This window comes from Ursus americanus, chromosome 20, assembly GCF_024610735.1.
Source record: "Ursus americanus isolate L20-20 chromosome 20, mUrsAme1.1.p, whole genome shotgun sequence".
Classification (NCBI taxonomy): Eukaryota; Metazoa; Chordata; class Mammalia; order Carnivora; family Ursidae; genus Ursus; species Ursus americanus.
Window position 1 is genome coordinate 22,339,989 of NC_142146.1, and position 1,083,667 is coordinate 23,423,655.

Here is a 1,083,667-nt window from a genome sequence, read left to right on the forward strand (position 1 = left end):
ATTTCCCCAATGTGAAATGAAGCTGCTATCGATTTTATTGACTCAGAAATGTAAAATGTAGAACATTTTATCCTGTCTCTGGTCCTGTACTAAGTTAAACTTTCAGCTGGGAACAAATTAATCTTTATTTTTATCAGGAATTCTTTAAGAACTTTTTGGTTTCAATAAAAGAAAGACACTAGTAATATTTTTATGTGATGAAAGCTGCCTGGTTCCTTTAGCAGCCCTAGAAATGTCCTCAGCCATTATCTCCTCTCTCCTCGACAATATCAAACTTGTCTGGGTACGAAATATTTCGGATGGTTTCAGGAAATCGGGACATTTAAGTCCTTAGTCTTCACTTATTTCATGAAATAAAGATGGTTGCTTATTTTCCTCTCATCCACAAATAATCCATAGGTAAGGTATCCAATTCAGGAAACATTTTCCTTCTTAGTTTAAGTTTGAAGGCTCTTTGGAAGAGGAATGTTAGAACAGATTCACTGTGCATTCTAGACGTTCTCCTGCACTGTTTGTGACCTCTTACCGTTCAGAGAAGTACAAAACAACAACAGCCACAACAAAACTGCATAACACGATTGTTCCAAGCCTCACAAAACAGGCGCCTCATGACTGTTTCTCAAAAAAAATGTTTGAGGGGGTGGGGGGAGTATAATACGTTGTTTTTGTCCATCTCTGAATGTTGCCTGTTGCATTGGCCCCTCTTTCACCCTTGTTAGAAAGACAAGAGTTCTTATCTTTCAACTGACCACTTAGTACATTTCATGTAAGTGTAAGGCAGAACAATCATTTTATTTGTAACATTGAAACCTGCGGTTGGCCCTTGCTGAAATCAAATTTCAGCGCAGAGAAGAGGTTGCAAGATAATAGTCCATGTCTCCATAGGGCTGAAAAAGTTTTTTGCCTGAACAGTGTTTTTTAAACCAATTTTAATTAGCTCCCAAACATCTCCCAAAGAGGTTTTTTTTTTTAATTGGAAATTCTGATTTCTCTTAAATCAGAAAAATCTGAGAGCCCTAGTGCTGCATTCCCACTAGGCAACTATTAGCTGCAATTGAACTGTCACTGCCCCCTTTGGACAAAGCAGAGTGTTGCAATTTGTTATGATACACACTCAGAGACCATAGTAATTGTGTCCTGCTAGGCCACTGTAATTCGTTGGTTTGCAAACTCCGGCATGGCTTATTGATTCTCAATCACCACCTACACTTTTGCCAGCTAGTTTTCAGGGTTCTCTTCAACCCTTTACCCTCTCCCTCAATTTGTCATTTCTGTGTTCGTCTTGTAATGCTTTGATTCTCATTTTAGATAGGCAGTTTCCTAAGGATTAATGTTTTGCAAGCATCAACTTCAGTAAAGACTCCCTTCGCTAGAATATGATGACAGGAGCGTGTGGGGTTTTCTAGAGTTGACACCCAGGAAAGAACCGATTCAGTCGGCAAGTGGGTGACTGCATTCAAGAAAAAGATTCTGCCATTTTCTTCACATTTCTCTAAAGGATGGTTTGGCTTCAGCTTACAGCAGAAACCGTATTTTAGGGAGATACACCAAGCATTTTCCATATGAAACCAAGTCCTTTTCTCTTCTTTCTTCAAGTAAAATATGAAGAAAAATTCAGAAATATTGTTTCTGAGCATACCTTTGCTGAATACATTTTGATTCTCTCTCTCTCTCTCTCTCTTTTTAGGACCATAGACAACTTCCTCACAAAGGTATATGAACTGCCAGATTGTTAATTTGAAAAAAGAAACCATACCAAAGTATTTTTATCAACTTTTGAAATAACCCCCATAATTTCCCACATTCAGGATCAACACAAAATATAGAAGCAGTCATGCGAAATATCTATCCCTAAATCCTGCCTGACCCATTGCCAGTAACGTGAACATCTATGAGTTTTAAGCTGTTAATGGTCTAATAGCAAAGTCTCTTCATGTTGTTTTGCTTAAAAATTAAAACAAACAAACAATAACAACAACAAAACATGGCCAGTCATAAGTTTGTGTTGAGTGTTCCAAGCCAGGAGCCTTGGCCAAAACTAGATTCGGAAACTTAACTAACATACAACTTCACGTTTTTCAAAGTGTGTAATCCAGGCATTGTGAATAATTTCTGGCCAAGTCCTAGGAAATTGCTCGTGGTCTTTCTAAACATAAGGAATTGTTACGCTGAAGCTAAAACCGAATGTCAGCTAAGGTCTGATGCCGGGGAAAACAATTAAACCTTACTGAATTACCCTCCTGTTAAAGAGTTCACCTTCAAAAGCTAATTATCAGTTTATCATGTTTTATTCATCAATCGGAGTGTCAGAGCATTTCAGGTGGGCTGGGTTGGGTTATAATGGGAGGGACCGCATAAACACCCTCTGCAGCTTCGTGATTTCTTTAGTTGCAACGCTTAATGGGAGCAAACTGCTAGACGGGATAGGAGAAAATGAAGCCGATTTTGGCCGCTGTTTCCTTTTCTCTGGATTTCCTCTAGGTAAGAGGTGGGACAGGTAGGGGGGCCCAACCGCCAGCAACGGCTGGTGTAGAAACGGTTCTGTCACATTTGTGAAGAAAAGCCCAGTTTATGCCAACTCACTGCCATTGTATACTTAGCTATACGAATTTCCTAGGGCTGCTGAAATAAATTACCATATACTTTGATGGCTGAAAACAACAGGAATTCATTCTTTCACAGTTCTAGGGCCTAGAAATCCAAAATCAAGGTGCTGGCAGGATTAGTTTCCTCTTCGGGCCTGAGAGGAACGAACTGTTTTGTGCCTTCTAATTTCAGGTGGTGGCTGACAGTCCTCAGTTTGGGCACACACACCCCCACCTCTGCCCGCACTTTCACACTGGGGTTCTCTCTGTGTTTCACATCACCTTCCTTACAAGCTTGTGTCTTCTTTTGTTTATTAGGATCCCAGTCATGTTGGACTTAGGACGCACCCTCCTCTAGGACAGCCTCATCTTAACTAATTACACCTGCAAAGATTCCATTTCCAAATAAGGTCACGTTCTGAGGTTCTGGAGGTAGGACTTCAATATACCATTTTTGGGGAGAGAGATCAAACCACTTTGGGCTAAACTTTTACCCACGATTTGTACCCTTCCCTTTAAGGGGTTATTTCTAATTTTAGGGTTTGCCTAGCTCTTGGGCCAAACGAGCACCACCAAGGCCTCCACTCTGTCATCAAAGTCTGAGGTGGTGCACAAGCAGAAGAGGACCCCGAAAGTTATCCACAATCCTGCTGTCTTTAGTGTGGGTCCTCTGGAATCGGAGCCTGAAATGAGATTCTCATGAAAGTTGTTTTTCGCCGAAAGTGCGAATGATGCGGATGATGAAGGGAAGCAGGGTGTGGCCAGAGGGGAAAGCAAAGGACAGACTTTAGCCTGGTCTCTGGAAAGCTATGAATATTTTCAATAATACCTTAAGATATTATTTGATCATTACTATAATTCAAGGATAAGGTATGGTCACAAAGAATGCTGAACTGAGTACAAAAGTGATAGCTAATATCAGTTCTTAGGACCGTTGGCAAGTCATTGGCCATCTTTGGGTAAACTGATTAGAAATCCCAGTTTGCCTGGAACACCTGGAGTTTATGCAGTTGCACAGGTGTAATCATTAATAGTGCTTCGTTGCAAGTTCCAAAATGTTCTGGTTTGGTCAGTAATTGTAGGAACAGTTTGTTTTCGACCCTGCTTTTCCCAATTTATAAAACCAGCGCGTTGAAATCGATGATATATAAGGATCCTTCCAATAATAAAAATTTCTGCATAGTACCTTGTGTTTAGTAAAATATGTTGCTTTTTGAGAAGGGGCAGAATATACTAAAGTATATTCAGTGCCAGGCTCTATGCTAAATCCTATGCTTCTGGTTTTTACATTTTATCTTCACAAGGATCACAAGGGCAAAAAATTACTATCCCCTTATTACAAATGTAAAATAAGTAAGATCAGAGAAGTCAAGCACCTGCCCCAAGGTAAACAGTAAGTAAGCTTTGGAGACAAAATTTAGATCAAGAACTCCAACGCCTAATTTTTTTCTACTATACACTGCGAAATGTTTCATCAGGCTCTTTTGTAGAGAAAATAAGAAAACTTCATAGAATCTAGCTAAAGAATAGATAATCAGAAATCATTTGTACTATAGGCTGAAGGTCACAGCTTTTAATTAAATTTGTTGAGGAATAATAATGTTGACTATGATCCCAATGTAATGATGATGATGATGGTGCTGATGACTGAGCTCCTTTGAGATTCAGAGCACTTCACTGTTCACTGTCTTTCCTTTTCCAGTAAAGTGATCTAAGATGTTCAGATCAAAGTGCAAAATCTGTAGCCAGCCTTCAACCCTTTCACTGCTCTTGGCAACACCTGTTCTATTCAAATCTCAAATTCCTTAATTTAGTCTTCAGTGCGTTGTAGTCACTTTCATACAGCACTAAGATTGATGTTAGAAGGGTCAGCAATTACACAGCAGCAAGAAGAGGCCTTTCTAAACTTAATGAATTCCTTAGCAGCAGTCAGAAGTCATGGAACGCCAGGACTTCTCCATGAGGCATTTTGCCCATCCCCACTGTCTCTAAGCAAGGGTCCAGCCATTGCAGGTGGAATGTGTGACAGGAAATGGATATTTAAATACGGTAGAAAAAAATAACAAGGCCAAATCTGCCTTCCTGAAGGCACTCTGAAATCTCTGAGGACTGAAATATCTATATTACTTAATGAAGGATCATTTTATAGTCTACAGTGTGTCTGAGACTAATTGCCGTCCAAATTTTGGTGTAAGAATTGCCGGTATATCTTAGGATCTAGGGTAATGACATAAGGGTCAAGAGATCATGTCTGTAATTTTTAACAGTTTTTGAAGCATTTCAAACAAACTATTAAACAACTAAAGATGCCATTGAGCAATATTTGCTCAAGTGTGGTAAGTAACAGCACCCCCATCAGTATCACCAGGAAAGCACCTTATGCAAATTCTTGGGCTCTTCCTAAGAGAGAATCAGGATATCGAAGATGATACTCTTCCTGTTTCCAATTCTTATAGTGATTGTTTTGTATACTAAACCACTGTCTGAAAGAGCTACGAGCTCTGACATTCTAGTGGCCCCTCCTTTATAATCTCTGGTATGATAAATAACATTGGAGTAGCGTCACCACCGTGACTAGGCTTTTTCCCAAAAGGAATTTTTCCACTTTGGTATAAATCTTCCATAGACACCAGTTTAAATGATTCCATAGCTGAGGTACATTCTAGAAAGTTTACATGCCCCAAATATCATTGCATTCCATTGCAGGGACAAGCCTCACACAAGGTATTGCAAGCTCCAAATCCACAGGGCACTCTGGGCGCCTATGCTGAGCACTCCTGCCCGCCACCCAGCAGGCCTGAGTCTTGCAACTCCAGGCGCCAGCAGACAGCAAGCAATGAAAGTTCCCTCTTCACTGGGGTGGGAACCTGAACCTCTGTTCCAACCAGGTATAACTTAGACTAGCATAGTATGTTTCCGTAAGTCATTCTTCCTTTCCATTAGGTTTAGCTTCGTAAGGCTGGGTAGGTTCTGTTCTACAAATACCAAATGGCTCCTGTCCAGCCACTTGTTTCGTAATAAGGTAACTTCATGTCATGGCTACCTTAATCGATTTGCCCAAATGGTGTTATTTACAAACTGTATGAGCTTGGGCCCGTTATTTAATTACTCCAAGGAAACGTGTTAAGAGGGGAAACTAACAGTAGTACACCTACATCATAGTGTTCTCGTGTCCATGAATGAGCCTAATATAAGTGAAGTGCTTAAAATAGCACCTGGCACGTAATAACCACAATATAAATATTACCATTATTATTACTCTGTATGCCCTGTACACAAGCAAATGCGTTTTCAGGGAACAACAGACGTTTTGCACTCGTGATCATGCGCATGTGTGTGTGTGTGATAAATCATCTCTTGATTTGAACGTTAGCGTCACGGAGGAAATGTCTATGCATGCATTTGTATCCACTGGGAGGTCTTCAATAATTTTTATTTAAAAACAAAAATAGGCTTTAAAGCATACAGAGATTCTTAGGCTTAGAAATCATAATAGTTACTGTTTATGGAGTACTTGCAATTGACCAGACCCTTTATTTACATAACCTTATTTAATTTTTATAAAAATCCTCTGGGGTAAACTTTATTAAGCCCAATTTATGCAAGAGGTGGTCTTTCATCTAAGAAATTAAGCAGTAAGAGCAAAGCCAAACAGCAAGTAGGTACCGTTATAAGTATTTAAACCCAAGTCTTTTTGTTTTTAATCCAATTGCTCTTTTCCCTCAAATTAATCATCTCCTAAATCAATCAATGTTTGATTAGTGAGTGATGCCAAGATTTCTACTATTAAGTCTTATCATTTAATCCATCCAGTCATCCAACATTCCACAAACATTTCTGGAAACAATTTGCTAAACAATTTGGATTAAAAACAACAACAAAAAGCCTAAACATAGCATCTGTCTGAAGTTCACATTATAGAAAATAAATGAACATGCAGATAAATAAATGAAGATTATGCCAGCAGGATACTGGAAATGTTACACAGATCAAAAGACAGAGTACCTAACTTCTGGGGGAAAAAGAAAAGGGAGGTCAGAGAAGGCTTGCAGATGAGAGAAAATTTCAGAATGGTGAAAGATGAGCCGATGTCTAGAGCCGTACAGGAAGGATGCCGTAACTTTTCTAAATGATGACGTTCTTGTTTATGAAGGCTGGTAGAGACATTCGTATAGGAAGAGTCTGTGGCCTGTGTTAGACCACTCACCATAAACCATGGAGGACAGAAGTGGGGTAGGGCAAAGTGTGAGTGAAATAGAGATATTTGGCATTTCGATAGCGATTACTTGTAACTTAGCGTGGTATCCTTGGTTGAGTTGCATAATTCCTCACATAATTATGTACATAAAAAATTATACAATGCTCTATCTTGCAGTGTATGTTTTTTTCTGTTACTCTATCCCCACTTTACCCTTCCCCCTAAACTGCAAGGAGGAGCACTGAAGAGCTGACTGGAAATGAAATCAGAACCTCTCCTTTGCCAAGTCAGTGTTCTAACGGTAGATATGGAAATGATATCTGATAGAGATTCATCCTTTTAAAACAAACCCTCATCCTTGACATTGTTTCTCTAATAACTCTGGAGAATTTTGAAAAACAATGTTTTACCGTCCCTGAAAACCAAAGTATTTTCCACTTGTGATAATAATTTACAGAGGGGGAACAAAGTCTGTGTGGTTTTTAGATCAACACAGGAAGAACAGAACATCAAGTGCTATTCAGACTGACAGACAAGAACCTGAAATTTCTCCTCCATGAATAAAGTTATTTGGAGAACCATTTATTTATTAAAAATGTTCACGTTGCTATGATACAAATTTGCAATAGGCATATAACTTCTCTAAAGTTGCTGATTCCTGAAAGGTAATCCCAGTGCATTGTGGGTGTAAGGCAATGTGAGCCGCCAAGCCAGAACCCCCATCCCACTGGGGCAGAGTAAATTTGGACATGCATGCCCCTCTCTCGCTGGCAAGGAGGACACAGAACTGACTCCTCTCAGAGAATGGTCTGAGAAACTCCCAGATTCAATGGATTGCCTCTATCATTACCTTCCATCATAAGAAAAGCATTGATCCTTAATAGATTTTATTTGTTAAATTTAAGACAGGCTTTTGGTCAAACACATTATGAAAATTGCTTCCTTGTTTTGGGTTGTATATATTTATTTTGTACATTTTCTCTAGAATATCTCTAACAAATTACTTGTGTTGAGAAGTTAGTGAAGCAGGATCGTTGGGGTGGAGTGGATGAGGGGGGAGGTGGAACATTAGATGGGAGGAAGGAAAAAGAAAATTCTCACGGTTCGGTGATGTGCATAAACTATAAATAAGAGAAACTAAGATCAAGGGCTTAAATTTCATTGACACTGTTTGGCTTCAAATAGAAACATGCTTGCTAACTAACAATGTTGTCCAACAATAAAGAGTCCGAGTACCAGTGGCTGACACGGTCGGCTTTGAAGACATAACGCCTAGGACAGGATCCCGGCTCGGCCATTAGTCATGCTGTAGCTTTAGGAAAATTATATAACCCCTCCGGGCCTCCCCTTTCTTAACTGTAAAGTAAAGATAACCATAGCGCATAACTCAGAATTACTAAGATCGGGTGCAGTGACGCAGGTAAGTTGCTCAGCATATTGCCTTGCGTGCAACGATAAAAACAACAGTGTAGTTAACCTTTACGGAATGCTTCCTTGTTGCAGTCACATTCCCAAGAGTTACATGTGCATTAGCTCATCTAATTCTCATTATAACCCTGTATTAATGGGGATATTGTTATTTCCCACTTTATAAAAGAAGAAAACTAAGGTGTTAGGAAGCTACAGAGGTCCAAGTTCTCACAATGGTAGAATAAGGATTCAACCCCTGGCAGTCTGACTTCAGAACCCACAGTTAGAATCCCTGATCATGTTCTAGGTTAAGAATGTGTCTGGCACGTTGCAAGCATGACATAAATAGTAGCTATTCTTCCTCTTAGTATTAATAATGGAATAGATGCCTTGGAAGGCAGGGACTTGGAACTATTCAGAGTTTGGTTAATTACCCTCCAAGAATTCTGAATGAACGATGACTACATTTTGTTAAAAAACGATCCATTTTCCTTGCATGACCCTTTCAACTCTGTGTTGGTTTTGGAAACCAGCTGATATAGATTAAAATACTCACTCTGCCACTTTCTAGCTCCGTGACCCTGTTGCTTGTAAAATCAAGACAGTAGTATCAATATTGTAAAGATTAAATGAAAATAATGTATATAAAGTTGAGCCCACGGCTTGGCATATGGCAATGACTGGGCAGATGACAGCAATCATTTCTAGTGTTAATATAATATTTATATTTATCTAGGTTTTTATTTCTCTGATCTGTTTTATTCTCTAGTCTCACCTTTTTTTTTTTAATGTTGGCTTACTAAATATCTTATAGGAGACACATTTTTCAGATGGCTCTGTTATTCTGTCAAGGGAAAAGACAGAATTGAATACCCTAGATTAAGGGAAGATGGAAAAGGCTAGAAGGAACCATTGGAAGTGAAAGAAGTGGAGCTAAAAACAAAGAAGGGAGGAGAGGTAGGAGACTTGTGTCAGTGGCTTTTCTTTTTTTGGCCGAAATCTTGTGCCACCGCAGACCGCAGTTGATTCCGGGGATGAATTAAAGCAATGGCTATCCGCTGGCGGAATGCCCATATATATCCAGCAATAACGAGAAGAGGAAGTGGCCCCCCATGAATCAAGCAGGGTCACTGTGCCTAGTTATACCTTCAGAGGTGGGGCCCACCCCAGCTATCTCTGGCTCCACTGTCAGAACCATGGTGAGTTTTGTATTAGCCTATACAGAGCTGATACTTAATCAGAGAGCAGAGACAATATCCTAATAGAGATTAATGACCCTGATTGGAACAAATCAAGGTGAAAACCCTCAAAATGTGAAATATTTAGATAAATATATTAGGTTCAAATTACACATTTAACTCTTTGAAGTTGACCCCAAAGTCATATTTTTTTATAAAAATATTTGCCTGATCCAGATCATTTTAACACCCTTTCTTATGGGGGGGGAGGAATTATTAATTAGTCTATTTTAACTTTGAAAGGTTTCTATCCCTTTACAGGTTCTAGGCCGTGCATAGGGAGGGAGAGAGGAGGGCATTCTAGGAAGAACTGAGTATCACAAAAAGAATGAAATAGAAGCAGAAAATTCAGGCTCCATGTGCTTCTCACACTATAGTTAGGCTGTCACTAATGTGGCTATTAACTTTTCATGTTCAGATTTATTATGCTGTCATTATGGCACTTTTCTTTGCTGATGTATCAAGCCACTATTACATATTTGTTGGCATCTCATCTATTTAAGGGAAACAAGTGATTACCCGTTGCCAAGGAGACTAATAAGGAGTGTGCAAGCAAAGGACTGCAGAGTTCTTGTTGGAAGATAACAAGTCACTGGTATTGTATTTTTGATTAAATCATAAACTACCTCATTATTTGAAGAAAAATCACCTTCTCCCTCCCATTAAAAAACAAAAACAAAAAAAAACAAAAACAACAACAACAACCCTGGAGCACTTTCCAAAGGATAAGCCTACAGACTTCTTAAAAAACAAAATCAGTGCACATGCTAGACATAAAATATTTTGGAAAATATAACTTCTAATAAGCTTCCCTAGAAAGGGAAGTTACTTCTGGGAGTTTTGAGAGTTTTCACCTCCACCAGAGAACCATGGAACTGAAATATGACCAAAGTGTTTCTGAAAACGACAAGACACAAGGTTATAGATATAAACTGGAGATTTTCGCAGACTTCGTGACACATGTTTCAAGCAAGTAATGTGAACTTCAGAGTTAGGCAGGCCTGATGGTTATTTCTCATGTTGGCTGTGAACCTTGCCCAAATTACTTGCCTTCTTATATTCCTTTTCTTGCTTATAAAGTAGAGAAAATGATATATATCACAAGCAATGTTGTGATAATTAAATGAGATAACTTTTATAAATTACCTAAAATATGTTATTTCCATGAATGTGGAACCTCAGTTCATCATCCACCGACTGCAGGCATCCAGTGGATACCTGCGTTAACTGAAGAACACAAATAGGAATAAGACACGGCACTGTCTCTAAACTCAGAGTTGTTACAGCAGGCAAATAAGTGATTCAGATTCATAAAATATCATTTCAATACAGTGTGTTCAGCGTAATTGCAGAATGAAAATACCACAGTAATGCTAACAGCTGTAATCGATAAATCTCTAAATCTCAGCACTCTAACACTTTTTATTAATGATCTCAGCATATGTGTTTCTAATGGTTAGGTCCATGGGCTTCCCAAGTTTCTTTGGTACCGAGGATCCTTTCGTTTTATGACTTCATCCTCTTTGGAAAATATTTGTTTAACCTTCAGTGTAATGGACAGAGAGATGGAGGATTGTACTAGAAAGGTTCTCCAGGGCCAGAACTGAAAGAGTCACAGTCACCTTTCCTTGAACTCCATTGGCTGGAAATCAATTACATAGTCACTCTCAACTGCAAAAGACACTGGGAAACACTACTGAGCTATAAGCCTGGAAAGAAGAAAGTGGTCTATGAATATCCGTCTAGTCTCAGTCTTACCTGAACATTTTTCATTCTTACCTGAATCTACCCATCGGTAGAAGTTAGAAAATTGTGAACCTCTTTCTTAAGGACACAACGCTCAATAAGCAGTTAAGGAGATGTGTTAGATAAACTCTAAGGCTTTCAGTCCTGGAGTTCCCTGCGTCTCTACATATAGTTTCCTCTTGACATCTTAATTCTTTGCCACTTTTTTTTTTCGTCTTTTCCCACCAAGTCCCTCTCTCACTCTTGTTTCAACTTCTGTGTTGTGCAACCCACTAATGTTATAAGGAAGGAAATTACATTCTAATAGCTGACTGTCAAGTATTTTTAATATTCCAAAGCAAATAGAATATCCAAGGGAACATTCTACCCAAAACAACCAATGAAAACTCAGTGTGCTTAGTCTGACAGATAATTAGTTTTTCTAATTATGAATTATTTACATGAAAAACTTAGAAATGCATAGAAATAAATATTTAATTGTATAATTAAATTGTCTTTAATCATAATATTTATATTCATTTATTGTGCACTGGAGAATTTTATACAGATTTATAATATTATTTCTAATTCTAATAGAAATAGTAGACATTCTTATCTAAAATTTACATGCAAAAAGAAACATGAAACTCTAAAGAAGTTTTTAAATGTGCTCTAAGTCTCAAAACTAAACGAAGTCTATGACTTTGCTAAAGCCACAAGTCTTCAATGAGGCCAGCAAAATTATCATACATTAAAATACAGAATGTAATACTCTGATATAATATGTATTACATATCTTTATATATAATGTATATAATTTATTAGAACTGTTTAGAAAATAGGCTCCTCACACAATAGAAGCTGAATTTTGCTTTTTTTAATAGCAAAACATACATATATGATGGAATATATTCATATGTTTTACACAGAATGAACTATATACATATTTATAATGAAAAATAAGAACCATAATGGATCTGGTAATTTTAAAAAGCAAATTGGTTTTGGTTTTGGTTGTCCTAACACCATCCACATACACATTTGACCAGTACGTGTGGGTCACTTATTGAGTTTATTATGACATTTGATATATGAATGGTTTGAGGAACTCTCACAATACCATCAACATCCCCAGGTGCTAGGTGTTCACTGCCCTACACTCTTCATATCACATCCTGTTACAGAAAAAAATATATATTTATGACTCCTAGGAAAACTGGTGGGATAAGTGCAGGTTGCCAATCCTTTCACCTACTACCAGCTTATAGCAACCGATCAAAAGAATAAAAAATAAAAACTGGGAAAATTTTATTTAATAGTTACCCTGCCTACAGAATGCTCCAAACGAACCTCTTATCTAAAGGGATTTCTGCTATAGATAGAACTGATTAGACTGTTTTGAAAATAGACATCAAGGGCCAAAACATGTGTTTTTCCTCCAAAAGAATGATAAGACATTGCTGTAATTGCACAGTTTGAACCAAACATAATAAAATCCCATGATTCAAACACATGTGCTGAAAGATTCTAGAGAAGTAAGGAGGTCCCCTTTCTGGACACATAGACAAATATTTTGTTCTGAGTCAGATACTGTTTGAAGGTGCTGGTGACCTCAGTCATCAAGGCAGACAAAGCCTGGGCTCTAACAGATCTCACATTCTAGAGGGGAGACAGGAAAAAAGAGAAATAAACACACAGATTTATAAGCTAGGATGCCAGGTAGTGAGTGATTAGTGCAATGAATAAAAATGAAATAGTTCAAGAAGTTGGAAAAGAAGAAGAAATCTTATAGAAGGAGATATTAGGGAAGGGGACTCTGAGAAAGTGACATTTCAGCATGGCTGTGAATAAGATGAATGAGTAAGCCATGTAAATATTAAAAGGAAGAGAATTCCAAGTTGTAGGAACAGGAAGTGCTGCGTGGAATATGATTGATATAGTTACAGAAATCAATAGTACTTCAAGTTTATATTTGCAGAGTTGAAGAGCAAGTGTATCTCTGCAATTTTTCTACAATTTACATTTCTTAATAATAATTTATACCAGTTCCTTACAATGTTAGGGGTACTTCTAAATCTGAGTAAACATAGTCTAGAGGTTAGGAGAGACCAGAAGAAAACAAGAACAAACCAAATTAGTACTATTTTCTTACTTCAATCTAAAAGTTGTTGAAGTACCTCACTGGAGGAAATAAGTGGGTAGCCTTACAAAACCTCACGTCAATAAATCACAAAACTGTTTTTGAAGCCAACATCTTATCAGCACAGCTGGTCCAACTTGGTAATGGGGATGATTTCCAGAAAAAAGAAAACAATCTCCTAATATATTTAAAAGACGTGACCCAACTGTATGCTATCTATAAGAAACTCACTTCAACCCAAGTAGATTAAAAATAAAAGGATAGACGAAAATATATCATCCAAACGTTTATCAAAGGAAAGCAAGGATGACTGTATTGATATCAAATAAAGTCGTCTTTAAAACAAAGAAAATTACCAGAGAAAGCGAAGCACATTATACAGTGACAAAAGGTCAATTTTCAACATGAAGCCATAGCTCTCCCCAGTGTGTATGCCCCAGACAACAGCACTGTCAGATATGTGATGCAAGAATTGAGAGAACTGAAAAGAGAAACCGAAAAATCCAAAATTTTGAATGGAGGCTTTAACACCCTTCTCATTGCTGATAAAACAACTAAACCGATAACCAGCGAGGTATGAACACACTCAAGACCAGCCCCTAAAAGGATTGAAATTATATTTATAAAACATTCTACTCAACAATAGCAGAATATCCATTCTTTGCAAGTGTGTGATACTGCGATTATAAGGAATATATAATTGGGCTTTGTCCTTGTTTCAGGCACAGAGCTCCTAAAACCCTTGGAATTTCCTAAGTGATGGGGACAATAAATGTGTCTTTGTTATGTTAATGTGGTGACTTTTGGACGCCACCACCTATGCCAGTGGAGCCAACCAAGTGGTTAGAGAGTTAGAAATTTCTGTCCCTCCAATCCTCCCGCCCCCACCACCTTCGGAGACAGGAACAGGGCTGAAGATTGAGTTCATCACCAAAGCCAATGATTTAATCAATCATGTCTTTGTAATGAAGCTGCCATAAAGCCCCAAAAAGATGGGGTTTGGAGAGCTGCTGGACTGGTGAACACATGGAGATTTGGGGAGAGTGGTGTGCTCAGAGAGATCACGGAAGCTCCAAGCTCCGTATCTTGCCCTATGCACCTCTTCCATCTGGCTGTTTCTGCGTTATAGCCTTTTATCATAAACAAGTAATCTACTAAGTCAAATGTTTCTCTGAGTTCTGTGAGCCACTCTGGCAAATTAATAGAACCCAAGGAGAAGGCTGTAGGAAACTCTGATTTATAGTCAGTTGTTTACAAGTGCAGAAAACAACCTGAACTTGTGATTCGAGTTTGAAGTGGGGAGAGGGGATAGTCTTGTAAACTGACCGCTTAACCTGTGGGATCTGACTACCACTGGGTAGATAGTGTCAAAATTGAGTTAAATTGTAGAATCCCCAGCTTGGGTCACATCCACATGTTGGAAATTGGGTTCAGAATCCTTTTAAAGTGCCCGTGAAATAAATACCAAGATAGGCTATATCCTGCACCAAAAACTAAACCTCAACAAATTGAAAAGACATAATTATAAACATTGTGTTATTTGAGCACATTGGAATCAAAGTAGAAAGTAATAATAGAAACCTAGGTGGAAAATCTCCACACATTTGGCAACTAAATAAAACACTTGTAAATAACTCTTGAGTCAAAAAGGAAGTCTCAAGAAAATTAAAAATAAAATGAGCTTGAATAAAAAAAATACAAGATAAAATTTGTGGATACAACTATAGCAGTGTTGAAAGGGAAATTCACAGCATTAAATACATACATTATGAAAGAAGAAAAGCCTCAAATCAGTAATCTAAGCTCAGACTTCAAGGACCCAGGGAAAAAAGAGCAAAAAGGATTCCAAAGTGATAAGAAGGAAGGAAATAATAAATATAATAGCAGAAATCAATAAAATTCAAAACAGAAAACAAGAGATAAGATCAATGAAATAAAGATCTGGATCTTTGAAATGTCAATAAAATTGTCAAACCCCTAGCAAAACTGAAAAAGAAGAAAAAAAGAGGAAGCATAAATTATTACCATTAGGAATGAAATAGGAACTATCACTACAGACTGGACATCAAAAAAGATAAAGGAATTCTACAAACAACTCTACACCCATAAATTCGACAACTTAAAAAAAAAGGAGCAATTTCTCAAAAAAATGTAAAATAATATAACTCACACAATAAAAAATAGATAATTTGAAATACCCTGTAAGTGTTCAATTAAATTTGTAATTAATAAATTCTCCAAAAGAAAAATCTCTGAGTCCAGATGATTGCATTGGAGAATTCCACCAAATGGTTAAAAAAGAATTAACAATTCTTTACAATCTCTTTGAGAAAATTGAAATGAAAGCAACACTTTCCAATTTTTGCAAAAATTCTTAACCAAATACTAGTAAATAGAATTGCAAAAAAAAAAAAAAAGATTTTTAAATCATAACCAAGTAAGAACCAGAAATTGGTACAAATGACAAAAATAAGACCATAAGTAGGTCATGAGACAATTGAACATGGAAGACTATAATCAATAAACACAAGCACACACAATTATCAGTTTACGTTATAAAACAAAATCCAATCTTGAGCTGTGTACGAGAGATTACTGGAAAATTGATTTAACAAGGTTGACATATAAAGGATGGGCAAAATTATAACATTTAAATGTAAACAAAAGTAATTGGGATTCTTATTAATATAAGATAGAGTTCCAGGTTAAAAAAATGAAAGGACACTTAGCAGAAAGTCTATATGTAAAATATTATGGTCATAAACCCTTAGGCCAACTTGCAATCAAATATACATAGTTAAAACTTTTTTTAAATCATAGCAATAAATTGAAAAAATACATTAATGTTGTAAAACTCTAATATCTTTATTTGTTCTTGATTATTTAAAGTAAATATAGAGGTTTGGGTTATAATTCTTTTGTATGTAAGTGACAGAAATTAGTTAAAACTTAGTAATTCCAAAAGGGTCTATTGATGAAACTGGAGAGAGAGGATTCAGACATCTTTTTTTCAATGATATTATTACTGAGCCCCTTTGTCTCTCTTTCTCTGTCTCAGTGAAAAAGTTCTCCCATTTTTGCTTTCTCTAGGCCCTGCATTCCTGCATTTTGGCTTTGGCTCTCTACAAGTAGCTTTATGTTTACATAACTATATGACTAACAATACAAATTTAAAAAGACCTTATCTTTCCTAACAATTCTAGCAAACAGATGTGGCTATATTTGCCTGTTAAAAGTCAAGTGAACTTTTGTGATTCAGTCCTGGTAACCAGATAAAGAATATTCTGATTGGCTAGTACAAGTCACATACTTAATGCGGGCTGGGTTAGGGTTAGTCTCACTCAAACCACATGGATAGAGTGATTCATGTAGGGGAAATTAAGCTATCAGTTTCCAGAGAGGAAAAGGAAGTGGACAGGAACAAGCAATGTACGTCCACTACAAGGATTTGAATAATGTAATATTAAGGTCAACCTTACAGACACACGTATTTGTATGTCACCAAGCTTCACTCTCTTCATGTACAAATAAGGTCATATTAATACGTATGTCATGTTTTTGCTAGCTTGCAGCTCCCACCTTTATAGCAATCTGTTCTCTATCTTCAGCTCCTGCTCCAGCTGTGCAAGTTCTTTCAGCTTTCTTATTCCTGCTAATAGGTCTAGGAGTCTGCAAAAGTCTCACATGTTTTGACAGGTAACTTTTAAGCTATCACTGTTACTGCCGCCCTAGCTATGTAAAAGCCCTCTTTGTCATTCTAGTTGGGTAATACTCTTGACTGGTTGCCTCGCCTATGATTAACCTCTTGGTCTACACCAACCTGTCCAGCAACCTGTTCTTATCATTTCCTTTGAGCCTCAGAGCTGACAAATGCCTCCTCCTGATTTTCATCCTGGGGCACTTGTGAGATGTAGACTATATATTCTTCTCTTTTCTACCATTTTCCCCACCACGCATACAATCCCTCCCTTCTGTTTCCTGTAGTACTGCAGAGGCTGATAATATGGATTTTATTATATATTTGAAAATTACGTTAAAAACTGGGATTTATGGTACACACTTCATGGGCTTGGATAGGCTCTTGTCATTTACTAATAGGGTCTACCAGGTGCTTCTAACAGGTGCTTCCTTGAGTGGCCATTAGCCAGTTGCCTCCTGCCCAATAGTTGCCTTCAGAAAGCCTGTACTTCTTAGAATGAAGTCCTGGGCACCAGCTCAGAACTCAGCCATATCACAACAAAAATAGCATAATAATATATTAAGTAATTATCCACCATAAGTTATAATTTAACATACAAATATGAAATATAGGTGTTTGAAATTATATATTATTTTGTGTCATTTTTCTGTCACACAAATGCTATTATTTAAACACAGCACTAGGAGTAACAGTGGCAATTAGTAGTAATTAATAGTAGGACTAATTAAATAATGTGTGTGAAAAATATAACAATAATTTTATGTTCCTTTGTGTTCTTTAATATAACAGCTTAACTCTTAAAATTCTTTATTGGATGTTTATATTTTATAGGCAGTATTATTGTATATTCTAAAGACACAAATTTAAGGCCTTTTTAAAGGAGAAAATAAATATAATAGGACTCATTAAACAGATATTACCTATATACAAGTTTAAAAAATGTTTTGTTTTGTTTTCTGTTTGACGATAGGATACTTTTACTCCTTCTCTTTCTTTGCCCAGTAATACTTCTCTAAACTTCTTGTAGCCTTTAGGATAAACTTTTTCTTTTATGTAGTGTCAAAACTGAATTTGGTTAAATGTAAAATTCATTTTGACTTACAGTTTTGCTCTTATTAAAGCCACAATACATTGATTCTTGGTGCCAGTCCAATATGATAACATCAAACTAAATATCCTCTCAAAAAAAGCATGTGGCCATAGCGTACTTAGGATTTTACTTACCAGAACCAGCAGTCCTTTTGAATATGTAGGGATTCGTTTTCAATTTTCCATAAAAAGCTTAGAAGTTGTGACTCCTAGCCTTAAGATAAGAAAAGGGCCAAACTGAAAATCACCAACTCTTCTTAAACCTGTCAAAGAATTGAGGTCACAGTTCAAACCATTCCCTTAAAACTGGAGAAACAGTGAGAGAAAGATATCCAAAGCTTACCAGGAGCAGAAGGCCACAACTAGAACGAGTACCTACAGGAACACTTAAACCATGTTTGACGAATTGGTGGAAGTTCAGCATTAACTAGTTTAAGAGTTAAAACCTCCAGACTCCAGTTCTAATGGATCCCCCACACTTTTGTGAGTTTCATGTCCAAGAGCCTCACCAGGTTCTCTGGGTAAAGATCAAAGAAAAATCCCTCGTGTTTCTGGAATAGGGAGGGAAAAGCAGCAATTTTGAAGTAAGCGCAGAACATTCTGTTCTCCGTAACAAAGTCTATACTAAAGGTCCACTGTTTTGCCAGAGCCCAAGGGACCTGGGAAAATTGAAATACCCAACTCAGGTCTCCTTTAGCTTTCCTGTGTTACCTAAGACGGCAAAACTAAAGGCAGAGGAGTACTTGTAAAGGTTACAGCTCAGGAGCCTAGGCTCATTAAAAAACTAAGAACTAATAGAAGACGATAGAATTCTTCCTCTTCTCCCACAGTTTATCACCACATAGATAGGGCTCTTGCATAGTAAGATTACAACTGAAAGAATGTCAAGCCTCAGAACCTATAGAAGGTATCCCTAGGAAAATCCAAAGACCACAGTAGAGACCAAAAAGGGGAATATTTAGTTTCTGACACCTTCAGCTAGAGCAAATAGTAAACATACCCCACAGCTAATATCATACTTAATAGTAAGAAATTATATACTTTCTCCCTAAAATCAGAAGTAAAGCAAGGATGCCTCCTCTCACTATTCCTTTTCAACATTTTATAGAAAGTCCAAACTAATGCAATAAGACAAGAAAAGGAAATAAAAGGAATACAGATTGGGAAGAAAAAAATTAAATTGCTTTTGTTTACAAATGTCATGATTGTCTATGTAGAATATCCCATATATTTAACAGTAACAACAAAAATTCCTGGACTAATAAGTGATTATAGCAAAGTTGCAGGATACAACGGTTAAATACAAAAGCCAATTCTTTCCATTTACCAGCAGTGTACATTTGGAAATTGAAATAAAAAATACAACACCACTTATATTAGCATGCCCCAAATTAAATATGCAGGTATAAATCCAACAGACTATGTACAAGACCTATGTGAAGAAACTACAAAACTCTGATAAAAGGAATCAAAGAAAAACTAAATAAATGGAGAGAGATTTCATGTTCATATAAGGATAGGAAGACTCAATACTATTAAGATTTCAGTTCTTCCCATTTCATTTATAGATTCAACACAATCCCAGTCCAAATACCAGCAAATTATTTTGTGGATATCAACAAACTTATTCAAAAGTATAGGTGGGAATGCAAAAGACTCAGAATAGCCAACACCATATTGAAGAAGAACAAAATTGGAGGAGTGACACTCCCCACTTCACTTATTACAAAGCCACAGTAGTCAAGAAAGTATATTATTGAAAGAATAGAAAAATTGATCAATGGACCCGACTAGAAAGTTCAGAAAGAGACCCACACAAATATAGTCAACTAATTTTTAACAAAGACACAAAAATTTCTGTGAAGACACTGTTAAGAGAATCAAATGTAAGTTACAGACTCAGAGAAAACATTTGTTGAAAACATAACTGGCAAAGAACTTGTATCCAAAATGTATAAAGAATTCTTAAGACTCAACAATAAAGAAACAAACAACCCAATAATAAAATATACCAAAGATCTGAACATCAGAAAAGATTGGCAATATACAAAAATATACAAAAGATCTGAACATCAGAAAAGGATGGCAAATAAGCATATGAAAAGATGTTCAGTATTATATTAGTGAAATGCAAATTAAAATAATAATATGCCACTCTATACCTATTATAACTTAAATTATGGCTCAAGTCAAAAACACTGATAATAATGCCATCCATTTTGTATCTATATGCTTGTTTTGGTAGATGAGGTATTTGTCAGTAAGATCTTTTGCATGTATAAATTCGAGATATGAATTATCCATATCTAAAATGTCCATCATTTTTGAGCATTCAGAAGCACGCTGGATTTCATCACAATTTAAATCTCTCCAGGAAAGTGGTTTTAACATAGAGAGATAATCTGAACTTGCGAAATCAAAATTGGATTCCAAATAAGTTATGGTTTCAGTAAAGATATCGAGAAAGTCCTATTAAATTTGGCGTTCCTTTCTGTAGACATACTTTTGGATTCTTAAGCAGTCATATTTCCAAAAAATGAGTCATGTTTTTCACTGTATGAGTTTTTGTTGCAACCTACACATAGCATTAAGTAATTCAGCTGCAATCAGTTTATCCTTTTCTTGACTCATTATGACCCTTCAAAGATGATCAAATAGTTTTGGAGAAACAGCATGTAAGTTCCTGTTTTACTGTAATCTTTTTTCCATTTCTCATCTTAAATGTATGTCTAAATTGGAGAATATTCTTCTCGTCCCAAATTTTGAAAATGTAATTTTACAATAGGCCAACATTTTAACATCTTTCCTATGACCACAATGAGAGCCATCCTGTAGACATGTGAATGGTTATCTTTTTTTATTTCAGTAAAATCTAAAATGCCGTTAAGTGTTTATGCACATCTCAAGGAAACTGAGAAGTGATAAAAATTTTTCATTATGAAACCCTTAATATCACAGATGAGTAAATCACATCCTTTTTTAGCACTGTCGTATACAAGGTTTGCAGGAGATTTAACGGGTAAAATCTTTTCATTTTCTTTTGTAAAAAGTTTGTAAACTGAATGGAATTTTCCAAAATTTACATTCACCTTATTGCCTACTGATGCGGATTGATAGGCAGAGTGTAGAGCGTGTTTGGTCAAGATGTCAACAATCTTTTTTTTTTTTTTTTTTTACATTAACCCATGTTTTATTAAATCCTTCATAGCATTTAGAAAATGAATTTAAACTACATTTTTTCAAATCAAGGTATCTAATAGCTAGGGTTAAAAATTTTTTTGTTTTTTTGCCATGATTCAGTGTTATCACTTGATATACTGTAGAAAGTGCGGCTGTTCCTGAGTTCGGACAGAAAAAGCTATACACTGTAGGGGCACCTGGGTGGCTCAGTCGTTAAGCGTCTGCCTTCGGCTCAGGGCGTGATCCCAGCGTTCTGGGATCGAGCCCCACATCAGGCTCTTCCACTGTGAGCCTGCTTCTTCCTCTCCCACTCCCCCTGCTTGTGTTCCCTCTCTCGCTGGCTCTCTCTGTCAAATAAATAAATAAAATCTTAAAAAAAAAAAAGCTGTACACTGTAAGCAGCCGGCATAACTATTTTCAAACTTTCTAAACTTTGTTTACCCACAAGACATTTTAGTTGCAGTGTCTGAACCAGGAAAGGTAACTTGACTCATTTTCATGGAACAATAAAGGAAACAATATGATATTGTCAAGAGTTTAGCTAAGTTAATGCACCGTGGTGTTGTCTTAGCGTTCATTTCGTTTGGCCAAAGTGCGCCTTAAACTAACATTAGCCCCGCACGGTAGCTCATGCCCTTGCCAACCCATTTAAAATGGTATACTGAGGCAAATCCAAATGACCAGAAATTGAGTTTATTCGGAAATAGCTGAGGAATCGCAGTTTAGGGAATGTCACCTGTAGAAAGCTGCAGGTGAATCCACGGAAAGTCTGGGGCGGCTCAATTTGCGCTCCGGGATACAAACAAGGGGAAGGCTGGCCCAAGTCCAAGCAGTAAGCTCGTTGGCTTGTAGCTAGACACAGATTCTGGGCGAATGTTCATTATCAGTCGGGAGGTAAGTTCTATTTTCTCTAAATCAGGCATTTGGGGGAGATCATTCTCTCCCGACCGTTCTTACGTTTTTGTTTTTGGTTTTTTTTTCCTGAGGGCGCATGCGTGAGATTCTCCGTTTCAGGTGTTCTGGTTCCGTGGTAGATTGAAATCCTTTTACACCTTACGTAACGGCCTGCGCTGTCCTCAAGTAAATGTTAAGTTTTTGATGTGATTTTCGCAATTGTCCTTGTGATGAAGTCTCTCCTGCTCCCCAGGGCCCTCCTGTTGTTGCTCCTTAGATACGACCTCCGTGGAGCTTACTGAAACTTCACTCTTCTTGGCTGGAATCGACCAATCCAGCCTTAGCCTGGAAACCCCGAGGTACTCCACCTACTAACCCCAACAAAGGCATGTGCGCCAGTCCTGTGTGTCTCTCTGCCCGTACCCTGTGTGGACCGTTTCATATGTCCCTTTGTGGCAGGCCATGAGCTTCCTCCAGGACCTAGGAATATCATGTTTCTCGATTTCAGTTGCCCTTGTCTTTTGTTGTAGGGAGGCTCGCTATCAGATATACCAGGGTTTCATTACCATATGTTAATTTAACAAAGTCACAATGATGTGCGTGTTCATTTGTGAGGAATGCCAGAGCTAATTCAGTGGCTGCTATTTTTGAGTGAGCATTCTTATCTTTTTGGGAGATTAAAAAAAAAAAACACTTTTTAATTGGTTTTAGAATCATCCCAAATTTGTGAGATTCAGTCTGAATATGTGCTTTCGTATCTCCTTCTCCACCTTGCCCATTTCCAAATCCTTTCCAGCATATTATTTAATATGCTCTGTTGTGATCATTTACCGGCCTAGCCCAGTTCTGCTTCCATCTGTTATTAAAATAACACAGACATTTAGCTTTCTTTTTTGGTGATGTCTGGGTCATGCTCACATTGGTATTGGGATTGTTCTTATTTTCACTATCTAAACTCTTAGAAAACATGGTCACAATATTTACAGTGTTAAAAATGAAACTTGCATTATCTTGATACAAAGCACAGCAGGAATCCACAAGCAAAGTCAATGATGGACTGTTAAAAGTCAGGATTATGATACACTTTGTTAATAATAAAAGTATTTTTATATTATCACATTGTTTAGGCTGTACAGCCACAAATGCTCCAATATTCGAGTTTATATTATGGACTTTGCTCTATGTTCCCATAAGTAAATGGTTCATTCAGGTACTTTTGTAATACCCGATAAACTGTAATGCCCAAAATTGCCTTCAAATCTTCAACTCTTGTCAGTTCTTTCAGTTTCTACTCTTCTAATGAATAGTTCCCATTTTTCAGTTGGGGTGAGGCCTCAATTTTCTATTTACTGTGCAAACTGAAAATATATCTGGAAATTCTGTAGGTTGCAAACTATTTGGTATAGTATAGCTGGATTAAACTGATTATATTTAATGCATTTAAAATCAGATGATGGTGCAACAAAATGGGAACGCAGGATCCAAAGGTATTAATGAAATATAATAACCATGGGGTAATTGCATATCAGCCAATCAGATGGCAGGAAAGGGAAGAGAGACATATAACAGTTAGGTTCAGATTAAATAATTACATTGCAGAGGATCGCAGACAACTCTCTCTGAGTTTGTATGAGCAGGAATAAGTTTATAATTTCCCCCTAAGGAATAGTAATGAGAATTTCAAAGACTCCTTCTGGCTAAATGTATTTTACATAAATACATAATGCAAAAGCGGAAGTCAGAGACAGGTACGTTCTAGGGATAGTCAAAGGCCAAATTATGTGGCATTTGAAAATCTATAAATATATACAAGGCATTTCTCTCTCTCTTTCTCTGTCCTCTTTCTCCCCTTCTTTCTGCTTTTATTTCTTACACTCTGCCTTCCTTTCTGTATTCCTTCCTTCTTTTTTCCTTCTTTTAGTTCTTTGATGAAAAATTTCTAATGTGACTCAGGGTAAAGCTCTCTGATTTTGTCTACTCAACATCAATGGAAACCCGGTCCAGTCTGTGAAAGCCAAGCTGGGTGTTCCCTGTTGACTCACATTAAAAATACCTATAGGCTGATGGGTGCATGCTTTAACCATTTCCACATACCAGTGTTTTAAGGTCTTCCAGACTGATCAGCAGACAAGTAATCGTTTTCAGAATCTATGAGGCAGGAGTATGAGAACTCCTTAGAATAAGGAGGTGGGAACTCGGGCCACCTTGAAGTTCACTGAGAATTGTGTCTCTTGGCTGTTGGTACCTGCCTCCCTGGCAACGCTTAGTGCCTGCCACAGCAGTCCCTCCGTGAAGACTTGTGGAATTGAGATGAATTACAATGCAAGAAAGAGGGCCATATGTGCCCAGTATATAGCTGAATTCAATAAACACGTGTAACTCCAAAGGAGGGAAAAGCAATGGGTTTGCTGAAAAGCTGGATGAGCTTTTCTGTTTTTTTCTCTTCGTGTTTACCACAGGGGACTATGGATACTGCCTTTGGAAACCCACAGCCAAAAATATGGTTTTCTAGAAATCCAAAAAGGACTGGAGGTTCTAGTTTTAAATAATACACTTAACACACACACACACACACACACACACACACACACACACACACACACACACATCCAGAGGAGCTTATAAAAATATTCTGGATACAAGCTAATAGAGCATGTGTACTCCACTCAGCATTAAAACATCTGGTGGGTGACAGGAATTGTTTCCCCATTGTTTGAATGTGGCTTATATTTACTACAGAAGTAAAGGATTCTGGGTGGTAAATTTAGTATTACCATTTTGTATGGAGGAAATTTACACTCAGGGTAGTGAACTGGACTAAGATCTCAAAGTTATAGAAAGAACTAGAAGTAGAACTCAGTGCTGGTTTTTTTTCTTCTTTTCTCAAACATGCACTCTTAGCATTATAATGTGTTTTTGTCTCATTTAATGTTACTTGTTTTTTATTTTTGTTTTTTTGGTCTGAATTTGGCTTTATCTGGCTATCAGGATTGGAATCACTGCTTTCTCTCTCTCTCTCTTTTTTTTCTTATGCCTTTGTCCTTTCCTCTGTTTTTACCCCTTTTAAATCATTATCTTTTAGGTATTCTCTAAATACACACAGAGATAGATTTTACTGAATAAGCCAGTTTGAAAATGTGTTTCCTTTAAAAGAAACTTTTGTTGTAACTGATACGTTTGGTCTCAACTGTGTATATTATTATTTAATAACTACTGTGTTATGTTATATTTACTGTTTCTTTCTACATTTGCTGTGTCTTCCTTGCTTTAAAAATTTCTTTTGGTATTTTGAAGATTTGGATTTTTGGTTTTGTGTTGTTTATTTACATGTATACCTTTTCAAGTGCCCTCGATCTCCCTTTCTCTTGTTTTTTACTGTCTGGTTGACTACTGTGCATTACTAATCCTATACAACAGCCTATAACTTATTCTACTTTTTCTCTTCTATCCTCCCAATTTTTATTAAGTTTTTAAATTTTAATTCCTGTGTTGTTAACATTAGTGTTACATTGGTTTCAGGTGTACAATATAGCGATTCAACAATTGCATACAGTACTCAGTGTTCCTCATGGTGAGTGTTCTCTTCAATCCTCCATATTCTCCCATTTTTTAGTTTCATTCTTTTTATTTTACCAGAGCACATCCAATACACATATCAGTCTTCCATTTTTGGTTTTAGACTCCGTTCTAGAATTAACTACATGAAACACTCACTAGCAGTCTGTTTGCCGAAAATTTCCCACCCATCTCTTGATTGGATAAGGCTCGCCTCTGGTAGTTTGCTCAAGGAGAGCACCTGAGCAGAGCACACTCTGAGTGACCCTGTGTTTAAAATGGTTTTCCATGAGGCTCAGTACTTAATAGAAAGGTTAAGTGACTTCTGCAAATGCACCTTGCAGAAGTGGGAGGAACCTGTGTCTTGAGGCTTTCCATCCAGTGCATTCTTCATTACACAATGGAACTGATTCTGTGTCGGTGTTCACCTTGGCTCTTTGAGAGCTTTGAAGGTTCCTGTAATCAGGGTCCTTCCTAGTATATAAAAAGTGTACCACAAGCTTCATGCTGTGGGAGCAGCAGACTGGAGAAGGGGTAAAACTGTCAGGTGATAGCAGAATAAAATTACTGAAATTAAGCTGGCATAACCATAGACATTCCTCCTTTACTTCCCGTCCACCACTAACCTGTCCCTCCATTCTCCTTCCCCACTCACCGCCTCCTACCTCTTCCTGCTCATACTGCCCTGGATGTTCATTTACATTGAAATGACATAGTGGTTTTTGAAGGCTTCTCCTCCTAAGATTGTCCAGGACAACCTGCAAGTATGGCTACATTTTTTCCCGTCTATGTTTCCCTTTTCTAAGAACCCCAGAAATATTTGAAATGTGATAACCTCCTATTGGATTAAATCATGTTTGAAGAATCAGGGAAGTGAGTTTATACAATAGTCTAGTTTAAAATAAAACAGAAAAAAAAATTCTCTTTTAAATTTATTCTGCAAAAGCACTATATGATAGCTTAAAGGTTAAAATCATTTAGCGGCTTAAGCATACTCCTTTGAGGTGTGGCTATTTGTATACATTTAAGTTTGTCTTGGAAACCAATCTCATTGTAAGAAACATAGAATTTAACTTAAAATTCAATTTATGCTTGTTTTTGTCAAAGCAATTGGGGATCTACTCAATGCCTAAATTTTAGAAATCTACTCTTGATTTTATTTTTTATTTTTTTAATGATTTTATTTATTTGAGAGATAGAGTGAGAGAGAGCACAAGTGAGGGGGTTGGCAGAAGGAGGAGAAGCAGACTCCCTGCTGAGCAGGGAGCCCGATGTGGGGCTCCATCCCAGGACTCTGAGATCATGACCTGAGCCAAAGGCGGATGCTTAACTGACTAAGCCACCTAGGTGCCCCTACTCTTGATTTTAAAATGTTTCCTTTGCCAATTTATAGGTGGTTATATTGGCCAGGGTTCTCCAATGAGAAACAGAACCAATAAGAGAGATTGAGAGAGAGTGAGAGAGATTGACTATAAGGTCCCTGTTCTTGTGATTATGGAGCCTAAGAGGTCCCATCATCTCCTGTCTGCAAGCTGGAGACCCAAGAAGGTGGGTGGTATAGTTCAGAGGCCTGAGAGCTAGGAAGGTGAGGGTATAGATTCTACTCAATGTCTGATGGTCTCAGAACCAGGAGCACTGAGAGCAAATTGATGTTCTAGCTGGGGACAGAGTGAATTAAGTTTTCCTTTGCCTTTTGTTCCATTCAGGATTTCAACAGATTAGATTATGGCTACCAACACTGGAGAGGGATACCTGCTTTACTGATTCCACCAATTCAAATCTTTTTTTTTTTTTAAAGATTTTATTTATTTATTTGACAGAGACAGCCAGCGAGAGAGGGAACACAAGCAGGGGGAGTGGGAGAGGAAGAAGCAGGCTCCTAGCAGAGAAGCCTGATGTGGGGCTCGATCCCAGAACGCTGGGATCACGCCCTGAGCCGAAGGCAGACGCTTAACAACTGTGCCACCCAGGCGCCCCTCACCAATTCAAATCTTAACATCTTCTGGAAACCCCCTCAAGAAACACCCAGAAATAACGTCTAACCAGATATCGGGGCATCCTGTGGCCAAGTCAAGTTGACACAGAAAATTAACCAGATTTTTAACTTTTAATTTTAATTTTTTTAGTTTTGAATTTTAAATAACAATGCTTATAAAAATACTATCTTGGATTTATACAATGATATATATAAGCACATACTTCTCTCTACCCCCCCCAGGGATTAATATCAAAACAGATTTACATATAATGGTATCTACTCATTTCAGCCTCTCAGCAACCACCTAATTTAGAAATTCCAGTCTAGTTCTGGGTGAAATGAGAAGCAGAAGTTTTGTGACTTGCACAAAGTCTCATGTTAGAACAGAGAGGGAAGAAAATAACAGAGATTTTGCTATTGGGGGACTTTTCACCTTGGTGGTTTTTGAGACTTTAGAAGTCCCAGCATGTTTCACCAAGTGGTACACATTTAGAGACAGCACGTCCTTTCCAGCTGGTAACAGGATGAAACAAGATTTTCCATACAACTATCCATTTATACTAGCTGAGAGCTTACACTTATTTTTATTGAAACAATTATTCAGCCGGGGTGGAGTAGGGGCTGGTGAGATCACGGCCAGAACAGGAGGGGTAGGTGGACTTCCTGGCATCAAATGAGAGCTTACAGATCTTACACAGTAGATGTGCAAATTTCCCCCAAACATATAGTGGGTGAAGGAAGTAAAATGCCATGTCCTCATACTTCAGACAAAAACATAGGCAATAAGACGTAGAGCCAAATTTGTGTATTAAAAAGATACAAATAGTTGAAGATTTCTAAGTGTCTTGCAGTACACGGTTGTTCAAGTCGATTTACATGGCAAAGCCCATATACCAGTAAGTGAATACTAATGCTCTTCCTGTACAAATGCCGTGAACTGTGGACTGCAGATCCTACTCTTGAAATAGAAAAAGAAATTTCATCTGTTGAATTTTCATTTTAAAAAAGAGCCAAATTTACAATTTTCCACAACATTTTCTATTCTTGAGAATTTCCACTGACGCCACAGAAATGGCATGTCACTGACATTTAAAACAAATGAATAGGAAATAATTTAATCCATGTCATGCCCAAACCCTTACATTATTTTATATTGGAAAGTACTATTTATTGCATTCAGAGACACTTTGAATTTTGACCCAGAGAAGAGGGGGGGACTTTGAGCAGCATTTCTATGGAAAAATAGTTGAAACACCTCACCTTTGCTTTCACACATACGGCAGCCTTGGTCCTTTAGCCAAGGGATCATAAAGGCTCCCTGTTTCACTCCTCTTATGTCACTTAGTGACTTCAAACAACTGCTGTTTTTTTGTTCACTCTTCTGAGAATCAGGAATTGAGACAGGGCAAAAGATGGCTTGTCGCTTTCCTGTTGGTTAGGGCTTCAGCTGGGGAAGCGCGAATAGTCAGGACTGCCTGCGGCTCCTCCTCTGGCATCGTATACCTGGGGTCTCAGTTCTGGCTGTTGGCTAATTTCCTTCATTCTTTGTCACTTGGCTCCTTTCGGAGGTTGAATCGAGCTTCCTCACAGTTATGATCATCTCAAGAGGGAATGTTCTAGGTAGGAAAATGAGGGAGATATAATGAACAAGTGCTTATCAAGCCTCTGTTTGTCTCACACTTACTAATGTCCCATTGACCAAGGCAAGACACATGACCAAGCCAAGAGCCAGTGTGGGAGGGTACTGTACAAGGGACGAGTATGGGAGGCATGGGTCATTGAGGGCCACCAATGTAACAGTCTATCTCAACTTTATAACCTCTGGACTGAATTTTTGTGTCCCTCCCCCCAGAAAATTCATATGTTGAATCCTAGTGCCCAATGTGATGGTGTTAGGTAGTGGGGCCCTTAGGAAGTGCTTGGGTCATGACAGGGAGGCCCCCCTGAATGGGATTAGTGCTCTTATAGAAAGAGTCCCCATAGAGCTCCCTAGTTCTTTCTGCCATAAAGGGACACAAGAAGTCAGCAGTCCTCATCTGGGAAGAGGGCCTTCACCAGAACCCGTCAGTGCTGACTCTTTGATCTTATACTTCCAGAGAACTGCGAGAAATTACTTTCTATTATTGATAAGCCACCTAGTCTGCAGTATTTTGCTATAGCAGCCTGGACAGACAGAAGTTAACTCTAGCTTTGGGTTAGAACAGTGTCGTTCAGTCTATAAAACCAAGAATTAAAAAAAAAAAATTAAATGACAGTCTACTTGGAAGCCCAAATACGTAAATTTGAGCAGTGCAGAACTGCTGCTGTATCTGAAGAGAAGGAGGAGTTGAGGGAGCCTCTATGCATGTCCCATCCTCCCTAAGTAAATTACTTGAAGAAACGTCTAGGTTAGGGAACAAGGCTGGATAACACCTATTCTGTGCAATGTCAGTGGTGTAAATGCACCCCAACATAATAATCATTTACTCCGAACTTGCAATCACTCTCTTCTCCTTGGAGGGTTCCGTATTTATCTCCATATCTGGACTTTAATACTATGCCTTCTGCCTCATAATATGGCAAATCTTTAGAACATGATGGTATTTTGCATTCAGTTAAAAAAAAATCTTTCTATCTTTGGCTTTGGGCATTATTTCCTGATTCTCAGAGAAGATTCTTAATCTATCCCAACCTCAGCATTCATTATTCTAGGGGACTGAATATAAAAATCAAAAGAATTCTTAACAATTGCTTAAGGATATTTTTCGAGTTCGCCAATTTTCATGTCATTGTTTTTCAACCATTTATGTAAATAGAAATGCCTTTAAAATTGAATGAGAATCCTCTCCACATCTGGTGTCCAGGACCTGAAGCTTTCGTATAATCTGATTAGTAGCCACCATTCCCTTTGCTAACAAGTGCTCTGTAATGTTCCTTTACTATCCTGAAAGGAAAATCATATACTTACTGAACTATCTATACACATTTAAAATTAATATAATTCTCAGGGCACCTGGGTGGCTCAGTTGATTAAACGTCTGACTTCGGCTAAGGTCATGATCTCAGGATCCTGAGATCCAGCCGGGCATCAGGCTCTGCACTCAGCGGGGAGTCTGCTTCTCCCTCTCTCTCTGCCCCTCCCCCTGCTTGTGCACACTCTCTCTCTCCAATATAAATAAATAAAATCTTTAAAAATTAATCTCATCCTCAAATTTAATGTAAACTTAAAAGGAATGTAATTTAGAATAAAATAATGTTTTTCAATACATAAGCCCTGTGATACTTCTGTACTAGAAGATAAATTAACTAGCCAGATGTTTCCACCTAATCGTAGAATCCCTGAATTGTGACAGCTACAAATACAGATTAGGAGTTTGTACTGAAGTCCCAGATATCGGGAATGGCATTGCTGTTGTCATGTACTTTTCTGGAATAGCTAACAACTCCACGTAAAATGCCGTTAAAACAAGGCAAGGTCTTGACTCTATAAACACAGTAGTTACAGTTCTGCAGCTTTCAGCATACATTTAAACAGTGTTAAAATACTTTGGGTTCATTATGAAAAGTTGCTGTTTTTAGGCACAGATAAATACAGTCAGGCTTTTTACCTACTTGACTGGTGGGTAATTCTTCAAAAGTCATGCACAATACAGAACATTTCTTTATGGTGCCAGGTGGTCTCAAGAAATCCAAGATGTCCGCCGTCATAGGCTCCCACTCAGTAAATGCCTATTTGTACCCACCGTGAACATACCGATTAAAAAATGTCCAATTGCCCTGTAGAGGACAACACCACTGCACTAAGAACTATCTATCAAGTTATAAAGTTTGTCAGATCCAGGTTGGTGCTTCCAAGGGAGGCTAGGTCCAGCACAGATAGAGAGAATTCACCTTTTGAATTGGTCTAATACATCACCTTAGATGGCTAAATCCCCTTATTATTTGGAATCGTGTAAATATTTTCTGAACATCCATCCTATTTTCAGTGTTTAATCACACTAACAAGAATTTTTAATTATGTTTAGTCTAAATCTTTCTTGCTTCAGATAAAAGGAGAGTTCCTACTGCAGAACTAAAAATCATCAGTGGCACCTTAAAAGACACATTCCCATACTAAAAGATGGCTTTGTCTCTTACATTTTACTTCACCAGAGAGAAAAAGTAACTATATAATAGCAGGTCACCTTAATAGTTGGGCTTTCTTTATCACCATTGCCACATTGGCAAGACAAGAGCCATTTTACTTAAAAATAATTAAGAAATCCATTTGTTATTTTAGTGCCACATCCTGTCTTTGAAAGGTCTGTATTTTCTAGCTCTTTTTCTCCACTATTGAGAATGTGAGAAAGATGACGGGAGCTGAGCATTACTGGGGACACATACCTCCAAGACTAATACAAGATGTCCAACTTCCGTGTCACTATAACCATTCATACCTCAAAGGTTAACATAAGTAGAGAACTGTAGGGAAGGGGGGATTTGAAGATACTGTGGGAGTCCTGAGTCATTTGTCCAGAAAGAGGCACTGCATTTTGTTTCCCCTTTACAGTGGAGCAGTTTGTAATTTTGCTTCAGGACATGGCATGAGTACATGGGTTTCTAATGGGTTCAGTGAGTACCTTGGAAAGTAGCCATGTCTTGCTGTGACTAGGCAGCGCTTGGAGAAATTGTATGGCATACCACCAGTGGCAGAAGAGGCTGCAGGCTTGGCCCAGAGAATGGAAGAACAGTGGAAAATGTTTACTTAGGGGTGCCTGGGTGGCTCAGTCATTAAGTGTCTGCCTTTGGCTCCAGCGTGATCCCAGGGTCCTAGGATCAAGCCCTGCATCAGGCTCCCTGCTCCTCTGGGAGCCTGCTTCTTCCTCTCCCACTCCCCCTGCTTGTGTTCCCTCTCTCGCTGGCCGTCTCTCTCTCTGTCAAATAAATAAATAAAATCTTAAAAAAAAAAAAAAGGTTTACTTAGAGTGACTGGAAAGATCTAGAATCAGCAAATGGAAGTACAAATCAACATGGCTGAAGTCAGTTTTGGTGACCAATAAAATTTTTTCATGTGTTGTACATTCCTAAGTTCATCCCGCTTGTTAAATTGGCTGTGCATAGATTGAGACATTGATACAACGTTGATAGCAGAGTTTTGTGTGAACTCTGAGGGCCTTTATTTCAATAAAATGTTTCTGTTATATACCCTTCTTCACTGAAATATTCACCGTGAATCTATTTTTATACTAACATTTATGTACTCTTCATTACAGAATAGCGTGCTTGTCAATAATTGCTTCGTTGAACAGTGATTCATAAAAATGCCTAAATCGTCTTGCCGTGTCTTGTGGAAAGTCTAATACCATCCCTGTTCTTCTGTCAGATTTCATGGTAATTTCTGTCTCTGATGTTCTGTGTCCCATAAATATTTGTTTTCCATATCTCTGTCTTACTGTTATTTCTTTATCTTCAATATGACATTGGCTCAAGGGGACTTGGCTCTTTTTTTTTTTTTTTTTTTAATTTAGGTGCATGTGCCCACAATCACACAATCACACAATCACGCACACGCACGGTCACTGTGTGTTTAACAGATATTTTTTTCAAAGTTTTGGGAGTAGAGAACTTTTATATTGGAGGAATACAAGTAAGTGAAAACTGAGTGTTTAAAATCTGTTTTTGAATGTCCTTCAAACATTCTACCAAGTTGCTCTGCTATTCCCTTTTCTGCAGTTGGCTCTTCTGTTCGGCAGTCAAAAGAGACCGAAACAAACATTCTCATTTTCATATTCAGAATAGCTCAGCCCACTCTAGAACTTACCCCTAAAACTGCTTTTCTGACCTTTTTTGTATATATCCAGTTATTCCCTGTGGATCTTACCCTGTACCCGTGCCCTTCCCCTGAAGCACACACACACTGTTACCACCGGTGTTAGCAGAGAGCCCAAGAGCAGTACATTTTATTTTATCATTGATATTAGGCTACTAGTCTGTCCTCTAAGTGGATATTAATTTTTGCCTAAACCTTATTTTTATTATATAATTATCATTACTATTCATAGATATAAAAATGGAGAATTTTTGAAGATTGAATTATGTTCTTTCACTTGCAAATGACAGAAATTCTAAACTATTATAGATATTTATTGACATTTTCCTTTTTAAATGTCAGTCATATACTTTGACCCTAAAGGCTCTATCCAACATTTTCTTGTTTCAGAAAAAAACTACTATTGTTCTTGCTTGGTCTTTTATTCCCCATCTACAAAATTAAAGTCTGAATCTCCAAGATTCTTCCCTGTTTGTGATACTGTGACTGATACTTTTTCCTCCTCTTTAACCATGGAGTGAAAGGCCATACACTTCTTGAATTGCGTTTATCTTATGGCAAAGGAAATATTTGGAAAGGTCATAAGTAACTCTCAACTTTCCTGTAAAGACAAACCAAAAAGACTTATCCAGCTATTCCCTCTCTGGTCTTGAGTAGAGTTTGTGCAAGTCCTGAGGCAGTCTATGTTCTTAGAAAATCTTCATATCTCTAATTATGATGATGACAATGGATCCTTCTCCTTCCCCTCTTTAATTATCACATCATTCAAAATGCCAGACGTTTCCCCTCATTCATCACTCTGAGGGCCATAAACGTCATATAGAAGCTCTCGTGTATTAATTATCATTTCCTTTATTTGTGTTAATTAGGTTAAACATCAGAGCTTAAAACAAACATAAACATTATTTTGGAAGTGTTTTGCATTTCATTACCAGGTCAAAATAATAAATCCTTCATATATTAAGCCAAAGACAAAACTAATCACTATGTATTTCCACTCCAACATTCTACATTTATTTGTTAATTCATTTATTTAATACTCTTCATACGCACTTACTTCCAAAGAGCATTTGACAAAACTCGAACATATATATACATATATACACACACACATATATATATATATTTTAAAGGAGTACTTAAAATGATGAAATAAGAATTTAACTTTAAAAATATGTATGGAAACTGCATTTGGTTTGGGCAATAGGAATTTGGGTAATATGAAATTTTTTACAAAGCTATGACTTTTCCATATAGGGTTTTCTTATTTTTTCAGTTCTCATTGTGACAGGATGTGCATTGTATATTTTGTTGGCAATTTATCCAATGGGCTCATCTTCCATGAATGCCAACATCCCATGGGTATGAGAGAAATATTCCTCATTGGTATGTTTCTCTTCCCAGTAACCATATCAAATCATAGAGCTCAAAAGTCAAAACCACTTACATTTGGCACCAAACGGTTGTCCCCCACTGATATTACTTCGTAATATTTCTATTGGCTTTCTCTCTAACTTAAATACTATTAGGATTTCAGTTTTTATGTAAGTACACATTCTCTTTAGGAGCTAATTTCTATAACGTATTCTGAGATGCTATTCAACACCGGATCAACCCTTGGTAAGACATAGATTCAGACCAATCAAAACACTGTCATCAAGTTGTAAGACTATGTCAGAGAATTCTAGGCACAAAAAATATCTGCTGTGCATACCCCTATTATGTGCTGTCTGCTTTACAGGCATTAAAACTTTTATTTATTTTAAAACATTTTTTAAAAGATTTTATTTATTTATTTGACAGAGAGACAGAGGGCACAAGTAGGCAGAGAGGCAGGCAGAGGCAGAGGGAGAAGCAGGCTCCCCGCTGAGCAGGGAGCCTGACATGGGGCTCAATCCCAGGACCCTGGAATCATGACCTGAGCTGAAGGCAGACGCTTAACCAACTGAACCACCCAGGTGCCCCAACATTAAAACTTTTAATTGAAAATCCTATAAAGCTGGTATGTATGTGTGTATGTATTAATTTAAAATTTTTGTTTATTTTTCTGAGAAAGAGTGTGCATACACAAGCCGGGGGCAGGGGTAGTGGGGCAGAGGGAGAGGGACAAAAAAACTCCCCTGAGTGGGGATCCTGACACAGTGCTTGATCCCAGGACCTGGAAATCATGACCTGAGCTGAAAGCAGACACTTAATTGACTGAGCCACCCAAGTGCCCCTAAAGCTGGTATTATTTTAAAGCTGAAGAGAAGAAGGCTCAGAGAGAATAGGGGACTGTCCAAGATTACACATTTTATAAATTAGTAATTTTTATTAATTAACTATTAGCATGCATAATAGAAATTAACTTCACAGATTAAAAAGATTCTATTGGTATATAGAAATGCAACAGATTTCTGCACATTGATTTTATATCTGTGATTTTGCTGAATTTGTGTATGAATTCTAGCAATTTTTGGTGGTTTTTGGGTTTTCCACATAGAGTATCATGTTGCCTGTAAATAGTGAATTTCACTTCTTCCTCACCAATTTAGATGTCTTTTATTTCTTTTTGTTGTCTGATTGCTGAAGCTAAGACTTCCAGTACTATGTTAAATAGTAATGGTGAGAGTGGACATCCTTGTCTTGTTCCGGACCATAGGGGAAAGGCTCTCAGTTTTTCCCCATTTAGGATGATATTAACTGTGGGTCTTTTGTATATGGCCTTTAGATGTTGAGGTATGTTCTATCTATCCCTACTTTGTTGAAGGGTTTTATCAAAAATGGATGCTGTAGGGGCACCTGGATGGCTCATTTCATTAAGCATCTGCATTTGGCTCAGGTCATGATCCCAAGATCCTGGGATCAAGCCCCATGTTGGGCTCTCAGCTCAGCAGGAGCCTGCTTCTCCCTCTCCCTGCCACTCCTTCTGCTTGTACTCTCTCTCTTTCTCTCTGTCAAATAAATAAATAAAGTGTTTACAAAAAAAAAAAAGAATGGATGCTGTATTTTGTCATGTTTTTCTGCATCTATTGAGAGGATCATATAGTTCTTATGCTTTCTTTTATTAATATGGTGTATCATGTTGATTGATTTGTGAATATTGAACCACCCCTGCAGCCCAGGAATAAATCCCTCTTGATTGTGGTGAATAATTCTTTTAATGTGCGGTTGAATTCAATTTTTCAGTATTTTATTGAGAATTTTTGCATCCATGATCATCAGGGATATTGGCCTGTAATTCTCCTTTTTAGTGGGGTCTTTTTCTGGTTTTGAAATCAAGGTAGTGCTGGCTTTGTAGAATAAGTTTGGGAGTTTTCCTTCCATTTCTATTTTTTGGAATAGTTTGAGAAGAATAAGTATTAACTCTTTGTTAAGTGTCTAATAGAATTCCCCAGAGAAGCCATTCAACCCAGGACTTGTATTTGTTGGGAGATGTTTGATTGCTGATTCAATTTCTTTGATGGTTATGGGTCTGTTCAAATTTTCTATTTCTTCCTGTTTAAGTTTTGGTAGTTTGTAAGTTTCTAGGAATTTGTCCATTTCTTCCTGGTTGCCCAGTTTGTTACCATATAATTTTTCATAGTATTCTCTTATAATTGTTTGTATTTCTGTGGTGTTTGTTGTGATCTCTCCTCTTTCATTTGTTATTTTATCTATTTGGGTCCTTTCTCTTTTTGATAAGTCTGGTTAAGGATTTATCAATTTTTTAAATTCTTTGAAGAACCAGCTCTTAGTTTTGTTAATCCATTCCACTGTTTTTTGTTATTGTTGTTTCTATATCATTTATTTCTGCTCTAATCTTTATTATTTCCTTCTTCTGCTGGCTTTAGGCTTTATTTGCTGTTTCTTTTCTAGCTCCTTTAGGTATAAGGTTAGATTGTGTATGTGAGACTTCTCTTGTTTCTTGAGGTAAGACTGTATTGCTATACACTTCCCTGTTAGGACTGCCTTTGTTATATCCCAAAGGTTTTGGGCTGTCGTGCTTTCATTTCCATTTGTTTCCATGTATTCTTTAAATTCTTTAATTTTCTGGTTAACCCATTTATTCTTTAGTGTGATGTTCTTTAACCTCCATGTATTTGAGATCTTTCCAAATTTTTTCTTGTGGTTGACTTCCAGTTTCATAGCATTGTGGTCTGAAAATATGTGCAGAAATCGGTTACATTTCTATACACCAATAATGAGGCAGCAGGAAAAGAATTCAAGGAATTGATCCCATTTGCAATTGCAACAAAACCATAAGATACCTAGGAATAAATCTAACTAAAGAGGTAAAAAATCTGTATTCTGGAAACTATAGAACACTAATAAAAGAAATGGAAGAGGACACAAAGAAATGGAAAAATATTCCATGCTCATGGATTGGAAGAACACATTTTGTTAAAATGTCAATACTACCCAAAGCGATCTATACATTTATGCAATCCCTATCAAAATACCACCAGCATTTTTCACAGAGCTAGAACAAATAATCCTAAAATTTATTTGGAACCACAAAAGACCTTGAATAGCCAAAGCAATTCTGAAAAAGAAAAACAAAATTGGAGGCATCACAGTTCCGGACTTCAAGCTATATTACAAAGCTGTAGTCCTCAAGACACTATGGTACTAGCACCAAAACAGACAGATATATCAATGGAACAGAATAGAGAGCCCAGAAATGGATCCATGACTATTACAGAACTATTTTTATTTTATAAATAATTGAGGTAGAGCTTAGGATAGATTGGTACTGGTGGTAAGAAATGAAAAAACAAACTGAATTCTCAAATTTGAATGTTGTGATATCTTATTTTTAACAATTAGCACTTAAAGCATATATGTAAAAATCTTTGAAACCTACAAGGTGCTACAAAGCTACTGGCTTCATTTCAAATTCATTCTTTTACTTATTCATCTGTTTTTGAACAATTCATCTACTGGTATGCAGAAATCTATTTCTCCTTTTACTGACTATGCATTTGATAAGTTTTTGATAGCTGAAGTCTCAAAATCTCTATTTTGAAGTACAAAATAGAGATGGATACATAAAACAATTACTGAGTATTTCAGGAACATTTTTGTCTCAATTGCTATAAAAGCAATTATCAAGATAGTTCCCTTGATTTCCATTTCAAACATTGTGTTTGTCAGTGAAATTAAATCAACTGTTCAGCTCTTGATTATTCTGTATTTTATTTTTCAGTTAAACATACATATACATAGAGTCATGTAGTTAACCTAATCTGATTATTTTATGAACTTTTCATTGTCTAGTGAGTTCAGTTACTCTCAGTGAAGATGCTGAATTTGACCTCTTTGGCCAGTAATAATTAGATGTGTGGTGAATCTGCAACTTTTTGGGGGGCAAATTACTTAGATGTGAAGGTACACCTCAATTTGGCACACAGGGCCAAAAGCAGCTGACTATTTCAAGCATACTCAGCTCTAAGGTGCTTGTACTTGAAGCCGATTCCAGAATAAACCTATACCTTCTTCACTTAGTTAAACCCATCACAGTCAGGAATGCCATAAGACTGCCCACATGCCTTTGATGCAGGAACATTATGCTGTGTCAAATCTTGCTGAAAATAGATGAGCTGCTGATTAGGACTTGGAAATGATTTTATAATGTGGAACCTCAGGTTATAGTGACATTCGTTGAGTAATAATCTACCTCCTTAATTTGTTGGCAAGATTTGTCCAAAACTTCTTTAATGGCTGTATATGCCATGCAAGTTATTAGGCCAGTTCTATGGGTTGGAGTTGTTTCAAAATAATAACTAAGACTAACTGTGGATATACAAAGGTAGAAATGAATGACCTAAAGCAAGGAAAGCGTATTTTCATTTCTGATAACAAATGTCACATGCCTCATTTTCTATTTGCTGGAAAAAATTTGATTTTGCTGGGAGAGAATACAAAAAGGGAAATGAACAAAAGGAATGGAATGCATGTGGCCGGTTCTGGGTAGCATGACACTTGCAGAAATCATATGAGTGTTAGGAAATATATAACAGGGCTGAGATTTACCTCCAGAATGCAGAGCCATCTCGTCTTAAAGTGGTAACAAGAATAGAAAGCTAGTGAATGCCTCTATCTCGCCGCTGCTGTTACTGCTGTGTTGCTGTGTTTTCATTCTTGAACCACAGCTGTAGGGCATTTCCATCCTCTTCTTTCCTCGCTTCATTTAACAACAGCTGGCAGTAAGTGCCTATTTCGGTTACCTGGGTCTGTCAACCTGTATCAGTCACCACTGACAGCACTCAGAAGGCGACCACTTAGCTGGGCATCGCATCAGCCAGTCATTCGAAATAAAGGATCTTTCCAATTTAGAAGAAATCAGCTCTTGAGGGAATTGGTTGTTAAAAAAGACAGCACCTTGCCCCTTAAACAGACACACATACACACACACACACACACACACACACACACGCACACACGCACCACCCCTCTTTTTCAGCTGACTCTATTGCTCTTGGTCCCAAGGTTAAATAGCAGGGCTGGAGAAATGAGAGGGAATAATAAATTCATCAGATGAAATGACTTATGGGGAGACTGCATGTAGTGTGAAGGAATGTACCTTGCATAGCATCTCTGCTAACCATCTTTAGAAAGCCTGGGTCCTAACGGTCAAAAAGTTAATGCCTGTGGATTAGATGTCTTGTCAGTGTAAGAATGGCAGCCTGTGCACATCCCCATTCTCTGCCTTTGAGCACTGTGAGAAGTGCAATGTGTGTAACTTGGTCTCTTGTCCTAAAGACAGGCAAGTCAGAAGTTAGGCTGGGAAGCTCTCAGTGGGGTTGTACATTTGCAAATAACAATTATTCAATATGTCATCACAAAGGAAGGCAGAAAATATAGCTCAACCACCAAAAATTACTATATTGGCTAAAAATGAAGAAGCACACAGCTCCCTTAAAATGATAAATGTACAAAAGTCATCCTAGCTATGTGTGAAAATTACATTGATACCACAATTTTCTAAAATGTACTGTGCTGACCAAGCATTGAGATATTGATTAAAATATTCTTTCCTAATTAAAAATCAATACATATTAATTGTGGAGTGTTCAGAAACACAGAAAAGCACAAAGGAAAAAAATTACGATTTTTCTTAAGTCTAGGTAACCTATGCAAATATCTTGGGGTATTTTCTGTCAGATTTCTCTCTCACTTTGCCTCTCTCACATGTCTTTATAATCATATTTTATACCTTGCTTCTTTTTCACTCAACATTATATTATGAAATTTTATGTACATTACCAAATATTCTTCAAAATAGTGACAATATGTGGTTGTAGAGTATTGGTTCTATCTTGAAGGATAGAAACAACTCAATTAATCATCTCTTCTTTTTGGACAATACCACAGATTGAATTCCCTAGGAAACCAACTTTGAGACAGAAATTAGTATTCAGGAGGTTAATTAGGGGAAGCTCCCTGATTTTATACTTATGTGGGAAGGAAATGTAGCAGGATTGGGCAGAGTAAGAAGTTGTTCCGTGGGCCAATCATAGCAAAAATTTCGGATGACCCCAGAATATTGTGAGGTTGGGATTGTACCTTCATAGTTATTCCCAGATTAGTTCTTTACACCCATATTTCATCAGGTGCAGGCTGCCCAAAATGGTGGTGAGATGATGTTGAAGCAACTCTCTTCAGCTGAGGCAACTAAATAGCATCTGTTATAGCCAGCTTTTGAAAGCTCGTGTTATGATGTCCAGATGGTTAATGCATTTTGGTTAGATGTTTTATATAGATCAAACCCAGTCAGCCAGCAGTACTCTTAGCAGCTAGGGAAATAGGTTAGTTCATTCTGAAGTGTATGTAGATGACATATCACCCCTTCTAAGTCCACCTTTTGTGTTGTTCAAATGCACTTCTTTGTTTAATTTCTGGAAGCAACTCTTTCAAGATTATGATTGTCTCACCTTCCTGGAGTGAATTTACAAAAGGAAGATTAGTGGGATAAAAGATCATCCTGCTACTGAAACTGTCTCCTAAAACTGATATTCAATCATTTCCTTCCTTTACTAATCATTCCAGTTCCTCTCATCCTCTTTGCTGGTTGACTCAGATCCTCATTCCTAAAGGATCTAGGTCTCATGTCAGCGTGCCCATCTCAGCATGCCTTAGGGAATTGTCTAGATGCTGAAATTATTCAGCCATACTCTTGTTGTGTAAGAGTAGCCCTACTTCTTCTTGCTGATTAAAGTCAATAAATCCTGTTACTTGCCACTGGTCCCTGAGCACCTTAAGGAGTCTTATGTAGACGTTAGCAGTCATACCTTAAAGTTCCATGGAACTCTTTCTGGTGGAAAAATCACTCTTTGGGAGCTAGGACCTATACAATTCCAGAACCTGGAACGTGGGAACGGAAAGCAAAATTTTCTTGAGTGGGTTATTCAAAGTGATGGTTAGTGAAGCTGCCCATTTTTGCACCCTTTGGTTTATGGGACCCTACATTCTAGTTTTGGGAGCAGAGCATAAAATAATACAATTGATTTAGAGTATATTCTGCATAAAATCTCCTCCTTACAGGGTATTGTCTTTAAACTGTTGGCTCACCCATACCTTCAGCACAGGGTAAGGAAATAAGGCAACCAAGCAGAAAAGTAGAGGAGTAAGATTGCCCAGGAGGAGGTGATAACCTACAGTGTCATCACAACAAGTCTTAACAAAGACTATAGCGGGTCCCTTAGGCGCTACAAGTGAGATAGCCTTTCAGTGTTGTGTCAAGGAGAGACAGAGAGGTCGGGCCTTTATATTCTCACATCAACCAGTCAGTGGATATAGGCCGCTTCAGAGATGGGAATGTGGTTTTGGGCAAGATGACTCTTTGCAGATGAGGGCAATTCTTAAATGGAGCTGAGGGCTGTCAACTGGCAGTACTCTAAGCAGTTCAGAGAGTAAACAGACCTTCCATTCCACACAGCTCATCTGAACGGTGCAGCACAGACCGTTACATATAACTAAGCCTTGCACAATTTTGATAAATAGTTTGATAAATATTCATAAATAGATATCCGGGTGACATGACTTTTTTATTTATATGGCTTTATTTTTGCTGGTTTTCAATTTTTGTTTAAAAGAAAACCTGTCATAAGCCCTTTATAAATGAAATGTTGCCATCAGAAGACATTCTTATATTTAGGGGCGCCTGGGTGGCACAGCGGTTAAGCGTCTGCCTTCGGCTCAGGGCGTGATCCCGGCGTTATGGGATCGAGCCCCACGTCAGGCTCCTCCACTATGAGCCTGCTTCTTCCTCTCCCGCTCCCCCTGCTTGTGTTCCCTCTCTCGCTGGCTGTCTCTATCTCTGTCGAATAAATAAATAAAATCTTAAAAAAAAAAAAAAAAGAAGACATTCTTATATTTAGACTTGTCCTCCAATCAAGTATTTGAATTATCAAATTTCAAATGTGTCCAATCTGCTTCTACCTAGAATGGTTATGCATTTTGATTGGCTTCCATCCTGGAATAAAACAAATTCCTGAATAAGTAAGAAATGGATTCTGTTTCAAAAATTGTATCTAGTACTTATCTTTGGTTTAAGACTATTACCCTGATTTTCTTGATCTGCCAGTTGCTAGCCAAGAGCATGTGGTTGGTTACCTGCTTCTATCTAGCATGCCTTCTCCATTGCCTCATCTTGATGTAGACTCGTTGATTTCATGCTTTAATAAAGGTTCTTACCACATTCTACTCTCTCTCTCTGTATGGATGGGAGGATGGATGGATAGATAGATAGATAAAGGATATAGATGTAGACATCCATATAAACCATATAAGATTTTATTATAAGGAATTGGCTAATGTGATTATGGAGGCTAAGTCCCAGGATCTGTAGTTGGCAAACAGGAGACCTAGGAGATCTGATGGCCTAGTTCCAGTCTAAGTTTGAGTCTGAAAACAGAGGACCAATGTCTCAGCTCTGAACAAGAGCCCCAACTTTTTTTTTTTTTCCTATTTAGGTCTTCAATTGATTGGATGAGGGCCACCCATTTTAGAGAGAGGACAATCTGCTTTACTTAGTCTACAGTTCAACTGTTAATTTCATCCAAAACACCCTCATGGACACACTCAGAATGATGTTTGACCAAATGTCTGGGCACCTTCCAGTCAAGTTGTCAGATCAAATTAACCATCATAGACATATCTTTCAGGTTTTTCTCAAACAAATGCTTACTTTAACATAAGCTTACCATACCTTAAGGAACATAAAACTAAACAAAATTCTATCATGATGGGTTGATTGCTTTTCTCAGTCAAGGTATCCCCCACCCCCATTTTCAGCATATTTTTAGAATCAACCAGAAACTGAAACATAAACTATGAGAAAATGGCAAAGAGGAACTCTTCTGTTGTATCTGCCCCATGCTTTCTGCCCTCCACCGTCCAACCAGAGAAATTAACACCATGAAGAGACCAGCATAAAAATGACCATTTTTTATCAATTTCTTTTCATCTAATGTGGCTTTTTAAAAGTAGTGTTTGGATTCTGAATTGCTTTTTGTATAATGGGCACAATTATTATTATATATTGTGTTTATTATAAACGTGTTCTCTATTTTTGTATTAAATTCCAGGAACATCCCATATATGAAATACATATATATGTATTATACATTTCTTTTGAGGTCAAGAAGTACATGTGGAACTGCCTACTCAGTGTCTCATTGGAATATCTTAACCATAAATTCAGTGTGTCTCAACCTGAAGTTATCTCCCTCTTCAATCCTGCTGCTCTTGAAAACTGACCTCAGTGTTTTCTTGACTTGGTTATAATTTAGCTTTTTATTCGTAAAGCTCAAGATATGCTGAGTTCTTTTGATCTGCAGATTCAATAGTTTTCTTCTATTATATTTCTAATGTTTTCTGTTTTACTTAGTTCTGGTCTTTAGGAATTTAACTCTCCATTGTCTTTTATCATTTAAATTATAGCAATTTTATATCTTAGTTCTTTACCATTTTATCTTGTGTTATTTTTCCTGATGTGTGCAACACGTCACCAATTGTATTTCAATTTGTATTTATTTTGTCATCTTTCATACTGTAAAGTTGCAGCTCTGTCATATTTAGATTTTTCCCCAGTTTTTATATTCTGTGGTTTCAAAATACCTTCTTTGAATATATCATTTTCTTGAGCTATTTGTGTAGAGAAATTATATTTTCAGAACTTTCTTTGAGAAATGAAGAAATATTGATTAGACTGTCTCCACGTTTCCTGGGCTAAGTCTTCCTGAGGGATGAGTCCTTATTTATATCTCGCATGTTCGCTTCCCTTCCTCCCCATTTTTCGTCCTCATTTCTGCAGCCAGAAAGTCTATGTTATTTGAAATCCCATGTAATTACCATAATGAGGTAGAATTTCACCCAATAATGTTTTACCCACTACTCTTCTTTTTTCCTTAATTTTTGTTTCTCTTGTCTATATTATAATAAACTTGTGAACATTGTTCTGAGGTTTTCAGAGATCCAAAATGACAAAAACTCTACCCCTAATAAATACTAATTATCTCCTAGTTATTTACTTACAGTGACTGATCCATCTCTTTTGCAGAAGTAGCCTTGAAGCTGAAACATGGGATGGAAGACTTTCCCCACAATGGTCATATCGCTGTGATCATGGTTATAGGTACAAAAATTCACTGTGCGTCAGTGAAGGCCGTGATTTCCAGCAGTCAGGTTGTGCCCGTGAAACGTGATCCCATATCTCTTTGGAACATGTAATGTACTGTGTGCTTCGGTTTGTAACTGCAGGTGTAAATATCAATCTAGTCTTGCAGTTTGGCATCTGAACATGCAATTTGCCATTTTATGATTCTGCTTGTGTTTGTGTTCAGGCGCAGTAGTAAATGTGCCTCTGAGAGGCAGTCACTCTGAGTCTCACCATGTTTTCACAGTCTATTAGATGGCAGACCCAAATTCAGAGAATGTGGAAAACAGCAAAGCTGATGAATCTCTATTATTAAATTTACTTCTGTTGGCTATTTAAAGATCGAACATGATGCATCTACATATTAAAGCTATTTATAGTTTAGTGTGTTAACTTATTTTTCAATTTGTTGCTAAAAGTTAGTCTAGTCGATTTAAATGAGTTCTCTTCAAGGAACGGCAGTTTGAGTGTAATTCACATGGTAAGAGCAAAAATGTATCTTCTCAAAAAAATAAATGTGAGAAATAATTAAAATAGTGCACATCTATCTAAAGATACGTCAGAGAGCCTTAGCAAAACAAACCAGAAAATAACCATCTTAGATGATAATGGGAACTCTTTAAGATTTATGTTGTTGTAAATAAACTAAATTATATATAATACGTACATATATACAGAGACTAATAAAAAGTAGGTGTAGAGTAAATGAAAAGTAAGACTTTTTGTACATACAACATTCTAGCAAGGGATAGATGATTTATAACTTTGAAACATAAGAATTTGACAAGTGACACTCTATTTGAGTTTTTAAAATCAACTTTTTTTGGAGAATAGTTTTAGATTTACAAAAAAAAAAGCCCACCAAAAACATACAGAAGGTACAGAATTCTCATATATCCTATACCCAGTTTCTCCTATTATTAATATCTTATAACAGTCTGTTTGTCACAATTAATGAATCCATGTTGATATAATACTATTAACTAAAATTCATACTTAATTCAGATTTCCTTAGTTTTTATGTCATTTTTCTGTTCCAGGTTGTCATCCAGGATACTACATTACGTTTAGTTGTCTTGTCTCCTTAGGCTCTTCTCAGCTGTGACAGCTTCTCAGACTTTACTTGTTTTTGAAGACCTCAAGAAAGTTTTAAGGAGTGCTGGTCAGATATTTTGTAGAATATTCCTTAATTGGGATTTATGTGGTGTTTTCTCATGACTAGACTAGATTGATGGGTTTTTGGAAGAGAGGTCACAGAGGTAAAATCTATTCTAATCGCATCATGTCAAGGTAACATACAATTAACATGACTTTTCACTGCTGATATCAACCGTGATCACATGGCTGAGGGGGTATTTGCCTGGTTTCTCTACTGTAAGTTATGCTTCTTTCCTACTTTCCACCATGTACTTTGTGAAAAAAAGTTACTCTGTGTAGCTCATACTTAAAGAGTGAGGAGTCATGTGCCAGTTCCTTGTGAGTGCAGCATCGACATGAATTATTTGGAATTTTTCTGTAAGGGAAATCAGTCTATTCATTATTTACTCAATCAGTTATTTATATTAGAATGGACACCTAGATATTTACTTTATACTTTTAGGTTATAATACAATACTACTTTATTTATTTTCTTGTTCAAATTACTCCAGCTTTGGCCACTGGCAACTTTTTCAGTTGACTCCTGTGTCCTTTTGACGTATTTCATTGTGTTTTTTGTTTTGTTTGGCTCTTTTTTACTTCCCTACCAAATGTCCCAGGCTCATCTTAAATATTTCCTGCTCAGTCCTATAATCAACCACTTCTGTAAAGATCCCTGGTTCCTTTTATTATAGAATATTACAAACTGAGATCTAGGTATTAGGTGTGCACATTTCTACTGGGACATCATGGCTTCTAGGCCCTCTCAGTTGACGTAGAAGGAAATATATGTTTGTATATACTAACCCACACCTGATACATGTATCTATGAATATTTCTATCCCTAATTACTTTACCTATATTAAGCTAAACAGGAATTCATACTGATGTCTCCTACTCTAATCTATTACCACATGGATTATTCTGGCCCCCTCCCCTTGATTATTTGTAATCCCACACTCCAATACTGAGAAACCTGCCCCCATCATCTACTACCCATTTACTTAATTGCTTAATTTCAGTATACATGTAAAATGATTTCAGAATTGTTTGCCTGAATCCCCATGGGACACAACTTAATCAACTGGAGTACAGTGTCCAAGTACCTTTTACTTTTGGTTGTACAGACTCCATTTTCAGTTACTTAAGTCAGTTAACTTTTCCTCCAGCCCCTTTGGGGAGATTATTTAATATATTGGTAATACAGTTATATTCTTTTGACACATTCTGCATTCTATAATGGAATATCTCAACTTCCTAATTTTTTTTTAATTTATACACATTAAGCATCATTCTTTAAAGTACTGTGGGTTTGACAAATTCAGTGTCATATATCCACTAGTAAAGTATCATATAAAATAGTTTCACCACCCTCAGCATATCTCTGTGCTTCACCTACTCACACCTATTCAGCCCCCTCCCAATCTGAATTGCTGGTCTGTTTACTATCTCTATAGTTTTGCTCTTTTCAGAATCATATATATATATAGCTTTTTCAGACGGACTTCTTTCATTCAGAAATATCATTTAATAGTCATCTATATCTTTGTGTCACTGGATAGTTCATTGCTTTTTACTGCCAAAGAGTGTTCTGTTGTGTGGACGTGCTCTAGTTTGTTTATCCAATCACCTACTGAATAATATCTTGGTCACTTCCAGTTGTTGGCAATAGAAAGCTTCTATAAATACTTGCATGCAAGTATTTTTGTGGACATAAGTTTTCAAATCGATTAAGAAAATACCTCGAAGAAATTGCCAAACTGCCCACCAATAATGAATGTGAGTTCCTGTTGCTCCACTATCAGAAATTGGCAATGTCAGTTTCTATTAACATACCTTTACGCTCACTGATTTTTTTCCTCTGTTGTGTCCAATGTACTGACAAACCTATGAAAGGCATTTTATTCACTTCTGTTACAGCCTTTTTGATTTTTGTCATTTACCTTTCAGTCTTTCTTAAAGTTTCTATCTCTCTACCTATGTTACCTATTTTTTCTTGCATATTTGTCAATTTTTTAACTTACAGCCCTTAACATATTAATTATAATTATTTTAAATTTCCTGTCCAATAATTTCAACATCTGTCATATATAAATTTGGTTTTGATCATTCCTTTGCCTCTTCAGACTGTGGGTTAGTTTGTTTTCCTTTTGTTGTACCTTATAATTTTCTTATTGAAAGTCAGACAGGTTGTTTTGGTCAATAGGAACTGATGTAAAGATGTAAATAGGCCTTTAGTGTCAGGATTTATATTGATATAGCTAAGGATGGGACTGTGTTTAATGTTTGTGCAGCTGTATGTGTTTAGAGAATTGAATTTCTCTAGAGTCCTTGTGATTGTCTCCCCTCATGACTTTAGGCTTCCTTAAGTACTCCTTCTCATGAAGAATCTGTGTCTTGTAGTTCTTTCAATCTCTAATCCACTGTTATTATGCCAGAGTTCTGTTGGTGTGATGGGACTCGAGGCATTCAATAATCTAATGAAATCTCAGTGCTCTGATAGACCTGTGATGGGACTGTGAATGTCACAAATATTGCTCCATTGGTAGAGCTCTTTCTCACCCTATTCCCCTGCACCCCTCTCTGGCTATTTCCTTGAAGGCTGACTTTTGTTGACTAATGTTTTTTTCTTCCTTCAGTGAGACAGAAGATCTGGAAGGGCTGCAATGGGAGGGACGTCCTTCCTCAAGCTGGCATAAGGTTCTGGCAAACTCTTAACCCCTGGAGACTGGGCCTTTGTTATAGAGAAGGCTCTGGGCATATTTCACAGTGATTTTTCTACTCCTCGCCTTGGCAGAGCCACAAGAGCATCTTTCTTACCTCTTTCCTGTGCAAATCTAGTGAGGCTCCTACACATAGCACCCATAAAAATGTGGGAGTTCCCCTAAGACTGTAGTCCCCAGGAATTTATCACTTAACCAATGCTACCGCACACTCCAGCTCCAGCAATTTATCAAAACTATCTTTTAACCAACCTTACCAGTAAGTTTATGTTTCCAGTAACGGCAGTTTCAGATAAGTAGATCTCAGTTGCTGTATCTCACTGATGTTCCTGTCTCTCTTGATTTTGGAGTGATTGTTTGCCCTGCAAAACCTTAGTTCTCTGGTGGGTCCAAGGACAGTCAACGTTTTGCAGCTTGTCAAACTTTTTCTTGTTTTAAGGATTGAAGTGACAAACTTCCAAGCTCTTCACAGGTCAGAACTGAAACCAAAAGTCACCTGTGTGCTAGTTTTTGATACTGAGTTCTGAAATTTTAAAACTTCCCAATGAATTCTGGGGAAGGTCAAACACTAAGATTTGTGGCAACTTATGGTGATTTGAGAGTATATCTTAAAATGGTCAAAATAACAATGTTAAATTAAATTCAGTAAGTGATGTTAGCTAAGGATTAGTGAGAAGGAAATCCAATTAAACTAAAATGTCTATTTAAACTGATTTGCAGAATTCTCTTAACAACTCATTTAACTGTGGCTATTATGAGAAGAGTCCTTCATTTGCTTATTTTTAGGATAACTGAGGTATTATATATATATATATATATATATATATATATAATTCAAATATATGTACTTGTTCTCATTGTTAGTAATTCTACCAAACCTAGCTATTAGTCTACCCTGTTACCAGATATCAGTGGCCAGTTGGTTATAGTTCTGTGTTACAAAATATAGGCAAAATGCCTAAAGAGAAAATAGTCTCTTAAATCTTAAGTTATAATAATTCTAAATATACAGAGTGATAAACACATGGCAGGCTCCGTCACCCTTTAAACAAGAAAATTCTTCATAAAAAATATTTTACTTAAAGTCTTCTTGCCTGAAATGGCTCTATATTTAAATGGATTACTTTGCTTCGGTTAAATTTTTATACCATTTAATTGCACACAACTCTCAGTCTGGGTCTGAGTCTCTGAATTTCTCAAAATTATATTAGAAATGTAATGATGATGGGCCTCCTGCCTGGCTCAGTTGGTAGAGTGTGCAACTCTTAATCTCAGGGTTGTAGGTTCAAGCCCCATATTGGGTGTAGAGATTACTTAAAAAAATAAAAATCTTAAATAAAAAGAGAGAATTGTTATGATGAGCAATTTTTCCAGAGAGAGCTTCTATGGTTTTTATTAGTTTCTAAAGGAGGTGTATAAGGTAAAAATATTTAAGAATATTACATAGAGTTAAGTACTTAACTATGTGATCGTAATTTCTGAATTCCATTACAAATAACATTAGTGACAAAATATATCTCTTAGGATCCTAACATTCATTGAATTATTACTTACAAAGATATTCTTGCAGTGTAACCTATCTACAAACAAAAGAGAAATAACTTTTCTTTCTGTTTTTTTATGTAATATCTCTAATTCATTAATAATTAATTCTTGCATAAGGCAGTTAGCAAATAGTATATTTCAAAATTCTTTACCTAACAATGGTATTTAGCAACAGGAGTTCTCATTATACAGGGATATTTTCTCAATTCAGTTTGTATTTAGATGTGTTTCCTCCTACCACTTTGCTACTGGCTCTGATTTCAAAGTAAAAGAAAAATTTCAAATTTCAACAAGCTGCTCTCCAGGAAAACTAAGGCTCAGAGAGTGTTTGGAATATACTACTCTACCAGAAAAAAGGTATATTAGTTTGGAGTGAAGAAATAAACGCTCTGATTTTATTTCTATTACTTTGTAGATGGGTAGCCTTGGACAAGTCATTTCACATCATAAAAACTTACTTTCTTCATCTGTAAAACATGGGTGGTTTTCCATTCCCTTTTGTTGAGTTGTGAATATAACAAAAGCACAGGTATACTTATTGTATGTGAAATATAATATATTGTAACTCAAGTTATATATTATATATATAAATATTATCTTCTAGATGAAAAAGTACTAGAGTAATCTCAATAATCTCACTTTATTGACTTAGATAAACTGTTTACATAAATGTTTTTCGAAGAGAAATAATAAAGCTCAAAGCTAAAGCTTTATCAGAGGTCCTTCATGTTTTTCCCTAGTTTTATTGAGATATATTTGACATAACATTATGTAAGCTTAATGTGTACAATGTAATGATTTGATTCATGTATATATTGTGAAATGTTTACCACAATAATGTTAGTCAACACATCTTTCACCTCATATAATGTTGTTATCGTAAGAACATTTAAGATGTACTCTCTTAGCAACTTTCAAATATGCAATACAGTATTGTTAACTATAGTCACCATGCTGTACATTAGATTCCTCGAACTTATTCTTCTTATATCTAGAAGTTTGTACCCTTCGACCTACATGGTTTGAATTTTCTAACCTAAATCAAATTTTTTGGAGGGGTAGATTGAAAGCTAAAGTATAACTTGTTATCAGTATTTGAAATTTACTTAATTTTAACAATGGAATGAGTCATCAAACATTTCCACTAATTCCCAGTTGAGCTTTTGATTCCTAAAAATGAAAATGGAATTTTAATGGTGTTTGAAGATGTAAACACCTTGACATAGAAAGACAAGTTATGGGTTCTGTTCATACCTGAATAGTAATAGGTGTTTCCCAAAACCCAGACCAACTTGGGCTCAAACACCTGAATTTATGAGACTCATTTCTGAGAATTAGGGTTCCGAATTCTGGTTGCCCAATGAAGTCTAGGGAGCTTTTAAAAGTCCTGATAATCAGGACAAAACTGAGAAAATTTAAATATACATCTCTGGGGGTAGGACCTAGGCATCAGTATGTTTTAAAGGTGAATCTAAGGTGATTCAAATGTGCAGCAAAGTTTGAGGACCACCGCGTGTATCAAACCTAGACATATGAACTGGTCATCACCCAGCCAACTGGAAATAAGCATTTGTAGATTTCTCCTTTCTTACCCAGCAACCAAACCAACTAGCATAAAACAATTCACTTAATTAACCAAGCAACTCTAAACTTGATAAAATATATTTGACTTTCCTTATTCCTAATTTACACTTGGACTTTCACTTCTGATATCATATTGTTTTCTCAGGTGGATTTGTTTATTTTAAAACAGTGTTGGCAGAACAACTTTTGAACAAAAAACCTATCATGTATGTGTGAATGACTATGCATTTGGTATTGAGTACAGAATTTTCTCTTTCTTCAGCTTAAAAAAAAAAGAATCTGATCTATATCAGATCAGGGTGGTATAAGCAGTCTTTTTTTTTTTTATTTATAATGATTTTTATTATATTATGTTAGTCACCATACAGTACATCCCCGGTTTCCAATGTAAGGCTCGATGATTCATTACAGGGTGGTATAAGCAGTCTTAATCAAGTATCTCGTTCTAGCTAATAGTCTAATAAACAACAATAATCACACACCCAAAGACAGACAGTAGTAGTACCAGACACTGAAAAATCCTCCATCTTACCATCACACGATACATTATATTCAGACATTGAGGAATGACTGACATTTGATAAGTATCTCTCTTTCCTTCAAGCTGGTCTGACTCTCAGAAGCCATTTTAGACAAGCACGCAACCCAGGAACTCTCTCACACAGGAAGCGAGCATGAATGTTGGCAACGGAGCTGAGCATATATCATCTCATCATTGGGTCAGACACAGAGACTCACAAGCTGAACACCTTATATTTAGTTCACTTATTCCACATTGAGGGCAAATTTATGTTCCCATCCATTAGAAGGGAGAGATGATAAACCACCGCCATTTTTTTTCTTTTTAAATCGAGAGTGATATAATGGCTACAACAGAATCAATTGCTTTGAAAGTAATGGGGTGAGGCTGTCCACACCATTACTTTCAGCTTCGGCTTCTTGCCAATTCCATCCAACAGACATTGTAACTGGGTTCAGTGATTTGCACATTCTGTATTTGCAAGTTTACAGAGTTTTTGGATTCTTCCCCTTTCCGTGACAACACACACACACACACACACACACACACACACACACACACACACACACCAGGGAAATAAGGAGGGCTGGATTTCAGCAGTTTCCAGAGGGAAATTCAGGCCCCACTCTACCTTTTGGAGATTATGAGTTTTAGTTCTACTATTACACAGACTTTGTGCCTTTGCACAAAAATTCTCATTTCACAAACAACTGCCTCTTGGACACGTTGAGAGTTGTGTCTCAGAAAATCCTTTCCTATGGTGCTGGTGGGCCACTCATCACGGCTGAGATTTAATTTCCACTCCACAAAAAATGCCATCAGTGGAGAAAAACAAAACAAAACACCCTACTAGTTTGATTTAATCAGGAATGGGTCTGAAGAATGCAAATAAGGAGGATAGTGTCTAATTATTTTTCCATTTTTATCTCCATCAAAGCACATTAATTCTGAAATGTATTTTAAAAGATGAACACTGATTTTCAAATTGGGACTTGAGATATGCATGTATGTTTCCTTTTCTCAAGAACATATCTTGCATCAGGCTTTGTATTGTGGGGAGACAGATGTTCATGCTTTTATGTAATTGAAATGTATATCTAGGTTTAACTTTATTTATATTTAAAAACCAAATATAGGGGCATCTGGGTGGCTCAGTGTGCTAAGCTTCTGCCTTCAGCTCAGGTCCTGATCCCAGGGTCCTGGGATGGGGCTCTCTGTTCAGTGGGGAGCCTGCTTCTCCCTCCCCCTTTTACTGTACCTCCCCCTGCTTGTACTCTCTCTCTGTCAAATACATAAATAAAATCTAAAAAAACAAAAAAACAAATATAATGTAACAAAATAAAATGCTCACAGCCATTTATCCATTTAGAGAAAAATTCTTTTGTGTAGCAAACTTCATAGAGATGTAGACATTATAAGAAGTGGCAAAGATTCCTGGTCCAGGAAGGAAATGGGAAGGAGCTAAGTTATTTCTGATTGGCCAGATCTGGAAAGCAAAATTTGGCAAGAGGAAGAAGAGAAAATGTGGATTGCCCCAGAGCTTGTTCTTAAGTGACTTCAAAACTACCTAGGTCCCTTCAATGAAAATCCAAATGTAATTACTATATTATATTTCTGTTTTGACTTATTTTTAATTCCTCAATGCCTCAAAGTTTTGCCATATTTGCACATTCTTAAAATCTCCTAAGAGGGAAACTCTGGGTCAATCAACATTTCTCTCCTCTTTCTTCAGGTTCAAAGACTATCTTAGCAAAAATAAACAACGAAACAACAAACAGTGAGAGAAGCAAGGGACAAGTGTCCCTCAGAGCATATCAGATAAAAACAGATCATTATCACTGTAAGTCCAAAGGATAGAGATAGAGGACTTGGAAGCTAGTCTTTTCAGAAGAGACTTAAGATGTTAGGAGAAACCCTAAACACTGCCCAATCATTCGACAAGACAGTCAGCAGAGTCAGAATTTTTCTACTTCCTTGAACTTTAGAAAGACCTTACAAAACTTCTTCATCTGTAGTCTTCAAACTTTTCAACATCTGGAATTCACATATTTGAAAGAATTGATTTATCAAATCAAATTCAACGCTAAGTAATAATACATTGTGATGTTTCATTTTATGGGCCAACTTGGCTAGACCACAGTAACCAGATATTTGCTCAGCACTAGTCTGGAAGACCCTGTCTAATAGCCTCATTTTATTATTTTGTTCATCAAATGACATAATGAATTTTTACTCATCAGAGATATATGTTACGAGATAGAAAGAATGCATCTTCAACAACTCCTATATTAGTTTGAAAAGAAAAAAGCAAAACTTAAGTTATGTAGGGTGCAAAAGGAAAACTCAAAGACATAAAAAAGATTCAAAAAGGAACAGCTAAATGGCCCTACATGACACATATTTTGCTCCACAGGGGGAAGAGCAAAAAGGAGAGGAATAAAGAGAGGGAGAAGATGGGGGGGGGTGGGCGAAGAGAGCTGCCCAAGAGATGAACATTAGCCAACATGCTATCATCATTTATCAACTGTTTGGTATGGGAGGAATTAATGGACCCAGCAACAAATCACGTTCAACACGGTGGGGAGGTGACCGAGGTGTGGGATTACCCCCGGTGTGCAAGGGTGTGGGGGGGAGATGGGAATGATTTCAGCAGCTCTCAATAAGTCACAAGGCCGAAAGCTGACTGTTGCCTTCTGACCGTAATTATTACACTTACTGTTTCGAATAGATTTAAGTCCAGCTAATACAAAGCAAGGATGATTAGCTAGATGAGAATCTTTTGTTCTGATATGAGAACAATTTCCATTGGGCTTTTGAATCATGGCATATCCCTAGACATTAGAGAGTAGACTAGGAACATTTGCCCAGTCCAGCATCTCTCATCTTATAGACGAGGAAGTGGAAGCTGCAGAGAAGGTTAATGTGTTTGACTGGACTGAGTCATAGAGTTACTAAACAACACTGGCATCGATTTTCCGGTTTTAGTCTGTGTTTTCGGGTTTTAGATTTTTTTGTAAATTTATTGATTTGAGAGAGAGAGAGAAGGAGAGAGTGCAAAAGCAAGGGGAGGGGCAGAGGGAGAGAGAGAATCTTCAGATTCCCCGCTGAGCATGGAGTCCGATGCGGGGCTCGATCCCAGGATCCTGGGATTGTGACCTGAGCTGAAACCAAGAGTTGGACACTCAACAAACAGCCACCCAGGCATGCCTAGATTTTTTTTTTTTTTTTTTAACTCTGTAGAGTTTTTATACTCCTTCCTAAGGGAAGTCTTCGTTCCTAAGTGGATGGGGGTACACAAGTTTCACATTTGACTTGTTCCCAGCTTTCCCCATTCATTTCATCATAATTTCTTGGGACATTTTTAAAATGGAAGATGTGTTTTGCTTTAAAATAAGACCCTTGACAGTACATGAGTCAAATTATGTTTGTGGCTACTAGAGACACTTACATGCCTGCCACCTGTCACATCAGCTAGTATGGAACATTGGCCCTCTTTCTGACTCGCCTCTCTGTTCCACATGGAAATTGCTAAAACAAAATCTTGCTGAGGAAGTATGAGGATGTGTTACAAATTGGATATCGTGGCTGAAAACAACAAGCCAGTAGCCCCACAGTATGTAATTTGTCCCTGAGATCAAAAGTAAAAAAAATCTCTCAAAATTCTTTTTCTTCTTTTCTCTTGAAAAACAGCACAAAGGCAATGCACTCATTGGGGAATTAGAGGCCAGTCTGTGATTAAGACAACGGTTTAATCATGCAGGGAAGGATGGCCAGAACATTTATTTGTGTTCAATGAGCTGAGATAATTTCACCCCTCTTTCTAGATCTCCCAGAAAAAGATTTTTTTAGGGCCATTCAAAAACGGAATGCCTTTAACACTCACCCTTTATTTTAAGGACCGAGAGGAATGTTTGAGTCATCCTAATGTCACAGAATTTTTCCTGAAAGGGGAGGAATGTGTCTCTTTGCTTTGCATGGCCTTGGCCTTAAATGTACTGAGTTGATGGGGGAATTTGACGGCTTTTGTTCTAAAGTTAGCCCTCATTCTCCATTTCAGACTCCATGGGGGAAGGACTGAACTTTGTAATTAATACTCAGGAAATTAGCAATCAGCAATGGCAGAGATTAAAAACGGGTAAGTGGACAGATCTCAACTGCCCCTGACAGGCAAAGGCCAGTGAGGGGCTCACAACGGCAGAGATTCCAACAGCAGCAAGAGCCCTCTTTTCAGCTTGTTTTGATTCTTTTAAATGTACTCTATTCAGTGTCCCGGAAGTGTAAAAGCAGGTCTTATTTTTGCCACCGTGCCTCTGACTATTTACCTTGGAGGTATTTTTTTGTTTCATTTTGTTTTTATTTTTGTTTGTTTTTAAGGGAGTAGTTGTTTTTGCCACATTGAGAAGTACTCTGATGAGCCGAAATGAGGTGCTTCATCAGAATTCAAAAATATTTTTTCTTCTCGTCTTGCATAGAAATAATAGTACCTAAGAATTAGCTTTTGATCCAGCAGGACTTGAGAGGACAGGCTACTTATCCCTACAATAAGGGGCCATTGAAAAATGAAAATTGACATTTTCTTGAGAGAGCAGGCTGTTTATTGGAGGAGTCGTGAACAAGAGTAGCTGGGATCCTGCTCCTTGGGGACCACTTATGTTGACCTTTTTAGAAGGAGAACTTATTGGGAAGAACAATAAACTCCTGATTGACTCCATTATATACAGAAGTGAGAGAATGTTCACAGAATTACAGACTCTCAGGAACTGTTTCTCTGCGCGTGTGCTCATGTGCTCAAAAAGGGAAAAAAGGATTGTTCCTCCACCTCAAAATTTAGGGCAAACAATTCATTGTGTGTCATCGACTCAGTTTCAGGGACGTCCTGGAGATCCTGGGATCTAGCTTCTCTTACTCAGTCTTGCCTTTTATACAATAAATGCTCAGCAAACTGTTTTGCCCACCAAGGGTAGCCAGGGCTCAAGGATGCGGGAGCGCCTCGCTGCAGGGTTCTCAGGAAGACCAGGTTCAGCTGGACCACAAAAGATGATACAACTTCCACCTGAGACTTTTGTGAGGCTTGTTTTGGGAACCCAGCTGCTACACATTTGAGGAAACCACAACTAGCCTATGCAGAAAGGCTACTTGCAGAGGACACGTGCAGGTATTTCAGCTGACAAGCCCAGCTACACTCTCAGCCCACCGCGAGAACCAGGTTCCCAGCCACGTGACTGAGCGCTTTTAAGAAGCGGATCTTCGGTCCCACACAAACAATCCCATCTGACGCTACACGGACCGGAGAAGTCTTCCCTGCTGGACCCGGCTGGACCCCGCTGGACCCTGCCCAAACTGTAGACTTGTGAGTTGATTTAGTTACTTTACGTCACTAAGTTTTGGGGTAGCGGTTTACACAGTAACAAATAGTTCAAACAATCGCTAAAATGTACGGTCTGGATTAGCCAAGTGTGATGTTAGACCATGGACTTTGAAATCAGACAGACCTGGGCTCCCACAGGATCTCCAAAATTAGTTACTGGGCTACTGTGGGCAAGTTCTTAAACACTCTGAATCTCAGAGACTTTATTTACAAAATGCCAGTAAATAACACTACATTACTTGCAGCTGTTTTGAGAATCACACGAGGGGCTGAATAAAAAAACACTTTTCTGCTTTATCTTTTTTTATCCTAAGAATTTTCTTGATGCAGATAAGCAGCATATATACAACTTGCATGTTTTTGAAATGATTTGTTTTTGAGGTTCTTTCTCCTTTAAATACTAGGTAAATAAAATTTTAAATACTCTTAAACATTGTCCCAGTTAAGAGATTTTATTTCTTGGTATCTAATAAGAAAGAGAACTAGATTAAATTTTGCTCTTGGAAAGAGTTTTTGAATCTTTTGGCATTCACATTTTTTTTAATATAGAGATTTGCAGTTAGCAAATCTAATATAAGCATAAGAATTGGAAAAGAAGTAAATATCTATTTGCTGATGATATGACACAGCATACCCAAGACAATATATGACAGAGTTAACACAAATGAAAAAGAGTTTAGGAAGAGAGAAAACGTAAAATTAAAATAACCAAGTCCAAGTCCTTACATTTAAACAACACCCACTTAAAATATATTTGTACATACTTTTTCTAGGACTTGAAACTTCTTTCCCTGTCTTATGCATTTAGAATTTTTTCTGGCCCGTCATCTATGGTGAAAGACACACAGAAGGAGGTGAACCTACTCTGAGGTACATATACATTTCTATGTATTTTTTAATTTTTGAGCCAAGAATTTAATTTTAGAGTTTTGTGACCACTTTATTAAGGTATAATGGACATTAAATGAATTGCCCATATTTAAAATGTATAATCAGATTAAGTTTTGAATGCCACTCCAGGTTAGTTTGTAATTTCTAGAATTATACATAAATAGAGTAATACAATGTACATTATTTTTGTAGCTTATTTCACTCAGTATAATTATGTAGATTTATCCATGTCGCTTGTGTCAGTAGTTTATTCCTTTTTATTGCTGAGTAGTATTCCACTGTATGAATGTATGACAGTTTTTTAATCCTTTCAGCTATTAATGGACATTGATTTATAACTGCTAATTACATCTGCTTCTAGTTTTGGCTACAACAAATAATGTTGCTATGAAAACTCATGTATGAGACACATAAGGAAATGTGTATTTGTTTCTCTAGGAATAGAGTTGAGAGATCACATGGAGGATATATGCTCATGTTTTTAAGAAATGGCCGAACTATTTAACAAAAGGAATGTTTCACCAGTAGTTTTAGACTATCAGTCACTCCCCATTGCCACCAATGGCTGGTCAGTCTTTCAGATTTCCCGAATATTATTCTGTTATTTATAATTTAATCTCATTTTGATCACAGAAGTATTTGTATTATCTTTTTTTTTTAATCCATTGAGACTTGTTTCATGACCCAGAATACAGTCTATCTGTATAGATGTTCCAAGTACACTTGGGGGAAAAATGTATTTCATTCTTGAGTGGAGTGTTCTCAAGATGTCAGTTAGGTCAAGTAAGTTGATAAGATTTTTCAAGTCTGCTATACTTTTAATGATTTTCTACCTATTCTATCTTTTATAGAGAACAGCATTGCAATTTCTAACTATAACTGTGGATTTGTATATTCTTGCAGTTCTATCAGTTCATATGCATTTTGAAGCTCCACTATGTTCATTAATGTTTAATTGCTATGTTCTATTGATAAATTGTTCTCTTTATAATTATGAAATTATCTTCTTTACCCCTAATATTCTTTACTCTGACATCTACTTTGTCAAATATTAAGAATAGCTACTCCAGTTTTCTTGTGATTACCGTGAACATTGTATATCTTTTCCCATCCTTTTATGTTTAACCTATTTGTTCCTTTCTTGTATATAGCATATAATTGAATCTTGTGATTTTATCCAGTATAATATCTGTCATTTAATTGGACTGTTTTTATCATTTATATTTGATTTTGGTTATTGATATGATTAGGGTGAAATCTATCTTTTTATTTTGTTTACACTTATGCCATTTATACTTCATTGGGGTTTTGTGTGTGTGTATTAAAATTGACATGTAACAGTTACAGGTGTACAACATAACGATTTGATATTTGTATAGATTGCAAAAGGATTACCACAACAAGTATAGTTAACATCCATCATCATATATAGTTACATGTTTTTTTCTGGTAATGGGAACTTGAAAGATTTATTCTTAATAATTCTCAAATATGCAATCAGTATTATTAACTATAGTCACCGTGCTGTAAATTATATCCCCATGCCTTATTTATTTTATAGCTGGAACTTTGTACCTTCTGACCTTCTTTAACAATTTCACCCCCTCCCCCACTGCAACTCTGGCAACACCAATCTGTTCTCTGTATCTACGAGCTTATTTTGTGTTGTTCTATATATATGTGAGATCATTCAGTTGTCTTTTTCTGCTTGACTTACTTCACTTAGCATAATGCTCTCAAATTCCATCCATGTTGTTGCAAATGGCAAGATTTCATTCTTTTTTTGTGGCTAAATAGCATTGTGTATATGTATATTACCTCCTTATCCATTCATCCATCGTTGGACACTTAGGTTGTTTTCATGTCTTGGCTATTGTAAATAATGCTGCAATGAATGGAGGGTGATGCATATTTCTTTTTGAATCAGCGTTTTCATTTTCTGCAGGTAAAGCCCAGAAGTGGAATTACTGGGTTACATGGTAGTTCTATTTTTAATATTTTGAGGAATCATTACACTATTCTCCATAGTGGCTGCACCAATTTACAATCCAACCAACAGTGAGCAAGAGGTCCCTTTTCTCTACGTCCTCTCCAATACTTGTTACTTCTTGTCTTTTTTATAATAGTCATTCTAACAGCCATGAGGTGATTTCATTGTAGTTTTGATATGCATTTCCCTGATGATTAGTGATGTGGAGCATCTTTCCATGTGCCTGTTAGCTATATGGATGTCTTCTTTGGGAAAATGTGTATTCAGTTATTCTGCCCGTCTTTAAAATATGGTTGTTTGATTTTTGCTATTGAGTTGTAGTTTTTAATATTTTTGGATATTAACTCCTTTCAGAGTTGTGATTTACAAATATGTTCTCCTATTTAGTAGATTGCCTTTTCATTTTGTTGATTTCCTTTGCTGTGCAGAAGCTTTTTAATTTGATGTAGTCTCACTTGTTTATTTTTGCTTTTGTTGAATTTGCTTTTGCTGTCAAATCCAAAAACAAAAAAACAAAAAAAACCCCAACCAAACAAAAAAAACCCCATCACCAAGACCAATATAAAGGAGCTTCCTGCCTATGTTTTCTTCTAAATGTCTAAGTGTTTTATGGTTTCAGGTCCTACATTCAAGTCTTTAATATATATTGTGGTAACTTTTTGTCTATGGTATGAGGTAATAGTCTAGTCTCCTTATTTGCATGTGGCTGTCTAGTTTTCCCAACACAGTTTATTAAAGAGAATGTCCTTTCCCCATTGTATATTCTTGCCTCCTTTTGTCATAAATTGACCATATATGTGTGGTTCATTTATGGGCTCTTTAATCTTTTCCATCGATCTATGTATCTGTTTTTCTGTCAATACCATAATGTTTTGATGACCATAATTTTGTAATACAATTTCAAATCGGGGAGCGTGACACCTCCAGCTGTGTTCTTTAAGCCTGCTTTGGCTGTTTGAGATCTTCTGTGGTTCTGTAAAAATTTTATGATTGTGTGTCCTGTTTTTCTGGAAAAATGCCATTGGAATTTTGATAAGGGTTGCACTGAATCTGTAGATTACTTTGAATGGTATGGACATTTTAACAATATTAATTCTTCCAATCCATGAGCATGGAATACTTTATTCTTGTTATTTTTAGTTGTTTTAGAGGTCTTTCACCTCATTAGTTAATTTCTAGATATTCTTTTTGATGCAACTGTAAATGGGATTGTTTTCTCTTTCTACTACTTTGTTATTAGTATATGGAAACACAACAGATTTTTGTATGTTGATTTTTGTATCCTGAAACTTTACTGAATTTATTTATGACTTCTAACAGTTTTTTGGTGGTCTTTAGGGTTTTCTGTATTTAAAATCGTCATCCACAGATAGTGACAATTTGACTTCTTCCTTTCCAATTTATGTTCCTTTGATTTCCTTTTCTTGCTTGATGGCTCTTGTTAGAACTTCCAATAATACGTTGAATAAATGTGGTGAGAGTAGGCATTCTTGTCTTGTTCCTGATCTTAAAGGAAAAGACTTTAGCTCTTCACTATTGAGAATATCAGCTATAAGCTTATCATACATGGTCTTTATTATGTTCAGGCATTTCCCTCTATACCCGCTCTGTTGAGACTTTTTATCATAAGTGAATGTTGAATTTTGTCAAATGCTTTTTCTGCCTCTATTAAGATGATCATCTGATTTTTACCCTTCATTTTGTTAATGTGGTGTATCAAATGATTGATTTGCAGGTGTTGAATCACACTTGCATCGCTGTAATAAATACCACTTAATCATAGTGTATGATCCTTTATTGTTGAATTCAGTTTGCTAATATTTTGTTGAAGAATTTTGCAACTATGTTTAACAGGAGTATTGGCCTATAATTTTCTTGTGATATCCTTGTCTGGTTTTTGATCAGGGTACAGCTGGCCTTATAAAAATGAGTATGAAAGCATTCCCTCCAATCAATTTTTTTTTTTTTTAGAGGAGTTTGAGATGGGTTGGTATTAATTATTTTTTGAATGTTTGTAGAATTCACCAGTGATACTCCCTGGTCCTGGACTTTTGTTTGAGTTAGTGATCAAACATCTTCCTTCTCTTTGCTACTATCTGGTCTGTTCATATTTTCCCATTTCTTCTGATTCTTTATTGGGTGATCGCGTATTTCTAGGAATTTATCCATTTCTTCTAGGTTGTCCAATTTGTTGGCATATAATTCAAAGGCTGACTTTGAGCCTTTATATTTCTGTAGTATCAGTTGGAACATCTTTCATTTCTGATTGTATTTATTGAGTCCTGTCTCTTTTTCTTGGTGAGTCTAGCTAAAGGTTTGTCAATTTTATTTATCTTTGTAAGAACCAGCTCTTAATTTCATTAATATTTTCTATTGTCCTTTTAATCTTTATTTCATTTTTTTCGTCTCTGATCTTTTTCTTTTCTTCTACTAATTTTGAACTACTTTTTTCTTGTTCTTTGAAGTTTAAAGTTAGGTTGTTTATTTGATAATTTGTTGTTTCTTGAGGTAAGCCTTTATCACTGTGAACTTCCTTGTTAGAACTGCTTTTGCTGCATCACATAAATTTTGTATCTTCTATTTGTGTTTGTCTTAAGGTATTTTTTTTTTTATTTCTCCTTTCATTCCTTTATTGACTCATTGGATGTTCAATAGCATTTTGTTTAACCTCCCATATTTGTGCATTTTCTAATTTTCTTCCTGTTGATTTCTGGTTTTATGCTATTGTGGTTAGAAAAGATGCTTGATATGATTTCAGTCTTCTTAAATTTATTGAGACTTGTTTTGTGGTCTAACATGTGGTATATCCTGGAGAAAGTTTCATGTGCACACGAGAAGAATGTGTATTTTCTTTTTAAATGAAATGTTCTGTATTTATCTGTTAAGTTCATCTTGTCTAATGTGTCCTTTAAAGCCAATGTTTCCTCATTGATTTTTCTGTCTGGATAATCTATCCTTTGGTGTAAGTGAGGTATTAAAGTCCCCTACTATTACTGTATTGCTGACTATTTCTCCCTGTAGGTTTGTTAATATTTGCTTTGTATATTAGGTGCTTCTATATTGGGAACATAAATATTTATAAATGTTATATCCTCTTGTTGGATCCACTCCTTTATTATTACGTAAAGCCCTTCTTTATCTCTTATTATAGTACCTTTGTTTTAAAGTCTATTTTGTTTGATAAAAGTATAGCTACCCCAGTTTTTTTTTTTTTTTCTGTTGTTGTTTGTTTTGCTTTTGGTTTCTATTTTCATGGAAGGTCTTTTTCTTTCTCTTCACTTTTATTCATGTGTGTCCTTAAATCTGCAGTGACTCTCTTGTAGGAAGCATATAGATGGGTCTTGTTGTTGATCCATTCAGCCCCTGTATGTCACTTGATTGAAGAATTTAGTCCATTAATATTTGAAGTAATTATTAATAGGTATATGCTTATTACCATTTTATTAATTGTTTTTTGGCTATTTTGTAGTTCCTCTTTATTCCTTTCTTCTCTTGCTCTCTTCCTTTATGGTTTGATGACTTTCCTTAGTGATATGCTTAGAATCTTTCTCATTATCTTTTGTGTATCTCCTATAGGATTTTACTTTCTAGTTACCTTAAGGCTTATATATAAAAAGATTGTATTTATGACAGTCTATTTTAAGTTGATAACAACTTAAGTTTGAATGCATACTTGAATGTTTACTGTGTCCCCCTTCCATATTTCATCTTTTTGATGTTACACTTTACATCTTGTTATCCTGTGTGTCCCTTATTAGTTTATTTTGTAGTTCTAGTTATTTTTCCTATTTCTCCCTTAAACTTCATACTAGCTTTATAATTGATTAATCCATCACCTCTACTAGATCTTTACCTCTCTAGTGAGATTTATACTTTCTTGTTTTCTTGTTACTGATTAGCATCTTTTCTTTTCAGTTTACATAAGCACATTAGTATTTCCTGTAAGGCTGGTGTAGTGGCAATGATCTCCTTTAGCTTTTGCTTCTTGGAAACTCTCTCTCCTTCAATTTTGAATAATAACTTTGCTGGGTAAAGCGTTCTTTGTTGGAAGTTCTTTTCTTCTGGAACTTTGAATATATCATGGCTCTCTCTTCTGGCCTGTATGATTTCTGCTGAAAAATCTGCAGCAGATTTAGCCCTATTGAGGTTTCTCTATATGTAACAAGTTATTTTTCTCTTGTTGCATTTAAGATTTACTCTTTTTTTTTTTCCTTTAACTTTTAACATTTTAATTATAATATGTGTTGGTATGAATCTCTTTGACTTTACCTCTGGGCTTCCTGAATTTGGATGTCTATTTTCTTCCCCAGGTTAGGGAAGTTTTTAGACATTATTTATTCAAATAAGTTTTCTGCTCTTTTCTCGCTCTTCTCCTTCTGGGACCTCTTTAATGTAAATGTTAGCTTAATGTTGTCCCATACATATATTAAGCTATCTTCATGTTTTTATTTATTTTTTCATTTTTTGCTACTCTGATTGTATGAGTTCTATTGTCCTATCTTCAAGATCACTGAAACTATCTTGTGCTTCATCTAGTCTGCTGTTTAAATCCCTATAGTTTTTTTTTTTTTTTTTTTCAGTTCAGTTACAGATTCTTCAGCTCTGTGACTGTGTTTGGTACTTTATTATATTTTCTGTTTGTTGAAGTTTTTACTGTGTTCATTCTTCTCCCAAGTTTGGTGAGCATCTTTATGACTATTACTTTGAACTTTTCATCAGGTAAATTACTTACCTCCATTTCATTAGGTTTTTTTTTTTCTTCTCCCCCTGAGGTTCTATCTTATTTCATTTGGAACATACTTCTCTGTTTCTTCATGCTGTTTGACTCTGTGTTTGTTTCTATGTATTAGATGAAATAGCCACCTCTTCCAGTTTTGAAGGAACTCATGTAGGAGATGAACCTTATTGTTCAACCTTGCCCTAGCTCTTGGTTGTCCCTTGAACCTTTGTGATTCTCCAAGCAGCCTATTTTACTTTTAATAGCTCCCAGTTGTTGAGGGTTGCCAAGACCTGTCAGTGTCCCAAAGACGGGGATCTCAGTCAGCACCTACTTTCATACTGATTGGAAACCAGACCTTCAGGCAACAATTTTTATGTGTGTGTGTGTGTGTGTGTGTACACACACATACATATATATGTGTATGTATGCATGTGTGTGTGTGTATATATGAGTTCCCTGAGGGTGGTAGCCTTCCAAAAACTCTCCAATTGTTACAGTCCCATGGAACCCGGGAACACATATGTCCTGGCCTCAAAAGCCCAGCAACCCAAAGGGTGTCCCCTGGGCTGCAGCCTCAAAACCTGGGACACCAGACATATGTAAAGGCTCACCTTCAGGAGATCCTGGCACTGTGGAGCATGGAAGAGGAAGAGCGTGAAGATGGCATTTGCCAAGGAAGAAAAAAAAATGAAGAGATGGCAGTTGCCAGCTTTAGCAAGCCAGGAGAGCTCAAAGATGGTGCCTGTTGGTCGGAAAGTAAAGATACAAGCCAAGGAAAAGGAAATGGCTTTAGCAAGGTAGAAGAAGAGTATAAAATGATGCCCAGTGGTGCTTCTGTCCCCAGAGGCTGTCTCAATGAGCCCCTTCCCCTCCAGGACACTTTAATGTTAGCAAATCTTCTTTGATTGCCTTTAAATCTCCTTCTCATATAGTTTGGGTGCTTTTCAAACTGCTTTATCTGTGAAGGGCCCTGTGGCTAGTGCATCTGTGCCTGAGCTCTTAAAGCACAGTTTCTCAGTTTGCTAGAGCTCTTTAGATCTTATGGGAGTGAGTCCCATTGGTTTACAAGGCCTGAGGTTTGGGGGCTTGTCACTCAGATGCAAGTATTAAAAGTCAGGATGCCTGATGCAAGGTATGAACATTTGCTTCTGAGAGAGAAGCTCTGGATTTGTGAGATCCCTCCTTGATTGTGGTTGCTGCCCCGGGATGTGTGGGGGGTTAGGGTAAGACTGCGTCTCAGCCTCTTCTACTTGACTCCATGAGACCCCTTTCTCTTTTGCTGATGTGGAGGATCTGGCCAGCTAGTTTTCAGGCCTCTTGAGAGAGAATTTTTCCATATGTAGCTGTAGATTGATTGTGTCCTTGGGAGGAGGTGAGTTTAGCATATTCCTATTTCACTATCTTGGACCACCTCAAACTTAGTTTGATTTTCCTTTCTTTTCTCCCTTCTTTTGGATTAAATCATTTAAAAAAAGAAGTAACTATTTAATCCCTTTTTTGGCTTTTAATTTTTTGTTTTTTTATTATTATGTTCAATTAGCCAACATGTAGTACATCATTAATTTTTAATGTAGTGTTCAATGATTCATTAGTTGCATATCACACCCAGTGCTCATCACCACATGTGTGCTCCTTAATGCCCATCACCCAGTTACCCCATCCCCCTACCCTCCTCCCTTCTGTAACCCTCAGTTTGGCTAACCCCTCTTTTGGCCTTTTAGCTACAATTCTTTATATTGTTTTAGTGGTCATTTTAGAATTCATAGTTTACTTTTTTTTTTTTAAGATTTACTTATTTGAGAGCGTGAGAGAGAGAGAGAGTGTGTGTGTGTGTGAGAGAGAGAGAGAGAGAGAGAGCGCACAAGCGAGCACGCGTGCCGGGGCAGAGGGATAGAATCTTCAAGCAGACACCCCGCTGAGTGTGGAACCCAACACAAGGCTCAATCCCATGACTTATGAGATCGTGACCTGAGCTGAAACGGAGTCTGAGGCTTAACTGAGGTCCCCAGAGGCCCCTATAGTGTACATCTTTAGTTCTAGTCTACTTTCAAGTGATCATCTATTAGTGCACATATACTATAGCAAACCTCCAATAGTAGAGTTCAGTTTTTTCTTCTTGATTTATATGCTATGACTGTCATGAACTTTGTTTTTACATGTATTATAAAACCCAAAGCGCATTATTACATACCAACTAAAAAACATGGTGGAAATGTTAGAATTTCAGAATCATCATTCTACAACTATAATATTTTATTTGAGCAAGGAACATCCAATAACTGCTGAAATATTTGGATAAAAGTTTATTGGGAAACAGAATGTTGGCTTGCCTTTGTTTCATACCATATACCCCATAGACCCTTTATTGCTCATAAGAGGGAAAAGGTTCCTCTATAAGTAAGAGATGCAGTAGATGCCATCTTAAACTCAGAGACAAAACTTTGAATCTCTTTTTATAGAGCAAGTAGATATTATGTGCCTCTTGTATATTGCAATGGAAAGTAAATTACCTCATCTATATAGTGTTCTTGCCAAAAAAAATAAAGTTTTTTCCTGATCTAATCATAAGGATATAATCATACAAATACTGATTGTGGGATATTTTATAAAACAGGGAGGGAGAATGAGAGGGAGGAAAATGACAATGGGTAGGTGGAGTTAAAAAGCAAGTGTGCCAAAATTTTGACAAGTATTGAATCTAAATGAATGGTATACAAGTGTTAATGTATGACTATTTTTTCAATTTCTATCAGTTAATTTTTTTTGAAATTAAGTGTTTGTTTTTTTTAAAAAGGCGGGAAGTAGTTCTGATTATATCCCTGTAAGAATGTTCTTAACTCTGAACATTACTTGCTATAATGAATCTTGTAATAGGTAAAGGGTTGAGATTGCTTGTTTAAGGGTATGATATTATAATGAAATGGCGTCTGCCTAATACATAAATCCAGAGATTTTGTATTTTTTCACTTCAGGTTTTACCACACAGAAACCATGTTGGCATCTACAGATTTTAATTAGTGACACCCACCAGAGGTCATTATATATTCATTTTGTGTCTCCATTTTCTCATGTGGGGTAATGTCTACTTCCTACTACTGTGGTAATTAAATGAGAAAGTATAGATAAATCACTTAATGAAGTGCCCAACACATAGTAGATGCTTTATCAATAGTAGTTTCCTTTTCCTTGGACACTGTAGGTCCAGGTTTAGGTTCAGGTGGGTACAGCACCCTCTCTGAGTACCACAGTATTCACTGATTACCTTGAAACCTGAATTACCCCTTTGCCTAACATGAACTTCTAACCTAGTTCCCTGCCTTCTACTTGGTTACTTACGTAGCCCACGTACATCTAGGTCAATAGCACAATAGATCAGAATTTTTTTGAAGTTTATCCATCTTTGTAGTCCTTTTGTTGCATAGATCACTCACTGTCTTTTAGTTAGCGAAAGCTCAATGAATATTTTAGACTAAAAGAATTGTAAAATTTGGGAAAATATTTTAGCATCCTACCTTTCCCATTACTAGCAGATCTTTATTTGGAATACCTGAAAGTGTCATGATTTTTTACTCCATAATGAGCATCTACTGAAGCCTAGAAAATCTTCTGACCTCAAGCATAGACCGTGAAAGGAAATGAAAAGGAAAGCAAAGCAGAGAAAGTCATTTATCAATATACTTGTCATCTTTTTCTGAGCCTTAATTAAAATTAATCTCTGTTGGGGCTAACTTTTAAGCTTTTTTTAAAAAGCATTTTCTCTTTGATGAAGAAAAATGTGCTTGTGGATGTTCAAATACAACCTTTCATTTCTTTTCTCCCAATCTATTTTGGAGAACTTTTCTCCTATTTTGAACCGTTGCCACAGTAAACAATTATCACCTGTAATTTAGCACTCTGTCTACAGAAACTTCACCAGGGAGCTTTGGTGCATTGCCAGGTCAGGCAAAAAATGAGAAGGAAAAATAAAAATGTATACTTAATCTCTTTTTAGTTTTTATAGAGTAAGTAGAAAGAGTCCACAGCCCTCTACAAGAGCAGTCCTCAATTTTAGGCTGAAGTTTAAGACCTTTATACATAAAGCAGAAACATAAATCACATGGAAGAGAAATAAAAATCTGAATATGTTTAGTTCTTTTTAACGTTGAATTTTCAGCAATGGCACCCCTTCCAGAAATGATTATAAAATTAGATTGGAGATACAACTTTAATAACTATTCCAACTACTTTTTCTCTGTATTTTGGCTCTGAACAGCTGCAGTACACATTATAATACCACATCAAATTCAAACATGGCTTTATTTTTCTGAGCAGAGAGGGAACACCTGAGCACCTTTAGACCTTGTCTCAAATTCTCAAATACAGGAAAAACAGCAATGACTAAGGTTTTTTGGTTGGTTTTTTTTTTTTGTTTTTTTTTTCTGCTCTTACCAGGACAAAGCCTAAAAGTAATATTGGTGAAAAATCAACTTATCCCACATTGCCAATGTGGGAATAAGAGTGCCAAGGATGGCCTTAATAGAACTGCCAAAGAAAACACTACATGTCACTGTTATTTCCATCCCACTAGAACTCAGAGCTCCACCAGGTGGGGTTCAATACCATAATTTATCAACTTAATGACAACAAACTTGAATAGGAGGAATTTGTACCTACTGAGAGCTGGTGGAAGTCCATTATTATCTCCTTCATTGGACCTGAATTATCAATCTAATCTCCCCACTCTTTTTCTGTGTTGTCTTCCTTTTCAATAGAAGGGTTTAGGTGTAAGTAGTGTTCACAACCACCTTCAAAGTCTGGTTGACCTACAGCCTGCTACCTAATATTTCTCAAACACACTGTCACTCTGTTTTTTTCTGGTTTAAATGCAGATACCTTTGGAAGGAAATGATAGTTTGAGGAATTTAGGTCATTCATAATTAAGTGTGAATATGTTTAAAATGCTTTTTGATCAAGAGAGAGGATATTAGCAGACATAATTATCTCTGGAAGTTAGCAGTGAAGAAAGTGTAGTATGAGATAGAGGGGTGGAAAACCCCAAAATCCTGCCAAGATGTCACTGAGCAAGTGAGGGAACAAAGAGTTTGTCATGATTTTCCCAGCATTTCCTTCTGTTTTCCTAAAATGGATTCTTATTCTTTGGTGGTAGTTTCAATGGTGTATGTTTAACAAAGAGTTATTCTCTACCTTCATAAAAGTTACATATGTATTTTTAATCTCCTTTACTCCCAGAGAAGAATAGAATTTTAGTTCAGCCTGTGACCATACACAACTTGTAGGCAAGGATTTTTGTCTTATTTATTTTTGTATTCTGACACACACTTTAGTAAATCCTGGTAGAATGAATGAATGAGTGAATGAACTTCAGTTAATTGTTACTCCTCAACATGGTTCAGTACTAGTTCCCTCTATTCATATATCTCTTAGAAAGATCTTTGTTTCATTGCTTTCTAATTATCCGAGCAGACATTTCTTACCTGAACGCACTTTATGGTGTCTGCGTCATCCCCGGTATGCTCAAATCCACAAATCAGGGCATAATCTCCAGTTCTTTCTGACTGACTTTTTTGCCAACTATTCAAAGGCATTTTTTTTTAAAAAGGAATCAAGATGCAGCCCAGAGAGGGGTCATGCAGGATATTTTGCCTCCTAAATCACGAAACTAAGCTTAATTTGTGAGGAGATAGTTTTCTAATGCCATAGTTGATGTTTCATGCATAAGTCCCTCTAATGTCTTACCAAATATGAGATTTTGTAAGTTAACATCAAGTTTTTTTAGGATTTACCTTGTGAATGCAAATTTGTAATTTATGTGAGTTGTGAGAAGAAGTCAAGGAAAACAGGCTATCGTCTTACAGAGTCCTTCAATGATTTATGTGTTTGGCTTCAACTTGCATTACAATTACTAAAATATTTGAGCTACAATAAGCTGAACATTAAAGTCTTATCAAAGTCATCTAAATTATTAACTAGACCTCTGGCTAATTTGTGGAATCATGAAATATTATCAGGAAAAAGTGGGCAAATGTGGTGGGAGAAATTTTGGATCCTAAATAATGTGTTAAAGAAGGATAATTAGTTCAGAGGAAGGAGTTAAGATGGTGGAGGAGTAGGGAGAGCCCTATGACTGTCTAGTCCCTTGAACACAGCTACAGAATGGGCTAGGTGGGTGATGGGTATTAAAGAGGGTACTTGTTGTGATGGACACTGGGTGTTATATTTAAGTGATGAATCACTGAATTTTCCTCCTGAAAAATTCTTCTGAAACCAATATTGCACTGTGTGTTAACTAACAAATTTAAATAAAAATTTTATAAAAGGGTAATTAGATTGATTAAAGAGCTTAGTTGTGTAACCTTAACTTGAAATTCAGGAATATGGGTGTCTTCTGGACACTGTATATAAATTAGAATGGTCAACTGGATTTCTGTAAAGTATACACAAGAGTCCTAACAATTGTGATTTAAAGAGAAAATTGCTTCCAAGGTATTACTTTCTATATTCCTCTTGGATAATGTTCTGGCAATGTGCATTACTGTCATTCCCAATTTATGGCATCAGTATGACTGTATAGTATTTGAACATGGATACTTAAAAAAAACTCAACTATTTGAATAAGGAAACAACATTAAATAGGAACTGCAATAGTAAAAAAAAAAAAAAATCACATCATCAGGAACAACTACACACACTTAGGTAGTTGTCCTGATTTGTAGAGCAGAGTGTTGGCTCTGGGGGAAAAGGCTATGTAATAGGATCAGTGAATCCCTTCTATTGCCTAATGCAAGAAAGAAAAGGTGGGTGGGAGATATTGGCCATATAAAATCCTGTAGACAAAACTTGAAAAAATTCAGAATATAGGGATATGAGCAACCTAATCCTAAGAATAAATAGCTGGAAAATAGCCAAATTTATCATTAATATATTCTTCCACCATTTACTCATCGTACACACACATACACTTGGGATAGGAAAAATTGTCCTATAAAAGTAGAGTTTTCCTTTTGGTAGAAAAGATGCATACATAAAAGGGATTAACAGAATAAGAAAGCATAATCACTAAGTAATATTACAAAATGCAACACAAGATTTCATGATGGGTTGGGTTTTAAGGATAGAGAACAGATGTAAGTCTTTCCAAAAGGAAGAACTCAAGCTAAGATCTGGTTGCTTTCATAAATGCAGAGAGAAAAACAGAAATAAGTAAGAGATTCAGAGATAAGAGAATGGCTGGCGTTGATTTAATTGAAAGAGCAGTCTACCTTGAAAAATGTTTTATAGAAGAGTTGTACAATTTACTCACGTTTTGAATTTTGAGTAGATTAGTATATATGTAAAATGAAAGTTTTGTATATGTATACAAATGGATTTAGAAAATATTTCAAAATTGTTCAGTAACTCAGAAAAGAAAGTAGGGCAAGTGGGCACAACTCTGTATCTGATTGTTTCCCCCCGGTTTTAAGAAATATTTGAGATATGTCACTTTTATAAGGTTAAGGTGTACAACAATGGTTTGATTTACAAATACTGTGAAATGATTACCACAGTAGGTTTAGTTAACATCCATCATTTCCTATAGATGAAATAAACAGAAAAAAAGAAAACTCTTACGATCTACTCTCTTAACTTTTCTACATATCCTACGGCAGTGATAACTATATTCTTTATGTTGTACTTTATATTACTAGTACTTATTTATCTTCTACCCAGAAGTTTGTACCTTTTGACCACCTTCCTCCAGTTCCTCTTGCTCTCACCCTTATCTCTGGTAACCACAAATCTGATCTTTTCCTATAAATTCAGTGAATTTTTTTAAGATTCAGTATATAAATAAGATCATGTATTTGTCTTTCTCTGTCTGACTTTTACACTTAGCATAATGCCTTCAAGTTTCATCCATGTTGTCAAAAATGGTACATTTCCCTTTTTTCCCCCCAAGGCTGAAAAATAGTTTAGAGTGTGTGTGTGTGTGTGTGTGTGTGTGTACATGTACACACCACAACTTCTTTATCCATTTATCCGGTGATTAACACTTAGTTTGTTTCCATGTCTCAATTATTGTAAATGATGCTACTATAAAAATATGGGGGGGGGAATGCAGTATCTTTTGAGTTGTTGTTTTCATTTCCTTTGTATATATTCCCCAAAGTGGAATTTCTGGATCATATGCTAGTTCTATTTTTAATTTTTTGAAGAACCTCTATACCGTTTTCCATAGTGGCTGCATCAATTGATAACCCCATCATCAGTGCACAAGTGTTCCCTTTCCGCCACATGCATGTCAGCATTTGTTATCTCTTGCCTTTTAATGAGAGCCATTCTAGTAGGCATGAGGTGATAGTTCTTTTTGCTTTTAATTTGAATTTCTCTAAAGACTAATGATGTTGAGCAACATTTTTTGTGCATGTCCCCATTCCTATATATTCTTTAGGAAAAAAAAAACTATTCGGGTCCTTTGCCCCCTTTTTTAATTGGATTATTTTTTTGCTATTGAGTTGTATGAGTTCTTTATATATTTTGGATATTAACCTCCTATTAGATACACGGTTCACAAATATTTTCTCCCATTATTTGGTTGACGTTTCACTTTGTTGATGGTTTCCTTTGCTGTGCAGAAGGTTTTTAACTTGATGTCATCCTACTTGTTTATGATTTTGTTGCTTGTGCTTAGGTATGATTTCCATAAAATCATTATCAAGACTCATGTCAAGCTATTTCCATATGTTTTCTTTTAGAAGTTTTATGGATTCAGGTCTTACATTTAAGTCTTTAATCCATTTCAATTTAATTTTTGTTAGTACTGGAAGATAAGAGTCAAGTTTCATTCTTTACTTGTAAATATCCAATTTTCCCAGAACCATTTATTAAAGAGGCTGTTTGTTCTCCATTGAGTATTCTTGGCTCCCTGTCAAATATTAAATGACCATATATACTTTTATTTCTGGGCTCTAAATTCTCTTCTCTTGGTCTAGTTTTCTAGTTTACTGTTATAATGACAACAGCTTCATAGTATAGTATGAAATCAGGAAGTATGATGCCTCTTGTTTTATTCTTTCTCAGGATGTCTTTGGCTATTCAAGGTCTTTTGTGGTTCCATATATTTTAAGAATTTTTTTTTTATTTCTGTAAAAAATGCCATTGGTATCTTGATAGGGATTGCATTGACTATGTAAGTGGCTATTGGTAGTATGGACATTTTAACAATATAATTTTTTTCCAATCTACGAACACAGGATAACATTCCATTTATTTTTGTCATCTTTGATTTATTTCATCAATGTCTTGTAATTTTCAGAGTGGCTATCTTTCACCTCCTTGGTTAAACTTTTTCCTAAGTATTTTATTGTTTTTGGTACTATTGTGAATGGGAACAATTTCTTTATTTTTACTCTAGAAAATTCATTATTAGCGTATTGAAACACTACTGATTTTTGAATGTTAATTTGTATCCTACTACAACTTTACTGACTTTGCTGATTAGTTCTAACAGTTCTTTGGTTGAGTCTTTTGGATTTTCTACATATAAAATCATGTTATCTGAAAATAGAGAAAATTTTACTTTCTGATGGCTTCTCTTTTTCTTAGCCCAATTGCTGTAGCTACATATTTAAAAAGATTTTATTTATTTTAATGAGAGAGGGGGAGAGAGAGAGAGAGAGAGGACATGAGTAAATGGGGAGGGGCAGAGGGAGGGGGAGAGAGAGAAAGAATCTCCAGCAGACTCCATGCTGAGCATAGAGACTAACAGGAGACTCCATCTCATGACCCTGAGATTATGACCTGAGCTGAAACCAAGAGTCAGACACTTAACTGACTGAGCCACCCAGGCACTCCTGGTACTATATTGAATAGGAATGTCATGAATCAGCATCCTTGTCTTGTTCCTGATCTTAGAGGCAAGTTTTCAACTTTTTACCATTTAGTATGATGTTAGCCCTGGGTTTGTCTTATATGGCCTTACTATATTGAGATTTATTCCTTCAGTGCTTAATTTGTTAAGTGCTTCTATCATGAATGGCTGATTTTTGTCAAATGCTCTTTCTGTGTCTAATGAGATGATCATATGATTCTTTCATTCTGCTAATGCGATATATCACATCGTTTGACATGCTTATGTTGAACCATCCTTGCACCCTGGGAATAAATCCCACACCATAGTGAATGATCCTTTTAAGGTATTGTTGAGTTCAGTTTGCTAATATTTTGTTGAGGAATTTTGCATTCATATTAGGAATTTGACCTGTAATGTTTTCTTTCCTGTAATGTCTTCATCTGGCTTTCATTTGGAATAATGCTGGTCTCATAAAATGAGTTTGAGTGGTTTCCCTCCTCTTTGATTTTTTTTTTTGGGGGGGGGGGAGAGTTTGAGAAAGATTGATGTTAATTCCTTTTAAAATGTTTGATAAAATTTACCTGTGGAGCCATCTGGTTCTGGGTTTGCTTCATTGAGTCAGTAATCAAAAATCTCTCAATCGCCTTACTAGTAATCACACTATTCAGATTTGTTTCTTTCTGATTCAGTTTTCATAGCTTGTTTGTTTCTAACATTTCCATTTATTTTAGGCTGTCCAGTTTGTTGGTATATAAAACATCATAGTCTCTTTGATCCTTTGTATTTCTGGTATCATTTGTAATCCTTTTTTATTTATAATTCTTTGATTTGGTCATCTCTTTACAAACCCTGTTAGTCTACTAAAGGTTTGTGAATTTTGTTTATCCTTTTTTTTAATGTTTTTTTATTATATTAGTCACCACACATTACATCCCCGGTTTCTGATGTAAAGTTCGATGATTCATTAGTTGCATATAACACCCAGTGCACCATGCAATACGTGCCCTCCTTACTACCCATCACCAGTCTATCCCACTCCACCACCCCCCTCCCCTCTGAGACTCCCAGTTTGATTCTCATAGTCCATAGTCTTTCATGCTTCATTCCCCCTTCTAATCACCCCCCCCTTTCTTTATCCCTTTCTTCCCCTACCGATCTTCCCAGTTCTTATGTTCCATAGATGAGAGAAATCATATGATAATTGTCTTTCTCTGCTTGACTTATTTCACTTAGCATTATCTCCTCCAGTGCCGTCCATGTTGCAGCAAATGTTGAGAACTCGTTCTTTCTGATAGCTGAGTAATATTCCATTGTACATATGGACCACAACTTCTTAATCCAGTCATCTGTTGAAGGGCATCTGGGGTCCTTCCACGATTTGGCTATTGTGGACAATGCTGCTATGAACATTGGGGTGCATATGGCCCTTCTCTTCACTATGTCTGTATCTTTGGGGTAAATACCCAGTAGTGCAATGGCTGGGTCATAGGGTAGCTCAATTTTTAACTTTTTAAGGGACCTCCACACTGTTTTCCAGAGTGTCTGTACCAACTTGCATTCCCACCAACAATGTAGGAGGGATCCCCTTTCTCCACATCCTCTCCAGCAATTGTTTCTTGCCTTGTCAATTTTTCCCATTCTAACTGGCGTAAGGTGGTATCTTGTGTGGTTTTGATTTGAATTTCCCTGATGGCTAATGATTTTGAACATTTTTTCATGTGTCTGTTAGCCATTTGTATGTCCTCATTGGAAGAGTGTCTGTTCATATCTTCTGCCCATTTTATGATTTGTTTCTCGTGTATTGAGTTTGAGAAGTTCTTTGTAGATCTTGGATACCACTCTTTATTTATTTATTTATTTATTTATTTTTAAAAATTTTTTTTTTCCAGTCTTTAATCTGTAGTGTCATTTGCAAATATATTCTCCCATTCCGTGGGCTGCCTTTTAGTTTTTTTGACTGTTTCCTTGGCTGTGCAGCAGATTTTTATCTTGATGAAGTCCCACAAGTTCATTTTATCTTTTGTTTCTCTTGCCTTTGGAGATGTGTCATGAAAAAGTTGCTTTGGCCGATGTCGTATAGGTTGTTGCCTATGTTCTCCTCTATGATTTTGATGGATTCCTGTCTCACATCGAGGTCTTTTATCCATTTGGAGTTTATCTTTGTGTATGGTGTGAGATAGTGGTCAAGTTTCATTCTTTTGCATGTAGCTGTCCAATTTTCCCAGCACCATTTATTGAAGAGACTGTCTTTTCCACTGGATGTTTTTTTTTCCTGCTTTATCAAAGTTTAGTTGCCCAAAGAGCCGAGGGTCCATTTCTGGGTTCTCTATTCTGTTCCATTGGTCCATGTGTCTGTTTTTGTGCCAGTACCATGCTGTCTTTGTGATCACAGCTTTGTAGTACAGCTCGAAATCTGGCATTGTGATGCCCCAGCTTTGTTTTCCCTTTTCAACAGTTCCTTGGTGATTCGGGGCCTTTTCTGGTTCCATACAAATTTAAGGACTATTTGTTCCAGTTCTTTGAAAAATGTCATCGGTATTTTGATTGGGATAGCATTGAAAGTGTAGATTGCTCTGGGTAGCATGGACATTTTAACTATGTTAATTCTTCCGATCCATGAGCATGGAATATTTTTCCATCATTTTGTGTCTTCCTTAATGTCTTTCAAGAGTGATTTATAGTTCTAGAATATAGGTCCTTTACGTCTCTGGTTAAGTTAATTCCAAGGTAATGTATGGTTTTTGGTGCTATTGTAAATGGGCTGGATTCCCTAATTTCTCTTTCTTCAGTCTCATTATTCGTGTATAGAAATGCAACTGACTTCTGAGCATTGATTTTGTATCCCGTCACATTACTGAATTGCTCTATAACTTCTAATAGTTTGGGAGTGGCTTCTTTTGGGTTTTCCATATAGAGTATCATGTCATCTGCGAAGAGAGACATTTTGACTTCTTTGCCGATTTGGATACCTTTTATCCCTTTTTGTTGTCTGATTGCTGTTGCAAGGACTTCTAGTACTATGTTGAATAATAGTGGCAAAAGTGGGCATCCTTGTCGAGTTTCTGATCTTAAGGGAAAGGCTTCCAGCTTTTCCCCATTGAGAATAATATTTGCTGTAGGCTTTTCATAGATGGCTTTTATGAGATTGAAAATGTACCCTCTATCCCTACACTCTGAAGGGTTTTAATCAGGAAAGGGATGCTGTATTTTGTCAAAGCTTTTTCTGCATCAATTGAGAGGATCATATGGTTCCTGAGTCTTTTCTTTTTGATATGATGTATCACACTGATCGATTTGTGAATGTTGAACCACGCTTGCATCCCAGGGATGAATCCCACTTGGTCATGATGGATAATCCTTTTAATGTACTGTTGGATTCTATTAGCCAGGATCTTGTTGAGGATTTTGGCATCCATATTCATTAGGGAAATCGGTCTGTAATTCTCCTTTTTGATGGGATCTTTGCCTGGTTTGGGGATCAAGGTAATATAGGCCTCATAGATTGAGTTTGGTAGCTTTCCTTCTGTTTCTATTTTTTGAAATAGCTTTAGGAGAATAGGTATTATTTCTTCTTTGAATGATTGGTAGAATTCCCCAGGAAAACCGTCCGGGCCTGGAGTTTTGTTATTTGGAAGGTTGTTTATCACTGATTCAATCTCTTCATAATTAATTGGCCTGTTTAAAAAATCAATTTCTTCCTGTTTCAGTCTTGGTAGTATATAGGTTTCCAGGAAGGTCTCCATCTCTTCCAGATTGCTTAATTTATTGGCATATAGATGTTGATAAAAGTTCTAATAATCCTTCTAATTTCATTGGTGCTGGTCGTGACCTCTCCTTTTTCATTCATACTTTTATTAATTTGAGTCCTTTCTCTATTCTTTTGGATAAATCTTGCCAGTGGTTTGTCAATTTTACTGATTCTCTCAAAGAACCAGCTTCTAGTCCTGTTGATCTGCTCTACTGTACTCCTGGTTTCTAATTCATTGATTTCTGTTCTAATCTTGGTCAACTGCTTCCTCGTGTGTGGATTAGGCCCATCCCTCTGTTGCTGTTCTAGCTTCTTGAGGTGAGAATATAAAAACTGCATTTTAGATTTTTCTATTCTTTTGAGTGAGGCTTAGATGGCTATGTATTTCCCCCTTAGGACTGCCTTTGCAGTATCCCATAGGGTTTGGACCGTTGTGTTTTCATTCTCGTTGGTCTCCATAAATTGTTTAAATTGATTTTTGATTTCCTGGTTTATCGAGTCATTCCTGAGCAGGATGGTTCTTAGTCTCCAAGTGTTTGAGATAATGCAGAGGATAATTTCAGTCTTTTGGTATCAGTTGAGACCTGTTTTGTGTCCCAGAACATGGTCTATTCTTGAGAATGTTCCATGGGCATTAGAATAGAATGAGTATTCTTTGGTTCTGGGGTGTAGTGTTCTCTATATATCTATGAGGTCCAACTCGTCAAGTATGGCATTCACAGCTCTTGTTTCTGTGTTGGTTTTCTGCTCTGGTGCTCTGTCTATTGCTGATAGTGAAGTGTTGAAGTCCCATACTATTAAAGTATTTTTAACTATATGTCTCTTTATTGTGGTTAAGAGTTGGCTTGTGTATCTTGCTGCTCCCCTGTTAGGGGCATATATATTTATAATTGTCATATCCACTTGTTGGATACATCTTTAAGAATAATATAGTGCCCTTCTGTGTCCCTAACTATAGTCTTTAGTTTAAAATCCAATCTGTCTGATATGAGAATCGCTACCCCAGCTTTCTTTTGAGGTCCATTGGCATGAAAGATGGTATTCCATCTCTTTACTTTCAGTCTGAATGTATCTTTAGGTTCAAAATGAGTCTCTTGTAGACAGCAAATGGATGGGTCATGTCTTTTTATCCAATCTGCAACCCTGTGTCGTTTTATGGGAGCATTTAGGCCATTTACATTGAGACTGATTATCGAGAGATATGATTTTAGTGATGCCATGTTGCCAGTAAAGTCTTTGTTTCTATCAGTTGTGACTTTCTGTTCTGTGTCAATCTTGGGGCCTTTTTACTTTTATAGAATCTCCCCCTTAATATCTCCTGTAGGGCTGGTTTCGTGGTTACGAAATTGGTCAATGACTGGCGATTCTGGAAGCTCTCTATTTCTCCATCAATTCTGAATGACAGCCTTGCTGGATAAAGGATCCTTGGCTGCATGTTTTTCTCTGAAAGAGCTTTAAAAATGCCCCCCCAACCCTTTCTCTCATTCCAGGTCTGTGTAGACAGGTCTGATGTAATTCTGATACCTTTGCCTTGGTATATGAGAAATTTCTTTGCCCTGGCTGCTTTCAATACTGTATCCTTGGATTTAATATTTGCGAATTGCACTATGACATGACGTGGTGTAGGTTTGTCGTGGTTGAGCTTGGGAGGAGTCCTCTCTGCCTCTTGGACACAAATGTTTGTTTCCCTTGCTAGGTTAGGGAAGTTTTCAGCTACAAGTTGTTTAAATATCTCTTCTAGACTTCTGTTTTTCTCCACCCCCTCGGGGATGCCGATGATTCTGATATTGGAACGTTTCATTCAGTAATCTCCCATAACCTACATACCTGTGCGTGGATTTTTTTGAGCCCAGAATCTATTTTAGTTTTTTCTTCTACTAACCCATCCTCCAATTCGCCGACTTGTTCTTCTGCCTCATTGACCCTGGCAGTCAGAGCCTCTAGTTTTGACTGCATTTGGCTCATAGAATTTTTAATTTCTGCCAATTCGCTCTCATCTCCGCCCTTAGAGATTCTATATTCTCATTAACATTTTCGTTAATACTTTTTTCAATTCTGCACATCATCTTGACCATTGTCACTCTGAATTCCATTTCTGATAATTTGGTTATCTCCATATCCATTAGTTCTGTGGCAGAGGCCACAGACTCATTGTCTTTTCTTTGCTGGGGGGGATTTCTCCTTCTTGTCATTCTGATGAGGAGAGGTTGCGGGGTTGTCCAGAGCCCAAATTATTGACCGGGACATAGGCCGTGTGCCCTTGTTTTATAGGGATCTTAGGGATGTGGGCTTCTTAATTTTTCAGCCTGCCTTCTGGGGTGGGGCCTGCCACTCCGATACTCAGACAACCCTGTTTGGGTAGAGTCTCTGTGTCCCTTGCCAGGGGGGATGGGGATGGGCACACTGTGAGCCGGTATTTCCAGGCTTTTGTTCTCTGCTGGCTTTCCCTGGCAGTTTGCTGTGCCTCTTCTGAGAGTCAGAGCAGCAGTGGCTGAATCTCAGCCTCTGTCTCAGAACAGAGGGATCGCGGACCGTTCTCCACTGATGTTCTGGCCACTTTAACTCTGTTTCTGTTGGTGCTGCTCAACCCTGCAGCATCCCATGATGTGCGCCCCACACCCGGCCTCCCAGCCCTCACTTCCAGGGCCAGCGCATCTCTATCCTTTGTGTTTCTAACACCGCCAGCCGCCCCCACATGCTCCTGGAGCTCCCGGTCTCAGTCTGGTTCCAGTGAGCGCTCCGAAGCTCCAGCCCTCAGTCTGGTGTCGCGCGTTCCCGGCTCACGGTCTCAGTCTGTTCTCTCACAGGTGCCATCCACGAGCCCGCCCGCTCCCCCGTGCAGGTGGCTACCGCTTCCCGGCGCCCGAACACGGCGGATCCCTCCCCTTCCGTTTATCTTCTGATATCTGTGCGCAGTTTCACGGCTCCCTGCTTCGTACCTCAATACTCAGCACTGGAGATGTTCATTTGTAGAGATCCAGATGCATCTTCCTGCGTCTCAGGCTGATTCCATGGATGTTCAGGCTGGTCTGGTACCTATCCAGCTCGACTCAGGGGACCGGCTGAAAAAGGGGTCCCCTACTCTTCCACCATCTTAATTCCTCCCTTGTTTATCCTTTTAAAGAACCATCTCTTAAACTGGTTAATTGTTTCTACTGTTCTTCTGTTTTTATTTCCTTCCTTCTGCTAACTTCAGGGTCAATATGCTCCTCTCCTTTTTCTGGTTCTTGAAGGTATAGTTAGGTTGTTCATTAGCTTTTGTTTTGTTTTGTTATGTAGACATTTATTGCTATTAAACTTTCTTCTTAGAACTGCTTTTGCAGCATCCCATAAGTTCTGGTATATTGTCTGCTTTTTCATTTGTCTTAAGATTTTTTTTTTAATTTTAATTTCTTCTTTGATCTATTTGATCCATTTGTTGTTCAGGAGAGTGTCGTTTAATTTCCATGTATTCATGAATTTCCCAGTTTTCCTCTTGCCATGATTTCTAGTCACGTCATCATGGTCAAAGAAGTTACTTGGTATGATTTCAGTTCGTGAATTTGCCAAGACTTGTTTTGTGGCCTAAAGTATGGTCTATCCAAGGAAATGTTCCATGTACATTTAAGAAGAATGTATATTCTGCTATTGCTTGATAGAATGTTCTGTCTATGTCTGTTAGATCCATTTGTTCTGTAGGGTTGTTCCAATATGCAGTTCTTCATTCTCTGGATGATCTATTTTTTGTTGAGTGTAGGATATTAAAGTCCCCCACTATCGTTGTATTGCTGTGTATATCTCCTTTTAGATCTGCTAGTTTTTACTTTATATATTTAGATGCTGCAATGTTTGGCACATAAATATTTAGAATTATATTTTCTTAATGAATTGACACTTTATATAATGAACTTCTTTGTCTCTTTTTACCATTTTTAGTTGAAAGTCTACTTTGTCTAAGTATAGCTACCCCTGTTTTTGTTTTGTTGTTGTTATTGTTACTATTTGCTTGAAATGTCTTTTTATCACTTCACTCTCAGTCTATGTGTGTTTTGGGGCTAAAGAATCTCTTGTAAGCAGTATATCATTGGATATTGTTGTGTTTTTTTAAATCCATTCAACCATTCTGTATCTTTTGATTTGAGAATTTAATCTGTTTATGTTTAGAGTAATTGTTGATACGTAAGGACTTACTATGGCCATTATGCTAATTGTTTTCTGGTTGTTCTGTGGACCTATTGTTCCTGGTTTCTTACCCTGCCCCCCCTCCCCTCCATGTTTTGACGGCTTTTGATGCTGGTATTCTTTGACTTCATCATGTTCTTTTTTGTAATTGGTGTAGGTTCTTGTTATTACTATGAGGCTTACATAAAATATCTTAAAATTATAACACTTTATTTAAGCTGATAACAACTTGACTTCAATAGAATTCCTAAACTTTATACTTTTTATCCTCCCTCTCACATTGTAGGTTATTGCTGTTAAAATTTACATAGTTTTTTGTATTGTGTAACTAATAACAGATTTTTGTAGTTAAGGTTATTTCTACTCCATTTGTTCTTTAAAACTTTTAAACTAGAGTTGTCAATGAATTATGAGCCATCACTACTATATTACAGATTCTAACTTTAATTTTATGTTTACCACTACTAGTGATTTTTTGTTAGTGCTACTTTTTAATGTTCTTATGATGTTAGTGTCTTTACTTCCACTTAAAAAACTCCCTTTAGCATAAGACAGGTCTAGTGGTAATGAACTCCCTCAGCTTTTGTTTTTTTGGTGGAAAATCTTAATCCCTAATTCATTTCTGAAGGGCAGCTTTGCTGGGTATAGAATTCTGGATTGCTAAGGTTTTGTTTTTGTTCTGATTTATTTTTAATATATTAAATATGTCATCCCATTATCTCCTAGCTTGAAAATTTTGTTGCGAAATCTACCTGTAGTTATATGGGAGTTTCCTTGTATGCAACTTCTTTCATCTTGCTGCTTTTAAAATTCTTTGACTTTGATAATTTAATTATAGTGTGTCTCAGTATAGCCGTATTCAGGCTATTCTCTTATTGGATAGGACTGCTGGCTCAGTTTCCTACCCAAGTGAGAGGCGGGGCTCTGTAGTTGCTTGGATTTTCTGGTCAAGCTATAGATCATCGGGTCTGGGTACTATAGGTGTCCTTTTAACAACATAGGTTTGCATTGCACAAACCTACTTGTATGTGGATTATTTTTGATACAGAACTATAAATGTATTTTCTCTTCCTTATGATATTCTTAACATTTTCTTTTTCTCTAGCTTACTTTATTGTAAGAATACAGTATACTATACATATATCATACAAAATATGTGTTGACTTATCAGTAAGATTTTCACTCAACTGTAGGCTATTAGTAAAGTTTTTGGGGAGTCAAAAGTTATACACAGATTTTCAACTGTATGGGAGATTGGCACACCTAACCCCTTCATTATGCAAGGGTAACTACATATTCAGTAGTAGATAGGGCTGTGAATCCATTTTCCTGCCCTGGTGGGACAGCAGGACAATACCACTGAATTCCTTGGTTAGGTGAGACCAACAATTTTGCTGTGCAAATGGAGAAAGTCATGAGCTGTGTTTTCAAGCGCCACTAGAAGCAGGGCTTTTGTATGGGCCATGCATCTTCCTATGTGCTCTGTCCTAGTCAGTGAGGCTGAAGGTTGTATTTAGCAATGAGTGGGGATATGAATTAGTTCCCCTGCCTGGGCACAGCGGGAAGAGTTCTAAAGATGGTAAATCTCTTTATTTGTTGTCTAAACTCAAACCAACTATGCCTCAAGTTTCATACTGAACAGGGCCACTGACTTTGCACTGCAAACTGCCAACTCTCACTATGTATCTCAGCTTGAGCATTGCTAGTTCATGCAGCTGCCAGGTGTTTTCACCGGCCCTTCTGGTCAGATGGGACCAGGGAGATACTCTTCACAGCAGGTGGAGCTATGTCTCCATTCCCTTGCCTGAGTTGGATGGGGAGGGGCCACTTAAAGCCTCTCCCAATTTTTCCCAAGTAGGCTTTCTGGTCACAGTGGTCTGGGAGCCACCCTCATCTGTAGCTATAAATTATTCCTGATGCCCAGGCATACCAGAATACTCCAAACCCAGTACTGGCTTTATTTTAAGGGCTAACAGCTTTGTCTTGATAGAGCTCTTAAACAGCCTTTCTGGTTAGATGGAAGAATAGCTTCTAGGTCTTCTTGCCAATACTTTTGGTCAGATAGAGTCCAGGAGACAGAACCCTTCATCTTGGCTATGAATCAATCCCCCTGTCTGGGCTTAGCAGGGAACATTTCATGCATGGTACTGGTTTTGCTCTGGTGGTGAACAGCTCTGCCTACCCACCTCTCAGCTTGAGTGTTGCTAGGCTACACAGCTTCCAGGTACTTTCACCAGGCCCCACCAGCACACAGGACTGCGAGTCAGGTCCCTGCTTTGGTGTGGGCTATAAAAGCTTGTTTGAGGACCTGAATCAGGCATGTCTGCACACCATTGAGTTCCCAGTTAGAGAATGCTCCCCACTCCCCAACTTTGTTCTGCAGGTGAGCAAAACTTTTGATTGGGATTACTACTTGGGTCCTGCAGGTATGAACTCTATCAGCCAATATCCATGTGCTCATTGTTGCAAGCACCTTTCCCCTGCTCTGTCACAGTCAGATTCTCAGTAGCTGGGCCCTACAGATTCCCCTATAATCCCCATCAGGTGAGACCAGAGCATGGGCTCCTACAAAGTAACCCACAGTGCTGGAGGGTCTGGTTGTCCCCTGCCCAGGCTCTGCTTTCCCCCTGGAGGAAGCAGATGTCTACATGGTGCTGTACTGACCTGGGAGGAGGGGCAATGTGGTCAGTATGTAGGCACTCCTTTTACCTTTCTAATGCAGTCTGTCTTGGTCTCTGTGGTGCAGCAGAGTCCTTCAGCTTCATCCCTGTGTTCTGGAATTCTGTCAGTGATGTCTTGTTCATGAATAATTAATTGTTTTTATTGTGAGGGAAAGAAAAATCAAGAATAATTTCGGTCACCATCTAGGTGATGTCACTCTAGGTATCTGATTTTAGGAATACATATTCAAGATGAAAAAAGCCCGAGGAAATGCTAGGAAAGTGGACCATGGATTCTTACTAGAGCAATGTCCTCAACAGCTTTCTTACAAGTGATTATATTGTATCACCTGTACTGGGTGATATGATGAAGCAATACATCATAGTCATCTATGAGCTGGAGGAAACTCAACTCCATCTATATCAGAACTTTGGATTTAAGTATCCAGCCTGAGGAAGACACAGACTTCCTGCTGTTACCTTCTAACTATCACATGTGGACATCTTATCCTAATAATTTAGGAGTTCTGTAAACACAAATATAGGTTCCTAGAAATATGCCCCTAGATTGGTGTGAATGGTTTTGAAAGGTTTGGGGAGAAGGGTTAAGCAAGATTGAGATTCCAGAGCTGTAATATTGAGTATTACATAAAAATGCTATTATACATTGTGACAAGAAGTAAAATGAGATTGTGAAAAAGGTATCAGATTTGGATTAGAAGAATCATGGAAGTTTCCTTGAGGAAGGGGAATGTAATCTAAATCAAATAAGGGGGAGTTTGTTAGATAAATAATGGAGAAGAGAGCCCTCTTGGCACTGGAGTGTGGATGAGTTCTAAGGTGGTAAATATCTTGGTGAGAAAAGTGGGCAAGATGAAGCTAGAGAAACATCGAGTCCAGATCATACAGACCCTTGTAAAGCAGGATGAAGATACATTTTATCTCCAATAAAATGCCATTGAAAGGTTTAAACATTATTGGTGGTTCTCATTATTAGATTTGTGATTCAAGAATATGACATTATCTTCTGTGTGGAGAACAGTTTGGTGAAGGGCAGAATTAAAAATGATGACATGTGAGGAGCAGTTAATAGACATTGCATAAATCCAGGTGGAGATAATGGTGAGTTGTACTGCAGTGATATATGAAAAAAATTTAAAAAGTGTAAAGAAATTTCTGCATGTGGAAATGACTAGGATTTGGACATGGATTTGGTATATATATTATGGGGGTAAAAGTGAGAAGAAATGTATCCTCAATTATCTCCCGGTATGTGGGGCGCCTGGGTAGCGCAGTCGTTAAAGAGTCTGCCTTCGGCTCAGGGCGTGATCCCGGCGTTCTGGGATCGAGCCCCACATCAGGCTCCTCTGCTGGGAGCCTGCTTCTTCCTCTCCCACTCCCCCTGCTGTGTTCCCTCTCTCTCTGGCTGTCTCTCTATCACATAAATAAATAAAATCTTTAAAAAAAAAAATTATCTCCCGGTATGTGGAACAGGACATTGGAGAGATGAAGGTAACATTCAGATATTAGTTAAAACAGTTACTGCTTATTAGTCTCTGGGGGAAGATATGCTGTTTCAGCTTTACTTTTATATTTTATCTCTGCCTTCTACAGATACACATTGAGATGGATAATATTTAAGATTTTTTCCTTTTTTATGCATGAGGATACCAACTCCTACATTAACATACACATTATATAATTATCTGAACAATTAATAGCAGTTTAAGAGCTTGATTTCCTTTCTTCCATCCCACATACTTCTTTATGTACCTCTACCCACCTAAGTTCTACACTTAGGAATATAATTTAGAGTTTTCAGAGGGCATGTAATGTCCCAATCAACTTATGGTTGGAGAAATTACTAAATTAAGCATCACAACATCAGTAAGTAAAGCATGTCTTTATTATTAACTACTATACTACGGGAACTTAGAATAACCAAATATAGCATTTACTGTTAAGTGTTATTATAAAACAGCATGAATAATTCGTAACACTCATCTAGTAAAGTTCTTTTTAAGCTTGGCAATATTTAATCCAAAACCTAAGGAAAATTTCTCTATAAACAAAAGCAAATATTTTGATACTTTTTGCATATTTAACTTGAAAATGGTACATATACAGATTTTTATCACTCAAGAAAAGACATTTAAGAACTATTAAAGAGGTCAACAAATTCCATAATTGTCTTGTGATATTGTCTAGCCATATACTTACTCCATTTAAAAAAATCAGTTATACCAAAATCTGAATAACAGAGCTAATTGGAAAATCATAGGCATCTAATGAACAAAGGTAAAACTTTCAGTGGTTCATAGTAGAATAGCACCTGGTATCTACCATTACATAAGATCAAATAGAGTCAAGCTTCCTTTACAAAGAGGTCTTTGTTTAACTGGACCAGAGAATGAAACAACTTCTGCCTCTGGCACTGTCAAAAACCGATAAAGCAATCAACTGGCCATTAGTGACTGGGTGTGATACCAAATTGGGCAGATCACTTAACAAAGATCAGGGAAGGAAATAAAGAGCCCTGCTAAAACATTGTCATTCCTGGCCTCTGTTCGCATGTCTAAAGCTGCCCTGTAAGATGAACAACTGTGGCAGGAGAATAGATATCAGTAAAATGATCCACTTTAGTTACTAAACCAAAAAGAAAAAGAAAGAAAAATTAATATCACTTCAAAGAAGTGAAATTTTAAAATTAATGAAATCTAAAATATAAAAATAACTCAAATTGGTTCAACAAAATTGACAAATTTTAGACAAAGTCAAAAAGATTAAAATTACTGAAATAAAAGCAAGAGTCATTACTATTGAATTCAAAATATCATATTATAAAGAAATATTAATCTATGGTAAAGTAGATAACAGGCATAATGGACAAATTCCTTGAAAGATATAAACTATAGAAACTGAGTCAAAAAGAAATAGAAAACCTGAATAAGTCATAAGAAAGAACTTGAATTAGTAATAATAATTTTTAAAAACCAACTACAAAGAAAAGTCCAGGCCAAGATGGCTTTACTGATGACTTCAGACTATTGAATGAAAAAAATAATACCAATTCTTCCAATACTCTTCCTAAAAATATAAGAGGAAGGTACACTTAGCAATGCATTCTGAGGCCAGTATTCCCTGATACAAAAACGAGAAAAATCCATCACTAGACAAGAAAATTGGAGATTAATGTCTTTGTGAAGATAGGATAAAAATAACAAAATACTAGTAAGCAAATTCAGCACCATTTAAAAATTATTATATACCATGACCAAGTGGGATTTTCCCATTTTACATGAAAGATTGGTTTAACATCTCTAGTAATATAATGAAGGGCCCAAAACACATAATCATCTCAACAGATGCAGAAAAAAAATTGAAAGAATCAACTTCACATTATAAACATATTCAAAAACTAAGAAAATTTTAAACTTCAAAGAAAAGCAAATTCCTCAATCTGATAAAAGACACTTGTTAAGAACCTTTAGTTCTATCATACATACTTGTGAAAGAATATAGTCACCTTGTGATCAGTAACAGGGCTAGAATGTTTGCTCTCACCATTTTCTTTCAACATTGTACTTGAGTTAGCCCAGGCAATTATGCAAAAAGTTCACTTAAAAGTCATTCATACTTGGGGCGCTTGGGTGACTCAGTTGGTTAAGTGTCTGACTCTGGATTTTGGCTCAGGCCATGATCTCAGGCTTGTGAGATCAAGCCTCGTGTTGGGCTCTATACTCAGTGGGGAGTCTGCTTGAGATTCTCTGTCTCCCATATCTACCTCTCCCTATATACCCCCCACCCCCGCCAGCTGGCTTGCTCTCTCACTCAAATGAATAAATCTTAAAAACAAAACAAAACAGAAAAAAAAAATTCATACTGGAAACAGAAAAGTAAATCTATCTCTATTTATAAATGATTATGTATATGTGTGTGTATGTATGTATATATATATATATATATGTATATATTCCAGGAGAATCCACTTAAAAACTATTAAGACTAATAAATACGCACAGCAACCTTTCAATTTACAAGATTGATATCAAATATGAATATTTCAATATATTTATACTAAACAATATAAAATCAAATTAATAATTTCAAGATATGAAATAATGTGGACTAAATTGAAGGGAAAAAAAAGTACAAACCTTATAAACTGAAAACTACAAAGCATTATTGGAAAATTTAAAGAAGACCCCAAATAAATGGAAAGACAGTCTTTGTTCATGAAATGAAAAACTTAATATTATAAAAATATCAATACTCCACACATTGATCTATAAATTCAAAACAATCTGCCAACATCTCATCAGGTTTCTTTGAAGAAACGGACAAAATATTCCTAACATTCATGTAGAAATTCACAAAGAAATTCAAGGTAAACAACCAAAACTATCTTGAAAAAGAAGAAAAAGTTGTAGTATTCACTTCCTTATTTCAAAATTTACTACAAAACTGCGGTAAACAAGATTGTGTGGTAGTGACATACATATAGGCATATAGATCAATGGAGTAGAACTGAGACTGAAGAAAAAAACCCATACATGTACGGTCAGTTGATTTTTAAACGAATGTCAAGATCATTCAGTGGGCAAATAATCTTTTCAATGTGTGGTGTTGGGACATTTGGAGAGCCACATGCAGAGGAATGAAATTGAACTATCCCACCTTATATCTAAAATTTAACCCAAAATAGTTCAATACATAAATGTATGAGCTAAGACTACAAAGCTCTTAAAACAGGGATAAATATTAATGACCTTACATTAAACAATGGTTTCTTAGATATGATTTCAAAAGTACAAATGACAAAAGACAAAACATATAAACTTCATTAAAATTAAAAATGTTTATCCTTCCAAGGACACCATCAAGAGACATTTCACACAACGGGAGAAAATATTTGCAAATTATATATATGATAATAGGCTTGTATCTAGAATATATAAATATATCATAAGTCATTAGGGGAATATAAACCAAAACACTATGAACATTTGGGCTCTTTCCATAATTTGGCTATCGTTGATAATGATGATATAAACATCAGGGTGCATGCATCTCTTTGAATCATTATTTTGTATCCTTTGTTTCAGTTGCTGGATGATAGGGTAGTTCTATTTTTAACTTTTTTGAGGAACCTCCATACTGTTTTCCAGAGTGGCTGCACCAGTTTGCATTCCCCCCAACAGTGTATGAGGGTTCCCCTTTCTCTGTATTCTCCCCAACACCTGTTGTTTCTTGTCTTGTTAATTTTAGCCATTTTGACAGGTGTGAGGTGATATCTCATTGTAGGTTTGATCTACCACCTGATAATCACTGGAATATCCATAGTAAAAATACAGAAAATAACAAGTGTTGAAGATGTTAAGAAATTGGAATCCTCATGCATTGCTGATGAGAATGTGAAGTGGTGTAGCCTACTTGGAAAACAGTTAGGCTGTTCCTTAAAAGGTTAACATAAGAGTTATATGACCTGGCCATTCTACTTTAAGAATGAATGAATGGATAAATGTGAGATATCCGCACTATGGAATATCAGTCAACCATAAAATTTGAAATAGTGATACATGCTAGTACGTAAATGAACCTTTAAAATACACTGAGACAAGTCAAACACAAAAGAACATGTGCTGTAGAATTCTGTTTCTATGAAATATCCGGCATATATAAACCTGCAGAGAAAGAAAGTTGCCTTCACCTGAAAGGAAGAGTTGGAGAGAAATGAGGAGTGATTGCTAATGAATATAGGTTTTCTTTTGAAGATAAAAATCTTTTAAATTGATTGTGATGATGGTTGTACAACTCTGAATATAAAAAATTGTGTAAGTTATGTGAATTATAAAGATGTTATAAGATTTTAAAAACTGTTGAGGGTATAGGAGGTTGGATAAAATAAAGAACTTGGTAAAAACATTATTTTCATAAATTATGACAAACCTCTGGAATTAATTTGTGATAGTTGCATGTGATAAGGAAAAAGGCAAGAGTACAGAAAAATGAGAGCATTTTAAGATTTTTATCTTACTGAAGTTTTGGGAAAACAAACATAAGATTTAGATATTAAAAATACAGATAATGAGTTTAAAATAATATGTAACCACTAGAAAAAATAAACATTGGAAATAATAAAAAAAATTAAGAAATTAGGCAGGATAGTAGAACAAAAGAACAGCAAATAGTTGAAAATAGAAAAGTAGAAACAAAAGCAGAAATAACTTTAAGCATAAAATCTCAAAAATGGGTTATTTTCATGATAAAAACATAAAATTATAGATTACAATGAAAAATGATATCCTGGAACATGTTATTTATAAGAGATTTACTTAAAGTGATACAAAAATACTGAAAATAAAGGCAAGAAAAGTTTAATCAGTAAATATGGAGCAAAAATTTTTAAAAATGATATCTGACAAAATAGAATTTAAGGGATAGAAACATAACTTCTCTGTAAAGTATAGAATATGTAAAACAACCAAGAAACCATAGAGAGAAATTTAAATGTAACTATTAAATTTGTGTGCTCTAATATACCCCTCTAGGATGCAATTTTCGGTAAAGTTAAACAGATCAAGTAATCAAAATATAAGTTAAATACATAGACTATTTGATTATGCAATGATTGAGCTTGACTTCTTGTGTGTATCTACATCAGGCTCTACAAATTCAGAATACAATTTTTTCCTAGTACTTATTAAACAGGATAATATGCCTCAACCTAAACTGTACAAATGTGTTAATATATTCCAAAACAACATCATAGACACTGTGAAGAATGAACATACAATATAATAGTAATAAAAAATTGATAAGATGTGAAAAATACTAAATATAGCAAAACAGACAAATATTAAAATAGTAAAACAAAACATCTTTAGGTATAAAGATAAACACACATGAAAAACTGAAATTTGTAGAGCTGGGTATTAATGAAATTGTAGAGTGTCATTAACGGTGGGGTGCAACTTCACAATTTGGCAATAAGATAAACATTTACAACTATAAATGCATTTATAAGAAAATGAAAAAAGTTTAAGCTAATTGTTTAGCTCTAGAATCTGTAAATTACAACACAAAAACAGAAAGATGCAATAAAGATAACAGTAATAAAAATTTTAAAAATACAGTGGTCTAAAACTTAATGGTAAGGATATAAAAAAACAAAGCGGACCTTTGAAGAGCCTTATAATATCATGAAAACTTTTGACAATATTCAGAAAAATAAAAAATGAAAATGCAGTGAGCATGCAGGAATAAGTATTGTTATTAATGTATAAAAATGTTATAGAATATTAAAAATAAATTTAATATCTGGTTGAATTATATATATTAATGTAAAAATATAAAATGCTAAGATTGTGCAAAAATGAAATGGAGCATTATATGGAAAAATAACACTTAAATAAAATTGAAATGCTGCTCAGAAATTTTTTCACAGTCAATACCTACCCTACTCTACTAGTTTAATGAACGTGTTCTACCAAATTTGCAGTGGCAACAAACTTTCATTTTATTTAAACTTTGTCAGAAAACAGAATAACAAGACAAGCTTCCCTTTTATGGGCCTAGACAATCATGCAAACAAATTCAGATAAATGTAATTCAAACTATGGGCAATTATGTCTGCGGATTTAAAATTTCTCAGTGCATATTAGCTGATTAAATAAAATAGTACCTAAAAATTGATGGTTAAGAGTTAAGAATTAAGGTTTGAATATTGCAATGAGGTTTATAATTTAAAAAATCAAGCAATGTGATGTCTAATAGATGAGTTTTTCAAAAATCATTGACTGCATCAGTAGAAATGGAGAGACACTTGAACATTTTCCTATGAAAAAACATGGAAGAATCTTAAATTATTGTGAACTGAGAGAAGCCAGTCTGAGAAGGCTACATACTGTATGATTTCCAACATTCTCGAAAAGACAAACCCTAGAAACAGTAAAAAGATCAGTGGTTGCCAGAAGTTCACAGAAAGGGGCCCAGGGACGAGTAGGTAGAGTGCAGGAGATTTTTAGGGCAATGAAACTATCCTGTATCATACTATACCTGTAGATACATGAAATTATTCATTCGTTAAAACCTATAGAACTGTACAAAAGAAAGTGTAAAACCTAATGTAAACTATTGATTTAGTCAATAATCTGCCAATATTGGTTCATCAATTGTAATGAACGTACTACACTAATGCAGGGTGTTAATAATAGGGAAAACTGCCTGGAAGGAAGAGGAGCTATATGAGAACCAAAACAACAACAAAATAAACCCAGGTTACATGTTCTTTTCAAGTGCACATAAAAATTCTCCATGCTAGAACATATGTTAGGCTTCAAAAGTCTCAATAAAATTAAAAGAATTAAATTATACAAAGTATGTTCTCAGACCTTAGTGAATGAAACTAAAAATCAATAAGGAAAACTGGAAAATTCATAAATATGTGGAAAGTAAATAGTCTACTCTTAACATGTAGGTCGAAGAAAAAAAAATCACAAGAGAAATCAGAAAACGCTTTGAGATAAAATATAAAAAGAAAACACAAACTTGCAGAATTCAGAGAAAGCAGGGCTCTGGTGAAAAGTTATAACTGTAAATGCTAGCACATTAATAGCCTAACTTTCTGCTGTAAGTAACTAGAAAGAGTACAGAAAACAAAACCCAAAGTTAACAGAAAGAAGGAAATAATAGACTGAAGTGGAAATAAATGAAGAATAGAAAAAATAATGAAAATCAGTGAAACCAAAAGTTTGTTCTTTGAAAAGATCAACAAAATTGGCAAACCTTTAGCTAGCCAAGGAATAAAGGAAACTGATACTGCTAAAATCAGAAATGAATCCGGGAACATTACTACTGAGTTTACAGAAATAAAGAGGATTATAAAAGAAATCTATGAAAATTATAGGATAGCAGAATTAGATAACCTTCATTAAATGGACAAATTCCTAGGAGCAGAAAACTATTAAAACTGACTTAAAATCTAAGTAGACCCATAACTAGAAAGGAGATTGAATCAATAACCAAAAACATAAAAAAAAAAGAAATATCTAAGCCCAGATATTCTACCAAATATTCTACCAATATTCTACTAAATATTTAAAGAAGAATTAACACTAATATTTCTCAAACTCTTCAAAAAGAAAGAAAGAAAAGGATAGAACATTTTCTATCTCATTCTATGAAGCCAGCATTACCCTGTTACCCAAGTCAGACAAAAACACAGGAAAACTAATGACCAATAACTCATATGAATAGAGATGCAAAAATCCTCAACAAAATACTGGCAAACTGAATCTAGCAGCACGTTAAGAGAATTGTATGTAAAGATCACATGGGATATATCCTAGAACTCTAAGGCTAGTTTCACATATTGAAAGTCAATTAATGTAATACACCATATTAGCATAATAAAACAACCATATCACCTGATACACAAAAAAAACCTTTGGCAAAATGTGATATACTTTCATGATAAAAACTATTCACAAACTAGGAATTAAAGGTAAAGTTCGCAGTATGGTGTAGGGCATTTATTAAAATACCGTCGGAGCTAACACCATAATGGTGAAAGACTGAAACTTTCCCCTTCGATCAGGAAAATGATGAGAATGACCATTTTTGCTACTCTAATCAAAATTGTACCAGAAGTCCTAGTGAGAGGAATTAGAAATGAAAAAGAAAAGGCATACAAATTGGAAAGGAAGAAGTAATACTATCTCTATTCACAAATGACACAATCTTATTTATAGAAAATCCTAAGGAATCACCACAAAAGCTCCCAGAAACTATCAGACCCAATAAATAAATCTAACAAAGTTACAAGATACAAATCAACACAAAAATCAGTTGCATTTCTACAGAAAAGGAACAACTGAAAAAAACCCTAAACATTATCATCAAAAATAATAAAATACACAGGAATAAATTTAACAGTGGAAGCATAAGATTTGTATACTGAAATGTACAAAATATTGCTGAGATAAATTTAAAAAGACCTAAATAAGTAGAAAGACATTCTTATTCATGTAGGATTAGAAGATTTACTACTGCTAAAATGGTAACATTCCCTGAAGTGCTGTACACCTTAAATGTAATTCCTATCAAATTTCTACTGACCTTTTTTGCCAAAATGGAAAAGGTTTTCTTAAAACTCATAGAATTATAAGAGTTCTTGTGATGGTTAATTTTATATGTCAACTGGGCCATGTGTGCTCAGATACTTGGTCAAACATTCTTCCGGATGTTTCTGTGAGGTTGTTTTTGGATGAGATTAACATTCCGATTGATACAATGAATATTGTATCCCTATTGTGGGTGGGCTTCATTCAGTCAAAGGCCTGAATAGAACAAAACCAGGCACTTATTCAAGTAACAGGGAATTCCTCTGCCTTCAAACTAGTATATCATCTTTTTCCTGTCTTCAGATTTAAACTGAAACATGTATTCCTCAGTGTCAAGCCTGCCAGTCTTCAGACTAGAAATACACCACCAACTCTCCTGGTCCTCAGGTCTTCAGGCTCAAACTGGAACCACACCATTGACTCTCCTGAGTCTTCAGCCTGCTGACTTAACCTGTAGATCTTGGGAATTGTCAGCATCCATTATCATGTGAGCCAACTCTCAACAGATAAACAGGCATCCCATTGGTTCTGCCTCTGGGGAACACTGAACAAACAATACAGACCTAAAATAACCAAAACAATCCTGATAAAGAAGAAAAAAATTGGAAGAGTCATAGTTACTATAGACGTACAGATCGATGGGATTGAATTGGGAATCTAGAAATAAACCCATAGATCTATGTTCAGTTGACTTTTAAAGAGGGTGTGAAAGCTGTTCAATGTGAAAAGAATATAGTTCTTTTCAACATGTTGCTGGAACAATTGTATAGCCTTGTGCAAAAGAAGAAAATTGGGCCTGTACCTCACACCATATATACAAAATAATTTAAAATTAATCAAAGACCTAAATATAAGACTTAATGCAATAAAATTTTGGCAGAATACAGTGATAAAACTTTATAATATTGGTTTTGGCAATGGATTCTTCAATAATAATTTAAAAAGAACTGTCATATATGTAATACTGAATTTTAATAAAAGTCAAGAAAGTGCTTTCTATTTATTCACATATTTTTAATGTCCCTAGGTTGGATTTTTGTGGATGTTTCTTAACATCCATAAACCAATGATTGATTAAAAAAGAATTAATAAGAGCCAGAAGCCTTTCTTTCTTCAAAGGAAATAAATAAACAATACCAGTTAGCAGATGGGTTTAAAAAAAAAAAAGATGAATTAGGCATGTGAGTATTTTTTTTTTTTTTAAAGATTTTATTTATTTATTCGACAGAGATAGAGACAGCCAGCGAGAGAGGGAACACAAGCAGGGGGAGTGGGAGAGGAAGAAGCAGGCTCATAGCAGAAGAGCCTGACGTGGGGCTCGATCCCAGGTCGCCGGGATCACGCCCTGAGCCGAAGGCAGACGCTTAACCGCTGTGCCACCCAGGCGCCCCTAGGCATGTGAGTATTAATATGAGTTATGGAGCAGGGCATATGGAGAAAGATTTCATAATTATATTAGGGTTCTCCAGAGAAATAGAACCAATAGGATTCACATACATATAAAGAAAGATTTATTTTGAGGGTCAGGCTCATGAAATTACGGAAGCTGAGAAGTACTTTTGTCTTAATTTGGACTATTATAGTAAAATACCATAAAGTAGGTGGTTGATGGTTAATTATATGTGTAATCTTGACTGGGTCAAGGGATACCCAGATAACTAGTAAACCATTTCTGAGTGTGTTTGTGAGAATGTTTCCAGAACAGATTAGCATTTGAATTGGTGCAATGAGTATAGCAGATGGCCCTCCCTAATATGCCTGGGCATCATCTGGTCCACTGAGGACCCAAATAGAGAAAAAAAGTGGAGGAGGGGCAAATTTGCTCTCTCTCCTAGAGCTTGAACATCCATCTTTTCCTGTACTCAAATATCAATACTTCCATTTTGGGGGCTTTTGTACTCAGTCTGTGCCTAAATTTATTTTTTTGCACATTGATGTCCAGTTATTTCAGCATCATTTGTTGAAAAGACTATATTTGCTCAATTGCCTTTGTTCCTTTGTCAAAGATCAGCTAACTGTGTTTATATGGATCTATATCTGGGCTATTATTTTCCATTGTTCTATTCATTTATTATTTCACCAATACCACACTGTCTCAATTACTGTAGCTTTATAATATATCCCAAAGTCTGGCAGTGTCAGTCCTCCAACTTTGTTCTTTTCCTTCAATATTGTGTTGACTATTCTGAGTACTTTGCCTGTCATAAACTTTAGAATCTGTTTGCTGACATTCACAAAATAATTTGCTAGGATTTTGACTGGGATGGCATTGAATATATACAAAGTTGGGAAGAACTGACATCCTGACAATGTGCAGTTTTCCTCCCATGAGCACCGCATATCTCTTCCATTTGTTTAGTTTTTTCGAGTTTTGTGGTTTTCCTCATATAGATCTTGTATATAATTTGTTACATTTACACCTAAGTATTTTTGTTGGGGGGAGATGCTAATGTAAAAGGGTATTGTGTTTTCAATTTCAAATTCTGATTGTTCATTGCATTCATACAGGAAAGCACTTGAGTTTTGTGTATTAACCTTGTATCCAGCGACCCTGCTATAATTGCTTATTAGTTCCAGGAGTTTTTTGTTGATTATTTCAGATTTACTACATACACAGCCATGTTATCTATGAATAAAGACGGTTGTATCTCTATGATCCTAATCTGCATACTTTTTATTTCCTTATTACGTTAGTTAGAATTTCCAGTATGATGTTGAAAAATAATAGAGCATAAATCCTTGTCTTGTTCTATTGATGATCATGTGATTTTTCTTCTTTAGCCTCTTGATATGATGAATTAAGAAAATGGTTTTTGAATGTTGGACCAGTGTTGCATATTTGGGATATATATACACTTTAGCTGTGATGTATAAAACTTTTTACACATTTTAGATTCAATTGGCTAATATTTTGTTGAGGATTATTTTTCTGTGTTAATGAGAGAGATATTTGTAGTTTTCTTGTAGTTTTTGTCTGGTTTTGGTATTAGGGTAATGCTGCCTCATAGAATGAGTTAGGAAATATTCTCCCATCTATCTTCCTAAAGAGATTGTGAAGAACCGGCATAATCTCCTCAATTGTTTGGTAGAAAGCACCAGTGACTCCATCTGGGACTGGTGCTTTCTATTTTGGAAGGTTACTAATTATTGATTCAATTAGATATAGGCCTATTCAGATTGTTTACTTAGTCTTGTGTGAGTTTTGGTAGATTGTGTCTTTCAAGGCATTGGTTCATTTTATCTAGGATATCAAATTTGTGGGCATAAAAATGTTCATAGTTTTCCTTTATTATCCTTTTAATGTCCATGAGATCTCTAGTGATATTCCCTCTTTCATTTCCAATATTACTAATTTGTGTCTCCTCTCATTTTTCTCATCTTCTTTATTCATCTTTATAGAGAGCCAGCTCTTTGCTGATTTTTTTTCTCTTGATTTCCTGTTTTCAGTTTCTTGCTCTACTTGTTATTACTTCTTTTCTTCTGCTTACTATAGATTTAATTTGTTCTTTTTCTAGTTTTCTAAGGTGGAAACAGATGACTTATGTTCTCTCTTCTTTTTTAATATATACATTCAGTGCTATAAATTTCCTTCTAAGCACTGCTATCAGTGCATCCTATAAATTCTGGTACATTGTATTTTCATTTTCATTTAGCTCAACTTTTTTGATTTCACTAAACAGTTCTTCTTTGACTTATGTGTTCTACAGAAGTGTGATGTTTACTCCCTCAAGTATTTTGGAATTTTATGGCTTTTTTTCTGTTACTGATTTCCAGTTTAATTCCACTGTGGTTTGAGAGTCAACATTTTATGATTTCTATTCTCTTAAATTTGTGAAGCTATGTTTTATGGCCCAGAATGTGGTCTTAATGTTCCATGTGAACTTGAGGAGAATATGTATACTGCTATAATTAGTCTATAGGTATTCATTATATTCAGTTGATTGATGGTTTTGCTTAGTTCAACTATGACCTAAAATTTTTCTGCTTACTGGATCTGTTTATTTCTGGTGGAGAGGTGTTGAAGTCTCCAACTATCATAGATAGGTGTGGGGCTTTTTTTTTTTTTTTCTTTATGTTTATCTTGTTCTGTGTTCTCTGAGCTCTGGATCTGTAGTTTGGTGTGTGACATTAATTTATGAAAATTCTCATTTCTTTTCAAATATTTTTTCTATGACTTTTTCTTCTTGTGAAATTCTCATTATATGTATATTACAACTTTTGTAGTTGTTTCACAGATATCAGATATTGTGTTCTAGTTTTTTTAAGTATTTTTTCTTTATGCTTTTTGGTTTTGGCAATTTCTATGAGATAATATCCTCAAGTTCAGAGATTCTTTCCTCAGCCATTTATCGTCTACAAATAAGCACATCAAAGGCATTTTTCATTTCTGTTACAATGTTTTTGATCTCTAGAATTTATTTTAGGTTCTTTTTTAGAACTTCTATCTCTTTGCTTACGTTATCTGTTTCTTGTTTTGTTCTGCCTGTGTCTACTTTATCCATTAGAACATTTAGCATCTTATTGTTTTAAATTCCTGGTGTAATAATTTCAACATTCTGCCATATCTGAGTCTGGTTCTTATGTTTTCTTTCTCTCCAAACTGTTTTTGCCTTTTAGTATGTATTATAATTTATTTCCTGATAGCTGGAAATGTACTAAGTAAGTGGAACTGCTGTAAATAGATGTCTGGTAATGTGGTGGGGAGGTTTGTAGGGAGAAGTATTCTATAGTTTGTGTGTTTATCTCAGAATCTTAGCCTTTTATTAATCTTGTGCCTCTGGACTGTGACCTTGACACATGCTTCTCAGTCCCTTCCATCTACCTTTCAGTGTGACGGGATAGCTAGAGTGGGCTGGAATTGGGTATCTCCCACACCCCAAGTCAGTTGGTTTCTGATAAAACTCCAGCAGGTTAGGCTCTAGGTAAATAGTTTCTCCTGAGGGCAGACCTTGTTAAGAAGGAAACAGAGTGCTCTAGCCTATTTCAGAATGGTTCTTTTCCCCATCCCCTCGTTGGAAGCATGAGGGGTTTTTTCCTTTGGTATTCACTATAGGAACCTGGTTGAGCTCCTGGTGGTAAAATTGACAAAGTTTGAGGACTCCTAAAGACCGGGTCCCCTGGAGTTTTATCTTTACACTTGTCCACTCTGAGTCTCTAGCAATTTATCGGTATAGTTCAGATTTTCCTATCCTCTCACTGGTTCCTGAAGAAGTTTGTGCTTGTGCTAAGTCATTGTTTACTTGTTGGTCTCCAATCTGTGGGGTAGCAGTTTGCCCTGCGACTTCATTTCTTTGATGGATCTAAGAGGATTGTTGATTTTTCAGTTTATTTAACTTTATGCTTGTTGTTTAGAATGGAGTGTCTACTACCAGCTTCTTATATGACAGACTTATTCTCTTGTTTATATGTGTACATTACCCTTCTAACTGGACTCAGGCTTCTGTCACCTTACCCTCTAAATTATTTGATCAAATAATGTTCTACAAGTCCGTGCCATTTTTTATTAGTCCTTAATGAACTACAATGGATATCAGATGAAATCAGACACTTGTGTTTATATATTTTTTATATCATTGCTCACAGGGCATTATTTTAGCCATCCACCCATATCTCAGAGTACTCTGTATTGTTCATACTACGTCCCCATGTAGAAGGTCTTCTCAATAAAGGGTATCCTACTTTTATTTGAGATATGTTCAGTTATTCACTGAAACATTTCTATACTTGTTTCAGGTATAGAATAGTCTTCTATTCTCTACCTTCTCTCACTTTATATGTATATATGCACACATGATATAGTTCTCTCTTCCCCTCTCCCTTTTCTTTACATGTGTGCATGTGCGCGCGCGCACACACACACACACACACATTTTATCAACACTTTATTTATGAATGAATATCCTTACAGCAATAGCTTTTAATCCTTTTTTACAAAAATAATTTTTGATGACATTTATTCAGCAAATTTTTACTGAGGCTCTTTTGTTTGCCTGACACTAAATTATATACTGAAAATACAGTGGTGAAGAAAGCCTATGCAATCTGTGCCCCAGAAGTTTATAGACTGGTAAGATTTATAAAACTTCACTATTTATAAATTAATCTCTTTATAAGACATGTTGTATGACTTGACACTCTGTCCCATAACACTCCAACTTGTCCTAAATAGTGCCCCAGGCTTAAATTTTATAAAGCATAGTTCTGAGCATCTAATTTTCTTAATTAAAAACCTTCAGTATTTCCCTGTGTTTTTGTGATTGAAGAATAATCCCAGCAAAATCTCAACAGCATATTTCACTTGCCTTTTTAGGTACACCTCACTGGATGGTGTGCTTCCAGACATATCTCCTTAGACTCTGGGTTCTATGAGGAAAACAGTTATATCACACACTTCCCCCCCCCCCACGCTACATAGCTGGTAACCAGCTGCTTTCTGTATCTGTCCACATACTCTGATTTCTTCTATAATCTTTCTTCCTCTAATTGGAATAGCTCCTTCACCAAGTATCAAGTTCTATCTGAGATGCCAGCTTCTTTATAAACCACGTGTTGATCCCTATATCCAAACAAATGTAATGCTTCCCTCACCTAAATCTCTATAATAGTCCTCTGTATTGCAGTGTATCTTAGTTTCAGGGTCAGAGCTTTGCGTTCTGAGGATCTATAGAATAATTAGTCACAATGAAAAGCACAGTGATCCAAGGCAAATAAATACAATATTATTAGGCAGAGATTGGAAAATAAAACAAACAAAAGGACCCCAAAACCTTCCATAAATGCATATCATACATATTTGATAAAATGTTATTTTCCTGAATTTTTAGTTATTTACAGTTGAAACAATAATAAAATTACTACTGGTCCTGGAGTAATTTGAGCCTAGTTCTGAGGCACATTATGAGGTCAAATTCCCCATGGGTTTAATGACAGAATTGCATACGTAAGAGCTTCAGAATCACTCTTAATTAAAATGACTGATGGGAAAATTCTATGTAGAAGACTCCTTTATAGTGGCCCAGAAAAGGGCACTGTTAAAATAGAACATTAGAGTTACCATTGGAAAGGCCAAATTAAAGCTCATTCATTCATTCATTCATCTTTAGTAAATTTTTGTCCTTGTAATGGAAATTATCCCCAAGAGCACCACAATTCAGTGAGGACCGTGGAGAACTATACCATAGAAAACTCCTGTACTTCCCCTGGAAGCCTTTCCGTCCTCTCCCCATAGTTCATCATCCCCATTCTGTGCCACCTTAGTGGCCCTGTGTGGCTCCAATTGATATACTTTTCAAAGAAAATTGTGATGTGTTTACATACATGTCACCATCACTAAAATGTGAATGTGTTGATTTCTTTTCACGTTTTTATCTTTAGTATTTAGCACAAAGTGGATCCTGATAAATGGTAATTTTTTAAATACATAAACGAATTAACAAAAGAATTAAGATGTGGCTCAAGAAATGAACAGAGTGAGGGATATTTGAGTTGGTACAAAAGACCTGAAGATGTGGTGGAGAGGAGAATATCCCATGAGGGAGAACATTGTTTTTCAGTATCTAGCAGACAGTTCACCTACAGTTGGTCCACAGAATAGGAACAGGACCTTAGGAAGAGCATCAAAGGACGTGAATTCTAAATCTAGGCTTTAACCGTGTTACTGAACTGTCAGCTTACAACCTCTGGTTTTTCTACCTATAAATGCCTCTAGAGTTTGTATTTATTTTATAAAGCTAAATAAGATTATATAGATGAAGGGACTTGGTCAGTAAAATTACTGTTGCAGTGAATGAATTTATAAAGTGCTCCAAGTTAGTGTTTGATAAGTTCAGGGCCTATGGTTATACACATAGAATTTAATAGCTTACTAGGCTACCAAAAAAAAAAAAAAAAAAAGTCACTGCAAGTCTGAATTGGCTGGATGACTTATTTCTTCCCTTGGCATCTATTATGCACCTGGCTTTGAGTCACGGTTACATATGTTTTCTCAAATAATTGAAATCCAGCTGACACTGAACCAAATCTCCGTCCCAAACTGAAGGTATTTTAAAGCACACTAAAAAGAACAAGAAATTTGTTATTTTAAAAATGAGGGAACAAGACATATTTTGAAGGAGTTATTACATTCTTAAAAGAGGAAAATATTGCCTTAGCACTTAATTAAGAGCTTAGAGATTATTTATCCCTTGGCAGTTCTTAGCTAAGTGCTACCACTTAGCAGAAAAAGGCACTGTCTACAAACGAAGTGGGCAAACCCTTATTAGAGAATTTTGTAAGGAATTTTTGTTTCACTTTGTGTTGTTTTCAATTTTTTTTTTGTTTTGAAGTATTTTTAGAATTGTAGAAGACTTGCAAAAATAGTACACAGTACTTCATTTTGACTTTCCTAATGTTAAGATCTTATATAATTGTATCATAATTATCAAAACTAAGAACTCAACATTGTTACAATGCCATTAACTATACCATATAGCTTTTTTATATTTCACCCGATTCCAGGATCTAATCCAGGATTGTACATTGCATTTTAGTCTTCCTGTCACCTTAGTCCCTTCCAGTCATGAGAATTCCTCAGTTTTTCCTTGTCTTTCATGACCTTAAGAATTTTGAAGATTATTGGATGGTTATTTTGTAGAATATCCCTTGTAGGATTGTCTGTTTTCTCATGACCACATTGGAGTTATGCATTATTAGGAGGAGAACTAGAGATGTGGTTTTTTTCAGTGTATTGTATCATGGCTACATGAGGTCAAATGATGTCAAAATGTCTTATTTCTGGTGATGTTAATCTTTTTTCTTAGTAAAAGCGGTGTCTGCCTGAGTTTCTCACTGTAAAGTTACTAGTATTTCCTTTACCCTTAATAAATATTTAGAGTGGGGATGCTTTGAGACTATGCAAATATCCTGTTCCCCTTAAACCTTGTCCACCAGTTTCAACATCTATCGGTGGTTCATGCCTGCAGCTGCTATTAACCATTATTATAATCAGAACTTTCTATTTCCCCCATTGCTTCTTTATTTATTTATTTATTTATTTATTTATTTATTTATTTATTTATCACTTGGACTCAAGGATATTTATTTTATGTTTAGGATTATAATCCTATACCATCATTATTTATTTTATTGCTAAAATTATTCCAGCTTAAACACACTAGGTAGTTTGATTTTTGTTCTTTTAAATTTATTTTTATAAATAGTTTTATTTTATTTTATTTTTTTTTAAATTTATTTTTATAAATAGTTTTAGATTTATGACAATATTAAGAAAATAGTACATGGAGTTCCCATATATCCCTGGTTTCCCCTATTATTAACATTCTAATTAGTATAGTATATTTGTTACAATTAATGAATCAGTGTTGATACATTATTATTAGCTAACACATATAATTTATTCAGATCTCTTTAGTTTTTTTTTTTTTTTAAGATTTTATTTATTTATTTGACAGAGAGAGCTAGCCAGCGAGAGAGGGAACACAAGCAGGGGGAGTGGGAGAGGAAGAAGCAGACTCATAGTGGAAGAGCCTGATGCGGGGCTCGATCCCATAACGCCAGGATCACGCCCTGAGCCGAAGGCAGACGCTTAACCGCTGTGCCACCCAGGCGCCCCAGATCTCTTTAGTTTTAAACCTAATGTCCTTTTTCTGTTACAGTATCCCATTAAGGATACCATATTACATTAATTTGTTGTGTCTTCTTAGGCTTCTCTTAGCTCGGATAGTTTTTCAGGCTTTCCTTAGTTTTGATGGCCTTGACAGTTTTTGAGGAATACTTGTCAGGCATTTTGTAGGATGCCCTTCTTTGGAATTTGCCTGATGTGTTTTTCATAATTAAAGTGCAGTTATGAGATTTGGGGAGAGGTAAAGTACCATTTTCATCACATCATATCAAGAATACATATCATTAGCATGATTTATCACTGTTGATGTTAATCTTGATTACCTGGCTGAGGTGGTAGTTGTCAGATTTCTCCACTGTAAATTCACTGTTTTTTTAAAAAAAATCCCTTTCTGTCCTTCAGTTTCTGGAAGGAAGTCACTATGCACAGTACACATTTAAGGAGAGGAGAGTTAGGCTGCTGCTTCTTGAGGGCAGAATATTTACATAAGTTATTTGGAATTCTGTGTGATAGATTTCTCTGTTATTCCCCATTTATTTATTTATTCAAGTATTTATGTCATTATAGAATCATAGATATTTATTTTATATATTGGTTTATATTATAATACTACCTTACTGTCCTCAAATTGGTTTGACTTTGGCCATTGGGAGCTCAGAAAGAAGTGAAGCTTAAAGATGGCCCTTTGACATATTCCCTTTATGTCATTCCTTTTATATTTTAGAACTTCCTAATTTTCTGGCATTGTAAGATGCTCTATAGTCATGTATTTCTTGACCCAGTTCTAGAATCAGTCTTTTCCCCAGGGGGCAGTTCTGGTTCTTTTTAGGAGAAATTATGATCTAAGTTGTATGCTCATTGATGAGCTCATTGTTACTGGGGTTTCACTGCTTTTATTTATTTTTTTTTAAGTTTTTATTTAAATTCTAGTTAGTTAACATACAGTGTAATATTAGGTTCAGGTGCACAATTTGGTGATTCATCACTTACATACAATGGCAGTGGTCATCACAAGTGCCCTCCTTAATCCCCATCACCTATTTTACTTTACCCCCCCCCCACCACTTCCCCTCTGGTAACCATCCGTTTGTTCTTTGTAGTTAAGAGTCTGTTTCTTGGTTTGCCTCTCTCTCTCTGCCTATGCTCATTTTTGTTTCTTAAATTCCACATTTGAGTGAAATCATATGGTATTCATCTTTCTCTGATCGACTTATTTCACTTAGCATAATACGCTCTAGCTCCATCCATACCTTGCAAATGGCAAGCTTTCATTCCTTTTTATGGATAAGTAATATTCTCTTGCATATGTACCACTTCTTCTTTATTCCTTCATCAGTCGATGGACACTTGGTCTGTTTCCATAATACGGCTATTGGAGATAATGCTGCTATAAACATCAGGGTGCATGTATCCCTTTGGTTAGTATTTTTGTATTCTTTGGGTAAATACCTAGTAGTACCTGGATTGTAGGGTTGCTCTATTTTCAACTTTTTGGGGAACCTCCATACTGTTTTCCACAGTGGCTGTACGAGTTTGCATTCCCACCAAGATTTCAAGGCATCCTCAACAACACCTATAATTTCTTGTGTTGTTGACTTTGGCCAGACAGTCGTGAAGTGATAGCTCATTGGAGTTTTGATTTGTATTTCCCTAATGATCAGTGACATTGAGCATAGGTTCATGTGTCTGTTAGCCATCTGTATGTCTTCTTTGGAAAATTGTCTATTCTTGTTTTCTGCCCATTTTTAAATTGGATTATTCATTTTGGGGGTGTTGAGTTTGATAAGTTCTTTATAGATTTTGGATACGAACCCTTTATCAGATACGTCATTTGCAAATATCTTTTCCCATTCTGTAGGTTGCCTTTTCTTTTGTTGATTGCTTTCTTTGCTGTGCAGAAGCTTTTTATTTTGATGAAGTCCCAATCGTTTATTTTTGCTTTTGTTTCCTTTGCCTCAGGAGACATCTCTAGAAAGAAGTTGCTACGGGCAATGTTCAAGAGGTTACTGACTATATTCTCCTCTAGGATTTTGGTGGTTTCCTGTCTCACATTTAGGTCTTTAATCCGTTTTGAACTTATTTTTGTGTATTGTGTAAGAAAGTGGTCTATTTTCATTCTTCATGTTGCTGTCCAGTTTTCCCAACACCATCGTTGAAGACACTGTCTTTTTCCCATTCTTTCCCACTTTGTTGAAGATTACTTGACCATATCATTGTGGGTTCATTCCTGGGTTTCTGTTCTATTCCATTGATCTGTTTGTCTATTTTGGTGCCAGAACCACACAGTTTTGATCATTACAGCTTTGTAATATAAACTGAAGTCTGGAATTGTGATGCCTCCAGCTTTGCTTTTCTTTTTCAATGTTATTTTGGCTATTTGGGGTCTTTTGTGGTTCCATACAAATTTTAAGATTGTTCTAGCTCTGTGAAAAATGCTGGTGCTATATTGATAGAAACTGCATAAATGTATAGTTCCTTTGGGTAGAATAGATATTTTAACAATATTTGTTCTAATCCATGAGCATGGAATGTTTTTCCATTTCTTTGGGTTTTCAATTTCTTTCACCAGTGTTTCATAATTTTCAAAGTATAGCTCTTTCATCTCTTTGTTTAGGTTTGTTCCTAGGCATCTTGTTGGTTTTGGTGCAGTTGTAAATGGGGCTGTTTTCTTAATTTCTCTTTCTGCTTCATTATTGGTGTATAGAAATGCAACAGATTTCTGTACATTAATTTTGTATCCTGCAACTTTATTGAATTCATCTATCAGTTCTAGTTATTTTTTTGGTGGAGTCTTTTGGGTTTTCTATATAGAGTATCATGTCATCTGCAAAAAAGTTTTACTTCTTCCTTGCCAATGTGTGTTCCTTTTATTTCTTTTTGTTGTCTGATTTCCTTGGCTAGGACTTCCAGCACTATGTTAAATAGCAGTGGTGAGAGTGGACATCACTGTCTTGTTCCTGATTATAAAGGAAAAGCTGTCCGGTTTTTCCCATTGAGGGTGATATTAGCTCTGGGTTTTTCATATATCGACTTTAGTATGTTGAGATATATTCCCTTTAAACCTACTTTGTTGCGGGGTTTTCATTGCTCTTAGGACTGAATGGAACAGAAACACGCATCTATGTAGTAAGCTGTATATATTCACATACCTATAAATATTTCTGTGTGTAGCCATCTGTATTTACTTTAAGTTAAACAGGAATTCATACTGATGGCTTGAACACTCATCCATTACTGCATAAATCATTTTAGCCTTCACCATTTACTTACTGATCTGTAATCACACACTCCTGTAGGGAGAAATCTGGCTCCTGCCATCCCTCAATCACTTTCTTACCTAGCGAATTCCAGAATACACCAGAGTTGTTAATTAATATCTTGGAAACAACTGTATCAACAAGAGTACAGTGCTTATGTATAGTACTTATTGCCTTTAATTTTACAGACTTTGCTAATTTCCCAAAGTACTTAGGTCAGCACTATTTGTCCACATCCTTCAGTAAGGTTGTTACATATATATTTAATGTAGTTAGATTCTTTGCCACAGTCCTTATTCCTTCCTGGATCCCTTGAACTCCTATGTATTTTCTTTTTAATTTGAATACATTAAGGTTTATGATTAAGCTATAGAGTTCTATGGGCTTTAACAAATGCAAAATATTCTGTATCCATCATCACAGCTTCATACAGAATGGTTTTACTGCCTGAAAAATTCTCTGTGATTCACCAATTTAATTCTTCTCTTTCCCCTCCTCCTGGCAAATGATGATCTTTATACCAACTTTATAGTTTTGCCTTTCCCAGAATGTCATTAATTGAAATAAAAAAAAATGTAGCTTTTTTTTTTTTTATCAGGCTGGCTTTTTTTTGTTTAATAACATGTATTTAAGTTTCATGTCTTTTTATTTCTTGGCAGGTCATTTCTTTTTATCACTGAATAATAGCCCATTGTGTAGATGCACTACAGTTTATCATCATTAACCTACCGAAAGACATTTGGGTTGCTTCGTTTTGGTGATTATTAGTAAAATGAGATAAACATTCACATGGAGATTTTTGTGTGGATGTACATTCTACAATTACTTGGGTAAATACTTGGAGTGGGATAGATGTGTTCTTGAGTAAGCCTATGTTAACTTTGTAAAAAACTGTCAAATTGTCTTCCAAAGTAGCTGTCCCCATCACATTTTGCATTACTACTAGCAATAAATGAGTGTTTCTGTTGTACTGCATTCTCACCAGAATTTGGTATTGTCAGTTATTTTTTATTTTAACTTTTCTAGCAGGTGTGCAGCAGAGTCTGGTTGTTGTTTTAATTTGCAGTTTCCTAATGACAAAGTATGAGAACATCTTTTCACATGCATTTTTTCTATGTGTTGATTTTCTGTTCAGATCTTTTGCCCATTTTAAAGCTGGATTCTGTTTTATTATTTCATCTTACGAGTACTTTATAGGTTTTGGCCACAAGGCTTTTATCAGACATGTGTTATATAAATATTTTCTCCCAAGTCTGTGGTTTGTCTTCTTATTCTTTTAGTAGTGTCTTTCTCAGGTTATAAGTTTTTAATTTTAATGAAGTCCAACTTAACAATTTTTCTGTTGTGCATTGGGTTTTAGGTGTTGTATCTAAAAACTCATTGCCAAACATAAGGTCACTGAGCTTTTCTCCAATGTTTTCTCCTAGAATTTTATACTTTCTATTTTCTATTTATGTTTATAATTCATTTTGAGTTAATTTTTGTAAAAGATGTAAGGTCTCTGTCTTTTTCATATTTTGCATATGGAGATAAATTATTCCAGCACCACTTGTTGAAAAAGACTATATGTTCTCTACTGAATTGCTTTTGCTCCTTTTTGGAAGACCAGTTAACTATATTTGTGTGGGTTTATTTCTGGGCTATTTTGCTCCATTGATCTGTGTGTCTATATTTTTATCAATAGTACATTGTCTTGATTACTCTAGCTTTATAGTAAGATTCTTAAAGTCAATTAGTGTCAGTCCTCCAACTTTATTCTTCTCTAGTATTACATTGATTATTCTGAGTCTTTAATTTCCATATATACTTTAGAATCAGTTTGTTGACATCTACAAAAAAAGCTTTCTGGGATTTTGAGTCAGATTACATTACATTTACAGATCAAGTTGGGAAAAACTGACATCTTAAAAATGTTAAGCCTTCCAATCAATGTACACTGAGTCGCTCTCTATTTATTTAGATAATCTTTGATATCTTTCAATAGAGTTTTGCAGTTTTCTGCATGATGTTCTGGTACACATTTTATCAGGTTTACACCTACTTTATTTTTGTTGCTATTCTGAATGGTACTGTGTTTGTAATTTCACATTCCAGTTGTTGGTTGCTGGCATATAGAAAAGCAGTTGACTTTTGCATATTAATCTTGTGTCCTACAATCTTGCTATAACTGCTTATTAGTTCCAGGAATACATTTGTTGGTTCTTTGTGCTTTTCTATATAGACAATCATATCTGCTGTGAACAAAAAACAGTTTTATTTCTTTCTTCCCAATCTGTTCACCTTCTGTTTTCTTATCTTATTGCACTAGCTAGATCTTCATGATGCTAACAGAGGTGTTCTCACTACCTTGATCACAATTTTAAGGGAAAATACTCTAGTTCTCAGCCTTAAGTATAATGATAGCTCTAGGATTTTTTTTTTAAATCAGATATTCTTTATCAAGTTGAGGAAGTTCTTCTTCGGTGCTTTGTGGGGTTTGTTCAATTGATCATCTTGATTTTTTATAAAATGAGGGGTAAAGTGTCATCCCTTAAAATAAACAACTATAGGAAGTTTCTCAGAAGAATATTATTGGAATGTTACTCCATTTTTAGGAGAAGGAAAAAGCTCAAAAAAATATTTATCTCTTAAAACCTCACTCACTGCCCTCTTTCTCCATAAAGCTCTTTATGAAATGATAGGCTGACTGGCTTACAGCCCCTCTAGTTTCTGTTAGATACCAATAACATCAGTTACAGGCAGATTTGGTCCTCACTTTGGTTAAGACTTTCTTTTAGGTTCTTTATTCTTCTTTGTAAACTCCAAAACCCTAATATAATATAAAACACAAACCCAGTCATATTTTGGCATTATACTCCTTAAATATATGTTTCTTCCCTCCATTTCTCTTGTGACCCCAAAATAGTGGAACTTTGTACAAAATCCTGGTTTTAAAATCTGTTATAACACTTACTAGCTATATAACATGGATTATTTATTCTTTCTATTCTTCAGTTTCCTAGGGAATACATATTCTCTTTCTGTCTTTTTCTCTTTTTACCTACTGCTACTTTTGAATACAAAAGGCAAAACTGATATAAAATATCCGATACATAGTAAATTTCCAGTAAATACTAGTTTTCTCCTCTTTTTAAAATAACAGTATAACCTGAGTTTAATCAACAAAAAGTATAATGCTGGAAATTTCATTTCATTTTGGTTTATTTTAAAGATTTTATTTATTGATTTAAGAGAGAGAGAGCACAAGCAGTGGTGAGAGGGAGCCTAACATGGGGCTCATCCCAGGACCCTGGGATCATGGGGTCATGACCTGAGCTGAAAGCAGACACTTAACTGAGCCACCCAGGTGCCCCATGGTGGAAATTTTAGATTCTATGGCCACTTTCTATTTTATGTGTGTGTGTGTGTGTGTGTAGATCCTTTCTATTATATGTGTGTGTGTGTGTGTATGTGTGTATGTGTGTGTGTGTGTGTGAATATATATATATATATATATATATATACTGCTTATTTTCAATATATATATATTGGTCAATAAAATCACCTTGAGATTGTCACTAGGTCAATGACACTAAAATAAAATTTAAGTAAAGGTAAAATATTGATGAAGAGAGAATGTGTTGGGTACCTATGGAAAGGACTTGAGAATTCAGAGAGGACACTGGCAGAGTCCCTGAAAACTCTGCCCAAGGAGAGGTGTTGAACACAACAGTTTCACCTGTGACTTCTCATTGTGGAGAAGGATGAATCTGACTGAGTCGACATGGGGACATTAGACTTAATATCCTAACACCCTGTTCAATCTCATGCTATATAGACCAACTTTTTTTTTAATGTTTTTTTATTATAATGTGTTAGTCACCGTACAGTACATCCCTTGTTTCTGATGTAAAGTTCGATGATTCATTAGTTGCATATACCACCCAGTGCATGATGCAATATGTGCCCTCCTTACTACCCATCACCAGTCTATCCCATTCCCCCACCCCCTCCCCTCTGAAGCCCTCAGTTTGTTTCTCAGAGTCCATAGTCTCTCATGCTTCATTCCCCCTTCTGATTACCCCTCCTTTCTTTATCCCTTTCTTCCCCTACCGATCTTCCCAGTTCTTATGTTCCATAGATGAGAGAAATCATATGATAGTTGTCTTTCTCTGCTTGACTTATTTCACTTAGCATTATCTCCTCCAGTGCCGTCCATGTTGCAGCAAATGTTGAGAACTTGTTCTTTCTGATAGCTGAGTAATATTCCATTGTATATAGGGACCACAACTTCTTAATCCAGTCATCTGTTGAAGGGCATCTCGGTTCCTTCCACGATTTGGCTATTGTGGACAATGCTGCTATGGACATTGGGGTGCATACGGCCCTTCTCTTCACTATGTCTGTATCTTTGGGGTAAATACTCAATAGTGCAATGGCTGGGTCATAGGGGAGCTCAATTTTTAACTTTTTAAGGGACCTCCACATTGTTTTCCAGAGTGTCTGTACCAACTTGCATTCCCACCAAAAATGTAGGAGGGATCCCCTTTCTCCACATCCTCTCCAGCAATTGTTTCTTGCCTTGTCAATTTTTGCCATTCTAATTGGCGTAAGGTGGTATCTTAGTGTGGTTTTGATTTGAATTTCCCTGATGGCTAATGATTTTGAACATTTTTTCATGTGTCTGTTAGCCATTTGTATGTCCTCATTGGAAGAGTGTCTGTTCATATCTTCTGCCCATTTTATGATTTGTTTGTTTCTCGCGTATTGAGTTTGAGAAGTTCTTTGTAGATTTTGGATACCAGTCTTTTATCTGTAGCATCATTTGCAAATATGTTCTCCCATTCCGTGGGCTGCCTTTTAGTTTTTTTTGACTGTTTCCTTGGCTGTGCAGAAGCTTTTGATCTTGATGAAGTCCCACAAGTTCATTTTATCTTTTGTTTCTCTTGCCTTTGGAGATGTGTCATGAAAAAAGTTGCTGTGGCTGATGTCGTAGAGGTTGCTGCCTATGCTCTCCTCTAGGATTTTGATGGATTCCTGTCTCACATTGAGGTCTTTCATCCATTTGGAGTTTATCTTTGTGTATGGTGTAGAGAGTGGTCAAGTTTCATTCTTTTGCATGTAGCTGTCCAATTTTCCCAGCACCATTTATTGAAGAGACTGTCTTTTTTCCACTGGATGTTTTTTCCTGCTTTATCAAAGATTAGTTGCCCAAAGAGCCGAGGGTCCATTTCTGGGTTCTCTATTCTGTTCCATTGGTCTATGTGTCTGTTTTTAAGTGTCAGTACCATGCTGTCTTTGTGATCACAGCTTTAAGTACAGCTCAAAATCTGGCATTGTGATGCCCCCAGCTTTGTTTTTCCTTTTCAACAGTTCCTTGGAGATTCGGGGCCTTCCCTGGTTCCATTCAAATTTAAGGACTATTTGTTCCAGTTCTTTGAAAAATGTCATCGGTATTTTGATTGGGATAGCATTGAAACTGTTGATTGCTCTGGGTAGCATGGATATTTTAACTATGTTAATTCTTCTGATCCATGAGCATGGAATATTTTTCCATCTTTTTGTGTCTTCCTCAATGTCTTTCAAGAGTCATTTATAGTTTCTAGAATATAAGTCCTTTACTTCTCTGGTTAAGTTAATTCCAAGGCAACGTATGGTTTTTGGTGCTATTGTAAATGGGATGGATTCCCTAATTTCTCTTTCTTCAGTCTCATTATTCGTGTATAGAAATGCAACTGATTTCTGAGCATTGATTTTGTATCCCACCACATTACTGAATTGCTTTATAACTTCTAATAGTTTGGGAGTCGATTCTTTTGGGTTTTCCATATAGAGTATCATGTCATCTGCGGAGAGAGACATTTTGACTTCTTCTTTGCCAATTTGGATACCTTTTATCCCTTTTTGTTGTCTGATTGCTGTTGCAAGGACTTCTAGTACTATGTTGAATAATAGTGGAGAGAGTGGGCATCCTTGTCGTGTTCCTGATCTTAAGGGAAAGGCTTCCAGCTTTTCCCCATTGAGAATGATATTCACTGGAGGCTTTTCATAGATGGTTTTTATGAGATTGAGGAATGTACCCTCTATCTCTACACTCTGAAGGGTTTTAATCAGGAAAGGATGCTGTATTTTGTCAAATACTTTTTCTGCATCTATGGAGAGAATCATATGGTTCCTGAATTTTTCTTTCTGGATAAAATCTAAGACCCCGATTGATTTGCGAATGTTGAACCACACTTACATTCCAGGGATGAATCCTACTTGGTCATGATGGATAATCCTTTTAATGTATTGTTGGATTCTATTAGCCAGGATCTTGTTGAGGATTTTGGCGTCCATATTCATTAGGGAAATCGGTCTGTAATTCTCCTTTTTGATGGGGTCTTTGCCTGGTTTGGGGATCAAGGTAATATTGGCCTCATAGATTGAGTTTGGTAGCTTTCCTTCTGTTTCTATTTTTTGAAATAGCTTTAGGAGAATAGGTATTATTTCTTCCTTGAATGATTGGTAGAATTCTCCAGGAAAACCGTCCGGGCCTGGAGTTTTGTTTTTTGAAAGGTTGTTTATCACTGACTCAATCTCTTCATAAATAATTGGCCTGTTTAAAAAATCAATTTCTTCCTGTTTCAGTCCTGGTAGTTTGTAGGTTTCCAGGAAGGCCTCCATCTCTTCCGGATTGCTTAATTTATTGGCATAAAGCTGTTGATAAAAGCTTCTAATAATCCTTCCAATTTCATTGATGTTGGTTGTGACCTCTCCTTTTTCATTCATACTTTTATTAATTTGGGTCCTTTCTCTATTCTTTTGGATAAGTCTTGCCAGTGATCTGTCAATTTTATTGATTCTCTCAAAGAACCAGCTTCTAGTTCTGTTGATCTGCTCTACTGTACTCTTGGTTTCTAATTTGTTGATTTCTTCTCTATTCTTGGTCAACTGCTTCCTCATGCGTGGATTAGGCCTGTCCCTCTGTTGCTGTTCTAGCTTCTTGAGGTGAGAATATAAAAACTGCATTTTAGATTTTTCTATTCTTTTGAGTGAGGCTTGGATGGCTATGTATTTCCCCCTTAGGACTGCCTTTGCAGTATCCCATAGGTTTTGGACCATTGTGTTTTCATTCTCGTTGGTCTCCATAAATTGTTTAAAATGATTTTTTAAAATTTTTTTATTTTTTAAAGATTTTGTTTATTTATTCGACAGAGAAGGAGATAGCCAGTGAGAGAGGGAACACAAGCAGGGGGAGCGGGAGAGTAAGAAGCAGGCTCATATCAGAGGAGCCTGATGTGGGGCTCAATCCCATAACACCAGGATCATGCCCTGAGCCGAAAGCAGACGCTTAACCACTGTGCCACCCAGGTGCCCCTAAACTGATTTTTGATTTCCTGGTTTATCGAATCATTCCTGAGTAGGCAGGTTCTTAGTCTCCAAGTGTTTGAGTTCCTTCCAAATTATTCCTTGTGGTTGAGTTCCAATTTCAAAGCGTTGTGGTCTGAGAATATGCAGGGAATAATTTCAGTTTTTTGGTATCAGTTGAGGCCTGTTTTTTGTCCCAGAACATGGTCTATTCTTGAGAATGTTCCATGGGCATTAGAATAGAATGAGTATTCTTTGGTTCTGGGGTGTAGTGTTCTATATATATTTATGAGGTCTAACTTGTTGAGTATGGCATTCAAAGGCCTTGTTTCTTTGTCGATTTTTTGCATGGGTGTTCTCTCTATTTCTGATAGTGGAGTGTTGAGGTCCCCTACTATTAACGTATTTTTATCTATATGTCTCTTTATTGTGGTTAAGAGTTGGCTTGTGTATCTTGCTGCTCCCCTGTTGGGGGCATATATATTTATAATTGTCATATCCACTTGTTGGATATATCCTTTAAGAATAATATAGTGCCCTTCTGTATCCCTAACTATAGTCTGTAGTTTAAAATCCAATCTGTCTGATATGAGAATTGCTACCCCAGCTTTCTTTTGAGGTCCATTGGCGTGAAAGATGGTATTCCATCCCTTTATTTTCAGTCTGAATGTATCTTTAGGTTCAAAATGAGTCTCTTGTAGACACCAAATGGATGGGTCATGTCTTTTTATCTAATCTGCAACCCTGTGTCATTTTATGGGAGCACTTAGGCCATTTACATTGAGACTGATTATTGAGAGTTATGGTTTTAATGATGCCATGTTGCCAGTAAAGTCTTTGTTTCTATCAGTTGTGACTTTCTGTTCTGTATCACTCTTGGGGCCTTTTTACTTTTATAGAACCCCCCTTAATATCTCCTGTAGGGCTGGTTTTGCGGTTACAAAATTGGTCAATGACTGGTGATTCTGGAAGTTCTTTATTTCTCCATCCATTCTGAATGACAGCCTTGCTGGATAAAGGATCCTTGGCTGCATGTTTTTCTCTGAAAGAGCTTTAAAAATGCCCCCCCCCCAACCCTTTCTCTCATTCCAGGTCTGTGTAGATAGGTCTGATGTAATTCTGATACCTTTGCCTTGGTACGTGAGAAATTTCTTTGCCCTGGCTGCTTTCAATACTGTATCCTTGGATCTAATATTTGTGAATTGCACTATGACATGACGTGGCGTAGGTTTGTCATGGTTGAGCTTGGGAGGGGTCCTCTCTGCCTCTTGGACACGAATGTTTGTTTCCCTTGCTAGATTAGGGAAGTTTTCAGCTACAATTTGTTCAAATATCTCTTCTAGACTTCTGTTTTTCTCCACCCCCTCGGGGATGCCGATGATTCTGACATTGGAACGTTTCGTTGAGTCAGTAATCTCCCATAACCTACATTCCTGTGCGTGGATTTTTTTGAGTCCAGATTCTATTTTAGCTTTTTCTTCTACTAACCCATCCTCCAATTCGCCCCGGGTTGTGGGCTTCTTGATTTTTCAGCCTGCCTTCTGTGTTCTGGGGGAGGGGCCTGCCGCGCTGATACTCACGTAACCCTGTTTGGGTAGAGGCTGTCCCCTGGGAGGGGGGATGGGGATGGGCACACTGTGAGCTGGTGTTTCCAGGCTTTTGTTCTCTGGCGGCTTTCCTTGGCGGTTTGCTGTGCCTCTTCTGAGAGAGCAGCAGTGACCAAATCTCAGCCTCTGTCTCAGAACAGAGGGATCGCGGACCGTTCTCCACTGATGTTCTGGCCACTTTAACTCTGTTTCTGTTGGTGCTGCTCAACCCTGCAGCGTCCCGGAATGCGCAGCCCATACCTGGTGTCCCAGTCCTCACTTCCAGGGCCAGTGCGTCTCTGTACTTTGTGTTTCTAACGCTGCCAGCTGCCCCTGCACGCTCCCGGTCTCAGTCTGGTTCCAGTGAGCACACCGGAGCTCCGTGAGAAGTCTGGTGGCGCGCGCTCCCGGCTCACGGTCTCAGTCTGCTCTCTCACGGGTGCTGACCACGAGTCCACCCTCCCCCCTGCAGGTTGCTACCGCTTCCCGGTGCCCGGACGTGGCGGCTCCCTCCCCCTTCTGTTTATCTTCCGATATCTGTGCGCGGTTTCACGGCTCCCTGCTTTGTACCTCAATACTCAGCGCTGGAGATGTTCATTTGTAGAGATCCAGATGCATCATCCTGCGTCTCAGGCTGGTTCCGTGGATGTTCAGGCTGGTCTGGTACCTATCCAGCTCGACTCAGGGGACTGGCTGAAAAAGGGGTCCCCTACTCCTCTGCCATCTTAACTCCTATCTAGACCAACTTCTGATTATAAACTGGCTCCCCACAGATTCTACTTACAAGGATAACATGCGCTGAATTGGAGGACTGAATTGGAAATTTCCTTTGAAAGGGAAAAAAACATTTTGCATTCAAAGTTTATTCATTGCTAACATGAGCCATTTAATTATGAATCTGTTCTTAAGAGAGATGGAGATGCTCTTAGAATACCAAGAGATGAGGCTTTTAAGCTCTCAAAAACTAGGTACTTTTTATGAAAACGCATTACATTAAAGCTATTCTTTGAACTCTCTTGGATTATTTTCTTGACGAGCGAGCCCAGGAGGCAATGCTTTTCAGTTAGAGTTGATGAACTGTGTGAAACATGTTCAGGAGGTGCTGGTATGACTGGGGACAAGAGTGTGAGAGTTTAAATGGACTGAGGTAAAATAGGGAAGGAGTGGGGAAGTGAAGTTTTGAGAGCAGTGGAGGCTAGAAAGGTAAGCTGGGGCCAGAGAATAAATGTCTCTCAGTTAAAGGCTTATAGCCAACAGAGAGCTTTTTCAGGGCAGTTTATGCTGAGAAATGATACAACCAATGTTTGTTATCTGTTGCTAGATAACAGCATTAAAATGCATTGGCTTTAACAGCAACCATAAACAATGTGAGATGTGATTTACTGGACCATCAAAGTCTACCTTTATGAGCAGTCCTTTGGTTTGAAAAAAATCTGGTGGCAGGATAGAAAATGTAGTGGATCAGAAAGAGAGACCTGAGAATAAGAGATCAACTAAAAGACACATGTGGTATAGGAAGGAATCTGTGTAAAAATTCTAAACCCAGACGGACAACCATAGTCCTGAGAGAATCTTATGAGATGAGGAAAACAATAATAGGAATAGATTTCTTTTGACATTTAGTAACCAAATGTCTCCTCTTTTCTACCCCTGAGAAGTATAGGGAATCAGGACTGTAAAGAGAACTAGTTAAAACTAAACAATACATTTTATATAAGGAATCTTAAAATTTCTCCAAAATACTATTGATTTTCTTTATTGCTTGTTACTTTGCTTTACCCTTTACATTTTTGTTCCTCTCTCTAGCCTAACCCACTTAGTTGTCTACCTCACTCCCACCTGAGCCAAGACAGTACATATTGACATCAAGTCTGAGAAATTCATTAGAAGTAGACAGGAGATATGAAGGATGATTACAATGGTATTTTCTTCTCCATTCTCACAGCCATTGTCACCTGTGAATCTTTTTTAATAATCTGTGACTATCCTTGGAGAAAATAAAGTTATAGTCCCCTAAGACTTTATGTTAAAGTTCCCCTAAGTTATATAAGTGAGCGGAAAGTTCTCAGGACTGAACAAATTGAAACCTAGCTCTGCTAATAAGTAGCTCAGTATTTGTGGCCACTTAAACTCTCTGGCCAAGTAGTAGCTCTCCTCATCTACAGAATAAACGGGTTGGACTTTATGTTTAAAAATCTCTCCCAGCTCTGATACCTTCTATATGCATTGATGCTCCTTGGACATCTAATACTTTTCCCGTATGTTCATTTCATGTATTTGATTCATTTTCCCTTTAAGGTACTTGTTTTATTGGTATTAGAATCAACAAAATCCAGATTTCACAAGCTAATTGGGCCAGTAACCCAAAATCAGGAAGAACCAAAAATCTCATAAGAAATTCAGATTAATGTCAAAGATGATATGGTTACTCACAATCAGGGAAGATTTTGGATGATCACCCAAGGGACTAGGACTTTTAGGATTTGGAATCCTTGCCATTATTCCAAATAAATTTTCCGTAATAAATCTGTTGTATTAAAGAATGATAACACTCTGTATTTGTATCAAATACAGTATGAAATAGATGTTACTTGTTTTAGAAGCTTAAAATTTATTTATATTTACATATACTAGGAAAAAAATCTATAAGAAGTCTTAATATAAGTGTGGATAGACCCAAGTTTTGACATAGATGAAACATTAAGGTGTGTGATAAACAATACATGTATTTACATATTTATTTCTTTATTCATCACAAAATTTTTGAATGCTTACTACATGCCAGGCAGTGTGTTAACTGCTCTGACTAAAAGATAATTAAGTTCCTGCCTTCATAGTAATAACATTTCAGGAAGAAAAACTACAAAATCATATTAACAGGTGTTATGCGATACCTAGAGAGAGAACACCTAATTGGGACCTGGTATATTAAGAAAGCTGCCTGGAAAAGTTACTTCTTAACTGAGGCAAACTGGTATACAATACAGTGTTTAAGGCAGAGAAGAAATCCTACAAAGTCCAAAAGGCAGGGATATGATAGGGAAGTGGAGAGATTTCAGCCTAAGCTGAGTGTAGAGTACAGTAAAGGGATAGTTACATAGAATTAGGCTGGAGATGTCAGCAAGGAATACCCTGAGGATATGGTTAGCCATGATATGGACACTTAATTTCATTCTGAAGACATTGAGAAGCCATTGGATATAAATGGACATTGACATCATTTAGAATGTTGACTGTGGCTGGAGCATAGAGTATAGAATGAAAATCAGATAATACTGGAAAGAGTCACAGACAACATCGCTAAAAAGAAAGGGATATACTAAGTTGCAGTGGTCAGTACAGGGTTGTGACAAGTGGTATTCAGAAGAAGAAAAAGATTTTGAGTCCTAATAAGACCTAGAATTAACAGGATTTGGTGATGGATTTGATGTGGAAAGAAAGAAAAAGTTGGTAGGTTGGATGCGCATTTCCTCGTCTTAAGCACCCCGCTTGGTGGTAGTTACTGCGAGCTATCAATCTCAGAGAAAGGAGCCAACTGGGACTGGTAGATGAGAACAAGGATTCAGTTTTAGACGTGGTAAGTCTTTAGAGTTTGTGTGACTTCTGAGAGGAAATGTCAAGTAGGCAGTTGGACGTGGCAGTTTTAGAACTCGGGAGAGAGTTTTAAGCTGAAGGAATAAATTAGTGAGTCACCAACATAAACACAATAATGAGAAGGATACTAAATGCCCATTTAGAACTTATGTCCCAGTTACTATTTTAAATGCTTTACTCTTACTAAGTCCTTAATTCTCAAAATAACCCTTCAATGTAGATACTAATATTATTCCCATTTTATAGATGAGAAACAAAGGCCAGGAGAGGTTAGTAAGGGACAGAGCCAGCATTGAATCCAAACAACTTGACCCCAGTGTCAGCGCTCTTAACCACTAAGGTAACTGAAACCATATGAAGATTAATGTATGACCCAGGGAAGATGTAGTGATTTTAGAAGCAGCCTCAGAGAGGATTCTCGGTCTCTCCACAATCACCAATATTTCAGAGATTGAAAGAAAAAGAAAAAAAAAACATACAAGAGAGATTTTAAAAGGAAGGGGATAGAGAGAAATACTGTCTGTATTATAATGCAAAAAAAGCAGTATATTCTAAGTTGTAAGGAGGAGTTAATCCTATCAAATTCTGTTCAGAAGTCAATGAAGGGGGCGCCTGAGTGGCACTGCGGTTAAGCGTCTGCCTTCGGCTCAGGGCGTGATCCCAGCGTTATGGGATCGAGCCCCACATCAGGCTCCTCTGCTGGGAGGCTGCTTCTTCCTCTCCCACTCCCCCTGCTTGTGTTCCCTCTCTCGCTGGCTGTCTCTATCTCTGTCGAATAAATAAATAAAATCTTAAAAAAAAAAAAAGTCAATGAAGATTAGTCCTAAAATGCACTCATTGGGCTTGAAACATAATGAACCCAGCCATGAAAAGTTTTATATGTTTTGCTAAAGGGTTTGCTCTTGTTCTACGGTCCAGTGATTGTCTGTCTGAGTTTCGTGCATTAGGAATAAAGGCCAAACAACAGCTAAGAGATCTACATTGTCCAGGATTTTGGATAAGCTCTTAAATCTAGACTGAGAGGTGTAGCTATTCTGAACTTCTCATACTGTTTACTTTCTTGAGGAAGATTCTACCTCGTATATCTAGTCCCTGAAACACTGTGCTACTTGTGATGTGAAAAAGCTTTTCATGGTGAGTTTAAAATGACTTAGTTTGGCAGTTACGTTCAGTAAGAAACTAGCAATTCTGGGGCATAGTTGGAAATAAAGAGCTTCCCTACACTATGCTCTTTAGTTAGAAATGTGCTATTTTTTCCTATTGCTTAGAAATGATACTCTAATATGTCTATAATTCTAAAAACATTGGAGGAGGGGTTCCAACTGAAAGTGTTAGGTTTGTATGTTTATTTATTTATTTATTTCAAAGAATTACAAAGAATAGAGAAAGGGCATTGTTTTCTGTCTGCTGCTTTTCAAAGAGCCATAATTGAGCACAGCTGTGATATGACACAGAACTAAAACAGGAAATGAGTGTTTCAATAATTCTACATTTCCAAAGCACTTCTTTTAAATGTCTTGGTGGAAATACCAATAACAATACCTTTTAAGATTAACTATGAAGGAATGAATTTAACTTACCAAAGTATTTCAGAAGACCCCATTTTCAGAAAGATTCTGAAAAAGATGTCTTCTCTCTAAGCTGTCAGGATACACCAAACATAATGGTAAAAATCGGGAGGACAAAAAAAAAAGAAAAGAAAGTGAGTGTACAAAATAGAGGAAAAGGCTGTTGTTCCAAGCAGAATTTTTCTTCCATGCATTGTGGCTGCCAAGTACAATTTTGCATTTTTTGATTTAAGAGCAATCTTCTCTAGATCATTTCTTCAGTGGGAATGTGGCCAGTGATGAAGTGCCTGGGCTCTTGGACCAAGTTTTTAAGCACTTTGCAATGATGCAGTTCAGGAAGAGAATTTTTTTTAGGACTTCCAATGTCAACAAATTTAAAGCTAATAGCAGTGCTATGTCACACACATCCTCTCCCACCACTACCTCTAGTTGCTCTCAGGATTTATTTGGATTACTGACAGATAACTCTGACCCAGTGGCCTTATTGCTGGCAGCATAAGAAAACCCTCGCTTTAGATCATTTGACTATAATACTTTTGGTCATAGATTCTTGGGTTCAGGTGAGCTGCAAAGTGTACTCAAAGTAGTAATATTTGTAATTCCTCTTTTTCAAACAGGTTTCATTGAGAAAACAAAACAAAAATTAGAACCATTTTCATCTTTTTTTTTCCTTACGAAATTCATCAGTCTCTTAGTTAAGTTTGAAAAGCATTTATTGAGCACATAGGGAGTCCCAAGCACTGTGCTATGGTGGTGACACAAAGATCCCCCCTAAATGGTAATGGTTTAGTATAAGAGTCTGCAAACTTTTCTGCAGATGGTCCAGCTATAAATAATTTAGGCTTTCGGAGCCATATATAGTCTCTACCACATGTTCTTTGTTATTGTCTTACTACCATTTAAAGTGTAAAAACCATTCAAGGATCCACAAATCACACAGTAACAGATCCCTGGTTTAATGGGTAAATAATAAATACAAGATGGTTTCATTTAAAAATGGAAAAACAATACACTGGGCCATATGAAAGTGCCAATAGTTGGCCTTTTTTTTTTAAATGGTAATTTCATATGACTCAACCTATGTGTTAAGTCCAACCTATTACATAAGTAAGTTCTGGGCAGTTGTATATACTTGTTATAATATTAAATATAAATGCTTAAATGAAGAAATTAATCAATGCTACCAGGCAACATCTCATCAGAAAGATGAATTTTGGTTTACATATTTTTAACTTTTCTTATTGAGGTATAATTAACATACAACATCATATTAGTTTTATGTACACAATGTAATGATTTGATATTTGTATGAATTGTGAAATGATCAGCACAGTAAGTCTAGTTAATATCCATTACCATACATAGTTACAATTTTTTTTCTGGTGATGAAAACCTGTAAGATCTACTCTTTTAACAACTTTCAAATGTGCAGTGCAGTATTATTAACCATAGTCACCCTACTGTACATTACCTCCTCAGGACTTATGTTACAACCTTTGACTGTCTTGCCCATTTTCCCCGCACTCTGCCTCTGGCAACCACCAATCAGTTCTCTGTATCTGTGAGTTTATTTTCTTGTTTTTTTTTTCTTTTGTTCTTTCAGCCTTTCTTTTTTGGATTTCACATGTAAGTGACATCATATGGTATTTGTCTTTCTTTTTGTGATTTAATTCACTTAGCATAATGCCCTTAAGCTCCATCCATGTTCATGCAAATGGCAAAATTTCATTCTTTTTTGAGAATAATATTCCAGTGTGTGTGTGTGTGTGTGTGTGTGCACGTGCATGTGAACGTGTACGTATATACTCATCCATTTATCTATCACTTCAGTTGTTTCTATATCTTGGCTATAGTAAATAATGCTGCGGTGAACATGGGCGTAAATACGTCTTTGCAAGTTAGTGTGTTTGTCTTCTTTGGATAAGTCCCCAGAAGTGTAATTCTTTTTTTAATTTTTTGAAAAGTCTCCATACTGTTTTCTATAGTGGCTATACCAATTTACATTCTTAACAGAGCTCAGGGTGCCCTTTTTTCCACATCCTTGCCAACACTTATTATTTCTTGTCTTTTTGATACTAGGCATTCTAAGATGTGAGGTGATATGTCATTGTGGTTTTGATTTGCATTCCTCTGATGATTAGTGATGTTGAGCATGTTTTCCTGTACCTGTTGGCCATCTCTATTTCTTTTTTGAAAAAAATGTTCAGATCCTCTGTCCAATTTATAATCAGATTGTCTTTCTGCTATTAAGTTATATGTTATTTATATAGTTTGATACGAACCTCTAATATATAAGTTGCAAGTATTTTCTCCCATTTAGTAAGTTGCCTTTTCATTTTGTTGATGGTTTCCTTTGCTGTGCAGAAGCTTTTTAGTTTGGTGTAGCCCCACTTGTTTATTTTTGCTTTCCTTGTCTGGTTGACCTTTTGATAAACAGAGAAGAGGGGGAGGAGATGAAGAAAATTCAAGTAGGTAAAATAGAGTTATGACAACAAATCCTCACTGTGGAGCTGAAGTACAAGGTAAATATGAAAAATGTACTTGGGTAAATTTGGACCAGTATCTGGGACTTTGTACCACTTGCCGAGAAGTTTAGACTCTATCTTATAAGAGGAATTGAAGGCCTAACTGGAGAAATGGCACAACTCAATCAGTGTTCTAGAAAGCTAACTTTATTCAGGGCCAATTATTCCATATGGAACTGTATGCAGATTAGTAAAGACATTCCTTTCTTAAGTCACTTTTCTTCTATAGATTGCAAAAATTATTTTTAATATACTGATTTTGTTAGAACAAAGCTTTTTGTCATCTGCTGGAAATTTGCCATAATAAACATAAAAATCTGTAACGTCCGCTGCGTAAATGGTGCTTGTGAGGTTTGGCATCTTTCATATGAGTTATATGCATGGCAGTCGTGTCTTGGGAATAAGTATAAGGTTAATAGTGAGGAGAATAGTAACACTGAAGTAAATTAGGGAACTTTTTAAATAATTCATAGCCAAGGCAAGAGGTGGTGAACCATTGGGAAGTGGAGGTGATGGATCTTGTAAACATAGTAGCTGTGTGGGTTATTGAGTGCAAAGATTAAAAAGAGACATGACTCTAAGAATTGTATGAGATACCTGGCTGAAGAGCTTTGCCTTTAACTGTGAGAGGAAATGCATCAAGGACTGGCAGGTTTAGAGAGAATTTGGAGTTAAAATTTGGAGATATTAAGTATGAAGTAAGTGCGAAACACACAAGCACTTTCCAACAGATGTCCAGCACTCAAGAGAGGGGCTGATGGTGAGAGGAGTAGCTAAAATAGCAGAGTATTAGCAGGATCCCAGGTTTGCCTTGTCCCTCAAACACAGCTAGATAAATATCAAATCATGCTGAGTATCCAAGAAATTGAGGGTTGACAGAACAAACTGCACAACAAGAGGAAAAGAGGAGGCCACGTCGTAGAAGGTAGGAAGTGTGGAGATGTGGTTTGGGGGAAAAATGGATCGCAGGTGCTGCAGAGGGGAGGGAGCCCTGGTTCTGGAGAGAGCTGAGAGAGAGGGGAGCACATAGGAGATCACACAAGGAAAACACTTCCCCAGAGCCATTAACTGGGAAAATGAGAGGGGCTAATTTTCATAAGTTTTTGGAACCAGAGGGGCTCAAAAACTGGAGTTTTAGAAGTACATGGCCTGGTGGGTGTACAGCCTTGAGGGTGCTGCAGTGCTCCTATAAAGAAGGCAGGCAGGTAACCAGGGGGCAGAAGGTATGATCTGGGGATCACCTGAGACACCCTGGGAGAGATGGTTCCCTCTTCTTGGAGCACATCTGAGAGAGGTGACATTACATCTTTGGGGACAAAGGAGCTGGCGGTCACCATTTCCCTCCCTGCCCCTCAGCATAGGTGTGGAGACATCTTCTGAGGGTGGCTAACCTGGACACTGGCTCTTTAGCGCTAGTGTGACCACCCTTCTGGGTCAAACCTGCAGGAAGCCCAGCATAGCAAGACCCTCCCCCAGAAGACCATTGCAGGTCCCTGCCACACCAGGTCCCTAAATTTTGGAGTTTTAAAATAGCCGACCTGGCTGGGATAGAGCCCGAAGTACACTGCCCTGGTCCAGGCAGGCAAGCAACCCAGACACTGTGAAAACAGTGATCTGAAAAACACCTATGATGTATTAGGGGAAATTATTTACTCTTCTGAAAGGGTTTCCCTGATAGCAGCAACCAGAAACTCCCCTATCGGGGAATAAAGGAACTGGCTGACACCATTTCCCTCCCCAACCCTCAGCATAAAGTAACTTCATTAAACAGATCAGTGCTAACACTGGCTACCTAAATTGACTACGCCAAACTCTGCCTCCCCACTCTCTGCTGGTACTGCTTTTCCTCAGGTAAGTATGCCGAAGAACCAGTTCACCAGGCCCTTCTCCCAGAAGATCAACACAAACCCCGGCCGTACCACGTCTACTGACCACAGAGTTCTGCAAATCTTCAGCTCTAGTGGAAATAGCAGCAGGTCTCTTTTAACAAGATCAGAGCATACCTAGTTGAAACTCACCTCACTCTGGCCAAAGTCTGAATACTCTCCACTACAAGCAAGGAGAAACTGCAGAGGACTGACCTAAGGAATAGAGCAGCCATAACACAGCAGCAGAGAATACATAGCATACACCAGAGACACTTCCTGAAGCGCCAGACCCTGGACATTTTATGACCTCTTCTTCATAAAACCATTACTTTTAGGAGCAGGAAACATAGCAGGCTTTCATAACACATAGAAGAAGACAGGGACTTAGACAACTGCCAAGATGAAGGAATTCAACCCCAAAAAAAGGACAAGAAAAGGCCACAGCCAGGGATCTAATTGAAACAGATATAAGTAATATGCCTGACCTATAATTCAAGCAACTATCATAAGGATACTAGCTGGGCTTTAGAAAAGTAAAGAATATATCAAGGAGTCCCTTACTGCAGAGATAAAAGGGCTTAAAATCAATCAGGCCTAAATGAAAAATGCAGTAACCGAGATTCAAAACTGACTGGATGCAATGACCACAAGGATGGAAGAAACAAAGAAACCTGTATGTGATACAGAAGATAGAATTATGGAAATGAAGCTGATCAAAAGAAAGAAAAATCTTGGATCACAAAAGTAGACTTAGACAACTTAGTGACTCCATGAAACAAAATAACGTTCAAATCATAGGAGTCCCAGAAGAAAGAAAAAAGTAGAAGAAAGAAGAAGGAGAAGGGAAAAGGGAGAAGGGAGAAAAGGGGGCAGAAGGTTTACTTGAAGAAATTATACCTGAAAACTTCCTTAATTTGGCGAAGGAAACAGACTTGCAAATCTAGGAGACACAAAGAACTCCCATCAAAATCAACAAAAGCAGGCCAACACCAAGACATATTGTAGTTAGATTTGCAAAATGTAGAGATAAAGAAAAAATCCTAAAAGTAGCAAGACAAAAGAAGTCCCTAACTTACAAGGGAAGACAAATAAGGTTAGCATCAGGTTTCTCTACAGAAACTTGGCAGGCCAAAAGAGAGTGGCATGATATATTCAACATGCTGAGTGGGAAAAATATGCAGCCAAGGACACTCTATCCAACAAGGCTGTCATTCAGAATAGAAGGAGAGATAAGGGTTGCCCAGGCAAACAAAAGCTAAAGGAGTTCATGACCACTAAACCAGCCCTGCAAGAAATATTAAAGGGTACTCTTTGAGTGGGGAAGAAAGACCAAAAGTGACAAACACTAGAAAGGACCAGAGAAAATCTCCAGAAGTAATGACAAAATAAGTAATAAAATGGTGAATTCATATTTATCAATAATTACTCTGAATGTATATGGACTAAGTGTTCCAATCAAGAGACGTGGGGTGTCAGAATGGATATAAAATAAGACCCATCTATATGCTGCCTACAAGAGACTCGTTTTAGACCTAAGGACACCTGCAGAGTGAAAGCGAGGGGATGAAGAACCATTTATCATGCTAATGGACGTCAAAAGGAAGCGGAGTAGCCATACTTACATCAGACAAACTAGGTTTTAAACCAAAGACTGTAACAAGAGTCGAAGAAGGGCACTATATCATAATAAAGGAGTTTATCCAACAAGAAGATCTACCAGTTGTAAATATTTATGCCCCCGACTTAGGAGCACCCAAATATATAAAACAATTAATAGCAAACATAAAGGAACTCATAGGTAATGATGCAATAATACTAGGGGACTTTAACATCCCACTTATAGCAATGGACAGACCATCAAAGCAGAATATCAACAAGAAAACAGTGGCTTTGCATGACACACAGGACCAGACAGACTTAACAGATATATTCAGAACATTTCATCCTAAAGCACCAGAATACACATTCTTTTCAAGTGCACCTGGGACATTCTCCAGAATAGATCACATATTAGGTCACAAATCAGGCCTCAACAAGTGCAAAAAGTCTCAGATCAAACCATGCATATTTTCCAACCACAACACTATGAAACTTGAAATCAACCACCAAAAAAAAAAAAAAAAAAAAAAAAGAAAGACCGCAAATATGTGACTACGTGGAGGCTAAAGAATATCCTACTAAAGAATGAATGGGTCAACCAGGAAATTAAAGAAGAAATAAAAATACATGGAAGTAAATGAAAATGAAAACATTATGGTCCAAAACCTCTGGAATGGAGCAAAAATGGTCATAAGAGGGACATATATAGCAATACAAGCCTACCTCAAGAAGCAAGAAAAATCGCAAATACACAACCTAACCTTACACCTAAAGGAGCAAGAAAAAGAACAACAAATGAAGCCCAAAGCCAGCAGAAAAAGGGAAATAACAAAGATTAGAGCACAAATGAATGATATAGAAACAAACAAACCAAAAAACCCAGTAGAACAGATCAATGAATTAAGAGCTTTCAAAGAATAAATAAAATTGATAAACCCCCAGCTAGACTTATCAAAGATAAAAGAGAAAGGGTCCAAATAAGTAAAATCACAAATGAGAGAAGAGAAATAGCAACCAACACCACAGAAATACAAACAATTATAAAAGAATATTATGAGAAACTATATGCCGACAAATTGAACAATCTGGAAGAAATGGATATTCCTAGAAACATATAAATTGCCAAAACTGAAACAGGAAGAAATAGAAAACTTGAACAGATAACCAGCAAAGAAATTGAATCAGTAATCAAAAATCTCCTAACAAACGAAAGTCCAGGGCCAGATGGCTTCTCAGGGGGATTCTACCAAACAATTAAGGAAGAGTTAATAACTATTCTTCTCAAATTATTCCAAAAAATAGAAATGGAATGAAAACTTCATTCATTCTTCAAGACCAGCATTACCCTGATTCCAAAACCAGACAAAGACTCCACTGAAAAAGAGAGTTGCAGGCCAACATCCCTGATGGACATGGATGCAGATCACATCCAACAGTACATTAAAGAATCATTCACCATGATCAAGTGGGATTTATTCCTGGTTGCAAAGGTGGTTCAGTGTTTGTAAATCAATCAGCATGATATACCACATTAATAAAGGAAAGGATAAGAACCACGTGATCCTCTCTATAATGCAGAAAAAGCATTTGATAAAGCAAAACATCATTCTTGATAAAACCCCTCAACAAAATAGGGATAGAGGGAACATACCTCAACAACATAAAGGCCATATACAAAAACCCACAACTAATCTCATCCTCAATGGGGAAAAACTAAGAGCTTGTCCTCTATGGTCAGGAGCAAGACAAGGATGTCCACTCTCACCACTGCTATTTAACACAGTACTGGAAGTCCTAGCCAAGGCAATCAGAAAACAAAAAGAAAGAAATGGCATCCACATTGGCAACGAAGAAGTAAAACTTTTTGCAGAAGACATGATACTCTATAGAAAACCCGAAAGACTCCACCAAAAAGCTGCTTGAACTAATACATGAATTCAGTGAAGTTGCAGGTAAAAAGTCAACAAATGGAAATCTTTTACATTTTTATACACCAATAGTGAATCAGGAGAAAGGAAAGCAAGGAATCAATTCCTTTTACAATTGCACCAAAAACAATAAGATACCTAGGAATAAACCTAAACAAAGAGGTGAAAGGCCTGTACTTTGAAAACTGTAAAACACTGAGGAAAGAAATTGAAGATAACACAAACGTGAAAACATTCCATGCTCATGGATTGGAAGAACAAATATTGTTAAAATATCTATACTACCCAAAGCAACCTACACATTTATGCAATCCCTATCAAAATACCACCAGCATTTTTCATAGAGCTAGAACAAACAATCTTAAAATTTGTATGGAACCACAAAAGACCCCAAATAGCCAAAATAGTGTTGAAAAAGAAAAGCAAAACTGGAGGCATCACAATTCTAGACTTCAAGTTATTTTACAAAGCTGTAGTGATCAAGACAGTATGGTACTAGATCAATGGAACAGAGTAGAGACATCAGAAATGGACCCACAACTATATGGTCAATTAGTCTTTGACAAAGCAGGAAAGAATAACCAGTGGGAAAAAGACAGCCTCTTCAACAATGATATGAAAAACGGGACAGTACTATGCAGAAGAAAGAAACTGGACCACTTTCTTACACCATACACAAAAATAAATTCAAAACGGTTTAAAGACCTAAATGTGAGACAGGAAACCACCAAAATCCTAGAGGAGAACACAAGCAGTAACCTCTTTGACATTGGCTGTAGAAACATCTTTCTAGATATGTCTCCTGAGGCAAAGGAAACAAAAGCAAAAATAATCGATTGGGACTTCATCAGGATAAAAAGCTTCTGCACAGCAAAGAAAACAATCAACAAAAGAATAGGCAACCTACAGAATGGGAAAAGGTATTTGCAAATGACATATCTGATAAAGGTTAGTATCCAAATCTATAAAGAATTTATCAAACTCAACACCCCCAAAATGAATAATCCAATTAAAAAATGGGCAGAAAATAAGAATGGACAATTTTCCAAAGAAGATATACAGATGGCTAACAGACGCATGAACCTATGCTCAACATCACTGATCATTAGGGAAATACAAATCAAAACTCCAATGAGCTATCACCTCACAACTGTCTGACTGGCTAAAGTCAACAACACAAGAAATAATAGGTGTTGTTGAGGATGTGGAGAAAGGGGAAGCCTCTTGCAATCTTGGTGGGAACGCAAACTAGTACAGCCACTCTGGAAAACAGTACGGAGGTTCCTCAGAAAGTTAAAAATAGAGCGACCTTACAATCCAGCAATTGTACTACTAGGTATTTACCCAAAGAATACAAAAATACTAACCAAAGGGATACCCGCACCCTGACGTTTATAGCAGCATTATCTCCAATAGCCATATTATGGAAACAGCCCAAGTGTCCATCGACTGATGAATGGATAAAGTAGTTGTGATTATAAATATACAATGGAATGTTACTCAGTCGTAAAAAAGAATTGAGGGTGCCTGGGTGTCTCAGTCGGTGAAGCATTTGCCTTTAGCTCAGGTCATGATCCTGGAGTCCCTGGATCGAGCCCCCACATGGGGGGTGGGTTCCTACTCAGTGGGGAATCTGCTTCTCCCTCTCCCTCTGCCCCTCCCTCCCACTTTCCTGCTCTCTCTCACTCTGGCTCTCAAATAAATAAATAAAATCTTTTTTAAAAAATTGAAAGCTTGCCATTTGCAATGATGTGGATGGAGCTAGGGAGTATCATGCTAAGCAAAATAACTCTGAGACAGACAAATAGCATATGATTTCACTCAAATGTGGAATTTAAGAAACAAAACAGATGAACGTAGGGGAAATAAAAAAAAAAAAGAGAGAGAGGAAACCATAAAGCAGACTCTTAACTATAGAGAACAAACTGTGGGTTGCTGGAGGGGAGTTAAGTGGTGGGGTCAGTTAAGTGGATGATGGGTATTAAGGAGGGCACTTGTAATGAGCGCTGGGTGTTGTATGTAAGTGATGAATCACTAAATCCTACACATGAAACAATATTACACTGCATGCTAACTAACCGGAATTTAAATAAAAACTTGAAACTACCAAAAAAGAGGGCCCAATGGCATTCATATGATTGCTCAAAGTGTAAAAATATGAGAAAATCTGAAAGAAAAATGAAGAATTTAGATAAGAGAATGAAGAGAAAAAAATACACAAAGTTTGTATAATAATTCCAAAGAAATGCCAGATGAAGTGATATCATAGATTCAAAAGGGAGATGAAACATTTCAGAAGGTATAAACAGCACAGTAATATCCAACCTATCTGACTGAGAGTAAGCCAAATAGCCAAAAATTTAAGATGTCAGTAATTACCTTTGTAAGAACAGTTTGAACAATTTGGCAGATAGAATTCAGATTTCTGGATACTTAGAAGAGATGACAAGATTAGATGACAGTGAATATCAAATGCTCTTGTCACTATCGTTTCAAAAATTCTGACTGCATAGTAAAGGAGAAATAAGAGTCCTTGTGGAAGGAAAGTGTGTGTGTGTGTTTGTAAGGACTAGAGGGAAACAATAAAAGACTGAATATGCAGTAAGTAATTACATGCATGTATAATACATGAAAGATGAGTGAGAAGGAAAAAAGATAGTGAACTAACCTTAAAGAAACTTTATTTTTTTATTATAACAATATTTTTTATTATATTATGTTAGTCACCATACAGTACATCTCTGGTTTTTGATGTAAAGTTCGATGATTCATTAGTTGCATATAACACCCAGTGCACCATGCAATACGTGCCCTCCTTACTACCCATCACCAGCCTATCCCATTCCCCCACCCCCTTCCCTCTGAAGCCTTCAGTTTGCTTCTCAGAGTCCATAGTCTCTCATGCTTCATTCCCCCTTCTGATTACCCCCCCTTTCTTTATCCCTTTCTTCTCCTACCGATCTTCCTAGTTCTTATGTTCCATAGATGAGAGATACCATATGATAATTGTCCTACAGGCAAAAGAATGAAACTTGACCACTCTCTCACACCATACACAAAGATAAACTCCAAATGGATGAAAGACTTCGATGTGAGACAGGAATCCATCAAAATCGTAGAGGAGAGCATAGGCAGCAACCTCTACGAAATCGGCCACAGCAACCTTTTTCATGACACATCTCCAAAGGCAAGAGAAACAAAAGATAAAATGAACTTGTGGGACTTCATCAAGATGAAAAGCTTCTGCACAGCCAAGGAAACCGTCAAAAAAACTGAGAGGCAGCCCATGGAATGGGAGAATATATTTGCAAATGATGCTACAGATTAAAGACTGGTATCCAAGATCTACAAAGAACTTCTCAAACTCAATACACGAGAAACAAATAAATCATAAAATGGGCTGAATATATGAACAGACACTTTTCCAATGAAGACATACAAATGGCTAACAGACACATGAAAAAATGTTCAAAATCATTAGCCATCAGGGAAATTCATATCAAAACCACACTGAGATACCACCTTATGCCAGTGAGAATGGCAAAAATAGACAAGGCAAGAAACAACAATTGTTGGAGAGGATGTGGAGAAAGGGGATCCCTCCTACATTGTTGGTGGGAATGCAAGTTGGTACAGCCACTCTGGAAAACAATGTGGAGGTTCCTTAAAAAGTTAAAAATTGAGCTACCCTATGATCCAGCAAATGCACTACTGGGTATTTACCCCAGAGATACAGACATAGTGAAGAGAAGGGCCATATGCACCCCAATGTTCATAGCAGCATTGTCCACAATAGCTAAATTGTGGAAGGAACCGAGATGCCCTTCAACAGATGACTGGATTAAGAAGATGTGGTCCATATGTACAATGGAATATTACTCAGCCATCAAAAAGAACGATTTCTCAACATTTGCTGCAACATGGACGGCACTGGAGGAGATAATGCTAAGTGAAATAAGTCAAGCAGAGAAAGACAAAGTAACTTTAAAGATGAAAAGAAGAATGTGTGAAGGTATATAGCAGTCAATTGTTAAATGGGCAGCCTGGACAAGAAGTATTATGAATTTCGGTATTAGAATTTGCTTCAGCTTCTGCATCTGAGCGTGTCTTGCTGCCTTCCCAGCAAGATTACATTTTCCATGCAGCTTGGAATATTTGGTAGAGGCTGAACTGATGACCTGCTGCAGTTTGACCTTTGTAAGCTACTTCCATAAGAAAGGAAAAATACCTGTGCTTCTTTTCAATTAACTTACCTTGGGTCTGAGAATTGAAGCCAAATCTGGAAATAAAATCAGTCATCCTAAATGTAGAAGCTCTTTTCCACACATGAATTCTGGAACTCAGACAGTTTATTGAAAATTTAATGTCTTTAAAAAAAATTGTCGTTGGTTCTCCTCTCCTTCCCTCTCTCCCCTCCCTTCCCTTGATTCCCCCCATTAACATTGCAGTCATCAGGATCAATTTGGTATGTTTAGATTTTCCAAGGCAGTGGATTTGTTCTGGGGACAGGTGTGTAAGCACATTTCTTCCTCTGATTAAATGGAACCAGTGTACCCTCTGACACCCAAGAACACGAGCCTTATTTTTCCGAGATGGATCAATAAGAATAATCTTCTGTATTGAGTGTCACTTCTGGCTGCTCCTCATTTGTGCACAGACAACAGTCTCCCTCTGAATCTCAAAGTGGATTACCTTCTATTATTGCTTGCAAAAACAGCTGGATCTTTTAGAGTTCACTTGGGCTCTGATAGACACAATGATCCATCAAGGAGGAACACAGCAGAGACCAGATAGCATATGTCATCACAGACCTATTAAGTATACCTTTAGAATTCAATGATATAATCTCTAAATGTCGCTAGACTAGTGAAATATTCTTTGCTCTTCCTTGTTGGTAAAGAGCCTGGCAGGAATATAGAAAACTTAAGGTATCCAGGGTAGATGTTCCTAGGATTTGATTAGACAGGCAGGATGGGAGAAGTTCAATTGTTGTTTTATTTCAGTGAGGTGATATGAAGGGCTGGAACTGCATCTTGAAATTTCTAAAATCTATCTACCTGATTGAAGTTTGGAGCTGAGATTCACTGGGATTTAGATTATCTAGTCTCAAAGTCATATATAAGAGAACTAGGAAATTCATTAATGCATAATGATAACGCGATCTCAAAAAAACATTAAATATATAAAGTGAGTAGTGTTAAGAATGAAACCGTAACATACTCAAGATGCTTGAGGGAGCAAAGTTGATGGAGTTGTAGATTTCAACCAATACAGTTGTTTTTGTCTTAGAAATCCTTAAAACTTCAAATTTTTCAGAAAAGTGAATATTTTGTAGCTTTCTTATTCCCAGCATGTTGGAAGCATTTGATATTGTGAGAAAGTATTTGCATGTCTGTCTGTCTAGAAGGGATTGAGGCTGTTACCTTTAGTCTGCAGAAGTTTTTCATGCTCTTGAGAGAAAGTTTATGAAACCCGAATTCAGGTAACATTTCTGTTCTTATTTTTTTTCTTTAAGCTATTGAAAATACTTCTATCTCTAGAAATAGATTAATAAAATATTTTTTTAAAAATTGCTGTGGGTTCAGATACCCCAAATATACTAACAAACATTTTTTAATCACCTTCCTCCCTCTTTTTTTCTGTCTTCTGACCTCATGCCTCTGGAAACCACAAATCTGATCTCATTTTCTATCAGGGGTGTGTGTGTGTGTGTGTGTGTGTGTGTGTGTGTGTGTGTGTGTGTGTGTGTTTCTATATTTAAGTGAGGGAATACTGAATTTGTCTTTCTCAGTCTGAATTATTTCACTTAGCATAATGCCTTCAATATCCATCCGTGTTGTCCCAAGTGGTAGGATTTCCTTGCTTTTTAATGGCCGAATGATATTTCTGTGTGTGTGTGTGTATATGCATGCACAGGAATGTCTGTAATGCATGTAAACATAACTTCTTTATCCATTCATCCATTAATGCACACTTCAGTTGTTTCTATGTCTTGGATATTGTAAATAATGTTGCTGTGAATGTGGGGGTGCAGGAATCTTTTGGAGTTAGCAATTTCATTTCCTTTGATTATATTTACAGAAGTGGAATTGTTGGATCATATACAAGTTCTATTTTTAATTTTTTGAGTGACATCCATATTGTTTTCCATAGTGACTGTAACAATTTACCTTCCCACCAAAAGTGCACTAAAGTTCCTTTTTCCCCACATCTTTGACAACACTTGTTGCTTCTCATCTTCTGGATTTTATCCATTCTAACAAGTGTAAGATGATATTTCATTGTGGATTTGATTTGTATTTCTCTGATGAAGAGTGATGTTGAGCATCTTTTCATGTGTCTGTTGGCCATCTGTACGTTTCCTTTGGAAAGCATATTGAGGTCCTATGCCCATTTTTAATCAAATTGTTTGAGATTTTGTTTGTTTGCTTTATGTTGAATTATAGTTCTTTATTTTGGGAACTAACCCCTTATGGGATATATCATTTGTAAATATCTTCTCCCATTCATCCAGTTTGGTGGGTTCCTTGGCTATGCAAAGCTATTTATTTTGATGTAGTCCCAATAGTTTATTTTGCTTTTGTTTCCCTTGCCTTAGGAGACCTATCTAGAAAAATATTGCAATGGCTGATGTCAGAGAATATACTACTTGTGTTCTTTTCCAGGATTTGTATGGTTTCAGGTCTCACATTTAGGTGTTGAATCCATTTTGAGTTTATTTTTGTATATAGTATGAGATAGTGGTCCAGTTTCATTCTTTTACATGTATCTGCCCAGTTTTCCCAGCACCATTTACTGAAAAGACTCTTTTCCCCATTCTATATTCTTGCCTCCTTTGTCATAGACTTATTGACCATGTAAGTGTATGTTTATTTCTGGGGTCTCTATTCTGTCCCATTGATCTATGTGTCTGTTTTGGTGCCAGTACCATACCATTTTGATTATGATAGCTTTGTAATAAAACTTGAAACCTGGAATTGTGATACCTCTAGTTTTGTTTTTATTTCTCAAGCTTGCTTTGACTATTCAGGGTCTTCTGTGGTTCCATACAAATTTTAGGATTATTTGCTCTAGTTTTGCAAAAAAAATGCTCTTGGTATTTTGTTAGGGCTTGCACTGAATCTATAGATTGTTCTGGGTAATACAGATATTTTGACAATATTTTTTTTCTTCAGTCCATGAGCATGGGATATCTTTCTATTTGTGTCATCTTCAATTTTTTTCACCAGTGTGTTATAGTTTTTAGAATACAGTTCTCTGGTTAAGCTTATTCTGGGTGTTTTTTTCCCTTTTTGGTGCAACTCTAAATGGTGTTGATTTTTTTTTTTTTTTACATTTGTCTTCAACTTCATTATTAGTATACAGAAACACTACCAATTTCTGGGTATTAATTTTTTATCCTGCAATTTTACTGAACTTGTTTTTTACTTCTAGAAGTTTTTCTGGTGGAATTTTTAGGATTTTCTATGTACAGTGTCATCTGTAGATATTGACCTTTTAACTTCTTCTTTACCAATATGAATGCCTCTTATTTTCTTCTTTGCTGTGGCTAGAACTTCTAGTACTATGCTGAGTAAAAGTGGTGAGAGTGGAAATCATTGCTTGTTCCTGACCTTAGAGGGAATGTTCTCAGGTTTTCATCATACAGGATGATGTTAGCTGTGGGTTTTTCGCATGCAGCCTTTATTATGTTGATGTATGTTCTCTTTAACCCCACTTTGTTAAGAGTTTTTATCATGAATGGATGTTGAATCTTGTCAATGCTTTATTTTTTTTGCATCTATTGAAATTTTTATACTTTGTTGATGTCGTGTATGATATCGGTTGATTAGTGAAATGCTGAACCATCCTTGTATCCTGGGTATAAATCCCAACTGATCACACTGAATGATCTTTTTAATGTATTGTATGTGGTTTGCTAATATTTTACTGAGATTTTTGCATATTTGTTTATCAGGGATATTGGCCCATAGCTTGTGTGTGTGTGTGTGTGTGTGTGTGTGTGTGTGTGTGTGTTTCTGTCTTTGTCTGGTTTTGGTATCAGGGTAATTCTGGCCTTGTAGAATATATTTGGAAGCTTCTCTTCCTCTCCTATTTTTTGGAATAGTTTGGGGAAAAGGTATTAATTCTTCTTTAAATTTCTGGTAGAATTCACTTTTGAATCCATCTGGCTATGGATTTTAATTTTTGGTAGTTTTTTTTTTATTACTAATTCAATTTCATTACTTGTAATTTGTCCAAATTTTCTATTTCTTCCTGGCTCAATCTTGGAATTGTATGTTTCTAGGAATTTAACCATTTCTTCTAGGTTGTCCAGTTTGTTGGCATATAATTTGTCAGAGTTTTTTCCTTATAATCCTTTGTATTTCTGTGGTGTCAGTTGTTAACTTCTCTCTCATTTCTGATTTTATTTATTCGTGTCCTTTCTCTTTTTTTCTTGAAGAATCTGGCTAAGGGCTTGTCCATTTTTTTATCTTTTCAAAGAACCAGCTCTTGGTCTTATTGATATATATATATATCTTTGTATATATACTTTGTATAAATATATATATATATATATTTGCCTACCTCACTTATTTCTGCTCCAATATTTATTATTTCCTTTCTTCTATTCACTTTGGGCTTTGTTCTTTTTTCTAGTTACTTTCAGTGTATGGTTAGATTGTTTGTTTTTCTTGTTTCTTGAGGTAGGCCTGTATTGCTATATACTTTCTTTTTAGAACTGCTTTCACTATTTCCCAGAGCTTTTGGGCCATTGTGTTTTCATTTTCATTTGTCCTCATGTATTTTTTTTTAAATTTCTTCTTTGATTGCTTCATTGATCCATTGGTTGTTTAGTATCATGCTGTTTAGTCTCCACTTGTTTGTGTTTTTTTCTAGTTTTTTTCTGGTAATTTATGCTTACTTTCATACTGCTCTGGTTGGAAATGATGCTTGGTATGATTCTAATCTTCTTAAATTTATTGAGGCTTGTCTTATGGCTTATTATGTGATCTATTCTGGAGAATATGTATACTTGAAAAGAATGTATATTCTGTTGTTTAAGGATGGAATGTTCTTTATATCTGTTATGTCTCTCTGGTCCAATGTGTCATTTAAAGACATTGTTTACTTAATGATTTTCTCTCTGGAAGATGCATTCATTGATGTAAGTAGAGTGTTAGTCCCCTACTGTTATTGTACTACCATCAATTTCTCTCTTTATGTCTGTTGATATTTGCTTTATGTATTTAGGTGCTCCAGTGTTAGGTGCATAGATATTTATAATATTTATGATCTTCTTGCTGGATTGATCATTTTATCCTTATGTATGCCCTTCTTTGCCTCTTGTTACAATCCTTGTTTTAAAGCCTATTTTGTCTGATCAAAGTATTGCTGCCCTCACTTGTTTTTTTTTTTCTTCTTCTTCTTCTTCTTTTTTTCTTTTTTCTTTTTGGTTTCCATTTGCATGGTGAATGTTTTTCCATCCTTTCACTTTCAGTCTCTATGAGTCTTTAGGTATGAGGTGCATATCTTTTAGGCAGCATATAGATGGGTCTTGCTTTGTTGTTGCGGGGGGCAGTGCTTTTTTTTATCCATTCTACCACTCTATGTCTTTTGATTGGGGAATTTAGGCCATTTACATTTAAAGTAATTATTAGTAGATATGTAATTATTGCCATTTTTAAATTTTTTTTCTTGTTTGTAGTTCTTCTTTGTTCCTTCTACTTTTGCTCCCTTTCTTTGTGACTTATGAGTATCGATAGTGGGGTTTTTTTTGGGGGGGGGGAGCTTTATTTCTCTTTTTTGTGTATATTATAGGTTTAGGGTTTATGGTTACTGTAAGGTTCATATGTAACACCCTAAGTAAATAGTAGTCCATGCTAATTTGATGGTCATTTAAGTTCAAACATATTCCAAAAAAGAAAGAAAGAAAGAGAAAAAAAAAAGTCTTCTTTTTATTAATATTTTTCGTCAGTCCCACTATGGCCATTTATTTTCCACTTAAATAGATATCTTTAAGAATTTTATAAGGCTGGTTTAGTGGTGATAAACTCCTTTATCTTTTGTCTGGGAAACTCTTTACCTCTCCTTCAAATCTAAATGATAAACTTGTCAGAGTATTCTTAGTTGTAGGCTTTTCCTTTCAGCATTTTGAATATATCAGGTCACTTTCTTCTGGCCTGCAAACCTTCTGTTGCAAAATCAGCTGATAGTCTTGTAGGTTTTTCCTTGTAGGTAACTTTTTGTTTCTCTCTTGCTGCTGTTAAGATTCTCTTTTATTTTTAACATTTGACATTTTAGTTATCATGTACCATGTTGTGGACCTCCTTGGGTTCATCTTGTTTGGAACTCTCTGTGCTTCCTAGACTTGGATGTCTGTTTCCTTCCCCAGATTAGGGATGTTTTCAGTCATTGTTTCTTCAAATAAATTCTACACATTTCTCTCTTCTTCTTCTGGGACTCCTATAGTGTGAATGTTTCCTTGATGTTGTCCAAAAGATCTTGTAATTTATCCTCATTTTTTATTTTTTTTTTCTTTTTGTCATTCAGTTTGTCTGCTTTCTATTGCCCTGTCTTCCAGACTGTGGGTACATTTTTCTGTATCCTCTAATCTGTTGATTCTCTCTAGTGTGTATTTTATTTTAGTTATTGTATTCTTCAACTCTGGTTAGTTCTTTTTAATATTTTATGTCTCCTATTGAAGGTCTGAGTTCTTCCATTCCTTTCTCTAGCCCAGCGAGTGGGCTAGAGAATTATGATCATTACTTTAAATTCTTTATCAGGCATATTAGCATATTGCTTATCTCTGTTTTATTTAGTTCTTTTTTCTTTTTTTAACTGTTTCTTGTTCTTTCTTTTTGAGTACATCCTCTGTCTCCCCATTTTGCTCAGCTTTCTGTGTTTGTTCCTATGGATTAGGAAAAATGACTACTTCTCTTTAAGTTGAAGAAGTGGTCTTGTGTATGGTGTCCCCTATGCAGATTATATGTATTTGGTGACTTGCTGGCCGATTGGAGCTCTAGCTATATATACTAGTTACTCTTTTAAACCATGGCTTTTTACAGAAAGAATAAAGAAAATAATAAGAAAAGGAAATAAAATAATAAAAGAAGAAAAAAACTTTTAAAAAGAGGGAAATAGATTAAAAACAGAATTAAAGAAGAGGACAAGAAAAGAATAAATACCCCCAAAAAAAATTTTTTTAAAAGACATAATTTAAAAAGTAAAAAAAAAAAAATTATTATTTCAAAAAAGCCCGCAACACCACATCTTGTTTCCAATGTCCCAGCACCACAAGGCAGCTGGTGTGGGCTTCTAGAGCCTGGGCTTGCTGAGGTCACAAGCTCACCATGAGCCAGACTCTGCTCCAGTCTGGGCTTATATGGTAGAGGGGGAGAGAATGTTCCCACAGTTTCTTGGCCTTTTAAACCATAGTTGTTTTTCTGTGCCCAAGCACAACCAGGATTGGTAGGGGCTTGAAGACCATGAGTTTGCTGAGGTTGAAAGTTTTCTGTGATAATCTGACCTACCAATTTTGGCATGGGGATCTATAATTATGGTATCTGAACCCACCCCTTGTGGTGGCCAGACCCTGCTCCAGTCTGGGCTTTTAAGATGGAGGCAGAGCATTTCCACAGTTCCTCAACCCTTTAAACTATGGCTTCTTTCTCTGTGACCCAGCACGACTAGGGCTGGTGTAGGCTGCTTGATGCTGGGCTCTCTGGTCTCAAGTTCACTGAGATGACTGGAGCCGCCCATTATGGTGTCCAGACCCTGCTCTAGTCTAGGTTTTTAAGGTGGGGTGGGAACATAAACTGACCTTCTCCAGTCCCTCTTACCTGGAGAGCTCCACAGCTCCTCCATTGCTTGGTAGAGCTCTAGGGTTATCTCTTTCATATGTTACTTGCTCTTTTTAACATTTTTCATTTTATTTTAATTTAATTCCAATATAGTTAACATATAGTGTTATATTAGTTTCAGGTGTGAATTATAGTGATTCAACAATTCCATACATTACCCAGTGCTCATCATGACAACTGTACTCCTTAATCCCTATAGCCTATTTTACACATCTCCCCATACACCTCCCCTCTGGTAACCATCAGTTCCCTATAGTTAAGAGTCTCTTTCTTGGTTTCTCTCCCCTTTTCTTTTTCCTTTTGCTTGTTTGTTTTCTTTCTTAAATTCTACATATGAGTGAAATAATATGGTATTTGTCTTTGTCTAACTGACTTATTTTGCTTAGTATAATACTTTCTAGCTCCCTCCTTGTCTTGCAAACGTCAAGATTTCATTCTTTCTTATGGCTGAATATATTCATAATATGTGTATGTATACCACTTCTTTCTCCATTCATCTATTGATGGACACTTGGGATGCTTCCATAATTTGGCTATTGTAAATAATGCTGCAAAAAACATAGGGGTGCATGTATCTCTTCTCATTTTTTAATTTTAAGGATTATTCATTTTGGGGGTGTTAAGCTGCATAAGTTCTTTGTATTTTTTGTTTTATTTTTTCAAGATTTATTTATTTTGGAGAGAGAGAGCAAGTATTCACAAAGGTGAGGGGCAGAGGGAGAGAGAGAAACTCAAGCAGACAACTCACTGAGCATGGAGATTAACACAAGGCTAGATCTCATAACCTGATCATGACCTGAGCTGAAATCAAGAGCCAGATGCTTAACTGACTGAGCCACCCAGGGGCCCCTCTTTATATATTTTGGATACTAACCTTTTATTGAATATGTCATTTGTTAATATTTTCTCCCATACAGTAGGTTGTCTTTTGGTTTTGTTGTTTCCTTCACTGTGCAGAAGCTTTCTATTTTGATATAGTCCCAATAGTTTATTTTTGCTTTTGTTTCAGGAGACATATTTAGAAACATGTTGCTGTGACCCATGTCAGAGAAATCACTGCCTGTGCTCTCCTCTAGAATGTTTATGGTTTCAAGTCTCACATTTAGGTCTTTAATCCATTTTGAGTTAATTTTTGTATATGGTGTAAGAAAGTGGTCTAGTTCCATCCTTTTTCATGTAGCTGACCGGTTTCCCAATACCATTTGCTGAAGAGACTGTCTTTTTCACATTGGATATTCTTTCCTGCTTTGTGAAAGATTAATTGACCATATAATTGTGGGTTTGTTTCTGGATAATTTATTCTATTCCATTGATCTATATGTCTGTTTCTGTGTCAGCACCGTACTATTTTGATTACTACAGCTTTGTAATATTACATGGAGTCTGGAATTATGATACCTTTACCTTTGCTTTATCAAAATTGCATTGGCTATTCAGGGTCTATTTAGGATTTTAGGATTGTTCTAGTTCTGTGAAAAATGCTCTTGGTATTTTGATAGAGATGGCATTAAATGTGTAAATTGCTTTGGGTAGTATAGACATTTTTAACTTTATTTGGTCTTCCAAATCATGAGCATAGAGTGTCTTTCCATATCTTTGTGTTGTCTTCAGTTTATTTCAGCAATGTTTTACAGTTTTCAAAGTACAGATCTTTCACCTCTTTGGTTCAGTTTATTCTTAGGTTTCCTATTATTTTGGGTGCAATTGTAAATGAGATTGTTTTCTTTTTCTTCTGCTTTATTATAAGTGTATAGGAATGCTATAGGTTTCTGTACATTTATTTTGTATCCTGTGACTTTACTGAATTCATTTATCAGTTCTAGCAGTTTTTTGGTGGAGTCTTTAGTTTTTTCTACATATAGCATATCATGTCATCTGCCAATAGTGAAAGTTTTACTTTTTCCTTACCGATTTGGATGTCTTTTATTTCTTTTTATTGTCTGGTTGCTGTGGCTAGGACTTCCACTACTATTTTGAATAAAAGGGGACTTTTTTGTTTTTTTCTTGACCACAGAGGGAAAGCTCTCTTTTGCCCCATTAAGATGTTCAATGTGAGTTTTTCATATATGGCCTTTATTAAGTTAAGGTATGTTCCCTCTAAATCTATTTTGTTGGGGCTTTTATCATGAATGGTTGTACTTTGTGAAATGCTTTTTCTGCATCTATTGAGATGGTCATATGGTTTTTAGCCTTTCCATTATTGATGTGATGTATCACATTGATTTTGTGAATGCTGATCCAAATTTGCATCCAAGGAATGATTCCCACTTGATCACGGTGGATGAATTTTTTAGTGTATTGTTGGATTCTGTTGCTAGTATTTTGTTGAAAATTTTTGCATCTATGTTCTCAGAGATATTGGCCTGTGTGTGTGTGTGTGTGTGTGTGTGTGTGTGGTGTCTTTATCTGGCTTTTGGTATCAGGGTGATATTGGCTTATTAGCTTCATAGAATGAATTTGGTAAAAAAAAATGAATTTGGAAGTTTTCCTTTTTTTTTTTTTTTTGAATAGTTTGAGTAGAACAGTTATTAACTTCTCTTTAAATGTTTGGTAGAATTTGCCTGTGAAGTACTCTGGTCCAGACTTTTGTTTGTTGGGAGATTTTTTTATTACTAATTCAATCTCTTTGCTGGTAATCAATCTGTTCAAATTTCCTAATTCTTCCTGCTTCAGTTTTGGTAGGTTTATGTTTCTAGGAACTTACCCATTTCTTCTAGGTTGTCTAATTTTTTGGCATATAGTTTTTTGTAATATTCTCTCACAATTGTTTGTATTTCTTTGCTGTTTGCTGTTTCTCCTCTTTTGTAGTTTTGTTTATTTGAGTCATTTCTCTCACTCATGAGTCTGGCTAGAGGCTTATCAATTTTGTTGATCTTTTAAAAGAACTACCTATTTGATCTGGCCTATTGTTTTTTGTTTGTTTGTTTTTATTTCCATTTTGTTTCTGCTCTAATCTTTATTATTTCCTTCCTTCTGCTGGTTTGGTTTTTTTTTCTTTTTTAATTTTTCTAGCTCCTTTATGTGTAAAGTTTGGCTATTTGAGATTTTTCTTGCTTCTTGAGGTAGGCCTGTGTTGCTATAAACTTCCCTCTTAGAACCGATTTTGCTGTATCCCGAAGATTTTGTACCATTATGTTTTCATTTTTGTTTGTTTCCATGTATTTTTTTATTTATTCTTTGAGTTCTTGGTTGACTTATTCATTGTTTAGTAACATGTTGTTTATCTTCCATGTATTTGTATTCTTTCCAGATGTTTTCCTTGTGGTTCATTTCTAGTTTCATACCATGTGATCAGAAAAGATGCATGGTATGACTTCAGTCTTTTTGAATTTTTTGAGGCTTGTTTTATGACCTAATATGTGATCTTTTCTGGAGAATGTTCTGTGTGTACTTGAAAAGCATATGCATTCTGCTGTTTTAGGATGGAATGTTCTGAATATATGTTAGATACATCTTGGCTACTGTGTCATTCAAAGCCACTCTTTCCTTGTTGGTTTTCTGTTTGGATGATCTATCCATCAATATAAGTAGGGTATTAAAATCCCATATGATTATTGTGTTATTATGAATTAGCTTTTTTTCTATTTGTTATTAACTGTTTTAGGTATTTGGGTGCTCCTATGATAGGTGGATATATATTTAAAATTGGTATATCTTCTTACTGGATTGTTTTCTGTTTTATTATATAGTATCCTTCTTTGTCTCTTTTTACAGACTTTGTTTTAAAGTCTACTTCACCTAGTAGAAGTATTGCTACCCTGGCTTTTTTTTTGACACCCATTTGCATGATAAATTGTTCTTCATCCCCTCACTTTCTTTTTTTTTCTTTTTTTAAAGTTTTTATTTATTTATTTGTGAGAGGGAGAGAAAGAGAGAGCACGAGCACAGCAGGGGAAATGGCAGGTAGAGGGAGAAGCAGCCTCCCCACTGAGCAAGAGGCCTGATGTGGGACTTGATCCCAGGACCCTGGGATCATGACCTGAGCCAAAGGCAGATGTTTAACCGACTGAGCCACCCAGGCCTCGCTCATCCCCTCACTTTCAATCTGCAGGTGTCTTTAGGTCTGAAATGAGTCTCTTGTAGACAGCAATATAGATGGGTCTTGTTTTTAGCCACTCTGTCACCCTTGTCTTTTGAGTAGAGCATTTAGTCCATTAACACTCAAAGTAATTATTGATAGGTATGTATTTATTGCCGTTTTGTTACTTCTTTTGTGGTTGTTTGTGTAGTTTTTCTCTGATCCCTTCTGTTGCTCTTTCATGATTTGCTCATTTTCTTTAGTGATACACTTGGATTCCTTACTCTTTATTTTTTGCATATTTTTACCATTTTTTTAAAATTTGTGGTTATCATTTAGTCTATATATAACATCTGCATATGGCAGTCTGTATTAAGTTGATGATCACTTAATTTTGAACTCATTCTTTACTTCCCTCCCTTCCATGTTTCAGATATTTAGATATTTAGTATTATATTTTACATTCTTTATTTTTTGCTTCTCTTGACTGAGTTTTACAGATATACTTTTTTCCCCTGCTTTTGTCCTTTCTTTTTTTTTTTTTTTTTTTTTTTACTCTTATGTTTTTGTTTTCCACCCAGAGTCCCCCTTTACATCTCTTGTAGGGCTTGTTTATTGGTCATGAATTCTTTTAATTTTTGTTTGAGAAACTCTTATCTCTCCTTATACTCTGACTGATAGCCTTGCTGCATAGAGTATTCTTCGCTGCAAATTTACCCTTTCAGCACTTTGACTATATCATTCCATTGTCTTCTGGCCTGCAAAGTGTCTGCTGAAAATTCAGCTGATAGCTTTAAGGGGTTTCTTTTGTATGCAGATATCTTCTTTTTTTCTTGCAACCTTTATAATTCTTTTAATCTTTTTTATTTTTTTCTTGGCCATTTAAATTACTGTGTGTCTTGGTGTAGACCTCCTTGTGTTGAATCTCTGTGCCTCTTGAATCTGGGTCTCTCTTTCCCTCCCTAGATTTGGGAAGTGTTCAGTTATTATTTCTCCAAATACATTTTCTGAGCCCTTTTCTCTCTCTTCTCCTTCTGGGATCCCTATTATGCAAATGTTATTATACTTAATGGTGTCACTGAGTTCTCTAAGTCTATTCTCATTGTGCAGTACTTGTGTGTTTCTTGCCTGCTGCCAGATTGCTTTCCATTATTCTATCCTGCCGGTCACTTATACATTCTTCTGCTTCCGTTAGGCTATTCTCTATTTTATCTATGATGTTTTCAATTTCTTTTATTGAATTCTTCATCTGTCATATGTTGTTTTTCTAACTCTTTGTCAATGGTTTCACTGCTGTCCTACACCTTTTTCTGAAGTCCAGTGAATATCTTTTTTTTTTTTAAGAATGAATTCTATTTTTTTTTTTTTAAAGATTTTATTTATTTATGTGACAGAGAGAGGGAACACAGCAGGGGAGTGGGAGAGGAAGAAGCAGGCTCCTAGCCGAGGAGCCCGATGTGGGACTCGATCCCAGAACACCGGGATCACACCCTGAGCCGAAGGCAGACGCTTAACGACTGCACCCCCCAGGTGCCCCCCAGTGAATATCTTTTTGATCATTACTTTAAATTCTCTATCAGGCCCATTATTTATTTCTGTTTTGCTTAGGTCTCTTGCTGTGGTTTTGTCCTATTCTTTCATTTTGGACTTATTTATCTGTCTTCTCCTGTTGTCTACCTCCCTGTGTCTGTTTCTGTGTTTCAGGAAAGTCAGTTACATCTGCCGCTCTTGAAAGTAGTGGCTTTATGAAGAGGAGGTTCTGTAGTGCCCTGCAGTGCAATGTCCCCATTCACCAGCACCTGGCACTTCATGGGAGTTTCCTCTATGTGTGTTGCTTGCATCCTGCTATTGTGTCTGAGTCACTTTTCTTTTCAGTCCAGAGATCTGCACTGACTCTCTACCTGTTGTGGGTTGTGTTTCTTCTCTGTGATGTCAGTGAGACCTAGGCAGGCCTGCTCTGAGGGGGCATGACTGCAGAAAGGCTCAGGGATGGAGTGGCAGTGTTAGCTCTTTGCACTGAGCCACTAGTTCTAGGCTAGATCCCCTGAAGCAGAGTGGCAGCCAGGAGCATGGTGGCCAGGAGCACGCACTGTCTGTGCACAGGATGGCTGGGCAGGATGTGCATGGCACTAATGAAATTTATACTGAGCCAGTAGTCCTAGGCCAGATCCCTGAAAGTGCAGTCGTTGCCAGGGGCATGGTGCATGGAGGGGGTGGGTGGGTAGGGTGTGTGTGTGGCATTAAAATTTGCACTGAGTCCAGGGCCTAGGCCAACATGCTTGGACTAGATCGGTCCTCAGGAGACCTTATGGGTGGGGCACACTGCTAGCAGGTTAGGTAGCAATTGCCACCTCCTGCAGGTGGCTCTGTGTTTATGCTGGGGGGTGGGGGATGAAAATGACACCTGCCAACTCCTTTGTTCCAGGACAAGTTCCTCAACAGGCTCTGGATCAGTATAAACAAATCTCTCTCCTTTGCCCCAAGTGTTGTGCAAATGTGCAAACTATGGCTTCTATGTTGCCCCTCCAAGAGCTATTCTGTCTTTTAGGGCAGAGACCCAGTTATCACTGGCCCTCCTGGACCACTCAGTGCTGAGTCAGCTGACTTTTAAAGCTCTGGGCTCCAAGTTTCACTGTTTTATGTAAACTCACAGAATCCACTCCCTTTAGTTCTCAAGGCCAGAATTTATGGGGATTTGTTTTCTCTGTATGGGCTCGCTGGTGCTTTCCCCTCTCAGCACCTGCAGCTCTCTACCTTCCTCCTGCAGGCAGCTCCCAACCACTGTTTCTCCCTTCCTAATTTCTCTAATGTGACTTCTCTATATTTAGTTGTGAAGTTTGTTCTGCCAGTCTTTAGATTGCTCTCTGGTTTATTTACTCAGATGCGAGTGCTATGTAGTTGTAAACATGGGATGAGATGAGGTTAGGATCCTCCTATTTCTGCCATCTTCCAAAGCCTTTTGCTAGTTGCTCGTTTAAACCATGGCTCTTTTTCTGTGCCCAAGGACAGTGGGATCTCTTCCCAATCCCACAGTACTATCCCTCCACATTGCCATTCTCTGCACTGGGGACAGGTGTTTCTTTTGTTACCATGTCTCTGTCTCTCTTGCTGTTCTCTTTCCATTTTCTCTCTTTGGTTGTTCAGTAGCTGTTCAGCCAGCCCTCAGTTCTTTTTCAGGAGCGACTATTGCATTAATAGGTGTAATTGTTGTGTTCTGTGGAGGAGGTGAGTTCAGAGCCTTCCTACATTGCTATCTTGAACCAGAACTGAGAATGAAGATTCTTTTACATGTGAATATCCAATTTTCCTAGCACCATTTATTGAAGAGGCTGTCTTTTCTCCATTGAGTATTTTTGACTCCCCTCTCAAAGATTAATTGACTGTATATGCTTGGGTTTGTTTATCAGCTCTCAATATCCATTGGTATATTTGTCTATTTTTGGTAGTACCATACTGATTTAATTACTATAGCTTTATGGTAGAGCTTAAAATCGGAAGTGTAATGCCTCCAGCGTTGTTCTTTTTTCTCAGAATTTCTTTGGCAATTCAGTGCCTTTTGTGGTTCCATATAAATTTTAGAAGTGTGTTTTCTATTTGTGGAAAATGTCATTGGTATCTTGATAGGGATTGCACTGAATCTGTAGATGGCTATTGGTAGTATGGACATTTTAAGAATATGAATTCTTGGGGCACCTGGGTGACACAGTTGGTTAAGCCTCCAACTCTTGGTTTCAGCTCTTGGTGACCTCAGAGTCATGAGATCCAGCCATGTGTAGGCTCCACGGTCAGTGCAGAGTCTGCTTAAGACTCTCTCCTTTTGCCCCTCACCCCTGCTCTCTTGCTCTCAAATAAATAAATAAATCTTTAAGAAAAATAAAATTCTTCTAATCCATGAACATGGAATATCTTTCCTTTTATTTGTGTTGTCTTTGATTTCTTTCATCAGTGGCTTGTACTTTTCAGGGTAGAGATCTTTCAACCTCCTTGGCTAGATTATTCCTAAGTATTTTATTGTTTTTGATGTCATTGTAAATGAGATCAATTACCTTATTTCTTTTTCAGAAAATTGTTTGTGGATAGAAACACTATTGATTTCTGTGTTTAATTTTGTACCCTGCAACTTTACTGACTTTGAATAGTTCTCACAGTTTTTTGCTTGAGTCTTTTGAATTTTCTCTATATAAAATCATGTCATCTGCAAATAAAGAAGTTTTACTTCTATTTCACCTCTGATGCTTTTTCTTTCTTTTTTGTCTGATTGCTACAGCTAGGTCCTCAAGTACTATGTTAAATAGGAGTAGTGAGCATCCTTCTTTTGTTCCTATATTAGAGGAAAAGATTTCAGCCTTTTATCATTCAGTATGGTGATGACTGTGGACCTGTCATAGACTACCTTCATTATGTTGAAATATGTTTCTTCTATGCCTTATTTAAATGTTTTTTTATTATGAACAGATGTACAATTTTGTCAAATAGTTTTTCTGTATCTCTGGAGATATTATTTTTTTTCTTTCATTTTATTAATGGGATATATCACATTGGTTGATTTGCATATGTTGAACCATTCTTGCATCCCAGGGATAAATCCCACCTGATAACATTAAATGATCCTTTGAATCATCCTGACTTTGTTGAATCATGTTGAATATGCTTTTTACTAATATTTTGTTGAGAATTTTTGTATCTATATTCATTGAAGAGCTAGTACCCTGTAGTTTCTAGTAGTGTCTTCACCTGGCTTTGATATTAGGATAATGCTGGCCTCATAAAATGAATTTGGGATGGTCCTCCCCTTTTGGATTTTTATATTTATTTATTTATTTATTTATTAAAAGATTTTATTTATTTGACAGAGCGAGTGCACAAGCAGGGGGAGAGCACAGGCAGAGGGAAAGAGAGAAGCAGTCTCCCCACAGAGCAGGGGGAATCCGATATGGGACTCAATCTCAGGACCCCGGGATCATGACCCAAGCCAAAGGCAGTCACTTAACCAACTGAGCCACCCAGTCGTCCCCCTTTTTGGATATTTAACAAAAGAGTTTAAGAATGATTGGTGGCAATTTTTTAAATGTTTGGCAAAATTCACCAGTAAAGCCATCTGGTGTTGGGTTTTTCTTCACTGGAGATTTTTTTATTACTGAATTTCCCTATGTGTAATTGGTCTATTCAGATTTTCCATTTCTTCCCAATTCATCTTACAGTTTATATATTTCCAAGAATTTTTCCTTTTCTTCTTGGTTATCCAGTTTGTTGGTGTACAGTTGTTCATAGTAGCCTCTTATGATCCTTTGTATTTCTGTGATATTATTTTAATGTCGTCTTTTTCACTTTAGTTGGTACAGCTAGTGGCTTGTCAGTTTTGTTTGTCTCTTCAGTAAACCAACTCTTGGTTTGGTTAATCTTTTCTGTTGTCTTTCTGTTCTCTATTTCAGTAATTTATGTTCTTATGCTCATCATTTTCTTCCTTCTGCTGTTTGGTTCAGTTTGTTCTTTTTATAGTTCCTTAATTTATACAGTTATGCTCTTTGGGATCTTTCTTGCTTCTTGATGTAGGTGTTTATTGCTATGAACTTCCCTCTTAGACCTGCTCTTGTTGCAGCCCATGAGTTTTGATATATTGTGTTTCTATTTTCCTTTATCTCAAGAAACATGTTTAAACTGTTTAAATTTAAATTTTAAATCTTTAAATTGTCCTTGATCCATTAGCTATCCAGTGGAGTGTTGCTTAATTTCCATGTATTCATGAATTTTCCAGTTTTTCTCTTATTGATTTCTAATTTCATCCATTATAGTCAGAGAATTTTACTTGATATAATTTTAGTCTTTTTATATTTGCTAAGACTTATTTTGTAGCCTAACATGGTTTGTTCTTTAAAAAGTTTCGTGTGCATTTAAGAAGATTCTGTATTCTGCCATTGTCATTAGAATGTTCTGTGTATCTATTTGGTCCGTTTGGTCTGTAGTGTTGAAATCCACTCTTTCCTTACTGAGTCTCTATTCAGGTGGGCTATCCATTGTTGAGAGTGGTATAGTAAAGTCCATAACTCTTACTGTATTATTGCTTGTTTCACCTTTTAGCTCTGCTAGTTTTACTTTATATAGTTAGGTCCTCTGATGTTGGGCACATAGATATTTACAACTGTTATATAACCATGACTGTCATTTTGTCATATAATGACCTTGCCTATTTTTACCATTTTTGGCTTAAAGTCCATTTTGTCTGGTAGAAGTATAATTACTCCTGCTCTTTGTTGTTGCTATCATTTGCTTGAAATGTCTCTTTCCATTTCTTCACTCTGTGTCTTTAAGGCTAACTTAATCTCCTGTAGACAGTTTATCACTGGATCTTGTTTTTAATTTATTTTTTTAAATCCATTCAGCCATTGTCTATCTTTGGATTAAAGAATTTAATCCATTGATGTTTAAAGTAATTAGTGATAGATAAGAATTTATTATTGCCATTACGTTAATTGATTTCTGGTTGTTTTGTAGATCTGTTGTTCCTTATTTCTTATCTTGCAGTCTTTTCTTTATGTTTGAATGTTCTATCAGTAAGCTTTGACTTCATCATGTTCTTTCGTGTAATTGCTTATTTTTTCCCTTGTGCCATGAAGTTTACATAAAATATGTTACAACACCTTATTTTAAAATAACTTCAATAGACTGTCTAAACTTTATACTTGTATTTCTCCTCCCTCTCACACATCAAGTCTTTGCTGTTACAATTTATATATTTTATATTGTGTAATGAATAACATATTTTAGTTATGGTTACTTTTATTACATTTATTTTAACTTTATAGTTGTAAGCGAATTATGTACCACCACTACCATGTTACAGAATTTAACTATACGATTTTATTTATTTATTTATTTATTTATTTATTTATTTATTTATTTATTTGACAGAGAGAGAGAGACAGCCAACAAGAGAGGGAACACAGGCAGGGGGAGTGGGAGAGGAAGAAGCAGGCTCCTAGCAGAGGAGCCTGATGTGGGGCTCGATCCCAGAACGCTGGGATCACACCCTGAGCCGAAGGCAGATGCTTAATGACTGCGCCACCCAGGCGCCCCAGAATTTAACTGTATATTTACCATTACCAATGAGTGTTATGCTATCTTTTTTATGTTTTTATGACGTCAATTACCCCTGTCCTTTTACTTCCACTGGAAGAATTCCCTTTAGCATTTCTTGTAAGGCATGTCTACTGGTAATGAGCTCCCTCAGCTCTTGGTTTCTCAGGAAGTCTCTATCCCTCCTTCATTTCTGAAGGACAGTCTCACCAAGCAAAAAAAATTCTTAGTTGGCAGTTTTTTTGTTTTTTGGTTTTTTTTTTTCAATATTTCGAGTATGTCAACCCATTCTCTTTTGGCCTGAAAAGTTTCCAGTGAGAAATCTGTCAACAGTCTTACAGGGTTTCCCTTGTATGTATTTTTTTTTTTTTCTCTTGCTGCTTTTAAAATTCTTTGTCTTTGACTTTTGACAACTTAAGTATGTGTACCTCATGGCAGCCTTATTCAGGTTCACCCTATTTAGGGTCCTTTGGGTTTATGGTTGCGAACGTCTATTTCTCTTCCCAGTTTCAGGAAGTTTTCAGACATTATTGTTTAAATACTCTTTCTGTCCTTTTCTCTTTTCTTTCTGGAATTTCCATCATGCAAGTCTTGTTTCTTTCCATGTGTCGCACAAGTTCATAGGCTTTCTTCAACTTTTTTTTTTTTAAATCTTCTGAATAGATAATTTCAAACATCTTATGCTCCAGGTTGTTGATTCTTTCTTCTGCATTATCTAGTTTGCTTTTGAAACTCTACTGAATTCTTCAGTTCTTCTACTGTATTTTATAAATCAGGAATCTTTTTATGGTTTCTATTTATTAAAATTTCATTTTGTTCATGAATTGTTTTCTTAATTTCATTTAATTGTCAGTCTCTGTGTTCTCATAGTTCAGTAAGCTTCTTAAGAGGATTATTCTAAACTCTTTGTCTGACTGTTTATAGATCTCCATTTCCTTAGGGTCAGTTAATGTAGCTTTATTAATTTTCCTTGGAGGTAATATATTTACCTGATTTTTCATTATCCTTGATTCTTTACATTGGTATCTGTGCAGTTGAGTAATCAGGCTCCTCTTCCAGACTTTACAAGTTTACTTTGGCAGAAAAGATCTTTAGCAGTCAGGTCACTTAGGTTTCTGAGTGTGTCTGCTGTTAATATCTTTGGGAAAGTGGACCTGTTATTAGAGTCTATTTTGGGTGAGGTAACTGTTCTAGTTCTGAGGTCAGGGTTGGGTGGTATGCCACTGGCTGGGAAAAGTTGGATGGGAACCTGGCTTGGTTTCTTATCCAGGTGAAGCTTTAGAATGGGCTACACAGTTGCTTGGTCAGGCTTACTAGATGGTTAGGAATGGGTATTATATTTATTAGATGGTTCTTTTAGTCAGCTTCCTTGCCCTGGCTGAGCAGCAGAGCAGCACCCAGGGCCTGTGTATCTTATTATTTGGGAACCCAACTCAGTCAAGAATGTGTATTCAATTCCCTGATCAGGTAAGGCCACCATTTTTGCTGTGCAGTTGGGGAAAGCCATGGGCTCTGTTCTCCATTTAAGTACCACTGTAAGAAAGACTGTTGGATGAGCAGTGCAGCTTTCTGTGTGCTGTCATTAGGCTCCCTGCTCAGACAGAATGAAGGCTGTATTCAGCAAATAAATTACTTTGCCTGCCTGGGCACAGTGGGAGAAGCAGCTCTAAAAGGGAAAGCTCTTTGTCTTGACTCCAGCTAATCTGCATCCTAAGTTCCCTGTTTAAACAGAGATACTGCCTTTGCAGTGCAGACCATCAGTGCTGCTTGCCCATCATGGCTCAAGCTGCTCATTTAAATAGCTTCCAGGTGTTCTCACCAGCACTTTTGGACCCAGGAGTCACAGTGGATGTGGCTATGTTTCAGCTTACTTGCCTGGTAACCAGCCTTTTTACTACATCTTATTCCTATTTTATCAATGACTCTTCAAACCCTGAGGGCATCTGTGGATGTTTACAAAAAAGCTTATGGTTTACCTGCTTTAACAATATCAGGTTTTTTAGAAAGCACCTCTTCTGTCTAGGGCCTCCCCCAGGTTGCTTCAAGCCCTTTCTTCCTTGGCCTGAGTTAAAACCACTTACTCAATTGCATTCTTACAAGAAGTGCAAAGGAAAGAGAAAGGAAACAAAAACTCTCCTTTGCTTGCATGGCATTAGATCTGGAACAAGGTACAGTAGAATTTGAAAATAATTCATTAAGCTTAGGACCAAGGCTTATGTTTGGGTATCTTTTCTATCACGTGAAATGTTCAGAATTGGTTATCTTACTGATATAAAAGGGACAAATCTGAATAAGGTCTTTTATAGTCACCAGTAAACATTTAAGCGGCCTTACTTTTTGGATGGATAGGATTCAATTCGGACCCCAACTCAAAAACTCTATTACCCACTTGCTAGAAGGACAATGAAACAAGGAAGAAGAAAAAATAATGTATCAAAAATTGTGATTTTTGACCTGCTGGATTTACTGATGGGTTTTAAGGGGGAAAAATACATATAAACACAAAACTTTATTTTAGAAAGTGGCTTAAGTGATTGCAGGAACTGTTCTCTGAGGAGAGTTTTCAAAATATTATCTTTAAAAAAAATGTGAGCAAAAGTTTTAAATAATGGGACTGCAGCAAAGATGCGGTGTTGGCAATAAACATTGATAGTCCCCAACTGACTTAAATTTGATTGTGCCGAATGAGTAATGCTCATGAATTAATGTAAATTATTTATTGAAATTCTTATGCCTCCCCTTCAGCAGAACCTTGTCAGAGAAGAATAGATCCCCACAGTACTTTACCCTTAGCTTTCTGTCAGGAACATTTAAAATGTTAACATTTTAAATTACTCATCTAATGATGCTTACGCATCAAAATGCCCCATAGTGAATAAATACCATGTGAGCAACTCTCTCTGACTCATTGGCTCCAATGGATCTTTGCCCTGGAAGGCAGGGGGTTAAGACTTGGGATGTGAGGTATGTTTCTGATTGTTTGGAGTTGAGCTTGGTTTCTTGTTTATGCTCATTCTCTCATTCTCCCTCAACTTAGGGTTGTATGTAAAAGGCTGACATCATGACTAACTGATTTTCTCTGTGTCTTTATCATTGACGTTTTAAGCAAACTGCAGAGTTCATTGTAATGTTTAAATACTTATTAGCATCAATTAGATGGTGCCACTATTTGGTATGACACAGAAGAATTTATGCAAGAGGAATTGATAGGTTAGAGAAAGCAAATTAATGAAAACAAAGATATACACTGTGAGATGACTGATTTTTACCTTCTAAATATATTCGTATTTCAAATGATGAAAAAAATTGCAAAACTTTAAAATGCACATTACAAATCCAAATGGAAGAACAAAAAGAGCAATAATAAATAATTTCCAAATACAGTAAAGTGATACTTCTATGAATTCAGTAAATTCTACTTTAGTTGCAAGTAAATTCTTCCTAAAAAGGAAATAAAGCTCTAGTTCCATTTATCAGTTTATTCTCCGGTTTTAAATTGTCAATCTCAGCCTTAGTGGCTGTATTAAATTTTTTGCTAGAAGAACGTCATACTTGTTCTTGTACATTTACTTGGTCAGAGTGTGTCTTATGTAATGTCACTTAGCCTCATGTATGTCCTACTAAAACATCTCAATACCTCTTGAAATAACTTTATCTTTGAGGCTATTCTGCCTTGTATAGTGGAAGCAGATGGTGGCATTCTGGCTGTTCTAGAGGTTTCTTATTGCTTCTTGTGAACTTTCTCTAAGTCAAAGACTCAGCAATTTTCCCAAGAGTCAAGGGAACTACAAAACAGTGCTCTATGTTATGAGCAGAGGTTTCTCATTTGAGGAAGTGAGAGCCGAATGGATTAAGTATCCTTAGATCTGCCCCTACCCCTCTTCTCTCTCTCTCCTTTGAACTTCTACTGATGCTATAAATACTCTAAAACAAAAAAGATGCTAGAAGCAAATAGGTACCATGTGTGTCATTTCCTTCATATTTATTAGAGATGTCAAATTAAGGATAACAGATATATTTCAGGTGTTAAATGTTTGTTATGTTGTGTATGTAACTGCATACATGGAGTTTGAGAAACACTTTCAGTGGAGTAGAAAGAAAACGGATAGACCTTTGAGACAATTAACGAATGTTAGAATATCACTTCCAGGGTTAAGTAGTTTCTAAACCTTGGAAGGTATTTTGCTCCTCTGAGGTTCAGTGTCGTTGTATCAAAAAAATTTTTAATTAAAAAAAAGATAAAAATAACCTTTTCCACAGAGTTGTTGGAGTAACATGAACATGAGAGTAACATGAACACTGCCTAGAAACATAATAAATTCTCAATGAACATTATTCAATTAAAGTTTCAGAAATGTATTGCTAAAACATTTTCTGAAAAATGACTTCAAATGATGAAACATATTTTAAAATACTTTTTTTACGTGTTATAATTGCATCCGTTGGTCTTCCTTCCCTGGCACCTCCGGTTCACTCTTGGCACCTCCGGTTCACTCTTGACACCAGTGCAAAGATGGGAGGAGTAAAAAGTTTGGATTGAGGACTTGGATACATTTTTTAAAAAATGAACATGTGTTGGGTGCTACTGCACCATTATTTCATATATTTTCAAAGACTCTATGTATTATTGTATATACTTCTCATACCTATTTCAGGAGTGTGTATGATTACTCCTTCTTTATAGATGAAGAAACAGAAACTCCAAAACAACTCAGTTTAAAGAAAAGCTCTGCTCCTGTTTAAGAGCTGGTATGCTATTTTTAAATTTATGATAAGAAGAAGAATTGATTTGGATTCTTTCCCCCCTCTTACGATTAGTTTAAGAAATACGTAGAGTGATCCCCTAATAACCTGAAAGCTGGCTGACTGTATTCAGGTGAAATGGATACTATTGATAAATGTCCTCAAAACCAGGACCTATCTTTTGTTGGGACCTAAGTATGTAATTGACTTGTAATGATTCCGGGCAGATAGTAAGGCTATATATTTATGTCTGCAGGTTTTGTCTTCATACCAGTAGAGGAATTTCATATATTCTTGACAACATAAGTATATAATGTTAAATATTTCCTAAAAGATATATCACATATCACATTTTTAAAATTATTCTTCTCTGTGATGTATACTGGTTTTGATACACATTTATTTAGACAGGAAACTAATATGTGTATAAGTTCATTCCCTCACTTTATTGAAAGTGGAATTAGATTGAGGAATGCTGAGTAAAACATGCTAAAATGACATGACCAAAAACCACTCATCACCTCTATAATTGTGTTAGTATTTTAAATATTGGAAATATCTGGTTATCTTTTATGACTCTGTAGGGAGGGTTCTTCAGTTTTCGGGATGGAGTAGTCACTACATCCTCCCTACTCACTTCCATGATGCTGTCCCTTCTCACTGAAGCTGAGTGCTTAGCTCTTAGATTGACCTCCCTGCTGACTGCTTTGTGAGATGCCACCAGGAGGGCTGATCACAGGTTGAAGTAGGAATCCATCTGCTCTGAAGTACAAAAAAAGGGAATTACCTTTAAAGATTCTCAAGCACTAATGCAGAGGAATAGAGGGAGGAAAAGGAAGAAGGTTTATTTTTAAATTAATATTAATAGATGTAAACTTGAACAGCTGCCGTGGCCAACTGTAATCTAGCAGTCGTCAAGGTGTAGGGAGTGGAATGATGGAATATCTAATGCTCTGGGAAACAATATTTAAAATTTGTCTATAGATATTTCAGGGTCACATGTCCTTTGGTGCTTATCTCATCTGCATTTGAAAAAAGAATGGATTGCCATAATATCTCTTTGCCCAGTGCTTTTTATTGGACTGTGCTTACCTGTCAATTATTATAGTTAAAAAAACAAATTTACATAACTGTGAGGTGCAATACTTTTTAAAGGGACAGAAAGCTGTTACAGGGAATACTATCAGAATAAAAAAGGAATAATTATTCTGGCTAAGACACAGCTACAATGTTGGTCATAGAGTTGGGGAAGATCACAAGAAATCACGCTTGATTCCTACCTTGCCTACTGTCTCTGAGCACTGAAACAAGTCATTGGACCCTCTAGACCAGTGCTATCCAATTAAAATTCCAGCAGCAAATTCAAGGTTTATATGCAGTTTTCTCTGCGTATAAAAAATACTTCATTCTAAAAATTTAAGACTTAAATGAGATAGTATATATCAAAGCACCTACCATGATAAATGCTCATTTTACATATTTAGAATGAAAATATATAAGCATAAAGGTCAAGATAGTGGAGATGTTCTTATAGTGGGGCAAATCTGTAACTTACAGGACATAGCATTTTGCCAGTTCGTAAAAACTGACATCTATCATTGGTTGTCCTTTTCTTGTGGTGGCAGCCCCTGGATTTTTCTTTCAGGGCTTTCCCTGAACAAGGAGTGCTATGTGATCCAAATCAGTCTGATCATCTACACCTGGAGTTTGAATTTAGGGCAGAAAGGTCCAGGAAGGAACATAGTTGGAGGGATCTCATTCCAACAGAGCATTCCAGAAGAGACTGTCAGTTTACTCCCACTGCCCATTTCCCTGGACCATCATTGGCTGCTGTCCTTTTTGAGGTCTGGTTACTCAGTTTTTCCATTGATTCTACAAGATTCCCTAGCTTCTACATAAATTCCCCTCTTTGATTAATATAGTCAGTTTCTGCCAAACACTCTGATTGGGCTAGGTAAAAAAACTGGACTTCTAACCCCCACAAACTTTTCTGATTTAAACACATCCCCTGTCCTAATATCTATGTCAACACTTCGGACAGATTGTTTCAAGCTAACTGGGAGATAAGCAGTCACTCACGTTTTGTTTGGTATATACTGGCACGTCTTCTGATCTATTGGGCTACCGTGTCCAACAAGGTAGCCACATGATGGCTAACATGTAACATGTTACTTGCATTTAAATTGAAATTAAAATTTAGTTTATTTGCACTAGCCAACTTTCAGGTGCTCAAGAGCTACATATGACTAGTGGCTACTATACTGGACAGCACAGAATTTGAATATTTCCACCATCTCAGCAAGTTGTATTAGACAACATTGGTCTAAGGCCTTTCTAAGAACACCTGTTCAAAAATTCATTAAAGGTTAAGACACCTCTTTTTGAAGGTTGTTGAATAAAGACAAAATGAAGTTTGCAGTAAGAAAAAGAATTATTTGAAGAATGGAGATTAAATGTGTCTTGCATAATAAAACTTGGTTAAAAAATTATGGTGAGGATAATTACAATGCTTAAAGAGTGCATATGGAGATTAATAGACATTCAATATCTTAATTTTTCCTTTGATGATTAAGAGATCCTCTTCCACAGTACTCCTCCTTTAGGACAATGAGGAATTCAATTATAGAGTGACTTTAGAGACTCTGTAGTCATTCTCACTCATTTTAGAACGAAGACGAATGTCCAGAGTACATAGGTCACTTTCTAGGTCACACGACTCAATTACCTGCAGAAACAACATGAGAACAACACACATCTCCTGAAGTCTTAATCTGAACAGTTGTTCCCTGTTAGACAAGGTATATTCAGGATCTGTACCTCAAAATCATTTCTGTACTATCTAAACCAAAGATATTCAAATCCTAGCTCTCCCTGCCTCCTATGATATGGGTTATTGTGTAACTGCCATTTGACACGTATCTGTATTTCTCTAAAGGCCAGAAAAAGGGAAGTCAGACTCCTAGAGTTAAAAACTAAGACTGACGCTGATTGCCTAAATTTCATCCCCTGAAATTTGCAAGTCCCTATCCACTTTCCCAAGCAACTGGGGAAATTAAGTCATCTTTTACAGGCGCATTTTGTTTAGCTAAGAGTCCAGAGCTGAAATAATGTGTTGCATGTGATGGAAAAATATATATATTTGTAGAATTTTTTATGATGTGTATTGTAAACAGGAACCAGATAGAGCATTTCCTATTTTATATGAAAGGTCGTAGGTTAAGGGAGAGCAAAATTGTTAAGCATAGAAACCTGCATTTAATTAAGTCTGTTTTGAAGAGTCCTATTCATACATATGTAAGTGAATATATATTTTTGTCCTTGGGGCCTAAATCTGCCAGGTCTTGAGTTCCGGGACTGACTCAGGACAGTCTTAAGTTTTACATTTCCTTAAGTGGTTTAGTATTGGCTTGGCCAAAGTCTCCCTGCCTGCCTGCCAAGTCTCCCTGTCTGTTACACATTTGATGGCTTCCTTCTGGGGCTTGCTAACTTTTGCTGTCTGACAAATGAATTAACAACAGGATATCATCAGAGTGACTCCTAGATAATTAATGTCCATTTGACATTTCAGTGAGTTTATGCATTGAAAGACATTTGCTTTTAATGTATCCTCCTATCCTCAGCTTTGCTTGGAAATTTTTCAGCTATTCTTTACAACCTTTGTGGAATAATACTCATGTTTCCTCTCCCAGGCGAAATCAAATTTCATGTACTTTACTTACCTTCTTTCACGATTCCTTGTCTCCTCTCCCAGTGCTCTCATTGATTTGAAACTAGGTCATTACTGGCCTTTAAAACCTACTGCCCTACTCAATTTTATAATTTTTATTTCTTTCTCCTGAATAGGTTAAACCAGTGCTCTGTGTTAGAGATGGTCGGCAGTGCCACAGACTGGAAGGCATTCATTTTAGGAGACTAAAGATCTCAATTTTAAGAGAAAATCATAACACAGGGATAATTTACTTTCTAAGGAATGATAGAACCAAACTGAACGCTAATTTTTTTTTTATCATGATCTTCTGATTCTGTGGGGGGCTTGGGGTTTTGTTGTTTTTGCTGACTGCACAAGCATTTTTTTTTCTCATTTTTTTAAAATTTAAATTCAAGTTTGTTAACATGTAATGTAGTGTTTCAGGAGTAGAACTTAGTGATTCATCAGTTGCATATAATACCCAGTGCTCATTACAGCAAGTGCCCTCCTTAATGCCCATCACCCAATTATCCCATCCCCACCAACTCCCCTCCAGCAACCCTCAGTTTGTTTCCTATAGTTAAGAGTCTATTCTGGTTTGCCTCTGTTTTTATCTTTTGGTTTTCCTGCCCTTCACCTATGTTCATCTGTTTTGTTTCTTAAATTCCATGTATGAGTGAAATCATATGGTATTTGTCTCTTTCTGACTTATTTTGCTTAGCATCATACACTCTAGTTCCATCCATGTCATTGCAAGTGGTAAGATTTCAATTTTTTATGGCTGAATAATATTCCATTGTCTAAATAGACCACCTTTTCTTTATCCATTCATCAGTCGATGGACATTTGGGTTCTTTCCATATTTTGGCTATTGTGGGCATTCCTGCCATAAATATTGGGGTGCATGTGCCCCTTTGAATTAATATTTTTGTATCCTTTGGATAAATACCTAGTAGTGTAATTGTTGGGTCATAGGGTAGTTCTATTTTTAACTTTTTGAGGAACCACCATACTGTTTTCTAGAGGGGCTGTACCAATTTGTATTATACCAGCAGTTCAAGAGGGTTTCCCCATTCTCTGCATCCTCTAAGATCTTTTGTTTCCTGAGTTGTTAATTTTAGCCATTCTGACAGGTGAGATGTTGTATCTCATTGTGGTTTTGATTTGTATTTCCCTGTTGCCGAGTGCTGTTGAGCATTTTTTCATGTATCTGTTGGACATTTGTGTGTTTCTTTAGAGAAATGTCTGTTCATGTCTTCTGCCCATTTCTTGACTAGATTTTCTGTTTTTTGGGTGTTGAGTTTGATAAGTTCTTTATAGATTTTGGATACTAATCCTTTATCAGATATGTCATTTGCAAATATCTTCTGCCATTCTGTCAGTTGCCTTTTAGTTTTGTTGATTGTTTCCTTTGCTGTGCAAAAGCTTTTTATTTTGATGAAGTCCCAATCGATTATTTTTGTTTTTGTTTCCCTTGTCTCTGGAGACGTGTCTAGCAAGAAGTTGCTGCAGCCAAGGTCAAAGAGGTTGCTGTTCTCCTCTAGGATTTTGATGAATTCTTGTCTCACATTTAGGTCTTTCATCCATTTTGAATTTATTTTTGTGTATTGTGTAAGAATGTGGTCCAGTTTCATTCTTCTGCATGTGGCTGTCCAAGTTTCTCAATGCCATTTGTTGAAGAGATTCTTTTTCCTTTGGATATTCTTTCTGGCTTTGTCAAAGATGAATTGACCACAGAGTTGAGGGTCCATTTGTGGGTTCTCTATTCTGTTCCATTGATCTAGGTGTCTGTTTTTGAGCCAGTATTATATTGTCTTGAGGACTACAGCTTTGTAATACAGCTTGAAGTCCGGAACTGTGATGCCTCCAGCTTTGGTTTTCTTTTTCAACATTCCTTTGGCTATATGGGGTCTTTTCTGATTTCATACCAATTTCAGAATTGTTTGTTCCAGCTCTGTGAAAAATGCTGGTGCTATTTTGATAGGGATTACAGTGAATGTGTAGATTGCTTTGAGTAGTATAGACATTTTGACAATATTTGTTCTTCTGATCCCTGAGATTAGAATGTTTTTCCATTTCCTTGTGTCTTCCTCAATTTCTTTCGTAAGTGTTCTATAGTTTTCAGAGTACAGATCCTTTATCTCTTCGGGTAGGTTTATTCCTAGGTATCTTACGGTTTTTGGTATAGCTGTAATCAATTCCTTGATTTTTTCTGCTGCTTCATTGTTCATGAATAGAAATGCAACAGATTTATGTGCATTGATCTTATTTCCTGCATCAATTTTTTGGTGGAGTCTTTTGTGTTTTCTACATAGATTCTGATTCTGTTTACCACCTTTTCAGAACAGAAGCCAGGTAAGAAAACATTTAAATTCAATGTAACCAAAACCATCATGTTTTCCAAACAAATGTAGATATTTATATCATTGGGACCCAAACCTGAGTTTTGAGATGTCTCTTAATAATTCTCCTTTGAATCTATTATTTAGTTTGGGGTACATTAGTCCATTTCCTAAAAATGTGGCTTTTCATGCAAGTCCTCGAAATATACTGGATATAGCAGAGCGGTAGAGAGTGGTGGTGACAAGCCCAGGATATTGATTCAGATTACTTGGATTCTAAGCCTCACTGTTACCTCTCCACTTTAATTTTCTCATCTCTAGATAAGAATACTGATAGTACATCCTTTATAGAATGTTATAAGGATTGAAAAATGAAAATATAAAGAGAGAGCTTAGAAACATTAAATATTCTGTCATAAAACTTAATGATAGTTTTTATAAATTAGAAGTCTATATTTAGTAGCCTTGTCCAATAATTGATGTGAATTTTTTTGTTTGTTTGTTTTCTTAGTTTCAAAGAGGCTAATAGGAAGCCTAGAGCACTAAAAGGCCATTTACAACTAATATTTTCCTCTTTAAAGACAAGGTGAATCAGATAATATATGTGTCCTAGAAGTTTAAACTCATGACTAGATGGAAATCTATTCGTCTTACTATTCCTTACGATACTAGCTAAGCAGCCAAATCAAAAGCCCAGATAAGAATGATTTAAAAAGATACATATGTTTTTATATTTGAAAATTTTTCTCCTTTATGTCCTAGCCTCAATGGTCTGTCTGCCTATCTCCGTCTTTTTCACTTTAATGGAGAATCTATCAAATCCTATTGAAATAAAAAGCTTGGATGATATCTTCAATTACCTTCAGATACCTGAGACAAGTACTCATGTGAAAATGATTAAATAGTGTTATCAAGGAAAACCAGTAAAAGACTAGCAAAGTGGGACAGGATATTAAGGATGGCAAGCAATGCTGATGGAGGGTAATATTACCTCAGTTGCCCCAAGAGAGGACACAGCAGTGGACATCACCTTTAATGTTTTTATGAAGTCTCAGTGGAGCTGGAGTATTTATACTTCTGTACTCATTGTCATTGCTTTGGATTAAATGAAGGAATTTACATTTACAGGCACTTCTGGCTTTCCCAGTTTGAGGTAAAATCATTCCAGCAATCCAAGGGCAGCATGCCCAAAATAGATACAAGTTTTGTCTGTAGGGAGAGGAAGCAGTCCTGGAGTTGGGGTGCACTAAAAAGGTGGAGATCGCAGTGAATATTCTCAGAGCATTACTACACGGAGGCATGATTCACTGAGAAGACCAATGTGGTCTTCCAAACTCAATGTGGTGTTAATTTGCATTTTTGTTATTAATGAGTTTTAGGAATTTGAACATCTTTCACATGTTTAGCAGGACTTATCTCCTTTTCTGTCAAATGTCTAATAGATCTTTAGCCCATTTCGATTCTCCATTGTTTTAGTGGTCTATTAGATTTTCAGAAACCATTTATTAGGAGACTGGTTAAGTTTCTATGGTGTGAATTACAGATATTTTACTTTTTTCAAACAAAGAGTGGCTTCTTTAAAAAATGGTCTATGTTTGTCATTTTATTGGTAGGCATTACTGCTGTTTTTGTGTGTTTGGGGGGTATTTTGTGTGGTGCAATGGTTGTACCCTTTTATTATCAATTATTGCATTGCTTGGATTTTTTTAGAGTTTCCTATGGTATTGGTTTTGATTTTTAATTGATCCATAATGATGTTTTTCTGGTTAGTATTCTTCACTGATGTTAGTATGATGGTCTGTCAGAACCCTTTTAATTATTATTTACTGGAGCATGGGGAGAAGGCAGGGAGGCTGCCAGATACAACACAACTGAAAACCTTTTCTTTCTAGTTCACGCCAGAGATTTTGACTGCCTCCTGCAACTATGCCTTTTCTGTATGATTCCTTGAGTCCATGGTGATAAATGGAAACCATGACATTTATATTTCAAAGCAATCTGTCTCCAAAAGGAAAAATTTGTGCCCCCCCCACCCCGGTACTTCCTAAGATCTGTTGCTTGGTGCTTTTACAACTACTGTGCTTTATCTCTTCATCTATTATTTTGTGTAATTGACTGCTTTCTCAGCTGCCATTTTTAGTGTGTGTGTATATATATACACACACACATATATGTATATGCTCCTAGTTGCACTGAAGTTAAGTTTATAGGGGTTTTTCCTTTATTACCCTTTTTGCATGTGTTCAGTTCAGGTTTGGTGCCTATTGCTATGAACATATTATAGAGATTTTAGTCATGGAAAATAACTTTGCAAAGAACTCTTTTATATAATAAACAGCAACCACACTTCTGCAGAATTAAAGAGGAAAGACTCATAAAGATAGTTCTGAAAGAGCATTAAATAAGCTAGTGGAAAGGTTAAGGGCTTTGGAATTCCACAGGCTTGGATTTATATGGATGCTCATCTACTTGCTAGTTGACTTATCAGAGGCAAATTAGTACAACATTCTAAGTTGTTTGTTTCCCTCTTTTATAAGATAATAGTAATGCTTTCTTCAGTGTATTCTTAGGAGGATTAACTATATTTTTAAGTCATCTAGCCATAGATTACCCTTAATATGTGTTGGTTCCTAATAAAGGCAGAGAACTAGACAGAAAAATGGCTGGAAATAAATAGCTTAAAATTACCTAATAAATATGGGGGTGCCTGGGGGGCTCAGTCAGTTAAGCATCTGTCTTTGGCTCTGGGGGGCTCAGTCAGTTAAGCATCTGTCTTTGGCTCAGGTCATGATCCCAGGGTCCCGGGATCGAGTCCCGCATCGGGCTCTTTGCTCAGAGAGGAACCTGCTTCTCCCTCTGACAAATAAATAAAAGCTTTTTAAAAAATTACCTAATATGTAGAAAAATTAATATAGATGGCTATTAAAGTTTGTGAAGGGCCTATCTAAATAGTTGGAAAATGCTTATTGATATTGCAAAATGTTGAACCTTATTTTCACTTAAAATCAAAATATGTTATGGTGGTTGATGGTTAATTTTATGTGTCACCTTGGCTAGGATGGGTGCCCTCTTGTTGGATCCAATACCAGACTAGATTTTGCTCCGAAGGTATTTTTTAAATGTGATTAAAAATCAGTAGAGTTATGGAGGATAATCTGTTTTACTCACTGTCTATGGACTGCATCCAAACAGCTGAAGGCCCTAAGAGCAAACCCTGAGGTCCCCAGAGAAGAAGGAATTCTGCCTGAATTTCTAGCTTTCAGGGTCAAGATTGTAATAGTATGTGAGAGGAAAAATAATTTATCCTACTGAGTTCTTTCCTGAGACCTCCCTGTAATAAAAAACAAAAACAAAAGGAGAAAAACAATTTTAATAACATGCACACCTTCTGCATACATGGGAGATACCCAGGAAAACTGAGTTACTCCCCAAAATGGCCATCATCAGCTAAAGACAAAAGATGTTGGGGTGGGCAGGGGACCAGTTTTGGGAGGTTATCAGGTAAAACACAATAAATAAGAATAGGGTTGTTATGCAGATGTAAGTCCCCCTTCTTCACTGGTAAGGATATCTAGAGGTTTCTTGGTACAGAGAAGGACACCCTTAGAAATGAATATTTCCCTTATACATCTAAATGTCTCTTACAAAAAGGTGATTTCTATGTGGTTTTCAGAGCATTTCCTGTATCTGCTATATCTTAATTATCAGCTCAAAATAATCCTTACTACACAGAGGGACATTTTAGGGTGATATATTTGGCTCCCATTCAGTCCCGCCTTTGAAACTTGAAGTAAGCAGGTTCACAATCCACACACTGAGTTGATAGATTTCTTCCTATCTCACTGAACCAAGTCTCTCAGTCCTGAGGCCAGTCCAGTTAAACAGCAGTGTCCTTACATATGGGCTTTCAGAGTTAGGCCTTTATGGTGTGAGCAGTCTTGTATTTAATATGAGGCACTGCAACAGAAATAAAAGAAAACCAGGTAAATTTATATAGCAGACTATAAACCCAGTCTGAGTCCTCTGGATGCCTGGCTCAAAGCCTCTTTTGCTGTTTGAATGTCTCTGATGATATCGGCAGGTGGGCAGGTAAACTTTGAGAGTTGCCCACACAGCAACAAGGCTTTAGACTATATAAGCACTATTGTGATTATTTCTCTGATGTTCACAACAAGTTGTTCCCCTTCAGTTTGCAGAACATAAGGAAAAAATGGACTAAGAACAAAAATTGCAGAAGTCAAAAGGGTGGGAGAAAATTACAAACTTCAGTTTAGAAATTCATTTCTAGATTTTGAAGGAACTAGAAGAATTCAGGATCCAGTCCGTAAGTGGAAACAATAGCACTAGAATATAATTACTTACAAAAGTGCAAACATAATTTTTCTTTCTACATCACCTAGGTTTCTACTAAAAATAATCACAGTAAAACTAATTTGTAAATTAAGTCTAGTTTGAAGGAATTTGGTCTGATAATTTACATAAGTGGAACAAGAATAGCTAGTGATCATATTGGCTCTTTTAAATCTGCTTTGCTAGAACTTTTCATAAGGAATCTCATTGAATTTTTTAAAGTCGAGTATGGTTGACCTACAACGTTGTATTTCAGGTGTACAACATATTGATTCAATGAGTCTATATGGTATGCTGTGCTCACCACAAGTATAGCTACCATCTGTGTTTACTATATTCCCTATGCTGTACTTTTTATCTTCAGGACTTATTTATCTTTCACTCATCCCCCTACCAGTTTGTTCTGTATGTTTAAGCAGCTCTTGGTTTGTTTTGTTTTTTAGCTTCCACTTGTAAGTGGAATCATGGTATTCATGTTTCTCTGACTTATTTCACTTAGCATAATACCTAGTAGATCTACCCATGCTGTGACCAATGGCAAGATCTCATTCTTTTATGACTGAATAATATTCTAGTGTGTGTGTACACCACACCTTTATCCATTTGTCTATAAACGGACACTTGGGTTGCTTCCATGTCTTGGCTATTGTAAATAAACAAAGGGGTCCATATATCTTATTGAATTAGTGTTGTTTTCTTTGGGTGAGTACCCAGTAGTGAAATTATTGGATCATAAGGCATTTCTCTTTTGGAGGAAACTCCATGTTTTCACAGTGGTTGTACCAATTTACATTGCCACCAATAGTGCGCAGGGATCCTATTTATTCACATCCTCACCATCACGTATTTCTTATCTTTCTGATACTACCCATTCTGACTTGTGTGATTTGATAACCTCATTGTGGTTTTGATTAGCATTTCCTGATGATTAACGATGTTGAGCATCTTTTATGTATCTGTAGGTCGTCTTTAAAAAAAAAGTGTCTTTTCAAGTTTTTTTTTTTTTGGTGTTGACTTGTACAAATTTTTATGTATTTTGGCTATTAATCTCTCATCAGATATATCGTTTGCAAGTATTTTCTCCCATTCAGCAGTTAGCCTTTTCATTTTGTTGATGATTGCTGTACATTGTTTTTGTGTAGTCCCAGTAGTTTATTTTTAATTCTGTTTCCCTTGTCTGGAGACAAGTCTAAGAGGTTAGTACCTGTTTCCTTTTTAAGGGTTTCATGATTTAAGTCTCACATTTAGGTATTTCATCTATTTTGAATTTACTTTTGTGTATAAGAAAGTGGTCCAGTTTCATTCTTTTGTATGTAGTTAAGTTTTCCCATTTATTGAAAAGGCTTTTTTCCCCATTTTTTTCCTTGCTTCCTTTGTCATAGATGGACCATATAGGCATAGGTTAGTTCAAAGCTCTCTATTCTGTTCCATTGAGCTATATGTCTATTATTGTGCCAGTACCATACTGTTTTGATTAGTATAGCTTCAGAGTGTATCTTGAAATCCGGGATTGTGGTACCTCCAGCTTTGTTCTTCCATCTCAAGATGGTCTTGGTTATTCAAGGTCCTTTGTGGTTCTATATGAATTTTAGGATTATTTGTTCTATAAAAAATGGTGTTGGTATTTTGATAGAGATTGCATTGAATCTGTAGGTTGCTTTGTGTAGTATGGACATTTTAACAATATTCTTCCATTCCACAAACATATGAAATACCTGTTTGTGTCTTCTTCAGGTTTTCATCAACGCCTTACAGTTTTCAAAGTAAAAGTCTTTACCACAGAGGTGAAACTTATTCCACTTGTTCCCTAGAAATTTTATTTCTTTTGGTACAATTATAAATGGGTTTATTTTCTCTTTCTGCTACTTCACTATAAAAATAATAGATTTCTATTAATTTTGTATCCTGAAACTTTTTTCAATTCATTCATCAATTCTAATCATCTCTGGGTGGTGTCTTTAGGGTTTTCTCAGTATCAGATCATCTGCTAATAGTGACAATTTAACTTCTTCCTTATTGATTTGGTTGCCTTTATTTCTCGTCTGATTACTTCCAATACTATGTTTAAATGAAAGTGGTGAGAGTGAGCATATTTGTCTTTTTTCTGACCTTAGAGGTAAAGCTTTCCGTTTTTCACCATTGTGTATGATGTTCACTGTGGATTTTTCATATAAGGCCTTTATTGAGGTGGGTTTTTTTAAACCCATTTTGTTGAGAGCTTTTATTGTGAACAGATGTTGTATTTTCTTAAATTTTTTTTTTTTTTGCATCTATTGGAATGACCATATGGTTTTTATCCTTCCTCTTGTTAATACAATGTATCACAACAATTGATTTGCAAATATTGAACCACATTTGTATCCCTAGATTAAATCCCACTTAATCCTGGTGAATAATTCTTAATAAACTGAACTGTTGTAAATATTTTGTCGAGGATTTTTGATCTTGGTTTGTAGGGTGTTTTTTTTTTTTTTTGGTATTTAATACTGAAGTTTTCTCTGTTTTTGGGAGAATTCACCTTTGAAGCCATTTGATCCTGGACTTTTGTGTGTTGGGAGTTTTTGATTACCAATTCAATTACTAATAATTGGTCTGTCAAATTTTCTATTATTTCTTCCTTATTCAGTTTTAGAAGATTGGGAATTTATCCCTTTCCCTAGGTTTTTCAGTTTGTTGGTATATACTTGGTGTTGGTTGTTCTTCGTTCTCCTTCATTTCTGATTTATTTGAACCCTCTATTGTGATGAGTCTGGCTAAAGTTTTATCAATTTTGTTTTAAAGATTTTATTCGACAGAGATAGCTAGCGAGAGAGGGAACACAAGCAGGGGGAGTGGGAGAGGAAGAAGCAGGCTCATAATGGAGGAGCCTGATGTGGGGCTCGATCCCAGAACGCCGGGGTCACACCCTGAGCCGAAGGCAGACGCTTAATTTATTTCTATACTTTTACTAGCTTTTGACTTTTTTTTCTTTTTTTTCCAGATTCCTTAGTTGTAAGTTAGGTTGAGATTTTCTTGTTTCTTGACAAGGACGTCCACTTTCTCTACTTCTTTTATTCAACATAGTACTGGAAGTGTTAGCCATAGCAATCACACAGAAAAAGAAAAGATATCCAAATTGGTAAGGAAGAAGTAAAGCTGTCACTATTTATAGACTACATGATATTCTATAGAGAAAACTCTAAAGATACCATCAAAACCCTAACAGATAAATGAAGGGGTGTCCAGGTGGCTCAGTTATTGAGCATCCAACTCTTAGTTCTGGCCCAGGTTATGATCTCAGGTCATGAGGTAGAGCCCTGCATTGGGCTCTGCACACAGCAGGGAGTCTGCTTAAGATTCTCTCCCTCTCTCTCTGCCCCTTCCTATGCTCATGCTCACTTGTGAACTTTTTCTCTCTCTCTGAAACTAAATAAGTCTTAAAAAAAAGAAACTGATTAATGTCACAGGATACTAAATCAATACACACAATTCCACTGCATTTCTATGCACTAACAACGGAGCAGGAGAAAGAGAAATTAAGGAAACAATCCTATTTATAATTGCACAACAAATAATAAAAGGAATACCTAACAAAGGAGGTAAAAGACCTATACTCTGAAAACTATAAAACATGGATGAAAAGATAGTTCATGCTCATGGATTGGGAGAATTAGTATTGTTAAAAGGTCCATTCTACCCAAAGCAATCTACAGATTTAATGCAATCCCTATCAAAATACCAACAGCATTTTTCACAGAAGAACAAATAGTCCTAAAATTGATATAGAACCACGAATGGCCCTAAATAGCCAAAGCAACCTTGAAAAAACTGGAAGTATCACCATCCCAGCTTTTAAGGTATACTACCAAATCTGTAGTAATCAAAACAGTATGATAGTGGCACAAAAACAAACATATAGATCAATAGAACAGAACAGAAAATCCAGAAATAAATTGACCATGACTATATGGTCAATTAATCTTTGACAAAGGAGGTAAGACTATGTAATGGGAAAAAGACAGTCTTTTCGTGTTGGCAAAACTGGACAGCTACACGCAGAATGAAATTAGGCCACTTTCTTACACCATACCAAAAAATAATTAAATGAATTACAGACCTAAATGTGAGAACTGAAATCATAAAAATTCTAGAGGAGAGCACAAGCAGTAATTTCTCTGACAATGGCCATAGCAGTATTTTCCCAGATATGTCTCCTGAGGTAAGGGAACTAAACTATTGGGACTACATCAATATAAAAGATTCTGCACAGCAAAGTTAACAACAAACAAAATTCAAAGACAACCTACCAAACGGGAGAAGATATTTGTAAATGATATAACTGATAAAAGGTTAGTATCCAAAACATATAAAGAACTACAATTAAAATGTGCAGAAGACATGAATAGACATTTCTCCAACAGACACCTAAAAAGATGATCAACATCATTCATCACCAAGGAAATGCAAATCAAAACAACGAGATATCACCTCATATCTCAGAGTGGCTATAATCAAAAACACAAGAAACAACAAGTGTTGATGAGGGTGTGGAACCCTCAGGCACAGTTGGTAGAAATCAAACTGGTGCAGCCGCTGTGAAAACACTATGGAGGTTCCTCAAAAAATTAGAATACCATATGATCTAAAAATTCCAGTACTGGGTATTTATTTACCCAAAGAATATGAAAACACTAAAAAGATATGTGCACCCCTCTGTTCATTGCAGCATTATTTACAATAGCCAAATTATGGAAGCAGCCCAAGTGTCCATTAATGGATAAAGAAGAGGTGGTATGTATGATATAATGGAGTATTACTAAGCCATTAAAAAGAATGAAATCTTGACATTTGCAACAACATGGCTGGATCCAGGTAGTATAATCCTAAGCAAAATAAGCCAGAGAAAGACAAATACCATATGATTTAATTCATATGTGGAATTTAAGAAACAAAACCAACTAGCTATGAAAAAAAAAGATACAAACCAAAAACAGACTCTTAACTATAGAAGACATACTGATGGTTACTAAGGCGGAGGTGGGTAGGAGGATGTGAAATAGGTGAAGGGGATTAACAGCATACTTACAGGGGCGCCTGGGTGGCTCAGTCCGTTGGGCGTTTGCCTTCCACTCGGGTCATGGTCCCAGGAGTCCTGCAGGGGGTCTGCTTCTCCATCTGCCCTTAACCCTGCCTGTTCTGTCAAATAATTTTTTTTTTTAAAGAGTACACTTACATGATCAGCACTAAGTCATAGAATTACTGAATCACTGTATTGTGATATACACCTAAACCTAATACAACACTGTATGTTAACTATACTGGAATTTAAAAAACCCACCTCTCATCCATTAACTTTTATCATGAGATTACAGAAATTCAGTTCTATCTTCAGGCACCACTTCTAATTCTAGTTCTCTTGCTGCTTCCACCACATCTGCAGTTACTCCATCCACTGAAGTCATACCCTTCAAAGCCGTCCATGAAGGTTGGAATCAACTTTTTCCAAACTCTTGTTAATGTTGGTTAGTGTAGCCACCTTCATTAATGATCTCGGCTAGAGCTTCTGATCTTTTCCCACAGCTTCTACATCAGCACTTGCTGCTTCATCCTGCTCATTCAGGTTATAGACATAGCTTCTTTCTTTAAAACTTCATGACCCAACCTCTGCTAGTTTCAAACTTTACTCACCTCTTGCAGCCTTCATAGTATTGAAGAGAGTTGGATTAGCATTTGGATAAAGGGAAGTTTGTAGTTGGTTTGGTTTACTTTCTATTCAGACCATCAACCTTTCTTCATATCAGTAATAAGGCTGTTTTACTTTCTTATTCATGTGTTCATTGGAGTAGCACTTTTCATCTCCTTCAAGAACTTTCCTTTGCATTCACAACTTGGCTGTTTGGAATAAGAGGCCTAGATTTCAGCCTATCTTGGCTTTTGACACACTTTCCCCACTAAGCTTAATTATTTCTAAAATTTGATTTAGTGACAGACCTGTGACTCTTCCTTTCACTTGAACATGTTGAGTCCACTGTAGGGTTAATAATTGGCCCAATTTCAATATTGTTGGGTCTCAGGGAATAGGGAGGCCTGAAAAGGGAGAGCGAGATGGGGTAATTCCTGATGAGGGCAGAAGTCAGAACACAACTATTTATCAATTAAGTTCACAGTCTTATGTGGACATGGTTTGAGGTGCCCCAAAACATGTACAATAGTAACATCAAAAATCCCTGATCACCATAATGAATATAGTAATAAAGAAGTTTGAAATATTGAGAATTACCAAAAATGACACAAACACAGGAAGTGAGCAAATGCTGTTGGAAAAATGAAGCCAATAGACTTGCTTCAACACCGAGTTGCCACAAACTGCATTTGTAAAAAATACAGTATCTTCAAAGTACAATATAGAAAAGCACAATAAAACAAGTATGTCTGTGATACCCAAGATTATAAGGAACTTACATAACTCAGTAACAATAAAGCAATCCAATTAAAACAATGGGCAAAGAAATGAATAAAATTTTTTTCCAAAGACAGTATATGAATGGCCAACAAGTACATAAAAAGATGTTCAATATCCCTAGTTATTAAGGAAATACAAATTAAAACCACAACAAGATATCACTTCATACATGTCAGCATGGCTGTTATAATCACAAATGCTGGCATGGATATGGAGAAAAGGGAGCTCTTGTACACTCTTAGGATTACAACTATGGAAAATGGTATGTAGATTCCTCAAGAAATAAAAAATAGAATTAACCATATGAACGAGCAATTCCATTTCTGGGAGTATATCCAAAGGATGTGAAAATGCTAAGTCAAGGAAATATCTGCACCTGGAAACAAGTGTTTATTAATAGATGAATAAAGAAATCGTTGTATACATATACAGTGAAATGTTATTCAGCCATAAAAAACAAGAAAATGATACCATTTGTGATGCCATGGATGGACCGTGAAGCCTTATGCTAAGTAAAATAAGAGAAAGACACATAATGTATGATCTCACTTAAATGTGGAATTTTAAAACAAAACCACACCTCATAAACTCATAGAATAAGAGATCACATTTTTGGTTACCAGAGGCAGAGAGTGAGGAAAGGGGGAATTGGAAGAAGGTGGTCAAAAGTTACAAACTTCCAGTTATAATTACTAGTCATCTACTGTACAACATAAGTACAGTTATTGCTGCTGTATAATGTATAGAAAAGTTGGTAAGAGTAGATTCTAAGAGCTCTCAGCATAAGGAAATTTTTTTCTTTTAAGTTTTTGACAGAGAGACAGCCAGCGAGAGAGGGAACACGAGCAAGGGGAGTGGGAGAGGAAGAAGCAGGCTCCCAGCAGAGCAGGGAGCCCGATACGGGGCTCGATCCCAGGATCCTTGGATCACGCCCTGGGCCTAAGGCAGACACCTAAGGACCAAGCCACCTAGGTGCCCCTCTTTTCATTTTTTCTATATGAATGTTGGATATTAACTAAACTTTTTGTGGCGATTGTTTCAAAATATATGCAAAAGAAACAATTATACATTGCTGTGCGTTTAAGATGCACAGTATGTCAATTATTTCTCAATAAAACTGGGAAAACATGTACCCATAACAAAATCTTTACCAGTGTCACTATACCCAAGGAAATAGTTCCCACAAATAGGGACAGTTTGTTACCTTCTGTTCTCAACTGGGCACTACAGGGTGAGATCCGACTTAGGTAATATTTCTTCCCTCTGCCAACTTCTGCCAGTTTTCCACGTTCCTGTCTGTAGGCTCTGGAGCAAGTACAGGATCTCAGCAGGCTCCGTCATGGGTCACCAAACTGTAGGTGAGGAAAAATAATTTTCTCTTTACCCTTACAGGTTCTTGGCTGAGACTCCCCGTAATAAAAGACATAAATAGAAAAACAGAAGTTTAATAACATGTATTCTTCTCATATACATAGGAAATACCCAGGAAAACTGAGTGACTCCCCGACTTGGCCCAAGCCACTACCTTAAATACCATCTTTTGCTGAAGACAACAGATGATGTGTGTGGGGAGTCTAGCTATGGCAAAACACATGAAATGAGGGTGTTATTGTTATGCAGATTCAAGTCCCAATCTTCTCCAGTAAGAGTTTCTAGAGATTTGTAACTCTCCTTTTTTCTTAGACAGGAAAACACCTTTACAAATGAGGATTTCCCTTAAAAATGTAAATATATTACAAAAGGGAAATTTCTCTTTAGTTTTCAGAGCTTTTCCTGTGTCAGTTGTTTCTTAAAAATAACCAGCTCAAAAAATCCTCACGCCAAAGAGGTACTTGTGTGTGTTATATTCACTCCCCTTCAATATCAACTCTTACCAAAAATTTCAGCCTTATGGATGCCCTGAGGATTTTGGATCTGCCATCACCCATGAATGCATAAGCCAAGTCCTTAAAATAAATCTTTCCCCCAGTCTCATATATATATATTATACTATATATATATATATATAGTATACTATATATATATATATAGTATACTATATATATATATATATATTCCACATTTTATACATTAAGAAAAATTAATAATATTGTCAATATTAGCTTATGTGTGATGAAATAGGAATTATGGTAGCTTTGAAAACTGGAATGACCTTTTCTTTAAGATACAACGTTTCTTAAGCAATTTTGATGTAGAAAAGACCGTTAGGGTTGGAAGCCAATGGCCAAGGAAGAATCCATGAGGTGTCTTTGATGCAAAAGGGTGGGGACAGGAGCCGTGGGCAGAAAGAGCTGCACGGGGGTCATGAGGAATGGGTTTGGGATAGCCTAAGTCTCTAAGGAATTTTGGAAGAAGCAAGGTTTCCAGGACCTTGATGTGGCTTGCTATTGTTGGGAAAAGGTCATTTATTACTGTCTAAAAAAACCCGAGTCATGACACCCTTCAGATGTATATCGGTGGGTCATATGCTTGAGGGGGGTGATTGCCAACATGTATCTTGGGGTAGAGATATATAAAAAAATTCCTTTGGAAGTTTCCTTTGTTAAAGTAGACTTAGGATCCTGGGGTTTGGGCTAAGATTGCCTTTTGCCTGCAGTAAATTGTTAACGTCGAGGTAGTTAAGTCCCTAGAGGAATGTCACTTTGCCTGTTTCAAGGACTTGTCAATGGGCTGTAGGGAGTAAGGAAATTTAATAATTTTTCTCCTGCCTTTGTTTCCCACAATTTGACAATGTATTACGAAAATGTTTAGAAGTTTTACCACAGGACTGAAAGATAATAGACTCTCTTCTAAGAAGGTCATTCAAAATACAGAAAAATATCTTAATATCAGTGTTATAATAAAGTAACACAAATGTTAAATTATGGAGGAACAAGTATGGTACCATCATCTATTGGGATGTAATGTAGAAATTAAAATTATGACTATGAAGATATATAATTCAAGAATATAAAACTTTCAGACTAAAAATATAGTTTTATTGCCATTTATATAAGACATATACATGTGATAAAAGACTGGGGAAATCATTTTAAACTGATAATTTAGCAGTGGCAAAACATTCAAATGAGCTTGGATATTTTTGATTTTGTCATTTTCTGAATTTTCTGTTCAATTTTTAAAATTTATAAGTTTTAAAAATTATAATTCAGTTTTCTTTCAGCACATTTTTAACAGTTCCTCTTTAACGTTCACCTTAAATCTTAATTTTAAATTAAGATTAAATTATGTATTTGGAAAAATTATTTCATTTTTAATAAAGTTCAAGTCTACTTTTTAGTACCTGGGTCGTAATCAACCTACTGAAAAAGAAAAAAATATATATATATTGCAACTGTAGGTAAAACAAACAAAACTGGTAGAGAATTTCAAATGATGAAAATACGCATTTAAAAAGTTAATGAAAAATATACTGTATGATAAACTGCATAGATAGCAAAGGTAATTTTCTTCATGCATATAACTTGAATTTATTCCAATCTATTTTCTAGAAAATTTGCAATGTAAGCATATACTAATCAACCTCACTTGGGGTGACGGTGTTCCCTAAGTGGGCAACATAGTCAATGCAAAAAAGAGATGAAGTCTGGACCAAGGTCAGAAATACATGAATCTCCATAGTGCAACCTAGGTATAGGCAGCTGAGGAATTAATTATACCTGAATTTGAGAAGAAGATGAAGGTCAATCACTATTTCAGTTATTTAACCTCAGAGAATTACCTCTATCTCAGATCATTCTGGAAACTCATTAATAGACCTAGAGGATTAATCTCTTCTCTGAAACTTAGGTTGGAAATAATGGACTAACAAGCAGAAGTTGTGACATGGCAAACCCTAATTAAAGGAATTATTTCTGTGATGGTAACTAGAGAATTAATTTTGAAACTGCTTGGTCTTATTAACCAAAGGAGGTGATGAAGTGTTTTTTTTTTTGTTTTTTGGGTTTTTTTCCTCTCCTAACTGGGGAACTAGCCAATAATATTCTGGAAAGCTTTCAAAGTCTCTAAGAGGAGTGGATGAATACAGCTTTCCTTTTGTGAAAATGATGAGTGTATAAAAGAAATGAAATAGTGTTTCTTATTGAGGGTACTATATAAAACTGAAACCTCCATATGATTTTATTTATAAATACATAATTTGGTTAACTATAGGTTTCTTTAAGATTTTATTTATTTGAGAGAGAGAGAGAGAAGGAGCAGGGGAGGGGCAGAAGCAGATGCCTCACTCAGCAGGGAGCCTGGAAGGAGCTTGATCCTGGGGCTCTGGGATCATGACCTGAACCAAAGGCAGATGCTTAACCAACTGAACGACCCAGGTGCCCCAAGTATGTGTTTCTTATATGTAATATAAGAATTAATATGTAATTATTCAAGACAAAATACTAATGTAGAACCAGAACCATTTGTAGCTCTCTCAGTAACCTTACGCACTGACACCTCCCTACCCCTCGCTACACATATTACCATATTTTAAGAAACCTACCTGGTTATAGTGACATCTCACGAAAAGAATATTCTATGGAATACATACCAATATATAATCACCAGAAATCTTTTCAGTGTTTGTTTTCAGTGTTATTGACAACAGATATATATTTTCTACAAAAATCTAGCCCAGGTAGGCACATACCTATCTCTTGTTCAACTGGCAATGACCAGGGGACAGTCAATACTGGTGACATGGTTTCTGGGCACCAGAGGGTCATCTCTAAAATGGAGACTCTCTAATAGTGACAATCATGCTGAGACTTGGTGACTTCAGTCTTGGAAGACAAGAAATATGTGAATAGGGAGACGATAAAAAAGGAAGGCACTACGAAATAAGACACATTTCATGAAGAGTGTGGGGAAGCAAAAGGAAGATAATCAAAACTAAAACAATGTGTGTTTGGAAAAGTAGGAAGGAAACAGATTGTGAAATTTATTGAATATTATGACAATAATTTACATTATCCATGGGTTAGAAAAATTCTCCTCCTCTTTATGTAGACTTGACTGGGCAAGGCAAAGACTAGCACTAAATCCATTAATTATGGGTCATTCTCACTCAGGATCTGTGTTCTTCCCTATTTTTCTTGTAAAAGGCCACTTGACAAGTTCTGGTCAATTAGCTGTGATTGGAAAAGTGTCACTTCCAAGTTGACTATGAGTAGACTGTAACTGTCCCAATTTCTCTTCCTTTGTCTAGGTGATCTCTGTGGTCTCATGTTGAGGTGATAGAAGGCACATGATGGAAAGTGTGAATTTGAATCACCGTTTGTGCAAGTGCTGCACTGAGGAGGTCACCCTAACAGATTTGATGTGAGTAATTAAAAAAAAGAAAAGGATATGTTATGACTCTGAGATTTAGGGGGTTACTGCTGTAGCATAAACCATTTCAGTGGTTCTCAAACTTATACATGCATCAAAATCACCTGGGGGACTTATTAAAACATGGATTGGTTTGTTCATAGCAGCAATGTCCACAATAGCTAAATCGTGGAAGGAGCCGAGATGCCCTGCAACAGATGACTGGATTAAGAAGTTGTGGTCCATATATACAATGGAATATTACTCAGCAATCAGAAAGAATGAGTTCTCAACATTTGCTACAACATGGACGGCACTGGAGGAGATAATGCTTAGTGAAATAAGTCAAGCAGAGAAAGACAACTATCATATGATTTCTCTCATCTATGGAACATAAGAACTAGAATGATCAGTAGGGGAAGAAAGGGATAAAGAAAGGGGGGGTAATCAGAAGGGGGAATGAAACATGAGAGACTATGGACTATGAGAAACAAACTGAGGGCTACAGAGGGGAGGGGGGTGGGGGAATGGGATAGACCGGTGATGGGTAGTAAGGAGGGCACATATTGCATGGTGCACTGGGTGTTATACACAACTAATGAATCATCGAGCCTTACATCGAAAACCGGGGATGTACTGTATGGTGACTAACATAATAAAAAATCATTATTAATAATAAAAAAAAAAAAACATGGATTGGTGAATCCCATCCCCAGAGTTTTTTCTACAGTGCATCTCAAGTGGAATTGGAGATCTTGCATTTCTAGTAAGGTCTCAGGAGATGATGACCCTGCCATTGAAAACACACTTTGAGGATCACTGGCCTAGGCAAACTAGAAAAATCAGGTACCTCCCGCAAAGTGCAGTTCATTTCTGAGCTAGAGTGATAACAGTAGAGAAAAAAAGGGTGAATATAAGAAATGGTAACAAAGAAGAAATTATACATCTTATACAAAACTTATATTTTGTGTCTAATTGCAGAAAAGCAAAGTTTCTGTATGACAGATATTTTCAGCCTAGGTGACAATGGATGCTCTTTTTGATTAGTTGATTTTTTTTTTTTTTCCAAAAGTGGAAAGTCATTTTCCTGTCTCCAGTATTCTGTCTTGGGTTTAGCCTATCTAGCCACTGATATTAATCATCTTTCTAATTTACAGTGATATAATCATGTCGGGTTTATCCCACGCTTGTTCAAGATTTCATTGTGTACTATCAGGAGCAAACAGATCCATCTTGTTGGCCATACTCTTCTAACCGGTTTTCTTGCTTCTTTTACCTTTAATACCTTATATCTACCAAGTGGAACATAAAAGAACAGTCACCTCTGCAGAAGACTTGAGAATCCTGGGGCCCCAGTGCTTTCTGCCAGAAATTGAGAGGTGGCTGCTGCCTATGCTTGAAACTGAGCAGAGCCAGAAGACTCTAGTTTCTGCCAAGTAGGCACTGATTTCTCAACATGTGAGGGTCAGTTCTCTTTGTGCAGTGACTCTTGACACTAGAATATTCACTGGTTTTCCATCATTAATTATAATTATGGCTGTCTACATTGCTGACACCTTGGATTAAAAGGTTGGAGGTGGTGAGCTGTGATGAGGGTCAATGGCTAAGTTAGCAGAAACAACACTGGGATGTATGCAATAACTGTTTCTGAGCAGATTAACTCCAGCTATGAGAAAGGTGTTATTTTGGTAAATGACAAGTCTCTCTCTAAGGAAGTGTCCTCTTACACTCTGATCCTGATGTACCCTTCCATGTGTGTGGAACCACCAGCCACAAATCGAGCTCTACATACCATCTGTGGAAGACAGAGACTGTCCCTGTAGAAGGATGAGCATCCTTCTGCAATCAAACTCAGACACAGATCAGACCACAAATAAAAGAGTTGGAGAGCTGCTTCTTTCCTACAGAGTTTTCATAAGCTGCACTTACCAAAATAAACCTAATGGAAGTTTTGGGTTGGTAAACACATAGAAATCTGGGGAGAGTGGCCTACTCAGAGCACACACCTTGCCTATGCATCTCTTCCATCTGGCTGTTCCTGAATTATAACCCTTTATAATAAAACAGTGATAATACCTTCTAAATAAGAAAAAGTATGTAGGAGTGATATCCCCAAGATAGTGACAAAAGTCATTGCTGATTTGCTTCCCCCTCACAAGAAGAAAAACTAACTACTATTCTTGGACAAGACACCATTGAAAGAATTTTAGAACATGGAGGGGAGGCTCAATCACCCCCCGCCCCCACACCAAACCACAGAGACCAAAAATGTCTGCATTAGAAGGGTAGGAGAAGCAGCTACATATTAACTGCATTGCCATACCTGCCCAGGTCAGTGCAGCATTACATGGAGAGGTCTCCTGTGAGCCTCCAATTCCTCCAGGGGAAAAGAGAGCCTGGGGGCTTCCAATCCCCCAATATTGTGGGTTGCTTTGTGGGAACCTCTAATCTGGTCTTGCCTGACAGACGTGGGCTTACACACTGGGAATCTGAGTGTGGTGGTGAATTGGGAGGGGCCTTGCAATAGCCAGCGTATGGATATTAGCAGATCAAATTCATACCTTCAATGTCTAATTAGTAATACCAGCCAGTGGTTTTGCTCATTTACAGAACCAAGCTGGTGGTTCTCTCTGACCAGGAAATTTGTTGGGGTATAGATCTGCTCAGTTCAGGTCCTCAAATGAGAAGTTTTGCTGGTCCTAGACCATGGTTTGCTTATGCTCAGGCAAGGAGCTAAGTCATAGCTCCCCACACTGGGGACTGGCTCCTGGCTCCATCTGGCCAGAGGGGCTGGTGATGGCACCTGAAAGCTGTGTAACCAGTAACTCAAACCGAGAAGGGGCAAAGCTGATTCTCACTGAGCAAAGCCAGTACCAGGTCTCATGTGTTCTGCTGCACCCTGGCAGAGAGATTAATTAATTTATAGCCAAGGCTCAGTGTACCCTTCTGGGCCAATCTGAACCAGAAACCTTAAAAAACCTGAAAGTTCCTGGACTGGCATCTGCCTAACACACTTAGGCAAGAAATGTAAAACATAACCCCACCCACTGTGACTCCCAAGACCCATCTGACCAAAAGGGCTGGAAACTGCATACACCAGAAACACTGGTGCCAAGAGATAGGCAGACAAAGCCAGTAGTGCATTCAGAGAACTTGGGCCACACAGGTCAGCTTGAGTTAAAACAAAAAGCATTACCAGCTTCAGACCTGCTTCTCCCACTGTGCCCAGGCAGTAAAACTAATTTATAGTCCCAGTCATTGCTGAATACAGTCTTTAGCCTGCATGACAAGGGAATATAATCAAAGCACAAAGAAGCTGCATAGCCCATTCAAGAGCCCTCCTTACAAAGAGCAGAGCCTGTGGCTTTGCCCTTCTGCAAAAAACTTCTTTCTTCACCTGACCACAGTCCTGTCTTCTACTGAATAATATAAACCCAGTTCCAACTATCTAATAAGTCTCAATCAGAGCCACTGGACCGCTGAAGACCCCATCTTATAGGCTTACTTGGGTAGGAAACAATGCCAGCAGTCCTATCCAGCTGTTCTCAACCAGTGGCACACACCTCCATCCCTAACATCAGAACTCAAAGAGTTACCTTGCTCAAAAACAGACCCTAATTGTAGTCCCCACCTGTCCAAGGACCTCAGCAGCAAACATGCCCAGAAAACCAAATTGAGCTGCTGGGTGAAGAACTGTGCCTGCCAAAGCTAACCTATAAAGCCTAGAAAAGAAAATGACTTCTTCAAATACACAGATACCAACATAAAGAATCAAGGATCATAAAAGTCAGATAAATATGATGATACCAAAGGAAATAAATAAGCTCTAATAGCTGACCCTGAAGAAATAGAGATGTATGAACTGTCAGAAAATTCAAATAATCCTCCTAAAGAAGTTCAGCAAGCTACAAGAATACACAGATGTTAAACAAAGTTAGAAAAACAATGCATGAGTAATATGAGAAGTTCAACAAAGAAAAGTCATCAACTCCTCCTAGCCTTTCCCAAAAGAAAAACAAAAACAAGAGAGAAAAACTTTCAGAAGCAGACTCAACATGCAGAATGGCTGAAAACTTCCCAAACCTATGAAATGAGTGTATGTCCAGATCAATGAGACACAAACCTGAACAGGCTGATTTAAAATAGGGCTACACCAATACACACTATAATTGTCAAAAGTAAAAAAACAAACAATTTTAAAAGTATCAAGAGAAAAAAAGAAGTTACATACTACCATAAGACAGTTGATGGTTTTCTCAACAAAACTTTTTAGTCCAGAAAAAAACAGGATGACATATTTAGACTATGGGGAAAAAAATTGCTATACCCAACAAAGATTGCATTCAGAAACAAAAGAGGGATAAAGACTTTCCCCCTAAAAACAAAAGCTGAGGTTGTTCATTACCACTAGACTGCCTTACAAGAAAATCTAAAAGGAGTTCTTTGGTTGGAATTAAAAAGTTGATAATTAATATAAAAAAGTAAAAATGTAAAACTCACTGGTCATGGTAAATATATAGTAAAAGTTAGATTCTGTAGTGGACGAAGGGATAGAAAAGACATTTCAAGCAAATAGTAACCAGAAAATAAGTAGGGGTGACTATACTTCTGTAAGACAAAATAGACTTTAAAAATGGTAAAGAGATAAATAAGGTCATTATATTATGTTAAAGTTGTCAATACATTTAAAAAATGGTAAATATCCACCTGCCTAACATCAGAGCCCCTAAATACATAAAGCAAAATCTAACAGAGCTAAAAAGAGACATAAGCAGCAATATAATAAAACTTGAGGACTTTGATACTCCATTTTCAACAATGGATAGATCATTCAGACAGAGAATCACTAAGAAAACAGGGGATTTAAAAATACTGCAGACCAAATGGACCTAACAGACACATACAGAACATTCTAACAACCAGAGGATACATATTCCTCTCAAATTCACATGGAACATTTTTTAGGATAGATCATATGTAAGTCTCAAAACAAGTCTTACCAAACTCAATCATTCCACATATCCTCTCTGACCACAATAGCATGAAACTAGAAATAAAGGAAAAACTGGAATATTCAAGAATATATGGAAATTAAATAACACTCTCCAGAACAATCAATGGCTCAAAGGAGAAATTAAATGGAAAATAAGTTTCTTGAGACAAACAAAAATGGAACCATACATCCTTGAACTTATGGAATGTAGCAAAAGTAGTTCTCTGAGGCAAGTTCATAGCAATAAACTCCTACATTTAGAAGCAAGGAAGATCCCAAATAAACAACATAACTCTATGCTTTCAGGAGCTAGAAAAAGAAGAACGGATTCCAAAGTTAGCAGAAGGAAAAACAAAACAAAACAACAACAAAAAAACACACAAAGATTAAAGCAGGAAATAATGAAACAAAGGAAAAACAATAGAAAAGACCGACCAAACTAAGACTTGGTTCTTTGATAAACCTTTACCTAGACTAAGGAAAAAAGAGAGTTCAATCAAAAGGATACATAAAAAAGAGACAACTGGTATCACAGAAATACAAAAAATTATGAGGCTAATGTGAACGAGTATATACCAACAAACTAGACAACCTAGAAGAAATGGAAAATTTCTTAAAAATGTACAAACTACCAAGACTGAGTCAAGAAGAATTAGAAAATCTGAATAGACCAATTACAAGTAAGAATATTGATTTAGTAATAACAACTCCCAGTGAAGAAAAGCCCAAGATCAGGAGGTTTCACTGGTGAATTTTACCATCATTTAAGAAATAACTTAGGCCAATCTTTTTTAAAGTCTTCCAACAGTCAAGGAGAAGAGAACACTCCCAAACCCAGTTTATGAAATGAACATTATTCTGTTACCAAAGCCAGATAAGGACACTACTAGAAAAGAAGACTATACAATATTCCTGATGAATATAGGTGCAAAAATTCTCAACTAAATATTAGCAAACCAAATTCAGCAGCACTTTGAAAGGACAGTTCATCATGGTCAAGTGGGATTTATCCTTGGAATGCAAGAATGGTCCAATACATACAAATCAATGTAATACATCACATCAATAGAATGAAAGAAAAGAACTGTATGATCACCTCAGTAGATGCAGAAAAAGCACTTGACAAAATTCAATATTCATTCATGATAAAAGCACAACAAATTAGGCAGAGAAGGAACATATCTCAACATAATAAAGGCCATACATGACAAGCATACAGCTAACGTCATACTCAATGGTGAAATGTTGAAAGCTTTTCTTTTAAGATCAGGAACAAGACAAGGGGGCCCACTCTCACCACTCTTTTTTAACAGTGTACTGGAAGTCTTAGCTAGAGCAATCAAGCAATAAAAAGAAATAAAAGCAGAATTGGCATGGAAGAAGTAAAATTGTCTATTTGCAGATGACAATTTTATACATAGAAACTCCTAAAACTCAGCCAAAAAACTGTTAGGACTAATAAAATAAATAAGGTTGGAGGATGCAAATTTAATATGCAAAAATCAGTAGCATTTCTATACACTAATAAGTTTTCTGAAACAGAAATAATACAATCATTTACAATAGCATCAAAACAATAAAATACTTAGGAATAAATTTAACAGGAGGTTAAAAATCTGTACTCTAAAAACCACAAGACACCGATGAATGAAATTGAAGATGACATAAATGTGAAGGTATCTCAAGGTTATGCATTGGGAGCATTAATATTGTTAAAATGTCCATAGTACAAAAAGCCATCTATAGATGGAATGCAATCCCTATTGAAATTTCAGTGGTATTTTTACAGAAAGAGAAACTAGCCCTAAAATTTACATGGAACTACAAAAGGTCCTGAATAGCCAAAGAAAAAAATCCTAAGAAAGAACAAAGCAGGAGGCATCACACTTCCTAATTTCAAGCAATGCTAGAAACTATAGTAATTAAAAGAGTATGAGACTGGCATAAAAACAAGTAGACCAAATGGAACAGAATTGAGAGCCCAGAAATAAGCACAAGCATTTACAAACAACTAATATTTGACAAGTGGCCCAAAATATTCATTAGAGAAAACTCAATCTCTTCAACAAATGGTGCTGGGAAATTTGGATATTCACATGTAAAAGACTGAAAATTGACTCCTATCTTATACCACTCACAGAAATTAACTTGAAATGGATTAAAGACTTACATGTAAGACCAGAAACCACAAAACTCCCCAAAGAAAACATAGGAAAAAAGCTCCTTGACATGGGTCTTGGTAATAATTTTTAGAAATCACACCTAATTAGAGCACAAACAGAAACATAAAAATTAACAAGTGGGAGTACATCAAACTAAAAATTATCTGCACAGCAAAAGAAGCCATCAACAAGGAAAAGACAACCAAAGAAATAGAAGAAATTGTTTGCAAACCATCTGTCTGAAAAAAGAATGATATCCAAAATATATGAAGAACTGATACAACTCTATAGCAAAAAATCCCAAATAATCCAACTTAAAAAATGGGTGAAGGACATGAGTAGACATTTTTCCAAAGAAGATAGATAAATGAATAGCCAAGAAGTACATGAGGAGATACTCAACATCCCTAGTCATTAGGAAAATGCAAATTAAAAGCACAATGAGATATTACCTATTAGAATGGCCATCATCAAAAAGATGAGATAACAAATGCTGGTGTGGATGTGGACAAGAGGGAACCCTTGTGCACTGCTGATGGGATTTTAAGTTGGTATAGACACTATGGACACAGTGTGGAGATTTCTCAACAAAGAAAGAGAACTACCATATGATCCAGCAATTCTACTTCTAGGAATATTTCCAAAGGAAAGAAAAACACTATGTTGAAAAGATATCTGTACCTCCACGTTCATAGCAGCATTATTTACAATAACCAAAACAGGAAACAATCTTTGTTCATTGATGGATGAGTGGATACAGATGTTGTGATGTATGTATATGTGTGCATATATGTATGTGGGTATGTATGTATGTGTGCATGTATTATGTATATATATGTGTGTATGTGTATATAGATATAGATAGATCAGATTTGTGGTTACCAGAAGCAAGGGGGACAGGGAAGGGATATTGGAGGAAGGTGGTTAAAATATACAAACTTTCTGTTACAAGAAAAATAGATACTAGGGATATAATATACAACATGATGATTATAATTAACACTACTGCAGGACATACAGGAAAGTTAATATTATACTTACAGGAGATGATAGACGTTAACTCAATCTATTGTAATCACTGCACAATATATATAAATCAAACCATTATGCTGTACACCTTAAACTTATACAGTGCTGTACGTCCATTATTTTTCAATAAAACTGAAAAAAGAGTGATCTTCTGGTCCAAGATGAAAATGTAGGAAGACTCTGAATTCATCACCACCATAGACACACCAAATCTATACCTAATTATAAAGGAATTCCTCCTGAAGAAGAACTGAGGGCTGACTGAACAGCTTCTGCACAACGAAAGAGAGAGAGACCACATAAAGAACAGTAAGACAGATGAAGACATGGTAACAAAGGGAACTCCCACCCCCTGATGCTGCAAACTGTAGTGGGGAAAGGTATTTTCAGGAGAAGAAGAGAGAGAGAAAGGGGCAGAAAACTTATTTGAAGAAATAATAGCTAAAAAATTCCTTAATCTGGGGAAGGAAATAGACATCCAGGTTCAGGAAGCAGAATTCCAAAGATGATGAACACAAGGATGTCCACACCAAGACCCATAATAATTAGAATGGCAAAGATAAAAAAAATTTTTTAAAGCCTTAGTAAGAGAGAAGCAATTAGTCATGTACAAGGGAAACTGTATAAGGCTAATTAGCTATTTTTTTCAGCAGAAACTGCAGGCCAGAAGAGAGTGGCATGGTATATATTCAAAATGCTGAAAGGAAAAAACCTCCAACCAATAATTTTGATACCCTTGCCAGGTAGAATAAGAATTGAAGGAGAGATAAAGAACTTTTCAGACAAACTAAAATTAAAGGAGTTTATTACCACTAAACCAGCTTTATAAGAAATGTTAAAGGTATTTAAGAAGAAAATAAAAGGCCATACTTAGAAGAAAATCATGAGTAAAAGGAAATAAACATTAAAAATAGTAAAGCAATCACTTTGATTGAAAGTGAGTATGAAAATCAGTTAAGTTAGGGGATTCACAAAAGAAAAAGATATAAAATGTAACATATACATAAAACATAGGGGGGGGAGTAAAAATGAAGTTCTTTTAGAATATGTTTAAACTTAAGTGACCATCAACTTAATATAGTCTGCTATATATTTAGAATGTTATACATGAATTTCATGGTAACCAAAACCACAAAAAGCTATAGTAGATACATAACAAAAATAAAGAGAAAGAAAGTTAAGCATAACAGTAAAGAAAGTCATCAATCACTAGGAAAGAGCGCAAGAGAAAAAGAAAGGAATAGGAAAGAACAAAATAGGAATATATACCTACTTACCAAGAATTACTTTTAATGTAAGTGGTCTAAATGTTCCGATCAAAAGACAAAGTTGAATGGATTAAAAAAAAAAAAAAAAACAACACCTCATCTACATGCTGACTACAAAAGACTCACTTTAGACTAAAAATATGTATACACTGAAAATGAAAAAATGGAAAAAGATATTTCATTCAAATGAAATTGAAAAAAAAAGCTAGTACAACACTACTTACATCAGAAAATATGGACTTTACAACAAAGACTGTAACACAGGACAAAGAAGAGCATTACATAATGTTATAGGCATCAATTCAGAAAGAGGATATAACAATCGTAAATATCTATGCACTCAACATTGGAACACCTAAATTTGTAAAGTAAATATTAGACATAAAGAGAGAAACTGACAGTAATAAAATAGTAGTAGGGGACTTTAACACCACACTTGCATCAGTGAATAGATCATCCTGGCAGAAAATTGAAAGCAGTGTCTTGGAATGATATACCAAACCAACAGACTTAACAGATATACAGAATAGTCCATCCAAAAACAACACAATGCACATTCTTTGCAAATGTACATGGAGCATTCTCCAAGACAGAGCACATGTTAGGCCACAAAGCAAGCCTCAATACATTTAAGGAGACTGAAATTAATATCAAGCATCTTTTCTGCCCACAACAGTATAAAACTAGAAATAAATTATAAGAAAGAAACTGAAAAAAACCAGAAACATGGGGAGGTTAAACAACATGCTTCTAAACAACCAACAGGTCAATAAAGAAATCAAAGAGAAAAATATGTGGAAACAAATGAAAATACAACACAAGGGATCAAATCTGGGGTGCAGCAAAAGCAATGCTAAGAGGGAAATTTATAGTGACACAGACCTATCTCAAGAAATAAGAAAAATCTTAAATAGACAATCTCACCTTAAACCTAAAAGAACTAAAAAAAGAAGAACAAAAAGCCCAAAGCCAGTAGAAGGAAGGGAATAATAAAGATCAGAGTGGAAATAAATGAAATAGAGATGGAAAAAAGAAAACAAAGAAAAGATCAATGAAACCATGAGCTGGTTCTTTCAAAAGGTAAACAAAATTGATAAACTTTTATCCAGACTCAAGAAAAAAAAAGAGAGAAAAGCCAAATGAATAAAATTGAAATGAAGGAGAAGTAACAACCAATACTGCAGAAACACAAAAAACTATGAGATTACTATGAAAAAATTATATGCCAACAGATTGGACAATCTAGAAGAAATGTATAAATTCCTAGGAATACACCATCTTCCAAAACTGAACCTGGAAGAAATAGAAAATCTCAACAGACTAATTACTAGCAATGAGTTTGAATCCGTATCAAAAAACTTCCAACAAATTAAAGTTCAGGACCAGATGGATTCACAGGTGAATTCTAGCAAACATTAAAAAAAAAAAAAAAAAGAGTTAATAAAAAAAAGAGTTAATACTTCTTCTCCTCAAACTGTTGCAAAAAATAGAAGAGGAAGGAAAGCTTCCAAATTCATTTTAGGAGGCCAGCATTTCCCTGATACCAAACCCAGACAAAGCATTTCAAAAAAGAACACTACAGGCCAAGATTCTTGATAACCATACATGCAAAAATCCTCAAAAAAACATTAGTGAACTACATTCAATAACACATTAAAAGAATAATTCACCACAATCAAGAGGATCAAGAGGAAGTTATTCTGGGTATGGTTCAGTATTTGCACATCAATAAATGTGATACCACACATTAATAAAATGAAGGATAAAAACCATATGATTGGGGCGCCTGGGTGGCTCAGTCCTTAAGTGTCTGCCTTCGGCTCAGGGCATGATCCCAGCGTTCTGGGATTGAGCCCCACATTAGGCTCCCTGTTCCGCTGGGAGCCTGCTTCTTCCTCTCCCACTCCCCCTACTTGTGTTCCCTCTCTCGCTGGCTGTCTCTCTCTCTGTCAAATAAATAAATAAAATCTTAAAAAAAAAAACAAACCATATGATCATATCGATAGATGCAGAAAAAATATGTGACAAAATCCAACATCTGTTTATGATAAAAACTCTCAACAAAATGGATTTAGAGGGAACACACCCAAACATAATAAAAGGCATATACATAAAACCCACAGCTAACATCACATTAATTGTGAAAAATTGAAACTTTTCTCTAGGATCAGAAAGGCAAGGGTGTCTGCCCTTGCCACTTCTATTCAACATAAACTGGAAGTCCTGGCCACAGCAATCACACAAGAAAAAGAAATGAAAGGCATACAAATTGGTAAGGAAGAAGTTAAATTCTCAGTACTTGCAAATGACATTGTACTATACATAGAAAACCTAAAGGCTTCACCAAAAGAAAGCTGTAGAAGGAATTAGTGAATTCTGTAAAGTTTCAAGATACAATATTCAGATGCAGAAATTTGTTGAATTTTCATATGCTAATAATGAAGTAGCAGAAAGACAAATTAAGTAAACAATTCCACTTACAATTGTACCAAAAAGAATAAAACACGTAGGTATAAACTTTAAAAAAGGGTGTGAAAGATCTGTACTCTGAAAACTATAAAACACTGCTGAAAGAAATTGAAGACAGCACAAACAAATGGAAAGACATAAAGCTCATAGATTGGAAGCTACAGAGTCAATGAAATCTCTATCAATATATTAATAGCATGTTGCACAGAACTAGGACAAGTAATCTTAAAATTTGTATGGAACCACAAAAGATCCTGAGTAGCCAAAGCAATCTTGAGAAAGAAGAACAAAGCTGGAGGTATCACAATCTCAGATTTCAAGATACATTATAAAGCTGTACTAATCAAGCAGTATAGTACTGGCACAAAAATAGACACATAGATCAATAGAACAGAATAGAGAGCCTAGAAATAAACCCATGCTTTTATGGTTAATTAATCTACAGAAAGGAGGCAAGATTATGCAGTGGAGAAAAGATAATCTCTTCACTAAAGGATGCTGGGAAAACTGGACAGCTACATGCTAAAGAATGAGACTAGATCACTTTCTCATACACACACAAAAATAAACTCCTAATACTGTAAAACTCCTAGAAGAAAACATAAACAGTAACCTCTTGGATATCAGCCTTAGGAGCATTTTTCTAGATACATCCCTTCCGACAAGGAAACAAAAACAAAAACAAAAAAGTATTGGGAATACACAAAAATAAAAACCTTTTGCACAGCATAGGGAAGCATCAACAAAATGAACAGGCAACGTACTGAATGGGAGAAGATATTTGCAAATAATGTATCCTGTAAGGAGTTAATATCCAAAATTATTGTAAAGAACTTATACAAGTCAACACTAAACAAAAGCAACAATCCAATTTAAAAATGGGCAGAGGAACTTAATAGACTTTTTCCAAAGATGGCATACAGATGGCCAACAGATACATGAAAAGATGGTGAACATGACTAATCATTGGGGAAATGTAAATCAAAACTTCAGTGAGTTATCACCTTACACCTGTAATGGATAGAATAAAAAAGACAAGAAATAAAAAGAGAGGAATTGGAGAAAAAGGAACACTCATGCACTGTTGGGGGGAATGTAAATTGGTGACACTACTTGGAAAACAGTATAGAGGCTCCTCAAAGAATTGAAAAGAGAAAAACTATAGAATCCAGTAATTCCCCACTGGGTCTTTAGATAAAGAAAACAAAAATACTAATTCAAAATGATATATACATCCCTATGTTTATCATAGCATTATTTACAATAGCCATGATTTGCAAGTAAATTAAATGTCCACTGATGAATGGATAAAGACTTGGGGGGCGGTGTGTGTGTGTACACAATGGAATATTACTCAGCCAAAAGAATTAATGAGATCTTGCCATTTGCAACAACATGGAAGGACCTAAAAGGTATTATGTTAAGTGAGATAAGTCAGAGAAAGACAAATACCATATGGTATCACTTATTTATGGAATCTAAAAAATAAAACAAATGAACAAAAAACCAAAGCAGAAAAAAACCCATAAATACAGAGAATCAACTGGTGTTTGCCAGAGGGAGTAGGGTGGGGAGAGAGGCAAAATGGATAAAGGGGATTGGGAGGTACGGGCTACCAGTTGCGAAATAAACAAGTTATGAGGATTAAAGGTACAGCATAGGAAATACAGTCCATAGTAGGTCATTGTAAAAGCATTGTATAGTGACAGATGGTAGCTACACTTGTGGTGAACAGAGCATCATATAGAGTTGTCTAATCATGGTGTTGGAGACCTAAAACTAATTTTTTTAAACTAGGAAAATACTTGAAAATTATCCAAATGACATCTTCACCCATGCATGTTAACAGTCTAGGAATTGCAGTGTTTCCAGGGGAAAATGTCCCCTTCTAACTATTATCTAGGATGGAGTTCTTTCAAGCCTTTGTTGTTTGTTGTGAAAGGAAAGATCATTCCTTCATGTTTAGCAGTTATTAAGAGTACTTGTTATAACAAAAGCGACAATTAATGGCTGTTTCAAGAGGTGCGTGGCTGGATTACCGGCACTCTTAAGAAAATAAATGGAGAACTAACTTTCTCATTTACTCCAGCACCTTCCAGGTATTCACATAGCGACAAAGAATCATTCCTTTTTATTTTATCTTTATTTTTATTTTTTGAAGCATCTTTTTAGCTCTACCTTTGAGTAGGTGACCCCTCCAGGTAAAGTCTTACCACCTCAGATTATGGATGTAAAACTTAGGTGATCATTAGAAATACTTGGGAGATCTTTTTGAAACTGTAGATTCTTCATACCTACCCCGAGAAATCCTTATTCACAAAATCTGAAGTGGAGGCTGAGAACACACATACATTTAAGAAAAATGACCCCCCCACCCAAAAAAGAATAATGTTCCCCAAATGAATCTGATCATTAGCTAGATTTTAATAGCACTGATGAAGAAACAGGAAGCAAGCAATAGGACAAATAATACCAGATGCCTAACTTTGTAAGGCTCTTGGCCTTGAAAGCAGTCCCTTCTACTCAAAGCCTCTATCAGCAGACCCCTTCTTGCGCTGCCACCAAATACCCAGATTGTTAAAACTTGATAAGAGAAATGCATGCCTAATTTGTCCTTGACTGTCTTCCAAAGAAGATGACCACACAATCCCAGCTCTGAACAGCAGGCTATGTGATCATTTTATTCAACCAGTATGTGACTAAGACAGAAGTATTTCCGTGGGGGAGAGGAGAGAAAGAAAAAAAAATTGGCAGAAAACTATGAAATTAATTCTTTTTGAGCTGTGCAGCTCCCTGCCTGGGATATTTCACCCTGTGTTTTCATCAGCCAGCTGAAATTATTTTGATATTCCCTTTTTGGCAATGATAACCCAGAAAGAAAGGGTTTTTTTCTATTTTCTCAGTCTTCTTTGCCTGACTTTTGTTCTGTCAGGCAAGGGTAGATGGTACTGACCATACAAAGAATGTCTTCCCAACTTTCCTGATAGCTGCATGTAATTTTAGGTACTCTTAACCTCTAAAAATATAACATTTGTGGGTTCTACTGTCTGATAAGTTCCTCTGGGATGTTCAGGACATACGTGTGCACACTGTGCAGTCAGGCTTTGAACCAGATGCAAGAATGTACTATTCCCTTGGGGTACTGGTAGCAGACTGAACCTCAGGTCAAACATATAATCAGGAATAATTTTCTGTAGGTGACCCTTCTCTACTGTTCCACATATCTTGGGTTCTACCCTGTCGGACTGTACCCACCAATCCTACAATTCCTTCCTGGATAGTAGCATCTTGGCAGAAGACATTTAACAACCATTCATAAGTCACACCTACAGGCTTCAATTCCTATTCTAAGAGGCTAATGCTTGATTCTGTGCCACTGAGATTTTTGCACTCAGGCACTGTTGGTTGCTAGTAGGTTTGTGCTTTAGCTCTTATGGCATATTCCATGGCTCAGAGAAGGTATCCAATTAATGTTCACTGAGTGAAGGAACATGTTTGCATTCAAACTGAAACCCCTTGGAAATTACTTTAATCCTGGAGAGTAACTGGTTATTCTTGAGGTTTTCAATGGGCTCTAATTCTAATATGATTTCTTATACTCTTTATGCATGAGGTGGCTTCAAGAATGAGAACTGGAGTAGAAACTGAATTTTCAGTAAGGTGAAAATAAGATATAGATACATTTTATCCCCATCTGCTACAGCCTCCACATAAGGAAACTAGCCCTGCAATGGAAGTAGGGGTAGGGAAAAAGGCAGAAAAAGAACACCAGAATAAGTCCAAAAACATTAGAATTTGGGCCACTTTCAGTACAACTTTGGAGAACTTTCCACACACTCCAATCTCAAGAAAGTGCTGAGAGCATCCATGAGATAAATGTGTTCTTATGACCTTAAAAACAATTTCAAAAAAATTCTACAGTAATTCTTCCAAAAATTACAGTTTTCAGGCACTCAGCTACTTAAGAACCCATTTTTACTTCCCTGTTAACAGGCCCACATTACCTACCCATCTCCAAGAAATTACTAACAAAGTAATATTCTTCACAGATCATCTTTATCTATTCTAAAGGTCCAATTTATTTGATGATACTCTACTTCATGCAAGGAATTGCTCCCTCCTTTCCTGCACTGATTCATAGTTCACTCATTCTTCAGGACCCCAGCCCTGTTCTCTTTCTAAATACATCCCCTCCAATGGCTCTGGCCCCTTGTTCTTCTTATTATTTTTTCACCTCCTGGCTTTGTGTAATTCCTATCTTCACCACTTAGGATGATCTCATATTGTTTTACAACTGTTTTGAATGCATTTTAAATTATCAAGTAAGTTGAGAACCTTTCTAAGAGCAAGATTCAAGTCTTACATATCACCATAGATAGCAAAAACATAATTGATGCTTAATAAATATTTGTTTAGTTGAAGAGTTTCAAATTCATCATTTCAACTCACAAATCTCATAGCTAATCAAAACCATTACAAGACCCATGAATTAGGGTCATTTAGGGAGCAGAAAAGAGGACCATCCATGTCTCTGACTTTGGGCCCGTGTGATCAGATTTTTTTCTGAGATTCCAGGGGCTTCAGAGGATACTGACAGGCCCCACAAAAAAAAAAAAAAAAAAAAAGAGAGAGAGAGAGAGAGAGGGAGAAAGAGAGAAGTTATCCAGTTTCAAGCCTGTATAGTGTACAACTTAGGTGACTGCTGGACCAAGCTGATTTACTCAAGTTTTTAGTGGGAAAAGGGAACTTATATATTTTGAACATTCAGAAATCCCGAGAGGCCTTGTGGTAGGACAAATGTGTCCAATTATTCAATAAATGTGGCCAAATATTACATATTGGCCAATTTTTTCTCAAAGATATTATTTCTGTCAAGTGGACAACACATATCATTTTGACTATTATCTTTGACTATTATCCTCTGTAATTACTCAAATGTTGGCCAATACAAGTTATCTGATCCATGCACAATTTCTTTTTATCAGAAAATGAGGAGTATTTGAGATCTGAGCATTTTGTACAAAGTACTAGCTCCTCCGCCAGGATAAACCCCTCTACTTGTCCTCAATAGGATTTTCCCAAGTTTACTCTTTTCTTGAAATGGTTGGGACACTTGATGACTTCCAAGGCTTTTCTGAAAAAGGGAGAGCACTTTGCATCTTCTCCCCATCCATCATAATTAGAGCAAGTGAATTAAAAACATGGATTTGAGCTCCGTGTGACTACAGGCTGAGACCTGCTCAGGGCAGCTGCTCTGTGCATTAGTCCATCAGCTGCACTTCATTAGGGGATGCATTCACCTTCCTAGAGGAGTTCAAGGCTGTGTGGCTTTGCCTTAGGAAGCCTGGCTTCCTGCACAGCAGTATTTCACCCTTCCCTAGAACTGAGATGTCCCTCCCAGGAGGGGCATCTTCACTCTGAAAGCTGGTTGAATGTAGGCCTCAAATTTAGAATTTTCAGCTGGATTTTTACCTTTGCCAGCAGTGTGCATATGGAGGGGGGTGGGCAGGGAGTAATTTTAATGGATATTGGGCAGGATATTTTAATGTGAATGTTTTGGATGACAACAAATGGAGATGCTAATAAGCCCATTTGTTCCTGACTTCACTGCAGATTTGTGGCAGCCCAGCAGACAGTTGAGCCCCTGGTGGAGCACTGCATGGGTCAACTGCAGGTACTGTGTACTAGTCCTTGCAGAAGATAGGGTAGAAGTCAGAAGAGATGGAATACCTAGAACCACTCCGTTGGAGACTATTTTGCAGCACACCCATCTGCAAATTTACTATCCTGGGTCACCTCTTTCATATTGTTTCAAATTTTCTTCTGCCTGCTTTCAAGGTTCCCATCAATGTCCCCCCCCCCCCCCCCCCGTTTTCCTCAGCAGGCACTCAGGGAAAAGGCTAAATAAAATTATCTTGAAATGTGTCATTATAATTTGGAGTTATAAGGGTAAGAAGACAAGGTAGTTCTATCAGTTTTAGGCACTGTTCTTAGTTTATTGTTTTGACTTCGATCTCATAACTGTAAGTAGCGCTCAGCATCTACCTCACGTATGTCAATATATTTTGGTAGAAATTTAGGTTCAAGTCGGTCTTTGTAGGAACAATAACATTTGTTGAAAGGAGGCCCAAAGTTACAATGCTTAGCTATTTCCAAATACAGTGGCTCCCCCTTATTTGTAGTTTTGTTTTCTACAGTTGCCTAAAGTCATCTGTGGTCTGGAAGCAGACGATCCTCCTTCTGACTATTGTCAGAAGATCATTAGTGGCTTGATCCTGCATCACACTGCTTATGTCATTCACCTCACTTCATTTCATCAGTAGGCGTTTTATTATCTCACATCATCACAAGAAGGGTGAGGACAGTATACAAAGATATTTTGAAAGGGAGAAAAAGAGAGAGACTATCTTTATGTAACTTCTACTATAGTATATTGTTATAATTGTTCTACTTTATTGTTACTCTTATTGTGTCTAATTTATAAATTAAACTTTATCATAGTTATGCATGTATAGAAAAAACTGTATAGGGTTTGTTATTATTTGCAACTTCAGGCAGCCATTGGGAGTCTTGGAATGTATGTTCTGTGGATAAGGAGGACTATTATACATAGCAAGTTCTCAGTGTATGATAGTTGTTGCTCTTTTTTTTTTTTTATTCAGGGAAATTTAAGTTGGAGCTCCAGTAGCCTCACAAGAACTGGGTGGCTTTAGGAAAGTCACTGGGCTTTTCTGGGCACCAATTTGCTTATCTGTTATATAAAGTCATGGTGTTGGAAGGTGGGTTGAACAAGAGAATTTTCAAGGCCCTTTCTAATTATATGCTTGTATGGGGAGAGAGACATCTTAAAGAATGCTTATTTGTGTCTGTTAATAGTCTTAAATCAAGTTTAAAAAATGGCATAAATATTAAAAGTAAAGCTCTCACAGTGTTTTTTTTTTTTCTTGTTAATTTTTTTAGGCATCCAAGGCATGAGAAGTGAATGTTGCTGAATTCATGAACATTTGCAAAGAATCATTAGTTTTTCAGGGCAATTGCATAAGCCTCATGCTCTCATGGAGCAATTTCAACAACTCCCAAACCCAATGACCTGTTTTCTTATGTTGATATTGGTATTCTCTCCTTTAAGAAAGTGACTCTTGAGCAAAATTTATACCAAGAATTTTTCCTTAGGACACAAATTTTCATTCATTATGTATCCGCTGATTATTTCATTTACCAAGCAGTAAAGTACAGGACACTAACCAAATCTTGGGCTCTGTGAGAACTGCAAAAGTGAATGAAATCTTCTGGTCATCAGTAATATTAAGGAAACCAAGAACCACACATTGGGAGATACAATTATCAAAAAAGTTATAAATCCCCTATTGGTCTTTTATTCTGTCTCTCTATTGATTACTCAGAAAAGGAATACTGAAAAGAAAAAGACTTGATTGAATATGCCGCTTTACAATTCATGTGCTATGTCCAAGAAGATAGGATGGACTAAAATATAATGAGCAACCTGAGTTGAAATAATCTATCAGAGTGAAAAGAGCGAAGATATTACAGGATGCTAGGGAAGTCATCCATGTCTCCAACCATTTATCTATTCATTTATTTAAGAATAATAAACATCTACTCAGTACCACATATTGTACAAGAAGAGAAAGAAAACTGGCAAGAGCTTACATTTTAGAGGGGAATGATGAGAGCAAATACTTAAGATAGACAGTGCTATCTCTTATGATGGATTGAGATGTGAAGGTACCAGGGTCACCTTCTTGGATAAAGAAATGTAATTCTGAGATCTAGAGTATAAGTAGGAGTATTCACTTAAAGAGCAGAGTGAGGAGTGAAGCAAAGGAAAGTAGGGAAAGTGCCACCCAAAAGAAATAGCAAGCCTCAAGGTCAAGAAATAAGAGATAACAAGAAAGGGAATTAATTCAGTTTTATCAAAGTGGTGACATCCCAAAAGGGAAGGAAATGGCATGGAATGTGGCTAGAAATGTAAGCAGAGAAGATCTTACAGGTCCAGTTGGAGTTGTAGGCAGAAAAATGATGCGATCAGATCTGCGTATTAAGACGATCACCTAAACTGCCGTGCGGAAAATATATTGAACCCAGTGAGACCAACTAGGAGACTGATGCAGTAATCCAAGTGAGAGATAACTTGAACTAGGAAAACATCAGTGGGTTCTGAATAGGGGCAACTTTCAGTAATTTTTAGTAAGCACCAGTAGACATAGCTTGCTGATTAGATGTAGGAATGAAAGAGAGCTTTGATAAGTTTCTGCATGGATTATGATGTGATATCATTCATTGGTTAAGATATAGTAACTATGATGCAGGATAAACAGTTATTTAGAGGAGATAGAATGGCTTCTATTTTCAACATTCTGAATTTTATATACACGTGGTATATCTAAGTGAGGTTCTCCAGTGGGTAGTTTATTTGGTTTGGATCCAAAGTTCAGGAAAAATAGAGGAACTGATTAGAGAATCATCATTATATAGAACATAATTGGTGTCAGGGGGAGTATATGAAATCATCCACTAGAAGTGGGCCTAGAAGAGAGAAGGGACCTAGTATAAAGACTTTGAATAATATTAATATTTAGTGTTAATATTTAAAATAAAGAATAGCCTAGTAAGGAGATTGAGTGGGAGTATTCAGAGATGGAGAAAAATATTTTCTATGCTGAGTGTTGCTAGAATGTTCAGATTGTCATTTACCTGTTTGTACTCAGCTCATTCCCATACTGTACACTCAGCTGTGAACTGCAGGCGAGTGGACTGCTCAAAACTACATTTCCCGGAGTTCTTTATTAGATGACATCCACTTCAGTTTAAGCAATGAGAGATGTCTGCTGGAAATTGGAAGATGTAAGGAAGGGAGAAGCTACTGAATTTTTCTGTCACTCTTTCTAGTAGATGTCTCTAACAGTAGTGATCATGTCTGCCAGGAACTGTGGGCTTTCTCAATGTCAAAGTTTCCCAACCAGTAGTTTTAATAACAACAGCATTCATTTCTCTCAGTGTCAGCTCCAAGTTTGTTCCTGAATTGTGGAAGAACTACCTCCTGCTCTATTTACCCTACCGTAGGGATGGTTATTAGTTTACTGTAGTAACTTCCTATACTAACTTGCTTTCTGTTCTTGCTTCCTAAGCTCTTCAAATGCTCACATCTGTAAACGTGGCTTGCAAGACTCTGTATCATCTTTCCATGAATAATTTTCCAGCTTCACTTTGTGCCATTCTATTTCCTCTTTTAAAATTAATACCCTGAACATATTTGAGATTATTTTAATTCTTCCATCTTTGTAATAGATTCCTTGTATTAAATCTTCGTTTGAAACACATGGCAATGTTCTTGTGTTCCTGGTTGGACCTTAATTGATTCAGAACTCCTGCTGAAGAGAGAGAACTGGTATATGTGGCTACAAAGAAGTTGTTAAGGACTTCGGCAAGAATCATTTCAGTGTAAAAGTCGGGCAAAAGTCCGATCGCTCTAGTTGAAGATACTGAATAATGATTACATCCAGCAAGCAAGGACAGACATGTTCTAGAAGTCCAGCCATAAAAGTGAGGAGAGAAATAACAGGTAGGAAAGAAGTGTCAGCCTTGTGCTGTTAAATATGGTAGCCAGTAGACACACATAGTTATTGAGCTTTTGAGTTGTGGTTAGTTTGAACTGAGATGTGCTCTAAGTAAAAAATAAACTTACTGTATTTCAGATAGTATTAACAAAGAGAAGATTTCATTAATTTTTTATTGATTATATGTTGAAATAGGAATATGTTAGACATATTACGTTTAATAAAATACTATTCGAAATCAATTTATTTTAAATTTTGTTTAATATAGTTACTAGAACATTTAAAATTATGTATATGGCTTGGACAGTGCTATTCTAGACTAAAAATGAAATAGCCAATGATGTCTTAGGCCCCTTTATGTGTTACAGTCAACAAGGTATGTGGTCTAAAGAGTTAGGCAGAGCCTAAAACATAAAATTATGCACGTGAAACAATGCTGCAGCAAAACAAACTTTGGTAAGATGGAAAAATGCTGATTGTTCCTGATATCATATTTAGAAAAAACATATAATTTTTCTCAGAAGACTCTTGAGAATAAATGATATTTGTAGGAGATGTGATCAGATTTGCACTAATTATCATGGCAGTGCACAAGGTAGAACTGGGTAAGGAGATACTGAAGTCAAGAAGATCAGTTAGAGGACATTAGCAAGAATCCTGGAGAGAGGTGATGGAGGTCTGAATTAAGATAGTGTAGATGAGATAGAGAAGATAGGGTGGTATAATGGATATTATGGAAATAGAATTGTCAAGTTTTGGATGATGACTGAATGTAGAGATTTACAGAGAAGTGTCACCACCTACCACTTTGAAATACACCATGAAGTTATATTGTGTACTCAGGTTTCAGATAGGTTTGTTTAGAAAGAGGAAATGTCAGCACTTTGGAAAATAAGTTTACTTATATTGCTAGTCTGCCAAGGAACAGAGACATCATCTCATGCTCTGATGGTGCAACCAAACCTCCTTATACCAAACTTGAAATTGACAAATAGCAATTCTGGTGGTGACAATGTTGGATACCCAATCAGGCATGTAATCAAAACATCAGCTGGTTACTAATATGATATCATTCTCAAATGATGCTGAACAACTACATGCAGTGGAAACTACCCTGGAGGTGGAGATAGCAGGTAAGGGTTCAAGGCCTGGCTCTATCTAAACAAGCCATGAAAGTGACTTTACCTAATGGAACCTTAATTCTTTCATCCATAAAATAAAGATAAAAACATCTGCCATCAGATACTTTAAAATTGCCCAAGGCCATGTAAGAGAATATACTTTATAAATAAGGAAGATTTACATAAATATACATACGGTATTTTTTTATGGCTTCTATTTCAAATTTACAGATTTTTTTTTTTTGTGGAAGTGTGAATATTTCCACAAGTGAACTTTTAATGATTAAGCTCCTACAGTGTGGAGAAAAGAAACTCTGAGCTAAAGTATCTATTAATAGGGATTCCGATAGTCAACCACCCCCATACTACATGTGTTGGTATGTGTAAGCTTGTGTGGGGAGGGATTGGTGGGTGTGTGTTTCAGAGTGGAGATGTATAAAGAAAACATCACAGCTTGAAAAAGCTATACTTGAATGTTTTGCAAAAACAGTTTCTACAATTAACCCTGCTGATCTGTTTATAAACCCAAAATAGTTTAAATACACACAGTTGCTCTCATTAATTTTTGATAAGCAATAAGACTCACAAATATTTTACTTCTAAGCATATGTTATCTGCAGTTGGCTACAGTGGCAGACATATGCTTTGACATATGATATTCCATCTTGTACCAAATGCACATGACTCACATCTAAAACAATAGCTGAACTACATGTGGGCATCTCATTGGCTCATTTATATTTGGGCTTCTCTGAATAAAATTTTAAGCCAGGGAAATACACAAATACCTAAATCTGGGACACTTCAAATTTTATGAATGTATGTTGCCTTACCATTCTTGAAACATTAATAGAAAGTAGGGGGCTGAATATCTATACAGTGTAATTTGAGTTTGTGAATTTTTTTTTTCTCCTACAACATCCATTTGTCCTCAAATAACCTACAGCAATCTGACACACTGGGCTATTTCCTGAAAATATAATTGTCAAAGTCATTCTTCTGTTTTAAGCAACCCAACCAAAATTGAATACCTTTTACATGTTTAACAAAATACTTACTACAGTGTTTTCTAAAAGTGGCATAAGATCCAAATAGCAACCCAGCACTTAGTCAATATATTTACATACAAAACAATTAACCAGTTGCTATTACATACAAAGTTCTATATTATTCAGTGAAAACTAATAGGTTCTATCATTAGTCTCTGTCCAACTTGAATCCCGGAACACTTAAGGAGTTATAGGATAGCATAAGGAATGATACAGTAAGGAAATAATGGCTGACCTGAGTATAAACCACAGGTAAATTAAGAATATCTGAAGAAAAAAAGGAAGGTATGCCAATTGTAGATAAAAACATGAACCAATGTGTGAAGGTTTGGTTCAGTTTTTGTGCCAATTGCAAGGGCAAACTGGTGTTAACAAGGTAGAAGCATTTGGGGAAGAATTTGTCTAAGTTAAATGTACCCAGAGACCAGGGGAAGATGGCAGTGGAGTAGGAGGACCCTAGGGCCTCATCATCCCATGAACACAAGTAGGTATTATCAAATCATTCTAAATACCCTAGAAAGAGACCTGAAGACTGGCAGAAAAAATTCCACAACTAAAGGGAGAGAAGATGCCACATCAAAGAAGGTAGGAAATGCAGATATGTGGTTTAGGGGAGAAACGGATCATAAGTGCTACGGACAGGAGGAAGTCATAGTTGCAGAGAAGGGTGAGAAAGAGAGGAGTACACACAGGAGAATGTTTCCCCAAAGCCATTGGCTTGGAAAAAGAAAGGGGCTAAATTTTTGAGTTCTTGGAATCAGCGGGGATTATAGCCTAGAGTTTTAAAGGTCAGTGGACTTGGCTGGCATAGAGCCCAGAGAGCACTGCACTCCTCCTGGAGAGAAGGCAGGCAAACAACCCACAGGTAGAAAGCATGGAAACAGTGATCACCTAGGGCACACACGAGGAGATTAGAGTGTGTCCCTGAGAGGAAGTGTTCATGGAGATAGATACCTCTCTGGGAATAAAGGAGCTGGCTAGTACCATTTCTCTCCCCTGCCCCTCACCATAAACACAGAGCCACAGGTGGGAAGCAGCACAGCACCAACCCTGGCTGCCTAACTTGCCTACACTAAGCCCCACGCTCCTGCACTCTGGTGGAACTGCCCTTCTCAGTCACGCTTGCCTCAGTCTCAGGGCATCAGGACCCTCCCCAAGAAGATAAGCACAAGCCCTTTTCCACACCTGTCTCCCGACCAAAGAGTTCTGCAGGGCCGTCAGTTGCAGTGGAGATGGTAACAAGTCTCATTTCACAAGTAGACCACAACACTCGTATTTAAAACTCACCACGTTCAGGCCAGGGACAAACACTGCCCACAGCAGGCAAAGAGGGTTTCTGCAGATGATTGGCCTGAAGGACAGAGCAGCCAGAATACAAAAGCAGAGTGCACACAGCACACACCAGAGATACTCCCTGAAGTGCCAGGCCCTGGGCAATACATGACCTTTCCATAAGGCTATTGCTTTCAGGAGCAGGAGACATAACAGGCTTTCCTAACACAGATAAGAAGGCAGAGACTTAGACAAAATGTGAAGATGGAGGAAATAATCCCAAATGAAAGAAAAAGATAAGGACACACCAGAGATGTAAGTAATATGCCTGATGGAGAATTTAAAGCAATGATCATAAGGATACTCACTGGGCTTGAGAAAAGAATAGAAGACATCAATGAGACCCTTACCACAAGATAAGAGTTAAAAAAGAATCAATCACAGATGAAGAGTGTAATAAACAAGATTAGAATCACACTTGATGCAACGAATAGCAGGCTGGAAGAAGTAGAGGAACAAACTAATGACAAGGAAAACAAAGTACTGGAAAGCAATAAAGCTGAACAAAAGAGAAGGAATTATGCAACACGAGAACAGACATTAGGAACTCAGTGATTCCATCAAATGTAATAACATTCCTATTATATGAGTCCCAGGAGAAGAAGAGAGAGAAAGGGGGGCAGAAGATTTATTTGAAGAAATAATAGCTGAAAACTCTCCTAATCTGGGGAAGGAAACAGACATCCAGATCCAGGAGGAACAGAAAACTACCTTAAAAATCAACAAAAGCAGGCCAACACCAAAACAAATTGTAATTAAATTTGCAAATTATAGTGATAAAGAAAAAATCTTAAAAACATCAAGACAAAAGAAGTTCTTAACTTACAAGGGAAAACCCACAAGCATAGCTGGAAATTTTCAACAGAAACTTGGCAAGCCAGAAGAGAGTGGCATGATATATTCAAAGAGCTGAATAGGAAAAATCTGTAGCCAAGAATACTATCCAGCAAGGCAATCATTCAGAATAGGAGAGAGAAAGTTTATCAGAAAAACAAAAACTAAAGAAATTTATGACCACTAAACCAGCCTTGCAAAAAATATTAAAGGGGCCTCTGAGTGCAAAGGAGAGCCCAAAAGTGACAAAGACAAGAAAGGATCAGAGCAATCTCCAGAAGCAGTGAGAAAACAAGTAATAAAATGGCAATAAATACATATCTATCAATAATTACATTGAGTGTGAATGGACTGATGCTTCAATCAAAAGACATAGGGTATCAGAATGGATTAAAAAAAAAACAACCCAAGAACCATCTATGTGCTTTCTACAAGAGACTCTTGTTAGACCTAAAGATACCTGTAGATTGAAAGTGAGGAGATGGAGAAACATTTATCATGCAAATTGATGTCAAGAGTTTCAATACTTATATCAGAGAACCTAGACTTTAAAACAAAGACTGTAACAAAGACAAAGAAGGGAACTATGTAATAATAAAGGGGACAATCCAACAAGATGATATAACATTGTAAATATTTATGCATACAACATGGGAGCACCCAAATACATAAAACAACTAATAATAAACATAAAGGACCTAATCCATAATACAATAACAGGATGGGGATTTAACAACCACTCACATCAATGGACAGATCTAAATAGAAAATCAAGGAAACAATGGCTTTGAATGATACACTAGACCAGATGGACTTAACAGATACATTCAGAACATTCCATCCCAAAACAACATAATACACATTCAAGTGCACATGGGACATTATCCAGAATATATCACATATCACGCCACAAAACAGACCTCAACAAATCCAAGAAGATAGAAGTCATACCATGCACCTTTTCTGACCACAGTGCTAGAAGTCAACAATGAAAAAAAAATGGAAAGAATACAAATCAATCAATCAAAGTTAAACAACATGCTATTTAACAAGGAATGGGTCAGTCAGGAAATCAAAGAAGAAGTAGAAAAATAAACAGAAACAAATGAAAATGAAAACAAAAAGTCCAAAACCTTTGGGATGCAGCAAAAGTAGTCACAAAAGGGAAATATATAGCAATACAGGCCTACCTCAAGTAGCAAGAAAAATCTCAAATACCCAACCTAACCTTATACCTAAAGGAGCTAGAAAAAAATCAAATAAGTTAAGCCTAAAGCCAGCAGAAGGAAGGAAATTATAAAGACTAGAGCAGAAATAAATGACCTAGAGGCACCTGGGTGGATCAGTCAGTTTAGCATCTGCTTTCAGCTCAGGTCATGGTCTTAGAATCCTGGGATCAAGCCCCGCGTCAGGCTCCCTGCTCAGTGGGAAATTTGCTTCTCCTTCTCCCTCTGTCCCTCCCCCCCACCCCCGCTTATGCACTTTCTAATAAATAAATAAAATGTTTTTAAAAAGAGAAGAAAAAAGAAAGAAATGACATAGAAACTAAAAAAACAGTAGAAAAGATCAATGGAACCAGAAGAGGATTCTTTGAAAAAATTAATAAAATTGATAAATCTCTAGCCTGATTTATCAAAAAGAGAAGAGAAAGGACCCAAATAAATAACAAATGAGAGATGAGAAATAACAACAAACACCACAAAAATACAAAAAATCATAAGAGAATATCATGAAAAACTATATGCCAACAAAGTGGGACAATTTGGAAAAAATGGATAAATTCCTAGAAACATATAAACTACCAAAACTTAAATAGGAAGAACTAGAAAACATGAATGGATCAATAACCACTGAAGAAATTGAATCACTAATCAAAAAACTCCCAACAAACCAAAGTCCAGGGCCAGATAGCTTCACAGGTGAATTCTACCAAACATTTAAAGAAGGGTTAATACCTATTCTTCTAAATCTATTCCAAAAAACAGAAAAGGAAGGAAAACTTCCAAATTCGTTTTATGAGACCAGCATTACCCTCATAACAAAACCGAAAACATGACACAAAAAATGAGAACTACAGACCAATATTCCTGATGAACATAGATACATAAATCTTCAACCAAATACTAGCAAACTGAATCCAACAACACATTTAAAAAAATCATTCATTGTGATCAAGTGGGGTTTATTCCTGGGTTGCAAGGTTGATCCAATATTTGCAAATCAATCAACATGATATATCATATTAGTAAAAGGATAAGACCTTAGATCATTTCAATAGATACAGAAAAAGCATTTGACAAAGTCACATGGTCTACAGTCTATGGTCAGGAACAAGACAGTGATGTCCACTCTCACCACTTGTATTTAATGTAGTACTGGAAGTACTAGCCACAACAATCAGACAACAAAAAGAAATCAAAGGCATCCAAATCAGCAAAGAAGTAAAATTTTATTATTCTTAGATGGCATGATACCCTGTATAGAAAACCCAAAAGACCACCAAAATACTGCTAGAAATGATACATGAATTCAGTAAAGTTGCAAGATACAAAATGAACATGCAGAATTCTGTTGCAGGGTGCCTGGCTGGCTCAGTCAGTGGAGAATGCTACTCTTGATCTCAGGGTTGTGAGTTTGAGCCCCACATTGGGTATAGAGATTACTTAAAAATAAAATCTTTAAAAACATCTGTTGTATTTCTATACACAAATAATGAAGGAGCAGAAAGAGAAATTAATGGAACATTGCATCAAAAACTGGGGATGTACTGTATGGTGACTAACATAACAAAATAAAGAGAAATTAAGGAATCAATCTCATTTACAGCTGCACCAAAAACAGTAAGGTACCTAGGAATAAACCTAACCAAACAGGTAAAAGACCTATACTCTGAAAACTATAAAACACTGATGAAAGAAATTGAAGATGACACAAAGAAATGGACATTCCATGCTTATGGATTGGAAGAACAAATATTATTAAAAGTCTATACTAGCCAAAGTGATCTATACATTTACTGCAATCCCCATCAATATACCACAACTCTTTTCAAAGAACTAGAATAAACAACCCTAAAATTTGTATGGAACCACAAAAGAAGACCCTAAATAGCCAATGTAACCTTGAAAAGCTAAGCAGACTGGAGGTATCATACAATCTGGACTTCAAGTTATATTACAAAGCTGTAGTAATTGAAAGAGTATGGTACTGGCATAAAAATAGACACGTAGGTGAATGGAAGAGGATAGAAAATCCAGATATGAACCCACAACTATTTGGTCAACTAATCTGTGACAAAGCAGGAAAGAATATCCTATGGGAAAAAGTTTCTTCAACAAATTGTGTTGGGAGAAGTGGACAGCACCACACAAAAGAAGGAAACTGGACCACTTTCTTACACTGTACACAAAAATAAACTCAAAATGGATTAATGACCTAAATGTGAGATTTGAAACCATAAAAATGTGAGAAGACAATACAGAGAGTAACTTCTTTGACATTGGCTGTTACTTCTTTCTAGAGTCTCCTGAAGCAACGGAAACACAAGCAAAAATAAACTATTGGTACTACATCAAAATAAAAAGCTTATGAACAGCAAAGGAAACAATCAAAAAGGTAACCTTCAGAATGGGAAAAAATATTTGCAAATGACATATCTGATAAAGGGTTAGTATCCAAAATCTATAAAGAACTTATAAAATTGACACCCACAAAACAAATAACCAGTTAAAACATGGACAGAAGACATGTAGAGATATTTTTCCAAAAGAAGACAAAGATAGCCAACAGACACATGAAAAAATGTTCAGTATCTCTGATCATCAGGAAAATACAAATCAAAACTACAATGAGATATCGCCTCACAGCTATAAGAATGGCTAAAATCAACAACACAAGACACAACAGGTGTTGGTGAGGTTGTGGAAAAAGGTGAAGCCTCTTGTATTATTGGTGGGAATGAAAACTGATGCAGCCATTCTGGAAAACAGTATGGCGGTTCCTCAAAAAGTTTAAAATAAAACTACCCTGCAATCCAGAAATTGCCCTACTAAGTATTTACCCAAAGAATACAAAAATACTAATTCAATGGGATACATGCACCCCAATGTTTATAGCAGCATTATCTACAACAGCCAAATTATGTCCATTGACTGATGAATGGATAAAGAAGGTATGGTATATGTTGGAATGTTACTATATTACTCAGCCATAAAAAAAATGAAATCTTGCCATTTGCAATGACACAGATGGGGCAAGAGAGCTTTATGCTAATAGGTAGTTGGTGAAAGACAAATACCAGATGACTTCACTCATATGGGGAATTTAAGAAATAAAACAAATGAGCAAAAATAAAAAAAGAGAGAGAGGCAAACCAAGAAACAGACTTTTAACTATAGAGAACATACTGATGGTTACCAGAAGGGAGTGGGGGATGGGCTCAATGGATGATGGGGATTAAAGAGTGTACTTGTTGTGATGTGCACCAGGTGTTGTATGGAAATGTTGAACGACTACATTGTACATCTGAAATTAATATCATGTGGTATGTTTATTTACTGGAATTTAAATTAAAACTTAAAAAAGTTACCTAAAGACCTATTTCTAAGGAATTTGGTTGATAGAAGTAATGAAAATTGTTGGGTAGACATTTGAGAACCATGTCAGTTCCTAATAATAGAACAGTGGGAATAGGACCAGATTAGTCTGGAGCAATGTTCAATGAAGATTAAAGGCAGAGAATAATATCACCAAAACACTGATATAGGTTGTTTCTACTGTGGCTCCCCTTCTTTAGAAGAGCTAAGGGCTATTCATGGACAAGACACTACTGAAAGAATCCTAGAAGAAGGGAGGGAGGCTGAAACACCTTACTACATCACAGAGACCAAGACAGACTGTGTTAGAAAGGTAAGAGGAACAGCTGCTCACTGACCACACGGCCCCTCCCTCAGGCCAGTGCAGCACAATGCAGAGACGTCTCCCCTGAGACTACCATTCCTCCAGTGGGATAACAGAGCGCATCTGGTACCCCCGGCATTGTGGATTGCTTTGTGGGAGCCTCTACCTTGGTTTCACCCCATAAGACTTTCAAAGGAATTTATAGGGTTCCCTGATTGTGATGGAAAAGCAAAGACAATAAGCAGTTGGATCTGAAGACCAAATTCCTACCTGCATTGCCGAAGTGGTAGTCCTCAACAGTGTCTTTGTTATCTGCGGAACTAATTTAGAGGCACACTCTGACCAAGGAATGTGGCAGGATACAGCTCTGCCTAATTTGAGTCCCCAAATGAGTAGTTTTCCTGGTCCTAGAGCCTGGTCTCACCACACCCGGGCAGCTGAGTCATAGCTCCACCCACTTTGGAAATGGCTCCCACCCTCTCTCCCAACCAGAAAGGCAGTTAGGGAGTTACCTGAAAGTGAGGAGCCTGAATCACAATGGCACAATGCCTGCTGTGAAGTGTCTAAAAGGAAGGCTGGTGAGAATACTCAGAGCTGCATAACACAGCAACTCTTGAGCTGAGAGGTGACTGGGCAAACTGATTACCCCCAGAGCAAAGCCATGTCCCTGTTGAGCCAGGGAATGTGAGCATGTGTTGGCTTGAGTCAAGATCAGAAATAAAAGCGGTAGTGGTCCTGGAGATGCTTCCCCCTCCCCATGCCTGGGCAGGGAAACTAAGTCATAGCCTTATTTATTGTCGAATACAGCCTTCAGCCTGCACAATCAAGGAACCTTCCTAGAGCTACATAGCCCATATGACAGCCCTGTTTATAGTGGCACTAGAACAGAGAGCACAACCTGTGGCTTTTCTTGTCTGTAGAACCAAACTAGTTTTTTTCACCTGACCAGGACACTCAGTGCATACTCTTGTCTGATTTGGGTCCCCAAATAATGAGCTGTGGAGGTCCTGGGTCTTATCCTGCTGCCCTGCCAGGGCAGAAGCTAATTCATAGCATCGATTACAGCTAAGTATAATACTTGGTAATAATCATTTAGTAAGCCTGACCAGAGAATTTAGGCAGCTGAGAAGCCCATCTTGTAGCCTCAGTTGGGCAGGGAAACAAGCCAGCAGTCCTATCCAGTCGTTATCCGTCACTGGCACACAAAAACACCCCCTTTCCTGACCAAGAGCATAAATAGTTGCCTTGCCCCAAACAGAACCTAATAGAAGTTCCCACCTGCCCCAGAACACTGCCAGCAGACACATCCAGAAATCAAAACTGAACTGACTGGTGAAAAACTGTGTCTGCCAAAGAAATTTTGTGAAGTCTGGAAGAGAAGACCGCTTAACTAAAATGTGAAAGTGACAACGTAAGGAATCAGGAATCATGAAAAATCAGGTAAATCTGATACCACCAAAGGAACTAATAACGCTGTAATATTTGTTCTTAAATGAGCGTCTATAAATTGTCAGGCAAAGAGTGCAGAATAATTCTCTTACAGTAGTTTAGCAAAAGAATCAAGGGTAGCCTACTCTACTTGCCTTAAACAAAACAGACTTTAAACTAAAAATGGCAAAAAGAGACAAAGGTCATTTATAATGATAAAGGGGGTCAACATACTAAGAAGCTATAACGATTGTAAATATTTATGCATCCAACAACAGAGCACCTAAGTATGTAAAGTAGACGCTAACAGTACTAAAAGGAGAAATAAACAACAATATAAGAATATTTAGGATTTTCATATCTCACTCTCAATAATGGAAATATATATTTTTTAAGATTTTACTTATTTATTTGACAGAGCACAAACAGGAGGAGCAGGAGAGGGAGAAGCAAGAGAGGGAGAAGCAGGAGAGGGAGAGGCAGGAGAGGGAGAGGCAGGAGAGGGAGAAGCCCCACACCAGCAGGGAGCCTGATGTGGGGCTCAATCCCAGGACTCTGGGACCGTGACCTGAGCCAAAGGCAGATGCTTAACTGACTGGGCCACCCAGGCACCCAAATAATGGATAGATCTTAAACACAGAGAATCAATAGGTAAACAGCAGATTTAAACAACACTGTAGACCCAATGAATCTAACCTATACAGAACATTCTATGTGACAAAGGAGAATGCACATTCCTCTCACGTGCCCATGGGACATTTTCTAGGAGAGATCATATGTTAGGCCTCAAAGCAAGTCAGCAAATTCAGGTAGACTGAATTCATATCAAGTATCCTCTCTGACCACAATGGCACAAAACTAGAAATCAATAACAAGAAAAAAAAAACTGAAATTCATGAAGACGTAGAAATTAAGCAACATTATCCTGAATAACCAATAGATCAAGAAGAAATTGAAGGGGAACTAAAATAGTTTCTTGAGACAAATAAAAATGAAAACACATATACCAGAATTATGGGATGTAGCAAAAAAAAAAAAAAAAAGTCTAAGAGGAAAGTTTATAACCGTAAATGCCTACATTAGTAAGAAGGATCCTGAATAAACAATCTAATTCTAGTCTTAAGGAACCAGCCAAAGAAGAATAAACTGAGTCTCCAAAGATAGCAGAAGGAAGAAAATAATAAAGATTAAAGCAGAAATAAATGGAGAACAGGAAAACAATAGAAAAGATTAACCAAACTGAGTTGGTTCTTTGAAAAGATAAACAAAACTGATAACCTTTAGTTGTATTAACCAAAGAAAAGAGAGAAAATAACCACATGAATTATGAAAAAGGAAGCATTACGCCTTATATTACAGAAATACAAAAAGTCTTGAGAGGTTATATTGAACAATTAAATGCCAACAAACTAGACAACTTAGACAAATTACAAAAAAACCTTAGAAACATACAAAAAAGAAATAGACTGAATAGCCCATTACTAGTAAAGACTTTGTGTCAGTAATCAAAAACCTCTCAACAAAGGGGCACCTGGGTGGCTCAGTTAAGTGTCTTAAAAAAAAAAAAAAGAAAAAGATTTATTTCAGAGAGAGAGAGAGTATATGTGTGAGCAGGGGGAAGGGCAGAGGGAGAGAGAAAATCCTTGAGCAGACTCCCCACTGAGAGCCACTTAGGCACCCCAAGTGTCTGACTCTTAATTTTGGCTCAGGTCATGATCTCAGAGTTATGAGATTGAGCCCCCTGTCAGGCTCCCTGCTCAAGATTCTCTCTCCCGCTGCACCCTCCTCATTTGCACACACTCTCTCTAAAAAAAAAAAAAAAAAAAAAAAAAAAAAAAAATTCTCTCAATGAATAAAAGCCCAGAACCTGGTGGCTTTACTGATGAATTTTATCAATCATTTAAATAATTTACACCAATCTTTCTCGAACTTTTCCAAAAATCAAAGAGGAGAGAGCACTCCCAAGCTCATTTTGTGAAGCTAATATTATCCTGACACAAAAGTCAGATAAGGAAACTACTAGAAAACTACAGGCCAATATCCATGATAAATATAGGTGCAAAATTTTTTTCAGTAAAATACTACCAAACCAAATTCAAAAGAATCTTTCACCATAATCAAGTGGCATTTATCCCTGAGATCCAAAGATGGTTCAACATGTGCTTATGAATCACTTTGACATACATTAATAAAATGAAAGAAAAGAATCATATAATTATCTCAGTGGATACAGAAAAAGCATTTAACAAAATTCAACATTGGTTCTTGAGAAAAACACTTAACAAATTAGGCACAGAAGGAACATATCTGAACATAATAAGAGCCACACATGAAAAGCTCAGAGTTGGTATCATTTCTCTGAGATTAAGAATTAGACAATAGTGGCCACTCTCAAAACTCCTATTCAATATAGTAATGGAAGTTTAGCTAAAGGAATCAAGTGAGAAATAAAAGGCATCAGAATTCACAAGGGAGAAGTAAATTTGTCTCTATTTGCAGGTTAGATGATTCCATATAGAGAAAATTCTAAAGATTTAACCAAAAAACTGTTAGATCTAAACAGAGAATTCAGCAAAGTTGCAAAGTACAAAATTAATGTACAAAAGTCTGTAGCATTTCTATACATTAAGAATGAATTATCTGAAAAAGAAATAAAGAAAATAATCCCATTCACAATAGTATCTAAAACAGAAATAAACAAGTAAGGGCTTGAAAATTTTATTGGCAGGACACAAAAGGCTCCAGATCTACAGTCTTCAAAAAATTGGCAGGGGTATCTGGGTGGCTCAGTCGGTTAAGTGTCTGACTTCAGCTCAGGTCATCATCTCCAGGACCTAGGATTGGGCCCTGCACTGAACTCCATGCTCAGCGAAGAGTCTGCCTCTCCCTCTCTCTTTGCCCCATCCCTTGTACGTGCTCTTTCTCTCTCACATGTATAAATAAAATCTTTTTTTTAAATTGGCATAATTATTTCATCTTTCAGTAGCAATTTGCCTCCATTTATATTGGGCTGAAGAAATTACTATTCCATATATACATTTTCTTCTTTTTATTAATGTCCTTGGATATTATTGGGCTTACAGAGTTCCCTTATTCTGGTTCCTTTATATTTTTTCACTTTAGGCTTCGTTTTGCTTTAAAACAAGTTGAGCGTACTGTTAAACCATGATTTTTTCAGGACCTTTGGTTTTGGACAGTTTTATTTTTGGGTTAGGGAGAGATTACAAAGGACTATGGAATATGCTATAAATAAAAACAAGCTAGTGCTTTGTCTTCGTAATTTTAAGAAATTTAAAAATACATTTAAGTTTTTTTGCATTAAAAAACCCTTTGATTGCATGTTTTGCATTCCTATAAGTAGATTAACTACATTTTTAAATTGCTCTAATTTCACATCTTTTTGAAATGTTACCTACAAATTTTGTTAGGCTTAAACATAACATAGTAAGTGAAAGATTTCTACTCTGAAAACTACAGATACTCATGAAAAAAAAATCAAAGAAAACACAAATAATTGTAAAGGTATCTTATGTTCATGGATTGGAACAATCAGTATGGTTAAAACTTCCATACTGCCAAAAGCCATCTACAATTTCAATGCAATCCCTATCAAAAGTTCAATGGCACTTTTTTACAGAAGTAGAAAAAAAATCCTAAACTTATATGGAACTGCAAAAGACCACAAATAGCCAAAGAAATCCTGAGAAAGAAACACAAAGCAGGAGGTATAAAACTTCTTAATTTCAAGTCACGCTATAAAGCCATAATAATCAAAATAGCATAGTACTGGCATAAAAACAAATAGAAAAAAAGAGAGGAAAAAATCAAATAAAATTAACAACTGACACAAAATACAAAGGATTATGACACTAGTATAAAAAATTACATGCCAACAAATTGGAAATCTAAAAGAAAATAAAAAAATAATAAACCCCTAGAAATATAAAATTTTATAACATCCGGTGGAAAAAAGACAGTCTCTTCAATAAATGGTGCTGGGAAAATTGGACAGCTACATGCAAAAGAATGAAACTTGACCACTCTCTCACACCATACACAAAAATAAACTCCAAATGGATGAAAGACCTCGATGTGAGAGAGGAATCCATCAAAATTCTAGAGGAGAACATAGGCAGCAACCTCTACGACATCGGCCAAAGCAACCTTTTCCATGACACATCCCCAAAGGCAAGAGAAACAAAAGATAAAATGAACTTAAGGGACTTCATCAAGATAAAAAGCTTCTGCACAGCCAAGGAAACAGTCAAAAAAACTAAGAGGCAGCCCACGGAATGGGAGAATATATTTGCAAATGACACTACAGATAAAGGACTGGTATCCAAGATCTACAAAGAACTTCTCAAACTCAATACACGAGAAACAAACAAATCAAAAAATGGGCAGAAGATATGAACAGACACTTTTCCAATGAAGACATACAAATGGCTAACAGACACATGAAAAAATGTTCAAAATCATTAGCCATCAGGGAAATTCAAATCAAAACCACACTAAGATACCACCTTACGCCAATTAGAATGGCAAAAATAGACAAGGCAAGAAACAACAATTGTTGGAGAGGATGTGGAGAAAGGGGATCCCTCCTACACTGTTGGTGGGAATGCAAGTTGGTACAGCCACTCTGGAAAACAGTGTGGAGGTCCCTTAAAAAGTTTAAAATTGAGCTACCCTATGATCCAGCCATTGCACTACTGGGTGTTTAACCCAAAGATACAGACATAGTGAAGAGAAGGGCCATATGCACCCCAATGTTCATAGCAGCAATGTCCACAATAGCTAAATTGTGGAAGGAGCCGAGATGCCCGTCAACAGATAACTGGATTAAGAAGTTGTGGTCCATATATACAATGGAATATTACTCAGCTATCAGAAAGAACGAGTTCTCAACATTTGCTGCAACATGGACGGCACTGGAGGAGATAATGCTAAGTGAAATAAGTCAAGCAGAGAAAGACAACTATCATATGATTTCTCTCATCTATGGAACATAAGAAGTAGGATGATCGGTAGGGGAAGAAAGGGATAAAGAAAGGGGGGGGTAATCAGAAGGGGGAATGAAACATGAGAGACTATGGACTATGAGAAACAAACTGAGGGCCTCAGAGGGGAGGGGGGGGAATGGGATAGACCGGTGATGGGTAGTAAGGAGGGCACGTATTGCATGGTGCACTGGGTGTTATATGCAACTAATGAATCATCGAGCTTTGCATCGGAAACCGGGGATGTACTGTATGGTGACTAACATAATATAATAAAAAATCATTAAAAAAAATTACATGCCAACAAATTGGAAATCTAAAAGAAAATAAAATAATAAACCCCTAGAAATATAAAATTTTATAAGACTGAATCAGGAAGAAATAGAAAATCTGAATCAAGACTAATTACTATTTATGAAATTGTATCAATAATTAAGAAAACTCCCAACAAACAGAAGTCCAGGACCAGAGGACTTCACAGGTGAATTCTAACAAATAAACAGTTAATATTTCTTATCAAACAGTTCAGAAAATTGAAACGGAAAGAAAGCTTCCAAATTCATTACCCTGAAAACAAAACCAGATAATACCAAAAAAAAAAAAAAAAAAAGATGGAGAAGAAAATGACAAAACAATATCCTTGATGAATATAGATGCAAAAATCCTTAACAAAATATTAGCAAACTAAATTCAGCAATGCGTTAAAAGGAGTATTCACCATGATCAAGTGGGATTTATCCCAGAGATGCAAGGATAATTCAATAACCACAAATCAGTCAATGTGGTACAACACAGTAACAAGATGAAGAATAAAAACTATATGATCACTTCAAATGCAGATAAAGCATTTGGCAAAATTCAACATCCATTCACAAAAAAAATTCAACAAAGTAGGTATAAAGAGAACACACCTCCACATAATAAGGGCCATATATGACAAATCCACAGCTACCATCATACTCAATGATAAAAAGCTGAAAGCCTCCTCTCTAATATCAGGAACAAGCGAGGATATTCCTTCTCAGTACTTTTATTCAACATATTACTGTAAGTCCTAGTCAGATTAATCAGACAAGAAAAAAAAAAGACATCCAACTTGGTAAGGAAAAATAAAACTGTATTTTCAGATGACATGATAGTCTCTAGTCTCTATATATCTAGAAAATCTTTAAAACTCCATCAAAACACTATTACAAATAATAAATGAACTCAGTAAAGTTGCAGTATACAAAATTAATACACAGAAAGCTGTTGTGTTTCTGTACACTAATAATGAAGTAGCAGAAAGAGAAATTAATAATACAATTGCATTTACAATTACACCAAAAGCAATATTTAGGAATAAATTTAACCAAAGAGGGGAAAGACTTGCATTGTGAAAACTGTAACACTGGTGAGAAAAAAATTGAAGATGACACGAATAAATGGAAGGGTATATCATGCTCATGAATTGGAAGATTAGTATTGTTAATGTTTTCTTACCATCCAAGACAATCTACAGATTCAATGAAATCTCTTTCAAAATATCAACAGTATTTCTCACAGACGTAGAATAGTACCAAAATGTGTATAAAACCCAAAGGGCCCTGAGTAGACAAAGCAATTTTGAGAAAGAAGAACAAAGCTACAGATATCACAATCCCAGGTTTTAAACAATACTACAAAGCTATAGTAATCAGAACAATATAGTAATGGCACAAAAACAGACACATATCAGTAGAACAGGACAGAGAGCCCAGAAATAAAACCATGCTTACATGGTCAGTTAATCTACAACAAAGGAGGCAAGAATATATAATGGGAAAAGACAATCTTTTCAATAAGTAATGCTGGGAAAACTGAAGAGCTACATGCAGAGGAATGAAACTGGACCACTTTCTAACACTTAACACAAAAATAAACTCAGAACAGATGAAAAACCTAAATATGAGACCTGAAACTATAAAACTCCTAGAAGAAAACAAAGGCAATAGTCTCTGACATTGGCCGTAGCAACATTTCTCTAGATTTATCTCCCTAAGCAAGGGAAATAAAAATAAAAATAAACTCTTGAGAGTACAAAAAAAGAAAAAAAGAAAAATGTTTGTACGGTGAAGGCAACCATCAACAAAATGAAAAGGCAACTTACTGAATGGGAGAAGATATTTACAAATCCTATATCCCATAGGGGTTAATATACAAGTATATTACAAATACAAATTATATAATATATATATTTGTATATTAAAGTTATATACAAATATAAAATATATAAAGTTATACAACTCAACACCAAATAATAATAATAATAATTAAAAATGAGCAAAGGACCTGAATAGACATTCTTCTAAAGAAGACCCAGATGGCCAACAGATACATGAAAAGATGCTCAACATCACTTAATATCACAGAAATGCCAATCAAAATCACAATGAGATACCACCTTTCACCTGTCAGGATGGCTAAAATCAAAAAGAATTAACAAGTGTTGGCAAGAATGAGAAGAAAAGGGAACTCTTGGGCACTGTTGGTGGGAATGTATGTTTGTGTAGTCACTATGGAAAATGGTATAGATGTTTTTCAAAAAATTAAAAAAATAGAAATACCATATGATCCAGTAATTCCACTACTGAGCGTTTAACCAAGGAAAACAAAAAACCCACTAATTCAAAAATATATATGCATTTCTATGTTTCTTGCAGCACTATTTATAATAGCCAAGATATGGGAATAACCAAGTGTCCATCAATAGATGGAGCAGTGGCAATGTCAAAATTCAGAATTGTATATGGTGGTAGATACTGCTGTAAATGTCTTTGTAAAATGCAATCTAACAAGTAGTAAAGGAAATGGAATAAAAAAGTGTTTTGGGAAGAGACAGTATCATGGGAAAGGCAAAAGCAGAGCCAGGTTTTGAAGAATAAATCAGTTTCTTAGGTAAATAAGATGATACACGGATTAGGTGAAATATATTCCAGAGACAGTGGAGATGTTCTTCCAATATACAGAGTGTTAAATTGCATGCTAAGTGCTTGGTAGAGTATAAAGACATATATATGCAGAAGATTATAAAATACAAGGTCGGAGCTTCAGCAAATAAGTCTAGAGACTCAGACATGGATGGAAGAGTGAAAGATTCTGTCAAATATACTCAAGTGATAAAAAGTCTTTGAAGGGTTCCAAGCAAATGAACAATAGGATCAGGTTCTTTTAAGAAATCTCATGCTAGCGGTAGTGTGAATTAAAGAAAAGAAAGTGAAAGAGAGAGAGACAGAGAGCGCAACAGTAGAAGCAGATAAACTTGTGAAGTGGTGTTTCACCAAAGAGCAGAATACCTTCATTGGATCTGAAGTCAGTCTATCTGGGTTTGAACCCTGGCACTGACATTTCCCAACTGTGTGAGACTCTGCAGGTTACTTGGCCTCTCTGTGCCTCATTTTCTTTATCTGCAAAGTAGGCTAATATACAGAGTGGTTAGCATCATTACATGAATTAATCTAAATGAAGCATTTAGAACAGTGCCTGGCACATAGAAAACGTATTTTCTGGAATTCTTCTGAAGTTATATTTCACCAGGCTATTGTAGCTGGAGCTTACCATGGACCTACCACAGTATCTCATTTAGAATCTTAACAACTCAATGAGGTAGGTACCATTATCAGCCCCTTCGACAGATCAAGACACAGAGATATAGAGGACTACGTAATTTCCTTGAGGTCAAGCATTTGCAATGGGGACCAAATTTAGCAAAGAGAATGAAATCAGAAACATGTAGGAGTGGAATCAGTTCTCCATTTTAGATTCTACATTTTTTTTTTTTAAAAAGTGTATTTCTACTTAGAGTACCAGAACATTTCTTTGCAATGATCATGATTGTTATTTTTAAGAACACCATTTCTCAACCAATTATTTTAATTTTTGCCTAAATATAAGGCCTACCGGCTGCTAAAATTAAATTTATTAAAAAATCACAAATCACCATTTGCTTAGGGAGACCAATTAGACTTTTGATCTGTCAGCAGTAGAGTAGCTGACAAGTTAACTTTGCAGGAAGCATCAAAGCTTGAGCTTACCTCTTCTTTGTTAGCAGCCCTACAAAATACTTCTATGATTTGGCCTACTAGCTTCTATTCAACTTACTCTGAGGTACGTACAAGTAGATGAATCAGCAATTGCAACCTGAATACAGAAGTAATAAGAGACTTGAGAATATGACTTCCTCCAAGGTGATGTATTATTATTTCTTATTACTCTCTTTCTTCAACTGTTATTTTGTGTCCTGCCATAATACAGAAGACACTTTGCAGAGCAGAAATAAAGCTTCAGGAAACCTTGCTAGAAAAAGAAAGAAAAGAAAGAAAGAAGGAAAGAAGAAAGAAAAGAAAGAAAAGGAAAGGAAAGGAAAGAAGAAAGAATATAAAAAAGGGGGAAAAAACCCCAGATCTGGGCCAACAACTAGCGTCCATGGAGTAAACACTTCTCTTTCTCTTTGAGACATGTTTTGTGGGACAAATTGAAATGACATGGTCAAAAACCTTTCATGCTCACAACAGGGAGCCCTTGGCTATAGGGGGAATTCTTGTGAACTCCTTGGACAGGCACTGTTTGAGCGGCTCCCTTAAATGCTTGTAGCTTCTCAGTGAGCTAATGCTCATTATCCATTGGAGAAGGAATCTGTGGGAAACTTGTCACATTCTTTTTCACTCAGTCTCCAACTAACTGTTTCATGAGCTCTTTTGTTGATCGATACTGCACCCATATGAGTTAGCTGGAAGGTTGGTTTTCATTCAAAACAGCCTGGAAACCATGGGAATCACACCAGCTAAAAACTCTTAAAGAAAAACAAAAAAACAAAAAACTGTCTTTTTCATTCTCTCCCTTCCCTCTGGTTTTATTCTAACCAGATGGATTCAGTGACCGGAACACTAAAAACTATAAAGTAAAATTATGCCTTTCTTCATGATGGGAAGTTCATTGCCAATACATGGAGGAAAACGCATTCCTTAGCTCTAATATTTGGGGTTCTAACTGGCCTGTGGGGAGAAAGCAGCCTTGTCCTCACCAGCAGCTACCTCTTGAGCAATTGGAGGGCAAGATGCAGGATGAAGTACCAAAGTGGTTTTTTGGCCACATTCCCTTTCTTTAAAAAGCTTGTTTTTTCTATAAATGACTCATGTAGACAAAAAATGAAAAAAAAGAAAAGAAAAAGAAAGAAAGAAAGAAACACAGTTCTTCTTTCCTGAAGTCAGAAAAATTGTATTACTTTAGGATTACTTAAAATTATTATCATTCCTCCTAGGGCCACTCAAACCAGGATCCTCTATTTTTCATGGTGGAATTGAATTCTTGGTTTTATTTTATTTTACATTATGCTGTTCAAGCCATGCAAAATGTTAAGATCTGTTTCTTAGAGGTTGGGGAAGAGCAGATGGAGGAGTCTGAACCCACCCCCCAAAAAAGGCACAGAAGAGATCCATAACTAATTTGAATGCAATTCAGGGTCATGTTTTCAGCAGTGCTAAACATATTGGCTGTGTTTCCCACAATCAAGCTGAGTGTCAGAGTCTTTTAAAAGATGAACTTATCTGTACTGATGCGAGACAGACCAAAGCATAGGCTAGATCCACCACGGTCTAGATCCAGGGCGGGGGAAAGAACCGGCAGAGAATAAAGAGAAGACAAGGGAGAGAGGAGCTCATGTGACTGTACTTGAGCTCAGATGCCATCCTGATGGAAAACTGAAGAGGTCATTGGAAATCAAAGCAGAAACCAACTATCAATATCAGGTGAAGTTTAAATAAGGGGGCCGCACACCTGGCGTGTATCTTTCGCTGTGGGCCAAGTTCACTCATTTAACACATTCTATGGAGACAAAAAGACTTTGCAAAACCCCAGTCTAGGTTTGGGAGGTTTCACCAGGTAGCTCATCGTCCCTGGGCAGGGAGTGAGTAAACATCCAATAATCAGTGCGGGCAAGAATTGAACAGACACAGACATCTACGTTAATTTTTCCACAAGATTACAATGAAAGCTCTGGCAAAGTACTAGATTAAGGCACTGTTATCAACCCCTGGATTTAATGTTGGTGGATACATTTAGAGCCAGATACCTGTTTCAGAGCCAAAAGTATATCTTTATTTGCTTTTCTAATTCCAGTCTTACATTCTATTGAGCAGAAATCAAAGGAGAAATATTTTAATTATTTTGCCTAGGATTTTGGTGAAGCATTGTCAGTTTTTATAACTGGTTTTAGGAGGCCTGCTCTTAAAAGCTAACTTTGAGAACTTAGTTGGAAATCCTTACAGAGAATTCCAGTAAGTGTAAGAGGAATGAGGAAGTGCTTTTGATGAATGCTGCTTTATATTGGAGAGTGCATCCTTTGCAATAAAGCTGTCTGCTTAAGTCAGAGGGAGCTGAAAACATGAGGCCAGTCAGAAACCCCGTCAAGCCTGCAGTCAAGCACTCAGCCAGCCTATTCTCATAGCCTTATAAGTGACTTAGCTTCTCATGTCTGATGAGACCCAAAGGCTAGGCCTCCTGTGACCAGTCTATGTGGGTAGGGTAGCACAGTGCCAAAGACACTCCATAATAGAAGCTAAAAGAAAGTCAACTCAGGTTCAAGGGGCATAGTAAATACTTTTTCGGTCAGTGGCAAGCCCGTAATTGTGGCTTGGAAAACAGTAGTCTCATGTTGAGCAGCTGGGGGTGCAGCTTCTAGAAACGGAGGGAAATTTTTTAGAAGCACGGGCTTAAAAACAAAGTTAAAGAGGAGCGTTCCAGTCCAAGATGGTGACATAGGAAGACCCTGAGCTCACCTCCTCATGAACATACCAAATCTATACCTATTTACAGAGCAATTCCTCCTGAAGAACTGAGGGCTGACAAAACAGTTTCTGCATAATAAAGATAGAGAAACCACAGAGAGAATGGCTAGAGAGACAGAATGAAGGGAAACCCCCACTCCCAATGCTGCAACCTGCAGTGGAGAGGGATAGTACTAGGGGACTATGAGCAGATTCATCTGCCCAGGGGCACATAAAAACAGCTGTGATTTAAAAGAACAACTAGTGTATAAAAGAGCCATCCTCGGAGCTCCACCAAATAACAGAGGAACTGCAGGAATTCTCTCCAGGTCACAAGGGCTGGCAAGCACCATGGTTTATAGTCACCCTCCATGCTGACAGTGTAGACAGGGGCAGGGTCCTGGGTGTCATAGCTGGCCTGACCTCTCCGTGAGTCTGGGCACCTAGCCCAAACCAGCCCCATTTGGTGCAAGGTGGTCTCAGCATGGCACACACTGGGACACCTCTGATCAGCACTTATTACAGCTCTAGTCATCACACCAAGGTGACACAGGTACAGAGCACCCCAGAAAACTCCAAGCCAGCACCATTCTGGATCCAGAAACTTGCTAGGGCATCTCCAGGACAGAGCACTCTCAGACCTCCAAATTCACACCTCCTTCAGCTCTATCCACCCTGGCAAGGTGTGCCCTGCACAGAGCACCTCAGGCATCCCCAGTCCATGTCTGATATGATTCCAGCCATGCTTCCAGTGTATTTCCCATGGGGAACACTCTGATATCCCTGGCCCACAGCACACCTTGGCTCCAGCTGCCCAAGCAGGGCACCCTTATGTAGAGTGTGCTGGGACACCCCAGCCTTGGCTCGAATCACTCCCACAAGGCAACTCCTCTGCTTAGCATGCCTGGACACCCCAGTTTACACCCATTTCAGCTTTATCTGTTCTACCAGGGTGCTCCTTGTATAGGGCATACTGAGACACACTGGACCACGCCCCACCTTGGCTCCAGCCATCCTACCAGGATACCTTTCACACAGAGCACCCTGGGACACCTCAGCTGGTATCCCAGCATGCACCCACTTCAGCTTCAGCTATCCTGCCAAGGTTTCCTTTGTGCAAAGAGCCCCAGAACCATGGTGGCCTCTGCCCACTTCAGATCCAATCATCCCACCAGGGAAACCTCAGCACAGAGTGCCCCCATGGCTCCAGCTAGTGAGCACAAATCACCAGGTACACCTAGTCTGTGCATGGGATGACCACACACAAGAGCATTCCCTTAAGTTTAGGAGAAGTAGTTGTTCTGCCTAATTCATAAAAGTAAGCACGGAAAGTCAAGCAAAATGGGGAGATGAAAATATGTTCCAAGTAAAAGAACAAGACAAAACCTTAAAAAAAGAACTAATGAAATGCAGATATGTAATATATCTTATAAATAGTTAAAGTAATTATCACAAAGATGCTCATCAGATTGGAGAGAAGAGTGGAAGAATTCTGTGAGAACTTCAACAAAGAGAAAATATAAAAAGAACCAATCATAGTTGAGGAATAAAATAACTAAAATGAAAAATACACTAGAGGATGAAGAAGAATGGATCAGTGATCTGGAAGACAGGCTAATAAAAAACACCCAAGCTGAACAGAAAAAAAAAAATTAAACGAGGATAGGTAAAGGGATCCGTTGGACAACATCAAGCATATAAACATTTACATCATATGGGTCCCAGAAGAAAAGAGAAAGGGGTAGAAAATTTAAAGAAATAATATTTAAAAATATTCATAAATTGGAGAAAGAAATAGATATCTGGTTTTAAGAATCACAGAGTTTCAAAGGTAATGAATCCAAGGATGTCCACATGGAAACACATAATTAAAATATCAAAGTTTAAAGAAAAGGAAGAATTTTAACAACAGCAAAAGAGGAAGAAAAAGTTGTGCACACAGGAAATCCTATAAGGCTATCAGCTGAGTTTTCATCAGAAACTTTTCAGGACAAAATGGAGTGGTGTGATATATTCAAAGAGCTGAAAGAAAGAAAGAAAAAAACCTACAATTAAGAATTATCTACCTGGAGGGGCACCTGGATGGCTCAATTGGTTAAGCTTCTGACTCTTGATTTCGGTTCAGGTCTTGAGATCGAGACTCACATCAGGCTCCATGCTCAGTGGGAAGTCTGCTTGAGATTCTCTGTCTCTCCTTCCGCCCCTCCCCTCTCTAAAATAAATTAATAAATCTTAAAAAAAAAGAAAGAATACTCTACCTGGCAAGATTATAATTCAGATTTAAAGGAGAAATGAGAGTGTTCTAGACAAACAAGAGTTAAAGGAGCTCATCAACACTAAACCAGGCTTATAAGAAATTCTTAAAGGGACTCCTTTAAGCGGAGAAGAAAAGGTTATAATTAGAAGAAAATTATAAATAAAAAGATGTAAAATATGACAATATATACATAAAATGTAGAGGAAGTAGTAAAAAGGAAGTTCTTCCAGAATATGTTTGATTTAAATAGCCATCAAATGAATATAGACTGCTATATTCTTAGAATACTATATATGACCGCATGGTAACCCAAATCTATAACAGATACACAAGAAATAAAAAGAAAGCCAAGAATAACACTAGAAAGTCAGCAATCACAAAGAAAGCAAACAAAAGAAGGACCAGAGAAGAACTACAAAAACAACCAGACAGCAACAAAATAAGAATAAGCACATACTTCTCATTATTTTAAAAGTAAATGGACAAAATACCCCAATCAAAAGACCTAGGGTAGTGAAATGGATAACAACAACAACAACAACAAAAGACTCGTCTATACACTGCCTATGAAAGACTCACTTCAGACATAAAGACACATAGAGACTGAAAGTGAAGGGATGGAAAAATAAAGTAGGAGACTTTAACATCCTGTTACATCAATGGATTCAAATAGAAATTTAGTAAGTGCCTTTGATGACACATTAGACCAGATAGACTTAATAGATATACACAGAACATTGTATCCAAAACAACAGAATACATATTCTTTTCAATGTGTATTAACACATGGCACATTCTCTAGGATAGATCACATTTTAGGCCACAAAAACCAGTCTCAAATACATTTAAGAAGATTGAAATCATATCATGCATCTTTTCTGAAAATAAAAGTATAAAACCAAAAATCAATCCCAAAGATGGGGAAAAAAACTGCGGAAAAAATCCAGAAACACATGGAAGCTAAGCAACACGCTACTAAACTGGTAATGGGTCAATGAAGATGAAAGAGGTACTAAAAAAGTACATGAAGACAAATGAAAATCAAAACAAAGCAGTTTAAAATATTTGGGACACAGTGAAAGCAGCTCTAAGAAGGAAATTCATAGCAATATAAGCATACATCATAAACCCCCCAAAACCCAGGAAAACTCAAATAAGTGATCTAACCTTACTCCCAAAAGAACTAGAAAAAGAACAAAGCCCAAGTTAAAAAAATAAAAAAGGAAATAATAAAGATTAGAAAAGACATGAATAAAATAGACCAAAAAAAAAAAAAGGCAAAAGAAAAGATCGATGAGGGGTGCCTGGGTGGCTCAGTCGTTAAGCATCTGCCTTTGGCTCAGGTCATGATCCCAGCGTTCTAGGATAGAGCCCCGCATAAGGCTCCCTGTTCAGTGTGAAGCCTGCTTCTCCCCCCCCAACTCACCCTGCTTGTGTTCCCTCTCTCATTGCCTCTCTCTCTCTGTCAAATAAATAAATCTTAAAAAAAAAAAAAAAAAAAGATCAATGAAAACAAGAGTGGGGTTCTTGGAAAAGATGAACAAAATTGATAAGCCTTTAGCCAACTCATCAAGGAAAAAAAGAGAAGACATAAATAAAATAAGAAATTAAAGCAGAGGAGTAAAATCTGACACCATAGAAATACAAAGAATTATAAGAGAATACTATAAAAAATCATATGCCAACAAATTAGAACACCATTTTCTAGAAATGGATAAATTCCTAGAAACATAATCTTCCAAATATGAATTTGAAACAGAAAATTTGAACATACCAATTGCTAGTAATGAAATTCAATGTGTAATTAAAAATAACCCCCACAAGAAAAGTCAAGATCGGATAGATTCACAGGTAAATTCTACCAAATATTTAAACAAGAGTTAATACCTACTCTCTTCAAACTTTCCAAAAAAAATAGAAGAGGAAGAAAATCTTCTAAATACCTTTTGTGAGGCCAGCATTACCCTGATACCAAAACCAGACAAAGACACTATAGGCAAATATCCCTGATGAACATAATACAAAAATCTTGAACAAAATATTAGCAAACCACATTCAACAATATATTTAAAGGATTATTCACCATAATCAAGTGTGATTCCTTTTGGTGACATAAGGATGGTTTGATATTCATACACCAATGTGATAAACCACATTAACAAAAGGAAGGATAAAAGTTACTTGATCATCTCAATAGATGCAGAAAAAACACTTGACAAAATTCAGCATCCATTCATGATAAAAACTCTCAACAAAATGGATTTATAGGGAACATTCCTCAATATAATAAAGGGCACATATCACAAAGTCATAGCTAACATCGTACACAATTGAAAAAAATGAGTTTCTTTTAAGATCATGAACAAGACAATGATGTCCACTCTGAGTGGAAACTGGAAGTCCTAGTTACATCAATCAGACAACAAAAAGAAATAAAAGACATCCAAGTTGGTAAGGAAGAAGTGAAACTGTCCGTATTTTCAGATGACAGCGTGCTATACGTGGAAAACCCTAAAGACTACACCAAATAACTATTAGAATGAATAAATGAACTCAGTAAAGTTGCAGGACACAAAATTACACAAAAATTGTTTGAGTTTCTATACACAAACAGTGAAGTAGCAGAAAGTGAAATTAAGAAAACAATTCCAGGAGCTCCTGTGTGGCTCAGTCAGTTAAGCCTCTGCCTTCAGCTTAGGTCATAATCCCGGAGTCCTGGGATCAAGTCCCACATCAGGCTCCCTACTTGGCAGGGTGTCTGTTTCTCCCTCTGCTCTTCACCCTGCTATGCTCTCTCTCTCTCTCTCTCTCTCTCTCAAATAAATAAAATCTTAAAAAAAAAAAAAAGAAAGAAAGAAAGAAAGAGGGGCGCCTGGGTAGCACAGTCGTTAAGCCTCTGCCTTCGGCTCAGGGCGTGATCCCGGCATTTTGGGATCGAGCCCCACATCAGGCTCCTCCGCTGGGAGCCTGCTTCTTCCTCTCCCACTCCCCCTGCTTGTGTTCCCTCTCTCGCTGGCTGTCTCTATCTCTGTCAAATAAATAAATAAAATCTTAAAAAAAAAAAAAGAAAGAAAAGAAAAGAAAACAATTCCATTTACAATTGTACCAAAAAGAACAAAATACCTAGGAATAACCTTAACTGAGGAGGTGAAAAACTTGTGCTCTGAAAACAATACAACGACTGATGAAAGAATTGAGGAGGACACAAATAATGAAAGATATTCCATACTCATGGATTGGAAGAACTAATGTTGTTAAAATGCTCATACTACCCGAAACAATCTACAGATGCAATGCAATCCCTGCCAAAACACTAAAAGCATTTTAGTGAGAAAAACAAAGAGAAAGACAAATATCATTTCACTCATGTGGAATCTAAAATAAATGAATAAACAAAAAGCAGAGACAGATTTATAAATGTAGAAAATGGCTTAATCATTGCTAGAGGGGAAGGAAATGGGGCTATGGGCAAAATGGGTAATGGGGAGTCAGAAATACAGGCTTCCAGATGAATAAGTTATGGGGTTGAAAGCTACATCCCAGGGAACACAGTCAGTGCTATTTTAATAGTGTTGTATGGTGATAACATGGTAGCTGCACTTGTGGTGGGCAGAGCATAAGATATAGAATTGTTAAATCACCATGTTGTATACCTGAAACTAATTTAACATTGTATGTTAACTATTCAATTAAAAACTTAAATATTAAAAATTAAAATAAGAAAAGATGAAGAGGCCATTGCCTAGAGGATATCAATCATGACAAATGGCCTCAGTCACAGGAGACTAAAAGACTCAGCAGCAACCATCTACACATAGGTCTCTGAGATCACAGGAAACGTATACAGATCATTCCTGAACACATTTCATTTATTTAAAAGATTTATTGGGTACTTATAATGAGCCTGGTTAAAGTAATGAAAACAAAATAACACTTCCTCTCCTAATGTTTGACTGAGAATGCCATCCTATTCCTTATATTTGTATGTTGAAGAGGACCATGAATAAAATTAAACTTTTCTATAACAAATTTGGGATTTGAATTATAGCTTTTAAAGACAGTATCATCACTACTTCCATTACTATGAGGAATATTCATTCAACCCCCCCCAAAATTAGTTATAATATGGACAATTTCAATATAATGGTCACTATTTTTTCAATAATAAAGAACACTCTCTTGAATTTCTCCCACTCTCCTCCCTCTCTTTTAACTCTGAACATAATTTTTCACAAAATGTTTTATTGAGTACCTGCTATATGCCGGGTGAAAACAGTTAAAAGTATGTAAGATACAGAAGGGATCTAAACTCTATGCCAGAAGCAAGATATTCTTTCTATTTTCAAGGTCTTTCTTTTCCCTTATATTCATAAAAAAAAAACCCAAACTCCACAGATTACAAAATGCTTTAATACCTCATTTAATACATTTAATACATCATTATCATACTATTATTTGAGGACTTAGTATGTACCAGACTATGCCCTAATTATTTGTGTAAATTACTTCCCTAAACAACCCTTGAGTAGTTACTATTATATCCCAATTTTCAAATGGAAATAAAAAATCTAAGATTCAGAAAAAGATTAAAAGAAAACAAGACTTGAGGGCAGGGAAGCAAATCCAGCCCTCTTTTCAGCTTATTGCAGCTTCCAGGAAATTACTGATTTAAGATAAATCATGAAATTGATGCTTGCTCACTTGGGAACTTTTACAATACTAAAGAGCTACGGGAAACCTCATCTGGCTAAGAGCAAACTTCTATTAAGGTAGAAGGTACAAGATAGGTATTGAAGATGGAAACCACTGCTTAACTATTGTGGTTGCCTGCCATTGGTTTCCTGAGCTCCCCCAGGACATATTATTTCAATCACTCATTTGATGCCTACCATAGGATTACTTATTCATTAATACAGATAGCCCATATAATCAAATACATTTAAGCCAGAATCTTTTTTGAGGTCAGAGACTATTTCAGTTCCTTGCCACACAAACAGTGGGTGCTCATATCATTCTTTCATGTCTACATTTACTCAACAAAAACTCAAAAAATTTTGTCCGCTCCTTATTAAAGTATTGAGTTCTTCTTTTGTACCAGGAAATCTCCTATATGTTAGTGATTTAGTGGTAAACAAGACAAAATTCTCCCTCAAGAAGAAAATTCCAGGTAAGGGTAACAGCAAAGTCAAGAACCCTGAGTTGGAAATAAGCTGTGTGTAGACCAAAACAAAACAAAACAAAACAGAAAGGGGAGTGTGGAAGCAGGCAAGTGAATTAAGAGGTGGTTGCAGTAATTACAGAGAAACACTTGCTGGCTGTAAGTATGGCAGGAGAGACGGTGAGATTTGGGCCCAGGTTTCAGATCTAAAATCAACGTGATTGGCTGATAATGTGAGTGTAGCAGCTAGCCAGAAACTGTTGTCATTTGCTTATAGGAGCAGGCTACCTGTGGAGCAGAGATGGTCAACAGTTCTCTTGGGCCACAATAAGCATGAGATGTCTATTAGAGTAGAAAGCTCATATAAGCCATTGGATAAAGTAAAGTCATTGCCCTAAAGCAAAGTCAGGGCTTGACTGCTACATACTGAAGTCACAAACATGAATAAGCAGTTTCTGATCTCAAAGGCCTCATAATCTAATGTGTTTTGTTGGGCAGGATTTGGCTAATAGAAACTGAGCTTTTGCTTATTTCTTGACTAGTCAGTTATCGCCATGAGGACAGGGATGTTATTTCATTCATCTCTGAAACTCCATTCTTTAACACATAGTAGATAATCATTATATTTGTGTTAAGTTGGACTGAACATAATCAGGCCAAGTAGAGAACCACTGGATCAATACATCAATAAATGCAAGAACAGAAGATGCTATAAAAGATGGTTTTTGTTTTCCATGAGCATTAAGCTTTAGATGAGGCAGCAAAGTACATTCTTGAAAACAGAAATTTGAAAGCACATGTACTAAGTGCCAAATGTGTGTGAATAGAAATACGTATAGTGTATGAATAACAACATATCTGAAGGTTGGGGTGATCAAGGAAGCTGTCAGGGAGGCAATTATCCAGGTCTGAGCCTTGGGGGGATAGACAGGATTCAGAGGATGATAAGTTTTATGATAGCAGGTACCATATCACATACTTATGAAGTCGTCAATGTAGGATATTAATTTGAACAAAAAGATTGAATCTTTTTTAGCAGGGCTTTACATGTTGGTTAAATACCTAGAACTTAGCATGTACACAGACCACTTAAGTGAAGGCTCTCTCTAGGGTTTACACAATTGGAACTTACAGTCCACCAACTCTCCCTCTCAACTTTTATAGAAAAATCCTCTTAATTACGCAGTAGTAGAGATGATAGGTGCTAAAATGCCAGAATTCAAGAGGACTTGGAAAACCACCCTCACACCCAAAGTGCTCTTCTATCACTTTTATCACCTGCCTCATTGCAAGAAATGTCATTATTAAAGGATCGTCTCTTTAAGCCCAGACAGCTCATTTGTCTTCCATTTAGGGTCTATATTCTAAAGCATTTGGCACTAATGCTTTAAGGGACATAGGTTGATGGTTTGAAACTATCCAACATAAGATGGATAAGTGGGGTCCCAAAAGTTGAAAGGGATGTTGAAAGAGGTGGCCAAATAACTTGCAAGTTCCACTGTGCTCTGGGATGATTTTCTAGTTCTTTACTCTGAGTTTAATAAACACATTCTTTCACAATCAGAGAAGAAATCTCTTTAAAAAAAACAGGACTATCCAAATAATGTCTACATTATATTTTAAGTAGAATACATTTCTATCATTTCATTTGTTTTTTAAGATATTTGGGAAAAGACTGAGAAACAAAAAATGGATTTCTTTCTGTACCAGAAAAAGCCCAAGTGTCCCCAGACAGTGGTTATCCATATCAGAATGCTGGATGTTCTTCCCTTTCCCTTTCTTAAGACTTCTTATCCATTTTCCTGTCACTACCTGCCTTTTGCTTCCACATCTCCTCCCGAGAGTCTTCAGCCATAATTTTTTAATATTCACTAAGGGAACTTGCTGACTCTGCTCTTCACACCTGAAATGTCAGAACTAAAGCAAGAGAGCTTTTGAATATGAAACTGGAAGCACATGATGAATGGAGTGTGGGCCACCTCTTGTCCCCTAAAGCCATCCATTGCACATGTCTCACAGCTGCCACACTATTGATCAAATTCTAGTTCTGTTCTAATGTCAAAATGTCTAGTTGGCTAATAGAGAGCTCATTCAAAAAGGATGAAAATTTGGGGATCTGGGGAGCTGCACAGAGAACTCCCTCTAATAAGAAAATTGGAATAAGCATCAATTTTTGCTAGTTGCTTTTCTTGGGGCTTGGCATATTCACACAATATTTTAGCTACACTAGGTTATTTTATAATAGCCCACCCCCGCATCCATGGGGAAAATGTTCCAAGACCCCCAGTGGATGCCTGAAACCACAGATAGTAACAAACCCTATATATACTTTCTATTTTTACTATATTTGCATACCTCTGATAAAGTTTAATTTATAAATAAGGCATAGTAAGAATGAGCAGCTAATGATAACACAATTATAATACATTATAATAAAAGTTATTTGAATATGGTCTCTCTCAAAATATCTTATTGTACTGTATTCATTCTTCTTCTTGTGATGATGTGAGATGATAAAATGTCTACATGATGAGATGAAGAAGGGCAAACGACGTAGGCATTGTGACATAGCATTAGCTACTATTGACCTTCTGATGATATGTCAAAAGACGGATCATCTGCTTCCAGACTGTGACTGATTGCAGGTAACTGAAATCACAGAAAGCAAAACCATGGATAAAGAAGTACCACTGTATAGGAGTACCGACCACCTTTGGTACAATTGTTGCAAATATCCCTTCCATTCTCTTCTGCAGAGATATCAAGCATTTATTATGTGAGTTCACTTTATTTGGGACTGTAGTATTAGCAGCAAGCCTTTTTTTTTTTTTTTTAATTTTAATGCAAGTGCTTACTCTTTTGATTGCTGAGGCATCTACTTCAAAGTCAGATGTCTCAAACAGATGTCCAGCCACAGTGCTACATGAAGAGTCAGGCCACCCACTCTCATCCTCTTCCTCCTCCAAACCCTCCCTCACTCAGCAAAGTTTCCTCTTCTCTTAGGAATCTCTGGTTGACTTTTATAAACGACCATTTGGCTGCTTGGTTTCTCCTTCCTGCACTTTAACTCCTGCTGTCATGTTTTCAATTCACCAATAAAGAGTGAACCCATAAAACCCTATTTTTTACCATTGACCCCAATAAAAGCAGAACCCCAGGCCTCTTTCTCTCTCCCACTTGTGTATGTTCTTTCTCTCCTCCACCACCCCTATCCCCATAAACTTGATGTGTGGTCCCGGGTGTGCCATGGACCGTCCAGGACTTGTGAGTAATAAGCTTTTTTCCCCCCAAAAGTTTCCAGGTTATTGTGGAGGGTATTATGCAATTATAATAAGAATCACACAGGCCAGGCCAGCCACAACATTGGTTCTGAAAGGGGAAATGTCTCTGGCGAGTTTTCCAGGCCCAGGTAAGTGCCCCCAGGCATTTTTAGTCAGTAACATCGCTATCAATAGGCTGAGGCCAGCACAAAACAGAATATACTCACCTTTCCCCCCTTAGCATCCTGAAATTAATATTTTCTGAATATTTATCATAATGGGTTGGAGTGTCTGCTTATATGTTTGTATTCTTCACTACACTAGAAACCCATGAGGATGAGAAATGGGTTTTTCTTGTTTACCAGTTATACCTAGCAACAAATAGCTAACATTAGTTCAATATTTATTTATTAAATAAGAGTATTTATTACTGGATGCATGAAATGAATGAATGCCTCCACTACCATAAAGATGAGTAAGGCCTCCTGCCTGTTCTAACAAAGCATCTAGCCTAGAGAAGCAGACAGTCTTTCATAAAGATATTCTGACATTTGGTACAGGCATTTACTGCCCCCCTTTTTTTCCACTTTTGAAGCTTTCAATTCAACTAAGAGATTCTTATGAAATTGTATGTACCTCCTTAAAAAGCAGACTTTTTTGGTTTTTATTTTTGTTCTAGCTTGGAAATTACCTGCTTTTGAGTGATTTCAGCAAAATGGCCGAATAGGACAACTTAGGTCCCCGTAACCCACAGAGATACATGTGAACGGCAAAATATGGACCAAATTTCTTTTGTTGGAACTTTAGAAACCAGTTAAGGATTGAAGTACCTCAGGGTGAGCACAAAGTAAGCAGAAAGACCAGAAGAGTCACATCAAAGTGTGCAGGAACATCCACTGCATTTGCCTACCCTAGTCCCTCCCCATCTCTGGTAGTGTGGTGTGATTAGATAGAACTCCCAATTTCCAGCTTTCCCCTTGGAAGGGAAAGAAAAATTTTGAATATGCATCTAACATTCTGGCTTTTCAAGGGGCTTCCTAAGGGACTGGTTTCTGTCTCACCTAATTTGGAACACCGAAAGGAATTAGGTTACAGTTAGGATGCCAGGTTGGGGACCTCTGAGAACAAATGCAAATACTACCACCTGTTAGAGCACCAGAAAGACTACAACACAACAGGTAGCTACCAGAGGTAAAGAAGAGATTACAGGATCTCTAAAAGAAATGGGGACACTGCTATAACTGAAAATTACACACACGGGTCAAGAGCAGATACATTCCCAGAAAATGTTTGAAAGGTCCCGAGAATCTCTAGCTGACCTGATTGGTGAAGGTCTTTCCCTGAACCTAATTCAGACCCTAAAGTTTAAGAGAACAGGTTATTTATTAAAGTGTCCTAATATCAACTCAAAGATCACAAGGCATACAAAAAGTAAAAGCATGGTCCGAACAAAGGAACAAACTAAATCTCTAGTAATCAACATAAAAAAAAAAAAAAAGATCTATGAATTACCTGGCAAAGAATGCAAAAGAACCATTCTAAAGCCACTCAATGAACTAAAAGGAAACACAGACAACTACACAGTCAGGAAAATTATGCATGAGCAAAATTTGAGTATCAAAAAAGAGACAGAAACTATTGGGGCACCTGGTGGCTCAGTTGGTAAGAGCCTTACTCTTGGTTTTGGGTCAGGTCATGATCTCAGGGTTGTAAGACTAAGCCCTGCACCAGGCCCTGCATTCAGTGTAGAGTCTGCCTGAGATTCTCTCTCACCATCTCCCTCTGCCCCTCCCCTGCATGCTCTCTCTCTCAAATAAATTAAATCTTTTTTAAAAAGCTACAGAAACTATAAAAAAAACAAACTCTGGAGTTGAAAAATATAATAATGGAATTGAAATGATCACTATGGGTTTGACAGCAGACTTAATCAAGCAGATGGAAGAATGAGCAAATTTGAAGACAGGGTATTAAAATTATTTAGCTAGAGGATGAAAAAGAAGAATAAAGAAAAATGAAAAGAGCCTAAGGGACTTATGGTACATAACAAACAGATCGATATGCTTACTATGGGAATCCCAGAGAGGAAGAGAGATATAAAGGGCCAGAGAACCCATTTAAAGAAATGATGGCTGAAAACTTCCCAAAGAGGAAGAAAATGGAGAAACAAGCTCAAGAAGTTCAATAAACTTCATAGAGACCCATCCTGAGACACATTATAATCAAACAGTCAAAAGTCACGAAGACAAAATCTAGAAAGCAGCAAGAGAAAAGTCATTTCTCATGTACAAGCAAACCCCCATACAACTATCACTGGATTCTCAGAAGAAAACTTGCAGGTCAGAAGGGAACAGAAAGATATACTCCAACTTGCAAAACCTTCTAACCAGGAATACTATGTCAGAGAAAACTGTCCTTGAAAAATGCAAGAGAAATTAAGACTTTCCCAGATAAATAAAAGCTGAAGGAGTTCATTGCCACTACACTTCTTCTATAAAACAAAAAAACAAAAACAATAACAGCAACAACAAAAAGCTAAGAAAGTCCTTCAAATTTAAAGGATACTAGATAGTAACATGGAAATATACAAAATATATTCTCTGATCAAGTTAAATATATAGACAAATACAGAATCCTACAGCATTGTAATGTTGGTGTGTAAATCACTTGTAAGTCTAGTACAGAATTTCCAAGATAAAAAAAAACTACAAAATAATGTTAATTGATACACAATATAAGAAATATAATTTCTGACATCAATAACATAAAGGGAGGTAAAGATACAAAGAAGAGTTTGTGTATGCAATTAAAGTTGTTAGCAGTTTAAAGTAACTTGCTATAACTTTAAGATATTTTACATAAGTTCCATGGAAACCACAAAGAAAATCCCTATCGAAGATATACAAATGAGAATGAGAAATAAATCAAAACATGTCACTACCAATAAAAAAAAAAAAGAAAGAAAAACAGAAAAAAAGTCAGCAAAACACAAAACTAGTACTAGAGTGAAAAAAAAGACAAAATGGCTACAATACATAGAGAATTGTTAAAACAAAATGACAATAAGAAGTCCTTCTCTACCAGTAATTTATTCAAATGTAAATGGATTAAACTCCCAAATGGAAAGACATAAATTGGCTAAACAGGTAAAATAACAAGCCCCATCTATATGCTGTTTACAAGAGACTCTCTTTATATCTAGGGCACACACAGTCTGAAAATTAAAGAATGAAAAAAGATATTCCATTAAATGATAATCAAAAGAGAGCAAATTTGGCCATATTTAAATCAGACAAAATGGACTTAGGTAAATAACTTGTCACAAGAGATAAATAAAGAAATTATATAATGATAAAACAGCCAATTCACCAGGAAGATATAACAATTATAATTATATATTCATTTAACAACATTAGAAATCCCAAATATATGAAAAAACATTGACATAGTTGAAGGGAGTAATAGCAACACAATAATAGGAGAATTCAATACCCCGCTTTCAATACTGGATACAACAAACACAAGATGAATTTAAAAAACAAAAACAGAGGAAGTAAGTAATAGTACAGATAAATTACACCTAACAGACATATACAGAACATTCCATGTAATAAGAGTATAATATACATTCTCAAGTGCACATGGAATATTCCCCAAGATACACTACATGTGAGGCTACAAAAAAAGTCTTAACAAATTCAAGATGATTGAAATAAAAAAATTATCTTCAATGACAGGTATGAAACCAGAAGTCAGTAGGGGAAGGAAAACTGGAAAATAAATACATGGAAATTAAACAATCAATGGCCCAAAAAGAAATCACAAAGGAAGCTAGAAAGTATCCTGTAACAAATGAAAAAAACAAGAACATAATATATCAAAACATATGGGATTCAGTGTAATCAGTATTAAGAGGAAAGTTTATAGTGATAAATGTCTGTATTAAAAAAGAGGAAAGATCTCAAAACAGTTTAACTTGATGCATCAAGGACCCAGAAGAACAAACTAAACCCAAAGTTAGCGATGCAAGGAAGTGAAGATTAGAGCAGAAATAAACAAAATAGAGAATAGAAAAATAGAAAAAAAACAAAATAGTTTTTTTAATATCAAAAATTGGCCAACTCTTAGCTAGATTAAAAACAAAAGAGAAGAGACTTAAATAAGTAAATCAGAAATGAAAAAGGAGACATTACAACTGATGCTGCAGAAATAAAAAGGGTTATGAGACTACTATGAACAATTATATGTAAACAAATTGGATAACCTAGAATAAATAGATTCTTAGAAACATACAACCTACCAAGACTAAATCATGAAGATATTTATCTAAAAAGACATAATTAGTAACAAGGAATCAGTAATCAAAAACCTCCCGACAAAGAAAACCTCAGGACCAGATGGCTCCGCTGGAGAATTCTACCAAACATTTAATGAATTAACACCAACCATCCTCAAACTCTTCCAAAATATTAGTGGTGGGAACACTTTCAAACTCATTTTATAAGACCAGCATTATCTTGATATTAAAGCCAGACAAAGGTAGTATAAGGAAAAACCTACAGACCATTTCCTCTGATTGATACTGATGCAAAAATTATCAACAGAATACTAGCTAACCAAATTTAAGAGCATATTAAAAGGATTATGTGCTAACACCAAGTGAGATTTACTCTTGGAATGCAGGAATAGTTCAACATACAAAAATCAATATAATACATTACATTGACACAATGAAGGACGAAATTGCGTCATCATTTCAATTGGTGCAGAAAGAAAAACTTGACAAAACTGAACACCTTTTCATTAAAAAAAAAAAACTCAACCAATTAGGAATTGGAGGAAATTACCTCAACATAATAAAATCCATATATGAAAAAACTGATAGCTGATATCATACTCAGTGATGAAAGACTAAAAGCATTTCCTTTTAGGTCAGGAACAAGGCAAGGATGCCACTCTCACCACTTCTGTTTTACACAGTACTAGAAACTACTAGCCACAACAATTAGGAGAGCAAAATAAAATATACTCAAATTGAAAAGGAAAAATTAATATGATTTATGTTCACAGATGACATAACCTTTAGAAAATGTTGAAGATTACAGACTCACACACATCCCCGTTAGAACTAAAATTCAAATTCAGTGAAGTTGCAAGATACAAAAACGGCACTCAAAAATCAGTTGTGTTTCTATACACTAACAACAATCTGAAAAAATTTTTAAAAATGCTATTTACCATAAGATCAAAAAGAATAAGATACTTAGGAATAAACCTAACCAAAAAAGTGAAAGACTTATACACAGAAAAGTACAAAGCATTACTGAAAGAAATTAAAGAAGGCAAATAAATGGAAAGTCATTTCATGTTCATGGATTGGAAGACTTGATAGTATTAAAATGTCCATACTATTCAAAGCAATCTATGGATTCAATGTAGTCCCTATCAAAATTTCAATGACTTTTTTTTTTTTTGCAAAAATAGAAAAAGAAGTTTTTTAATTCATAGGATCCAAATATCCAAATAAATCATGAAAAGGAACAATAAATTTGGAGGTCTCACACTATCTAATTTCAAAACATATTGCAAAGCTATGTAATCAAAACAATGTGGTATTGGCATAAAGACAGACATATAGACCAAAAGAATAGAATAGAGAGCCCATAAATAATAAACCCTTGTGTATATGGTCAAATGATTTTTGACAAGGGTGCCAAGACCACACAATGTGAAAAAGATAGCTTCATCAACAAATGGTATTAAGAAAACTGAACATTCATATGCAAGAAAGAAAGAAAGAAAGAAAGAGAGGAAGAGTAAGAAAGAGAAAGAGAGAAAGGGAGAAAGAAAAAGAGAAAGAAAAATAAAAGGAGAAAGAAAACAAGAAAGAAAGGGAGAAAAAAAAAGTGAGGAAAAGGGAAGTGAAATGAAGGGAAGGGAAGAAAGAACTTGGACCCTTACCTTATTCAAAGAAATAAACTCAAAATGGATTAAAGACCTAAATGTAAGACCTCAAATTGTAAAACTCCTAGAAGACAACATAGAGGAAAGGCTTCGTGACACTGATCTTGACAATTATTTCAATGATGTTGCTTTATAGGTTACAAAAGTAAAATCAACAAAGGAGACTACATGAAACTTAAAAACTTCTGTACATCAAAGGAAGCAACAGAGTGGAAACACAACTGAAAGAATAGGAAATAATATTTGTAAATCATCTGTTAAGAGGTTAATATCCAAAACATATACAGAAGTCCTGCAACTTAGTAATAACAAAAAAGTCCAATTTAAAAGACTTGAATAGACATTACTCCAAATAAGATACACAAATGGACAATACATGAAAAGATGCTTAGCATCAGTAACCATTAGAGAAATCTAAATCAAAACCACAGTGGATAGCTACTACCAATACATACACACCCCCACCACCAGCACCACCACAAAGTGTGGCAAGGAGGCAAGATTTAGGAGAAACTGAAACCTCTGTACACTGTTGGTTAGAATGTGAAATGATGTAGCTACTATGGAAAACAGTATGGAGGGCGCTCAAAAAATTAAGCACAGAATTACCATAAAATTCAGCAGTCCTGCTTCTGAGTATATATCCAAAATAACTGAAAGCAGAATATTGAAGAAATATTTGCAAACCCATGTTTATTGCAGCATTACTTATAATACCCAAGAGGTGGAAGCAACCTAATAGCCAGAGGGATAGATAAGGTTAAGTAGCATAAATATAGAGTGGAATATTATTCAACCTCAAAAAAGAAGGACACCATGTCACAAGGTGCAGCATGGATAAACCTTGAGGAAATTATGCTAATGTCTGAAATAAGTCAGTAACAGAAAGATACTATATGATTACACCTACACGAGGTACCTAAAATAGTCAAACTCATGGAAACAAAAAGTAGAATGGTGGTTGGCAGGGCCTGGAAGGGGAGGGGGGTATAGGTTTTTTCCCCCCAGTGGGTATAGTTTCAGTTTTGCAAGGAGTGCTAGAGAACTGTTGCACAATAGTGTGAATGTAGATAACACTATTCAACTGAACACTAACAATGGTTAATATGGTAAATTTTATGATTTTCTACCACAATTAAAAATGATAAATAAAAATTACCTGCTTTCAGATAGAGTAGCCCCATTCTTCCCAGTCCTCCCTCTTAAACTAAAATTGCTAGACATAACACAACCAGCGTAAGTAGGCTCTGGAAGTTGGAAAGAAAGAGGTAGACAGATTAGAACTGGCAGGCCTTGAGGACCAACATGATATTGAGCTCTGAGGTTTCCTTGCCACACAGTATCTTGAATAGGGTACTGCAGAAGCCTCCATCTCAAAACTGCTAACAGGCACAAGTGAAAAAGCTCCAAGGAAAGCTTATTCCTTTTTACCAATACTACTACTGTAGCCAACACAAATGGAAAAATCTCCCCACCACCCTGACCCTGAAGTTTCAGCAGACTAAGTTAAGATTTTATTCCCATTTCTCAATCTTGTATACCATGGAAGCAGTTGGCATGCTCAGATTCTCCCAGCTGGTGGTGCCAGGTAGCAGCTGATCTTCATTCCCTTCCAGGTAGAACCAGGAGATGCTGATTGCCCTACCTGGATACTGGTGACAAGGATCTGATCTTTCATTCCATGCTTAGTTAAAACAGGCAGTATTCTGGTTACCCAACCAGGATAATGTCAGTGGGGTCCAGCAGCTGGCTGAGCCTTTACTTTCATCCAGCAGACTTAACAAGGTATATGGTGAGACAGTGCTAATCGCAAGTAGGTTTCACCATACATCTAACATCTGTGGGGGCTCAGTGGCAAGCTGAGCTACTACTCCATCTAGACTCAACATGGCTCTGAAATTCAGGACAAGTAATCATTCCACTTTCACACTACCCCTTCTGTCAGCAAGGCCCAGTGAGCTGCAGAACTTTCACACTCACTCAGCAGCAAGGAGACTTAAGGACGCAATAGGAGGACAGACTAGTCTGCACTCCTGTTCCGTTCTGCTGGTATCTATGGGGCCTAGGAGGAACTGAGATACAATTCCATCCAGTATCAATGAGGCAGAACAAGATTAAATGAGGTGCCCCACTTTTGCTGGGAAAGTAACAGTGGAGGCCATGAAAAAGATGAAGTTATATCCCACCCTTCTTCAATGAGCCAGTATAAGTAATTGCTCCATTTTTGCTGGAGTGGTATCAGTAGGACCCACTGGAAAACTAAACATACATACCCACCCAGCTCTTGTACATATCAAGAGGTGGGCTGCTGCCTTAAAAAAAAGTTAAATGGGCTCCAAAGTCTCATAAAATAATATCCAAAATGTCTAGGATACATTAAAAATCAGTTGTCATATCAAGAACCAGGAAAATCCTTATATTAATGAGAAAAGACAATCGATGTCAACATTAATGTGAATCAAATGTTGGAATTATCTGACAATGATTTTAAAGTAGTCATTATAAATTATTTCAACAATCAATTGTAAATTCTCTTGAAACAAATAAAGAAATGAAAAATTAAAAAAAAAATTAAAGAAGGACCAAATGGTTTTAGAAGGTCCAAGGTGGTGATACAGAAGATCCTGCATTCACCTCCTCCATGGATACACAAATCTATACCTATTTATAAAGGAATTCCTCCTGAAGACGAACTGAGGGCTGACTAAGCAGCTTCTGCAGAACAACAAAGAACACAGAGAAAGGCAAGAGAGAACTGGTAATGAAGAGAGTTCCCTCTCCCATGCTGCAAACTGCAGTAGGGAGGAGTAATACTGAGGGTCTGTAAGCAGATTTGTCTGCCTCGGGCACAGAAAAAAAAAAAAAAAGTGTAGTTTTAAAGGGCAACTAGAATATAAAAGAACCAGCCCTAGAATCCTGACAAATGCTGGGAGCTGCTAGAACTCTCTCTGCTTCCAAGGTGCTGGCCAGCACCACTGTTGACATTTTCCCTTCACCCTGATAGCTTAGATAGGAGCAGGGTCTTGGTGCCTTAGCTGGCCTGCCACCCTAGTGAACACCAGGCCGCTAGCCCATACCAGTCACTGAGGCCCTCGGGTGCATGTGTGTGCTTGCACGCATGCACACACACATACAAGTGCACACACACAACCCTGTAGTTTAAAAGAGTAACTAGAATATAAAGAAACCAGCCTTAGAGCTCTGCAAAATGTCAGGGGAACTGCTGAAATACTCTCCAGCTTAGAGGGGCTGGCAAACACCATGATTTATGCACCCCCCGCCCCCCACCCAACTTGAGCATTGATGGGAACAAGGTCTCCATACCTGGACTGCTGCCTCAGTGATGCCTAGCTAGGCCTCTAGACCACAACAACCTCAGCTGTACCACAAAGGCTGCCCCAGTGCAGCACATACCAAGACAAACCTGGTCAGCACTCATTATAGCTACAACCACCTTGACAAGGTAACAAAGGTGCAGAGCACACCAGACCTATTCAGGCCCACACCACTTCAGCTTTAGGTAACTTGCCAGGGTACCCCTGGTGCAGAGCATCCCAGGAACTACTGGCTGACACCAGCTTAGACTTTCGGACAACATAGGAAGGTTATCATTCAGAATTGAAAGAGAGATAGAGTTTCCTAGACAAACTAAAGATAAAGGAATTATCCTAAACATTTAAAGAAATGTTAAAGGGACTTCTCTAGGGGAAAGAAGGCCATAATTAGAAGTTAAAGAATTATGAAGAGAAAAAAAAAATCCCATGAGTAAAAGCAAATGTACAATAAATGTGGTAAAGCAATCACTTACAAAGTTAATATGGAGATTAAAAGACAAATGTAATAAAATTGATTACATCTAAGCATTAATGAAGAGGGATCAAAAAGTTTTAAAAAGTTAAATATGACAACATGTACATAAGACATGCGGGGAAGTAAAAATGAATATTTATTTTTATTTATTGAATGACTTTTCTTTTTTTTTTTTCTGAGAAGGAGAGTAAGAAAGAGACTCTTAAGCAGCTCCATGTCCAATGCAGAGCCCAACTCAGGGCTCAATCTCACAACCCTGAGATCATGACCTGAGCTGAAATCAAGAGTCAGATGCTTAACTGACTGAGCCAGCCAGGTGCCCCTAGAATGAGCTTTAACTTAACTGACCATCAACTTAATATAGACTGTTAAATATACTTAGAATGTTATATATACACCTCATGGTAACCACAAACCAAAAACCTGTAACAGATATACAAACAAAAAATAAAATAAAATAAAATAATAAAAAAGGAAGAAAGGCAAGCATAACATTAAAGAAAGTCATTCATTACAAGGGAAGAGAACAAAAAAAGAAGAAAGGAAAAGAGAAGAGTTACAAAAGTAACCCAAAAACAATGAACAAAATGGCAGTAAGTACATATCTCTTAATTACTTTAAATGTAAATGGACTAAATGCTCCAATCAAAAGACACAGGGTAGTGGAACGGGAAAAAAAAAAAAATCAAGATCCATTTATACGCTGCTATAAGAGACTCACTTCAGACCTAAAGACCCACAGAGACTGAAAGTGGAAGGATGAAAAAGATATTTCATGCAAATGGAAGCAAAAAATTGCTGGAGTAGCAATACTTATATCAGACAAAATAAGCTTTCAAACAAAAACTGTAGCAAGAGACAAAGAAACACACTACATAATGATAAAGGGATCAATTCAGTAAGAAGATATAAGAAGTATAAATATCTGTGCACTCAATAGAGAAGCATGTAATACATATAGCAAATATTAAGAGACATAAAGGTAGAAATTTACAGTAATATAATAATATGAGACTTTAACATCCCACTTACATCAATGGATAGATCATCCAGGCACATAATCAATAAAAAAACACTATCTTTGAATGGCACATTAGACCAGATGGAATAAACAGATATATACAGAACATCTCATCCAAAACAAAATATACATTCTTTTCAAATGCACATGAACACTTGTGAAACATTCTCCAGGATATACAACATGTAAGGCCACAAAACACTTCTTGGTACATTTAGAAGACTGATATCAGGCATCTTTTTCAAGCACAATTGTATAAAACTAGAAATCAATCAGAAGAAAAAATCTGGAAAACACATAAATATATGGAGGCTAAATGACCACTAAACAACCAATGTGTCAATAAAGAAATTAAAGAGGAGATTAAATACATGGAGACAAATGAAAATAAAACACAATGGTCCAAAATCTTTGGAATGTAGTGAAAATAGCTCTAAGAGGAAAATTTGTCAATACAAGCCTACCTCAAAAAAACCAAGAAAAATCTCAAATAATCTAACTTTATGCTAAAATAAACTAGAAAAATAAAAATAAAGCCCAAAGTTAGAAGAAAAATATATTAAAGATCAAAGGAGAAATAAAATAGAGGCTAAAACCATAGAAAAGATCAATGACCAAATGTTGTTTTTTTTTTTAAAGATAAACAAAATTGCTAGACCTTTATCCAGACTCATCAAGAAAGAGGACACAAGTAAATAAAATCAGAAATGAAAGAGAATAACCAGCATCACAGAAATATAGAGGATTATAAGAACAACTATAAAAAATTGTATGCCAGCAAATTAGACAATCTAAAAAGTGGATAAATTCCTAGAAACATACAATCTTCCAAAACTGAATCAGGAAGAAATAGAAAATCTGAAGAGAAACAATAATAATTAAAACACTAGTAAAAAGAACTCCCAGTAAACAAAAGTCCAGGACCAGATGGATTCACAGGTAAATTCTACCAACCATTTAAAGAAGAGTTATAATGTACTGTATGGTGACTAATATAACAAAATAAAAATTATAAAAAAATTAAAAAAATAAAGAAGAGTTATACAGAGGTGGCTGGATGGCTGTCAGTTAAATTACTGCCTTTTGCTCAGGTCATGATCTCAGGGCCATGGGATTGAGCCCCATGTCAGGCTCCCTGCTCAGCAGAGTCTGCTTCTCCCTCTCCCTCTGCCCCTCCATCCCACTCATGCACTCTCCTTCCTTCTCTCTCTCAAATAAATAAAATCTTTAAACAAAAAATAAAGAATTATACCTATTTCCCTCAAACTATTCCAAAAAATAGAAGAGGAAAGAAAGTTTCCAAATACATTCTATAAAGCCAACACTATCCTGGTTCCAAAACCAAAGAAACTGCAAACAAAAGAAAACTACAGACTAGTATGCTTGATGAACATACATAAACATCCTCAACAAAATATTAGCAAATCACATTCAATAACACATTAAAAGGATCAAGTGGGATTTATTCTGGGGGATGCAAAGTTTGTTCAATAACTGCAAATTAATCATGTGATACCCCACTTTAATAAAATGCTGAGTAAAAATTATATAATCATCTCAATAGACACAGGAAGAATATTTGACAAGATTCAATACTGATCATGATAAAACTCTCAACAAAGTGGGCTTAGAGGGAAAATACCTCAACATGATAGAGGTCACATAGGAAGAACCTGCAGCTAACATCACACTCAATGGTAAAAAACAGAGAGCTTTTCCTCTAACATGAGGAACAAGAAAAGGATGTCCATTCTCAACACTTAAAAAAAAATTATTTAAATTTAATGTAGTGTACATATACTGTATTATTAGTTTCAGGAGAAGAATTCGGTAATTCCTCAGTTGCACACAACACCCAGTGCTCATTATATCAATTGCCATCCTTAATGCCCATCACCCAGTTACTCCACCCTCCCACCAACCTCCACTCCAGCAACCTCCAGTTTGTTTCCTAGAGTTAAAAGTCTCTTATGGTTTGCCTCCCTCTCTGTTTTCATCTTATTTTCTTTTTCCTTCCCTTCCCCTATGTTTATCTATTTTGTTTCTTGAATTACTTATATGGTATTTGTCTTTCTCTATTTCACTTACATATGATCTTCTACTTCCATCCACATCATTGCAAATGGCAAGATTTCATTCTTTTTGTGACATTCACAAATTTACACACACACACCCACACACCCACACACCCACACACCCTCTTTATCCATTTGTCTGTTCATGGACATCAGATGTCTTTCCATAGTTTGGCTATTGTGGACATTGCTGCTATAAACATTGGGGTGCATGTGCCCCTTCAGATCATTATGTTCAAATCCTTTGGATAAATACCCAGTAGTGCAATTGCTGGGTCATAGGGTAGCTCTACTTTTAACTTTTTGAGGAACCTCCATGCTGTTTTCCAGAGTGGCTGCACCAGTTTGTATTCCCCCCAACAGTGTAAGAGCATTCTCCTTTCTCCACATCCTCACCAACATCTGTTGTTTCCTGAGTTATTAATTTTAGCCATTCTGACTGGTGTGAGGTGATAGCTCATTGTGGTTTTGATTTGTATTTCCCTGATGAGTGATGTGGAGCACTTTTCATGTGTCTGTTAGCCATATGTATGTCTTTTTTGGAGAAACATCTGTTCATGTCTTCTGCCCATTTCTTGACTGGATTTTTTGGGTGTTGAGTTTGGTAAATTCTTTATAGAGTTTGGATACTAACCCTTTATCTGGTAAGTCACTTGTTCTCCTATTCTACTTATTGCCTTTTAGTTTTGTTGACTGTTACCTTTGCTGTGCAAAAGTTTTTATCTTGATGAACTCCCAATAGTGCATTTTTGCTTTTGTTTCCTTTGACTTTGGAGAAGTGCCTAGCAAGAAGTTGCTGCAGCCAAGGTCAAAGAGGTTGCTACCTGCATTCTCCTCTAGGATTTTGATGGATTCCTGTCTCACATTTAGGTTTTTCATCCATTTTGAGTTTATTTTTGTGTATAAGAAAGTGGTCCAGTTTCATTCTTCTGCATGTGGCTGTCCAACACCATTTGTTGAAGAGACTATCTTTTTTCCATTGGATATTCTTTCCTGCTTTGTCAAAGATCAGTTGACCATAGAGTTGAGGATCCATTTGTGGGTTCTCTGTTCTGTTCCATTGATCTAGGTGTCTGTTTTTGAGCCAGTATGCTACTGTCTTGATGACAACAGCTTTGCAGTACAGCTTGAAGTCCAGAACTGTGATGCCTCCAGCTTTGGTTTTCTTCTCCAACATTTCCTTGGTGATTTGGGGTCTTTTCGGGTTCCATACAAATTTTAGGATTTTTTTTTTGAGCTCTGTGAAAAATGCTGATGGTATTTTGATCAGGATTGCATTGCATGTGTAGATTGTTTTGGGTAGCATAGACAGTTTAGCAATATTTGTTCTTCCAATCCACAAGCATGGAATGTTTTTCCATTTCTTTGTATCTTCCTCAATTTCTTCCATAAGTGTTCTATAGTTTTCAGAGTACAGATCCTTTACCACCTTTGGTTATGTTTATTCCTAGATATTATCTTATGGTTTTGGGTGCAATTGTAAATGGGATTGATTCCTTGATTTCTCTTTCTGCTGCTTCATTGTTAATGTAATAGAAATTCAACTGACCAAATGGGATTTATTCCTGGGCTGCCAAGAGTGGTTCCACATCTGCAAATCAGTGTGATACACCAAACTAATAAAGGTAAGAACAAAAACCATATGATCCTCTCAATAGATGTAGAAAAAGAATTTGAAAAAATACAGCATCCTCTCTTGACAAAAACTCTCTGCTATGTAGGGATAAAGGGAACATATCTCAATATCATGAAAGCCATATGTGAAATAGCCACAGCAAACATCCTCAGTGGGGAAAAATTGAGACCTTTTCCCCTAAGGTCATGAACACGACAGGGATGTCCACTCTCACCACTGTTGTTTAATATAGTACTGGAAATCCTGCCTCAGCAATCATACAACAAAAAGAAATAGAAGAAGTCAAACTTTCACTCTTCACAGATGACATGATACTCTATGTAGAAAACCCAAAAGACTCCACAAAAAAAAGTGGCTAGAACTGTTACAGGAATTCAACAAAGTCGCAGGATACACAGAAGTCACTCTCAACACTTTTAATCAACAGAGTACTAAAGTCCTAGCCAAAGAAACCAGACCCCCCCCCCCAAAAGAGAGAGAAAATGAAATGCATCCAAATCGGTAAGGAAAAAGTAAAACACTCACTAACTGAAAATGGCATGACCCTATATATAGGAAACCCTATTGAGTCCACCAAAAAGCTATTAAAATAAATAAATTCAGTCAAATTGCAGAATACAAAATAAATACACAGAAATTTGCTGCATTTCTATACACTAATAACAAGGTAGCAGAGAGAAATATTAAGAAAACAATTCCATTTACTATTCCACAAAAAGAATCAAATACCTAGGAATAAATTTAATCAAGAAGGTAAAAGACCTATATTCTAAAAACTAAAAAACTTAGGAAAGAAATTAAAAATAACACAAACATGGCAATATATAGCTTGCTCATGAATTGCAACAATTGGTATTGTTAAAGTGTCCATACTACCCAAAACAATCTACAGATTCAATGCAATCCCTATTAAAATACCAAAACCATTTTTCAGAGAACTAGAACAAGTAATCCGAACATTTGAATGAAACTACAGTAACACTCTGAAGAGCCAAAGCAATCTTGAGAAAGGAGAACAAAGTTGAAAGTATCACAGTCCCAGATTTTAAGATATACTACAAAACTATAATAACCAAAACAATATGGTATTGGCACAAAAATAAACACATAAATCAATGGAACAAAATACAGAGCCCAGATAAACTTATATGGTCGATTATTGAAAACAAAGGAGGTAAAAAAATATACCATGGGAAAAAGACAGTGTTTTCAATAAATGGTGGTGGGAAACCTGTTCAGCTACATGCAAAACAATAAAACTGGGCCACTTTCTTACATTTTACACAAAAAGTAATTTCGAAATGAATAAAAGACCTAAATGTGAGACATGAAACCACAAAACTCCTAGAAGAAAACACAGGCAGTAATCTCTTCGACATTGGCCTTAGCAATACTTCATAGATAGGTCTACTCAGGCAAGGGAAACAGGAGCAAAAAACTACTGGGACTACATAAAAATAAGTGCTTTATCACAATGAAGGGAACATTCACAAAATGAATAACCTACTGAGTAGGAGAAAATATTTGCTAATGATATATACAACAAGAGTTTAATATCCAAAATATATATAGAACTTATACAACTCAATACCAAAAACAAAAAAAAACCTAATTAAAAAATGACAGAGGACCTGAATAGACATTTTTCCAAAGAAGACATACAGATGGCCAACATACACATGAAAAGATGTTCAATATCTCTAATCATGAGAGAAATGCTAATCAATGCCACAGTAAGCTGTCACCTTACAATTGTCAGATGGCTAGAATCAAAAGACAAGGAAATAACAAGTTTTGTCAAGTTATAGAAAATAGGAAACCCTGGAACACTGTTGGTGGGAACATAAACTGGTATAGCTACTGTAGAAAATAGTATGGAGGTTCCTCAAAAAATTAAAAATAGAAACACCACATGATCCAATAATTCCCTTACTGTGTATTTACACAAAGAAAACAAAAACATCAATTTGAAAAGATATATGCACCCCTATGTTTACTGCAGCATTATTGATGATAGCCAAGATATGGAAACAACCCAAGTGTCCACTGATAGATGAATAGATAAAAAAATGGTATGTACATACACACACACACACACACACGACACACACAAGAATATTACTCAAGCATAAGAAAGAATGAGATCTTGTCATTTGTGACAACATAGAAGGACATAGAGGGTATTATGATAAGTGAAATAAGTCAAACAAAGAGAGACAAATACCATATGATTTCACTTACACGCGGAATCTAAAAAACAAAGCAAAGTGGTTATTGACCCAGAGAAACTGTAGTTGGCAGAGAGGAGGGAGTTGGGGGAATGAGCAAAATGACTGAAGGGGAGTAGGAGATATAGGCTTCCAGTTATGAAATGAATCAACCACAGGGTTGAAAGGTACAGCATAGGGAATATAGTCAATGATATTGTAATAGCATTGTATGGTGACAATGGTAGCTACATTTGTGGTGAGCATAACATAACGTATCTAGTTGTCAAATCACTGTTTTACACCTGAAATTCATGTAACATTGTATATCAATTATACTTCCATGACAAAAAGAACCAAATGTATATTATGGGCCTAAAACATGTAATCACCAAAATAAAACTCATTAGATAAAAATGATAAAGGATAGAATCAGTGAAATTGAGAAGAGATTGTAGAATTTACCCAGTTTGAACAAAGGAAGCTAAGGAATGAATGAATAGAATCTTAGGAATCTATGAGGCATAACAAAATCATTAATTTTTCTTATCATTGAATGTCCCAGAAGGAAAGGATGGTGTATATGTTTTCAAAGAAATAATGGCAGTAAACTTCTTAAATTTGACATTAGACATAAACTGACAGGTTTAAGATGCTACATAAACCCCAAATAGGATAAACCAAAGAAATCCATCCCAGTATATATCTTAAATTTATAAAAATCAGTGACAAGCAGAAAATTTTGAAAGCAGCTAAAGAAAAACAATATATTATTTGTGTAGGAATATCAATTCTCATCTGAAATAATGGAGGCCAGAAAGAAGAGTAATGCCATGTTTCAAATACTGAAAGAAAGGAACTGTTAATTACAAAATCTATACTGGTGAAAATATACCTCAGAAAAAAGGGTTTTAAAAATATCTTTGGGAGGGGGCGCCTGGGTGGCTCAGTCAGTTAAGCATCTGCCTTCAGCTCAAGTCATGATCCCAGGGTCCTGGGATCGAGCCCTTCATCAGGCTCCTTGCTCAGCGGGGAGCCTGCTTCTCCCTCTCCCTCTGCCTGAAGCTCCCCTTGCTTGAGCACTCTTTCTCTCTTGCTCGGTCTCTGTCAAATACGTAAATAAAAATATTTTTAAAAATAAAAATAAAAATATCTTTGGATAAGGTCAAACTAGACAAATTTATTGCTAGCAAACTTACCCCCAAAGAATAGCTAAAGGAGGTTTTTTAAACAGGAAATAAAAGAAGGCTTGGACTTTCATTAAAAAAAAAAAAAGGCCATCAGAATGGGTAAATATAGGTGTAAAAATAATAGACTATCCTACTTATCATGAGTTTCTTAAATCACCTTTGATAGCTGAAGCAAATTCTAAAGGGACATGAATGAAAGTTTTTAAATTTTACTCAAATTGAAAGTAATTATTATAAGTTACATGTGTAATTTTAATATGCAGAGCAACCAATAAGAAAATTATACAAAGTGATATATTTAAACAAATAGATAATTTGAACAGAATAATCGATAGCATCTAACTGACATATATAGGACAATCCATCCATCAATAGCAGAGATTGTGTGTGTGTGTGTGTGTGTGTGTGTGTGTGTGTCGTGGCTATGGTTTGTTCATCAAGATAAACTATATTCTGACTCACAAAGTAGTCCTCAACAAATTTTAACTGAAATTATATAGAGTGTGTTCTCTGACCATAAGAGTATTAAACTAGAAATCTATTTCTACACAAGGACTTGGGCACAAGGCAAATGACATCATAGAAACACCCCACTTTGGCAGAATGGGAGAGGGAATCCTCTGGGATTCCTAGAGTTCCATGCTTCCAAACGGGGGAGGGATGAAAGAGAACCATCATTTACTCAAAGCCCTAATGGAACAGGCACAATCTTAGAGGACTTCCACACAGCATCTCATTTCCTCCTCACCACAGGTTAGCTAAATCCTAATTTACCTCATTTTGTAGTTTCAGGAGACTTCTTCAGTTCCCTGATTAATAGGACAAGTTTTATTATTATTATTTGCAAAGGAAAGAAATTGAGAAATTGAAAGAATTGAGGTAAATAGTTGACAAATAACCCCAAAATAGAAGAAACCCTTTCAAAGGGAAAAGTTTTCAAGTACTTTTAAAAATATGTCCTAACAGCTCCACTAACCCCAGCTCAAGAATGCTAACTTGAATAGAGAATGTCTAATTCGATGAAGTATCCTTCTATTGCAAATCGTGACTGCAAAGAATGTGTACCTTTCTCACTGGTAAGATATTTCTAAAGAATGGGATTCTCTTCATATTAAAATCAGTTTCTACTTTAATGAAAATATTAAATGTAAATATTCTCATAATCTCAAACTTTCAAGTACTTTCCAGGCCCTGCTTCTATATACATTTCAATTTAAGAAATAGTTTACTCAAAATATTATTAGACCCCACATGACACCTATATTGTTTTTTGAGTCTTCATCTTAGCGAAGCAGAGAATCTTCTCCTAAAAAGGCTGCATGGAAGAAAGGTGAGAGCACTTTCAGGCAACAAACAGACTGTCTTTCCCTTTGACAGAACTGATGTTGATACCCACTCCACTTCTTTCTGCAGGTGATTTTGAAGTGTTTTGATTACTTTCAGGTTATGAGGGATAGCTGCCAAAAATGCTAGAACTGCTACTTATTTTTTCTAATTAGTTCCTAATTGGGGATGCTATTATGCTGCTCCTTAAAATGCAAAAAAGTCTGTTGCAGCTGTAAAGGTCTATGTTCTCCATTTAAAACCTTTCTGGCCTGAAAGGATGATAAAACTCTTCAGTGCTTTCCCTGAAGAGGGTGATTGGTTTCCTATTGGTAGTCTATTGTGCTGTTGGTAAATCCTACGTTTTTCTTTTATGTACATAAGTCAGAGAAGGAAGAATTTGCTCTGGTTCCATCAGTATTTCTTCTGGAAGGTAGAAGGGGGCCCTGGAGAGCTGTTAATCCAATCTGCTGGGGTAGCGCACGGCACAAGTGAAGAAGGAGGCTACTAAAACAATAGCCATGAGTGGTGGGACCCGATGATATATATAGACTTCACCTGCTCTAAAACTAAAGCCTATAATAAAGTTTACAGTTTCTAAAACACAGTCTTAAAATATTTATGTGGCTCTGTAGGTGAATTGGATCTGTTTTTCAATTCTGTACACAATCACGCTGTACAAAATGCACTGACCTTTATAAAGGAAAACATCGAGCTTCTCCTAAGTTGTTCAATGAATTTGCTGTTCTACTTGAATGGGGATTTTGTGTTTTGCGGACAATTGAGGGGAGTAGGGGAATGGACAGAAAGGGGTTTGGCTCCCTGATAGCAATGGATGGGCATTTGGCGTTCTCTTAAAAATGTTGAATATCCTCTAAAGTAGCATTGTGTGATAGAAAATACTTCTATCATTGCAGAAAGTTCTATCTGTACTGTCCAGTATGGTAGCCACTAGCCACATGTGGCTACTGAGCACTTGAAATAGGACTGCTGTAACTAAGAACCTGAACTTTCAATTTTGTTAAATCTCAACTAATTTAAAGTAGCCACATGTGGACAGTGCAGACCATATTCAATAGTTTCAAGCATTAATTTACTGTTTGAGCTTATAGAATTTTTTATAAACGTGCTGAAAACTATAGACCCCTTCACCTAGAGAAATGTTTAATGCAAACACACACTTTCCAAGCATTCACAAGATACTCTGAGTCACATCCATGGATCCATAGAGGTCTGTGAACCCTGAGAACTTACATTCTGGAGTAAAGTACACTGGGGTTGAATTACAGTCACAAATTGTGTGAACCAAATTAGATAATATTTGTAAAATGTGTCCTTTCATCTGCAGAATGAGCCTACTAATAATACCTACTTCATAGACTTGTGAGGATTAAATAAAAATCTTTATTATCACGCGTAATGTTTGAGTCTGCGAAAGAATTACAGAAACATTTTATGTTGTAACTGGATGAATACTGGTCTGTATCAGTCCCGGTTCGGTCAGGAGAAAGAAACCCCTTAAAAGTATTATGGGAACAGGGTATACGTGACCAGAATTAGAGCTTACATGAATGTGGGACAAAGCAAAGAAGGGAAGATGTAGAAGGGGGAAATGGGAAGATCCCAAACTAGTCATTAACCATGTTGGCCTGAAGCATTGGAGCACATGGACAGTTAGAGCTTGCAGGAAAATGCTAAAAGCAAAGTACTTCTGGACATCTAAGGGGGAGTACTTATGGGAAGGCCTGCAGTATCCACCTCTTCTGAGGAAGTTCATGCCCATGGTCAAGTGCCTGGTGGTGGACGTGGAATCACCTTTGTCTGATGGGACCAGCAATTAGGAAAACAAGATGAACTCAGGTTGGTAGGAGTGTAAAGACAAACTGAAGTTTACTTCTGCTTTGCTGTTCTAGTGTCCAACTGCTCAGCTCTTTCCCACAATAGGGGTTTTGGCATCATTTCTGCCTTGTGATCTTGGCCAGCTCTGTTCTCGAACCACCCAGGGAGGATTCTGGGAAATCCAGCTTCTAGTCTTAGCCAAGTTGGTAAAACATATTCAAGCACACAATCTGGTCTCCTTATTTCATAAATATTGATTTTCTCATTTATAAATTATAAAATCATTTATAAGTGATGTTTCAATTGATATATCTGATCTAGCCTTATTTTGTAAGTGATTTCCAGAATGCTCTGTGATTGGCACAAGAACGTTTAATAGGAGGTAATGATTAGAACACAGGTTGCCTGATCCTCAGAACAGGGAGGACTCTTTCTACCTGCACACAGGCTGGCAAACATGCCCTGAAGCAATTCTATTGCTCCACTTTTATGCTGATGAGAGAAGCTAAAGGGCAAAATAACATCTAAGGACAGTTTCCATTTCCATTCAAAGACAGGGACTCAGGTGGAACTAGCCAAGTGATCACTGGAATACACAGAGAAAGCTCGAGGCCAAATTACTCATTGGGCTTTTTATGTCTCTTTTTTATGTCTCATTAGCCTTTGGCTAAAATTCAGGTATATCTTAATAAAATAAAAGATTAGTATTACCTTCCTAGCAAAAAGAACTGAAGGAATATATTGTGTTCACATTTACTCATTGTGCCAGCTAAGAAGATAAATCGATCTCCATTCTTTTGTGACAAACTTGTAGAAATAATGGTGTGTAAGCAAATGAAATGCAAGGGAATTATTTATGTAATGGAGACATTTGTTCTTATAAATTGTCAAATTATAAATAGCTGCCGACCTGTTGGATTTTCCTAAGGCTGTGCTCTTTGCTTTTATCAACTTTATATATGATTTATGAAGGCAGATGCATCAGATTGAAAAACGATAAAGAAAATGTGACTTGCCTAAAAACAGAATACCGAGATAAGTTTGTGAGTCTTACAATATACTGGATCAGAGCACAGAATTTCATTAGAGCAATGATGTAAAATTTACTTATTTTCACCAAAAAAGTAAGAATTTTTATGTAAAATACCTCCTACTTAATAATCACAAAAACTTTGTGAAGTTGGCATTAAAATCCCATCTTGCTTAAGAAATAACTGAGACTCAAGGAAATGTAGCAACTTGTTCACACTGTTGTCCGAGGTGAAGATGAATGATGGTTTGTCTTGGTTCCAGGCTATAAATCTTTTTAGTCTTAAGTTAGTCTAAAAATATCTAGCCTTAAACTAGGCTGCAGCTTAGGAAATTCAAGTCCTGCCTGAATCACATAGAGCAAAGTTCCATGTTTCATTTCTATATAAAATTTGAGAGTATCAAAAGGAGCTCAAATAAATTACAATGAAATTGACTGAAGAAAGCAAGATGTGGTCAAGAACCACAGGCTTCCAGGAATATACACTGTGGGACAAAGCACCATGACCATGGTCTATTAGGAGCATGATTAAATTTCTCTATTATTAATATTTTCTATACCTCTGTGGAAGAAAAATTATGTATTTGATACATAATGTATAACATATAATATATAACCTATTTATCTGTCCCTGGTTCCTAATACCCTTGTATTTTCCTAACATCTTTTGTTCTAATATTTGTTCTTTGACCCCAGTTTCTTACACAGAATTCCTAAATCTCTTGAAATTTCCTATGTAATAGTAGTACCTTTTGTTCTAATGAGGTGACTCAGAGGGCTCCTGGATGGAGGGCTGGCACCAGAAAGACCAAGCCATGATTAGAAGCTTGGAACTTTCACCCCATGCCCATTCTTAAGAGAAGGGAGAGGCTGAAACTGAGATAATAATCAATCATGCCTACATGATGAAGCTTCATAAAAATTCCAGAAGGTATGGGGTTCAGGGAAACTTTGGGATGCTGAACACATGAAGGTGCTGGGAGAGAGATGTTCTTGGAAAGGGCATGGAAGCTCCATGCCCCTTCCTACATACTTTGTCTTATGCATCTTTGCTATTTAGATGCTCATCTCACGATGTTATCCTATCCTTTGATAGTAAACTGGTAAAAAGCAAACCATTTTCCGAGTTTGTGAGCTGCTCTAGCAAATTAATCAAACCTTAGGAGGGGGTTGTGGGAAACTCCCAATTTATTGTGAATTGGTCAGAAGCACAAGTAACAACCTGGACTTGCAACTGGCATCTGAAGGCGGGGGTGGGGGGGGGTGGGGAGTTGGAGAGCAATCTTGTAGGACTGAGCCCTTAACCTGTGGGATCTGAGGCTATTTCCAGGTAAATAGTGTCAGAATTGAGATAAACTGCAAGGACAGCCAGCTGGTGTGGCAGAATAGTTTGGTGTGGGAAAAATCCCCATACATCTCTTCCAGTGTTGTGAACATGTAGTTGTGTAAGATTAAGAGCAGAAACACAGCGGTAATTTATGTTTTCCCATACGATATCAATGCTTTGCAGGAATTCTCTGCCTTTAGTGCCCCTGGTTCTTAGTCACACTGCTAGGAAGAATGAAGAGATAGACCAGATGAAGAGTGGTGGGCAGCAAAGTTTCTTGAGCAAGAATATAAATCTCCTGGAGACGGAGGGAACTCAAGAGGGTTGCCCTTGAGTTTCTAAGTCAAGGGGTCTTTATGAGCTCTTTTGCAAAACTATCTTAAGCAATCAGGGTGTGCCAAGTCATGCCAATCAGGGCTTTAGTCATGTATCTACCTATTAGGTTAAGGTCAATGTGCTGATGGTCTTTTTTTGCTGACATCTTCAGGCTTAGCTCTTAACTGTCCCTTGCCCGTGATAGTGACAAATGTTTTGTGGGTAATTGGCTTATTTTAGGATGTTTTGCAGAAGTCATTTCTGCAAAGGCTACAAAGCAGAATGCTAGTGCAGTCCTATCTAAGCTGTAAAACAGAATGTGACTTTTTTTGTTTTTTAGCTGTCCTGACTCCATATTTTCATGTTGGAGACCCTGGCCCTGACTACCTAACTGTCCAACCAACTCCTAACATGCAGACAACCAACTTAAGCAGTAACTGTTTCATCACCATTATTTTTATTTCTTTAGGCCCAACTGTACCTTGAACAGATACTCAATAAATACTTGATTTAAAATACAACAACAACAAACCTCTTTTGAACTTTAGACTCATTTCCAACTAACTTATCAAAGCCTGCCTTTGGATCAGTTCTGAACACAGAGAACATGGAGTGTCCCAAGCTCAAATTATCATTAATCAATCCTTCCTGCAAACCATTATCTTCCAAGAGTCGCCATCTTTGTTAATCTACCCTCATTTACCTAATATCCCAAACTAGCAATCTGGAGCATAGTATGATATAGCAAAGGCCAGACAGCCTGCATTTGACTTTACCTTTGCATGACTTCGATAATTTTGCCTCTCAGTGACTCAGTTTCCTCACATGTAAAGTGAAAATATAATAGTATCTACCTTCCAGGATTCTGGTATAGATTGAATGTAGATGAAGATACAGTATTTAAAATTCAATAAATCTATACTTTGATTCCTTTTCTTTATGCCTCACATTTATAACCAGATCATTTTCTTTCTTCTTATAAAAAATTTCTTGGCTCATTATTTCCATTATTTCTATTATTTCCATTGTGTTTGTTCAAGCCTTTATAACCTACCTTTTAATTGATTAACCTGTATCCAGTGACTACAGAACATCTCAACCTTCTATCTTCACTCCTCCTCTTTGACATATCCAGACTATTCTCTTACCAGTTCACATGTACATGATCAAGCCACTCTCTTAAGAAAAATTTGCTCTTTGGTACTTAAGAAATTATTTCTAACTTTTTAAAATGACATATGAGACCCTTTAACATTTGATAGAATGTACTTTTATTGACTACCTCCCATTTTATCCCAGCTGAGAATCAGAACCATCTACATTTGCACATCTTATGGTCTACATTAACAGACTTTATTATTCTACTTATCATTAATATAACCTTATAATTCCAGGCCACTTTTGCCAGGCAAGATAAAAGTTGCAAATAACTATCATTCATTCTAGGAACTACCAGACAGATCCATCAACTCTTCACTTGAAAGTGTCAAATGATCATTTACACCCTAAGACTCAGAACCTCTTGCTTCAAAATCCTTGCCTTACTGCTGTGTAGCAATCCTAAGTTAAATAATGATTTTTTAAACTTCACTTTTAAAAACCAACCTTAAAGTTGATTTTAAAATCTCAGTAAATATCCCAACTTTGCCCTTCATCCTACTGCTACTACTGCAGAGGGAGAGCTCTTACTCAGGTAGGAATACACCTAATTTTGTCTCACTGGCTGACTGTTTTGCTTACATTCTGAGGAGCCTGCATTTGGTACCACTTAGCCAATATCAGAGAATTCACAGTTTCCCGAATGCCCCGTCTCAATCGCATCCTGTTTCTTTCCACAAGTCTGGAATGCTTTGTATCATTCCCCACACCTCCATTTTCTCCCCAACTAACAAACTTCAACTTCAAGGCCAATTTTATTTATTATGTGAAGTCTCCTTCAACAATTTTAATTAGAGACTATTGTTTCCCACTTGTTCCTACCAAAACACCTTACGTAGGTCTCAATTATTACATATCCCATGCTTTATTATAAATATATGCATGCTTTTCATGTCCCATTGAAAACATGCACCCTGAAAAACAGCAGCGCTAGGTTTCTTTCACCTCAGTGACCCAAATAGCACATCTAGTGACTGACCCATTGTAGCATTTATTGTTACAAAAATGAATGAATATACATAGTAAACATGAGCCTTCTTAATATTAGGTATTCCTAAGTTATAGTTTTAAGATATCAAATAAATCAATAATTCAGCAAAGTAGTGATGAATGAAAATGTAGAAAATGGCACCCTACTTCTCATTAGAAGGATTTACTCCTTTTGGAGGACAATTACAATCGGAGTTCAAGTGATGAAGGGTTATGGCCTAAGCCTCGTGGTCTTTAGCAGAGTTCCTTGTCCTCTCCAATTTATAGCAGTTTTCTGTCTATTTTCCAATACATAGCTAGTTCATGAGCCTACCATGGGGTTCATTTTTATTTTTAAAGTTATGTTCAGTATTTCAGAGTTGATTTTCAAATCCAGAGAGTAGCTACTGTGGCAAAATGGGAATGGACTCCAAATAGAGCAGGAATTGATTAATTTTGCTCACTATAATTAAGGTATTATTTCTTCCACATTCCCTATTCATTATAATATTTAAGCTCTTATTTCTCCTCCATTCAGTAAGGAGGATTTGTACTTAAGTTAAACACAGAATTTTCTAGGATTGGAAAGGATAAGATTTAAAGCCAGAGGACCCATATTTTTGTACTACATATACCATTTTTTTTTTTTTAAGATTTTATTTATTTGACAGAGATAGAGACAGCCAGCGAGAGAGGGAACACAAGCAGGGGGAGTGGGAGAGGAAGAAGCAGGCTCATAGCGGAGGAGCCTGATGTGGGGCTCGATCCCAGAACACCAGGATCACGCCCTGAGCCGAAGGCAAACGCTTAACCACTGTGCCACCCAGGCGCCCCTACATATACCATTTTCTAAATGCAGTTTCTGAATAACTGTCTTGCCAATCTAGGAGCAACCTTTTCAAGATGGAGTTCTACAATATATCAAAGTAAACACCTTGAACCTAAACCCAAGTGGAGGAGCAAATTTACAAATATGAAATTTTTCCAAAACATCAGTCAATGAGAAAGGAGTGAAATTCAGTAGAAATCAGAAAAAAAGTGGGTGGATAATTATAAAAGGGTTCATCTGCAAACAAAGAGAATGGTGTCAGTAAGCTTCCTTCTCTTTCAAAACTGTATAACCCCACAGTAGAGTTGAAGAGGAATTGGATAGGAGGGGAACAATGGAATAGTAAGCTTCCTTCTCTTTCAAAACTGTATAACCCCACAGTGGAGTTGAAGAGGAATTGGATAGGAGGGGAACAATGGAATAGTAAGAAGGATAAAAAGCAGAGATTTTATAACAGAGTTGTATGGGATTTTGGATGAGGACAGGAAGACTACTGACTCAGGGCTTTTGAACTTCTGGGGCTTTAGCTATCCTTACAGGTAAAAGCCCTGTTCAGCAGCAAACACTCCTCATAGAACTTCCTCTGTGTTGTATCTGCTGAGGAATCCTTTGGGAATAGTGAATGGGTTTTAGGAATGTGAGAAACCCCAGCAAGGTTTGTCCAGTGCTGTACCAACTCAGGCTGTCCCCTCCATTCTTACTTGTGTTACCCTTAAGTGTGCTATAACTGTTCCCAAAGGGCACATAGCTTCCTGATTCCCCTGTCCTTTAAGTTCCTGTGGTTTCTTCAAGGAAAATAAGAGATTGATAAGAGCTCTGGGCGTCTCTGGATCTGAACCACACACTTACATTTCCTAGTTTCACAAAATTAGAAATTATAATATTTCTGAGATTTGGAACAAGTCAAAAATAAATTTGCTTTCCTGTGTTGTTGGCAGGAACACGATAATATGGTATGTAAGAAGTTTTTCATCTGTAAACAGATATATAGCCTTTAAAAAATTAACACTTTCCCTTATCAACCTCTCAATAAATACTTGGAATTTCTGGTATAGACCACCATTTATTTATAGAAGCCACCATTTACATACATATATAAATACTCTATAAATATTATACACACACAGCTACAAGTTTGTGGCTGGTCGGAATTTGTAGGCCATAAAAAGAAAACAAACAAAAGCAAAAAGATACCCACACACTCCTGTGTTTTTTCCTCTACGCACATACTCGCAGCACTTCTGAGAGTAGAGCTGTAGGTTTTCCACCCACCAAGCAATGTTCTGGCACCAGCTGAGCATCCTGTGTTGTAACTATCTGGAGATAGTATCAGACCCCATAAGGTAAGGGCCCAGTTCCACAAGACTGACCACCCACTTCAGATGCCAATCATAAGTCCCAGGTTACACTTGTACTTTTGATTGACCAATGATAAATTGGGGTTCCCATGATCCCCTCCTTGGTTTGATCATTTGCCACAACACCTCACAGAACTCAGGGATACACATTTACCAGTTTATTACACAACAGAGGAGATGATAAATGGTATAAGTGAAAGCCAAATGAAGAGACACATACGGTAAGGTCCAGAAGGGGCCCCCAGTTTAGGATCTTCTGTCCCCAGGAGTTGAGGTACACCACACTTCCACTGCATGTAGACATCTACACCAACCCAGAAGTTCACTGAACCCCATACTTTTGGTATTTTTATGGAACCTTCATCATGTAGGCATGATTGACCATTATCTCATTTTCTAGCACCTCTTCCTGCTCTGGAGAATGAGGCCTGGGACAAAAGTTCCCAAGCTTCTCATCATGGCTTGGGTCTTTCTGGTGACTGGCCTCTAACCAGGAGTCACCTTATTAGAGCCAAAGACACTACTATTGCCCAGGAAATTCCAAGGGATTTAGGAACTCTGTCAGAAACCAGGGTCAAAGACCAAATATTAGAACAAAAGATGCTCTTAATACTGCATCACTTAGGAGCTCTGTGCCAGGGACCAGGAGCAGATAGAACTATCTGTACCTATTATTTCACAAAAGCAAACAGCACAACACAAGAGCCTCAGCGGTAGGGCTAGGATACACACTCATAGTGTGTCTAGCACCAAGTTAGATTAGTTGATGAACCCCAAAAGTCAGTTTAATCTAGAAGCACAGGGCACATCCTAAGCCACCCCCTACTAGCTTACAGAGGAAAAAAAATGTACTAGTATTTTCTTTTGAGATCCTTTGTCCTTTCTACTTATCCAGCATGTCCTGAACTCACTGGGTCTAACAAAATATCTATCAGCTATTACTCTCTCTTCCCCAATCATTTCAATTCCTTGTAAGACCACTTTTCTTTTGACTGATTCAATTTCATTTTTTTTCTTGGTCTCTTTCCTGCCAAAGTGGCCCAATCCAAGGCTCAGAAACAGTCTTCTTTCCTGAAAATGCCTTGTAATGTTAGTGCCTATTAATTCTTGAACAATTTGTTATCCTGTTAATATACATGAAAATAGATGGCAACATCTAGACCACACCAAATAAATGCCACACATCTAGGTATATCTAAAGCCAAGTTACCACCCATTGCTTTTTTGTGTTCAGGTTGCAAAGTACTAGATTCAACAATGTTATTAACAGCTGATTTTGACAACTCTATCATGCAGAGATGGTTTGTAATATGGTTAAAAGAAGAATATTGAGCCTCCATAGTTACAAACATGTTCCAAGATCACCTTTTACTCAGATGTATAATGTTTGTATGTAAATAACATATGTACCTTTTTGTAAATATCAATCGTTAAAACAATTTGCCATCAATTTGCAGTTTAAATTTTAAGTGTATCCAATTCAGCAAACCAATATACTTATTTATTCAATGGTTACTATGATGTCAAAGTCCGTACTAGTTACTTTGGGTAAGAAAGAGACAGGGAACTTACCTTACCTGATTCCTACACTGAACCAAGTACTCTGTATTTGTTATTTCATTTAATCTATGCAGTTCTCCCTTACACGGTAGGTCTTAGCGTCACTGTGTTTTATATAAGGAATCTAAGCCTTCAGGACTTTAAGTACTTTGCCGAAGGTCTGCAATTCAGAACCAGAACTGACTTCAAACTTCACTTTCTTTCCTACTTTATCAAAGTAAGTTCTGCTCAAGAGGACTTTATAAAACTTTATAAAAACACATAAAAACAATGAAAAAGTAATACAGTAAGACTCATCTCTGTAGTACCAAAACATTGTTAAGGGGGGAAAAAAAGCCACGAATATAGGAAAAAGGTTTGGCATTCACAGATCTGGCGCAAATGTGGGCATACTTAGAAAAAGTCAGCCTAGAGCTGCTTACCTGTCAATCGGACTGCGGCGCTGCATTAATGTCCTATGGCTGTTGTACCAAGTTACAGCAGGAGTTACAGCAAATCGGGTGGCTTACAACAACAGAAATGTATTCATTCATCGTTCTGGAGGCTACAGTTAGAGTGCTGGCAAGGCCATGCTCCCTCGGAAGATTTTAAAAGAATTCGTTCCTTGCCCCTTCCAGCGGCTTCTTCCTTTCACCCTCTGCCTCCATGGTCACGCCTTCTCTTCAGTGTCTCCCGTGTAAAACTCTCCTTTTGCCTCCTGCTTATAAGGATACACGTGATTGCCTTAAGGGCCCACCTGGATAATCTATGCTTCTCTCCCCATCTCAAGATTCTTAATCACACCTGCAAAGACCCCTTTTTGATTTGTTTTCCACATAAAGTATATTTCCAGGTTTCAGGGATTAGGGCATGCATATCTTTGGGGATTGGGAGGACATTTGTTAGCCTACCACAAGTATCTTCTTGACAAATTGAAAAATTCTTCAACAGAGTAAATGGTAAGAAAAGTTTTGAACCTCCAGTACATTCTCTTGGTTCTCTACTCAGAGCACTTAGCCAGGACCATAAACCACCCCAGTTGCTATGAGGGTTGGGTAATAACTGCTCACAGCTGCCTTCCCTGGAGAATTGTCTGCTAATAGAAGATGACTTACTCCCAGCCTGTAGCCAATGACTGACTGATTCAGGGGTGCAAAAGGTCAGCTCTACTGCCCCAATAAGAATAATTAAAAATGTTAAATATGTTATTCTAACTTAGCAAAATGTTTCAAGAAGGAACCAAAATTACATTTAGTAAATGAAAATATTACAGCCCACCTTTTTTCACTGATTGAAATTTTAAAAACAAAAATTCCAAGTGGTAACAATGAATTATGAAATTTAAATAACTCAAGTTCTGTTTTTTTGTCTTTACTACCACTGGGCTGTTATTGTTTATTTCAAATATACTTTTTATTTTTTTTTAAAGATTTTTACATACTTATTTGTGTGTGAGAGAGAGAGAGAGAGAGAGAGTGTGCACGAGAGGGGTGGGGCAGAGGGAAATGGAGGAGCAGACTCCCCCTTGAGCTGAGGTGGGGGGGAGCCCGGGGAGCAGGATGCAGGGCTTGATCCCAGGTTCCTGGGATCGGTGACCTTAGCTGAAGGCAGGCAGGTGCTTAACTGACTGAGCCACCCAGGCGCCCCATCAAATGTACTATTTAAATGCAAAACTATATAGTCCCATGTGACACAAAATTCACCCAGAGAGCAAAGAATTCCATCGGTTGCCAATTAGCTCTCACAATGAACACAAACGGCTCAATCTGCATGTGTTAGGAGCCACTATATAAATGGGAGAAATTCAAATTAACTTCCATGTAGAACATAATAATTGCTAAAAGATAATTAATAAAATGTGTAATTTGAAGCATAAATATAAATTACAGAGTTAACAGAAATGAAAAAAGTTTTCTAAATTTAGAATTCAAACGAACCAAAGTTTTTGGGGGTGAGAACTACAAGCAAGTAAAGAGTAGTAATGGCATTGATCTTTAGTTGGCTTTAAAATTGCTTTTGCGTTCCGTTCAGAGATTATATCCCCTTATTACTGCCTGCACCCAGGGCAGAACACTCTTCCCATCCTTGGTACTTGCTCAGTTGGGTAAATAGGACGAAGAGTTTTGCTTTAATTGATGGCTGATTTTGTTCAATGAAACATTAATTAATGGGATTAAACACAAACAATTTTTTAATACAAGAGTTCTCAGATCTTTAATATGCAAAATACATTATAACCCTTTAATGAGAAGTTTCAAACTTTTTTTTTATTTTGAACATGGAATTCTTTGCTCACAGAGCATCTGGAGAGATTAATGTTCAAAGGATAACACTTTGGAAAACACAGCTGTAGTGGAATTCCATCCAGCTTTTAAATAATACAATAAAGTTGGTTAGTGTCATTACTATTTAATATTTTTCTGGAGGGTCTATTCAAAGTCAAAAGAGAAGAAAAAGGAAGAAGAAAGTAGAAAGAACAAATAACAGGAGTTAAACCTAGTGGAAGAACGAAACAAGATGACTGAAATTATGTCATTACACCTTTTTTTTTTTTTAGAGAATGTAGAGGATTAATTCCATTATATTTTAATTAACAACAAAATCCAGTAAAACAGCTAAATAAAAAAAGCTGTTTTAGACTTCCTACATATCAGTAAAGCCAGTTAGAACATGTAACGTATTGAAGTTTCCTTCAATAAAGCAATGTAAATAAATAAAATGTATAGAAATGATCAATTCTAATGAGAAATAGCTAGAATTCATATAAGCAAAGCTATGACTCTAAGAGTTATGAAAATTTAAATAAATGAAGAAACACAGTATTTCCCTGAATGGAAATATTGAATACTGAAGATGTTATTTATGTCCAAAATATTCTTACACTAAAATCTCATTAAAACCCCCAACTGAAAATTATTTGGAATTTGATAAAATTCCTTCAAGGTTATTTGGAAACATTTTGAGAAATTATTTTGAAAATGGAAATAAGGAACTTTCCTCATCAGATATGTATAACTATATCTATTATAAAAGTATAACAAATGATTTATTGGTGTAACATGGGATAGATAGATCTGTGAGCTAACATAAGTAGTTCTGAAACAGACCAGAGAATATGTAAGAATGCAAAATATGATATGATACATGATTTGTGAGGATACAATAAGAATTCCAAACCAACACAGTGAGGAGGTAGAGAGATTCCAATAAAGGCCAGAATCTGTTTGCCTGTAAATTCTGATTAACAGATATTTATATGCTTGTATAGTTACATTTATATACTTTCATATGTCATAACTTATATGCATAAAAAAGGGACTTATGCTTAAGGTATTATAAATATCTTATTGAGAAGGCAGTAAAGGGAAATGTTAATTTATTAAAGCATGCATAATGGCTATTATTTTATAGACCAAAAAGTTGTTTTATATATGCTCTCTCCCAAGCAATGTTAGAAGTACAACATACACACACACAACTTAAATGTCGATCAAATAAATACATCAAAATAAACTCAGGAATTAAAGAATTTATGAAAATAAGTGAAAAAACTAGAAGAAAATGAAGGTAATATTTTTTAGAATTTTTTAAGAATGTAATAAGTTCAAAATTTTATATCTGTCTACAGAATAATGACAAAAAATTATATTTGTCTACAAATATGTGGACAAAAGCAAAGAATAAAATTGAAAAGATCTTAGAATATGTACCTCTAAAAATATACTACTATAAATCAGTATTTTGGAAAGAATGATATATGAAGGTTTAGAAAGTCTATTCGAAGAAGGAAGAATATAAATAGCTAATTAACAAATGAAAAAGTTATATTCCCTTTTACAGACAGAAAAATGAAAATAATCTGATAAGCACAATAAGATTCCATTTTTCATCTATCAAGCTGATGCAGGTTAGAACCAGTAAGGATAGGGGCACCTGGGTGGTTCAATAGGTTAAGTGTCTGCCTTTGGCTCAGGACATGAATGGAGTCCCGCATTGGGCTCTTTGCTCGGTGGGGAGTCTGTTTCTCCTTCTCCCTCTGCCTGCCATTCCTCCTGCTTGTGCTCTCTGTCAGATAAATAAATAAAATCTTAAAATGTATAGCATGTACAGATATGGATATATTGTCAGAGGACTTATCCAAGTGGGGATTTTCTTTGTGTGTGTGTGTGTGCATGTGCGTGTGCGTGTGTGTGTGTGTGTGTGTGTTGTAAAAGAGCAAAACTTGGGAAACATCCCATATGTTCAGAAAAAAAAGAAAGAATTATTAAAATATATATATGTATGATACATCTATGTGATAAATCATTGTGCAGCTATTAAAATAATGTTGTCAAAAAATATTTTTGACATAGGACCAAATAATAAAACATTGCAAGGAAAAGTACACCATATTCATCTGTGTATAGAGAAAAGAAGAAACAACTACATTTTAACATATTTCAAAGTCCTTATACTTTTCTATAACTTAAGTTTTATAGACTGAGCACATAATTTTATAATCAGAAAAAGAAATGTTCTTTTTAGTATAAATGCAAATTTGTCTGTAATCATATAAAAGAATTTGAAAACCTAAAACCTGAAACAATTCCCTGGATGTTACATTGTATTTTCTGTCACCAGCTTCCTTACAGTAAAATAACAAAAGACAAAATTCCCTTTCCCCTCCAAAAGCAAGAACGAAGAACTAACATGAAATACAAAAAATAATCAAAGAACTTCACTAAAGTGTGGCTTGAAAAAATAGATTATAATCAATTTGTACATGAAACCTTTAACAGAACAATATTCTAGTTTCGTGATTCAAACATCCCCTCAGAGATTCAGTGTCACATCTGGGGATTATTTTACAAATAGAAGCTTTGAGTTTTGTCGATCTGAATTTAAAATGTCATCTTCGTTAGCGTCACCTACCAACGTGTCATTTATTCCTGCCAAGGTTGGTAATGACATGCTAAATACTGATTGAGAAATACGATTGATATCTTTTTTGTTGTTTTAATCCAAAACTGGTTCAAGGCAGCTAGGTGGGTGTATAAGCCTTTTTGTATATTTTAGCAATTGCCATTTTTCTATATGTCTTACTAGAGTAAGACACTTCCTGACGGAACATTAGGTTTTATGGAAACAAAAAAAGCCAGAACTTGAAAAATTCCAAGAGGCACACTGTTTCATTGCTTAAAACATACCCCTGATTTATTTGCATTGCAATAACTAAACCCTTCTTTACCCATAATCTTAATTACCACAATCATTCATTCTATAACAGCTCTTATTTCCTTGACTTCTCTCCTTCCAGACTCCAACTGGTAATGTCACCTCCATAAGGATTCATTATCTGGCATTCTATACCCTGGCAGAGGGGATTTCTCTCTTCAAGCTCCACTCTCCATGCATTTATAAGTCTCTAGACACTCTTGCCTGAAATATATCGTGGCAATCCTGTCTTTATGAGGTGGCTAGTATCTATATGAAAAAGAACCATTTTCTATAAATAAGACTTAAACCAAAGATAGCCCTTTTTACAACGAGATGTTGATTTCCCATTAAAAATAGAATCTCGTTTTAAATATTTTGATGAAGTAGTCCAGAACACAGTCATCATAATCTTTGCATTTTGGGTGCTTCAAATCTAATATGCATGTTTACTGTACCATTAATTTCATTACTAACTGGATATTTTTGTATTTTTTTAAATTTGCCATTCATATGTCAAACCCTGGAAGCCATCTAAACTATCCTAAGCTAGGAGCAATTTTTATAGGATGGGCCATCCAAATGTTACCCAGAGCTATCCTCTCTCTTTTTGCAGTAAAATTCCCGAGACAAATCCTAACCTTCCAGTAGCTTATTATACTTTCCTGATACCATGATCTTCCTGCTTACACCAATACATCTTCCTTTTTCAAAAGGATACATCTGATCATGTCATACCTCTGTGAAAAATCCTCTAATGGCCCCACGCATTTATTAGGGTAAAGCTAGCTGCAATGACAAAGAAAATTGAAAATGCCTGTAGCATAACCACATAAAAGTTAATTTCCCTATTGTGTATCTGTCTAATGTAGGAGTTCTTGGTTAGCAGTGTGGGGATATGATTCCTCCAGTTATTCAAGAACCCAGGTCAGTTTTTTTTGTACCCCCTTCACCTGGGAGAGACACATAACCCTGCTGCTTATATTTAATTGGTGAACACCAGTCACAATCTAGGTTTGTCAGAGACTGGAACATGTAGCCCCCAGCTGAGAAGCTGTATTTGCCAGTAATTCTGTATTACAAAAGGGGACCCCAAATTTTGGGCGGCCAGTTTGCTTTCTCTAACACCATTTCCATCACTAACCTTCTCGGTAAGAAAGGCAAGATGATGATCTAGCCCTTTGCTAACGTGTCAGCTTCTTTTCCCATGTTTTCCCTGTGCAGACCTACATGTCAATGCCCCTTAATTATGCTGTTGTTGTACGTTTTCGCTGTTAAGCCCCATATATTTGCACAAGCTATTTTCTTGCCTGGATTTCTCTTTGTCTTGTTGATAGTCTCCTGGATCCCAAAAGTAGAATTGGGAGGTTCTCAATCTCATTGCTGTGTAGCCACTAATGCATATAACGATTTGATGTATGACTGTTACATGGTCTGAGTCTCCTCCTCCATAGTGAACTTTCTGAAATCAGGAGTCACTTCATGTTACTGAAGGGATTCAGAATGTCCCACCCTAAAATATCCTGCTATGGAATATTGATTATTTTGAGCTGAAGGCACCTGGGAAACAGCAGATGCAGCAAGGTCTCTCTGACCTTCTCCTTTCTACCTAAAAGCAGGCATAACATTTCCCATGACAAAAGTGACCTCCTTGTACGGAGAAGAACATATCACCTGACTGGGAGTCAATACTGAAATGGATCTATACAAACAAACCCAGTAAAAGGGTCCTTATCTTCCATTAGTTTCCCCCATGTATTTCCTTATCACGGTCCCGTGATTTACTGCTCCTAGCCCAAGTACAGTTGAGCTGTGAACAACATGGGTTTGAACTGCACTGGGTCCACTAAAACACAATTTTTAAAAATATATAAATACAATATAGTACTTAAATATATTTTCCTTATGATCTCTTAGTAACAGTTTCTTTTCTCTAGCTTACTTTATTGTAAGAATATTGCATATAATACATAAAACATACAAAATATGTGTTAATTGACTTTTATGTTATCAGTAAGGCTTCCAGGCAACAGTAGGCTATACGGGGATTTTTGACTGTGCAGGGGTTCAGCACTCCTAACCCTTGCATTCTTTAGGGCTTTACAGCTTCTTTGGATCTTCATTTTCTTTTTGAAGACTCTTATGTACATGTAAAAAATATTAAAGCAAATTTATACACTTTCACTCTGTTAATCTGTTTCTGTCAGTGTAATTCTTAAGCTAAGTCATAGAACCTAGAAGAATAAAGGGAAGTTTTTTTCCCCCTCTACATTAAGTTTCTTTGGGGAAGGGAAATGCCTGCTTGAGTAAAAAATATATCCCAAATTTCTAACACATGTGTTGGCACATAATAGAAGTTCAATAAACATTTGCTGAGTAAGTGAATGTGTAATCCTTGCATTATTAGAATCTATCAGTGTTTCTAGTAGAATAAGGAATATACATGCAAAGAAGAAAGTAAAAAGTGGAAAGGAAAGGAGAGGATGCAGGGAAGGGAAACTTGCTGGGTTCTATAGCATAGCATTTCTTATTTCAAAGGTCATCTTTGATAACTTGGGGTTTGAAGTATATACTACATACTATTATTTAAATAAAACATGTGATTAAACAAATAAGTTCATATCATAGAAACAGACTTCCCCAGGGACAGCCAGGGTGATGACTTTCCCTAATGTAGCTTATTAAAGAGACTTCTCATTTACGTACAACCCAGCTAAATCTTCAGTTTCTAAGTCTGAGTAAACATTATCTGGGGGGGGGGGGAATCAGAGAATGCTATGATTTAATGGCACCAGGAAGATAAAGAAAGTTTGAAACATAGAAATGTTCTGAATCTCAAATTGAAAATAGAGAAAATAGGAAACTTTTATAGCTACAGTTTGGAAAACATAAATATTGTATTGAATGAAGCTATGGAAATTCACTGGGGAGAGTTAAGAGCTCAGAGAAAGCTCATAGTCACAGAACTGTCTAGAAAGTACCTGGATGCTAAAATAAAACTCTTTATAACAATCTATTTAGAGTTGTTTTTTCAAATATTTGGAAAGATTCCATGAAGGATCTCCAAAAGTGTTATTAATATGAAAGAATTTTGTTTTCCTCTTGGCTCCATGCTGGTTGTCCTGGGATGTGTTCAGCCAAGGGGCACTTAAGAAGTTCAGTGAGTGACTTCATTATGTATAAAGGGTAATGAGCTTAAGTGTTCTACACTGGGAAAACCTACAAGAGAAATTTCCTCACTTGCTCGATCTCCTTTCCCTGTAGCAAACTTGAAGTCTTTGCTCCAATAGTCAACCCATGACTGAAGCTACAAAGGCAAAACATACCTTCCTCTGGGACTTTTACCTAATTACTGAACACTGAAGATTGCAAAGGGAAATGCTCTTTTTTTTTTTTAATACAATCACTTAAATTCATATTCCTGATTTCTAGGTAATGTATTCAAGATCTGAATCCAATTATCTCTCATTGTAAGATTCCCTCATTTTATCTAACACTCTCTGAGATTAAGGCTCTCTTAAATCCTATACACTCAACCCCTTTATTAACACTATCGTCTAGATTCGACTGTTGTTTTCTTTAGTTAAGCCATTCAGGAAGTGTGTATCTGGACCAGAAATACAAAATAGCATTAATGTAGAATTAACTCTATGATCTCCACAAAATAATGACAAATTTCAGATCTAGAAGCAGTGCAGGGTTGCTGCAATTGATTTACCTGGCCAGCAGTCCCTGAGATGGAGTTTAACATGCAGGAAATTTATCAGGGAGAGCTCTGGGGATCTAACCTATGGAAGAGAATGGGAAAAAAAAAAAAAAAAGCAGGATTGGACAAAATGAGATGTTGAACTGCAATGTGGCCTCAGTGGAAGTCACAGATGACTCTGCAGAGAGTTGTAAGGAACGGTTACTCTTCAAATCTTCCCTACTTTGGGGTCAGATGGCTGGGCCCTTGAAATTTTGATTAGTTATTGGTTGCAGGAAGTGGACATGAGTTTGTGTGAGGCCGCTCTCCATCCAAGGCAGTATCTGGAGGGGTCTGAACTCTGAGGCACCAGCAACTGGAAGTTTAAATCCTTCACTCCTGAGGATGATTTGGGCAGGAGTCCCAGTGTCCACCACAAGGTTGCAGCTACACTTGGGTAAAGCAGTACAGAGAGCCTAAACACTTCAGAAGGTAGTGTTGAATTAAGTAGGATTATGTGGTTGAAATCTGTGTTGAGAACAGTAGTGGAGAGTAGTTGATACCAGTCACAAGGGAAATGCAACCAACAGCCTCCACTGGGAATATTGGGAAATTTTTGGCACTGCATTTTACATACTTGCACTTGTTTCCTTATCTAAAAAGTTGAAATACTAACACATTTCCCACATCCTTACTGGAAACATGTTTAAGACCCTTCCCTTGGGCCACATCTCCTCATTGACCTCAAGCACTGAAGGAAAGGAAGAGGAAGTTGTCTCAAACAACAGCATGGGAACTTGCGGAAGACTCTCAGCAAGGTAGCTGCCATTTCAAATTGATCTGATCAACAGCCCATTGCTATGATTTCTCACTAGTTTCTCTGCAACATTTTTCAGTGAACACCACGGCATTATCAACTACAGGGGCCTTGCTGAGATCCGAGTTGACAGAGCTATGAAATTTTTGTTTTCCAAAAGGCCGATGACCAAGAGGGTAGTTTACTCACCAAAAAGACCTAAACTGACTTCACCCATTTTAATATTTATCTCATCATCTTTCTTATAATTACTCCTTCAAATAGAAGCAGAATCACCCCTTACATCCTCACCTTTATTCAAATATGGGAAATATTTGGCAAACTGACATGGTGGTCTGACCAAATAAAATTCCAGTCCACAAAACTTGTGACATATTACATACCTACCAAACTTGATACTCAAATCCAAAGACCAGGATAATTATGTTTTGTTATATAAATAAAAGAAGGTTAGAGAAATGGATGTAAAACCAATATTTATTTAAATATGCATATAGAAAGTCATTCACAGCACAAAGTGGCTACAAAAGAACCCCTAATGGAATGTAAGTATTATGTCATTAAAATTGTGCTGTGAATGACTTTAAGAATAATAAAAATTCACTTCATAATCTGGATTCTATTAACAATAAATGCCCAGTTACACTATTGCACTTTTACCAATCCATTAAGTTGATGTTTTAAAATTACTTATAAGGAAATGTTAGTATGGAATATAATAAAATACCGTACTATAGCTATAACATGTTGGATTTTAATTACTATTCTTATAAAATATGAATTAACATGGTGGCAATTCACTTGAAATCTAATTAATGTGCTTTAGTTATCTTGCTCAATGCCCACAATGTGCAAACAATCTTTACAAAGTTAACATATTAATAAGAATATGATTATGCATTTTCCTTAATTTAATTTCTATTTAATCATGTTACTAAACTTGGTTTGTCTCCTAGTGAAGTATCAATTTTGTAAATAGTATCTGTAACAGTCACTTGATCATAGCTTTTAAAAACAACCCAGTACCTTATTAATTCTGTGTAAATAATTAAATGTATCTGTGCTTAATGTCCAATGCCCCAATTTTTTGCCACTCTGAACCAGTGCTGCTCTCTGGCTCTTTCACAGATTTCTCCCTATGTGTAATAAACAATATATGGAATTACAATGGCCATGCCCTAGGCATCTGCCCTGATATACAGACTGACATGGAAAAGACAGGAGACTAGCAGGAGAAAGAGATGGCCGAGCAAGAGGAGGTACAAGGTCAACTTACAGGTCATGGATAAAAAAGAAGTATATTATTTGTAAAACTCAACACTGTATATTTTAAAAATACTAATGTTATGCTGAGTTGCATTCATTTTTTAAAATATTCATGCAAAGCAGCTCAAATTTTCCTGCTAATATAGGGGGGAATATATCATATAGCAGAGAATTGGAAATCTACTATACTTTCATCAGCTAAACAATGTTCCTCCCAGCTCCTTAGAGCTTCATCACCTAGATCCTAAAGAGACTGGTTGGCAAAAGTTCAGGGGCTTGTTATTTTCCTCGTGGGACACCACACCTCATAGGAGTGACAAATATCCCTTCTATATTCAATTCTGGGAGATTTTCCTAAGATCCCAAATTACAATAACTTCTTAAGCCTCTGAGACTAATCTCTTCCCATTCACATGCATGTTGAGTTAAAGGGGGAGATACAAGGAGGGCAGAAGGAAACTTCCCAGGTGAGCTGATCTGCCCTTGCCACTTTTGGCCTTTATCCCGAGAGATTTCTGATTCTATCTTGTGTATGTGAACACCTGGCATTTTATGATCTTTAGCATCTGTCCAAAGGAGCCACGTTAATGCTTCATGCCAAACATCAAAAGTCTCCAATTTATATCCCTTCCTATAACCTTATTTACAGAGACAACTAGAAACAGGCCAAGGTATGGAGATAAGTTCTTTTTAACAGATTTTCATTCCATTAGCTCAGAAGTAAAGGAAAAGAGAATGCAGATGTGGATTTCTGGCCATTAAATTCCATCTAGTCTTAAATGTATTTGGCAGACGTTATGGGAAAAAATGGTAGATTTAGTGCTTTGGGGGAGATCTCAGACATTTTATAATTATCATGAGCACTTTGAGTGAGTATTCATATTACAATTCAATAGCACTACCTTTCTAATTAGATGGGGTCATGATATGGAATAAATAGATGAAAGATTTGTAATCAGAAAATCATCCTTGCTTTCCCACAGTAACTAGAAAAATCAGACCAAGGTATGGGTGAAAGTAGGTGTAGATAATAATCTTTCACATTTGCATACAGTCTTGGTCTTTAATGTGTATTCTCATCAATGCATTAATACTAATTCATTTGAGCCCAACAAAATCCGTCAATGAGGTAGACACTACAATCTGTATCTTATAGATGAAACCAAGGCTCAATGGGATTACATGATTGGTCCAAGTATCCCTAGTGAGTCAATAATGCCTCTATGATTTGAACTCAGAACTCTGAACTCTAAGCCCAGTTAGCGTTCTTTCCACTCTCCCTTACAGATGGGTCTCATGCACAGATTTAGAGACACCACAACTCTTTCCTCTCTCAGCTGCTACTTTTGCTGGGAGGCTGTTTCTTTAAAATCTGAGTGAGAGTCCTGACCTTCAGTTTTATAACTTTTAGGGGAGTTGGGCCAAAATATCAAAGAAAGCATTTAATCTTCCACAAATCTGTGCCTTCCCCAAACCAAAGGGATTTCTGTGGTTCCTTGCTCAAAACCTAGTACTGACCTGGGTGACCCTGGGATCTGAAGCCAGAAAGGTAGCACTGCCAGCCCTAAAATAAGGATTAAGGCCTTTGGTGACACTGGATTAAGACACACTACAGAAAAGTTTTAGCTTCAGCTTCTTTTCTTTCCAGTAAAAACTTCTGGGATTTGGGGGCAATGAAATAGGCCTACAGAAGCATGAGAACACCAACCACAACAATGATAAAAACATTTACCACAAACTACGTTTTAGGCAATATGAGAAAACACTGACCTGCATTAGTCGGATAATGCTATAACATAGGTTCTACTAGGATCCATTTATAGATTTTAAACTTTTATTTTAATTTAATTTTATTGCTATTATTTTTAAAGATTTTATTTATTTGACAGAGAGAGACGAGAGAGAGAACACAAGCAAGAGGAGTGTGAGAGGGAGAAGCAGACTTCCCACCAAGCAGGGAGCCCAATGCAGGGCTCGATCTCAGGACTCTGGGATCATGACCTGAGCTGAAGGCAGACCTCAGCTTAACAGCTGAGACACCCAGGTGCCCCCATTTGTAGATTTTAAAAAAGAAAACAAAATTAAAGACAAAAACAAAAACAAACCTGAGGTGTAGAGGTTCTAAACAACTTGTCAAAGACCTGAGATCTTCCTAGTGAGGGTAGTAGGATTTGAAAATATGCTATTTAATTCCAGAGCCTGTGCTCCAAATCACTAAATTATGCCACCCTCATAGTATTGGTAAAGAAATACGGAAAATTAGGTGGGGGTGCATGACTCCTAATGGGTCATGGGAAACAACTGTAGAAAATATGATAGAGCCATGCAAAATATGTGGAACCAGTTACATTAATGCTAGACTATAGGTCATGTTTCAATTCTGCTTTGCTAAATTTTGATCATGCATTCTCATGAGGGGTGATATTACCTTCAAGGGTGTGAAAATTGGTCCTTGGGGGACAAAGAACCCTTAGTGGTCTTATGTGTAAAGCTCAGATATACATATGGTACATAAACAGAGATCTGGTATATCTATAGTAGGATATTTCGTGAGGGGGTCATTTAAGTAAACAAATATGTGAAAAGGCTCCCTGGTGGACACATTGGAAAAAAAAAAAAAAAAGAAGAAGATTAAGAAATACTGATCTATTGGCAAAGAAGAAGTCAAACTCTCTCTGTCTTCACAGATGACATGATGCTTTACATGGAAAACCCAAAAGACTCCACCCCCAAATTACTAGAACTCATACAGCAATTCAGTAATGTGGTAGGATACAAAATCAATGCACAGAAATCAGTTGCATCTCTATACACTAAAAATGTAACTGTAGAAAGAGAAATTAGGGAATTGATTCCATTTACAACAGCACCAAAAACCATAAGATACCTTGGAATAAACCTAATCAAAGAGGTAAAGGATCTATACTCTAGAAACTACAGAACACTGATGAAAGAAATTTAAGACGACACAAAAAGATGGAAAAACATTCCATACTCATGGATTGGAAGAATAAACATTATTAAAATGTCTGTGCTGCCCAGAGCAATCTATACTTTCAATGTCATCCCGATCAAAATACCAATGGTGTTTTTCAAAGAGCTGGAACAAACAATCCTAAAATTTGTATAGAACCAGAAAAGACCCCAAATCACAAAGGAAATGTTGAAAAAGAAAAACAAAGCTGGGGGCATCACGTTGCCTGATTTCAAGCTATATTCCAAAGCTGCAATCATTAAGACAGCATGGTACTGTCACAAAAACAGACACATAGATCAATGGAACAGAATAGAGAGCCCAGATATGGACCCTCAACTCTATGGTCAAATAATCTTTGACCAAACAGGAAAAAGTAGAATGGAAAAAAGACAGTCTCTTCAATTAATGATGCTGGGCAAATTGGACAGCTATATACAAAAGAATAAAACGTGACCATTCTCTTACACCATACACAAAGATAAACTCTAAATGGATGGAAGACCTCGATGTGAGACAGGAATCCATCAAAATCCTAGAGGAGAACATAGGCAGTAACCTCTTCGACATCGGTCACAGCAACTTCTTTCAAGACATGTCTCCAAAGGCAAGGGAAACAAAAGTGAAAATGAACTTTTGGGACTTCATCATAATAAAAAGCTTCTGCACAGCAAAGGAAACAGTCAACAAAATAAAGAGGCAACCCACAGAATGGGCAAAGATATTTTCAAATGACACTACAGATAAAGGGCTGGTATCCAAGATCTATAAAGAACTTCTCAAACTCTACACCCAAAAAACATATAATCAAGTCAAAAAATGGGCAGAAGACATGAATAGACACTTCTCCAAAGAAGACATACAAATGGCTAACAGACACCTGAAAAAATGTTCAACATCATTAGCCATCAGGGAAATTCAAATCAAAACCACACTGAGATACCACCTTACAACAGTTAGAATGGCAGAAATTAACAAGGAAGGAAACAACAAATGCTGGAGAGGATGCGGAGAAAAGGGAACCCTCTTACACTGTTGGGGGGAATGCAGGTTGGTGCAGCCACTTTGGAAAACAGTGTGGAGGTTCCTTAAAAATAGTGCCACCCTATGACCCAGCAATTGCACTACTAGGTATTGACCCCAAAGATACAGATGTAGTGAAAAGAAGGGCCACATGCACCCCAATGTTCATAGCAGCAATGTCCATAATAGCCAAACTGTGGAAGGAGCTGAGATGCCCTTCAACAGATGAACGGATAAAGAAGATGTGGTCCATATATAAAAGGGAATATTACTCAGCCATCAGAAAGGATGAATACCCAACGTTTGCATCAACATGGATGGAACTGGAGGAGATTATGCTAAGTGAAATGAGTCAAGCAGAGAAAGACAATTATCTGGTTTCACTTATATGTGGAACATAAGAAATAGCATGGAGGAGGAGAAGGAAGGGAACAATGAAGGGGGGGAATCAGACGGGGAGACAAACTATTAGAGACTATGGACTCTGGGAAACAAACTGAGGGTTTCAGAGAGGAGGGGGGTGGGGGGATGGGTTAGCCCAGTGATGGGTATGAAGGAGGGCATGTATTGCATGGAGCACTGGGTGTTATACACAAACAACGAATCATGGAACACTACATCAAAAACTAATGATGTACTGTGTGGTTACTAACATAACATGATAAAATTAAAAAAAAAAAAAGAAGTACTGTTCTACATAAACAACTTAAAAATTTTAAAACTAAAAGCCTTTGGTAGAATTCAATGGAGACTACATCTTTTTTTTTTTTTTTTTTTTTTTTTAAGATTTATTTGCGAGAGAGAGCGAGCATGAGCCGGGGCTGGGGCAGGGGCAGAGGGAGAGGGAGAGGGAGAAGCAGACTCCCCACTGATCAGGGAGCCCCACTCTGGGCTCCATCCCTGAGACCCTGAGAACATGACCTGAGCCAAAGTCAGATGCTTAACCAACTGAGCCAGCCAGGTACCCCTCAATGGACACTAGTCTTAAATACCATATGAAAGTGGTCAGTGCACCACCTCTGTTTCACCATAGTCATTTTTGTTACATCACTCTAGAAAAAAATGTCCACACTTTCTTATTCTTGTTCTGAAAAAAGCATTTTGGTTACCCTAAGCTTGACGAAATTTGTTGCAGCAAAACAGGACATGAAGGCTTTGGTAAAATCTTCCACTGTATGACTTTAAAATGAAATAGTATTGTGTACTGAGTGCCCCCCCCCCATTTCTCAACCCCTTTCCAGTTTGGTAGGGCCAGAGGACTAGTGCTGATTAATGGGCTCAAAGCAGAAGGAACAAGTCTCATTTCTAGGCTGAAGCCTTCAAGAGTCAGTGACATGTGTTCCAGACTGTGCAGCTATAAATTTTCAGAGCCTCCAAAGGCCTGGGTCCAGGTGGAAAGACGTGGAGGAGTGGCTCCTACTCGACTGCATAAGAACTTGTTAGGAGTTAGTTGGACAGTTAGGTAGTCAGGGCCAGGGTCCCCAACAAGAAAATATGGAGTCAAGACAGCTAAGATAAAACAGCACTAACATCCTGCTTTGCAGCTTTTAGACAGGCCCATACTAGCATTGTTTTGTAGCCTTTGGAGAAATGACTTCTGAAAAATGTCATAAATTAAGACAATTAACAACAAAACATTTGTCACCATCACAGGCAAGGGGCAGTAAAGACCTAAGTCCCTGGATGTCAGCAAAGAAAGATCTTCAGCACATTGACATTAACCTAATAGGTAGACAGATATGTGGCCAAAGCCCTGATTGGCACAACTCACCCTGATTGCTTAAGATAATTCTGCAAAAGAGCTCATAAAAACCCCTCAACTTAGAAACTCTAAGGGCAACCCTCTTGGGTCCCCTCCTTCTCCGGGAGCTTTGTACTATTGCTCAATAAACTTTACTTTGCTGCCCACCATTCTTCATCTGGTCTACCTCCTCATTCTTCAAAGTGGCATGACCAAAAACCAAGGGCACTAAAGGCAGAGATTTCCTGTAAGAGTCTGAGTGGGAAATCAACTCTGCTTGTGTTAAGTCACAGAAATTCCAGGATTAATCTGTTACAGTGTCATACTTTAGCTTATCCTGAAAAATACAAAGATGATTGCTAGTTTTGAGATGTGGAGTTGATATTGGGGTACCAAATTTATTAACCTCTGCTGCAATTTTATAGCCTTTGTAAAATATACTCCTGTATAAAGCCCAGGTGTTGTGCACCAGATATGTATGTTTCATAAAAGTTCTAATGGAAAACCCACAGGTCTTCTTCAGAAGCAACATGTACTCTTCTTTATTTCTTAAAGAATTCATTCCAATGACCTCAATGGTGACTCTTAATAATAGAGTCAACTCTCAAGGTGGGGTTCACAGGATTAAAAATGAAAACATCATAAAGCAAATATTACCAATGCTTTGGGGAATTATTATTTTATTTTTATTAAAATATGTTTGCCTCCAGCATTCCGTTTAAGCCCAGCCAAGTTCCTTTTAAATCCTGGGCCTGAGGGCCAGTGCTTATCTGCATGCTAATTACCGGCTAAAGGCATTTTATGCTGATCTAAGTTCTTTCACCAATTAATGAACCAAGAAAAGATGATCTTTCCTTGGAGGAGAATTGCTTACTTTCATCATCATTACCACGGAATTGCATTCATTGTACCCACTGCCTCATACTTCAGGCTCTTTGCTGAATATACAAGTAAAAATGAAGTAGCCATGGTTGGACGCCACTGAGTACCTCATTGTGTATATCTATACTTAGGAAACATGCCAGATACTGTAAATATGTAACTGACACTACATGGGCAAAAGGCAAGGCTAAAACAGTCTTCTTGCCATGCCACAATCTTCCTAGAGAAGCAGTTTTATTCTGAAAAAGCTCTTAGATCTTTAGATGAGACCCTATATTGCCCCTTGATCACAGAATTGTTATTGGTATATTTAGAGACACTGCAGACAAATAAAATGGAGAGTCTAACGAGAGTAAAAACTAAGAAGACAGGGGCGCCTGGGTGGCACAGCGGTTAAGCGTCTGCCTTCGGCTCAGGGCGTGATCCTGGCGTTGTGGGATCGAGCCCCACATCAGGCTCCTCCGCTATGAGCCTGCTTCTTCCTCTCCCACTCCCCCTGCTTGTGTTCCCTCTCTCGCTGGCTGTCTCTATCTCTGTCAAATAAATAAATAAAATCTTTAAAAACAAAAACAAAAACTAAGAAGACAATGTCAAGCACTAAATGGATGTCAAACGAAAGATGAAACTGAGATGTTATTCATGATACTTAGGAAGAGGACCTAGCTATTTGGTTACCACATTTTATAAGAAGGTTCCACATAACTGTGAGGGTTTTTTGAAGTCTATGGAAGTTCACAACAGCTGTTTCAATGACTTAGAATATGAAAAAATGCACATAAATTCCTTCAAGCATGGGCATTACCTAGTTTCAATGACCAAAACAGCTTACCTATCCTATTCTTTTCCCTCGGGAGTTGATCTTTATAATAAAGGGCACAGTTCTAGTTCTCAGCCTAAAGGTGTCAAAAAAATGCATCAGCACAAATACACAACAGTAGGATCTTAGTTCTCCAGACCATTCATTTCTGGATCCTCTCTGAGGCCTCCTAGGCATACCAGTGTTGACGATGAGCAATGACAATACTCTGTCCTAGGCATTTCCCCTTCCCAGGTATTCTGTTCTCCTACTACATCCCTGTTCCATAAGAGAGCAGAGCTTCAAAATTAATAATATGTTGAGGAACACCGCTTTGCTTGTTTGTTTTCTTTTCCTTTTTTTTTAAAAAAGATTTTATTTATTTATTTGACAGAGATAGAGACAGCCAGTGAGAGAGGGAACACAAGCAGGGGGAGTGGGAGAGGAAGAAGCAGGCTCCTAGCGGAGGAGCCTGATGTGGGGCTCGATCCCAGAGGACCGGGATCACGCCCTGAGCCGAAGGCAGACGCCCAACCGCTGTGCCACCCAGGCACCCCGTTTGTTTGTTTTCTTAGAGCTAATTGCTATGGTATGCTCTGGAACACTGTCTGCCCCTGAGAGAAGGGAACTAAAATTATTGTATCAGTTCAGCAATCTAGACCAATATACTAGTTTAGATTCTCTGAATAGCTCAGTCTCTGGGTAGTTCCGTAGATACACCTCTCTTTCAGATTTAAGTCAACCCTCTAACAAAACTCCTCTCTTCTGTCGTCAGCGCCACATGGGCACCGAGTGAGGCTGCTCTAGCTCTGTCACTCAGAACAGTTACCAGTACAGAGCAGACGCTCAGTAAGTACCGTTGGATGAGTAGATGATAAATACACACCGTTCTCCTTCAGAAGCCCAAACTAAGGCAGGAGCACGAGGTGTTCTCTTCACTCTATTACAATCTACTGAAGATTTGAAGCAGGGATACTAGAACATAATCGGAAGCCTTCCTTCTGCTACCATTTTTATCTGCCTTTTCTCCATTCTCAGAAACCAGAAGGGGTTGTCAAACTTTCTCTTTCTCACTGGATCACCTTTACATAAAACTTTTTGCTATTCCACCTACTAAGTATAGCTGACTGTCAGCTAAAGAAGGGATTGTGGAGTTTAGTGAATTCCCTCTTCCTCCACACTTTGTTTTCTAATCCAGTGTCATGCTAAACAGGTCAATAGCCGATCCTTTCATCTTCTACTTTTGGAAGGCAGGCCTCTAGACTGTCTCAAGAGAAAGAGGGCTCATTCAAAAGAGGTGTGATGCAGAGTAAATGCATAGAGTAAGTACAGAGTTGCAAAATATTCTCCCTGCTTCACTAGGAATTGTAGGAGCATTTCGAATCACCAATGAAACAAAAGTCACAGCTACTCTGAATGGAAGTTCACAATTCACTGGTAACTGACCTAAAGAGAAAAAGCTATTGGTGTGCATTTGGTCAGAGACTGCATTTCATAGTCACATCCCCTCCCTCTTGAGTAGAAGCTAAAGACTAAGGACGATTGGTTCAATGAGCAAAGGGAGTGGTGTGCATGGTAATGGGATGAATGAAACTGGAATACTCAATAGAATCCACTAGTTCGGACCTTCTCTTTGCTTGCTTTGTATGCTATCCCTGCCATTCCAAGCATTCTTTTAGTTATTAGTATTCAATATCCCCATGTTTTCATGGGGTTTAGGTAAAGGCATACCCAAAACACTGGCTGAGGAGAATAAGAGATAACAAATGGCATGCCAGCTATTTTGCTTTTAGTCCTCCTGCCTATGCTGCAAGATACTGAGTTGATTAAATAATATATGCTCCAATAATAGCTATAATAAAGAAAGCCATTCAGATTAGTGCTATGGATCCCACCATTGACTGCACATGAGAATCTCCTAGGGAATTTCTAGAATATACTGATTCTTGGATGGACCCTACCCTCGGATATTCTGATTTAATTTTTCTGAGTTGGGGCCTGGGCACTGATTTTGTTTTTCCCCCCTGAAACTCCCCAGGTGCTTGTAATAGGAAGTTCTGGAGGCAGGATTTGGAATCACTGGATTTGGGCCACTCTATCACTAACTGCCTGATCCAGGCAAGTTGCTTCACTCTGTGTACCTCTGGTTCCTCATTTTAAAATGCAATATAATAATGTTAACTTACAGACTTATTTTGAAGAATACTATTTGATACTGCACCAAAAAAATGTTTGGAAACTCCAAAGTTAACTATGCACCTGAAATTTAAATGATTACTCAGATTATATTAAATGATTTGAATTACAAACACTGAAAAAACATAATAGTAATAATGATTAACCACTCCGTCAACCCCAGGAGAAAGACTTTGCAAATCTTATATAGAATATGGTTTCTGTGACCTCAGTGAAGCAACTGTAGTGATGGAGTTATTTTCTTTAGTAGTCTATAAATTTCTGGAGACCATATCTAATAAAAGTGAATTTTATTTTCAGTTTATTTTCACCTAGGTAATTCTTATTTCTCTGTCTTCCCCATCGTATTTCCCCTTTTCAAAATGGAGTTCTAAAGTACTATGGATTCTCTGAGAGGAGCTTGCAGATGGAATGCTAAATACATGTTTGTTATACCCATTGCTTGGTTTTGAAGGTAAAGGGCAGCAGGGAGCCATTTAATGTGCTAGTTTTTGCAATGATGAAGTGGAGAAACACAAAGAGGGAGAGAAATTACCTTAAAGTAATTTCGGAGGACCAGAGGATAGGATACATTTGCTGCATAGTCTTCCAATAAAAATATCCTAAGTAGACTGCTGGAGCTATTCCTGGATGGAAGGAGACAACACGACTGGCAAAAAAGGAAAAAGACAGAACTAGCCAAGCAAATAAAGAGTGTGTTTGAATGTTACCAGGAAGAGGTGATTTGATTCCTTAGTAAGGGCTTGGTAAACAGGCCGGAGACGTATAGTCTTTTAAATACCCGCCCAGGAAACACCTGCATCCCATGGAATGGTTTCTGGCTACTCTGAGGTGGCTTGGCCTTCAAATCAAGGAGCTCTAAATTGGCACAAATTCCTACCTAAGGACACAGAAATAAAACTGAAACCTGGGTATATCCCACATATACCACAGACAGAGCCCAGAGGATTCCTAGGCAGATATCTGCCAGAGAACCAAAATGGAAGACATCCAGGGGTTGAGCCAAAGATGCTGTGCTCAACTCTCCATGTAGTTGAAAGACATTCTTAACATATTCATCCTTTCCAATGAAGCTTTGGCCTGGGGAGTTGTGTTCCACTTAATCTCTGACTCAAAACAGCAATCAAGGACAAAATATCATTCTTGGTGACCTCATGTTAAAGACATCAGTTATTACCACAATCATCTTACACGATTGAAACTAGACATTCCATGTTCCGGGGATGAACTCTCCTCCCCCTGTCTTTTTATTTTATTTTTTGAGGGAATGTTAGGCTATTTTAGGGCCGGTAGATTGTATTCATCTATGAACAATCATACAAGAAAATGGGCATGTAATCTTTAAACTATGTATGCAATAAATAGCCTCCTTAAATGAATCATCCCAGGAAATAGAGTGTTATTTCTATCCCAGCCTTTGCTGCTCTACACTTGCTTTAAGCTACATATTTCAACATTGCTGACATCTAGAAATGCAGTGCGTAAGCTGTAGCTCCTACATCTGCCTCATCTCACTTCCCCTTGTGCCTCAAGTCTAAGGCACACCATACATTTCACTCCAAATGGTTCCCAGGCTCTTTTGATTATCTTATGGTCGGATGATGACCAAATTTGGTGTCAGAGAAGACATTTCAGAAACCTCAGTAAATAGGCTTTCAAAAGGAATACCAATGTTAGAAAGTGATGAAGAAAAGACGTGACTTCCCGCCAAGCCCCAGAGAGTTGAAATCCTTTCTGAAAAGATGATGAAGAGCAGGTCCTTCTGTCTCTCTCAGGGTTGCTCTAGTGCCAGCCAGATGCTTGTGGAGCCAGGCTGTTAGCACATGCTTTGCCAGGGAACATTAGAGAGAAACATGAGAAACAGCACATCAAGACCTTCTTCCAAAATGACATTCTTGGGGGGGGGGGGGAATTAGCAAAATCCTCCTGATGTTCAAATAGCGTGTATTTTATGCACAGCCTAAATTAATAAAATGATGGCAATAAAAACAGATTTCACTCTTTATTTATACCCCAAGTGTTCCAGAATGTTTTTCAAAGCAATTGGTCAAACAGACCTCCTTGGATGCCAGCCTTCCACTTATTTATCAACATGAGAATGGAGAGAGTGTAGATAATTAAATCTACTTACGGGTCAGATGCAGGAAAGGCTAAAAATAAGTGACGTTTGTTCTTAAGAGTTTTTCTGTACCTGAGAAGACTTGGGTTTTAGTTCCAGCTCTGTTAACACCTAAACAAATGGCCCTGGTCAAGCTGTCTACTTCACAGGGTTCAGGTTGGCTTGTTAGTATTTCTTCCCAACATCGCTACTCTGTAATATTAAATGACTTTTGTTGTGCCAAGAACATCTGGGGCAAATGCTCGCCCCATCTCATGCTTTCCATTTTCTAGGCCAGTGGTTCACAAAGTATAATCCAGGAGCATCAGCATCACTGGGGACTTGCAGAAACACAGATTCTCAGGCCTCATCCTAAACCTGCGGAATCAGAAACTCTGGGGATGGGGCCCAGCACTCTGTACTTTATCAAACCCTGGAAAGTGGTTCTGATGGAGGCTAAAGTTTCAGAACCACTGCCATAAGCCACGCCCTACAATCTCCATTGTGGTTTTTATTCAGTAAAGCTGTTTGAGTCAAGGCGTAAATACATGAAAATAAATTACTTACAAAGTAACAGAGAGTCAAGTGTGAAACCTGGAGCCAGGAGAACCTGGAACGGAACATTGGATTTGCCACTGTGCTAGGTCAAAGATGTGTGACTTGGCCTAAGCCATCACTTTCCCTCTCCTCATCTGTAAAATGATAGTAGAAATACTGCGTAATTCAAGAGCTGTTATGAGAATTATGTGATACTATTTGTATCTGAAAGGTAATAAGCACTCAGTAAATGGGAGCTATTATTCTTGAGTTACTTAGGCATTTTGTTAGTTTTATTAATTGTTTTGCCTAAAACACTTAAAAAAGAGCATTGCAGAAATTTGGGATTCATTCAGTGTGATAGCCAGAATAAAGACCCCTCAAAGATATCCATGCGCTGATTCCCTGGAATCTGTGAATATGTTACTTTATTTGACAGAAGGAATATTGCAGATGTGACTTAGGATACAGACCTTGAGATGAGGAAATTATTCTAGATTATTTGGGTAGGCCAATTTAACATATGAGTCCTTAAAAGTAGAGAACCTCTCCCGGCTGTGATTAGAGCAAGATGTAATGATGGAAGAAAGGTCAGAGAGATGGTGCACTGCTGATTTGAAGACGGAGGAAGGAGGTCAAAGAGCCAGGGATGCAGCCAGTATCTAGGAACTGGAAAAGATAAGAAAATAGATTCTCCCCTACAAGCTCCAGAAAAGAATGCAGACCTGCTTACACCTTGATTTTAGCTCAATGAGACCCAAGTCAGACTTCTGACTTTACAGAACTATAAGATAATGAATTTGTGTTAAGTCACTATGCTTATGGTGACTTTTCAAGGGAGCAATAGAAAACGACTACTCAGGTCACTAGAAAAATATTTGGACAGGTTTCCTTTAATTTATCCCTTATAAACAGCTGCCTAAAATGCCTTAGTGTATGACTAACTTTGCCCGAGATCATTTCAAACCTCCTCTTGGCTAACAGCTTTAACTTACTCCCAAACCAAAATGTATCCAAGGCTAGTTTGAGCTCTAGCTCCTTATTCTTTCCCATCTACTAAAAGAAAGAGGAGAATGAGCCTTGAATTAATGACAGGAGAAGCAAAGGACTTAGATAATCCATAAAATGGATAAGCAGCCACTGAATAACTAATTGTATTCAATTGTGGTTAGAGCTTCTTATCCAAAACAAACATATAGTTTACTCCAGAATGCTTAAACCTGTATAGCAATATGTTCTTTCTCTAATTTCTTCTTGGAAGTCTTTGAGAAAGACACCGAAGGTATGCTATATTATAACTTCCATGTAATTCGTAGAATATAAAATACTGCTTCTACTGGTGGTTAGCATCATTGCAATGATCTTATTTATCACAAATAGCTTTTTAAGACTTTGGATGATTAGGGAGCTAAAAAAAAAAAATCAATGGTAAATTCACATGGAGAAGCTGACTTTTTCAACTGTTTTTTAAAAGAAAAAAACGAGAAATAATGCACTGGGATACATATATAGGATTCTGGTGCTTATTAGTTTCTTGTTATGCTGTTAAGTCATAAAGGAAAAAAAATGTCTTGGAACGATCTTCAGCTTATAGATTTCTGAGTATAGTTCTCTACAAAACAAAACGAACACCTATAACAGGGATTAACATACTCAGAAGTTTAAACAAATGATTAGTGTATACTCTAATATACTCTAATATTAGGGTTTTATGTGCTGAGTGTAGGCTTCTGCTGAGCAATTCAGGATGTGTGAAATTTAAACTTTTCTTTAGGGGCGCCTGGGTGGCTCAGTCGTTAAGCATCTGCCTTCGGCTCAGGGCGTGATCCCGGCGTTATGGGATCGAGCCCCACATCAGGCTCCTCTGCTATGAGCCTGCTTCTTCCTCTCCCACTCCCCCTGCTTGTGTTCCCTCTCTTGCTGGCTGTCTCTATCTCTGTCAAATAATTAAAAACTCTTAAAAAATAAAAAAAATAAACTTTTCTTTAAATTTGATCACATTTTCCTTCAGTGACAAGCTCTAATGACTTAATGACTAACTTAGGCAAGCATACGAAATCGCAACCAAAGTGGATTCTGTTTATCTGTTCTATTAATTCATATACTAGTAATCATTTTTTCCTATCAGTAGTATTTTTTGTTGTTTTTTTTGGGATAGTTATTTTTCATGTCTTACTTTTGTATGTATGTTATATAGTCTATGTTATACAGTCTTTAAACCATCTACCACAACCAGGTGATCACACGGTCGATATTGCTTCTCATCTTTGTATTTACTCAACTGTACTTACTGAACACACTTGGAATGCATATATTTCAAGCACACAATGGATGACATCATGTGGTGGCAAATAAATTCATCCGTAAATACTGACAATGCCTTATCTTTGTTTCCAGGAAGTCACTCTGATTATTCTTATTTACCATATTGAATTCCTTGAGCCATAATATCCAAATTCCCCATGTGTTTCTCTGGGTTTTAGGTCCACATGTAATGTGAACTGTGCAAAAAGTAAAGATCTAAACATTCAAACTGAAACACTCATTATTTTACAATGATTTTTTTAAAATTTTAGAACAAAGTGTTTTTGTTTTTGTTTTTTGGTTTTTTTTTACTTACTTACATCAATCAGATAAATTGTTTTACTCTATTCTTTGGGTATAAACCCAATTTTTGCCTGTAGGATTTCTTTGTGGAGAAAATAGGAGATTTGTTGGGTAGTATATAGTTGATTTAAGGATATTATTTGGGGAGAATGTTTTAAATGTGACATATTTAGTAACAAATTAAACATTGTACATATTTAATTTTGAAAGCATCCTGAAATTTTCAACAAACAATATCCTCTTAATCTTCTGCTAATTATTCAACACACAGTGGGTGGTTGTTGACTTCTAAAATAAAGCAGTTAAACATATATAGTCATACGCTCCCAGGCAGTTTATAATGTATATGATGGAGTTTTCCAGCTTTAAATAGAGTAACAGTAAAAACAACTAGCTTGAAACAGAAGTCCCAAAGGGGACCCCACACACTGGTTTCAGGTTTACTTATTCAGATCTGTTGCTATTCCTCTAAAATAGCTCAAAGAGTCATAAGAAATAAATAGTGTCCTTTAAGCATGTACAGGCTGGAGTAGCCTGTTTCTCCTCACTAGCCACCCACACTGAAACCTCACAACTTGCTGAAAAGCTTTGGCTTCAAATACATGTGAATTATTGCTAGTTAGTTACCTAAATAACTGAATAACGCGGTTAGTGTTGATAAGACACAAATCCAAGTTTTTTTTTTTTTAAGATTCTTTCTATATATACATGATTACTTCCTCCTTTGCTAATCCTTTCCTTACCCTATTTGTAGGTCTTCTACTTTATAGACCATCTTAACAATTTAATGAAGTGACTCTGGTTTCATGTTGCCTGGTGAATTGTGCCTGAATGAAAATATCTTCAGTTCATTAATCAAAGATGCAAAATTGAGTTATTTTTTACTGTTGTTCATTGCCAAGTTTGTATATGCAGAATCATGATGAAAGGTCAAATACTACTCACTGCAAGAATATATGAATGGAATAGAATAAACCATGAAGAAGTGCAAATCTTCTGGATTTCTCACAGAAGTGGAAGCTCTGTTGATATTAATGAACAGTCCAATTGCACTAGATAGCTTACTGAAGTGTAAAATTGCTGATCTCCATTTCATTCATATATTCGATGAGTACATATTGACTATCTACCATGGTACTTACGCATTCTGTTAGGTAAGAGGATGCAACAGTACACAAAACAGGCTAATTCCCTAGGTCAAAAAAAAATATATATATATATATACACACACATAAAGGTAGACTTCACCAAAAAAATGAAAGTAAGGAAAGAGTTGATGGAGATGAGAAAGAAACCATGTAGACATTTAGAAAGAGCATTCTAGGCCCATATTACTCGGAGTGAGGGACATTAACCAAAATGGTTAACAAAAACATACAACCTGCTAAGAGATGGTTATGCATGATATATAAATAATAAGTAATAAAGATAAATCAGGGTAAAGGAAAAGGAAATATGAGGAACAAAGGCTAAAATTTAGTATTTGTACTATGTAGAAACATAAATATCAAAACTCATTCATTAACTCAGAGGCAATACTCAGAGGAAACAAAGACCCCTACCCTGTTGGAGTTAACATAATATACTATGCAGTATGTTACATGACGTGGAATGTTGAGAGGAAGAGAGATGGGGGATGGGTTTTAGGAATGCCAGGGGTAGAGATAGAGTTAGGTGGCCAATTAAATATGGTGGTCAGGGTAGACTTGACTGGAAAAGTGAAAGTAAGGAAAGAGTTGATGGAGATGAGAAAGAAGCCATGTAGACATTTAGAAAGAGCATTCTAGGCAGAAGGAATAGCCCGTGTAGAGAACTCATGAATGGATTTTGCAAGTCTGTTCAAAGAACATCAATGAGGCTAGGGTGTTTGGGGTGGAGTGAGAATTGGGAAGAACAGTAGAAGCTGAAGTCTGAGAGATAATGGAGGCCAAGGTGTGTATGTTGTGTTTACTCTAAGAAAAAAATGGATGAATTGCAAAGTTTGCTTGGAGAAATTATATAATCTGAAATATCACCTCTGGTTGCTCTGTTCAGAATAGAGTATGGAGCAGCATAGGCAGAGCCACAGTTTATGTTACATCTCTACCTTAATAGTGCAGGTGGGAACAGTGTTCAGATGCCATAGCTGGCCTGCCACTTCAGTGATCCCTGGGCTCCAGGTGCCCCAGAGCACAGAAAGCAAGCTCCAATTATAAAGAGCAACTAAAATATAAAGGATCCAAATTTAGAACTTCACCAAATGTCAGGGGAACTGCTAAAACTCTCTCTAGGTCAGAGGAGCTGACAAATACCATGGTTTACACTTCCCCTTCACCATGTCCTCCAGCATGGACAGGAGCAGGGTCTAGGTATCCTATCAGGCCTACCACCTCAGTGAACCTGGTGTCCCTACCTCACACAAGCCCTAGCTATCTCATCAAGGCAACCTCAGTGTGGCACACTTTGGAACACCCCGGGTCAGCACTCACCACGGGTGCAGGCATCTCACCAGTGTGTCAGGTGCAAAGCACCCCAGGACACTCAGAGCCCACACTGCTTCAGCTCCAGCCACACTGCCAGGGTGCCCTCTGCACAGAGCACCCTGGGAACTACTGTCCCATGTGTGCATTGGCTTTAGCCACACCACCAGGGTGCTTCCTGTGAGGACTACCCCGGGACACCTTGGCTTGTACCCTCTCAGGACAACTTCTGTGTGGAGAGCTTGAGGACTCCCTGGCTTGTACCACTGAGGAGACAGAGGAATATGTTCTAAAGGAAAGAACAAGACAAAACCCTAGAAAAAGAACTAAATGAAACAAAAATAAACAATCTACATGATACAGAGTTCAAAGTAATAGCCATGAAGATGCTCACCAGACTGGAGAGAAGAGTGATGAATTCACTAAGCACTTCAACAAAGAGAATATATTTTAAAAATCAGATTTGAAGAATTCAACACCTAAAGTGAAAAATATACTAGAAGGAATTAGCAGTAGATTAAAGGCTCCAGAAGAACAGAGCAGACCTCTGGGAGACAGGATAATGGAAGGCATCCATCATGAACAGCAAAAAGGAAAAACAATTGAAAAAAATCAGGATAAGTTAAGGGATCTCTTGGACAGCATCAAGTGAACAAAACATTAGTATCTTGGGGTCCAAGAAGTGAAAGAACAAAAAGAAGGAGCAGAAAATTTATTTGAAGAAATAATAGTGGAAAATTTCCCTAACCTTGGGAAGGAAACAGACATCCAGGTTCAAGCAGCACAGAGAGTTCCAAATAAGATGGACCCAACGAGGTCCACACCAAAACCCATAATAATTAAAATGTCAAAGATTAAAGAAACAGAGAGAACTTTAAAAGCAGCAAGAGAGAAGCAACTAGTTATGTAAAAAGAAAAGCCTATCAGCTAATTTTTTGGCAAAAACTTTGCTGGCCAGAAGGGAGTGGCATGATATAGTCAAACTGCTGAAGGAAAAAACTTACAACCAAGAATACTCCACCTGACAAGATTATTACTGAGAACTGAAGGAGGGCTAAAGAGATTCTCAGACTACTGTTAAAGGAGTCTGTCACCACTGAACTTGATTTACAACAAATCTTAAAGGGACTTTTTTAAATAGAAAAGAAAAAGCCATAATTAGAAGAAAATTACAAAAGGAAAAAAATCATAACTAAAAGCAAACAGATAATAAAGAGAGTAGAGCAATCACTTATAAAGCTAGTGTGAAGGTTAAAAGCAAAAAGGAGTAAAATCAATTATATATAAAAAATAGTTAAGGGGATTCACAAAAGGAAAAATATGTAGAAATATGATAACATATGCAGAAAACCTTGAGGGGGGTAAGTAAAAGAAGTTATTTTAGAATGTGTTCAAACTTAAGTCACCATCAACTTAATATTGACTGCTATTTATTTATTTATTTATTTATTTATTTATTTATTTATTATTTTAAAGATTTCTTTATTTATTTGAAAGAGAAAGAACATAAGCAGAGGGAGCAGCAGGCAGAGGGAGAAGGAGAAGCATGATTCCACTGAGCAAGGAGCCCCATGCGGGACTTGATCCCAGGACCCCTAGATCATGACCTGAGCCAAAGGCAGCCACTTAACCGACTGAGCCACCCAGGCATCCCTGACTGCTACATGTTTAGAATGGCATATATGAACCTCATGGTTCCACATGATACCTGCAAAGCAAGAAACTACAATAGATATACAAAAAATAAAGAGAAGTAAAGCCACGCATAAGTAAGGAGATAAAGCTAAAGAAGCACCCAAGGTTAGTAAAAATTAGTAGAAGGTAAGAATTAATAAGCCAGAGTTGAAATAAGTGAGATAGAGACTTAAAAAAAAAAAAAAAGGATTAATGAAACCAAAAGCTGGTTCTTCAAAAATATAAACAAATGTGATAAGCCTTTAGCCAGATTCACCAAGAAAAAAAGAGAGAGGATCCAAATAAATAAAATTTGAAATGAAAGAAAATATCTGACACCACAGAGATACAAAGGATTATAATAGAGTACTACAAAAAATAATGTGCCAACAAATTGGGCAACCTAGAAGAAAAGGATACATTCCTCATAATTTACAATCTTTCAAAACTGAATCAGGAAGAATTAAAAACAAACCTATTACTAGTAACAAAAATAAACTGGTAATCAAATAAACTCTAAACAAATAAAAGTTCAGGACCAGATGGATTCACAAGTGAATTGTACCAGATATTTAAACAGGAATTAACACCTATTCTCAAACTATTCCAAAAAAGAGAGGAGGACGAAAAGATTCCAATTACATTTTACAAGGTTAGCATTACTCTGATACAAAAAACAGACAAAGGTACTACCAAAAAAAGAAAAAAAGAAAAAAGAAAGAAGAGAAAGGAAGAAGGAAAAGGAAAAGAAAGAAAAAGAAAGAAAAGCTATTGGGATTACATCGAAATAAAAACTTTTGCACCACACAGGAAACCATCAACAAAATGAAAAGGCAACCAGTTGAATGGGAGAATATATTTGCAAATGATATATCTGACATGGGGTTAATATTCAAAATATACAAAGAATTTACTGAACACCAAAAAAATCTGATTAAAAAATTGGAAGACGGCCTGAATGTACATTTTCCCTAAGAAGACTTACAGATGGTCACAGACACATGCAAAGATGCTTAACATCACTAACCATCAGGGAAACGCAAATCAAAACCACAATGACATATCACCTTACACCTGTCAGAATGACGAGTATCAAAAAGACAAGAAATAATAAGTGTTGCCAAGGATAAGGAGGAAAAAGAACACTTGTACACTGTTGGTGGAAACGTAAATTGGTGTTGCCAGTGTGCAACACAGTACTGAGATTTCTCAAAAATTCATAAATAGAAATACCATATGATCCAGTAATTCCACTACAGGGTATACACCCAAAAAACCAGAAACACTAATTTGAAAAGATATGAGGCCTTACATTTATTGCAGCTTTATTCACAATAGCCGAGATAATGGAAGCAACCAAGTGTTCATCAACAGAGATAAAGAATTGGGGTGTGTGTATGTATGTGTATAGAAAATGAAATATTGCTAAGCCATAAAAAATAATGAGATCTTGCCATTTGCAACAACATGGATGGATCTAGAGGGTATTACTATGCTAAGTGAAATAAGTCAGACAGAGAAAGACAAATACTATATGATTTCGCTTATATATGGAATCTGAAAAACGAAACACATGAATAAGCAAACAAAGAGTAGAAACAGACCCATCAATACAGAGAATAAATTGGGGGTTGCCAGAGGAGGTGTTGGAATGATGGGCAAAACATGTGAAGGGGAGAGGGAGAGACAGGCTTCCAGCTAAGTAATGAATAAGTCACGGGGATGAAAGGTACAACATAGGGAATATAGTCAATGATATTGTAATAGTGTTGCATAGTGACAGATGGTAGCTACATTGTGCTTAAGCCTAACATAACATATAAACTTGTCAAATCATTATATTGTATACCTGAAACGAATCTAACATTGTGTGTCAACTATATTTCAATAAAAGAAAAAAATGCAAGTGCAAAGATGTTTAGGAGCACATCTTTTTCTTTTTGATTAATGTGATCTATTATTATATCACTACTACAGAACTAATGCAAAATGCTGCAGTTTGTTCTTGATTTTCCACACAATTACAGACAATTTTTTGTCCACAGAAGGGAATAAAGACCTGATGAAGAAATAAACCAACCTTGAATATGCAACTGTATATTATTATTAAAAAGTCCATTTTAATCTATAGATTAATCTAGCAGCATAAATATATGAAGATTTTAGGCATGCCAAGGAAATAAGATGGCCATAATCAGTGCATGAAATCTCTCTGAATAAAGAAAACATTTGCTGCTTATTCTCTAAGCTGCACTGTCCAATATGAGAGCCACTAGGCAGTGGCTAGTGAGCAGCTGAAATGTGGTTAATCTGAACTGAATGCATTGTGAGTGTAAAATACATACCGATTTCAAAGACTTAGTACAGGAAGAGAATGTAAAATACCTCACTAATACTTTACCTTGAAACAATAAATCTGAATAGATTAGGCTAAATAAAAATGTATTAGTATTAATTAAGGGGCACCTGGGTGGCTCAGTCAGTTAAGCATTTGCCTTCAGCTCAGGTCATGATCACAGGGTCCTGGGATCAAGCTCCGCATGGGGCTCCCTGATCAGCAGGGAGTCTGCTTCTCCCTCTCCTTCTGATCCTCCCCCTGCTCATGCACACGCTCTCTCTCTCTCTCTCTCTCTGTCTCTCTCAAATAAATAAATAGTTTCAAAAATATTAATCTATTTTAATTTTTTTCTAGTATAGCTACTAGAAAGTTTAAAATTACATACACTGGTTGTATCTATGGCTCACATATTTCTACTGGACATTTTTTCTCTAGGATATAAAATAAGAAGACTAAGATTTTAAATATTTTCTTATCTCCTATGTCCCTTTTAAAAAGTTTGCATGACTCTAAAGTGAAGAGAAAGAACCTGTTTCTGCCAAGGGAGAGGAAAGTTGATATAATGCAATGGGAAAATGCATGATGTATTTTTAAGGATATGTCTCCCTCATTTCCCACCCCCTCTTTTTTTTAAGACTATTTGAGAGACAGAGCAGGAGCATGAGAAGGGGAATGGGCAGAAGGAGAGGCAAATTGTCTTGTGAGCAGGGAGCTTGAGAGAGGGCTCAAACTCAGGACCCTGGGATCATGAACCGAGCCAAGGGCAGCTGCTTAACTGACCGAGCCACCCAGGAGCTCCTTCCTCACTCCCTTCTTCTAAAGCAGATAATTCCTAATGATAATGAAACAAATTTCCACATGTCAGAAATAATATGTTCCTGTGAATACTTAAATTCTAACTAAAGCCTCCTGCCTCAGACTTAGAAAAAAATAGAGAAAGTAATTTTGTTTTATGTTAGAATTTATTGATCACTGATACTAAAAAAAAAAAAAAAAAAAAAAAAAAAAGGACCAAAAATACTGTTTACTCTTAGTTTCTGTACCCAGGCAGGGACCACACTGTCAAACTATTTATTGCCATGCAGAATTCAAAAGAGAATTCTCAATTGTCCAAATCACTAATTTCCAAATTCTAAATAAATCTTAAATCAATGTTGTATAACATTGTGTAACTTACCTTAATTATTCTGTTTTTTATTCCTTATATAATGTTTACTACCTGAATTAAATATTCTTTATGTAGTTCTTACTTGAGGATGAGCATAGCAAATCCCTATAATCCAAGACCAAAGATGAAATTAAAAAAATTATTATAGGGGCACCTGGGTGGCTCAGTCGTTAAGCATCTGCCTTCCGCTCAGGGCGTGATCCCGGAGTTCTGGGATCGAGCCCCACATCAGGCTCCTCCGCTGGAAGCCTGCTTCTTCCTCTCCCACTCCCCCTGCTTGTGTTCCCTCTCTCACTGGCTGTCTCTCTCTGTCAAATAAAAAAATAAAAATCTTTAAAAAATATTACTATACCCTCCACCGTTCTATAGTTTTCTGTTGTACACTTTATATACATGATTCATTTTGGTCAATTTTTTTTTTTTTTTTGTACAAGGTGTGAGACTTAGATCAAGGCTTATTTATTTATTTATGTTTGACAGGAGTTTCATTCCTTCACTGCACTGCTTTTGCAACTTTGTCAAGTATCATTTGGGCATGTCCATGAGCCCACTTCAGAGTTCTCTATTTTGCTCCACACAGTCTTGATTGCCATAGGTATAAATCTTGAAATCAGGAAAGCGGATTCCTCCCCTTTATTTTTTTCAAAATTCTTTTAGCGGTTCTAGTTCCTTCACCTTCCTATACCATTTTTTTTTTCTTGCTGAGATTTTGACAGGAATTATTGTAAACTTGCCTATCAATTTACAGGAATTCACATTTGTTTATATGGAGTTTTTCAGTCCATGAATTCAGTGCGTCTCTCCATTTATTGAGATTTTCTTTGATTCCTTTCACCAGATTTTTGCAGTTTCTGCTTACCTGTTTCGTTAGATGTACCCCTATTTTATTTTCTCTTGAATTTTTTGAAGTGGTATTTTAAAATTTTGGTATCTATTTATCTTGTATCCTGCTACCTGGTTGAATTCACTTAGCTCTGTTTTTTTGTTGATTCTCAAGTATGTTGTACATAGGACATCATGCCACAGCAAGGAGGGAAAGTTTTATTTATTCCTTTCTAAGCTGTTTTTCCTTCCTGCCTTCCTTCCCTTCCTTCTTCCCTCCCTCTTTTTGCCTTAATGAACTGGCTAGAATTTCCACCACTAAGAGTGGTCACATGAATATATTTGCCTTGCTCCCAATTTTAGGGAGTAAGCACTCAGTCTTTAACTATTATGAATAATGCTAGCTATAGGGTTTTTATATATGCTATTTTTCAAGTTGAGGACACTCCTCTCTTATTCCTATGTTTCTGAGAGTTTTTACCATAAAGACTGTTTAATTTTGTCAAATTCTTTACTGCATAGATATGATCATGTGATTTTTCTTTAATCTGTTAATATGGAGGATTAGATTGTGTTTTGAATATTGAACCAATCTTGCATCACTGGAATAAGCCCCATTTGGTCATGGTGTATAATTATTTCAATATATTTCTAAATTCTATATCCTAACATTTTTAAAGGATTTTGGATTTTTGTTTTTGAGGTCTTACAGTTTTCCATTTTGTATTGTCTGTGTCTGGTTTTGGCATCACGGTACTATTAATTTAATAATATGCATAGAGAAATGTTCCCTTTATTTCTCTTTTCTAAAAGAGTCTGTTTAGAATTGATGCTAATTCTTTATATGTTTGGTAGAATTCTCCAGTGAAACCATATGGGTCTAGAGATTTTTCTTTTGGGGTTTTTAAGTTATGAACTCAACTTAATAGTTACAGCTTATTCAGATTATCTATTTCATATTGGGTGTGTCTGCTAGTGGTACTTTTCAAGAATTGGTGCATCTTGTCTCAGTTGTTAACTCCACTGGTGTAGAGTTGTCTGTAGTATTTCCTCCTCTTCCTCCTCATTATTTCTATTATTATTTGACGTCCAAAGGGTCTTAAGTAATATCTTGTTTTATTTTTAGTATTGGTAATTTATGTTTTCTTTTTTTCTTTGACATTCTTGCTGGAAGTTTGCAATTTCATTTAAGTTTTCAAAAACCATTTATGTCATTGCCTATACTGTTTTGGTATTTTCAAATTCATTTACTTCTACTTTATTTCCTCTCTGCTTGCTTTGAGTTTATTTTGCTCCTTTCTTTGGCTACGTTTTTTTTTTTTTTTTTTAAGATTTTTTTTTTTTTTAATTTGAGGGGCGGGAGGGGCAGAAGGAGAGGGAGAGGGAGAGAATCTCCTGCTGACTGTGCTGAGTGCAGAGTTCGAGGTGGAGCTGGATCCCACAACACTAAGACCACAACCCCAGCCAAAACCAACAGTCAGACACCCAACCAACCGAGCCACCCAGGCGCCCCTTGCTAGGTTTTTGAGGTGAGAGCCTACATTATAGATTTGAGACTTTCCCCCTTTTATAGTGTATGTATTTAGTACTCTAAATTTTCCTCTTAGCTCTCCTTTGCTGCATCCCACAGATTTTGATATGTTTTGTTTTCATTTTTATTCAGTTCAATGTAATTTAACAATTTTTCTTCTTGGGACTTGCTTTTTGGCCATGTGTCATTTAGAAGTGTTTCTTAGTTTCCTAGTGTTGGGAAATTCTGTTATACTTCTGTTATCAATTTGTTTCTATCTCAATTCTATTTTGCTCCAAAAACATATTCTAATTTCAATTAAAATTTCTAAAGTATATTTTATGGATAAGGATATGGTCTATTTTGGTATACATTCCATGGGAACTTTAAAAGAATTCATATTCTGTTCTTTTGGAGTAGAGTTTTCTTTAAGTGTCCATTCAACTCTCCTGATTGATGATACTGTTGGATTATATATTCTTATTTTTTTCTCTAGTTGTTCTATCATTTGTTTAGATAGGGCATTAAAGTCTCTAACTGTAATTGTGGATTTGTCTGTTTCTACTTTTAATTCTCTCAGTTCTTGTTTCACATACTTTGTAGCTCTCTTGCATATGTATAATCTTGATAGATTAATCCTTTTGTCATATATAATTCATTCTCTGTCTCTGGCTATGTTCTTTGCTCTGAAATCCACTTTATCTAATGTTAATATAGTTATTCCTGATTTCTTTTTATTAATTTTTGCATTACATATCTTTTTTGTTGTTGTTGTTTTTCATTTAACCTGCCTACATCATATGTGAGTTTCTGGTACCACATTTTTTAAACCCACTCTGCCACTCTCTGTCTTTTAACTGATATGCTTAGACCTTTTATATTCAATGTAAGCACTGATATGTTAGGTCTTCAGTCTGCCAGTTTTTTGTTTTCTGTTGTTGTTCCATTTTCTTGTTTTCTGTAGATTATTTGTAATCATTTTTAGAATAACATTTTGACTTATCTATACATTCTTTGAAAGTATCTCTTTGTAAAGATTTTATGGTTGCTCTAAGCATTACATTATGTATACATAACGTAATATATGGGTATACCAATACCCATATTGGTATAGAGACCTTAGCTCCCTTATGTTCTTTTACCCTCCCTATTTATAATATAATCTCCTTAAATATTTCTTCTATACACATTTAGAATCACTATACACAGATACTATTATTTTTTTACTTTAAAGGAAAACATCACTAGAAAATAGGAGAAAGAAAACCTATTGAATTGGCCAACATTTTTGCTTAGTGTATACTTTATTCATTTTTCATGTTCCAAGCAAGCTTCCTTTTTTTTTCTTTTTCCTGTTTAGAGAAATTCTTCTAGCCATTCTTTAAGGGTAGACCTATCGACAATAAATTCTCTTGGTTTTCCTTCCTCTGAAATGTTTTGACTTCCCTTTCGTTATTTAAGAGTAATTTCTTTGTATATGGGATTCTAATTAATAGTTCATTTCTTCCAGCACTTGAAAAATGTACTACTTCCTTCTGGCCTTCATGGCTTCTGACAAGAATCTACCTTTATTTAAATAATTTTTGGCATCTAGGTAAGGTGCTTTTATCTTGCTGCTTTCAAGATTCTTTTTTCTTTCTCTTTAATTTCCATAGGTTTGACTATGATGTATCTTTGTGTGGGAATTCTTTGGGTTGATCCTGTTTGGAGTGTACTAAGATTCCTGAATCTGTCGTTTCATATATTTTGCCAAATTTAGGAAATCATCACTTCTGCAAGTACTTTTTTCTCTTTCTCCTTTACTCACTAAACTCCAATGACATGAATGTTAAACTTTTGTTATAGTGCCACAGTGCCCTGATTATTCATTTTTGTTTTTAGCCCATTTTCTCTGTTCAGGTGTTTTTTGTTTTTTTTTCTATTGTTCTAATTCTTTCTCTCTGTCCCTCCATTTTGCTATTTAGCCCATCCATTGATATTTTTATTTTGGTTATTGTATTTTTCATTTTCAAAATTTCCATTTGGTTCTTCTTTATATTTTCTATTTCTTTGCTGAAACATTCTATTTTTTATTTGTTGCAAATGTTTGAAATTTATAATTGAAAAATGTTTATAACTACATTAAAATTTTGGCAACTAATTCTAACATTTCTGTCATCTTGTAATTGGCATCTTTTAATTGTCATTTTCTCAATCAGTTTTAGATCTTCGTAGTTCTTGACATGCATGTTTTTTTTTTTTAAATTAAATCCTAGATATTTTGAATGTTAAGCTTCTATTTTGCCCACTATTTTCTCTGACACTATGTAGAAGGGGGTGGGAGAAATGTGCCACTTTGTCATGCCAGATGAGGATAGATGTTCAGGTTCCTAACTCTTCTTCCACTGACACTCAAGTAAGTGAGACGTTCAGTCATTACTGAGTAGGTGTTGATATCTCCTATATGTCTCCACTAACACTTCTCTGGTTGGGAAGAGTAGGAGTGCCTTGTTACTCTTCTCTATGAGGCCTCCAATGACATCATGAGAAACATACCTGGTGGTGGTGAATATCCTGACTTTCCATTAGACTTCTCCTGACACCACCCAAGCTGGGGCTATAAGTTGTGCTTTATTACTGCCAGATATATGTGGAAATCCAGGTTTTCTACATGGTCTTTATTGACTTCACAAAAGGGAAGTTATCACCTGGTGGGTGATGAAATTCCTGGCTCTCTATTCTGGCCTCTCTGAAATCATGCTGGCAAGGGTGGAAGTCTAGATTACCCACTCGGTCTTATCTTGAGTGATGGGGGGGGGGCTGCAATTGTTTTCTGTGGTATTGGCTTAAGTAGAGAGGTATTGTCCAAAGTTTTCTGTCTTCCCAGATTGTCCCCTTTCTCATTCTTTGGATACTGAACGTCAATGTTTGTTGGAGATATTCTACCCATTGGCATTTCTGGGTTGTCAGCCTCTTTAGTTCCAAGTCTGGAATATATTAAGCAAAAAGAAAACTCAGAGAACTCAACACCTTATAACTCTTTGTGCCTCAAGACCCCTAACCAATCCAACTTCTTCTACCTTATGGTTTTCATATATGTAATATCCAAGATTATTTTTTAGTTGTATCTAGTGGGAGGAATGGGGAAAAGTGTATTTATTGCATCTTCTCAGATTTTGTTACTCTTCCCCATCCAGCCCAGCAAAGACAGTAGAGGTACCTTGAAGGGTATATGTCTTTTGCTAGGCTTTGATGATGGACAAGTGTGCATGCTTCCACATGCCAACTCAAGGGCAAATGTGGAATTCAAAGCATCTCCAGCTTCTTCCTAGCTTCCCTCTAACCTTAAGCACTCTGCCATTTTGAACCTACATTCCACCTTCCAAAATGAGCTGCTCAAGATACTTGATTAGAGGGGCACAGAGAAATACAGGTATATAAGGCATGTTTCCTGACAACATCCATCAGTGGGAGGAAGTTATATAGCTTTTTCCTCCTACAGGACTTCTAATTATTATAAGGAACCACAAATTACCATGAATCATTTGAAATACAGGGTCAGCCAGCCCATCCACCTGTACTGTGGGAGGCCTGATTTTATTAGCACTAACCAGGCTTGATAGATGGATGTCAAGGCTGTCTTGAATTCCTTTTATAAAAGAAGCTGTGTAACATTAGCAGGTTACTCATTTATTCTGGCTGACTTGTCACTAGATTTGATTTTCAGTGAAGTCAGCTAATAGAGACAACAGCAAAAAGGTAAAAAACAAAACCAACAACAAACAAACAAAAACAAAACAAAAAAACAAGGAGGCAGCATGGAATCTGTCAAAGGGGACTTGAGCTTAAAAAAAAAAATAGTTCCTGGCCTTTAAATTGGAAGAAATTGCCATTAGGAATACGTAAAGGTGGGGAAGGAATGAATAGAACATACTAGGTGACTCTCATTCTACACCTTAGTATCCTCATTCTTTAGCATTCTCAAATTTGGGATCATAGTGTACCCTCTTACCTCTAAGGGGTTCTTTTGAGACTAAAATGAGGTATAGTATCTACTCTTCCAATAATAAGTGAGTACAAATCCCTCAGATCGGCAAATTTGCATTGGTCAATGCCTCCTCTCTGTCCTTCCTGTTTTTTCATATTCTTCTTTCTTACACTTCCATTCAAGGTTTAAGAACAAAGTGGAGAAAGAAATTCCAGGGTCCATGAGGTGTAGTGAAACTGACCTTGTGATGCCAGTTGTATTTTTTCAGCAGAAGCCTTGCTGGCATGAGGAACAGAAGAGGATGAGAAGATGTAATAGGAAGAGGAATGGAAGTTATCACAAACAAGAACTTGCATCTACTCACAAAATATGTGTTATACCCTTAGTATACACCAGGCACTATGCTAGACTTTGGAATTAAAAGTACATGCAGCCCAGTCTTCCACCAGATTCCCATAGAGAGGGATAGACAATGAAACAAATAATAATCATATAACATAAATATCATCAAAGATAATGATTTATGCAAGTGTATTTAAACATGCATTCTTAACCCTGCCTACATGGTCAAGGAAGGAAATTTTCACTGAGTGGTCATTTTCAAGCTAAATCTTATTAAGGGTAAGGAGGGGTTAAGAAAAAGAGGGATAGGGGAACACCGGATCAAGAAAGTGAGGAGGAAAGTTTGCAGCAGCAACAATTTGAAGTGACAATTGAAGGGCTACAATTTACCAAGAGCAAGAAAACCATTAAAAAAATAGAGAGGGTGAGAAAACAGATACAACAAATACAATTTGAAAGCCAGGTAAAGTTGAATGCATTTCAAGTTATTATAAGAAAATTTAGTCTTCAAATGTTTCTTTTTAAGTTAGCACCGTTTTATTTAAGAACAAGAATTCCCCCACTTGCCTCTGTTCTTAAAACATCAGAAGCCTCATGAAAGGAGAATGAAACCCTCTTTGTCTCTTGATTCCTTCACATAATTAGACCATGTGAGACAACTGATGCCATGTTAACTCATCTATTCTCTTATTGGATTTGATCGGCCACAAGCCCAGGAATTCTCTCAAGAATAAAAAAAAAAAAAAAAAAAAAAAGAGAACAGGGGAGGATCAAGAAGTTATTGTTGAAACTAGATGGCATCCAAGAAGTGGTATTTATTCTTGCATTTGTACACGTTTAAATCCATTAGGATCTTTGTCCAGAATCCCTAATCACTGATCACAAACTCAAAGTCCACTTCTGTATGCACAAGTTGTATTTATTTTGTCCACATAGCTCCTTTTCCTTTTTTCTTTCCTCCTTTCTTTTTCTTTTTTTCTCTCTCTTACTTCCATCCTTCCATCCTTCCTTCTTTCTTTTTCTTCCCTTCCATCCCTCCTTCCTTCCCACCTTCCTTTCTTTTTTTAAGAGACACGGTTGGGGAGGGAGGAAGAGGGGGAGAGAGAGAGAGAACCTTAAACAGACTCTGTTCTCATGTGGTGTTCGATTTCATGACCCTGAGATCATGACCTGAGCCAAAATCAAGAGTCAGACACAACTGACTGAGCCACACAGGCACCCCTGTCCATATAGCTTTTAAAAATCTTGAAATTTTACCATATATTATCTGAATTCTTTGCTTCTCTGTAAAAATCAGAAGACTTGGCTTTCTAGGTCCACATTTCTGCATAACCAAAGAACAGAGAGTGAAGAGTTACCATCTCTTGTAGATAAAGCCTGTACTCTGCAATTTGCCTGGTCTCCATTCCTCTCCGTTTCCTTATACCTGGCTAGAGTCACTCATTTGCTCTACTTTCTGACCTTAATAGACTTCGAATTTATGAATGCTTATATAAAGAATGTATAAAATGTATCTCAGGAGCCTGGGTGGCTCAGTCAGTTAAGCTCTGCCTTCGGCTCAGGTCATGATCCCAGGGTCCTGGGATCAAGTCCCACACTGGGCTCCCTGCTCAGCAGGGAGTCTGCTTCTCCCTCTCCCTCTGCCCCTGCCTGTGTGCTCTTTCTCACTGTAATAAATAAAATCTTCAAAAAAATTAAAAAAATTAAATGTATCTCTCTTGATTTTAATGGTATGCCTTATTTTCAGTTTTCACAAATGTAAAACCAAAGACATGGATGGACCTACAAGTAGTTTCTTTGGAAGGTGAGCCCAAGAAGCCATCACATTGGAGTGGGAACAAGGAAGGGAAGATTGCCAAGAAAGAGTGGGTTAATTGGCAACTTACTGCTTGGACTGTATGTATCCTTCTGAAACATAATTTAGAATGGTCTCATGGGGAGGAAAGAAAAGTGGAACATTTATCCATCACATTAATGCCTTCACTGGTTGACAGTCACACCTGGGAGCCATTAACTCTTCTACGCGTCCAGCTTCTCCCAGGTTGCTTGAGCACAGAAGGAGTACTTGAGTTAGGAAGTTGTAGGTACTCATGAGAAGTTTCCATTGTAGCTACAGATAGCCTCCAATTGGCTCAAGTGATATGGATGAGGTAACAATAGTTCCTGCTACATAGCGATACTCCTGAAACGGAATGTTAGTCCCGATCCTTTAAGAGGCAGACAAAAAGATGGACTTAAGCATGCAAGAATTTTATTAGGGGAAATACCTATGAGAAAAAAAAATTGAAAGGCTGGGAGAGCCGTAGAACTCAATGCAGGTCTGTTCTTGAATGAGGGGGAGAGGAAACAGGGATAAGGCATAAGTGTCCCAGACTGCCAAGGAGTCTTAGAAAGGTTTGGCAAAGCCATTGTGAAGTATTTGAGCCAAAGATTGTGGTCACAGGCATTTCAAGTCTTCCAGGAATGGACCTGCCTTAGCATCCCTGCCATCCTGCCATTGGCTGGGAGCCATTGTAAGAGGTATGTTCTTTGCACAAATGTAATGGTTCTGGAGCATGGCTGCTGGTCAGCTGCCATCCCTGTAGCTGAAGGTCTTCTAAGTGCATTGTGGTGGCCACCACAAATAGTAATAGAAATATGGCACGGCATACAACATCCAATGATGTGCAGGTGTTAGTTCATGCTGGCCTATGTATCTTTCAATTCTTGTTTAGTGATTCCTTGACAAAATGAAATTGGGCATGATGGGAATCTTTGCAACAAAGAAACTGACAAATGCTACAAATGACTGCTTTTTCTGCCCTCAAGAGACTCTTGTTAAACAGGTACCACTGCCCCCACTGATAACATCTATACTAAATATGTCACAATGTAGAATAAAAACCTCCAAATATTCTTCCATTTTCAATCGTCCTGAGATTCCACTTCTTTAGAATAATTCCATATGGTTTCCTCTGAAATAATGAATATCACTCACTTATTTTTACCATCAAAAGAGGTTCCCTTCCTTTATTTGTCACACAGTATGTCATACAAGTTTCTTTTTCTGAAAGGAAACACATGGTATTTTTATATCAAGTGTTTTATTGTCTCTCTAGCCTGAAGATTAAAGAAAAAAATTACATTGAAAAGCAAAATTGTGTTCTGTTATTACAATATTATATGTAGCATTAAAATAATAACACCCTTTTTGGTTAATACACCATCTCTAGATGCAGTAATAGAGTTAAAGTTTAACTGTCAATGAATGAAATGAGGCACATTCAACCTAGCAAAAGGGTGAGAGTCAATTCAGATACCTGAATTCTAATATCATGTGTGTTATTCACCCTTGGATTTCAGGGCACTGAATTGGTCTCCCTTCTATAGTCTAATTCAATAAATGAATAGGTAGTATTGCCCCCTACTAACTACAAAGAGAGACATATATAGAGTAGAAAAACACCATTAAAACTATTTGGTTTTTGAGAAGAAAGGTGCTTTATAAATAGCAAGCATTATTATTCATATTCAGGAATTTTGCCAACTCCTACAGCTTTCCTTGTGATTATCTGCCATTTCCAATAAGTAACATTTCAACATTTGATGCTATCATGCAATCATAATAGAAGAATATTAAACGAGAACAAAAGAGAACCAAACACATAGAAATGTCTATACATTGTATTCTATCTTATCATGTAATTTAAAATTCATAAAGTCTACAAGACTGTATAATTTGAGCCTATTTAAGGATATGCTGTCATTTTGGAATAAACATTGTTTCTCATAAAAATTAGATTTTTTTATGAGGGTGTGACATTTTAAATAAATACTCTGCTCAAAAAAGAAAAGAAAGTTAATGTTTAGATTAGGTGGTGCTCACCTGTCAGAGATGCTGTGCTGAAACTGGCTGTACTCACTCTTGAGAGTTCTGGGATCTGAATGATGGGTGAGGGAGTAAGAGCAAGGATGGTAAAAACTAACATATCTACTAGTAAAAAGTAAGTGTTGGGGACAAAGTGGGTTTCTGGTCTCACTTGCATTCTTGAATTGTGCCAGGGTAAATAAGAATTGCATATTTGCAGAAGCCTATGTTTATAATCCTAGCCAGTAGGTCTATGGGGGAAGATAAAAAGACCTCTCAATCCCCAAAATGACTTCCTATCTTTTCTTCATTAGAGCTACATTTATGTTGGATCTTTAAGAGTCTTTGTATCTTTTAAATTTGAGTTAGGACCACTCTTTAAGAGTCTCAGTAAATATTTTATTGATATTGAGCACCTTAATTTCCAGTTAAGAATGAAAGAACAAGACATCATTGGAAGCTGTCTAGGGAGAGGAATAGGGTCACAGAGGACACATCTTGGGGTGAGGACAAGAGAACCAAGGAAGAGGAGAGGTTTGAAATAACATAAATAAAATAGGGGAAGGAAACCTACAGCTTGGTCCTGTGCTCCTCTAAATTATGTCAGGCAAACAGTTTTGTTGATTTCTAGGTTACACCAGGTTTCTTTGCATATAATGGAGGTTTTATCTTTATACTATGTGTTGGTTATTGTTTATTTTTACACACATCCAGATACACAGACACACACAAATGTGTTTCCTTTGCAACAAGGAATATACAAATATGTTATCTATGATATCTCATTTGATTTTGGTAACCATTCTATGTAGTATATATAATTAATTCTATTTTATAGACAAGATCATGATAGCTATGTCAAGTCCTTTGCCCCATGTGAGATATCTGAATGCAGAATTTTCAGATATTAAAACCCTTTCCTAACCATTATGTGACATATCTTCCTCCTAGGAACCTGCTCAGTAAGATGGTTCATGAAGAAAAGTTGTTCTGTGATTCAATATGTTTGGAAAATGATACATATTATAATACCTTGGATAATCAGTAATAACATATTAAAGGCTGTAAGAAACCTCATATTTATTTGAAATAAAACAGTATAATTCCTGGGCTATTAAGAGCTACTGAACAGATATTTGTTGACTAAAGATTATCAATGATTAAACAATAGAAAAGTGACTTAAAAATTCAACATATTCTCAAAACTAATGTCTGACATTAAATATCCAGGATAATGGTTTCCTTGGAATGAGGGTAAGAAGTAGTGACTGCAAGGGTGCAAAAGGGGCTTCCTGGGGTTCTCACAATTTTTGTTCCCGGTCTTTGTGATGGTTACATGAGTGTGCTCAGTGTTAGAAAATTCATCAACCTATGTTTCTTCCAATGTTTACTGGGCTCTAATAATACTAAGGAAATATGTGAGATTTAAAAGTGATCTATGTTTTCATCTATAAATCCCTTATGTCAGAGCTCAGAGATAGAAGGCGATCAATAATTTACCACTAACTATTGATAGACAGCAGGGCAGAACATGGTTAAAATCTCACACTGGTGAACCTTCCCTAGATGGACCTTGCTTAGGCCTGGGCCCTTCTATGCTGTTTTAGATTGCGGTTCTGTGAATGTAGAGAAGGGAAGTTATCCATTTTGTGATTAAAATTGAACTCCGTAGTTTACTTGTAATTCCTAATTCAGACCAACCAATAATTCTAATTCGGATATTATTATCTCCATTTTGCGAATGGAGTTGGTGAGGCCCAACAGGCTAACCTAACTGGTCCAAAGTTGTAGGGCAAGCACAAGATGCAGATTCTCTAGTCTTGAAGATCTAGGTTTTTCTAAATACCGTGCTGCCATGGAACCAGTTCTGTTGTTTGAATGGTGTAATGAGTTTAGAAGAGGAGTTGGTTGGATAAAATACTTATTCACATTTGGCTCAATCAGAAAGTGGAGCAACAATAAAAGAAACAATCAAATTGCTTTTTAAATGTATTCTGATAAGGCCTTACAAAGGCAAAAGATTTTGTCAGGTATATTCCGGAAACAACTTTATTTTGATTGTGTACATTCTACTTTAGGGAGGGATCAGAAACCAGAATCTTGGAGAGAGTTTTCTTCTTTTACTTAAAAAAGAAAAAAAAATTGCCACTCAGATGCTGGGTAAAATGAAAAGTGGGAGAAATCAGTCAACTCCAAAAGGTTCATTTAGTTGCTGACAATATTTCTCACATTTGCAATGAACCATGCAGAAAGAGACACTTGATTAGCATGTGCCATTAATCATGTAGGTAAAAGAAGGGGGGGCTTCCAATGAGGAGAAACACAGGGCAAATGAAGGCAAAAATCAATGGATGACTAGTAGTTTACTTATCTCATAGAATAAAGTCTGATTTGGAAAAAATACTGTGATTCCAGCAGCATTCATTTACGATTATTGAAGTCATTTATTCTCCATGGCACACGAATATATCATTTGTCAAAACATATTGGTTTTTTGAAATTTATCTTTTACTATTTATTTTCACTCTTCAAAGAGAACATGAAGCTTTCTGATCTAAAAGCATATTCAGTGAAAACTGTGGATTCTGCCTTCCTGAATGACTCTTCAAAGGTAATTTATCTGTCACGAAAGGTCAGGACAAATCGTCATAGTCTTTATGCGAAAGGTGCAAAACTTGATCACTTAAAGGTAAAAGAAAACAAATACTACTCAAACAAAATTCTAGGTTAGCTTTGATTAGAGGGAATTAGAATATAAATGAATACAGAAGTGGAGATAGGTCAGGTAGCTCTTGAAAATTGTTATAGGACACTCATCACAAAAGGAGGTTTGATCTTTGTCTCTGCCAGGATTCAGTCAGGAGATGGAGAGGACAGTAAATTGAATAGAGTTAATTTAATACAAAGAATTATTAAATAACAACAGGAGATTAACTACTAAGGAATAAAGAGAATGCTAAAGAATTCCAGAACCAGCGGTTTTAGAAGCAGCCACTACCTCTAGGATGCCTAAAGAAGTACCTAAAGAAGGAACATGTTTAGAAGATATTCCCCACCCCTCCCAAGGTTGGGATTCAGACTTTGCTGGAAAGGTAGCTTTTGTGCACCAAATGGCAGAGAAATTTGTTGAGATACTGCCAGATAGGGCCGGGAGGCAGGAAACATCCAGTACGGTGTTGGTGGGAACCACTGAGAAGCTGTTTTTAGAGACACCACTAAAACTGTCTGAGAAACTACCTCTGGGGAACCACTGCAACTCATTTCCAGGTGAGTGTAAATGAATGTCCTGCAGAGCAGCCAAGTACTGCAGGAGCAGGAAGAGAAAAACAGACTAGAACCAAGAAAAGAAGCCACTCCCTCCCGTAGTGTTGTTCCAGTGCCAGAGACTAACAAGGCTTAATCTTATTCCAGCTGCAAAGAAACGTTTCTAGGGTCCAGCTACAGTATCAGAAAGCAGGGCAACAAAGGGTGGATTTGTTGCTGAGAGGAAAGAATCTGTCAGTTAGTATGTTGCAAATGTCTTCTCCCATTAAATGGATTTTCTTTATATTCTTTAGAACTGTAATGAGCAGACATTCATAATTATAGTCAATTTTTTCAATATTTTCTTTCGTTTTCTTTATGCTTTGTTTAGTAAATCCTATAATATTCAAACTTGAACAAAATCATTCTATATTATATTCTGAAAGTTTTAAAAAATTACCTTTTTATATTTGTCTTTGATTAAGCTGAGATTAATGTTTTGTAAATAATATTAGGAATATATTTAAATTTTTTCTTCCATATAAATAATAGTTATTGATTTATAAAATTTTATAATAAATTTGTTATTAATAATATCATATGATTTCACTTATATGTGGAATTTAAAAAACAAAACAAAACAAAACAGAAACAGACTCATAGATAATAGGGAAAAATCTGGTGGTTGCCAGAGGGTGGGAGGGAGGAAAAGGGGTGAAATATGCAAGGAGATTAAAAGGTACAAAATTCCAGTTATAAAATAAATCAGACAGGGATGCAATGTACAGCATAGAGAATATAGTTAATAATATTCAAACAACTTTGTATGGTGATAGATGGTAGCTAGATTTATTGTGGTGATCGCTTTGTTATGTGTATAAATGTTGAGTTGTACACCTGAAACTAACATAGTATGTCAACTACACTTCAATTTGAAAAAAAAAAAAAAATTGTTCCAAAACTATTTTTTGAATATTTTAAAATTTTCTCACTGATTTTCATTACTGGCTACCTCAGGTTTCCATGTTGGAGTCTGTTTCTGTTTTCTCTCTGTCCCTTTGATCAATTCTGTGCCAATAATATTTTAATTAATATTAAAAATCTTACCTGATCATTCTTCATCACTTCTTGAATTTTCTTAGCTCTTTTCTATTCCATAAATCTAGAATAAGCTTGTCAAGTTCTTTGAAATATACTAATGAAAGTTTGCTTTGCAATTTTATCACATCTATAGATCAATTTGAGAAAAATTGACAATTTTGCTATATTGGGGTTGCCTACCACAAAACAGTATTTTTTAAATGTATCAGTAAAGTTATGTAAATATTTTTTTAGCTCAAGGTCTCACATATCTTTAGTTATGTTCATTCTTACAGTCTTTCATTTTTGTTATGCTATTGTAAATGGCATTTTTGAGTTTCATTTCCTGGTTTTTGGTAATATAGATGGCAATTGATTTTTATACTGATTTTGTATTTAGCAAACTTTCTAAACACTTGCTGTAATTCAAATATTTTATCTGTAGATTCATTTGGGTTTATTATAAGCACATTATTTGCAAGTAACAGTTTTGCTTCTTCCTTTCCAAGCACTGTAGATTTGTATATCTTTTTCTTTTCTTATTGTGCAGGCTAATACCTCCAGTAAAATGTTGACTATAGTTAAGCAGACATGGGCATCTTCATTTTTTAAATTGTTGTAAGAGAATGATTTTAAGTTTTCAGCATTGCATATATTAGTTTTATTAATCCTTCTTGTGGAGACTCTTTTAGTGGATTAAGCAAGTTTTATTTATTTGCTTGCTATGGAGTCCTTGCTCCTTCGATACTTTCGTTTCACTTTTTTAAACATGTGAAACATAAATATTTTATACTTTGCATCTGATAATTCCAAAATCTGCAGTCCTTATTTTTCTGATTTTTCAGCTTATTGTTTTTGCTGATATTCGCTCAGGTGGCTTATTTCTCCAGGTTTTTGGCAATGTTTTTTCATTATGATTTCAAGTTCCATGGAACGTTGCCTGAAGTAATATTTTTCTGTCTAAGGTTTGGGTATGATTTTCCAGAGAGTAGGTGTGAATGCTTCTAGTAAGCCATGGGAGAATTACAACCCAAATTTCAATTTGAGTTTTTTGGTAGTGAAAGGAATCTACTGAAACACCCCCCACCTCCCAAGCCATGCTTATAGACGTGCTTATAGACATGCTTATAGACATGCTTATAGACATGCTTATAGACATGCTTATAGACAAAAGTCTGCTCTTGGCCCTAACTTTGTTTTTCTAGGTCACAGTGCCCTACATTCTTGGAAAGTAGATTCCAACTACACAACATATTTTTCTCTAGACTGACCACAGCCCCCATCTCAAATGAGCCCTGGACAGAGCCCCTCAAAAAACCTGCCAGTATGAATGTTAGTCACATACTTGGGTATCTTAGCGACTCTCAGGGGGAGAATTCTTCCTGAACCTCCAGATCCAACGCCAAGAGAGATGAGTAGGCCTCAAATGCATCCCTTAGTACTTTTTTTTCTAGTTCACCCTTAAAGTGTCCTAGCTTTATAAAGGAGATTCCAATAATTTCCTATCCCACTTGGATAAAGTGACCATAAGCCTCCAAGGTCAACTTCAGGACCCCTAGGGATTTGCCTAGATCTTCAAGGCCAAATGGGGTTTTGGGTTTGAGCTTCTCACAGATTTGTATTTATTTGTATTTTTGCATTTATTTTTTTCAGCACTGGAGAAAGTCTCTTTCTTTCTCATAATCTCAGACACACCTTAAAATGAAATAAGTTAGGCAATTTGTTCTCCTGAATCAGGAGGGACTTTGTGTCGGTAATTAGTCGTGGAATGAAATTCCCCCACTCAAAGCTGCTAGAGTAAGAAAAAGGAAGATGAAAATCAGATATAACATGTAAGTTTCCTGCATAAAATCCTTCAGTCGCTTTATGTTGTTCATGTTCTCCCTGCTCTCACATAATCTGCCTCAGACCCTCTCTCCTTCAGCCATGATTTCTACATACTTTCCCCTCTCCCATTATCCTGGCCTTCAGTTCCTCGATCAGGACTTGCTTTTTCCCACATCAGGGCCTTTGAACATACACAAGATGTTCCTTACTGTGATTCTTCTATCCCTTATCCACCTAAAGACCCTCTGTTTACCTTTCCAAGCTCAACTGAACACTGCTTTAAGGAGCTTCCTTGATTTCTCTCAACCCTAACCCAAAACAAGCCTCAGTCACTGTAACATGACTTCCTTATTCTCTTTTTTCCTTAGAGCCATTATTAAAAATATTATAAAGAACTGAGTCCTTAAACAATGAATGACTGTGTACCTTTTCAGAATGTAAGCACCAGAAGGGGAGAGTCTATGTTTGCTTTTTTAATGCATTTTTATGTATTTCTACTGCCTCAGATGGTAAATATTTAAAATATTTTTAAATGGATGAATGAATTAAATTATTGTGTTTGAACTGCTGAATTAAAGTTACATCATTTTTGCCTCTGAAGATCTGTGCACCTTAATATGTTATCAAATATAGTACTAGTCACTGAAAATAAGATTAAATATTACTCAATTTATAGGTAAAATTTACAAAAATTTACTAAGAAAAAAATAGTACTGATGTTTAAAATATTTTGCATTAGAAACAATACGTATACACTTTAAGCACGGCCCATGGATCACTAATTTTCAAATTTACAATAAACCAATACCATATATCATAAACAATGGCAGGGATCATATCATGAATAAGACAAGACAGTAATGAAGACAAAAAGGAATTAGGCCATAAATAGAATTTGGAATTTCACAGTGTGTAACTAGACACGATGAAGATAAAACTTGGCCCAATGACTGACTCTGGTGGCATAACTATGGGGGGGGGCACATATCACTTTATATATTTAATTTTCTAGATTATTTCAGCGTGTATATTACTATTATCTAAAAAGAAATCAGTCATTTCATTTTTCTCCAGAAAATATTACACTGTGCCTAAACCATCTTTACATATGTATGTATGTGTGGTTTTTTTTGTTTGTTTTAACTCTAAAACAAGGTTCACTGATCTCTTGAGTGGATGTGTCCTATTGTCTCACGTGTTTTGGTCGGGAGGTGCTTATTTAATTTATGAAACGCCTTCTATGTGTAATGGTAAACCATTTTATATTGACTTAGTAGAATTGAAGAATAATCCTTCAATATTAATAGTTAAAATACATCTATATGGCATAAAGCTGTGATAAAGAGGAATCATGTATTTTAATATAACATTTTTCTTTTTTGGGTCAGGAAATCTCAATTCCTACAGCCTGTCTTCGTGTTGAGTTCAGTTCAACAAATACCTCTTGAGGACCTTTTCTGTATCTGGCAGGGTGTTAACTTGCTGCAGGAAAACATGTAAGTTACAGTCTCTGTCTTAATTGAAACAAATAGTTTCAACAACAATTGCATGAACAAAGCCCCAGATTGTAAAAAAAATAACTTGGTTTCCTGCAAGAACAAGGGCAGGTGGTCATACACATTTCTTAGCCATACTAGAAAATAATTTAATTATTTACATGGTTCTTTATGTACAGATTTAGATTCAAGTTCTTATCCTAAAGATTCATTCATATTCATATCCTAAAGATATGCATACAATTCTATCACTACTTCTTCCAATTATGACTTCCTGCAGCAGCAAGTTCACTAAAGAAAAGAGACTCTGACCCTGTCTAGTTTGGAAGGTGCATTTCTGAAAACGGGAACACTGGCTGAGTTAGTGCTGTATAATATTATTATAGTCCAGTCACAGTGGTGTGTTCTCGAATTATTTTGTCAAGTTATCTTTCATTCTCTTTAACACTCTATAAACTTATGACAGAATGGTAGAATGTTCCTTAATTGAATGAGAAAAAAGGCACCCAGAACATGTGAAAAAAAGGCATTATGATATAAATATATTTATATTTGAAGTAAATTATTAAAAGAGCAAATAGAATTATAACAAATCAGCATTGCATGGAGGGCAGGGAAATGGGATGTGTATGTACATTTTACTTAGGTCCAAAAATGAGAGAATTAACCATTTACTATGCACTAAGTCACTCATGGGTGTTCTTTTACTTCTCATCAAATTCTGCAATGGAGACATTCTCTCCAAAGGAGCCATACTAATGATTAGAGACATTACAAAGCATGCCAAGGTCATGCTCTTCGCAGGTAAAAAACAAAAACGAAGATTCAAACCCAGGCCTGTCCAGTCCCCAAGTGTGCGCTCTCTCCTGCAGCCTGTAATGCTTCCCAGTTATTGCAATGGTGAAATGAAAGTATCACGGGAACCATACAGTGTGGGCCTGGCACACTGTGCATGCAACAAATGCTAAATGTTGTTTGTTGTTGTTTTTATATTGTGCTACCATCCAATTAGAATGTTCTAGGGAAAAATAACTAACAAAAAGCAGGATCATTGTCACTAGTCGGTTTGTGTATCCAATGTTTCTCACAGTGTACAGTGTACTTGAAGCAGTACTTTTCAAATCCTAAAAGGCAACAGAATCACCTGGGAATTTTCTTAAAATGTAGATTCTGATTTTTTAGGTCTAAGGAGAGCCCAAGACACTGTATTTCTAACCAGGCTCACAGATGAGGCTGATGTTGCTGGTCCAGGGACCGCAGTTTCAGCAGCAGAAGCTTACACATCTGCCTATGAGTCACGGAGTGCATTTATTTAAAATGCAATTACTGTGCCACAGTTCGTGAATTAGAATACTTGAACGTAAGGCTTGAAAATCTGAATTTCCCACCCGTCTCCAGGTTCTTTTGCACACTAAAATTTAAGAACTGTTTGTGAAGTCTAAGGCTTAATCATTTCTGTCGTACTGTGAGAGAACAGAAAGGTTAACTTTTGTTCTCATAACTTGGTAAGCTTTCTATTTCAATTTGTTGGAAGACTTTTTCCAGGCTTATCCTGTGATTCTTTTAAAATATGACTTTGAGAATCAAAGATCTATATATTCGTGGTTAGTTTGGGATACTGTAGTGTCTCCTGATTTATACTGCTTTTGCTCAGCGGTAAGAGTGAGGGTTCCGAACTTCTTCCTGCTTCTTCATATTTATCCTCTTCCTTCATAGAGATAATTCCACGAAGAGATGACTCCGAATGAAGAGTTATTCCAGACTTCTTCCCTGAGGTGAGTCTTCACCCTACAGTTTCTGGTGTGTGTGTGTGTGTGTGTGTGTGTGTGTGTGTGTGTGTGTGTGTGTGTGTGTGTGTGTTACATTTTGGGATTAGGCTGATGAAGCAGCCACCCATATTTAGGGGGCAACAACCACATGATGGTCCCTGTGGAGAACCACAAGGAGACACAAACCAGGATGTCTAAGGAGGTCAAGAGAAACATACAAACCCAGAGAACCTCAAACGAAAGTCACAGAAAGGACAGAATATAGAAGGATGTTCATGAGTGCTAAGACGCTGGTTTTATGTATCAAAAGAGGATCCTTGGAGAAGCTGCCCTAAACAGCTATTTGCAAAAGTTTAATTCATCTAATACTTACTGGCAGATCTTACATGTGTCTTGTGCTGGACAGCAGAGGAAGGTCAATAAAAGAATATAGTCCTTTTCCTCATGGTAATTGCCATCAAGCAAAAAAAAAAAAAAAGATAGCTTAAAAAAGAGAAATTAAACTTGAATTCCTGGTAGGAAGAAAGTCGAGGAGTAAAGTAACTCTTCCAGGTTGTTTTTTTAATTCAATGAGGAAAACCTATGTCCACAAAAGTTTTTAATAATATAAAATAACTGAAAAAATCCAAATATCCATCAACCGGTGAATGAATAAAGAAATTATGGTATATTCACACAATGGACCGCTCCTCAGCAATAAAGAGAATGAGCCAATGATGTATGTAAAACATGGGTGAATCTCAGAAACATTAAGAGAAAGAAGTCAGATATAAAACAGTACACCCTGAATGACTCAACCTATATAAAATTCAATAGAAGGTAAAAAGTAATCTATGATATTAGAAATTAGAACCCCAATCAGTTATGTTGATGGAGATTGGCTGGAAGGAGCATGTGGGAACTTCCTGAGGTGATGGAAATGCCTTTTATTATGAACAGGGTGGTCATTGAGTATATGAACTTCTAAAATTTACTAAGATTTTTAATTTGAGTTTGTCGGCAGATTTTCTTGAACGTATTTTTTTAAATAATGTCAAACATGGCAAACAACACATCAGGGAGCTACTCCCATCCTTATTAAATATTTACAAGTCCCACCCTTGGTTCTTTCATTGTCATTTCTTCCTCCTGCAGTTACTTTCATAATTATATAATGTCTGTAAAGCACTGAATACAGTATGTACTTAAGTATTAGCTAATACTACCACTGAGGTTGATAGCATTAAGGATTTCAACACCAGGAATACTATATTAGAAAGAGTATCATATCATAATGTAAAACATATACATGCATATATAGAGAGACATACATGGTATGTGGGACTATGTGTGTATATACATAATATATACATATTGTTCATGAAGAGAAAAGGCAGGTAGAGTTTTTCTTGCAGAAGATCAAACAACTCATTTATGGAGATATTAAGGTAGCCAGTATAGAGGGGTGGGATTAATCTGTTAATTTGTGAAGAATCTGAAAGGCCATGACATGGAATTTTCATTTGATTTGAGAAGCAGTTGAAACTATTATTTCAGAGAAGTAGATTGAGGCAATCGTGCATACGGGGCATGGTTCTGATCGTGTTCTTATACGGTGAGACCTGGTGTGTTATGGACAGCAGGATGACTGAGGTCAAGGAAGCACCTAGGAGGAAAAGACAGCACTTAGGAAACTATCTGAAATTAACAGTGTTTCCTTTTTAGTGTAGGTCTGAAAAAACAGCTCTCTATGAAATGTAGTGGGTCAGAAATGGCAGGAGTTGACACTAAAAAAGACATGAAAAACCAGAAAGGAAGGAGAAGGCCAAGTTTCTTATTAGAAGGGGGCTTTTCAACATGGAAATGTTTAAAAGGAATAGCACTTTGGCAGAGAGGAAAAGGAAGGCAACATGGAATATGTTTTGTTTTATGTTATAAAAAGGCTCAGAAGTACAACCTCCAGGTACGGGAGGCACTGAGGTTCCGACAGAAGAGAGCCGCAGGAGGTACACGTTTGCTGGGCTGCCTTTCACCTGGATTTGTGTTTGCGTTCTTCAAATCTCACCTCAGGGAAGTAAGATAGAATAATCTACTCAGGGAAACCCCTGAGCTTCTAATGGGATTTAGAATAGTTTTAATTGTGCATTATCGAAATACTCCCACAGTGTGACTTCTTCCTGGAATACTCCAGGTCTGGGAATGTCAATGGAAAGAACATAGAATCGATTTGGAGTCCAGGCACTCCTAGGGCAGCAGCCAAACTTGAGTAATTTCTTACCTTCTTTTAACCTCGATTTCCTCAGAGACAAAATGGGGTAATAACAGCATCCTCATAAGATTTGTTTTGAGGATTAAATGAGATGATGTGTGTGAGGTGCCAGGAGGTATCCCCTACAAAGTATTTTCTCAAATAATGATAATTACAAAATCAATAGCATTGAGAATGTGAATGTCCTTTTAGTTTCAACATGTCCATTATTCCCAGTATGTAAAATACGACCCTTATCTCCTCTCTTTCAACTGAATGCCGGAACTCCCTCCTTTCAGTTCCATATATTATCACTCTAGAAGTTACTATTTTTTTTAAAAAAAGTGCCAAGTTAATTGCAGGATGCATGGTAAGATAGCATTCACTGCAATTTGTTAAAAGATCCATGAAATGTAATCAACAGCCATCAAGTGATTCTTTGGTTTTAATGAGAGAGCTAGATCTATAATGGACTGTTTTTCTTTCTCAGACTCTGCCTGAAAATTTGCTATGTTAACATATCTTGTTGTGACATTGCAATTTTTGTTCTAAAAATCCCTTTCTCTTAAAATGAAAACCAGCCAACCAGAGAAAAAAGTACCATTTCCATGAACAAAAAGAAAAAAAATGACTCTGGGATTTATTTGCTTTTAGCTTCAGAACAAAATCCCATTTCCTATTAAAATATCTTGATGTATTGTGAATGTAGTAGTCCTCAAATTTATATCTGAATCAAGTGTCTGTGTTTGCTAATCTCTTTACTGTTTTCTAAAGGTTGTCTTCCTTTCTGCTGAAATAATAAATGGGTAAATAGTCATATGTGAGATGCTTGCATCTTTAATATGCCAATACCTTCTGTCTTTGAGGCATATTGTGCCAGATGGAATGTTTCATAAACACTGTAACAGACAAATTACATTAGATACCCTGGCTAGCACAGTGACACACAGCACCTGGATATAACTCAATTTGGTCTTTGCCTACATCTCAACCATCCCATTTTAAATCAGCAATGGGGTGGTATAAACTATCATCTCTGCATAGAATGATAAATCCATCCACAATGTTTATAAAGTATTCAGGCTCTATTAATTTTTTCATAGCAATATTTATGCTAATAGTCAAACCTCAGAATGGCAAAGCAAGATTATTTTTCCCACAAAACTATTCTCAAAAGGCAGTACCTCTTTCTATAAGTATTGTAAGGATTATGAGAGGAAGCAATTGAAATAAATTTGAATTCTTGTTTTGGTATTTGCAGTTGAGCAAATGAACCAATGTAAACATTTTTTAAAGACCTTTTTAAGAAATTAGTAGCTTGAAGGCTGAAGATAAATAATTCCTATTATACAAACTATTATGACTTTCTGGTATTGAAAGAAGGAATACGCTTGTTTTCAATAAATGGGGAAAATAACAGAACACTCAGAGGAAAATAGCAACTAGACAGATGGATAGACAGACCGATAAATGGATGGATAAATAGAAGGAGCTCTTCTAATCCTCGGAAGTCAAGAATAGAATTTATTTTTCCAGTTTAAGTAATGAAATTCTTTCTTGCACAGTCTAAGTGCTTAATTTAAATGAGTATCTCTAGTTTAAAAGCTTTACTGTAGATGTTGTCTTAGACAGGAATTAATATCAGAAGTTGCAAGCAATAAAATAATGTTTTATTCTTTAAAAAAATTATTTATAACCAAGATGGAATTTTGACAGCCCCCTTTCCTCACAAAGGCCTTTCTATTCCCTGTTGTCTGCCCTGTCAGCTCTCAGGACACTTACCTGGAGGCCTGACTCTGAAGGCCGAGGATTCACAACAGGCCTTCCTCGCTTCCCATTATGGGGAGCTTTTCTAGGAATACGTTTCCATTCTCAAGACAAGGCGATAATTATTTTTCTTCATGATGTGGCTTGCCTTGACAATCTAGTTTATTATGTAATTTAGTAGAAACCAAGGAAAGCTTAGGACATGCGTCATGAATTCATGGATTAAAATCATTGTCTTAATTGGACACTCCTCAGTTTCATGAAGGAGACGGTGAAATTTATAGCTGCATGACTAAGTGCAGAAATTGACAACTTTTTTCAATTAGTGGTCTAAAATATAATTTCAATGTGCTAGTGATGGTGAGTTAATTAAAACGTAAAGCATCGGTAAACTATGTAAACCAGAAATTGCATAAATCATAACCAAAATTTTGTAAAATTCTGTCCCTTTAAAAACAACAATTTTGTAGTAAGCATACAATTGGAAATGTGTGATCAAAGAAAATGTGTTATGCAAACAAACCCGGCCAATGATTCAGAAAACATACTTTGCCATTTGCAAAGTATGTTTTTTTTAAAAAAAAAAACTCTTGATAAATTACGACTGTTCTTTTTGCTGAATTAATCAGCTATTTTAGAAAGAAAAAATATATATGTGATTAATTTAAACTTTAGTTATCATAATTTAATATGACCATCAGTTAGAACAAAGAACCTGATCTGATTTGATAGAGAATCTCATTTTAAAAATGTTTTCTGTTACAAAATCAGTGTAACACAGTTTTAGAAATTACTTAAACAAAAGGGGAAAACACCCATAATCTTAACAGCTTACATATTTTGTTATATGTTTTTAGTCTTATTTCCTATTCATTTTTTATCATGCAGTCAGCCAATTTATACAGAAATGTTCTTTTTCTTATTTTTTGTATAGTTAGCCTTTTGAGTCTATTAGTCTTTATAATACTCAATTTTAATGGTTGAAGAATATTGCATTCTGGACATTTTCTTATCTGTAGGTTTTATTGTAATTTGAATAGAATTGCCATTTTAAAAGTGGTTCTAAGGGGTAGAATTGCTAGCTTAAAGCACATGAACTTGAAATTTTTCCTTCTGGCTATGCTTATTTCTTCTTAGACTTTGAACAAAAGATACTTAGTACACATTTAAAAACTATACAGATGAATGGATATTACTTTTAAGGTGTTCTGTCCATTTTAAAAGTATTCCGAAAAAGCTTATGAAAACTATGGAGTCATGGGGAACTGAATTGGACTTCTCTTACTTACTTGTGACCCAAGGTAAACTGCTTTCGTTTTCTTGGCCCCAATTCTTCCAAGTGCACAAAAGTACAGTATTAGTATCTACCTTTGAGAGTCTTTGCTTGAATATTAAACAAGAAAATGTATGGAAAGTACCTAGTATAGTACCAAGCAAACTGAATCTCAGTAATATTCCTTAATTCCTTAAAAATCAATGTTGATATTGATGGTAATATGCACTCAGTCCCTCAATAAATAAATTCATTGAACAGCTGTTCATTAAAACAGCTAAATGCCTGATTATTAAATTAACACAACTAACTAAAATGTGCTAAAACGTCTCAGAGGGGCTGGGCTTTCTTGCCCTCTGGAACTGACAGTAGTTTGGGCATCATCTAAACTCTCTGGATCAGAGATCCGTACGATTGATTGAATTGGCCAGGTAGTCGATCTGAATTGGCTCTTGAGACAGTATTTATCAAATAGATGTGTCTCTGAGTGACGTGGATGGCTATAGGCATTCACATCTCACACTCCCACAATGACATGAGGATGTAATGGGCTCCTCTCAAGCTTTAATTTGGCAAGGAATCTCTGCCTCTGAAAGCAAGGATGTGACAGCTGTCTGAGGAGGCGCACGATGTAAGGGAGGAATTATACAGCTGCAAAGACAGGGCTCTGCTCTGTCATTACCATCATGGTCATTTAATATTTATCAGGGTGTCCACAATGTGCCTGTGCTCTACGGGCTGCAGGCATCCCTACGCCTCAGGAGAGGGAAGCAGATGAAAGTCAGCACATGCCAAAGATGAAACAAACACCCACGCTTCATCGAATGTACCTGCAATATTTAGAAAGATGCTACTTATTTCTGAGTGCTGAGATGGTACATGCTGGTGGGAAACTTCCCAGCCAGCAAAGCAGGCCTTCAAAAGGACAAGTAGCAAAGGTGAGATTTGGGAATCTTTGTGAGCAATGATCCTGACGCAAAGATAAGGTTGAACACTATTTTGAAGGTATACTCTCCCTCTTTCTCTCTTTTCTTTCCCCCAGACGTGAGGTGAAAGAAGTGGATGGGACATCTTATTTTTCAAGTGCCACATTTAAGAGGTTAAATCACTTGGAGAACGCATTCATTTCTGGGAGGTTACTGCAGAGTAATGGCAAACAGCCCGTACTGAAGCAAGGGTTTATATTTTTATTTTTCTTAATTGTATCTGCAATTTTTAATTGTATACTTTTGCTCTAACAATTGATTAATGTTTTTGACCATAGGAGAAATTATAGAAAATATAAAATAATTAAGGAAAATAATTCCTTAAATCCTTAAATCTACCATGTTTAACATTTTGTTTATTGCATTTCCATTTGGTCATATCTCCATTAGGAAAGACTTTCCTTCTGAAACTTTTAATTTTCTTTTTGTCATTAAAATTTAAGTACTTTCTCGTTAAATGTGAAATTGTTTCTATTATTCTTTTTAATAGCTAATCAACAAGAAATTCTTTATGATAAATAAATAAAACTTCTATTTGCTGGAACAAAAAGTCATGCCCATTTTAAAATTTGATGGATACCAACCAGTCTTTAAAACACATGCATATACAATAAAAATCTACTCCCACAAGTAATATATGAGAATTTCCATTTGTTTAGGCCCTTGCAAAGCCTGGATACTGGCTAAAGTTTGACATTTTATTGTTGTTATGATTTGCAATTCTTTGATAAAAATTGGCTAAAGAATTATTTCATGTGTTTATCGGCCATTTTAGATTTTTATTATGAATATACTGTTTATTTCACCACTTCAAATTTGGCTGTTTTTTTTTTTTTTTTCCTGATCTGTGCTAGCTCTTTACATTTTCTGGTGTCAAAGCAAAAGTTGCACCACACAAAATTAAACACATAAGACTTTATTCAAGGCTAATGCAATAAGGTAGAGGCCAGAACTCAGACAGAACTCAACTCTGCTGAATTGAAGGGCAAGGAAGTTTTCAGTACTGGGGTGAGAGGGAGAACACAGGTCATCTGTGTTTACTAAGTAGCTTTACCCAGGGGAAAAGTAAACTTTCTCATATAGTCCTGACAGGAGGGACACTCAGACCTTCCCAAAGAAACGAGCGGTACGTGTAGGGTTCTATCTCCCTTCAAGATCACATTTCGAAGAGGTAGCTCCCAGGTCCTTGAGAAAGACATTCCTAAGTCATAAAACTGGCAAGAGACCTTTAGACAACTTACAGAGAAGATTCTGGGAAGATGGCACAGTAGGAAGCCCTGGGAATCTATCTCCCCACCCGGACAACAATTGCATTGGCAGAAGCTATCTGTTGTAACTGCTTTGCAAATCTAGAGTCTCCTGAATGCTTGCAACTTCCAGGGGAAGATGTGGTTGGTAAATTGTGGTTTGTTTTGCTTAATTTCATCTCTTATCACAGTAGCAGCTACCTATCCCCCATCCCTACTCACAGCAGACAATTATGCACCTGCACTCCGCACACAGCTTGCGGGAACCAGAACGGACAAAAGCACCCTGTCCTCCAAATATTTGGATCTGGGCTTTAATTGCTGACTGCTACTTCTGGTCACAGAGGTGCAGACAAAAAAGCTCTGGCCCTTGTCGCAAGGGCCCCATTATTGTGAGATGCCCCCAACACACACCAACTGAAGCAACTTCTGGGGGATTTAAAGGGCCAGTGCTCTTCCTCCCTCATCATTTTCCCCTTTGCCTCCTCTTGGGAGCCAGACATTAAGGACCAGAACATTCAAAAACAACTGCATATATGAGGAAAATTAGAAAGTGACCATGTACTCCCAGAGAAAGGCAGTATGGTGGTTCCTCAAAAAATGAAAAATAGAATTAACATATGATTCAGAATTCCACTTCTGGGTATATACCCAAAAGAATTGAAAGCAGGTTCTCAAAGAGCTCTTTGTACACCCATGGTCATAGCAGTGTTATTCACGATAGTCAAAATGTGGAAGCAGCCCGTGTCTATCAAGAGTTGGATGGATAAGCAAAATGCGTTATGTACATACAATGGAATATTATTCAGCTTTAAAAAGTAAGGGCATTCTGACATATCCTATAACATGGATGAAACTGGAGGGTATTACACTAGGTAAAGCAAGCCAGTCACAAAAAGACAAATATTGTATGATGCCACTTACATGAGGTAATTAGAGTAGTCAAAATCCTGGAGAAAGAAATTAGAGTGGTGGTTGTCAATGTCTGGGGGAAAGGGAACAGTGGATACTGTTTAATGGGTACAGAGTTTCATTTTCATAACATGAAAAGAGTTATGGAGATGATGATGATGGTTACACAACATTATGAATATTATCATGTACACTTAGTAAACACGGTAAATTTTATGTTATATGTATTCTACCACAATAAAACATGCAGAAAAAAAGATTTATATATATATCCCAAAGGGGCAGGAGAAGAATTTACAAGTTTTCTAAAGAAAATGCTCTAAGAAAAAGTAGGTCAGGGACTAGAATCAGGAAGAAACTGAGGGGAACATTAGGGAAGGTTGTTTTGGTCACAAGATATCATTCCCTTGTAATACATATTACAAATATTTTCTCCAGGTCTGTCATTTGCATTTTAACTTCACTTATATGCTTTTTTCTGCAGAAGAATTTTAATTTTCATAGTAATTAAGGATTTTATGATTTGTGTTGGTTTAAGAAGTTTCTAAGTTTAGAAATATATTTTTCTGTTTTCTAATGGGTTTTTTTTTTTGTATGTTGGTATTAATTCATCTGAATTTAAATTTTATGGCTAAATATCCTAATCCTACTTGTTTAAAAGTCCATCCTTTCTTCTCAAAGTGTTAATGCCAGCTTTATTTTATACCATCTTGTGTTAGTCACAGGGCTACTACTGATTTCACTCTAGTCTACCAATGTATCTGTTCAGAATTCATGCATGAGGAGAAGCCAACCATGTAAAAGAAGAGTAAAAGAGAGTGTTCTGGGCTGAGAAAACAGAAAATGTAGAAGTCCTGAGATGGGAAAGACCTCGTTATCTCATTTTTAAAGAATGAACAGGAGGTTGGTATGTCTAGAGTGCAGTAAGTCAAGAGAAGAATGGTTCAAGATGAAATTTAAAAGAGGAGTGGAGTCAGATCATGTGGTTGGTGGTACCTCTGCCTGGCGAAATTCACAAGTATGGGTGAAAAGTCTCTGGTCACTGCTTCTCTGGAGAAGATTAGAGACAGATAAGGTCTGTCTCTTCTCCAGGCCACCCTGGACCTCTGTTCTCCTCAGACTAGTTAGGCTTCCGTTGGGATACAAGAGAACTGCCATTGGATGGTCAGGGAAATCTCAGAAAAGCACAGTGTGGAGAAAGGGAGGTAGAAGTTCTCTCTAAATTACTTGATTGCTCAGATTATGTAGAGGCTCTTCCAGACTTCGCTGTTGAAATGAGTGTCCTGTAGCTGCTTTCTCTCTCTAGACCCCAATGGCCATTCATTCCCATTTCCTCCCCACAGCACTTCCAATCCCCAGATTCACACCTTTAGACATTCCCCTAACAAAACACACTGCTCTTCCAGGGATAAGGAGCTTCATCCGCCTTAGAACCCCTTATAAAACTGTGAGCCATGGGATTTAATTATATTCCAGATGATCCTACCACAAAGATATGTGAGGAGAAGGCAGAGTTCATCAGGTTCCATCAAAGTAGTACCTGTGATTTTAATATGATTATTTAAAGTCTATACTTGTATCACAGATTGTATGCAAATATCTAAAGAATAATAGAATACCTCAGAGCCTTTGGTGTGTTTTGTGTGGTTGGGTAGGAACTGGTATATATATACTCACAGGCAAAGGTTTAAAAATTTGAAGATGATTATGGTGCTAAGACCTTACACTTGAAAAATATATACATGTATGATCACATATACTGTCACATTTGAGTCTCACAACATCCTTAGAGGACAGGCTTAATTATTATTATCCCCACACTGCAGTTAAGAAACAAGTTCAGAAAGAAATTGCTTTCTTTTTTTTTTTAAGGATTTATTTTACCTTAGAGGAGAGAGGTGATGAGCATGAGAGTAGAGGGCAGGGCAGAGGGAGAGACTCTCAAGCAGACTTCCTGCTGAGCATGGAGCCCACCATGGGGATCAATCTCACGACCCATGAGATCATGACCTGAGCCAAAACCAACAGTCAGACGCTCAACCAACTGAGCCACCCAGGTGCCCCAAGAAATTACTTTCTTAATGACATATATGGGCAAAGAAGATGGATCTTGAACCCAGCTTCTCTAACTTTGTGATTGTATGTAGCTCTTTCAAGTACTCTACCCTGTCCTTCAATTTGACTAAGGAAGGAGCAATATTGTCACCATACCCTACATTTTTTAAGGGCTACTATTAGGCAAATGAACAATTAGCTCACTATTATAAAACCAAAAAAACATTGTTACTTCTTAGTCATGAAGGCAGAAAGATTATGCTTACAGAACCTTGAACTAATGAATAACCTTTTATCATGAATTATAATGTAATACCTGTAACATTTAGTATAACAATATTTTAATTTAGTGAAGCTTTCTGTAGTAATGTTAGCACTCTTATATGAAAATCAAGCAGAAAGAAATATTGAAAGAATCTTAATGGAAGCCATTACACAGACAACCTACACTCTCAGAATATTTATAAGTAAAAGAAAAAATCTTCTATTTCCTCATTTAAGAAATGAAAGAAAGTCAGACAACTTTGGCCTGAGGTAAACTTGAGAAGCCACTGATAGCTTACCTGGACATGTTTTTGGAAGTGTTCCTCCTCCTTCTTTTCTTGTGAGTCTTCTTTACCATTTCTCCTACCTCATCTGGGCCATTTCCATGACAGCGTCCATCCAGATACATGAGCGTTCTCTGGCAATGTGCCGTTTAGAGTGGTCTTTACTGTATTTTGAAGATGTTATTAGCTCTTTAGGGGAAAAAAAAAACAAGGGCAACTCCTTAATTATAAGCTGAATTTCTAGGCAACAAATGCTACCCCTACTGTGTCATTTGGTCATATACATTCTGTTATGTAGGCATGGTTAGAATATGTGGAATAGCGAGTATTTCTTTTGAATATTATAAGAACTGCTTGAGTACACTGGAGATGGTAACTTGCTCCCTTTGTTATAATAAGAGATTAGACTTTATATTCTTAATTCATAGTTGCTGCTTTGTATCCAAAACTCTTCAGAAACATGGGTCATTTGATTTTCTTACGGCTAAAATTTAGGGCGAATAATACTTGGCACATAGTTAATAATGCAAAGGGATACCATGTATTTGGGAAAGAAAGCACTCTTTCTCAGTTGAACAGATAATTTTCAACCTACAAAACCACTCTGACAAACTGAGCTGGGAAAATTGGCCATTTCAGGTCAGCCTGGCTGCTCTTGATGTATTCAGTGCAGAACAATGTCATAATAACACTGCAGTTTATATCTACAATCCCCATACACTACAGAGGAGGGCCCCTAGGCGCTAAATAAGATTAAGAGCAGGGAGAAAGTTGTTGTACAATAAACTCACAAATAATTTAGCTATTCTAAGGGGATTTATAATACACCCTTTTGTGTGGAAATAACACAATGCAACAAAACAAAGAAAACAAACCTCAAATTAGTGTGTGTGTGTATGCGTATATATATGCATACACACACACACACACACACATATATATATATATGTAATTTAAATTATATATTTACATATACATAAACACAGAGTTTAAAAGACCAGAAAAGAAGGTTGACCGGGATAACAACTTGTCGCCTCATAGCCAGGAGGTCCCATTTCTCTTTAGCAACAGGACAGATAAAGTCCTCTTGATTGATTTTTTCTGTGGTTTGAGCTGTGGTTCTGAGGCTCTTTGTTGAGCATTCATAGCCAGATTAGGATTCCAGATAAACTATGGTCCCTGTTTTAATTAAGACCAGTAGGCAGCCATAGGTGTTCTTTTAAAATAAATTACAGTGGATTTTCTCCATGAAGAGAATCGGGAAGCTAGGGCACAATGAGAAAGAGAATGAAAAGTAAAGGAAAGGGGAAAATGCACTGCATGGTACCATTGATTGTTACCAAAAATTAATTTGTTCTTTTTTGTGTACCTTTTCATCAGGAGAATCTCCATCAAGTGCAACATGATGTTTCCAATGAATGTCCTCAAGGCAACAGGAGTAAAAATTCACTCTGTGTTGCAGCAAATGCTAACCCTGAAATTGAACAGAAGAGATCAATTAAGTCCAAACAATAACATTTAAACAAATAATACGAAAGACTCCAGATCAAGGGATGATATAATTAAAAGGCAGCCTCTTGAGAACTGAAAAGGTTTGGGGTTAAAAAAATCCAGTTTCAATAAAAAGAAACTTGTTGAAAAATGTAATCATAGTTCAAAATAATTCACTTTTAGAGAAAAATATATTTTTTTACACATTCAATTCAGAATGGGATATTGAACCTGAGTATACAGAGGATAGTAAGGACTGCTTTCGAGTGTTTTCATTATAATTGCTTTGATTTTCTTTGTTATGATTACTTGAAAGATCTCAGAGGGCAGATGAGGGTTATCTCCATTTTTTTCAGAGAAAGAAATGGACACAGACATTCAATGTTATATACCTAAGTGGTAGAGATAGAAACATTGGTTTTGTGAGTCCTTATCAAACATAAGTTCCCATAAAACAAGCTTTTTTTTAAAAAAACAACATAACAATATTCTCATGAAACAGTTTCTGATTTAAAATCAAAGTTTAATTTAAATTATACATGATTTTTAAACTCTGGTCCTTAGTTTTGAGGTTTAGGATTGACATGTTTCTGATTAATATATGGATCACCTTGAATGAATATGTCTGTAATATTTTTAGAAGGTTTTTTTTTTTCAGTTGTAATTTTGAAATAATTTTAGACTTTCAAAGAATTATACAAAGAGTACAAAGAATCTCTTACACCTTTTACCCAGATTCTTCAAAATATAGCTAGAATTCACTGATCAAAATCAGGAAATTAACCTTGATACAATATTAGTACTTAAATCTACAGACCAGTTTTGCCAATTGACCCACCAATGTTCTTGTACTGACCCAGGAGCTAGTATAGGACGAGGGTTCATTTTGTTGCCATGGATTTTTATTTTCCTTTAATCTGGAAAGGTTCTTTCATTGACTATGTCTGTCATAACCTTGATATTTCTCAAGAGTACTGGAGAGTGAATTTGTAAAATGTTTCTTGACTTATTGTGACGATTTCTCATGACTATGTATTTTTGGTAAGAATACCTGCCACAGAAATTATGCTGTGCCTTCTCATGGTGTCATGCTTCTCTCACGCTCATGATGCCCGTATGTCTTACTATTGGTGAAGTTAAGGTCATATCTGTCATATTCCTCCACTGTAAATTACTATTTTTTCTTTTTGTCTTTAGTAAGTATCACCTGGGGAGATGCTTCGAAATTATGTAAATATCTTAGTTCTCATCCTACTTTGGTGTAGCATCCGTAGATGATTCTTGACTGAAACAATTATTGTATGTCTTTTATTCTAAATGTATTAGTTGGAAATCTGCTTTAAGGCAGAACCATACCCTCCCCACCATTTATTCATTCTTTCAATTTTTTTATCAGTATGAACCCATGGCTTCTTATTTTACTCTATGGATAATAATCTAGTACTAGCATTATTTATTTTCTTTCTTTTTTTCTGGGACATTTTGAAAATTAATCTGTTACAAGGGTCAGAAAAACAGGTTATAAAGGTAAATCAATGTGAGCTGGTAAGATCCCTTTTAGGGCTAAAATATGTTATGGATGCTCCCACACGTTGGAAGGCACCTGAGGTGCAATTTGCTACCACATTTTCCTGCGCTTGAATTATATTTATGAACCTAGAGACCATTACTGGGTTTAAAAAGTAGTTTTTCTTTTCTTTTTTTTTTTTTTTTTAAGATTTTATTTATTTATTCGACATAGAGAGAGGCAGCCAGAGAGAGAGGGAACACAAGCAGGGGGAGTGGGAGAGGAAGAAGCAGGCTCCTAGCGGAGGAGCCTGATGTGGGGCTCGATCCCATAATGCCAGGATCACGCCCTGAGCCAAAGGCAGACGCTTAATCGCTGTGCCACCCAGGCGCCCCTAAAAAGTAGTTTTTCTGAGCTGACGTCTGATGATCTGCCCCTGGGCTAATCCTTGGGCTCAACTAGACCCTGCCTTGCTCTACTTCTAACCCCCCCTCAGGCTATCACCCAGAGCCCTTCACATATCCATTCTTTGTATGCCCTGGGAAGCCCCAAACACAAAAAGTTCTTTTAGCTGTATGTTTCTAATTTATCAAAATAACAACATCATCAGTCCCCACTCGGGTGGCCCTTCACGATGTGTAGGCTGTTATTTGGGTTCTCCCCAGTAGAGATCCTGAGACCAGGATTCATTTGTAAGTAGTATATTTGAGAAGTTCTGAAAACACAGGTAAAGACACGATAAACAGAAAGCAGCCAGTGGAACGTGTGCTCTTCAGCCAGCTGACACAGTATAAAAGTGGAGCTAAATTCTGCTTGGACTCTGGAAATTGATACAAAATACACACATCATAATTAGGCAATGTGAATGTGAGGCAACTAGAATATTTATATACTCATTCTGGAGAACTGATGGTTGTGAGTTGCTCCTGCAAGTGTTCCTTCCTCAGTATTCTACCTGCTCTGTGTGTGCACACACATGAGCACATAGACAGTGAGGTTTTCCATGGTGTTAGGGGGAGAAACAGCCAGTACCTGCAGAGTTCCAAGTACTGGAATTTGGGGATTGGGCAGAGATACTGAAAGATGCTAGAGTTATGGGTGGAGCAGTCATAAGGTCTGCTACCCAAGCCCTTCTGCATATTTTATTTAATTCTCAAAAAGAATCATGCCACATAGGGAGAATAGATATCATTTTCATTTTATAAATCAAGTAGCTGAGGATTGGAGAACCTGAGTGACCTTAAGGTCACATACTATAATGTATGTACATGAAGGATAGGGCTAGACAACTGCAGAGCATAGGGAAAAAATACAATCTTCACTTCCCTATTCCAGAGCACAGAGTTGCTGGTATTACGTTGACCCTTACAGGGAAGAGATTTGCTCATTAGCTTTCTAAAGTGAACACGGGGACCTCTCAGCCACGGGAAGTCCTCAGACTTACTCCAAAGTGCAAAATGGCACGAACCATCCCCATTTCTCAGTGATTTACATTTTGCTGCTCTGCTCAATGGTTACCACTGAGTAATGACCTATATTTCATTTCTTGCTGACTTTACCTGCACATTAGGCAGTTTCTATTAAAGTCCTAATGTACCAAAGCAAATGGCTGATCAGGAGATGGGCACATACAGCCCCAAAGTTTCCTTGGAGTCATCCGCCATGAGACAGAGTCAAGCTAATGCCTTGAATCTAAAAAATAGGAAATGCCTGAGCTAATTCAGCACTAAAAACAAAGGAAGTGTTCCATATTTTTAATACACATAAATGTAATTATAGATCTAAGAAACAAGAACAGAATTATTGAGCAGGCGGATGATACTAATTCATTTATTTACTCAGCTTATTAGTTATATAGTTCATCTATTGATTCCTATTATGTGCCTGACTCTATGGTAACACAAAAATATATGTCACTGTCCCTGTTTTTATGGAACACACTCTTAGGAAAGTATGGAATGCAAGGAACTTCCTGAAAATTGGAAACATTTGTGATGCAAAATGATGCAGTCTACAATAGAATACAGGACAGTAGAAAATGAAACTGGAATGACAGATTGGGTCCAGATTGTCAAGGGTCTTTAATGTGATGACAGGGATTTTGGATTGTTTTAGGGTAACAAGGAGTCACTGGATTTTATTTTAAAGCAGTGGGATGACTTAAAAACAATATCAAGAAAGTGAAGAAAATTATTTCTCCCTCAAACAATTAGGCAATTTGGCACTTGAGCACTATTCTCTCCTTCAAAGAATTGCTGTGTTATTACAAATGACCTCATGATTACACGGGCCATTTGGTCACAACTTCTGAATAACTTGGCTTTGTTTTCTTAGAGGGCACATCCTTTGCTTGCTGATTCACCCATGACTCTGACCCACCTGCAGAGAGCATTGAAAAATCTGCAGATAAATGTGGGGAATAATTTAGGCTATGGATCTTTGTATTGCTTTGTCTCTTGCAGAATTTTTTTCAAAAAAAACTCCTGAGTATGTCCCTGCAGAACAATTCTCTTATTGGCTCAGTGAAGCGATGAAAAATAGGAGAAGAGAATGCCTAAAAAGAATATAAACACCAATAATAGGTAGTTACTGAGGTTTTGTTATGTGCCAGGCACAGTGCCAGGCACTGCAGGGGGAACTGTGAGGAACATGGATAGATTCATTCCCATCTTAATCTGACATTTGGGTAAATGGGGAAACAGAGCTGAATCATGAAAAGAGCATGAGATTTGGAGACGGAAATGTGAATGCCACATTAACACTAGGAAAAGTGCCTCATTTCTTGGTCTTAATTTATTGTTTATAAAATGGAGATGAGATAATCTACTTTTTATAACTCTCAGTCTTCATCAATCTCTTTCCACTAACTCTGCTCTATTCCACTATTTATCTATTCTTTAAGATTTATGACATGTTTCTATATTTGTTTACTTCTCCCTCATTAAAATACAATTTCCATCAGGGCAGAGATCTTACCAGTCTTGGCTACTATAGTAGAGAGAATAATGTTCCCTCAAAGATGTCCCTTTTTCTGATCTCTAGAAAATGAGTATGTTCTATGCCGTGGTGAAGGAGAATTAAGGTAGCATATTCAGTTAAGCTTGCTAATCAGCTGGTAATAAGATAGGGAAATTACTGGGATTATCCAGGTGTTCAGAGAGACCAGAGCGGTAACAGTGTAAAGACTCAGCTCAGCATTGCTGGCTTTGTAAATCAAAATTTGAGTCCACAAACCAAGGAATGTGGGTGACTTCTAGAAGCTGGAAATGGTAAGAAAGTAGACTCTCCCCTAGAATCTTCAGCAGTAACACAAACCTGCTGACACTTGATTTTAACCCAGTGAGACCCAGTGAGTTCCGGGGATGGATAATAATTTTGTGATGCTATAATTTAAGCCACTAAGTTTGTGACCATTTGTTACACCAGCAATAAGAAACTAATATTGCTGTTCAGGACTTTTTTCCCCTACTACTCTGTCACTTAGTGCCTAGAATAGTGATTGTAATAGCAACAAATAAATGTGTTAGTGTATGCATGTGTATTTTATAAATTAATGAAATGATACACAATCTACTGGAATATAATGACACCACAATTTAAGAGGGCACAGAAAGCTGTAAGTGAAATACACACAGATGTGAGCATATGAAGGCCAGATATGTATCAAAGAGATTTAATGTAAAATTATTTAATTAAAATTATATCCAATATTTTGCACACGTATCAAAAGATACATACTATTGCACAGAAAGTGTCTTAGTGCTTTGGTTTAAGAACACAAACTTTTAGTAACATTTTTTAAGGAAAAGTACTGAAAGACTTTGTAATAAATTACTGTCACATGTTTTTATCAATTAGTGCTTGGCCAAAGCCCTTCTTGTTTTTAGTATTACATGAGAGCTGAGGCGACATCACTGAGAAGAGAAGTAAAAGAAGTACAGTAACACTGACTTGATACTGGTATTTTCTGGGTAGTGTTTCCTTCTCACCATCACTGTCATTCTCATCTCTCTCCAATTTTTAAAATATTTTATTTTTTAATTTATTTGATAGAGAGAGAGAGAGAGAGAGAGAACAAGCAGGGGGAGGGGCAGAGGGAGAGGCAGAGAGAGAATCCTAAGCAGACTCTGAGCTGAGCACGGATCTGGACATGGGGTTTGATCTGGTGACCCTGCGATCATGACCTGTGCTAAAATCAAGAATCAGAGGCTTAGCCAACTGAGACATCCAGGCACCCCTGGATGTTTCTCTCCATCTTAAAGAGATTTCATTACATAATCACATTTCAGTATTCATATTCCTTTTCCCTAGATTAAACACCAAGTAACTCACTAATCTTATTTCATCATAACTGTAAGATAAGGTAGACAGAAAATAAACAAACATAGGCACAAGATAAGTCTGGAACAGCTTTTTGTGTCTTAAAATAAGAGATCACTCAATAAATTATGTAAATATGTTAAAAATTCTTTGAAGCCAGTTTAAAGGGACTCCAAGTGGTCAAATCTGGTACAGCTGGAACATAAAGATAAGTTATATTAATGGATTATAATTCATTGAATAAAATAAAAAACATGAATCCCAAAAGATACAAGTAAATAAATGGAAGGAGAAAGGAAAGCTCTTCCTTAAAAACAAAACAACTAATATGTGTAGAATAGACAATAAAATTACTCATCCATTGATGCTAAAATTAGTGAGTGGAAGTTTGAGGAGGAATAAGATATGTATCGTATCAAAGTATTACCCCAGAGATTATTATTAACTACCAAGGGAAAAAATAATAGCATCACAGTGGAGAAATCTGGAAGAAATCATTGAAACAAGTAGCCACAGATATCACTAGTTTGGGGTAAATCAACACCATGTTGCTCCTAATAAGTTGTGCTGGGAAAGATACAACATTTCTGGGGTATTCCTACCAAAAATATATACAACCTGAATAAAATTGTGAAGAAATATCAGGCAAACACAAACTGAAGCACTTCTCTACAACAGTTGGCTTGTACTATGTCAAAGTATTAGACTGGGGGGAATTTTCCAGATAAAATGATCTAATAAAAGATGACAGGGGCGCCTGGGTGGCTCAGTCGGTTAAGCATCTGCCCTCAGCTCAGGTCATGATCCCAGGGTCCTGCTATCAATCGTGTACGGGGAGCCTGCTTCTCCCTCTCCCTCTCCCTCTGCCTGCCGCTCCCCCTGCTTGTGCTTTCTCTCTCTGTGTCAAACAAATAAATAAAATTTTTAAAAAAGATGACAAATAAATATTAGTTGTGATCTTAAAGTGGATCCTGAAACAAGGGAAAACAGTATTAAAGGATATTACTGGAGCAATTGATGGAAATTAAATAATGACTGGGAATTATGTCAAAGTACTGAATCAATTTTAAATTTCCTGATTTACATAATGGTACTGTGGCTAAATAAGAGAATATCCTTATTCTTAGGAAATTCACCTCGAGATGTTTAGAGAAAAAGGGATATACATGTCCAGCTTAGTTTCAAATGGGGCAAATACACGGACTAGGTGAATGTAAATAAGTGATATACAAGTTCCTTCAGTATCCGTGTGATGTTTCCGTATATTTGAAATTACAACAGAATTTATAGTTATAAACAATACCAATAAGTTTAGATTTTGTAACTTCCAGAGAGGCTGACAGTCAGTGCCAGGCATTGATAAAGATATGGAAGCACCATGAGACAGTGGAGGTAGTATTTAAATTGCTACACCTTCCTTGAAGAGGGAATTGATAGTATATAATAACTGACGATTTTTATACTTGTGGTAGGCTGAATAATGTCCCCACAAAGATAGCCACATCCTCATCTCTGGAACATGCTACTTTACGTGATAAAAGGGACTTTGCAATGTGATTAAGTTAAAAATCTTGAGGTGGGAGGTAATCCTGGATTATCTGGGTGGGCCCAATGTAATCACAAGGGTCCTTTTAAAAGGGAGACAGAAGTAGAGGGTCAGAGTCATAAGGTGATTTGAGTTGAGTGGAGAGAAAAAAAGATTTGCTTTATGAAATAAACGTAGGTGCAATATAATACCATATATGTAAATTCTTAAAACACTAAAAATACCACTCTATATTAAGGATATATATATATCTATATCTATATCTATCTATCTATCTATATAGATATATATATATGTAAAAATGTATGCTTATAATATGAAATCATGTATGGAAAGTATGCACATTCAATTAAATGTCACATCTGGAAGAAAGATGGAAACTAAGATTGAGGAGAAGATACCCAGATTATCTGATCAAATAAACACAAAGATGAATAAGACATGATTAATAGATATGAACATTGAGGAGAGAAGAGTCAATAAGACCAATATTTGTAACCTCAAGTTACAAATATCTGTTGAGATCTGTAAGCAAGAGTGGTAATAAAAATGGAAGAAGAGCACGGTTTGGGGAAAATGTAATAATTTCTGATATTGATCTCCAGAATTTGGGGACTTTCTCTAAATGTCTACAGGGGGTGATGCAAATGTATCTATGATACTACCTTGTCCCCAAAATGATTATATTCTGGACCAGGGTAGGCAACATTATTCTGTAAATGATTAGATAGTAAATGTGTTAGCCTTTGAAAGCCATATGTTTTCTATTGCAACCACTCAATTCTGATGTTATTGCATGAAAACAAATGTAAACAATACACAAATGAATAGGTGTGGCTGTACTCTAATAAAATTGTATTTACAAATACAGGCAGCATGGCTGAATTTGGTCCACAAGCTGTACTTTGCTGTCTCCTATTAGACTCATTATTTTACATTTCTTCATATAATACGGGCTATAGTTTCACTGCCCTATTGATTGAAAAAATATATAGGGCATGTATAAACTTATGAGCTCCCTTCAATAATTCCATTCCTCTCCAAGGGCTGAAGGTTTAGGCCTGGGGAACCACTGTTATGGTAGAAGTAAGTTAAGTGTGCAAATAATTAAAACACAAAAGTGAACACACTAGAAAAGAGATTTGAACACAGGTCTTTGAGAATTTACCTAGGAAGGTAAGCAACAGGGTACTGGAGAATGCTTGGTATGTGAGTGGGGTGTGGCTGGATGTGTACGAGCATGTTGAAAATTACATAAGCCAAGAAAGGCAGGGAGGCCAGAAAACATGTGATATATAAGCAAGGAAGGAGAGAATAGGAGTGATGCTGTTGTTTGGTGAATGTGCAGACTACATAAAGGGGTGGGAGGTTAGAATGCTCTCAGAATATAATTTGGAAATTAGGTCTTCAAGAGCCTTAAGCGTTAAGTCTAAGACCTATGTTTTTGGAATCAGTAATTTCTTGCTACCACATAAATCTTAGGATACTCTATTAATTTGCACCATAATACATTTCTCGGTGTTCAACTTCTCAGAAAATAGTTGAAATTGCTTTCAAGATATACGGTCTTTTTTTTTTTTTTTTTAGATTTTTTTATTTTATTATTTTTGGCTTACAACACTCTGGAAAAATGTGTTCATAAACTCCAAGACCTTTTAAGAAATCAAATGCATTTTTAAAAACTGATGAATAATAATGAAAATGACCTAAGAGTCTTCTCACTCTATCTTTCTGCCAGCTTATTGTTGTCCATATTAATATACTTTGCTGTATCTTATCTACTCTGGTTTAAAAACCCACAAGGGATGAAACTATTGAAGTAATTTGCAGTTTCTTCCCTTGATAAGTTATCACTGTGGTCAGATCAATTTCCCTGATTTTCAGAGGAAATTTTTTTTCTCTTAACACCAGCCTAAAATTCCTTGCTTCATTGCTAAGAAGGAGATTCCTTCCTCTCAAGCTTTATCTTTTTGTATGCTTTCCATATGCAGCTTCATAGTGCATCATATTATAGCTTCAGAGTCGAATCATATTATAGTAGGCAAATCCAGCAATCGGAGCATTTCTTTATATATCAACCTTTCCTGACGCCCTCCCATGATGTATTATGTTGCCAGGAAAAGCACAAGCACAGTCGCCAAATATTGCCCTCTCTGTTTCTTCTCACTTGTTGGCATTTGGCACAAGAAATAGCATTTGATGTCTATCCACATGACACAAAAATAACTATGATTATAACAGGAATTTTAAAAAATGAAAACAGAGAACTCCAAAACAAACAAACTACGTGACTTTTTCGATTTTCAGGCTAAGAACATGTTTGGGATTATGTGTGTGTTTCTGTGTTGGTATGTGTGTACTGTGTATGTGTGTATGTGTGTGAATGTAGATGAATCGTAATAGTATCCCAGGACTAATTAACTGGAAAAAAACAACATTAGCAAGAAGCAATTATTATGCACACTGTGTTTAAGTATCGGTACTTTTATTTACAAAGAATTACCTGACTTGGGGTGTATTTAGTGTTTAATAATGCTTCCCAGAAATCAATGAAAAACAAAGTGGGAGTCTTAGAGGAAGAAAGGGAATCATGGGGGAGAAGGTCAAACTAGACAAAAGAAAGGAGAAAGTGGTTTTGTGATAATCTTTAGAGCACTGCTTCTCTGAGACTCGAATACTTGATTCCAACTAATTTCCCACTGTCTTAACAACATACCCTCTCTGGCTTGAATGTCAATTTGCCTGTCCTTGGTCATGCTTCTGGTTTGTTTTTATCTCTACTAGACAGAATTTCCAATGGACTATCATTCTGTGTGTATCTCCTTTAGGCTCCCTTCCAGGTCTTTGCCAATAGAAATCCACCCATGTTAAATACAACCGCATTTGTCTCCTGAAAGAATCTTGGTGTTGTTTGCCCCAGTAAAACCGTGAAAAAAGTTTTTAGCCCATTTGGCATCAATTCTTTTAAGGGAAAATGTCTTGAACCCTGTATTGAGAAATTTCATAGGATCCAAATTCAAAATACATAACACATTCCTTCCCCCCATTATGTGCTAATTCCATCAACAGGAGCAATTAAATCATTTTGGTTTACTCGTTTATAATTCCAAGCACCTTTTCATTCACGACTCTTTCTGAGGAGGATAGTTGGAGGACTTCTTCAATATTTTCAGTGTTAGAATTTTTTCTAATATTTAATTCATAATTAAAAATAAGTTAGCATTGAATTTTTTATTCCAAGCAATTTAGACATTATCAATTTTAAGAAATATACATTAATGGAGATTAACAGTCAACACCATGTAATTCATTTTGAAATATTCAAATAGATAACGAGAACTATGCTTTTACACCTTGTCTCTGTCCCTTTCTGAGAGCATCCCTCTCTGAACCAGGTGGATATATGAAACTGCTCTGGATTCCAAATTTGAGGAAACTGGTGTTAAAGTAGCTAGGTTTTTCATTTATATTCACATCTCTGCAGATATACGTAACAGATGTACAGTAAACTTTGTAGTCTTTTCCTATTTCCCTTTGCATGCATTTTAATAAAATATAAGCTTTGTAAATCTGCTTATGTTTTAATTATATATGCTTATTGTGAGAGACCATTAGGGAAAAAAAACCTTACTAGTATCTGAAACTCTCTGATACCATGAAGTATCCATATATTTTCTTATATAGAGCAGTAATAACCAGTTTATGCTTTTTATTTCATGGTTATAAGTAAGAAAGACAAGCTTTGCAGGTTTGTATGTTGCATGTTTCCAATAAGGAAGCTGAACATGAAGAGTCAGCACACGTTTTGTTTAGAATTCACATATGCTTGCTTTTCCCATGTGTTTATTTCTATTGGAAAAAAGGGGGGGGAGGGGCGCCTGAGCAGCTCAGTTAAGCCTGTGCCCAGGACCCTAGGATCAAGCCCAGCCTCTCAGGCTCTCTGCTCAGCAGGGAGCCTGCTTCTCCCTCTCCCTCTGCCTGCCTCTCTGCCTGCTTGTGCGTGCTCTCTACCTCCATCAAATAAATAAGTAAATAAAATCTTAAAAGAGGAAAACACTTGTCCATCAGTGCCCGGACTCAAGAAATGTTTGCAACTAGAAATCATTATAGTCCTTAATTTCTTCCGCAGGAGAATTATTTCAAGAAATTGAAATATTTTAGAATGATTTTCTTAGAGCACTCATGTTCTAAGTCCCTAACAGGTCAGCTGCGTGTTCTGAAAGAAATCAGTATGAAAGAAATCACACACCCACGCAAGCTTGTTCTGCATCACCTCCAGGACCCAAGACTGTCCAGACCACTGAAAATTCTACATTTGACAGAAGCTGGAGACGATGCCGCAAGAGCCTCACTAGTACTAGCCGTTACCATTTATAAAGGTTAAAGGGAGGGAGACCCACAGAGATCTAAAGGACAAAATAAGCTTTTGCTCAAGGAGGAGAGACGTCGTCGTCATTACATTTTGAGATATTATTTCTATAATTCTGTTAAGGTAGGTTATAACATATGTTCAATCAATGGACAAATACATACTGAGTATCTACAATGTAAAAGACTGTGATAGGTGCTGTGGGGTGGTCTATGTGGTGGGCAGAATTCTAAGATGGCCCTCGAGATTCCTGCCTTTTGACGTACATGCCTCATGTAATTGTTCTTCCTGAATGTGGGCAAAATATGTAGAAAGGAGGGTGTATCAGGTCAGGGATTTCTGTAGGTAGGATGATGTTCCGAATCAGTTGACATTGAGTTAATCAAAGTTAATCAAAATTAATCCACTAGACCTGTGGGAAAGTAGAGGAACAGAAAGAAATGAAAAGGAAATGACAAGAACAAAAGTGTTTCTATTGTCAGAAATAGCACCAGGTGTTCCAAACCTAGGAAATTCAAAGGGAGATAAAAGGGCAGCTCCCGGAGAAGAAGACAGATTGGTCTTCACTAAGCTCCCACTGGGCTTTGGAAACATCAGCAGTGGTTTAGTTAGGAATTTTCTCAGAGTGATTCTAGAGAGAAGACAAAGTTCTGCACACCTTAATAATGATCAAAAAGCTCATTTGGTCCTGCCTGGACCATCATGCCCTCCTCACCTGTCTCCTCCATAGCCAACACTCCTCTCAACACATATATGTTATTACCTGTCCCTGTCCCTGACCCTGACGTACCGTGCTTGGTTTGACCACAGTACCTCTGCAAACAGTTTTCGCTCATTTTTAGTCTCCCCCATTGTTCTGATCCGTGTGTCTGTATTATTGGATATAGTGACTATCTCTGTCATAGCATCGATCACAGTTTTGAGGTTATCCGTTACTTTGTCCGTCTTCCACTCTGCTATGGCTGCTTTGAGTTCACGTAACAGGACTTTACTCTGTACCTTTAGCCTATCCAATGTCTGACACATATTAAATGAACAAGATCTGCCTTTATGAATGAATTGGTGTGGCCAAACATACATTTTTAAAAACTGTGAATCATTACACGGTTTCCCATTCTGCCAGTGTCTCCTTCCCTAGAGTTAAGAAGACATATATTTTATGAAGACCTCAAAGCAGACGGTGCTTCTAACAGAAGTTTGGGGAATAATGGAGTTGGAGCTACATGAAAGTGTCACACTTGGAAGTAAGGTCAACTCGCTGTGACTAAAGAATATCAGAATAGAGAAAAATGTTGCAAAGGCTACAGTAAAAGATTTACCAACAATGCTGCAGAGGGATATTTTTTCGAGATCTTTTGCAGTTTCTCTCGTCTATGAAGTGTCAAGCATAAAGTACTATGAATGGTACACTGAAACTTCAGCAGATCTTTCTATTTAAATGTAATCCTGCTGCTAGCACAGACTCTGTTTTGAAATATGACAATACCTTCTGATCTCTTTTCCCTTGTTTTTCATTATGGAGTACATTTTCAGGATAATAGGATGTCTCTCTTTTAGTAGCACATCTGTTCTTGCTCCATTGTCTTCACTTGAAATCATAATTTGCTCTTTGGGAATGTACAACGGGTGGCAAGTAGAGATGATTATGATGTAATAAACAGGAACGATGACTTCAGGTGGGTAATAATAGTTAAGAAACCAAGGTTTTTGCTTCCAAGTAAATTCCTCTGCTGATTGAAATGAGGAAAAACGAAACCAAAGTATGTGCGATGCCCGAGCAGAATGCCTCAGAGTCGAATGGCTTCTCTTAGACCATCTCTGATTTGAGGCTGTCTATTCCTTATGGTTTGTGTCACAGCTGTTGTGGCTAAAAAACGTTTGTTATTGTCACATATACACATAATGCATGCGCCTGTGTGTGAATCTTAAATTAGTTTCAGTTTATTATTAGGTAATATAAAGAGTAGAAACGTTCTTGGGAATAGACCTGGATTGAATCCTGGCTGAAACACTTTCTTCTGTGACTTTGGGCATCTTACTTAACCACTTTGAACTTCAATGACTATTTCCGTAAAACTTCAGATGAAAATACCAGCTTCTTTGTTCTGAACATTTTTGATAGTATTTTTAACATGCATTTTCAAATGCATGGGCCAGGATGTCTGGCCATGAAAATGCTCAATATATGGCAGTTCTTCTTGTTCTGTGAAAAATCATCCCCAAACTTCATGTGACAGCTCTGTGCCTTTGGTTGCCAGTTTCCAGTATTTAGTACTGTCTTTGCCAGTGTCTTAGGTCCCTGAGTGCTGATTCTACATTTTGTCTTTTAATCAAAGTCATCTAGCTTCTATTTTCCTACCCGCTTATACCCATCTGCCAAACACTGGCTCCTACCTAACTGAATTTCTACAAAAGAGCATTTTAAAGGCTTGAAAAACTGATGGACTCTTCTTAAATAAAAATTCTTATGGAGCCCTAATTTTAAGTAACTTTATAAATGAATATTATAAATACATAAATATTTGTGTAGTAAATATAATTTTATATTTATGATGTTCTTTAAATACATATACACACAACACTAGGTATAGATTCTTTGTGCTTAAAGCTATTTATAATTATAAATATTAACAAAAATTAACAATTTAATGATGAAAATTCTACCAAATTAAAAAAAAAGTAAAACATTCACTATAAATACTATCTTGACTTCTAACCGCCATAAATTTTTGCCAGCTGGCTTTTAAATCTCAGGAAAATGGAATTTTAAGATGTGTATTGTGTCTGACTTCTTTTGCCAAACATTATGTTTATGAGATTGATCAAGCCATTTTGTCACTAGGATGAATGAATTCTATCCATTCTGTCCTCTCTTGTGTTATTAGCTCGAGATTGAATTTCCCAGAAAGAGACCCGTTACCTGGCAGTGTAGTGGGTGTGTAATGCACCATGGACTTTCCCCTTCAGGAATGAAGGACTCCCTCTCCCAGCTGCTCAGAATGCCGTCAGTAGAAAGCCCTAGCCAACAGCCCTGATGGGGACTCTTAGCTGAAGAAAGCTACACTCTCCCTAATTGGCATGGACTGTATACAATGATTGGCATGGGCCTTTCCCCTCATCCTAACTCAGCACAACACCGAAGGGTCATTGCTGCTCAGAACTTGCTGTGGCATTAGCTGAGGTCTCCACTGAGACTGTTTTGTAGCCCACCTTCTCTCTCTGTCCAAACCTGCTTGCTTCCCTTTCCTTCCAAGAATATTCCCGACACAACTTCCTGAATGTCCATCACACTCTTGGAGTTAGCTTCCTTCAGTGTCTAAGCTGCCTAGCCATGATCAGCTAACCTGAGAAAAAGGTTTTGTTCTTTTGGTTGCTAAGCAATTAGTTGCTTCTATAGCACCTACTTACCTAGATTACTTGGCTTACACTAAATGAAAGAAAGTCGTCTCTCAAAAAGGTAAGTAGAATGTTGAGCTGAATTATTGCAAACACTGGCAGAAATTCACTCTAAGCAAAGATATGGGGGCAAGAAACAATTAACAATTTTCCTCCCTTACAGGAGAAAGCGTCTTATATTACTTTTGGAAGACCTGATCTTACTTATTTGTAGCTTTTCTTTTTTCTAAGATTTTATTTATTTATTTGAGAGAAGAGGAGAAATGGGCCATGGGGGGGAGGGGGAGAGGGAGAGGGAGAAGCAGGCTCCCCGCGGAGCAGGGAGCCCTCCCCAGGGCTTGATCCCAGGACCTGGAGATCACAACCTGAGCTTAACCAACTGAGCCATGCAGGTGCCCCTCACCTATTTGTAGCTTTAATATTACCCCCTTGTTATGAACTGAACTGTGTCCCCCTCCCCTCAAAGTCATATGTTGAAGCTGTCAAAGATAAACATGACAGACATTAGCTAAAGCAGTGAAAACAGATTTTACTCAGTAAGTACTGACAGTAAAAGAAAGAACTGAGCTCCATTCTGCTTTGTGCAGATGTGATTCGGTGCTTCAAAGGAAGAAGGAGAGAGGAGGGGGAGCGGGGGCTCATGGGAGTTGGAGAAGTGAAAAATTACAAACAGTTAGCCAGTGTGAATGTGAATGTGATTAGGTCAGCTGTTTGTGGGCTGACAGTGATGGAAGTCAGGATTCTATCCTCCCACAAACACTGGAAGACATTGGTCCTATCCTTCCTGATCAGTAATTTCAAAGGAGTGGCTCTCAGGTCCTTGAGAAAGACACGTGTGATGAGAGATGCCTATTCACAAGTGTAAGCCCTTTCTTGTAAATGCTCTGAGGAGGTTGTGGTCTATCCTCCAGAGTTGGCTAGAACAAACAGTAGATTCTCCAGGCAGCACTGAGTTTTCTCAGAGAGGCTTTATAATGAGGGGCTCTGGGGCTGTCCTAGGGACCTGGCTTAGGCCGCTAGCAGCCATGCTAGAGTTTGACCAAGTCTCTTAGTGCAGAAGTGTTCTGTGCTGAGAGTTCTAGAGCTCTCAAAACATTTAACACATGGCTGTATTCTGAGATAGGGCTTTCAGGTGGTAAATAAGGTAAAATGAGGTCAAAGGGGTGGGGCCCTAATCTGACAGTGTTAGTGTCCTTATAAGAAGAGGAAGAGACTCCTGAGATCTCTCTCTCCACACACACAAGGGGACAAAACCATATGAGGACACATCCAAAAAGCAGCCTTTGCAAACAAGAAAGAGACCCCTCACCAGAAACTGAGTCAGATGGTACTTTGATCTAAGATTTCCAGTCTTCAGAACTGTGAGAAACTAAACTTCTGTTGTCTGAGTCACCCCGGCTGCAGTATATTGCTACGGCAGTCCCTGCAGGCTACTACACCCCTGTACCCACTACATGTAAAATCGTACTAGGTATCAGTTTTAACATTCTGTGATAATAATTTGCATGAGTATACACACAGACACATTTTTATTTAGAAATCACAAACAAAAAGAGTTCTTTTTAAACTAAGGCTGTTTACTAGATATGCTAATTTCAGTCTCCCTCTGGGACTTAGAAGATTTGTTTATAGTTAAGCAGCATTTATACTCATTTATAGTAACTTCAAAAACTGAAGGCATTGCCAAAAGATGAAATGTGAATTGCTTTTAATACCACTAAGTGGACCAAATCAGAATGTTTTTTGTGACATAATATTGATGTACTTGGAGGGTTTAACTCTTCAAACATAATTAATGAAAAGTATCCAGAGATCTAGTAAGGAGGGCACGTATTGCATGGTGCACTGGGTGTTATACGCAACTAATGAATCATCGAGCCTTACATCAGAAACCGGGGATGTACTGTATGGTGACTAACATAATATAATAAAAAATCATTAAAAAAAAAAAAAAAGAAAGAAAAGTATCCAGAGAATAAAAGAATGAATGTAAGGTGTCCAGAACAGTGCCTAGAACACGGTAGGTAGCCAATCAACAGTACACAAATACAAATGTATGGGGCGCCTGGGTGGCACAGTGGTTAAGCGACTGCCTTCGGCTCAGGGCGTGATCCCGGCGTTATGGGATCGAGCCCCACATCAGGCTCCTCCACTAGGAGCCTGCTTCTTCCTCTCCCACTCCCACTGCTTTGTGTTCCCTCTCTCGCTGGCTGTCTCTCTCCTCTCTGTCAAATAAAAATAAATAAAATCTTAAAAAAAAAAAAACAAATACAAATGTATACACACACATCTCCTTGCCTTTTGTGGCTTTCATAACCCTTGACAATAACTTCACAGAACTGTTTTATGTTTTATACGGTAACTTACAAACAGAAGTGATATGTCTCATCATTTGAGAGATATCAATAATTAACAAACTAAAATAATGATATATCAGTATCATTATAAAAAGTGTAAATTTACACCATGATAACACAGAATAGAAAATGATTGTTCAAATCTATAGTTTTTATCAAGAGCATGAATGTATTTCCGAATCCAGGCTAGTGTGCATAATTATATCCATAGAGAATCAGGATTTATTGCACTACTTATTTGGGACCCTGGTTCCCAACAGGTTATTTTAGAAAATTTTGGTAAATCTTCATCATTTTTTATCAACATTTAGTCTCACCATTTTTTTCAATTTTGAAAGGAAAGTGACCAAAGCCACAAATTGATCCTCACTGTTTTGCCTGATTTATGTTTTATGTACAGAATGACATAGATGTTAACATACCACAGTACAGGAAAGTTAACTCCCGGTGTATGTTTACATTGGTCCATACGGCAATGAGCAGCGGGTTGAAAATAAGATTAAAAACAATCTTCCAACTGCAGAATAAAATGATTATATTTAGTCTGTAAGACTCCTTCAGGAAAAAGTTCGCTTTGTCTTGCTGCATCCAGAAATGGTTTAGGAACCAAAAAAAGAAAATCAATTATTTCCCTTGGGATGACATCTGACACAAATACATAGATCACCCCAAACCCACACAATTTTACTGAGTAACATGTCAGGATTCTTCTTTCTTTGAGCCTCCTATATGTCACAAAGCTTCAACCCATCCAGTACTTACGGGACGTTAAGCATCTGCCTCAGTAGTCGATTTCTACTTAGTCTGTCTTAGTCAGTTCTGGCTACTATAACAAAGGACCATAGACTGGATGGCTTATAAACAACAGAAATTTATTGCTCACAGTCCTTGAGGCTTAAGTCTGAGATCAGGGTGCCAACATAGTCGAGCTCTGGTGGGAGCCCCCTTCCAGGCTGTAAACTGCCCTCGTCTCACTCTGTCCTCACATGACAGAAGGGGCAAGGGAACTCTCTGGGTTTTTTTTTTTAAATAAGGGCACTAATCATTCACAAGGGCTCTGTGACCTCATGAACTAATCACCTCCCAAAAGCTTCAGCTCCAAATATCATCACATTGGCGGTTCCAATTCAACATATGACTTTTGGGAAGACACAAACATTCCATTTATAGCAAAGTTCATATCAAATTGACATTTAAAAATTTTTTTTCCTCTGATCAGTGAAAAACACTTCAAAAAGATCCTTCTAGATAAACATTGTTTAAGCAAAATTAGACACACCCTGTAATAAAATTAAATATAAAATCTAGCTAAGAGATCAAGGAACTGGTGGTTCCCTGACAGTCCCAATGCAGTGGAGAAGATCTATTCTTCCATGCTGCCCCCCAATTTCAGTTTCTCCCAAATAAAGAAGTAGCCCATTTTACTTAGTGGCATCTTGGAACTCTTATTAGATCATTTTACCAGGAGAGACAACTGTGCATTGAAAGGTCATGCACATAGACATGGATGTTATCCTTCCCTCTGTATTCTCTCTCTTTCCTCTGGTCCCCTAGATGCCAAAGCAGGAAGCTATTCTAGGGCCTGCTCTGAGAAGTTAGGGATCACTCTTAATCTCACATTTTGCCTCTTCTCTTTATGCTGTAAGATCAGTTAAGACAGCCTAGGCTGTATATCTTGAAATATTTCTGTATCTCAGTGTACTGTGGCTTGGTAATCAATCAGCCTCTGAAAGCTGGCTTATGGCAAAATTTAGACAAGAGGGCAGAGCTACCCTTGCAGGCTTTGGCTTAGATCACTATTTCCAGCTTACTTTTCCGGAATGCTGTTCACTGCAGTTATGAGCACAAGCTCAGTCAAAATAAAATCTGACTGTAATTCCTATTTGTGATTGTTTTTTGTTTACAAATTTCCCTTGGGATTTTCAAGGGCAAGGCATGGATATGTTTCAGGCACTATTTGGCATCCTGAGACTCCAGATCATAACAGAGTATTCATATCATGAATACATTGAGTATTACATTAGACCCAGGATTAAATATAAATGTAGTGCTTACATATATGTATATATTATATATATGATATATATGTAAAATGTATTTTATATATGTGTGTGTGTGTGTGTGTGTGTATACAAGCATTAATTTCAGGCACATTTGTCATAGACTAGAGATGAAAATTTCTACGTTTATCTTTCGAAACAACACTGATTTCTCTATAATTCAGATTTGAAATATTTGCTAGTGACACTATGGGATAAAAACTAGGCCTGGACAACTATACAATACAGCCCAATACAAAAATTTGTAATTTACTGGTAACTTACCGAATGACTCAACATTTCCATCTGCTCCATCTTAGCAACAGATCTTTGCTAAGATACTTTACTGGATTGTAGTATTATTCAGTCAATCTTTCATCTACTCAGTAACTACATTTACTGAGTGTTATAATGTGACATCATTATTCTAAACTAGTGGTCCAGGAATTAAATGTATAAAAACACTCGACTTGCAGAGGGTCTAAATACTTGTGAAAACATTTTGACATGTGTTCACTTCTACTTAAATATAAATGATATGGGATAATTTCAATTGTTATGAGCTTGGCCATAAGGACAATTCAGAAGAAAGAAAAGGTAAATGCACAACTATTTATTGAGCTCTTGCTATATTCTAGCCAGTGTTGTCCAATAAAATATTCTGTAATGATGTAAATATCCTTTTCCTGCACTGTTGAATATGGTAACCACTGATCACATGTGGCTATGGAGCACTTGAAATCTAGTGACAACTGAGGAACTAAAATTTTATTTTAATTAATTTAAACCTAAATTTAAGTAGTCACATGTGTCTAGTGACTACCATATTGGATTGCACAGTAAGATCCATATTAAGCAATTTACAGGAAGTATCTTATTAACTTTACTTAAATTAATAAAATATGCTTAATAATAATTAGCTTTACAGTCTTACTATTAATTTTATTCTATAGATATTACAATCTATAGTGCAGGACAGTTCAATAACTTGCCAACCCACTCTGTGAGTGGTACAACTGAGCTTTCAGACCAGGCAGGACTATGCTTTAAGTCATGATCTGTTAGGTAGCTTCCCTCTACGCTACACTGAGTTCCAATCATAGGAAAATTGTTACATATATTTGGAGCCAACAACAGACGAAAAACTATGATGCTATAAGTGAAAAATATTAAAGTAATATAGAAAAAGGAAAATATTTATGACAAAAATAGCAAAATGCAAAAGAATACAAACTTTCCAAGAGTTAATTGTGTAGTAATAACATGAACAAGGTAATAGTAACATGCAATTTTGAACCGATTCTTTTTTTAGTGCTAATGTTATGGATGCATTTTAAGTGTCTCTACTGTCTGTAACTTTTACTAGTCTTAATTTTCCTTCTGTTGGTCCTTTTACATGGAACAAGTAGCAACACGGGGATAGGTGGAGACAAGCAGAGAAATTCATTTGTCTTTCAAATTAGGACAGGCCTAGGACTGACTAGGAGTCTGCAAACAGTATTGCAAGGCTATCCTACAGTTTCCTATTTTCCTTGCCAACAAATTCTCAAATTACTTAAAGAGGAAAATCGCATCCAATCTCATGGAATTCAACAGTTTTATCCAAGCCGGTTATGACGCTCGTTCTTCTTTGCCATCTCCTTACTTTTCCTCATTATCCTTGGACCCAGAGAATTACCTGATCGTAGCTAACTGGACATAGAGAGAGATTAGTGGGGGAATCTAAAAAAGGATTTTACTTCTTAAGGCAAGGAAAAGTCCCTTTCTACCTGCCTTCCTCTCTTCCTGTTTGGACTGTGACTTGGTGACGCTCTGCTTGCTTGGAGCTGCAACTGCCGTTTTGTGCCACAAGAGAAGGACTAGAGATGAACAAAAATACTCATATGCCTGATATAGTTGAAATGCTGTTCAAAAAAAAAAAAAAAGGAAAAATAAGATATATTTCAATAATTTGTATGTAATTTAATTCTTTCCTTTTTTTAAAAAAAGCCACTTTTTGTAGAGTGTCCTGTTACCTGCAGCTGAAAACTGTTATGGATTCAAGTTACCTTGCCACCCAAGCTGTGGTTTCCATTGTGTGGAAGATACATGAAGTGGGGAGGCTGGGTATTACCTCGCCTCTGTGGTACAGGCTTTCCATAAATCTCCATAAAAGACAGAGTCTCCATGCAAACCATCAGGCCACAGCTGAAAAGACTTGCTAACCAGCACAGTTAAAATCTATAAAGCAGCAGGGACCTAAAAGATCCACAAATGCCTATTTTTAAATTCTGCTCTCTCACATGAATATATTAAAGTTGCTGAAGTCTCTCTGCAGCTGATATTTGGGCTGGCATTTCTGTAAGTGGAAGAGATTATCTTTTGCTTACAATTTGTCACTTCTGACTGACTGTAGATCACAGCAGCTTAGAAGCTTAACCCCTTTCAGTTAGGCTTTCTTCCAGCATTTACAAAAATCCTTTCAGCAGCCTGATGAAAATAGCAGCAGCAAAGCAATTAGGTGTAATCCCAAACATCTGCAGGCCAAGCCAGACCAATAAGTGCTTTCTCCTAGTTTAGTTACACATGACTCAAAAGTCTCATTTAAGGTCCTGACAAAGTGAAAAGAATGAAAGATCCTTCAAATTATATACACTGAAATTCAACTCTAAATACTTCCTTCCAATTCTCATGGCAAATACTGGCCATCAATGTCAGCGAAACTTAGTGCAATAAAGTTATTCTGTGTCTGGATTCATTGGCACACAATAACTGAAAATTGGATTTCAGTTCAATTTAGGAAACATTTCACAAATGCCTACTAGTCCTAAGTGCTCTCAAAAGCTGGACATAAAGATATGCCCTCAAATAGCTCATAGTCTAGAGGCAGGCTGTAATCTTTTTCTTCAATACTGCATACACTGTTTTAACATAGATTCATAGTATCACCGACCTTAGCATTTGAAGAAACCTATGGCGAGACATATTTTCATTGATAACTATTCTTTGTTAATTTCTGAGGTACTGTTAAACAAATAAACAACCCATAGGAATTTGGTTAACTTCCAAAGCATGAAGTGGAGAATTTTCCGACCTGAGCCAGTAGAGTACAATCTAAATTAATAACCATAAAAATGACGGGGCAGGCTTAGGTTTTGTACCGGAATTTTACAAATTCCCACCCCCCTTTTCTTTGGCTAAATAGCCACAGAATCCTATCCTTCTGCCCAACCAAATGAAACAGTTTTGGATCACCAGCCAACTTTCTGCAAGAAGCTTTTTGTAAGCAAGAAAACTATGTTTTACTAGTTGTGTTTTGTACTGATTTCAAGGTGATTGAGCTTTTTGATGTTCTTCCTTACCCTAGTTATGAAGAAGCTCACATATGCGCATGCTCTCTCTCAGCTCTCTCCCCCAAAGCCACAAGTCCTCTATTTCATTAAGGTCAATAATGACACCCAAGTGACAACACTGGGTCTCTGGGAAATAGGTGCGAAAAAGAAAATAAAAATGCAAGAGTTATTAGAGGTAATTCCTGTGAGGAAAAAAGAGAGAGAAGGCAAAAAATAGTAATGGAAAGACTTCTCACCATGATGCTGGTCTCACACTTGTCAAAGGAAGGGAAGGAAGCAGGATTGACAGGAAGACCCTCAGACTGCAGGGCAGCTCTGTGGAAGTCTCAGCCACCGGGAAGTTTCAGTGCAAAGAATGCCCAGAAGAGGGGAGCCAAAATGACCGCAAATGGTAAGCCCTTGGATCCCCATGATGCTTGTCACTGGCTAGAGACTGCCCAGAAAGTGTCTGGCCTTCAATTGAAAGCCAAGACAGATCTTGAAGTGTTGGGACTCAGCTAACTGCCCTCCTTGCAGCAGATTCTCTCAAAAGATGTGAGTGGCTCACTTTCAAGGCTATAATAGTGAACTGGTAATGATTTTTAACCTTTTTCCTTCAGATATTTGGCAGTTTTCTAATAGACCTGTATGTCCACACAATTTCACTTCAGGCAATATATTTATTTAATGCAATTCTTCAGATGCTACCCTAATGAATTGGCACCAATGCTTTTTAGGACCATCTTTTACCTTAATGTGCACCATGGAGAAATCTGTCATTAAACAGCTGATGCTGCCTTTTTATTCCAGGAATACATTTGGGAATTGAAAATCTTACATGCAAAATATAGAGCTAAGTTCTGGTCATGTAACTTAGCACCTGAAATGGAACCAGACGCTTGAACAGTATCACTAGGACACGGTGACATTGCTTACTTTCCCCCCATCCTTCTCTTAGATCTTTCATTCTCCGTATCGGTTTGACGTTTTGCCAGTTCCTTCATTAGGTTGGACACGATTCAAACCTTAATGCCTGAGATGAGAGGGAGGTTTGGTTGGACGTGGAAGAGACATCCCCCAAATTATAACATTACCTCTATACTGGGTCACAGGACAGGTTTTTAAATAGCATTCGGCAAGTTGTATCTCCTTACTACTAGAACTTTCTTTATCTATTTGATACTATACTATAAAATTGAGTAGTTACACATTCTCCATTTTTTTCTTAAATTACCTTTAGTTTTATATCAACAAATAGACTAAAAAATTCAATTTTTTAATGTTCTCTTGATACAAAACCGAAGCACAAATGAAAAAGACTTGAAATTACAAACTAAACTATAAAATACTATGCCAGAACCATATTTAAATTTAATACTTAATTCTACATGACACTAAAGTAATAATTAAATATCTATTTGAGGGGTGCCTGGGTGGCTCAGTTGGTTAAGTGTCTGCCTTCCGCTCAGGTCATGATCTCAGGACCCTGGGATCAAGCCCCATGTAGGTCTCCCTGCTCAGTGGGGAATCTGCTTCTCCCTCTCCCTTGCCTTCTGCACCTAACCCCCCTCATGTGTGCTCTGTCTCTCTCTCAAACAAATAAAATCTTTTAAAAAATAAAATATCTACTTGAAAAGGGGGCTAGTGTTATGCCATTTAAAACAGAAATAATGATGATCAGTTTTTATATCTCAAAAAGTGAGCTGTCAATAACTGTAGCAAAAAAGAAAATGTCTTCCATAGGTTTGATAATTTTATAAAAATCATGTGTGATATCAGAAATAATGTTACAATGACTTCTAAAAACAAACTTGTGGCTACACATTGAAATAGATCACATAGTTTTATATTTTAATAAGAAAGTATACTAGTTATTATTGAACAATGAAGTGTAAATTGTTTCTGGGCCTTACAAAAATATCATACCCTATATATCATATATATGATACATATGTGCTATATATGGTGTATGTGTATATAGGTATAGTATATATGTGTATTACAAACACACACATATATACATGTATGGGATTATATATAATTTTTTTAATGCAATGAAAGAAATTTTATTGGTCTAGGGGATTTGCGGGAGGCATAGGCACTGGGCCAAGGTGGCACAGGCCATGCTCAAGGTACCCTCTCAGGTTCAGTGCCCACCAAGGAAGCAGCTGATGCAGTCAGGAATCCCACTGGCATGACCCATGGCCTCATTCTGAGGACTCTGCCATGGCTCTAGCAGGGGAAGCCTCCTCTGGAATGAGTGGGGCTCCTTGGGCACAAACTGTATACCCACTACTGTCCAGCCTGGTCAACGTAGATAGCAAAGGTGATGGTCACAAGGTCAGGGGGATAGCCCAGATTCCAGGTGACAGAGGTGCTCCTTCCAGCAGTATCCACCTTTCGCCAGTTTAACTATCTCCCCATATGAGTCCACCTGCAATTTCTGGGCCAAGACTTCTTCCACCAAGGGTATACATATGTATACGAAACATTTGTATTGTATGTATACAATACAAGCTTTATTTGAATTAGCATTTCATTCAAATTTTCCCAGCATTTTCAATTCTAGCTCTATTCCTTAGATTGGGAGAAAATCTTGTGTGTGAGCATAAAGAGTTGAATAAGAATGTTCATGGAAGAATTGTTTTTAATAGCAAAAAACAAAACAAAACACATGTGCGTGCACACAAACTCAAAACAAAAAACAAATGAGCAAGCAAAAAAAAAAAAGCCACTGGAAGCAACTCAAATGTCTGTTTTTCTCTCTCCTTAATTTTTAGCTTTTCTATTTCCTGTTTGGATTTCCAATTTTTTTCCTCCTTAAAACTTACAGCATTATATCATGCTGTATTAATATGATTTTAGGCACAATAATATAGATTTCAAAACATGTCAGATTGCATATGAATGTCTGATGTATACAAAAAATATAGGACCAGGAACAAATGAGAAAGTTGGTAAAAGGTAATAAAATACACTGGAAAAATAAGACTTGGAATAAGAATTTATGGGTGGGCAGTCATAGCCAGGGGACTTAGGGAAGTCCCTTGAGTCTCATTTTCCTCATCTGGAATATGGGGATAAGGTATAAATAATGCCATTCATGCCTGATTCCACAGAGTTATTTTGAGAATCAAATACATTACCATATGTGAATGAGCCCTTAAACTCTAAAGTTCTGTGTTAAACATGGGATGTTGCCTTCTTTTTAAAGAAATGCACAGTAAGAAAGGAAGTATTCCAGTATTAAATTAGCAGAAGCAAAGATGGACAATGCGAAACACTAGCCCTGGAAATTTAAGTTAGAGATGTAGTTCCAACAAGTTGGGGAGAACATTTCAAGTTATGAGACTGCAGCTGACAACCCAGCAGACTGGGACTGCCAAACAGGAAAGGAAAACTAATTTCTGGCTCAATGGTAGAGAAATAAATCCACTCATGTTTGGAAATTAGGCCATACCCAGAGATATGTTACTTCACTTCAGAAAGCACACAGAGGGTAAGGCTAAATCAGCAAACATTTTGTTATATGTATTGTAGACATGGAGCAGAGATTGAATAAAGGATTGCAAGATATAAAAATGTATCTTTCACAAGGGTATGTGCAATATTGGAGAAGAAATGTGAAAGCTTTCGCTAAGCGCTTCCTCCCAGGAATCCATTTGTTAAGGTCATTAATACTCATTGCAATGAACGAACTTTCAGGTTTCGGCGATTTAACACAGTCCAGAGCAGGTCAAGATTCTTCCTCTTCTTTTGTCTACATCGTATAAACTGGATGCACTGTGAACTGCCATGGCAGTGGAAGAGAGGGACAGAAGCGTTATCCCTGGTCTTAACTGTATGATCATAGAAGTGACACACATTAGTTTTGCTCACAGTCTACTGGCCATGTCTAACCACATAGCCACAACGTGATTGCTGATGTGTCACAGAAATGAGTAGAGACCATATGAATATTTGGTGAGCACAGGTCATATTTCTAGAACTAGTATGTCCTTTTACTCCTTTCTTCAAATATAGTGAATACACAGAAACTCTCCCATAAGGAGTCAACACAAAACCCCACACAGACATTGCACCCTGAGGATCTAGAGTCTCTGAGTGTGAGCAGCAGGGTCTCCATCAGAATGGGTGTAGCATGTCACCTTCTTGAAGTTGCAGGGTAATGAGGCCAGTTATCTTACCCTCCACACCAGTGTTGACACAGGATACCGGCAAAACACACTCTTCTTAACTGCAATACACACTCTAAGAATGGTAGACACTACTGCTTCCAGAACATGACAAGTCTCACTGGGGAAATGTTAAAAGGAACCCGTCCTCTGGGGGTTGGGGAGGTACTTCGATGACTGGCCTTGATTCTTCTGTCTGAAAAGTTCTTATTTATTAATTTTCCCTTTGTGCTTCCTTCTTCATCCATTTACTTTCTTAGCTATAATCCGTGGGTTTTGCAGAGTATGACCATCTTGGAATTAAACAATGCTCAGCTCACTTTCTGCTCTTAGGTTTGAATTCCAAGATCTTTTTAAAAATCTTACACAGGGGCACCTGGGTGGAGCCCTGTGTCGGGCTCTGCACTCAGCACAGAGTGTGCTTGAGATCCTCTCTCTCTCTGCCCCTCCCTCTGCTCACGCACTGTCTCTCTCTCTCTCCCCCCCCTCAAATAAATAAATAAAATCTTGAAAAAAAAATGTACACAGCCAAAAGGGGCTTGGGAAAGCTGGGTTAGCACATTCACATTTGCTGAACAAAAGCTTCACGTATGAGGAATTTATGATCTAGGATAGCAGGTAAAATGTGTGGTCAAATATCTATAATATAAAGTATAACCGAACAAAGCATCATGGGCATTCAAAGAAAAAGGAGAAATCAATCCAAATGGAAATATTGAGTTTAGTAGACTGGCCCAAAATATTATAACCTGACTTTCCCTCTCTAAGCCCTTCCACAAATTCTGCATCGGAACAATGACAGTTTCCCAGAGTTACTACTCTTTGCTATTTTGTCTCTTTCTGTGACTCTGCATAGGTTACTTCTGCTTAGACTTTCCCTGTCACCGACCACCTGACAAATTCCTACTCATCCTCTAAAACTCATCTCAAGGGAATACTCCTCAATGATGCCACCCCTGACCAGGGGAGATTACCCTCCTTTGTTCCTGAATAGTATTTTGCTTGCTTTTGTTTTTACTCCAAGAGTTAAGTATGCAAATGGTACATCCAGGGAGGTTAATGCATACTTTGAAGCCTTGTTCTTAGCCTTTTCTCCTTAGACATATTTTACCTTATTTATTTTACGTGGTTATAATTGTATTTCGTATACAGTGGTATATCTCAATATTTCTTTATTTTAGCCACAATAATGTAAGGTTTTTATTACAGAATTCTAAATGGTTATATTATATCCCAGTGGGTAGCTTCTCTATACTGTTGTGGCTGAGCATAGCTGTTTCCTGTTTTTCTTTTACAAATAGCAGACTAATGCAGCTAATCATGAATTTCATCCATCTCTATTATTTCCTAAGTAGAATACTGAACCATTTATTTTCTCACATGCCAACAGACAGGAATTTCCTGTTACTAAATGGCATCTGAAAGTTAACAATGTACTCATCTCCAGCAATAAGCCATGTTATCTGTTTCAACCATCAACTACTGCATAGCAAAACACATCAAAACTTGGTAGCTAAAAACAATTTTATTATTTCTCATGATTCTATATGTTGACCAAGGTCAGCTGGGTAGTTCTCCTCTGTGTGATGTGAGTGGGCGACATCATCAGGGGACTTATTGGGGACAAAATGGCTTCTTCGCATGCTGTCTTTTGGCTGGGAGCTCAACTGAGAGTGTTGAACAGAACTCCCACTCGTGCCTCCCCACGTGACTAGCTTCTGAGCAGCAGATAGATTTTGAGAGGGAGCATCCCAACAGTGATTGCTCCAAGGGAGCAAATAGAAGCTGCTAGATAATTTAAAGCCTAACCCTGCAACTGGCACAGTGTGATTTCTACCACATTTTGTTGTTTAAGCAGTCACACAGCATAAACAAAGAAAGAAACAAATAAACAAACCCAAGGGAAGGGCAATTTTTACATGCTGTGTGGGACTGTAACAAAGAACAGATAGTCATCTTTAATGTACTGCATGCCCAGTCTCCAGTTATTTTGGGTGTCATGATACAGTGTTAAATTCCCTTAATTTCATTTGACTTCAAAATTCTGAGAGGTACTGTAAGAGTCTCCTTGTACTGAGTTTTCTTCATTTTTGCCAAGTGTAACATAATGTCAAACATCAACTATGGCTTCCCCAAATGAATTAAACTTAAGTAGATCTTGGGAGGGAGAATTCTATAACGTTTCCTCTCAGCAAGTACGCTCTATGAAATCTTCTATATATGCTTCACTATTCTCTCTTCCCTGTTTCATCACCATCTACTTGTTTTCCTTCTGTATCCAGGGTATATATGTCTTCAGTGGTCATTCTATGAATCCACAGCAGGAAAAGGTGGGGACATCAGTGATTCCCTTGCCCATAGCTGGGCTCAACAAGTCAGACTGAGATAATGGCAGACTTGGCAATTTTGCCTAACAGTTTCTCCATATCATGTCACATCTAGAGCATAGTGGCTGGTTAAAAAAGATGAGAGTTCAGATACGCGTTTTGACATGGACTGCTAGAGGGATAAACAACTCTCGCAGCCTTCAGGAAGGAGAGAGTTTGATGAGTGGTCTTTGTGAGTCACTCTGCTCCAGAGCCCACAAGAGCGTGCTCATGCTCCTCCATCTAAAAATATCAATAGTTTAACTTCTTGGCCTCTTTAAAAATATAAGCTTAATTGGGTTATAGGATTTTGTAGCTTAGAGAGCTCACAATGGCCACTCAAGTTTTTCTGTCTCCAGATTCCTGCTTCAAGTTCAGCTGCAGTTAATAACAGAAACCCTTGCACTCAGGACTGAGAGAGACCTGGGAGATTCTATGGCATTGCCCAAAGATCACACATCATAGGAACTGCTGGAAGCGAACACCATTTATCTGCCTCTGCCTCTAAGGAGTGAATCTACACTTTTCAAAGATGCCTTTTCACCGGAGAAAGAGGATATAAGATGAACAGCTAAGCTACAAATGTGTAGCCTGCACCAACCCCACGTCCCCCATCTTACACATTTCACTGGAAACTACCATCCACTTCTATTTGCAAAGGATATTCTCCACAATCCTAATGTCCTCAATTACACAGAAAGGAAGCTCAAAGTCCATACTAAAGAATTTAACAGAGACAATTTCTTTTACTCATAAGACTTTAATCACTACCATATATGTATCTAGGAAAAATATTGAACTTCGGATGTGTATTCAAATAGTTATCAAAATTTTCCTATTTGGATGTCCCATAGGCAACTAAAAATTCAGAATGTCAAAGAATGAATTATATTCCCCTAAAAGTTTCTGTCACAATTAATGGTACTACTATTTTTCATACCACTCAAGATAGAAACTGAGACATTTTATCTCATGTCTTAACTCCCAGGTTTGGGGGAGCCTATCAAATAAATATAACTCAAATCTAGAATTTCCTACAATGTGTTCTGGGAAACACTAGTTCCATGAAATTCTTCAGTGAAGATTCTTTTACATAGAGAAAAATCTGTTATCAATCCCCAGTTAAGAGTTTTCACTGCATTTTAGCAAATCAGAATTTGACTTAATTTAGTGTTTTTCCGAGTTATTATTTGATTGCCCAAACTTTTCTATTTACTACCTGATGAAATCCTTCAAAGCAAACATTTCATGGAATACCCTTAAGGAAATGGTGCTCTAACATGTCTTCTGCTGTTTACTTTATTTTCCCATCACCCTTTACCCATCTTAATATAAAAACTAATATAAAACCAACCTTCTAACTAACTCTGTTTCCATTCTTCTCTTTTGCTACGTGTCTTTTTCACTGGACTAAAAGTGATATTTGTAAAATACAAATCTCATTCTGTTACTTTTCTGAAACATCTTTAGCTCTTCTTCATTTTCAAAAGACAGTTTTGCCAGGTATTAAATTTTTGGTTAGCCACTTTGTCAGCTTGTTGAGTAAGTCATCTCACTCCCTTCTGGCCTGCAAGATTTTTTTTTTTTAAGATTTTATTTATTTCAGAGAGGAGAGAGAGAGAAAGAGAAAGAGCGAATAAGCTGGGGGGAGGGGCGGAGGAGAGGGAGAAGCAGACTTCCCACTGAGTAGGGAACCTGATGTGGGGCTCAATCCCAGGACCCTGAGATCATGACCTGAGCTGAAGACGGACACTTAACCAACTGAGCCACCCAGGTGCCCCTGGCCTGCAAGATTTCTGTTCAGGAATCCACTGATGGTCTTATGGGGCTCCCTTGTACGTGATGAGTCACTTCTCTTGCTGCTTTTAAAAGTCTGTCTTTGACTTAAAATTTTTATTATAATGGGTTTTTGTAAATTTTTGAACCATCCTGTTTGGAGTCCTTTGTACTTCATGAACCTGAATGTATTTTTCCCTCCACAGAGTCATGAAGTTTTGAGCCATTATTTCTCTAAATAAGCTTTCTGAACCTTTTCTTCTTCTTTTGGGATTCCTATAGTGTTATGTATTGACTATCTTGATGATATTTCATAAATCCCTTAAGCTTTATACACTTTTTTATTCATTTTTTCTTTGTTCTTCTGACAATTTCAAATGACTTCTTTCTGGGTTCCATGCTTCTTTCTCCTGTTTGATTGACTGCTTTTGGAGCTCTCTGCTGAATTATCATTTCAGTTATTATATTCTTCAGCTCCAGAATTTCTCTTGGTGTCTTTTTAATGGTTTCTGTCTCTTTGCTAATATTCTCATTTTGTACATGTATCGTTTTCCTGATTTCATTTCATTTTCTATTTCTGTTCTACTGTAGCTCACTGAGCTTCTTTAAGACAAATATTTTGAATTCTATGTCAGGTAATTCATAGATTTCTTTACAGTTGGTTACTTTTTGTTCCTTTAATAGTGTCATATTTCTCTAATTTGTTGTGTCCCTTGTAGCTTTGCATTAGTGCCTATCCACTTGAAGAAGGAGCCACCTTTTCCAGTCTTTATGGACTGTCACTGGCAGTGAAAGGCCTTCACCAATTAGATCAGCTTAAGATTCTGAGAGTGTCTTAAACTTTTTTTTATGGATATGTACATTCCACTCCTCCTGGGGTGGAAGTCACAGGACTGTGCATCCTTTCCCAATCTCACAGAGCCATGGCAGTTGCTGAGTCGTCTGCCTCTTTCCCTAGAGAAGTTCCCTAAAATGCTGGGACACTGGGTGCAAGCTCCACTTCCCTCCCTCCCTCCTGAAGAAGAAAAATCAGGATTGTACACTCTCTTCCATCCTGCTGAACTGTGTTAGGTACTGAGAGCTATTCTGCTATTTTCCCCTGGGTGGTACACCGAGATTTTGGGATATTAGGTATAAGTTACACTTTTCTCCCTTCCTCCTGAAGGAGTCGTCTCAGGGTTATGTGCCATCACTTAATCCTGCAGACCCAAGCTGACTGCTGAGATCCTTGCCATATGCTGAGAGCTACCACCCACTCCTATTGCTATAGCTGCTCCAAGACATTTCAACTGTGTTGGATCCCTTAGCACTCTGGGTGAGGTGAGACAGAAATAGTTCTCCCAGCCAGTACCCTGAAAGGCTAGGATACTGGATATATGCTTTTACTGTTTTCCCCTCACGGAAGAAGTCACCAAGGGGATCTTTCACTGCGCTGATTTGGGGGAAGGGGATATGTGGATAAAGTTCTTCTTATCCATTTCGATGCAATTGTTCTTAGTCCTGTGACTTTCTGGGGTGCTGAAACTTAACTAGAGGTTTGGGGTTCTCATAAAGGTATTATGATCTGTATATGATTATTAAATCAGTGTTTCTGTAGAAGGATGAGGGCTGGGACTTCCTATTCTACCATCTTGTAAATGTCACTCCCTGAATTACTTATTTTGTTTTTCTGTGCTTCAATCACATTTGCATTTTAAACCCTTAGCCCTACACTGAACATATAATAAGTGGTTAATATATGCTTGCTGAATAAGTGATCTAAATTCAATTTTAATAAACATCTACCTCTCTTGTGTTCTGCATCCTGATAGTTGTGAAGGCAGTATACAAGAAAATATATGGTTTCCATTATATAATGTAATGGCTTATAATTTAATAGTGTAGTACATATAAATACCTCTGTCAGTCCGATTAAACATAGATCTATAAATGATGCAATAAAAATTAAGTAAGTGCTCTGAATGTGGCTCTGGAAAAAAAAATATTCCAGCTTAGGTGGGCAAGGTTGGTTGCTCATGGAATTGGTAGATCTATAAAAATATCTCCGTGTTTTGATAAGTGGATATTGCAGAAAAGGACATTCTAGAATGATATATATCTTCTTTCTGTTGAAAAAGGATTCTCAAGTGGACCAATGTATGTTATTTGGAACAATAGTGTTCAAATGAGTATTATTGTGATGGTGAAGATGGATAGGTAAAAGAAAGAGAATGGAAAATGGCAAGGAGTAAAGCTATAAAAAGTTAATGGCTCCATAGTAGAGAATCCACAACTGCTAAGTAAATGATTTAGACTTGGTTTTCTGTCTGAGCCATAGAAAGATTACTTCTAACCCCAAACCCACACAAGCCCCACAGGGAAATAGCATAATAAGATGATAAGATCAATATCTTAAAGATGCTCTCTTGAAACTGTATTTAGCTTTTATGAAAAAGACTAAATGTTGAGGGCTGAGAACATAGCACAGGTGGCAGAAAGACCAGCTAGGTTTTGGAAATGTCTAGGTAATTTAGTTAGAATTTGCAGTAGAAAGGGACAATGGAAAAAGAATTGCAGTTAACTCTGGCTCTGTGAACATCAAAACCATGTATTTATAAAACAGTTTCTTTTGAATGCTTTTATTGTGTTCTTTGCATTTATATTTAGATTTTTTTTTTCATTAATGAGTGTTAATGTACAGATACTTTTGATACAGCATTGGACAATGCAATCAAAGGCCTTTAAAGTCACTTGTTTTGTAGAACGAGATTTATTCCTGGTTTCAGTGGGAGTTACATTCACTACCATAAAAAGGGCAGAGACCAACAAGTCCTTGTAAAATCCTACATGAATTTCCATATAAATAAAAATGCAGTTTCAAAGAACTTACTTCCTTACATTTGCTAAAGCCGGTACCTGTAGTATTGATCATATGGCTCACAGCTATTTTATGGTGAGAGGTAAAACCAAAAGGGAAAAACAGTGTTATTTACACTTTTTTGATTCATGGAGAAATTATTTCTCTTTGAAGCTTAAGGAGGAAAATCTTCAGTTTTTAAAAAACCCTGTGCAACGAACAAACACATACACACACACCCGCACGCACGCACATACAAAGAAATGGGGAAATGTATTTTAATTCATTCACAGGTTTCACTGCAAAACATTTCATAAAACTCTCTGGGTCAAATTTGCCAATGTGGATGCCTGAATTATTTCTGCTAGATAAAATCAAGTCAACCTGTCATTTTGCATTATAAACAGATGATCGAGGATGCACAATTTAACATCTGCATGCACAGTAAGCAGTTGGGCCAGTACAAACAGTTGCTGTGATGTGGACAAATGAGTTTGAATCCACACACATTCTCCATGTATTATTCAGATGGCTTCATTTGTAAATTAGGGTCTTTAAATATGAAAAAAGAAAAAGAAAATAGTTTGATCAAGTCCAAGTATTTTAAGTTAGAATGTTCCACAAAATGAAGCAGATTTGTTAATAAAATTAACATACTGGAAATTTGGACATAGGGAACACCTGGCACACATTTTTGGCATATAATTAGATAACTGAATATCTATGACAGCTAGTTAATTGTCATAATCAGTGGATAATTTATTTGAGACATAATCTTATTCATGCCTTTCTTATGTACAAATGGACATGTTGCCAGATGTGCATGAAGCATCATTTCAGTTCTGCTTTTGCAATGGGATTTGACTTCCATTAGTCTACCTTGGCAAAATATCACCCTTTAACTGGTGGTTTTCAGAAAATACTGATTTGGAGACAGCTTTTGAAGAGAGGCCATTGCAAGAGAATCATATTTCGTTAACTAAAGGAGAGTTGGTAGTAAAGTGGATGAAAAATTACACTCTATGTATTTTGAAATGAAAGCTAGTTATAAATAATCATTCGAAGTTTCTCAAAGGAAATTTTTTAGACCTCCTCACATAGTAAGAAATTAGAAAACAGTACACTAATCTGGAGGATACTAGAGATACATTCACACGTGTAAACATTCTTTCACTGTCTTGTCAGTACGATTTTAAGGTCTGCATACTTCAGACACCTTACTACGGGTCTCTGTGCTGCTCACCTGGGAAGCTCTAAATTTTAGGGGAAAAAGTACAACTTCAGCTCCTTCTTCTGTTTCATTGAATGGAGAATTGTTGCCATAGAGAACCAACTAGATTTGTAGTAGACTTTGTATGACTTATATAGAATTTTTCGTTGAGTTGAGCCATTGAAATTCGGGATTGTTTGATACGACAGTATAACATAGCCTACTCTACCTTGTACGCAACTATTTGATCCCTCAGAAATTCTGCATACACTTAACTGCTCCCTATGACATACTGCTCTTAAGGAAGCACCTGAATCTCTGAAATGTTTATACTTTCATGTGGAAGCATCAGTAAACAATTGATATCCGAACCAAAAATAATGTATGACCATATTTGACACTGGCCAAGAATGAATCATATGTCCAACTCTAACTGGGAAATGTAGCTTTTTGCTGGATGAATTTCCCACCCCAATAAAACTGAAGTTCACTTTATAAATAAGGAGATAATGATATTGGAAATACAATTTTCATCTCTGCCACAATTTCCAACCGTATTGACAGAAATGGGAAAAACTTGATTAAAAGAAGGAGACTAATTGCCTCAAGTGTTAGAACCAGAATTTGAATCCAGGTCCCTACATCTATAGTATATTACTGCTGCGATCTCAGTTTTGGATCATCCACAAAAGGATTTATAGTAAAAAAGAGATGAGCCTTTGTGGTACAGAAGGCTTGGTGTCCACCAGAGATTTAGGTCCTATTTTCATCTACAAGAGCTGGTGCTAGGAAGCACAGAGCAGCCAGGCAATACATTTCCCATCCTCTTTTGTGTAAAGTGTGAGCGTGAAACTAACTCTTGCCAGTGGAATATAAATAACAATGACGCATGTTGCCTACAGACTGAGGTAGTTACAGAATGCATTACCTTCCCTAACCTTGCTCTTTTTAAGTTGAATGTCAAAGCTTGAAAGAACTATCTTAGAAACTATACGTCCAAGAAGGTAGAGCCTCAGACTGCTTGGCATCTTGGACTTTGTGGAAAAGAAATAGCCCCTCCTCTCTCCCAGGACCATTGTTGAAAAGGAGCCTGTACTTAGCCTATTATCTGAAAGAGAAATAAATTTTGGGTTTAGCAACTGAAATTTTGGAGTTTATCTATTATAGAGGCTGGTTGACTAATAAAATAACAAATTAAAGGAACTGACTGACTTCTGCGGAAATCAGGCATTACTAAGGGAAACGGGATTCCCTGGGAAGAAGGCACATTCTTTGGTCTCAAGATATGTGATTTACTGCTCCTACCCTAAGGCTGGTCCATGAGGCGATGGGAAAGATCTTACTGAAGAGAGGAAGAAAAAGGTCATAATAAAATGAGGAGCTAAGAAAGCACAGTCAGTTAAAAGAAACTCACATTTCAATTAATTAATTATGCACAGATTATGAGAACAAAGGTTAACTAGCAGAACTTCAATGGTAACTCTGCAAGCAGCTATATTCCCCAGAGCCCATTTAAAGTCTGGAAATACGTCAAACTTTATTTAACTGAAAGTCAAAACAGACAATCAGAGGTCCCAATTGCTCTCAGGCTGTGCTATCTAATCATTTAGCTATTGAGTACTTGAAATGTGACTAGTTCAAACTGAGAATATGCTATGAGTCTAAAATACACAAGAAATCTTGAAGACCTGGTATAAAAAAGAATGTAAAATATCTAAAGAATAATTTCTATAATGATTATAAGTTCAAATTATATTTTGGACATACTGGGTTAAATAAAATATAATAAATAATTTTACCTTTTCTCATTTTTTAAAATGTGGCTACTGGAGGGGCACCTGGGTGTCTCAGGTGGGTCCTGGGCTGGAGCCCTGTGTCAGACTGCCTGCTCAGCAGGGAGCCTGCTTCTCCCTCTCCCTCTGCCCCTCCTCCCCGCTTGATTCTCTCTCTCTCAAATAAATAAATAAATAGAATCTTAAAAACGTGGCTACTAGAAAATTTATAGAGGAGGCTCACACTACATTCTTATTGAACAATACTGTACTAAGGGATATACAGTGTGTTGCATTTGTTCTGGCATATTTAGGGTTGGGGAAAGATATGTAATAACAAACACTTATGCAAAGAAGCAACTTAGTCAAGAAATTACAAAAGAAAATAAGGGGTTGAGTTGGTTTGGTAGATTTTTAAGCATGTCATTTACAAACAAATTTACAGATGAAGAAAGAGTACCTTCCCCAACCCATGCTTCAGTGACTCTTGAAGAAAAACAAACAAAACAATCAAACTTAAAAAATACACACACATACACACAACAGTTTGATATTCTGTCACCAACACTCTGTGACCCTTACATATAGCACTTTGAAGTCATGATCCCTCAGTTCCCTACTATTTAAATAGAAGCAATTAGGGCACCCAGGTGGCTCAGTCAGTTAAGCATCAGACTGTTGGTTCAGCTCAAGTCATGATCTCACAGGCCATGATATCGAACCCCACATCAGTCTCCAGGCTTAGTGGAGAGTCTGCTTGAAGATTCTCTCCCTCTGCACCCCCCCAACTAAATAAATAAATCTTTAAAAAAATAAAATAGAAACAATTATATTTGCTTTCCTTATATAATTATGGCAATCAAATGTGAAAACATGCATTAAAACACTTGAGGAAAGTATATAAGTGCTCTACAACTGTAAGAAAGAACATACTTGCAAATTAGGGGATTTAATAACTGAAGAGAGAAAATATTATAGCTCTTTCTAAATAATGTTTGCGCCTGCAGGTATTACATATGAATGATTTAATGGACATTTAAGAAGTTTCTTTTCATTCTAAATCATACCAAGGATTCAATCAGACTCATCTTACAATAATAACGCAATTACTACTTCTAGCATAAAACATTTTTTAAAAATGTGACAACATACACATTTTTGCCTCAAATCTGTTCTGTGCCTTCATACTCACTCTCACTAGACAGTGTAATATAGAGCCAGTCTCAGGAGCCAAGTCACTTACATTTGAGGTAAGCCTGGTATTTTAAAATTTATAAAACATGGTGCCATAGTCCATGAAAAAATTTTATATACATGACATTTTGAATGGAAAACATGAAGTCATTAAAAACATATCTAAGGTCTTAGAGAATATATTCCACAACTCTTTGGGGGAAGAACAGTGGGTTTTATGGGTTTTTGGTTGTTGTTTTTTTTTAATCTGCGTATTTTCAAGGCTTACTTCAGATTTTTTATTTCAAACATATGTCAACTTTTATAACCTGTTTTAATTTTGTCCTTAGTCACGTTGGCATTATTTTTATTCATTTAATGTAGACAATTACATTTCTGCTTATCTTATATTTTTATTTCCTGTGTCGTTCTTTGCAAAAATTAAATAAAACCATTGTGTATGTATGAATGTGTCATTTTCACACCATATGCTCTTCAACATTGCAAATCATTTAAAAAAATAACCTTTGCTAATTGTGTAAGTCAAACTGGCATTTCATGAGACTTTGAGTTGTGTTTTTTTTTAGCCATCAGAGGATCTAAACCTATGGTCTTGAACTAACTGGTCACTTAAAACTTTTCTTTTGTTTCTCATTTTAGTCAATTTAATATGTAATGTGTCTATAATTTTATTATTTATTTAAAATCACTTTTATGTCAAAGAGGTCAATTATTTTCTATCATATTCATTTAATATACTTTTCCAAATATGTCATAATTTGTTACTTGTTTTAATTATGTCTTTAATTATACTGGAGTTATTCTTTGCTGATGCTTAACACTCCATCATCTAATTGAATAATACATATTTCTTCCCTCTGGCTTTGTTATGTCAGTCTATATAATGCAGTGGTACAAAGAAGACTCTACTGCTAAAATTCTTGAGTTTAAATCCCATCCCTAATCTGCTGTATAATCTTATATATATTGTTTATCTCATTCTAGCTTCAATTTTCTAATTTTAAAAGCAAGGGTAATGCTGATACCTCCATAATAGGTGGTAATACAGGCAAAACTAGGATAATGTCTTATATACAATGACTACTCATCAAATGATAGCTACCATTATAACACATTGAATTCTTATGAACCCATGAGTGAGTTTTTCATCTCTCCATTTTGTTGCATAGATATAGTTGAGATTTAAAGTCATGGGCTGGCTTCAAAAAGAATGAAATCTTGCCATCTGCAACAATGTGGATGGAGCTAGAGAGATTATGCTAAGTGAAATAAGTCACTCAGAGAAAGACAGATACCATATGATTTCATTCATATGTAGAATTTAAGAAACAAAACAGATGAACATATGGGGAGGGGAGAAAAAAAAGGTTTGCTATGGAAACAAACCATAAGAGACTCTTAATAAAAGAGAACAAACTGAAGGTGATAGAGGGAGGTGGGTGAGGGATGAGCTAGATGGGTGATGAGTATTAAGGAGGGCACTTCTTATGATGAGCACTGGGTGTTGTATATAAGTGAAGAAACACTGAATTCTACTCCTGAAACTAATATTGCACTGTATGTTAAGTAACTAGAATTTAAATGGAAATTTAAAGAGAGGGGGAAAAAAAAAAGTCATGGGCTGGAAATCATTTCATTGCAGAAATGCAAGGGAAGACTACCAGCTTGTCCTTCACTCCATATCCCATATATGTGACTCTGTTTTACAGAAATGATGTGATGTTTCATAGATAACCAGATAAACATGCATATAGGTAAGTATGAGAACTTCTTGAGATTGGAGATTGGGTTTGCCCTTTATATTCCAAGACCTAGCAGAATATTAGGGGGAAGATACTATAGAACACGTTATTGAGACCCACCTGCATTTTTGAGGACTGACATTGTGTTGGTGAACCTGTGAAAGAAATGTTTTTGTTTTATTTTGTTTCACTCTGCTTTTCTTTAGATTCTAAAAGAGATTAATTGATTGGTACATTTGGGATCATATCCTGATTCTGGTGTCTAAGAGGCATTCTTAGTAGGATATAAATTTCTATTTGTGTTAAGTTTGAAATTCTCCATGTTGAGCTTCCAAAATAGAGAGCAATTATTCTCAAAAAATTAGATGACTATTCAATTAAGTCTTTATATGAGTACAGTACCTTGCCATTGCATGCCATTGATTCCCATTTATCACCTTTGATGTCTCTCAAGTACTTTGTCTACAAAGTACTAAGCAGCTGTACACAATGGAAAAAGCTTGGGCTCTGAGATTAGATAGTCTACAATTGATTTTCAGCTCATTTACTTACTGTGTGACTTTAGGCAATACTTATGTTTTCTGACATTCCATTCATTTTTAGATAAAAAGGGAATCAAGATACCCAAATTACTGGATTAATATAAGCATTAGAGAAAATGCATGGCAAGAATGTAGCATGCTATTGCTAAATGAATGTTAGTTAATATTAACATAAAGTTAATATTTTCATACATTCATTTTCCTAAATTGTTTGCAGAAAAGTAATGGATGTGACAGAATAATCTGATTTTTTTTTTTTTTTTTTTTTTTTGCTTCCCAATAGATAACTAAGTCCAATGATAGAAGAGAATGACATTTTTTAGTTAATAGTTCTGGATTAAATTTTATCTATGACACTGATTTTAGACAAGTTATTTAAACTTTCTAAATATGACTTTTCCCATTTAAAAAAAAACAATAGAAGGATCTCATAAAGTTGTAAGATCTAATATGACACTACAGATAAAGTGTTTTGCATAGTAATTGCTCAAAATCCTCTGAACCTACTGTTCATATGAAACAAAAATTTTCTCAACAACCATAACAGGGAGTTATTAATCTTCTTGAGGACCTCAGTCATCACAAATTTGATTTTTTTGAAAGATAACCTAATATTGTGCTTAACATAAGTAATGGACCTTGAGTTAGCCTGCTAGATTTGGCTCCTAGGAAAATTAATATTTTCTCTCTCTCTTTCACTCACTCTCTCATCATCTGCAAAAGAAGAGTAATAGTACCAATCATTTTCAGGTATTAAAAAGATTAAATCCAATAAAATATTGAATCCCCTAGCACATTGCCAATCATGTAAGTGTTCACTAAAAGTATAATTAAATTGGAAACTGAGCTCTAGATAACGAATTTTTTTTTAAATTATTCATGGTGACTTCAGTGAAGGCAATGGCTTAGGAAGTTTTGAAAGTTTGTCCCTTCATAAATAAACAAAAATAAACCTGGGGGGGGGGGAATTGTTAGAATCAACTTTTTAAAAATCTGGAAATTAATCAAAGGCTTGCAGCAATGTGGGAATATTTAATCAAGAAAAATAGCTCAGTAAGAACAGCAAGCTTTGTGATACTTTAACTTGCTCTAGCCCATCTTCCACTCCCCAGATCAGTGGCAGATTTAAAAATAACCACTTTGTCCAATGGATCTGAAAGACCCCACTCAAAAGGTTTGTCTTTATTTGACCTCACACAAACTCATCTAGTGCTGAACATGTCTCCCTGGTGGGAACCACTAAGCAGACTGAGTGAAAACTTCAGTAGTCACGTATGATAAAGATACAGACTTTATAGAATTTGTTTAGTGAAGTCACTAAACAAGAATGACTACAACAAACAACAGCCACGGCAACCCTGAGAAAGGCAATGTATTTGTTTCCCAGAGTTGCCACATTATATTATTTGAAATGTCCAATTTTCAACAAAAAAATTATGAGATATACAGAGAAATAAAAATGTATAGCCTATTCCCAGGGGGCAAAAAATCAATGGAAATCATCCCTGAGAAAACACAGACATTGGACTTAGACAAAGTCTTTAGGTTAGCTATTTTAAATATGTTCAAAGAGCTAAAAGAAATTGCATCTAAAGAACTAAAGACAATATAAGAATATAAATAAATAGATATAAATTATAAAAATAACCAATTAGAGATTATAGAGATTATGGAGTATTATTCAGAAATATGAAGCTGAAGTGAAAATTCATTAGTGCCTTTCAACATCAGATTTGAGCAGACGGAAGAAAGAACTGGTGAACTTGAGACAGGTCAATTGAGGATGAAAAGAAGAAGAGGAAGAGGAAGAAGAGAAAGAAGCAGAAGAAGGAGGAGGAGGAGGAAGAGGAGGAGAAGAACTGAAGGAGGAGGGGGAGAAGAAGGAGGAGCAGGAGGAGAGAAGGAGGAGGAGGAGGAAGAAGAAGAAAGTCAACCTAACCTTAGAAACTTGTTCAACACCATAAAGCATAGAAACATATGCATATGGTCAAAAATTAGAAGAAATAATGGTTTAAAAATTTCCCAATTTGATGAAAAATATGAACCTATACATCTAAGAAGTACGGTAACTCCAAGTAGGATAAACTCAAAGATCCACTCTGAAACACATTACAATCAAATTATTAAAGTCAAAAAGGGAATCTTGAAAGCAACAGGAAAGAAGTGACTCATGACATATAAGGGATTCTCAATAACAATAACAGCTGATTTAACACAAGAAATCATGAAGGCAAGAAGATAGTGGGATGACACAAAGTTCTGAAAGGAACTGTCAACTGAGAATTTTATTTCTGCCGAAACTATTTTTCAAAAATAAAACAAAATTTTAAAAATTGCAGATAAAAAAAAACTAATATTCTTAGTTGCTAAATGAATGTTCATACATTCATTTTCCTAAATTGTAAAAAAAAAAACTAATATTCTTTGTTGCTACAATGAATGTTCATACATTCATTTTCCTAAATTGTTTGCAGAAAAGTAATGGATGTGACAGAATAAGAATTGCATTAGAAGAAAGTTTAAAGAAATATTTCTGGCAGAAAAGATGACAACAGACAGTAACCTGAATCCACACAAAGAGATAGAGTATTGGTATATTTACATTGGTAAATATAAAAGACTGTGTAAAACTATTTTTTTGTTTTTAACTTTTTTCTTTTACTATTTGATTTAAAAGGTAACTGTATAATATCAATCTAAGTTGGTGTGCACATAATATATAAAGATATAATTTGTGACAAATGTATAAAGGAGAGAGGAAAGTGAAACTGTACAGGAGCATGTTTTTATATATTATTGAAATTATGGAATGCAGTGAAAGCAGTGCTTGAAAGGAAATCTATAACTTTATTTTTAAATGTTATGTTAGTTGCCATACAGTACATCATTAGTTTTTGATGTAGTGTTCTATGATTCATTGTTTGTGTATAACACCCAGCGCTCCATGCAATACATGCCCTCCTTTATACCCATCACCGGGCTAACCTATCCCCCCCACCCCTCTCCCCTCTGAAACCCTCAGTTTGCTTCCCAGAGTCCATAGTCTTTCATGGTTTGTCTCCCCCCACTCTGATTTCTCCCCCTTCATTGTTCCTTCATTCTCCTAATATCCTCCATGCTATTCCTTATGTTCCACATATAAGTAAAACCATATGATAATTGTCTTTCTCTGCTTGACTCATTTCACTTAGCATAATCCCCTCCCATTCCATCCATGTCTATGCAAATGGTGGCTATTCATCCTTTCTGATGGCTAAGTAATATTCCATCATATATATGGACCATATCTTCTTTATCCACTCGTCTGTTGAAGGGCATCTCAGCTCCTTCCACAGTTTGGCTATTGTGGACTTTGCTGCTACGAACACTGGGGTGTATGTGCCCCTTCTTTCACTACATCTGTATCTTTGGGGTAAATAGCCAGTAGTTCAATTGCTGGGTCATAGGATAGCTCTATTTTCAACCTTCTGAGGAGCCTCCATACTGTTTTCCAAAGTGGCTGTACCAACTTGCATTCCCACCAACAGTGTAAGATGGTTCCCCTTTCTCCACATCCTCTACAACATTTGTTGTTTCCTCCCTTGTTAATTTCTGCCATTCTAACTGTTGTAAGGTGGTATCTCCATGTGGTTTTGATTTGAATTTCCCTGATGGCTAATGATGTTGAACATTTTTTCATGTGTCTGTTAGCCATTCGTATGTCTTCTTTGGAGAAGTGTCTATTCATGTCTTCTGCCCATTCTTTGACTTGATTATTTGTTTTTTGGGTGTAGAGTTTGAGAAGTTCTTTATAGATCTTGGATACCAACCTTTTATCTGTAGTATTATTTGAAAATATCTTCTCCCATTCCGTGGGTTGCCTCTTTGTTTTGTTGACTGTTTCCTTTGCTGTGCAGAAGCTTTTTATCATGATGAAGTTCCAAAAGTTCATTTTTGCTTTTGTTTCCCTTGCCTTTGGAGACATGTCTTGAAAGAAGTTGCTGTGGCCGATGTCGAAGAGGTTACTGCCTATTATCTCCTCTAGGATTTTGATGGATTCCTGTCTCATATTGAGGTCTTCCATCCATTTAGAGTTTATCTTTGTGTATGGTGTAAGAGAATGGTTGAGTTTCATTCTTCTGTATATAGCTGTCCAATTTTCCCAGCACCATTTATTGAAGAGACTGTCTTTTTTCCATTGGGTATTTTTTCCTGCTTGGTCGAAGATTAGTTGGCCATAGAGTTGAGGGTCCATATCTGGGCTCTCTATTCTGTTCCATTGATCTATGTGTCTGTTTTTGTGACAGTACCATGCTGTCTTGGTGATCACGGCTTTGGAATATAGCTTGCAATCAGGCAGCATGATGTCCCCAGCTTTGTTTTTCTTTTCAACATTTCCTTGGTGACTTGGGGTCTTTTCTGCTCCATACAAATTTTAGGATTGTTTGTTCCAGCTCTTTGAAAAACGCCATTGGTATTTTGATCAGGATAGTGTTGAAAGTATAAATTGCTTTGGGCAGCACAGACATTTTAACAATGTTTATTCTTCCAATCCATGAGCATGGAATGTTTTTCCATCTTTTTGTGTCTTCTTCAATTTCTTTCATAAGTGTTCTGTAGTTTCTAGAGTATAGCTCCTTTACCTCTTTGGTTAGGTTTATTCCAAGATATCTTATGGTTTTTGGTGCTATTGTAAGAGGAATCAATTCCCTAAATCTCTTTCTTTAGTCAGTTACATTGTTAGTGTATAGAAAAGCAAATGATTTCTGTACATTGATTTTATATCTTGTCACACTACTGAATTGCTGTATGAGTCTAGTAATTTGGGGGTGGAGTCTTGGATTTTCCACATAAAGTATCATATCATCTGTGGAGAGAGAGAACTTGACTTCTTCTCTGCCAATTTGAATACCTTTTATTTCTTTTTTTTGTCTGATTGCTGATGCTAGGACTCCTAGTACTATGTTGAACAATAGTGGCGAGAGTGGGCATCCTTGTAGTGTTCCTGATCTTAAGGGAAAAGCTCTCAGCTTTTTCCCATTGAGAATGATATTCACTGTGGGCTTCTCATAGATGGTTTTTATGAAATTGAGGAATGTTCCCTCTATCCCTACACTCTGAAGAGTTTTAATCAGGAAAGGATGCTGTATTTTGTCAAATGCTTCTTCTGCATCAGTTGAGAGGATCATATGGTTCTTGTCTCTTCTTTTATTAATGTGTTCTATCACATTGATTGATTTGCGAATGTTGAACCACCCTTGCATCCCAGGAATAAATCCCACCTGGTCATGATGGATAATCCTTTTAATGTGCTGTTGGATCCTATTAGCTAGGATCTTGAGGAGAATTTTGACATCCATATTCATCAGGGATATTGGTCTGTAATTCTCCCTTTTGATGGGGTCTTTGCCTGGTTTTGGGGTCAAGGTAATGCTGGCCTCATAGAACAAGTTTGGAAGCTTCCCTTCTGTTTCTATTTTTTGAAACAGCTTCAAGAGAATAGGTATTATTTTTTCTTTAAATGTTTGGTAGAATTCCCCTGGGAATCCGTCAGGTCCTGGACTCTTGTCTTTTGTGAAATTTTTGATCACTGCTTGAATTTCGTTACTGGTTATTGGTCTATTCAGATTGTCAATTTCTTCCTGTTTCATTCTTGGTAGTTTATAGGTTTCCATATAATTTTAAACACCTACATTAGAAAAGAAACTAGACTTCAAACAAATAACTAATTCCTTAAGAAACTTGAAAAAGAAGAGCAAACTAAATTCAAAACAAAGAAGGAAGAAAAAAATAAGAATGAGAATACAAAAAAATCAGCCAACTAGCTGAAGAAACAAAATATTAAATGGCATGTTTATTTTTGGCACAGTGTGGGCAAACAAGTGGTTGGCTGAACATGATTTAATCTTCCACTTTTCACCTGTCTATTTTGGCACCATTCAGAGACATTCATAATGAATGTAAAGCAATAGGATTAAATGGGTCATGAAAGACAACAAAAGTCTTGACTTTTTTCTCCTAGTTAGAATATGCTTTGCCTCTACATATGTGTTATTTGCATTTCATATTTAATCACATCTGCCTTAAAGCCTTGGATAAACGGTTTATGATAGAGGTATACCTAAGACAATTCCCTTGTACGAGACCAGAGAAATAATGTTGGTAAGTTTACTTCGTTGACATGGTTTAGAATAATTTCACTGAGGGTAACTGCTGGTATAATATTTTCACAAGTATTCTTATGTAAATTCTAAATTCATAATAAAATCTATTATAAAGTTTCTTTCATGTGTATTTTTCACTTATTAAGCACTCATAACTATATGATTTTACTAAAAAATGTCACACCATTGGATTTCTACAAAGTATCTAAAGTAGTTGTATAAAGTAACCTATTCAACTAGTATGAGCCTCACAACAACTGCAGGGAGCAAATATGCCATCTCTGTTCTTTAATTAATCGTTCGAATTCTTCATGATTTATTAGCAGGGAGCTCACCAAACCCCATCAAGACTCATTTTCTCTGCCCTTTAATTATCCAGGAACCCCAGGGTAAGCTTACCCAGTCCAAAGGTAAGTCGATTTTCTCCTGACAGCAAGAGTAGAAGAATCTGGAGACTGGCTTAAGTACTACTGCTATTATTCTTGGAACAGAATTCTACACAATCCTTTGGAAATTTGTCCACAGAATAATACCAGGTCCATATGCCTACCATAGTTCCTAATGTGGTGCCACTTATGGACCCCAAATTATAGTTGTTATAGTTTGTACTTACATATACAGCTAGTATTCCCCCAAAGCAAATTTCTTGCCAAGTTTTTGGATTTAGAGCAAGTGCCAGAAGTAGCCACAGTTAAACCTACATTTGCCCTTAGTAACTCTGGTTACTCCAGTTTAGATTTTTTGCCTCCCTAAGATGATGTATTTCTAGGAATCTTATCAAACATGCTTGCCATCAACCTTGGTTGGAGCGCTCTACTTCACTAAAGTAAATCTCCCTAACACTTAAATTAAAAAACAGAAACAAAAACTTATTCTTGATAACTCTCAAGTTCTTGGACTGTATTTTTTTTAAAGAGTAGAGACTAGCACTTGGGACAATATCATACCTTTTAATTAATGATCTGATGATTAAAATATTATTTTCACAGTACCTTCTATGGCAAGAATTTTAAATAAAAATATTCTCATATTAAATGAGGAAAGGGGAAAGCATTGTTCATTTACTTCCAAGTAGACCCTGAGATTCTTGGGCAAAGTCCTCCTCTCCTTCCCATAGCAATTTTACATACCAGGGATCACAGGGAGTTGTGGTTTTGCTCATGCCACAAAAGGGTCCATGAAAAGCTAATCTCCATACATGAGGTCACTTAAAGGCTCCTGAACAAAAGTTCTGATCCATATAAACTGAAATATCAACCTGCAAACATAAGAAATGCTGCTATTTTAGAGACTTCCTTTGAAAAGAACTCTTTATTAAAAATTCTTACCTTGGCAGATATAGTCTACCCTCTAGAAATATAAAACCAAGAAACTAGACAGCTATAAAGAACAGTTTTTCTATTCACAGGTCTTCAACATACCCTTCACTCCTTTGTTCTTTTACATTTATTCATTCAAAAGAAATGAATTTAGAGTAAACTATATATCCTGGGATATAAAGATGATTGCATTTGTCCATAAGAAAATCACATTTCAGTAAACATGTCAACCAATGACTAGAAAACTATCTAATATGTGCTTTAATGGGACTAGGAATCAAATACAAAGGAAACACAGAAAGTGGCTGACTGCCTGTAAGAAAGCATCAGAGCAGAAATAGAATTTGAGTTGCTCCTAAGCTGGGTGTGAGCCTGGCTAGATTCCACACCTGCAATGCTACTAATTGGCAGGATTGATTTATTTGATTATGTATGGTTTAGCACTGTCCCTTTACTTTCACACATCTCTCCTCTGGAAGATAGAAGCTTCGCAAGAGAATAACTTTCTCAAATAATGATAGATTTATACCTGTGTTTTTATACTAGAACCTACAGATATGCTCTGAATATCCATGTGCAAGGAGTACTGAATGATTCCTCAGGCAAAGATGAGGCAGAAAGCCATTCCAGGCAGAGGGAATATATTTCTCTAAAAATATACAAGAAGGCATTAAAGGAGATAGCAGTTTCAGAAACAGATAAAATAATTCCACTGGGTTTATTATTAGAGAGCCTGCCTCTGCTCATTATAGAAGTTAAAGGTGGAGGAGAGGAGAGGAGTTGTGAGCTAAGTCTAGAAAAATAGGTTGTGAGGTCCTTCTGTGTGTAGATAATAGGAGACAAAAATAAAAAGGTTTTGTTAAAGAGAGATATATAGCCAAGTTTGAATTTTAGAAAGATAATCATCTAGATAATAAGGGAATATGGAAGATGGACTATAATGGGAAGGAATGATGACAGGAAGATCAGGTGGGACAGTCTGGCAATGAGGAAATGGGGGGGAAAGGAATTATTGATCAGAGAGTAGCACTTGACCTACAAAGGCAACTGGATTTGAAATTCTATGAACTGAACAATACAGGATTTGGGGACTAATTCCCTGATATGGGGATATGGAGGAAGAGTGCATCATGGACAATTTGGTGGATGGTGGTTCCATAATTCAGGATAGGGAGCAAAAGATGGAGACCAGATCGTGATGGATGGTGGAGAGAAATTGTTGGATATGGTAAGTGTTCAATTTTAGGGGCCAGAGTGAGACTCTGATGGTGCATAGTAGGCAACTGAAAATGTGAGTCTGGAGCTTTATATAAAATTTGGAACCAGAAATCCAAACATAAGTAGTCACCAGTATAAATAGAATAGTTAGAGTCTTGGCTAAGAGAAAACAGGGAGAGTTTGGAGTGAAATGCATAGAAGGCCTAGGATGAACCTGGAGAATAACATTTAACTGGCGGTAGAGAAAGAAAATCCAAAGGAGGAAATTGAAGATATCTAGTTAGAGATGTAAGAAAACAAAATTTTAAACACGTTTTCATTCATTAAGTCATTTTACAACATTTATTATATGCTTACTACATGCTGGCATCTGCTAGGATTGGAAATGAAATTATGCACAAGGGAAACATATTTCTTGCTTGTAGAGAGAATTTACATAAGAGAAAAAATATATTTCTGTGAGAAAATAATGAGTTTAAATTTGAATGGTCCTGAGGTCAGTGAAAAGTTGAGGTCTATATAAAAATATAAAAAGAATAGATAAGGAAATAGAGGCTTTTTAAGAGACAAACAGAAGGGGAAAGCATGAAGAAGAATAAAGAAGTATGAATACAGAAATGAAAGAAGAACCAGAAGAAATTGGTTTTGAGAAAATGAAGAGATAAAAGTCATGAAATATTGTAAAATTGAAAATAGTGAGATTTGCTAATATTTAGGTCATTGATAACTTTAGAGAGAATATCTATAATAAAGAGGAGGCCAAAATGCAGATTATATTGAGCTAAAAGAGAAAAGGGCAATGTGGTAATTGGACAGAGCATTTCTTTTTATACCTTCCTGAAATGACGTTACAAAAGCTTTAACCCACCGGGACTGGGAGAATATGGGAGAATGATAGCAGCAACATTTTGGTGGCTGGAAAGCATTCAAATGAGTAATGATGACTGAGATGCCTAAAGAGAATGAAAACCAAAGCTGATGGCCGCAGAGAGGCCAAACAGTTGACCTAGTCTCTAGATTTGAGCAGATTTATAGGTTGCTCTACGTATATTGGAAAAGTCTATCCCTGGAAGGAATATAAAACAGTGAAGTATAGGTTTGCTTATTTATTCATATAATATTTACCAAGAACTGGCAATATGCTAGGTAGGAAGAATACATAAAAGACACAATTTATGACAAAGGAGACAATCCAGAGAAATGTGTTCTTTTAAAAGTTATTGCAATTATGAAATGTAAGAAATCACTGAGAATTAAACATTAAGAGATGTCTCTGTAGCACCTATAACTGTCCTATTCAATACAGTAGCCGCTAGCCACATGTGGCCATTGAATATCTGAATGTGGTTAGCAAGTCTAAGGAACGTAACTTTTAATTTACCTTTAATTTATTTACCTTTAAAAACTTAAACGGCATAAAAGATTTTTGTGTTACACAAGTTTATATTTTGGTAGAGCTACATTTCATTTTAACTGTTGGCTCATGTAAGATATTATAATGTGTATGTTGGAAACATTCATTAATTCTACTATTACACATGTCTATCATCAATTCACTTGGTGTCTACGGATTGATTCAATTTGAATATTATTTTTACGTACCAATGTAACACTATAATGTGTTTATTTGAATTTGAATATTTTATGAAAACAGCAAGAGTTGCAATGGTACCTATATATACTGTAAATTGACATCAAGTTGAATTATTATTTTAATTATAACATAATTAAATTATTTTTAATTAAAAAATACATATGGCCATTAAAATTAGCTGCAGCAGAGCAAAATGAAAAAGTTGCTTGATTTGCAAAAACAATCTTAGGGATAATAAAGAGAACAATGTTGGGGCGCCTGGGTGGCACAGCGGTTAAGCGTCTGCCTTCGGCTCAGGGCGTGATCCCGGCGTTATGGGATCAAGCCCCACATCAGGCTCTTCTGCTATGAGCCTGCTTCTTCCTCTCCCACTCCCCCTGCTTGTGTTCCCTCTCTCGCTGGCTGTCTCTTTCTCTGTCGAATAAATAAATAAAATCTTAAAAAAAAAATAAAAAAAAAATAAAGAGAACAATGTTAAGTGGACATAATAAATTTGATAAATTTTATCTCAGTAGCCAAAAAAGTATTGAAGAAATCAGCCCTTTAAAATAAAAACTAGAGTGCCTGGGTGACTCAGTCAGTTGAGCAGCCAGCTCTTGATTTCAGCTGAGGTTATGATCTCAGGGTTGGACGATCAAGCCCTGCATTGGGCTCCACGCTGGGCATGGAGCCTGCTTAGGATTCTCTCGTTCCCCCTCTCCCTACTCTCTCTCTCCTCTCTTGCTCTCTAAAATAAAAACATAATAATAATAAAATAAAAGTTTAATGCCAAAAAATTATAAATTATATTTAACAGATTTAGGATTAACATTGGCCAGCTACGAAATAACTTGGATCCTTGAATACATACACAAAAGCCATTTTTAGATCAAGAGATGGTAAAATAAGTAATTATTTCAGTTATGAAAATTTGGTTAATGAGTCATGAGGAAAAGATTTTGATTTTTAAGACTTGAGAGATCTTCAGTGAAGTTACCAAACAATTGCCCATAGTACACCTTTCCAAGAATATCAAAGATCATGTGATTCAAAATTTGAAAAATTACAATACCTATTTTCTTTTCTTTAGATGAGTCATGTAAAACAAAACACACTAACCAATTAAATATTTGGGCTCAATGGACTTTCAAATTTATGAGGCAATGTTGTCAATTTGAAATCTAAAATACCAACCTCAGGGCATATATACCTTTGAATATTTTGCATCCTTCAAGGAAGGATTTCAGCTTGACATGAAAAATGAAAAATTTTTTAATCACAATGAACAATGCTCTATTAGGTCAAAATATGTATTTATTGAGATTTTAAAAAAGATTTTATTTATTTATTTGAGAGAGAGAAAGAGAGCACAAGCAGGGGGAGGAGCAGAGGGAAAAGTAGAAGCAGGCTCCCCACTGAGCAGGGAGTCTGATGCAGGGTTAGATCCTAGGACCCTGGGATCATGACCTGAGCCAAAGGCAGACAAAACCAACTGAGCCACCCAGGCACCCTGATTTATTGAGATTTTAAAATGAGAGTTTGATAGTTCTTTTATTGCTTTATCCCATTGTATGATAAATGTTAAAAATATGCTTTGGCTTTTGAAGTAGACAAGCAGAAGTGTCATAAATACATGAATCATAGCCAATTTTTGGAACTTTTGAAAGAGATACAAAACAATATATTTAATAATCTTCAATGCTTTGTCAATACTCATTGGTTAAGGCATGGAAGAGTTTTAAAAAAGATTTACTGCATTGTAAACTCAAATTCAGAATTTTCTAGATACAAAAGAAATCCTTGTTAAATATTCAAGAATCAAAGACAAATATGGCAATAAGAATTAGGATTTTTTTCACTGCATATGAACAAACTAAATTTAAAGCTTCAAAGAAAGGAAAACTGTGAACTGATGAGAGAGGTATTAGAATTTATTTTGAAATTAAGAGTTTTTAAAATATAAATCAATAATATTGATTTTACAGGTATTTCTAACATGAATCAATATGCAAAATGGACTTTGCTATGGAATCTAGTCACAAAATTACAAGAAAAATTTTAAAAGGCCTTGTTTATATTGTCATATGTAGAATTGCCCTTTAAGTTATGGAGTACTTCCTTGAATTCAATGTTAATAACCATAAATTGATACAAAAGTTGTGAATTTACTTAACTTGGACATATACAATTTTAAAACTGAAATGTTTTTGCTTCAAAGTGAAATCAACTCTCCTATATAAGATGAACAAGTTTTATCAATGGAGATGTCAATATTAAAACTATTTTTGCTCAATTCAATTAATGGAAAACTTAGTTATATGGCAAAGACTTGAGTATGTAAATCTGATCTTTCCCCTACAGATGTTATGAAATCTAAATAGAAATTATGCATATCCATTGAAAAGTTAGCATGTGAATTGAGATGTGCTGTTAGAAGTTTAAAATACACATCAAATTTTAAAGACTTAGCACAAAAAGAAAAAGATTAAATTTCTCAATTATTTTTATATTGATTATATCTTGAAATTATATTTTAGATCTATTTAGTTAAATAAAATACACTATTAATATGAATTACATGTTTATTTTTAGTTTGTTAATGTGATATTAGAAAATGTTAAAGTAAATAAAAGGCTAACATATTTCTATTGGATAGCTCAGATTCGGGAAATGCATATAATTGGAACACAAATAGCAAGACGATTATCATACCAATATTTGGTATCCAATATCAAAAATTAGTTAAGAGCCACCTATGCTTAGAAGAATATTTTCACATGAAAAGAACTAAGAGAAAAATTTTAAAAAGTAGAAGAAAGCCAAGTTGTTTTAAACAGTAAATAAACAGGAATTTTGAGGATGAATAGAGAGCAGAAAAGAGAAGGCAGAGGGGAGACTCAAGACTAAGTTGGCAGAAACTTTAAAGAGACATTTTAAGAAACAACCACACTAATAATAAATATTTTGTTCTCTTCAATATGGAGATAAAACATGAACACACATAAGCCTCAAATCCTCCGTAAATTCTGCTGTATACATTAATGCTTTCTGTGAGTGGTGCCTTTGGGAGAAATCAAATATTGACTGCTCCACATCTAGACTTCAGCAATGTGTACACGAGGTGCCATAAGTGGGAAGAAGATGGTTCTCTCAATTCAGTGGATACGACAGATCAGAGCAAAAATTAACTAGGGAAAACACAGTCTCCTCAGGCAGGATGCATAGAGAAAACAAAAAGGATATGGAGTCTCCCTCACAGGTAGTGTAAATTCACAAAGTTTTGTTTGCATCAAGAAAAACTTAATAACTGTAGCTGACTTTTTTGTTACTTGCTTCTAGCTTGTAATACTTTTCCATGTAAGAATTTCCACTCATTCTCCTGTTGACCTTAGTTACCATTATTTTTACTTAGCATTGGCCTATTTAACCAAAAGCAGAAGATATTCCAAAAAAATATTTTCCCTGGAAACCAACTCCAGAAAACAGGTTGAGTGAGAAGTTTGTAAAAAGTGAATGAGATTACATTTATTTACTATAATAGAGGTTGTTAGTTTTCCCATAAAATATGATTTTGTCTCTCATAGTAATAGTAGCTCCAATTTTAAACAGACACATGGCCTTCATGAAAATGAGTTTATTTCTCACCCTCCCTTAGAGTCATCTATGGTTAGCACTAAGTTCTGAACAATGGGATCTGAGCAGACCTGATATATGCCCTTTCTAGGGCATTCTCTCTCCTACCCCTTGTGCTCTTCCCACACGCTATCATATGGTTGGTAAGTAGTACTGGATTAGAGCGGGACCCTTGAAATTGAAGGGCAGAGGCTAGATCTCGGTCCCAACGCTGTGAAAGATCTCATCTAGCTCTGAACCACTTATGCATATATTGTTACCTTTTTGAAAAATTGTTTTATTAAGCCATTATTATTTTGATTCTTTGTTAGAAGAGCTCATCTTAATCCTGCCATCCTACATTTCAGAAAAAAGTGTAACAATTTGTTTTCTAATATATATCTCTACAATCTTTCCAAAAATTTCATATAATCAAATTTGTACCTTTCTGTTAAGAATACAAATTGAGGGGTGGGAATAATCAGAGATAAGTCACTTATTTTAATATGGCTGGCAAAGTAAGTACACAGGTGAGTGATGTTTTTACAGGATTGTCTGCAAGGCTCTATCCAGGAGAATTTAATCAATTTGCCTAGGGTTTCCTCCCTGAACAGAAATTTTCTGCTGTGTAATTTACCTTACTAATATTTGCTTTTATCTGTTCTTGTAATTCTGATAACTACTCCAATCAGCACTTGGTGTCTTCCATGAAAACACTCTATAATCACCCTAATTTCACCCTATACACTTTCCCTCACCTAAAGCCTCCCAGGTAAGAGGCTCTCCCAAAACTTTTAGTTTCCTGATATCCTGGCTTCGTATCAGCATACTATACTAAGAGATGAAAGCATGCACAGGCTTATTACTTTACATAACATATGAACATTACAAAATTAATCACTGATTAACTTGCAGCTATACTTGCTAAGGGGAGGAAAAGAATTCTTTATCACTATTGAAAACAAGCTGTCATATATGTTATGTTCAAAATGCAACTGTCATGGAGTTCAGAAGACTTTCATCAATACGCCATAAGGAGAAAAGAGAGAGAGGAAGGACAAAATCAGAGAGGAGCCAACTAGAATTAAATCTTCACTCAGTCATCCATCCACCCACCTACCCATCCATTCATCTATTCATTCATAAATATTGGTGAATGCCTAAAATGTGCCAAGAATTATGCTATGGCCTCAATATTCGTATTCGTCCAAAATTCGTATTTTGAAATCCTAATTCCCAGTGTGATGGTGCTTGCAGATGGAATGTTTGGGAGGTACTTACGTAATGAGGATGGAGCCCTCATAAATGGGACTAGTGCTCTTCTAAAAGAGAATCCAGAGAACTCACTAGCCACTTCTATCATGTGAGGATACAGCTGGAAGTTGGTAGTCTGCAACCTGGAAAGGGCCTTGGAAAGGGCCTGCATCAGAAAACAACCATTTTGGAACATGATCTTGGACTTCTGGCCTTAGAAACTGTGAGAAATAAGATTCTGTTGTTTATAAGTTACCCAGTCTGTGCTGTTCCGTTATAGCAGCCCAAATGGACCAAGACAAACTGTTTAAATGCTTGAGAAACAGCAGTGAAAAATACTCTTCCTTCATTTAACTGATATTTTATCAGGGAGACAGACATTTAAAAAGCAACCAGCTAATTATTTAAGTTACTTTTTTAAAGGACTAAGAAATGCATGATTTCACGAGAGCCTAATCATAACACTGACCAGATCTGGAGAGTCCCAAAACATTATCTAGAAAGATCAATGTTTGAGCAGAGCTCTGAAGCAGGCTGCAAATAGGAAAATGCAGAAAGGGAGAGCATTTCAGGCAGAAGGAAGGCACATATGAACGCCTCAAGGCAGAAAGGGCATAAAGCTTTTAAGGAACTCCAGCTGACTTTTATGGCTAGAATTAGGAGAGGTAGGGGGAAGTTAGCACCAGATAAAACTGGTGACGTAGGCAAAGGCCAGACTATACTTGGTCTTGGAGGCCATATTGATGATTTAGTATTTATTCTAGTCTAAAGACAATAAAAAATATTTAAATGTTTCAGCACAGTGATGGTGGTATGTGTGTATTCACGAGGTGACAGAATTATATTTTTGTGTTTCAGCTTGGCTGCAGTGGGAAGAATGGATAAAAGAGAAGAGAGAAGATTTTTAAGAATCAGTTAAAGACATCTGCCAGCTGAGAAATGACAGAAGTGTGAGCATGGATGTTGATAGTGTAGATGGAGTAAAATGAAGTGATTCCACTTATTCAGAAGTGATAGAATTTTAGATATGGTAGATCATGGAGAAAGGGGTGTCATAGATAACTCTCAAGTTGTTCTTCGTTTGCATAATAAGATATAAAATATGGTCATTCACTAGAAAAGAACATATTGGAAGAGGTATGGCTTTAGTAGGAAGATAATGAATTATACTTTGAATAAATTGTGTCTGAAATTCCAGTAGGACACTCTAATAATATAGTTAAGAAGGCAGAAATATATAGAGGTCTGAACTATTAAGAGAGGTCTAGGTAGGAGGAGAGAAAGAGATAAAGAGCGAGAGAGAACACTCCATGTGTAGATGGTAAATAGACCCATTAATTTATTCATTTCACAAATATGTATTGAGGATCCATCATGAGCCAGGAACTATTCTAAGCACTGAGAATACATCAGTAAACAAAACTGACAAAAATTCCTATCCTCATTAACTTATATTCCATTGTTAACAGACATGTACATAATTGGTAAGTATATTATATAATATGTTAAAGGCGGTAAATACAATGGAGGAAAAATGCATGGAAACTAAGCTTCAGAGTTCTGAGAGTGGGCACTGCAACATTAAGTTAAATGGTCAGGGTGGAGATAATTGAGAAGGTAGCATTTGAGCAAAGACTTAAAATAAATGAGGGTATGAGCCACGTATGTATCGAGGGGGAGTATTTCAGAGGGAGCAACCAACGCAAAGACCCTAAGAGAGGAAAGTTCAAGGAACATAAAAGTCACTGTGACTTTTGCAAAAATAATGAGGAGAGGGGTTATAGCAAAGTCAGAACAGAGAAAGCAGTGGAAAACAGTGTATGTGGTCTTGTAGGCCACTGCAAGGATATTAGCTTTTATTCTGAGTGAAGTAGGGAGTCCCTGAAGGATTTGAATAGCAGATTGATATGATCTGATTTGTATTTTTAAAAGACAACTCTAGACATTGTCTGGAGAGTAAATGACAGGGTGACCACCTGTCCCAACTTCGTGGGACTGAGGGGTGTCCTGAGACATATGAACGTCAGGGCTAAACCCAGGTAAGTTCCAGGAAAACCAGGATGGTTGCTTAACTTAATAGTAGGTGAGAAGATGAAGAATACAAGTAGGACGATAAGTTTAGCGGCTATTGCAGTAATCCTCTCCAGCAATCATAATGCTTAGGACCAAGACCGTAGCCATGGAGAATGCAAGGTGTGATCCGTTTATAGACTTATTCTGAAGTTACAGTCAACTGGATTTGTTGACAGATTGAATAGTGCGGTGTGAGAGGAGAGTAGTCAAGGATTATTCCAACTGAACAGACTGGTGCTAGAAGGAGCGGTGACATGGGGGCATGAGCATGGTGGTGTTCCTCCTTTTTTCCCTATTTATTTCTTAACAAAGAATTACATATCCACCCATGAACAAAAGCACCTTTGTAGGTGTTGTGGGATCTAGCACCAGATGCCAAAGAACCTGGAAGGAGTCTCACCCATCTATGCATCCAGTAAGAAGCAGACAGACCTCCACAGAGCCTGCAGAATCAGCAGAACCTGCAAACATGCCACAACCCCTCTCATAGGGATCTGGAAAAAACCCGGAATGTGCGGTGTGGGCAAATTACCATGGACAAGAGAAAATTTACAGAAATAACAGCTTTCCCCAAAAACGATTTCAGCACACCCTTGGGGTAGTAAAGCAAACAAACAGAAAAACCCTCAAAATACAAGTTCAGTCACACTGGTAGGAAACACTTTGCCAGTGCCATTCCGCCCTCACAAGGCGACATAGCATAGGGCTGAATTGTCTTATGACTGAGCATTTTTTTAATGCACCTATTGGCTATTCGGATGTCTTCTTTGGAAAAATACCTAGTTAGGTCCTCCATCCACTTTAAAATTAGGTTGCCTTTTTTTTTTTTTTTTTGGTTATTGCATTGTGTGAATTCTTCATAAATTTTAGATATTAACCTCCTAACATATGGTTTGTTTTTATTTTCTCCCATTCCCTATTGCCTTTTTTTAAAAAAAATGTGTCTTTTTTCTGTGCAGAAACTTTTTATTTTGATGTAGTTCTACTTGCCAATTTTTGTTTTTGTCGCTTGAGCTTTTTTACCCCCTTTTTTTAAAATAATTTTTATTTTGTTATATTAGTCACCATACAGTACATCCCCAGTTTTTGATGCAATGTTCCATGATTCATTATTTGCATATAACACCCAGTTGTTGCTTGAGCTTTTGATGTCATATCCAATAAAAAACTATTGCCCAGACCAATGTCAAGCAGCTTCTTCCCTGTTTCCTCCTAAGAGTTTTATGTTATGAGGTCTTAAATTCTTTAATCCATTTTGTGTTAATGTTTATGAGTGATATAAGACAAGGGTCCAATTTCATTTTTCTGTGTGTGGTTATCCAGTTTTCCCAATGTTGAAACTTTTGTTGAAACTTTTCCTTATTGAGTATTCAAAATATGTGAAGAACTCACACAATTCAATAACAACAAAATCTTATTTAAAAATGGACAGAGGAGCTAAAGATACATTTTTCCAAAGAAGACATCCAAATGGTCAACAGGTACATGAAAAGAAGCTCAGCATGGTTAATCATCAGAGAAATGCAAATAAAAACAGCGATGACATATCATCTCTCACCTGTTAGAATGGCTATCATGAAGAAAACAAGAGATAAGTGTCATTGAGGTGCGGATATAAGGGAACCCTTGTACATTGTTGGTGGGAATGTAAATTGGTTCAGCCACTATGGAAAACAGTATGGAGGTTCCTCAAAAACTTAAAAGTGAAACTACCATATTTCCAGTCATCGCACTTCTTGGTATCTATCAACAGGGAATGAAAACAAGATATTGAAGAGGTATCTGCATCCCCATATTTACTGCACTATTATTCACAATAGCCAAGATATGGAACAACCTAAGTGTCCATCCAACAGTCACACACACACACACACACACACACACACCCCACACCCACCCACACACACACGCACACACCCCACAGTGGAATATTATGCAGCCATGACAAGAAGGAAATCTTGCCCTTAGGGACAACATGGTGGACCATAAGGACACTCTTCTAAGTGAGATAAGTCAGACAGAGTAGGACAAATGCTGTATGATATCAGTGATGTGTGAATCTAAAAAAGCTGAACTTGTTAAAAACTGAGTGTAGAATGGTGTTTACCAAAGGCTGAGGAGTGGGGAAATTAGATGTTTCAGGGTACAAACTTGGAAATAGTAGATAAATAAGTCTTGGTAACCTAATGCACAGCATAATGATTATAAACAACAGTAGTGTAGAATAAAGTTCAAAGTTGCTAAAGTTCAAAGTAGCTCGTAGGTGTTCCCACCATGAAAGAAATGATAATCATGTGACATGACAGTGGTGTTAGTTAATGCTATGATGGTAATCATACTGTAATATATAAATGTAACAAATCGACATGCTGTGCACCTTAAACTTACACAATTTTATATGCCAATTATATCTTAATTAAAATGTAAAAAATAATGATTGAATTGCCATTAGCTGAGATGAACAGGGCTGTCAACGGAAGTGAATTTTTAGGGGAAAAGATTCATTTGGGCCATGTGGAGCTTGATATGTGCATTGGACAACCACATGAAGATATTAATTAGGCAGTTAGACATATAAATATGAGGTAGAGAGGTAGGTCTCAGCTAGAAATCTACTCTGGGGAAGTAAAAGCAAGGAAACTGTGTTTAAAGACGTAGCTGAAATCATCAAGAGATTAATGAGGAGAGAAGAGGTCTTAGGACACATGAAATTGCATGCACATAAAGTGTATGGACAGTAGGAATTCTAATACTTAAGTGTTTAGCATTTAAAAAGGGAAAATGGTGTGGCAAGTAAAGCTTGCAATGGGGGAATTAACGACAGGGGAGGAAAGTTAGGAGAGGAACAGAATCCAAGGGAGAAATTAAAAAGTTGATTTACTTCTAATAATTCAAGGAAAGGGCTGATTGTTCTTTGGCCACAGCCCAAGAAATGTAAAATAATCTCCAGAGCTGGTTTTAAATCCATCTGAATTGGTCAGTGAGGACTTGTATGGCAACAACTGTCTTTGGTAACCACACATTTAAGTCTGTTAATCAGCAACAGCCTCATTCCAATAACCAATCTTTCGATGCTGAAGTTTAACCTATCCCCAAATACTCCCACTTCTGAAAGTCTGTCAGTCTTTGCACTCTATAGCTCCCCAGACTCTACTAACTTTTTAAGATTTTATTTATTTGAGAGAGAGAGAGCGTGCGCGTGCACATGAGAACCAGAGAGAAGGGATGAGAGGAGCAGAGGCAGAAGCAGACTCCCCACTAAACAGGGAGCCCAACATGGGGCCCAATCCCAGGACCCGGGATCATGACCTCAGCCAAAGGTAGACGCTTAACCGACTGAGCCACCCAGGCGCCCCTCTACTGATTGTAAAAGAAGACTGTGCTTTTCAAATACAGTTCTCCCTTACTTAGCACACGACACATTCACATTTAGCTATCTATTTCAGATAAAGAGCAACGGTCTCTTCCTTTGAAAATGTTTCAAAAAGGAGAGAGTGATCAGAAGTGTTCAATATGACTGAGAAGTTAAAGGAAATAAGGACTACCACAGATCACTAGATTTATCAACATGGCGATTATTGGTAACTTTGCAAAGTTTTTTCAGTTCAGTCCTGAGTGAATCAGACTGCAGTAGCTTGAGTAGAGAGTGTGATTTGATGAAAATGGAGACAGTAAAGAGACAGCATTTTTCAATAAACTTTTCATCCATTCATTCATTCATTCATTTAAAGTAGGATCCACACCCAGCATGGAGCCCAACTGGGGGATTGAACTCATGACCCTGAGATCAAGACCTGGAAACTTAACCAGTAAAACCTTTTATTTTAGAATGGTTTTAAATTTACAGCCAAATCACAAGATAGCCCAGAGTTCCTGGTACTCCGTACCTAGTTTCTCTGATTGTTAACACTCTACATTGGAGAACACTGTTTCCAGATATTTCACTCTAAACAAAGAGACAATGAGTAGCTATGCTTATGTAGGAGAGGGAAAACTGAAGTTAAAGGGTTTTGCTGTTTGACTCCATCACTGGTTCCTTTCACTGGCTTGGTTTACCTGTCTGTGGGTTTAAGATGGCACAGACCTGATGTATAAATGATTAGCATATTCCTGAAGACAGAAATGGGATGATGAATGCTTTGAGATGTGACTTCTTAGTTTATAACTGATATTATTGATGATTTTAGACAAAACTGTTAAGCTATTTGGTTTAATATACGCCACACTGTCAGGATATTCTAGGGAAGCTCTAGTGTGCTTTTCCTATTCTAAAAAATGGACATTGGCCTTAGAGCCGGAGTTAATATTACCAGCTCATGTCCACTATGACTATGACAGTTTACCCGTCTATAGTAGGCTATACACAGAAATTCACTTCAAATCCTTTATCCCATCTCCAAATGCTATATATTGACTGATAAGCTCCCCACCAAGAGGTGACAACTTAAGATGGGGCACTTCACATCTTTCTCTAATGACTTCATTTCAGCTCCTCTTACTGCACTCACACGACATCAGGGACAAGAGAGAAACTTAATATTCACTGTGAACCTGAATTGTGACTAGAACATTTTGGCTCCTTCCAATGATGGGGACTACATCATTTAGTAATATTTGTGATTTCAAATATATGAAATGAATTAGTGTGTTAAAGAATGCAATTGAAATCAATATAATGTTTCAAGAAATTTCCTCAAAGAGATTTATAGTCAAAAGGTAAAGATTTTAAGAGAAGAAGTACCTGGGAGGAGAAATGAAAAGGTGCCAAAGGGCATCAGAAGAAGTTCGAACAAATCTAGGAGGGCAGTTCGCGGTCCGAGCTTCTGAGAGCAGTTGTCAAGAACAAAGGCATAGTGCAAAGCAAAAGAACTTCCTCTTACTTCTTGCCTTACTCCATTTCTTTCACGTCAGGGAGCTGGGAACATTGTCTCCTTCAAACCGATGCATGACTTCATTTTCTTTCTCTAAAACCAAAGCTTAGATACAATAGAGCCAGGTTTCCCCAAATATAAGAACCATAGTATCAGAAAAGGCTCACTTAGGTAGATTAGGAGACCTCACATTGTCGTAATAAACAGCTTGTAAGGAACATGGAATCGGGGCCAAGCAACCCGGCAATGTCCTTATTTTCTGCTTCACTGCTCTCCGTTGATCGAACCCTTTTCCGCATGTCTTGCCTCTTCTCTCACTCACCTTCTACCTGTACTACTGAATGCCGATGAGGTCTGACTTGGGTCAGCTCCAGCCCCTCGTTTTCAGGTCATTTGCTTGGGCACTAAATGCTGGCTAAAATTGCAAGAAAATTCGTAGGCTAAACATCACCCCCATGGATAGGGGAAAAAGATACTACCCGTGGGTGTAGAGTAGTTCTGCAAACCCTCTCAGTTGGAAAGAGTATACCTGGAATATCCAGAGGTTAGGAATGTAATGTGAGAATGACAGACACTCAAGTTAGAGGCCACAGCTTTTGTATTTCACTAACAAAACGAGCTAAATTTAGAGAATAGCATGTACACCGTAGAAAAAGGCTTGTGTCAACAAATGGCTTTAAAAAAAAACAAAAATATGCATGATTGTTCCACAGAATCCTGCCAAGTCTGCTCCATGTGATTCCACTTTAGAAGCATGAATCCTTTTATCTGGAAGGGGAAAAAAATCTCAGGACACACATAACATGGAAATATTATTCCTTGTTATTCATACAATTCCAAACACTGCACACTGGAGACATCTTTTCAGATTGTATTTTAGGACTTTTGCATGCTATCCTCTCTGCCGCTTCAGAGCACTGCCCCATCCCTGACCTGTCCCGCTGGGGCAGTGTGGGGCAACAGAGCGAGCCCTGGAGCAGGAGCCTACAGGACACAGATGTTCTACTTAGCAAACACACACATCTGTGCAAGGTACACAACCATAGATCCTAAATCGGGAATGAAACATGGCCCGTAAGTTACTTTCACCTCCATTTTGTTAAAAAGGCAGCTTAGTCCCACAGAAATTATAATTTGTTGAGGGCGACACAAGGAAGGAATGATTGGAAAGAGTCTCCAAATTTCTTTCTTTTTCTTTAAAATGGGAATGATAGCTGCTTCATTGGCTTCAGAAAATGTCACAGAGGAGGGACATATGTGATAATTTCTGTGAAATATAAAGCCTTATGCAAAAATAAGGAGGTGTTACATGCAGAGATCTGAGTGGTTTTGGAAGAGAAAATGTCTGCACTAAGAAAAAGCATAAAACCTATCATTTATCCAGCTTCTGTGCCCCAGACCCCACCCCGAGCTGCTCTGGCTTAGACAGCATTGCCTCTGTGAAGGTTAAAACCCCTTCTTTGAGCCTTCTCACAATCAATGATTGGTCAATTTAGGGTATAAAGGCCTGACCCTCACCCCCAGTGTGTAGGAAAAGTGAATAGCTATCCCAGTCATTTTTATCCATGGGATTGGTTAAAAATTAAACTGAGATTGCATCATAGCCTAAGTTTTTATTCTGCCCCATCCTTCTTCCTTCCCTTCTGTTCCAGGAGTACTGCTCTCAAGAGCATTTCCTAATAAATTTGCCATACACAAACCTCTATTCAAAGTGCACTGCCTGGGGAACCTGACCTGTGATACTAACATCTTTTTCCAAAGAAAAGGGTATGTTTTATAAACACTGCATTGGTCAAGGTACATTTTTGTTGTGTGAATGAAGCGATTTTACTCTCCCACCATTGCAATTGGTTTCTGTAAAGGAGCTATGCATTCAAGGATGGTGACCAAATAGGTAAGTAGGCAAGCACCTTCTGATAAACGTAGAGAATGTGGCTTGCTCCATAAAGTGTCAGTGAGACCTCTTGTGTCCTTCGCCCTCCCAAGTCTAAGGTCACCAGGTCTGTGAAGTGCACTGAAGTTGGGATTACCAGGCTGGTCACAGGCTCAGAGTGCAACCCCAAACCCATTGCCCTTTAATGCTGTAAAGGTAGCCAGATGAAACAGAGCTTATTGTCCCCTCTCCCTATAATGGCCATTTTAAGAAAGAAGAAACTAAAGCTTAAAAGAATTAATCAAATAATGCAAGGGCCTCCCCTTTTATTAAATTACTAGAGGTGGAACATGACTAAAGCTCTGAAATTATTGGTGGGTACTTCAGTAAGCAGTCATGGGAAGACCCTTGTGTTTGGGGGCAGTAGCCTGATGTAGATGCAAGAAAGTGATCCCTCATGGTACAATGTGAGTGACATCATACACCTATTGAGAGGACAATTGGCTTTGAAATAAAGCGGATTCTGGAGGAAATAGGTATACCCTGGACTATTCCTAAATACCAGAGTGGAAAAAGAATTGAAGGAGAAACAGAAAAACTTACTCAGAAATAAAGAAAAGCAGCCCTTGTATCTTGCTGAGTGGAGGTGAAAGGACTCAGAAATAGCAAAAGGAACGGTGTCCCCAGAACTGCATTCCTTTTCAAGCTGAGCGTGGGGTAGAGAAAGCAAGCTTTCTAGCTGCCACCAATTGCTCTCACGATGCCTTAGCAGCATTATCCATGCATCTTCAGTGAGCTGTGCCGCGTCAATATGCAGTCAAAAGCCCAGGACAAGGTCGGCTATGATAATAAATTGTTCTGCATAATGATGTTCCATGTCCATGCCCCCACTGACAGGACATCATATCACTGCTTTGTTAATCTGATCGCAAAGATTTTGTCAGGCTCTGCCAGGTGTGGAGAGTGGCTTCCTGAGCCCTGAGCCCTGATTAATCATATCCTGGGCTGTCAGGTCTGGATCCTGAGCAGAGGGGAGACATGAATCTCTCATTACAGGTTACAAACCCAAATGCCCAGCCTATTGTTATACAGTAATACCGGCTTAGAGGCTCCAGATCTTTCAGTATTTCAAGGAAATCCATACAATCTGTAACCCATGGGTTGGATGCCACATTTTGGCCAAACAAAATGCAGCTGCATGTGGCATCTAACCCACAGGCTACCTTTACCTTATAATGTACAGAATGCTTAATTGTTTATCAAGTGCTTTATTATTATTTATATCACTAGTCTTGGAAGGTAAGATAAATACCATTCCTACATTATATGTGAGGAAAATGCAATTTACAAGAGTGAATGGGTTTGCTTATAATTATATACCCAGGAAGCAGAAAGACGAAATGCTGATCTGAGCACTAGATTCACAGTCTTTTCAGCAGCCTTCCTTCTATATTAAATACACAGTTTCTCTATCAATGTCTTCTTTCCCCAGTAACTGCTTCTGCTTTCTTGACCCCAGTCCCACTGACTCACTGCTCTGCCCAAATTAGTGGCATCGATCTGTTACATGGTGCTAGACTTACTGTTTGGCTTAACCTTCTGCTTCATTCTTGAAATCACAAATCTTCTGGGTTTTGTCCTCTGGCCTTGTTCATACTGCTCAAGCCTAGCCTAGCTGGTGCCCAACTGAAAGTAATATAGTTTTGGGGTGCCTGAGTGGCTCAGTTGGTTAAGCATCGGACTCTTGGTTTCAGCTCAGGTCATGATCTTGGGGTCCTAGGATCGAGGCCTCGTGGGCCTGGCGCTCAGCACCGAGTCTGCTTGTCCCTCTCCCTCTGCTCCCCTCGCTCTCTCTCTCATAAATAAATAAAATCTTAAAAAAAAAAAAAAGGAATATAGTGTGACACATGGCTTATTACATTGCTCAATATTCAAGTCAATGCCAGTGGAACACAGAAAAGTGAAATTTGAATGTGGATTGGAGAACTCACTATTAGACCACTAAGGTGGGACTGGGGAGCAAAATTTATATATACTTTGACTCTTTACATACTTGTTTGCTTTCCTTTCTAGTTCTGATAAGCAGACAAGTACTCATAAAAGTAAAAGCTGGTCTATCATCTCTGAGATGAGAAACGCTGAGCACTGCTATCAGAGAAGGAAAGAATTTAAATGCCTACTGTGCACCTCACTTCTGTGGAAGAATCTTTATAGATGTTTTCACGGGGTCCTTAGAGCAATAAGTACTGTCAGAAAGAAACCAGAAATGATATAGAAGTGAGTCATAGTAATTTCTCAGCCACCTATGCTTTGAAAACTAGAAGCTAAAAACTTAAAGCATAGGTGTCAAAGCTTAGCCATAATGAGAGGTAGATGTTTCCAATCAGCTGTGGTAATAACAAAAATATCTGCCATTTTCCTGAGCTCCTACATTGTGCCAGCCTCTACTAAGAACCATGAAGACAGTATCAACAATACTTAAAACAGCCCTCCAAGTCAGGTTTTAGAATTTCAGCCTATTATATTTGGTGGAATTATGATCTAGAAGGATCACACAATTAGAATATAGTGAATCTAGGATTTAAGCAAGGCCAACTAAGAAGGGCCACATATAGCATAGAGGCTCCAAGGATGGTAACACTTACTACTGAAGCCACATCTTAAAAAAAAAAAAAAAAGGACTATGCAACCAGCACAAAGACACCCCAAGGCAAACACATGTTTGAGATAAGTAGATGCTTAAAGTAAATAGAAATAAAGTAAGGGTTGTATTCCTGCTGAGCCATGCCCATGAAGCCAATCTATGGCTGCTTTGAGCACCATAGTCTCCCTTTCCTCCATGTTTTTAAATGTTCTCTATTCCTTCAGGCAAGGGAATAATTTAGTTTTATTTCTCATCTTTTCTTTTCCCTAAAACATTCCTTTTAAAAAACGACAAGTTTATTTTGGCCAAACATAGTAGGGATTTGTCCCTATTCTACCCAGGGGAAGTAATGAACCCAATCAGGCAGAGTGGAGACAGGATCAGTCCCAGAAGGAGAGCTGGTGGCCCATAGGAAGATAGACACTGAAAAGACAGAATGAAAGACAGCAATGAGTATCTGAGAAAGTCCCTTCTACAATTTCATTCTCTCTCCTTCATCTATTCTCCTTACAAAATTCCAAAGTTTCACTCACATATACACGAGAAATATCCACCTAATCTCCCAAATTGCTTAGATTCAGGAGCTCAGACAACAGGGCAGAACTGTGTCATCTTTCCCCTACTATGTTTTGAAAAGGTCCTACTTTATGTTTTTTTATGTATCAAAAAAATGTGCAGAAAAAGAGCAAGGCTTCAATAAATTGTAATTTATTCCTAAAAGACAATTCTGGACTTACCCTATCTTAAATCAAGGCAGTCTACAACTTGGAAAATCAAATGGAACACATACACCTAGAGAAACCTAAGAGCAACAAAATACAGAGATTGAGCTCCAGGCTCCCCAGTCTCCAGAAATTAACAGTTTCAAGCAGGAGGGAAGGGGGGGGGGGATCTGCATTTTTGTTGGGCTGGCTCTGTGTTATACCAACGGTTACAGAAAGCAATGTGGATTAACTTCAGCAGTTTTCTTGTCTAGAGAATTGTTGCTTCCTTTACTTTGTAAATCTGCTGAGTCCTCAGGAAGGGCAGCTAAAAACAAACAAACAAACAAACAAACAAACAAAAAACAATGCCAGGTGGTTCTAGAAGAAATGCTTCTAAGGATTCTGATGTTGTCATTTTACCTTGGAAGGGAGAGCAGGGGATGTAATATCATCACTGTTTATCAACAAAAATGAAACATCCTAATATCTGCTCTTCTCCTTCAGATGACAATGAGAGGTTCAAGACAGATATTGACACATCTCCCCTCAGTAGTAACTTTCCTCATAAGAACTTCCCTCAGTGGTTTCCCCAAATGACTTAACCAGAACAGACAACTCTGTTGTAAAGTCCAGAGTTAATAAATGAGAAATATAATGTAGGGTCCTCTAGTCTTGAGAGGCTGCTTAATTCATCTATTCCTTATTAGACAAATATTTGGGGGGCAATGAATATGTAATAAGCACTGTGCTACATATTGGGATTCAAGCGATAATAATAATATGAATAATGGCAACTCACATTTATTAAATCCTTAATAGCATTCAGGGTGCCAAGAACCACACCTGAAATTCACATATATTTTCTCATTAAATTGTCTCCAAAAAAAGCCCTGAGATGCAGAGATAATTGTTATCTTATTGCATAGATTTAAAAACCTAAAGCTTAGAATAGGTAAGCATCTTGCCAAAGGTCCCAAAGGTAGAAACTGATGGAATCAGGATTCAAATCCATGATCTCATTTGGAGGTTTTCAAGAGATGTGGCATATCAGTGAAGATTCTAAATACTGTATTTGTTTAAGAAGGATACTTGATTGAGCTGTCATCGTTAACCTGAACATACTAGTAAAGGTGATCACACACTAACTCAATTTTTCTTTAGAGTTATTATAAATAGAGTTGGGATCACTTGCTCACCAAGAATATTCAGTTTGATTGCTGGCTACAGAAAAGATAAATTATAGGTTCAAAGAATATCTGATATGGAGCAGACTTAGAGACCTTCATGTCATTTAGTATTGAAATTATTATTTTTAGTACAGAATATATTTATTTAAATTTGGTATAGCATAAAAATGTGTTTATTTCAAATAAAAATTTGACTGCAACCATGTATTAGGAAAAAAAAAACTTACAGTGAAATAATTTTCAGCCATAAAATGGAATGAAGTATGGATACATGTTACAACCTGTGAAAACATTAGGCTAAGTGAAAGAAGCCAGTCACAAAAGATCAAATTTATGTGATTCCATACATATGAAATTTCCATAAAGGAAGAATCTGTAGAGTCACAAAGTAGATTTGTGTTTTCCTAAAACTGGGGTGACAAGTAGGATGTTAGGGTAATAGCACAGGACACAGGATTTCTTCTAAGATGATGAAAATATTTTAAACTTGACTGTGGTGACAGTTGCATGTATCTGTGAATATGCTAAAAACTATGGAATGGTATGTTTTAAATAAATGGGTGACTTGTATATGAACTATGTCTCAATAAAACTGTTTTTAAAAAAGGCAGGAGTAGAAGCATGGACCCCTACCTCTGGCATCTCCTTCTTCAATGAGACTCCTGAGTCAATTCTATAGAGCTTTAAGTTAAAAACAAAAACAGGGGCGCCTGGGTGGCACAGCGGTTAAGCGCCTGCCTTCGGCTCAGGGCGTGATCCTGGCGTTGTGGGATCGAGCCCCATATCAGGCTCTTCCACTATGAGCCTGCTTCTTCCTCTCCCACTTCCCCTGCTTGTGTTCCCTCTCTCGCTGGCTGTCTCTATCTCTGTCAAATAAATAAATAAAAATCTTTAAAAAAAAAACAAAAACAAAAACAAAACTCACAAAGCTATTTTAAGACATTTTATGAAGGACAAAACAGAAGCCACTTCTAAAAATTTTTGAAGTAGAGCAGGATGGAAACTTTATTTCTCTTCCTTATTCACTCTAGACCAAAGAAGATTATTGTTGAGTTAGTCATGTCAAAGAAGCACTTTACGTTAAACCATGTTGCTAAGGTTTGGAGCTTCCCACTGATGATGGAAGGGATTATAGTTCAGAGACGATATGGAGTATCCTCTTTATCCACTCTTCCCTCCAGTCATTTGAACAGGAAAACAGGCTTGGAATTGTTTCCACCTACGAGGTAACTCTTTTCTAGAAAGACCTAAAACAGGTCAATTAACTCGAAGGCCTAAGGAAAAGTCTTTTCTCTCCTCCTTTTCTTGGCTTGGTGTTTCATGGAATTATTTTCTTTGTCTTTAAAGTGGTATGATATCATGTTATCTCCTTTTCATTTCTCAAAGATTTTGAAGATGGGGCTATGTCAATCTCTACAATGGTTAGTCAAAAATCATTCCTAATGTGCTGAAGACAAGTTGCTCTCTTTTTGTCATCCCCAGAAATAGAGAAATGCATCTTGCCTGCTCTAAGAGATCTTTATTTTCTATACTTCATGTTAGAATGAAAATGAAAAATAAAATCTTGCTAATGGGCCATGAAACTTCTAAGCTCCAATTTTATTCTGATGAAGCATAAGTAAAAATAAAAACTCTTGGTACACCAAAAAATAAAACTACCACATAACCTAATGTCAGAATCTTGGCTGCATCACCATTAATTTAACACTAATTAACCACTGGGGTGTTAGAAGGGTTGCTTCATGTCAAATCAAGGTTTCATCTCTTGATACAATTACTGTTTTATAAAGGAGAGTGATAATGAGATACTTTTTGCTTTCACTACTGTCGATACCTGAGCCAAGTCTGCATTAATAAGAATGTTAGGTAGTGGCTCCTCATCTCTGGGGGTGCTGATTTTGGAAAGAGAAAAACCTACTTTCAGGTGTAGGAAGCTATTGAACCTCCAGGGAGATGCTTATGTCCAGTCCTTCCAGCTGGAAGAAGGGGCTTAACTCTCTTATGCAGCTGATTGCCACAAAACCAGATGAGATCTTGGATCCTATCCAGAACATTCTGTCCATTGCCCACATTCTGCAATGTGTATTCAAGCCTTCTGCCCATTCTTAAATTGGGATTTTTGGGGCCAGTGATATCTGCAAATGGTGGTATAAGAGTTATAGTGGCCATTCCCTCTCAAACTCATCAATTTGAACAATTATCTGTGCATGAAAATACCAAGGCTAAGAATTCCAGATGAGAGATGAGAGCACCTAAATCAAGCATAGAAATAAGAAAAGACACACCGAGAAGTTAGGAAAAATGGATTTACATTACCCCTATCAAACTTTCACCAAGCCTGAGCAGCGCTACATGTGGAGACACTCTCCCTATGGGAGAAAGAGTGAATGAATCATGAAAAAATAGAAAATTTGATCAGACTAGTTACTAATAAGGAGATTGAATCAGTAATCAAAAACTTCCCATAAAAAAAAAATCCCTGAAGCAGATGGTTTCACTAGTGAATTTTGCCAAATATTTAAAGAAGCATTAACAGCAATCCTTTTGAAGCTAAAGTTTGAAGAAGACAAAATGAAGAAAAATTGAGACCAACATTATCCTGATGCCAAAACCAGACTAGGACACTACAAGAAAACTAAAGGCCAATATCTCTGATGATTATAGATGCAAAAAATTCTCAACAAAATAATAGCAAAGCAAATTCAATAGCACATTAAAACAATCATACACCATGATCAAGTGTGATTTATCCTTGGGATACAAGGATGGTTCCACATATGCAAATCATTAAATGTGATTAAATTTAACACTGCATTAAATTTAACACCACATTAATAGATTGAAAGAGAAAAATCATATGATCATTTTAATAGATGCAGAAAAAGGCATTTGACAAAATTCAACATTGCTTTATTTTAAAAACTCTTTTCAATTTGGATGTAGAAGAAACACATAAAGTCCATGCATAACAAATTTATAGCTAACATTCTACTCAATGGTGAAAGTTTGAAGCATTTCCTGTAATACCAGCAACAAGAGAAGGATGCCACTTTCACTACTCTTATTCAATGCAGTACTGGAAGTTCTAGCTGGAATAAGCAAGATAGAGAAATAAAAGGCATCTAAATTGGAAAGGAAAAAGTAAAATTTTCTGTTTTCAGATAATATTTTCTTTTATATAGAAAATCTTCCACCAAAAAAACCTGTTAGTAGTAATAAATGAATTCAACAAAATTACAGGATATAAAAATCAATATATGAAAATCAGTTCTAGACACTAACAATGAAATATATGAGAAAAATAAAGAAAAAAGACCATCTCATTTATGATTAACATCACAAATAATAATATACTTAGAAATAAATTTAACCAAAGCGGTCAAAGATCTGTATACTGAAAACAACAAGACATTGATGAAAGGAATTGAAGAAGACACAAAGAATTGGAAAGACATCTCATGTTCCTAGATCAGAATAATTATATTATTAAAATGTCCATACCACTCAAGGTGATCTACAGGTTCAGTGCAATCCCTATCAAAATTCCAATGGCATTTTTCACAGGAACAGAAAAAAAAATCCTAAAATTTGTATGGAACCACAAAAAACCTAAATAGCCAAATTATCAAAAGAAAGAACAAAGTTAAAGGCATCACAATTCCTTATTTCAAACTTATTGCAAAGTTATTATGATCAAAACAGTATGGCACTGGCATAAAAACTGACATAGATCAATGGAATGAAATTCAGAGTCCAGAAGTAAACCCACAGATATATCATCAAAAATATTTGAAGGGTGCCAAAACTACTCAATAGGGAGAGGATAGTCTCTTCAAATAAATGGTAGTGAGAAAACTGGATATTTATATACAAAAAAAAATGAAATTAGGCTCCTATCTTGTACCACTCAGACAACTCAAATTTAAAGATTTAAATGTAAGAACCCAAACTATAACAGTATCAGAAGAAAATGTAGGTTAGAAAAAGCTACTTGATACTGGTATTGGCAACTATTTTTTTAAAAGATTTTATTTGAGATAGAAAGAGTGTGAGAGAGAGAATGAGCAGGGGGGAGAGGGAGAAGCAGACCTCCTGCTGAGCAGGGAGCATGAGGTGAAGCTCGATCCCAAGACCATAATCCAAGGCCAAGGCAGATGCTTAACTGACTGAGCCACCCAGGCTCCCCGGTATTGCCAATTATTGTTTGGATATGACCAATTGCATAGGCAACAAAGGTAAAAATAATCATAATGTACTACATCAAAGTACTAGATCAAATTAAAAAGCTTCAGCAAAGCATAAGAACAACAAAATGAAAAGGCAACCCATGGAATGTAGGAAATACTGGCAAAGAACATATCTGATAAATAGTTGCTATCCAACATATATAAGGAACTCACACAACTCAACAGCAAAAACAAAAAACAAAACAAAAAAAAAAACAACTGATTAAAAAATAGAAGACTTAAACATTTTCCCAAAGACATCTAAATGGTTACTAGGTACCTGAAAATATATACAAAGTAAATAAAATTACTATCTTGAAAAGATATCTGAACTCCCATGTTCATTGCCATATTATTCATAATAGCCAAGACATGGGAACCACCAACATGTCCATTGAAGGATAAATGGATAAAGAAAACATGGCATGAAACACACAGAGGAATATTATTCAGCTATTTAAAAAAAGAAGGAAATCCTGCCTTTTGTAACAACATGGATGGACCTTAAGGGCATTATGCTAAGTAAAATAGGTCAGAGAGAGAGAGACACACACACACACTGTACACACACACACACATTTGCACACACGCATTATTCCCACATATATGTGAAATCTAGAAAGACTGAACTCATAGAAAAAGAGAGAATAGTGGTTGTCAAGGGATAGAGGATGGGGAAATAAGGAGATGTTGGTCCAAGGGTACAGACTTCCTGGTATAAGATGAACAAGTTCTGAGGATCTAATGTACAGCATAGTGACTATAATTAACAATAAGTAAGTATATAAGTGAAAGTTGTTAAGAAAGAACTTACACTCTATTACCACAAAAGCAATTGTAATTATGTGAATGGATGGAGGTGTTAACTAACTTTATTGTGGTAATCGTTTTACGTACGTACGTGTCTAATTATCACATTATACACCTCAAAGTTACATATCATATGTCAATAGTATCTCAAGAAAGCTGAAAAAATAAATATATAAATGATTTTTTTTCTTACTGATTTATAGAAGTTCTTAAGTATCTAGAGGCTTGGTACTTGCCTAATCTTTTTTTACTTTCAAACTTTTGAAACCTTTGCTTTCAAAATTTTACTTTCAACCTTTCCATATGTTTGTTTTATAAGTATCCCTTTTTTATTTTTTTATTTTTATTTTTTTGAAAGATTTTATTTCAAAAGAGACAGTGAGAGAAGGAACACAAGCAGGGGGAGTGGGAGAGGGAGAAGCAAGCTTCCCACTGAGCAGGGAGCCCAATGCAGGGCTCGATCCCAGAACCCTGGGATCGTGACCTGAGCTGAAGGCAGACCCTTAACGACTGAGCCACCCAGGCGCCCCAATAAGTGTCCCTTTTTTAAAGCATAAAGCTTGACTTTTTGTCCTTCATGTCCAACCTACAAGCAATTCCTGTAAATTTCCCTTCATAAGTATTCCTCCAGTCAATTCTATTGTCTCCATACTCAGTGCTGCAATACTTGCCCAATTTATTGTCTTGTGTCTCTTGCACCACTACATATGAATAGATCTTTCTTATCCAAATATACTCTCCTTCAATCCAGTATCCATTTTCAAGTACATCTGAGATTTTTAAAATGTAAATCTGATCATGTCACTCTTGAACTTAAGAACTCTTTAATTATTGCTCTCTAATACAATCTCCAAATCCCAGCATGGATTACAAGGCCCCTCAGGATCTTAATTTGATAATCTCACCATCCTTACCCTATGTTATTCTTTTCACTGATCTCTATGCTTTAGCCATACATTTGTTCTGTTCCTCAAATAAGCCATGCTGCTTCTTACCTGTGAGCTTTCATATATGCTGTTTTCTGCACCTCTGATATTTTTGTCCAACATATGTCAATCTTTTGCACCCCAATTTAAAATTCATTTATTTAACGAAACCTCAACTGCTCCCATCCATAACCACACACATTTCAGATAAAGTTAGCTGTAACAGGCTCCAAAAATTTGCTAGTAAGTTCTGCTTTTAATACTTTCATTTTGGTTCTTTATAAATATATATTATTTATAAAAATATATAAATAATGCATAACCACGTTTGCAATATTAAAACGTAAACCAATCACAAAAATACAGAGTAAAAAGTACAAAAATTTCTCACATAAGTGCTCTATTTGTTCTTCCCCAAATCTCATTTCTTGTCCTAGAGATAACCATTGTTATTGTTTGGTGTATAGCTATGAATCTTCATTTATATGCATTTAAATATAGAAAGTTTTGTTGTTTTTTATTTCATTTTCATAAAAAAATGTATTGTATCTATTATTTGATGATTTTTTCCCACTGGATAATATGTCTTAGAAACCTTATTTTTAAATTAAATGTATCATCATTTATTTACTTGTTCACCTACTGAAGAACATTTGAGTGATTTCTAAATGTGAATTATTAGAAACAATGCTTCAGTAAGTTCCTCTATACAAATGGCATTTTGCAAAAGTGCTAATATTTTTATAAAAATATGTATCTTAGAAACAGTATTGCCAGGCCATAAGACATGCACTTTTTGTTGCTGTTTTCCTCTTTTTTCAAAATATTCTTAGGTATTCTTATACTTTTCTTCTTCTATCGAACTTTATAGAATCAATTTGTCAGTTCTATTAAGAAACTGTGCACACAAAAGAATTCATTAAAAAGATATGCTAGAAGAATGACATTGAAAGGCATTTAGAATATATATTATTCCATTTAAAAAAGTAGATAATAAAACTTTTTAAAGTGTGGTCCCACTGGGAGAGAAATAAATCTATTTATTTAGACAGTCCAAAAAAGAAATACACTAAAACATTACTAGTGATTATCACTGGTTGATAGGAACACTGATTTTTATTTCCTTACATTTTTAACGGACTCTTACATTTTACATAATGAATATTGTGACTTATACAATATAAAAAGTTATTTCTTCTCAAAACATAAAATGAAAGTCTGTTACCATGCGTATCTCTAGAAGAAGCAATGTATCTGAAAAACTCTTCAATTGAAGCAAAGAAATTAGTTTAAGTACAGTCTGTTTGCTTCTAGAAAGAAGAGTGGATGTGGGCTGCCTAATTTTATCATCCAATTTTCATGTAAATAAAATCCTTTCCCCATTGCCTGAAGATATTATGTTGGGTGGCAGTAAACAAGAAAAGATGAAGTGGGAATTCAATAAAAAATTTTATTTCAACCGAAAACCCTAATATTGTAGTACACATAAATGTGCTGGCTGGTCTCATTTTAAATTTATGACCACAAACCTCAAGTAGGCCCTCAGGGCTGCCTAGCAATCCTCCTCCATTTCCCCACCCAATTTGCTCTCCCTTCTTTGGAGCTCTTGCTACTCATTTCACAGAGAAAAACTGCAATCAGGAAATAGCTGCCATATTTTCATGCTTTTTCCAAGTTTACCAATTTGCCTCTATTGACATATACTCCACGTTCTTTTTATGTTAGAACAGATTAATTGGTTCACACACCTGTGTCCTGGAGCCTACACACAGCTTTGACAGTTATACCTTCTCTTCTGTCTCCATTGCGTGAATACAAAGAACATAAACAACCTCTTACTAGGAAAAATTTTAGTTATATTTAGAATTTATTCTACATACATTGATTCTGCATGTTCATGGTACCAGAAAACAGAACTAACTACTTGCCCTCTTAGGGTCAATGAATTAACAATTGTAAACATACAAGGAAGGAATATCCTCATTTTTTTCAACCCTTGGATCTTGCATATTAACAAGACCTCAAGTTCAAGCATCCCACTGTCTTATCCCTTATATTTCCAACTCATTCTTTCCAGTAACATAAATCAAATGAATGTTAAGCTCACAAGAATTTTTAATCTGTGAGCCCTATACATTTTTACTATTACCCCTGTCAATCCGTTGTCCCCTTGCCTGACAGCCCCTCTTTCATTATTCCCAACAGCACTCAGACAAAATGTAGTATCTCCTACATTAAAAAAAAAAAAAGTTATTTATTCATCATCATGCAGTTACAGTCTCGTTTCTCTAGTCCTTTCTTTAGGATATCGAAAAAGAAATTTTTTGTGTCCTTTTTCAGTATCTGTCCTCGAATTCTCTTTTGAATGCCCTCTGAGAAGGTTTCCATTTCTACTTCTCTCCTAAAACTATTTTTGTTCAAGTCACCAAGGACCTTGTTACCAAAGTCCACATTACCCAATTCAACAGTTAATTACCAGTCCTGTTAAAATCCAATTTATTTTTTTTAAATATTTGATTTATTTATTTGCCAGAGAGAGAGACAGCACAACCAGTGGGAGTGGCAGGCAGGGGGAGAAGCAGGCTCCAGGCTGAGCAGGGAGCCCGATGTGGGACTTGATCCCTACAATCCAATTTCTTAACAGCATTTGACAAAGGTAATCATGCCCACTTTTGAAATACTCTTCACCTGTCCCTTGAGATCCCTCACTCACCTGGCTTTTCCTCCTTCTCAGTTTACTATATGGATCTTCCTTCACTTCCAAACATCTAACTATTGCAGTGCCCCAAGGCTAATCCCTAGGTATGAATTTGACCAGATCTGTGTTTTTAAATACCATCTACATACTTATTTCTCCAAAAATGTGTGGTTTCAACTTCTCCTCTGAAATACACACTCACAAATCCTACTGCCTACTGAATAGCTTCTCTCAGGTTTCAAATAAATATCTCAGATTTAATTTGTCCAAAATTGAAATCTTGCATCTTTCCTCAATTTTTCTTCATCTGTGCTCTCTAGCTCAGTAAATTATATTGCCAGTCACTTAGGTACTAAGGCCAAAAAACTCGGAATCATCCAACTCCTTGACCCTCTTTTCTTTCACATGCTGCATCCAATCCGTTAGATAAGTCATCTTCATCTTCAAAATTGATCCTCCAAACTTGATCCACCACATCCACAACCACCACCCCATGATTTGTCACCTCAGCTACAGCAATGCCCTCCGAACTCTCTCATCTCACACTCATAACTACAGTCCATTCTCCATAGCGCCACTGGAATGGCGATATAAAACATAAATTACAGCATGGTAGTGCTCTGCCTCAAACCCTCCAAGGCATTTTCTTTCTTTTTTTTTTTTTTTTTTAAGATTTTATTTATTTATGTGACAGACAGCCAGCGAGAGAGGGAACACAAGCAGGGGGAGTGGGAGAGGAAGAAGCAGGCTCCCAGCAGAGGAGCCCAATGTGGGACTCGATCCCAGAACGCCTGGATCACGCCCTGAGCCGAAGGCAGACGCTTAACAACTGCGCTACCCAGGCGCCCCTCCAATGCATTTTCTCCTCAATGAGAATGAAATTCAAAGTTCTTACTCTGCCCTCTGAGCCTACACAGCTTCCTGTGCAACATGATCTTCTGACACTACCCTTTAGTTAGCCTACTTGCTATTCCATAAACCCACCAAGCACGTGGTCTCAAGACTTTGGGGCACACTAAATCTTCCAGCTACTTTTTTTTTTCCTGCATAATCTCTTAACTTTAGGCTTCTTCTCAAATGTTACTTTCCCAGAAAGGGCTTCCCTGACATTTGTATATAAAAATAGCAAACTGCCCTCCCAGCCCCCGAAAATAAATAAAATAAAAATAGCAAACTCCCTAAACATTGCCTACTTTCATTTCCTAAGGTGATTTTATGATTCTTCATTATATTTGTTAATACTAATTTTATATTATACGTTTACTTACTTATTTTCTGTACCTCACCAGACTGTGACGTCCACTAAGAAAGGAATTTTGGTTTGTGACTACTATCCCTAATGTCTAGATCAGTGCCTGGAAGGTAGTTGCCACTCAATAAACACTTGTTGGATAAGTGAATGAAATAAATCATGTTTTATGTGCTACCTACTTTCTTAATCAGCAGTCTTAAGCTCTCTAACCTCATTGCTATGGCATGCCTTTAAGCTTAGACATTTTAGCCAAGAATTAGAAAGCCATGTTTAACAAGGTGTCTAAAATCATAACATTTTTAATATAAAGATCATCATAAGGCTTGAGAAAATATATTAATGTGTAAGAAATAAATGACTTCTCAGGAGCCTACCCTGCTCAGTACTTTTGGCTAGCAATACAAAGCTGCTGGTCTTTTCAGGGGAATGTCTTTCCCCACGGCTTCTAGTCCATTGGCAGGCTGTGGTTATAATTTTGTTTGAACAAAATCCCAGGACTTGGGATGCTGAATTCTATTCCCAGTTCTGCTAATTACTAACTGTGTAACTTTAGCCGTGTGGCTCCACCTTCTCTGGGTTTCAGATTTCTCACCTGTAAAACTAAGGCAATTATACTGACATTGCTTCCCAGGGATGTTATGAGGAACAGTTAATGATAATAATCATTAAAGAATTATTTCCATCTTCACTGGCTATTAATTAAGTTCCAGTGTGTGCAGAACTCTATTAACTCTTTAAGAACCAGAGTAGGTATAGAACATAAAATATATCAGACATCATTTTCTGCCTAAAGAAATACCTGTTAGAAAATATAAGAAGAAAGCAATAGTGTTATGCTGAAAAAAATAACTGCTCTCTTTATGAGCATAATATCCTGTCATGTTTCCTCATTACCCCAAACTTCACTCTCTCTGCTGTGAAATGATACAAGGAGGTTATTGTGGCATCATTTCACAGAATTTCAGAGCCTTGAAGGACCCCAGCAGTTCTCTGCCTTTATCTACATATCTTCACTTTAGAGTAATTGACAACTAGAAAGATTTGAGAGTTTTCTAAACTCACCAGGCTGGGTCTCTAATCTCCTGATCCCAATTCATTGTGCTCACTGATACACTAAGCTGTTCTTTATTGTGCCAAAGAATAGCATGGTGGCCAGATACTATTTCAGGAAGCATGAATGCTCTCTTTTGATGAGAAGCCCAGTAATTTAAGGCTATTGGCTTATAGGTAGTTTTGGCCCTAAGGATGAATTCTAATAGAATATGATGAATAAAAATTAATATTTTTAAACTCCTGTTTTCTATTGAAAATTCTCTAGGCTCTTTATATCTACTATTTTAGTTCACCTTCATGATAACCATATAAGACAGGTATTATCATACTTATTTAACAAAGAATAATGTTTTTATACTTATTCAGTAAGTGAATTCCCAGAAGTTTATGTAACTTCCTTAAAATAATACATTCATTAAGTGATAGAGTTAAGATTTGAATCCAGATTTATCTAGTTCCCAAATTCTTTTCCTACCATTATACAATACAGAGGAAAATTTGTTCTTTAACGGAGACTATGCACCATCTATAGCAAGGGCCAGCATACTTTTCCTTAAAGAGCCTGACAGTAGACATTTTAGTTAGGTTTTGGACCATTAGGTTGCATCTCTTCAGCTATGCCATTTAGCATGATAACCAATACATAAACAAATGGACATGGCTGTATCCCAATAAAACTTTATTTACAAAAACAAGTGGATGGGGGCGCCTGGGTGGCTCAGTCATTAAGCATCTGCCTTCAGCTCAGGGCGTGATCCCAGAGTCCTGGGCTTGAGCCCCACATCAGGCTCCTCCTCTGGGAGCCTGCTTCTTCCTCTCCCACTCCCCCTGCCTGTGTTCCCTCTCTCATTGGCTGTCTCTCTCTGTCAAATAAATAAATAAAATCTTAAAAAAAAAAAAACAGGTGGCTAGTCCTCAGCTATAGTTTGCCAACTCTTGGTCTAGAGCTTACTTCTGAATTACAGGATTCTGACTTTGTGGGAGCTATCTCACAACTAGCACTGTTACTTACAGAAAACTGATAGCAATGCCAAATAATTCATGTCTGTAGACATGTTAATTTTGTTTCTCAGCGGTTCAGTTGACTTTCTTCTTCCACTGTGGAAGAAGTCAGTTTTCCTTCCTTTTTTATATTCACTTCAATAAGCCTCATTTACACATATGCCAGTTCTTTTGATTCTCCTTTGAACTGGTTTGACACATGCCGGTCCCCTTATTTTATTAATGAATTAAATAAAATCTTTCACACGTGTTCAATTTATACCTGAGAGTCATTATATTACCTTTTTTGAAAGTGATCCTTTAACAACAGTAAAGTAAAAAGCATTAGTACACTCCCTCTACTACATCCTATCTTGTAAAAATGTGCCCATCTTTAAAATGACTTCATCTTTCTTTTCCTTCTTCTTCTTAGCTTGAGGAGAAATGAGAACACAAATGTTTCTGAGCCCCTGCAGAGACTGAGAGAGATTCTCTGTGCCTGACACCCTCCATTGGCTGCAAGGTGCCATTATTTTCTTTTCTCCTATGCAACATGAAGGTTACTTCATATCAATCATGTCAGTGCAAGTCATAACAGAGAACATCAACTCAATTTACTTGTCTTTTACAATCCAAAGCTGATAGGAAGAAAGAAAGTTGCCAATGTGATAAAGTGGTCTCCTCCACAGATTTGACAGAGAAATTCTCCATTTTATGCTTAGCTGGCGCACTGAAGACAAAGCACATTGATTCCAGAAATAAACATATTTCTTCATACTTACCATCCACCTCTCCCTCTCAGCTCCTTCCTGAAATGGACTATTTAGTAATGGATTCACCAGAGCTAGCAAATGATAGCCATTCATGACCAAATCTTAGAATCTCAGAGTTGGGAAGAAACCTTAAGGGTCATCTCTTTCATGACAACTAAAACAATAATAGTAATAGCACAACAATAATAAGAGCTAAAATTTCTTCATCATTAGTGCCAGGTTAATTTCTTAAATGTGTGTTTTGTAAAATTCCTAGGATAAACATCTGCTATCTTGACATAATTATTAATAATCCCCTCTTTCATCTCAAAAGTAACTCAATTTGGAAGATAAATTATATGATTACCCATTTATGTACAGTATCTTATTTGGTCTTCACACAATTTTATGAAGTAAGTATGATGATGATAAATCCACAAAAGTAAGATGCCTGGGGTGCCTGTGTGGCTCAGTCCGTTAAACGTCTGACTCAAGACTTCAGCTCAGGTCATGATCTCACGGGTCTTGAGACTTGCATGGGGCTTTGCACTCAGTGGGCATCTGCTTGAGATTCTCGCCCTCTGCCCTTCCTCCTACTCGTGTACACTCGTTCTCCTTCGTTAAGATAAATAAATAAATCTTAAAAAAAATGTAATATGCCTGCATGCATGAAACTGTAAAATTATGATTTGAACTGTGGAAGTCTGAGCACTCATTAACTACTATGTTATTTTTCCATTTATATACCCATCATATTTGGAACAGTACAGCCAACTGGTTGTCCACGGAGAGTGAAAGACCATCTGTGATAGGAGCCAGTTCTATCTTTGGATGACGCTGTCGAAGTTCACTTGCTTATTAGGCTGAAATCTATTCTCTCATAGTTTCAGAAACTGTACAAAAAAATTAGAACCAAATCATAAAAGGTCTTCTTATTCCATGTGAATAACATTATATTGTATTTGAACTTGAAAGCAAGAAGAGAGGCAAGAAAGTTGTGTGTGAGAGAGAGAGAGAGAGAGAGTGTGTGTGTGTGTGTGTGTGTGTGTGTTTAAAGAATGTTAAGATCAGAGGCATTGATTGTGAATTATACAGGAGGAGAAGGCAAGTTTCACTAATCCTGAGGATAATCATTAGCATTTTTTTGCTCTTTCACAGCAATTTAGAGCTTTATGTTTGCTTTTACACTTAGAACTAAAGTTCATAGAAAATGTGGATGAACAGCTATTTAGTAGAATGATGGCTATTAAGGGCTGTTGAGATTTTTTATCTTCACCAATACACAGGCACGACTTAGTGGAATACTGGATAGATAGCAATTGTCTCCTGAACTTGACCAACAAGCAGAAGATCTCATAACATTAAGATAATGAAAACACACACACAAAATATGTTTTATGCCCCTTTTCAGAGGCTTATGTGGCAGACCTGTCAAATTCATCATTATGTTTTGAAGACAGTTTTTTCGTTTGTTTGTTTAGAGAGGGTTAGCCAACTGCAGAAAACCACGAAGTTGAGATTCAACCAATAGAAGATATACAAACATATGAACATGTATGGGAAATGGGAAAATTCATTGGCCAATAGGGGAAAATTTTCAAAATATCTGGAATAGCTGTAGCTTTTTGTGATGAAGCTTAAGAAAATATGTGTGAGGAGAGCCAAGTCCTCACTTTGAAAAACACTTCCCGGATGCATTTTCCTTTTTCTTCCTGGGGTTTGTGATCAGATTATCCAGCTCCAAAGTAGCCAAAACATCCACTTGAGCATATTTATTTTTAAGAACATTACATTAAATTTACTGTTTTTCATTTAAGAATGGGAGAATTTTGATTGCCAACTTTAGAACCCTCTTAAAAATAACAGCTTTGGAGTTCAGTGTAGCACGGAAGCTTTTAAACTTCACGTTCCATTTGCCTGTGGCAACATCTGACCTCTCTCCTCAAGCCTGCCATTTAAATTTCTCCTTTATTCCCCTCGCAGCCTTGGAAAAAAATCAACAATTACTTTTAAACAGGAAGCTTTATAGTTTAAATATCACAGGCTCTTATTTGGTTATGAAAACATTTTACCTTTAATTAAGCTTCCTTCAAAAATCCATGTTTTCAATCAAAGAGAAAATGTGCTGTGAAGTTCAAAAATGATTCACCATTGGAAAAGGTGACTGTTTTAGAATGTTTCCAAGGGATTTTGTGGAACTTGGAACAATAACTCATTCCATTTTAGGGGAGCTGTCTTAGTCCGATCAGCTTCTCTAATGCAATACCATAGGCTAGGTGGCTTAAAAACAACAGATATTTATGTTTCACAGTTCTGGAAGTCCAAGATCAAGTTGCTGGCAGATCTGCTGGCCAGGAGCAGCAGAACCAGGACCTGCTCCTGGTTCACAGATAGCCATCTTCTCACTGTGCCCTCACAGAGTGAAAGGGAGAACTTTGGGTACTAACCCCATTCGTAAAGGCTCTACCATCGCAAAGGGGTTAGGGCTTCAATGTATGAATTTGAGAAGGACACAAAGATCCAGTCCATTGCAGGAGCTATTTGCTTCTATACATTCTAAATATCAGTGCCATCACTTTGCACAATCTAAGGAGCACCATTCTCTTTGGATTCTATACACTACAAGGAGCACAATGTAATGTGGCTTCCTGGACTTAGCAACTCCATGTAACAATTTTGATGATATTGGCTATGATCAAAATTGCCAAGGAGGAACATGTGATAAAATTATTAAAGGGATCAAATGCAAGGAAGTGTGCATCTCAAGTTAGAAGACAATGCTTAAGTTCATGGTTTATCACTGGTATATAAGTGGAAATCAAATTTTCTGGGGTTTTTTGGGATCCTGAAATTGAATCTTTTGGGCAAAAAAATATTTTAATAGTGTAAAACTGAATAAAATTCTTGCTGTTAAAGAACTAAAGTGCTTCTGATACCTAAGGAAAAACATACCTTTGTTTATAAACTTAATAAATTATGGCACTAGCCTCTCCATTGTGTAGAATGTATTTTCTTGCTCACCCATCTACTCGTCCTAGTAGAACTGAGTTCACATTCAATATAGACTACTTCATGATTTCGATTTATTGCCAAATAAGTTAACTTTTTTCTCTTTAATTTCTCAGAGGTTCCATGATTACAGAGGTCTTAAAATGACTATCATTTATAGCCTAGTGACTAGTGTGACCTATTAGAAACACGTGGCAGGCATATCTGAAGTTTGGATGAGCTGACTGCTCTAAAGCAGGTGTTTACCAGAACAGGGCATTGCAATTAGGGATGTCAAGAGTATATTTAAAACCCAGGGCATGGCTAGTGCCAATTAAAATACACTGACCTAACCAAAAGCCCATAACAAATTGATCTCACAATGTTCAAATAAATAAATTTGACAGAACTTGGCCACGAAATAGATGTCTATTTTAGCCCAGGAGCATGCTCACAACCACCTCAGGGCTGGTAGGTATTTAGAGAAACGTTATTCAGGAACAGAACTTGAGATGGTCCCAAGGACAGAGTTTGTTCTGTTATAATAAACACAGTGAAAGGCTGACAGGCTCTATGAATGACAGATAAAAATAACAGGCAATAAAGGAGACGCTAACACTGATGCCTCATGGAAAGAGGCTGAGGGGCTTGGAGCAGATATGGCATATAAGAAGGAAAGAATCTTCCCGGAGAATGAGGAATAAGAATAGCCCCAGGGAAGGCACAGGGAGAAAGAGGAGACAGGCTATTTCCATGTATGCCACTGCGCACTCTGCTGTCCCCAAGATCGGCATATACACTTCTTACTACGTTAACTTCTAATTATGGAACACTTCAAGCACCTACAAAACAGTCAGAATGATAAAATGGACTCTCCTGTACCACCACCGAGCTGTTCTCAATTCGTGGTCAAACTCATTTTATTCTGCTTACCACCCACGATCCACATCCCCTATTTTTATAAATCAAATACCAAACATCATATAATTTCACCTGTAAAAATTGTTACATTTGTAAAATATGAGGCTTTTCTTCTAGCATAGCCGTATTATCATAACATCTAAAAATGTGACAATCACTTTTTATCATCAAATATGCAGACAATTCAAATTTTCAGTTGCATCATAAATGTCAAAATTTTTTATTCTATGTTCATACATTTTGTGTGTTTGAAAAAGAATTTAAATGATGTCCACAGAGAACGACTGTTTGATATTTTTAAGTCTCTTTCTTCTCTTAGATTCTCTCTCCAGGTCCTCGCTCTTTCTGTCTCTCTCTTCTTGGGATTTATGTACTCAGAAAATGTGGCCTATAGAATAGCCATGGTTTAGATTTTGCTGACTGCATCCTCATGTTTTTTTAACATGGTCCTCTGTGCTCTGCATGTCCTATAATGTGATAGCTGGATTTAGAATCTTAATCAAATCTAGTATTGCTTTAGTTTTGGTATTGTTACCTCAGAGACAATACTGAGTTCTTTCATTAAGAGCGTAAATGTCTACTTGCTCCTCCTTTTGTGATATTAGCAGCTGTTGATCCCCAATGCAGAGATCCATTAAGTCCTTAAAGGTTGCAAAATGGCATATAAAGTTCATATACATTGAAATACACACATGGAATGGCATATCACTGCAAAATTACAACATCCTATTTCTATTATTTCTTTTTCATTTATTAGCTGGAACACTTCTTTAAAGAGACACTCTCTATGTGTTTACCCCATGATACAGTTCATATTAAAAGGGATTTTTTTCCTTGATTTTTTTTCCTTTAAGTCTTAAAAATAGTGAGTTGATTAATTATCATTCTCTGCTGGTGATCAATCTTTTTTGAATGATTTTCAAATCATGGATTAAATGTACTTGAAGTTCTAAATCTTACTTGTAGTTGTTACTTTGAATGGTTTATAAGTTATCTTAATTTTGGCCATGAGAGACTTTTCAAATTTGTCTTTTGAATTCTTTTGACCCAACTCTAGGGCCCATAGATAACTTCCTTGATATCAGATCTGTGAAATTGTTACAGACTTACTCATACACACTTATTGCCCCAGATCTGAAATCAGCAATTTCTCCAAATGCCCTAGTTCCTTATGATGTGACCACAATATAGGAATTAAGCATACTCATTGCTTTTGACTTGTTGTTTTAGTTCTCTTCATTGAATAAATCAAGACATACTTCTGTGATATAAGTAACAAAAATCATTAAGATACTTAAAGTCAAAGTCAGGACTATAAGATTTTTACATAACTTCTTCAATCTTACATTTTCATCTACTTAATGTTGAAAAATTCTAGTTGTCAATAAAAGTGGAGATGCTTATATCAAAATATCATGTGATTACCCATTAATTTTACCCCACATTACACACAGTGAAATAAAATTATGATACTACCACTGAAAATATGATTAGTACAAATTTTATAATTTTTTATTTTGTAGTTCTTGCAATTCAATTTAACATGTTAGTATTATCAAATTAATGTGTTCCAAATAAATGACTGGGACTAATCTTTTTCTGTCATCAAGGACATGCCTTAGTTTAGCTCATTTAATGAATCATTTTAAATTGTAGAAATTTAAAAAATATTTAATGTTTCATTTTCACATTAGATATTTACACAGTTTCATGTTACATCTATGAAATAAGTCACATTTTTAAAAGTATAAATTCCATCCCTGTTCTACTTTATTCCCTTCCTGTCTTACAGGCTAATAAATTAATTAGCTATTTGATAGATTATCCTTGCATCATTTTTTGGAAGAGCAAATATCTATACACTACCACCCTTTACATAGAAGGTAGCATATCATATTTTAATATATGGTTTCTTTGGGGAAAGCTTGCCTTTTTGTTCCTATGTTTACTTTAATACTATTTTATGCTATACTTTCAAGAATTATTTTCAATTAGTACTTTACTAAGGAGAAAACAGAAGTAGCTAATAAAACTTTCTTCCCTTACTTCAACCTGTATATGCTTCAACCATAGCATATAATTTGAAGTAGTGTCACTTTATCTTCAGGTAATAACTGGTATTATATATTTTGATGTGCTCTTCTTATTGTCCTCATCTTTTTCCATTTTTTGGAAATTTTTTATATTTAAGTAATCTCTACACCCAATGTGAGGCTTAAACTCACAACCCTAAAGTCAAAAGTCATATGCTCCACTGACTGAGCTAGCCAGGCACCACTGTCCTCCTATTTTTTTAAATAAACTGTATCTTTTGTCAAAGCATATACCTATGATATACAATAATTTCTCTCTTATAACCATAATTTATTCTTAGTTCCAAATACAATGGAACTATAGTTCCATATAGTCTTTTTATCGGTATCTTCCCAATTATTTTGGTAATCTAAAGTTCATTCTATAGCAGATGCCCTAGGAATGTCTCATGGGAGTATAGTTCTCTGTGATTCTGATAACTTTAATTCTACTTTTATTTTGAAAATGAGTTTGTACATATATAATATACTTGATTCATATATTCTTTCCTTGAATATGTTTCCTTGGGTAAGCACTGTCATCTGAAATAAAAGTTGCTATTAAAAAGTTCTGATGACAATGATCATTCCCTTATAAGTGATTTGCACTTTTTGTTTGGATGTCTAAAGAGTATTTTTAAGGCTTATTGTGTTTTACTAGAATAAGTCTCAGTGTTGATCATTCCAGTGACTTTCAATTTCTTTAATTTCTATTATTAGTATGTGGGTCCTTTGATTCTTCTTCTTTGGGAAATACCTACTACACATATATTGGATCTTCTTTGCATATCATCTACATTTACCATTTCTCCCTCTTCAACTTTTATTTATCTTGAGGAATTATCTGTTTTAATTATCATTTATGCTACTCTTAGTATAATATTAATTTCTGAAATATTTTTCTTCTATTTTAGTCCTGTCTTGATTTCTGTAATTTCACTTCTGATTTTTTCATAATTGTAATTTGTGTCATTCTTTCATAGTCTCTATTATTTTAGTCTATTTTAGCTCATTTTGAAATAATGGGTTATAGTTTCATCTGTTTGGCATGCTCTTTATTTATTTTTTGGTCTCTAGGTTTATTATGCGGTTCTTCCCCCACCACCACCACCACCTTTTTTCCTTATAGTATCTTTGTACAGGATTCAAACATAGTTCCTATTCCTAATTTTGATGTAATTTTAATTTTCCTAAACTTTAAAAAAGGAAGGTTGGATCAAGAGATCTTTCTAGCTTCACAGTGTACAGTACCAACTTCCCTTGCTTTTGTAAAGTGGTCAAAAATATGGTGTCATACTTGCAAAGATCTCCAGGCAATGATTCTCTTGCCCATTTCCATCTGCTCCTTCCCTTTCCTTCATCCTGTCCTGTTCCATAGAGATCCAAATCTCAATATTCTCTCCTTACTGTTTGGCTTTGTTGGAGAAGGTAGTCTTGGCTTATTGGTTTTCAGATTTCATGGGGAAGGCACAGACTACTTCTGCTCCTTCATATCTTACCATAAACCACTTCTGGTGTGTGACAGTCTCTTATTTTCAACTACTATATTCAAATTGCCCCCAGATCTTTGCAGTTTCTGCTATCTGTTCAGTTCTATTATTCTTAGGTATTCCAGATGTTCTAGTCATTATTTTTACTTCACACTTTACAGATACTGATAGTACATGTTTAGCTGTTACTAGTTTGTCTCCAACCATTCATATTTGGAGGTTCATTAAGATGTATTTACCCAAATTTTGTTCTACATGTTTTATGTTGGCTTCTCCACCATTTTTCAAGGGATTTTAAGTACATCACCATCATCTATCCAGCAGTCCCAGTGAGTATACTTTCAAAATAAACCAGAGAATACCTAAACCTGAAAAGTATTTTTTTAAATACTTTCACATGGATCTCATATTAGGTTTTTTTATATTATAACTCACAAGTCATCAAAAAATATTTGTATATATAAATGTTTAGAAATAATCCTTTTGTTCTAAAATATAGTTTTCTTCATTAAAGCTATGCTTCCAGATCAGAAGTTAAATCTCATTGGTCCTATTATATAACTGAGACACAAACTAGTTATGTAGTGTGAGACTGGATTTTCTAATTAGTCCATTATTTCAATAAAATTTAATATTCCTATCCATCAACTTCATATCCCATAGCAACATATCATGGTTTCAAATACTGAGAAAATGTACCATTGCTTGATACATATAAATAAAAGAATGAACACCTATAATGATTGATATTTACAACACAGTCAAACTTCATTGTCTAAAAAAGTTTATCATTTACCTCATGAAGAAATTCAGATAGAAAATATTTTGTCTTAAATTTTTCAGATCACTATCTGAATAGGCAATGCTAGAAAGATAACAATTCATGAAATTGGAGTAGTGAAACTACGTTGTCTTTATCCTAAATAAAGTTATGAGACTTTATAATCAACCATGAAATATAAGGATCCCATCTGATATTTTTCAGATAGGTGTCTATTTTTATTTGGTTGTTCTTCTTTAATATTAATTCATTATCTTAATCTTAGTTTTGAAATAACTCCTAGTAATTACTCACAAACTATTTATAACAGAAGCTGTTTCACTCTTCCTCCTAACATGAGCAATATCCATTATTTTTTGATACATAATGATAAAATTATAGACTATAGAGTTAAAAATCAGTTAGGATCTAAATATCAGCAGACAAATCCACCCACAGTGTGACTAGACAGATGAAACTTATCTTCAGCTACATGGTGGTGATAGCATACCTGTTGTTAAAATCTCCTTTCACTAACTGCAAATCAGTGTTCCTTTCCTCGATTTTATGATTTTAATTAAGCTATGAAATGAAATAGTTCCCTGGACAATGTTTTGTTGTCAGAAGAAAAACAAAACAAAAAATGCACAATTATTTTGTTTCTTCTGAGAGGATCACAAGAAATTGGTAAAATATAATTTTTTACATAACAACTGTTTCGGGTCTTCTTACATGATAAAAAAGGTATACTGAGGATCAGGAGTCACTGTTTTGCAGAACATTTAATCTTTTTAGGCACCAAGGTCTTTATTTATAAAATAAAGAAATTCTAATAAAAGTATTTGACAGATTTCAATACCTAGTTGTGAGTCAAGTCATCACAAAACAAGAATGGAAAAATCCTTCTGTTCCATAAATACCTTTTAACTAAAATTACTTCATGGAGATATTTGCCCTAGCAAAAATCAAAATTATATTTTATAAAGTTTTAGGAATTAAAGGGAATGTAAAGGATGAGAAATACTGATACAAGTTAAAAAAAAAAATAGTCAACTGAAATAAAACAGAAGTCCCAGAAAGAGAACCAAGTAGACACAAAGACTGAAATATAACTGAAATGTTTTTTCAGAGAAGTCAATGAAGAATGGACTAATTAATAAATGTGACAATTGGTTAATCATATGGAAAATAAATGAATAAAACTGGAGCCTTACCTGATATTGTAAAGAAAAAACGATTTCAGGTAGACTCAAGGCTTATATGTGTAAAAAAAGTTTTAATAAAATTTAAAAGCAAAAATAGTGTTCTTAAAGAGGACACGATCATAAAAACATGGACTACTGGTGTAAAAACTGATAAGTTTGTATATCAAAATATACAATCTTTTATAGATTGAAGAGTGTACAGACAAGGCACACACTGGAAAAGTACATATAACACTTAAAAATGATAAAGGGTTATTATCTAGAACAGGTAAAGAGCTACCTTATATCAATACATAAAAGAAAGAAAAATGTACATAAGAACAAATTAATGAGTTTTATGTTAAGAAAAGAAAAAAGCTCAACCTTAATCAGAAAAATCAAAATTAAAATAATGTGTTATCACTTCTCAACAATCAGGTTGGCAAAGTATGCAAGGCAATTTAAAAGATGCAGGAAAAAGGGCCTATAGGACACAACATCAAGACATATTATAAAGATATGATAAGTAAGGGGGTATAGTATGGGTTCAAGGATAACATAAACTAACCAGTAAAACAGAATACAGAACATATAAATAGGTCCATACATACAGCGTTACCTGATTTTTGACAACAGTAACACCATAATTCTGTGAATAGTCATGTGAAAATATGTATTTTGACTCTTTTCTCACATCATTAACAAAAAAAATCAGTTTTGGATGGATCAAATATTAATCATGACATGTAAAACAATAAACTCTTTGCAGAAAAACAGAAGAAAATCGTTATTCCCTGATTGTGGGTAAAGATTTCTCAATGGGGTCCCCAAAATGCTATGTATATATACATTTTTAAAAATAGGTAAATGGCTACATTTTAAGAATTTATATTTACCATGGTGCCTGGGTGCTCAGTCAGTTAAGCAGCCAACTCTTGATTTTGGCTCAGGTCATAATCCAGGGTTCTGGGATCGAGCCCTGCACAGGGCTTCACACTCAGCAGAGAGTCTGCTTCAGGATTTTCTCTCTACTCTGCCCCTCCCCCTGCTCTCGCTCTTTCTCTAAAGTAAACATTAAAAAAAAAAAAAAAAAGAATTTGTATTTAAGACACTGTCACCAGCTAGATCCCAAGAACCGGCCTTTACCGCCTACCTGCTTATACTCACTAACCTGTCTTAACATTTCTCCCTAAGTTCTTCTTTCTAGCTTTCCTCTTAACTCAAGTCAAGGGAAACCGAAAGCAAAGCCCCAGGGGATGGCAACTGCGCTGACAAGACCTCTGGCCAGCCCAGACCAACCTAGACCATTGGAACGAGCCCTGCCTTGTGCCTCCACAGACCTCTGCAATGACCCGCCATCTTTTCTACGTCATTATAGTATTAAAATCTTCACCCACGGAGGAGCCTCAGCCTCATGTACACAACCTACAATGTGTCTAGGCATGTTTCCTTAAGGCCCAGGCACGACCTTCGGCCACCTCTATATACCAGGACAGGGCTTCCCTATCTAAATATTCATCCTAACCCTAAACGAAAGGAGCCCATTCACCGTCTCTGGGAAGGGTTGGGAGCAGAGGGGGGGTAGTCACAGCTTTGGAAACTATTCCCCATGATCCCCTTTTATCTGCTGCAAATAAAAGTTTCCTTTGTGCCACAACTCAAACTGGTACGGTTTCTGACTCACCGAGAAGTGAACTGACCTTTTGGTTATAACACGATCCGTACAATGAAAAGGCGACACATGAAATGGAAGAAGATATTCACTCCTTTTATATATATTTTTAAAAGATTTTATTTATTTGTTTGAGAGAGGGGGTGAGCACAAGCTGGAGGCAGAGGGAGACAGAATCCGAAGGAGACTGTGCGCTGAGAGCGCAGAGCCCCACTCGGGGCTCGATCTCACCACTGTGAGATCATGACCTCAGCCAAAACCAAGAGCCTGCCAGCCGCTGAACTGACTGAGCCACACAGGTGCCCGCCACTTGTAAAATGTTTGTATGCCGTTAGAAAACATACTTGTGATTACTATTGAAGAGATAATAACTAGAAGGGAGAACAATGTTAACTCCCTGAGTGATGGTATTTTGTTCGTGATCTGGGAGCTGACTATGTGAGTAGGTGCAAATTAGGAACATTTACTAAGATGGACACTTACGATACGTTTACTTCTTTGTATATGTATATGTTCAGCAAAAATTGGCAGAACTAAAAAGAGAAATAGCCAAATTCAAAATCACCGCTGGAAATCTACCATACCTCTCTCAATAATTAATAGACAAAACTATGTTCTAAAGAAACGAAACCTCTGTGTGAATGTAGAAGCTTTGAACAACTTGATTAGGAAATGTAACTTAATTGATGAATATAAAGCACAGGAAGAAAGAATTACAGAACACACCTGTTATTTTTCAAGTGCATATCAAACATTAAACAAAAATGGACACAGGCTGAGTCAAAAAGCCAGACTCAACAAAAATATTAATATTTAGATGGGAAAGGCGGATAAAAGATCCTACAAGTAATAAAATGATATTAGTAAGGTACTACCCACAACTTACGCCAACAAAGTTGAAAAAGTATATTAAAGTTTCAAATTCCAACTGAAACATAACTTTTTAAAATCAGCATAAAAATAAGTAGAAAGTCTGTATCGACCTAGATCTCTTAAATAATTTAAATCTGTAATGAGTACTACCATACACATTCAAAAAATCTCCAGAGGTTTAGAGAGTTTCAGGGCTGATTTCTTCTACATGTATAATAAAGAAATAACACAAATTTTATATAACATCTTCCTGAGAACAGAAAAACAATAAATAATTCCTGACTCATTTTATGATGACGGCACATCTTTGATACCAAAAGCAAGTAACATTACTGACCAGAATACATCATAGGTACAGGTGCAGAACCACCTGATTTATGACCAAAGTGATACTATAATACATTGGGATTAAATAGGGTCTTTTCAGTAAATAGGGCTAGGTCAATGGGAGCACTTGATCCCCAATCTTGTAAGATTGTAATCAAAACAATCAATTCCAGATTGATAACAGCTATCATGGTGACAGGTAAACCAGTAATACGTTCAGAAGCAAACATATTTTTTAAAATATTTTATTTATTTATTTGAGAGAGAGAGAGTGCGTGCACATGCATGCATGAGCAGGGGAAGGAGCGGAGGGAGAGGGAGAAGCAGACTCTGTGCCATGCGTGTAGCCTAACTTAGGGAAATACTAGGACTCCCAAGATCATGACCTGAGCGGAAGTCAGATGCTTTACCAACTGAGCCACCCAGGTGCCCCAGATGCAAACACTTTTTCAACTGGACCTTGAAGCTTTGTCTTTAGAGGAAAAACTAAGTCTGACTATATTAAAGTAGTAATATTATCTATCAACTTGTCATTACAGTGTGAAAAATCAAGCCAGAATGTTAGAGATAATATTTGTTACACACGTGTTCAAAAAAATTAGTCATATTTATAATATACAAATAACTACTACAAATCAGTAAGGAAGGACAAGCAATCCAATCTAAAAGGGTAGAATATTTGAGTAGCCACTTCACAAAATATCCAGATATCCAGTAATATATAGAGTGTTCAACCTTATTAGTCATCATGGGAATGGTAATTACAAGAACAATAAGATCCCTTTATACATCTGCCAGAATGGAAAAATGGAAAAGTCAGAGAAAGCTGTTGACGAGAATGTGGAGGAACTGAGACTCTCATATATTAATGGTGATAGTAGGAACTGATATAACCGCTTCGATAATATCTGTTAAAGATGAACAAACTCACTCAATTTTACTCATCATTTCTGACACCAGATTTGGACCCATTAAAAATGCAGACATGTGTTCAGCAAAGGTCATCTACCAGTATTTCCATCATAGCACAATTCATAATATGCTAAAGCAACACAGATGTCCATCTATAGTAGAATAAATAAATTATGCAATAAATTTGTAGGAGTTTAACACTGTAGACAAGTTATTTCAGGCAACAGGAATAACAGTTCATTTGAGTTAACAGTAAATGAAGTGGAGGCTGGCGGGGTTTGAACTAACCTGCCAATGAATTTGAACTTGAAAATGAAAGCAGTTTGTCTGAACCCCATGTCAGGGGGTGCATATCTAGTGGCTAGGAGAGAAAGGGTTTGGGAAACACAGCAACTCACAGAAACAACACAGGCCACTTACCGGGTGCAGAGGCTTCTGTTCTAGGGGAGTCAGCTACGCAAGTATGTTCAGTTTGTGGTAACTGAGCTGTACACATATGATCTCTACCTGTTCTGTATGTGTGTTACATTGAAATAACGAACATTAAACAAAACATACATTAAAACCCAGATGGTATCTATGAGATTGGCAAAAAAATTATAAAATCAAGTAACAGTGTTTGCAAGGGTAAGGGTTTGTAGTTATATTATTCTGCCCAATAAATTTTTTTCCTGAATATATACTCCAGAAATCTTCCATGCTGGTTACAAAGGGATACACATGAGGTTTTTCATCATAGCTTTGTTTGCAGTAGGAAGTGTTGGCAACTTACCTGTCTGTAAACAGGGGAGTGGATAAGTAAAATACAGTGGATATACATGAACGAATACCGGATAGCATCTAGAAGTAATTAACTTAACACACAATAAAATATAGAGGTCTTAAAAATATGTTAAGTGAAAGAAAGAGGAAGAGAGAACGAAAGCAAAGGACAGCTATTCCACAAAACTGTCCCTCAAAAATATCCATATCATAATCACTGCAATCTGTAAATATGCTGTGTTACAGAGCAAAAGAAACTTTGCGAAGATGATTAAGTTAAGAACTTTGAGATTGGGATATTATCCTCAATTATCTAAGTAGCAAAATGTAATCTTCAAGTCTTTAAAAGCAGAACAAGAAAGTAGAAGCAGAAATCACAGTTTTGCCACATGAAGACTCCACTCACCATTGCCGACTTGGAAAATGGAGGAAGAGGGTCACGAGCCATGGGATGCAGACAGTGGCTAGAACCTGGAAAAGGCAAGGAACAAAATCTCTTCTTGTTTCTAGTGCCTCCAGAATCAAACACAGCCCTGAAAACACCTTTATTTTAGCTCAGTGGGACCTCTGTCAGACTTCTAATCTACAAAAATGTAGGATAATAAATCTGTGCTATTTTAACACACCGTGATGCTCTGTTACAACAGAAAACTAATATATATGTCAAAGGTCATGAGGATATAGACAGAGTGGGGAAAAATAAAACCCTAAATTAAACAAAAGATGAAGCCTGTAGAGATGTTTAGTAAATTTGTTTTTTTTTTAAGGATTACATTACTATTAACCTAATTACTTAAAAGATTAGAATAGAGAAAAGTCCCTCACCTAAAAGTTCAGAAATTCTTTTTTCTTAATCTTATATAGAAGAGGGTTCTTTATCAAAGCATGAAACTAAAAGGAAATACATTAATCATATTATCTACCTTTCGAATAGAAATCATATTTCATAAAACAAATGTCAAGAAATATTCATACAGCCATTGAAGGGAAACACCAAAGCTCTTGCACAATGTGGGAATTCCTGGAAGTCAGGCAAGGTACAGCTGAGTGACAGTCATTTCTACTTTATATGTGACCAGAGGGTCTCGTTCTCACTCATGCTCCCGCATTACATGGGAAAACCTAAAATGCGGTTCTACATTATTCTTCTCCCTTCCAGTGATCAGGGGCTGCTCTCTCATCTACTTGCCCTGATCTCTCATTTTTGCCTGCCATCACTTTCTTAGAAAACAACATGAAAAGTAAAAATAGGGGCTCCTGGGTGGCACAGCGGTTAAGCATCTGCCTTCGGCTCAGGGCGTGATCCCGGCGTTCCGGGATCGAGCCCCACATCAGGCTCCTCCACTGGGAGCCTGCTTCTTCCTCTCCCACTCCCCCTGTGTTCCCTCTCTCGCTGGCTGTCTCTATCTCTGTCAAATAAATAAATAAAATCTTTAAAAAAAAAAAAGTAAAAATAAATTTATTTTAATCAGCTATTGCTCTGAGCTAGAACTTTGCTTTTTTTTTTTTTTTCATTTAATCCTTTCAAAATTCTAATAGGCTTTAAAAAAAAATCTTCACTTTGTTGATGCCCAAAATGAGACTTAAGTAACATCCTCAAATCATAGAGATTAACATCCTCAAATCATAGAGATTTTAAGTAATGGAGCCTAGATTTGAAGTTATGTTTGTTCTGATTCTAGAGCTGGTTCTAAAGTTCTTTTCATTATATAAAATTATATTGATTTTAATTTGCATAGGGCAACATTTCTTTTTCTACTAAGGCAGTGAGTGAAATAGTTATTGATTATCAAGAGTGCTTTTCAAACATATAACAAGGATGCACACATACTCTGAATTACTTTGAACAGAAATAGGGCGGAAATAAAAATTTTAAAATCAAGTAAAAAATCCCAGCCTCTTTTTTATTGTTTCCCTTGAATTCTTAGAAACCGTATTAATAAAGACCGTTTCACAGCACTTTAGAGTAAAACTAAATAAAAAGTTGATTACCCCATGATATCGTAACTATTGCTCATGCTCTCTAATGGAACAGAGAAGCTAGTTTAAATTGAGACTCGATTTTTGAACTTAAAACTAATAGAAACTTTATTTAATAAGTGAACCTAGCACCTTTTATTAATATGATTCTTCTCTATACTAAGGGACATTTCTATTGATTGACTCTGTTCAATAACACGGATTCCCCCATTTATAGAACCTCGGTCTCAATGAAGCAAACGTAGACACTGAAATCAATAAAACCCTCTACGTGTTATGCAAATTAGTGTAAAACAAAGTTCCATATCATCTCACCACATTACCCATGGTCTCTTAGAAATCTATTCCCCGGCTAAGCTATTTTTGTCACCTAGCTGTTATAGTCCATAAATGGTTTGTGTTTGCTCAGAGAGCTTCCAACCAATGTTAGAAGAATTATATATTCCAGTAATAAATATCCCTGTGTTCTGATAGTCAACTCAGGGGTAGTTTGGGTGACTAGTTGTGTATTAACACTTAGGTGGCCATTCACAGTAGCACTGGGAATGTTTTTTGATGTCATTAATGTTTGGTCTATCAAATTCTTCTAACAATGTCTGTTTTAAAAATAAACTGCCAAACCTGGCCTCTTTTTTTTAATTTTTTAATTTAAATTCAATTTAATTAACATACACTGTATTATTAGTTTCAGAGGTAGAATTTAGTGATTCAAGTGCCCTCCTTAATGCCCATCACACAGTTCATTCCCCCAGCCACCTCCTCTTCAGCAACCTTCAGTTTGTTTCCTCTAGTTAAGAGTCTCTTATGGTTTGCCTGCCTCTTTGTTTTTATCTTATTTTAATTTTCCTTCCTTTCCATTCCCCTATGTTCATCTGTTTTGTTTCTTGAATTCCACATATGAGTGAAATAATACGGTATTTTTCTTTCTCTGACTGACTTATTTTCTTAGCATAATACCCTCTAGTTCCACCCACATCATTGCAAATGGCAAGATTTCATTCTTTTTGGTGGCTGAGTAGTATTCCATTGTAGGCATCAGGGAAGTACAAATCAAAACCACAATGAGATACCGCCTCACACCAGTCAGAATGGCTAAAATTAACAACTCAGGAAATAACAGACATTGGTGAGGATGTGGAGAAAGGGGAACCCTCTTACACTGTTGGTGGGAATGCAAGCTGGTGCAGCCACTCTGGAAAACAGTACAGAGGTTCCCCAAAAAGTTAAAAATAGAACTACCCTATGACCCAACAATTGCACTACGAGGTATTTATCCAAAGAATATGCACATAATGATTTGAAGGGGCACATGCACCCCAATATTTACAGTAGCAATATCCACAGTAGCCAAAATATGGAAAGAGCCCAGATGTCCATCAACAGATGAATGGATAGAGCCTTTTCCTTTTAAAATTGCTCCTCTGGCATGTCCCCATTATGACTTATAGTAATACTTTCTGGAGATCACCATCCATTTATCTCCTAGTAAGAGCAGTTCACTTGTGTAGCATCTATTAAATTCGTGCCTGTTACTGCCAAATTATCAAAACATGAAAGTAGAATGTTAATCATGCCATTATTGGTTTTTCTTTGTTCTCTTCATCTTTATTTTTAATTTTCTACTAATTAATTGAAAACTGAATGTAAACAAAAAGTATATAATGATAACTAAGCTGTAGTAACTGTCTTCAAGGAACTCTTTAATCCCTAAGAGGTGAAAGAAAGACATCCAAGTATTTCATTGCAGTGCGGCCCGGGTTATGGTGGAGATGATACAAAATGCTATGAGCACACAAGGCAAAGTACAGGAAAAAAATTACTCTTTGGGAAGGAAGAAGTGGACAGTCACCAGGGAACGCTTTCATAGAGAAGAAAGTCTTGTAATGAATACATACCTGGGCTGTACAGACTATACCTAACCATGAAAAATATTCTAGGGCCAAAAGAGATTAAATCCAGAAAAACAGCCTTCTAATAAAAGTTTGTCCTAATTAGGTTTGTGCCTATGAGTGCTATGTGTTATACATTACATTCCTCTAAACATCATCTCATACTGCTCATAATTTAATTTCTACAACTGTGAGCTAGGTAGGGTAAAAATCACTTTATCTTATATATGAAAACTCTGAGGCCCAGAGAGACTAATGACTTGCCCAGGGTAAACAGCTACTTAGTGGTATCTCTAATTTTGAGTATTGATTTAAAAAAAAAAAAAAAGCAACAAAGCGAAAGTATGAAAGAACAGGATGTAATCATGTTTTCAGGATAAAGAGCCTGAGATACAAGTTAAAAAAATGTATCAGACTTTTTGGTCCTAAGTATTGAAAACAAATGGGCTAATTTAAGCAAAGAGACAATTTCCTGAAAGGCTCCTGGGTGGGAAGCTCACAAATCCCGAGGAAGAATTTAACCATTAGACCTCACTGAGAACAGATTCAAAGAAGTCACAAAGACCAATTGGGAGATACGATGGGGACTTTACTAGGGGTGCTGCAAGGACTGAGCTCCAACTGTTTGCAACCTTGTGTTAGCCCTCTCAAAAGTTTCATTTTCGGGTGTCTTTATTCTCCCTGGCTGGCCTCACTTGGTTCATGTGCCAGAGGACTGCAAATCCTTCAGGGACCTCATGTGGTCCCGAAAAAAAAGGAATATGTCATTACTAAAAGAAGAGGAAGTAATACTGGGCAAACAAACAAACATTCATCCCTATCCCCAAAGAAACCTGCCCAGGACTGTACAGCTCTGGCACATGGCTTTAAAGCCTGCTCCTGCAGTTGATGTCCATCTCTCTTCTCATTTCAACACTCTTCCATCTTGTTATTGTGCAATCTACAGGTGACATGAAAAATGTAATTACCACCCAAAATCTGGGATAGATAGTAGTCAAAAGGCCAAAAAAAAAAAAAAAAAAAAGGAATGATACAGCAAGCAGGAATATACGAGTAAATACTTGACCTTTATTTTCTCAATTGCTCGCAAGGTTGTAGTGAATTTTTTTTTTTACTTTTTTTCTTTGCAACATATTTTGTCTATTTGTCTATCCTTTAGCCAGTCTCTTAGCTGGTCAGCTGTTTTTGCACATAAGTCTGACCCAAATATTCATCATGCCCCAGGGATAGTGCTTGTGAAACTACCTACATGAGGTGTGGTAGTCTTCCAATAATTATATCCACGGGGATTCAAAGTACAAAGAGGAGATTAAAGAATATCTGGGCTCCAACTATATCCTCTTACCCTCTGTATCTGGAAGCAATTGTGTTTTCCCTTCACAGTAAATGTCAATCACAACTCTCAATGCTTTAACTCCCTTTTGTACACAATGGTAGCCTCAGCTTCCAATCCAGTGGTCACAAGAATGTACCTCCTGGTAGAACCATCCAACCTTCACTACCAAGACCTCTGACCCAGCAGATACCAAATTCATGAGGACCGGATTAAATATTTAAATTGTGGGTCATTTTGTATAAATTTAAAAGCATCACCCCATCTTTAATCAATGATTACTAGATCTATATATTTTGGCTAGGGGAAACATAGAAACTTTTTTTATTTTTTTTGCTCTTTTAAGTATATATGACCTTCCTTAATTGACAGAATAACATCTCCCAGCTGGCACTGGAATTAAGTTGTCATTGAGCCATTTCATAAAGCCAGCTACTTGTGGGTGTACAGAAACTCATGGAAATCTTCTGCCTACTGTCCATCCTTCAATTTGGTAAGTGTTCTCTGGAAGACACTGATTTCATCATTATAATGCATTAAGTGCTAAGTCCAGAAAAATGGGGGACAAAAGAAAAAATAACCTAAACAGAAAAGTAGAAAAGCTATTATTCTAATAAGAAAAAAAATCTATACTGCCCTTCCTTTAGACAAAAGAGATTCAGTTTAATCAACCTGCCGCAGGGGAGTTGGTTGGTCCCTTTCCGGTATTTGTACCATTCTACAACTACAGGGTTGACCGCTACTGCTGACAATTTAGCAACTTAATAGTTGCAATCACCAGGCCAGCCTTGATAAGTGGAAATTTGTTTTTGGATCATTGCACTTTTTTATTACTGCCACACTAAATAAAAAATTCATGAGGGCACTAAGCAAGTAGTGGGGTGACTGCAAAAACTGACTCTAATCAAGATAAGAGCCTTCCTGTCCATTGGATTACTAGTCTCAACTAGACATTGGAGATATTTGGTTAAGCATTCACATGAGGCACAGATATTTTTCAGGCCTTTAATTCATTCTGAAAGGTCCACTGGCATAACTTTTCTCAAAAATAGTCCTTGTCACTAGTTCATCAATTTTTCTCTTTTCAGACCCCTGACCTTCCAGCCAGTTTAATAGAAATGTTTATAAATCCTGACTTCAGCTATCCCACTTTCTAGAGCAAATGATTAGAATATAATCATCTAGATAAAAGTCCAGAGGTTCTTTTTAGAAATTCTGAAAAGAATTTTTATAGTATTAAAGAACATCGGTTCTGGAATCTATCTTAAACTAGGTTCAAGTCCCAGTTGTGCCAGGCACCAGGTAAAATGATACTGGGCAAATTACTTTTCCTTATTTGGACAATGGTAAAATAACAGTGCCAATGCTAGGGGAGATATTTTGGTGATTATATACATTAATACTTGGATAAGAGACGTGACAAAAGGTTTGGGAAATGACAAGCCCTCATTACATCTTAGATATTATTGGATATTATTATAGTTCATATATTTATTCAACAAACATTTACTGAGCAACTTCTATGTGCCAGCACTTCGCTGAACTGGTGTACAAAGTAAATGTGAACAAAGCCAAAACAAACAAAGTGAGAGATAAGCCTAAAATCAGAGCACTTCACCTCCTGACTACGTATTATAAAAACTATGTCTTCTTAGTATCTGTAGCCGTTTTGACCTAGATTATTCCATTGTGCATTTCTCCTAGGCTGCCCAGCAGTGGAAAGTCCATTCAAAAGCAGCATTTAAAGTCTATAAGAGCAGGCCCTAAAACATGTTGAAAATATTCTAGTCCTCCTCCTTCCCAGTCTATTCTTTAGACAAAGCTGTAGGTAAAGTTTTCTGGGCCCAGTTGCAGTTCACAGTGGATGGACAGAGATAAAATGAACATTTCTTTCTCTGTAATTAAAACAAAATGTCTTCCTAATGATTATGCCAAGAAATATTTCTGGCTCTCAAAGGTCATTTGGGATAGGCTAATGCTGGATCCAGGGTGGCATTGTCCACATCAGCAAACAAGTATATAAGAGTGTTTAGTCCGTATTGAAGCCTTGAATGCAGACTTTGGTCATTTTTTCCTATCGATAAACCCCCCTGTGGGCAATTTGTCCTATTGGTATAACAAGCTCAATATCTAATCCCATACATAGCACCTAGATTTTTAAGTCTTTCTTTTGAAATAACTATACTTTTTATGGGCTAAAAATTATCCCCCCACAATTCATATGTTGGAAACGCTAACTAACAGCCCGTCAGAATGTGACTATATTTGGAGTTCAGGCCTTTAAAGAAAAGATTAAGTTAAAATGAGACCATTTGAGTGGACCTTATTCAATCTGAATGGTATCCCCATAAGAGGAGGAAATTAATAACAACCATAATAAACAATAATAAACATAAAGGCTTACCAAAACGTTAAAAACAGAACTACCCTACAATCCAGTAATTATACTACTAGGTATTTACCCAGAGAATCAAAAACACTAAATCAAAGGGATGCAGACACCCTGATGTTCACATCAGCAGCAGTATTTACAAGAGCCAAATTATGGAAATAGCCTAAGTGTCCATCAATTGATGAATGCATAGAGAAGATGTGGTATATATCTACAATGGAATATTACTTAGCCATAAAAAAGAATGAAATCTTGCCATTTGCAATGATGTGGACGGAGCTAGAAAGTATTATGCTAAGGAAAAAAGTCAGACAAAGACAAATACCATATGATTTCAGTCACATGTGAAATTTAAGAAACAAAAAAAATGAGCAAAGGGGAAAAAGAGAGAGGGGCAAACCGAGAAACAGACTCTTAACTATACAGAACAATCTGATGATTGCCAGAAGGGAGGTGGGGAGTGGGTTAAATAGGTGATGGGGGATTAAGTAGTACACTTGTGATGAGCACCAGGTGATGTACAGAAGTGCTGAGTCACTATATTGTATACCTACAACAACATTACACTGTATGTTGACAAACTGGAATTTAAATAAAAACTTTTAAAAAAAGAGAAGGAAATCTGGACATGGAAAGACACCAAGAATATACACAAAGGAAACACCATGTGAAGACACAGAGAAGTAGCCATCTGTAAGCCAAGGAGAGAGGCCTCAAAAGAAACCCAACCTGCCAACAAATCTAATCTTGGACTTGCAGCCTCCAGAATTTTGAGAAATACATTTCTGTTGTTTAAGCCACTCAGCCTGTGGTATTTCATTATGGAAGTCTGAGCAGACTAATACAGTTTTACGGACACTTCCTATACATCCTCCACTGCAGCTTCACTTAATGCTAATATCTTACATAACCCTGTCCAATTCTCATAACCGTAACTAGATTTTTGATGATGTATACAAGAAATTCCTAATTTTTTTTTACTTGAATTCCTTCCCTTTTTTCACTCAGATTTTAAATATTATCACAGGGCATGGTGAATTCAGGCTTTAGTTAAATGATAGACAGGCAAGGGAAAGTAGAGAAGAAAGACAATTTTAGCTTTCTCCTAAAAGGAAATACTTACTTCTCAGAATTAGAAAATGAAGTTGAACTTTTTCAGACCATTCCAAAAATTTACTGAGTTATTCACAAATCTTTTCATTCCAGTTATTAGGGTTCAACATCTTTCTGATCAATATTGTGTCACATGAGAAGATTATGAGGCTGTAAATTTTACTTTTACAACTCAGAGGCTCTATATTAATCACTGAATTTGTGTTCAGTAATTGCAAATCTATAAATCTGAACATATACAGAGTATGTGACATTTTCCTTTCCATGAGACAAGAATGTTGGCATTGTTTCTTGTCACCCTCTTGCTTTATATTACCCAATCCTATCAAAAACAACTATCCTACAATATGACTTTTTTTTCCCTAAATCATTCCCATTAAATTGTCTTATGGCAAGCATGTACCTGGTGTCCTAGAACTACAGACAAGATCTTAGATGATCACAGACCATAGCATAATTAGCTGATGGTGAACTGGGTACCTCAGAATGCTAACTTACTTCCCTAAGAATGGGCAGAAGTCTTAATGTCCTTCGTTTTATCTCTATCCAATAAACATTGCACGTGTCTCTGAGGATCTGTTTCCTGTAGTCTACTCTTATACAAAATCTTACCAGTTAGAATGTTTTTCTCTTCAAGAAGCCACAATAAATTTTTACTTACAGAGGCAAGGGAAAAAAAGGGAAATTTATCGGAAGGATAGTGGGTAACTTACAGATTAAAGATAATTTTTACAAACAGCGTTTGGAAGGACAGGAACAAGGCCCTCTCCAAAATTCTTCTACTCCTTGCCATTCTTTCACCAGTTTATTCAAAATTCAAATTCCCAGGAGAAAATCTCATTATCCTAGATTTGGTCTGAGACAGTGCTCAAGCCCTAAGTGAAGTAGAGTGGGCTGGAGTCAAGGGACGATACATCTATTAATTACAGAGTATGGAGAAAGAATTTTCCACCAAAAGAAAGGGTAGAAGAAATGCGCTGGAGAAGTAAAAGACAGCAGCTGTCCAGACAATGCTTAAAGAGAATCTAGAAGAAAGTGAATCGTAAGTCTGAGGTAATGGTATTTTAAGAGTTCCAGATTTTTGTGGTACAATGCTAGCATTGCCTGATTTACCCTTTTCCATATTCCTACCAAATTACTCATAAAAATCCCCAAATAAATTAAAAATTTAAACAGGACCAGACATAAGAATATTAGTCAAAAATCTTCCAGATCATAGATGGAATTGCTTTTCATTAAGCAAAGTTAGAATATGGCCCTTTAGCAGAATAGAAGAAAAATACACAGGATAACACTATGGAAAATTCCTACCAATCAATTTCAACCACATGCCTATAACATATTTTCCATATAGGAGTGACTTTTAATGAGACCAAGGAGCTATCATTTCTAACCTGTTGCCCTTAATCCACTCCATTAGGATCTGCTTTGTCTTCAATACTTCAGAAGGCATCTTTCGACTCAGTATTTCCAGTTTTATGTTTATTCAAAGGACATCATGATTGATGTAAATGTTTTTATTGAAAAATATTCAACTATAGAATGAAAGGGTTGGTGGAATGCCACACTGAACAGATTTTTAAAAGCCATTCCCGGACACTGTGAAGTTTAAAAGAAAAAATCAAACACAAAGACAAAATTCCATAAATGTTGGTAAGGTAATAATGTAATACCTACCATAGAACAAACAAATTGGCAATAATGCAGGATAAAGAAAACCATGAAGTAACATATTCAGAATGAAAGCCAAATAATGTATTCAGTCACGCAAATTTTCAGAAATTTCATCACATAATCATGCTTTTTGAAAATATCATTGGAGGTATCCCAGAAAGGAGAGAAACAAGTATAGGAGGGTGTCCTGAAATATGAGAACATGTGAAAAAATATATCAATCATGTTTACTACTGTCTAAACAAACAAGACCAAAAATGTACGCCAACGATAATACAGATCTGAAATTCTAAACAACAGTAATACAATGTTAGCCATGGCATAGAAGGTAAGTAGGTGTAAATACCGGAAGGAAAAGTGATTTGCTACAGTCACTCTTGACTTTTAGGTAAAAATGTAAATTTATCAAATTGATAGGTAAAAACAAAATATGAGCCACAATTACTTAGGGAAACTGTAAAAAAGAAAAAAAAAGTTGACGAAACAGACTCAAACTTTCAAAAGAGTTACAAAATACTGTTCCAACTAATGAGAGGAAAGGAGGAAAAATATCAGTGAAAATTTCATGGCAGAAATGAATGCTGATAAAATACTATACAGAGATTTCTGATTCTGGCCAACATGGAATAAATGGGATCAGATTTACCCTTGTCACTTAAACATCAAAAAAGAAAAAAAGACAAAATATAAGAAATAATGATTTTCAGACATCAGACAGCAAGCACTGCAAGGCTGTGATCCTTGAAAGAAGAGAAACAACAAGGTGGGCCCATGATTGTACCAGATTACTGCCTGAAGGTAGTTTCCAGGCCACAGCAGAGTGAAGGGAAACTCTAATTGAGGAGACAGAGGCTGGAGTTCAGGAGAATTTACAGAGCAAAGTACTGGAGAAAAAGGATTGCACACTAAAAGAGATAGATAAAAAGATGATCTTTTTCTCTATCAATCAATATTTATATGTAGAGAGAGTGTTGAGACTCTGAAGAAGGACTCTTAGAGTGTTGGGGTTAATAGAGAGCATGAAATCAGCCATAATACCATAATACCTGGCTTGCTAATATGTAACATGGAGGCCGCTGAGGGTAGGGAAGGTTTTGGAGAAGGGCATAGGCCTTTGGAATGCCAAGGCCTACGTGACCACTCGCCCTTGGAACACTGTGGGGCTATGCTTAATAGAACATGCCCAAATTAGCCTATCATATCTTTCGGTAAACAGATCCTCCCAGTTTCAGTAAGACCCCTTGGCAACATCATGTGCTTGAGGAACAGTGATAAGGATTTGTGGTTATCTTGAAGGACCAATAAAAGCGGGAGCAAAGAAGAGCAAAGCATCTTCGCCTCTGAGCATTGACCCCCTTGCCTTCTTCTCTCTTTCACAGCAAAGTTTGGAGTAATCTTTCATCAGTCGGTACAGGGATTGCTGGCTATTCCCAGCATTAGAGTATTTAGCTGAATGTAGAGCTGTGCAGTGGAAGGGGGAAACTATCCAACACTGGAAAAAGAGGAGTAGGAAGACATAGGAGTAGATACAACAATTGTTAGAACTACTGGGTTGGGAATAATTTGTATTCCTACCAGTCAGAGTTAAAAGACCTTATAATACATGGAGGCATAGTGTAGAAATTATAGAAGATTATCACCTTAGTACCTGGGATTAATTTAGCCTTACGCTAAGGCTGATTAGAATCTGTTAGATCAAAGCTTAAAAGTGAGGCTTAAAAAGATCCAGCTAATTCCAAATCATTTTACCCCACACTAGAACAAAATCGAATACTATCTAAAGGAATATATCAAAATCTAAGAACCAATAATGAAAAAGTCACAATATCTGGCATTCAATAAGAAATTATCAGGCATGCAGGGTGCCTGGATGGCTCAGTTGGTTAAGTGTTTGACTCTTGATTTTGGCTCAGGTCATGATCTCAGGGTCGTGAGATCAAGCCCTACCTCAGGCTCAGTGCTGAGTGCGGAATCAACTTGAGACTCTCTCTTTTGCCCTGCACACTACTCACACTCTCTAAGTAAAATCTTTTTTTTTTTTAAAGAAATTATCAGGTATGAAAAAAGGAACAGAAATATAACAATAAGGAGAAAAATCAACAATAAAATCAGAATGAGGAATGAGGTATAATGGAACTAGCAGACAAAGATAATAAAACATGTCTCATATGTACAAGAAAAAGGAAGAAAACATGGCCATAATGAAGAAAGAAAAGGTATAAAAAAGACACCAATGAAAATTCTGTAGGTGAAAAAAAATATACCTTGTGAAATGAAAAATATAACAAATGGAATTAAGAGCTGATTAGACACTGCATAACAAAAGACTAGTGATTAGTGACCTTGTACAGAATTGAGATTACCCAAAATGAAGAAAGAGAGAGGGGCACCTAGGTGGCTCAGTTGGTTAAGCATCTGCCTTTGGCTAGGTCATGATCCTGGGGTCCTGGGATCAAGCCCCACACTGGGCTCCCTGCTCACTGGAAAGTCTGCTTCTCCCTCTCCCTCTGCTGCTCTCCCTGCTTGAGCTCTCGCTCTCTCTCTCTCACACACATAAATAAATAAAATCTTAAAAAAAAGAGATAAAATATTAAAATAAGAAGTATAACAATACTCTGTGGTACGGTGTAGAATGGGATGACATATATTTAATTGGAGTGCCAGAAGGAGAAGAGAGATGACAGAATAGAAATAATTTGAAAGAATACTTGCAAAAATTTTCCAAATTTGATAGGAGCTGTGTACCCACTGATCTACAGAACTCAATAAACTTCACTGGAAGAACCTTTAAAAAAATCACATCAAAAAATACTGTAATCAAATGCTGAAAGTCTCTAATAAAGGGAAATAAATATCTTAAAACCAGACAAAGAAAAAAGACTTTTATATATACAGAAAAACAAAAATAAGAATAAAAACAGACTATTAGGGGCCATACATGCCAGAATACAATGAAAATATATCTACAAAAGGGAAAGAATTTTTTTTAACTAAGAATCTTTTACTCAGTGACAGTAGCTTCCAAATTTGAAGTTGAAACAAAGAATTTTTCAGACTGACAGACTGGTATTGTAAGAAATTTTAAAGAAAATCTTTCAAGGGACAGGAAGATGGTGGTGGAATAAGAGGACTCTAGGCTCACCTCATGCACAAACACAACTAGATAACCATCAAATCATCCTAAATACTCCAGAAATCAACCTGAAGACTGGCGTAACAAACTCCACAACTAAAGAGAGAAGTGGCCACATCAAGTAAGGTAGGAAGTGTGGAGATGTGGATTAGGAGAGAAACAAATCCTGACTGCTGTGGAGGGAAGGGCACTGTGGTTACAGAAGGGCATAGGAGAGGATCACACAGGGGAATGTACAAGGAGAATGTCTCCCCATAGCTATTGGCTTGGAAAACAAGAGGGGCTGAATTTTGTGAATTCTTGCAACAAGCAGGCTTATAGTCTAGAGTTTCAAAGTCCAGTGAACATGGCTGGGACAGAGCCCAGATGGCACTGTGCTGCTCTTGGATAGAAGGCAGACAAACAACCTGGGGGCAGACAGCATGGAATCAGCAAGCTGAAGAGCACCTGGGTCACATGGGGGGGGGGGCTTGGGGGAAGGGTTATTGACTCTTCTCAGAGCCTGTCCCTGAGAGGCAGCATTAGTCTCTCTAGGAAAAAGAAGCTGGCTGGTGCCATTTCCCTCTGCCACCCCTCAGCATAAACAGAGAGCCACCCATGGGAAGCAGTACAGCACTGACACTAGCTGCCTAACTTGCTCAAACTAAGCCCCTCCCGCACTCCCCCCCCCCCACCGTGCCCCGTGGAACTGCCCTTTTCAGTCAACATTACCTAAGTCCCAGTGTGGCAGGACGCCTCCCCAGCAGTCCAGCATAAACCCCTGCCAACACCACATCTCCTGACCAGAGAGTTTTGCAGGGCCTCATTCCTGGGTGAGGTAGTGACAGGTCTCATTTCACAAGCAGACCAGAACACACCTAATTAGAACTCATCATATTCAAGTCAGGAACCAAACACTGCCCACAACAGTCAAAGAGAGCCTCTGCAGACGAGTGGCCTGGAGGACAGAGCAGCTAGCACCCAGTAGCAGAATGAATACCACACACACTGCTGACACTCCCTGAAGTGCGAGGCCCTGAGCACTACATGACTTCTTCTTCTTAAGGACATTACTTTCAGGAGCAGGAGATATAATTGCCTTTTCTAACATAGAAGCAGTCAGAGACTTAAACAAAACGAGAAGACAGAGTAATTTATCCCAAATGAAACAATAAGGTAAGGTCATGGCCAGAGATCTAAGCAAAACAGATATAACATACCTGATGGAGAATTTAAAGCAATGATCATATGGATACTCCCCGGACTTGAGTAAATAACAGAAGACATCAGTGAGACCTTTACCACGGAGATGAAAGAGTTAATAAAGAATCAGTCAGAAATGAAGAGTGCAATAAATGAGATTAGGAATAGGCTTGATGCAATGAACAACAGGCTGGAAGAAGCAGAGAAATTAATTAATGACCTAGAAGACAAAATAATGGAAAGCAATGAAGCTGAGCAAAAGAGAGAAAGAATTATGCAAAATGAGAATAGACTTAGGGAACTCAGTGACTCCATCAACAGTAATAACATCTGAAGTCTCAGAAGAAGAGGAGAGAGAAAAGGGGGCAGAAAATTTGTTTGAAAAAATAGCTGAAAACTTCCCTAATCTGGGAAGGAAACAGACTTCCAAATCTAGGAGGCACAGAGAACTCCCATCAAAATCAACAAAAGCAGGTCAACACCAACACATATTGTGACTAAATTTGTAAATTATAGCAATAAAGAAAAAAATCCTAAAAGCAGAAAGACAAAAGAGGTTATAAACTTACAAGGGAAATCCCATAAGGCTAGCAGGAGACTTTTCAACAGAAACTTTGCAAGCCAGAAGAAAGTGGCATGGTACTTTCAAAGTGCTGAAATAGAAAAATCTGCAGCCAAGAATATTCTATCCAGCAAGGCTATCATTCAGAATAGAAGGAGAGATAAAGAGCTTCCCAGACAAACAAAAACTAAAGGAGTTCATGATTACTAAACCAACCCTGAAAGAAATATTAAAGGGGACATTTTGAATGGAAAGGGGAGACCAACAGTGACAGTATAAAGGTAGGAAACACAAAAGCAGTAAAAATGAGTATTTCTGTGAAAAATCAGTCAAGTAACTCACACACACAAAAAAAGGATATAAAATATAACATATATCTAAATGTGCAGAGGAGAAAAGAATAGGTTCAAACTTAAATGACCATCAACTTAATATAGACTGCTATATGCAGAAGAGGTTATATATAAACCTAATGGTAACCATTTGTAAAAATCACTAATAAATGTGCAAAGAAGAAAGAGATCCAAATATATCACTAAAGAAAACCAGCAAAATGTGAAAGAGGAAAAGACAAGAAAGGATAAGAAAATCTCTAGAAACAACCACAAAACAAGTAATAAAATGGCAACAAATACATATCTATAAATAACTACTTTGAAAGTATTAAATAGACTAAATACTCCACCCAAAAGACATAAGTTGTCAGGCTGGATAGAAAACAAGACCCATCTATATGCTGACTACAAAAGACTCATTTTAGACATAAAGACACCTACAGATTGAAAGTGAAATGATGGAGAAACATTTATCATGTAAATGGATGTCTAAAGAAAGCCAGAGTAGCGATACTTCTATAGAACAAACTAGACATTAAAACAAAGATGGTAACAAGAGACAAACAAGGGCACTATACAGTCATAAAGAAGACTATCTGACAAGAAGATATAATAATTGTAAATACTTATGCAGTCAGCATGGGAGCACCCAAACACATAAAACAATTAACAAGAAACATAAAGAATGTAATCAATAATAATACAATAATACTAGGGGACTTTAACACCCTACTTACATTGATGGGCAGATCATCTAAACAGAAAATCAACAAGGAAACAATGGCTTTGAATGAAACACCAGATGAACTTAACAGATATATTCAGAATATTCCATCCTAAAATATCAGAGTACACATTCTTTTCAAGGGCACATGGAACATTCTCCAGAATAGATCACATATTAGGCCCCAAATAGGCCTCAACACATTCAAGAAGATCAAAGTCATACCATGCACCTTTTCTGACCACAATGTTGTGAAACTAGAAGTCAACCACGAGAAAAAATCTGGAAAGATCTCAAATACATGGAAGTTAAACAACATGCTACAGAACAATGAATAAGTCAACCAGGAAATCAAAGAAGAAATAAAAAATATATATACATGGAAACAAATGAAAATGAAAACACAATGATCCAAAACCTTAGGGATGCAGCAAAAGTGGTCCTAAGAGGGAAATATATAGCAATACAGACCTACCCCAAGTAGCAAGAAAAATCTCAAATATACAAACTAACCTTACACCTAAAGGAGCTAGAAAAAGAACAACAAATGAAGCCTAAAGTCATCAAAAAGAAGGGAATAATAAATATTAGAACAGAAATAAATGATATGGAAACTAAAAACAAACAAACAAAAAAACCCTGAAGAACAGCTCAGTGAAGCCAGGAACTGGTTCATTGAAAAAAATTAATTGATAAATTTCTAGCCAGACATATCAAAAAGAAAAGAGAAAGTACCCACATAAATAAAATCACAAATGAAAGAGGAGAAATAACAACCATTACCAAAGAAATACAATTATAAAAGATTATAAAAACTATATGCCAACAAATTGGACAAACCCAGAAGAAATGGATAAATTCCTAGAAACATATAAATTAACAAAATGCAAACAGGAAGAAATAAAAACTTTAAACAGATTGATAACCAGCAAAGAAACTGAATCGGTAATCTTAAAACTCCCAACAAACAAAAATCAAGGACCAGGTGATTTCACAGTTGAAATCAACCAAAATTTTAAAGAAGAGTTAATACCTGTTCTTCTCAATCTATTACAAAAAATAAGAAAGGAAGGAAAACTTCCAAATTCATTGCTAGCATTACCCTGATACCAAAACCAGATAAAGACACCACAAAAAAAGAGAACTGTAGGCCAGTATCTCTGATGAACATAGATGCAAAAATCCTCAACAAAATACCAGCTAAACAAATCCAATAATATGATAAAAAAAAATTATTCACTATGATCAAGTGAGATTTATTCCTAGGTTTAAAGGGTGGCTTGGTATTTGCAAATCAAAGTGATACATCACATCAATAATAGAAAGGATAAAAACCATATGATCATTTCAATAGATGCAGAAAAATCATTTGACAAAGTACAACATCCATTCATGATGAAAATCCTCAACAAAGTAGGTTTAGAGGGAACATACCTCAACATAGTAAAGGCTATATATGAAAAACCCACAGCTAATATCATTCTCAATGGGGGAAAACAAAGCTTTTCCGCTATGCCAGAAACAAGATAAGGATGTCTACTCTCACCACATTTATTAAACATAGTATTGGAAGTCCTAGCCACAGCAAGCAGACAACAAAAAGAAATAAAATCAGCAAGAAAGGGGTAAAACTTTCACTCTTTGCAGATGGCATTATACTATATGTAGAAAACCTGGGAGAGTCCACTAAAAAACTGCTAGAACTGATAAATGCATTTAATAAGTCACAGGATACAAAATCAACTTACAGATATCTGTTTCATTCCTATATACCAATAATGAAGCAGTAGAAAGATAATGAAGGAATCAATTCCACAAAAACACTAAGATACCTAGGAATAAACATAACTAAAGGAATAAAAAAATCTATACTCTGAAAACTATAAAACACTGATGAAAGAAATTGAAGACAACACAAAGAAATGGAAAGACATTCCATGCTCATGGATTGGAAGAACAAATATCATTAAAATGTCTATACTACCTAAAGCAATCTACAGATTTAATGCAATCGCTATCAAAATACCAACAGCATTTTTCACTTAGAACAAACGATCCCAAAATATAAATGGAGCCACAAAAAACCCTGAATAGTCAAAGCAATCTTGAAAATGAAAAGCAAACCCAGAGACATCACAATTCCAGACTTCAAGTTATATTACAAAGGTATAGTAATCAAAACAGTATGGAACTGTTATAAATACAGACATGTAGATCAATGGAACAGTATAGAGAACTCAGAAATTAACCGGCAATTATATGGTCAATTAATCTTTGACAAAGCAGGAAAGAGTATCCAATTGAAAAAGACAGTCTCTTCACCAAATGGTGCTAGGAAAAGTAGACAGCAACATACAAAAAATGAAACTGAACCATTTTCTTACACCACGCACAAAAATAATTTCAAAATGGATTAAAGACCTAAATGTGAGCCCTGAAACTATAAAAATCCTACAGAGAACACAAGCAGTAACTTCTCTGACATCGGCCATAGTACCTTCTTTCTAGCTATGTCTCCTGAGGCAAGGAAAACAAAAGCAAACATAAACTATTGAACTACATCAAAATAAAAGGTTTCCACACAGCAAAGGAAACAATTAAGGAAACTAAAAGGCAATCTACAGAATTGGAGAAGATATGTGCCAGTGACATATCTGATGAAGTGTTAGTATCCAAAATATATAAAGAACTTCTAAAACTCCCAAAAAACAAATAATCCAATTAAACAAATGGGCAGAAGAGATCAATACATACAAATGGCCTTTTCCTAAGAAGACATACAAATGGCCAACAGACACATGAAATGATGCTCAGCATCAATTATCACCAAGGAAATTCAAATCAAAACTACAATGAGTTATCACCTCACGCCTGTCAGAATGGCTAAAATCAACAACACAAGAAACAGCAGATGTTGGTGAGGATGCAGAGAAACGGGAACCCTCTTGCCCTGTTGCTGGGAATGCAAACTAGTGCAGCCACTCCGGAAAACAGTTTTGGAGGTTCCTCAAAATGTTAAAAATAGAATTACCCTATGATCCAGCAATCACACTACTAGATATTAATCCAAAGAATATGAAAATACTGATTCAAAGGGATACATGCACTCCAATACGGTAACACTAATCACAATAGCCAAATTATGAAAACAGCCCAAGTGTTCATCAAATGATGAATGGACAAGGAAGGTCTGGTGTATATATACAGTGGAATATTACTCAGCCATAAAAAAGAATGAAATCTTGCCATTTTGCAAAGACATGTATGGAGCTAGAGAGAATTATGCTAGGTGAAATAAATCGGTCAGAGAAAGACAAATACCATATGACTTCACTTGTGTGCAATTTAAGAAACAAAGAAATGAGCAAAGTGAAAAAAGAGAGCGGCAAACCAAGAAACGCATAACACTAGAGAACAAACTGCCGATTATTAGAACAGAGGTGGGTTGAGGGATGGCTTAAATAGCTGATGGGGATTAAGGAGTACGTTGTTGTACTGAGCACTGTGTGATATGTGCAAGTACTGAATCACTATATTGTGTACCTGAAACTAATATTATACTGTATGTTAACCAACTAGAATTTAAATAAAAACTTTAAAAAAAGGAAAGTCTTTCAAGGAAAATGATATCAAATGGAAATTTGGATCTACACAAATAAATAAAAATTGCAGGGAATCCTTAAAGTTTGGAAAGACAGAACTTATATATCTTCTCACTTTTAATCTCTTCCAAATATAATTGACTATTTAAAGCAAAAATAGTAAATGATTGTTGGCTTTATAGAATACCTAGAAATAAACAGTTCAACAACAATTACAAATAAAGATAAGGAAATAGAAACATACTCTTCTATACATAAAGTGAAATAATATTATATGAAGGTAGACTGCTTAAAGTTAAAGATATATACAGACGAAGCTAAGAAAAATCATTAAAAACTAAACAAGGATGGGGCGCCTGGGTGGCTCAGGTCATAATATTCGGGTCCTGGGATCCAGTCCTTTATCAGGCTCCCTGCTCAGCCAGGAGCCTGTTTCTCCCCCAGCCTGCCACTCCCCCTGCTTGTGCACACACACATTCTCTCTTTCTCTCTCAAATAAAATAAATAAAATCTTAAAAAAAATTAAACAAGGATATGTAACTCCCAAGCCAGTAGTATAAATAAATAGAATAAAAGAGTATAGAAAAAAGAAAAACAGTGAAACAAACTTAGATGAATACACAGATATAAAAATAGCATGGGGCGCCCGGGTGGCACAGTGGTTAAGCGTCTGCCTTCGGCTCAGGGCGTGATCCCGGCGTTGTGGGATCGAGCCCCACATCAGGCTCCTCCGCTATGAGCCTGCTTCTTCCTCTCTCACTCCCCCTGCTTGTGTTCCCTCTCTCGCTGGCTGTCTCTGTGGAATGAATGAATAAAATCTTTTTTAAAAAAATAGCAACATATAATATTTAACCCAGCAATGTCAATAATTGCATTTAATATTAGTGGTTTAAACATTTCATTTAGGGGTGACTGGGTGGCTCAGTTGGTTAAGCATCTACCTTCCGCTCAGGTCATAATACCAGGGTCCTGGGATTGAGTCCCACATCAGGCTCCCTGCTCGGCAGGGAGTCTGAGTCTCCCTTTATCCTTCCCCTCTGCTTGTGCTCTCTTTCATGTTCTCTCTCAAATAAATAAATAAAATATCTTTAAAAAATAAAATAAACATTCCAATTAAAAGGCAAAGATTATCAGGATTAAAAACAAAAAGATCTAACTATATGCTATCTATAAGAAGCCTGCTTTGGGGGTGCCTGGGTGGCTCTGTCAGTTTAGCCTCTGACTCTTGATTTTGGCTCAGGTCATGATCTCGGGGTCAAGAAATTCAGCCCCATGTGGGGCTCCGGGCTCAGTGCAGACTCTGCTGGAGATTCTCTCTCTCTTACTCAGCTCTTCCTTGCTCTTGTATGCACATGTACAAACCTCTCTCCCTCAAAAAAAAAAAAAGAAAAAGAAAAGAAAAAAGCCTACTTTAAATATAAACACAAAGAGTTTAAAAGTAAAATAAAAACAAAAAATACAGATCATGAAAACACAAATCAAAAATGATAAAAAAAAAAAAGGGAACTGTCTGTATTAAAATTAACCATAAGACTTCAGAACAGGCACATCATCAGGGTTGAAATGAAAAATTTTATAAGATGAGTGATTCATCAAGAGGATATAACAACCCTTAAATTTTCATGTACCTAATAATAGAGTTTGAAGGTAAATAAAGAGAAAAAACAATAGAATTGAAAGGAGAAATAGAGAAACTGAAAAATAGAGTTGAACATTTCAATACTTTTCTCAGTAACTCATAGGGAAAAAGGTATATAGAAATTCAGTAAGGATGTAGAAGAAGTAAACATTTCCATTAAATTTGATCTAAGTTTCCTGTATGGAACAACACCCCCAACAACAGCAGACTGCACATTCTTTTCACGCACACTGCACGGTCACCCAGATAAACCAAACTTGTTCAGAACTACAAACGAGGTCTTAATCAACTCAAGAGGACTGAAACAACAAAAAATGTATTCTATAACCAAAACAGAATTAAACTAGGAAAAAAATTTAAAAGATAACTGGAAAATTGCCAAGGATTTTGAAATTAACCTAAAACCTTTTAAATAACCTATGAAACAAAGACAAAATTACAAAGAAAATTAGACAAAAATTGAACTGAATGAAAATAAATCAAAATGTGAGACTTAGCTAAAGCAGTTTTTAGAAAGAAAATGACATCATTAAACAATTTTGTGGAAAAGAAGATCTCAAATCAATACAAATTTTTAACTTAAGAATCTAGAAAAAGAAGAATGAAAGAAAAAGTTGTCAATCCAGATCCTCCAGATATTAAAAAGATTATAAAACGCACAAGGAAAATTCCAGGCCCAGGACTTCTAACACATATTTTAAAAATAAATAATGCCAACTCCATACCAACTCTTACAGAAAACAGAGGATAAGAGGGCTCAATCCAATTCATTTTATGATACTAGATATATTCTGCACAAAAACTTACGAAGTTATAGTAAGAAAATTACATGCCAATATCCCTCATGACAACAGACAAGAAATTCTCTGACAAACTGTTAGACATTGAATCTAGCAATACATAAGAAGGTTAATAGATCATGTCCAAATATAGTTTATCCCTTAAATACAAATGTAGATTTAACACATAAAAAATAATCCATATAATTCACCATATTAACATAGTAGGGAGTAAAGAGAATAAGGAGAGTAATCATCTTAATAAGTTCAGAAAAAGCAGTACGCAAAATCCACAAAATTCCTGATTAAAGAAAACTCTCAATAAACTAGGAATGAAATGAAACATCATCAACATAAACATTTTTTTAAAAAAGGCATATACAAGACCTACAGCTAATATACTAAACGACGGTGAAAGAAATGTTCTCTAAGATTGAGAACAAAGCAAGGATGTCTAATCTTATCATTTTGATTCAAGATTTTATTGGCAGTCCCAACCTGTACAATACAGCAAGAAAAGAAAAGAAAAGAAAAGGGAAAAGGAAAAGGAAAAGGAAAAGGAAAAGGAAAAGGAAAAGAAAAGAAAAGAAAAGAAAAGAAAAGAAAAGAAAAGAAAAGAAAAGAAAAGAAAAGATGGTAGGTAGAGAAGAGCATCAACAAGTCCGTTTGGTCTTACACCAGGGCCAACTCTCCATCTAGTCCCCCCCTCCCACTAGTCATAAAAACTACATTTCCATATCAATCTGATACTATGGTTTTTTGGCTCTGATGTGAGGCAAAAAATTCCAACACAAATACACTGTACATTTTATAGGTGTCCAAGGACGATAATGTGTGTGTGGATAAACAGACTGGGGTAGGTCCCTCTGGTTGGAGGGAACTGGCCTTGAGGTTAAAGGAAGAAATTGTGAAACTGTTGATTGCCAGTAATGGACTGAGGAGCTATGAGTAGTTCAAATATGCACCCTAGAGCCATAGAAACAACATTCTCTACATCTAGAAAAAAAAGTTAAATCAGTTAATGTGAGTAAACATATTAAAGAGGAGGGGGATGAAAAATGTGATTCCTGAGAATATGTTCAATTGGAATGATTGTCAATGGAAAGGAAAGCAACATTTTCACCACTCTAACTAAATGGCAAAGAAGAGGATAGTTGAAGATGTCAAATCTGTAGGTCTGGTAGCAAGAAAGTTGAGAAAATTTCCAGCTGATGGCCTCTTATTCCTGATTAGAGGTGAGGTCATTTGCTGAGGGCAAAGAGGCAGAAATAGCATTAAGAACTTAAAGAGTTTGGAAAAGACTTGAATCAAGCTTTCTGAGGAATTTAAGGAGTACATTAAACAGAAAATGAAGAGTACATACAAAATCTCTCTCTCTCTCTCTCTCACACACACACACACACAGGCTACACTTATAAACCCACTTACAAAAATGAGACAAAATATATACAATACAGTGTTAAAAGAAGTTGTCCCTTAAGTAATGAGAAAACAGTTAATTTGATTTTTAAAATTTTATCTTTTTTCTAAAGTGAAACTGTATGACTCTTAATATCAGATTCTTAAGGACTGAGGCAAAGTTTCTTAGAGTTACAGGACAGTACTAATTTATTGGTTAGAGACAAAAATTTGGCTAAGCCCAGAAATAGGAATAATCAGGTGAAGAGGTTGCACGGAAAGAGCATCTTCCCAATTTATCAACCAAAGATTTTGTTTAAAGAAAATATATATCTGGAGCAGAATTTGAAGATTTATAGTATCTAGCAAAACAATGGCATTTCTAAAGATAAATTATGGGTCTTGACCTTAATTTAATAGTTCACATTGTTTTTGTAAGGTTTCCCAACTCATATTGCAATGAACTAGTTAGTTCTATATTCAGCCCACACAACTGATGTCAGGATGCTTCCCATTCTTAGGAAGAGAGTATTGGAGCCCAAAGGAATGAGAGATTTTTCCGTGAGTGGTATTGCAAGGCAACTGCAGAACTGGGATCAAAATCTGACTCCTCCAGATGTTGAATTTTGTGCTCAGTGGAATGAAGTCCGTATGATTTTCTTTGTGCTTCTAACATCCTCCAAAGTCTGCATCTGTTTTATATACTGTTCCATTGAGAAAGGTTCCTAAACAGATGCGATATGTAAAGCTCGTGAGAATAAGAAAGATTTGAAGAGATCCTATTATAATCAATCAAGCTAAAATTAGTTTCCCTCTGTTTCCAATATTCTGCCTGACCCAAAATGTTCCAAGCCCATTGGTTAAGTCAGATAGCAACCAGGTGGGGAATACCTATCTCTGTGTTCTAAATACACTTTAAGTAACTCAGGTTCAAATAAAGTTTAAAGTTGTGTCAAGATAGTCAAGTTTTCCCAAACTCAGGTAGAGACTAGCATTTCATCCATGTGTAGTACAGATATTATATTACAATGTTAAGAATAATATAAATTAAAGCCATTCTCAGCCCCATTGTTTTCAGTCTTGTCTCTGTCTAGTTAAATAAACCACACCAACAGTGATCTATCATAGAGGATATTATTTCCAGTATTTTCTTCTTATTTTCCATCTCTACTTAATTACATTTAAAGTATGGTGTTTTCATGTTTCTGGAAAACAAAAACTAAGAATTTATCTTCCAAGTTTTGCTTCACTGTGATCTTGAAGAGATGTTCCACACGCTGAGGTACCGTTTGCCTGTTGATAAGACTGTGTCCTGCTGGTATTTATCAACTGTCTCTAGCATTGTTTCTCAAATTTAGCATCATCTGGAAAGACCAAAGGATTATAGGATACCTTACTGTATTACTGTTAGGGTGACTGTATAATTTATTGTCCAAATAGGACAGTTTTAGAAATGAAAGGGACAATGTTAAAAATAATGCCCATACAACAGGCTTAAACTGGGACTTTCTGAGGCAAACCAGGGTATAAGATTTAGAATCAAACCATATTAAGCCTGCAATTCATATTCCACTTTCCCACCCCGCCACCGCAGCCCCCCATGGTTACAGGGCAGCACCATTCAGAATCAAGCAATGTTTCTTTCCCCAAGCCAGTTTATTTCCCCAATTTAACCATCTCTGTTATGTTGTGTCATAATTCTCCTAGACCCTATAGCTTAGAACAGCAAAATCATTTTTTTTTAATTTCTCTCTCTTTCCTTTACTTGGAATAGCCACTCATCCTTCAAGCTCTTTTCATTATTTCTTTTCTTTTCACAGTAGCTCTTGTATTAACATGCTGACTTTATTCTCAGCACCCCAGTCTAGGTCCAGGAATAATGGAACACAAAGCCTAACCTCTTTCTTATATGGTCTTAAAATTATTGTCCCAAATATTCATCTTGCCAATAAGAATGGATATTTCTGTTGCTCTTTAGATAAATACATGTGTTAGTTGAATACTTGATACTTTATATTTGGTACTAACACCACCACACACACATACACACACACACACACACACTCACTCACTCCCTATTCTCAATATTACCTTAGAATATTGTTCTTGCTGAACCCCTTTCTTATGATGCCCTTAAAGATGGGGTACAATGTGGTAAAGAGCACAGGCTTTGGCATAATCCACCATGTACTTGTGTAGTCTTGAAAAGTTACTTAATTTATTTTTGCCTTGTTTTCTCATTTATTATCAGGCTTTGTTGTGGGAGGTGGCCCTATGCAACAATATCCTTGTCCTCTCTAGCCAGTAGTTGCCACTAGCACCCCCCTCCAAGTTGTGATAATCAAAAATGTTTATACATATTTCCAAGTGTCCCCTGGGGGGAAATTGCCCCTGTATTAGATAGGTCTAATCACTGTATTAGATAGGTCTAATAGCAGTTCACATGTTATGGAATTTTTTGAGAAATAGTTAACGTATTAAACATGCTTTGAAGAGTACTAGCCCATGAGAAGAGCTATATAAATGATGTAAATGCCAGCATATTAGCTTTCAGAAATTCAAATCTCCCTCTCCTTCTAGAGTATGAAATCTTTAAAGTACTTGGCAAGGATTTGTCCCTTTGTTTCCTAGAATACGTTTCAAAGACCTTCATTCTTGTCAATATACCCCTTATTCCCAGAAATAATGTATTCACTTTTTCTGTATTTTCCTTTCCTTTAACTTTTCAAAGCAACACATATATCTTTCCCCCTTTTTTCCTATATCCCATATAATGTATTCTGCCATAACAAAATCCAACCAGATTTTTGGAGAAAGACTGAAAAACCACCACACACCAGAGGAGGAGACATGACAATTAAATGTACTTGAATTGAATCCTAGAATAGAAAAAGGACATTAACAAAATACTAGTGAAACCCAAAGTCTGGAGTTTAGTTAATAGTACCAATTACATTTTCTTAGTTTTAACAAATGTACCATCATGATATAAAATGGTAGTAATGGGGAAAACGGAGTAAAAACTATACTAGAATTCCCTATATTATCTTTGCAACTTTTCTGTAAATCTAAAATTATTTAAAAATAAAAACTTTAAAATGTTAAAAAAAAAATCTACCAGTCTTGTTAAGAATGAGAATCTGTTCAAATTTAAAGCAAAATACACAAGACTCTCCTTTTACCGGAGTTCCTTTAAATAAAAAAAAAAAAAGATTTTACTTATTTATTTGGGAGAGAGCAAGAGAGATCACAGAAGGAGAAGAAGAGAGAGAAGAAGACTCCCCACTGAGCAGAGAGCCTGATGTGGGCTTTGATACCAGGACCCTGAGATCATGACCTGAGCCAAAGGCGGATGCTTAACCGACTGAGCCACCCAGGTGCCCCTGTACCTGAGTTCCTTTACCTTAATTCTCCCTCAACTACCTCCAGAGTCCTTGTATTTCTTTCTCTGTAGCATTTATTAAAAATGAAACTATGACCCATATGCCTCTGGACACATAAAAAGAGAACCTCTATGTATAAATGCCAGTGAAGCTCTTTTTAAGATATTCAATTTCAATTACAGAAAATCAAACTCACCCTTTCACAACTTTTTCTTTCTTTCTTTCTTTCTTCCTTCTTTCCTTCTTTCCTTCTTTCCTTCCTTCCTTCCTTCCTTCCTTCCTTCCTTCCTTCCTTCCTTCCTAGTCTTGGGCATGCCATAATTGATTTTTATTCCCCTTCCATTTCCAATGGAAATAACTACTATTTCCTATTCAAAAATAATTAAAATAACAAATAAGCAGACCTAGGACATGTTCAATATTAAGGATAGATCATTATTTGATCATTTTATACCTCAGCACTGCTTATTGATTCAAAGTTTCTAAAAGCACTTTCACTGTGTTCAATTATACTTTCTTTAAAGAGAAAAGATTAAATAGAATTATATGAGATGACATTTGGGAAATTGTACATTTTCTCTCTTCTTACAGGACGATAAGTATAAAAATCTGTGCAACAGTATCTTCAATGCACTTCACTACACATCTTCTTTTCATAAGTCCCTGCAGGAGAATCAAATCACCCTTAGAATTCCCCAGGCCTCTGAGGGTAGGCACTTATATGAGGTATTCCTCTATCTATTTTTCTCTATAGAAGAACGATCATACCTCTAACAACCTCCAGAGAAAGAAGTCAAGAATCTCCTTTCATGATTCACATCCCTATAAACCAAATACCCCTCTGAGACCCAGAGTTCTTCTGAGATGTAAGCCAAAGGGGAAAAAGAGGGTAAGAAGGCCCTAAAGCTTAGGACATGTACTTTGTCACAGGGCTCCAAAAATCCATTGGAAGCTCAAAGTAGGTAACAGGACTTTCACAAAAATTTTGGAACCATTCCCAGGCAGGAATTTTTTGTTTTGGGTTTTTTTTGGGGGGGGGTTGTTTGGTTTTATAAGACTGATGCACTTTTCATTTCCAAAGGCCTCTGTTCAGATTTAGACATCTAATCCCCTTAGATCTGAAAATGTTTTTGAATTTACCTTTTCTCATAGGTCATGTGATATTCCAGACTCTCAGTGTACCTTATTCTGTACATCTTCTTATATGTCCTGACTAGCAGGATCTCTTATATTCCTGGGTTTGAATCCTAGCTTCACCACCTCCCAGCTGCATGTAGTTTTACAAACTTGGTAACATCTATGAGTCTACTTTAAAGTCTACCAAGTAAGGATAATGATGCCTACTATATAAGTTTTTGATAACAATTACTTTACCTAAGTGATACCAATATCTGGGACAAAGGACATCCCTACTAAATGAAGATATTTTGATTTGATTATGATGTAGTTGCTATACTCTGTCTTTGACACAAGTACATTTTTTTCTTAAGCAAGCACACTTGAGGCAAAGGAAAAAAATGTTGGGCTTGGGGAAAACATTTTTTTTTTAAAGATTTTATTTATTTATTCAACAGAGATAGAGACAGCCAGCGAGGGAGGGAACACAAGCAGGGGGAGTGGGACAGGAAGAAGCAGGCTCATAGCGGAGGAGCCTGATGTGGGGCTCGATCCCACAATGCCGGGATCACGCCCTGAGCCGAAGGCAGACGCTTAACCGCTGTGCCACCCAGGCGCCCTATGGAAAAAATTTTTAATAGCAAGTTTAAGTATGTAGTATACATAGACTACATTAGATTGGGTCCTTATTTTATGTGTTTTGAACTATCTTCTTCAAGTCTAAGGGATGAACCTGGAAGGAAAAACTTGGAATATGCGGGGTTAATCCACCTAAAATTCTGTAGTCTCAACTTGGCTCTGGATTTGTTAATTATACTGATCCTAGTTTTGGATTTCCAAAGTCATAAATGTAACTTCACCTGTAGAAGATGAAAGAATGTCTTCACAAAAAAATGATGAGGGATGAGGAAACTTACTATAATGAGAATATGCTACTTTCTTGGGTTAAGGTAAAGAAAGAATACACTGAAATTATTATAATTCCAAAGTCAAAGGAGCAACTTAAAAGTTATGAGATTGTGTCTCCAAGCATCATGTTTGCTCAGGAAATCAAGCAGGAACTAGAGTGGTTAAAAAACAAAAAACAAACTTGCTTCTGTCTTCCCACTAAAAGAGGAGCAATGTTGTTAAGTAACTAGAATTTAAATAAAAATTTGGGAGAAGGGGCGCCTGGTTGACTCAGTCCTTAAGCGTCTGCCTTCGGCTCAGGGTGTGATCCTGGCGTTATGGGATCGAGCCCCACATCAGGCTCCTCCACTGGGAGCCTGCTTCTTCCACTCCCACTCCCCCTGCTTGTGTCCTCTCTCTCGCTGGCTGTCTTGTCTCTCTGTCAAATAAATAAACAAAATCTTTAAAAAAAAATTTGGGGAGAAAAAAAATTTAAATAAAACAGAAGTAATGAGGAAAGGAAAATAAACAAAAAATAGAGGACTAGGACACCTGGATGGCTCAGTCAGTTAAGCCTCCCACTCTTGATTTTGTCTCAGGTTATGATCTCAGGGTTGTGAGACAGAGTCCTGGTGAGTGGGGCTCCATGCTCAGTGGGGAGTCTGCTTGGGATTCTCTCTCTCTCCCCCTCCTTGTGTCCCTCTGCCTGCCCCACTTATACAAGCGCTCTCTCTCTTTCTCACTCTCTCTCCTTCTAAAAATCTTTAAAAAAAAAATAGAGTCCTGATTCAGTCAAAGGAAAGGAGATATTTCTTTAGAAGAAGGACTACAATTTTAACAGCTGCCCAGACATAAATGAAACAAAAAACTGAGTGCATTAGGTAAGGGATAAAAAGGGAAAATTTAAGTATTATTAGACCAGGGTCCAAAGTAATAAAACAGAAGAAGATAGGTATATTCTCATAAAGCAGCCTGATATGACCAACAAAAGCGTCCAGTTCCAGAATTTCACAGAGAAATGATGTCTTAATACTATATACAGGCTATAGTAAAAGTAATTAGAGAAACACCGTTCAAAGATTTGGACAGTAAGATCAAGGATTATAGAAATTCTGAATGGATTTAGAAGAGAATCATAAAAGATTATTATAGAATAATTGAAATGCTATTGGAAAGCTTTCTCCATTACCTCTGTAGCTCTAACGTTAATCTCCTGTGTCTTAAGAAATTTATGGAATTATAACTAAGAGAAACCCCAACAAAATGGTGCATCTTTACCTAGATGTCAGACACAGCAGTGATAGCACTGGTCCAAGCCTGAATTGGATGCTGACTTGATGGAAGAGTATCTCCTATGGGTAGAATTATCTAACTCAAGGAGGTGAGATTTAAGAGGACAATATAAGCCTTTGGTATCATCAGAGCTTTCTATCTGGCCCCAGGAGGCCCCAGAATATGCTTTGGTGGCAAAATCTAGAAGAGTGTATTGGAAGATGAATATCTGGACCAAAAACCAAAGGGAAAGAAAAAACAGTACACTAAAATCCATCAAACAATTCTATGTGTGATAGAAAATAGCCCAATTTTTAAAACATTAAACCATTAGAAGTTGTAGCGAGCCTTGTTGAAAGAACAGAACAACAGAAAAGAGAAATGAAATATCGGAGATACATCTACTATTGATGGCAAAAATGTATTACAAAAAAATTGCTGTACAAACATTGGACATTCTATATTTCTGAGACCACGAGTTTCATTAACATCAATAGCAGCTACAATTTAGGCATCCACAGAAAGTGATTCTCCAGTTAAAACAAATGTGGGATTCAGGGACAAAACATTTGTTGGAGACAGATTTCACCCTTAGCAATTTCAAAGCAAAAAGTGAAGAAAGCTGCTGTTGGGGCCTGAAGTAAATATACTTGCTCACCAGAGTAGGGTGCTTTCCATCTTGGTGCTTTCCATCTTGGCTAGAATCACCTGGGGTGCTATTAAAACTCCCATTGCCCAAATAGGGCTGCAGACACTCTGGGAGAGACATACTCATCAGTAGTTTAAAGCTCCCCAGGTAACTAAAATGCACTGCCAACAGGGAGAACCACTATGGTAAAGGGTGTGCCATTAGTAACTAGATTAAGGTCACCGTGGATGCAGCACTGGGATGCCGGAAAAAGCGTGCGAAGGTGAATCCGTGATTAAGGGGTTTTGCATATAAAGATGGAAAAGGAAGGACCTTCTTTTAAAACCAAGGGACTGGAACAAATTATGAAGTTTTTCAAGAGGGTGGTAGTGTCTCAAATACCACTCCCAGAGGAAGAGAAGGTAGTATGCATACTTCCTCCACCAAAACAATGTGCCAAAATTAATCTCTCCCTGGGAGATTTCACCAAGTTGAGGTTAAATTCACTCATGCAACCATTCCAGACAATTGGCATAAGCTAGCACCTAAGGATGAGACCAAGATTTTCCTCATTTAACCTTATCACTGAGATACCATGTTTTCTGGGGGGGGGGGTTTGGTGTGTTTTTGTTTTTGTTTTTTTTCCTGTATCCTTGTCTGCACTAACTCCTGGATTCTGGACACATGATCGTGCCTGAGATAATTGCTCTTGAGCTGAGAATAGCATTTTCTAAATTTTATGGCAGTGGAGCCAATGATGATAATACTGTTTATCTCCTTAAAATATTGAATTATTTAAAAAGTGAGACAAATCAGAAATTTGGTATTAAACAAACTCTGAATTCTAAAAGAACCATATGCAATCCCCAGAGAACAGATGCAACTGCAAATAAAAAGTTCCTGAGTGTGAATTTTGGATTTAAATTCTTTGAATTTTAACTTACAAAAGGTAATTTGTTTTGAACTTAAATTCTTTTGACTTCGGCTTATAAAAACATCAATTCAAGGAACTGAATTTCTCATGAAATCTATAGAAGGGATTCATATTAAAATCTGCATTTCTCTGTTGACATTTTATTATTAGATATTTTTACAAATTTATCTTGTTGCAGAAACTGTGATGGGCTACTTAGACAATGTTAGATATAATTTGGGATGTTAAATAGAATGGTGAGCTTTGGGGTTCTCGCCCCCGTTGGAGCCTAGAGTTTGATTTAATACAACAGCTAGTTCTGACCCACCTTACAGCCCCCAAAGGCAAAATTCTGTCATCTAGTGGGATAGCCAACAAAAGAGTGCTTTTTCTTGGAGACTTAGTCTCATGAATATGGAACCTGGCTTCTCTTGATAGTTTGAGTTCTCCCTCCCTGAGACAGCCTGATTCTTAGTTGACCACAGATTTAATGGTTAAGCCGCAGATTAAAAATGAATGAATGAATGAATGAATGAATGAATGAATGAATGAATAAGAAGCAGCTTGTTCTCCACCCCAAGGTTTCCATTCATCCCTAGAGATCCACTGCAATGACAATTCTCTCTCATATCCTCACTCACTGCTCTCCTGGGAGTAGGGAGAAGGGACATAAAATTCTTGGTTGTAAAGGAAAATCTGAGCATGTGTGGCTCAGACTCTCCCTTCCCTGTTTCTTGGAATGAAGCTTCCACAGAGCACATGTTCCCCTGCTCTTTCATGCCACATGTGGGTACATGTGAAGAAAAACCTTCTCCCAGTCCATGATGCCTACAGTGAGTGGGGAAAACTGGAAGTCTCGGTTTGGAATTACAAAGATTACTTGCTCATTTATTTAAATTATATTCTCCAATATCAGTTTAATAAAGTTGATATTTTAACTTTTGTATGCCTCACTCCTTTGTCTTATTTCTCAATTTTTTCATAACCAGGATAGAAGTATTCTAGTTAATAAGTGGCCACCTCAAAGATCCCCAAAAGTTATAATGTATGGAATTGATTGCCTTAGTGTTTATTCGATTTTTTTCTTTATTGAGGTCTATGGAGGATTCCTTATGAGATCATCGGCATATTTGTATGCCCAAGATATGGTAAGTGCTATGCATAAAATATGAATAAGTTGATGCCAGGTTAATGATGGCAGCTGAGCCAATGTCTCATAGAAAAAAAAAAGATAAACTTTCCATCTACGTGGTTATCTGTAAGATTCCACCAATTACGTTTTTCTTTATACTCAAAAGAAAACTAAAAATGATACTTAGGACAATAAAAAAACTATTCAATTTTATTTACTGTCAAGGAAATGCAAATTACAACCACGACACAATTGTCACTTTTAGCCAAGGTAGAGTAACAAAAATCAGATTTACTCTACTCCCTGAAACAACCAAAAAACTGAATATGGGGGGGAGGGATGAAGAAAAGGCATATATAAAGATTATAAAACTTCTGTGGGGCATTGGATATGTTCACAGTCTTGATCATGCTTATGGTTTCCTGGGTATACACACTTGTCAAAATTTAGTAAATGGTGTATTTTATGTGTAGATTTTTGTATGTCAATTATACCTTAATAAACTGTTATACAAACACATACACATAGAGAATAGTTGTAATGATAAAGACAGACCATACTTACTCTTGCTTTCAATGTGGAACAACCAGACTCTCACTACTGATGGAGTATAATTTGATACAATTATTTTGGTTGTTTAATATAAGCATATAACTCAGCAGTTATACTCAGGTGCATACACAATAGAAAATCACATAATGTCTACCAAAAGACACTTATATTCTAGGGACTCTATAGCAGCATACTCATAATTTCCCCTAACTAGACATAAATTGTGGTATATTCCTATAATGGAATATTATACAACAATGAGACTGAGTAATCTACAACTACACGCAAATACAAAGGAAACCAGACAAAAATGACACACAGTGTATAGACCCATAAATACAATGGCATTAAACTGGGCAAAAATAAACTACATTTTTACAAGTCAGGCTAGTAATTATCATTATAGGTAGGGTAGTAACTCATTCGAGCAAATTGGGGCTTCTAAATTGTTCTTTTTCTTCATCTGGATGATGGTTACATGCATGTATTCGCTTTGTGAAAATTCATCAGGCTATGTACTTTGTACGCTTTTCCATATGCATATTATACTTCAAAAATGATAAAAATAAACAAAGCTTTTAAGAAAAAAAATTCTATTCAAATCAGAAGGCATTAAAGTTTATGGTTTCTAATTTCATCAAAGAATAACAAACTTTTGGGGCACCTGGGTGCCTCAGTCGGTTAAGTGGCTGCCTTCGGCTCAGGTCATGATCCTGGGTCCTGGGGCCCTGAAATCAAGCACCGCATGGGGCTCCCTGCTCAGCCGGGATTCTGCTTCTCCCTCTCCCTCTGCCCCTCCCTGTCATCTGTGCAATCTTTCTCTCTCTCTCAAATAAATACAAATAAAATCTTTACCAAAAAAAAAAAAAAAATTTCAAGGTGTCTGGCTGGCTCAGTCAGTTAAGCATCCCACTTTTGGTTTCAACTCAGGTCAGGCTCTCAGGGTCGTGAGATTGAGCCCTGTGTTGGGCTCACGCTGGGCCACTAGGTGTGGAACCTGCTTCAGATTCTCTCCCCCCCACCCCCCTCCACGCACCCCTCCCCGCCACCATTTGCAGGAGCATGTGCTCTCTCTCTCTCTTAAAAAAAAAAGAATAACAAATTTTCAGAGGGTTCTGCTAAGTTTCAAATTCTGTTATTTTCTTATACTAATCTGGGAGTAATGGCGTAAGACTGTATTCTGTTTTTTCCCAGCGATGCAAGCTGAAAGCAATTCTATTCAGTTGTGTGCATAGGTAGGGAGTGGCAAGGACAGAGGGAGTGTAGTCAGATGATAATTATAATGCAAAAGGCCTATACCTATAGCTATTCATACCAGAGAGAAAAATCTTAGGAACAAAGTCTATCAGAAAATGTTTTTGAAGGTACTTCACATCTTTGTTCTGTCATTGTAAATTGTATATAGTATAGGCTTCTAACACTATTTTATTTTTAAATCACAGATAAGAGAAGGATATACAAATATTAAGTGTATACAATGAGTTTTAACAAATGTATGCATCCTGTAGCCAATACCCCATTCAAAATATAAAACCATGAAATTATCCTAGGAAGTTCCCTCATGCTCTTTTCCAGTCTATTTTCCTCCAGGACCAGTGTTGTGATTGCTATCACTATAAATATATATTTATATAATATTATAAACTACTATATTGTATATTTATATTATGTATTTTATGGATTGTTTTATTATAAATTAATATATAATTACTTTTAAACATGTTAAAATTCAGATAAATGGAAAAATAAAATATGCACTCTTCTATCTTCATAATTTTTTCAGGCCAAAACTCTCTTCTGGTAATCCTAGTACACATTTGTTTGATTACTTAATTAGTATCACAGTTCAGATATGCTCTGCTCTTTATCTTTTTCTATTCTTCAGATAATTTCTATTGATCTGCCTTTAAGCTGATTGATCATTTCACTTACAGTATTTATTCTGTTAACTGAATGTATATTTAAATTTCACATGTATTTTTCATATGTAGGCTTTCTCTTAGTTTTGTAGTTTTCATTTCATTGATGAAATTCTCTGTTCTCGCATTCTTTCCATCTTTTCCTATAAATTCTTCGACATATTCATAATAATTAAAGTCTTTGTCAGCGACTTGTCATATCTAACATTTGTTTGCTAAAGTAAAGAGATTTCACCATGAGTCTGTGAACGAGCCACAATGTCAAGAAAGTTAAACCCAACCACTTGTGCTACTGTTGTTTTCACCATCATAACCACCCCTACTGTCACCTAGGGGCTAGACTTTTTTTCTTAAACCAGTGTTTGAGCCTGAAGCCCAGAACATGTAAGCTGAGGCTGAATGATTTGATTCAGTGGTTCCAGACACAGGGAGAGAGTTCGAGACTACCCAGGTTCTTCCTGCTTGTCAGTCCCACTTTCACTTCATTTCTCTTAGAAGGGAGCTTTGTTATGCCAAGCTAATTGTTATTGTGTTGGGGGATTTTTCAAACTTCAGTCCACCCCGCTTGCTGCTACTATCGCCAGTGACTCAGTTGCCTTCCTCCCAACCTCAAAGTTTTAGGTCTCTGGCAGGCTTTCACCATCATTTACGTCTAGACCCAATTTTTGCTTGAGAACCTTCTGCAGCTCACTGCTCAAGAATGCAGGGCTTCATCCTCTGGAAATCAGTTCATCAAGGCTTTCTCGCATGTAGAATTCTTTAATAGTCACATAAATCACTTCATATAAGTCACTTCAAAATATCATCCATATTTTACTTGGTGTTAGCATAACTGAAGGTCTTCCGTTGTCTTCTCAGATTCTATACTGGAAGTGGAAATCCACTGAAGATCTATTTTAGTGTTGGAGAGGGAAAGTAAAGTTTCTAGACTCACTAGGAAATGGTATGAGATTCTGACATGATTATCACCTTCCAGAGGCTTCCCTAAACTCAGCACTGTTCTATGGACATTTTGGGCCAGAGAGTGCTTTCTTGTGGTGGGGAAGAGGGAGGAGCCTGTCTTATGCATTGTAGGATGTTTATTAGCAGTATCCCTGATTCTACCTACCACAGGTCAGGAGCACCCCCATTCCCCTCATTATGACAAGCAGAAATGTCTCCAGATATTGCCATGAGCAGTCTCACTTCCCTTCTGAGAAAACTGTATTTTATTTTCTTTACATATGATTTGGCAAAAAGATAAACAACTTTTTAGTCAAAGTGGAAAAAAAACAGTTTTAGCTCATTTGTAAGCCTGGTTTTAATTTTAAGTGCGTATGTCATTTTAGTAAAGAAAATAAATTTCAAAGGTTCATCAAAGACAGCTAAACTTTAAAGCAGTCATTGAAAATGATTTTCTCATACCAGGCTATAATAGAAAGTTAGAAAGCATTGCCATTCTTCCCTCCAAACAGATACCCAGATGATGATGATGATGATGATGATGGTGATGATGATGATGGTGATGATGATGATGGTGGTGGTGATGATGATGATGATACTGACTGAGAGCCCTCAAAGCAAGTCTGCATAACTTGGCAAAGGAGTAAGGCTGAGGCCATACTATGCAGCATATGTGTGGACACCTGTAGTCACAACAATGGTCTCAATGATAGAAATGAGGACAAGATCCTTGGCCAAAGGTGTCCCAAATGTCCATCTTGTCTTGGCATAGAATCTGGTTTTTAAATGATAAAGTTATGGAGGATGGATTCCTTTAGTTTGGAATCCATCTGCCACCCTTCATCATTTCCAATTTTTTATTATAAGGACAGATTTATATTGTAGCATTATGTGTTTTCATTCCAACATTGAGCTAAGCAATCTGGTGTGAAGGAAGGTCACCCCAGACTATTGCAAGTGGTTGTTTTCACTGATGGCAGAAGGGAGGGAAAAAGCAGAGATTCTATGACTAAATATGGAGAGGCTCTGGTTAAAGACTGCAGGTACTGTAGGCGGGACACATTATTTCCTGCTTTCTGAAAACAAAATTCAAAATAAAGAGAACAAATAGCATTCTTTGGCAAATTCCACTCGGGCTCTAAGATAGTCTAGGTACTTTGTTCATCCTTAACTTTGATTTTCCTTCTAATTTAGATTTTTTTTTCTTTCGTTGACTGCTACGAGTGTCCTTGGATCTTCTTATCCATTGAGTCAATCAATCTCTAGTCTCAGGAAAAAGAAAACCCTTAATACCCAATCACTACAGAGGGAGGGACTGCTTCTTGTTGCTAAATGTGTCTGATATTTAACCCTGCAAGAGGCACTTCAAGACTAATTTCAACCACGCAGTTGGTTCAGTTGGGATAAAAAAAAGACAAACTCTCAGGTCTAAAGTAGCACTGAGAAATGAATGTGCTTTAATATGATTTCTTGTCTTTGAAGTGGAGGGAGGAATGTTTTTATGCTGATCTCCAGTATATACATATGCTAGTTGAAAGTCATAAAAAGTATAATTGAGAGTTGTCACAGAGATGAAAAAATGTTCAGCTGTAGATGATTATGCTGTGGGTTTCCTTACTTTCATACTACGGAATTTCAGAGTTTGGAAGCATGTAGTCTCCTAGGGAGCCTCTGCAGGCGCCCATGACAACAGCTATCCACTACTACCATACACTCTACCTTCTCTTCTGTTACCATAGATAAATTCCCCAAGCTCCTACGTAAAGGCAACTTTTCCAACAATCATGGAAGTGTTGTTATAATTATTCTCTCCAATCTCTCTCCTATTCTCTCCTCAATCTTCACCGATCAGAATTTTGTCCTCAACAATGTACTGAACTGCTCTTTTCAAAGTCAATAACAACCTCTAATGTTCAAATCTCAGTCGTCATCTTATTTTGCCTATCAGCAACATCTGACATAGAAGATCATATTCTCCTTGATGCATATTCTTCACTTGGCTTCCAATGAAACACTCTGCTTTTTCCAAAGTCATTGGTCACTCAGCCTTGGTTTCTGAGGTAGACTGCATTAAAAGAATCAGTCACTCACCTCTCCCATGTATATGTCCTTGTGAAAAGACTTTACAATGCCTTCCCATTGTGTATATGGCTTACTTCTCCTTTGTCTGAGTTTGGGTTAAACTATGTGACTTGCTTTGGCCAATGGTTCATTAGAAAATGTTTGCAAAAAGCCATTGCCATGAGAAGAACACACCTGAACTTGCCCAGTAATCCCAGGAGGCCTGGCATAGGAGCAGAGCTGTCACAGATAAACTGCCCTGGTCCAGCTCTGCTTAAAACAAAGCTTCCAACCAGCCTATAGATACATGGGTGAATACAGCCAAGGTCAGCTAAGCCCAGCCTAGAACATCTAAGACTTGTAAGTTAAACAAATATTATTACACACCACTGAGATTTTGTGATTGCATTATGTAACCCTGGTTAACAGATGCATCTCCTCTCCTTGCTTCACCTACTATGCTTAACTCCTTAACACTGGAGTGGCCTAGGCCTCAATCTTTGAACTTCTTCCTATCAGTTAATATTTCAGTATATCATTTTCTGCCTTTATTTAAGTAATATTTATACCAAAGGGAGTAGCACAAAAATGATGTGATAAAAACTAATTCAGGAACTAAAGGTCTGGATTCCAAGAGTGGTAGAAAGTAATGGATAAAAAGTAGGCTCTATAAGCCAAGAATACTCAATGAGGAGAGTCTCTTCAATAAATGGTGCTGGGAAAATAAGATAACCACATGCAGAAGAAGAAAACTGGATGCCTATCTTATACCACATACAAAATTGACTCAAAATGGTAAAAACTTAAACATAAGTTCTTACATTATAAAACTTCTCAAAGAAAACAGGGGATAATCTCCTTGACACTGATCATGGCAACGATTTTTTTGGATATGACACTGAGAGCACATGCAACAAAAGAAAATAAATTAATAAGCAGGACCACATCACACTTAAAAATGTCTGCATAGTGAAAGAAACAACAAAATGAAAAGGCAAACTATGGAACAGAAGAAAATATTTGCAAATCATATATCTGTTAATACCCAAAATATAGAAAGAACTCATACAATCAATACAACAACAACAAAAATCCAATTTAAAAATGGGCAGAGGAACTAAATAAACATTTTCCCAAAGATATGCGAAGGGCAAACAGTTACATGAAAAGGTACTCAACATCACTCATTATCAGGGAAATGCAAATAAAAACCACAATGAGATAACACCTCATACCTGTTGAGATGGCATTCATCAAGAAGACAAAAAATAACGAGTGTTGGCTGAAGTGTGGTGAAAAGGGAACCCTTATGTTCTGTTGGTGGGGAATGTGAATTGGCTCAGCCACTATGGAAAACAACAGGGAACTTCCTCAAAAAACTAAAAATAAAACTATTATATGATTCTGCAATCCCACTTTCCTACTTCTGGGTATGCACATCCAAAGGAAATGGAAACAAAATCTCAAAGACGTATCTGCACTCCCATGTTTATTGCAGCATTATTCATAAGAGTCAAGACATGGAAAGGACCTAAGTGTCTGTCAGTGGATGAATGGTTAAGAAATGCGTCTCTCTCTCTCTCTCTCTCTCTCTCTCTCTCACACACACACACACACACACACACACACACACAAACGAATATTATTCAGCTGTGAGAAAGAAGGAAGTCCTGCCATTTGTGACAACACGGGTGGATCTCAAGGGCATTATGTTAAGTAAATCAGAGAAAGACAAGTACTAAATGATACCAATTATATGTGGAAACTAAAAAGGCTGAACTTACAGAAAGAGAGAGTAGAATGGTGGTTACCAGGGGCTGGGAGTTGGGGTATATGGGGAGATGTTGGTCATAATCTTCCAGTTATAAGATGAATAAGTTCTAGGGACTTAATGTAAAGCATGGTGATTATACTTAATGATACTGTATCATTACTTGAAAGTTGCTGAGAGTAAAGCTTGATATTCTCACCCCCAAAAAGAAATGGTAATTAAGTGACATGATGGAGGTGTTAGCTAATGCTATGGTGGTAATCGTTATTCAATACATAGGTGTACCAAATCAACACATTGTACACCTTAAATCTATATAACGCCATATGTCATTTGTAACTCGATAAATCTGGGGGGAAACAGGCACTTTAATTACACAGCTATGGTCCACATTCTAGTTCTACAACCCCAGCTATGGGAACTTGGGAACAAATATCTTAAAAAATCTTCGTGTCTCAGTTTCCTTATTTGTAAAATGGATAAAAAGAAGTACTGAGTATCAACGTGAGACTTAAAACAGTTCACAATAAATTCATTATATATTGAAAGAGTATCACGTCTTAGTCTCTTCAAGCTATAACAAAATACCATAGACTGGGTAGTTTATAAACACCAGAAATATTTTGCTCAAAGTTCTGGAAACGGGAAGTCTGATATCAGGCTGCCAGCATGGCTGGGTGAGGGCCCTTTTCCAGATCAGAAGCTCCTCCTTATGGCCTCACATAACAGAATGGGGTAAGGAGTTGTATGGGGTTTCTTTCATACGAGCAATGATCTCATTCATAAGGGCTCATGACCTACTGCCTCCCAAAACGCCCTCATGACCTAGTCACCTCCCAAAGGCCCTGCCTACTAACATATCACCTTTATGTTAGGATTTCACCACACAGATTTAATGGGTACACAAGGTACACAAACATTCAGCCTATAATGAAGATTCAATAAATGAACTCTTGATATTATTTAAATAATCTGATATTATTATTTAAATAATAATCTGCGATATTTTTATCATCTTTCTGAACCTTAGTTTCTTCCTCTGAGCTTTATCTTTCTATGATTCAAAAATCATAAAATCTCAGTTAAAAAAATCTTGTCATAGCACCAAAATGAACCCTTATCTAATTAGTGAATTCCACTTTAAGGTACACATGATTGAGCTTCCTTCAGTACCCTTTACAGAAATAGCTGCCTTTTGAAAGGGGCTCAACATTTTAACTAATGAGATTATTTTTAATGGAGGATTTTTAGGCCTCAAAATAGGTGGGAGAGAGTTCTTAGGCTAAATTATTTGCAATTATAGCATTTTAGTACATAGTGGTGGGCTGGTAATGTTTAACAACAGATTCTCTGAAAAAATATGGACATGCATGTATACACACACATATGTTTATTATATATTTGTTAATACAAAGAACATATAGCACTTTATTTTCAAAAAATAAAACATATAATATTCTTTACTATAAATTCATATAGCCAATTGATTCTTCTACAATGCTTTCATTGATTTTGGCCCAAATTTTGTATCTATAAACAGCCAATGGTTACAACTGATGAACAAGTGTAGTCACTACATGAAGGTTAGTAGATACTCTATGTTTATCGTAGGATACAGGTGAAACAATGAGGTTGTGTGTTGGAACTTCACTTGTTTTTCGATGACTGAGCTGATTTCTTTGCTGTACTGTTTAATAGTTTCAGATATTGGAAGAATATTCCCCAAATTTGTAACAATTTCTAAATTGTTACAATTTGTAGCAATGTAATAGCTGCACATTTTAATTAAAGACTGTTTTTAGAGCAGTTTTAAGTTCACAGAAGCATTTACGGGAAGCTACAGAGATGTCTCATATACTCCTTGCCCCTATACATGCCTAGACTCCCCCAACATCCCTCGCTAGAGTGGTACATTTGTCACAATTAATGAAACTATACAGACACATTATAATCACCTGAAATCCATAGTTTACATGAGAGTTCACCCTTGGTGGTGTATATCTATAGATTTGAACAACTGTATAATGGCATGTATCCATCATAATAATATCATACAGAACATTTTCACTGCCTCAAAATCCTTTGTGCTCTGCCTACCTATTCTTTTTCCCCTCCAACCCTTGGCAACCACTGATATTTTTACTGTCTCCATAGTTTTACCTTTTCCAGAATGTTATACAGGTGTAATTGTAGAGTATGTAGCCTTTTCAGATCCACTTCTTTTGCTTAGTAATATCCATTTAAGTTTTCTCCATGCCTTTTCATGGCTTGATACCTCATTTCTTTCTAGAATTAAATAATATTCCATTGTCTGTTTGTGCCACAGTTTATCCACTCACCTACTGAAGGACATCTTGTTGGCTTCAAGCATTGGCAATTATGAATAAAGCTGCTATAACATATCCATGTATAAGGTTTTGTGTTGACATAAGTTTTCAACCCTTTTGACTAAATATCAAGAAGCATGATTGCTGGATATATACTATGTTTAGTTTTGTAAGAAACCACCAACCTGTCTTCTGAAATGGCAGTATTATTTTGCATTCCCACCAGCAGTGTATGAGAGTTCCTGTTGTTCCACAGCTTTGCAAACATTTGATGCTGTCCACTTTATGGATTCTTGCCATTTTAATAGGTGGTTAGTAGTATCTCATGGTTGTTTTAATTTGCATTTCCCTGATGTCATATCATGTGGAGCATCTTTTCATATGCTTATTTGCCATCTGTATATCTTCTTTGACGAGTTGTCCACTAAGGTCTTTGGCCCATTTTTAACCAACAGTACAGACTTCTAAGTCTAACCTGAATTATTAACATTTCCACCACTTTTTCATGTCTAGACCATCAACAAAATAATAAATCAAGCCTTGACTTCTAGCAGTTACCAGTATCTGATATCTGTGATGTAGATACTACCACCACGGCCGTTTGCAAATACTCCTACCATAGCCAATGTCAAGCTACCAAGAAGTCATGAACACAGTGTTAGGAAGAAATGTATAATAGCACATAAATTAACTCAAGAGCATAGATAACAGCAAAATATAGCAAAATAATTTTGGAATTAAGTAAACTAATTAGGATTGATTAGGTTTTTTATATGTTTGGTTTTAGTTTTTGTTTCAGGCTGATGTTAATTGTTCTGGGTTTTCAAGAAGTTTCTATATATATCATTTAAGAATCAGAATGGGTCAGAAAGTCATTCTATCCCTCCTCTAGGATCCAAGCAGGACTTCATTTATGAAACAATAAGAGAGGTAGATTACTAATCTGCCTCTATAACTCAGTATTTCCCAGGGCTTTGCATGTATTTTTCAAAACCAATGTTTCCTTTTTCTCTTATTTTCAATTTTTTAAAGAAAAACAGCCTTTAAAAAAAAAAGGTTAAAAAAAAAAGTTCTATAGATAGAAGTTTCTGCTACCTGGCTTCCCAAAGGAGTACCTCTCAGATGTGATAATAGTAGCATAATAAAAGGCTCCTTTTCTTCTCCATTATTTCAGGGTTCAGGTTTCCATTTTCCCTTCTATAACATCATTGGAAATGACATAATAGAAGTATCTGTTATATCAGACGTTTTCATAGTCACTATATTGACCCTGATGATCCTTCACAGAACACACACTAAATGGAACCATTACGGTTATTCTCAAAATGTATTGTCAATATAATTGCCATTGTACAAAAAGTGATATGAACATTTACTGCTTCTCTGCTTTGACAGCAATCCTTTTCAAAAATGAATGTCTCAGCAATTAAAATCACAAACATAATCATAGCAACAAAGGCCCTGTCTTCAACTCTCATTTTTAAAAAACGATGCTAGTTTTTCTCCCCATTTATGTGAAATAAAATGGTTCCATATTTTAGATTCAGTATTGATGTCAATTGAATAATGCAATTAATCAGGATGTTTAGTCACATAATTATCTTTCATATAAGTAAATCACTTTGTGCATCAGGTTACATTCACTGAATTAAATAATTCAAGATAAACAGTTATCATAAAGAACCATTTCATGGCACTTTAAGAGCAAATCAATCAGATTTGTATAGACTAATTGGGAAAGGAACATATACACATGGAGACACAGATATATACCACACACCCCACCACTCAATGAGCTCAAGAAAAATCCCAGGTACTTTTATTTCCTTTCCTGCTTTTGTAATATATTGTGCCAAAAGAACAGCCTGACATATTTAGGCCAAATTTTAATCGAGTTAAAACTGTATAAGCGCCAGGAATTTTCAGCCTGATTTGAGTCAAAATAGCTGAATCATAAATCCTGTCCAGATTGACTCTGAAAAGAGCCCAAAAGCCCATTCCTTTGCACAGACTAGGGGCTGCAGAGCCATAATTTATTTTGTACACAAGATGAGATGGATTGCTGGACACTTAGCATTTGTTTGGTGGGAAATGTACATTCTCACTAACTCAGACATTATTGCAAGAGATAAGCCAAAGAAAGAGCGTAACTAAAGGGGCAGGAGGAAGTGGAGAATAGAAAGCAGTACATATACACCAGAGGAACATTCTCAATTAATTTACAGAAAAAGCCAACCAGACAGTCTTTCAGAAGACCAAGGTTATAGACACCTATCTGATCATGCCTATTGAAGTGAGAAAATCTTTAAAACCAACTCTATCCAAAGAAAGGAGAGATATAGTTTAAAACTGTCCTTCTCAAATCCAGAGCTAGAAATCAATAAAGTCACCAAAATTGGATGGGTGAGCTTTCCTAGGCATCAGATTGAAGGTCAGCCCCTTTCCTGACTTGAGACTTGATAGACACAATTGTGCCAGTTAGAATCAAAGTTTAGATACAACCTTGATTTTTTTTTTTCCTAAAATGTTTTAAAAACATTTAACTTAATACATAGGCAAGTTATGGGGAATCCAGAATAAACACATTTTCAAGCTATGGAGCAGCTCTCAAAGAACATTTAATCGTATAATTTCCAATTCAGGAGCCAAAAGTTAGACCAACAAAAGAAGCCTAGATAATTGGTTCTCTTATACCTCTATTTTTATTTCTATTTTATAAATAACTAATATTTTCTGCTTGGATTTGCAGGGGAAAGGTTTATAATGTGGCTTTGCAAATCTTCACACTGTTATCTAATTCCAAGTCCAGATGATTCTAGCAAATTATAAAATTAAAGTTTTTAAGTTCCTCATTTATTGTAACAGCATGAATATTAAAAACTTCTCTAAATTCTATCCCTAAGCAAAATCCTAGACGAAACTTTATTTTTTCACTGCAAAAATGTTCCTCAATCATCACACATTTCCAAGCTTCTGTGGAAATGATAAGGGGGTTATAGGAAATCTCCCGTACCCTCTACTACTCCCAACTCAACTCTGTCTCTGTCCAACATCTTTCTCTCCAAGAGTCTGTGTAAAAGTCTTACATAACACACAGTCTTGTGAAATTCCTACCAATCTTACCTCACCTCCTCTATTCTCATTTGGAAGGGATACTTTTCCAGATGATGGCAGCACCGTCAGAGCTAGTGCTTTCCAAATATCTTTGAAGAGGTCAAGTACATTATAGACAGCATACTGTAGGTCCGAGTTTGTGCTGAATCCCAGTGCTGACATTTATCAGCTTTTCAACCTTCCATTAATGACCTGTATATTCTGTGCTTTCACTTCCTCATCTGTAAAATGGGTATGATAATCACCTCACTCTCAGGATTGTTACGACGGTAAAATAACACATTAGAAAACAATTACCACACTGGTATGTAGTAAAGGGTGGCAGTAAAGCATGCCACTTGACGTTAATTTGAGTTAAGAACACTTGGAGGGGCGCCTGGGTGGCACAGCGGTTAAGTGTCTGCCTTCGGCTCCAGGCGTGATCCTGGCATTATGGGATCGAGTCCCACATCAGGCTCCTCTGCTGTGAGCCTGCTTCTTCCTCTCCCACTCCCCCTGCTTGTGTTCCCTCTCTCGCTGGCTGTCTCTATCTCTGTCGAATAAATAAATAAAATCTTTAAAAAAAAAAAAACTTGGAAAACTGCAAATGCAAGAAAAACCTTTGCTCTTTTTTTCTTAAAGCAGGACATGAAATATTCTCCCTGTACCAGAAAGAAAGTGGCACTCTTATCATCAAGGACAGAAGTTGAGACCCCGAGAATTCTATACAAACAGACCTTATTAAATAATTCTTATCCTTTTTTAAGCTCCCCACATAGTTTAATTACTTTTCCACCACGGCCTCTGTTTGTCCAACCTACTATGAAAGCATACAGATTACAACATTTCACTGGGTTTTCCTTCTTTATGAGGGTTCCTGTGTCACGTAAAACTTAAATTTATATCCTTTTCTCCTGTTTATCTGCCTTATGTCAGTTAAAATTTTAGATCACCCAAGAATCACATTTACGAGTTACCTAGCTTATTGACAACACTCAATATGTGTGAAAAGCAAAAAAAAAAAAAAAAAAAAAAAAAAAAAAAGAAAAAGAAAACCATATTTACATGCACAGCCCATCACAGGGAAAAGAATTTTTAAAATTATATGCTAATACCTCTTTCCTCAAACTTCCCCAGGACCTATGTCACACCTACTAAATCAGTCTTTAGGTTTAATAGCTAATATATGTGAAGCACTTAGAAACTGTTAGCTCTTATATCAAGTTATAGGTATGGCTCAACCGACTTCCTGAGTTCAACCCTACACTTTGGGGCTTAGTGCTTCCAATGTTGCCTGCACATGTAGATGACCTGGGCAGGGATTTGAAATGTGCAACTGCCCAGCCCTTGCCCCAGAGATCTGAAAGGGGGCAGAATATGCCATCCCAAAATATGCCTCCTTGGCATAAGAATAATTTTGAACCAATTATTTTATTTTATTTATTTATTTTTTTAAAGATTTTATTTATTTATGTGACAGAGAGACAGCTAGTGAGAGAGGGAACACAGCAGGGGGAGTGGGAGAGGAAGAAGCAGGCTCCCAGCGGAGGAGCCTGATGTGGGACTCGATCCCGGTACGCCGGGATCACGCCCTGAGCCGAAGGCAGCCGCTTTAACGACTGCGCTACCCAGGCGCCCCTGAACCAATTATTTTAACTGCCTTCACAGGAAGAGCTCTGAAAACAAAGAAGTTACTCTTTTATAAGAGAAATTTACATTAGAAAGGGGCCCTTTTCCAGGAAGAGAGAGAGAGAGCTATTACCAGAGATAAATTTTTCATGTGGAAAACTTATGTGCGTGACAGGACAACCTCTGATTACCAAACATTTGCTCTTCTCACCTTACCATGAATTAATTACCTTCCCTTCCTTTGTAACCCCAGACCACTGTTCCTTTCCCTAGCACAGGATGGTATCCAAGATTCAAACATCTGCTGCCTTTTGAGTCTTATACTTTGTGGGGCTCCTGTACTTCTATAAGTAATTAAAGTATGGGGGGTCTCAGCCAAAAACAATGAAAAGTAGAGATGTTAAAAAATGATTCATGAAGACAAATTAGGTGATACAGACAAACTGTATTTAACACTTCATGAAGTAGACAGTCTCCTTTCAGAGAACTGCAAAATGGGGCAGAAGGCAGGAAGATTTTACAGGATAAAGAATAAAGAACAAGGAAGAGAACAAACAGATAATATCTGATTGGCTGGGTCCACGGGTCAGTCTTGTTTCGGGTGAGAAGGAACAAAGAAGTAAATAAAAAGGCCAGCATCGGCTTGGGATTTGGGGGCTGACTGACTGGATACACTGCTTCTGGTCAAGCAGAACATTTACGGGGACCCAAAAGTTATCTAAGTTTTGATTTGCTAACATAGCACCCAGGTAGTTGCTGCTCTATCCTGGGCCTAGAAATCTATTTCAACAGAAAGAAAATTATTTTTCCTTTCCTACAATTCTGATTTAGTAATTTAAAGGAAAGGCAGGAGACTCTATGTAAAACAAACAACCTCAAAAGATGATTCTGATAGCTAAACAGACTTGAAAACCAGTGACTTTTGTAAGAACAAAAAGATCGCAGCTTTCATCGACTCACAGGGTGTTGGAGAAAGAAAAAAAAAATGTAAAGATCACGGAGAGGTTTTGCTTTTACCATTTTTAGTGGTAGAAACCTTCCTCAAAAATAATTCCTAAGTAGAAGCTAGATGGATAAAAACCAGCTAAACACACAGCTATTTTGGTAGATCTCACTGGGGATGGGCCACCAAGCACTTCCTTGGAGCTGTCAAGATTCTAAGTAAAATAGTTTAGAAATCCTCTGTTTAGACATGAGGAAACTAAAACCCAGAAAGTCAGAATCACTTTTTTTTTTTTTAAGGTTAATAGCTAATTTGCTCTTAAACCATGATTAGAACTTTTCTTTACACAATCCAGCTTAACTTTAAATTCAGGAGTGTCCTAAATAGACAATTAAAACATAAAAGTCAACTGAGTCAGTTATTTGTCATTATGAAGAAAAAATAAAGATACGTTCTATTTAATAAGTGCTTCTCATTTTTTTTTCTCACTTTCTCTACCTGTGTCTTCTGTCTTAAAAAAAAAAAAAAAACCTTGATTTTCTTTCAAATGACTTTATACAACATAATTAGTTTTTACACATACTTAATTCAGAAAGTAAAGGTGAAAAATGAGCACTTTCCGTGAGAAGTAAAGCTTGGAAGTGTTCATCCTCACCTAGCACTCTGCCAACTTAACAGTCACCGTAAAATCTTGCTCCCAAACCAACAAAGGTCCTGCAGTAAATGTTGTCACATTAAAGTAATGATCAGAGAAGTGTCCATAAAGGATCACAGCATTAAGATGCACAAAGGAGCAATGCACAGGAAAGAAGAGTAGGGTAATATGAGAAAATGGAGAGGGTTTATGAAGCGGAAGTGTGGCTAGGGGAATCAATGTTTCCAAGGGTCACTTTTAAAGCATCTCTTCCTCACTGTAAAAGTAAATAACTTAAAAAGAACAGGAAATAAAAAATATCAAAATCAGCAGTCCCAGAAAATCAACTATATACCCACAGATGAGAAAATATGCCCAAGCAGAACATAAATTTCAGGACAGCAATAAGTCTAAGAGCAGGGAACAGAAATGAGAACATGTAGTATACTGAGTCATAGAAGAGAATGACTACAATGAGATTTAAGGGAGCTGTAGAAAAGTCCTTAAAGCTATGAGTCCAGTGTATGGACTCATAGCTTTTTTAATGGCAGCCATTAAAATGCCATTAAAAATGGAAGAGGGAACAAAAGCAAATACTGGAATAGGATATGTCAACTCAAACAAAAACAAAAACAACCACCACTCAAACAAATCAAACCAGGCATTGTCCATTAGAGTATTTTATTTTACCTCTGTTGCACTGGCCTTGCCCAAAGTATTTGCAGTGTTTAAAGATGGAAAGTGCTAAGGACTTGATGGACTATAAAAAGTGACTCGAGGGCTGAAGAAACAATTCTGAAGTTTCTGACTTTATTCACATATACATATATATCTGCATCTATATATATATATGTGTGTGTGTGTGTGTGTGTGTATGCACATGCGTGCGCCTTATCTAACATCTAAGCTCAATGCAACATAAGAAGAATAATCATCTTTGGTGTCAGATGTACTTGCTGGATGTGAAACTTTCTTTTCCAGGAATAAATCAAATCATAAACAAAAAAATCCCTATTTGAAACCATCCAGGGATTCAACAAGTTGCCATTTTTCACAGGAATAATTTCAGAACCTGGTCCTTGAACTGAAGGCTGACTCTGACCTGGACTCCCAATTATATTCTATGCAGAAGAGTTGAAGTGCTTGTTATACAGATTTTGAACGTAATATACAAACAAAAATAAAACTCGCCGTTAGAACAATTACATTTTAAAAATAAGTAAGAAGTAAAAGTATCTACCTCAAGGCCACTAACACCTTTGTTATAAGTCCTCTTCCTTATAAAGATACAGATCTATATAAATAAGCTCATGTACTCCTTTTATGGTTTATAAAAATGGGATTATTATATACAATACATACTATCTTATATAAGTACATTTAATTATGTAATATATTTATAATATAGCAAGGCATCAAAATATAAATATATAATGTATTTAATATATAAAATAACAATATACAATCTTATATTTTATGATTACTTATTAATTTTTATATATATATAAGTAAGCCATTTACTTTTCTCACTTAACAGGGTCCCAAGGTTATGCTCCTTTTCTCATCTGATTTAGCAAAGACACACTCAGTATCTAACGTCCCTCACTGCACAGCACCCACCACACTGACCCTTGTCAAGTCATAATCCAAAATTCAGCTCTGATATGCTTCACAAGTACCTATACCAGGAAGAAATTTTAATAGAATTTACTATGTTTTATTACATATAACTCAATAAAACTTAGATACTCCTAAGCAAGTTAGGCATTTGTATTATTATGCCTTCATAATACCTCCTGGATAACTCTATTTTAAACTTTCTATTATATTTTAGTTGTCATCTAGTCTGTTTTCCTCTTTTGATTTTAAAGTACATGAGGTTGAGACTCTGCTGTTCTCATCTCTGTATCTTTCATCAACTACCACAGAACTAGGTACTACTAAACCTCATTAATTTGTTATAAATTAATCAATAAAAAAATAAAAGGACCCAAGGGTTGATTTGCAACCATGAGCTCTGGGCAAGAATAGCATCCAGAACTATTATACTTTTACTATTGTTCATGGTAACTTTTCTCTGTGAATATGTGTTGATTTTTTACAGTGGATTCATTGTTTTGACTAAATTTAACCCATGAGAATTATAGCAACCAGTTTTTCTCCAGGTAATATTTGTTTCCACTGGGCACAAGGGAGAGCCACCAAACTAGAAGCATTTTAATTTAGTCTGCTCTAAATTTCCCAGAATGTTCAGATAGTATAAATTCAGAGCCAAGACCAGCGTGGGAATAAATCATATTTAACATTCTATAGAAGAATATTTTTATTATTAGCTGTTTTTCCATTCAGAACTGTGGAAAGATTGACAGATTTCCTTGTGGACTTCGCTGGCACACAAATTTTTTTCCAACCCATATTTCACAGAAGCTCTCAAACCTTTAACAGTTCCACCTAGATGAATAGATCTCAGAGTCTAGTTGCCAGGTCAGCACATTCCCAAAAGCCTGTTCTTCTAATTCCCTCTTGTTCAAGAATTTTGAAAACACTAGGTCCCTAAAATCCCAGGGCAGACCGGCATCCATATTTACTTCCTGGCTTTGATCCACTGCTCTTTTTTATGCATGACTTGAAGAATGTTAAAAAATTCTGGGCATTTTTCATTAATTTTCCCATTTTCCTTATCATTGCGGGTTTATAATTTTTAAAACTTTTAGCTATTATATTTAATTTTAATTATAATTAACTACAATTATAAATTTGGTTAAATTTGGGGTAAGTCTGCACTTAAGCATGATTGCTTAATCTGTCACACTTACCTAGAAGTCATGTTAAAAATTTCATTCAATAAAACCGGCTTCCAATGATAACTACCATTCGTTGAGCCTCTATTACTGCTAAGGTGATTTAGACACGATTTAAACAACAACCATATGGAGCAGATATTATTTTTCTGTGGTAACCACTGGCAGATTTCAAAAAATATTCAAGTTTTCCTCTATCAAAGCACATGGTGGGATTTAACCATCCCACTACCTTTGAATTTTGTCATGGCAAGCAAATTTGTTTGGCCAATGAAATGTGACTGACAGTGACCGTGTGTCATTTCTGGGTAGGAACTGAGATCTAACACATAATATGCATGAAATTTTCCTTTTTCCATGGTTCTATGGAAGCCCCTCTCATACTAGAAGCTCCAAAAGCATAGGTCCTCAAGTGACTAAAACATGCAGAGCCCCATCAACCCAGATTGAAACATATAAACAAAAAATAAAAATTTCTGTGTCAAGCCACTGAGGTTTGGGACTTGTCTGTTATAGCAACTTAATCTGGCCTATCAAGAAAAACAAAACGTCCATTAATAGGACAGAAAAAATATATTGTTTGTATAACATGACTAGTGACCGATGGGACTATAATCCAAACCCAAGTTTATTTTATCGAGGGCCCCTGTCATTTTTGCATATGTTGCAAGCTGAAGAGTTTTTCACTGTCTGAATGTCGGAAGTCAACAGATATATATGGAGCTAAAAGATACATAGCATCAGCACCCAGAATTCTGGAGACATTTCTTTCAAATGAGCATTTATAATACAGGATATTTTATTTTTGAAGCAGCTAAATGGAGAACATATGTTAATTGCTATCATTTATTTCTCCTCTGAATTATAATGACAGAGCAGAATTTCTCTGGTAGAAATTTTTCATCAGATACCATAATACCTAGCCAAAGAAAAGTGTTTCAGTAACTTAACACAAGCATCATACTGACTAATTCAGGAAAGGTCTTGGATCTTTAATTAGACTTAAAAATTGGAGTTCCCAGGGTAACCTGATGAAGTAGAAGGATCCTGAGCTCACCCTGTCACATGAACACACCCAGATAACATCTCCGTCTATGTGATTAACTCTGCAAACCACCTAAGGCTTGGCAGGCCAGACCTTCTACAGCTAATCATAGGGAGGCCACATTGAAAAGGGTAAGAGGGGCAGAGATATGATTAGGAACTGAACATCCGACATGACTAACCACAAATGGGAGGGACATCACAACCACGGAGAAGTGAGGACCAGATGAGTAACCTGATGAAGTAGAAGGATCCTGAGCTCACCCTGTCACATGAACACACCCAGATAACATCTCCGTCTATGTGATTAACTCTGCAAACCACCTAAGGCTTGGCAGGCCAGACCTTCTACAGCTAATCATAGGGAGGCCACATTGAAAAGGGTAAGAGGGGCAGAGATATGATTAGGAACTGAACATCCGACATGACTAACCACAAATGGGAGGGACATCACAACCACGGAGAAGTGAGGACCAGATGAGTCCCCATAACATCTGGCTTTGAAACCAGTGAGGCTTAACTCTGAGAGCTATATAAATCAGCGGGCCTTAGCCTAGGATAGCCTGAGGGCAACAGGAAACTAAGTCCTGCCCTTAAAAACCCAGAATATTAAATAACTTGGCTTGAGACACGCCTAGAAACGACAGTTTGAAAAACTCATGAGATATACATGAAGATTTACTGAGTAATCTTAGAATGTGTGCCAGAAAGGCAGGGATGTACAGGAGATTCTTTGGGAACAAAAGTGTTGTGGGCATTATTTCTCTTCCCCTTTCCCAGTGCAGATAGTTGAATGCTTATGGGAGCCACTTCTAACATTCTCCACCTACCTTGCTACCACCATGGCCTACTCTGTTGATCCCCTGTGAGCCCACCCAATCCAACCTGCTTGACTCTGCAGGTGTCCCTCCAAAGTAGCTCCTGCCCTGCCATAATTGGGAGGAATCTCTGGCCAGAACCAGCACCACTTCAAAGTGATTGCTGCCCTGAGGAGGAAGGGAAGATAACCCCACACACCAGTATACTCACAGTTCAGCAGCCCAGCCTCTTAGCTGGTTCTGCAGGGAAGCAGCCCTGCCTTTTGGTGTGACTGCACTTGTGGCAAAGAGATTAACTGCAGACAGCTAGACTGAGTGCTGTCCCACCCACTAATGTGCCTGCAGTGGCCACAGAGAGGTCTCTCAACAGCATGGAAAGCAACCTTGCCCATGTGCCAGAGGACTCATTATAGCCAACTGGGCTAAAGGCAATCAGAGCTCAGCCACACTGAGCAGACATATATAGCCCACACAAGGGACATCTCTGGAGCACCTGTTTCTCAAGACCAGGGGGATTCCACTACAGGATACCCCAGAACCTCTTCTACATAAGGCCAATATCATCATTAAAATGGAAAAAAAGAGTAATGATAAAGACAGAATTTTAAGAGCAGCAAGAGAAACACAGTTGCATACGAGGGAAATACCATAAGGCTATCAGCTGATTTTTCAGCATAAACTGCAGGCCAGAAGGGAATAGTATGAAATAATCAAAATATTGAAAGAAAAAAAAAACTTCCAACCAAGAATACTGTACAAGGCAAGGTTATGATTTAGAGTAGGAGATATAAACATTTTCACAAGCAAAAGTTAAAGAACTTCATAACCACTAAATCAGCCTTACAAGAAATGTTAAAAGGAATCCCTTAAGTGGAAAGAAAAGGCCATAATCAGGAGTAAGAAATCCTGAAAGGTAAAATTTGCACAGGAAAAGCAAACATATAGAAAAGGTAGTAGATTAATGACATATAAAGCCAGTATACAGGTTAAAACAAAAAAGTAGTAAAATCAATTATATCTGCAAAAATTAGTCAAGGGATACATGAAATAAAAAGATGTAAAGTGTTCCATCATACATATATATATAAAATGTGGAGGGGGGAGTAAAAATCTCGTGTTTTTGGAGTGTGTTCAAAGTTAAGTGACCATCAACTTAATATAGACTGTTACATACACAAGATGTTGTCTATAAACCTAATAGTAACCACAAATAAAAACCTATACCATGTACACAAAAACTGAAGAGAAAGAAATCCACATAACACTAAGGTAAGCCATCAAACTACAAGAAAATTGACCAAGAGAAGAAGAAAGGAAAAAAGAAAAATTAAAAAGCAAACAAACAAAAAACCAGAAAATAACAAACTGATAACAGGTATATACCTACCAATAATTACATTAATTGTAAATGGACTAAATGCTTTAATCAAAAGACACAGGGTGAGTGTATGGATAAAAAACAAGTACCATCTATATGCTGTCTATAAGAGATTCACATAAGACCAAAAGATACATACACGTTTCACAGACTGAAAGAGAAGGGATGAAAAACCATATATCATGCAAATGGAGGGGGGAAAAAAAGCCAGGGCAGCAATACTTATATCAGACAAAATAGACTTAGAGGAAAACTGTACCAAGAAACAAAAAAGAGCACTACATAATGGTAAAAGAATCAATGCAGTGGGACAATGAAGAAATCAAAGAAGAAATAAATAGCTTCAGAAAAAATGAAAATGGAAAAAAAAACTGTACAAAGTCTTTGAGGTGCAGCAAAAGCAGTTCTAAGAGGGAAATTTATAGTTATATAGGCCTACCACGAGAAACAAGAAAAACCTCAAATAACCTAACTTCACTCCTAAAGGAGCTAGACAGGAACAACCAAGTCCAAAGCTAGTAGAAGGAAAGAAATGATAAAGATTAGAGTTGAAATAAATGAAATTGAGACTAAAAAAAAAAAATAAAATAGAAAAGATCAATGAAACCAAGGGCTGGTTTCTTAAAAAGATGAAATTAATAAGTCTTTAGTCAGACTCATTAAAAAAAGAAAGAGGACTCAAATAAATAAAATCAGAAATGAAGGAGAAGTAACAACTGACACCACAGAAATACAAAGGATTATAAGAGAACAGTATGATACATTATATGCCCAAAAAAATGGACAACCTAGAAAAAAAAAGGAAAAATTCCTAGAAACATACAATCATGCAAAATTGAATCAAGAAGAAACAGAAAATGTGAACAGACCACTTAGTACTAACAAAATCAAACTGGTAACCAAAAACCCCCCAACAAACCAAAGTCAAGGCTTCACAGGTAAATTGTACTAAATATAATAAGAAGTTATGTTTTCCTCAAACTATTTTTCTCAAACTATTCCAAAAAGTAGAAAAGGAAGGAAACTTCCAAAGTCATTCTACCAAACTGGCATTACCCTAAGAACAAAACCAGACACCGCCACAAAAAAACAAGAAAACTACAAATCAATATATAAGATGAATATAAATGTAAAAATTCCCAAAACAATATTAGCAAACCAAATTCAACAATACATCAAAAAAGTCATTCACAGTGGGGCTCCTGGCCGGCTCAGTGGGTAAAGCATGTGACTCTTGTTCTTCAGGTCATGAGTTTAAGCCCCACAATTGGTGTGAAGCTTACAAAAAAAAAAAAAAAAAAAAAATCATTCACCATGATCAAGTGGGTTTTATTCCCAGGATGCAAGGGTGGTTCAATATTCACAAATCAATCAGTGTGATACATCACATCAATAAGAGAAAGAAAAACCACATGATCCTTTCAATAAATGCAGAAAAAGCATTTGACAAAATACAACATTCATTCATAATAAAAACCCTCAATAAAGTAGGTTCAGAGGGAACATACATCAGCATAATAAAGGCCTTAAATGAAAAAAATCACAGGAAACATCATTCTCAATGCGGAAAAACTGATTACTTTTCCTCCAGGTGAGGAACAAGACAAGGATGTCCACTTTCACCACTTTTATTCAACATAGTCCTGGAAGTCTTAGTCACAGCAATAAGACAATAAAAAGAAATAAAAGTCATCCAAATTGTCAAGGAAGAAGTAAAACTATCACTATCTGTAGATGACATGATACTATGTGGAAAATCCTACGGGCCCCTGAGTGGCTCAGGTGGTTAAGCATCTGTCTTCAGCTCAGGTGATGGTCCCAGGGTCCTGGGATTGAGCCCCTCATTAGGCTCCCTGCTCAGTGGGGAGCCTGCTTTATCACTCTGCCTGCCACTCCTCATGCCTGTGCTCACACTCACTCTCTCCCTCTCTTTCTGTGAAATAAACAAATAAAAATCTTTAAAAAGAAAAAAAAACAATCCCATTTAAAATTGCACCAAAAATAATAAAATACCTAGGAATAAACTTAATCAAAAAAGGTGAAAGACCTGTACTGTGGAAACTACAAAACGTTGATGAAAGAAATTGAAGGTGATACAAAGAAATGGAAAGACATTCCATGTTCATGGACAGAAGAACAATATTGTTAAAACGTCTGTGCTACCCACACCAATCTACAGATTTAATACAACATTTACTAAAATACCAACAGAGCTTTTCACAGAAGTAGAACACACAATCCTAAAATTTGTATGGAACAACAAAAGGCCCCAAAGAGCCAAAGCAATCTTGAAAAAGAAAAAACCACAAGTATCACAATTCCAGAATTCAAATTAAATTACAAAGCTGTGGTAATCGAAACAGTATGGTACTAGCACAGAAATAGACATGTCAGTCGATGAAACAGAATAGAAAGCCCAGAAATAAACCCATGATTATGGTCAATTAATCTTTGACAAAGGAAGAAAGTATGTGCAGTACGAAAAAGTCTCTTCAACAAATGCTCTTGGGAAAACTGGAAAGCAAACATGCAAAAAAATGAAACTAGACCACTTATACTATACACAAAAATAAACTCAAAACGGATTAAGGACCTAAATGTGAGACCTGAAACCATGAAAATCCTTGTTTTGCAAGTATTTGAAAATCCTTCACAGCAAGTATTTCTCTGATATTGGTTGTAGGAACATCTTTCTACATACATCTCCTGAGGCAAGGGAAACAAAAGCAAAAATAAACTATTGGGATTACATCAAAATAAAATGCATCTGCACAACAACAGAAAGAACAAACAAAACTAAAAGACAATCTACTGAATGGGAGAAGGTATTTACAAATGACTTATCTGATAAATAGTTAGTATCCAAAATATATAAAGAATTTATAGAACTCAACACCAAAAACACCCAAGTAATCCAATTAACAAATGGACAGGAGACATGAAAAGACATTTCTCGTAGAAGGTATATAGATGGCATACAGACACATATGCTCAACATATCATCAGGGAAATCCAAATCAAAACCACAAGGAGATATCACTTCACAACTGTGAGAATGATTAGCATCAACAACACAAGAAGCAGATGTTGGTGGGGATGTGGAGAAAAGGGAACCCTCTTGCACTGTTGGTAAGAATGCAAACTGATGCAGCCACTCTGGAAAACAGTATGGAGGTTCCTCAAAAAGGTAAAAGCATAACTACACTATGATTCAGGAATTGCCCTACTAGGTATTTACCCCCAAAATACAAAAACACTAGTTCAAAGGGATACGTGCACCCATAAATAATTGCAGCATTATTTACAACAGACAAACTATGAAAGCAGTCCAAGTGTCTATCAATAGATGAATGGATAAAGAAGATGTGGTATATATGTATATGTATATACGTGTGTGTGTGTGTGTGTGTGTGTGTGTGTGTGTGTGTAATGGAATATCATTCAGCCATAAAAAAGAATGACATCTTGCCCTTTGCGAGAACATGGATGGTTCTATAGAGTATAATGCTACGTGAAATAGGCCCATCAGAGAAAGACAAATGCCTTATGATTTCACTCATATGTGGAATTTAAAAAACAAATGAACAAAGGGAAACAAAAGAGAGACAAACCAAAAAACACACTCTTAACTATAGAGAACAGATAGTTATCAGAGGGGAGGCGTGGGGGGGGGGCAGGAAGTGAACTAAGTGAAGAGGATTAAGAGTATATTATCTCAAGGAGCACCGAGTACTATATGGAAATGCTGAATTACTATATTGTACACCTGAAACTAATATAACACTGTATGTTAACTACACTGGAATTAAAATTCAAAAGAGTCATGAAGATGTACAGCATGGGGAATATAGTCAATAATATTGTAATAACTTATGGTGACAGATGGTGACTATACTTTAGTGGGAAGCACTAAATAATGTACAGAATTGTCTAACAAGTTGCACACATGAAACTAATATAACATTTTACCTCAATTATACTCCAATAAAAAGGAATACTCTAAAAAAATAAATCGAAGTCCTGCTCTATCACATAAGCAAAATAACTTCCATGACTGAATTAAATATTCCTCTGTTTGTTCTTTGATGCCGTTGCTCATGAACACAGCTCTGCTTATCACCATGAACCACTTGTATTCATTATTCACAGCCCCATGATAGAAGCTGGCCCTGTCCTCAGGTAGTTTTAAATCTAAGTGCAGCAATAAGACCGTTGTTTGGCCCTCATCTGCCTTCTCCTGGTCAGATTTCAACCTTGCAGTCAGACTGAGGGGCAGCTCCCATTTGAATTCCAGGCCATCCCATGGCAAGCCATATTTCTTTTTCACTCCAATCTCAACTGTCTACAAGACCATCTGTTTCTATAACAGAGTCCAAGCCAGCTTTATAGACATATTTTAAAAATCTGCTTATCCCTGTGTGAAAGACCTATCCTGTATTTTCATCTCTACCAGGCTTCACGAATTTCCAATTTTACAGCCTTTTCTCATGAAGACATTTTAATGCAATCCTACATAAAGTCACAATACTCATATTTTCACTAAGGAAGAAACTCGGAAAAGATATTTTCTTCCCAGTTTTCACAAAATGTAATAGAAATACAAAGTTGAGCTATTTCTTGAAGGGCCTCTCCTTGACTTTCTTCAAGCCCTAAGCAGCTCTATTTTTACAGAAGTTTTAAAATCACAGAAATTTTAACCGAGATACTTGTTTCCAAGATCATACCTGGCAGAAGAAAGTCTCCATCTGGATTTTATTTCCCATTCTTCCAGATTCCAGCTTTACTCAGAATTTCTAATTCCTGCTTTCAACAGGTCTCCCTTTACTCCTATCCTTGCAGTACCTTCCATTTGTATTAGAATGTGTACATCTGGGAGGACGATCATGACAGTCTTCTCTTTTCCACATGCATCCTGAGTGGCTCAAGTTGATTCCATGTGAGTATCCAAAACAAGACAATCTGTGGCCCACAGACACTGCAGACCTCCGCTCCAGGGCTGCTTTCAAGCTTATAGTCTTTCAGTGCCAGCCCAAAGGGACCTTGTTTCTCACTGTCAGCATTGCTGTCAACTCCAGGGTGTTACCCTCCCTTGCAAGGTTCTGTACAGTTTCTTGAGTTGTAGGAATTAAAACACTTCTCATGGTGTCAGATTATTAAATCTATTTAACATAACGCTGAAATGCTTCTCTCCCACACCCCTCTGTAGTCCTGGAGTAAGACAAACCGCCATTGGATTTTTCTTAGCTTGAGAGGGTGGACCAGGTACATAATTTGTGGAACCCGATGCAGGATAAAAATATGAAATCCCATGTTAAAAATAAGTTAAGAAATTCAAGACAGCAGCCAGCCAGCCATTACATTAACTGTGAGTCTCTGCTGACTGCAGGGGTTGTGTGTTCATGAAGTTGGCCCTGCTGAGAGCAATACTACTCTGGCAAGGTCCCCTTATCAAAAATAGCATTTCAGGTATCAGTTACCTTCTTGAGGATATTCTTGTCCTAATATGATAATTTTGCCTCAGAACCTTCCCTAAACCTTCAAATGGGCAAACCAGTGGAGTTCTCTTTGCAAATAAGATACTTGGTAGCCCACAATTACTCTCCCAGAATCCCCACGGACATTTGAAAATTTGCACCCATTTTAGAGCTTGAATACCAGCCATACAAATGTTTCCCATAGTAGAGTATGACTCAGGTTCAGTTCCATATTGAACTCTGAAGCAAGTATTGTGTCTGCTGGACTTTACTGTGTGAACACAAAAAATAATGCCTAAAATCAAGGTCTCTCTGAACACTACCTCATGCCTTCTGACACCATCTTGTGGGCTCACAAATCCTAAGAGAAAGTGGGACAATTCCATGTGTTCAAAGTACTTTCAAGTTCTGTCAAATAAAAGCAATGATGCTTGAGAGAGTATTTGCTCATATCTTTGCATGTACAAGGTCTTCCAACATGACTGAGAAAAGTATTTGAGCACAATAAAATGGCTGAACGCCTATTAGCATTTTCATAGAAGTACAAAATTCTTGTCTAAATAAACCATTTAGGGGCACCTGGGTGGCTCAGTCAGTTAAGCGGCCGCCTTCGGCTCAGCTCATGACCCCAGGTCCTGGGATCGAGTCCTGTGTTGGGCTCCTTGCTCAGCGGGGAGCCTGCTTCTCCCTCTGCCTCTCTGCCTGCTGCTCCCCCTGCTTGTGCTCTGACAAATAAGTAAAATCTTTAAAAATAAATAAATAAATAAATAAATAAACAAACAAACAAACAAACCATTTACGTAAACAGAAAAAAAAGGTGACAGAGAATAACCATGATCCCTTTTAGAAAAATCATCAGAACACAAATGTTTGGTGTAAAGCTGGATGCCCACATGAGCTGTCCAATACTCCCACACCTTCTGTCTCATCATTCTATATAAAAGATGGCCCCTCTCCTTTCCTAAAACCATAGAGCTTATTCTGTGTCTAAGTCATTCTATGCTGATGGGTTGATGTATTTCTAAGCAACATTTTTTCCAGATAAATATCAACTCTCAGAGTTGTACAGGAGGGAGAGAGATGGTAAATCACCTTCTACAAGCAGTCCTGAAAATACCTATCAACGTGTTTTTAGTAAATGTGAGATTGTGCATATAAGATATATCAAACAGCAGCAGCCCTGACACTGATAAGAATAGAATCCCTTCATTCTCCCACCTCTTCACATGTGAAAACTATCTGATGACAGAGTAACTTACATTCCTTTCCTTATGGTTTATTTCGCTCCCTGGATTTTAAAATTATAAACACAAAGGAAAGAAATCTAATACTTCCTTGAACCTTAGGCTGTCTAGTTATGGATCTCTTCCCTGTTTCTCCACCAGCCATGTTCTACATGGGAATAATAAACAGAGGTTAACAGATAATAATAGAGAACAACTAACATGGGTTGGCTTAACTCAAAATAAGTTTTTTTTTAAAAAGGAGACATTAGGAAAAAAAAAACTGCCAAATTTCCAAGGTAAGAATTTTTAAACTTTTGCCCATTTTTTAAGAGTTCTCTTCAAACTTTTTCATATATTGAATTAAGATCATCATATAAAGGCTAGACTCATGGGTTTCCACTGATAAACATGGGTTTATTCTATATCTTTTTTTCATTTTTATTTTTACTATAAAATATTTTCAAATATTCATTCACTTTTGAGCATCTTTTAGATACAAAAATGAACTTGACAGCCCTCCTACCATCAAGGACTTGAAATCTAATGAGAAGAAAGACCACCCACCCAAAAAAAAATCAATGGTTCAGACACAAAATATTAAGTATTATGGTTAAGGTGGGAATTAAAAATAACTGTTTTTTGGCCCTAGTCCCAAACTGTAAATAAGTAACCACAGACCAGTGTTAATCTCATCCATCAGTGGCAGCCTCTTTTCAAAAGCCATGCAGAGGGAAATTTCCTAAACTATTTCTTCTGAAAGTGAGCCAATTCCTAAGCACCACACTTCTAACCCTTCCTATCTATGTTGACTTCTTGCTTTGTTCATAAAGTTTGTGTCCTGGTGGAGCAGTTCTTCCTTCTTAGCAAGTAGTAAATTCCTTTGTTTCAGGTAAGTGTTGGGTGTGGGGGGTGAGGGGAGATGCTTCTCAATAAGGATATGCCAAATTATGAGAATACTCTGGAAATAAGAGCACTAAAAAGACTTCCAACTCCACAAAGAAGTTGGAGAGAGGTTAGTTAGGCAGAAGGGAAGCAAGTGGTCAAATCATTCTTCGAAGACAGGAAAATTTTAGCTGAAGGATGGACATAGAAATTAATTCAATAAGCTGTCAATGGGTTTCTCAGGCAGAAGGAACAGATGAGCAAAATTAGGAAGACATTTGACTTTCTAGTGCATTTGAAGAACACCTAATGCTCACTGATTCAAAAGACTGCAGGTGGAAATGTAATTGGCGATAACATAGGTAATATGTGCAGGTGCAAAGCTCTGCATGGTACATTGGTATGATGAGAAGTCAGTCAAAGATTCAACCTGTGCAGTAGTAAAAATTAGTTTGGCATTTAGAAAAAGTAATCCTATAGAATAAAGAGACTGAAGTGCACAGGCTCTAGTTGGGCAGGGACTTGTTATTGCTGTGAATTCTGGATATCCTTTAGGAAAGCCTCTTTATTTTGAAGATAATGAAAATCAGGACCAATGGATTATTTTTAAGTGACCTGTCCGAAGTCACAGAACTAGGACTGGAACTCTAAACAGCTCCCTCCAATTTCTGTTTAAAAATCTAAACAAGCTACGTAGTCATATTCTTTTTTGTATGACTAAATCCCACCCCCATCCACCACCCAGGAAAGAATCTCTAGGTACAAGGTAGGAAGTGCTCATCCCTGCATCTGGGACACACTGTTACTTCTGTTTCTTGACTGGGACAGATGCAGAGCTGGGCTAAAACAGCAAGTGTCTGGATGGTAAGTGATGTGCCAGTAATAAAATATTTGGAAACTTGGCTGAATACCATATTGCTGGAGGAGACTGAACTTTCAACATATGCCTAAAATGTCTTTCCCTGCATTTGAAGGAAATTTAGCATTAAATCCAACGTATTCATTTTACAGGCTAAAACCAAGATAGGTTAAGGTATTGGCCCAAGGTCACCCAGTCAAAAAGTAGAGGAAGAGAAATTGAAATTCAGGCTTATCAACTTGCAATTCAGGCTTATTATTGCAAGCTGCCAGAAAGTTTGAGCTGCGAACAAACTGACAGATAATTTTCTTTAGCTGAGGCTCCGCTGATTGTTTTCTCTTCCTAATTCTACTTTTAAAATATATCTCATTTCCTTTGTTTGCTTTTAATTTAAGGATACTTTACAAACAATGAAACACACATGTGTTGTAACAACCGCACATACCTATATAACCACATTTAAAACTAGACATGGAACATTTTTATCACCCCAGGAAATTTTCTGTGCCTCTTTCAAGTCAGTCCCATCCCCCAGGCAACCACTTTCTAATTTCGGTGATTATAAGTTAATTTTGCCTACTTTTGAACTTATATAAATAGAATAGTGGTATGTGCTTTTTTTTTGTCTGGCTTCTTCTGCTTAATACTTTTGAAATTCATCCATATTGTTGCATGTATCAGTAAATTTTTCTATTGCTAAGTAGTGTCCATTTGTATGACACTCCACAATTTATCCATTCAATTATTAATGGACATTGAATTATTTCCAATTTTGTTATTTTTGTGAATAAAGCTGCTATGAACATTCTTACACAAGTCTTTCCGCAGACGTAGGTCTTTAGTATTTTTGTAAATATCTAGAAGGGAAATTGTTGTATCATAAAATTGATGAATCTTTAATTATATAAAAAGCTGCTAAGAGTTTTCCAAAACAGACATACAATTTTAAACTCACATTAGCAATGAACAAAAGTTTCAGTCTCACCACAGTCTTGCAAATATTGATGTTATCATTTTAATTCTAGCCATTCCAGTATGTGTGCGGTGGTATCTCATTTTGGGTTTATTTTTGTATTTCGCAAGTGACCAGTGATATCACATGCTCATTGGCCACTCATATATCTTCTTTTGTTAAATGTCTCTAAAAGCCCTTTTTTTAAAAGGTTTTATTTATTTATTTGAGAGAAAGAGCACAGCAGGGGGTGGGGGGAGAGGGACAGGGGGAGAAGGAGAAGCAGACTCCCTGCTGAGCAGGGAGCCTGATGCAGGGCTCTTATCCCAGGACCCTGGGATCATGACCTGAGCCGAAGGCAGATGCTTAACCGACTGAGCCACCCATAAAAGTATTTTGCCTATTTTTGTATGGAGCTTTTTTTTTCTTCTTCTTCTTCTTAATTTGTAGGTAGAGGTGTTTTAAATATTCCGGATGTAAGTCCTTTGCTAGAACTATTTATTGTGAAAATTTTCTCCTAGGTTTCTCCTAGGTTGCTTGTCTTTTTGTTTTTGTAATAAGGTCTGAAAGTGAATGGGTGTTTTTAAATTTGGCTACATCAAATTTCTTTCATTTTTTAGTGTTTTCTGTGTCTTCTCTGAGAAATTTTTGCCCACCTTAAGACGGAGAATGTATTTTCTAATATTTTCTTTGAGGCTTTATAGCTTTATTCTTCATTTAACTTTATGAGAAAACGCCAAATATTTTCTAAAGTGCCTACACCATTTTCCTCTCCCACCAGCATTGTATATAAGCAACATACATAATTAAGTGTTATGGGTAGTACAAGAGTGAAGTTTTATTTTCTTTTTCCCAAATGGATATACAGTTAGCCTAGTATGACTTTTTTTTCCTAGTATGACTTCTGAAAACACGTTTCTTTCTCCATTAAGCTGGCTTGTGCTTTTGTCAAATAACTACCATATACGTGTTGGCCTATTTGGGGGCTCCCTACGCTGCTGCATGAACATATTTGTCAGTCTTTATGCTAATATTATACTGTTGATTATACTGTTGATTACAACGTCAGGTAACGTCATCTCTTCCATTTTTGTTTTTCTTCTTCAACAATATTTTTATTTTTCTAGATCCTTTGCTTTTCCAAATAAATTTTAGAATGAGTTTGGCAATTTCTTTAGAAAAGTTTTAGAATTCTGACTGGGTTCATATGGAATATACTCACCAATCTGGAAAGAGTTGACATTTTAACAATCCTGAGTTTTTCAATCCATGTACAATTCATTTCTATTTACACAGGACTTCTAATTTCATTCAGCAATGTGTTTGTTTTCAGTTTATATGTCTGTATATCTTTTGTTAAATTTATATTATGCTTTTTAATGTAATTATAAACAGAATTGCATTTTGAATTTTATTTCCCAATGTCTGCTGCTCCTAAAAAATACAGTTATTTATTATATATAGATCTTTTATCATGGAACCATGCAAATTTCACTTACTCATTCTAGTATTTGTGTTGAAGATGCCTGAGAATGTTCAAAATGAAAAGTTATCACCTATAAATTAAAAAAGTTTTACTTTCTTTTGCCCAATTCTTATGGCTTGTATTTTTTCTTCTTGTCTTATTTCACTAGCTGGGACTTCCAGTACAATGTTGAATAAAAGTGCTGAGATTCAACTTTCTTCACTTGTTTCCCAAATTAAGGGGAATATGTACATTATTTCACCATTAAGGAATATTTTCACAGTTTTTAGTAGACACCCTTTTCAAAACTGAGAAAATTCCTTTCTATTCATAGTTTGCTGAGAATTTTTATTCATCTCTAATGAGTGATGAATAAAGTTAACTGCTTTTTCTTCACTTCAAACTCTTCTGTATGTGCTTTCCTTGTATAAAAATATAAATAACATTACTCAATCTTTTTATTGTTAAATCAAATGATTTCCTGCAATAAATCCTCCTTGTTCATTTCTTTCTATTTCTACATTTCATATGCCAATATTTTTGTAAAGATCTTTTGGTCTATATTCAAAAGAGATTTTGTACTATAATTTTTATTGTTGTAATAATCTTCTTGCCATGTTTTCTTATCAGAGTGACTCTGGATTTTAAAAAGAAGTTGGGGTGTGTTGCTTCTATTTTCTGAGAGGACTTTTTTTTTTTTTTAAGATTTTGTTTATTTGAGAGAGAGGCAGAGAGAACACAAGCCGGGGGAGGGCCATAGGGAAAGGGAGAAGCAGACTCCCCACTCAGTGGGGACCCTGAGATCATGATCTGAGCTGAAGTCAGATGCTTACCCAACTGAGCCATCCAGGCACCCTCCAGAAAGGACTTTTATAAAATGTGTACTATTTCTTCCTTATAGCTTGAATAATGTGGGGATTCGGGGCACTTACCCTCCACCCCACCCTGCACAGTTGAAAATACAGTTGAACTTTCACAGTTCAAACCCGTGTTGTTCAAGGGTCAACTGTAGTTTGTAACCATCTGGTTTGATATTTTGTGAGACTATAGATTATGAATTTATTTTTTTTAATTACAGCTATTCAGATTTTCTATTTCTTCAATTCTGGCAAGCTCTGTTTTTCTAGAAATTGTCTATTTCATTCACGTTGTTGAATTTATTTGCAAAAATGTATTCATAATATTTCTCATTTTATCCCTTCAATGTTTGTAGGGACTATGGTAATATCTATTCCCTCATACATTTCCAATACAATTTCTTTATTTCCTTTCTGCTGAGTCTTATTAACAGGTTGTTCGATTTTGTTAAACTTTCCAAAGTGTCACATTTTTCTGTTCTTCCACATATTCTCCAACATTTGGCATGGTCAGTCTTTTTAATTTTAGCCATACTAATGAATGATAATTATATTGAGCATCTTTGTACATATTCATTTATAATCTTTGTATCTTCTTTGGTGACACGTTCAAATCTTTTTTTTTTTTTAATTTGGCTTATTAGATATGGGGGCTCTCATTCTTTCTGAGATCAAAATGTTTAAGAATCATGTGCATAATAGCTATTGGGGCCATTTTTCCTGACAGAGCATAAGGCAAACGGGGCGGGGGGGGGGGGGACAGAACTGAAAGATGGAAAGTTCTTCATAACTATATGTAAACACCCTGATCTAGCCATCCATGTGACTAGATAATTCTAGGTTGCTCAGTGAAACAATATGCGTCCTCTTTAGCTTAAACTGCATTGGGATTTCGATTTTGCAACCAAAAGTCCTAATATAACAGTTTTACTTACTTCTCTCTGCACATGGCAGAAAAGATTTACAGCAGCCTAAATAGCATCCCAATCCAAGGGATCCACAGGAAGCAATTAGAGTCTCTGAATTCCAATTACAAAACCCTAGGAGAGAGAATCTGATTTATTGGATCAAGTGACTATGGGCAGGTAGGTGGTTCATATGGCCCACTCAAGCAGCATGGGCTGTGGAAGAAGAAATTGAGGAGAGAATGTGGGAAGGTTCTACAATATGGGTTGAGGAGATAAGGGGAGAAATGTCATCTACTTACACTAGGCAATGACTACTATAATTTTACAGTAAGGTAACCTCAATTGCATAAAAGAAACAGTGTAGAAAATATGAGGGGCATAAAGAATAAGAACTTGAGTAAATAAATTGACTATAGATTGGCCTTTGGAAGAAACTGCCTTAAAAAAATCATGAAAATGGAGGCATGATAGCACAAACTCAGGTAAGCACCTGTCTTTAAAGATGGATTTAGCCAGAATGATTGAACTTAATCCTTGACTAAGCATTTTAGCACAGTGTGTCTTTGCTCTTAGGGATCTTTCATTAGCTTTGGGCACTTAATATCAGTTGTTAGTTCCCTGGTGAGAAGAATCTTCCCTGCAGGCACTGGCATCTGAAAAAACCTCTCTCACCCCAGGAAGCAGCTTACACCTGCCATTCCTTATCAGCACACAGCAGGGAGGCTGCTTAAAGCCAGGGTAGAAGGCCAGCGAGCACTGCCAAGCTTGAAGATTCAAACCACATTCTGTATTTCAGCCTGCTGTGGTCCTATTCCTAGATTTTCAGCCCAAATTTCATCCCCTTATTCTTTATCTCAGTGCACAATCTGACCTCTTCAGCCTAGATAATCTAATGATGCTTCAATTCACACTCTCCTTTTGTCTTTTGGATGTCATCCTTTCCGCCATATTTGGTCCACATCCCATTCGGATTCATGTGCCAGTGCAGTTTCTCATTTTAAACTTTGATGAAACCCTAGTATCTGACATTTTTCGCTAACTCTGATCCTAGCTCCATGGTCAGATTCATGGCAGCCACACATGACCAAAAAGAGAAGCACACTGTTCTTATGTCTTACCAAATAAGCATCAACCAAGTGCCTATGCACATTAGGAGAAAATCAGTGTTGCTCAGTGAGAAGCAAACATTACTGAGAGAACCCATCGTGTAAAAATCTGGAAGTCCTCAAAGAAAATAAGAAAAACAGCAATAGCTGACATTCATTGAGTATTTACTACATATCAAGCATTTGGGGAATTTAATTGTATTAGTTCACATTTTTCTGCCAATAATCATGTGGTATTTTATTATTATTATTATTATTATTATTATTATTATTATTATTATTATTATATTACTACCATTTTTATTATTCCCACATTATACTTGAAGATACTGAGGTACAAAAAGTTTTTAAGTGATTCGTCTTATATTATCCAGCTAGGTAGACAAATCAGGATTGTAACTCTAATCTCAATGCCAGAAATTATTTTTCAGCCTAGTGGGAACAGAGACATGTATCAAAAAATATAATATAAAGGCACTACCATTCAAGCACTAACAAATAATTAAGAGAATACCAGAAAGTACAATTAATTGCTTGAGTGGAGAAAGGAGGGACGATTGAAGTTAGCTTTACAGGGAAAAAGATGATTAAGGTAGACACTGAAAGATAAGCGGAATTTGAACAAAGGGAGGAAGGCAATGTCACTCCAGGCAACGAGAGCAGATTGAGCAAGATTAGGAACAGCCGTAGGAAGGTATGATAAGGCAGCAGTAAGCCTTCTCATTCTCTAGAGAAATCTCCACTAAGTCTTTGGATCTCTGCATAGGGCTTTCCAATGACTGTCTCTCATATCAGCCAGGAAAGTCAAAGTTTTATGTCAATGAAACATCTCTCATCTTCTCTTTTCCTCAGGCTTATCAGAAGGTTATGAGGAAGGGCCTGGCGTAATAAAGGAAGAAGTCGGCAAACATACCAGATCTCAGGACACAAGGGTGGGGTTGTACATTAAACACAGGATGCTGGTACTAGAATAATCTGACCACCTCAAATCTAAATCGCTTCCTATAGAGCAAAATGATATCTGATAACTAACTGCATGTTATTAAAATTTTTTAAGAATCCTTTGCCAGTAAGACAGGAGACTCCACGTATTACACACTGCAAGCCTTAGAATTGCTCCGAGGCTCCCCGCTACCACTGTTAAACCTAAGATTCTCCAATCTTTTTCCCATCATGTCTTTCAATTTCCATGACCTTTTGGCTTTTTCAGGCTCTCCCTTCATCATCCTCTAACTTTTCAGGCTATTCGTGTGCAAAGCCACACAGAGAAAGGCCGTGATATCCATTTCTGGGAAATGGACTCTCCTGGCTCCATTTCTCTAAATGGCCTATTTCAGTAAATTACTCTCTGGGTTCGTTGAGATGATGACTGTGTCAGCTCTCCTGCACCAGTGGCCCAGTTCTGGGTCCTGGCCCTGTCAGGCCGTAAGCCACCTCCATCATAGTGCTGGCCGTCTGCGAAACTGGTGACTCTGTTTCTCTCGGAGCAGCACACAGTAGCTACTTCGGGAATCATCTCCTGTCCTTGCTCTGAAAATGCTCATTGCTGTAAAATATTTTTTAGAATTCATTGTTTATCTTTTATTAAGGTCTGGTTTAGTATTTGCCACTTCTGGGTATGGAAGAACAATTCATGTGGTTGCTATCTTTTGTTAATACAGTAAGAGCAAAGTGCTTATAAACATGGTCATTTTTTACCCACGGCAGTTAGAAACTACTCAAAAGAGAATTATCAGAGCACAAAGTTCAAAATCAAGAAAAGCAATGAGCTACAATACTAAAGGTTACTGATGTCCAACTTACAGAGAATCTACACATAAGGATCAGTTTATATATAGTTTCAAAACATATAATGCATTCATATTCTCCTATTCTTGATCGTCTTGTTTCTTAACCATGTTTTTAAGACTATACTTCCAATTTTATTGTATTTACACATTTCCAGTGGTTCTCTGCATATATTTTATCTTACCAGGACTCACAAAACTTTCATGAAAAGGTGATATTACAGGCTATGAGGGTTTTTTTTTGGGGGGGGCACATATTCCTTACATGGGAAACAGAATTTTATCCCACAGATAGATTTATCTCTGGGCTCCCAGGGATTTCTACAGTGTTCTGGGGCTTAATCTGAACATTTTAGTTCTTCTCTCTTCTTTGTACTTTCAAAGTGGCCACTTTCTCAGAAGCTGAGAATTTTTTTTTTTTTTTTTTTTTTACTAATAGTGCCTTCATTTTTTTACAGCATTGCAAAAATACTTCGTGTGCCAACTTTCTCTCAAAATGAAACTGATGAAGAAACAGGCTAATGAATCAAAGATCACATACCTAACATATGACAGAGCTGGAGCTGTGTGCTCCAACCTTTTGACCTCCGGTCTAAGACCTTCCCAATTGGGAGGGAGGAAATAATGGATATTAAGATTCAAGCAGCAGATGTTGGAATAAGAAATAAAGAAAAGCTTATGAGTTTAATATAGGACTATTACTATCTCCTATGTCTTTAAAATCTATTTCACCTGGATTCTTAAGTTTTTCTTAGATTTATCATTTACTGTGCTAAGGGCCTTGGCTTTTATTATATATTTATACAGAATCCAAAATTTTTGGTATAAGCAACAAATAAATGCAATTAAAATTTATTTAAAAATAAAACTGCCACATAAACATATAAATTTTGGTTTCACAAAGATAAAAAGGAAGTAGTGTCCCAAACTGAAAGATTTTTGTCCTTCATTTCAAAAAAAATTCATCCTAGTGTTAATTTTTACTTGACTTCAAAATTTTCTTTTTCCTCCTTTCTACACCAATACCCATTCTCTTCCCCTTTCCAGTTAATCAGACTTGATGATAAATGGAAGGGAATAAGAGTTACCAATTACATTGGTATTCTGCAAAGAATTTCTTTAAGTCTCTGACCACATCCTCAGCCTGAGCTAAAACTTAAAATTTTGGTATAAAAGGACTTAAGGACCCGGAGCTCTGAATACAATGGCTGTGTTCAAAGACGACAGAATTAAACTCATGATCATGCATTAGTTCTACTCACAACCATTAACAAAATATGTAGTTTGAAGTAATTACAGATGCATAGGAATTTGCAGAGAAATATATAGGGAAACCTTTTCCTTAGCTTCTCCCCCAGTGCCAACATTTCACAGAACCACAGTACAACATCAAAACCAAGAAACTGACATGGGCACAACTCAAACAGCAGGTTCAGATGTCACCAATTATACATGCACCCATTTGTATTTTTGTGTAGATAATCATACACAATTTTGTCACGTGTAGTTTTGTATAATCACCACCACAATCAAGACACCCAACTATGCCAACACAAGATTATTCTTTATAGGCACATGTTCTCCTTCTCCATCCACTAATTTGTTCTTCCTATTTGTGATTCTTACTTCACAAATGTTATATTCATGTAATTATGTTACGTACCATTTTGATATTTTCATGCAGCATAATTTCCTTGAGATCCATCTACATTTTTGAGTGTTTAAATCGTTCATTTTTTAAATTATTATTGCAGAGTAGTATTCCATGGTACGAATGTACCACAGTGTGTTTAACCATTCACCCTCTGAAGGACATCTGGATAGTTTTTAGTTTGGAGTTATCATGAATAAAGCTGCTAAGAACATTCATAATTTTTTTTTTTTGCCATTGCTGAATCGTATGATAAATTTATTTTTAGTTTCAAAAGGAACTTCGCATTTTCCAGAGTGGCTACACTGTTTTACATTCAAACCAGCAATGTATGAGTGATCCAGTTTCTCCACATTCTTGACTGTATTTGTTGTCGCTATTTTTTATTTTAGCTATTCTGATGGATGTGCAATGATAGTTCCCTGTGGTTTTAATTTTCATTTCTCCATTAGCTAATTATGTTGAACATCTTTTCATGTGTTCATTTGCCTTCTGTATATCAGTGAAATGTCTGTGCTTGATTTTTTGCCCATTTTCTAACCAGATCAATTGTTTTTCCTAATGTTGAGTTTTGAGAGTTCTTTACATATTTTAGATACAAGATCTGTGTCAGATACATGATTTGTAAATATTTTCTCTTAGTCTGTGGGTTTTTTAAATCCTTTCAAAAGAGTTTTTCAAAGAGCAAATTTTTGAAATTTAGGTGTGGTCCAATTTAGCACTTTTTCCTTTTCTAGGTAGTATTTCAGGTGTCAAATCAAAGAACTCTGTCTATCCTAGGTCCCCCAAATTTTCTCATATGTTCTTAATGTACTTTAGCTTTATATTTAATTTCATGATCCATTTTGAGCTAATTTTTATATAAGAGATAAGGTCTAGGTGGAGATTCATTTTTCTTGTCAATGAATGTCCAGTTGCTCCAATACTATTTACTGACTTATGCTCCTTTGTCAAAAGTTAAGTGGCCATATTTGTTTGGATCTATTTCTATATTTTTGATTCTGTTTCACTGATCTATACGTCTACCTCTCCTCCAGTATAACACTGCTGTGATTAGTATAGTTATATTATAAGCTTTAATATTAGGAGAGGTGATTATTCCTTCTACTTTTTCAAAGTTGTTTTGGCTATTTAATGGACTTTACCTTTCCATGTAAGTTTTAGAAAAATTAACCTATGTCTACAAAAAAAAAAAAAAAAACCTTTCTGAAACTTTGATAGAAATTTTATCAAACCTATAGATATATTCAGGGAGAAATGATGTCTTTACTATATTGAGTCTTCCAATCCAAAACATGATAAGTCTTGGAAGAGGTAAGATGATGGAGGAGTAGGGTGACACTAAGCTTGCCTCCTCCCTCAAATCAAATCACTTTGAAAGCCAAAGAAATTGATTCAAAGTCTTAGAGAACAAAGCTGCATGTCTACAAACCAGAAAAACAAAAGATGGAAGGTGGAGAGTTGATTAGTGGGAGAAAATAGCCGTGAGCATTGCCCAGGAGAAGGAGCCCTGATCATGGAAGGAATAGCAAGTGAGAAAGAGGAGAGAGAGAGAACATGCAGGGGAAAAACATTAAAAGAAAGAGTGAAAACATGCACAGGGAGCTGCACAAGAAAACCGTTCCCCAAAACCACTGATGGGGAAAAAGTAGGTACAATACCACCAGTATTTTTACAAACAGTGGAGCACAGATTCTGAAGTTTCAGAGGTCTGCAACATCACCAGGGTTGCAGACAGCTAAGCAGGGCTCCAGTGGGGAAGCAGGATCCCCAGGGTCGAACAGGGAGAAGCGGTTACCCTGCTTGGAGTGCGTTTGGTAGAGGTGATACAAAGGTCCTCTCCATGAGCAAAGAACCCTGTGGGCACAATTGAGCTGCCCCACTCACTGTTCGTCGGAATAGGAACAGAAACCCTGGCTGAGGACAGCAATCTCTGGTGCTGGCTGTGTGTTGTGATTTACCATAAACTTCAAACCGCTGTACAGTTGCACAACTGTTTTCAGGGACAAGCCTGCACTGGCCACAGGGTAGTGAAAACCTCCCCCAGAAGATCAGTCCACGGTCTTCCTGTGGGGGTGTGTGAAGTGGGGTTTTGAAATACAGCCCCGCCTGAGATAAAATACAGGAGTGCTGTGCCATTTGTCAGGTGGACAGCTTAGACACAGGGTGAAATCAGGTATTCAGTGGAAACTAGAGACACAGGAGGGATCATTGTTTACACATCTGTAGCACATGTTTCCTTCTCTGGAGATGAGAGAATAGGGTAAAGCCATTTTCTCCCTGTACCCACCAGCTTCATGGACCTCAGTGAGCTAAACAGTGCCAACAAGTGGAGAATGGAGCCGCTATACTAAGCCCCGCCCCCATGCCCTGCCGGTGCATCTCCACTAGGGCAAAACCACCTATGGATCAGAGCAACAGGCCCCTCCCCCAGCAGACCAATGCAAACCCCTTGCCCACTGATCATAGAGCATTGCACAGCTTCAGCTCTAAGGCAACAGGACCTTGCTTCCTTTGGGTTTGTTTTTGCTTTTTTGTTTTTATCTTTGTTTTTGTTTCTTTTTTGGATACAGAAAGAACATGCTTTTTTATTTTTTAATTTTATATATTTTTAAATTTTTTTTCTTTTTCTTTTCTTTCTTTCTACCTGTTTTCTATCAAGTTTCTCATAACAAGCAGACCAAAACATACCTAGGATCTGACTTCCTTTATTTATTTTATTTTTTTAAACATTTTAAAGTTTTATTTTGCTTTTTTTTTTTTTTTACCTCCAAAATGACAAGACAGAAGAATTCACCTGTTCAAAAGAAAGAACAGGAAGAAATGACAGCCAGAGATGTAATCAACACAGATATTAAGTAAGATGACTGAACTAGAACTTAAAAATAGTAATTATAAGGATAGTAGCTGGGCTTGAAAAAAGCATAGAAGACACTAAAAAATCCCTTACCACAGAGATAAAAGAACTATAATCTAGTCATGCCAAAATTAAAAATGCTATAACTAAGATACAAACCTAAACAGATGCCATAAAAATGAGGATGGATGAAGCAGAGGAACAAATCAGTAATTTTTTCAGAAGATGAAATCATGGAAAATAATGAAGCTGAAAAGAAGAGGGAAACAAAGGTAATGGATCATGAAGGTAGACTTAGGGAACTCAGCAATTTATTAAAACAGAATAACATTTGTATCATAGGAGTCCCAGAAGATGAAGACAAAGGAAAAGTGGTAGAGGGTTTATTTCAGTGAATTATAGCTAAAAACTTCCCTAATCGTGGGAAGGACACAGACATCAAAGTCCAAGAAGCACAGAGAACTACCATTATATTCAACAAAAGCTGACCATCACCAAGGCATAGCACAGTCAAATTCACAAAATACGCAGATCAGAAAAGAATCCTGAAAGTAGCAAGAGGGGAAAAAAGTCCTTAACCTATAAGGGAAGACAGATCAGGTTTGCAACAGATGTGTCCACAGAAACTTGACAGGCCAGAAGAGCATGGCAAGATATATTCAATGTACTGGATGGGAAAAATATGCAGCCAAGAGTACTTTATCCAGCAAGGCTGTCATTCAAAATAGAAGGAGAGAGAAAGCGTTTCCCAGACAAATAAAAACTAAAGGAGATCGTGACCACTAAAAAGAAGACCAAAAGCAACAAAAACTAGAAAGGACAAGGGAACATCACCAGAAACTCCAACTCTACAGGTAACAGAATGACACTAAATTCAACTTCCAATAATCAATCTGAATGTAAATGGATTAAATGTCATTCAAAATACATAGGGTATCAAAATGGATAAAAAACCAAGATCCATCTCTTTGGTACCTACAAGAGACTTATTTCAGACCTAGAGACACCTGCAGATGGAAAGTAAGGAGATAGAGAACCATCTACCATGCTAACAGATGTCAAAAGAAAGCCAGAGTAGCCATACTTTTATCAGACAAACTAGATTTATAAAACAAAGACTAAAACAAGAGATGAAGAAAGGCATTATATCATAATTAAGGGGTCTACACATTAAGAAGATCTAATAATTGTAAATATTTATGCCCCCAACTTGGGAGCACCCAACTATATAAATCAGTTAATAATGAACATAAAGAAACTCATGGATAATACTACAATAATGGTAGGGGTCTTTAACACCCTACTTAGAGCAATGAACAGACCATCTAGGCAGAAAATCAAAAGGAAAAAATGGATATGGATGACACACTGGACCAGATGAACTTAACAGATACATTCAGAACATTTCATCCTAAAGCACAATACACATTCTTTTTGCACATGGAACATTCTGCAGAATAGATCACATACTGGGTCACAAATCAGCCTTCAACAAGTACAAAAAGATTGAGATCATACCATGCATATTTTCAGACCACAGTGCTATGAAACTGGAAGTCAACCACATGAAAAAACTTGGAAGGACCACAAATGGGGGCTAAAGAACATCCTACTAAAGAATGAATGGGTTAACCAGGAAATTAAAGAAGAAATTAAAAGTACATGGAAGCAAATGAAAATGAAAACACAACAGTCCAAAACCTTTGGATGCAGCAAAGGCAGTCCTAAGTGGGAAGTGTATTGCAATACAGGCCTACCTCAAGAAGAAAGAAGTCTCAAATACACAACCTAACCTTACACCTAAAGGAGATAGAAAAGGAAGAGCAAATAAAGCCTAAAGCCAGCAGAAGAAGAGAAATACTAAAGATTAGAGCAGAAATAAATGATATTAGAAACAGCAGAACAGATCAACAAAACTAAGAGCTGGTTCTTCAAAAGACTTAATAAAATCGATAAACCCTTAGCCAGATTTAGCCCCCCCAAAAGAGAGAGAGAGAGAATCAAGTAGATAAAATCATGAATGATAGAGCGATCACAACCAACACCACAGAAATACAAACAGTTATAAGAGAATACTAGGAAAATTATACGTCAACAAACTGGGCAATCTGGAAGACATGAACAAATTCCTAAAAACTCATAAACTACCAAAACTGAAACAGGAAGAAATAGAAAATTTAAACAGACCCATAACCAGCAAAGAAATTGAACCAATAGTCAAAAATCTCCCAACAAACAAATGTCCAGGCCCAGATGGCTTCCCAGGGAATTTCTATCAAACATTTAAAGAAGAGTTAATACCTATACCATAGAAATGGAAGGAAAAATTCCAAAATCATTCTATGAACCTAGCATTATCTTGATTCTAAAACCAGACAAAGTCCCCACAAAAAAGGAGTCCCTGATGAACATGGTTGAAAAAATTGTCAATAAAATACTAGCAAATCAAATTCAGTATATTAAAAGAATTATTCACCACCATCAAGTGGGACTTAATCCTGGGCTGCAGGGGGGTTGGTTCAATATTCACAAATCAATCAACATGCTACATCACATTAATAAAAGAAAGGATAAGAACCAGATGATCCTCTCAATAGATGCAGAAAAAGTATCTGACAAAATACAGAATCCATTCTTGATAAAAACCCTCAACAAAATAGGGATAGATAGAACATACCTCAACATCATGAAGGCCATATACAAAAAACCCACATTTGATATCATCTTCAAGGGAGAAAAACAAGGAATAAGACAAGGATGTCCACTCTCACCATTACTATTTAGTACTGGAAGTCTTAGCCTCAGCCATCAGACAACAAAAAGAAATAAAAGGCATCCAAATCAGCAAGGAAGAAGTCAAACTTTCACTATTTGCAAATGACGTGATACTCTATGTAGAAAACCCAAAAGAGGGGCACCTGGGTGGCTCAGTCGTTAAACGTCTGCCTTCGGCTCAGGTCATGATCCCAGGGTTCTGAGATCGAGCCCTGCATCAGGCTCGCTGCTCGGTGGAAAGCCTGCTCTTCCCTCTCCCACTCCCCCTGCTTGTGTTCCCTCTCTCGCTGTCTTTCTCTCTGTCAAATAAATAAAATCTTTAAAAAAAAAACAAAAACCAAAAGACTCCATCAAAATATTGCTAGAACTCATACATAGATTCAGCAAAGTTGCAGGATATAAAATCAATGCACAGAAATCTGTTGCTTTTCTATACACCAAAAACAAAGCAGCAGAAAAAGAAATCAAAGAATCGATCCCATTTGCAATTACACCAAAATGATAAGATACCTAGGAATAAACCTAACTAAAGCAGTTAAGGTCTACACACTGAAAACTTACAAAAGAAACTGAAGAGGACACAAAGAAATGGAAAAGCATTCCACTCTCATGGATTGGAAGAACAAACATTGTTAAAATGTCTATACTAACCAAAGCAAACTATACATTTACTGTGATCCCTATCAAAATGCCACCAGCATTTCTCACAGAGCTAGAATAAATAATCTTAAAATTTGTATGGAACCACAAAAGACCCCTAATAGCCAAAGAAATCTTGAAAAAGAAAAACAAACCTAGAGGCAGCACAAATCCGAATTGCAAGCTATATTACAAAGCTGCAGTCATCAAGACAGTATGGTACTGGCACAAAAACAGACACACAGATCAATGGAACAGAATAGAGAACCCAGAAATGGGCCCACAACTATATGGTCAACTAATCTTCAACAAAGCAGGAAAGAATATCCAACATAAAAAGAGAGTCTCTTCAACAAATGGTGTTGGGGAAACTGGACAGCAACGTGCAAAAGAATGAAACTCAACCACTTTCTCACACCATACACAAAAATAAATTCAAAATGGATGAAAGACCTAAATGTGAGACAAGAATTCATCAAAATCCTAGAGGAGAACACAGGCAGCAACCTCTGTAACCTTGGCTGGCTGCAGCAACTTCTTACTACATACATCGCAGAAGGCAAGGGAAACAAAAGCAAAAATTAACTATTAAGACTTCATCAAGACAAAAAGCTTCTGCACAGGGAAGGAAACAATCAACAAAACTAAAAGGCAACCTACAAAATGGGAAAAGATATTTGCAAATGATATATCTGATAAAGGGTTAGTATCCAAAAATCTATAAAGAACTTATCAAACTCAACACCCAATAAACAAATAATCCAGTTAAGAAATGAGCAGAAGACACGAATGTCTTCAAGGAAGAAATTTTAATGTCCTCAAAAAATGTCCAAAGAAGACATCCAGATGGCCAACAGACACATGAAAAGATGCTCAACATCACTCATCATCAGGGAAATGCAAATCAAAACCATGATGAGATACCACCTCACACCTGACAGAATGGCAAAAATTCACAACATGAGATACAATAGGTGTTGGCAAGAATGCACACAAAGAGGAACCCTCTTGCAGTGTTTGTGGGAATGCAACCTGGAGCACCCACTCTGGAGACAGTTTGGAGGTTCCTCAAAAAGTTAAAAATAGAATTACCCTACAATCCAGCAATTGCACTACTAGGTATTACCCAAAAGCTATAAAAATACAGATTTGAAAGGGTACCCTGATGTTTACAGCAGCATTATAAACAATAGCCAAACTATGGAGAGAGCCCAAATGTCCATAGACTGATGAATGGACAAAGAAGATGTGGTATATATATGTATAATGGAATATTATTCAGCCATCAAAAAGAATGAAATCTTGCCATTTGCAATGACATGGATGGAGCTAGAGTGTATCATGTTAAGTGAAGTAAGTCAGAGAAAGACAATCTCACTTATACGTGGATTTAAGAAAGAAAACAGATGAACATATGGGAAGGGGGGGGGAAGGAGAGAGGGAAACAAACCATAAGTGATTCTTAACGATACAGAAAAAACTAAGGGCTGATGGAGGGAGGTGGGGGGAGATGGGCTAGATGGGTGATGGGTATTCAAGAGGGCACCTGCTGTGATGAGCACTGGGTGTTGTACATACCTGATGAATCACTGAATTCTACTCCTGAAACTAATATTGCACTATATGTTAACCAAAATTTAAATTAAAAAAAAATACGGTATGTCCCTCAAAGATTTAAGGTTCTTTCTGATTGCTTTCAGTAGCATTTTATAACTTTCATTATATAAATCCTGTATATGCTTTGTTAGATTTATACCTAAGTATTTCATTCTTGGAGAAATTCTTAGGCACATTTGTAAATTTTGGTTTTCACATGTTCATTATCAGTATATATGCATACATGTATTGACATTATGTGTTATGTGTTGCTCTTGTATCCTGTGTTTTTATGACAGCTGCTTTAGGTCTTATTAGATAAGGCCAACATTTGATTCAATTCAATATTAGCATCTATTGATTGCTTTTCTCATTCATGTTTTTCTTAGTGTTTTATTCATGGTTTTCCTGGTCTTTGGTATAATACATGATTTTCTATTTTATGCTGGGTATTTTGATTATTAGGAGACTCAATCTTACTTAAATCTTTTTTCAGCTGATAATTTGCTTTTAGGTTTAGGTTTAGCAGGTGAATTCTGGTGTACTTTTGTGGGGTTTAGTTTCACTGACAGTTTAGTTTTCAGAGCCCTTGCAATGCTTTTTGGTCGGCTTCATTCTCCTGTCGGAGTTCCTGATCAAGTCCTGCTGGTGTCATCGATGGGGACAAAGAGCACCTCCCTTGGCTGCCTGGTATTACTGGGCTCCTTTTCTGGGGTATGTGAGAGCAAAATCTTTTGGGCCTGTGTATTCACTGGGTGGAGGGCAAGTAAATGCAGGTCTCTGGGATGCTGCCCTTGCTGTAGGATCAAGCTACCTGCTGGTGCCTTAGCTGTGAAATGAGGGCTAAGACGGTTCACCGTGTTGTTAAGTTCAGTGGATCAAACTGCTGCCCACGAGGGGATACTGATATGGCAATTCACAACCTTTTGTAAGCGTAAAAAAGGCATGAGAACAGCAGAGACCTTTGGTTTTTAAAGTGTGGTCCCTGGGATGCCCTGGGACGCCTCAGTTGTTAAGCACCTGCCCTCAGCTCAGGTCCTGATCTCAGGGTCCTGGGATCAAGCCCCGCATTGGGCTCCCTGCTCGCAGGGAGCTTGCTTCTCCCTCTCCTCCCCGCTTGTGCTTTCTCTTCCGCTCTCTCTCTCTCAAATAAACAAATAAAACCTTAAAAAAAAAAAAAAATAAAGTGTGGTCCCTGAACCAGCATCAACCCCATCAACCAGACACTGGTAGGAAATGCAAATGGAAATTCTGATTCAGACCTACTCAGTCAGAAACTTTGGGGTGGAGCCCAGAAAAATGTATTTTTAATAGGCCCTTCAGCTGCTTCTGATGACACAGTTAGAGACAAGTTTGAGAACCGTGACATAGACAACGGCTATACTGAAGTGAATGTGGCCTCCCAGTGCCCCCTTCTGTTCCTCACAGAGATGTCCCCAGAACAGTCTTAAAACGGGAAGAAGAATCTGCCCAGTGCTAGGATCCCACAACAAAGTGATTCATGACTATTTACTCCACAAATACTCTTTTCTACCCAAGCTGGAAGAACCACATTAGCAATTCGAAACAACCACACAAGATACACTACCACATAAGACAATAATTATCCCATTCAAAAAGCCACATAAAAAATTCTGTTATTTTTTATTCTTCACCTACATTTCTTCATCCTAAATAATCTTCTGTAATATATCGTCTTTTAAGACTTAAAAAAAAAAAAAAAAAAAAAAAAACCACCTACTCCCCCCGCCAAAAATAAAAGACTTTTGAGAGGCAAGATAGTATATTGGTTAAGAAAATATATTCCAGAGCCAAACAGCCTGGGCTCAAACCCAGCCTCCATCATGCAGCAATTGTGAAATTGTACTTTACTTCATATAAGGGCTATCTAAGAATTAAATGAGAAAGTAGATGTACAAATATAGAACTGTGCTCCGTAAATGATGGCTATTAATGCACTAATATCATCCATGATACCCCAGCCACGTGGAAATTGCTTTAATTTGCTTTTCTAGTAACTGAGACAGGAATATGTGATTTTAGCCACATTCCTATCACATATTTTATCCTCTCCACAGGTAAAGTAAGAGCATTAGTTTGGAGTTTCTCTTGCATTAACCACCTAAGAGGCGGGCAGTAAGAAGCAACAACTTCTCCTTTTCCTCTCCGCCATCTGCTCAGCAGCTGCAAAGCAGCAACCACGTGTGAATGCATCTCCGTCCATGTTGGCCAGCCTGGTGTCCAGACTGGCAATTCCTGCTGGGAGCGCCACTCCCTGAAACATGGCATCCAGCCCGATGGCAAGGTGCCAAGTGACAAGACCACTGGGGGAGGAGATGACTCCTTCAACACCTTCTTCAGTGAGCTGGGTGCTGACGAGCATGTGCTCAGAGCAGTGGTTATAGCCTAGAACCTTTCTGTCGATTATGGCAAGAAGTGCAAGCTGGAGTTCTCCACTTACCCAGCCCCTCAGGTTTCCACAGCTGTAGCTGAGCCCTACAACTCCAACTCCATCCTCACTACCCACAGCACCCTGGAGCACTCAGATTGTGCCTTCATGGAAGACAACAAGGCCATCTATGACGTCTGTTGTATTAACCTTGAACTTGAATGCCCAAACTACACTAACCTTAACTGCCTTATTAGCCAGATTGTGTCCTCCATCACTGCTTGCCTAAGATTTTATGGAGCCCTGAATGTTGATCTGACAGAATTCCAGACCAACCTGGTGCCCTATGCCCACATCCACTTCCCTCTGGCCACATATGCTTCTGTCATCTAAGTTGAGAAAGCCTACATGAACATCTTTCTGTAGCAGAGGTCACCAATATGTGCTTTGAGCCGGCCAACCAGATGGTGAAATGTGACCCTCGCCACGGTAAATACATGGCTTGCTGCCTGCTGTACCGCGGCAGTGCGGTTCCCAAAGATGTCAATGCTGCCATTGCCACCATGAAGACCAAGCGTACCATCCAGTTTGTGAACTGATGCCGCATCGGCTTCGATGTTGGCCTTAATTACAGCTTCCCACGGTGGTACCTGGCGGAGACCTGGCCAAAGTTTAGCGAGCTGTGTGCGTGCTGAGCAGCACCACAGCCATCGCTGAGGCCTGGGCTCGCCTGGACCGTAAGTGTGACCTGATGTATGCCAAGCGTGCCTTTGCTCACTGGTACGTGGGGAAGGGCATGAAGGAAGGAGAGTTTTCTGAGGCCCAGGAGGACATGGCTGCCGTTGAGAAGGATTATGAGGCAGTTGGTGTGAACTCTGTTGAAGGAGACTGTGAAGAGGAAGTAAAGGAATACTGAAAGTAAAAAATGTCACAAGGGTGCTGATTTTACAGGGCAGCTTATTCTGTATGTAGCAGTGTATATTCTCATATACAATTACTGACCTAGGTTTTAAAATCAATGTTTTGTTACAGATGCAAGCCATCCATTTCTCTGATGGGTCTGAGCAAATTATTCTGCCTTAAATGGGGGGAAAAAAAAAGAAAATCAGTTTGGATGATAGGAGTATATTCTCATCGTGGATCACAGTTAAACTAATTTACACAAAAATGGTTTTAACCTGATTACTATATTGTATTAATTGGATTGATCAATTCCCAGTGTTCTGGATGTATTTTGTTCTTCCTCTCTATATATCACTAAGAATATTTTATCAGAGTAACTGTTTATAGATCTGATAAGCAAAATAGAATGTAAGTTTCATAAAAGTACAATACCTTACACACATTTATATCCCCAGCACCACAGTTTATAGTGTCTGACATATAATAGGTACCGAAAATACATCTGCGGAGCTGAACTTTTGAAGAAACTTTTATGGCAGTTATCCATTTAAAGCCAATGAAAACTATTTTTGTTTGTTTTTTTCCCTTCTGATACTCTTCTTGGCCTCTCTGCTTTATAAAGAACTTTAGAATGTTAAGAATTGATGTTGAAAAAGTCTTTTTAAATTCTTAAATCCCACTAAATCTGTCACTGCAGATTTTTTGTTACTTCCTTACATAGTTTCTATGTTCAAACTTTGAAGCTTTTCTCAATCTACCATTATTTGCTCTCTGGAACATCTTCTATCCAAAACCCCCCAGTGCTTCCCAGATTGTTCCAGTCATATAACACAAAACTCCTATCTCCCTATATCTTCACTTTTCTTTATGTGCAACCCTGTCATCTCTTGGAAGTTGCTCAAATTCTGCACTCATTCTTCCTCTCCACTGCGTAGTATACGGCCATGCGTCACTGCTTTGCTTAGACGTTTTGATGGGTGATAATCATCTTGTTGCACAAAACTTATGTTCCTCAGCTCGTGCTGGCCCCAGATGGCCTCCGTAACTGTTTTCCTCCAAACTGCCCAATATACATCAGGGCCCTTCTTATAATACACAAAGGTCTTTGAGTTTGCCCTCTGTTAAACTTATTTGTCTCACGTGCTGACACCCGGCTCAGTCTAACACTTCTCAACAAGTGTCTGATACAATTATTCATTCATAATGAGCGTTTCCATTTTGGATGCCAGACTATTTTCTTTCTGGTCCTCAGCAACGAGTCCTCCCACTTCAGAAATGTTTTCCTGAACTTCTGGATAAAATTAATCACTCTTACTCTTGCATGTCCAGGTAGCTTCTCTGTGTTTCTATTGCCTCATCTGTCACATTGTCACTTATTTGTTTACATGTCTTTTTCCCCTGGTAGGAGATAGCCCTGTGTCTTACTCATTCTTAGATTCCCAGCACTCAACACAGCTCAATGTAATTTTTTAAATTGAATTGAATACTCTCTTCAGTATTGCCTTTATACGTAAAACATTTTAGCAGTTTCTTGAGAGCAGTTTTCAAATATTATTCTTCCATATACCCTTACCCTAACCACCCTACTCTGCATGTAGATGGTGATTTAAAAAAAAAAATCAAAATTAAGGTTTTTGGAACACATTGAGGTAGGAAGTCGTGATTACATTTACAAATGCACAAATTTTCTTAGAATTAAGTGAAACATCAGGATACCTGATTCAGTGACACCATCAGTGGTGGTGCTATCATCATTCCCGGAGGGCTTTAGGGTCTCATTCATGTTACAAAATTTCATTCGAAGTGATTTCATCAGCCATATTTCAGGCGTGGATTTATTCCCACTTTCAGACTGGCTCCATAAGGACTAGATAAAAACTGTATGGCTAACTTTTATTTCTCTTACAGAAAGGTTTTCAATATTGTTTTTCTTATTACAGATGAATATGGACTTATTTCAGAAAAATTAAAAAATACAAAGAATATAAAAAGCAAGCAAGCGTATTCCTAATGATCGAGACAGCTGCTACCAACACCTTGGTAGACAGACGTTTTTGAGGGGGTGTATATCCTGTTGCAGTAAACGCTGCCATTTACTGAACACGTACTCCATGCCAAGCTCACTACATATTTAGCCCAGATGTCAGTTCAGCCCTTTCTGGCTCTTAACGTCTTTGTTCGACTGAACTGAACTCCTGCTCTAGGGCCTAGGACAATTCTACACCTTATTCATTTTTACGAATTTTAGAGAAATTGGTCCCATGCCATTGCAAACTATCCCAGTTTTCATCTTCTGTCAGTCCAATTCCACAGTTTTAAGGTGATCCATTTACAATTCTCTCTTAGATGTTTGTGTTTGTCCTAAGTCTTGCTTCAACCAGAGACCACCCAGCCTTTCTCCCTCTGGCCTTTCTCCAGCCCATGATCTCATCCTCTACCCAGTCGTTTTTATTTAGGCCTCTTCTTTCTCCTTCCAAAGTCCCTTCTGGAGATACTCACAGTTTTCTCCTCTTCTTAAGCTTATGACTTAAAGATAATCTTTTGTCAATTAAACCTAACCTCTGGGTTTTATTCTTTACCACAAATGTACCAGTATTTCTTCTAAATAAGAAGAGTAGTTAACCAAATAATTCTAGAGGGGAATAATTTTTTTTCATATCCTGGAGCATAAAGTGGGTAAGTTGTAATAGTGTTTTATAACCTATAAGATTCCTAAAGGTAGAAATTCCATGCTGTTCTCATTTTTATCTGCAGTGCCTAATCAGGGGCCGAAATACAGTAGGTAGGCAATAAATATTTTTTAAATAAACAAAATTACCTGAAAGAGTAATTCATCTTATCCTTTATCTCAGTTTTCATTTTGGTTGACATAACAACAGCTTTTGACACTGTGGATGGCTGCCTGCTCAGTAAGGCAATTCCTCCACTTAATTCCCGGAACACTTGCTTCACTGGTTGTTCCTCAGTATCCTTTGCTGGTTTTGTCTCTTGCTCAAAACCTTGGAATGCCCCAGGGCTGTGTCTTTGGTTCTCGTCTCTCTTCAATTTACACTAAATATACTGGTGACTTCATCCAGTCTCACAGCTGGTGACTCTGATTTTTAGGTACAGTCTTGATCTGCCCAACTGCTATCTCAAACCATGTGCCAAAACTTAACTTTGTGTCTCCCACAAACCTGTTAACACTGTTAACCAGCTTAACCCAGGAACCTTGTACTTCCCTTGATTTCTCCCTCTCTATATATCCAATACGTTTGGAAAACCTACTGGCTCTAATTTTAAAATATATTCAGCAATCAAAAATTTATCACCACCTCTGCAGCTACCATTCTAAGCTGAGCCACCATTACTTCTCTTCCAAATGACTAGGACAGCTTCCAACCATTCTGCCTGCTTCTTCCTTTGACACCCCACACGCTATTCTTACTACATCAGCCAGCATGTTTCTGTTACCTCTTTGCCCAAAACAGTTTATAATCTCTAATTCACACAAATAATAACAATTTAAAAAGTGAGTTTCTAAAATAATTGGGGGAAATATGAATGCTTACTGGATAGCTGGTAACCCAAGATCTTTATTTTTAGGTAGAATAATGGCATTATGATTATGTTTAAGACAATGAGGTCTTTTCTTTTAAAGATATTACTAAATAGTTATAAGTCAAATGATATGATGTCTTGAATCTGCTTTAAAATAATCAGGAACTGAAGGACTGAGTAGAGATACAGATGAAATAAGAGTGGTCTTATATCAATAATTATTTTAACTGGATGATGAGGCTCAATTGTACTACCTATTTTTATATGTGCTTGAAAATATCTATAATGAAAAGGAAAGAAAAATAATTCTCTAATGAATCTCCTTTTTACTCCCAGTAAAAGCTAAAATCCCTATCTGATTGCCTCCCACCCATTTTTCTCACTGACTTCATTTCCTCCTGCTCTTTGAATTGCTCTTTCTACTCCAGCCTCTCTCCTGTTCATCAAACATATCAGGTACACTTCTGCCTTAGGGCCTGTGCTCTAGATAGTTTATCTGTTTATATCTCCCTATGCCTTTCAACTCCTTCAAGTTTTCACTCAAATATTACCATCTCAATGAGATCTATCCCGACTACTCTATTTAATAATGCTATTTGTCCCCCACTCCCACCAAACTCCCAAACCTCGTTACATGCCTCTCCTTCTTTCTCCAGACCATTCATAACTTTTTGATATTCTTTGTAATTTATTTCTTATGTTTGTTATTTGTTGAATACCTCCCTCCACTAAGATGTAAATTCCCAAGAGCAGTGATCTTTGTATGTTTTTGTTCTCAGACATACAAAATGGCAGGGATTCAACAAATATTTAAGTGAATGAATCAGTAGGCTGAAACTGGCAGAACATAATCCAAAACAGAATGGACTGTTTCCAAAGCCAATGTTCTCAAATGCTATGCTCTTACAACAAATCTATAGGTCATGAATTATCACTTGTTAAAATGTCTCAAGTTATTGGCCAGTAAACCTCTATAAAATTCTTTATCATCACCTGACTACTAACTGGTATAGAACACCGTATTTCCATATTTCAATATAAAGCTAATTTTAAGATTTTCTGCAATGCAGTATGTGAGTGTTGTGCTTCTTCTATCAGCCCCTTAGTTAGAATGCCCTCCAAAAGCAGCAGCCATGGCCAATCCAGGCATTCTCTCTTAAAGAGCCTGCTGGTATTCCTGGAAATAGAATTTCAGTGAATACTGAATACCTAATGTTCTTGGCTTCAAGCAGGAATCCATTGATTTTGCTTCTTAAAACTTCTCTGGAGTTTGGAATTTAATATGTAAGCAATCCTTTCCATCTAGGCATAAGAACACTCTCCACTTTAAGGTGTCTGACAATCAGGTAAGTGGAGTCTTGCTACTTCCTCAAATCTGTCTGTACTTCATGCTAAATATGAAACTCATCCTCTCTCCACAATTCAAATCACCTACTCATCCCCCTCTAAATTTTTCATTACTGGGAATGACATCAGTAGGCTTACAACCAACAACTGCTTCAAAGGCTCAAGTCACTTTTGATTTTGCTTATCCTCATCAACTCATCAACTGTCACATCCAATGAAGTCAACTACAGCAAAGTTTCTTGCATGTGTTTTCTTCCTGTCCTTTTTTTTTTTTTCTTACTTCCACCCAATTTAACCAATGCCTATCATTTAGACATTGACAATACTCTCCCGCCTGGACTCCCAATACTACATCTGTATCCTACATACTCAGCCAAATAGTTCCTACCAAAGTCAAACTGTGTCTGTGCTACTCTCTTGTTCATAACACTTCAGGGTCATGGTCCTTATCACTTAGAGAGTGGCTCAGAAAAATGTGGATATCTACATTTAAATCAACATTTTATTCCATTTCTGAGATCTGGAGCCCATCCATAGGTTTATCTGTCAGCAAACTACTTGTAAGGACTCTTATTTATAAAGACCCATTTATGTTCACTAAATTGAAAAGTAGCACATCCTGAATTCAAGATTTTATACAGTTTACCCCATTAGACACTACCAGCTAGGTTAATCAACTATGATTGCCTAATAAATCACTCTGAAGTGCAATGACTTAGAATTGAGCATTTATTTTTCTCACTTACAGATCTGTGAGCCAGGTGGGATAGATTTGGGGTTTGGTTGGCTTTGGACTGAGGCTGAGCACTGGATCCAAACCCACTCTATGTGTCGCTCATACTCCTTAGAACAGAAACTATCCTTGGGGCTTTATCTCTTATGTCAGTTTTATTGCATAAGGCAAGCCAAACTGTGTAAGCACATCTAAACCCTCAGCTTGAGTCACATCTGATCATGTTCCATTTGGCAAAGAAAATCCCATGGCTGAATCCCAAGACCAAGATCTGGGCTGAGAAATACGCTCAGACGCAAGATAGAAGGGAAGGTATTTAAACTTTACTTCAATGTATCCCAGCAGCCTTATATTATATTTACTACTCCCTTTAATGTTTGATGACTACTGGTAATAAACATGAGTTTAACCATGATGATGACTGTGAATCAATAATTATGGTAACTCCTTATAACAATAATATATATTATTTTAAGGTGATTTTAGCATGTATCTAGCTAACTCCATTATGTTATTTGTATATATCACATTATTCAAAGTGATGTTATTTTTCCTCAGATATGTCCCATAGTTCTCATGTTTTATTATTGTTTTATTTGCTTAGTATGTTTTCTTTCCATTTTTATTACTTTCAAAACTTATCAACATTCTATGATCTACTGCAAATGTCACCTTTCTCTGAAGTCTCTTCCATTTTAACTAATGAGATCGACACATGGAAACTTCACAGCACTTTAAAAAAACTCATGACATTTCGATTCTGACTCAGCTGATTTATGTTCCTATTCTCACTCTAAGAATGAAACTCATTGAGGACAGTACACCTGTCATGCTCTTTGTTTCTTCTGCTAGACCTTAGCAACAATGCATGCTGGGCACTGTCTGCTTCAGTCAGTTACAGGCAGGATGCTTCTAGGAGTCTTAAGCCCCTTTCCACAGCACCCTTCTTGATTTCTGTGTGACTTTGAAAAAGTCACATAACCTCTCAGTGCCTCATTTGCTCCAGCTGTAAAAATCAGAAGAATAGTGCTTATCATCAGGCCGTCTAATGATTCAGAGGCATTGTTAAGGATTAATGAGATAGAATAAAGCTCTCTGAGTCCTCTAAAGAAAGGTGTGATGGAGGAACAAATGAGTTATTATCTGTTAGTACCACCTTGCATAAAATTCTCCCCAACCTGAAAATAAATTAGATGATTTTTGCAGAACAATTAACTCTTTCGGTCCATTAGGCAATGCACTAGCACATTAAATTTAATAATAAGATCTTACATATTCCGTTTACAAAGTGGTTTCATAAATACATTATCTAATTTCACCTTCACAAAAATTTTATGGAATGAGCAGAGCAAGTATTTGTATCTCAAATCTACACTTGAGGAAACTGAGGTTCAGGAATATTAAGTGGCTGTGCAAGCTGAATAATTAGCAAACGATAAAGTCAACACTTGAAGTCATTGTTTTGACTCTAAGGTCAGTCACCCTTACAGTTTATCGCACAAGAGTAAATAAAACTATTAATACAATGTGTAAAAATGTTCTGCATTGTCAGTAATACCAGAAATAAAAATAGAAAGAATCAATAAACATTTTTTTTCAAAGTTCACCTTTGAAAAGGTAGAATGAATGGATTCAAATAATGTTAGTGGTAAGTGAAAATAGTATTATCAATTCCAAAATCCATGAATTCATCTAGCAGGTATTTATGGCCTTGCTATGATGTTCTAGGCATGCTGAGGATAATAATGGCTTCTGCCTCTGACAGGTTACATTCTAGTGGAGGCAAAGAGAGAATAAACATGTAATGAATAAGGAGTGATTTCACAGAGTAAAAAACTAATAAAAATCAAAGGGTGTTGGTATAGACAACTATGGAAGTGAGTATTTTGGACATGCTTGTCAGGGAGAATCCCTGAAGAGGTCAGATTTGAGCTGCACATTGAACAGTGAGGGGTTTGCCATGGGAAGATGTGGACAAAATTGAAGGACAAAATTGCAATGGCCCAGGGACAGGAAAGAACATGGCCTTGTAAAGAGTATGAGAGTTCAGACTGGGAAAAACCAAAAATCAGTCATTTCTTAACGAAAAAAAAGTATGTAATTCTATTGATCTGAACCATTGTACAATGACAACGAATAAGTAACAAAGTCCCAAAACTCTTTATCTTCCTTGCTCATACAACATACAATGAAGAAAAAGATGCAAATTAGTAATTCCCAATATCATTAAATTATTATTAAAGATTCCAAATGAACTATTAAAAATTGTTTTTGTAAGTTACGCATTTGTAAAAATAAACAATATGGCTCAGACTCTCCCAACAAAGAACATTAGTACCAGGAATTGTAATGTCTTTGACGAAAGAGATAAATTTCTATTTTCTCTTCTAATACGTAGGACATTATTACCAAAATAAATAAATAAATAAATAAATAAAATTTCTCACTGGAAGGACAAAAAGGGACAATAATATATGTATTTTTTATTTTAAAAAATTAAAATATTTTTTAACTATTTTGGTTTTTTTCTATTTCCTAATTTCAATTACATTAGACTTAAATTTATACAGAGGAGACCTAAACAATGTTTACTCAATATTCTCTCTAAATTATTTAATAGAGTCAACCCAAACCCTATTAAAATTCCATCAGCTTTTTTAAAACAATCTTGAAAAAGAATAAGTTGGAGGACATACACTACCTGATTTTAAGACCACAGTAATGAAAACAGTGTGTTATTGGTATAAAGATAAACATCAAGGAACAAAAGTAGGAGTTCAGAAACAGACCTATACATACATAATCAAATGGTTTTCAACCAAGGTGTGAAGTTAATTCAATGGAGAAAGAAAAGTCTTCCTCCCCCTTTTTTTTCAAATATTACTATATCAACTGAATATTTCATATGTAAAAAAAGAACCTGATCTCTATCTCAGTTCATGTACAAAAATTAATTTGAGGTGGGTCACAGATCTAAGTATAAAAACCAAAATTATAAGGAACAAAACACAGGAAACTATTCCTGCAAACCTGGGGTAGAAAAACATTTCTGACAGGGCATAAAATGAACTAACTATAAAAGATAAAAATGGATTAGCTGGCCTTTATCAAAATGAAATATTTATACTATCAGAAAACACTATTGTTACAATAAATAAGCCACAAACATACCAACAAAAGCCAAGACACAGACTCTTAACAATAGAGAAGAAACCGGGAAAGAGGATAGGTTTAATAGGTGATGGGACTAAGGAGTGCCCTTGTAATAAGCACCAGGTGTTGAATCATTATATTGTACACTGAAACTAATATCACATTGTGCCTTAACTAACTGGAATTTAAATAAAAATTTAAAAAAATAAATAAAAGCATATAGGAATGGGGTACCTGGGTGGCTCAGTCAGTTAAGCAGCTGCCTTTGGCTCAGGTCATGATCTCAGGGTCCTGGGATCGAGCCCATGTCAAGCTCCCTGCTCAGTGGGGAGTCTGCTTCTCCCTCTCCCTCTACCCCTCCCCCTGCTCCTGTGCACACCCTCTCTCTCTCTCTAATAAATAAAAACTTAAAAAAAAAAGCATATGAGAATTAAAAAAAAAAAAGAACGGATGTCAGGATATCTAACAAATTCCTTCAAACAAGTAATAAGAAAACAACTCAACATACAATAGGTAAAAGACTTGGAGACTTCATGAAAAAAGATATACAATAAATATGTGAAATGATAATCAAATTCTGGAGACATTAGGGAAATAAAAATTAAAACCACAATTGCATAATCATCACATACATACTGGAGTGGCTACAATTCAAAAAAAACCAACAATACCTCATGTTGGTGAGCCAATGAAATTCTCATACCTTGCTGGGGTTGCACCTTTGATGATTTATTTGGAAGTGTCATGTAAAATATTTATCCAAGCAAAACAAATATATATCTTCACACAGAAGTACATAATAATATTCAGAAAAGGCTTTTTGGGTAATAGCTCCAAATGAAAGACAATTCTGGTATCAATCAACAGAATAAAGAAATTATGATATATTCATACAAGGGACTAGTACTCTGCATGAATAGAAAGTGGCTTGGATAAATCTCAGGAACATCACACTAAGCAAAAGAAATAACACACAAATTACACGCTATTGGTTTCTCTGTATGAAATCAAGAATAAACAAAACTAATCTATGGGGCTAGACATCAAAGAGGTTCAAGAGGATGACCGGTGAGAGGCCCCATCTAATTTAGCGAGACAGAACTGTTGTATTTTTATTTGGGGTGGGTGGTGGTAACATGAATATGTTGCATTGTGTAATCTCAAAGAATTACACCTCCGTGCATTTTGTTCCGTGCATCTCATAGTATGATGACTGCATCTCAGTAATTTTGATTAAAACATACGTTACTTTCCTTCAATATTCTTAAAAAAGAGACACTGTTTCTTTGGGTTCTTCCGTGGGAACCACTGAGGATAAAGAGGAGACAATTCAGGTGGCTTAATGAGGCTGACAGAGTCAAATTATATAGGTATTTGCTTATATAAAAATTACACCAGAAAGAGTATGAGATTCAGTTAAGTGTTCAGGATTGAGTTTGATTCAAAAATTAAGACTTCTATTTGTATTTTTTTCATATAAAAGTGTCCCTAAAAAAGGTAACCAGTTCCTATAGTACTCATCAAAAAAGCAAGTAAGCTGTTTTAATGCTGGAAAAGGAATTGGATTTATTGGACCAAATGAAATGAGTCATGGCTGCTTTTGCTGACTCAATACACATTCAAAGGACCTCCAAGGATTATTGTGACGATGCAAAATTTTCACATTATATACTGATTCTTAACCTACCCTTAGAAGATGGGTTCCATTGTAGTAAAAACTAAGTAATTTCAACAACAAATTCTAGACTGCACATGGGGTAAAGAAGATGGTTATTCCAAAGAGTAACCATCATTTGATGGTTGATGATGAACCAGTATCCATTTCATGTATCCCAAATTCATCTTCTCTAGATGTACTGACATGGGTGCTTGTTGACTTTCAATTATTCCAATCAATCAGTTGAAATGACAACTTTAATATGTGTGAGTTCCTAGTCCAGGATCATCCCCAGACCAGATTTCTCTACTCTGTAGCTAGCTAGAAATAAAGTGTATAAATGGTGTGAATTAGGGTATCTAATGGCATGGTTCCTGGTAATACCCAGTTTTTGAAATCACCAGTTGGCCATACCCCCATTCCAAAAGCACCTATCAGATTCTTTAGATTCTCTCTAGATTCTCTTCAGGTTCCCACTAGACGTGGGATTTACCTCTCCATACTTGTCCCTATAGTCTAATCAAAATTCTCATTCTCTCTACAGATCTGTCTCTTACATATCAGATTAAAAAAAAAAACACCTTTATGTAGAATAGTGCTTTACACACTTTAATGCATAATCATTAGCTGGGATTTTGTTAAAATGACAATTCAGATTCAGCGATTCAAGGGTAGAGTCTGAGATTCTGCATTTCGAATGAGCTCCCAGATGATGCCTAGGAAGCTGGTTCATTGACTAGACTGAGTAGAGAGGTTGTCGATTTCCACTGCTACAACCTCTCACATGCACACAGACATTCACCTATTCTTATTCATAACCTGCCTCCCTCTAGTGCTAGAAGAGTCATCTCAGTAACATTTCACATGCCGCTCTTGCCAAGCCACCTGTGTATTTTATATCTTGGCATCTTCAATGGCCATAGATAATAGGAGCCCAATAAATATTTAAGTAAATCCCAAAATGAAATGAAATGAAATGATGAATGGAAGAATTGGTGTAGGATTCTGCCAACATCTTAATGAAAAAAGAAGTTTGAAAGAGTCTAGGACAATTGCAAACACACATATGCATACACAAGGTACACATACAGACATTGTTTTGGGGATAGGCAAAGTCAAAAATTGCAGAAAGTTAAACAGAAGTTGACAGTTCTCAGAAAAGACCTCCCCCTACATTATAAAATCATCTGTTTTGCCTGTATGTTACTTCTTAAACCTGATAAAGAACCTTTATCACAGAGTATAAGGGACAAGCATGATAGATGAACTGTGGTAAAAGGCTGAGGGGAAAATAAGTACCTTAGTCTCAAAATCAGCAAACTATCCTTTCCTTCCATTTTGTTGATGCTGGCAGATTATTTTATCCAGTTTTATTACAGAAGGACTTCCATGGTCTACAAAAATAGCTGAATCTGGGAATTTGTCATCTTTCTGCCTCTGATATGTTTCATGGAAAAAATGATTTCTTTCCCTCAGAGAAAAATAATAATAAAAGCAGCTTTTACACATCTTTTCACAATATAAAGATGCTTCCATCTTTACAGAATTGCTAGATGAACAATTAAATCCTCTACTTCCCAAACCAAAACATCATCACTAGGCAGATATACATTTATTCCAAGAAAACTTTGTAAGCCCACATTTTGTACTTTTGAAGAGTTTTTGTGTATTAGAAGTGCTGTACAGTCCAGTATGAAAATATATCACATTCATATAAAAGAATTTTTTTTCTCACATAAATTTGGGATTTTGAAAATCTGCTTATGAATATTTGTGCAAGTTATAAGGGGTCTCATACATAGCACTTTAGAAAATTATGGAAAGTTAGAATGTACGCATAATTAAAGCCATCCTTATACTTCCAGATGGGGAACTGACGTCAGAAAAGGTTAAGCAGCCCATTAGAAGATACCAAAAAAGAGCTGGTATGAGATTTCTGGAATTCTATCAACAAATGAACTGAGAAAATCCACTTCTGGTCACTCATCTGGTCTTGATTACATTACCCCTGTGGCACATTCTTTATATGATATCTGATTATAGGCATTCTCTCTCTGTGGCTTTTGTTTTTTAAGTTATAAATATTAGTAAGAATACAAGCAGGTCTATTCTTACTTAAATGCCTGTTATTCTCTCTTTCAAATTATGATAGACCCATGAGAAAAGGATTGAATTCATGCTCTATTTGAAGCTCCATGCTGGGTCTTGCTAACTGTGCATCTGGATTTGACATCATTTTCGCACTATATTATCATCTATTTCTCTTATCCCAATCATTTAGAACTGCACTTGCGCAAAATAAAACACGTTCATACAGTGTCTTTGGGCTGTGAAGATTACTCTTCCCTGTATGTCCATTCTTGGTAGTCTCCCTGAGAAAAATCCTTGAATCTTTATTAAGGTCCTGGGATAAGAGTCATTTGAGAGATTGCACTACCCTTTTAAAATTATGGGAAAAAATTATTTGGTGCCTCAAGTTTGTTATAAAAGAGTATTTTTTATTGAAATATAATTAACACACAATGTTATGCTAGTTTCAGGTGTACAACATATTGATGTGACAACTCCATACATTACTCAATGCTCACCACAGTCAATGTAGGCAACATAAAACATTATTACAATGTTATTGACTGTATTCCTTTTGCTGTACTGTACTTTTTGTATCTGTGACTCACTTATTTTGTAACTGAAACTTTGCACCAGTTAACCACTTTATTTTGCCCATCCCTCACTAACCTCCCCTCTGTATTTAAGGGTCTGTTCACTTTTGTTTTTTAGATCCACACATAAGTGAAATCATATGGTATTTGTCTTTCTCCATCAGACTTATTTCCCTTAGCATAATGCATTCTAGGTTCATCCATGTTGTTGCAAATAGCAAGATCTCATTCTTTTTTTAAAAAAGATTTTATTTAAATTCAAGTTAGTTAATATATATTGTATTATTAGTTTCAGGGATAGAGTTTAGTGATTCATCACTTGCCTATAACACCCAGTGCTCATTACAAGTGCCCTCCTCAATGCCCATCACCCATTTACCCCATTCACCCACCTACCTCCCTTTCCAGCAACCCTCAGCTTGTTCCCTATAGTTAAGAGTCTCTTATGGTTTGTCTCCTTGCTTTTATTTTATTTTTCTTTCCCTTTCCCTACGTGACCTCAGCCACAGCAACACCTTACTAGACACATCTCTAGAGGCAACGGAAACAAAAGCAAACATGAATTATTGGGACTTTATCAAGATTAAAAGCCTCTGCATAGCAAAGGAAACAAACAACCACACTAAACGGCAACCTATAGAATGGGAGAAGATATTTGCAAATGACATATTGGATAAAGGGCTAGTATACAAAACCAATAAAGAACTTATCAAACTCAACACCCAAAAAACCAAAAAATCCAGTTAATAGGCAGAAGACATGAACAGACATTCTCCAAAGAAGACATACAAATGGCTAACAGACACATGAAAAAGATCTCATTCTTTTTTATGGCTGAGTAATATTTCATTGTGTGCATATATAACTTCTTTATTCATTCACTGGTTGATAGACACTAAGGTTGCTACTATATCTTCGCTATTGTAAATAATGTCACAATAGACATAAGGGTACATACATCTTTTCCTATTAGTGTTTTCAATTTCTTTGGGTAAACCCAATAGTGGAATTACTGGGTCATATGGCATTTTCATTTTTAATTTTTTGAAGGAACTTCCATACTGTTTTCCACAGTGGTTTCACCAATTTACATTTCCACCAGAAGTGCACAAGAGTTCCCTTTTCACCATATTCTCACCAACACTTATTTCTTGTCTTTTCAAACTAGTCATTCTGACAAGTGTAGGTGATACTTCATTGTTCCCCTGATGATGAGTGAGGTTGAGCATCCTTTCATTTGTCTATTAGCCTTGCATATGTCTTCTTTGGAAATATTGTTAAAATGTCCATATAACCCAAAGCAATCTACAGATTCAGTGAAACCCCTGCCAAAATTCCAATGGCATTTTTCACAACACTAGATCAAATAATTCTAAAATTTGAGCCAAAATAGCCAAAGCGATCTTCAGAAAGAAGAATAAAGCTGGAAGTATCACAATCCCAGATTTTTAGATATACCACAATGCTATAGTAATCAAAACAGTATGGTATAGGCACAAAGACACATAGATTAAGAGAAAAGAATAGCGCAGAAATAAACCCATATCTATATGGTCAATTAACCTACAACAAAGGAGGCTATATACAATGGGGAAAAGACAAGCTTTTCAATAAATGGTGCTGGGAAAACTGGACAGCCATATCAAAAAAATGAAACTGGACCACTTTCTGACACCCTACATAAAAATAAACTCGAACTGGGTTAAAGATCTAAATGTGAGACCTAAAACTACAAAAAATCCTAGAAGAAAACATAGACAATGATCTCCAGGGGACACCAGTCTTAGCAACATATTTATGGATATGAAGGGAAACAAAACAAAACAAAATAAACTATTGGGACTACACCAAAATGAAAAGTTTTTTTTACAGCAAAGGAAACCAACAAAAAAACAAAAAGACACCGGGCAAATGGAAGAAGATACTTGCAAATGGTATATCTGATAAGGGGTCAATAGCCAAAATACACAAAGAACTCACACTACTCAAAAACAAAAAAACAAAAAAACTGATAAAAAATGGGCAGAGGACCTGCATAGACGTTCTTTGCAAAGAAGACATACAGATGGCCATCAAAAAGTATACTTAAGACACATTTATAGAGATCTCAAAGATCCCCTTTTCCAAAACATGTGGTAGAATGGCTTCTTGTATTAGTCACATGTTTTTTAAACTAAGCTCTGCAAGGCAGTACACCAAAGTTATAGCAGCATTGAAGAGTATTTTAAACTTTTTAAGAAACACAGTGACATACGTCAGACACTGTGAATTATTAGCTTGAAGTAGCTCACAGTTTCAACATTACACCATGCTACATTACTTCTGATGATGCCATAACTTTGTGAAGCTGAGTTTTCCACAGCTGCTGTGATGAAAAGCCAGTGCTGCATGAAACTCAATGTGGAAGAGAAAATGAGGGTGACAGTGACCAACCTGATCCCAAAGCTCAAGAAATTGCATGGCATGTAACAGGTGTATTAGTAATTGTGGTTCTTTAAGAATGAAATAAAAACATTTTTAAGGATTATTTTTACATGCTGCTAAATGTCAGATTATTCTTATTAAAGTTGTTTTAACCTACTTGGTAAGTGGAAGTAAATAATGGTGTTTTAGACCAATGAGTGTCATGAGAAAAAGAAAAATGACTAAGTAAACCATGAACCAAAAAGGAACTTCTGTATTAATTGCATTTAATAATTTGTCAAATTTGTTGTCTTATGATAATTTCCATAATTTGTGAAATTTGCACATTTGTTATTGTCTCTATTTAATTTTTAAAAATCAACTTTACGAAAAATTACCAATTACAAATGTATAATCTGATGAGTTTTGGCAAATGTATATAATTGTCAAACCACCATCACAATAATGACAGGTAATATTTTCATCATCCCGTAAGTTACTTTGTGTCTCTTTTCAGTTAACTCCTTCCCTGGGCTCTGGCAAATAACTATTGATTGGCCTTCTGCCAGTAAAGTTTGATTTTTTTCTAAAATTTCATACAAACAGAATCATACTATATGTAGTCTTTCAATTCTGGCTTCTAACATTTAGCAAAGTGCTTTTGAGATTAACTTAGGTTGTTCTACGTATCAATATTTTTTTATTGCTGTATTCCATTATATAGATATACCACCATTTCTTTATTCAATCACCTGTTGGTGGACAATTGGATTATTCCCAGTTTCTGGCTATGATGAACATATTTGTGTGAATATATTATTTCTCTTATATAAATCTCTAGAAGTGGGATTGAGTGGAATGTTATCAGTTTAACTTATTTTCTTTTTTTTTTTTTTTAAAGATTTTATTTATTTATTCGACAGAGATAGAGACAGCCAGCGAGAGAGGGAACACAGCAGGGGGAGTGGGAGAGGAAGAAGCAGGCTCATAGCAGAGGAGCCCGATGTGGGGCTCGATCCCATAATGCCGGGATCACGCCCTGAGCCGAAGGCAGACACTTTTTAACGACTGCGCTACCCAGGCGCCCCTAACTTATTTTCTACCTCCATTTGATTTATTTTTTTAATGTAATTCCAGTATAGATAATATACAGTGTTATATTAGTTTCTGGTTTATAAAAACATTCATTCAATAATTCTATATATTACTCAGTGCACATCATAAGTGTATTCTTAATCCCCTTCACCTATTTCATACATCACTCACGCATTTCCTCTCACATAACCATCAGTTTGTTCTCTATAGTTAAGAGTCTGTTTTTTGGTTTGTCTTTTTCTTTTTTTCATTTGTTTCATTTCTTAAATTCCACGTATAAGCAAAATCATATGAAACATATCTTTTCCTGAGTGATGTATTTCACTTAATATTATACTCTCTAGAACCATCCATGTTATTGCGAAGGGCAAGATTTCATCCTTTTTTATGGCTCAGTAATATTACAGTGCGTGTGTTGTGGGATGTATACATTCACCACATCTTCTTTATCATCAATTGATGGACACTTGGGTTGCTTCCATATCTTGGCTATTACAAATAATGCTGCAGTGAAATAGGTGTACACCTATCTTCTGAATTTATATTCTTTGGGTAGATACCCAAGTGGTGGAATTACTGGATCATATGATAGTTCTATTTTTAATTTTTTGAGGAACCTCCATACTGTCTTCCAAGTGACTGTACCAGTTTGCATTCCCACCAACAGTGCACAATGTTTCCCTTTTCTCCGCATCCTCACCAACACTTGCTATTTCTTGTGTTTTTTATTTTAGCTAGTCTGAAAGGTAAAGGCAATATCTCATTTTGATTTTGATTTGCATTTCCCTGATGAAAACTGATGTTGAACATCTTTTCAAGTATGTCTTGGCCATCCATATGTCTTCTTTAGGGAAGTGTCTGTTCCTGTCTTCTGCACATTTTTTTAATTGCATTGTTTTGTGTGTGTATTGAATTATATAAGTTCTTTATGTATTTCATATACTAAGCCTTTACTGGATATGTCATTTGCAAATATCTTCTCCTATTCAGATTGTCTTTTAGTTTTGTCAGTCATTTCCTTTGCTGTGCAGAACCTTTCTATTTTGATGGGGTGACAATATTTTTGCTTTTGTTTCCCTTGCCTCAGGAAACACATATAGAAAAATGTTGCTATGGTCAATGTCTGAAACATTCCTGACTGTGGTCTCTTTTAGGATGTCCATGGTTTCATGTCTCACAGTTTGGTCCTTAATCCATTTTGAGTTTATAGTCCCGTTTCATGCTTTTGCATGTAGTTCTCCAGTTTTCCAAATACCACTTGTTGAAAAGACTTTCTTTCTCCCATTGCATATTCTAGTTTCCTTTGTCAAAGATTGCTTGGGTTTATTTCCGGGACCTCTATTCTGTTCTATTGATCTAAGTATCTATTTTTGTGCCAATACCATATTGTTTTGATTGCTACAGCTTTAAAGTATATCTTGAAAACTGGGATTGTGATACTTCCAACTTTGTGCTTCTTTTTTAAGATTGCTTTGGCTATTCAAAGTCTTTTGTGGCCCCATACAAATTTTAAGATTATTTCTTATACTGTGAAAAATTCTGTTGGTATTTTGATAGGGATTGCATTAAATCTGTGGATTGCTTTGGTATATATATCGGTATTTTAAGAATATTTGTTCCTTCAATCCATAAACATGAAAAATCTCTCCATGTTTTGTGTCATCTTCAATTTATTTCATCCATGTTTTACAGTTTTCAGAGTACAGGTCTTTCACCTCTTTGGTTAAGGTTATTCCTAGGTATTTTATTATTTTTGGTGTAGTTATACATGGGATTGTTTCCTTAATTTCTCTTTCTGCTATTTCATTATTAGTGTATAGAAAAGCAAAGGATTTACATATATTGATTTTGTATCCTGCGACCTTACTGAATTCATTTATCAGTTCCAGTAGTTTTTGGTGCAGTCTTTAGGGTTTCTATATATGGTATCATGCCATCTGTAAATAGTGACAGTTGTACTTCTTCCTTACCAATTTGGATGCCTTTTATTTGTTTTTCATCTCTGATTACTATGGCGAGGACTTCCAGTACTATGTTAAATAAAAGTGGTGAGAGGGGACATCCTTGTCTTGCTCCTGATCTTAAGGGAAAAGCTCTCAGGTTTTTACCATTGAGCATGAGGTCAGCTGTAGGTTTTCATATATGGCCTTTATTATGTAGAGGTATGCTCCCTCTAAGCTTAAATTGTTGAGGGTTTTATATCATGAATGTATGTTGTACTTGTCAAATGCTTTTTTGCATCTAGTGAAATGATCATACGGTTTTTATCCTTTCTCTTTTTTAATATGATGTATTACATTTATTGATTTGTGAGTATTGAAACACCCTTGCTTCCCAGGAATAAATCCTACCTGATCATGGTGAATGATTTTTTTTATATATATTGCTAGATTTGGTGTGCTAATATTTTGTTGAGGATTTGTGTACCTATGTTTATCAGAGATCTTGGCCTGTAGTCCTCTCTTATTTTGTAGTGCCTTTGTCTCATTTGTTACCACGGTTCTGATGGCCTCATAGAATGAATTTGGAAGCTTTCCTTCCTCTTCTATTTTTTGGAATAGTTTGAGAGGAATACACATTAATTCTGCTTTAAATGTGTGGTAGATTTCACATATGAAACTGTCTGGTCCTGGACTTCTGTTTGTTGGGAGCTTTTCATTAGTGATTCAATTTCATTTCTGGTAATCAGTCAGTTCAAATTTTCTATTTCTTTTTGATTCAGTTTTGGGAGTTTACATGTTTCTAGGAATTCATCCATTCCTTCAGTTTGTCTAGTCTACTGGCATATAAGTTTTCATAATAATCTCTTATAACCTTTGTATTTCTGTGGTGTCGGTTACTATTTCTCCTCTTTCATTTCCAATTTTGTTTATTGGAGTCCTCTCTCTCTTATTGTTTGATCAGGCTGGCTAAAAGTTTATCAATTTTATTATCTTTTCAAACTAGTTCTTGGTTTCATTGATCTATTCTATTGCTTTTTTTAGTTTTTATTTATTTCTGCTCTAATCTTCATTATTTCTTTCCTATTCATGGTTTTGGGTTTTGTTTGTTCTTCTTTTTCTAGCTCTTTCAGGTGTAAGTTTAGGTCACTTGAGATTTTTCTTGCTTCTTGAGGTAGGCCTGTATTGCAATAAACTACCCCTTAGAAGCTTTTGTTGCCCCCCCCCCAAAGATTTTGGACCATTTTGCTTACATTTTCACTTGCCTCCATGTAATTTTTGATTTCCTCTTTGATTTTTTGGTTGACCCATTCATTGCTTAGTAGCATGTTACTTAGCCTCCATGTATTTGTTTTTCTTTCTGGATTTTTTTCCCATTGCTGATCTATAGTTTCCTTGTGTTTCGGTCAGAAAAGATGCCCTGTATTTTGCCACTTGTTTTGTGGCCTAATAAGTGATTTAGAAAATGCTCCATGTGCACTTGAAAGGAATGTGTATTCTGCTGTTTTGGGATATATATCTGAATATGTATCTGATTATATCTGTACTGAATATATCTGTTAAGTTCATCTGGCCCAATGTGTCATTCAAAGCCACAGTTTCCTTGTTGATTTTCTGTTTGGATCATCTATCCATTGATGTAACTGGTGGGTTAAAGTCCCCTACTGTTATTACATTACTATCTGTTACTTCCTTTATGCTTGTTATTAGTTACTTTATCTATTTGGGTGCTCCCATGTTGGATGCATAAATAGTCATAATTGTTATATCTTCTTGTTGGATCTTCTCTTTATGATTATATAGTGTCCTTCTTTGCCTCTTGTTATAGTCTTTAAGTCTGTTTTGCCTGATATTATTGTTACCCCCAGATTTCTTTTCACTTCCATTTGTATCCCTTAACTTTCAATCTGTATGTGTCTTTAGGTCTGAAATGAGACTCCTGTAGGCAACATACAGATGGGTCTTGCTTTTTTATCCATTCTGTCACCCTGTGTCTTTTGATTGGAGTGTTTAGTCCATTTACATTACTTATCGATAGGTATGTATTTATTGCCATTTTTTTAATGATTTTACAGTAATTTTTATAGTTCTTCTCTGTTCCTTCTCTTTCTTCTCTAATGGGGGTTTGCTGGCTTTCCTTAATGATAAACTTGGATTCCTTTCTCTTTATTGTTTGCGTATCTATTACTGGTTTTTGATTTATGGTTACCATTAGGTTTGTATATAACATTTTCTACATATAGCAGTCTAAATTAAGGTGATGATCACTTAAGTTTGAACCCATTCTTTACTCCTCTTCCCACTTCTCCCATGTTTTAGGTATATGGTATCATACTTCACATCCTTTTGTGAATCCCTTGACTGAATTTTATAGGTATACTTAATTATATTGCTCTTGTGTTTCCTACTTTTCTTACTCCTACTTATAGTCTTTTCTTTCTTTCTCTTTACCTGTTGTGGGCAAGTTTTGGTCTCCGTGTTGTTAGTGATCTGTAGCTGCCTTGAGCTTGAGTTGAATCAGACCAGGTGTTTTCCAGAGAAGCAGTAGCACCAAACTGCAGGGTGCTTTCCCTGTGTTATCCCCTAAAAAGCTTTTGTTGGTGAGCGGAGTCTGAAGTCAGACCGGATGTCTGCCCCTAGCTCACTGATGGGGCTGCAGTTGGGCTGGTGTATGTGGTTATCTTCCCTTCTCTCAGGGCAGGATCACTTTGAAGATGTTCTGGCCCTTATCAGGGGTGCCTGCACACTGCCAGGCTTGTGACACCACTTTAGATGTGCTCTGGCCAAAGGTGTATTCAAGGGGACAAGTCCCCAGAAGACTGCTATTGCAGGACACACAGTTCCAGCAAGGTCCACACTGGTCCACTGTGGGAGAGGACCTGTAGCTGCCCAAAACTCCTACCAAGGCCCATTTGGTTGGAGGGAGTAGATCTGCAGAACAGTGCAGGAGCAGGACACACAGTGTTAACAAGTTTTGCATAGATCTATTCTAGGAGACCTGGAGATGATGTCTGGCTGGAGGGCCTGTTCGCAGGAGAATGCAGAGATGGGGTGGGCTTTTAGCAAGTCAAGTGGAGAGTGTTAGCACTGAGCTGGTTTCAGCAGGTGCCTGCGTGTCGGGGGGGGGGGCAGGGGGAAAAAATTGCAACCACCAGTACCTTTGTTCCTGGAGAAGTCTCCTAAAATTTCCTGTTTAACACATGCTCTGAGATTAGTAAACAAATCTACATGTAGATCCCAGCTGTTTTTCAAACTCTCCTTCTGTGCTGTATCCCAGCAGGGCTATTTGTTGTAGTGTCTCTTTAAGGGCAGAGACTCAGTTTCCTATCATCCTTCTGGCTCTTCCAGAGAGCTGGCTGTTTTTTAAAGTTCCAGGTGTTAAGCCCCGCCGATTGTAAGAACTCTTTAAATCAGTCCCATCTGGTTTGCAAAGCCAAATGTTTGAGGATTCATCTTACCCATGTGTGGGTTCCCAGTCACTAACGCTCATGGTATGAAGGTCTGTTTTTCCTCTCTGCACCTATGGTGTCCCTCCTTTCCAAGAGCATTCCTGTGGGTTCTTTTAGCTCCCAACCACGTCTCTGCCCTTCCTATCCTCATCAACGTGGCCTCTTCTATACATGTAGCTCTGAGTCTGTTCTGACAGTCTTCAAGTTGTTTTCTGGGTTATTTACACCGATGTGGGTGTTATCTCATTGTACTTGTGGGACAAGATGAGCTTAGGATCTTCCTGTCTTATCATCCTCCCCAAAAGTCCTATTTACCTGTATCTATTTAACTTTATAAGCAACTGCTAAACTGTTTTCCAAAATGGTTATTAATTTTGCTGCATAAAAACCAACATCAAATCTCAGTGACTTGCATGTAAATAAATATTGATTTTGTTGAAATACAGAAATGTTGGCAGGGGTTTGGCTGATATCCACATGTTAGGCTGGACGTATCTTCAGGATTCAGATCACAATTGTCTCAGTTCCACCATGTCTCATTCTTGGGGCTCAGGCTGAGTGGGCAACCACTATCTGGGACACATTCTTCCAATGGATCAAGGAGCACAGGGCAAACTAAACCCACGCAAGCACTTTTAAATCCTCTACTCAAATCACATCTTGACCAAATCAAGTCACCTGGCCAAGGTCAGCATTGATAAGGTGAGGAATATACCCACCACAGAGTGGGAGACAGTGCAAAGATACATACCAAAGGTGTGAGTAACTGGGAGCAATGATCCAATCTACCACTGTTATAATGTCCATTTTTCATGTTTCCATATTTTGATGCCCATCAGACATAGCCTTACCCCATTCCAAGATGTTTTGTCCATCTCAGACTTTATGACACCAACTTGGCTATGTTGGTTTTGCAGAGTCCTAGTTGCTTGACTCTTTATATGGAACTGGAGGGAGGAAAAGAAAGGCTGAATTCTTATCAGAGACCAGAAAGGCCATCAAAAAAAAAAAAAAAGATACAGGTTGCGTTGGTCTCCCAAATATGCTAAATAATGTGAAATAAATGCTACTCAAGCAGGAGGAAGTAAATAAAAGACTGCATATGTTTGAACATTGTAGCTATTTTGTCTTCAAGCAATATCTAATCATTGGTAGTAAATGGAGTATAGATTCTGTTTTTCTGCTTGTCTGCATAATTCATTTCATTCTTTTATTGTTAAGCACTTATGTTAATAAAAGGTAATATGAATTAGCATTTGTATAATACTCCTTTATCTTCCTACTAGGCATCCTCATTTTTTTCAACCTGAACTGCTCTCCACCTCCAGTCTGCCAGGTGAACATCATTTCTTGGAACATATTAAGATATATTTTAGATTTCTCCAATAGGAAACATTCTCTGATATACTAACTATTCTCAACACATATAGACACACTCATGTGTGCTCACACACTCCTTTCCCTTCCATAACCCTCTACCCCTGACAGCAAGGAGAGTTAGCATTCCTCCTACGTGCAAACTGGGTTTATATCTGTCCTTTTTATCCCACTGTATTCTTTATACCACTACACTGCAATTTGTTTACATCTGTATCCTCCCACTACACTGTTTATTTCTTGAGGTCAGAGGTTGTGTTGAAATCACATCTATACCATAAATATCTAAAACGGAGTATATAACAACTCTTTATCAAGTTGCAACTTCTTTGAGCTTTACTACTGACCTCACATTATTATGATGAAGATTAAATAAGGTAATGGACTATCCGGGGGGTGCCTGGGTGGCAAAGCTGGTTAAGTGTCTGACTCTTAATTTCAGCTCAGGTCATGATCTCAGGGTCATGAGATTGAGCCCCACGTCAGGCTCCACAACTCAGCACAGAGTCTGCCTGAGACTCTCTCCCCCTCTGCTCCTTCCCCCACCTGTTCTCTCTCTCTCTCCAAAATAAATGAAATAAATCTTTTTTAAACATGCTATCAGGCATATACAGGGTGGATAAGAATATGCTGAATTTATGAAGAAAGGTATAGCACACACAAGTTTTCATTATCTAATCGATCCCTGAAACCACTTACTGGATAGATAGGAAAAGCAGTGCTATTAGGTCTCATTTTTGCAAATGAAGAAACAGGTTCAGAAAAGTTGGAACAGGGGCTAGGCTTCCCTGAGACAACATGGCTTAACTACTGAACAGTGAATACAGGAATGCAATTCAAAATGTCGTCTGTATGCCCAACTGATCTTCCTGCCACACCACATTAAAAAAAATCCGTTAGAACTACAGGATCACATTGACTAAAGCCTTGTTTTTAATTACTTTTAAAAGAGAAATTGCATGTTGACCACCATTATGTCTTTTTGAAAACTAGATTTATGAAAATTAATGCTATCTATTTAATGTTATGTCATTTTCAGTGCTACCCAAAACCAGAGAGAAAAGGGCATTTAACTAAGGCTTTTTTTTTTTTTTTCCAGGCAATGGGGAAAAAAGAAAATAGCAGTTGTTCTCTGTACCTCCTGCTGGCCATTACACTCTCCTACTTCCTCAACTCCCTAAATTCCTTTCAACTTCTTCCTGGTAGACTATCACCAGGGAAATTTACTGAAACTCTTTCATGAACAAAGTGCAATGCTGCTCTTCTTCATTGGAGTTCATCTATGTCAAGGTTCTTCCCAGCAGCCCAGACTTTTGGATTAAATCAACAAGAGTGAGTAATAGTAGGAAAATGATTGTGTTTACCTATTATGCAGAAAGCAATTGCTCTGCTTTGTGTTGAAGTCCAAAGAATCTCCATAGATGGCTTTGTCACAAAAGTCAAGTAGATCCCTTGTTGCCAAATGGCATAGCCCACTTCTGAGTTAATGATGCATTTTGGTTTTTAATACTCTAGCGACTGAAAAAACTGTAATGAATCTCCCTGACTTGAATTTCAGGGCATGGACGTGTTAATCAATGGCTTGGAAAAGTCACCTTCAAGGTTGTCAAAGTGCTACATAATGCTTTATTTCTCCTGTGTAGAAAACTGTTCTCTTTTCTTGTTCAAGATTATACTGCCTGCATACTCAGGACTTTATCAAAAGCTAAAGAACATCCCGGCATCATTTTCATGGAGATTATTAGCCAAATCCCATTAGAGTCCAGTTCAAAATACCCAAATTTGAAAATGCACATACGGAGAAAGAGTAGACTGTAAACATTGCAGGGTATTCTTTCTCAATTGCATTTTTTTTCCTGGTCTGGTTGCTATCGTGGTTTGGCTTGAAAATTTCAAATATAAAGGAAAGCACTTGAGTCCAGAGAAATGTCCAGCATGCCAATTACACAAATTTGCCCTTCTCATTTACATTCCTCGTGGGAGGAGTATGTGCATTGATATAGCAGCAATCCTTGATGTCTTTGGGAGCTCAGGGACTTCTTTTATCTCTTCTTCTTAATTTGCATTAGTATTTAAATTGGACAATGTGCTTTCTGTTTAAGCTGACATACAAGTATTTCATGAGCCTGTTTGAAGCCTAACATGCCAGGGAGTGATAGCAACCCAGAAAAGACATGAGAATCTGTTGTGTTCTGATCACCATCATTCCCCTATTTAAAATTCCCCAATGTTTTCTTAACTACGGGGCAACCCTTGTTTCTTTTCTGTTAGCTCTTTTTCTTTCCCCCTTTCTTCTCTGCTCCATGAACAACTACTCAACTGAAACTCAGCTCAAGTATCAAGTTCTGGTAAAGTCCTTTCCCAATCTGTGTGGTCATTCTTTTCCTTTACGCTCTTATAGCTCCTTGAACATGCCTGGAATGTAGCACTTATCACCTCACATTGCATTTATTTCTGCATATTTTCATTTCACCAAAGTTGAAAGCTTCAAGGGCAAAAAGGGTCTTATTTGTGGTTGACTCCCTTTCTTAGTACAGCACATGGAACAGGGCAGGCACACAAATGTTTACTATATTAAGTAAGTAAGTCTGTTCTGGCAGGAAAAAGTGATCAGAGTCATGATGGACAGGCTCTGGCTATGTTTGAACTGCTCTTGAATTATTTTTCTCTCTTCTACTAAGAAGAATTATTTTTAGGATCTCTAACATGTGTTTAAAAAATCATAGGGAACTTCCAGCCTTAACCGATTTACTAGCCAAAGCAGATTGAACCTGTGCAGATCACAGCTTCCGAGGGATTTTTTAATAGCTGGTTAAATGCAAAAGAAGCACACAGGCCCCAAGGCTCTTTGCAGGCAGATGTATTTTTAGAAAAGCAATCCTCTTCTGAGGGGATGGGAAAGCTTAAATTATAAAACTCAAAGTATTTGTCTGCTTTTTAGTAGTGCTATTATAGCAGATGGACCTCAGGGGCATACGGATTGATTCTAAAGGTCAGCTTAGTTGCTTACCAAGATTTAACTGATTGTAAGTGCAGGATGTTTTCTTGTGACCACAGTCTAACAGTGAGGTCTCTGCAGCCCAGCAGCAGGGCCTCCTCACCACTTTACCTCTCTGCACACCCACTCAGCCAGGCTGAACAGGGACTTGCGGGAGTCTGATGAAAAAGGAATGACATGGCCTCTAGGCACAAGATATAAACAAGATCAATTCTGAGAAAAAACTGGGCCACATACGACCAGCTAGATCAAAGAGAAATATTCGCCCTTATAGTCAAAACTTCAAACAGTAACAATGATAATATGCCATTTTCCCCCATTAAAAATGTAATTACTTAAAGAATACAGGCCGTAAACCGAGTCCTACCATATAGCACATACACTGTGAGAATACATTGAAGGAGACGACAAGAGACTTAGATACTCATGTAACCTTTGGTTCCATAGGTCCAATTCCCATAATCTAGCCTAAGGAAATAACCAAAGATGCGCACACAGACCTATTCGTAGGGCGTTTAATGTTATTGTAATAATAAAAATTTACAAATATGCTACAGGCTCGCCACAAAGAATTTCCCTAAATAAATGGATAGCTTACATAAACAGTTTTTATAAAAATAAGCACAAGAATCTGTAAAAAGAAAAACCAAAACAAAATCAATTTATGAGCAATATATACAATAGGTTTTTATATGTTTACACCTTGCTCATGTATTTTGGCCAAAAAACCTTAGAACAGGACCTTGCATTTCTCTGCCTTGCCAAAAAGAAAGTTTAATTCACCAGGAATTTATTGAAACATGGCTATTTTACTAAAAATTCAGTAAAATGTGTGTGTGTTCAGAGGCAGGTGTACAGTCACACAGAAAACATGATTTTCCTCTGATGTTCTCCATTACTCACCCTGAAGTCTACCTTCTGATTAGGAACCTCCATCTCTACTTCGTTCCTTTGCCCCATTAAAGGCACTGACTTGTCGTAGGATCTGTGCAGTATGGTAGCTCCCAGCCACCTATGGCTATTATGCACTCGAAATCAAGCTGGGAGCATAAAACACACACCACATTTTAAATATTTAGTACAAATAAAATAGCACAAACTGTCTTATTATTTTTATATGGAAATTATATTTTTAATATATTGGTTTAAAATAAAATATATTAAAAATCAAGTTCATTTGTTTCTTTTATTTTGTAACACAGCTATTAGAAAATTTTAAATTTCATATGTGGCTTGCATTATACAGATAGAAAGGCAAAAATGGTATTTAGATTTTCAGACTCAATTTCTGTTACTTATCCCCAGCATTACTCTAAGCCTCTACTACCATCACCAATAACAAAACTTCATTTCCCCTCTTATGCTGAAGGTGCTTTCGTCTTTTCTTGAAAAATTCTTAACACTTTACAGGTTTACACAAACATACATGTACAAATTATGAAATACCAAAATTACAAAGTATCAAAGTATCGGTTGCTAAAGAACTCATCTTCTGTTACCAGTAATTTAGAGCACCGTGAACCATGATCTATTCAGAGAGAATTGCATGCGGAAGCTGGAAGGATGTGATATGTATAACCCACAATGGGTTGGCTACGTTAGCAACCTTCGAGCCTCGGATATCTTCCTGTAGCTGAGAATGTTGCAGCATAGGAGAAAAAGGAATGTCAGGGTTAGTAGGCATTTTACACTCTCTTGAATCAAGCTTCCTTATTTGGAAAGCAAAGCAAAAGATATGACTAGACTCTGAGTCTCACTGTGAATGGGGCAATCAGCAATTTTTAAAACGTAGATTACACTACCTGGTGAAGGGGCTCTGGAAAGGAGAATACACTGCCGAGGTCTTTTACTGCCCTGAAGGCACAAATAAGCAGGGACATTATAGTGCAGAGCCACTCAAACCGGTCTGTGGAGCAGTGGCAGTGCGTGACCTCTTTGTTAGCGGTCTACAATATGACACATGCAGAACTTGACAGTAAGCAGTTAGAAACTTTTATGGCAATTTGTTAACGTCTGTTGAATGTAATAGTAAAAAAAAAAAATGTAGTTTTAGGACTTCATTTTATTTATTTAGGAAGTTATTTTTATTATTTTATGAAGTTTCAGATTGCAAAAATGATATCAAAAGGAAGGAAGGAAGAGAAAGACAGAGAAAGAGAAACACAAAAAGGAACATTCTTCACCACAGACAGCTTGAGAAGCACTGCTTTAGCAGACATGCGTCACCATTTTCCTCGGGGCAAATGAAGCCAGTTCACTCCTCTGTCCCAATCTATTTATTTTTTCTATTCTAAACTCACTAAAAAACCATGAAACATAAAACAAAACTTAAGTCCTATAGTGCCCCTTTGGCTAGTTCAAGTGAACCGACAGAAGACAAATGGTAGGAACCACTTTAAAGAGGAAGGATGACTACAGGGAAAAGCAAGCCAAAAGACAAAAGAATAGTAATGGCTCAATTAAAAAAAAAACATGGAGAAAACAAAACAAACAAACAAAAACCCCAACTATGTCTTATTCATATGTACAACGCCAGCAGCTAGCCCAGTGTCAGTACACAGTTGGCACACAGTAACTGGTGAATTATAGAGGTGCTAAGTGCCATTACTGTTGCTTTACTCTCCGCAGGTCTCTCCCCCTTTCCCCTGTCCAACCCTCTCCCTCTATCACAATTCAGAACAAAATGTATGTATTTCATTAATTAGGCTATTAGATGAATTTAGGAGTCGTGAAGAATACTACTGATCTGTGAGGAGGGCCATCTATGAACTATATATCATGGCTCCTATCATTTCTGGGTTCTTCCCTTCCCACGTCATCATACATTAGCTACATCACATTACGATCTTCTTGATTTCCCCCTGGGACCACTGATACGCTATTATATGAGGCAGTTTTTTACTGAAGTTGAGGCTAAGGCTGAAGAATTTTATGGTTACATGATACAGAAAACCACCTACATTAAATATCACGACCTATAATATCACTGGTCATTCCTCCTAAAGAAAATGCTCATGGTTTTTCCTCTTCTTTGACTCCATCTTACTACCATTCTCTCAGGACTTTTTTATTCCCTGAAGGTCATTATCCTCAACATTCCTGGTGCTATTCCAATCCCCAAATTCCTATTTTATGGAATATTAAAGTTCTTTCTCAACCATCCAGTTATGCCCAGAAGGCCCCACATTTCCCAAACAGAAGTGTCTATTACCGGTCATCAAGACTTATCAAGAGCCTAACTACCTCTCTCCTTATGAGGGGAATAATACCAGCCCTTTCGTTTTCTCTATAGTTGTCTTTCTTTCACTATTGGGTATTTAAACATCCATCCGTGGAAAAGTATGCACTGGCAAGATATGCACTGTCTAGCACTAAACCAAGTGCTTTGAACTGTGGATAAGTATAACATCTGGTCTTTGTCATCAAGTAGGAAGGAAACCTATATGAAGTATCCTTGGAACATCATAAGACTAAACTATGTGGTACCTTAGACTCAATACCACTCAGTATATTTTATTTTTTTTTAAAGACTTATTTGAGAGAAAGCGCACATGCGCGTGCAAGCAGGGAGAGGGGCAGAGGGAGAGCGAGGCAGAGAAGTAGACTCCCCAATGAGCACAGAGTCTGACTCAAAGCTCAATCCCAGAACCCTGAGATCATGACCTGAGCCGAAACAAAGAGTCAGAGGCTTAACCAACTGAGCCCCCCAGGCGCCCCCACCAGTATATTTTAACTAAAATCATACTATGTTCCAAACAAGGATAATGAGTCATGGTGGTGGGCAGGGATGAGGGGAGGCATGGATTAACATTCAATTAAATCATAATGCAGCACAATATTTATAATAATGCAGACATACACAAGAAACCGAAGTAATACAAAGAAGAGAGGGATTAAATGTGTATCTGGGTGTGGGGAGCAGTGCGAGTTTTATAGAGAATGCAAAGATCCTATAGAGCTTTAAAAGTTGAATCTTTCTCTATGTAATTAGAAATGGGCAAAGGGTTGACATTCCAAATAGAGAAAACAGTGCTCGCGAAGGTATAGAGAAACAAAACAGCATATGATCAGAGAGCTATAGTAAATTGCCATGGCTGGAAGTTAAAAAAATCTAGAGAAATACACAGCTAGAAGAGGATCAAAAGAGAAAAAAAAAATCATTAAGCTATGAGTGGCAGTCACTGCTGGCTACCTACCCAGCAGACATTTACCTCTGACAGATGCCCAATATGTCCAACAGAGGGAATAAGTACTAGTGGGACTAATCCAGTCTGGGAAATTCCATTCCTTGTTGCCAGATATTGATCTCTGGCTTTGCATATGCCCCAATTTTTAGCCAACAGTCATAAGAGAGAGTTGCAGGCATTTTACAACCCAGAGAAGGCCAAGAGAATGACAGAGATATTGACCCAGAGCCTTGACGGCATTGATCCTGTATGAATCCAGCCACTTCCATATTCTACTTAAATGATAGGACTAAACACCGTATTGTTTAAGTCATTTTAAAAAAGGTTATCTGTTATTTGCAGCCACATTTTCTCAGATGTATGCCATTAAGGTACTAATTATTTAGGAGGGACAAACCATAGAATACTAGAGAAAACCCATCTGGAATTACTAAGAATGGCTTAAAACAGTGGTGTTGCTTCAGCTAGGGTAATCATAACTAATGCCTCTGCAGTACCTTACAGTTTACAAAAGAACAAAATATTGTATTACCTACAAGACAAAATTAGCATAAACGGGAAAAGACAAGTCTTTTCAAATAAATAAGTGAGCAGACTGGAGGATCTATGTAGACATGTTGGGTAAGGAGAATTGAACAAATAGAGGGGTTTTTCATATGATAACTTAAAAAAATGAAGCTTATACGTGGCAGGGGCAGAAGTAGAATACATGCTTTTCAAACTGTGCCACACTGCCTTTCAAGGTAGAGTAAAGGTAATTTAGAAAGATGTTAACACCCATCAGAAAGTCACAATGATGTTCCAGGGTTGATGACTTAATGCCTTTCCCTAAATAAAAAATCACCACTCTTCTCTTAAATCCTCCTGGGAAAGCAGTGATACTCTTCCCAATGTTCTACACACTGCAACCAAACACTTCTTACTCATATTCTCTCTTTTCTTAAAACCCTTCAAATTCTTTTCATCATTCTCAGATTTACACAAAATGGTCTACAAGGCCCTATGGGTGTCATCTTTACCTCCAATGTTTCAATCACACTCCCTTCGACATTCGTTCTCTAGTTCTCCTAGGCCTCTTACAACGGTTGCTTATAGGCTTTAGCCCCCGTTTTATCTACTTCCTATGTTCTTTTTTCCTTTCTTTTGCCTTGATAATCTTTATTCCTTTTTCATGTTATTTATAGAAGAATGAAGAATAATGTCCCTAGAAAAGCCTGGCCGGAACTCACCAGATACAGCAGAGCCTCAATTATCTACTTGCATAGTAATGCGGCCTAACATTTCTTTGTTCATGAACCTCTGGGTGAGCAGGTCAATTCTGCTGATCACAGATAAGCTTGGCTAGGTGCATTCATGTCTGTGGTCAGCTGTGAGTTAACTAGGCGGTTCTGCTGATCTTCTCTGGGGTCTCCCATGTGTCCAGGGCCCTGGCTGGGACAACTGGGCTGACTCCACTTCGCTCTATGTAGTCCATCCGGCAGACTAGGTCAAGCATGTTCTCATAATGAAGGTAGAAGAACAAGAAGGGAAATCCACAAAGCCTTTTAAAACCTAGGTGAGTAACTATCACAATGTCAATTCTGCCACTTTCTATTGGCCAAAGGAAGTCACATGGCCAGCACAGCATCAAAGAGTAGGGAAACAGATTTCACCTCTTAATGGGAAGATCAAGACGCATTGCAAAGTATATGGCTGGAGTATAGAGGTAGAGAATCAAGATCATCCTTCAGATCAACCCTTCATAGACTCGTAGCACTATGCATCTTTCCTTCATAGCTCTTACTGAAATAGTCACGTTTTTGCTTTACTCTTTGGTTAATGTCTGTTTGTCTCCCCCACCCCATTAGATTGTAAGTTCCATGAAGGTAAATGCTTGGTACTCTCACAGAGAATCTGTTCCATGATTACTTTTTTTGAATAAATGAGTAAACAAATGAATGAATTTATCTGCTAGGGGAAAAAAAACATCCTAGCTCTGCCAAGCCTGAGACACAGCGGTCTCAAACTATCTTTGACAAACATTCAAAGCAATAGCCGACCAAGGTAGGGTGAACAAGGGGTATCTCACAGATTTTTCCCAACTTTGAGGAGACTGGAGGTAATCTAGGTTTCTCTGGTATTCTACCTGGTACTCTATCAAGAAGCAAAACACATACTTCTATTTAAAAACAAAGAGATAAGAACAACACTTTTTTCCAGACCTCTGTTGAGAAGTCATTAATTATACTGATTATACTCATTTTAACTGATAAAATGATAAAATAATTTTTTTTTTCTGGTCAGCCACAAGTAGTATAACTATTTGATTCACTGATATTTTCATTTTAGCCTTAAAGTAAATTTGGGAACTGGTAAAACTACATTGCCAATTTGGTTCAATGAATAACAGAAAGAAGAAATAATCATAATAAAAAGCATGTCTTTGTTAAAAACTGAATTTTCCCTACATTCCTTTAAAACATTTCACTTTGTGATTAATGGATACGCTTCCTGTTTGAAGTTGTGGAATTATAGTCGTTTTTTCATAGCATATAAAGAATCAGGGTTGGTTGTTTTGCTTTTTGTTTTTTGTGTTTTTTACAGCAATAGGTTTCAGCTATTTTTTAAAATAGGGACTTTCTACCCTTGTGAGAACCTTTCTTGATTTTTATCACTCATCAATTACAGGTTGTGCAAAATATGAAACATACTGCTGAACAACATGGATGACCTCTAGCTCTAGCCAAGCTTTCTTTGTCAGAGTTTTTCATTTCCCAGAGCGGTCACAGTTTTTAAGCTCAAAATCGACTCAATGGAAATTGTTAAATAAAAATAATGTTGCGATTAAACTGGCTTTAAAAAGTTAAAAGCACCCTGAAAGATATGCAAAGTTCTTTTCAGTGCTGTGGTAGAAAGGTCTTTCTGACATGTATTTTTTATTTCCTTTTTTTTTTTAACTATGGCTTTTGTGCTTTAGGGATTTATATTCTGTTTTAAAGCTTATCTTTTCAGTGTTCAACTCTTTGTTGTGCTATATTACAATGTGCAATCATGTTGTAGATGGAAATGAAAGTCATTTTTAGAAAATACAGCCAATTTACCTGCCCTTCAGCTGCTTAATAACATTAGGCAGTCACTTGCTTTGCATCAAAGGCTTGTGAAAGTGATTGTGTTTAAAGCCCTTTGTGGAATCCAAAATGGAATGTCAATAGCCAAAAGAACAGCCTGTTCTTACATTTTAGGAAGTGGAATTCATTTGTGGGATGAGCTTTAAAACTAAATTAAAGAGAAAAAAAAAGCAAGCCTGCTATTAACATAAGTTCAGATCTAAAGTATTCTTAGGTTGAAATAAATACCATTAGAGGAGTCCATTACAACTTTTAAAGAGTTAAACTATGCATGAGACATTAGAAAACAACAGTGGTGTAACAGTTAGAAAAGTCTTCAGTTCTGTCGCTGGACCTGCCACAAATTTTGTGGTAGGATATGGTTTGAGCATTGGGAGTTTGAAATCAAAGGTCATCGGCTCAAATCCTAGCTCTATTACCTCCAGTTGTACAACTTAAATTTAAGCAAATTACTTTACATCTAAAAATCTCAAATTCCTCATATGTAGTTTAGTGATAATTAAAGATTTTACTTCGTAAGACTATTAAGACAATGAAGATGTTTGATGCTTGGCATAGCAACTGACACATAGGACTCAGTAAGTGTTAGCTGGCTAATCAGTTGTGTAAACTTGTACAACACACTGGTGTCTTGTAAGTGTCAAGCACTATGCTAGGTACTCTACATAGAGTATCTCATCTTAGGTGTTCCTCAATTCTATGAAGTAGATATTATCTTCAGTAAAGAAAGAAACACTGTGGCCACAGAGAGAGAGAAAGCAAATTTCCAAAGGATACAGAAAGCCATGGTTCAAACCCATCTATGTGCAATTCACAAATACATGCTTGTCTCATTTTACCTTGTTTCTCCCAAAGTCAAGTAATAGTTCTTGTGTCTCAGAATTCATTTCAAAACTGAAGGATTCTGGCACTGGGTACGATGGAATAAACATATGCCAATCCAAAGCTGACAAGAAAAAAAAGAAAAAAAGTGATCTAGTCTTGACTGAAACACCCTGATACCTTTCTTCTAGACTACACAGGTCAACTTTTCCTTTTAGTAAATCTGATCAAACTAAAAGCATTGATCTTACTACCTGTCATTTGTTGCCTTAGGGATAATTTCTATGGCAAGCGAACATAGGTCCCAATTTGTGATATCTCCTGTCAAGGTCTCAACAAGTACCCCACCACTCTTGCCAATGCCATAGTCATCAATGCTCTAGCCTGCAGCTTCCAGAAAGCAGCCAAGAAATAAAACTTAGTAGGGCTCTTATCCTAAGGTCCACTGAATCCTTGCATAGAATTCATTGACTTGAAGGAAAAACAATCTTCCTTTTTGCTAGCCTGTATGTGATATAGAGCATACCCTTCAATTATAATTGTGTTGACAAAATAACATTAGTGTCAAGTAGCATCTGTGTCTTTATCACCAATTAAAGTCACAAATACTTCATATTACTTCACAATCATTGTAGATATCTCAATACATTTGACTATTTCAAAATTACATTATTTATTAAATCAACTGCTAAATCTTGTTATTTAATGTGCTAATAAAGAAGCATAAATATTAGAATATGACAAACCTAAAAATATTTCTACAACTATATTTGAATGATTGGCTTCTCTTATTATGCTATACATTTTATCGTATGCAATCAAAAGTATTATACTTAAGCAGAAACTTCAGACTGCCAAAGACAATGAGAGCACTGAAAAATAAATAAATAAATAAAACCCAAGAACCCCTAAATCAAAGGCCAGAGCACTACTATGAGGTCACAACAATCCTTACCACCTGATCCTGGTAACTCCAAACAGTGAAAAGTTAGCCTTTCAGAAAAAGTCACTAAGAATTTATTCTTATATATTCTACTGACTTGATATTTATTTATTTACCAAGTGTGCAGAATTGTTCTTGTAATTATTACCACTCATGAGGGGGTAGAGCTGCCAGCCAAGGACTTGATTTGAGGCAGCAAAGTCTAGTATTCCCTTCAGCCATTACAACATAAGGGCCTTTTCATAATTTCAGAAACTAGAGGTGAGATTGTGCTGTGATTGTGCTGTGGAGGAAGAATTTCCTGTGCCTTTCAAGGTCTTTCTAAGCTGGACTAAGAATCAAATTGACATGAGAGAAATTAATGGGAGAAAAACAAATTTAATAGCATACCCATGAGAAATCCACACAGACACGTAAATTCCACAGACAGTGAAGCAACAGGACACTTACACAGGCTAAGGAGACAGGTAGGTCTAAAGCTGCAATGGGGAAAAGGACCAGGAGCAGGAAGGTGAAAGGAGATGTTTGGAAAACAAAGGTTGCCCTATTAAGCACATAAGTTTCTTAGGTAAAGGAGAATTTCTGTTAAAGCTCTCTTTCTGGTATAAGCAGGCAATGTGGGGAGTTTAGGAACTTTTCCTGAATCTGCTATGTTTTAATTGCTTCTCCCTCAAAATATTGTTCGTATTAAAGTGGCCCATCTTGGTGCAGCCTGCCCTTGGCCCCCACAATTGTCAAGAAGTTCTAGGAGATAAAGCAGTCACATCACTTCTCTTTTGCTAAAGCATATTATGCATGACTCTTTGGCCTCAAAACAAAAACATTTACTTGACAAAACTTTGAACTCTGAATGATGTTGTTTCTTTCTCGTGTCTTGCCACTGCACAGAGCAGAGTAAAAGTTCATTGACAGAAACTTTAAACATGGCAGGAAAAAATACTTCAAATTGTAAATATTTACAACCCTTTCACTTTTGCATTTCCACAAAGAGAAAGGATCCTTTGTTTGGGGCACCGAGATTTTTGTGCTACTCTGTCATTCTGAAGAACTGAAGAAATGTTTATAAGGACCATAGAGTTGGGGAGGAGGCAGTGGGGAGAGAGAGAGAATAAAGAAAGATCCTGGAACTGGAAGAGTTGGCCTATGAAGAGCATTTCAAAATAGAGAGAAAAGAAACTGGAACTGCTGTTGGGCTGTGTGCAACTTTGGGAAAAGACGGATGAAAAGAAGCTTTTGAGAAAGTTCTGTTATGTAGAGACCAATGTAATCCTACTTGACCATCCCCTCCAGAAACTTTCAAATCAACATTGCTTTTCTTTTGAAGGTGTTTTCACGGGGTTGAGGTAGGCCTAAGGCAGGAACAAGATCTAGTTTTATTTGTTAAAGACTCCTGAAAACCTTTTAGGTGTGTGTGTGTGCATGTGTGTGCCTACCAAGCATTTGAAAACCACTAGCCTACACCTATCGTCTTACCAAATGCCCTTTATATCTCAAACCACAGATTTCTCTCTCAAGCTTCTATTTTGAACTTCCAGCTTCTTCCTTGATAGCTCTATCATGACATCTGATTGATATGTAAAATGCAACATGCTTAAAATTAAACTTTCCTTCCCTAAAAGCTAGTCTAAAGTCAGAATTACCGACTTTGCACAGATTACCATTTGTATGAGCATTTTCTGCATCTCTCAAGATAAATATCCCACGGTCTCCTTTTGCTCTCCTCATGAACTCATTTCCGTTTATTATTAAACACAGAATTATTGAAAATGCATGTGTTGGGTATTGATCTAGACACAGAGGACACAGTGATGAAAAAGACACCTAGGTTAGAGTTGACCAAAAACATGGGATGATTTTCTTCTGGAATCTTTTCCAACTACCTCTTTCCATTGTTATTATCACAATCATAATTCTGACCATCATTTATTTATGTGTGGGAAATGACTGTTATCTACCATCTGGCCTCTCATTTACCTTCTAAACTTCCATAATCTTTACTAAATTTTTATTTTCTTATTCTTTGCTTGTGAGGGAAAGCATGACCCTAAACATTCCACTTTGGCATGGGGACTACTTTGAGCTCAAGACAATCAAGATCCAGTAGACTCAAGAAAACCTTTACCTCTCCCTTAACTACCTACAAGAATTTAGATAGAGGACCTGGCTGAAAAAGAGAGCCGATACCCGAGATAACTCTTTATCTAAAAGACCAACTGTACAGGGCAAACATTTAATTACCAGACACGTGCTCATCTGATTGTCCTGTGAGCTGCCGTTCTTCCCTTCAAGTCTCCAGGCCCCTATCCCATTCCTTAGCTCAAGAGGAAATATAAGCTTCAACTGATCAACTTGTCCTTGGGTCTCATATCCTTATGGAGCTCCTGTATGTACATAATTAAATTTGTTTTCCTCCTGTTGCTCTATCCTATGTTAATTTGGTCATTAGAGCAGCTGAAAAATCAAAAACAGAAGAGAAAATGTTTTTTCTCCCCAATACTTGAAAGCATCACATGACGCCCCATCATCTATAGCAGAGAACTCAGTCTCTTTAGTGAGCATTCAGACAACTCATAGTCCGATCCTGACCTTACTGGTTAACTTTATCTTGTCCGTGTGTACACTGATGTGCACTCTTCTGTTCACCCTACTTTGAACAAGCCTTATGATATTGTTCTTGCTCTACATTTATTTCTCAGGCATGGGAATTTTTCTTCTATTCTCCACATTTAGCTGAACGTAAAACTTACTTAAGAAAAGAACTGTGACCCATCTTTGTGAATACCTTAAAATCCTTGGAATACATTCACATTAATTATCTCATTCATTACTGTTCCCGACCCTCAGAGAGCTATGGTAGGAAGGACTGGTTTTAGTCTGGCCAATTTCTAGATACGGAAAGGGAGTCAAAATCAGGTTATGAATGAATGAGATGGTTGAGTAAAAAGGAACTTAACTAGAAATTCTGAGTCTCACTTTTTTCCGGTATTTTCCACTGTGCCGTTTATTTAACCAACTGAAACTTGAGTTTAGAATTACACTGAGGAGGTTAGAATTCCAGCAATTTAACAAACAGCAAATGTATCCTCCTAATGGAAACTTGTCTCTTCCCCAAGGGTAAATAATTTGGTCAACGAGGATTCTATGTGACACAAATGCTCTGTTGTGGGACTGAGCGTATCTCCTTGAAAAGCACACAGCCCTTTCGCTTTCATTCCATCTCCATCTCCCTGACTGGGCGAAAGTTAGTGTTGATTTAACACTCCCAGCCTCCTGATAATTCTTGGATTGATCTGGATGATGTTAAACTGGACTTGTCAAGCTCAGGTTATGTATTGGGATACAAAGAGAACCCCTGGGACTCCTCAGAACAGTTGGTGTCAACTGGAATATGATGAAATCCTGTAAAAGCTAAATGGGCTATAAAAACGTTGCAGTAAGGCCACAGCCACAGGACAAACTGGAAAATTTTTTTAAAGGCAAAGGAGAAAAAGAAAAGAAATTGCTATGGAGATACAACCAAAAATTGGTGTTTGCCTTATGTAACCCTTCTGACTGAAAGATATCTCTAGGGGCGCCTGGGTAGCGCAGTCGTTAAGCGTCTGCCTTCAGCTCAGGGCGTGATCCTGGCGTTTCGGGATCGAGTCCCACATCGGGCTCCTCGGCTGGGAGCCTGCTTCTTCCTCTCCCACTCCCCCTGCTGTGTTCCCTCTCTCGCTGGCTGTCTCTCTGTCACATAAATAAATAAAAAAAAAAAAAAAAAAAAAAAGATATCTCTATATGGTCAGCAAAAAAAAAATTGTTCTCGCTTAGATTTTTTTAAGGTCAATTTTGCTATTCTTGTGCGAACATGTGTATTTTTACATTTTATGTATTTCATGAGAATGGTTACTTTTTATCACAATTGCTGAGAATGAATCTTCAATTACATTTCCATAGGAAAACTCATTTGTTTTGAAAATATATCATTCTTGTCTGACGGGAAGGAAGCATGTTTATTTGCAGAAAAGTTAGAAAAAAGGTTTATCTCTTGAGAAGTGCAAAAGTTATATTCCTCCCGCTTTTATTAGAACACAGTTGGCAATGAAAAAATACATACTAAATTGATTAAACCTCAAGAATTACATGTTTATTTCTTCGACCAACAGAGACAGAAAAGTTGGAAGTGAAGAGGAGCAGAACTGCCACCCCAAAATATGTATCTTTGGCGTTAAGATTTTTTTAAGCTGGTTTTTTTAAGAAACAGCAAACATAGGAGAAGCCCTAAAAACCTAGTAGAAGCTACCCTCTTACAAGGGTATTTACGTTATAGATGTACGATATTTACGTACATAAGGAAGTCTCCACTATAAGGGTATCTTCTTCCTTTCTGTATCAGGAGGAGGAGGATGACACTAAAGCTCCAGAAACTCTTATCAACTGAGAAAGCAATGACTTAAATCTGCATAACAACCATGCCTTTGTTTACTGTGCTTTTCCCGGTAACCTGCTATAAATGCCATGTCCCCAGCATCTTCTTTTGTCTTTGGCTAGAGATATTATTAAGGTGATGGCGTGGGGGCACCTGGGTGGCACAGCAGTTAAGCATCTGCCTTCGGCTCAGGGTGTGATCCTGGAGTTGTGGGATCGAGCCCCACATCAGGCTCCTCTGCTGTGAGCCTGCTTCTTCCTCTCCCACTTCCCCTGCTTGTGTTCCCTCTCTCACTGGCTGTCTCTATCTCTGTCGAATAAATAAATAAAATCTTTAAAAAAAAAAAAAAGGTGATGGTGTGGGCCATTTTGGGGAGTTACTCAGTTTTCCTGGGTCTCTCCTATGTATACAGGAGGTATATAAATTATTAAACTTCTGTTTGTTTTACTCCTGCTAACTTTTATTACAGGAGATTTGCCTTAGCCAAGAATCTGGAAGCGGAGAAGGAAAATTATTTTTCTTCCCCTATAGAACTATAAGACATGAAAGTGAATAGAGAGGCTTTCCATCATCTATCAAAAGAAAAGAGGTTGCCCTCCACTGATTGGAGAATGACAACATTAATAAAAACCTGAGACATTCTCCCCTGTCTCTTTTAAATGCTAGTATCTTAGCAGTCAATCTTTATGCCAACAGAACTAGCACCATGGACAAATTGGCTTGTTCCTTTGAATGAAACCTGCAGCAGCTTAGCTAGTGGTGACTTTACAGCTTTGGTTTCTTACACGTATTTCTAACCTTAATGATGTTATTGAAAGATGTTATTTCTTTGTTTCTGTCTAAAACAGCCCCTGGTTATGTTATATTGCATCACTGAATGGTTTTTTGTTTTTGTTTTTGTTTTTTTCCTGAATGACATTTGATTCCCAGGGATAAAGGTCTATAGCATTGTACATAGTCTAAATATTTTGTTGGAGCTGGCATTAGGCAAATGCCATCTGTTGTTGCTTTATATAGTGATTAAAATGTCAAGCTTTGCAGTTAGACTCTGGAGAGTCAAATTCTAGTTCTCTAGTATGCTAACTGTGAATTAGAGCAAATTAATTTAACTTCTTATGCCTCAGCTTCCTCATCTTTGAAGTGGGACTAGGAATATCAGTATGATTCACATATAGTATTATTTAATCCTTATAATAATGCATGAATTATAAAGCAGTTAATACAGTGCTTGTCAGATGATACTCATCAATGAACAATAACTTATTATCATTAGTTTTCACCCAGTTATCCATTAAAACACTCAGAAGAGCTTAGGAAAAGAGATACATGAACCTACTTTGGAAATTGATTAGTGTCTCTGTGGGAAGACCAGACTCTTGTCCTTCCTATGTCCTACCTGAATAAGTCTAGTATGTGTGTGTTTCTCAAAATAATTCATCCCCAATGAAATTAGTTCCCAAGACTATGGAAGGATATTCACCAATTTCATTTCAGATGAAATTAAACAGAGTAGCACAAGTGATGACACACACTGTAAATGGGCTAAGGATTCTGCATATTAATACAGTCTCCAACTTCTGCATCAGAAAGGAGCAATGAACTTACTTGAGGTCAATTAATCTCCATATAAGGCTTAGTAACCTATATGTTTAAAAAAATGAGTGGGAAAATCCTCTAACATTATTACTATAGGATAAAAATTATAAGGTTAAAAGGAGTATTCAGAGAATTCAGACAAAACACTGTACTAGTCAGCTCTAGAAGGCTGGGAAGTTAAATATCAAGGTGAGCACTAATTCCTGGTTAGTTCTCTGTTCCTGGCTATAACTCTGGTTCTACTGGTGTCTCTCTCTTTACTTTTAAGGGCCCCAGTCCTATGAAATTAGTGTCCCACCATTATGACCTCATTTAACTGTACTTCCCAAAAGCTCTATGCCCAAATACTAACTTCAATAAATTCTGAAGGGGACAAAATTCAGTCCATAGCAAGGACATAACTCTAAAAATGTTCTGATTACTAAAATAAGAAAAGAACCATATTTTAGCAGTCAGATGTGTATGATCCTGAAGGGAATAGAAAAAGATGAAGGATTTATGAAACTGGAGTGGGCTGCAAAAAGCAGCAGACTAGCAGAGATAAGCAGAGAGTAACAGGAAATGGAAAATGCAGTGGCAATACTAAAATTTTTAACCCAGATACTTCTAATTACCTTACTAAATCACTCAGATAGAACAGTTATTCCTAAAGCCTTCACTCTAACAGAGGAGTTACTATGATTAACACGTTTTCCTTAACATCTAGTGGTTGGTTCAACTGCAGATTTTCATGAAGAGAATTTTAGGAATATTTTTTAAATAAATTGTAAATTACAGTATTTAGTGTGAGGAGGGGTGTGGAAAGAAAGAGATAAGAAGAGAAAAGTAGATAAACAAAAAAGAATTGGGGTAGCTGGGTAGCCCAGTGTGTAAAGCATCCGACTCTTGATTTCGGCTCAGGTCTGATCTCAGGGTCATGAAACAGCTCCACATCAGGCTCCACACTCAGCTTAGAGGTTGCCTGAGATTCTCTCTTTCCCTCTCCCTCTGCCCCTCTCCCCACTTACACTCTCGAAATAAATAAATAAGAATTAAAGTTAAAAGAATTGAATAAGAATTATAAGAAATAATAAATAATTAAAGGGAGTTAATAAGGTAAGGACAAGTCAGGGAGAATTCAAGATGGAAAAAAAAAGTGGTAGAGGAAATTCCTTAAGAAAAGAGTAGAAATTAAGTAAATGACAGGAAAACCAAAAAAAAGCAAAATGCTACTTCAGGAACAGCACTTACACCATTACCAATTATTAAGAGATGATCTAAGTAATCAGAGTCAGGAGAATAAGAAAAATACTAAACCAGAAAGGGGTTCAAATACTTGCTCCATAGTCTTTTAATAAAGTCTCGGTGATGTTTTATTCTTTAAGTTACTTTAGGGAATAGTCCCTGTCTTGCACTGCCTTTTACCTCCACAGTAACTTGTGAGCAAACTGCATTCCAGAAGTCTTTGTGGACTGAATTCAATAAATATTGATGTCCTTACTACCTACCAGACAGTGTGCTACTTGCTGAGGATGTAAAGATAAATGTGCCTTGGTTTCTGACCTTAAAGTGTTATCAGCCTAAAGAGAAATATATTATAGATATCCAATATTTACTCCTGAAATAGAAGCAAAAATCATCTGTAAAGAAGAAGTGTTGAAGAAGGACTAAAGTTCTGATTGTGGAAAAAAGGTGAATATTTAAGGTGAAAATAGAAAATTTAGTGCCCATTTTAATTTGTTAAACTGAGACATCCTTCTCCATATTGCTATCAAATACAGGTGACCCTTGAACAACATGGGAATTAGGGGTGCCAACCCCCCCCCACACACACACATGCAGTCAAAAACCCATGTATCACTCTTGATTCCCCATAAACTATTAATAGCCTACTTATTGATCAGAAACTTTACCAATAACATAAAGAGTTGATTAACACATTTTGTATAGTATATATATTACATACTCTATTCTTATAATAAACTAAGCTAGAGATAAGAAAATGTTATTAAGAAAAAATATAAGGAGGGGCGCCTGGGTGGCACAGCGGTTAAGCGTCTGCCTTCGGCTCAGGGCATGATCCCGGCGTTCTGGGATCGAGACCCACATGAGGCTCCTCTGTTATGAGCCTGCTTCTTCCTCTCCCACTCCCCCTGCTTGTGTTCCCTCTCTCGCTGGCTGTCTCTATCTCTGTCAAATAAATAAATAGTTTCATCATCTCACAGCCTCACGGGAAGAAGAAGGGAGCTCCTGAAAGGCATCTTCTTTCTGCGCTTGGATGTGAGGTTGGAGGTCTGAAACACAGTAACCATTTTGCTACGAGGAAGGGACATCATTGGCCTACAAAGTGTTCCCTGTAAAGCTGAAAAAAGCAGCCTAGTAAGACAAATGCAACCGAGTCCTTGGTGACTAATTTCAGCCACTGGACGAAGACTCACCTCAGAACACACCGTATGTGACCGGACCTCTCCTTGAGTGCTCAGGATCACAATTAAGAAATACATTATTGGTTCCGGTTAAGATGGCGGAGGAGTAGGAGACACCGTTTTCAGCCGGTCCTCCGAGTCGAGCTGGATAGGTACCAGACCAGGCTAAACAACCACGGAACCAGCCTGAGATACAGGAAGATGCATCTGGATCTCTACAAATGAACATCTCCAGCGCTGAGTATTGAGGTACGAAGCGGGGAGCCATGAAACCGTGCACAGATATCGGAAGATAAACGGAAGGGGGAGGGAGCCGCCGCATTCGGGCGCCGGGAAGCGGCAGCCACTTGCACGGGAGAGCGGGCAGGGCTCGCGGTCGGCACTCGCAAAGCAGCAGACTGAGACCGTGAGCCGGGTGCGCGCGCCACCAGGCATCTCGCGGAACCCCGGAATCCCGGTGCGCTCACTGGATCCAAACTGAGACCGGGAGCTTCCGGAGCGCGCGCGGGGCGGCTGGCGGCATTAGAAACACAAAGGACAGAGACGCGCCGGCCCTGGAAGTGAGGGCTGGGACGCCGGGTGTGGGGCGCACATCCCGGACGCTGCAGGGTTGAGCAGCACCAACAGTAATGGAGTTAAAGTGGCCAGAACATTAGTAGAGAACGGGCCGCAATCCCTCTGTTCTGTGACAGAGGCTGAAATTCAGCCGCTGCTTCTCTGACTCTCAGAAGAGGCACAGCAAACCGCCAGGGAAAGCCGCCAGAGAACAAAAGCCTGGAAATACCAGCTCACAGCATGCCCATCCCCATCCCCCCTCGCAGGGGACACAGAGACTCTACCCAAACAGGACTGCCTGAGTATCGGCGCGGCAGGCCCCTCCCCCAGAACACAGAAGTCAGGCTGAAAAATCAAGAAGCCCACAACTGAGGCGACTGGGTGGTGCAGTCATTGAGCGCCTGTCTTCGGCTTAGGGAGTGATCCCGGCGTTCCGGAAAGGAGTCCCTCATCAGGCTCCTCCGCTGGGAGCCTGCTTCTTCCTCTCCCACTCCCCTGCTTCTGTTCCCTCTCTCGCTGGTTGGCTGCCACATAAATAAATAAATAAAATCTTTAAAGAAGAAGCCCACATCCCTAAGATCCCTGTAAAACAAGGGGCACGGCCTGGGACCCAGTCAATAATTTCGGCTCTGGACAACCCCGCAACCTCTCCTCATCAGAATGACAAGAAGGAGAAGCCCCCCCCCCCGCCCAGCAAAGAAAAGACAGTGAGTCTGTGGCCTCTACCACAGAAATAATGGATATGGATGTAACCAAAGTATCAGAAATGGAATTCAGAGTAACGATGGTCAAAATGATGAGTAGAATTGAAAAAACTATTAATGAAAAGGTTACTGAGAATATAGAATCCCTAAGGACAGAAATGAGAGCGAATCTGACAGAAATTAAAAATTCTATGAGCCAAATGCAGGCAAAACTAGAGGCTCTGATGGCCAGGGTCACAGAAGCAGAGGAACGAGTTAGTGAATTGGAGGATGGGTTAATAGAGGAGAAAACGAAAATAGAAGCTGCTCTTAAAAAAATCCAAGCCCACGAATGTAGGTTACGGGAGATTACTGACTCAATGAAACTATCCAATGATAGAATCATTGGCATCCCCGAGGGGGTGGAGAAAAACAGAGGTCTAGAAGAGATATTTGAACAAATTGTAGCTGAAAACTTCCCTTATCTAGCGAGGGAAACAAACATTCGTGTCCAAGAGGCAGAGAGGACCCCTCCCAAGCTCAACCACGACAAACCTACGCCACGTCACATCATAGCGCATTTTACAAATATTATATCCAAGGATACAGTATTGAAAGCGGCCAGGGCAAAGAAATTTCTCACGTACCAAGGCAAAGGCATCAGAATTACGTCAGACCTGTCTACACAGACCTGGAATGAGAGAAAGGGTTGGGGTAGCATATTTAAAGCGCTTTCAGAGAAAAACATGCAGCCAAGGATCCTTTATCCAGCAAGGCTGTCATTCAGAATTGATGGAGAAATAAAGACATTTCAGAATCGCCAGTCACTAACCAATTTCGTAACCACGAAACCAGCCCTACAGGAGATATTACGGGGGGTTCTATAAAAGTAAAAAGGCCCCAAGAGTGATACAGAACAGAAAGTCACAGCCAATACAAACAAAGACTTTACTGGCAACATGGCATCATTAAAATCATATCTCTCAGTACTCAGTCTTAATGTTAATGGTTTGAACCATCCCATAATACACCACAGGGTTGCAGATAGGATAAAAAGAAATGACCCATCCATTTGCTGTCTACAAGAGACTCATTTCGAACCCAAAGATGCATTCAGACTGAGAGTAAGGGGATGGAGTACAATCTTTCACGCAAATGGACCTCAAAAGAAAGCTGGGGTAGCAATTCTCATATCAGATAAATTGGATTTTAAACTACAGACTATAGTTAGAGACGCAGAAGAGCACTATATTATTCTTAAGGGAAGTATTCAACAAGTGGATATGACAATTATAAATATATATGCCCCCAACAGGGGAGCAGCAAGATACACAAGCCAACTCTTAACCAGAATAAAGAGACATATAAATAAAAATACATTAATAGTGGGGGACCTCAACACTCCACTCTCAGAAATAGACAAAACACCCTGGCAAAAACTAAGCAAAGAATCAAAGGCTTTGAATGCCATACTCGACGAGTTGGACCTCTTAGATATATATAGAACACTACACCCCAGAACCAAAGAATACTCATTCTATTCTAATGCCCATGGAACATTCTCAAGAATAGACCATGTTCTGGGACACAAAACAGGTCTCAGCCAATACCAAAAGATTGAAATTATCCCCTGCATATTCTCAGACCACAACGCTCTGAAATTGGAACTCAACCACAAGGAAAAATTTGGAAGAAACTCAAACACTTGGAGACTAAGAACCATCCTGCTCAGGAATGACTCGATAAACCAGGAAATCAAAAATCAATTTAAACAATTTATGGAGACCAATGAGAATGAAAATACAACAGTCCAAAACCTATGGGATACTGCAAAGGCAGTCCTAAGGGGGAAATACATAGCCATCCAAGCCTCACTCAAAAGAATAGAAAAATCTAAAATGCAGTTTTTATATTCTCACCTCAAGAAGCTGGAACAGCAACAGAGGGACAGGCCTAATCCACGCACGAGGAAGCAGTTGACCAAAATTAGAGCTGAAATCAATCAAGCAGAAACCAGAAGTACAGTAGAGCAGATCAACAGGACTAGAAGCTGGTTCTTTGAGAGAATCAATAAAATTGACAGACCACTGGCAAGACTTATCCAAAAGAAAAGAGAAAGGACCCAGATTATTAAAATTATGAATGAAAAAGGAGAGGTCACGACGAACACCATTGAAATTGGAAGGATTATTAGAAATTTTTATCAACAGCTATATGCCAATAAACTAAGCAACCTGGAAGAGATGGAATCCTTCCTGGAAACCTATAAAATACCAAGATTGAAACCGGAAGAAATTGATTTCTTAAACAGGCCAATTAATTATGAAGAAATTGAGTGAGTGATAAACAACCTTCCAAATAACAAAACTCCAGGCCCGGACAGTTTTCCTGGGGAATTCTACCAAGCATTCAAAGAAGATATAATACCTATTCTCCTAAAGCTATTTCAAAAAATAGAAACAGAAGGAAAGCTACCAAACTCATTCTATGAGGCCAATATTACCTTGATCCCCAAACCAAGCAAAGACCCCCTCAAAAAGGAGAATTACAGACCGATCTCCCTAATGAATATGGACGCCAAAATCCTCAACAAGATACTTGCTAATAGAATCCAACAGTTCATTAAAAGGATTATCCACCACGATCAAGTGGGATTCGTACCTGGGATGCAAGCGTGGTTCAATATTCGCAAATCAATCAGCGTGATACATCATATCAACAAGAAAAGACTCAGGAACCATATGATCCTCTCAATCGATGCCGAAAAAGCATTTGACAAAATACAGCATCCTTTCCTGATTAAAACCCTTCAGAGTGTAGGAATAGAAGGTACATTTCTCAATCTCATAAAAGCCATCTATGAAAAGCCTACTGCAAATATTATTCTCAATGGGGAAAAGCTGGAAGCCTTTCCCTTAAGATCAGGAACTCGACAAGGATGCCCTCTCTCGCCACTATTATTCAACATAGTACTAGAAGTCCTTGCAACAGCAATCAGATGACAAAAAGGGATCAAAGGTATTCAAATTGGCAAAGAAGAAGTCAAAATGTCTCTCTTCGCAGATGACATGATACTCTATATGGAAAACCCAAAAGAAGCCACTCCCAAACTATTAGAAGTTATAGAGCAATTCAGTAACGTGGCGGGATACAAAATCAATGCTCAGAAATCAGTTGCATTTCTATACACGAATAACGAGACCGAAGAAAGAGAAATTAGGGAATCCATCCCATTTACAATAGCACCAAAAACCATACGTTACCTTGGAATTAACTTAACCAGAGACGTAAAGGACCTATATTCTAGAAACTATAAATCACTCTTGAAAGACATTGAGGAAGACATAAAAAGATGAAAAGATATTCCATGCTCATGGATCGGAAGAATTAACATAGCTAAAATGTCCATGCTACCCAGAGCAATCTACACTTTCAATGCTATCCTGATCAAAATACCGAGAACGTTTTTCAAAGAACTGGAACAAATAGTCCTTAAATTTGTATGGAACCAGAAAAGACCCCGAATCTCCAAGGAACTGTTGAAAAGGAAAAACAAAGCTGGGGGCATCACAATGCCGGATTTCGAGCTGTACTACAAAGCTGTGATCACAAAGACAGCATGGTACTGGCACAAAAACAGACACATAGACCAATGGAACAGAATAGAGAGCCCAGAAATGGACCCTCGGCTCTTTGGGCAACTAATATTTGATAAAGCAGGAAAAAACATCCGGTGGGAAAAAGACAATCTCTTCAATAAATGGTGCTGGGAAAATTGGACAGCTACATGCAAAAGAATGAAACTTGACCACTATCTCACACCATACACAAAAATAAACTCCAAATGGATGAAAGACCTCGATGTGAGACAGGAATCCATCAAAATCCTAGAGGAGAACATAGGCAGCAACCTCTACGACATCGGCCAAAGCAACCTTTTTCATGACACATCCCCAAAGGCAAGAGAAACAAAAGATAAAATGAATTTATGGGACTTCATCAAGATTAAAAGTTTCTGCACAGCCAAGGGAACAGTCAGAAAAACTAAGAGGCAGCCCACGGAATGGGAGAATATATTTGCAAATGACACTACAGATAAAGGACTGGTATCCAAGATCTACAAAGAACTTCTCAAACTCAATACACGAGAAACAAATAAACAAATCAAAAAATGGGCAGAAGATATGAACAGACACTTTTCCAATGAAGACATACAAATGGCTAACAGACACATGAAAAAATGTTCAAAATCATTAGCCATCAAGGAAATTCAAATCAAAACCACACTGAGATACCACCTTAAGCCAGTTAGAATGGCAAAAATAGACAAGGTAAGAAACAACAATTGTTGGAGAGGATGTGGAGAAAGGGGATCCCTCCTACATTGTTGGTGGGAATGCAAGTTGGTACAGCCACTCTGGAAAACAGTGTGGAGGTCCCTTAAAAAGTTAAAATTGAGCTACCCTATGATCCAGCCATTGCACTACTGGGTGTTTACCCCAAAGATACAGACGTAGTGAAGAGAAGGGCCATATGCACCCCAATGTTCATAGCAGCATTGTCCACAATAGCTAAATCGTGGAAGGAGCCGAGATGCCCTTCAACAGATGACTGGATTAAGAAGTTGTGGTCCATATATACAATGGAATATTACTCAGCTATCAGAAAGAACGAGTTCTCAACATTTGCTACAACATGGATGGCACTGGAGGAGATAATGCTAAGTGAAATAAGTCAAGCAGAGAAAGACAACTATCATATGATTTCTCTCATCTATGGAACATAAGAAGTAGGATGATCGGTAGGGGAAGAAAGGGATAAAGAAAGGGGGGGTAATCAGAAGGGGGAATGAAACATGAGAGACTATGGACTATGAGAAACAAACTGAGGGCCTCAGAGGGGAGGGGGGTGGGGGAATGGGATAGACTGGTGATGGGTAGTAAGGAGGGCACGTATTGCATGGTGCACTGGGTGTTACACACAACTAATGAATCATTGAGCCTTACATTGGAAACCGGGGATGTACTGTATGGTGACTAACATAATATAATAAAAAATAAAAATAAAAAAAATTTAAATAAATAAATAAATAAAATCTTTAAAATATATATGTTCCATATATATATATATATATGGAAAATATATATGTTCCATATATATATATATATGGAAAATATATATGTTCCATATATATATATATATTCCATATATATATATATATGGAAGAGAAAATATATCTACAGTACTATAAAAACAAATCCATGTATAAGTGGACCCATACAGTTCAAACCCACACTGTTCAAGGTTCAAGGACTATGCTTTAAATCTTCAGATTTCAGGCTAAACTTTTTCTTCTAATTATTCTATGTGTTAAATTCTTTCTTCATACCAGGAACTTCATATATTTCAATTTCACTCCTGAAAGGACGAATCAAAAATTTCAAAGTCGGTTATAGGGCTATGATAAGAGCTGGAAACAGAGCCAGAAAGTATGGTTATCTAGTTTAAGCAATTATAAAGCTACTTCTTAAATCAAACCAATTTCTAGCAAGTCCTATCACACAATTCTGCCCAAAAGAGTCCAGCAAAATATGAACTAGCTGCCAGAGTCCTCTAACATGGCTCAGCTTCATAACTCTTCAGAATTTTGACTGAAGCTTTTCAGCAGCCTTGGCTAAATCACCAGATGGGTTTGAAAGAATGTCATTACAAAGTCCTTATGTGAGTTGGCAAATAGATGTCAACAAAAGCTTTGTGCTTTATCCAGACCAGCCCATGCTGAGAAGTCCAAAGTCTGATTCTCAGTGCTGAAATATTTTCATCTAAAAGATATTTTCCCACTGAGCTCTATAGCTTTGCGCTTCTGCACTCTTTCCTTCCTTCCCTTTTTTTTAAGGAAAAAACACAAGATATTTAAACTCAGACCTCATGAGAACAATATATTTTAAATGAGTACCAATTTCAAAGACACACTGTAAAACAGAGGTTAAATCAAAGAGATTGGAGAATAGCACTCAGGGAGATTGAAACCTCAGGGTACCTAAAGCTATGCATGTGTGTGTGTGTATATAATTTTTTTTTCTTTTCGTGTACTATCTTCTTGTCTTATATTTGTTACATGAAAAAGATGATGGCTCATTCCTCTGAGAAAAGAGAAATCAATGTGACCAGTTACAGCACTGTCAGAAGTTCTGTCTTCTGGATTGTAGCAGTTCCCCATCTGAAACGGACTTTTGCAGAAAGCAGTGCGCAAGCATTTCCAGGAGGAAACCTTTTAAGTTATATCTGTGTAGGACAGGCCACCTGGGTTGTAGAATGGCCCATCTGTTCACATTGGCAGTCTCCACGAGAGGCAGGAATGGCTCCTGCTAAATTGAATGTTCTACACAGCGTCCATGATCATTGAGAGGGGAAGCATCAAACGGCTCACCCATGCTGTGGCCCGTCCATGTGAAAACACTGACGCCATGGTGAAGTGCAAACATGGCAGATGTCCTCAACAGGGAAGAACAAGCGGCATATTCGCAAACTATGCTTCTGGTCATACTTGCCTTGTGAGGGGTTGGGGTAAACAAGTACACAGAGTGTTGACTGAGATGAGAACCGGCAGAGAAGCATGCTATTCCTAAACAATAGTAGTGTATTTGTTGTATTTCAATGTGTATTAGTTATAACTTTGTTTTTTAAAGATTTGAGAGAGAGCACGTGTGCAACAGAGAGTTCACACGTGTGTGAGCTGGAGGAGGGGAGAGGGAGAGAATCTCAAGCAGACTCCCTGCTGAGCGTGGAACCTGACACGGGGCTCAATCTCAGGACCCTGGGATCACGACCCGATCAGAAATCAAGAGTCAGATGCTTAATCGACTGAGCCACCCAGTCGCCCCTAGTTACAACATTTTTAAAGTGTCCCTCACTGCCTCAGTTCAAAGAGAAATTCTAAATTCCACCTTGATTAGGAGATAAGATTTTTCCTTTCATGTCCCAACTTTTCAAGAAAATTTCTAGTCTGCTACCCTCAAGAAGCTTTGGGGGGGGGGGGGGTTCCAGGTGTCCAGGACTGCTGGCTGACAAGAGTTGTCCACAGGGAATGGTGGGGGAGGGGATCCCACACTGAAGACACGTCTGGTGCTCTGATTTCCTTCTACGGTTTCCTTTATACTCCTGACAAGAGATCATTCTCACCTCTCCCTCATCAAGGACTCTGATTCCTCAGCTCCATTCGTAGAACACATCTGCCTTCCCCACCCTTTTCGCAGTCTCACTATTACCTGGATTTGTGAGAGAAAAACTTACTTTGCAACCTTACATGCATTGCGAATCTTTCTTTTCAGCCCTTGGGGGAAATGTTTCTTTGAATATCTGTTCCTACCTTTGGATGAGCTTAAAAAGAAAAATGGCTCACAAGCTACCACTGGCATAGCAGAAAGGGAGGAAAATACACAGAACACATATATATTTGTACAAGGAATAACCCTAAGTTTTTAAATACATTATCGTACATTTTCCTCAGAATAACACTCCCCGTAGACATTGTTTGCCATTCTGTATATATGAGATAGCAGAGGCTTGGAGAGGTGCCAAGTCTGCTCAGCTGAGTAATGGGAGAGGTAGCCATGTCACATGTGAAGTCTTAGGATGACAGGAGTATGGACAGAATATATCACCCCAAAATATTGCCTGTTTGGCATAACGATAGTTTGAGCTGATTATTTTGAGAAACAGCAGACACAGAAGAAAATCTGGAAACCAAGCTGAAGTTATCCTTTCACGAAGGAAGTTTACATTTATAAAGGAAATCTCCATTTGTGTGTCTCCCTTCCTATATCCTGAGGAGAAGGATGACTCTCATAAGAATGTTATCAATGGAGAAGGCACTGACTTAAATCTGCATAACAAAGTTTATCTTTGTTTACAGTGCTTTTCCTGGCAACCTCCCATAAGTGGCCCAAGTCCTACACCAACATCTTTCCTCTTTAGCCAAAGGTGGCATTTAAGGTGGTGGGTTGGACCATCTCAGGGAGTTTATTCATTTTTCCTGGGTATCTGTCATGTATACAGAAAGTATATATGTAATTAAACTGTTTCGTTCTCTCCTTGTTAATCTGTCTTACCACAGGGGCTCTTAGCCAAGAACTCAGAAGGGTGGAGGACACATTACTTTTCCTCCCTTACAAGTGATACTGAAATTATGAAATAATTCCATTTTTTCTTGGCCCGTTAGAGCTCTAATAGGTTATAATCTCTTAAAGTGAGACAGTAACCACTGCTATAAGCTTCCTGACCAAATTTCTTTTGCTCACTACTGAAATCGCCAACACTTAGCACACTGCCTGGCACATAAATGTTCAATAAATATTCATTGGTATGGCTAAGGCATAGAAATAGACCTATAATTCATGTGTTTCCTAATTTTTCTTTTCTAGTGTGGTTGAAGGCCCATATTAGTCCTTAGCCTTAGGACATAGAGTTGTGAAGATTAATACATTCACTCACACTTACATAGGTATTTCAGTGTTTCCTGAGTAATGTAGCATATCAGCTACTTGTGGCCTTACTTCCGTAAGTAACCCACTGATAAATAATGGCAGTATGTAAGGACCAAATATCTCATTATTTACCTGTTTGTATGCAGGCAGAACCTACTTTACCTCACACAGCATACGGAGATCGAGGCTGTGGCTTTCTTTTACTCTTCTTGTGTCGCCAAAAGGTATATTTCTTACCTCTGTGTATTTTGTATACTTTTGTAACAACACTTTTATAAAGAGTTTTACTGATGCAGGGTCAGTGGAAGGTGCTATAAAAATGTTGGTTCTTATTATTGAAGGAGGAGGCAGTTCTTGCCAGAACAAAATTTCAATGAGCCTGAGAAAAAATTTGGTTTAGGAAAAAAAAAAACCAATTGGGGTTTAACCAGAAAAAAAAAAAGAAAAAGGAAAAACAGGGGCGCCTGGGTGGCTTAGTTGTTAAGCGTCTGCCTTCGCTCAGGGCGTGATCCCAGAGTCCAGGGATCAAGCCCCACATCGGGCTCCTCCACTGGGAGCCTGCTTCTTCCTTTCCCACTCCCCCTGCCTGTGTTCCTTCTCTCGCTGGCTGGCTCTCTGTGTCAAATAAATAAATAAAATCTTAAAAAAAAAAAAAAAAAACCCTATGCCTCAATTCAAAGCATCTTCAAATACTCTCTTTTGGTGAGGAGAAAATGCAAAGAGCTCAAAACCCAGTTATCCTCCAAGCACCTTCTCACTGATTTTATTGTTATTTTTTTTTTGATCTGCCAGGAATGTAGTACATTCCCCATGTACATTACTCATTGACTTTCAGAGCATGTTGTCATTTTAGTGGAGTTCCAGAGGCAGAAATGGAATGTTACTAAGAGAAAATGGTGATGTTTACTGATAGTATTCTAGATAGATGTTTTAAATATATTACAGAATATGGATTTTAGAGACATAATTTTGTATCACATTCACATATACATTTCTGACATAATGTATTTTGAGACAGGCTATATGTAACAACTGCATAACTTAAGGGTTGACAATGTATATATGCGTATAACTAATTCCGTAATGACTCAGTTGTGTCCATCAGATTTAGAACCTAGTGGAAGGGAGATCTGTCAAATTCATGAGCGATAAACAGTCATATATTATTACGGGCAGGATAAAAATCATTGAGGGGGTGAAAAAAGAAGTTAAATCTTTGTCCATGTATGTACAGACAGCATCTCTATTGTAATTTCCTTTTTCTGAGTAATTTTGAAGACAACAGACCTGATTCATTCACTCTTCAATTGACTGTAAAGTATTCAAATCTTTAGCATGAGGATTTATGTTAAGAACAGACCCTTATAAATAGCCATCTCCTCTCATATAGGAAAGATAAACATACAGAATCAAAACAATGACATTAATATATACTCACACCTAGTCATAAGTATATTCTAAATGATAAAAAAATTACAGCTTGTCCCTTAGTAGACCATGGAGCTAAGATTTAATAATGTGTGTAGTGGATTCTGGGGTGTGTCACCAAGATTCCTCTCATTAGGATCAAGCCTCTCATTACTTGTCAGGAATGTTGACTGTGGCCACTTAGACATATGTCCCTTTCCTCCAGAGAGTTGCCTCACCAAGGCCACACTCCTCCCCATGGATCACGGCAGCCAAGACTGGCAGAGGTGGGGCACAAAGGCTTTCAGTCTTGCTTCAATTTTGGACCTTTCTGAAAGGCCATTCCAGCTCCAGAGCACTCCATGGAATCAGCTGTGACCCCTGTTGCTAATGTTATATTTCAACGTCTCCCTCCACACCCTTTATGCTTTTCATGGGTACTGTTTCTGAGAGCAGCCCTGATAAACCTCATGCACACATACATCCAGCTCTGAGTCCATTTCTTGGGATCCCAGTTTATGGCAATGTGATTTTTAAAAAACAGAACTGACTGGGGCTATCTCCTGTGCATATGTCTAATATAATACACAACTGATCCAGAACTACCACCACCAATCTCCACCCCCAACAACTCTACCTTCACGGGGGAGAATGTTCTGAATTTATTGTTCTTCATCCCATCCTGCTGGCTTGGCCCAATAAGGGAAAGATAAAGGGTCCTATTTATCTTCATAAATGGTCTTTCGACTTTCCAGATCTGGTCTGGGCCAGATATAAAGAGACAAGTACTCTGCAAAAATGGAAATCAACTGGGGTGCCTGGGTAGCGCAGTCGTTAAGCGTCTGCCTTGGGCTCAGGGCATGATCCTGGCGTTCCGGGATCGAGTCCCACATAAGGCTCCTCGGCTGGGAGACTGCTTCTTCCTCTCCCTCTCCCCTGCTGTGTTCCCTCTCTCGCTGGCTGTCTCTCTGTCACATAAATAAATAAAATCTTTAAAAAAAAATGGAAATCAACTTTCTTTCTTTACGGTCATGAGGGTGTATAGTATACATTATCAACAGGTTTGAAAAAATCTTGAGTCCTTGCTTATTTTCTGCTTCAATAATCTTTCTTGAACAGCAATGCTGTTCCACATGAATAGTATTTGCTTTATTTGGGGGGACCCTACAACTCATTATCTAAAATCCTTTGTGTCCCTCGTCTCTTCTATACTTCTCCTTAGTTGCTTATAAGAATAAGCTGGCTCCAGAGATTATGGGTTGTCGAGAAACATGGCATATAATACTAATATTTAGAGTTTTTCCTGTGATATAAAATAAATACTCAAGGATCCATTTCTCCAAAGAGTATCTTCCTAGATGACCTAATATAAGCCTGTGATATGATTCCCTGAAATCCATTTCCCACCGCCTCCAATTCAGCAATATTATCCTAATAGGAAAAGGAAACTATCCTAAGAGGTAACTATTAGGTGTTCTCATTGACATATCATGAACAGGATTTCAGTTTAGGTTTCCTGAAACAGCAAGAACATGTAGCCATCTCATTTCTGCCTATAAACTACTATCAGCTAGGCTAAATATTAATAAAAATGTCTAGTATTAGAAACCAAATATTGAAAAAGAGACACAAGCATACTTTCCCTCCAAATACCACTGAATTTTCTGTATCTGTGTCTCTAATGATGCTAACAGAGGCAAAACTGCAATTTACATAGAATTGTTCAATTATAATTGACACTTACTGCAAGTTTCATTAGGTCAGTTCCAAAGATCTGCAAAAATGACAGTAGTGAACCAAAGGAGAAAATCCAAATGCAAACAGCAATGGCTTAACAAGAAATCTTTATTTTGGCAAAGATTCCAGAAGCAAAATAGAATCCAGTTTTCTTGAGAAGAAACTCTGGTATGGGAGAAAACAAATTCCCTTAAGGCAAAGATTCTGTCAGAGACCTACCATGACTACAAAGAGAGAGAGAGAGAGAGAGAGAGAGAGAGATGTAAAATCTTGCAGCACTGTCCCTAAGAACCAAAGGTCTTACTATCATCCACTACACCTTACCAAGGCCTTACCATGAAGTTCTCAAAAGAATTCACGACGCTAAGAATATGCAGTTTTAAGTTACTTTAAAATTACTGTAACCTAAACATTTGGTAATGCCATGCTGCTATTCTTCTTTTTCCTAGGAAAAATATTTTAGCATATGAACAATAGTTATTATTCTGAAGAGTATCAGCAAATGCCAAGAAACTGCCAAAAGGGATATGGAATCATAGAATTCTGTATTCCCAGAAGCCTCTTTACCCACAAAACTAAATAGCATTGCCTTAGAAGCAGTTTTCTATTTTCTTATTCTATAAGAAAGTAGGTGACTTCCCAAATGGTAGATTTTAGAAGCATCAGAAATCTCCTTTCCCCTAACATCTTTTTTCTTTATTACTATAATTTCTTAAGTAGAAAGGGGGGGGGGGAATCCATTTAAAAAGAACTAAAGAGTAAATAGGAAAACAAACATCTTTTGGGCTCTTACTATGTGCTAGAATTAGAATTATAACTCTTTCTAAATTATCTCAGTTAATCATTAAAAGTAACAAATATCAGATAATTTTGTCATGGTTTCTGCCATTCCCAACATCTCATTGTTTTATTCATTTATTTATTCAACAAATGTTTATGGAACACCTATCTGGGCTAGGGGCAATGTGAAATCCTGAAAACACAGAACTGGGAAAAAAAATGTGATGATCAGAGATCCCAGAAGACAATATGATCATTAACTCAGTCAGTAATGTTAGCTCCCTTTGGAATTCAGCCAGAACACTATGCAGAGAATAATTATCAGGTAGAGAGAAGCAAATTTAGAAAAAAAGAAACAGTGATAAACAATGATAATATGAAATGAAGTCTTTGTAGGATACAAGAAAGAGATGTTATTTCCAGCTGAATATTAGTCCCATTCACATAATAGCCTTAAAGTAATGCCCCTTTTTTATAAGGTGAACTGATAAATATCTCTATTAACAATAAACTAAATCAGAATAAACAAAATTCATCAGAGACAGAATTTGCCATTTCTACTTCAGGTGAAAAATGAGATGTCAAAAGAAGAAAAGAGATTTGCTGAAGACCACGTAAGTAGGGATATAGCAAAACCAGAATTTTAACCCAGCTCTGAGTACAAAGTACCCTATATACCCTGCCTCTTTAAAGAAGCAACACATTCTTTTAAGGGCACAAGGAACATTCTCTAGGAAAAGTCACATGTTAGGCTACAAAACAAGTCTTAAATAAAGTCAAGAAGACTGAAATTATATCAAGCAGCATTCCTGATCACAGCAGTTAAAACCAGAAATAAATTACAAGAAAAATCTAGAAACAACACAAATACAAGGAAGTTAAACAATGTGATACTGAAGAATGAACAGGTCTACCAAGAAATCAAAGAGGAAATTTAAAAAATACATGGAGACAAATGAAAATGGAAACTACTTCCCTAAATCTTTGGATTGCAGCAAAAGTAGTTACAAGCAGAAAATTTATAGCAAAATAGGCCTACCCCAACAAACAAGAGAAATCTCAAATAAATAGCCTAAGCTTACACCTATGGAGCTAAAAAAGAAGAAAAGGGGGAGAAAAAGCCCAAAGCTAGTAGAAGGAAATAATAATAATAATTACAACAGGTATAAATGAACTAGAGACTCAAAAAACAGAACAGATTATGATACTAAGTACCAGTTTGTCAAAAAGATAATATTGATAAACTTTAAGCAAGACTCACCTAGGAAAAAAAGAGGACTCGAGTAAAATCAGAAACAAAGGAGGAGAAATAACAACCAACAGCACAGAAAAACAAAGGATTATAAAAGAGTACTATGAAAAACTATACAGCAACAAATTGGACAACCTAGAAAAAAATGAATTCCTAGAAACATATAATCATCCAAAACAGAATCAGAAAGAAAAAGGAAATTTGAACAGATCACCAACAATGAAATTGAACCAGTAATTAAAAACCTCCCAAAAAACAGAAATCCAGGACAAGATGCATTCACAGGTCAATTCTACCAAACATTTAAAGAGTTAATACCTACCTATTCTACTCAAACCATTCCAAAAACTGGAAGAGGAAGCAAAGCCTCCAAAGTCATTCTATAAGGCCTGTATTACCCTGAAACCAAACCAAAGACACCACAAAAGTAAAAACAACAGACCAATAATCTCTGATGAACATAGATGCAAAAATCTTCTACAAAAAAAATCATCAAACTGAATTCAACAATACATCAATACATCAAAAAAATTATTCACATGATCAAATAATTCCAGGGATGCAAGGGTAGTTCAAAATCAATCAACGTGATACATCATATTAATGAGAAAGGATTAAAAACCATATGATCATCTCAAGAGATGCAGAAAAGGCATTTGACATATAACATTCATTCATAATAACTCTCAACAAAATAGGTGTAGAGGGAATATACTTCAAAGTAATCAAAGCCATCTATGAAAAACCCACAGCTAATATCATACTCAATGGTGAAAAACTGAGAGCTTTTCCTCTAAGATCAGGAACAAGAGAAAGATGCCTGCTCTTGCCACTTCTATTCACTATAGTACTAGAAGTTCTAGCTGCAGCAATCAGACAAGAAATAAAAGACATCCAAATTAATATGGAAAAAATTAATTTGCAGGTGACATGATACTATATGTAGAAAAGCCTAAAGACTTTAGCAAAAAAAAAAAAAAACCTATTAGCACTTATAAATTTAGTAAAATCACAAGATACAAAACTAATATACAAAAATCTGTTAAATTTTACACACTAATAACAAAGCAACAGAAAGAGAAGTTAAAATAAACCCATTTATAATTGCACACACACAAAAAAGAATAAAATACCTAGGAATAAACTTAACCAAGGAGGTAAAAGACCTGTATTCTGAAAACTATAAAATACTGATGAAAGGGGCACCTGGGGGCGCCTCGGTGGCACAGCGGTTAAGCATCTGCCTTCGGCTCAGGGCGTGATCCCGGCGTTATGGGATCGAGTCCCACATCAGGCTCCTCCTCTATGAGCCTGCTTCTTCCTCTCCCACTCCCCCTGCTTGTGTTCCCTCTCTCTCTGGCTGTTTCTATCTCTAATAAATAAATAAAAATCTTTAAAAAAGGGGGGGGGGGCACCTGGATGGCTCAGTTGGGTAAGCATCCAACTCTTGATTGTGGTTCAGGTCATGATCTCAGTGTCATGAGATCAAGCTCTGTGTTGGGCTCCTCGCTCAGTGGGGAGTCTGCTGGAGATTCTCTCTCTCCCTCTTCTTCTGCCCTTCCTCCCCCCTCTCTAAAATAAATAAATCTTTAAAAAAATTGATGAAAGAAATTAAAGACAACACAAATGGAAAGATATGCTATGCTCATAGATTGCAAGAACATTGTTAAAATATTCACAGTACCCAAAGCAATCTACAGTTTTAATGCAATCCCTATCAAAATACCAACAGCATTTTTCACAAAACTAGAACAAATAATCCCAAAATTCATACAGAACCACAAAAGATCCAAAATAGCCAAAGCAATCTAGAGAAAGAACAAAGCTAGAGTATCACAATCCCAGATTTCAAGATATACTACAAAGCTGTAGTAATAAAAAAAAAAAAAAAAAAACAGACAACAGATTAATGGAACAGATAGAGAGCCCAGAAATAAACTCATGCTTATATGTTCAAGTAATATATGACAAAGAAAGCAAGAATATACAATGGGGATAAGAGAGTCTTTTCAATAAATGGTGCTAGGAAAACTAGACACCTACATGCAAAAGAATGAAACTAGACCACTTTCTTACACCATACACAAAAACAAACTCAAAATTGACTAAAGACCTAAATGTGAGACCTTAAACATAAAAATCCTAGAAGAAATGTGTATACATACACACACTAGAATATTACTCAGCCATAAAAAAGAATGAGCTCTTGTCATTTGCAACAATATAGATAAATCTACAGAGTATTGTTACATGAAATAAGTCAGAGAAAGACAAGTTCCATATGATTTCACTTACATGTGGAATCTAAAAAACAAAGAAAACAAAAAATTAAAAACAAAAAATAGACTCAAATACAGAGAACAAACTGGTGGTTGCCAGAGGAGAGGTGGGTGGAAGGATGGGTAAAATTAGATAAAGGTGATTAGGAGGGTCAAACTTCCAGTATAAAATAAATAAGTCATGGAGATGAAAATTACAGCATAGGGAATGCAGTCAATAACATGTAATAAGGCTGTATGGTGACAGGTGGTGACCATACTTATTGAGGTAAAGAACTGAATAATATTAGAATTTTTGAATCATTATGTTGGAAACCTGAAACTAATATAACATTGTGTGTTAATTAACCTGAATAAAAAGTATAAAAATAGTAAGAAGCAAACATGCCTGAAATAAAGAAGATGAGTCAAAACCCATCAAGACATGAAAGACTAATATCCTAGCCTTTAGAGTACTCAGTTTTATAGTAGAAAGAAAATAGAAGAATTGTTGGCCACATACAGTAATTTTCTTCAATTCCCAAATTTGCCTCTTACTATACTAAAAACCATGATTTCATATTTTTGCTTATAGATAAATGATCTTTGGGTTGTGATGTTCTGGGTCTACACAGAGTATTGGGATTATTGTGAGAAAATGTTTGTAAAACTTAACAGAACAATTTCCATGACAATTCATTACATTTTTGGCCAACTGATTTGTCTGATAAATCTAGTCAAGACCAATGGCCATCTATTCTGATATTTCTACAGAAAATCATCTTTTCTTAGAGAATCTTAGAATTGGAAGTAACTTAAAAAATATCTAATTTAGCTCTTTGGAGAGCAGTGTTCAATTAATACATTCTGTGAGATTTAGTGAGAAGGATTAGGTTTAATCTGAAGCTATTGATTAGACCCAGAACGGACACAGCTGGAACTGCATAACAACCTCAAACTGCAGTGGCTTAAAACAACAATTTACCATTTCTTCCATGGTTCTCTGGATCAATTTGGCTCATTTTGGCAGTTATTGCTCGGGATTTTAAATGTGTTTTCTGTCAAATGGCGGTTGATCCTGGAGTCATCTGAAAGCTCCACTGACTCACATTTGATGCTGGCTCTTGGCTGGGAGGAGTTCAGCTGAGCTCTCCATGAGAGAAGCTGAACATGGCTTCCACATGTGGCATGGGTTTCTGAGAACATGGTGCTTAAGTTCCAGAGGGAGCACCCAGAGGCAAGCCTTCTAAGAGATATACAGCAGAAGTTTCAAGACATCTTATGACTTGAACTGGTAAGTCCCAGAACATCATTTCACTACCATCGGCTGTTCAAACAAGTCACTGAATCCACTCTACATCCAAGAGAAGGAAAATTAGACTCTACCTTCTAATGTGTATGGCAACATGTGCATAAGTAGGAAAGGGATTGATGGTGGTCATCGTTGGAGAATATCTACCAAAATGTCTTTCCTCTGTATGTAGTTAGATCAGGTGAAGCTTTACTTGGCAGTTTTATTGTCTTGACTTCCCTTCTTATTGCCTTCTCCTATGGTCATAATAAGAGTAATGTTTTGGGGTAGGAAATGATACACCAAGAGTGATTTTCTTCCAGTAATGTCAATTTTGTGCCCAATCAATAATGAGATTAAATAAAATGAGCCTTCTCACTGAATCTCATAGAATCTACTGAACTCTTCCTCCTAAAAAACTCAAGTAAACGGCCTTTAACATCTTTTCCGATTCTAACATTCTATAGGATGATTTTCTATAGAAATATTTACTCCTACATAGCCAACAGATAATTACATAAATTTTCCTAATAGAATAAACTTCATTATCAGAGCTCTCATCTCCTTTCATAGCAAATAATTAGTTCATCTTTTAATGAACTTATCTTACAGGAAATCATGTTTGAAAGAAGTAGGGAAGTTCTACTATTGTTCTAACAGAATTCTTACCCAGTACCTATCTGCCGGAGTTTTTGCTGCCTTTACCAGTGCCTGAAATGTAGTTACTACTTAGTAAATGTTTGTTAAATCCTAAATGGTTGAGAGAATGTGTGTGTGTGCATGATATTGTTACCAGTGTCTGAAACAGCACATCGACATAACCCCCAAATCCCAGGAAAAGACAAATATATTCTACTTGCATGGATACAAAAATAGAGTAATCTGAGTGACATTTCCATAGCATAGTCCAAGTAGATTCATAATTTCTGTTTTTTATTGCACAGAGCTGTATGTCATACCCATAACCCAAACCCTAGCAGCCATTTCCCCATTGTGCTCCAGAGGTTTCCCCATTGTGCTCTAGGGGCACCTGGGTGGCTCAGTCAGTTAAGTGTCTGCCTTTGGCTCAGGTCAAAATCTCAGGGTCCTGCTTCAGGTTCCCTGCTCAGTGGGGAGTCTGCTTCTCCCTCTCCCTCTGCCTCCACTCATGCTTTCTCTATTTCAAATAAATAGGTAAAATCTTTAAACAAAACAAAACAAAAAACCTCTGTATACTCTGAGTTGGGTAATGAAGTTACAAACTCAGTAGATAATAGAAAATCAAGTTTCTAATAAAAATCCTTCAGGTTTCTAATATAAATCCTTCAAAGATCTAAAATATAATTTCCATTTTAATCCTGTTTCTGGATAGAAGTTAGCCAAGCTCCCTTGGGACCACAGGCCAATGCATGCACAGCCTGCCTCTGCATCTGTAAGAAAACAGACACAAAGCCAATGTAATTTGAATTGGTCAGGTGCCCCAGCATCTGTGCTTCCAAGGTGATTCTGAATGTTCCAGGTAATGGGTACTTTGGTGGTTCTGGCTCACATCCATGTGGCCTGGAAGGCCACGTGCTTCAACATTTTTTTAAATAGTGTTGCTAAAATCCTGACACTCCTTTTCCTCATCACTGATTAAGAAACTGCAATTGATTCAAATATGATATTATGATTTCACAAGTCCCTCTATTAGCCTGAGAACAGATGTACTGCTACATATTGCCAGAATCGGAGTCGTTTGGCTTTGGTCCAAGCTGTGCTCTACACACATACCAATTTTGTAGAGAAAAGCTTTGTATACAAGGAAGAATTAGGCAAATTCCTTAGGCTACAGATTTTTTCCACCTTCTCTATATAAGAAAAACCGTGCAACAAATAATTTTCTCAAAAATACTAATGTGCTTTTTTATCATTGTATTTCCTTATACATGACTTGTTTTTCCCCTCATCATCCCAAAGTATGTATCTACTTCAAGTTCAAGGGTTAGGGAAGCAGCTAAGGTTTGGCTTCTGCCATCTTAATTGAATTTTAAAGTCTACAGAAAGACAATACATAGTAAAAACTAGGATTTGTCTTTAAAAAAAAAAAGGTTTATGCTAATTTTCTTGTCATCTTTCTCCCATTTATTTATTTTAAAGATTTATTTACTTATTTATTTGAGAGAGAAGGCACATGGGGGACAGGGAGGGCCGAGGGAAGGGAGAGAGAATCCCAAGCAGATTCCCCACTGGCTGTGGGGGCTCAATTCCATGATCCTCAGACCGTAACCTGAGCTGACATCAAGAGTTGGACACTTAACTGATAAACCAACCAGGCATGCCCCTTTCTCCCATTTAAAATGTGAGGAAATAATCCTTGTTAATTTGGTCATAGAATTTTACAAAATGGAATTATTTCCCAAACAGGAAGAAAAAAAAGAAGGAAAGCTATATCCAGTCTTAACAAATTGAAAAGAGGAAAAGATGAGAGTTAAGGAAAAGAGGGAATAAGAAACATGCCCACGCCTTGCTTATCTAGGCCAAAGTCATAGAGAAAAAAGTGAAATATGTAAGTTGGTTAGAAAGGAATCCTCAGAGTAGACAGACCTCTATTTCACTGCCCATTTGAATGCAAGAAAGAGACCTCTAGGAAGGGCATCCTTAGAACTTCATAACATAATTCCAAAAGAATAAACAAAGGGGGGGGGTCTCAACTTAGGTTGAGAGGGAAATTAGGTAGCACTCAAGAATTGATACTGGACGTTAGTTCCAAAGTTCCAAACCAGAAACTCAGGCATGACTCCTATGATTCAGTAAGTGTGGGAGCTCCTAAAACAGACCCAGTGAACATCACCTCCTGGTACTCACAGCCTTTGGAATCTCCTCCTTTGAGTAACTTGCTTTGAACTAACTGAATGGAGTAACCTAAGGGGAATGTCAATTCTGTGATTAGCTTTCTAATATCGTGACTTCTGTCTTACTAGCGGATTTTATTGCCTTCCCAGCTTGCACACTTTAAAGAAGCAAACCGCCATGTTGAAGAGGCCCACGTGGTGGGAAGCTAAGAGTGGCTTTAATAGTCTGCCCAGGCTGCCATAAAAGAATGCTACAAATTGAGTGCCTTAAATAATAGAAAATTATTTTCTTATACTTGTGGAGACTGAAAGTCTAAGATCAAGGTGCCATCAGGGTTGGTTTCTGGTTAGACCTCTCTCCTTGGGTTGCAGATGGCTACCATCTCATTGTGTACTCGAATGGCTTTTTCTTCTGTGCACACATGGGAACAGAGAGAATTTTGGCATCTCTCCCTCTTCTTATAAGGACTTCAGTCCTACTGGATTAGGGATGACCTCCTTTAACCTTAATTACCTCCTTAAAGGACCATCTCCAAACACACATTGGGGGTTTGGGCTTCAAATTCATATAAATTGGGAGGGTGAGGGAGGACACAATTCAGCCCATAACAGTGGCCTTCAAGCACCAACCAGTGAGGATCTGTGGCCCTCAGCTAATGAAAAACTGAATGCTGGCAACAACTGAGTGAGTTTAGAAGCAGATCCTTCCCCAGTTGAGACTTCAGGTGAGACTGCCCATGTGGGCACTTGACTAGAGACTTGTGAGATACTGTGACACCGAATATACAAGTAAGCCATGACAAGATTCTTAACCAACAAAAACTACAAGATAATAAATGTATATTGCTTTAAATCACTCAGTTTTGTTGTAATTTGTCAGACAGCAATAGATAGCAAATACAGTGCAGGAGATGTTGTGAGGGGCACCTGGGTGGCACAGCGGTTGAGCATCTGCCTTCGGCTCAGGGCGTCATCCCGGCGTTATGGGATCGAGCCCCACATCAGGCTCTTCCACTATGAGCCTGCTTCCTCCTCTCCCACTTCCCCTGCTTGTGTTCCCTCTCTTGCTGGCTGTCTCTATCTCTGTCGAATAAATAAATAAAATCTTTAAAAAAAAAAAAAAAAAGGAGATGTTGTGAGAGCCTGTAGGTCATCTATGGAGGTCAGAAATCAAGCAAACACACTGTACCAGAATCAAGAGAGTAGTTTATTGATTGAAGCAAACCTGCTGTCCTTCCTCAGTTCGTTATGAAAGCAGAGAAGTTTAAGTGTGGTTAAGAATATGGTTCCAGGGGCGTCTGGGTGGCACAGCGGTTAAGCGTCTGCCTTCGGCTCAGGGCGTGATCCCGGAGTTATGGGATCGAGCCCCACATCAGGCTCCTCTGCTACGAGCCTGCTTCTTCCTCTCCCACTCCCCCTGCTTGTGTTCCCTCTCTCGCTGGTTGTCTCTATCTCTGTCAAATAAATAAATAAAATCTTTAAAAAAAAAAAAAAAAGAATATGGTTCCAAAGTCAGAAAAACCTGACTTCTAATGACTCTGACACTTACTAGCAGTACATTCTTGGACAAGTCACTATACAGTAAAAAGAAATGCAAAGTGGAGAATGATAAGCAAAGTGTCTTAATATCTAGAATGGATATAAGAGATGTGCTATGAAATAAGAATTATTTGATACATAAGTGTTTGATTGACATTAGCTTTTATTGTTAGGACGCAAGCAGAAGAAGTAAGTAGGGGTGGGGCTTACAACACCTACTGAGCTCCTGATAAGTGCCAAGAAATTCACTATGCTCTAGGTATGTGAAATCTTGCATCTTCAGCACAATTCTCCTCAACAGTTACCATTGTCCTCATTTTTGGAATAGTTACCATTGTCCTCAGGGAATCTAAGTAATGTGGCTAGCTTCACCCAGGTTCCATGGGAATTTAAATCTAGGAACATGGGTCTTGAGAAGCCAGACTCGGCTGTACCATGTTTCCAAAGTAATAATAAAACCCTGACAAAAATCTGTAGAAGTTACTCAATATAATACAGATTTCAGTGCCAGCCTCTTGCAAAGTAGAAAATTTAATGACAGTAAAATACTCATTGGTTCAGACTGTTTTCAATTTAGATTGAATCCCTTTTCCTATTATTTCTGCTAATGTCATGGCCACATCAGAAAGAGATTATCATTGGCTAATTTAAAGTGCCTTTATTCAATTTATTCGATTTACTTCACAAAAGAGAGAAGTAAGTTTATATTTCCCATTGCTTCTGAACAAAGTAGGGTCATCACCCTTTGGATTGCATTGATTTGATTTTTGTTCACATCTTTCTCACACACTCCATTAGTTGCAGCTGGATTATTATAGCTTCCTGAAATTGATCAAGTTTACATTGGGAAAGATGATTTTTGAAGGTGAAATCAGAAACATAAAATTTTTTTTCTTTCACATTAATAAGACAGATGTGGCTATGTAAATTGGCATGTTAACCTTCTATTTCCATACACTCTTACGGAACAAACCACACTGCTGGGTACATATGTGTTTTTGTGACTTTTCGATATGCTCTAAATGTTGCATCTGGAAAATACAACAGTCAGGTTCTATAAGAACATCAATGAACTGTCAGACCCATCCCACAAAGAGTGACAGGAAGACAAGAAAATGAGACCAGGGAGAAAAACACTAGATAAATAATGTCAGAAGCTAGGAGCAAACAAGGGAAATGACAAACTATCCCACTAAAGACACTTTCAGATGCTGTGTTTCTATTAAATGCAGAAAATTGCTTGCTAAAATGACTATCAAAAGAAAAAAAAAGATGAAGGAAACATAAGGTATGTTTTATTTCTCTGTCATATGTTACATACTCCAAAATCCAGTAAATATATTCAAGGACGTATTGACCATGAATTTAGCCTTTAGATCCCTTGGGAGGAAAAGTGATATTTGATATATAAAATGATCAATTATGGTGAAAGCAAAGCAAAGTGGTTTCAGCAATTCTCTGGTGTTCTGCTGGTTTCCTTCCATCATTTCAGGTTATTTTGCTATTGTGATGGTGTGTTGTTGTTGTTGTTGTTACTGCTGTTTTTTCTACTCTGCATCTTTTCTCTTTTCTTGTTCTTTATTGAGTTTAATTACAGTTATTGTTCATGGGCTGTTGAGCTTCAAAATCATTTGCTGTCTTGTATGTTTACCCTGTACTTGATTCATTCACAGCTGTTTGTCAGTGCCATGCTATTCAGACTGGGGAGTGAAAATGCTCATCTTCACAGAGCAAAGAAAGCAGTTTCATAGACACAAGGTCTATAAAGGGAGAATAATAAAATGATTACAATGGTAATTCTTTAGCTCAATTTATTTAAATTGTCTTTTATGTACCAATATTGTGGTATACTTTTTATGACATCCTATTAACTATGGTCACTAATTTTTCGAGATAGCTGAAAAAATGAAGCTGCACTTTTCCTAGACTAAGTAGGTAAACATCTATTGGCCCCAAATGAAGACATATTGGCATCTCTGCCTCAGTAATGATAGCTATGGATTGGCTTTACTGTGTAGGCATAATTTGAATAATATCAAGTGAGGTTTCTTTGCATAAAAGTTTTGCTGAAGTGCCTGGCATTTTCCCATTTTTACCGTCTACTTTGTGTGAAAGTATTTTCCTAAAGTGACTTCTTTTACTATGTAAGGTGTTACCTGGGGGAAGCAACACATTAGCTATCACCAGCATCTGGAATTTGTTTACAAAATGACAGAGTTGCAAGTCATCCCATGGAGTATACTCTCTTATTTCAGGATGAAGCAATTGTTCTCAAGCACTGAACACCAGCCGGTGAATACAGCCCCCTAACTGAAGTCCCCCGAGAGCACTCTTCACAAGGTTTGGAATGTCAACTTCCTCTTTTTACCATTAAGACCACCAGTTAATTCATCCCTAAAATATACAGTTTGATGGTTATTTAAAAGCTACCTAAAGTTATTGAAACAGTCATAATATAAGAGATCACCCACAATTACTGCTAACTGCTTCATTTAAAGGTGAAAAATCATGACCTTTAGAAGTTTTAAGTGAGTTGAAGTTCTGGTCAAAGTTTGAGAGGTTAACAATAAGTCTAAGAGAAAATCTACAGAAGCAAGTAACTACCTCTCTGGCATTTACCTTGGAGGCATGTATCAATCCAAGTGGCCTACATACTAAGACTTAAAGGGCTTCGTTGGGACAAACGTCAAAAGGTGGGGTCTTGAGGAACATGGAAGTTTGAATCAAACATACTCACACATACAGACATAAAACCAGGACTCCCAAAAAGTGATACCTTCAGCATCTTGGGTGTCTGGCGGACTGTTCGAAGAAGGAGAAGAAAATGGACTACCTGGCTACTTCAGCTTTTAATCAAAAAGAAAAAAATCTTCCCTGAAAATTCCAGCTACATGCTGGTAAAAGGCCAGTATTTGTCCTACTTGGATGCCTCCGAGTACCCAAAGAAGAATACTAATTTAGGTGAAGTGGTTCTCAGTAGTAGTGCCTCTAGGAACCTGGTGGGAATAAAGAATAACTCTCCCTAGAGGAACATACTTTACCAGGCCTCGAAATTATCATACTAATAGCATACGAAGAAAATAATTTTGCAATGAAAAATTATAAAGGAACATACTTTAACCGGGCCTCAAAATTATCATACTGATAGCATGCAAAGAAAATAATTTTGCAATGAAAAATTATCAAATACCCAAAGAAACAAATCAGATCACACAGAGTATAAACATAAAATTATCAGATACAAAACAGTAAATATGTTTATATTATTCTTAAAAATGAGGTTATAAAATGGAACCTAAAAAAATCAAAAACAAATGGGCAATTTCAAAAAGAAACAAAAAGAATTTTTTGGAATGAGAAGAGTGTAAAAACTAAATGAATTGGATAAAGAGCTAATAAGATGCAAATTAAAAGGCTACTAGTGAACTGGAATATAGAAACAAGCACGTTTAAAGAATGTACCAGAAGGCAGAATGATGGAAAAGAAAGACAACTATCATATGATTTCTCTCATCTATGGAACATAAGAACTAGGATGATCGGTAGGGGAAGAAAGGGATAAAGAAAGGGGGGGTAATCAGAAGGGGGAATGAAACATGAGAGACTATGGACTATGAAAAACAAACTGAGGGCCTCAGAGGGGAGGGGGGTGGGGGAATGGGATAGACCAGTGATGGGTAGTAAGGAGGGCACGTATTGCATGGTGCACTGGGTGTTATACACAACTAATGAATCATCGAGCCTTACATCGGACACCGGGGATGTACTGTATGGTGACTAACATAATAAAAAATCATTAAAAAAAAAAAAAAAAGAATGATGGAAAATGGGGAAGTTGAACACCATGGAGGCTAGAATGGACTACTCTATCAAAAAACTAAAACTACAGAGAGAAGAAAGAGAGAAAATGAGAGATAGGAAATGTCTGAAGAAATGAATGAGGAGTTTTCGTAAGCTAATGCAAGACACAAATATTCAAATCGAGGAAGCCCAATGAATGTCTAATATTATAAATACAAACAAAATATCTACATGTATTTATACCATAATAAAACTGAGAAAGACTTTAAAAGCATTCAAAGAGATAAAATAATAAACCAAATAATATCTGGCAAATTTGATCCCTGATTTCATATTGGATACTAGAAAACAGTCGAATAATAACTTCAAAATGAAATCCAGAACTATACACTCATCAAAATTTTCTTTCAAAAATAAGGGGAAAAGAAGATAATTTTAAACATAAACAAAAAATCACTGGATAAAGTTTTCACCAATAGATGAAATTTACTAAATTTACTAAATGATAAAGGATACTTCAGGCAGAAGGAAAATGACCCCAGTAGATCTCTCTTTTAAAGGTTAAATATGTATGCTAAAATTTTCAGGGTGACTATCAAAAAACTATATGTATAGACAAAACATTAAATGATAACTATAACTACTATTTTAACAACAACCTCAACCAATCTTAAAATTCCAGACAAAACAATCAGAAAAAGCAGAAGAAACAGCACAAAAACCATTTTAGGAATATTTCTTAAATCCGTAATCAAAATAAAGACAAAATGATCTAATATTTCTCATTAAAATATAAATATTTTTGCCTGAAATTAAAACAATAAAATAATCTATATGTTCTTTATAAAAGTACATGTAACCTTTAAGAACACAGAAGATTGGAAGTAAAATGATGGAAAAGATATGCTGGGTAAATAATAAGACTTATCTTTGCTCTACTAGCATCAGAGAAAATAGATATTAAAGCAAAAGGTACTAGAAATAAAGATGACACATGTTAATAAAAGGTTTAATCCAATGAAGGATTAAAAGGAAGGGGGGATATTCTAAACTTCTATGAGCATAATAACATAGTCAAAATAAATGAAGTAAAACCTGGAACAAACACACGAAGAAAGAAATCCAACATCAAAATAAGAGACATCAAACAAGTAAAAATTTGGAACATTAAAACAACACAAAGAACAAGGTTGAACTAAACAACATATGTAACACCAGGTCTAACCATTGACTAAAGTAGATCATATCCCATCCATTTACCTTGCCACAAAGTGTCAGAAAATTTTAAAAACTTGATATCATTAAGACTATTCTGTAAGTACAATGTAATACATTCTGAAAAGTTATTAACATTAATTATTTTCATAATTCTAATGATTATTAATCATGATTATAATTCTCATTTTTTAATTCTAAAGTAATTTTTTAGATTTATTTATTTTACAGAGAGAGCATGCGCACATGGAAGTGGGGGAGGGAGAGAGAGAAACTCAAGCAGACTCCCCACTGAGCATGGAGTCCAGACGCAGGACTCAATTTCACAACCCTAAGATCATGACCTGAGCTGAAATCAAGTTGGTCACTTAACCAACTGAGCCACCCAGGCACTCCCTAAAGTAATTTTTTTAAAACAACAACTAAATAATGAATTTGATATTACAGAATAAATTTATAAATAAGAAAATACTTAGCACTGAACCATAAGAAAAATCATATTAAACCTATGAGATATAGTCTTTAAAAGGAAATGTACAGGCTTATTATATATTAGAAAACAGTCTGAAAGTCAATGAGCCAAGCTTCCAACTTAAGATAGCAGACAAAGTAATTTATCCAGAAAAAATTAAAAGAAAATAAAAATAAATCCCAAAAAAGTACATTTTCTTAATAGAAAGGATAAAGAAAGATACATACTGGTTGTTTGAAAATAGCTAATAAAATAAATGAGCCTCGTGGCTAATTTTAAGTGTAGGAATTAAAGAACATAGCAGAGATTAAATATTAAGAACATTATGAAACACTTATGCAAATAAATCTCAAAATGTTTATGAAATGAATTTCCAGAAATATAAATTACAAAAACTGACTCAAGATGTAATGGAGAACCTAAATAATCTTGTAACCATTAAAGTAATTGAATCTGTAGTCGAAAACTATCCCAAGTAACACCAAACCTATATGATTTTAGAGGCTAACTTAATTAAACATTCAAGAAAGAGAAAATTCCTTTCTTTTTGGGGGAAAAAAAATTTTCAACTCACTTTATGAGGTTAACACAACAGATACCAAAACAGAAGATATAAAAATAGAAGAACTTTGTAAGAAGGGAAGATCACAGAACAATTAGATTCATGAGCCTGATTACAAATATCCTAAAAGAGAGAGGGAAAAATATATACAAATATATATATTACATAAATTTAATAATTTATATAATATAAATTCTATAATATAAATTCATATTTGTAATATAAATTTATATATATATGAAATATATGTTTTAATGGAAGGAAATTTTAAAGGAAAATTACAGAACAATTTTGTTCACGGGTCTGAATATAAACATTCTGAAAAAGGGAAAAATATATATAAAATGCAATATATATTTTAATGGAATTACTTAACAATGAAAATGAATTAGCTAGAGCTACCACATGGCTGAATTCCAGAAACATAAAATTGAGAATAAAGAATTATGCATTAATGTTTTTATACAAATACCCCAAACATGAAAAACCTAAACAATAAATTATTTAAAGATTCATGGTTATATATTTAAAACTTAAAGTGTGGGGCACCTTGGTGGCTCAGTCGGTTAAGCGTCTGCCTTTGGCTCAGGTCATGATCCCAGGGACCTGGGATCAACTCCTGCATCTGGCTCCCTGCTTGGAGGGGAGCCCTGCTTCTCCCCTCTGCCTGCCGCTCACCCCCTGCTTGTGTGCTCGCACTCCCTCTCTCTCTGGCAAATAAAATCTTAAAAAAAAAAAAAAAAAAAAGAAGGGGTGCCTGGGTGGCACAGCGGTTAAGTGTCTGCCTTCGGCTCAGGGCGTGATCCCAGCGATCTGGGATCGAGCCCCACATCAGGCTTTTCCACTATGAGCCTGCTTCTTCCTCTCCCACTCCCCCTGCTTGTGTTCCCTCTCTCGCTGGCTGTCTCTATCTCTGTCAAATAAATAAATAAAATCTTTAAAAAAAAAAAAAAAGAAAAGAAAAGAAAAAGAGAAAGAAAAAAAGAAATCCACAGACACAGAAAATATAAATAAATAAATAAATAAATAAATAAATACATAAATAAATGTAAAGTGTATCAGTAGAATAATAAACATAAAACTCAGGTTAGTGATTATATCTGAGGTAGGAGGAAGTGAACTACAATCCGAGTGAGGCCCGCAGGGTCCTGAATAATGTTGATGATGTTCTAATATTTGAGTAATGTGATTGCTATATGGGATTTTGCTTCATTATTTTTAAAATGTGCCAATATGTTATGTATACTCTTACATATTATATGTGTCATAATAAAAAAAAATTAAAAGAATGAAGGATACTATGACCATATCACCCTCAGAGAATAGTAAGTAATGTGACAGGTTGAGGGCCAGAGTTCATGTTGATGGTTATCATGTCAGATCAGTTACTTCAGTATTTTTTATGGTATGTCAGGAATTAGTGGAATAAGATTGGGAAAGTAGAACCATAACAGATTAATTCTGAATTGCAATTTAAAATGTAGATGATTTCGATATGGTAAGTAAAATTCTAGTAGTATTCATTGAATTTGGAGGCTATGATCAGTTAGGACTCTGCTGCCATTTACTCGCTTGACAAATATTTATGGCCTACTCAACTGGACATTGAAGAAAGGGCAGAAGGGTACACTCCCCGGACTCAGAGAGTTCAAAATCTAGTAAAGGGATCGATGAGTAAGTAGGACTTTACAATATAGCATCAGACAAATAATAGAGTTTATGTAGAGGAACGGCTACATTGATCATAGAGATCAGAGAGATGACAGATAAGCTAAGAATTGAAGCAAGATTAGGAATTACTAGGGCAAAGAGTGGAAAGAATAGAGGAGAAGGAGTGAATAGTTCAGGAACAGGAAGGAACATGCACAATGCCCAGGAAATAGGAATGGCTGGAAATTTTTAAGAAATTCAGAGTGACTGAATTTTCAGGGGGAGGAATAAGCAAAAGACCAGGCAGAAAATTAAACCACAGACAGAAGATAAAGGCTTGCAGTCAATGTCAGTAAACTTAAGTCTGGGGGTGATGGGGATCTACTGAAGGGTCTGAAGGAGGGCAATAATATATTCTAAATTTGTATCTAAGTAAGATCGTTCAGCATATTTTAAGTTTGGCCAAGACTGAAGGCAAAATATTTAAGAGACTGTTACAGCAATCTAGGTGAAAGATGATATTTTAGGGCAAAGGGGAGAAATGGAAGGATTCAAGGCAGAGTTAGGAGGTACAGAATTAACAGAATGTAAAATAACTGGACATTTAAGGTAAAGAGAGGAAGAACTCATAGATGACACTGGGGTCTTGGGTAATTGAGAAGAACATGGAACCAGTCACTTTGCTATGGAACTGAGAAAATAAGCAAAATGGGGAAAAGATGACAGGTCTGGTTCTGAACAAAATGAGTTTGAGATGTCTGAGCACAAGCTAAATGAATCTGATCATATGCCAGCCTGAAGGTCGGGAATAGATGTGACTTGGAGATAAATATTTAGAAGATATCAGTCTCCTACGAATAACTTAAGACATGGGGTTTTAGGAGCTTTCTCAAGGTAACTGTGCAGCTTGAGAAGAGAGAGACTAAGATTCTTAAAGAACTCCAATTTTAAAAGTTTGCAAAAAAAAAAAACAGATATTCCTATATAGGAAGGCAAAAATTAGAAAAAGAAATGGGAGGAAAATCAAGAGCATGTAGGTATGGAAGCCAGGGGATCTGGTAAGAATGACAAACAGAGGTAAATGATCTAGGGAAGTTAGGTAAGATAAGCAAAGGCGGATAGCTCTTTCTTTGTTTCTTTCTTTCTTTTCTTTCTTTCTTTCTTTCTTTCTTTTTTGAGCAATGGCAGCTTCTGATCAATACTGACAAAAAGGAGGTTGATAACTTTGATAAAGATAAAAACCATAAGGTTAAGGATAACAGAAGGAATAACCAGATCACATTTAACAACAACCGTAAAAGAACAGATAGAATATAGTCGACCAGTTAATTGTATAGGGTAAACAAACAAAAACCAAAAAACCAAAAAACCAAAAAAAAAAAAAAAAAAAAAACCAACTAGGAAGCATGTCACTGCACAGATTTAGAGTCTGAGAGAATAAAACAAGAAAAAGATACATGTTCTTTTTAAAATTACTAACGAATGGGTTCTATAGTTTATGACCATTGAAAAATATTAGTGTATTTATTTCAGAACACTTCAGAGTTTTAGGTCTGAGACATAATCTGTGAACGGCTATATCAGCCTCTCAACATAGTTTTCATCCAGAAATTTTTTTATTTTTCATTTCTCTATCCTACCAAGACCTTCTCCTCCGCCTTCCTCCACTTTTTAGGTAAATCTAATAAAAATTGAATTTACAATAAAGAAAAGTTAGGTCCCACTTCCAAAATCATTGAAATAGATTTTTCTTGGCTCTTCTGGGAATTACATCAATGAATCAACCTAGTTTAAGTTCCATGTAAGTGCAGTTAGCAATTAGACTACAGTCAAAGGTGACAACTTAAAACAGAGATATCCTGCTGACTTCTGCAGCGAATATAGACACATGATCTGATCTGATCATGGAATAATTTAGTGCAACATATTCTTTTCAAACGGCTCACAATCAGCGTTCTGTGTAGATAATAAAAAAAGACGTAGGGGTTTGCCATCACACTTTATCCTGCACAAATGATTTTTCTCTCAATTAAAGATTCATGGCATACTTTAAGTCGTATCTCCTAGAGTTTATACATAATGTAGAAAACTCTTTACCAGTAACCATTTGCCAGCGGCAATCTCTTCTATACTATTTAGCACAGGCAATTCCTCCCTTTTGGTATGTTTCAGCATATCCTATTAATTTACTAGTAGGTAATATTCTCATTTTAGCCATCTTCTGTGATAACATTAATTAGAATCGAGGAACAAGCCCTTGTAGCCTACGCAATTTGACTCAGGTTTTTGCTGCTTTATTAGTATTTTTGACCTTGCCTTCACAATAGACGTGCTCAATAGAAGGAAAGCAGCCTTATCTTCTCAGACCCACTGCCCTCATGGTATCTGTTCTGAGCACAGCTGTGTGTACCAAGGAGATCAACAGACTATCCCATTTTGCCTCCCTTCTAACTGGCTTTTGGGTATTCTTTAAAGTATATTGTTCTTCATTCCCAACTGACTGAATTATGCTGTTCACAAAACCTCTTTGAATTTACCTTGTGCCAGAAACCATGTGCTTGCCAAGTGCTGTAGGTCATTTGTATCTTTCTAAAGGAAAAAAAAAAAAAAGAAAGAAAGAAAAGAAAGAAATTCTTCCCCTACTTATGTGCTTAGGAAATGATTTGTCTCAAAGTACTGGCAAAGTCCCCAGGACAAAGAGAAACTATAAAGGCAAATAAAAGCCATCCATAGAGCTAGGCTTACCTATATGTTGAGTATAGAATCATGGAAAGAAGTTGAATGGTGTCTTAATATCCATCTAGTCCAAATGCTCATAAAGTTAACAATCATTTCTCTAAAAATCAAGCTCTGTAGTCATAAAACTCCTGCTTGAACAAGTCCCAAAAGAACATCTTGCCACTTAATGCTTGATCAGGAATTTGAACAGTTCCTTTTCTCCTTTTCCCCACTCAGATGGAGTCCTTGAGGCTAAATATACACAAACTCCATCCAGCCCTAATCGAGAGAGCCAGCGTCTTAAGAGCACCATCCCTATTAGTAGGAAGCCTGAGATTAGTTGCACTGCTATGACTTTAGTATATGCTGGTCCTTTGCATGCGCCCTAGCAGCTGAGTCCTATCAGAAGTTCTGGTTTCCCCCAGTCTCTGACATACTTTTCCAGAATCATGACTAGTTTCATCCCTAATTACTCACAAAGAGCTCCAATGTCATACAAGGGCTGAGGCCTTTCCTTAAGTCCAGGCTCACTGACATGGAATGCTAAAATTTCAGCTTTTGATAGATACTTGACTCTAAAAAGCTAAATGTTGTCTTTATGCCAGAAGATTTACATAACCCAGCTTATTTAGCTACCCCTGTCTTTGATTTTTTTCTATTCTAATATGGAAGCAAACAATTTATTGTGTTCCTCTTAAAAGAGAATGCCTCCAAGGGACAGAATTCTGTTTTCTTCTAAGAACTGAAAACTAAATTATATCTTTGTCCTAAATGCTGTCTTAATCTGCCACCTAAAATCCAATAATTGTGTCCTATATACTCATTTAAATTATTGGTTAAATTTAGGACTGACTAACCAAAGGCAAAGGCTATCTTCTGCCATAAAAATTCTTTCAAGTTTTAAAAATCAAATAATTATCACTTCAAAATCATCATAATTCAAGAAAATGTAGATTACAAATCTATGTATCTCACAATTTCCCCATTTTGTTTCAAGGATACAATGAGATATTTTACTAAATATTTGGGGCAGTTTGAAGACTCATCCCTATCTTATAAGTAAAGGACGGAAGCTTAATGAAATTAAGAGTTAATACTTGTTCATCTCCTTCCAGAGGTCCTGTGTTCTTAAAAATTTCTTAATCAATAGTGATTCAATTCTTTATTCATTCAACATAAAACTAGTGTTCAGTTACTATGTTGAAAGGTCTGTTCAATTTCACTTGGTACCCTAGGACATAATTTCTTTGAAAACAGCAACATGCTATTCAGTGAAGTTGCCATAGGACTGTGTGACTATAAGATCAAGGGCTTGTTCTGCTCTATTCACTCCTTCACCCCCAGCTCCTAACAGAGTCCAGCATATAGTAGGCATCAAATAAATCTTTGCTGAAAGTAAAGTCATTATATCTTCACAAGTATTAGGCTTCAAGTCTGTCTTAACTATCCCTGCTTTGTCCTTTTGAACTTAAAGCTAACGCTCTTTGTCGGGAGAGATACACTAAATAAGAATCAAGTAGCCAGATAGTGTCCATTTCATCTCCCCCCCGCCCCCGCCAACTTCCTGCTTCAAGCTAAAGACAAGGCCCTTCTTGATATTAAATAATTAAGAGGGCCTATTGACTGGTCTGTGCAATTTTATGAAATTGGAGCTTTTGTTTTAGTCATATTATTTTTGTTTTACATAATAACAATTTGTGCTTTTTCTTTATTTATCAAGTTTACCAATAATGTTCCTGTTATAATTTGACTGGTATTATACCCATCTTATAATGATGAAAACTGGATTCTGAGAGGTGATACTATGTTCTCAAAAGTATCATGATGACATGCTTCTGAATCAGGACCCAAGTCCATGACTTGTCTCTTGAAGAACTGTGACCTTCCACTGCCCTTCAACTGCCTTCACAACTCTTGCAGCCACCTCTTGTTAAATATTCCCTCCTTCCACCCCCTGTAACTGTCCTTAAAAAAAGTAAAGTTTAATTGAAACTTTGTCTATGAAAACAAACTGATCTCTATGGAGAACTTCTCATTTGCTTTGTCATTTAGATCATTTATATATTCAGCAGTTTATTTTTGCATGCTCTGCCTACCGTATTGATCATTTCCGTTAGAGTCTTAGCCCAGGAGTGCGCTAAATTTCTTCAGACAGGGCTTATGAAATTTGCCCATATGTAGCAGTTCTCCTTGACAGTCTCAAATTCCAAGAGTCAGAAAATTTCTCCCAAGATTTTTATCCTATCTCATTCTCTAATACACTTTTCCTGCAGGGCCTGTCCTTACAATGATTGTAGAAGTCTCTACTCCCCTGTATTAAACTTTTATATTTATACTACTTTGAAAGACTTCTGATTTCCTGATGGAACTCTGACTAAACAATAACCTAGAGGAAAATTAGCACATGAGGTCTGGGAAGCATGTGCAAGAATGTTTACAGCAATAATACAATAGCGAGGGGCACCTGGGTGGCTCAGTTGGTTAAGTGTCTGCCTTCAGCTCAGGTCATGATCCCAGGGTCCTAGGATCCAGCCCCACGTGGGGCTCTCAGCTCAGCCGGGAGCCTGCTTCTCCCTCTCCCTCTGCCTGCCACTCCCCATGCTTGTGCTCTCACTATCTCTGTCAAATAAATAAATAAAATCTTAAAAAAAAAAATACAATAGCAAAACACCCAGCAATAGGAGGGTAAAAAGAGGGGGAGGGCGTGGCTCACAGGAATGCTCTTCTCTTTATCACCAGAGGGAATGAAGTGAACTGAACAAAAATTAAGACCTCCCAATGTATAATACTATGTTATAATTTGTTTTATCCCTATTAAATAGAAATTTTAAATACTTCAGGGGCGCCTGGGTGGCTCAGTCGTTAAGTGTCTGCCTTCGGCTCAGGGCGTGATCCCGGCGTTCTGGGATCGAGCCCCACATCAGGCTCCTCCACTGGGAGCCTGCTTCTTCCACTCCCACTCCCCCTGCTTGTGTTCCCTCTCTCGCTGGCTGTCTCTCTGTCAAATGAGTAAATAAAATCTTTAAAAAAAAAAAAAGAAAAGAAATTTTAAATACTTCAGATATTTTAATCCTCACAAAAAAGTTTATGATGTAGTAGTATTTTTACTAATGTTGTTACTGTGATTAGTAGTAGTAGTGACATTTTCCCTTTGTAGATTCAGAGAGCTTAAGAGACTTGCCCAAGATCACAAAACCTGGAAGCAGTAAGGTAAGATTCAAAATCTAAATTTTCAGTCTCCAAATGTAGGCTCTTTTAGTTAAGATTTTAAGGCCATTAAGAAGTTTCCTTTCACACTTCCTCTGTCCTCTAAAAGTTAAAAGTACGTGGCCTTCCGCATACAAAGATTTTAGAAGTTTCAGGAAAAAGATCTCTGCTGCCAAATTCCTGCCCCATGCAGGCTCCCCAAAACCTAAATGATGCTCTCTCTATTCCTTTGGTGAGGAACGTACAGGTTCACATGCCCTCTAAAAATGAACGTTAAAGGTATTCCACACACTAAGCTCTTAGCTGAATTATTTCACATTCCTACTGAGGGAATATCCCCAAGTGTGAGTATTCAGGAAGGCAACATATTAAGTATGGGAGCCCTCTGGGCTGCCTGTGGCATTTATCACACCTCAAGGTGAAATACCCCTCATGAAGCTAAGCTAGAAAAGTTTTCACAAACATTTGTAGAAACATTCCATGAATGCAAATAATAGTATCTACCATGGGCTAATTGTTCAATATGCAATTTTATAATTGGATTTTATTCCTCATTTTCATCAGTGAGAAAACGGGAGGTTGAAGGAGATTAAGTAGCAAGTCTTAAGATCACACAGTAAGCTGTACCTAGTAGAGACAATCTTCAAATCCAGGTCTGTCTGGTTCTAAGGCATATGGTCTTTCCATAACAAAAGGTGATCCCCCAGACTTGAATCTCCCTGTACCTTCCTGTGAATTCTTGTTGACTGAGTCCTGTCCAGGATACAGAGCCCTCACCTCCTCAGGCTGGGAGCTACAGAACTCACCCAACTGAGAATAGAAAGGGCAACGTTCTCGGATCTTTCTGGTCTGATCAGGAATGAGCAGGTGCTTAAAGGGTGTAGCTCACAGGAACTACAGGGTGGGTCCTTGTTGCCAATTAGAAGAAGGTGAAGTATTAAATAGAAAATAAAACCTGTCAGTTTAGAACTGTCAACAATTTTTTCATGATTAAAAAGCAATATTATTTAAAAAAAAAAAAAGCAATTTTCTGTGATTCCTCACAACTATCTTGCAAGTTAGGTAGTTAGGTATTACTGTCATTGTTGTTAATATTTTCTTTTTATATATGAAATTGAGAGAGTTCAAATGACTCATCCAAGATCACACAGAGACTATAAGCAATAATCTAGACCCAAGTTTCATAATTTCTAACACCAAATCTGATCTCTTTCCATAGTATTATACAATTTATACCTAACTAATCATCACTTAAATACACAACTCTATTTGTATACCAGTAGAACTATTAAAACCCAATTTGAATAAACGGGAACAGAAAATAGGTGGTGTGAGCTCTGGTACCTGGAAGTAAAGAATCAAAGAATCAGAGAGTTTGATTACAAAATTGCCACACACACTTGACCTATGATTCAATACAACCTACTTTGGCTCAGACTTTCTGATGAGCATTGTAAGGAAATATATTTGCATTTCTTTTGTTGGCTGCTCTTCCCAGGAAATGACCCCAGCATGGGGAATTGGCCTTTATTATAACTGAATAGAGATGATGAAGTCTCATACAATAACATCAGTTATCAGCGTTAAGGGGAAAGTAGAAAGATGTGGTCAGGAGATAATCCCAGGGATCAGGACCCAAGGAATCCAGAAACAAATCAGGAAATAAAACGTACAGTGGGATAACACTCGAGAGGCAGATCGCATTTGATGCAAGAGAAGAATTCTTATGGTTTAATAACCACAGGGCTATTGGGCTGTCCTGTTTAAGGACATAAAGAGGAGCAAAAAAGTAAGGTCTGATTGAGGAAATAAATATTAGAGATTATTTCTATGGAAGAAAACCCTAAAAAACTGAGTATTTAACTATCTCATAAGTTGGGAAGTGGTGATACTGAAAAAACCATTTACTTGATGCTACTCAACCCCATACCTGCCTGGTCTGCCGCAGTGACAAAACACCTCGAAAGCTCCATGAAGAAAATTTTCTAGTCCTAATGAACAGGTACCTAGGACTTTCACATTCTCAATAAAATAGGACTAACAGTGAAAAAGCATCCCTGTTTTTCCATTTTCACATTGAGAAGTACATCACAATATTTTTTCCCCAGATCTTCTAAGATGCATTTTCTTTTTTCGTACAAGGGAAAGTGTGAATGGACAGGTAATGAATCTCAGAGGAAAAAATCATGGGATTAACATTCTCATACAAGTGACAAAAATCTCTTTTGATATTCTTAATTTATTTAAACAGAGAATATATCTAATATTCATCTTGCTTTTGGATATATGGCCCTAATGTACTGTATAAAATATAAACTACCACAAATGACTTCTATGTAGCCTTGCACAATTAAAACATTATCCAGTTATCAATATGATCCAACAGAATACCCATTCTTTAATCCACCCCAGGTCATTTTCTAGAAAAGAAAAGTGGCCAAGTTTTAGAAAAACTCGGTCCCTACATAATGAATAATTATTCACACCATATATTTATCAGAAGTTGGACCCCAATGCAATATACCTACACACCGGCTGCCAGGAGTGACTGACGTATTTGGTGATTATAATTTTGAAGGGAATATATTACCAGTTTGACATCCGGAAATGAGAAATCTAAGTACTTATGCAAGTCTCCAGTGAAGATGTGTCTCAATCTGCATTGTGTCATGCCTTCTTTATGCCATTTTTAAAGTCACTTTCCATTTTTAAAAGCAAGCCTACTAAAATCGGCTGTCACTGCAGTTTGGTTCCTATGGGTTCACGAATGGTATTTATCCAAGTGGCTTATGGTGAAGTAGATCTCATTGTTTAAGAATAAGATAATAAACTAGATTTACTCATGAGAACAAAAAAATAAAATATTTGATGTTACTACTCTAATGTCTGTTAATTAAAGAAACTCTGATGTAACTTCTTATAAATACGTAAGTCTACATGTGGCCCTATTTTCATGCCGGTTTGGTGTGGCTGAGGAAGATTATTTAGTAAGAAAATACCAACAGATTAGAAGATGTTTTAAATGAATGAATAGGTGCTACAGAGAAAAATATATAATTGTAGAACTCTCATTCTCTAAGGCCATATATCTAAGAGGACATGATATTATTTCTGCTTTATGTAAGCATCTCATTGTGGTTTTAAAAATGGCAATGTTAATGGTAGAAGGAATTAGGTATTAGCAATTAGCCTTTGTGCTAATGAACATTTTAATGAAGCTCCTGATTTTTAAAAGGATTATGTTTGAGCTTGCTTGGTCTTTGCATTTTGAGATGCCCAACGACCACTCTCTACTAGGAAAGACAAAAACAGAGCTGTCAAGATACAAATGTCTGTGATAAAGACCTGGCCCAGAAATACTTTGGAGATACTCTATTAGGAGTCCTATCTCAGTAAAATCCCAAAGAGGTTCCCCTATATATTAGGGATACTTTTACTTATCAAATTCTAACAAGAGAATATCTTAAAGACAGCAAAGTTTTAGTTGAAGAACACTTTCAATTTTAGTTTGTTAGAAAGTAATGTAAAATCCTTGTTTGTCAATGAATTGAAGAGGGCAATAGTAGAAAACTTGTGGAACAGGTCAGTTCTTAATTTTTAAGAGGAAATTGATAAAGACATTTCATTCACTAGAAGGCTAAATGGGAACACTCCTATGTGTGATAGGGTAGGGGGTTGGGGGGGAACACTTGAACAAGCCACATGGGGTTGAACCCCTAAAGAGCTTGCTCAAATAAACAAAGAAAACCATTCAATTGCTACCTGCATCATGGAGCACTGCAGTACCTAGAGGTGCTTCCGTATTTGCCTATGTACATAGGTGGGCTGGAGGATACAAATCTGGAGTAGTAGCAGGAGAGAGCAGAATTTGCAACGTGGTACAGGAAAGACACCTAGAGCTTTCTAGGAGGATCCGAGAGAGGAAGAAATGGAAGACTGGAAGAGAAGCGTAAAGAGTCCCCCTCCCCCCCCCGCCCCTTTGAGGACACAAACCAAAAGCTCTGGAATAAAAATATTTGCTGGGGTGCATGATAAAAACCTGCCCCTCCGTCGTCTAGTCTACAAGTTCTTCAGTAAATAGTGTATTCACTTCTAACACTATACTGTTATGCAAATGGTGGCCTTAAGGAGCAAGAACAGGACCAGCACAAGCAGGACACTAGTGAGGGGAGGAGTGACATCTGGTCAAATAAGCAGGACCAAAAGGGGGCTGCAGGAAGGCAAGATGCCACTGCAAGAAAATTCTTCAGTGATTGTTTCTCACTTCTTCTGCTCTGTTTTTCATTAAACCATTTTCCTAATCATTTGCAGCCACCAAATTGTGTTTACATGCTTCATAGCTCAAACTTTAAACACATTGTGTTTTTTCTTTCTAAAGAAAACTCCCAATCCATTCTTTACTCTGGAATATGGTTTCCTAAAATATATTCACAGAAAATGAGTCCTGTGGAATGTGAATGGTTTTTAGATGAATAAAATGTTCTGTAATCAAATAAATTTCGGAAGTACTAGTTTAAGTGGTTTCTTCACTGCAGGACTTTCTAGAACTTCCTCTTGTGTTCATGTGTATTCTGGAAGAGGTTATAGTGTATGCAGCACTCTCCTAATTTATTTGACCCCAGAGTCCTTTTCTGTCTTACTATCTCTTGGAACTGATATTGAGAGTAATCCTTTCTGAGAAACAGTGCTAAAAGAAAAAAAAAAAAAGTGCTACTTTCCATATCTTAAAATGCTTGAACAAAAATGCATCAAATGCTTACATCTTTCACCAGCAGCAGCTAACACTTCTCTGTCCTTTTTATTGATGAGGACTCTGTAACACAGATATGTCAAGTAGCTTGACCAAGATAATAAGAGTTTTCTTCTGCTTAGAAGGAACAGTAAGTTTTGAAGCCTGTTTGTGAGGTTTGGATTGTTTGTCCTCAATACACAAGCCTATAGCAGAACCCAAGTGTAACAGAGCATACTGATTCTAGACACATTCAGGAGACTTCACTTCCAAAACTTGGTTCTATCTGGAATTTAAGGCTACCACCATCCCGTCTATTTTCACACTTCTTTGGCCTGCAGGCTCTCAAATACCTGCAATTTCCTTAAGTCAGAAGGCAGAGCTATAGCAAAGGCTCACCCCCAGTGGGTGCAAAATTTGAAATTGACAAGGTCAAGTGGTCTGGTGGGAATGATCTTCTCAATGCAACCCAGTTACCATCCAGAAAAACAGGAACATCTTTGGGTTCACTACTAGTGTTTTCATGAGTAGCAAAAATGATTTATAATACACCCTGCCACCTACCCACCCACCCACCCCCACCCCCACCACCCCTGAGCAACAGGAAAGTGTGGGAGAGGCTGCTAAAACATGGCTTCTCTGTGAGCTTCTGTGGTTGGTTCTGTTCATTGCACTGTTATCCACAAACACCCCCCTGGCTGTTCTTCCTCAGTCTGTTGACATGGAAGCCACTGCAAAGTATTAAAGATGCAGCTGATGAATTAATCTATCACTATGGGGGAAGAAGGCCTAGTCTTTAATAGAAGTTAAGAGACTGACCGCCTGGGTTTGAATTTTGTCTGTGTCATTTTCTAATTTTGTGTCCTGAACAAATGACCAAACTTCTCCATACACTGGTGTCCTCATCTGTAAAATGAAGACACTTTGAGGGTTATTGTACGTAATAAAGGAGATGACGCATGTTTTCTAGGATGTGTTCCACCATAAATTGACCCTGAGAAAAATATGCAAGTGTAATAGTTTATCTGGGAAGTGATTTCAGGAAACATAGCAGGGGAGTGGGAGAGTAAACCAGGGAAGAGAAGGACACAAATCAAGGGCATGGTATCAAGCAAGCTACTGATGTGATCAACAAGAACTTCATTCCATTGGGAGACAGTAGAGAACACAGCTAAGAGTTGTTCTCACCAGGGCCAAGGATGATGGAGTATTATCTGCCTATTTTTTTAATCTGCCATTGGTTGAGGTGCTTCCAGGGTCATTATCTACCCAGAATTTCTGTCTTGTCCTATATGTGTGATTTGTGGGTTCCTGCGCCCAGAAGGAAATAGTTCAAGTATAGAGAACCAGAGGTGTTCTCTGAAAGCAGCCTTTGGTGGAAAGTGGTGAATGCTTACTAAGACCCTCTGCTACACATATCAAATATATGGAATAGTGCCTTGTACATAGTAAGTTCTATTAACATCTAGATAAAACTTGAGTTCAAAAATTTATATAAATCACATTATTTCTAAATTATTCTCCTTGTCACTGGCTCCCTTCATGATCTCAGAAGCTCCTGACCCTTATTTCAAACTAATTCCCAGGGATAATTTAAACTTCTTAAAACTGAATTACTCATGGGTCCCCAAAGATGCTGTCTGGTTTCCCACTGCTATGTTTTATTTACATTTTTTGCCTCATTCAAAAACCTAAGTTCTCTGTCACTGTATTTCCTAGCATTGCTTTTTCTACTAAACCCAAATCAAACATTTCCTTCCTCTCAGCGCCTTGTATGATTTTTCATGGAACATCTTCTCTCTGTCCTGTGAAAGCCCATCGTATTTTACCTATAATTCTCTTATAACATTTATCGTTTTTGCCCTCTGTGAGAAGGCATTCTCTTTCCCTAGTAAGAGATGAGTTTTATTTTTTTTTAAAGATTTTATTTACTTAGAGAGATAGCAAGAGAGAGCGGGAGAGAGAGAGAGAGAAAAGAGAGAGAGAGAGAGAGAATGAGCAGGTGGGAGAGGGAGAAGCCCCACTGAGCAGAGAGCCTGACATGGGCTCGATCCCAGGACCCTAGGATCACGACCTGAGTTGAAGGCAGATGCCTAACCGAATAAGTCACCCAGGCACCCCAAGAGATGAGTTTTAAAGACAAGTTATGTTTGGCATTTTATCATATGTTCCCTCTCAATGCTATTAACTGAATGCTGCTATGTGTCAGAAGTTTTATTAAAAGTTTGGTGGGGAAGAACACTTGATAAACTAAAAAAGGTTTGGGGTAAATGTATATGGTGTTGATTTCTGAGAAGTGTTGCTCAGAAACAAGACAAGGATGTATGCTCTTGCCACATCTATTAAACATTGTACTGGTGGTTCTAGCCAGGGCAGTTAGGCAAGAAAAAGAATACACATGCACTCTACATACAATTAAAGCTAATAAATGAATTCAGCAAAGTTGCAGGATACAAGATCAATATACAAAAATCTATTGCATATCAACACATAAGCAATAAATAATCTGAAAATGACATTATGAAAATGATTTCATTTATAATAACATCAAAAATATTTAGGAATAAATTCAACAAAAGTTAGTACAAGACTAGCATATTAAAGACTAAAAACTATCATTGAAAAAAATTAAAGATAACCTAAGTAAATTTAAAGATATCCCATGTTCATAGGTTGGAAGATTTACTACTGTTAAAATGGGAATACTCTATAAATTGATATACAGACTTAACATATTCTCCTTCGAAATCACAGTCTGCTTCTTTGCAGATTTTGACCAGCTGACCCTAAGATTCATACGGAAATGTAAGAGTCCTATAATAGACAAAATAATCTTGAAAAGGAAGAACAAAGTTAGAGGACTCATACTTCCTGATTTCAAAAACTACAAGCTATGGAAATAAAGACTGTGTTAATGGCATAAGTGTAAACAAACAGATCAATGGAATAAAATTGAGATTCCAAAAATAAATTTCATAGATTCATGGTCAATTTACTTTCAACAAGGGTGACAGGAGAATTCAATGAGGAAAGAACAGTCTTTTCAGTAAGTGGTACATGTTGCTAAGCCTTAGAAATTAAGTTAAATAAACCATACTTAAGAGGCCATATATTTTATTATCCCATCAATATGAAATCCATATAAATAGAAGATTAGTAATTGCCAGGGGGTAAGGGAGGAGAGGGAAATGAGGAGTGACTGCTAATAGGTACAGGGTTTCTTTCTGGGGTGATGAAGATGTTTTGGAATTAGGTAGTGGGGATGTTTGTCTGACCTCAAGAATATACTAAAACCCACCAAATTATCATTTTTAAAGGCAATTTTTATGTTACATAAATATCTCATTTTCTAAATAAAAAAAAAACAGGGTGATGATTGTTTTAAAAAGGAAAACTCTAGCATATAGGGGAAGTTGATACAAAAAGTCAAGGAAACTTCTTTCTCTGTCTCTTCAGTTGCTGAATTCTATCTTTTGCTTAATTGATTTCTTAGACACATTTCTAATTTATGCCAGATGGTATCTTATATGATGGGCATACAGAAGTGTAGAACCATGTACAGTTCCTGCACTTACAAAATTTACAATCCAACTCTAAAGAGAAGTCACTCCGTTCTATGCCAGCGTGGGGGGGAAAGAAAAAAGAAAAGTGATATGATTCACAGCAAGACTTGGGCAGCTAAGCCAGGGTTTCAAGCTTATTCCATGCCATCTTCTCAAACTTCTCAACTGGTTTTCAAATGGCTTTCAACTCTGGGGGATTGTGTCCACTGCTTCCTCTAGCCAACAATAAGGACCAACCTTGTTGAGGTGACCAGCATGCAGACTGTCTACAAGACAGAGCTGCGAAGTTTCTATCACCCCTATTTATTTCCTGACTCTAAAGATACACCATTATATAGCAGTTTCCCATGAGAAGCAATTAAATCTCTTAGCCCAGTTGAAAAACCCAGAAACAAAGCTGCAAATATTCATACTGAGCCCCTTGGTCATTGTCTCTGGTTCCTTGAAGGAAGGGATCTGGCCTTCAAAGACATCTACTTTAAAATTGTATACTCTGGTTACCGCATGTAACTTCTCCATTTATCTATTCCACATACAATTTTGAAATCCCATTCTTAGTATTTTTTCCTTACAGATTTGGCCATGTTATAGAAGGAAAGAAGCAACGTAATTCTCAGCATCAACCACACAAAGTACATAAGGCATGGTCAGCACAAGCCTCGCATATGCATAGAAAATTCATGCAGGTGCAGTGAAAAAGAAAGAACAGTGGGGGCTCCTAAATACTGGACTAAGGGTTGTAATGAAGGCTGTAGGGTCTTTTCTTCCGGTTAATTTTAATTTAGTCTGGGAATTGGCCTAGGTAATTTCTTGCCTAAAGACAGGAAGAGTCATTCCTGAGAGTTCTGTTCTCCCTAGAATTCAAGTATGGCTTTGCATGGAAATTATATCTCTTTGTAACTCTAAGTCACCTGGAAGAGATCAAAACCATCCCACATGAGCCTTCTTTATAACCTATGCTCCTGCTGAATCATCTATTTTGCACATTACTTTAGAAAGGGATAACTGAATTTTGACATACTCCCTGCTTTCTTTTACTTTTCTGAACTTTTCATGGCTCAAAAAAAAAACTGGCATTTAACATTTCAGTAAAGAATGGCTATATTGGGAGATATGCTATTTTTCTAAATGTTCATCATCCATAACTTAAACTTGAAAATAAATAATTCCACATTAAGCCACAATATTTCCAGCATGACACATGTGTTGCAAAAATATTTCAATGCCTGTGCTCTCAAGCACAATCATAAAATAAACTAGAAATTTGGCTTAGAGAAGACAGAACAGGAAACAAATGGATGTTAGTCCTAGGAAAGGAACACATGATTAAAGAGCTGAAATAACATCCTAATTTGTAAAGGAAATTGCATCTTGGGTTCCAGATGCAAAGTAGATTCATATCTTTTAAAGGATTTTGACCAAATGACAAGGGAAGTTCAATCAGTGCTTACAAACACTGAGGCATTCCAGAAAAGAATAGGAGACTTGAGTCCTTCACTGTGAGAGAGATCAAGAAAATGAAAACTAAGAGGAGAGGAGAAGTTGTGTGTGTATATAAAGATTTACTGAAGTTATAAAATATGTCTGGGTGGCTGCTGGAATTGGGCAACGTCTGTTTGTTCCTATGAGTGAAGTGTTGACTACATGGGAGAGGGAATAACGTGACAACTGTAGCATTTAAAATCACCATGTGGATTTTTACTACTAAAAGTTGGCGAATTTGCTATTGGTGATTTCAGGAAAGCATTACACTATCACTGAAAATCAACACTTGCCTATCCATGTACCGAATCCTAAATTAAGAATTTAGGTCAATGTAAAAATAGTCATGTCACAGTATCCACAATATGATAATGTGAAAAATAAAGATGCTGTTTCCAACTACTTAAGATGCTCATGAAAAGCCTTTGAAATAATGGTTGATTTATTTCCATTTTTAAGTGAAAAATGTTACTGAAATGACGTTTTGGCTGACAGATACTTACCCATAACTGAATAAATATATGAACTTCTACCCTATGCCAACACCTAAGTGTGTGTCTTGGTGGGGGGAAGCGGGGGCAGGGGGGATGCTGCTGTAGTGAGGGTGGATGATATTACATATATTGAATATATTAATATCCATCATATCCTAGTGATCAGAAGATCCTCTGATGGAACAGTTGAATGACTCACTGGATAAGTAAATGTCTGTATTTAAATGCTAAAGCAGTACTACCAGTACCTTCTATGGGCCAGCTATTATCAGCAACACCCTGACCTCATTAGAAATGCAGAATCTGCAGTCCCATCCAAGATGTAGTGAATCAGAATTTCTGGGGTGGAGCCCAGGATTCTGTGCTGGCATTCACTGTTTTTCCTACTGCTCTCTCTTCTACCAAGGTAAATTACTTAAATATTCTTCCTACAGCAGAGACTCCTATAAACCCAGATTCTACCCTCAGCCTTGGAGGCATCTCTGGTAATTCTTGGGTCTTTTCCCTTCAGGATGTCCAGCTTTAGGTCTGATCACTTCTATCCTGTTGCACCACACAAATCCCAATGGTTCCAGCTATTACTGGTAACCAAGACCTTTGAAGTACAATACCACTTACTCCTGTTGTCCTTGTAATCTGAAAAGGGTGGTTGCTTTCCAACTCAGGCTAATCTCCGAATTATGGTACTATTCACTTTTGGCTTGGCCCTATCATCATCAGCATAACGTATTTCCTGTATTAAAATCTGCCATTTTTAAATACTTAGAGTGATGTTTCTTTTCAAGGTCAAACACTAAGTTATAAATGTGCTTAGTGATTTTGTTCCTTATTCTAGCTCTTTTCCTCTTATCCCTTATTCTGGATCAGTATTTTTGGAAAAATCTGGATTTCTAGGTCAATCTTTTTGTATCCTAGCTTCCTATCTCTGTGACCCTGAGTCAGTAATCCAGTTTCTTCGGCTGTGAAATAGGAATAAAGTTTCCTACATTTTAAGAAGTAATGGAAAAGACAGTGGTTAAGCTCACTGAATTTAGAGACAGATTGCAGAACTCAAATTCTGATTCCAAACCTTCCTGTGTGATTTAAGCAAGTAGCCTGATATATGTAAGCCTCAGTTTCCTCCATAAAATATGATTATTGTAAAATTAGCACAGAACTGTTCTTAGGACTAAAAGAGATCACAAACATGAAACATTTAGTAGAGTGCTTGGTGCCCTCCAAATGCTCAATAGTTATAACTGTCACGATCGTAATGATCGTTATCACAATGACCACAATAATTATAAATCAGGGAAAACATCGTCAATAGTACCCCCATGTTTTTTCTTTCTCTCTTTCCACTTCTTTTATCACCTTTCTATTCCTACTTCTGAAGTACTTGTAAAAAATGTAACGAAGTTCACGCACATTTTTTAACTTACCTCATAAAGCTCTTTCTATAAAATTTTAAAATTAGGTAAAACAAAAGCTAGTACTACAGTGTTCCTAATGTCATTATTCATAGCCCAACACAAATGCTCCTCACAGTAGGAAGAGAAATAACTTGTAACATATTCATGCAATGGTATATTAAGCAGCAATGAGAAAGCATGAAGCACAGCTACATGCAACAATGTGAATTAATCTTACGCACAATGTTGAGCAAAAGAAACCAGATACAAGAAGGCATAGTGAATGATCCCATTTTCATAAAGTTCAAAACCAGGTAAACGATGAGAAGTCAGAAAAATGATTGTGACTCGGGGACTAGAACGGGCACTTCTGAGCTTGTCGGTCACGCTGTTTCTTGAGGGCACTGCTTATCACACAGGTGTCCTCACTTAGTGAAGATTCATGTAATTGAAACATGGCTGCGGGGGTTTCCCTACATATGTTTTAATTCAATGAAGACACAAGAAAAGACAACAAAACTACCTCTTCTCTAGTATTATGTCTAGAATCCATTGTTTTATGTTTATGGCCACCAAATTATGTTCCCTTCAATACTCTCAAGAGAAACAAAATAGACTTCTCCTGGACTTCAGAGCTGCTTGCTGCTTTTCCACTTCACTTGGTAGCATGTGAACGGGATCAGTAGCAATTGCCACTAACTGTATCTCACAGTCCCTCGGGGGAAAAACAAAGTGAATACAGTGGTTGAAGTATGGAACAAAGCCCCCAACTTCAAGATGGCAAAGAGCACTGCTTCTAGGCCCAGTTCTTTTCTTGTTTTCTAAAGCCTTGTGAGGAATCACAAACCCTCCCTGCACCTCAGTTTTTTCATCTAAAAAATACTGATGATTATCAGTGATGGTAAAATACCACATGGCCACCTGCCCAGAGCTATACACGGAAACAAATGAGGTGATCCATTTGAAAGCCTTTTGAAAAGTGAATGTGCTATATGGACCGAATATTAATATAAGAAATATAAGAATATTAATGTAAGACCCTCCATGACATGTTCACATCAGTTTTTTTTTAAAGGCACAGAACTTTATGCTAACATTCCTACCGTTTGTCTTACACATCTTACTTGTCTAATTCAAATGTCACCTTCTCTGATTTTATCCCTCCTCCAAGGAAGAAAAATTTTCTCTATATATGTTTCAATATACCTTAGGCACTCTCCCATCCCAGAATGAATAAGTTACTACAGTTCATTTTTCATGATCTGTTTCTGTGATTTTCCTTGCATAAGGACTCTGGTTTTCTCAACCTAATAAATGCCTAACAAAGCCAGAACAGGGGCTTAAGACATGCTATATTCAGATGATGTTGGGATTCTTTAAAGAGTTTTACACTTAACTGATTCACTACATTCTACTTGTTTTTGTACGCTGTCTATGGTATGCACTTTTCAAATTTATGCAAACATCATGTTTTCTTCCCCTGCACGGAATTAGGAACAGTTTGCGCCACCTCAATAAACTCTCACAGTGTGATTACAGTGCAACAACCCCAGTAGTCCCCATTGCACAAGCTTTCTATTGTAGGGTAGAAAATGCTTGAAAACCCTCAGTTAGTGGAAATGCCATCAAAGTTATAATGACCTTTGTAACAAAAAGAGTGAATCCAGTGGCATTTTGGAGTGTTCTCTATTGTAACTGAATTCTTCATTTCCTTTTTAATTTTTTTTTTTTTTTTGACCTTTGTCTTGCCCACTGTATGCCATACTTAGGCTTGAATGGTTCAGAGAAACTGTAGTTTCCTTCAGATTTGACCTACAAAGTCAGAGATTCAGGATTCTGGTCACTTTGCTGAGATGTGACCTGAGGTATAAACAGAGGCCAGATGTCAGCACAAAAAGCAAGCTGGAACAAAAGTATTCACCATGGATGACTTAGCTATGAAATGGGCTCTACTGTATAATGTAAGTAACGTGGCAGGCTAGTGTTTGAGAACCTGCTTAAATAATGAAGAAGGGAAGAAGTCTTGGAAACCCATCCAACTATGACGCAAAGCCAACAGATAGGTTCACTTTGGTCCAATGAAAATGTTGATCATCACTTTCTGGAAGGATAAGACACGCGCTTTAATGGACTTCGTACAGATATGATAGTCCAATCGGAAAATATTCCTGATTGGTTCCTCTACACAATATTGAGCCCTTCAGATCTCATTCTCCCTGACTCATCCTTGACATGCTTCTTTGTCTCAAGCGCCCCAACGTGACAAAGGTAGAACATTTACAATAAACAAATGCGAATTAAACTAGGGTTTTATTTTCAAAGAAATGAATTCTGTAAGTCCTGATTTCCAATATTACGTTTTGTTGTCAGATGTGTTTTATTATGAATCTGAAAATATGGTAGCCACATATCTAATGTGGAATGAGAATATATGAAGTCCTATGACTCCTAATTCCACTACATTCTGTTTAAGGTAAAATGCTAAGCATTCAAAGAAAAGTTGAGGGAATACATTTTCTTATAACCCAGTTAACTCTTTCTAAATGGTTTAAAGACACTACTAGAAATCACTACAAGATATTACTAGAAAGGCAGTCTTATTCATTTTGCTCTATCTCAAAAAAGTGCATATAGCCCTGTGTCTTATACACAGTAAGCACTCAATCAAAATTTATTTGCTTACCTCAAAATCACTCCAGATTTTCTGTTTAGCAATTTAATATAGATTTTCTGATTGCAATACCAAAAACAAAAGAAAACAAATTAAGATAAACCAAATTGTTCAACAATTGACTTGCATCTTTATATTCCAGAGGCTATGTACTATCTACCAGCAATTACTTCTTTTACCATAGGTGATAGACAGATACGCCTTGTGTTTGAACTACTCCACCGGCATCATCATTTTATTTTCAATATATGACTGGAATACAGTCATGGATATGTCATCAAGTTCAAAAGTTAAGAATTTCAATAATGGGAAAGAAGTGGTGAAAAAAATGTCCTTTTATTTTTTTTTTTTAAGTTTATGTATTTTTTTTTTAGTAATCTCTACACCCAGTATGGGGTTCAAACTTACAGTCCCCAGATCAAGAGCTAGCTACATGCCCTTCCGACTGAGCCAGCCAGGCACCCCTGTCCTAACTTTCACATATTTGTGAACTATATATTCTTTTCTGCCTACGTGATAAAGCATTCAAAATCTTTCCTCCATTCATACTTTGAATCTTCTCATGTCTTAACTCTTTCCATGGTTTACACACGTGGGATAAGTATAAATGCAGAAATATATTTTAAGAAGAAAGAAGAAGAAGAGGAAGAAGATTCTCACACAGTATCTTTCCCTGACTATGTTTTCTTTGCCAGGAGTGACTTTCTTGTATTGCTTACTTTCATGCAAGGTATGAAGAATGAGATCTTTCATAAGAGATTTCAATCCTAATTCAGTTAAATGCAGAGAAAATTTGTCTCCTTACACAGTAAACTATGACATCTACTTTCAAATATGTATATGAAAAGGGATTAGGAAAGTTCTGGTCCATATTAATTCTAGCTCATGAACTAGAATGCTAATCAAATGAAGTTATTTTGGTTTTGGTTATGCATTTTATGATTTGCTATATATTTTGGTTCAAAGGAAAATTCAGCATTACATGTATATCCTCCCTAGTTAATGTCATGCACCTGGAAAGAGTAAATTTAATCTTTGAGGAAAAGAATTCTGAGAGGTTTTGTTTCCATTTTACTTGAGTTCCTTTTTTCAAACGTGGAATATGATAGGATATAACAATTGTTACATATGACCAATAATAAAATTCTGATTAAGACAAATAAATACTACTACCTGCTTATATGACCAAGTAGAATTTTATTCCTTACTTTCTATTGAGCTCTAGTTAAGTCTGATATCATGGCCAACATGTATATTTTAAGATACTCCATACTGCTATTAAGACCTATGACATCAGAAAACCAGAGCTTTGACAGTTAGGGTTCTTGTAGCTGTATGACCTTGGCTGAGTTAGTTAACCTTTCTAAGACTGCATTCCTTCATCAGTTGAATAAAGAATTGGAGCAATATTTCCAAATTTTTCTCTCCCAGGATCTAGTCAAGGGTAGACTGCTGATGAGTTTCTTAAGTCTTTTTAAATCTGTGAATTTCCCTCCAACATTTTTGTTTCCCCTTGCAATTTATTTGTTGGATAAACAAGCTCCAGATTTTGCTGATTGCCTTCCTGTAGTGTTAACAGGTCCCTTTGTCCCTGCATTTCCTGGAAAAGGCTAGTTAAATGTAGGTTTGATCAAAATCAGATCTAATTTTTTGGTAAAAAAGTATTTTAGGTAGTATTGTGCTCTTCTACCTAGAGGCATATAATGTCTGGCTCCTTTTCTTTTTGTGATGTAAGCAACTTTTGGTAATCATTGCTGAGTTCATAATTTCTATAGAGATTTCTAAGTTTTTTCTGGATGGACAGTTTCAAAATATATGGTGAGGTTGTAAGAAGCTATTTGTGTCCAATTTGTCCTTACTTCCTCTTCTATTAAATAAAAACTATGAATTTCTATTTGCTTCTCAAGCTTCTTGGTCAATAGAAATGATCAACAGAAATGAAATGGATAGAAACACACAATTTTGCTTGAGTAATTTAAAATGAAAAATTAATTTCCAAGGCCATGAAAAGGAAAGAGAAAGGCAAATAAGAAAATAAAATTGTAGCACATATTCGAAGTACTTAATTTTGTTGTGGCCTTGGTAAAGGACCCTCATCTGATAGCTTTCCTTTCTTAGAAACCAAACAAAAATAGAGGAGTAGAAATAAGTCAACATTCCCGCATACCTTCCTGAGAAAGTCCGTCCATTAGCCTTTCCAAGAAAGCTTTGAAAATGTTTTATACTGTACTACAAATCTGAGTGACAATTTCTACCTTCAACCCTAACAGGAAGGCAAGAACTTATCAGATGTAGCAATGACAGTAATGAGAAGACACCCTCCTAGTTAGGCTGCACCCGAAAAATTCTCCAGAGGACAGAGCACACAGAAATGAAGTGATACCCCACCATAATGTTGGCACCAGGGGCAAAGGAGAAGCCTCATTATAAGCTGTCCTCATTATAGTGAGAGGGAACTGTGTGTCTACTGAGTGATGGGGCTGGAGCCACAGCATAAGTTGCTAAGTCTGCGGGGTGAAATAAAGCCTCTGCTGTCATCCTCCAAAGCCATCTGTGCATCACATAATTGCCTATGACTCTTCTCTTAGACCATGCCTAGTTGATTCTTTGGCATGTAGGGTAGCACATTAGGCATAGTCCCAGAAGGAGTAGTTTCAGCTGGAGAGTAAAAGTAAGCCTGTTCCTGAAGTGCAAGGTCCTGGGATGAGTAATTACAAATCAGGTAGGAAGAGAAAATATAAGTCAGGTCTCAACAAAGGAATCCTAGAAAACTCTACCAGGAATACTGTGATGTGGAATAGGGCCGTACACCAGTTTTGTGTTCCAAAAGTTTAGGTGAAAGTTATTTGTAACTCCAAATACATTTCTTCATAGAAAAAAAATTTCACACAATGATCAAGTTCCCAGGTAGCCTAGAACTTGGCAATGTTAGAGATAGCTTTTTTTTTTTTCGTTCTATCATCCATCCATCCATGCATCCATCCAAAACATGAGCTCCTAGAATATTTAAACACTGGAGATGCAGAAGTAATATCAATTCCTAATTACTTAGCACTAAGACAACTGGATACCACACAGCATCAGGTAAACATATATTTTCTAGTTATACTTCAGTGGAAATGCAATATAATACAAATGGTGAGACAATGTTACAGGTAACCAATGGTTGAAAATCACTCTTAGTAAAGCGCTTTTTAATGGTTACCTGTAAGTGGAAGAGTTTCTCTAGTAAAGTTTGGTGGCAAGAAGAGGCGCCTGGAAGCTGCTGTGGTCACACTTGCTATTTGTTGGGGATGGAGGTGAGTAAAAGTGAGCTGCTACAGAACTCAGTAAAACAGTAAATTGCCAACTTTCTGAATCTAAGGGAATAAGAGGCAATCTTCTCTCCCTTGGTTCTTGGGACTCTGGAAATGAATGGACAAAGCAACAGGCTATAGACACCAACAAAACCTTCAAAGCAGACATGTTTGGGCTCCATTTTCTACTGATAATACACAATAATTGCAACTTTTTTGATATGTTGTTTTTAATCAGGACACAATCACACTCACTTGCAACAAAAACTATTTTATATAACCTTCCTAAAATTTATTTTGAGTCTTTACAGTTGAATCAAGATTGCTCTTCATCTTCCTTGGAGGAATGATGAACCCATCAAATTGATGGATTTTCTAAAGAGTAGTTCCTTCACTATTTGATGTTAACAGTTCTTCAGCACTTTCACTGTTCACTAAATCCCAGCTCCTTAGCAAGACCAGAGATTTTTTATTTGGGTTCAATCACTTTTAGATTCAAACGTCTCCCAATAGCTCTTATTTTCCATTTCCTTTTTAATCTGGGGGCTATTCTAAGGTCTTTAAGCTCACCTACTTTCTTCAAGAGCATTTCTACCTGATCGGAAGATATAGTCATATGAATATTGGAGAATAATAGTTACAACATATAGTACATTGAACAACAAGAGTACGATATTAAGTCCTTTGAAAAAAACAGCTAAATTAAGACTTCAATACACTCTACATCCTCTCATCTGGAACTCACGTGTAACTTAAATGACTTTAGTAGGATACACATGTATATTTGTTACAAGAAATTATTTTGTGTAGTGAATTCCCGGTAAAAATTTTTTTACCAGTTATTAATATTAAATATTCAGAGAGAGTCCAGATTGTAAGGGACATCTGTCCTTGAAGTCAGGCACACAGTGAGCTTTTAGCTTACCCTAAACAGCTCAGAATCCGACTTTTTAATTATTATTATTATTACTATATTATTTCTTTAAAAGTTATATAGTTGCTCATATGTCATGACCAAAATCTGTCTTTCTCACAAAGCAACACAAACCAAAAAAATAGTCTTCCTTCATCGTGAAAAACTTGTGTTTAAAGTAACAAGCAACTTCCCGGAATGCACTAACCAGTGACTATACTACACTTAACGGATAAGCTCCATGACACATGTTTGGACCTATATTCTATTAAATCATGAATGTGAATCATTTGTTTTTCCCAGGCTATGCGTGGAAAATGGAATTACTTCTTGTCAAGATTACTGAAAGTTTAAGGATGTTTAGTCTAGTGATATGTTAAAATGATTTATAAACAGTAAGTTTCCATCTAAATATAAAGGGCAGCTGTTATGGGCTGAATTGTGTACCCCCAAATTTATATGTTGAAGCCCTAAACCCTAGTACCTCAAAATGTGACTATGTTTGGACATAGAGCCCTTAAATGGGCAATTAAGTCACAATGAGACCATCGGGGTGGGTCCTAATCCAATCTGACTGGGGTCTTTGTAAAAGGAGGAGATTAGGACATGGAGAGGCACCAGAGGTCTGCACGCACAGACCACCCTTTGAATAGCAACAAGAGGGCAATTATCTGCAAGCCAAGGAGAGGGGCCAAAGAGGAAACCAACCCTGCTGGCAACTTGATCTTGGACTCCCAGCCACCAGAACTGTGAGAAAATAAATTTCTGCTGTTTACACAGTTTGCAGTATTTTGTACAGCAACCCTAGCAAACCAACACAGTTGCTATTATTATTGTTATTTGAAGTTAAAATAACAATAGAAGTTAAAGTCCCTATAAATCCTATCAAGCTAAAACAAGTTTTTAATACAATAGGCTATCATAAATCTAATTGTTTCAAAAGGAGAAAGTTCTCCTAAAGGAGAAAACTCTACAAGCACAATTTCATATATATATATATATATGAAATTTTGTGTGTGTATATATATACACACACACACACACACACACACACACACACAAAAGAGAGGTAATTTCTATGGTAACCAAGTCTCTCACCATATAAAATTTCATAAATACGCTTGTGTTAATTCCATCATGTAACTTAACAAAACTCTGAAGTTTAAAATTACCAAAAAGATTTTGGAAGCTATTTTTAAGTACACATACTATAAAATATAATTATTGCTAAAAAGTTTACCTAAAAACTCTTATCCCACTTACATCTATCAAAATAATTTGCTTCCAACAATTATGTTTAGATTACTCATGACAACTTCATGAGACATTAGACAAAGTCAGCCATCATTTCAAATTATTTTTCTTGCTGAAAAATGTTTGTAAGAGATGTAACATGAACTTATTTGACTAGCAAACCAGGCAGAATAAAAGTATGTCCACATTATATTCAACATTGATAACTCTAAAAAGATGACTTTTTAAATTAAACCAATGAACTTAGAGTAGCTTTAATACCAAATATTCTTCCAGATCATGTGAACCTGAAATATACTTGGGTTAGTTTCTGTTAAATTTCTGAGAACTTCAGGAATACTTAATTTATAAGTGTTCAATTTTAAGCCAATTAAAAAGGGTGCTTTACGAGTTAATTTTAGCAATACCATCTGGAGACAAAAAAATCACAAATCTAGAAAATACATATATGAACACACATAAACATACAGACAGACACAGATATTATAGCTTTAGTCTTAAAATTTAAGCCATGAGACAGGTATGATTATGCAAAATTCACTCATTTATAAAAGAGCAATTAATTCCAAACTGTGTTTCTGGAAGATGGACTAAATCAAGCTTACCTGCTTAGATAGTTACAGCTTTTTCTAACATCTGTGAAAAAGTCATTCAAGATTTTTCACTAGCCCAGTTTCCAAATACCTTCCTTTCCCTCCCCTGAGGAGAAATATACCCCCTAAAGTTTGCATTTCAAAGAATGGCTCTTCGTTCCTAGAGAAGATGGAATTAGGAGATATACATCACAAAGGCATAGTGAAAGTATCCAAATTTCCTCCAAGGAGTTTTGGGGTATATTTACCTATTATCAGAGGTATAAAATAATTACTATTTAAATTTTTCCTTTCCTTAAGGACAATTCTGTTTCCAGTGTTCTGATCTTTTACAATGTCTACAAGCATTTTGAGATGAGTAGGGGAGGTTTAGAGATTTTAAAGATAGTTGGTATTTGAATTGCTGCTTGTAGAGCTGTATTTATGGTTTCGTGGAGATTTAAAAGACAAAGATGCTGTTTCCAACTCCCCAGAGAACTGTATTAAGTACAGCCTGAATATCAAAGGACTGACCCACCTTTCCAACTTGCTTCTCTTTATCGGGAAATTTCCAACGAAGATGGGAATCAAAAGACTTCTAGAGCTTCAGGGTTTAATGCAATATGTCCTTAAAAAAAAAAAATCTGTGTGAAGTGTTCAACAAAGGCTTTCTGAGTGCACAATTCAACCTTGGACCAATTCACCTTAAGGAGAAGAACCTCTACTACTGCTTCTATCAACCCCCGAATATTGGCCTTCAGCTGATTGCTTGTAGAAGAGCCAAGGAAAAATTATCATCCTCCATTTCTTCCGTGAGGGGGCATTTTCCTCAGACTGTCTGGTTTATCTGATAGTTACAGTGTAATTATGGGTGGGAAGAACTCCCCTTAGTAGTCAATCAAGTGAGATTGTGAGTGAGTGAGATTGTGAAGGACCACTGATCTTTCTAACTCTTCTCTAAAATGTGGTAAATCTTCTCAAAGTAAAGCCAAAAGAGCTTTGTAATTTCATCTTTTTAAGGGAGTCCATAAGACTAGCTGCTATACTAACTTCATGTCCTCTTTTCAATGTTGTCTTTCCATAGGTACCAATAAGACAATTGTTAAGGATGAGAGTTCTTTAAAAAAAATTCCATTATAGAAGTCTGTCCAATTCAAATGATCCATCATCTCACCATTGATGAGTAGGATTGTAATATTTATCTCAATGGTGACTCAATAAGCCTTTTTATGGCTTAACCATGGGTGTCATAGGCATCCCAAAAGAGTACAAAAGATGTAGTCCTCATAAGATCTAAAAACTTCACTGTGGTCCCAGAATTAGCCTAAGAAAGCAAACTCCTTTGTTATTGCAGGCAGTAAGAATGGTGCAGTGAAAACAGTCTCCAGTTTACCACCAGAATGTAGGACATCTCCAGGCATAGCCCGCTAACCTATGAGCCCAGGCAGGAACTACTGGAATGAGACTTTTCCAGCACTAATGAGACAAAAAAGGTTGAAATGACAAAAACTTCTTAGTGGGGACCCCTTAAGACAACTGAAAGCTATCACATTTAGATAATGAGAGTGCTGTTTGTGACTTTGTGTCTGTTTGAGTGGCCACCAAGACACTCGCCAGTTCTGTGTATCTTCCAGCTGGTGGAAACCAGAGAGAATGTTCTCATGGGTCACAAAGCTCAGCTCTCAAGACAGAAGATAAAATGAAATCTCATCCCCAGTTTCCTCACATGCGCATTAACAGCTTTAGCTAAGCTTCGGGTCTCTCAGAGCCAAACTAATACCAAAGACAGATGTGCTTCTGCGTTAGGGATTATGTGGTTTTACAGAATATCTTGTCGCACAGTTTTCTTGAGGTTGGCAAATGACCTAGCGTCAATCTAACCCATGACCAACTTCTAACATGGGAGTTGTCTCTGAGTTAGGTGGCAAGCACTCTAATAACTTTAATGCTCCAACCATGCCCACCAATTTTGCAGCTTTGGCTTCCAAGATGTCCCTTAGCCACAGCCTTTAACATATATGCATATTAACTCACAGCAAAGTTAGTCTAAACAGCCACCAGTCTCCTAAGAACCATAAACCCATCAGTCTGTGAGGCTAACTCAAACAGCAGGTTCACAGGTCCTATGCCTGCATTCCACCCTATGGTTTTTCCCTGGTGACAAATGACACAACAGAGACAAAACAGTGACCATCTCTGGAAGAAAAAGGACCAACAGAAATCAAGAGTACTCATAGCAAATCTTTATTGCAGTTGCTATACTCAAGGAACTAGTTCCACAAATATTTCTTCCTGCTATTCTAAAATCTATATTTAGTAAAGAGAAGATGTGGTTTTTATACACACACACACTGGAATATTAGTCATCAAAAAGAATGAAATCTTGCCATTTGCAACAAGATGGATGTAATTAGAGGGTATTATGATAAGCAAAGTCAGTCAGTCAGAGAAAGACAAATACCATATGATGTCACTCATCTGTGGAATTTAAGAAACAAAACAGATGAACATAGCGGAAGGGGAGGAAAAAATAAGATAAAAACAGGGAGGCAAACCATAAGAGACTCTTAACTACAGGAAACAAACTGAGGGTTGCTGGAGGAGAGACAGGTCAGGGGATGGGGTAACTGGGTGATGGGTATTAAGGAATCACTTGATGGAATGAGCGCTGTGTGTTATATGCAACTGATGAATCACTAAATTCTATCCCTGAAACTAATACACTATATGATAACTAAGTTGAATTTAAATTAAAAAAAAATTTTATTTTTTTTTTTATTTTTTTTTTTTTAAAGATTTTATTTATTTATTTGACAGAGATAGAGACAGCCAGCGAGAGAGGGAACACAAGCAGGGGGAGTGGGAGAGGAAGAAGCAGGCTCATAGCGGAGGAGCCTGATGTGGGGCTCGATCCCATAACGCCGGGATCACGCCCTGAGCCAAAGGCAGACGCTTTAACCGCTGTGCCACCCAGGCGCCCCTAAAAAAAAATTTTAAGTAGAAAAGAAGTGATGCCTGGGTGGCTCAGTTGGTTAAGCTTCTGCCTTCGACTCAGGTAATGATCTCAGGGTCCTGGGATCGAGTCCTACATCTGGCTGCTTGCTCCGTGGGGAGCCTGCTTCTCCCTCTGCCTGCAGCTCGCCCTGCTTGTATACTCTCTCTCTCTGACAAATAAAATCCTTAGGAAAAAACATAGAAAACAAAAAGGGACTCTCGCCACTCTACTTTCCACTGGACCCAGGACTTCTCAGCTACAACAGCCCCAGGAACAAGTGTCCAGACAATAAAGTTTGTCCCTTCATGGTCACTGACGGTAGGAAAGGAAAAAATTTTCTTCCTTCCCTTCTAGATTCTTTGGCTGGTCTAATAGTTAAATTGACATAATGCAGATTAATGAGAGAAAAACAAATTTTGTACAAACGGCAGCCCCATAAAAATCTGAGACCCAGAGGGTAGCCAGATAATTGAGGCTTATATAACATGCTGATCTAAGGAGAGGTGTAGAAGTCTGAGGATACAAAGAGAAGGAAGACCATTCACAGGAAGGTGAGAGTGGAGACATGTGGAAACCACAGGTTCCCGTAACAGTTCCCTTAACCGTTACACAGTTAAGTTTCTTAGGTAAAAGCTATCTTCCAATAATAGCTGTCTTCCTGGCACAGGCCCCCTTTCCAATGTAAATTGAGGCACTTGAGGGGCAAGTAAAGAGCTTTTCCTCAAACACTGGGTTTTGACTAGCTTTAGCTCAAAATAATCCTTATGCCAAAAAGACATATTTTGGGGTGAAACCTGCTCCCTTTCCCTCAGTAGCCAGTGGCTGCCTAAACTTGAAACCATAAACTCTTAATGGATCTTTGGATACCCGTGCTAATTCACCAGATTTCAGAACAGGTAATTATTTCGTCAATGAATCCCATGAAGAGGTCACAGAGGAAGCAGTTTCTAAGGTGATAAGATCAGTGTTAAATTGTAGAGTGAGGCCCAGAATATTTGCAGGCTGGTCCTTGCTTACTCAGTCACTGAACCGTCAATCCCCCCAATCAACAGGCTTTGAAGGTGAGCCTGCACTGTCTCTTGATAATTAAGTAGGGTGTTAAAGTAACAAAAGGTTTTTTTTCAAAAACAGATTGGATGACAGACAGAAATTTTATTCTCTTCTAGTAGATGGTAACTACTTGTAATAATGAAGACTTGTCGTGGATGTTTATAGCACGCAGTATGGAGAAATAGAACAGAAGAACATTTGACCTCAAAGTAAATTCAAGAGTGGATCCTGCAAGGGAGAACCCATGCGGGGCTTGGAGTCAGTAACTTTTGTTCTAATTCCATTTCTATATTTTAAATGATGCATTCCGTACGTATATATGTATGCATGTATTTTGAAATAAACTCTACATCCAACAAGGGGCTTAAATTCACAACCCTTTGATCACGAGTTGCATGCTCTACTGACCGAGCCAGCCAGGCACCCCTGACGCATTTCTGTTTGGAGGCCTGCCTTCTGTGATGGTCATGGAGTTTCAGAGCTGTTCACTTGTGCATCTCTGGAAAGCGAATTAGCAAAGTAAAATATTTTGATACATATATTTTTTAAAGATTTATCTATTTATTTGAGAGAGAGAGCAAACACAAGTGGGGGAGAGGGGGAATCCCCAAGCAGACTCACTACTGAGTGGCGAACCTGAAGTGGGGCTCGATCCCAGGACCCTGAGATCATGACCTGAGCCGAAATCAAGAGTTGGGACGCTCAACCAACTGAACCATCCACACACCGAAATATTGTGTTGTTAATGACATTGTCAGCTTTTAAAACTTACGGTTTGTTGTTAGTTGATTATTCTAAATATTCATATCTAATTATATATTTCTGATTTTATATGCACTAAGTAAATATCAGCCAAGAAGGTAAATAGATCATGGCTATTTTACAAATAATCTAGTTATGACTCAAAGAAGGTAAAGGAGTTCTCAACCAGAGTAAATTTTGCCTCCTGGGGGCCACTGGACAACATCTGGAGACATTTTTGATTGTTATGACAAAGGAGCAGGGCTACCAATATCTTGTGGTCAGAAGGCAGGGGTGCTGCGTAACATCCAAACAGCACAGGGCACCCCCCCACATCCAAAAATTATCCTGCCCAAAATGTCAACAGCACCGAGACTGAGAGACTGAAAAAATGTTGTCCATTCCTTCAAAACTCAGAGGTGGTAAACCAAGACTTAGAACCAGGTGTATCTAATTACAAAGCTCATGCTCTTTCCACTACATTACTCAGATAAGTTTTAATAACTGAACTCTTTTCTAGCAGCAGCGCCAATACCAATGGAACAAGTTAGTCTCAATTGTATGGTGTATCAGTGGTCATTACACTTATGTTTGGAATGTTCTCTAATGAACACAAGTGGATGGATATGCTGCTATGCTGGATATACTGTATGAACAAAGGGGAGGCAGACGAGCAAGACAGCACTAATCCCTTTCCTGGATTCTCTGTCCTAGTTAATGGCACCATCAAGCATCCTTACTTCTGTCCTCTTCCCACTTCACCATATTTAACCCATGTTTATTTTAACCCACTCCAAGTTACCCAAGTTATCATCCGCTACTACTGCTCTAGCAATCACATTGGTGCAGCCAACCTATGCTACAGTCAGAATAATCCTTTGGAACATAGATCTAAACATGATACCTTGATTGCTTATTCCCACACTAAACTTATTCCCACACTAAACTATATCCTAAGTGACCCAGCCATGTTCAGTATACTTTGAGCAGCATGGGGCCTTGCGCTCAAACCATGCAGAGCCTTACCTTTCTTCAAAGTAAGAAAACACAACTCCTGGCTTAAATCACACAATGATCTCCAGTTCGTTTTAAGATGAATAGCCCAAATCCCCAACAAGAACTATACTGTCCTCTGCCTTTCTTTCTGGAATCACCTGCCATCTTTGTCATCCTTGATGTTCTAGCCACTGTCTCTGTTTGAGTGTTTAGCTTTGTTTGAAAAGCAAGGTATACTGAGAGTCTAGGCCCAGTGTCTCCTTGAGAAGTTGGCAATTAATGGGGTTTAATGAATATGTTAAATGAATTAGTGCATAAATAAGCAGAAGAATGCCTGGATTAATGAACAAATGAAAGTTAAAGGCTAAATAGACTTAAAGTAAGTTTGAGCCTCATAGCTCAATATAACATAAGCTCTGCATTAGGTCTGATACAGCAGAGTCAGAGCCAGCAAGGTCTTGGCCAACCAGAGATGTCTTAGAGATGTCTAAACCAGGATGGTCACTCTGACCAAAAAAAGAAAAAAGAAAAAAAACCTCAAGAACTATTGGGTGAACTGAGTTTTTCTGCAGAATGAAGCCTTTTAATTTGCATTCTCCTGTGAACCAGTCAATTATTTTCCAAATATTCCCAAAGCAGAACATTCTCAACCTCAGAGGATTACCACTAATAAAAATAAGAGTATCCGACATTGGTGAAGATGGTTTCACTGATTCAACCGCATGTGGCAAAAAAAGTACAGCACTCTCCAGAAGACCCAGAAGCCCAAATCCAAGATGACTTCTCATGATCCAGCAGAGACAACAGGACTCCTGACATCAAGCCTATGTCCTAAGCGACCCAGCCATGCTCTGTATACTTTGAGCAGTCTGGGGCCTTGGGCCCAAACCAGGCAGAGCCTTATCTTTCTTTAGAGTAAGAAAACACACAAAAAAAATGATAAAAAGCAGAATAATGCCTTGCACGTCTTTGTGGAATTGAGGTTCAAATACAGGAACTTGTTCTCTCTAAATGGCACGTAAAATGCAATGCTAGACTGAACTTGAGACATCAAGAGTTTGTACTTGACTTTAGGACCTTTGTGTTTGTGTGTTTTTTTCTTATTCTAACAGTGCATTCTCCAAATTGCAGGTTATCTCAACTTAAAATAACCTTCCTCTAAATCTGCCAAATATAGTCTCTTAAAAATGTTATGTTGAGAATAAAAAGTGGGCCTTTGACCTAGATGAACATGGTAATACAAACAAGAATAAATGTTTTAGCTACAGCATTCATCCTAAAACTATAATTCAACAACCTAAAATTCGACTTTTACTCTTTTGTTTTTGCAGTGACATTTTTCCATCCATTTACCATCGTGCTGCCAGTGATTGCCTAGAAAACAACAAAACCGGGTTGGCTTTTCCCTAAGTCCAAAATGGATGACTCTAGGATCTGCCAGAACCCAAACATAGTTGTCCCCTTGATTCTTCTTGCTTTTAATGTGTCTTCATATGAATAAAGCAAGTTGCCCAGCCCTTTCAAAAGCTGAAAGCCAGCCTTAAATGCCTAAATGACATGACCCTAGATAGGCACAGACACCTTAGGACAATGAGATGCTGAAATTAGAAGTGCTCATTGTTTTGCATCATAAACAGCCTTTTTCAAACAAAATAACACAAAGTGGTGACCGACTTGACCTGGCTGGCACTTCTTAGGGCAAACAAAAGGCAAATTGACTCCTTCTTCCAAAGTAATAACAGCAATGACAACATAATTGGTATCCAAGTGGCACCTTTCACAGGAACTGCTAGGAGGCTCCACATCAAAGACCAGCTCACCAAGAAAAACTCCAAGGTTAGCACTAGATCTGGTTTTGGGTGGTTGAGTCTAAAACATTTCTGAAGTGTGGAAACATCCCAGTGCTCTTGGTACTTTCCCCATTCCAGTGTCTCCTGGATAAAGAATTATCAGCTTAAAACAAATACAATTAAACAAGGCTGAACGAAAACCTGACAACAAATGCTACTTTAACGTGGGTACATATAAGGCTGGGCTGGGCTGGGCTGCTGTGACATACGCAGGTTTTCATTTGGATCCATCATGGTCCTCCCCTCGCTTTGCACTGAAGAGGCCTGACCCTGCCAACTACGTTTCCCAAGCCCCTCTTTTTCTCAGGCTGGGCCAATGGGAAGTACTCACTAGTGGATGACAGGAGGGAAGATAAAACCAAGAGAGAAGCCAGGATATTTCTCCTCCTCTTATTCAGTGCTTTTGTTCTTTGAGCAGTAGTCCCTGTGACTTCACTATTGTTTCAGCTCCCATCAGACCTGCCCACCATAGCCGCAGCTTCTGCCAAGTCCCTCTAACCCATGATTAAACCACCTGCCCCTCAGCCCTGAAGTTGAAGAATTGCTATTTTCTGGGAATTGCTATTTTCTGGGTTTCCTTTAATTCCCCTGTGTGCCTTTTTCAAACACCTTGTTACTAATTCCCCATACTGCATTCCTTCTCCTGAACAATTTGGCATGGTGGTTTTATTTTTCTGGTTACATCTTAATTGATGGAATTTCTACTGGACCTAGGACGAGTGGGTGAATGACAAGAAAAAATAAAAATAGAGGTTGAGTATTCTTAGCAGTGGCTCTCAGCCTTGCCCTCCCTCTCTTACACTCACAGCAGTCACGTGAGTAGTGAGTTTTTATGATGAAAAGATACAGTGAGTTAGACCCTTTTCAAAGAAGCTGCTAAGGGGAAGTCACTCTGGCATGGGTCTTTCTCTCCCTACTCAGGGATTATCAGTGAAAACAGAAGAGGAATTTGTTTCCTCTCTGGAAAACAGGTGGTGAGTAATGCTAAAGACATATATGGCACTGAAGTGTGACTGGGCCTTCTGTACTTCCTGCTTTTTGGCTCCTGGGCGTAGTGTGTTGAAGGCAAATTGGACAACTGATACAAGGACACTCCATAGTCAGCCTCAATCAGTGTGAAAAAGATGCAGGTGGCCTGGCAAAGAGACCATACAGAACTCCATAGTGGTAATGAACACCACAAGAGAGAAATACTCTAAAGCTAAAATATGCAGCCTCATGCAGACAAATCAGTGTCAGCCCCAAGACTCAAAGCCATCTCACACATATGAACCAAAGTATCTTTATGGGATAATGTATTTTACCAAATTCATCAAGGAGGCATTACATATAAAGTAAGATTGATGGAAAATTACTGAAGAAAAACACAGCTAAATATTATGGAGCTCAACTAAGTTTCTGTGGTAGAATTAAGTCCTCATGTCCTATGGCTTTCAAAGCTGAGTCCCCCAGATAGCGGCACCACTACCACCTGGGTAGGTGTTAGAAATACGAATTATTAACTCCCAGCACACACCTATAGAAGCAGGAACTATAATCACCATAGTTATAAATAAAAGAAAATTCAACTATAATAGGTCAAATGTCATGATTCCAGGGTCAAATAAGGAGGAGAGTTAGAATTAAAGCTGGTTTTATGGCACCCTGTACTGTACTGCTCCGTACGCACACCCTACCTGAATGCAGGAACGGCAAAAGGGTGCTCTTCCGCAATGTTGGCTGTGAGGCAGAGTTTTCCAGAGAGCGATAGGTCACTGCTGCCTTCCCCTCATTAACAAAAGTAAGTACTCACGATCCCACAGACCATCAGAAATACTTCTCTGCTTTGGGAACTGGAGCACCCCAACCATGAATCTTACCAGAGCCCAGGATTCTGTCCTCCCCAATACTGGACAGCAATGCAGTGGAGTAGACAAAGGCATGATCTTCAAAAGCAGGACTGACCAATTGCACACAACTCTCTTACTCTTACTGAGCCTCCCCTTCTTCATTTGGATGAAGGGGGCATTAACATCTCCTGACTCAGAGAGCTGTAACGTGAATTGCTAAGAGATGGTTTGCTAACTCCTTAGCACATCTCTTGGTATTGTATTTTCTTTTGTGTCTCTTTTCCATCTCTGCAAAAAAGAAGAGTTACTCCAGGCCATGTATTAGATGGAGACCACTGCATTGTCAGATGGTTTGTTTACAGACCAGCCATGGAAATTTTACAGGGTTTGTTTCATTATCTACACCAGAGATTCTCAACCTTGCACTATTGACACTCAGGCCAGGTAATTGTTAGGTGGGGTGTCCTCTACATTGTATGACGCCAGGAGCACCTTCCTCCCATCCCGACTGTGACAGACAAAACAGGTCTCCAGACACTACCAGATGTCCTCTGAGGGCAAAATCTCCTCCCTCCTACCCTCAGTATCAAATCCGAACTTTGTTTGAGGACTGAAAGATGATTATTCTACCCACTTCCACAAACAGTCAGAGAAAGTAGTTGTTAAACCCTCACAGGGGCTTTTGGCTAAACAGATTTATAACTGTTCATGTTCTGGCAGACCATTTGCTTTGACAAAGAATATGTTTACATAGAAGAAGCTCGTTGGTGAACTGGGGCAAGTAATTTAATGATTTGGGTAGAACAGAAGCCAACTACTAAACAAATTCTTGTGTTTTCTGTTTGCCTTTCTAATTTATTTACCCATATTACGTTATTAAATTCAACTAGCTCTACTCAGCACAACATAAGGCATCCGTGAAGTTATTAAAATATTACCATTTTATTAATTCATATTTCATTATAAACATAATTAATGCTCTCATTCTTCCCAGACACAACACTTAACGTGGTCAATGATCAAATCCTTAAAACGAAGTACAAGGCCTGGTCCACATCTGTCCCTGAAACAGACCAAGAAGCTCATATAAGTCTTATAAATAAATGGATGCATTTTGTTCTGCTACCTCAGCTGTCTTGGGGCTTGTAAATATATGGGAGCAGACAGCCACAGGGAACTCCTAGTTTTCTTATCTCAATCCCTTCCCTTGTGGGGAACACCTTCGGCTAGAGAAGCAGAGGTCTTTCTGGAGTCCTGAGGTGAGATAGTGAGCAGGGGTGAGGGGGTGATCTGGGGGCCTGAGTGATGAATACCTAACATAATTTTACCTTGGGTGGTAAGAATGAGATGAGCCCCGCATCACTGGAATGTCTGGGATAGTGCGTGTTTCAGTTGTTCACGTGGCTGAAATAGAGCGTCAGTACTGTCAACTGAGGTTTGCAGAGGTGGTTGTGTCCAGCTTGTCACCCACGAGTTTGAAACATCAGGATAAGGCAAGCTGTGATGTTTCTGATCCATTTAGTGAGACCTGAGTGGTCAGTTTGTCCTGAGTGGATATTCGGTCTAGGATGGAGAATACAACTGGGCCAGCAGCATTTCTGGGCCATAGTGTGGCTGTATCTTTAAAACTCTGAAGTGACCGACCTGAACTGGACTGTCTGCCTGGACTTTCTAGTCTGGCAGAAGCATCATAATGTATAAGCTCTTTGCATCCCAGCTAACTGGGATGTGTTATGGACTGCACGTTTGTATCCCCCCGAAGTTCACATGTGGTGATACCTGCAGGTGGGGCTTTGGGATGTAATTAGGTCATAAAGTTAGAGCCCCCTAATGGGATTAGTGTCCTTAGAAGAAGAGAGCTAGCCCTTTTTCTCTGCTCTCTCACAACAAGAAGACAGTCATCTGTCAATCAGGAAGAGGGCCTTCTTCAAGCATAAAAACCCTGCTAGCACCCTGATCTTGGACTTCCAGCCTCCGGAACTGTGAAAGATAAACGTTTGTTGTTTAAGCCCCTCCCCCCAGTCTCTGGTGTTCTGTTCTAGCACCCTGAACTCAGGCAGGATGTTTCTCCGAAGTTCTGCAGGGCACAATTCCCACTCCGATTTCTCAACCCTGTGGCCGATTGTGATTTTCACGCATTACTGGATACCTGCTTGTCCGCTGGCTGGAGAAATCACACAAAAATGGGTATCAAGCTAAACTCTGGGGAAACAGAACAAAAGCCTCTCCTCGATGAAGATGCCACTACCCGTGAACTCATTCAATATTTACTTCACCCAGGGAGACCAGGTCAGGATGTGCTCTTAATTTTTTGTCTTGACATTCAAAGGAACTTTCTTTTCCATCACGGCTGATAGAATCGGATACAAAAATGGACCACCATTTCCAAAGAGACTCAAAATACCGTTTTACTATTATCTGAAAGAAAAGTGAGCTCACCACACAATATGATTCCCGAATGAGAAACAAGAGCCCGATGATATACAGCCTGTGTGCCCTTCACCTTCCTGTTTACTTTTTCTTTGCTCTTGTTCAAATAGTTATTTAGCGGATCAAATGCTCCAATGCCAGTCTGGCAGGCACTCGAGAAAAAATAAACAGTCTTTTTTTTTTTTTAATTGTTATTTTGTTTGGTTCTTGTTTTTGTTTTAAGACCAAAAGAAAATATTCCAGTGACACCGAACTGACAGAGAAGAGACGTCTGCAGTTTATTTTCCTTGATTGGATTTTAATCGAATTTGCATAGGGCCTTATTTATTTTCACTTTATCACATTAGGGAGTACAGACTCACAAAGCCAACTGAGGGTCCGTGTTTGTTTTGGTTGATGGCTGATGGAGCCATGAGACTGGGATCATCTGAGGAAAGTGTGATACTGAGCAGAGACACCGGAGAACAGCTGCAGACCAACTTATGCAGCTTTCTCACCAGGATCTCTAGGAAATACTACTACGAATCATTGTTAGTAGCTTACAGGCCTTACACATTCTGCTAAGCATTCTACATGAAAAACCTAATTTAATATATTTATCCCTGTGTGCATGAAATGCAATTTTATAGCCAACCCCTTATCAACAATTCTGATACCCAGTGAGCTTAGAAACAAAACAAAGTAACTTTTCCCACAAGCTTCTGGCAAACCTATTTGGGGCAAAACATGACTAGAACTGATCTGAGGCCATAAAAGACTTATTTATTATGCTACTTTGTGTGAATATTCATCCGTTTGCTACAGAAATAGACTGTGATGATTACAGGGTGCTCTATCTCCTGAGGAGGGAGGTATATAATTAACTTTCTAGAAAAAAATTATCTAAAATCTGAAAAATGCTAAATTTTGAAATCTGTCTTTCCCTGAGGTTTTGGATAAGAGAATGTAAGCCTGCAATATTATTATTATCTACACTTCAAAGATAAGGAAATTGACTCTCAGAGGTTGCATTGTTTGTTCTTCAGAAAGTGTTTATAAAAAGATCAGCTTCTTTGTCTAGGTGATAGAGGGCCAGTACACACAATTATATGAACATTAAATGTATTTTAGGCCTCAATGCCAAGGCCAACAATTTCTCCCACCAACTTCCTGAGTCACCACCTGAGAGAAAATCCTTACATCACAAAATTGCCATTTGATTTACACCTAACTGGGGACTCTTGTGAGGGTGAGGGGGAACACTATTCATGATTTCACCAGGACAAGGACCGAAAAGCAGGTCTGGTACAAACTGGGTCAAACTGTCTCCCTAGATATGTAACACCTTTACCCACGTACTCAGGACAGAAAATGATGATCCCCCCACCCATGGTGAATTACCACTTGCTTCTCATACTACGCCTCTGCCACCCTGACCACTTTCCCCAGAAATCATACATTTTCCCACTGCCAAATCTCTGCTTGGAATGTCCTTCCTGTCTCTGCATGACGACAGCCTTCTCACGCTCCAAGACAGTTGCAGTGGGGCCCACAGCCAGCAGCCTGCCTAAGCAGCCTCTTGCCCTCTGCACCTCCAGGCCTCAACCCCGCCTGCCTCCAGGACAGGACCTCCTGTATACAGCTTCACGTTAGACTTGGTTTAGTGGTATGTACATCTATAAATCGCCTGGCTGTGAAGAGCCAGGGTTGATTGGCAGACATTCTGAAGTCCACGAATCTCATCGGTATTTTGAGGTGGGGAGCTCCACCCCTCACCTGGATATCTCTAATTGACCATGCCAGAACCAGTGCACGTGTAAACATTTTCAGTAAATTTCAAAGATGAGAGATAATGCTTTTTGATGGCTCTTGGTTCTTCTGTCAGATTCTTGGGATTAATGCTTTTGCTCTAAGAGGTCCATTTCCTCACCAAATACATGCCACTGAAAAGCTTTGCTTCCTGAGGGCATTTACAAGGCAGTAATAAGCATCATCCAGTTCTTCGAGATTTGTTTTGTCCAAGTAGTACCACGTCCAATTGGTCTCCCTTCTAATTGTGGCTCTTCGGTCACTCTAAAATAATTGCCTTTCAGTCCTCACCATAGAATAACTCATTAAAAAACGGAGATTTATGATTTCTTGTGGACCAGTGCTCCTGGGCCCTGCCCCTAAGCTAAGGTTCTGAAAATTGTGGTCTATACAATCTACATCAGAACCCCCCGCCCCCAAGGATATTTGTTAAAACGTCCATTCCAATCTTACTACATTTGTTTTCTGGGTTGGGATTCAGAATACTGCAGTTTAAGTATGTTCCCCAGGTGATTATGGGTCATGCTATAGTTGGTAAGCCACTGCCCTACTTAAATTGGAGTCAATAACGTTCCTTCAGTTTTACTGCAACTTCATTTTTTCTTTTCTTTCCCTCTTACTCCTTCATTAAGGAAAAATTCAAGAAACAAACAGCAACAAAAAATGGCAAGAAACAGAAGTGTTAAAAAATGAAAATCTGATTGCATTTTCTCCTTTGGTCACTGTCTCTTTTTCCGTCGCATATATATAAAACACACACCCTAACCATCAAAAATGAAGATATATAGAGGATAAATAACAAAAACAGAACCTGAGAGAAGTTACTTTCAGTCATTTACTTATTCAGTAATCAACTTGTTTGATAATTTTCATCTGATTATATAGACCATCAGATTGTTATCTATGCTGTTCAATATGGCAGCCTCTAGCCACATGTGGCTATTGAGCCCTTAAAATGCAACCACTCTGCTTTGAGCAATTCTGTAAATGTAAAATATACCTCATACTTCAAATGCTCAGAAATAAAAGAATATAGGGGCGCCTGGGCAGCACAGCGGTTAAGCATCTGCCTTCGGCTCAGGGCGTGATCCCGGCGTTGTGGGATCGAGCCCCACATCAGGCTCCTCCGCTATGAGCCTGCTTCTTCCTCTCCCACTCCCCCTGCTTGTGTTCCCTCTCTCACTGGCTGTCTCTATCTCTGTCGAATAAATAAATAAAATCTTTAAAAAAAATAGAATGTAAATGATCTCACAGTAATTATTATATTACATAACAAAATGACAATATTTTGGATATATTGAGTTACATAAATTATATTAAAATTATTTGTATTTTTTAATTTTATGTAATGTGTCTAGTAGAAAATTTAAAATTAAATATACGACTCACATTTGTAGCTCACATTATATTTCTACTGGGTAGTGTAATTGTAAATGCCTATGGCATCTTACTTGACAAAGTGCCCAAACTGAGTGTCCCAAGCTCAAGAAGTAGGGGACTGAGGTTCAGAAAGATGACAGTTTGGGAACATAGGGACCTAAGCACATAGCTCCCATCACCTGGGATGGAGCCCAGACTCTGTAACTAAAATATGTTGCCCAGAACATTCTAGTAGGACTTAACCCCATCACCACCTTCTATAATATGTAATTTTGAATAATATCACAGGAGTTTACCTTCCAATGTTCTATTTGTGTTTTTTAAATTCACTCTTTCCCCATAAGCTAATTCTAAAAAGAGTTTTTTGGTTGGTTTGTTTTTAAATCCTACCCAGTTAGGGGCTGAGTAAGGGATTCATGATAAACAAAGTGTGAAAATCACCAAAGTTATTCTTCTTTGTTTTTATGTGGAAGCCCACTTGATGCCTGGGCTGGAGCTGGATAGAGATGATGACAGGGAGGGGAGGCAGAGTTCAACCTCATTTCTTGTAGCAAAAAGAACAGAACCACAGATCATCCCCTTTATCTAAAGCCCCATTCCTCCTCAACTGTCATAATCTGTCTGCTTTTTCAACCACAGATAATTTTGCTTTTCAAGAAGCACTTCCTTTGTCTCTTATCGGTTTGTACATCATCTGTAAGGGTTATGATACTCAAGTAGCAGGATCCTCCAGTGGCCTATTAGAATCAGAGATCACAGCACATATTTTGTCCTGAAGACAGATACTGGATGTAAGCTTTCCTCAAGCAATGAATCTCACTCTTAAGATTCTAGGAAACTATCAACAGCATGTCTTCTTTATAGTGGTTATTATGGTGACTCAAAGTATTTGGGCCTTTTGGGAGGCTTCAGATAAATGAAAAGAAAATCAGGCATTAAACATATGTACTAAAATTCATTTCAGCATTATTCATAATTGCCCCATGATGTTCATCAACAGTCAAACGGATAGAGGGGCGCCTGGGTGGCACAGCGGTTAAGCGTCTGCCTTCGGCTCAGGGCGTGATCCTGGCGTTATGGGATCGAGCCCCACATCAGGCTCCTCCGCTAGGAGCCTGCTCCTTCCTCTCCCACTTCCCCTGCTTGTGTTCCCTCTCTCGCTGGCTGTCTCTATCTCTGTCGAATAAATACATAAAATATTAAAAAAAAAACCAGTCAAACGGATAAATGAAGTATATATTCAAACAAGGAGTAATATATAGCAACGAGTGCAATCACACAAAACCATGGATGAACCTCATACAATTGAGCAAAAAAAGCCAGACACCAAAGTATATACTGTGTAATTCTACTTATACAAAGTACCAAACCAGGCAAAATAAGCTACGATGTTAGGAGTAAGGATGATGGTTACCCCTGGAAACGGAGTAGTAGTGATAAGAAGGGAACATGAGGAGGGTTGTACAAGTATGTCATCTGCTCTACGTTCACAATATGTACAACTTTTTGTATGCATCTCATACTACAATGATTAGTTAAAAAAATAAAATTAAAAAAAAAAAAACAGCAGCAGCAGCAGCAAGAAGAGGAAGGGGCGAAGAGAAGGGAGGAGGCTGTAATGGCAACAGGGCTTTTATCTAATAGAAACCAGAGATTTTTATTGGGCTATATCCTGCCCACTGCCAAAGACTCAGGAAACGTCCCAGTCCATACGCTACTAAGAGAAGAAAGATCACACAAATATTGCATCCTTCAGGAACATTTCCAGTCTCTTCTCATGTACTGTATTTTTTTAAGGGAGGTAGAAGTCGTCTTCCCTGGCAATCTATCATCCCCTTTGTTATTCTAGGTTCTTTACCACAAATACTTCTGCATTATGCCTTATAGAAGCAAACTGCACAGACAAGTGGGCTGCTAGCGGGAAGTTCAGGAGGTAAGAGTAACATCTAAGATTCATTCACAGCAACTACAAAACCAACAAAGGGGGGGGGGGCAACAGGAACTACACTGAGCAACTATATAGGCATTTCAAACTTAAGAAAATTCAGCAGAGGAAAAACAAGCACTTTCAAAAGCTTTCTGCCACTTGTCTGAGTCACTCGACTTTATTATGATGAATTATAGACCAATTATTGTTATTCCTCAAAAATATATTTTTTATACAATGAATAGTACATTTATTCATTCACTCAACACATATTGATTGAACACCTACTAAAGGTCAGGTACTATATTAGATGCTGACAATACAAGAAGAATGATTGTGGTCTCTGATTTTTTTTAGGGTGCCATAGATTAATGGGAGAAAAAACTAGTAAATTATTATAATATACTAATAGAAAAAGTACAGATTATTAAGAGAGTAAAAGACACCCCCCCCCACTAGGTTGTACACATAGCAGGTGATGAGAGATTATTTGCTTTCATGACAAAAATCACTCAGGCTAACTTGAACAAAAGAGATTTTACTGGACGATAGAAGCACATTTTGTGAAATCCAGAGCAAAAGTGAGGCAACTCCAAAGGCATTGGATTGTGCTCTTACAAGTCACCACAAAATGAAGAAAGAATCTCTTCTCCCTTGGTCCCTCACCTGTCACCCAGAATTTCAACCTTCTGTTTCTATAGCTCAGCTTCATTTTTCTCTTTCTCCGGTGGTCACTTTTCCTGGTGCGTTTGCACTTACGCAAGCAAAGCCACCACCGCCCTAGTGTTATGCCATCTCAAAGTGTGGAACCCCAAAAGAGATGATGTCCCAGTTGCAAGTTTTCAGGAAAGCTGCATCCTAGCATCTCGGGTTAGCTGCTCATTTAAGGGGTAGGTACCAGAGCAATCCCTGCAAGTGAGCACTGGCTCTCCAACAGCTTCACAGAAAAGGCAATGTTTACTTGAGTTTCGAAAGCTGGGCAGAGTCTTGCCAGCAAAAAATGAGGATCTGAATGTTCTAGATAAACAATGCAACATGCACAAATGCAGAAAGGCATGAATTGTTTCTAGAAGTGGTTTTATAGAAACGTCTTTCTCAAAGCCTTCTTAACATGCAGGGGTTAGGAGTTTTCCTGCAGAGTAAAAAGATCATTTTGGCAAAACAAATTTAAAGGAAGTCACTGTTAAGAAACATTCTCAAATTATCCATATCTGCCAGAGATGTCTGAAAATGACTAGCCGCTAAGGAAGTGTTATCTGGAATGCGTTAAGAGAGAAATCATTTATAAAGATGCAAGAGTCTTTTGAAGATCATAAACAGAAATTCTATTAAACTAATAGTCAATGGTGATACTAAAAGCAAACATGAAAAAGTCTCTCATTCTGAAAATAGGTTAATATCTTCCAAATAGTATGCATGTATTCAAAAGTCAGACTCGAGATAACAAACCCCTAAGGATTTGGTAAACTTTCACAGTGCTATTTGTAACCTCTCAACTTCCCACTTAATTTAGTAAATGTGAGTCATGGTGGTGATTTCCAAGGGTCTCTAGTGGCAATACTGATCTGACTAAATCAGATATATCCTTGACATTCTAACACATATAGCAAATAATTTCCTTCCCCTGCGTGCACGGTTATGTTAACATCTATGTACTGTTTCTAATATTTTCTAAGTTGCATCCTGAGTGAAGCATAATTCTTTCCCTTTTATTAATTTATTAATTCCCCTTTATTAGTCTTTTTAATGGATTTATCAAAACTCTTTTAGCCAAGTCAGCGCATCAGTGCTTTCAATTTCAACCAATAGGCAACAATACTTGCCCCCCTCCATTTTTTTTTTAAATTTTACTCTGGTATGTTTTAATTTTTTCTGATTAAAAATTAGAACTTTGCTTCTTAGATTTAAACAGTTTCTTTGCTTTCATATTTCCCCTAGTTGTAAACTTAGAGAAAGCTACTCATAGCTTTAAATTATGCAGGAATGAATTATCTGTGTATGTCTTGCTGCTAAAAGAATGTTCTTGTGATCATTGACAACTGGACTTCCCTCGTCCTTGTTTCTGCACTTTCTCCTAGGCATGGCTTCCTTTTTAGGCACCTCTGTGGGAAGATGATGTTACACTTGCTTAGGAAGGAATAATAAGAGATGCTGACCTCCAGGTCTAATCAAACATGGAAACACCTGGGCATTGTTCAAAGAGCCCTTGATCGGGGCTTCAAAGTCTCCGTCGGCTTCCCACGGTCTCTCAAACAACAGCAAGTCCTCAGTCACTGTGAGGATGAGGTGCTGTATCTGAAAACTGCACAGGTTGTATGGGATCATGAGTTTAGAAATCAGTCTGAGATGATTTGGGGTTCCACCTAGGTGGAAAGCAGACACATATTTACCTGTTTTCAATATTGAAATTTCGAGAAAATGTCATCTGAATAAAGGTGTTCTCTTAAAGTTGTTGAAACCTTTGACCTAATTGATCTCTCGGTTTCTTTCTACTTCCCAATGCCTATAATCACGAGAAAGAGCATAGGAACAGTTCTCTTTTTTCTATAAGTAAGCTTTGTCATTGCATTGTTTTGCCCAGAGGAAAGAATAAAATCCATTATGATATGGTCTGAGTATTAGCAAAGTCAAGACTGAAAATCCCTTGGGGGTCCTCCATTGAAGTCTTCAACCAAGAACATTCCAGCACTAAGATAAAAATGGATAAGGACAAAGCAAACAGCCTCTCGAAGCATGAATTGAAGAGCTCTATTCACTGCTACGACCACCAACTGCTTCCCATTTTCATAAGACCTTTCTCTATTCAGACTCTGATTACCTGAAGGGTTACTGTTCGGTCCTCCAAATTGTTCACTATATAACTGAAATTATTACTGAGAAAAGCCAAGATCAAACCGCTTATATTGATATTGACCTTTCCCCCAAAGAAAAAGCCAGTGGTTTGCCCAGTGGACTCTTAAACCAGTGGTTCTTAGAGTGGAAACAGGACCAAACACATCAGTATCACCTGGGAACTCAACTGAAATGCATATTTTGAGGCCCTATCAGCAACTCTGGGGGTGGGCTGAACCAAGCCAGCCACCCTAGTTTAGAAGTCCTCCAGATGATTCTGATACAAACCCACGTCAACTGTTCTCAATTACGTCTTTCTTCTGGACCAATGACAAGCTTGACTGAAGAGATGTTATTGATGCAAGATGTAAGGCCTTGAAAGATAGAGCAATGTCTGGACAAATTATTCATCAGAGATATTTACCTTTTCCCTTCCTTCACTTCCTGTTTTTTCCTCATGCAGAAAAAGAAAGATTTTCCTTAGGGATACTTTTATCTTGAAGAAATGACAAAGTCAGGACAGAATCTAAATCAAAAGTTTTCAGAAATAAGTCTGAGATATGTGGGGGCTTTCAATTCTGATCATTAGTGCTAATACTGTCAGTGCAACTGCGACCCTATTAACTAAGAGCTGTGACCTTAGGCACCATTGGCATTAGGTTCAGCGGCTCCTAACCCCAGGTACACTGAAGTCATCTTGCTGCTACAGCTCCTAGCTGGTCTTCAGGCCCTTGTCTTGGCTATTCTCCCCACACCACGCCCAATCTTCTTACAATTCTGAAGTAAAGGGTTATCTAAACTTCTTCAGAAAGCTAAGTCATATGCTTCTGTAAGCCTTTATGCCACCTGGAACATAATTCTTGCTGAAAGAATTGGCTCTAGTGTTAAGTGGTTACTAGCTGCCTACTGCAATCATTTTCAAGGAGGTGAAAATATTCTTTATTTGCTCTTCTGATTGACGGTAGCCTGGGGTTTTAAACAACAGTTTCTTTAGAAAGGTGGCAATATCAGAGTGATGGGGATGGAATGATTTTTGTATGTGTCATACATATTCTGTTTGCAAAATGCTATGAGACATTTGGATAAAAGGCAACATTTGGGTACACAAAAGACACTTTTGGGGGGCCAAATCTACCTATTGAGACAAAGTTTTTATGATTATTTACATTTATTATCATGTTCTATATGCCAGCTTGCAGAATTCATGAAAGAGAGTCATGGCTTAATCCATATTCTAAAAGTCTTTGAAATAATGTGGGAGGAAGGAATTTTCTTGTAAGAAAAAACTTAATAGTAGCCCCTTACCTGTTCATTGTGCTTTGTGGTTTAAAGGGGCTTTCATACACACCCTTTCACAATAACTCTGTAGCACAGATAAGATGAGCGTAATTATGCCATTTATATAGGCGAGAAACAGAAGCTCGTGGAGGTTAAAGGTCTTGCCAAAGTTACACAGCTAGTAAATGGTAGAGTTCACACCCGGACACAGAAGGGTACCATTCATTTCTGCTTCTTGGAGAAAAGGAAAATTGAAAGGAGAGAGGGAAATGCTGTGAACAGAACTCAGATAAACTAGTGCTTCTATGTTCCCAAGTCCCCAGTCTTTCCCTACCGGCCAGTTTGAGCTATCTGGGACTCATCCCAGCTAGGGCTCCACAGAGTAAATCTTAGAGGCATGCAGTAAACCCGAGTAGGGATCCACCCTCCATGTCAGAACGCAGACTGTGGTGTGGAACAGAGACAATAAGATCAGTTGCAAGAGAGAAATGAGGTCCAACAGCCATCAATTTAGGGTTGGCTTACTGTCTTTTGATCAGATGGCCATCCTGCAATGTCATTATGGACAATGTTTTTTTTGTTTGTTTGTTTAATCTTTTAATTGGTAATTTTAAGGACCGGTAGTCAAAATATCCAGCAGGGTTTAGAGAAGAAATATGGATAGTAAGGATCGTTTCCCTTACAAACCTTCCTTCATGAACTTCAAGCAATGTGCCTTATGCAACTCATTGTAAATGGAAGGAAATAAAACATGTACTGAATGCCTGCTACGTGATAAAGGCAAATCCAGTCACCCCAACAAGCCTCTGTGAGGCAGATGTCATAACTCCCATGTTGCAGATTCATTCCCTCAACTGAGTTATTGAACTTCTATTATATGCTAACCCCTAAAGAGAAGACTCTGAAGGAAAATTTGTACCCTCACTCATCCTCTACCGTGAGAGAAACAGGGACAGTGATGAAATATTAAGGCGATACAGTGACAGAAAACAGGACAACATTCGGGAATTGAGAAGGGACAGCAGAGCTGAGTCTCAGTAAGGAGTTAAAGGAGTTAAAGAAAAGTAAAAGAATTCTAGGGAGAAGAAACGGAGACAAAAAATGATACAGTATCAGGGACAAATTTTATAAAGGGAAAATTTTAAAAAGAGTATAAAGTAGGAGAAAGGGCTGGGAATTGGGGGAACGCCTGTTAAGAAACACGGCTTTGTCTGAGGATGATGAGGACTTGTTGGAAGATAGAACACGGTGCGATGAGAACCTTAAATGGACCACTCACTGCAGGATGGAAGAGGACTCTGAGAGGAGTAAGACCAGACAGAAGAAAGCTAGTTAGTCTGGTTAGATCATTGTGGTGATCCACGCAAGAGATGGTACACAGTTGAGTTTTCACAGTGAAACTAACGAAGGAAATAAAAGGCAAGATTTAAGAAATAGTGGGATTTTTTTTTAAAAAAGTGTCAGTAGTTAGTGATTACAAATAGAGGAAGAAATAAGGTCTGTTCAGTTAAATATTTTCCTCAAGGCAACATGACCAGGAGGTGGCAGAGCCTGGAATCTAACCCCATGATGGAGAAGGAGGATAAAAGATAACTTCTCTTGTATACACCGTACACTTCTACTTCAGGAAATAGAGATGATATACTAGATTTAACTCCATATGTGTGCATTCATTAATACATAACTTGTTTCCCCCAATGAACATACCAAGCCACAGTAAGAGAGAAATCCTTTAGATTTTTTAAAATTGTTTTTTAATTTTTTTTTTTTTTTTTAGAGAAGGGTGATTTTGGAACTAGATTTGAAGCAGAAATAGAACACTCAGGGAATGACTTGAAAATAATAATAGAAGAAAAACAGAAAAAAGAAAACTTATTTGTATACGTGAAAGTTTCATGAAGCTTAACCAGAATTTTCTTTCACTGAAATAAGCTCAAACTCTTTTCTTCTACAGAGAAATCTCGGTGTGCATCCTCTTTGATTCGTCCAAGAACACTTGAGTAGCAGTATCTGGTTAGGCAAACGTAAAGAGAGTAGACACCCACCCCTGTGGGGGGAAAGGGGAACAGTGCACTTTGCACCTGGCAAAGGCTGATCCTTCCAATCTGTTTGGGTGCTAGAGAACTGTTGGAGAGTAGATAGCACATTTGCATTTGGGTTGAGGAGGCTTCTGGGAGGGATAGGGATCATAAACCCATCCAGATAATCAATGGATGTAGTCTCTTTGATGGTCCTCACCATGAAAGGGACTCACACACCCAGAAGGGCTGTCAGCATTAAGTAGATGCTGGCCTCGGGAATGGCACTGAGCACCTGGAACAGCATGCAGGCTGCAGACAGAAGTCCACTTGGACAGAGTTCTCTTTCTCACGGTGCCCATGTAAACTGTGGCTTTGCCTGGGTATACAGCTGAAACGTTTGTAACTTTGGTAGCCCAACTATGGGTACCACTTGTAGCTCGTGCAATCTGCACAAAGAAGGCATTATTGCTGTGGTGGTCATTCACTGGGCTGTGCAAGATGTATTTTCAACAGCGCCCCCATGTTGCTTCAGCAGCAGAAGCCACAGAAGGAGTAGATCAAGAGTAGATGCCAGTTCTCTAGGCCTGGCATCTGCCCCATTAGGCTGTATTAGCAATGAGGGTTTGTACAACATTTGAGCATTGGGAGAGGTAGGAAGGTCTCAAGCATTGGATTATTGGTTAATAGAATCTATAGGAGCTCAAGTATTTAATCAAAAGAACAAAAGTGATCCAAACATATTTGTGTCTCAAGCTGGTGAAACCGAATATACAATATTAACTAAATCCTTAAAAGTTTTCCTATTTCTATTTCTTTTATCTATACACTTTCTTCTCATTTCATATGTGCTTCACAGAACACTCTGGCATTGATTCGCTAAAGCATCTTCACAGTAACATATAAGGTATTCCAAAGACACTATATAATATACCCAGTTTGTAGATGAGGAAAATAATGACAGAGCTGAGACGAGGTCTCTACCCTGGCATTTTAGCTCTGGTCCACAGGCCCCAGATGTATTCTATTTACCACTCCTGGTCCTGCCTTCGAAAGTTCCAATCTGCATAGCTGTTTGTAAATTAAAACAGAAGGCTAAATTAAAAGGGAGAGAAAGCAAGCCATGTCTGACAGTAATATTAATCCCTCTGAAATCGCTGGTCTTTTCAATTAACAGCCTCTTTCTGAGATGTTTATTGCTCTTGGCTTGAACTGAGGTCATTAAAATACTCATGAGCAGGGTTCTCAAACAGCCTGCTTAAACTCTCTCTACAAGGGTTTGGGTACCACTTCTGCTTTGCATAGATTCAGAGAGAAGGCATAATAAAGCAGGCCCCACAGCTGTCATTTTTGCCTCTTCACCTTTACTTTATTACTCGAGTTCATGAGCCTGTTCAGAATTCACCCCTGGATATACTCCATCATCCCGGGAAGAAACCTATATACTTCATTTCAAACGTAGGTCTGGAAGAGAGTAAATATATAAATTAGGTAAACCCCTGCGTACAGCATCAATCCCAGCTCAGCTCAATGTGATTTTGCACATCCACCTAAAAGGCTCAGCATAAAAAGCACGCTCCATGGCACGATGAATCAGGGCGGCTTTACTAACCCACACTGAATTAGCCTCCTCACACTGGAATATTTTACAGCATTATTTTATTGGCAGTCACTGTCACCGAATAAACTACAAAGTAGTGACTGATGAAGTAGAACCAGACAGCTTGACGGATCTAGATTACTTGTAGAAGAGGAGTATTTTGCCAAGCGCCGCAACAATAAAGCCATCCTGATGCTCATAAAACGAGATAACGGATGGTGGCACATCTCCGCTGAACCAGGGCTTGGGAAAATTACCTGGTGAGGATAAAACTGACATCAGAAGCCTTGGTATTTTCAAGTGCATGAGTTTGCTTTTGTTTTTATTTTTTTTATAACAGAAGGCAATAATATTTCTGAACATACCGTATTTTATCACGGTTGCCAAACACATCATGCACTCGTTACACACTTATATCCGGGAGAAAAGTAAGTAGACTGTAATGTAAGAAGCTGCTCACACCGAGCATGAAGTGTTGGTACACAAGGAGTCAGTGACTCTTGTCTTTTTTCTCTAAGCTTTCTGATTAGTCCATTGTTGATCTAAAAACAGCTCATGATCATTTTTCCCAGAAAAAAAGGATAAACAGATTGTTTCAGAGGTGACAGAAGTTTGAAATTTAAGTGTGTAATGCCATTTTACCCATGTTTAATGGTGGACACAATTTTGCTTCATCCCAGGAAGGAGAACCTTCCATTTCTTGTGAGTATGATAAAATTGACTGACAATCTAAAGACTATGTCCTGAATTACATGAAAAGGAGGGGTTTTCAAAGTGCGAGGAGGTAAACAGGGTCCTGTGTGCCTCCCTTTTGCATCTCTCAGAGCTATCTTTCTGAAACCAGACCTGATTATTTTGTCCACCTGGTTCAAAACTTTTGCCTATAGGAGAAAACCCGAACCATTTGAATTAACCTATATGACCTTTGCCACTGGGTTTCCGCTATCTCTCCAACTCCAACCTTCATCTTTTCATGGGAACATCCAGCCGCAAGGTTCCATGTCCTTTTTTTGAGAGAGAGAGAGAGAGAGTGCGAGCGCACGAGTGAGTTCGAGTGGGAGAGAGAAGGAGAGGGAGAAGCAGACTCCCTGCTGAGTGGGGAGCCTGACCCAGGGCTTGATCCCAGAATCCTGGGATCATGACCTGAGCCAAAGGCAGATGCTTAAGCGACTGAGCCACCCAGACACCCCGTCCTTTCATTCTTCAATACCAACTTACACAGCTTCTCTCTGCCAAGAATACCAGTACCTTCTCTGCTTATTCACTCTCTACCACTCAGTCCCCCCTTTATGATCCTTTCACTCCACATCTATCTCTTTAAAAAATACCTTGAGTCTTATTGGCAGTTCTTGTTCAGGACGTAGAGAGATAATAGAATATCCACCAATGAGGAAGTGGCTGGACTGCTAGGAACCAGTTCGGTGCCTGGCATAGGTTCTGGAACATAACAGGCACTGCAGAAATGTCGAAATCAACCACATTTAATTTTTTAAACTGTGCTTATGCCTGTTCTCTTCACTACTTAGAGATTTCCTTGAGAGCTAAGACTCTGTTTTATTTATTGTACTATTCCTAGCTCAAGCATCTAGCAGAATGAGTAAATGAGAAAATGAGCAGGGATGCTTTTCAGGTACAAATATCTAGATTTAAATCCAGGCTACTACTTACTAACTTGAGGACTGGAGACAGTCCTTCCCTTTCCTCAGCTATAACATGGTAATGCACGTTTCTACTCTTTAGGGTATTGTGAAAATCAAGAGTAGTGACATGTTTATGGAACAGCCTCGTGTTTGACACAGGGTACGTGTTCGATAAATGTTGGTTCATTCCCTCTTCCTGCTGTATATTTCAACTAGTAATATTCCCAGCTGCCAGTAACAGAAGACCCAATGTACAGGGCCTTAAACAAATGCTAGCCTATTTTTCTTAAACAGCAAGCGGTACAGCAGGAAGCAAAAGCTGGTAACTTTCTCCTAACATCCATTGCGTTGAGTCAGGAGAAAACCTCTCAGCTCTTCGTGTTTATGGCTCTGAATAAAATCACTGTTGCCCCAGCCTCTACATCACTATCATTATTTAAGAAGAGGGTCCCTAAAATTCTGCTTATCCTAGCAAGCCTCCTCACCTTAATACGCATCCACACTATGATGGTTGTAACCATCAAGGCTAATTTAATTTCATACTCTTAATTTATACTGCGTGACATCAAGTCCAGAATGCATCATCACTCACTTTTGAGATTCTAGTTCACGTCTGGCTCTTTCAGTGTGAAACATACCCACACCTTAGCACTCCTAGCCCTCTCTTTTCCCTGCTTTATACTTCTGATAATTTTTTTTGTCATTTTGACATACCCCTCCCCACACACACACAGAAATTTGTGTTCTGTCTCTTCTGACACTAGAATATAAGGTGCATGAGAACAGGGATGTTGTCTGTTTTCACTGCTACATCTCTAAAATCTAAAACTATGTCTGTAACCTGTAAATGCCTGATAAACATCTGCTGAAAACTGGAATAAATAGCAGAAGCACTGATGAACATCTCAGGGACATCAAAGCTCAGGTCTTTTCTGTGTTTTTGCTCTGTTATTTGGAGGGGGTTGGGCTGTAGGATGGCTACTCCACTGCTAAGCAGTCCCCATATAGCTTGGGCAGGTTTCCCCTGGCATATTATTCATCAGACCTGTGCCACACGGTACCCTTCACTTCAAGGGATGCTGTCCGTCCAGTTTAATCTTCCCAGTAAGCAAAGGAAGAGAGAAGAGATTGGAAATAGGTGTCGACTCGGCCACTATACAGTTTTTGCCACAAGTTTCTCTGTGATCTTACATACTATACTTAAGTGAATGAATCAGAATTTAAAGCACCATGTATTAGACAGACGTAGCAGGTAAGGAATCTTGAATGTAGTATGATTTCATGGCTTAGAAGAGAAGGTAGGTACATACTTTTACATAAGTGAAGAGAGCCACGGTAGGGATATGTCAAAATTACAGGCACTACAAACACCCCATTACCATTTGGTTTTGGAAAGTGTCTTGAATTTATATTTGCATAGGACGAACTCACGTGCTTAGACAAATATAGGGTTCACTTTCTAACATTTCTAATAAAAAAAAAGTACCTCAATTACAAATTGCCTGAAAAGAGAATAGCTTCCCTTTGACTGTCTGCTGTATTCCACATGCTTTGCATACATGGAGCCATTTAACGCATGCAACAACAATCCCTCAAGGTAAGCACTACTATCTCCAGTGTAGAGATGATATCATCACCTATTTTAGAAATGAGGAAACTGAGGTGCAGAGATTTTTTTTTTAACTTAGTTTTAAAGGAGAGGCAGGATTTAAACTAAGTTTGGTTTTGTCCCAGAGTGCAGTTATCCAGCTATGTTCCAAGCTCTTCCTCACACAGAAGGACCATACTGCACTGTGTCATCCAAAGTTGAGCACTGCAACAGAGTTTGCCTATTTTCTCTTCCTAATCCAGACGCTGACCCATCCTAGGTGAACTACATCCCCTCGGACTGATGCAAGGTCTCCGCCAGGGATTCTCGGATCAAAGAGAAGGCAGGAAGTAACTAGATATAAAGGCTTTCTTCAAATAAAACAAAGTGCAGGGAGTTGAGATGTCTGCTAGACTACCCGATCAGCTCTGATCAATACTGAGTCCCTTGTCAACAAAGCAAATCCATAAGCAGAGAAGACACTGTCTCTAAAGGGGAAAGGAACAGATTGTGCTGCGGACAGAGCTCTGGATTCTGTCGTCATTTTTCATTTCCTTTGGAGTCTTTCGGAAAGAACTTCTATTAAAGGGACCCTTGCTAACTGAGACGCCAACCCTCAAGAGGGGGACTCTACTGCCAGTTACCTCTCCCTTTACACACACCTCCGAAGTTTGGTATTCGTGGAATGAGACAGGAGGAGAAATCGATGAGTAGCCATTGCCTACTTCAGTTCATACCCTTCGTTCATCAGCCTGCAAACCACAGAACATTTCCAACTATTGCTATACGAAAAAGAAAAATAACCTTTCTTGTCTATAAAGCAATCTATTGTGTGACTATAATAAGAACGTACTCTAGGTATCACCACAGTAAACAAAGCTGAAATCAGTAGAAAATTGGACGAAAAAGAAATAGGATTATTGAGAAAAGCTTTTTTCCCCAGATACTTCCCATATCACTGCTCTGAATCCCCACAGCAATATTGGAAGGCAGGTATTATTTTCATTATTTTATGAATGAGGGAACGGAGGTCAGCGAAGCTCAAGACCAAAAGACACTATATAGGGAATATGTCCATTTCCTGCCAAACATGTGTTTTGTCACTTGACCACACCACCTTTTAAAGTTTCTCTTTGACTTTCCCAAGATACACCAGCTTTTGATTCAACTGTGATCATATTTTAAGATGATCAGACCAAAGCCAACTTGAATCAATAAAAGGTACTGTAGATTTAGGGCTGCAGAAAAAGACTGGATAAAATTAAGCTTCTATACCAAACAGCCCCCAAACTATAGAATCTCTAACAAAGTTGATTCTCTCTCAAAATAATAGTCCAGGGGGCACCTGGGTGGCTCAGTCAGTTAAGCGTCTGCCTTCAGCTCAGGTCATGATCTCAGGGTGCTAGGATAGAGCCCCACATCGGGCTTTCTGCTTGACAGGAAACCTGCTTCTCACTCTCCCTCTGCCGCTCCCCCTGCTTGTGCTCACTTGCATGCTCTCTCTCAAATAAAATCTTAAAGTAATAATAGTAATAATAATGATGATGATAATAATAATAATTATTATTATTATTATAGTAGTAGTCCAGAAAGTAGATGGGGAAGCAAAAGGCAAGCAGTTCTACTATAGCTGGTGTCCAGACACTCAGGTTCCTTTAATCACCACTTGGGGTGTTGCCCTCCTCCTCTCAGTTATTGCTGGAGCTCATGAGCACCGTAGAGCTTAGCCCACAGAAATTGTGAAAAAGGAATGTAGGGCTACCTGTTCCCTTTCAGAGAAGTGATGAGCAAGTTGTACAGATTACTTACGCTCAACATTCACTGTCCAAAATTTAATTGAATGACCAAAACAAACTGCAAAGAGTCTCTAGCTGGGTCACTATGGGTATTGCTAAGATGCATTAAAGTCTGTACTGGAAAAAAAAAAAAGATCAAGTGAATGGACACAAGGGACAAAGTACTTTCAGATATATATCTCTTTTCTTGACTGAAGTAGATTTGCCTGGAAATCTCACACAATATCATCTTATTAGGGTGATTTATATTTTTTCACATAACTAAAAATGCTGCTTTTCAAATCCAAATGACTTTGAGCCCTTTTTGAAACCAAAGTTGTGGCAAGGGGATAACCGGTGGTCAGCAAAGTTTCCAGTGGAATATTAGTATCTTTAATATTAATTAATATTAATACTGAGGTTCTACGGGGACCTGCTATAATTATACAATATCCCTTCCCAGTCACAGCTAGCCAGTGACCCAGCTGAATAAAGGAAGTAAAAAGCAGCTCGACTGGCTCTGCTTTTTACTGATCTCCATAGGGCTGCTCTCCTGCAGAGAGGATTGCAGATTATAAAGGAATATTAAACAGCCTTCCTTTCCCCAAAGGAGTGATTGAAGAGTTTCTGAAAGAGCCCTGGGCACAGAGCAGGTTAGCAAGTCATGCCATATCTAGGGCTGTGCCACAGTCTCACAGAACTCAATCTTCAGTTCTTAAAGATTCCTCTTTGTGAACTCATGATCCAAACAAAAGCAGCCGCTAAACATTCAGAAGTACCAGGATGCCACTGAAAGCCTCATCGACTATGGTAATTTTCTTGCCTAGGTAACAGTATGAGCCTTGTATGACAGCCAAACGGAATGCAGAGTGCGTAGAAAGTTGAATTTTACAAATAATACATCCAAAGTGTTGAAGAGCTCCTTGATGGTGCTGCAAAGCCATGCCCCTCAAGTCCATTACGTAGACCCTAAAAGTGGCTCCTAATCTGGAAACAGCACAGTGTGCTGGTGGGATGCTTATACTCTGAGCCCCTCAGAGTGGTTCAGATCCTGGTGCTGCTACTTCCAAGCGTTTTTCAGAAAGAAAGCTAAAACCAATTAAGAGACATTTGCCATTATTTAGTCATTCCTTCTTCTGATACACTTTTGTCTTCTGGTACCTACAGTGCATGAGATAAAAACTGAACAAAGTCTAAACTGAAGCAGTGGCAGAAGAAGAAGAAGAACAGAGGACAGAAAAGCTATTTGTTATTTTGCAAATCAAACCAACATCTTCCAAAGTAAACACAGATCTCATTAGGTCATTCTCAGCTCCCTGGGATCTAATGGATTTGCTGCAGCCTGCTTTCTGCCGCCGCCTATTTTCTACTAGTAATTTCACACCATGCCGTCCACATAGACGTCATCATAATGGGGAAGTCTGAATAAATTTTTATTAGTGAAGCGTGATAACTCTTTGCTTCCCTCACTCCAAACCCACAGATGTTTTAGATTACAAGAAGACTTGAGCAAGAAAAATACAAACTTCTGACCCATGGCATGAGTGGGTTGTGGAAGAAAGCACAAGGCTCAAAGCCAAAACTTTAAAATGATTCCTGGTTTAGTTCTGTTGTGACAGAATATCGAACTATACAACTCTATGGTCACTGAAAGTCTTCACTGGTCAAATGGGCACAGTAACAGCTGTGATGCCCACGTCATGGAAAGGTTTAGAAGATACCAACTCAAAACACTTTTTGTATCAAAGTGTCCTGTGGGAACTTCTCCTAGGGAAGAGACTTGGAGTCTCTCAACTTTCTTAGCACATATTCTAAGCCCAGAACATCAGATAAAAATTAACACTGGAGCAGCACAGGAATATGACTGGAAATATGAAAGGAAATCCAAACGGCTCTATGTGGTAATTATGTGTGTGAATATACGTGTGTGTGTGTGTGTGTGTGTGTGTGTGTGTGTGTGTGTGTATTAAAGGGGTTCAGGACAGCCCCTTCCCCAGAATGTGCCACTTTATTTTTTTTTTTGAAGATTTTATTTATTCATTTATTTGAGAGAGAGAGAGAGAGAGAGAGGGAAGCAGACTCCCCGCTGAGCAGAGAACCCGATGTGGGGCTTGATCCCAAGACCCTGAGATCATGACCTGAGCCAAAGGCAGATGCTTAAATGACTAAGCCACCCATGCGCCCCAGAATGTGCCCCTTTAGCAGGTGATTTTGAGGTGAACTTTTGTCCCTCCCTTAACTACACAAAATAATCTAAATGGAGGGTCTTTCTCAGCCTAAGAGTTACTAGCAGAGATAAATGTTATCTGAGTGACCCACCTGTATGGTAAGGCAAGCACCTAATTATCAAACAGCTGCTCCTCTTACTGCCCTGTGAAGTACCTTTCTTTCCTCTGAAGTGCTAGACCCCTACCCCCTTTCCCCTTAGCAAAGAATGGCATATAGACCTCATTTTGCCTATCTTTGGAATTTCCATGTCTATGTGGATTCCCCATATGTAAGCCTATTACATTTGACTTTCTCCTATTAATCTGTCTCATGTCAATTTGATTCTCAGTCCAGGTGGAAGGATCTTTGAGGGCACAGGAATTCAATGTGTACACATATATGTGTATGTATGTATGCATTTGTGTAGATGTTATATTATATAACACACACACACACACACACACACACCGGTTCGGTCACTGCTCTGCTTCTCATAATGTGATAGAAGAGAGAGAGGAACAAATACCAAAGTAATGTGGATGCTGGAGTACTTACATTAATCGGCTATTTATTGTGAAGGTTTTGGTGTTGATTCAATGGTTTTAAGACCTTAAATGCTGTAACATCTGAACATGATAAAAATTATGTGAGCAAGGTTTTGCCTCTAATGATTTCAAGTTCAGTATCTGAAGAAAAATCAGAACAAATGAGTCAAGGCTCTTCTAGTATTTTAAAAGTGTTGGTGTTTCCTCTATGTAATAGTTCTCAAGTCTATATCAAAATTAAATGTCCTCCTATCTAACATTTGGAAATCCTGATAACATAAGAAGTGGTTCTTGGGCAAAGGTGTTCTTATAAATCACCTGAAGAGGTTTTTGTTTTTGTTTTTATAATACAAATGCCCTAATTCCAACACCCCCCGGCCCCCACTTTCCACTTGCTTTAAGGTCTGTGCAAGGGCCTAGGAATCTGCGTGCTAACCCTGGCCCCTACCACACGCAGATGTGCCAACAATCCATGGCTATTACAGGCCAAAGTGACCTTAGTCATCACTTAACACAAACACCCATGGTTTGGAGATAAATAAGCCAGATAGGCAAACTTGAGTGAACTGCCCGATCTCACAGTTAGCACAAAAGTCAGCAGTCAGAACTAGATTTCTTCCATCCTTTTGGAGATTTTAGAAAACCACATTAAAAAAAAAAAAATCTACACCAGAGCACCTCGGTGGCTCTGTCAGTGAAGTGTCTGACTCTTGATTTTGGCTCAGGTCATGATCTCTGGGTTGTGAGATGGAGCCCATGGTCAGGCTTTGTGCTGGGCTTGGAGCCTGCTTAAAAAGATTTTCTCTCCCCCTCTCCTTCTCAGCCTCCCTTGCATTGTCTCTCTCTCTCTCTCTCAAAAGAAAAAAAATCTACACCTATTTACCATTTGGACTAAGGCAAAGCCTTCCTTGCCATATTTTCTGTAGAATCATAAATGGCAGTGTCAAGAGGCCATAAAGCCACCAATCCTGTTGAACGGTAGTAAGACTTTGCTGCCTTGGCAATTAGCTGGAGAGTTGAGGACTATGAATTTTCACTTCTGTACCCATTTTTCTTATACAGAGCAGAATTTTAAGCTCAGCCACCCACTTCTACAATAGTGACATGCCAGGTTTGGGATTAAAATTTTTATGGAATACCCAAATATTCCAGTTCAGATCCTAAATAATAACCTCTAAGATCTCAGTCTTACAATTGTTCATGGTGACAGTCATTTCTTTGGCAAAAAAACAAAAAACAACAACAACAAAAAACTCTGCTCACTTTCTCTTCCAGATTAATATTCTTACACTATTTGTTTTTACCTTTAAGAAAATATTTTGTATTCACACTGATGACCATCTGCTCCCCACAAAAACACCTCCTTCTACTTTTCCCTATGTAACAATTAATAGAACAGAGCTGCCAATTCCTTTTGGATAAAGAAAAGTTATCTAACGACAGCTATTTAATCATTGACCTTATAGAACCACACAATACATGGCACATGAATTTGCTCAGAACTGAAAATCAATTTGAGGATAAAACATAATAGTCATGATGAAAGTACACATTCATGTAGAAAATACTCATCAAGCATTTCTTCCTCCAACAAATACTTATACGGACAAAGAATCTACTATGTTGCAGGCATTGTACTAGGTGCTGGGGGTGCAGCAGTCAATGAATGAGAAAGATGTGATCCTTTCCCTGTGGAACTGTCAGCAGCGAAAGAAAAATGTTGAAAAAAGAAAACAAAAACTTGATTGTAATTGTGATAAGAACTAAAAGAGAACAGTGAGAGTTCCAAGAGAACCATGGGAAACCGTAATGATCTTTGGATTAGAAAAGACCTTTTGGGGGCACCTGGTTGGCTCAGTCAACAAGCAGGTGACTCCTGCTCTCAGGGTTATAAGTTCAAGCCCCAGTCTGGGCACAGAGCTTACTTTAAAAAAGAGAACTTTTTGAAAAATTAATATTTAGACTGTAAGCTGAATTATGAATGTGTATGGGGCAGGCAAGGGAGGGTTGAGGTCGATAAGAAAGAAGAGAAAATTAAGAATATAGAACATCAAAATATGAAATCTGGTTATCTTTAAGATCAAAGAGAAGTGACTTGATGTGGGGAAGCCTAATACGCAAGGAGAATAGTAGAGAAAGAGTTTAAGGGGTAGGCAAGGGCTAGATTATACTAAGCAAAATTTTGAAGGCCGTGCTTCAATTATCTATTACTTTAAAACAAACCACCCCCAAATTAATGTCTTAAAGCAACAACTAGTTGATTTGCTCATCATTTGGGGCTGTGCTTAGTTGAGTGATATTTCCCTTGGTATTTCTCACCCGGTGTCACTCATTCTTTTGCAGTCTCAGTTGGAGACCCCGTTGGAGCTGAATGGTTTAAGATGGCCCCAGTCACGTATCTAGTGGTTGGTGACAGCTGTCAGGGATTTAACTCAGCTCCAGCAGGCAAGGCTGGGCTGCTTTCATGCTTACAGAAGCATTCTAAGAGACCAAGAGCAAAGGCTTCAGGGCATCTTGAGGCCCAGGCTGGAAAGTGCATGATGTCAACTTAGCTATATTCTATTAGTTGATGTAAGTTACAAAGCCAGCCTAGATTTGAGGAGGGAGGAGATTCCCCCTCTTTCTGGATGGAGCAACAATTTCATAACACAAAGAGCTGTGGGGACAGACTGGACAAATTACTGTGGCCATCTTTGCAGGCAATTTACTTGACATATTCTAAGCACTTTGGTTGGGATCCTAATTGTAATGGAAAGCCACAGAGGGAGCAAAAATAAATAAGAAATGAGCCTTCAGGGGCACCTGGGTGGCACAGCGGTTAAGCGTCTGCCTTCGGCTCAGGGCGTGATCCTGGCGTTCTGGGATCGAGCCCCACATCAGGCTCCTCGCTATGAGCCTGCTTCTTCCTCTCCCACTCCCCTGCTTGTGTTCCCTCTCTCGCTGGCTGTCTCTATCTCTTGTCGAATAAATAAATAAAATCTTTAAAAAAAAAAAAAAAAAGAAATGAGCCTTCACTAAATATTTATAATAAAAGTAACCCTTTACATCTTTAGCACTTCTCAATTTACAAAACATTTTTTGTGTAGGATATCTCATTTGAGTTGCTTTAAAAACATTAACTCAAATGTCAATCTTCGAATATGAGTAAAGTAAAACAGACTTCAGGATACCCAAGAAGAGGAAACAAAGAGATCAATCTAGACAAATTTCAGGAAAAGCGTCAACAGGCAAAATTTATCCTTAACACCTATGATTCCACCCTATGCTCTCGCCCTAGTCATAGGTCATCTCCACTTATCCACATTTGCAGGTGCCCTCATCTTACGAAATCTAGTCTGCACATAAAGGGTGCATGGTGAGTTGCATCTACCTAGCTTGGGACTTTTATCTTAATAGCATTTAAAGCTACAAAGCCCTGAGGAAGTACTTTCACACTACAGTACTAGGAAAAAAATGTGCTTCATAGAAAAGCATGCATTGATTACAGCACCTTTTGCTGTATTAGCTGATTTTGATGAAGTTATAAATAACTGATGGCAATGCAAAATAATTCTTATCTGTAGATATGCAACTGAATTCTGTAGGTGGAGAGATAACCCTCTCCTCACGGTCTCCCTCCTCCCAATAGTAAAACTAGCTTTACCTCCATTTGTTCATTTAAATAATCCTGATTATAAATGTGTCTACTCTTTGGGTTCCCTCTGAACAATTTATATAATATCTGCCTGGTACCCTGTTTATAAGTTAAAATCTTTAACACGTGCTTCTTTTAGTATCTGTATAACACTTATGATTTTACCATTTTATGAAAATTATCTTTGAATAAGATGCTTGATTCTAAACCTGGCATCACAAGGAAAAATTGCATATTGTCAAAGTTACTTTTGAAAATCCCTTTCATCACCCTTGAAACACTTGTTTAGAAATTTCATTCCAGAATTCAAATATTACAACTTGTTGGATCTTCCTGTTTAATGCCTTCAATTTTAGTCTTCTATAGTACAGAACACTACACATGATCTCGTGTATATGGCAAAAATATTAATTTTCTTCCAGTTTTTATTGGCTTACATGTCCCTATGGATCTTCTTAAATTTCTTCTTCAAAGATTTTTCCATTTTTCTGGCTACCTAAGAACTGTAGGGTTGCTTGCTTCCTTATCTTTAATGGCAGAGAATCCCTTTAAATCATTCATACAATGTTTCCAAAAGTTTGCCGGCAGGTATCATCTGATTCAACTTTGATTGTTTTCACACTGTGGGAAGTCAGGGAAAATGAAACTAAAAGCACTCATTTTCGGATATAAGTCCCTGCCTAGAATTATCACCTGTGTTTTTTTTAATTTTTTATATTCACACTCATTTTAGTTCTTGCTCTTTCATAGCACACAGACTTGAATTTAAGACCAAAGCACCTATGATTTGATTTCTCTATGAATAAAAATGATTTTTTTAGACACCTTGGGATGTTTCCCACATTGTTGGATGGAATAAGAAAGCCAAGGGGCCTGGAGCGGGGAGTGGAGGCTGAGATAGGACTTTTCAAGCATTCATAGAGAAACCAGAAGAAAAATTATTTTGGAAGCATCAACCCCAAGGACACTGTATTCAAAAAGCTATCTGATCCACACATTACAGGGAAGAAACACTGTCAGTGATAACTTGACAGGAAAAAGAGTTGGCTTCTATTGGTGAAGGGCATTGATTTCAGAAAGAATTTTGCCTGTGTCAGAATGTCGGAACAAGCTCTCAGTAGGGAATATCTTGGCTTACTGAACCTTTGGGAGACTTAACCATTAATCATAAAGTCAATGTGAATTTTTCTGTGGCTCAGCATTTTGGCAATTAACTTTCAAGTTAATAGATTCTACATTACCACTAAAATACCATAGGCTGGGGCACCTGGGTGGCTCAGTCGTTAAGCGTCTGCTTTGCTGGGAGCCTGCTTCTTCCTTTCTCACTCTCCCTGCTTGTGTTCCCTCTCTCGCTAGCTGTCAAATAAATAAAATCTTTTTTAAAAAATTTAAAAAAAAACAACCATAGGCTGACCCCTGACTCCAGCTCATTAGAATCCTCTTCCAAAATATACAACTATACTTTTTGAATGGATACCAAGTATTCTATAGTTATTTATAAATTTGATGGTGATAACATGCAGATAAGGTTGCCCAATATTTCAAGCTAATAAATGGAATTAGACAAATGTATAGAGAGAAGAAGTCTGAGTAAATTATATTTGCTTGTTATTGAAATTCTCTGGCTGGTTTATTTCCCTTTCGTGCTATCTTTGGGATTTTTTCCACTGCATTATTCAGATACCGAGTTGTTGCAATAAACAGGTGACATCATCCAGGAGCTGAGCTTATTCAATTTCAGACACATCAAAGAGTCACTACCAGTTTTTGAAAAGCAGATCTGAATTGTTAACCAGCCCCAGAGTCTCAAATGGAATTTGGACTAATTTTTTCATTAGCAAGATAAGCCCAGGTGAGTCTCCCTTATATACACTTTACATAGTTCAAACCAAGGCAATGCATTCTCTGCCTTAGTACAAACTGATAGTCTAGAAGTTTCAGAAAATAAATATGTGTGTTATGTATATATAATGCAAAATACTGTATATAGTCTACTCAAATAGTGAAAGTACATCTAGCATATATTTATTAAAATTATGGTGTGAACTCATATGTACTTCATTAGACAAGATGGTCCAATTGTATTTTTTTGAAATAACTAAAAACTTCTGGTTATCCATAGCATATTAAACACAGCATTATCACTATTATCTTCTGAAATTCCTCTAAGAATTTAGTAAAAGAGAATGAGAGGAAATGGTAAACTAGACATGCTGACAAACTTTGGAAAAAGTTTGGAAAAAGGAAATAGATGGGTGAGGGTGACTTAGTATGGAGTTTCTCAAACTTGCTGCCCATTAAAATCACCTTCTGAATATCAAATTAAGCTCTGATAGAAATGGATTCTAGCCCACTGAATAAAACAAGAATCCACGAGTACTCAGTCCCTACAAGCTTTGTTAACAACCCTGACCATATAGATATGGCCGACACAGCTGTTGCCAAGGTGCTCGGCACTGTGATTTACTGGTTAGGAAAGTGGCCTTTTGGATTAGATACACCATGCTTTGAGTCTCTCTCTGGCTTTTTAAAGCTATGTGTTCTTAACAAATTGCTTTGATTCTACAAGCCTCAGTTTCTTCATGGATTAAATTTAGAATATCATAGGATTGTTATGGAGATTAAATAATTGCATGTTTGCAAATATTTGGCATATTCCTGACTCAGAGTTAATATTTGATAAAAGCAGCTATTTTTTTTAAGATTTGGGGGGGCGGAGAGAGCAAGCACGAGCAGGGGGAGAGGCAGAGGGAGAAGCAGGCTCCCTGCTAAGCAAAGAGCCGGATGCAGGCCTGGATCGCAGGACCCTGAGATCATGACCTGAGCTGAAGGCAGATACTCAACCAGCTGAACCACCCAGGCATCTCAAGGCTGCTATTTTATTATATTACAGTTAACTGCATGTTTATTTTCTTTGATGGTATATTCCTTGGTTATCACCAAAATAGATATAAGAAATGAGATGGCTAAATTAGAAAATAATTAAAAGTATCTAATTTATTTCAACCCTAAATAAAAATAAAATCTAAGGGGTACAGGATAAAATGTATGTTATCAACTTCAATGAAAATCCTCATAAATGCTGAATTCCTGAACACGTGATCAATGAGCTTAGATGGTACTGAAATTATTTAAATAATATATCCACTGGAGTTTTAATATCAAGTATAACCAACATTGGGAGTCAATTAAAAACCAGTCTTCATGAAAAGTTTTTTATTTTAAGATTTTATTTATTTGAGAGAGAGAGAGAGAGTGCATGCATGAGCAGAGAGAGGAGCAGAAGAAGGAAAAGCAGACTCCCTGCTGAACAGGGAGCCTGACATGGGACTGGATCCCAAGACCCTGAGATCATGACCTGAGCTGAAGGCAGACGCTTAGCTGACGGAGCCACCAAGGCACCCCATGGAAAGTTTTTTAAATTTACTGAAATTTGCAAAACTGCACATGCAACCTTTCCCTCTAACATAATGGCATTCAAAGATCTGGGTCCCCTTTTTTAGGAACACAACCAGAGTCGAGCATCTCACATATTGTTCTGTAGGTATACACAGACAATTAGAAAACTATTTTCTAAAAAAAAAAAAAAAAAAGAAAAGAAAATTATTTTCTTTCTTTCAATTGTTAGAAATGAGTCTGCTCTCTTGACCTATATTAACATTCCCATTATTATGAGGTGCAATCACCAGATGGCCTTATCCTTCATCTTAATCGTTTTTATTAACCTATAGGGAAAAGAGTAAACTAATGGGATAGTCCAAACAGTATTCCAAAGGTTTATAACTACAACTCCAGTGTGCTTCATTCATGGAATTTATTAGCTGTGAAAAGTCTGACACTAGGTTTCTCAAGGCCAAGATTATATCAGATACAGAAAATGGAAGGGAAATCAGCTCTTCTCTAACACTCTGGAGGCTGGCTCAGTTTCAGGCAACTCCTTGGACACATTACCACCACTGTGAATTTTGAATCAGTAACACTGTCTTCCTACCAGATACCAGGCAGAATTTTTCAAAATCTCTGAGGAAAGACAAAGCCGAAAACGGCCATATAAAAATAAAGCTGAAATGATACATTTTAGTTGTGAAAGAACAAGCTTGCTGGTGTAGCACTTTTGTTCATCTATCCATTAATCATAGGACAAAACTTGGAGCGTCAGTTCTATTCGGGGGCTTTAATTAGACAGTACATATTCCTATTAAGGTTTACCCTTAAGAATACTGAATTTTAAGCTAGTATGTGTCATGATTTAGTGTTTTAACTAAGAAAAAAAGGTCTTAAAGGGACCTCCGTTGGATATATTAGTAGCCCCTTTCTTAGTCTTCAAATGTGATGCAAATTACAAAACCCAGAAAAGACACTTCTCTTTCCCTCTTTCTCAACTGAAATAGAGCAGCCTACCTAAATTATTATCTTTTTTTCAGCTACAAAACTAAGCCAGGTTTATAGTACTATCTTTTAATGCCTCACAAAGTTAATATTCTCATCAGTCCACCTTTTATTTCCCCAGAATAAATAACTTTTACTTTTAAAAGTGTGTTTTCTTATCTTTGCTTTTAAGAATCACTTTGTCAAATTCCTTCTCTTGTTCATTACGCTTGACTGGATTATATCATAATCCCCCAAATTTTGGTTAAGCTGGGTGCTCTTAAACCAGAAATATGTATGTAATAAAGATCTGTCTAAACAACAGCAATACTTAGGATGAGTAAATCCCAGGTATTATGCCCCTCATGTATTTGGCTTCATTAATCAAAAGTGTTATCATTAAAGCCATATATACCAGTTTATAAAAGTGGTCTATGCATCATTTGAATTTCATGTTTCTGTTTTTATCCTTAAAACTGAACTGGCAACAAGTTCTTAGGAGTCTGAAGAACAGGTCCCTCAACGTAGGCTGAGAATACACGGAGGTGACTGAAAGGTTAAAAATCTCAACCACTAACTTCTATCAAAACTATTATATTTAGAGATGAGAACACTTATGTCTGCTGAGGATGTTCAATGAAGCACCTCTTCTCAACACATTAGCCAATCATACTGGAGGAGAGGGGAAATGTCTAAGAGATTGGGGCTTGTGCTCCCATCACTTCATGCCAAAACTGGTTTCCTCAGGATCGCCAAGACATCGGTTTCTCCATTCTAAGGTAAATTCTCAATCCTCTTCTAACTAGACAGATCAGCAACACCTGGTACAACAGATAACTTTTTTTAATTGAAATATTTTCAAATCCTCAAATGTAAATATCTTAAGTGTACAGCTTGATAAATTTTGAAGCTGTAGGCACCCAAAACAAGACACAGACCATTTCCATCACCCAGAAACTTCCTCTGTGTCCCATTTTGGTCATTCCCCACACCTCTTAGAGGCAGGCATTTTCTGAACTCAGTTACCATAAGTTACCGTGCCAGAGATTACTTCTTGTATTTCATAAAAACAGTATGATTCAATATGAATGTGTGTGTGTACGGTTTCTTCTGCTAAACACAGGTTTTTGAGATCCTACATCATAATTTTTTCACTCATTCTTTTGCTTTTTGGAGTGTTTGCATTGTTTCTGCTCTTTAGTTATTATGATTAAGGATGCTATGAACATTCTTGCAAACATTCTTTTCGGGACTTTTTAAAAACTACATTAAAAATTTTATCTTTGGGTTGTCATAAGTTGCACTGAGCTGCACAAGCATACTTTTTTCTTTTTTGTACTGCTTGAGATTTGCTGAAGTTCTTGGCTCTGTAGGTTGATATCTTTCATTATTGTTGGACTATCTCGGCCATTATTTCCTTAAATATATGTTTCTGCCCCATTCTTTTCTCAATTTTACTGGGAGTTCAATTACATGTTAGACTATTTGATATTGTCCCACAGAATCGTTCTTTTTCTCTTTTTTTTTTCCCCCTTCTTTTTTTTTCCTATGAGTGTTTCTGTTTGGGTATGTTCTATTGACCTTTCAAGTTCATGTACCCTCTCTTCTAGTCCACTTGTTCTTATGCTCTTCTGATGAATTCTTTTTTTTTTTTTTCAATTGCAGCATTTTTGTCACTCTTCTGCATTTTTCATCTCTCTGGAAAAACATTCCATCCCTTTATGCATGAGGTCTTGCTTCTCTGGTAGATTCTTAAAGCATTTTTATCAGATTTGTGTTGAAGTTCCTTTCTGATACTTATAACATCTGGACTATCTCTGTACATACTTCTATGTACTGTTTCCTCTCATGACCATGGGCCACTTTGTTTTTTGGGGTTTTTTTGGGGGGGGGGTTGTATGTTCTTAGTTTATTTTATGCTTTTGGTATAAAAGGATGTTAGAGACTAAAGTGAGTAATACTCAGCTCCAGCAAGTGGCACACCCTTTCTAAGACTGTTAGAGTGGCTGAGTCCATCTTAACTGTAGTTAGGCTGGATCTGGGTTTTGGCACAGACTTACTTTGATATTTTAATGGTCAGCTCAGGAGACTTCCTTTCAGCAAGTCATTGGTGAAATTTCAGACAGCTCTTATTCTTTCACAGAATTTCAAACAATGGGAAATCTCCTTCTGCCTTACAGTCAGGCTGCCAGCTTTTGAGGCCCCATGGAATTCTCTTTGCTCTCTATTCCTGTCCCCAATTTTCTGCATCTCAGATCTGTCTCAGCCTTCCTGCCCTTTAACCAGCCTTCAGTGGGTGGTTTATCTTCTATGGTATCTCAGAGTACCTTGGTGAGCTTTCACTCTACCTTCTTTCTAGTCCCAAACTTTGGTAGATGAATGCCCAGAGTGACTCAGGTGTATCTCTCTCTGCTATGTTACCATGATCCCAGCCTTCAGAAGATGGCTGCCTTGAACTTGGGAGAGTCTTCAGCAGGGTTCTCTCTCAGCTACCCTTCCATGTCTCCAGTCTGCAGCATACTACCCACTCACTTTACAAAGGTCCACTGGAAACTGTTGACCAGTAGGTATATACCTACTTTTGGTGAGAGTCCTCAGGATACTAGTCTTACATGCCATGTGGCCAAAAAAAATGTCTGTTAAAAGTTCAGCTCATTTATTCTTACTGGCATCTATGGCATTTTCTTCCCCATCTCATTGGTCTCCCAGTTTTAAGAAAAACTAGGCCTTTTCTCTCCTATGAAGAGCTTATCGCTTTCTAAAATTGTATTAATTTTTCTTTATATGCCAAACTTTCTGATGTGGTTTTTAAAAATCTATGACTTTGGTAGCCTATCTAGTCCATTTTGGTTAAGATGGAAGTCTTTTGCAACTTTCTTCATTACAGCCAGAGGTAGAAGTTCTCTCTCCTCTTTGATATACTCTCCATCCTTGACTTCTAGGACACCCCATGTTCTCAATTTTCTTTTTCACTTAGTGATTGCTCCTTCTCAGGGTCTGCTGCTGGTTCCTTCCCTTCTTTTCAATTTTTTAATGTTGCAGTATTTTGGGGCTTGGGTCCTTTGTTCTTGATTTTCTCTTTACACTCCCTCCCTAGGTCATCTCGTCTAGTCTCGTGGCCATAACATTGATCTATATGCCAACAAACCACAAATTTATAATTTTAGCTTTTTTTTTTTTAAATCTCAAATACCAGGCTTGTACACCCAACTGTCTTCTAACACCCACACTTGAACATATATTAGCTATTTCATGTTCAAAACGTACTCTTTATCTTTCTCCCTTTCCTGTAACAATACTTCACACTCGGATTTCCTTATCTCAGTTTACCTCCATCATTGAAAACCTTCAGGTCAAAACCTTGGAGTCAACCTTGACTGCTCTCTCTCACGCCTCACATCTAATCCATCAAAAATTCTTGGCTCTGTCTTCAAACAGACCCCCCCTCTGAATACTCTTCCCCATCTCCACTGCTAATTTTCTGATCCAAGTCACCATTACCTCATTCAAGAATTATTTCAATAATTGCTTAACTGATTTTTGTCTTGCCTTTCTATAGTTTATTTCCAATACATTATCCAGAGTGATCTTTCTAAACACGAGTCAGATTCTGTTGTTTTTCTGCTCAAAATCACCAACAATACTTTATTTCACTCAGAATGAAAACCAAACTACTTCTAAAGGCCTACAAGGGTCTACATGATTTGGCCATTTACTCTAATCTGTCACCTACTACTTCCCTCCACTCTTCTTCTCCTTTTTCCGCATAAATCACGTTGACATCTTTGTTGTTTGTTGCTCTCATTTAGGCCTTTGTAGGATTTATTGCCTTTACTTTGAATGCGCTGTTCCACATATTTGCCTGGTTATCTCCCTCTTCAATTCTTTAATCAACATGTCCCTTCTCGATGAAGTCTACCCAAACTAGCCTACATAATCCTGTCTCTTGTACCTACCAGAATGCCTACTTCTTATTTCCCTCCTCCCCTTCTAATTTTTTTCTGTATTACTTATTGATTTTAGCCTATTAGATCCTTAGTTGTGTTTAATTTTTTATTTTCTATAAACTTTTACAAGAAAATAGTTTCTATGAGTTCAGGGATTCTTGTGTATTTTGTTTACCTAATACCCCGTGTGCCTAAAACAGTGCCAGGCAAATAGTAGGTATGAATATGTATTTGTCAAATGAATGAATACTTTAAAAGATCTTGAATTTTGTTAAGAGATTAGGGATTTCATTAACGCAGCTCTATCCACATCTTAAGCAATTGAATTTGAGTGTAATCATTTCTCTTTGTTAAGGAAGATAAGAAGTATTACTGCAAAGCAAATAATCCTATTTGCTATAAGACCCATAAAATTTTGTGGTACATAGAGATCAATGCAATAAATAATAATACCTTGGAGTAGTTATTTTATATAATGTTTAAAAGTTGTTTAAATTATGGGGCGCCTGGGTGGCACAGCAGTTAAAGTGTCTGCCTTCGGCTCGGGGCATGATCCTGGCGTTAGGGGATCGAGCCCCACATCAGGCTCTTCCGCTATGAGCCTGCTTCTTCCTCTCCCACTCCCCCTGCTTGTGTTCCCTCTCTCGCTGGCTGTCTCTATCTCTGTCGAATAAATAAAATCTTTTAAAAAAAAAAGTTGTTTAAATTAGAGTATGGTTTCCCTGATGACAGCGAATGTATTACAGCTAAAACTGTTCTAAAGATAGGATGACATTCTTGAACAGGACATTATCAGAATGACTAATGATTGATTTTATCTCACCAAACTTGAATTCTACTAGAGACTACTATCATTAGTGCTGTTTTACAACTATTATGACTGGAGCACTTGTTGAGGGAATAAAGTATCTTTTGACCAGTACTTCTCAAACCGATGCAATGCACAAATTATCTGGGGATTTCAATGAAATGCACATTCTGATTCAGTGGTTCCGGGGTGGAACTGGGGATTCTGCTTCCTAACACGCTCTTGGGGAATGTCAATGTCCACAAATCACTTTTTGAGTGATATAGCTCTAAATTACATACCTACCATACCTATATACTTAGTCTAAAAACTTCTACAGCAAAAGCTCTTAACATCTCTCATCTCCTACACTGTGTTGACACTCATGAGGAGCATGGCACTGAGGGGGCTGCTCGAAGTCTATGGCCATCACAACAGACGGGACATATGCTTACCGGACTAACTGTCCTCCAAGCTCCCCCCCTCTTTAACAGTTGGAAAAGAACAGCTTTCCCACAATCCTCCCCCCACCCATGAGAAAAACTGAATTTACCTAAAGCATTGCAGAAGGCATCAAAAAGCTTTATGATCTCAAGAGATTAAAATTCCATAGAAAAGAGAAAACGTTGCTACGAGAAAAAAGAAAATGTTAGAAGGAATTATAACACACACACACACACACACACACACACACACACACACAGAGCCCAGATGAAAAGAGCATGCAGAACTTCAGGTTAAGCTTCCCTGTGCAGATGTGATGCACATAAGGAAGCATTAGCAATTCTACAGAGTCTGTATGGGACTGAGCTCTATCAAGAATTTGAGTTGTAGCATTGATAATACCAAACAATAAAACGTTATCCTTTTCATGTTTCTTCACAGATAAATTCTCCCCAGTCAGAGCCACCAAAATGTATTTTAATCAGAACCCTATTTGTATATAAATGACAGATAAAACACAGGCGAGCACTTTTTCTTTCTTTGCACAGCTCATTTCTTTGAGGAATGGAAGCACAATAAAAGAATACTGATTTCCATTAATTTTTTTTTCCTTGCAAGTAAATTTAGAAACAAGTCAGTGAACAATTCTCTACCTTTCCTTTTTTTTTTTTGTTCCTAATTCTCCACCCAACCTATTTCTAATAACAAGAGAATTCAGCACTACGTAATATGAACATGAGCACGTTTATTTAGTGAATGAAATGACATTATGTTGCAAATATTCAACTTCCACCTCCTGTTAGAAGTCAGAAGAGGCAAATTCCAATTTCAATTACTTAAGGGTCATCCAAATTTACCAATGTTATTAGCAAATAAGGGTAAGTACTCACCACCACAAGTAGCTCTCACTAATTATTAAAGTGGATTCAAACTAAAAACTAAAAAAATCTGAAGGTAAAATTTAATCAAAATTACACAGAGCCACCCAGGAACAAATTTAGCCATAATACTGAAAGGAAAACATTACACTATTACTAAAATATTTCTATATGCAGAGAGAGGAAATACTGCCCATGCCAGCAAAACTCTAAAACCTTTTCCTCAGAATTTTCACTTTTTTTGTTGTTCTTAAGAAGGTGAATGGAGTGCTTGAGTCATTAACAGTAAAATGCTCTTTTAAGTGAATAAAGGAAACATCAGCCTACAGAAGATACTATTACATTCCTTGAAAACTACCTTAACCCTCTTTCTTCTCACATGTCTTGCGGAGATTAAATTTACTAGATTATTCATTGTGCTCTGGAGATTTGCAGTAACAGGTCCTCTGGTTGTGAGAAATAGTCTCCCAGTCTCTCCCAGAGAGGCATGGCCAACCCACCCGTTCCTGACATCCCAGCCAAAAACATCTTTACAGTTTTTCTACCACGAGCTGTTCCCTCAGTTGGGAGGGTTGCCAAACTGCTAAAGGGATGCTTCATAGGTGTATAAAAGCAAAAACTCAAACCACACTCCTTAAAATAAGAGAAGTTTCTCAATCTAGTGATTTTTCAATTGTTTTAAGTAATTGAACGAATTGTATGTTATCTAGTATATTATGAACTCATTGAGAAATAAAGCCCACTGCCAAATGACAGTAGGTAAGGTCAAGCCACTTGGAAGAAAACTGAATAGATAACAAAGTAAACTCTTTAATCAGGACTAGTATTATTTCAGTTTTTGGCCAAAACACTAAAATATGTCAGTGAGATGGATTGACAGGCGTCTTAAAAGCACTTATTACATTGGATTTGCAGAGAGAAATTCAGACCTAGTGACTTAAGAATGTTGATAGCATCATCCATCTTAGCACAAGAAAACGGCTAATCTACTTTAGCACCGACTTCATTAAAGACTGATTTTTTTCCGCCCCCCTGTGGGAGAAGCAAGGTCTGAGCTAAGTCACCTTCAGCTAAGTATTTGCACACCATTCCACTGACAGGTAGCATGACAGCCCACAAATAACAAGGCACAAGAATAAAGAAGTCATATGTATTCTAGAAAACACTCCAAGATAGGGAATATTAAAACATACTGACATACTATTTGGAGGTTATTAATGTAAGAGTTTAAGAGAGAATTAAATGGTGGGTCAAAAGAAAAAAAAGAGAAAATGAAGGGAGCTGAAGAAGGAAAGTGGTAAGATACTTGCTCGAGAGGAGATGCTTGTACAGAAGTTTGTGATGCTAATGCAGCCCAGGGAAGTTTTACTAGTATGTTCCACGCATTAGGGTGCCTGTCAAAAGACAAACCAGTGACTGGAAAGACTTCTGACATAGATGGAATCTAAACAAAGAGCCATCAGAATTGACAAAAAGCTTGCTTCGAGGAACAACTTTTTCCCCTAGATGACCTAAAAAGCATCCTGACTGTAGCAGGAGTGGGGAGGATGGTCCCAACACCTGAGAAGAAGCAAGGTCTTTCAGCTTTTTACCAAGATGAGGCAGCCATAAAGGGATTTTTATGATGAGTCATAAAGTCAGGCATCATGAGTTTGTGGTCAAGACACTTCTTCTAAGAAACCATTCCTGCCAGTGACACATAAACTACGAGAGCTATCTACCGGCATCATCCTGGGGCCAAATTCAGAGCTGGTATAAAGTCTGGTTTTGCACAAGTGATTTTCATGAGAACCACTGGAGTATAAAGACAAGGAGTGTGTTTAAATACTGGCCAAACCCCAATAGGCACAGTGGCTATCCCTCACCTAAACAAAAATTAAAAGGAACCTGTCTAATAACTGTGGTATAAGATCAGAGCAAGAGACCTGGGTTTGATGAGATTTATACCTGTGCAACCCGAAAAAATCTAATTCTTTGAGCCAAACATATGACTACGGCACTTTACTAAACACCCTGCTCCATGCCAGGCACAGCGCTAAGTGATCTACACGTATGGTCTTATTTAATTCTCAAAACAGGGCCGCCTGGGTGGCTCAGTTGGTTAAGCGTCTGCCTTCAGCTCAGGTCATGATCCCAGGGTCCTGGGATCCAGCCCCATGTGGGCTCCCTGCTCAATGGGGGAGTCTGCTTCTCCCTCTCCCTCTGGCTCCCACTCCCCCTGATTGTGGGCTCCCTCTCTCTCTCTCTTTCAAATAAATAAAATCTTCAAAAAAATTTAATTCTCAAAACAATCTTTCAAAAAATAGGTATAGTATTGTCATTTTAGAGATGATACAACTGAGGGCCAAGAGAGGTTAACATTCAAGGTCACATGACTGGTGAATCTGAATTCAGAAAATCCAGCTTCATGACCAAAGCGATGAACTTCTAAACCTATAGCTGCTCCTTATAAAAATCTACAAACTGATATAAATCTGACCGTGTTCGTCAAAAGGCTGCCCACATTCAAAGTCACACTTACAAAAGCACTGCAGAACCCTTAAAGCAGAATTTAAATTTAGTTATTGCTAATGTTATTATATGCAGAAATTAAGGGTTCCTGAGCAAAATCCTACAAAGGGAAGGGCTCTCATACCCCACCGCCCAGAACTATCTCCCTACGTTCTCCTCCGGGATCCTTCTCTTGTCAGGCCCATGTAAATGGTGCTAATCCCTATGGCAGGACCACTTCTGATTTTAAATACTACTAAGGACACCTATAACATACTGGGTACCTATTTTATAACTGGCCTCCTACATACTCCAACTCACTTAATTTTGCCAATGACTCTGTACTATTGGTATGACCATCTCCATTTTCGAGATAAGGAAATAGAGATGAGGCCCTGAAACTATTTAGCTTGTCAAAACACCCACCGCTAAGTAAATGAAGTTGTTGGGATCCAAACCCATAGTCAAACTCCAAAATACGTGCCCTTTCCATCATTACACCAGAGATGGATGGAAAACCAGGGTAGTTTCAGGTGTTTAATGCTGCGTTAAAAATAATGGCATACGATATGGTACTACCATATTGTGCTTACATATTCTGTGGGTCAGGAATTTGGACAGGACTTAGCAGGGATGGCTTATCTCTGTTCACTATGTCTGAGGCTTCGGCTGGGGAGCCTATAAGGGATATAAGAGACTCAGTATGACTGGGAGGGTTGGAGTAATCCTGGGGCTGCTTACTCATCTGTCTTGAACCTGAACCAGAGGACCTGAAGATTAGGCTCAGATGGGCTGGTGACTGGGTCACCTACATGAGACCTCTGTGTGGCTAGGAGTTATCCCAGCGTGTCAGTCAGGTCCGAGGAGGGTCATCCCACATGAAAGTATCAGGGAACGAGCACTGCACGAGATACACGCAGAAACTACCTGTATTTTAGGACCTAGCCTTGGAAGTCACACAGCATCACCTCCACTGGCCAAAGCAACCCTAAGTTTGTCCAGATGCAATGGAAGGAGACACAGACCCTCCTTTTCAGAGGGAATGACAAGATCACATTAGAGAAGAGCATGGGAAATCATTGTGTATATTACTGTGACCATCTCTGGAACACTCAGCCTCATGACAGTCTTCTTCCAAAACTGACATTGAATATTCTCTGAGGAAAATAACCTATTTCTCCTACTTTTCAAACACTTCTAGTCTCTATGTATAAACACTTTATGTACTATTCTCCCTCAACTCAATACTAACTATCCTTAAAAGCCCAACTCAAGCCTCACCTATTCTACCCAATTCCTAGGAACTCTCACCAAGGCTGATTATCCCTGGTCACCCTAGAATCCTCACAGTTTTTATTTTGCATTTTGGCATTTAATTATGCTAAGTTAGTAGCTGTTATTATATTCTTCATTCTGTTGCTATTAACTGTTTTTTTGGGGGATAAGTGTCTCACTTCCCTAACAAAAATTCAAAACATCTTATAGACTACATTTTAATTTCACTGCACATGCCACAGCTTTGGATATAAATCTTAACTATACTAAAGACACTTTGGATTGAATGATGCCATTTGGTAGTTTTCAAGGCTTTTTAACTAAGCATAGTTAATGTGTTTGCACCTCTATTTTAACATACACGAAAATGCAATGGTGATTTATGTGTCTCAGTTCATCCAACAAGCACAGTTGAGGACCTGCTATGTGCATGATAATATGCCCAGTGTATATTTTAGAGAGAGGGTATGGGTCTGTTTTCCTCAAAGGCATTATTGGGAAGCACAGACTTGCAAATATGCCCATAAAGACAGAAATACATAGGTGTCATGGAGAAGTAGATATATGAGAGGTACAGAATGGGGACATGCAAAGGAAGAGAGATTGGTTCTAGCTGAGGTATTGAGGAAAACTCTAAGGAGGACCCATTTAGGCTGGTTCCTAAAGTATAGACAATATTTGCACAAGCTGCCATTAACAAAGGACAGGTTCTAGGCAAGAAGAGGAAAGCTCATCATATCTGGTTAAAGGGACGCTAGTTATTATGCTACTGGGAGGCACACAAACTTCTCTCTGGTCTCATTTAGGGTATGAAATCTGAGCTCGTCAGTTTGTCAGTATCTGTATTGTTTAAATTTTCTACATTTGGGATTTAGCTTCTCCCTCCAGTTAGTCATTTTATGTGAAGTTCCTTTTGAAACCTACAGCCCCTTCTCAATAAAGAAAAGCCTGCTTTCCTTGTTCTCTTGAGGATTTGACCAAGAAACCCCAGCTTGCAGACTATCTGCCTGACTCTACTTAGGGCTACAAATCCAACTGCTAGGTTTTAACATGTGTACAAATCACCTGGGGTCTAGTCAGAATGCTAATTCTGACTGCATGGAGCGAGGGCAGTCAGAGGTGCTGCGCTGCCCCAAACACGCAGATGAGGCCGATACTTCCAGACACACAAAGTAGCCAAGGTCTAGGTCAATGTTATGAGAACAGCAACCAGGTCAGCCACATTGCCCACACTAACCCCAGTACCTGGTTCAGTCCCTTTTACCTAATAGGTGCTCAGTTAATACATTTCAGGGACTACATGAGTGAAAGAATGAGTGAGCAAATGAACAATGAATCAATTACTCTCCTATCGCACACGGCCCTGCTAGCCTATAAATAAAGCAATTTCCCAGTGTCTCATGAGTCAGCAAATTCACACTGGGAATTCATACTTTGGAACTCATAGGCCCTTTGTTCACCAGGCTCTGCTGCTTCCATAAATTCAATGACCAAAACAAACACAAATAACATTCTGCCTCCAACAATGAACTTCTGAGTCTTCAAGGAAAAGAAATGACTGAATCCTAACATTTTTACTTTGTCTCCTTTTAATAACCTCTTATTTAAAGTCTCTCTCAATCTCCCAGCTGGCAGCAATCTTTCTTGCATCTAAATTATCCTGAGGCTCTTTCTGTACCTGTCCTTGGAAAGGCATTTTGCTATAGACTGAAAGTTTGTGTCCCCCCAAAATTCGTATGTTGAAATCCTCACCCCCAATAAGATATTAGAAGATGAGGCCTTTGGGAGGTGATTAGGTGATAAAGATGAAACCCTCATGAATGAGATTAGTGCCTTTATAAAAGAGACCCCACAGATCACCTCATCCCTTCCGTCATGTGAGGATGCAGCAGGAAGTCCGCAGTCTGCAGCTAGGTAGAGGGCCCTCACCAGAACCTGACCACGCGGGCACCTTGATCTTGGATTTCTAGCCTCCAGAACTGTGAGAAATAAATGTCTATTGTTTATAATCCACAGAGTTTATGGTATTTTGTTATACCAGCCCAATGAACTAAGACAGCATTATCACATGACAGCTCTCTTCGTAGCTGCTTATCCCATGTACTAACCCATAGATTCCTCAAGTAGATGATTCATATTGTAATAGGAACCCCCACACTCCATCTTCCGTACCCATCAGAAAACCCTACACAGACATGGTGCCAAATCATTATCCTGGAAATAAGGAAAGAATGTTATGACTGACATTTTTCTAATAGTTTTATTCTAATAGCTCTAGGGCTTGATAAATACTATGGCCTGTTTAGAAAACAATATAGAGGTATCATATCATTTTTCCATTTAAGGCCAAACACAGCAGCATTTAACCGTTCATAATATCTAATCCAAAACTGAGATCATGACTGATAACTGAGCAACAATCATCCTTTTGCTTTTGTTAAAAAAAAGGGGGGGGGGATTCTATTTTGGTAAAATTAATCCACCCAATAAAATCTCAGGCAAAATTTACAACTGAGAAAATACAACAGGGAAAATCACTCATTACCATTTGTATATCTAATTTGTTTATAACACCCTGGAGGTGCGAATCACCCATCTTTCAGAAGACAGGAGACAAAATAATTAGTAAAAGGAAGAAATTCTAATTCTGTTGCAAAAGGAAGTGAGGGAGGGCCATATATTGAGGTTACTGATTCTTTCAAATTCTTTGTTTAAATGAGTTCAGTGTTCAGTTCATGTTAAATAGAGCTACTAATGATGGTTTTCAAAAACCACTTTAGATTTTTGCTGTCTTAATTGCTGCATCATTTATTTTTTTCTGTGACCTAATTTCTTTTAAAAAAGGAGTTACCCAACACCTCAAAGACTTTTTGTGTTTCTGTGTCAAAAGAGAAACAAAACAAATACAACCAAATAATTTTTAAAGCATTTAATTGCTCATTATAATACATGAGAAATACCCACGATAGTGTTTGGCATATAGAAAGATAACAATAACGTTAGTTTCTTTTGCCTCCCACACAGATCCCCAATTTCTCTGCAGCTGAAATAGAAAAGAACTCTCAGGACTATAGTTGTATCTTCTAATCCCACACCAAAAAGAACTCATGCTACCTACTTCACTTTCTCGCTCCCCTTCACCTGTGCTATGGAATGCTGGGCTAAACTCTGAAGAAACATTGCAAATTATTTTTTCACCCCAATATATCTCCCATTGGCCATTAAAAAGTATCTTGAACATGGAAGATACTGAGTAAATACTAACTAATTGCTGGTACACTATTTCTGGTATTCAACTGAAGCAGATTATGGAGCAAGCCTGATTAAATGGTTAGTTACCTCATTCATTTATTCAATTATTCATTCATTCATTCCCATGGTCATTTACTGGACTATCTGCCCAAGAGTCATCAAATGATAATTTAGTATTTATAAACTAATGAGTGAGGTACATTGCAGAATATATACTTGCAGGACCCACATTATAGGCACGTGACCAGATGCAGCCGCACAGAGTCCTGCAGTTGGGATTTAATGTTCTGCAGTCACTGTCTTGGAATTTTTAAGAATCTTTAAATTTGTGTTTTATAAGTGAAGTCCAATAGGACAATGAAGCATCACTAGAACTCCAATTTAGTCATGTGGGGTCCAACCTCCAGCCACCTTCCCTGGAGGGGTTCTCAACCACCTGCTCTGTCATCCAGTATCCGGGGTGCTCCCTTCTTATTCCACTGCCACTCTCCACTCCTTTGGGGGGCCTGGGCAAACTTTCAGAGGCATTGCTCTAGCAACTGGCAGGAAAGGGAATCTAGCCTGTTGGTCCCACATGTGCCCATCTGTGCATACCAAGTCATTGATGGGATCCACAGGTGCCTGTGAGGCTCTATATTTGCTCCTTGAGTATCTGTGTAATGAGCAAACAAAACACCTTGACAGGTCAAGACTGAGATTGTGAAGGAAAGGAAAAAGCTTTTTCCTGCTTTTTGAATGAGAACCTCCACATTTTTATTTTGCATTGGGTTCCAAAAACTATGGAGTCAGCATGAATACATAAATAAGCCAGTCTTCGTTTTCAAAGAGATTATAAATTTCCATCAAATGAGAAAGCAAGTTTCATATAAAAAGCTTTAGTAGTTTCTCTTTCTCTCTCCCCACATCCCCCCAACTCCCATAATATTCTAAGAGCAATCTCCATTGGCCAAACTTAATGGGAATCCTGGGGAATGCAACTTGCAGGAATCGGCCTCCTATAACACAAAAGAGAGCAAGAGAAGGACATACTGTAGAACTGTAGAAAGCAGACCTAAGACTGTCTGTGGGAAAGAAGACATCTATGCAGAAAGATAACTTTAGAAGGGTAATAGGCAGTAAGTCTTCAAGTAATCTGTTCTATAGAAGTACAGAGGCAGCGAAGACCAAACAGAACAGAGAAAGCAGCATCTGTGGGTCATTTCATCTCCCAGGAACTTCCCATATTTTGAGGTTAGATTACATCTTTGAGAAAGAAAGTTACCTTACACCTCTTTATACGTCCCAGGATTTTGTACATTAAAGCCATTCAATACATGTTTATTCAAACTGCACTGAATATAACCCCATTTCATGCAAGAAAACACTGGTGTCAAGTAAGCAAGACAAATGGAATGTGGCAAAAACCTACTTATACCTCTCACAATTTCTGAAAAATTCAGTAAGAGTAATCTTCCTTGCCTCTAGATGGCAAAACTCCAGTAGGAACATGCTTGGGCATCACTATTTTGAGTAATCCTTTGCCTAGAGTTAGGAAAATGCAGGAGAGAGATGCCCAACAATGGAACTCAGAAGAGATTTTCTAGATAAGGGTTTTTGTTTTTTGTTTTTTTTTTAATCTTTTTACTTCTCTTCTTCTCCCTTAGTGGGCATCCAGTGGTATATCTCCATCCTCTCTCTGCTGAGGTCTCCTTAGCCCTACAAAGCTACGCTATTTGAGAGAACTTAATATAGTTCTTCATAGTTCTCTCTCTCCCCCACACAGCACCCTTGGTCCTCAGAAACATAAACCTCTTTAGCCCAAACACACTGTGGGATGGCAAGACAGTTACAACACAACAAAGTCTTTTGGATTCTCCACCAAAGCCCACATGTCTGCTAGAGATTCAGGTTACAGTCAGATCCCATCTCACAATCTGTTTTTTCAGATGTAAATCCAACAACTGCTGGACATGCAGTTGTCCATGCTCTCTCAAGGATTGAGGGCCCTTCACTAGGCAGATGGTTCTAAGGTAACAAGTCTGTGCTGTCCCCAAGGCACAGTATGCATTAGAGACTCAACAACAGCTCTCTTAAAGAAATCACTTCTCCTATCTCCTCAGATCTCTGAAAACTTTGTTTTTAATTCTTGATCTGGCTGAGAGGTTCAAACATTATTGAGCAGTTGCAGAGTCATTTCCTCTTGCCTGTGTGTAGAGGTGAGGAGGGGTGGATTCCAGTCTCTAACTCATGTCACTCTCTCAATACGCATGGAATTGGTGCCACAACGGAAACTAAGAGAGGAAGGCCACACTCTAAAGCCATTGTTTACACCACTGGACTGAGCCAGGAGCAATACAGTGGAGAAAAGTTTTCAAGGTTACCTGGACATTAAATGGTGATGCTAGAAGGGGTAGTGGAGACTTCAGAAATGCCGCCATATTGCCTTCTGGCCTTTTCGCTTATGCTAAACCATGGACCAAAACACACTGGAAAATTTGCCTCACTTGGTTAAAAGAAAGAGACCCAAAACTCAGCAAATGAATTTTCTATAAAGTCTTCTGTTTCTCTCTCCAGTCTCCATCCAAAAGCAAGTTCAGTCTTCCATCAAACACTGTCAGCCAAACAGATTTCTCAATCCAAGTGTGTCAGCCTGGCCTTGATTACAATGTAGCCTATGACTGGATTAGCTTGGGAGTCCCAAACAGCATGTTCTGAGAAAGTAACAGAAATATGAGTAAGAACTTTTCCCACCATCCCCTTCAAGCTCCTACCCCATTTCCTCTCTGCATATTGCAGGCTTCTTCCAGGGAAGGGCCCATGGGTATGTGCTAATTTGCACGGTGGCCTTAGAAGGTACTGTTCTAATTGCTTCAGCTGAAATCCATTTATTTTATAGCCCAATAAAATTCTGTGTGCAAGGGTAAATAAAACCATGTGGATGTGGCCTCAATGCACAGTTCTCTGGGCTCCATTTGCAGTCCGTGATAAATTAAAGAGGAAAAAAAAACCATTGTGCAAACGGATGCAATTAGCTGAAACGGTATATTTTTGGCCTCTGCTGATGTCTGCTTACATTCAATTCCCCACTTGAAAACCAATCCTCATTTGAAAGCAAACTAGAAAAATCTCTGTAATACAGATGGACCTCATTTGGCTGCATGTTGATGTGCAAAGACACCTTTATACATTAAATTGCAGTGTTGACTTCTGCACTTGAAATTTCATTTTGTCATTTTTAATCACAATGAGCAAATGTCATCCTTAATAATAACCCTCTGCTTCTTTATAATGCCTTTCAACAAAGGACCTGAAAGCACTTTTGCAAATATTAATAAACCGAGATTCACAACAACTCCCAGAGGCATCTGTACTGCAGGTTGAAAAGAAGCCCAAAGTCATGAAGTGACTTTGCTAATCCACACAGGAAACTAAGCTCAAGGAGGAGAAACGAAGACTATCATCTGGGTTATGTCAGCCTCACCTCATTCATGTTCACCAGGCATTTTCAACCACGACTGGAATTTCAGAGCCCAACGAATGAGAGAAGGACAATTTGGACTCTTACTAGGATTTGTGCTTAATTTCTTTCCTCCCTCCTCTGTTCCTTCTATAAGATATTAACTCCAAAATCAAACATTCAATCCAACTTGACCCTCACTTTCCAAACTCATGAACCGCCCTACATGTCCAATAAGCATCTCAATCTTAGCATATCCAAGCCAAATTCATGATGCCCCCCCTACCTCAGTCATTCCCATTTCAGTAATTGGCGATTTTTTTCTAGTTAATCAGTCCAAAAGCCTTAGTCATCTTTGACTCCTCCTCTTCTCTCACCCCATGCAAATCACCTGTGAATCATGTTGGCTCTACTTTGTAAATAAGCCCAGAGGCCAAACATTTTTTGTCACTTCTTTCCAGGCCTACCCCACCACGATGTGTGGTCTGGACTACTGGCATAGCTTGCTAACTTATCTCCCTGTTTCCAGCTTTGCCTACTAATCTTTCAGCAGCAGACACATTGATCCATTTAAAAACCTAAGTCATGTCATGTATTCCTTTGCTTAAAGGTCTTCAAAGTCTTCTAATCTCAGAGTGAAATACAAAGTCCTCACTCTGGCCTACAAGGCCTGATGATCTGGCACCAGTATCTCTCTGACCTATTTCTCTGACCTCGTCCCTCACTTCTTTAGATCCAGCCCTGCCTCTTATGCTCCTTGTATAAACCAAGCACGCTACTACTGCCTTAGAGTCTTTGCACGTGCTAATCTCTCTGCCTGGAATACCTTTCCTCCAAATATCCAAATGCTTGCTCCTTCCCATTTTAAAATCTCTGCTCAAGCATCACTTTATCAGACAGGCCTTCCCCAGCTACCCTATATAGCATCGTACCATTCCCTACAACACTCTGGGGCATCGACTTGGTTTTATTTTCATATCACTTATGAGTACTTGGCACCAATTTCCAAGTTATCTTTACACGTGAATGGCCATTGTGGCGTGACAAGTCTTCCTCATAGGATTGCAGAAATTCTTCCTTCTCCACTGGGGACGATGAAATGCTACTAACTTAGAAGTCCTTGAAAAAGAATTCATTTCTCAGGAACTACATTTTTCCCTAAAATTTTAAGGCAATATGTCGTAATATTTCAAAGGATTTTCTGATATTAGGTCATAGACAAGCCCCCAAACTACCTCTAAGATTGAAACTTCCTGAACTGTGACAATTATAACTGAGAGCCAAACAAATTTCAAAAGCATCTTCATTTCTTTAATGTTGAGGATGAAACACTATTTTTTTTTTTTTGTGGTACTACAACATTAGTTCGAAGACATTTATTTTGCCAAATTATGGATGTCTTGCAAAGACCTCCTTGTTCTTCTGTTTCCTCTTTTGGTTTATAATTTAGGTAATGACAGAAATGTAGTAAAAATAATAATCAACCAAACAAAATGAGGAAAGGAAACTCAAGCCATTGGGAATTCTATCTTAATTTTTCTAGTATTAAGTATAAAACACCTCCTAAACTCGATTTGTAAGGCTAACATTACTCCAGCCCTAAAAATAAACCAAGATCTCACAAGGAAAGGTAACCATGAACCAATATCCTTCAAAGACAAAGATGCATAAAATCCATATAAGATTAATAAATCAAATACCACAATTTATAAAAAGCATAATACATCATGACTGAGTAGGACTCAACATTGGAAAATTAGTCATTTACCCCAATATAAAAAAAAAATCATTTGACCATCTCAATAGATGGAGAAAATCATTCAGCAAAATTCAAAATCATTCCTGATAGAAATGCTCAGTAATGTAGGATCAGAGAGGAACTTACTCTTCCTAATAAAAGGCATTACGTAAAATCTACAGCTGACTTTATTCTTAACAGTGAAAGACTGGAGTATTTCCCTGATTATATCAAGAATAAGTCAAAGATGTCCAAAGATCTCACTTCTATTCAATCTCATACCGAGGTCCTAGCTAGTGTAATATGGCAAGAAAAAGACAAATTTAGATGAAAAAGAAGAATTTAAACTGTCTTTACTTGCAGATAGCATGATTGTTTAGGTAGAAAAATCGCAGACTCTATAAGTTATTAAAACTCAAGTTTAGCAGGATATATAAACATTTAATGTATGGTACATACTGTCAAAGAACAATCAGAAATTGGAAATTAAAACCAAGTACAATTTATAATGTAATCCAAAAAATGCTTAAGGATAAATCAAACAAATACGTACACAATTTTTATACTAAATTTACAAGGCATTTATAAGGGCAATTAAAGAAAAATCTAAGTAAATGAAGTGATATACAAATGTTATGAATCTGAACAGCAAATATTGTTAAGGTATCAATACTCCCCAACTGATCCACAGATTCAGTGTAATCCCAGTATCGGGAGCACCATCAAAATAAAAAACGACTGCTTTTTGAAAGACACTGTGAAGGAAAAGAATAAACAATCTATAGACTGGAAGAAAATATTTTCAAGAGAGGTCTCTGATAAAGAATGTATATCCATAATATGTAAAGAACTCTCACAACTCAAAAATAAGTAAATGGCGAAAGATCTGACACACATTGCATCAAAGCAGTAGATAACCACATGAAAAGATATTCTAAGTATGGGAATGCACATTGAAACCACAATGCATTGTCACTATATACTTATGAGAATAGCTAAAAACCAACACAAAAACAAAAATCTAGAAATGTCAAGTACTAATGAGAGGAGTTTTCGATTATTTCTTGTGGGAAAGCAAAAAGTTGCCATCACTTGAGAAAACTATTCAACATATTTTATAGAGTTAAACACACTCCATAATAAATTAATAATCCAGGTAGGCATTCAACTAATGAACAGATCAATAGTTTTACATCGATACAATGGAATACAACTGCAATAAAAAGCAAAGGACTCCTGATATATTTAACTTAAATAAATTTCAAAAGGATTTTGCTAAATGAAAAAAGTCAGACACAAAAGACTATATATTGTCTGATTTCGTTTATTTAACATTTTGCAGAAGACCAAATTCTTAGGGACAGAAATCGGATCAATAGTTTCCAAGAGGTAGGACTGGAGACGGGGATTGGCTATAAAAGAACAAAAGAAACTTCGGGTACTAATGGGAATATTCTAAATCTTGATTGTGGTGACTGCTACATAATTGTGTAACTTGTACATGTTTGTGAAAACTCATTGATCTGTACACCAAAAGAGATGGATTTTACTCTTTAATATGCCTCACTAAAGCTGGTATATAGGAAGTAGTCATCGAGAGTATATAAGAGAAAGGTAAAATTGGTAGTAATTGAGAGCATACAGGAGAAAGCCTTAGTGTCTTTTAAGGTTGCAGAGTTGGAAACACTTCAGTCTGGAAGACAGTGGGCCTCATTGGATAGTTTCTTTCAGATTTTAGTACCTGGAGTACAGTCAATTTCTTTTTGATGGGACTTAAAGGTACACAGTAGAAGATATGGGTGGCACAGCTCCCACCCTTCACTGTAACACAGACTAAAGAGATGTGATTTCCCCTATAAAATCCTGAAACTCAGTCTGATATCTTACCTTGGGATGCCATGCTATTTTGGAAAGTGGGTGGGATTCAGGCCGGTTTTCTGTATTTTCAATTCTAAGAATTACGGAGCAGGGGAGAGGAATATAATGGAAGCTATTAAAGAATTTAATCAAAAGAAGGGTTGGAGAACAGAGCAAATTACGGTCACCCACTTTAACTGAGAGACATAACTTACTATCTGAGCGATCTTATGTAAGTTTTCTTTTCTTTTTAGGACTTTATTTATTTGACAGAGAGAGCAAGAGAGCATAAGCAGGGTAAACAGGAGAGGGAGAGGGAGAAGCAGGCTCCCCGCTGAGCAAGGAGCCCAATGCAGGGCTCCATCCCAGGACCCTGGGATCATGACCTGAGCCGAAGGCAGATGCTTAACCATCTGAGCCACCCAGGCGCCAAGTTTTATTTTCTTAACATCTTTCCAGAAGCTCTGTTTCTTTTGGCAAAACTGTAAAGAAAATACAACTATATCTATTCAGTGGTGGTTGTGAGAAGTCCCATAACAAAATACAAGAAATGTATTTAGTATCTAGTATCTACTAAGTATTCAACACATTTTAGCCTAAAGAAAAAAGAAGGAACCATTTCTATAAGTATGTGTAGAAGCCACTGCCAATGATCTTCAGTTGACATGTGCACCTGATACAAAACTCTAAAAAGTTTATAATCCAGCTGGGCCTGGCAAAACTTAGTTAGCAGGTGCTATTTACAAATTTAAACTTTAGTCATAATGTAATATGAATTAAAGAACAAATGAAGATATTTTTATTTATTATTTATTCGGTAATTTGAAAATGCTGGATATGAGGACTGCTAAAAATTTATGACATGTGTTTAAAAAAAACCCATAAAGCTAGTGACTTTATAAACAGGCATGGTGTAAGCCGACCAGAGAAAAATAATTTATTTCTTAGCATGATGAAGGGTTTGTATTGAATTGTTTAGCGTTTTCCTATAATCCATTACTCTGCATCCTCTTTAAAGAACTAATCAGAGAAAATGCTCCAAAGTAATTGGTGAATATACAATTTTGAACAAGAGGATTTTTTTTTAAGGCCCTGTCACTCAGAAACAAGTTACTAGGGCTATAGCCAAAATCCATTATGACAGAATGCAGGCTTCCGATTTTTTTCAAGTTGGAATACACTTGCAAATGATACGGATAGAAGAAGGGAGGACAGGGAAAGAATTTAGTTTTGAGAGTCCAATCTTTAACCCCCCCGCAAGATAATCTCATATGTGTTTTGTACAATTCTCAGAACATCACTGAGCTAATTCCTATTTTCTTCATTTTACAAACAGGAAGATCAAGAGAGGTTTAATTCAAGGCACCTGGGTGGCACAGTCAGTTAAGCGTCCAACTCTCGGTATTGGCTCAGGTCTTGGCCTCAAAACGGTGAGATAGAGCCCCGGTTGGGCTCTAGGCTCAGCAGGGAGTCTGCTTGAGCTTCTTCTCCTCTGTCCATCCCCCAGCTCCTGCACTTGTGCGCTCTCTCTCTCAAATTAAATCTTAGAGAGAGGTTTAATTTGATCCATACTCAGCTAAAAAAAAAAAACTTTAGGTGTTTAAAATAAGGTTAGAACATACGACTTCAAGCAGAGGAGAGACTCCTCAAAGAAAGGTTTCCCTTGGGTGCAGACTTACCAGTAAAATGGAGGATTCACCAGCACATAAAATCAAAACTTACATCTTTAGACTGTTTTACTGTTTGCAAAAATTTCACAAATTCTCTCTGGTTACATTTTCATATAATCTTATTTATCCTCAAGCCATCTATTAGATGTACAGGATTCCTGTGTTAACCAATACAGAAATGGGGAGTCAAAGAGATGAAGTAATTTATTTAGTATCTTAAAAAAAAAAAGCAGCCAGTAGAGCTGGGACTCAAACTTCTCTACAAACTCCAAATCTCACATTCTTTCTCCTGGAGTTTCACACATCATTTCCACCGAGGGACCCCAACAATAGAGAGAAATCTGCCCCTCAGTCAAAACAAGCCATTTAACTTCCTTGGAGTTTAAGCATGATCTTCCTAGTTCCCATTCATATCACACACTCTTCCAAGGGAAGACTATTTGCTTCCATATGAAAGTGCTTTAAATTTCTTCTAAATTGTGTTTGCACACGTTCTAATTAAAATGTTGAGTAAAATTGATAGTTTGAGAAGATGTCCACTGTCTGACGGGAGGCTTCAGTTGCCCACCCCCACCCCAGCACACCACCGTGTCCTCCGAGATTCACAGCTCTGTACCTTTCATTCTAAAATAATATGAACAGTGGGGAAGAGGTAAGCTTACTGAGGATCTAGTAACCACTATGTAGCCATCATATTCATTACGCCACTAATATTTACAGTAACGTGGTTAGCGTGCATTTTATCCCCACTAAATGGAAAGGAAACAAAAGACAGGAGAAGTTAGGTTTCTTGGGCGAGTTTACACAACCGGGTGAGGATTTCAGCCAACCCGGAAGCACGAGTCTGTCTCAGAAGTTCCCGTCTGTCTTGTGACGCTCCAATGCAGGTTTTATTTTTATACCAGAAGCTTTTGATTTTGTGGAGGTAAAGGAAGCGCACTGTACTATACTTAGAGGAGAAAATAGATTAGAAATAGAAGAAAGGGACTTTTTTTTTTTTTTTTTTTTTTTTAAAGCCTGGTATAACAAGAATATCCCACAATCCCACATTCAGAGTTTGGTGATGGATGATGCCCAGGATCAACACTCTTGCAAAGGCCCAAGGGCATCATTTGCTTATAACACTTTCATTTTTCACTGGTTTGAAGCGTGCATACAGATGCTTTTCTAGCTTTTGGTCCTGGATGCTTCATTTTTAAAAAGTGATCGTGAGGAATAGTTGGTTTAATGATGTGGCAGGGATATTTCTGAACATTGAGAAACATCAAAGACATTGTAAAACTACATTAAGTTCTTGAGTATTTAAGAGTATGAAATGTATCTAAAACTGTATTTTTCAAAATTTAGTGTTAAAAGTCTAGGATGTCAAAATGATACAGCTTTGTAAATATTATTCTCCCCCTTTTTAAATATGTATTCATACAAGCCAAACTAAGTCCTTAAATGAAACTAAAGTTTTTTTTTTAATGTAAATCTTTTCTCTGTCCCTGTTTTCTGAGACAAACACCTCCCATGGTGTTTGGTAGAGGTGATATTTTCCTACATTTTAATTGTAAATTCCTGATAGCCTGTAGGCATGAGGTGTTAAATGAAAAGGCGCTAACAAACATTTAGAGAGGATCTCATACGTGCTAGTTCCTAATCATACACTTTCCTATTTTATCCTTTTAACAATCATGTGAGACAAGCATTAATGCCTTTCTTCAGGTTGTGCAAAATGAGGATCAGAAAGGTGAAGTATGGCTTCCCAGGGCACAGTTGGTCTAACTGACTCTAAAGCACCTTTTTCTTCCAATTTACCAAGGATTGGCCAAATCTGGTGTGCTTATAAAGTTTTACTGGAAAACTGCCATGCTCACTTGTTTACATGTAATCAAGGACAGAACCGAAAAGATGTAAAAGTCCAGGTAAATATTTTTGTCTTTGTAAGCCATGTGGTCTCTGTGGGCACTTGACTCTGGCAGTGCGATATGAAAGAGCCACAGACAATTCCTAAATAAGTAAGCATCACTGTGCTCCAATAAAACCTTATTTACAAAACAAATTTAAAGGAGGTGGGGTGGTGGTGCAACAGGTCAATTTCGGCTTGCAGGATGTAGTCTGTCAGCTCCTCCCTCCTGTAGCAATGTGTCCCACAAAGAAGAATTTTGGTAAGTTCATTGGAAAAAATAGAAAGTCTGAGGGCTGCCTTTTTTTTTTTAATCATTTTTTTTAAATCAGTGGTTGAAAAGTTCAAGAGTTTAAAGTTCAATTTGCTTCCAATTATTTGAGCATAAATCCTGTTGTTTTTTTCCCAGTGCCTTCTACTAAAAGAATGCTAGAAACACAAGCATCCAGTATCAGGATGCTCTTAGTCTACAAGAAATTCTCTCAAAAAAGGTACGGTATAGAATTTATAGATATAGATATATTATATATATAATTATATATATAATTTTGGTGCCTTCTCTATGACAGATCTGCTGAATATACAGACAAGGCTTTGGCCTTCAGAAAGGTCATAATTTAAAAGGCAAAACAAAACAAAAACGAAAACAAAACAAAAAACCCTCCATGCACCACATCACACAGGCATAGAACAGAGCAAAGGAAAGCCTGAGATCTCTCTGCTAAATCTCCCAGCTCAGGTACAATCCCAAAGTGAAATGGCTTCTAAAAGGTGTTCTCTGCCCACTTATCTTACCCAACAATACAGTCTTGATTGACACCACATCTCCCAAGGCAAATGAAAACTGGTGCCAAACCCAGATGCCCGGCCAAAGGAAAAAGAGTACGTTTGGCAGCAGAACATGTGTTCAATGTCAGTCATATGGAGTAAGAATTCCAGCCACAGGGGGAGGCTGGCATTTTGTGGGAGATATATGAAAGAGGCATGATCCCAGATTTACAATGGTCTACAAAAGACTGTCACTGCTTGAGGACCAAAAACTAAAGTTACTATTGTTCACCTGTATCATTATCAAAGAGTACACAAAAGTGACTTTAACCAGCATTGAGCTAAGGCAGAATGATCAACGGATGCTTGGTTTCCAAAGCACTTAATATTTTCTTACCTAAAAATGGAAGGAAATGTTTAAGCAAGAACCCAGACTACTTTACTCATTTTCAAGTCAGAGATAAAAACAAAACAATATTTTAATAACAGACCATATTAGCTTTCAGTACGTCCCAGGCACTGTTCTAAGTGTTTACAAATGAGAAGTTAGATTAACTTCTTAAAAATTTTACGAGGTAGCTACAGTTACACTCTATTTTTACAGACGGAGAAATGGAGGCAGACAGAGGTCCTGTCGCTGATCCCATCACACCGCTCCAGAATTCAGTCTGTGCTCTTAACTACTTATGCTGCTTGGTCATACGTTTAAATGCGGCAATCTCGGGCATTTGTGTTTCTCTCTCAGAACCCGTTTTCTCACACATAAAAGGGGGATAAGAAAATCCTTTCCTCACCAAATGGTTATGAAGATTAAAGAAATAAAATGCAAATTATCCAAAAGCAAGTTTAAAAGATAATGCAAAATTTTTCACATTTTCTGAGCTCTTACTGTATGCCAAGCACTGTGATAAAAAGTTTGCACACTTAATCTCATTAATCTGAAGCCTCATGACATAGATGCTAATATTACCCGTTATTTTACACATGAAGACATTAAAGAGCAAGATACTTAAATGATGTGCTTAAAATCATGCTAGATCTAGTTAGAAGCAAAGCCAGGCCTCAGATTCCAGAGGCTAGGATGTGTTTATTAAAAGTTTATACCCATTTTACAAGAAAAAGGCTGTAGCTGACAAAGAACCAGGAAGGTTCCAGATATTTGAAGTAGATGGAATCTTTCCGATTCTCAAGCAAAACCCTTGATAGTGGGACTAATGTAACCATCACCTCTTAATCCTGGAATTTACCTTTGGAAATCCCCTTTGGGGTGCTGTTGGGAGTATAATAGAAAGGAGGACAGAAATTTGAATCTCCCAGTTTTGCTCCATAGAACCACTGACAGTTCTCCTTATAGGATAAAGTAAGTATGTGGAGGGTACCTGGAGTTTCACAGGTGTCCCCCCTGTAGGTGAGTTTTACTCCATCTATTTGTGTCAGATTTTTCAATATCTAACAACAGAATGTTCACAGCAAGGAGTACAGAAGTGAAAAGTCCTAATGAATTGTCAAGTCAAAGCTAAATATACAGAAAAAAGTAACTAAAAGCTTTAGACCTTCTGTTGAGGGAGAATGAGTTTCCTATGCCAAAACATTAGAGTATCCCCCTCAAATTACTTTTGACCTAGGATTACAACAGATATTGTCCTAGGCCACCAGTGAGGGGGCAGATTAAGTTCATCCTAGTTATTTCAGGCTCAGCCCCTTGAAATTTTTGCCTTTGTATAAAAAGAGAGAGAGAGAGAGAGAGAGAGAGAGAGAGAAGGAATCCTCTATGGTTTGTCACAACTGCTCACATTGTCCTTTGTTCACAAAATTTACAGTTCCCAGATAACCCCTTCACGTCACAGCTTGAAGCATGTACTCAGGGCAGCTGCCACACTGTTTCATGTGTCCAGAGCCGTACCCCCACCCCCAGGTGTAGCCCTCCTTCTCCTTAGTGGGATCTGGGCCTGCAGCACAGTCCTAGGCTTTTCCTTCTCACCTGCTATTCCTGTTTAATCCCTGCCCCACCAAGTATTTTAAATAAACTTCCTGTCGCTGAGACAGACTGTTGACTTTCCAATTCACTAGTAACTATTTTGCAACTCCAGCCCAGCCCAAAACTTAGATGTCAGTCCCTTCTGGGGGGGCCACCCAGGTGCGGCTCAGTTGGTTAAGTAACTGCCTTCGGCACAGGTCAGGAACCTGGTGTCCCAGGATCGAGTCCTGTATGGGGCTCCCTGCTCAGTGGGGATTCTGGTTCTCCCTCTGACCTTCCCTCATCTCATGCTCTCTCTCATTCTCAAATAAATAAAATCTTTAAAAAAGTCAGTCCCTTCTGTGTTTCCAGAGCAACAATGTCCAATAGAAACAATGCGAGGGGGCGCCTGGGTGGCACAGCGGTTAAGCGTCTGCCTTTGGCTCAGGGCATGATCCCGGCGTTATGGGATCGAGCCCCACATCAGGCTCCTCCGCTATGAGGCTGCTTCTTCCTCTCCCACTCCCCCTGCTTGTGTTCCCTCTCTCGCTGGCTGTCTCTATCTCTGTCGAATAAATAAATAAAATCTTTAAAAAAAAAAACAAAAAAAAGAAACACAATGCGAGGCCCACATGTAATCTTAAATTTTCTACTAGCTGCATTAGAATAGTAAAAAGAGGTAAAATTAATTTAATAATATATTTTACTTAACCCAATTTATCATAAAAAGATACTATTTCAACATGTAATAAAAGTTTTTTGGAAAATATTAGTGAGATTTTTTTTTTTAAAGATTTTATTTATTTATTTGACAGAGATAGAGACAGCCAGCAAGAGAGGGAACACAAGCAGGGGGACCGGGAGAAGAAGAAGCAGGCTCATAGCGGAAGAGCCTGATGTGGGACTCGATCCCATAACGCCAGGATCACGCCCTGAGCCAAAGGCAGGCACTTAACCGCTGTGCCACCCAGGCACCCCGTGATATTTTATACTCTCTTTCTAGTATTAAGTTTTTGAAATCTGGCACGTATTTTGCGCTTACAGTACATCCCAATTCGGATGCTAAATTTATCAGAAATACTTGATCTATACAGATTTCATAAAACATAGAGCTAAAAAAATAGATGACATACCTAAGTTGTTCCCAAACACAATTCAGTTATTGGAAAACTTAAGTATCAGCTTTTAACACCGAATTTAAATTAGAATTTAAAATACAGTTCCTTAGTTACATTAGTCTTTTATAAAATATGAGAGCCATGTGAGGCTAGCGGCCACCATACTGGATGGTGAAGTTCCAGAGGATGTAAAGTCTGCCTTCATTAGCTGCTCAGTTTTGAGCTGCCTCATAGGACATCTTCTATTTCTGCTTCTTATACTCTTCTCCCTGTACTACACCAGACAAATTGAATCACAAATCGGTTTATTAGGCTTCAATTGAGTGATAACCAGATCATGGGACTTAATATGGATAAAGCCAGCGGTAAGGAAAGAGTCATTGTTAGCGAACTCCTATCTCAGAAATATGGCTAAAGGACAAAAAAGAGTGGAAAGACATCAAGGTTAAATGAAGGAAACTGGGTTATTGCTTTTTCAAGGAAGGGAAACTTTCACATTTGAAGACAGAAGAAATTCCAATTTGAAAGAGTACACTAAAGTTATGGGGAAAAAGTGGGATCTTAGGGAGAGCCATATATGGAGGTGATACAGATGGATGAACAGAAAATAGATTAATATTGATGATTAAGAGTGAGACTTAGTATGAAAGAAAAGTCTAAGGACTCATAAATCCCTGAATACTGTCCTAAAGTCAAAGTACAACTTTCCCAGAAGAGTACTCCCAAAGGAATTATGGACACCATAGCAGAATAAGAACCAAAATACCACTGGGTAATGATTATATGACAGGACCCAATTAATCAATGCAGAACTCTGATAACATGCTGAACTGGAGACCCATGAGAAACTTCCTCTTCCTCATTTTCCCTCACATCCCAATCATAAATCTTGGAACCAGCGCACAAAGTCATGCCCACAAGGAACCAGAGTAAGATAAATGGCTGGGGCTACAATTGGGCCTTCACTTCATTTCCCAGCCCAGATCTTGGAAGATGAAATTGGTGTTTTCTTAATTTCTTCTTTTTTAAATAATACTTCAAAATTACATTTGTAGCATCCTAAGTAGCTCTCTAAAATATTATTCTGTTCCACCCCCAACTAACCTTTTTTTCAAAATTAAAGTACTCTTGAAATGTCCAGGGTATTGTTAAAAATACATTTTGAAAACAGATTATGGAACATATTTACAAGAAAACTTTCCTGAGCACTAAAAAGTTAACTTAAGTAAATCCAAAGATCTAGACTAAACCCTCACACCAAAGGCTGATGTTACAAGTTTGGAATTTTGGCCTGGTTTTACAGAAAGTTTGCTTTTGGCTTTTACAGAATCACATTTGTGAGTTTCTGAGCTTCAAACCGACCCTGAGCAAATACTTGTCAACTCTGTCAAGGCACCTTTGGTTAAGAAAGATCTGTGTGAATACTCAGGGCTAATCTCCATCTATGAGGAGAAAATTAGCACCTGCATCTCACCTCCAATACCAGCTCCAGACACAAACTAAATAAAAATTGTAATAACAGGGGTGCCTGGGTGGCACAGCGGTTAAGCGTCTGCCTTCGGCTCAGGGCGTGATCCCAGCATTGTGGGATCGAGCCCCACGTCAGGCTCCTCTGCTATGAGCCTGCTTCTTCCTCTCCCACTCCTCCTGCTTGTGTTCCCTCTCTCGCTGGCTGTCTCTATATCTGTCGAATAAATAAATAAAATCTTTAAAAAAAAATTGTAATAACAACAGTAATTCTCCATTTATGCAGCCTTCTGCTTGGAATAAATCTCTTAAATAGCCACATTCTTTTCTAGGGAAGCACAGGTCCAGAGAGACTGTAACAGTTCCTCCAGGCAATTCTCAACCTTGTCTGACACGAGAATGAAATGATGTGACTAAGTGTGACCCACAACCATTCACTGTATTCCCTTTATGGGCCAAATACTTCAAACAGGAATTGCTTTACGATCCAGATTGGCTATACAGATACGAAACTCTGCCATTAAAACAAATCTGGAAGCTTATCAAGTACAGCATGTTTTAAAGCTGCAGCTGGATAATGGGTAGATTCATGGATTTATTTTACGTTTGTATTTATATTTTTATGAATGTGGCCAAAATAAAAACATTACAAGAACCCAAATCTTCTAAAACATTACTAAATCCAAATAGTGTGAATATATTTATGGGAAAAATATATGAACACATACATATATGTACATATATAAACAGACATACATATTATGTTTAGAATAAAGATTATACAGTTGGAATTTCAGTGTAGAAAAGGATCATACTGCAAATTCATTGGCAAGTCTCCCACACAATTAGAGATTAACTGGAGAAAAACCAAAGCTGGGAGACCAAAACACAACACCTCCTTGAAATTATAAATATATCTAAGGAATACAATAAAATTTCAGATTTTATAGGCATATCACTTGGATACCCTAATACAGACTTCACATTTAGTGTTTTTGTGTAATCATTCAAAAAATATTGATAAAAGGACTTCTATGTGCCCCGTTCAGCATCATTCACTTTTTCCCTCCTTTCAGAAGAAGTGCCAGAATTCTCCTTCATTTCCAGAGGAGGATGTATCTCTGGAATTGGTCCCTTCCCCAAAGATGAAATCATGCAGAGCCACTTGGAGATCATGGAGGAACTAGCAACTGAAGCATGAATAGAGAACGCTGTTGTCTCACAAGTATATTATAAACGCTCTTATTTCTGGGATTAAAAGAGAAAATGGTGGACTTCTGCTATGTGGATCCCAGAGAGGAAAAGGAAAAACCACAGCTCTGTACTGGGAGGAACGGGCATTATGGAGAATGACTGAGTGAAGAACACAAGCATCTGACCTGAAGAGCTGACTTCTTTGGATCATAAACTAGCATTCCTTGGAACCTAACTCAGAACCAAGAGAATGCGATAGTACTCTCTTAAAGACTCAGAGTCCTAGATGATCCTGCCTGGGAGATTCTGGACCAGCAGAGGATAAACAGCACCTTTTATACCATATTACATTCTACTGTCCACACAGGCGTGATTTGGCGGCAGGAAGCAAGGGCAAGTTTGACTGATGAAACAGCAGGTTCTCTCCCATCTTCTCAGATATAGGAGTTGACAGAATCCACCCCCTTTCATACTGCATAAGCTCCTGGGGTTTCTTGGATAGGTCAGGGAGTGGGGGAAGGGAACCCTAAGAGGAAATTTCTAGATTTATGTTAATCTGGTAAATGAGTACAGGAGCTAGGTTTCTTCTGGATGACATTATTTGCAACCTGAAATTTGTGAAGCAGGTCAAACTTGACATTCACACATTCCTGTGTTAACCTACTTCTCAAGTCATCTCAGACTTTATGAAGCAGTGTGTAATAACAAATGAACACTTGACTAGGAATCAGAAAGCCTGTGTAGTAATAATAGCTCTGCTTTTAAGTAGCTATGGGACTTTGAGAAAGCTTCAACTCAAATTCTTTAGTTATATGTAAGTATTTGGACCACATGTTCAATGGGCCCTTATAATCTATAATCTTATGAATTCAATTTTAAAATACTGTATATAAAAAAAAAGTCTTGTAACAAGTCCATTAGCCTGGCTGAAATATACCACTTCAGCTCAACAAAATATGAGTTTCCTCCCGAATATAAACTCTTTATAATGATTTAGTTTGAGTTAGAGAAAAATCAATAACAAGGTTGGGCAGGCTAGAGACATAATAAAAATAAATATACTCATTATTATTAAATATTTCTTAGTGTTTGCACTATTTCAGGTGCTGTTTTATTTCATCAACTTTATAAAAATGTGTGTTACTTTGCAGATGAGGAAACTGAAGCTCAAAGGGCTAAATAACTTGCCAACATCATAGCTCATGTGTAGAAAATACAGGTTTCAAACACAGTTCTTCCTGTTGTTGAACCTGGAGCACTTTAGCACTGCCTTTCAGGGAATAAATTGGACTCTGTTCAATGACATCATCTTTTTTCAGTCTCCACCAATATACTCAAAAATCAATGTTGGTAATTTCACATTAACAAAAAGTAAGAACTCCAAGGCCAGACAAATACAAAAATCCACCATACGTTTTAGATGCACAGACCTTACTTTTGGAATTTCTCTTTCTTTTTTTTTTTTTTTAAAGATTTTATTTATTTATTTGAGAGAGAGCCTGCACAAGCAAGGGGAGGGGCAAAGGGAGAGGAAGAGGGACAAGCAGACTCCCTGCTGAGTGTATTGTCCGACACTGGGCTGTATCCTAGGATCCTGAGATCATGACCTAAGCCAAAGGCAGACACTTAACCAACTGAGTCCCCCAGCTGCCCCACTTTTGGCATTTCTACCACATTAAAGCTCCAGATTGTCACCTACTTGGATTCTGCAGAGCAGCTGAATCATGTTCTCCCATTACAAGGTGTTGTTAATAATATATATCAAAATGTTACTGACAAGTAAAAATAGTTAAGGAAAAACAGTAATTTCAAGTCTTGAGATAACTTGTAGTTTTCAAATTCTACCAAGCTAGGGGCACCTGGGTGACTTAGTCAGTTAAGCAACCAACTCTTGATTTTGGCTCAGGTCATGATCTCAGGGTCATGAGATCTCTGGTGTTGGGCTCCTTGCTTAGCAAGGAGTCTGCTTGAGTTTCTCTCCTTCTGCGCCTCCCCCTGCTCACACACACTCTCTCCCTCTCTCTCTAAAATAAATAAATAAAATCCTACCAAACTCTTTCTATTCATGTTGTTTCTAATTGTAAAACCATTCTCATCCAAATAAGTTATATTCAGTTAAAGAGGAGCCAGAACTTTAAATAGCATATATCAAAATAGTAGTGAGATTGTGTTATTTGTTGAAAACAAACAAAAACTGTTGGAAAAATGCAAATGCTTACCTAATTGAGTTCTAAGATACTTTCCAATTGCTTGAAAGTCAAGCTCCTTTTGTTTCTCTAACCTGAACCATATTATGCATTCTGACAACAGATGGATTATTCTTTTTCTCCTTCGTATTTTATCAAAGAGAATAATCTTAGAATTACTTTTACAGTAATCACCCTCCCAAGCCTAAGGAACTCAAAACATACTAAAGAAAATATTGAGAGATGATATATTATGCAGAAGAAGATGCCGGATATCTTCCCTTCTGAATTCTGAAATTCTCATAAAAATATATTATGCAAAATAAATCTTGCAGTGTAAATTATCTGTTAGCAAATGGTATTCTTCAGTTTCATTTCCAAATTATCCAAAATGAATTAGGATTTCATATTGAGCTGTCAACATGAAATTCCACCTCCTGAAATATAGATTGGATTTTGAGAAGTAAATATGAAGTGGTAAAAGTCAGGTTTCTTTTCCACCCGTCCAGTTTAAGATAGCATTCACATATACTCACTAGATTGTCTAAAAATCAGTCAATTTTGCACAATCTCTTAAATAAAGCTGTTTTATTTTACTGTGTGACAATTTGTGCATAACTTAAAGGCACTAATATTCTCTTTAAGAGTAAATATCAATAGTTCTAATAAAATGTACTAAGTAGATCCAGAGTTTTTTTTTATTCACTCTACAGAGCTGTGCAAGGTCATGGTATCTTTGAAAAGCGAAGTTATGATTCAGTGTTACCAATAATGTCAACTGATTAAAATGAAATTATTGAATTCTAAGCATGGGATGTATCACTATGACATTTCCCATTAATCTTTTTTTAACTTTGAGATTAAACTATGGAGGAGCTTCCGATCTGAGATAACCAGGTTGACACCCCATTTACCATGAAGACAAACATATTGCTATCAACATTGGAACATGAGCACCGATGCTAATCAGAGAAAGATTTCCGTTTTTGAGGTTGTCCATGTGAGCAGAAAGGTAAAAGAGGTTGAATTAAAGAGCCAACTTTCCCTCATTAAATGCCTGTAGTCACAAAATGACTAATAAAAAGTTATATGGGAGTAAGCATATCACCCCACCAAAATACAGTAATTTTCTCCCCTCAGCTCCAGACATATATCCAACTGCATACTTTTCATGCTTTATAAGCTTTTCAAAATTAATAGGTGTAACTCAGGTTTTCATTTATTTGTATATTTGTTCCTTCCCCAGAGTTACTTATGTCAATAAATGGCACACAACCCAACCTGTTGTTCAAGCCAAAAACCCAGACGCCATCTTTGATTTCACGCTTTCTCATACATTACATCAAATCTATCATGTCCTATTGGTTTTACCTACAAAATACTTCTTAAATATTTTCATTCTTTTATTCCTTTACTGTCATCATTATTCACCATTGTCTCTCACCTGGACAACTGAAATACTTTAACAGGTTTTCTAACACACATTCTGATCTTCTCATCTCCAGGGAACAACCAGAGAGTCATTTATTAATAAAACAGTAAGCCACAGAATTGCCTTAAAAGCCTTAGATGGCTTCCTGGTGCTCTTGGAATTGCTCTGTTTTCACCCTCGCCCCCAGCTCCAGACAACCAGTAATCCATAATTGATTTTTTTTTCTTATGGTAAGAGGAAACTAAGGACTCAAAGTCCTGACTAACAGACTCAAAGTTTGAAAAAGATAAGTTGTCCGCTAAAGATCCACTGTGTTCTATGTTGAGCTCCAGCTCTTGAAAAAGTCAAGAAAGAAATTATGGATGATTTCCTGATACAGAAACTACCTATAGAAAGTATGGCAAAAACCTTTCCACTTGCTGAGGTATACGTTCATTGAAATAGGAGAGAGAGAAGACTTCAGAGAACCTTAAGCATGGAAGATTTGTGGATAAAAAGACCCTAATCCCTGAAATATCATTCCAGGGCCATTCCCAGATTCAAATCTTGATCTTGACACTTTTTTTCTACCTTTATCCATCTGAACTATATCAACCTACATAATATTTAGAAGGTTATTCGAAGGCCATCACCTGATTTCTACAAGTCTAAGAAAAAAAGAATAGATTCTAGAAACAAAAACGCAAGCGACTTCTCTTTGTTTAAACTTGGGTCAGGGCCACAGGCATAAGCTGGTGATAAGACAAGCCCTTTTTAGAGCAAGATATGTAGAGATGGGACCGGAGCTAACAAATCAAGATAGTCGTATCCAAACATTCCCATGCACAGTCCCACTGACCAGCTCTTTCAAAATATTCCCTAATAAATATTTCATCAAGGTTTCTGAACACAAATGTTCCTTCTAGTGAGGCTACATAAACAATGCAAAGTGAATTGTTTTGTAGTCACTTCTTTGGGCCATTTCGGCCTCCCCGATATCAAACGGAATTTTTCCCTCTTTGTATAAAGTTGGGAGAGAGAAGGTTTTTTCAGTAACAACTCAAATGTCAGAGCTACAGAAGCCTCAAATATATCAAGTGAGTAGGCCTATTTACCATGTCAAACAATGAATTTATCATCTGTCTACAACAAGGGGATTTTAAGCCTCTGGGTACTAGAACTGCTTTGCTCTACAAGAGTCAAGATAACTACTAAATTAATTTAGTTTAATTTTTTCTCTCATGAATATTTTATAGGTCCTTTTTTTTTTTAGAACTAGATTTTCAAGTACCTTTTTTTATTAAACCCACACTAACTTTAATTTTCAAAAATTGTAAGATCAAATGTATATGTCATTTAAATGTCTTTCCTGTCATAATCTCGTCTGCAGTACGAATAGAAGTGGTCATGATTTAATGTCATCTGTCACGTCAGCGAAGCCCACATAAGGAGGATTGCCTTTTCGCAATGTAAAAAATTTAGGTCTCTATATTGTGACTACCAAAGTACAGATTCCTTTAAAGAAAACTTCTGACTTAAATGGATAGAGCCTATCTGATTGGAGAATTTTGATTATTTTAAAACTCAAGCATATTGTACTTCCAAAACACAATGTGCATAATTTCACAAAATGTTGTGAATTATAAAATAAGTTAAAAGTCTCATCTGTGAACAAAATACTGTTCAAACCTACCACATATTTTACATTAGTGAAGTTGAATTAAACAAATACAAGTCTTCTGAGTCTGGGAGAGGAAAATATAGCCCGTAAAATTAAATCCATGGTTTTCATCTGGAGGCACTGTTACCTCGGCCCCCTACTCTCCCCCCACCAACTCAGCCCCCACCCCAACCTCCCCTACCTCAGCTTCCTCACTGGGGGAGCTTTAACTAATGTCTGGAGATTTTTTTTTTTTAATTATCACAACTATGATGAAGGAGCGGTAGTTTGATGCTAATATTTACATATTATGCTAAAGATATGCTGAAGATACATATGCTAAAAATACCAATAAACATCCTATAATACACAGGACAGCTCCCCACAACTAAGAATTATCTGCTCCAAAATGTCCACAGTGCTAAGGTTGAGAAAACCTGAATTATACAAATCAGGAGAACTGAACTAAGGAAGAGGGGGATAAGTATTGCCTCATAAATAGAGAGGTCTTGAAAGAGCTCTACAAATGGCCTTAGATACATAAAGCCAGGACTTGATTTCAAATTTATGAATCCAGGAATAAGCTACCAAGGATTGAAATGACACGATGAAACTTGTGAGGAAGTCACGTCACCATCATGGTCATCTCTCCCATGTAATGGTTGAGGAAACTAAGCCTGATAGAAGCCAGCAGACTTGCCCAAGTCACTCAGAAAAATCACAGTGAAGATGGACACCTAAATTTGGTGATGCTACGTTCAGTGTTTTCCTCACTTACCATGTATATTTCTATCACACCCCTCCCAAAATAAAACCTAACAAAACCTATAGTGTACGTGGCACTTCGTACTTGGGGATATGTGAAGCAGTGAGAGTGAAAGAAAGGATTTTAGAAATGGTAATGGCATGGTGTTTACACTTGCCTCTTTCAGGTTCTGTCCCAAGACCCAAGAACTTCTACAATCCCTTAACTTTCTACCACAAATGAGCACACACAGTGTCTCCGATAGCAGGTGCTCTAGAACATAAACGAGTCCCACCATCAGATCCAAGGCACCATCAAAATGACTTAACGAGGGGCGCCTGGGTGGCACAGCGGTTAGGCGGCTGCCTTCAGCTCAGAGCGTGATCCCGGCGTTACGGGATCGAGCCCCACATCAGGCTCCTCCGCTATGAGCCTGCTTCTTCCTCTCCCACTCCCCCTGCTTGTGTTCCCTCTCTCGCTGGCTGTCTCTCTCTGTCGAATAAATAAATAAAATCCTTAAAAAAAAAAAAAAATGACGTAACGATGTCTATCCACCCTCAAGATATTAAACTCATCACTGACTCTAGGGGAAGAAATATTTTTGCAGCTCCATATATATGTTCACTACCTTAAACCCACTGAAGGAAGGTTGTTGGAGAAAACAGCAAAGAACAGATCCGGCTTCTGAAGCCTTTAGGCAATCACAGAAGGGGCACGAGAGTAAGAAGCTCTTTCTAGACCAGGCTCCTTCCCTAACATACATGTACCTTTATAAAGTATTTTAAACTTTCTGTATTTTGATTTTTTCATGGGTAAACTGAAAAATAGCTACAACTTAGATGTGGCTATAGAAATGAAATGAGACAAATTTATAAAACGCATCTTCATTTTTTTTAAAAAGCCAATAAACAGATACACAATGTCATTACTCATCGTTAACTCTCTGCCTTTATTACTAATGCTGTTTTCTACTAGTGTATCCCCTAAAATAGGTGCTCAAGTTACCGGCAAAAAGAGTACTTTTCAAACTTTAAGCCAGGTTCAAACGGGCTTTGCCAAGAATAATGGTTTTAAAACTGTCCTGTAAAATACCGTGAGAAGCAGCTCCCTGAGAAAAATAGGTTATGTCCGACAGAGGGGATATAATTACATTGACACCTCATTGTAACAGACCCTGTCAATCTTCATAGCAACTATTCTTTAACAGACCCTTAATTTCATTCTGGCAATACGCTCAGCTCCACAATATGAACGGACTGGTCAAAGCAATCACAGCAATCCCATTATTTCCTTTAAAGATCAGCATGAACCTAGTCTTGACCAATGATCTAGAAGGAAAAATCTATTGGATAGAGGAGGTTTTTGTGACATGTTATCCTTCGTAATTAAAAAAAAAAAAAAAGACAGAGACAGAGAGAGAGACGCAAATGAAGACAGTTCCTTCGCTTCCTTCCATATTCCCTATTTTGGTAATATGGGTATAATGAGATGTCTGGAACCACAGCAGCCATCTGTCAACCATGAGACAAAATGCTTGAGTTCCAAAGCTAACATGGTGAGAATGGCAGAGGTGGAGGATGAAAAGAGAATGAGTCCTAGATGATATTATTGGACATTTCCAGTCCTGAAACCACTGCATTCCAATGGGTTGCTAAGGGTACACTAAATGTGCTCTTGTTTTAACCTAATGTTTGTCAGGTTTTCAGTTATTTGTAACTTAAGTATCTTAACTCATACACTCACAAGCCAATTCTACTTGTGCCCCCTAAAGATCTGCTTGCCTGGGACACCTGGGTGGCTCAGTCAGTTAAGCATCTGCCTTGGCTCAGGTCATGATTACGGGATCCTGGGATCAAGTCCTGCATTTGGTCCCTGCTCAGTGGGGAGCCCGCTTCTCCCTCTCCTCCCCCCTCCTACTCTCTATATCTGCCACTATCTCTGTCTCTCTCTCTCTAAAATAAATAAAACCTTAAAAAAAAAAAAGATCTACTTGCCTACTGTCATAAAATGTTACATATCTCCATTCTTTTATTTTAAAAAAATCATGTTAATGGAAGAAAGAAGATCTCAGAGATAAGGCACTGGAAATGTAACAACCTCTTCTGTTTCATGGATCAGAAACAACATAGCATTATTCTTCTCATTTCTGTTCTCTGCTCATACAGATTCCTTTCTCTATCAAGCTGGTCTACTTCTATTCATCCTCTGATTGCTGGCTGAAGATCAGCTTCTGTGAAGGCTTCTCCCAAGCAGAATTAGACAAGTTCAACTTTGGGTTCCTACAGAAGTCAAGCAGGTATATTTTTTGATTTGATTTGGTTTTACTAGCAAGAAACAGAACACATACGCAAATTAGCTCAAGCAAAATGGTGAACTGGAGGCTCCTAGGACTACTAGGTACAAGAAGAGAACTAGCTTAAGTCAAGGGCTCAGATGAGGTGGGTGGGAGGCAATCATGATATTTCCATCTCCCCTTTCTCCTGTCCACAGTGTTGATCCATTCTTAGGAGATTTTTTATGTGCAAAGATGGATTTAGGAAGCTTTAGGTCTGATTCCTCCTCCCAGAGGCTTTAACAGACAAATAAATATTTCTCTATAATCTCAACAAAAGCCTTGGGACTTACTCTCATTGGCCAGGCTGGAGTCATGTGCTCAGGGTATAGCCAGGGGTATGGAATACACTGATTAGTTTAAGAATGAAGCTGGAGGTAGGCACCATCCCACACAAACCCAATGGACTGAGAAAGGACAACAATTTCCCAGAGGAATTCCGGAAAATGGGAAAATGATAAAGATAGGAAGGAACCATGTCTGCTACACCATATACCACCGCATATACCACCCCACTATCCCCTATTAATTGGGGGGGGGAAGCTGTTGATTGTTTATTATGTTTTCCAGGCACCATGGCTTCTCTCTCACTAAGCTGCATTCCTCAAGGGCAAGGACAAGGTCTTACTCAAGACATCTTGTGCTGTTCTTGTCTCTTTGGTTGTCACCTCACACCAATCTGTGAAAGCCTCAAAAACTGGGACTTTATCTTATTCCTCTTTCCATTTTCAAAACCTCCTACAGTGCCAGCTTGGCACATACCATTCACTCAGTAAGCTTTTACTGAATGAATGTATTAACATTCAAGTATCCTGCGCAGAATTTGAGTTGTAATATAAGCGTACTCACCATGTTAATTGTAAATAATGCCCAATATGCATTTTGCAGCTTTTGTAGACTGTTAGCAAAGGGGATATTCTGAACAGAAGGAAACCAAATGACTAAGCACAGTTTCAAGTGGCCACCCACATGGAGAAGAGAGGAAGTGGAGTGGAGATACCACAGACATAGAGTTGTGTTGCTACTAACTTTAGCCAGAGTCACATACTGAACATGGGACACACTTCAAACATCGAAGGTGGATAGGACAGGGTAAGAGTGCTTTCAAAAGGATGTTGTAACCATTCTTCAAAAACAAAGAGGATCTTAACTCTCTAGAGAATGTAGGTCACCTATTGAACAAAAATAGAAATCTAAGCTCCTTGGACAAAGCTAGAGGCAAGCAGCCAAAACACGAACATAAAAACCACTCTCACTAACTCAAGTAAGCAGCAGGAAATAGCATCATTTGGATCTGGTTCCAGGCCAACCACAGGTCCCAAGGCCTCGCTCCACCAGGAAATGCCCCTGACATGTTCACGAACAGTTCAAGTATGAAGCAGCAGCCAGAGAGAAACATCTAACCAAACTCTATGTGGGGATGTACTTCTGAGATCAACATTCCAAACACAGAAGCCAGACTAAAGAACAGACACGTCAAGATTCCAAAAACACTGAGAAAGGGCCAATGCAGAAAAAATGACTTAGAAGGAATCTCAAAAATAATTATTTAGGCTTGTTGTCTTATATTTGCATATTCACATGCTTTTTTGCATATTTCAACAGCTACTTTTCTGGCAAAGGTTTTTGTTGTAACGTTTAGAGGGGTGTAGAATAGCGTTTCTTTGGAACATTTGTATTCATTTAAATCCTTTAAAAATTAAAGAAAAAAATCAAGTAACCACACTAATCCCTGATTCAAAGACGTGCGGCTTAGAATCCATTACTTTTCCTATGTTTTCTCTAAGTTATTTAAAAAGCAGTCATGAGCAGTAAAAGATATGTGATACAAATGAGTCAAGAGTAGCTGACCCACACCACCGAAAACAAAAATTTTAGAAAAAAATCACTATCCTTTTGCTTTTACCAATCTTTATATTCAAACCATGGAAGAGTTTCCACATACACTTTTGCTTTTAAGACTATGACACTCATAATGGCCTATCATTCACTTAACTCATGACACTACTTTTCTATTTTGCCTGAAGTACAGAACACATATGAATTTTAAAATTTTTAATATTCCACCGGGAACAAACACAAAGATGCATATATCCTGCAAGAGAAGGGTATACTAATCTGTGTATTACACAGGCCTTTTTGGAGAAATTTTCCATCCTAGCCTCTGCAATACCATGATTCCACCATCAGTACAATTTCCTAAGGGCACGTTATCATGTCTGGAGGATGCCCACACCATGAGCAGTGTCTCAATATGCCCAGCACGAGACTCACTCCTGAGGATTAAAGAGGAAAAAATGAACCACAGATGCTTTTGTGTTCCTTCAGTTATTTCCCATAAACTTTCTGTTTATGTCAATATTTTATACCTAGAAGCTCATAAAAGGCAGGGATCTCCAATATTTAGTCCATTTTGTCAGTCATAAAACACCATACTAGAAATTTATAACAGTACCCATTACAGCAAAGCTTAGAATTGGAAAAAAAGCAATACCACCTAAATAGTCTTTAGGAAACTAATTAATAGGTTTTGGTAGATCTATATGATTTATACATGTAGATGTGAAAAGATTTCCAAGATTATTTAGCAAAAATAAATTATAAAAGTATCATATACATGCACAGCTTTGCATAAAAAATATACATACATATATATACTTGTATATGCATGGAAATTATAATGGATACACAAGTAGCTCTCTCTTTGAAAGGGGTATGGGTAAATTTCTATGAGCACTTACTGTTATAATTTAAAAAGTTTTTAAAAGTTTTTCTACAATAGATGGCCTTTATTCAGGGAATGGTTGAATTAATTATGATTTGTGTAGAATATTATTAAATCAATAAAAAGAGTAACTTAGAGCTTTAAGATGAGTGATAGGCACCCAAAGATATCAGGTCCTAATAGCCAGAAACTATACATGTTACTTTATGTGGGAAAAAAAGTCTTTGCAGGTATAGTTAAGGATCTTGAGATGCGGAGATTACCCTGGATTATCTCGATGGGCCCTAAATGCAATCACGTGTATCCCTGTGAGAGAGAGGCAGAGGGAGATTTACAGAAGAGGAGGCAGCCATGTGACCATGAAGGCAGAGACGGAAGTGACGCAGTCGCAAGTCAACGAATACAACCAGATACCAGAAGCTGGAAGAAGCAAGGAACAGATTCTCTCCAAGAGCCTTTAGAAGGAGCGCAGCCCTGCCAACACCTTGGTTTCAGCCCAGTGATACTCTGATTTCAAACTTCCACCCTCTGTGACTATGAGTGAATAAATTTGTGTCGCTTGTGATGTTTGTGATAATTTGTTACAGCAGGCTCAGGAGAGAAGTGTTATTACCATTTGACTTGGAGATATTCTATCGGTGATACATTAGAAACTTTTTATCAGGGGCGTCTGCCTTCGGCTCAGGGCGTGATCCCGGCGTTATGGGATCGAGTCCCACATCAGGCTCCTTTGCTGGGAGCCTGCTTCTTCCTCTCCCACTCCCCCTGCTTGTGTTCCCTCTCTCGCTGGCTGTCTCTATCTCTGTCAAATAAATAAATAAAATCTTAAAAAAAAAAAAAACTTAAAAAAAACTTTTTATCAGTGTGATAAACAAGATACAAATAAGTGAGGAAAGGAGAAAGGGAAAAGAGAAAACCTTACTACTAAAACAACGTATATGCTATAAACCCATTCCCTCAAAATTATGTATGTATGTATTCATAGAGAGATTTATAAACGGACTGTTGGATGCCTGGGTAGCTCAGCCATTTAAGCTTCTGACTCTTGATTACTGCTCAGATCATGATCCCCGGGTCCAGGGATCAAGCCCAGCCTCAGGCTCTGTGCTCAGCACAGAGTCTGCTTAAGATTCGCTCTTCCTCTGCCCCTCACCCCTGCACACGCATGCTCATGCATGCTCTCTCAAAATAAAAGATTTAAAAGACTTATAAATGGACTGTTATCAAAACAATAATCTTGCTTATCTTAAAGTGGAAGGAATAGCAGGTGATTTTTATTTTTTCCTTATATAATTTGTTACAATGAGCATTAGTTTTATAATCATAAAAAGTTTTTTAAAAAAGAGAAGTCTTGGGGTGCCTGGGTGGCTCAGTCAGTGAAGCGTCCAACTCTTGATTTCAGCTCAGGTCATGATCTCGGGGTGGTGAAATCTTGCCCCACATCGGGCTCCAGGCTCATTGGGGAGCCTGCTTAAGATTCTCTCTCTTCTTCTCCCTTTGCCCCTCCCCCCGCTCATGCATATGCTCTTAAAAAAAAAAAAGTATTTGTGAGAATTGTCTTTTCCATGGAGAACTGCACAAAGGTCTCCCATCTACACGCTCTTCCTTACACTGTGCTATTAACACTCCGCCATCACGAGATGGGGTCTGTGTTCCCTCTTCCTGAATCTGGAAGGTGGATTCAGTGCTGCAAGGCTTCCAAGGCTGGGTCATGGCAAGCTGCTCCCCTTGCGTATGCCTCCCTCTCTCAGGACTTGCACCTTGGGAGCCAAGAGCTGATGGGAAAGAGGTCCAGCGACCCTGAAGCCACCATATCAAGAGGAAGAGATGCCAAAGAGCCCCCAGTGTTCCCATCACAGTGGTGAGCAGGTCAAAGCGCATTCTGAAAAAGCCCCAATGTCTAGCATTTGTTGATTTCCATGGTGTGAACGCTCCCACCGTGATCTACTTCAAGTGACCAGAAGTTTAAAAGTTGGCTCACCAAAGTCCTGAACAGGTAATGATTGCCCCTAACAGGCCCCTGCCTCACCTCCCATTGTTGGTCTTCCCAACCCCAACGCCAGATCTGAGTGAAGAAGTAAAATGACCTCAATTCTGGCCATGGTCAGAGTGCAACCTCATTAGAAACCACACTACAACGTCTGAGCTGCTCCTGAATTTCTGACCCAAAGGAAAATGTGAGAGATAATTCACGTTTAGTTGTGTTAAGCCAATGAGTTTGGGAATGATTGATAGTAGCCACAGTAACTAGACGTCTTGCAGGTAAATGATGACAGTCACAGACAATGGCAAGGAACCTGGCAGCCCTATTGATCATTCATGTATGAGCCAGGTTAGACCAAGAATTGCTTCTTGCAAGGAATTTTGATCCTGAAACATTCCCTCAGCTTCCCTCCATGGGGTCTAGAGTGGGTGTTTAATGCAAGTATACATCCTTGCCTCGTTTCTTTTTCATGAGGGTATCACCAGTGTGCCTGATAGTGAAAACCCCTCTCTCAGTTGCACATCTGAAATACCTGTACTGCACTCCAAAGACGGTTTTAGGTACATCCTAGCATTCTTGTCCTACAGAACACAGAGGAACTGTCCCTAGGGAACTATTAGGAATTTTGAGCTCCTTTCTCCACTGAGCTCTCCCCATTCTTACAGCCTAACTATATTTCTCATAGTGCCAGAAAGAGCTACAGCAATTTGTTGATCATCCCGCCATTGCCCCCTCCAAGTCTCCAGGAAATGTCTACCTCAGCATCATGTGAAAACATACAGATTTTTCTGTGCTTTTATCCATTATTATTAACAAAAAAGAATGTGGAGCCAAAACATCCGAGTTTGATTCCTAGTTCTTCCATTTACTGACTGTAACTTTATACAATTTAGTAATCTCTTGGGGCGCCTGGCTGGCTCAGTCGGCAGAGCATGAGACTCTTAATCTCAGGGTCATGAGTTCAAGCCCCACATTGGGCATGGAGCCTACTTAAAAATAAATAGTTTATTAATCTCTTTATATATTGGTTTCCCCATCCATTAAGGAAAAATTAAAAATAGTACCTACATAGAGAATCATTTATTAGGATTTAAGAAAATTATTAGTATATGCCAAACCCTTTACCAGTGTCTGCAAAAATTAGGGCTTAATAAATATGAAGTTGTTCGTTTTCAGAGCACTCATAAAACTGAACCAAGGTGTTCCAAGCAACTTTTGGGGTGATGGTGGGGGGAGTGCGTAAAAGTTTCCATCTTAACCAAAAAAGTACTAGAGTATGCCTCCAGCCCTAACAAAACTGTGAGAACATATGAAGGTTATGTGTCCAGAAATATCTGTCCACCTTCCCCGCCCTCAAGGCCTGCCCCAGGATTATAAAGCTCTCACCATCTGCCATTTCCATAGATTATGACTTTGTAAGGTGCCAGCCAGAAGGCAAATTTGAAGTCTGGGAGACACAATCCATGAAATCATTTGCGCTAATTAACCCTTTAGCTCCAATTATCTGACCAGATTGGCTATCTCCTCATAGCCATGTCTATTCATTTAACAAGCTCAATATATGCCTAGCTCTGGGCTACAGATGTCAATTAGAGAGGGAGCATGGTTGCCACCATTGGGGAGAACACAGATCGAGTTATGCTGCAAGGAAATCAAGGAGGGTCCAGAAGATAGAATATCATAAAAGGGAGGGGAGGTGATAAAGAGTATTAAGGAATCCACACTCATCACAGGTACATTTGAGAGAGGCAGACAGGGCTGGGAGGAAATTCGCAACAAATCTTTCAAAATTTTGTCCCTACGTGAGCCCACAGGCTGCCAAATTTAAATTACTTTCCTGTCAAGTTCTGGATTCCTAAAGCATGAAAGTAACACAATGTAAAATAGTCACTCCGTTACACCATTTCCATGCTACTGAGAAGAGCCAGGAATTGAGAAAGGGGAAGACTAGAAGTGTGAATTGACACTGGCAGGAGAGACCTTCAGATAGATAATGTGCCGAGAAAGCCAAGAGAGGTCAAACACCCTTCTGTATAGGTGGAGAAACTTTTTTTTTTTTTTTAAGATTTTATTTATTTATTTGACAGAGAGACAGCCAGCCAGATACGGAACAGAAGCAGGGGGAGTGGGACAGGAAGAAGCAGGCTTCCAGCAGAGGAGCCTGATGTGGGGCTCGATCCCATAACGCTGGGGTCACACCCTGAGCCGAAGGCAGACGCTTAACCGCTGTGCCACCCAGGCGCCCCTAGGTGGAGAAACTTTCTGATATGTATTTGGGCACATAATTGAACAAAAAGACCTCTACAAGGGTATACTAGTAACACTAGTGCCTATGCACTATAGCTACATGCTACATTCATGTGCTCCTCTCCGTTTCTCCTGAAACCATTCTAGGAGGAATTCAGTACTCCCAGTTTCACGGTGAAGGGAAATGAGTTCAGAGAAGTTAAACTACTCGCTCAAGGTCACAGCTGAAATTTTGCCATGTAGAAACATCGAACCCAGTTATTCTATTTCCAATCCAATGTTCTTTTCTCTGCACCAGCTTCTTTACTCCCTAAAGAGGGATGAAAAGTCATTGATTTTATGTATTTTCAAAGTTCACTTATAAATTGTGCAACTGCATAAAAATTCTGAATTCTGTTAAGGCCATATCCTTTAATCAAGATGGCAACCCAAGTAGGTTTGTTTGTCATGACTCATTTTTCTCTCCCAATGCCAAAGATTCTTTTATGAGAGAGACTCCACTGCTAGTATCCATCGAATTGGGGAATGAAAGATGCATGAACAGTTATTACACACACACACACACACACCACCCCCATCCATGCTTCTACTTCCTCCAACAGGCAAAACCAATTTGGTCTACATCTGATGCCTCATTCAGATGTCTTTGGAAGGCGTAAACGATGACGTTAGTACCAACTGTTTGAGCAGCTGCAGAAAATCATTAACCCAAATTGCTCATTACACCTTTATAGACATGAAGCAAGACTGCCTGCTAAATGCAGATATAAATATAATGGGTAATAATGGTGATGGGACATGATAAAAATAAGCAAGGCTAAAGGGGTGGAAAGAGCTGCAGAAGGAAATTCTCCCTATTGCACGTCGCCTTGTCCATAAAGGACACGAAAGCTTCAATTAAAGAAAATAAAAAAGCAGCAGCAGCCGGTTATGAACAAAGTTATCCCACCATACCTCAATCAGAAGCTTGGCTTCTTTTCACTGATTGCATTATTGAAAACAACAAAGGGGGGAAATGTTATTTGGGGCAAAAGAACAGATTAAAGAGCAACGTTTTCAGACACATTCAGAAAAATTCAAAGTAGCTGTGGTTTTCTGGCTGGGAACTTATCTCTAACACCCAGGACAGACATCACGAAGGGTGAGGGGCCCAGCTCGCACTGCCTTTCTGCAGGAAGACCTTGAATGAAGGATTTGCTGCCAGTTAGAACGCAATATGGTCTGGGCTAGCCTTCCGTCTCTGGAGCTGCTCTGAGTGGCAGCTTGAATCGCCCTGCCAAATCCCTCTGCTTTGCTCTTTCTAAAAAAAGAACAAGGGGAAAGATGTGGCAAGTCAGAGCAACAATCCACGCCTCAGCACATTGCACTGCCACGGCAAATGTTAATATTTTTTAATGTCAGTGTGGAGCCTCCTGTTTGAAATTCAATGGGGAACTAAAATTAATGTAAGCCTGCTTAGGAATGTCAAACGAAGATTCATCATATTCTAGAGAGCATTTGTGCAATATGAAAATGATGGCAATGGAAAGTGGAGGGCTTATGTTGATAATCATAGTAAAAAAAAGGTTTCTGAGAAAGAATACGAGTATTTGAAGCTGTTTGTGAAAAATATAATTTGTGGAAGAAATTGTGAAGAGAATAGGCGTGCTTCTTACTGGGAAAACCAACAGCCTATTAAAAAAAAAAAAAAAAAGTAAGGCAGACAGGCAAAGGCCTTACCTGATATCGTGTAGGTTGATTTTGGAAGGAAAGCATTTTTGGAAAAGGGGGTGGGAGTTACCCCAATTCTCTACCCCTCCCTGTCTGCACGTCCCTCAAAAGGTGACTTTGTAGCTCTTCCCATCAAGAAAGATGTGGAGTCCTTTTGCCCTACCCCTTGAATGGGCTGGCTCTGGGACTTGCTTTGGCCAACAGAAGCAGTAGAGATGACCGTATGCCAATTCAGGCCTCAGGAGACCTTGTGCATTTTCACAACCTCTCTTGGAATCCTTCTGCTGGCACCAGAAAAAGCTTAAGCTGCTGCAGGATGGCACCAAACAAAACCGAGTCACCCAGCCAAGGCCCCGTCACAGGCCAGCCAACTCCCAGCCAAGGAACTGCAGGCACAGGACAGAGGTCTGTCCGTATCAGCCAGGCCCAGGCTAGACCAGAAGCACCCAGTTGTACCACAGACTGAGAAATAATTGGGATTTTAAGGCACTGAATTTTGGAGTTATTTGGTTTCACGGCAACACTAACTGAAACTTTATAAAACGCCCAACCCCACCTTAGGCAGATCTTTGAGAAAAACTAGACCCCTAGGATAAAGGAGCAAAAAGCACCCCTCTTACCTAATAATTCTGCGGTTATCTCCTGGTGTCGCCTAGTGTTTACAACGGGGGATGGGGCCTGGACGCCTAAAAAAGGTTACGCCATACAGCTAACATGACTCCATGTCCTTCTGCAGCGGTCTGTTTCCTTCCCTTCCCAGTTAGAAGTTCAAACCTAATACAAGGAGTGGGTTTTCTACTAGAAATCCAGCTGAGGCCTGTATAGGACTTAAACTGAAACAAGATCTCGTCTGGCATTTTAAAAGCTGTAATTTGACATAATTAGCCATTCTTGTCGGTGCTGCATGTCACCTTACCCACGATCTTGTGTTACTGGTAGAATTGAGTTTATAAGGTTCTTCAACATTCTAAATAGCTTTTCTCTTAATCAAGAAATCCAGGGGGAAAAACACAAGGAGTGAATATTAACAACGGAAACCAGAGCGTATTTTGCTATTTTAGCCGTGAAAATGTATTTCCTTCTGGCCTTCTTAAGCTTCTTGAAGACAGCTAGTTGTTTCTGTAAGTTACCTTCTTTGGGGAGGACCTTAAAACTCTTACTTGCTAAGAGCTAACTGAAAAGAAATCTATGTCATTTCTTCCCTAGGAATACTACACCCCCCTGATGCAAACACAGGCTCTCCAAGTCCTAAATCATCCACTATTTGAAAAAGAAGTGTATATATACAGTAGCGTAAGAAAATGCTAAGTCTGCTTTTGTCACTTGGTTAATAAAGGGATATGGGTCATGTTTCAAGATGTGAGCCACTGGGGGGCTCAGTGGGTTAAGCGTCTGCCTTCGGCTCAGGTCATGGCCTCAGGGTTTTGGGATTGAGCCCCACGCTGGGCTCCCTGCTCAGTGAGGAATGTGCTTGTCCCTCTCCCTCTGGCCTTCCCCCCTCACTGGTGCATGCTCTCTCAAATAAATAAAATCTTAAAGAAGAAAAAATGATGCAAACTTTAAATCATGTATATTAAGTTATAATTCAGTTCATCTCCTGTATTTCAGTGCTAGCAAATATTGTTTTTACCCTAAGAGACTCAGGAAGCCCTTTAAAACAAATTGTGGGACAAGCAACTGCTCTTATGGGACGTTTCAGCTCATGCCAAGAGCTGTGGGTTTACACTTCCAGGTCTTTCAGCTACATAAGACCTTCCAACTGCATAGCATTTTAAAATTGACAAAACATAGAGTTGTTTTTGTTTGTTTTTACTTTTGGTGGGTTACCACCCTCCCAGGTGCAAGGCCAGCAAATGCAGTCACATCTTGAGGTCTACCTTTCAGTTCCCTCAAGCAGTCAGCTGCCAAGTTGTCATGACCTGCAGGGTTTTGTTTTTTTTTTTTTTTAAGAAGTATAATGACCTATAACCAGCCTTATGGTATCATACAGAGTAGTCCCCCTCCCCCTAAAATTACTCTGTGCTCTGCCTATTCACTCCCTCCCTCCCCCCAACCTCTGGCAACCACAGACCTTTTTCTAGTCTCCGTAGTTTTGCCTTTCCCACATTGCCATGTAGTTGAATCATGCAGTGTGTAGCCTTTCCAGATCGGCTTTCATTTATTAATATGCATTTTAAGTTTTATTCCTGTCTTTTCATGGCTTCACAGCTCATTCCTCTTGAGTGCTGAATAGTATTCCATTGTCTGGATGTACCACAGTTCATTTATCCACTCACCTACTGAAGGACGTCTTGGTTGCTCTCATGATTTGGCAACGATCAATAACACGGCTGTAAATCTCTACGTGCAGGTTTTTGTGTGGATGTAAGGTTTCAGCCCCTTTGGGAAAATACCAAGGAGCATGCTCACTGGATCAAATGGTAAGAGAATGTTCAGTTTTGTAAGGGACTGCCAAACTGTCTTCCAAAGTAGTCATACCATTTTGCATTCCCATCAGCAACGGGTGAGAGTCTCTGTGGCTCCCCATCTATTTGGTGTTGTCGGTGGTCTTGATTTTGGCCAGTCTACTACATGTGTAGTGGTATTTCGTTGTTCCTTTGGTTTGCATTTCCCCAATGACATATGATGTGAAGCATCTCATATGCTTATTTGCCACCTGTATATCTTCTTTAGTGAGCCATCCCCTGGGGTTTTGAACTTTTTAATTGGGTTGTTTGCTTTCTTGAGTTTTAAGTGTTCTTTGCATATTTTGGATAACAGTCCTTTATCAGACGTCTTTTGCAAATATTTTCTCTCATCCTGTGGCTTGTCTTCTCATTCTCAGTGGCCCATAGATTTTGCCTCCCCACATCTGTCCTTTTGTTCAGTCTTTCTTTCTAGTCCCACTGCCCTTATTCAGCTCCTAATTTCTAACACCTTGAAGAGATACAGGCTTTCTAGGAGAATGAGGAACACTGAAAACAGAGCTAATGTCCCAAAATGGCAGGATATAGACTGATTTCGCCTGCAAAATAAGAATGTGGTCTTGCTTATACTAAGTTTAGTTCAAGAACCAGTTACCCATAATGAATGTAAATGTTTCTCTCAGGCAATAGTGCCTGGATTTCTGTGGTCCTCAGAACCCATAAATTAGAATTAGATGAATACAGGACTTGGGGCAACACACCACACTGTCCGATTCTCTGAGGGGAAAGACTCAGGAACCTGAAGTTTTACAGGTCCCTACCTGCCTCTCTCCATGACTCCCAAGCACACCACAATTTGAGACCCACTCACTTAAACTGAGTATAAATTCTTCAGGGAAAACAATGTCACAGCCCCATTCTATGAGGCCAGTGGAATGGCCTTACCTCAGTTTCTCAGTGGGGCTGGATCTTACCTGGATGACAGCTGACCTGTTTATTCCCCATGCCCACAGCATGGCCTTTAGGAAACGGCAGCTAATCACACATTCATCAACGTCCAGCTGCATTTCCTCCTCCTTTCTGTAGCCATCTTATCTCAATTATCTTTTGTATCCTAGCCGAAATGATTACAAACTTTAAAGCACATCTGTGGTCTTTTTTCCTGGGTGAAAAACTGAATTATGGCTTTGTATATTTAGAACCCATATTTTAATATTGATTAACAACTTTCTCCTCTTTCCCATCAAGTTAACACTGACTCTAAATTTATCTTCTTTACAAAATAAAAATTGAAAGACCTATAAATGGGAAAGGAAGAAGTAAAATTTTCTTAATCCACAATGACACGTAGCAGTTGTATAACGGCAGGTATGGAAATTTAAAACATCAGCTTTGTTATAGTGATTATTTATACAAAGAGCAGTGATGGCCAGGAGTCAGGAAGGAGATTCTGGAGGTTCCAGAACGGTAACGTTTTATTTCTAATAAAAGATCTTAAGAATATATAGCCAAGATGTGAAGCTCCACTGCTTGGTCTGGGCACGAAGTTTTTAGAATTATCTGTATCTTGAAATAGTTCACAAAAGTGAAAAGTCTGGGCTTTTACATTCTACCTATTTTTCTAAATGAATTATTTGGTGAGCTTCTCGGGTGAAGGATAAACTAAATTGTGCTGAGCACCTACTATATGACAGCCACCCATACTAAGTGCTTTATATAAATTGTGCTAAGGAACCAATTGTTGACTCCCAAAGTGGGACATCAGGCAGGGCAAAGATGGAGGCAGATACTGCCCCCTAAGGAAAGTGGAGTGTAACTCCTCCCCGCATACAGTTAACTTCCTTCCCAAGAGGTCAATCTGGAAAGGTAAACAACTAGAGTAACTTTACAGAGGAGAAACCCAAAAAACAACACCCCAGGCATGTGATCACGTCTAATTTCATCATTGACAAGCCACAATGACAGTATGAACCCTTGGTAAGAACAGCACTTTACCTCTGTGTTCTACTTCCCCAGGAGCCCATTATCCCAGTCTAGTCATGCAAAAAACAAGAGATAAACCCAAAGTGAGGGACATTCTACAAAACACCTGACCAGGACACCTGAAAGTGTCAAGGTCATCAAATAGAAGGGAAGTCTGAGACACTGTCACAGTTTAGAGATGCTTCAGAGGACATTCCGATTAAATGTAATGTGTTATCTTGGGACCAAAAAAAGAAAAAAAATGGACGTCAGGTAAAAACTAAGAACATTCTAATAAAATATGGACTTTCGTTAATGCATAAATATTGTTCATTAGTGGTGATGAATGAATCTTAATAATATAAGATATTAATGAGAGAACTAGGTGGAGATATAGGAGTATTACATTTATAACTTTTCTGTAAATCTGAAACTATTCTTAGTTTTTCTAACTACTTTAAATTTTTTTTGAAGGGTAGGGAGGAAAAAAGAACACAAAACAAATAAATATGCTATTAAGTGAATGAACAAATGGGGGAAAATTCAGTGAATAATGGCCAGAGTGAAGTTTTAGCTAATGTCACCACTTCCCAGTAGCTTAAAATCAGTTTGTGATCAGTATTATTGGAAATAAAAAAAAGCTTGCTAATTCTAACTGAGCTTTGGAAACTTTAAACAATGGAAGGAAAAATAATCGCTGGGTTTTAAAAATGTCGACAGAGTTATTATGTTGCCAATTTCCGCTTATCCTTTCAAGATGTGATATTAGTTGAATATTTATAGCTATGTCCACACAGATTCCATGATGTAAATACATGTGTCACGTATGTTTCATATACACAAATTTCGAAGGTCACTATAAAAACAAAATTCAAAGTTGGAAAAGGAGCTCAACGCTGTAGAGGAAGTTAGAACAATACTCTTAGGCGAGCAGGAGGACTGCCTCCCCTGGCACGTGCTCACACAGAAGGACCACTCAGGCCACTCACAAGCATGGCTTTCGCTTCGGAAACTGCCAGAGCCTTAGTAAGAAGCCAAAGAAATATTTACCCTTTCTGTGTCCCTTCTGTTCAATGGGTAGGGTAGTTGCTTCCACTTGCTACACCAAGGGCTTATAGTTGTTTTTAAATATACTTTAATTAAAAAAAAAAAAAAACTACTTGGAAGACATTGTAAGAGGTTTGATTCAAAGGCCGAGTGTGCAGTTACCGTTTCCAAATGCGGACTCAAATCAGCTGTCCCAATTTTGAGGAATACTAATATCCTGTACTATTCTCTGCATCCTTTGTATCAGATTCGAACTAAATTTTAAAGTTTCGATTGTAAAACTGGTCTGCGTTCACATGGCACATCTCACTTTCTCTTCATTTGCAAGCGCCTTTGGACTGCATCCTCTCCCGAGATGCTGCGAAAGTTCCGACAGTGGTCTTAAAGTAGACCCACAAATCCGGACAGTCCTCTGGTGGTGAGGGGAGGTCTATGTCCTCTCCTTTTGAATCTGAGCAGGCTTGTGACTCACTTGTAACCAACAGAATGTGATGACTCCCAAGACTATATCAGAAAAGCTGCAGCTTCTCTGCCTTGCCCTCTGAAAACATAGCTTGGAACCGTGAGCCACCATGTAGAATATTAATCTTGAAGCCACCACGGTGAGGAAACCAAGCCAAACTACACGCAAAGGCCGCGTGCCATCCTGGGGTTAGCTGTTCTGCTCTCTCAGTCCCCCTGTTCAAGCAACAGACGTTAGCCTATGAACCTGCAGAGATTCCAGACTCCAGCCATGGAATCACTCCTAGCCTTCAAGTCTTTCCAGCGGAGCCCCAGACATGGTGGCGCAGAAGCAAGCATCTCCACTGTGCCCTCTCCGAACTCCTGGCCCCAAGAATCCAGGGCCATAACAACATGGTGGGTTTATGCAGTCTTTCCAGCGGAGCCCCAGACATGGTGGCGCAGAAGCAAGCATCTCCACTGTGCCCTCTCCGAACTCCTGGCCCCAAGAATCCAGGGCCATAACAACATGGTGGGTTTATGCAGTAAGGACCTCTTTGCTGCCTCCTTTCTTTAACCAATTTTTATATACGTTTAGTTCCATACGGGTAAACACCTTCTGTGACTCTAATCTCTCTCTAAAGACTCTCTTCTATGTTTATGTTGCTTTTTTATCCTGTATATTCCAGTGACTTACAAAGTGAGGTTTCCAGCCAAGCCCAATTTCCAGAGCTCCAGTCTCCTACATTCCAGCTAATTGGAATTTCCACTTGGCAATCTTATTTTAAACTGAACCAAACCAAACTGAAACTTTAGTCTTATCCTTCCCCAAAATTGTACTTAGTGCAGGGATTCTGATCACACTACTGTTGCTGTTCATGTTAGAATCCCAAAAATCACTACCAACACTTCCCAATCCTCATCACCCACATTCAATCTACTATTAGTATTTGTAAATCTACCTCTAAAATCTCACCCAACCCATCAATTTGTCTCCAATTCCAATGCTCCATCCCGATTCAAGCCACCAAACCTCTCACTGTAGCCACATGTTCTCCTTAAAATACAAAGCTGATTCTACCTATAATTTTAAAACCATGCCACAATTTTCTATTTTATTTAGGATCGAACTGGAAGTATTTACCATCTTTTATGGGTGTCTGAATTGTCTTTGACGTAGCTTTCCCACTACGACTCAGCACCACTCTTACCTTCTGGGTTCCAGCACCTCTGCTCCAGACATAATCAAACACTTTGTTTCTTGAAATAACTTTCCCACCTCAGAGCCTTTGCCCATGCTGGCTCACCTGCGCAAAACGCTCTTCTCAACATTTCTTCACCCAGAGAGGCCCCACCCAGCCTTCTGAACTCAAGAACCAATTTCTCAAAAGTGCGTTTTAGGACCACCTCCTGCTCCATCTCACACACACACACACATTATTCAACACCTTGTGCTGGAACGTGCACCACGCACGCCATTTGCCTTCTAGTTTTAGCACACTGTCCAATTTTAGATTGTTTGTGATGTTCTCCTTCTTAAAACTAAGCACTACGAGGGCAGGAAGAGCGCCTCTTTTGCTGACAACTGTGATCCCTGTGCTTAACCTATTTCCTGACCTATTTTAGATACTCAGCAGATATTGTCTGAATTAATCCATAAATTAATGAAGCAACAGAACTGTGCAGTCGCAGAGTAGCTGGGTTATTAGACTTTAGGATAGCATCATTTGAGTGCCTACATGTGAGAGACAATGCCAATTAGAAGAATCAAAAAGAAACGTAATGGTAATATTTTTAGAAAGTATTTCATAAAGAACACAAATTATTGGTAGAAGGTCAACCTAAACGCATTTCAATAAAATATCTAAGCCTTTGAGGAACTGAGAATCATGAAGGGGGTGGTGAGAAACTTGGAAGTCTTCTGTCCTGGAGCATGGATGGCCCTCACCTTGAGAATCAAATTATAAACATCTCACCACCAAAAGGATTAATTTCCCAACCTCAACTAATTTATCATGAGGTTTCTTTTCATTCTTTACTTGCTGGTAATCTTCTATTTTCAATTTTTCTATTTTTTTTAAATTAAGTTTACCTCATATTGACAACATATTTTGGCGTTGTGGTTTTTTTAATCCAATAAAAAACATTCCTAGCATGGAATTAATGAGTTCAATCCATTTATTGAACTGCTGCTTTACTAGGATGTAAAAATAATTCTGCTTTCTTACTTCTTCACATTTCCCATTTATTGTGCTTTCTCTTGTATCTCATGCTTTCATTGGAGAGATTTGTTATTTGACTTTCTAAAAACTTACACACTATCTGTTCTTATGGGGGTGTTAACTCTCACACTTAGGTTTATGTAGCCCTACAGAATTCCTGAACCTATCAGTACAGATCTTTTCCCTAATAAAACACAGACGCTAATATCTCACGGATATTTGATCACTGCGTACATGCTGATAATGTCTAGAATTGGGTGTCTATTTCTGTCCTTTTCTCCTTGCCATTATAACATATGTGTATTTATCTATGTGATTTAATTATCTTTGCTGGCCGTATCTCCTGCAGAATCTCAGACGTTTTTCCTTTCTTATGCAAGTTTTTCTTCCTTGAGTGCTTGCAGTAAGATTTAAAGTAGCAAACATCCTGAGGCATAGTACATTTAAGAATATTTTTATTATATCTTCAGAATTAAGTGAAAATTTGACTTGTCATAAAATCTCCATCAACATTCTTTCCTTCAATACTTCAGCAACACAATCGTTGTCTTGCGTCCAAGGCTGTTGTTGAAATGTTGAATTGCCAGAGAATTCTTGCTTTTTGTTGACAATATTCTTCCCTGGGAAAGTTTCAGAATTTCCTCTTTATCTTTAGTATGCCTGAATTTCAGCCTGAGCCTAAGTACGTGTTTTTAATCATATCCCCACTGGGTATTCTAGAAGTCCGGCCATGGTCTTCATTTTTCTTTTTACAAAATTCTCCCACTTTCCATTTTTTAAGATTCCTTCTAGAATTCCATTATACAGATGTTGAATATCTATGTAAATCCTCTATATTTTTAGCATTTCTGTTATGTTTTCTAGGACTTTTTTTTTTTTTCCCTGTTTTCTGGGATATTTCTCAATGTTACCTTCTAATTCATTAACTTATTCTTTGGCTGTACCCATTGTGTACTGTAATTATAGCATCATTTCTCCTTTTATATTTTTTTTTTAAGATTTTATTTATTTGACAGAGAGAGACAGCCAGCGAGAGAGGGAGCACAAGCAGGGGGAGTGGGAGAGGAAGAAGCAGGCTCCCAGCAGAGGAGCCTGATGTGGGGCTCTATCCCAGAACGCCGGGATCACGCCCTGAGCCGAAGGCAGACGCTCAATGACTGAGCCACCCAGGCGCCCCCTCCTCGTATATTTTAATACCTAAGTGTCTATTTTTTTCTCCGACATGCTTATAATATTTCCTTACCTCTAATTATTTTAACCCCTCTGCCAGTCTGTTAAAACAATTGTGCTTCTGATTAAATATGTCATTCCATATGTTGTCTTTCTTTGTAGAGTTATTATTCTCCCGAGAGGTGTAATTAGTTCAGCCTGTGAGCTCATCCTCGTAGGGAGGTATCTGGCACTTAGTTTGGTGACATGCGTTGTAAGATGGAGAAAAGCTCCAGTCTACATCAGGCCCTGTGTGTTTAAGGGGAGAGAAAGGGATGGGAAGAGAGTCGCAGACACCACGGAACCCTTGCCGATTCCTTACATTTGCGGTCTCCCAGCAATCTTACAAGTTTTACTTTTTAAATGCATAAGTAGCAGCATTGAAAGAAGATAGGATCTCATTTGAAGCTAAAAAGGAGAAAAAAAAAGAAACCAATGGAGAAATAAATGCTTGAGGGTGGCTTGTCAATTTAAATCTATTTCCTTCACGTCGTCACCGCTGCAAGATGTTGCGGCTCAGTGTTACTCCGGACTTTGTTGCAGCCACTTTTATCAGTAAAGGGACAAGCAAAGTTGTTCAAGGCAAAGCAAGGAAAAGGTCAAGAGCAGAATATATAAAGCTTTCTTCCACTCTACCTTCTCCCAGCCAGCTCTGGCCATCCTGTGTTCCAAGCTTCACGTATTCACAGCCCCCCAATTCTCATTCTCTCCCTCTCCCCCCTCCCCCTCCTCCCCTCCCTCTCTCTCTCTCCAGTTCAAGGCAGCCTTCAGTCTCCTTAAGGTTATTGCTGGTTCCATGTGCCCACGGCACACTCCTTCAGTGCTTCCCCCGGGCTAAATGTAGAGGAGAGAGAAAGCAGCCAGCTCTAATGTATCATCTTGACCTAATGCTGAAGCTGTTGCTTTATTTCTCCAATCCAGCATTCACTCCCTCCTGTATTGGTTTCTATTGGAAACTTTTTCACATTAAATTAATATGAAAAGAAAAAATAAGAACCTTTTCCTATGCCCCAAGAAGTAAGCAGAGAATTGTTCACTGTATCACATTTAATTCTAAGCCTAAGCAAAATGTTTCCTTTGTAAGCGAATATTGAGATACAGATCTAACAAAAAGGTTCTGATGAAGGAACAAGACGTTTTCATCAACTTTTCTGGGTTGTGTACAGAACAGTACGAACCACTCTCCAACCTTCCCTACCTTGCTCTGTGCCCTAGGAAGTGGACCTGTGTTGATGACGTCAGTGATGCTTCCAGGTCTTCTAACCTCTGCTCGATCGATATTCGGCCAATTGGAGACACTTGGGGTGAGTCCGAGCAGAAAGAAGTTTTCAGGTGATGTTTATACCCCTGTCTCCTTCCTGCCAGCCCCACAAGTTGGCAGTGGCCATGTTCCGCCAAAGGCCACAGCTTCTGACAGACAGACCTGCTCTACAGCTATAGCTCTCGTTAGTCCTAGTAAGATTCCTCACCTTGACCCCCACTCACTGGGCTGGTAACAGCCTCCTGCTATCGCCCACCCTGGATTATTTCATTGTATCAAGTTGGCTTCCGCTCACCTTGCCCACAACTTGTCAACGGTCCACTTATTAAAGAGTCTCTTCATTAATCACCCTTTGTGAATGTGCCATCTGCTTTTGGCTGGGCACACAGGTGTACAGCATCTTTTTATTCCCTCTAGGAGAGTCAATAATTAGAAAATCATGAAGGAAATCTGAAATGCCAAAAGGGATGAAGACAAAAGCAGCATGCTTCTAGAGATCAAACTCAGATAATAAAGCATTCTCAATATCACTTAGCCCCAAATGGCAGGACAGACAGTCCAAGAAATGCTTTTCATTGGGTTAGGATTCTAGTTCACATCTAAACCAAAAAACCTAATGATGTAAACCTGATCTGGCTCCTTTGCCGTCTTCCAAGATGACCTTTTTTACTTTTGATGACAATCTCCTTCAGTTCTACTTTATAGTTTTGTGTTCATCCATGATCAAAGGCTCAGAAGTCTACTCCTCAGAGCAGATTTTGGGAATTTTATTGAATACTCAGTTACTGATTTCTTGTAAAATACGATATTCAGGCAATTCTAAAAATAGTTGCACCTCTTTCATGCCCGTACCCCCAAACTGATCTGAAAAGAAATAAGCCAGCTACATTGAAACACTGGAGTAAGGGGTGTGCGGGGAGTTAATAATATGGTAGCAGGCCATACAAACCCTGCATCTGTGGTGAGCCAGGCTGGCACTCAGTTCTGGAGAGGGCCTTGAGGAAACAATCCACAAAGCCTTCCTCCATAGAATCAGCAATGCACAGAAAACACTAAGTACTCTTCGATTTCCTTAACTCAAAAGACATGATCTATGGGGACTCTTTCCATGAAAGAGATCCTTCAGTACTCTTCAAGCATGTGAGTAAACCCACAAGATGTCAGCTTCTCAGGCAAGTTCTCTTCTCTGTGGACCCTTAGAATGAGAAAGAGAAACAGAATGAGAGGAAACCAAGAGGAAGGGAAGACATGGAAGAAAGTAGAAAAGAAGAAAGGACAGTGAGAGACATGAAGAAGCTCTGGAAGGAAAGGAGAGAAAGGCAGAAGGGGAGAGAGGCTTGTCAGTGTATAATAAGCCCCAAGAAATATAGCAACACTGACCTCCCAGATTTCACTGCATAGCTAACTGTATTCAGCTCAGGACACATAACTCACGTCATCACCCAATGCAGCTGTTTCATAAGCACCTTAGATTTTTAATGATCCCTAAGCATTCCAGAGATGAAAAGCTAATAAAAATTATGAAAGTAGTATTTAGTGCATAAATACTTTTGCCACTATTTCTATTTGCCTTTCCCTACCCTGTGCATAGGGATTAATACTGAGATGGTACAAAAAAATGAAGGCTCAAATCAGCGAATGGGGGGAGGAGGGGGTTAGGCAGGCTATGTCCTTTCTACAGAACCTGGTGTCTAAAACAAAAGAGGTAGAGGTTCCCAGAAAAAGAAAGAGGAGACAGCTTTCATGGCCCAAGAGAAGTCATTTCAGGCCCCCAGCTATCTTCCATGATCTTTGCCCTGGTTGTCCAATCACACTTTCTGCTGAGCTTCTCAGGAGGTGTCAGGATTAAAGAAATGCAAAAGTCTCAGTAATTAAGGATTTTAAAGGAAAAAAGGGAATGTGAAAACAACCATCTCCATCAAGCCAGGAAAGAGCCTAACCATATCAGAGACAATAAATCAGTTCTGAAACTCCCAGTGCTATTTCAAAAGTAAGCAAGGCCCTGGATTCCTTCCCCAAGATAAAGAGCCCCAGACCCCAACCAGTTTATACTGGCTCTCACAGCTTGTCCCAGCCCCTTCCCCTTGCCTGGCAGTTACCTCTGCCTCATTATTATGTTAGAGTTTCCACCCTGGGAGGAGCACAAGCTTCGTTAACATAACAGGATGCAGGTAGAGGCAAGTTTTCTAAGCACTCCAGCACAACCGTGTCTGCCCATCTTTACATGTGATGATGAAGCTCTTCTTCCCGACTAGTCATCCTGACCCTAAATATAAGAAACCTATTCACCTCTATTTGGCAAATGACAGTTTTGGAAATTATTCCCAACGACTTCCTTATTTGCTGCAAATAAAGTTTCTTTTGTGTGGCAACTCCACCTGATATAATCGCAATGTGTAACTCCCCAAGGAGCAAACTCATATGAGTTAGGTTACAGCGGGACACCCGGGTAGGGTGACCAATGGCCCCTGGGAAACCCAGTCCCAGGCATACTAGGAGGGCTGGTCCTACTGGCGGAAAACAAATTTCCTTTCTCCTTTAGATGAGGCAGGAAAAGTGAAGAGATGGAAGATCTGAAAATCCTCCTTTAAGAACCACAATGACCATCTTGTCCCCAATGAGAATAGAAGCCCGAGATACATGAACTTTTGCCTAAGCTGAAGTTCAAAGACACCTTCCTCCAGAGCACAAACCCGAATGAGATCTAGTCACACTGAGCAAAGGCTAACTTGGGGGGGGGGGCGCGGAATAGAATAGGGCAGAATTTTTGCCTCCCAGGAAAGCCAGGTTAGGTCCAGTGGGAAAGAGAATGGGAAAGGGGGTGGGAGATTTCCAATGAGAACCATGTACAGCTGCAACTTACTTCTGAAAAAGGTCTCTGCCATGTGTACTAACCCAAGAGTTCCCAACTGCCCTGAATGAGTACCAGCCTGTGATGAAGCTATCATGGACTGGGGGGGGGGGGGGGGGGGGAAGCAACTGTCCTATATTCCAATATCATATCCTTTGTGTATTTGGTGTTTTATTGCCCTTACTTGTTAAAGTAACTCTGATGCCAGACAGTTTCTCATAATTGCTCGTGATTCCTTAGATTTGTTTTGGAAATTTTACTGGTTTAGGACATCTAAAATCCTGGACGTCTAATCCTTTTAAAAGTTTCACTTTTGGAAAACGAGGTAAACTGTAACATGCGGCCATGTGGGAAAATAACAGAAGTGAAGAAAATGAAATAAAAATAGGTAAGTCATATTCTATACAATGCATTTTTCTAATAAAAGCAGACTTATAATGGTTTATATAAAATGTACTTACAACTTGTGTTCAGTGATATTGTGGGTTTCCTAAGAGGTAGAAACTTCTTAAGAATAAATCCTTAAATACCTGGTATATTACACACAAACACACATTAAAATACTTAAAATACGCGGTAGGCTGAATAGAATTAAAATATACTTTAGCTGTTCCATTCCCAATTCAAATGTCCAGAAATGGCAGAAAATATTTAAAGAAAAATTATTACACCTATAGCTGCACTGAAATATGAGGAGAGCGCACAGTAAACTAGAGAGAAGCAGTTCTGAAAGAAAAAAAAAAATAGAAAAAAATCCTATTAGAGGAAAGTGCTGTTCAGAAGATGAATGCTACAGAAGAGGAGTGCGGCATCCAGATGGTTTCAGGCCTCGAGGTGGCCCACGCACAAGTGGGAGGGACTAATTTGGGTATCTCAGCAGGAGTAGCCAGGTGCTCAACCCCTCACTGTGATTCCCCACCTTGGTCAGCTCAACAGCAAGCAGGAGATGCCTCCAAGCAGGTGTATTTGAATTTGAGGGTAAAAACTCGATTTGGAGAAGCGTGGCAGTGCCCCTGGCTAAAGAAATTCCAGTGAAGCACAGACTCTAGTTTATACTTCTCTGTTGCTTTTTTTTTTTTTTTTTAGTTGTGACAATGGATCACACTAATGAGAGATGTTAATAACAGGGGAAATAGATGGGGGTGTATTTGAATCCTTTGTACTACCTTTGCAACTTTTCTGGAAATCTAAAACCTTCTAAGCTAAAGAAAAAGCCCTCCACTTACCCCAACAAAATCTTAATACCTTTAGATGATATACCTCATTTCCAAAAAACTTAGGTCAAAGCAGGAAAAAAAAATAAAAACTATCTTACGTTACTCAGAAATAATGACTATTGGACAAACAAAATGCAAAAGGCTACAGGATACAGCAAAACAGTTCTCAGAGGAAAATGGACGGTCTTAAGTGTTTCTATTTTTAATCAAAATAAACTAAGATTTCAAATCAAAAATTGAAAAGCAAGCAAGATTAAGAGGTACAAAATTTTAGAGAGAAATTAAATTGGAAATATAAAAAAATTGCAGAGTAAAATCAAAAGTTTGTTTAATAAACTAAGAACTGTAATAATCTTTGTCAGACTTGAACAAGAAAACACAGAAAAGGCATGAATAACAGGTATTGAGATTTTTAAAAATTAACATAAATGCTATCCACAACGCTATATAATTTTGACGACTTATACAACTGAGAAATTGACTGCAAAAACAATTACCGAAATTGGCTCAAATCATGGTAATAAAGTTGGTTAGACAAATAACTTGAAAATATATTGCAAAGATATTCAAATACCCACAAACAAAGCTATCATGCTCAGATGACTTTATGGGTAATACATAACAAACTTCAGTAAAAACATTCTAAAGTATATAAACTCCTCCATAAAACTGGAAAAGATGCTATTATGTCCAAGCAGAACAGACACACACATGCCCTGGACAAGTCTAACCCAGTAAAGGAAATTAATAAGCTCATGTCATTTCTGAACATAAATGCAAAACCCAAATTATAAGCAAATGAATTAAGCAATGATTAACAGTAACAACATAATATTTAATATATATAATGTAATAAAAATTTTAAGTGTTTAAATTAGAATAGTAAGATCATCATTTTTAATTGCTGAAGTAGATAAGCAAGTGATCATCCTAACAGATACTGTGAAAGCTCTACATAAAATAGCATGGTTTTGATAAGTAAGCAAATAGATCAACAGCCAAGATAAAACATTCATATAAAAAAACCGATGCATCTGTGGGAACTTGGTGTATAATAAGTGGCATTCTAAATCACTGAGGAAAAGATAGAGCCTAGTCCATAAATGGCGTTGGAACAACATTACGCACATGAGGGCTACGCAAATCTCTGCCTCATACTATAAATTCCAGATGGATCAGAGATCATCTGGAGATGCATTAGAAAAAAAAATTAGAGGGGCGCCTGGGTGGCGCAGTCGTTAAGCGTCTGCCTTCGGCTCAGGGTGTGATCCCAGCGTTCTGGGATCGAGCCCCACATCAGGCTCCTCCGCTGGGAGCCTGCTTCTTCCTCTCCCACTCCCCCTGCCTGTGTTCCCTCTCTCGCTGGCTGTCTCCCTCTGTCAAATAAGTAAAATAAAATCTTAAAAAAAAAAAAAAATTAGAGGTGACTACATTGTTACTTTATGTTGTCAGTGTGTTCTTAAACAAGGTTTTTTTTAAATTAATAAAATGTAAAAAGGGAAGGAAAGTCAAATTTCACTACATGAAATTTAAAATTCCTAAATACAATAAAATTGCAGGGCAAATGATGATTTGTACAATATGTTTACAACCTACCGTGGACAGTTATGGTAGATGGACAGTGAAGCACTGATGTGCTGCCATGTAGATGAACGCACAGGAACATGAGTGGTTTAGAAACATGGTCTTGAATGAAAAAGATGAGCTGGAATGATACATGAAACCCAGCGCTATCAGCTCAACTGGGAAAATCAAAAATAGGCCCATCTACTTTGCAGAATCCCCCAAATGCTCAGGAATTAGTGGTAACGCGTACCTCTAGAAGTTGAGGTGAAGGGTGGGTTGCTAGAATAAAGGCTGGTTGCAAGCCCTTTAAGAGACGATTTGTCCCCCCCACCCCCAATCTCCTCTGCTCCAGCAGCCAAGCCACAGATGACCTCATACACCAACAGGAAGGTGAATCTCTGAAGACGATACAATCAGAGGGTGTGTGGGCTAGAGAGTACCCTGTGTACTGTCAAGGGGAGGGCGCATACTGACAGCAGGGACATTAGGGAAACATGTTTGTAAGTGATAAATTCCTAGAGTCTTCCCTTACTCAGCTACCAGAATGCTAGAACCCAGGCCTTACAATACTCTGCAAAACACAGGAACTCTACGAAGTCTGAGAAGCCCAGGAGGACAGATCCAAGGATGCTGCTGGTGGGGGGTATACCATGAAAGAGCCAGAAAAGGCCAAGTTGGCAAGACCCTGCCTCTCAGTGAACTCAGGCTTTACAATAGTCCTTTTCATTGACACATTGTCAAACAGATGTAGAAAACCAAGGAACTACAAGATTTCCAAGAAAACGCTTTTAACATGAAAGATCCAAACAACTGAGTAGCCAGACTTTTCAGTGTAAGGAAAACCTAACCCTGTGTGCAAGCACGTGCATGAGAGAGGTATCTTAACCATGAGACAAGATACCAGACGTTTAAAAAAAAAAAAAAATCTAGAGGACAAAGATCTGTTGGATATTGAAACGTGATCAAAGAAATGAAAACTCAGTAGAAATCTTGAAAGATGAGAAACAGTCAAGAAAATAAAGCAAAAAGCAGAGAGATGGAATACGGAAGAGAAACAACAAGAAAACTGGCAAATATCCAATCACTAAGAGCTCTAGAAATGGAGAACATTGAAAACCAAATGGGAAGAAACTAAAAATAAAACAAATTACAAACAAACCATCAGGGATCAAAACAGCCTCAGAATTCTCAACAGAAACAATAAAAGCTTGAAGACTATGAGATAATGGCTTCCAATTACTGAAGGAAATACTTTCCCACCAGGAATTCTATCGTGAACCAAATTATCCTATGTCAATATCAAGATCTTTTCCAACCTCGAGTACTCTACAATGTTTCCTTCCATTCGCCATTTTTTAGGAAAGTACTGTGCTCAATGAAAAGTAAAGAATTAAGCAAGAAAGAGGAAGGAACAAGGAAAAGGAAATTCCACAGAGTTGCAAAGCAAAAGAAATCCCCCAGTAGGAGGGCTGATTACTAGACCTAGGGGAGAGACATTTGATAACAGAGCAGGTCAAAAGACTTTCAGAAAGACTTCTCAGGAAATGAATTTAATAAAAATCCTGATGCATCCAAAAGTCTTGCTATCTAGACAGCTTACAGAATTTGGGCTGAATTAACGATGAGTATGGAAATATTAACTCAGTGAACAAGCCAATATTTAACCTGTACAACAAAGGAATGTGCCCAGGGAAAACAAAGTATTCATAATATTACATTATTCAACCTTACATAAGAAAAAAATATAAGCACTGAATTTTGATCTGTTCAAAATTATGATTTTGGAGAATGGAAAAATATGAAGAATGTGAACTATGACATGGGAGTGAAGGTGGGGAGAATAGCAGCTAAATCCTCATTACTTTAAGAGGCTAATTCAAACACATTTAGAAATAGGACGGTAGATTCTAAAATAAACAGACAAAAGAGTAGGATGTGGTTATTGTCAGGGAAGGGAAAGAGAGGGAAGGAAAGTGGTAGATTCCCTTAAGATTACACATGAGGATGGGGCACCTGGGTGGCTCAGCCAGTTAAAGCAGTTTCAGCTCAGGTCCAATCTCAGGGTCGTGAAGGCAGGCTCCAGGCTCAGAGCAGAGTCTGCTTGAAATTCTTTCCCTCTCCTTTTCCCTCCCACTCTGCTCCTCCCCCTGCTTGCACTAGCTCACGCTCTCTCTCAAATAAAATCATTTTTAAAAAAAAGATTATACATAAGGATATGTGTAACACTTCTTATATAACTATTATCATGTATAGTTTTAAAAAATGTTCAAAAAGTAAAAAAAAAAAAAACAGTTGGCTTCTTTTCCTTATTAGAAATGAAATAAACGCCAATTAAAACAAGATACTATTCCAGCAATCAGATTCAATACGATTTTTTAAATTAAGAACTTTGAAATTATCAAGTGCTGGTAGAGATATGTGAAAACATATTCTCATAAACTGCTCTTGTAAGTATAAATACAGACACATTGGAGACGATTTTGGCGATATTAAATCAAAACTGAAAACCACCTATTCTGACATTTAATATAGCAATTACACTTTTTAAGTATTTACGCAAAAAAAAAATCTTTAGGACAAGTATACGAGGAGACATATTTGTTGCAGTATAATCTGTAAAAGAAAAAAAGGGGAAACAAATAGTTGTCAGTAGGGAAATGGGTAAGCAGAACATTGCATGTCTATGGAGTAACCTGTCAAGGCAGTCAATTAGATCAACACAGAGAGAAGGCTTTCAAATTTTTAAAATATGATTTGCAGTAAGAAACATTTTACATCATGACCTACAACACACATGCACTCCTGGACAAACACATCTTTGTATTTTTCATTCTATTGCTAGAAAGAAAACCAGGGGCCCAAAATGGCGTCACCTGGGCTAGGCCAAGACACCGAACCGAGGCTTAACACCTACGCTGGGTGCAGTTTTGACTTCCTCTAGAAATGCAGTTAAAAAGCAGTCAAGGATTTTCTGACAAGCACCAATGCGGTAATCTGTGGGCCTGCTCCATTTCCCAAAGGAAGATGAGCTAATCTGCGTAAGACCCAGCCCCTCCCCCCTAAGGAAAAGTGATCCTGCCTGAAATTATCCTTTTTCTTTTGCTAATAACTTTCTTTCCCTACTCTCCTCCCTATAAAAACCTTCCATGTGGTACAAGTCCTCAGAGCTCCCCTCTACTTGTGTCATGGGATGTTGCCAAACTCATGATGAACTGTTTAATAATGTCGATTAGAACTTCAAGTTTGCTTAGTTGAATTTTGCTTAACCCTATTATTCTATTTTAGCTTACTCTAGTAAGAATAATGTAGTCATGACTCCCTACTCCAGTATTTCTATTAGACAATGCCTGGATGATATGGATATTACCCCCCCCCCATTTCCTTGGCATTATACGATTGCAAATTTACTGAAATTTTAGTCTCAACAGTATAACATTTAGACTTACAGTCCAGAAGCATGAAACTAGGAAATGCTTTCCAAGTTTCGTTTGATAATTTGGTTTCCAATAAAATTGCCCAAAGGGAAAGAATGTGCTGGTTAGAGTGACATGAGTTTTTGGTCTGCCTGACCATTTCTGGTCTAGATCATAAGTCAATGAAAATAACCTTTTTTGGTCAGTACTTTGAAATTTGTTAGCCTGAGTCAGCATCTCTGAATTAACTCTGCCAGCATGAGATAGACTTTATGCGCTTGTGGGGTTAAAGTCAAGACCATGGGCTACAATAAAATCACCAAGGATTTTTCAAACCTGAATGTATGTAAGAATTCCTGATGGGCTTGTTGCAAGAGATGGCTGGGCCCCATCCTCTGGGTTTCTAATTCAGTAGGTCTGGGGTGGGGTCTGAGAGTTTGTATTTCTAACAAGTTCTCAGGTGGTGTTCATCCAACTATTACGAGTTAAGAACTATTTATCAAGATAAATGCCACCTATTTAAGGAGGGACATAAGTGGCCAGTCAACCTTCCCCCAGACCAGGGAACCTATCATATGGTGTATTTCCATTTCCATATCACTAACTGCCAAGTGATCCTCAGTAAATCACGTAATACTACCAGGACTCAATTTCCTCAGTTACACAATGTGTGACTTCATCTGTACGCAGAGAGTTCTTGTTGCCTCCCCCAAAGATCCATTTTCCCCTGCCTCCTTAATAGAATAACCCATTTTTAGCTGGGTATTTCACCAGCAGTATTAACAGACTGCCTTTCCCAGTTTCTCTTGCCTGAGCCCAAACCTACTGACTCAGATGCAGACAAAAGTGCTATACTGGATTCCCAGGTATGCTGGTTCAGCTGGTGAAGGGCTTTTTGCTTTTCTGCCATTCTGCCTTCTTTCAGAAGCCTGCCTTTCTTTCTTTCTTTCTACCTTTCTTTCTTTTCTTTCTTTTTTATCATGGAGTGATCTGGAGATTAAGGCCATGCATTAAATGATGCTAAAAGATGGAAATCTGCCCCCAAAAAATTCTGTAGAGACAACCTCCCAGCCCCATAATGCCTAGCTCCAGGTTTACCCTATGTAAGAGAAAAACACATCCCTAGTTTAAGATACTGGGTTTTATTTTTCTCCCATGGGCAGTCAAACCTAGGTGATCAAGAAAATATTAACACATTAGCCAATACTTTACGGAGCATCCATTAAATCTTGGAGCACTGATAATACTAATTTCTACTACAGATTGATGGCATTCTTATTGATACATCTGTGTTTCCAGAATTTCTAGACATCCTGTATTTTATGAATCTTTCCCAAGATAATCCTGGCTTTATTATACCATTTTATTTATACTTCCTAAAAATAATTATCCTGTCTTTTCCAAATTTTCATCTTGCATTCATCCATTAAATACTTCCAAGGGCCACCTAATATTTAAAACTTGAAACTGTATTTAAAAGGAAAATACTAAGTTGGGAGTTTCAGGGGGAAAAAAAAAGAGCGGGGAGATTCAGAAGACTCCATTGTTAAGAGGAAGGGGAATGGTCACAGTTATTAGAAATAAAATGAGCTGTGTCAGTAACCTCAGGAGCAGCTGTACAAAGAGGTGCAGTCTTTTAGAAGGAGATAAAAAAAACCAGAAAAGATGATGCAGGAGAAAAGCGAGCCAAGAGCAGTGGGCGAGCCAAGAGCAGCTAAGATCCAGGGAAGGGCTGAAATTGTGCACAGCCTCTTGCCAGCTGCTGTCTCTGGGTGCTGACCTTAAGTACTGACATCATAAAGATAAGAACACCATGTGATCACTAAGAAGTAATTAGAAATAGAACCACACTTTCCCTTTGGGGAAAGGTCTTTGGAGAAGTTACGATAACGTTGTACCATAAGTGATGAGAAGTATTTTGAATTACATATAAAAGGATTAACTTGAAACCATGCTCAAAAGAGTTTTGAGTTCAGTGCTTATCCATTGTTTCTTCTATGGATTTTCCTTTAAATTGGTATATAATAAAAGCCATGAAGCTGTAAATCCAGGTGGCCACCCATTTGGCTCTGGGACAACCCCCAGAGGACCACGAGAAAAGAACAGGAAGTCTACAGAAATGTGTGAGGTTTTTAAGATGTTGAAATCCAAAAATATTAGAATAGTAATTTAGGACCATTTTTTCCCAGCCCTTTCAATTTAAAGATGAGAAAACTAAGGCACAGCCCATTGTGGTTTGTCTAGGGAGTGCAGCTAACCAGAGCTAGAGCCAGTATACAGCCAGGTTTTCCATTGTTCAGAGCAATTTCCCTGGTGCTGTACCAGTGCCTGCACCCAAACTTCATTCATCTGCATTTCGCAAAGAGGAAATTCTGTCAAATTCTGTCAAGTTCATGATTTTATCTGAAGGTAAGAGCATTCATTTCTCCTGCATCCCCCCTTGTAGATGATTTGGTACATGGAAGATACTTTGTGGATTAAAATAGCTTTTCGGGATCATCCACACAAGGATCACTTGCTGGTGGTTTTCCCTTAGAGATGCGAACTCAACACTTGCTCTGTCAAAGGTGTGGCTGAATCCTTTCCAATCTGGAATGTTCCCTAATTAAGTATTTAATACCGATCGTTTGTTGCTTTTAGCGGAAAGGACTGGGATTCAAGCTGCTCTACAAACTCATCTGCTATCCTTGACAGGGAGACAGATGGTAATGAAGATCTAATACAGTTTTGCTAAAAGCTAAACTTCTCACATCTGGTAGTGCCTCGGAAGGGGCCCCCAGCCTCAAAGTTTGCTCTTAATTTCAGCAGCTTGCCATGAAACCAAGGCAAGGGTTGGTAAAACACATAAGCATCAACTTCAGAGAGAAAAAATTGTGAGAAACACTCGATTGGGGGGGGGGGGGGGATTGCAAAGCCACTAACATTAAAAACTTGGCTGTGGGGTCCCTGGCTGGCTCAGGTGGAAGAACATGCGACTCTTCATCTTGGGGTCAGAGTTTGAGCCCCACGTTGGGCGTAGAGACTACTAAAGAAAATGAAATTAAAATTTGGCCAAATTTCAACATGATTTGTTTGATTTTGCTTTTGTTCTTTTAAAGGAGAAGAGTCCTTTCAAATTTCCTAAGGAACTTCTCCAATTGGTTTTAGAACACATAGTATGACTACAGAAGTTGTTTGTGCCATAGAAAAAATGTGTGATATCCTCTTTAATTGACCTTTAAAATTATCTGTTAAAAATTAAATGGGACTTTAAAACAGTAGGCTAGCAGGCAGCTGGAAGATACTGTTATTTTCTTCATGTGTGAGGAGCCAAACAGGTGTGACTAGGGTGACCAGGAGGGCTGGGGGCTGCCACACTTACTACTCAAAGAGAAACTTGAATGGCCTCTATAACTGTTGGCTGTGGAATTCCTCAGAATGCTAGAACATCAAAACAGACAACAAAATATCTGAATAAACTTCTCTTCAGTAGAAAAAGTGGCATTATTTGTGAGGTCTATATATGCACCCACCAGATGCACCACCATGCACTCCCTCTTCAAAGAACATTCCTGATAGAAAGTGGGTTACGTGCCAACCATTAAGATATTTGCCATTCTTGCAAAGATGGGTTTGAGGGTACTGGAACCTAAATCAGTAGTTCCTGAAATGCGTTCCATAGTTCGACATGTTTTGCATGATGCTGTGAGGTGTCCCACAAAAATTTAAGTACAATCTTCCTCTGGCCCAATACCCTCAGGACAGCGTCTTGAGCAAAATTAGATTTCTTATAACTGCAAGACCCTGTGACATGCTAATCTGTACTGTCTCTTTCCAAGAGGGGAACAGAAGAGGCAGAACCTTCCCAAATTAGAGGACATGGTCTGTTTTCTGTCAACTGCCCCTCAGGCCCACTGTACTGCAGTCACTTTCTAACAGCTGATTAAGTACAGGTGTATCATTCTTCCCAAAGAAGTGAAACTGACGTTCATCACTGGTTTCCAATGTGTCTTAGTGACTAGGAAAAAAGAGTTTAGCTTCCTCTCTATATTACTGGACCCATGAAAACAAAGGAAGTCAACTTGCCTTTTTCTGAAGGAGTGTGAAGGAGAGGAAGGGCAGGAACATAGCTGGAGAAAGGGTAAACCAAATATGTATTTTAACTTACAATAGCTGTAACGTTGGCAGAGTAATAACTCACTTGTTATATGGAATAAGCAGACCAGAAAACTAGGATCAATTTGCTGTTGACTGGAAGGATTAGGCACTGGGATCTCACAGGAACCCCATTGCAAATTGGGGTTACGAGGGTCAAAAAATTTTTATTAATATATAAAGCTTCATCTGCAGCTATTTTGTTTTTCTGATGCCACTACATTTTCTAGAATCCACAACATATGGCCATTAGAATTTGCTGATGAATGAATGGCTCAAATAAAACAAAACATCTTGAGAAGGAATTTTCCAAACATTTGCCTCCTGCTTCACCATATCAACAGTTCGGATCATGGCATTCTCACATACTGTAAATAAGACCTCTCCGGCCACCACCGAAGCCTTTAATGCCCGTGGCAAAGAGAAGTCAATGTCCCTGGTTCCCCTGCTGCCACAGACATGCAAATGGTCAAAGAAAGGTTTAAGGTTTAGTTGTCTTGAGCCCTTCTCATTTCCAGGCGCCATAGTCAGACTATAGGTTGCTGTAGTGGGGGCCTCCATGACACACAGAAGCAACACCACCAGGCCAGTGGGCTCAAGGAAAGCCATGGAGGGCAACTTAGAGATCTGAATCTAATGGAAACCAAGATGAATCTGGAAGGCCGACAGCAGATGCTGGATAGTGCCTACAGAAAGTCCAGCAGTAGGTCAAGGAGTAACCTTCCCACCAAAGATATAGAACCCTCAACCCTACTGCTAAATGCCACCTGAAGAAGGAAAGCCTGGATGGGTACCAGAGCTATTTAAGAAAGATTGTACATTGTCAATTACACAATTGGACTAAAATATAAAATGAATAGGACTAAAATTTTTCCCCCAACTAATTGCCAAGAGGAGACAATGAAAGTGAAAAATGAGATTATAGACACAGACTTTCCCTTTTCATTTACACTTCAGTTGTTGTAAAGGTTTAATTTCCAACCCCATGTTTGTCCTTCAGAGAATCCGTAAAGTTTATGGCACATGGCATTGTTAAGGACCTGACACTTGGTAAATTATGCAGGGTGGGGGAAAATAACCCTGTCATCTCACATTGGCGATCAGCATCCATATTCTACCCCCCAAGAACAAATCTGACACCTACAGAAATCATCTATGTGATCTAGTCAAAGCTCATCTCCTGTGTTATCACCACCCGCTACGAAAACGTGTTGCAATGAAGGGTTAGAGCTCAGAGCAACCAAAGAAGGGAAATTCAATTGTGTTCCCTGTTACATGAAATGACCACAAAATAGCCCCCAAATCAGTCTAGTCACGTTATGAACCTGACAAAATCCAGATGCGTCTGAAATCTCCCTCCACTCCTTGACATTTAAATAAATGTGACAAATAGCAAAAGGAATGCAATTTAGTTCAGGTGTCCAAAGCATCCTGTTCTGTTAGAAATCTACCCTATGATGTTTGGCAATCCATAATATCTTTTGATGTTTCTTTCCATGTAATATGAAGCTAATAATTTTAGGGTTTTTTTTTAATCTGTCGAGTGTTATAAGGATTACTAAAGTGACGGAGAATGGATACAAAAGAGATTCCTGATGCCTCTTTTCAACCAAAAATATGTAATTTTGCCTTCAGCAGCCCTCAGCAAACTGGCAGAGTTCCTACTGGACAATGAACCAACAGTCTGGAACACTTAGCAAAGAAAAGAAGTGATCTATTCTCTTTGGATACTAGCCCTGAATAGGAGGGGTGAGGGTCAATCCATCACGGAAAGGAACTGTTTTCTTGGCAAAGACACATGGAAATTCTACAATGATGTTAGTTCCTGTAACAAGCACAAACAATTTTGATAAACCAGTGAACATCAGAAAGCACTTCCTTCAGCTAGAAAAACTACCAGAGAATGAATTGAGGTCTTCGCCTCACACACTCCAAAACTGGAGGTGCTAGATTCTGTAATGAAAATATAACTTGGTTGTACAATCACACTAAAGTAAACGTTACACTTACACCATGCGGAAGAGGTTATGGCAGAAACTGCTAACTGGATCCGATTATCTAAGGCATATGGCTGCCCGACTAATGCTGACATTTCCTACCCATGCTTCCAATTAGCTGCAGCCACAGGACAAAGTGTGACCAAAGGGATATGAGTGGGAATGATTTGTGTAACTTCCAAGATATAGTCTTAAAGTGAACAAGCAACCCCTCACTTTCCCCTTCCTTCTTCAGAAAATCAGAAAATCCTTCTTCAGATTTCAGATAACATAGTAAATTAAATTGCTCCAAATAAACACAACATCCTATGGATGGCTACAGAATAAAATGAACCTTGAGTCCCTGATATCATGAAATGACCAAAACAGACCTAAATCATTTAGATCAGATTATTGAATGAAAAAAACATCAACTTCCATCTTGCTTGCACCAATATCTGGGAGTATTTATTACAGTGTTCACAGTGACCTCTGCCTGGAATGGGAGTTACTTACCTGGGATGTCCAGGTTTATTTATTCAACAAATCTTTTCTTATTATTCATTAGGCTCGAGATCCTAGAGACAGAAAGTTTACAGCTTACAGAACGACAAGAAGTGCTCGCCATCCTAGCGCCTCTTTGAGCTCGTTGTATACAAAGAGAAAGCCATCGATTTTACATGTAGGGCTAAGCAATGGAATTTTGGGTAAAGGATATTGATTGGTCTGGTAACTCTAAGTCATTTTTAACGATACTTAAAGGAGCTCTCTTAACATAGTAATAAAACACAAAAGCATTATTTCTGAAGCATGCGCACACACACAATATATACACACGCACATGCACACATATATGTGTATGTATATATACACCTCACATATGTATATATGCATTCTATATACATTATACACACATTATATATGTATGTCTAAGATACACATAGGCAGCATCTACAAGTACACTGAGGTTAATATCTCACTCCTTCCCTTCAACCCCAATACTTCTTATGTAACACTTCCCAATATAATAGCTTGCATCATAGTTACCTGCATACATCTTATTTTTGCTCAAAGACTGCACATTCTTGATAAAGGATTAGGTCTCATTCACGTTTGTGTCCCAATAGTAACTTATAGAGTGTTTGGTACATAAAAGGAGCTTAAAATACACTTGTGAATAAGTGACTGACCAACCAAATTTGATGAATGAGTAAATGACTGGAGGATCATGCTGGGAAAGGAAAGAAGGGAGCTGAATACAGATTTTCTTCCTGAGTGGGTGCTTGTGGAATAAATTGACTTGTAGCTAGAAAACAGGAACCACTGGACATAATGTATAACAGCCTCTTAATCCCAAAATAGTTACAAATCCATGTTATGCCATTCCGAAACAATAGGTTAAGTTATTCAAAAAATCTGTTTATTTACGGAAAGTATCTCCATTATGGACAGAGTTCCTTCCACCAGAACAAGCTAACAAAATGGGTCAACAGCCAAAGTTATGTTTCCTTCAGACACATGACTGCAAGTAGTTACATCAAAATTCAATCCTTCTGCTAGAATTTTTAGATGTCCTGAGAACTGATTTACCAAAACTCATTCTGCAAATATAATTGGGCTAAAGTCCTAATAGGACTCCAAAGCAAATCCTAGGCTATTCATAACCAAACCAAGTTATCTTAGAGCTTAAAACTTAATCTTCAATATCTGCTGCAAATATAAACACCTAAAAACCATTTAGGACAAAGACCCAAGGAGCCAGGCAAACACCAGAAGTCCAGCAAAGAACGGCCTCTGCCATCCCCAAGAGCAACAGCCTCAAAGACATTTACTTTAAACATCACTAATCAGGAGATACTGATTTTTTTCTCAGAGATATCCTTTATCATGCAGACCAAATGCTTCTAAATATAGCAACAGTAGGACTATCACTGTCATCTACAGGAAATGTTCATACAAGATATATTGTGCTTTGAATTTTTAGGTTAATTGATATATAGTATAGTGTGAACATGCTTTTATAAAATAAGGAACTTGTATTTGATGATCTCTGTAAATTCCTTTCTGGCTCTAAAGTGATTTCTCCACAATCATTCATAAATCCCAATAAAAATGCCATCCCAAGGAAAGTCAATACAACCTTACTTAAATTTTTGCCCTCTTCTTTTTTGCCTGCCTTTTTACAAAGTAAGTTATTAGGGGATTTTAGAAAGAAAATTTCAAAGTCAACAGTTGCAAGGACATGTAATAACAGTACTAACTTGTAAGGGGAAAATGCAATTTTATACAGCAATAACTAAGAACATGGGGACAATTCTATATAACCAAAGTCCTTAATATTTTCAAATCTCATACAATTACGATTCAAAATATTACTCAATTCAATTTTCATTTTAACTAGTCTTAATTCTGCTGACATTTTTATAGGCGGTTGCACAGGGTCCAAAATAATAACTAGGTTGAACCCTGCAACTCTGCTTGTTACCTCTGATCACGTTCCACCCAGAGAAAATGCCTTTAAATAGTCCAGGATGGACAAGGGTCCAGGCACATCTATCATTTTCCTTGTTTTCTAAGCAATTGAAATTTCCCACCTATTCTGCCTGGGATCACTGCGGGCAGGGTACTTAATATTGCCAAAAGAGATTGGTTGGAGCAGCCAAGTCACTGTTCTAGAGGAGGATTTTAAGCTCCCAGACTGAATTTGGCATATCTGCGGTTTTCTGTGTGTCTCAGCCGTTATTTTTCTAGAAGCAGAGTGTCAAGTTGCTCTGTTAATCACTCTCCAAATGCATTTCTGTTCCCACGCAGTGCATTATTAAATGGAAATGAGCCTAATTATTCACCTGTTAGTGGGTGGGGGATTAAAGAAAAGAGAAAATAAAGAGAAGAACATTTCCCTTTCAACGGTTTGGTGCGCAATCTCTATGCTACAGTACTACGGATAGCAATTTAGCCTTGTTTGTGTGGTGGGATAATAATCCTAGGTAGTAACCGAGGTTTCTTCTCATCCACGATTTCTTGTTCTCATGCCTACATTCCCTATTCCCTACACATGACCCATCCAAGCGCACCTTCAGCCAGAGGAATCCATCTCCCCAGAGAGAACTGTTTCAGCAGGAAATCAAAGCCAGAGAAGCCAGATGGTATTTAGGCCTTCGGGAAATTGGACACGTTCAAGGAAAAAAGGTTACATTTTTCTTGCACGTGCAGACTTAGGGGTATAAGAAATCTGTACCTTTTAGACCAGTAACAATGACATTGTTGGTCTGTTTTCCCCAATAACACACATTATTGTATATTATGCCTTGGTAGGACTCAGGCATACCATTGTGGATTTACTCTTCATTCTCTGAGACACACTGACCATGTTTTCTGAATGCTGGCTCACTTGTAAGATTTTTCTGGGCACGGAGACTACAGGGTGAGACAGCAGCCTGGAGAGTCAAGTCTACTAGGGTTCTGTCATTCACCCTTCCACAGAGACATCAGCATCCTTTCATCAAATTTAAAAGGGAAATTGTGTCCTATATTAGAAATATGGAAATTTCTAAAGAGTTACCAAGATTCTACACTGCAAAGGATGCTCACCTAAGATATAAAGTGTCTTGAATTTTCCTCATAATGTAGGATTTCATGCAAACTTTCTCTGGGTCTTTTTTTTTCTTTCTAACATTTATTTAGCTAGGTCATAGGATTCTTATGAGGGTGAAATGAAATGATAGAACTTTCCTAAAACTTTCAAGCACATTCAATTATCTGAGTCAGAAATACTTTAAAAAAAAAAAAACCTCAAAATGACAATGTGTAATCTCATATTTATCAACTTTAACTTTTTCCCCCCAATATTATAGTCCCTTGCTTTTGAATTTCAGGTATCAAACAATTAAGATGAAAGCCGTAAGCCTGCTGAATGAGGCAACAACAAAAGTGGACTTTTGAGGAAACTGTTCTTTATTGTGGAAATGGCCATGACATCTCAGTGTTGGGTTCATCCTCAAATCCTAATTTGAAATGGCTAAAGGCTGCTGCTGCTGCTGAAATTTCTTCTACCAAAATGCTACCTTCTGAATGATGCCTATGAGCAGTAGCCCACAGTCTCATGTCCAAAAAGATCCAGGTGAAACTGTTAACATGTGAAAAGTAGCATCGCCAACTTCTGGGGTACTGGCAATGGTCTGTTTCTTACAGTGGAAGGTGAACGCATGACTCTGCCCACTTTGTGATAATACATCAAGCTTTTAATTGATGATGTGTACACTTCTGTCTGTCTCACTTCAGTTAAACTTAAAAACCACAATTGTGAGCAACTAAGAAAATCAAAGCACTCCTTGAAAAGAAGTACTGACCTGGTCCTACTCTTTGGACTTTGAAAACTATTATGGTATAGCTGAATAAAATTACAGAGATCATCCTCAGATTTAAACATTATGGATTACAAAGCACTTCCATATTCACAGTGTTAGTTCTGGGACAGATTTCGTGCTTCCATTTTAAACAAGTTAAATTTCAAAATTGATTAAGTGACTTTTCCAGGGCACTTTAATAAGCTTTGGAACCTTGTCTCATTCCTAGCATTTTTGTTGCAGTGCAATCTTCATTCCACAATTTCACAGCTAAGTCTACTACGCGAACCCTTATTAAAACTGATCTTGTTATTAAGCCAAAATAGAAGAGCTATAGGATTAGTCCAGTAGATGCCAAAAAAGGCATCCAATAAATTCCAACATCTATTCTAGACTTTAAAAAAATTCTTCGTTCAACCCTTTTATCTTAAATAATATTAACCCTAAACTCACATTTGACATTTCACGAGAAGCATGATCATTACAGACCCAAACCACTTGACAATGTCTGCTGTCACTACTATTCAACAGTGTCCTATATGTGTAAGCTAACGCAATAAAGCATAAGAGAATTAAAAAGAGACACAGTTATTATTTCATTTTAACAGGCCTCATCTGGAAAATCCTGGAAGGTCCGAAATAATACTTGGAGAACTATTAGGAGTTCATTCGACTGAACAGTAAGAACTGTCCAAGTCCTGTGCGAGTTCTGGAGCTTCACTGAGAAATGAAAAAGATGAATTGAATAAATGCAGAAATATACCAAGTTCCTGGTAAATAACTTGCTGTAAAACTGTTCACTGCGGCACTGTTTATCATAATAAAAATGGAAACCAACTAAATATTTGACAATAGGGAATAAGTAAAATAAAGTATGGTACAGTCCCATAACCATATGAACAGCCATAAAAATACATAAAAGAAAAGTATTTCATAGCTTGGAAAAGTGCAGGGTGGACAGTAAATTTTTAAAAGCAAATCACAAAACATGTCTTTGTAAAAAATGGTACGTTCTGTATATCCATACAAACATGCCCACAAATTAAGGCTGGGAGGCTATACCTCACAACGTGCTGAGAGAGGATGAGTGGTCTTAATTTTCCTCTCTTAGTTTCATTTTGTTTTGTGTACCTGGATTTCATTTCCTACAACATTTATTATATTGGCAAGAATTAAAACATAATTATCTTAGGGGCGCCTGGGTGGCACAGCGGTTAAGCGTCTGCCTTCGGCTCAGGGCGTGATCCCGGCGTTATGGGATCGAGCCCCACATCAGGCTCCTCTGCTATGAGCCTGCTTCTTCCTCTCCCACTCCCCCTGCTTGTGTTCCCTCTCTCGCTGGCTGTCTCTATCTCTATCAAATAAATAAATAAAATCTTTAAAAAAAAATAAAATAAAACATAATTATCTTAGAAAAAAATGTAAATTCTCCTATTATGGCTAGGATAGATTCCATGTAGTTGTCGCTCCAAAAACAAAATTCAAAATGAAACCTCGATAACGTCAGAGACTCTGCTGGAACTCCGCTGGATTTTTATGATCCGAGGCAGTTGCAGTCAAAAGTCTCCTTTATGATTAAGTTTTACCCAAAACTTCAAAGCACAATAACAAACAGTTTTCACCACATATAAGTGTTTCATTCTTTAAAGATAATTTCATAGTTGCTGATTTCCTTGTCACTCCAACCCTTTAAGAAATTATCCTAACTCGAGGTGCCTGGGTGGTTCAGTCCACTGGGCATAGGACTCGATCTTAGCTCAGGTCCTGATCTTAGAGTCCTGTGGTCAAGCCCCACCACCCCCCCACGTCCTAGGTTCCACACTCAGTGGGGAGTCTGCCTAAGATTCCCTCTCTCCACTTCCCTCTGTCCCTCCCCCACCCACCACACTCTATCTTTAAAATAAACAAGTCTTAAAAAGGAAAGAAATTATCGCCACTTATATATTAATAGTGTGAAGCATAGAAAGGTCTAGATAGTTAAACACATGGGTAATGATATTATTACCAGTACCAGTGGGAGTAAAAGCCAGAACTTTAAGCTTTAAATCCAAATGACTTTTAAACTAGATTTCACTTCAAATAATTAAAGCTTCTCCCAAGTGCCAGGCCCTGTATTTTGCAGACTGTGTATAGAAGTGATTAAAACACTATGCAAATGTAAAACAAATTCTGAGAGTATTTTAAATTCTTGGGAGACAAGAGCTAGGGTTAGCTAGAATTATTTCAACAACACACAAAAGCTAAAGTGCTGTTATCAAATCATTCAAATATAGATTCAGTTCCTTTAAATGACTCACCAAGAGTATCCAGACCCTGAAATAGAGTATCAAATTCGATCTCTGAAGTTAAAAATTATCATCAGTCTGGGTCCTAAAAAAAAAAAATCCATGGGAAAACAACCTCTCTTTTAGTAAACCCATCATCCTGACTTAGAGAGTTAACCTTTCTTTTAAAAAATTAATCTCATAAGTGATGCATTTCATGCATACATATGTACTGACATAATTAAAACACAATCAACATGCTTTTAAGGAACATATTCCAGCATAAGACATGATTCACTATTTTCTTTGTATGTAACATTTACTTTGGATTACAATGAGGAAGCAAAATACAATTTACAAAATTTATCTCATGATACATTTAAAAGCTTTGCAAAAGCTTTACATGCATTATGCCTGGCAATAAACATTGACATTTATAATCTAAAATTCTCATTTGCGCTAAAGGCAGGCTCATTCTTTCACTTAGGTAATGAAATTTTAATATAGTATGTGTATGAGAAGGGGAGGGGAGTATAAAATATATTAAGTACTTCACTTGGCTATTACACTACCAGAAAGAGGACATCATTTTTATTCTCCCATTTCTCAAGCAATAGATTTTGCAGCAAAGTCGTCAACTGATGGGAGGGCTTTACGACTATCTGACACATCAAATTTGCTGAGAAAAGACAGGTCTGTGAGCAATTCCAATTTTCCATTTCTTCAATATTCAAAATATTCCAGTAGGACATCCCAAATAAACATCCATTCCCCCCTCATCTACAGCATGTCTTCCACCTGTGGGCTCTCGTAATGGCCTCAATGACAACCACCACCACTCACTTGCCTTCGTGAAAAATAGCAGTCTCCATTACCCAAAAAAGCAGTCTCTTCATTTTTTTTTCCTATACATCCAACTAAGAAATCAATAGCATATTATTTTCCAAGACAATTTTTCCAAATGAATCGTAGAACTATGAGGCATGAACACACATGAAGGAAGTTAAAGAGGAGTATTTGAGGTAAAATTGGGCAGTTTGACAGAAAGTGAATTTTCTGTCAAGAGTATGTATTACCTTGGTTCCAAAGAGCTCACAAATATGCAGAGGAGTAATGTCAAATGTCACCAATTTGTGCATATGCTGTTCATTTAAACATTTGATTGCTGACATTTTTCTCTGTGGATGTTGCAAGTTCCATCTAAGTTTATTGTTTTACATTGAAATAAATCTGCAGTGGAGCCTCACTGAAATACTCCCCACGGACACACGGCTTGAGGTTGCGTTACATCAAGATAGGAGGTTCTTCTTAAAACAGGCTCCAAGAATAGACTTTGAGACAGACTCTGCCTACTAGTGAACTTTAGACCATCAATTTTAAAAGCGAAACTCCAAATTGTGATAAGTTAGATGACTGTTCCTCAAATATCCCCCCCGGCCCCTTTCCCTCTCACACTGTGGCAGAATGTACTTCCCTACCCCAGTAATGTTGGGCTTGGCCGTATGACTTGCTTCAGTTAATGGGATATTAGATGGCGTGGTAAAAACAAAGGTGTGAAACAGGCTTTTACAGTGGGACTTGCCTAATTATGCTTTTGCCACTGCCGTGTGCTATGGTCTGAATGTCTGTGTCCTCCCACAATTTGTATGTTAAAATCCTAACCACCAAAGTTGATGGCATTAAGAAGTAGGGCCTTTGGGAAGTATTTAAATCATGAGGGTAGAACTCATGAATGGGATTAATGCCTTATCAAAAAAGTTCCAGAGAGATACCTGCCCCTTCTGCCATGTGAAGATACAAGAAGTCTACAACCTGAAAGAGGGCCCTCACTTGGCCATGCCGTCATCCTGATCTCAGGCATCCAGCCTCCTGAACTGTGAGCAATGAAGTTTTGATGTTTATAAGCCAGTCAGTCTGTGGCATTTTGCCACAGCATCGTGAATGAACTGAGACACCCTGAAAAGAACATTCTTGGGTATTTCACTATTCCAAGGAAGAAAAGAGATATCAAGCTCATGTGGACTCAGCCCGTGATTTGAAGCCAAGTCCAGCTGAGCCCAATCTAGATCAGAGGACCTATAGCCAATGTATGTATTTGTAAGCAAGAGTAAATGCTTTGAACTCGCTGCATTTGGGGTGGCTTATTACCCAGCTTTACTATGGCCACAGTTGACTGATAAAATAACTACTTTAACAATGTATTGGCTAACATAGATCTTTACACTGAATCTAAAGCAGTTTACAATGTAGCAAAATTTGATTAATAACCACATTGTGTGCATATAACTAAAAATGTGATACATGCCAATCGATTATCAAGATGATAGTGTGTTACTTAAAGGAGAAATGACAGGACCTTTTTAGCTAGCTAGATACACCTGCCTAGCAGTCCTCCCTCTCGATAGATAGATAGATAGATAGATAGATAGATAGATAGATAGATATACTTTCCTAGTCTAATTCAAAATGGGAAAACCAACACCTTGATAAATAATAAAGCAGGCATTTTAATTTAGAATGACTATTATAATGTGTTCTCATCCCGCTGCTTAGGGAACTAGTGAGGGGGATATTTTCTACATTAAAAAAAAATAGCAATAAATGGATAAAATTAAAGCTGCTATAAATAATTTGGTCATTTTAGAGAGCCTATTAAGAATTAGATTATAAGCATTAGATATTGGATATTTTTCTTAGATAAATCTAGCATGATATGAATAGATCCAATGAAAATTCTCAAGTGCTAATAGAGAGGAAAATAGCTATTCCTTTACATTAAATAAGGTTAAATCTATAAAGAAAAAGTTAAACATATTTGAAATTCTCTGTAATTACTCTGGCACCTTTTTTATAATCACAAGGATAATTTCATTTAAACTTAAAAAAATACTAATAATTTATCTTACAGTATCTTTGAAATGTTCTTTAGTTTTAACATTCTTCAGGGGAACATTGTGAAGTTTTCATTTTTTTAAATCTTATTTCTTTTATGATCTGCATAGCATCCTTATCAAAGGTTTGCATTTTGATATTAAATTGTGAATCTGAAATGGAAGCCATTGACAAAACCACTGAACACCTTCAATGCCATTCTATTTTAAGAGCCCCGGTAGAAGAGAATACAGTTCTTAACCAAGTGAGGTATTAACTTAAGGATGAATTAATACAGACTTTTGAGGGGGAGCCAGCAGGTGACAATCCGTCTGAAATCCTGGATAAAGCAAGAATAAAGAGTATTGTAACTAAATTTTTGCTACACAATCAGCACCACTGCACCCTGAAGATTATGCTTCAATGTGTTTCTGACCCTTTAGGGGATTTATCCAATTGGGAAATAATGTATCAATGAGTTTAGTTTTTACTTTCAAAATATCTTCATGCATCAGCTCATGGGCAATTAAGTTTTATTATGAAGGATTACCTAGGAGTCCTCAATCCTGGACATGAATAGAAACTTCCTCTTAACATTTATAGTTTGATCCCATTCCGTTTTTTTAATTGAATACATACATATATATTTAGTGTTTCTAAAGAAAGAAAAGACATTTTATTCTAATCCTTCTGTTTTTGATATGGAAGCAAAGATTTTATGTTTAAAGTCTGGAAAAGAAAAAACCTCCCATATTTGATTGTCTATAAAGTTTTTCCATAAAAATTAAGAGTAGCAAAATGTTTTTAAAAGAGTTCTACTAAATCATTAAATACAACAGCAATAAAAAGATACAGCACAATGAGGTAGCCATCATATTTCCTTGCAATTTTAAAGTCCCCCATGAAAATGTCACACCTCATTCCCTAAAATGAGTTGGCTAACACAGTACACCCTAAAAAAGATTGCTCCTTTCCCCTTTAATCACGGAGATTATTAATGAACATTTGTCCTATTAACAACGTTGGCATTATATTGACAGGATGAATTATTTCTATGTTCCCCATCATTGAGGCAGAGGTGGATTTTCTGTAGAAATAAGATAAAGGTTTCCCTCACTACTTGAAAGTTTGCATTATGCCACTGAGTTTTTACAAAAGAGCTACATTAGTACTTGTTCGTACTAATGGAAAGAAATCGGAAGAGGATTTTTGCTTTTATGAATTGTTATTGCTTCTTTGCTTTACCCTATCATTTTGGCTTATGAAAGGTTTCGTAGGAACCCTCTACTTTCACATAGTAAGGACAACCTGCACGGGACAGTTTCAGTATTTCTCTTGGTAATGGAATTTCTTGTAAATACGTGCTTACAATTTTTTTTTTTTTTTTTTTAAAGATTACTTACGACTTCAGATGCCTGAAACTAGTTCTTAGGGCACTGGCAAGGGCTAGAACAGAAGAGCCAGGACAAGGTGATCCCACATGCTTCTTCCCACAAGAAAAACGGTCTCATAAGATTCTACAGCTTCTACTCCTTCCTGGGTCCTGCTACCAATTCCCTCCAATACACGTACTTGTATTGTACAATGTACTTGATACATTGGCTTCAATGTTCCAAATGCTGTGAAGAAGCCAGTGCCCATGATCCCAGCAAAATACACAACATAAAAAGTTCACTGTCTATTAGAGGCCCCACACAAATACTATCCGCCTAATAGGAAAAGTTTGCATCCAAAGACAAGAAAGAATCTAATTTCTTACTCTTTCAGAGGTAAAGTAAAAGGAATATTCCTAAAACTTAACAACCTTATAATTTAAATAAATGACCAAGCTCTCTAGGATTAGATTTGGGGTTCTTTGTAATGCTCATGTGCGCCAACCAATGGAGATACGACAGAAAATGAAAATTTAAAAAAACGAAGGCCATTATGGAACAGACATCATCTGGGATGCCCATATTGTGAATCCATTTTATATGGTGGAACCTGAAGCATATAGAATTTAGGGTATCCTTTTAGACAAAAAATAATGCAAAATTATAAATGTATTAATATTGAAGTAAATATTTACAATGGTAAGAGCTATATTTATACATCTGAAAAGCTGGTAATTACCACTAACATTGCCAGTCCAGAAAAATATCCTAAGAATTTTATCTAACTGCTTAATACATCTATAATTTTTTTTAAAGATTTTATTTATTTATTTGACAGAGATAGAGACAGCCAGTGAGAGAGGGAACACAAGCAGGGGGAGTGGGAGAGGAAGAAGCAGGCTCCCAGCAGAGGAGCCTGCTGTGGGGCTCGATCCCACAACGCCGGGACCACGCCCTGAGCCGAAGGCAGACGCTTAACCGCTGTGCCACCCAGGCGCCCCAATACATCTACAATTTTTGACTGCATACTCTTCAAACACCTCTTCATGTAAGAATTTAAAAATAAAATAGAAATAAAGAAATAATTTGATCTTTTCTCGAGCGTGATTAACCAAAATCTGCTTATTATTCATAGTGTAGAAGTGCTTCTTCCAATTTTCAAACTGTCATTATCAACCATGTTATTTTAATGGGTTGAATTGTGTCTCCCCCCGCCAAAAAAAGAAAGCGAGGTCCATGTCTTCACCTCTACTGCGTGTGAAAGTGACACATTTATTTAGAAATAGAGGTTTTGCAGATGTAATTAAGGATTTTGAAATAAAACCATTTTGGATTTATGGTGGGCTCTATATCCAGTGTCTGGTGTCCTGATGGAGAGACACAGGGGGAAGCCGTAGGAAGACAGAGGTGAGATTGGAATAATGTATCTACAGGCCAAGGGATGCTAAGGCTTAACAGAATTACCAGCAGCTAGGAGACAGGCATGGACTAGATTCTTCCTCAGAGCTTCCAGAAGGGACCAGCTCTGCCAATTCCTTGATTTCAGACTTATGGCCTCCATAAGTATGGGAAAATAAATTTCTGTTGTTTTAAGTCACCAAATTTGTGGTAATTTGTTATGACAGCCCGAAGAAACTAAAGCAGTCATGTGTCTCTAATCAAGCATATATAAAATGTAAGAATTCAGTCAATATTGAAGAAAACTTGAAGTTATTTTCATATTGATACTTGGTGACGAGTTTGTGATAATGCCCTTATTGTAGTGATGTATGGGTTTTATATTATGTTTTCTGAAAGAAAATTAATCTAGTTACAATCTTGCATATCTGACAATTTGAAGTTTTTTTACCCTTACACTGGCTTCTGACGTTGTACGTTTCTTAATTTGATTTTTTTCCCCTCTACTACCCACAAGATAAAGGGCATCATAAGATAAATTCATGTATGGGGCACCTGGGTGGCTCAGTCGGTTAAGCATCTGCTTTCAGCTCAGGTCATGATCTCAGGGTCCTGGGATCGAGCCCCACATCGATCAGGGCCTGCTTCTCCCTCTCCCTGCCGCTCCCCCTACATGTTCCCTGTCAAATAAAATCTTAAAACAAACAAACAAACAAAAAAAGAAATTCACATAAACCTATGACCCCTGTTCATATACTTTCCTTTGCAATGCCAGTTAAGTGGGCCCAGGGGGGCATTATGAGCATCTATGAAGTAACGATACACGGAAGTGAATGAACCACAAAAATATCCCACGAAACCCAAACTACATGTGTCTGCTATTCAATTAGCCCCTAGTCAAATCCCAGAAGTACCCACAGCCACTTTAACACTAGAAACAAGATGAAATGTGACAGGGAGAGTAAAAAGTTACATCAGTTTTCACTAGTGAAGGTAAATATGCTCTACTTTAACAATTTTAACAAAAAAAAAAAAAAAAAAACATGGGGCGCCTGGGTGGCACAGCGGTTAAGCTTCTGCCTTCGGCTCAGGGCATGATCCTGGCGTTATGGGATCGAGCCCCACATCAGGCTCTTCTGCTATGAGCCTGCTTCTTCCTCTCCCACTCCCCTTGCTTGTGTTCCCTCTCTCGCTGGCTGTCTCTATCTCTGTCGAATAAAATAAAATAAAATCTTTAAAAAAAAAAAAAACATGATTAAGTGAACACACTGACAGGGTCCTTTCTTGCAAAGCAGGAGTCCTGAAGCTTACGCTTCACTAACTTCATGATAAATCCACCCTCACACGCGATAAGCATTTTCAAAGTTGGAAGGAATGTCTCCCTTTCTGATTTTTAAAACCTACGGAGGTGAACGGGTTTGGATGAACATAGTTTCCCTACTCATAAAATGCCCTTACCCTTTTATCTGCTTGGTGAGCTCCCATACTTCAAATCTTATTTAATAGACTAACTTCTACAGAAAAATGTCCCTCAATCTCCTAGACAGGCTCATACTCTGAGAGCTATTATCACACATTTGGCATGGTATTTAATTGTAACAGAATCCATACAACCGGCTTCCAAAATTGTAAGCTCCTTGTAGACAGGGCCGTAGTATTCATCTTTGTATCCCCTTATATATGCATGGGAAGCCCTTAAAGATCCATCTGTTTGCAGAAGGAAAAAACTTACACTGTAAGGAGGATAAGGCACATGAACAAATAATTCATTCAATATTAAGTATTAAGTGAGTATCTACTATGTGCCAGGCGCTGCTCTGGGAGCTGGGGGAAACTGGAAAAACAAGCAAGCCAATCAGTACCCAATGTATTAGTGCTAAGGAAAAATAAATGGGTATCAGTGAGTAAGATGCATGAATCAGACTATAGAGAATTTGTAGTTGTTGCTGAAGCGAAGTCCAAGGCTTCTCATGGTTGTGGCTGAGACTGGGGGGGAAAATTTAAGGCATTAAGAATTCAAGGTTTGGGAAGGGTCATCCATGTATATATTTAAAATCAACCAAATTAAAATAAGCAGTAGTGATACAGACAGTGACAGTAAGCCAGAAGCTCGATAATGGAAAAATAAGGAGGAATGACCCAGGCAGTTGAACAATGAGGAGCAGTGGACGATTTATAGTCCAAAAACAGGATGTTCAAAGCTGTGTATTTTTAGGGATGGAGAGATCATGATAAAAGAAAAGGTAGAAATGAGGGACAGGAAGGACACCTAGTAACTTCAGGCCCAGTGAGAGCAACACAGGGGTGGAGGGACAGCCATGATGTAAGAGATCTATAAGGAAAGCCGTGTCTTCAGTGGGGAGCCAGGTTAAGTTTGAGCAGGAAGGTAAAAGCAATGTATACATAGAAATACTATACACAGGGAAATATGTCTACATTGGACCTATGAATTTCAGGAAGCAGGATGGAAGAGTTTTAGAGGTTAGGTAGAGAAGAAAGATGGGGGCAGAATAAAATGGTATGCAAAGTCATCCAGTAATTAAACGTTGCTAATGAGGAATGAGTTGCAAGTCTGGGGCTGGGAGTCTGGGGCTTTGATGGTGACTGACCAACAGGAATAAAGGGCAAGATAATCTAAATCCTAGTGGATTCACAGCAGATGATAGTGATGGAAGCCGTGGAGTTAAATATATACGGTGTTAAGAGATAGCACATGGATTAAAAAGACGGTAACAGTCGTAAGAGATCAGTTTCCATGGAAATTCAGATGAGTACATGACCTGGATGGATTCTCTTCAAGTGGCCTTGGCAACACAGGTCATCTTAAGTAACTCACTAGCCAATTTACCTAACCTATCTGATAACACCAACTTGTGGGACTTGTCACTGGGTTTGGCATCAGGAATAATATTGATATTTAGCCCAAAGTAACTACCTTATAACTGGCTGATATATGCCAGGCTAGTGTCAGCACAAAGTTAATATTCTACCATAATTCTTTATCTTCATTTAAGTGAAGAGATGGTAGAGAGGGATGTGGGATATATTCTAAAGAATAGTATGTTATCTCAACAACGGGAAAAGGTAACAAATCAATCTAAATGTATTTTGTGTTAAAAATGCTATTTTGAATACATCAGATACAGTTTTGAGTTTTTCAGTGATTTTTGCCAAAAAGATCTCAATTTTCTTATGAAGCAGTAACAATTAGGTCCTCCACTTCTCTGACCATATTCTTAGAGTAAGCCAATGAAAAGCAAATTGCCACCCTTGATAAAATACTCTCAGGATAACTGGGCTGTTGAGGAACTGACCTACCCTAAAATGAATAGGGAAGAGGAAAGACCACGGAAAGCCTGAATCACAATAAAAGAGCAGAAAATGAGACTTGGAATTCCCCCACACCTAACCCAACACATTTAACTTTCCCAGGAAGGGCCCAGCACCTTCAAAGCATGGTCTAAGGTAAGTTTCTAAAACTGTCTATTGCCAGCTTCATCCATCCTAACGGGGGATTTCTTAAATTGTGAGAACACCCAGCATGGGAGAAGGGTCTACTTTACCTCAAAACTAGTCTCTTACCTTCACGTTTCTATTGTTAACAATGCTTATGTGATCACTCCTTTTGGGTGACTAAAGCCATTTCCCTAACAAGAGGATAACCGACCTCAGTGAGTAAAATTACCCTCTTACCAGAATATAGTCAATTACTGAACAAGGATCTTTAGTCAGAGGCATAAGCCTATGTGTTCATAGCAAACAAAAGTGTCTTTTGGTTTCTAGGCTCTTCACAACTTCAGTTATCCTTTCTTTTGAGGTCAATAGATATTTTAAGTTTTATGGGAGAAAAAAGTGGGCTCCCTCATGCCCCAAAGGAAAAAAAATATATATGTAATATATACTCTCGGTATATAATACAGATATTACTGAGAAACCAAAATTTATCCTAACACCAGACTCCCTTTGACCTGTATCAGTGTCCTGGATATGGCAGAAAAACCCATAATTAGAAGACTTGACAGTGAGAAGGCTGAGTTTTACTACTTATAACTAAGAGGTAGCTTAGGAACTCTAAACTTGACTTCTTACTTGCCTCCAAATGCTTGAAAAGGTGTCTGAAAGAGGATGCTGACTAGCTGCAATCAAAAGGACAGAAACAGCTACGTTAAGTTATAGCAGGAGGGCAGTTTAACATGGGAACTTCTCAACTGCGTAGGTGATGAGGTGACAAACCAAGATACTACCAAAAATTACAGAATTACTCTGAAGATTGTTAAAAAAATAAAATGTAAAAGGATACTTCAGATGCTCATTACAGTCCCGAGCAGATGTAAAGGATTAAATGTGCAAACACCTTAGGATCGCTGAGCGCTTGTTACGGATGTCTCAAGGGTAGAATTGCATTAGAATACATACTTCAGAATATACAAGACGACTCTGGGATTACTGATCCTCAAACAGAAGTTTTGTAATGTGCCTATATTTCTTCATTTTCTCCGAACACAAAAATAATTAACCAGCTTTTGCAGGCACTCTCAAGCACGTCCATTTAGTCCAGTGTATGTTTTAGTCTAAGTAGTTAGAGTACCGGGAATCCCAAGCCAATGAATCAATGCTTAACCCTGGAAGATTGGTCCCAATTAGTGTTCCCTGTCTAATACTAAAGTTAGGAGAGATAATTGTGTTAGACTTCTGCATACAGCTCTCCGGATCCAGGTCATTGAAAATGTTTAAGTGAATTCATGATGATGTATTAAGAAGTTAGAGATGAGTGTGGTATATTCCCTGCACTTGGTGATCTCATAGTCTCATGATAAAATAGACATATTCATGAATCACTGTTACAGGAAATACGTTAAGAGGTGACCTGACTATGGCAACCCTTGGGAAAGGCATTCTGATTCCCTGTCTTATGTGCTCTTATTTGGCTTTGCAGAGGGGAAAACAGTCACAATCCTACTCGGAATGAGGACCTTGACACTCAAATTAGAATGGACAGGGATAGTCTAATCCAACTTTATCACTTTAACATGAAAGACCTTATACTGGGGAATATGAAGATTGTCCAAACAAGTAGTGACAGAAACGGAATAGAACTAAAATACTGTATCAGTCAGAATAGGCTGCTATGGTGCAATAATAAGCCACTTGAAAAACTCAGTCTTAAGACAACCAAGTGTCCATCTTGGTCATGCTACTCATAGCGAGGGTGGCCCTGTTTATGGTCAAGTTCCCTGGGCAGTGCAGTCTTCATTTCAACATTTGCATCTACGGAAACCCACATGCCAGACCTTACAATTTTGGCCAAAGAAAGCCTCAAGGTCATACCTGTTAGCAAAAAGTCATACCTGTTATGGGCAGAAAGTAGAATCCTCTCCTACATCTAAAACAATAGCCTGTTCATAATGTGACTGAAGCAAAGAACGTCCCCAGCCTACCTGTCTTCATGTAGAGCTCTATATATAGGATGCAAAATAATAACTGAAGCCTAATTCCTTGTCCAAACCTCCCAAATCTCACATTCTTGTTATTTCACTTAAATGTAACTCTTTAGAACTTTTTTCATTTTTCTGCCTAAGGTAGTGATTTGGAGAGTGAAGCAATTTTACCACTATACAAGAATGTTTGATGAAATAATATGTATTGCTCAGTTATTGCTAACATTCAGCTCTCCAACCTTGCCTCTGAAGAGAGTCATCTATTCTAAACTGGGTCATTCTACAGAGTCCATGCATTTCATTTGAAAATATGCTTTACCATTCAGTGATCATCTGATATAATATTGTATAATTCTGTGATGTGTTCAGGAAATATTTAGAACAAAAGTACTTCAGGAACTTTTTGGTTCTTGAAGTTAACTAAAGGAATAGATTTATATCCTAAAAGAATTTTAAAAAGAAAAATGTTGAGACTAAGATCAATGGCATTATAACTAAGATATTAACAACCTACATGCTTTACTACAGTGGTATACACATAGAAATGTTAAGAAGCCAACTCTCAGGGTCATGAGATTGAGCCCTGAGTCTGGCTGCATGCTCAGTGTGGAGCCTGCTTGAGATTCTCTTTCTCCCCCTTCCCCTGGCTTCTCACTCTCTCTAAATAAAGTAATAAAATCTTAAATAATTTAATAAATAAATAATGTAGCCCATGAAAAGGGAGTTTGGAATCAAATACCTTTGGAAAAAGGTGTAAACAAAGGTAAAAATGTTTTCTATTGCAGAGCAGTTCAGGGATGCTAACTGTTTCTAAATCTCAAAGACAGGGATACAATATGCAATGGTCTCCCAAGTTTAATTCATCATGGAATGTCTTCTCTATAGAATTTGTATTAATATCATGTAGAATAAGGTTATTTGGGACAAACTTAGGGAAAGACAATTTTGCAGACAAGTGGTTCTATATATAATCATGTCTTAATAAACTTGGGGGCTGTACCTCAAGAGATCAGCCATCTGTGTATAATTTGTTCTACATACATAAAACAAAAATTGTTCTATGACATTATATGACTCAAACAATCTCAACTGAGATTTTAGCAAACTATTGCTAGAAAAACATTCTGCCTTCAATACTATTTCATTTGATACTAATATACCTATAGTATGTTTTTGTTTAGTGTTAGCATGGTTTTTTTAATTTAAATTTTCTGTATCATTCTATTTTAGACATTACTGTTCAGTAAAATGAATTTGGATATTTATAAAATACAGAACACTAATTTCTTTTAACTGTCAAATTTAGTTCATTTACATTTACTGTAATTACTGAATGTTCTGCTTTAAATCTAATTGTTTCTGCACTTTCCACTTGATCCACCTTTTCTCTGTTCCTACCTTTTTTTTTTTGAAGTCTTGATATTGTTCTCATTCTATTTTTTCCTAATAGTTTCAAAATTATAAACTTTCAGTGGTTATCACAGAAGTTGAAGTATGTATCTATAATGTATTATAATCTAAGGTAAATTTATCGTCCTCCAAGACAACATATAGTCTTAGAGCACTAACTCCCCCAAGTTATATGCTGTGTTTTGTATGTGTGATGTGAGTATACATGTAATTACATATGATATTGGAGGGTTTTTTAAAATATTAACTTGGCAATATTAACTTGGATATATCCATGTACCACTTTTGTAGTTTTTATTTCTTTTCCTATCTTAGGTCTTCAATATGAATAATTTTTCTTTTACTGGAAGTATAATATAAAAATTTCCTTTGCAGGTCAACTATGACAAATCTTATGACTACAATAAACAACCACCTTAAATCAGAATTAATTCATATGTTTCCAGAACCACAAACACTCTTTGAACCTAGGCTGCCAGACTTCATAAGGGATGGGTTACCCTTACCCTGAGGATTCAACTTTCGATTTACTATTTGATTCCTCTCACTGTGCTAGCTTTGGCCTTTTTCTCATCCAACAAAGTCAACAAAAATAAAGTTCTAACTTTCCCAAATCCACATATACTTTTCGGTCAAAAGCAGTTTCCTTGTCTAGTTTCTTCACCTTTCGAGCTTTCCACATGCACTTTAATTTTGGCCTGGTAATTTCTATGATCTTATTAGTTCTTCCATGCCTTTAAAGATTTTGATTTTATAATTTACCATTTTTGGCTGTTTTCAGAATGTGAGTCCAAATTATTTAGCCAGCCATTATCAGAAACCAAAAGACCAGACTGGCAAACTGAGGGGGAATTCATTAATGTGTTTGTAATATGTATTGAGTACCACGGATCCCAACATTGTGGTGAACATGGAGAGATTTGATTGGATCCCTAACAAGAAGTTCATAATCCAAAACTCATTGTACAATTCAAACCACTCTGCCTTCTTGATGGAATACATAATATCAAAGTGAGAAAGCACCGCAGAAAAAGATCAGAGAAGCAGTTGAGTAGTGTTTAAGAGCACAACGCTGAAATGTTGTTCCTAATCTTGCTTGCTATGTGACTGTGGGCAAATTAATTATTCTATGCCTCAGGTCCTCACTTATAAGATGAGAATATAGTAACCACTTTATTGCATCGCTGTGGAGATTAATACATATAAAGCTCTTAGAACAGGTCTAAAAAATTTAAGCCCTCAAATGTTTGTTATTAGTACATGGAACACAGACTACAATTTTATAATATTCTTGATTTAAGATTTTGAACACCAACAGCCAATTAAAAAACAACAACACAACTTTGTATAGCCTGAACTGGACATACACTCTGAGAATTAATCAACAAGCATTTTGTTTATTACCCCCTAGTTGACATCAGGCAGTGGAGTTCACCTGGTCCAAAACTAAATATGCTAAATGTATTTTATTATTCTCTTGTTTGGACCTCAGGTGGAGAGGGTTGGGTAATCATACTAATTACTGTTCATAGCACTGGGGTTGAGAGTTAATTATACTAATTAGCTCATACACACCACCCTCATTGGTCCAAGCAAGGTCCTTCCTGTTTTATTTATATATTCCCCCTTTTATCACCCTTTCTTGTTTAAACTCTCCCTTCCCCCCAAGCAACTTTCCTAGTGTTTTTATGTCTCCTTGAATATATGTGAATACTTGGGAAATACTTATTAGTGTTTATGTGATGAGCTAAGTTTACAGCAATTCAACTCCAAAATGTTTATCCAAAGCCCTCTACAATGCCATGCACAACAAATGCCTAACAGCCTCAAACACAAGTAACAATTTTGTGCCACCTACCCAGCCAACCAAGGCAGAGAATTCAGCACTTTTGTTTCTCCATCCCTCTCAGCTCCCTCGACCAAACCCTGCCAATGCTACCTGCCTGCAAAATCCATTTAGATCTCAGCTCCACTGCTACTAAATTTCAAGTTCTCAACTCATTTCCTCACAACAGCATCAGCCTCATGTATCTCCCCTGCCAAACCTAATCCCCACACTGCCACAATAATTTTTCTAAGTTAATAAATAGTATATTGTTTGTGATTTTCATTTAATAGCCAGTAACTACCTGTGACTCACAGGATCCATTCCAAACTCTAGGTGTATCTTGAAGAATCCTTTACAGTCTGGCCCCAGCTTGAGGCTCACTTTGTCCCCCATCCTACTGCACAACCTCATCTGAAGTACTTACAGAACCCCAAGGCACCAGGCACTTTTGCGCATCAGTGATTGTGTTCATGCTCTATCCTCTACTTACAAGGCTTTCTTTCCTTGTACTCCAGGTAGATTCTTTTCCTTAAATTCTGTTTTAAATGGCATCTTCACTAAGACCTCTAAGCCTCCAACTGCCACCCACACTGCACCATCACTATCCAGGAAAAAGTGCTGTCCCACTCCATTCCCTCAGGATTGTGTGGGGTCTACTGCTGCGACATCTGTCAATTACAGAGTTGGGATGGTTTTACGCTCTGAATTGTGTCTCCCCAGAAATTCACAGGTTGAAGTCCTAACCCCTGGTACTGAAGTGTGACCATATTCGGAAACAGGATTTTTACAGTTAAAATTGAGATCATTAGATCACCTAATCCAACATAAGTGATGCCCTCATAAGAGAAAATTTACACACAGATATACACAGAGAGATTTCTGCCTCCAGAATGTAAAATCAAGTCTTCCCTCAGTCTCCAGCCTGTTGGCTTGCTCTGTGGATTTTAGACTTGCCAGCTCCCATAAATCAGTGATCTAATGTCTTAAAATCAGTATCTCTCTACATACACAAATACACACATACATCTTATATATATGAGGATATATATATGTATATGTGATATATATACCTATGTACACATATATACATCCTTATAGATGTGTGTATATATTAATGTTTGTATGTATAGGTATATGTATATATACCTATTTGGACATGTGCATACATATTCAAGTGTCAGATGAATAACATTGCATAAAGTGAACTGTTTTATATTTATAATATGTATAATATTATAATATGTATTTAATATATATTGCATATACACATTTACTCAATCAGAGATTAAGCCGTTTGGGAAGTGTTGTTTCTGTTTCAAAGACCAAGGTATGCAATTCACAGCATGTACTCATCTGCTCAATACTGTATGGTAATGTGTGGATAACAGGCATACAAACTACTTTATAAGACTTACAAATACCTAACAGTAACATCCTTTACATAGTTTAAGAACAGATGGAGATTCCATCAAATTCTCTATATACCTACCCAATGACATAAGTAGGCATATTACTAAAGACTCAACTTTTTTTTTTAATCAAACAGAACTAAATTATACCAATATAGTACTGTCACTATTGGTTTTGTTTTGGAATGTTCTGTAACTTTGTCCTTATGAACTTCAACTGGCTTTGAGTTTTATAAACGCCTAGATGAATCTTTATTTTGTGCCTGGAGATTTGTTAGAAGGCAGAAAAGTTTTATCGAATAGAGCCATTCTACCCAAATAGAGCCATTATTTTAGCTGTCTTAAGTCCGAGCATATTAAAGATTAATGTAAGATATCAAACATTATAAACTAACATCGAAACAATTTAGTAGGTTATTTAAATTTTTTCTGGAAAGTCACTCACAATAACAAGAAACAATGCATTATTGATCCCTGTCACCCACTTTAAGGCTATCAGAAGGCCACACTGACTAGTACTGAATTGAAAAGAAAGAAAACAAAAGCCTGAGTGTTTTGACGCACTTGCTTCTCCACTCTGATTTTCCGTCTCCCTTATTATTCGTGCACTGATTGTCCAGGCCAAGTGACAAGTTGAACAAATTGCTTTTTACTGCTCCTTTGATTTGTACAATAACATGTTAATTGCAACCTTGAGTTCTTCTTCTGCCCTATTGATTACATAATCACCTTTGCCCAATTGATGCTTCCCAGAATGTCAAAAGATGCCTGGGAAAATTAAATACAAAATGAGATCTTTCTCTGTCCACCTCCCTCCAAGTAAATAGGCTCCAAAAACAGCTGTAACCTCAAGATTGCTGCCCATCCAGTAGGTCCAATTTTAAAACTGTAGTGGAGAAAAAAAGAATTTTAGAATAACCACCTTTTTCTCCCCACTCTGGGAAGCACTCTCTCCACCACCTCCAGTATTTCAGATGAGGTACTCCTTTCCTAACCCACTGATACCCAAGGGCTAGATTTGCCAGGAGGAATTAACAGTGGTCATTATAATATGGAAAGAAACAGCTGACCCTGTTCAACCCTATGTCAGTGATGCAGTTATATGGAGCATAGAGAAGCTAGCTAACCTAGAGAGCAGGGCTTAATCATATTATCTTTCATCTTGAGACAAACACCTTGCCGTTTACTCTAGAGATAGGCACATAGCAGGTCTGGCATTTATCTTATTTGAATAATACTGAAAATACCACTGGTCCATATGGAATCTGTTACGTAGAAGACAGAATTTACGTATATGTGACGTCACTGTGTTTACTAATGAGTTTGTTAAGTACTATAATAGCTTAGTTATCAGAACCCTCACCTGGCAACATTACTTATCCAGAAGCTACCAAGATCCAGGAATCAAATATAGAAGGGCCTTTGAAGAAGCAAAATTTGTATCACACCTTCTATGTGTCTATTTGATACATTTATCAAGTAGGAGTGCCTTACTCTTTCACTCAATACCTAACATTCAGTCATTAGATTTCCAACCTCAGAATTAATCCGAATCAAAAAGGAGCTGGTATAGGCAAAAATATGAAAGCCCTGAGAAATCACATAATAAAGAACTACTGAATTAATAGTCCCTCTATTTTTATTATATAAAAATTAAACCATTACCTTCCTGATACAGATATCTATACACACAGAGGATATAGAAAAATATTAAGAAAAATGCAGATCTCTAAAAAGGGACATGTTCTATTTACATCCTAATATCAGTTATATACCACTACTGGATTATTTATTTCCTTCCCCCTCCCTCCTCCTCTCCTTCCCAGAAGATACCTTGGTAAGAAGTTCTCGTCAAAATAGCCTTATCATGGAATTGTCCTCATCTCATTATACTTACTCTTCCCTGTGGTGCTCCCGAGCTCAGCTACCTGATGATTTGCAACAAACCAAAATGAGCCGGCTTGGAAACAACATTTTATTATATTTTCCAATGCTATGGGTTGCCTAGGCTCAGCTGGAAAGTTCTTGTGTCCGTGTGGTCAGCAAAGGTTGATCACATGACTGCACTGGCCTGGATGCTCAGTGGGGAAGGGTGGAAGAGCTAGCGCTAGCTGGGGCTCTTCCTGCAGGTTATTCCGCTGTATTTAGCAGTCCTGCCTGAGTTTCATTGCGTGGTGGCTAGATTCCCAGAAGGTGAAAACAAAACCGCGAAGGCCTCTTAAGGCCAGGCCCAGAAGTTGCACAAGGTCATTTCTGTCATGTCCTATTGATCAAAGCAAATCTCAGGCCAGCCCAGATTCAAAGGGAAGGAGAAGGATTCCACCTCCTGCTGGGAAGCACAGCATCCATGGACCAGGAGGGGAAGAACTGCAGCAATCAGCTTTGCAGGACATCACTCTAGCACACTTACAATTCCAACAGATACCATGGAACCACGAGTGAAGACAAAACCGCAAGCGAATGGGAAGGTGGGAGATCCAAGTAGACGAGGTCAGCCAACAGGGTACGGTGATCAAGGAAACAGGCATCTGTCAGTATCCAGAGCGAAGTGTCGCCAGTCAAGTACAGCAGGATTGCAGACCAAGGGTAAGGACAGGTCAGCAACCACGAAGCCGAAACAAAGGCAAGGGAACACATCTTGGTTCAGCGGTCAGTGTAAATAGCGTACACCTGTGGATTATCACTGGCAGCTGCGTGCCCCCTGCACTGTTTTAAGTACCGTCTTTACTTAGTGAACTAAGGACTAAGGACTACGTATTTGTGATTACCCTCACAGGTAAGAAAGGCTTTGCAGAGTCAACTACAGAGCAGAAGAAACTTGCTCCTCAGAAGTTGTAACCCAAAAGAGATATTGTTACCCAAAAGATAAGCTAAGCACATGCTTAAGGCTTTAGGCAATGAGGAACAACAACAAAGATTTGTTAAGGACTGGATATTAATAAATTGAGAATATATTTAACAAGAAAGGACCTAAAGGAAGCTGATTATAAATCTTATTGGAGGGTATAAGAGACCTAAATAAATAGAAAACTATGCCACTTTGGAGCATGGAAAGTCTTAATATCATAAAAGCTGATTTTTTGCAAGTTACTGTATTAACTTAATATACTCCCATTAGAATTCCTATATAATTGTTCTTATAAATTGTATTAAATTGTCTTTTTAAAATAAAAAAAATAGGTAAAAAGAATGAAAATACATTAAGCCATCATAATCAAATCAATATGGTATTAACAGACAAATAACTCAGAGGAACAAAATAAAGAATCCTGGAGGTGGGGAAAATTCATAATAAAAAAATTAATACAAGTGAAAGTATTTTAGTAGGGAAATGATGAATTATTTAAATGGTTCTGGCACAATAGATTCTATAGAAGAAAATAAAATTAGGTGCCTATCTTGTAACAAATATAAATTCCAGGTGTATTAAAGACTTAAACTATTAAAGAACAAAAATCACACACAAAAAATCTAGTCTTAAGATTTGTATAAATGATGAGAGGAGAGGAAGAGGAGGAGGGCTGTTAAACCAAATGAGAAATGCAGATTCTGTGAAAGACATATTGACAACATAAAAATTTTTAGAAGTTCTATGACGCAAAAGATACCACAGCAAAGTCAAAAGACAAACAGAAATAAGAATATTAGGAGTTTTAAGAGAACAGACTCCAAAGATCTTAAAACTACCAAAAATCACACAAAAAATCCAATAAACAAATAGGCTAATGGTTGAACATACAATCCACAATAATGAAAAACCAGCAAGGACACTGGACATAGGAAAAGGTGATCACCCTTACTACTAATCAGGACAATGAAAGCTGAAGCCACAAAATATCACTTTATAGCCATCAGACTGAGAAATACCTGAAGGACCTATCTTTTCTTGGATTTTCTCTAAAGCTAACTCTGGATAAGATAGTTTGCAGATGGTTTATGTAGGGGGTAATCTTAGGGAAGTGTTCAGGGGGTGGGGAATATGAGACAAAGAAAGAGGGAAAGTTGGTAAGAGGGGTCATTTTTGTTATAAGGACCCCTCCCATACCCATGGGTGGTAGAGGCTCAATTCCACCAGGACCTCTTGAGAAGTCAAAAGAAGTTCTCCCAGAATTGTTCTTGCAAAAAAGGAAGGGAGGAGAGGAAGGGAAGGAATGGCAGTAACCAATGGAGGGTGTCCCCATCATTTCCAAGTTGCCCATACACACAGTGACAAGTGTAAATCCAGAAAATTCACCATCATCCGGGGCACTGAGGAGCCCAGGGCAGAAAATGAAGACAGAGAAAGCACTTATAAAAGAGATCAACTGGAAGTTATTTTAAGCCTACAAGGAATAACCATTCCAGGCATGGATAAAATCCAGGATAAAGCCCAGAAGATTTGAAATAGGGTACCAGAGGTATTTCCTCCAAACTGTCCATAATAACCACTCCTGGCAGAGAAGGGCTTTCATCCATTGCAAGAGGATATGTATACCCTCACAGCCTTTTGTCAGACAGTTTGACAACATCAGTAAGACTCCAAATACGTCTCCAAAGACTCCTTTTCGCCCAGAGATCCCTCCTTTAAAATCTGTCCTATACAGATAAAGGCATAAAAGTTCAAAGATAATGTAAAATGATGTTTATAGCATTGTACAAGATAAGAAAAAAGTGACTACAATATAGAAAATTATTTTATGTCTATATCATGGAATGTTATATAACCAGTAGGAAAATGAATCTGATGTCTAACAACTGAATTAGAGATGTCCAGTGCACTATTTTATGAGAAAAAAAGTGTGCTAATAAACTTGTCTTTGTAAAAGAAAGCCTAATTTTCTAAGGATATGTTTGTGATTACATGCACAAGAAGAAAAAATGAAACAATACCAAGTTGCTTAAATGAGTTAAGTTGGATAATAGCACAGACTGGTAGACATGCAGTATATGTGGGGAAGAGGACGAATGAGGAAATGTGAATGGAGGAGAACAAAAACGGTTGCTAACCACAAAAAAAAAAATCGTGCTATGATTATGTTTGTACAGTGAAATTGCGTGTTCAATGAATTTTAAGAAAACATGGTCATAACCCTATTGGGAATACTTTTAAAATTTAAATGAACCTCTCTGTAGTTGTATACTATGCATAAAGAATGCAAAAGAGAAGAAGCTTTTGGCTTTAAGAACATCAGTGGAACCTGCAGACAAGGACGCTAAGACAGGTTCCCTGGTTCCCTGAAAATACGAAGCAGTTTCACGTGTTCAGTGGGGCCCAGAGAAAGACTGGAAAGTTTAACCTCATCTCGTCACTGGACTCCTTTCTTCGTGGAGCATGTATTCACACTTTTGAGAGAGACCCAGGCGGCCACAGTTTTGTTGTTTTTGTTTTTACATCTGGGGGACAGATTGCAAAAAAATAAGATGAAAGGGAGACGAGAAGTTACAATCAATCTTTCAGAAAAGGATAAACATGAAGTTTGTAGATTATCGCCTTATTTATTAATTCCAAAATAATTACATGTCTATCATGTCTGCATTGTTAGTGAGGCAGAAGAGCCTTCATCGCCTGGAATGACGACGTACCCGTGCCGTGGTTTACCCTTCATGTGCTCCTGTGTGGGTCTATTTGTGCTGAACTCAGTACTTTAGCAAGAGTTAAGTTTTACCAATACTTGCAAGCCAACGAAAACCTAAGTCTTTACTGAAGGAAACAGTTTGGACACTTTCCACATCTGAACTTGTAGACGTAAAGGCCATCAAACTAATTCAAGCTCATGTGGGCAGAGGCTGGGGAAAAAAAAAACATCAGTGTGGATAATGAGCTCATCAGGGCTGAAAGAACTACTCCATAATTTTGGTGATCGTGTTGGTATCTAAGAATCACTGAATTTCAGAGACACAAGGAAACAATGCACAACCTTCCTCCAACCTGTTTATGTACTGAGGAAAACTGACACCTGAAGAAGAAATAAAGTCACCATTTACAGGGTTCTTCCCTATATTCCAGCCACTGGTCCCAAAACCTTCATACATTGTGCCACCACAACCTTATGAATAGGTCATTATTATTTTTACTTTTACAGATGAGGAAACAAAATTTGATGGACAAATTCATTATCCTAAGAGGATATATCCAGAAAGTATTAGGACAAAGATTTAAACTCAGGGCAACCTGACACTCAAGTCTCATTTAATTCTACTGTATTCTATTCATTCCGCCATATAGTTAAGAGCTGCGGAATTGTGTCAGGTCAAAGAATCACACAGGGAACTTCTCTCCCTGCACCTAGCATATAGTCTAAGACTACGTAAGACAGTAGAAAAAAGCCAGACACTGCCATTTACTGCAAAATTCGATTATACCATGCACCATATCAAGCGCTTTAGGCGTAATCATTTCATGCTTACAGTAAACACGGGCGATATGGACTATAACAAAACCGAATCCCAAAATGTGAAGTCGAAGGTGACAAAATGAAGTAAACCAAGACTCAGATTTTTTTAATCTGCTTCACTCTAAAGCTAGCCATTTGTCCCTAAGCTAACTTTTTCCTCTCAGTGAAGAAAAAGTGTGTTTAAAATGGAGAAGTAGAGCATGGAACAGTAAGTACGTCATGGTCCAGGGTCCTTTCACCTGAGAATTAATGCCACAGAACACCAGGATTTACTGCATGGTTGCTATTCTCAAGCCTTTAAAGAGGGTCTTAATAACTAAGAAGACAATTTCCTAATCATAAACAAAAGCAATGTTCAAAGCATAACGTCCTTCAGGGGCGTGAAAGTTTTAAGATAAATGCCTGCTTACAAAGGAGAAGGACTGACAGGGCCAGACGGTGAACCACGGACAAGGCGCGGTGCCTAGACCGGAAAAGGAAGGCTTCAGAGAAGCTACAGCTCTTATGGAGACTTTTCAAATAAATACCTAGTGAGAATGTACAGTGTGAACCCTTTCCCTCATCTGCACTAGGAAATCCCTGACTTAGTAGTCTCTTGGAACAAATGGATTTTTTTCGGTGAACCTGAAGAAGGGCAAAGAATAGCTTCATTTTTGGCAAGAGATGAAAATTGATACTAAGCATCCATAGAGAGGACATATGGAAATTTCCCAAGGAAATGGGAGCCCTATTCGCTACTCTGCTGTCTTCTAAACCTGTGGCCATTTTTACCTTTCCTCCAGTCCCCACACCTCCTTCCATGCACCACTGGCACCTCACTATGGCATTTGCTAATAACCTTTAGTCACTGTGAACACCACTGAGCGTTCTTGCTTCATAAAGAACCAACAAAAGAACACAAGATGGGAAAGGGTGGAGGAGTTGCAACAATGATTATCATCAGATTTTCTATGCAGAGCCCGAGGGAGAGAAGCATGGGGTTGACAAACAAGGTTGCATCTCTAACCACATGAGATTTCTTCCAGTGTTAACACGTACATCTGAAGTATTTTCTCTGGGGCAGGGAAAGGCTTCTTTCACGGCTGAAATTGGAAGGATGTGATTTTATTTGGGTTGGTTGTCCATTCATCCATCCATAAGCCAGAGGCACCAGGTAACTCAAAAAGCCCTATGATGCATATACATCACTCCCTTTCCTGCAGTTGCATAGGCAAGAAGGGAAATCAGCATTAACTACTGCCAAAGAATTACCATTTTATTCAGAGCTATTTTCTTCCTTACAGTTATCTTGATGTGTAACTTGCTGTGCAACCTTAAGCAAGATACTTCGTGTTTTGGTTTTCTCATCTGTAAAATGGACTCAACAAGGGCATGCAGTAGGAATGTTAGGAAGAGTAGGTAAGATACACTGTAAAACACTTTGCCTAGTAGCTGAAGCACGGCCATCACTGAAAAGCTGTATCTCAAAGTCGAAGAATACACACCAGGCTACCATGTTATAGAGCAGTGCTTCTCAAAGCAGCTGTGATGAAGGCTCAAATTGCCCCTCCTCATCTACCCACCTAAGCCATCAATGGACTCTTATTTCTGTACTGCTGTACTTGGAGGTCATGGCAAGGTCAGATAGCTCTGTAAGTATCAAAAGTGTCCTCTTAATTTTTGTACATACTTCATTGTAGCCCAGATGTTGTGGACCAACATCTATCTATGAACCATACTTCGAGGAGCACTTTCTAGAATATCCTCACTGTCTCATAAGAGAAGTTTAAAATAATGGTTTCACTGTCACCATTCTTTATTGGAATTCTTTGAAATTATCTACTTGGAGTAAATGGGGCTGCAGTCCACATAAGCAAAATGAAATGGATAAATCCTGGTAATATGTACATATTCAAGCAAAAAAAAATACATTAATCTTATCTGTCTCTATAATTGAGGCAAAAAGAATATCAGGGAGTCAGAATTATCAAAAATTATCAATATATCAAGAATTATGTACCAAAGCCTCTTCAACTTGATATACATCTACTCTGAAGTGCCAATTTCTCCATCAGGAAAAAGAAAACAGTTCAAGTATTCTACATGGCTGTGTAATGCTATAAGAAAAAAAAAAATCAGGAGAGTACAGTAAATTGCATCATTTGTCAAAATAGTTGATAATAATGCCACACCAGACCTGCACTTGACACAAGCACATAACTTATTACTAGTCCCAAGCCATCAGAACATGCACAGAAGACTATTTTCAAAAGCACTTACCATTTATTCAAAGTGTTTTGAAGTGTAAGAAGAGGCCAATTCCTAGGCAGTCAGTACATACTTCAAGCCAAGCACACTTAAAATTACCAAGCAATAGATCGGACGACCATAAGAAAAATAATAGTCATTTAATTCTACAATAACTTTCTATGTCCACTAATACAAAAGCAATATTTGGAGTCCATAATATTGCATATAAATTACTCATAATGAAACGTGGGCACTAGATTTTTAGATTTTTTTTTAGAAAACAAAACCACCATCCAAGTAAATACCTATATGGCTTGAAATTTTAAATTACAAAACTGACTTCAAAGAAATTAAGTAACATTGATCTCCATATGCAGTACATCTACCATGAAGTGCAAACTCAAGTTATTTTCTTAATAATGGATACATATTACTTCACGTAAAATGTGTTAGATAATCTTAGAAGAATCATGTTGACAAGTTAAAAAATCATCTCGTTCAGTATTCCACCAGTTAGTTTTATTGACTAACAAAAATTCCTATTTCTGTGGCTATAATTAAAATCACAATGAAATAACCGATATCCCTACATCGCTACTAGAACCACCAAAAACAAAGAACAAAAAAGAAAAATGGCAGTGCAAAGTGCTATCAAGCATCTAGAACTTCTAGAACTCTCATTTCAGTGGGAATAAAAAAAAAGGTATAGATATTTTCAAAGACGTTTAGGTAGTTTCTTATGAACAGTCACTTACCATGTCACCCAACCATCCCACACCTGGGTACTCTCCCCACAAGAAATGAGAACACACTTTAGATTGATACTATACTGTATGGCTGTGATTCAGTGACAACTGTAGTTTGTAGCAGAAACCAATAGAACAAGAAGGTCTGCAACACTCAGCTTTCTTAAGATAGTCATTGCAATTCTAAACTGCATTCAGTCAAAAACTGTTACAACATGAAAATTAACAGGTGTGTGCAAATACATGTCAGGAACATGAAGGTATATGACCACGGTGCAATGATGCAAGACAATCTTTGCAGGATTTTTTTTTAAAAAGGACCACAAATGGAAAAATCCATGTGTCAAACATGATCTCCTAAGAAATACAAGACATGGATTCATTTGATAGGTTTTTTCATCATAATGTGAACTGTGCAAATTCAAATTTACTTCAAAAATATGTAGCACAAAACTAGCTGAGCCCTTTTGAACAGACATACCTCAACATCAACCACTAACGCGCATCTTCAGGAGTACTAACTTTAGAGAGGATTATTCAATGAATATTCCTGTGCTCGTACTTCCTTGGAATTACCCTCAGGGCTTCTGCACAACCCACATGAAAAAAAAAATCTTTATAATTAAGTTTCACCTTTACCAAAGTTATCCAGCTAAATCACTAACATTATTTCACCAGACTTTGTTTCAAATAGAATCTGTAAATTTCCAAAAATAAAATTCATCTTGGAGCACAATTTGCCACCTTGCTCTTATCTTAAAAGAGCCTGGCTGTGTAGTGGCTCCAAGTTCCCAGTACCAGCCAAGCAAACTGTGCTAAAAGAGAAAAAGTTTTATTAAATACATTCTTGCTGGGAGGGTAAGGGGCACTTCACTAAGGCACAAAATTTAAGAGGAGTGTCCAAAAAATTCAGCTATTAAGATGAATGTTATCATTATACTATTTTTAAAACTCCAAAATCAACATGAGGATATCCATAATGAACAAAGTATCAAATTTTAAGTAAGTATCACCAAATCCAGACTTGCACTTGTGTGACACACCTCACTCATTTGATTACTCACTAGTAAAGAAAAACACCCCAAAGGCTTACGGAAGAACAGAAAGAGATACACTCAAAAGTAAAATGGCAATCTACAGAACGTGAGAAAACATTTGCAAAGCACATACCTGATCGGAGGTTAATATCTAAAATATTTAAGGAACTTGTACAACTCAGCAGCAAAAACAAAACCAAACAGCCCAAACAAAAAGTGGGCAAGGGATTTGAATAGGTATTTTTCCAAAGAAGATATTCAAATGACCAAAAGAGATATGAAAAGGTGTTCATCACTAATCATCAGGGAAACACAAATGAAAACTGCAATGCGATATCACCTTACACCTGTTCCAATGGTATCATCAAAAAGACAACAAGTGTTGGTGAGGATGTGGAATAAAAGGAATCCTTGTACACTGTGCTTGTGAACGTAAATTGGTGCAGCCGCTCTGCAGAGGACAGTATGGAGGTTCCTCAAAATTAACAGAGCCACAATATGATCCAGCGATTCCACTCCTGGGTATATATGCAAAGGAAATGAAATCACTATTTCCAAGAGAGATCTCCACACCCATGTTCATTGCAACATTTACACTAGTCATGGAAGCACCTAAGTGTCCATCGATGGATGAATGGATAAACAAAATGTGATACACAATTATACAGCCATTAAAAAGGAAATCTTGCCATCTACACCAACATGGATGAAACTTGAGGGCATTATGCTAAGGGAAATAAGAGAAATACAAATACTGTACAGTCTCACTCATGTGAAGTTTGAAAACCCAAAGCCCTAGAAACATATTGGCAATTGCCATAGGTGAGGGGCTGGGGGTGGGGAAAACAGGTAAAGGTGACCAAAAGGTATAAACTCCCAGTTATAAGTTCTGGGGATGTAATGTAAAGCATGGTGACTATAGTCAACAACACTAGATCGTATATTTGAACATGGCTGGCATTAGCTCTTTAAAGCTCTTTTCACAAGAAAAATCATGAAGTGATTGATATTAGCTAAACTTCTTGTAATTCAATATATACACGTATCAAATCATTATTTAGTACACCTTAAGCCTATACAATGTTGTATGTTAATTATCTCAATAAAACTGGGAGAAAAGGCTTACAGGGGGAAAATTCGGATTCCCTTGTCATTGTATCTCACCTTACAAAGCCAAGTACCATGAGTTGTACCCAAGCTGTCACCGGAAAGACCCCAGATTTTATACAAAGTCGGAGTGTCACCTGACTTCTCCAGCCCTACTGAGAAAACAAATTGTGGTCACTTGAATGATAAAATTCAAATTCTACCAGCCTGCTCCCCAAACGAGGTAGTACGGAATTTCAGGCTCTAGCAAGCACCTTCCAGTGTAGCTTATGTGTAGTCAGTAGCGACAACTTCCTCGGCCGCTGCCTTGCACATATTCAAAGTTAGGGCCGGGGAGCTTGACTATACTCACACTCACATACAAAAATCCTATTTCGCATGCAGTGATCACCTCTCACATTTCACAAGCATATTTAGAGTTGGCAGAAGGGGAGGCAGGGGCGGTTTTCTTGATTTGTTTTGTATGGATGGAGGTTTCTGTGATTTGTCCTGCATGACTGACCACTCCGACCTGCACGTATGCAGACAGGCTAAAGAATATTGTTTATGAGACTTATGCTGCAAGAGTGACCTCGGGAGTCTGGTTAGTTGACATTAGCTGGCCTCCAGGTCAGAACAAGCCCTTCTGGTCTACCAGGAGGTATAAATTTCGCCTTGCATCCTCTCTGGCTCCAGGCTGGGCTCCCCGACTGCCCCTCTCCCCCCGCCTTGGAATCCAGAAGGGGAGGTGAACACCTAGCCCAGGTGCCATGAATATGTAACAACATGATAGGAATGCAGCTCACTCCAGACTATACTAGACAAAGGTTTAACATCAGACCCCATCATTTGCCCTATAAATACAGCTCATATGAGGATGGTCAGTTGGAAGTCTTACCTGAGGCGAGGACGCTCCGCCCAGGCCTCTGGATCAGGACTCCAGCCTGCCTGTCTCCACAGGGCTTCCCCAGCTAATGAGATTGAATCTTATAAGTACTTATAAGTACTCCACAGGGCTTCCCCAGCTAATCAGATTGAATCTTATAAGTATCAAGTGTTACTGCTTACTATTGCCCTCATCTATGTGCAGATTTCCCCTTTCTTCTTTGTTTCTATTAGATTTTTAGAATACCAATAAAATGTTTTTCCCCTTTGAAATGGACAGTATGGCCACCGAGAATCTTTTCTTTAGAATACAACCTTACTAGGTATTTCAAAACTACTCATTAAAAAAAAAAAAAAAGTCAAAGTAGCTTGAATAGTATGCATGTTCATTCTAGAGAATATCATGTTATAATCCCACGATAGCTATACTCTAGAGCTGCCCAAACCCTGGCCCCAAGTTCTATGCTGAGCCAGTTTTGGTATTTCTTCACCTGTCGAGAAGAATGATGAGGCCTTTGGAGAGGGACCTGGGTTGGTGGCACTGTAAAGTGTGAATGGGATTTGGTTTCTCATTTAGCGTCCTTCCCGCTGAGGTGGTCTATTAGGGTTAATGGAAGAGCTAACTCACCCGAGAGGGGTACTAAAAAGAGCTGTCGGTAAGATTAACACCAGCAAAGCACTTTGTAAATGGGAACTAGTACTCAGAATGCCAAGCCCAGAATCAAGGCTATTCTTTCAAAAATTCAGTCCTTTCACCTCGATTACATAATTAACTGGATTATTTGTGTCATTTTTCTAAGATTTATTTATTTTAGAGACAGAGTGCACATGAGAGTCGGGGGAGGGGCAAAGGGGGAGAGGGTCTTAAGCAGACTCCCCACTGAGCATGGAGCCCCATTCAGGGCTTGATCTCATGACCCTGAGATCACGACCTGAGCCAAAATCAAGAGTCAGAGGCTGACCCAACTGGGACACCCAGGTGCCCCTGAATTATTTGTGTCATTTTTAAAGGGGCATTCTGGGATTAGGACATGCTGGTTTTGTGACCACAAAATCCTTGAAATTTGAAAAGGTCTCTACTTTCCAACTTCCTGGTGGAATTGCCATGAAATTCTCTAGCATTATTAAGCATCTTATTGGTACAGATCTAATAAAGGAGAATCTTCATTCCAAGGTGGTGTTCCATGTTCTGTCTCAGAGCCTCTCCTTCCAGCTGGTTCCCTTGCAGTGTGCTCTCCCCTGGTGAAAGCTACCATCCACACTGAATTGTTTATTATTACTCATCGATGTATGGACCTCCTCAATTATCTCCCATCTTGTTTATGCATTCAACCAATGAATGAATTCAACAAGTGCCCTCTTCAAAGAGTTTTCAGCCCCCAACCAAGCCAAAGATGTCTGCTTTCACAAACCGTGCATCTTTAGAAATAGCCACACTTCACTCCTCGGCCTCTTGGATTTTTCATTCAAACATAAGCGTCTCACACACAAAAAAGAAAAAAAGCATAGTACCACCCTCATTTCTCTTTTACTCCGTAGCCCACTATCTTCTGGCTTTAATCTCACACACTTTTTGTTTCAATCCAACAGGTATTTCAGTCTTTGTGTATTGTTTCTCCTTTTGCCCTCCCATGACCTCTCTCTAGCTCTTACTAATGTTGGCCATTCCATCATTTCGGAACCTCTTCTGGGATACTACCTTTCCCTGGTTTTCCTCTAGCCTCACTGGCTACTTATAGCTGATATTCTTTCTCGTCCTCCATGATGTCCCCCTCATTTCATCCCTTATGTACTCAGATTCATTGGGATCCGTTTCTGGTCCAGTGTTATTTGGGCATCTTAGCTGTGTATAGCTGGGGGCATGTGACAGCCCTCCTGCCAAACTGCCCTACCAGCCTCCTCCCCTGCCACCACTTCCACTTGGAACGCCACTGCCAACTACAAGCCAGAAATATGGGTGCCATCCTGCACATCTCCTTCAGAGTCTTTCCCAGCTCACTAAGCCTTGTTCTTTCTTATTATGTCTTGACTCTTTTGCTCCATACTCACTGCCCCTTCCTGGGTTGGGGTATGTTCATTTCCTATCCAGATGCCTACAAGAAACTATTTGGTCCTTTTGTCTGTGTTTTATTTTGCTCTAATTCTTCTCTGTATTGTTTTTAGAATGATACCTTATGAAGGCTAGTTTGGTGCTATTCTCATTTCAAACAATCCAAAAATTCCTCCTACCATTTATATGGCAGACAATGCCCTTCCTATAGGGCCTTCTCCCTATTTGTATGACACTGAATCTTACCTCATTTCCCTCATTGCTTGCACTCAGGTCCCACTTCCCTAATGTGCTAGACTCTATCAGGACCCGGGGCCTTTGCATATATCAGTATATGCAAAAGTTCTATCCGTTCTACCTAGAACATTCATTCCTTGCCCCTATTAGCTTTCCTTGTCTCTTCTCACATGTCCTTTCAGACTCGACTTCATCTTCCCCATCAGAAGCCTTCTCTGATCCTTATCTCCCCAGTGCCTCTCGACCTCTAGGTTTTGATTCATGTCTTCACTGCACCACTTTCTTAATGTATTATCATTGCTCATTCACTTTTGTTTTCTCCAAAAAACTATGAACCTCTTGAGTCATGGCCCATATATTATTTGTGTTTTTATGTGCATGTTTCCAGAGTGCCTCACCTAGTATTCAAATTTTAAGAACTCCGTATATGCACTTTGAATTAATCTTCATGATTTCTAGCCCTTAGCATTTGCTATAGTTTATAGACTCCCATGCTCTATTCTGCTCGGTGCTAATCGTTCTCTCCTATAGGCTGACTGCACACCTTGTACATACTTCCATTATTACACAGAGCACCCTGTACTCTCATCAGTTCAGGTCTTCTATTAGACACTGTGCTCAGTAGGTAGAGAAATCGATTTATCTTGCTTTTCCAAATACCTAGCACAGTGCTTGCCACATTGAGAGGAAATCAGGACATATATGAAATGGAGCTAAATACCTAAAACATTTACAAGTTGGCTTGCCAAATACAAAATAAGGCATATAGGTTTTATCTTTACCAGCATTCTTCCATCTTAAACTGAAGTTTCAAGGGGAAAAAAAAATCATATTTTAAAAACAGATTCCAATAGCATGCGAATCTGGATTTCCCTAAAAATCTTTTAAAGTATATGAAAAATTTTGTATAAAAAGAGTTTGAATTAAAACCTAATAAGGTCAGGGGTGTGGAGTAGAATTTCAAAGTAACGTATGAGAGAATGCCAGGGCCCCACCGCCTTTACAGAAAAAGAAAGCTCTGGATTTGCCAATCTCTCTCTTTAGGATTTGAACTGATTCCTACCCAGCAAATAGAATTGTTTAGAAACTAAAACATTGTATCTAAAATAAATAAATTTAGGAGTCCTCAAAAAAAGTTTTGTTTTGTTTTTTTTAAGATTCTATTTGAGAGAGAGAGAGAGAGAGAGAGAGAGAAAGAGAGATGGTGGTGGTGGTCAGAGGGAGAAGCAGGCTCCCCACTGAGCAGGGAGCCCAGTGCGGGTCTTGATCCTGGGACTCCAGGATCATGACCTGAACTGAAGACAGTCACTCAACCGACTGAGCCACCCAGGCGCCCAAAAAACTGTTCAGCCTTTAGATGAGTATATTTTTAGATTAAAAGGAAACTTTTCTTTGACTTTAGCAATCTACAACAGAGTGAGAAGAAATTCTTAGTCTGTATTATTCATCAGTCTTGTCAAAAGGAGAAAATTTTTTAAAAAAACGACAATGGTGGGTATACTTGGAATTTGGGGCTATCTTCATAGTTACAAGTTTGACTGACTTGGTCACCACATATTCAATTAGGGGTAGAACCACAGCCTCAAATCAGCTTGGCCATGGCCTATTTAATATTTGTTGTACCACAGATAGACAGAGATATGGGCAAAGGAAATAGAGAATTACTGTGATCAGATCTTTTCAGCAGGACTATTCCATACACAATGCCCAGACAAGTAGAATCCAGTTTCACTGGGCTTGAATTATAGACAATGATCAAGTCATTTATTTGCTTACGTGTATATTCTATGAGAAACACTGACATAAAACACTCTATTGTATAACTGTACGTATGTATGACACAAATATACATGTGTATTATAATGAAGAAGATTGTAGGATATTAAGATTGTTAAAAGATAATTTTCATAATCATGAGGTCACATAAATATGAATGATCACATGGCAAATATTTTGTTGAAATCACTGAAGAAACCAGAAAGATGTTACAATTGGTCCAAAGGAGAATTCAAAGAATGAGCTTATGGGGGCAATCAGGAATGTTTACATGAACAAATAGAAGCAAAATTAGTAGATATCTGTAAGTAACAATTGCATTTGTCTGGACACAATTCATTTGCATTTTTATGAACAAGCAACATTTGCATCATTATCAACTTTCTATAATTTATGGGTAATCTAATCATTGTTGCCAATTTCAAGGACAAGATCTTTGCTCCAATTTGTTAAAGAAGCAGTTACCTCCCCACGCTTTGCATACAAATAAGACGGCTTTATCCATTCCCTCCCCTATTATTCCCAAGTGATTGCATTGCCATTCTTACTCTAAACATAGTTTCAGAAACCTAAGAAAAATCCTCCTTACCTAACATCCAAAAGAACTTTCCTACCTGCTGACTTAATTTCTGAATTTTTCACATAGGGAATTGCCTAAGACTACAGCAAAAACGACCAAAGGCAGGGGGGTAAAACACTAAGTTTAACTTGACCGGCAGGAGGAACGTACAACAATCTCAAAATTCACAAGTAGTTCACCTTGGGAGTGGGGGTAGGGAATTCAGGAATTTCAAGGAAAGCTGGTTTGAAAACTCGTACTCTAGAGAGCACAGAATGAGTCCTCAAGTCTGTACTAATTGGTTAAAGCAAATTCCGTTGTTTATTGGTCAAAAATGGGTTTTCAAATGAGACCATTAAGAGTCTGGTGTACTGAGGTCATTCAAACTTCACGATTAACATCTTTAGCTGTTTAGAAAAATCTTACTGAAACAGTATTCAGCTTCGCTGTCTCCCAGATAAGTGTTGCTGTAAGCAGGAAATTTTTATTCTCACCATGTCGCCTCTTAGAACAGGAGTCAGAAATATATGGCTGTGGACCAAATCTACAGCCCTTTTTAATATGACCTGTGAGCAAAGAATGGTTTTTATGTTTCTATAGGATCGTTAAAGAAAAAAAAAATTTCAAACAAAACACAAAATGCAGGCCGCAGAGACTATATGTGGCTCTCACATCCTAAAGTATTTACCATGGGGCCTTTTACAGAACGAGTTTGCTGACCCCAGTCTGAGACCACAAGGTTTGAGGAGGTTTACACTGCAGATAACCCTGGCAAATAGGAAATGGACTGCATGTTACAATGAGGTACTAACACAACGGTCTATCCTCAATTATAATGATGGAAGAGGGAAGTAACAGAAAAGCACTGATTTCACAGAGGGGACATCAGCAGTGGAAAGCGGAGTTAGCCGGCAAACATCACAACTGGCTTAGCTAAGGAGTGGGGAAAAGGCAGAAAAGGAAACTGATGAAAGCAAGATGCTCCATTATGCAAGTAATGCCTCTCTCGAAGCGCCAACCATGGCATGTCCTCATTTGTAGACCCAAGAGGGAAATCAGGGAGAATAAGAGCCAAACAACTCTTAAGAAATAGTAAACTCTATTGAATTTGTTTCTCAGTTTATATTTTTAACTTTAAATGTAGAGAGGAAAAGTTTTGCTGCCCATACAGAGTCTAGGATTGGGAGAAGGGCAACTGGTAGATCTTCTAAAGCCAAGTGCTAGAAGTCAACTTTGCCCTGTATCAAGAAAGCAGGGTCTTTGAATTTTATTTTATTCTTTTCTTGAGAGACAGAGAAGAAAGTGCAAGCGGGGGAGGGGTAGAGGGAGAGAGAGAGTGTGAGAATCTCAAGCAGGCTCCATGCTCAGTGCAGAGCCTGATGCAGGGCCTGATCTCAGGACCCTGAGATCATGACCTGAGCCAAAATCAAGAGACGCTTAACCAACTGAGCCACCCAGGTACCCCAAGAAAGCAGTGTCCTTGAGTGCTGCTATTTGGGTGGCCACACTTAAGCTCTGCAATGAGCCAAGCCCTCCTCACACTGTAGCCAGACCACCGCCAGCTTAACTGGATGATCCTGGCGTCACTGCCTCCAATCAGGTCTGCACACCACTGACATACAAAGTGGCCATGACAGGATTCTCTCAGATTTGTACATCCAGTTCCTTGATCCTTTTTCTATTTCTCTAATTCATCCTTCTTCAGAAATCACTCTCCTTACGGTTCTCATTCACTTGCCACTAAACCAGTGCAATACCCTCACAGCAGACTCTTCCTGTCTTACGTGTTTCTTCCCCCACAGAATTATCATTACTATCATAGTCCCTCTTCAGGCAATACACATCTCTGGGAGCAGAAAGGGAGATGAGCACAAATGCCTTCCCTTTCTCTTCCACCTTCTCCCCGCACCTCCTCCCCCACCCCCCACCCCCGACCCTTGATGCTGATGGAATTTCTTATGGGCAATCTAACAACATGGATCAAAATTTAAAATAAGTGTATGTTTTAGTCCCTGGCTGCTACAGCAAAAAATACCACCGACTGGACAGTTTATACAACATACTTGTTTCTCACAGTTCTGAATGCTGGGAAGTCCAAGATCAAAACAATGGCACATGCATGTCTGGTGAGAGCCCTCTTCCTGGTTCATAGACTTCTCACTATGTCCTCACCTGGCTAAAGGGGTAAGAGGGCTCTCTGGGGTCTCCTTATATAGGCACTAGTCCCTTCACAAGGACTCCACCCTTGTAAACCGATAACCTCCCAAAAGGCCCTACCTCCTGAAATCACATTGTGGGTTAGGATTTCAACATGTGAATTGGGGGAGAGGGGGTGGGTGGACATATTCAGTCCATAATAGTATCCCCCTTGAGCTAGCAATTTTAGGAATGAATAGGATACGTATTGTGATAATTTGTATACCAGTGAAATCAAGAAAATCTATTCAATAGGAAATTTGGTTGAACAACTTATGGTACATCTATAAAAGATCACACAGAATTAGAGCAAGATGAAGATTTGTGTGTGGACATGGAAAGGTAGTGATAATGCACAGGTTATACAGAAAAGCAGGTTACAAGCCTATTTAATGCAAACTCAATTTTATACAATTGAGATTTTCATTTTCTACTTTTATACTTTCATAGGATTTGAATTTCTTACAATAAACATATCTTACTTTTGTAATAAATAGATGAAAAGACCGTGTACCTTTATTCAGTGTCCCACACAAAACAACCTTTCCAGCTTTACCCCAGTTGTCCTATTTCTTTCACTCGAATCTGGTTTAACAGTTGACAAATTATGTTCTTTAATGCCCTGACTTTGGCATTTTGCTCCAGGTTTTCCCAGCCTGGAATGCCACCCCCCCCCCCCACCTCGGCTTTGTCCCTCTCTTCTTTCGTCTTTCCAGACCCATCTCCAATTCCTCCTAGAAGTCTCCTCTCAATCTATCTGGAATCATTCATGCCTCTCCATCGGTACTTCCAGTTTGTCCTAGCATTTCTTCACCTGAGGTTCAAATCCCTCAGGCGTGGGCTTCCCTAAGTCCCTGAATCCTGGAAAATAGTAAGAAAATTTTAGTGAACGCCTAGGTGCCCTCCCTTAGAGTTCATAGCTTTCGACAGATGGACTAAAAGGAACACAAACATGTTTGACTCGGTACCTTCCATTTCCCGTGTCATTCAGCTTTGTATTTCTTCTATTTCCTCAAAACGTTAGATCTTGCATTACTTATTTTCACTTACCTAGGTTTCTTCTCCCCAAATAAGTTATAAAAATGTGAGAATAAGGGCCCACAGTATGTACGTGTGTGTATATATTTTAATCCTTGATTAAAATTTGCATAATTCAGAGCACAAAGAATTCAGAAAGTATGTGTTTGATGAGTAGCTGTACCCACAAGAATATGTGTAGGCAATCCTGCAAATTAATAAACCCAAAGCATGTGAGGGGAAAAAAAAAAAATCCACAGGGGAGAGAACCAAAATAGAAACTTTGTCCTCAGTTCTGAGACAGCAGTTCTTCAAGGTCTTGCTGCTCTTTGATAACCATGTGACTGACTCACTGTCAGGGCGAAGGAAAACAAATATACCAGGACAGAATCCGGCAAACAGATTAACCTTCCTACAGAATGGTACGTATTTATAATAACTCTGAAATTTTCTGGAGGTAATATTCCAAAAGCTTTCACCAACCAGTCAATGCAGGTACAAATGGAAAGAGAACTCATGTCATTGGAGCTTTTACATGGATTTTTATTAAAATACAACGTTTTCTTTCAAAAATGAACGCTCTTAAGAAACCCCTATTGGAAAGTAGAGATGTACTTGTGTAACATAATTTCACTAAAAATGAGGATCTTAGTCTATCTTGAATGATGAGACAGAGGAATTTTATATTCCTTGTTAAATGTTCTCATTTTGGGGACATGGAGGAGGTCACTTCATGTCCCTGAATTTCACTACTCATTTGTAACAGAGGAGAGGCTGAAATAGACCTATCCTTCTCAAACCGATTGTTAGGATATTTAGTGGTAAACACAAAATTATCAAAGAATGGGGATATATTGAAGCAGAAAATATACTGAAGATTTAAGGGGGACAAACTGTTTTGAAAGCAATATAGCATGGGAGAAAAAAAAGAGACCCTTTATTCAACAGAGAAATTCTATAATCTTGTTCAAGGAACCACCTTGATGGAAACGTTTAATTATAAAGAGGTGCCAAGTGGAATAGCCTTAATTTGCCAGGGCTAGACAAAGAGATAGTCAAACCATTCTGGATAGGAAGTTAGCAAAAATTTATAGGTAAACTCAGGAAAGAATGGAGTCTGGGGCGGGGGGGGGGGGGGCGTGGAGGGGAAGAAAAAGTGATGAAGTAATAGAATGAGCCACGTGATGGCAAAGAGGAGCCCACTTACGTGAGCTAGTGAGAAGATGCTGGCAGCAGGGGCAACAGAGGTGATTTTAAGAACAACGATGAACAATGTTTACTTTTAACATGCACTTAGCTATGATGTAAGGCCTTTGCCACTCAGATTTTTACTGAGGTCTGATATTCCTACATGTACCCTGTAGGAGTTGCATTCTGGAAGAGGGGTGGAAGGAGGGGTGGAAGGACGGAAGGTGTTCTACCAGCAAGGGTCAGTGAGAGCAGCAGATGAAGACTTCAGCAAGACTGAAGTGAAACAGGAAATCACAGAGACAGGTGTTCCAGAGAACAGAAGCCTTCAGGAATTTCCAGACATCTTGAGAAAGGCATTAGAATTCGCACAGGATAGGGAATGGGGATCCCTAGCTAATTCATGCGAACAAGGTAGTTCGGCAGAGCTGAAATCCTGGTTCAATGGACATGGGTATATTATGGATGAAGATTCAAAATCTTAAAACCTCAAATAATTTGTATTATGCTCTACCCTCAGACTCCAGGATGCAGGACATTCACCTTCCTCCGACATTGGAGTAGTTTTGAGAAGCCGCGGGCTGGGTGTTACCACATGTTCCATTCAAGCCTAACATTTTACGTCTCTGGCAAAACATGCCGCAGCTACTAAGACAAGACGGTACCTCCCTTTATAAAGTAGTTTCAGGTAAAAATGTGATGTGATAACCATAAAGAAATCCATCTTAGGTAGAATGTCTACATGATACCAAAGCAGAGAGTGGAATTTGTTCTACTAGAGAAAATTCATAGCCTAATTAGTCGCATTTTTTACTACACATGATATGATATGAACCTTAACTCAAAACTCCCCACAAAGAAATGTTGCCTCGACAGTATCATCATGACATGGAGTAGTAACTTGGAAACCAGCCTCTTAGATCCGATTCCAGGGGCGCTTCTGAAATTATCAAGAAGTTAGTATCTTTAAACCATTCATCAGTATTAGTGTCAGGTTGCAAATCTGTCCAGGCAGACGCATCCATCACACGTAGCAATGATGACAGCAGCTGCAAATCAGAGAGCGCCAAATTACCTGCCAAGACCTCCCGCACTTAGAAAAACATTTAACAAAGAGAGCTGATTAGCTCATTCTCACATAGTCATTTACCCAGCTTTGCAGAGTTCATTCAAAGTAATTTCCACTACTTTAATAAGCAACCTATATAACTTGCTAATGAGAATGTGTCAGAATATATCTTTACAGAGTCATTATGTGAAATGTCACAGATACGAGGTGATAGACTCTCCAAAATATACCTGGTTTCATCTCAAAATTTATACAAAACTGCCTAGTGAAGAACGTTCCGGAAATTTGTCATTGTTCCATCACAGTCTGGCTGAGATTTTTAGAGGTTACACCCATGTTTATGCCAGCAAATGGCTCAGATCTATTTGCTAGTAATTTTGTTTACCTTATTTAATAGAGACTATTTTTAAGGTTTTAATGACAGACTGAGTTAAGAAAATATACTTGCTTCTTTGTACCCATCTTTGGGTGTCCTTGTGGGACTGTGCATGCTTGTATTGACTTGTTCGCCATTTAATTACTTTCATCCAATGTTTAAAACAAAACCAATTAGAAAATTACCAGATCATTTGCAGAAAGTTGGCAAAGTAAAGAATTGGGGGCAGATGTTGAGGAGGGAATGACTTTTAAAACAGTAAAAAAAAAAAAAAAAAAAAAAAAAGACAAGCAAGCAAGCCTGTTCCATTTTAGCATAGGAAGCACAGAGCCTTTCTTGGACACTGTTAAAGTGGTCGATTCTAACTGGGACAATGAATGGCAATAGACATCACTGAAATATGAGAAGATTCACCTGTCAATAACTGACTCCACTCAGGCTCCAATTCATAGAAGGTGCTAAGGATTTTAGCTAATGGTTGACTATACGGAATATAGTATGCACTCATTAAAGACTTATTGGTTGGCCATATTTATAAGCAAAAATATAACTTTCCCTACCCCTTTCACCTCTTGGATGTAGGAGATGTGACTTCAGTTTTTCTAGGAAATACAACCTAAGAATTCTGTTTAACCCAATCCTGCTAGTGACAAATGTTTCAACTCCCAAATATTTCCCGGTATTGAAATTATTCCCTGCTGGTCCTTTTATTAAACACACAAAATTGTCATCTTATCATCTTTGGAAACACTGTAATATTACAGTACCCACACGTGATGGCAAATTTCCCCGACTGGAATTAAACATTTGCTAAAGAATTGCAGGTGTTCTTAAAATAATCAGGTTAGTCCCAAATGCAAGAAGAAAACAAATAATCCAGCAATCAGTACACCATCAGCATCATTAACTCTAATCTCTAGAGCCTATTCTTTTTAGATGGGAGAGGAAAATAAGAAAATCTCAAAGCTATACTATTATGACAGTCAATTACTTTTTGATAGAACAGTTTCATGCTTCCATCTGTAATTAAAGTCAGCAGTCTTATAAATTAAATTCCTACAAAAGGGAAATTGAATGGGAGCAGAGGGAGCACTTTGTTGTTTCTAGGATAAAAGCTGGAAAATAAATTGTATAAGACAAACTATCTCTGAACAGTCCAAGTTATTGACCTATTTACGGGGTATACTGTGATTAGGACATATATATAACATCATAAGCATGTTGGAAACTATTTTATTGGTAGGCTGCACAATGGTTACCTGTCATTAATTGAATGTTGGCTCCAGATAATATCAACACTAGAAAATTTTTAATGTTATGTAGTAATCTGTAAAGGAGTTAAACTGCTGAACCTCATAAAGTAACATTACCTGTTATGGTAGATTTGATTCAAATCTTAGCCTTTCTCTTGTGGGCTTAGCCACGTAATTTGCTTTGGCCAATGCAATGTTAGCAGCCATGATGCACACAGAGGACTGAGAACTGGTATGACAGGTGATCTTGCTCTTTTGGATCTGTCATGAACCGGAGTTGAAAATTCCCGGATTGGTCTGCTGGTCCCAGGAGGAAAATGAAGAGTCAAGCCGTGCCAGCCCATGCTGAGTGCAGCCCAAGATCAGCTATAGACCCACCTGACTACAGGTGTGTGAAAGTGAGCATAATCATCCCCTGAGCACAGCCTAAATCAGTGAAACATTAGTCATTGATTTGCAGATACAAAAGAAATAGAAGCTTATAGTTCTATTATGACATTGTATTTTTGTGGCAGTAGTTAACTGATAAAGCTACCAAATAAAGCTTAAATTCCCTAACACAGAATCCAAAGTCCTCTACGGTCTCCTACAGGTTGACTTTACATCAATTTAGTCATTCATTCATTCATTCATTGAAGTACCTACAACATGTCAGTTACTATTCTGGCACTGGAAATATAGTGATTAACAGAAGTTCACAATATTATGGAGCTTACATTCTAGAAGACATAGGAAGCAATAAACATAACATGATAGGCAGTGATGAAGAACAAAGATAAAAGCAGAGAGAATGGTGGTGGTAATAGGGTGATGAGGGAATACTTTTACTTTCTTATAAGAGGACGTTTGAAGAGGCATCAGAAATAAAAGAAGGAGCAAGAGATGTGTTTATCTCAGGGAAAAGAATTCCAACAAAGGTAACAGAAAATACAAAAACCCTGGGGAGAACAGACTAAATGTATTTCAGCAGGAGCACAGGGGCCAGTATCTTCAAACACAGTAAGAATCAAAGCACATCTTCTACCACCACCACCACCAGCAGCACCACCACCACCACCAGCAGCACCACCACCACCACCAGCAGCACCACCACCACCACCACCAGCACCACCAGCACCACCACCAGCACCACCACCAGCACCACCACCACCACCACCACCACCACCAGCACCACCACCAGCACCACCACCAGCACCAGCACCACCACCACCACCACCACCAGCAGCACCACCACCACCACCACCACCAGCACCACCACCAGCACCACCAGCACCACCAGCACCACCAGCACCACCACCACCACCACCACTACCACCACCAGCAGCAGCAGCAGCAGCACCACCACCACCACCACCACCACCACCAGCAGCAGCAGCAGCACCACCACCAGCACCACCAGCACAAAAGGAAGACAGTAAGGAGAAACAAGGCTACAAAACAGAAATTAACAAGAAATCAATAACTATCAATGGTTACTTTAAATATAACTAGATTAATCTTGCCAATCAAGAGACAGAATGCCTGCATGGATAAAAACCCAAATTCCAACTACATGATGTCTATAAGAGATCTACTTTTGATTTAATGACCTACATTGGCTGAAAATGAAGGGATAGGAAAAGATACTCCACATAAATACAAAAAAAAAAAAAAAAGTAGGAATGGCTATACTTTTATCAGAAAAAAGAAAAGACTAAGTTAAAACTATCACAAGAAACAAAGAAGGTCATTACATCATGACAAAATGGTCACTTCAATAGACAGATATGAAAAATACAGATGCACCCAACATCAGAGCACCTTTAGATCTGAAGGGAGAGACAGCAATACAATAGTAGGCTTCAATAGCCCAATTACAATAATGGACAGAGTGTCTGGACAGAAGATCAATAAGGCAAAAGCAGACTTAAACTATACTACAGACAAACAGACCTAATAGACACATAATGAACATCCTACTCAACAGGAGAATTCTCATTCTTCACGTGCACATGGTATGTTTCCCAGGTTAGGTCGCATGCTAGGCCACAAAACAAGTCTCAACTTACTTAAAAGACCGAAGTCATTTCAAGTATCTTTTCCAACCACCATGGAGTAAAACTTGAAATGAAAAAAGATAAAAGAAATTCACACATAGAAATTGAACACACTCTTAACCTTCGAGTCAAAGAAAATTGAGAAAAATTAGAATATATCTGAAGACAAATGAAAAAACACAACTTATCAAATATATGGGATACAGCAAAAGCTGTACTAAAAGGAAGTTAAGGGGTGCCTGGGTGACACAGTCGGTTAAGCATCCAACTCTTGGGTCCTGCTCAGATCATGATCTCAGGGTCATAAGATCAAGCTCTACCACAGGCTGCACGCTCTGCGTGGAGGCTGCTTAAGTTCCTCTCTTGCTCTGCACTGCCCCCAGCCCTCCCCAAACGCCCAATCACGTCCACTCTAAGATAAATACTTCTTTAAAATGAAAGTTAATAGTGATAAACACCTACATTAGTTAACAACTAATCACAATCAGACCTCAAGGAACCAGAAAAGAACAAGCTAAGCCCAAAGTTAGCAGAAAGGAATTAAAATTAAAGCAGAAATAAATCATAAAGTAGAAAAATAAAAATGAGGGGTTTTTCCCCCCAAAACAATATTGAGAACACTTTAGTTAGATTAAGGAAAAAAAGACACTAAATCAGAAATGGAAGACAAAACACTACAAATGAATTACAAATGAATAAGCCAAAAACAGAAAGATACTACATGCTACTACTCATGAGGAATCTGAAATAGTCAAACTCATAGAAGCAGATACCGGGATGGTGCTTGCCAGGGCCTGGGGGAAAGGGAAACAGAGGGTTTTGTTTTTTTTTTTTTAATGATTTTTTTATTATATTATGTTAGTCACCATACACTACATTACCGGTTTCTGATGTAAAGTTCGATGATTCATTAGTTGTGTGTAACACCCAGTGCACCATGCAATACACAAGGTATTAGTCAAAGTACAAAGTCTCAGTTATAAAAGATGTGCAAGTCTCAAAGATCTATTGTACAGCTTGACGACTACAGTCAATACTCTATACACTTAATTTACTAAGAGGGTAGTTTTTTGTGTTTTGGGTTTTTGTTTTTGTTTTTGAGAGGGGAGAGAGAAAGAGGATAGGGGAGGGGCAGAGGGAGAGGAAGAGAATTTTTTCTATTTTAATTCAATTAATTAACATACAGTGTATTAGTTTCAAAGGTAGGGTTCAGTGATTCATCAGTTGTTTGTAACACCTCGTGCTCATTACATCACATGCCCTCCTTAATGCCCATCACCCAGTTACCCATCCCCCAACTCACTTCCCCTCCAACAACCCTCACTTTGTTTCCTATGATTAAGAGTCTCTTATGGTTTGTCTCCTGAAGAGAATCTCCTGGAGCTTGCTTAAGCTCCACACCCAGTGCAGAGCCCGAGGTGGGGCTCAATCTCACAACCCTGAGATCCTGACCTTAGCCAAAATCAAGAGTTGAATGCTTAACTGAATGAGCCACCCAGGTGCTCCTGAGAGTAGGTCTTAAGTGTTCTTATAGCTAGAAAATCATAGATAAGGTGAGAAGAAACTTTCAAAGGTAAAGACGTAAACATATGATATAAATTGTGATAATTTTCGATGTAGGACTTACCTTCAAGCTCATCAATTGTATAGATTATATACAGGTTTTAGGTTTAAAAAAAAAGAAACAAAGGGAAATGACAGGAGAATATTGTGTCACAGGGTAGCAAGAAGCTAGACCATGTAGGCCTTGAGGTCTGCTTTAATTCTGAGATTGAAAATATCTAATTCACAGATGTCTACTTACCTACTTACCCGCTTAGGCATCTATCCATCCATCTACCTATCTATCCTATATATGGTCTATCCATCCAATCTTTATCCATCTACCTATTATAACGGTGTGACCTGTGCATTATGTAATGCTGGTGTCTGGCCAGAGCTTTCCTACTAGATTTTGAGATTCTTGATAGTAGGGGCTAGGTCTTACGTCTTTAATTCCATGAAATGCCAGAGACATTATAAACTGTCAATAGTTAAAGGAATTAATGGCGAAGACACACATGGACATTAAATAGCACAAAAATCTCACTCCTATTTTTAATATAATTATTCCCTTGCTAACACAGTTCTTGGGATCAAAGGCTATATAGTGTGTGACCCTGGGTAGAAGCAAAGGGTTGGGAGAAACTTTTAAGTGCTATTGCTAGCCTGAGGCCCTCCTAAGAAAATTCATCACCTAGAATGTGTGTGGATAATTCAGACACTTTTATTTCCACCTCCTCCTACGTTTTCCTTAAGCTTGGAACCTGGAAGCTTTTGCCTTAATAACAATAATGACAAGTGCTATGGATGACAGAGTTTCTCTCTGACTCTATACCTAAATATAAAAAAGAGGCTCAATGCTGGGGTTTTTCTGCATGGTAGCTACCTGTATTTCCAGCCAGCCAGTCCAGCTCTCAGCCATGCTGAAAAACAGCTAGCCAGAAAACCCATGCAGGGATTTGAGCTGGATAAGAGAAAATTCCACAAAATAGATTGTGTGGCCCAGGAGAAATCAATATGGCTTTATTTACTTTATAGGAGGCAACTCTCAAGCACAGCAGAGTTACATGATGGGTAAAGAGGTTTTATTTGGAGTTTTATGGACTTCTTTCTAGAAAGCAGGCACACAAGTTATCCAGACAGCCAAAAGTTACTGACACCCAAAGCCCCCAAAATGCCCTATTGCCTCAAATAAAATGGACCTAAAGGCGTATGTTGCATAGGAGGAGGAACAAGAAAAAAACAGAGCTGAAATGATCTTCTCAGACCCCACACTATGATCTTGCAATACTGACAGCTATTCTTTAAGGACAATTCCTCCTTCAACAGTCTGACTTGACTACAGCAGGACTCCGTATACACGGTACAAATGGAGTTCCTGTGAGTTTGTTTCTCCGCAGCAATTGCTCCAAAATTTGAATGCCCTTCAAGATTTATTTTGGATGGTAACATAGTACCGGGAAAAAAATAGTATTTGCCATGAATTTTGAAAAGAATGATCAGGCTTTTGATAACAGATATTTGAGTGCACACACAGACTCCTCGACTTTATTCCAAGCCTGATTCAAAATTCAGGCTGCGAGGGCAGATAAGGGGGGGGGGGTTGTTTTTTGTTTTGTTTTGTTTTGTTTTTTAAGACTCTCAACTTTGAAATGAGGTTATTTCATGCTTTTAAATCACAGAGAGTGAGCTTTGTAAGCAGTCCCCGCACAGCGGCCTCCGCCAGATCTTCAGAGATTGAATTCTTTCCTGGCTGGAAAATGTCTCTGGAACAATAGTGGGAGTTGATTTTTCTCCTCAGTCAATTCTTCCTTTTCACAATTAGGATGCAGTGAGCTGCAGTGGATCAGGTTGAAATGGTGGGTCAAAATCCACACGGGCTGGATCTCCTCGGGTTTCCCAAGACGTGGTTCTCGCTGTGCCCTTCAATTTCGCTTGTAGGGTCACCGAGCTTTCTTCGTCGCGCCGCTCTCTTTCTTGTATAAGTGGATTGTTTTCCCTGCTGAAGTGTACACTCCTCAGAAGATGAAAAGACTGTCGCTGAGTATTTTGATTGTGTTTGCGTTCATGTTTCTTCACCGCGGCTTCCCTGGAGCACAAGTTATTACTGAAACAATCCACAGCATCACCACTCACGTGCCTCCAGCCCTCTGTTCCTTTCACAGGTCTCTCGGAGCCGCATACAGATGGCAAGTGTCACCCATTACACTGCCGAGCTCTGCCTTCATTTCAACTAAGTGAAATGCCTTTCATGTTTAATTGCTCTCTTCTCTAGGTTTCTAAAGCCTGTCGTCTGTGCCCCTTGAAAGTGCTCGCCGAGTTTTGCTTTGTCTTCCCACCCCACGCTTCTCCCCCACGGCCAGCCCCCAAGAACACTTAATTCTTGGAGGGTCTTAAACACCCTTGCACCTTTCTCAAAATATGGCTCAATGCCTATTAACAGATTGGTAAAAAAGAAAAATTAAGAAGGGCTGGCATCAGACATCTTTCCTCACGTTGTGCAGCCAATGCTATTTTATCGACGGATTTTCTTTGCCGACAGCAGCTGTCCTTGCTGACTGAAGAAAAATTCCCTTCTCTTTCCCCTCAGATTGCCCACTGAACTTAACAGTTCTGGACTAATTAGAGCCTATTCCTCCTTTGATCCTAATGATGAAAGTCAGCTGTTCTCAACCCTGAGTATGTATCAGAATCACCTAGAGGGCTTGTTAAAAAAAAAAAAAAAAAAGAGGGAGGAGGGGAAGAAGAAAAGAAGAAAGAAGAGACCGCAAGGCCCCATCCCTGGTTTCTTATCCAGCAGGTCTGAGGTGTGGCCCGAGAATCTGTTTTCCTAATATACTCACAGGTAATGCTCATGCGGCTGGTCCAAGAACTCACTCCTCTTTGGGAACCACCAGACTGGCCCATCCCCTAGGGAATTTCTCTGCCACATTCTCTCTTAATTATTAGGAGTAAAGTCAGAAAAGAGTCGAGTCAGTAAACATTTTTAGCCTTCTGGTTGGAAAGTCTGAAGTCCTCAAGGACTACAAATGGCAAGTCTACGCGAAGACATGCACCAGCTGGAGTCCGTCTTGCCGACCTCCAAATGCAAGGGATCATCAAGAGACAGGAAAACAGAGGACTGGGTCTTGGTATGCTAAGGTTGCCAACAACTTCTCAACAAGCAAGTGCACACGAAATAAGTGATTTGTTGCTTGCTAAATCACCTATTTTTAGAGTGTATAATTCAAGGAGTTTAATGTCAATTCTACAGAGGTCCAAGGTATCATGAGGTATTATCATGTTTGCTCCAAAACTTTTTGCTTAGTTGAAATTTACCTTGCTCAAGTTATTGATGAAATACTGAAAAACAGTTCAAATCATCTTAAAGATAAGGCAATTTGGAAGCCTGATATGCTGATCCAATCATATCCATAGAAGTTCAGAAATCAATGTAGAATAAAAAAAAAAAAAAATCACCTATTAGGACATCCTGGGATTTTAAGTGATATCTAGATAATACTTCCTAATACAGATTTTATAAATTCATGGTAAAATAGCAATTAAGGGACAATAAACAAATCTTGCAAAAATTAAAAGATTTACTATCAAGCAGTATCCAAAAACTGGGAGTTATTTTTATTACGAAAAGGCTGACACCTGTGCATTGGGGGCTGAAGTTAGTGATAACCAGATAAAGAGTTAATGAAATAGGGGCACCTGGATGGCTCATCAGTTGAGCGCCTGACTCTTGGTTTCAGCTCAGATTAGGATGTCAGGGTCCTGATATTCAAGTCCATCTCAGGCTCCGTGCTTGGCAAGGAGTTGGCTTGGGGATTCTCTCCCTCTGCCCCTTCCCCTGCATGCTCCCACATGTGCGCGTGCACGGGCTCTCTCTCCCGCTCTCTCAAACAAATCTTTTAAAAAGTTCATTTTAAAAGAGGATACTTTTATTAAACTCCAGATTTATCAAAAACAAACTCTAGGTTTATCAATTACTGATAACATTTGGGTGTGAGCAACAAAACATTTGACAAAGCAGGCTTAAACAGGGTTTATTTTTCCTATGACAAGAAGTCTAGAGATGGGAACTACGGGAATTACAGGTGTAATTAATAAAAACATAAGGAAAATAGAAATTCATCTGAAAGCAGATATCAGAACTGAATTCAAAAAGCTGATTTTTAAAAGGTTAATGTAAAAGACAAAAGTCCTGCGGGTCTGATTGAGGAACAGGGAAATCTACAAAAATAGGAAAGCGAGGGCCCCTGCCACAGCACCCCTCCCTGCCACACACACTCCTTCCAATAGCCAGTAGCCGGGGCCACCCTGGAGTCATTGCAAAAAATAATGTAAACGGGGATGGACATCAAAATATTTTTAATTGATTTGTCATGTATAGACAAGGAGGATGGCAACAAGAACCTCAAATATAGCTCAAGAGTCAACTTTCATTTTATAAAAAGTAAATCCTTCTCAAGTTGCAACATTTTCCCCAATTCCCTCCTGGTATGCCTCTCCCATCACCAGAGCAACACTTGTCCTTTAATAAACACTAACTGCCACTAAGAAGACAGAGTAAACAAGTCTGAAAACGTGATTTTTCTCCCGAGTCATGAGTATTTCCTCGGATGTTTCCCCGCTGTGGGAGGCCTTATAGACTTGGAATGTTCCAGGCAATCAAGATTAGGAAGACTACCACCTGGGTCTCAGCCTCCAGATTTCTGGCATTAGTGGTATTTACTCAAAACCATGTATGTTCTCCCTATATCAAAGTTAAATTTTTTATAGCACATATGAGAAACGTCACTAACTCAGGCGTTTTTCAATATAATAGCGGGAAGAAAACAGATCCATAACAAAGTTTTCAGGTTTCAAATCTAAACGCCCGGGTCTTTCCGTTCAAAACTTAGCTTCACCATCTCTTCTCCCTATCACCACATCTCAGATTTATGTAATGGGTGTCACAGTATACTCCTGCTAGAGTTGGCCAAGGAAAAATATTACATCTATGACCCAACTAATAGCACAAACAAAATAGAGGACGTAAAACAGAACATGCACGAGATCGTTGGAGGTCAGAAGGTCTGAGTATAAGCTCTGAAAAGGGCACTGGCTAACTGGAAAAGTCACCGTGCAGAAGAGAAAACGGAAATATGAATATAGGCCAAATGAAGGAGATAAATTTGGCCTGTTCTCTGGAAACCAATCCTATTTCAGCAAAATTCTATATAATTATTCCTTTTTTGAAACATTCCTAAAAGGCATAATAATTCAGAAGAGATTAAATGTCAGTCTGTTGGGAATGTGAGTGGAAATATACAGGCTTTCCTTGTTCTGTTTGAGCAACTTTTACCCCAACTCTAAAGTTATTTAAAATAGGAAAAGAAAAGATTTAAAAGAAGAAAGAAGGCTTCTGGTTCCACACATGAGAAGCTTAGAAGTTGCCACCCAGTTCTAACAACAAGTAAACTGCTGAACAAACTGGAAAAAATCAACGACTCTCCTTAGGTCCATGAAAGAGGAGAATACACAGGGCAAACTGCGGCCTCCAAGTCCGAGAGATACAAGAAAACGGAGTCAGAACTTACCTGCAGAAGCACAGACTCCAGAGCAGAAACCAAATCAGGAACCAGTGCCTGGGCAGGGACCCTGAATCGACGAGTCGCTGGACAGGCGATGTGGACAGTGCTCGGAGGTAAAACCTGCAGGGGGACCCAGTTATAGAGAGGCCCTCTCAAGATTGAGAAACTTGCCTCCAGGAACTCTACCAGACTCCCCCAGCTTTAAACAGGCGAGCTTCCTCAGCTTCCGACAGGGGGAGGGGAGAGAGCCATTTTTATATCCTTGGTCTTAACAAGGCCTGCCCTCCCAGGAAACTAATTAACCAGAGCCTCACCTGCTGGGGTGTCCTCCAGTCTAACTGACCTGGGGGAAGGGAAATAGACAACTCCAGCCTACCCTGGCCATTTGACCCATGAAAGGGGGGGGGGGGAGGATCTGTGAAATACTCATGAAATTCACAGTCCAGAGGCACAGGCCCACTCAAAGACTGAAACCTAATCATCGGACTGTAGGACGCTTCCCTTCCCCCCCACCCACAACACCTGACCACCACATTACTAAAGGCCTATTTCCAGCAGTTCCTTTTACCCAGAGTCATGTCTGGCTATCAAGAAAAAATTACAAACATACCAAAAGGCAAAGGGACAGAGCAAGCATCAGAGCCAACCGTGGCGGGGATGTTGGAATTACCATCCCAGGAATTTAAGACAACTATGATTCAGGTGCTAAGGCCTCTCATGGATGAAGTACACAACATGCAACAACAAATGGGCAATGTAAGCATGGAGAGAAAAATCGTAAGGAAAAAAACAAAACTAAATTCGAGATTTTAAAAAACACTGTAACAGAAATGAAGAATGCCTTGGATGGGCTTGTTAGTAGATTGGACACAGCTGAAAACAGTCTCTTAGCTAGAGGCTAGATGGGTAGAATCCTCAAAACCCAAAAGTAAAGAAAACAAAGACTGAAAAATACAGAAGAGACTATCCAAAGACGTGGGACAGCTACGGAAGATATATGAATAATGGGAATACGATAAGGAGAAGAAAGAGAAAAGGGAACTGAAGAAATATTTGAGACAATGACTGTGAATTTCCCCAAAATTAATGTTAGAAGCCACAGCATATATCCAAGAAACTCAGAGAACACCACGGAGAATAAATGCCAAAAAAAAAAAGAAAGAAAGAAAGAAAGAAAATACTACACCTATGCATATCACCTTCAAACTACAGAAAATAAAAATAAAAAATCCTAAAAGAAGCCACAGGAAACACACCTTAGAGGAACAAAGATAGGAATTAACATCCAGCTTCTCAGAAACAAGGCAGGCAAGAAGAGAGTGAAGGGAAATATTTAAAGTGTTGACAGAAAAAAAATACCAACTTAGCATTCAGTTTCCCAGAAGGAAATTATCCTTCCAAAATGAGGGAGAAATACTTTCTCAAACAAAAATTGAGGGAATTTGTTGCCAACAGACCTGCCTTGCAAGAAATGTTTAAACAAGTCTCTAGAGAGAAGAAAATAATGTAGGTCAAAAATTCAGATCTACATAAAGGAAGAAATGAAAAACATCAAAGAAAGAAAGAATAAGTGATTATAAAATAAAAGTATTATTTTTCTTATTCTTAATTGATCTAACAGATAAGTTTGTTCAAAATAATAATAGCAACAATGCATTCAATTATATATGCTTATGAATACATTTTATGTATAGTTACATATGCTTATGTCTGTTTATATATTAATGAAACGAATGACAACAATGACACAATTGACAAGAGGAAGGAATTAGGGTTATTTTCTTATTATAAGGTACTCACTACCTGTAAAGTGGTATAGTGTTATTTGAATATGGACCAGGATTTGTTGTAAATGTAAAAGAAGTAAAAAAAAAAAAAAAAAAAATACAACTGATATGCTAAGAGAGGAAAAACAAACCTAGTAAATGTATGAAAAGATTTCAACTTAACCAGTAAGCAAAGAAACACCAAAACAAAAGTAATATATCATTTAAAAAATAATAATAGTCAATACTGGTGGCATTACAGTAAAATTATTAGTACCCTCTTAAATGTTCATATAATTTGACTCAGTATAATTCTACTTCTAGGAATTTATCTTGAGTAACTACAGAAATTCAATTAAAGATTAATGTGGAACGATGTTCATCATTGCATTATTTATAACAGGAAAAAACTGGAATTGATTTAAACATACAATAAGGAAATATTTAAAAGAATTATGGTACTTCATAATATTAGCTATTCATTTATAATAATAATCACACCTAACTTTTAAAACTCAGAATTGAAGAGTTTAGAACAAATGACATTTTCATAATATTAATATGAAAGAGTGGGATACAAATCTATATATAAGATATGGACCCAATATATAGTATAAGAAGCTATCCCTGGATTATAATGTTTTTCTTTATATTTTTCTCCATTTCTAAAGGTTTTTATTTAATGAAAAAATACTATTTTTATAACAAAAAAAAAAACAGGATAACATCTTAAAAAATCAAGTTACTTTTCCCCTCACTACAAAGAATGGTTGATTTCCTAAACACGTTTGTTATGGTTTAAAGAGTGAGTATCTAGACATTAGGTAAACCATCTAGAAAACCCATGCGGATGTCATTAAAATTTGGGAAATCTGAAACTTAAAATAAATTCTGCCCTCCCTCACTTCTATTCTGTAACAGGTTTGCCAATTCAATATTATTCTGCAGAAAGCTCAATAATTAAATAGAAAAGTATTATCTCTTTAATTTTGAAACTGAAATTGCAGATTATTGCAGCCCCAAACTCCAGCTGGTCCCAAGGTTCACTATGTTCACTAGCCAACTTAGCATATATACATGAAAAGGGGAGACATTTTTTTCCTTTTTTCTTTTTTTTTAATAACTAAATTGATAACTGTTTGATTTTGGTGGGATCACCAGTAGGATAGCCTTAGCCTCCTGAGTAACTGACTTTAGATCAGGCTAATCCCAAAGTTGTGTCTAGAACCACAGTGTCCAAATGGTTGTGGTAAATTTATATTCTTCTTTTTTTTAATAATTTTTATTTTGTTAGTCACCATACAGTACATCCCCAGTTTTTGATGCAGTGTTCCATGATTCCTTATTTGCATATAACACCCAGTGCACCATGCAATATGTGCCCTCCTTAATACCCATATACTCTTCTGAATGAGTGAGTGGAATACAGAATCCCAAGTTTCTAGACCAGTGCTCTCCAAAGGATTTTGATTTGGTACCTTTATCAGGGTTTTAAATTGAACATGCTCTCCCCCATATTTTATATATGTGCTGTCTGTTACTACCTAATACTCCAAAGTACAATATGGGACAAAGCTTATTGTTATTAATGGTGGGTATATATCAATAATTCAAATAGCCTTTCTGATTGGTTGAGTTTCTGATACCATGTTATCAAATTATTGCTTTTACCATTTATGTGACTGCTGAAGTCTTCATTCCACTCATAAAGAAGGTGCATCTATGCCTCTTTGGGATTTCCATATCTGTTTGCATTATTAGAACACTCTTCACACCATATTTTCTCTGGAGGAAACTTTTTAAGCCATTTGTCCATCGTTGAGGATTAGTTCAGGTTGAAACTAGATAATATCAGATATTATTCCATCCAACCAGTTACTAGTAAACAGCATGTGGCACAAAACACTGAAAATAAACTGAATGAAAAGACTCTTGGCAATGCCCCTCTAGTTTTCTACTCTGCATTATTCAGTGAACAGTGTGTAGAAGTTCAGATCCTTTTAGCTGCTATTACAGAGAAACCCCAAACCTTATGTAGCTTAATACGAAAGTCCAAAATGGTTGTTCAGCAGCAGCTTTCCTCCAAGAAGTGATTTAGGGACCAGGTCCCTTCTGTTTAATGCCCATGTTATCTCCAGCATATGCCTCCCGAGGTCTCTGTGTTCATGTCCACCAAGCCATGAAGACCATGCATAGGAGGTCTAAGACAAGTCAGGAATGACATACATCACTCACTTCCATACGCTGTTGACCGGAACTCCGTCAAATGGCCACACCCAACTACAGGAATCTCTGCAAGGCAGTCAGCCTTGTGCCAGAGGAAGAAAGAAGTTTGGAGAAGAGCAAGCCTGCATGCAACTATTCCCGTAACAGGGAGATTGAATGATGGCATCGATGTCAAGCTGCCTATTAAATATCATCCATGCTTAATCTGTTTCTCTTAAAACAATCATACCCATAAAGGTTTTGCTTGGGTTTTTTAATGTTTGCAATACACTAGTAAATACAAAGATGTCAATAAAGAAAACGGATGCTTACCTTTTTCTCTTCGCTGACATTATTGACTATGAACTCAATAATGAGTTCTAAAAACTAAGGAAACTATAATTAGTATCCAGTCAGAAAATCCACATGAGGATCAACCTATCATAAAGCTGTGATTCCTAATCTAGGGTTCACGGACTACCAAAGACGTGTGGGTTAGTATGTATCAGAGATCACACCATTGATATTGTAGGCAAAATTATGTGCATATGATTTGTGTGTACGTATGTGTGTTCATGTTTGCAGAGAGGACTAATATACATCATCAGAATGTATGAAGGAGGGGCACCGGGGTGGCTCAGTCATTAAGCGTCTGCCTTGGGCTCAGGGCGTGATCCCGGAGTTCTGGGATCGAGCCCCTCATCGGGCTCCTCTGCTGGGAGCCTGCTTCTTCCTCTCCCACTCCCCCTGCTTGTGTTCCCGCTCTCGCTAGCTGTCTCTCTCTATCAAATAAATAAATAAAATCTTTAAAAAAAGAATGTAGGAAGGAAGTGTGATTTAAAAAATAGTACGATATTTAAAACAATTAAGAGGTAAACTTTTCTCAAAATGGTTAACAAACATAAATCAATAAATCTAGTCTCCAGACCCTATCAGAAGTCATTATACATACATGCTTTAATAATATGTTGCTACAGTATTCTTCTATTATTATCAATAAAGAAAAAACCCAATTACCTCCTCATGTATATGGGATGGATATCACTGTAAGAGAAAGTATTGCCAAATGGTTAGATTTAATGCTTCTCCCACTGACAAATATGAAGAATTGAAGGATTTATTGGTGTTATTCACATAGGCATATGACAATTGGAAAGGTCAAAAGCCTAGAAAGGCAGATTGGCAAGTTACACTTTTATTAAACTCTCAACCTATTCTTTTCCTCGGGGAGAACTTGGACCTATAAGATAATAATCTTTTCCACTGGATGAATTCTTGTACAATACACATACTGTCTTATAAATTCCAGTGCCAATCCATTTTTCCTAACATGAATCTTATAACACGGCTTAAAGCATACTACAGTATTCCAGCTGAAGTTTGTTATAGCATTTGCAGCCTGATTCCTTAGTTATTAGAGGGTTGATAACATATTATTTTTGCAAGACTTTAAAGTTCTGTAATAGGACTACCCAGCACATTGGCTAGACTTTGCAAAAATAGGCCATAACATATTTTTAAATTGGCTGGTTCTCTGCCACCCTCCCTTTACTAATCTTTGTAATTTTAAAACCCACTCACTTAAAACAGCAGTGTTTTCCCAAGAGTTATTCAGCAATCAGTGGCAAAACTAACATCTCCCCTCCTGAAATAATTCTTTTCCTCCCTGATTAGTGGCATTTTAAATAAATTGTTCGAAGGCTATGTTTGCGAATAAGATAGAAAGGAGATGATTCAGAAATAATTGCAAGGTAGGGTTTCCTGACATGGTAAATTCCATGGTCTGAGATGAAGCCCCTTCGGTCTTGAGAAAGGAAGATCTTCACTCCTCAGGAGGTGTCGCGTGCCTTAAAAGTTCAACTCAGGGATAGGCAGGGCCTGAGCTTGCTGTCACGCTAGCAGAATGAGAGCTAGCAGAATCAGAGCGGACTGTATCCACACCCCCGGGACCACAGGGCAGTTTCTGCTCCTTTGAGCTTCTCCACTGCTGCCCTGCAAGGGACAAAACACAGTCCACTTAGATCAGAAAAATTCTTATACATATTGGGAGACGGAAATATCATTCAGAAGAAACCTCCATTTTCTTTACGATAGACATGGCTCTATGTGTTGGAAGTGGACTAACAAGAAGGAGGTAAAAAGGAAGGGCAAGGACTGTTTTGTTTTGTTTTCAAGATTTGTTTATTTATTTTAAAGAGAGAAGCACACCCATGAGTGGAGGGAGGGGCAGAGGGAGAGAGAGGGAGAGAAGAGAACTCCCCGCTGCTCAGGGAGTTCTATCTCAAGACCCATGAGGTCCTGACCTGAGCCAAAATCAAGAGTCAGACACTTAACCAACTGAGCCACCCAGGTGCCCAGCAAGGACTGGCTTTTAAAGAGTATTAAACTTTCCCAATTTCCTAATGCTACAATAAACTTCATTTCAGAAAAAATAGATAATTCGACCATCCCCAGAATATGGTAGGCATGAAAACAGCCTAAAACTAAATATTCCTGGACTGGAATAATATACTAGGTAGAAATCTAGATTGATACTTTCTTTATGTGTATTTGTATTTTACATTTATATGATTCTATTCTTTTTGTAACAATAACTGGTGGGAAACCTGATTAAATTATGCTCACATGGATTATCTAACATTAAATTATTTGTGTTTATTTAGTGAACATACTTTTAGTAGCTGCTATTTTCCAGGCATCAGCTGGAAGTGTTTCTTCCTTCATCACCACGATCTATGATAGGAAGCAATGGTGATGTTGGGTTGTATGGGCATTTAAGCATGATCTGCCTCAGCACAGCTCCATTACCAACCGCTAAAGGAGCTGGCTGATTTCCCACCTTGGAAGAACACAAAATGACAAAAGAACAAAATGGTGAGGACATTCCGCCACGCACCATGTGGACAACCACCAGGGCCCCTGCCTGGTGTCATCCAGAGGTGTTTCATTTCAACTATCCATGCACTCACTCCATTTCTTAAGATTCCCCTTATTTGCTCTGCTTCTGGATTCTAATATTGCTTCCATTATCTAAATATGTATCTTGTGATCCTAGGATGGATGCTACTGCTCTGATACTCACCTTGGCTCCATTCTTCACCCACACTCCAAATCACACTTGTTTACACCATTCTAGGCCAGCCCACGTGTTCCATAGTCTGGCAACTTAGGCCACCAATACTGAATTAGTTCACCTCCAGCACACATAGCCTCCCAGGCCAGAGAACACTAGCCAAGAACTTCAGATGAGAAGAGAGAAAACCAAAGATATTCTCCCAGAGAGGTAGAGGGATGGCCCTCTACTCTAAATAATTTGAAAGGTGCTCAAAGACCCTAAATTCTAAGTGAAATGTCAAGAACCCAATAGTTGTACTTTTTTAAAGTGCAAATTAACCATTTCATAATCCCACAGTTTATTTTCTTTCCAGGTTTTTTCCAATTTATTCCAGGTATGAGGTACTGATTTGCTTGACTGGGTTGATAATACCTAGTCAATGACAAGTTTTAAGCATCACTTTCTAGAGGAAAGACATTAATTTCCTTTACAAATGACTTGAGCCACCCAACTCCTTGTGAAATAAGATTTTTTAGGAAGATTCTGCTCTGACTTCTAGCAAATCTGAATGAAATTAAAAAAAAAAAACAGATTTAGTAAACCCTCAAACCAGGGATCAACATAAAAGCCAGGTGGTAAATATTTTAGGCTTTGTAGGCTGGACAGTCTGTGTTGCAGCTGTTAAGATCTACTGCTGCAGCACAAAGCAAGACAATGTGTAACCAAATGAGCTGTGTTACAATACACTTTATTTATAAAAATGTACAAATGAGTGGGACACAGTTTTCAGACCCTTGTCACATCATGATTTTGTTAAGATGTACTACATCCTTCTCATTTCATTTGTTTAAAAATACATGAGAGACTATGAACTATGAGAAACAAACTGAGGGCCTCAGAGGGGAGGGGGACGGGGGAATGGGATAGACCGGTGATGGGTAGTAAGGAGGGCACATATTGCATGGTGCACTGGGTATTATACACAACTAATGAATCATCGAGCCTTACATCAGAAACCGGGGATGTACTGTATGGTGACTAACATAATATAATAAAAAATCATTAAAAAAAATATATCTTCCCAGAGGTGCCTGGGTGGCATAGCGGTTAAGCGTCTGCCTTCGGCTCAGGGCGTGATCCCGGCGTTATGGGATCGAGCCCCACATCAGGCCCCTCCGATATGAGCCTGCTTCTTCCTCTCCCACTCCCCCTGCTTGTGTTCCCTCTCTCGCTGGCTGTCTCTATCTCTGTCAAATAAATAAATAAAATCTTTAAAAAAAAATTAAAAATTAAAAAAATATATCTTCCCAATATGGGGAACCTGGGGGGCTCAGTGAGTTAAGCATCCAATTCTTGACTTCGGCTAAGTCATGATCTCAGGGTCGTGAGACTGCCCCACACTGGGGCTCCATGCTGAGCATGGAGTCCATTTGAAATTCACCCTCCCCCTCTCCCTCTGCCTCTTGCTCTCTCTCTCTCTCTAAAATATATATGTCTTCCCAGTGCAAGTGATTTCTGATAAAAAGAAATTAGAAGTATCCAAGTCTGGGGAGGTTAAATAATGTGAGAGAAAACATCCAATCTATCTAGCATTCAGTAAATATGAAATAAAGGTTGGCTGAATTAAAAAAATCTAATTCACACCTCAAAAATATGTAGCACAAAGTTAGCCAAATTCTAAATAACTTCACCTCGAAAATAGTTTTCTGGTTTCATGACTTTTTGCTGTCTTTTCTCCCAATTTTTTGATTTCCTCAGTGTCTTCATTATTATACATATCATTTTTCATGGTTATTCAGCAACTGTAAGCTTTCAAACAAACTGGGATTCTTCAATATTGCTGTATTAAGGGAAATTATAATAGCCTATTGACCAGTTCAGTCAATGATCCATTCATTATTCTATCTTGAAGGCTAAGTTCGTAAAATAATGGATGTGATTATCACAAAAGTCAATATAAGTGTGAGGATGGAACTGATGATGAGCCCAAGCAGTTACCTTATATTTTTATACCATTTCACAAATATGTGCAACTGAATTTGAACATTCTTTTCCATCCACTGTCCACTTATCCATGTAACTAAGATGTTCTTCTAAATCCCTAATGTAAACATTTAGAGAGACACTAAAGTTTTTAATGAAATTTTTTATACCTTGGATATTTTAGGAATACATATTTTAATAAACATAAAGGGAAAGTAGATTTGGAGATGGCTTGTATCATATAATCAGCACTCTGCTATTTCAAATTAGAGTATGTGTTTAATTTGCTTGCTGGTCTGGGAATTTTAGAAATACGTGCTATAATGAAAGAATGAGGAAGTACACAGCATGAGAAAAATTACAGTAAATTCTGATGCATCAAGAACCAACCCAAACTTCGTGGCATAAAACAGCCATCATTTTATTATACTCACGAATTCTGTGGGACAAGAATTTAGGCTAGGGCGCAGCAGGGATGACTTGTCTCTGCTCCACATCATCTGATGCCTCCCCTGGGAAGAGTTCACTGGCTGTGAATGACTAGAATGACTGGGAGCTAAAATAACAGGTAAGCTGCTTTATAGCCACATCTGGTGCCTGAGCAGAGATGTACTGAAGGCAGGATTCAGCCAACAGCCGTGTTAGCCTGAGAGTAGACTTCCCATGCGGCTTGGGCTTCTTCAGGGCATGGAGGCCTGGGCTAGTTGTGGCTCTTACATGGCATCTCAAGGCTCTAAGTGTTCCAGTAAACAAGGAGAAGGTGCAAGGCTTGTTATGATCTAGCCTTAGAAATCACATGACTTTATTTCCAGGTCACTCTGTTAATGTCGATAGGACTTAGGCAGTCCTGGCCTGCCCAGCCACTGCCTCTCAAAGGGAGAAGTGTCCAAGAATTTGCAACTATGTTTTAAAACTACCACAAACAAAAACTTCACACACATACATACACACAAACACACATGCACACACACAATCTTCACCATCAGAATAATTCATTTATACCAACAACAAATAAGTAAAATTACATTTTAAAAACATGGCATATTTACATTGTTAAAATATTTGTGATAACAGAAAAATTTTACAGACATAAATATAATTTTTTTTAAATTGCATTAGATGGGGGCACCTGGGTGGCTCAGTCAGTTAAGTGGCCCACTCCTGATTTCAGTTCAGATCATGATCTCAGGGGTTTGAGACTGAGCTCTGAATTGAACTCCATGCTAGGCATGGAGCCTGCTTAAGATTCTCTCTCTTTCTCCTTCTGCCCCTCCCCGCTCCCTTCCTAAAAAAAGTAAAAAATAAAAATGCATTAGATGAAGATAGATCTTATACTTCATTTATATGAAACAAATAATTGAACAGACCCCTGAGATTCCCTTCCTCCATTCTTTGGAGAGGCATAAACTGTTAAATACATAAAATTTTACATTATAACAATTAAATTGAAACAATTTAAAATCTAAAAATGATTATGAGGCATTGCAATATGGACAAAATTAGTATATTTTTAAAAATATTTACACAAACCAAATGTTTTTCATTTTTTGTTGTTATATTGTTTTCCTGCTGAAAAAAACTAATAGGAAAACACTGCTCTAACTATATAAAATTTTGTCATAACATAAAAATAATTTGTACAATACTTTGCCTCAAACAAAAGAAAGCTTATGTTGAAGATTTTCTGGGCAATCTCAGTTATTCTAGTTAAATAATATTATCTCTTAGTTTTAAATTTTCCTATCAGCAATTCAAAATATGCTTTTCGAGATTTTTTTTTTTTAATTCCAGTCTTTAAAACGCATGTCACTTTTATCCCTAGGTAGGAAAATTTTAATTTGGAGGTTTATCAGGAAAACATATATTGCTGCAGGACTAGAAATTGGCTGGGTTAGAGAGACGGTGGGAGAGTCAATGGGAAGGGCAGAGCCATGTAATCTCCCCCCGGGGAACTTGGTCCCGTCCGCGGGGATCCAAATTACCTAAAACAGGACATTTCATTTCCATCATTACCAAGTCATACGCTCCACGTTTAGACATAAAGATATGAATATTAAAGACCAAAAGAGAGTTTTGCTTTGCAAAACACTGATAACAATGAATTCTATTTACTTGTTCCTACCGGGAAAAGTGATCATCTTTCTTACATAACCATCAGGCGTTTGTTTGTTTCCACACTAAGGCTTCTGTTGACTTGCCTGTTCTTCCATCCCCCTATTTGCTCTGCTCCTTCTTTCATGCACGTGAAGGCATAGCTGACTACTATTGGGATTTTTAGTGAAAGTGTTTAACGTTCAAAACAGCAGCCCACTTATATTCACTACCGTTTGCTGTGGAATGGTTCTCACTGGCAATTATACTGTATTTTTCTTCCCCTGTGACCAAAATCATCTCCATTGCTCAGGCTATTTCATGTAACTGGGAAAGTCCAATGTCTTTTTCAAAAAACAGCTTTTTGGCTATTGTAAGCCACTGATGACTCTTTCTCACACCATCTCACTGAAAAGCTTACAGGCTCAAAATCTGTAGATGGGAGAATAAGGCCAGCATCTGTAACAACATTGTTGCTGTTGTTGTTCTTCCTGAATAGAAAGATACTAGAGGGAAAGATACGAGAGGGGTGACTACACTGAACAAACTGATTCCATGTGGGTCTTGCAGACTCCACCTTGGTGTGTCATTGTTTCATCTTCTACATATTTTAGAAAGAAAATAGAAAACAATATTCTACTGGAACTACCTGTAGGTGCAGTATTTTCAAATACCGAAGTCAGAAATCTAAGAATTAATCATTTCATTGTTAAAATGTTCACAGACTTACAGACTGATAGAGAAAGAAGGCCTTGAGGGCCGTTCATCCTTTGGTAGAAGAGGAGATCGAGGTCCAGAGAGTGATTTGCCCTCAGGTACCAGTCCGACAGGCTGTCTTCTACACTGTGGTTCTCCCCTTGAACCAATTTTCTGGTAATGACAACAAGGAGCCAATTCGTCCTCCCTAGATTAAAAAAAAATTACTCAGTTTCAAAAGAGATGGATGATAAGTAGATAAAGAAGGGAGAAAGAGGAAAAGATGGAAGGAGGAAGAAAGGAAGATACACGGAGAGAAATGAAGACAACAAAGAATGGAAGGCAGGAGGGAAGGAAGGATAAGTCTAGTGAAGACAGTCTAGCCAGAAGGCAGGATGAGGAGACTTGTCTTTTTCTTCCTTCTTCTTCTTTTTTTTTTAAGATTTTATTTATTTATTTGACAGAGAGAGACAACCAGTGAGAGAGGGAACACAGGCAGGGGGAGTGGGAGAGGAAGAAGCAAAAGCTCCCAGTGGAGGAGCCCGATGTGGGGGCTCGATCCCAGAACGCTGGGATCACGCCCTGAGCTGAAGGCAGACGCCCAACGACTGAGCCACCCAGGCGCCCCAGGAGACTTGTCTTAAAGCTGGAGTTGTATAAAATTCTCTTAAAGATTCTTACATTGATTTCTTTACTTCGGGGGTTTGGTTTTGTGAAACGAATGGAGTAGCTTGCCCCTCACAGACCATAATCTGTCTTCTAAGCATTTAAATGTTTCCTGTAAGTTCACACAGATACCCAGACTCAGAGAAACCTATATTTTAAAACAGCAACAACAACAAGGTCATGACACAAGCATTTGATGGCAAGACTGTCAAGAGGAGCCTACAAATTCATTGATTTATGTAACAAATTTTATTGTGTGCCTACTATGTGCCAGGAACTGTTCAAAGTGCTAAGGATACAGGAGTATGTACAAACAAGATTCCTATCTTCGTGGAGTTTATGTTAGTGTGGAAAACAAACAGTAAATATATGAAACATAAATAAACAAGACAATTTCAGATAGAAATAAATTCAAAGGGATACCTGCACCCCAATGTTTATCGCAGCAGCATCTACAATAGCCAAATTATGGAAATGGCCCAAGTGTCCATCAACTGATGAATGGATAAAGAAGATGTGGTCTATATATACAATGGAATATTCCTCAGCCATCAAAAAGAATGAGATCTTGTCATTTGCAATGACATGAATGGAGCTAGAGAGTATTATGCTAAGCAAACTATGTCAAAGAAAGACAAATACTATATGATTTCACTTACATGTGGAATTTAAGAAATTTAAAGAAATGAGTAAAGGGGAAAAAAGAGAGGGAGAGAGAGAGAGAGAGAGAGAGAAGCATACCAAGAAATAGACTCTTAACTATAGAGCACAAACTATGGTTTCCAGAGGAGGTGGGATTGGGGGCGGAACAGCTTAGAAAGGTGATGGGGATTAAGGTGGGCACTTATCGTGATGAGCACTGGGAGTTGAATACAAGTGTTGAATCACTATACTGTACACCTGAAACTAATATTACACTGTATGTTAACTAACTGGAAATTAAATAAACACTTAAAAAAAAGAAATAAGTGCCTTAATGAAAATAATATAGGAATACTATTTGTATAGGGAAGAGGTGTTTTGTTTTTTTGGTTTTTTTGTACCTTGTTTTTTTAGATATAGTAGTCAGGAAAATTTCTTTACAAGGAAAATTTGAGTTGAGGCTGAACTCAATGATAAGAAACAGCCAATCAGAGGAACAATCAAGGTTTTTCCAGCCTTTTTGAGATATAATTGACAAATAACACTGTGTAAGTTTAATGGGTACAAAGTGATGATTTGACATATGTATATATCATGAAATTATTACCAAAATAAGGTTCATTACCAATCAAGTTGAAGGGCATTCCAAGAGAAGAAGCCTTGCACTTGAGAAGACATACACTTGCATGGATCTCTCTGCATATTTCATGATCCAACCTGCTAAACTTGCTAGAAGAGTTTAAGTTTCCCTCCCAGACTTTCAGAGGAGGGAACTGTACTAGTCCCATTAACAAGTATGTATATATTGTAAATTGACATTAGCTACAAGAAAAAAAATACATTATCTAAGAAGAGGTTCTCTCAGAGATGGAACTATCTTTGTTTGGAAAAATATTATGAGAGTAGAGTAAGGATCAAGTAAATCCTTAAGGATCAAGGTTTACTAGACCTGGAGCACCAAAAGATGAACACTAAATTGTACAATATAAGTAGAAAACTTTGGTTTGCTCCTGAGATCCAGGGATGATTGGAAACAGAGCCCCCAGTGTTCTGCAATAGATTTGTAGCATGAACGAGAAATAACTCTTCATTGTTTGGGGTCAGTGAGATTTGGGGACTTGCTTGTTACCACAGCATAATCTAACCTATCCTAATTGATATAAAGAAATAAGAAAGGAGAAGAGAAAGGAGAAAAAAGAATCCAAGATGGGGAGAGGCAGGGATCAAGGGGGGTGAAAATCTCCTGGTGCTACTCTGGTGTGTTGGCTTCTGGGCACTTTCAGACTGGTTTAGCATTCTATTTGAAGTTACTCGTGTTGCTGTAACATAAGAATCCCCTTCCTTCTCCCCCAGTTCTTTCCGCCAAATCTTCTGTGAAGCCTATTATGCAAACAAGATTTGCTGTGAGTTATTTCTTCCGTGGAAATCGAATGGGCTCCAGATCATGTTTAGGAGTGACACAATAGGGAACACTGTGGAAAAGAGAAACCCACGGAAAGATGACTAGGTGAAGACAGGCCTCCAGGAAAATTGCAGCAATCGTGTAGTGGGCTTTGGCTTTCCGCTAGACATGGAATTGTGGGTTTGAGTCAAACTTACCTACTTCTCCAGGGGACACCAGCTGACCTGCAGGTGACCTGTAGATGTGTGTGCAACACTGGTAGGGTGGTGGTGAAGTGAATATAGTGGGCGAAGGCGCTTCTTCTGTCTTCTCGGATGTATCCATCTTTTGATAGATAATAATGCCTGATTGAATGGGGTGCATGGTCCCATACCACTTTGTGGTTCCATACAATCTGGTTCTTACCTCTTTTATAGCACTCGACATATATGGGTTCATAAGTACTTAGCTTTATGTCTCTCTTCCCCACTAGCCTGTTGCTCCTTGAAGCTGAGACCCCCAAAATGTTCATTTGTGTGTCTCCCATACCTAGCACAGTATCTGACACCCAGCAGATGACCACAAATGTTGATTCAGTTAAACTGAGATGCATAGGCTTATTTAAATAGGGCAACTGGCTCTCAGGAACCACCAAGTCAAGTCCCAAAAATATTTCTTTTAGGAGAAGTAGGGTAGTTACTGGTTTTGTTTCCTAATGACCCCCAGCTACTTATTTGCTGGGCTCTTCCTGCCGTACTCCCCACTGGTAGGCTGGAGTCACAGGACTCGTTCTGCTCCATGAGGTGTGAGCAGAAGTCGGGAGTGAGTGTCACTTCAAGGCCAGAGCGTTTAGTTGCTGTGTGAGATACTCCAGGACTTTATCTTCCTCCTACCAGAGCGAGCAACAATACCCCAGATGGCGGCGGCTCCGTCAGCCTCAATCTCGGTTCAACGATGGTGGAAGCAGAAGCCCTTGCAAATCTACAAGAGACACGAGACGAAAGCAAGAAGAAAGCTTTGCTGTTTTAAGCCACTGAGATTTGACGGGTGTTTGTTACCACAGTATAACCTAACCTATCCCAACAGATGGAAAAAGAACAAAATTGAGATTATTCTCCCTACTTGACCACTAAATTGTTTTTAAGATAGTAATAACTAGTGGGGCGCCTGGGTGGCACAGCGGTTAAGCGTCTGCCTTCGGCTCAGGGCGTGATCCTGGCGTTATGGGATCAAGCCCCACATCAGGCTCCTCTGCTATGAGCCTGCTTCTTCCTCTCCCACTCCCCCTGCTTGTGTTCCCTTTCTCATTGGCTGTCTCTATCTCTGTCAAATAAATAAATAAAATCTTAAAAAAAAAAAAAAGATAGTAATAACTAGTAAAAGAAGGGGTAAACACAAATGATTTTAAAAAGAAAAACAGGGGCGCCTGGGTGGCATAGCGGTTAAGCGTCTGCCTTCGGCTCAGGGCGTGATCCCAGCGTTATGGGATCGAGCCCCACATCAGGCTCCTCCGCTATGAGCCTGCTTCTTCCTCTCCCACTCCCCCTGTTTGTGTTCCCTCTCTCGCTGGCTGTCTCTCTCTCTGTCGAATAAATAAATAAAATCTTTAAAAAAAATAAAAATAAAAAAAGAAAAAAGAAAAACAGAAAATGAAAAGCCAGTACCTTGGAAGTGGGACTGGGTGGTCGCACTCAGAGAACAGAAAGAAAGAGGCGATGGGCTGAAACCTGTGTAGGCATCCGGGCCATCTGCCGTGTACTCTCATGTGTGAGCTGCATAGTTAAGAAGAAGGGCAGCCCATAGGATCAAATCACGTATAAATGGGACATTCATTTTTGGCAGAAAAGAGGTAACAATAGTGGTTAAAACTATAAGCATAAAAGCAACGAGGCTTCAAAAAGAAAGGCAATGAGGCAGAAAAAAAGATTTAATAATAGCCAGAAATGCGTTTTTCCCCCCAGTACAGGGGCTATCGGGTATCCAACAAGACTGCATGATAAAACTCTCTGCAGAGGCCAGAAGGACTTCATTTTTTTGTTGTTCATGGTCATTTATTTCCCCTGTAACACTTACATAAAATTCAGAGTTCATTTGGAATACTTGAATTGAACTGCCATTTTTAAGGCCTGAATTACTAAGTTTTAATTGAAGGGCATCTCAAGGTCTGATGTCTTCAAATTTCTATCCGCAAAAGTCCCACTGCTTGACACAGTGATACTCTTAAGAGTCTTTGTGATGAGGCAAGTCAGTGAATTTATACCGTCTTCCGGCGCTGTATGTTTATTTTTAGGAATGCTTTTTTTTGTTCCTGATTGTTGTCCAAAACTACAGGAAATAGAGAAAAAAATAAAGAAGAAAAATAAAAGTACTCCATCTCATATTCAGAAAAAACCAGTCACTTTGCCAAAAATCCTTGCAGACTTTTTTCCAGGCATACATATGCATTTTAATATGATTTTAGTATTTAGAACCCTGCATTTTTCTCCATACCACATTTAATCATGAGCACTAGTCTAGAAGATTAAAAAATCTCTAAAAAATATCTCTATTTATTTATTTAATCATTTTCCTCTTATTTTGTAGGTTGAAAACTCTCTTTTTTATGATTATAAATAACACTAGAATGAGCAGAAATACTTTCTGCATCTCTGATTATTTCCTAGAAGAACTAATGAAGTAAAGGATCGATGTTTTAGGATTCTTAAAATAATAAACCAATTAGTTGCTATAAAGGGTATCCTAATTTATACTACTACATGTTTACAAGAGTACCATTTCCTTACCCCTGGTCAGCCTGAAGATTTATACCTTTTATAATGCTTAGCAATTTGTTTGACAAAAAATGGCATTGCAGTGTTGTACTAATTTGCTTTAATTTTTTGACTAATAGTAAACATAAACATTTTTTCATGTATTTAAAAGTCATTCGCATTTCTTATTTTTTGGTTTGAATTTTTATGCTCATTTTATGTTTTTATTTCGAGTATTAATATATTTATGAGGTAACATAAATTACATAATAATATTAATGTATTGATGTAATAATGTTTCTTTTTAAGTCCTTTATGTACTTAGGCTATTAACCTTTGAACATAAAATATTTCCAAGATTAGCTTCAGATTCAAGATATCTGGGGTCAACAAAATGAGATAATGAATATGAAAGTTGCTTTTAAGCATAAAATGCTAGAGAATTGTATGCTTTATGAACTTTCTAGTTTCCCACATTTTGGATTTGTGCAATTCCTGTTTCTCTTTTGATATGATCGAACAATTCTACCCAACACTGAACTGGCAATCACCCGAGTATCCTGCATACACAAATATACACCCAATTCCATTGACAGGTAATTTTCAGACTCCTTATGTTAGTATCACAGTGTAGAAGTTATCAGCACAGACTGGAGAAGCAGACTCTCGGTGTCAGGCCCTGTGTTTGTGCCCTATTCGTCATGTGAACTTGGGCAATTATTTAACCTCTGGGCCTTTTTTACCTCGTCTGCAAAATCCCAGAATAATTTGTAAAACAAGGGAGTAACGAGCCTCACAGTATTGCTGTGAGAATTAAAGGAGACAACGAGGTAACTAGTCAACTAGATAGCTATTTTAATTAATCCTGAAGACGGAGGCCAGGCATTTAGTAAACCCATCCCCGTGCTAGCTAGCTCTTGATGTGACATTTTACATGTTCATTGACTGGAGACAAGTCTTTTGATTTAGTTCACTTTTTAGGGATTTGGAGTGAAATTACATCTCTGCCTCTAATAACAGTCAACATTTTCTGGAGCACTTTGCAAGATGTACTGATATTCATGATTCATTCGACAATTATTTATTGAATCCCTGAGCTGCCGGGCAACATTCTAAGCACCTCAGCTGCGAACAAAGCCGGCAACGTCCCCAGATAGTTTTCATTCCAGAGAGAAAAGATAAAAAGAAGAAAAACTACAAATAGATAAACAAACTGATTTCAGAGGCCATAAGTGATATGAAGCAAATAGGCAGGAGAATGCTCTAGAAAATAGGATCGTTGGGTCAATTCTGTCATGTGGTCAGGACAGGTCGGGTGAGGAAGAGGGAATGTGCTAAAAACCTAATGACAACAATCCTTTGACATGGGCATTGCCTCTACTCCCATTTTATAAACAGAATGATTAAATTACTGAAACCGAACTGTTGTTGCTTTAACAAAACACATATGCTTTTCTCTGATTGCAAAGGTAACGCTTGTTCGTGATAGAATATACAGCTAAGGACGAAAAGAAAAATCATCTATGATCCTATGGCTAACGCTGCGTGTGTAGAATTTCTGTCCTTTTTCTCTGCATGTATCCATACAGCATATTTAATGGAGGCAATTGCCGTGTGCAAAATATTTGTAACTTGTTTTTAACATTGAGCAATATTTTCCCATATCGTTAGCGAGTCTTCTGAAACATCATCTTTAATAACTGTATAGTTTCAGATTTTATTGAACCATAATGGTTTCTTTAATTAGTTTCCTACCGATGTATATTTATGTCATATCAATTTTTCATTATTATAAACAATGCTGTAATAAATTACCTAATAAAAATAATATAATAGCTAATATTTATTCAAGTGGTTATATATGGCATGCATTGTGCTAAGCATTTATAACTCTGAACTAATTTAATGTTTACCACAGTTCTACAAAACAGGTACGATAACAATCCTACCTTTAGAAACTGAGGAAACTCTGACAAAAATAAGTTAACCAATTTGCTCAAGGCCACATATCCAGTAAATTGCAGGGTTAGGATCTGAACTTGGACATTCTGGTTCGAGGCTGAGCACACACTTCCTCATTGCATTCTATTTCTGCCCCTGGCAGTATTTCCACAGATTTATTTCCACAGATAAGTTTTAACCTTCATCAACACTATATCTTTAGGATACATTTTTAGTAATGAAATTGCTCAGAACCCAACTCCAGATCTAATGCTTCTGCACAAGAAACACAGCTCCTGTAATCCAAACCTAATGCCCACTCCAAGGCACCCTAATGGAAGGTAGGAAATTCTGTTTCAGATTGTACCTGGCTGCAGTCTGCATGAGAAACAGAACAAGCAGCAATCTAAGTAGAGGCCATTTCTAGCCCCTCCCTCTTCAGAGCCTTTGCCTAGAAAAGCTTAGCAATACAAAGAGGCTCCTGAAGTTCAGCCTGTATTCATTCATCCAGTCCATGATCCCCTAAAGGATATTGTCCACACACATTCCCATAATCTAAACACAGAAGGAAATGGGAATCAGAGGGAAAGCACGTGTCTGATGGCTTCCATAATGCCCAGGGGGCTTCTCTGAAACTGGCTGTACCTCCCGCACCTCCTTTCCTCCCTGCCTGGCCCCATGAGGCCACGGGACAGATTAGGTAACAGATAATTGGGCCACACTCAGGGAACTAAAGGAGTCCCCTGAATAGGTACTGCTAATTGAGACACTCAAAGTAGACCCTGCTGGGTGCTTTGGGCTTGCACTAACCTGAAATCATGACTCACTAGACACCATTTTATCTCATTTTTCAAAAAGTGTTTTCTTCTTGAGAGGCTGTTCGGTCAGAGAGATGAAACAATTCATCTCTGTTACTTTTCCCAGGCTTCAAAGATAACCTAGAATCATAGGTTTCTATTTTACCAAAGGAGGCTCTTGAGTATAGTAAACTTTTTGTTATCTCATCTGGCCAAATGATAGAGGTTTTATTGGGGAGTGGAGAGATCAATTGAGTTATTATATCTACCCCGCAGAGTAGATTACCACTCTTCAAAGAAATAGAATATGGAAAAATAAATCTAAAAATAGATCAAAGAAAAGGTAATCATTCTTGGTTAATTCAGAGGCCATTTCTGCATCTTAAAGAGTTTCAAGGTCATCATCACAATCTGGAATTACTGCACAAGAAACTTCCAACTGACAACCTTGGGTTCCAAGAAACTGCTTGTTAAATTTCTGATTGGAAACCAGAGGTACCTTTGTACTAAATAGTGCTTAGGGCCCAAGGGCAGCCCACATAAACATTTTTAACCCATAATGTAGTTAAGGAAAGTACTAATAATACTAAAGACATTCGCTGTCATCTTCATATTATTATAATGCTTCTACCAAGAAAGTGTGTGTTAAATCAATAAAATGAGACACCAGGAATATGTAACCTGCATTCTGGCGACGGATAGAGGAACCTGCACTTAATTACTCTGTGGAAGTGCTAGGCTGGTGAAAGAGAGAGAATCTCATGAGATTGAAACACAAGGAGCAAGACAGAAAAGAGAAAACAGAAGCAGGGGTTACAATGAATGGGCTGAAGGAGTCACAGATGCCATTGAAATGTGATCTCCATGATGGCAGGAGGCTTCATCCGTTTTGCTTACTATGGTAATCTCAGAACCTAGAACAGTGCCTGGGATAGAGGAGCTGCTCAAAAAATAGTCTTGAATGAATGAAAGCAGTAGTGATAGTGGTAGAGAGATACTGGGGAAGAAAAATCAGACGCAAGAAATTTGATTTGAAAATCAGTTTTGTACCACAGTGGAGGATAAATGCTAGTTAATAAAGACTCTTGTTGATAAAATGTCAAATAACAGATATCATAACAATGTAGGCACACAAGGAAATTTAGTCATCATGGTCTAATCTTCAAGCGAACCAATGAGATAATGCACATGGTTTTCTAAACATCAAGGAATGAACTCAGGAATCCAGGATAATAAAGTCTATTTATATAACCCAGTCCTCCCCCACCCCATTGAAAAGATGAGAGCCAACAATTGTAAGCCTGACTTCGCTGTGCCTCCTGGGTTGATGAAGATGGAGATCATATCACGCCGCTCTATGTAGAGGCAGCTAGAGATATAAAATCAAGGGATCATATATATTAGGTTAAAATGCACTGGACAAATTAAGACATGTTACTGAAAAAGTAACAGAAAACACTCCTCCCGGGAGCATCAGAGCTGGAGAATTCTACCAAAGAACAGACAGCTTATTATATCCCTATAAGCCATGAAAGCCTGACCAAAGGGCCAACTATCACATAGCTCAATGTGGTATTTTACAACCAATTTTAGACGCAACCCACTTCTTTTCTTTAAAACCCTACAGAGCATCTAACTTCATGAGCCTAAGACCATGTTATAAAAACTAACAACCCTGACAATATGTAATCACAAAGACTTGAACTGCCACTAAAATTTCAACTACAGGAGGAAATGTGTGTTATGCCCCAAGTCCTCCTTAAAATGGCACATGGTCGGGGCGCCTGGGTGGCACAGCGGTTAAGCATCTGACTTCGGCTCAGGGCGTGATCCCGGCGTTATGGGATCGAGCCCCACATCAGGCTCCTCCGCTGTGAGCCTGCTTCTTCCTCTCCCACTCCCCCTGCTTGTGTTCCCTCTCTCGCTGGCTGTCTCTATCTCTGTCAAATAAATGAATAAAATCTTTAAAAAAAAAATGGCACATGGTCATCAGGCCATGGAACAAACCCCAATAGCTCAGTCTGTCCTCTCTTTTGAGCCTGAGAGAGAAGCAGAGGGCTGTGGCTCAGACAAAAGTGTCTGGGTGCCAGGAATGGACAGGGCATCATTATGCCTGGGAGTCAAGGAGGGTGAAATCTGAAGAAGATCCTTAGGAAAAAGAAAGCTTGAGGAGCAACCAGGCTGCACTTGAAAATGCTGTCAGTCTGCAGAGACTCAGGGAAGAGATGCTATAAATCTGTGAAGCAACAGAAAGCAGCCAGAGACTCAGAGAGAGTTAAAGATTTCTAATTAAAAGATGGAAGGCAGTGCCTAGAGCAATTCTCTGGACCAAAAGGAAAGCTGCTTGTTTTCATAGAATGCTTTTAATTTGAATTTAGGCAAGGAGAGACATGTTAAATCTGCCGAAGTTTTTCCAAGTCAGGAACATAGTCACCATCTCCTTCTTAGGAGTAGGAAGTAGTGGGGAGGAATACGAAGGAAATTACATAGGAGCTCAGATTTTGCCCCAGTCACACTGATACAGTTGAGTTAGCTACTTACTAACTGATTCAATTTGGTATTTCTGAGGAGCAACCCACTATTTTTAACCATAATCTCTACATTCGAATACAACACTCACCTTCCTATTCTTCAGCTCCAAGAGTTTTCTAATTAGCAAAGAGATGTTAAATAATTATAATAATAATAATCTTCTAATAGGAAAAAATTATCTGCCTACCGTACCATTTCTTTGAGGAATATTATTCTGGAAAACTACAATGCAGAATATGAAAGTGTACTAATTTGATTTGTCATAGAAATGTTCTTTCTTTTAAGATCCAAGATAAATCAGCAAATGCTTTCAAAGCTGACATTTAATCCATGAATTCAAATCATTTCCAGGATTTATGATCCATTAGAAAGACAGTTTCAATTTCCCTTGTCCTTGTGAAAGTCTAATGTATAGCTGGCAGAAAACGCATTTACACTGCACATATTCTGTGACCGCAATATCATTTATTGATAAGGTTTACCAAGTTTAAAAAAATGGTGTTGCTAGTTATGTTCATTTTGATTTGTTTATCTGTAACTAGCGGATGGATGCTTCACTCTGGTGAAGTTTCCTAAAATGTAGCAAATTAACAGATATCCATGTAACGAAGATTGTCTACTAAGGATTAGAAAAAAGTTTCCCACAATTATAATAATTCTATCATAAATAGATGGGGTATCTAAAAATAGGCTAGATGCCCATATATAGACATAGACTCAGATACAGATATAGACATAAATAAGTTAGAAAATCAAACTCACAAAGGGAGTGATCAACCCAGTTCCCATTTCCCTTTTTTTCTCATATTCTATTCTTTACCTTTTGTTCTAAGTAAGATGATTCTTCCTGTCAAAAATATCAGCAAAAGTCGGGGGTGGGGGGGAAGATTCAGAGTCTGTGTTATTGGCAATAGATGCGATACACATTAAAGAAGATGTTCCTCTTTTTCAGCAATTCTGGTTTTCAGCATATAATTATTAAATTGCCCATATATCAATTACTATACTAGAACAGAAGCTATAGGAGTATGTAAGACATTCCTGCCCTTGAAGAGCTTAAGTTCTTAGACTAAATTGAATAGATTCTAGGTTTGTGGGAAAGTTAATGTAGCTGTGGTTAATTAGAGGAGAAGAAATGTTCTCCTTAAGGAACCATTTGACCCTGGCACTATTAGGAGTTAGAACTTGTTCGATTTCATGCAAGAAAATTATATAGTGCTAGAATATCAATTTCTTCACTAACATGTGATAAAATGGAATTCCAAAGAGGGAAGTTATTTCCTCAAGGTCATAACCTAGCTGTCAGATCTGTGTCTGCCCCAGCCTGGATATTAATCAGCAAAACAAAAAGTAAATGCTTTTAGTTAGCTAATGGCAGCTCATTAACTCTAACACCACCCACAGGTGCCACCCAACAGCTCTTAGTTATCTATTAGTACATAACAGACAATTCCAAACTTAGTGGCTTAGAACAACAAACAATTTATAATTTCACGATTGCTGTAGGTCAATAATCCAGGAGCGGCTTAGCGGGATGGTTCTGGCTCAGGGTCCTTCACAAGGTTGCAATCCCGGTATCAACTGGAGCTACATCAGATGAGGCGTGACTGGCTCTGAAGGATCCTACATTATTCACATGGCTGTTAAGAGGATACTTCAGTTCCTCAACATGTGTGTCTCTACAGAGCTGCTCATGGCCTGGACTTCCCCAGAGCAAGCACTGATCCAAGAGAGAGAAAGAGGAACAGAGAGAGACCCCAAGACAGAAGCTGCATTGTTTATAACTTAATCTTTTTTTTTTAGTTTTCATTGTTCTTAGAATTTATTTTTTATTATTTTTTCTTTTATTATGTTGTTAGTCACCATATAGCACTTCATTAATTTTTGATGTAGTGTTCCATGATTCATTGTTTGCGTAAAACACCCAGTGTTCATTGCAATGTGTCCTTCTTAAATACCCATCACCAGTCTAGCCCATCCCCCCACCCCCTCCCCTCTGAAACCCTCCATTTGTTTCCTGGAGTCCATAGTCTCTCATGGTTCATCTCCTCCTCTGATGTCCCCCCTTCATTGTTCCCTTCCTTCTCCTAATGTCCTCCATCCTATTCCTTATGTTTCACATATAAGCGAAACCATATGATAATTGTATTTCTCTGCTTAACTTATTTCACTTAGCATAATCTCCTCCAGTTCCATCCATGTTGATGCAAATGGTGGGTATTCATCCTTTCTGATGGGTAATATTCCATTGTATATATGGAGCACATCTTCTTTATCCGTTAGTCTATTGAAGGGCATCTCAGCTCCTTCCACAGTTTGGCTATTGTGGACTTTGCTGCTATGAACATTGGGGTTCATGCGCCCCTTCTTTTCACTAGATCTGTATCATTGGGGTAAATACCCAGTAGTGCAATTGCTGGGTCATAGGGTAGCTCTATTTTTAACTTTTTGAGGAACCTCCATACTGTTTTCCAAAGTGGCTGTACCAACTTGCGTTCCCACCAGCAGCGAAAGAGGGTTCCCCTTTCTCCACATCCTCTCCAACATTTGTTGTTTCCTGCCTTGTCAATTTTTGCCATTCTAATTGGTATAAGGTGGTATCTCAGTGTGGTTTTGATTTGTATTTCCCTGATGGCTAATGATGTTGAACATTTTTTCATGTGTTTGTTAGCCATTTGTATGTCTTCTTTGGAGAAGTGTCTGTTCATGTCTTCTGCCCATTTTTTGACTTGATTGTTTTTTTGGGTGTTGAGTTTGAGAAGTTCTTTATAGATCTTGGATATCAGCCTTTTATCTGTAATGTCATTTGCAAATATCTTCTCCCATTCCGTGGGTTGCCTCTTTGTTTTGTTGATGTTTCCTTTGCTGTGCAGAAGCTTTTTATCTTGATGAAGTCCCAAAAGTTCATTTTTGCTTTTGTTTCCCTTGCCTCTGGGGACATGTCTTGAAAGAAGTTGCAGTGGCTGATGTCGAAGAGGTTACTGCCTATGTTGTCCTCTAGGATTTCGATGGATTCCTGTCTCACATTGAGGTCTTTCATCCATTTAGAGTTTATCTTTGTGTATGGTGTAAAAGAATAGTCGAATTTCATTCTTCTGTATATAGCTGTCCAATTTTTCCAGCACCATTTATTGAAGAGACTGTCTTTTTTCCATTGGATATTTTTTAACTGCTTTGTCAAAGATTAGCTGACTATAGAGTTGAGGGCCATCTGGGCTCTCTATTCTGTTCCACTAGCCTTGCGTCTGTTTTTGTGCCAGAACGATGCTGTCTTGGTGATCACAGCTTTGGAATATAGCTTGAAATCAGGCAACGTGATGCCCCCAGCTTTGTTTTTCTTTTTCAACATTCCCTTGGCGATTCTGGGTCTCTTCTGGTTCCATACAAATTTTAGGATTATTAGTTTGAGCTCTTTTAAAAATGCCATCGGAATTTTGATCGGGATGGTGTTGAAAGTATAGATTGCTCTGGGCAGCATAGACATTTTAACAATGTGTATTCTTCCAATCCATGAGCATGGAATGTTTTTCAATCTTTTTGTGTCTTCTTCAATTTCTTTCATAAGTGTTCTGTAGTTTCTGGAGTATAGATCCTTTACCTCTTTGGTTAGGTTTATTCCTAGGTATCTTATGGTGTTTTGGTGCTTTTGTAAATGGAATCGATTCCCTAATTCTCTTTCTACAGTTACATTGTTAGTGTATAGAAAAGCAACTGATTTCTGTACATTGATTTTGTATCTTGTCACACTACTGAATTGCTGTATGAGTTCTAGTAAGTTGGGGGTGGAGTCTTTTGGGTTTTCCACATAAAGTATCATGTCATCTGTGAAGAGAGACAGCTTGACTTCTTCTTTGCCAATTTGAATATCTTTTATTTCTTTTTATTGTCTGATTGCTGATGCTAGGACTTCTAGTACTATGTTGAACAATAGTGGCGAGAGTGGGCATCGTTGCTGCGTTCTTGATCTTCGGGGAAAAGCTGAGAGCTTTTCCCCATTGAGAATGATTTTCACTGTGGACTTTTCGTAGATGGTTTTTATGAGATTGAGGAATGTTCCCTCTATCCCTACACTCTGAAGAGTTTTATTCAGGAAAGGATGCTGTACTTTGTCAAATGCTTTTTTCTGCATCAATTGAGAGGATCATATGGTTCTTGTCTCTTCTTTTATTAATATGTTCTATCACATTGGTTGATTTGCAAATGTTGAACCACCCTTGCATCTCAGGAATAAATCCCACCTGATCCTGATGGATGCTCCTTTTAATGTACTGTTGGACCCTATTGGCTAGGATCTTGTTGAGAATTTTGACATCCATATTCATCAGGGATATTGGTCTGTAATTCTCCTTTTTATGGGGTCTTTGCCTGGTTTTCAGATCCAAGGTAATGCTGTCCTCATAGAACGAGTTTGGAAGTTTTCCTTCTGTTTCTATTTTTTGAAACAGTTTCAGGAGAATAGGTATTATTTCTTCTTTAAATGTTTGGTAGAATTCCCCTGGGAATCCATCAGGCCCTGGACTCTTGTTTTTGGGAGGTTTTTGATCACAGCTTCAATTTCGTTACTGGTTATTGGTCTATTCAGATTGTCAATTTCTTCCTGTTTCAGTCTTGGTAGTTTATAGGTTTCCAGAAAGGCATCCATTTCTTCCAGGTTGCTTAATTTATTGGCATATAATTATTGATGATAATTTCTAATAATTGTTTCTATTTCCTTGATGTTAGTCATGATCTCTCCCCTTTCATTCATAATTTCATTAATTTGGGTCCTTTCTCTTTTCTTTTGTTTAAGTCTGGCCAGTGGTTTATCAATCTTGTTAATTCTTTCAAAAAACCAGCTTCTAGTTTCGTTAATCTGCTCTTCTGTATTTCTGGTTTCTAATTCATTAATTTCTTCTCCTGCTTGGCTTAGGCTTTATTTGTTATTCTTTCTCTAGTTTTTTAAGGTGTAAAGTCAGCTTGTGTATTTGGGATTTCTCTATTTTTTTGAGTGAGGCTTGGATGGCTATGTATTTTCCCCTTAGGATCACCTTTGCAGTATCCCATAGGTTTTGGACCGATGTGTTTTCATTCTCATTGGTTTCCATGAATTGTTTAAGTTCTTTAATTTCCTGGTTGACCCAAACATTCTTACGCAGGATGGTCTTTAGCTTCCAAGTGTTTGAATTCCTTCCAATTTTTTTGTGATTTCCAGTTTCAAAGCATTGTGGTCTGAGAATATGAAGGGAATAATCTCAATCTTTTGGTACCAGTTGAGACCTGATGCGTGACCCAGTATGTGGTCTATTCTGGAGAAAGTTCCATGTGCATTAGAGAAAAATGAGTATTCTGTTGTTTTAGGGTGGAATGTTCTGTATATATCTATGAAGTCCATCTGGTCCAGTGTGTCATTCAAAGTTCTTGTTTCTTGGGGCGCCTGGGTGGCTCAGTCATTAAGCGTCTGCCTTTGGCTCAGGGCGTGATCCCAGAGTCCTGGGATTGAGCCCCACATCAGGCTCCTCTGCTGGGACCCTGCTTCTTCCTCTCCCACTCCCCCTGCCTGTGTTCCCTCTCTCGCTGGCTGTCTCTCTCTGTCAAATAAATAAATAAATAAATAAAATCTTTAAAAAAACAAAACAACAAAGTTCTTGTTTCTTTGTTGATCTTCTGCTTAGCTGATCTGTCTGTTGCTAAGAGTGGTGTATTGAGGTCTCCTACTATTAAAGTATTATTATCAATATATTTCTTTATTTTGGTTAACAGTTGACTTATATAGTTGGCTGCTCCCAAGTTGGGGGTATAGATATTTACAATCGTTAGATCTTCTTGTTCGATAGACCCTTTAAGAATGATATAGTGTCCTTCTGTATCTCTTACTATACAGTCTTTAGCTTAAAATCTAATTTGTCTAACATGAGAATTGCTATCCCAGCTTTCTTTTGAGGTCCGTTGGCGTGAAAAATTGTTCTCCATCTCCTCACTTTCAGTCTGGATGTATCTTTAGGTTCAAAATGAGTCTCTTGTAGACAACATATGGATGGATCTTGTCTTTTTACCCAATCCGCAACCCTATGCCATTTCATGGGAGCATGTAGGCTGTTCACGTTGAGAGTGATTATTGAAAGATATGATTTTAGTGCCATCATATTACCTGTGAAGTCCTTGTTTCTATAGATTGTCTCTGTAAATTTCTGGTCTATATTACTCTTGGGGTCTTTCTTCTTTTATAGAACCCCCCCTTAATATTTTTTGCAGGGCCGCTTGGTGGTCACATAGTCTTTCAGTTTCTGCTAGTCTTGGAAGCTCCATGTCTGTCCAACCATTCTGAATGACAGCCTTGCTGGATACAGTATCCTTGGCTGCAACATGTTCTTCTCATTTAGTATCCTGAATATGTCTTGCCAGCCCTCTCTGGCTTATCTTATCTTCTAGCTCACTAATTCATCTTCTGCCTTGTTTACCCTGGCAGTCAGAGTATCCAGCTTAGACTGCATTTCATTCATAGCATTTTTTAAGTTTGGCCTGATTAGATCTCATTTCTGCCCTTAGAGATTCTATATTGTTGCTAATATTTTTCTCAAGCCTAGATATCGACTTCATAATTGTTACTCTGAAGTCTATTTCTGACATCTTGCTTATTTCCATATCCATTAGGTCTGTGGCAGAGGCCAGTCTCTGATTCTTTTCTTTGTGGGGGGTTCCTCCTCTTAGTCATTCTGCTGGGGGGTGGTTGAGGGAATGTACAGAGTCCAAAGTATTAACCACAACCCAAGCAAGATGCACCTGTTTTATAGGGACCTAGGGTTGTCGTCCCCTTGTTCTTCCAGCCTATCTTCTGGGGGAGAGGCCTGCCACGCTATAACTCAGGCAACCCTGCTTGGGCAGAGTTGCTCTGCCCCCTGGCGGGAGGGTGGGTTCAGTGAAAACTGGTTTTTTGGGGTTTTGCTCTCTGGCGGCTTTCCCTGGTGGCTTTCTACATCTCTTCCGAGAGTCAGAGCAGAGGTGATCACATCCAAACCTCTGTCTCAGTACAGAGAGATCGCAGTCTGCTCTTCACTGAGCTCTTCACTCCAGACTGTCTCCGTTTCTGTCTGTGCTGCTAAAAACTGCAGCCTCCCCAGTTGTGCGCCCCACAGCAACTCTCTCAGTGGTGGAACCTAGGGCCAAGTGCGTCTCTGCCCTTTGTGCTTCCAAAATCATGAGCCACCCCAGCTCGTGCAAGTACACCTGCAGCTCCTGGATCCTGTCCTTTCCCCGCGGCTACTGGTCTGCGAGTCTGTGCCCGGTCCCCAGCGCAGGATGCTTCTGTGCTCTGGTGTTATATCACCTTCCCAGTGCCACCGTATGGAGGCTCCCTCCCCCATCTGTTTATCCTCTGATATCTGCGCGCAGAATCACAGCTCCCCGCTTCGTACCTTGAGACTGTCGGAGATATTCTGCTTGTAGAGATCCAGACATATATTATTTCATCTCAGGCTGATTTCGTGGGTGTTCAGAATGGTTTGGTAGATATCCAGCTAAATTCAGGGGACTTATTGAAATAGGGTCCCCTACTCCTCTACCATCTTTTTAAAAATAACTTAATCTTTTTAAAAAGATTTATTTATTATTTTAGAGAGAGAGAGAGTGCACTTGCACATGGGGTGGGGGGCAGAGGGAGAGGGAAAGACTGAATCCCAAGCAGGCTCCCTGCTGAACACTGAGACTGACACGGAGCTTGATATGGGGCTCGATCCTATGACCCTGAGATCACGACCTGAGCTGAAATCAAAAGTCAGAGGCCCAACCAACTAAGTAACCCAGGCAGCACTGTTTTATAAATTAATCTAGGAAGGAACATACCACGATTTCTACTATATGCTATTGGTCACACAGCTCAATTCCAGTAGAATGAGAAGACTACAAAAGGGTATGAATACCAGGCAGGGATAATTAAAGGCCATCTTGGAAACTGGCTACCAACACAAACACTTCAAAACCCAGGGACTCGTTCATACTGAGAAGATGGGTGACTTTTCTGAAGCACAGATGACACAGAACTCTCCTCAAAGAGCACTTTCCACAATTTCCTAGATCCAAACTGACTTCCTCACAATTGAAAGAATAAGAACAATATAAGTTCTGGATACTTCATTTATATGTTCATTAAGTGAATCTTCTTTTTAGTAAGTACCATATGCCAAGAACTATTCTGGGGGCTGAGAATACAATGGTGAAGAAGGTATCATTTCCACCCTAAAACTATTTCATGATAGAGAGATAGAGAAGAAAATTGGAGAGGGAGGAAAGAGAGAAGGAAGTGGGAGAAAAGGAGAAAAAAGACAAAAGAAACAGTGAAGGAGAAAAAGAAAGATGTGAGGAAGGCAGGGAAAGGGAAAGGAGTAGAGTTAGAACCAACATAGACGGGAAATAAATGCAGTCATGCAGATATCTGCTTTGATGTCCTGCATTAAAATTCAGATATTGAAGTTTCAGAAGAAAGAAGTGGGAAATTGTTTACTTAACATATACACCCATATGCTCAATGTACAGTGCATTGGCTACATTTAGAAAATTTGCCTAAATGTATGCTTTTCTAATATGCAAGAAACTCACACCTCAAATCAGAGGTTCTCAAGTCTCTGAGTGAAGAAACTGATCAAAGCATTGGACCCTCTTTCTCATAAAGTAAACGACACATGTGTGTGCATGCACATTTCTAGAGCCCATGGGCCTCAGGTTATGAACTCTTGATCTTAAAAATATTATAAAATAACATTTGAAACAGTTGTCCATGTTAGCTGTCTCTGATAATATTCAGAATAGACTCTAGTGCAGGGCTTGCTGGATCCTCACTAAATGACAATGTTTAGCCAAGATTAGGCAGAATATTAGGGTAGTTTGCTCTTTAGGATATTTTGCTAAGCTAACAGGTTCCAGACGGAATGCAAGAATTTGTCTTGGCAAGGGAAAAGATGAAGGACATCGGGTCCAAAGACAATCTCAGGCCAAAGTTAATCAATCTAGATGTAAGAGCTATTTAGTCTAATTCCTTCATTTTATAGAAGGGAAAACTGAAGACCCAGTGGCTGACCAGGGCACAGTGGCTGCAAATGCAATATTGGCCCAGCATTCAGGATCTATGGAACCTTAGCCCAGATGGCAAGAGGCTTATCCACAGGGATCAGGATCAGACTCAATAAATTGAAGTTCAACTCTCTATTCGACAGGGAGCACACTAGTGAAGCCAGATTAGCTACAGACACCTCAGTCCAGCAGACTGTGGGGTGGATCTTGGATCAATCAAAGTAGAAGGAATGAGACTAGGCAGTCTTTGGGGTATCTCCCAGTAGACAACTTCTATGAGTCTTCATTCCATAGTCTGTGTTTCCTCCCCTTCCAAAGACATTATGACACACTTACTCTGCAGGGCAGTGGTTTTATACCTGAAGGCAAGAGGAGGCTGGGGTTTGAAAGCCAAATTCTCCCTTGGAAATATAATTGAAAATCTCCAATGTACCTATAATCCTGGTATGCTGCCATTTAAGTCTGGCACTTATGCCGGGAAAACTTAGCAAATGCTATGAAAAGCAGGTGAGCAAACGTCTGCTATTGCTCTCCCACTGCTGATAGGTTAGAATTGACTCGAGGAGGCATGGTGTCAGGGCTTTGCCAGACCTACAGTGCCTAGTTACATAAAACCATCCCAGAAAAGACATACTGCTGTTTGAGCCATTATAGATTGATGCTAAAGTAAGCTGTGGTATAATATCAGGTTACTTTCCATAGGCTTTGAATGAAATCTCCTTAAGTCTAAAGCAGCTGTAGAATGCTTTGTGCTCCACCAGAACCTTGAGGGGCTCGGGATAGAGCCCCCACCTTGCCCCATTCCTCCTTAATCCTTTGTGGTTTAAAACAAAACAAAACAAAATTCTAAAATTGCAAAATCCATTCGCCAGCTTTTATGCCCAATCACAATTTTTTGAAAAACCATTTATTTTCAAATGTTCCCAGGTATAGATTCTCAAAATAAACACCAAATGATATTTTCCCTTTTAGGTGAATTCTTTCTGCTAGCTTGATCTCTGTTGCATTTTGTTTTCTGGAATTTCCAAATGACCTTTTTCAAAACTTAAGGGTCATAGTGCATGACAAGCGAGATTACGCTGGGCTGACCTGCTGAGAACACTGCACTTTTCTATTTTGTTCTTTGAGCTGGAAAAAAAAATGCCACACACCATTTAGATTTTATTTGAGTAAGAAGTAAGCATGAATATGGTGAACTGTCAGATCTGTGACATGTAAAATCAAACATTTCTATAGATTATGTTAGTTCAAGGAAACTCCCAAAATGTCAGTAGACATAGTCAAAAACTGATGAAATGGATAAGAAAAACACAAAGTTGACTCACTGAAATATAAAAAGAATGTCACTGTGCTCATTTTTGTTGCTGCATATAGTACTCCACTTTATGAATCTACTACCCTTGATTTATTTGGTTACTTCCTGTTTGGAGAAATGTGAATCATCTTGCTATAAATATTCCTTACAAGAATCCCGATTCACACGTGCTACGGTGTTTCCATATTGCGTAGGTAAGAGGAATTGCCTACCCTTGTGTCAGAAGGCTCTCCAAAATCGTTGCACTAAATTTTGCTCCTACCTGCCATGTATGAAAATTCTTACTGTTCTTTATTCTCACCAACACATAGTGTTGTCACATTTGTAATTCTTTTCCAATCTGCTAGGGGTATGATGATATTATTTAGTGATTTTAATTTGCATGTGCCTGATTACTAATGAGGTTGTGCATTTTTAAATATAATTTTGGCCATTTGAATTTCCTCTTTTGAAGTCTCTGTCGAAGTCTCTCCTATTTTTTTTTAGTGGGTTTTATTTATTTTTTCTCTTGATTTATATCTACCTAAAACCACATGAATGAATTTCACAACTATAATATTAAGCAAAAGCAGCAGGATACAAAAGAATATAAATATATGTTTCCATTTATATAAAGTTCAAAAATCAGGCAAAAGTGGTCTATTTTGTTTAGGAAGACCTAAGTAGGTGGCATTAATATCTTAAAAAACAAAGAAATAATTGGCAAGCAGTGGTAAGAAATTCCAATTTTTTTACAACATAGTATCTTTTGTGATTTAAAATGCACACTCAAGTATACAATTTACACATTTACTTGAGGAGATTTATGAGTATCACCGACTGGGTATTCTTTTCTCCCCAGAACCCAATGGGAGGCTAGGGAAATATAAAGCAGATCTGGAGTACGCTGACTTGAACTTCAGGCATATAAATTAGTATGTCTTCAAAGGGGAACATAAGGTAATCTCTAGAACACTGAGAAAACTATTTTCAAAAATTGTACAAAGATATATACAAAAACACTACAGATATGGCAAATGTGACACCAAAAATATTCAAGTAACCCAGTGGTAGTGGGGAAAGGGAAAGAGAAATAAAAACCAAAGAAAATGAACAAAACAAAGAGAAAAGTGACAGACTTAGATCCTAATATATCAAAAATTACATTAATGCAAATGGTTTAAATGTACCAAGTAAAATAGAAATCATCTAAATAGGTTGTTTAAATGACTGAACTATATCATGTCTACAATAAACTAATTTAAAATATACTAATATAGATTAAAAGCAAAGAGATGGAAAAAAATATACCGCAAAAACACCAATCTGGAAAAAAAAAAAAGCTGCAGGGCTCTACTACTATCAGATAGAGTGAACTTCAGAAAAAAGAAATTTACCAAATACAGAAAAGGACACAACATTATGATGAAAGAGTCAATCTACCAGAAAGCCACGATAATCCTTAATGTATCAAAATAACAGAGCTTCAACAACATGACAAAAACAACGAGGGGGAAAAGACAACTTCCATTTTTTGATCAGCTAATATATCCTCTGCTTATATGTGCTCGACCCTGTTTCAAACACTACATCCATTATCTCATTTAATCTTTACCCAAAGCAAGTAATTATAAAATGCACATTAATGCCTCCATTCTAAGTAAATTAAAACTAAAGAAATTAAGCATCTTGTCCAAGGTCACACAGTTAGCCATCCTCAGGCCAAGTTCTTTTCAATCTTCACACTGCCTCCTTTAAACATTTAGAAAATAAACTGTGATTATCACAGCCAACACTGCAGTCCAATATCTCCTCTTCTTAAAGCCTCAGATCAACTTCTAATGGAGAACAATGAGTCATAGGAATCAAGTGGCCCTAGAAGGCATCAGTAAGTACAAAACAGGAATAAGCAGAGCCTAGGGCAAGAATCAGCTAATCAGGAGGGAAGACAGAAGTCACATTATGGCTGCAATGACCACAGATAGTGTCAAGACCGCCACATAAGGTTGAGAAATCTGGGCACTGCACAACTCCAGGGATGTTATTTACGTAGACTAAGACTATCGTGTACCTGGCACCAGCTGGAGTTGTAGTCCACAACATGCCCTGCCATTCACGGCATCCCTGATGATAATTATGCTATCTGAAGGTTATAGGCTCAAGTTTGTGAGGCTGGAGAATGGTCATTAGCAAATGTCTAGGGTGGAGACAACTGTCCGACTCAGTAAGTCTAAAACCTGGCAAGCTAGAGCAGTGGTCAGAAAAAGTGCCCCCAAAGTTGCAATAAATCTACAAAAAATTGAAAAACTTTATTTTGCCAAGCAATTATTTTCCTTTCAAACTGCTGTTGATCACCACCATCATTTTCTAAAAGAAAATTTATAAATACATTTTCCTTATTTTGTCAAAACTTGGAAAATGTGATCATGGATCAACATTGGTCTACAAAGCAGCCCCTGGAAGCACCTTGAGCTAGCAAGTCAGGTCAGAAGGACCAAAGAGGAGAGAGAGAAAGAGAGAGACCATTTTCATTTGTAGCCCTTCCCCACAGTATTGTCCTCCTTCTCCAAAGTCAAAGGATGCTCACTGGACTTTGAAGGTAATTTCTAAGACTCTTACAGACATTTGACCCATAAACCATCTGAAAAGCCTTGCTTTAATGGCAGCTGTCAGCACCAAACCTGCACCAAGTCTTTCCAAGGGTATCAACAACACTGTTACACGGGAATGCAGGCTACAAAAGATCCACGTTGTCCAGAAGAATCAAGGACCAAGAATGGCAGCCAAGATGAAAGTTTTCTGAATAGTAAGAGTCTACTATAAACCTATTCTTTTATATAATTCTCTATCTGGGACACTTTGCACCGTTTTTCACATACCATAGATGCTCAAAAAAAAAATGATACTCGACTTTATTACAATGGTCAAATTGACAAGGCAAGCCTACAGACGTCATTTAAATAAAGAAACAAGGGGATCCAGGACCTTGCAGGTATAGAGATAGAGCCCAGCACCCAGAAAAAGAGGGAATGTGAGTGTGAATGTTGACCTCAGTTTAAAACTATGTGCTCTCTGCTGTGGACTGTGCTTGGCCCGCAAAAGTTGACTATAGCCAGAAAGGGGTAAAATCTCTACAGTGGGTCTGCTGCTTGAGTGAGCACAGGTGGTCCACATCACTTCATCTGAGAAGCCTATTCTTCTTCTTTGGTTCTGATGGCAAGGAGCCATCGCTTCTGACACTGCTGGTTACCTCTGTGAATTACTTCAGAAAAAAAAAAAAATGTGTCTAGGAGAATTTAAACAGCACAGTCTCTGAAGTCAGCATTTTGATTCTGAATTCTGCACTTACTTAATATAAGATCTTGAGGGAAATAGTTAACTTCACAAAACCTCCATTTTCAGCTTCTGAGATGTAAGGATAGCATCTACCTCATAAGTTTTTGAAGGTAAAGGAAATAATCCATGTTAAAGGCACTCTCTATGCTGAAATTTCTATGTAAATGCTAGTTATAGTTATCCTTTGGATAACGCAATTGATCAGGGATTTTGAAGAATATTTCTGAGCTCTGCTGTATGATAGCAACACTTTTCTTTAAGACTTTGAAGAGGGATGAGAGGGATTTAAAGTTGAACAAAGATAAATACCACAGTAAGAAGTTTAAAAACATAATTTCTGATGGAAGGGAAATAAATTGACTGATTGTGTTAATCTCCACTAGTGTTATCTACTAATTAATAATGTATTTTAATAAATAGAATCAGAATAGTTTTTGCACAAAGAGAAACCTATTCTTTTCATTCTGCTTGCTTAATTCCCACTACCATGTGAAGAGCAATTTATTTCAAGTAGCAGAAAGCCCCAACAGACACTAAGAAAATAGGCAATGTCTGTAAGCAGTCTCGCCACTTGACCCAATACTTCCAGTGAGTAGCCTCCTTCTGTCTTGTAATAATCATGGAGAACTGTTAGGATTCTCTACAATGCATAGGTCCTTACTGGGGTGAATGAAAGATGAGTCTGTCCTTCTCCTTGAAACAAAGAGTAAGAAAGGCAATCCCACAACACTCCCACCTTCCCCAAAAAAACACCCCTCCATAATAACAAGTTGAAATGAGATGATAGTGATTTCACCTGAATGGAAATGTTTCTTCTCCTGCTTTCTCCAAAAAGAGCTTCCCAAGCAAATAAGAGGATAGGAAAACTAGAGAAGAGCAGAAAGGTGGATATATAGAGAAGTCCTATAAGTATCTACACAGCAAGATAAACCAGCTTCTAGTCTTACTCTCCTCCCTCTGTTCTCCACTACACAAGTTTACAAACTCCAATAACTCCACATAGTACAAGATTTTTAGCTGGTGACTGCCCTTTAGCACTTTTGGCTTCAGCAAAACTGAACTATTTGCTCTTTCCCAAAGAAGTCCCATTCTCTCCTTAATCTGTGACTTTGTTCATGTTTCTCCTTCTGCAAGGAACGTGGCCTAGGGTTCCCATCCTCTCCCTGGATAACTTCCCTTTGCCTTACAAGTCAAAAATTCAAAGATGGCCTCTTCATAAAGCCCTCTTCTAGATCACGTCTTCCTGCCCTCCCAGAAGTTACGTGTTCCTTATCCTAAACTCATTAAGTATCTACTACATTCACTCTTAGAGTATTTATTATGTTTTGTGGTTAAACTGTTGCTGATGTGTCTGTCTCTCCCACAAGACTGCTAGCTCTTTAAGAGAAAGGTTTACATCCTTTCTACTTGGATCTATAGCACCCAGCACATAATATTACACACTCAGTAAATGTGTTTTAAGTGAATGCATACTTCACTTAAGAGAAGTTCAACAGTTAGCAAACCTGCTCTGCAAAGGACCAGAAAGCAAATATTTTAGGCTGCATGAGACATTTATTCTCTAGAAATTCTGCCATTGTAGTTTCTACTCAAGTCTACTCAACTCTGACATGGCGGAACAAAAGCAGCCATTGTCAACACATAAATAAATGTGACTAGGTTTCAATAAAACTTTATTTACAAAAAGGTGGTAGGTCAGATTTGGCCCATCAGCCATAGTTGGTTAATCCCAGGTAAACTAAAAGATAAATGAATGAGAAAGCCCTGGAAAGTTCTTCTCACAAAGAGGACTTCAAGCCCAAAAGGAAATCTGATGATATAAGGATAGGATATAGTAACAGAGCCATTTTAAATAGAAATGGAAAGTAAGAAGTGGCACCAGGGACGCCTGGATGGCTCAGTCATTTATGCGGCTGCCTTCAGCTTAGGTCACGATCCCAGGGTCCTGGGATTGAGTCCCGAATCGGGTTCCTTGCTTAGCAGGGAGCCTGCTTCTCCTCAGCCTGCTCTTCCTGCCTCTCCCCCTGCTTGTGCTCTCTCTCATTCTTTGACAAATAAATAAATGAAAATCTTTAAAATATAAATAAATATATATATAAATAAAAATAAATAAATTAAATTAAATTTTAAAAAAAGAAGAAGAAGAAGTGGCACCAGAATAAGTTGCCTTATTCTGGAGACTAGGAGTAATCCATGTTAACATGCATGCAACTGGGAAAGTGTGGGTCCATCAACAGCTTTATGAAGCCTGCAAATTTAATATTTGCTAATTCTAGATTCTAGTAATTTAATTCTAGTAATTTTTAGTTCATAGATTAAAAGTACCTACAAATGGGGGGCAATGGACCACCCTAAAGGGTATATTTTCCCCTACGTTACATGGGAACTAAATACCAAGAAAAGATTCTAGCTACCCAAGATATTATCATCTATACCAGACGATGAAAATTCCAGTCATGGTATAAAGGATGAGTGACATTTGGCAGAGCTCTGAAAGAGTTTGGACAGGTAACCCTCAAATTAAAATGCAAAGGCAGGGGCACCTGGGTGGTGCAGTCTGTTAAGTGTTGGACTCTTGGTTTCAGCTCAGGTTGTGATCTCAGGGTCTTGAGATCCAGCCTCAGATCCGGCTTCACGCTCAGCGCCTGGAGTCTGCTTGAGATTCTCTGCCTCTCCCTCTGCCCCTTGTGCTCACTAGCTCTCTTTCTCTAATATAAACAAACAAATCTTTTTAAAAAATGCACAGGCAATGCAGGTGACATTGAGAATATAGTTTCAATTCTAAACCAATGTACGATGCTAACATAATTGGATGGAAGGACTGTAACTAATCCAATAATCTTTTGTTCTGAGGCATAACTCTGATGCCCCTGCTTTATTGTTTCTTCTCCAGGTTATGTTTTCTTGGGGGAATTTCTGGGGCACAAAGAAGACAATAAAATAAAAGAATGCAGCATGGCAAGTCCAATCAGTCAGAAGGAAACTGTAAAAGAAAAGTGTTCACTTAGGTTTCTGTCCCACAGTCAAATGGAGATCCAAATGTTGAGATATATTTGCAAATGCAAAGACAGATAAAATGTTGGAGTGGTGCCTGATCCCATATAATCCCCTTCTCCGGAAGGCAAAACATCTGACAGCGCTACAAATGCAGTGGCCACATCGTCATGTTTGAAGCAGCAACATCATTCCCAGCAGCACGACCTGGCTCCTGCGGGATGCGTGGAATTAGGTGTGAAGGGGGATCTGGAGAACGGAGTTGCACAAACATAAAAAGACTCTGGCCATAAAATAAGGTGAGCACGTTTACTATCCTTTCGGGAGAAAAGTGTCTAAACAAATCAAATGGTTGTGTGTTTCCAGCCTTCACATTTCCCCTTTCCTTCTTTCTCTAAAAAAGTATTTCCAGATTTCAAAAGAGTTGGACCAAACTGTGTGATAGATGAAACATTAATTTATCACAAATGATCAGTGCCCCATGGAAAACAAGTTGGTACTATGGCCTTTTCTGTTTTTTGGCTTCAGAGGACATATCCTGATGTGCCCCTAAAGTATCACCGCTCTTTCTATCCAGAAATGCCCTCTGTAATAGATCTAACTCATTCAGGGAGCACAGTGTAGACAGCCCATCGACCTCACTTAAATGGATTACTGTTAGTGGAAGGCCACTATAATAAACTACATGAAACCCAACTATGAGCTTTTGGCCTGAATTTCCTGGACTAACTGTTAGTACATCCCAAAAGCACCTGCAAATTTTCCAGTTTGGCTCTAAAGATACAGCAAAATAAAATAAAAGCTTTGTGAACCCTTTAATCCTATTCTCTTCTCAGTGAGAAATGATTCTAGTAATCAAAGCCATGAGAGCCATCAGTCCATTTTACCATCGAGAACAGAATAGAGCTCAACTTTGGGTAAGAACTTCTTCTTTTTTTTTTTTTTAGATTTTTATTTATTTATTAGACAGAGATAGAGACAGCCAGCGAGAGAGGGAACACAAGCAGGGGGAGTGGGAGAGAAAGAAGCAGGCTCATAGCGGAGGAGCCTGATGTGGGGCTCGATCCCACAACGCCGGGATCACACCCTGAGCTGAAGGCAGAGGCTTAACCACTGTGCCACCCAGGCGCCCCTGGGTAAGAACTTCTTAACCTCTTTTCTAAACGCTGAGGTCCTGCTTTAGTTAGTAGTCCTTAATTTTTTATTTCTATACTATTAATGTCAAGGGTCATAAATTAAGATACTTTCATGGGAAAAAAAGAGATAACAAAAATACAGGAGGTAGGATGGATGGTAAAGTACCAGAGAATCCACTGAACCGGGGAGGGAGCCACTCCTTCATTCCGACCAAATACTGTCATACAAAAATGTGTGCAAGTATTGTCAGCTATTTTGACCTTTGGAGAATTTCAAAATCTAGATTGCTATGTATGTGTGTAGATTTTAAACATTTATAATTAATTTTAACAAAACAGTGCGAGCCAACAACAACAAAAAAACAAACCACATTTGAGGGTCAGTTACAGCTCATGACTCATCTGTTCACCACCTTTCCTTAATATCAACAAAGACGTAAGTGATTCTCCAAGTTCATCTATTATTAATTGTGTCGAAGGAAGAGAAGCACAGCAGATAAAACACTGGGTTCAAGTAAGGGGCCAGTGTTTGAATTTGCACCTAGAACTGTCTAACATCAGGGAAGTTTTTAAACTGAGAGCCTTAGGGTATTCATCTGCAATGTATTGCTGATAAGATTTTTAAATACTGACTATAGCTGCAACTAGCAGAAGGTCTTATTCTTTTTAGATAATTCTTTTTTTTTTTTTAAAGATTTTATTTATTTATTCAACAGAGATAGAGACAGCCAGCGAGAGAGGGAACACAAGCAGGGGGAGTGGGAGAGGAAGAAGCAGGCTCATAGCGGAAGAGCCTGATGTGGGGCTCGATCTCATAACGCCGGGATCACGCCCTGAGCTGAAGGCAGACGCTTAACCGCTGTGCTACCCAGGTGCCCCTAGATAATTCTTTTTGAATCTTAAAGTTGTAAGTCCCAGTATAATAAAAGTAATGATTTTGAAATTGTGAAAATACAAAGATATTAAACAAGATAAAGAAACTCACCAAATAGATTTAAAGTTCAATTGAGTTATACTCAACTGATGAATCATGGAGCACTACATCTGAAACTAATGATGTATTATATGTTGGCCAATTGAATCTAAATTTTAAAAATTCAAAAACAAACAAAAAAATAAAGGTATAGATGAGAAAAAAAGTTCAATTGAAAATAAGTGTGTCTCACAGTGATAGAATACTTTGTTCATTGGGTTCCTAGTGACTAAAAATATTTATTGCTTAAATTCAAATATGTGTGTGATGCAGATTATATATATTTAAGACCAACATGCTTTAAGAACTTACACAAAGCAATTAACAAAGGTGGCTCATTGCCACAATGTCTGATAATATATTCCATAAAGAAGAGATACCTTTCAAAACATTCAACAAAATTACAAAAATTCATGAACTGTCAATCATCTGTTTTCCTGATCTCTTTCTATGACCCCCAAGCACCTGACCAGACATTCAGAATCCAGTTATTGGGAGGCCCAAGATTTTGAATCTCCTGAATCAACCCAGAAGTTAACTCCAAGGCTCTCTTTAGTAAATCTGAGTTTCCCTTTTCATTAAGGTTGGAGCTAAGAAGGAACCATCTAACTGCACTTGGAGGAATAATCCTAGCTCATTCAAAAGACAAGCTAACCATTCACCTATGAAGGAGAAATGACTTACCAATAGGGCTTTAAAATGCATGCACTAAGAATCAGCATACACACAAGGTATACACAAAAATATATTTTAAAGTAAATATTCTAAGAAAACAAATCTTTGCATATACCTGTTCCTTGTCCTGCCATGGCCTCTTGAATTCCTTCTTCCCATATTTGAACCTAGCAGAGTTCAAAAGCATAATGGAGTTCCCTTCAAACTGTTTCCTAGACAGAAGTCTAGGGAAGAATATTAACATCTCACTTTAGAGCAGGCATCCGGACTAGCAACTCTCCACTGTGGGAGACAGCTGGCTAGAGATGCATCTGCTTTAGCAGGTTTCCATCATAACACAGCCATTATTCGAAGTCCACTATGACCATTCAGAACTTCGCAAGATCCTGAAAAATATTTCTACTTGGATACGCTCTTTCCTAAAACTTAGTATGACTGAAACAAGCCATATCCAAGCCCCAAAAGGTAGCTACTCCTCATGGTTTCTCCCTTCAGCCCATCAATCACCTAATCACTATGCCCAAACCTTTTTTTAGAATTTTTTTTCTTATTGAGGTAAAATATACACAACACAAAATTCACCATCTTGCCTATTTTTAAGGGTGTAATCCAGTGGCATTAAGTACATGTGGTATAACCATCACCATTATCTATCTCCAGAAATTTTCCATCACTCCAAACTCAAATCCTGTACCTATTAAACACTAATTCTGCATTTCCTCCTCCCCCAGCGTCTGGTAACCACTATTCTACCTTTTGTCTCTATGAATTCGACTATTCTAGGAAACTCATATAAATGGAAAAGACATTTGTCCTTTTGTGTCTGACTTAATTTCACTTAGCTCACAAGCATCTTCTTGGACTTTTTTTCACTTACTTTGTACTCCACTCGAAAAGTTCCGTGAAGTCATCCTTCACTGTTACTTTACATCTGTTTCTTTCTCTCAACATTCCCTGTCATATCACGTCTCAAGTCCTGCAAGAACTTTAGAATAGATGCCGCAGCTCTATGTTGCTTCTTTATATTCCATCCTACGTAAGAAAAACCTTCTGGAAACACATCCCTTCGGAATTTGTTGGTGTCCCACAGACCCAGAGAAAAAGAAGTCCTAACTCCTTGGCCTGGTATGCAAAATCCTTGGCAGTGTGGATTTCACCTACGTCTCCAGTCCAATTCTCACTTAATCCCACGGCAAACTCTGCTTAATCAAGACAGTAGACCCTCTCATCTTGCAAAGCTCGCTTGGGTATCTTCTGCCATTCTCCCCGCCTTCTATACTTTTGTTTGTATATATAAAACATGTTCTAAGGCTTCCTTGTTAAGTTTGTCCCAGAGGGGTCACTTCCTCACTTTATAACTAACTCCGTGGCAAGTACTTTCGCTAACATGTGTTGGTACTTTCTCTTCACTGCTCTTGCATTGGGGATCCTTCCGATGTTTGCCTTGTCCTCCCACCAACGGTATGGTCTGACCCCTCACACTCACAGCTCCTGGCACAGAGAGGTTGCTCGATAAATTTTCTTTTTTAACTTATGACATGGGAATTCAACACTTAGAGACTGGTAGATTGGTTACCTTTTACCTAAATATTTCCCAAAGCTTCCTTTTTGGTCAAAATAGGAAACGATCCAATCTCTTGAATAAACCTCAAGCCTTTACTGCCATCATGGGCTGTGGTTGAAAATTCGAGCTGGTACAGGTACTGCAGCGTAAAAGTCAAGCCGCACACGTACGTGTGTTATCCTACTATATTCCGTAGCTGCTTCCTATGGTGGAGCTTGCACTTACCTTCACTCAGCATCTTTTTCCTGGGCTGAATATTTGACTTTTACTGCAAATCAGTTTCTCCTCGCTTTGTACTTCCCCTTGCTTACAGTTTACCACGCCTCACTGAATTCAACAAATATATTTTTAACAATGTAACAGTGCACCGTAATACAGGATGGTTGGCAGCTTAGAAGTTAATTTGTGTCCTGTGACGATGATTATGAATTAGGCTAAGTCATGCTCAATGTTAGATAGTATCCCCCAAAGGAAAAGTTTCCTTTCTCTGATCTGGCACCAGGGGGTCAGGGTTTTGCCAACTACATTTCCTTTCTGTATTCTTGCTCTTTTACTCTTTCCCATGTTAGAATATATATTTGGTCTTTTTTTCCTAGCCTGAGCTGCTCCATTTGTCCTACAGTCTCTGTTGGTAAATCGCACAGGGCTGCCATAAATGGTGGATACCTACAAACACACACCCTCCATTCTATTCTTCCACTACTGCTCAGTGTGACCCAGGCCGTAAGATGGAATGCCATTGGTTTACTATTGCAAACGATGTGGGATGCAAACCTCAAGAGAACTAGCAGTCACATGGCAAAAAGCTATCATCTATAAAGCAAAGCCAGGCCGAAAATACCTTCTGCCTCTCAGCAAAAGAGCCTCTCATGCCGCAGAACAGAGGTACAGGTAGATTGTTCTCTTGTGCAAAATTTGAGCTAACTCCACTCTCTTAGAGTCCCCGGTAAGGAGCGTGCGAAGGGACATAAAGGACATATTTCTCATATGCCTTCATTTTGGAAAGCATGAGCAAGCTTTTATAGACTCCTCCTGCATTTTGTCTGAGGGGATTTTAAATCAGAGCAAAGAAATATTCTATTCTCACTGATTTACTCACCAATCCATAGTAATGCATTTGCTTTTCACTTTTGTTTAAACCATCCCCTATCCTCCCCCTTCCTAAAAGCCCAAATCTTGTATGAAGGCTTTCTTGACTTACACCCTCCTCCCAAATCTTCCAATGCTTCCTGCCTCCACCATTAATTTGACTTATTTCCTGCCATGATTTCTGAGCTTTTCTGTGTCTGTGTCCTTTAACATAACCTCCCTAAAAGAAGGAAACCTATGTAGTGTTTCTTCAGGTTTAACACTAATACCTTACCTAGAATAAAAGTCTAAAAAATACTAGTTGGTGGATTTTTTTCTTCTCCCCAGTCTGAATTAATTTCTCCTGCCCCAAGATTACACCTAGACTATCATTTACTTCATTGTGCCTTTATTACAGTGATGTGTGCGTGTGTTCGTACCAAAGTCTTTATTTCAAAGAGGAGAAGGACCAGCAGGAAGGAGTTACATTAAGTATGTGGGGCCCAATAAAGCTGCTAGACTTAAACCAACCCCTTGAAACAAAGTATCTTCAACTAAAAGCATCCTGGGGGAGGAATTTACTGAAGCAAGAGACAATAGCATGAGGAAATGGACAAAAATTCAGGTGAAAAACCACAAAGACAATTTTAGAGAATGTGAAAAAAAACAAGAAAACGAAATCAAAATAAAAGTCCCTACAGCAGGATGTGAATACAGCGGAGAAAACAGGCTGATTTCGAACCTCACCCATTGTCCTACCAGCTCCTCAGCCAAGAAGATCCAGAGACAAGTACAAGGACATGTTGTAGAACCTTCAAGGTCATTGTATTTTGAAACTACAAGTTTCTCATTCCTGAGTCTGGATTCCAATTTCTCGACTAAACAGAAAGGAAGCAAATGAGCTCATTTTGCATTCCCCTTCCCTCCTCCTCCTAAGTGACCAAATGCCTGTCATGCCTGCTGGGATGCCCCCACTGGATTATGGGCACGTGGAGGAAACCAGTGGCGCTTACCTGGAGCATCACTGGCTCAGCCTTGGAGAAAATACAAGTCCATAAGTGACCGAATGACCTATTAGTGAATTATATACAAATATTGAAAAGTACCACATTCTCCAAATTCATGATGCTTGGTTCCGGTACAGGAGAAGAAATAGGAAAGGAGGCAAAATTAAATTAAAAGCTAATAAGACAGAAACAGAAACAAAGAAAGCCTAATCAGCAAGAAAGTGTGGCTTGGAAATTCCCACAGAATAATATACACCCTTTAATATCTTACTCCTTTAAATCTGGAAAAACTAGAGGGTTAGAAGATAGCTCCTAATCTTTTCCATTACTGCTTAACTAATTTTAGTCAGCAAAATTAAGCAACTTTTATTTGCTTGGCAAGTGAATAAAACGAGAACTTTAAAGCAGTTGAAGCTTGAAGCTTTCATCGAAAGTTACAGGTAGCTGCCAAAGGAAAATCTTATCTATGGAAAAAGCAAGTTCAGCACTTAGCTGTAGAGCAATGAAAGCCTGAAGATAAGAAGATGTGGTATCATTTAATTAACAGCTACCCAATGATGGCTCAGAAGAGATTAATTCTGCTTCTTAAGAAGTTAAGACCAACCTTGGTCTCTACCAGAAAACACATTTTAACCTAGGTTGTACTTTCTCCTTCTTCCTTCCCCTCTCCTGTTCCTTAGATATGTTCATATTCTCTCCCTATGCCTTGTTCCTTCGTGCTTTCCTGTTTCTTCAATGAAACCAGTCTTTTAACTTAAAAAGCAAGTACCTGTTTTCAGTTGCTCAAGGTATTTTTAGAAAGGTATAAACTTTATTCTTGTAGAAATAAGCAGTGCTCGCTAACTTTGTACTTTAAGATCATAAAAGGAAATCGACTAATTCAAATTTATATTTTTAATGAAAGAAAAGAGTGTTCTAATATCTGACAGGGTAATAAACATAAAAAAATTTTTGCTACAGTGATGAAACCAAAAGGGGCATTTTCAACTAAAATAGAAATGAAACTGCCACATCAAAATATCATTTATATAGAAATAAATAGAAAAGAAAGGTGAATAAAAGTCTTACAAGTCCATGAAAGTAGAAAATATAAAATATCATAATATAATATGGTACCTTATAGTGTAATATAATATAATATAATATAATATAATATAATATAATATAAAATAAATGAGTCAGGAAAAAATATGGCATGTCACCACAAATTTTGTCTCTCTTCCTTCTTCCCTATTTGACTGCTTTCCTCCTCATCCCCTTCAGGGTTTTTAACCTTGTTGAAGATGCTTCCTGGGAGTATAAAACATCCAATACCATTTATATGCGCATGTAGCAGAGAATTCCACTGAAATGGAGTTTTTAAAAAAGATTAATAAAGCCAGAAATGGAGCAATAGATATTTCAGTATTTGAGTGACAACAAAAGTGGATGTGTGTATAAATCAGAGAGAGATTCCTCTCCTGAGACGCAATTCAATATACTGTATTGGAAAGGTATTATAGTTTGGCTCAAGAAAGAGTGAATTACGGTGACAAAGAGAACACCTCCATCCAGTAACCTACTTTTGTGGATGTGAATCAACATGATACTAATAAATACGTAGAACAAAACCACAGTCTGATTAACTCTTAAGCGCACAGAGACCATAGTATAGGAGAAATAAGGAAGGAAATTCAATTTAGCCACTAGAGTATTTCCCTGGGCCAAGCATAATTTTTAAAAAATACATGAATTTCCTTTCTGACGCTAAGTATTGGGTTTAATAAAATTGGCTAGATATACTCCCCCAATTTATCCCTTCTCAAACCACAGGGCAATCCTATTGCTTCCAAGTGGAAAGAGAATAAAATTGGGGGTCTAGCAAGTAATAGAAATTTTTACTTAACTCACAGAATATTTCCTTTTTATATTCATATATTTATATATTTATGTTATATATTTATATTTCTATAAATAAAAGCAATAAGTTGTTGTTATAAAAATATTAACGATAACTAGTAATATCACTAAGCCCAGTAATAAAACTATAAATATCCTAGAGTAAGGATATAAACTTTTCTTAGTATTCACGGTGTCCTAAATGTTTTTTTAATTTAATTTACATTCAATTAATTAACATATAGTATATTATTAGTTTCAGAGGTAGAGGTCAGTGATTCATCAGTTGTATATAACACCCAGTGCTCATTCCATCATGTGCCCTCCTTAATGCTCATCACCCAGCTACCCCATCCCCACCCCCCACCCCTCCAGCAACCCTCAGCTTGTTTCCTATGGTTAAGAGTCTCTTATGGTTTGTCTCCCTCTCTGATTTTGTCTTGCTTTATTTTTCCCTCCCTTCCCCTATTATCCTGTTTTGTTTCTTAAATTCCACATATGAGTGAGATCGTATGATAATTGTCTTTCTCTGATTGCCTTATTTCGCTTAGCGTAATACCCTCTAGTTCCATCCATGTCGTTGCAAATGGCAAGATTTCATTTTTTTGTTGGCTTAGTAATCTTCCTATACACATACCACCTCTTTATCCATTCATCTGTCAATGGACATCTGGGCTCTTTCCATAATTTGGCTATTATAGACATTGCTGCTCTGAACATTGGAGTGCAGGTGCCCCTTCAGATCACAACATTTGTATCTTTGGGGTATATGCCTGGTAGTGAAATTGCTGGGTCTTAGGATACCGCTATTTTTAACTTTTTAAGGAACCTCCGTTCTGTTTTCCAGAGTGGCTGCACCAGCTTGCATTTCCTCCAACAGTGAAAGAGGGTTCCCCTTTCTCTACATCCTCGCCAACATTTGTTGTTTCCTGACTTGTTAATTTAGCCATTCTGACTGGTGTGAGGTGGTATCTCATTGATTTGCATTTCCCTGATGCCAAGTGATGTGGAGCATTTTTCGTGTCTGTTGGCCTTTTGGATGTCTTCTTTGGAGAAATGTCTGTTCATGTCTTCTGCCCATTTCTTGAATGGATTATTTATTTTTTTGGGTGTTGAGTTTGATGATAAGTTCTTTTTAGATCTTGGATACTAGCCCTTTACCTGACAAGGGACATGCAAATATCTTCTTCCATTCTGTAGGCTGTCTTTTGGGTTTGTCAACTGTTTCCTTTGCTGTCCAGAAGTTTTTTTATCTTGATGAAGTCCCAATAGTTCATTTTTGCCTTTGGAGATGTGTCTAGCAAGAAGTTGCTAGGGCCAAGGTCGAAGATGTTCCTGCCTGTGTTCTTTAGGATTTTGATGGATTCCTGTCTCACATTTAGATCTTTCATCATTTTGAGTTTATCTTTGTGTATGCTGTAAGAAAATGGTGCCATTGCTTTCTTCTGCATGTAGCTGCCCAATTTTCCCAGCACCATCTATTGAAGAGACTTTCCTTTTTCCATTGGGCATTCTTTCCAGCTTTGTCAAAGATTAGTTGAGGTAGAGTTGAGGGTACATTTCTGGGTTCTCTATTCTGTTCCATTGTTCTTTGTGTCTGTTTTTGTGACAGTACCATACTGTCTTGATTACAGCTTTGGAATATAGCTTGAAGTCTGGCATTGTGACGCCACCAACTTTGGTTTTCTTTTTCAACATTCCTTTGGCTATTTGGGGTCTTTTCTGTTTCACACAAATTTAGGATTATTTGTTCCAGCTCTGTGAAAAATGTTGATGGTGTATTGATAGGGATTGCATTGAATGTATGGATTGCTCTAGGTAGCATAGACATTTTAACAATATTTGTTCTTCCAATCCATGAGCATAGAACGTTTTTCCATTTCTTTGTCTCTTCCTCAATTTCTTTCATGAGTGTTCTATTGTTTTCAGAGTACAGATCCTTTACCTCTTTGGTTACGTTTATTCCTAGGTATCTTATGGTTTTTGATGTTAGAGTAAATGGGATCAATTCCTTAATTTCTCTTTCTTCTGTCTCATTGTTAGTGTGTAGAAATGCAACTGATTTCTGTGCATTGATTTTATATTCTGCCACTTTGTTGAATTCCTGTATGAGTTCTAGCAATTTTGGGGTGGAGTCTTTTGGGTTTTCCACATACAGTATCATGTCATCTGCGAAGAGTGAGAGTTTAACTTCTTCTTTGCTGATTCAGATGCCTTTTATTTCTTCTTGTTGTCTGATTGCTGAGGCTTGAACTTCTAGTGGTATGTTGAACAACAGTGGTAAGAGTAGACATCCCTGTCGTGTTCCTGACCTTAGGGAAAAAGCTCTCAGTTTTTCCCCATTGAGAATGATATTTGCTGTGTTGGGCTTTTCATATATGGCTTTTATGATATTGAGGTATGTTCCCTCTATCCCCACACTATAGAGAGTTTTAATCAAGAGAGGATGCTGTACTTTGTAAAATGCTTTTTCTGCATCTATTGAGAGGATCATATGGTTCTTGTCCTTTCTTTTATTAATGTAGTGTATCACATTGATTGATTTGTGGATGTTAAACCACCCTTGCAGCCCAGGAATAAATCCCACTTGGTCATGAATAATCCTTTTAATGTACTGTTGGATCCTATTGGCTAGTATTTTGGTGAGAATTTTTGCATCTATGTTCATCAGGGATATTGGTCTATAATCCTCCTTTTAGGTGGGGTCTTTGTCTGGTTTTGGAATTAAGGTAATGATGTCCTCATAGAAAGAGAGTTTGAAAGTTTTTCTTCTATTTCTATTTTTTGAAACAGCTTCAGAAGACTAGGTATTAATTCTTCAAATGTTTGGTAGAATTCCCCTGGGAAGCCAACCAGCCCTGGACTCTTGTTTGTTGGGAGATTTTTTTATTACTGCTTCAGTTTCCTTGCTGGTTATGGGTCTGTTCAGGTTCTCTATTTCTTCCTGTTTCAATATTTGTAGTTTATATGCTTCTAGGAATGCATCCATTTCTTCCAGATTCCAATTTGTTGGCATATAGTTCCTCATAAAATTTTCTTATAATCATTTCTATTTCTTTGGTGTTGGTTGGGATCTCTTCTCTTTCATTCATGATTTGATTTATCTGGGTCCTTTCCCTCTTCTTTTTAGTAAGTCTGGCTAGGGGTTTATCGATCTTATTAATTCTTTCAAAGAACAAGCTCCTAGTTTCATTGATCTGTTCTTCTATTATTTTGGTTTCTATTTCATTGTTTTCTGCTCTAATCTTTATTAATTCTCTTCTGCTGGGTTTAGGCTTTATTTGCTCTTTTTTGTCCACCTCCTTTAGGTGTAAGGTTAGCTTGTGTATTTGAGAGTTTTTTTTTTGTTTCTTGAGAAAGGCTTGTATTGCTATTATGTCCCTCTTATTACCATTTTGCTGCATCCCAAAAATTTTGACCAGTTGTGCTTTCATTTTCATTTGTTTCCGTGATTTTTTTTTATGTCTTCTTTAATTTCCTGGTTGACCCATTCATTCTTTAGTAGGATGCTACTTAACTTCCATGTATCTGTGTTCCTTCCAAATTTCCTCTTGTGATTGAGTTCAAGTTTTAAAGCATTACAGTCTGAAAATATGCAAGGAATTATCCCAATCTTTTGGTACTGGTTGAGACCTGATTTGTGACCCAGTATGTGATCTGTTCTGGAGAATGTTCCATGTGCACTCAAGATGAAAGGGTATTCGGTTGCTTTAGGATGGAATGCTCTGAATATATCTGTGAAGTCCATCTGACCCAGTGTGTCATTGGAAAGCCTTGTTTCTTTGTTGATTTTCTGCTTAGATGATCTGTCTATTGCGGTGAGTGGGGTACTAAAGTCCCCCACTATTACTGTGTTATTATCAATGTGTTTCTTTAATTTTGTTATTAATTGGTTTATATCATTGGCTGCTCCCATGTTGGGGGCATAAATACTTATAATGGTTAGATCTTCTGTTGGATAGACACTTTAATTAGATATAGTGTCCTTCTTCAACTCTCATTACTGTCTTTGGTTCAAAATCTAATTTTTCTAATATAAGGATTGCTACCCCCGCTTTCTTTTGATGTCCATTAGCATGATAAATGATTCTCCACCCCGCCACTTTCAATCTAGAGGTGTCTTTGTGTCTAAAATGACTCTTTTGTATACAGCATATTAATGGGTCTGGCTTTTTTATCCAATCTGATACCCTGTGTCTTTTGATTAGAGAATTTAGCCCTTTTACATTCAGAGTAACTATTGATAAATATGAATTTAGTATTACCTGTAAAGTCACCGATTCTGTATATTGTCTCTGTCCCTTTCTGGTCTATGGTACTTTTGGTCTCTCTCTTCACCTAAAGGATCCCCTTTAATATTTCTTGAAGAGCTGGTTTAGTGATCACAAATTCTTCTAGTTTCTGTTTGTCCTGGAAGTTCTTTATCTCTCCTTCTATTCTGAATGACAGTCTTTCCCGGATAAAGTATTCTTGGCTGCATATTTTTCTCATTTAGCACCCTGAATATATCATGCCAGTCCCTTCTGGCCTGCCAGGTCTCTGTGGATAGGTCTGCTGCCACCCTTATGTTTCTACCCTTGTAGGTTAAGGATCTCTTGTCCTGAGTTGCTTTCAGGATTTTCTCTGTCTCTGAAATTTTCAAGCATCACTATTATATGTGAAGGTAGTAACCTATTTTTATTGATTTTGAGGGAGGTTCTTTGTGCCTCCTGAACTTGAATGCCTGTTACCTTTCCCAGATTATGAAAGTTCTTAGCTATAATTTACTCAAATATACCTTCAGGCCCCTCCATTTCCTCTTCTTCTGGGATCTCCACTATTCTAATATTGTTTCACTTTATGGTATCACTTCTCTCTCAAATTCTCCTCTTGTGATCCAATAGTTGTTTATCTCTCTTTTTCTCAGTTTCTTTAGTCTCCATCATTTTGTCTTCTATATCACTGAGTCTCTCTTCTGCCTCATTTATCCTAGCAGTTAGAGCCTCCATTTTTTAATGCATCTCCTTAATAGTCATTTTTATTTCAATCTGATTAGATTTTAGTTCTTTTATTTCTCCAGAAAGGGATTCTCTAGTGTCTTCTATCCTTTTTTCCAAGCCCAGCTAGTATCTTTATAATCATTATTCTTAATTCTAGTTCTGCCATCTTACTTATATCCATATTAAGTCCCTGGCAGTGAGTATTGCCTCTTGTTCTCTCTTTTGGGGTGAGTTCTTCCATCTTGTCATTCTGTCCAGAGAAGAACAGAAGAACAAGAGAACAAAACACAAAAGTAGCAACTACAACCCCAGAAAAATTTACACTAAACAAATCAGAAGAGATAAGAAACCAAAAAGAAAAAAGAAAAAAAGAGAGAATATAATCAAACAGGTGAACTAAACAGAACAATAGACTAGATCCTGGGTGTATTTTGGTCTGTTTGCTAGAAGAAACTAGATCCCAAAGTTATAAAGAAAGAAAAACTTATATATATACAAAAATGTTTTAAAAATTGAATTCAATGAAAGGAAGCCAAAAATGAAATATATATATATATAATGAAAATCTAAAAGTGAAAATTAAAAAAAAACTTTTAAAAAAGAGTTGATAAAATAAGAAATTAGTTGAAAAGGAAAAACATTTAAATTGAAAGACCAAAGAATTATGATAAAAAAACATGAATTCCATATACTATTTTCCCCTAGCACTGGAGTTTTCCAGTTCTGTATATAAACCTGGTATTAGCCAGATATCTCCGCTGGTCTTCTGGGGGAGGGGCCTGTTGTACTGATTCTCAGGTGTCTTTGCCCAGGTGGAACTGCAGCCCTGTTGGGTGGGGGGGAGGCAAAGGTAAGTGGCTCCAGAGCTGGGGGGGGGGGATGAAAATGGTGGTGCCCGATCTCCAGCCCCGGAGCTGAAATTTCATGCCCCCAACTCTCCAGTGGGCCCTTACAGAAAAGCAGTCAATCACTTTTGTCTCCCTGCTTTCTGTCCGTACTCTGTGTTCACCCAGCCTGTGACTGAGCATTTTTATCTCAAGCACATGACCCCATTTCAAGTCTCCAAACCCTGCAGACTCCTGCAGTGCCAACTGTGCCACATCTCCCAGGGAGGGAGCAGGGATCTTGCCACCATTCTGATGCTAACCCCTGCTTGGAGAGCGGTTGCCTGACCGGGCCATTGTTCACAGTTTATGGCAACACCAAGCTGAAAGTCCACTCCTCGGCTCACTGATTGCAGCCCGCTCCTGGGCTCACTGATTGCAGCTGGCTTCCCCACTCCAATGCCTGGGAGCTCTGCCACACTCAGGCACCCCTGTTCTTTTTGTGACCCCAAGATCCTAGGACCACACTGTCCTACCTAGGATTCTACCCCGCTTCACCACCAAGTACCTTTCAGGCAAGGATGTCCTTCACAGGAACAGACTTGGAAAAGTTCCAATTTCGCACTCCAGAGCTTTACCACTTTCTGGTAGCGGGCTTATGGAGGCTCCCTGCCCCTGTGGTTTATCTTCCAACATATCTCTTCAGATTCACTTCTCTGCACCTCCTACCTTGCAAAAAGTGGTCACTTTTCTATTTGTAGACTTGCAGCAATTCTTTTCTTTGAGCTCCAGTTGAGTTCACAGGTGTTCAAAATGATTTGATAGCTCTAGCTGAATTCCTGGAACCAGACTTAACTAGGGCCCCTACTCCTCCACCATCTTCCCTCCCAAGAATATAATCTTTAAGACATTTTCCCCTTTATATGTATACATGCCTTTGTGGTTATATAATTATTATTATTTTTTTTTTTACAAAAACAGGATCATAGTAGATTGGCTATGTGTAATTTGTCTATTCCCTTAATAATATGTGGTGGATATTTTTCCACATTAATAATGTACATCAACATCAACATTTCACTGTGTTATAGTAAATATTAGGAGATCAAGTCTGGGAGGTAAAGACATTCTAACCAGTGACCAGAAAACTATTGCCCGCAGGCCAAATCTGGAATGCTACATGCTTTGTAGATCCACTGGTTAAGAATGCTTTTTTATTAATTTTTTTATTATTATTTTAGAGAGAGGGAGTGGGGAGAGGTACTGGGAGAGGGAAACAGAGAATCTTAAGCAGGCTCCACATCCAGCACAGAGTGGGGCTGGCTCCCATGACCCTGAGACCTGAGCCAAAATCAAGAGTCAGACACTTAACCGACTGAGACATCCAGGTGCCCCAGTTTTCTCATAAATTTTTAAAAGATTACATTTTAAATAGTCACATACATTTCTATATAATATTCTCATGACTCTCAAGCCTAAAATATTCACTATCTTCTGGATCTTTACAGAAAGAGTTTGTTTTCTCCTATTCTAGAACATGGTAAGGAGTTTTCTATTTTAATCCAAGTATAAGAGGAAGGCATTAAAGATTTCAGATGGTGAACAGGGGTGAGTTATCTGTTTCAAAGATCATTCTACCTTCTATGGGGGGACTGGATGCAAGTAATAGAGACAGGGAACATAGTTTGAGGCTAGAACAGTAGTCTCAGTGAGAGATTTTAGTGACTTAAAAAAGAAAATTTCTAGGATAGGAGGGTTTGGAATAGCAGCAAAGAACACCACAGTTGTATTCTGTTAACCAAGCATAATATGAATTAGTTAGAAGTCTCTATAGTTTCAAAGGTGGCAGTCTAAGCTGAAGACAAAAGGAAACATGGTTTGTAGATGATTCAGTGACAGGTGATCTAACCCAAATATTCATTTATGCTAACATCTTTTCTACAGCATCCCCAATGAAAAGCCAAATTTCTGTTCAAATATCTCCAGAAAGAAGAATTCCAATTGTAACATACAGCAAAAAAAAATGGTATATGCCTTGCTTGGACAATTCTGAAAAGGGGACCACTTAGATGATATTACTCATTCTGGGCATCAAAATTTTTATCCTAAAAAGTAAGGGCTCACCCAGGCCAGATAACTTACAAGACAATAGTCAATGGAGTCATTACTTAGAACTTCATTAAGACATCATATCATTTTTCTTCTTCCATAAGGTGTCACTACGTATTGCTAATGTTGATTCAAAAGTCAAAGATGGATATGAAATGCAGGGACAAAGAAGAAGTGAAGGCAAGAGTGTGAGGAATACACCCCAGGAAAGACTGAGTAAAGAATAACCTGACTCCAAGATCAAGATGAGTATCAGAAAAATGTAAGAAGAAACAGAGATCTAAATAACTAAACATAGGGAAGAAGAACTGAGAACTAGGAAAATAATCAAGTCAGTAGAGATGGACTCAAAATATGAAAGTTACCAGCATGAATTGACCAATGCACCAAAATGACATCTTTCTCACCAGCGACAATTTTATAAGCAATGTTCATGTTCCAATTCTTATCCCTATAATGTCTTACAGGTGGGACCAACACTGAAGAAATCCAATCCCCAGTACACATATATAATTGATATTAAATATAGGGGACAGGGAAAACAATGTTTTTTCTATGTGTTGTAAGATCATGGTAGGTCCTTCTTCCTGCTACCCATCCCCAGGCTCCTCATACTTACTCCAGTTTAAGAGACTGGTTTTGCCTGCAACCAGTGACTTTGTCTTGTGCAATTGGTATCATCCCAAGGCCAACCACAGTCCCTTCTCTATTATAGCAATTAATTAAGTGTAAGATAATGAATTGAGATAAAGTTTCAATCCAGGATTTGAGATGGTTAACTCAAACCTCTAACCAGGAATCTCCTTCTACTAATTCCTTCTCATAAAACACACACACAAAATACAGAAAATTAAGGTGACTTATAAAAGGTAATGTTTTTCTGGTTCTTTACATATTTCAGCTAAATCTAGTACATAACTTTAAAAAAAAAAATTAGAGAAGGACAAATATCTTTGCTCTCTTTCTCTCCTCTTCAAGGTCTCTGACCAGAAGTTAAACACATACCTTGGAGGAAGCACAGAACTATTTTTAGATGGGTCCATCAGCAAATGTGTCCTTCCTGCCTCAGTCACCAACCCCAACAATTCTCTGAGCTTTTGAAATTAACTATGGGGAGAGGTTGTCTTTGTTAGACATGATTTCTAGTTTTTGAGGTTATAAACTCAATAATAACAGGATTATTTCAATTTGAGAATTAGCAGCTCCTCTTTTGCTTTGCTTTGTTGGTTTAAAAGTCCTTCAAAAATGTTTGCCTGAAATCAAAGGTTTTACCACAGTAAAGCTTAAACTTCTAAGTCCCATTAGCCTCTAAGAACTCCCAACAGAAAAGGACATTAAATAAGATGTCTTCTTAAATAAGCAAACGTGCAAAGCTTATATGGCCTAATTATTCATCTGACTAGCTTCTTATAGGTGTTGAAAGGAGAAATAAATGCTCTTAGGCAATACTTTGACAAATGTATCTTGCTCCTTGACCTGATTATTCAGATTCTTATGTGTGGAGTTTTATTAGCATTGGAGCCAATTTTTTAGGCACACATCTCTGAAGTTATAATAAAAATTAACGTCATGATTAAATATACAAATATTCATTTTACACTTCATTATACAGAGCACATGTAATTCATAAAGCAAGGTCAAACCATGTTCTTATTACAATCCTTCACTGGGATTGCTATCAAATTTGCTGATGCTGAAATGGAAGTCAGTAGCTGTTAGGATGTGTACATTTCTGTTATTATGTGTGGTCATAGATAATAATATCCCAAAAAGTGTGACTTGAAAGATAAATTTCAATAGTTTCAGATGGTCCCCTGAATAAGATAGTGAAGTGTTTCTTGATATTTAGTATTAGAATATAAATTGATATTCTTTCATTTCCTCTCTTTTGAAAGATGTTCCATTAATGTAGATGATTATTTTACAAAACACTTTTAAAAAGAGATAACAGTAAAGAAGTGATTAATTATGTGAGATCTTCAAGACTTACCCTTGATTGCTTTCATTGTAACCACAGTAGAAAATCCCATTAATATGGTGGTACTGATTATTCAAAACGGTCAAATCCAGCCTTAAATATTAAAAGCAGCAGTAGGGAGAAACAAAGTCCAGATGAAAAAGAGGAAAAGAAAACCTCCGCCTGTCAGTAAGATGATCCACTTAAGCACTAACAAATCAGGCCATTCACATTTCCTTTCAATGGGATGACCCCCAACTCACATCCAAGTTCTTTGAGAAGGAAACAAAGAAATGAATTTGGCCTCCTTTTTAATGTGTCTTAGATTTGCTACTTGGCCTTTTTACTGTTCTCCAAGCCCTACCAAGCAAACATGTTCAAATTAGATAGTGGTGGATTCTGCTCAAGATGACATAGCGCATTCACATGTTGATGCAAACACTTTACTCCAAGAACATAGCATTAATAGATAATGTATCTTAGAAAGATCATCTTTAAAGCCATCAACAAGTTCAGATACAAGTTAAAAGCCTGGGTGACTGATCTGTGAAAATTCCAATATGACCAGTGGTAGAAATTCAAGTAGCAACAAGATGTTATATATAAACCTAATGGTAACCACAAATTAAAACCCAGCCATAGATATGCAAAAAAATAAAGATAAAAGGCTCTAAGTATGTCACTAAAGAAAGCCAACAAGCCATAATAGAAGAGGGCAAGAGAAGAAAGGAACAGAGAAGAGCTACAAAAACAATCATAAAAACAAGTAACAAAATGGCAATAAGTACACACCTATCAATAATAACTTTGAATGTAAATGAACTAAATATTTCAATCAAAAGACATAGGATGATAGAGTGGATAAAAAAGCAAGACCCATCTATATGCTGCCTACAAGAGTGTCATTTCAGATCTAAAGACACATGCAGATTGAAAGTGAAGAGATGGGAAAGCATTATCATGCAAATGGAAGGGGAAAGAAAGCTGGGATAGCAATACTTACGTTGGACCAAATAGAATTTAAATAAAAGACTGTAAAGAGAGACAAAGAACGACACTATACAATCATAAAGGGAACAGCCAAATTAATAGATACAACAATTACAAATATTTATGCACTCAACATGCCTACACCCAAATACATAAAGCAACTAATAGCAAACATAAAGGAAGTGACCAATAGTAATACAATAATAGTAGGGGAATTTAACACCCCACTTGCATAAATGGATAGATCATCCAAACAGAAAATCAATAAGGAAACTGTGGCTTTGAATGACACATTGGACCAGAAGGATTTAACAGTATATTCAGAACATTCCACCCTAAAACAGCAGAATATGCATTCTTTCCAAGTGAACATGGAACATACTCTAGAATATAACACATTTTAGGCCACAAAACAAGTCTCAACAAATTAAAAAACCCTTAAGTCATACCATGTATCTTCTCTGACCAAAACACTATGAAACCATAAATCAACCACAAGAAAAAATCTGGAAAGAACACAAATGTATGGAGATTAAATAACATGCTACTAAGCAATGAATGAGTCAACCAAGACATCAAAGAGGAAATAAAAAAATACATGGAGACAAATGAAAATGTAAACCAAACAGTCCAAAATCTTTGGGGTACAGCAAAAGCTATTCTAAGGGGGAAGTTTATAGCAATACAAGCCTACTTCAAGAAGCAAGAAAAATCTCAAATAAATAACCTAAACTTACACTTAAAGGAGCTAGAAAAAGAGGAACAAATAACCCAAAATCAGTAGAAGGAAGGAAATAATAAAGATTAGAGCAGAAATAAGTGAAATAGAAGCTAAAAAAGCAATAGAACAGATCAATGAAACCAGAACTGATCTTAAAAAGATTAACAAAATTGATAAACCTTTAGCCAGACTGATCAAAAAGAAAAAAGAGAGAGAAGACTCAAATAAACAAAATGAGAAATGAAAGAGGATAAATAATAATTGACACCACAGAAAAACAAAGGCTTATAAGAGATTATTATGAAAACATAGCCAATAAGCTGGACAACCTAGAAGAAATGGATAAATTCCTAGAAGCATATAATCTACCAAAACTGAAGCAGGAAGAAATAGAAAATTTGAATAGACCAATTACCAGAAATGAAATTCAATCAGTAACCAAACAACTCAAATAAAAGCTTAGGACCAGATGGCTTCACAGGTGAATTCTACCAAACATTTAAAGAAGAATTAATGTCTATTCTTCTTAAACTATTACAGAAAAAGAAGAGGAAGGAAAGTTTCCAAATTTATTCTGTGAGGCCAGCATTACCCTGAGACCAAAATCAGATAAAGACAATACCCAAAAAAAAAAAAAAAAAAAAAAAAAAAAAAAAAAGAAAGAGAGAGAGAAAGAACTACAGGCCAATGACTCTGATGAACATAGATGCAAAAATCCTCAACAAAATACTAGCAAACTGAATCCAATAATACATTTAAAAAACCATTCACCACAAGCAAATGGGATTTATTCTTGGGATGCAAGGGTGTTTCAATATTCACAAATCAATCGACATGATACATCAACAAGAAAAAGGATAAAAACCAGATGATCATTTCAATAGATGCAGAAAAAGCATATGACAAAGTACAACATCTGTTCATGATTAAACCCTCAACAAAGTCGGTTTTGAGGGAACATACCTCAACATAATAAAGACCATATATGTAAAACTGACAGCTAACATCATATTCAATGGTGAAAAGCTGAGAGCTTTTCCTCTAAGATCAGGAACAAGGCAAGGATGTCCACTCTCACCACTTTTATTCAACATAGTGCTGCAAGTCAATTAGACGACAATTAGATAGACAAATAGACCGCAATTAAACAACAAAAAGAAATAAAATGCATTCAAATTGGTAAGAAGGAAGTAAAACAGTTTTTGCAGATGACATGATACTAAATATAGAGTATCCGAAAGACTCCACCAAAAAACTATTAGAACTGATAAATGAATTCAGTAAGGTTGCAGGATACAAAATCAATATACAGAAATCCACTGCATTTCTATACACTAATAATGACAGCCAAAGGAGAAGTTAAGGAAACAATCCCATTTAGAATTGTACCGAAATAATAAAATACCTAGAAATAAACTTCACCAAGGAGATGAAAGACCTACACTCTGAAAACTGTAAAAGATCGATGAAAAAATTGAAGATGACACAAACGAAAGGAAAGATATTCCATACCCATGGATTAGAAGAACAAATACTCAAAATGTCCATACTACCCAAAGCAAACTACACATTTAATGCAATCCCTATCAAAATACCAACAGCATTTTTCACAGAGCTAGAATTATCCTAAAACGTGTATGGAAACACAAAAGACCCCAAATAGCCAAAGCAATCTTGAAAAAGAAAAACAAAAACTAGAGGTATCACAATCCAATTTCAAGATGTACTACAAAGCTGTAGTAATCAAAACAGTATGGTACCGGCACAAAAATAGACACGTTGATCAATGGAACAGAATAGAGAGCCCAGAAATTATACGGTCAATGAATTTACAACAAAAGAAGGAAGAATATGCAGTGGGAAAAAGTCTCTTCAATAAATGTTTCTGAGAAATAAAATAAATAAACACAATTTTAAAAATAAAATAAAAAGAACTTAAGCAGAAAGCAAAAAAGTCCCAAAATATCAATTACTAAAATAAATATACAGCTAATAATACATCTATGAAAATGCAAATATTATTAGGTTGGATTATTTTTTAACCTAGTTTTATGCTGCTTTTAAGAAGTACATTGAAAACAAAACACATAAAAAAAAGAAAACAAAACAGAAAATTTGGAAATAATGGAAAAATATATCTTGCAAATAACCATAAGGAAGCTGTAGTGACAACAGTACTAGCAGACAGAATAGAACTTATGGGAAAATCATTGATAGGGAAATAGAGGAAGATTACATAATAATGACAAAAATAATCCAGCAAAAAGCTGTAACAACTAATCAGCACATACCTAATACCACAGTTGAAATATACTTTTTTTTTAAATGTGATAATTGCACGGATAACACATCCAAATCATTTGGGGGAGATTTTAACACAGGTCAAGAAAAACTGGTAGTTCAAGCTTTTTTAAAAAAATGGCACACATATAGAAGACTGAACAACAAAATCACCAAGGTCAAGCTTAGAGTTATGTGTATGTGTATATTTTTTATACACACATATATACTAAGAAAATATACTCTTTTCAAGCACACATGGAGCAATTACAAGATTATCTATTTCCTAGATCCTAAAGGAATTCTTAAAATATTTTTAGAAAAATGGTATCACTTATATAATTCATCATGGTTAAATTAGTAATTAAAAATGAAAAGATAGTTAAAATTAAACTTGGGAAACTTTAAATGCACTACTTAATAACTTGTGAACTAAAAAGAGAAGCCCTTTAGAAGCTAGGAAACCTTTGCAATAGAATGCTAATGATAGCACTACCTATCAATAGCTATTGGATGAAGCTAAAGTGGTAATTCAAGAGAAATTATTAGCATGTTGACATTCTTTTCCTGTTTTCAGACCCAGAGAAAATTACCTTGGTGGGTCAGATTGTTCTAAGCACATGGAATCTCAAAAAGAAGATGGGACCTCACTCTTTCCTCCGTTAACATCCTCACTGGAGTCTAGTTCACTCTGGGTTTTCTTTTTCCACTTCAGCCTCATCCCTAGCAGCATCTAGATGTTCCTTATTCATGTGGAAAGGAAACTTCCTTTATACCATGATTTGGGAAGTGTAAAATATATGTTGGTTTAATATTTTCAAAAATAGCATCCTCCTAACATGAGGGACCTGTAGTGTTATCATCTACCAATTGCTAGATAAGAAAGGAATTATACCGAGATAGAGAATGTCTTCCTTGTCCTGAGGAACCTGAAGCCTAGATGACATATTAAGACCTAGCCACAACAAAACAAGTCTCCACATAGGGCAGTAAGTCAGGGTATCAAATGTACAATATTGGAATGCATTTAGAGTTGGAGTAGAAGAAGGTCATTTCGAGTTGTAGTATTTAGATAAGGGGGAAGTGATGAGACCCTGAAGGCTGGGTAAAAGTGCTGTAGATAGGGAGGGGGCATTGTGAGTCAGGGTACTATAGGGAGAACGATGGGAAAGTTAGAAAACATAAGTTTATTGATGAGACACAGAGCAGATCCATTTAACGAAGGCTGGGAATTTAGGTTTCTGTGTAAGTAGTAGGAGATTTGGAAAAGCAAATTGAGGCAAAGTTGGCAATAGGCTCAGCTGTGAGTGAGGGACTCCAAATGTTTCTTTAAATATCTGGACTCTGATCTCTAAGCAAAAGAAACCTACTAAAGGTTTTTTTTTTTTTCCATTTAATTTACAGTGTATTATTAGTTTCAGAGGTAGAGTTCAGTGATTCATCAGTCCTATATAGTACCCAGTGCTTATGTATCACGTGCCCTGCCCTCCTTAATGTCCATCACTCAGTTACCCCATCCCCACCCCCCTCCCCTCCAGCAACCCTCAGTTCGTTTCCTATGATTAAGAGTCTCTTATGGTTTGTCTCCCTCTCTGGTTTTGTCTTATTTTTTTCTCTCTTCCCTTATGGTCCTCTGTTTTGTTTCTTAAATTCCACGTATCATTGAGATCATATGATAATTGTCTTTCTCTGATTGACTTATTTCACTTTGCATATTACCCTCTAGTTCCATCCACATCATTTCAAATAGCATGATTTCATTTTTTTGAAGGCTAAGTAGTCTTCCGTTGTGTGTGTGTGTGTGTGTGTGTGTACACATCTTCTTTATCCATTCACCTGTTGATGGACATCTGGGCCCTTTCCATAGTTTGGCTATTGTGGACATTGCTGCTCTAAACATTGGGGTGCAGGTGCTCCTTCAGATCACTACATTTGTATCTTTCGGGTAGATACCTAGTAGTGCAATTGCTGGGTCATAGGGTAGCTCTATTTTCAACTTTTTGAGGAACCTCCATACTGTTTTCCAGAGTTGCTGCACCAGCTTGCATTCCCTCCAACAGTGTAAAAGGGTTCCCCTTTCTCCACATTCTTGTCAATATCTGTCATGTCCTGACTTGTTAATTTTAGCTATTCTGACCGGTGTGCGGTGGCATCTCATTGTGAAACCTACTAAAGGTTTTAGTGAGGAAAAATGCCGTAGTAGAAGCAATTCTAGAATACTCCATTTGGAAACAGCGTGCAAGGAAAAAGGAAGCATTTGAGGCGGGAAGAAGGGCTAGTCATGTACAAATCACTCGTTTTGTCAATTGAGTGAACTGAGACAGAGACTCAGTGACATGCCTCAAGCCTCATGGACAATAAAACAAGGAGCAAACATCAAGACTGTTATCCAATCACATTGTACATTTCTATTAATCTGTGCCATTCCCTCCAGGAATCATCTTAGTCAGAATTAAAGTATGTGAAATTTGTGCTCAAGTCCTACCACTTTCTCTTTCATTCCAATTCCCTCCAGCATTAACACCCTCACCCCAGCTCCTTCCTCCTTACCCCACATCACAGTGTCTTAAAGTCTCTTCACAGTCTTCCAAAGCCCTGAAAATTGATTTTTGCTAAAGTATAAATGTCTAATAACATTTTGATGAATAATTTCATTCCGAGTTACCTGATTTCAAGATTTAACACAGAGGAATGATACTCTAAATGAAACATCAACAAGACTTGTTTTGGTAAAGAAACATTTACCTGAAGAGCCTGAAAACACAGGCACGTGGGGGGCTTCCTATTCATGACCGTCCCCATTTGTGGAAAATCACCCCAGAAATATATTTATACTCTATTGTCCTATCAATATAGGAGACAAAGTAATGGTAGAGAGAGTGAGAGGAAAGAGAATAGGTTTGCAGCCCACAGGGAATGCTGGTGGGTCAAGCTGTGAAAATAACTTGCAAACCTCACAAGTTATTACTGCAGCAATGAAGTATGGCATTGGATCATTGTACAGCAAGCTTCCTGAGTCTTTGGATATTGTTTTCTCATAAAAAAGAAAAAGAAGTAATTCTTGTTTTTTCAAGAGCAAATAATGGAAATAATCTTTGGGTTGAGGTGGAGGCCTCCCCCAGAAAGAATAGAGTTCAGTCTACAGACAGATCCATAGTTTTGGTGCCAGATCCATAATTTTGGTGGTCAGCAAAGGGAAGTATCCAAAAGAGTGGTTTAGTCATCAAAAAATTACATTTAAGTAACTACATTGGATCAAATCTCATTATAGTCAAATCTCATTATAGGAAAGATTATTTTGCTAAAAACTCTGTATAAATATTTGCTATGATTTTGTGGATTTGCATTTACCCAAACCAGCACAATTTTCATCTGAACATCCATTATCATATTAATGTAGACTTTTCTTCATCTCTGACACCTCCAGAAAAAATAAGCTTAGTGGAAAAAGGAGAAGTCATAATTCCCTCCTGTTGGGTGTTGAGCTCTGTGGTCTACCTTTGTCCAATACTTGTCATGACTATTAGAAAATGAGCCAAACTTCTGAATGAACAGAATTGACATAGGTCTTCTTTAATTTCGGAGTTACCAACAGGCTCCCTGCTTCCCAAGCATTTCTCCTACCCCCATCCCAATTATGTTGCTGCTTAAAATACCATGTACCTTATAACAAACCCATCTCCCCAACTTGTCATAAACCTAATAGTCAACTTTCTTGCCAGTGACCTTTGGACAATTTGAAAGGATACTAGTTTATAAAAATTCTCAATCTCCAGTTAAAAACCATAACAGTGCCCTTTAACCTAATTCAATGGCTCAAGAAAGTAATAGAGTAACATTTCTTGGCTGAATCAATACTGCATTAAAGAAAGGTGCTATCACTGAAAAGTTATGAATACAAATCAGCTCAATGATGTATTAGTGTCATTGCTTGCTGTCTCTTTCAGTTTGCTTGCATTACTGAATATAAGCAGGAAAGAACCCTTCTCATGTTTAGATTTGTCCGTGAGATCCTATTGGTATTCCATTCTGCCCTGTGTAAAGGTGTTTTACATCTTCCGTTCAAAACACTGCAGATACAAAGGAAGCAACCTCACTATCAGAACTCCCATTGAAGGCTCTTTAGTATTGGTTAGTCCATTCTCAAGGAATTCATGTTTTAGAAACCATTTAGTAACTTATTTATCAAAGAAGGCAAATTAGTCCTGCCGAGACTCTCTTTGCTTTGTGACCCAGGAAGGCACAGAGCAAATTTTTCAAGGTTACTTAGTACCAAGTTAGATATAATTTTCAAAAATTAGACTTTTAAAAAAGTCCACATCCTTGATTGATAAGAACTCTTACATATCAAGAAGGAAGAGACAAACATCTAAACAGAAATCATAATACCCTGCAGTAATGTTTCTGGATTCTGGAGATAGAACTGTTGAAATTCTGGCTGTAGTACTTACTAATTTGGCATCTTGAACAAGTTACTTAACTTCTTTGACTTTCAATTCCTTTAGCTACAGAATAGGGCTAGAGATACCTATGTGTCAATGTTTTTGTTTGTTTGTTTTTAAATATTTATTTATTTATCCGACAGAGAGAGAGAGCCAGCGAGAGAGGAAATACAAGCAGACTGAGCGGGAGAGGAAGAAGCAGGCTCCCAGCGGAGGAGCCTGATGTGGGGCTCGATCCCAGAAAGCCAGGATCACATCCCGAGCCGAAGGCAGAGGCTTAACAACTGAGCCACCCAGGCACTCCTATGTGTCAATGTTTTAGAGTGTGAATTAAATAATATAAAGTCTATGTTAAATAATATAAAGTCTAGCTCCTTGAATAACAAATGGTAAATATTCAACAAATATCAATCCCCTTTCCTTAGATCAGCGCTGGTTTCCTTAAAATACTGTCTATCTACGCTTAATAGGCAGGAGGTCATGTAAAGACGTATCTTACCATTTTCGATATTTGTCACAGTGTTGGACACATGCTAGGCTATTTACAAATACCCCACGATTGATCAGTTGATGGGTGTGCTAAGTTAGAGTGAGGCAGGGTTAAAGAACCCAGTCCCTTGGACCTCACCACACTGTATTAAGCCATTTGAGTGAGGAGCACAATGCTTAGAAGCCTATTGCCTCTGAAAGAAAATGCCTGTGAATACAGTCAAATTCACACCCCAGACTTACACTGCTATCCTCCACTCTCCGCTTTCCTTCTTCTAAACACGATTAGATTTCTTCAAGTATCTGGCAGGCTGCCTCTAAAGCAGAAAAACCCTGGATGATATTTACCAAGCCATAATAAGAGATAACACACAACTTCCAGATGTCCCTTGTATTGGCAAATGGAAGTGTTGAAAACACTCAAAAGATAAAAACTAAAGGAATTTAGTATTTTTCCCAAATTGGCAACACAAATTGAAAAAATGACATTATGAGACCAATTTGAACATGGAACAGAAAAATCTATCAAAATATGGCACTGAATTCTTCTTTGGGAACCCATTATAAGCCAGAAGTTTTTGTGAAAAAAGCCTCTATCTTTCAACATAATGAACCCTCCACATTTCAGCCTAACTCCTCAGAGGAGAAACACATGCACACACACGTCTAGAGACTGCCTGATGTGAAGTGAGAGCAGATGGACAAAGTTGTTTCGTACTAACTATGTTCCTACCACTACAGTACAGCTTGGAGGCAAAAAGGTAAGACATGGTCCTTGTCATGGAGGATATTATACACCAGTCAGCAGGCACATAAACATGTAAATGAAATGAAGAATTACAGGCACCTTTATAGATATTGGATCAGGTTACAGCAGGTGCACAGAAAAAGAAAGGGTCGATTAATTCTACCAGTGAAGGGGGAGGGAGGAGGCTTAAATGGTTTATCTTGAGATTAATCTCTAAAGGTGAGCAGGTCCTCTCAAACCTTGCTATTCAATTTGGTCTATAGACCAGCAACATCACGTCAGAGCTTGCTGGAAGTGCAAAACTCAGGCCTCACTGCAGATCTCCTGAATCAGAATGCATTTTTACATTTTAACAAAATCTCCAGAAGATTCTTGGTCACATAAACCTTTGAGAAGTGCTAGTATAAAGCAGTTTCTGAGGATGTTAGAGGCAGGAAACTGATTGCAGTAGGTTGATTAAATGAGATATTAAGATAGTGCAGGCCAAGAATTAAAAAACTAGGGTCCATAATCCAAATCCAGCCCACATATGTACTTTGTTAGGACTGTACAGTGTTTTAAACATTGAGATATTTCAAATGGAAATCCAGATTTCCTGCTTTTCTTGGAAAATAAAATCAGATGTTTTAGCCAAACTGGACCCCCACTCCCACAGGACAGCAAAGGGCAGAATAGTGTCAGTTTCAGACAAAGGTAAGCCCACGATTACCTTACACTCGGCCCTCTTTGCTCATTGTCATTCCTGCCTCTCTGGTCTCCAGCAGACATTTGAGACTGTGACCCTTGGAAGCAACTCTGCTTTAAAGAAACTGATCAAGGACTGAAGGGAAAGAAAGAAGCAGCTAAAGTGGGATATAGAGTTGTAAAGGAATTCTTTCTCTGAACATGTTTTAGGCTATGAAGGAAGTGTCTATAGAAAAAGCGAGGGTAGAAATGTGGGAGAGAGGGATAAGGAGCGCAATTCTGGAAGAGAAAAGGAGATCAAATAAAGAGCGCAGGCTTAGGCTCCTTCTTCCCCTGGGGAAGAATGGAAGCAGACAAGGTGGTTCAGATATAATTTTCCAGCTTACACAGAAGACTAAAGAGTTGCTGCCTGAACTAACCCCAGCTGCAATGAGAGTCCCAGGAATGAGAAAGTGGACGTCTGGTTGGGCCTCCATTTGCAGGAGAAATGCAGAAGAAGGTCAAGCAGGTACAGATGTGAAGGGGGTTAAGAGTGGCTGAAGTGACCTACCAAGAGGTCCCGAGCACTGCAAATGAACACAAAACAAAAACAAAAACCCACCAAAACTCTGAAAGTGATAATAAACTTGAAGAAGAAAGAGGGACTAGAAGAGCTAGAAGTTCTGTGGCTCAAGAACGAGGGATTTAAAGAGCCAGCCAGTAGTCGCTGGTGGAGTCAGGATTTCAACGCAGGGCATCTGACTGCAAAATCTATACTCTTTTTGCTATAACCCTCCATCTCTACGAGTAACGTAGAAACACAAGGATCGGCCTCCACTTTTCTGACCTGGGGCAAACAGGGTCTATGTGCCCTGGAAGCCTTGCTGAGAATCACCTGGAAGTCAACCACATGTGGTTCAAGAAGCTGGCTGCTTTTACTTCTGTTGCTTCTTCTGCTTCCCTTTGATTCCTGATTTCTTCATGTCAGCTGTTTTTGATATTCTATTAAAGTCTTCAAAGTAAGACAAGAGCAGGGGTATTTATATATCACCATCTCTAAACCTAACAGTTCAAAAGAGGACAAATAAACAACTGCTGTATAAGTTCCATGTGTTGTTGAAGAGACAGACCTGTCAACACCCATATTTCTGGCTTCAGATTACCACCTTTGTATTTGTAAAAGACTCTGTTGTGCCTCCTGTGGGTATTCATTCAACTATCACAATGATAACAATAACCATTATTTTTACTCTTTCTATTAACACTGAAACATTTGAGACTTCGGAATGTAAACACCAAAAATACTACCTGGAGAGTGGGCCATCTGAAAATCAAGAAGTGATTTTAAATATATACTAAATCCCATCTTATATCAGTGATTACTACTGCCATTAAAACTACTATTTGTAATTGCATAGTGATTTTTTTTCAAGTGACTTTCTCATGCTTTATTTTACTTCATTCAGTTCACATAAGTGAAAATATAGTAAGTTTATTACCATGGATTCAGTTCTTCTTAGCTAATTCTGTCATTGTTATATTATGGCTGAATTTTAAAGAGAACTTCTTCAAGTGTTCATCAAAAATAACCATCTGGAAAGTATTTGCAATATCAGTCTCATTTTTCTATATTTTAAACATTGAACCAAATGACTCATATTGACATTCCTAGTCTCTTTTCTTGGTGTCCACCAAATGCGTAGATTCCTTCCTAATGCAGACTGACAAGCGACCTGATTTGGATTGATTTGGACAACGCACCTCCTGCCCAAGACCCTGCTACGTAAAGTTAAAATAGGCGTAAAATACAGTTCCTGCATTCAGAGATCTTACAATGCAGCACTAAAAATTAAATATGTCTATAAACAAGAGCATAGATGGGCAGGGCTTCTGCCCCCCCTCCCCCCCAGTCTCTTTCCCTAATGACTACTCTGCTTCTCATCCTCCAGTATATTCTATACTGGCTTCTGTCATAGCACCCAGGGGTTGCAGACTAACACCCTCAGAATCCAAAGAAAGCAAATGTAAGAATGTGTTATTGAGTTACTACTATAGGTAATTGGTGCTCAATTCTCTGGAATCTTCTGAGAACATTTAGGAACTATATTGGGGGTACAAAGAAGAAGCATTTATCCATGGGTTTCTGCCCGCCACTGTTCATGGGTAACCCAATAGGAATTCACTCAGCCACACTCCATATTCCACATATGTGAATGCTGAGCAGATGTTCTTCTCCTTAATATCAAAAGATCTTACAGGGGAGGAAACAAGAGGTATGTAGCATGGGTGCAAAGCAAGACACTATCAGGGTTGCTTCTACAGGGAACCAGTCAGATTCTACTTGGACCTGGTCACCTGGCAGTGCCTGGGATAAGCAGTAGGACTGAGAATGCAGCACACAAAATCACAGGCATGATCATGAACAATTTACCAAATGGTTCCCCAGAGAATAGCTCTGATGTGGCTCATAACAGAAAGTACTATCATCTAAAAGAAGAAAATGCTCATATCCAGCATACGTATTTCCTTATATCCACTAAGATTTTCTAGCTAAGATGTGCTGTTTTGACCCTGCCTTATCCCTTTCAGACACCAACCTTTTGACATTCATGACATATTTTTCTGAATAATATTTGATACGGACCCATGTTCCTATCTCCTTTATAAACACAACCAATGAATCCGCTTTAATTATCTATCCTATATCCCTCATACAATAATAGGGCTTACAGGCTGATGCAACCAAGCATAGAGCATATTTCAAGCCAAAAATGAAAATGTCTATCTTGCGTTCTTAGTTCATATTCTTCCTCTATTTCCCTCCTAAGTTCCTCCTTTCCAGCCCCACAAAGAAGTGTATTTTCCTCAACTGACCTGTTACTCCAATTCCTGAGAAATTAGGGTTGAATAAGAAATGGTAGTTTCCCAACAAATAATATAGTGCTTTAGAGTTAGTTTTTCAATGTAAAAATTATAATCTTACACGAGCAGGGCACAAGTGAGGATTTGTATACTTGTTTATTTACTTTATTGGCTTACTCTGAGTGCAAGAAATTCTTAAATTGAGCCTGGATTTAAGATAAAAGGAGATCCCATGAAGGACTAAACTATGGACCAAAGTGTTCACATCTGGCTCCATCCCCCTAGAGAATGTCTACTCCTAGTGAAAAGATACAAGCAGTTCAAAAGGAGGCTAGTAAGATTTCTTGGATAAAATTCTCAATCTTTGCTGGAAAATGACATTACCAGATGTCTTTCTTCTACTCCTGTATTCCCTAAATAGATCAAAGCTTCAATATAAATAAAAAGGAAAGGGATAGAGAAGGAGGAAATGTCTCTGAACCCTGCTGGGAAACAGGCCCATCAATGATCTTGATGAAGTAAACCAGTGATTTCTCTTAATAAACTGATAACCAACCCTTCTAGAAACCATTTAAAAGCAAGAGGCAGTCAGGTCCATTTTTCTTTCAAAGACTAAGAATTCTTACACATCCGTAAAACATTTTTTAAGAGATTTGCAGTAGGTCCACGAGAAAGTATTTTTATTCCTCACTATTCAAGACAAAACAGTCTCAATTACCTAGAGAACATCTCGCACTGTGTAAGTCCAAACACATTACCCTTCCTCTCCCAGATTCAGGAAGTGTTGGGAGACGAGTGGATAAAGCTCCTGACCCGGCTAAAGTAGAGAAAGAGCAAAGAAAATGAGTGGACTAGGAAGTTTTTCAAAGTGTCCTAAAAACAAAATAAAAATATCTTACTAATATTGCTAAGACCAATTGAAGTTTGCAGAAAGGAGAAACTCCAATTTCCAGTAACCTGCAGGGGAATGAATAGCCTGATAGATTTAATATCTAGTGCCTTCCTAACTAGCCGGAAGGAGGGAAGGAAGAAGGATGGAGGGACATTTTGTCATCACCTACCATGAACCAGATGATACATAACATATTTTCACATTCGTTTTCTCATTTTCATCTACCTAACTGTTGTGAGATGGACTGAGTCTCTATCAACAGAAGGCTATGAAATCATAAAGGAAGTCCATTTTTGGAGAAACAAGGCAATAAATCTATGTTAAAGACTAATTCATGAAATAACCTTGAGCCATGCACAAAATCTCCCCATGCCTTGGTACCATCATCATTAAACTGAGGGGTTGGCCTACAGGATATTTAAGCTCTAATATTCAGTGGCTTAAAGACAGATTTCAATAATCTATTATTTGACCCAATTTTCTGTCCCTTCTCCCTTCCACCTCACTGGTGTCATAACATACATTTCATTACGTTATCTCCTTTTATTTATGTAAATTCAAGCATTCCAACTAGAGAGATGAGAGAAGGAATCCCAGGCTCACAGAATGAGAAATTCATTCAAGCACTGGATGGGAGAGGCTACTTCCTCAGAAACTGCACTGACACATGGGACATTCAGGACACTTTTCTTCTAGTCAAACTTTCTGTATTCTCATTTCAGAATAAACGCTCCTGTACACCAATAGTATAATCCCAAGAGCTACTGTGGTCACCTGTTTTAAAGCAAGTTTAAGGTACTACGGTATTGGGTTCCGGAACTTAAAAGTCTTGAACAGGAAACCAGGCTTTCATGAAGAACTATCCATCACCGTAGTGGACCTGGCTCATTCACTCTCCTTTCTTACTCTCCCACAAGACTAAGTCAAATTAATTACTCACACCCAAGCTTCTAAAGCAGAAGCAAATTTACCTGAGGCACTGGGCATGAGAAAGGACACAGATTCTGCCCCTGGACCCAAAGAAGCTAATGTGAATCCTTCAAGGTGAAGCATTCTTCAAGGATGTGGATAGTGGCGGAAGTAGTGATGATGGCTCCTCCTGGTCCACAGACTGGCCATGGAGGTGCCCCCCCCCCCCACCTCATGGCTGCTATTGTAAGGAGACACTAGAGTTGTATCTGAGAAAAGGAAGATGTAAAAGTCAATAAGAGCAGCCCTGGGGTGTAATATCCAGGGTTCAGTTCTTTTCTCCTATCCTTAGGGTAATAAAAATTATATCAACTAGATTTAATGAATTCTTAGCAAGTGAAAAGCACAGTACTAATTGCTTTACAAGCTTTGTGCCTTATTTAAATCTGTCAATAACCCTATCAAGGAGGTACTATAATTATATGTCTTACAGTGTCATTATTACCCTCACCTTGTAGATAAGAAAACTCAGTATAAAAGAGGCTAAAGCAATGGCCCAAAGTTATATTATTAACACAGGCAATATTAATACTCAGAATCTGTCCTTTAACAAAAATAGTCTTCTTTGCAGACAGAGTCTGATGTCCAAGGTGAAGGCTTATTTTAAAAAGCTATTTCAACAATTAAAGTAAGATCCATTGGACATCTAGCTTGAGGGCTAAGGGTGTACACCAATTAATTCCCCTAATTACCCTAGATGCTGCTCTGATTATTCTTGGACCCTGTATCCCTTTTATCTTAGATTCTCTTTAACTTTAGGGCATAGTAAACAAAGCTGGAATTCTTTATCTTGCCTATTAGTCTGTAGACATGGGAGAATCTGAAGAAACCATGACTCCAAATGGGAGTTTAAAATGCTGATAGGCCACTGCATGTCAAGGCCTCATGAGCTGGCCCAGTGATATATCTGTTAATAATTCTTACGCAGTAGAGGGGATGGAGGGAGAGCCCTATTTGCTGGCTCATTTCTGGCAACTTGTTCAAGTTTTCTTCTTTGAGCTGTCACTCAGGCATCAAATTGCCTACTTTCATGATGCCCTGTGGGAGACTGCAGCTACTTTAGTAAGTGAAAATGTTGCTAGTGGTAATATTACTTTTAAGTCAAACACTAACAATGAATGTGATTTTAAATTGATAGATAAAGCTATATGTGTGTTTATATTATATCGAGAATAAATACATTATATAGATATACAGGGACTAATAAAGGATAGAGTTAGACATAGATATACACTGTCAGGGTTCAAATCCCAACTATCAGTTTCCAAGTCAGATTACATGCACTTCCTAAACTTCCAAATCTGCACAATGGGACTATGGTAATGATGATATTACGAGGGCTTAAAATGAAGACATTTGGAGTTTAACCATAGCAAATTCCCGTGGCTCCCTGAAACCCGCCCCACAAGTTTGGTCTGCATGTTGTGCGACGTCCTACACCCCGTTCTACCGCAGGATGTTTCACAGACTTTCACGCTTAGGATATGGTTTGTGTCCAAGTATTTGTTCTGTAGGATCAGTGTGATTTTAGCATTATCTTTATCTTTGACATACTGATGCTCAATGTTGGAGAAGACACTACTGCACTGAGTATTAGCCTTGAGCAAGGATAAAAGGAGAACCTTGATCCAAAGAGGAATTATTGAATGTGCCGATTGGCTAAGGCGAATATGCAGTTCTCTCAAGGACCTGAAGATAAGATTTTGAATGAAACCCTAAAACCAATAATTAGATTATTTACCCTTTCCCCTCTCTTACCAGTGGTTCCCAATGTTATGAGATATGAGATAACATGACTATTGGAAGACGCTGAATTCGGAGGGAATATATAAGGCGAGATTTGCTGTACATGAATAAGGAGTTGCAGCACTACTGCTCGTGGAAGGCATTCAGGCCATCGGACAGGGCAGCTGTATTCAACTCCACTTATTAGGGACCTAAGGGATCTAAGCCTGATGTCAGAGTATCCAATATTTTCAAGAGTCACAAATCAAAATTGATGTGCAAAATCTCGAAGTTTTTAAAATACTGACAGCCATGTAAAATGGTTTTTTAAAATACTGTGAAAAACCAAATACTTATGTCAGCAAACCAGACTCAGCCTAGCATTGCTGGTTCCAACCTCTGATATCAATTGTTGTAAAGGATTATTTCCCTGAGCCGAGTGTGAGGGGATGTCTGTGTGCATTGTGAGGGGAATTAATCTCTCATATGCTGCGAGCATAATTGCCTCTTTCACGAAGTGAAACTGCAGAAATCATGACTGTTGAAAGGGTTCCTGATACGAATTTCAAACAATGCCTACATTCTTACTTCTAATGAGAAGCAAGAGAGATCCCTCCACAAAATATTGAACAGTACCTGGCACATACAGTAGATTCTACAAACATTTGTTTAGTTCCTTCTTTGAGCTATTTATGATACCTTTCCAATCAACCCTTGAAAGAGTCACTCATAAATGTCTACCATAACTACTTACGTCTCTCTCCGGAAAGAGAATTGTAGGTTTGCCAGTAAATCATTCTATGATAGCAGCTTTGAGATTAGACTTCTCTACGTGACTAGAAAATTAGCAGGGTAGCTTTTAATTAGACTTATAAATAGTAGAACTCAGCCTACAACTGCATACCTTTTGTCAGCAACAGGGAGAGGGCTGTGCTCGAGACACCTCAGTTCCCTTTCTTGTGTTTTAAGGGAAATACAACTTCCATCCCAAATGCCAATCAACTGATGTGGAACGTGCAGTTAGCATCCTTTCCCAAGGATAGATGTCTAATTATATGTTCAATTAGTATCAAGCCACTTCACGGAAGTTTCTGCGATGTCCCAAGTTATCACAGCAAAATGATGAACCAGCCTTAGGAGCAACCTAAGGGTAGGGACGTACCAGATATTAGCAGATATTAGTACAAACAAGTGCTCAAAGTCTGAAATATTTTGAACCCAGAATGAGGTTGCAATAATGAAGACAAAGGTGAGAGAGATAAAAATAGAGAGAGAAAGAGAAAGAGAGGAAGAAAAGAGAAAGAGAGAGAGAGAGATTGATGTCAATTGTTTTTCCAAAACGGAAATGATTCTGGTTGTTTCTTATTTGTTTGTGGTGAGCTCAAATTCTCTGAAATTATAAAAGATGGTCTGTGTGCGATAGTCCTGTGTCCCTGGGAAAACCTGCAATTTCCTTTCTGCTTTCATTTCCATTTAGAGTTGAATAAGTCCATCCCACCAGAATTTTCAGCAAAATGGCAGAAAGACATTCATCTTTGTGAGTGCCAGAAAAGAAATGAAATGAAAGGCGAAAGGCTACTCCCAACAAATAACTTTTTGAACAGGCCCACAGAATGGAGGGATTGGGTGGATCTAACTTAACATTCTGTCTTTTAATCGCAGGTGAATTGGCTTGAAGAGAAGTGTATGTGGTAAGCACCTAACAGCTAAACGCCATCAGTTTTTTGGTAAATGTGCTGAACCCAAACCTATGCCTGCTGATTTCATCATATTTTCCCATAAGCAGCTGAAATGTGGCCAAAGGCAGAAAACGTATCTGCTACTAAATCAGAAGTTGACATATGAGCGAGGCTACAAGGAAGGCTGCGACTGTAGCATATTTCATTTTCATGTGACCGTGGAAGTCAGTCTCTTTGGATGTACCTAAGACAAGGGAGCACGTGTAAAATCTAAGTCCATAGATAACCCAATGACACTCACAGCTAATAGTCTCACCTATCTTTGGAAATACACCTTCTCCTTTTTGAGTTCAGCAGGTCCTAGGAAACATTCCATACTGCTGGCTAATGTCCTACAATGTGCTTTCCGCCCAATTTTTCTACCAAAACCATCCTGTTGGGAGTCAGAGAAGACCTAGTGATCCCTAAATTCAAAAACCTTTTCTGACCTTGACTTTTATTGGTTCTGTCTCCTATTCGATCCAGTTGCTCATTTCTTCCTTCCTCAGGTTTCCTCTTTTCCTGGCTTCCCTGATAATACTGGTTTTCTTTTTCTCTCTGAGCACTTATTCTTTGTCTTCTCCTGACTCCTCCTGTGGCAACCTACACATGTTCTGCCATCAGTCACAGCAATAACAATAGTTAATATTCATTGACTTTTAAAAACTCTATTATCTTATTCAGTCCTCACATCCTCTCTATGAGGTAGGGGTCATTACGCCCATTATGTACATATGGAAACTGATCCCTGAAGGTTAAATAACATGCCCAAAGACAGAAAGTAAGAGGCAGGATTGATTTTAACCCAAGTCGATCACACCTCATATACTTAACCTCTATCTTGTAATGCCTCCCCCCACCCTTTTAAGGATCATAAATCCTTTCCTATCCCTTCTCTGAATTCCAAATCTCATTTTCTCCTACCACAGCTTTCCAGGGTATCAAGCTTGCCCAGGTTTTTACATGCTCAGCATCTCCATTAGATGTCCTCCTACCCCTCAAATTGAATAACAAATTTGAGCTCATTTTCTCTACCCAATCTCCCTATATCCCAATTCCTGTTAATAGTATTTACCCAATGAAGCAGTTTGGTACAATATGCCTGGTAAACTATTGTGTTCTTGTATCATGAAGAAAGGGTCTCATTAAAACTACTCAACTACTATGAAGAAAATAATCAGAATGGTGCTCTAGCCAGTGAGCTAGTTGTTGGCCGTTTATTGAATTCAGGATGGCCCTAGAAAACACTGAACTAATTCCAACTCAAATAGGGGACTTTAAACTACGCCCAGAATGAGGGAGGATGAATAAGTATATAAATTGGGCAGTTCTGCCCCCAACCTCTACAAATCAGGCAGCCCCAGGCAGTACAAGTCCAGGCCAAAACCTACAGAGGTCAGCTAAGAGCCAGCCAGATTTAGAATGGAATCAGTTAAATGGCCATTCATCTTGTAGCATTCTCTCCCAAGTCGGGCCAAAATGACAAAGTCACCTGATCAAGAATGTTGCAAGCAAATCATCTATGAGGCTAGCAGCCATAGCTCCCAAGGCAGAAGCTAGAGTTGGCTCACATGAATTAAAAAATTTTTAAACAAATCAGTGAATACTGCATTGCATCTAAAAATGCTTTGTACTATGTATTGACATAATCTAGTTATTCAACCATTCTGGAAAGCATTTTGGAGCAAGTATGAAAACACATAAAAATATTCAGATTTTTTAAGGTAGTTAAGCTCCTTCTGAAGAGTTACAAATGATGTAACTAAGAGGGAAAATACATAGATATAATTTAGGCATCTTGGCGACATCAGTTAATGATACTAAAGATTAGAAAATAACCTAGATGGCCAAAAAAAGGGAAATACTTAATTAAACATGGCAAGATACTTGCTGGGAAGCTATTTTTAAAAAATAATCATCATCATTTCACAGGCAGAGTTAGCAAAATGTTTTTTAAAAATATGATTTGAGAGGTGAAAAAAGTAAAATACAAAATTACATCTATGACATGATTAAAACTACATAAAAAGTATACTTCATGTGAAAGAGTATGAAAAAATCTTATAGTGGCAGAATTGTAGGTGTTTTTAAAATTTAATTTTTAACTAAAAGGCAACCTCCTGAATGGGAGAAGATATCTGCAAATGACAATTTAAAAGTGGGCAGAAGACATGAACAGACATTTCTCCAAAGAGGACACACAGGTGGCCAACAGACTCATGAAAAGATGCTCAACGTCAAACATCATCAGGAAATGCAAATCAAAACCACAACGAGCTATCATATCAAAAACACAAGAAACAACAATGTTGGTGAGGATGTGGAGAAATAGGAACCCTCTTGCATTGTTGGTGGGAATGAAAACTGGTGCAGCTACCATGGAAAACAGTAAGGAGTGTCCTTAAAAAGTTAAAAATAGAACTACACTACAATCCAGTAATCACACTACTGGGTATTTACCCAAAAAGTACAAAAACACTAATTAAAAGGTATACATGCACCCTATTTTTCTAGCAGCATTATTTACAATAGCCAAATTATGGAAGCAGCCCAACTGTTCATCAATAGATGAATGGATAAAGAAAAAATATATATATATATATGAGAAAAACAAATACCATATGATTTCACTCATATGTGGAATGCAAGAAACAAATAAACAAACACAGGAAGAAAAGAGAGAGAGAGAGAAAGAAAGAAACCAAGAAACGGACTCTTAACTATAGAGAACAAACTAACGGTTACCAGAGGGGAGGCGGGTGGGAAGATAGGTGAAGTGGGCAATGGGGATTAAAGAGTGCACCTGTTATGGCGAGTATGAGTGATGTGTGGAGTTGTTGAGTCACTGTTTTGTACACCTGAAACTAATGTGACACTGTATGCTAACTATACAGGGATTAAAATAGAATAAAACAAAATAAGAATTTGTAATAAGATTTAAAAAAAAAAGACCACCATTCAAATAAACATAATGCTAGTTGTATGACACAATTACTATATAAGCACCCAGGTCAGTCCCAACCAAGAAATATTCCTTTAAAAGCCCTGGGTAATCTAGATAATTGACCATGAGTGACCCTGCTTTTCCCTTTCTAAGTCCCAATCCCATTACTATGCTTTCTGTGTGGTTTTTGTTGCTGCTATTTTTAAGTACTGCTGGAAAATACTTTATTATTTTGTTCTAATTCTTTTGAGTATAGTTGACACACAGGGTTGCATTGGTTTCAGTTGTGCCACGTGGTGATTCAGCTTCTCTATGCATTATGTTCTGCTCACCACAAGTGTAGCTACCACCCGCCACAACACTATTACAATATCATTGACTATATTCCCTATGTTGTGCCTTTCATTCCCATGACTTATTCATTCCATAATTGGAAGCTTAGCTCTCCCACCCCCGTGCCCATTTTGCCCCTCCCCCAACTCTACTCTATGTTTTAAATTGCCAATAAAAAGTGAACCTGCCAAACCCTTAGCCACTCTGCCCATGGGCTCTGATAAAGGCAGAACCCTCAGCAGAAGTCTCTCTCCCTCTCAATCTCAATCTCTCTGTCTCTCTCTCTCTCTCTGAGACCTCCCAGGATAGCCATTGGGCAGGCCATGTGCCCTCCAAGACCTGTGAATAATAAACTTTGCTTTTTTCAAGTTGAAAAAAATGGGGCGGGGGGTACCTGGGTGGGTACCTGGGTGGCTCAGTTGGTTGAGGGTCCAATTCTTGGTTTTGGCTCAGGTCATGGTATCAGGATCATGAGATCGAGCCCGCATCCAGCTCCGCACACGTCCTAAAGTCTACTTGAGATTCTCTCCCTCTGCCCCTTCCCCACCAGCTCTCACACTCTGTCTCTGTCTCTGTCTCTCCAAAATAAAATAAGTTAAATATTTAAAAATTTTTTAAATTTTCATTTTCTTTCATGCTGTCATTAGGTTTGTTTGCACAACAAATTTTCATTTGTAAATAACTGGTGTTCACCCTGTCAAAATGCAGCCCCAAAATAGTTGCAGGGAGCTTTGCAGATGCGGCTGAACTCTCTTCATTTCCCTCCTCCCAGGTTTCCCATCACCATTTGAAATTGCTGCTTGGCACAAGATTGATTTCATTCTAAAAACATGGGTAGCTTCTGAGGTCATCCGAATAAAGCAACCAGAAAAATGGAAGGGTGACATTTGGAATGAGACTGTAAAATGACTGAAAGATAATATTCCCACTCCCACGGAGGCATTTTCTACCTTATCTACTGCTTATCATGAACCAGTATCACCTGGATGCAACCATTAATTTGCCTTGTGCCCTTGGACAAGGTATCCACCTTCTGTTTCCTTGTCTACAGTGCATGCGAACAAGTACATGCACAGAAGCAGGTGCTGATCTGTAAGGTCTTGTCCTAATCTAGCCTCCTATAATTGCTCTGTCATCCTCATGAAAATGGAATATAGACTTCTGGAGGAAGAATAAATTGACACAACCTTTCCCGAGGGCAACTTGGCAATATATATCAAGAGCCTTAAAAATGCCCATACTCTTTGACATAGCAATTCCATCTGTTTTTTTTCCCCCCAAGGAAATAATCAAGGATGCCCACAAAGATTTGTGAACCAGGAAATTTACCTTATGCATAATGACAAGAAAGAAAAGAAAAGAAAAGAAAAGAAAAGAAAAGAAAAGAAAAGAAAAGAAAAGAAAGAAAAGAAAGAAAGAAAGAAAAAGAAAAGAAAGAAAAGAAAAGAAAAAGAAGGAAGGAAGAAAGGAAGGAAGGAAGGAAGGAAGGAAAAGAAAGAGAGAATGAAAGGAGGGTGGGAGGGAGGGAGGTGCCTAGCAGGTACAAATTGGTAACTATTTGTAACTATTCTGCAGACATACGATGTGTTTGAAATCATCAGAAAATATATTTTAAAGGAATGTTTAACGACGCATAGTGTTCAGCAAAAAATATATGTACATATTAAGAGCCAGTGACTACATCTTGAATAGATTAATTTATACAAATATAAACATATGTATATGTGTATATATGTGTAAAGGAAAGGCAAGTGAGGGAGAGAGGGAAAGGGAAAAAGAGACTAGCTTTAAATCCAACTTTGCTACTAATTACTGGCTGTGTGAACTTTGACAAGTTATTTAGCTTCTCCGCGCTTCCATTTTCCTGCTGTAAAATTGAGATAATAATAGGATTTAACTGATAGAACTATTCTGGGGACTGACTTAATAATTTAAAGCTCTACCTCATCACCCAGCCTATACCAAGCATACAGCAGATATTGGCTGGATACTCAACTGAGACAAGAGGAAACCATAACAAAAATCCTTTAGTGCCTATGCACTGAAACCACTGCACACAGCAGATTTAGAAAGCTCTCACGACAACCCTAAAGAATTATTAGGCAAAGATTCCCACTCCTAGGTTTCAGTGAAAAAAACGGAGACACAGAAAGGTATCATTGACCCCGGGCTACCAAAGAAGTCAGTGGCAGAGCTGGAAGTAAAATCTCCCTTTTGTTCTTTTCTATTTAAGAAATATTAAAGAATAATTTATGCTATTTGAATTTTTTACCATGTGCATATATTACCTGATCAAAAAAATCTTAATTTTGACATATTTTTAAATTTAAAAAATAATGAAAGGTTGTTAAGGGAACATGCAGTCTCATTAGAGAGAAGAAATGGACTCTGCTACTCGTTCTTTGCCACCGTGTCAGCTACCCAGACATGAAAGCCCCAAAGGCACCTACTATCCAACAACCTTTTCAGGTGTGTGCAGATTCTATTAAATTCTGAGCACACAGTTCCTGAATAACTGCTAAGGTACACGGAAGAGAATGCCGGGACAGACTATGGAGATTCCTTCATATCCCATGGTTCCCTGCTAGACTATTTCAGAGAAATCGAGATGGAACAGTACCCTTGCCTCTTGGAGACCATCTAAGAGAATGTGAAGATGACTAAGTCTCTACTTGCACCTGGTGTTGCAAGTTAACTAAAAACGCTACTGAGTTCACCACTTCTTAGCATAGAAAGATTGTGTCCAATCTAATGAGAATTTACCCCCATTTGCTTGGGGCAGTAATAAAAGCCTGAGAGTGGAGCAATAGGAAAAGAAAAATAGGCATGACCTTTGACAATGTCAGGTATAGGCAGGGGTCCTAGCTTTGGTAGATAACAAAAAAGCATTCTGCACCGGAGACGTTTGAGAAGGTCCTCGGGTAAATTCAGCATGGGGTGGGATTCTACAGTAGATCAGCTTCTCCATAACTGAACAGTGCTAAATTAATGCCTTCACCTCTCTGTGTCACACTCACCATCCAAGAAACCAGGCTCTTCTATTCTAATAGTCCTATAAGCAAATCAACAGACAATATAGAAGGTTCCTATAAATGAGAAGTTCTAATGGAGAGGCCACCTAAAATCTCCACTGCAATAAAATACCACTTAGAATGAAAGAAAGTGATAAAGAAGCAACCCTTTCTTCGTTCATGCAGATTTGCTGTGGACGTCAAGGCTGCTGAATAGAATTATAGTGTGCCTGACTCACTGTCACAAAATGTAAAATGCAGAAGAAAAAAGCAGAGACAGAAAAGGCAGAAATCATTATCTTCAAACTTGAAAAGAATTGGACTCATAAATTCCTCTTCTTCTGCTATCCATCCAGGATTATAATACTTGCAGCTCATTGCTTCAACCACATCCGTGTGTTTAATGCTATACAGGGAAAAGAGTCTGAAATCTAGCAGCTAATGCCAATGGTTCATCTTGGAGTACTAATGGGAAAAAGGGAAAAGGACAATGTATTCGGTTTAAGAAAAAAAAAAAAATCTATTCTCTTTACTCCAAATAATGTATTCCAGAAATGTAGAGTAGGTGGGCGAGTGCAGGCACAAAATATATTGTAAAAAGCAAAACAGGGTCATTACCCAGCAGGCACATGACAGTAGCTCTTGTTACTGTCTCCTCAATTTCATTAACAGCCTCACAACCTCTCAGGTGTCATCTATGATGGCTCCACATCCTCATCCCCACATCCGGTGGCCACCAGGTGTTTCAAGGCTCTTGTCTCCACTCCTCCCTCCCCTCCCGACCCCCCCACAACTGCCTGAGGTCAGGCCTTTATCATCTCTCAGACACCAGCTGCCCAACTCTCTCTTGCCTCAAGTGCCACCTTCCATATGACTGAGTCAGCTCTTTGAGTAAAGATATTCACGGGTTTTCATTTGTCTCCAGCTCACAAGTCACAGGCATAAGACAGACACAAACCTTTAAGACTGGCTTCACTTGACCCTCAAATTTCCAAAAACAAAAATTATTAGCTCTCAGCGTTTAAGTACCATGAGATCTCACGTTAAAAAATGTGATTTCGGGCTTCTCTTAGAAAATTGGGGATCAGCAATACCCGGTTCGTACACTAGAAAAAACACTATCAATAAGAATGGAATCTCAGCTGCCTTCCTTAGAAGGGGCCTTACTGCCTGACTTACCAGAGTCACTACTTGGTCAGTATCACTCATTTATATTACCTTCCTGGCCTCTGTAGACAATTAAATCTGTGACCTACCACCTACAATATCGAACCTAGATTTTTTTTTATCGTGGCTTTCCAAGTCCTTCACAATACTCTTCAGATTAAACATGCCAGGCCTAATTTCTAGCAATGCCCCTCCCATAAACACCTGCCGACCACACATCCTCCCCCACTACATGCCATGTTTCTATGCCTATTATCAGGCTGGCTTTTATGCTCAGAGTAACCTCTATTCTTGACTTGCCTTATAAAATCCATTAGTCAGTATGGATCAGCTCAAATGATACCACCTCTTGTTCATCTTCCTTGATTATTTCTCCTGGAAGTCTCACCATTAGTGTTTTCATAACATTATTATAGCACTTATCAAGATGGATTAAAAATGTTAAGGGTCAAGATCCCTCAACTTCAATGGGGATGATGTCATCTTTATTTTCTCCATGGAATCTGGCATAAGTATGGCTGATAGTGGATGTTCTATAAAAATTTGTTCAATAAAATTGGATCCCAAGGACCATGACTGGGATGCGAATGCTATTCCATACTTCCCCATATGCCTCTTCCTTCTACTACAGATAGCCAGTGAAGGGAAAACAGCTATAGTATCTTGCTCCCAAATCTCCCCCAAACATGAGGCTGGTTCACTAATATCCTTGACCCATGTCTTCTCTTCAAATAGAATGGTCTAAAGAAAATTTCGTCTTAAATTCCTAGATATCTGAGAATGACTTGGTTGCAACTCATTTCCCCCCTGCCAAACAGAAAACTGAATAATTCATGGATGCAGCAGAATGTTGGCCAAAGGTTCCTACATAGTCTGTCTGTGGGGGGCAACCAGAGCAGGCTTTGTGCAATTTTCTCTCCAACCCTATCACTAGGAAACCATACTCTCATCCTCTGCAATCAGAATTGACTCAACTCTTGTAATATTGTTCTACTGAGACAAGAATCAGGATCATCACAACCATAACGTTAAAAACGTTACAGGCTTCATAAAAACAATCACATCAGCTATAAAACGGTAGGTGATCAAGGTTGCTGCTCCACTTTCATCATAACTTAGTTTGACGTGCCTGGATGGAGAAACAAATTATAGGTAATTCCTAGCCCACCTTCCATTACTGTGGAAAATGATACATTGCACCTATTTCCAGGCAGACTGCCACAGTGGTAAAGAGAGAATAAATGTTTTTCAAATGATAGGAAATAAGGCTGGAAAAGATCTTGCCGGAGAGATTTAGATAATAGTTTCTGAGAATTGGAGCCATCCCAAAATTGTTCTGGTGAATAAGGGGGTTCAAAGAGACAGCCAAAAAATCTTGATACCCACACCCCTCATTCATTATGGAAATAGCAGATAGTCTGGAATCTGACATGTCTTAAGTTGCCCAAGTTCATACCACTGATTGAATGCATGACCTCGATCAAGGTCCAATCTCTTTGTCTGTAAAAAATGTTTATGTCTTCATCTGTTTTAAAAACCAATACAAATTCTGCTAGTGAAGATTCTGCTGCTTAATTCCATAGAGTTCTTTTAAGGGTTAAATAAGACACTGTGTCTGTGAGCATTAGCCCAATGCCTAGAAGAAAGCAGATTCTAAGTAAATCGATATTAGTGACCTTCCTCTACCCACACCTGTGAAGTTTTCCCGCCATTCAAGGTGAACTATCTCCCTGGCCCCTCCCCCTCACTTATACACACACAGACGCCCCACCCCCCTGCCCCACCCAACATGCCTCTACCCTCTTTTGCTTTGTCTCACAGCATAGACAACCCCCTAGGTGTATGGAGGTATAGCAGTATGCTTATCTGCCTATCAGGCCAAGTTAAAGTCAGATATACAACCTTTTGCATCAGGATATTTAAAAATAAAAAACAAAACACACACACACACAAAACACATCGAGAACTTTGGAGACCTTGCAAAAGCAACTCAAGGTGGAGTGACTCAAATGTCCCCAGGCATCAAATTTTTCCTTCTTGGGCCTCCTTAAAAATTACTTGGAAATGCCCTGTCATGTCTCATTGCACTGCCTTGATCACTGCTGACAGATCATGGAACCATTTGGAAGCTGATGAGGTATAAGTATTATGGTTCAAAACTCGGTGACACAGGTATTACAGTGACAGATGGCAGAGCCAGGTAAAGAGATGAAATGCCCAGGGATGCCTGACTACTACAAGTCCTATTATTGCAGACTGACTGTTCATTTGGAGACTGTCTGGAAAAGTTAAGCCAATTTCGTAAATCAGCATTAGTGGAAAAAACTCTTTCAATAACAGCTATAGACGGGAAATGTGGACAGCAGGGTGGGGATGATCCTTGCCATGTCCCAGTGTTCAGATAGCCTGGGACTGGGCCCTTTATCTCAAAGGAGTGTTACTGAGTTTCTTCTATTTTGGAGGTAGGGGGATAGCCCCACCAAAAAAAACCTATTTGTTTCTCTTGCTGGGTGTTCTCCCTAGGTGGATCCATGGGGCAAAATTTCAAGCAGAGAAAGTTGGGGGAAGTGAAAAACCAGGCAGTGTGTGCCCTGGTGTTGCTCACTGGTACTTATGTCCTGGAGAAAGGCTTGATGTCTCACTGCAGAGAATTCTTTGTCAAGCTGAACATTCCTTAAGCCACAGAAGCACTTCTACACAGATGTCTGCAGTTCTTTAATGGGTACCTTCTATCTTCCTGCCTTCCGCTCTGAAATCCCTATGTCTCCCACCCTTCCCACCTGCTAACTCTTCCCCAAGAAGTTAACAAGGTCCAGTCTCCTCTGCGTCATGGAAATTTTCAGGCTTGCAGTGAGGACTTTATGTCCCAGATTATTTTTCCAATATTAAGTTCTGCTCCTGGATAGAAAACAATGGGATGGGTTTCATGCCAACATGCAGCAACAGAAGATAGATGTGATATTCAACTTCAGAGTGCAATTTGCTTTTTTTTTTTTTTTAAAGTAGGCTCACGCCCACCATGGAGCCCAACTCAGGGCTCAAAATCAAAACCTTGAGATCAAGACCTGAGCCAAGATCAAGAGTCAGACACCTAACCAACTGAGCCACCCAGGTGTCCCATGGGTGAAGTTTACTTTTTGGCTGATTTATCTTTAGCTTCTGTTATCTAAGAACATTAGACGACTAATTTTTTGAAGGTTAATCGTCTACCAATAACTACTGATGTCTGCATATGAGATTCCTGTTTCCCCAGCTACCACTTCTTTGTGGACCTTATTTTGGTAAACACACATATACATGTGTATGTATGTGCTTCCCATGTTCAAAGCACACTGCAATAACTCCTTGACACTGGGTCTCCCCATTTGAGGGAAGTCCAATCCTAAGGGGTATACCATCAAACAAGGATAGAGGCAGGCTGTTAGATGGGCAGGTGCAGAGCACCACTATTAGCCTGGCCTTTCACCTGAGGCAAAGAAGACTGAAGACTGAATACAGGACGAGAAGGATGAAAGGATCCACAGGGGAGGTAGACACAGTCAGCCCAGGTCAGTTGGCTTATGACAAGAGGTTGATATCCTCATCACAGCAAATCTCAGCTGATCTTTCAGCCAAATCATTCTTTTTATGTAGCAGCTTTGCTTGGGTACAGGGCAAGGGAAAAATAACTATTTCCAACCAACACTTCCAGCGAGATGTTCCTAAATTCTTTCCAGGCTAAAATTTCCTTGGCTACAGCCCAGGTGTGGCTAAGAGGCTGGACTAATGTTTGACTCACTTGAGAAGAGAGTAAGAAAATGGAAGAAACCATTTTGGGTTTTCTCTAATGTCAATCCTTGTTATACCAATTAATATTAATAAATATAAGCTGGTAGACTTGTCAAGTGAAGATAGGACAAAATAGATATGCTTCACAAGTAATCTTTCATTTCTTTCTTCTCATTATTGAGATATAATTGACATCTAACATTTGTAAGTTTAAGGTGTACAACGTGTGGTTTCATACACTTCTATATTGCAATACGATTACTACCACATATTAGCTAACAGCTCCATCATATCACATAATTATCATTTCTTTGGTGTGGTAAGAACATTTAAGTTCTAGCCTCCTAGCAACTTTCAAGTACGTAATACAGGATTGTTAACTATAATCACAATACTGTGCATTAGATCCCCAGAACCTACTCATCTTCCAATTACAAGTTTGTACAATTTGACCAACATCTCCCCAATTCCCCCACTCCTAAGCCCCTGATAACCACCACTCTACAATTTGTTCCTGTGAGTTTAGCTTTTTTAGATTCCACATATAAGTGATATTATGCAGTATTTGTCTTTCTCTGACTTCCTCATTTAGCACAATGCCCTCAAGTCCGTGCATGTTATCAAAAATGGCAGGATTTCCTTCCTTCTCATAGTCGAATAACTTTGCGCGTGCACACACACACACACACACACACACACACACACACACACACGCTTTCTCTATTCATCTGCTGACAGACACTCAGGTTGTTTATGACTAATGCTACAGTAATCATGGGAGTACAGGTATCTTTTCAATATCCTATTTTCTTTCTTTCTTTCTTTCTTTCTTTCTTTCTTTCTTTCTTTCTTTCTTCTTCTTTTTTTTTTTTTGTTTAGCAATATCCTGTTTTCATTTCCTTTGTGTATAATCCCAGAAGTGGAATTACTAGATCATGTGGTAGTTCTATTTTTAGTTTTTTGAGGAACTTCCATACTCTTTTCTGTTGGCTGAACTAATTCAAATTCCCACCAACAGTGCATGAGAGTTGCCTTTTCTCCACATTCTCAGCAACATTTGTTATTTCTTGTTTTTTTTTTTTTTTTTTTTTTTTGACACTAGCCATTCTGACAAGCGTGAGGTGGTATCTCATTGTGGCTTTGTTTTGTGTTTCCCTGATGATTAGTGACATTGAGCATCTTTTCATGTATCTGTTGGCCATCTGTCTGTCTTCTTTGGAAAATGTCTGTTCAGTTCCTTTGCCCATTTTTAATCTGTTTGGGTTTTTCTGTTATTGAGTTGTAGGAGTTCTTTGCACATTTTGGATATTAACCCCTTGTCGGACATATCATTTGCAAACACCTTCTCCCTTTCAGTTGGTTGGCTTTTCATTTTGTTCATGATTTCTTCTACTGTGCAAAAGCTTTTCAGTTTGATTTAATCCTACTAGTTGATTTTTATTTTTGTTTCTTGTATTTTTGGTGTCATAGCCAAAAAAATCATTGCCAGGACCAACATCAATGAACTTTTTCTCTATGTTTTCTTCTAGGAGTTTTATGGTTTCAGGTCTTGTGTTTAAATCTTTCGTCCATTTCAAATTAATTTTTGTGAGTACTGTAAAATAGGAGTCCAGTATCATTTTTCTGCATTTAACTTCATTTAAAAAGAATAGTAGCAGGATTGCCCATATATCATATATATGGAAACCACTGAAGAGTGAAACCAAGATATGCAGAACTAGTTAGCTGATTGATTATTTAACTGGCTAATTACTCTGAGTGTTTCTCAGTCCTGTAGCAAGATTGAGGCTGATCAGAAAAACTTGCTATGAATGTGAATATCACCACATCTGTCTCAGAGAAAGGCACATTTTAAAATTTGGCCCTAAACAGATCCATCTGTAAAATAAACATAACTTACCTGTTACTCTTGTTATAGCAAAGAAAATATAAATGTTTTCTTTAATGGAAAATTTTTGAGTATATACTAGTCAAGTCCCAATCTAAATATAACATTTCCTATTATTATGCTTAAGGCTTTTTTTTTCTTTTTTTAAGTTTTTATTTAAATTCCAGTTAGTTAACATACAGTGTAATATTAGTTTCAGATGTACAATTTAGTGATTCAACACTTATATACAACACTCGGTACTGATCACAGCAAGTGCACTCCTTAATCCCCATCATCTATTTAATCCATCCACTCCACCCGCCTCCCTTCTGGTAACCATCAGTTTGTTCTCTATAGTTGAGTCTCTTTCTTGGTTTTCCTCTCCCCAATCCCATGTTCATTTGTTTTGTTTCATAAATTCCACATGAGTGAAATCATATGGTAATTGTCTTTCTCTGATGGACTTATTTCACTTAGCATAATACTCTCTAGCTCCATTCACATCATTCCAAATGGCAAGATTTCATTCTTCTTTGTGGCTGAGTAATATTCCATTGTGTCCATATAACACTTCTTTTTTATTCATTCATTAGTCGATGGGCATTTGGGTTCTTACCATATTTTGGCTATTGTTGATAATGCTTCTATAAACATTGGGGTACATGTATCCTTCAAATCAGTATTTTTGTATCCTTTGGCTAAATATCTAGTAGTAGGCATGACTTTTACAGACCTTATGCCTGGTTTGTAGTAGTTGTTAGGAAGAAGGTCATGTTGTCAACTTCTCCAGAGCTAAAAAACAAGGTAATCACCTCTAACACTGAAAGCTAGTAATTCCATACAGCAATCAACCCATTCTGTTACTGAATTTAGCAGACTGCTTTATCTTGAAGGATTCAAATGAGAAATTTGCTGTTAAAATTTAAATATTTTATGGGAACTTTTGGAGATTCCTCTAGGGCTGAAGTAGGCATTTGGAAATATTATACAGATTAAAATTACAAGGGCTATGCTCTGTGATGTCAAATTAAAAGGTCCCTTGTAACCACTCATTCATGATTTGGAACAAATTCCATTTTCCTTTCCAAGGAAAATCGTGTCACGACCCTTGGGTTTCTTTTCAACTCATCTTCCTGATAAGGTAAGGTTTTCTCAAGCTTCTTGAATTTTGTGAGAGAATGTCGACATTATCCAAAAAACAGCAAAACACTAAAGGCATAACAAGTGTGAGAGAATCTTTCCAGTCCAAGTGATTGTCAGAAAATATACCCTCAAATTCACTGACACTCAACACTCATCAAAATTTTGGTCAAGGGAAATAATATTTCGGGAAAATTGCCTTAAAGAACAAGCAGTCCATCCACTCCTCTAACATTCAAGACCATTTACCCTCAGACTGAACCATACCACTACAGAGCTATATATAAATGCAGCACCTTCTCTGCACTCTCTTTCCCTAAGGAAAAATTTAAAACTACTTGTACTAAATCACACTGGTATTATACCATCCCCACACACTGAGGAATGTTACTAAAGGAATATTGTTGAGAACATTATACATACCCTATGTCATCATAAGAATGCACTATAGGTGAAAATTTCTCTCAACAATTAATAGATTGCTTCCTTTGAACAATTGGTTTGTTTAATCTTACAGATGTGTGAACTGTGTATCTTGATTGCTTTCCTCCTTTATTGATTGCCAGAAAGTTCAGAGGCAAATATTGAGGCCATTCTCCCAGGGTCTTACAGTACACATTCTGCATTTTAATTTTACCCCAGCTTTACCTTTTTTACACTTCTATTTTTACCTATACTTTCACCTATTTTTACTTTTCTCTTTACCTTTGTTTATATGTTTATTTTTGGTGTTGTGTTTTCCTTGATTAACTACTTTCAAATATTGTATAGCATTATGTCAATCCTTTTTGGGGGGAAGAGTGATACTATTAAAAAATAATTCGATTCAGTTAACTGAGCATCTACTATTCATATAGCATTTCCTTAGGTATCATGTCTTTTCTATGACATCCTCTAACCCAAATGTCTTTTCTATGACATCCAGATTACTCTGGGAATGTTTAGAATCATGTCTTTTCTATGACATCCTGTAACCCAAATACATGACTGAGATCTGAATATTTAATTTAAGCCCAGGCAAACAACCATCAATAGCAAGAATGGATGGGAAATTCTCCAAGGATTTTCAAGGTCATAAAAGAGATTACTCTGGGAATGTTTAGAACCTTATTATTGTCCGTCCCTAAAAGAAACAAAGTTGGGGGGTATCTGGGTGGCTCTGTCGGCTAAGCATCTGCCTTCAGCTCAGGTCATGATCCTGGGGTCCTGGCATCAAGCCGCATGTTGGGCTCCCTGCTCCGTGGGACGTCTCCTTCTCCCTCTGCCCCCCTCCCCCCGCTTATGCTCTCTCTCTCTCCCTCTCTTTCTCAAATAAATAAATTAAATATTTTTTAAAAAGTTGGTAAAAGCCATTACTCTCCCAATAAATTAAGTAAATTTTGATTTAATGATATATTTATAAAAATAAATTGTTTCAAATCTTATTCCACAGTGACTGGGGGACTTAAAGTCAAGCTTTGATAAACTGTTCTCAAGATTAAATTTGGGAATAAGATAAGGAGAAATTACTGAGTTATTTCCTTGGTACTAACTGGGCTTTAAAGAGAACCATGCTCTTCTTCATCAATAACAAACACGTATTGAATATTTACAACACTGAAATCTCCTTTCACATCCTCAAGAGGCCTGGATTCTCATTCCATTTCCTACATCCTCTCTCAGAAGAGGTATAATTTTCTTAGCTGTCTTTCAGCTTTCTTCATCTCTACTTTTTGTTGCATATATAAATACGAATGTTCCCCTGCATTTCTCTAGATCCAATATACTTTCACTAACAATCCTAATATTTTAGTATTAATGAACCAAATTTATAAGGTTAACGGAGATTCTTTGCAAATTTATATGCTAAAAGGAAGCAGAATCAGTTTTACTTCAAGATTCTCATTAATTTATTACTTGTTCTTACTTAAAATGAGACAATAACTTGGAGACCTACCCTTCCTCATAGCGTGGTCATAGCAGGGTGGCTCACCACTGAGGGATGTCTCTCTCCTCTTGAACCTCTGTAGATTTTCAACTCCATAACAGCAGGGCAGCTAGTAATAACAAAGGTGCCACAAGGACACCGGTGCCATGTCTGTCACGGGGCCAAAGCTGGTCATGAAATCCATTACATTGTGCTCATGGTTAATCTTCTCTAGTAGTGACTGATGGAGGTCATTCTCATCAACCCTCTCATAACGCCAGAAATTCAAGAGCCTCCTTCAGCAAGACACTAGGAATAAGAGCAGCCTTGCAGTTGGTTTCACTGTTTGATGCTGTGTAAGAAACTCATGCCTGAAGCACTACTTGACAGCCACAGCCATTGGTGAGCAAATTCCTCCCCTTCAACTTCTCTGAACTGTTCGGCTTATAGAGCCTCATTAGGCCCTCTCCACCAAAACAGCTCCTTCTCTCTGCTGAAACTCAAAGAATAATGAGTGCCCTGCAGTTTGCTACACTGGAAGTTTCAACTCAGGTACCAAGATACCATGGGTATCAGGTACCAAAATATGCTGTCAAACAGAACAAAATGCCGATGTTCAAAGCAGACAACATAAATTAATCTAATGAGAGAGCTTCAATGAAAACTTAAAAGGATCAAGAAGAGTATTAGAAGTTATAGATAGAGGATTGGTAAAGAAATTTCCTTGGAGAGAACTTACTGCAGTGCTCATGCCCAATTTATCCTTCCAATAGCGGAGAGCAGGCAAACTAGCTCCCCTCTTCATCTCAAACCAAGAAAGAGGCCTCACTTTATTCATATTAGGCAAAAACTGGAAACAGTCTAGGTACCCATAAATAGAAGAATGAATAAACAAACTCTGCCACAGTTATAAAAAATAATAATACTCATCAATAAAAAGGAAATACTGATACACACAACAACGTAAATGGGTCTCAGGAACACGCCAAGTGAGAGAATCCATACACAGGTGAATGCAAACGGGGTGATTTCATTTCTCACAGGTTTTTGAACACTAAATCTGATATGGTGGGGAAACAAAACAAGGGTTGCTTCTGGTGGGTGAGGGGTGTGGAGATTAATGATGAAAAGGCATAAAGGACTTCCTGGGATAATGTCTATATCTTGATAGGACTTTGGATTACATAAGTATATACCTTTCTCAAAACTCAACGAAAAGTTTACTTGATGCTTACATTTCATTGTATGTAAATTTTACATGTAAAAACAAACATATATTGAACTCTAGTTGATGATATGCATGTTGAGGAGATCACACAGAAGTATACAGATGTGTGTGTGCAGTTTATTTTGAAATGTATCAAAAGTAAGATGAATCGATGGATTGATAAAGAGAAGAGTAAGTGGATATATACATAATGAAATGAGCAAAGTAAAATGTAATCAGAGGTGGTAAGTATATAGGTGTTCACTGGACATCTTTTCAACTTCACTGAATATTGGAAAATTGTCATGATAAACTAGTGAGAAAAATAAAATAGTGGCTTCAACACGACTCCTTGTCGGACTTGATGTCAGCCTCCTGGCATTAGACAAGCACGATAGATCAGTGCCTGTCTCTGGTCTACAAAATCAAAGGGCTAGAGAGACAGGCTGGCCAGATGCTTCGGCGGTAGATAAAGGGTTGCTGTCCTGTTTAGTTTGCCCTTCTCTCCACCCGTCCAAGTTGCAAGGACAAAGGATATATAAGTGAGTGTTTCCTATGGACCAGATGTGGGTTCTACAGGAAAGAAATCAGTTTGGAGGCACTGTGACTCCTGCGCAAAAGGATCACGTGCATGGCAGAAGCTAGAGGAGCAGAAGGCATCATCCACTGGGGGAGGTTTAGGGTCCCAGGGGCGCAACAAGAGAGCCTCTGAGAAACAAAGACAAGTGTTCCTGACGGAGAGTGCGCACCCACTCAGTCCAGAGAACACAGTCATCTTGTACTAGTACTGGGAGAGTAGAACATCTGCCACTTTTTCACTGATTTCTGAGCCACTGATTTCTGGTCTAACCGTCGGTAACACTAGCTCACTCAGGGAAGGTGCTGAGTGAGCAATAAGCCATCCACGTTTTTCTGGCACATGCCCAGCCTTGCCTGACAATACCAAAGGAGGCTGGCATGGGTGGAAGGGAGGGAGTCGAGAAAAGACCTATCTCAGAATAAAGTCAGAAGAACTATGGTATATGTTGGGCTGGACATTTTAACTTCTTAATCAAAATGCTGTCTTTCAACTTAAAGAGGCTGTGGAATTATCAATTGACCAGGAGTGACCAGGAAAACTCTGGATCATGCTGGTGGGGGAAGTAGTACCACGCTAAACAAATTTTAAATGGACAAGAAGTGTACTGGATGCCCTCCATGTCCCACCCAGATCCCCTTCAGCAGGGCACTGCACACACTCTGCTGTGACGGTCGGCTCGTCGTGGCTCACAACAATCTCCTGCTCTGGAGAACCGCCTTCGGCTGAACAGAAGCCACCTCACCCAGATTACATCACTGCACCACCACCCTCAAATAGACGGTGGCCAATGACAGATTCGAGAGTGCAAAGGTGGGATGTCAAAGGGGGCTTAATTCCGCGGTACAATCTGTGCACCACAGATCCCCACGGACAAGGCTACAGGCAAACTTCAGTCAAGACCACATCCTTACTGAGTTTTGTTCCCCTGTCCTACCTGGCTTCCTTCACTCTCCTTCTAGCAAGACCATCTCAATGAATCACTTGCACAGGAGCCTACAATGCAGGCTCTGCTTTTAGAGACCCTTAACTAAGAGAGTGGGGGACAAAAATAAAGTTGCATTTTTATGATATTGTATCCATTCCAAAATACCTCGATACAAATGCAAAGACAAACTCTTATCTATTGGCCGATCTTCTATGGTCTCATTGCCCGGCCTGTTATCACTTCCCCAGTTCTCCCCAATCCATCGGGTGACTGCACACTAGCTTTTCCCAGGCTCCAGGAAAGAACCAGTCTTTCTGCATTGTCTCGATACACCCACATGCCCTCAGACTGTTCTGCATTTAAAAACAAATTCAATTTCTCGTTTTCCTCTTCATCTTTCTATTTGGTTTTTTCCCCCCCAGGGGAAAAAAATCCCTATATCCTTCATATACGCGAACCTTAGGTAAATGCAAAGGGTTGAAAGTGGATTCCAGACCTCTTCGATGTAATAATATGATCTCCTGCTGGTGGACAGACTCTGGTCAAGGCAGGTAGTATAGTGGAGCCAGGACAGACAGATGGGTCAGGTGCTGCTTCCAAAACATTTCTCAGATGAGCCTGGGGAAAAAAAATCACTAATTACATTAAATAAAAACAAGAAACCATATTGAGGGGAACGCAGCCACTTAGGAATCAAGCCATTTGAAACTGTGACACTTGCTGAGTACATTGACCATCAAAGCAGAAGGCCAGTTCCATGGACGTTAAAGACAGAGCTGAAGTATCGTTTAATTACAGTTGACTTGGAAGAGTTTTTGGGTTTTTTTTTTTTATTATGCTTTCAATGTTTGAGGTTAAAAGCCAAATGTTATAAAAGCAGCTGTGGTAAATGTCATAGTCCTTTACCTCAGAAAGCTATTTATGTCCCCTGGAATGGGGTCGAAATCCTGGAAACCACAGTCACATCTTTCTGGTGATAAATCTGCCTTGGAAATTGTCAGGTTGGGCTTAATACATAAAGGGAACATAAGGTTGGGAGGAAACAGAAGGTGCAGCTGGCAGGGGTGGGAGGTCATGAGATAATAGAGAAATAGTTACACAGGGCTAGAGGCAATGCAAAAGGAGAGCTGGGAGATCAATACTTAGCACTCAAGAGAGGAAATGTACTCAGGATCCACCTCTGTTCTCACTGCGAACCTTAATATGCTACACATCGCCAAGACACTAAACTAAATCCTAAACTCAACCCAGAAATGTCACTTATTTATAGTAATTTCTAGGATAATCTTTTACATACTCCCAGTTAGAAATTCAAGGATCAAGTTTCTGTATATGGCTTCCAAAATTGGTGCCGGTACCTTCCAAAGTTTCTGAGTCCCAGTTTCCATGAGTATCTGAAAGAAAATTTTATTCTTCAGTTTACCATGGTGTGTGTGTATTTTTTTTTTCAAAGTACAGTCCCCTTACTTCAGTATCTGAAGTCAACTTGGGAGCTTATTAAAAATGAACCTTCCAAGCTCAACCAAGATCTAATGCCTCATAGTTCTGCACCTGAAGCCTGGGAAATGCATTCATAACAAGATCTCCAGGGACATCTGAGGGACACGGAGTTCATGAACTATTGAGATGAAGAAGTGAAGACTGGAGGCTTCCCCTACATTTGACCCCAAAGTCAAGAAAGCAAGAGAAGGGACTCTAATCTCCCTAGCCTATCTGCTGTCTCTAGCTCCCAGTGATGCTGTCTTATAAGATACCCAGTGTTTCTGGAACAGCCCACCAAGAGTTAAACAGATCACTTTCCCTCTAGATGCCACTCATAACAATGACTCTTACGTTCTCTGGAGGCAGCTAGAGTTTTACACATTTTCTGAGAAGGAAAACTTCTCTTCGGGACATTATTTAAAATCTCCCATCTAGAATTTCACTTAGAAATATTATTTCATGATATCCCACGTCTGGAAACTCTTTCACCTCTCTTCCATTGCTCTCTGAGTCAAGGCCTGGACAAACTATGTCCTAATTGCATAATTCTATAGTAAGAATTTATTAAGCACCTACCATGTGCCAAAAATGGTATTAAGTGCTATCAAGACAAAAATGGAGACAAAGAACCCTCGCTGTCTGGGACTTAGGGTCTAACAGGAAGAAAAGGCAAGTAAACTGGTCATTATAGCACAGTGTGATCACTGTTGACAGATTGTTAAGGGATCCCAGAAAAAATGGTATCCAAAGCAACCCAGGAATTTTAAGTAAAGTTTCTTGGAAAAGGCCCATGTGAATGTAGAAGCATGAAAAAGAATTTACCTCTTAGGCATGTAGGAGGGTAGATGGCCGGAGGACTTGTCGACATATTCACCCCATATGAACAGGGAAATTTATGCAAATCAGAGGTCAGGGGTAACCCACAGTTCTCCAGGTAGCATACAAAAACAAAACAAAAACAAAAACAAAAACAAACCCTCAAAAAACCTCATGTTCCAATTACTGTATAACAGATCACTCCAAAACATACTGGCTTAAAATAATGATAACGGGGGCACCTGGGTGGCTCAGTTGTTAAGCGTCTGCCTTCGGCCCAGGGCGTGATCCCAGAGTCCTGGGATCAAGCCCCACATCAGGTTCCTCTGCTGGGAGCCTGCTTCTTCCTCTCCCACTCCCCCTGCCTGTGTTCCCTCTCTCGCTGGCTGTCTCTCTCTCTGTCAAATAAATAAATAAAAATCTTTAAAAAATAAAAATTAAAAAAAATAATAACGATTTTATTCTTTCATGGTTTTGGTGGGTCAAGAAAGACTTGTCTTTGCTCCCGGATGTCTATCTGGGGTCTCAGTTGGAAGACTTCGAGGCTGTGGCTGGAATCATTGGAAGGGTCATGCATTCACATGTAGCCGTTGCTGTTCCGTGTCAGCTGGGGACGCTGCCTCCACTCCATGCAGACCTCCCTATGTGATCACTCTGCATGGGATGGTTTGGGCTTCCTCACAGCATGGCAGCTGGGTTCCAAAGGCAAGCATCCCACCAGGAGAGAGCCAGGCAGATGCTATATTCTTTTTATCACCTAGCTTTGGCAGTCACAGAGCATCACTTCTGGTATACACGATTTGTCAGAGAAGTCATAAGCTCCCTGCCCAGATTCAAGGGAAACACATTTTCCCTTTTTGGCATAAGGAATGTTAGTCATGTTATAAAAATAATATGTGGCATGAGATATCTATATCTATATCTATATCTATATCTATATCTATATCTATATCTATATGTATACACATATATACTTGTACAGCCATCTTTGAAAAATATGTCATATCTAGATTACTAATATAAAGAGAATTTTGCAATATCCAGATCAATGTGCCATTCAACACATAAAAATAATAAAACGGAAAATATTAGCAAACATATCTATGTGGCAAAGTACATTATGTACGAAACCCATGCTAAGTCAACTGTCTTGTCTCTGTGCCTTGAAATGCACATGCTGTATCTGTATATACAAATGCTATCTTTCGTGACCCCATCAAATAATATCTTTCAGAGAGTTGAATTTGTAAAAACTCTAAAGAATCATGTGCCCAGCATGTTCTAAAATGTGTTGCAGTAAAACAAAGCAATGATAACCCAGGGTCCAATTTTATAGGTCTCCGGCGAGGAAAATATTGTCATCTCAAGGTCTAGATGCTCGGCCTTCCGGTCTCTTCTCTGATGACCGTGTTGACAAGTTGCCCCGTCCACAATCCACAGACTCACTAATTGAACTGATCTGAACTTTATCACAAAAGGTACTTGGCTCATTTTACAATAGGAAACCAAAAGCCATAATCACACAAGTAGCCACAGTTCACATTGTGCTCTGCACCGAACAGGATGATTTGCACGTAGCCGGCCTGTACTCTTTTACACCCAAACAGAAACTTGCAAGAAAAGACCATCACAGCTTTGGCTGTCAGTGCACTGTTCCCCTCCATTCACCCCGAAAGTTTAAACTGAATGCCTGCCTGCCAGCTTTTTGTCTGCCATGCCGCTGTTACACGGACACACACTTCATACCTGATTCGGTGAGGGAGGGCAGACAGACACCACTGAAGAACGGGGAGGTCCCACGGCTTACCCTTTAAGGTTGCCAAGATCCTATTGCACCTGAGTAATCACTGATGTGACCTGTGAAGTGTGACCCAGCACTGAATGGTCATGGACTGCGTGTTAAACTTTAGCGCTAATCCTAAAGTGTGGGTTAGGGGATTTAAAGCTAGAAGTTTCTAATCTAAAGGGCACGAAAGCATCATATTGATCTACCAGACGATGTCAAGAAACAACTATATGGCCCACAGATGTTTGTAACCAGTGAAGGATTAAGAAGGAGAAGAATTTCTCTGAAGTCCAACCTCTTTAAATCTTTGAAATTTCCCAGGGTAGCTAAGACAATAACCCTCGTTCTCAATAGTTATAATAGTAATAACTGTAACGACAAAATGTCATTTAGACATAAAGCTAAGACACTTTGGCAGTTCTGTGGTTGGTGTTTTTTAAGAAGTATGACCACTTGGAACATTAGCGCATTAGAAACTGGACCCCAAAGTGACAGATTGAGGCATAGAGAAAGATATTAAGGAAAACTGTGGCTTTTACAGAAGCCAAATGCCAAAAACATCTATTTCTCTCATCTCTAGTGAATATTTTAGGCATTTTTAAACATTAAAAAGATTATGAATAAACAGCTACAGATGGGCCCAAGCAAAGAGTCACAATATTATCACTTATAAAAGTCTTCGACCTTTACATGTACTGTTTTGAAGCTAGCCCCAGAAGTCATCTTGCTGATGGTTAAAATGATTGCTATGTAACAGAATGAACGTTCTTCATGTGCAAGGAGTTTACCAGCCTGTGGGGCAGTGAACAGGTGTCTCCTACAGTTCCACTGCCAAAACCCGGCCTACTCAGTGAGATTCAGTAATGAAAACAGTGCTGGTCTCTATCTAGTCCCAGCTTGAATGATCCAGCTAAATGCTCAAATATTTAAGGTTGTATTCTCCCTTGTTGTTCTCCAAGATGGTACCTGGGTATATAGCAAGTATGGCTTATATGGCCTTGTGGCAGTGTAAGGGAAGGAAAATGAAGTTCTCAAATTTCCGGTGTCTCTGAAGACTCTATGCTATAAAGCGTTGATCTCTGCCTTTCCCTGCACTGACACCAAGCCAGTGTGAGACTGGCCTTTGGAGGGGGGAAGAGCTAACACTCATGCATACACCATGGATGAAGTCCACAGTTCTAACCATTTATCTGAGGTCCTGTTGCCTCTTACCCCTGAAAGACCCTTAGCTCTCTTGGTTCTGTTGCAACCCCTCCCCAGGGTATTCGGGAATATTACCTCTGCCTTTGAGCATACAACGTGGGGAACTGGGAGCTCTGTCCAGGCTCATCCATTTTTCTGCCTTTTGCCTCTGTACCATTGCTCCCCAGCCTCATGGCAAGTAACAGTGAGTTGAAGGCTAAAGTTCTCACAGGAAAAGAGAGCTTCCTCTGACTTTTTCCCAGGAAACTGGCACAGTAGACCTTATGTCCTCAGAGGTTCACTGCTTCTCTGGATATTTCTAAAGCTACCCTGACATGTTGAGATCCAGTCTCAAAGGGTTTCGTCAAAGAATACAAATACACTTACTTTTTATTCTCACTTACCTACTGTTTCTCTCCCCATAATCCACCCAAATAATCAAGTCCATTAGGCCTGGATTTTGATGTGTTATAAAATTCCTTTCTCAACACCATCTAGCTTTCAAAACTATTGTTTTGCTATGGTGGTTTTAAAAGAAATATTAGCATTGAAACTCAACACTGAAGGATTTACCTTGAAACCTTTAAAAATTTCTGAGAAAGGTGCCTCAGAATCTGTATTATTTATTTCTTTTTTAAGTTCATGAGGTGATTCCAACACAGGGCCAGGGCCGACACTCATTAAGCACAGGCCCTCCTTCCCTGAAACAGAAGCCTCCTGGATCTAGAGGTAGGGAGCTACAAGGAAACACATTTTAAGAGGATAATTAGACATCTAATATTTATACAACAGAATCTCCATTAATCTCCATATTAGCATAGAAAGATACCTGGAATTACATTCACACCTAATACTAATTACTGCTCTTTAAGGCTGGTGAAATTTGGAATGGGTATTTTTGCTCTTGTCTTACTTTTCAACATTGCTTGTTCTTTTCCTAATTAATATTTATCATTTAGAAAATAAAAATACAAAATATGAAGAAGAGCACATTCATAAAGATAATCAAAACACTGATTAAGGAAAGGCTGAAGGCAATCAATAACGAGGGAATAAATAGTTAAATCAACAATGGTATATCCAACCAATGGAGTATTACGCAGCCATTAAAAATGATTATTATTTATTTATTTATTTATTTTAATTTATTTATGTGACAGAGAGACAGCCAGCGAGAGAGGGAACACAAGCAGGGGGAGTGGGAGAGGAAGAAGCAGGCTCCCAGCCGAGGAGCCCAGAATGCCGGGACCATGCCCTGAGCCGAAGGCAGACGCTTAACGACTGTGCTACCCAGGCGCCCCTTTTTATTTCTTTTTTTAAAGATTTTTAATGTATTTATTTGAGAGAGAGAGCATGAGCAGGGTGGAGGGGCCGAGGAAGAAGGAAAAGCAGACTCCCCACTGAACAGGGAACCTGATGCAGGACTCAATCCCAGGACCCTGGGATCATGACCTGAGCCAAGAGCAGCCTCTTAACTTATGGAGCCACCCAGGGGCCCCAAAAATGATCATTATGAATTTCTATGTAACAGCATGGAAGATGTTTATATTACAATGTTAAGCAAAACAATGTGAGTAGAAATTATGGGTAAGGCTTCTTTATAGAAGCATGAAAGCACAAATATTATTTTTATGCCCCATTGCTTAATATCTTAATTATTACTTCTCCTCTCCCAAAGTTTTAATTAAATTGGAACTTCTTCAAGATTTCAAAATCATGAATCCCCAAAGGTGCAAAATCGACTGTCCTGTGAGGTAAGAATGAATTATTTGAAAACATCTCTCACCAGAGCCAGTCAAAGTACATGATGGCTGCAGTCACCCCTTTGACAAATACAGATGTGGTTAAATTGATTCATTTCTAGAAGCTCTAAGGAATGTGGGAGCTCCTTTGCAAATAAGGAAGAAAAAAGAAAAATGGGAGAAAGTCAGGAGAACCGCAAACACTTTCTTTTGTACAGTGGGTGAAATCTTCCAGGACAGCAGTTTAGACAAATCTTGGTTCCTCTGTGGACTTGCATTCATCTGGAACTTGTATTCATTGAAATAACTGATTATGTCAGTAACATGAAATTAAATGCCGAGCTGGAGAAACTTACACAAAATTCCCAGGTGCCTTAGGCAGCAGAAATAGAGAAGGAGTTTATCCTGCAGACTTAGTGTGGGCCAGCGGAGCTTATGTAGTTGGGGGTAGAAAGAGGGCAGCATCCTAGATGTGCGGCCCCTCCTATTCACAGGATGAATAGAAGAGTAAGGAATGTGGCCTGGGGCGAAAAGAGAAAAAAAATTGGACAAATGAGTAAAAAGTAAATGAAAAGATATGAGAGATGACGTGAGTGAGGACAGTCTGAGGTTAGAAAAGCTTAGGGCAGGAGGAAGGCAACGTCTAGGTTCAATCAGGGTGGGAGGTAAATTGAAGACAAAATTAAAAGAAAAACAACTTCATTACCTGCTTCTATAAACTTGGTTTAGAGCTATTAAATGTAACTTCTGTCATCCTCATTTAGAGTTATTACATCAAGTTTCTATTTCTACCAACTGCTAGGTTCATAGAGGGGGCCACTTACAGGTGTTGTGAACCCCAATACCCGTAACAGTCCCAACAGGCCCCTCTCCTCACAGGCATCTAGTAACTTGTCTGCACAAGTGATCTGGTTGTAACCATGGCTAGGATCTGGTCATCTTCCTGGTACTCTTGCCCTGCAGGCACACAGTCTGAAGAAGTGATGGTTTTTTCCTTATTCATTATAATTCATTCGACAAATATACGTTGAAGTCTCACCACGTCTAGGCACTATTCTCGTACACTAGATACAGTGAAGAACAAGACAAACAGGTTCTTGTTCTCATGGCGCTCATGTGTTAGCAGGAAAGAGAAACAATGAACAAGCAAACAAACAAATCTGACAAGGGCTATTTTCATAATTCTCAGAAGTAGAACTTTGGAAGATTTCACCTTAAAGCTTGTTTGTAAAGGACATAGTCAACCATAGTGGTCACGCTATGCTCTTTGATGGCTGTATCCTGAGTGGGTTCGTGTATGTGAGTGTGAGTCCATGCGTGTGTGTGTATTCAGCTATCATAACAGATTCATTACTTTGCTATGAGTTGCGACACCATCACCCCATATCATACAAAACCTACGCCAGCTTTTCTTTTTTTTTTTTTTTTTTTTAAAGATTTTATTTATTTATTTGACAGAGAGAGACAGCCAGCGAGAGACGGAACACAAGCAGGGGGAGTGGGAGAGGAAGAAGCAGGCTCATAGCGGAGGAGCCTGATGTGGGGCTCGATCCCATAACGCTGGGATCACGCCCTGAGCCGAAGGCAGACGCTTAACCGCTGTGCCACCCAGGCGCCCCATACGCCAGCTTTTCTGATTAGCAATGTATCAGGCACTAGAAGAGACACAGTGTGGAATGCCAGGGAAGCAGGATATATCTCTGTCTGCCACACACTTAGGGTCTAATGGTGGAAACAGGCAAGTACATATATAATGAAAGTAGAAGAAAAAAATGTAAATCCTAGAAGAGAGATGGTGTTCAACTGTTATAAAAGTATCCAGGCCCACAGTGGTCAAATGACTTGACCAAGGTCACACAGCTTCTCAGGGAAATAGCTAGATGTCCAGCCACTATTTTTCCCACAGAACCTCAGAAAATGTCAAACTGACACAGAATCAGCATCTTTCAACAAGCCCTAAATAGGATTATTCCCTCCTACAGGGTTTCCTCCCTGACTAGAAATCCAAGTTTAACAGTCAGTAGCTAGAACCGCAAATTGAAATTTAATAGGACTGGATTCTGCTGGGAAATTCGGTGAATCCTTCACTTCTGTCTCTATTTCTCCCTCCGTACCATGAGGCAAACAAGATAGAAGTCAATCCTCCATCCTGTGGGGAGGAAAGAGGAAGAAAACTAACAGTTTCTGACCTCTTCTTTTACACATGGCCCCACGTTAGACCCCATATTACATGTGTCATTGAATCCTCACGACATCCTGGTGTGGCAGAAATTACCCCCATTTTGTAGATAAGTACATGAGTTAAAAGAGGTTAAGAACCTTGCCCAAGGTCACACAGCTGCGCTAGAGCCAGGATTCAAAAGCAATCTGTCTGCTCCTCACCCCTGTGCCAAGCAGCCACCCACTAGAATAATTTGAGCTCCTTATTAAAAAGATACTATATGGGTCCAAAACATTATCAGCCATGTGAAAAGCCTTGCTATAATTGTGGATAAAAAGCCTTCGGTGGAATTTTAATTTTAGGACTTAAACACTAAGATAATATGTTTTATAAATATACAATTTAAAATAATTTCTCTTCAAGTAAATTGTATTTTTAAGAGGTTTCCTGTAATTATAGCCACAAAAAGAACACAGACAGAATTATATACCCTCTAAGGTGAAAGAAGAGCATAAAGAGAAAATTGCTCTGCATGAAGAAGCCAGCGTGTTAAATAGTCACACACACCAATGATACTATGCACAAGCCAACTTCTCCCCCTCCTCTCCCCCTCCTGCCGACCTCCTGCCGTTCTGTATCAGTGCTCATCTACCCAGCTCTTCTCACTTCCTTTTACAACCTAGTACCCCTATTTTTTGTTCCTTCTACACTCCTACTTTAAGGCCTAGAGTATCAGAGGATAAAGAACACTTGAAGGCCTGAATAAACACAAGCCATTCCAAGCTGTGTAGCTATGAGCTGGTGATTTTAACCCCCTGAGACTCAGTTTCCTCAGTTGTAGGTAGAAAACATGATCCCTACCTCTCTGTTGTCAGATGATGGGGACAGGGAGCGGGATACTTCTATGGTATCTATGGCTCAGGGAATGTTTTCCCCTCTCAAAACCACATTCTGAAGGAAGAGCCAAGAATACTGGGTATGTCATACCCACTTTCTGGTGCCCACCCTGCTTATCCTCAGCCTTCCATAGTGGGGAAAGAAGGTGGCCAGTTTTTATAGGAGGAACACTTGTTTGTTTCTCTTAAAATTGGCAAAGGCAACTCTGGGAAACTGTCTACCTGAGCAAACTTCAGCTTGTTGAAGATGTTTAGTGGGCTTTGCTCACAGAAGCCAACTAGCCCTAGCTCTGACACTTGGTCGCCGTGTGACCTTGGACTGAGGGGCTTACTCTGCTTGGATGTCAATCTGTAACTTGGAAATAAAACCACTACTGGCCTAGCCTCCCTCGTAGGGAAGATGTGATCTCTGGCGGCATCAGGGATATGAAGGCACAGCCGATGCATCAGTTATGACTTTAAAATGATTGGAACTGCCTGGAAAAAAAAAATCAGGAGAGTAGAACATGGATTTGTTTCCACTGCTGGAAAGCAAATTACTTGTGCCCCTGAAGGCAAAAAGTAAGTCAGAATTCAATTTCTTAATAAAACAGATGACTTCTAACCCTTTTCTCACATCTATGTTAGTATTGGTTCTCCAAAGACAGTCTGAAACTCACTTCATAATTCATCCTCTCTACTTTTCTTTTATATGACTCTGATCAATGCAGCTAACGTAATTTCTAAATCCATACAGCAAATAAAAATTACACTCCAATCATACCTTACCATATACAAGAACCTTAAAGTCAGAGAGTATCTTATTCATCTTCTCATCCCCAGTATTTAGCACCGTACAAAAACAGAAGCTCAATAAATAACTGCTGAATGAGGGACTAAATGAAAATCCATATATATATATATATATATATATATATATATATATATATATATATATATATACACACACACACACACACACATGCGTGTGTGTGTGTGTGCGTGTGTGCATGTGAGTATGAAATGCATTTGGTAAAATGTATATCCTGAACAATTTTTCAGAATAATTAGACATTTGAAGTCTATCCAAGACTGAACCTTCATTTCTCATAGAACTTGTGTGAGCATTTAATACAAATATAAGAAAGATCTTATCAGAATCAAGATTTTTCATTAGGTACATTCAAGGCACTTATAGAGAAGGAAACATTAGTCTCATTGCTTACTCTAGCATGCTTCAGCTTTTCAGGCCTGAGTTTCACTCCCTGCAAACAGTGTCAAAATATACAGACCTTGGGAGAGGAGCTAATACCACTACAGCCACTGTCTGTGGGGTATTATAATACCACCAACTATCCAGCAGGTCAGCTTAGAACTCAGGTCCCTAACAAGTATAAGGACTTCACGCTTGAAACTTTAATACTCTTACGAAGATGGAATGAATAATGTCAATGCCAGGCCAGAAAGGCCATAGTATACAACTTTTATAATGCTCAAACCCAGCCTCTGTTTCATGGAATGCTGCCTTGTAGGCTGTATGTGGATAGAGATGTAGCCCTCACTGGGCCCATCTGAAAAGCCCGTTGTCTATGTAGTGGAGGATGCTAGCTGTATAGATCTGGCCACCTCTGCATTGGAAAATCTCCCTAGCAGGTTACTTTTGTTGCTTTTTTTTTTTTTTCCCCACTAGCACACCTGGCTACTACATCCCCAGATTTAAAGGTGGCATCCAGCTTCATCAGGAGTTTTGCACACTTAAATGAGACCCACATTGCTGAGTAGGAGTGGGGGGCTATTCTGTGACACCCACCAGTTCAGCCAACTTGCAGTCAGGCAACCTGCATGGCCCAAGTACTTTGGACCCACCAAGGCTGGGACCATGAGCTAGAAAACCAATCCCACCTGCTTAAATTTGTAACTTCACTTTTTTACTTTTATTTTTAACTTACCGATGCATGGATAAAATTGTGTTATACTCAATTCTGTCTCCTAGTTTCTGTTTCCTTCTCCCATTTCTCTACTAAAAAAGTAAATTGAATAGTCCATTATGTCACAGAAGGAAGATACCAGTTCCCAGCTCTCACTTGTGAACCGTAACATGTGAGTCGGATGCCCTGTTTTTGAGGGAATGTGGGCAGGGGAGAATCAAGAGAATGCACATCTTATAGTCCCTGAGTAGGTAGCCTTCTGCTTATGTAAATATAACAGGATCCCAAGTCCTTTTGTGCAACACTCAGGTTTGCAAAGAAAATCTAGCTACTTTATGTGTTTTTATGATTGATTTAATCTTCCTAAGATCATTGCTTGATGGTAATGATAGAGGTGTAAGGATGGGGCTTGGGGGGCAGGGTCCTTTATCCCAACAGAAACAGTTCATTAGAAACACTTCATGAACATTTGTAATTGAGTTTTCCTTCATAAGAACTTCTACCAGTAATTATTTTTCTATTAAGATATTAAGATTTTACCGCTGCAAATCTAACCTTCTTTTACTTACTCTTTTATTTTTATTTATTTATTTTTAAAGATTTTATTTATTTATTCGACAGAGAGAGAGACAGCCAGCAAGAGAGGGAACACAAGCAGGGGGGAGTGGGAGAGGAAGAAGCAGGCTCCCAGCAGAGGAGCCCGATGCGGGGGCTCGATCCCAGGACTCCGGGATCACACCCTGAGCCGAAGGCAGATACGTAACGACTGAGCCACCCAGGCGCCCCTTACTTACTCTTTTAAAGCCTTCATTTACTTCATTTCATAACAACTGCGTCTTGCAGATGGATACAGACCATGAAAGTATTATATTGATTGTAATTGTAATTGCAAAGCTTTCTCTCTTAGTGCAGAGAGGCTACTACTAAAACGAACAAAACATAGGCTATTCATCTTTGTCTAGATTTGAGGTGGGCAAATAAAAGACACATGAACATCTTAAAACAAACAACTTCTTTTACTACAATAATAATTTCACCTTTTCAAATGATTAAAGATTTAGAAGTAGATGCTCTTCTTCAAGCTGCCCTATCAGTGTAGAGATTGGTAATATTCACCCTTTCTTAACTGCTGATGCTCTCGCACTGAACTAAGCTACATACTCCCTCACTTTTGGCCTCAGGCTCTTCCCCAGAATTACTCTTTCCAAGTCCTATTCCCTCACAGTCCTGCTTGCCCTCAGATAAGATGATTAGCTAATCCATGTCATGTTAATATACTACTCCAACAACAACAACAAAAATAGGTGACTTGTAACAACAGCCTTACCTGGGTTTCTACTCTGGCTGAGATGGAGTAACAGGGACTGGATTTATTCTCCCACCTGAAACAATTAAAAAAAAAATCCAGATAAAATACGTGAAACTAGTTTTCAAGACAGTGGTCATCAGGCAACAAAATACAATTACCCCTGAAAGATGGAAAACAAGAGAAGTGTGTCCTATAACAGCGGCAGCTTGCTCCCTGCAGTAATTTTCTAGGCCATGGTACAAGGAGGGAGGCTCCAAGTAGAACACACCAGCCTCCCTGAGCTGGAGAAATTAAGCTGTGGGTCCAGGGAGACCGAATAGCTAGAGTTACAGGACAGACATCAGAGAAGGAAAAATGACACCCAGAGAGAACTGGGGAGCTCTGCAAATGGTGCCTCCTTAGCTGCGTACTAAATCAGCACATTCATGTGAGGGAACTATCCAAAGATAGGGAAAGAATTACCTAAGGGAAGAAAAGTAAATGTGCCTAGTACTCAGTGCCAGGAACAGTGCCCCATCCCTTCATCCAGCTCCTTCAGCCAAACTAGAACTCTTCATAACTGGGCATTTTGTAGAGTATTCAGAGGATTTTGCCTTACTCGTGGGGAAAATTAATTCCACTCTAAATACAGCCTATTCCCACCTAAGAAACCTTAAAAGCAAGACCCAATAAGATCAAACTGTTTAAAAGTAACTTAACCATGTTCCAGAACAAAATTCAAGAATATTTATAGGCATAGAAAAATATCTGGCACTCGACAAGGTAAAATTCAGTGTCTAATATACGAACAAAACTTACCAGATGTGCAAAAATCAGATAAATATGACACCTAGTGAAAAGGAAGGTCAGTCAAGCCAAAGTGACTCAGAAATGACACAGATGATAGAATTAGTAGGCAAGAACACTAAAACAGTTATTATAACGGTATGCCACATATTCAGGGAGCTAGACTATGTGGTAGACGAGATTCCAAAGATAACAAAAAATGATTTGAATCAAAATTCTAGAGATGAAACTGTGAGTGATGAAAGATAAGCTGGATGGGATCAAGAGAAGATTGCACATTACAGAAGAAAAAATTAGTAAACTTACATAGTCACAGAAAATATTAATAATAATAATAATAATAATAATAATGAATGAAAAAAGAGAAAGAACAGAGCATCAATGAGCTGTGGGAAACTTTCAAAAGGCCTGATATATGTAACTGGAGTTCCAGAAGTAGTGGAAGGGGTGGAGACAGAAAAAATATTTGGCCCAAAATTTTCCAAATTCAATGAAAATGATAAACCCACAAATTCAAGCTCAAAAATCTCCAAGCACAATATGAAGAAACCTACACCAAAGCACACTGTGATCAAATGGCTGGAAAATTGTTTTAGAAATTTGCCTCTCCCCTAAGGAAATTGCTTTCTTATAGTCCCTTTTAATGCACCTGGAGGTAGAAAGATGTCCTTATTCCTCTTCATCACTTCTGGACCATTCTTTCTCATATTTCTCTTAAAATATTCTTGACTTTGAATTTTATGTTATCACAGTAAATTACCCTCTACCCTTCATTATTTGTCATCTACTGCCCATGGGTTACTCTCTGTCCTTAATATTTTTAGCTCTTGGTTCACTGTCCCTCTCCCCAAGATTTCTATTGTACCATTTCTTAGCAATGTCAATATATGAATAAATGATCTAACACTTTGCTCAGTTCCTTGACCACCTCTGTATTATAAATTATGTCCTCCACTGCTTCAGTGGTCCTGCCTAGAACTCATCATTACAATAAATCACCCCTTCCCTTTATGCACCTATTCCTGGCCTTGCTTCGTATTTCACCAAGAATAGATTTTCCACAGATTTCCCCCCAAATACATCTAACTACCTACCAGCATCAGAACCATCTACTCTTCATTCACTAAAAGAAGTGAGCCATTCATATAGTCCCTTCCTTGTGTATCTAAGTCCATCTCTCTCTTAAGGACTTACTCTAGTTGTTCTCCCCTCTCTTTTCTGTACCATTGATGGTTCCCTCTCTACTAGACCATTCCCTTCAATTTGTAAACATGCTGTTATTACATCTACTTGAATAAACAAACAATAACAACAACTCACCCCCGCCACACCTTCTCATTAAAAAAAAAAAGCCATTTTCCATAATTGAGGTAACTTCTTATTCTGTTAATTGGTAATTAAAGGGAAAGAATTAAGCTTTTAGGAAAAAGTATGATCCATTCTCAGTTGATGAAAAAAGCTCTCTTTACCAAAAAAAAAAAAAAAAAAGCCAACTAAAAACGTAGAGGAAAACAATAAATTTGAAAATCATCATCTAAAGTTCTCCAATTAAATAATTGATTTAGGTATTAGATGAAATATAGAAACAGAATTTCCACATGGTGCCAAAATATCACTGCACAGATTGTTTGCTAATTGCAATGGGGAAACTGTGCCTTTATAAATAGAAATATCTGTTGGGCTACAACCCTAACCAAATAATACAGAAAAATAGAAATTTAGTATCACCAGACAACCCCATATTAATGTCTCCTAATGAAATGCAAAATGAAGTGCACAACGTCACCCATGAAATATTACTGACAAAAGTATTTAACCTAATCTAATCAAGACTTTAAACTTGTAAGCAGGATATTTTATATACTTCATGGGTGATGTGTACCCTATACTGCATTTCATTAAAAGGTAGAGATAGATACACATGTATATATATATATATATATATATATTAAAGATGTTATTGATTTTTTTGAGAGAGAGCAACAATGAGCATGAGCAAGGGATCAGGGGGTGGGGGGAGAGGGAGAGGGAGAAGCAGACTCTCCACTGAGCAGGGAGCCCAATGCAGGCCTCGATCCCAAGACCCTGGGGTCATGACCTGATCCGAAGGCAGATGCTTAACTGACTGAGCCACCCAGGCACCCTACATATATGTATTAGAATTAAAACAAAAACAAAAACAAAAAAACAAACAACAAAAAAAACCCACCCCACTACTTTTTCTGAACCCCACCTCCCCTTTTGTTCACTGATCTTTTTTGTTGCAAGACTTGAAACATCATATATAATTGCCGGTGTCAATTCCTCCCTTCTAATCCTCCCTTGAACTACTTACAATCAGACTTTCACACCCCAACATGCCACCCAAACTAGCCTTAATATAGTCAGTCACCCATGTCTTCCCCATTGCTAAAACCAATGATCAATTCTCAGTCCACAGCACACTTGATATAGCACTGAGGTCTGGCCACACCTTCTTCTTGATGTCCTTTCTTCTCTTGGGCTCAAACGTCATATTCCTCTCTCACTGGTAGTTCATTATCAGTCTCTTTTCCAGACTCCTTATCTTTCCTGGACCTGGTTTCTGGAATACTTCAAGCTTCAATCTTTGATCTCTTATTGTATGCACACACTTCCTTGGTGATATCATTCTGTCTCCTGGCTTTTACTACCATCTCTACACTGTGTGTTCCACATGACCCCTCTCTCCTAAACTCTAGAATCATCTCTCTCAACTTCATCATAAACTCCAATCACACAGCCTACTTAAATTATCCCTTTATGTGTCTACTATTCACCTCAGGCCTTACACGGTCCACAACTGAACTCTTTTTTTTTTTTTTAAGATTTTATTTATTTATTCGACAGGATAGAGACAGCCAGCGAGAGAGGGAACACAAGCAGGGGGAGTGGGAGAGGAAGAAGCAGGCTCATAGCGGAGGAGCCTGATGTGGGGCTCGATCCCATAACGCCGGGATCACGCCCTGAGCCGAAGGCAGACGCTTAACCGCTGTGCCACCCAGGCGCCCCCACAACTGAACTCATAATCTTCCTTCTCAAAACCTATGTTAGAAGGTGGAGGAGGGTCAATAATGTATCCTCCAGCCTGAGAAGGCACTTTAAGACTGAAAGATGAAGCAAGCAGCTCCACATCGTTTACATGCAGTTTTATTCAGGGTAACTTCCTGAGGGGGAGGGGATTGGGCAGACAAACAATCCTGACACAATGCAACTATTCTCTGCCACACCCAGACTTTAACCCCACCTTTTATAGAGTGAGGGGTATGGTGGTGAGGTCACAGGGTAGTTATCTAAGATGGGGTCTTCTGTGTACCAGCCACCTCTACTAGTTACCTAAAGTGGGGGCTTCTCTACATCACTTAGGGAAGATCAGAACAAGTTGTCTCACATTCTGGTCAGGGCACACCCTAACCTCCACAGGGCCTAGGGCATGTAGCCCTGAGGGAAGTCATTGCACTGGCATAAACAAGAGGAAGGGCCAAAGATGGAGTCAGTGCTGTCAGCACTCCTACACCTGTGTCATCTACACATTTTCGCATCTTAACTGCCAGTGATTCCATTCTTTTAGTTGTTCCAACCCATAAGCTTGGCTTCACGTTTACTCCTTTTTCTTTCACTCTATATCTAATCCAGTCCTGTTGGTTCTACTTTCAGAATATACCCAAAATCCAACTATTTCTCACTTTTGTCCAAGCAGCCATAGCCTCCCAATCAGGGAGTCAGTCATGAAATGTCTCCCCGCTTCCACTCATCCAGTCCTGCTCTACTACTCTCATCATAGGTTTTAAAAGGATCACTCAACAGCTTCGTCTGGTCAGAACAGAATTCTTCTCTATCCTATAAGACTCAACAAGATCTGATCCCCACTATGTCAACTCTTCGACCTCAATTCCTAATATTCCTAATATTTCCCCCTAAGTCACTCTGTTCAGGCACACAGGCCCTTTGCTTTTCCTGGTGTATTCTGGAGAATGAGCTAAACTAAGACCACCAATGATTCACAGGTCTTTATGTCTGTCCTATCCACAAACACCAGCTTTTCCTCACCATACTCCAATAGAAAACTTCTTCCTTGAAATGTACCATGGGTTAGTAGAGAATTTTACTGTTAAAAGACCTTCAATCACGCATTCATTCTACAAACGTTCGCTAGTCACTTTAGCTCAAATCCTTAGTGGGTACAGATAGATGAGACGAGGTGCTTCCCTTTGAGTCAAGTGGGGAGAAACAAACACAGAAGATAATTACGACACGAAGTGGTGGATATGGAGAGATTTCAAGGTATTATAAGAATACAGAGGAGTACTTTAATTTGGCTAAGGAGGATCAGGTATGACTTTGCAAAAGCGATTATGTCAGAGGAGTTGGAGTCTTTTCACCATTGAAACGAGTGACCTTAGACATGCTGCAGAAAATCCCTGACATCAATTTGCCCCTCGGTAAATCTGGGACGTTAAAACTTACCTCACAGGTTTGTTTTGAATGTCAATAAAAATGATACATGCTTGTTAAAGTGTCGTGGGAGTGTTACCTCTGGTTATATTAGTTATATTATCCTTCTCTGGCCTCTTGCTCACCACCATCCACACAGAAGCAAGTACTTTAGAAAGTGCAGTATCCGTTCAGACAGCTTCAAGCATCTGAAGAAATGAACTTATTAGCTCAGTATCTAAAATTCAATATCTTGAAAAACTTAAGTGCTTCTTATTTTTGTTCTAGCCTTATGCATCTTTTTGATATTTTGTTGAGGGCAATGCTATCACGTTCATCTACACAACCCTAGTCAATATGCATTGATTTGTGTTCTAATATTCATGAAACAAAGGCTCGGCTCAAAAGCAATCCTCTGGTTTTGGGTCTATTTTATGCCACAAATGAACAGCTAATAGAGCTATAGTTACTGACGGCTACATCAGAGAGAACGCTAATGCACCAGCCTGACAGACTATAAGGGAACTTGGAAGTAACATAATTCACATAAAATCCTCTTAGCAATTAATTTTCCCCCTAACATGTATCTGGAACCCAGTGTGTAGACTGATAAACTGGGTAATATTGGGAGAGGGAAAGGAACTCATTGATAAGATTTCTGTGCTTTATCATCAAACACAGCACTGACCTCTGGTTTCCCCCCATAAAGTGCCAGATATCTCCTATTGCTTTTTAAGATAATTAGTAGGGGAAAATGTCTTAGGGAAAAAAAGCCCTCTGAATTGGGTGTTGTGGTGGTTTTAAAAACAGTCACAAATTCTTTGATACTGCTCCAACAGGAGGGGAGATCTCTATTACCTTCCCTTGAATATGGGCAGACCTGTGACAGCTTTGGCCAAGGAGAGTAGAAGTGACATTTTGTGATTTCCGAGGTCACCTCGCAAAAGGCCACGCAGCTCTATCGGGGTCGCAGAACTCTCACTCTCCTTATGCTCCCTTCCGGGATGCTCCCACTCGGGACCCAGCCACCTCACTATGAGAAGTGCAGTCCACATGGAGAGGCCACGTGTCCGTGTTCCTGTCAACAGCTCCAGCTGAGCCCAGCCCTTACATCATCCTGGCCCATGCATCAGACATGTGAGTGAGAAGTTTCCAAATAATTCCAGCCCCCATTCATTTGAGCCATTGCTCAGCCCTGTGAATCTTCCCAGCTGAGGCCGCAGACTTTGTGGAGCACGGACAAAGCATCTCCATTATGTATTCTGAATTTTTGATTCACAGTTGTTATTTTACACTACTACATTTTGGGATACTTTGTTTTGCTACCCTAAATAACTGGAAATGGTGGTTCATAAATGCCATCAATGAGAACAATTAAAATATCTAGCAATTAAGATGACCAAAAGAGATGAATGTGTTTTTTCCATACTGGAAACTACACAGAGCTCATCAGAACAGATAAAAAGGTTTCTGGACGTGGAAAGCTGGACTCAGTACCTAGAAAATTTTTCAGTGAGATGCTGGGACAATTCATAGTGGGATTTTGTTTTGTTTTTTCGTTTTTTGGTAAAATAGTTTTATCCTCTGTCAAAACGCAAACCAACACAGTGCAGGGGGTGAGGGGAGGCCACACAGTATAGCCTGTCTTTTATAGAGAGAGGATGAGATTTAAAAGCCTCACCCCACTGTTTACCCAGCTGAGAAAAAAAATCCTAATACCCACTTAGAAATATCTCTTGTAATATTAAAACAAAACTATTTCCAGGGCCCATCTAGCTCTGCTCCTGCACAGAAAGGGTTAAACTTCAATATTTGATCTCAGGGTCACAGAGTGGGGTGGTAAGGAAAGGCAGATTGGGAAAGGGAGGTGGGGCGGTGCTAAAAAACAGAGGGACAAACCACCATATCTAAGGCCCTCCAGAATATCCAGAAGCAAGTTGGGGGAGGGTACCTGTTAGACTGAGAAATCAGTGCTGTACCCCAAGATTGTCTCACTCCTGTCCCCAGTCCCTGATGCTCTGGGGTGATCTGTCCTTTCAGACACCACTGTGAGGTCCCAATATCAGGATCCATCTTTTCAGCTCACTACCCCGCTTTTAAGGTCCCCTCTAACAGGGAGCAGCCCCGTCCCCAAATGAGCGTGAAGAAAGCTGGGGGATCCTTTCTGGGAGGAGGGTATTTCAAGGGTGAGCCACTTTTGGGGTCCCCTTTCAATCCCTGACCAGACAGTAAATGTGGTGCTGCCTCGTCCTTGGAAAGCCTTGTCCTTGGAAACCTGGTCTACATTCAGGGCCTTGAGCTTGGACTCCATTTCCCTTGATTTCCTTTGGGCCAGAACCTGGATGTGACTAGAGACGTGTTTGCGAGTTTGGGTCCTCCCTGTTCTCAGCTTGATGTAGCAGGCGATCAGTTCATTCCAACCATACATCTTGCCTTCATCAGAAAGGATGATTTTCTGCCAGCTACGTGGTGGGTACACGGCCAGGGCCCCCTGGAAGCTCAGCTTGATGTCCAGACTCCGCACAGCTGCTGCATCTGAGCCACCATCTCCCCCAACCCCTCGCTGCCGACGGTGCCCTCCTCACTTCTTGTCCAGCCACTGCCATCGTCCAGAGGGGCCCCAGCCCAGGCCAACCGGCCTGGGCTGGGGAATTACAGGCGGGTGAGGCACTGCACAACTGATAGTATTTTAACTGTATTTGCTAACTTACCAGTCAAGTCTGAGAGATTGTTTTTATTGTCCTGTCTCATCAGTCCCGTTCTCTAGCGATGGGAGAAATAAATGGGAAAGCAAAACTGCGGGTGAATGGGCTTGTTTCTGTTAACTACAGCAACCCTAATGTTACAAAATGACTTAACAGAAATAATAGCATGGGCTTTTCTCAATGTCATAGAGAAGATGCAAACTCTAAGTTTTGAAATTTCAGATCTTAATCCATGTTAAAAGATCAAGACTGCAAAAATATAAAACTAAATAATATTTATAACTGCCAAAATCTTCATCTTTTTTAATGAATAAAATATCTTTTGTTAAGACTTCCTCATAACCCCAATTTAACTCAGTGTTTTTTTCTAAAAGATGGAGTTTCATTACTAATTAACCTTCACAAAAACAGAAGGTATTCCTTTTGCACCAAAGGTTGTAATTTTCCATAGCTTTGACTTTCGTTTAATACACCGTAAAGAACATGTTTTTGCTGAATTTTAAAATGCTACCATTCTGGGGCGCCTGGGTGGCACAGCGGTTGAGCGTCTGCCTTCGGCTCAGGGCGTGATCCTGGAGTTCTGGGATCGAGCCCCACGTCAGGCTCTTCCTCTGGGAGCCTGCTTCTTCCTCTCCCACTCCCCCTGCTTGTGTTCGCTCTCGCTGGCTGACTCTCTGTGTCAAATAAATAAATAAAATCTTAAAAAAAATAAAATAAAATAAAAATAAAATGCTACCATTCTGGGAGGTAAAGAACTGAGTGCTAAGTGAAATGCGAAACCGTAGTCTTCCTAGGAAATGTATTTCTCTGAGAAAAAATTAAAATGTGCCAAATATATCTCTACAAAGAAAGAAGGACATTCTTACTGATGTCTACTCCAGGAATAACCTCCTGGGGAAAATTTTGAAAAGATTTGCGCATTTTAAACGTCCTGAACTAAATTAGTTAATTAAAAATATGGGTGAGCAAAGTCCACTGCGGTTAAAGGGAGAAGAATAGTCAGCAATCATTTATCACAGTGCCCCGTTTCAAGGATTTCAAGATACCTGATTAACAGCGGCAATTCTCATTTAGATTCGTTATCTGATGGACCAGAGTTGTTATTGATCTAACAGTTGACCTCACTGCAGGCTTAGGGTGTGACAATAATAATCTCTCCGTACAGTACGCCTGCAGTCATTGACAGCTTGAGTAATGATTAGATGAAACACATGATTAAATAGCTAATTCCTAAAAACTCTCATTCCATTTCTATTGACGCCTCAGCTTTTCCACAGGCTTCATATCCTACTTTTCTATCCTTCTTTATTTCCTCCTCTCCTCTTCTAAAATGATCTATGGAAGTTTTGAAAAGGACGTTTTATTAGAGTTAAAATTGTTAGTCAGGAAAACTCTTCCTGTACCCTCTTAGATTGGGTGACTGGGGGCATGCAAATTTAACTGACAAAAGACAATCAACCGGAGAACAGGAATACAGATGTATTCGTATTTTGCATGCCTAGAAGTTTTCAGAAAAAAGTTAGATGATAGGATTTGTTCACCATTTTAACAAAGGAAAGGGGGTTAGGCTTTGAGGAACAATAAATTGTAGGAAAGTGACTAAGAAACGTCTGAGGAAAACGAATGGAATAGAAGTGTCATCGCAGTAAGGTTTGTGAGGACTCATCTCAGTGTGACTGCTGTGAACGAGCTGTTCTCTTTTTCCTGGTACAGGGGAGGGAGACACCTTCACAGAGTAATTTATGCCCTGCTTTTAGGCCCATCAGCAGAAGGCAAAAAAAAAAAAAACCCTCTTCCTGATCTCTTGATTCTCAACTGCCTTCAATTCAAAATAATCCTTAGGCCAAAGTGGCATCTTTGGGGGTGACATATTCTGGACCCCTTCAAAATTCTTACTTTTATTTCAACGTATCTTAAGGATAGTGACTAAGAGTGTCTCCTACATCCACCATATAAAGTGGTAATTTTACACAAGGGGGCAAAACCTGACCAAATATGAGATTTAAAATACTATAATTTTCATAAAGAATGGAATACAGACATAAAATCAATGCTTCAGAATTTTTTCTACTAAAAATGCATGAAATGTCTGAAAGCAATGGGCTTGAGCTGCGTGAACACAACGCTAAAACATCTGGAGAAGAGGGGCGCCTGGTTGGCACAGCGGTTAAGCGTCTGCCTTCGGCTCAGGGCATGACCCTGGCATTGTGGGATCGAGCCCCATATCAGGCTCCTCCGCTATGAGCCTGCTTCTTCCTCTCCCACTCCCCCTGCTTGTGTTCCCTCTCTCGCTGGCTGTCTCTATCCTGTCAAATAAATAAATAAAATCTTTAAAAAACAAACAAACAAAAAAAACATCTGGAGAAGAAGTGGAAGATACAAGCAAGTATCCAGATACCTCGGCTACACAAAATTCAGCTATCCAGATGTTTGTTTTCCCCCAACCAACCAGAGATGATTGACAGAATTCCTTTCTATGTGTGGATATGAACATCCCTCATCTGCTCTTATTTTAACAATGGACCACACCCCCTTCAGAGGGGCTCTACTCTGTTTCCCTGACCCAACTTCTTTTCTTCTTTCAAACGTGTAACGTATTTTTTGAAAGCACAAATGAAAGAAAAAAACAGTAAATTGCCTGTATCTTCTTATTTTATAGTAAAGTAACTGTAGAACAATGGCTGGGTGGTTCGAATTTTCTTTGCAGCATCTAGCACACCAGGTGCAGTCAATAAACATTAAGCCATCAAATAAATCAGAATTCCAAAATGCGGTCTGCATCGAAGAATACATTATAGTCAGCTGCTTTTGCAGCAGGGTGAATTTCAGGAAAAGATCCAATTGATTGGCTTTTCTCAAATATTAATGTGCAACCAATATCCCTGGGGATGTTGTTAAAATGCAGATTATGATTCAATAGGTCTGGGGTGGGGCCCAATACATTGCATTTCTATGGAATACCCAGGTTACACTAAAGTTGCTGATACACAGCTGAGTAGCAAGCAGACTGATCATTGGCAAGGGAAAAGACCAAATCTGCCCCTTCATCCACTCTAAAGAGTATCTATTTTAAATAGTAGTCCAAATACATTTAATTATCAAAGGAATTTTTTTTTTTAGAGAGATGGGGGGTTGGTAATGGGCAGATGAAGAGGGAGAGAGAGAATCTTAAGCGGGCTCCAAGCCCATTGTGGAGCCAAAGCGGGGCTCATACTCAAGACCCTGAGATCATGACCTGAGCCGAAATCAAGAGTGGGACGCTTAACTGACTAAGCCATCCAGGCACCCCATCAAAGGAATTTTTTAAAAAATAAAACCATTTTATTGAGTCTAAATATTTTTAAATAATAAACCATCAAGATATCAAAAAAGAAACTTTTAAAACAGAATCTATAATCTAAATTTAAAAAGGCTGGGATGCCTGGGTGGCTTAGTCGGTTAAGCCTCTGCCTTTGGCTCAAGTGCTGGGATCGAGTCCCACATTGGGCTTCTTGCTCAGTGGAGAGCCTGCTTCTCCCTCTGCCTGCTGCTCCCCCTGCGTCCTCTCTCTCTCTGTCATTCTCTGACAAATAAATAAATAAAATATTTTAAAATAAATAAATAAATAATTTAAAAGGACTATTTACCTACGGGGGAAAATGGCTTGCAAACTACTAGTGAGATCAGAATTAGCAGGAGGAAAGAGCAGAAGAAAAGAAAAAACTTGGTTTAAAGCTAGATGTACAAACACAAACCAGTAGTTACTTTTGTACAGGTCTTATAACAAAAAAAAGTCAGTCTTTTAATCCTACTTGTAACAAGAAAAATTAAATTATAAATAAGTTACATCTTCGAGGGTAGAATAGTAAACGTCATGAATGCATCCATGATTTCAATAGACTAATAGATTGGATTGTCTGTTGTGAGAAAATCCTTATGATTCAGAATTATATAAAGTGTTTTCTTAAATTGTTTCCTTTACCACTCTACCTAAATCATCAAGAAGTATTTGAAACAGAAAAAAAGTCATTAATTCAATCAACATTGAACTCACTTGGAAAACAGTGCTAGGTGCTCTCTGGGATTGCAGTGCTGATCCCACGTGCATTCTAGCGGGAATCTTGCAGGCTAATAGGGAGAAAATACACATACACAAATAACTACAATATGAATTCAAAGTGTAATTGCCATGATAAATATGCAAATAATGAGTTTCAGAAATTCAGAAGAAGCATAAGCAGAATTGTGGTTGGACAAAAACTGCTTCTCAGAGTTTCTTGAAATGAAATACCTGCAGTGAGCACTTGATTTTCTGAAAAGACTCCCAGATCCCATTATTTAATGATCATGAGAACTCTCATTTTGTATATCTCTTCCAATTCAGACTAAAATGGATCCCCATTTGATGAAAAGACCAAGACAACGTTCCAACAGTACTAACATTTCCCCAAATGAATACCTGCAGTACTGAGTTCCAGCTTTCCATACATGTCCGCAACCACTAGTGTGCTGGGGGGAGGGGGGCATGGCTACAATTTGTAGCATTTACTGATTTCTGTGCTGTAAATATGCTCACCATAACTGATTCTAGGCTACTATGGTGAGTTCACTGAAACCCACACACAGTCAGCCACACACATACCTGCTGCCATTTAGTAGTGAAGAAGGATGCAGGCTGGGTGTAAATTCTGGTTCTGCTGTGCAAACTTTGGTAAGTTACTCAACCTGTCTGGACTTCACTTTTTCTTTTCTAAAGAGGGAATAATAATAAGATCTGACTGTTGTAAAGAATAAATAAATATGTGAAAAAATTAACATGTGAATGTTTACCACTCAGTGATGACTGTTGTTAGCGGTAACAATTCTATTGAAAATTAATCTCTGGGCAAGTCTCTAATGACAGTCTTTACTCACAAGGTCTTTCCACAAAGTTTTTGCAATATCTTTTTACAAGTAAACCTACCAGTCATCTCCTCCTGGACACTGTTAAGACTCTGAATCTTAAAGTAAGATGGTCTGCATAGTCATAAAAATACTCGTTCTCTGGACCACTATATGAATATTCTGAAAGATTTAGCAAACATATTCATTCAGTATTGAGTCTAAGAAACCTTCACTTGAACAAGTTTTGGCAACGATGTGGAGAAAAAGGAACTGTCTTGCATTGTCAGTGGGAATGCAAACTGGTGCAGCCACTCTGGAAAACAGCAGGGAGGTTCCTCAAAAAGTTAAAAATAGAACTACCCTATGATCCAATAAGCCCACTACTGGGTATTTAGCCAAAAAATACAAAAACACCAATTCACAGGGATACATGCACCCCTGTATTTATTGCAGCATTATTTACAATAGCCAAATTTGGAAGCAGCCAAGTGTCCATCAGTAGATGAATGGATAAAAAAAATATATATGTAATAGAATATTATTTGGCCATAAAAAATAAGTCTTTGCAACATGCTAAGCAAAATAAGTCAGTTAGAGAAAGACAAACACCACGTGATTTCACTCATATGTGGAATTTAAGAAACAAACGAGCAAAGGAAAAAGAAGACAGAGAGACAAACCAAGAAACCGGCTCTTAACTACAGAGAACAAACTGAGGGTGGGATATGGATTAAATAGATGATGGGGATAAAGGAGGGCACTTGTGAGGAGCACCAGGTGATGTTTGGAAGTATTGAATCACTAAATCGTACACCTGAAACTAAAATAACTAGATGGTAACCAACTGGAATGAAGAAGAAGAAGAAGAAGAATCTGTGGGCGTGTGGCCAGAGCCCAGTGCAGCCATGGCACTGGCCTTGCTGCCGCAGGACTAGGAGCTGCGGGGGGCAGTCGAGGCCCCGGAACCAGGCAAGGCCAAGCCCAGCAGGGCTCTGGGAAAACGAATGCAACCCAAGCCCAGAAACAACAGAACTCAGCCAAGGGAAAGGTGCCCAAGTTGGTACTTGCTGAGTTCCTGAAGTGAGAGCGTCAAGTCTACCTCAGAGTCAACCTGAAGCTTATGACCAGTGTGAGAAGCACAGTGGCTGAGTTGGTCACCTAGCAGATTGTGTGCCAGAACTGGGGCCACAAGGCCTGTGACCAGCCTATGGCCAAGATGAAGAAGTAGACGGCAGCTGAGAGCACCCTGTTTACAGAGGAAGACTTCCAGAAGTTCCATCAGAAGTACTTCAGCAGCTAGGCTCCTGGGAGGACACAGTGGGAAAGGGATTCAGACCCAGTCTCCTCCTCTGATGTCACAGCCTCTACTGGCCCCAGGACCCTGCCAAGCTGCTGGCCTAGCATAAGAAAGCCCTTGGGCTTGAGGGGTGAAGCGGGGGAGGAGGAGGGGGGGAGGGCAGTAGGCAGTGCCAGAATGGAGCCGGTGAGCTGGAAGCCCTGGGAAGAACATGCACTCAGAGCAGAGCTGACAACTGTAGGCTTGGGAGGAGCCATCTACCTGCCATTTATGACTGTTTCGTTTGCTTCGGTCCAAGTAAAACCTCTGGGCCGTTTGCTCTAAAAAGGTTACTAGGCCCCTGGGGCCACACCTCTAGGAGCAGGAGGAGGGCTGCTGGGTGGGCTTCCCAGTTCTGATAAATGTGGACCCAAGAGCAAGAAAATAATATTAATGATTTTAAAAAAGAAAGAAACCTTCACTTGACATAAAGCTAACAGATTATACCACTCACTTAGGATTTGGACTCTTTTTTTCTGTTTTTTCTTGGTCTCTAATTACATGGCATCATGGTAAAATATTAGAACTAGAATGTGACCTTGAATTGCAATTCTTTGTGTGCTGTCTTAATTCCCACTGCCATTCACCTCATTTATGGCTCAGACTATAAACTACTCTGGGGCCAAGTTAGGTTCCATCCATCACTATTTCTCCATTGCCCTTCCAGGACTTGGCACATAATAGTTGATAAGTATTTATTGAATTAAGATGACTTAATACTCTTTCCCAAAATAAGTTGCATTAACTTATTCCCAGAAGAAGCAAAATAAGGATTCCAAAACCAAAATCCTGGAAACTATACCCCCTCTCTTCTCAAGAATCATAAGACATGTTAGCACATTAAAGAATCTGCAAAGTTTTGCAGTTAAGACACCTGTTTAAAATTATTTGCCCTAAAATCTATTCAAGGAACTCCTATTGATAGGGTAACTATAGTGTTATTATCCACATCTGGACAACTTTGAGAGTGAAATGGGGCACTATTAATAATTATACCAGGAAACAGGAATAAACTGGGTCTACACTAAATAAATCGGACATATAGTCATTCAACCTATGGACAGAAAGGTGGAAATACCCACAACCACTGTTACATGGACATATGGATCAAAGCTTAGAATACAACAATTGACCTAAGTCCCTTATTATACTGATAAGAAACATGAAGTCACAGAGAAGTTCAATTACTTCCCATTGGCAAGTCCCTTGGAGCTCAGTTAAGAGGCAGAGCTGTGAATAAAATCCATCTTGTTGGAATGACATTTCCAAATAGTTTCTGATTTGTTCAATCCTGAAATTTAAACAGTTAGTTATTTGGCTGTATTTTCACAAAGAAGAAAAGAAATGCGAGATTTACGTGCTTCTCTCAGAATATCAGCTGTCATGGAGGAAGCACCGATTTTATGTAGGTACGAATGCAAATCAGATGTCAGCTGGAGACCACCTGTGTTTTTGGAGATCTAGGAATAACTGCCATGAGCTCTCAACAATTTCATGACCTAACAGAAGGCCAAAGCTTTGCTCCAGCTTCTAGAACTTCCCATAGGCCTATTGCTCATGGCCAGCTCTGCCTTCCGGGCTCACGGTTTCCCTGTGACATACTACGGTAACCTAGTCATAAAACTAGGTTCCCTTACCCCAAAACAGATATACCCTCACAAATTATTAAAACATTTAAAAAAATTTTATAAGAGGAAAAAGAAAGGATTTACTTCACAGGAAAGCAAATGAGAGTCACAATTAAGCTATAGCATTTTATTTTTTTTAAGCCCTGGAGACATAAGCTACAGCATCTAAAAAATATTTGTTGGCTTTCCATGCTATGAATTTTCACTGGCCCTCATCTTTGTATCATCTTCTGGTTATTCACTTACTCCTCCTCCCTTCTCTTTCCTCTTTCTATCCTCTCTCCTCTTCTCTACTGGGTATTTGACCATAAATTCTTTCCCTTATGTTCACAAAAAAGAATTACTTTCCCTTTGCCTTACCATACTCTGGTATCACTTAGTATTCTTATCTGTGATAGGAGTCGAAGCAGGCAGTGTGTTGGGGGGTCCTCTGTCCCAATCATTTCTTCCAATGAAGATAGACCATGCTTTAAAAGGAAACCAGGTAAAAAATAATATTCTGCATCTTATTAAGCAATTATATAGCTTAATAGGAAGGTAACCGCACTTACTCAGAAGAAAATGATGGCAACCTGGACTAGGATGGTGGCAGTGAAAACAGAAAGAAATGGACAAATACAGGAGATCTTTCAGAGTAAGAAGCCACAGGTATTGGCGGTTGACTAAAGAGGTGAGGATGAGAAGGAACAATCAAGTATAATTGTCCTCTCTAGTTCTCTGGCTTGTGCAGCTGGAGAGTAGGGGGTCCCATTTATAAAGACAGTGGGCCCGAGGAGGGAGCAGGCTCAGAAGGGAATACAATGAGGTTGGTTGTGGAGATGTTGGATATGAAGTGTCCATGAGACAACCTCTAGGAGATGCCTCCTAGACAGGTAAATGTGTGAGTTTGGCCCTCAGGACAATGATGGTAAGGGCACAAGACTTTGGATTCAGAAATAACTGGCTCCAAGTTCTAGCTCTCTTATTTAACTGGTGTGTGCCTTGAGCAAACTACTGAAATTCTCCAAGCTTCTCTCTCTTCATCTGTGCAATAAGACTTACGATTATCCTTTTATGTTGAGAAGATACCTCAGGATACCACAGATACCGTATATGAAACTCAGCACAGCTCAATAAAAATAAGTAACTCAAAAGATATTTATTCAGCAATTCCTATGTACCAGACACTGCTCTAAGCATCTTATATGTATTTACCCATTTAATCCTCACAACAATCCCATATCATGGGCAATATTATTTTCTCCACTTTAAAGATGAGGAAACAAATGCAGGAAAGGTAAGTAGCTTGTAATACTTACAAAGCAGGATTTGATGGATCTGAACGCAAGCAGTCTGGCTTCAGAGCATGCATATTTAACCACTGTACTGGACTTTCTCTTAATGTTAGCAAAAATTATTATAATTATAGCCCTGGAAGTCCCCAGAAAATGATGTGGGAGCATGTGAGTAACTAAATAATGATATTAATAATAGCTAACTTTTATCAAGCATTTATTCTTTGTAAGGCAATAAGCTAAGTATTTTACCCAGATATCTCAACAGTTGAATTTTCTCAACAGTCCTGTGATGTAGGTACTATTATTTCTCTCATCATGAAGATGAAGAAACAGACATGGAGAACGTAAGTGGTCCTGACCAACGTCACAGAGATAAGTAATGGGGTCAGATTCAAAGCCAGACAAACTGACTGTCACTGTCATTTCTAAAATGAAATATTAGAGAGGCAAAGAAGGGAATGTAAAGATGAGAGGAAGGTATAAGACAGAGTTATGAGGGGGGCGCCTGGGTGGCTCAGTTGTTAAGCATCTGCCTTCGGCTCAGGGCGTGATCCCAGTGCTCTGGGATCAAGCCCCACATCAGGCTCCTCCGCTAGGAGCCTGCTTCTTCCTCTCCCACTCCCCCTGTTTGTGTTCCCTCTCTCGCTGGCTGTCTCTCTCTCTGTCAAATAAATGAATAAAATCTTTAAAAAAAAAAAAAAAGACAGAGTTTTGAGGAATACATGGTTCCATCATCCTGTTAAGAAATCTTTTAAAATGTAAGCAATCACCTTTCCCGGCCTATGCCAAACACGGCTGGCAAACACTCCCTCCTCCACCCGTTCACAGCACGTCGCTTGTACCTGACTTAAAGCACTTGCTCATGGTGCCACCGTGACACGTTCACTCGTCTCCCAGGGATGGAAGCCCTACCATTTGCAGGAACCCTCACCCACCCTCTTGAGCAGCCAGTGCCTTCAACAGCTCTCCTATAAACTTCTGCTGAATTAGAAAGCAGGGGAGAGAGCCAGACGAAAAGGGGAAGGAGAAGGAACGAGGAGGCAGCGGCAAGAGGAGGCTTCTTGCCGCTGACTCCTGGCCTGAGCAGGGAAAATCTAGTTGTAGAATAGGATGAAAAGTAAAATTCCTTTCCAGATCATTCTGCCAGCTGGTAGGTTTTAGAAATCAGGACGGTCTTTGTAGAGGAGGTGACAAGGCAGCCAAGTCTGGAAGGGAGAAAAAGAGCTTCCCCTAGACATGAGAATGGTGAGGGAAGAAGGAAGACATTCCGAGGCACATTTTGGGAGCCGCTCTCTATTTCTTGATAAATGCAACGATAAGGTGAAAGAACTGAACGGGGCCCATGATTAAGAATCTTACGTGTCATTCAAAAGAATTTAGGCCTTAGCCTGGACAGTAAAGGGTCTCACACTCAAAAGCCCCTAAGGGCCAGGCCAGATTGAGAAAGGACCTCCATGTCAGATTGGTGAGCACTTGCCCTGTCTGTAGAGACAGCCTCCATGCAGTTTCAGGCTTCTGGTGCCATGCTGGAATGCAGACCCGCTGTGGCCCATTGTCCAACCCCCCCAGAGGAACCAGAAATCTACATTTTTGTGCAAAATAACCCGTTTTAAGTACTGACAAAGGAAAATCACTGAATGTTTTTAAACAGAGAAGTAATAGTATCACATTTTTATTTTAGAAAGATTACTTGTGCATCCATAAGGAGAACTGACTATAAAAACCTACTAGCCACACTAGCAGTAACCAGTCTTAGCCTACTGTGGTTGGACCGGTAAGCCTCAAGAAGCCTAAGCCGGTGATGAGGTAGGAAAAAAGAGTTCATCATTATGAAATATTTAGGCAGTGGAAAAATTAGACTTCTCAACTGGATGAAAGTAGTGGGTAGCAATGAGAAGAAGTTGAGGACTTTTTCTGCCTAAAATTGCATGATGTTGAATGGAAAAGCTGAGTCTACTCAGACATGTTAATTCATTATTCATTATTCCTATGAAATATCCAAAAGGTAATGAATAATGCTATTCAAAATAAAATTATGAAAATCATGTAGCAACTTGAAAAAGTGGTCATGCACTGCCAAATGAGGAAATGAGCACAAATATCTGTCTATGCCATGATTACAAAAATACCCCATGTCCTACAAATTATATAGGCACACAAATGCTGAATGTAATTTTGAAAAATGAAAACGGCTTAATTTGTTGAAATGACAAGATTTTAGGAGTTTTTTCCCCTTTCATTTATTTTATTGTGATCTTGTAAAACTTGTTTTGCAGTAAAAATAACAAAAAGATGGCAAATAGTGTCTGTGCGACTTAAGAGAAGACAAGCTTGCCACAAACTAAAGAATTTAGGGAAGGCTTGCTGGAGGAGGTGACGCTTGAACAAGGACCTGAAGGAGTGGAAAGTAATTATTGCCTGAAGATGAATGTTTTTCTTGCGTCTCCATGGAAAATTGCATTACTTCCAGGAACAAAAATACAATTCTATATACTGTGGAAAAGGATAAACAAAGACGATTACAACGTTGAAAGAATCTAATTTGCATCTAAAAATCCACTCCGAATTTTCAAAAGATGAACCCATTTTTTTGTTTGTTTGTTTGTTTGTTTAAAAGATGATTTTAGGGGCTCCTGGGTGGCTTAGTCAGTTAAGTGTCTGTCTTTGTTCTGCTCAGGTCATGATCTCAGGCTCCTAGGATCCAGCCCCGTGACAGGCTCCTTGCTCAGCAGGGAGTCTGCTTCTCCCTCTTCCTCTGCCCTCTTCCCCCTGCCCCCCTCCCCTGCTCATGCACACATGCTCTCTCTCTCTCTCTCTTAAATAAATAAAATCTTTTAGGGGCGCCTGGGTGGCTCAGTCATTAAGCGTCTGCCTTCAGCTCAGGGTGCGATCCCAGGGTCCTGGGATCGAGACCCGCATCAGGCTCCCTGCTCTGCTGGGATCCTGCTTCTTCTTCTCCCACTCGCCCTGCTTGTGGTCCCTGTCTCGCTGGCTGTCTCTCTCTCTCTCTCTCTCTCTCTCTGTCAAATAAATAAAATCTTTAAAAAATATAAAATCTTTAAAAAAAATTATTTTATAGAATGGAATTTTCAGGGACCCAGAAATCAGAAAACCTGAATGCAGCACAAATTCATCCATTAATTAGCTGTTGTCCCTCTTAAGTCATTCTTTCCATTGAGCCTCCATTTTTCTTTTGTAAAATGGGACAGGTGAGTTCGTTGACCTCTTAAGTTTCTATCCAATAATAAAATTATATTTTTCCCTGCTAAGAATACAGTATTCAGATTCTTCACATAAAGCTTAGGCTTATGAAATTATTGACACACCCTGTTTTGTGTTTTCATTTTGTTGTTGACTGAAGGAGTGTATTTTTAAGATCATCCATGCCTTTCTAACAAATGAGTTATCACTCAGAAGCAGCCAAGCAAACGAACAGTGGAATGATCTGTTAAAAGCTCGGCTAAGGTGCCAGCTCAGAAACTATATACTGAAGTTTGTTTTTGTTTTTGTTTTTTGTTTTGGTGGGCAGCAAAGCAAGATTTATTGAGCGATAGTAAAGTGATAGTACAGGGCTCCCGAAGAGGGAGAGGACCCAAGAGGGTTGCCCTACACTGAAGATTTGACACTGTGACCTCCAAGATGCAGTGTAGGTGAAACTTGACATGTGGTACTATGTCTCCAATAACTTGAATACAGAAATCCAAGAGCAAAGAGGCATGCCAGGGCCTCCTCTTATCATCACACTCAATAGCCCACTTGTGGCATTTGTGCGTTCAGTCCTGCAATCCAGGGCTCTGGAGGGTTACAGCTTCTAATTCCCAGAAGGGGAACACTTGCCACGGGGTACAGTGGTGGTTCCACCGAACTAGAAGCTGTACCTGCCACTGGTAGAGTTTGAACTCTCCATGACTTGGCAATCACAGAAAGGAGTAACTAGACTGGCTGAGGCAATGAACCTTGATTACCATAAGAACTTAGGGTTGCTTCTACGCAATGTCTAAGACCACAGATACTCACTAAGACATCTGAGTATTTCCATACCCGGTACTAACCATTATTGACCAGTTGTAACAACCATTATCTAGTAACACAGAGCAACAAAGGCTCAGAATGAAGGTCTGGGTCACCCCACTAGGCAAGCATGCCAGTGGAAGTACTTACAGAGGGCGAGGAAATCTACAATGGATGGTGGAGGAGAGAAATGATAGATCTCAATTACAGCCTCAGGACCAACTGCAGAAGCAGGGGCTGGAGTAGATTTCACTGACCTTCCCACCTTATTTCTTCTAGGAAAATGCACCATAAACATGACTCTGACTGGTTGAACTTGTACCTCTACTTTCCAGGAAGATGACTGCTTGTTCTAACAACAACAACAACAACAAACGACAACAACAACAACAAAAATGTTGTTCCCATATTTTAGTTTATGAACCAGATATAATTGGAGGGCATACACAGATCGCAATGGTGCAAGGGGCAGACTGTAAGACATCTTTCTGCAATTTATAGATTGTATTGGTTTCACTTATCCTCCAGACAGCTGCCACCACAACCAACATACTCAGAATTTTTGCTACTTGAGGCAAACGAGCCACATTCACGTCCCTGTCTCCTCCTGCCTCTTTCTAACTCAGATTCAGAGTCAGATGAAACGCCACACCAAAGAGCATTTGTTTTGGCATCTGAGAAGCTGCTGAAATGTTGGATGGTGCAATCCGGTAGTGCTGAGGAACAAACTGTGGGGCAAATTTTGACCAGTAAGAGGCAAGAGATGGAAAAGAACCAGGCAGATAAATTCTCTTTCCTCTTCTCCCTCCAAGGAATGTTCTGAATCATGATTTCACCACGCAGCCTGGCCAAGCCAGTTAACCTGCGAAGTGACCTGCTCTCTCCTTCAGCTTCTTATAAAGCAATAGCTTGCATGTTCCCTTGCACTGTTTACCATCCTTCTCTGCCTGACTTCCCTTTCTCCCACTCCTGCTGCCCTGGACTAGTCTCTCAAATAAAGCATCAGCACTTAGTCCTTGGTCAGATTCTATTTACTAGAGAATTTAGGTTAAACAACTATATTACGTAGACTCCTTTGAAGTTAGATGGGACCATGTAACTGAATTCTAAACAATGGACTACAAGGAGAAATTATGTATCCCACTTCCAAACTTGACACATACAAATCTGCTCTTTTCCTATGCAAACTAACCAGAAAGGAAAAAGAAAAAGATAAACTGGGGACATTTGGACATTTGGAAGCCTCTACAGGGCAGAGCCTCTGTTAGCCTGAGTCCCTAGATGATAGGGGCCTGTTCATATTCCCCCTACTATTACATGAACAAAAAAAACAAGCTTCTCTTATGTTTGAACCACTCTATATTTGAGGTCTATTGGTCATTGCGATCAGCATACCCTAGTTAACAGACTTAAACCAGTAACTATTAAAGTTATTAAACCAGTAACTGTAATTAGTAAAGATCAAGATTCTAGAAAAGGTGTGATGCAAAGGCTGGGAGTCACATGTTCCTCCTTTTTTTTTTTTTTTTTTGTGTCCGCTTGCCTGAAACTGTATCTTGTTTATAAATTTGTGTAAATGAAGTAAAACAAAAGAGTCATGATTCATTTCCCCAAAATTTACAGTTGACAGGTCTTCTTTAAGAGCCATTCCCACCCAGTCACCCTTCAACCCCTCTTCTCACACCTCCAGAAAAAAAGCCAAGTGATCTGCCCTGGCAGGTGCTCGTCTGCGTAAACATCTTTGTGCAGGCTTTACTAGCCAAGGCTACAATCCTAGGAGTGCAAGCGAAACTAAACTAGACGCAATCATTGAAACTAACAGACTTCTTCCTTTCTACCCTGCATGTTACCCACAAATGAGAGCAATTTTTCTCTAAGAAGGAGAAAAGTCCCCGCGTGAGGAACACTTCACGTTTGATATTATGGTAAATGGTGTCCTCTAATTTTAAAACTCAGGAGGATACTGAGGCACATAACCACTACTCCTATTTGCAATCGCTGGTTAATCTCAATCTTAATCTTAATACAAACAACTCAAAAATCTCCACCCACTTCATTCTCTTTCTCCCTCTTGGTACCTACATCATGGCTCCCTAAAGGTAAGCCTGTGGTGTAGTGGAAATAGTCAAGTTCCTGCCTTTCTCTCCCAGCTCTGTATTCAGTAAGAAAGAACAGATGCTGGGGCAGTCACGTGCTAATAACCGATGGTGGCAGCATCCCAGCGAGGCTGTGAAAGAGAGATACAATCCAAACCAAACACCGGGGAAGAGGTGAGTCAGGAGTACAGGATGAAGTCAGCATCTGTGGCTTCTGCTGGAGGGAGAGGAATAGTTCCTAGATCTTGCTAGATCTCAGCCGCGCTAATAGGACATCTTAAATGGAGGAAACGCTGCCCATTATCTTTCTTTGTCCATTCAACATACACACCCCGGGAACTTCCTATGCTTAGAACTCACTATACACCAGGTGCAATCAACATTGCAGTGTACGAGACAATTAGATATCTGGTCTGACGGAGCTTGTGGTCTAGTCTAGAAACTCCATACTACACTTTCAATCAGTTACCAAGGGATTTATTCCCATCAGCTTTCCTAAGAAAAAATAAATTGCAGAAGTGATTATTAGTATTATCCTAAATATCACTTATAAAACTTCTAGAAGCGTCCTTGCATGGCTTCAGATATAAATCTCAAGACTCTGGCTTCTAAACTAAAAATCAAAACAAGTTCTGATAAATTAAAATTCCCTACCATCTATCAGGGTTCTTTCCTCTCCTAAGATCTTTAAATACACTATCTGATTTTTTTTAAATGAACCCTTTTGACATGTCAGGTAGAGGTGAGATTTGAAATAGTGCTAGATTAGTTTACAGACTGAATACATCTTTTTGCTAATTAAAGTAGCAGGTATGAGTGGACAAAGGCAAAGGCCAGGAAACTTCATTCTTCACAGATGGTATTTTGCAAATGGAGACTCTGCACGAGGAGAGGACTACAATGGCGGGTTCTTCTTTCAGAAAGAGTGGCTCAGGCATAAGGGGGAGCTGTACGCACAGCTGACAGAGGAGTGGGATGAGGGGAAAGAAGGGAGCTAGTCCCTTGCACATATTACAAGCAACCCTGGATGTGATGATGGCTTGGTGGCTATATTATTTTTAATATCCTTATCAGTTAGAGATGCATAATGATATACTGAGGTCTGAAGCAATATGAGTCAAGAATTTGCTTTAAAATATGTCATTAAAGGACCACAAAATGTTAATATTTGTTAAAACTAGGTCAGGGGTACATGGGTAGAATCTATTTTGCGTGTTTGAAAATTTTCATTGTAAAATATGTTTTAAAGAGCTACACACTGGGTCAGAAAGTTGTATACAGCTGAGGCACCAAGCTGTGAGCTTCTAACTGCAGCAGCTGCTACGGCACCAATAAATAGAAAATTCATGAACTTTTATTGCTCATCGTCACTGAGGCATTGCTGCAGAGAGGGGGAAGGTTCCTCGTTTTGGGGGAGGAGAGTTCTGATGCAGTAAAAAATAGGATCACAGTCGCTCTTTTTTGTGGCTCCGAGGAGGCGTTAGGCTGCTTCGGGCTGAAGCTGAACATCTCTTTCCCAGCTCCTGGCTGCCAGGAACTCACTGAAGTGGACGATGAATGCTAACTTCATACCTTTTATGAGAAGCCTATGGCCACAGAAGCTGCTGCCGCTGCTGTGGGTGAAGAACGGAAGGGTTACATGGTCTGAATCCGTGGTGGCGACAACCGACAAGGCTTCCCCATGAAGCAGGCTGTCCTGACCCGTGGCCGTGCCTGCCGCTGCTGAGTGAGGGGCATTCCTGCTCCGGACCAAGGAGGACTGGAGAGAAAGCGCCAGTCAGCTCGGGGCTGCATTGTGGATGCCCCTCTCAGTGTTCTCAACTTGGTCATTGTAAAAGCAGGGGGAGAAAGACATTCCTGGACTTATTGATACCCCTGCGCCTCGTCGCCTGGGGTCCAAAAGAGCTAGCAGAACCCACAAACTTTCCAGTCTCTCTAAAGAAGATGATGTCCGCCCCTATGCTGTGAGAAAGCCCCTAAATAAAGAAGGTAAGAAACCTAGAACCAAAGCGCCCAAGATCCAGCATCTTCACATTTCCTCCAACAGAAACGTCAGCGTACTGCTCTGAAGAAACAGCGTCCTGAGAAAAATAAGGGAGAGGCTGCAGAATTGGCTAAACTTCTGGCCAAGAGAACGAAGGAGACCGAAGAAAAATGCCAGGAACAGATCGCCGAGAGACAGAGGCTGTCTTCCCTGGGAGCTTCTACCTCTAAGTCTGAGGCCAGTCAAAAATGAGATTTTCTAAAGAGTTACAAATAAATAAGATCAGACATAAAAAAAAAATAGAATCACAGTCTTGGTTCTCTGCACGAATGTATCCCAGATGCCACCCGTCTCCCTGTCAATACAGCTGACACAACATCAGAACCACGGAACCCCTGCTCTTCACCACATCTGCAGCTCCAAGTACCCTACCGACCACAACAGGCACTTTCTTGTGGACCAATTCGTGTTTATCTAATTCTATTTCCATGTATTTCATCCCTATCCAAACACTTGTCCATGGCCACTCTACTATGGTATATTTCTCATTCGTATTATTTAACCAAACAATAATTACTTTTCCATAATGTCATGAATATCTCCCTATTCAGTAATAATGACATTCCCACCAGCTGTTATTTATTTTCTCCTAAAAAATGAACCCACATCTGCATTGGTCCAAACCCCTCTCTCCAACCAGTGTTCTCTCACTTCCTAACACCATAGGGGATCCCGCCCAGCGCAGGGTTGACTCTGGGCAAACAGTGCTTGGTTTCACTTATTGAGCTACTAACTAAATACCGGGATTTAAGCATGAACACGTCATTCACTGATCCAATGGACAATTGTTAAGCACCTATTGTGTGCCATATGTTACAACTATAAAAACGAATAAATTAGATATCAACCTTGAAGATGGTCAAAATCTAGCATGGGAGATAAGTGGAAAAACAATTGCAATAGGTTGTAAAAAAAAAAAAGTAATTAGACACGTATGCTAGGTAGAGTGGCAACATTAACCAATATACTCACTTTGACTTCTTGGAGTTAGGAGGCGGGGCTCTAAGGAGGGTGTTTCCAAAGGTGAAAAAAAATTCCCAACTTTGCCTCTGAAAGGTAGAGTAGCAGTTTGTCAGGCATGTATAAGAAAGCTTGGATATAAATTATAAAAACTCTGTGAAACTAGAATTAATAAAGGGAAGGCATAAGAGATAAGGTTGGAGGAATAGAATACGAAGGTTCTTAATGCTATAAACCTGGAGATATATTCCACAGAAAATACAAAGTCACTGAAAGCTTTTAAGCAGGGCTGTCAAACAATAATACTTGCATTTTAGAAAAATTCCCCTGTAGTAGAGTACGGGGTGACTCTGCAGGCTTGGGGCGAGGCAACAGGAGCAGTTGCAGGCTGATTGTAGCTGTCCAGAGGAGAGAAGGCGTGCCCCTGAATAAAGGCTGTGGCAGGGCAGGCGCACTGGACTGGCCCATAAATGTATCAGCCATATTTTTTTTACCAGCCTTATTTAAACCTTTATTTCTCTCCCCAAAAGACTATATTTCCTCTGCCAAGTTATCCTGGGAGACTATCAGGGAAAATCTGAGAACAGATGAGAAATAGCTAGGAAATCTGCAAGAATATGTGCCCTGCTCCGTGCCCTAGTATTCATTCCCAACAGACTTTCTCCCTTTCTCTCCCTCCCCACAAAGCCCTCAGCAAGTTCAAGTTTCTCCCAGACATTTCTTGGCTTCTTTCTTCCTAATTTGCTTTTTTTTTTTTTTTAAAGATTTTATTTATTTATTTGACAGAGATAGAGACAGCCAGCGAGAGAGGGAACACAAGCAGGGGGAGTGGGAGAGGAAGAAGCAGGCTCATAGCAGAGGAGCCTGATGTGGGGCTCGATCCCACAACGCCGGGATCACGCCCTGAGCCGAAGGCAGACGCTTAACCGCTGTGCCACCCAGGTGCCCCCTTTTTTTTTTTTTTTTAGATTTTATTTTTGAGTCATCTCTATACGCAATGTGAGACTCAAACTCACAACCCCGAGATCAAGAGTCACATGCTCTACCAACTGAGCCAGCCGGGTGTCCCTCTTTCTAATTTTGAGTTCTGATCTTTACTACTCTTCAGCTGTGGAATTTATACTGCAAAGGCTCCTAGTTCTAGAACGATGACTAAGTGGACCAAAGGCATCTGCCTGAGTGGACAAGAATGTGACAACGACACACTGTCATTGCCATACTCTGAAGTCAAGACTGATTTTGACAAGAATGAAAGCTTTCTACCTGCTGCCCCTATCTGATGGGATTTTTAGGGCTTGGAGAAATAGCCATTGTCTTTCTTAAAAATCCTGAATGCCCATGTGAAATTGAATGCCATTTAGATAAATGAGCCATTTATAGTGATGGCTCATATAACAGAATTATTCAGTTGGTTGCTCTGGAATTTGTTCATTTTATTTTTAAAGTTCAGTGGAAGTTAGTTTTGTCCAAGTACTTTGCAAACTTTGTTGAGAAATTAAGTTCCAGGTGGTAAGATCCCAGATAAGTATCAATAGGCATGGCAAAGGTGTCAGGAACATTATATGTTTAATTAAGTATTCATTGATCAGTAACATGGGTATACTTTATTCTAAGACAAACATTGATGTGTATGATAGTTCCTTCTTCAAGAGAAACAAGCCAGGTAATTCTTCAAAGCAGACAATTACAGAACCATGACTTACATGTTATTTGGTGACATGCTAAGCAGGATTCCTGCCACCACTGCTGCGTGGTCAACATCTGTTTTGGCTACTTTATCCTCTCTTTTGGGAACCTTGACCATTTCTGCTCTTCTTCCTGCCTCTGTTCCCCAAACTCCAAGAGTTAAGATACTGTTTACATCTCTCCTAAGCAACCCACTTCCCCACTTTCCCCCTGATCTGCACTTTTTCCAAAATACCTCCTCCTCTAAAGTAGCTCTTTCTTCCTCCTCCAGTTCCCTCCAACAGAGACCACTATCTCATCTTCTCAGCTAGGTGTTAGAGGAAATGCAATCATAATGCCCGATTAAACCAATTCACACCGAAGTATAGGTGGTAGGGGCCTCAACTTGCAGAACAGTGTTTAGAAGAACCCATTATTCCAAATGAATCTCTAATTGGTAGGTTGCAAGAGGGAATTATTTTTGAGGTGTGGGGAGTTAAGAGTTTTTCCTCACTGATTCATACTGACCAGAGCCCCTACGTTCAATTTTCCTTCCTCATAGGGATTTCTAAAGATGATGCATGCTACAGCCTCAGTTCACCAGGTTATAAATAAAAAACCACAGCATGAAACCTGGCTTGGCTTGACATTTCTACTCTCTAGTTGAATTTCTTTTCTAGAATCGTGTGCACACTTTTGAACTTTTTCTAGATAGGCTTCCATGGTTTCTAGTATAGATAAAAATCCTGATTATCTATTGCACTGTTATCTTTGTCAAATAGCAAAATACCTAGCTTGAAATCAATATTAGATTAGAATAGCGGTGACAACAGTGACCACAAGGACACTCTTAAAAGAGTAAATTAATACGGAAATTAAATAAAGGAGTGAAGTGCATCTTTATGACATTACATTTTAACATCAGCTCATTATATATAGACAAAACTGCCCTTTAAAACTCCCAGACATTACCATAAAAGGGGAACAAGTAGGCAACACACACACACACACACACACATACACACACACACATGCACACACACACGCACACACACGTTTCTCACTAATGCCTTACAGTCAGTTCTACATCCAACTCAGATTCTGTTTCCTCATTGCACATCACATGAAACTGTGGTTTGCATTTAGGGGCTACATTTTAAGAAAAAAAATATGTTTTTTAATACTAAACACACTTAGGGGTGCCTGGATGGCTCAGTCAGTTACATATCTGCCTTTCGCTCAGGTCATGATCCCAGGGTGCTGGGCTCGAGCCCAACGTTGGGATCCCTGCTCACTGAAGAGCCTGATTCTCCCTCTGCCTCTGCCTGCTGCTCCCCCTGCTTGTGCTCGCTCTCTCACTTTCTCTCTCTCTCTGCCAAATAAATAAAATCTTTTTAAAAAATACTAAACACATTTGGCTTTGACCATATATAGTGGCATTCCCTCAAATTAAACGCCTAAACAAAGAGAGTCCGCTAATTATTGGCTTTCTTTCAAAGAGTTCCAATTCTATCTTCACTGTGTCTCCAAGCTAGGGAATCACGGCTAAGGTATAAAGAAACCGAAGACACTCTCCCTCATGCACACTATGACAGAACTCGGCTTCCTGCCTGGTTGTGCCAACTCCCAAACCAGTGCTACATCCCTACTACAAAACCTAAGAAGCAAGCCTGAAATTCACAGCAAGCCCCCAGAAAATCAAACCTTGGGTCTAAGGCCAAGTTCCACCACCTTATCAGTCAGCAAGTCCATAATGAGTTTCCTCTCTGTGCCAGGTATCCGCTAGGCTCAGGTGATACAAAGGTGAATGATAAAACGGGGTCCCTGCCTTCCTGGGCTGGGCTCACAGTTCGATGACATAAATGGGCAGTTACAGTGTAATGGGTGTTGTGACAGTGAGAAAGGCCACAGGGCAGGGGCGCACAGGGCACGGAGCATCTGTGTCACCTAAGCATATCAGGCGAGGGGAACATCAGAAAAGTTTCTTGGAGAAATAAGCATCTAAGATGAGGGCTTTTATTTTTAATTTTGGTTTTTATTTTTTCTTATTTTTCTATTTCCTTGTGGTTTCAGGCATTCAAAAATTTGCAGGAACGGCACAAAGGATTCTCATATATGCTTCATCTCGATATGCTGAATGTTATACCAGATACACTCTCTCTCATGTATATAACACATGTATAGACAAATACACATTTTAAAGCCATTTGAGAGTAATTTACAGAAATTATGCCCCCTTTACACTTAAATACTCCAGTGTGTGCTTCTTAAAAGCAAGGACATTCTCTTCCATAGCTTACAATTAGCAAAATCAGGAAATTAATACTGATTTAATATTACTGTCTTATCTACAGACCTTATTCAAATTTCACCGACTGTCCCAACATATACTTTATAGCAAAATAAATTCCTAGCTCACGTGCAGCATTCAGGCGTCGTGTCTGTTTCGTATTGTATAGTCTGGAAGAGTTTCTTTGTCTTTCCTGACCTTGTCATTTTTGAAGCACACAATCTAGTTATTGAGTAGAATGTCCCTCAATTTGGTTTTGTCTGATATTTTCTCATTATTAGATTTAGCATAAGCATTTTTTGGCAGTTGATTTTGTGTTTTTGAGATGAGTGTTGAAGAATGAAGGGAAATCAGCCTGCATAACCTATTGCTACATTTATTTATTTTTACATCAGACTTGGGAGGAAGGGAGGTGGAGAGCAAAGGGAAGGCTCTACTATTATTAGCTACTATTGATCTTGCACTTCATAAGGGCCAGGCACTGTTCCAAATGCATTATGTAAGGTAGCTCGATCATCCCTCACACCTCCACAACAACTGATCTTTTCCCATTTTTCAGACAAGAAAGACTGAGGTATACAGAGATGACAAGGCTAACAAGTAGAGCAGCCAGGTTTCAAATCCAGGCATACTGACCCTACTGCCTGTACTGTCAGCAGGAAAGACTTAGTGAGAGCAAAAATCTTACAGAAAGAAAGGCTTGCATGGAGTTCAGAACAAGCTGGACTCCAGAACAGCGTGCAACACTTGGTCCAAGCAACTTCATTAGACGTTGTGGCTTACGGCTGTGGCGCTTCCGCCCCCTGCTGGCTGCAGTCACGTAGCGCATGCTTTGTACTGCTTTCTCCTCAATTGGATGGAGCGCCTCATGGCAGAACAATGATCGCTGAAATTTCTGCAGCGCGGAATTGTGCCTGACCTCTGAACATGCATCAGGAAGAATTTGGCATTCCCTCCATTCTTCTTCTCTGTGCCTCTCAGCCCCTCGCCACATTCTAAAGGTTGCTCAGCAGAATAAATCCTAAGCCCTGTTCTCACCAGCTTCTTTTATGAAACTTCCCCAGAGAATTTTTTTTTTAACCATGACAAATTTGGAATCCACTGAAGCAGTAAGGAAGCTAAAGTTAAATTAATCAGAATACAATCCCCAGACAAGACAATCATTGCAGCTGAGGAAACCTGTAGGGAGGGTGTTTGTCCTTGGAAAATATTTGAAAAAGATCCAGTGCAGCTGAAGCAAATCATCTCACAGTGGGCTCTGAAGAGCCACAGAGGATCAAATCACCAGGCAAATAAGATGATGGAGAGGAAAAATTCCTCTGAATGAATCATAAGTAGCCTCTATTTTCAATCAAATTCCCCTTCTCTTCAGAGGTAAGAGCCTGTCCCTCTGAGCTTCAAAAACCCCTGGGGCTTTCACAAAATTCCATTGTTTTCTCCAGTAAGGGGAAGAAATGGAAGGAAAAGCCGGAAGACAATGGAATGGCAGTCTCTAAAGGATGGCACACTGATTGATTCCATAAAAGCCAGGACAAAAAAAAGAAAAAGAAGAAAAAGAACATGTATTTAAATTCCCAAACTATATTCTACTGGAAAATTGGCTCATTCTGCTTTGATGGCAAGTACAGAGAAGTCAGAGGCCATTATTAAACCACTTCTAAGCTCCTTGATAGAATTCTGAGAATGCTGATGCAAGGAGGTCCCGTGTGAGCGTTAACTTCGTAACTTCTAGACACCTGTCAGGTTTGGAGGGACACGAATACATCTGCATACTGATCTTGCCATATAGATGGCTGAAACCTTGGGTCCCAGGTCAAATCAACTCAGATAAATGGCTCCTGGGAGGTGATTAGGTGAAGCAAGCTTGTTACTTCCAGGTCTTCTTGTTTATTTTAATAAAGCATCCAGGGTTCCATGAAGAATTAATCAGAACTCCTTTCAGTCAGCTAGGCGAGTATTTTTCTCATGGCAGAAACACGGTGCCTTTTTAGACCCAGGCTCAGATACAGCAGGCTGTCAGTTCTGCCGCATTCCATTGACCAAAGCAATTCCCAGGACCCGTCCAGATTCAAGGAAAGTAGACTCTTTGCATTGGAAGAAATGCAGTCTCAGGGCAAAAGGTGTAGATACAGGGAATGGTTAAAGGCTTGGAGCCATGACTGGAATCTACTACAGGCCCAGAAAAATCCATAAAATCCACTGGGTAACTCTCCACATTCCCAGCATATTCTTTCTTCACATATATTCTTCTCAATGGATGAACTACAAACAGTGCTCTCTAGATTGTCCTGGTAAGATTGAATAAAAAGTAAATTCCTAAATCTTGGGGATAACTTTTCTACCTGTGAGATCTGGAATACCTCAGCTAACTGAAGATATTATATCAGAGCCTGTGGATCTGACATAAATTACCACTTAAGGCCATCAATTTCTCATTGAGACCTGGTCCCAACTTCATTCTAGAGCAGTCTAGAACTTAAGAAAAAGCAGGGAAATGTCTCTGATTTTGTTTCCTACAATCTCACAAACTCTGGTAAAAAAAATATACATCTAATTTTTTTTTTAGACGTGTGTGATGAAATAATATTATAAAATTAGGGTGTCACAGGTTAACTTCTTGATCAATTCCAATAGGAGTCTTTCTGGATGAAAATCAAAATACACATACTATCTGAAACGTTTTTTACTTATAAGAAGGAGCTAAGAACTCTTATTTTTTTGTCTCTTGGCTTTTGACTTTTGAATGGCCTCGATGAATTCTATTTGAATCTGTTCATATAATGACCATTCAGTTCTCAAATGACTAGGTTTTTTAACCAAATCATTTTTCCTTCCTTCTCAGTTTCTTATTCATCTTTTTCCATTCCATAACTGTTCTTCTACCTGTCTAGAAAGAATATGCAAATGGAAAATATATGACCCCTCTCCCCTCAGTTTGCAAATCTATAAATGTAATTTAACGGGAGAATCCAATATTTTCACTAATTATCTTTCCTTTACTATGCTCCAAGCGATCTTGCAAATAACAAAGGCAAAAGCTTACTCTTGTTTTTTTGGGTTTTTTTTTTTTGTTTTTTTCTAGTTTAAGTCAAGATTAGAGTAACAACATGATGAACCATAGTATGTTTCTGCTGGTATTTCCATCTTGCTGGATTGATATTATATCAGACAGCCCAATTTTTCCCAAAAGATAGGTGCACATTCAAAATATTAAAGCCTTAACAGAGATCAATGAGGAAGCCATTTGGGATCCCTCCATTACTTCCCATTTTCACTGAATCTCTTAATTTAGCCCTTTGACCAATGATCTGCTCATTTCACTGTCATACAAGTTCTTTTTTACTCCACCTGACAGTCTGCCTACCTTTTTGGATATTGGAACGTAAAAAACAATTTCAAGGAGTAAAAGCGTCTCCCATAACCTATCTCTGCTAATGCCAACCATATTGATTGCTTGACCTTTGCTAAGTCTACTGACTAGATGGTGTATAATGTTTGGGGATTAAAGATGCTGACTTATTTCTTTTCTGAGTCAAACTTAAACTCTGACTGCCCAGAATCAAATCCTGCACACTGTCTCAACCTGTGCCTGCTTCACACCACTCTCTCTGATATTTGGACATCGCTTATTGATTGAATTTCTAGCAGCTGTCATTCAAGGACACCCAGCTTTAGCTGGGCCAGCATTAGAATAGCAGACTCCCAAGGGCCTCAAAATGACCCAATCTGACACAAATGTGTATAACCTTTCTGCAGAAATAAATGGATTCAATCAGGTTCTCAGTTTAATTTAAATTCGCATCCAGTTATGATGATCACAATTAAACAGTTTTAGTGACAAAGGCATTCAGACTTAAGGGATTTTCCTTTTCAATAAAGGAAGTAGGATAAGAATGATTTTGCTGGGGTGCCTGGGTAGCGCAGTCGTTAAGCATCTGCCTTCGGCTCAGGGTGTGATCCTGCGGTCCGGGATCGAGCCCCACATCAGGCTCCTCCGCTGGGAGCCTGCTTCTTCCCCTCCCACTCCTCTGCTGTGTTCTCTCTCACGCTGGCTGTCTGTCACATAAATAAATAAAATCTTTAAAAAAAAAAAAGAATGATTCTGTTTTCTCATTTCCAATGGGCTAACGAAATCCATGGACTAAAATCTACTTCTATCTAAAAGATGAACTGCTAGCTTAGTGATGCAAGAGCATCATTCAAGACCGTAAACCTCCACGTCACCACACACACAGATTAGATAATGCCCTGGTCAAAAAGAGAAAAAAGGTCTTCGCCAAATCAATTGGGTTTTATTTAACTTAATTAAAAGAATAATTTTCCATCTTTCAAAAAGAATTTCTAAGCACTTTAAAAATGACAAATATTTTAAAAGGTAAGTACATTGCTCACCTTTAACAGCATATTTGCAAGTCATTCATGACCTCAAAGATCAAAGACAATCCTTTCATTTTTCTATTAATAAACAAGTTGTTACTGTTAGGCTTACTATCCACAACCGGATAGGACTATAAATACCTCCAGTTAATAGAATAATCAATGAAGCTCCACTGTTGACTCATTATAAAATTTAGACTAGGACATATGCACCTTAACATCTTGTATGGTTTAGGGCTCTTTTTGTTTGGTTTTGCGGTTTTCTTTTTTTGGTATGGTTTAGTTTTGAGTGCACGGGCACTCTAAGACACTGGTCCCAATCCACTTTGAGCAGTTTTCCCCTATTGACATGGAAAAGATGTTTTAAGTTAAATTGTATATTGTGTATTTCCACCTTCTACCCAAAGCAAAGTTAAGGTGTCCGAGTTATTGGCCACATTTAGTATGCTATTAATACTGTGTTCTTGGAAAGCCAGTCTCATCGTAAAATGAAATTAGAATGTAAAGAAGAGAATCAGCATTTTTTGCCATCAGGGAAGAATTTCTCCCATAAAACTGGTGACATGGAACCAATTCACTTTGTCTCGCACTTTAATTGTATCTCTTTGCAACTAACTCTGTGTTCCGTGACATGTCAGTAGCTTGAAATTAGTCACATAGGAGTATTTACACCACAGAAACTGGCAAACTACTCATAGGTTTAAAGTTTAGTGTTAGAGAAATGAAGGTGTTCAATATCTGTATTGTCTAATACCGCAGCTCCTAGCCACATGTGGCTACTGAACAGTTGAAATATGGCTATTGTGACTGAGGAATTAAATTTTTAATTTCACGTCCTCTTAATTTAAATAGCCATATGTGACTAGCGGCTATCATTTTGGACAGCTCAGTTCCACAGTGAAATAACAAGTGAGGACATCTGCCCAGAGTCACAGAGACTGAGGCAGCTAAGGTTTGGGAAGAAATAGGAGCACCTAAAAAGGGGTCACTTCAGGTCTTAGAAAAATGGAATGCAAACCCGTCCAAGTTCTATCATCACTTTTTGGATCTGCTATCCACACAAGTATTCGTTCATAGGCTTGGAGTAATCAGCTGCGGGGAGAGGCAGATGAAAGCCACCTCCTCATTAAGGTAACGCAGCAAGGAAAAGTGACCCCGGTGCCCTAAAATAATGCTTCTCAAATTTTAACATGCATCAGAATCACCTGGAAGACTCCTTGAACCATGGATTTCTGGGCCCCAGCCCCAGTTTCTGATCCAGTAGGTTTGGGTTGGGGACCAAGTATTTGCATTTCTGACAAATTCCCAGGTAATGCTGATACCGATGGTCTGAAGACCACACTTTGAAAACCACTACTCTTTTTTTTTTTTTAAAGATTTTATTTATTTATTCGACAGAGATAGAGACAGCCAGCGAGAGAGGGAACACAAGCAGGGGGAGTGGGAGAGGAAGAAGCAGGTTCATAGCGGAGGAGCCTGATGTGGGGCTTGATCCCATAACGCCAGGATCACGCCCTGAGCTGAAGGCAGACGCTCAACCACTGTGCCACCCAGGCGCCCCTGAAAACCACTACTCTTAAGCTCATTTATGTCATCTCCAAACCCTGCTTCTTCAATCACCGTCCACATGCTTTTCACCAGGCTGAAATCCTATTAGCTGTGTTTCTGAGACACTAAAGCAAATCTCATTACTCTCTATTGGTTAATTCTATTCTTAAGGTCTGGTGGTAAAACTACAAGAAACCTGACAAGCTCTCCTACTTTACCTCCTCCAGGGTCCCTGGAGCTCTCTTGTTCCCACTATGCCAGATGCTATTTTTGAATGTGTAATTTAAAGAGTTTCTGCTCAGAGCCCCAGCTGTTTATGAAAACTACAGACACCACCTAATCCCGCCCCCCAGCCCTCACAATACCTTCCAACAGAATACACTGAACACAAACACAAAAAGCGAAAACAACGTCCAGTATATACCTACCTTTTGCAAACTCTTTGACAATATAGATTCAGCAGGAACGAAATGATTTCATTTCCCAGGACGAAGATGGTAAGAGGGGACTCTCCCAAATGGAAACACACCTGTTTGAGTAGACTGAAAACCCAGAAATTTGGATTATGAGAGCAAACAGCTTCTAAGTTTTAACTCTAGTTTAACAATGAAAACAATAAGAGGCTTTGTGCTTTCTCCTGTTCTTGTTCCATCCCCTCCCACCCAGAGAAATAAGATGATGGTATTCAGGAGGCTATTTGAGAAACTGGTCCTGAGACAGCCTGGATAAAAAAGGTTGATAAAGACAAGGTTCACCAACTAAGACAGAAATGATAGCTTAAAGTACAATGCAGGTGATATCAAGGGAAATTACAAAGTAGGAGAAATACAAAAGTGTCAAGTTCTGAGGCCCCACCTCTTGCCTCGACTGCTCAGAGTTTTATTTCTGATCAGGATACTTCCCCACTTTCTACAACAGGATTCTGTTATGTCTCATCAGCACACTGCTAGGAAATTAAGAAACATTTTTAAAGTGAGAGCAGAGATACCAAACTCTGTTCTTTCAGTGACATGTGGTTATTTTTATCTCCAAGCTAAACCACTTCTGGACTAGGGAAAAATTCCTCAGCTTCCCACTATAAACAAGAGATTAAATCTAAACTCAAAGCATAGTACTGAAGAAATAAAAACAGGTACTCCCTATTATTTCTCTTTGGATATAGACTACTTACACTACGAATTACTTGCATACTTTTAAATCCACCTAAATTGGCCTTAAATGGTCTTCCTAGAGGCAGAAACAATTGATGTGTGTTCAAAAGGCAAATTATTTTTAAGGCTAGCCTGAACAAAATATCTTGAGACCATAAACCGAACTGTTCCCCTCACACACAATAAAAATTTCTAATACATACCTAAGTCAGCTTACAAACCCTGCTATCTCCCCTGCACAGAGAGTCAAAAGTTGACTTATTTGTCTAAGACTATTATTCATATTCTACAGCCTCAAAAAAGGGTAAAAACTGCGGTAATGACATGCCAACAAAATAGCAATGATATACGACGCCCCCCCTTATATGTACATATAGATGGTCTGTATCAAGAAGCTACTAATCTTTCTCTCCTTTTTCATTCTCATACATTTTCTTACACCATCTACATTCACCAGGTCCTGCAGTCACTTTTCTCCATTTTACACTTTCTTCACCTTTAAATGATATATACCAAGAAGAAACACCAAGAGGAAAGGTTGACATTCACATTAACTGATTTTAATTCTCCACTGGGACTAAGATGTTCCTATTCAAGAAATATGATACACTCTGACCCCTAAAGTAAGATATCCTTTAAAGAAGAAATCCAAATGGATGGTACATGTAATACAGAAGTTGTTGGGTACCAGAACTTGAAAAGATGTCTGTTTCTAGTATTTTCTTGATAATAGAGCAAATGTCTATTACTTGTGTATTAAATTTCCTAGCAACTGATAAGTTAATTATAGAAAGGGAACTGATCTTTATTCTTCTAGCACCCCGTCTTCATCCAGTTAGCTTTTTCGTTTCAGAGCTTCTTATTAATAACGAGCACGACCTGTTAATATCTGCTTACCATATGCCAGACATTGTTAAGCCCTTTGCACTTGTAATCTCTGCACTTTATATTAGCTCATTTAATTATCATCACAATCCATCATAAAATTCATTTCATAACTGTAAACACTGAGTTTCAAAAAATCAAGAATTGTCCGGATTCACACAGCTGGCAATGGCAAAGCTGGATCCAAAATTCTGAAACTTCAAAGCTTATGCACGAAACTCCATGCACTGAAGCCTACCTTGAAAACTGTACTGCCAGCAAAAGAGCTCAAAAAGAACAAGATGGCAGAAGTTTTTCAAAGTCTAATGAGATCCAAATGTCAACTAAAGCTTCCCATTAGAACTATTCATTACAATTATCAGCTCTTGCTGGCTTACAAATAGGTTAAAGAGGAAATTAGCTGAAGCAGATTTTAATCACTTAAATGGCTCCCCCCCCTTCAACAGGTGATTTGTTTCACCAAAAGCAAATCCTGCCAAGAGAATTAGATAAATAAGCAACCTGTAATTGAACGGTTCTTATCTAGTCTTACTTGGAAGTTAGCAGAATTGGATTCGTGGTTTCTATCCTTTTAGGTAAAGAAAAAGTTAATATTTCAACTAATGTCTTCTAGAGAAGAAAAGGAGCTAAGAGTGGCCTTCTTCTTTTTTTCTATCTTTACCATGTTTAGCTATTTGTAACTGAAGGAGTAATACCAAAAGCACGTAGGCAGTTCGAATACATGGACCTTGACTCAGCAAGTTCTTTCATGATTTAAAGCAATCAAGTGACAGAGTTCTTCACGTATATACATGTTATGCATTTATTTACATAGGGCCTATAGATATTTCATCAACCTAACTCCTGTTCCAAAATTACAAATGAAACAACGTTCTTCTTAGAGAAATTCAGATTATGGGTTTCTTTTGAATTTAGAAGAAAAGGCTAAAAAAAGAATTGGGTGAGGGGGTAAAATTTCCGGGAAGCTTATTTTAGATAAACCCTGAAAACTGTAATTATGTTCACGAGTTCTGAAATGAAAATCCCTTACTGGTAGAGTATGAAAAGAACCCCACCAAAACCTCTGTACAACTTGACTCCTATTCATCTGCTTGTCCTTCTAATTTAACCAATAATTATTAAATGTTTCCCAGGGGCCAACCACCATGCTAGGCACTGAGGATAGTGTATAAAACAAACACGATGGGCACCTGGGTGGCTCAGTTGGTTAAGTGACTGCCTTCGGCTCAGGTCATGATCCCAGGATCCTGGGATTGAGCCCTGTGTCAGGCTCCCTGCTCCATGGGGAACTTGCTTCTCCTTCTCCCTCTGTCACTCCAACTTCTTGCGTGCTCTCTCTCTGTGTCAAATAGATAGATAGATAGATAGATAGATAGATAGATAGATAGATAGATAGATAAAATCTAAAACAAAGATGGTTCTTGCTCTTTAGGAAGATTGTAGAGGTGGTAGGGGAGTCAGCATTAAGACTCCCCTAGTCTTAAAGATACACAAATATAAAAATATAAAAATTGTGTTTCCCAGAGAAAATCCTCTGACACACTATCTGTCCAGAGTTCTCCAGCTTTTCCTAATTGGGGTCAATTCCATTCTCTCCTTAGAATTTTCACTTCCTTGGAAGGTCACAGGAAGGTAGTCCAGAATTGTACCTCTAACTGCTAGGGCAAGGAAAGAAGAAGATTCTTAGAGCTCCCAGAGGGTATTAGTGAGCATAATCCCAGGTCTTCCAGCAAAGATGAGACTTCAGCCAAAATCATGATGCAGAATCCTCTCTGCACACTTAATACAGTGCTGTGGGAAGAGCAGGAAGCAGCAGGGACCACACAAAGATCCCATATTTGGTGGTAGGAGTCCTTCATTGTGAGTGACAGAAAATCCAAAATAGATTTATTCAAACAATTAGGGGAATTTACAGGTTCAAGTCACTGGAAGGTCCAGAGGTCGAGTGGCTTTATATGCAATTTCATTAAGGCTTTAGTTTTGCTTCTCTGTGATTCTTTAGTCATTCCTCTCTGTATCCATTTGATCTTCGAGATGGCTTTTCTTATGGACATAAGAGTACTTCTAGCAGAAAGTGGAACTACAGTTTCTTTCTCAAACACATCCAGGGTATGAGATGATAGTTTTCCACAACAACTGAACAAAAACTCTAAACTTTACTCTAATTGGACATTCCTGAACAATCACTTTAGCCAAGGGAATATCATCTACAGACCACCTTCTGCCCAGGTCGGTAATTCCCACCTTGACCAATCTTTGTAGCAAGGAAACACAAATAACTGTGAATGGCATTACCTAACCCACAGCCCAATACAGGAGACGTGGATTGTGATGGCCACAAAGTGGGATGAAATGGGAAATAGGAATGGATGCCAGAGAGACTAAAATAACTGTTTTGTATAGGTTTCTTTGTCTATCTTTAGTAATATATTTCCTCCCAACAGGAGCGCTGTCCAGCAAGCAAAGGCTAGACTAGTTGACTCACAACCCATAAAAGGAGTGCAACAGTGTCTCCAGATTCTTTTCCCAGCTAAATCAACAATAATGTAGAAACTCACATGCTGCTCTCATAAAGTTTTATCAGCTACAGTGAAAGAACCTGGATAACATCCCAGCTAATCTCTCAGCAGCAGCTGGGGAAAGCATCAAAAAATGACTTTTTCAATTGTCTGTCCAAGTATTGTCTGCACTTAATCTGCAGATATCCAACTGTTAGCACTAAGGGACTTCACTCAAACAAAGCAACTGCCACAGCACCCTGGGCACACTACCCCATGTGACCACTCTCTCGAAATGTTAATTAAAAATTCCATACTCAGAGTAGGCTTTGTAAGGAAATGTCCTTAAGCCCAGCAGAGCAGCCTGATTTCTCTGCTAATTGCTCTGATTTCCCAAATGCTAGGAGATGCCTTTTGGTGGAACCTATTCTAGGCAAAATGTAGGTTTTCCAAGTCTTCCTAAATGAACTTATCTGTTCAATTAGAGCTCCCCATAGGCAACATGGCTTTAACCAATCGCATATTGGTTTCAATAGGCAACATGCTTTTGCTTCTCCGTTTTATCTTTTAGCTTCTAAGCATAACATAGGGAGTAAGAGCATGTGCTCTGTGGTTCAAGTCTTGTGTGACATGTGTCCACTAGCTATGTAACCTACATTATACCAACTTCTCTATTTGTTAAAGGATAACATTGGTTTTTTTTAAAGGTATAATCATGCCTCTTATACAAATGAATTAAAAATGAACATGTGTCAAAGATTTTGTGTAATGCATTAATTAACGAGGAAACCAGTAAGATGTTACAACCGGTTCCAAGGATAATTCAAAGAATTACATTTAGACAGGAAGAAATGCTGAACTAAATTTACAAAAAGAGGCTAAGAGATAGGGGCAATAACCAGTTACATTTTGGTCACAATTTATTTGCATTTCTAAGAAGAAGAATCATGACTATTACCAGTTTTCTGAAGTTTACAAAAATGTCAATTAATGCAAAGCCGGTAAAAGACATAGATAACAGAACATTGTGGTAAATTTTTTTTAGGAGAGATGGGGGGTTAAACGATTTTAAAATCTTTCACAATTTTTTTCTGAAAATGTCTGCCAAGTAAAAACTCCACCACGAGAATGAAAAGACAAGCGACAGACTGGGAAAAAGATGTTTTCAAGAGACATATCTGATAAAGAACTGCTATCCAAAATACACAAAGAACCCTTAAAACTCAGCAACAAAAAACAAACAACTCTATTTAAAAAATGGGCCAAACACCTCAACAGACACCTCACCAAAGAGGATATACAGATGGCAAGCAAGTGTATGAAAAGATGTTCCACATCATACATTTTTCAGGGCAATGCCAAATAAAACAACGAGATACCAGTACACACATACTAAACTGGCCAAATTCCAAAACACTGACAACACCAAATACTGATGAGGATGTGAAGCAGCAGGAATTCTCATTCACTGCTGGTGGGAGTTAAAATGGTACGGTCACTTTGGAAAACAGTTTGGCACTTTCTTACAAAACTAAACATACTCTTAACATATGATCTAGCAATCCTGCTCCTTGGTATTTCCCCCAAAGGAGCTGAAAACTTTTGTGTTATGACTGTCATATCTGCAAGCATCTCAAACGTCTGGCAGAACGGGCTTTCCTTTTAGAGGGAGGAGTAAATAATGCTTAAAAAAAAAGGTCGTGGGAAAGTAGCGTGAGTGGGTAGCTTGATTGGACAGTTAACCACAGAATAACCCTGAAGTCAGCTGATTTGGGGGAGGGTCTACTAAGGAAGGAGAGGTTTTTCCACATTCCAATGCTCAAGGATGGACCAGAATTCAGGAGCCTGGAAGGAGTGAACCCTCACTAAAGTTTGGTCCAGTCAAGTGACTGGGCATTTTCTTCAGTTTGGTCAATGGGGACAAATATTCTAGTTAATCATTCATGAGATAAAGAATGAGGATTTGAAGGGTCTATGTCTGGCCTGGGTAAATAAAGGATTCATCCTTGAGTCTCATCCGAGTCATATGGGGAAGGCTGGTTCTTTGCAGTAAGCCATTCCCCAGAATACAAAATGGTAGGGAGATTTCTTAGCCTCACTATTTTCCAGGAGCACAGGGCTCAGGTAAAGTTCAACATTGCCAGTCTGCCCTTTTGTTCAAGGTGAATGAATATCATTCATAGGTGAACACACAAAGACAATCATAAACCTTCTGAGTGGAGTGAAGCAGGGTCTAAGCAACCACTGCCTAAAGGCTGTTATTTGCATTGTTCCTGCAAAAATGGTTGAGCCATCTATTGTGAGCTGGTGGCAAAGGCCAGTTGTTTTAGGATCCTCTTACAGGCATTTTAAAAGAGGGATGCCTAGGAAGGAAAAGAGCAATATTAGTATAAAATGTTCTATTGGAGTAAAGAGCTGACCCCTGAGGGTATCATTCCCAGTGGATTCCAAGAGATTGATACGTGGAATTATTTCAGTTTTGTAGCACTGCTCATTGAATTTCTTGAAGTTAATATTTCAATGCTCTTGACAGTGGTGTCCACAGTCTTGGCTACTCAAATATAAGGGTGTTCATGACCTAAGTGTTTAGCCAGACTTCCTTAGTGCCCCTTCCTTAGTAGCCATCCTTTGTGGCTCATCCAGGGAGAAGTCCAGCCCATGCATAGTCTGAAGGGATAAGTCCTTTAAGGTGTATATCAAATCATCAGGCTTCTTCAGATCCTGGGGGAAAGGCCAGCTATCTCAGCTGATAAGAATCTGGGCAGTCAGGTGTTAGGTCTTGGTGGTGTCACGTCAGAAGGGAGAGGGGAAAATGAGAAACATCAGTTTAGAGGATTGTAGTCAAATATTGAAGGAAACTAGAAGAACTAAAAATTTGGTAAGTGTTGACAATTTATGAAAAATGATAAGATATTAGTCTACTTTACAGGTAGGTAACAGTAAGAGAAGCTAATTAAATTTCTACTGGAGAAGACAGAGTTTGCATCTATCTGAAACTCACAGAGATACAAAATAGCTCAAAGATAAGGAACCATCAGAATCTGATAACCCAAAAAGGTATGCTATAGTTTTCTACTAAAACATAAATCTTCTTTGTATGTGTCCAAGAAGGCTGATAACAACACGGGCATAATTGTGTGGTCTTTGGAGAACTAAGCAGTCCAAAATACAAAACATGCTCAATCTTCGCACAACACCAGGTCCAATAACACTAAACCAATGTGAACGCTTGCTGTTGCCATTACCATTGTTGCTATGGCAGCCAAAATATCTTTCTTACACCTGGTTTGATTTTTTTAAAACATTTTTTATACAAAGATTTTCTTTGCCCATTATCCTGCTATACAAGATAGACTCTATTAATAATTTAGTTTATTTCTTTTATCACTGCTTAAAAGCAGAAAAATGAACAAACTCAAATGTCTAATCAAATAAACAGCCAAATTGTGGTCCATCCATCCAATGATGCCATGGATGGTAGCCTAAAACATGTCTATGGAGAGTTTTAGTGATGTAGAAATATATCAGAATACCTTTAAAAAGACAAAGTTGCATAGCCAAATAAACTGGATGGGTGGATGAATGGATGGATGGATCGATGTGTGGATGGATGAGTTTATGTATGAAAAAGAACAGAAATAACACTTGCTATATCTTTAAGACATTCCACATCCTCTCTGTTTACTCAGTAATATGTTTGAGCATCTCCCCATTTCCACAAATAGTCCTTGAGAACATATAGTCTTAAAGTTATAACCTAAGACATATTCCCTCTATGTTATTTTTCTATTAACCTCTGACTCTCTCATTAAGAATTATGTGGAAACGGATGGAACACTAAATTGGCAAGCTCATGCAGCAAGGCCTCAGATAAATCTTCATAAGAAACAAAGAAGAATCCAAACCATAAATGCCATGGTCAAAAGAGGGCCAGATGAGAGAACTAATACAGAGAAAACGGACTACTAGAAATATGAGGAAAACCTTCATATGAGAGTCTGGGGTTCAAAAATGAGCCAATTTAAAGGGTTTGAGGTCCTTCTCCCAACATAAAGGTGAACTAGAAAATCAGAGTGGTCCCTCTTCCATTCCTACTCTTTAAGCATTAAAGTTCACTAATACCTATATTTTCTCATACGTTTTGGTTTTGCATAGACTGTTCTTCTGTTGGGACACCCTCCCCCACTCATCCATCTGGCAAACTCCTCTTCATCAAGTGTCAGTTCAATGCACCTTATACACAAAGCTTTCCCTGATTCCCCCAAGGACTATTAAGGTTTCTTGCCATGATGTGCCTCTTCGGTCTTGTAAGGACCTTCAGTACAGCCATTATTTTATTGTAACCTAATCCTTTTCATGCTGATCTTCCCCAGTATACAGTAAATTCCTCGAAGATAAGGTTTTCACCTCTTCATGCCCCATACTTAGCATATTGTAGATGCTAAATAATTATTTCATGAATAAATAAATGGACCAATGAACAAAACTTTATGATGGAATAACATGGAATTTAATTGATTACTTAGGATCAAAGATAAAGTTTTTGGGGTCAGCAATTTGGGCTGCATAATTCCTAAGAATTACTAATATTCCCATTTTATAGAATGACGTATGAACAAGAATATTCATTGCTGCATAGTTTGTAACAGTGAAAGTTTGGAAAAATCCTTTTCTGCCCACAGACTACATATATTATGGTACATCTAGAACACTGATTTTCAAAGTATGGTACCCAGACAACAACATCAGCATCTCCTGGGAATTTACCAGAAATGCAAACTATCAGATCCCACACCAGACTTCTTGAATCAGACTTGGGGATAGAACTCAGTAATCTGTATTTTAACAAGTCCTGCAGGTGATTCTGATGCACGTCAAAATTTGAAAAATACTAAACAATGAAGAACCATGCCGCTGGAAGGGAGCTCTCTAGATCCTGTAAAGGAAGATAACCAGTATCCTTTGTTGGATGATGAAAACAAGCTATGAAGGGTTATCTGTAATATGTTACCTTTTGTGTAAATGGGAGGAGGAAAGAAATCAAATTTTAATTGGCTTTTATATAGATTTTTTGAAACTCTGAAAATTTGGATATGTCAGAAATTAAGAAGAGTGATTACCTATGGCTGAGGGGCTTTGGCAGATGGAGGACAAGGAACAGGAGGGAAATTTATACCTATGAACTTTTTTACATTTTGTGATTTTTTTTAATGATGTGCACATATTAACTCTAAGATAGATAGACAATAGAGACTTTTCTTAAGCATGCACATCTCTAAAGTAGTGGCTAGAAAGGATTGCTACCTTGGCTAATTGCTTCCTACTACATCATTCCCTCAAGACCCTGCAGAATTGTAAACAGTTCTTAAGAGTTGCTGATGACTCATAATAAAATCCAGTAGCTAACACACAGACCCACATACACTCCAGTGATGTGTGTGCGTGCACACACACACACACACACAGACACACATACATGAAGAAGGACCAGCTGGCTTAATTGCTTTGTTATCAATTAATTTTCTAACTGCTCTTCCAAGTTTAAGGACATTTCCTGCTTAAAAAGAAGGACTCATTTAGACAAATCTAAACTTAAGAATCATTTGGCAATGCAAATATTAGGTCACACTGATGGATTGCTAAGTAAGTTAGATAAAACAGTGCACCTACTCTATGTTTTGTGACCTTAAAATCTGAGCAAAGTCCAACAGTTTAGATAGTTTCAAAAGTGCACTAGTTGTTGAGAACAAGAAGTGTTTTGTGCTGTTATACCTGATGTCTATGTGTGAATATTGCTATTGTTAATTTGATGTGTGACCCTCCATAATTACTAAGAGATTCAGTTTTCCTTTCTATAAAGAAAAAAAATTAACATATTCCTCAACCATTTCATTGGAATATGATAGGAATTAATTGAGGATAGCTTTAACTTAGTAATATTTTTAGTTCTTCAATTCCTGACATTATGCAAAAAGCAAATAGCCTTGTCATAAATGTCTTCCTATTTTGTCCTATTTTCAATATAGTGACACTCAGACAAAGTTAAATCCCAAGATCCCTTCCTGCTGCCAAACTCCAAAATGGAATCAACAGCAGTGACCTCACCTAAATCTCCAGAAGGACTGGAAAATTACAACTCCAGGTGGCTCTTGCTAGCTTATGTCCTCGGGAGACCTTTATAGGCCCCTGTGCTGTGGAACACGAGGCCTACACTTGGCAAATTTACTGTGCTGTTTGCTTTGATCTGAATTTGCCTCCAATAAGTACCTTTGAAGTCCACATATTTCCTGCGACTCCTGTCCTGCAGATGCCCAAAATGAGCCATGAGAACTATTAAACTGTGTCTTGACCTGCTGTGGAAGCTCAAATGAACCATCAGTAATAGGATATAAGAGAACCAAGAGAGACCATAGCCAGTGATGGGTACAATTGCTATCAGGGTACTTCTTATCTATTTCAGAGACAGGCTGTAAAGATCTTGGAAGATGTTTGCCAAGTGTTTTAAGTCCTAGAGAAAAAATATTAGTGGAATCCTTTGAGACAAAAATGGGAAAAGAGGGTTTTTTTTTTTTTAAGTCAGAAAGAGCAAAGGGGATAATAGAAATTCAATTCAACAAATATTTGTTGAGTGTCTACCAAGCAGTAGGCCCTGGGCTCAGTACCAAGATGAGTGAGGCACTTATAGGACGGCACTCTGGAGAGGAATGGGAAGACAAGTTTAATAACAAAAAGGTAGATTAAAATAAATTTCATGTGAGAGGTGTTCCTGCTCTCTTATCTGTTTTTACATTCATTTGTTTTAGTTCCCAAAAACTGGCACCATGCTTCACACAAAGGAGGTACTCAGTAATACCAAATATGAATGAACAAATAATTGGATATATCCTACTAGAGGGGAAAAAAGTGTTTCTGTCCCCTTGTCTCTTAATCTGTCTCCCTTTCTGCACATGCCCCAGCCTGTGACTTTCAAACTGTATTCATCACTTCAATGGTGTCTGAATTTTATTAGAGTCAACTATTGCCACTGGCACAGCTGAAGCCTATACTGAAATAATACTGCATGGAAATAATACTGCTGTAGACTGAATGTTTGTGTCCCCCCACCCCCACCCCACCAAAAATTCATAATTAAAACCTATGTCCCAATGTGATGGTATTAGGAAGTGCGGTCTTTGGGAGATGATGAGGTCATGGGGGAAAGCCCTCATATGAATGGGATGAATATCCTTATAAAAGAGACCCCAAAGAGCTCCCTCACCCTTCCATCATGTGAAGACACAGCCAGAAGATCTCTGTCTATTAACTAAGGAGCAGACGCTCACCAGACACTTCATCTGCAGGCGCCTTGACCTTGGACCTTGAACTTCCCAGCTTCTGGAACCAGGAGAAATAAATGTTTGTTGTTTAACCACTCAGTCTATGGTATTTTTGTTACAGCAGCCCAGACAGACTAGGACAAGTAGAGATTGCATGTTAGGAGTAAGGAGACCAGTTCATTCCACGTTGCCCATGTCTTTCCCCTTTTTAACAATGAAACTCCTGCTTTCCGATAAACTCATTTCCAAGAAAACCAGGGTGGCTGCTCACCATTATGAGGGACTTCCTTTGGACATTTCCTCATGTATTTTCCCTACAATTTAGTGCCAGAAATTTTTAAATGTTAGATTGTAACTTTCTGGACTACCTGTTAGTGATTTCCCATCTACAAAAAAATTGAAGCTCTTTTCATCTCTCCCTTCCCTCCAAAATATTCACTCTTTTAAAAGTTATCTGACTCCTACTGCCCCACCTCCCAAGACTCCCTAATTACCTGTATCAAAACATTTTAGAGCCAAAATATAAATAGAATTAACTAATCTGGTCCTCTCTCTCCAGTGGCAGAAACCTGAATCCCAGAGAGGTAATTGGCCAAAATCTGAGCTTTTTGCTTGGCAGAACAAGGCAAGTTCTCCAGGCTTCCAATGTCCAGATTAGCACTATTTCTTTCAAATGTAGCTTTTAAAAATTATATTTTATGTTCAAAAAGCCCAAACTTACAAGTGTTTTCTTTCCCCTTTTGCTAGATTTGACAATTCCTTATAAAATCTTTCACAATGCTTTTAAGATCAATTTATAATTTGATCAACAGTAGTCCGGGATTAAGCACAGCATTTGGCTAATGAAAAGCCGAAATAACATCAGCTCTTCTATTCGTGATTACAAAAGTCCTTTAAGCCCCCCAACAAAGTAGGAATGTTAAAAAGTACTTTTCTATTTCATTGATTACTGAACTCTTTCTTCCGCTTGCCAGAGCCCATTACTGCCCACTGGGTTCTATGATTTAATAATGTGAAGAGTAATACACACAATGTTTATCAGTTTAACAATGTCATTTAAACTGTACAACAACCCTGTCAGGCAGTGTAGAGGATGAATTGCCCCCTGAAGGGTTTGGTTTGAAGAAAAAAAAGAAAAAGGAAAACAGAAAAGTTGCCCTCTGACACTTGCCCTGCAAAATCAATAAAATGCATAGTGATGGAGAAAGGCAAAGCTGATTTATAAAAGTCAACTGAATCCTAGACATGCATAAGGCAAGTTTGAAGATAGTTGCCAATGACTGGGTCATTTATAATGACAAGTCAGAGAAGCTAGTATCCTTATTATAGAAAAGGATACATAAAGCTACCCTCTCCCTGGTGCTTCAAAATTCAAAACATGAGACCCCCTACTTTTTTTTTTTTTAAGATTTCGTTTATTTATTCGACAGAGATAGAGACAGCCAGCGAGAGAGGGAACACAAGCAGGGGGAGTGGGAGAGGAAGAAGCAGGCTCATAGCGGAGGAGCCTGATGTGGGGCTCGATCCCACAACGCTGGGATCACGCCCTGAGCCGAAGGCAGACGCTCAACCGTTGTGCCACCCAGGCGCCCCGAGACCCCCTACTTTTATCTGAATCCTATTCCCACTTAACATTCTGACTTTGACTGAACTTCCAAAATAGTTTGCCTACAAAGATGATACGCCCTAACCAAAGAATACCACTGTCCATTCCTAACAATCTTCACCATACTCACTTAAATTAATAAATTTCCATGCTGTTTTCATTAATTTGGTTAACAAACTTTGCCTTGGAAGAAGATACCACTGTCAGGACAGGGAAAACCCTAGTCTCCATGGATTATGGAGAATTCCTTCTGAGACCCCTTGGCTGCCAGCCAGTTCACTTCTCTCACTGGCACACTGCGCTTGGTTCCATATCTTCCACACAGTATGCCCTGATATTATCTCCATCTTCTGTATGAGAAAACTAAAGCTTGCAGTTAAATGCTGGAAGTTAGTACAATTGTGGACTGGAACTCAGGCCTTTGACTCCAATTTCAGTGTAGTTTCCACTTCTGATTTTGTGGCAGATACCTCTGGTGTTCCGTAGCATATTGCCCTGGACATGCTGAATTTCAGCTGAAATCCATGTGAACTTAGACTACCCTCAGGGTGACCGTGCCCCAAGTCAAGACATGTCATTCATCTTTCTGTGTTCTGCCAAAAGGCCTTTTCTGATGCCACAGAAGCTTGTTTGGCCCATGTGCAAGTAAAGTCCGGGCTGTCTCAGGTACAGCCCTCAACCCAAGGGGAAATGAGAAAGGCTAGGTAAATATCTCTGACTTCTATCCTATGGGAGGATATCTTTGAGAGGTATGTGTTTCAGGAGGTCCCAGAAAAATCAAGTCATCGTTTCCTACAACAACCTTGATATCACCCCCTTTTTCTCTTTCTAACTCTCACATTCCCTCACGCCTGCTTTCTGGGATCACTTCCCAAATAAAGCACCCGATTCTTGTCTCAGTCTTTACTTTGAGGGGAATCCAAACTGTGACACGTACCTTCATCCACAAAGTAAATCAAGATAGACCTTTCTTCCTGAAACCCAGAAATACCTCTCCCACTGCTGCTCTGGAAATACCTGTAGAAAACATATCCTCCAGGCTTCACAAGAGCCACAGAAATAAGCCTGGGACCAGGTTTTGTGGCCCATGTTCTGACCCTCTAAGTCAGTAAATCTGAACTCTAGATAGAGAAATCCTTCTGGGTTCTATAAAGGACCCTAGAAGCCAGTGGCAGATATTACACTCTACCTGGATCCAGAAGAACTCAACCAACTCTCCATATTGTGGGCTTTTGTAATTACCAATAGTCAAAGTAGTCCAATTATCTATTGTTATATAATAAACTACCCAAAACTTAGTGACTTAAAATAGTGTCAACATTTATTTTGCTCACAGTGATGCAGGTTTATAAATTTTGTCTTGACCCAGTTTTAAGACCCTAGCTAGAGGCTGGTCAGTTCCCTTTCCTGAACAGCTGATTAAATCCACACTCCAAACCTGTCCTCATCTGGCTCTCACGCTCTTGACCATTCTCAGCCTGCCATAATCACCCCAGGGCCAAGTATCAGACAAGCAGGAATAGCCCTATGCCCCATAACCTGCTGCTATTATTCCAATCTCAGCCTGCTTGTCCTGCCTTGCCCTTGCCTTCCCATAGTTCTCCCCTCCCTCTGACTTGTGATGAACCCTGGTGCTTTCCTGAGTAACTCTGCATAGCATGCCATGCTCTCTCCCAGGGAACCGTGAATTTAACAAAAATTTAAAACTCTAGTTTCTCTCTTGATCTGCCTCTGGCTTCACCCCACAATGCCTCGCCAAAGGTAAAGTGGCTAAAACAAACAATCCTGCAATTTGGGCAGGGTTCAATGGGGACATCTCATCTCTGTTCCATGCAGCAGCACCTGGGGGGCTCAAAGCCTGGGTGACAGAAGAATCTGAAGACTTGCTTACTCACTCACATGTCTTTCAGTTGATGCTGGCTTTCAGCTAGGACCTCAGCTGGAGATGTGCCTTAGAATGTTTACATGTGGACTTGCCATGTGACTACTAAATGTGGGAGAGTTAAATACCTTAGGTAAGTCACTCAGTAGTTATAATTCTGGACTTGAGCATAGACTGGGTTCCAAGGGCGAGCATCCCGAGGGTATATCAAGTGAAAGCTGTATCATCTTTTCTAACCTAACCTCACAAATCATTCAACATCATTTCTACTGCATTGTACCGATTAAATTGAGTCATGAAGGCTGGCCTCTATTTTGATGAGAGAAGTATCAAAGAATTTGTGAACAGAATGTCTATCCCTTGCTGAACCTACCATTGACTCTGCCATATCATCTTGTGTTAAAAATCTGGTCCTTGGATTCTCTAAGCTCCTAGAAACTTGTCCCTGGATTTTCTAAACCATGAGAGCTCTAAGACCTGTGAAGGTCTTTACAAAGTATGCAGTTCCGTGTCCCATCAATCTATCTGGCAAATGGTCACCCAGATCAGGTTTCAATGCTTTAAATGGCCGACAAGGTAGGTCAACACTTCTCAAGCTGCCCATTTTCACTCTGAACAGCTCTGCTAGAATATTTTTCCTTTTTTTAAAAAAGATTTTATTTATTTATGTGAGAAAGAGTAGGCTCACACAGAGAGGGTGGGGGAGAGCAGGTGTTAGTCTTTGGCAGAGTCAAAAATTATGGTCCAGAAAAATTCAGTAATTTGCTCATAGCTATAGAGCTACTAAGTAGTTGAATCCTTATTCAAATCTATGTTTGTTTGGTGATAAAATTTGTGAGTTTCTTATTGTTTTATATAGTAGTGGGCAGTCCACTCCAACTGGGTGGGTACCATTGCTTGCTATCTTCATTGGTGAATACAGGGCACCTTGCAGTCAGATAGTAAGCAACTGATAAATATTTGGTTAATGAATGAAATTAATTAATGCCTGCTGCTGAGCAGGGAGCCTGATGCGGAGCTCGATCCCAGGACCCTGAGATCATGACCTGAGCCAAGGCAGACATTTCACCGACTGAGCCACCCAGGCGTCCCCTAGAATATTTTTCCTTACCAAAATCTACCTTTGCTTGAAAGTTCCAAGTCCTGGTTTCATTTGTAGCTATAGGGTTATACAAAATAAATATAATCCCTATTGCATGTGATAGTCTTTAGATACTGGAAGACAAATTATCACATATCCTTCAATCTTCTCTTTTTAAGGATAACATCTCCAGTTTCCTTAGCTATTTCTTATAGAATGGAGGCTTATAAGATTTTTCCTCAACCTTATTTTTAAACTGAGGACAATGATTTGAATTTATCCTAATTCAATTTCTTTTTTTTAATGTTTTTTTTTATTATATTATGTTAGTCGCCATACAGTACATCCCTGGTTTCTGATGTAAAGTTCGATGATTCATTAGTTGCGTATAACACCCAGTGCACCATGCAATTTCATGTTTAAAAGTCTCTGTTCAATTTTCCTACCTGTTCTGATCTTTTCAAATTTTAATTGTCTGAATCTCAAGCTTGTCTTATCTGAAAATTCTATATATGTAACATACAACTATATATACATAATTTTATATACACACACAGAGATATATATATCTTGTCAGTTCATTAATTAAAATGCTAAAACTTTAATGTACACCACCAAGTGAAAACAAATTTATTCATCAACTTTCAACTAGCTATGCTTGGATGCAAGCATATTGAAAGATGGTTTGCTAAATATCTTTCAATATAAAATATACTATGGTTTATAATAGTATTCTGATCCTCCAGCTTGCTTATTCTATTTTTTAAAAGAAATAAATTTTATGACTCTATTTAACAAATATTTAATAAGTGCCCAAATGCACTCATTGCTGTCTTAGGTACTTGCACACAGCAATGACAAAATAGACAAGGTTTTTGCTTTCTAAAGAAGAAAGCAGATAAGCATGTACTCAAATAAATGAATAAGATCATGGTAAAAAGTGATAAATGCCTGGGGCAGTGGGTAAATGAAGTTATGTTAGTATAAGTAATCCAGGAATGCCTCTTGAAAGGGATAACATGCTTAAGTGAAACCTTAATAAAATAATCAGCCCTGGGAGTATAATGATACAGCAGAAAAAAATAGTGCATGCAAAGATGCTACAGCCATACTTGAGAAACAAATAAACAGACAACAATGTGGCTGTAGGTAATGTGAGAGGCAGAGAGTTGTACAAAATAAGACAGGCAGGCAGAGGTTACCATTAAAGACGCCCAAACCATTATAAGGTGTTCAAGTTTTGTTCCACATGCAACTGGATGACCAGGTGCTGAAGTTAGAGAAGTCCCCAAGGCTGCCCTCCCTTCTAAAACCAATTAAAAGTTCAGGGGTCCCTGAGACCACCATCACTAGATGGACCCATCAACTCATTGAAAGCTGTTATACTCACATTATGGTTTATTACAGTTTATTATAGTTTATTACAAATGGCTGCACTAAAGTCTCTTGGCAATCATGAGTACCCAATACACGATGGGGTACTGCCAATGAGAGAAACTCACCTGAACCTTGATGTCCCGAGTTTTTATTGGGGCTTTGTCACATAGACATGATTGGCTGCCCATGTGGGTCTCATGCCACTCTGAAGGTTGAGTGGATAACACATGGTCCTAAAGCCCCACCATAAATCAAATTGTTAGACTATGGGAAGAGGCAAGGATGGGGAAGACAAATATTAAAAATTTGGGGCAAAAAAACAGGCAGCCTAGGACCAGTTTGGCTTGCCTACACCAAGGCTAGCTCCCAATGATCACTGTATTCTAAAAGCACCTAAAGCACTCGTTTGTCAAACTATTTTAAAATTTTATCAGAAATTGAAGGCAAAAGTAGCTACCTATCTTCAGAATCTCTGGTGTTTTTTGAAAAAATAAGGTGTTTCGCTTTATAACTTTTTTTTGGAAAGTGTACATGTTTTTCTGACCATGCAGTGATTGGGATAAAATTTCTATAATTGCAAAGTGAGTAATGAAACAATTTTTGATACCTAATATATGTCAGACACTGCTACCTATGTTTATTAAGATTATTTCAACTAGTTAAAGCAGAGATTTTTTTTTTTTTAATGTTCTGGGATATAATTCATCCAGGTCTGAGGTCTTGAATACATCCGAAGGGTCAACTCTGAAGAACAAAATTTATCTTTCAGGCAGTAATTTAAGTATATAAAGGCATTAATTAATTTCATTCATTAACCAAATATTTATCAGTTGCTTACTATCTGACTGCAAGGTGCCCTGTATTCACCAATGAAGATAGCAAGCAATGGTACCCACCCAGTTGGAGTGGACTGCACACTACTATATAATACAATAAGAAATTCACAAATTTTATCACCAAACAAACATAGATTTGAATAAGGATTCAACTACTTAGTAGCTCTATAGCTATGAGCAAATTACTGAATTTTTCTGGACCATAATTTTTGACTCTGCCAAAGACTAACACCATTCACCTCCAAGAGTTGTTGTGAAGCATAAACGAGAGAAAGAATTCATATAAAGTGCCTGACCTGAAGCAGAATGTTAGCTCCCTTCTAATCATTAAGTGATTTGACGTAAAGGCTGTTCCTAATACCTTTCTCTTTTTTAAAGCCAAGGTAGAGTGCAAAATTCTAAATACAACATTTTAAGTAATGGGATCATGGGCTTCCTAAGATAAAGAATATCAGCTGTTATAGTCAATTAAAGATTCCAAACCCACAGTCCCAGTATCATTTCTCTTCATGACTTTTGGAAACACACATTGTCGTAGCCAGTCTCTGTGATGACCTCCAATGACCTCCATCTCCTGGTTTTCATACCTTTCCATCTATAATAGGCCTGATCTGTGTAATTAGAGACAACTGTGAAAGTGACAGTGTGTGACTTCCAAAGTTGGGTCATAAGTATTATGAATTCTACCCTGCTCTTTCTCGGATCACTCACTCTGAGGGCAGCCAGCTGCCATGTTGTTGGGGTACTCTATTAGCCCTATGAAGAAGTCCTCATGGCAAGAATTCCTACCAAGAGCCAGCACTAACTTGACACCCTGTGGGAACAACTCCTACAGCCCCAGAATAGCATTCAGTCCACCCAACATCTTGACTGCAACTTCATGAGAGACCCTAAGTCAGAACCACCCACTAAGCCACTCTTTGTGTAATATAAGAAGTGTTTATTGTTTTAAGCTTCTGAGGGCTATATCAAAGGATGGTCTCAGGGTAGTCTGTAATGCAGCAGTAGATAACTAATACATGTGTAGTAGGCCACTTGAATAGCCAAAAACATGACCAAGTGTTTCAGAGGCTCAAACATGATGAAAGACATGTCTCTTTTGTTTTCCAATACACATCAACAGTTTATTTTCAGATGGTTGTGTTGTTGCTGTTATTTTTTGCTTTTTGGCTGTGGTTTATGTGTTACTGGCACAAAAGTACTGGTATAATAAAAGGTGGGTACTTTGATAATGAAAAACTAGGGCCTAAAAATGTTAGAAGTGTTTCAAAGGAACTAGCCCTAATCTTGTAAATGTAATTTATTATCTTACCAGCAAACAAGGCAGAAATGCAGTTCTTATTTTAGAGAGTTCAGAAGAATACATTGTGGACTCCTCTTGAAATATGGATATGAAACAGCCCACCAACAAGCCCTGCTTCCTTCCTACAGGCATAGCTATGCATTTGGCAGTAGAGTCGTTCGTACGCCATAATATTATCTGACTAACTTATGCGCACAAAAATTAAACAAGGCACAGAGTTTATCTTTATGAAAAATGAAGATTAAAAGTTGAAATTAAGAAACCTGAGGACTGGGACAGAATATTGTGAAATAAATGAACACAATTTTCCATTAAAATGTATCTCCTTAGCTAAATTTAATTTATATTAAGTTCTAAGAGATTAGATTAAAGTCATAATTCTCAAATTCCTCTATTATTCTCTTCTTTTTCACACTTTCTTTTAAATCCTCTACACTGCATATTCCACATACCCACATCCATATTCACAGTCATATGCTTCCCCACAAACACAACTCTTTCTTCTTTCTAATAACTGTAAATTTCCATAGATCAACAAAGGAAGGGTGAAAAATCTAAATAATTTGGTCACAGTCAGCATGCTGAAGGAAAAGTAAGCCTAAAGCTAAATTTAAGCAAAAACATGCATCCCCAAGAGCGGAGACTTTAAGTAGACCTTATTTTAGCTCCAATAAAAGAATCCATATCCCTTTGGTTCTTTTTAAACGGGTTCCCATGTTTACAGAGGGAGGCTGTTTAGCTCTGCACATCCCAGGAGAGTTAGCTAATCCTGTACCTGCTATTTACACAGTCCATTCCCATCTCTGTGCCAGAGTCCTGAGCTGCCCAAGAGATTTTCCTACAAGCCCTTCAAAACTTGCAGCTGGCACAGAATCTTAGAGCCTTGCTCACAGAGAAGGTATTCTGAAGTTGCTACAAAGTACTTACTTCAATAAAAATTACAGCCCAGAACTTAGTTTGGAAAACTTCCTTTCAATATAAGAAATAAATAGAATAAAAACTTTCACCATGAAAGGTTTTCATTCTGACTCACAGACACCATCCCTAAATTCCATTCCACTAATCAAGGATTTTTTAAATATTCAATTCCATCTCTTAATCTCAGCTGCCCCCAAAACCAAGAATTATTTTAACAAAGTACTCTAATTGCCACTTAGTTTCTCTTATTTACCTTAAAGTAAAATTTAGGTTAAACTATTTGGAACATGGGGATTTAAATGTCATTCTCTAACATTTCAGAATCTTTTTTAAAAAAAAATTTCACTGTAATAATTCAAAATCTTAATCTCCTTTTAATCATCAGCTCATTCACTCAAGTCTCTTATTCAAAGCCTTTATTCCCATATTATTGTTACTAATATACAAACAAGTGGATAGGAGTGAGATGAAATGCAAAAAAAATCAAAACGAGGGCATCACTCAGAAGATGGTAGGGTAGGATGATCCTGAGTTTACCACCTCCCATGGACAAACCAAGGTCACAACTGCGTGTATTGCAACTCACTCTGAAAACCTGAATACAAGCAGAACAGATCATCGATAGCTCAAGTCACAAAGAGTAGGCCATATCAAAGGGGTAGAAGAGGTAAAGACAAGGTTGGGAACCAAATCCCCAGCAGGGCTACCCACATGCAGGAAGGATATCACAAACATGGAGCAGTGAATGTAACAAGTCTCACACCAGGCACCCCTGGCCCTGGAAACCCATAATGACTGGCTTTGAAAATCAGCAGGGCTAAACTTCTGGAGGTTTAAAAATCAGCAGGGTTTAATTCAGGGAGAGCCAAAGATCTATAGGAAACTGAATCTGTGCTCTCCAAGAGCCAGCTCTACATCATTCAGTCTGAGACCCAGCCCAGAAGGAGGTTTGAGAAGTACCTAGCTAATATTTAAAAAGATTTATGGACTAATTTTGGGACATATGCCAGAGGGTCAAAGGTCTGCAGGAACTTTCTCTGGGAACAGAAGTGCTGGTGGATACCATGTTTCTTGCCCTCCTTCAACCTAGCCAGGTAGATGCTTGTGGGAGTCAATTCTGAAACTCTCTATCAACCTTGCTAGCACCACTTGCCCCACCCCAGCATTCTCCTGTGGATCCACCTGTTCGACAGGCACCCCTCCCAAGTGGCTCCCACCCCACCCTACCTAGTGGGCAGCCCCTGCCAGGACCAATGCCCCTACAGAGCAACCCCTGCCTTGGGGAAGGAGGGAGCTAGCCCCATCCAACAATGGAGCCTCAGTAGTTATAGTCCAACCTCTCAGAGAGCCACACTGGAGAAAAGCCCTGTCCACCAATGTACCCACAACAGTCATAGCAACTCATTGCAGCCAGCTGAACTGAGAACCAACCCCACCCACCAGCATGCCTGCAGAGGTACAACTGGGCAGCCACTGGTGGGCAAGTTGTGGCTAGTGATTGCTGAGAAACAGGCTGAGGGGCAGCCCCAACAACCAAAACACCAGCAGCAGCTGTAGCCCAGTCAGGACAAAAGGGCACATACAGTCCACATAGGGGCACACCTGGAGTGCCTGGTTCTGGTGACCAGGGGGGATAGCAATAGGGCGCCGCAGGGCACCTTCTATATAAGGCCACTACTTTTAAGAGTAGGAGACGTAGCTGACCTACCTAATACGTAGAAACAAACACAGAGTGCAAGACAAAATGCAAAGACAGAGGAATGTATTCCAAATGGAAGAACAAGACAAACCCCAGAAAAAGAGCTCAACAAAACAGAGATAAACAATCTACCTGAAAAAGAGCTCAAAGTAATGTTCATAAAGATACAAACCAGGCTTGAGAGAAGAGTGGGTAAACTTACCGAGAAATTCCACAAAGAGATAGAAAATAACAAAAAGGAACCAGTCAAAGCTGAAGAATATACTAACTGAAATGAAAAGTTCACTAAAGAGAATCAACAGCAATTAGAGGATGCAGAGCAACAGATCAGGGATCTGAAGACAGAACAGTGGGCAGAACCGTGGAAACAGTGGACACCACAGTGGAAGACCAAACTGAACAGCAGAGAAAAAAGAATGCCAAAAAACGAGGATAAGTTCAGTGACTTCTAGAGCAATATCGAGCATTCTAACAGCTGCACGACGGAAGTCCCAGAAGGAGAGAAAGAGAAGCAGAAAACTTATATGAAGAAATAATAGCTAAAATCTCCCTAACTTGGAGAAGGAAACAGATGTCCAGATCCAGGAAGCACAAAAAGCCCAACACAAGATGAACCCGAGGAGGTGCACAGGAAATATAACAATTGGCAAAGTTTAAAGATAAAGAGTCTTAAAAGCAGCAAGAGCAAAGCAAACAGGGAAAGTCCATAAGGCTATTAGCTGATTCTTCAACACAAACTTTGCAGACCAGAAAGCAGTGCTATGATACATTAGAAGTGGTGAAAGGAAGAAACCTATAACCAAGAATACTCTACTTGGCAAGATTATCATGCAGAATTGAAAGACAGATAGTTTCCCAGATATATGAAAGTTAAAGGAATTCAATGCCACTGAAGCAGCCTTACAAGAAACATTAAAAAGGACATCTTCAAGTGGAAAGAGAAGACCATAACTAGAAGTAAAAAAATTATGAAAGGAAAAAATTTCATGAGTAAAAGCAAACATACAGTAAAAGTAGGAGATCAATCACTTATAATGTTAGTTCAAAGGTTAAAAGATAAAAGTAAAAAAAAATCAATTGTATCTTCAAAAATTAGTTAAGGGATACACAAAGTAAAAAGATGTAAAATACTACACCATATATGTAAAACATGGAGAGGGGAGTAAATATGTGGTCCTTTTAGAATGTGTTCAAATTTAAGTGACTATAAACTTAATATAAACACTCTATACGTAGGTAGAAACACAACAGTTCAAAATCTTTAGGAAGCAAACAAACAAAAAAAAATCTTTAGGAGGCAGCAAAAGCAGTTCTAACAGGGAAGTTTATAGCAATACAGGCCTACCTCAAGAAACAAGAAAAATCTCAAATAAACAATCTGTCTACCTAAAGGAAACAGAAAAAGAAAAAGAAAGTCCAAAGTTAACAGAAGGAAGGAAAAAATAAGGAACAGGATGGAAATAAATGGAAGAGAAACTAAGAAAAAGAAAAAAGACAAAAAAAAGATCAGTGAAATAAGAGTTGGTTCTTTGAAAAGATAAACAAAGTTGATAAACCTTTAGCTTAACTAAACAAGAAAAGAGGGAGAGGGAGAGAAATAAAATGAATAAAATTGGAAATGAAAGAGTAGATGTTACAACTAATACCACAGAAATACAAGGAATTATAAGAGACTACTACAAAAAATTATGTGCCAACAAATTGGACTACCGAGAAGAAATGGTTAAATCCCTAGAAACATATAAGCTTCCAAGAAATAAAAGGCATCCAGATTGGTAGGAAAGAAGTAAAACTGTCACTACTTGCAAATGAAATGATACAATTTATAGAAAATCCTAAAGAATCCAGCAAAAAAAAAAAACCCTATTAGAATAATAAATGAATTTAGTAAAATTTCAGGATACAAAATTAATATACAGGAATCTGTTGCTTTCTATATACTAATAACAAAATAGTGGATAGAGAAATTAAGAAAACAATCCCATTTGTAATTGCATCAAAAAGACTAACTACCTAAGAATTAATTTAACCAGGGAAGTGAAACAGCCATACTCTGAAAAACTATAAAAACTGATGAAAGAAATTGAAGACAACGGAAACAAATGGAAAGATATACCATGCTCATGATTGAAAAAATTAATATTGTTAAAATGTCCATGCTACCTAAAGCAATCTACAGAATCAATGCAATCCCTATCAAAATACCAATAGTATTTTTCACAGAACTAAAACAAATAATCTTAAAATTCATATAGAACCACAAAAGAGCCAAAACAACATTGAGAAAGAAAAACAAAATCGGAGTATTGCAATCCCACATTTCAAGATACACTACAAAGCTACAGTGATCAAAACAGAATGGTACTGGCATGAAAACAAACACATAGATCAATAGAACTAGGTAAGAAGCCCAGAAATAAACCCACCCGTATATGGTCAATTAATCTCTGACAAAGGAGGCAAAAATATACAATGAGGGGAAAAGTCTCTTCAATAAATGGTGTTGGAAAAGCTGGACAGACAGCTACATGCAAAAGAATGAACTATCACATCCTTGCATCATACACAAAAATTTGAAATGGAGTAAAGACCTAAATGTGAGAGCTGAAACAATAAAACTCCTAAAAGAAAACATGGGCAGTAACCTAGTGACATCAGCCTTAGCAACATTTTTCTAGATAGGTCTCCTCAGGCAAGGGAGACAAAAGAAAAAATAAACTATTGAGATCACACCAAAATAAAAAGTGTTTGCACGATGAAAGAAACCATCAACAAAAGGAAAAGGCAATCTACTGAATGCAAATTATATGTGATAAGGGATTAATATCCAAATATAAAGAATTTACACAACTCAACACCAAAAAAAAAAAAAAAAAAAAAAAAAAAAAAAAAAAAAAACCAACCAAAATGGGCAGAGGACCTGAATAGACAGTTTTCCAAAGAGGACATACAGATGGCCAGCAGACACATCAAAATATTCTCAACATCATTAATCATCAGGGAAATGCAAATCAAAACCACAATGAGATACCATTTCATACCAGTCAGAATGGCTAGTATCAAAAAACAAGAAATAACAAGTGTTGGTGAGGATGTGGAGAGAAAGGAACCCTTATGCACTCTTGGTGGGAATGTAAATTAAGGCAGCCACTGTGGAAAACACTATGGAGGATCCTCAAAAAATTAAAGATAGAAACCTCTATCATCCAGTAATTCCACTTCTGGGTATTTACCTTAAAAAAATGAAAACACAATTCAAAAAAATATATGCACCCCTATGTTTATTGCAGCATTATTTACAATAGCCAAAGCATGGGAGCAATCCAGTGTCCATCGATATAAGAATTGATAAAGAAGATGTGGTATACATATGCAATGGAATATTATCAAGCCATTAAAAAGGATTCAATCTTGCCATTTGCAGCAACATGGACGGACATAGAGAGTATTATGCTAAGTAAGATAAGTCAGAGAAAGACAAATACCATATGATCTCACTTACATGTGGAATCTAAAACACAAAACAAATGAACAAAATTAAAAATAGAAAGCAACAATTGGATACCACTACAAACCTATTACAATGGCCAAAATGTGGAACACTGACAACACCTAATGTTTGCGAAGATGTGAAGCAACACACTCTTATTCATTGCTGGTAGGAATGCAAAACGATACTAATACTTTGGAAGATAACTCGGCAGTTTCTTACAAAACTGAACATCTGATCCACCTCAATCCTTGGTACTTACCCAAAGGAGCTAAAAATGTATGTCTACAGTAAAACATACACACAGATGTTTATAGCAGCTTATTCATAATTGCTGAAATGTAAAAGCAATCAAGATATCCTTCAGTAGATGAATGGGTAAACTGTGGTTCACCCAGACGATGGAATATTATTCAGTGCTAAAAAGATCAAGCCAGAAAAGACATGAAGGAACTTTAAATGCATATTACTAAGAAACTAATATGAAAGGTTACATGCTATATGACCCCAAATGTATGATATTCTGGAAAAGGCAACACTATGGAGACAATAAAAAGATCAGTGGTTGCTGGTGGATGAGAGTGCAGGAAGCCAAGGATGGCATGGGGAGGGATGAATAGGCAAAGTACAGAGAATTTTTAGCAATGCAAGTAGTGGGTATGATACCGTAATGATGGGTACATACCATTATACATTTGTCTAACCCATAGGATGTACACCACCAAGAGTTAACCATATTGTAAAGTATGGACTTTGAGTGATCATAATGTGTCAATGTAGATTCATCGATTGTGACAAGTGTACCACTCTGTGAAGGATACTGATGATGAGGGAGACTGTGCGCATGTGTGGGGGCAGAGGGTACATGAGAAATCTCTGTACCTTCTTCTTAATTTTGCTTTGAATCCAAAAGTACTCTAAAAAATATAAGGTCTTACAGGGATGCCTGGGTGCCTCAGTAGGTTAAGTATCTTCCTTTGGCTCAGGTCATGATCCCAGGGTCCTGGGATCAAGTCCCACATCTGGCTCCTTGCTCAGTGGGGAGCCTGCTTCTGCCTTTGCCACTCCCCCTGTTTGTGTTCTCTCTCTCTCTCTCTGACAAATAAATAAAATCTTTTAAAAATATAAGGTCTTAAAAAATTTAAAAAAGAAGAAGAAATGAAATTGTGTTAGGGCAATTCAAACATCAAGTCCAAACATATAGGTAGTATACATACTTAGCAAAGTGGCTGGGGCTACATTCAAGAATTGTTTTACTGCTCCATCCTGTTAATTACATATTTTAAATATTAAAATATTTGGGTGGGGACAAAGAGGTAAGGTGTGAATCTATTTTAGAGCCTGCAAATCTTTCTGTGTTGGAGGAACAGGTGAAGTGTCATATCTTCAATTAGAGTTTCATTTATGAAGAATGTTGTCAGTTTTACTTTTTATGCCTATCACTGACAAACCGTAAGAGAGGTCCACTTCAAGGTTACCAGTTTACACCACGACTCCAAATCATAGATTTAAAATGATTGGAACCGAGCCCCATCCTGCCCATACACAGAATAAAACTCTTCCGTCTATTACTGGTCTTTTTTAAGGTATATGCGTTTAGATCTTTCTAAATCAGGATAAAATGCAGTTGGGGCGAATTGTCTTTTTAAACTTTCTATGAAGTCTTGTTACAATAAAATCAAAAATTGGAGCTACGTTAAAATAGAAGACATTGTGATAAGGAATCACTGAAGTCCCTGGACTTTCTATTATAAATGTGATTCTCTTTCAGGATGAGCTTTGCCTCTTTTTTTTTTTTTTTTAAATCAAAGCAGAACCAACAAAGAAAGACCTGCAAATTCTAAAACAGAGTCACAGAAAACTAGGCCATGTTAATAGCAATGCAGTGTAATTGGGTGCATCTAAAAGATGCTATTGTTCATACTTTCCATAGTTTGCTAAAATAACTCTGTGTGAGTACAGTGGCCATTCTTAGAGCCCCATACCATTCATAGTGCCACTTGGGCATAAGAGCAATCAAATTTATCAAAATAATGTCTCTCTGACCTGGGGTTCAGATACTAGAATGGCCAAATCCACGAGGAGCTTCCCGCAGGTTTTAGCAGTGAGAGAGTCCATCTCCACAGTCAATAACTAAAGAATGGCCACCAAAATTCCCTGGGCAATGCTTCACACACTGTACTGTGTACCACGATCATTTGGAGGACTTGAAACGTACAGATTTCTGGGTCATATCCTCTGAGTTTCATGTTCAGTAAATCTGGGATGAGTTTTGAGAACACTTTTCCAGGTAATACTGATGCTGTTGGTCTGAGGAGAACAACAGTCTCAAAGAAGTGGCAGGGGAACAGCTAGCCCTACACAGCTTTAGAGGTCACACTATATAAAATAGAGGTTTTCCACTTTGAATGCATAACAGAATCACCTGGGGAACTTTTAAAAATCCTAATGCTCAGGCCACAACCCAGACCACTTAAAACTAGGGGAGAGGCAGCCCAGACAGTGCTCTCTTTCAAAGGTCCCCAAGTGCTTCCATTTATGCACCCACGTTAAAAACCAGTGAAGACCCAACCCATATTGTTGGTTCTCAAAGTCGGCTGCCCATTGGAATCACCAGGGAGAAAATTTTAAATACTGATGCCTGGCTCCCACTCTCAGATATTCCAGACATCAGGATTTCAAAAGTTCCCAGGTGATTCTAATGTATAACAAAGCTTGGGAACTACTGAACCTTACCTAATTCACATTTTTACGTTATTTATACAAAGGGGTGGTGGTGGGGCACCTGGGTGGCTCAGTCAGTTAAGCATCTGCCTTCAGCTCAGATCATGATCCCAGGACACTGGGATTGAGTCTCACCTTGGGCTCCCTGCTCAGCAGGCAGTCTGCTTCTCCTTCTGCCCCTCCACCCTGCTTGTGCTCTCTCTCTCTCTCTCTCTCAAATAAATAAATAAATAAATAAATAAATAAATAAATAAATAAAATCTTTCAAAAAAAATTGAACATAAGTCATAAAGTCACCATAATGAAGTTAGAGTTATGGATGTAGTTTTCCCCAAATTCAAGAATTTTTTTTAAAGATTTTATTTATTTATTTGAGAGAGAGCACATGAGAGAGAGAGAGCACAAGTGGGGGGGGGGTGCAGAGGGAGAGGGAGAAGCAGACTCCCCGCTGAGCAGGAAGCCCAATGCAGTGATCCCAGGACCCCAGGATCATGACCTGAACCGAAGGCAGACGCTTAACCGACTGAGCCACCGAGGTACCTCCCAAATTCAAGCATTTTAATAATTTTTTATTAAGCCACTACAAATAATTTAAAAATAGAGAAGAAAAATATATATTAGTATGAATATATTTATAAAAGCAAGTTAGAATTATGATTTTCTTTTCGGTATAATTCATATACAAAGCAGTCACTTTCTAAATGGACAGTTCTATGACTTTTGTAAACGCAGCCACAATCAAGGTATAAAACCGTTCCATCCCACTGAAATGTTCTCCTGTGCCCCAAAGCAGTTTTGATTTGCCAATAAATCAGGATATTCTGCCTTACCGCCTCCCCCGCCTCATCTCCAGTTTGTTGTATGATTCTTTCTCGGTCTTAGCAAGGGAAGCTCAGCTATGCTGAGGACGCAGGAGATGTGGAGTAATATAAGTTAGTATATATGTAACTAATATTAAAATGGAATTGTATCAAATGTGACTAAATTTTAATCCATAATGCTATTTTTAAAAAGATGTTAATAAAAAGATGGTCACCGTTGGAGGTGCTAGGGAACCAGCCCACTATTTTGAAAACTGGTAAGTAAAGGGGAAAAGAGGAAGCATTCGTTTTTGCTTTCTTGGACCAACTGTACCACGGGGTCACCGGAAATAGTAGATGAGGGGTGTTTCCCTCAATTGAAGTAGAAGCATCTCTGAAGCGCCAGGATAGCCTCAGGCTGCGAATCCTAATGAGCTGAGGAGAAGGGAGTGGGGGTCGAAGGTAGCTGATATCCCCCAAAAGAGAGAAACCATGCATTATGTACCCCTCCAGAAGGAAGAACAACACCCCCTCTGAAGTGTTTTTGCAAAAAAAAAAAGATAAAGAAATGAAACTTGACTCTGATCAAGCCTCCAGATCCAACTACCAGTGGACAGGAAATACAGGGGCCATAAAAACAGGTTAAATTGTACCACAAGAATACAGTCAGCAAAAGCCAGACTATAGGAAACCACAGGAGAAATGACCCAGTCCCTTCAACAAATGAATGCTAGAAGAGAGAAAGTCAGACGGAGATGAGGGGGAGGCTACAGTTTAAAAGAGACATAGCATATTATCCTCATCAAGTACAATGTGTGGACCATATTTGCTATTCCAAACTTTAAAATCTATGATACTTGCATGAAGATCACCAATGTGAATACTGAGGCTGTCCAACTTAGATTTACATGTAGGAACTGAAGGAGTCGATGCTATTTTCCAGTATGCTAATGGTATTTTAGTTACGTTTTTTAAAAGAGGGGCTTATCTTTTAGAGATATTTACTGAAGTATTTATAGACAGATTGATATGACATCAGATACTTGCTTTAAAATAATACAATTGTGGGAAAAGTGAGTGGGGTAGAGGAGAACCAAGATTGGCCATAAGTTAACAATTCTTAAACCTGGATAATGGGCACATAAGGGTTCACTATACTGTTTTGTCTACTTTCGTATGTGGCTGAAATTTGCCACAATGAAAATAAAAGGCAAGAAATATTTGATTTAAAATGTCCGTAATAGCATTATTGATAAGAGACTAAAACGTGGGGGGAAACGCATCGACTGGTGAATGGATAAACAAAATGTGCTTTAGCCTTTCTCGGTGCCTACAATGGCTCATCTACATGGTTTGATGACCTGGAATAGCGCCATCTGTGAGCTTCCAGGCAAAGACTGAAATGTGAGGGTTCTAGGCAGAGTGGCCTGCTCAAAAAGCAATCCCCAATCTATGCAACATAATATCCACCAGCAATTCTCTCCCCAAATGGTGGAAAGAGCAAGTGCTGGAATTCTGAAATACGAAGGGTCTTAGGTCCTCCAACATCCTACATTTAAAAGTAAATCCTATGATATTGATTTATAACCCCTTCTTTTACACTGAGCATTGGTGTTTCAAATCCTGTTTCCTTAAATATCTGCTTAATCCTGGATTAATCAGATAAACTGAAAAACTGCTGTGAATTACCTGGATATCTCAATGCCTCAATCGGTGATAAAATAAAAGACATTTAAAGAATAAGTAATTAAGCGGGATTTCAGGGAGCCTGTAGGGAGATATGTTTTATTATGAGGTTAGGGTTTCTCAGGACCTCTCAAGAAACAGAAGGTAGCATCAGACACGTTAATGGACGAGGCTCACAAAAAATAATATAGCTAATAAACACATGCTTCCATTCGGCATATTCTTAGGAATCGTCTTCTCTCCAAATACCAACAACAAGGACAAGAGAAAGATACAAAATCATTGGCAGGGCCATATCTGCTTAGATTCATGTCTAAATGAGGTCATAAATAAAGGTGGAGGGTAAGCTTTAAGTTTTTGAAATACACAGTAATAAATTTTTAAAAATCAAATCCCTATATCAGAACTTATTTACAAAACTACAAGGCACATTTAATAATATATCTCAATGAGCATGCTTGCTCGTGAGTACAAAGGCAAAGAGTACAACTTGATTATCATCATACCATTGCCTATTTTCCAGATAGGGAAGCTCAAGGACATTTCAGTGTCATTTCCATTGCTTTGTAGAATTTTATCAATCAATATTACACCTAATCACTATACCAGCATTCAACAAAATTATTTAGCAAAGTTTTTTGCTAAAATTTTAACAGTGGACATACACAACCATTCTCGGTTTCCTGGACATGGTCAGGCTAGGTTAGGTTAACACTATCTAGAAAATGCAAAGGCAGGTCAGAAACCAAATCAACCACAACCTGGGATCCAAATATGTCCCTCTCCCTCTTAGACCCTAATTCCCGAGTTTAGAAGTTGGCCGGATATTCTTTCTTAAATTTCTAAACAACTGCTCCCTGTACATCTTCCTTCTCTGAAATTAATTATTGGTTCTCCATGTTTTAATAAGATGAATTAAGGTGGATTTTTGTTTTACAGACTAGACTGAAAATTTTGCCATCTACATGCAGATAATTAGAGGCATCCTGGAGTGTTAAAACTTACTGCTTGTGAAATGTTCTTGGACTACAATAAACACATGGTATACGGGGCCGTTTCTTAGCAGGAACTGCCGTCAACAAGCTCATAGGGACCTGTCATCAGGGCCCCACACAGGAGGTGAAACAATGGGTAATATCGGCTGGCTACACTCCCCCAAGCACAAGTACAGGGTTACTTTTCTCCTCCCTTCTGTAACAACCCTGACTATTAAATAAATGCAACTTCTCTCCAAAAGAGTATTTTGCCTGTAAAGTTAATGGGAAGACATCAAAAACAAAACCGCACAAGGTGCATATAAAAGGTCAGCAGAGAGCTGCTTAAAATGCAAAATCAACAATTAACCAAAATAGAAGCTACTTGGGCATCCAGAAATGAACATGTAAATCCAAGTTTGTTCATTTTACTAACTTACAGGGATATATACTACACATTATATGGCAGCAATCGTTTTAATATGAAATGAAAAAAAAGACAAGTCTGTAGATTTGGTAGATTTTCTGGGAGTTTAGTGTGCAAAGATGGGTGAATGCAGTTGAAAACCTCCAGTACACTTTAAACTTAAGCTTGATGTAAATAGCCTGTCATTTCCATAAAGGGGGTGGTCTGTTCCTGTGCATTGATATATACACACACAGCACAGAGATATCAGTACAGTAACACAATATGGGTAATGTAACTTCGTAAACCCATAGTGGTCATGCAGCGGAGAGCAATTTAAAAGAGCAACCTGTATTCTTGCTCAAATAGGAATTAACCAGAAGTGCAGATGAGCGCAGTTTTGATACAACTATGTTAACATAAACAACTGGTAATGGATGAGTTAAGGCTAATTATACATGCGGTGGGGTTAAAATGTGTTAGTAATTTCACTGAAATTCCTCCCTTCAAAAATCAGAGCCTAATTCTCTACCAATTGCATGTGGGCTGAACTTAGTGATTTTCTTCTAATAAATAGCATGTGCTAGAAGTGATGCCATGTTAGTTCTAATCCTGAATCATCACAAGGATGGCTTCTATCTGGCTCTCTTTCTATCTTGGATTACTCTCTTGGGGAGAAGTCAGAGGCGCATCAGGAGGACATCCAAGCAGCGCTGAGGAAAAGCCCATGTGGGGGGAAACTGAGGCCTTACCGAAACAATCAACTTGCCAGCCTTCTGAGTAAGCCACTCTGGAAGTATATATGCCAGCTCTAGGCAAGCTGCGCCTAACTACAGAACCAGTGAACGTCATGACGATCTCATGAGAGACCCCACGCCAAAGCAGCCAAGCTGAATCACTCCTGAATTCCTGACCCACAGAAAGAGTAAGGTAACAAATATTGACTGTTGTTTAAAGGCACTAAGTTTTGCGGTGATTTGTTATATGGTAACAGATAACTCATATAAAGCATTTTGTTTTTTTGTTTTTTTTTTTTTTTAAGATCAAAAATGGGTTAAACATTGGGTGTGTTGGGGCGCCTGGGTGGCACAGGGGTTAAGCGTCTGCCTTTGGCTCAGGGCGTGATCCCAGCGTTCTGGGTTCGAGCCCCACATCAGGCTCCTCTGCTATGAGCCTGCTTCTTCCTCTCCCACTCCCCCTGCTTGTGTTTCCTCTCTCGCTGGCTGTCTCTGTCTCTGTCGAATAAATAAATAAAAAATCTTAAAAAAAAAAAAAAAACATCGGGTGTGTTGATGTGCTTCCTACGCCAAGCACCCTTGCCGATGAAAATGCTGAACCCAAGAGAACTTCACAACCAACCTAAAATACTCCACTGAAATATATCTTTTATAGCAAAAATCACTGTTTTAATAATAAAAGGCAAGTACAGTGTGGAAAAGCCCTCTACATAACTTCAATGGTCCCTCCATCACCTTCAGGATGAAAATTAAGATTAAACATGATATAAAAGGTCCCTCATGACCTAGCCCTACTGAAAATCTCAAGCTTTATTTCCTACCACTCCTCCCCTTATATGTTATACTTCACGTAAATAAATTATTCATACTTCTTGGCACATAATATTGGTCAGCAACAGTTGTGAAAAACTTTACAATGATTTAAAAAAAAATTACTAGATGACCCGACTAACATGCTCTTGGAGATTATCTTCACCTTTCATTGCGTTTGAGTTATTTTCCAACTCTTTTTCAGTAAAAGAAAATGGATTGTAATGCAAATGTTTTGGTCTATACAAATACAAATGAACTGTGTCCAGTGGAGATGCAGCTGATTATTGTCCTTTGGATACAGACCAATTTTGCATCTATCTGTAAATCCTTCTCACTTCTCCTCAATGTTTATATCTGCATGCATTTTTTAAAATTTTCTTTTGAAAGAGTTATGCTATCTTACTGATTCCCTCATTAAATAATCAAATAAAATCTTTGATATGTGTTTATATTTATATGAGACTCATGATTTAACTTTCTTTTATTGAGATATAACTGCAGTATAACATTGCATAAATTTAAGGTATACAATATGATTTGACATATGTATGTATTGTGAAATGACTGCCACAATAAGTTCAGTTAACATTCATCACCTCACATAGTTACAATTTTTTTTCTTGTGATGAGAACTTTTAAGATCTACTCTCTTGGCAACTTTCAAGTACACAATACAGTATTGTTAACTATAATCACCATGTCGTACATTAGATCCCCAGAGCTTATTTATCTTATAAGTGGAAGTCTGTAACATTTGACTACTTCACCTACTCTCCACGCCTACCTCTGGCAACCACCAATCTGTTCTCTTACCTACGAATTCATTTTTGGGTGCATTTTTTTATTCTACATATAAAGTGTGATCATACAGTATTTGTCTTACTCTGACTTATTTCACTTAGCATAATGCCCTCAAGGTCCATCCATGTTGTTGTCAAGGTTGCAGGATTTCCTTATTTTTTTATGGCTGAATAATATCCCATTGTCTCTATCTACCGTATTTTCTTTATCCATTCATCTCTTGATGGACACTTAGGTTGTTTCCATGTTTTGGCTATTATAAATAATGCTGCACTAACTATGGGAATGCAGACATCTTTCTTCAGTTAAATATCCAGAGGTGGACTTGCTGGATCCTAAGGAAGCTCTATTTTTAGTTTTTTGAAAAACATCCACACTGTTTTTCACAGCGGCTGCACCAATTTACATTCCCACCAATAGTGCGCATGCGTTCCCTTTTCTCCATATTCTCGCCAACATTATCTCTTGGCTTTTTTATGATAACCATTTTAACAAGTGTAAAATAATATCTCTTTGTGGTTTTGATTTGCATTTCCCTGATAATTAGTGATGTTGAGCACCTTTTTATGTACCTACTGGCCACGTGTATATCTTCTCTGGAAAAATGCGTATTCGTGTTTCTGTCCACTTTTTTTTTTATAAAAAGGGATTTTGGAGATGTTAGAATCATGTAGTAATTGAACAGGATTGGACATTAAACAATACAGGCTTCAGGTGTGAACTGTAGAGTGACCTACCACAAAAGTTCCCCGTTGCATGATTTCTACTGGTCACTTTCTTCACTGGCCACTGTGCTTTGAAACATTTTTCCAGTCAAAGCTGGGCCTACCCAGGGGTCCTTTATATAAATACTGCTGTCTTTCCCAACAGAGACCTTTGGGGCTTTTTAGCGATTCTCAGGGAAGGCAACAATTGCTATCTTCTTCAAGCTTGAACTTCAGGCACAACTGGACATTTCCACCAGCAATCAACCAAATTCTCAGTTGCTTTCTCTTTTTAATTTTAATTCTAGTATACTTAACAATTCTCAGTCTCTTAAAACCTGCCCATAATGTTAAGAACCCAGTGTTTGCCAATCTAAGACTTGTACAGAGACTACAGAAAACTGCAGTGAGGAATGCCCTACAAAATCAAACAATTATATTTTCCAAAAATATTTTTTTACAAACTGTGGGCTATAGAGGGGAGGGGGTTGGGGGAATGGGATAGGCTGGTGATGGGTAGTAAGGAGGGCACGTATTGCATGGAGCACTGGGTGTTATACGCAACTAATGAATCATCGAGCCTTACATCGGAAACCGGGGATGTACTGTATGGTGACTAACATAATATAATAAAAAAATATTTAAAAAATATATTTTTTACAGCACTTTAAATAATTTACCAAAAAAAAAGCTATAAAAACCATATTTACCAGGACACTTCTGTTAAATAAAAAGATCATTCCACGTTAGAGCATGGGGCTATATGTAGCATATTCCAGTTTTCTCTCCCTTTAATCACAAGCATTATCTACACATGCACACACACATATACTGCTTTCCACAAATATGATGAAAACCAGGAAGCATACTCACAATTTGAAGACTTTGCCCTTGGCCGCTGAGCTGCTGCCACCTTCCTCCACGGAGATGTCAGTGAATTCACCGGTCCTGCTGCCCAAGGCTCCTTATCTTCATGTCTCTGTTGATTATCCTCCGTCTCTTCCTCAGGTCTAAAACATTTTCTTCTGAGCCTGAATTTCTCCTGTCATATAAACTGAGCGCTGCTTATGTGGCCAGGGCCCATCTTCCTTCTTCATAAGCGAGTGTGAGATTCCTAATGCTGAGCAGAGGCCAGGCCCTGCACAGGCCGACTTGGGGTGGGGGGAGGGGTCTGAAGAGGCTGGCTTACTTACTACACACACACACACACACACACACACACACACACACACACACACGCACCCTAGGAAACACCAAAGTGAAATAACTACAGGATGGAGAGCAGTGGCAAAAAGACTGCAAAGGGGAGGCTTTCTGTGGGGTCCATCACCAAGCTGGGCAAGCACCAGACCTGGCCCTCTGCCCCTTCTCTTGCTCCAGAGGCCCCCTTTCTACGTCACATCTCTACTTTCCCTCTGAGTTTAGCCCCTACCCGCTCTACAACTGGCTCAGGTGGGCCAAGCCACTCCACCAGAGGGCAAGCCCAGCCTGGAGTCATTCTCCGTCTCTGCTTCTGGGTTCTGAGCCAGTAAGCTCTGACTCTGGAGAGTTCTTTAAAAAGGTACTACCAGGGTTTCCTTCTTTGGCACCAGCTTCCGTACTACATGGCTGCTGACTGAAAGCACTTTACCCAGTGCTTAGGCCCATTTTTAAATTAGATTGTTTGTTTTTCTATTGAATTGTATGAGTTTTTTATATATTTTAGATACCCCTTGTCAGATACACGATTCACAAATATTTTCTCCCATTCAGTAGGTTGCCTTTTCACTTTGTCCATGATTTCCTTTGCTGTGCAAAAGCTTTTTAGTTCAATTTTAGTCCCACTCACTTATTACTTCTAGCATCAAATCCAAATACATCGTTGCCAAGACATGTCAAAGAGCTTACTGCTTATGTTTTCTTCTAAGGATTTTAAGGCTTCAAGTCTTATGTTCAAGTCTTTAATCCATTTGGTGTTGATTTTTGTTTATGGTAGAAGGGTCCAGTTTCATTCTTTTGTGCGTGGCTTTTCCCAGCATCATTTATTGAAGAGAGTATCCTTTCTCCATTGGCTTTCTTGTCATAAATTCATTGGCCATATATGTGATGGTTTCTTTCTGGGTTCTCTATTCTGTTCTATTGATCTGTTTTTATGCCAATACCATACTGTTTTCATTAGTATAGCTTTGCAATATAGTTTGAAATTGAGGAGCATGATACCTCCAGCTTTGTTCTTCTTTCTCACGATTGCCTCAGCTATTCGACGTCTTCTGTGTTTCCATACAAATTTTAGGATTATTCTAGTTCTGTGAAAAATGCCACTGGAATTTTGATAGGCATTGCATTGAATCTATAGATTGCTTTGGGTAATATGGACATTTTAATAATACTAATTCCTCCAATCCATGAGCACTGAATATCTTTCCATTTATTTGTGTCTTTTTCAATTTCTTTCATCAAGGTCTTAAAGTTTTCAGTGTACTTAAAGTCTTTCCTTGGTTAAATTTATTCCTAGATTTTTTTATTCTTTTTGATGCAATTGTAAATGGGATTCCTCTTCCTGCTAGTGTATAGAAATGCAACTACTGCAACATGGATGGGACTGGAGGAGATAATGCTAAGCCAAATAAGTCAAGCAGAGACAGACAATTATCACATGGTTTCACTCATTTATGGAACATAAGAAGTAGGAAGATGGGTAGGAGAAGAAAGGGAAGAAGAAAGGGGGGGTAAACAGAAGGGGGAATAAACTACGGGAGACTATGGACCCTGGGAAACAAACTGAGGGCTTCAGGGGGTGGGGGAAATGGGATAGGGTGGTGATGGGTATTAAGGAGGACACGTATGGCATGGTGCACTGCGTGTTATACACAAGTAATGAATCATGGAACTTTACATCAAAAACTAGGGATGTACTGTATGGTGACTAACATAACATAATAAAAAAATATTATTAAAAAAAAGAAATGCAACTAATTTTTACATATTGATTTTGTATCTTACACTTTACTGAATTTGTTGATTAGTTCGAGCAATTTTCTTGGTAGAGCCTTTAAGGTTTTCTATATATAATATCATGTTATTTGCAAGTAGAGAGAGGTTTACTTTTTCTTTTCTGATTTTAATGCCTTTTATTTCTTTTCTTGCCTAATTGCCCTGGCTAGGGCTTCTAGTACTATGTTGAATAAAAGTAGGGATAGTGGGCACCCTGTCTTGTTCCTTATCTCAAAGGAGCAGCTTTCATCTTTTGACTGTTAAGTATGATGTCAGCTGTGGGCTTGTTATATATGACCTTTATTATGTTGAGATACACTCCCCCTATACCCAGTTTTTTGAGAGTTTCTAACATGAATGGATGCTGAATTTTGTCAAATGTCTTTTCTGTATCTATTAAGGTGATCATATAATTTTCATCCATTTGGTTAATGTGTTGTATCACATTGATTAATTTGCAGATATTGAACCATCCTTGCATCCCTGGAATAAATTCCATTTGATCATGGTGTATAATCCTTTCAATGTATGATATTACCTTTTAAAAAAATATTTTTAACACACGCTTATTTAATCTTCTAAACTTCTGTATATACTGTAACCAATGACTGGAATGGGTTCTTCATCACATTCAGGATAAAAAATCCAAGATATTTAACATAACATTGAAGGTCATTCATGACCAAGCCCTGCCTGGTTATGTGGTGCCTCCACTACTCCCACATCCTAGTGATCTTCTGTTACGCATCCCTAATATCCCTGCTCAGACATCATCTCCTTTCTAAGACCTCTGTAATCATTCAGTTATTTATAAGCAAAAAGATGTGACATTCCAGGTAAATGCACCAGCATTTCAGAAGCCCCTTATATCTGGAAGGAGGCAGGCATTTTGCAATACTCAAGAAGTTTGGTGTGGCTGGAGGCACAGAGTGAGAGTTATGAGAGATGACCATGCCAATCCATGCCCGATCTAAAGCCAGGGGGAAGCCATTGATGTGATTTATTGCTGAATGGAGATTGGAGGAAACAGACTGGATATAGACCATAAGAGATATAGGGAGGCCTATAGGCTATTGCAATAGGTGCAAGGTGAAGGGTGATGAAAACTTGGACCAGAGGGTTGGCAGTAAAAGGTTTAAAAAGTAATAAATAGATATAGTGAAAGACATTTGAAAGGTAAAATAAACAGAATCTGATGATTGGTTAAATAGAGTGAAGAGGTGGGAGACATGTAGGAGGACACCTGTGTTTGTCACCTAGACAACAGTACAGACTAGGGTGACACTCACTGAGAGGGAAAATAAGAAAAAAAGTAAAACTTATGGACCTAAGCATCATACCCTCTGAAAATAAAATCTTTAAAATAAAAAAAAAAAGAGAGATAACTCATTTCCTAAAGCAATGAAAGTTCTAGAACATATCTGATTACCTAAACAAAAACTGAATTTTCTGGGCAGGATATTTTAGTCCATTGGTAGGTGATCACTATTGTCTCATGAAATCTTCAGGTCATAAACTCTAGGGAAAGAATAGCTAAGTAGGGTAAACAATACACAAGGATAAAGCTTACCCTCGCTCAGCTGAGAGCACCATGAAGCCTTTTCCAAATGATTTCATCCCTCTCCCTTCATCTGAGAAAAGCATCTGAAAAAGGAATCCATGAATAGCAGTCTTACTCCAAGTGAAAGATATATTGAGTCCTTCCAAACTGATATTTCATCTGTGATATTATTCATCCCAATATAGATTTTTTTTTACCTCATCTATCCACTTTGGCTATCTACCTTAATCAAATCACCCAAACAATTACAAAGTGTCCTTATCAGTTTGTTCTGTCAGTTTACTGACTGAAAGTTCATTTTCTATCAGACGTTCTATTTTAACTCTAATTCCTATAGATTAAAATGCAGGCCTCCCCAGTTTTTCACAAACAAGAACATCTTGTATGAGTGCCTTGAAAAAGGTCATGTTAAGGCGGTATTTATAATGACTATTATTTGAATATTTTGCATCACCACTAGACTGGTAGTAACTTAAAACTAATTGTAGGGGCACCTGGGTGGCTCAGTCATTAAGTGTCTGCCTTCGGCTCAGGTCATGATCCTAGGGTCCTGGGATCGAGCCCCACATCAGGCTCCCTGCTCAGCGGGAAGGCTGCTTCTCCCTTTCCCACTCCCCCTCCTTGTGTTCCCTCTCTTGCTGTGTCTCTCTCTCAAATAAATAAAATCTTTAAAAACAAACAAAAAAACCTAATAGTAAAAATAGGAGCTCAAAAAACTAGAATAGAATAGAATAAAAAGAGAAAAGTAATAAGCGCAAAATAATAGAAAAATTTAAACAGTTAGGTAGGGATTATTATGATCTAATTCCCACAATGCATATTTAGTTAAAAAAATAGTTGGTAAAAAAAATATGTAGTATCAAATAAAAAAAGGAGAAATAAGGACAAAAGAGCTCATCATTGGACCCATACAAGCAGAAGAATAACTATAGTAATTTTTAAGAATTTGTGAAACTTTTGAGTGTGATAGGGACTGCGAATGATATTTATAAGAATGACAAAAATTTGTCTAGGAATGAGAATACAAAATAGCAATGCTTTGGTTAATGAGGAAATTATGGTATTGGGAAAATGCACTAAACAAGGTGATTTTTTTTTCATCCTGCTAAATAAAGCATAATTTAACCTTTTTAAAAAAAATTATTTTAGCAAGTCTTAATTTAAGTCCTTTTAACTGTTGAAGATGTGGCATATATATACAATGAAATGTTACTCAGCCAGCAAAAAAATGAAATCTTGCCATTTGCAATGACGAGGATGGAACTGGAGAGTATTATGCTAAGCAAAATAAGTCAATCAGAGAAAGATAATTATCATATGATCTCACTCATATGTGGAATTTAAGAAACAAAACAGAGGATCATGGAGGAAAGAAGGGAAAAATAAAACAAGACAAAATCAGAGAGGGAGACATATCATAAGAGACTCTTAATCATAGGAAACAAACAGGGTTGCTGAAGGGGAGGAGGGGTGAGGTAACTGGTTGATGGACATTAAGGAAGGCACGTGATGTAATGAGCACTGAGTATTATATAAGACTGATGAATCACTGAACTCTACCTCTGAAACTAATAATACACTAGATGCTAATTAATTGAATTTAAATTTAAAAAATAAAATAAAACAAATAAATCTTTTTTAAGTGTATCATAGATGCTTTACAAGAAGTATGTTGGAGCAAACACATTTATTTAAAGCCTTTCCTAATGTCCAATAAAATGATCCATGGTAAAAAAAAACAAAAAACAAAACATTACGTCAAATGATCTCTACAGACACCAGAAGTGACCAAGCTTATACATAAACCACAGGGAATAGTTATTAGTTAGATATCACGTAGACTAAATTGAGTACAGAGAACAGAACAAACCCATCATCTCCCAGTTAAGACTACCATACAGCAATGCAAGAAGAAAGTGGAGAATGCCCTTTAGGTTTCCACTGAAACTTTCGGCTCCAAAAATATACAATCCAAACAATGAGCAATTTTCTCTGCACAGATCAGCAGTGAAGGAAATTAGACATCTCTCTCTCTCTCTCTCTCTCTCTATATATATATATACACATCCATACTCTCCAAATCTGCTTCCTACACTGAAAAACATGGCCTCAAAGACAGCCCAATATTCAACTAGGAATCAGGTTGCCTGCACCGAGGAGGAGGCGTTCCAACCAAGAAAATAAGTCAATCCTTTGCCAATCATCGTTTTAGTTCCAAAGTTACCACAGAGCATGGCTTACCAAGCAAAGGGAGATCATCTGTATTCAAAACAACAATCCTCCTAAGATACCATCACGACAGGACACACCAAATATCTGACCCGTTGTGCAGGAGTTACAACAAACTAAGGAAATAAAATTCTCAGGTTGTGGCTTTGCACACCAATCTGACTCTCTCAGATCAAGAAAACATAAGCAGAGAATATATGCTAGGCTATCTCCTAGACATCCAGCTCATGTTCTAAGTAGAGGACCTAAAAAACAAACAACAAATAGCATCAAGTACAACTTCATTCAAAGATGAACCAATAAAAGAAAAAGCTTGGGCCTTGCACAAAATTTTGGAACAGAAGAAAAGAAACACAGAAATTAAAAAATAGATCTTTACCTATTTTAGCACTTGGGAAGATTAATTTCAGGATACAAAAGGATTTTTTAGAGTAAACTTCAAATTTACAAATATATTAAAGAAAACATGTGCTTTATAAAATAGGAAAATTGGAAAAAAAAGAACAACAGAATTAGATAAAATAAAATAAGAAATTAAGGAGAAAATAAAATAATTGTGTTGCCAAACTTTAAACTACATGCAGTAGAGAATAGACTTTGTACTTCAGAAAGCTTAATCAGATTAATAACAAGGAGAACAGATTTTAGAGAAACACAACCACACACAGACCCAAGATGATAGGCAGAAGATAGACATTAGAGATCAAATATACAAATTAGTGTTATGCCTAAAGAAAAGGGGAAAAATATATCATAAGAAAATTGTTGTAAGATGTAGGACATAAATATATTGAAAAAACCTAAAATATTCCAGGAAAAAAGAAGTTAATAAAGTTTGAAAAACTTCAAGATATATCCTGGTAAACTTTTTACATTTCAAAATTGAAAAAAGGGGCACCTGGGTGACTCGGTCAGTTAAGCGTCTGACTCTTGATTTCAGCTCAGGTCATGATCTCAGGGTGGGAATGGAGCCTGCTTGAGATTCTCCCTCTCCCTCTCTCTCTGCCCCTCCCCCCACCACTTGCATTCACACGCATGCACTCTCTCTAAAAAAATACATACGTACATACATACATAAAATAAGTTGAGAAAGAATTCCACAAACTTCTTTGTAGATAGAACCTTTCTACAAGGAAAGAGAAACAAGCTGACTGCAGACTTCTCCACAGCTTTAAGTGCTGAAAGATAACGGAATAATATTAACTCTATGAGTGTGTTGGTATACAATGGAATAATATTAACTCTATGAGTGTGTGGGTATGCATATGTGTGCTTATGCTCACTTACACATGAGCACAAGCAAGTGTGCACACACTCATGCTTTTGGAAGATGTGATTGAGGGAAAGGCAAGAAACAATCCTTATGTGAAGAGAATTCTTGACAATGGAAATGACTGTTCTGGGCAACCCTCCGTTTAAAAGCTAGTCTTGTTTGTTTTTCAGGAGCGAATTCTGAGATTTCTTTCCCAGTTATATGTGGCTCAGGAGAGCAGCATTCTTTTTCAGGCATTTGCAGAGAGAAGTCACCGGGCAAAGGGGAGATCTCCCAAAATTTTCTAATTTCATGCATTTGTGAAATAATTAAGAGAATCAAGAATAGTTCTGCCAATTGAACAAGAGAGAGTGGAGTGGAGTGGTTAGGGTCACAGACTGCAACCAGACTGCCTAGTCGCTTACTAGCTAAGTGACCTTAATCAAATCACATAACCTTTTTGTGCCTCAGTTTCTTCATCTGAAAAAATGGGGATTAAAAAAACAGTACCCAGTTCATAAGCAACAAAAGGGAGAAACACTGATTCATTAACTCCCATCCCTCATTGGTCAAGGATGGCCCCATGGTGTCGCCTCAGCCCCACTTCATATGTGTGAATGCTGATGTGATTTTCACAGGTGTCCCATGTCATCCTGGAGCAGAAAGTGAGAGGTGTGGGGACTCTGGCCTGGGATGAGATGCTTTCTGATTGCATCTGCCTGAAGTTCAAGTTCTGGAAACTGAGAACCATAACAATGGCTAGAATAAGAGATGATAACAAGAGGGTGTACATTCAATAGAGTACCTCATTCTTTATCTTTGTAATCCCTCTGGAATTGTGTTTACTAGCTTCAATCAGAAGGATATGTCAGTATGTCAAGAAATTGGTTTTGAAGAATATGATAATATCTTATTTCAAGGTCTACAAACTTGCGAAGGTGTCATTAGAAACAACATGAAGTCGTAACTGTCAAAAAGCCTTATTACTTTTTTTTTTTTAAAGATTTTATTTATTTATTCGACAGAGATAGAGACAGCCAGCGAGAGAGGGAACACAAGCAGGGGGAGTGGGAGAGGAAGAAGTAGGCTCATAGCGGAGGAGCCTGATGCGGGGCTCGATCCCATAACGCTGGGATCACGCCCTGAGCCGAAGGCAGACGCTTAACCGCTGTGCCACCCAGGCACCCCAAAAGCCTTATTACTTTTTAAGAGGATCTAGACACAGGCAACATTTAAATTTGCCCACGGAGAGTCTGAGATCTCTATAATACTGTAGCGAGGGATAACATTCCTCATGCTATTTATTTTGTAATTATATGTCATCCTGAATAACAACAGGATCATCCGATGAATTGAAACAATAAAGTACAATCAGGACAATGTTCAAAATATCACTGCTCTCATTAGGTGTCTCCTCAAGTTAAATACTACAACATCTAGCAATAAAAAGAATACCCTTTAGCAGGGATAGAAACAGTAAGAATTCTTTAAATGTATTACTCCATCCAGGTATTAGCTTCTGAATAACAAGCAATTAAATACACTCTGACCTCAAATGCTCCAGGTGAAATAAATTTTCCAGTCTTCAAAAGGTTTCCTCTTACAAAAATAAGACCATATTAAAAATAGTCAATGCTACGTAGACCCACAAGCCCTGGTGAAGATGGAAATGACTGTTAAATTAGCCTCCATTTGTTTGTTCTGGATTGCCATTCAAGGACTAAGTTGTTTTCAGGATGAGAAAAAGCCATAGAACTTTTTCATGGTTTCCTTATGGACTAATTCTTGACACTAGCTGTTCGTAGCCTTCTCAAGTGACTTCTGACTTTAGAACTTAAAGCTAGTCTTTTGAGAAAGCATATGGCAGATTGATGAGCGTTCTTTTTTTACCTAAGAAAGTCATTTACCACTGTAATTAACAATCAGGCAGATGGAGAGCTCTTTTCACTTTGATCTTTTCCCTAAGAATGAGAAATGCACATTTTAAACCTAGGTCCTTTGTATTAGCTGAATGCTTGGTACTAGTAATAATGAGAGCTAACATTTGTTGAGTTCTTACTCCATAACCAAGCAATAGTGCTTTCATTAGATACTCATTTTATTTTCACAAGATTATAAAGTCGATATTATTATCCTTATTTTAGAGATGAAGGAACTGAGACAAAGGGTGTTTGAATAACTGACCCAATGTCACTCATGCTGGGTAGAAAATAACAGTCCTCAAACTTAGTTCTATTTAGTTCCAAAGTCCACACTCTCATTAATCACTACATACCATACTATCGTAGTTGCCTTGGATTTCATAAAGAATCTATAAGGCTGCTCTTTCTGAGGCTTTTAATCATTCATACAGGTCAGTCAATATTTTATAGATCTGCCAATGTTTCCCTTCATTTTTAGTTTTCAGTCACATTCAGATGTATACTTTCTCTGCTAAGGTTAGCACAACATTCTTCCATTTACACCTTTTGTGTTTCCAGGAAGAAAGATGATATCCTGTGATATAAACTGAAATATTACAATCACTGTTACTTGTATGTGTTCAATTTTGCACTATTATAGAGGTTCCATTCTTCTATTTTGTTGTGACTGACTTTGTCACACTACTTCCAATCAGAGTCCAATGATGCAAGCTGGCGCAGCTTCAGTGGAACCCCACCGCAAAACCACGGTGTCCAATGACACTTAGCTTTCCTTTCCATAAAACATTCCCTATTCCTGGCTGCTGAGCAGTCCCATGGCCGGAGTGGTTTTAAAATGACACGTTACCATTACCATATACTAAAGTGTACATTACACTTTGGCTTGTCTACTTTCTGACATTTTAATACTAACTTCCCTTTCTCTGCTATCAGAAACCATCACATAGGGGCGCCTGGGTGGCGCAGGTGTTGGGCGTCTGCCTTCGGCTCAGGGCGTGATCCCGGTGTTCCGTGATCGAGTCCCACATCGGGCTCCTCCGCTGGGAGCCTGCTTCTTCCTCTCCCACTCCCCTGCTGTGTTTCCTCTCTCGCTGGCTGTCTCTCTGTCACATAAATAAATAAAATCTTAAAAAAAAAAAAAAGAAACCATCACATAATCCCTGAATCTCTGTAACTCTCAAGATTCTTCTGATATTGACTCTGTACTTCCCGTGCTCTGTCCTCTCTTTTCCTCTATCTTTCCCTCTTCTGACTTATTCTTCTGCTCTCTTTTCATCACTTCTGTAGCTTTTACAAAGAATGAACAGAACGATCTTTTTTTTTTAAATTTCCAAATATGACACGATTCCAGATGTTTGAGACTTCAGATTTCCTGCTCACTAAATTACAAAATGTTTCTATAAAAGTTTTCATTTCACTGTAACTTATGATTTATTCTCTACCTACTTCAAAACAAAATTTGCTCCAGCTCATCTGTCATAACGTACATTTGAGCTGGGTTAGAGGGGCTATGATACTTTAGGTACTGTGACTTATAGTTCAGTTACAAACCCAAGAAAAAATAGTCAACGGAAATAAAACATTTTTGTTGAAACCTTTAAATTGAAAAATTAAATCAAAAAATAGTATCTGAGTTTCCTTCTGGTATAATCAAAAGAACATACACATATTTTTATTTGTGAATCTACCTAAATATTCTAACTTTCCACAAAATAGTATAGAAAGCATTTTATTTTTTTTACACCTACCATTAATTCATGTATAGTTATGAAACACTAGGAATTTAAACTATAATGGTTTGGTTGGACATCCCCACACCTGCAATGAGTTTGTGAAAAAAGCTAGACAGTCATCCCAACTTCTTAAAATCTCATTTTATCTTCTTTAACCTCTTCATGATTTGACTTAATGTGTTTAGCAATTACATTAATGAAACTGATGTTATGGTAAATCTCATCCCCAGTCCAGATTCTTTACCCCTCCCAGAATCCATGCTCTTGGCCATATGATTCTGCAGTTTATCCCATTCAAATAGTAAAGCATATTGTCCCGTCCCTTGACTTTGGGTTTGGCCATATGACTTTGATCAATATTTTGGAAAAGATCATGTGCCATTTCTGAACTTAGACCTTAAAAGGCCTCAGATGTTCTCACATGTTCTCTTGTGTTTCTACCACTGCTATAAGAGGAATACGCCTGGAAAACCTGCTGATTCCAAGAGGAGGATGAGAAGTGCCTGGAGCTGACTCACCCAGCCAGCTACCCCAGCCAAGAACAACCAACCCCATCTACCCACAGGCACATGAGCTAAATAAATGCTTATTTTTGTATGTCACTACTTTTTTTTTTTAAGATTTTTTTTTTTTTAATTTGACAGAGACAGCCAGAGAGAGAGGGAACACAAGCAGGGGGAGTGGGAGAGGAAGAAGCAGGCTCCTAGTGGAGGAGCCTGATGTGGGGCTCAATCCTAGAACGCTGGGATCACGCCCTGAGCTGAAGGCAGACGCTTAATGACTGCGCCACCCAGGCACCCCTGTATGTCACTACTTTTTGCAGTGATTGGCTATGTGCATTTTTGTAACAATAGTTAACTAATATAGATATTTACAGGAATGAAATGTTCTAATATCAGTATTTAATGGATGTATGTACATTCACCATAAACCAATCAAAATCAAGAAGACTTACCTGTTACTTCTTAAATGTCCCATTTTAAGCAAAATGGGGATTTAAAATACAGATACAATAGAAAGTGCCAACTGCTGAATTCTCAACAACAATAGTTATAGATAACAAGCAGTCCTTATTATATATAGGATTTGATTTGCTTTACCAAAAGAAAGCTTAAAAATCACATGTTAGCACTATGACTGCATAAAAAAAGTAGATCTGAAAGCTATCTTTGAAGAGGATGACAACTTATTTCAAACATAGTCATTACATGACTAGCATTATCACTTGTCAATTAATTTTGGGTGATTTCTTTGATTTTCTTTTGTTACTAGAAGTTTTTTTTTTTTTATTTTAATTCACTTGGGTCAATCCCAAAATTTAACCAGTATAATAGCAGGCTTAATTTTATTTTTGCATTCCACAGTCCTTGATAATAGCAAACTAATTTCTGTTGCTGCATTTGATGAAAATATGCTGATGAAACTCATATTTCACATCATTGACTATAATGAGCTATTTTATCAAACTGTCCTTATGACAGTATTATAGAGAAAATGATAAATTTACTAATTTATTCACTTGAGATTCCATTTGAAAATTTTAAAAGAAAGGAAAAGATCAATGAAGTCAGGTAAATTAGGCTTTCACCAAATGATGTGTCTTGGTCTATATAAAACAATAGCACTAACCATCCCTGCTCTTAATGAAATGCTAACACTAAATAAGAGTTGATTAATTATTACTTTTAATAAAATTCTTCAGAACAAATAAGTAGCTGTGAAATGCCCTATTGTGAACACATATTCACAATGCTTACTCATAATCGCTGCCACGGTTTTATATTAGAATCGTTTTTTCTTTTTTTCACATTGCTAGAATTTTTCATTTTTACTAGATTTTTAATTCAGAAATTATCAGTAAGTTGCTATATCAATTAATGAGAGTTACTAATCATTTTGTGGGGCATATCTAAAAACTTTGAAGTAACTAGAAACCGTAGTACAGTATCTCTTTCTGGAATGTTGATGGGCCATTTGGCATAGGCAGGGTTGATGTTAGTGCAAACACAATCACATACACAATATGCTAAAGTGTCTTTTGTCAATTATTGTGTTCTATCGAATGCGTGGTCTCTGAACTCTAGAAACAATATTAACCAGAGCAGGTCAGGGTCTTCGTGGTCTGGATATATCCAATCTTCAAGTGTTATATGACCATGACATTTTGTTTTGGAATCTTTTCTCAACATAAAATGATTTCCTTGTTTTTTTTTTTCTTCTTTCCATTAACAAGCCATCAGCAATGAAAACAATTGCTCTAATAAATTATTTAACTTGATCTCTTCTTGAGTGGCTTATTCTACCACAAATGACTTGAGTATCTATAAGAAAATGCATAAGTATATTAAGGTTATTTTAAATAACAACTATGTTCTTGATAAACGTCTACAGAAAAACACATTGATGCCATAATAGACATTGTTTCCTGCCTTTCTAATTGTTCCCTGTTTTTATTTCCCAGATATTACCCTAAAATTGCCACCACTCCTTCAATCTAATTAATAGTTTACCAAATCCTACAATGATAATGAATTCTAAAAGCAGCTGTTAAGATTAGAAGAACATGACATTCTTAATGAAGTTCACACAGAAACAATGAAACTATAATTTCTGGGGGGAAAAACAGCAAATCTTCGTTAAATCATGGAAACATAGTTTGAACTTTAAAATTTAGTGCTGAATGCCAGTAACCTCTGGGGCTGTCAGGTGTAGGCAGACCTTTGAAAACAAACTATTTTAATATAGATCTATCTCTGTCATTTCATGGCAATCAGCTCTCCTTTAAAATAACAGTAAAAAGAAGGGGAGAGTTGATCTTCTCTTTCTTCATTTGGGTACACATGAATGGTCTGCTGTTTATACAATCTTGAAAATAGTACTATAGTAGTCTAAGTCTAATGAATCTAAGCTTCATCATAAAATATCCAATCATCATCATAATATCCGAAAATTATTGAGTGATTTTTTGTGCCAGGCCCCCAAGAATTTGCGTGTATTGTCTTATGCATTCCTCATCACATCCTTGTGGGGTGTGTAACTAATATTTTTCCTGTTTAAGAGATAAAGACACTGAGGTTCTGAGAGATTCAGGCAATTGCCTAAATCCATGCAACTATTTTAAGTAGATGATGGAGCTGGGCTCAGACCCATCATAATCTAATATTTCTTAATGTTGACAATTTAACTTCTGAAGTTTTCATTTGAGCTTTTGTGCTATAATTCATAAAGAATGATAGATGAGGAATTATTTATTTTCATGGCATAAAGAAATATAGCACATAATTATCCTTCCAAATATCATCAATAAACTACTGAACAAGTGATCAAGTTCTATGTCTGTTGGAAAAAATTAGGGTTGGTCAACCCAGTATTTAGAAAGTTGACAGTTTTCATAAAGTGACTCCCTAAAGACTATCTTTTCCACAAGAATGTGGTCCAACTCTTACATCCTAGACAAATGAAGAATTCCGTCAACTCAGTGATTGGGTCAACAGTTTTATTTCATGGTCACTTTATAGATGGAACATAAAAACATAAAACTACATATGAAAGAATATTCCACCTTCACTTCCAAAAATTAAAATGATGCCTTAAAAGACCTATACAACATCCCCTTAAATAAATAGAAGATGGATGGATGAATGGATGGATAATACTTGGTTTTGATTCACAAATGGAACCCCAGGGGGTGAGGTGCTGTGTGGTTATATGAAATCGTCCAGCGACTTCTCTGTATCTTTCTGACGTTCAGACTCTGCCTCCTTCCTGTCTGCTGCTCCACACTTGCACTGACTTCACGAGAACTCACCTCTGATAACTGATAAAACAGCCTGACTACCGGACCCTGGTTCTAGTAAAACCTACCCAGCTTATTCTCCTGTCACCTACATAAAGGTTGACATTAGGAAGGCTACAAAAAAAAGACCCAAAAACCTCATGTGATCCAACTGAAACACATTCGTCGTAATCCAGTGGCTGTGTGTCTGCCCCCAAGGAAATGTGTTCTTTCCTCTTCCCGTACAGCAAGAATTATGTAGTGAACCATGTTTCTCTTTTGCTTTCACCTCCAGGAAGGTCAAAAACAAATTTACACTAAATCATGTGAGACTTTATTGGGAGTTGTTTGTTTGTTTGGTTTTTGCCTTCTGGTATAATATATTTTAGCTTTTCCTGCTGTTGATTTTATTTTTATTTAATTAAGCATCTCTCCAACTGGATTTCTTAGAACATTAGTTCTTATATATGTTAATAGACACTTTATCAAGAAAAAAAGACTCCTTTTAAAATGTATTTGTGAAATGCTGCATAATAACTATAGTCCCATACCATCCCCAAGAGTCACTTAGTACTGAATTTTTTAAAAACCCATTCAAGTTCATTTAACCAAAATTCTAAACAAATTTGAACATTGAGTAGTTTTGTCATGATATCTATTAATATTCCAGAATATATCTTGGGAAAGAAACACTATACTTCTTCATTATATATATTTCCTGAAAGCCACTTAATATCTTTGGGGGTATAAGGAGAGGTATGAATGAATAAATGAACAAATTAATTAATTTAAAAATTAGAATTAAAAATTTTCTCCAAAATTGCACAAAATATAACTTTAATTTCCAAGTTGTATTCTAAAGCCCAGTCTGATATGTAGAAACCTGTATCCCATTAGGACCAGCCTATATGAAGAAAGAATTTTAAAGCAGTTTAAAGAGACACAAATTAAAGTGGATCTCTGAAGTAAAAGAATCAAGTACAGTAAGAGAGAAAAAAGGTTAAACCAAGAAAAACAAAATCATTGAAAGAGAAGATAGTGCAATGGACCACAAAACTCAGCTCTGAAATGTTTACATCCAAGATAAGAAAAAGAAAAAAGAAAGAAAATGCATAAGTGGTTTTAAAATGAGTCCTCCCTAATAAAAGCAAGTTGACTGTTATACAAGGTTATAGAGGAAAAAAAGTTGCTCATTCTGAATTATAAGAAGGGTTTATCATATAGAAACATAATATTTAAGAGTCAATAATAGTCTTAAAGATACCACTAAGCAATGTCATTTTAAATGTATGTAATTATAGATTTGTTAAGCACGTTTTGGGAGATTCTTTTTTGATTTATAACATTATATTGGCTTCAGGTGTACAACATAATGATTTCATATTTGTTTATATTGTGAAATGATCTCATGTCCAGTTAATATCCATCACCACTGGTGATAGGGAGATTTTTAATAAATAGCTTATAAATTGTAAGTGTAACACTTTCAGTAAATAAAGCTAGAATGGACTCTTTCTGTGTCAGTTTTGTCAGTAGGATACCAAAGTAAATGAGATTAACCCATCCTCATATACAGACATTATAAGAGAACAAAGAAAGCCTGTTTTGTAACTCATAAATGCCTGGAAAAGATCAAGGCTATAAAAAAAGGTTAGATGAAGGTACCTGGGTGGTTCAATCCCTTAAGCATCAGACTCTTTGATTTCAGCTCAGGTCACGATCTCAGGATTGTGAGATCAAGTCCTGCATGGGGCTCCGGTGCTGGGCATGGAACTTGCCTAAGTTGCCTATCTCCCTCTTCCTCTGCCCTTCCCTCAAACTGTGCATGTCCTCCCTCTCTCTCTCAAAAAAAAAAAAAAGGCTAGATGGTAGGTTTTGGAAAGCGTGATGAAGAGATTTCTCTGGAGAGAGCCAGCATGGAATGACTTGGGTCTTGTCAATAGGGCTCCCTAGGTGAAGAGAAGACTCAGCAGAAAAAGACTAGAAGCCAGGACCTGAGGAAGAAGATGGAAGTGGCTATCAGGAATATCGATAAATCCACTGGCCTGACGCACTGAACTGTGAGCCTGGTGAGGGCAGAAACCACAAATGCCATGGTGACCATCATATCTTCTGTGTGGAGCACAGTACCCAGCACTACCATTATCTTACTCTTAGCTTGCCTCTTGCATCAAAGTACTACTATTACCCAATGTCATTATGTTTTGTAATGTCCAAAGTCCTTCACTCCAGTATCTCTCCGTGGGATCTCATTTCACCCACAGAGTTCCTGTTCCAAAATTCTACTGTGGTTTTTCTCCCTACTCTGCTAAACTCCCTTCAAACTTGTCATTTAATCAAAAGAATAATTTCAACTATTATAATTAAGAAAAAATAAAGTGTTTAAATTTCCTTATTTCATCATTCTAAGGTATTTTTTGCATTTAATATGTCCAAAATAAAAATTTATCTAAAAATTGATCCATATAGTTAATATGGCAGCATTTTTTCTCCTCTTTAAATATTATTAAATAAGTGATACATACTGTAATCATTGACATCTTAGAGTAGAAGAAACATACTAATTAATATTGATAAATGACTGGCATTTTATATTACTATTTTTCCTAACAATTGCTCTTTTGGGAACAAATGATAGAAAACAATTCCATCTAGCTAATGCTGATAAAGGAATTTACTTGCTCACATAACTGAAAATCCAAGAGTTCAGGCATGGCTTGACCGAGGCAAGTGGCTGGTGTCTTAAAAGCTCTGCCTCTCTCACTATCTCTACTCTGGTTTGTTTTTTGTTGGGTTTGGGTTTTTTTCAGGTTGTCTGTTTTGTTTGTCTTCATTTTTCTGGTAGGCTATATCCAGGAAAAATGACCATCCAAAGATGACTTGATCCTACTAGTTTTTAACCCACGGATGAGAAGGTTTCTTTCCTGATGGATCTGACAAAAGCCCAAAATTGTAATGAACTGTGGGGGAAGAGAGGAATAAGCAGAAAAGGACCAGGATTTCCACTGCACTGTTTTAGGTGACATAGCACAAACGGAACCCCAGATGTCATGGATTTTCCCACTGTTTAGATTTCCAACTTCTGTCAAATCAAAGTTGGGCCTCATTAAAATGGCTTGTTCTAAGAAATGTTCAGAACAGAGTTAACATCCCACAGTAAACCCAGATGTTCCTAATTGATTACGGATAACAAAAGAAAAGTTGCCACCTTTAAACATCTTCTATCCATTCATCCAAAGACATTTTAATACACCTCTTAGTTTTGCTTTGTTTTTTCATGACTGTTTCAGTGCCCTGGGTGTTAAAATTTTATCCTCTTATGATTTTGCTTATTCTACATTTCCTTTGAAAGAAGCAGAGATCATGAGGTCTAGAAGGAGCAGCCTTGCCATTCAATCTGCCATGCCCATTCAATCTGTCACCTCCCAACTCAGAAGGACTGAGACTTAACCAAGGTCACAAAACAGAGAAGCAGCATCCAGTGCCCTCTCCATCATACACGTTTGTAAACTTAAAGTGTAAATTTAAATGTAAATTTACGTTTGTAAAAGTGAAGTGTAAAGTTAAATGTAAAATCATTTAAACACATTTATCTTATCTTAGAAGCCTTAGAGTTTCAGGGACATGTAACTTATCTCTCAGAGACCACAACATTGCTTGAAACAAATTGGAAGTTGCACATGAGCTGTAACTCAGGAAATATTTCAGGCTGGTCCCCCAAGGGGTCTCACTTTAAAATGCTTTCTTTGGGTAAGAAAGGAAATGGAGTTGTTTAAAATTGAGAAGTTTCTTCCACTTCATTAAAAAAAATTTTTTTTAAAGAACAAATTTTAAAGTGTGACTCTCTCTAAACATGAAAATAACTCCTCCAACTATCCCTTTTAAAAGTTTGCAAGCTGCAAAGATACTTTATGCCCCGTAGACCTGACCTTAACACCTTAAGAAGTGTTATTGCTTTCAGTTGACTGGAGGGTATGAAAGGCAATTCCTCACACTTTATCAGCTTTTGACAATAGGCACTTATGGGCCTAAGTGATCTAAAATAGATTAATGAGGCACTAAAGTACTTTAATGAATAATGGAGCATTTTAAAATTTATTTTGTTTTTTAATTCATTTAACTGCAATCCATTTGGTAGCTGAAACACTCCCTCCTGAACATATTAAAAGGCATTTTACATTGAGGCTTTTATTAATTTATTATGTTTCAATTCCTTTATCATTTATTCATTTTATTAATTTATTCACTGAATTGAGCTTCACCCTACAAACACTTTAGAAATCAATAATTTTATTGGGTTCTACATGCAACAAAATAACCTTTCAGCAGGTTAACCAGGGAATTTGGAATCTATGAACAGAACACCATTGGCATAATGCAAAAATACAGTGATCGTTTCAAAGAGCATGGGACGACAGGGACTCCAGTCAAGAATTTTGATTCTGCCTCCTTGAAGATAGAGTTTTAAAATAATCGAAGATAGTTTGCAGGCATTTTATATCCTTCCTTACCTTAGTCATCCATTAGTAACATTAGTAACATTTCCCCTCTCTTACAGTCATTCTTTTAAAGCACACCCGTACCCTTTCCTCATTTATTAAAATAATATAGATCGTAATGAAGCAATTCACACTCAAGTCCCATATGTTTTCAGCTAGACTAATGAGGAATCATGGTGGAATTTCACGCATTTCACAGCATAAGGAGATTTCTAAATAATAGTTGGCAGGCTAGGTGAGGGAAGATCTTCTCCCATGAAATGACAGGTTTTGGCAGTCATCTATGTGGAAAGCTGCTCTGGCCCCTTAGAGTGATTTAAGTCTTTTTAAAAATAATTTCCTAGCAGGTTAGAACTTTATCTGTGAGATTTAACCGGAAAAAACTTTGTCCTTTGGGTCCACAGAACCAAGGCGCTTTGAAAAAGCTTGTTTCCTTGGTCTACCCTTGACCACCTTAAACCACCATCCTCTTAAGCAACTGAAAATAAATGGCTCTGTGCTGCCTTGTTCAGCACTCTATCACCTCAGGCACTGGGCTGCTGCTCGCAAACTCTACCCGAGGTGTCAGCGCACCCTGATGGTGGCTAAATTCTAGATCATTCTTACTGCTAAACCATTTCAAAACTTAACACTACAATTCTTCCATCACTGTGTTGTAATCTTAGTCCCCAATACCGACCACTTTCCCTTGTCTTACACAGCGCTTTACACATTTTTCAGTAAATATTTGTCACATAAATGAATGAATAAAAGAGCCCCAATCTCCAAGGTGCCCCATATTCCTCCAGTGTCCCTGCTTTATGCCCCCCAATCTCTCAGAAACTTGATTATGGCCCATGTCTGAGTTTCTGATCCCTGATGTTTGTCCTCAGGCACCATTCAGACCGTCCCTATTACTTGAAGCTCAGAGTATTTCTGTCCTTTTTTTTTTAATGATCTTTTTATTTTTATTTTTTTAAAGATTTTTATTTATTTATTTGACAGAGAGAGAGACGGCCAGTGAGAGAGGGAACACAAGCACAGGGAGTGGGAGAGGAAGAAGCAGGCTCCCAGCGGAGGAGTCTGATGTGGGGCTTGATCCCAGAACGCAGGATCACGCCCTGAGCCAAAGGCAGACACTTAACAACTGAGCCACCCAGGCGCCCCTCAGAGTATTTCTGTCCTGTCCTGAATTAAAACCACTTATCCTGGAATTCTATTCACACTTTAGAGAATACTTTTCATGTCTTTCAAGAGCGCTCCTCCAAAGTTCAATCTCACTATCTGGAACATAACTTTGGGTACATTTTTCAGAGACCATTCCCTAGAATGACTGACTTTGAGCCATAATTTAATGTCCAAACCTTTAGATTCTCCTCTTTCTACCAGGTCTCTTAGTCTCTGCCTGCCCCCTCCCCAATATACACTGTCATTGTCAAATGTCTGATTCAAACAGGTGGTTTTTTTCTCTGTTTACAGAAGAATTAGACAGAGATTTCAAATATATTGGTTTCTACAACCACCTTTAGCAATACATTCTAGTGCATCTAGTAATATAAAACATTTAGATTTGGGGGATGGGGGGAATTCTCTAGATCATGCCAGAAAATATTTGGTTGTCTCATCTCCTATATCAAGCTGTTGAGTATCTTCAGAGAAAATTACAAAATATTTAGAGGCACACCTAGTATGTGCCAGGTTCTCTGGTAGATTTGGAAGGTATAGTTTTCAATTCAAATACTACCTATATACTGATAATATCGCAAAGGTATATTTTTGATCTTCTATGATAAAACGACCAAATTGGGTACATCATACACATCAACTAGGAGAAAAATAAAAGTATTCCATAATATCAAGGGAGCACAAGCAATGACTGTTTAAAGGTAAGTAAATAATTTTTTAAAGGTAAGTAAATAATTAACAGCTAAAGCATTACCTCATCCTCAAGAAATTTTATTCTCTCAATTCTTGCCCCTATCTTATGGAATCAGATAGCCTACCTGATGCAAATTAAATACTGCCCTTATTAAAACTCTAAAGCAGTGTCAAGAATCTACATTTTATAGACTTTTGACCAATAAACTCACTTTTGGAATTCTATAAAAAAAATCATCGACATGAGTTATGTCAAGGGGCTTACTGCCTATGTTTTCTTCTAGGAATTTTATGGCTTCAGGGGCTACCTTCAAGTCTTAAATCTATTTTGAATTAATTTTTGTATATGGTTTAAGATACCGGTCCAATTTCATTCTTTTCCAGGTGGCTGTCCAATTTTCCTAATACCACTTATTGAAAAGACTGTCCTTCCCCCATTGTATAGTTTGGCTCCTTTTTCATAAATTAATTGACTATTACACATGGGTTTATTTCTGTGTTCTCTATTCTGTATCATTCATCTATATGTCTGGTTTTTCCAAATACCATACTGTTTTAATTACTATAGCTTTGTAATACAGTTTGAAATCAGAATGTTAAATATCTCCAGCTTTGTTCTTCTTTCTCAAGATTGCTTTGGCTCTGTGGGGTCTTTTATGGCTCCATACAAATTTTAGGATTGTTCGTTATATTTCTGTGAAAAATGCCATTGAAATGTTGCTAGGAATTGTTTTGAGTATATAGATTGCTTTGGGTAGTAGTGCGCACATTTTAACAATGTAATTCTTCCAACCTATAAACATGAAATATCTTTCCATTTATTTGTATCTTCTTCAATTTCTTTCATTAATGTCCTGTAGTTTTCAATACACAGGTCTTTCACCTCCTTGTTTAAATTTATTACTGGGTCTTTTATTCTTTTGGATGCAGTTGTAAATGAGATTGCTTTCTTAACTTCTCTTTCTCGTTCATTATTAGTGTGTAGAAATGCAACAGACTTTTGTGTATTGATTTTGCATCCTGAAACTTTACTGACTCGTTTATTCATTCTAACAGTTTTCTCATGGAGTCTTTAGGGTTTTCTATGTATATCATGTCATTTGCAAGTAAAGACAGTTTAACTTTTTCCTTTCTGATCTGGATGACTTTTATTTCTTTTTTTCGCCTAATTGCTCCGCCTAGGACTTCTAGGACTATATTGCCTTGTTCCTGATCTCAGAGGAAAGGCTTACATCTTTTCACCATTGAATATGATGTTAACTGTGGGCTTTGTCATACACGGCCTTTGTTATGTTGAGGTATGGTCCCTCCATACCCACTTTGTTAAGAGTTTTATCATAAATGGATGTTGAACTTTGTCAAATTCTTTTTCTGCATCTATTGAGATGATCGTATGATTTTTTTTTCATTTTGGTAATGTAGTGCATCACACTGATTTGCAGATGTTGAACCACCCTTGCATCCTGGAATAAATTCCATTTGATCATGGTGTATGATCCTTTTAATGTATTGTTGAGTTTGGCTTCCTAATATTTTGCTGAGGATTTCTGAATCCATGTTCATCAGGGGTACTGGCCTGTAATTTCCTTGTCTTGTGGCTTTCTTGTTTGATTTTGATATCAGAGTAATGCTGGCCTCATAAAATGGGTTTGGAAGAGTTGCTGCCTTTATTATTTTTTTGAAGAGTTTGTAAAGAATTGGTAATAATCCATCTTTGAATGTTTGGTAGAATTCCTCAAAGATGCTGCCTGGTCTGGACTTTTGTTTGCTTGGAGGTTTTTAAATTTGATTAAATCTCTATACTAGCAATTGGTCTGTTCAGATTTTAGTCTTGATAGGTTTGTATGTCTCTAGGAATTTATCCATTTATTTTAGATGTCCAATGTTAGCATGTAATTGTTCATAGTAGACTCTTATGATCCTTTCTGCTTCCTGTGGTATCCGTTGTAAATCTCTTTCATTTCTGATTTTACGTGAGTCGACTCTTCTTTTTTCTTGGTGAGTCTCACTAAAGGTTTGTCAATTTTGCTTATCTTTTCAAAGAACCAGCTCTTAGCTTCATTGATCTTCTCTATGGTCTTTTTCATCTCTATTTCGTTCATTTCTGCTCTAATCTTTGTTATTTCCTTCCTTCTACTAACTTCGGGTCTCGTTTATTCTTTTTCTAGTTCCTTGAGAATACCTCAAGTTAGGTTGTTTGAGAATTCTCTTGTTCCTTGAGGGAGATATTTATTGCTATGAACATCCCTCTTAAAACTGCTTTTGGTGCATCCCATAAATTTTGATATATTGTATTTACATTTTTATCTGTCTCAAGGTATACTTTTCTTTCTTTTTTGACTTCGTCTTTGACCCATCAGTTGTCCAATAGCATGTTGTTTAACCTCCACATATTTGTGAACTTTCCAGTTTAATCTCTAGTTTAGTTTCATAACATTGTGGTTGGAAAAAATGTTTCATATTATTTCAATCCTCTTAAATTTATTATTATCCATTTTGGAAATGTTCCTTGTGCACTTAAGAAGAATGTGTATTTTGTCGCTTTTGGATGGAATGTTCTGTATATATCTAAGTCCATCTGGTCTAATGTGCCATTGAAGGCTGATGTTTCCTTATTTATTTTTTTGTCTGAATTGATGTAAGTAAGGTATTCGAGGTTCCCTACTATTGTTGTATTGTTTTCTATCTCTCTCTTTAGATCTGTTCATATTTGCTTCATCTCTTCAGGTGCTCCTATGTTTGATGTGTAAATATTTACAAATGTTGTGTCACCTTTTTGGATTGATCCCCTTATCATGATGTAATTCCCTTCATTGTCTCTTAGTACAGTCTTTGTTTTCAAGTCCTTTTTGTCTAAGGATAGCTACTCCAGCTTTCTTTTGGTTTCCATTTGCATGGAATATCTTTTCTCATCCCTTCACTTTAAGAGTGTGAGTCCTTACATCGAAAGTCGGGCTCTTGTAGGTAGCACATAGATGGGTCTTTTTTTTTTTAAATCCATTTAGCCATGCTATGTCTTTTGATTGGGGAATTTAGCCCATCTACATTTAAATTAATTATTGATAGGTATGTATTTATTGGCATTATTAATTGTTTTCTGACTGTTTTCGTAGTTCCTGTCTATTCCTTTCTTCTTCTCTTGTTCTCTTCCTTTGTGGTTTGATGGCTTTCTTTAGTGGTATGCTCATATTCTTTTCTCTTTTTCTTTTGCATATTCACTGTAACCACTATATGGTTTACTTGAGGTTTTCATATAGCAATTTATAACAGTCCATTTTAAGCTGATAACAAAATTAAGTTTGATCTCATCATAAAACTCATCATTATTACTTTCTCACCCTTGCCGTGTTTTGTGTTTTTGATGTCACATTTTGCATCTTCTTATTTTGTGTAACCCTTATTATTATAATAATTATTGTTACTACTTTTATCTTTTAACCTTTATACTAGCTTTATAAGGGATTAGTACAATACCTTTACTATATATTTACCTTTCCAGTGAGGTTTGTTCTTTTACATGTGTTCTTTTCACTAGTTAGTATCCTTCCTTTTTAGCTTAACAAAGCCCCTTTATCATTTCTTGTAAGGCCAGTTTAGTGGTGATAAACTCCTTTAGCTCTCGCTTGTCTGGAAAATTCTTTATCTCTTCTCACATCTGAATGATAATTTTGCTGGAGTATTCTTGCTTGGCAGTTTTTTTTCTTCAGTACTTTGAATATATCATGCCATCCTCTTCTAGCCTACAAAGTTTCTGCTAAAAAAAATCTGGTAGTCTTCTGAGGATTCCCTCATACATAAAAGTTGTTTTCCTCTTACTGTTTTTAATATTCTCTCCTTGTTTTTAACTTTTGACATTTTAATTAGAATGTCTCTGGTGTGGGTCTCTTCTCATTTCAAATGTTTTTTCAAGCAATATAAAAGATTATCACTTTCCATTATTTCTGTGATAAACTTTTACAATCAGAGGAAGGAAAAGTTATATTTAAAAAGAAAAAAAACAGGGGCATCTGAGTGGTGCAGGTGGTTAAGCATCAGACTCTTGGTTTTGGCTCAGGTTCCTGAGATTGAGCCCCCATGACAGGTCCTCACTTCACATGGAATCTGCTTGGGATTCTCTCTCCCTCTCCCACTACCCCTCCCCCCACCTCTCTCTCAAAAATAAATAAATAAATATTTAAAAAAAGGGAGGGGGAAGCTCCATCCTCAGAATAAATATTTGCCACAATGAATCTACTCAAAAAATAATTACACATATAAACACATCTACACAATTCTAAGAATGATTTGAGCAACACTAACATGAACATAGAATCTTCCAACTTGATTATTCTGAAAATGACTCTTTAGTATAGGACTTTGGGATCTCTCTAGGATGGATAGTAATGACTGGTTTAATACATATTTGGGTGGTTATTTAAGTAAAAATCAGCCTACATCAAAGATTTTGGAAAACTTTCATTGAAATGAGGCATAAACAAACACATGAAAAAGTGTTCCACATCACTCGGCATCAGGGAAATGCAAATCAAAATCACAATGAGATACCACCTCACACTAGTCAGAATGGCTAAAATTAACAAGACAGGAAACAGCAAATGTTGGTGAGGATGTGGAGAGAGGGGAGCCCTCTTACACTGTTGGTGGGAATGCAAGCTAGTGCAGCCACTCTGTAAAACAGTATGGAGGTTCCTCAAAAGTTTGAAAATAGAGCTACCCTATGACCCAGCAATTACACTACTAAGTATTTACCCCGAAGACACAAATGTAGTGATGAAGGGGCACCTCTACCCCAATGTTTATAGCAGCAATGTCCACAATAGCCAAACCATGGAAAGAGCCCAGACTTCCATTGACAGATGAATGGATAAAGAAGATGTGGCATATATATACAAGGGAATATTAAACAGCCATCAAAAAAATGAAATCTTGCCATTCTCAAAGACATGGATGGTACTAGAGGGTATTATGCAAAGTGAAATAAGTCAGTCAGACAATTATTATATGATCTCACTGATATGTGGAATTTAAGACACAAAGCAGAGAATCATAGGGGAAGAGAGGAAAAAAATGAAACAAGACTAAACCAGAAAGGGAGACAAACCATAAGAGACTCTTAATCTCAAGAAACAAACTGAGAGTTGCTGGAGGGGAGGGAGGTGGGAGATGGGGTGGCTGGGTGATGGACACTGGGGAGGGTATGTGTTGTGGTGAGCATTGTATGTTGTGTAAGACTGATGAATCACAGATCTGTACCCTTGAAATAAATAATACATTATATGTTCATAATAAAAAAATTTTTGTAAATTTTAAAAAGAAATGAGACGCATATAAGTTGTGCCAACATTTGAGCAATCATAAGCCATCAAATGGATTCAGGACTAAGGCCAGACTGAGGAAGCCCAAGATTCCCAGGTCTGGTCCTGGTCAAACTTGGTATCACTGAACACAGAAAAAGAATGAGGAAATTCAAATTCCATTCACTTTTAGACATTATTACAACAATATTTAGTTTAAAGGCATTTTTACGCATTTACACTTCATTCTAATGATCTCATAAATTGAAGAAAGGGTAATAAACAGAAAGTAAAAGTATACTAGGAAATGTATTTGACTCAGCAGTATTTTGCAATGTGATTGCCCAGAAAAATCCATTGCATTTTTTAAATTCTGCCCATAACTTGCTTGCCCACATAGTTCTCCTGAAACTGTGTGACAACAGTTTGTATATTGTCACTTTTCTAGAATTGTATTTGTCACTACTGCAGTTTTATATACTTGAATATAGCTTGATGTATATTTTTCTTCTTGTGTTTAAGACAGTTGAATAAGACTTCAAGTAAGCATATTATAAAACACTTAGGGAAGGAATTTTTTTCCTAAGTAGAATTTGGCCTTTACCTAAAATTGCAATCAGTCACACCTGGAAAAATGCATCTATATTTTAAGTGTAATTTTCCATTATTTTAGCTTAATGTACATTTCAGAATCTAAAACATAGAAGATGAACAACTTCCCTGGAAAAATATTCCATCTGTTTTGTTTTATACATGAATTTTCGCCTTAAAATGTTTAAACATGGATAGATAATTGAGGGGCTTTTTAATGACTTTCTACTTAAAATTACCCCAAAAAAAACTATGCTAAGCAATAAAAATTCAATGTAAAAGCCATAAAATAATATGTAGCTTGCTAGTTAAATTCCATATACAATACCAAAAAATTACCAGATCAAAGCTTAAAGAAGAAATAACTAGCAGCATATTGTATGTGTATTCTAGAAAGTTCACCAGAATAAAAGTACTAGGGAAGGTGAAGTGGGGTGGTCTCCTTGGAAGTAATTTCAGTAATTAGATAACTTTTTTATTATTCAGCGGAGCCAATGACAATCAAAACTAAAGTATTTTACCATAATTATTGATCATGCCTTTGTTTTGCAGAACATAAGCACTGAAAATAAACAGGTATTATTTTCCAAAGAAATGGCCTTGATTATACTGAGCTAAACATCTAGATTGATATTGTTAACAGAAGCTGTCTGAAAATTATGGCTGGGATGTCTGGTATCTTAATTAAAATTCCACAAAACCTAGCAAAGCTAGGGAGCTTTCTTTCTCTAGGAAGCTAAAGAAAAAAGATACAATTCTATCTTTTGGCTATCTCCCAAGTGCCCACTCTCTTCTTGTGAGATTATGAGATATATACAAGATGTACTGGGTAACATCCTGTTGAAACTTGTCCCCTTTTTTCATTTTTTTACCTCTATTCCTCCCAGGGGTAAATCTAACTGGGTAAGAAGGTAGACTAAGTTCTTAGAAGTGTCCCTATAGGATGGATTTCTGCCCACTCTGTTTGCCCTGGCTGATCCCTTCACCACCCCTACATATACTTTTGGTCATCCTCTTCTTACCTACTTAATACAAGGACATACAGGTCCAAAACCAAATATATATAGAATACTTACCTCTGTTTCTTATTGTCCACAATTTGATTTTTCTGTTCTAATTTTCTACATTTATTTCTATTTCTGACTTTCTGCATTCAAAGCCTCTCTTTTATCTAGGACGGCTGAAACGTATATACCATTTGTTGATCATGTCTAAGACTTCTTTCTTCACAAGTTATTCTGAAACCTATTTATTTATTTATTTATTTACTTACTTACTTACTTATTTGAGAAAGAGAGACAGAGAGAGGGAGAGAAGCAGACTCCCCGCTGAGCGTGGAGCCCACAACCCTGAGATCACGTCCTAAGCTGAAACGAAGAGTCAGCTGCTTAACCGACTGAAGGCACCACGGCACCCAGGCACCCCTGAGACCTTTGTAAGACAGTTTATCATTCAGAGATGAATTTCCAAATTCATTTCCCTTGTGACTAAATAGTTCTACAAGGTAGAATGTTAAAATTGGGACTACATTGCCTGAGTCCAGTTCATAGATCCAAGTTCTCATCAAACAGAGAACTGGACAGAAGTCCTTTACTGTGTGACTGATATGCTCTCAAAGCAGTGGCCTGAGAACTCTGATTGCTCTCATATTTCAACATATATTCCAAACAGAACAAAAGTCAAAGACATAGATGATCATTTGATTTGTTGATAAACCAAGAATCTACTAATCCTTTTCACTCTCAACCATCTCGTGTTCTCATTTCTCCCCTTACCTACCTTAAATTACATTGTCAATCTCTGTAATCACTACTTTGTCTTTTTTTTAAATTTTATTGCCTGGAAAATCTCCAACCTTGACTAAATGCACTGATGCTACAATTGTCTTGTGTACCTGAAAGGTGATGGAGAAAATCACTCAACCAGACTGACCAAGCTCAATTTAAGTTCTTTCCCACTAATTCTAGACAGCCCTCCATGGAATCCCCTAATAATGCCTCTATTACTTTCCTAACCAACTACCCTATGTCTTCTGTTCTCTCTTCAAATTATATCACCTCCTGCCTGTCTTATACTCAGCTGAATGAAAAAATAGAAAGAATCAGAAAAGAACTTGCACAAACTGCTCCTACCACATTTACCTACCTACCAACACCTATGCCCATAAACTATGCCTTCCCAGATGAAGTGTCCAACTCCTATCAATGGCCAACCCCTACACTTGAACATTATGTATCCCCCCAAGATGATATTTCTCCAGCAATTCTTCCCTCTCTTTCCTGCAACTATTTTGTCTCTCTACTTGGTTATTTCTTTCACCATACAAACTTGCTATATCTCCCACCCTAAAAAATATATTTCTCCCAGCCTAAAAAATATAATCTGTTTGTTCTCACATCACTCACTAGCTACAACTCTATTTCTTTTGTCCCTTTGAGCAAAACTCCTAGAAATTCTTGTCTATACTTGGTGTCTCCAAGTTCTCTCTTCTCCTTTTCTCTTATAGCACTCCAGAGAGGCCATTGCCCTGTACACTCCACCAAAATTTATCTTTGACCTCTACTTTGATAAGTCCAAAGAATAATTTTCTTTCATCTTCTATTTGAACTATAAACAGTGTTGCACCCTGTCTATCCTTCCTTTCTTCCCAAAACTCTTTCTTCATTTGACCTACAAAAATATCACATTCTCTGGTTCTCCTCCTATATCCCAGGGCATTATAAAGTCACCATTTTCATCATTATAAGAGCATTACAAGATCACCATTTTCTATTATTTGTTACTCCTGTTTTTTTCTATTATCTTGAAAATTCTAGGCAAGTCAATAAAACATAACAAAGAAATAAGAAGTACAGATATCTAACTGGAGAAAGCAAAATTATTATAACGTACAGAGAAATTATCTACTAAAATTTTAGTTACCCAGAAATAACTTTAACACAAAATGTGCAGTTTCTAAATGAAGAGAACTATAAAATGTTAGTGAGAGACATGAAAGATGTCTTGACAAAAGACAAAGACAAAATTGCAGAAACTTAAAATGGGAAGTGAATAGTTTATAGCAAGACTGGAGACTGCTTCTGAAGCCCTTAGTTACTGAAATAGATACGATGGCCCTGAATTAGAATCCTAGGTATCATAGAGAAGTCAATCTTAACAGATTAGTCTACATGTTTAATAAAATCAAATAAAAATCTCAAGAAGATGTTTTCTGCAAAGTGTTTTTTTTTCCTTTTTTTTTTAAAGATTTTATTTATTTATTTGACAGAGAGAGATACAGCCAGCAAGAGAGGGAACACAAGCAGGGGGAGTGGGAGAGGAAGAAGCAGGCTCCCAGCGGAGGAGCCAAACGTGGGGCTCGATCCCAGGACTCCAGGATCACGCCCTGAGCTGAAGGCAGACGCTTAACGACTGAGCCACCCAGGCACCCCATGCAAAGTGTTAAAGTGGTTCTCAAGTTTACCAAGAAGCTATGACAATCAAGACAAGAGAAAAACTGTGGAAACAGTGGGAAAACTGGGGAAATCTGAATATAGTCTGAAATTTAATCAACAATGTTGTACCAATGTTAATCATACAATGGACATGAACAATCATAAGAGAAATAAAAGTGGTTTTTTTTATTATTTTTTAAGTTTTTACCTAACATACAGTGTGATATTAGTTTCAGTTGTACAATATAGGGATGCAACCCTTCCATACATCACCCAGTGCTCATCACAAGAGCACTCCTTAATCCCCACCATCTATTTCACCCATCCCCCCAATCACGTCCCCACTGGTAACCATCAGTTTGTTCTCTATAGTTAAGAGTCTGTTTCTTGGTTTGCTTCCTCCCTTTTTTCACCCCTTTGTTCATTTGTTTTGTTTCTTAAATTCCACATATAAGTGAAATCACATGATATTTGTCTGTCTCTGACTTATTTTGCTTAACATAATGCACTCTAGCTCCATACATGTCATTGTTGTTGCAAAAGGCAAGATTTCATTTTTTTAATGACTAATATTCCATTGTGTGTGTGTGTGTGTGTGTGTGTTCCACCTCTTCTTTATCCATTCATTGATGGATGGATACTTGGGCAGTTTCTATCATTTGGCTATTGTACATAATGCTGCTATTGACATAAGGCGCATATATCCCTTTGAATTAGTATTTTTGTGTTCTTTGGGTAAACACCTAGTAGTGCAATCTTGGATCATAAGGCAGTTCTATTTTTAACTTTTTGAGGAAACCCCATACTGTTTTCCAGAGTGGCTGCACCACTTTGCATTTCCACCAGCAGTGCAGGAGGGTTCCCCTTTCTCCACATCCTTGCCAACACCGGTTGTTTCTTGTGTTGTTGATTTCAGCCATTCTAACAGGTGTGAGGTGATATCTCACTGTAGTTTTGATCTACAAATGACGTTGATGATGATGTTGAACATTTTTTCATGTGTCTATTGGCCATCTGTATGTCTTCTTGGGCAAGAGACATATCTAGAAAGAAGTTGCTATGGCTGATGTCAAAGAACTTACGGCCTGTGTTCTCTTCTAGGATTTTTATGGTTTCAGGTCTCATATTTAGGTCTTTAATCCATTTTGAGTTTATTTTTATGTATGGTGAAAGAAAGTGGTCCAGTTTCATTCTTTTGCATGTTGTTGTCCAGCTTTCCAACACCATTTGTTGAAGAGACAGTCTTTTTCCCATTGGATATTCTTTCCTGCTTTGTCAAAGATGGATTGACAATTTAGTTGTGGGTTCACTTCTGGGTTTTCTCTTCTGTTCTATGGATCTATGCGTCCCTTTTTGTGCCAGTACCATAGTGTTTGGATCACTACAACTCTGTCATATAACTTGAAACCCAGAATTGTGATGCCTTCAGCTTTGCTTTTCTTTTTCAAGATTGCTTAGGCTCTTTGGGGTCTTCTGTGGTTCCATACAAATTTTATAATTGTTTAACAAATACATTTTAAATTCAACCTTTTTAGTGGCCAAAAAGTAAAAGACTAATAAGTTTTTTGCCACATTAGCCGGTATTCAAACAATTAATAATATCCAGAGCTGATGAGAATCTGTTCAAATACACTATACTGTTGGCACCACTGATGAACATGGAAAGTATACGAGCTTCCTGGAAAGAGTTCTGGCAATGTACAAAAAGAGCCTTTAGAATGGTCATTTCCTTTTGCCTAATATGCAGGTGAAGATTTATGTAGTTGGCTACTAGTCAATTTGCCATTACTACTAGCAAAAAAATGGAAATGATCTACACACATGGACAAGCACAGACATACATAGATTAAAAGGAAATACACACACAAAAAAACAGTATTTATTGCTGAGTGGTGACATTATGAGTAAATTTTGCTTTCTTCCTTTTACTTCTCTAAATTCCTAATCTCTCTAGTAGCATCTATTATATAATTTTATTTTCTTTATACTTTTCTCTGTTCTCTAAAATTTCTCTAATTTTTCTTATAATTAGGACAGGGACACAAATTTTTACACTGAGAAAACAGTGAATGTAATACACAAAGGAATATAAGAAATGTTTAAATGCATTAAGATTTTTAAGTATTTAAAATTTAAAAGAAGCAAAACAGATGAACATAGGGGGAAAAGTGAGAGAGAGAGAGAGAGAGAGAGAGAGAGAGAGAGGGAGACAAACCAAAGAGCAGACTTTTAACTATAGAGAACAAACTGAGAGTTGCCAGAGGGGAGATCGATGGTGGGGGAGTGGGTTATATAGGTGATGGGGATTAAGGAGGACACTTGCGATAAGGACCAGATGTTGTATCTAAGTGATAAATCACTAAATTTACACCTAAAACTAATATTACACTGTATGTTAACTAATTGGAATTTAAATAAAAACTTAAATAAATAAATCATGACAAGAAATTTAAATGTTGCCTGATATTTTGATATTCCACAGAAGATGATAAAATAGATTGCCATATTCTGAGGACATCTGAAAACAGAAAACATGCTGAGCTATTTGGCATATTCCCATTTTAGGAGTGAACCAATCAATTGCATAGTTTCTGGGTCTTTGGTCTCCTATTCCAATTGACCCAAACCTCTGGTTGATAACTTCTGATCCTCCCCCCACTCCCTCCATTAATTGCTGAGGTTGCTGGGGTGCTCGGGTGCTGAGACTGTTTAGGGCTAGGGATGGCTGTGTCATGTCCCATATTACTGGAGATTCCAACTTGCTCCAGGGAGTTCCCAGTTCAATACGACTTTCGTCCTCAAACACACAACACTAGAAACTTGCATAATCATCCCCGTGGACATGGGGAAATTGCCACTGGGTTTTCAGAAATAGTTGACAATTTTCAGACCTTTTTGTTGGGGGAGTGGGCGTACAAGTTTCACCAAACACTACTTAGCTTCACTGTGAAGCAAATACTCTGATATGTTCTATTCTATTTTTTTCTATTTTTTTTTAACCCACCAAATTGATTTCATGAACTTCCAGTGAGCCCTGATCACTAGAACAGAAAATACGGAGAACGCTAGCTGACCAAAAAAAAACAAAAAACAAAAAATGCAAATAACAAAAATGCTCGCAGTCAGGTGTTTAGAAATGCAGCACAAGACAGATTTATGCAGAATAGATATTCACCATATTGGTTCCTTTATACAGAGTTGTTAGAAGTAGGGATTTAAAAAAAAAAAAAGCAAAAATGGTTTTAGGAGCTATGCAGACCTAACATTGATATTAGAGTGAGGCAGCTATTTTCCTTTTGTTCATTTAATTCCTTCTGATTGTCAGTACAGAAAGCCACAGTTGTCAATTCTTGCTAGAGAAACACTTTGTAAAAAGTATTTGGGTTTTTAAATTTTTTTCTCAAGATTTTATTTGTAATTATTTGAGAGAGAGAGAGAAAGAGAGAGTGCTCATACAGGAGGTGGAGAAGGAGAAGCAGAGAGCTGAGCAGAGAGCTTTACCTGGGGCTCGATCCCAGGGCCCTGGGATCATGACCTGAGCTGAAGGAGGACATTTAACCAATTGAACCACCTAGGTTCCAAAAGTATTTTTTTTAATTGATCAAATAAGCACATGGCACAAGAATAAAAATAACTGCCGATGTTTATATGGTCTTGCCACATGCCAGGCACTGCTCTAAACACCTTTCACATATTTTATTTCATCCTCATTATAATTCTGTGAGGTAAATACATTCAATATCCCCATTCTATTGATTAAAAAACTGAGACGGAGAGAAATTAAGTAGCTTGTTCAAGGTCACAGTGCTGATAAGCGGCAGTACAAGGATTTGAACCAAGGCAAGTGAGCCTATGCTCTTTAACTGCCGTTCTGTGATTTACAGTGTCCAAAAGGACAAACACAAAGTAAGGATCCCTTCTGCTCCACTCTGAGCCATCTACCCACAATTTCTCCCCACGGGATACAACCACTGTCACTAGTTTCTTATCAAGTCTTCCAGAGATATTCTATACACATAAAAAACAATAGTATATAAACAATAGATACAACAAATAATACATAATATATATATAGTGTATAAAATAAAATATAAACATTTTATAAGATATATAAAAATCTGTGTGTGTAGGTATATATTACAAATGAATTTTTTTTTCTTTTTAGAAGGAAAGAAAGAGCATGGCGTCGGTGAGAGAGAGGGGCAGTGGGAGAGGAAGAGAGAGAATCCCAAGCAGGCTCCACATTCAGCACTGAGCCCGATTCTGGGCTCAATTTCACACCCTGAGATCATGACCTGAGCTAAAATTGAGAGTCAGACGCTTGACCGACTAAGCCACCAGGCACCCTTACAAATGAAACAATCTACTCGACATAAAATCTTCCACAGTTTTAACAGCTCCATTATATTCTATAGTGTGGCTACACTGTAACCTTTTACTAATCACTATCAATGAGCACTTATTTTATCCCAATCTTTTGCTATGTCAAGCAGTACTTCCATAGATAACTTCAATATAATAATAAATAATGGACATAGGCCATTTGATGCCATCATAAACATATCTCCCTTACATAGTCATACAAGTTACCTTTGCTGGGTAAAAGGATATGGGCATTTTTCATGGTTATTTTAACAAAGAGCGAGTATGCCTCAGAATGAGAGCCTTCCACAAGCCAAAGTAGTTAGCCAGACTTTAATGACACTTCTTTTATTTTCATTGTTTCTACTTTTAAGTAAAGTTACCAAGTATTTATGACTAGTGATACTAGTTTTCCATTTATGAAAATTATATGAACTTTCTTTAGTGAAAAAGTCAGTTTTTAAAATATTTTATCATATACATATTAAGGTGGTACACGAAGGTGGTCCTTGGACATTTCTAACAGACCAAACAAAGGCAAAGGGGGGGGGAGTGGTAAATAATCATCTTAAAATGCATCCAGATTCACTTCTATAGCTTAATATTTTTAAATATTTTCATGATGGTAAGAACAAGGCCCTCTACTCTGGATAAGTACCGACTGGCTGACAGTCACTCTTTACAGCTGGCTTGGCAGCTTCAGCCTTATTCACAATGACAGGACTTCAGATGCTTCTGCATGGTGATCTCACTCCCACCCACAGATTATACTGACCCCTTGGTCTACCTCCCACCAACTCTTTTATTTCCTTCCCCTCAATACCCAGTAGAAGGCACTCCATAAATGTTGGCTACCCAACATGTTTCAAGTTTTCTACAACTGATTGCATGATCGAATTCTATCTATAGACATGTTCCATAGATTTTTACAGACGTTGCTGGTCCTATAATTTGTCTACCACTTTCAGTTTGCTAAAATGTTCGAGTTCAACTATATTGCCATATCTAATACATCTTTTGTATGTTTAAGGTACCCTTAGGATCCAATACTTTCCCTTTCTCGCATAGCTATTTTGAATAATAATACATGATTCCACAAAGCATTTTAAATGTGGGCTTGTCCTGTGGACCCACTGAAGTTCTAGATATGAAGTTCACCTACAGTGTCGCCTGGGTAGCTCAGTTGGTGAAGCGTCTGCCTTCGGTTCAGGTCATGATCACAGGGTCCTAGGATTGAACCCCACATTGGGCTCCCTGCTTAGTGGGGAGACTGCTTCTCCCTCTCCTGCTCCCCCTGCTTGTGCTCTGTTATATTAATAAATAAATAAATAATTTTTTAAAAAAGAAGGTCACCGACAGAAAAATAAAAATACATGCCTAAGCAGTTACTTTCCTTGATTTTTTCATAAAGGACACGCTTTAGTGATATCAAAACGCCCATTGTGAACTTCAAATTGTTTTGGTCCTGGAATTTGTTTCCAAGTTATATTCCAGATTTTATATTCTGTTACCACATATTCCCATATTAAATTATTAGCCAAATCTACTTACAGAAACTTCTGATCTTTGTCCCAGAGACTACTTTTTCCAATCCCAGCTTGAAAACACTTAGTTATACAAATCGAGCACTGTGAACTTATATCCATACTACTGCCAAGTGCCCTTTGTTTTCTTTTTATGTCCCCATAAAGACTAAAGTTTAAAATTTTGTAGGAGTCCAAGAATTGTTCAGGTTATTCTAAGTGCAAAGTGCCACTGCTAATTTTTTTTTTTAATGGCACTGGGGAAATGCCGTAGTAATTGTTGATTCTAATCCACAAGCTATTATTTTCAATAACGTCTCTGTTCTTATTCAAATTTTATATCAAATATATTATTTTTGCCATTGGACAAAAATACAATATTGGCAGAATTTTTAACCTCAAAGTTAACAATGTCAACCCTCAAGGTCTACAATCCACCAAAGATATATAAACCACAAACTCTCCAGAGAAAGAGGTTCTTAAAATTACCATATTATTTCATTTCAGTATGTCACATCAGGTTTCAATTTTATTCCAAATATCTCCTAATACAAGCTACATGTGTGTGAGTCTTTTCTTTTCAATTACGCCGCAAGTCTATAGAAGAGTCCTTTCGATAATTTTTCAAATCCTCTTTAATTTTATTTAAAATATGAGGACACATATCAGACTTTCTTTTCCTTGCTAAATAATGCATATCCTGCATGCCCTTTTGACAGTGTTTTCCAATACTTTGTTGGTTCTCTACCTTGTTTCTATGACTGCTTATTGAGGAAATTAATCACAATGAAATTCTTCCCATTGTATGCACCAGAATGCATCTGGAATGGTGGGGTCACTCACTGTGTGACAGTAAGCGCAGCCACCACTTCCTGAGCACCTGCTATGTGGCTGGTGTTGCTGCAAACACAGAAACATAGGCTAGTTTCTATCAACACTGCAATGTCCCCTGATATGAATCATATTGTTGTCTCCAGTTGTGGATAAGGAAACTGGGGATTGGAAAGTGGCATATTTTCCCAACGGTACATACCTCATTTGAAGCAGAACTGGGATTCAAGCCCAGAGCTGTCAGGCCAAACCCTTAAATGCCACGGTTATTCACAGTCCACACTAATTAAAGGGGATCCTATGTTTGACTTATATTTGGTCTCACAGTAAGTGAGGAAAAAATACTTTATTCCAAGGTCACATGTTACAAAATTCATATGAATCAATCGGTAAAGTAAGGTAGACATTATTGATTTAAAAGGAGGTAACTGCTTTTAATAAACAATTTATCCCCTAATTCTGGAAAAAAACCGAAAATACATACTACCAACAACTAGCCAGTATTGCCTACTATTATCTAAGTTAGGTTATTCTTCATTTAGTTCCATTGCTTGCTGATTCACTTTCAGTTTTGAACCTCACTGTGACCTTTACATTCCTTCCTTTTTGCCCTCTTAAGTCTATGTCAGACATTCATGGTGCAGTAACGCAGAATTTCATTCCAAATAGAGATGGATTTTCACATATATTATGACTGTGTGTCTGCCTTCTTCTATGTACACACATCCACGTAGGCTGTACATAAAATTCTTTTCATGATACTAAAAATTGGTTTATCCAGAATTACATCCTCTACAATCTAACAGCTTTTAGATACCATTTTATATTTGCAGAGTATCTTAATTGTTTTGAGTGGCTTTTCAAAACAAGACACTACAGCACAGAATGACTTTTTTGCCAAGGGGCACCTGGTGTTAGAGGCAGAATTGGCACTGAAACTCTATGCTATTAAATCACAACTTCCCCATCTGGTCCTTAATCCACCCAGCAGCATGGACGCCCAAAGGTTTAAATAAACAGGAGAACCAGATATTCATCAATGGAGTAAATTTCTCACTTATCTTTCCTCTTTGAATATGGGTAATTATCACTGCTGTACTGTACTGTTAGTCATATAAAAACATATGCAACTAAATTACAACAGCATTAATTTTAGAAACTACCTGGAAGTGAAACATATAGTAGAATATGATGCTAGAATGATAGGTTGGTTTGGATAGCCTCTCTTCAAATGCATTTCGGCTTTGGTCTATAGTGGGAAAAATGAATCTAATAGAGATTGACAGGGTGTTTGTTTTTCAAACTTTTACATAGATGTCATAAAAGGATAGCGGGCATTGGTATAGTTGGGCTTACTAAGTTTTTCTTTTAATTAGTTGCTAACATTTAACTATCAAAGACTTTACGTAAGAACAGATTTCCAGATCTTTTGACTCGTAAGGTCCAGTCACAGTAGGCACCACAAACCACACAGCTGAGCATCAGTTGTCGCTACCAGACAGAGGCTGGACCTCCCGTGCACCACTGTCTTCCCTCACCTGCTTCACTGATTTATATTTGCCTGACTAATTTGAGTTGAACATGAAATTTGTGGCTTTGGAAGAACTTAATAAGCTCTGAAAGGTATCACAGGAAATGTGACTCAACATAGTGAAATATGGTGAGGCCGGTGACATACTCATTACAAAATCTCAGTGAAATCTGTTATGCAAAATGCCCAGGCCTGGACTACTATGGATCTAAGAATATGATCCATGAAAGTCCTGTGAGGACTAGATTTGTCCAACACCAGAAGTTTTTTCCCCTTCAAAAGTATCAAAAACAAGATAAATTAAGAAATCATTAAAAACTTAGTAATTTGGCAAGTCAGTAAATATTACCTGTTTTTGCAATAAGACCTGAAAATCCTTGACTAAAATTGTTAGCCTGTGATTGAGTCATGTGAATACGTAACGTAACTGTGAAACGCATCTATTCTTAACAGTTCCCTGGGCCAAGGGCGACTGATGGAGAAAATACAGACTCCAACACTGTGCCCAAGAAATAGAAGGAAATTCCTAAATCTAAGCCCAAACCATATTATGTCAAGACAGTTCCTCCAAGTAAATGAGAACAAAAAGAAAACACCCCCCCCCCAAAAAATCTCATTTGCTTATTTTATACCATTCGTGAAATAAGAAATATTCATAAGAACTTCTTGGAGCCTTTCATAGATACGCTCCTGTCTTAAATCCCAACATGATGCAAAACTGTCAAGATCGAATAGAATTTGACCTAATTAGAAGAGTGGCTTTTCATCATGTTGGCACTGATTAAGGGCTTAGTTTACATTTAGGGAATGCCCCGCCTTCAAATGGCATGGCCATTAATCTGTTCTATGGCACTGACAGAAACGCTCAGTCATAATGCATTGTCAGGTATTTTTACCTCATGCAAGAACTTGCTCTCATGAGCAATTACAATCTAATTAAAGTCATTAATGTTTACTCCTTTGGGAAATACAGTTATTCATAGAGATCAGAATCTTTTACGTTTTTCCATCTACTCTACAATTTATATTTTGTTTCTCACTTCTGAGAGTCTTCAGGAGTTATTTCCTGTCACCCTAAAATAGAAACGTACCCTGTGGCAATGTTTTCAATATAGCTATTTGCAGTTAAATTGAATAAAAAATGAATAATGTGTTTATTAAGAGTATCAGGAGCAGAGATGCAACTTTTCTCATTATGTTATGTTACTGTTTCTGCTGAGCTACAAGATATTAATAATTTCATAACATAAATAGTAGATTAAGTTTTGAAAAGTCATAACATCTACAGGAACATACCTGGACTGAAAATTCCTCCACGTAGTGGCAATATCCTTTAAATCAAAGTAAAATATAAATATGGTACAAACTTTAAAATTTTATCTTCCTGGGAAGTGTTTTCATTTTTTAAAACAAAAATGCATTTTTATATTGGTATTATAATATTGCTATGAACACATTCTCCAATACACCTAGGGGGTCCTTAACCAAATAATATATGCATTAGAAAAGACAAGATAAAGAAATTGTTTTGTACTGTTTACTTAGCATTGCATTTGCCACATACTCTATTTCAAAAGAAAAATAAGTTTAATATTAATTGGCAATAAAGACTTAGACTTTTTTGCAGGGTGTACTTTGTCAGGCACTGGTTTAAATGCTTTGTATCACTTCATTAGATCCTCATACCTCATTCATTCTATCCTCTTTAAACAGAAGGGGAAACTGAGGCGCAGAAGGTTAAGCAACTTGCCACAAGTCAGCCAGCCAGTAAATGATGGAGCCAGGATACAAACCCACATGGTTTGACTCCAGTGCTGGACTTCTACTGTCTTTTCCTGTGCTATACTGTCCCTTATATGTAGGGCTCCTTCTTTTCAAAGTGGTAGTCATTCAAGTGCCATCTACGAGTTTCAAACCCTCCTGCTATCTCTTTAATGCTTCTGTGACAATACTGCAAAGTAGACTTTTCTTTGAAAGTCTATGTCAGGGGCCCCTGGGTGGTTCAGTCGGTTGAGCGTTCAACTCTTGGTTTCTGCTCAGGTCATGATATCAGGGTTGTGAGATTGAGCCCCACATCAGGCTCCATGCTCAGTGTGGAGCCTGCCTGAGATTCTCTCTCTCCCTCTCCCTCTGTCCCTCCCCCTGCTTGTGTGTTTGAGTTCTCTATCTCTCTCTAAAATAAAAAAGATAAATCTTTTAAAAAATTAAGAAGTTAAAAATAAATAAAAGTCTATGTCAGACACCAGGCCACTTAACAAACTGCATGGATCTAGGCTTCTCATAGAAACTCTCTAAGCCTCAGTTTCTTCATCTGCAAAATGGTACCTACCTCATAGAACTATTTTGAATTAAACAGGGAATGCATGTAAAAGCACTTAGCTGAGTGGTGCCTGGATCAGAGAAACCAATTGATAAATGTTGACTGTTCCTATTACTATAATTTTAATGTTCAACAAAGGGAGGACATGCATAGGACGCTCTTTTAAGGAGTCAAGACATTTCCCCACATCATCAAACCAAACACAATTTCATATTTGATACAAAGTTATGTTGGTTTTGGTTGGGGTTTTTTTAATTATTATTTTTGATAATGTGAATATGCTCCGTGAAACAATGAATGATCTTATTGGTGGACTTGCAGACATTGCTGATAGATTAAGAATACAGATTAAATAATAGGAAAGTGTCTATGACTTTTAAGCTAAATTTCTTAAATGAAATTTTTATGTTATGTAAAATAAATGACAGTGAATCAGAAAAAATACGTAAGAATTAAGTCCTAGTGCTTTTATTTCCTTCAGCACTCTTTGTTAAAGTCAACAGTTCTTAAATAACAGTATCTTGAAATAATATCCTTATGTGTATCTTTCTTGTTTGCATGAGAAATATGTTTAAGGATATTTTTCTCCAAACTTATCAACACTTCACTTGTGAATGTTCTTAGTACTAGTGGTGTCCAAATTTTTAATTATCCTAAAGATAATGACAATTTTAACCAAGTGAGGTGCATTATGATAGAATGATTTTTAAAGGATAGAATTCCTGTGGAGCTACTGAAGTTTACGTTTCAGGGCTCCTCATTTGCATGGGACCCTTCTAGATCCCTGGGATGTTGAGTTGGGGACACATTTAGTTTGAACTTACTGGGCGTTATTTATGTGGCTTGCAGTAACTTCTCTGTATAGTATTACTGGCTTTCCTGATACACAAATGGATTCCAAAAGACTCCTACTGCCCACTACAGTGAATTATACAGCATTGTTTGTTAAGGTAAGAGACAAAAGTCATACAATGATATAAATTTGGTATCTAGCACTGGAATTATATGCATTGTAGAGAAGAAAGAAGATTGCAAATATTTGGAACCAAAAACTAGTCTGGAAAATTATTTTACAGATGTGTTGACAGTTCATTAACAGAAATATCATTTCTATGGATCTGGGTGATGTTTTGGGGTTTTTCCCAACTTTTCTAAATTTTCAACTAGCTCCTTTTTTCTACTTTTAAATAAATGTGGACTCTGGCATCTAATTTTGCATTTCAATTTTATGTCCTTTTATATAAAGGAGCCCTAAACTACAATAGGGCTTCAAGAAGGTCAAGTCCTGCAATGCCTGGACCTACTCTCATAATGTGTAACATAAAACTTATTAGCCTATTCCACTCTTCTCCCCAGTAGAGTCACCTACAGTGTCAAATGAAATATTTCGCACTACAAAAAAACAAACGTTCTATGAAAAAAGGAAAGCTACAGGTATGAGAGTAGCAGAACCAAGCAAAATTAAGAAATCTTTAAAAATCCTCAATTACTGGCAAAGAAGGAGTCAAACTCTCACTCTTCACAGATGACACAATATTTTATGTGGAAAACACAAAAGACTCCACCCCAAAATTGCTAGAACTCATATAGGAATTCAGCAACATGCCAGGATATGAAATCAATGCAAAGAAATCGGTTGCATTTCTATACACTAACAAGGAGACAGAAGAAGGAGAAATTAAGGAGTCAAATTTAAATTGTACCAAAAACCATAAGATACCTAGGAATAAACCTAACAAAAGAAGTAAAGGATCTATACTCTAAAATTTACAGAACACTTATGAAAGAACACTTATGAATTTATAGAATACTTATGAACTGAGGAAGACACAAAGAAATGCAAAAACATTCCATGCTCAGGGACTGGAAGAATAAATATTGTGAAATATTTTGAGAATAAATATTGTGAAAATGTCTATGTTACCCAGAGCAATCTACATATTCAATTCAATCCCTATCAAAATACCATCAACATTTTTCACAGAGTTGGAACAAATAATCCTAAAATTTGTATGGAACCAGAATAGACCCTGAAGAGCCAGAGTAATGTTGAAAAAGAAAACCAAAGCTGGTGGCAAACAATGTCAGACTTTAAGCTTTATTACAAAGCTGTAATCATCAAGACAGTATGGTACAGACACATAGATCAATGGAACAGAATAGAAAACCCAGAAATGGACCCTCAACTCTATGGGCAACTAATCTTTGACAAAGCAGGAAAGAATACCCAATGGAAAAAGGAAAGTCTCTTCAATAAATGGTGCTGGGAAAATTGGACAGCCACATGTAGAAGAATGCAATGGCACCATTTTCTTACAGCATACACAAAGATAAACTCAAAATGGATGAAAAACCTAAATGTGAGACAGGAATCCATCAAAATCCTAGAGAACACAGGCAGCAACATCTTCGACCTCAGTGCCAGCAACTTCTTGCTAGACGCGTCTCAGAAGACAAGGGAAACAAAAGCAAAAAAGAACTACTGGACTTCATCAAGATAAAAAGCTTCTGCACAGCAAAGGCAACAGTCAACAAAACTGAAAGGCAACCTACGGAATAGGAGAAGATATTTGCAAACGACATATCAGATAAAGGGCTAGTATCCAAGATCTATAAAGAGCTTATCATCAAACTCAACACCCAAAAAACAAATAATCCATTCAAGAAATAGGCAGAAGACATAAACAGATGTTTCTCCAAAGAAGACATCCAAATGGCCAACAGACACATGAAAAAATTCTCCACATCACTCAGTATCAGGGAAATACAAATCAAAACCACAATGAGATACCACCTCACACCAGTCAGAATGGCTAAAATTAATAAGACAGGAAACAACAAATGTTGGCATGGATGTGGAGAAAGGCGAGCCCTCTTACACTGTTGGTGGGAATGCAAGCTAGTACAGCCACTCCAGAAAACGGTATGGAGGTTCCTCAAAAAGTTGAAAATAGAGCTATACTACAACCCAGCAATTGCACTACTAGGTATTTACCCCAGAGATACAAATGTAGTGATATGAAGAGGCATCTGCACCCCAATGTTCATAGCAGCAATGTCCACAATTGACAAACTGTGGAAAGAGTTGAGATGCCCATCAACAGATGAATGGATAAAGAAGATGTGGTATGTATATACAATGGAATATTACTTGGCCACCAGAAAGGATGAATACTTAACCATTTACATTGATGTGGATGAAACTGAAAGGTGTTATGCTGAGCAAAATAAGTCAATCAGAGAAAAACAATTATCATATGGTTTCACTTGTATGTGGAATATAAGAAACAGGGCAGAGGACTGCAGTGGAAGAGAGGGAAAACAGAATGTGAAGTCATTGTAGAGGGAGAGAAACCATGAGAGACTCTTAACTACAGGAAACAAACTGAGGGTTGCTGGAGGGGATATGGGTGGGGGGATGGGTAATTGGGTGATGGGCATTAAGGAGGGGAAGTGATGTGATGCGCACTGGGTGTTATATGCAACTGATAAATGATTGAAAACTACATCTGAAACTAATGATGTATTATAAATTGGATAATTGAATTTTAATTAAAAAAATCCTCAATTATTACTTTTCACCATTTCATTTCATTCAGTCAAAGCATGCTTTGATCTTATCTCAGGTAAGATCTCTTAAGTATGAAAGTTATTAATCTTATTTTAGATTTAGATTTCAATCCTTTTGGAATATACCTACTACCAGAGAGGAAAAGTTGGTAAAATGTAATCTTGATAAAGGCACAAAACTATACTTACCCACACTTTAATATAAATATAAAAATTTGTCTTTGACTTTTCAATTCTGGAAAGATCAAAGTAAGAAAGGCTCTGATCCAGAATCTTTCAAAAGAGTTCAATTCATTCCTGTAAAGGATTTACCAAGTCTATAGTAGCCTTTACTTAATGACCACTCTAAAATTTCATCTTAAGGGTTTGGTCAATATTTGGAGTAGCCCTAAACTCTCCAGCCTGCCCAGTGAATCCCAAAGGCTATCAACAGACACTTGTGTAACATCTACTGACCATTTCGTTCTAGGCATCACGAAGCTACCTAAAAGCCCATCGTGATTTTGCTGCAATTGACAGAGCAAGGAAAATGATTGTAGGCTTTTAGGTGCCATATGAAACGTGCTAAGACGTCACTGAATCAGTAGCTGATATACCTGTCACTGACTCCTGGGGTTGGGGGTTACACATAGTGTGGAATTCAGCTTGATGAAAAGACTGCAATTTATTGACTGCAACAAGCAAAAGACCCTTAAGACCAACAAGTTTGGTGTTTACTTATACTCTATTACAATAAAAATTTTAAAAAAACAGTTTTCTGGAAAGATTATGTATCCCAGTACTTGCCAACTGGGGGTAATAGTCTTAAATTTTGTCATAAAACCATTTTTCCCAAGAAATCTGCTGCCCGAGCATATTGGAATTGCATAGGATTCTAGCTCCACCAAGTGACAGTTTTGTACTACTGCTGCGTTGCTGCTGCTTGTCTGCTAATCTCTGAGGGGGAACTAAGGAAAGAATTCATTCTACATACAACCTGCTCGTCCAGCTGGTCACACTTGAAGGGATTTTTCTCTATTCATTCATGGTTCCAAAAGGAAGTTGCATTTGAACTTCTAAAATTCTATCTTCCTCTCTGCCTTCCTAAAATATACCAGTTTGAAATAGAAAATCACATAAAAATAGGATTTTTTGAAAGTCATTATTTTACATTCCATCCTGAGTTTATGATTACAGTTGTTGAGGAAAAGTTGAACGCAACTTTTTCTTATTCTTATTCTCCCCAAATATTTGTTTTACAAATTAAAATTTATATAACTCAGAGTAGTCATGTTGGGGGTGGAGATTACTTAAGATAATAAAATAAAATAAAATGGTTAAATTGACAAAGGTTATGTGTACTTTACCCCAATAAAAATTTCTTAAAAATAAAAATTTACACAGCATACAAGAAAGCATTATGAACATTTTGAAAATATAATCTTTGAAGAGTAAGGGTTTCGCTAGCTAAAATTCCTATTTGTAAACTACAGAATAATGGGGGAGACACTTTCTATCAAATAATAGGATATGTTGTATTTCTATTAATAAAAGTAATGCATGATCATTCTTCAAAATAAATAATTCACTCCTGGTATGAAAATATATTTTTTAAAGAAAACTAAAAAAATTTATAAACGATTAATTATTCTTCCACCAAATGTAACCAAAATTACATTCTAGTTGATATCAGATTATTTGCTGTACATACATTCACATACATTTCTAGAAGGTACAAAAATAGTATCAATATAATACAAGGTATTTTCAAGTTTTCTTTTTTCTGAATGGAGGTTATAATGTATAAGACTGTTTGATATAGATGCATAGTGTTCCAAAATATGAATATATTATCTTTTGTATATCCAATGTCCAATTGTTAAACATTCTTGTTGCTGCCAGTTTTTCCTCTATAACAGAAAACTATAAATATACAATTTTCCGAGGTACAGCTATATTAATATCAGAGAGTCTTTAAAGCAAAAAGCATTATTAGAAAAAAAGAATTACAACTTCATAATTAAAAGGGTCATCTCACCAACATGATATAAAGGTTAAACATGTACACATCTAAAGCACAGCTTTAAATTTAAAAGCAGAAGTCAACAGGGGCTCCTGGGTGGCTCAGTCAGTTAAGTGTCTGACTCTTGGTTTCAGCTCAGGTCATGATCTCAGGGTCATAATCTCAGGGTTGTGAGATCCAGCCCCACATCAGGCTCTGCTCAGCAGGGAGTCAGCTTGAGATTCTCTCTCCCGCTCTCCCTTTGCCCCTCCCCCTGTTTGCTCTCTCTCTCCAAGTAAATAAATCTTTAAAAAATTGACCACTTACTACCCATAAAGTAAATTCAATATTTTAATAATTGTTTTCATATGAACCATAATGTAATTTTAAATTGACAATTACAAAGATAATTTTTTAAATGTCTGTGGAAATTAAGAAACCTTCTAGACAATTCAGACTAAAAGAAAACATTCAAATGACAATTAGAGAAAACGCAGAACTGAATTATAAGGAAAATAATACCTATGAAAATCATTTAGTTTGTTAGAAAAGAAGAAAAGTTCAAAATTAATTCATTGAGCTTTCAACTTAAGATGTCAGAAAAGGAACAAAACAGTAAAAGTAAAAAAGATAGAAATAAAATAATAAAGTAAGAATAAAAATTAATTTAATAGGGTAAAAAAATCAGAGAAAAAGGATCAGTGAACTAAAAGTTGGCTCTTGGCTCTTGGAAAATACTAACAAAATTGACAAACTTCTAACAAGATTGATGAAGAATAAAAGAGAGAAGCCTTCCCCAAAAATGTTAAGAATGAAAAAGTAGACATCATTACAGACGCATCAGCACCGAGATTAAAAAGAGACTATTATGAATAACTTTATCCCAATAAATGCAAACATTTAAATGAAGTGCACAAATTCCATATATACATATACATTTATGTATACATATACACACGTACATACATGTACATACATATATATACACACACAATCACATATATATATATAAAACTCTTTCTAAACTAAATCAAAGAAAAACTTTTAAAAACTAATAAATTCCTTAATTAAAAAAAGGGAGTCAATAATCCACAGTATTTACACACACGCACACACACACACACACACACACACACACAGGCCTATATATTGTAACAGGTGAGTTATGAACAAAAATCTAAATTTTTCTTGGTCCAATCTCATACAAATTCTTACAGAGACTGGAAAAACAGGGAATACTGTCTACTCGCTTTATGAGGCTAGTACAACTTTTAGGCCAAAGTCAGTGCAGAAGAAAGGGCAATATCACTAGTGAACTTAGATTAAAATATCCTAAAGTAAACATTGGCAACGTGAATCTAGTAGTTAATTTAAAAGATAATACCACATGACCAAGTTGTGCTTCCTCCCAAAAATGTAAGGTTGGTTTCAGATGAAAAAACCTATTAATACAAATCACTATATCAGCACTTAAGGAGGAAAGATCATATGATTATCTCAATAGAATCAGAAAAAGCATTTTATGAACTCTTTCATTCACTCAACAAGGATCTATTAGTGCTTACTATGTTCCAGATGCTGGGAAAAATCCCTGTCTCCGTGACGTTTGTACTTCCCTGAACACACAATGAACAAACGAATGAGATACATAGTACAGCAGATGGTGTTATATGCGATGGAGAAAAATTAAGCAAGGCAAGGGAGGGCATTGTGGGAAGCCCAGAAGATGTAGGAGGTTGAAATTTTATGTAAGATTGTTGGGAAAGGCCCCACTGAAAAGGCGACATCTAAGAAGACCTGAAGGAGGTGAGAGACATATGGAGGCAGAAAAATTCTGACAGAAGGCACAGCCAGTACAATGGCTCTGGCCAAGAGGGTACTCGAAGTATTTGAAGAACTACACGTCTGAGCAGAGTGAAGGAGGGACATTTGAAGGAGTTGGTATCAGGTGATAGAACATACATCAGAGGGTAGGAAATGAGATCGAATTGCATAGGGCGTTGTCAGGACTTTGGCTCTCACTAACAGGGAAAGGGGATGCCATTAAAAGAGGTAAAGCAAAGAAACCAAACACACACACACACACACACACACACACACACACACACACACACAGCAAAACCCACTACTACCACCACCACCACAACAAAAAAAACAAAATGGGGGACAAGATGTGATTATATTTTAACACGATCACTCTGACAACTGTACCAGAATAGATTGTAGGAAGAAAGGACGAATGCAGGGTGATTAGTTAAGGTGCTACAGCAAAAATTCCAGGCAAGCAATGACAGCAGCTTGGACCAGGGTAAGAATACTGAGGAAATGAGAAGCCACTGAGTTCTGAATGCATTTTGAATGTAGAGACAACCTTCTTTGCTGACAGATTGGGTATGGGGTCTGAGAAAAGGGGGATCCAAAGGAGGATTCCAAAAGCTTGATCAGCACAACTAAGAAGAGTCAGCATTCATTTATGATAAAATACTTTACTTTTTTTAAAAAAAGGAAAATAACCCTTTTACCAAAGTACAAAAATAAAATGTCATTACATTAAAAAAAGAAAGCCATAGGGCAATCACGGATGGGGGGAGGAAAGGAAAAGAAAGTAAACTTCTTCACCTGACTAGAGAATTGAATACATTCAACCTCCTAAACCAAGTAGAGAAATGAGGAGGTATCAAGACGTTTAAAGCCAGGAGACTGAAATCTGCAAGCACTAGTGAATGCCAACAGGGACCACATTTTCTGATCTCTCCATTATGGCCGCCCCACATCAGTCCCCCAGGCCCCTACTGAGAAATGGTTTGTCTTCCAAAGATTTTTAAGTCCAGTTTTTGTAACTCAGGATACATTATTCTCATAGAAACAATGTTAGAGACACTGTATTACAGCCCACAGAAGTCCACTTAACATGTACTATAGGTGAATGATATTGTTATTAATAGGACCACAGAATCTAATCATCATTGACAGTATCGTCTCTCAGGGAAAACTGAAGCCAACTTCCACCCCGAACACCATAGCGCTTGTTTCCTCTTAATGTAGCTCTAGAAATGGGAAGGTAAATTTTCCCCTGCCTGCTATCCAAAGCCACAGGGGTGAGATTCCAATTGGCCTATAAGCACTAGAAAGAAAATTTAGGAAATAAAAAACATCCTACAGTCCTAGATCTCCCCAACTCCCTACACCAGCAAAACCTCCACATAGACGGTCTCAGACATAACCAGTGTCAGCAAGGAAGAGCCCTGAACGGACCCAGAAGACACAGAGAGCAGAACTTTGGATCCACCCCCAGCATGCTTTGGGAAGAGGACTTATGGCAGCCAGGCCTAGAAATGGGTCCTTTGGTCAAGATTCCTGCCTAACATAAGTTTTTGAGTTCTGTATTCAATCAAGAGCTGTCTGAAACTGTAGCAAATAAATATTATCAATAGGAGGTTAGGGGATAATAAGGCACTCCCTTCCTTGAGGCAGAAGAAACCAGGAGCACATTATTGGGCCAGAGAGGCCCATTGGCCTGTCATTCACAGCACAGGATTGTGGGTAAATGGACTTCCTGTAGATCTCTACAACACCCTCGGGAGACAACCGGGTGACAGGCACAGTTCCTCCCATTTTTCATGAAGAGGAAATGAAGCCCAGAAAGTGTAAGTGGCAGATTTCCAGAAAGCTTTTCAAAAACTAAGAAGCAAATCTTCCAAAGTTGGCCACTTCTTTCTCTAGGTAAAAAGTCCTGCATCAAATACAAGTATTTCCTGTCGAGACTTGCTGAAAAGTCTCCTGGGATTTGTTGATGAAGCACTTCTCAGGTCTCATGGGGGAAAAAAAAATAGCAATTTATAATTGTGACATTTTGCAAATGTTTCAACCTTCTGCATAGCTAATTATGCTTCCTAGGGCTTTTCCTAGATTTTTCTTGACTATTTGAATTAGTGATGAATTACTTGGCACATTTCTTCTGATTACACTTGAAATTAAATCTTATTTCTAGTGGGTTTTTCTCCCCTCTACTTCTTTTCTAATTATCTGGACTACTCAGAAAGAATATTGATATCTACTCTCATTTCTCATAAATGCAGTTATATAATTTTTATGCATACATGTCAGACTTACCAAATTCATCTTCCAACTCTAGAAAAGATACTCTTGTAATCTACTTTATGTTCAAATTATCATTATGAATTACATTTTATTATGCAAATCTGCCTTTCCATCACAAACAGGACTTCTCAGAAATCTCTTTGGGCTGAAAGACGTAATGGGTTTTGAACTACGGCTTAAAAGGAAAAAATGATAGATGCATGATGCAGAAAAAATACAGAGAAAAAACGGACAGAATAGTAACAGTAGCTACCTCTTACTCTGCAGTTATTGAAGCCATGAGAAATTCTTGTTACACTTTCATCTGGCATCTCAGTTGAAGTTCTTCTTTAAGGCATTCCACGTGCCAGCCTTCTTGGAACTTTTCCTTCTGCTAATGAAAAGAGTAACGTGCACTTCAGAAAGTTCATTTTTAAAAAAATTCATTTCTGAAAACAGAAGATGCCATTTCTGACCTCTTTGGAAGTCAAACGTTAAGGCCCTTAACACTCACTGTCTCCCCGGATAATCAGAGAGAAAGAAAAATTAAAAACAACACGAATGCTAAAGAAGAACAATAAGAAAGACTGGCCATTTTCCCTGTTTAAGATACAGTTTCTAATGTCTCTGCTGTCATTTGGAATGTGTGAACCATGCTGGTAAGTAGATGAAAAAGCCCTAGGTGGTCTCACAATCACAATGGTCAGCAATAGGACAATGGAGAAGGGAGAATGAGCCAGAGCAAGAAACAAAGGGAGGGACTAAAGACAAAATAGACTTCTTTCTTTCCATTAATCACAAAAGCCTTTGCTTCTTTCTTCCCTGTGACACACAATTTCCCCCCCAAAATCTGAAAATGATATCTAAGAATAAAAACTGCATTTTAGTCTGGAGTCATTTCATCATCAACCGGAGAACTAGTCACCCATGGAAACAGGGGCAGGGGCCAGGAGGAAGAGAAGCAGCTGGTTTTGCTCTCCTATAGGGAGAGGGCCAGCTGCTGTCACAGACACTTCCAAGACAAGGAGCAGCCACTGAATGAGAATGGGTGACCCCAAACAGAGCTGTAGAGGGGTTCTACTATATACCAATGACCAGGGAGAAAAAAAGTTTTAGTTATGTAAGGTTTCTGTCTGCAAGGTTATTATTTCAATATCTAATTCAGATCTTTTATTCCCTCAGCTTCTCTACCACTGTTTTTTTTCATGTAACAGTGTTACATATGAATATATAACAATGAAAATATATCCTCGTATATGAAATGTATATAAATATGTAATGTTTATTTTTATATCATAAGATGCCTATCCATTTACTCAACAAATACTTAAGAATGAATGTAATGAATGGGGTGTAGTCAGCTCTTCCCTAGTCTCACTTCAAATCTTTACTGGTGTTTGAGCTTAGTAATGCTTACAGAAACTGTCTGAAATCAAAAACTTTCAGGGTTATAAAGAATAACCCCGTCAAAGAATATTTATATATGTGACAAGATGGACACAGTATAGTGCCAAGTTAATAACACTAACCATCTATCACTGTCTACAAAACAGTATGTTACTATTTCAGTTACAATTATATATTCATTCCTTCCTTCATCAAATATTTATTGACTATCTACCATATACTAATCACTGTTATACTCAAAAAGATCCCTTGGCCTGGAAGAGTTTACATTCTAGAAGGTGGGGGAAGCAAGGGAAGTGGAGGAGAGGGGAAGCCAGCCTGGCATAAAGACCAGATGTAATAAAATAATATGTTCTGCAATATGTTTTTAAAAAATCCTAAGTTCTTGAAGAAATGCAGACTGGAGCAGGCTAAGGGGAACTAGAAGGGGTGGGTTTAAGGAAATGTGGGGGTGGGCTGCTGTTTTAAATAGGGCTGGCAGGCAAGGCTATTTTGAGAACGTGAAATCTGAGCAAAGACTGGAAGGAGAAGGGTATTTAGGGAGAAGGTCCCACTTGGAAAGGAGCTGGAACAAGGGTCCGAAGGCAGAGAATGCCTGGTATACGTGAACAACAGCAATGAGGTGAGTGTGGCTCAAGTAGAGGGAACAGCTAGAAGAAAAGGAAGTCAGAGAGGTAAGAGGGGCGGGGGAGATGATGTGAGTCCTCATAAGACAGGTTGTGCAGTTTAGCTCACCCTTGAGCAACACGGGTTTGAACTGTAGGGTCCACTTATACACTGATTTTTTTTTCAATAAATATAGTACTGTAACTGTATTTTCCTTATGATTTTCTTAATGACATTTTCCTGTCTCTAGCTTACTTTATTGTCAGAATATAGTATATAATACACAGAACATAAAAAATACGTCTGAATTGACTATGTTATCGGAATGGCTTCCTTCCAGTTCAGAGTAGGTTATTAATAAAGTTTTTGGGAATTCAAAAGTTATACATGAATGCTTGACTGTGGGGATGGGGGTAAGGGGTGTCAAGGCCCCTACCCCTGAACTGTTCAAGGGTCAGCTGTATTATTTTCTCCATATAAATACCAGAAAAGTATAAGCCAACAAGGCTAATTTTTTTTGAGGGACAGGATTACAAATAATTTATGTTTTCTTTTGTTTTCAGTTTTTCTTTTGTTTTCACTTTTATTGAGATACAATTGATATGCATTACTATATAAATTTAAGGTATGCAGCATAATGGCTTGTCTTACACTTACTATGAAATGATTATCACAATAAGTTTAGTTAGCTTCCATCCTCTCATATAAAGAAAAAGAAAAAGAGGGACTCCTGGGTGGCTCAGTCGGTTAAGTATCTGCCTTTGGCTCAGGGATCAAGTTCCACATTGGGCTCCTTGCTTGGCAGGGAGCCTGCTTCTCCCTCTGTCTGCCACTCCCCCTGCTTGTGCTCTCTCTAATGCGCACCCTCTCTCTGACAAATAAATAAATAAAATCTTAAAAGCCAAGGGAGGCAAGAAAGATAAACGACAATCAACAGCCTCAAGCAGCCCAATGATCAGAACTCACACACACCAGGGCCTGCGGCTTGTGATGGTCAGTCCCTCCAGGGGTTTGATCTGACAGATCCAGGGCCTTGCCATCTTGACCCGTGAGTCCCACCTGAACAATTTCGGCCTTACGACTCCTATCTACAAACACCGACTGAGTGCCAGAAATTCAATCACTGCCACTGTGGGTTCAAACTCTAGGAGATGTTGGCAAAAATCTCTAAAATCTATTGGCTAAACCTACAATTACAGTAGGCTATAAGAAGGGATATAGTAAAGGTAAATAGAGGCTTTCCCCAGAATAGCCAGCATATGTGGAAGGAAGGATGAGGAAGTCTTCCAGGAGGGGGATGCCCGAGGTCAATCTTAAAAGATAAATGGGACTGAGCCAGCAGGGCGGGTCGAAGACAGTTTCTGCAAAATCATAAGACATATACACAGTGCTTCCCAGACATCAGTGTGAACATAAATCACTGGAAGAGCTCGTTAAATCGCAAGTTTTGACTTAGGACAGTGGGGTAGGGCCTGAAATTCTGCATTTCTAATAAACTAAGGTATGCCAACACTGCTGATAGAAAGACCACATTTGCTGGACGGAGAACCACATTTTGAGTATCCAGGGGCTACAGCAGTCCATTTCCCAGCTTAACTGAATACTGAAATCACCTGGAGACTTTTTAAAAGTACTGATGCCTGGCTCCACCCCCAGACATGCTGATATGGGTATAGGATGCCCAGATTTACAACCTGGGCATCAGGATTTTTTTAAGTCTCCCCCTAGTGGTCCTGAGATGCAACACCATTTGGCATTCAAAGGGCCAAAAGAAGGCCCAATGCCAGTAGGGAATTGGAGGGAAATGTAACATGAAATCAGGAGATGCCAATCATGAAGACCCCCCCCCCACACACACACACACATACTGGAATTTCCCCACTAAGAAGTCTGGATACATACAGAGTAGATGTAAAGGAGATGTAAGTGAATAGATAGATACATAGATCGATCTTGCTGCCTGCTAAGATCTCACTTCTTGAATAGCTAATAGACATCTCAAAACTACTATGTAAAAATCCAGACTCCTGATTCCCACCCCACCCGACCAAAACAAGCTGTGTTTCTCCATTAGTCTTTCCCATGTCAGCAAGTCTCAGCTCCTCCATCACCCCCAACAGGTGATCTAGGGGCCGTCCTTGAATCCCACACCTCACATCCAAACTGGCAGCAAATCCTGTTGATTTTACTCTCAAAATAGATCAGAATTGTCTGGGATTTCTTCAAAATAATATGGTAGGCAGAGAATTGAGTGGTTTATAGATGACTGAAAACTGGGCCTGAGTTAATAATCTTTTTGCAGGTGGAAGGACTTACTAAATCGTTCTCTTAATATTTATATATCCAAAGCTTTCCACCGTGAAAAGTTTATATCCATATTTACATCCATACATCCTTCATCACTACCTCAATGGGCTAAGCTACCACCTGTTCTCACACGGATTATTGAAAATGTTCCTTGACTGCCTCCACACCCCTCTCTAATGGCCTTTGCCATGTTTCCATCTGTTCTCAACAAAGCAGCAGAGGGACCCAGCTAGGGAAGTGCACATTGCTCCACTGCTCAAAACTCTCCAGCAGCTTCCCAGCTCACTCTCAGGAAAAACCGAAGACTTCACAATGGACCATAATTTGCTCCATCCCTGCTCCCATTTCTTCCTACCTCTTTGATCTTATTTCCGATTTATTTCTCCCTTCTAAACATAAGGTTTCTTACTTTTTCGTTCTCCATATAAAGTACTTGCTACAGTGTGCCACAATATTGGTAAGTGGTAGCTTTTCTTATAACACACATTTCCCTATACCGGGCGTTGGCAAACCTTTTTATCTAAAGGGCCAGCCTTTCCACAGGAGTCATACAATCTCTGTTACAACTATTCAAATCTGCCATTGTAGCACAAAAGGAGCCATACACTACAGATAAGCTAACGGGCATGGTTGTGTTCCAGTAAAACTTTATTTACAGATTTGGCCCACGGGTTATAATGTGGCAGTCCCAGCCTTATAGCAGAACTTCCCAGTTTTGTTACTGGGGTAGATATAAAAGGATTGCCTATCTCATGTCAAGCAATGCAATCAAAAGCAGAAGAAATAACCAAATCCCTTAAAATAGATGAAATAACTTCAAAACAATAAAGGACAGATGTAACCAATAGACTCAAGATTTATTAAGGCCTGTGGATGGAACTAGAGGATATTATGCTAAGCAAAATAAGTCAGAGAAAGACAAATATCATATGATTTCACTCATATGTGGCATTTAAGAAACAAAACAGATGAACATAGGGGAAGAGAAGGAAATAAGGGAGGCAAACCATAAGAGAACAAACTGAGGGTTGCTGGAGAGGAGGTGGGGGCTGTGGGCTAAGGGGGTGATGGGCATTAAGGAGGGCAATCGTTGGAATGAAGCACTGGGGGTTACATATAAGTGATAAATCACTAAACTCTACTCCTAAAACCAATACTACACTATATGTTAACTAACTTGAATTTAAATTTTAAAAAAAGATTTATCAAGGCATTTTGGCTTAATTTAATAGCACTTTGTATTTCTTATAAACAGTGGTGCAAGGGGCCCCTGGGTGACTCAGTTAGTGAAGCATCTGCTCTTGGTTTCAGCTTAGATGCTTACATCATAATCTCATGGGCCGTGGGATCCAGCCCTGCAGCCCTGCAGCCCTGCGCAGGTCTCCGTGCTCAGCGGGGAGTCGGCTTAAATATTCTCTCCCTCTGCCCCTCCTCTCACTCTCCCTCAATCCCTGTGTCTCTCTCTCTCAAATAAGTAAATAAGTCTTAAAAAAAAAAAAAAAAAAGCGGTGCATCTGACAGTTGTTAAGTTTTGATGCAATATAGTAAATTCTTTTACGCTTGAAATATCTAGAATAGTGACTATTTCCTGCACCTTGACTAACATAATGCACATTTATCTAACCTGCTTAGATGAATTTTCTCATATTCTATCTCTAGCATTCTCCTGATCTATCAGTAAATTAAGTAGGATAGAGAGATAACTTGCTTTTTTGGGGTTTTTTTTGTTTTTGTTCTTGTTTTTAAGATTTTATTTATTTAGTTGACAGACAGCCAGCGAGAGAGGGAACACAAGCAAGGGGAGTGGGAGAGGAAGAAGCAAGCTCCCAGCAGAGGAGCCTGATGTGGGGCTCCATCCTAGAACGCTGGGATCACGCCCTGAGCCAAAGGCAGACGCTTAACGACTGCGCCACCCAGGCACCCCAATAACTTGCTTTTTTGAAACAAGTTTAATTCCTAAGAACTTCTTGTTAATACAATTCTTAATATAATTTTTTTAAATTATTTTAATTACCAGGATTATAATCTTTTCAGGATCATGAGCAAATTCAGATTATCTGTTTTGTGGAATAGTTTTATCTATTTATCTTTTCCCATCAGGACTATTTGCCCATCTGTCGTTTTTTTTCCTCCAGGCTGACCAGTAGCGGCTCAGTGATCTAAAATGCGGCTTCTTTCAATATTAGGAAAACTTATCCTTTATCAATAAGGAAGCACATTCGTTTCAAATATCAAAGTACGCTACATGCAGGAATATCTCTGATAAAATGGTCCACTCATAGAAACACAGACTGAGAGGGAAAGGAGCCAGAAATGCATAAGACTTGCACACAAAAGCAGAACGATAGATGGGAAACCAACTCAAAACAGGCTTTCTCTTCAGAGAAGCAGCCAGATGGGCAAGGTGCAACGTCCAAAGGCAAAATGGAGGTAACTGCATCACCATTTCCCACGAGATCTGTCTTCCCGTGTAGGAATTCTGTCTTCAGCTGGGACCAATCTACTGTTCAATCTGTCCACTGCGTTTTTAATGTCAGCGACGGTTATTTTTCATTTCTAAAAGTTCTGTTTGGTTGTGTTTGTTTCTTTTTCTACAATCTTCTTGGACTTTTTCACAGAGTCTGCTTTTTTCTCATGGTTTTGATTCTGGTTACATCCTTAATTTTTTTAAGCACACTTATTTTATCTTTACTGTTCAGTAGTTCTCTTATCTGAAGTTCTTGACATTATATTACTGCTGGTTATCATGCATGTTGACTTTCAATGATGGTTTATTGTTTTCTTAGGCGCTTTGTAATTTTGAATTCTTCGGGATGCTTCAGGATGCTATGGGTAGAAATCTTGTACAGTCTGGATTGAGGGTGTTCCTCCAGAGAAGTTTCATATTTACTTTGTCAAATGCTCAGGGTTTGCACATGCTTGGGCCATGTTTATGTTAATTTACTGGCTCAGAGTTTGTAGAACCTGACAACTAGGAATATTTTAATCCCAACTGTGGGTGAGGATAGGGATACAGTTATGAATTTTCATTAAAGACTTTCTCTATCTAAAATCTAAATAAAGACATACGAATGCCCCCCAGACACTATTCTGCACCGGTGGGTAGATAGTTTTTCTAGTGTGAATCTTCGAAGGCTCCAGTTTTCTATGGTATCTCAAATACAATCTTTAAACTCATGAAATTCCAAGACATTATATTCTATTCTTGTATAGGCACTAAGATCTAAACTTCTATGTGACAGAGACAAGGATTCCATTGCTCTCTCCTGATCCCACTCCCCAGGCGGTCAAAGGACCAACCAGTGTGGTTTGGCTCTGGTTTTCAGTTCGTACCTCATGTTTTGCCCATTGGGAATTTCCTTACATGCTTTCTCATTTGGCTACATATTTAAAAATGATATTGTTTTATATTTTATCTAGCATGTGTGAGTGTTTTATAGCAGGAAGCTTTCTGGATAATCTAGTTTGTCATATTGCCAGAAATAGAAGTAGCAAATGGTAGCATCATGCCATAAAGATTAGTGGGATATGTTAAAACTAAGCATCTCAAACCTGAAGAAAAGCCATTCTTTTTCAGAGATTGATAAAGTCATGCAACACTAAATATAGAATTTTACAAAGTGTCATGAAATGTGGTAATAAATATTTAGAAGCTTCTTTGAGATTGCTCATTTTAAAGCAAAGGTAAAAAGCACAGCCACCTCTTTTGGGGAAACACATGTTCTTTCTGTCACAGTTAAAATGGCTGAAACATAACAAAACAAAACAAAACAAAACAAAAAGCATGTGGTGAAACCTAAAATGTATATCTTTGTCAGCAAATATTGTTAAATGATATATGGAAAGCATTGTAGAAGAGCGAAGAAACAAATGTTGGAACAAATTGCATAGTGTTGAAGGTTTGCTATATATTTGGATGAAACACTGATGCTTCTAACACATTTCAGCTATGGTATTTTCTGGATTCTGTTTCCAATAATAAAACACATGAAGGGCTTTTTTTTTTTTTTTTTGGTGAGCTACTTAAAAAAAGGGCCAAATAACATTCTCCCTCAATAATAAATAATTTCTTTTAAAGAAAAATTATGACGTTTAGAATATTTCAAGCAACTATTTGGAGTTTTTTAAATTCCATAAAAAAGGTATAAAGTACTCCACATGAAATGCATTCCCTCTATCATTCACAGGCAAGCTATTGCAGCAAAGATGGTGAAGCTATAAGAAATCAAACTGCTACAGGACAGGGACACCTGGGTGGCTCAGCAGGTTAAGCATCCAACTCTTAATTTCAGCTCAGGTCATGATCTGAGGGTTGCGAGATCAAAACCCCATGTGGGGCTGCTTGGGATTTTCTTTCTCCCTCTGCCCCTCCCCAACCCACTCCCACCCACCCGTTCACACACATGCGCTCTTTCTCTCTCTTTCCTCCCTCCCCCAAAAATACAGTGCTACAGAATATCATAAGTGAGGTTAGCTTTATAAAAACAACATTAAAAAATCTAAGGGACTCTGCACACCTTTATGGAAGGTAACTTTCTTAGATCAGATTCCCTGGGAAGAAGATTCTGAGAAGAATCACATACAGAAATGTTACTGGAGAGTGCCCTCAAGATCAGTTATAGGGAAGTGCAGAAGGCAAGATTGAGCAGAGGGAGAAATTAAATTTAATTGGTCCTCAACCAATCCCATGGGGAGCTCTGGAGTTGGGCTGGTGCTTCAGTTTTGCTCCACCTGCAGCAGGCTGTCTGAACATTTATATCCAGCACTGGCCGGGCTTTGGATGAGAGCTGCCCTGTGGGAAGGGGTGAGACATCTTTCCACTGAGTGCAATGCCTAGAGAATGACCTCTCAGCCACCAACACAGTGGAAACACAGCAGTGCACCACAGCATCCAGTAAAGTAATCCCACAGAGAATTGCAGGAGAGACTGGCAAAATCCTTACAAGCGTTGTCTCACTTGAAGATGAGTTCTTCATTTTTCTCTAGCAAAAAAAAAAAATCAAGCGATTCAAATGTGCTGACTTTTGCAGTTAGCGGGCATGAGAACTCCATGTACCACAAAATAGTCAATCTAACAATAAGTGAGAAAATAAACTACTACTTGAAAGACGTTTATGCTATGGAGAGAGCTTTATGAAAGCAGAATTTTGGAAGTGTTTCCATTATTACATGCTATTGTTGCCAAAACTTACATAGCCCATAAAAACTCTAATACATGCACACTTAAGAAACTTGGAAAACTATTTTAACTTGTTAAAACTTTTCAATAGTTTCAGTGCATGTTAAACCTACATGTTAATTTTTTTAATCATAAAACTTCAATAGGTAAAATTTTAGTTTTTTTAACAAAAATATTTTATTAGTTTTGAAAGACGAGTATTACAGTTTGGAAAGCATACTCAAAGACATACTCTTTGTATTTGGGTTTCCATATTGTTGGAAGACCTTTTTCAACTATGATATCCATTAAAATCAAGTATCTAAATAAGTGGAAAACATAGGTTTTTCAATTTCTACACCACAAGTTTTGAATTAGAGTAAAGCATATGATCACACAAAGATGTGAGGCTTAGAATTATGGTCTTAACCCAGAACCAGGGTAATTCATTGGCTCAAGGCTTCTGGGCTCCCACAATGCCCAAGTTAAAAAATGTTCATTCTCTTCTTTCTGGTGCCCAGCCCCTAGACTGTTACCCTCACTATCACTTAGCACAGTGGCCGCCAACTCTTTATCTTCATGTAACACCATTAGTAGAAACATTTTTGCACATGGACCTCCACTTATTTATAAATTATATATATGTGCTACTCTTTTGACAAATTATCTATATTATGGAACACAAAAAAATGGATTAAAAAAGATTATTCTTGCCCAGAATGCATAAATTATGAGGAAATATCAGGAGACCTCAAATGAAGAGAGACTCTGCAATGTAAGTGTCATGTACTCTTCAGAAAGGTCAAGTTCATTAAAGACAAAGATTTAGAAACTTTTCCAAGCTGGAGTAACAACTAAATGCAATACATGATCCTGCTGGATCTTGAACCCCGTAAGGGCAATTTTGGAGGAAACAGGAAAACTTTGAGTGGGATTTATGGATTAGATGGTAATGTTAGATAAATGACAATTTCATAATTTTGATTTTTGCATGGTAAATACACTCTAAATATTAAGGAATTCTAGTACATCATGTATGCAACATATTTTCAAGTAGTTTAGGAAAAAACAAAATCCACAGCAATATGTATGTGTACATATCTGTGTGTTTGTTGGGGGGGGTTGCGTGTGGAGAGGGACAGAGAATGCAAAAATGCTAACAATTAGAAAATCTTGATAAAAGCCATACAGAAGTCTATGGATCTTTCTACTACTTGTACAACTTTTCTGTAAATTTAAAATTGTTTCAAAACAAGTTAAAAATTTAATACAATAAACAAAAGAAACAATCCTTTAAAAAGATGAGACAAAAATAGAAACTGGGTTTAAAGTATTCCATCTATTAATAGTATAAAATGAAATACTTGTTTTCTTAAAATAAGCACTTTTTAATATGAGAATATTTAAAATTCTGAGTACTTGTCCTGTCCTCTTCTTTATGAAATTGCTCCAGAAGAAAACCTTCAGTGATCTTTTTATTAGTAAAAAAAATAAAATTTCCAGATTGTAAAACCAATCCTTCTTAAAGGATTCGATTTAGTAATTTAAAAGTAACTTTTTACAGGTTAACATTTAATGTTTGAGAATTAATGAATCATAGGCAATTTAACAAATACATTTAATATCTATTCATAACTATTCAAAAGGTTTAACTTATTTCACTTAAGATAATGTTACAAAACAAAATAGAAATTATGCCCTAGAAGACACTCAAAATCTTGACCATGTTTTAAGCATTTTCCACATTCCTGGTTCTCTCTCTCCCCTGTTAGTATCAAAATGGGGTGACATCTTCAGAATATCCAAGATTTGAAACATTACATAGAAGTAAGTGATAATACTTTTAGCTGCAAAAACTGTTCTTCTTTAGACCTTTTCCTCATTCTGATCCCCATCCTCATTCTAATTCCCAAAGAACAATAAAATGATTATTTAGCTGCCACTGTCACGTAATAATCCCCTGTCACCTCCTTCATTCAGCCCACTGCTGACTCACAAAGGGGAGCCTTCCATCCAGAAATAATAGAGGGGTGAGGGGATGGTGCATGGACTAACAAAAAGTATATGAAGAATGGATATGCCATCACTTTAATTATACAAACACCCAAAATGCATGTAAAGAAAGATGATGTTTTCACTCAAGTATTTATATTTCACCAGCATGTAATACAAGTTGCAGTGAGGGTTCTGTAATTTTGAAGTAAGTTTCTCGAATAACATTGTTGCATGTCTCCCCACAGCACAGCTCTCAAGCACAGAGAGCCATTTAATGTAGGTACTTACAAACAGCCCCGCTCCCCACGAAAGTCTGTCCCAAATGTACTGCATATACAATGTTGCTGAGTACTGTGTTCTATATCCAGAATTAGCTGAAAGAAAAAGCAACGTGCAAGAAGTCAGTGTGCCCATGCATGAGTAATGAACCATCAGCATCATCCGTGAATACTCAACCACAGACATCCAAGATCAAAGTTCCTTTGGGAATTCTCTCACAGATGTGGACAAACTAAAAATCTTGAACACAAAAAAGCCACTTTTGCTGCAAATAGAAAAGCCTCACTATTATGAACAAGCAGTATGATTTGGCTGAGTTATAGATTGTTACACTTTTCATATCGTCAATTTGCATAATTTTCCATATGCAAGATGGTAACGAGAAAGTCAAAGATTTTGTCAATGATTATGCTTCCCCTGACATAAGAACTTGGTGATATAAAAAGACAAAGAAGTGGGCTACAATGTTTAACAAAGAAACTGGCCAGAACGCCGTGATCTTATAGGTGTCAAGACATCATGTACGAAATTAGAAGACACTAGCTATGTGATATAGCAAAACATAGAAAAATTTGAATTTCTTTAAATATTTATTTATTTATTAGAGAGAGAGGAAATGTGTGCACGAGTGGGGCGAGGGGCAGAGGGGGAGGGAGAAAGAGAATATCAAGCAGACTCCCTGATGAGCATGGAAACTGACGTGGGGCTTGACCCCGGGACCCTGAGATCATGACCTGGGCCAAAACCAAGAGTTGGAGGCTTAACTGACTGAGTCACTCAGGTGCCCTGAAAATTTGAACTTTTTATTCCAATAGCAAACGGGTGGGAAAAGGTACAAAACCCACAGACTGTTCCTTATGCTTACTGATGCTCTTGATCAAGCCAAAACCGGTGGAAACACCTGTAGTTGAAAAAGCTGGGTCTCTTGACCTGTTGCAGTAATGGAGAACCATAGGTCATCTCACTGAAAGGTATTATTAGAAAGGCTTTATTGTAGGATTTGGGTATCTTCATGATTCTTATCTAGAAGCTAAGAAGAATGGAATGAGACTAAGGCTGTTGTCTGTAAAGAAGCAGCAACCATTCCCATCTGCCAGGATAGGGGAGATATTTGGTTGTTTTTGTGGTTTGGATGTTGTTCATGCTTTCCTCTGTGCTCAAACACGGTTACTAAGGGGTCTTGTCTTTGCCTTGACCTGCCATGGTCACACAGGAGGCGTGTTGAGGGTTGTTGGTGTTCCCCAGAGCGCCAGGGCCTCACTCTGTGTTCCAGGGCTGTTCCTGGCTATCCAGATCTGCTTCTCTCTTTCTCACACTGATAAAGCGTGTAAATGCTCCCAAAAAAACTTCTGGGAATCCTCAGTGCTCCAGTTTGGGACAACTTTTAAATAAAAATATATCCTTGTACTCACGAGAGACGTACTAGGCAAATGTGGAATAAGAAATTATGAAACAGGAAATAGTTCAAGAGGTCATTGGATTCATCTTCTTGCCTCCTGGATGGATTTCTCTATCTCACTTTTAAAACTCCTCATTTAAAAATTACACAGTTTCTATTTGGCAGGTCTATTACTATACGAAGTAAACCCAAATTCTCCCTCACTAAGTTGTAAGATGATTTCTTCTTTCCTTCTCTGTGGAGATAGAAGACAAGCAGCCAATATCCTCTTCGCTCTAAAAATAAAACCTTTGCCTTTCCTTCTCTGGCCGAAGTAGCCCCTATTCCCAAGGGAGCTGCTATGACTCTCTCAGATTGGTCTGCGACTCCTCCCAGGCTGCCACCGGCTCAGCGAACCACCGGATCCGGCTCAACTGGAACACTACGGTAGCTTCCTAACGGGTCTCTCTCCGTCATTCTGGCACTGCTCCCCACCTCCTTCCACACTGCTGCTCTGGGTTCATTTCACTAAAGTACATTTGGCCTCTTCATTTTTTTAAAGGCAAAATCCAAACTCCTTGATATCATCCAGAAGACCTTGCCTACTGGCCTTCGTCCGCATCACAATCACATTCTGCAACACTGACTCTTCTCTGCCCTCCAGCCACACTAAACATCTTTCAGTCCTGGGAAATCCAGGGTCCTCCAACCCCAAGGCCTTAACATGCACTCTTCCTGAAATGCTCTTTTTCTCCCCCTGCTTTACCCAACTAACTTGTTTATCTTCCAGATCCCATTGTAAACACCCTAACAACCACCCCCAGGTGAGACCAGATTCCCCCTATACGCTGCATTCTTTCCACCCTGCACTTCTTCTAACAGGTATCACAATCATAATTCACTAACCAGACATGAGTTGCCTATTTGGCTCCGTAAGGGCAGAGACAATCCCTGTCTTATTCACCACCATTTCTTCGGGGTCTGTTGGCATACTGCCTTTATTGGCTAGGCATTCAATAAATACTTGTTGAACAAAACAAAACAAAACAAAAAACGAACACAGTAACTTATGGGCTGGGTCCTCTTTCATTTCTATACATTATTTTTAAAACTAGAAAAAGCACTCAAAAGTGATCTAACATTCTGAAAACAGCAATGGAATTGCATCCAGGACCCCATAGGTCCAATTCGCATTAGAAATAATACAGCCCCTTCATGCTATTGGATGGTTGGCATACTGACCAGCTCATTCCACCAATGATTTAAGATAATAAAGTAGTTTATCCTTTTACTGACCATAAGTCAAGTTACTGTGCCCACGTTCTTAGTTCTGGTAAAGCCATGACCTAGTTACTCACTAATCTCTCTGTTAGAATTCTCCACTTTCTTTTAACTAAATAATAAAGTATTACTATCATTATTGATTATTGCATTAGGTTCTCTTCACATGCAATCAGTTTAGTTAATTAATAATTATTAGGAATTATTATCCCTATTTTATAGAGAAACTGAGGCCACATAGGTAGATGAAGCTAGGATTCAAATCCAGATATGTTTCATTAAAATAAGCCTCTACAAACCAGGAGTCTTCTTCAGTAGTGATGGGAAATCCTGGTGCTCACCTGAGTCTGGCAGGTTTCCTTCCCGGGCCATCCATAACCGAGCAGAGGTAAGTGTTGATCTAATCGACTGTGTGCAGATGCCCTTGCTTTAACGATTGCCCCTTCCTGACTGCCCACAGACTACTACGGGGAAGTGCTTGCTGCATGTTCTCATCACCAGGCCAGATCACCTTATCCTGCCAACGACTGAGCTGGGTCTGCGATCATTGTGACTTTTGGACATTGTGCCTGGAACTTCCTGGCTCTCGTAGACTGCATCAGCTGTTACAGCAGCTTAGGTCCCATCTTCCTAGACACTGGCCTAGCTCTGGCTTTCCACTCTTCCCATAGACCCCAACATCACAAAGGTTCAGCAGGCCGCACAGCAAATGCACTTGCAAAGAGAATTGTTTATGTGTAGGTGTGTATGTTTGAGTGGGGAAGGTAGAAGCTGATTGAAATTCTCATTGAGAAAGTAAAACACACAAATGATAGAATATATAAACAACAATATAGTCCAGTGTCAAAACACAGGATTCAGAGAAGACATATTATGCAGCGTCAGGATGGAAATAGTGATGAGACAGATTCTCTAGGAGGACTGAGAAAGAAAGTGTGACTTCAGTCAAATAAGGAGCTAGATTATAAAGGACCTTAAGTGCCCTAAGCATGTGTTGCCTAAGCTTAAAGTATTTGTGTAAACTTACCACATCTATAAACTACTTGTACTGCTTTTAAGTTTATTTATTTATTTTTAAGTGATCTCTACCCCCAACGTGGGGCTCGAACTCATGACCCCAAGATCAAGAGTCACATGCTCTTCTGACTGAGCCAGTCAGGTGCCCCTGTATTGCTTTTAATATTTTTTCTTTAAACGGATTCACTTTTTCTATTGAAATAAATTTATTTCAAAAAGAACTTTATACCATTACTTCTATAACACCATAAATGCTAGTTGTATTTTTCAAAATACACCGTGGACTCAAAGTATGATGACGAAGCTTGTAAAAGTATGCCCTGAAGTACTACTTAAAAGCATCTCACATACCAACAGTGGTATGTTAGACATGCTTGGGAAGGCACCAACTCCAATGCCTGTAGTTGATCAACAAATGCATGAGTCTCCCAGGCAACAGTGTTATACATTCTCCTTTCTCTCCCTCCCCAACAACATCTCCTCCACCCTCCTTCTCATCCAACCTTCTTAAACGAATGGTATGTACTCACTCTCCAATATCTCTTCCTTCACCTTCTCTTAAACCCACTCCAATCAGGCTTTCACCCCTACCACTCCAATCCTGGCTTCTAAAACACCACTGTTTGTCGGTGTCTGCCTGCCTTACTGCATATTCCCCTGCTTTCTTTGCTGATTTGCCCTTTCTCCTCAATGTCTTCATGTCAGTGAGTCCTTGGGCTCAGTCTTGCAAACTCCTTCCTTCTCCCTTGGTGATCTCATCTCAGCCACATGACTTTATATATATTAAATACAGTCCATATACTGATGACTCCCAGATTTCATCTCCAATTCAGCTCTCTCTCCTGAACCCCCAGTGGGTACAGTGCCTACCTGACATCTATACTTAGATATGTGGTAAATCTCTCACATTTAACACATTTAATGATCAATTCCCAACTCCCAGTTTATGCCTCCAAACCTGCTCTACTCACAAGTCTTTTCATCTCAGTTGATGGCAACTCCATCCAGAATCCCATCATTTCCCACTCAAATCTCTGCGCCCATCCTGGTCTAATTCCTCATCACCTCTCTCTTCAAAACTGCAATTCACTTCTGCCCTGTGTCCTTCTACAGTATAATTTCAATACAAAAGCCTTATAAAATACATTAGATCATATCACTTGTCTGTTCAAAATCCTTAGCGGTTTCCCATCTCCCTCACGGGAAAAAACAAAACCTTGACAATGGCCTACAGGGTCCCAGATAACCTGCCTCCCTACTCCTCTGACCTCCTCTCCTCTGTGATCTTTCTTGCTTACACTGCTCTACTGCGTGTATTTCACACATGGTTGTAATCCTCAAAGGCTATGATCATGTCCATTTTGAAGACGAAAAAAAAAACAAAAAACAAAAAACAAAAAACAAAACTGGAACCCAGAGAAGTTCCTTGGCCAAGGTCAACATCAACTGCTACAGTCAGAATTTAGTCTATTTTGCTCCAAGCCATGCTTCTCAAGTATACCATGCAGTCTTACATAAACCTTTGTTCTAAAATAGGCCCAACTATATTGGAATTTTATTTGTGACAAAGGTGAGATTTCATGTCAGTAGCTAAGTGGTATTGGGACAACTGAACATCTGTCTGGAAAGAAAATTAAGCTGGATCCCTTCCTCATCTCTTATACCAAATTTAATTCCAGGTAGAACAAAGATTTTACTATTAAAAGAATCCCAAAAACTTCCAAAACAAATCACAAGTAAAATTATTCATAATATTAGAGGGGGAAAGGAGCAGAAACCCAGAACCACAAAACCCAGAATTACAAAAAAAGAAAGATTGGTGAATCTACAACAGAAATTTAAAAAACTGCTACATGACAAAACACCATAAACAAAGTCAAAGACAAATAAAAAATGGAAAAAAAATATTTGCAATGCATATGTCAAAGAGCTAATTTCCTGAATTTACTAAGACCTGGTACAAATTTTAAAAAGATAATCTAATTTAAAACAATTGTTTTAAAAGTACATGGAAATATGCCCAACCTCACTTGAAATTAAAGAAATGCAATTTAAATCAGCAAGGAGATATCATTTTTCACCCAGCAGGAAACAAAAGGATTCTGATTCTGTTGGCTGCTAGTTGGCCTCAGGAAAAAAAAAAAAAAAAGTCATTAGCTGCTACTCATTAGGTCCTACCCATCCCCCAAAACATGTTTGAGAGTTAAATCCACTTTGGCTCTAGTCCTAGCTTTGAAATATCAACATCCAAAATGAAAACCATCACCTCAACAACTTTTCAGGGTACCATCCCTTCATACTTCTACAGCCTTGCCCATAACCTGGTCTCACACCCTTTGTCTTCACACTTCACTTCCACAAAACCTTCTACCACACCCATTGAACTCCTGATCCATAAACAACAAAGTCCCTATAACCTCATTCTGGCCCAGAACCCTTCCTCTACCACCTTGAATTAATTGAAATTGGGCACCCCCCAAGGGCACTGCTGGCCCTGTAGCTCTCTCTAGTGATAGGAGCTCATCCTCAACACTCCAGACCATTATTCCTCTGCTAGTTTCTTCCTGCTTTTCCTCTTTCAGGTCATTCCTTCTCATTCACCTGTGACTGGGCACATGACTCACCTTCACGCCCTGCCATAAATAAATGCTAGGGGACCTCATTGTCCACATAGGCAAACAAACAAATAACTGACCTCAGAGGTCCCTAACTTCTTATTTTCTCCAAGCTCCTTATTTTACCCTAGCCACCCACTCCCAAGATAACTTCAACTTTTTCATTTCTTTCAACCGCTTCATTTCAAACAACCCAGGCTCTTTCTACAGCCTCTCCTTCCAATTTGCATTATTAACTTCATCAGAACTTCAAGTTTGGGGGCGCCTGGTTGGTGGTTCAGTTGGTTAAGCATCTGCCTTCGGCTCAGATCATGATCCAAAGGTCCTGGGATATAGAGCTCCAGACTGGGGCTCCCTGCTCAGTGGAGAGCCTATTTTTCCCTCTGCCTCTCCCCTTGCTCATGCTTCCCCTCTCTCTCTCTCAAATAAATAAATAAAATCTTTTATAAATTTCTCTATTTTCTCTATCTGTCCTAACAACCTGAGTTTTTTTTTTTTAACTTCCTTACTTATCCATCTTAGATTCCATGAATCACCACTGCATTGGGTTCCATTTTACATGCATAAACAATAGTTTTCCTGACTCATTTCAGATCTCAGCCCATTTGCTGCTACAACAGAAGAGCCTTTCCAGATTGTCCTGGCTAGGTGTGGTCACCCTATGACTGCTCTCACAGAAATATGTTCCACTTTTTCAACATGCTTTTCAGAACTGTAATTTTACATTTATCTTACATTATCTGATAAATATCTGTCTTCCCCATTAGACCGTAAGGTCCACGAAAGTGAAACTGGCTAGGAGAGAGACTTTTTTTTTTTTTTTTAAGAATTTGTTTATTTGTCCGAGAAAGAGAGTGCACACAGGCAGGGGGAGTGGCAGGGAGAGGCAGAGGAAAAGCAGACTTCCTGATGAGCAGGGAACGTAAAGCAGGGTTCCATCCTGGGACCCTGGGATCATGACCTGAGCCCAAGGCACAGGCTTAAACGACTGAGCCACCCAGGCACCTGAGAGAGACTTTCACTTTTCATTTTATTCCATTTTGCACTGTTTGAATGTTGTAGCCATCTATTAAAAGATATTTTAAAGGTAAAATCATGACTCTCATACAAACTAAAATGAGTAAATATCTGAAATTTGATTTAACTCACTAATTAATGAGGGAACCAGTAAGATGTTATAATTAGTTCAAAGGAGAATTCAGAGAACCACATGCATGTGGGCAATAAGAATTGCTAAAATGATTTATAAATAGCTGCAAAATAGACCTATCCTCAGGGTAGAAATCAATTGAATTCCACTTCACACAATTCATTTGCATTTCTATAAACAAGAATTATTTCATTGTTACCAATTTTCTGCAATATACAAAGTTGTAAAATAGCTCCAAAACCACATAAGCTGGAATAGTACACCAAACAGGACACTTAATATTTTTTACCTATTTCAAAGTTTTTCATAATTTTTCCTGTTACATCAATATATGAATATTATACATTAATATATATATGAATTACTAGCTTTTAATGTTAATAAATATTATCTAGATGAGGAATTATGCCCTAATTTTCTATGTTTTTGTATACGAAAAAAGCGGTAAGTTTTATTTTAAATGTTTTGAGATATAATTGACAAATAATATTATATTAGTTTCAGGTGCACAACATAACTTGACATTTGTTTAATGATCACCTCAATATGTCTACTTAACATCCATCACCACAAATAGTTGCAATTGTTTTCCTTATAAGAACTTTTAAAATCTATTCTCTTACAACTTTGAAATATACAATAGAGTATTGGTAACTATAGTCACCATGCTGTACATTACATCCCCAGAACTTCCTTGTTTTATAACCAGAAATTTGTACCTTTTGACTACCTTCGCTCATTTTGCCCAGCCCCAACCCTCCACCTCTGGCAACCACCAATCTGTTCTCTGTATCTATGAGTTCGTTTTTTAAATTTTTTTATTTTTTAAAAAAGATTTTATTTATTTGAGAGAGAGAGAAAGAGAGCACAAGCAGGGAGAACAGCAGAAGGAAAAGAGAAGCAGGCTCCCCGCTGAGCAGGCAGCCTGCCTCAGGGCTCAATCCCAGGACCCTAGGATCATGACCTGAGCCGAAGGCAGACTCTTAACCGACTGAGCCACCTAGGCACCCCGAGTTCGGTTTTTTTTTAGATTTCACTTATAAGAAAGAGATTATATGGTATTTGTCTTTGTCTGACTTATTTCACTTAGCATAATGCCCTCAAGGTCCATCCATGTTGTTGCAAATGACAGGATTTTCTTCTTTCTTAGAGCTGAACAGTATTCCATCATATATACATATGCACCATTTCTCTATCCATTCTTCCATCAAAGGACACTTAGGTTGTTTCCATGTCTTAGCTATTGTAAATAATGCTGCAAAGAACATGGAAGCACATATATCTTTTCAAGTTGGTGTTTTCATTCCCTTTGGATATATACCCAGAAGAGGATTTACTGGATCATGTTGTAGTTCTATTTTTAAATTTTTGAGGATCTTCCATACTGTTTTCTATAGTGGCTGCACCAATTTACATTCCTACTAACAGTGCACAAGAGTTCCCTTTTCTCCACATCCTTACCAGCATTTTTTATTACTGCCTTTTTGATGATGGCCATTCTAACAGACACGTGGTGATACCTCATTGTGTTTTCTTGTTGTTTTATTTTTTGTTTTAGTTGACATACAATGTTATATTAGCTTCAGGTATACAACATAGTGATTCAACAATTCCATACAATTGTACTACGGTCAGCACAGTAAGTATAGTTACCATCTGTCACCACACAACGTTATTACTCTAATATTGACTATATTCCCTATGCTGTACTTTTCTTCCCTGTGACTTATTTATCTTATAACTAGAAGTTTGTACCTCTTAATCCCCTTCACCTGTTTCAACCATTCCCCTACCCACCTCCCCTCTGGCAACTACCAGATCATTCTGTGTATGATTCTATTTCTGGTTTGTTTGATTGTTTTGTTTGTCAGATACTACATATGAATGAATCATGTGGCTTTTTATCTTTCTCCAATTGACTATTTCACTTAGCATAATACTTTCTAGGTACTGCCATATTATTGCAAATGGCAAGATCGCATTCATTTTTATAGCTAACATCCCACTATATATAGATATGTGTGGATGTGTGTATAGATATATATCCATGTGTGTATATATATGCATATACGTATATATCTATACACACACACACACACACACACCATAACTTCTTTATCTACTCATCTATCTATGGATATTTAGGTTGCTTTCATAATTTGGCTATTGTAAATAATGTTGCAATTAACATAGTGCATTAACACCATCTTTTCAAATTGGTGTTTTCATTTTCTTTGGGTAAATACCCAGCAGTGGAATTACTGGATCATATGGTATTTCTATTTTTAATTTTTTGAGATAACTCTATATTGTTTTCACAGCGGCTACACCAATTTACAGTCCCACCAACAGTGCACAAGGGTCCCCTTATCTCCATATTCTCGCTAACACTTCTTCTTTCTTGTCTTTGTGATAGTAGTGCCATTCTGCCAGGCGTAAGATGGCATGTCATTGTGGGTTTGATTTGCATTTCCCCAATGATTAGTGATGTTGAGCACCTTTTCATGTGTCTGGCGGCCATTGGTATGTATGTCTTCTTTGGAAAAACATCTATTCAGGAATGCCTGGGTTGTTCAGTCAGTTAAGCATCCAACTCTTGATCTCAGCTCAGGTCTTGGTCTCAGGGTTGTGAGTTCAAGCCCTCAAGGTTGTGAGTTCAAGCCCCATGTTGGACTCCATACTGGGCATGGAGCCTACTTAAAACAAAACAAAAGTGGAAACATGTCTATTCAGGTCCTCGGCCCATTTTTAAATCAGACTATTTGTTTTTTTAGTGTTCAGTTGTATGTGTTCTTTATATGTTTTGGATATTAGTCTCTTATCAGATGTATCATTTGAAATATCTTCTCCCATTTGGTAGGTCACTTTTTATTTTTGTTGGTGGTTTCCTTCACTGTGCAAAAGCTTTTTTATTTTGATGTAGTCCCTCTTGTTTATTTTGTTTTTGTTGCTTATGCTTTTGGTGTCAGATCCAAAAAACTATCACCAAGACCAATGTCAAGGAGCCTCACTGCCTGTTTTATTCCAAGGAGTTTCATGATTTCAGGTCTTGCATTCAAGTCTTGTTGTTTTTTTAACAAATCAAACTTTTATAATATGGACTTGGCTGCAAAATATCTAAAAAGAGAGCAATGTGGGGGAAACAGACTACCACCCAGCATATGTGTGAGAATCTAGGGGAAAGAAGAAAGTCAGCTGAGGTGTAACAACATCAAGGAGCAGGCCGACGGAAGCCAGATTCAGAGGGCTAGAAGCCATGAGCTTTTGTGGAGTCCCTGCTGCTGGAGGAGGGCTGTCCCCAGCTTCCTATTCCCCCCCCAGAGTGCACTGCCTTCAGGTTGGGAGGGGGCTGAGGACTGGGGAGAGGCTGGCAAAGGATAGGTGGTAGGACCTCCTTTGCCCCTCCTCTGTTGGGGGAAGAGACCATGATGTAGTTCTGAACAATGCCAGGGACCAAAGGAAGGTGGGGGTGCACTTGTGGCAGTGAAGATCAGTGTGACAATGGGCTGCACACTGGGGACAATGGTGGTGACAGGAGAAGTAGTGCTAGAACCTGAGACAGAAGATGAAATGCTGAGAGACAGGACCTATGGGGTGGATGAGCCACTGGAGGACAATGACATTATAATAAACTTGGTTAGAGGAGGGGAAGGGGGAGATGGGGCAGCAGTTCACACACATTCCAGAGTCTGGATGGGCAGTGTGGTAGCACCAGGGACCTTCAGCAAACCAGAGGTCCTAGGGCCAAGCTGAGGGAACTGCAAGAGGTCAGTGTGGACCAGTGTTGAGTGGTGGTCAGAGTGGTCCTGTTGACCTGCTGAGCCTGCAGAGCAGCCTGGGCCAGAGCCTTGACCACATGGGTGGAAAGGAGGAGTCCAAGGGACCCAAATTCTGCCCCACAAGAATCCTGATTATCAGATGGTAGGCACAGTGTACTGGGGCATAGTGTTTCTGGAGGAGGCTCTGCATGTGGTCAGCTCAGATGTGGTGACGTTGCTCAGCACAGGGCCATCCAGGACACTGCGGATCCACTTCCCTCCCTGCTGGAGCCATGGTAGAATCAGAGTCTTGACCATATTGTGTCCCAGCTCTGCCAGGCCTGAGATGGAGGCACGGTGAGTTGCCCCCGAGTCTTCTCAGTGCACCTAGCTCTTGGTGAAGGTCCTGGTGATCCGGGGCTGGATGTTGTTAGTGATTGTGCCAAAATGCTTACAGATCTGGGCCATGAGGCAGGCGGCAAACCACCAAGTGACTGTCCACATCTGATTGCAGGCCCAGCTGTCTGCCCAAGAGGCAGGTCATCGCAGCTGGAATCAATTCCGGTGTGGATTTTTCTAGCTATAGTGCAGGGATATCCTTCAGTGCCTACACCATGCACTTGAGGTGGATAACATTCACACTCCCTTCTTTCCTCTTCTGTGGTAGCTACAACTTTGATTTCAGTCCTGAGAAAAACTTCAGGTTTTAGAAACAAGATGTCTGCTCCTTTTCCAAATCCCACATTTTGAAAAGCATTTTTAAATCTCAGTCTCAAACTCTGCACTCTAGAACTGCTGTTGAGACATAACAATTGTTTCCTAGTTCATACAATCTTGGGTTTTATACATACACACACACACACACACACACACACACACACACACATATATATATATATATATATATATATACACATATATAAATATCTGATGCCAGATTTTTCATAAATACTCCAGCTACTATAAATATTGACTGAGTTGTTTTAGAAAATCAACACGATGTATTAAAATCAAGTGTTGGGAAACTTCATGGTCTCACAACTTTTATTTTGGAATTGAACAATATTAAATTGTATCTAACTCTGGACTATATATTAATTATCCTCAGTATTTCCTAAGGCTTCATAAAGTAATTTTTTCCAACCTTTATAGAAAAAAGCAAGCCGATTGCAGAAGCACGGGGGTCATGAACTCTGACCTTGCACTGACAAAAACAGTAACAGTTCTCTTTCCTCAGAACCGCAGGGCGCCCCCAGCCGGTCCCCATGCCCCTCCTCCCACCCAACCTCGGCGTCTCCCCTCTGGCCCATAGCCTTGCAAGACCCCCAGCCCCAGGGACCCGCCACCAGCTGGGAGCCCAGCCTCTGGCGCCCTGCCGCCCACCACAGCCGCCATACCTGCTTCTGGCCACTTTGGTGCCAAATTCCGAGTTTCTCTGATGCTTTTGCTTCCCGGTGGCTGCAAATTTGGAGGGGCTGGTTCAGCAGAGGGTGGCTTCAGCACGACACACACAGATCTCCTGCAGGAATCTCCCCGGGGAGGCCAGCCCCTCCCGGTGCATCCAGGCAACCTCCGCCCACCCCGCGGTAGCCTGGCCTCAGAGCCGTCAGGCTGCTACAGACCAGCAGACACGACAGAAGATCCAGATAGTCACGGCAGTGAGCACCTCTGGGTTCCACAAGCGGCAGTTCTTCCTCATCAGCTGGAATTGAGAAGGTCATCCTGGCTTCCCGGGAGACATCCAATGCCAGGCAGCTCATTCACACCACCTGGGATAACCTCATGCTTGGCGGGATCCAATCATCCAGGGACTCGGCTTCTGCGGAGCGTTTCCTGTGGAAGGCCCACAACCAGTGGCCTCAGGTGGTGGAGTCCTATATGGTCTGTGGCCACAAAGCCCCAGGCTGTCACTATGGGGCTGTCAGTTGTGAAGGATGCAAAATGTCTTCAAAAGGGGCATAAGGAAAAATTTGACCTACAGCTGTCAGAGCAATTAAGACTGCATCATCAGTAAGCACCATCAGAACAGCTGTCGGTGTTGTTGACTGAAAAAAATGCTTAGAGATGGGTATGGAAATGTAATCTACACAGTGTGAACAGAAGCCATTGGGGGGGGGGTGCTGTGCGGGGGAGAAGAAACTTTTTGATGGTGGGATGGGAGAAACCAAGCAATTGTGCCGCTTCAACTAAGAAACAGATCTTCTTGATCCAGGACACCTGTGAACATCCAGGAGCCTTTGATATACGGAGATGGTATGGTTCTCCCAACCATGTATTCTAAACCTGAGACAAGCCAGGGGGCTTACTGGCAAATGTAGTAGCCTCCCTTGCAGACCTAAATGAATCCCTTAACGAGGGTGATGCTTTGGAAGTACCGTGGGAGAACCAGTCTGCAAGAGAGATGCCTAGAGCATTTGATACCTTAGCAAAAGCACTTAATACCATGGACAGCTTTGTGTCTCCAAGCCTGGCAGACAGGACAGACACTAGTGGAGGAGGCAGCATCCACGTCATCACTGGAGACCAGTCCCCAGCCATCCCTGAGGTCAAAGGCACTCTCCTTTTAGACACATCACATCCAGGTTCACGATGCCCAGCCCCATTCCAGAATACTTCAACATGAGCTACATCTGCAAGCCCACATCCCACTTGCTTTTCCTCCCCATGCATGAGCCCAGCTCAGTCTCAGCTGTTCAGACACTGTGTCAGGAATGCAACACCAGCCTTGTGCGGCCCTGCTAGAATAAGCTCTTCACCCTCGGCCTGACCCAGTGTGCCCAGGTGGTGAGTCTCTCCAGTATCCTGGCAGCTACCATCAACCACCTGCAGAACAGCATTCAGGAAGATAAACTTGCTGGTTACTGGATAAAGCAAGTCATGGAGCACATCTGGAAGCATCAGGACTTCTGTTAACAGTATGGTGGAGCTGGATATAGACAGCTAGGCGTATGCATAACTTAAAGCTATAGTTCTCTTTAGTCCTGATCATCCAGGTTTGACCAGCACAAACCGGATCAAAAAATTAAAAAAAAAAAAAAGCAGAGAGGGACTTAAAGACTATGATCAGAAACCCTACTCAGAAGACACCTTCTGAGTGGCCCAGATTCTGTCTGCCATGTGTCCGCTGGCACTTAGGCCGATGAGCTCCAACATAACAGAACTGGATTTTTTTATTTTTTTCAATTTATTTATTTATGTTTTTACTGGTCACATTGTCAATGTTTTGGTAGCATAATTCCCTACATCCTCATGATGGAGATGACAGGGTACAGCGGCCAGATCACCAGAGTCAGTCTCTTGTGCACACCACACACCTGTTGGAAAGAATCTTTCCAGGACCGTTCAGATACAGACAAGGAAGCAGTGGTATTTTGGTATGAACAAATATTCCCAGTATGTTAGCCATTTCCTACCTGGTTTCTTCTTATTTGTTAATCCCAGACAATAGCAACCGAAGGACTAACAAGATCCTTTCCTGCCATAAGAAATGTCTCAATGCATTTTGATGGCACAATAGATTTTGGAACAATCCTTTAACTTAATTTGTATTTAGAGATTCTCAGAGGGCAAAAAAACAATAACACATTTTTATAATATCATTCTTGGATCAAGCCCCGTGGCAGGCTCCCTGATCAGCTAGGAGTCTGCTTCTCCTTCTGCCTCTCCCTCTGACTCGTGTTTCCTTCCCGCTCTTGCTCTCTGTCAAATAAATGGATAAAATCTTTTTAAAAAAGAAAAAAGAAAAAACCTTAAGAAAGACGTTTACAAATAATTTACCATTAACATTCCATTTAATGCTCAGCTTAACTTGTCAGCAAGAAGTTTTATGAACAGTATTTTTAAGAACACAAAGGTAAGTAGACAGAATGATAGAATTCAAGCCAATATTCTCCCAACCTCTTCCAAAGAAGAATAAAACCACAAAGGATTACTATGTCCATTTGCCTTGTACTTAGAGTAATTTGCATTAATATGGCACATAATGATTTTTCTCATATTCAGTAAAGCAGCTAATTGCCCATTAACAGTTGTTCCTTAAAAAAAAAAGATTAAAGCTTAGCAAAAATAAAATTTTCAGAGAATATCTGATTTAAAAATTTTAAGAGGTAATTATATAACCTGTGCTTTTATTTACTTGTGTTAAGTATGATATATTCCGACATATAAATACTTTTTAAAAAGTGTTGCCACTTAAAATTATTTCTGCTCAGCAAATTTCACTTATCTATGCCATTATGATTAGGTATTTGGTGAAAATCAAAATCAGTACTACATGTTGAAACAGGAATGTATGTAAAATTAACACTAGAACTATCACATGCCTATTGCGTATTTTTAAAGACAAGAATTACCCATACCCACATAATGCTCTTAATTTGCTTGGCAATCCTTGTTATTATGTTGCCCTTTTATCGAGACAAAAAAAAAAATCAAAAAAGGGAAAATGCCAATTTCTAAAGATTATTATTATTTTTAATTGAAAGTTTTATTGAGATAATTTTATATTTTTAATGATTTTATTTATTTATTTGACAGAGAGAGCACACAAGCAGGAGAGGGAGAAGCAGGCTCCCTGGGAATCAAATGCGGGGCTCGATCCCAGGACCCTGAGATCATGACCTGAGATGAAGGCAGTTGCATAACTGACTGAGCCACCCAGGCACCTTATTGAGATAGTTTTAGGTTCACTTGTAGTTCTAAGAAATGATACAAAGATCCCTTGTATACTTTGCTTAATTTACCCTAATGGTAACATTTTATAATACTGTAGTATAATATCACACCCAAGATATTGACATTGATACAATCCACCAACCTTATTAGGATTCCTGCAGTTTTACTTGTACTCATCTGCTGTGTGTGTATGTGTGTTAAACTCTGTATTATTACCTGTGTAGGTTTATGTATCCACCACAGTCAAGATAAACTACAGGGCCCTAAACATAAGAACTAAAACTATAAAACTCTTAGAAGAAAACATTGGTATAAATCTTTGTGACTCTGAATGGGGTAATGATTTCTTAGATATGACAACAAAAACACAAACAACAGCAAAAAAAAGAGAGATAAATTGGACTTTATCAAAATTAAAAATGTTTATACTTCAATGTATACCATCAAGAAAGTGAGAAGACAACCTACATAGTGAGAGGAACATTTTATAAATCATGTATCTGATAAAAAGATTTTTTTTCTAAAATATATAGAGAACTTAAAAAACTCTTACGACTCAATAATAGAGACAAATAACCCATTTTTTACAATGGACAAATGATCTCAATAGACATTTCTCTAAAGAAGACATACAAGTGGCCAATAAACACATGGAAAAATGCTCAATATCATTAGCACATCAGAGAAATCCAAATTAAAATAAATGAGCTACCACGTCACACCCACTAGGATGGCTGGAATCAAAGAGAAAGATAATAACAAGTTTCATGAGGATGTAGATAAATCTGAACCCTCACATTCTGCTAGCAGGAATGTCAAATGGTGAAGCTGCTTCAGAAAACAGGCTGGCAGTTCCTCAAATGTGTAAATGTGAAGTTACCATATGACCCAGCAATTATACTCTTGGGTATATTTCCAAGAGAATAGAAACAATATGCCCACACAAAAAATTTTACACAAGTGTTCATAACAGAATTATTCATAATAGCCAAAAAGCAGTAAAGACCTAAATCCAACATATGAATGGATAAATAAATGTGGCATATCTATACAACAGCATATTATTCAGCAATAAAAAGGAATGAAGAATGCATATGTGCTACATCATAGGTGAATCTTGAAATTGTGCTGCTAAGTGGAAGAAGCTAGTCACAAAAGACCCTATGTGATATGATTCCATTTACATGAAATACGCAAAATAGGCAAACATATAGAAACAGAAAATAGATTAGGGATTGCCTGGGGCTGAGGGAGGGGACTGGGGAGAAATGGGGAATGACTTCTAGTAGTTATCAGGGTTTCTTTTTGGAGTGATGAAAATACCCTCAATTTGATTGTGACAATGGTTGCAAGTATCTGTGAATATACTAAAAACGATTGATTTGTACACTTTAAGTGGGTGTAAATCATAACTCAATACAGCTCTTATTTATTTTTTAACGGTTAGAAAAAAAAAAACCTCAAGTGTCCTTCATGTTGCACTTTCATAAGCATACTCACCTTCTTCCCAACCCTCCCTACCCCTACTTCTGTTCAGTGACAATCACTAACCTGCCTTTCATTTTTAAAATTTTGTTATTTCAAAACTGTTACATAGATGGAATCATACAGTATGTAACCTTTTGGGATTACTTTTTGCACTCAACATAATTCTTTGGAGATTCATCGGAATTATTACATGTATCAACATTCCTTTTTATTTGTTACCTTTGGTATGGATGTACCACAATTTGTTTAACCATTCACCTTTTGAAGAACATCTGCAATAATTCCAGATTTGGGCTACTACAAATAAAGCTTCTATGAGTATTTATATACAAGTTTTTGTGTAAACATAAGTTTTCATTTCTCTGGGGGAAAACGCCCAAGAGCACAATTGCAGGATTATATGATAATCACATATTTCATTTTTTAAGAACCTACCTACCTTTTTTCCAGAGTGACTATATTGTTTTACATTCCCACCAGCAATGTATAAATGATCCAGTTTCTCCACATCCTCACCAGAATTTAGTGTTGTCATTTTTTTTTTTTAATTTTAGTCATTCTGATAGGTGTATAGTTGAAATCTCATTGTGGTCTTAACTTGCATTTCCTTGATGGCTAATCCTGTTAAACATCTTTTCATGTGCTTTCCTACCATTTGTTTATCATCTTCAGTGAAATAAATTGTGCGTGTCTTTTGCTTATTTTCTGATTAGGTGGGTTTTTTTACTGCTGAGTTTCGAAATTCTTCATGTATGCGAGATGTAGCCCTTTGTTGGATAGGTGTTGTATTGTTCTCCTACATCTGCTGTAACACATCACCACAAAGGGGTTGTTTTAAAACAAGAGAAATGTATTTTCCCCCAGTTCTAGAAGCTAGAAGTCCAAAATCAGGGTATCAGCAGGGTATCGGCAGGGCATTACCTCTAGAAGAAAAGCCTTTCTTTGCCTCTTCCAGCTTCTAGTGGCTGCCAGCACTCCTAAACTTACGGTCACCGTTCTCTCTCTCTCTCTGCTCAATCTTCACATCTCCTCCTCCTCTGTGTGTTTGCCTGTGTCTGCACCACTCCACTCTCTACTTCCATCTTTACATCATCTTCCTTTCTCTGTGTACTTGTCAAATCGCAGTCTGCCTTTCGTTTACAAGGATTCTTGTGATGGCATTAAGGGCCCACTGGGTAACCAAAAATAATCTCCTTATCTCAAAATCTTTAGCTTAATTACATCTAATTAATTAGATGTAATTAGGCAAGGAAATTACCCCTTTTCTTGTCATATTCTATGTATTTGAAAACATTAATTAATGAAAGTTTTTTAAAGGTTTTTTATTTATTCATTTGAGAGAGAGAGTGTGTGTGAGTGAGGGCATGAGCAGGGGGGAGAGTCGGGGGAGAGGGAGAAGCAGACTCCCCGCTGGGCAGGGTGCCCGGTTCGGGATTCAATCCCAGGACCCCAGGATCATGACCTGAGCCAAAGGCAGGTGCTAAACCGACTGAGCCACCCAGGCACCCCTAATAAATGTTTTAAAGGAAAAAAAAAAGACCTTTTTTCCAAATAACATTTACAAGTTCCAGGGATTGGACTTGATATTTTTAAGTACCCGTTATTCCGCCCCCTATAGGTGGTTTGCAAACATTCTCTCCCAGTCAGTAACTTGTCTTTTTATCCTCTTAACAGGACCTTGCACAGAGCAAAATTTTTTTCATTTTCATGAGGTACAGTTTATCAATTTTTCCTTTTATGGATCATGTTTTTGGTGTCCAGTGGTTTACCTTTTTTAAGATGGCCTACCTGGAAAGCCGATAGGTGAGACCCATCTATTTCACAGCGCTGGCTGAAGTGTCATGTCTGCAATCCAAGACAGTTATTACAGGAGAAAATGCAGGCTGAAATGGAAGTTAAAGCAAGTTTATTTGGGGCCTTTTTATATGTGAAGGCCTTGATGGCAAGAAGGCATACTAACACAGATAAAGCTATATTTTAAAAGGCAAAAGACGGTAGGAGACACCGTTTTCAGCCGGTCCTCCGAGTCGAGCTGGATAGGTACCAGACCAGCCTAAACAACCACGGAACCAGCCTGAGACGCAGGAAGACGCATCTGGATCTCTACAAATGAACATCTCCAGCGCTGAGTATTGAGGTACGAAGCGGGGAGCCATGAAACTGTGCACAGATATCGGAAGATAAACGGAAGGGGGAGGGAGCCACCGCGTTCGGGCGCCGGGAAGCGGTAGCCACCTGCACGGGGGAGCGGGCGGGCTCGCGATCGGCACCCGCAAAACAGCAGACTGAGACCGTGAGCTGGGTGTGCGCGCCACCAGGCATCTCGCGGAACCCCGGAATCCCGGTGCGCTCACTGGATCCAGACTGAGACCGGGAGATCCGGGAGCGCGCGCGGGGCGGCTGGCGGCGTTAGAAACACAAAGGACAGAGACGCGCCGGCCCTGGAAGTGAGGGCTGGGACGCCGGGTGTGGGGCGCACATCCCGGGACGCTGCAGGGTTGAGCAGCACCAACAGAAACAGAGTTAAAGTGGCCAGAACATTAGTAGAGAACGGGCCGCAATCCCTCTGTTCTGTGACAGAGGCTGAAATTTGGCCGCTGCTGCTCTGACTCTCAGAAGAGGCATAGCAAACCGCCAGGGAAAGCCGCCAGAGAACAAAAGCCTGGAAATACCGGCTCAGGGAGTGCCCATCCCCATCCCCCCTCGCAGGGGACACGGAGACTGTACCCAAACAGGGCTGCCTGAGTATCGGCGCGGCAGGCCCCTCCCCCAGAAGGCAGGCTGAAAAATCAAGAAGCCCACAACCCGAGGCGCCGGGGTGGCGCAGTCATTGAGCGCCTGCCTTTCCCAGCGTTCCGGAAAGGAGTCCCTCATCGGGCTCCTCCGCTGGGAGCCTGCTTCTTCCTCTCCCACTCCCGCTGCTTCTGTTCCCTCTCTCGCTGGTTGGCTGCCACATAAATAAATAAATAAAATCTTTAAAGAAGAAGCCCACATCCCTAAGATCCCTATAAAACAAGGGGCACGGCCTGGGACCCAGTCAATAATTTGGGCTCTGGAAACCCCGCAACCTCTCTTCATCAGAATGAGAAGAAGGAGAAGCCCCCCCCCCCCCCAGCAAAGAAAAGACAGTGAGACTGTGGCCTCTGCCACAGAAATAATGGATATGGATGTAACCAAATTATCAGAAATGGAATTCAGAGTAACGATGGTCAAAATGATGAGTAAAATTGAAAAAAGCATAAACGAAAAGGTTACTGAGAATATAGAATCCCTAAGGACAGAAATGAGAGCGAATCTGACAGAAATTAAAAATTCTATGAGCCAAATGCAGGCAAAATTAGAGGCTCTGACAGCCAGGGTCGCAGAAGCAGAGGAAAGGGTTAGTGAATTGGAGGATGGGTTAATAGAGGAAAAAATGAAAATAGAAGATGGTCTTAAAAAAATCCACGCCCACGAATGTAGGTTACGGGAGATTACTGACTCAATGAAACGATCCAATGTTAGAATCATCGGCATCCCCGAGGGGGTGGAGAAAAACAGAGGTCTAGAAGAGATATTTGAACAAATTATAGCTGAAAACTTCCCTAATCTAGCAAGGGAAACAAACATTCGTGTCCAAGAGGCAGAGAGGACCCCTCCCAAGCTCAACCACGACAAACCTACGCCACGTCACGTCATAGTGCAATTCGCAAATATTAGATGCAAGGATACAGTATTGAAAGCGGCCAGGGCAAAGAAATTTCTCACGTACCAAGGCAAAAGCATCAGAATTACGTCAGACCTGTCTACACAGACCTGGAATGAGAGAAAGGGTTGGGGGAGCATATTTAAAGCTCTTTCAGAGAAAAACATGCAGCCAAGGATCCTTTATCCAGCAAGGCTGTCATTCAGAATTGATGGAGAAATAAAGACATTTCAGAATCGCCAGTCACTAACCAATTTTGTAACTACGAAACCAGCCCTACAGGAGATATTACGGGGGGTTCTATAAAAGTAAAAAGGCCCCAAGAGTGATACAGAACAGAAAGTCACAGCCAATACAAAAAAAGACTTTACTGGCAACATGGCAACATTAAAATCATATCTATCAGTAATCAGTCTTAATGTAAATGGTTTGAACCATCCCATAAAGTGCCACAGGGTTGCAGATTGGATAAAAAGAAATGACCCATCCATTTGCTGTCTACAAGAGACTCATTTCAAACCCAAAGATGCATTCAGACTGAGAGTAAGGGGATGGAGTACCATCTTTCACGCAAATGGTCCTCATAAGAAAGCTGGGGTAGCAATTCTCATATCAGATAAATTGTATTTTAAACTACAGACTATAGTTAGAGACGCAGAAGGGCACTATATTATTCTTAAGGGAAGTATTCAACAAGTGGATATGACAATTATAAATATATATGCCCCCAACAGGGGAGCAGCAAGATACACAAGCCAACTCTTAACCAGAATAAAGAGACATATAGATAAAAATACATTAATAGTAGGGGACCTCAACACTCCACTCTCAGAAATAGACAGAACACCCTGGCAAAAACTAAGCAAAGAATCAAAGGCTTTGAATGCCATACTCGACGAGTTGGACCTCATAGATATATATAGAACACTACACCCCAGAACCAAAGAATACTCATTCTATTCTAATGCCCATGGAACATTCTCAAGAATAGACCATGTTCTGGGACACAAAACAGGTCTCAACCGATACCAAAAGATTGAAATTATCCCCTGCATATTCTCAGACCACAACGCTCTGAAATTGGAACTCAACCACAAGGAAAAATTTGGAAGAAACTCAAACACTTGGAGACTAAGAGCCATCCTGCTCAGGAATGACTCGATAAACCAGGAAATCAAAAATCAAATTAAACAATTTATGGAGACCAATGAGAATGAAAATACAACAGTCCAAAACCTATGGGATACTGCAAAGGCAGTCCTAAGGGGGAAATACATAGCCATCCAAGCCTCACTCAAAAGAATAGAAAAATCTAAAATGCAGTTTTTATATTCTCACCTCAAGAAGCTGGAACAGCAACAGAGGGACAGGCCTAATCCACGCACGAGGAAGCAGTTGACCAAAATTAGAGCTGAAATCAATCAAACAGAAACCAGAAGTACAGTAGAGCAGATCAACAGGACTAGAAGCTGGTTCTTTGAGAGAATCAATAAAATTGACAGACCACTGGCAAGACTTATCCAAAAGAAAAGAGAAAGGACCCAGATTATTAAAATTATGAATGAAAAAGGAGAGGTCACGACGAGCACCATTGAAATTGGAAGGATTATTAGAAATTTTTATCAACAGCTATATGCCAATAAACTAAGCAATCTGGAAGAGATGGAATCCTTCCTGGAAACCTATAAACTACCAAGATTGAAACCGGAAGAAATTGATTCCTTAAACAGGCCAATTAATTATGAAGAAATTGAGTCAGTGATAAACAACCTTCCAAATAACAAAACTCCAGGCCCGGATGGTTTTCCTGGGGAATTCTACCAAACATTCAAAGAAGAAATTATACCTATTCTCCTAAAGCTATTTCAAAAAATAGAAACAGAAGGAAAGCTACCAAACTCATTCTATGAGGCCAATATTACCTTGATCCCCAAACCAAGCAAAGACCCCCTCAAAAAGGAGAATTACAGACCGATCTCCCTAATGAATATGGACGCCAAAATCCTCAACAAGATACTTGCTAATAGAATCCAACAGTTCATTAAAAGGATTATCCACCACGATCAAGTGGGATTCATACCTGGGATGCAAGCGTGGTTCAATATTCGCAAATCAATCAGCGTGATACATCATATCAACAAGAAAAGACTCAGGAACCATATGATCCTCTCAATCGATGCCGAAAAAGCATTTGACAAAATACAGCATCCTTTCCTGATTAAAACCCTTCAGAGTGTAGGGATAGAAGGTACATTTCTCAATCTCATAAAAGCCATCTATGAAAAGCCTACTGCAAATATTATTCTCAATGGAGAAAAGCTGGAAGCCTTTCCCTTAAGATCAGGAACTCGACAAGGATGCCCACTCTCGCCACTACTATTCAACATAGTACTAGAAGTCCTTGCAACAGTAATCAGACGACAAAAAGGGATCAAAGGTATTCAAATTGGCAAAGAAGAAGTCAAAATGTCTCTCTTTGCAGATGACATGATACTCTATATGGAAAACCCAAAAGAAGCCACTCCCAAATTATTAGAAGTTATAGAGCAATTCAGTAACGTGGCGGGATACAAAATAAATGCTCAGAAATCAGTTGCATTTCTATACACGAATAACGAGACCGAAGAAAGAGAAATTAGGGAATCCATCCCATTTACAATAGCACCAAAAACCATACGTTACCTTGGAATTAACTTAACCAGAGACGTAAAGGACCTATATTCTAGAAACTATAAATCACTCTTGAAAGACATTGAGGAAGACATAAAAAGATGGAAAGATATTCCATGCTCATGGATCGGAAGAATTAACATAGTTAAAATGTCCATGCTACCCAGAGCAATCTACACTTTCAATGCTATCCCGATCAAAATACCAAGGACATTTTTCAAAGAACTGGAACAAACAGTCCTTAAATTTGTATGGAAACAGAAAAGGCCCCGAATCTCCAAGGAACTGTTGAAAAGGAAAAACAAAGCTGGGGGCATCACAATGCCAGATTTCGAGCTGTAGAACAAAGCTGTGATCACAAAGACAGCATGGTACTGGCACAAAAACAGACACATAGACCAATGGAACAGAATAGAGAGCCCAGAAATGGACCCTCGGCTCTTTGGGCAACTAATATTTGATAAAGCAGGAAAAAACATCCGGTGGGGAAAAGACAGTCTCTTCAATAAATGGTGCTGGGAAAATTGGACAGCTACATGCAAAAGAATGAAACTTGACCACTATCTCACACCATACACAAAAATAAACTCCAAATGGATGAAAGACCTCAATGTGAGACAGGAATCCATCAAAATTCTAGAGGAGAACATAGGCAACAACCTCTACGACATCGGCCAAAGCAACCTTTTTCATGACACATCCCCAAAGGCAAGAGAAACAAAAGATAAAATGAATTTATGGGACTTCATCAAGATTAAAAGTTTCTGCACAGCCAAGGAAACAGTCAGAAAAACTAAGAGGCAGCCCACGGAATGGGAGAATATATTTGCAAATGACACTACAGATAAAGGACTGGTATCCAAGATCTACAAAGAACTTCTCAAACTCAATACACGAGAAACAAATAAACAAATCAAAAAATGGGCAGAAGATATGAACAGACACTTTTCCAATGAAGACATACAAATGGCTAACAGACACATGAAAAAATGTTCAAAATCATTAGCCATCAAGGAAATTCAAATCAAAACCACACTGAGATACCACCTTAAGCCAGTTAGAATGGCAAAAATAGACAAGGTAAGAAACAACAATTGTTGGAGAGGATGTGGAGAAAGGGGATCCCTCCTACATTGTTGGTGGGAATGCAAGTTGGTACAGCCACTCTGGAAAACAGTGTGGAGGTCCCTTAAAAAGTTAAAAATTGAGCTACCCTATGATCCAGCCATTGCACTACTGGGTATTTACCCCAAAGATACAGACGTAGTGAAGAGAAGGGCCATATGCACCCCAATGTTCATAGCAGCAATGTCCACAATAGCTAAATCGTGGAAGGAGCCGAGATGCCCTTCAACAGATGACTGGATTAAGAAGTTGTGGTCCATATATACAATGGAATATTACTCAGCTATCAGAAAGAACGAGTTCTCAACATTTGCTACAACATGGACAGCACTGGAGGAGATAATGCTAAGTGAAATAAGTCAAGCAGAGAAAGACAACTATCATATGATTTCTCTCATCTATGGAACATAAGAACTAGGATGATCAGTAGGGGAAGAAAGGGATAAAGAAAGGGGGGGGTAATCAGAAGGGGGAATGAAACATGAGAGACTATGGACTATGAGAAACAAACTGAGGACTTCAGAGGGGAGGGGAGTGGGGGAATGGGATAGACCGGTGATGGGTAGTAAGGAGGGCACGTATTGCATGGTGCACTGGGTGTTATACACAACTAATGAATCATCGAGCCTTACATCGGAAACCGGGGATGTACTGTATGGTGACTAACATAATATAATAAAAAATCATTAAAAAAAATTAAAAAAAAATAAAAAAATAAAAAACCATGGAGGTGAAAAAAAAAATAAATAAAAGGCAAAAGACAATTAACTAAAGGGAATTGAACCCAGCCAACCTGTCCTAGCATATGGCATAGCAAAGGAGTTAGAATCAAACTGGATTTTGAGGAACAAACTAACAACGTAATTCTAGCATAGATCATGGACCCGAGGAAAAAATATATAGTTATAAAAAACATTATTGCAACAATTGATGAAATTTGAATAGATTGTAGGCTGGAAAATAGTGTTGTATCAATGCAAAATTTTCTGATTTTGATCATTGTACTTAGACTATGGAAGAGAATATCCTTTATTCCAAGGAAAGTTATGTAAGGTTTTTAGCAGTAGGAGCGCTGTGTCTTCTTATACTTACTTTCAAATGGAATAGATCTGTTCCCAGACAGAGATAGAAAAGGTAGATCACTCTCCAGAAAGGAGATTAGGACCTAAGTGATCAAGAGGGGACAGGTGGCCAAAGGAGACCAGTTGTAGAACTGGTCATTATAGCAGTGGTTCTCAGACTTGGCTGTATGTTAGAACCACCTAGAAGCTTTTAAAAATCCCTAGTGCCTAAGCTTCACTCCATCTATGTACTTACCAAATCAAGATATCTGGGATGGGTACTAGATAGTAATTTTAAAAGTCCCCACACGATTACAGGGTACACCAAGTTTGAGAATCACTGTCTTAGGGTTTTGCTACTCAAAATGTGCTCCATTGACCAGCAGCATCGGCAATACCTGGGAGCTCGTTAGAAATACAGAATCTCAGGCCCAGCCCTACATCTAGTGAATCAGAATCTGCATTTTCACAAGATGGCCAGGTGATTTATGTGCACATGAAAGTCTGATGAGCATCAGAATTACTTCGAGAACAAATACAGATGAGAAAGGCCTGGGCTTGTTGAGGGAGGATAAGACCTGCACCGCTGTTTTTACCAAGTTCCTCACTGAAGGAGTTTGAATATCTGACTATCCTAATCTGTCTCTTAGGTAAAGTAAATTTATCTTCCCTCAGTGCACATTTCCATTCTCCCAATCTGGCAACGTTAGCCAACCACTGTCAGATGGAATAATTCACTATTTAATGTTCTGCAACTGAGGCAATTTACTAGTAAAATCTACAACCATATTTTATTTTTATTATAACTCCATATTAAATCATGATCAAAAATTGATGCTATTAATAAACACTGCATTTCTATTTGAGCAAAATAATATTTAAAAGATAAGAATGCTGGCTAGAAAAAATAGTGAATTAGAATGGTCTCCTATTGTTTCAGATTGCACAAGAAGCTGATATATTTCCTATGTAACTAGACATGCTAATATTATAGCACTGCCATAGATATCTAAGAAATAATTAGTTTGGAGTTTTACAAGTATGTGGACATCTCTTGACTATTGTAGGAACCACATTCTAATTGTTGTACCTCCTTCACCATTGGCCTCTTTCTTAGTTATCAGCCCATTTTTGCTCTAATACCTAGTGCCATCTTAAAGCAAAACTTACCTTCTCTCAGCGCACATTGCCAGTCTAGACTTTCAGACCTTGTAGACCTAAGAAAGAACCTATTTATTTGAAGAAAATTGTTGTGAAAGCAATTATAAAATAACATCAAATATAATTAAGATTTCCAAGGATAAACACAAGTGTGTCAAAACAGAGTGTCAAATGTAGACACTTGAGAATATTTATATAATAGAAATGAATGTTGAATAAACATGCTTCTAGTCAAAATGAATAGAGTTGAGTGTGTATGATTCAGAAAAAAATTTTTTTAATGACAGGAAAAACTGTATCAGAGTTTTGATCTCTGTTTAATTTCACTTAAAAATTGGATTAGAGGGTAGTGGAAGAAGGTAGCAACTGAAGTTTCAGAGTTTCAGGACTTTTCATGCAATTTTAAAATACTCTTTCTGATTCTGTTGTTTTTATCCCTCGTTTGCACTAGAACAATTAGCCATGCAGCTCTGTAATGGGGGTTAAAGTAGGTGAGGTGGTTAATAAGTTGAGGCAGGAACATATTGTTCCCCAACAATGTGGGAATAGAAGAAATCACTTCAAGAAACTGTGAGACTTTCAATAAATCACATAACTTCCAAAATCTATAACTTAAAGGATACTGAACAAAACAAATTAAGTTTAATTCAACTTCAACATTCTTATTATTCCTTTAATATTTATAACTGGTTTACTGATCTGTAAGTGCTTCCTAGTTCATTACGTCAACACATAACACAAAAGCAAACTTATCCATAAAATAGCATAACATTAGTGATTTGTGTTTATAACATTAAGCTTTAATGAAAATGACACATCTTGAACAGACATTCTCCAAAGAAGACATACAAATGGCCAACATACACATGATTAAATGCTCAATATAACTTGGCATCAGGAAAATACAAATTAAAAAACAAATGAGATATCACCTCACACCTGTCAGAATGGCTAAAATTAACAAGTCAGAAAAGGACAGATGTTGGCGAGGATTTGGAGAAAGGGGAATCCTCTTACACTGTTGGTGGGAATGCAAGCTGGTGCAGCTCTTCTGGAAAACATTATGGAGGTTCCCCAAAAAGTTGAAAATAGAGCTACCCTATGACCCAGCAATTGCACTACTAGGTATTTACCCCAAAGATATAAATATAGTGATCGGAAGGGGCACCTGCTATAGCAGCAATGTCCGCAATAGCCAAACTATGAAAAGAGCCCAGATGCCCAAATGTCTATGGACAGATGAATGGATATAACCACAATGGAATACTACTCAGCCATCAAAAAAATGAAATCTTGCCATTTGCAACACCATGGATGGAACTAGCAGGTATTATGCTAAACAAAATGTCAATCAGAGAAAAATAATTATCATATGATCTCACTCATATGTGGAATTTAAGAAACAAAGCAGAGGATAATAGGGGAAGGGAGGAAAAATAAAACAAGATGAAATCAGAGAGGGAGACAAACCATAAGAGACTCTTAATCATAGGAAACAAACTGAGGGTTGCTGGACAGGAGGGGGATGGGGGATGGGATAACTGGGTGATGGACATTAAGAAGGGCATGGGACGTAATGAGCAGTGGGTATTATATGACTGATGAAACACTGAACTCTACCTCTGAAACTGATAATACATTATATGTTGATTAATTGAATTTTAATTTTTAAAAACCCATAAAACATATAACACCAAAGCTGAACCCTAATTTAAACTATGAACTTTGAGTAATAATAACATATCAATGTAGAATTCATCTGTTGTAACAAATGTACCACTCTGGGGCAGGATGTTGATAATGGTAGAGGCTGTGCATGTGTGGGGACAAGAGGGATATGGGAACTCAGTACTTTCTGTTCAATTTTGCCATGACCCTAAAATTGCTCTAAAAGTTAAAGTTTATTAATTTAAAACAAAAAACAAAAACAAAACAAAAAAAGAAAATGACACATGTCTGGCAGGTGTGTACTTCCTCCCCTATGGTATGCCTATGACATTCATAACAAATTGACAATGACATTATTTCCCCTGAGTACAACACTAACTCAGAATCCTTCTCAACGCAAAGTTCAGTCATTGCTTCATTCATTCATTCACGCAGCAAAGATTTTTTTCTGTGCCTCTTCTGGGATCCAATATAAAACAAGACAGACACAGCCCCTGTCATCATAGAGCTTACACATTTGAGGAAAGAGAGACATTGAAATAAGTAATTAAGGCATGATACAATGTGATATGAAAGATGAAACCATTTCTGCTATATCTGGTTTAGGATTTAGACTCTTCTTAAGCTAGAAGCTTAAGAAAATATGTCATGAAACTTACATAGTTCCTTATACAAGGACTTCTACTCATATTAGATATTGTAAAAGGGAGATTTGAAATGTTCATTATAACTGTACACATTGCTATTCCAATAATATAGTGGTTCTATTATTAACAGAGAAGAAGGGATATCAGGTAGCCAACAGAGTCTCTACCTTAGTGTTTAAAAATACATTTGTTCTATAAGGCACCTGGGTGGCACAGTCAGTTAAGCATCCAACTCTTGATTTTGGCTTGGGTCATGATCTCAGGGTCCTGAGATCAAGCCCTGCCTCGGGCTCCATGCCCAGCATGAAGCCTCTTAAAATTCTCTCTCTGCCCCTCACCGCCACCCTGCCACTCTCTCACTCTTGAAAAAAAAAAAAAAAAGTGTTCTGTGAATGAATGAAATTTTTATTAAAGTCACTCCATTCTTCCAATTTCTTCAACTAATAACATTCATTTTCTTTTTTAAAAGATTTTATTTATTTTAGAGAGCGAACACAAGCAGGGGGAAAAGCAGAGAGAGAGGGAGGGAAAAAAGAATCTCAAGCAGAGCCCCAGCTTAGTGCAGAGCCCAAAGCAGGGCTTGATCCCAGGACCTGGAGATCATGACCCTAGCCAAAACCAAGAGTTGATGTTCAACCAAATGAGTCATCCAGGTGCCCCAACATCCATTTTCCTTTCTTTTCTTTTCTTTTCTTTTCTTTTCTTTTCTTTTCTTTTCTTTAAAAGATTTTATTTATTTATTTATTTGACAGAGATAGAGACAGCCAGCGAGAGAGGGAACACAAGCAGGGGGAGTGGGAGAGGAAGAAGCAGGCTCATAGCGGAGGAGCCTGATGTGGGGCTCGATCCCAGAACTCCGGGATCACGCCGTGAGCTGAAGGCAGACGCTTAACCACTGTGCCAGCCAGGCGCCCCCCAACATCCATTTTCTAAGTTCCATTTATCAATACTCATTTCTTTATTATCTCAGTCATTAGCATTTTAATTACATAATTGTTACATAAATTTACACAGGTGTGTACCTTGTTTTCCCAAATTAAGTCCTATGTATACCTTTTTCTCTTTATTTATAGAATACTATCAATGTGCTATAAATTATCTCACTTAATAAATGTGCTGGTCTGTTTTGGCTGCTATAACAAAATATCACTGTCGTGGTGGCTTATAAACAACAGAATTTTACTTCTCCCAGTTCTAGAGGCTACGAAGTCCAGGACCATGGTGCTTGCAGATTCGGTTTTTAGTGAGGGCTCCCTGGTTCACAGGCAGTGACCTTTCCCTGTGTCCTCACATGGTGGAAGGGGCTAGGGAGCTCTGTGGGATCTCTTTTATAAGAGCATTAATCCCATTCATGAGGATTCTGCCTTCATGACCTAAATACCTCCCAAAGGCCCCACCTCCTATCACGATCCCATTGGGCATTAGGATTTCAAACATAAGAATTTGGAAAGAACACAAACACTCAAACTGTAAGCTATTGCCAATATGTGAAGGAATAACATACTTCAGAAAAGAGATAAGGGAAATAACCACTTTCTATTGTGACAATTACTACATGTCTCAAATTGTTTCAAGTGTGCTTCTACTATGGATTTTTAAAATTATATCAACATTAGTGAAAATGAAAATCAGGAAGCTCTAGATAATTCTAGCCAATCATAATCCCATTAAACATATTTTAAGAAGGTGGAATTTGCATACATGACAAAGCGAAGGGATAGAAAAAATATATTCCACACAAATGAAAACCAAAAGAAAGTGATGGTATCTATGCTTAATTCAGACAAAATAGACTTTAGGCAAAAACAAGAGACCAAAAGGTCATTATATAATGAAAAAGGTATCAATTCATTAAGAGGACATAACAATTGCAAATATACATGTATCCAACATTGGAAAACCTAAATATATTCAGCCAATACTAATACTTTGAAGGGAGTAATAGGCAACAATAAAATAATAGGAGGGGAAATTAATACCACACTTTCAACAATGGATGAAAATCCAGATAGAAAATCAATAAGGAAACACAGAACTTAAACTATACTTTGATCAAATGGACCTAACAGACATACACAGAACATCCAACAGCAGCAGAACATACATTTTTCTCAAGAACATATGGAAAATTCTCTAGAATAGACCATTTCTTAGGTCATAAATCAAGTCTTAGCAAATTTACAAAGACTGAAATCATACCAAATATCTCATCCAACCACAATGGTATGAAACTAGAAATCAATAATAGGAGGAAAACTGGAAAATTCACAAGTATGTAAAAATTAATGAATACCTGAACAACCAATGGGTCAAAAATGAACCCAAAAGGGAAATCAGGGCACAAGGCTGGCTCAGTTGGTAGAACATGTGACCCTTGATATCGGGGTTGGAAGTTCGAGTCCCATGTTGGGTGTAGAGATTATTTAAAAACAAAAAATTAAAAAATTAAAAATCCTTTAAAAAAAGGAACATCAAAAAATATCTTGAAACACACAATAATGGAAATACAACATACCAAAACTTATGGGATTCAACAAAAGCAGTGCTAAGAGGAAAGTTTATGGCAATAAATGCCTACATTTAAAAAGAAAGAAAGAAAGAAAGAAAGAAAGAAAGAAAGAAAGAAAGAAAGAAAGAAAGAAAGAAAGAAAGAAGGAAAGAAAGAAAGAGAGAAGGAGAAAGAAAGAAAGATCTCGATCTCAAATAATTAACTTTACACATAGAAAAAGAAGAACTAAGCCCAAAGTCACTCTGAAATTAACAAAAGTTACCTATGCTTCTACTCTGGTGATATTTTCCCTCTTTGGTAGATCAGAGGCCCCCAAACTCAGCCATTTCTATTTTTCAAGGCCCTATAAAAAGAGACTTAATCTAAAGTTTGACCATTCTCAAAATAAGAAGGGGCAAGGCACCTTCCAAAGTCAGAACCTTCAAGACTTTGCTCAAGACCAGCTACATAATTTGTATGGACCAATGCAAAATGAAAATGTGAGGCTCCTTGTTCAAAATGCAAGACAAATGTGCCATTAAAAGTACTGGAATATAAAGCTTTTCCTTTCTTCTAAAGATCTCTCAATTCATCATTGTGTTTTATTCATTTGACATTTAATGTCATTCTAAGTAAAAGCGAATTTTAAATTTCAAACATTAGCATGAATTGTACCATTCATCTTTATATTGTACAATGCTAGTTTTAAATGCAAACATAACAGCATTTAACTTGAATGTGCACAATCACCAAAATCACATAATTCATATCTCATAGCTCTAGCATGCATATGTATTTCATTCTTACCAGAACAGTAGAAAAGCTGCACAAGACTAAACTGTTTTTAGTTCTTTATATGTACGTATTCTACCAACGCTTTCCACCTTCAGCTTACTAATGGGATGGACTGAAAAGAAAAGGAATTATGGGTTGTCCTGTCTTTTTCCTTCTATGTCATCATTTTTAGTGTAAGTTGTTAGGAAATTATTACGTTCTTCATTCATGTTTTATAGAACACCATTGCCATTCTGTGTTTGAAGCAAGTTGTGGTTGGAATGAAAAGCATGGCTTCCGAGGGCTATCAACCCCCTGCATACCTAGTTAAAGATGTACTGATAGGGAATCTGAGCACAGCATTTCAGACGACTCACAATGCATTGTTACAAGAAAATGCAGTGTGCTTTACTTGATATGAATATTTTACCGAGCAAGAGACAAACTGTGCTTCAGCCGACTTCAAACTAAAAGTGTTTTTAAGCTCAACTTTCAGAAGTTACAACTCAATTCATTAAGCATGAATGAGGGGGGTACTTTGTGTGTGTGTGTGATTGGTTATTAAAAACTTACATTTTTTTTTTAGAGTAGAACCGCTAAGCTTACTTGTTTGTAGCTGATTGTCTAGGAAGCTGAAAGGTAACACTAACATGAAGAAAGCTTAAGTTTTATTTAGGCATTTTGGGGAAATCGTAACAAGCATTAAAGGCTCTTGAGAGAATACAATGCATGAGGGATATTAACAATATGACTAACAGCAGGATAATACCAAGTGCTTGAAAAAATATCGCCAAAGGCTTAAATGCTTGTCAGCAGCTACTGACTCATCAGGTGATCTTTTTGAGAACAAAAATTACATGAACTTGAATGGTCAGAAAAATCTATTGAAATCCCGGTTTGTGATCTTCAAAGGACCATGAAAACAAACAACATTGTGACCAAGGGTAATGCTAAAGGTGCCCATTCACCCAAACTTAACCAACTAAAAATATCAAATGGGTTATAATCAGATTCAAATTTTACTTTTCTAAGCCAATGTGCATTTTGGGTGGGGGGAATCTAATTTGGGTTTCAATTTCCCCCAAATAGGCGTAATATGATGTATTAATAAAAACACATATTCTTTCTTGTTCATAATCTAAGGCTATGTGGTTCTAAATAAACTAAGGCTATGTGGTTCTCTAATATAACTCTGGCTAAAAATTCTATAGATTGTTTTTTTGTGACTGTAGAAATTTCGTAGTAGATAAGGTCTCTTCTAATAAGGTTTGACTGCAATCTTTGATTGATGTCTTTTCCAATAAACCAAATCTCTAGGTTTTAATATAGGGGACTCATTGTCTTCTTTTGGAAGTAGATCTCAGAAAACTTTTTGAATTGGTGGAAATAAGTATTTGAATATTGCATTTGTATCTTACAATAATGAACAATGTCAAGATTATTTAGGACAGAATAAATAAGATGATGTCTCATTTCAAGAGGCAGTATTGCAGGTAGGAGTTTCCGTCTAAGTAGGGCTCTTTATAGTGTGAGCACTCAGGTATTTAATAAGAGGTATTTCTCTGGAAACAAAAGAGAAACAGGATATAGTTGGAGTAAATTATAAACTAGTATATAAATGAGTTTCTAAGTCTAAAGAGCAGTCAGTGAAGAACATTTCTAGATTTGAGCTGGAAGCACCTTTAGATGGTGGAATGAAGATGGCAGTTTCCATCTGATGGATTTTTCTGGTTTGCAGCTCTAATGTCTGATGACAATCAGAGTATTCTGGTGAACTGTCTAAGTGGCCTACATAGAGATAGGTATAAAGACTGTGCATATATGATCTGTTGTGATGATACCTCTGAAGTTTTGCATGTTTTCCTTTGTTTTTTATTTTGTTTTGCTTAACATTACAAGTTCTCCTTTCCATGTGTATTCAAGATTTCACACAGAAAACTCTTGGGGACTACAACAGCAGCAATCGTATCACTGAAGTTTTGCATGTTTTCCTTTGTTTTTTATTTTGTTTTGCTTAACATTACAAGTTCTCCTTTCCATGTGTATTCAAGATTTCACACAGAAAACTCTTGGGGACTACAACAGCAGCAATCGTATCACACTATTTTAAGAACTTCAAGTTTCAAAAGCAAATTGTTTTTAAGGTTCTGACTTGAGTTAGATACAGGGATAAAAATAGCACACACTTGAAGGTTACATGGTCTACAAATTTTCCTTTTCAGAGTAGTTTTGTTGGTATATATTTTTAAAATCCTCAAAAAGGCTCAACCTCAAACAGTAATAAACATAAGCAAAAGTGATTTAACTCTTAAATATTCAGAAAAACCTCGCTGTCCATACAGGTGAAAGAATAAGTTCACACTTTCACAAGCATACATACATGCATACATACATACATACAGATTTATTCATATAAGTAGCTAAAATCTGCTATTCCAACCCACATGTAGTTGTCCCCCTTTAGCTGGTTAGGGCATGGAGAAAAGGGCAGTTTGGTTTTCAGTGATTCTAAGTCACAAGTGTAGGACAAAATTGGAAATGTGAGTTTAAAGAGTTGTAGCCAGATATAAGAGGACTTCAAACTAGAAAAACCAGAAGAACTCACGGTCCAATACAGTTTACAGGTTAATAACAAAACCTCAAAGACAATGAACAGAAATAGAATCTGTAATGGGCACACTATAGTTTTCTATTGAAATATAATTTTTCTCCCTGTAGTCACTCCCATTTTTACCAAAAACAATTACAGTAACACTAATTTGTTTGTGAAATAAGTCTAGTCTCATTAAATCTGGCCTGGTTATTTATACAAGTGCAGCAAGAATAGTGATTTTATGCACATTTAAAAATATTAAATTTCAGTTATAGTTTTGCTGATATCCAAGGGGCTTCACTGGCTCCATAAAGTCAACTTTAGTTTCTTAAAACTGTCTGGTAATAATCAATCTCAGATTAGGTTTCTTAAAGTCTCTTGAGGCTAAGAAGTATTTTCATACAGTGAGACCCAAAGTGAATACACAAGTTCAAAGATAAAATCATTACGAATTTTGAACAGAATAGAGAGCCCAGAAATAAACCCATGATAATATGGTTAATTAATCTTTGACAAAGGAGGCAAGAATGTGCAATAGGAAAAAGTCTCTTCAACAAATGGTGTTGGGAAAACTGGACAGCTACATGCAAAAGAATGACTACTTTCTTACACCATACACAAAAATAAACTTAAAATTCTTAAAGACCTACATGTGAAACCTGAGATCATAAAAATCCTAGGAGAGAACACAGGCGGTAATTTCTCTGACATGAGCTGTAGCAATATATTTCTGGACATGTCTCCTGACGCAAGGGAAACAAAAGCAAAAATAAACTACTGGGACTACATCAAAATAAAATCTCCTTTACAGCAAAGGAAACAATCAACAAAACTAAAAGACAACCTACTGAATGGGAGACGATATTTGCAAATGACATATCTGATAAACGGTTAGTATCCAAAATACATAAAGAAAGTATACAACTCAATACCAAAAAACACAAATAACCCAATTAAAAAATGGGCAGAAGACACGAACAGACATTTCTCCAAGGAGACATACACATGGTCAATAGACACATGAAAAGATGCTCAACATCACTCATCATCAGGGAAATGCAAATCAAAACCACAATGAGATATCACCTCATACCAGTCAGACAGCTAAAATCAAAAACTCAAGAAACAACAAGTCTTGGCAAGGATGTGGAGAAAAAGGAACCCCTGTGCACTGTTGGTGGGAATGCATACTGGTACAGCCACTATGGAAAACAGTATGGAGAGGTGTGCATGGGTGGCTCAGTTGGTTAATCGTCTGCCTTTGGTTCAGGTCGTGGTCCAGGGGGTCTGGGATCAAGCCCCACATCTCCCTCTCCCTCTGCTGCTCCCCCTGCTTGTGCTCACTTGCTCTCTCACTCTCTGTCAAATATATAAATAAAATCTCTAAAAAAAAAAAAAGGAAGAAAGAAAGAAAGAAAAAAGAAAACAGTATGGCAATTCCTCAAAAAATCAAAAATAGAACTACCATATGATCTAGTAATTCCCCAGGAATACAAAAACACTAATTTGATATGCATCCCTATGTTTATTGCAGCATTATTTACAATAGTCAAATTATGGAAGCAATCCAAGTGTCCATCTATAGATGATGGGATAAAGAGATAAGTACACACACACACACACACACACACACACACACAGAATGGAATATGACTTAGCCATAAAAAAAAGAATGAAATTTTGCCATTTGCATCAACATGGGTGAATCTACAGAGTGTGATGCTAAGTGAAATAAGCTAGTCAGAGAAAGACAAATGCCATATGATTTCAATCATATGTGGAATTTAAGAAACAAATGAAAAAAGACAAAAAGAAATAAACAAAGAAACAGACTCTTAACTATAGAGAACAAATTAACAGTTACCAGAGGGGAGGTAGGGGCTGGGGGGATGGGTGAAATAGGTGAAGGGGATTAAGAGTACACTTATCATGATGAACACTGAGTAATGTATAGAATTGCTGAATCACTATACTGTACACCTGAAACTAATATAACACTATATGTTAACTACAATGGAATTAAAATTTTTAAAAATTTTTTAAGAATTTCATGATGGCAGGGGTTCCTGGGTGGTGCAATCTGTTAAGCATCAACTTTTAGTTTTGGCTCAGGTCATGATCTCAGGGTCATGAGATCAAACCCCATGTCAGGGTCTGCCCTAAGCACAGTGTCTGCTTGGGATTCTCTCTCCCTCTTCCTCTGCCCCTCTCCCCGTCTCTCTCTTTCTCTCAAGTAAATAAATAAATCTTTTTTTTTTTTTTTAAAGGAATTTCAAGATGGCAGCAGAGCACTAAACAAAGTATGAAGCCCTTCTGGGCACAGAGTTCCAAGTATGTGTATCATGGAAGCCATTTAGTGAGCATCCTGAACACGATATGGCAATGAGGCAACAAGAGACACAGACGGACACACATATTGCACGTTATCTCATTTGTTCACGTGCATGTTCCATTGTCTTATCAGACTTCACTCACAAATCACAAGCTCAAATATAAATTATTAAGCACTTCAAAATGGCAAGAGCAGAACATTAAGCCAAGTGCAAGGCCTTTCTGAGGGTAGGTCGCATGCTCATTAAGCCAGCCCTGTTTTCACTTTCTAATTCATACCTTCTGGCCTCAAGCAATAAAAAAGATTTTTAAAAAATTTAATTTGTCATCCTTTCTCCTACTATTTTTTTAATCTTCTCAAATGACTGTCAAATTTAACCATAAATTTACCAAACTGCAATTAGTTTCATCATCTTTTCAAATCAAACAAGCAAACAACTGGATCCACAATTTATATTACCTGTTAATTTTTCCTATATTAAACGTCTACCACAGTTGAAACCCATTAGAGCACTTAATCCTTCCAAATAAAGTTTATAAAATCACCTCCATAATAGGTAGCTGCCCTTTTGATTTTTTTCCTTTAACTAAACAAACTTAATGCTTAAGATTTTCCACTTTGGGCTCTAGCAGTACTTTGTGCTACACTCCAGACTTCCTTAGTCATAAACAAAGGAATGTACCCTTTTTGTATTCTTTCACAACAGTGTTGAAAGCAGTATCACCTACCGTTTAGGTACTTTCTTGTAAGGACTACTCTATTGCATGTATCTCAAGTCCATTTTATAAAAGTCACATATTAACTCATCATCATTGTGTGTTCCATTTAAATAAGATTTCTTAACAGGAATTACCAGAAAGCCTTGAGGAGGGATAAGGGGGGACATCAATGAAGGCCCCCATGTTGTGAGTCCCAGGATTTTTCTGAAAAGAAAACCATAGCTTTAGCAGATGTGCAAGTGGGTCTTTGATCCTCCATACTTCCAAAATTTTTGGAATCACCTCACTGGATTCCCTTACTTCATAAAACTTTAATGTATGAGATTGGTCAGTATAATTTGACATCAGCCAGTATCTAATCCTGTTTTTCAAAGTTCTAGCACCTCTAGTAATTTTATAAGCAGAACCAGACACTTTGATTCTACTTTTGTATTTTTAGGATACAATTTTTTAGAAGATTTTATTTATTTATTCAGAGAGAGAGCACATGCACAAGCCAGGGGAATCGCAGGCAGAGGGAGAAGCAGGCTCCCCGCTGAGCAAGGAGCCTGATGTGAGACTCAGTCCCAGGACCCTGCGATCATGACCTGAGCCAAAGGCAGACACTTAACTGACTGAACCACCCAGGCGTCCCTTTAGGATACAATTAAACATACATTTCTAGCACTTAAAAGATTTTAAGTGTTGTCACATATATTTGGATTATATCTTAAACCACAGTACTTCACACAATTCATGATTTTAAATAAAAACAAACTAAATCACATCTGAATTTCTAAGCCTAAATATATCGTGATAATGACACTTGCAATTGTTTAGAAATTACTGAAAAGCATGTCATTTTCTTGAAATGAACTTAGTGTAAAAGGCAGCAAAGATGTCCTTATAAGGAATATCTGAATTTGGTGACTTGGTCACCAGTATTCAAAGTTGGCAAAACCTAGGAGAACACAGCAGCAAGTTCTGTGAAAGGCCCATGAAGCTGGAGCATAACCTGGAGAAGACAATCAATGAAGGTACTGTCACAGCAGCTGGAATCATGAACACTGATGCCTCACGAATAAAGTATGCAACATACCTCTAAAAATGAGACATTCCAATTTTTTGCAGAGCAAAAATCTCCACTTTAATAAACTGAGAATACCAGAGGAGATAGGCAGAATCCAAGTGGTGCAGTGAGGTAAGGAAACTACAGGACCCCATGAGTAGCTAAGTGGTTCCTGAACGGAAAAACCTGCTTCTGAGTGTGTTGCCCCTGTGCTAAAATTCTGGAGAGCAACAGACACGAAGATCCACAATGGGAACTGAATCCAGAACAACACAGTGGCTTTCAAAGGGTGGCAGTTATCCCAAACATACAGCTCTGAAACAAGCCTCTGCATAGTTGTTTTTTTTTTTTTTAAGAGAGGGAGAGTGCAATGGGGGTGGGGTGGGGAGTGGGCAGAGACAGAAGGAGAGAAAGAATCCCAAGCAGGTTCATCCCGCTCAGCATGGAGCCCGAGGGTGGCGCTCTATCTCAGGACCCTGAGATTGTGACCAGAGTCAAAATCAAGAGTCCTCGGCTTAACCAACTAAGCCACCCAGGCACCCCAAGCCTCTGCATATTCTTAGATAAGTGAGCCTAGCAAGTCTTTTGGACCACCTCAACGGATTTGCACGAACTGCAACTTCGTGGTTAAGATGCCTTGCAATGTTTTTTTATTTCTGGCCAGGGTGTCATGGTGGTAGGCACGTGACTGTGTGACTATGCGCACAGGGCCACGGTCGTAAGGCCAATGCAGGCTCACCAGGGCAGACCTACTACCAAGTAGTAACTCCAACGCACCCTGCACCTGTGCAGGGTTACTACCTTGGGTTACTACCAAGTAGTAACTCCAACGCACCCTGCACCTGTGCCAACGTGGCCAAGGCCCCTAACTGCTGCCTGGGCCGCCCAAGCCAACTGTGGAGACTGATGCCACCACCCACACCAGCACAGCGGAGTTGATTATTGCCGCCGGTTGAGGTTGTTGAAACCACGGGCCCCAGACCCTGAGCTGCAGTGGAGGCAGTAGCCACAGGCCACCTACAGCCATGCCAGCACAGCATGCCTGCCCTGATCCTTTCTTCTTGATGCTTCTGCACATATAAGCCACACTGCCCAGAGTAGTAAACTAAGGACTAATGGAAATGACCTGGCTCATAACACTGGGAGAACAAGTTGTTGGCTAAAAATAGATGTTCTAATCTCTTCCACTCTAGCCAAGAACCTGTGAGGTGAAGCCTAGACAACGATAAGGATGCTTAGGTTGATGAAGTTGCTTAGGTTTCATTTACTTATTCTTTTATTGTCCCAGTGAATATCTACTAATAGAAAATTGCTAAATAGATGTTGAATATTTAACTATAAACAGGCATATATAGTTTCTGCCCTTATGCAAGTTGAATAAATAGGCAATGAATGACAAGTCAATGCCATACGGGGTACCAAAGGAAAAGTGCATGCATGGCACTAGGATGTACAAAGCAGGGTATTAAGGGGGCTTTGGGAACAGATAAGGCTTTCTGGAAGAATTCACCTCTCCAATGAGACCTGCAGCATGAAGAAGACTAAGCAGGCCCAGCGGGAGGAAATATTGTTCTTGACAAAACGGCACAGGCAAAAATAGCAAGATGAATTACAAGGAAATGAAAGAAAACTCAGAAGAGGTGAAACTAGAAACCATAGGTCTCTTTAAAGACCAAACATCTTTAGGAGTTTGAACTCCATCTTAAACGCAGCGGGGAGTCATATAAGAGTTTCATACTCAATCATATTTGCTTTGTCAAAATATCACTATGAAGACCATAAGGGAGTGGGGTCTGCCGTCAGAACAGGTACTGGTACAGAGTTCATAGAAAGAGATTAGGTATTTGGCTGTATCGGAAAATAGTGGGGTTTGGACGTGAAAAAAATACTTAAAATGTAGAACTGACAGGACTGGGTGACTGACAGGGCATGGAAAGGCTGAGGGAGAATAAAAAAATCAATAAGGAAAATTTCCCAGACTTCTAGGTCAGTAGCTGTATGGATGCCAGTGCCATTTCCGGAGGGTTAAAGAACCAGAGGGAGCCAGACAAAGAACCTGGAGCTGAATATTTCAGATACCCTAATATCCCGTTAATCCAAAATTTGCTTCCTATTTTGGCTTTAATGGCCCTACCAAATGCCTCCGTGCAGCAGGTCGACTGCTTGAGCGGACAATCAAGGAGATTCTTCTCACAAGAGGGAGCGCACGAGTACAATCTCAAAGACGGGAAGCTGCAAGACTAAAGTAACAGGAAGCTTTGGATGGCCTAAAATACCCACCCTGAAAGATCCCGCAGCGGCTCCACCTCTAAAAGCCAACGACTCTGAGCAAACAAGCGCTGGCAGGTCTACTAGCAGACTAATGACTCCGCCCCCCCGGGACCGGGGAGCAGTAGACGCCCGGATGTGGATTCTCGGCGCGAGTCACGTGAAATAGCCCTGTGGGGCGGGACTCTGCTGCGTCCTTCGCAGCGCCGTCGCCTCACGTGACCGCCTGCCAGCCAGCCAATGGGTGAGCGCGGCGAATTTCGAATGTGACCGCGTTAGCCGGCGGGCGACCGTAGGCAGAACCTAGACCCGGAGGGTCCGAAGCGCGGGATACACCGGGCAGACAGCCTCGCGGAACCTTGGAATGTAGGAGGAGGGCGACAGCTGCGGCAGAAGTCGTGGCCAAGGTACTGTTTTGGACGTACCTGTGGGAGGAGGGTTCCCGGACCCTGTTCTGGCAACACGCCCCCCCCCCCGACTTTATCCGAGCCCCTCCGAGAAAGAGGCGGCCACAGGTTTTTCAAGTGTGGAACAGGGGTGTGGTGGCCCCTGTTCCTCTTCCTTCAGGGTACTCTCTGTCGTTCCAAATGCGGTGTCCAAAAGCTCAGGCCGTGGAGTCGGATTGACCCGGTGCCTTTCTGTGTTCATCCACCCGACTTGGCGCTTTCCGACGCTCCAGTTTCCTCTTCTGTTAAATATATGGATACCCTAACCTCCTGCCTTGCAGAATTTTGTGGATTAAGTAATGTGTAAAAGCATTTACAGTAGTTAAAAGCCAGGCTTAAATGTAAGGGCACACAAACTGTCAGCTGTTCTTTGTGCAGCGCGATGCGGTTGACCTTGTTTTGCTTCTTCGGTTATGCTGGAGAAGGTAGCACTGATCAGGGACCTACCTGGCCGCTTCAGCAGCAGGAATGATGAAAGAATTATGACGGAGATCAAATATTCCAGGTTCATCTGAATCCAGACCCTTTACCTGAATACAGACGGACTCTCATCCTGCACTGCGACCTGTTTTCATCCTTCTCCCCACCACACCCCCTGTTAATACCATCCGCCTAGGCAGGGAAATTTTGATACGGCAAATTTCTTTTGTGATTTTAAGTTGGTTAAAGGTAATAAAAGTTTTTTAGGTAAGGCTTTGCTAAACGAACTTGATCAGTTACTTAATTTGTATGGCTCTCAAACATCTCCAGTTCCAACTTGAAAAACTCCATTGTGATACATTGTTTTATACAACCCACTTAACATTAGTGCTTTTAGAAGATAGTTGTGCTTGTTCTATTAGAAACATCCCAGTACATTGTATCTACACTGTCGGAGAGAAAATAAGGCGAGCTACAATATCTATAACACCCCCAGACACTGTATAGAGGAAAATAAGGCCTGGAGAAAATACTCAAGAAAATGTAAGATTCAGTAAAATATTTGACTAACTTAGAGGAGATGGAGGTATCTTTTGTAGTGAAAATTGTATATATAGTTGTTCGGAAACAAGAATTATTTTTGCAATTTTAAGATCTGCAAAGTGCAATCTAGGGTAAAAGATGTTCACGAAAAGTAGTTTGATAGGCTTAGTAGCAGAATATTGAAGCAAATCTGATTTGCAGCATTGAAAGATTTAAGTATATTTATGTATTACTATACCCAGTAGCAGATGCCACTATCAGCACTTGTTTTGCTACTTCTAACTGTATGTAGAACAATCATTATTTAATGTCTTGTTTGCTATATTCATGACTTACTAGGAGCTAGCAGACCTGAGTTTTTAAAATAACTTTGAGAAAAGTGGCATGTTCCTCTGCCTCAGTTCCTGTTCTTTCTAGCTGTATAATTGTTATAGTAGCCTATTAAAATTGTATATAGTGCTACATAGTTTAACCTCTGAAGATCACCTTGACTTTCTTTAGAGTGTGTGCTATATCTTAAGTATTGGGTTAAAAGAGTGTGGAAGAAAGAGTTAATCAAGTGACCTAATCTGATAAGTTAATAATATAGAGCAGAACTGGAAAACAAAGCCCACATATATGATTACCTCTGAATTAATGCTGGAAGTCTAGTAAACACTAAAACACTAAATGTTGGTCGTAAACATTGTCTGTAGGAAAATATAAATAATAATAACATCAAAATATAATATTAAGTATTTCCCATAATGCCTAGTATATGGTAAGCCCCCAGTGAGTATTTGTTAAAGAATAAATAAGTGGCATATTATAGAGTCTTTGGGTTGAAAATACATACTTGTTAACCTTACCTATAAAGTACTGTGGAGGCTAATATTATGCCTGAATATTAATAAGATTTAAAAGCTGCAAAATCTAAGTTATTACCAGGTTAGCCATCTTTTTAAAGCTAATTCTACAGTTATTACATCTATTTAATCCATTCTTTATGAGCAACCTGTGTTTTCAATCTTGTTTTATATTTGGTGATATTATCTCTTAGAAAACTTAAATACTTTTTATTGTTTTAAATTCCTAGGCAGAAGATGGCCAAGGAAAGATGCCTTAAAAAGTCCTTTCAAGACAGTCTTGAAGACATAAAGAAACGGATGAAAGAGAAAAGGAATAAAAATTTGGCAGAGATTGGCAAACGAAAGTCTTTTATAACTGCGCCATGTCAGATAATCTGTAAGAGATTTTCATGTCCTTTTGCATCACTTTTTAAGGTTAGATTAAATACATAATAAAAAAATTTTTATCCTCTTTTAGCCAACACTTCTACACTGCTAAAAAACTACCAAGACAACAACAGAATGTTAGTTTTAGCTTTGGAAAATGAAAAATCCAAAGTGAGAGAAGCCCAAGATATCATCCTCCAACTGAGAAAAGAATGCTACTACCTCACGTGTCAGCTATATGCATTGAAAGAAAAACTGACTTCACAACAAACAGAAGAAACTACTCAGGTATGTTTATTACAAATGGTGAATTTCTTAGGAAAAAATGTGACAGCCATGAATTGCTACTTTAGATCAATTATGTTATTTAAATTAATTACTAATAGCTCTATTATTAGTGACTTGATCAAAACATCTCTCACCAGTGAAGAAAACTTCAAGCACATATGTGATTGAGGCTTGAACTCGAATAACTTGGTTCTGAAAGCAGGTAGCAAGACAAGGTACAGAAGAACTAGTCTAGCCTGTTGAACTGCTGGGCCCTCTGACTGTTCAGCTAAGTGAGTCAAAGATAGCTAAAGGTCTAAAAGTGGTACTTGATACAGACTAGTCCAGAAGTTTTAATCAGTGGTATAAATCTTAGCTTTTCTATGTAGTTTTGTTACATCTAGTGAGGTTTTATAAGAACCACCTTAATTTGGGAGGGGAGTATTTAAGTGCTTTTTGAAGAGTAATTTTTACCTACTAGTTGGTTAAATAAGGAAAACCATACATTAACTGGGTATTAACAGAAACCTGGTTTGCCATCTGTTTGCTATGCTAGTGAAGACAGTTGTGTTGGCACTTAGGCCAGGAAACCAGAGAAGAAAGCCAGAGCATAGTGATGAGGGGAAGGTTATAGAGGGAAGGGAATTAAAGTCACCTCTCCGCTGACAGGGGGAGTCAGTGAAAGAGTTCTTGCTTCCCTGCAACTAAGGTGATTCCATATTTTTTCTGTGTATGGTACAGAGAATGTGCGTACGTATATATGCAATACATGCATATACAGTGTAGCAGAGAATGGTCTATAAAGAGTCGATATAATTTCCTTCATGTGAAGGTTAGATTATTTTAAAAGGTTTTTTTTTTCCTTCAGAATAAAATCTTTCCTAATTTTTTTTTTATTTTCCTTGTTCAGTCAACTAGTGAGGAAAAAAAAAATCCCTCCAAAAATATTTGAATCTTCCTTTTCCCTTTCCTAAATTTTTGGTGAGATCACATATAGAATAGTGAAAAATGAGTACCTGATAAGATAATCACAAAAACGGTGGGGAAAAATTCTATTATTGCAGGCCTTTTGACATTTATCAATGATTTTTGAGTATTTATTAAAACATATTATTAGTTGCTGGGCAAAAGTGTTCTTAGCATTTAAAACAACAAAGTTTGTTTTCTGCCACATACTTGCTACATGTGTCAGTCTCTCAACCATCATTCTATACTCGTGCTTCCATGCTTATCAAGTCAATTTATCAGTGATGGAAAAGCTTAAAATGTTTTAGTAAGAAGAATGTTTTTCTTGGCTATCAGTCATTAACTTAGTTTATAAGGATTAATCACAAAGTAATTTCTAATAGCCTTTTGTTCAGTAAATTTTATAATGTAACTTTTTAGTAATTTGTTATGGAATTATATTATTCTGGGGGTGCCTGGGTGGCTCAGTCAGTTAAGTGTCTGCCTTCAGCTCAGGTCATGATCTCAGTGTCCTGGGATCAAGACCCACATCCGGCTCCCTGCTCAGTGGGGAGTCTGCTTCTCCCTCTGTGCTCACTCTCTCTCTCTCTCTCAAATAAATAAATAAAATCTTTTAAAAAAATAAAAATAAATTATATTATTCTATAGTTAAATATTCTCCTTTATTTACCTTCAGTAATACTACTACTTAAATTTAGAACATTAGCTATACTGCAAATAAATAGAAGACTTTTAACAGAATTAAAATCCTAGTTGTTTTGTTTCTCTTGAATAGTTTTAAACCTATCATAATGTCAGCATCTTACATGTGCATCTCATCCAAAAAACAGCTGAACTGAATTAGGGTGATCTCCAAGAAATCCGTCTGGAGCTTTCACCTTCCTAATACAAATCTACACATCTGCCTGTGTCTGCTGTGTTCTTCATCTTCCCTCCTGTCACAGTGGCAGAAGTGCCTCTGCTCCTGTGGAAGGTTGAGCCCTCCCCTGTGCATGAGATTCCCTTTTTCTCATCTCCAGGACTTTGCTCCTGAAAGTTTGAGCTCTTTCAACACATATTTCCCTCTTGGCTGAATCATTCTAGGTATCATACAAATATGCTTTAGTATCTCTTACCTAAAAAGGAAAAGAAAATAAATGAAACCTCTCCTGGTTTCTCTCTATTCATGTCTCTGCTTCCCTTCGCAGCAGAACTTTAGCAGAGAGAACAGTGCACTTAACTGTCTTCACTTCCTCAGCTTCCATTACATTTGAACTTACTTTTACCTGGCTTTTATCCCCATCATTCTATGGTCATTGTGTCAGGTGCCCACAACCCCCATTTTTAGTGGCCACTTCTCTTTCTTCTTGACCTTCAAGTAATAAACAACATACTTTGATCTCTTAGCTTTCTTACCATCATACTCTCCTAGTTCTCCTGCCTTTCTGACTGTTTCATGTCAGCCTCTTTTTCTCACTTCTTCTTTACTTTCAAGTGTCAGTTGTCCTAGACGTATCTTATCTTATCCCCCTCCCATGGCTTTAAATACGATCTGTCTGCTGATGACTTCCAAATTTATAGCTCAACACACACACACAACTACTATTTGATAGATCTACTTAAATACTTACAAAGGATCTCAAACATATTTTGTACAAAGTACAACTCTTTATTTTCCCTCTCCCAAAGATATTGTATACTTCTGCCTCTGTCTGTGAGTCTTATTCATCTCATAAAACAGCCTTCCATTTGCTCAAGCCAAAACCAAAGAGGCTTCCCTCTCCCTCACTGTCCCCACTCCACCCCTGTTCAAGCTCAGCACACTTTGTTCTCTTAACACCTTCCACTGGGCTTCACCTCTGTAGCCATGGGTTTTGAGTCCTAGCTAATATGCATGTCTTGCCAGATTTACTACAATGACTTCCTAACTCTTCCTCCTTTATACAGTGGCCAGGCTGATCTTTTTAAAACTTAGATAATTTTACTTTCCTGTTTAATATTTACGTGACTTTCCATCACACTTAGACTAAAATCCAAACTCTCTGTGCACATATCCCCTACTGTCCTCACTGTGAGAAAGGTCATAGATGACTCCAGCCACAATGGCCTTTCTTTTCTAAACACAGCAAGGTTTTTCCTACACCAAGGCTTTTGTATTTGCTGTTTCTACAACTTTTTCTTTCCCTGCTCTTTCAATGGCTGGCTCCTTTGCGTTCTTTAGATTTCAGATGAAAGTCACCCCTATCTAAGAGAACCCTCCAACCTCAAGTACTCTGTCACTTCAACTCTGAGTATTTCCTTCATTGCACTTTATCAATTTCTGCAATTATTTATATATCTCTTTCCTTTTTAAAATTTTTCTCTCCCTACACTAGAATGTAAGCTTTATGAAGGTTGGACATAAAGCTGTTTTTAAACTGCTATCAATCTTGTTCCTAGAACAGAGCCTGGCACGGTAGTAGAGTGCTCATACGATTTTATTGTTAAATAAATGAATGCTTTGTTGTGAATATTTTAATTGTACCACTCTTTTCTTTGTTTTGATATATTAACAGAACCAGGAAATATGTCTCTCTGGAATGGACTCCAATAGTGACAACAACTCTGGGGATTTATTTGCGAAGGATATATCGTGAGTATCAAATTTCATTCTTATGATTACTAATATCAAGAAAGATTAAATTCTGTGATGCATTTACAGAAGAAAATTTGCATCGTATAGATTCTTGCGTTTGGAGCCTGATGTTTTCTGTACTAAAAATGCATTTTCAAAAATATGATACATTGATATTCTGTCATATATAGCCAAGCGAAAACGTTCTTATATTTACTTTTTTGATGTCTAGGAATAAGCTAGTTATTTAGATATAACTGAACTTCTTCAGTTATATTTTTCTTACTTCGTGTTTTTATTCTAAGAAGGATTGGTTATTCAAATGATGGTATTTTGCCAGTACTACAAATAGTCTGGTTTAGAAATGAAATATAAATATAATAAAACATCATGTTTAACACAGCTATCACCCTGTCTTGCTAATCCAATTCATTCCTAAATACAGTCAGACCCCCTTATATCCTCCTCCCCTTCTCTTAGATCAAGTATACTTTGCTTATGGATTATTGAGATATTAATTACATACAGTGAAATGCACAGATCTTAATTACACAGTTTGATGAGTTTGACTAATGTATACACCTGTGGAACCAAAATCTCAATTATGATATAGAGCACTGCTGTCACTCTAGCTGGGCTTTCTCAGTTTCAGCATTATTGACATTTTAGGCCAGATCATCCTTCGTTGTGGAGGGCTAGCCTAAGCACTGTGGGACAGTTAGCAGTATCCTTGGCCTCTACCACGAAATGTCAGTGGCACTTCCCTCCCCCAGTTATGAGAACCAAAAATGTCTCCAGACAGTGCCACATATCCATATGATTATCCCCAATTAAAACCACCGCCATAAGCCATCTCCTCCTATCCTTCTCAAGTCTATGCCCTTCTCTTCACAAAAGTAATCACTAAGATGATTTCTATCCCCATATTTATTTTAATCATAAATAGTTTGAAAACTGTTGAACTGTAAAATCTGACAAAATATTTATGTAATGGTCAAGAAGTAAGATGGGGCAATTGACTTTTAAAAAGATTCCTGAAATTGTTAACTAATTACCATAACTCTGTTATCTAAACCTATATTTAATTTTCAATGTCTAGAGGGAAAAATTCTCTACAGGAAATAAAGAATAAAATTAGGATGAAACAGCCAGTAATAGTATTAAAGCATAAAGAAAATTGTTTCATGAGCCAAAGGGGGACCAGACTTTTAAAATAAATAGGATTAACCTCAGAGGGGTCAGTAGTTAGGCACCATAAAAACATATACTACCAAAAAAGAAAAAGAAAAAAGATCACAGCTCAGCTAATGATGAAGCAGGCTGCTAAAGACTTGAGTAATCAAATTGCATTTCTGTAATATATTTTATAAATCAATACCAATTGGCTGTTTCTCCAGGTAAATGAAATTTGAATGAGTTATGGCATGTCTTCATTGATAAGGTAGTTCTTCCAGTGGGAGTTGAATGTCAGTCATAACAAACCAGCCTCCATATAATCAGCATAAATATTTTTTTGTTTTATTTGATACTGAACAGATATACTGATTTAGAATAGATTTATGAAATGATACTAAAGAAAGAGAAAAACTTAATTTTAAGAAAATCTTAAATTTGTTTTTATTGTATAATTGTTAAATAAATTTCTATTTTTCATTGGCTAGACAAGTTCCTCTTCAGGAAGGTCCCCTTCCAGGACAAGAAGAATCATTCCAAATAGAAGGTAATTCAAGTAAAAATCTAAAAATACTATTAAGGGCAAGGTGAGATCTTTGCAAACAATTAACAAGTAAATTTCTCTAATTTTTTTTTAACTTTTTAAATTTGCTTATCTGGCATTCTTCTGCTCAGAGCAAATCTATTTATTTTACACAGAAGAATAACAGTTTTGAAATACATCCATTTATTTTGCCAAATCTATAATCAGTTATAAACGGCTGCAATTTACTGAACCCTACTATGTGCCAAGCTCCATGTTAGCCATTTTACATACATTATGTTACTTGACCCTCACAACAACATTGGAAGGTAGGTGCAGTTCGTCCCATTTTATATAGACTCAAAGAAGTAAAGTATCTCACAAGAAGTGGCCTGACTGGTAAAAGCTAGTGTTTAAACTCAAAGCTGACCTTCAAAGCCATGCCATTCTTTCCATTTCTCAATTGACATGTCCCTGTTCTCAAATATCAATCCTTTCTACTTGAACTAAGCTTTGAAGAAGGGATAGCATTTTGAATAAGCAGAACCAAATATCCTCACTTTTCCTAAAAGTACAGATTGTATTTCTTACCTGAAGAGCTTTACAATTATCTCAATCTTACTCATTTTTCAAAGAACACCTTAGCTCCCACTTTCTCAGGTGTACTTGTCCTACTGTAGAATATGAGTTTCTTTGCACTGAATCCTATAGGCATAGATACATATGGCCTACTAGTTTTTCTTTAAACCTTTAATCAGGGAAACGGAAAACCCCCAGTTAGAATATTTTCAAAGGTTGTTATGTAAGATTCTTTCACAAGTCAGATAGAAGCTATCAGTTGATCATTGTCAAATAAATAGATGGTAGTAGTAAGTTCCCCAGATTTGTATTTACTTAGAGTAAGTGTGGAGAAACCACAGAATGAGTTTTCATTTATTCCATTTTTAATTTTGAGTTCTAAGATTGCTGAAATTAAAATTTCCATAGAGTAAAACTTATTTTTCTCATTTATTTTTTAAATTCTCAGAGCAAGTACCTATTTCTCAAGATAGACTGGGATTTGATTTGGATTCAGATGAAGATAAATCTGCTGATAATGTCTTACCTAGAACTGTATCTGTCCGTCGAAGTTTAAAGAAACATTTTAACAATCTATGTCAGTTCAGTACCTTGGATGATTGTGAAATCAGTCATTTCTCAGTGCAGCCCTTTGAATCTGAAAGAATTAGATGTGTAGACCCACTAGTAAACACGCACATGCCTGAAAACATAGAACAAAGTGTTTGTCAATGGAATAAGGATCAAATTAACTTATCACCAATGCTGACTGACCCAGGAAGACCTGCTGAAACAAAAGAAAACATTTTAGAATATAAACTGGAACAAACTGAAAGTAAGCGTAGAGGTGCACAAGGAAGAAAAGGACAAGAGAAAAGAAAAGCTAACAGAAGGAGAAAATCAAAATCTGTATCAAAGTATAAAGGGAGCAAAAGTGAAAATAAAAAAACTGTTTCCAAAAAAAAGTTGGATGAATCTATCACTTCCAGTGATGCTTACAATTTTAATTTGGAAGAGGATATTCATCTCACTCCTTTCCGACCAAAAATGAGCAATTATTCTAACACAGAAGAAAACAACGATGAATTTGAAGTGAGCGTCTGTGAATCAAGTAGTTCAGGAGATGATTCTGGTGACCTCTATTTGCCCACTTGCAAGTACAGTCAAAATCTCTCCAGTGAATTAGATAGGAGCCCAATCGCCAGGTCTCGACCTAAAAGAGCACTAAAATACAGGGATGAAAGAGAGATGGAGGATTCTAAGCTTACAAAAACTCCTATCAGTAAGTGATCTACTCATTTGCCTGCATTTTTAATGTTTATAATAAATCAACACTCCGGATGCTTATATGCTATACTTACCATCTGTTTCTCTGGGGGAGGTTAGAGACTTGCCATCTGTCTCTGGGGGAAGTTACAGTCTGATTAAACAATGGGGGCCTGGGGTGGAGATCACAAGTGTATGGCTATGACCTACTTTAAGCTAATTTAAATCTTCTTTAAGAACAAATACTACTTGTTACAGAGAAAGCATTTTTACTTTTAGTAAATGAAGCCTTCCAACGTAGGGAAAAACTTTTTGGTGGAGTAAGGTTGAATTAAAATATCTTTTATACACTCACCTGAAACAGGCCTTTGAAAATGAAATCAAATTTGAATCCAATGACCTGTCATTTTAATGACTTTGCTTCGTATTCAATTTGACAGGAACCATGGTTTTAAATTGATTCATTCTCGTTAATGAAAGGTGGCCAAACACTAGACCAAATTTTTCCTCAGTTGATGGGCTTAGTATTCTTCTCTAAGACATTTGTAAGACATCTAAAAATGATGGCTTAGAAAATCTTCCTTTTATTAGTCAGATCTAAAGTAAACATGGTTCAAGAGTTGATAGCGCCTGCATCTACCCACAAAGATTCTCACCCGGGAAATTTAGTTAGTGTGGTAAAACTAATGTATGTGGTCAGGTTGTAGCATTCCCAAAACATTGTGATACTGTTTCATTTGATACTCAGAAAAACTCTATGAAGGGGCATCTGGGTGGCTCAGTGGGTTAAGCGTCTGCCTTCAGCGCAGGTCATGATCCCAGAGTCCTGGGATCGAGCCAGCATTCGCCGGGAGCCTGCTTCTCCCTCTCTCCCTGCTTGTGCTCTGTTTCTCTCTGTCAAATAAATAAATAAATAAACAAATAAATCTTTAAAAAGAAAAACTCTATGAAGTGTAGTTATCACCATGTTTGTATTGTTTATAAGAAAACTTAAAACCTAAAAAATTTAAATGACTTTCTAAGGTCTACTAGTTAGGCAGTGGTAGTATGCAACTCTGTGTCTTTTTAATATGCTATAATAATGTTACAAAATCAAAAAAGACTGGTTGATAATTATTGAAGCTGGGTAACTGGGGTTTCATTATATCGTTGTCTCTGTATTTGTGTAGCCTTGAAATTTTACGCAGTAAAATAATATATTACACTCTAGTATTGTGTCACTCAGTTTAATCCCCAGATCATCAGGGTCACCATTACGTGAAACTTCTTAAAAATGCAGAATCTCAAGCCATACCCTTGAATCAGAATTTGCATCTTTTTAACAAGTTCCCTGGGGGTTTATATATACATGAATTTTGAGAAGCTTTGTTCCAGAATATAGCAACTGATTGGATGTTGCTTAGCCATATTTTCCAAACTTAAAGTTGGAATAATTAGTATAGTACAGTACACTTATGTGGGGACAAAAAAGACAGTATTTGAAACCTAGATAACCCTGGAGAATATGGTTGCTAAATATAGGCATTTTACAGTTATAGTTTGACTACAAAAACCAATTTGCCCTTTAAAGCTGTGTGAAGAGATTGTCTTGCAGTGTCCTTCTGTGTGCTGGGTACCTGTACCCAGTATAGATCTAGCTCCAAAGTAGAATAACTTGGATGTTTATGATAGGAAAAACATTGGGTAACTTTTTAACATACTAGCTTTACCAGAGGGAATCCCTTTCCAGCTGGTCTCCACAGAGGCTACGATGGAGAATTCTCATTCGTTTAATAAAGTGAGTTTAAGTGGCTTTTTAAGACTACAGGAAGCCACTTGATAAATGTTGGTATTGAAAAAGATGGAGGCCTTGATGATTCTACAGAGCAATGTGGAACTAAAATGAAATTCCATAATTTAAAGCAATTGATTATGCCCACATTATCTCTGAAGAACTGTCATTTTTTAAAAAGAATTTTAAGTTTTATAACCTGTTATATCAGTTCTTCACATCTACAATAATATTTCAGTGTTATCTGGGATGAAAAAATGGTGACTGGGTTATAAAAATCTGTATTATAAAATGCTGCATTTGTATATGTTTAGGATATGTAATTGCACATAATTTTAGTTCCTGTTCTTTTTTCTTTTATTTGGAACCATATTCAGTAAAAGTTGTTTTTGTAGGTGCACTACCTAAAACTCACCGCTCACCTCATTTTAGCCTGAAGGATATCACCAATGTCCCCTTGTATCCTGCAGTGAAAATCAGAAAACTTTCTCTTTCTCCAAACAAGCAAGCAAGCCCCGCAGTGTCTCTGCCTAAGCGCAGGTGCGCAGTCAGTATGAACTATAAGGAACCTACACTCGCTTCGTAAGTATTTGATTTGTGGGAACCCACCTTTAATGATACATGTGGGGGGAGTACGGTTTGGAGCTTTGTTCAAGAATGAGTCTTGTTGTAATATAAAATTTTGATTAAAAACTGAAGTGGGAATATTAGCACTGGCATATTTTACAATAGCTTTATATAGAAGAGTGAGTGAGTTTTGGGATGCTTATAAATATGCCTAAGAGTTCTTTTTATCCTTATAGGAAACTGAGAAGAGGAGACCCTTTTACAGATTTGTGTTTCTTGAATTCTCCGATTTTCAAACAGAAAAAGGATTCCAGACGAAGTTCTAAAAAAAAAAGTATGAAGCAAATACAGTGAAGTGTTTATTGGATGCTGTTTAAATTCATCTTATTACACCTCCTTCTATCTCTCGAGAGAGAATCTCTAAGATAGTACACAATAGAGTTGAACTGTTGCCAAGGAATATTCTGACTGAACTGTAGATCATGAAAATTTCTTCAAAACTATACTTCATATGTGATGCTTTTTATACCATTAATAAATTTGGTTTTTCTTTTAAATGCAAATAACTGGACTTAAGCCCTCTTTCTTAAACTGCCTAAAACTCTTAATTTTACTCAGAATGTATCTTCTGCAAAAAATTTAGAAAGGAACAATCAAATTAAGATGTTTTAATTATAAGCTTCTGGTGTCTTTATTTTTCCCTTAAGTGGAAAATACTAGAATGAATGATTTTTGAAGACAGGCCAAGGATCTTTTGAAACTCTTTATATAATATTTGAATAAAATAAATCCTTGGCATGCACAGTAGGGTATACCCTAAGTTGTTTGTGGATCCCTTATACCACTGTTATATTTAAAATTTCAAATAAAATGTGAGATCATTATTAAAGAATTAATGGTTGCTTAGGCTCAGGGACTAGATAAGTGACTATCTCTGAATACCAAGCTCCATGTGTACATTGTTCAGTGATAACTCAGCAAAATCACAAATTGTTATGTCTTGGACTTTCAGGATAGCTCCCTAATTAGTGGTTACCACGTTGGAGTCAATGCAGATATAGAACATTTCCATCGCCACAGTAAGCTCTCTATTGGGTGATTGCAAATTTGGTGTTTCGGTACTTTTAATATTTCTGTATGCTCACTGTAGCGTTTATCCATTGACTGTTAAGCATTGTCTTATATTTTAACATTTTACATGAATGTTATATTGTATATATTTTTTTGCAACTGACTTTTAACACACCATTGTTTTTGAGATTTATCCATGTTGGCAGATGTAGATTATTTTCATCGTTGTACAGTATTTTGTTATATAAATAAACAAGACTTATTCTTTTGAGAGATAATTTGCTTCCACTTTTTTCATTATTACAAGTTAGTGCTGCGGTGAATAGTCTACATTCTTGCACACATGTGAATAAGTTTCCATGGAGTTGATACCTAGAAGGGGAGTTGCTCTCTGAAGTGGTTGTACCAATCCTGACACAAGAAGTGTATCACTCTGCTGTCTAAGTTCCAGGTTCCTCACACACTATCACTTGGTATTACTGGACATTGAAATTACCTAACGCAATGAATGTGAAATGGTTTCTCTTTGTTTTATTTATGAGATTTTTGTCTCATTGAGTTGTGAGAATTCAAATGTTTCTTGGTCACTTATTCCTTGTATGAATTACTTATTGTGTACTTTGCCCACTTTTCAACTAGAATGTCTTTTTCTTAATAGAATGGGCTCTTTATATATTCTAGATAGTATTCCTTGTGTTTAGTTACATGGGTTATAACTGTTTCTATTTTTGCCTTGTTTGGTTTTTTTTTTTTGATGTTCAAGAATTTTAAATATTGATGTCCTCTATCACCTTTTCCCTTAAGGTTTTTCTCTAAAATTTGTCATTTTTCTTTTTCATTTGGGTCTTTAAACCATTAGGTATTTTGTCAAATGGGGGTTTTTAATTTTATTTCATTTTCCATGAGAATAGCTCATTGTCCCAGCACTATTCATTGACTAATCTATCTGCTGTCTTTGACACACACCGAGGTTTCTTTCTCTTGGTTTGTTTAGCAATGGGCTGGGTACTGTATAGTCATATTTTTTTGTTTGTAGTGCAGTGGTAAAATAGTTATCATTTTTATCATTTTTAAGTGTATAGTTCAGTAGCATTACATATATTCACATTGTTGTGCAATCATCACTGTTATCCATCTCCAGAACTTTTTCATCATCCCAAACTGAAATCCTGTACCCATTAAACAATAACTACCCATTTACCCCACACCCCCATCTCCTAGTAACTATTATTCTACTTCCTGTCTCTATGAATTTGACTATTCCAGATACCTCATATAAATGGAATCATACAGTACTTGTCCTTTTGTGTCTGGCTTATTTCACTTATCCATGTCCGCACCTAACAGAATTTCATTCCTTTTCAAGTATTCAAGTGGTAGAATACTGAGTACTATTCCATTGAGTATATGTACCACATTTTGTTTATCTATCAGTGGACATCTGGGTTGTTTACACTTCGTCTGTATGCTAATACAAAGATCTATTTGAGTTCCTGCTTTTAATTTTTAAATATATACCCAGAAGTGGAATTGTTGATCATATGGTAATTCTATATTTTGATGAGCCAACATACTGTGTTCTAGAGTGGCTGCACCATTTTATATTCCCACCAGCAATGCATAGGAGTTCTAATTTTTCCATATCCTTACTAATACTTGTTTTGTGGGTTTTTTCCATAATACTATCCTAATGGTGTTAAGTGGCATCTCATTGTGGTATACTGACTTGCATTACGTTAATGATTAGTGATATTAAGCGTCTTTTCATATGCTTATTGTCCATTTGTATACCTTCAGAAAAATGTCTATTCAAGTCCTATTCCTGTTTTTGAGTTGGGTTGTTTTTGTTGCTGAATCTTAGGAGTTCCTTAAATGTTCTAGATATTAATCCCTTATCAGGTAAGTGATTTGCAAATGTTTTCCCCCACTATGTGGGTTGGCTTTTTACTGTTGGAGTGTCCTTTGATGCATAAAAGTTGTCAATTTTGATTAAGTCCAGTTTATCAGTATTTCCTTTTTTGTCTTTCCTTTTGATTTTTATACCCAAGAAATCATTGCCAAATCCATTGTCATGAAGTTTTTCCTCTATTTTTTCTTGTAAGTCACATTTATTTTTAAAGACATAGATGGAATTGGTTTGCTAATATTTTGCTTAGGATTTTTTATACCTACGATCACAAATAAAATTTGCCTGTATCCTTTCCCATATACATTTTTTGATAGCGAGGCTAGTCATAAAATTAGTTGAGAACCTTCTCTTTTTGCTCTATGGAACAAAGTGTTACCAATTCAGGTTTGGTAAAACTTGCCATTAAAACTATTTTATCCTGTGTTTTGAAACTATTTTATCCTGTGTTTTGTGGGCAAATTGTTGTCTTGGTTTTTTAAATTATTATAAATTCTCTAATTCTTCTTGATTCTATTTAGCTAAATCACGTTTTTCTTAGTGATTGCATATTTATTTAATGACGTTATAGTATTTCTTAAATTTTTCAAATCTCTGTACTATCTAGTTGTCACTTTATTGCCTATTTGCGCCTGTCTTCTTTTGTACTAAATCTATTTTGCTAGTTGTTAATCTTTTCCATTTTGTTAATCCTTTCAAAGGACCAGCTTTTGTTGATCCTCATTTTTTTCATTTTCTACTTTATTAAAATCTGCCATCATTATTTGTTCACATTCTTTGGGTTTATGTTGTCATTTTCTAACTGCTCTCTAGCTCCTCGATGTTCTAGCCTTCCTTACTTTTTTTAAAGATTGTATTTTTAAGTAATCTCTACACCCAGTATGGGACTCAAACTCGGGGTCCTGACCCTGAGATCAAGAATTGCATGCTCCACTTACTGAGCTAGCCAGATACCCCTAGCCTTCCTTATTAACATTAAAGGCATACATTTTTGTATGTATGTATTTTCTAGCTTCATTTCTTTTTTGTCCTACCAGTTATTTATGTAAAATTTTTTTTTTCATACAAAAGTGGGTATTTCTATTGTTGTTATTGGGTTCTGTTCTTTCTGCAATACATCAAAAAATTATTTCTATGGTGTTGATTCTTTGGTATTAGATCTTTTGTGACTAGTAAGTTGTCAAATTTTACAAAGGTTTAAGTGTGTGCTAGAAAAAAAATAAATTCTCTAATTGCTGAACATAATATGTTTTCAAATTTTTTATAGCCTTACCAATTTTTGTCTGATTGCTTCATCATTTGCTATTTCATTTTTATTTCCTTTTATCACTGTTGTAGTCACTCTTTTTCCCTCATAATGCTGTTTTAATGTCTTATATAGCTAAGGCAAATTATATATGGTTAATATTTGCCTGTATATGGTATTAGTATTTTTACTATCATTTTTCTTTCCATTTCTTTAAGCCTTCCTATGTTAATGTTTTAGATGTATCTCATTAAATCATATTACTAGATTTTGGTTTTGGTCTAAATTGAATTGTCATCTCTTAATTAGCAAATTCAGTCCACTTACATTTATTGTGATAATTCCTATAATTTGATTTACTTCTATTAAATATTTTTATGCGAGCTACTCTTTTTCTTCTTTACTCTTTACCATTGGATTGGTGGAGTTGTTTTTATTTCTATTTTTATTAAATGGCTATCCTGAGATGGCTTAATTTGTACACTTGACTTTCTAAAGTCCAAGTTTCTGAAGTCATTTTAATGAGGGTCAAATTCTTTTTTCTAGATAATTTTCCCTCACTCTTGTTCATGTAGGTTGACAGTTACTTCCCCCAACATTTCAGTTTCTTATGGTCTTAATTTTGCTGTTGAGAAGTCGTCAGTCTAATTTTTGCTCATATTTTGTTAATTTATCCTAGGTATTTCATATTGTTGACTTATTGTATTTTTAAAAGTCATTTTCACTTGTTGGCTACTAGTTTATGGAAATGCAACTTATTTTCATGTATAGACCTTGCTAAATTCACTCACTAGTTCTAGTATCTTTTTTGTAGATTCCTTAGAATTTTTTAATGCACAACCTTATTGTCTACAAAGACAGTTCACTTCTAACTTGTATGCCCTTTCTTGCCTTACTGCACTCACTAGAACCTCTGCTATAATATTGAATAAAAGTAATGAGAGCAGACATCTTTGCCTTGATCTCAGCCTCGGAAGCATTTGATTTTCCAGCATTACTATGATGTTGGGTGTAAGTTTTTATTAATAAAACCTTTATCATATTGAGGAAGTTTCCTTTATTCTTTGCTAGTTTTTCTATTAAATTAGGAATGGGTGTTGAACTTTGTCAAATGCTTTATCTGCATCTATTGAGACGAACATTTTTTTTTCCTTTATGCTGTTCATATAATTACATTAATGAATTTTCAGTTAAATCAACCTTGACTTAATCAGTTGCACCCCACTTGGTCATGATCTCTTGTAATTTTTATATATTGCTGAATTGCATTTGCTGGTATTTTGTTAAAGATCTTTGCATCTGTGTTTGTGAGGGTTGTGCTGGTGCAGTTTTCTTAAAATTTTTTTCTTGGCTTCAGTATCAGGGTAACAATACTGGCCCTCATAACATGATTTCAGAAGTCTTCCTACATCTGTTTTCTGAGTTTGTGTAGGATTGATATTTCTTTTTCCCAATACCTAAGACCTGTGTATTTTATCATATGTGCTTTGTATGATATTGTGTTTTTTGCATGTTTATTGTTAATTATACTTCAATTTTTTTTTAATGTTAAAAAATACAGGAGGGGATGTTGTTTTCCACAAAACAAGCTACAACTGTACAAGTGTGAGTGTGCTGAGGAGTAGAAGCAGTGCTGGTACACTGGATTAGTAACACTGCATGGGGAAAAAAGATTTGAATTAGAACTTGGTCACAAGATTGGTATAAACCATGTGTGTATTCTATTCAACTCTTTAAAACCGTTAACCAAACTTAAGCACTTTCTTACAACCTTTTGCCTGTTTTGTTGCTGGACTGCCCTATTGGGCAAAAAGGCAGATTTTCTGTTCTTAGATATTTCCAAGCATAAATAGGATAGCCATCTCTTAACTGTAGAAAATGGGTGATTAACAGCAAAGAATCAAGGCCAGTGATTTTTAGAAAGGGCCCAAGAACCAAGTGAAGTGGTATGCAGAAAGTGCATATGCATGAACACGTACGTGATTCTAAGAAGGTTCCTACCTTCCAGCAAATTCTCCAAGGGCTTTCTCTTAAAGAGCTTCAAACCTACATAAATCAAAACTGACAACCTTCTCTTCAGCTCAGAAAATTACACACACACACACATATATATACACATATAAATTAGTTGTGTAGTTTTTCATCTTTTTAAATGAATTCTGCCAAGGTTGTGTTGGACTTACCAATAACAAGAGGGAGTAGGAACACTTGACTTTTGTTTTCCTTTCTTTTCTCTGCCTTGTTGAAATATACTGCTTTTAATAAATCAGAAAAAATCTCCAGCTTTGTCTTTAACTTTTTTCCACAAAAAAAGAAAGGTGCTCCCATAAAGAAACCAAGGCATAAATAGACATAAGAAATATATATTAGAAAACTTTTCATGATACTTACGGTGTTCCCTCAGCTCCTCTCCGCACCTTCTGCTTACTTTGTTGAAGCTCTCCCTTCAAAGTATCTTTTCTATTTTGCTAAGAGGAGAATGCTAGTTAATGAGGGCTGGAACAGACCAGCACAGAACATTATGGAAAAAGGCACGGGCTGCCTCCAACAACCCTGCCTTGTACAGCTCTTAGAATCTCTTGAACAGTGAGGGTTGGTCGGAAGACTATCAGCTAAAAGGGGTGACACATTAACCTGTCCATAGTGCATCAGTCCGATCTTGTTTCTACTTCTGAGGTTTCATAATTTTAAATTTTACTTCCAGGTAGTATGAAAAACTCAAAGTCTTCTTTTCACTATTCTAATGAATACAACCAGTTTTCACGTGTTGAATAATACAGCTTTATAGTGATTTTTGATACGGATATATGGGATGGAGTGGGAAGGACACTTATTGTCCAATCCAGACGTTTATATTTCAGTAGGAGGGACATCACCCCCTGGCCTCCCTCTGTCCTTATTCACTCCTCCCCCTAACTGATGAGTTACCGAAAGGCCCCAGCCTGCCCTGTGTGGCTGCTCCCTCACCCGTGCCTCCTCAGAGCTGGCCTGCCTTTAGAGAGCACCACTGCTGCTGGCCATGCACTGAGCTCAATGGTAAAGGCCCTGCCCTTGGAGGGGAAGTTGAGAGTGCTGCCAAGCTGCTAGCGAGCCAGTCACATTCTGGGGTTCACTACTAACCCATTTTCTACAGATACATAAGCCACATTCTCCAATATCCATTTCATTATTAATAAAGATATTTTGGCCATCATATGCCTTACTCTTTTGACTTCTCAGTTGGTTCAGGATTCAGAAAGAAAAGGTATTCTTGGTGGGTTCTCTCATACCCCCAAGAGGATATAGTATTCCTTCCTGTAGTCAGCACTTTGAGTAACATTAGAAGTTCATGAGGAGGTATGTAAGAATCAGCTGTATTTTTATCTGTTTCTTCATTCTTCTATTTCACAGATGCAAAGTAGAAAAACTGGGGGAAAAAAACCATCTAATTTCTAAACCAATAATACTCTTCTCTCACTAGGATTTTTTTCCCCTTTAATGACTGACAGCAGGCAAGATGCACTGAACCACTCAAAAGACACAGACACACTCAA

At 37.6% G+C, this 1,083,667-nt stretch overlaps 1 protein-coding gene, 4 long non-coding RNA genes and 7 pseudogenes across 5 annotated transcripts; 7 read left to right on the plus strand and 5 right to left on the minus strand.

Annotated features, from left to right (window-relative positions):
* The first annotated feature begins 57,812 nt into the window (after nucleotides 1-57,812).
* LOC123788335 (uncharacterized) lies at nucleotides 57,813-202,503 on the plus strand. Its single transcript, XR_006778473.2, has 5 exons — nucleotides 57,813-57,959; nucleotides 58,751-58,847; nucleotides 180,662-180,774; nucleotides 198,297-198,357; nucleotides 199,644-202,503. It is a non-coding gene; the product is annotated as an uncharacterized LOC123788335 (long non-coding RNA).
* On the minus strand, nucleotides 168,033-175,435 carry LOC148108390 (uncharacterized). The gene is made up of 2 exons (XR_015727851.1): nucleotides 174,097-175,435; nucleotides 168,033-168,638 (listed from the first exon to the last, which is right to left on the minus strand). It is a non-coding gene; the product is annotated as an uncharacterized LOC148108390 (long non-coding RNA).
* LOC123788336 (uncharacterized) lies at nucleotides 176,299-779,452 on the minus strand. The gene is made up of 5 exons (XR_006778474.2): nucleotides 779,244-779,452; nucleotides 426,826-426,890; nucleotides 330,710-330,814; nucleotides 329,356-329,529; nucleotides 176,299-176,825 (listed from the first exon to the last, which is right to left on the minus strand). It is a non-coding gene; the product is annotated as an uncharacterized LOC123788336 (long non-coding RNA).
* Nucleotides 507,027-509,773, plus strand: LOC123788452 (tubulin alpha-1B chain-like; annotated as a pseudogene).
* Nucleotides 779,453-874,430: 94,978 nt separating the features above from the next.
* Nucleotides 874,431-899,246, minus strand: LOC123788472 (uncharacterized). The gene is made up of 3 exons (XR_006778511.2): nucleotides 899,186-899,246; nucleotides 887,228-887,282; nucleotides 874,431-874,546 (listed from the first exon to the last, which is right to left on the minus strand). It is a non-coding gene; the product is annotated as an uncharacterized LOC123788472 (long non-coding RNA).
* Nucleotides 899,247-900,920: 1,674 nt separating this feature from the next.
* On the plus strand, nucleotides 900,921-901,315 carry LOC148108391 (active regulator of SIRT1 pseudogene; annotated as a pseudogene).
* A 9,156-nt stretch (nucleotides 901,316-910,471) lies between these two features.
* Nucleotides 910,472-912,599, plus strand: LOC148108392 (small ribosomal subunit protein eS6 pseudogene; annotated as a pseudogene).
* A 118,136-nt stretch (nucleotides 912,600-1,030,735) lies between these two features.
* On the minus strand, nucleotides 1,030,736-1,033,819 carry LOC123788473 (transcription initiation factor TFIID subunit 6 pseudogene; annotated as a pseudogene).
* A 649-nt stretch (nucleotides 1,033,820-1,034,468) lies between these two features.
* LOC123788453 (nuclear receptor subfamily 2 group C member 2 pseudogene) lies at nucleotides 1,034,469-1,035,309 on the plus strand (annotated as a pseudogene).
* A 40-nt stretch (nucleotides 1,035,310-1,035,349) lies between these two features.
* LOC148108393 (nuclear receptor subfamily 2 group C member 2 pseudogene) lies at nucleotides 1,035,350-1,036,605 on the plus strand (annotated as a pseudogene).
* A 22,036-nt stretch (nucleotides 1,036,606-1,058,641) lies between these two features.
* LOC148108394 (cytochrome c oxidase assembly protein COX18, mitochondrial pseudogene) lies at nucleotides 1,058,642-1,062,062 on the minus strand (annotated as a pseudogene).
* Nucleotides 1,062,063-1,063,861: 1,799 nt separating this feature from the next.
* On the plus strand, nucleotides 1,063,862-1,076,267 carry SGO1 (shugoshin 1). The gene is made up of 8 exons (XM_045791662.2): nucleotides 1,063,862-1,064,011; nucleotides 1,066,089-1,066,237; nucleotides 1,066,319-1,066,515; nucleotides 1,069,995-1,070,071; nucleotides 1,071,715-1,071,773; nucleotides 1,072,777-1,073,589; nucleotides 1,075,740-1,075,926; nucleotides 1,076,148-1,076,267. Exons 2-8 carry the CDS (start codon nucleotides 1,066,096-1,066,098, stop codon nucleotides 1,076,263-1,076,265), a joined length of 1,593 nt encoding a protein of 530 aa, XP_045647618.2. The 5' UTR covers nucleotides 1,063,862-1,064,011; nucleotides 1,066,089-1,066,095; the 3' UTR covers nucleotides 1,076,266-1,076,267.
* The last annotated feature ends 7,400 nt before the right edge of the window (nucleotides 1,076,268-1,083,667 follow it).

What these genes read in the sequence shown, in the direction of transcription:
- SGO1 (XM_045791662.2), top strand. Translation starts at nt 1,066,096, where the DNA reads ATGGCCAAGGAAAGATGCCTTAAAAAGTCCTTTCAAGACAGTCTTGAA. An exon ending in TGCGCCATGTCAGATAATCT is followed by an intron (nt 1,066,238 to 1,066,318) that starts GTAAGAGATTTT and finishes ATCCTCTTTTAG; the next exon opens with CCAACACTTCTACACTGCTA. An exon ending in GCTTACAAAAACTCCTATCA is followed by an intron (nt 1,073,590 to 1,075,739) that starts GTAAGTGATCTA and finishes TTGTTTTTGTAG; the next exon opens with GTGCACTACCTAAAACTCAC.